Source organism: Tyto alba, unplaced genomic scaffold (assembly GCF_018691265.1).
Source record: "Tyto alba isolate M040663 unplaced genomic scaffold, T.alba_DEE_v4.0 Super-Scaffold_6, whole genome shotgun sequence".
In the NCBI taxonomy this organism is placed as follows: domain Eukaryota; kingdom Metazoa; phylum Chordata; class Aves; order Strigiformes; family Tytonidae; genus Tyto; species Tyto alba.
In genome coordinates, this window is record NW_024881327.1 from 43,078,691 (window position 1) to 44,232,123 (window position 1,153,433).

The following is a 1,153,433-nucleotide window of genomic DNA, read 5'->3' on the forward strand; positions in this document are numbered from 1 at the left end:
GCCACAGATGTTCAGTAACAAGTATAGTTTTGTTCTTGAGCACACCTCTCCATATCACGCGGTCTTTTGCTCTTCACATAAATAGCGGGTTTCAATATGATTTGATGATAAGTAATGCTTATCCTGGATTCTAAAACATTAGCCAGCTGCTACTTTTCAGTTTCATGTGGTTGAAAGTGACTAACCTCTAATTTCTGTGGACTAGTGATAGAATCAGGTAGTCTGGATATTATTCCTGGTTACTCCAGTGATTCCCTTTGTGGTCTTGCACAGTTATTTTGCCTAACTTCCACATTTCTACAACTACAAATTAAGGGTTGTTATCTTTCAGTACCTTACAAGAAAGTTGTTTAGAGAGCACGAGGGAATTTCTATGATATTTTGAAAATTCAAAATGTCAACTGAATGATAAGTCTCTTTTTTATTATTAACATTGCACTTGTAGTAAAGGGACTTGTAATCCTTCGAGATGGAAAATGCCATAAATGCAAGATTTGTGCTTTGAAAAGGTAAATTAAAAATTAATGTGCTTCTGTTTCTAACACACGCACACACACACAAAGCTAATTCTATCTCCTAATGCTAAGATATAGTCTATTGATATTCAACCGGCAAACAGAATGCCATTACATTTGTGTTTCAAATATGAGCTGTATTATTAATGTTTTGAGGGTAAAAGGGTATCGTATCTTTTCTGATCAGATATGTTATATGTCATCCTAATCAGAACCAGATATTGAGCTATGGTGGGCACAAGTAGAAAAAAAAAATACTAAGCAATATCTTTGTAAATATTCTGGCAGTGGCCTTTCAGGCCAATTACCAGGAAATACCTACAAATTACCTATGCAAATTAAAAAATGTTAATTCAACTGTAAGACTGTTAATGAAGACAAATTTGTTACTCATACCTGTGCCCTTTAGAAAAGATTGCAGATAAGACCACTTATCTTAGTATTCCGTAATCCATTGTGGGAAGATGTCTAGTGGAAAATTAAGGGACTGATCCTTGTGTATAAATAAAAAATTTTCCTCTATAAGAATTATTGAGACTGAGGATCAGCTACACCCTGGATCCGTTTCAGACAGAGGAGAGTAAAGATTAAATCATTACTTGAATCCAGAAATTTTAAATCCTGAAATGCAGGTTGGGGTGTGAGAGGGAGATAACCCTACTTTCTTTTAATTAGAGCAGTACTAAAATGGTTAATCTGTATGTTCAGAATTTATAATTTTTAATGCAAACATTTTAAGAAATCTCTCCCAAGAGGGAATGTGTAATACCTACTTTCTGCCTAGTTTCTCCTTAGGCTGAAAATAGAGAACCATACATCGTGCTCTGATTATAAAGGGTACTCTTTGAGTTCCCATAGCTTTCTGCTAACTAGTTTGAAAGGTACATTTTGTAACTATCTTGTTGCCTGGAGAATGTTGTCACTGTGTTGGAAATCTAATAGCTATAGCCACAGGGCTCTGAAGAGAGCTAATTAGAGCAATTTAGAATAACAAAAGTTCTGTTCTGGGAGGACACTGAAGAGATCCTTTCCCAAAGCAGCATGTCACAATTTCAGAGATAATTTATTGTAATAGTCCTGCGTAAGTCATCTGGTATCCCAAGGATTTACAGATCTGGTTATTAAGGTTTGTTCTCTTAGCCCTCATGTTATCAGATGCAGGCAGGTATGTCTTGTAATGTTCCTGCAGATATAAAAATGGAAAAACTCTGTCAATCAAGCATTGTCTATCTTACTTTAGTCTAGTTACTAGTCAGAACCAAGATGTTCAAATGTGCAGAAGTAATCTTCTATCATGCTGATGTGGCTTTCCACCTTGAGACAAATGTATTGAGCTTTGAGAAAAGAGTTTTCAAATCAGTTGTTATTCTCCTAGTGTAGTATAATGGATATTCTTAATATTTTTTAATGAAAATAAATTGTTGCTTTTCAACTTACCAGAGCAAGTTGATAGAAGAGGAGGTCAGCTCTCTTGTGTCATGTTCAGATTTGCCAAGGAGACAGCAGTTGTTGGTATCCGTTTCTGTACAAAGGCTAACAATGTAAGTGCTGTTATTGGAAGGGTATTTTGACATTCAGAGCTACCTTTTTCTTTCTTTCTTAATTTTTCTTTAAATTTTGATGAATTAGTTGCTGTGGGTCCATTTTTGCTGCCCTTGTGTACAAGTGATTTGTATTAGTCAACGGGAATGGTGTATGGTGAAGGACTGCCAAGCCAGGTGCTAGGCAAATAGGCTGCCAGTAGCACTGTAAAAGCCTGAGGCCTGGCTATTTATTGCTCAAGTGTGACTTGTGCAAATGTTTTTCCCTTGCTTTTTACATTTTTTTTTTTTTTTCTGATGACTGACAGGATGTTTAACAGCATGCTTGATGGGGCTGGTGCACGGCGCTCTGTTTAGGCATGATTTAGTGCTCTGATTCACAGTTCAGTCTCATAGGTAGGCAGTTCTTCGTGCACCCAGCTGGCTAACAAAGGAGGAATGCTCATTCTGCTGACGTTGTGCAAGGGTATTGAAAAGCTATGAATGAAAGAAGCATAAAGCAAAATTCACAAAGGTTATTTCTCTGCTTTTATTCAACTCTTCTAGAAAGCAGAAAGAGCTTTTAATTGTGTTTCGATGTGTAATTAATCAGTGGGTGAGCACTCCTGTGGGACCATTGCTGTGCTCCATTCAATCCTAATTTGGCTAGGTGAGTCTGGCCAAAATGGGGACAAAGAGCTCAGATAAAAATAGCTGGAGTGGGAGGGAATAAAAAGCTTTGAAAAATCTGATTGCCACATAAATAAAATCTGCCTAACACCTTTTTGGTGCTTTATGTGGAGGTCATAGTCTCTGAACCTGGACTTAAATCTGTCCCTAAAATGAGTGCTTCACACTTTGTTTCCTTTCCACAAGCATCTTGAAGGCACAACTTCAACCCTATTATAGGAGCTCATACCAATCATTAGACTGGTGAAATTTAAGGCAGAGGTGTGTGTGTTTATCAGATTTTTCTCAAAATCATTTAGGTTTTGTTACTGATATCTATGGTATAACTCCAGGTTTTGGAGTTTATTTGAGTGTAAAACATGTGCCAGGCAGGTACAGACAGATCCGAATGAAAGCCCTTGTTTTACATCCACAGTACTTGCACCTTTTTCAGAAAGCAAGACCATGACTGCTTTAAGTTTTCTAATAGGTGTCACCCAAAGTACTTTCACTGCTGTTTTAAAGGTCACCTCAGCTTTATGAATCACCTCAGGTTAATGTGTTATTAATCAATCAGAAACTGGTTGAAAATTATTGGTTCAGCACTGTCAATGCTTTCATGCTAGATGCTTATAAAATAAAATAGTAGGAAGGGAGTCTGTACTTCCATGCTATGTGTTAAATAGGAATTCTGCTGCTGTAGCTAAAACCACATAGTCTTTCCCTCTGACTCCATTACCAGCTGCTGGTCCCTGCACTGTTCTCCGATCTGACTGGACAAGCTGCTTCTCATTGTCTTTATAAGCCATTGTTGATCCTTGAATTTTTCCCTGGCTTATGCTGTCCTTTCTCCTTCCTCTTTTACCTTCTGCTCTGCACTTTCCATCACCACGTCTGCTCTGTTTAGAGTGGAAGAGCCTTTTTAACACACCGCTTCCATCTCTGCTTACTTACGCACTCTTGGGTTTTGCTGAAGCTATCCTTGCTTAAGATCTCATCATGATTTACGATCAAGAACACCTTTACCTTTTTAATATTAAACATTGCTTCAACAACACTGTGTTCATTTCTAGAGATGGTGTGCCTGGTACCCTCTGCTCTGGACTTTGATATAAGTGCTGGTTGATAATTATGCTTGTGTTGTGGTAAAGCATTAAAGTGGAGAATCTCTGCCCTGCCATGGCTTCTCTTTTAATTCATCTTTATTACTGAACAAAGCAGACTCTTCCATTTCAAAGAGCTTATAGCTTTTTTTATGACTAGTGCTGTCTGTAGTTTATTAGGGCACCTTTTTCTGCTTGCTTAATTTGTATTTTAAGTCTATTTTTTAAATGATATTTCTACTGTGTCTTTTTAAATGTGTTTATTACTTTTCTATGACTCCCCAAGTGCCTTGGCTGGCAAAGTCTTAATGAATAAAATTACTGTCACGTTATAGCTATAAAAATGCACTCCCTCCTTGGAAGGGGACGTGCAAGTTTGAAGGAGCTAAGGAAAATCAGAAGTATAGTTATCTTGGAGTTATTTTAAGTATAATAGGATAAATACATAGGAAAAATGTAAAATCATTTCTCAGTTATGAACTGTTAATGTATTGATCTTCCTAATTCTACGTTACGAATATAAACCAAATGGTGTATCTGTACTATTATTACAGTGATGTTTACTCTGTAGGACAGATCCATCCAGGCCAACTTTGTAGAATTTGAACACTGACACTAGTCTGGAAGTACCAAAGAATTCCATATGTGCTAGGAAACCTGCTTGAGTGTCGTGGTACATTGCCATGCTAATGATCTCTGAGCTGGTTGTGCTTCTGGAAAGCAACTAGTATCTGAAGCAGCTTGTATCTCATACAACTCTTTACTGCCCTGCAGACACATTAGTGACTGTCGACACATGGATTTGACAGCTTTACTGTGATTTGGAACAGAAAAAGCTGATTTGGACTGCTGGTGGTTGTTTTTCAATAACAATTGTTAGTACCTTGGTACAACACCAAGTGAATAAAAGATGTTCAAACAAGAAGTTGAGGCCACAGAGATAGCTCTGAGAGCTGTAAAGTAGATGCTATACTCTTCTGCCAGAGGACGGCATGACAGACTCAGAGGATCTGTTCTCCTGATTCTCCACATTGCAAATAACTGTGCTTCAGAGCCAGCTTTTCAGTAAACTGCAGCTAAACTATGTAGATCATGTAAGCAGCCAGCCAGTGCAGCAACAAGCAAGGTCAAGCAAGAGCATAGCACAGGAAATATTTATGCATTAATGGCAATTTCCTTGTTACAGCTCATGGTTTGTAAGGAATAAATTCCCAGTTGGGCGCGATTCTGAGGCAGAAAGCAAATTTACACAGCTTTTTACTTTTCATATATTACCTGCCATTGTAAGAGCTCTGCAGATCACTGTGTAAGTGCAAAATGCCGATAAAGTTAGGTGATGACTTAAGGCAGTCTCAGCTTTTCAGGCAGAGTCACTGAATGGGAGAGACAGGATACATTTATCTTCCTCTGTTGGCACATTGTGATGGGTTGACCCAGGCCAGCAGCAACGCACTCACCAGCCGCTTGCTTATGTTCCCCCACAGCAGAAACAGGGGAGGGAATCAGAAGGGCAAAAGCAAGAAAAATTCATGGGTCGAGAGAATGACAGTTTAATAAGTGAAGGAAAAGTTGAAAAAAAAAAAAACCAAACCACCAAGCGAGGCAAAAGTAATCACCATCTCTTCACCAGCAGACTGATACCCAGCCAGCCTCTGAGCAATGGCTGCCTTGGGAAGACTCCCTCCCCAGTTTTATTGCTGAACATGACATATGGCATGGAGTGACCCTTTGGTCAGTTTGGGTCAGCTGTCCTAACCATGTCTCCTCCCAGCCCCCTGTCTGCCCCCAGCCTGTTTGCTGGGGGCAGAGTGAAAACCAGAGGTGACCTTGGCACTTCATAAGCACTCTTCAGCAATAACTAAAGTTTTGGTGTGTTATCAACACTGTTTTAGTCATAAATCTAAAACATGGCATCATACAGGTTGCTGTGAAGAAAATTAACTCCATCCCAGCCAGAGCCAGTATGTAAAATAATATATAGGCCTTACTCTATAATGGGATAAACACTGTGCTAACTATAAAAACAACTTGACTGCATTTGTATCTTCTGTTCTTACTTTCTGTATTTTTTGTTAATGACATGTATCCAGCTGACACTGAGAAATCCTAGTATCTTAAACTCCTAATAAATTTTATGAAATCTATAAGCAAAATTTTCAAATGGAATGACTGAAACTGTGCATCTGATCTCTATTTAAGCTCATAAGTATTTTGGCCTTTAGACGTATTCTTCACTTGCAGTTCCAGAAAATCTGTAGTAGTCTTCATTTTACAGGGCTTGTATATTTGTCAGGTTTTGTTTGCATTTTGCAATATATTTTCATTGTATATTTAGGTGAAATTCTAGTTTGGGTAAATCTGCAACCTAGATAAATACAAAACCTCTGGATTAGAGAAACTTGTTCCTATAGAACTGGTTTTCTTCTAGAGCATTCTTGCCCTCTCATGAAATCTCACTCTTTAGGGACTTTCTGGAATGTCTTTTCTAACATTACTCCCTTTGCCATGCAAGAGCTCCTACTTTACTTGAACTGCTGTTTTTATTTGAAATTTGTTACATTTATTTCTGGAATGGAAGATCACTTGGAGTAGAGGAGCTGAGATGTCATGTAATGTGAGGTGGAGGTAGTACTAGGCTGGAAACAGTAATACATTATTAAAACCAAGCAGTGTTTTGACGTACAAAGGGTCAAGAGAGAAATTGAATGTCAGACTTCATTTTGTTTGGCCAGTGATACCACTGTGGAACTTTTCTACCTGTTGTTTGGGCTGGCAGCAGAGCTCTCTGTCTTTTCCATATAAGTTACAGAGAAAGAGATTCCAGTGCTAAACATGTGCAGTCCTTTTGTAGACACCCCACGTGCCCTACCTGGATTCCAGCAGCTGTTCCAGAAGTGCACAAGCCTTAATAAGTCTTGTTTTGTTTCCACCAGGCCCATACTGATGTCTCATTTAAAATGTTTTTAGCTATCTGTTTTTAGGCACCTGAATCACTCCTAAAACATAAGTTCTAGCAAGTAAGTCTACAAAAATCCTATAAGCCGCAGATCTACACCTAGTATATCAGCTATACTATTGCGGCTGGTGTACAAGCTCCTCTGTGCCTGTCCAAAGAAGAGCCTCTCAAAGATATTTAGGGCCCAGCAAGTTGCTCTCTATCTTGCAATCTGTATGCAGCTTTACATCACTGGGGCTTGTCTGCCTGTGCATCCCCTGTGTTTGTGCATCCACTTGGCTCCTGGCAAAATTATTTATGCCCTTTCCAGTCTGCCTTCCAGAATCATCCTGAGGCCTTTGTCTGGCTCAGTCTTCTGGTCTTCAGTCTGTTTTCCCTGGCTCTGTTCTAATCTGCTTTGCTCAGTATTTCTTATGACTACTACTCTTGTCAGTGATTTACACAGCCTCTTCAGGAGATAGCTTTCTCTTGACTCTTGTATTTTGTGCTCTGTCTTGTAAGCTGGCCAGACATGTGGGGGTCACCATAACCTTGATTTGAATCATCTGAGTGCATCCATCCCTATGTCTCATGTTGAATTACTAACTATTTACCAGCCTGTTCTTGCTTTGAATCCTAAGACAACCTCAGGAGACAGGCTTTTAAACCAAAGCATTGGCCTAAGCAGGCTTGGAATGCTCCTTAAGAGCCTCCTTCTGTATCTTTGGTTAACTAGTTCCTTCTAAGTGAATAGGAAGGAAGATCACGTGTTTGGGATGAATGAAAAAAAGTAGTTTAACCTCAGAAAGGACTTAAAAAACCTTAGTGAAAGTTGAGTTTGCTATTTCCATGTCAGATCTTTCTTCAGCAAGACTTGTGATGAGCCAAATGCTCATTGCTTGTCCTTGATGTTTCTTGGTCTCTCTACGTTGGTGCCAGAGATGAAGTGTGTATATAATACATACGTACAGAAATATGTGTAATGATCAAGTTAACATAGTGTCAGGATATTACCATGTCTGTTTGAGCATATCAGTATGTATCACAGACTGAACTACACACTTAAAATTTATTTCCTTGTTTAGAAAGCATGCAGTGCTAGTAATGGCTTTACAAAGATCTCTTTTCAGTCATGTTTAAGTTGGTGCATTTGTTCCTATTTCTTAAAAAAATATAATGTTGATTTATATGATTTAAACATAAATACTTACCTGGTGCTTGTACCGTATTGAAAATAAACCCCATTACATTTAACAAAAAATGCTGCCCCCCGTATGCCACACATAAGTGTCAGCCAACATGCAGCAGATTGGAAAGATCTGTTATTTTTCTAAAGTTCTGAAGTGAAAAGAACATGCCTGTGAAAATATTTAAGTAATATATTCTTCTTATACCATACCTTGTGCTCAGTAGATGCCTCTGAAAATCAATAAAAACATATTGTACCTAATGTATTCTGTGTTTTGCAAGGAGGGCAGGCTTTTCCCCCTGATTTATTAATGTTTGGAAAAAAGTCATTGCACATAAAAATCCTATATTAAAAATAGTAATTCATGATGTTTTAATATCTTTTTCCCCTAGTTAAAGAATAGTATGAAGTATAGGAGTGACTGTTCTTTACTGCTATGAAAATATTTCTGTTTTTTGACAGTAACTGGCATCAAGAATAACAATAAAAAAAAATATAAGTCATACTGAGTATTCCTCCTCTGATGTTTTATGTCTACTCAGAGACGATAGGGTATGGACAATTGTTCAGCAGCAGTAAAGTTCTCATTTTTATTGTGCAGAGCTAAATTTATCCTTGCTGTAATTTTTCTGAAATCAAGAGTTACTTCTGCTAGGCATGAGAGTGACCTGTTCTGATTGTATTGCTGTTCTAGGAGAGACTATACTCGAGCAGAGTTTCTTCCCTTCAGCTGAATGCACACATACACATAAATTGTGTTTTCCTCTGCAACTGCTTGTGTGATTATAGCCAGCACAGATAGAAGAGCATAGTAACTTGAATCCGTGGCTTTCAGGTGGATGAGATAAGCTTTTGTTGTTTCAGAGGAATGATGCTGTTCCATATCACGTACTTTATCTGAAATGCTTCACCACACACCCAGGTAGTCAGAAGCCTTCTTTAGAAACAAACTGGGGTTAGTACTCATGAGATGTTCAGGCTTGATATATTCTACAGAGTATCCAGGAATCAAGTGGAGGGAGGGAGGAACTTTTTTTTTTTTTTTTTTTTTAAATAAATAAGATTCTAGTGTTGTATTAGACTATTTTGTGGCTATAAAAAGAAAAAAAGATGGTGCAAAAGAAAATAGGCTGATGTGAATTTTTGCAAAGCTTCTATTTTATTGAAATAAATGTGTCAGAAAGGAATAGAGGAGTGTAAGGTTTGCACAGACCAAACTGATATTTGACATCCAGTTTCTATTTTGAGATTATTCATTTTTTCCCTATTAAGCTGTACGGACCCAAACTGAACAAGTTCCCTGTAAACTGAAGATTCATAATTCACTCCCAACATTTCATGTTCCAATCTCCCTTGTATTGATGTGAAAATCTGGATTTTTAATACAGATGATTCATTTTTTTTCTTCTGCCTTGGAAGTATCATGCGTCCAGAAATGTATATGGTTCTTTTCTGTGCCTGTTTATTTTTACTTATTTTTAATGGATTCTCTCACTCTCATCAGTAGCATATGTATGATAAAGGTTGCCATGGTAAATACGATTTTTTTATTAACATTGTAAATATTAATTTAAAACATGAGAAGCTGGTAACTGAGATGTTAGCACTGCTTTGGAGATTTTCCTGCTCCTGAGGTGATAGAAATTATATATGGGATTAAAAATTCGAAAAACAACATGTCTTGGGAAGGAGGTCCCGTAGTGAGAGCAGAGCAGCCAAAAGGCACAGAAATGTGGGGTATTTGGACTGTGAAACTGCTGGGTTTGTGTGGTGGGGTTTTTGGTAGTAGGGCAGGGAACTACAGCGGTGGCCCCTGTGAGGAGCTGCTCAAAGCTCCCCCGGCTCCAAGTCAGACCCACCTCTGGCCAGGGCCGAGCCAAGTAATGACTGTGGCTGCACCTCTGTGATAACGTATTTAAGAAGGGGAACCTGTGAAGAGGTTGGGGACTTGTGAGGAGGAGTTACGAGGAAGACACCTGTGCAAACACTGAGGCCAGTGGAAGGAAGGAGGAGGAGGAAGCGAGGAGGTGCACCAGGGGAGAGTCCCCCTGTATCCCATGGTGAGACAGCAGGGCTGCCTGCCTGCCAGCCACCCACGGAGGTCCACAGTGGAGTAGAGGCTGACCTGAAGCCTGTGGAGGAGCCCACACCAGAGCAGGCGTCTGTACTTAAAGGAAGCCGGGACTCTGAGGGGAGAAGCAGCCCCCAGTGTTGTAGTTTGGTGCTGGGAGGACTGCAGCACGCGGGGGTGACCCACGCCGGAGCAGCATGGGAATGGCTGCAGCCTGTGAGGAGGACTCACACCGGGGAAGGTTCATGGAGGACTGACTCCAGTGAGAGAGGAGCCACGTGGAGCAGGGGAGGAATGTGCAGTGTTCCCCTCACCTCCCAAGAAGGAAGGAGCAGTGAGCTGAGTGTAACCCCCATCCCCTGACCCTGCACCACTGGGGGAGGAGTTGGAGAGATGGGGAGCAGAGCTGACCCTGGGAAGAAGGGAGGGGCGGGGGAGATGGTTTTTGGATGTGGTGAAGCTTCTCAGTGTCCTACTTTGTGTATTAAGAGTTGTTTTGGTAGCATTTGAATTGATGTTCTTCTTTTTCTTCCCCTAATAAGTCTTTTTGCCCATGACCATAATGGGTGAGCCAGCCCTCCCCGTCCTTATTTTGATTCCTGAGCCTTTTACATTATTTTCTCCTTCCCATCCCTGAGGTGAGTGAACAGCTGCATGGTGCTCAGTTGCCCTCTGGGCTCAAACCAGGACAGAAGCAAAGACCATAGGAGGTCAGACATAAGCTGCAGAAAGTTAACACTAGAGATGACATGGAACCAAGGTTCAAGTGTTAAACTCCTTCCCTACATTTCTGGACCATTTGCAGTCAGTTCTTTGCATCAGAGCGTGACTAATTATATATTAAAAAAATATGTGTGAAGAGATGTGGTCAGCTTTAAGACAGGGAGGGGCACAGGGCTGGCCTCCCAAAGTTTCATTTATGACATTACATCTAACTTACTGTGCTAAACAAGTAATTTTAGGCAGATTTTTGAAAACTTGCAGTTACCCAAGTTTCATTGAGCTCAATGGGAGTTACCTGCCAGGAAGTTCCTGAAAATTCACCTTTCTAGACATATCATATCTCTAAAATTCATGTCCTTCAGCCTCTGTTAGATCGTTTGTGAAATGAGTGCAATACGGCTTTCTTTCTTTGGAGATGGAGAAACAGAAGTATTTTTGGATAGGTGGTAGTTTTGTCCAATGAAAAAAAAACTTTCTGCATAACCTGTGATTCCTGATGAATTTCTATTCATCCATGAGGTCCCTGGTGTTATGACAGAGTGATAATTTTACACTATGGATTTCACTTTAGAAGCAGAAAGTTATGAGGTTGGTTGTTGTCTTGCCCCGGGACTTTGACTCGTATTTGATGCTGTCACTGAAGAGTGATTTTAGAAGCAGCTACACGATGAGAGGTACTATCTTTCAGCTGATATGTTAAATTGAGGTCGCTTCTGTCAATAGCCCTCTTAAAAATCACTTCTGTGTCTTGTCAGACATTCCATTTCCCAGTGAAATTAATTCTAAAAATCAAGGACTGTGTCTGAGATATTATGAAGCCCGTAATGGTGGCTCTGTTTGCCACATCTTCATTGCACTACTGGTATTTCACTTACTATTTTTGTCAGGACTTATATTATAAAACTCAATTTTACTCTGTTCTATATCACAAAGCAGCATATGTCATGCTAACTCCATTGAGCAGAATAAGATTACTACATGAAACCTTATATCATCTTGTGATATATATACACACAAGATTACTCAGAAAATAACTTTTCACCACTGTAGACACTTCATGGTTGCTGGAAAAAACACTCCATACTGAAGGTCACATGTATATATACACTGATTTAACAGCTCTGTTTGCCCTTTGCCAGAACAGTGCTGCTAGCAGAATGACAGGAGACTAGTAAAGCTTCATACTTACAAGGAAAACCTTCTGATCCCTTCTGTTTAAAGGACTGAAGTACCTTATATTAAGGGGAAACAGAACTTAGTAGCTACCTTATTTTTTGAAAATAAAAGCATTCTCAACTCTGTTTCACCTTGGCCACGGTTAAGACTCCAAATGTGTCACGTATGTTGCCATACAGCACACCTTAGTGATTGCAGCATTAGATTTGACACTTTCAGGTTCATAATTCCTTGTTTTGAATCATGTTGGGGATTTTTTTTTTTTTTTTTTAATACGGATAAACAGTACACATAGTTCAGTGTCTCTGGTTCTCTCAGCTGATATGTTAAAAAGCATAGTCCTGTCAAATTCTTTGTAGATTGAAGTCTTGTAAACCATTCACAAGAACAGGATTTAGGAAAGTTGGTTTTGGGTACATCTCTCTCTTCCATACTCTGTTCACTGTACTGTATGCTTTTCTCCTTGATGCATTTCAGTAGTGATTTCAAAGGCAGGAAGGCTTCCTCTCTGCTACTCTCATGAAAAGCCACTTAGATTTTGCTGATTTGTAACCTACTGAAATAATTTACTGTTAGCGTCCTGTACCTTTGAGGTGGCTCGCAAAAACCTGGGTCTTTCTGTTCTGTGCGTTCCCAACTGAGATGGTTAGTTTTGCAGACTCATGGTTTATGTGTTCTGTCTTACTGTGTATCTAGAACTAAAGCTCGTTTTGGCTATGTGATGCTGGTTAATTTCTTGTCTTAAAATGTTTCACAAAAACAGTAAGTTTCTTTTATTTCTGTGGAATGTATTTGATAAGCAACAACAGTTCACATTCTTCTTTTGTCAGTACACAAAAATTATTTCCTAAGTGACTTGACTTCTAACAGACTCACATTCAGTTTTTCACAAGGTGTTAACTGATTTTATTAGTGGTTCCAGTGATACATTATGACAGAAGAATGTTGTATGTGACCCAGTAGTGTTATGCTTTTTGTAGTCCACAAATCAATAAATGTACTTAGAAAACTAAACTCTAAACCCATTAATTATAGATATAGGCAAAGGTCACTCTATCAAGTTCCTCTCCCTATTGTATTTCTAAATAAAGAAATTATAAAGCAGTATGCAGTTTGTGAAGTCTAGTGGCAATGTTTATTTATATATATAAATTAGACTGTAAGGGTTCCATTTTGGAAATGGACAGGAAAAATTTCGGTCAGCAGAATTCCCTACCCGCTTGATAAAAATGGAGGTCTCTCCTAGTGTAACAACAACAACAAATCCAGAAACATTACTGTGCTCACTGTCAGTATCTCCACATGGAATTACTTCTTGATTGTAAAATGGCAGCAGAGTCTCCCAGCACTTTTACAATAACTAAGCTGGGACCTAAACTGGTATTCTACCACTTGCAGTTAAATTATAGCAATTATATAAAATAAATAGACACTTTTTGATATTTTTTCAAGCTCTGAATGTTGAATTAAAATGTGGAACTTCCTAATTATGTCAAATGCATGTCACTTGAAAGCAATTCAGACATTACGGAGAATGGTAGAGCTTAGTCAGCTTATTTCTTCCACTTAACTTGAGTTCGAATGTGAAATTGCTTTAATAGCTTTGTTGCCATTTTAAATGTTTTACAGGCTTTCCTTCTCCACAGAAGTTTTAGTCACCATATTTAATTTAGGAATCTTTCCTTAAGAAATCAGTATTTATAAAAGTTGGCAACCTTGCAGACAAAATTTTGTGTTTATTCTCAGGACAGATACAGCATAGACAAGAAGAATGCAGTGCTATTGCTAGACAGGCATGGTCATTTGGATCAAGCTGCATCAATTAAAGTCATCACCACAGCCCCTGGAAATGACACCACTGTGTCCTATGCTCTGCGTTGTGCAAGCGCTCTCAAACCATGTCCTGGCAAGGTCAGCTGAGACAGCTAGCTTTGCACTGAAGGAAAGGAGAAGCATTTACTTGTTTACTAGTGTCCTGGGTTGAGTGAGTGGTGGAGTTTTTTGGTGGCAGGGGAGGGGGCTATCGGGGCGGCCCCCCCCTGCCACCCATGAAGATCTACGGTGGAGCAGACATTGATTTATGACCTGTTGCTCCTGCTCGCCTGATCAAGGTTCTGTGCCCGAAGAAGGCCGGGGTCTCATGGAAAAAGGTAGACCCGCTGCTGTAATTCAGTGCTGGGAGGTTGCAGCATGCGGGGGAGTCCCACGCCGGAGCATTTGGGAAGGGCTGCAGCCGTGGGAGGGAATCCAGTCGGAGGAAGTTAGTGACCCATGACGGAGCAGTGTGGGGAACGCTGCGGCCCATGAGAGGAACTCATGTCGGAGAAAGTTTGTGGAGGACTGTCTCCTGTGAGAGGGGGACCACGATGGAGCAGGAAGAACAAGTTCCAGACACTCCCCTCACTGAAGATGAAGGAAGTGGCAGCGCTGACTGCACCCCCCATTCCCTGCACCTGCGCCACTGGGGGAGGAGGTAGAGATATCGGGAGCAGAGCTGAGCCCGGGAAGAAGGGAGGGGTGGGGGGAAGGTGTTCTCAAGATGTGGCAATGCTTCTCACTGTCCTACTCTGTTATGTGTTGTTAGTGTCTGTAATAAATGTATGTTCTTTTTTTTCTTCCCCTAACGAGTCTGCCTTTTGCTCGTGATCATAAAGGGGGATTTTTCCCCATCCCAGTCCTATCTTGAACCCCAAGCCTGGCTCTCTGTCCCTTCTCATTGCCGGAGGGGAAGGGAGAGAGAGCTGCTGCATTGTGGTTGGCTTCCAATCAGGCCTAAACCACGACACTTCTACTAGCAAAGGTTTGGGGGCAGTAGCCTGTGACAAGGGATAGTAAGAAGCCACTGTAAATTTCTGATAGCTGATACATGCTTCCTTGCAACATGAATGTGAATGATGACCTGAATTTCCATTTCACTTGTTCAATGATACTTTAGTCTTATTTTGGAATAGAAGAAGAACTTTTAGCATTATGAATATGTTCATTTTTTCTGTAACTTTGCAGTATGGATTGTGATGCAGGTTGTCTCTACCAGTGTAATGTGAATGCAAAACACTTTTATTGTGAGTTAATAACACTGAACACTTCTGCCTTATTTTAAATTGCTGAAAGTTACACAGAGCTATGGACTGTGGGGCTTTGGGGTCTTTCCAGAGTTGGTAAAGGGACTTGTGATAACTCTGTGATAACTAACGAAAAAATCTAATGGTTATACATTATGTACACAGCCTGTTTTTATATAGCAGACATAATTTTGCTTGGTTTTAAGGTAGCATTTACAAGTAATTATCATCATGCTTTTTGAAATGTTAGCTTCTGCACGAGAACTGGTCTACCTGCTTTGTCAATGTTGGTTTGACTTAGAAGGGCACCACTGAACCAATATTTGAATCAGCACTGGTCTGTATAATGTTGATGAAATTTAGGTAGACCTGCTATCTAGAAGGTGGATAAAGGGACAAGTAGACTCTTCAGCTAGAGGTTAGCACACCTAATGCAGAGCTTCAGATTGCTAAATGTGCAATGTGGTGCAAAATTAGCCACTGTAGTTCCAGCCGCAACTGGCATGATTTAAGGTGAGCTTTGACCTTTCCCTGAAGAAATAAGGACTCCTCACACATTCTGGCTTCTTGGCTCTGATGCAAGGGGAATAACTTCCAGCCGAGAGATGGCAGCATGCAGCTTTAGGGCAGTGACACTGCCTAAGGCTGTGTTAGGGTAGTAACTGCTCCAGACAGCTGCTAAAAATCTAGTTTGTATTTGTTAGTTTTGAACCATAAAAATATAGATATCAACTCAAAGAAGCAGATGCAAACTACACAGGTGTAAACCAGATTAGATGTAACACAAGAATGTCATAATATTCATGCATAATACTTCAAAATATCCTTCATTAAGCCCATGCAAGTCACAAAGAGATCTGGGGGGAAGAAAGGGTATTACATTACAAAAATTACTAAGCCCCACTGTCTGAATCAACTCTGGCACTGGAATGAATAAATGTCATGGAAAGTCAGTAAGACTTGGCTCCTGGGTAACCCATGTTATTTTAAATGTCATGCTCTGTACTAAATAGTGCCTCATTTTGTACGTTACTGAGTCTTCTTGGGAAGTGATCTAGATTAAACTAATGCCTGTGAAAGGAGCAGTCACTCCCTGGTCATCCATTTCTGGTTTTGTTTGATTCTTTAAATATTGATACCCCTGAAAGGAGTCTAAGAGAAAAAATGGCTCATAAACTAAAAGTGACCTGAATGGCTAATGAAGATCTATGGCAAAGAAACCAAAGGCAAAGAAACTCATATGCCATATGAGTTCTGAGACAGGACTGTTGTGTACAGAGGCAGACACGCTCGAAGCTCTTAAGTGTAGTTCTGGTCTAAAAGAGGGTTTCATATATACTCACAGTTTTCCAGGAAATATTTCACTGAAGTTGTATTTATGCTAAAATAAACATCTTTAATTTATTGAGCTGAATACTATAGTGTTTTCCAGGTTTTCCTCTCTCTAAACACTTAAGTGTCCTTAAAGTAACACAGATGGTTTTGATTGTCAAATAGTTGTTAACTTTGAATTCCAGGTTGTTTTCTAGATGCAGGTTGTTTTCTGGTTCTGTCAGAACAAACATCAGATTGTGTATATGCTGGTCTCTACTCTTCCTTCATGTTAGTCTTGTGCTCAGTGCAATTAATTGCTCAAACACATACTGAAAGTAAAACGTGTTCTACTGATTAATAGCAATTGGACTTTTCAAAGAAGTCACCCTCTGAGATCAGAATCTGGCATCCAGTTTCCTTTCTAAAATTTTAAGTATCTTTCCTGACTCTTTTGTGAACATGAGAGAGATTTTAGAGAACCATCTTTAAGTCTACAACAGGAGTTGAAGAAGCAGAAATATTTTGTATTGTTTCTGTTCTAACCACTTACATGCTTGATTATAGTGTTCTCCTGTATGACACTATCGAAAAGATCTGGCAGTTAATAACTCTGTTTTGAAAGCTGTGTACTTTGGCTGTAAATAGCATTCCACATGGAAAATTGGCACAGCAGGTGTCAGCTCAGGATACTCAGAATTCTTCCTCCCTCTGCTACTTAATCAGGCACAGGAAATGTTGTAAGGATTTGGTGGTTTCATGTTCCACAGTGCTGTTTTTCATTCTCATTACTCCTATTTTACCTCCTATCCAGCCTTCCACAAGATTCTTAAATGAATGAGGTTCTACAAAAATGCAAGAAGGAGAACTACATGTACTGCAGGCTTGGTAGCATCACTTCAGTCCTGAAGAGATAATGGAGCAAGTGATGTTGGAAGCTACTTCCCAGACATTTGAAGAGTGAGAAGATAATTGAGAACAGCACATATTTACTGGGACAAATGATGCCTGACCAATTCATTACCTTCTAGAATTAAATGAGTGCTCTGTGGTTGAAGGAATAGCCGTGGATGTTTTCTACCTTGACAAGGCTTCTTACATGGTCTCCCGAACCATCTTCATAGCTAAACTGGTGAGATATGGATTGGATAGTGGATGAAAAATTGGACTGTTGGCTTAAAGAGGAGTGATCAATGGTTTGGAATAAAACTGGCTGGAAACTACAAGTGATCTTCCTCAGCAATCAGTACTGGGGCTGATACTGTTGAACATCTTCATCAGCATGAAGGAGCAACATGCACCCTCAGAAAGTTCATGTATGATGCCAAATTGTGTGTGTGGGAGGGGAGCAGTTGATATGCTAGGTTGGAGCAGAGCTTCTGTACACAGGGACCTCAACAAGTGGGAGGAATGGGCTGGAAGAAGCCTCATAATGTTCACAATGCAAACACACTGTTCTGCCAAGACAGATTAGTACAGGCTGGGGGCCAACTGGCTAGAAAGCAGCTCTGCAGAAAGACCCAGGGGGTCCTAGTGGACAACAAAACAATCATGAGTCAGCAGGAACACCCTCAGAGCATTGAAAGCCAATTGCATACTGGGCTGCCTTGTCAAGCCAGCAGGTCAAGTGGTTATTCCCCTCTATTAATTAGTTACAAAACCACATGTAGAGAAATGTGTTCAGTTTTGACCTCCTGTGCAAGAGAGAGATGAATAAACTGGAGCAAGTCCAGGAGGGAATAAGATGGTTAGGGAACTCCAGCATAGGAAAATTAAGGAAAGTTAAAGCCGTGCAAGGAAAAGTTGAGAGCACTCTGCTTGTTTACCATGGACGAGTTAAAGCTAAGGGAGAATCTAACTGCAGTCTTCCATTACCTTGAAGAGGGATATAGAGAGGATGGAACCAGAATTGCACAGCAAAAGGACAAGATACAATGGATACAAGTTGCTACATGGAAAATTTAAGGGCATTGGGAAAATTTCCTATGTATAAGGTAGTTTTATTTTACAGGAAGGGTGCTTAAGTACTGGAACAGGTTATCCAGAGAGGTTGTGGAGTCTCCATCCTTGCAGGTATTGTGACTGTTATGTCCCCAAGCAACCCAATTTTACTTTGGATCTCACCATGTTTTGAGGAGGAGGTTGGGCTTGTCGATGTTCAGAGGTCTTTTCCAACCTAACTATTCCATAATTAACCCACTCTGTAATTTCACCTCTGGACATGACATCCTTCTGAAATGTAGGAGAGATGTAGCAAGGAGATGGGAAAGAAGTGTGGGGTTTGGAAGTTATACTGTGTGCTTTCATAGATTTTTTAGATCTTATGTTAGTCCTTGAGTCAGGTCTCCTGATTTCCATGGGTGTATTGATCCTTAGAAGTATCACAGAGCTCAGGTAATGCCTGAATAGCATCATAGTCCAGTGTGCGGGACACAAGACAGAGCTAGCATGTGGACTTGACCATGCTGCTGCCTTGATAATGTACAAGTCAGTAGTTTGTTTTCCCCTCCCATTCCTTCTCTATTTAGACTTGAAACTTTTTGGATCAGGAAGTTAATTTTTATTAGTTGTTTAGCACACAGCATGACAGGGCCTCATATTGGGTAGGTCTGTAAGTGTTTTTTTTTTTTTTGTAAAACACAATCTGAGGTGAACAGTGCTGTAAAAATGCAAAGTGTTATAGCTGGAATTTCTCTCAGAGTACTTGTCGTGTAACACAAAGAAAATGAAAGGCCTCAGTGCTGTACTGCTCCCAGTGAGAGACTTAAATATACTCGTATTATAAATGGAAGTGTTAGCAATGGTGACTGGAGACTGGTATTGAATTAGAGTAATCTGGAGGAGAGAGGCTAAAGAGTCTTGTTGGAGTTAATGGGGCAAGACAAGTGAGAAGACTGTGTATTTGCTCATAAGACTCTGCTTGTCCCTTGGCTCACTTTTCTTCCGTCGTCCCAAAATAAAAATAAACCCACAGTGCTTTATTGGGGGCTGAAATCCCTATGTGACTTGGTGGAAGACTTTCTGTTGATTCTGTAGTGTTAATTCCTGGAGGGTACTGTGAACCCTTGACTTTCCAATTAAAGTTGATGCAAAGTGCTCACAGGATTTATGAGCCAGAATTAAGAAAAATAACTGATGTGGAGTGCTGCCATAGGCTCTTGAGATTCTCTTGTAGCCAACTTTGCTGTCACTAGAATTGTTTCTCGCCAAGTACTGCAGCTTTCTTTCTTTCCTTTTCCAAAATGGAAGGAAATGTCTGATCACGACATGTGCACATGTTCCCTGCAGCTTCTTGCAAAGGCAGCTGGAACAACTGTTGAAATGAAGAGTTCAGAGACAGTGCATAGTTCTTGTGGTGTTGCCACCCATGAGGCAATAGAAGAGCAACCATAAAGCCCACTCCATGGCCGGGGGCAGATTAACTCACTTGTGAAGAGTGCTGTGTTATTACTTTTTCCTGGGCCATGTAACTGTGGATATGACTGGCACATGATATGGTGCTTCAGGAGTGTTAAATACCTGAATAGCCCTGCTCTGCTCCCACACACAACATCGGCCAAGCTAATTTCTGACCATTGGATAAGGGAACTGTGAACTGGTTTTGCTGATTTCCTTACCTTTCCCAATCTGAAAGCCTACATCTGAGACAGCTCAGGATGGGGCTGAAGCTTTTCAAAATATTTATTCCTAGCAATTATTTGTCAGAATTCACCATTTTCTTAAGGAAAAAAAAAAAAAAAAGAAGAAAAAGGGATTCTTACCTACTGAGGGTATAAAGCTGTGATTTAAATTACTCTGGAGATGGTATTTCCAAAATAAATACTAGTCTTAGGTTTATATTGACCTGTCCTTTTGCTCAGTTTTGCTCTGATAGAGCTACTATTAGCATACAGCAGGTGACTCAGAAAGCTTTGAATTTTATTTTGTTACTGCCCCTGCTTGTCTCATTATTCCTCATGAAGTTCCAGGATGTGATCTATGAGTAATCTGTAAATATATGCAACTAGAAAGGTATTGATGGTCTTTCAGATAAATCACAGGACTTGATGGCAGGAGTTGTATGTTCTTTCAGCTTCATTAGCTTTGTGGCCTCCAGCAAGTCACTGGATTTTGGTGTCTCACAGTACCTATCTGCTTAAGTGGGCTCGGAAGCCCTGTCAAGTACAACAGAGACTCAGTATTTATATAGATTTGATGAACTTCTAATGGACTATTGTGTGAAAGTTGCTGGTATGATTTTGTATGCCTCAATCCAAAATTTAGAGCTCACTGAAGTAGCATGTTTCTGGTAAAAACACTGCTGCTTTTAGTTCTGTTGTTTGGAAACTGGCTTTAAGTTCATCCAAGGGAGGAGAAATAGCAACAATGGCTGAAGTCTATGAGGAGATATGGTATAATTCAGCTTCTGCCTTTATGTTGTAGCAGCATTGCTGTCATAACAATAACTGTTTTTATGATGGTCAGTATTATAGTGTAGCTTCAGACGAGGAACTTATATCCCTCTGAAATTAATAGGCTATAATCTGAGTATCTTGACTAAATACATAGTTGAGAAGAGGTCTCTTCCAGTAGCAAATTTTCTGACAGAAAGTTCTTGACCTGTTGTACTCTTGGGAAAACTGACCTACAGCTTAATCCTGCACACAAAATGGATTAGTAAATGGCCAGAAGTAACCTGATGTCTTTGACAAAGACAACATTCCTACTGATTAAGGATTTTTTTTGACAGTTCATTCTATTGTAGACTATGATAACTGCTGTGCATGGTGACACCTGGGAGATAGCCAAAAGAGGGACTATTATAAAGCATAATTGATAATTTTTCCTTTTTTGTTGAAATACACTTGTGATAACATAGCTTATTGTTATGTTTGCTGAAAAAGAAATATCTCTGCACATATTTCTGTAAAATTTAGTTGGACTTTTATGAGTAGTGTATTTTTATGCAATAAAGAGAGGGAGATAAACTGATAAAAAGATCCGGAAAGATTAGTTGAACTGTACTGGTCTCAGACTGTATGTTGGAGTCACAGGTCCATATAACTGCAGTATGGAGAATTCTTATTCATTAATACATTTTATTTGGTACGATGATTTTAAAATAAGCCTCTAAAGCTTCTGTATTTTTAAGGATTTTGTAGTTTTCTTTAAAGTATATAGGCCTAATGGATTGACTTGTAGCATAGAAAAGGCTGAGTAAAATATTTTCCTTAAGCTTATGATTCTGGTACCTTTACCTGCCCGTCCTTCTAGTTCATTGAAATTAATTGAAAGTTGTGTGGATAAAAGTTGGATTTGAGAACAGATACTAACCTTGACATATTCACACTCTACAAGGATAACTCCTTACTCCTGTTTTTCACAAGTGGTCTAATTAATTTCAGTGGAACTTGTCACAAGACTCAAGATTTTTGATGGGTTTAGGGGCTTTTATACTGATTCTAAAGTAGTGCAGTCCACTTAAGTTCCCGATGCAGTTTGACATGAATACTGTTCTAAGCTTTGACATAGAATAGTATAGCTGTGTGCTGTTAATCAGCTTCTGTGTCTCACTCCATGTATTTGCTTGTGATTCCTGTGTCTCCCTTTAAATTGTTTGATTAACTAACGGGAGGTGTTACTGGAGTTTTTCAGGTGCTTTGAAATCCATGTATGAATGGTGGTGTACAAGCGAAAAGCTGTTCTTCAGCAATGCCAGGAAAAACAGGCATTGCTTTGAATGCGGCCCATGGAGTTATCCTCAGTCACTCCCTTACCATTACTTGGCTTTATGAAAAAATAAAGAAAAAAATGGGGTATGACTGGGCTCATTAAAAACATATTTTGTTATTAAGCATCCTATAAAGAACATACTGTAATATCAATTACTGGCTTCAGCAGTTTTGGGAACTGGGAGTGTCAAAGCACATGAAAGCCAATATGCACCAATGGTATAGTCATTGATTTTCATAGGACTATGGGAGTCAAAAATGGAAATTGGTATTGGAGTGATGTCCTGGGTAATTGACCATTTAAGTGATTCAGTAGTAGTCCTGTAGGTAAGGGAAGAGGTGCCCTTCTTTGGTGCCTGTTCCATATTAATGAGTTTTGTACTAAGCCTTTTATGCTTGTTTCATTTATAGTAGAGCTCTAAGTACCTGATCTTGACTTGAGAGTACTTGGCATCTTGCAGGATCAGGAATTGTGCCTGCCGAAGCTTGCTGCATTTAATTTAATTGTATCATTTTATTCACTGTTACTCACTCCATCTATCCCAAGGGGAATATAGAGAAAGGAAAAGAGAAAGGGGAGAGTGCCAGTAAACTATAATAGCAGAAAGAAGGAACTAATTTTAAACTGTTTTGAAACATGCTTTCTGTAAGCAATGTTGTCCTCCCAAGTGGCAAAGAGCTTAACTATTGAGAATAACTGCAGTAAACTCAGGTTTTCTTCCAATGGCATAACATAGTGTATTGATAACATCTACTTAGAAGCACTGTCTGAAATGGTTTTCTAACCAAGGGAAGTTGTTAAGTGGGTAGGACCCAAAACCTCAGAAATCCTTATTATGATCATAATTTATATCGAGAGTTGTACAGAGGGTTAATAAAAGACTTAATAGATATTTGAGTAAAAGGCAAATCAGCAATTACAGTCCAATAGGTTGCTTATGATCATTGCCTTTAACTATCCATTAAACCTTCTAATGATATTGTCAGCTGTAATATGTAAATCTTTTAACTATACCATCTTTATAACATGTTACAGTCATTTAACCTTTATAAAATAGTTATAAATGGAACCTTATTATAAGTGTAGCCCATATTTTGTGTCTTTGGTTTCCACTTTGCAACATGCTGTTTATTGTGCAGATCAATATTGTTTTATTGCTTCCTTGTATTCCCCCACCTGCTTGTATGTAAGAAAAGAGGATTTTCTTTAGATCAGTATTGTCATGCTACTGTGGAATTGTGGAAATGTGTTTAATTACACACACAAATATTGTGAATAGCTTCTGATAGATCAGTTCAGGAAATGCCAGAATGAATGTTACCTGTCCCAAAGAAGGCACATTCGACCCTGATGTGAAGGGCTCCCATTTTACAGTATATGAAATTGGGAGTTAAGCCTCTGTGTGGTGATGTACGTGAAACAGTGTTCCTCCTCTTCCTCATGTGCCATGACATCCTACCATGTGGCAGGACCCACATGACAGTGTGGGTGGAAGGAAGATCCAGGCTTGGTGACACGTGATTTGATGGATTCACTGTTAGCCCACTTTGAAGCAGGAGAGTATTTTTGAAGCAGGTCTCCAAGTTGACAACACTTACTGCGCCTTTCTTTGCATCATAGAGCAGTTGCAGTTTGTATGAGCTCGATTACTTTCAGAGGAAGATAAACCAGAAGATCCACTGCAGGCATGTACCAAATATGCCCCAATCCCCAATAATGAGGACTGAAACCATGAATTGCCCTCAGCACGATGAAGTTCCCCATCATGAATTGAATGCACACCAAGAAAAGGCTCTTGGACATTTGAGAGTTTGTGCAGCACCCAGAAAGTACTTTTAGTGCTATATAAAGGCCCATGGGTCAAGTATGTCTTGATGTTTGCTGCTGTGGACCATCTTGAAATTTTCTCCTTTTTTCTTTTCTGGGACAACTCCTACCTCAATATTCTTTACTTTCTTTATAAGCATTATCTTGTGTTGCAGTCTGTCTTTGCTGACCCTAGTTCTGAACAGAACCTTGGTCTATTTCACAGTATCCCTCTTTTTTTCCTATCTTCTTATTATTTTGGCCCACTCCTTGCTGTCTTGCCAGGTGGAAATGTCTTGCTACTTCAGCCTCTCAGAAGATCCAACAAGGTACATGCTGCAGCCCCAGGAATATAACCATGTTTATTATCTTGTACTGTGAGAAAGCTGAAAAATTCTCCAGTGGCAGAATAATCTAGTGGCAGAACAAAGAGCTTGCTAACCTCAGGATAGCTTCTGGGTGCAAGGGGACTGGCAGTCAGTGGTCTACAAAGTACTGGGCGATGAAGGTTCTCTTGATAACAATTACACTTTTAAGGAGACACAGTGGATGTACCCCTGCTAAGGAGATCTGAGCAGCTTTCAGGTGGGACGACACCTCTGAAGCTGCCAACTACTTGGATGCTTGTGCCCTGGGTCCTGGGATCATCATCAGGGTCCTGGAGGAGAACTCAGTCTCTAATGCCACTCCAGGGAAAGATGAGTATCACAAATGACTCCCACAAAAACCTGTCAACATTGAAGGATATTTCTTTTACCCGCACTATGCTGTGGCCAATATCAACACTTCCCTGTGTCAGATTTAGTATTTTTGTTTTAGGTAAGCACAGGTCTGCACAGCAATGCTAAGGATCCCACCTCCTCCCTATGAAAACAAGAACAAGTGCAGGCTGGTTTTGTTTCAGAAATCAAGACAAGGGTTTATCTTTATCTGCTGTTACATTAGAAAATTACAAAGTTTTCTGTCTCCCTTAATATTTTACTCCTCATTTCATCTTCATTCTAATGAAGGCAAACCATGAGAATGGTACCAACCTTAATGTTAGTACATAAACTATGTGTGTATTTTAGGTGACTAGCCATAATTAAGGCTTGGCTTATTTTCCTCTTTCTTGGCCTGTGTGATAATGAACAAACAATTCTGATGAGTTATTTACCAAACTTGCCTGTAATGATAAAGCAGAATAAAAACCAGGCAATTTAAAATTATTTAAAAAATTGAAATGAAACATATTTTCTTTTGAAAATGCATCTTTAAAAAAAACCCCACCTTTAAAACATGAGCATATACTAAGCCCTAATTTCAGTAAAAATTACTTTTAGTTATTTTTATGCATAAACGTTTGTCAATATTTTCAATAGTCAAACTATTGCAGTGACTGAGTAAGTGTTTGAAACCATAGGTTACTAGGGCTATATAAAGGTTTAGTTTTTCTTTGCAGCCCCCAAAAAATGCTCCCTTATTTTGGCCTTCTCAAATAGTTCAGTTAATAATTATTTAACTCTAAGCTGAGAAACTGGCCTGTGCTGAAAAAGCAGAAAAACTTGGTTTTATCTCCCAAACTGTTGATAGGATAGGAGGATCAGATCTAATAATTAAACACTTTGAGACAACAGCTATGAGAGAAAATAAGATTAGTTTACTAATTTTAGATTAGTAAACACTTGTTTATCAATTAGAAAATTTTTAAAAGAAAATGTGAGTTGACAAACATTTCATGTATATAGCAGATTGAAGATTTTTACTTATAAAATAGCTTCAAATGCTGTGTTATGCATTTGGGGTGAGTTAGAATTTTTAATCCAATTTGGTTTGACAGAAGTTACACAAAAGCAGGCATTTAATAAACAAGACAGATGCTATTCACAAGAGTCCAACTCTAAGGCCCTAAAGAGTCAAAATAATTGTGTATTATTCAAATAAGGTGTTAAATTAATTCATTTTTGTCAGCAAAGAGAAAATAACAATGCATGCCACCACTGAAAATTAACTAAATAAAGAATACAATTGCAAAACAAAAGTAATGATTATTTAAGGTTTTCTACTTGGTAATTCAAATTATCATTAAAATCTGTGACTATTAATCAGCATAGTTACAAATTATCAGTAATTCAAAGGCAGCAGCAGAACTTTCTTTACTCTTCAGACAGTCTCAGTATTCAAAGATAGACATTTCTATGGCAAGATGGGAAATAGAAGAAAGATTCTGTGGAAGGAGGCTGACAATGATGTTTTCAGTAATCCCTCATGGTAAAATGCTTATCCAGCACTTAAAGCTGAATTGAAATGTTCTTACATATATTGAAATGCTAACTTACTCTACAGGAAATCACATTCATTTCAGCATCTTGGACAGTAATGTGGTGGTTAGTCAGTCTAAGAGTACAGATAGTCTTTTGCTTTTTTAGTTTCTTCTTTCTTACTGCTGGTAAAGTTTCTCTGTATTTTTAACTATAAGTAGATAAAAGTAAACTGACCACCATAAGGAGATTGAACCAGCAAAAGGGGTTTACCTTTGGATATGAACTTAACAGAAAAATAGCAAGGTCTCAGAAGACCATTAATTTAATAGATATTAATTTGGACTGAAAAAGGCTGAGCTATATTTTTAATTGTACACTTTCAAATTCTGTGCTGTTACTTCAGGTTGTTTCTCAATGGATTCAGATGATATGTGATGAATAAAATATTGATTGGTGGTTTCAGATGACAGATGCTTCTAAATCTGAACAAACATAACTAATATGAAATTCAAATTCTGATCAAACAAAAAATTAATATGAATTTCATATTTTCTTGCTTTTAATAAGCACAGATGTCTTGCTAGTGGCTCAGGCTCTGTCAAGCATCACTGCATCACTTTTTATGGGCTCAAACATAAAGGTGTAGAGATCTTTATGTGCCTTATATATCTAGATATGTACCTTGCATGCAGAATTAAACTGGTTGATATTCAGGCATAACTGATGTTGATTTTCTTGAATGGTGATTGTGATCCTAATGAAAAAATCCTGAAATTCTTTGCTTTTCCAGTACAATAAGCATTTAGTAATTTAGGACCAGAAGGGTTCTAGCTCATCAGTGAATCACATCCTCTGGCCTTGCAGGCAATTTGATCATTTAATCCCTTTAACAGACTGATGCAGGTCTGTGTCTCTTACTGCTTGACAATGGGTAAAAAAGATAAAATTGCTGATACTTGGTTTATCTTCTGCCACATTACTGAAGATAAATAATACCCCCATCTAAATGAAGTGTCTGTTTAATGAACGATGAAGTGTATGAACGTAAAAATTGCCATGTAGGTCAAAATATTGTGTGTCTAGTCCAGTATTGTAGTTTGACAATGTCCTGTTCCAGAGTGAAGTTTAAGAAACTTTTTTCTGAATCATCGCACAGTGACCTTCCTCTGGGAGAGGCATTTTTGTAATGGTTGTCACTGAGAAATCCACCCAAACAGGAGGTTTAATTTTTTTTTTTAATCCTGCTATATAATTTATGTATTCATTCTGTTTATACAAACATTTAGGTTTTGCTTTTAATGCCATATAGTGATAAATTTCAGAGATTAAGCTGACAATTTTTATATTTTAAGTATTTCTGCCTCTTATCTTCACTACTTCACTGATTGAAGGTATACTAAGCCCTGACTGACTGTGGCTATACCACTGATTAATTTATATATCTCCATCATATGTCTTGTTGGCATCTTGCTGAAGCACTTAGTTTCCTCCATTATCTTTGAAAATATGATACCGAAAACTAAATGCACTATTTCAAGTGAAGGCATACTAATGGCTAGAATAAAATGGCATGATGACATTATTTTTATTCTTTTCTGTATTGTTCCATTACAGAAAATAAGTCTGACAGTCTCAAGAAATAATTTTTTCCCTTCCTTCTCCCATAATCCTAACACATCGTTTGCCTCTTTATTTGCAGTTGTGTGTTGATAGAAGCTTTTGTATTTGCTCTGTTTGCAGTAGTGCTCCTGTCTCTTTCCTGAAAGGTTCTAATTAATTTAGAATTTATCAGTGTCTAAATAGTTCAGGCAGGATTAATGTGTAGTGGTCTGTGTCTGGATTAAAATCCTCATGCGTTGGATTGCTGAGCAGACTGTCAAAAGCATGCAATGCCTTTCAGTTCTAAGGCAGTTTGATATGGTAGTGACCATAAATTTTCACCAACGTGAACAGAGTTTGTGCTGGTGTCATCTTGGTGCTTTCTTCATAATTTCTATGTTTTTTGGAAACCTAGAGGACAATGATGGCCTGTGCAGGTGTCTCTGACAGGTAAGCCGGAGTGAAAAATCTGACACTGATGCTCACTATGCATTATTCATTCTAAAAAGACCCTGGGGAAGGGCAAGGAAGTATTATTTTTGTCAATCAGGGACTTAAATCGTATTTCTGCCCTCCCTGGAGTGATGTCCTGAGTGTCTTTCATCTGGGTCAGACAACTATGTTATATAATTCCTTTAATAAGGTAACCAAATTCAGCCTAAGGATGTGCTGGGGACTGTGGCCATGGCCAAAGAATCCAGCAGTAATATACATTCTGATTAGGAGGCACCTATGCCTGAGGATTATAGCTTCATCAGCTGCAATTAGCATGAATATGCAACAAGCTGAAATATGTCCAAGAGCACAGGATGAGAAAAATCTGAAGAAAATTACCACTTACATCCCATTGCCTCAAAATACTTAAAATGGACAATAAATACATGTCTGTATAGGAGCAGGACAGTGTACAGCCTATTACCTGGTTGAGTCCTGATGTGCATGTAGATACAGACATCTCACTTCATAATAAGAATGTATAGAATATATTCAAAGAGTGAAATAAACACAAAAATAGACACTGGGTAAATGAAGTATCAAAGTATGAGTAGTTACGTATCATTTTAAATTGATAGAGATAGTAGTTATGTAGTAGATAGATATATATAGTACATGTACATGCATGTTAGATGCAGGAATAAACTTAGTCTTATTCCATAACTTACTCTTCAGTCTTTCAACAGGTAAACTGAGGGTCTTAATGTGACTGAAGGGAAAAACACAGAAGCTGTAATTCAAACATCAAAGCAGACATGTTTAAGAACATTTAATAAGGAGTAGTCATTAAATAGAGTAAAATCAAAGCTTCCAGCACTTTTTCTATGGTGAGACTGTATGTTAGGATAATAGAAGCTTCGGTGATGAGGATCAATTAAACAAAGTCATATGCAGACCATAAGTAACAGAACATTCACCACCACTCTAATGAGAGGGCACTTGATTTTAGCAGAATGTGTTTTCTTTTTATTGAATTAAGTATGCACATTTTAGGATCTAGGATTTTTAACAAGTAGCAACCACACCTTACTTCTATTCAGGCAGGTATTATTTATATGGTAGAGACCATAATTTCAGGTATTATAAGTTTGTGACATGACTTTGCCCAGATCAATCTGGAACAGACTTTGCACCTTATTATAAAACAAAGGAGCAGGTAGGAGACGTGATGTTTTGGAACAGTAGGCAATATAGAGAAGATTGGTGTGCAGCAAAAACTAAAACGGAAGTTGTCACCCTGAATGGGGCTGGAATTCATTGTTCAGAAAGTTAATAGTTTACAGGTCCTTTTCCCTGGTGAGCATTACTAGGTGTTTAACATCACTATGCACTAGGAAGAGTTCAGTACAGTTTAACCAAAATTGTTGCTGAAAACATCCAGTAACTAATAGTAATCTATCCAACAGATACAGACTTTATTTCTGCAGTTCTGTTTTTGCCATTATGTCTTTAATCCTATTTGTCCAGAACACATACTCCCATCCACCCTCGCAATTTCTGAGACACTGAATCATTTCATTCCCCTAAATCCCTCTGTGACTAGCTGATGAATTCATGCAACTCAGTAATCCTGCACCATTTCCCTCACTGAAGTAACATATTCAGTAAGAGGGAGACTTTAACTAAGGTCAGTGCTTTTGCACCAAGTTTCTTGGGAACCAGATGTTCATGTGGCAGACTTGCTTAATGTCTTGCAAAAGTGAATTCTATTTCATGAAATTAATGGCACTAGGATGTAATTCAGATAGTTGTCTGGCTAGTTTGATAATGCCATCTGAAACCAGTGGAAAATGACATATAAATAATTGAATTTCACATGCCTGTGTTGTTATTTTGTTGTTGCTCCATAACTGTAGCTTCATAGATACAGAAAGGTGTGCTTGCTGCCGTCTCCTTTTATATTTACTTTGCATGTAGAAAGTTAAAATGGTGGTACAAACAGAGCAAAGAGATATAAATAGAGAACCATCTCTCTATATCCGGTAACAGATGTTTCGGGAAAAATAAAAGAAACAGGGAAAATACTGAATAATCTTCCCCTGGTGCCATCCAACCTCTCTGTAAATGGCAACTTAGGCACTTTCAGACCTGGATGTTTCATCTGTACCATGATGCTCAAAAGCCTTGATGTGCCGTTACCTCTCTCTAATGTCTCTTTATACTTCTGGCTTCAACAGCATCTCATGCAGAATTTAATTATGTTAAGAAGTGTTTCATTTTGTATGTTTTAGACCTGCTGCATGCTGAATTCATGAGCTACTTTCTCCCTACCAATTATTTCATAGAACTATATTGTACTCCTCCAAGTACTTCATCCAAGCCCAAGAATCTGATTAGTTTTTCCTCATACAGATGTTGCTCATGCTTCCAATCAGCATTGTTGCACATTTCCTTCTTCTAGTTCTGTTACTTCCTTTCTAGATGGGAAGATCAGCACTCCACACAGTGTTTAAAGTGTAGGCACACCATATATATATATATATATGTACAATAGTGAAAACTGTCTTTGCACCTGTTCTTCATTTCTTTTTAAAAATGCGGCCATCCTAGGGGAAAGAGAGTATTTGAATACCTTGTCATGCCATTTACAGTCAGCTGTGCAGTTCATCTAGGAAGACCAGATTTTACCCATTCAATCTCTTCTAATGAACCCTTTCCTGGTCTTAAAAGAGTTTCAGAACTCCCAAATGGTCAGATTCTCTACACTGGATATGACTGACTTTGGAGCAGATAATTCTTTGGCCTGTACTTCCTTTGGACTTTTCACTTCTGAGCCTACAAACAGCTACTGCTGGCTGTTTCCTTGGTGTAACTGCTGATCCCCATGTTAAGTACGCAAAGGTGCTTCCCAGTTTATATGTGCCAGTAGTCTCCTTCTCTGTTGCTTTGTTTATTGGCTCCTCCTACTGCTTTCACATGCACGGAGTGCCATGTTCTTCCTTCACTATGTGCTTCCCTTTCAGGGTCTTCCACTTCTAAATTAATTTGCTTGTATTATTTTTCCCCTTCTCATAATTTTTAGAAAGCAATGGTGAGAATTTAATGTGATGGGAAATAGGAGGTCTGTGGCCCGTTTTGTCAAGCAGGATACAAACTTGACAGAAAAGGTAATCTTAGTTCATAAGAGCTTAATATATAAGTTAAAGGTAATGAGCTATGACAAGGGAAATGGAGCAGAACAACGAACTGTAAAAACCAGAGGTAGTCACAGTGGCACTATAAGTGGACATAGGTCCAAGTTGAACCTGGAGACCTATAGTATTGAAACACAGTGTGGAAGAAATAGTCCTTGGATTTATAATAGGCAGAATCAAACCTTTGATTCAGGTACTACTAAGCACTAAGGTAAGAGAGTGTTAAAATTAAGACAATATTTTCCTGTGGCTCAGACCATGTTCAAGTGAAGACTTTAAAAAAAAAGTATCTGCAGCTGCAGCAATAAAAATGCTAAGTAAAAACACTAAATAAAAAAAACTAAATACACTGTAAAGTTAATAACAAGAACTCCTTATCATAGTGTTGTGTTCATGGTTTTATGCACAGGAGGTCTTTTGTACCCATGACATGATAAGAAGTTATTATTGATAGATGAATCATCTGATTAACAAAAGCTACAAAATATTCCACTACTAACAAACTTCTACCTAAGATATACTTTTCTCCTCATAATTTTTTATAGCGTCTTAACGTAAGGGTGCTATCTTAGACCTGTATGCACAACATAGAAGGGGTTTTGAGAATAATAAATGAAAGTTGCTATAGAAATAATACAAGAGTGCTTAAGAATGACTTTTAAATGGTTCGGTGAAGTAGATACTGGAACAGCAATCTAAATTCTATCAGACAGGGTAATGGAGGGTAAAGAAGCTGGCAAGCAGAGTGACTGGAAAACTAAATAAGCCTAAAGTGTAGAAGAGCTTTGAAAAACTATGCAAATGGGCCAGGAAACTAATGTATACATGAAACACTGTAGCTTGAAAGGAGTACAAGGAATATCTGGCTGAAAAATAGTCAAGGAAGACCTGAGCCAAAGGTGTTATTGAGTGCTTTTGCTCTGGATGCATGGCATCCATACAGCTGAGGGCTAATTTCCCATTTGTGGTGTTTTGATTTAAAATAAGGCCTGTATGCATACACACATGACGAGTAATGGTCATCTGGTGAACCTCTTAGCTCTAAACCAGGATCAGTTGTACCTCAACCATTCTTACAAAGCATTTTTCTACTGGTCCTTAAAAGCCTGCATGGGGATCTGCAGTCACCAAAGGCATTTTCAGCCAAGTGTTGGCAATTCACCTTAGGAAACTTTTCCTGATACCTCACCTTAATATTTATTTTCTGCACTTTGGACCCTTTACTTCTAGCCACATCATCAACTGGCAAGAATGAGATGTTGCTACTATATTAGCTTGAATCTCAGTCTTCATTTCTCTGCTCCCACAGTCATCTGTAATGTCTGTATGATACCCTTGGGCTCTGGTCTGGAGTGATGCACTCACCACTGTAGATGGGGAACTCAGGTCATTGACCAAATGGTACAGGTGCCATATTTCTTTCTAAGCTATTTTACACAGAAATATTTGCACATTGACCTGATAGATACTAGTAGCTGCTATTCTGACTGATACCCTAAGTGTCTAGTAGCCAATCACAAATGTATGAATCCTCCATATTAAGCCTGGAAGAAAATCCTGGCTTGAAAGGAGAACACATTTTAGAGAAATCCATGGGATTACAACCTGGGGGGGAAACATTCATAGCTGGTGAATTCTAGTTTGAATGTGTTTAGTCTAAAGTGTTCTGACAATGGAGTGCTTACTGATAGTTATTTGAGAAATACATGACAAAAATAGCAGAGAGGCAATTTCGATTCTCATATGGAACAATCACTGAGAAAGTTGTTCCCAGTGCTTTTCTAGAACTAGACGAGTGTTCACAGGTTTCTTTAGCAATAAAAAGTGCTTTAAAAAGAAAGCTAACACCATAGTCCAGCTATGTGACAAAAGTATCCTGAGTGAGTGGATCAGCATATCACACGTATATCACAGCAGAATCCTGTGGGGGTTTTATAGATTTGGTGTGTATTGATGATCTGGCTGCCGTTGAATACAGTAAAACAGCAGATGCTATGTTGAAATTTTGATTGAGGAGAAGGCTGTTTTTAAGTATCTCATCCAACTTGGTTCCTCTAGGATTTGGAAGGAAGGATGTTCAGACAACATGGCAGATGAATGCCTTTTCTGCACTGGTCAGTGCTACAGCTGTCCTTGGTCTATAACCGAGCCTACGCTTCTCAACACATGTGCTGTTTGGAACAATTAACTCTGTTGACTTCAAAAGGGAGAAGAATTTGATGTAATTTGCTCTGTTCTTAGCCAGTTGGATAGTGCCACACATTATTTAGTTTTGATTAGCTTAGTCAATGCACAGGGCTAGTAAATGTTAAACATTAATATTAATCTTACAGCACTGCCACTTACAGGCTCTTGGCATTCTGATCCTTAGCCAGAAGTGCAGCTGTGCAAATGAGGAATGTTTTGGCTTCAAAAGCCAAACCTTTCTGCCTCTCACACCTGTACATGTTTGGAAAATAAATACAGCCAACAAAAGCTCTTCTAAAATATTATTGTCCATAGATTCCCTACCCAGACACTTGCAAGACATGCACACACATATAAAAGAATGAGAAGCTATTCTGAGAAGTGTAAAGCATGTGTATTGCCCAGAAGTTGCTGTGATCTACTCATGCTCATCAGAAAAGCAGCTTCCAGGAGGTATTTGATTACCTGCAGAGTCTGGCCCTGGCTCAGTAGACTGGTATATGATTATCTAAAAAGTCTCATCTTGCTCCCCCTGAAGTCAGTGACAATGTTCCCATCTTGTTGTCATTAGTGGATCAACTCTTGGCAATATTTCATTAGACTGTAGTTCACATACATGAGCTTCCAATTAAAATCTTTGAAAATATCTCCTTTCTTGTTTGTTTGTTTTAAGGGAGACACTCAAACATTTCTACCTGCCTTCTGCATTTTTTGGTTATTTTATTGTAGACTCATGGGGTTTTTTAACACTCAGAATTACAGGGTCAAAATAACTACAGGAGTAAGTGGTATGTTACTCTACTGATTTCAGTGAAGTTATAAATGCGTAATTTACAATCTGCATGGCAAAATCTGGCAAAATGCAAAATCTGGTATTAATAATCTCAGTTTTTGTAAGAAAACCTACTTTGAACACTGCTTGTTGCACTGTATTTTTGAAGATGTTAGTTCAGAATGAAATGGGAATTTGGTAAAATTGTATTTGTGAAAAGAATCAACCGCACAGGGGATAATATTTCCTGAAAGTTTCACAGACCCTCATGAAATCTCAGCTGCTGAAAAGCAAGGATCTGTATTAGTACAGGAAACACAGATGCCTAATATGTATCTTCTGGAGGTCAAGAGGAGATAAGAAGATCAAAGGTGGCATGGAACATTCATAATCAATAAACCTTTTATGAAAAGATGTCAGATCCTGACTTGCCCCTGCAGGGAGCTCCCAAAGGAAGAAGCAAGTGTGTGTGTGAATCTCTTCCAGGTGTCCAGTGAGACAAGTGATTCAGGAAGGAGTTAGTGCAGTTACTGTTGGGAGTTTCAGCTGTGTAAGTTAGCATAAGCATAGCCCACTGGTAACATAGCTGGTGAAGGCATGACTGAACTTGTTTAGAGCTAGTTTGGTTATCTCTTTTAAAAGAAGTTGTGAATCTGGTTTAATGTGTAAAACTTGGGGAGACTGCAATTACAAGATGATGATGGGGAATATTGGCAGAACTGTTTAAAGTGAATAAATGTCATGAAAGGAAAGAATTGAACTTCTCAGAGAGACTGAAAGGATATCTAACTGGAAATAATGGAACTAAGTCAAAGCAAAACTGTTAGGAAGTGTATTTCATTTGCATTGCAGCTCTACTGGCATTGCATTTTCTTACACTTGAGCTCATTTAAGGCATACATCCACCTAAAAAGATCACTGTGGGCTTGGTTTGCCTGGTAGCAAGTCTGTCTAAGGTTCAGAAACAACATTTATAATTGGAGAAGAAATAAGTGAATGGCAGTAGCTGTTAGGACATTATTAAATTTGATGTATATGTCAGAGGTGGTTAAGTTCTGAATGGCTAGAGTCTACTTTTATTCTCAGGTGGGTGTTTGGTAACCAGAACTAGCAACTGTATTTCTGTGGCACTGCATGGCCTGACCTAGATGCGCATCCTCTGTATAACCCACGCACAGAAATGCCGTTTAATTTGGCTGGTCTGTTGATCTGATGTCAGTCCTGGGATCCAGGTATCTCTAAGATTTCAGCCCTGCAAGTCCTACAAACCTCAGATTACTAAGTGGCCACTCCTTTCAACTGTGCTGCAAATGAGTTTCCAACCTTGGTTAGGGGTTTCAGCGTGAGTAAGACTTCAGGGTAAGATGGAAATAAAAAGTCCAGATGACAAATATGACAGCTTGCTTTGGACCATACTACCATGAATTAATCCTTCTCCTTTGAAATGCTAATACTTAGTGAATGGACATGAAGTCAGGGTTTTCTTCCTATTTATTTTTTAAAATGTACAAAAATGTTTTGTTTCAGGGGATGCAAAGAAAGATTCCTAGTGAAATCAGTGGATCCACTTGCATGACAAGTTAAATGTGTACTCAAGGTCTGCTGATTTGTGAGCCTCGGCATAGGACCTTCCTTTATTGCTCTTTTTTTTTCATTGCAAAGTCAGTAATGTATTCAACATATTTTCCACAATTTATAACCCAACACTGACAAGAACTGTATCAAATGCTGCTGTAATGACTGATTGAACTGATGAAGTCCAGGGGCCATGTGAAATATTCCACAGCTTGACAAAGAATTAGGCTGTTTTTGGAGATGGGGGAAGACTCAGTCAATATAAAAAAAGATCAGGTATGCACCCTATTTACAGTAATACTCATATCCCTAGGAATAACTACTACTACAGCTAAGGTAGAAAACCTAGAAAACGAAGGTGCTTTTAAAATAAAGTGGTAGAAATAAACTAAGGATGAGAAAAATTCTGCATTGAGCCAGCTACAACTGAATATCTTCACTACTATTTTCTTCTGCTGACAACAGAGACCCCATGAGAAGTCTTGTTTTCTTCCCAAAACAGAAGATTTGTGTCCTGTAATGCAGTTCTATGCAGGCTAATACTACAAGAGCACTTCTGGAAAATTGCAGAAACAATGATTTATTCCTGGGTTGAAAGCTGAACAAGGGAAAACACATAAACACTGCACTATAGGCACAAAGGGTGATTATTTTTGCCACATGAAACAGTTTTAAAATTAATGGGAAAAAGTAATTTTTGACAGCACGGTGAAGGTAGTTTAGGTCTTATAAAAATAGCTGTGGATGGTATGTTTGCTTTTTAGACTGCTATCTTTGCTCTACCATTCAGGTATTTTGAATGGCTTTTCTTGAATAAGACTTGGAGTAATTATGTTTATTGATGAATGAATTTATATGATTACAGCAGACTAAAATTGCAGAATCTTTACAACACCAGAAACAGACCTACAGACTTACTGTATTTTTCTTGAGCAAGTTGTCTTGGGATAAAAGATCTGATAATTCTATTTGATTGATTCTCCCCCCCTCCCCCCCTCCCATTTGTGTTTAAGTATTTTGGTGGATAAATGTACTACTTTTCTAGGTGCTACACTCTGAATCATATATGAAATTAGAGTGAAGTATGGGAATTTAGGAGTAGGCTTGTCACTAAAATATATATAGAAGTCATTCTCTGTTTCTTTGTCCATTTTTACAGTTTAGGTGATGCAAAGTCAGATTTCACATGCTCTTTCATGAGCCCTAAGCAGATTTGTTTTGTTATGTGTTTCTAGCGTCCATCTTTCCCAGACTTTTGGTTCCATCGTCTGTAGATCAAGGATACAGAATAACCAACTGAATATGCAAAAAAGAATCCTAGTTAAGTTCATTTTTTTCTTAAAAATTATTTCCCAAGTGTCATTTCAAACCCAAATGAAATTATCTCAGGTCCTCTAATGTAATAACCACTAAAAGCTTTTGTAAGTTTAGTGAGGCAGAAGATGATGAGAAAAATCTTGCTAGACCCTTCTGCCACAGCACTGGAAAAGAAAAACTAAAAAGTTGAAAAATCATGAACATGTGTTAAAGAATGTGACACTAAAATTGAATTCTTGACTCCACTTTGTCTTCCAACATCCTGAGTCTAGAGGATTAATTTATTCTGTGTTTTCAGTCTTTCTTTGAAAACATGAGGACTATCCAACTTCATAAATGCCAACACTGAGATTTTTGTCAAGTCTCCTGATTCCAACAGCTGAAGCTCTATGAAAAATATTGTGACTCTATAAACTGCTGCATAATCTTTATCTATTGTTTCCTACGGATACATATTTGCTCTTATTTGCTTCTCACACAGTACTTATTCCCAGTTTCCAGGTGAATGATATAGCAGGCATGTGGAAAGCCATGAAAGTTTCCCAGACTTCCCTGCTTTTTGAGAATTCCAAAGAAAATTGAAACAGCCACTCCTGCCAGATTTCTAAAGGCAAATTCATTTTCTGAAGCATTTGGGCTCTTAGCTCCCATTGATCTTTGTAGAAGATGAGCCAAAAGCACTGAAAATGCCTACCTGCATCTTTACAGATTTAGGTTCTTTCAAGATTCTGGATCAAAGGGAAGTTTGGGGTAGGCTGCAGTTGTTCGAGATTGGAGAGAAAATATTATATAGGAAAGAAAAAAGATAGAGAAATGCTTTTCTTTTGGATATTTTTTCATCCTGTGTGTTTATAAGAGGTTATTGATAATGGAATTTATAGGGGGCTGTTCAAAACAGTTTGATATTTATGCACCAGTTTGTTTTTTTTCGAGTTAATTAGGTCATCCTATATTCACAGGACAATACTAAAAGGTACCTTTTTGGGAAAAGTAGTATATTGTCTTGATATAACTAACCTGGCTTGGTGCATAAAACAAGACTTTAAAATATTACAAAATATGAGGGTTTTTTTTTTGTTGTTTTACTAGCTCAAATGCAGGGCAAGAATGATTTAAAAGAAATTAATGTTTAAATGTAGAAATACAGTTGATAAGGGGAGCCTTGGAAAGACCTTTGTATTTCTCCAGCATGTGATTCCAACGCCCTCCAGCCTTTTACTTACACAAAACATCTGCCTTCAGCTGTTCTATTTTTCAGAAACAATAGCTTGTACTGGAGGAATTGGTGCCAGTTGTCTTTTATGTTTCTATTACTTTAATTTTCACTATTACCCATATGGCTTTTTTTTGAAAATGGTCTTCTCCAAAATGTGTAATAGTCAGGTTCCCTGGCATCTGATAGTACACATTTTTCACAGTGCTACATTACTTTCAGTAACTTGCTGTCTTGGGGAAAGGGGAGGAAGACTTACCTTTATCCATTCATCTAGGCCATACATATCTGTATTGCAAACAAACACGGGGGAAAAAAAAAAAGACTTGAAAAAGAATAAGGCTCAGAAAAAAAAGTACTACCTAAACAAAACTAATGTACTATTCTGTTAATTATTTAAAGCATCTATTCCTGATGGTTGTTACTTTGAGTAAATCTGTTTCACAGATTGAAAGTAGTGTGGTCTTCTATGATGTTTTAGTTGAATATGCCTTCTACACAAAACTCTCTCATTTTTGTTGGTTTGGCTTTGAACCAGCCAGTGCTATATCTGCAGACCTCAGCCATGAGACAAAATTTAGCAAACTCCCTGGAAAACTGACAGCAAAATCCTTCCCCACCCCTGTAAATAGGCACACAAGACCACACAGTTAGTACCCAATCCCACACCAACTTAAGCTTGATTGCTTGCAATAGAAAGGATTTGCTCTGTTGGGAAAAACCTATTAACCATAAATTGGAGACTACTCACATCTGCATTCCTTGCTAAGCTCTTCCCATGAAGAATTCAAGAGGATTGAGGTAGCTGTAAACATGTCATACTGACTTCCCACTAAACGTTTACCAGATGGGAAGCTCTCCTATTAGAAAAATGGTGCCTTCAGGAATCTTTTGCAAAAGACCAAAAGACTGATTTAGAATGGGTTGGTTTTAGTTGAGGTTAATATTTATTTATTTATTTTTCTGATAACATTTTCTCAGAAATGCAACCATATTATCAAATTGATTAATAAAATTACACCGGTAAAAATACAGGTACAATTAGATCAGAATGTAATTGGTTAGTAAGACATTAACAGTATTTTTTAAATAAAAAGAACTGCATATCTGTACCTATATGAAGCTGAATGTAAACCTAAGAATTACATACTTCACACCACATTTTACTTACCTAGATACCCAAATCTTTCCCAGCTTTCCAGATTTTCTCAAATAAGCTTCACAAAGTTTTAGAACAGAAAAAGCACGAGTGCAAAGCTGTTCTGTGAAAACCAAATTCCCACAGTCTTACTAGCCACATAAAAGAAAAAGCTTTTCTTGTGCTGTTATGAGCTCTTAAGGTCTGTTAAGGTGTAGACAATCCAACTCTCTCATGTTTTCAGAACTCTCCTCATTAATTGTTGGTGAGAAATTATGAAGGCTGAAAACAGATAATCTTACAATAGCCACCACAATATTATGCTTCACCATATGTCTTCTGTTTCAGACTCTGTGGCATAACAAATCTATACAAGTTAGTTGCATTTTTGTTTTTTTCTGATTGATGGAAGATAAAACTTTAGGGGCTCAAGGCAGCTTGTATTCATTGCCAGCCTGTTTTGTAAGTGACAGTAATTTTACAACTTTTTTCTCTTCAATTTCATGAGCTAGGTCTAGGGAAAATTATAGTGTATATTTACCTACTTACTACTAAAAATCCTGCAAGGTGCTGAGCTGTTCAGTTACTTTCATTGAATTAGATGAGAGCTGAAGATGCTCAAATGATGAGGTTTCTAGTCTACCTCTGTGGCTTCTTGTTTATGTGCTACTGGCCTATATAAACGTGGGTGGTTGTGTCAGTTTTTTCTGCATACATACTGTTTGCTAGCTTGATACTGATAAAATTAGAAGCTATTTAGCTTTCCCTCAAACCAATTACAGCTCTTCCAAATTTTTTCTTATAGGTGTATATCAGTGAGTATACTCATACCTGAACACAACTCTCCAGAATAATCAGAGACACTACACTATACTGAAATCCTCTCTCTTTTATATTGTTCAAATTTGAATAGGATAATTGAACATGTACTTTGTAGCTTAGTCAGTCCTTCATAGAACAAAGGCAGCTACGCACTTTTTTGACTTCAGAACTGCCTACAGAAGTAGAGTTTTGTTTTTCTAGTGACAAGTATTGCTTCCTATTAATTAGGCTTTCTTCTGTGGGCATCTGGGCCAGCTGCTGACAGCAACGTATTGGCGAATTAATGTGAACAAAACAATCTGACATCTGCTTGATTTTTTATTCTCTCAAACGGAAAGTGTTAAGACACCTAAATTTGTTTACTGTAGAAAGATTTTTTTTTTAATGGTAGTAATACAAATAGAAATTATTTTGGACCCTGAAAGGCCTAGCTAAATAAAAACTAATGCTGTTTGGCATAAGGGAAATGAGGATATGGAATTATGTATAATAATTTGCATTTAACATAGAAGAAAGCATTTGTTTTTTGTTAATTGGGTAACAAGGCAATAAAGCTTTGCCATTTATTAATTTGTTAGTTTAGAATGTGGTCAGAGTGAGTAATAAGGCTGTTTTGGAGTCAGGCATTCTGATAAGACTCGTGTGAGATTAAGTTGTTTTCATGCATGAGCATTTTGTGAAAAACCCTGCAGGTCACTGTGCTCTTAATGATGTTGTTAACATAAACACAATATAAATGGAAATTGTTTTATATCTAATGAATAGAATAAGGTATACTAAATGCATCTGGATACATTAATTTAAATCAACCTCTAAAAGAGGTAAACAATCTGTATGGAGCATGCTTAAATGGGTAATTCTTCTGTGACTTTCTACCATATTGCACATCTGTGGTCATCTTGTGTTATCAACCTAAGAAGGCTATGAGTATGAAACATATAACAAATTCTTATTAATATTTTTATTTGCAAGAGTACTTATTATGTCCAGTAGCAAAAGGAATATTAGCATTGCATCTTGGTTTCTGCTCTAGAAGAACTTGCAGCTTTCTGTAATACTTTCAGTGTTTCATCAGGAATGAACCTGGTAAAAATCAAGTGGGTTAACTGAAGCCTTTTTAATCTTAATATAATCCGACAGTCAATAAAAATGCAAGGAGACTTTATTAGTAAAGCACTCATAATTTTGCCATTAACAGGAAGAAACTTGCCTTGGATTTACAACACACTAATTCTTTTTCAAGCTTTTTCTATTTCTATTATGGGACTAAAGGAGCTCAGGGGTATCTGATCCTAGGTTATTTGTCTTTTTGTCTGCTTGTGTGTTTTTGCTGAGCCAGCATTTCTAGGAGACATAAAAGGTGACAAATTTAGGGAAGACTCTTTATTCTAGGAATCCTTAAACTCAGTCTAAACTAGGTTTTTGGCAACCCTTAAAAAGTTCCAGTTAAGCAAATTTGAAAAGGGGAAAGCCCTTCACTTTTCAGAGTTGGTCTATTAAATCACTTAGCTTGCTTGGGCTTTCTAGACAAAATTATATGTGCTGGTCTATAAATTAGCTTCCTTCCTTTATTAACATGCTTGATATTAATAAACCTAGAAAAATCAGTAGCAATTCTGTTCTATTCTGTTGGTGTTTCAGCTGGAATAGTCACAACAGAGTAAGAAGTAAGTATTCTGGTCATGCTTTGGACTAGAAGTATGTTATTTTGATTGTCCCTTGCATAACCAAACATTTCTATGAAACTGGATCAACCTTTGTTTCCTCCCTTTGTACAGTACCTACCTAATGCAATTGGACCCTGATCTGTGATGTGGTCCCCTGACTTTGGACAAAACAAATACATGGTTTCAATTCTTAGATGATTTAGCTACAGGAATTTGGATGACATTAATTGGAGTTATATAATGAAACTTCCTTTCCAGTTTTGAAGATCTCAGCCTTCTCATCCAATCTGCTTGATACTCATTTTTTGAGACTACACTGTCATTAAGTATACACAGTAGTGATATAATGCAATACAGGTGTTGCTGCTACCATATCCCTAGTCTAAAGTTACAACATTTTATTACTGTGAATTACTGATACATGAAATATGCATTTTTTTATTGGATTGCAAGATTCGGTTACTGTGTATTAATCTAGTTGATGTAAAAACAGCTTCAACAGCGATTGAAGAAGTGGCCAGGTAAAAGCCTTTCACTTAGTGGCAGAAGTTCTCTTTATCCTGAGAACATCTATTGTGGAGACAAGAGATGGTGCAAATATTTTCACAGCATTACCCACACATCTGTCTTGGTTATGATAATCTCTAAAGGGGGGAAAATAGAGCAGTTACTTTCAATTCCATTTAATCCTTGACCTCTTAAGAGCTTGACACTAAGGGATTCAATTAGTGACAAGCACAGTGGTAGGTTGAGTGATTCATTCCCATGTATTCAAATCTCACAATTCATACAGAGAAATAAGAATTACATCAATTTCTCTCTGCTTTAGCTTCCTTCAGATGAGGTTTTTAATTGACTTGCCTAAGAATAATGGGCCTGTGCAAATTATTCTTCGTCAGTGAGCGATCAGTTGAGCTGTGTGTCTGACCATCCACCTTGGTCAACATCTTCTGAACCTGTAAGACAATTTCAACTAAATTGGAAAACAGGGGGAGGTCACAAAAACAAATGGCAAATTTTGTGACTGGGCAGACAAGGACGACTTTAATAGCAGATTTGTTAGGTTCCTGTGAAGATACATGGGCAAGAATTCTGATAGTGGGAAAAGATTCAAGCAGACCTTGCAGTTGACTGTAAGATGCATGGCTGGAGGAATCCAGGCTTCATTAGTTCTAGAAATAGTGCTTGGTTTTCTTTTTCAGTCTTATTGTGGGAAATGTCAGTTACTGACAAATACAAAGAGCTTGACTCTTAAGAATGTGGGTGTTATCTCTCTTCTCTTATCTGCTGCTTACTGGGAGCTCTACCTGTGGAATACAGTGGTGAATGCAAAATGGATAAGCATGACAAAGTCCCAATTGTATTAATTCCGATGAAGTATTAGTGTTTGTGTGCCAGTTTTAATGTTAGGGACTCAGGCCTTTACATCTGCTCTAAGTATTTTTAGGATATTCTACAAATGTTGAGTAATATTCCCAATTTCATGGGAGATAGGCCATGATGTCAGAATGGAAATTATTCACTTCCCCATAATGACCAAGTCACCATTCATGTTGGTCAATAAGATTGTGGTTGGTCCGTGTTTTCTTAATAATTCAGCACTGCATTTTTATGCTGTTCCCTTTTGTGCAGAGGTGCAAAAGATGGAAGGTGACACACTCAACATGCAAATATTACCCCAGCAGGAAAGCTTTTCCACTTGTGGATCTTCTGTGAGTGAATGAATCACTGCCTAATATCTGCACCCCTAAAGACCACGTCCAAACAGCAATAATTCAAACAAGCATTTGACCACCAGCTGTCACTGAGACCAGTTTGCAAGAGTCAAGGGTTTTTTTCGGGAGAACTTTCTGCCCACTTAAACCCTGGTGGTTTTCCCCTCACAAGGGTGGTATTTCAGAGGGGTAAGACACTGTGAGGAAACTAACTGCATGCAGAGATCATTCTCATCTCACACCTGTGTTTCACTTCCTTTAGACAGCTCCCTATAGCTTCTCCTAGGCCTTCTGAGCTTTCAATATTGTCTCCAGAAATCAAGATTTGGGGAAGAAAAAAGAAAATGTCCTTGCTTTTTACACAAGATGCAAAGTGCTTCACTAATGATCTGAATATGCAGCCCCTTCAGGAGTCCCAGGGGCAGCTTCTGGTGAGCGGGGCCAGGCAGTGCTGCCTGCCGGCTATCTGGGATCTTGCTGGCAGGGCGTTTGGGGCCGAATCTCCAAAACTGGCAGCTGGAGATTCCCAGAGGAGGGGAAATTTCTTCTCTTAATTCAGGCACTGTGCTGGAGGAGCGAGGGGAGCGGCTGCGCAGAGGCCATTTGGAGGCTGTGGGACTGCGCTTGGAACTCTGAAAGAGGGCTTTATTGGGAGCTGCGGAAAAAGCACATGGGATTTTTTAAAACTTATTTTTCATCTTTATTCCTTTTGAAATGTGAGAGTCATCCTGCATTTGAAGCTGCCTTATAGTTTGAGCCACTATAGTAATAACAGGGCAGGTCACCATAGGTCTCCTAGCACTGAAGGTGTACAGCTAATATGTAATCATATAGCTTGCTGAAAGTAATTTTTACATGAATTTGGGATGACCAGGTTACTTGAGGTCATTATGGTAATCATCCCCAGACTGTAAATGGTATAGTTAAACTAGTGGACACTATTTTTTCTATTAATCTTCTTAGAAAAGCCTTTGTAATCTTAATTTGCTAAGATGTTAGGGTGAAGACAGATTACAACTAAAGCTGGTTTACTAACTTTACCCAGCCCAGATCTCTTCTGTTAGGTGGCATCTAACGTGTCAGCCTGTAGCTGGAGTCATCACTACCCTCAGTCAGCTAACGTGTTTTCTGACATTTAGGCCTGAGCAACCTTATTTTACTGTGAAGCTAGATTCAGCTTCGGCGTTGGCCCAGGTCTGCACAGCAGGTTGGACCAGGGATCCTCCGGAGGTCCCTGCCAACCCCAGTCACCCTGCGATTCTAACCCACTCCCTCTCACATCACCAAACCGCTTCGCAAGCCCCAGTTTAGTCACAGTTACACAGCAAGCTGCAAGAACACCCAATCTGTGATGCCTAAATCTTCTTCCACCCCTTCACCTGTCTGTTTTGAGTTATGCCACACTGCCCAGACCTTGTTGTTGCCGCTCCTGGCTGCGACCACGCTGCCTTGAGCATCTCCTGGTGCTTCCATGGGTCAGTCACAAATTACAAGCCACATGTCCCCACAGTGGGCAATACTGGATTAGCAATCGGCTCTGGACAACGCAGGTGAGGAGCCCGGTGCCTCCTAGGAGCCGAGGAGCAGGAGAAAGGACAGGCTCCCGTTCTCCATAGAAGCACTTTTCGTCTTAATCACAAGAATCGTATTTTTTTGCACCTGCTTCATTCGTTCCTCGGCTTCCCGCTGCTGCCGAACAGGCCCCTTCTGACTTTTCCGCTGCAGCCTCCGGGGACGAACGGCCAAACCAAGGCCAACCCCCGTGCCGGCAGAGCCAGGGCTCGCCTGCTCCCCGCTCAGCGCCCCGGGGGTGGGGGATGAGCTGCGTGAATTTTGCTCAGCGCGCTCTCGAAAAGCCCCTCCCGGGCGCCCGGCGTGAAACTTCCCAGGCGGCGGGCCGTGCCGTGCCGGGGGGCGGGCGGCTCCTCTCCGCCTCTCCGGGGAGATCCCCGTCCCACGCCGCTGCTCCACCCGCGCCGCGGGCGTGACCCCGCGTTGCGAGACCCGCCGCCGCCGCCGCCGCCCGGCGTTTCGGCGCGAGCCAGCAGATGGCGGCGCCGCCCCGGCTGGGCGCGCAGTACCGCGCACGCCGCTGCCGCGCGAGCCCCGCTCCGGTTACAAACCCTCCCCCGCCCCCGCCCTCCGCGGCGGTGTCTCCCTCCCCGCCACCTCCCCGCCTGTCACTTACCACGCCGGAGAGCCACCATGGCGCACGGCGGGCCACGCGTGTCCGCCGCCGCCGCTCCGCGCGGGGCCGCCCGCCTGCCGCCGCCGCCGCCGCCGCCGCCGCCGCTACTGCTGCTGCTGCTGCTGCCGCCGCTACTGCTGGGCGCCGCCGCCGCGCTGCGCTGCGCGGAGCCCTGCGGCCCCCAGCGCCCCGGAGCCCTGACCCGCGGGGCGCGCAGCCCGCCGGAGCCGCGGCACGGCGGCGGGGCGGCGGCGGGGGGCAGCCGCTCCAGGAGAGCATCCTCGGCGGCGGGCCGGGAGCAGGTCTCCCTCGTCAGCACCTCCTTCGTGCTCAAGGGGGACGCGTCTCACAACCAGGCGATGGTGCACTGGACGGGCGAGAACAGCAGCGTGAGTGCGAGGGGCAGTGCGGGTGGGGTGGGGGATCCCTGCCCTTACCCCTGCCCTTGCCATTGCCTTGCTCCCCCCCCCCCCCCCCCCCCCCATCAACTTGCGGGGCGCAGCCTGCGCTCGGTGCGGCCGGAGCGCGCAGCTCCCGCTGCCCGGCCGGGGGGCGCGGGGGTCCCCGCGGGCCGCTCTGGGGGAGAGCGGAGCCCCGACGGCCGGTGAGGTGCCGCCGGGAGGCGAAGCGCCTCCGGGGTCGGGCCGGCCCCGCGCACCCTCCGCCACTTCCCCAGAAGTTTGGAAAGTTTGCGAGCGCGCATCTCGCAGAGGGGCCGGGTGCGCGCTGTGCGCCGTGCTGCGAGGAGGAGGAGGAGGAGGAGGAGGAAGAAAAAGAGCAGAAGGGCTTGACCCCGGCGAGGCGGGGCGGTGTCCGAGTGCGATCGGCGGTGCCCCCGAGGGCTCTGCGAGGGTCTCCGGGTGAAGGAGAGGCAGGGGGCGACCCGCGGCGCGGGGATTATCTCCTTCAGCCCCTCATAAAGTCCCAGATAAAATTGTCGGGGCTTAATCGATTCACCTCGGTTCAGTCATCCCCGTGTAATCTTTCCCGCGCCGCGCTCTGCCTCAAGCGCCAGGGAAAGAAAAACCCCAAACAAACAAACAAACAAAATATCAGATAAAACCCAGCCCCGGGCCTGAGGTGGGGGTGAGCGGGAAGGCCCCGCGGGGCACCGGCCTGGCGGGCGCGGAACCTGCGCCCCGGCGCGGGAGGTGCGCGGGGAGCGCTGGGACCGAGCGGGCTTCCCACGCACGGCGCGGGGCTTCACCCCGCGGGGGCGGGGGGTCCCGCAGAGGTCCGGGCACAGCAGCAGCTCTCCGAGGGTTTTTGCAGCTTCATCGGTGGAGAAAACTCGCGCGGTGGGACCGGCGTTGTGAGTGCGTTAGAGCAGCGGCGTTCACAACTTTTCGCAGTTAAAGCAGCGTGCCTTGCCTTTAGTATTTAATTGTCTGGTTTAGATAGCAGCTGTCACGGTGAGGGCCCATAATCTATTTTTAACTCATTTTCAATTTCAACGAGTCGTCCTTTCTTCATGTATCGACCCATTAATGGGTGTGTATTTGCACGGGTGGTTTCAGGGATTTGCCACTTCTAATTTATCCTTCACTGAAACATTATATCATAACAGAGGGTGTCATAGGTAAATATTACACAGCACCTTGCACTGTCTGTGTAACTTCATAGGCAGAAAATATCATTATGAAGGCTCAAGATCAACTTTCTCCTGGAGGATTTTACTGTTTCTGGAAAACTCTTGAGTATTTTTCCTACAGTTCAGCTAAGCTCTGACTCTGCTTGAACTCTGTGAATTTAGCATAAAGTTTACTTAAACTTGTCTCCATTCAGAGAGCTTGTGTTGTACCTCTTACAAGTTTGTGAAATATCATCCTTTCTCTACGATCCCAAGTCCTGCTTTTTGCCTGTTTTGCTAGGGAGTTACCCGGGATGTGGAGCTGCTAAGGCTCCACTGGTGAGGATGCAGTGATTCCCTTGAGCACACCGAGCGCTTGTGTTAATGCTCTTGTATAATCAGGTGTCAGAGTTGGAGTCAGGATCATAAAGCTTGACACTTTCAGAGGCAGTTTTTGATTTGCTCAGGAAGGAAGCGTAAGATGATGGCCATTTTCTGTGAAAAGAAAATGTTGCAAATCAGCAGCATCAGCTATTCTGACTGTCCTTCCTCCATTTCTCTGCTGTGAGACTGCAGCTGTTTTTTTTTTGTTTTTTTTTTTTGTTTTTTTTTTTTTTTTTTTTTTTTTTTGTGGACAGTGCTTGCAGGCTGTTAGGACTACTTCCTTGAAGAATTCAGTATTGAAAAGTTGGCATAAGTTCATTTTTTGACATAAAAGGCAAGTAACAGCTTTCATGCAAAGCGCTCTGCACTCTAAAACGAATATAGTAGAACCTTGCTAATCCACATTTATGACTAGTGGTCTCTGCTTGCCTCTGCAAAGATTTAATAACAGATGCTGCAGTGAGGGTTTGTATTGCTAAAATGTTATTATTTTTTCACAGTGTGCTACAGTTCACTTACTAGAACACGACCAAGTACCCGCTTCAAAAGCAAAGATAAATGGCAACTGTCAGAATAAAAGAAAGTGGTTAGTCTTTGCTGCAACTTAGTTCTTTTTTGTTTGCTTAGTTACTGTCCACTAATTCAGTCTTGCAGGATGATACTCTCATTATGAGTGCCTGGAGACGTTTGCTACAGTGTTTACACCTTCTAAAGAATACTTTTGCAGAGTTACTTTAAAAGTATGTTTATTACTCTGCCTGCCATCAGGTGATTACTGTCAGGCAAGACTGGGTTTGAACGAGTGACCTGGCAATGAAAGACCCTTTTCTGCCTTAAACCAAATGAGAGCAGCCAGTCTTTTTGCACTGGATGTTTTACAGTATGACTGTCAGCATTTTTTTGCACCTTCTTTTCTTGTTAGCTTTGTTTTATTGCATGCTTCCAGTAGAAGAGCTGATTTTAACAAAGGCTTCCAGAGAAAAATGATTTGTAGACAGTCTGTAGAATATTTATTTATTTATTTATTAGAAGAAGTGGAAGAAATACACTAAGCCCAATGGAAGAAGGATGGGTTTAAAGGGTTTGGAGAGAATTTTGCTGCCTGTATGTATGTCAGATTAAAACAATGGAAAATAAGTACCTGATCCAAAACATATTTAAGGTAGTCTTGAATGTTTGTTTGTTTATATAGATATGTATGTATGTATTTATTTTACTCTGGGTTAAGTGTTTGGAGGTAGGAACGCTAAGTTCCAGTGCTCCTCAAGACTGGAACCTTATCCTGTGTTCTTAAATATATGGCAAATCTTGCTTGCCTCAGAAGCACAGGCTTGAGGCGTGAAGCGCTGTTCTGTCCCAGGCGCATTGCAGTCAAGGGGAGAACTGCCATTCATAACACCGGGGTTTTGGATCCAGCCCTGTGAACCTCAGGAGGCACTAAGCAATCTTAAAGTGTCACCACGTACATTTGGCACCTCATTGGAGGTACTCAGCACTTTGTAAACCAAGGGGCTAAACTAGTTCCTTTACCCTTTACAGCTGCATGGCTGAAAATTTGACAGTGATGAGCTCCAGATGACCATATATCCTCTTAAACACCTCACCTAGTAAAATAAGCGAAGAAGAAATATGTGGTAGGGTTATTCCTTTGAGCTCTGTGATGGAGAGACAAATAACTATAAAAGCTGAGGGGGTAGCTGCTTCTCTGAGGGATGTTCACCTGCATGAATAGTTCATTGAAGCTGCCACCATGGACTACTCGTGTGTGGATCAAGGGCACATAAATAAATTTGAAAGGGGCAGAGGTTAGTTTGATGTGCACATGGATCTTTTAAAAATTTATTTACATCTTGTAAATCTTCCTGTGCTGCAATAATAGGAGTATGTGATTTTTGGTTGCTTGAGAAGTCTTGAAAGAAACTAAGGAGGCTATAAATTAAATTGGTCCTTTCTCCTCTCCCTTCTTTTCTGTACTGTAGAAGTCTGACGTACTTTATTATCATCTTGTAATGCCATTGGTTTTGTGAATTAGGGAAACGGTCGATTTCATAGCACAGCAGAGTATATGGTTGCACTGATTATAAAGTGATCTTGAATAACTGGGAAGATCATCTGTATGCTTCCTTGCTTTGTTGAGAGTGCTGTGCAGGGAGGTATGCAAATTGCTTCCTGTTTTGTGTCCTCATTAATTTTATTTTGTATTCTAATAATTAATTATTTATAAATTCCATAAATGATAGGCCTGTCTCTGACCTTTCTTCACACTAGTGATGCTAGTCTTTGTATCATCATGAGTGTATTGGGTTAGTGAATTTCAACACTTAGTATTTTTTCTCTTTGTCCCCTATGCCCACAGAAATCTGTTGTGCACTATTACTTTCAAACAAAGGCTCATGCAAGTGGAACTAATTTCCTTTCCAGTCTTAAAATATCATAAACTGAAGACATGAGAGGTGGGTGGTGCAGCGCACCATTTGCTCTGGTGAGGGCTAGTGATTGACATTTGTGTAACTGATAAATAACATGGAGTCGTGCACTGGAATATATATAGGTAGCCTGTTTACCGAATAGCCTTTTACTGTGTTAAGCTGAATATGTGTGTTCCCAGGTTTACTAAAAATACACTACCCTTTCTGATTTGGGGGAAAATAGTCAACAGCTTTTAAAAACCCTACTTTTCCATGGAAGAGACCTTATAGTCATCCCAGGAGCTTTTTTGTGTGTCGTGGTTTAAGCTTGGTCGGCAGCCAAACACCACGCAGCCACTCACTCCTCTTTCTCTTCTGGCAATGAGAAGGGACAGATGAGCCAGGCTTGGGGTTTAAGATAGGACCGGGAGGGGCAAATCACCCATTATGGTGATTAGCAAAAGGCAGACTCGTTAGAGAAAGCAAAAAAGAATATAAATTTATTACAGACACTAACAACACTTAACAGAGTAGGACAGTGAGGAGCGTTGCCACATCTTGAGAACACCTTCCCCCCACCCCTCCCTTCTTCCCGGGCTCAGCTCTGCTCCCGATATCTCTACCTCCTCCCCCAGTGGCGCAGGGGCAGGGAATGGGGGGTGCAGTCAGTGCTGCCACTTCCTTCATCTTCGGTGAGGGGAGTGTCTGGAACTTGTTCTTCCTGCTCCATCGTGGTCCCCCTCTCACAGGAGACAGTCCTCCACAAACTTTCTCCGACATGAGTCCCTCCCATGGGCCGCAGCGTTTTCTTACACTGCTCCGTTGTGGGTCACCAACTTTCTCCAACTGGATTCCCTCCCATAGCTGCAGCCCTTCCTGAGCTGCTCCGGCGTGGGACTCCCCCGCATGCTGCAATCCTCCCAGTGCTGAAATACAGCAGCGGGGCTACCTTTTCCCACAAGACCCCGGCCTTCTTCGGGCACAGCATCTTGATCATCCGTGTGAAACACAGGCCATAAACCAGTGTCTGCTCCACCGTAGATCTTCATGGGTGGCGGGGGGGGGGGTCACCCTGCCATCTCACCACAGGATACAGGGGGGTCTCTGCTCCAGCACACCTTCCCCCTCCTTTCTTCCTCTGTTCCTCCACTGACCTTGGTGTTCACGCAACTGCCACAACTCCTCCGCACAAGTCCGATTCCTCCTCACCACGTCTCTTCTTAAATATGTTATTGCAAAGGTGCAGCTGATGGGCTCAGTTTTGGTGCAGAGGTGGAGCTGACTTGGAGCTGGGGGAGCTTCAAGAAGCTTCTCACAGGGGGGCACCCCTATAGCCCCCTCCCCTGCTACCAAAAACCCCCACCACTCACTCAAACCCAGGACATTGTGCCAGATAAACAACTTTCCTTGAAAAACTATCTTCTTTTTGACCCTCATGGGCAATTCCCATTGTGTATTAATACTATCTGATTAAAAAAAAAAAAAAAAATCAAAACTGAACCAGAAATATGGGGAGAATGAGCTTTGTGTTCACAATTGATTTTGATTCATGGACTGCTCTTCATGCTGTGTGCAGACTGCTGAAGTGTTGTGAACAGGACTTAGGCCAACTAGTTCTAAGTCTGCAGTTTCATGGTGCCAGTATTTTCTTTTTTTGTTTGTTGTCAAAATATTAAGTCCATGCAGGCACTTATTTGTCCTTTTTTGATGTCAAGATCCCTCATAAACACATAGTGCTCTCTTATGGAAAATAAACATAAATGCATACAATTTTTTCCAGACTTAATATTTAGCAGCACCTTATCAGAAAGGAAGGTTTATTGCACATCTACAGAAATTGCTACACAAAAACTTTAGCTGATCCAGACTTTTCTGTATTTGTTATACAGATACTTTGTTTAATTTAAAATATATTACTCTTTGTGATACAGTTTCACCATATATGATTTATACAGCCCAGTGATCACTAAATGTATCCTTGTGGCAGATATTTTATTTAATTGGTTTTCTGTTTTGTTCAGTTTGCAATAAATTTTGCTGAGGGGATCTATAAAAAGCATTGACTTCAATATTGCTATAGCAGTATCTGTAATGGTAAATGTAATTATCTATCCAAACTGGGCAAAAGTCCATATGTGGTAAGGTTTTGGTGCAGTTTCTCCAGAGTAGCCACACTACTTCTTATGAAACTAAAGGGAGCACGAGGTCAAAAATCCTGACAACTCAGACCTTTGATAAATGGCAGATATATTGCAAAGTGAAAGGCAGATTTCCCACTGGGAGTTTTTTTTTTTTTTTTTTTTTTTTTTTAAATTCCTCAGGATGATAGTGTGATAAAAAACAAACAGAAACTAAACGCAATAATCATATTTGAATGGAACAGCAGAATCCCACATGGAAAGCAGAATGATTTTAATCTGACTGAACTAACTCTGGAGTTTAACTTTTTTTTTTTTTTATGATATAAATTTTATGGCTTACTCCATTTATTTACTTCTATCAGCCTTTGTTTTCCTTCTCTTCCAGCCCTACAGCTTGCTAGTCTTGTTGCTGCCTGCTGAGCTCTTTCCATATTTCATCAAATTCTAGCTGCTAAAGAGAGAGCACCTCTTCTCATCCCCTACGTAGATACTTAAAATTGATACATACTTTTATTAGTAGTGTGTGTTTCAAACATGCTTGAAAGTCCTCCTCCATGCATAGCCCTCCACACCTGCAGTCATACCTGTTTTTACCTGGTTTGCTGGTTTAACTGGCATTGCCTGGTTTGCTTAGGAGCAAGCTACTAACAGCCTTAGCATGAGTAGGTACTACTTTGCCAACACTGGGACGAATTCAGAGAGTTTAAATCTAGGAGGGAAATTTAGCAATGGACACTAAAGACAGACACCAGATTGAAATTCTATCTCTGTTACTGCTGATACGCATGATAAACCAAATCTGGCTTAACACCAAACATTAAATATGTGTTTAGGCTCTTGATAGCAGGTTCACATATCACAGTGGGAACATAATGCATTCTTCCCAACCTTGACAGTGTTAGGAATATACTGTTACAGATCTTTGGAGAAAAATGAGGACATCCCTTTTGATTTTATTAAAATTCAATAGGCATGTAGATTCTTTTTGAGTGATCGGAAGGGGAAAATGATGAGCTTTTCAGAAAAAAACAGTAATTGTTCTGCTAAAATGTGAAGTTCTGTGAGGTGTGTACTGATTTATGAATTTAAAACATGAAACTGCCCAGATTACGGAAGTCTTTATGCCAAGCCCTTTGTCCAAATAAAATATTTTCATAGAATCATTTAGATTGGAAGAGGCCTGTAAGATCATTGAGTCCAACCGTAAACCTAACACTGCCAAGTCCACCAACATTGCCAAGTCAGCTATGGTCCTGTCAATTAAGATCAAAGGATGTTAGCATAAGGGGAGATAATCTGCAGCGCAGTGCAAGTGAGATCCGTCTAATTCCTGAAAGCACAAATTCATTGAAGCAAAAGCTGAAATTGTAGGTTGAAAATAGTCTACAGTATACGACTGCTTGATGTAGCTCAGGATGAAACTTGATGACCTGCAACATGCCTTCGGCATTTTTATTCCCATAGTCTCACATTCCTTACCAAACATTCCCATCCCCAACCCCCTGCCCTAGTAATAATAATTTAAAACCCTAACAAATCACCAATGACAAAACCACTTTTGAAAGAAATAATGGATGGGATCCTCTGTCGTGCCTAACTTCAGTTTGGACTTCTGTTAGATTAAGACTCCATTGTGTTAGATATTGCACAACCCCAATGTAAAAATACAAGTGCAGCTCTAAAGATTTTATAATCACAGTTCTACCTGCATACATCCATGAGAAACAAATTACATGCTTAAAGGATGTACATTGACAGAAATTACACAGAGGTCAAAGTTTCAGTCCAAGGGCTGCTCCAACAGCTTGCTTAAGTATTTTTTTTCTTCTAATGACTTGGAATATTCATACATAAGCATTGGGCAAGGCCTAAAATTTCCCCTCTGAGTTGAGAGTTAATTAGAAGTTCAGAAACATGTCCACTGTGGGTGTATGTCTGTAGGTATGTTGTTCTGTCTGTCTCTCTTTTGTCCAAACCAGTAGATATGCAATGCATCAAGAAAAAGTGGAAGTTCTAGCAGTAAGGGTTTTGAGTCTCTGTACTGGCAGGAAATGTGCCTTTCAATGATTCATGCAGAAGGGGGAATTAGACCCTTCTGCTGGGTGAGCACTCTAACCCCAGTGCTGTTCTGCAAGTGTGAGGAGGGCAGTGTCACCTCCTGTGCGAAGCTGTGTTTCAAAGGGGGCTGCCACTGTGCACTGTGAAATGCTCAGTGTCATGGGTGTGTGCTGGCACATCTGCAGGGCTCGCTGGCTTTGGTAAGATGAGTGGAGAAATGCCGTGTTTATGGGTCCTCTTGGATTTCATCAGCTCTGGGTGAGGCTGTTGTGGGAAGAGGAAAGATGCTGAGGAACTGCTGTCTTGCAGGCCGGAGTGTGTGTGCCACCCTCGGCAGAGCTGGTGATGCTCCGCACAGCCCTGTCACTGCGTCCGCAAGCTCTGAAGCAGAACTGGGGTATTCATGGCAATATCTTGGGGAAATTTGAGGCTTGACCAGAGGTAGAGTGTGAGGTTCCAAATGAATGGCTGTTAGGTTAAATTGAAGCTGAATAGGGGTATTGAGGAACTTGGCCATTTACCTCACCAGTATCTCCAGAAACAGCAGTGGCATTACATAGATGGTTTTTATGCCTCAGTTTCCTACCTGCAGTGTGAGAATAACAGTACTTCCCTATCTCTTAGGATTGCTGTTGCTCTAAATAAGCTGTGCACTTTGATCTTAAAGTAATGGTTATCACCATAACACCTAAGAGGCAGGACCATAGAAAATCACATCTATGGTTTCTTTGTTCCTTTGACTGTTTCACAGTACAGTCTAGGAATTAGAGAAGAAAAGGCTCTCACAGGTCATGCAAAGTTGTCTGCTTTTTCTGATGTTTGTTTTGATCAGGGCCTCTTTTAATGTGTAGTCCAGTTTAATTCAAATGCCTAGACTCTGGCACTTCAAGGTCATTGAACAGATTTAAGATTATTTGACTAAAAACATTTTAAGTGAAACTTAGCCTGTATTTAACATGATTTTTTCTGCCTTCATTTACTGGTATACTGAAATAACTGTGCTTCTTTCTCAGTGATTGTACCTTTCCTACTCCTGTAGGCTAGTAATTATTTCTCTGAATAACATTTATTTTGGCCTTTAAAATTTTCTTTTATAACACACTTCTGCTAGCTCTTTAATTGCACCATCTGGATAGGTCAGTACTTACATATAATAGTACCTACATACAGTGCATTTGACTGGTACATTTTTAGAAATGTACATACACACAGAGATTATTGTTCATTTCTGTCTTCCCTCTAATCTCTCTAATGTCCTTGTGATTATCTGTGTTTTCTAAAAAGAAAATGACAGAGAAGTAAATAGATTTTTTTTTATAAGTCATAAAAACACTTAAATAATTTGGTCATTAGCAAAAAAAGCTCGTTTCTGTGGTTACTGTGCATTAACATTGTTGAAAGTTTGTTCTAGAAGATGAAGTCGATGTATTTAATGGCTTTTTTTTCCCCATTCACTTTACAAAATCTGTTTCTTTCACGGTGTTTGGAAGCTTATTGGAGGTACGGTATAACTGCATGAAGTGTCGTAGAAGAGTATCTGCAAGCACCAACTCCTGTGATGTGTCCTTATTCCTACTGAGCAGCAGGCCCATGTTTACTGGCCAGCGTGTTCAGTTTTAGCAGATAGCAAGCTATACTCTGTTAAAACACACTTTTTATCACTCTTACTGGCCCTTCTCTGCTCCTCAGAGTGAAAGTGCCACAGGGAAAGATCAGTCTTCCCACTGCATGTGCATGAGCAATATGTGTTATACGGGGGCTCTGCTCTGAGTTGGTGGCATTTAGGTGCTTCTGTACTACCAACAAATAATAATGATGATGGCCGAGGATTGAGCTGTTCCACCTGTAAATTCTATCAGTGTGTAGCCTAACTGGCCTCCCTAACTGATCTACAGTAAAGAAAAGTTGCTTTTCTGAGGTATTGAAGAACAGCCTGTTTATGGGTCATGCATTCCCGTGCTTGCCTCTACCAGAAATTGTCACTTCAGGGCAGATGCCCAAAGGGGTGGAGCTGGAGGGTTAGAGGAATGTGTTGGAATTGCTCTTTGAGGCTCTGTGGATAAGGCATAAAAACAGAAATAAAACAAACAAAAGCAATACGTGCCAGTGACAGGTAGATTACTTTCTGGGTACATAGAGATGTCTTTGCCAATCCATTACTGCCAAAAGGCAATGGGGACCCATTGGCATGTAGTGCACATAGACAGTGCTCCAACATTCAGCCTGTTCCAGAACTCATGAAATGAACTCTGGGGAGATTGGTAGCAGCAAATGCCTGGAGGTGCCCGGGGACCTGGCTGGTGATGCTGGAGACACATAACCACATGCAATTGTGTGGCACAGAAACACTAATGCTATTTTGCCCAACTCACTTCAACCTGCAGTGATCTCCCCAGTGGGAGAGGAAGTCAAAATCAAATGACTGGAATCTGCTATGTGTTTGTGAGTTTGTATTTACCGGCCCTAATCTTGATGATTCATACCTAAATAAACCCCAATATCCTGCTCCATGACAGGTTGGTACTAACATACTTCTGTCTGTAAGTTCCCAGCTGGTTTTTAGAGTGATCCCACTGTGCTCTTTCTGAGCACTTCATGGGGCCCTGTTGAGGCTAGTAAGGGTTCACATTAGATTTGGCTGCTACATATTGATTTGCGAATACGCTATGTGAACATCATTCCTTTTGGCCTCCCTCATTTTAGTCTTGTAAACCACAAAGTTTAATTGATATGTATAGGACTTTGGAGTCTTGGGTGTTGTAGTATTTCATGTGGTTAAATCATAGAAGCAAGCAGGCATATGAACTAAAAAGCTTTCCTCTCCCAGGATCAGATGCCCCCACACAGGCACTAGGACTTAATCAGAATTGCAGCTTTTGATTTAGAAGGCCATTTCCTATTTTGCTAATTTGTTTGGCTTTTAATCAGTGGTTTCCTATGTTTCCCTGCCTGTTTCCCAACCACATAATGGCAAGTATGTCAAAATGTCTCATCTGCCTTGAGAGCAGTCTTGAAACATGTTCTTTGCCCTGAGTGAGAAGTACAAACTGAACAGAAACTATGCAGAACATCTATGTTGGGAGTACAGTGGCTTTGGAGTGGGAACTGTGTCCTGAGCACCAGCGACAGACTATAGTGGATTGGCAGTAAACTCCCTTGTTGCCCTTGGCTGTTCTGGGGGTAGAGATTGGGATGCTGTTACTGCTGGTGGTTCTGAGCTTTTCTTTACCCCTGCGTGAGGGAGGCCAATGCTGGCGAAGTCATCTGAGACCTGATCCTGTTCTTGAGGTTTTGCAGTCTTATAGGAAAAACAAATATGAAAGAATCCAGAGTTATTTTTTTCCACTCTTGTATGTGTCATCCACCAAGGTGCTACTGAGCACATGCAGGAGGGAGGAGGATGTGTGGATGAAGCAAAAATGCCCATATTTTTGGAGCAAACAGCCCACTATCAGTGTTTGAAATTTCTCTTGGGTCACAGATATTATTATTAAACTCTGTCTAAAACCACTGTAAAGAAAAGAAGCACGAAAGTACATGGTGCATCAGCTGAACAGCATTTTTATAGGTCTGTGAAACCTGCTTTGTGATTCACTGAATAAGCTGTTGTCTCCCAACAGCTTCTGTGAAGGAGGGTGCAGAAGAGATGCATTCCCCTGCATATAGGCTGAATCAGGCACCTCTGCTTAAAAACTGTAAGATGTAGCTCAGCAAACACACTTTCAGTTCATAATGCAATACATATGTTCATCTTCATGCAGCTTCTCTCAAGGGCTACTGCGTGGAGCACTGAGGGCCACTAACAAGATCTCCTTTTCCTTCCTTCCTCCTCTTCCAACTGCTTTAAAACAGATGTTTTTTTATAATGTGGGCTACATTTAGAGGGCTTTGAACCTTGGTATTCCTTTTAATAAACTAATTGCTCCTGGAGAACTCTAAGAGATGGCATTTTTTAAACTTCATTGTATAAGCACCTTGTGCCCTGTGTTCTATTTCTTTATTTAAAAAACCCTTGGGAGAGAGGATGGAGATGATTAATATCAGGCTACCATATATAATCATTGTGAGAGCTAGGCTGTTAGCTGGTAAATTATCAATATAAAATATTTTTTTTAGTTTATCTAACTGCAGAAGAGCCACTTCTTAAACTGGCACGAACTGGCACAACATAAGAATTGAATGAAAGGCAAGCTTCTTCGTCAGTGGGTGAACTTGGTTCAGCTTGGTCAGTCTGTAAGCAAGCAGGAATGTTCGAGCTGCTTTTGTGTGTGCTACAGAGGCAAAAGATGTTTTATGAACACTGGAGCTGCATGAAAAGAAGACCCTCCACTTCCTGTTCGAATCAATGTCCATATTATTGTGAGTGATTACATCTTGGCTCTAATGCTTGTGACTGTAAAGAGACTGTTCCTGAAGATGGGAATGTCAGGCTAGAGAAGGATATAATCTTTATCTTGTTTGCAGAAACTGCCAGCAAGTCTGGTTATTTCATTGCTGTATTTTGTGAAGTATATCGAGGCTCCCTGAGGGAGCAGGACTCAGTCCAGCATGGTGTTTCACAGGCGTCGGTAGCTTAGAAGTCAAGCCCATTCAGATGACAGCACTGAAATTCACGTTTAGGCATAGACTATGTGCCAGGAAATAATATAAAGAGTTCATAGTCTTTGATCACACACAGTCTGTTGTATGTGAAGGGTTTGTACAAAATATGCAAGCTTTTAATTTTTTTAGTCACTAAATAGACTTGTATTTATTAACTGAACCTGATTGTCACAGTCACTATCACTCAGTGAGAAACTCTGCTCCCCTTTAGGCAACTTCTGCCCCTGTCCTTTGTGTCTGCTACTTTTCTGTCTGCCTTTTTGTATGTCTCTCATTCCTCATTCCTCTTTTCTTTTCTCTCTCTCTTTGTCTCCTTTGTTATTCTCCCTTCGTTTCTGTCCCTGTATTAAATCACCTTTCTCATCCCTGAGGGCTTAAATAGCATCATCTTCCCTGTCCCATCTGGAAAAAAAGATCTTCAAAGACATGGTTAGTAATGACACAGACATGGTTAGTAATGACACAGACATGTCATCAGTTTGGGAGTTGCCATTCCAGGGAATATAGATGTTCACACTTGGTCACATGTTGTCTGCAGGCTTGGACAGATAGTGTGGCATTGCTTAAGGAAGTCTTGCGTTCATGCAATAGCAGATGTTTTTAAAAAAAACGTCCCCAAAATACATCATCTAAATTGAAACTGGCCCAGGAGCAGTGTATTTCACCTCATGCCCCCAGCCTAAAGCTGTGGAGTGACCTCTTAAACTCACCTAGGGTGAGTTTTAGATTGAGGACACAAAGTGAAATACAATGCTTCTGTCTCAAGCTTCTGGGTGAGTTTAAATGATCATAATTAGAAGTGAAAGATTTAAAATCTCATTTCTAGTCATCCAGTTGTATAATCTCCACATGCCATCTTATAAGAATTTGTATACTACCCATCACTGGAATCACTGTGCTGCTCATCCAGGTTTAATTGAAAAATAATCATAATCTATTCAGCGTTAGATCTAATGCATAAATCAGGTATTGTGAGCAAAACACAACTTCTGAAACATCTATTACCATGGATTTTATTGTCTGGATTAAGTTCAGATATTAGTGCATGTAATTATGATATGTGGGTGATGTCATTCTGGTATGTGACTTTGCCAAGTCTGCCTCGTTATTACTTTTCACAACCTATAGGCAATGAATTCCTTTTTCCTCTAAATGAAATGAAATATTTACAAGCTGTTGCTTATTGCAGAAATTTAAATGAATAAAGGTTCCTTTGAAAATGAACGCAAGCTGAGGAAAGCAGAGACAGCAAATGGATGTGAAGCTGTCATAGGAGGGAAGCTGCAGCTCATATATGCAAGCTCTGTGGCTTTAGCTGAGCCTTGAAATCATGGGAGTCAAAAGCAGGAAAGTGCTAAGGTCCTGGTTTCTGGCATAGCTTGTTTCTCTGATGCAAGTGCACTTGCTGTGCAGTCACTACAGTTCATGGACTGAAAGAAGATGAACAGATTTAGAGTGCTTTTATCTAACATGAAATTGATACTGTCCTATGGGAATGACTTCTAAGAAGAACATCAGAATGTCTGTACTAGGCTAGACCTGTGGATATCTAGGGAAGGGCATCAGATGAATATTTTGTGATCCTTCACCAGACAACTTATCTGGACAACAGCAATTTGTGGCTCAGGGATAACTGCTAAAGCTTTCCAGGTGCATGAAACATACCTTGTTTATAAACATGAAAATGGGAGGGAAGATGAGCTTACATACTTAAATGCAGCAGCTAGCCAAAATTGCTAGTACTGAATTTCTGTTGATTACATCATTCTTTCCCCAAACCTAAATGAGTTCAAATTTTGGGGTATGTTCTCTGAGTATTTTAAATTTTGTGGATTTGTAGCTACTTTTTAGATTTTCAAAACCATTTCTTACTATCATGATTTAAATAGTATTTAAATTCCAACAAATTATATAAAATAGCAAATAGACCTATCAACACATAATTTGCAAAGTCCTTCTTTTCTACTTTAAGTTTCTCACCAATTTGGGAAGTTTAAATGGTACCATTTCTCTTGACTGAATGTTGTTTCTAGAAAGAAAGATGCATGGCAAAAGAAGTTTTTAGATGTCTTTTTGTTTATATGGAATTTATTAAAACATCTTTTTAGAAGTGTTGGACAATGGTACTATCATATGGAAAAAGTACTAAGTATCTTGAATATTTTCCTTGGTTATTTAAAGTTGAGTAAATGTTCATTAAATGGACAACCTCATCTGAGCCAGGATTAACTTTAAATTCAAGCCATTATTCTCTTGGTACCTAACCAATACAGTTAATGTTCTTATCAACAAGTGAGTCTCATTTTTAATTTATGAAAGTTTACCTGAGAGTATTCAAATGTCTCACTTTTTCCAAGTATTAAAAAATGCCTTTGATGTCTCAGCATTTGACTTTAAAACAGCTGATCTTCTGGTGTGCTGTATAATAAAGTTGTTTTGATACATACAAGAAATTCTGCTTGTTCGTTCCAAGTTTGCATGGCATAATTAAGCTAGGGTTTTGTTCAGTAAAGGTTGGTTATGCTGGTAGAGCAAAAATCAATCCTTTTCTTTTAAGTTACTTCCAGGCCAGTTATTAAACAGGCATTATCAAGTTTCGTAGATTTTAAGAAGTGGTGAAGGTGAATTTTTAAAATCTTGCTCATTCTTATTTACAAATAGTTCATGATTTTTAAATAAAGATTTCTAGCACTCTCTTTTATTTTGTAATATAGGATTGAAGAATATCAATAAAAGCATTCAATTATAGTGGACTGCCTATACACTCCACAGGAACCTGTGCCGTGATTTGATTTCTCAGCTAAAGCAGCACCTTTTAATTGACTTAAATTTCACACATTATGGAAGCATTCCTAGCTTTGAATTGTGTCACAATTAGTGGAATGTTCACAGTAATGGAAAAGACAAGGTGCAGGAGCCTACAAAATGGGAAAAGTAAACAGAAACAGGTAATATCACAGAAATTATATTTTAAATGTTGAATTTCACACTGTTCTTTCTTATTGTTGTTCCTCTTCAATTTTTTTCCTAAACATTTCTATATTATCGAGTTTATTTAGAAAAACCGAGTTTGCTAGCTCCAGCAGAAGTTTGTGTTTTTTTGCCATTCTTTGCCTTACCTTCATTTCTGTAGATTGGCTAATTTAAATCTTTCTAGCTCCTGTATTGGTTTATTCAGCATCGCTAGGGTCAGCATGTTACATATGGAAGGCACATCAGCTGGAGGAAACTAATATCCCGATCAGCTTACCATCACTGCAGATAGAGGGAAAGCAGCTGGCATGAGTGAATTGATTTCTGCATCAATCTCCTTGCACAGGCAATCAATTCAACAGAGAGAAACGAGACCGGGGTCCTCATCACCTTTCCTGTTGTAGAAGGCTCCCTATATCGGAGTCTCATTCTTCTGAATTCACTGGTGTACTCTGCTGTCACTTAACTATGAGAGCAATGGTACTCCATACAGTATTACTGAGCCCAAATCCTGTAAAAGGCAACAGCAGGCTTCAGTGTGTTTTGGATCAGATCCTTGGGCTATTGCTACAGCTGTTCTAGCCACCATATTAGTTAAGAGGTGTTTAAGCCCCGGAAGCGTTAGGAGAGATCTCTCATTGCTAAGTGTGAGGCTCATTCAGATAACAAAGCATGACCAATTTTATTTTTATTTTTTTAGTATATCCAGCTGCTCCATGTAGTTGCTGAATCGCGTGCATGCTAATAATTCTGAGGAATAACACATAGTTTTAGTAGGCATCACTATTATATCTACATGGGGAAAAACACATGGTGCTTTCATTCTCCTCCCTCACTTTTTTGGTGAAGGAACAGTGGTGCAGCAAAGCAGGTCTGTTCTATAATAAAATTTTTCAGGGCACTACACTGTATAACTTAGGTAATAGCTTAAATAGTCAAGTTAAAGAGAAAATAATTAGAAGGCTAATTTGGATTCACCCTTCCTTATTACCACTTAAAGATGTTGACTGTAGAGTTCTGTTACTGCTTCATTTAGCTTGACTATTGCAATGACCCTGCTCCTTGTGCGTCAGACTGTTCTTGTTCGGATATGAAGTAGGGATTTTGTGTTGCGGGATCAGAGCATGCAGCACTTGTGGCTTTTCTGATACCATGGAATCAGGAGCAAATAAGCTGACATTGGCCTACACAAGGGAACAGACTTGCTCTGCTTTGGTTCCAAAGGTGTCATTGATTCTATTTGCATTACACAGTCAAATATTTGTATATGGTATCATTGAGGCTGACAAAAGGTTGTCGTGGGGCAGTGTTGATGTCACAAATTGTGAAATTTACTTGTTGATGGGATAGTATAATGTCAGCATGTTGTGATGCAAATGTCATAATTTTGTGATGTGAGAAATTGTTCCTAAGGATAGATGTTCTAAGAGACCTTAACGGATGCTGGAAAAATGAATAGGTTTAGATTGACTTTATTTGTGTCATATTTAGGAACAGTCAGAAGTTTAGAAAGAAAAGCTTGCAGCAATTTGTATCAACTTTCATTCTTGTAGGGTCTTTCCTAATGTCACAAGCTTCAGTCATTATATACGTGATGCTTCCTTAGCAAACAAATTTGTTGACTCATCATGCTTCAAGTCGGCTCCAGAGATGACAATTCTTCAGTAGCTAACGTGTTTAATGGGACCATTCTCCATTTGTAGCAGACTGGATTTTCCTATTTTAACCACAAAATAGTAAGAGACTTTGGAAAGTTTCCAGTCTGTCAAAACTTAAGTGCAATAGGAAGTAAGATAATTTTGTTTGTATTTGTTCTGTCCTTCATTCAAACCTTGTTAGAGGCAATTGTGAAGCATACTAAGCATGCTGTTTATACCTTATCTACAAGGCAAATTCAGCAGGGATGGCTGTGCTTTGTTAACAGAGATAAACCAAACCAGAAGTATATTCAGTATTGCAATGTACCCCTGGGAAGTTCCCCATGTATGACTGAGACATACTGTAAGAAATCGAAGGGGAGGATGTTCAGTAGTTTCCAGAAGACATTTTAAATAAAATTAAGATGTCACTTGCCTGACATTGGAGCCTTTGAGAATGTTGATCAGGTTTCTTAAATATGAAGGGAATATTCTGGCAAGAACTGAAGGCTGCAGCTTTTTCTGTGGGAATATAAATAAAATACAGTGTGTTCTCTTGTAAAATTTTTTAAGTGGGGTTGGGATGGTCAGTTCCTGGATGTCTCCTTCCCAGGAGCCAGGGGAAGCTTGTCCACTTATGTCGGCTTTAACTATGGCACTACTGTCAGAGGACCATGCTCACGTGAACTCTTCTTGCTATACTTGGCGAATATTGAGCTAATGCTTCATGATTACACCAGGCTGTAACTTGCTGCTAAAGAAGAGAAATTGAATAAAGAAAAAACAGTGTTTGATGGAAATGAACAGTGTTGAACAAACTTTGAACAGCTTTCTGATTAAGATATTTGGACATTGGGAAGTTTTTTCAAACCATTTGTTCTGGAACTGATCCAAAGCCAGTCTTTCTCTTGAGCAAATTCCTGAAGTAGGACATTTGTTTCTCAGATTACCAACAGTGTAAGCCTCCGTTTCCGTAGTTTCTGTGACAGTTCAAAGACAGACTCCAGGTGAGTTGTGATTTCTTTACAGAGGACTGTCAGTGGTTGCAACATGATGCGGTTCCTGCAGAAATGGCAGATGAGGTGTGTCTGGTTGTTTTTGCATCTCCTGGGCTTTAGGAGAACCATTTCTGGTTTGTGGGGCTGCCGGAAGCTTTCTGTTCAACCTTGAGCAGGTAACTTGAATATTTCTGTATCTAAATGTCACATACGGAAGTCTTGTTCTGCCTCTTCAGTTATAAGGGCAACATCAAAGTTCATGAAGTGTTTGGATACTTTGGAAATTTGTGTGATCATGTTACCATAGGTAAACAGAAGGGAAAAGAGAGGCAAGCTACACAGGAAAGTTATTTTTCTGATGTTAGTCTGATATAAGGGAATCTCATTTTACAGTCCCTTATCCAGAGCTTTCATGTGGCTTTACATCCTACATGATACTGCTTTTTAAATGCTGTCCTGTAAAAACAGTAGAGCATTATGAATGATTTTTCATTTACATATATTTTTCAAGTCTGATACTTGCATTATTGAAATATGCTTCTAACGAGGCCACTTTTTATTTTGATATATGTAATTTTCCTTCATAATAACATCTAGTTGAAAAATCATTAGGAAATTTTACTTTTCTTAAAGAATGTTTGTGATTTTAAAAATTCTTTTTCTCAACAATATGTTTTTTTAAATTTTAATTTAGTAAGAGTTATAAATTTCTTAGAATCATTGCGTACATAACAATTTGAGATATGTCTGGCATTAGTTCTGTAAAAACAATCTGGATGTTCTCTGATCTGGATCTACAAAGCCATAAAATATATATGGCACTGTATTAAGTTTTATAATGCTCGTTACTTCAGTGTCGTACCTGTTGGGTAGAAAATCACTGAAGCGGATGAAGAGTATTGCTCTTTGAGCAGCAGAAATATTGGAAGTGCTTTTACATGGCCGATTCTAGATATGAGTTTCACTGCAGGGTTCAGCAAAGAAATAATTAGTATTTAAGCTGTTTGCAAAGGAATATGACTATTCCTCCAGATCAGAAGAAATACAAATCAGTGGAGCGCTGCAGAATTTTTCTTTGGGCTAAAATAATTGTCATATGAGGTCTTCAGGATATAATGAGGGATATCTGTGTTCTAGCAAAGTGAGCTTAAAACTCAATATAGTAGGACCCTGGTTTAATTCCTGAATCTTTCACATGACTGTCATTGTAATTTGGGGCTATGCTCTTTGTTCCTGTTCCAGTTGTTAGAGCTCTATTAGCAACGTAATCTATGTGTCTTTAAAATTAAGTGTGCCTTCATATTTAGTTACTTTCAGGATCAATTGCTAAGCTACTTAGACAACAAATTTAACCTACTTGCTTTGTAATCGCTGTAGTCGGTACTCTGGAAGGCCTGGAATCTACATGCATGTTGTACAACATCGAGCATTGTACTCCAGCAATGAGCTCCAAAAGGTTAAATATTTAGATAGTGTTAGCTAACCCTCTGCTTATAATTATAGCCCTAAAACCCCTCAATATTTGTCTTGATATCTTTCTCTTTTTTGAAAGGGATTTGTATTTATGTTCTGTAGAAAATGCATTTATTTAATGGGCACTGCATTAGCATTGCTAATGGTCATAATGTGCTTAGCTTCAAAGGATACCTGCTTTGAAAATTACTGCAGAATAGTGGACGTGCCACCATTCACTTGGGAGTGTCTAGGAGAAAGTCATATTAGTGTTTTAATTATAGAATATGTTGCCATAGTGTTCTACTTCCATTACTGAAGTGCCAGTTGTTTGGTCTCACTAGAGATTCACAGGGGACGAAACAGTCTTGTAAGTATCGTGGTACAAAGCCATAAGAAAACATGGAAGTTTGCAGTGGGTGCATAATCCCCAGCTCAGTTTTGCATGATGAGAGCTTGTTGTCTATGTTTTGGATGTAAGCAACTTCTGAGTGTAAAAAGTGGAATGTATGCCCCATTTATGTGAGCGACCCAGGTTCACCTCTTTATTGTGTGGGTTTAGATGCTTTGCAGTATGCTGATTTTGCATTCTCTCAGGTGAGAGCCCTTTTAAAACAAACTCTCCAAATCCAATGTTGTTTTTAAGTTGGCTCATTTCACTGCACTGCTGCATGGTGCACCTCTGCCACCATTCCACTGACACGACTGAAAGGGGACAGGCAAGACACAGGCAAGGGACTGAGAACAAGTGGCTGGTGCAGTGGGGGCACGGGAACTTTGGGAAGCAGCTTTACTGCTGAATCAGTGTATTGTGAAACAGATTCCTTAACCTGTAGTTTGCTACCTGTTTCTCTGGGTAGCATTGTTGTCTGAAATAGCCACAGAGTATTTCCAGGTCTGTACAAACCCTCTCAGCTGGTGTCAGTGCAGTTGTTTGTGGAGAACTGAACTGGAGAATTGATCATGATAAGAAGAACCTGGACAGCTGGGTTAGACTATTTAATGTCTGATTTAAATCTGCCTTGCCTCGGTTTACTTCTTTCCCTATCCACTAGCGATATGGAGAGAAGTTTATTCCCTGTCTCTTTTCATCAAGCTTTAATATATCTGAAAGCCTTTATTATGCTTCTCCTATGTCTTGCGTTGTTTAGATTTAATAACCTCAGCTTTGTCATCCTTTCCTTGTTGCTCACTTGGTGCTGCTTTTCTAGACCTCTCATCATTTTTATTGCATTCTTCCAGGCTCTCTCCAATTAATCCATATTAGTTCTGTGATGCTCTGGCATGAACATGCTCTTCCAACTGAGGTCTTCAGGCTGGAGTAGAAGATTCCTTTCTGAGACTCACAGTCTGTATGTGTCTTGCAGCTTCTTTATCCATTACCTTATGGTGCCATACTGCTATGAAAAAGGCAGGCATTACTTTCTCATGATTCATTAACACTCCCAGCTCTTTTTTGCTGAGTGTACTTTGCTCTTGCCTATTCTGATTATGTGCACTTTAGTATTTATGCTCATTGACTGACATTGTTCTTGCTGAATGGCACGCTGCCATTTTTGATCATTTTTCCAATTTCTGAAGATCACTTTGAGTCCTCGTCCTATACCTCAGTCTGTATGTTTCAGCTTGGTGTCATCTTCAGATTTATATAAGCATAGCCACTTCATGCAGAAGTTAAACAATACCAGATTATGGATGTGTTCCCTTGCAAACCCACTTGATAGATGGGGTATCTGTTGCCTCTCTGTTATCCCTAAGGCCTGTTACTCTGCCATATGAGGGAATTAGATATTTTGATAGTATTTGCTTTTGAGAATTTCAAATTGGACTTCACACTGCTTGCACAGAGTTTATTGTGATAGCTTCTAGAATTTTTCTGGGGATTGAAGTTACACTGACTATTTGGTACTTTCCAGACTCCTACCCCTTCTCCTCTTTTTATAAAAATAATTTCAATGCCTGTCCTTTTCCAGTCATCTGGCACGCACCCCAGTTTCCATTAGAACTTAAAGAAATGAGTGAAACAATCTCAAAAGTTATGACAGTGTTTGAGAATGTGAAGATTATGTTAATTTCCACCTTATCTACCAATGTGTTTTTGTTGCCTTGTTCTTTGTTAAAATACCACCTAAATTCTTCTTTCACCTTTCTCCAGGCACCTGTTACTTTTCAATGCATTTCTCTCAGCTTTGCCACTATAGCTCTTTGTGCAGCCTTGTGGTAAAGCAGATGAGTGAACTGATTTTGGTAAGAGTAGCTCTGTAGTCATTCTCCACGATGTCTTTCCTTTTGATGCTTTGCATGACACCCCTGCCCCTACACTAGGGGGAATCACATGTGGAGAAGTCTGTATCCAGAAGTGACTAGCAGGAAATTTTGGTCTGCCAAACAGTCTGTGTCCTGCTGTGTTCCTTTTCCAAAATATGTCTTATGGGTAGCTTTGTTCATTTCATTGGTAAACTCCATGAGTTGTATTATTTGTCTTGCTGATCAAAATAATGTAAAAAGAGAGGAATCTTTTAGAAAAAATACAAATTTCTGTATTTCTGTGGCTTTTACTTCACATGGCAAACTCTGCTTTGAATTAGTGCATCTGCTTTAAGGCCTGCATAGTGTCATCGGGTTTTGCATGCCATGGGCTGGATGTTCTTCCACGCTGGCATATGGGCACACAGCATATGGCCTCCCACACCTTCTCCCACCTCTGCTTCACTGAACTTTTACTGCTGGACATTCTCTTGGTCTTCCACAATTTGTTTTCTCTTTATTTCTTCTTTTTATTCTCCTGACATTGCTAGCATTTTCATTTTCTCTCCCTCCACATCCTTAACTCTTCAACCTTCATGAGCTTCATAATACGTTTCTGGATTATAGACATTTATAGGTAAATTTTGTATGAGCAAAATATACAACTGATAAAAATAAGTTCTATTAAAATCAGGGAAGGATCAGAAGCTCTGGGTGCATGTATATATACTTATTTATGTCTCACTTGAAATACTTTGTAGGTTAGCTTCTCACTTATGTTTTCCCCAGAAAATCATTGAAATATTTACAAATAATGACCTCTGTTGCCTTGCTTGTATGTTTATTTTCCTCTGTTCCTTTACCCATGTGGCCAATGTGAAATCTCTGCTTCTGGAACAGCACCTTGTATGTCAGTATAATTTTGATTTTGGTCTTGGAGTAGGACACATATAGGTGTTATGGTGAAGCAGGTAATAATATTCAGCAGATGTTAATGCATTAAATATAAGAGTTCAGAGGCAGGCTTCTCACTTTTATTATTATTACCGCACAGCTTTTAAGTGTCCCTGTGTCTTCCTAGGTAGATATCTGGAATTTATTGAGTGGAATAAATTCCTTCTGGGTGTTTACAGGCAGAAGTGACAAATGTGATTTGATAACATTGACAATTACATGATTCCGTTTCTGCTGGTGAATCCAAAGCAGCTTTTGAGCGCAGTATGAAATGAAGTTATGACTAAGGCCAACTAGTGTGAGTTACAGTAAAACCAAGTGTTTGGTAAACACTCAGAGCTGCAGTTTCTTACAGAGACATTTAGACAAGAGAAGAAAAATATCAGAATGTTAATGAGCTTTATGTCTACAAAAATTAAACTGATTTTTCAGATAAACAGAAGTGCATAGCTTGCTGAACAGAACAAAGAAGAAGCCCTGGTGGTGCTCATACCAAGCCGTTGCTACAGTCAGTGTGATGAAGCTGTTGAGGAAAGACTTTTGAAGAATAACCAGTAGTGCAGGGGGTACTAGTGAGCAAAGTGTGTCTGCTGTGCACACAGGAATGGTGTAGTAATTGCACACAATGTTAGGTGACTGTTTCTGGTGCAGTTCATACGTAGCAAAATGCCTCACTGTCTTCTGTGCGCTACATTTCAAGCTGAGCAGGTTTCATAGACTACTAACGGCATTTATGTCGGTAGAAAATGACTGAAAATGGGCAGGGCTTGCCACTAAGCATGAGGAAACTGAAATGCTGAAGGTATGGAACTGTGTATTTCCCATGTATTTCTACAGAAGTCAGTAAAACCATATCAGTTGTGTACACTGTCCTGGGGGACCTGTGTTGTAAAGAACTAAGAGCTGTAATATGAGAATTACCACTGGTAGGATCCAAAGCCTTCACTAGCTGAGGGCTGTGCAAAGTCAGTGCTCTTTAGGAGAGTGCTGAAGGAAGGCTTAGCATGCCAGAAGAGAGATGTCTTGCGTCTTCAAAAGACATCCTGAAATACCTGGTGCTAGGCAGTTTCACTGAATATTAAAGAAGCCTCTGAACATTGTTACAGCTTAGACCATATTTTTTAATACGATCAGTGAGTTTTTGGAGCTCATGGTGTTCTTGCTGTAGGAAAAAATAAAGGTGAAGTTCATAAATATGTAGCAAAGGCTCTGAAAATAATTTCAGAGAATTATGGAAACAAATAACAGAGGAGATTGTGCCAATGGGAGTTGCCATTGTGATTTTAAGTCAGCCACCTCTCTAAGAGCCAGGAAGTTGAGCTCTGAGATAATGCAGGGTCATGTTGGAAGTGTGAATATATTTAGAGATGTGGGAGTTTTGTGATAGGGAAATGTGATACTGTGTTATGTCCATCAGGCTCAATTTTTCACTTTGGCTTTACTAGAGCCAGATTTGATTTTTGAACAATACCTGTAATCAATCCCTTTCTGACCCTGGTAATCTATCTTTTATTTTCTTTCTGATCCTTTTTGTCTATTCAGATAAAACTTCAGGGAAGAGACAGTTTCTTACCAAGCATTTCTCCAGCACAAAGTGCAGAGGAATCCCAAATTTGAACAGAGTTTTGAACTTCTCTAGTGCAGAGAGAGGAGTTCACCAAAAGCTGAGTTGATGCAAATCATTTTGCTTGCTGAGCTGTAGCAGATCTTTAGGAAGAGTTTACAGTGAGAGCGTTGGCTCCACTTGTCTAATAATCTATGCTTCAGTAGTTTGTGATCCCATGTATGTTCTGCTTCAGGCTAGATAATTAATGTTGCCAGCGGTTATCACTTTCTGTGTAGTAACTCGTATCTGTGCTGGACTAGAGGACGATAAGCTTTTATTCCATCTATGGGTTGCTGTGCATCCTCATGCCACCGTATATATACTACTTAAACAGTAGTAATATCTCTCTCTGGACTTTCTCACTCTTGCTTTTCCATGCCAGTGAGCATCTTTCAGGGTTTGAGAGTGAGTGGATGATACACTTCACTGGGGAATGAGGACTGTTAAGAGGAGGTCATGCTATATCATGCCACAGTATTTCTTTATCTTTAACTTGGGCGGACAAGACTTCCTGCCACCTAGAGAGCATATTTTAAACTTTTGGGGTGGGAAAAAATGCTTGTGCCTTTGCTTCCTGAGTTAGAGACATGTCATACAGGGCAATGCAACATGTAGAGCTTAACAGGAGTATTTAGCCATTGGTCCATATCAGCACACAGAAGATCAGCCTGTAGAGTTTCTGGTAACTTGATGATGGCTTGCAACGAGCTTGTTTGAAGATGGTGCTCTCTGCATCTGGACAGCACCAGTGGCTTAGAGTGAGCACAGGTATGGCTCTGTGCTCCCAGTTTTCTTGAGAGAATAGTTTACTTTCACAGCATCCAGTTGTGTCTAACTAAGGAGTAGAGGGAACAAGTGGGGAGGAGGAGGCCATTACCATAATTTCTAATTGTAAATACTTCAGTTTTCTTTACTCTTTTCTAAATCTGGGTCAATAAGGAAAAAGCAATAGAGAATAAGCAGAAGTTATGAGTAAGATGTACAGTGTAGCCAAGCCCCAAAATGTATACAAGATCACAGTTTGATTTTTAAACAATTGCTTAAACAGATAGTTTATTGATAGAAGGACATTTCTTGAGTTTGAAAATGATTTACGATTTATAGAGTAATTGAAGTGGCAGTTACTTCATCACACTTAAGTTTATTGATTCCATTAGTACATTGACCTCCTTTCTGCTGAACCACCAGTTTGAATGTCTGTGCTCTGTGGGATAAATTAAAAGGAAAAGTCGCCATTTTCCTAACAATGCAGAACCCAGTTTTCTGCAATAAATAAAGAAATGAAAGCAAACAAACTAGTGGAAAATGAAAAATCGCAGGAGAAATGATGTTTTGAATCTCTTTACACTTGATGGATTTTTCAAAGTAACTTGTATTTATCAGAGGATGTCTTTTCTGCAGGTCAGTGATGGGTGCTGAGTTTGCTTTCTCTGTTAAAGTGGCCAGCATCCATATTCCAGCAGTCTGAATAAGCAGAAATCCAGAAGAATATGAAAACTATCATATGAATGGGAGAACAAGGCCAGCTGGGAAGTGATTTCTGTATGATTCCATTTTGTATATTCTACATGCTAAATAACAGTTTCTGCACTTCTATTTCCCTCCTGAAAGATCGCTTATAGTTGGGCGATGCTCAAAGCTGCAAAAAAACTGTGTGGAGCATTGGCATGTGAACTCAATGGGAACTGAAAGACAGAAATCACAGAAAGACAGAAATCACTCTTTGCTTATGTTCTGCTGGGGCAGCAGCTCCCTCCTCCTCTGGCCTCTTTAGAGCAAGCTGCCTTCTGCTGCAGTCTTGCTCGGTCTTATCTCACCTTTGGGAAGATAGTGGCTTTCTGCACCAAACAGTGCCTGTAAGAGCAGGAGCTGCTGCTTTGCCAGGAGCAAGTGATCCTCTGTCTCTGTCTGCCCTCCTCAAGTTCCTGGCATCCTTCAGCTTGCGGCAGTTCCCCTGGACAGTGTGGTATGAAAGCTGCTGGTCTGCCATGGAACCGAGTGTTCATCTAGTTCAAGCATGGCACTAAGGAATGAACATTTGGCTTTTGCTGCATGTCCCTTAGATTTGATAGGTTTTCTGCTTTCTTCCCTTATTCACTGATGAAAGTCAGCCAGACTGAAAGGACATGTTCTGCTCTTTGTAGCTGGGAAACAGAACAAAACAAAGTAAAGATTTGGCCCTTGGGATAATTGAAATGAGAATAACCCATCATTCTGTGTCTGGTGGAAGGATAGTTAACATTTTTACCACTGATGGTGTATGCTGGGCTCATTGATGTAAAGCTTCAAAAGCATCTATAGGATATTCTGACCATTTAATCATGAAATTCTGAAAAATAAAGGACTTTGATTACAACCAAGGCTCCATATAACGGCATCAAGCTAACATTCAAGGTTTCTTAGCAGTACTTAGATGCTAGTAGAAGTGGTATTTAGCAAAGTCATCTTAGGAACACCATATTTTTCACAGCATGATTTGTGCCTGGATTACCACAAAGTGAGTTTTGACATGATTCCAGGAGCACCTTTTCATGGGATTTGGTCCAGGCATGCTGTGCTTTCACTGGAGTGAGCCTGGACAAGCTGAATGGGAGAAATAGAAATTGGGAACTGTCATGCTCTTTCCAAAAGGTTTTTCCAGCAGATTTGTTCTCATCGTGTTGCAAACTGGAAACTTTTGGATGCAGAGCCTGATTCAGAGACCAAAGGGATTGCATAGTCTCACATTTATTAAATTGTGATGTGAGTTGGGCCATATGGCACAGAAACAGAACAGGGGGATTGTGAAGGGTTTTCTCCAGGGATCCAACTTTTTTTCTGTGACTACAGTGGAGTTATTACCATTTTATGGTGCAGACATGCTCAGATGCTGTACTGAGAAGTGCAGTATAGTAATTTGAACTGAACTGAATTAATTTCTTTATATGACAACAAAGTCTCTGGCCATATTACAGGGTTGGCCTCTTGTCATCTTTTTTGATTGTGGTACTCTAAATTTGGACCATCTGTGTGGGGTTATATTAGTGTTGTTGCTCAGAAGTTTACAAGCTTTCTAACAGCCAAATGGAAAGGGCATTTCTCATTATTGTACTGATGGCTGAGACATTAAATGCTTGTTGTTATGTTCACAAATGAGGGTACAGATTTTTGGCAAAACCAAGGAGTCAGATTCACTCATGCAGATTAAGGTCTTATTACAGTATGTCCAAGGGGGTTGTATACACCCAGGTTGAACCACTGGGTCTTTCATGTGAAAAAAGGAGTAGGTTTTATATAAATGATAGAATTGGCATAATACCTTTTTTTTTTTTTTTTTTCCTTTTTTTCTTTCTTTTTTTTTTCTTGCTTTCATCAGTTTGATTAAAGAAGAAAACAGCATCTAATTTAATTGCCCTTCCTCCTCCCTGTAAAAATCTGTTTTACTGGCAAATTAGAGTGATGAGAATTTCTGAAAATTTTATCAAGCAAATACTTTCCATCTGACAAGTCTCAAACTCCAAAGTTGCCAGGAAACCAGAAAGCTAGTGTGACGTTAATTAGAGGAGATGGTCTGGCTCTTGCTTTTGCTATCTAACTCCATTTTTCTATCCTTGCATCATTTCACAGAGAAAGCCCAATAACTATTTTAGGTTCAGTAACCAGCTGATTGTCTTGTCCTTTATATTGCATAGCATGAATAAAAACCCAGTTTATTTGCAGAAGTATCATGAGATATTTGTGCTACCTATGAAAATACAATAAACTTTTTAGATTTTATGTGGCCTGAGCTTAAATGAGAAAAGGGAGAACAGCTGAACACATAAAAATTGCAAGAAATACCTTCCACAAGCTCACTGTTATTGTTTTATTAGAATGATGATTAGGAACCAGTATGAATATTTTGAATACAGAAAAGGTTATGCTTCCCACCTCCTGATTTAAGGAGATGCATAAGGATTAAATTAAAGTAAATATGCCTGTAATTTACTGTATTGCCTTCATTCAGCATACTTGCTCTTTGACAAGTATCCAGCTCTGTTCACTGCCAGCTACTTCCTAATCAAGTAATAGATGAGGCTGGAAGGAGGCTGCTCAACATCCTCTGGTTGAGCTTTTGCTGCTGGGTAAAGAGGTTTAAGGGTTAAGATGCAGAATAAGCAAGAGGAGGCAGGGTGCTATAGGAGCATGGATACTGGGAGAGTGGAGGGTGCTTCAGCTGCTTGTTGTAGGCATTATTTATAACTTTTTCCTTAAAGGGTCATTGATTAAAGTGCATAAATGTGATTAAAGCAGTGGATTTAGTGTCTACAGTTGTGGTGTTGATACTTGTGTCAAATGAAGTGATTCACTATCTCCCTGGCTAAGGACTGTAGGACAGAATTTGTAGAAGTGGTGGTTTTGGATGCATCCATGTTGTCTTTGTTGCTAGCCTGAATATTAGTTTTTTTGTCACTTAGCTGTCATTCCAGTGGCCTCCCATCTTGTGAGGTTTATAAACATCTGCTGTCAAAAAAATCCCACAACCTAATTAAGAAGTAAGTTTGCATTTAAGATGAAGCATCTTTAGCCCTGGGATCACAGGGACTGACTACATACATTGTGTTTGATGATGGATATCATAGTTTTAGATCAACAGAAGCCAGATCAAAGTGTCTAGTCTCTGGGATCTTGAGCTTCTGCATTGAATCTGTAAAATGGGAAAAATTATGTATCCTTACATTTGTATAGTTATCCTGAGAATTACTTCATTAAGATCCAGTTGCTGGTGACGGGAGGCCTACAAGTATGTGGTGGGAGTGTTGGCATTGGGTATGGTTACATTCCTACTATATCCAATTGGATTTCATGGTATACCTAGTGATATTTTTGAGGATTTCTAAAGTTTAGTACTATGGACTACACTGAGATGAAGGCAAAAAAGTAGAATCTGAAGTTCTTGTTTTTCTTCAAGACTATCAGTTCATGTGACTCTTCCTTTGGAACCTGAGATTTTGTTCTTTCCAACCACGGTCCAAGTTCAAACAAAAGTAAAATAATGTTTTCCATTGTCTCCCAGTAGACATTGGACATGCATTAGATATGTTCCTATGCCTTAAATACATTCTAAAATGCATGTAATGGCAATAGCTCTGGTTTGTGTTGGCAAGATCAGTCCTGCAGCCTGCTGGATGCTCCTGCCAGTTCTCAGTGCCCTTACCATGGCTCAGAGTGTTCTATGTGTCCCTTAGGGCATGTAACCAAACTGAAATACACTGCAGTGCTCAATATTTATATTTTCATTATACAGGTTTTTTGTTCCCTCTCTCTTTGTTAACTGTTCTCTTCGTCTGGCTTTGGTCTCTGAATATTCTCAGGTCCATAACTGATTCTAGGTTAAGGAAGTTTTCCACTGCCTGTCTACTTTGTATTCCTTAATGGGACGCCTTCTACGGAGGAGTAGAAACCTTCAATCTGTGAAGATCTGGTGGGCAAAGAAGACTTTTTGCAGCTGAATTAATTTTTAATGGCACATTGATTCAGTGTCTAGCAGCTTACATTTCAGAGTGTACAAGACTTACCCTTTGTCCCATCCCGGATGCACTTCCCTTTAACAGTCACTGTTTGTGTATCCTTTTTTGATTTTCTGATTTAGGACCTTGAAATGCATTGGTGCTGCTTCATTAAGCTTTATTTAGTAAGAGTGGATCGCGTTGGTGATCAGTTAAACCGGTAAACGCTGACATTCAGTGAAACTACATACATCCTTGGTGTGCCATCATGGGCATGATGCTGCTTTTCTGTCTGCTGACATACTCCAGAGCAGAGGCCGTTTTAAGAAAGTGCCATTCCTAACTTAACTTTCACATTTAGTGTGGAACAACGTAAAGCGCTCTATCATCGAGCAGGAGCCAGCATTCCTGGGTTTGGTTTTCCAGGCAGATTTATAAGATGCTGGGAGTGCAGACTTTGGGATGCTGGTGCTGGCTGTCCTCCTAATTTGCTGTTGCTGTTTCTTACTGTTTTACCACAGCGTCTAAGCACACCAGGCAGGGAGCTGAACATCTTTGCTCTATGTGCTCCGTACATGCAGCACGAAATGTGGTTTGGGGAACACTTTACAAAGTCATATGAATAAAATTAATTTATGCTAAAGTATTTAGATGAAGGTGGCTAGGTTTTTTTTTCTTTTTCCCAGAAGTGATATGCTGCTTTTTCACCCATAAAAAGACCAAGGGCCTAGCTCTTATGGGAATAGCATAGTATAGCAAAACAAATTAGTATAGCAAAACAAAGAGTTTTAAGTGATTAATAATAATAATATACTTACAGCTCCTTAATTATTTCAAATATTTAAGATTTTTGGAGACTAATTTTTTGAGGGTCTTTTAAAAAAGGTCATTTGAAAGGACTGGGAACACAGTACTTTCTGAAAATTAGGTCTAGTTATGGTTGCCCAAAATGGAGATGAGTGCAAGTCAGCTCACCAGTCACTTTTGAAAATCTACGTCTATCTGATGTTGAGGAGCCTAATTTGAGGTCCCTGTCTGGAAACACTGAAGCTTTTATTTTTTTTTTCCCTAGCTTCATTTAATCCCTCTGTACAGAGGTCTAAAAGAGATACACCTCATTATGTTGCTGTCAGAGTTAATGCTTTGAAAGACTGAACACTTTACAAATTGCACCTCTAAAGTATTCATTTATTTGTTATTGTGGCCCCTGGTGGAGACATACTTTGCCTTTCTGTATCTATATCTCTCTAAAATGAGCACAATGGTATTTAGTATTAATCCATCTTTTTCCTGTGGGGAATGGAAACTAGTTGATGGAGGTAGGAAATTCTGATGAGATTCCCCTTTGCAGGTTTTGTAGCTTAAGAGTTCCCTCTGCCACTTTGCTGTCCCCTTAAACTGAAAGTTTAAGCTGTTTCCCTCTCTCGTTTTGATGCCTGCTTTGTAAAATATTCTTATTAACATCCGATTTGTGTCCTGCATTGTATCTGGTGCTGCTGTGTATCTGAGAGGTGCAGGCATTTCAACCCACAGTGACTTTGTGGCTTGTATTCATATTCAAATTTTGGTATCATCTATCTATGAAATTATTCATCAGATTCCTGTGTGAATGCTTTTAATGGTTTAATGTGTTCAGCTGATAACAAACTGCATGCTCAAATGTAATGTTGCTCTTTTTAGACTTGATTAGACTCTATCCTTGATTGTGATTTAATGGCTGTTCACAAGCTTGTTCGCTCTTGCTGTTGCATATTAAGTACCAAAGCATCCAGCCAGGTCTGCCAAAGTCTTTCAAGGGACCACGGTTTCTCAAGGGAGATGAAAAGCCCTAAGTAGGCTAGCATTTTGATTCAGGACTTGGATTGTATTTGATTGTTCTTGATCACCAAAGATTTTGTCCATAAATTCCTCTGGAAATGTTTAAGTGCTCAAAGACTTGTCTCAGTGTTGGATTTTACTCTCCTAAAATGCTATCTAAACAATCAAACAAAATCTTTTTTAAAGCAATTAGCACAAGCAATAGCAGTCAAAACAATTCCAAATGTAAGTTTTATTCACCTTCTCCTTTTCGTTTCCCAAATGCCTATCTGAGCTATTGTGCCAGAAAAAGCAATGTATGACTAGAAGTCAGGCATTTCTCATATGCTTTGTGCATCATCTCTAACATCTCGTATTTGTGTATCATGGGTACTTGCATCGCCCCAGCTACCATAATCTCTGCTTTTTAGTGTATGTTATTCTTCACTGTGCCATTACATAATTACCAATAGACGTAACACACAGGAAGATGTAGGGATTTCCACAAGAAGTCTACAGAGCAATGGCTTGATCTGAAGTCCTATGCTAATACCATTACCAAAGAGTCACTTTTCCAGAAGTATATAGTGTTTTCTGTTTAAATTAGGAGAGTATTAATAAAAGTGTGATAGTGATACACAATTTAAGAGATTGTTTAAGCTAGGTTTGAAGTTATACCATATGCTTGAGCAGCACAGCAAGAGATGAAAAGACGTCAGTAGCTTTCTGGATGAAGGGTCAGATGAGGGAAGATGCCCACTGGGCAGTGGGAATGTGGGACCACAGAATCATGTTGATGTCTTCTAGTGATGTGCTCCTCACCTTTGGATAGCATGTCTTTTATGAACCATAGTGAACTCATGTTCACTAAGAAAATATCTGTAAGAATAAATTAGCTTTTAAAGTGTAGGTTGATGACACCTGACACTCAGGTGATGTTGGGAGTAGCCTGTCAGCAATGACATGTTTTAAACCAGAACTAATTTCCACAGTCTGCATTAACTGTTGCTTTTCTGAAGAAATAAATAGTCTAAGGATTTGCCAGTGCTTTTTTATATCAGTGAGCCTGTATTGAATTTGGTGGAATTATATCTGGTTTATTCCTGTTAACTGAGAGCTTAGTTGCCAGTACCTCTCCTTTCCTTTCTCATTTCTGGCTGTGGTTAATGTATCTGTTGCAAGATTATTGCAAGATGATGACTTCATTTTAGTTGAAATATGAACATGAACTGAATGCTTTTGAACTGCATTTTATTTGTTTATTAAGCAAAATATATTGATTATTAAAAACCAAAAGAAGAGCAAAAACCTCTTATCACCTAGAATACACTAGAGTAGAATAGAATAGACCTACAATGACCATCTAGTCCAACTGCTTGACCAATTCAGGGATGACCAAAAGTTAAAGTGTGTCGTTAAGGGTGTTGTCCAAATGCCTCTTAAACGCTGCCAGGCCTCGGGCATCGACCACCTCTCTGTGAAGCCTTTTCCAGTGTTTGATCATCCTCTCGGTGAAGAAATGCTTCCTCATGTCCAGTCTGAACCTCCCCTGGCACAGCTTTGAACCATCCCCACGTGTCCTGTCACTGGATCCCAGGGAGAAGAGCTCAGCACCTCCCTTTCCATATCCCCTCCTCAGGAAGCTGTGGAGAGCAAGGAGGTTGCCCCTCAGCCTTCTTTTCTCCAAACCAGACAAGCCCAGAGTCCTTAGCAGCTCCTCACGACATGCCTTCCAGCCCTTCATCAGGTTTGTTGCCCACCTAGGGATACATTTGAGTATCTGAACATCCTTCTTAAATTGTGGGGTCCAGAGCTGCACACAGCACTCCAGGTGAGGCCTCACCAGCACCGAGCACAGCAGGACAATCCCCCCTTTTGCCCGGCTGGTTGTGCTGGGTTTGACGCGCCCCAGGATGGGGTTTGCCCTCTGGGCTGCCAGGGCACATGGCTGGCTCGCATGGAGCCTGCTGCCCACCAGCCCCCCCATATCCCTTCCTGCAGGCCTGCTCGCCAGCCACTCCTCTCCCAGTTTATACCTGTGCCTGGCCATACTCAGTCCTAGGTGCAGAATCTGGTAATTTTATTTGTTAAATTTCATCCCATTAATCATTGCCCAATTCTCCAATCTATCTAGATCCCTCTGCAAGGCCTTCTGCCCCTCAAAACAGTCAACAGCACCTCCCAGTTTGGTGTCATCAGCAAACCTGCAAATGGTACATTCAACTCCTGCATCCAGATCATTGATAAATGACTAGAACTGGCCCTAGAATTGAACCCTGAGGAACACCACTTGTGACTTGTTGCCAGCCAGATGTAGCCCCATTCACTACAAATGTTTTGGGGTTTGCTTTTTTTTTAGTCCCCATGAATCAGAAACTTTACTTCAAGGCAAGTTTCAGACAGAGAAGGTTGGTGTTGCAGAGCTCCCCTTGTCCATGGTTGTGGGCAGCCTCCAGCTGCCTGTGAGACTGTAATGTGGTGTAGACTGGGGCTGTATGTGCTTCCTTGTCCTCAGGTCAAGGGCTCCGCAGAAAGCTGCAGAAATCTCCAGCTGAGTGGCTGAGGAGGGAGGGGACAGGAGTGCGCCAGGGTCTAGTTGTGTCCCTGTCTGGGCTTGAGGCTGTGAAAAACAGGACAATATGTATAAACCATGGGAGCAGCCACGCTCAGCCACCATGGCCAACCCCAGGGCTCTCCCAGCCTCAGGCCGAGGCTGTCAGTCCCACATCTCCCTGTCAGCCTGGAAACACCAGTCCAGGGGTGGCCATGTCACCAACCTGGCCACCAGCCTGCTGCCTACTGTGACATGGCCCCTACATTGCTGGGGCTGGTGCCAGGAGCAGGTAGCTCAAAAATGGCACCAGTCAGGTATTCTTCTGATTCCTTATCTTTATGTCAGTGTCCCAGTAAAAATTCACAAATCTCTGGCTGAGCGGCTGAGGACAGGAGCGTGCTATGGTCCAGTCACATCCTCTTCAGGCCTCTGGCCCTGGAAGGCAAAGAAAGAGCAGCCACTGACTGTTGCACCACAGGCAAACCCTTCCTCCCTGCCTGTGGCCCAGCTGTCCCTCTTCTCCATCCTTTCACCTCAGCCTTTGCTCACCCACCAGCTCACCTCCAGCCTAGGCTGGCTCACCATGCAGACATTTTTACACCTTCCCTGCGCCGGCCGTGTCACCAACCCCACCGTGACGTGGCCACTGCCCACATTCTGCCTGCTGTCGGAGAGCCGCTATAGAATCGGTGGGAGGGAGGTTCCAGGGACAGAGAAAAGGCCCTGCCCTCGGCTGCCCAGGGAATAAGGGCTGTTGCTCTTCAGATTTACTCAGCTGCAGTGGGACAGGTGATACCTCAGGCCTATGAGCAAAATGGCCAACACAGACTGTTGCCCCTGTCTGTGTGGGGACAGCCTGTCTCCCGGGGCTGTGGTCACATCACAGCCCCTCATCACCCCCCAGCCCATCCCACCTCCCCTTGGCCTCCTCCTTGCTGTCGGGGCCGGGGCAGCGGGAGGTAGAGCGCAGCATGAGGGTGCAGACAAAGAAATGTGGTGTCTAAACATTGGGGAGCAATTCAGGTGCTTAACACGCTGACATAGGGCTGCGTGGGCTGTGTGAAAGCCCAAGAGCCTATGAATATACATTAAATTGACAGAATACTGGACCTGGGAAAAATACCTGCTTTTTTAGATCAGCCAGGTGGGGTACACTGAGGCATCTGAAATTGCACTAAACATTTATTTTAATTCCAATTGTAATGCCTGGAACTTCACTGGCTCCATTGATGGACAGTTAGCTCACACCTGGCTGCACACCTGTGCTTGGGAAAGGTACTAAGCTCTCTAGCCTTTTATTGAGCACATTTAGAGATTAAATGCAGAAAGTTATACATGAAATAATGATTTTGCTGTAATAAGTAGTGTGGTAGGTACCAGTTATCATGGAAAAGCCATAGGAATGACGCAATTTTGACCCCTGGTGAGGAGGTGCAATTGACTTGTTTTGAAAGTAGTCTTACAAGGACCCAGGTTCTTGTACTCTGCTTTAAAATGCTTGCAGAGATTAAAACCTCAGCATGCCTGTTCCTGTCCAAGTGGCTCTTTTGTGCTTGTATTCAACCCCATGCCTTCATCACTGCCTGCTAAAAGTCCTTCATTTTTCCATGGGGAAATAATCACCAGCTGAAGTGGATCAAGAATTACTTTTACGTGGATCATACTCAGTAACAAGTTTAATTACAGCTGAAGTGGCAGATATTCCCCTTGTGACACATCCTCCCTTTATTGGCACCAGAAGAAACATTTAGCAGTGGAGGAACTCCAAACTTCCAGGAGAATATTCTGCTTTTCTGCTGGTCTGACCAGGTGACTCTTAATGTTAGCCCAGCTGCCCCTTTCATCTTTCTTTCAGGAGAGAAGCAATATATATTTTGTGATTTAATGCATACCCAGCACAAGGACTGGGTATGGTATTTTAAAATCAGCAAAATATTCTGCAAGCTTAAATTGCATGATAGTATTTTATTAAGGCAGCAACTCTGGATTTTGTTAAGAAGTAATGTAGACATTTTTATTACTTATTAATCAAATCCCAGATATGTCAGGAACATGATTTAATTCCTACTTAATAATCCTCTAAATGCAAATATTGGAACTCTTTAAAACAATCTAAATATTTTTTCACTTGAGCTTGATGAAGCTGATTAAGAAATACCTGCAATAAGTTGTTTTAGTTCCAGTGTAGATTATTTGCCTAATAAAATAAATTGCCACCTCAAAGAAGTGTAAAGAGAAACACTGGAACATATTAAGGGCAAGATTTTCAGAAGCACTTTGCAGTGGCTTAACTCTGCTCTGTGAGTTTTACCTTTCACTTCAAATGGAGGAAGATGAGGGAAACACCCAGTGTCCATCTTGGATAAACAGTGCAGTGAGAATGCAGAAACATTTTTTCTCGACGTTCTCTATAAAATGTTTGTGCAGCATTGCTATGAAATCCTAGTTGTCTTGCTAAAATCAAAAGTCTTCTGCCAAAGGCAAGGACAGGTTAAACAAAGTGAGCTGAAAAACAGCTGTTACACTCACTGGCAGTACTTTATTGTCTGTGTCTTGTTAGCTTTTTGTTGGATTTGGCTCAGTTCCTTGAGAAACAATCCCATCTCTTGAAGAAATAAACCTCATGTTACCACCTTAAAATAATATGAAAAGTGTTTGATTCTTCTTACTACATTCCTCCCATCTTCTGTCTTTAAGCTGTGTTGTTTGGCTCTTTTTATGTCCGTCCCTTTCGGTACTGAACCTGATACTTGCAATATTTTTCGTTGCTTTATCCCCTAAAAACTCAAGCATATGACAGTGCTTGCCAGAACCCATTCAAGCAAAGCATTACCAGTTTATGAAATATCTTTAATTAATATGCATATACTTATGAGAAATAGGCGGTGTTAAAGACTGTTCAGCCAAACTGTTGTTTTTATCCACAGATCTCCCCTCCTTTGTTTGCCTGAATCTCTGTTGAGTCATTACTTAAGCCTGAAGTCCTTCAGAGGGTGGGGGATTCGGGTAGTTTGCCAGGGGGCTGGGCCCCACCCTACCTGGAAAATAATAGACCACGCTAGGGAAACAGTGTGGATTCAATTTGAAGTTTGAGAAGCGAGAACGTTCTGTGGCATATCAGAAATGCATGGCTTTTAATCCACTTTCTCATGCTTGGCTCTTGCTGATGTCCTTGCACAGTGATCAAACATGACACACAACATGCACTACCTCAGCTGAGCATGATGGCGCAGTGGTGGGCACACTTATGGCCTTAAATTTGAATTTTCCATGATTTTACAATAGATGGAGCGTAACTCTGTGTTGGTGCTGATTCACTTGTGCATGTTATGTGTGCTGAGAGGGAAGGCACCAGGGCTTCCCCCATGCCCCCGTGGCCTCCTGGAGAGCAGGGCAGGGCAGGGCAGGCAAGCAGTGGTGTTTTGCCAGTTTATGTTGCATCAGCTATTCACAGCCACCTATTCTGCAGAGAACCCAGATTGCAGATTTATTGGTTGTTATTAATTGTCCTGGATGTTGATAAAATACAGAGTGAAAAATATACTGAATAGTAACTGGTTTCTTTTCTTTTGGGTGCTGGAGTTAGGTGCATCTCCTAATGTAAGCTACACACTGTTGGAATGTAGAGCGAGTAAAGTGTCCACTGGAAATTCATTGCTGGAGAAACTGAATGTAATTGCCTTTGAGAAGTGGATATATTAATTTCAGGACCCTGCTTATTAAGCTTCTATATGGAAGGAAAGAGAGCTTTCCATGAATGATCCTTTCATGCAGATCAAAAACATCTCTCCACAGCTGTCTGTCTTTTCTAACTCTTAATTCTGTGCTAGAAGCTCACAGGTAACTGTGCATTTGCACACTGACAAGGCTTTGGTTAGGCAGAGGCACTGTAAGTGATGTCATCTGATTTCATGTCCAGTCCTTAGCCCTGACTGTCTTTGCAGCCTTAAATAAATCACTTAGGCCACCATTTCTTGAATGTCAATGTCTGAAGTTAGACATCCAGAATTGTAGTTAAGCATGTAAGTAGGACTGCTCCGATTTTTATAGACACTGACTCCCACCGCGTCTTTATGTGTTATGTTGTGTGGGGGTTTGCAGCATTACTGAAAACTAAATGTGGATTTAGGAGCATAATGTAAGACAGCCAAGTTTGAGAATGTCAGCCTTGACCTACACAAGCTTAATTTTTTGTCCTTCTCTTACGCTAACCTAATAAGGCTTACCTGGCTGAAGAGACTGCCAGGAGGACTGATGGACAGTGAGTTTTCTGATTAGGAAAGTGCTTTGATCAACTAGTAGCTGATATTTTCTGGTTTATTAATAAAGACAGTTATTGTTACAATATAAGGAAGGAGATTTCTTCAGACCCATTGCCCAAACATAGCGCAGTTGTCATGTGCAAATGTAGCAGTCTAATGCATTTCTGAATATCAAGACTGTGCTGTTAAACACAGCCTAGTTTGAACCACCCTCCAACAAAACAGATGAATGGCAGTTTCTTAATGAGCAGTTAGCTTCTTAGAGACATGTGCAATATCGTACTGATGAGATAAGGGCTCCTTTGTGGTACTCTGGATTCATAAGCATGCTGTCTCCATGGGCCGCGGCAGAATGTTTGAGGATTTTACTAAAAAAAAAAAAAAAATAAAAAAATTCCACTGTTTTGGTAAAGTTTTGGGGCCACATTCCAATCTTGTTTTCATCACATAATCTCTGGCATAGAGAACAGAGGAGTTTACAGCTACACTGAGGGCTAACTTCCTTATATCACGTGGGCGCCAAAGTGTAGAGCTTTCCTTTTAAATTCCTCTAGTCTAGGTTTACAGTGTCAAGGACATGTTAATCTTGCTTCATAATATAAAGGAAGTGAGTTCCATGGCATAATTTAAAGGACTAGTTTTGGTGGTAGTGAGTGCAATTGCAGCGTTCAGCTTGTTACAGAGTTAAGCTCAAGAGCGTGTGTGTTAAAAAAGAAGTTCCCAGTGAATCTAATATTGTTTGCAGGCAGAAGCATCTTCAATTCTGGTATCCCTCTCCCTTTCATTTTGTGAGTGCTGTCACAACTCTGCCCCTCTTGGGGACAGACCAAAGTCTGCTGCAACTTTCTGTGGAACGTGTATCAAAGCCTACTTTTGTCTTGCTGAATTCAATGGGAATTTTGTCTTTAAATGTAGTGGCAGCCCTGCTGGATTCCTTCTGTTATAATTTATTCTTTAGGGAGTTTATGTCCAGAAGTACTGACCGCCTCTTGCTTCCAGTGACTTAAACATGAGCTGACTGCTTATCACCCTTGGAAGGTGGGATTCTTTGCTGCAGAAGATTCTAGTTTAAACATAATTGCTCAGAAAAATGTTTCCCTTGGCTCCTGAAGAGACTGTGTTAAGTCAGGCTTGGTTTGGTGTGCTTTAATACAGAGGTGTGACAGTGCTTTTCACGTAATTGGGCTACCACTGAAAGCGTTGTCCATTTTGATTAACATAGTGCAGTTTTTCTTTTAACAGGTAGAGAGCCGGTACAGACACAGAGTCATTTTGACTGCCAGAAAAACATTCTTCAAGCAAATGGGTTTATCAGATACTTGATCAATCTTTCAAAATCCAGCTGTTGAGCAGAATCAGCACAGACAATTGTGTTTTCTGCAGTTTTAAATAATGTATCAGAAAGGATCTTGACTTTTAAGAAATGCACTGCCTGTATTGTTTTTTCACTCTGAAGCTATGAAGCTGCTTTGCTCCAATTTGGATTCAAGTGTCTTGTGCAGCACAGGGCTGTGTGGGGTACACAACTGCTGGAATTGTTTCTTTTTTTAACTAAGAGATTGGCAGACACTTGGCTGAGTCACAATCATGAGCCTAATTTTAGCTGGTATGTATGTATTGGGAGAATCTACCAGAGACAGTTGCATCTCAAGGGTTGAGAGAGGTGACGTGAATTTAGCTTTCAGGCTTCCTGGAAATCAGCTTTTGTATCTGAATTCTGTTTCTACTCTTGTGGCTTTGTACAGTCATATTATATGACCTTGATGTTGGAACACCTCATTTCTTTACCTTCAAAGAGTTTATCAGAAGGAGACAATCTAGAATGACAACATCAATACTTTGACTGAATCTTGTTTGGTATGTGTTTGACTTCTGTTTGTGTTTTGAACATAATGAAGTCCAGAGTTTAATCTGTCTGTAGCATCCCAGTTCATTTGTTAATTTTATCCATATGCAGCCTTTGTTGTTTTCCTCTAGCTGACCTGGGAAATAGTATCCAGGAAGGTGTGGTAGAAAGTAGTTTGAGAGAAGTTTAGTGTATGCAGTCAGAGCCCTCCAGTCATTCAGGTTGCATAATCTGGCTGCCAGCACTCATGCCACTGTTTAGTGGCTGCTACTGTTATTTTAAGGCAGTAAAAGTATTTGAGTACTGCATTTTGCTTTGCTGCTCCACCTGTATCAAAATAATGCAACCTCTGGCAAGAGCTGCTTCCTACTTCTGGCAGCCTGTTAGCAAAGCGACGTGAACAGCAGTGCCTGCCTTTAAATGCTGTGTACGTGAGAAAGAAAAGGCGTGTGCTTTTTATGGCATCTTGCTGTTCCCTAGTGCATAATTCCTGTTTCCTGTGAGGCAAAGGTGTCAGACTGGATTGTGCAACGGGATGGAGGCCAAGCTGTCATTTATTGCCCATGTTCAGAAAGCAGGCATTAGTAGTACCCAAGTCCCTTCTCGGCTTTGTGTTCTGCTCCGCCTCTGTGTGTGCCTAGGTGGTAAACTACCATATGTTGCTTATAGAGAATGCAAAGGCAGTGTATCATTTTCCACTTAATCAGGATGTTCCTAATTGGGAAATTGCCCAGAGAACTAATAAAGCTAAATGTACTCAATAACTACTGTTTAAGAGACACAGTAATTCAGTTTAGCAGGAACATCTTCAGGTGATTTACAGGTACCTGGGCCACATCCCATTTTTAAACTGGATGTGGCCTGGTTTCTCCTAGGAGAGCTCTTACTTTTGTCAGAGTTATGATGCAAGAAATGTCTGTACAAACAGCTTCTCTCACCGTCTGATTCGTATTGAAGCTTTATCTTTTCTAGACCAGGTAGGCAGGTCGTTCTCCCAGTCATTGATGTGGCTGGGTAGCAAGCCCAACTCCAGCTCCAGGCAGAGCCACTTCTTCCATTACCCTGAGGAGTCTCAAGCTGTGGGCTGGCGGTGGTGATGGCCCATCATTTGCTTATGCTGAGCATAAATACCTCTTGGCCCTGGACACATGTTCCCAATTTGTGCTAGTTCTTGTGTTGTCCTGGCAAACTATTTGTTCAGCTGTGAATCAGCTAAAGCTGGATACTGATCTGGCTGAAAAATAACCCAGAGAAAGGGGGAAAAGAAGAAGAGAGGTGTGTCATCCAAATAATTTTTCTAGCCTGGTTCACAATGTGGCTACACAAACAGCTGTAAAAGCACAAAGAAGGGAGTGGTGGGAGTAAGTGGGTGAGGTCAGGGAGAAGGGAGTCTATTTAAGACAGCACTGCTGCCAGAACGTTACTTGCCAAATTACTTCTCAGCTCCTGTGTTTTCCTGAACATTTCCTCACACCTGTTCTGTTACAGTAAACTCTTATGGATGTTACCACTTCTGCATAATAACATAACAGCTGTACTGGTTCAGACAAAGACTTCATCTAGTCCAGTATCCTGTCTCCAACAGTGGCCATAATAAGCAGACCCAGGAGGTAAGAAAGGCACAAGCATGTCTGATACTTCCATGAATGTTCCCTTGGACTCAAACAATGTTTAAATCAGGGGATGTCTTGAACCTGATCCGGTTCATTTACACAGTAACTCTCAATGGATCTCTTAAGTACTTGTCCAACTCAAGTACTCCCCTGAAGGCCATGTAAAATCAGGGTGTTCATGACATCTTTTGGCAAGGAGTCTCACAGTTTTCTTACTTGGGATAATCATGAAGTCCATAGGCAGGACAGACCTGTAGTATCAACGTGAATGGGCCTGGGACCATGTTGGTCCAGAGGATGACAGTTGTGGGAGCAGCCCAGGACTGTCACACCTCTGCTCAATGAGTGTGCCTTCCAAACCAGGGTAACTCCACTTCTCCTCCTGTTGGGACTGGTCCTTGGCTCACCATGACTCTTAGGCTATGACTGAGGGATTGTTGTCCACGTTGACACGAGCCAAGTTGGTGTGGGGCCCCTCAGTGGCTCCCAGAATGGGCAGGTGAGTTCCAGTGCTTAGGGGTGTTCCCTGGCGCTCTTTAATTTACAGAAGGAGTTGCAGTCATGATACCTTCAGTGAATCACGTGTGGGCTAATATCATTGAGATATTCCTAGATCAGCATTTTTAACCTTTGAGGGTTTTAGGAAGATGATAATTTCCTAGAGGAGATGATAGTGCTTATTTAGTGTACTTAAGTGGATAATTCCATTGTCAGGTTTAATGCCCAGTCCAGTCATCTGTGACCTATTGTCATTATTTTTATTAATATATCTTTTTACATAATGTTGACTCACCTATGCAGCAGATGAAAATATTGAAGAAACGGCTTCCTTGAAGAACTGGAAGGAAGTATGATGAAGTTGGTAACATCTGCTAGCCACTGCTCAGTGCAGATGAAATGTTTTGGTTGTCTCAGTCCAGTAAGTGAAAGCAAGATGTGAAAGGTAATTAAGTATGTGGAGGGTAATTAAGTTTGCAGTTGGCATGCTCAGCTGAAATGACCAGGAGGGAGCATCAGGATGCACATTAGGTGTTCTCTGAGGTGGATGAATTGAGTTCATATCTGAAAGCACATTGGTCAGTGGAAAAGCTTGCAGCCTGCATCAGTTTTGTGAGTAAATGAAAGTTTTTTACATCCTAATGCTTGTCTAATTCCATTGGGATTCATGATAGATTATAAACTGGGTAACTGAATACCATCATTTTCTATGCACATCTGTGCTTTGTGACCAAGTCAGTGAATTTCAGTGCTGCTCGAGAAGGGTGAATCTGCTGAGGCAAGGCCATGTTGACAAACTAGGGCAGATTTAAAATGTTTGTTTAGTGGTGTGTTTGATGGAGATTATAATTGTTGCTAGAACATAACTGTTTACTGGGATGAGAGGGAAAACTCTCCATCTCTTTTCACCTGATGTTCATCATGTTTCTCATGGTAATCTGTGCTCGGGCCTGTGAGACATTCCTGGTTGGTGCAGAGCTGCTTGAGCCACCTGAGTTGCTTTGTCAATGAGGAACACATGCACAGAAAATAAAATTACCTGGTATTTATTTGCATATTAAAATATTTTTATGAATAGGCTTTACATTCCTTTCTCCTGTCCCCTTGGGATGTGATTCTCCCTTTGTAAGATATTCACAATTTATGTAAATGATTGTGATTGCCAAACTAATCAAACCAAGGACAAAAGCAATCACAGGCACTCATCTAGCATCCAGCTTCCTGTCTCCAGCCCCCACATTAGCTTCTACTTCATTAAAACATATATGACCCAATTCAAGAGCTAATTTGGATGCAACCATTAGGCTTCTGTCCTCATCACTGGTAGAAGTCTGAGGTTCATTTTCACACACGAGTGAGCACTTGTGGCTTTAAGATGCATGAAGGTTATTGCTGTGTATGTGCATATAAAAGGGAGAGGGAAAGTGGCAGACAGTGGACATACTCATTATTTCTATAACAACGGCATTGTTTTATAAGGTCTTATTTGTGCTCCACCTGTGGAATGCTAGGCAGGATATAAAAAATATATGGATGAGTTAAACACATGAAAGGAAAATTGAGCCTCTGAGAAGGGAGAGTGGCAGGATGCTTATGTTGCATCGTAACTGTTGGGTGGCTAATACAGAAGTTGGTGGTGGTCTCAGTGGAGTTCCTGGTAGAAGATGTCTGGTCGGATCTCCAGAGGTGTTTGGGTCAAGCCCAGAGACTCTCTACACACTCTGCAGTTTTTTGTTTTAGCTTGCTTTATTTTTTTCATTGTAGATAGCTGTTTTAAATGCCTTAACTTCAAAAGAAGCCCTTAGCAGGCAGAGTTTTCAAAAATACTTAGAAGATCTAGAGATTCAGAATCTCAAGGTATTTTTTAATCCAGCAAATCCAAGTAATTCATCCCAGTAATTTCCCAGTCTTGGGAAGGATGTCATGACTGGATTGTGTCAGTAATATCTACCGGCATGTGTGGTTGGCAGGGGTTTCTTCCCTGGAGCCACTATCGGGGGTATCAAGTTACTTTCCGGACTGATGGATGAGTCACTAGAATCTCTGTTTTGTTTGTGCGTTTTATCAGAGATCATCAGGCAGCCGTCAGTATGATTGACTAACTCCGCGCCAAGTGTCAGGCAAAAGTACCTGAAGTGAAGTAACACAAGTGACAGCTAAAGAATAAGCAACGATCTGTCTTTTCAAATGAGTTGTTCTGTTGGCAATTTGACAAATTGTATGGTGTAACTGAAAGTTCTAGTTAATGTGTTACATTACTTTATTTCAAAATATTCTGTTATAAATTGCTTACATTTAAATTCTGCCAGATAGAATGCTTAATGATATCAGTACAAATACAGTAAAATTGACATAAAAATGCTGAGACAGTGCAAGTCTTATGAGATTTATTCCTAAATATATTTACAAAGTCCTGTTTCAGCATTTTTAAAAATAATTTGACATTTTTGTTTTCTACAAAATAGAATGTAATAGGAGAGTTCTCCATATAAATGGACAAGAATGAGAAAGGGTGGGATTGGAAACAATTTATTCGCCTGTAGAAAACCTCCTGCAAACTTTTGCTCAGCAGATTTATTTAGGTGCCATACCAGCTGATTGATCTAATTTGTCTGCCTTGGACAGGTAATTCATGTTTTTCCCATCCTAAGTAAACCTGACTTCTTTTTTCTTTCAATTTGATCAAAATTACTCTGGTTCCATGATATTAGGATGACATTTTAATGGGACATGTAATTAAGGAGTGTCTCCATGAATTCCAGTTTTGTTGCACAAATATATGTCAGGAATGTTGGAAGAATTTTATTCCAAACTTCTGTTTTTCCTGGCTGGTTAATGCCTTGGGAGAGCTCACAGCTCTTGTGATCATCGACGTTTACCCATGGTTTTGAAATTATGCTTATTGTATAAGAAAATGTGAATCATGGTTAATTGAACAATGGCTGTATTAATTTATTATGACCATACTTCAAGGTCTTATGATTCATTTCAGTCTGGCCAGTCAGTGTTTTGTACATAGCTAGCTAATGATATGGCTTGTAAAAAGTTTTACTGGAAAAATTAAAGTGTGATTTTAAACAATTGCATTTTTACTGGTATATGTCTCTATGGGTATATCCCTTCTCTACAATGATGTTTTTTTTTACCTTTTTTCCTAGAGTGACAAATCAAATTTGTGACTAAATTGAAATATTCTCCTCTGATTCCAGAGTAAGCATCCCCACATGAAGAGCTATTTGCAGGCAATCAAGTGTCCATATTTTAAAAACTTGCTGTGAAGGTGCTTTAAATGTCATTGTTTTATTTTGCATTGCAAAGGACTCGTGAGTGTACGTTGTCATCTACCATGCTTGACTGAGAGTGCTAAGTCAATCATATGTGATTATTAAAAATGTCCACTGTCCATTAAATTGCTAATACTCTATCTTGGGCTAAGATTGTTTGGATGTTTGCAGCAGCTTACAGCGTCTAGGTGCTTTAGGTTTCCTGTCATGCTTCTTAGTCTGATACAGTGTGAGGACGCACTGTTTCTGTTGGCAGGTACAGATTGTAGATTAAGCATCAGTTGTACAGCAGTACATCTCCGGTTTGTCTTCGTCACCGCTACCTGTTCATGCTGTGGTGGAGTGTCCAGGAGTCTCCGTGAGAACAAGAGCAGACAGCAGAACAGATTTTCATAACTATCACTTCTTTTATGACACCTTGCAAACAGAAAAGGTATTGTTTTTGCACATAGCTTTCCTTGAGTTTTAATCTTATCCCTCCTGATGATGACTGCATAGTTGTTGGGAAGAAGCATAGACTGCAGTTATCATCATTATGTTGAGCCTTGGGGCTAACACAGAAGCTAGGGGAAAGCTACTTGCTAGTTGCTCTGCTGAAAGCAAGGTAGCATCTTCTCACTGTCACTCTGGAGGGGCTGGTCCTCTGTCCTGCTGAAGCTAAGGCCCTCCCTCATATTTTGGTCTGATTTAAGCACCACTGGCATCAAGATGTGTGACTCTCTTCTAGTGTAGCCGATGTGACCAGGTTTCTTCGACAAAATGGGTTGATACTGGAGCTCAGATAGCGGCTAGATGGTTAAGGCCTAACATAGATGAGAAGGAGCAGAGACCATTTAAATAGAATATTACAGCAAGTTATTGCAGAGAATATAGCCACTACTTGCCCTGAAGATATTTATCTGTTCTCTAATAGCTGAATTTGCAATGACATTTTAGTGCCTGTGGCAACTAGCACCATAAGAACACTTTCCTTCAGATACAGGCTTTGTATCTGAACCTTTACAAAGCTGCAGTACCCACAGAAGCTGGCATATGTGTATGCTGGAAGCAACGAGGCTGTGCTAACTTCAGCAGACCCCGCTGCAGCTCCAGTGAGGCTGGTTGGTGTCCAACATGGCCAGTGGCCCCTCGCTGCATCATCTGACTTGACACTACCTGCTCTGCAGCTGGGGTGGCAGTTTTGAAGAAGAGAGGAGGGGAAGGGAGTGCTCTAAAACTCTTCCTTCTCCTCTAGCATCCAGTGAGCCCATTTCTGTGCAGGATTCTCAACCAATGAGAAGCTGGGTTTTTTTTGGAGGACATATACCTGCTGGCATCAAACCAGAAAGTGTTAGACATGACAGTGCTTTTGACATCCGTCATGGAGAGCTGTAGGTGGAATCTCCTGGCAAGAGTTTAAAAAAGAAGAGAAGACAATTACACTAACCTTGCTTCTCCTCTCCAGTTTAAAACAACTTGGAAGTTGGCATTTTCGTTTTCATTTTCAGAAGGATAAACACTAATCCAGAGGTGATGATAATGGTTGATGGGTTTATTTTCGTTATGTAGTGAGTGTTGCATTAATCCTTTTGTTCTGTGATTTATGGATAAAAATAAAACTGCCAACAGTTCTGAGAATGCTGGGGAGGCTTGGTTAACATACATATTGAAATAAAAGAATAAATAGATGAAAAAAATTACATTCTTTATTAGTGAGTATATTTCTTTCAGGCTGATTTTTCTAAGGCAGATAATAAAATTGTGTTATCTAAATTCAAACAACAATATTTAAAATATTTGATAACTTTTTTGGCTCCCTTTTTTACAATATATGCCTCGACTTTTGAAACATAGAGGTCATCTTCTTAGAGTCCCACCATTGCCTTAATTTGCAAATTGTCTCCTTGAAATATCAGCTATACATATTTTTCATTTAATAAATTAATTTTTTAAGGAAGCAAGAAATTGATTATTCAATTACTGTGGATCAGGCACCAAACATCCTAGTATGTTAGATGGAGCATGAAGCTGATCAATAAAATCTATTTCATCAGCATGTCTTAGCAGTGAACTAGCTGCTTGAGAACAAATGAAAGCACACACATACAAACCCCTGTCTTTTCTAAATGTTTTCAGATGACGTGACTGAAACACAAATGTCCTGTGCAGTAGATTTGTGTATAATCAGGGAATGTGTTTGCATTTCATTCCTGGAAAAAAGTTATATACATATTTGTTTGTATTATATATGTCTGAGATATATGGATCCCACGAGTAAGAAAGACATAAAATCTACATGCAGAAAAATTTTGTGTATCTTTACATTAAAGCTGTGCTGAACACTGGCAACTGTCCAGAGTCAAAACTGTCATGGTTTGTATGTGTCTGCCTGTTTTCTTCTTCTTAAAGATCCTTTAAATCTTTGCTTGAGAACAGGCTCTTCCAGATAGTTTATAGAAGGTGCTGCCAAAATCTTCTCATAGTGGACATATTAGAGGCCACACAAAACAAAACAAAACAAGTCTTTTCACTGGGAATTTATGTGCAGATTGATTGCTGAACACTTTGCCTACTTTTTTTGGGTGTGTGTGTGTGTGTGTCTCAAAAATGTTCCTGTTGCAGTTCATGGAATGGATCATGTCTTAATATGTACTGCATAAGAATGACAACGTGTATCTATTTTGGAATGTGGACAATAGACTATAATGACCCTTAACATCAACTTTCTTAATGTTGCTCCATTTGGATTCTAAACATGCAGGCATCAGACCATTGTTTGCTATTGCAACTGTTTACAAAATAATGATTGTGCTGGGTGGTACTGTAATTATTGACCTTTTGTTTGCATATTTGTTTAACAATCTTCAGTTTGGATTCTCCAGGCCAAGTTCTGCACTCTTCTAGATAAGTCTCAGACCTTTGGTCTTTAACAAATATTAAATGTGGTTTGCGTAATGTACTGAGATTAAGGAGTCGACATTCTAGTAGCTTCAGTGGTGTTCCTTTCCATTTACACCTGAATAACCAAGATTAGAGTCAGGTCACTGGTGTTTGAAACCCTATTTTTAATGTTTCATTTACTAGAATCCATCTAATAGTATTCAGCTGCTTGAAAAATTTCAAGGGAGCCAAATTAAGTATTGCTTAGTGATTTGGGAGTCTTTCCTATATTTGAACATTTTTATTTTGAAAATAAAATTGAGCAAGCTAATTTTAATGCATTTTGCAAAGCTCTGCTTATGATCTGTGCTTTCTGTTACCACTACACTCTTTTCCAGCCTGAGATCCCTCAGCTAGTCTTGGGAGATGTTATAACAGCAGACGAATCTTTGTCCCTCGGTGTGTGAACCTGTAAAAACTACCACCACCACAAGTCTACACAGATGAAGGAAGCAAAGCAAGTTAAACTCAAGGCAGATTTATGTCCCTCTTCAGCCAAACACTTCAGCATGCATTTGACTACAGACATGGGTTTAATCCATTTTTAGTCAACAAATCACTTAAGCACGTGACTAAGTCCCACTGCTTTACCATGAGAGGTGAGTGTGGGTGTACATGCTTTGCTGACTTGGAGTCTATTCTGCACCTAAGTACAAGTGTCTGATAGTGTCATGTGTGTGATGGTTGTGCCATGGTAGTTAGTTATAAAGCCACAAACTAAGAGTGAATCATCAATATCACCACAGCAACATATTTTTTAATACTCAAAGCCTTTGTCTTTTGTGAGACAGAATCTCTCTTTATAATGACCCTGGTAGAGCGGTAAGGAGGTTTTTATTGGAACAAACCACGCAGGGAGGCTTGCGCATGTTGAAGTTCAACCAGCAACTCTGCTTTGTGCAGGAGATCTCAGTTTGGACTTCAGGTCCTATAGTTGCCTCTGGGATGCTGCCCTGCTGCTCTCATGCACTTGCGGAAACCTGTGGCCATCCCCACACTGATGGACGTGCGAGGAGAGGAGCCCTGCTGCTCCCCGGCACCCGCCTGCAATCTAGAAAGGATCAGGCTTTGTTAAACCCACAAACATTTGTGTCTCAGTGGCAGCTACATCTAACCGTGCCATGTAGGGCCATCCATGAAATTAAATTATTTAATATACCAGATTCTCAACTGGTGAGATTCAGTACCTGAATTAATTACAAAGATGTAAACCAGCCAAGGGGAGGACTTATCTTCCTGTGTGTGTTTTCTGTTCACTGAATTTGCTCACTGAAGCAAGCATCTGAAGTGCCTTTTTTTTTTTTTTTTTTTTTTTTTTTAAAATAGCAGTATAAATTGACTATTTTGAGAGAATGCAAATGTTCAAAGTGAACTAATTTTTGCCTATTTTGTGATTTGAATGATTGTATGAGAAAGTGAGGCTTGTATCCCTTCCAGTCTCCAGCAGGGCACTGAACTTTCTAGAATGAATTTAGTTCTCTTATTCTCCTCATTAGCATTGGTACAAATGTTTCTGTGAAGACTCTAAAAAGAAAAGATGCTTTTTGGTTCTTTGCATAGTGATCTGTAGTCAGTCTGTGATTCCTTATGGGTTATAGTTTGTCAAACACCTGTCAGTCATGTAATATTCTCTGCTTTGTCGATTTCTCGAAAAAGGGTGTAGGATTCTGTTTTCAACTTGGTGCTTTAAAATGATTTAATAATCATGATGAGTCAAATGTTTTATGAGGCTTTTTGGCTTCTGTATGCTTTTCTTGATATGGATGAAGGCACTTGAAGCTGAACTCAGAGCAAGGGTCAGAAGAGGGGGTACGATGAGATGACCATCATGGGAGTCCTTTTTTCCCCCATAGCATTTATTTTGATAATAGAGCTCTCGATGGCGACAGAGAGGAGATTCATGACTGCTTGTGAGCAGGAAGGCATTGCAGTCATAGCAAGGTTGGGCACCCATATGAAGAGTTGGACAATATTCTTTCATTTGTTGGGATAATTAAAGTTTGAGGTTTTTTCTATTCCTGAGAAACAGCAGGAGGAGGAGAATATTAAAAACTACACTGAGAAGATATCGCAGTGACTATTGCAACTATATGCCTTATGTTGTTCTCTACCTCAAGAAGTTTACGTGGACGTAGTAGAGACACTTCTAAATTAAAAAAAAAAAACAAAACCCCAAACCAAAACAAAGACTGAAATAATTTGTTGTTGAATGGGGGAGAGAATAGAGAAATGTCTGGCCAGCTGATCTCTGTCCTGCTGGTTATCTTGTGGATCTGACTACTCTAATTTCCCCAAATTTATATCCATTAATAATCAGAAGTTAATGTGGTAGAGTAATTCCAGTCCTGATTCTGTGCTCTCCCTCGTAATTATATTACTTGAGACAGTTTGAGGTGCATAGGGGCAGTGCTATCCAAAAGTCGTAACCTTCTGTCCATCTTGCAGGAAATAAGTGCTATTTCATGGGTGTCCCCATCAAGAATAATAAGCTTCCTTCCCGGATGAATATAGTTGTTTAATGGTTTATGTTTACATCAGTCTCTGTTAAACTTAAACTGATATTTTGTGCCAAACGAGTGCCAGCTAGTGCTGAGAAGCCTTTCCAAATGCTCTGCCCAGCTCTTCCAAACATATACTGTTTTTAATATGATACAGTCTTTGCAGTTTACTGATTTAACAAGCTTCAGCTGGCATTGGCCTGGCAGTACCTCTACAATATAAGTGTTAAGCACATGTCAACTCTGCATTTCAGTTCTGGGAATGAGATTTTATCCAACTTGCAAATTCTTAGGGTTTGCTTACTGACTGTATTTATAGTTGCTACTTTGAATTTTTAGGTGCTGGATGTGTTAAACAATGTCATTGCCCTCCATGACTAAATATTTGTAAAATTTGCTATCATACCTATTATTTTAATCAGATAAAAAGAAAGAGAACACTTTCATTCCTGAGAAAACTCTCTTCTGTGTTAATGGATATGAAATAAAGGATGGAAGAAGCTGTATGGTACAAATTGGTTAATACAGAAATGCACAGGAGAATTAGAGAACACATAAGAGGACATTTTCCCCAGGTAATATAGCCTGTAATTTGTTACTCTGCAAAGCAGATGATGTGTTAACTGTACAGCTCAAAAGACACACTTCCATTGTAGTTTTTGATCATTTGAGCCAGTGAAGACCCTTATGACTGCTCGATCTTGAAGAAATAGATACTTTTTTCTTGATTTAGCCATTACGTTTGTAGTTTAGCAAGATTTAAATACTGCATAAGCTCTTAGAACTTTCCTTCCTTTTGATACACACATTATAGTCATTTTTTGAAGCAGAGTAGTCCTTTCCAGTCACAATATAAGGGTTGCTGAATAGTTCATGTTTAATTCCTGAAATGTACATTTCTAGGTATATTCCTGTAGATGAGACAAATGTAGGATAACATTATGGTTTTCTTTTCAATTCACATGATTAATTTTTTCTCATGATATGGATACAACCTAAGATTTATCAGTTTCAATTTATCAGGTCAATAATGGCCTTTTCTCCAGATGTAATATATTGAGCTCAACAGACATCAGCTTTTTAACATTTCTGTCTTCTAAATTGCTATTTATGTGGAGAAGATGAGTCAGTGGATCCGCTGGATTCACATTTTCCAAGGTCTTCAGAATGGAAGATGCTAGAGGAAAATGAAGTACTGAGTGCCTTCTGGGTCTAACCGTCAGAGGTGGGTTGTTCTCTGCCTACACTAATATATCATAAGATATTCTTTGCTGTCCACAAGCTAATAAACTGTACCATGTGCTATCAGAGAAGTGTAAAATATGACCTTGAAAATTTGATATCCTTTTATATTGAGGGCTAGATAAGACATGGGTTCTTTATTTACTGTGAGGATTAAGAAATAGTTTCATATTTAATGGCAGCTATTGATTTGCTAGATTTTTTCTTCTATCCTAAGGGTTGGAAAGAGGAGTGCTTTTGCTCATGCATGAAGGAACAGCAACCAAAATTTTCAAATCCCAGGCACATCTAAAGGTACATCCCTAAATCAGCATAATCTGATTGGTAGTCTTTGGACTACTTCTGCTTGCTTTCTGTTTCCCTGAGAGGAGTCAGAGGAGACGGGGATTAGCTCGTCCTATACATGGAAAGGCAGTCAGATGTGTCACTCCTGCATCAGCCTGGCCTATGAGAAGACCCCCAAATCTGGGATGTGTAGTCCCTTTTATATATGAGGTTTTATCACTTCCTCTTAGATAACCAAGTGACCTGATCTATATCAGTGCTAAGCACCTGTAGCCTCTAATAACGTTTATACTTTTCATGGTGTTCATAAATGTTTTCCAGCTTTAGGATGAAGCTTTCAGTATTTTAGCCTTTATTTCAATGGCTTGATCATAGGCTTCAATTCAGTTTGCTGGAATAGTCTTCTAGATGCATGATCTCTTTGGCTGCTCTTACCTTCCTTCCCTCCTTCTCCAATCCTTCTCATCTATAATCCCCTGAGCAGTTACAGCTGCTGTTCTTGCACTCATCTGAGTCAGCTGTAGTGAATACTGACAAATGAACACATAACCATGATTCCTCTTCACCCCAATGTTTTACTCTGTTATCCTGAGCTGACTTGAAGAGCAGGGATGATTTGAACATCTGTGTGTAGGTGCAGTTAGAAGTGTATCACTTTTCCAGAGCTCCAGCAGCTTTATGCCATTGTGCCTCTGTCTGGGTTTAGAGGCTGAGGCCATTACATTGAAGTCGTGTTCTTTTTTAAGCTTCAGAGTATCATTTTGTCTTTGTTGTATGCTTTTGCTCCTTACCATGTAGATGGCTTGCATGACTAACAGTACTTTTGCTACAATGGGGATTTCTGTTTGCAAGGACACCTTTCCATAAACAACTTCGCTGGTTCAGTCTTTTAAGGTGGAGAGCAGAGGTTTTTTCATACATAAATTTGCTAACACAGCATTTGTGTTGTACAAATAATAGTGCAAGCCTTGCTTGAATCACTGAAGTAGCAGATTTTGTGTGTAGTTTGTATGTGCTAATGCTAAATATTGCTATTTCCTTATCTTCTTATACGTTGATATGCAAGGTGACAAGGTAAGTTGAAAAAATTGAATTAATATCAAATGTTAATTGTTTGAACAAATTATTTAAAGGACTAACTCTTTTTTGCTCATTACCAAAAAAGGAATATTTCAAATATATTAATCAAATTCTGTGTGAACTTTGCAAAACAAATAGTTGAATTTAATTCACTGCATGTTGATGGTTTTCTCTAGCTTTGCTTAACTCATTGAAAGGATCTGCTTTATGATGTATCTGAACTCTATAAGCTTCACTGGGAATTTGGTCCATTCATGGAAGACACTTTTAATTTATTAGGCAGTCTGGTATATTCTTAGAACAAAAACTTCAAGATGTCTGTGAAGGATTCAGTATGTATTGAATGAGTATGTGATTTGTGTACTTCAGGAAGAGAGGAATTGATTTATCATGTGATCTCTTGCCTATATAAAAATTTGCAATATGCTAACAAGGTTGAGATATTGTTGCTATCACATTGGAGGAAAGCCAAGCTCTGCTTGTATTTGGCTTCAATTCTAGTAAGTAATTTTTGATCATTTCAAATAAATTATTCGTTTTGTGTAATTCCATAATGCCTTGATAACAGAGGCCTGTGCTGCACACCTGCAATGTCAACTTCATGTAATAGCTACTATTTGGGAGGAACATAATAGAAAATGGTAGAATAAAAAAGAGTAGAATATAAACTTGCTGGTTTCACCTGGTAGTTACACTAAGAGTTTTACAGTGTGCTTGTTCTCTAATACATTCCTGTCTTACATTCCTGTCTTACACATTTTTCCAACACCTTCAAATAATCCTAGTAACATTTTGGAAGAATAAATGATCAATTTCTACCAAAATATGGGCATCTCGTATTGCTTTGGTCTCATGTTGGGAGTGCTGGCTGCACTTGTGGCAAGCCTGCAGCTATTTCCCACACCATGTCAGGTCTGTGGTTTTGGCATTTGGGATCTGGTACCATCCAAATGAAAAGGCACATGGATAAGAATGAAGCAATATTTAAAATACCAGTTTCAGAGCGTGAGCTCTCTCTGTTCTTTTTCTTCAGTAACACTGAGGTCTTTCAGTGGTGCCTGTTCATTCAAAATAACTGTTTTCTTCTTTAAGGGACAGAATGATGCCATTGCTGTAATGCTTCTGCTGGGGTACCTGTAAGGGTTGTGGTTAGAAATGCAGCTTCTTCTGTCTTTGGTGGAGAAGAAAGAAATTGTACTCCTTAGTGGAGATACTGCATAGCTGTCCAGAATGGAAATCTTTAAAGAGGGGAATTTTTTAGTGAGTCATAGATATTCATGTAGATACTGTTTTTTTGTTTTGTTTTGTTTTTTTGCTTTTTTTTTTTTTTTTTTTTTCCCCTGGCTGTCTCTACTAATTATCTGATAGGGAACTACCCAACCAGAAGGCCAGGCTGTTGCTTTCTAAGCTTAAGATACTTGTATTGTTGGAATCTAAATATAAAGCTGCAATCAATAGGATGATCAGTTTTCTGCAAGCAAAGGGAGCATAGTGTATGTAATAATCACTTTGTGTATATGTAGCTTGTTGAAGTGATTAGAAAAATGATGGCATCAGCCTTTTTATTGCAGCAGTTGGATTAGTTAAGGCTTTGGCTTGCAATATTATCCGAGAAACGGCAGATAAAGCAGCTGTTAGGGAAGCTTTGCTTGTTCCCATTTACAAGGAACTCACACCTCACACCTGTACTTGTTTATTTTCCAGTGTGTGGGGAAAAGGCTGAGAGGGATAAGTGGCCAGAAATTATACCAGTCCATTACAGTTTTCATGGTTCATATTTTTTTACTGTGCTATAAGTAGTTAATCTGAGCCACCCATGGAGACACACATAAACCACATGCCTCTTGTGCTTTAGTGGATGATACTGTTCGTCTTAATCTTTCCTGACCGATATGTTGGTCCTGACATCTTAGCCTTTTCCTGTGTTGAACAGTCCTTCCTTGCACATAATCCTGGTTTAGCAGGACCCTCTGTGGAAGTACAACTTTATGTGTGGGAGAACTTGCAGAGTCAGGTGGTGATTTCTGTTTTAAATTCCTAGGTGCATGGATTTCTACTGCTTATTGATCAAAGGCAGTAGAAATAAATATACACATGCCAGGATTAAGACATACAGACACCATGCATCTCTTAATTTCTTTGGGAATGTATGATTTGAAGGGTAGATTTTCAAGTTTGTTTGTTTTTTGGGGGGGTGGGTTTTTTTAAACTTACCTTCTTAAATCCTCTCTGGGCTTTGAAATACACATTTCATTTTCAAAGGCACTGAATACTGAATCTCCTGACATCAGATGCTGAGTACTTTCAAAGATTTATAGGTAGAGATTTAGAAATCCAATTTAGTTTCCAACAAAGTATGAAGCTCAAGATGTTTATTAAGCTTTATTTTTTTTAAAAAAAGTAAGAATATAAGTATGTATTCTCATCAAGATCATTATTTCTTTGCATTCATAAGAATATGAATGGAACATTCCTTTTCTCACTGTGGTGATGATTTATATTGATGCTTCACCTAGAAAAAGTTTTCTCCAAAATGTAGTTTATATTTGCAGTTAAACAGCAGGCTTTGGCAAATATCTTTTGACAAGAACTTTTAATAGCTGGCATCCAGCCACTGAAAATACACAGTCCTTTCTGCTTTGCTCAAAGCTGCATTGTTCAAGAGCAGAGCCATTGTTGAAGACCATGGAAAATGAGGGGATTGTAGAGGCAGCTTGGTTAAAGGCTTTGCAAATTTAAGACAAGGCTTTAAAATATTTCTGAACGTGAAAAGAAGCATTCATGTTTTGGTGAGGTGTGTTTGTGTAGACTCCTGTTTGCCATGTGTGTCTTCATAGTCATATACCTTGTGCTAAATGTAGACAGATAGGGCCGTGTCAGATCTGTATGGGAACAGTAGTCCACTGTCAAATTTACTTCAATAAAAACGTCCTGCTCTTGACATTATTAATTAAAACTAGGAGGCTTCCATTAACAGTTCTGGCACTCAGAGGAGGAAAGGTGATCTTAAACATAGCTTGGACCTAACCCATATAAAGATTTTCATAGCTCAGCATCAACATCTTGAACTGTATTAGAGTTAACAGGGCAGTCGTATGGTCTGAAAAATTGTTATATTTTGTTCCTTGTGGATAGCTGCTTTCTCCATTGCTTGCAACTCTTAAGTGATCCACAGCTGCTCCATATAAAAATCAATACAGTAATCCAGTCTGGAGGTCCTAAGGTATAGCAGCAGTAGCAGTTATGCTTTGACAATAGACTTCTAAAGTGTGTGGGATGGCTTCATTAAAGTGAATAACTTTAAATACACTGCCAGTTTTCTGAGGCTCCTCTTATCAGGGTTGAGCTGGAGTGGAGATCTTAAGTCAATACAGCTGCTCTATCTGAGCAGTCCAAGCAAATGGGTCTTAATGGTGGCTGCTAGGGTGGTAATGAAAATCTGTTACACCTATTGCTTGGTGTAGCAGAGCTTTAGATACCACAAAAGTTTGCCTTCAGATGAGATAAGGGATTAAGATTAATTTAAGGTGGACAGAGCAGATGGTTAAAGAAAACTAGTCACTCTGTATTTCAAGGGAACAGCAAAGACTTCAAATTACTTTGTACTGCCTTTGTTGCTTTTTTAATTGTAGACATTTGCCAAGATTACTTTGGATGTGTGCATACCAGTAAAGAAACTTGTAGTTTATGCAAACAAGGAGTATAGTCTGTATGTTTATCTGAGATAAAGAAGATATTTAAGCTGTTAAGGAGATGAAAACATAGTGATAGAAATAAGCCCATATAGATATGGCATTATTGTATTTGGTCTTCTGACAGATACAGCCCTTGGAGGTGTAGTGCTATGCTGTCTTTAATATAGAGATGTGGCCACTGAGACAGTTGGTCAGAGTTGGAAGTTACTTAAATCAGAATGCAATATTGCCTGTTGAGGTTTGCAGTTGTAGGGGACTCTACCTTCATCGATCAGATCAAGATGGATGGCTGCGAAATTGGATCTCCAGCCTCGCTAAGCCACACTGCAGTGTGAAGGATGCAGGCAGAGGAATTATACTCTGGTTTGGCCACACTGCTCTAGCTATAGCCCCAGGGCTGCTGCCGCTGTCCCAGCGGTCTCTCTTTTGGCTGAAGCCTAACTGCCTTGCCCTTGAAGAATATAAGATAAAGGAATGTGTGTTTGAAGAAAAAAGAAAATGTTTCTAGCTGTCAGTGCAGTGTGTGTAGCAGGCCTTTTTGGCTCTAAGTTAGCTTCAGGTTCATATGGGAATTAAAAAGGTCAATCTCTTGTGAAGTAACCAACAAGATCACAATAAGTTGCTCAAACAGACATCCCTGTTTCTCTGAAGCATAATCTATCAATCATTTCTCAGCCTCTTACTTTGCTGTCATGAGATGATAGCAAATTAATTGTAGGTCTGTACATCAAACATTTAAGTGTTCCTCTGTATTTCTCTGCAAAAATAGGTTTCAAATGACTTGGAAATTGTAATTCTAGTGAGCACTCTCCTTCACCCATAACACTTTGTGTCTTTATAAACTCATGAACAAGAATTACACTCGGTTTTAAAAATTTGTTTTTTAAAAATTAACGACTGTTAACAGAGAAGGATGGCTCTTAAGTGGGCTTCTCTACAAAAATTACAACTACCCCCCTAACACCCCAAACCCCTTTGTTGCTCAGATTTTTCTAGCAAGCTGTCGTCATCAATGGGAAGAAAGTATCTATGGAATTGATTTGCTTGACAGTGTAGCAGGAGTGTCCAAAATAGGTCAAAATGCAGCATTGCTTACAATTTTTGAAAGGGCAACAGGCTCCTGTGAGTTTGTGTATCTTACTGCAGCAAACGGGGATCTTGACTGCCTATGCATGTGCTGTAGGATTGACCTACAGAGCCACATAAAATGGCATGGTTGTAGTTTCACAGCAAAGTGAGCCTTAAAAATCCCATTCTTTATTGCTTAAACTGATTAGAAGTCCAGTACCTTTTGCAGGGATTTTTGTAAATCCAGTTCTGTAAAGATAAGTATCTAGGTCAGAAGCCAGAGGTTCTGTCACCTGTTTTTTCAAAGCTATAGTGTGTTTGGAAACTCTGTAATAAAGTTGGATTGTTATAAGGAATCCATCCAGTGGGTTTCTAAAACACTCATTGAATTTAACCTGTAAAATTTGACTTCCAGCAGGTTAACTGAGGATTGTCAGCTGGTGCCTTCATCTCAACATAGGCTGGCATGAAAATTTTGAGCAAAAGCAAAGAAAAAAATTCTGTGTTCTCTTTGTCCTATTCACATGCCTTTTGAGCTCTTCTCATTTACTTCGCTTCCTTCGTTACATTGCAAAATTGAGTTTAACTGTCTGTCATTTAGCAATGCAGGGCACCCGGCTGTGTAGCCTCGTTCTGCTGATAATGAGGGTATTGACTACCGTGCTGATGAGACCATGGCTGCTGGTCCATTGACCCCGTTGGGTGCATCCAGCCAAGCAGGGGCTGCCAGTGGCAAGGGAGGGAGCGAAGTGGCCAGGCCAGAAGGGATGTGAACTCCGTGGAGCTGAGGCCTGGGTACAGCGGCTCTGCCTGGGTTGTGCAGAAACGAGACACCAAATGCATACTTGTTAGGGCAGAAAGCCTGTCCCCCTGAAAGGATCACTTTTGCACTGAAGGACTTTTTTGGACTATATATACTCTGGTGGTGACTGCTTTTTTTTTTTTTTTTTGCTGTCAAGAAGTGATACTTGTTGCTCTGGAAGTCAGTTTAATGAATCAGCTGTCTGTAGCACTCTGCAGAAGATGCATCCTTCTGATATCAAAATATCAGGTGTTTTTTCTCTTCAAGAAAAAAAGGTTTTTAAAGAGTGTTTAGGTGCTTAAATATTCAGGCAGAGACCTTGTGAAATTTTAAAAAAATCACCTGTTCTTAGCCTGCAGTTACCACAGGTGCCTAAATGCCTTTAAAATCTGCCCAGGGGCTTCTCTACTCTAGATACTCCTTCAGTAAAATATAAAAATTATCAGGATTAATTCACTAATGGAAAATGTGTGGTAGTTGGGCACTGTGCTGAGGACAAAAAGTAACTTCCAGGAATCCAAGAAATCCAAGAAATGTCAAATTTACATAATGCCTTTATAAGACCAATATGAGGTACATAGGTCTGACATGGTGGAGGTAGTAAGAAAGAAGAGATTGTTCCACACACCCTCTAAAGAAATAACATCCCCTTAATGGCAGAACTCTGGGGTCCTTCTTTGCAGAAAGCAGACTGACAGCATTTGTAGGTTAAATGAAATGAATTAGCAAACAAGTAATTATATTTGCATGTAACCTTGTTAAAATAATATCCTGTCCATCTTAAACTTGTCATATTAGACATATTTAATCTTTGTGATGCATGGAGTGGTATATTATGTTTGACAGCTTCTAAAGGAAGAAGTACGAGAGCCTGTAATTGGAATGCTGCTGTTGGATAATAATGATGAGCACTTCTCATCTTCAAAGGGTTTCCAGCTTCTCTAGCTAATCCACACATCCGCTGAGTGGGGCAGGTAAATTTAATCCCTTGTTTTACAGATGGGGAAACTGAAATGGAAGAAGAATCACTAGATTAGAACTTGAATTGCGTAGATGCTAATAGTACTGTGTAAAAACAAAATTAAATTTGCACACTCAAAATGAAGTAAATCTTTTGCTCAAATTTAGATTACATACATTACATCAATCATCCTGATATTTGACCCTTCAAATATAAAGTCAGTCTCATGCACTATCAATATAACAAATGTTCTCTAGTAATCATATTACTGTTGAGTTCAATAATCTGTACAAGTAAAATGTGCAGAGTTTCTGAGTGAATCTGAAGATCTGATCCTGAAAGCCTTCTGAGTATAGAATCTGTTTTGTAACTAGTGGAACTTCAGACTCAGAGAATTGGTAGAGTTTCACCCATTGCACTGGCAAAACTCTAACTGGATCGTGCATCTCCCTGGGCAGTTTGACTTGTTGAATTGGCATGTTAAGGCAATTTGAGTTTACTGGTTATTAAAATGGTAAAATGAAATCAGTTGCTGAACGGGACATGTTCCTTTCACAAAGTGGTTGCTTTTGGTGTTAAACAGATAGGTGGTTTAAAAATAATGTTTTCTTTTCATTTAAGGTCTGTAATTTATGTTATTAAACTCAGAAATGTTTTAAAAAATTAAGTTTGCCTACTACTGTTCATAATTTATATTTTAATTTCTTTTATATAAACAGCAAAAGGTGAGTCAATTATTACACATATTATTCACCTGTGTGATTCTGTTGTCCCACTGGCTAGTGAGTATCAAATGTACATTAGAGATTTTTACAAAAAGTCTTTAATGAAAAAGTAAATACTAGATTCTTTCATCCTTGTTTTTAATTTACTAAAGCTTCCCCAATGTCAACAAATTTTAATGTACAGATGAACCAGAAACTGAAATGTACTATAATCCCACATTGGAACCCAGTGGATGAACTTTATGTAGCTGGTGATCAGACACAAAAATATTCTGACAGATGATATTTCTAATTACTATCTATTGGGAGAATGCTTTCTATATAAAAAAAAAATGCCAGCAAAAATTGCAACATTTAAAAACCTCATTAATAAAACCAGAAATACTAATTTTTCCTTTTCACTGCTAGTTGCCCCACTTTCACTTATTTTTACATTGCAGCGCTGCCCAGTAATTTTGAGAGTAGTTGTCCTTTTTGTTTTCTTTCCCTTTCGTACTTTCTGGAGAAATTCCTATATGCACTGGTTAGTTCCCCAATAAAAGAAAATGTTTTCACTTAGTCTTTACCTGAGTTCTATTGGCTGAAATGACAACAATGTTAAAAATCGATGTGCAGAAAGCTGGATCATTACTGAGGTTTTCCTTTGAACAGTTCAAAGAGACAGCAAGCTCAGGAAAACAGCCTGAGTAAACTGCATCGTGATTGATTTCAAGTATATCTGATGGAGTATAATTGTCTACCCGTTCACTTCTTTTCATTCTCCTCTCTACATGCTTGTGCTTTTGGAATCAAATAATCAGTAGCAATAATCACAAGCAGCAAGAATAAAAAAATAAAATACATAGAAATGATCCCCTGTCAGTTTTGATTGCAAAACCGAATAGCAGTAACTTTATATTTCATTTATGAATTCCCATATTCCACTATACTCTCAGCAGAATCTTTGGGAAAGCCCTGACTCCACTTTATAGTAACTTAATAAAAATGTACACTTCGTTTTACATTGATGGTTTTGCTGATAGTGGCATTGAGACTAGATTTTTAAGTGTGTCAACAGCATCACCAATATCTTCTCCCTCTTAATTTACTTTAAAATATGGCAGGAGAATCAGTACTATGAGGGGTTAGGATCCTAACATTTCTGGGTGGTTGGGTTTTTTTTGTTGGTCTTTTTCCTTAGTTTTTTAATTGACATTGATGGCACTCACAATGAAGACTTCAGTTCAGAAAATACAGCTCTAATTGGCCTTTTTGAACAGAGCATTAATTGTGGAATGTGGTCTAATACTTATTCAATATAAATCCAGATTATTAAATTGATATTAATAAAATTCCTTCAATAAGAGTCTCAATTAAAAGAAATTTAGATTTTACTCATATCCTTAACCTTGTAAATTTACATCAGCACAAACTCTGCTGCAAACTGTTAATATAAGAAAAAGAAATTGTTCTTCTGTGGTGTTCTGCCACAGGACATAAATCTGTTTCATAAAATCATATTCTGTTTAAAATATTCTAAAAATTATTTAATACATTGGTATTTTTGGTTTCAGGCACAAACAAATACCTTAAGGCTACCGAAACAAATGGTTTTGGAATGGTTCTAAAAAAAATGTGTACAATAATACTGTCATCTTACCTGTGTATACTTGTAGCATGCCTGTGAATTGCTGCTATTGCGCTGAAAGGAACTGCTGTCATGAATGTGAACCTTTTTTGTTTTATTGTATGCTCCTTGCTGTAACTGCTTTCATATCATTGAGGATATCATCCGAGCACTTGATTTCTTGTGAATGTTCACTCTAACATTCTATGTTACTTTTGAATTTTCTTTAGTCCTAAATTGCTCTCTCAAACAATGTCTTTATCAGTACCTCTGGGGTTCTAGGCTTGCAACTTCTTAATGTTTTAAGTATCAAATTTACTACTGAAAAACTCTGTGGTTTTTTTTGTTGTTGGTTGGTTGGTTGTTTTTTTTTTTTTTTTTAAATGCTAGACCCATAAACTCAATTTGAAATGTGAGAATTAAGTTACGTTCCTCCTTTTTCTGCAAGTGTGTGTGTGTGCACTTAAATCTATCTACAGTAAGAGATAAGCTTCTTCAAGCGGAAGGTTCAGTGACTGTCATCAGAAAAAAAAAAAAATCCACTTTTTTCAAATTATACCTTCAGTGACCTCACCCACTGAAGGCGATTGGACTGTACAGTGAGAACAAGGTTATGAGGAACGAAAGCAGTAATATTTTGTTTTGTTCAGTTATGTCTCTGCAAGGAGCAGATGCCGTGGAAAAAAAAGATGTAACTTTATTTTGAAGCTCTTCAGAACAGAACAATATTTTTGAGTAACTAAAAAGTCATGTCTGCTGTAATTTTTATAGGAAGATCAATATACACTTTCTAACTATTTTAGGTGTATTAAATCCTTCCCTTCTGTCCTTTTTACGTTTCACACAGTTAATCATTAACTACGTTGATGTTTCCTTCTCTTTCCTTCATCTCAACCCTCACAGGTTTAGCTTGCTTTGTTATTTCATTGTAGGTGAGTCCCTCCAGCTCTGATCATGTGTTGTTACCCTCTGTGAGTGCTTTCCAGTTTATCTACATCTTTCAAATAATATTACGCATGAAAGTGCTGGTTAGTCAACTAGAGCTGTGTTAACACAGCCTGTTAATAAGTGATTTAAATGTTTTCAGTTGTGTTAATATGTTAATATAGATAAATTTGAGCAGTAGGATATTGGCAAATACAGTTCTGTATTGCACAAACTGTTGTATATTTTCTTCCTATTTAAGCTGTGACTTTAAGGGAGTGCTATTTATTTCTGCTGTTCTGGATGAATGCTTACATCTGATTCAAAGAAGCATAGGAGGACTTTATGGTAGAGAAGGCCCTAGCTACACTGAGACCTTCACAGGTAGTGAAGTTTTATGGGAGACAACAGTGAATTGGTTTCTGATAAGAATAATAATTGTATTAATTTATTATGTAATTGTATTATTTTTTGAATACAAACTGACATTGTGTGTCTTTTGTCTCAAAATGTGTTTTCATTAATTAGGCAAGATAGCATAAGGCATAACTCATCTCTAGTTTAAAATAAAGGAAAACATTTATGTCTGATGTGTGGACCTGAGATTGATATCTCTGTTCTTGTATCCCCCCTCTTCGTGTACTTCAGGGAAGTTCAGATATATTGGTATAGTGTATGAAACTGTACAGCAAGCAAAATCTGTGGAATTTGAATTCAAGATAAAATTCCACACACAATTCTATTTCTATATTTAGTGAGCTTGCAGCCTATTTTTTCTTATATTTTATTCAGTTACTGAAGTGTTTCTACAGGTAAGTCTCCTGGGATTAACTTTTTTTTTTTTTTTAAAGCTGTCAGTATGTCAGAAATAAACCTTCTGTCATTGGAAAAGAGCAGACTTTGAGATGTGGTTCTCAAAGTCAAGATTTTGGGCTCTGATAAACCCCTTTTACTTACATATCCATAATCAAACAGCCAGTTAAATTCCTAGGAGAAAGACAGATAAATGTAACGGCTGATGCTGCATTGTGTGTGACTCACAGGCCTGATCCAATTGCCCATTAAAGCACAGGGACACACATTTTGGATTTCATCTGCTTCCAAGCACACAATTACATGTTGTTCCTCATTAAAAATATTCGTTTAAAAATAGTACAGGGATGAAGACAAAGCCTGGAATACCTGTTATAATGATAGCCTGGAGCATTAGAGATACTACAAGCTTCTGATCTTGGTGTGAAAATAGTGAGCAAATGGTAAATGTCTGTGTATCAAGAAGGCAGTGAAGTCTTCCTGGATACTCTCATGCACACTTTCTCTTTGTTGTGGTGGAATTGGGTCTATACCTCTGTGTTTTAAGTCCTGTCCAACATCATACATTAGTTTTTAATTACACTGCTCTTCAAATCAATGTAGATCTCCAGGCTGTTTTTAGAGGTGATGGCTTAATACATTAACACAGAATATCAATCACAATAGTTGTTTATTGCTGGAAATACAGAAGCTGTGCCATTCATAGATGGGGAAGATTGCCTTGTGTCTATGAAACTTGAGAGACTGAGACTCAATTTCTTTTTCTTCCCCAGGTTTCCTGTCCAACTGTGGACAAGTCTTTTAGGTTCATAAAAGGACTTGGGTCCTAGTACTTGCTTCTTGGGCTGTTTATTTCCCCTCTCCCATTTATTTATTTTTTTTTTATTTTTTCTTTTAAACTTGTCAAATACATAAGCAGTAAATTACATGGACAGTAGAAGTATTGGAAAATATCTCTGTTCCATTCTTTTTAATGACCTGGTTGTTAGAGGACCTTCTGCCAAAGCAAGAGCTGCAGATTTCACTGTAGGACCAATATCTACTGGATAAATGTTTTCTCCTTTGTATTAATACACAGAATTGTGAATACTTGAGAGTAGTGAATGATAGTAAAAAAACTGAGAATAATAAATGTAAGTAAATGCATAACTGAATGCAGAATTAACTCCTCTGCCATGAAGCTTTGCATTTTCCTTGTTGCTCTCAGTGATTTAAATTTAACAAATAAAACTTGCTCAGTACAACTTCTAGTGAAAAGAAGAAGAGAAGCTGGTTTGAATGGAAGCCTTTGCCATTGTGATGGAATGGTCTCCTTGGAGTCCTTGGGAAAATGCTTTTGGGAAATCTGCCTATTGATAGAGCCAAAAAGAAATCATAGAGGGGCCATAGGAACAGCAGTAAATTTGGAAGCAAACAGAAAGACATTTTTGGAAGGTAATGCAGGAGGTCTGAAGTGCAAGATACTGAGGCAAACTGTTGGAATAATTGTTTTCTTGCTGCCATGATCATCATATGTACTAGACAGAGAGATGAAAGACTAAAACTGAGTCACCTGTGAGCAAGTCAAAAAGGCACAAATCTGGCAGAGACATCATAGTTGATTTTTCTAAATTTAGATGCTAAAGCAATATTGTAGCTATATAAGGTGAGAGGTAGCTCAGTATATGTGGCAGAGGGGTTCCATTGCTTTTTAGTGGCAGAATAGAGATGTGTCTGGGTGGCTGGGAAAGTTCCTGTTGCGCCCTCCACCCAGACTGTTGCCAGACCCAGTTGTCAAGAGAAACAGAGTTCTCAGGTTTTAGGTGAATTCCCAGCCGCAGTGGAGGTGCAGCTTGGAGCAACTTCCCCAGTTAGTAGGTGTGTGTGTGCACCTCAACCTGTTACACTTGTCAGCTTCAAATACTGCAGAGCTGTCGGGGAGGTTGGCAAGGCTGCGACTAGCAGGACAGGCCCTTTGTAGGGGAAATATGTGTGGTTCCCACCCTTGGGAAACTGCTGCTATGAAAACTGCCTTCAGACAAGAGGCATCCCTACTGCAAAGCCACTATACATGTCACCCATTTGAAAGACTGCTGAAAACTCCTAGATTTCCTCCTCAGTTCCTTTTTTGGTGCTTTGTTTTTTCCTCTTCTCTGCCAAGTTTGTTTACATTTCATGGCTGTGTGTATTGCTTGTAGGCTATTTAGTCTCTATAAAGGACCTGTAGCAGAAAAAGGTCTAATAACGTGAGATGCTCAGTTCTTGTTAGTGCAGCTGCCATGTGTGTAAAGGGAATTCTGCACGGGTGGCTGTAGGTGCAAATTGAAAAAAATGGGGAGGTGATGAAGAAATCGAAGATGTTGTGAATGTGAACAGAGAAATTTGATTGTTGAACATTTCTTGTCCTGCAGCATAAAATAATTATTGATGAAAATTTTATGCTGCAGAAAATCTGTTTTGAGCTTTGTGCACACAAGCTTTCCTATTTGGCATGCAGATTTAAATGATGTGGAGAAATGCAGCATCTTTTAGAAAGCAGCCATTGATGATACTGGCACTAACCTGGAATCTGTTTCTATTTCCTGTGAGTTTGGCAGAGCAAGCTAGAAAAGCACTAAGCATTCCTTGCTATTCTTATGATGAAGAGGACCGATCTTTTGCACTGCACTTTGGGTTCCTCCAACTCCACAGAATAGATTATCTGTTGCTTTTTCAGGAAGAAGTTACAATAATTGTATTGATTGTCTTTCATTTGACTCTTGACTGAGAGGAATAAAAAGCTTCAGGATTATTGATTTAGTTTTGCACTCAAGTATTTTACTTTTGTTTTCACTTCCCATAGGACCTAATCCCAAGGCCATTTAGGCAGTTGTGTAAGGCTTTAATGCAGTAGAGATAATGCAGTTTTGCTCTGCAGAAGCCTGAATCAGCAGACAGCCCATGTGTCTATCTCCTTGCTCAGGCACTTATAACTATATCATCTGAGAATAAGTCTAAAATTAATTAAGAGAAGTTTAAGCAAATGGTTTATTTTATTCTGCCCTCTTAAGAACTACTATTTTCTCTTATGCACCCAAATGACTTCTAGATAGATCCTTGCTGTATCTATCCCTGTCAGTGACCAGCACCAGAGGAGCAGGAATTTAGGGCTAGAGATTTTCAAGTGTCAAGCACACCTTGATCTTGTTGTTACTGAAATGCTGTATCTGTCGTAGTAGAAACGGTTAGTGCATTGTGCTTTGGAACATCCATGAATAGGAGTTAGGCAATGTTGTCATAGTCAGCACTTAAATTTTAGTGTTTAAATGTTATTTTCTTCTCCTTACACCCTATTCTGCATCCCCAAATAAAGTAGAGCTCAGACAATACCAATCCAAGGAATTCTGTAGGAAAGGCTGATGAACTCTGTGCTAGCCACAGAAGTGATGCTCAGCTCTGAGGCTGGAACTGAGAATCCCTTTTTTCAGTCTCTCAGTGCTTCAGTGTTTGTGGAAAATAGTCTCCCATGAATATGTTGGATTTTACATTTAATACTTCTCTAATTACTTTACTTGGGAAAATAATTAAAGATACCTGTAAATATAAACAAAATTTGGTTGGGCAGAAATATTTAGGCACAAAAGATGGCAAAGCAAACATGTAGTACAAGATAAGCACAGAAGCATGCCATTAAATACAACAAGTAAAACTTACTTCATGGATTAGGGTCTGTTGAGTTTAAAGGCTTTATGGTTCAAAGACCCTACAAAGAATCAACACAACTTCTCTATCTGGCAGTTTATGCACTGTGCCCATGTCTGTAGTGCTAGTGTGTGTAGGAGGAAAGGAGTGGGGCACATTAATTAATTGTTTATATAACACAGTTCCTATGTTTGCTGTACCATTATTAAAATCACACAATCCTGTAATAATGTAACTTTGTCTTGGACTTCTTGGCCACATTTTCTCCATCACTTTCAAACATTTTTTCAGAAGTTACATTGGTGCTATATCCCTCTGTCACCTCATTTTCTTGATGTTGCAGGTAAGGCATATTAAAAGCTAGGAGATGCTTTGGGACAAAAAGGCATGTGCATCTAAAATTGTTTTACTATATTAAATTCAGCTTCCACTCCACTCTGAAATAGTACCTTATGCACACCAGAATTTTAGGAAAGCAATTAAATATACTTAAGTCCAGGTCAAGTTTGTTCTCTTGGACAAAGTTGTTTTTCCTGGGATGGTTGGTACCTAATAATGGAGTCTGGTTCTCTAGTCTTAGTTTTGATTTACTGGATGACCTTGGTTAATCTTTCCTGTTTCTGTCCTCATTTGTAAGATAAAGATAAGGAGGCAGAGATCCATTGCACAATGCTTTGTCATCTCTTGATGAAAAATGCTGTGCCATTTCCAAGTTTTTGCTATCATCCAGGTGTGGACATCAGTATACTGTTTTCCTTGAGAACATTAAGTGCTTCTCCAACCTGTTTGCTTTTTTTTTTTTTTTTTCCCTCCAAAAAATGTATATATATACTTTATGTTCGGGAACTTTCTAGTACTTTAGAAAGATCGGAAGATAACATTATCTCTGTTTTACAGATGTAGCAATAGAGAATCTGTAAAGAGTAAGATCCTTCTTGGAGATCATACATCTTGCTCAGTGGTCCAGGTTGCTGTCTCCCAGCAGCTTTAATCACTAGACAACTTTGCTATCCTTTGTAAGTGATGAAAAAGCCATCTGCTGCTTGTGGTTGCTAGGGAGTCGCATGCTGCCCTCAGGTTAGGCTGATCCACTTTCTCTCACATTTGTCCTTGTTTGGACCACTGCACTGTACTGAGCTAAAGTTGATATAGCTCTTGTTTCCGCCAACATCCCCCCCCGCCCCCCGTAGTGTGGCAACTGGACAATTCGAGGTGGGCTGCATGAATTTAAACATGTAACCTCTTAATACATACATACAGAAAGGAAGAGTAAATATAGATTTTGTAAAGCGTTCCTCTTCTACTTGCTTGTTGTCTGAGGCTTGCAGCATGGATGAGGAAGAAAACTGCTTTTAGTGAAGAATATTCACACCCAAGACACTGGCAGAATACTGAGTTTAATATAAATCTGTCCATTATGGCTCTGTGGGGAATTTCCAAATGTATTAGCATTTTTAGGTCTTCTTATCAGCACTTGAAAGATAAAGTGGTATGAGATGAACGCTTCTCCCATAGCGTGCTGGGTTTTACATGCACTGTGCACCCAAAATAAGTAGGAAAGTCTAAAAGGGGATTTATAAGCAGGTGTTAAAAAATGCAGTGAATGATTTTTCATATGGTTTTTAATTATGGTTTGTCAGATGTCTTCTCATAGGAGCATAATCACAAACCAGATAATCACTGATGGTTTATTTAAAGAAAAAAGAAAAGAAGAAAAGGCAGGCTGTGTAGTGTTTTCATGAGGTACTGCTGATGGGGGCTCTGTGTGTCTCCATCATGTTTATCTCCCTGCTCACTGTCGTCATGGAAGCTCAGAGCCAACTGGGAGATCCTGCTCTGCACGGGACTGGATTACTGACCCTAATGCATGGAAAATTGAATGTATTAAGCAGCAGCTGCATTTTCAACCCTAAGGACTTCACAAGGAATTTGAAACAAAAGGCCAGAGCCCTCTGAGGAGATTTTCATCCCAGGAGGGAGTCTCATTTTTAAAAAACAAATTAGCATCACCATAGAGAAGCAGCTTCCAATGACCAAAAATTAGAATACAAAATGAAAGATTTTTTCATTTTCCTGAGTGCTGCTTTCCATCTCTTTTTGCCAGTCGCAGGGGTGTTCTTGTTTTAGATGTAGCTGAGGTGAGCTAAGCTCTGACCTCAATGCAGTCTGTTGCACTCACATTGGAAGTAGGAAAACTGGCAACATCAGAATGTCTTGCCATTCCTTGGGTGAAAGATAAAAGAGGCTCATTCTTTTATAGAGGGTTAACAACAGCGGTCTCTTTATTTATGTGTATATAAATTCACTAAAGGTCCATGAAAGGAGAAATCTACAGGAGTTAATCTATTAGGGACAGATAGTTTGGTTTTTTTTTTTTGTGTGTGTGTTTTTTTTTGTTTGTTTGTTTTTGTTTTTGTTTTTTTTTTTTTTTTTTTTTCCTCCTGGTGGCAAATAAAGTATTTCACAGACTTCTAGTTACTTAGAATTTTGGAAAGACCTGTGAGAACGAAAGATCATGAGCTATAAAAGCTTGGCTTGCATGTGGAAAATGTGGATGTCCTATCCCTCAGAACAGCGATAGCCAGGAGCTGTAGGGAGAGGGCTAAAAGGTTTGCGTTTGGAAATGCAAAGGATGGAATTGCCAGAGGTAAGGCATGGACAAGCTCCACGTGTCTCCTTAACTCTGGTTTGCTGCTTTGTCCCACAGATCTGTGTTGCAGCGGCTGGGCATTGAGTTGCATGGTGAGGTTAATGGCAGATGTGTGTCTGTGAGGTGGGAGGCACAGGGCAAGCCTGGGAGGCCTGTTTTGCCATTTTGCCCCCTGGGGCGATGGCAGAACAGCTTCTGCCAGGGAAGTCTGCAGAGGCTGTGTGCTGAATTAATGTAAAATGTGTTTCATCTACCTTTTCCTATGATAGATGCTGTCTTCTGAGTTCAGCGTACATCTTTTGAACTCCTCTATGGGAGCTGTTTTAGCCTCGTTGCAAATGGTAGCAGATTTCTAAGCTAACAAGTTTACACTGATGAGTGTTTTCTCCTTAAGCCTGGCTATCCAAATGTAATAATACTCTGCAGATTTCCCCCTAAAGGGTGCCTGTGTAGCCTGTCACTTTGGAGAACATCCACTAAGCCTGAAACAACACTTCATTAAAAAGAATAAGCAGATTTTAATGATAGCTGTTGTTGTATGAGATTTTGCAAGTGAAGCATGCATTTATGGTGCAACCAAACCAAGAGCAGACCCAGTAGGACTGTCACTGCTTTTTGACGTCTTGCTGTAGAAAAGTACTAAGAATATCTACAGTTATGGGGCTTTATATGCAAAACACTTTATAGATATTACATAAATAATCCTCACAAAATATGTACTCAAAGCCAAACTTGTCCCAAGGTCTTTCCTTGCATCTCAGATAGTTTCTTAGTTTGTCATCCCAAAGTCATTCATGCAGTGCTCTGTGTTAATTTGTTTTTGATGGTATAGTACCTGACAAATTGTAGTATAGGAATGAAATAGGTAACTACCTGATTTATTTTAAAGGACTGTATGCTACATCATCCTTCAGTATATTTGTGTAGAAGTCTGTATGTGGGCATATGTCTCTTTGTACAATTAACAATAGTGACACAACAGTTTCACCACTGAAAGCTCTGGTTTTGGACACTCTGTAGAACTTAATAGGAATCTTTTATTGTAAAGGTGGTGGCAAGATATCCTTTTTCTGTTCTGAACACCGAACACTTAAAGGTCATGCTTGTTGAGAACAGCAGCTTTATTTTTGCCACGCAAGTGAAATGTTTTGTCCTGGTTTATGCATTTTACTCTGAGGAGTGAGTTGTGGCACCTGTGATGTGACTTCACGTGGTTTCAATTTGGTAAGCATTGGGTGACATACACTACAGCCAATGGGGGCTCAGGCAGAGAGACACAAACCACCCTGCCATGATTTTGATAAAGAAAGATGCTGAATCACTGTCTGCCCTGAGGAGATCTCCTTCAGCAACACAGTTAAGATTAAACAACAGTAACTTCTCAACTGCTCACTTTTTTTTTTTTTTTTGTGTCTACTATCATGAGCATACAGTAATGGTGGAAAGTGGGATAGCCAAAACACTGCACAGGGTAAGATAATAATGGTGAATCATGATAGGAGAGATAATGAAACAGGGATCTTTTCTCCAGTGCCAGAACTATAAGGGACCATGGGGGAGAAAAACAAAACAAAAAAACCCCACAGAAATCCACACTGATTAACGTGGCAAAAAAGCAGAGATTCTGGCATCTCTGTATGTGAATTGGGAGAAGACAGTGGTGACAAATGGACATGCAACAGTGCCCCCCAGACATTTTCAGCTGATTAGAAGCACCACAGATGAGCAGCTGTCATGCCAATGAAATATTGCGGAATTGAAATGAACTTACAGCTGTTTGGGGTGCCAACCCCCATACTTCACTTTTATCACTGCTGCTTCAGGCTCTTATTCTTTACCTAGTCAATGAGACTCCCTATCTCCCTGCATGCATCCCATTTAATTACGTTCATTTTAAATCAAAACAGGGCTCAATTTCTGCAATCCTATGTTTTATAAGTTGGTAAAGTATGGAGGAGACTCAAACTGTTCTCAAGCACACCTGAGATTGGGTAGATTGTTGCTGGTACAAGTGTGAAGCTGATCAGCTAATAGCTACAAAAGTTTGGGGACCACTAGATTTTAAAAACTTTTGGTCTCTCTCTACTTTCTGCTGTTCATTTGCTTGCCTTTCTTTTCCATGATCTTTTCCCTCTAGCTCTGTACAGAAAGCTTGTTAATATTTTGTTCAGCTAACAGAATGAGGTTGCAAATAAGGGAAATATTTCTCCTGAAGTAGCTGTATCCTTAAAAATAAATACTTATATACTTAAAATGTTGAGCCTTGGTATAACATGTAAAATATGTTTTCAGATCACTTAGCTGAAGCCATGGTGTGAAAGGTAATTCTAATTGACTGCTGGGAAGTAGGAAGTGTAGCTGCTCATTTTCTGCTTTCAGTGCTGAGCTATTCATGGAATCTGCAACTTTTTTTTTTTTTCTTTTTGGTTTCTATTATTTTCCATTATTCTCTAGATTTAGCTGCTTCTAAATCCAAAGGAATACTCTGGATTTAAAATATTATCTCCAGGAGTAGAAAGTCTCTTTTCCTGTAGGATGGATGTTTTGCTCTTGAGTCTATTAATTATGGCCTTTTCTTTCAACAGGAATAATTGTGTTATTAATAGTCTTTTCATGAACAGAAGAAAGGCCTCTTTGGAAGGAGAATGCTCTTGCTTCACAAAAGGTTTCTGATAGCCTTAAGGTGGATTTATCTGGTGGAGCCTTGGCTAACCTTCATATTAAACAGACAGAAGCAGTTTAGGGAATTTGGGGATGCGAAGCAAATTAGAAAATAAATTAAAAGCATTATAGCTCAATAGTAAAAATTAATGCAGCTGCTGTAAGCTTCATCCTGAGAGAGTTGTCAATATCTGCAAAGCTCCTGCTATGGGGAAGAAAATTAACATGTATTTTAACATTTGTGGTTTGCCCCACAAGAAGCAATTTGAAAGAGTCCCCTGTAGCTTTGATGGCTTTCCTTATCTTAACTCCTTCCACGCCAGCGCCCTGGGTGTCCTCTGGGGACTGCAGAGTGAAGGGGCTAACAACCCAGCCCAGGCAAAGCACGTTAGGAGTAAAAGCTGTGCAAAACAGATGCTGAGGGCATACGGATGTCCAGGCTTCCCTCTGCAGCCGCTTCTCTGGGCTCCCGGCTGTGCAGGTTGTGGCAGGCTTGGTCCAGCAATTTCTCTGTCTTGCAGATGAATAGTTTTGGGTTAGAGGCATCAGTTGAGACTGCGTCCACAGAACAAAAAAGTCTCTTCTGTTCTGCTATGGTTTTGTTAGTGTTGGTGGCAGAAGAGCAGGAATCTCCCTCCCCCTCCTGTATTCCAGCCCTCTGCGGTGCCATTCCCTCTGCAGCAGCTATTTGTGTCTGCTCTTGTCAACGGAGATTTTAGTATTGTCGCTTTTCTCCCTGACACCTAGGTGGAGATTCTACCAAGAGATCAGAGAGGGCAGTGCTAGGTCTCCTTTTACTTATGGAACACAGAGAGGAGTGCTGCTCATCTTAAACCAACATGAGACAAATCTTCCAAAGCAGAAAAGAGTAAGGTAACAGGAAGTCTGGCTTCAGCATGGATGGAGTCATTCAGAGTGGCTACATGAGAATTGAGGATAACAGAAAAAACATGTTAAATTACTGATTAAAAAGAAGACTCTGTATGACATTTGTGTTCACAGGTACTCTTAATATAAAAAGGAATTGAAAACTGTTGTTGCTGTTGTTATATTCTAGTTGCACTGGGCACTCTTAGTCAGATCTGGTCCATGGTGTCTAGAGAACCATGTAAACCCATAGTAAATGAGAAATTATGTTCCAGGGAGTTTGTGATCTTGATCAAAATCAGATGTTTCCAGGCATATGAAGGGATGGAAAGTGGTGAGGGCAACCACAGTATCGCCCATCACTGGCTAGGTAAAAATCAGTCCCTACAAGGGTAAACAGAAGGAAGTGGTATCTGGCCACAGTTAACTGTTAACCTTTAAGAGAAATAGATTTTAGAGAGGGACCTTTTCAACTGGTCCTGAGACAGAATTCTTAGGGCTAGACATGTCAGAGGGAGAGTTTGAGGTGACATAGGACAAATGGCTATGTGAGGTTGCCATTACTGGTATGTTGGAACATACTGGAGTGAGACGAGTAGCGGAAACACAGGCTGTGCAAATGCTTACTGCAGGATACAAGGAAGGTGATCTTGAGTGAGAGAAAACGGAGAGACTTCAACGACAAGAATGATGTATCAGGGCTTTATGATGGTCTTCATGGAGATGAGCTGGGTGTTATGAAAATGGCAAGTATGCACGCTGGGTGCATACTCCTCTGTGAGGAGGAGGATGCAATCTGTGGCAGAATATGGCAACAGAAGATTGGAGAAAATGTTATACACTTAACTCATTTTCTAGTATCTATGAGGAGATATCCTGGAGATCTCATTCCATGGTTGAAGATAAGATAGGAGATACTTTTATAAATTTTAGCTTGCTGGCTCTTTTTATAGGGGTTTTTGTGTCTCTTAATTTTTAATAAAAGAACTGCTTGATGTCTTTAATGTATGCTACTACTCTTTAAACATGAATTCTAATCCTGACACTGTGAAATAGCCTATAGCATGCTTCTGGCAGAACATGACTTGCCTCCAGAGCAAACAAGGAAACTCATCTTGAAAATCTGACCTTTGCTTAATTTCTTTTTACTTGTTCTCAGTATGTTTCTCCTGTAGTCTTCTCTTTATTTAAACCATGGGAGAGTAAGAATGTTAGCTTTGTCTTTCTGCCTTCTTTAAGGTACTCGGTGAACTTTGGATGCCTTGTAATTGTCTATATAAGGAGAAGGGTATGATCAAGGAAGACGAGAAATTACATGTATGCAGAAAAAGATGGAGCGGAGTATCTGGAACAAAGTTGGACTGAAAAATTCTTATCAAATGAAAGCTCACTTAGGCATAACTCTGCATCTGGTATGTAGCCTAAACTTCTTGCAATCTCTGCTACAAAACTAGAAAAATGCTGTTTGGGCAATGTGCTTGAGCTCCAAACATTATGAATGGAGTAGAGGGGCCTAATGTGTGACAGTGGGTGCTAATATCTTTATTCTGCTGCACCTGAGACCCTGACATTCCCCTCCTACTGCTGCTGAAAATACAGGTCAATTAATGGAAGCAGAGTGCTCATTTTTGAACCTGTATTTAATTCCCTGAAGCTATTATTGCCTTGAGGGAGTGGGGGAAAAGTGGAGAAGATAATTAGACTTGACCTTCTGCTATGGACTTGTGCAAACTGTTGGATTAGCAATGAACACTTGGTTAGAAAGCGGGGTGGGGGGGACAAGACACATTGCAAAGAATGTTGCTGAATATGCAGGAGAATAAAAATTGAAATGGAAAGGACAAGAGGGAAACTAAAAACAAACGCTGAGGCCAACTCTGTAAGTGGAATGCTGACAGGAGTTAATGTTTTCTTCTTTTTTGTTGTTAGAACATCAGTGATAATCAGACAAAATGGTACTTACTGCAGAGAAACAATTAAGTTGGGCCTTCACTGCCTGAACGATTAAAAAAATAGAAAGGAAAAAAAATAGGAATTACACTAAGGGAACATGTTATAACAGAACTTGCAATGGCTAAGCAGCAGCCATACGTCAAATAGATGGAGCAGAGCAACCGATTCTGATCAGCTTTTCTTTTCTTTCCCATTTCTCACTGCACATTCTCTCACATTATCCAACTATTAACATTACTGGCTTCCATTTTGGTGTGAATTACAATGGCTTGAATAAGTCTTTTTTGGAAACCATCTGGCCTTAGACATCAAAGAACAGCTGTAGATAGAGCTAGCTTTTAATGTAGCTAAAGTTCACGTCTTTGTATAAAATAAAATGGAGCAGTGCCCACATTGATGCTGGCATGGTGACTCTGAGCCTTGGGGAATTCAATTTCTCATTTTTAGTTTTGTTACCTTCAGCCTCTCCCCTGACTAGGAATTCTGGGCCAAATCCTGTTCACTTTGCTCATGTGAAAATAGTTTCTGATATCAGTAGAATTCTTTACTTGTATCTTTAGACCATGTAGTCTGTGTCCTAAATGTAGGCATTATTCAGCAACTAGAGGTGAAAGGAAAAGAAGGTGATATGAAACCCAACATAATTAGAAATTTTGCTATGACTTAAATTTTGATAAATACTTTTTTTTTTTTTTTGTTTGAGTCTTTGTGGCACTGGAAATCCAAAACCAAAATCAGTTCAGCAAAATGAAACACACCAGAAAACACTTCAAAGGGTGAAACCAAAGGGCTGCATTCTGCTCTCGTTTCTAGTGGTGTAAATCTAGACCAATATGGACATCTTCCAGATTTATAAAGCTGTCACAAACAACCGTACCCAATGTAGGAAATGGAACTGATCATTGTTTTCAAGACCAGGCTGAGTGCAGGAGGGAGAATTTGAAAACTTGACATGATTTATGAAAATGTATTAATTTTCTGAATTCCTAGGACTTTAGCAGTAGCATTACAGCTCAGCTGGAGCTGTAACAAGAAGCTAGAAAATTTCAAAGGCAGCGTTAACAGGCAGGCTGCTTCCAAGAACGGGCATGTGGTTGTTGCGTTGTTGCATTCCCTGTGCGTGGGCCCATGGAAAGGAGAGCAGTGCTGCGACCCTTTGCTTTCCTTCCTAGCCCTGGGGTTTTGGTGCAGTGGGTGATGCCGATCTGGCCCAGCCTCACTGTTCAGAGGAGGGCAGCAGTACATAAAATAATTCGTCATCTTCATTCCCTCTTCTGGCTTTTGAGAATCTGAACAGAACCTGAGAATGAATGACCTGGCTTGCTGATCATCACTTTCTACTTCACTTTCTGTAAGTGAAAGTACCTGTGGCCCCTGTGTACCATGAAGGAAGCAGAATTATATTTGTGTTACTGCTTTGGTAATGGGCTGCGCTGTCAAAACAGAGCAAATGGGGATTGAGCAATGAGAGAGGAAACTAATCCCCTGTTTATACCAAATCATCTTTCATAGCCCTCTCTGAGATGAACAAAGAGAAAGTGAAGGCAGGGGAAGAGAGTGCTGCAAAAACATGTTTCAATTACTTTATGAAGAAGTAACTAAACGTTCCTCTTTAAAATTTGCTAAGCTTCATTGATTTAACATTGCACTCAACATGGGAATTTTCCTCCTGAGCAGCTAGGTTACATTACACCTGACCTCCTCCCTGCTCTTTCTTTTATATTTCAAGAGTGACTTTTTAATAATGATTTGCAAAACAAAATGACCTTTGATTTTGTAAGTGCTCTCTCTACTTTTCTGTATTCTTTGGCCACTGAAGTAATTGCTTATAGGAGACAAATATGTTAATATTATAAAAAGATCTCTATAAGTATAGTGTATCCAAACTCATGTCCTTATCCTGAGCAGATTTATTTTTAAGATAAAGTGCCCTTGCATGCAGTCTCACATTTAACAAAGTGCCGTGACCTATAAATATTCCAGTGAACATTAAATGAAATAGGTACTGGGCTGGATGAGTTCTAATATTTTGTACTTCCTCCATGGAGTCTGAAAGTTAATCCAAAACCTGCTTCCCTTGGGCTGCCAAGGTAATGAGAAGAAAAAAAAGGAAAAAAGAAGAAAAAAATCCCCAACAAACTGCAGGGTAAAAGATTATTACAGGAGGGAATGAAATGCTAAATGGAGAGATTAAAATCATTGCCCAGCTACACTGTAGGTTTATACTTGGATTATCTAATGAAAGTGCAATGAGGGGAGTATATATGATGTATGTAAATGTGATGTCAATGTAAATTATATGAGTATCATCCTACATCTAAGGAGGTAACAGTGCTTTAGATACATTAGTTAAAGATTATTTATAAGATATATTTTCATATTTTAAGTAATACATAGGTGAATTAGCTGAATTGCAGGAAAGTTAAGTGACGTGCTGTAGCTACGGGGTCAGTCACAGAGCTGGGATTAACTTTCAGTAACCTCGGAGCGAGGGAACACGGTGTCCGGCTGTGCCGATAGCAGAGCTGGGAATAGAGGGTCCCTACATGCAACTTTCATCAGGATAAAATTACAGATCACATACAATGTTCTGGTCAATTAAGGTTGAAAATAACCTTCTGATTGTCGAAGATTATTTTCACTCTTTTCTTTGTTTCAGTTGTTCTGGCATGTTTCTGGAGTGTGGGTTGCCTGAAGGGGGGACTTTCTCTGGCCTCCTTGCTGTGACATCTCTCTGCACGTCTGTGGCCCTGTGGTTAGACAGCAGTCAGGGAATAGTATTAAAGATGTATTCATGAGCTAACTTGGTCCTGAGGAGCCAGATTTCACACTTGTCTGCCTCTTTCAAAAAGAAACAGGTTGTGATTCTGAATAACCTTCTGGAGGCTTTGTTTCTCTTCTGGAGACTTTACCATCCATGGATGTGTTCAAAGTTGAGTTGTCTCTTCAGGCTATAATTTGCTTTGTGAATGTCTCCCCAGGAGTCTTGCTTCAAGGTGGGGGAAGGATAGGTACCTGCTCTAGCTACTCCAGGCTCTTTTGCTGATATTTAGCCAATGACTTCTCAGATTTGGGCTTTCTGGGAATTGTGTCTCATTTTTGTTTTCACCATACATTTTCAAAGGACTCAAACTCACCATAGGTATTGTTGCTTAATTAGTTACTGTAAATCAGCTGAGCTATGGTGACTTTCTGTGGCTGCTTGTTGATGAGTCTCAGCCTGTAAGTATGCCCTAATTGCTTCACAGAGCTCTCCAGTCAGATCTCAGTGATTTAACTGACTGCACTAGCTTTCTATCTGCTCTCTGTTTTTCAGTGATGTCCAATGTAAGAAGTATGCTTGAAGTTTTAAATCTGTTGCTAGTCCTAGAGAAAGCTTATTGTGCGTTCATTTTAAGATTCGCCTTACTGTCCTTTTTTTTTTTTTTTTTTTTTTTTTTTTTTTAGTTTTTATTTTTATTTTTATACCAGAGTGTATATTACTTGATAATTTGATCAATGATGCAGCAACAAAGGCCAGCCAGTGCCTCATTGCCTGTTGTGCCCTCTGGTTTGAATAGTAACAGCACATTTTCATGCTGAGTTTAGATGAATTGGCTCCTGCCTGTGTGTGTGCTGGGTAATGTCCTTTCATATTCTTGGCATTGGTAATGAATAGGATTTTGAATGCAGCATGCAGATGTTAAGGCTTATTGTAGGAAAAGCCCTCACAAAAACTTTAAGCTTCTAATATGTGCCTAAAAGCCAAGGAGGGTATCAGAATTACAGTACTTATTCAGTTCCCACTGGTTGTTTGCTAGATCTCTGATTGACTGTACAAGCATTTAAATGCATTTGGTGATGGGTGACTTAACTTTATAGTTCCCAGATTGTTTTTTTCCTGTCCTTTTGTCCATATATTTGAGAACTTTGTCAATCTGCTTGCTTTTAGACCTGCACCTCCATTTGTTTTTAAATCCTGAATATCTTCTTGAACACTAGTGGTGTTCTTGCATCTTAATTAAGATCAAAATTTGACCTGTATTTTTGACCCTGAGGTAACAAAATAGCTCTGTTACTGATGCCATGGTTTACTGTAGGAAATCCTAAAAAAAAACCCCAAACAAAAAAAAAAAACCAAGAAAAAAAAAAAACCAAAACAAAACAAAAAAAAACCAACCAAAAACCCCCAAGACCCTACTAAATTATCTGTTGCCTGAAGATAGTCAGAGTATTTGCCATCTTGTGATTTGTTTGCAAACCAGAAAGTAAAAAAAAAACCTTTGCATTGTCAAAACTGTCAACTTCTTATTTTAACAGGGTGTATTTCTCACACAAATTATAAAAAACTAACAAATAACAAATCTCCTCTTTTGAGGAATTACTGAGATTTGCAGATACTATTTGATTTTACAGCATAGAATAAAGCTATTGAAAAGCTGGATTTAGTACAGACAGTTAAGAGGGATTCTGTGTGTTCTTTTTTTTTTTTTTCCTTTTTTTTTTTTTTTTTTTTTTCCCACAAGAGACATGTTTATTTCAGCTGTGGATTTAATCCTTCCTTCAAAGAGAACTGGAGGATAAAGTGAATGCCAGAGCAGCACTGCAGGTTTCTACTGTACTTTTGCTCTTTGTTGCTGTGGTGCTAAACAAGTTTCTGTTAATGTGGTGGTGCAGGTGAAAATGCTGGGACTTCATTAACAGTCCTGCTGATGAAGTGTGATCCAGAATAAAATCCAGTTCCTCCTCTCTTTGCCGAGTTAGATTTGCAGGACAAGAAGAAGCAGAAAGCAGCACGCCCTGCACGTGTTATTCCACTGAACAGATTTCATCCACCGAACAGATTTTACTCAGACTCTACATGGGCAGTAAAGTAAAAGAAAAATAGCAATAAAAATGTGAAATCTTTATGTAGTCACATTTCTGAGTAAAACCAAACATCTGAGACCTTCAAAGTAAGACTTCACAGGCAAATTACAATGGGTCATATGTGCTGTAGCCAAAATATACTAAGAAAAATAACTTGAGAACGACACATTAGCAAGGAAAAGGTAAGGAAACGAACACATCATTTTACTTTGTAGCCTGTGTAATTCAGCACAGTGTCAGAGAAGGGCGTCAGACTCTGATGCAGGCGTGTGTGGTTGTAGCAGTGCCTGGTTTGCTACCTCCTTAACTCCAGCATGCGTAAGGTGGATGGTCTTGTGGCCAAAGACCTTGTCTAGGTCTCATGAGCAAATCTGAATGAATAATAAGGATTTTTCCAATTTCCCGGCTAAAATGAATTTTAAAAGTTGGAGACCAAATAAAAAGTTTTAAACCAGGTTAAAGCCACTGATTTTTTTTTTCCCCTGCCCATCGGTTTCTTCTTTCACGTGAGATTAAATTCAGTGATGTGTGGGTACTGTTGCTGTGGGATGGTATGAAGAGGCAGGCAGTGACAAGAGAGTCCTATCTGATTAAAAACTAGCCAGCTCACTGAAGAATTACAGTAGATGCTGAAGAAAAACCTGTTTTTGTTCTGTCTTTCATAATCTCTCTTGTAGAGCTCTTTTATAAACAGTGTTTTACATGAAACAATTTAACTCATATTAAAGAGTGCCTCAACATGTTTTTTGAGGCATGAAGAAATAAAACCTTTTTTAACAGTGGGAAGTATATCTAACACTTCACTGTTTGTATCACAACACACAAGAAAATGAAAACCAGAAGAAAATCAGTCAGACAAAGATGGTAACAACAAAAGTTCTTTAAAAGCCAGTGTTTCTTGTCTCCTGGAAATGCAATCAATATATTCTCTAAAAGCTTTAAGGCAGTAGGTTTCTTTAAATAGTGGAGTAGCTTTGAAATTCCCTTTATACCTGGGTAGAGCGACATTAAATCAAGAGACAGCATCATCAAACTTGCTTTGACTGATGAAAGAAAAGGGTAGTTGTCTGAACCCAGTCCTTGTTTTCTCCAAGAGATCTTGCTAGCTGCAAGTCATTTGAGACAAAAATCAGGTTCTGCATCCATTTACGTTCCTTTGCAGATCTGACCAGCACTTTCTCTTTTTCCCTAGGAGTCACCAAAATCTTTACTGTTTTTCACTCAATTGTATATATTAGAGCCTTTGCTTACTTCGCAGGGCAGACTTCAGATGATGCATAAAACTTAGATCATGAATATTGGTGGTAATTAAAGATCCATGGTATGTATTAGGTTCCTAACTTGGGTATCTGGGCAAAATTCCAGCCTGGGTATGTGCTGTCTCACTGACTTCTGTGAGCAGCTTCCACTGGGTAAGGTATTGTATTCAAGTCTTCTCCTACATGAGTGCGTTATATTAGTTGCTTAGTCTGCTGGGCCTGTAGTTCTAGGAGCTGGTCGCTCATTTACCCTTTGAAAAATGACTAATGATTTTAGGTGTCTATCTTGTTGCCCTGTAAAAACGTCCCGTTCTGAGAGAGCACATCCTCACCACTTACCGAAAACCAAGTTCTTTCAGTATTTCTTGTTAAATTAAGCATGTGAAATCACTAGTTATTTTGGAAAAAATTAAGATTTCAGCAGAAATTCAACAGTTTCTGGGTGGGTTTCGTTCACTGGTAAATTTCAAAGTATTTACCAAAACAAAAAAAAAAGCTCCCTTTTTGACAAAATACCCCCTCCTCTCCCCCCAGTAACACTGAATTTGCCTGAGAATATATATATCTTTCTGTCAGAGAAGAATCAGGGAGAACTGCAGTTTGTGCTAAGTCTTTATTTGAAAGGAGTCAATTAGTAGGAGAGAATTCTCACTGCTATTATCTTAATGTATTCATATATTTATAAATATTGACATTATGTTCCAATGCATTGCCTGAGTGTTAGTTGAAAGCTTTTGAGTATCTAAATCATTAATACTGTAACAGATTCTAGTTTGAAGAAAATAACGCTATTTTTTATTCCATCAAATGCTTTGTGAGATCTGTGTATGCTCTGCTGTGTATTACTGCTAAGTACCAAATTCCTGAAGAAATAGGAGATGTAGCTCTAACAGCATCTTAAGCTGCTCAGTTAGAACAGAGGACTAAATATATCTCTGGTCATTTTTATTTTAAAAATTGAGTTATATTGTAAGAAGACACTCCAGTAATTCATCCCAAGGGACTACCATGATGAAGTTAATACAGCAGAGATTTTATGTCTTCCAATATCACCTGCAGCAAACTGTGTTGTAACCAAAAACATGCTGCCATTGTGGAAATAACCTCCTTAGGCATAAATTCTGTGGTTTCTTGAATAACAGGAGTGGAACTTCAGGATGAGAATTTCCAAAAACATAGGACAGATATTAATAGGATTATATATATATATCTATAGTGCCTCTGAGAAGAAGAAACCTACAGACAGCTTCACCATCTTTAAATCTGATACACATACTTTGCTTTCTGGTGTCAGGAAAAAATCACAGTAGTTAATGTCATGGATTCTGAGATGCCAAATCAGCAGATTTTTTTCCCCTTTTCCAGCTGCATTTTCTCCTGTTAAGGAGGAAAATAAAAGAGGAAAATATGCAGTATGCCATCAGATCTGATCAGGAAGCCTCTGTGATATCGAGGTGAGACTAGAAACAGTTCAGGGACATTCGTGATCCTTTGCTGCTACTAAGAACAAAAAATACATTGGCTATTAGTAAAAACTTTTTCACCATAAAAACTGTTGGTGTCTAAACGTTAGAACAGCTGCCCAGACAAGTTGTGGGTTTCCCAGCATTTGGCTAGGTACAACCCTCAGCAGCTGGCTCTAACCTGGAAGGTGACCCTGCTTTCAGCAAGACATTGGACCCAATGACCCGCAGAGATCCTTTCCCTTATATTCTGTGATTCTAAATATGCATCTGGATATTTGGAGATGAATTTCTCACTTGTTATTTTAATATCTTCACTGAATTCTATCTAAAAGATCTGTCTGCATGCCATTACAGCAGGTGATGTTAATTTTTACTTCAGTTGGAATTAACACGTTCTGTGTCTCTCTAGTCCTGTTCCAGTACCCATTAAATCAGACCTTTTATGACTCTAATTCATTTCTCTAATTTCTCTAATTCATTTATACATGTGACATCTATCACAGTGAGTGGGAGGCAGTTCCACAGTATCACCGTATTAAAACCCCCCTATTTTGTAGCCTAAAAGTTTATCTACATTTTTATTTGCATTCCTTCCCATTGCCTTCCCTCTGTGGTTTGTGAGACCCTCTGAGTTTGTCAGACTGTTTATATGAAGCAGAAAAGGTAAGAAAAACAACATATTGAATAAAAGCGTTTAGTATATAACACGGGATTGGGAACTGTTGACCATGACAGAAGATGAAAGTGTTGAAATTCAAATACTCATTGTAGGCAGTGTGTTCCTACATCATTCTCAATGCTAGTATGCCTTGGCTGTGACAGTAAGACATTCTGCATGCAGAAGTTACATCTTCTTCTAAGAGTAGGGCTGGTGTGCAATGGATTAATCCTCAAAACTTGCTGACTAGCAGCAAGCCCTTGGCTGGTTTAAGAGCATCCCAGCTGAGGATCTTGCCTGTCAGTCTCATTGCTCCTGAGAGGAGCCAGATTTGAGCCAGTGACCCGAAGGTGAAAAGCTCTGTATCCCATTAGATATTCTCTGGGGGATGTTCAGTCTTTCCAATTTTAACTGTTTAAGAATTGCTGCGTTTTCTCTGATGGATGCATTTGGCAGAAGTGAACTGTTGATAAGAAATGAGATCAGACCTATCCTCCCGAGATTTCCTCCCTCACCTGCTCCGCTTGTAGCTTGATAGTTTGTATAGTGAAGAAATCAGTTATTTACTAACATTTTACAGTAGTTGAGCTGAAAAATGTCACAACATCTCTCTAATATAATCTTTAGATCCAAATTCCACAAGATACTGCTTTGAAATGACTGGAAATATGTATGACTGCAGCAGGCAAAAAAATTGTAGCTAACAGCTTTGCAATCAAGATGACTATATATCTGAGTATTTCCTAATATTTGCAGCTCTTCTATTTTGAGAGCAGTATTTTTTGGTATTTATAGGCCAGATTCTTCTTGTAGGTTTTATTAGTGTGAGGGAGAAATTTTGGCTGCTTGGGTTTATCCTTCGTGGTTCTCACAGTTTTACAGTGGCTAGTTGTGTAACCCTTTTTATTACTGGCAGGTGCTGCCAAGCTTTCTTAGTGCACAGTTGAGTGTGACTAACTTTTGAACAGGCTGTAACAGCAAGAAGTCTTATCAACTGAAAAAAAGTGGAGTAATTGTCTTTATCTTAGTATTTTCTGGTCTGAGCCAGTGGTTATGGTTCCAGTGCATCGCTAAAGGCAACCCAGAAGCTGCCTTTCAAACCAAACTTGTAGGCAGTACAAGCAGCAAGCTTGCACATGGAAGCACAGAGTGCATCTTCTTGAACCTGCTGGGCGCTGGAGCCTGCTCTAATGTGCCTGCAAGGCAGTTTGCAGGTGGGAACTGGGTGTAGCCGCACTGTGTTTGTAGCCACCTCACAGACTGCTCTTTAGAGCTCCTAGCCAATGACATGACCTCCCTGGGAAATGGGAGAGTAACATCTACAAGTCTATGCAAGAGATGATTGGTTTCAATAAAAATACTGCTGACTGTAGTAAGCAAGTAGCGGACTTTCACATGAGCCTTATTCTTTTTGCTGGAGGGTACATACTGTAGGAAATTACTTTTATTCCAGGCATTTCTGGCTTGAACGGTGAGTGAGAACAAGTGATTCTACTTGAAAGAGCATAAGATAAAAAAATGAACGGCGATACCGATATATATATATATATATATATATATATATATATATATTTTTAAGAAACCAGTTGAATTAATTCTGTTCGGGTGCTCCTGAGTATGGCCATATTGAGCAGCCTGTTAGAAGGAAACCAAGCAAGACATCTCTTACTATGTATGGAGAATTGATTTGAGCCGATAGCCTGGAATGTTGGAGTCTGCTACTACAGCCGTGATGCCACCAGTGGAGCCGGATGACATTCCTTGTGGTGCCTGACGGGATGCCTTGGTGCAGTATAGCTCTGCCAGCTGTCTCTCTTCCATGGAGTGTAGCACAGTTCAATCTTGTTTTTATTTTTTAATAAGTGTTTAATAACCATTTCCAAATCTGTGCACAGTTGGAAAGTGACATTGTCAAGAACAGGTGCAGCCATCTGAAATTATGTGGTGATGCTTGTTGTAACAGCACTGGGAAGGAGTAAAGCGAAAAAGTTTTTTTTCCTTCAGGGCAGAATTGGCTAAATGGAATTGAGATATCCTGAGATAAAATAATTACCCTCTCAGTTTTGGCTAGCTTTCCATTGTGAGAGAAAAGGGATGGCGTTTTTGGCTAGGAATAGAAAGTCATATAGTCTTATCCCAGCCTTGATATCAGCTTGCTGCATGACTTTTGAAAAGTCATATGGACAAAATGTTGAGCTTACTTGTTCTACAACCAGGTGCTTATATAAGCCGCCTACTTTCTTAAGGTAAACCCACAACTCTGCTTTTCATTCTGGGCATCCAGTGTTCCCAGCACTTGATATCTGGGTATTTAACTGTATATTTATACAGGCATTTGGGACTGAATATTTCAGCTTTATTTTTTCTGTAGGAACTCTCTGGGTTGCAAGGAAAATTAGTGGAACATATAGGTGTGCAGCATCTTCTGAAATAATTTATTTTATTTCTTAGTTTCTTTCTGGTTAAATTGGAGGCAATAATTAGTATCTCATCATGTTGTTTTAAGGCTTTTAATCAATTGGAGTTGGGTACTGTGAGATACTGAACATCATCAGCTCTGATGGATATTAATAGATGAGCATTCAGAGTACCTGATGAAAGAACGGATCTTAGTATTTGTGAATGCTTTGAGAACTTTGAGATGCTCTTCAAGTGCTAAGGCTTTTTAAAATCCTTCTTAATGCTAGCAAGCCACAGCACTGTCAGTGGGGACTAGGTGTTTGTGGCAATTTTCTTTTATTCACGATATGTTTTACTACTTTTTCTCTCATCTTTTCCACTGACTGCTTCATATAAATGTTTTGATGAACTCTGTGAGCACTCAGAACCTCCCTTCTTGAAACTCTCCAATATCTTTTTCTCTGTTTTCTTTTTCTGATACTCCACCTTTTTGCTTTGCTTCTTCAGTGTGACAAAACAGCAGGCACAGCAATCCCCATCCTTCAGAGCAAAAGGATTACAGGGGTTAGATGTTGTAAAAGTATACATTGAATGCATAATTCCCATTAGGAAATCAGTTTGTTGACTAAGGGAAAGTAGCTGGGGAGGAAGGGAAGAGAAGAAAAAGGCTTACTTAAAATTGTCATTCCCAGTTGAATCCTTGTTAATATGAACAGCTGATGTCTGTGGAAACTCTCTAACCTCATGGCCCTAACCATGAACGCCCTCTTCATTGCTTTAGCTCCCTTTTTCCTAATAAAGGGGTTAACTCAGTAGATGGCAGTCTCTTTCCTCCTAGTCTGTGCAGAGAGGCAGTGAGCTGGAGCAGCAAAGCAGTTCTGCACAGGCCCTCTTTTGGGGAAGATATAAAGCCCATACAGTGATGGACTGGGGTCAGTCAGGATTGCTGCACAGATTTCATGAAAGTAGGTGTGTTCCACCCCAGTAGGCTATAGCTCTCATAATTACATCTTGTCTTTCCAAGTTAACAGTTGCTATTTTTATTATACCGTAAAGTTTGGAAACAAACAGATATGAGATCCAAGCCTTGTCTCAGTAAAGGTAGCTTTACATGACTGTTGAGTAGTGGAGCTGCTCTTCATTCATATATGGTAGTGGAAGAGGGGTAGATCCCAAAATATTTTCTTTAACAAAGTCTTTGTCCAAAAATATGAGAAAAGGCACATGAAGGTAAAGTAATATGGGTAAAACCTTAATAACGAATAACATATGAGGACATGTGCTGTTCCTGAGTGCAGCTCCTCACACAGAGACAGATGTCCCCATGGATTAAAGGCTCTTTTTTTATTTCATTCACAATATGATAGTTGCAGCAAAAACCTGCACTGTGTTCAGTATAACACCAAAAATAATTTACTTTGTATTTTGTTACTAATATTTAGTTTAATGGTTAATATTTTATTAAAACATTTTAGGAAGAAATAAAATTTGGTATCCATTGCTAGATTTTGTGTTAAAATATTGAGAACTTTCAATCCTAAATTAACGAATTAGACTTAAAAAGTCACTCATGAGACTTAAAAAGAATTCAAAATGTATTTTGAAGTTGGGTTTTATTGGCTTCTGAGTGAGGTTCTGCATGGTTTGACTTATTGCAAGAGAAATCGGGGTGATTTTAAACACTGCTTTGGGTTGTCTGCTGTTATCTTGAAGAGGCAAGTCAACTTCTAGCCCCAGTCACCATCATACAATGGCAGAAACTCAATGCTGGAGTTTCCAGTTGAGGGTCAAATAGTAGGCTGGATTTCTGGAGAAAAACTTAGATTTTTTTTTTTTTTTTTTTTTTTAACTTCATTCTCACCAGCAAGTACAGTGACCAGAGCATCAATGTGTCTGTGAGACAGTGAATCCATGAATAATTGGATAGCTGCCTGTTACACTAGCTGGGGTTTGTTTAGACCTCTATCTTCCAGTCCCACACACTGTGCTGCAGTAGTCAGGCTTGGAGGTCATATATACATGCGTGATCCTTGTTGCTCTTCTATTAGTGCAGAAGAACATACAGGCCTGAATGGATAAGTTATTGAGGTCACTATAAAATGTCCTTGCTTATTATAATTTTTCTTCTCTGAGTTTAAAAAAAAAAAAAAGATAGCTGTTAATACCTCTAATTTTGGAGCCTCTGAATACATTTTGATTAAGTATTTTGTACCCTGGATTTTGACATACTGTACACTGCCATCGTATTACTACAACACCTGCTTCGAATTCTTCTTTCTCCTACCTGTCAGTGCATCATTTCATGCTCCACTAAGTGGTGCGAATAGCAAAACCATCTGTTCATTACTCATGTAGCCATTGTGTGAAATATGAATGAAACATCTCATGTCTGAAAGAGTCATTGTCAACTGAGTCCAGCTGGCATGGCTGTATTCTGCCCAGAATCCAGTCCAGTTGCTTCCTTCAGTTGTTGTGCTTAGTCTCAGCTCAGTACTTGTTCAAGCAAATGTCTAATCCATGATTTGAAGTCTTCTGTTTATTCACTTTCTTCCCCTTGAAGCATACTTTAGGGTTGACATATTTGCTAGAACATTAGCTGTGGCATGAGGCCATTCTTTGATTTTATCCATGTAGGCACAGATAAGTGAATAATATCTGTGTGTATACCTACAAATAAGGGAAAGAGATGAATTTGTTATGTATTAGGGGAAGTTAATGAATATGTTAAAGAACTAATTTTTTCCCCCACATTGTCTTTACTGAAATAACTTCCATCAAAAGTTTTCTCCACCAGGCCTAGAGTTCTATCTCTGTCAAAGCTATTTGTACCGTTCTTTCTTTTGGCAGAAAGAATTGTTCCTTGGTAAGCCATCATTGTCAGTACTGCACAGATCAGATGGCAATGGCTTCTAAAATAGCAGGTTAATATCCCTGTCTGACAGGATTAAATGCTTAACAGTGATTCTTGCTTTTACAGCTATCATAGTAAGTGATGCCATATGCAATGATAAAGATGTGACATTGTTCTGCTTGCCTTTTGGAGAATGATTAAATGACATGCTTAAATCCTTTGTGGCCTCACAGGTTTGATGGTACTGAATGATACAGTGGAACAGGACAGCTATACCTTAAGTGAGGAACAATGGCTAAGTAACATATCCAAAATCTAGTTTATACTTATAAGTTGCAGGCAGAAGGAACAGCATGCATTATTTTCATTTATAATGAACAAATTGCTGTATTGTAAAATCTGTCTCTCATGTAAGGTTTCCCATAATCCTCATAAAAGCACTAATCCCTTTGGGGTGAGAAAGACTGGATGACAACACATTCAGTAAAATCTTCATCATCTCTTTAGACTTCAGGGTAAGATTCTGTTCGTGAATTTAAATATCATAATAGAGTTGCCTACATGTGAATCGGGAGTCTAAGCTTCTGTTATAAAGTCAGTAAAGGTCTCATTATAAAAGTCTAAAGCTGTTCAACTTCTGAAGCAGAGCAGCCTAGGGCTGTTCAGCTGACCAAATTTAAGTGCCTGTTTAAGGATGAGCTGAGCAGCTGGCATGGACTCTGCTGGCTGTAATGAGTGCTCAGGTGACTTCCACCTGTGTGTAGCACATACATTTAGGTGTCCATCTGTAGAGCTGGACCCAAGTGTCTCTGTGCAGTTTACGAGATGAGTATGCCTTTGTATAGTCCATGGAACAAACTGAACCCTTTCAGCACAACAGATGAGGATGGTTTGGCTTGTTGAGATAGAGCTGTCAGGGTTGGGCAAACCCTGGGTCAAAGGTGGGTTGTTTTCTACTTACAGACTTCTGTGGGCTTTAATATCCATGCACCTGAGGTGTGGAAGGAACAGCTGAGCTGTAGGATTTTGAGGCTGTCATAGGACCTCAACAGTAAGTGTAGGTACTGAAACAGAGATTGTCTAAATATCTTTGAGGACTTGGCTGTTGACATTGTTCACTGGTTGCTGACATCATATTTAAAAATGGTGTTTAGAGTGGTAGTTTGGTCCACTTCCATATTTTTTATTGCTAGCATAGAATTAAATAGTTGTGTTGTATGATATTAATCATTCATACTAGGATATTGCAGAAGACAGCATTGTGAGAGATCTCAAATGCTAAAATGACCATCATTATCTCTAAAGTCAGTATTAACTGTATCAGTATATTTGGAGAAGGCCTTGGAAGTGTGGAGCTTGGGTGCTGCCTCATCCACCTTTAATCTGGGTTCTGTTACAGGTGTTTAAGGAGCTTTTCTTCATGCTCAAGTTTTTTTCCACTATGGAAGTAGGAAAAGAGGGCTTACTCTAACTTTGGTGTTTTCAATCTTTTTGGATGTTAATCTGTAGTCCCTTATTGCTTTTCATTTGAGTATCATTTATTATTTCACATACAGAAATGACATAATTAACCAAAAATATTAGGAATATGAGAATTCTTAGACTAGATTTTAATATAAGATTATATTTTTCTTTTAAAAGGAAAAGTTGTAGCTGTCTGGCATAAGCCTTTTGCCATCAAGAACAAAACCTGCAATTTTTTAGCTATGAGCTCCCTGTAATGGGAAATTAACCCTTATATAATCACGCAAGTAGCACTTTGCAGTAGGATAAAAGACAGCCCGCAGGTTTGTATTATGTGCAGTTTCCAGGTTTGTAGGATGTGAGCAGGTTTGGGTCAGCCCTGATGCTAGAAAACGATGCAAAGTTGAGAAATCTGGAAAGTTGCCGGTGTTTGCTTTGCTTAATAAAGCAAACTGTAAGTCAAACATTTAATCACAGCATTCTGGTAACAGGGGGCCTGTTTTAATACAGCTCTTTTATTGGCCTCTTTGTAGTTCAGAAATAATAAAGGCGATCCTGGCGGATAAGGTGTTTTCAATGGAAGTCTCATGTGGAACCTTTATTTTCAGACGCAGGCCTTGTATAACCATATGAATCACCAACATGAGAGCTGTTCTGATCTATGGTGGTTTTTCCAGTAGGGAAATAACCTGCTGAGTTTATTAATGTTTGTCTAATTTACATCATTAGGGTCATTTTTTTAAATAGCCCTGTCTGTTTGCTTTATTGCTGGTGTGCGTGTTAGGAGGAGGGATGCCAGAATGCGAGAACTGCTCATTCTGAGCGAAGCAGAAAGCTGAGCCTTGCGTCCTCCCAGGTGCTCCCTGAGCAGAGAAAATCTTTGAGGCTTCAAGCTCTGAGGGCCTGCACACCACGACAGGCATGCATGGTTCAGTGTGGTGTTTCTAGTTCCTCAAAAGTCCTTTGTAACAGCAGAAGAGCAGGGCAGGGGAGGCAGGAGAACCAGGCTCGTGTACTCAGCAGGGAGACAACACGACACCTGTTTTGAGATTTTAAAGGGGAGTCTGTGCCATCCTTCTTCCTACAGGTGTTGCACATATCAATTAGTGAAGGGGGATTTTTGCAGCTCTTTGTGTGCTGATCATTTGGCCTTGTGCTGCTTGTGGTGGAGAGGAAGCTTGGCAGTGGCACTGGGGAATGCTATGGTGTTTCTGAAAGGCTTGTCCAGCTCCTCCAAAGCACCTTCTCCTCTGAGGGACGGAAGATGTTCTTTTGTGTCATTGCAGGAGACAGTATAATGTCTGTTACTACCACTGCTAGCAGTAATACAGGTGAGACTATTTAGTTGAAAAGATTGGCCTGCAGTTCAGGCTAAAATTCTGTTTTTTTTTTTTTTTTTTTTTTTTTTTTCTCATTGTTCATTCTAAAAGGGGAATAAGTGAAAGGAAAAGGTCATACTGTAATTGAAATCTATCAGACCAAGTTGTGGTCTTTGTCTTGTGAAAATCTGTAATCTTTCTCTGGTTTACTAGCTACTCTGGATTTACTACAATGAGATTAGAATTTGATTAAGATACTATACTTTTTGTGAATGTTTTTAATTGATCTCCGTTTCTCTATCTACATGTACATAGATGATAAATAGACAGTTGCTTATACTTGACTAAAATTGTACTTTGTTGTTGTAGTGGCAGAACTAATTCAGTTCCACAGTTTCTGTAACTAAATCCTTTTTACCTGAGTGGGAAAACTTTAAGGAATTTTCCAGTCTGAGCTGTAATGCCTGTTGAGTTTGCCAGCGAGCAGCAGTGAGGTGCTCTATCCCATAGTGCATCTAGCCAGGCAGGTAAACAGAGGCAGAAATTTGGAAAAATCCTGACCATTACCATTTCTGAGTTTATATTAAGTTTCTGAGTTAAGTTTAACTCTATCACTAGTACAGTGTTATACAGATTCCTTGGAGGAGTGTGTTTGAATGACTGATTCTCATTGTATAAATATATTGCATAATTTAAGGATTTGAGGTTATTTGGATTTTGGATAAAAAGGAACTCTGAAAGAGCTGGCTAATCTGGTACACTAACTGTACTTAGCTCTGTATTAGGCTATAAGGAAGAAGTTACAGGCAACATATTTTCTTCTTTTTCCTGGGTAGGAAGTTTTTTTTCTTCTCTTTGTGTGGACAGCTGCTCAGCTGCAGGTAAAAAATGTTAGAGTTTATGGGACTGCCAGCTGGAGCCAATTAAAATCTAATGGTCCAGAGCTGGCACTAAAATATCTAATTCTGCCCTAGCAATGTAGAGGTTTTGTTCTGCTGCTTATACATGATTTAAAAGGTTTACCATGTTGTTAAGAAACAGGTTTACTTACTATTTTGCAAACCAAGACGTGTTTGAGTTTAAAATCTGACAGAGAAATATTACAGTGGGGTCCTTTAATGAAGTCATAGTTCCAACAAACATGAATTGTCATGATGAAGGGACTTTTCCTCCATGACATTATCCTCCCCTAAATACATGAGATGGAAGCAGAGCTAAATGACTTGCTTTGGTCACATCAAGAATCTGCTACATACCTAGGAAAAACCGCAGTTCTGAAGACAGATGATCTGTCTTTTAGTTCTGACTGCCTCAAGCAAAAGAAACCTAGGACAAGACTAGAAGCTTGAGTTACAGTATTGGAGAGTGAAAATCATTATTATTGAGAGTAACATGGGCAAAGGGAGACATGGATGATGTGTGCTAGAGGGACAGAACAAAGAGTGAGAGCTCAGCTAAAAGAATTGATTTTTTTGGAAAAAGAATACAGTTCATTTGAAATGGAAGGACCTGTTGTTTGTCCTTGAGAGGTATGTTTCAGACTAGACTCTGTGTAAATGTAAAGGCTTAAAAGGCATTTTTGGCCTTTCCAAGATTAAGTATTCTCAAAGATTGAATTGAGACTTTCTCACTTAGTTTTGAAGGTGGGAAGAATTTCTTTTCCCCAAACATACAAATTTCACCAACACTATATGAAACATTGCTCATGTAGGCAATCTTTCTGTCTAGGAAACCTTTCTATTTCTTTACGTTGTGACAGTTTAAGAGCATTTCACTTAATGTTTTCAGTGAGAACATTTAATCTGTTAGTGACCGAGGTTCCTGTGATAAACAGAAACTCAATTGCTTGTGATTGTTTCTCCACATTCTTAAAGATTGCTCAGGGCATAAAAGGTAATGTGACAACAGGTACAAAAGTAATCCTGTAGATGCATGAAAAACGAAAGAGATGATTCTTAAGACATAAGCCTAAAGCATATTGTCCCAAGGTTTCCACAAACAAGCAGGATGTACCTTTGGAAGAGTGAGAAATGTGAATAGTGCGCATTTGAAAGTGTGATAAACTTGTGCCTGATTTTTCTGTTTTGCTATGCAGAGGGCAGCATGGATAGCGAAACAGAAGCATTCTGACATTTATTCAGAGATTCATCTATTCAAAGACAGGTCAACATGGCTGATTTGAATCTTGAACTGACCAGTTTTAAGCCAGAAATGGCTTATCCCATGCATGCATTTCTACTTGATGCAGGTGGTCAAGTTGCTCTAGAAGGCAGGAAGAAAAGAGGATTGGGAGGGCAATGAAAGAGCGTGAGAAATATTTGAGAGTAGCCATACTTGAATGAAACAGATTATACAATGCCTGAAAAACTTGTGTATTTGGATGAGGTGCTTCAAAATGTCAAAGGAGGGTCACAAAATCTAGGATGCATCTAATGTAATGGTAACTGCAAACAGTTGATGTTTGTCCTGGTTTGGCTTGTCACAGTGTTTCTCTGGCTCCTGAAGTACTTTCCACTACTGTTGGGATAGACTTTAACTTGCTGTCTTGACGTTCTGAATGCCAACCTTGGATCACTTTGTGTTGAGGAGCTGCACCAGGTGCACCTGCCTGATGAAAATGTGGCTTCTTGGCTGTTGAACCCTTCCTGTGCCCTTGTTCTCAGGGCTTTATGGTAGTTGGGGTCCTTGGCCAACAGGGGCTGGTATTGACCACAGGTCAGATTTGGGTTGGGTATAAATGGAGTCCATGGGGGAGCCATTTTGAGCTAGTCCTGCCTGGAGCAGCATGATGCAGGTAAGGAGTTTCCTCTTAGGTTTGGACGCCACCCAAGGAAACTCCTTGGTGTTCCTTGGGTTAGAATGCTGCCCTGAGATGTTCCTTGAGGTTGGGAGTCCTTACTTTTCATTATGCAAGTGATTGAGTGTTTTAGTTGTTGTTAAACCCCCGGAGAGCGTTTTGGGTTGTTGTTAAATCACAGAAGTTTGTGTGGTAATAGTTTTTTCTCCTCTCATGGACATTTGAACCTGCTGTTTGTATGTTTGCGGAGTGTTGATTAATTGTGCATAAAAATAAACTTTATTTTAAATTATTTGTTTATTTGAGAGTTTCTGCAACAGGAGCATTTACTGTTAGACCACTTGGAGGTGAAGATGTGGCGCTCAGAGAGAGCTGTCCTTGAAGGAAAGGGACTGGGGCCGGGTCTAATTTGGCCCCAATTTTCATTTTTTCAAATCTTTCCTTTTCTAAAGCCTTCAGGTACCATTTCTATCTGCTTTTGTGAAAATAAGTTAATGAAATTACAAGTAATTTCTTAGAGCTTTGCACAGTTAAAATTATATAGTTCTCCTCCTTATGATATATTCAGCTCCCTCAATACTGAAACCAAGGAATCAAACAGAACTTGAGATCCTACTGCTGTAGGATGGTCCTCAGGCACAGAACTGAGATATGCTTTCAGGAAAGCATTGGAAATATTGCATAAGTGGTGTTACTATGCCTGTATCACAGCCAAAACACTTCCCTCTCTGAACTTGTCAATGTGTCACTTACAATAGGCATTAAATTTAATATTTGGAGAGACACACAACTTCATGATATTAATAACAGCTTCATAATGTTAAAGAGAAAGATATAACCTAATTGGAGAAAGCATGTTGACTTTTTTGGCTCATTTTCAGGCAGGTAATTTATTAGAAAAACTGTAGTACTCTAATTCCTAATCCATCTCCTCTCCCCCAGTAAGTAAGGTAGTTACTCTGTCTGTCTCTGTTTTAGGAGTACTCTTGAAATGCCATCTTTTTATGTACATGTTTTTTAGAGAACATTGTGGAGGAAAAGTAAGAAGAAACCAATCCAAATCAGAATATGGATGATTCATAATAAGAATATTGAGGCTGTAAAAAACCCTGGTAGGGATTCTGATGAGTTGGCATATCTCCTTCCACATCAATAAATTTGTCACTGGTGAAAGTGTTTATTCCTTTGCAGTTGTGTGATTTATGCTGGACCTTTTGTACTGCATATGTGGACCTATAGCTCATCCTCAAACAGTAGAAGATGAACTCTGACTAATATATCTCAGTGACTATCCTGCAATTTATGCAGGATTAGTGTTTTAAAAGGGTAGTGTGCATGATTTAAGTAGGATTTGAGTATATAACCATGGTTTGTCCTTTGCTGTCAGCAAAGCCATCCTAAGTTCATTTCTTTAAAGAAGCTCCAGGCCAAATGTCAGGAAAAATTAAATCAAGCAGTGATGTAGTCCCATAGGGAAAAAGTATTTCAATTGTGAGGTATTCACGGATACAATATGTCATCCTGTAGTGTATGACTGTTGGGTGCACTTACAGGCAACGTGGCTTGGTAATTGCTACTTGTTAAGAAATTTGGCTACAATAAAAAATAATCTGCCAGTGAGAGAGACAGTTTTGTTAATTTTGTTTATGAGAGTTTCATCAAAATTGGAAGGATGTGTGTATGTGGTGGCAAATCCTCCATGATACAGCACCTTTTATTAGAGAACGTTGTTCTTGTCTTTCAGCAAGGAGATATCATAATCTTTTAGAGCTTTGGCTTGTGCAGTCTGAGAAACAAGTTGGACATAAGCCCCTTATTTTTCTCAGGCACCAAAATTTTGCTACTCAATTTGTCCTTCCTGAGGGCAGGCATAAGTGAATTTTCCGTCTTTCCAACAGATGTGGGACAAAGCTAGGTTTGTTGGATCAGCCCGGATCCAAACCTGGAAAGAATTAACTCCACCCTCTGTAGTTTTGTTTTCATAGTTTCTTTTTTTTTTTTTTTTTTTTTTTTTTTCCTGGCATATTCTAAACAAAACAAACCAGATTCTTACAGTTCAGATTTTTCTTTAGTGTGGATGCCTGACCCAGGAGCAAGATTGTGGAGGTCATAGTTAGAGGCCTGGCAAGCTGAGATTGAGCCGCAAACTGCCTGTCCATGAGACACTTCCCTGTCTGTGCTGTTCTATTAGCTTATTCTATAAACTTTTCTGGGGTCATGGGGGCTTGCAGTGGTTTTCTTTATCATCTTTAATTACAGATGGGTTAACTTTGTAATATCAATAGCCGTAAGGACTGATGTGTAGCATTCAAACATCCATTATCATCATTCTTAGTCCTGTTATTTGACTATTGTGAAGCATTACATGTGGAGCACACATATGATTTAGGAAGAGTATCTTTTCAGATGCAAATGGACATTTAAATCATAAGAAGCTCATGCACATTTGAGAGCAGCATCCTTCTAGAATGAAAAGATTTATCACGTATTGAATTGTTAAGGAACAATAGACCTGCTCCCTCAGCTGGCCAAAATCATTGTATTGCTTTGGGCTTTAGCGACCCTCTGACATTAATGATCTAGCCCAGTATTGTTCCTATAACTGAGGAAAAGAGTAATGAAGTCACATTTCATGGATTTATTTTAAGGACGTGAGAAATAGAAAGGGCCAGATTCTACTTCAGCTTGTGCCACTCTAAGTCTGGAAGACATGAATTAAAAACCCAAATTAATTTTAAGCAGAGCACTCGTGTTATTCCACAGTAACACTTTACTAGCCAGAAGCTTAAAACCAACGTCAGAAAAAGATTGAATCATGAGAATTTCTGAATAGTTTCATTGTGTGCTACAACAATGCATGAGATGTTCTAGGTAAGGAAATAGGTTGCATGGGATTTTGAATGGGAAAAAACCCTCATGTTGTTAACCCTGTGGAGTCTGCAGACAGAGAGATGTGCCAGGAAAATTAAGGATGAGCTATCACCGGACAGGTTCGTCAGGCCCTTGCATGTCTGGCAAGCCAGTCTTTTTGGAGAATGATTCATTATTCATGGTCTATCTGCAAAATAGTTCTTTTCATATCAGATTCAGCTTTGTTTATCACTTTTTTTTGTGTGGATTTGTTGAATTAAAAGACCCATCTAAAGGAAGAGAAAGTTTTTCTTGTATCCTTCACTATTCATGCTTCTTGTAAGTTTTAGAAGAATTGTGAATTTCTCTGGGTCTATTGGAACTGAAGTACTTTGGGAGACAGTTAAGTAATGCCTCTTCACTGGAAAGGAGGTTGGTTGACAGATCAAAGTGCATCTTTCCCATAATAGTGAGCAAAAGATTTTACTTGAGCTGCCTGTATGATCATAAAGAGATGATTTATTTTCCTGAGGATTCAAGGCTGATTTTGAATTCACTGAATCTTTCCAGAGTGCATTTCATTATGGTGGCTTTCCTTTGTTATTTTGCTGGAACATTTTGTTTTGCTTGGTTTTAGTAGTTTTCCCCAGGTCATTCCAGAGACCAACCTAAATGATGCTGTCACCCACAGTCATTTGTTTTAACTATTTATTTTTCTAATCAAGATGTTACATAAACCTAGAGTTACTAAGAGCATGGGAGCATGTCTATTGATTAATTTCTTACAGAAAAGCTTTATATATTTCATTATATAAATGCTTTTCTAAACATCAGTACTGTCTGTTTAGACCAGTATCTAGTGTTCAGAGATCTTGGGTGAATAAGCATTCATTCCCATTCTTTCTTCCCCAGGTTCTCATTTATTTTGTTTTGTACCAGTTTTCCTGCCTTCTTTGATATTACTGCCTGCAATATTTTTCCCCTTTGATTTGTCTCCTTTCCAGCTATTTTCCCCTTTCTGTCAGTGGAACCAATAATTACTCAGTTTTTCCTAGATAGTTAATTTCCTCAGCTGTTTTCTTAGTCCCCTCATTTTTTTTCATGCTCTCTCTCTTTTTGATTATTGAGAAGCTCTTTTCCTCCATCTCAGTTATATTTTATGCAGTAGTTTCCTTGTTCTGCCTTGATTATATTGGACATGAGATGGTGCTTGTAGTAGTAGTTACCTCTTGTACAGTTGTTCAGCAATACCTGCAGGTATTTCCTTCCTTCTTAGGTAATCATTTGTTGCCTATTGGCCCTGTTTGTGGCTCTGAGAGATGGGAGCTCTCATTGAAGCTATTAAGAGGTTTGTTAAGAGGCAAAAAAAGATAATATTCTGCAGTTGGTAAATGAAACAATCTCTGCCGAAGAAGGTTAAAGACAGCGCAGTTGGCAGTTGTGATTTCTACTCATTCTTTGGCAAAGAAATTTATGTATGTGTTCATAAATGGTGTTCTAGGTACATTGGCCGCCTTGGAGTCATGGAGATCTCCCACGGGCTTACTGCCTGCTCCTGGCCTGGATTTGCTTGTGGGAGGTGGGGAGGGTGCAGCCCAGAACCAACCTGTGCTGCAGATGGCAGTGGATGGTCAACCAACTCCTCTTGGATCTGTGAGACCTAGCTGTCCAGGCCTGCAGCTTCACCTTTCTTTGCATTTATCCATTGAAATGTGTAGTTAAAATTTTTGGATTTGTTTATGTAGTTTGGTGCATAATGATAAATATGCTTTTTTACAGAAGCCATTTGTAGCACAATGGTTATGTTGCACTTTTATTTCTGAAGACTTCAGGGATTCTTTGTGGGCCATATGACTCACAACTTTGAAGTCACTGAGCAAAGGGTCAAGACCTTGTTCACTCAATAGATGCTTTCAGCTCCAAGTGCTACTAGTACATTCAGGGCTAAAAATCTTGTCTATTGAAACAGCTGTAGCTTCGAAATACCGTGAAGCTGCATTAACGCTTCATTTCCTGCAGTGAATCATTTTGCTTATTAAATATAAGAGCTAGGGACATTGGGGTGTGGGGGGAGGAGGGGAAGAGAAAGAAAGAAACTCTCAGTGCTCCGTAATGGATATTTAATTTTTTTTTTTCATTGGATAACTTTATCCCCTCACATCAGTAAAATGCAATGTTATTGAATAATTATGTGTTCCTAAGCTTTTCCAATTGATCTACTGTTGTGAAAATTTATTCAGTAGATTCACCTGAGTGACTTTGGACAGCAAAACACAAGGACATTATGAATAAAAGAAACACTTATTTGCCTGATATAATGGAGTGTTGTGACCACAGGAACATCATTGTCAACCTCTATTCTAGATTAGAGTAGGTTTGTTGTCAGAAAAATGGGTGTGTGGCTCAGAAGGTGACTTCAAAAATGATTTGTGAGGCTTCATATTTATTCTCTCCCTGTACTTTCTGGTCTTAAAATTTAATTTTGGGTTGGAAAATCAAGCTATCTTCTTCCTATTACTGTTAGCAGGAGAGTGATTTTTTTTTTTTTTTTTTTTTTTTGTTGTTTGTTTGTTTCCTTGAGAAACCAAATGGCAATTTTGCTGAGTGAGGAAGCAGGAAAAATAAAGCCTAGCTGTCTTCTCTTGATGGACTTTCTGTTACTACTCTTACTTAAAATATAATTTAGTTTTAAAAATACTCAGATTTATGAGAGAATATACTTGGAGGAAATAATGTGCCATTATTAATGATTTGCTTTTGTCAATAGCTTCATTTTGAAGCAGCACTGTCTTCCCTGTTCTGTATTAGCACTGTGAACAATGAAAACAGAAAAATGCAATGTCATAGATAAAAAGTATACTCATTACTATTCCCCTATTTTCCTGCAAGTATTCATCTTTTGCATTTGTCAGCCTTACTTTAAAATATGAGGTAAAAATTGTTTAAATGTTTGTCAAATGGGGATGTAGGAGTTAGGAAATGCTGTACTGAGAAGTTATTTCAATACATGAGATAATATATATGCTATGTAATACACACGGTTTGATATTATTAAGACATCATCGCAGAATTAACAGATTTCAAAAAGACACTGTGTAACAGGCAATGAATAAGATATATTGCAAATAAGGTCATCTTGTTATACAGCTAGAAGTAATAAATTTATACTGCTCATGATTGTTTTTCTGTATACATTTATTCTTCAATGGCATTTGAATTTTTTTCTTTGTGTCTCAAAACAACAAAAGACCTTACTGTAAAAGCTCAGAAACAATGAAAGTAGAAGGAAAATCTAAGAAAGGAGAAGAGGCAAGGACCATTGTAGAGAATGGGTGGCAGAGTATGCTCCTTCAAAATAAATTTTTATATATTTTCAATAATATAATTTTAATGGGAGACTGTAACCTGACAAGATACAGAGTTGCGTAAACAAAGAGAAAAGGAAACCTTTTGTGCTTTAAGTTTCTACACTATCTTAAGTTTGAAAATTTCAGTAGAAAATATTAAATTTTGTGGGTTTATAATTAAATGTTTTAATTTTAAATGCCATTTCCATCTAGCTTCTTCCCTCTTTTTTTATTTTACCACAGGGAAATGAGAGGATGTGGAAAGATTGGGAAAAAAACAACAGTGGAGGAAGAAAAAAAAAAAAAAGAAACATATAAGTCTTGTCAAAGCAATTAAGCAAAATCTCCAAACCTCTCTTCCAAAAATGTTGGGTTCTGAGAAGTCCATTTCTGTCTACAATCACCTACTTTGAAAAAAAATTTACAAGTTCTATTTGCTAAGTTATTATGGATAGAAGTGAGAACATCTAGCATCTTTCTGAATGATATGACAATTATAATTACCCACACAAGGAATAATTTTTGAGAGTGGAGGGATCTTTGGTGCAGGTGTCAAAGACATGGCAAGATGAAGTGTCTGGAAACTGAAGCTAGACAAATTCAAGCAGAAGGTAGAACCACAGGTTTTCAACAGGGGTGTGTGTGGGGGGTGTTATCCATAGGAACATCTCATTGGGGATGGTGCTCTAGCTCCATCGCTTGATATCTCACATTGGTAGGAAGCTTCCTAAAAGATGTACTGGAAGGAATTGAGAGTTTTTTGGGAGTTATACACTCCGTTCTGTCGTAGATGATATCAGATGAGATATCACAGCAGTCCTTCTGGTCTTAAAATCAGAATCTATGATACATGTTTTCAGGCAGGTTTGTGAGTCTCTCTTCTATGGCTGTGAGATTCATCCTACATGCTGAGCCAGAGTAACCAGACGCGTTGCACAGAAAGGCTTATCTGGCTGTTTGAAGGGGACAGTTCGGAAGACCTGTGTGATCCCGTACAGCATGTGGTACAGTCAGGGCTGCAATATCTTCTGTGAACCGGTTGACAGCTGCGCATGTTGGCTTGTAAATGCATACAGCTGGGACACCCTCATCGCTCCTCTGCATGTGCTTCTCTACGCTTTATTCTAATTCCCACCTCAGCCCCAACCAGCTGGTAAACATGCAACAGTATACCAATGTCCACTCTGTCACAGGAAGAATGTATTGCTCAAGTTGCTGCAACCGACTTCTTGAAGGAACCTTAATTTGGAAAAAGGAATTTTTGTGCCCTACATTATCTGCTGTCTTTTGTAGCTTTTACCAAGAATGTTAATTGCAAATCCAGGGAGAAGAGGAGGATCATTTCTGTGAGGTTGGCAGCTCTTTACTGATGAGTAAAAAGCTGTCCTGCTGAGAGCCAAGGTGAGCACTGGAGGATTTGCATTTTTCACCTGGTTTTAATGTTTCATGGAGTTAGATGTGTTGTCACTAGCACTTGTGTCCCTGCAGAAATGTACTGTTCAGGTCACATCCTGTAATTTCAGGCAAAGAATAGGTGGAAGAGTCAAGCTTTACTGCCATCATTAGCTACCAAGTTTAATAGCATGAAAATAAAGATATTGAGCATAGGGTGAACATTCCCTGAGTAAAAGAGGCTGTTGCATGTGAACAGGAAGGTTTTACTTTAATCGTGTGAAAATGACTGAGGAGTTGGAAAAGTTTTTAAGGATATTCAGAGCTAATATTTGCAGTAGCTGAAGGAATGCAAATGGGACAAGAATTTTACTCACTTTTTCTTGGTTCACTATCACTTCAAATGCAGTGACAAGAACCAGAATAGTATTACAGATTTGTGGATTAGGATATACAGTTCCCACTCATTAAATAACATAGCTTCATAGTTGTCCAATGGATAAAGAAAAGTAATTTTAGGTTCACATTGTAAAGGGGGGGAGATTGAGACAACTGAAATCTATCTGAGTTTTTCTCAGTACAATATTTGGCCAAGAGAGGAGCCTGTCTTATGCTAGGGTCAGCTACAGGTGGTTCTGGCTCCTGGCTTGCCCAAATTTATGCCTGTGTGATGGAGCAGTGTCCTGTCTGCCAGGTTCCACTCTTCCCAAGGACAAGGGGAGGGGAGTTGGGTAGAGCTGAGGTGGTGACTTCGTGCCTGCTCAAGACTCGCTCTTGGAAGGAGACAGGAGACCTTTTCATGGCTGCATTTTTGCTATCCCAGTGGACAAGAGGAAAGTCATATCAGGTTAAATTACATGCTCCAAAAGAATTCATTAGTTAAATCCTGATACATCAGAGGATTTGTGCAGGATTAGTCAGCATTAATACTGGGCCACTAGGAGTTAAATTATCTTCCCAGAGTCTCAGAAAGGAGTGGAATCAGAGCCAGGATTTGAAGCCACATCATGTGGTTGGACAATGAGTCTTGGCTCTCTTTTCATGGTGTACGGATCAGCTCGGTAGAAACATCTATTTTTTTGTAATATACATATTCAGAATATCTGCACAATTAAATTGTATCATTGACCCTTCAGCAGTTGCATTTGAGACGTCTGTGGACTAGAGGATTCAGACCTTCGTAGATTTTATATTTCCTAAATTGATTTTGGAATTATGTTTTCACTATTTCAAATTTCCCCCCTGAAATACCAACATTTGATATACTTTCTCCATCTGTCTCTGTCCAGATTCTAATGGTTTGTGAGGTAAATTTAATCTCTCTATTGCATTGTTAGATTCAACGGCTTGTCAGCATTTCCACCCTGAGCCGTGTTATGGAGATCTTTGTAACTGATCTGTGTACTAGTGAAATTTGGGCTTAAATAACTAAGATGTGAGTGGTTTCCCCCCCTGTTGTTTATGGGCAATTAAAATAAATTGGTATGGAATGTGGTTTTAAGTTTGAGGAAGACCTAATGTTTAGACAGGGAATTACTTAGGAGGTTGTTTTTTGCTGCTTACAGTTAGATAAAGCCTGCCTTATTAGTGCAGTTTGCACTTATTGTTAATCTGTCCATGCAAAACAAACAAGGAGATTGCCTAATTCTCTTCTTAATCTCACTTTCTAAAAACTGGTGTTATTTCAGCATCTCTAATAGAATTGCTGTAGATTTACACTGAATGACTACTATGACATGGTGAATAATGCTCTCTGTCATATGTGTTCATTACTTGGTAATACCTGAACTCTGCTATCTTTAGTTTCATTGAGTAGTATCTCAGGTCAAACAGGGTATAGCTCACTCCCCATGTGTACTTTGGGCATGTATATTTTATTCCAGGCATTTACTGCTGCAAGCACTATATGCCCAGAGGGTGCAAATTTACACAGCTGTGTGTCCTCTTACATGCAATTCATTTAAGGTATTCACTGCATCAACACATAGTGAAGCAAAGTATTGGCCCAGTGCTTGTGGCAGCATGAGGTCTGAACTTTGTGCTGGCTCTTAAGATATCCTCATTTGGAATACTTTCCAAATTTTCTATGATCAACCTTATATTTGTGCCATCTTATTCCTCTTTTCAAATCTAGGTATGCACAGTGTGTATGTTAAGGAAATGAAATCATCTGTTTTAAAATCTCATTTTAGCAACTCTACCTTGTGTGCATAGTTCTGTGTGTGCTCAAAGAACTAGGCATGTGGTTACTCATTGTGAGATCAATTCATCAGAAATGAGTAGGACAGAGGGAAAGGTTTGAAGACAAACAAATGTGATCACTTAACATGTTTTGAAATAAATTGCTGCCTGGGCAAAGTATGTCAGGGAGAGATCTGAAGTGTGATGAGATGGGCAGAGCCTTGGCAAGCTGATGCAGATTGCATGGTATCTTTTACTAAGACTGACATACAAGTGGCAGTGCAGGACCATTAGAAATTAAAAGCCTAAGTAAAACTTTTTACATGCTTCCATTCACAATGCAGACAGTAGAGACCTAAAAGGAAGTGTACTACTTTTTCTGAGAGGGATTTTAAATGAGAATAGCATTAATGAGGATTAAAAACCCAAATGCTTGTTGTATAGGAAGTGGGAGCCAGTCTGTGACATTTATGCCATTCCTCTGCTGCCAGTGTCTCTATTTCAGTACTGCCTGTGCATCGTGGAGTGGGTTATACCAGTGTAGCTGCTGGAGAGAAAGAGTTATAAGATCTTCTTAACCTGGTAACAGTCTTAACTCTGCTGGCTGATGATACCTGGTTTAGAATCCCTTTTTGGTGGTTCTAACTGTTGAGTTTATAGCAATGGGTGTTCTCATTAGTGCTTCTGGCAATTTGCTGGGCTGTTTGTCACTGAGAAGTGACCTGTGTTATGCCAGTGCTGTATAGGACAGTCTGGGGCCCCTCTAGGTATTAGATGCTGGATGATCAAGGCTAATAAAACATCTTCTCTGGAAAGTCCTGCAGACTTAAGAGGTTGATTGTCAGCAATCACATTCTGAAGCTGCATTTCTTTACTTGCTTTGTGCTTCCTTATGTTTGCTTACAAAATAAACCTCCTATATTCAGTGTTGGATGAAATGTTGTCTCATCTGAAGTCATTGGGGCCAGCATTTGACTTCTGATCTTCCCAGTCCTCATGCTTTCCCCTGGTCTGGAAAGGATTAGGGATAGTTACTAACCTCTGTTCAAGAGCTGAAGATGAGCTCTCCCTTTCTACTCCAATTCCATGGGATGCTTATTTGGGAATAGTCCTGATCTTGTCAGAAATGTTTACTGTATACAGCTTCTAATTGTCCTACTTATTGGTATCAGTATGAGGTTACATTTATTTTGCATTTGATATGATGGACTAATTCTTTTCAGCTTTTTAAGACTTTATTCAGCTTCCTCTAGGCATCTTATTTCTAAATGTATGTTTTCTATCTGTGACAAATGCCAGGATTTGGCAGCCTAAAGGTAGAGGTAGCAGGAGGTGGGGGAGTTCAGTAAAGAGAAGAATTTGCCTTCTGTTTGGAGAGAAAGATCAGTAATAGCTTTGATCATTGCATTTTTGTAAATGATTTGACACAGATCACTGGTGACTGGACCATGCTAAAACCATGTGGTCACTTCACATTAACAATCAATATATAAGTGCAAGGCAGACAAGAACGGCATGAATAACTGCTTTTCTTGAATGCTTGGCTGCTTCTTGCCAAGTACAATATATAGGTGGCTTTTAGAGATTGATGGATGAACATAATTTTTGTGGTCTCATGTGTGGGAGCTTAAGCTGCAATGATAAAATCCAATTTAATATTTTTTTCTTTAGTGAAGGTCCGGCAAGGTTAGCTGTACTAGCAAGTACCAACTTCAGTCTTACCAAGTTTGGTATGCTTCTAGCATATCAGTGGTGGGAGATAGGAGGATAGACTGAATTCACTGTTTTCAGTTCTTTTTGACCCCCTCCATTAGATTTCTTCTGTGTATAGTGATCTGCGAGTGCTATCCTTGACATTTTTTCATGTGGGTGAGTGATGCTGAGAGGTGAAAATGAGCTGTTCCATCTACCCCCTACACACTTTCTTCTGTCTCTTTTATGTGTCATCTATTTAACTTTAATCTATTTTCCTTGTATTAATTCTCCTTTCATTGCTACATGACACCAAGGAATGGCATTTACACTGAAGGCTTTTGGGAATTTGGTTACAGAGGTAGGGAGTCAGACATTGTGAATAAGCAGACAGAAGATTGGCGTGTGGCAAGCATTTCTTTTTCTGCTGATGAGCCCGGCTCCTGAGCTTTTATATGTATCAGAGACCAAATTCACATCTGACTTGGCAAAGACCCCCCTAACTCTGGAGTAGACTGATATAAAACCTCAGGACAGAAATTTGTCTGGTTTCTTACCAGCTCCATCTTTGAAATGTAAATAAGCTAGAATTGATTCTCTGTGTGTGTGTGTGAATGTGTGCATACCTTCATACTTACTTCCCCAACTGACCAAGTATTTTAGAATTCTCTTTTCTGTGATTTTTCTCACCTTCTATTTCATCCAAGGCCTTTCTGCCATTTCTAACACGTACAGAATGCTATGGAATAAAAATCCATGTAGAGGTAAGCACCTTAACCCAGCAGTCTGCTCTTTACCTTCCATGCGGGCAGATGCATAGACCATTTGAACGCACTCTAGTTTGAGAAGAAAGCCTGCTTCAGAGGAAAGACAGTGTTTGAGAAATAAAACTCATGCTTTCAAGGACTGGGGCAGAGGTGGAATGCCATTCAGATTTTTCTTCAGTTTATCCTTTCTAAAATTTCAAATTTTAGGTCAAAACCATGTTTCTCAGAGAACTCCAGCTACTTCAAAGTCATTCTGCCTGCAAAAGTTTCACAGCTTGGGCTGAAGTTACTGATACAATAAGCTGCTGTGGGCTTTGAGATCTTGTGGGGTGTTCTAGCCAAAAGGCTCTTGTTCATTAAAAATTGAAGTGGAGGGTTAAAAACAAGCCATGGGAGAGAATGTGCAATGTTTTTTAAAAGTCTAGGCATTTCATGCTTCCTAAATTTTTAATATTAGTTCATTTTATTGTGTTTTCTCAATGTTAAAAAATGCTGTGCAGCATTCAGAAGAACCCATTTTGCTGTTTTTGTAATTAGTTATTTTTTATCTACCTGTTCCACCATAAATTAGTACCTTGTCTGTTACAGACACGAACCGAGAAACCATTGTTCATGGTGTGTATTAGTATCACCCTTTTGCATATAGAGGGTATAGGCATGGGGAAATTTAGTGATTTGGACGTAAGTTCTACATCTGCTCAAGGCCTGGATCCCCAGGAACAGAGCCCACATTTTGCAAAGTGTCTGAAAATATTAATCTGTTTTATATGACAGGGTCTGCCATTGAACATGAGAAAATGATTTAAAAATTGTGCAGAATTTAGTCTCCCCAAATACTCGCAGTGTTAGTTAACCATCAATATTCTAACTCCTGTTTTATTGAAAGAACTCAGAGATGTGAATCAGTCTTTCTATGGCGTGCCCAAGCCAGATGTCCCAAAGAGGGATTATAAGGCTAATGTAGGAATTCTCTTGCTTTCACAGCAGATCCCTGCTCAACTTCCACCACTGAGATATAATTAGAATCACAGTCTTCTGTGTTAAATGCTGCTGCTTAGAAGGCAAGTGTGTGAAAGACGGCAAGATGATATATGCTTCTATGTCATAAAAGCAGTTATAAAATTCTACCTTTATTCTAAATTAAAAAAAAAAAAAAGTTGTATCTGTTAAGTGAGTTTATCCAGGTTCAGATTGTGAAAACATTGGAGTTTGCATCCTGTGTAGCCTTAGAACTAAACCACGTAGTATTGTAATCTGATAAATAACATTAAATTTTTTTTTCTATTTAATTGTATATATTCCTATCTGTATGCAAAATTCAATCCATTTTTTACTGTTAGCTTTGTTAATAATTTAATTGATCTGAAAGTCAGATTTTTGTACCACAGCTTCTGCTTGCTAATATTTCACTGAGTTGGTTTTAAGGCAAATCTGCCTTTTTAAGCTCAGTTTTCCTTTTTAGCTAATCATCTTTGACTGTGTACCAGGAATTGTCTGAATGCTGCTTCTTGCACTAAACATCTAGTTCATTTCCTTCCTTGTTATAAACCCACTTACTGTAACAGGATTGCCATTTATTTCAGCAGTACAAAAATATTCTGTATCATTATCAAAGTAACCACCTGGAGTGCTGTAAGTAATGCACATAGATGGAACAAAACTCTGCTCTTTATTACAGATTTTTGAATGCAAAGTGGCTGCATGTCAATTTAAAATAATTATTGACCAGTAGAGTTGGTCAAGATTTATACTTGTGTAATTGAGAGCAAAATGCAGCTTCATGTATACAGCTTCTAATAATGTAGCAGTATTACATGAGAAGTAAATCTAAACTTTATTGCTGTCTAATAAATTATTTGGTGAGCACTGTAATTAAACTACAAACCAGTTCATTAGATGCAGGCAGTATCACTAGATTGGTTGTAATATAAGCTAGGTAGTTGCAGAATGTGAGTGGCTGATTGTGAATATTATTGCAGTGACAGCAACAGTTAATTCAAATAATGATGGAACCTTAACAGATGAGGTTGTGTGACAGAATTAGCAAAAGCAGATTTGCTGAATAATTGGTTCTTTCTTGGTACAGTAAGTAATTGATTTCTATTCTCTTCCTTCTCCTCCTTCCTCTTACAGTTGTAATCATCAATCTGATCATATGTAGATAATGCTCTGAGACTTCAGCTACAGCTGTAGCATGAGTTCAGTGCCTATTGAAATAAAACAAGCCTGGCAGAAGAAATGCCAAACCAGATCCATTACTGAGCCAGCAGGTGCGTGGTCCAGGAGTGGCGGGTTGGGAAATACAGGCACTCAGCTGGGAGTAACAACCAACTGCACTGTGCTGCAGCCAGAGCAGGGACAACACAGGGGGTTCTGCCACAAGCCTGCTGAGTTGTTCTACCTGCTCCTATTTTTTTTTTTTTTTTTTTTTCAAAGTTTCAGCCTAATGTAATGCTTTCCAAGTGTAAATTGCTGTGTCTGCACTGCAGATTTGATGTAGCTGTTCTTTTCTTCTTTCACTTTTTTTGACTTTATCTGTTGCTAAAAAAATCTGTCAGACTATTTTACTCACAGATCAAACGCTGTTTCATGCTGTCCTTTTCTCTTACAGTGTGAATACTTGTACATTTTTATATACGAGCCACTGCAAAGTGTGTGCATGCATATGAGCTCATTAATGTATACGCCTGTGAGGATGCACATGCTACAGTGTTTTCAGAGCTATAGTGACATAGTTTCTCAGCAAATGCTTTCAGGGTGTGTAGCATGATATAGTACATAATCCTGTTTAAAGCTTTTTTTTTTTTTTTTTTTTTAATAGCACCAGACTGTGGGTTGTACTGCCAGATTCTAATAGACAGTAGTTGTTGTAATAGCCATTTTAAGGAGAAAGGAAAGACATGAAGTAAAACACTGGAGGCAACTGGTTAAAATGTGGCTTGATAGGCAGGTGTCCAAAGGTCAGATGTTGCTCCAGATTCTGTATTAGGATAAATAAATTTTCATATACAGTAACATTTCTCAGAAAGTTTAGGATTGGAGCTATATTTAGTACCTCAAGGACCCTGCTTTGATTTTGTTTTTGCATGCTGAAAGCTTTGATTGGACCTGTGTGTTAACTTGCCATCACTTCAGGGAAGTGTTACATAGATTCATCAATACTCATTTTCCTGTGCCTTGACTACCTGATGTGTTCTGCAGCAGACGGGGGGAATAACAGCTCCCTGCTGCTGATACCACTGCAGTCTCTACACTCCTCTCACACACAGATTCTGTTTTTTAATGCCATATAACTGCATTTAGGAGTTCAGTAATTTGGGACATCTACTTTGCAAACTCTGACAGTGCTGAAATAAGCCTCCTGAATAATTCTTAAAAATAACATTTTTTTTGTGGGGCTTCATACACTGGAGTGGCAGGTACAGACTGTGCAGATATAGAGAAAACTCTTCCTTTTATATGTGGTCTGTGTCATATCTTCGCCATTATTGTATCTTCTGGATTCAGGCATGACTCCATCTGGATTCTAGAATTCCTCTAATTTTGGGTTAACCTTTTGTGTTCCAATTTCATAGAATAATGAAGTATTGACCCAAACTATGGATTTAAGTGTCCACACAGTTTGAGGAGAGAAATTAGTTAGATAATATACACATTTTGATTCCTCTCTTACTAGCATGCATTTTCCTGGATTCTGGACAGTTGGGAAAGTCAGGCTTTTTAATTTGCAGTCCGTAGGATTCTTGCAGATGCTTTGCAAATAGTTTCATACTACAAGAACTTTGGACTGATCTTCTGCCAAAATCCAGGAGATATCATCCTGCTTTTTCTGATAAAGCAGACAGTCTTTACTAGGTATCCTCTCAACCAGGATCTAGACAAGCATAATGAAATATGGGCTGCTCTCTTATAATCTTCAGTGATCGAATAACATTTAAAATAATTTCCAAATTGTAAGTTCAGTTGCAGTTCATCATTATGCTCCTTGTTTTAAAGAGTTACAAGATTAGGTACAACAGATTAACAGCTCAAACCCTTGTTTAAATATTATAAAATCTGAATACTTTCTAAATCTGTAACTTCATACCTTTATTCTGAAAACAATTGCATATATTAGTTATATTGTGCGCAGACTTCTGTCATTGTTCCTTTCCACCCAAGGAAGGTTTTTAAATGACAATGATTTTTGTTTTGTAATAATTTGTAATATATATAAGATATTGTGATAATTACGTTTTTTCAGCATTTGGATGCTACAGGATAAATTCAGCTTTGACTCTGGACATTTGTGTTGATAAATCATCAGTTATTGTTTAGACAGGGTGCTAAATAAGTAACAAACATTTCATTTTCCAAATTCTGCTTTATGGACTTTTTCTTACCAGTGTTGACTGCAGCATCCAGTTGAGAAGTGCTGCCCCGTACCACTGGTATTGAATTTTGACAGTTTACATAGAAACGTTAGAGAGTTCTTAGTCCCAAATTTTCTTCATGTTTCCAGTTATGCAGCTGATAAAAGCTGTTCTAGGAAAGATCGGAGTTCATGTTTCTTGTGAAAGTCATGGATTTGCCGACACTTTCTCTAGATTTAGTCTTTTCCATCTGGAATTGTAACAAATGTAAGTTTATGGATAAGTAGCTCTGGCACCAGTCACTTTTTACTGTATTGTCAGTACTTGTGGAGCAGAAATCCAGACTCTCATAAAAATATGTAGCATCCTTGTTTATTTGCAGGTGTACCAATTTAAAATTGTAGATTTGCTGCTTCTACTGTTGAAATGAGTATCTTTATCAATGATCTGGATGAGGGGAATCAAGTGCAGCCTCAGTAAGTTTGCAAAAGACGCTAAGTTGGGTGCAGTGTTGATCTGCTTGAGGGCAGGAAGGCTCTACAGAAGGATCTGGACAGGCTGGATCGATGGGCTGAGGCCAATTGTATGAGATGGACTTGGCAGTGCTAGGTTAATGGTTAGACTTGGTGATCTTAAAGCTCTTTTCCAACCTAAATGATTTTATGATTCTATGAAAGTGTGGAACAGTGTGTTATACTCAAACCTTACAACAAACCACTAACAGGCAATTCTTGAAGGATTTTTAAATTTAATTCTGTGTTTCCTGGCTGGATTAGCTTTCTTCTCCTGTGTTAGTACAATGAAGGTTCCACTATAAAGTTGTATATAAAAAAGTATAATTTAAAGAATAATGTGGATAGATGCTGTTTGACTCTTTGATAATTATTATGGTTGTTAATCCTTAAAGATCCAAGAAGCTATGTGAGACTAATTGGGTATTTTAGAGCTCTGCTATGTTTATCTAACAATTTAAATGCTTCTAAATTTAGTTGGAAATTTACTTTTATTTAAGACTGGGTAAAAAGAAATGGATGTATTTAAATGGATACATATTCTTCCATGCACAACGGTATATTGTTTTTAAACCAGTTACATCAATTTAATTTGCATTTGAATGTTTACTTATGGAAATTAAATCTGCCAGAGTCAGATTTATTTTTTAAGGGCAACCGCATGGGGTTCAATATTGCAGTTTGAAATGACGTTGTTTATGGTACAGACACAACTGAGTATGGAATGACTCTAATTGGAAGGTAAAGCAAATTGATTTAAACAGTCTGTAGTGATGCTTAATATAAGTACCCACACAGTACAGTTGGTAAGCGGTAACTTCTTAAGTGATTGTAACTCTATGCCTCTCAGTAAAGTGCATATATCTTCAGGAGAAACTTAGGGCTTGGACTTGTAATCAGTTTACTACTGCTTAATAAAGTACTGTGCATCAGCTGAGGCACAGCAGTGAAAGCCCAGCAACATAATCTACCTTAAATCTCAGTGTAAGAGGTTTGAGCTATGTGGGATTACCTGGCTGTGGTCTGAGAGTGTGCATAAGGATAACAGAGTTGTGTTAACATGAATTTGGGACAGTAATGAATAGCGTGTAGGGATAAGTGTTTCTGTGTTTTTCCTAGTGTGTTAAAAAACATCGGTGGATTACAGCCACCAGTTTGTAAATGAAGAATCTGTTGTAGTTATTCCTGTGTTACTCTCCAAAGCCCATAAATCAATTACAGAGGTATTTATTTGAATTTTCTTTACAAATTCCATTAAGTCTGTATTTAGAAGTTTAAATTATATACCTTGATGTTTTTCAAAAATGTTGAACTTTCAAGTCATTGGAAGTTGCTACAGGTTGAGCACTTTTTAAAAACAAGTCACGTGTTTAGGCTCTTAATAAAATGTGTGAGCCTAGTTTTAGCACCCTCAGGATATTAGACCCAAAGTCTTTTACATTAATAAGATGCCTTCCATTTATCTTAAAGATATTAACTCAATCTGTAATTGATTCTGAGCTATTACTGCATTTTTAAACATAACTTTTTTTTTTTTTTTTTTTTTTTTTTTTTTTTTTTTAAGAATACCTCATACTGCAATGGAAGGGCTTCTGGAGAGGTATTCACATACAGCAATCACCTCTGTGTAGCTGTACAAAACAAACCAGTGACTCAGTTAGAAAGAATTGTTCAGGGACTGAAGCCTGTACAATACAGGTCAGCAGGTAAAAATGCAGACTCTGTGTAATTGGTAGCATTTCTGTTATTTACAGATGTAACCTCTCCTCTGAGTTCTTCTAAAAGGTAAAAGATGTTAAAAACCAATATTTTGAGTTGGGCTGCTCTCTGTGAGGTGAAACAGTGCTTCCCTTCCAACTCATGTTCTGTTTCTCAGCAGTGTCAAAAAGTAGTTTAAAGTACGCTTGTTCACATAGTGCTTAATTTTGAATAGGAAAAGAAATCAGGACATCAGGACTGCAAGCATACTCCCATTGACTTGAATCCAGTCATTTTAATTAATACAGCCTAAGCTGGTGTAGAGTACTGTTATTTACCCAGTTGGCCAGGTGATATGAAGAAGACGTTAAGATCTGAGTATAATTCTTCCTGCACATGCATTTATTTTGCTTTAAAAAGCCGTGGCAACCTGATGGTGCTGCACAAGAGGCAGGAACCAAACCAAACTCTCTTCTGTTGAAGACCCTTCAGGTGAGCTCAGAGGCTTGTGGCTGGGTGTGCTGGACCTGCTCTGTTGATAGCCTGAGGATGGCAAGCTTCATGCTGTCTGTCACTGTCACCTCTGTCCATCTGGGTCTCTGGTGTCCTGTCTATCAGTGTATGGGGAAGCAAATAAGCAGAAATCTAGAGCACTCTTTTGAGACTTCAATGATTTAGTACAATGCTCAGGTTTTCTGTTTCTTTGATTAAACTTCTTTCCAAATCTCAGTTCTGTGTGTTTAAAATTAAGATATATAAAATCAAGATTAAATAGTAAGCTGGAATGATATTTTTTAGGAAATTAACCAAGATAGGATCTTTACTGTCATGTAATAGAATATTTTTTATTAATTCATTTAAATAGTCAAACTCAGATATGATCAGAGAATTAATGAGATTACATTTGATGTAAATTTCAATTCATTATTACTGTCTCCATGTTCATAGACTCTGTAATAATGTCTGTGTACCATGCTAGTTCAAAAGGATAGGCTCTGTCGTGGAATGCATTGAGTGAGCACACACAGTTGGGAAGTGTCTTGGAATGAATTAGAATTGCATATTTAATATTGAAAGATTTCTGTGATACTGTAGTGATCTGTAAATATTAAGACTGAAACAGTAGCTGATTAAGTCAAGCCACTCTGTCTTATGAACACAGTTTAGGTAACAACCCCAGCCTGGGTAAAGGAGAAGGGTTTTTTGTTGTTTTTTTGTTTGTTTCTTTTTTGTTTGTTTGTTTTTGTTTTGTTTTGTTTTTTTTTCATTGGTTGATTGGTTTGTGGTGGCTTTTTTTTGTTTGTTTGTTTTGTTTTTGTTTTTTTTTTTTTTTTTTTTCACTTCCATTAATTATTGAGCAGAAATACCAGAGGAATTAAGCTTCACTGTAACTTTTCCTCAGGTGAATATCCTCTTACAAAAAAAAATCCACATAAATAGTATAACGCATGTCGTTTTCTGAGCTTAAAAAATAAGGAAGAGGTGATAGAAGTTTAAAAAACTAACAGTTTCTAATCAATTCTTATCTCAGGTTTTTAAGTTTATTTAAGTTTGTAAATGTAATTTGGACTTGAGGAGCCTCTGTATGTATTTCACTTCCAGCTTGGGTCTTCTCTGGCCTTATTTTAGAAGCCTGAAATGTGCTTTCATTTTCTTTTTGGTGTCACCTGTTTTCCTTGTCTTCCAAGGGATACTTTTTTATACTAGCGTTGCAGTCTACAGAAGAGAGGGTCCAAGACGTTACCTGAAAGCACAGGTTTAAGAGTATGTACTGCAAATGTCATTATGTGATTCTATTTGTTGGCAGGCCGTCTCTTTTTCATCTTTCCAAAAGGCAGATGGGCTTGTTTTGATATTATTTGAAACTAAATTAAGGTAGGAGAATGGTTATAAAAAACATGTTAGTGTTGGAATGAGAAGTTTAGAGGAGCCCTTTCAGGCCCGTGCCTGTGAATAAGAGTGTCAGCAAAGTAAAGAGTAGGAGGACTGCGTCTGACTTGTTTCTTTTCACTACTTTTTGTCCTAGTTTTTCAGCAGCAAACTAGAGGCTGGAAGCTGCTCAGTGGCACTGTATGGTGCTGTGGCTCTCCTGACAAGCCTATTCCAATGTTATCCAGGTATGAAAAAGCCTTTGAACCCTTTTACAGAGGTGGTTGAATGTGACTTTTTCTGGTAATTCTTTTCCATGTTTTCTTATTCAGAAAGGGTGACAACTGCCTCTTTCCTAGAAGCTGAGATCTGAAATTGAGTAGCTTTAGTAGCTGTCTTTCATCATTCTGCTAGGAGGAAGAGGTCAGGCCACTTAAAGATGATGAAGACTGATATATCACAGACAGGGTCAGAATCAGAATTTACTTCATTCTCATAGAATTACATTAACTCTTGAAGAGCTGGATTTTGCTCCAACTTCTGCTCTGTAGGCAGTATTTTCAGCAGACTTTTGTGGATCAGTTTACAGAAAATGTCTGCTGTCAAGCTGAATACATCGTCTTCATCAGTGATTATATAGATCTATTTTTTCTCATCTATCATCACTTCATGAACAACTATCTTACATCTCCCTTCACAGTTTTAGTTTTCTTTTTAGTTTGCTTTAGTTACTGAGCTGCATAAAAGTCTTTCTTGTACCCAAAGTAGGAATTATCGTAAAATTCCAGTGCATAAACTTTCCTACAGTACATCATGTGTCCATTGATATCAGCAAATTGAGTTGTGTGAAGTACATGGCATGGAGTCTGTTCTAAAAAAACAGGTTTGTCAGCAGACCCTTCTCAAATCCCTAGTCAAGAGAGCAGTTGGCAAGGTCCGGGTCAGGTAGTGACCATGGACCCAATGCTTGGCTGAACCCAGATTTTGCCAAGAATCATCAGTTTCAGAAGGCTGATGCCATATGACGACTGAGCAGTGACCTATATTATTGTTTAGTCTTTGCATGCCAAGTCTTTTGAAGCCAGTGACTTGAAAAGGTAAGTCCTATAATTTCCATATGTAAAACCAGGTTGAAACATACTGCTGCTCTGATACAGAAAGGCTGACATTGCTACAGCTTTCTCTAGCAATTCCATAGCTGTTGAGGCATTGTTGGCCGCCTATGTTGTTAATGGTCCATGTTTAATAAAAGTAACTACTTCTGTTCCAGATTAATACCTTGACCCAGATCTGACAATCTCAGAATCATCTATCACACACGAGTTTCTCATCTCCTCCTGTTGGCAGGTTCTGTGCCTTTGTTCCAGATAGAGTTGCTCTCTCCTCTGATGCAAATGTACAGTCACTTTCCAGATAGAATCTCTGTCCCATAAAAAAGATTTATTAATTCCAGAATTCCCTTTCCAGATTTAATTAGTGACTCTCTTAACCAATTTGTACTGGCACCATATTTCTTGTCCATTTCCTTCTAAAAAGGTTCATAAGCTAACAGTGTAGTTGACAGTGAATTGACAGCGAATATGTAAATAAATGAGTCAACGCTGGTCTTGGAAGGTCCTAATAGTGGCACAGTGTTCTTGTTACAAAGGTTTAGTTGTTGTTGAAATCCGGTAAATGAAACTGGAGCTTTAAAACTGGATGTGGCTGCTACCTAGAATAGTTTAATCCTTTGCTTCCTCTAATATGATAGTGAAACAGTATAGAAAGCTCATTTGTCATGTTCATATTCAGTGGTTCATAGTGAACCACAGTGCAACAAATTTTGGGATCCTGTTTGAGGTGGCAATTTTCATGACTTCTGGTCATGTTCATATTAGAGATTTTCTCTCAGGTATATGGAACGTGTTTGGTTTTAATCCCTATATATGTAGGATGGAGTTTTCAAAACTGTCTAGTATAGTCTGCTCCTATTGAGGTTCCTTCTGGACTTGGTTCTTGACTGTATTCCATGACCAGTATACCCTTGTTAATAAGGAATTACAAACTTGTGATTTCATCTGATTAACTTTCCATGGCAGTGCCTTTATTCTCTCACTTTTACTATATGATAACATTTTTGCTGTACTTGAGCAAGGACTCTTCTGAAACATTTAAAGTCTTGAAGGAAACTCAGTGTAAAGATATTTGAAAAGGGTTTCTTCTTGAAAATCCCATTATCCAAAGAATACATAGAGGGAATAGTTATGGTACCATGAGGCTTCGTATGAACGTAATTGAATGGAAGGTAGTATTTTAGTGGTAAGATTTATGCTGTACAAAATACTTGACTGAATATCACCTTGCATTGAATAATAAACCAGTAGGTGAGATCATCCTTTAGGTAGTCACAGAAATGACTGGACATATTTGTCTGTCTCCTTGTTATTCTCTGCTTCATTCTTTGCCATTCTTTTCCTCTAGGTCTTCCTATTCAAATTCACCATGCAGAACAGCTGCCCTGGGCAAGCTCCTGCTGAGCCAGGCTGATGGGGGAGTGCAGATTTTTGTTCCTTTTCTGTGATAAGTTGTGGGTGAATGTTGGACATAATGAACCCAGACAGAAAAAAAATAAAAAATAACATACTAAAAAGAAAACAGAGCCTGAACACTTTTGGGGAGGGTGGGACGGTGCTCTGGGAAAATGCAATTGCCATGTATTCCATCTGTGTCGGCATCGGAGAGGAATGGTTATTAGAGCAGGACCCAGAGCATCACACCTGCAGTCCAGTCTCTGTGGGATAAGTAATTACGTGTTAATTAACAAGTCTGGTATGAGTGAGAGTTTGCATGTCAGCAGATAATCTGTATAGTGACTAATAAGCTGCAGAATGTTTTCAATTAGCAGGCTTGAAAAGGAAATCCCAGTGAGTGTTTTGCTTGGTTGGGAAAGGACTGAATGAATACGCTCTGTTGTTTGGACCCTCAAAATAGGAAAGTGGCAGACTTAAAAACTACATTGTAAAGATTAAGATCTGTGAAACACATACGCTTAAGTTACTTGCTACTGCTATGCATTGATGAAATCATACAGAGTAAATTTCAGTGAAAATAAGTTTTTCACTTGATTAAATAAGATCAAACATGGAAAAATTCCACTCTTGTGTAGATTCATTAAGGCATTTTAGTAGTCTAAAATGTATTTTTATTACAAGTTTTTTAATGGACTGAAGTAGGGATAACTCCAGAACCTGTTCATTTGGGATGGAAACAAATGTTTCATTCTTTCTTTGACATAGATTCTGGGAATAATTGATTATACTCCACCTCTGTTAGGCTTTTCACTGTGATCATCAGGTGTTAGATTCCCTCCATTATATGTTTACATAGTAATGTAAGGAGAAAAGTTATTTCCCAGTGACCTGGCTTGTCTATTTTGACTTGACTTTATTTTTGTTTTGTCCGTATTTGTACTCAGGGGCCATATTTGGAGAGATAATTTCCAGAAGTGTTTGAGCAATTTTATCTTAGGATGGTATTATAAGGGCAGGTAATCTGGACACTATCTTCTAATTAGCTACAAGTAAGGATTGCTCATACAAGGGAAGAATGATTAAAAGTTGTTTAGTATGTTACAATTTATAAAATTAGAATATAAAATTTTTCCACTAGATTGGACAATTTAAAACGTTCAAGACATCTAGTGTATACTTTGAACAACTTTCAGGCCCTGCAGATGGATCAGAACTGGTCAAATTACCTAAAAGGCGTGGTTTTCAAGTTAGATTCTTGATAGGTGAGCTGTAGTCAGAATTACAGTCAGACAGAAGACATACACTGTGTTGGCTCTGGTGTATTGAGAATTACTGTGATGAAGATGTGCTCAAAATATGAGTGATTTCCAGGCGTGTGAATATCCAGAAGTACCTGTCACTGGCTCCATGTTGCACAGCTGCTTTTAACCTTTTCTCCTAGTGAGGCTGTTTTTTGAGAAAGAAAGGCTGATAGAGACCTGCTTTGTCCATTCCTCACCTGCTGTGGCCCATCTTCAGCTCCTCCCAAGCATCGTGGGAGCTCTGCAGAGCCCACCCTGCCGGGGCTGAGCTGTGTGAGCAGGAGTACAAACTCCACTCCTGTGCTCTTGCCACATTGCATATCTCTGATAATGAACATTTTGCAGCGAGAGTTTTTTATGACCTTGGAACAAGTGCAGCTTGGATATGAATAATGTCAACAGTTGTAGATTTTTCTTTTGAATAATAGTCAGTCTTCAGGTTGGCAGTGAGCTGTTGGCATGTCTAAAATGCAGAGTACAGAATCCCTTCCTTTCATCCTCTTACCCCATGGAAACCACTGAACTTCAACTTGTAGTGTTCATGGATTGAGTTGCCCTTTATGGACCTTCTGTCAACTTCAGAGGCACTGCTTTTTCACCCAGCCCCCATCCCTCAGGCTGCTGCTGCTGCTGCCATGCTTAGGGAAGCAAGGCAAAGGCACATGGTAAGATGTAGTAGAGTTGGGCTGGTTACTTTAAAAGTCCAGATGCTGCAAGAAGTTTTCCCCAATGTCTCTGGTATGTTCTCCTGCAGATCCCTTTATGCCTGCTACACTGAACTGATGCTGGATGTGAGATCTTGATACCATCTAAGGCATCATGTCCTTCATGGAGCTAAATTTTTTTTTATCTTGTAATTAATTTATAAGGTCCTCTGTAGTACTGTTAGGAAAGGGAACTGTCCTTCTAGAGCAGGCAGGCATTCTGCCCTGTCAGATAAACTATGATCCTTGACTTCAAGCCTTTTTGATTGTCATGAGACGTGTTAGTGCTCACCTCCATCAACTGCATACTAGCAGGTTATTTTTAATTAATCTAGTTCAGGATCTTTCCTTCCTCCCACCACTTCATGAAGGATATCTGAGCTTGTATTTCACTCAGATCAGCTTGAAGATTTTTTAGCTTTCTCTTGTCATGTTAAAACCAGGGTTGTTTGAAGCCTAAGAAATGGCACGCATTTTTCATTCTGAAGATAGCATGCATCTAGAATTATGTCCTCACAGGTAATTGAAGTTGTGGCTGTTGTACCAGCCACCTCTTTTCACACTGTCAGGGAAAAGAGGTGCCGTGGAAGACTACTAGCATCTCAAATCAATGGTGTTTCTAACACATACAGACCATTATGTGTATAAATATGAAGATTTTAAAATATGTTAGAGTGACTGTAAATTGATTGACATCAGAGGTTTTTCCTTGGATAGAAAATGTCATTGCAGTCATCTTGTGTTAATCCTTCTGGTTTTCCATCAGTCTGACAGCTGTCCTTAGCTTATTGTTGAGAATGCTTGTAAAGGGGTGACAAGTCATATTATTCCTCCCTTACATGGCTTGTTCCAAATTTAATTAATCTAATGTAATTATTTTAAAAGTAATTTTCCCTCCTACTTTTGGGTAAGGGTAGAAATGATCTAATTACTTGCAATTCCTCCTAGAAAGTACTGGGTGCATTCCTGCCTCCCCTGCAATTTGACAGGTTATGCTATACAAAAGGCTGAAATAAAAATGCCACTGAAACAGTAGCAATTGGCAGCACACTGTTTGACACCGTTGTACCACTGAACAAATGGTCGGGACTTTTAAATTACTATGAAATAAAAACACATGGAAGTGTAATGTAAAGGACTTGACTTAGACTTTCAGATATTTAGCCAACCTTGTGGAAGTCATTTAAATTCTCTGTACGTGTTTGTCTCTTGTTTGCCGTTACCTGTGTGATTTACAGTTTCTAGAAATTCCTCTCATGAATGTCTCTAATATGCTTTGAGACACCTGGCTGCCAAAGAACAATAAATATTATCAAATACTCTTCCAATTCTTAGAGCGTTTGGTACTGCTGACTGAACTGGGGTCACCACCGTAGCTTTAAGAACAGACTCTCAAAGCACGCAGTCTCAAGTGAGGAGTAGTTTTAAAAAGCTCATTCTTTTCCAAGGTCTATAAAACCAGCTAATCCTGAACAAAAGCTGCTGTCTTTAATCTTGCTGTAATTTCTGAAATGTTAATGCCTCTTGTCCTGGTTGTCGCGATGAATCTGCCTCTATGCTGTTTGCAAGGGCTGGTTGAAATGGTGTGGGATTCCTGAGCTGAGGTGGTTGGCCAAAATCCCATCGTGCTGTCTGCTGCGTGAGCGTGCATTACCCTGGCTGGGCTAGAGTGGCATGCTGAACCTGCTGGGTTTTTAAGTAGGCATCATAAGTCAGACACTTTATTGTTGAAGTGCAGAGTTTGGTCTCTTTAATTATTTGTTAGCCATAAGAATCTGAGGATTCATGAACCGTCTCTTTTGAGGAATGCAATGATTTAATCAGATAAATGTTTAAAGTGGGGCTAAGATAGCAGCTAACCACAGCAGAAAAATATTTCTTCCTTTAAGATAACCTCTTAAATATATACATATTTAAAACCATTTTATCTTCTCTGTCTGATTCTAAGCACCCCTTCTGTCAGCAGCAGACAGAATTAAAAAGAGAAAACCCTCAGTGGATGCCTTTATTTTTTTGTGAAATGTGTCAGATGATAAACAAAATGTAACTGGGTATTTATTTTACTTTTCATGTGCCCTGCAAACTGTGGAAGGCAGCAAGAGAGGGATAGAGCAGCAACAGCCTCATAAGCATGGCTTTTTCCTTTTTGCTGGCTTTCTGTTTATACTGCTTTTGAGTGAACACTGGGCTAGAGATGAAATGTCTTTACTCATCAGAGCTGCTGGGAATAAACTGGTGCAAAAAGCAACTCCTTGATTACAAGATCTTTAGGTAAATGTTACCCTTGCAATAATTGCCATTTCCCCTCCATCTCCTCCGCAGCACGTTTTGTTCTAGCAGTGCATAACAAACAATAATAGCAAAAATAAGGCGTATTTTTTACAGTGGTTATTTTCTGTCTCCTTACTGAAAAGGACACATAATGGAATGAATCTGGCTTCCCATCTGTTGCTAGGTGCAATTCAAAGTGGCAGTTTTGACCTATAAAGATTTGGCTGGTTTGCGTCATGCTTACCCTAGAGACAGCCTCTCCCCTTTAATTTCTCTGTGTCTCCATTTTCCATCTGTGAAAAATCAGAATAACACTACTTTTCTACTTCACAGGGATTTTACAAGGACACATTTATTAACAGGCACAAAGCATAAGCTCTATATTAGACATCACACGAATACCTATGTTTAAAAAGTTGCTGCCACACTCAGTCCTACAGAACCCAAGTTGGTTGACCTTCATTACACAATAGAAGGTGGTTTGTTGTCCTAGGCTGTATTATGGATTGCCAGCTCCTAATCTTGCCATTTTTAAACACATGCATAATATGATACTTAAAAGTTGTCCAGCTGAATTTAGTGTTTCCCATTAAATAGACTGGGACATCCCAGGGGTATAAAGTTAGAAGTGCATTTACATGTTGCAGTTTTGGATCCCAAATAAAATAAGGGACAGTGGGGACCACAAACTGTTGGCTTGTAGGAGGTATATGTGAGATATTTACTTTACTTGAGATCATTTTCCGCAGAGCACATATATCTAAAATTGTGATTGCCTGTTGTATTAGAAATGAAGTAGTTCTTCAGTTAGCTTCATAAATCAGAGTTCTCAGGTGTGCTTTTGCAGTCACATGCAGGTCAGGTTTAAGCAGTTCAACATGCCTATTTCAGAGAAGATATCTCCAGGGCATGTTGACTGATCAAAGCAATATTTTACACCTGTACTAAATTATGGACTCAGTCCTGCAAGAGTTCATGGGATGAATAGGGGCATTTTAAGGAGCCTTGGCTTTACAGGAGCAACCCTTCAGTATAGATGTATGGCATTTCATACCTGTCCTGTTTCCAATGTGATTGTTGGAATGACAAAATTCAAGCTCAGCAGTGGTAGTAGTTCTGCAACTGAACAGTGGACAGGGCAGCAGCATTTCTTGTGGATGATTACAAGACATGGTTCATCAAGCTAGATGAATTAACTTCCTCACTGGTGTGGCTCTCACCTTGGACAAAGTGAGGTCTGTCCCTGCCAGACCTTTATAACCCTTGGTAAAATGTGAGTCTTATTTCCCTCCTGTGCTAGGCATGGATAGCACTCTTCCCATGATGCTAGCCCTTAGTGGGGATTTTGGTGGCTATTGCTAAGCTCACAGAGACAGACAAGATGCAGGCTGTGCCAAAGTATCACATGGGAAACTGTTTATAAGGTCTATTAAAGATCATTGCCATATTTTATGTTTTCTATCACACTACATCCAAATATCTATTTTAAAAATAATATTATCTTCATAATAGTAATGAAAATGGATCTTGTTTGATATGATATTGTTCTCTTAAAACTCTATGGTGTTATGTATATATGCATGCACAGGCTTTGCAGAAGATGCAGAGTTTTCTACAAAGAACTACACCAGCTAAAAAAAAAAAAAAAAAAACAGAGCTGCCATCTACCTGAGTAATTCCCCTTAATTCTGTTCTTTGAGGTTTTGATAAATGTAGGAGTTTAGCCTTTTCAGGTCTAGCTACTCTTTAGGAATCTTTTTGAGAGAATTTAAAAAATAAATAAATAAAATTAATCTGCAGCAGAGTTTTTTTCAACCTGTGTTCAGGAAAATGTTAACAAACTGCAAATAAGTGGAAAATTTAAATATAGCTTAAAATGTATTCATTTTAGTTAACTAAACAAAACACATAAGCCCCTTCATTTGAACATCAGTGATGTGGAAGCTGCAGTTTTGACGTTTGTCAGTGACAGAGCTTTTGAGAACGGGAAATAAGAATATCAGGGAAAGATAGAGACAGGGTCTCATCCTGCAAGGCTTTACTTGTTTGAATAGCTCTTCTTATTTCCTTAGGGCATGTTTGCAGTGTTCCCGTGGAAAGGCTCTTAATTTTGCTCAAAGAACAGGGTCATGAGGAGGTGACTTCTCCCTGCATGCGAGGGAGCAGGCAGGTCGAGCTGCGCTGAGCCTCCTCGCATTCCTCCTGCTCAGCCCAAGGAGCAGCGCTTTGGCTTGACCGCGTGAGCTATCTCATGGCACCTCGTTAGCATGGGATGATGGCTTTATTGGGGGAACAAGTCGTAAAAAAGCTTCCTTTGGTTAAAAATGAGCAGTTTCATTTTAGCGTGATGACAGCCTGATACTGAGGATTGAATTTTTGTGTTAAAGCTAGTTTTAGTGTGTGTGCAGGCAAGAGAAGAGAACTGTGGACTCACATGCCTAGAAAGCAGCCATTACAGGTGGTGAAATCAAAAGAAAGAAAACCTGCTGTGATTTTTTTAATTTTAATTTTTTAAAACTTCTGAGGTTTTCACTTTCCTGCCAGCTCAGTGGACATCTCTTTAAGTAGTAAAACCCCTGTGTGGAAGTTCAGTCCCTGAATCTCACTCATAAGTGTTCATGAACAAAGTACCAAGGATGAAGGTGTCAGATATGTTTTTTTACTGCTACTTGTAAAGCAAACATTTAGTTAATGTATTGCATGGTCCTGTATCTTGTCATCATGGAAACACAGTCTACCAAAAATTTCTGTCATCCATCCCAGAGTTAAAACCTAATGCGAGAAAACGTGTGTGTGTTCCCCCCCGTCCCTTCATGTAATGTAATGCTGGTGTTTAAAAATCCATATTCACCTTTCATGTGAACATCCTAAAGTGCTTTTCAGATGGGAAAACTGGAGCACAGATTAGTGACGTAGTACTTCTGGCTCCCTATTACAATATATTTATTTAATCTTTCTTCTGTATCTTATTACCTAGGAAAGCGGAGCTTGTTTTTTAACAGTTCATACCATAGTAGTGTCCCCACCCTGCCTGGTCCTGAGGTCTCCAGCTGCTACTGCAATGTAAATAATGCATATCAGCAGGTCACCTGGGGGGTGGTGGGGGAGGAGGGGTTGGGCAAAGGGACCAGAACCCAGGCTTCAGGGCATGTTTTCTTGGCTGCTAGACCAGACTGCATCCCTAGTATTGTTTTTCATCATTGACATTATATTGATGTCCAAGGAAAATGTCACAGAGAAGCAACCATGCATTTGCTGAAAACAGGGCTCGCATAATTGTTGTTAGACTTACAAGCATAATGCACACATAGCTCACCCAAAAAAGCACATGATTATCCACGGTCAATCACAAGGTGGTACGTCTGTCACTGGATAACCACAGACATGCACCACAAAGAACATTATCTAAGTTCTTCAATGCTAAAATGACAGACCTCTAGTCCTCTACCTGACAAGTCAGCATAAACAAATATACGTGAGATCTGACTCAAAGTCTTATTAATTACTGCTTATTTTTTGTGATGATAGCCAGTAGAGGGCACTGGTAGATGTCTATATAGTACAGAACTATGCATTCACTTTCCATAAGAGCCCAAATAAACCTACACAACTTATTGTGACTCGCTGCCAAGAATATGTTGCATTTCTTGCCACAGTGCTTTACCCATCAGTATTTTAGGTCTGCTTGAGCTGCAAGCAAGTGGATTTAGTTCTTCAGCATGTGTTGTAGATGTCATGCTTTAGGTCAGGTGGTCTTCATCTAACTCCATTGACAACAAGAACAATAGTTCATGTGATAGATGATTTTCTGCTAAAATAACAAATAATATTTGCAGATAATGCATTGAGATATTCATATGTAATATGCATGTTTAGAGTTTAGGTGGGGAAGGGTGAAAAGTGTTACCTATCTTGTATAATTTAGCTACCTTGATTGGAGATGGTCCTAACTGGAAATACTATAGTTCTGTCCTTACTGGTTAAGGTTTGAGGTGCAGCTATTCTCTGTGACATCCGTACTTGCCTAGATGGTGTCACATCCATCTAACATACAGACATACTATCTACAAGGGAGACACTAATTTAAAAGGGGTGTTTGGTGTTGTGGGCAGGTCAGTAAATTAGTTGATTGGCTGTATGGACCCACATTCTCATATGAGACACTGTGACCCTGAGGCCCTGGCCCATTCTCTGCTATCTATATATTTAATATATTTTTTATGTGATGGATCCATTTATGTCCCATTCTTTGTGAAATAACTAGCACAGTGGTGATCAGAGTTGTGATCAGAGCCCCTGGCCGTTACCATGTCATGAAAAACAGCAATGCAATTTCTACCTTTAAGGCCTGTGATGAGCTTATCGTGGTCTTCTATGAAATATCTATCTTTTAAATGGTGTTCATTGTTACTCCTCATAAAGTCTGCAAGAGGAACATTGACTTGCCACTGAGAATATTGAATTTTAGAGCAAACAGATCAGTTTTGGCCATTTTGTGGTGTTTTGGTGCCTTTGTATTCTTCAGGTTAAAGTGCTATTTATTCTTAGTGGTGTTGACCTGATTTTAATCCTAGCTAATGTTTTGTAGCCATTGAATGGAAGATATTGAGTGAAAAAATAAATTCAGTCTTATAGAATGATGCTATATGAGCAGTTTAAAAAGGTCAGAGATGGAATTCATTTTCTCTGTGTTGCTGGAACTCCTGTGTTTGAGTGTTTAGAAACTTGATATGCCTTTATAGCAAGTGAATAAATCAGAGAAAACCTAGAGCTTTATATTGGCAGTTCATGAATACCTCGCTGAGTAGCTTCTCCTTGGAGGTAAATCAGTGAGAGGTAAAAGGTGTAGAATGTCTTCAGCTATTTGTGGATGTAGAACAGATTGAAGCAGGATGGAATAGAATCCATCCATGAGTTAAGTCACCACAAATGGTTTTCAGTCAATGCACAGTTTCTGCACATACTAGAATAATAAAGAATGGGGGTGGCCGTATCAGAGGTCATAAGAGAAAACTAAAGGGTGTTAAATGTTCACATCTGTCAATCCTGCGCTTCTTGGAGTGGATGGAAAATAGCTGAAGAAATCATGATGCGTGTCCCAAATGACTCTACGCATGATCTGGGAAGTCTCCAGGGACTAGATTTTATTCTGAACACATACTATTTTTCCTTGTCAGTTTTCAAATTGGCATTGCACACTGTTATTAAGCTATTACCCAGTTTTTGTGAAATGCACAGAATCTTTACAACAAGATAAACCCCTAAGTGAAAATCCCAATGTCTTGCAACAAACACTTGTTGAACAAAACAAAGTTCATACAACTGTTTTCTTCTGATGATGTTGAGGGGTATGTACGTTTAATACACTAATGTATCAGCAACTATAATCAAAATGGGAGTAATAGAGAGTCTAAAGACATGAAAATATTTCATGAAACCTACTAATGAAAGTTGGATTTTGTAGATTGCTCCCTGGAACAGCAAGATCTGCTGAGCACTTACATGTGATTCCTGTAACTTGATCAGGGCACATGGTGCTACACTTACAGGAGAAGGGAGAAAGCTTCCTAGCTGATACAGTACAATTTGTTAAAAGGTGATTATATTAATTTCTTGACAAATGCTTTCAACTGTACCAAAGTACCAATTCACCTGTGTATTTAAACAAAATACTGATGACTGATAAGTATTTTTATTGTTTTGGAGAGTTTAAAGACTGTAGGTTTAGTATAATCTGACTGTGATTTCCATTGACTTTGGTGGAATAGGCCTAGAAAATGTTTTTTTATTTTAGGGGGAAAATACTTTGCCTTTATCCTGTAGTATTAAAATACTTAATTTACACAAATATTTAGAAAACATTTGTTCTTTATTTCTTAAATGTGATGTCTGCATTTCAGATTTATGGTACCCATCCCTTATGAAACTGGGAAATGTAGACAAGGAAGACAGGGAAATTATTACAAGTATTCATTTAGTTTTTACACTGATAGATATAAAAGATTCTTTTGGTGTTCAATTTTCTACAGATGGAGATGGTTTAGAGCATATATTAATCTATGGTGGGGTCATGTATATATAAACTCTCAACATTTGGAAACAAAATCAATCTTCTTATAATCTGTACAAAGTTTTTAAGGAAAGACCAAATTCTGTCCCTGGTTATTCAGAAGAAGGGACTGCGTTTGCAACAGGACAACAGCAATTCTAGCAGATTTTTGCCATATGTTCAGTAATGCCTTTGTTTCACTACAGGAAGGTGACTGTTTTCAAATATCCTGAATTTTCAGGATATTTTTATATTCAATAAATAATTTAAAAGAGTTTGGATTAGGATGAATGATTTTAATAAATGTATTTTAAATTAAACAACGTTGAAATATGAATTTATTTTTTCTGCCTAGCTCCAAATTGTCCATTGAGTCATATTTTTTGTTAGCTCCAGATTCTTTCCTGTGTAGAGTCATGGGGGACAGCAGACTTAATCCACGCAAAAGTTTTTGCCTGGGGTAATTTTTGGTAACTTTATGCTCAATTGTTCAACGTAATTACAAAGAGGATTTTAGTGATAGTTTATGAGAAATAGCCTCAATGAACCATTGCTAAACACCATGGCTCCACAAATGAAATGCTTCATCACAGTCTGCTAGTTCTGGCATCAGGTTTTTTGTTTGGTAAATAAAAGGTGATGTGAGTAGATTTGGTGCTGAGCTCAGCCTGTAAAAAATAATAATTTCTCCCATACTACATCAAGATTTCTTGCTCCGTATATAATTTACCTGCACCGAGTGTAATGAGACTCTGTATAAGCCATCCCCACAGTAGAAAGAGTAGATTTTCAAATGGGCTGGTGTATTCCTGCTTGGTATCTGTGGACTATGGATGGACGATAATAATAACACAGCACTGGACACCGTTGCTATAATTGTATTAGAGAGTCTGCTATTAAGGGTAGCATTTTTGCAGTGTGCATGTTGCAGGGGGCTGTACGATTTAACCTGGGCACTAGTATCTATTACAAAAGATTAGGCTTGCTTAAATTGATAATACAACTCAGAACACGAAGGAGAATGACACCACCAGCAGATGTGGAGCTTTATAAAAACTGACCTTCATGCTATTGGTACAAATAACAAAACCAATGCTTGACACTGAATCCTAATAAATGAGATCTTTGTGTTAATTCAGATAATGTAATGTGATTTTGTAGACCTTTTCAGGTGCCTAGAGTAAGTCTCCACTGCAGCTGTGAAAGGACGAGTCCAATTACTGATGTAATACTGCTTTTCTGAAGTGCCTAATAGCCATTCATTTACTTGATCAAGGCCACTGTTGGCCCTTTGCTCTCGAGTGAAAATGATATGAAAAAAGTATTAAAAATATTTATATGTAAATGGAAGTATCTATTCATATAAAAATAACAGGAGTAACTCATACCTGCTCCATAAGTTATCTGGAAATATACCTGTCTATTAGAATGTAAACTTACAGTAGATTTGTATTCTCTTGTCTTCAGCTGGTCACAATATTTTCCTTTACTTCTCTGTATTGCATACAGGTTTCTGAGGTTCCTTTCAAGCTGTTTCCTTAAATATTTGATCTAGTTAGTCTTATGTAAATACTAGCAATTTAGGGCAAGATTCTGATTGGTGTTCATTCACCAGGGTCTGGAGTAACTGTGCTCAGCTGAATTATTCTAGACTTGTGTGGTAAAGGAGATCACGGCCTGGTCCCTACTAGTTAATATGAATTGTAGTCTTCTATTTGATTCATGTGCATTGTTCTCATTTTCCTTAATGGATGTTGCACACATATATTAGGAGAGTAGGCCCTATTAGGAACTGTCTAAGAAGTGAAATGAAAATTATAATCACTTTGTCTTGGATGAGGTATTATATTTATTCTATGGGGTTTAAAAGAATATTTTAGTGTTTAAATTATCTGGTGCATTAGAGAATGGTTTAGATAGGCTTTGGTTGATTGACAGCAGTGGGTATATTTTAGAAAATTATTATACGCATTGGGACTTTAATTTTGCTGTGAATTATATTATTTTTGGAGATGTAAATTGCTATGTCTCCCAGGAGACAGAAATAGCATGCTGCTTATTTGATTTTTAGCAATAATTAAAATTATGTGTTAAATTAGGCTCAGGTAGTGTCATGAAACAGGACAAACCTACTTGTATGTGGGAGTTCAGAGCCCTTGACAAAGCTGTGATTTTTCTGTAGTAAAATGAGCTGGGTACCTTGTGTTTCATATCCTAGAAATCACCCTGCTCCACATGTTTCATTATGTAAGAAGGCCAAGTAGTCTGGCAGAGAGACAAGGCAGAAAAGCCATTCACTGGGATTGAGGGTGGGTGCTCTCCAAATGAGAATTAAACTAATTGAAGGACAGATGAGTGGACTTGGAGCTATTGCCTTGCCTTGTACTTAGCTGACAGAGAAGACTGTAATTTTGAATGCTGTCGATCCTTTAATTTTCATCTCTTGCCGTTCAGATCAGATGAGGCTGTGACTGAAGCAGTAAGTACCGACGTAAGGGCTTCAAGAGAGAATTCACTGCCAGCTGAATAGTGCAGAGATCTGCAGGTTACATCTCACTTTTCAAATCACTGGGCTTTGCGGTAGGGCTGTAGGAGGGAATAAGGTTAAAGAAGGATCATTGGGTCTTCTTGATGTTTGGACTTCATGACTTCCTACCAACAGTCCCAATCTAGTTACAGTTGTTATTTTCTCCCCTGGAGAAGAGAAATCACGAGAAAACTAAAGTGATGTTTGTTACAGCTGATGGGAAGCAAATTGAGTGCAGTGGTGTGGGTGATCTTTATTGAGGACTAGGTGGCAATGTCACATATCACCCTCTGAGCAGAACCTGGCAGGTGTAAAGATCCTCTTTCCTTTCTAACTGGAGCAGGGGAGGGTTTTCATACTAGATGGATGAAGTAAATGTGAGAGGACTCAGGGAGTTCTTTTATGCCTGTAATTGAGGAGAATCTGAGATAAACTGTTAATCTCCAAGGGACAGCAAAGAAAGTTTTATCAGTCAGTCAGTTGACAGCTTTGTTCAGAGAAAAAGACTCAAGTGTGAGTATCAGAACAGGGTAAGTTGTTTCTAATTAGGGTGGGTATGTTTGTTCATGTGCATCCTTAAAAAATCTGAACACAAGGTGTTTGTCTGAAGCACGGGGCCGAGATTTGGAATAGCATTCAAATAATTTCCAAAATTCCAGCAAGGACAAATACAAGTCTACCGTATCAGTGAACTGCAGAATTAAGATTTAAATTACTTTTTGTTGTACTACATTGTCAGCAGATACTCTCTATATAATGTTGTAAAAATGGAAATTCTCTGAAATTTAACCATACCACTTCTTACTGAGGTCATCCAGTGCTTTGAGACCACTTATTATCCAAACATTGGAAGGAACATCATGAATGGATTCCTTGCATTGATTGTTTAAATTTCTTTCCATTTTTCTCATGGGCCTTACAGGTATGATCTTATCTCAAAATACTTGTATTTAATGACAAATCACTTATATGTTCTTTAATCCTATAGGTGACAACGTATAGTCATAGTTTAGGATGCTACAATTCAGCTGTGGTAGGAACCTACAGTCTCTTGAGCCTCAGATTATAATTCTTAGGGTTTGGGGAGTGTAAACAAAAGTTAGCAATGTGGTATTCAAATTTGTGGAATTAGAGCCCATCCACCTAGGCGTCTCTCTAGGCAAAACTCTGAACATGGCTGTAAACCAAATGTAGGGAGAATGCAGTCTTGCAATGCTGCATCAAATCAACATGATCCCTATAATCTCTATTGCCAGGTAGTACTTGATTTTTCCAAAGGCAGGGATAGAAAATGACCCATAATAGGTAAGTGCCAAATAAACATAAATTTCAACATTACTGAGGCTTATCATAGGCAAACCCAGAGAAGTAGAATAGTATTTCTCCAAAACATTATTTATAACATTAGCTGCTGTATTGATTTGATATCCTCTCAAGCAGTGTTTTCATTGACTTTATGTTCTTAGCTGTTCATCATAGTACTTACTCATTTCCTCATTCCTTTTCTTTTTCATACTTTGAGGCAAAAATGTAATTTCGTCTCAATGACAATAGGACTTAGTGATTTTTGCATTCATAAAAAATAAAAAAGCCTGAGAGGTTCCCCAAATCCTCCACATTCTCAATTCATATTTTTCTGTATCACTTTACCCAGCCTCCTGTGCCTGCATCTTGATGACAACTTCCTTGGCAGATCAAAAATTCTTCCTGCTGTCAGAAAAACTCCTTATTTCTGGCTTCTGTTGTTTGGAACAATTTCTTCACATCTCTCCATCTCATCAACTCACCTTACTTCACCTGTCCCTTGTGCTTCACATGTCATCTAAGAATGTATCTCTCTCCCTTGTCCCTGTCTGTATCTTCTTTGTCATTCTTTTCTGTTTTGGTATTATAGTCATTAATTGTATATTTTCAAGGTAAAAAACAGTAAGGGCACAGTTTGTTTGAAAAACTCAGTATAAGATGAAGTTGTATAATTTTTGCTTTATTCTGTTAATTCTCCAGGCTGCTTCTGTTCCTGGAAAAGTGAGGCTCAGTTTCTGGAAATGTTCCCTATTAGCTCCCAGTTCTGTTGTGCAAAACTGCATCTTGAGGTTGGCTTATCTGTCTTGATTATAGTTATGTAGAAAGGGAGGGCGAGCAGCCTTATTTTTCTACTAGTTCTGTTAGACCAAATGAGAATCATTCCTTCTCAAAACCATAAGCAAGCATTATGCAGCCATTTGCTATGTAGGACATGTAAGCAAAAGCCATCACAGGAAAATATCTTGATTGTGAAATATTGATAGGTTTTTTCTAGAGCTGAAACTTTAATACAGTGTGTTACTGATGTCTCTTGCACCAGAACAGTGCTGTTGAATCCTGCTTGTGCTGTTGAATTTAGTTTGATTGAAGTCTTTGGAAATACTTTCAGAACTAAATGTGAGCAGAATGAATTTAAGTGTTTCTTATGATTATTCCCTGTTTCCACAATACAAAATAATCATGTGTTCTGGCTATATCATCAGATGCATGGTAGGTTTACATGCCCTTTGGACAGCTGTCTGTGGCCATCGACTGTGTTTGTAGGCATGGTCTCTGTGGCCAAGTACTGCCGGGCAGAGGTAAGGTTGGCAGCTGAGGTAGCTGTACCAGTAACAACCTGGGTGAAGAGCAAAAAGTGGTTTTGCTGAAAGAATCAGTATAGACCTGAAGGGAAAGGTGAGCTGGAGTAACCCCTGCTGACAAAAAACTTAGGTTCTTTTGAAACACGTCTTCACCGTGAGCAATTTTTTATTGCAATACATCAGTATAGCTGTAGTGGCAAAACTTTCCCTATACAGATGTGACCAAGAAGGCCAGGGTCTGCCCCAACCCTAGTTGAGCTTGCTGTGTCTGTTAGCACCCTCACTTGTCTTAGCTCCTCTGTAAACAAGGGCATTACTTTTCTGTCACATGAAATGATTTTGTGTTAAGGAATTGTGCTGTCTGGTAGGCAAGCTGCATTTCAGACAGTGTCTTGGCACAGAGGAGCTATCTGGTCTCAGGGAGTGGTGTTTTCCTCTGCTTTTGAATGTATCATGTATTTCACAAATGAATTTCTTAGTCTGATTGTGATGCCATGGTGTGTGGATCAATACTGTTCCTCTGTGGCAAGGTGTACAGAATGCCAAATGTGTTCGGCAGTCTGTTGTTATAGACAACTTAGGAGAGCCAAGAAGCCTGCAACCACCACTTTCATTAAGGGTAATTATCCTTGAGCAGCTGGGATAGGAGCAGAAGCCTGAATGGTAATTAGCTGCAATTGTTAGGAGATGCATTTTCAGGTTCCTGTACCATTTTTGTGTCTGTTTGAAGAACAGACTGAGGGAATTTTGATAAATCCTGAGTCCTTGCCGTTGGAGAGGTGCTAACTGCCTACTGATCAGCTCAAATTAGGATGTTCTTTGCATGTCCATGTGGTCTTGCTGCAGTGAGAAATCACCCTGCACTTGGAGGGTTTGGATCTTTGTGACAACATTAACATTTTCCTATCTGTTTTCTCAATAGATGTATTGCTTTATTATTGAGTTTTATGTTATAAGAAATTAAAGTGACAACTACTGCAGATCTGTTTCAATTCAGTTTTGTTATACAGGTAGAGAGATATGTATAGATGTCACCAATGAACAGAATTACCAGAGTGGTAGAACCAGACAGATACACAATCACAGTCACAGATAAGATTGATGTGCTTCTATCCACCAACATTTGCAAAATGTACATTTCAATAGAAGTTTGGTGATAGATTTAAATGGAATAGTAAGTTTTTAGTTTTGAAACTTTTTTTTCCCCACAGCCTTCTTTGGTGTTACGTTTTTGTGTCAGTAAATAGAATTGGAAGAGTTTGACAAGTAGTATCTCCCTGCTGCAACATCTTTTCATCAAATGAGAAAAATTATAAAGAGAAGAATAAGAATAAAGCTCTTATCATGCAGCACAAATCTGCTAGACACTTGATCACCTCTGCTCTGTCCTTGGATAATAACAGTCGTCTTTATTTAATAATGATCGTCTTCAAAACTTTTTACAAGTATTAGTTAATGAACTCTTGGAGCACTATTTAACCATTAAAAAAAGGTGCATGATGGAAAACTGAAATAAAGCTATTAGGTAGTACATACTTTTCCTGTATGGTATTTCCATGTAGGAAACACTTATTGTTAGTTTGGAAGAAAAAATAAAGATTGAAGACTTGCTTCTGTGCTTTGTAAAGGACCCATGAACAATTGTGTTGGTGAGAGCCAAGGGCATTCAGCATGGCTGTGCTAGATGCTGGGTCCTGGTAGGATTTGTCCAGGATGGACAGTTGTCTTTTATGGTTGACCAATTGTATTTTCCATGATAACTGGCATTTGTAGTGTACTATGTGGAATGATTATTGACTTCTTTTCATGTTGTGTGTGAGAATAAACGATAATCTCTGTCTGTAAAGCAGGCGTAAGTTTCATAGTATTATAGATTTGACTGTATATCCTTAGAAGCGCCTTTTTTCCTGCTACCTCATACTTTTTCCTGAGTTAAGGTTTTTCTGCTTTCTGTTGGAAATCTAAAACAATGGCTTCATCCCTTCCTTCAGTTCTAGCAGAGTTTCAATATATGCTATTTATGACAGTAATGAGAATCACTGATGCAATGCATCAGTGGGAGTGGAGAGGACTCCAGCAGAGACTGAAGTGTTTGAGGAGCCAGGCACAAGTCTGATTTTTGCTATATGCATTGAGGTGAGTTTTTCAACTTTCTGAAAGCCTTTTTGGAAGTCTACACTGATTTCTGGAGAGGAAGCCATGCTGATCTGTCTGTTAATCAGTAGGAGAAGTTTTCATCTCCAGATACATTTCTTCCTTTGACTCTTTTCCTCTGCAAACTACAAAGTCCAGCAGCCCATGTTCTGTTGTAAGTGTGCTTTGTTGGTACTGGTTCATGGTACAAAGGCTTGGTTGTAGTGAAGCCTAACAGAGAAGTGCTCAGAGGATGGAGATGTCCTGAGCTTAAAATAGTGATCCATTTATAAATAACAGAATCTATCAAAATACCTTCATTTGCAGCAACTCTTCTCCCTGCCCTCTTTCTTTTTTTGGCTAATCTTCCTGTCCAGCAGATGTTTGCTTGTGGGTTCTGTGAAGTTACAATTTAATAATTGAAATTCCCCTATTTGTTGGCTACATGTAGGCCCCCTGGTGCCTTGTTAAGTGCTCTGCTACAGTGAATGTTCTTAATTATGTTCTGGAAGACATTGTTCAAGTCACAAGTCATTTACTCAAGGTTTGGGCCCAGCAGGTAAACATTTTCAAATTAATTTAGGTTGCTAAACAGAAACCACTTGGATCTCTTGAATGCTGATAACTTGCACTTTCTACTGAATTCAGTGGGAGAAGAGATTATTTACTGCATTTTGAAGTCAGGCTGATTGCTGGTTAAATGACAGGATAGGCTTTTACTAGTCTCTCAGTTTGGAATATGTTGAATATGATTCGGCTAGAAAGAGAGGTGTCTATAAAGTGTCTGACTTGCATATTTAGAAAGGACACTGGGCATGTGATAATGAAACAGTTGCCTATAAATTACTAGAAACAACATCTGATCATAAATGACTAAACATGAAGATTTGTTGTTCTCTGTCTTAGCAGTTTTACATAAAGTAAAACAATAAAGCTGTCTTAAGAATGTCCATTATTCCTTTATGTATGCAGATATGTACTATAGCAAAGGCTCTAAATATTGTAGATACCGAAGGTATTTACAGGTGAATGATTCTTCTTTTATGATTTTATATAAGGACATAACTTTGTTTTTATGGACCTTCACTTAATGTAAATGTGTTTGGTGTTTTTTTTTTTTTTTTTTTTTCTCCTTTCATTGAAAGCCATAGAATCTTTCTAATTTCTGTGCTGCCATTATCGTCATCAGCTTTGTCCTTGTGCCCTTGCTAATGAATGACAGACATTAGAAACCTAGAGTCAGCAAAATTAATACAGGACTATATGTTGCACGAAGGGCAGGGCTCCCAGGGCTGCACTGCTGATGGACATGGAGCTTTACAAAAGGAGACTTATATCTTGACCAAAACCAGATGCTGACAAATAATAGGGGAAAGTGTTCCCCTGCCCCCCATATCCAGTTGTAAATCAATCAATAAATAAAGCTAGAAAGAAAACTAAAAACCCTCTGAACAGATATAAATCTCCTTTAGCCTATCTTAAATAATTTCACGGATTTTTAGTGAGAAGAGCATGCCTATGTCCTGCTCACCAATAAAGAAGTGGAAGGTTGTGAGTTTGACGTAAGCACAGCCTTAGTTTCTGATGCAAACACACATCAATTATAATGATACCTGAATTTCCAGAATCTTAATTTCAACATGGTCTATTGGCAGAAGCATAACTCATTGGAAGTGGTCACAGTGGTTTATATAGCAGAATTCAACCTGGATATGGTGTGTGGTTTTTTATTTGTTTGTTTGGTTGTTGGTTTTGTAGCTGGAACTGGGGAGTCCTGTTATTGTATCTTTAAGTAGATGCAGTTTTGTTTTTTACTCACTCCCACTGTTGATAACCTGTCCGCCTTTAGAAAAACTTTAGCTGTTTTAATCTGAGCTAATAGTGGTGAATATCAATACTTTTTAGTGCTATACTTCAGTTTCCATCTGTGACTTTGTTAGTATAGAACTTCTGACTTCAGCATAGCAATCTTAATCATAGAAAGCATTGAGCTTGCAGAAAAACTGTCAACAACAGAATTTAATTTTATACATAGCTGTAATTCTATAGTTGTTAAGATATCTTTGGGAAAATATCACTTCAACACACATCCTCATGCACCTACAATTAAAAAGATTATTTTTTTAGCTAGGTAAAGCCAAAAATTATTGTCACATGTCATGCAGGTTGTACTGTCAGGGTTCATGAATTAAAATCCACCTATTTGTAAGTGAATTTACAATAAAAATCCCAGTTTTCATCAGTGAATCTTGCTGAAAATATTGCACATGTAGGGGAGGGACTGGAGACATCAGACCCTGTGGAAGTGTACGAGAAATACAACCCTGACTGACATCTGCAAGCAAGGGGGGTGCCTGAGGCATCTGACAGGAAAGCTATATGCAGATAGGCTACTCAGTCATCAGGAGGTGGGTGGCACTGATGGTGGGTTTGTGAGACTGGTTGTGTGGGTATTTGACAAGTGGGTGTTTGTGGAAACTGAGGGGCTCCTATTGGAAGAACACATAAATAATGGGGTTTTGGGCTACTTTGGATAGAAAAGCAAGGAAGAGCTTAGAAAAAATGTTACTGGATGCTTGAGGGGTGTGTGGTACAGCTGGATTTGGAAGAACACAAGACTGAGTCAGCACAGTAGACACTCAACCTGCTGGTGGTGCTTCCATGTCCCTGTGGCTGTCACTAGTGAGCATTAGGCAGCTGGAGAGCAGGTCCTCAACTGCCCTTTCTGCAGTGGTGACTGGCATGAAGTTCCTGTTGTGCACTTGCTGTGCTCAGCTAGTCTTGAACTATGGATCAGAACCGGTCTGGGGTGTGGAGTGGTGGAGGACCTCTCTTACGACAAGTGAGCAGCCTACCAGGTTTCTCCAGGTAAGTGGGTCACAAAGATGGGGTCCTGCTTAAGTGCCAGTAAGCACTTGCATACATGGTTAAAAAGAAAAAATACTTCAGTAGAGCTGGCAAGAAAGACAAAAGCTGCAGACATTGTGGATGTAGTGGTTGAAACAGTTATCAAAGTGGCAACTATCTTTGTAATAGAGACTTTAACCTCTTAATTTTTAACATCGGGGATGTTCTCTTTAGTTCCATTTCTACTGAGAATAAAGAGATGACGTGCCTAAGTCAGGTTCTTCTGTCCTGCCACTATCCCGGGTCCATATATATATGAATTTCTTTCTGCCTTCCCGCTGCTGAAACCTGTTTTATAAATAATTGCCAAAGTTTTCCCCTGCATCTGAACTTCCATTTGCTTCCAAACAGCTAGCCATGATGTAGCTGTCTCCATGTGTGCCAGATGACTTCCTCAGTTGTTTTTTTCCCCAAAGAATTACCACTCTTTCCTTCCACTTTCTGGGAATGTGAGGATGTGCCTTCACAATTCCTAAGTGACCTAGATCAAAAGGGACAGAATTGTCAAGAGTTATGGTAGTTTCCTCTTCAGCCTATTCATCCTACTTGCCTGCTGATCTCCACATGCTTTCCTCTTTTGTCAGTCTTTTAGTCATTTCAATGGGACAATGTTTCCTATAATATTCATACGTTGATATCAAAGGGTTTATTGGAATTCAAGAAGCAGCAATTGCTGCTATGTATCAACAGTAATTAACATTCTTTAAATCCTCGATCCTCATCCATAACAATATAACATCAAAGACCCTGAAGATAAAGGAGCAGTAGCGTCTAATAGTGCAGAGATTTTTTTCACCAGGTCATATATCTACATTTGTTTATTAAGACTTTATAAGCAAAACTAGAAGTTGTATTATCTTTATTACTTACAGGAATCCAACTACTTTATCACATATGCAGAAGGTGTGTATGCCTGTCTACTAGTATAAGGAAGAGCAAAGAGATCATGATTAGGCAGAAAAAAGGCTATTTGAAGGCTTCTGTGTGTTGAGGCTTTGGGTTTATCCTGCCAGTTCTTCAGAACTGATGCCCCACTGTTGTGTAGTGAAGCACACTGGGGTGTTACCATACTTTCCTCCCTGCAACCTTGTGGGATGGTTCATCTTCCCCTTCCTTTCAGAGAATCTATGGATGGTTTTTGGTGTATGAACTCCTCCATGTTTTTAATCACCAACATATCTAGTATATTCCATTTTTATTCCATTCCCCCCCACCCCCGGGTTCCTTCTTTTCCAGTTGCAGTGACACCTCTTCTTCCTGGTAAGGCATGCATTTCTTTCTTTTCTCTAACACTTCTGTTTTTTCATATTCAGGAGTGCAGTCATTAAGCCCCAAGGCACTGTTATGTTATTTGCTTGTGAGCAGAAAGGACCTTTCCCACCCTTGTTTCCTGAATAGTTAAATCACAGTAGAATATATATTTAGAGAGGTCAAAAAATAATCTGTGAGGTAGGAAAGCAGCCTGTGCTGTACTGGCTGGTGTCTGGAAGAGGTGACAAAAGTGTCTCTTCCAACATCTTGTTGGTGTCCTTCAGACTCAAAGCCTCGAATAAAACGGTTTACCATCTCCCATCCCAAACGGCTTGCACTGAGGGCAGTTCTAGTCCTGACTCTGGACAGGCACACTTCATACAATCGCTCAAATTCCTCTTCTTTTATTGTGAAGGCTAGTGGACCAGTCTGAAGTATTACTTGTTTCACTGTTGTATCTGTAATAGTTTTTGCCCTTTTATTCTTCTGCAGCTGTTACACTGCATGCTTGGAGAAGATAGAAGGCCTTTCAAACCAGCTTATATGACCTGACAGGGCCTTGGAAAAGGTATTTTTCTTAAACAAACAACACACCCCTCAAAACAACAACAAAAACCACCTGGTAGCCATATCTGAATAGCTGCAGATACTGAGATCAGCACTGAATATCTACATAGTACTCTCACCAACAAAAAACCTCTGTTGTATTATGGAAACTTCTTCCTACTGTTTTGGGTGTCCTTACTGAGAACACAGTCCTATAAAATCTGTGAATAGAAGCACATTGTTTATTAGATCAGTAGACTGAACTGCTATTGAACTACTCCAGACTCAGCAGCCTTAGTTTCCTTTGGTAGATATATTGATGAACCAACACTAACTCCTTAAGTTGTTTATGCTTTATGTCAGAAGACCAATCTAATGCTTTTTCACTCTCTTCAGAAGGCTGAGAGAACACTAAACTTTATTTTGCTTTCCAAGTTAGTATTACACTGAAAAACATGTATTCAGCTACTTTCAGCTGCTGTCCTAGTCTTTCAATGCCCCCCAGCTGCACCTACTGATCACTTGGACTAGTTTCCCTTACCCAGCTTTTATCTTTGTCCACCTAGCATCAAAAATTGGTAGAAACAGCAGTCTCAGCTGGAGGTTAACAACACTCTTCCACGATCATTGCAACAATATCCTTAGGGACATGACTTGATTACACTACATGGAGTTTATCCGAACCACCAAATAGAGCAATTGATCACTTAGTAAGCATGCTAAAAAGCCTGAGAACGAAAGAGGACTGCTTCGGAGGGGCATCTGGTGGGACAACCTTAAACATCACCCAAAAATAAGTTTATTCTGTTAACACGCTAGGAATTCTAGGGTGCTGTCATTGAGGAGTGAACCTTCTTTTTAGTACATCAGTATTAGAAATACTGGGATTTAAATGTGTATACATATACATACAGTGAGCAGAGACTTCTCATTCTACTAAAAGTAAATTTTCCTTTTTTTTCAGATACTGGTGATGAGTTGTGACTAATTTTTAACTGTTGGAAGAGTAAAGAAATAAATCTCAATTTATTCCCAGTTTAGGAGGGCCTTGTATCAGACCATACTGTGGTTTTACAGCCCTCAGCATCTCTCTGTGTCTAGCAACGGGTATCTGGGCAACTCCTCATGTAGGCTGCTCTATTAATTGCCACTGGTTACCCTTCTGCATCAGGCACTTCTCAGTTCCCTGGTATGACTTGACTCTGCAGTTCAAACTCCAGTGTTCTTTGACTTCACATTATCTCTAAATGTCAGCTGGTTGGGGACTTGCCTTGTAAATAATCTTTCTCATCGGATCCTCAGAATACCAATGACTAGCTTGCACATGGACCTTTTCCAATTTTTTTATCCACTTCCCTAGCAGTCGTTTCTTGAATTGTTACATCTGGTGTGAAGTAGTTGCCCTGAGGCTAAGAATTAGAGCTGATATCTTTAAAAAAACCCCAGCTTCAGCATTTACTTTATAAGTCTACATATGACTTGGTGTGTAGGTTTGTGAAGTGTGTTTGCATTGCTCCCCAGTGCCTTAGGAAGCACCCTTGCTAATTGTTTGCAAACTGACTTTTCACAGATAAACTCCTATGTCTTACATCTGGGCACAGAACTGTGGCTGGGATGCCCTTGCCAGATCTGGCACAGCTGGCTTCTCTTCACTTGAGCTGTCTCTTAAGACAACTGGCACGAGGAAAATTGCATGAAAGCATTTGCAGTGCATACAAATAGGCGTACAGAATTACTCCTCCTTCATACTGTCTGGCTTGCTATCCCTTTCTATGTTTCAGAAAGCTGGTCTTTCCTGCCTCCTCTCCTGCTTGGAAGTGCTGTGAAATTGCACAGCTATCTCTAAGACCCACTGAGAAACTGCAAGCAAGAGGTTTTGGTATCACTATTGAAAATTCTGATAGATAGAATGCAACTTTTTCTTTAACATTTTCATATGAGAAAAGCAGTAATTCCAAAATTCAAGTACAGAAATGTTTGGTTTGAGCAACTTGATCAGTAAATTTAATCTCATGTGGAAATGCTTATGCCATCTGAATCTGCTGGCAACACATATACAGGTAGGATACAGATACAGGTAGGATGCAACTATTTGTTATCTACTGTAATAGATAACTACTGTCTTGTTATCCAGCTTTAATGCTAAGATAAAAGTTCCACTGGGTTTTTTGGCTGGGTAGGCATGGTTTTACTTGGCAAATGCAGCTGGCTTGCTGTTTTAGTTCACCCAGAAGTGACGCAGCAGATTATACTGATATACACAGACAATATCATACAGAAAAAGTGAAGAATTTCAGAATGTAAAAGGAGAAGGAGGGAAGAGCAGTAATTTTTATGAAAGGTTACTGTTTACTCAAAAATGTGATCTGTCTGTGCTTTGTGTTGCCAAGGTGAAAAGGCAAAGGGCCAAGTCACTTTGGGATTCATGTTAATATAATTCCATGGTAGAATAACAATATTTTTCTGTTATATAAAGAGAATGCAACCAAGTTGCTTATTATACTAGACGCATATAACCATATAGTGTTGGAAATCCTGAACTTCAGAAAGCTAGATTTAGCAATGAGTGATATAAGCCAGGAAAGGGGAGGACAGAAATCCTGGTGTTGGTGGTAACAGCATGATTAGCAGTAATCCCAGTTGCCCAGCCATGAGAACAGAGTTCTTGTGTCAGGCCGGTGAGATGCATAAAGTATTTTTTTAACAAGAGAGACAGCACCTTTTACGATCCTAAAAACAAATTAGCCAAGACTGGAGTGTAGTCTGGGAAGATTGCACCAGATGCTTGTGGGTTGCACCGAACCCTGCTGCAGAAAACCTGAAAGCTGGACAGGTTTCTGCACCTTGGTGAAGGCAGAGTAGGTGTTTGGAGAGCAGGCTGATGGAGGTAACAAAATCACTGTGATGTTCTGCCAGGTGCCATCCTAATGTGGCTCAGGGCCAAGCCTGAATGAGCTTCCTGGCCCCATATCCCCACACATAATGGTGGCTCCTGCTGCTTAAGGACCCAGCTTGTCTGCACAGCCTGCCAACATCTCCTCGCTGCTGCAAGGGCAGAGGCTGGCAGACAGAGGCTTCCCACCACGCTGGAGAGGATCATGGGGCTGGAGCCAGAGCTGTCTGCCATCACCTTGGCAAGTGGTGTACCCTGGGCTGGGAGGGCAGGCTGGGCACGTGCTCTCAGCGCTGGTGGAGGCTGGTGGTGAAGGCAAGTGCTGACTATGAGAAGGGCTGGGTGTTCCTCCACTGGCGCAGCCAAATGCAATTTAGTCTACTCCTCCCAGAAGCTGAAACGTGACCCGGCTCTTCTGAAAGAATTTAGCTTTGAAAAGCTGTGCATCCTGCCCACAGTCATTCAGCTTTAGAGAGTGGAAGGTCTCATGGGTTCAGGATGCATTGCTAGTGCACATGGCCTTGGATTTAGCTTAGTTTTCCTGTTTGTGAGAGAGATGCTGAGAAAAGTTCATAACACACAGATTGAAAAACCACAAATGTGAGCATGGTTTGAACACTGTACATCTTGGTGAAATTCATCTCCTAAACTCAGAGGCTAGCTCCACTTTGGGGGGGTTAGCACTGGAGGATGGACAGCTGGAATTAGCAGAGGCACAGAGTGAACTCCCATAGCTTAGAAGCTCTGTTTTGACGTAGTCTGCCAGCCTTCACAAGGGGACTTGGCTCTATGTTGAGAAAAACCCATTGTTGTCCGTAGTCACTGTTTTACAATTTGTTTGAAATGTTATCTTTAAACTGCTAGATTTTTAGTGCATGCAGGGGCTGGTGACTTGAATCTGTTACAAGATACGGGAGCACAGGACAGTGGTCTGAAGAGCCTGCTTACTTACAGACATGAAGGAGCTGTTCGGTTTGTTTTTTTTTTTCTTTTTTTTTTACTCATCACATGCTATATGTCCTAATTATATTTTTATTCATTAAAACAATACACTTAAACACATTTCTTAGTGTTGCATTGCCTGGAGCTGTTAGATACTCTTACAGAGTAATTAGGTAGTTAAGACACTGTTAAAGCATGTGTAGAATTTGAATAACAGTTTTTACTTTTAAGGCTTTACACACTGCTGAAGGAGGAAAAGAACCCAAAACCAACAACAAAAAAAAAAGGAAATTACACTAAGAAACATAAACCAGCTTTTAAGTAATAGTAAAAAGTCAGGCTTGATCTCAAAAATTCAAGGACATTCAGAGTTAAGGCTAAAAATCCATGTTGACAGTCAGCCCTGATTTTTATTTCTTTATTTTTACAGTAATGAGAATGGAGACTGGAGTTGTCAGACCTTTAGCATTAGCTCAGAATCCGATTCTAAGTCAGACACTTAATAGTGAAGAAGGAAAAAAAAAATCAGATTCTTCTAAATCACTTGCAAGTCAGTTTTCTTTTAATAACACAGTGTACTATTTCTACAGAGAAGAGAAGGTCTTAAAGAAAGCTATTCTTCTGGACAACAATATCTCCGCCCTGGCATGCTAAGATGCAAGCATGAAGGCGGTCTCTGATCGGCAGCAAATGTTCATAAGGAGTACAACAGGATCACTGTGTAGGTAGAGGAGTGATGTGAAAGCAGAGAGGTTTCTGTATTCTGCAAACTGCAGGTGATCAAAAATCAGGAATTTAAACATTCAGAAATCAGTAAGCATCTTACTGAGTGCATAAATATGTGTATATATTCTGTCTATATGATCAGTATATTATATACAGTCAGTACAAAGATAAACATATAATCAGTGTATATGATATTTCTATCAGTGTTTACTTCCTGGACTCTGAACAGCCAATGTTTACTTGCTGAAGTTTTTTGAACTTTTCTGTAAGCTTAAATATTATGACAGAACCTGTTACAATTTAAAAAAGAAATAATTTTCTGTAGTCAGTGTTTAATTGCAACAAAATCATAAAAGTTAAAAATAATTGTTATAAATTACTGATGCTGAATTCTTTTCCGTTTGGAAAGGTCATTTAAAACTTCTGTGATTTGCATTTCATTGATGTGGAACTGTACATTTACAAGAATTTAGGTGAAATGAGAGGCAGAGATGAGAAAACTCGCGGGTTTTTTTTGTTTGATTGTTGTTTTTTTTTAAATCTAAAGAGAACTTGTCATTCTGTCTTGCTGCTTGGCTGAACAGTGTTTCCTGCAGATACGATGAGACCTCCTCCTACTGTTTCATTTTATTTTAGACACTGAGTGCATTCAGTGTCTACACAGGGGATGAAAATCTCAAACCGTTTTGAGTGAGAAATAGTTGAAATCATACAAAACAGCTACTGCACATTGATCACTCATCCCAAATGGCTGTGGTCAAACCCTTTTCCTCAGGAGAGACAGCTTTTCCTGCTGGGCTCTAGTGCTTCCCATTTCAGCTATGAAGGAAGATGGTCTGATGGGAATTTCTTTAATGCAAGTTCCTCTCATGTCCTCATCAGTTATTGGCATCCACTGCCTTTGAGATGAAAAATAAATCTCATGATCTAGAACTCAAAGAAAATGTTCCCTGGATTTCCCTTAGGAGAACTAATCCCTATTTTAATTGGGAGGCAAAACTTTAAAAAGACGATTTTATTAGGCTTCATGTTCCATGAAGCAAAAGAGCAATTTGCACAGCAGCAGCTTTGTATTCCAGTGGTAGTAAAAGAAGTGCTTGAAATGGGCATAAAGGTTGAACAGAAATGCATTTCAAGTGCATTAAACATCTTCTAGGAAAATATTGCTGTCATGCTGTGTTGTTTGTTTTGGCTTTGTGTGTGTGTTTTTGTTTTTGTTTTTTTTTTTTTTTTTCCCTTAAAATATACTTATCCTTCTAAAGAAAGAATAAGCTGTGTTTAAAAAAAAAAAGAAATCTACTAAAGAACATCACTATAATGGCTACTACCTGTTGCTGGCCTCTTCACATTTTTATTTAAAGCTCTAGAGCTTTCATATTCTGAACATATCTAGGGAAATTGCCATGCAGTTCAGAGTCATTTCAGGACATTTGGAGTTTAAAGGCTCTCTATGCTCCACCTTTTTTTTTTTTTTTTTTTTTGACAATGTTAATACATTTAGTTAGGAGAGAAATGTCAGAAATATCACTGTTTCTATTAAAACTAATGTCCCTGCATGATGCTATAGACAAGCTGATACTCGCAGTAATCTTGAAGTAATAAGTTGTCTTGGGTAATGTTCTTCCCTTTGCCCTCGATCCCACTCCAGCATCGCGTTCTTTATAGCCCCTGTGGATGTGCGTGGCTGCTGTGAGCTGGATGCAGGCAGGCTGTACTGCGACCACAGACATGCTCTGATTTTTTTTTTTATATGGAAGATATATGTCTCTTGAGGATTTTTGTGGGCAAAGAAGTTCAGTTGCTGGAAAATGAAGGATAGTCATGCCAAGGACAAACCAAAGTAGCTTTATCATCTTACAGCATGGAGCTTTTTATTTGCAGAGGAAAATAGTGTATTGTGGTTTGGGTTAGTCTGGATCTGTGGCTTGGAAGGGTTGACTTGAACTTCTCCGAGTCCATGTTGTTGAGTAGTATCCTGCTCAGGCTTGCCTGTTTTCCTAATTCCCTTTTGAAATGCAGTTGTAGTGATTTCTTAACTTTGGGGTTTGCAATCTTTCTGCCAAACTTATTGCATGGATGGTGAACTTTCAGCTGTGAAATTCTGCATGAAGGGTGTTGCAGGAACACAAAAACCTGAGCTAATTTCCCCTCAGTTTTCTCCTCCCCCTGGAAAAAAAAAAGGATGAAAGGCTTTTCTTAGAGCATCTCTAATGAGTTGTTCAGATTCTACATCTCCCTCTGCATCTCACAATCAAGAGTAAGTGGTCAGGACTGATTTTACCTTAATATGAAATATCTGTGTTTCCAGAAGAAAGGAGAATCTTGAATTTACTTAAATTCATTGGGAGCTCTAAGTAATTCAAGACACAGCACATCCCATGTAGATCTGATAGCTGAACTGTATATCAGAGAAATACAATTAAATGTAATAAAATTTAGATTTGAATCACAGTTTTTCCTCAATGTAACCCTAAAGTAAGTGCCTTACATTAATATTTACAATAGATATCAATCATTGCAATTAGTAATAATGCTAATGAGACAGAAGCAAAATAGTAACCTTACTAAAATTCTCACTGCAATAATGTAATGACTCAGACATTTGAAGTGAAAATGAATACAATGATTACATTTGAAAAATATTTTTTTTGAGTATTTTTCCTAAAAAGACTCCTTATAGTTTGATTTGTCACTAAGGTTTACAGTAACCTGTAGTGGAAATGCAGAGCTTCATTAAAATAAATAGAGATCAGGAGAAAGAACACCTGGAAGATCTGGTCTTGTAGCAGACTCCTGCTGGAGCAAGTTTTGTTATCATTTCACTGGGGTTTCGTGTCTTGAAATCTAAATATCATTTTGCATAACCTAAAGTCATTAGGAATTAAGAATATTTATGGTAAACATAAAATACATGACAATACTATCAGATGTAGTATTCATAGCATCAGGTGTGGCAAATATGTAGTGATCAAAATAGTGAGTTTTCAGGTACTTCCCCTACTTTTCTAATCAAAACAGCACTATAAAGTAAAAGTACTTAATTTCATATTGCTGTTATGATCTTTCTGCTAACTCAGACAGTAAAAGACCATAAATACTTCTCACCACATCTTAGCCTAGGAATGCACATTTAAAAATGGATTCTTAGTAGTTTTTATGGTTTTCTGTATTATCCAGCCAAGAATCCTCTGTTCTGATCCTGATTATTTTCAAGCTGCGATCACGTAAGCCATAATGATAATGAAAGATATTTTGATCTCTAAGAAAATATCATAAACAAGAGAGTAGAAAATTATTTCAGTGCTGTCTTGGGCTTTGCAAGCTTAACAATGTGACGCATCTTATGACTGCAATATTTGCAAAAACACTTTGTCTCACAGTTTCTTTCCCAGCTTTTCATTTAGACAGTCTTCCCATCTTCTTTTTTTCTCTCCATTTCAGACTTTCTTAATTGGTACAAGACCTAGTGCACAAAAATCTCATCTGAATGCATCATACAGAATCTACCTGGCTGTAGCAGAAATGTCTGTCCCGTTTTTTTTTGTTTGTTTGTTTGTTTGTTTTAATTTTAAATCGTTACTATAGTAAATAAAGGGTCCCTTCTGTTTACATCATAGGGGTTGCGTACAAAGAAATGAATTGGCTTCTGTCTGTCAGTTGTAAACCTGTCTTTTCCATTACTAAGAATATATTTTCTGTAGAAACAACTGCTACAGTTGCCTGATCCTGTTGGCTGTCTACTTGTGGTAAGTGTGGAGAAGTACAGTTTGCAAAATTCTATGTAAACTGGGATTTTTGAGCCACTGCTCTTGGTTCTTTGCTATCAAGAATCTCCATTATTCCTTGGTTTTGGAGAAATTTCCCCTCCATCTCCTCATTTTGGTGTTTACAGTCTTAGAGGATTTATTTTTTTTTTTTTTTCCCCCCTGTAACTATGCACTCTTTTTGTCTGGTCAAACTTCTGAGAAGGCCTGGTCAACGCTGCTTTTCCATCTCGCTACTGAGCACAATATTTGATCTTGAGGTTACCCTTCTAGAGAGATAGTGTGTTTTGTTCAGGTCATTAGCATGCTGAAATAATTGCTTATGGAATGAGAAAGAAGCCTGTACTCAGTCTTTGAGAGTTTTGGACTCATTTTTCCGATTGCATCCATGCAGGTAGAACTGTTTTTCTCCTGCAAGGTGAATATACAGGTTTGGTGGATTCCCTGGGCCCATGAAGATCGTTGATGAGAACTGCTGTCCCTTGGGTGCCTGTTTCATGGCCAGTATGGAAAGGTTGGCTTGGCTTTATCAACTGGTGAGTTTGCTGTATCTGAAAAAGCACGTTTTATGGCTAAGCAAAGACTGAGCAATCCAAAGTTATTTCCGTAAAATGAATTTCCTCTTCCCTCCTCTTCATGCCATCTCAGTTCATGGGTTAGAAACACTGGCATTAGGGTCCTGCAATATTGTTATATGTGCTGTATATACACTTTATATGGAATTAGCTAGACTTGTAAACATTTTGGGGCAGGGAACTTTTGGGCTTGATGTTTGTGCAGCATCTAGCACAGTGGGTTTAATTTAGAGACCTAAAGTGCAATATCATCATGAAAACTAATGGTCTGTTAAAGTTCAGGGGACAGCTTAAGCAAAACGAAATAAATATTTCTTTACCTATCTTGTACCAGACTTTAGGTTCACTGTCTTATCAGAAAATCTTTACATTTAAATAGCTCCGGATAAATCAAAAGGAGAAGATACAGAACAGTTATAGGGGAGACACAGGGCTCCATACTACTTTCCAGACTAACCATCCTGACTGTGTTCCCTGTCATTCTTATTTATTTTCACATACTGTGAGATCTCTTTCATCCTTCCTCAACAATTTGAAAATCAGTTACTTCCTTTTTTCTTCACAACACTTCTGAACTCCCAACCCATTGTTAGAGGCCTATCAGTGTTTTCTTGTCTTTAGGACAATTTTCCTTACTCTCGATTGGACTTTCATTGCTAACAAAGAATTTGACTGACCGGAGAAACTGTAATCATTTTCTTGCTGGTGGTTTGGAAGAGAAATTTCCAACACATTGAACAAAGCTAGTACCTATATGTACCTCATACTGAGGTTCCATAAAAATTCAGTCTTATTACTGCAAGCTTTTGTTTCCTGAAAGCTCCTGCGAGTTGTTCCTTCACAGGAGATGTTTTGGGACCTTAAACTTTATTTACATCTGGATATTGTGCCTGCAGACTTACCAAAGAAAGATACTGACTGATTAAAAGTAGTCTTTTTGTATTCCAGTTGAAGAATTCACCATCTGTGATCTATAATTAGACTTCTTACTAATTAGGTATAACAAAGCTACATAATGCCAAGTTTGAGGAAGAATTTGATAGAAATACAATGTAATATATGTCTGATTGTTTTATTGCTTAACTCTAAATAAAATGTTCCTCTCATGTCCTGGACATCCATAGTTTCCTACCTTTGTAGGTTCAAAAAATTCCTTTCAGTATTTCGTGACACTACGTTGGTTGCTATAGTGATACCAATTTCCTGTCTCAAATTATTGTACTTCAGAGGTACATGAGGCCTTTTAATCTTCTAAACACACACCCCCCCCTTCCAATTTCAGTCTTTGATTTTACAGATGCTCTTACTCAAGGACTGGAATTCTTATATTGTTGGTCTATTTTTTCCACTATCTGATGGAAACCAGAATAAATATATACTTTTCCCCCACAAGAATAATGAATATTCCTGCTGCTTTATTGGTAACCTCTCTGAACATTGCTCTATATCAAAGCCTTACAAAACTTATATTTAGTTTTGTTATGGGTCACTAAGCATAGGCTGTTCACCTTGACCAAATCAAGAACAGCTGCACCCAGTGAAGTGGAATTTCCACACTTATGAAAAGCAGCTTGTCAGACATCGTAGATGTTATGTTGAGCAAGGTGCTACTGAAGCCCAGTATGAGAAGTCCAGTTGGGCCAAGTGTCCATAATGTGGCTTGATGGGGACTGAACCCTGACTGAGACAGTTTGCTGTTTCTGTGATACGTGTAATAGAAAGAAACCATAAAGCAATATTAGCTGATCAATGTACTCTTTGTTAATCTGCATTTGACAAAATTTGTGTTGCAGTTTAATTTTCTGTAAGGATCAAGCATTTTCTGGGGGGTTGTCACTGTGCTGGGCATCTTCATATTGCTTTCCACTCTCTCTGTACATCCCTTTGAGGGCTGCTCTGATAATGGGTATGGCCTGTTGGTCTTTTGATGCAATATTCCCTATTGATTATATGGTCTAATTGCCTCTGGTTTTTGTTCTCCTTCTGCAGTATGACACTGCCACCATAACCTTGATCAGCATATGTGGAATTTGGTATGTTTTGTGAGATGTGTAGCCCTAAGCAGCCTCAGTTCAAAGGTCTGTATTGCTAAATGCTTTTTTTCTCAGGAATCACTCATACAGATGAATGATGCCACTTCTGATATTGATCACATCCTGAAAACTCTGTGGAATCAGACAGACTGCTAGAGTTTATAAGCAGCAGGAAAAAAATATTACTGAATAAGGTAAAAAGGAAAAGATTCCATGTGGGTTTACTGGATTTTCAAATGTGCAACAACAGCGTGGGGGAAGGTGCATATAGAAAACATTCAGGAAAAGGAAGGTATCTGTGTGTCTGGAAGCAAGTGATGTGTTTGTGTTTTAGTGGGTAATACATGCTAAAACTGAAGGAGAAATGGGAAATGTAGAAGACGGATTTGTATGGATCTTGGGATTAATTCATATCCCATGGAATTACACATGAATTAAGTAGGGTGGTAACGATGTTTGTTTAACTGAGAAGAAATGCACAGTATGCTCTTCTTTATTAATGTCTTTCTCATCGATATACATGCTATTCTACCCCATTTTCTTTCTAATTTAGGCTCTTTTCTGAATTCTGTTCCTTGAGTGGCTGTCTAGCATGGTGGATTTATGATGTTTGTTCAGCAACATTCCTACTTTCCTGAATTCAGTCCCACATGCGTTTAGCATAATCTTCGTTTGCACTTCCACTTGCTGCCTGCTTGTTTAGCTGCTTCTCCCAGGCCATTAGTTCAGTTCTGTTTTCTTGTGGGAAAAAAATTTCTTTCTGTGGTTGAAGTAATTAAGTCTCCTATGCTAAAATGATCTTTTCCAGGATACTTCAGACTTATTCTACTATCATTCCCTTGAAATCTATATGTGATGCTATGGACTGGTGATAGAAAAAACTTGGCTTCTCATGCTCATTTTCCAGACAATCGAAGTTTCTGTGGCTGAACTGGTTGGCAGCAGGTGGGTCCCAGAGCAGTAGCTGCACCACACCATTAGCAGCTATTTGCTTTGGCACCCAGAAACTTACTGTATGGTGTTGTCTTTTTTTAATTTGTATTACTGTTCTCGTGTAGCAACTGCTCGTTTCACTATCTGTTTTTAGCTGCCTGTGTGTGGGCATAAAACCCATGCAAGGATCACTGTACTGTGGTTGTAATAGCAGAAAATAGATGTATTTTCATCTGTCAAAAGATCTTTAGATCTTCTCAAGAAGTAGTGAACTGTGATTGTGCAGGGTGAAAAGGGTCTTGTGCTTTTTAACTTCTATATGATGACACAAGGGACAACTGTGTTTCTTTTTTCTTTTTCTGTTCCTTTTATTGATTCTGGGAATTCAAGGCTTGTCTGGCTCAGGGGAATCCACAGGATTTATCTTTTCTCTCTTTCTTTTGTACGTATTTGACTTCATACCAATAATTGGTTTAAAAGTATTTTTATTAGCTTTTTAACATTAATTGAATTGCAGTGCTAACTCTCCACTTCAGCTGCCAGTTTATGCTGTTAACCACCTCTCAGAAACTGGAAGAGTATTGTAGAACAAGCTAGGAAGATCAGGTCAACCAGCGTCAGAAAATTTTTAAACCTTTAATTTTTTTCTTTTAAAATTTGATGTGGGAATAGCAAACCTAGATTAAAAAATTATGTAAAATTAGTATTTCTCTAGTTGCAGACTAGGTAATAAGTCAGATCCAAGGTCAAGCCAGGACATCCAAGCAATGATTCAGAAACATCAGGGAATGGGAGTGGGAACAGGCACACCTATGACACAGCTCAGGCTAGGACCCTGTGCCAGAGCTGAAATTAAGATCCCAGGGCTGTGGACAAGAGGGTGCATGGGTTGGGGTCCATGGTGAGGCTGCCCAGGGCAAATAGGGCCTACTGGTGCTCTCAGGACCCTGGCACATTTAATTTTCTTAAAGCGTTACTGGGAAAATCTTATGGCCAAAGTGACTGTGACCATGTTAGAAGTGCCCAGTAGAGCTGAAAGGTGGATGGTGCTGACTATGTTGAGAATGAACTTGAGGAGCTTGTGATGAGTGAATGCTGGCTTTCAAATGGAGCAGTTATGAGGAAGAATGGAGAGGAGATAATATCGTTGCCACAGCGGGCTGGATGAAGACCACAGAGACCTATGATTCCAGTTCATGTCCTCTCTTACCAAAACTTCTTGTACAGTAGAGACACCTGGTAAGGGAAGAGGACAAGTATATTTCTTAACAGCTAAAAAGTTAATAATTATAAAGGAATTGTTCTGAAAATAATCAGTGGACTTACGTCACACTTGCTACAAAAGCCCGGCTTTCCAAAACATTTTTGTGCTTTTGATCTGTTAACTGCAGGTGATACTCATGTCGTATTCATATCAAAATATCCAATTTCAGACAGAAATCAAATACTTAAAATAATAAATAAATTGCTGGTATTACAATTTCTGTAAAAGATATGGGTGCAAAAAGAGATGACAGTGAAGAACCAAGGTCAAAAGTCAGTTTCTTACTACTATCTGACTAATAGTAAAAATATTTGGTATATTGAATCATTTGTCTTTCAAGTAGAAGACTCTTGTGGTAGGGGTGTATTTTGCACAATGCACTTGGCCTTCTGCCAACAGATAAGCACTCCAGATTGATACTAATGAAAGAAATATTAATGCACCGTAGCATGTCAATTATCTTGAAAAGGTCTCCAGCAACCATTTATCACTTAAATTTCATATCTTGTAGCTGAGGACCAAATTGTGTTACATGTTAGAATAGTTCTGCCAAATTTGATCCATCATTAACTTTAATTTGTTGATAATTTGAACATGAATTTTTATCTAAGTTATGCATCTTTGTCAACTTGATGGAAACATCCTGAATTGTCATGTTGTCATAGATGAGTGATGCTGTTTCCCAGTTGAGACTCAACTGTATTCTGAAATGACTTTAGGGATATATCCCCCCAGGAAAAAATCCTGAGGCCAATAACTTTATTTGTTGCATGGGGGGGAAATAAAAAAAAAAAAAAAAAAAGGAAAAAAAAAAAAAAGCTTTTATGACTTAAATTGGATTCTCCATTGCTGAATCATGCACAGAAACTTAGTTGTTTTTTCCTTCTTTAACCTCATCAGTATGATGGCTTTCATTGTTAGGGTTACCAGGCTTTCAAGCAAAGCAGAATTGTTATAAAGGGGAAAGGTAACACCAGAGTAAATTTTATTTATCTGCTAGGGGGTTTCCAGTGGATTGGGTTATATATCTCAGGTGCAAGAAAGCAAATGAATCCGTTGTAGAGGATGTGATGCAGTCACAAGCCTCAGCACTAAGGAACATTAACATCAGTTGCCTCAGACTTCAGATAAAGGCAGTACCCCATAGGGGTTTGACCAAGGAGAGTCAACACAAAAGCATCCTCCACTGTAATAATGGGGAATAGATATCCTTTGGCTAATGGAGTTTGTTGGACTTCTGCAGTATGGGGTGGCTACGCCTATTTACTAGTATGGGGTAAATGTGGCAGGCTGTGGAAATATGTATCTTTTTGTGTAATACTGGACCATTTCAAAGTTCATCAAGTTCTTTTCCCTGTACAAGGCATACTTTTTCTGATTGCTTTTTTAAAGTAAAATTCTTCACGGCTTGCAGAATTCTGGCCAGATGAAGCTCAGAGGAGGCTCATACATAGCAGGTTTTAGTTCCAGTTTAATATACTTCTGTAATGCACTTAGATACTGTTTTTAGGAGTGTGGTATGAGTGTTGAAGAAGCAGAATGAAAATCAAATAAAATGTATTTAAGCAGCCAGTAGTTAATTTAACAAGCTCAGGTGACACCTTCAGTTGATATGAATTAAAACCAGAATGAAAGAGACAACAGAGGGTTAAACACTGACTGTAGCTGTATGAAGCACCTTGGAAATGGGAGCAAAGCCTTGGTATTGTGAAGAAACAAATTTGTTTTCTTTCTGAAAAAGCTATGTCAGATCAGTATTCTCACCTATGTTTGAATGGACAATGCAAATGAATTCTTCATGCAAAGCTCAGGGTTGCTGCGTATGTTGTATTTGTGCCTGTGTTTGATTTAATTTACTATTCTGAGAATCTGTGGCAGTATGAAGGTCTTAAGTAGCCTTTCTCATCACTTGGTATAGTGATTAGAACCTTGCATTATAAGTCAAGAGATCATGATTGTAGTAATTTCTCCATTATCCAGGGTACTGGGAGATTGGCATAGGCTTTCGATAATGTACCTCATCCAGGATATGCTTGGAGTGCAATTTAAAGACCCTTGAATCACTGTACTGAGCTCCCCATGTTTCTGGAAAGGCTAATTATCTTAGGTTGTGAACATAAAATAACTCTGTTCTGCTTCTAGACAAAACCTGGGCAAGAAGCAGCAAAAATGAGTTGTTGCTGCACCTGAGCTAATAAACCTTAGCATGCTCTGCCGAGCGCTACATCCATAACCCTGTGCCGTTAATTGGTAGCTTGAATAATTTGACCACGTCTGGGCATAATTGACAGAGTTGCCAGCACTTTGAAACTTTGTCACGTTGTCCCAGCTTTACAGTGACCAGCAGTTGGTTGTCACTATCTCTATGAATTATTCTGACCCCACTGCAGTGGCTCTTGTGCGTAGGGTTATCTTTTGCCTCAGTGTATAAAGTCCTGGTGTCTGTCAAAGGCTGTTGTGCTGTGTACAGAGTGGAGACAGTTATATTTCTCAAGCACTGTTCTACATGAAAACCCGACTGTTTGTGTGGTTTTATGGTGGTATTTCTTTAGGGAACCATGATACATCATAGGGGAGTTCTTTTCTGCTTCTCTTAGCTTTTAAATCAGAGGGGCAGGGAAATTATAGCAGGCTGGGTTTAGAGAGCATGCTGCTAAGATGTAGGCTCAGTTATGGTGCTGTCACAAATGCATAAGTGTCAAGTCGCCTACACTACCTGGTGTTAACATCCCAGGACAGTTAATATATCTGTTACTAATTTCATGTTGCTTTAAAAGCACCATGATTCATTAGTGGTACATGAAGAAAACCACTCCAAGTAATATCTCAATTTGCCTGTTTTGCAGAAAATTGAGTGGTGCTCTGACAGTGGACATATGAACATCTCTTTATCTAACAGTAGTATAAAGATTTCTGATACATGTATCTTTCAGTGTCACAGATGGAGTCATGCACTTCACTTTCAAGAGAGAAGCAACAATGTATTTTATTGATATAAGTGAGTTAACAAAGTTGAATGGTCAATGTGACAGTGGTGTAACAAGATTCAATGGCAAGGTACACTTGATTATTTACTGAATAGAGGTCAGGGTCAGACAAAACTGTCAGGGAGACCCTCCCATTGAGTCATGAGGTTCAGAAAGGACAACCCTTGCTTTCTGAACTCCTCAGAGAGGAGTCTAAGTGCAGCTGGATCCAGTCCTAGTCCTAAAGTTGGTCAAAAGTTTATGTTTAAAGGATTATATATGCACAATCAATACTTTGTATCATTTAGCGAAGATTTCAAAGTTTCAGCATGCTTATTCCCAATTCACTTACTGTGTATCTGGTGCAATAAGGTTTCCTTCAACATTGAGGAGTAACCTTGAGAGGTGACCCTACTTGAGGCGAGATCCCAATGTGCAACCCGCTGCCATACAGGAGAGCTCAGTGGGCCCTGGGCTGTCCACTATTCATGGAGTAAGATGATTGACTTATAGTCATACTTGCATACCAGCTGTATTTCGGTTGGTGCATGCTCAACTAGCCCTCAACTGTTGAGCAAGATTTATAGACCTTAGCTATTGTGTTGTTATCTGTCTCCCCAGAGTCCAACTTAAACCAGATGCAGCCATTATGATCACTGCTGATGACTATTCTTTAAGTAGAAAAGGGTGGAGAGGGCAGGGAACACACCGCCACGCTTAATAAATGATAAGGGAAGCTTTCAAATTTTTGTAATAGTTTGTTATTTTTCTCTCTTCTTACATACATTCATGGTTCATGTAAGTTTGTTATTGACTCTGTTCATAGCCATTCCTGCCTTGGAGACTTTAAGAAAAAAGAAATTTAAAAAAAGAAATTTAAATGCCAGGGATCTTTGTTATCAGATTATAACACCATTAAGTTGGATCTAGGGATGGGGTCCATGACTGATAGCATGTCCAACATTTTCCACTGAATGGCAGATAACCTAGATGGCATCCGAAATACATGGCTGGATTTTGTAACACTGCATGATCCTGACTGGTCTGGTCAGAACTACACCTGTATAATTGCTCAATTGAGGATGGCTGGGGAGCAAATTCACCTGTATTTGTGGCTCTGCAGCAAGAAGATTGCTGTGAGGCTGTTCTCTGTCCCTGTGCCTGCCTTAGGTAAGAGAAATTTGACTTCTGGAGCTGCATAGCAGTGAACGGACTCTGACTGGGTTTGGATGCCTGTGAGCGGGTTGCCTTGGCACACAGTCCTGGGAAAAGCTTTTCCTGTGGGCTCTGGGCACGGCCCTGCATGCTCTCTTCCCCTTAGTCCCTGGGCTGTGCGATCCAACCGGACAGAAGCACGGTGGCCAGCACACTGTCGCTCTGTTCTTTCTGGGAGCCTGTTGCTTCTCCCAAGTCAGTGTGAATTGGAGATAAGAGTCCAGCTCCATGATCATTAATCCCAGACCAGGCGCTCCTTCATCATCCAGCAGCCCAAGTGTGATCTGGAGCAGCACTGTCAAATTAGCCAGGCAGCACAGCATGAAATCTGTGCTGGCTCCGTGCCTGATGCTGAAAGACAGATGTTACCTGATCCATAGGGGTGATTGGAACAGTGCAGGCAGATAATACCTAAGCCAACATAAAACTTGACAATAGAAAATTAACTTTTCAGCGTTTGCTTGTCAGGTTTAAACTGTCAGGGTGAGTTAATACTGAAGCAGTGGTTTGGTGTTTTCTTTAGGAGCCCGAGGGGTAGCTCTGTTGTAGTGTCAAGCTACAGCCTAACTCAGATTCAGCAGCTGTTTATGTGAAGCTGGTGGTGAAACCTTGAAAGAAAATGTGTGGTTAAATGTCTTCAACTGCCCTGAAACCTTACCATGAGAGAGGTTTGCACACAGTGAGCACTATAGCTCTTCCTAACCAGCAATTGGACTCAGTTTATCTTAATTTTAAAGTAAGCAATCTGAGCCTGTCTACCAGTGTGCCACCTGTATGCAATACCATTAAATGAAACCAACTGCAGATGAAGCACAGTTAGGCACATTGCTGAATACTTCATTTTTCTTTATTAGCTTTTTTTTTTTTTTTTAATTTTACTATTATTTTGATCTTGTTTCTATTTCTTTCTTCCTTTCCACAGTGGGAGAAGGAGATTACAGTAAAATGAGATTTTTCTTCACATTATCAGCTACATGATTTACAATTTTAAGGGCAATGTTTGTAGTCTAGAAATGTGTTAGATATTATCATAAAAGAAAGGAATGCTTGGAAATATGTCTTTCCACCAAAAGAAAGAATAGCAGCAGTGCATATTATGCTCTTTTGTGAGGAAAATCTGGTTGTAAATTGGTGCAAATTATTTACACAATTCTAAGGCCTGCTTAATAACTTACAGCTAGTTAATACTCTCACTTCCAAATCCTGATCAGCTGCAATGAACCATTGTTTCAACAGATAACTTTACAGTCTGCAGAACTTGCTAGAAAGTCGTCTCTGTGAGATAGAGGTACATAGCAGAATCTCACCAGTGCAGATAATTTGTGTAAATGTTAAGGCTTATTCTTTACTGAATTAGTTCATTGTCTAGGCTGAAACTACATCGACTATCAGAACATTGTCTTAAGGATATAATTTTGTCTTAAAGAATGAGTAGAGGAAGGACTCCTTTTCATGGTGTAGTGTACTCTTGCAAAATTACAACCATTGAGGGGAGATTTCTTGCTTTAACACATCTGGCATTAGCTTCTTGGAGACAGGCTATGGTTAACTTTTTTCTACTGTGCCTTACATTACTTTGTATTTACCAAATGTTACCACAGTAGAATATATCATATTATTTGAGATTCTTTTAAAATATAATCTGTAGTTACGCTGAATGGATAGATGACTTTTTAAAGTGGACAGATGACTTTTTAAAGTTTTTTTTGAAGCTACCAATGCTTTCTGTTTAAAATGAAATGATCTGTTTCAGAAAAGGAGATGCAGCTTTAACAAGATATAGGGGGTTTGATATATTCATGTAGAATTTAATAGGACTTATTCTGATGCATCACAATGGACTGTATAAGTGATCACATTCATGTAACAGCACATATTCATATAACACTGGCTGAGTCTGTAGAGAAGGAAAGAAAAAGGAATCAGACCAGCCAATTTCAGTTTTGTGGAAAGAATTTTCTCTTAACTGCAACTGCCAGTCTTATTCTTTCACAATGAGACATTCTTAGAAGCAGAAATTCATTGGTGTAATGAACATACATTCATCCTTGTGGGGGCGAGAATTAGGTGCTGAAATGAAGTGCCTGTTTTAAAAAAAAAAAAATAAAAAAAAATAGCCCATGACACCTCTGACATTTACAGAAACAACGTCATTCCTTATCCAATTACACTTTAATACTACAAATAAATTTGAAATACTGTGTGCTTCCAAGGTGCTACGGGCATGTAGATCATGTTAAAAATTCTTGTGTGTGTTATAAAAGAAATCTTAGTTGATCATCAGTGAAATGGCACTCTTCTTTATTACATTAAAATTCAGTCACGTTTGAAGAATTGACTCCAGTAGGAATATCAGAATTAAAAAACAGACTAATAAAAAATCCTGTTGCAATGCATTTTTTTCTTCAATTCTAAACTGCAGCTGATCAAGGATGTTTGCTAGCCCATGGTATGAATGGAATAAAAGTTGGTTGGGAATGAATTGCTGCTGTCTAAGTCAGCAACACAGTTGTCCTTTAGAAAACGAGCTTTAGGAGTTAAGCCCTAATTTGATGAATACTTGGTATGTGCCTGGGTGCTTTGCTGAATCATGGTTTCTGTGCTAGAAGTCCAGGCTTGGCTCATCCTAATTGACTCCCCTTTGGGCTGTTGCAAAGTGTTGGCTGGGTTGGATTCTGATTCTGGGAATTCTGCACACTTAGACTGAGCTTTTTTTGTTGAGGCAATGTCTTGTGCAATAGGGAACTACGTGAACTTGCATGTCCCTTCTGTGGCACAACTAATACTTAAACTCTTTTTGTTAAATAGAAGCCTGTGTTTCTGTGCTTCCTAAAGGTCATGATTTCTGTCCCCTTTGAGCACCCCGTGCAGTGTAGTAGGGAAGGGTCATTTTAGGTTTATGATGTGTATTTGAGAAAGTCACCATTCAGGCTCGGAAAATGTTGCTCATGCAGCTGAACAAGTTCATGCTTGTTGCAGTGAGCTGTGGCCACTTGCTGCAGCTGTGTTGCTTTTCTTTAGTTTGGTGGTTGGTTTTTTTTTTTTTGGGTTTTTTTTTTTTTTTTTTTTTTTGTTTTTTTTTTTTTTTTTTCTCAAGCTATGGGTCCTTGTGCTCTGGAAGGTTCTGAGGTCCTCTCTGTGTTTGTGTGCAGTTTAGCAATAAAAATACTTTGTCTTTGGCTTTTGTTTTTCTTCGTGTTTTTTTTTCTTTGTTGTTGTGTTTTTTTTTTTTTTTTTTTGATCAGCAGTGTTAAGACAGCAATTCATGACATTTTTGGTCATTAGCCTCCATTGTGGTTTTTACAATACACCATTATTTTCTTTCTTCTTCATAATGGGCTACTAGTCCAAACCCCTTCCACTTCTGCTGTAGCAGAATGGATTTAACAGAAAACTCACTGAGCTGAAAAAGAATAGTGACTCATCTCCCCTTACTCATCCGCTCATGTACATCTTAATAAAAAGAAGTTTGTTTAATCATTTTGCTATGAATGTAGGGTATAGATTCAGCCTTGTCTTTTCAGTCTGTCAAATTTTTCATTTAAGCAAATGTGATCAAAAGACTTAATGTACTCTTAGAGCCAAGTGAGAGCTCGGGGCAGATCCCAGTCACTCATCCTGCTATAGGAGCCCTGCTGCCCGATCTGGCTGCTCCATCTCATTGCGGTAGGAGATGTGAAAGACATGCTTTGCAGCTATAGCCCTGGTCGCTCTGGGAAACCAGTCACCCTAGCTAAAAATAGTCTCTTCTAAGTTAGCAGCTTTGCTTGTGAATACACAGGCATGAAAAGCTGATTTGGGTATTAAGAGATTCCCATGGTAGACTGGGAACCAGGGCTATCTAGAAAGAGACAGCCAGGAGAAAGAGATGATAAAGATGTAGTGGTTTTAATTCTAGCATTGTCGGTCTATGGAGTGCTTGATGTTGCATCCTTTAATTTTGCTAACCACTGTGTATTTCCTTAAGATGTTAAGGAAAGTCAGAATTTCATCCCACTAAATGCTTTACACATGTATGAGAGAAAACCTTTGTCTCAAAGACTATGATGTTTTAGGAAACCAGGGACTAGGTGAGGAAAACAGGGAATTATTGTATCTTTATCCATGGGAAATTACGGTGAAGGAGACTTTCTTAAGAGGCTGAAAATTTACCACCAGAGGAACTTGATTTGAATTTTCTGTGTTCAGGATGTGAGCCTCCAGACCAGTTCACCTCTTCTCCTTATTCCCTTTGACTTGTCTCAGCCACAACCCCCCCCCCCCCCGCAAAGCTTTCTGTAACTCCATTTCTTTTCAATTGTGCAGCTGAACTGAACTCATCCTGCTGTTGGTGGGAATTTTTCCACTCTGGAGTGAAGCTGGACTCGTCAGTGTTTTATTTGCTGGTGGGACCCACTCATTTTGTCAGCCATAGAAGATTTTCAGATAGATCATCTGTGGTACAAGGAGGAAAATAAAGATGGGGGTTGTGAAATGCAATAGATAAAGGCTTAAGTGGCCAGAATTTAAATCTTAAATTGCCAATTGCATGGCTGGGTAGAAAAAGGAAATGTGGAAGAAAAAGGAGGCAGTAAACATGATGATGAAGTGGATATTACTCAGAGTAAATTATAGCATTCCTGAATGAATGTCTTATCTTTAACAGAGAAATCATTAAATGTTAAACTCACACTATTATTTGTGTTTCATTGGGTAGACTTGCATGTGCAGAAATATCCATTTTAATTAGTGTTGAAAAGAAGTCTCGTGTACAGAGCACTGCCTGGTAGGTATTTTTATACTCTCAGTGAACTCATTTTATATGATGATGATTTCCTCTAATTTTTAATTAACATGTCTAAGTTAGAGTTGGGGAAAATGATCAGTGTTTCATTAACTGCCTCACACTTGGAGTTCTATGCAAACCTAATTGATATGGTTGCTACAGGGTACTTTGTCAAAATGAGCTGTCCTGCCCCTACCTTTCACTCCTTCCTTTTCAGTTATATGAATTTGAGTGACAGCCATACTGCAACAGCATATAGTTTTACCCCTAAAATGACAGCATATGATGTGGCATTATATTTCAATGCAGTGCTTCATTCAGAATATTTCAAAATATTTTATAGACTGTGTATTGGAAGGTAATTTGTTTATCACAGTTATATAGTGCCCCCTCCCCCCTTTGCAAAGAGTGTATATAACAATGCTTAGGAAAAGAAGTGAGGATATTTCTTGCTCTTTCTCTGGAGAAAATGATTAGCTCAACTCTAAGCATTACAATTAAAAATGTACTTACTAGACTGTAACAAATACCCCTAAATTAATAATGTTTAATATCTTAAATTGTTAAAGCCTACTGTTGATATTTATTAATTTATTTAACAATATATACAAATGAATTGCAGTATCTTACTGGAAAAAGTGGTTGAGATGTATGAAGGCAAGATGGACTAGTGGTAAAGGTGGTGTACTTACAAGGCCTTGGCTCGGGTCCTGGCTCTGCCACTAACCAGCCTAATGACTGGGACCAAGTCTCTGGGTACAACTATTGGTGTACTAAAGTCAGTCATTTTTTTGGGGAGGAAGAGACTGTTATTAGTCATACTTTTTTGTAAGTGAGTACGTTCATACAAAATGTTTTTCAATGGGTTTAGGTTAAGATATAGTTATTGTAGCTATAGGATTTCTGTTCCTCTACCATGATAATAAGAAAGGATATGAAAGCAGCAAAGGTAAGAAAGAGTGGAAACTTAGCAATGTATTCAGTCCTCTGCCCATGAATTTTGCCCTGAAGCCGAGTTAGAGATTGTAGTGTCTGAGTAGAAATGTTATCTCTGAACTTTCTTTATCTCAAGAAAAACAAGACTTTTTACTGTCTGCTTATCACAGTGAGAAGAGCTGAGTAGAATAGCAGTAGTAGAGTTGATACCTTATAAATTATTCAGATATGTTTTTATGAAGCTGTTGTAAGGAGAGTAAAAGCTTTGTTTTCTTTATGAAGTGGTAAAAATGGTTATGATATTAAAATATACTTGTTTTCCTCTAAAGTTTTGGACTTAGAAAATTGATCAAGAAATCTTTTGTCTTAAAATATTGCATTCACATGAGATTTTAAGGCATGTGAGATTAATTTAAAAACAGTTTATGTGACATATAATTGCAGAATAATTGGGGTTGTAAGGGACATCTAGACCTGTCATGAGAAGCTCAATGCAACCTGGAAAGATGGGTTACATAAATCTTTGTCTTTGCACCTTGTATTCCAGCTCTGAGAAAAAAGGGATAGGACAGAAACCCAATCTGAAAGAAGAGAGGAGGGTAAAGAGTGCTCAGTTATAAAGGTGATATTAAGTGCAAATTCTAAAGATTCATTTTTCTGGAGAGATGACGAAGATGTGAGTTACGGAGAGATGAGTGAGAGTGTGTCTTTCAGAGGAAGCACATTGCAAGCCCTCAAGCTAACTGAAATGCTGGAGCCGCTTTAGTGCTAAGCGTGATGTAATGCAGTGAATAGTTTACTTTTTAAACTGTTCCCAGTTCTGCAATTTGGAATCTAACCCATTGCATTATGAGAACATAATTTATTTTTCCTGGTAGGCTTTTTAGCATTGGGTAAATATGACAGTCGGAACACATGGTGTTTCCTTAAAAGCTGTGAATTCAAATGATGGCTTAGTGTTGAAAAAAGGATCTTGGATGTTTACAATCCAAGGCAGGTCTGTCAGCTACCAAAGTTGGAGTGTATTTTCCACCAGCTAGACTAGTCCATTTGGGGCAAGTGCCAGGAAAAAAAAATAAAACTTCCCTCAGGGAAGCAGTGGGGACTTAATTCACAATTTTGTGAAAACTGATTATCTTAGTTTCTAGGTTTTAGTTTTGAATCTAGTTCTAGTCAGTATTTCCTTATTTTCAGTCACTGGTACGGACACTGACATGAATTTTGCTGTTAAGTTTGTAGATGGCACATAAATCGTTAAAATAATGAAGGTTGTTGCAAGGATAATCTGAAATGGCCTATAGATGACAAAGTTCTAGCAAAATTAATTTTAGTACAGCCAGATGAAAATCTGTACATCAGGAAGTAAAAAAAGTAGATGGAAGATTCTCAGAGTGGAAGGCTGCTTTGGGAAGTAGCAACCCAGAAGTCAGTGTAAGGTTATTACAGGTAGCTTGCTCAACAAGTACTTAAACTGAATTGGTATGGTAGAGAGGGCTCATGAGGTTTGTTTTTGATGCTGAAATTCCTATCTCTGTTTGTGAACTGAACTTGGAAGATTGTTCTTTCTTTCATACTTTTTTATTTCCGCCCCCCCCCCTCATTTTCTCTGTCAGTAGACTTTTCCTTGACAAACTTCCTCTTATGCAGAAAATCAGTTGGAGTCTACTGGCAATCAGCCCAGGGAAGCAGACACTAGTTAGAATAATTATTGCTGAAGGTGTAGGTGGAGGTCTACAAACCCTAAGGCTAAACAAGAGGAGACGGATTAGAAACAGCTCTTTGGAGTCTGAGAGATGAATAATGTCTGGGCTTGGAAAGTTCTTGGGGAGAACCTGGTGGTGTGGATGAAAAAAGGGTGATTATTTTTGTATGTATCTGCATTAATTTAATCCTCCCTCTGCATGCCCTAATTTTATTAGGTGTTTGCCACGTAATCTTTCTCTTGTAGGGAAAGAAGAACAAAATATTTAACATAGCTCTCCAACAGCAGCACCGTGTTGGCTTATCCCAGAATCACTATTCATGGAAACGTGTGATGAAGCTCCTGTAAGCTGTGGGCTGTCTGCAAAGGGTGTATCAAGTACAAGTCAGAAAATTAACTTGTCTTTGCCTCTAGTAGCTGCTGTTCAGATCTGGTGCCCTGACTTCAGAAGTGTTCTCAATTCTAGAGGACATACTCTGATGATAAGGGGTGAGGAGTGGACCCACAAAAATTGATCCAGATGCTGAAAAACAAGCTTTATGAGGTGCATTGGGGAGGCCAGTCATTAATCTTACCAAAGCAAAAGGTCAAGAGATAATGTGATTGCTGTGTATAAGTACTTATATATAGAGAATATATTTGTCAGCAGGGACCTTTTAATCTCCTATACAAGTGCATTACAAGATCCTATAGCTAAAAATCGAAGCTAGACAAATTTAGTCTAGAAATAAGTCATCATTACCTGGCTGTCCATATAAATAAATACTGGGACTCTTTACTGGAGGGAGATGTAGTAACTATATGTTTTTTGAAAACATATAGGTAGCTGTATTTTGAGCAATGTGCTTTAAGCATGCTTCTGAGTTATATGTATTTGGGTCTGGAAGGGAAGGAGGAGAGGAAGCTGAACAGGAAGGACCAGATGATCCCTTCTAGCTTTGGACTTTGCATCTGAGATGCCTTCAGTGTATTCCTTTCATTCGAGGGCCATTTGAGTGTTCATAATGGCTGCAAATCTCAAGCAAGTTGATAATTATCTGATACCTCAGAGCATCTGTCTGCAGGAGATTAGGAGAGAGACTGTTTCCTCCTGGACATGTGGTTGGCTTTAGTTGCAGTCGCCCCTGCCTAAGTGCACCCCCCAACAAGGGTATGTTTCTTCAGGGACTTGAGGAGAGCCACAGCCTGGGGTGACACAGTGCCTGAGATAATGAATGCAAGGAACCTAGATCTCTGGCTTACCACCTCTTTATAAAGAGAGCTTTTTAGGAAATACAATTGTTTTGTGCTTTACAAGAGCCATTACCACTGCCCAGAATTGCTGCTCTCCCATTGATCTATCAAGAGACCATCTTCTCCTTACCCCTGTGTCACAGGTAAACAGTCTTGACTGTGGGAATTTTGTCCTTGTTCTCCCTTCCCAATATAAGAGCAAATTATTAAATTAATGATTTAGAATAAATCAGAATATCATGCCTGTTTCTGATGCATAAGTCTTCAGGAAAAATCATAGGATTTTACACAAAATACAAATAATGTTAGGGTAAGTTGGACTTATGGGTACCTTTTAGGAGCTAGAATCTAGATTTTAGTGAATCTAAAAGCTAGACTACAAAATGTCCTACAAGCTGACATGCCTAAGTACAGAAATCATTCACTTCACAGTAAAAATGAACCACTGATGGGAAGAAAAAGGTTTATTTTTGTAGAAACATGTATTCTTGGGCTGTTTTTTTGTTTTTGTTTTTTTTTTTTTTGTTTGTTTGTTTTTTTTTTTTTTTTTTTTTTTTTGTGATCATTACCTGCTATGAAGACCATTATCCTTTACTGCATTGAACATTACTGGAATTAAGGCTGTAGTTGCAATTCCTTTAAGAAATATCTATTTCCATGGATTTGCAGCTCAATTCTGAGATTTCTGGATAAGAAACATTTAGCTACAGGCAGTTATTTAATTTTTTATTTCTGTCCTTTTCATTTGGTGTCAAAAATAAAATTTTAAACATCATTATTTTCTGAAACTATAAAATAAACAGATTGTCTTGGAAGCTTACTGATTCCCCCCATTTTATTTTTTATTTTTGTCCATCCCCCTATCCCTCTTCTAGCTGAAGTGGGATGAATCCTTTTCTGTAGTCTGTCAGTGTGAAATAACCATGAGAGTCACTGCAAAGCTGAATGTTAATTAATAATTAAAGACAGATCCAGAGGAGTGTATCTATAATGCATTGATTTGTGGGGGGTGTGGGGGGAAGGGTATGTAAGTTGCTTTTTTTTTTTTTTTTTTTTTTTTTTTTAAGAAAAGAAAGACCTAGCATCTAGTCTTGATTTTAGACAGAAATTCATTTTACAAACTTCAGACTAAGCTTCTTATTAGTCATAACACCGTTCCTGGATACAGTGAGTTAGGTATTCACTTTGCAGGTCTCTCAGTCCTTGTTCATATTAGCTGGTCTTGCACAGACCATTAGTGTTCTTTGCTCTGAGAAAATAAAAAAAAAAGCAAGGATAACCCTAGGTACCAGGGTACTAAAACCAAAACAAAGACTTGCCTGAGCTGTGATCAGAGACTGTGCACATTTCCCTAAGCTATTTCTCTTAAGTCACTGAGGAGTAAATATTTCTTAGGGACTGACAGTTCTCCGAAAAGCTTAACCCACTGAGAAAATGGACCCTGTCTGAGTTGGATAGGAACCAAAGAACTGAACCGATGTGTTTGAGCATCTGCTTTCCCCTTCCTGGCTGATGCATTTATCTGGTAGCACATTTACTGTCTTTTTTTTTTTTTTTTTTATTCATGGGGAATTCACATTGTTTCCAGGTATCTGATGATTCCTATTTTTTTTGACTGTAGTGCTCTGTGTCCTTTACATCCATATTTTGGATCTCTTCTTTCTTTTGATCAAATATTTTTTGATCATTGTCCTGTTGTGCCTTAGTTAATTGGTGCAGCTGGTTAAAATCAGTATGTGTTATATCTCCTCCCTGAGAAATGCCTACTATCTAAAAAAATAATGGCATTGGGAGAGGTTGGAATATTCTTTCTGTGCTGATGAAAGGATATTTTTTTTGTTCCAAAGTGTGGAAATTAAAGGAGTTGAATGTTGTTTCAGATGTATGGTTGATACATTTTTCATGTGGCCTTTAATCGCGTAAAATTCTTGCAAAATACAGTATTTTGTAAAAACCAGATATATGTAGTTGATCATGGATTGACATACTAGGTCTGAGGTTATTTCCAGTAGTTTGTCTCTGCTTTCTCTTCTACACTGTGAGTGAACTTTTACTTTAAGAAATGTCTATTTAGAGAGATTTTCAGAAGTGTAAGTTCCCACTATAGGATAAAAAAACTTGCATCATTAAGTATAACCCTAGCTGTCCTCTTTGAGTGGTCTCGTGTTGCTTATATCTTGACATTTAAAGTCATAAGTTTATACTATGTGCATTTTGTGGAAAATACAGCGTGGTTGTTTCTCTTGTGCACAGAACGTATGAGAATTTTGCAAATACTGGTTTTATCAAAATTGGATCCTTCCCTTCATTAAAGAAATTTCAAGATCTGATTTACTTTTAATATGTTTAGAATGGGCTTAATCCAGATTCCCATTGGTTTAAGCAGACTTTGGATCAGACTCGGTACAAATGGATGGATATGGAAGAGTGAGGAGGGAGCAAGAAAAACATCCAATTGCTAACAACACTATGCTGAGAAGTTGCCATTGGGTTTGGGCTGTATCCTCTGCATGCTGATTGTTGTGCCTTTCTGTCATGGCATCAGTTAAACCCAAAGTCCAAACTCAAGCAAAACAATTTGCAAGAATTAAAAGGCTCAGATATTTCCTTTGTTTTGGGATAAGGTAATTTCCATAAGAAAAAGACTATTGACTTGTAAACAGAGAAGTCTGTGTTGTAATTTTCAGAAATAGAATATAAATAGAGAGGCATTTACAATACAAATATAGAAAAAACTCATTAGAGAAAAAAGATTGGAAAATAAATAGCAGTTCCAGAGAGATGCTCAGTATAATGAAGGACAACAGCGAATGTTTCTGTACACTGAACAGAAGTTTTAACTGTTTAATAGTATTAAGTTCTGTAACAATGTACCATGTTATGAAATACATCATAGTCATACATTCCATTTTGAAGAAATGAAAGGTATTTTTTTAATAGTTACAAAAACTAGTCTGCTATACCTTCTGAGATTATATATAGTTGCATAAATTTATTCTCTTTCCTCAGATTTCTTATTCCTTGACAGAAAGGCAGGTAGGGCAAAAAATGAATTTTTGCCATATTGAAAATGTTGACTTTTTGGCACAGTTTATATGACACATCAGATAGGACATCTGAGGTATAGAAGCACATAACTACTTCAGACCTCCTAGCTCTGTAAAGTGCTGGTACATTGCTGTAAGTCATGGGTACCAGCCTTTGAGTCAGTGGCCTTAAAAAAGTGCAAGGGGGTCTGGAAGCATCATGCATTGGAAAAGAAGATCCTTAAGGTTAGTCCTGTCTCTGTCCCTAAGGGCTGATCTATCCTAAAGTTAGTTATACATCTGTGCCTCCATTTACCAACAGTAAAATAGACAATACTACTGTCTTATGATAAGGGGATACAAGAAACCTGAAATTATTGCATTTCTACATAAGAGTCATGAGAAGGTGTGCTAGAGGTAACTGTTCTAGGTATGAATTAAAAATATTTTCCTTCCTAATATTGTGCTGCTTGACTGTTGTACCTATCCTTATACCTATGAAGACAGAAAAGAGTAATTCTCATAACACAAAGAAAGATTTTCTTAACCTATTTCTAAAACAACCTGGGATCACAGGGGAGAGACCAAGCATGAAAACCATCAATCTCTAAGGGGGAGAATTTCACATTAAGAGTTGTTACTGAAACTGCTTTGCAGCCCTAGCTACAGCCTGCTAAATGCTGACATACAAAAACTGTCTCCAAAGAATCTGTCAAATGCCTAAGTCTTTGCTGGAGTAAAATAAAGAAATATAGACCTCATTTATCAGAGCCTACAATCTTTTCCAGCTTGTATCTACTTGATCCGAAGGTCATTTAAAATGTATTAGAGGTTTAAGATTGGAATGCGAGACTAATTTGAAACCTGGCTCTAAGATGACCGAGCGTGTTAATATTCTTCATAGTGGTTAAACTAAAGCGTAGCATCCATGTGGCAGGACGGCATTAGCTAGGGATCCAAAATGATGTGGCATTGCCTGGTGAAATAGCTGTTTCTTTCCATAGATAATGCTGTATAATTCCACTTAGCTTTAGTGGCCTTGTGGCTCTTAAAGTAATGAACACCTAGGGCAGAGGCTGGGTGAGGAAATACAAAAAGCTGGCAAAAACTCAGTGCTCACAGATTGAAAACCTCCTGGCTTGGCTTTGGACGAATGTGGAGAACTCTCCAGCACTCCCCTGGCCCCTTCCAGTGTTTTCTCTGACATATTTGGCCCTTGACCAATTTTCCCAACTGCTCCCAAGCCCTTTCTAATAGCTTTCTAACCCAGTTGGATGTTCCCTCAGCTCCTTTACGCCCTTTCCATTGGCACGGATATGAAGTTCTGCTGCTTCAGGGATAATGCTGAAGATAAATGTGCTTTCATCCTTCTTCCTCTCAAAGGGGGTCATTCCCAGTATTTTACAGTAGCTGAATTCTGTTAATGTAATTTGAGGTGTTCCAAATTTATTCTAAATGTGGCCAAAGGGAGCAGACGGGCTTGGCATTTGAGTGGGAATGGTCTGTTTTCACACCATACTAGGGGCAGTGTGTTGGTAATCAATTATTTTAGCAAGAAATTAATTATTTAGCTGAAATTAATTATTTTAGCAAGATATGTACAGATGAAACAGTTAAAATGAAAGGCAAATGTAGAGAGACCAACTTTCACCCAGTAAAGGACAATGAGGGGATAGCATTTAGCCTAGTCTGCCCCTGTGTGAAGCTGCAGTACAAATGATCCTTGTTTGGAGAGACACCTGGGCCCACCCCAGTGGGAGGGTGATTGTGCAGGGGAACTAAGGGATTTTTCAGACAGCACTTGAAGTAACATACCTAGATCTCTTCTGTGTTATTCCTGTTTTACTAGGCAACCCCTTGAATTCCCACCACCCCCTATCTCCCGCTCCCCCCTCCCACCCCCATTTTTGTGTCATTCTCTAAGCCAGATTTTGTCTGTGGAATAAGGGGTATTAAAGTACCCCTGAGCATGTTGAAATCGTAGAATGGTTTCAGTTGGAAGGGACCTTAAAGATCATTTAGTCCCAACCCCCCTGCCATGGGCAGGGACACCTTCTACTAGACCAGGTTGCTCAAAGCCCCGTCCAACCTGGCCTTGAACCCTTCCAGGGAGGGGGCAGCCACAGCTGCTCTGGGCAACTTGTTCCAGTGCCTCACCACCCTCATAGTGAAGAATTTCTTCCTTATATCTATTCTAAATCTACCCTCTTTCAGTTTAAAGCCATTACCCCTTGTCCTATCACTATGTACCCTTGTAAAAAGTCCCCCTCCATGTTTCTTGTACACCCCCTTTAAGGACTAGAAGGCCAATATAAGGTCTCACTGGAATCTTCTCTTCTCCAGATTGAACAACCCCAACTCTCTCAGCCTGTCTTCATAGGAGAAGTGCTCCAGCCCCTTGATCATCTTTGTGGCCCTCCTCTTAACTTGCTCGAGCAGGTCCATGTCTTTCTGATGTTGGGGCCCCAGCACTGGACACAGTACTGCAGGTGGGGTCTCGTGAGAGCAGCGCAGAGAGGGAGAATCACCTTCCTCAACATATTGGCCACACTTCTTTTGATGCAGCCCAGGGTACAGTTGGCTTTCTGGGCTGTGAGTGCACTCTGCCAGGTCATGTTGAGCTTCTTGTCAACCAACACCCCCAAGTCCTCCTCCACAGGACTGCTCTCAATCTACTCCTCACTCAGCCTGTATTTGTGCATGGGATTGCCCTGACCCATGTGCAGGACCTTGTACTTGGCCTTGTTGAACTTAATGAAGTTTGCCTGGGCCCACCTCTCAAGCCTGTCAAGGTCCCTCTGGATGGCATCCCTTCCCTCCAGCGTGTCAGCCACACCGCACAGCTTGGTGTTGTCAGCAAACTTGATGAGGGTGCACTCAATCCCATTGTCTGTGTTGCCAACAAAGATGTTAAACAGCACTGGTCCCGATACCAACCCCTGAAGAACACCACTTGTCGCTGGTCTCCACTTGGACATCAAGCTGTTGACCACAACTCTCTTGAGTGCGACCATCCAGCCAATTCCTTATCCACCAAGTGGTCCATCTGTCAAATCCATGTCTTTCCAATTTAGAGACAAGAATGTCATGCAGTGTCGATGCTTTGCACAAGTCCAGGAGATGATGTCAGTTGCTCTTCCCTTATCCACCAACACCGTAACCCCATTGTAGAAGGCCACCAAATTTGTCAGGCACAATTTGATGTTAGTGAAGCCAATGTTGGCTGTCACCAATCACCTCCTTATTTTCCATGTGCCCTAGCATAGCTTCCAGGAGGATCTGCTCCATGACCTTGCTGGGCACAAAGGTGAGACTGACTGGCCTGTAGTTCCCTGGGTTTTCCTTTTTTACCTTTTTAAGAATGGGGGCTATGTTTCCCCTTTTCCAGTCAGCAGAAACTTCACCAGACTGCCACGAATTCTCAAATGTGATGGACAGTGGCTTAGCCACATCATCCTCCAGTTCCCTTGTGACCCACAGATGCATCTCATAAAGTCCCGTGGACTTGTGCACCTTCAGGTTTCTCAGGAGGTCTCAAACCTGATGATCTCCTACAGTGAGCGGTTCTTCATTGTCCCAGTCCCCGCCTTTGCCGTCTGCATTTTGGCCAGTGTGGCTGGAGCACTTGCTGGTGAAGACTGAGGCAACAAAGTCACTGAGTACCTCAGCCTTCTCCATGTCCCAGGTAACCAGGTCTCCCCCTCTTCCTTCTGGAGAGGGCCCACATTTCGCTAGTCTTCCTTTTATCACCGACATTACCTATAGAAGCTTTTCTTGTTGCCCTTGATGTCCCTGGCTAGATTGAATTCTATCATAGCTTTAGTTTTCTTAACCTGATCCCTGGCTGCTCAGACAGTTTTAATGCGGTTCATTGCAACACGCATGCTCCATATCATAAAAGGTGTGAAACAAGTTTTGCATTTGCTTCTGCTATGTCTCTTGTCTTCTGACTAAAATATTAATCTGCATCACTGTCACTGTAATATAACTGCTTTGATCTTTAGCATTTCTGTCCTGGCAGTATGCCTTTCAGGTAGGAGTGTGCTGTTGTCCCCTTCTGTAGATCATGTGGCCATGTTTGTTTTTCTCATTTATAAAGAAAAAATTTAGGTACTTACAATATTCAGGAAATATAAAGTCTAGTCCTTATTCATGTTAAGAAGGATATTAAACATTGCAACTCTTTGATCTTGATGTAGCGTCAAAGTTCTTGCTCCCATATACGGTGTTATAAAGCCTCTTTATGATAGGCAATTAAGTCTTATTTGAAGACTATAAGCCATTCTCAGAGATAATTAAATGTAATTTTGAGGTCAGTGTAGGTTGATGCAACCTCTGATAAATATGATGTTATCTGGTACAATGATATTTAACCCTGTGGTTCTGGTGAAGGCAGAACATCTGTGAGGGAGAAGAACCAGTATAAAAACATCTGCCAACAGCCCTGCATCAAATGAACAGTTTTCCCAGCTTGTGGTATCCTCTACAGATGTTTCCATATGTCTTGCATAATACTGTCTTTTTTAAAATAAAAAGAGTAATTATTTTTACATGGTAATTTTAAAAAAAAAAAAAAAAAAAAAAGCTCTGGCTTTGAAAAGGGATTTAGTGATGCAGATTGAAAGCCCACTTTCAATTTTTGTATTTTACTATTGGGCAGTAACAGTGCATGACAGACCAGGAATTTTCACAAACAGCACTTAAAATTTGATCTTTCTTTTCTGGTAGTGAATAGCCATATAACATCGATGACCAAGGTAAATTGCCTGTCCATAATATTGGATTCCTGAAATATCTGGAAGGAAGTAAAAATGTTTTACATATGTCTTCTTTGGATGTCAGCTCTGCTTCCTTTTGAATTTTCATGGGAATGGAAAAGAATATTCAGACAATAGGTTTGCTTCTGCAGGAAGGATTGATAATCCAATTTAGAATACATTATTTAAGGAGATAAGTAAAGCTAGTCTATATTTCAAAAAAATTTACAATTAGGAGTCAAGCTAGACTAGGAAAAAAATATTCTTGTTTCATGCTTTAGAAATTCATTCTCTTGACATGTTTACAGATGTGGTTTTAAGAGTTTATCAAATGCTATGTTAAAAATATAAACCTAAAAAATACCCAGGTTGTGCAGAAAAAGGCAATGGCAGAGTACTGGAGATTTTGCATGAGAAGTGACATTGTTTTGGGCTCTTTGAAAAGGAACAGAAAGTTTAACTCACCAAATAGTTAAAATGTTAGATGCTGTTTCCCAAGCTGCAGATTTAATCTAGAATTTTGGGCCATGTAATTCTGTGGCCTTCAAATTGAGTTCCCATTTGTTTGAGCAAGCTCTGAATCTGCAGTGTGCCCACAAATCTCAGAGCTGCATGTGATGATTATAGAAATGAGTAGTAACATGAATATGTTAGAATAGCAGCAATCCAGATTGGTTGACCAATTTTACATATGCTTTGATTTTTGAAGACTAAGCATTAAAAAAACACAATAGTCTTTATTGTGTTGATGGGTCAGGCAGTACCATCTTGAAGCCTGTGTTTATCCAAGCAGCCAACTGCTAAAAATTTAAATAACAGCCCAACTGCCTAAGTAGCAAATTGCTGAAGGTTGGATAATATATTTGGGAAGCATCTTTATTTAAATGCTTTCCCCATTCTTATACTTTTGTATTTTTTGTTTGCTACTGTTGGAGACAAGTTACTGACCTAAATGGACCTGTGGTATGAACCAGTATGGATACTTTAGCCCTGTGGCCACCTGTCAAATATGATTGAAATCAGTCAGTGGATTTAGAACGATAAGGTAGGTATAAGCAGCCAAAAGCATATCTATCTATACAGTGTACACGTAGTGCTGTCACATAAATATAATTTTCTTAGGAGCTTGCACAGGAAGTCTGACATGACTTGTTGATGAAGACTTCTCTTTTTCTGAACTTGGACTGTAACCAACTAAAGGCAGCAGGTTGGGTTTTTTTTCTGTGTTTGTACAGTGCTAACAGAATAGAATCCTGTTCTGTGCTAGATAGTGGATTAAATATATGCTATACCTTAAAGTTACTCTTCTGTATAAATGTTTGCAGGGTCAATGTGTAAAGTACTATGTTTAACATGGCTTTGAATCTGGAAGCAATCGCAGCCACTGCTTTCAAGACCATGCACTTATTCAGCTCTTGTGGATAGAAATACTTCTTAGAGAATAGGAATTGAGCCGTTATTGTGTCTTACCTTGAATTATGGATAAATTCACTGTACAGAATTATTACTAATGCTTAAGACAAGGTTCAGTCAGTGACTTCATATACAGTAAGTTCTATCTTCTTCCAATACATTTCAGTTGGAAGAACTATAAATCTAATTCTTTAAGTCTTTCCTGTTAAGTCATGGGTTGCTTTTATGACCTTTATTACCAGAGAGGAGAAGCTTATACAGTGAATCCTTAATAGCTCTAGTAATGGTCTAAATGTCTCCTTTTACACCTTTCATCATAATGCTGCAACAGAGTAAAGCTAAACATTCTTTCTCAATTTACAGTTCTCCCAGTGTAATCAAATTACTATGAAGTAGTTCATAGTATTAAGACAATTTGTCCATATAACAGACCTGTGGTAATATAACATTATATTAATAATCTCTTGGGTTTTACCTTTTTGGTAAGAGTCTTTGTTTTAAATAGTGAATGTAAAAACTAATGTCGACCTTAGCATGATGATTGAAGAGCCTGCTGCTCCAAAATTGGAAATGGCTTGAGGGATTGGAGCAGTAGATGATTGCCGATAATTTGTTAAGGAGTTTTTTGATTACTAGTTGTCAGAAAAGTTTTGGAAGTACAGGAGGTGGTGGTGACAAATTAATAGGCTGAGCCTAGAACATCTTGATCTCCCTGAAATAGTTATAGTTTAATAGCTGAAAAAGTGAGTTAGACTGTGTTCTTGAATAAAACAACAGTATATGTTCCAGTCATATGAGTATTAAGTTTCTGCTCAAGTGACTCTCATAAACACTCCTCTTGATTTCAGTGAGTTCATTCACATGAATTAAATTAAGCAGATGCTAAAAAGTTTTCAAGAACATGAGTCTGTTTAAGTAGTATATTTTCCTGGTAGCTCTGGCTGCCCAGAAGTATTTACAGTGTGCTCTCACCTTCTAATAAACTTGGAAAAACAAAAAAACTTGCAATCATACTTGCAAGTATGCGTCTTTTTCTATTAAACTTCTGAATAGATGCAAATAAAACAATGAATTTGTCAGGACAAATGAAAGAGGTCAAATAAAGCTTAATCCATAAGAATCTCCATGTATATAAAAAAAAGAGAGATCTGTATTAAGAATGGTCCATGAAAGAAAACATAATGGAGAAAGCATAGGATAGAGAAAGCATTTTTTCCATGAATCAATGTTGATCAAAAAGAGAAGGATCTTAGCAAATCCTTCACAGAAGAGGAAAAAAACCCCAAAGATAAAATATAAACACCAGGGAAAGTGATTGATCTAAATTTCATTACTTTTCTCAACCCTCTTAGGTGACGTGGTGATGAAAAGAGAGGATTAAAATGGACTTCTTTAAAGCCAAAATTTTATTAGGAAATTATTAAGAGCGCATTTTATCTCTTAAAGTGAAGGTTTGCTCCTTTTGGTCCAGCCTTTCTGCAAAAGATTTTCAGAAAAGTGTAAGCAAAAAGAAGAGGGGAAAAATGTAGATCATTCTAACTTTATTTATTTATGGATAATAAGATCTGTGTAATTTTCCATTTGTTTTCCCTGTCTGTCATTCACTGCAAACTGAAGACAGGTCTATATCCTATATATCTATATCTGTGCGTCAGAAACTGCTACAACTCTTGTTTGAAGAACACTTTTGAGGTGTGACTACTATAAGAGTCAGAATCCACTGAGACAGGAACTGTGTTATGAAAGGAGGAGAATGGCATGTGAGAATCAAAATTCTCTCTGTGCACATCCCCTCTCCCCCACCCCACCCCTCCCCAACCAAAAAAAAAAAAAAAAAAAAAAAAAAAGGTGTGGGGGGAGAATGAAAAAGTAGAGCTAGAGAAATATCTGAACTTTATGGTCTCCTAGCCTGGACAAATTGATCAGAATTACAGTTATTACTTCCACTGAAAAGTTACTTCCAATGCACCTTGCATATGTTTTTTTGAATCCTAAGGGTTTTATCTTCCATACCTTGGCCCATATGGAGAAATACTGGCCAACTCTGGCTTTATGGACAGGTTAAGGGCTTTAGTAAAGGAACAAAGAATAGAGTACTACTGTTGTGATAGAAGTGTAAAGTTTTAATTTCCTTTTTTCTTTTTTATTTTAAATTTGTACTGTGTGACATAGTTGGTGCATACCTGCCATGTAGCATCAAAAAAAAAAAAAAAATATTGGAAGGAAAAGTGTGAAAATATTGCCTCTTGAATTCTATGCAGGGAACCTGGCAGGAATCTGGAGATACAATGCTCTGTTTATTGTAATGTTCCTGAAGGGAGGTGAAACTGTAGTGATCTGCCGTCTTTCTGCAAAGGGGCAGAAGACACTGGGATCCGAGCAAGCAGTAGAAGGGTAATCAGAAAGCTGTAAGATGTAACAAAATCTGCTCCTAAGAGAAGTCTGTAATGCTCAAATACTGAGCAAGGGATCTGCATCAGACATCCATGTCTTTATTTTGGACCAAATTATGTATGTATTTTTACTTGTGTTTACTTAAAGCCTCCAAACAAACAAAATTTCAATCTTTGAGCTTCATTAATGTTTTCCTTCTTTAGTGGTTGCAGGTAGAAAGGCCTTGGTGGTGTTATTGATAACAAACATGTCTGAGGGATCTGGGAAGAAGAAATGCTTAGGGACTTTTGTTTCAGGGCAATGAAAGGAGAAGGGATACATTTCTTAGATATATTTAACCAGAAGCACTATCAGATTTTCATAAACCCCAAGTACACAACAGTGAATTATTCTTGCCACCTCCATTGATATACTGTGGGAACTAACTCAAAGAACTGGGTGCATTTAAGATGAAATGGCTTAATACGGTTTCACAAGTCTCCTCATAAAAGAGGAGACTGGATGCTCTAGGAGATGTCTAGGTAACCTTAAAAATCCATCTTCAAATAAAGAATCTGGTGAGTCTAATTCTCCTCCACTGCCTACATTTATTTTAGCTATGAAATAATAACACAAAAAAGCTAAATTTATTTTAGTTGTCTATGATTGATTGTAGTATGAACTGGTTAAGAATTACACCTTTGATCACTGCTTAGTTGCTGTTGTGCTTCAAGCTGCTCTCCATCTACAGGCCATCCAACGCTTTCACTAGGACAGCTGTCTGTATGAACTGTTGGCTTCCATCCAACCTGTAAAATGCTTGTAATTAGGAAGTCCCATTGAAATGAAATCAGTGAAACAGAGCTCTGCTCTTATAAATGACGGACAGAATCCAGAGATCCTGAAGACCTTTATGTTTTTGTCATGAAATGGTTCCTCGTGTTCCTTGGATCTGTTTATTAACTGAGAAAAAAATACCATTCTGGTTATCAGGGTTGCTATTTAACCTGAAATGATGCCCACAATCCAGAGGACAATGCCATAAAATCTGTTAAATAGCTGACCTACATTTTTCAGATATCGGGATGAAATCCACTAGTGTAGTTACAATAGTGGTCAGCCCCCCATCAGACTCGTACTTTGTAGGTTGTGACCAGAATCTGCTAACAATTTTTAAGAATTCAAAGATGGCTCATTATGGCTTTGTTTTTCCTACTGAGTCATTCTCCGTATTTATGAAATGCAAAATAAGGTATTTTAATTTTTGAACGAATTTACCAGTCAGATTGGGAAATACTGACACCTGTTTCTCAGAGCTATGACTCAGATTAAGGCACCAGTTCTGCAGTGTAAATAAGACATCTTGCTGCATATGGCCACTCCCCAAAGCGGTTTGCAATTACTTGAAAGCCATTCATCTGAAGTGTGTAGAACAACCGTAGCTTTCTGATTTGGTGTGTGCATCCCGTAGATGAACTACGAGCAGTACGGTGAATCCACCCCTTGTTCCTGGAAGTCTCTAATGCTTAGGACAGGTGCTGAATTACAGAAATGGTTTCTCTGGAAGGTACTTTGTTGATGGCTCCATAGAGGTTGAGTTAAAAGCAGGAGAATCGAGGGTAACCCAATAGGATATTCTGTGTTTGATCATAACCAGTTTAATTCAGGAATAAAACATTTGGCTTACTATGTGGCAGGGTGGCTCCATCATACATTGCTGAAAATCGTATGAATTTTGAAGGTTATTGTTGTTGGATGTACAGGGATGAAAAAAGATGGCTGACTAAGTTCAGGATTCAGTCTCTAGTTCTGCATGAATGTAAAGAAACAAAGTGTAATCTCTTATATATTTTGATTTCTTTCTTATTTTCATGCACCAAATATGCATTCTGGTGTGTCTTAAAGAAACCTTCCAGGTCAATTTTTGTGACCTAAGAGGAATATCAGTTGTTCAGAAAAGCATGGTCTGAAACGTTTTTTCCTTAATTATTGGAGCCAATATATGCTCCCAGTAGTGAAGTTTCTCTCTTTTTCTCCTTAATTGCAAGCACCAGCAGAAAACTGTAGTTAAGACACTGACAATAGAATAAATAGCTGACCTGATGGAGTGTGCTTGGGCTGTAGCCAGGAATTTCATCAGTGGATATGCTCTCCTTTGAGAAATGGCTCTTTCTCTTGGTTTTGCAAGTCTGGTAGTAACCTCTTTAAAAGTAAAAGATTTTTTTTTTTTTTTCTCCTTGCTTGCTTTATTTTAAACCAAGCCTTTATTTTTATAAACCATCAAATTCCAACAAAGTGGTCTGGTAGGTTGTGACTCTTTTGAGAATAGGAGAGATTGATACTATTTGTGAATTATGGGTTGGCTCTGCTTTCACTTATAACAATATACATCCAGCAATACATGTGAATTTATTAGGCTTAGATAACCCTGAGTGAGACTGGTATTATAACTCAGTTCTGCAAAACATTGTATGATTTCCAAAACTCTGTGTATAACACCTATGGTCTGGAATTCTGTTCTCTCACAAGCTCCAGCATACAGAGACTGCAGCATAAATGTATCATCATCTAATTATCTGAATAATCAAAGTGAATGCCTACAGTTGCTGTTTGCTGGAGATTTCATTTGGTGGTCAGGAGCAGAAGAAGTGCCGGATAAATAACAACATGTTCCAAACTGTTGGAGAATGACATTGACCCTACATTAAAGCAATCCAACAGCTGTGCAAGGAACCAGAGGTTTTTCCTGTTCTACCGCTGTGGGGTTGCTATGGGAACGTGGGTATAAGAACCACTAATATGGACTGGCAGCAAGTGAAGTAAATCTGTATTAAATGATCTAAATATAAAACATAGCATTCAGCTTGATATACCAGTCATGGACTAATGCTTTACGTTGTTTGACCAGTGAATTTGTCAGATTCTGAGCAAATGGAAAGTGTTTCTTGCTGACTCTTCTCAGAGGCTGAAGATGTTTTATGGATTAAATTTGTTTGTGTATTTTGTTGGCTGTTGGTGATATAATTGAGTAGTTCACAGAGTACAGAGATGATTCCTGAAGGAAAAAAAAGGTGATAATTCTAGGAACGAAAAATGACAGACATGAAAGTTGCATTTCTCATCTTGTAGGGAAGACCAGAGCTCATTTTCTACCCGGATTTGTTATCTGGGTAATCAAAGTTAATCACCATTGTTTAACACTTTGGAATAAAAAAAAAAAAAAAAAAAAAAAGTGTCTGTAGGTGTCCAAGAAAGTTGACTCCTGAATTTAAACTAGCAATCAGATTGGTTCTTCCTGCTGAAAAAGTCATACAAATTGCTTGGGGCTGTCATGTGGAGGGGGGATTTATGTGACTGTTCCAACACCACCGCTCATGTGAAATAGGCAATTTTTCACAAAGTCACCAAGTTTGCAGAAAACTTCGAGTGCTGAAATCACTCTTCTTAGAAAGAGAAAGGAAAAAAATCCCACTCCAAAAGTAGAACTGGTAAGAGGTAAAATACAGTGAAACACAGTTCAGATTTTCAGGGCCCTCGCTTTTGCATTCACCAGAATAATGCTGCCCGTGATCTACTTCTGTTTCTTATATCAGCTTTTATATATATAAATATATTTATTCTCATTTTCTTTTTAGGTGATCCTGATCCTTACCAAGTATTATCATACTGACATGGGGAAAGTGCTGGAGAGCTCTTTGTGGAGGTAAGTTCTATGCTTTTCCTATAACCTTCCCCCCCATTCTCAGAATAGATCCGTCTCTTCCCTTTCCAAACTGCTGCTGAGTTGAGTTGGTGGCTGATTGATGCTAATATAGCAAGATTATCCAAACTGTCATCAGCTCTTACTCCTTCTCTTCCTTAAATGCAGTTCCTGCAGTTCAATAAGAAAGAGGTTGACGTGAGTTTTAACAATAGAGACAAGCAATGATAAAGAATAAGGTACCTTCCTGAAGCCACTTTGCAAGATGCCATACTTTTCCTTTTCTTAGAAAATTTGCACCAGTTAATTAAAAACTTTTAAATACTTATTGTGTTAGGATGTGTCTGTTGAGACTTCTTACTGCTCTTGAGTACTGTATTGAGGTTGGTAAATAGTGTTGATTTGGAAGCAGTCACAACTGGATGAAATATAATACTGATGCAGATTGTATTGTGTTTTATGACAACTGGAATTATGTAGTAATCCAAATAAATTTCTAAATTGATTCTTATTTCCTTAATATTCGTGAATTAAGATATCAAGATGCTTGTTGCCTGTGTGTGCACAAATTGCATGCTCAGGTGTGTATCAGCACAAAACCAGGGCTAGGGTAAGTATACATTATGCTAGTCATACTGGTTATCTTCTCATGTGTTAGTTTTGTTTTGCTAAGTGGGCTTTCTGTGCTTTAATTTTCTGTGTATCTGTATAAATCTTCCAACAAAGATTTTTGCTAGACCCATTTAAGTACACTTCAAAAATGAAAGTATTTTACTGTTATTGATAAATACAATACTGAACCAATGTTCGCAATGACAGTTTTGCTGGGTTATCTATAGCAGTAGAAATATTCTTGAAATATTCTGCCAGGATATCTAAATAGTTGTTATAAATGACAGGAGACTTATCTGAGGAGTCTTAGGTGAAATTCTTATGTACCCCATAAGCTTCAGGTCTAGAAACAAATGGGTTATCTAATACCTTGTGGTTTAGGTACTTGTAAACTTCATATTGTTCCAAGAGCTTGTATGGGGACTCAACTTTCATCTGTGTGTGTAAGGAGCTTTACAGAGTGAATCCAGGAAAAGGGGTGGGCAAGGGAATAGGGAGTTGGAAAAGTCTGTGACCAGGAGGTGCTGCACACCAACAGTGTTACTTGTTTTGAAGGAGGATCCATTGTTTTAGCCTTGTGGGATTCCTCATAGTGACAGCATATCTTTGCTGTCATACTAGTGGCTGAGTAGTACAGTCTGGCCAGGGGCAGTGGTCCATGCATCACAAGGGCATTTTCAAGTGAAAAAGAAACTTCTAGTCATAAAAAGGGGACTGTTCAGGAAAGAGGGTAAGATCAAATGGAGACTGCTTGATGTTGTCTCAGAATTGGCTTTTTTAGGGCTATGATGGATCATTTGTAATTATTCTTTAAACTTCCAAAATGCGAAATTAATTGCACATTTGTTTCTGTTTTAATTTTTGTCCAACATCTTGTGCAAAGACGACAACCAAATGGCAATTTGGATACTCACGTAATTGCGTAAGCACACGTTACTTTCCTGTTATAAGCCCCTGGCCTATACAACATCTGCATTGTGTTTAAAGTTTTGCTATCCATGCTTCAGTATAATCTATCATAGAAGCCTTTTAAATTTATTCAATTGGACTCTTCAAAATAAACTCTCTGCTCTTTCAAAATAAACATAAAGCAGGCTTCAGATAATGTTGCTTTCTTTTGAGAACATAAACACTTTAAACAAGGTCATTCAGACCTTGCTGACAGCCGGTGTAAAGAACTGGTGCGAACTGCATTGAAATAAAATTGATGCTAGCCTGCATCATAGGGAAATCAGAGACTTTTATTTACAAGTAATAGATGTACCAGATGCTTTGGTTGTTTATAAAACTAGGAAGGAAAAACTGAAAGGAAGCAAGTGCTTAAGATTAGCACTTGGGCCAGGGTGGGTATCTGATCCATCCCTAGATATGTTCTGCTCTGGGCTCACCTCCTTCTTCCACCTTTGCCAACTGTGGCATAAAAGCAGCACATGTGGTTGTCTGACTGGGGGAGTTACAAAGTGCCTGGCTCTGGGAAAACACAAATGACACCAACTGGTGCAAAAGTATCGAATAGAGCTTCTCTCTGTTGAGATGTAGTTCATTATTTATTTTTATTCTATTTAGTACAAATATTGTCTGTGAAGTTGGGGAACTTCTGTGTTTCTCTCTGTGTAAAATGGTTGGGTGTAAATTGGTGAAGCTACATGTTTGTTGATAGAGCCGGAGTGTTTTACTCATATTGGTAGCCTGCCCAGAATGAACGGTGTGCATATTTTTATACTTCTTTGTTTGATTCTGTTTTGCATTTCTCTCATTTACATAAGAACAAATATGTAGTAAAACAGGTGTGAAAAATGGGGTAGCGTTTTTTGTCAGCAGAAAAAAGCCATTAATTTTTGTGAGGTTTCTGTGCCATACTGGGGATGGATCCTGACTGGTTATTTTCTGAATCAGTCCACTGTTTTTCTTCTTCCTACCTTGCCTGCCTAGATCATACCAGACACTTTATATTCTCTAAGTCTCTACGTGAAAGTAAATGTGTTTTATGACCTGATCAATACCCACCACATAAATTTTTAAATGTTATTAATCTCCCACTTCTATCTTGCTGATCAGTAAAAATTATTCTGGTTTGGCATTAATCAGTTATTTTCTTTCTTAAAAGCACATTGTTCTTTTTTTCCTCTAACACCTACTCCCTCTCCTTTTTTCCTCAATTGCTCAAAATAATTATTTTTTTTTTCCTTCCTTAGTGGAACAAGGAATTAGATGGGAAGGGTGACTCAGTGGTTCGGTGATGTTTCTTTGTTCTTAGTAACCTTGGAGTTGCAGTCAGACTTTTAAGAGTAATGCAAATGGAGGGGGAAAACACCAGTCAGAGGTACATGCCCGCGGTAGACGTTATGTGAAGAAGATAGATACATTTTTTTTTTTTTTTTTTGGAAGTGGATCTAGGTGATGAATTTCTGTGCCTCTGCAGACTGTTGTTAATTTCTATAGGTAATTTATGCCTGCCCACAGAATTCAGGTTACCAGGATTGGGAGGTCTAAATTTTAATTACCTTGGACTTTTTTCATTGTTGAATAAACAGTGAAAGTGGTGCTCGATAATGAAAGCCTTAACAACTTTTTAGTAGTAGCAGTCATATCTGGTTACACTGAAGAGGTGGGGGTATAAATCTTGGTGGAAGCATGTAATTAGAAAACACTAGGGTGTACTCCTTTAGTCAGCTATTTATGAAACTTTGCTAATTTGCTTATTAAGTAATTGTTAAGGTTGGGATAAATTGTATAGTTATTTGACTCAAAATAAGGTTGGGAAATAAACAGAGATAACATTGGCTTTATTTTGAATATAAATTAAAATAATTTATTGAGAAGGAACAGAGGATTATCTTCGGGTTTATTTTTAGAGTTTCTAAACTGCAGTATGTATTGGGAATACAGGTTGGTTGTCATGTTAAGCCTCATTGTCATAATAAAAAAGTTGATACTGTGACTAAAACTTAAAACTCAGGTACTGAAATTATCCTCACAAATTTTGCATATATTGAAGATACTTTGCATACCAGTGCTGTTCCTCTCAGAGTCCACACACATCTTTTTCCAGTGCATTTACAGTATGAAGGACCCGAATCAAACAAACCACTTAGTGTAATAGATACTTGAGTATGTGTTTTCATATGCTTTGTGGACCAGGTTGTGCATCAATATATAGGTGTATGTATTTTACAACCTCAGGTTCCTGCTTGCATAAGTTTCAGGCCTGCAGCTTTAGATGTATGTACTTGAATCTTATAATCAAATATTTTAACGTTTAAGTTGGTAGCCGCTAAAAAATTAATGCCAATGCTTATCTATACACTCAAGTTAATTAATCCTAATGTCTCTTTGAAATATATATATAATGTTTATTACTCTATTTTATACATGGTACAACCAATATGGTAACTGATTGCTGAAGGTTATGCAGTGACTCAGCATTCTATGGCCACGAAATTGGCTTCCAACCCTGTGCTTAGGCTGGCTCAGAGTCCTGTTTGTGGTGTGCATACAGCCTTCCCCTTCTTATCTTGACCGAAACAATGAATAATAGATGCTGCTGCTGATTGCTAATAAAGTTTTGATTGCATATTATCAAGCTGTAATGATACAGTAGTGCTAAAACAACTTGCTGTGTAATTGCCATTGTTCCCAATGGCATCACCGTGTTGTTATTGCTTCACCACAGCAAAACAAACGGCATTATTTGATGTTAACTGCACTGTTAACTCTTGTTAGCATTGTGTGCTGAACCGTAGGTAGGCCTGTTTTCAGAGATGTTGGGATATTTTGCCCCATGTTGTCAATAATGAACTGCTAAATGAAGAAACAGACTTCCCTGCCTGCTTAAATATGGTTAGGTACCCTCACTGAGCTTCCTGGGACTCCTTACTCCAAGTGCAGCCTGAGGAGGGAGTGAAGTTGCAGAGCTGTGTGAGGTTTTGAATTCAGGTCAGTGGCTTGGTAGCTGAAGGTAAGAGCAGTTGGGTGAGCTTTGCAGACAGCATGAGACTTGGCAGACCTCACAGAGTCAGGAAAATCCTGTCTTTGGTGGCACAGCGGTTTCCATCTGTACCCACAAAAAGCTGTGTATTCAGGGCGAGCCTTGTTTGTACAAGCCCACTGGCCATCAGTAGTGATCAATGCACGGTGACCACATGGTGCTTTGGGCATTTCCACTAGGGTGCATGCCTATGCTAAGGTTAAAATCCAGACTACAAAAGAGCATGAGATTCTCTTAAGATAGATGCAGTGAACAACATACCACTTGAGAAATTTCCAGAACCTGTGTGGCTCACAGTGTGTAAGAAAACAAGTATGGGCATTCGTTTCCAAACTCTTTGGACTTGTAGGTGAAACACATTTCACATATTTCCTGAAATTAATTTAAAAAGTAAAAAGAATATGCCAATATAGAGTCTGGTGCCCAAGCGAAATTCTTTCTTGGTGTGAAGTGCTATTTAATAAGTGAGCAACTGTATTCTGCAGCAACATCCACTTCCAGATGGTCTTATATTGTGGTTCTGCTTTGAAAAGTGACTTTGTAAAAATGGCCCCAAGGGATAGAGTTACTGAGCCTGTGATTTCCATATCAATTTTTCTCTCTTTCCAAATAAAAACAAAAAACAAACAAAAAAAAAGTATTTCTAATTATTAGCCCAGCAAACTCAGCTTGAGATCTAATGTCTAGCTGTGCTTTCTCTGGCTAATGCATCATTCTGAGTAATGCAGGTTCTTCAATCAAAATAGACTGCCCTCAATTATAACTGTGGAGCTCTTCCGTCCTCTTATTATATCCTTATTTACACTTATTCCACGGTGAAAAGATTTTGGACAGTACTGTTGATAAGGCAGTCCTACAATCAGAATTTTGTTTCTCTTATTGAACAACAGATTTTTATGCTCTCTATGATCATATTTCCATATTCACCAAATAGCATTACAAAGACTCATTACCTTTGCTGCAATTTCTGTCTTGCTAATACTGTACAGCGCATCATTATAAGTTGAATTGTGTAGGAAAGTTTCTATTTTAAATTTATTTTGGACATCTAAAATGAGCTGTAAAACCATAGTTAGAAAGTGAATGTAGTGGATGTCAACCTATCAGCAATGTTTTGTTAGGTGTGTCAGGTAAGAAAAATACATAAAAGACAAAGGAAATGAAAGGAACATGTCTTGATAAACCTTGGAATATGCAAGAAAATGGGGAGATGCTTATTGATGTTTTTAATGGGCAGTGGTATTGATTTTGGGTCCTGAAAGGTGTTGATGTTGTAGTGTGCTCCTGTAGTGTGTGCTCTAATGGACACACTACCCACCATAGTCTTTCCTAAGATCAAGATCCGTCACATTGGCAATGACCTTGTTGTTACTTTAGTGCTGCACTCATCCTGTAACATATTTTGACTGTAACTTTTGACCATTCAATAAAGGAAGGAACTTTGGTCGTGGATGTTGGGAATCATTTTCTGAGTCATGACTCATAGACCCCTCTGAAAGAGATGTCTTTTAAATGGTTCTCCAGGGCATAGGACTTAACTTATGGAGGTCCTTTTATGTCTGTGTTACCATAATAGCATTTAAAAAATATTTTTATATCTAGTATGTATGAAGGTCTGAACTGAAAAAAAATAAATCCCACAAGCAAGTAAAAGCTACCAAAGAATTCTATCCAAAATTCTTTACTGAATACTGATTGCTCACAGATGAGAGGACTGTGTCATAACTACTCTTCCAAGTCCTCAACAACTTGGAGTGGTGATGATGATTTTCAATGTATACATGTTCCTACACTAGTTTGCAAATACACAAAGAATACATGACATATGGATTAAGACACAGTAGGAAAGCTGTGATTTATATAGTTAGGAAAAGGCTTTTGCTTGCAGTACACTTGTGTTTGTTGCAGCATGGTGCTGACCATGTTAAACGTATCTTGGAGCATGGGAATTTTGCTACTTTACAGGTTGATTTATTTTCTCTCTCTCTCTCTGTCTCTCCCCTATCTTTCTGTCTGATTCTCCTGTCTCTGTCTCCCCTGTCTTTCTCCTTTCTCCTCCTCTGGAAAAAGAATTAACTCATAACGAGTGAGTCAATTTATTAGAGAAAGAGTAACCATTTATTTTAAATGGTTTAAGAATTCTGTCCTATTGTTTGAGTAACTTGAACCTAAGTGATAGAATTTCTGATTGCTTTAACTGGAACTGGTACCATAAACATTTTTTATAAGCACAGACTGTGTGGGAAGTGTACCACAGGTTCTTGTTTTAAGTAGATGCCTCTTGGCCAAGACTGACAGTAATAGAATAAGCAATCTTTCTTATCGAAAACCCATCCAGATCAGTAGCAGTAGGAAGTTCAGGAAAGCCACTTCACTGGTGTTTCCTCAGATCTGTCATGGTATCTTATTGCATAAGTCTCTCTACAAGAAATGATCATCTTTCTTGCTAGCCTCAGCAGACAGGTTTAAGATGAGGAGTAGAGAAAAAATGTCCTTCTATGCATTAGTCATCTGTGGGGTTTGTAATTTTGCTTTTGTGTTGCTTTTGCCCTCCCTCCCAGCATAAAAGAGGTGAGCTTGCATTGGCACTGCCCACAATCCACTTCTATACCATCAAACTGAGAATTGCAATTTCAGAGCTTTTATTTTTTTTTTTTTTTTTTTGTCAGGAATGATTCCTCTGTACTAAATTAATATAAAAACAGTTGAGCCATCAGTTTTTAGCTAATAAGAAGTACTTTGCTGCATTGTCATCCATTAACTCCTGCTGTCAGCAGGCCAGCACAGCAGGGAGGTAGAGGACCCGTAACCTAGGGGCAGATGGAATGACACCATATATATATATATTAAGCAGTGTTTCTTTGCGCCTCTGTAAAATAGAATAAATAAGAAACCACAACCAAAGCAGCTAGTTTCATCACTCATCACATTTTTATGATGATGAATGATGTATAAAAACTTTAACAGGATATATTTTTAAAACCTGAAAAGGGCAAAGTCATGGCTTAGGGGAGTATATGGTAAAGTAGATATGACATTTCACTTACCAAATAGTGATGCTGCTGATTCTACCTTCAGTCTACTGTGTGACCTCACTTGAAGAACCTACCTTTCCTCTGCTTGGTCTTTGCACAATTTGTTTCTTTGGAATATAACTAATTTGGAGAACTGATTGTACAAGTGTAGTGGAACCCCTGTCAGTGCTGGGGCTGTAATGCTGCATTAATACAAATGATACAAAGGAGCTGTAATGTTTAGGGACAATTAACGTTTGTCATCTTAAAGTTTTTGGCTTGAGCCTGAGAAAGACAGGATACCATCAGAGAGCACTGACATACTATGAGACTCATCCAGAAATGCTTACCCATAGTTTCACTACAAGGCAGCTGATGACAAATGCCTTTTCTCAGCTGCTGCTTTGAAAATGCTGTTTTGCAACCCTCTGTTGCTTCTCTTAGTGTTGTGCACCTTGTATCACTGATGTGGTATGTGGCATGCGAGCAGCTTCACTTGCTTCTGTAGTATGTGTGGTCTGCTCTAGTGTATCCCCTGCAAACTGATTGCAAGTTAATTTGGTTGTTGGGGCTGAATGAATGAATATCTGCATAGTTAATTAGGCAGAATGGTATAGAAAAATGTAGTGTTAATATTTTATACTCTCATTATCCCTGCAGTATGGAATATATTTTTCAGTGTGAAAATAACAAAGGCAGTATTTCCCACGTAACTTATTTATTAGGAACTTTGTATTGTCAGTCATCTTTCTCTGCTTTAATTTGGTAGGGAATATGACAATTAAAAACTCTATACAGGCCAGTCTTTAAAATGTAAATATATTCTTATGTGCTGAAGAATTTGGGGGTGTAGGTAGTTTACAAATATTAAACCCATAAGTTTACAATAAGTATTAAATGTCTTGATTCTTTTTGGTGTTCTGAAATACGGAAGGTTAGTTGAGAGTTTTTCTTCCTTCTCCCTGTAACCTCTCATTGAACAGATGATTGATAATTAGTCAGTTAGTCAACTGAATCTCTGTTCCAACTACTTTTGGGTTTGTTTGTTTTGTTTTCATACAATATTTGGTTTGTCCCTTCCTACTTCTTCTCCCCCTCTTTCCCCTTTGGCATCATTTCGTCCTATTTCATATAGACCAGGGATAGCGACTTATTTTGCTTCAGCAAATAGACATTCTGGAGCTAACCTTCAAAAAAATAATTCACTTTCTCACCATTTTACTCTCCTAGTGACCTTTCCTTGCTAGCTGTTACCCTCTCTCTTTCATAGCACTGGGTTTCTGTCTCTTCCAGACCTGACTTCTCCAGTCCAGGCTGGGGAAGATGCTTTTTGTATGAGGTGTTAAGTGCCTAGCAAAAGTTTTTGCATTTTTGCCCATCATGTCAGCTGCAAAGCTGACTTTTGAAGCTGTTCCAAAGCTGATGTTCTTCTTATGACAGAGCTTACCCCCCATAGTTGCTTTGACAGACTGTAGATGTTTCCATGACCTGTGAGCACATTTGATCCCAGTTTAATATCATAGGATCTGAAACTATAATTTCAATTCAAGGTGGGGGGAAATATGTGTTATTGCCTATTTGTTGAAAAACACCTGTCTGTGTTAATTTATTTTTTTTCAAATCTTGTATGTACTTTTTTTTTTTTTTTTTTTTTGCCAAATGGATATATTTTTTCTTGAATAAAAAAAAAATGATAGAACTGATAAAAAAAGCATTGCAGTATCAGTGAAATACAGCCACCTCTGGGCAAAAGCCAGGGAAACAAGTAAAGCAGACATGCAGTAAAGTGTGCTTTCTTAATATCAAAAAGACTAACAGTTCAGCTCAAAAGTATTTACATCATTCAACCTTTTGATATCCAGTCTTTCAAGCTTTTCTTTCTGGCAGGAAGAGGATGTATGGTCGTGCTTTCTGGATGGTTCATATAGTTTTCTGTAACTATCTGAATTCCGATCCGTCCTTAGGATCACTGGCTGTTCTGAAGGCTTCAGTATAAAATGTTAACACATGGGAGAAAAAATTATTTTAAATTTTACTCTCTTCCAAGAATTTTGAGACTTATCACTGTTTTATCTTAATTCTTACCATATGCTGTCCACTCCTTAATTTCGTAATGTCTCTTTGGGATAGAATTTAAAAATAAAGTTGTACTGTTCTGAAGTACACTGACTAGCAATTGAGATTTCTCTCCCTTTACCCTACCCCTAGGCAGTGTCTGTGCTGAATACCAGTCTCTCAGGTTTCTGTAGTTTTTAATTTGCTTTTTCTTCAGCCTGACATGGAAAATTAGAAAAATAGTAATATATTACTTTTTAGCCTCATTTAAAATTAACTGGAAGCAAAATACACACGTGATGGATTTTTGTATGTGTGTAATACTTAAGCTCTTGGTGCTATTTTGGTGAAATTTTCAGCTCTGCACTAATGGGAAGGACACATCAGTAAAATATTATTCCTCTGCACTGTGGGAGGGCAGCAGTTTCTGGAAAAGTGCAGAAGCCCAGTGTGAAATCTCTCATGCTTTGTCTTTCCATATGGCCTCAGGTGAATATATGAATCCATTGGTGTTCGAGAGTGGAAAGTATCCAAAAATCATATTTAAATAAAATTAAAGAAGGAAAAAAGGTTAATTATTTAACAATCAGAAAAGTATGTTATAAATACGCTGGATAAGCACCACGACCTATCACAGCATTACCTTCATAGGTCACGATTAGAGGAGACCTTGACTCCTTGCTTAAATATGCTTTAAGTACAACATCTCTTAATGTGCACTGTTATGTGAAATGCAGGGTTGGATTTTCAAGAACATCACAGTGATAATAGCTTCTCAAAAGGCATGATAACGTTTGTAAAGTACTTCAAGAAGTAAATACAAATATATATTTAATTATCAAATTATATTTGATTTCCATGCTAACTGGAAGTCTTGGTCTTGGAACTTGAGTTTTTATAATTTTTTTTGAGATTTCATCTTTGGAATTGATACACATTGATATTATTATAAGGAACATAATTATTTAATTTTTCTTCAGCATGTTTCATAGGGCTGGGAATGGAACATAAGTTTTCTGATTCCTGGTTGATCACTTACATTAACTGCTTTACTGGGAAGTTTCTTCCGTATTGCATGCATTCAGAGAAGGACTTTGGTTGCAGGGAAGCTCTGGTGGTTATCAAGTACAACCCCTGACCAAAGCAGGGATCATTGCAGAGGTTAAGTAGGTTGTTCGTGGTCTTGTCCTGTCCAGTTCCGAAAATATTCCAGGTTTGAGATCCCACAGCTTCACTGGACAACCTCTGCCCATGCTTTGCTGTTCTCATTGTGAGGGGTTATGTCAGATGGATTTTCCCATCTTGCAACGTGTGCTTGCCATCTGTTGTCTTTCACTGTATACCCTGGTCCTGTCCTGTTTATAACATCCCTTTAGAGACAGGAAGACTGAAATCAGATTCCCCATTAGCCTTGCTTCCCAGACTGGCCTAACCCAGCTCCCTCAGCCATTCCTTGTACATCGTGTGCTCTAGTTCCCTCACCATCTTAGTGACCCTCCACCAGACTCGCTCCAGATTGCTGATCTCTCTCTTCTATAAAGTGACACAAAATTATTTTATCCCATTTGTAGAAGTGAGATGATCTGTCCTCTGGGGGTCCATATCTGCTGCTCTCCCCACATAAAGTAGACAGTACTTGGATGAATGGTTTAGAATAGTTACCTTATTTATATGGATATAAATGTAAATGTGAAAACCTTTAAATGCTGAAATCCTTAACAGGGGAAATTCAGTTCTTTAAAAATTACTTAGACACCCAAGTCACTTCATTACCTCTTGAAAAAGATAACAATGGTCTTGTTTGAACCGAACCTCTCAGCATAAGAACAGCGGGGATGCCAGCATTAACTTTTTGTCCTCACTTTTTGTATGCAGTATGAATTCTTGATAGGTTTTGATTTAGTTGCTGGTGCATTATTTATGACATCTCTTGGCTGCAGCTGCTGTAATCCACGAACCAAAGCCAAGCCTATTGTTTCTAGTCATAGAATTGTAGTTTCTTATAGAGCAACTCTGAGGTAATTAGACAGGATGTGCTGTAATTGGTTGTAACACAGGCTCTTCTAAATAAAGCATTAATCAGACTGAATGACAGATTAAAGTGTTGTTTTTTTTTTTTTTTTTTCTTTTGAAGTGTTGTCTACCACAGGTAAACATTGTGGCCACAAACATTAAGAAGATTAATTTTGCCAGGAAAGGAAGGAGAATTATGTGGGCTTTAAAATTATTTTTTATTATTATTATTATTTTATTTTAATGATCCTTCACTTAGAAGAAAGTTCTTTTAAGTGAGAATATTGAAATGTACAAAGCAGAGTTTCTGAGGGCAAGAATTCAAGTACTAATCATGGGATGTGGGTAAAGCTAAAGTCTTATTCAAAGAGTGGACTTCATAGAGCAGTTTTTACTGCTATTGGATTGACGATATTTTAGACAACTTTGAGTCATCTTTAACTTGACTTATATTTTCATAGCTGTATATTCTTGATTGACAGGGTTTCGAGGGCCAACTGTAGACACATGAAACTGCTGGAGTAAAAACTGCTAATTGCTTTAAAAAGTGACTATGAACTGTGAAGAAAATTGTAAGGGGTGCAGTTTGATGGACTCCTTGTCTCTTGGCATCTTTCCATCAAAGCTGAATTCTTTTGTGGAGTATATTGAGGGATACAAGTTAACTGAAAACAATGTAAAGGAAATGGGATGAAATTCAGCATTATCTCTGAAGATGAGAATATACAGTAGCCACACCAAGATCTATGAGAAGCTAAAGGATTTTCCTCAATTCATGCAGCAAGCTTGTGAAACAGTCTTTGCCATGAGAACATTCAGGACTGGGAATGGGAAACAAGGGAGTCAAATTGTATTTGTTCAATTGAAGGTTGTTTCTGTGAACATGTTATTTTGCCATAGTGTTTTGTTAGGAGAGATATTAAAGAACAAAGGGTCAAAGCTTTTCTCTTTTATGATTCTGTCCTGTTTTGACTCTATACGTTCAGTTTGACTGGCTAATGGGGAATGGTGCTTATGAAGAGGCTCTAGTCTACTCTCTTGCAGGTGGCAAAGCAAAGTGAATTACTGTCTTACACATTACAAAGCAAGTGTTGGGATGACACTGAGGCAGAGCCTAGACCAGACAGGGATTATTCCAATTTTTGTTTTACTCCAAAGAGTGCTTCATATTCAGTATTTAATTTTCCTTCGCACACTTGCTATAAAATTCCCATGAGAAGTAGCAGCTGTTGTTGCTGTCATGCTCACAGTGAGCTGGATTTCCCCGTTGGCAAGTCACAGACTGATTTCTTTACCAGAAAACATTCACTCTAGAAGTAGTGAACTGTGTGGTGTTGCCCTTGGGGACAAGCTAACTTGCATGGCCTCCACCTTCTCTCCTTGAAAACAAACCATATTTTACGGCACAAATGCATGTGCCCTGCTGGGGGACAAGGCTATAAATTGACTTAATTGGTATAAAGAGGGCTAGTGCTTTTGGAAGCAGTTGGGCTGTAATGATTTCCACAGGTTACAAGTCAGTTCCTAAAACTAACAGTAGACTTCAACTGCAGTTTGTACCAATTGTGGATATTTTAGAGCAAACATTTGTGGAGTGCAGTGTTATTTATTATGGAAGTAGTAATCATCTGTTCCCATTCTTTTTTCCCTCTGCTTGGTAGCCTCCAAGGAGGCATTTCTTTGATCACTGGAGTATCTGTTCCACAGATGAAGTTCTGCAGCAGAAAAGGGGTTAAACTTGAACTCAATAGCAGGATTTTTCTCATCTTAACAGTTTGCACAACTTTTTTTTTTTTTTTTAATCACAAAACATTTTCATCTGGGCAAAAATTCGATGATCTTACTTGGAGTGGGAGGAAGAAAATGTCAGTTGTGTGCTGGTTAGATTATTCTGAGTAAAAACTGTAGACTTGAAATGCCTTGGGCTTTCTTCATGCATCTGATGATGATTGTGTTGGTTTGGACATTCAAGTGGAGAGAATTGGCATGTTCGAATGAAGTCTCCTCATCCATTTATTCTTAGATCCCTGACCTATTCTTTGCGCTGTCACAAGCAAGGATCTTTGTTGAGCTTCAACCCTTGTAACTCATTTTGTCACTTAGTGTAATGGGCAGAAGATTTCGAGGAGGCACACTGGCTCTGGAGTAGAGTCTTGGCTCTTGGTTTCCTTCTGTGTTTGATAACAAATGGCAAGAGTCCCAGTGTTGAACCAAGTCCTTCTGCCTAACCAGGCTTAACTCAATCCTGACTAGGCAGCTGAACAGCAGTGAGAGAGCCAGTTGCAGAAAGACAGTAGTTTCTGTCTGTCATGGTTTGCTCACAATGCCTGGCTTAGATCTGTTTTGAAAACAAGCAGATGGATCAGTCCCACCTCTGCTTAAAGATCTGAATATCAAAACTTTAGCGTAAGAGATCTGATTGCCTCTGGCTGTCTGGGGCAGTGCTCAGAATTTGGTCAGTGGTAGGGTGCACACTTGGTGTGGCATCTGGTGCTCTCATACTTTATTTTAAAATCAGCATGTGACTCAGAGTCTTATAACTTACCAGAATTGTGCTTTAAGTTAGTCACTGTATTTGTTCACTTGCTAAATAAATTAACTCAGTATTTCCACAAATGATAAGTAATTACTGATAATTGACCTAATTTTCAGAGAGTGGGTATTCAGTACTTTCTAGTTACCAAGTTCTTCCCTCGAGTACTCAGAATGGGAGTTACCTGAAATTTTTATCATCTTTGAAATTAAATGGTGAGATTTCCACAAAAAAAAAAAACCATTTGGTAAACAAATAAAATGTACTATTGACCAAGTTTAATGTTTTAGTTACTGAGCTCTCTGGATTTGGTAAGGATGACAACTGTTTTATGTGATAGAATAAGAAGTGTCACAAAAAAGAAACTGAGAATTTGAACCTGTTTTGTTGACTTCCACTTTGGTTTTCCACATCTTTACCAAAATTCTGCTCTTAAGCTTTTTTTGTTAGAAATTAATCTGGGAATTTTTGAATTGATATATTCTGATTCACTGATTCTTTGCTGTGTCATATTCTGAGACTTTTCTACCTTTTCAAATTGAGCTTTCCTGATACGCATTCTCTATTTGAGGGGGTAGGGCAAAAGCACTATGCAGTATCAATAAGTCACAGATTAAATATATTAAAAAATGGGTAATTCACAGATCTTTTAACTTTAATTTACGTTGAGTAATTGTAAGTGCCTGGAGTTTAGCAGTGATCAGTATCAGCCTTGCTTCTAGTCAACATTTTAACCACTTATTTGGCAGTAAATACAAATCATTGCTGATTACTGTTACGAGTGACAAAAAAGAGTTGACAGAGTTATGAGGACCAGACTGACAGAATAGCTTTAAGTTGGCATATTAAAACCAAGTTCAGACTAATGGAATGCTATTTATCTGGAAACAAGAAATGTGGGATATGATGTACAAAATATGTTGGCATACGGTAGAAAATTGTGACAGCAGAAAGGCTGAGGGGATCAGAGAGGTGACCTCCATGGTTGTGTCTTGGGTAATTATGAACTTCATGTAAACCACACTCCTGAGTAGGGATAAAAGCAGTATCTTGCTTTTTGTGCACGTTGCTGCAAGTGTGATGCTGAAATGTCAGGGTGTCCTGTCCATACATTCAGATGCACGTAGAAAAGTGCAAGAGAATCATGGGAGTGTTTGAAAGCTGGGAGAAAATGGCCTGCTGTGAGAGATACACAGAGTTCAGTCTTTCAGCTTATCAAAGGGAAGTAAAGGGCTCTTTAATCTGATGGTTAAGTTTACAAGAGGGCTTGATGTTTGCTCTGCCTAACCCTAGGTGACCCTGGTTGTAGTCAGTAGGCTGCAGGGAAACGATGGCTGTGTTTCTTCATCTGTTTTCTCTTTCTGATATCCCCCATCTTACCTGTTTTGACAAAAAATACCTTTCTGAATCCCTGTTCCTTATCCAAACAGATTTCTCTGTAAACTATTTTCTGGCAGTTTTCCTTAAAAAAGAAATGAAGGCAGTAACTGCTCTGTTCCATGGATATGTTTGCTCTCTGACTATTTTTGCAGAGGTGTGATAGAAGGAAGGCAGGCCAAAGAGAAGTAAGAGGCAAGTAAGAAAGTAACTATGTGGAAAAATTCGTCACTATCCTTTACAAGAAAGCTTTCTAGCATTTTGACATGCCAAATGCTTTTTGAACAACATTAATTAGTTTATAAATTTCATCCCACTTAAAAATTAACAGTACGTAGCACCAATTATGCATTGGAAGACTTGGTAATCTCAGTCTGATTGCTCACAGCAGAATTGTTAAAATGATCAGAAGCCCCACCAGAGTTGATGCTGATTTATGTTCCCTTAGGCAGCTGCAGCAGGAGGACCAAGGAACTGATACAAATGTACCTGTGGAATATGCTCTTCTCCTTTCATGTGGACAGTTCAGATCAGAGCTTTGGCTATTTGCACGATGATTGGTTTTATTTTCTTGTCTGTTTAGTTTCATCAATATGAGTTTTTGAAACTCTGAAACCTCATTAGTTAATCCTTTTAAAGACCATATGAAGTAAAAAAGTATCATTGCTTTTGTGCAATAGAGAGACGGGAAGGAATCCAGACTCAGACATGGTGATGTTCACAGAGAGCCTGTGTAACTAAGGTGTCATAGTAAAATGCAGTGTGTACAGACCATTTCTGTGTGCCTTCAGGTGCCTATGCACTCTCAGGCTTTAGGATTTCTTTCTGAAAGCAGAGGCAAGGATATTATTCCTGTTTTGTTTGCTTGTCATCCATGTATTCTGTCATTTTGAATGGGCATGTTTTCCCAAGAGAGCGTTAATTAGAAGGAAACAAAATACTTCAAATTGCAAGGTTATCAGCAAATGCTGCATGAATGAAAATGTTAAATGAGTGAGTCTCCTGCATGTCTTCTGTGTCACAGCTGCCTATAGAAACAATCACTAGAAAGAGACAAAATGTCCAGTGGCTTAAATTGGTAGCATTTAACAATTTGAAATACTCTAATTACCGATATACTTGTTAGAAGGAGAAAGGGTTAGTACTTGGAGGGAGAACAGAGGACTTACATGATTCAGAAACACTATAAATTAGTAAATGTGGATTTTGTTTAGGTTTAAATAGAGGTGTTATGAAATTATGTTAGACAGCTTGGATGTGGGGCATTTCTCTGAGTGGAGAATGTATGTTTTTGGTATATTTTAATAGTTGATTTGAGTAGCATCCACACTGGGTAAGCAGTCTTCTCTAATTTGAAAAATTATTCAAGTTTTGTGCTAAATTGCAGTTACACTTAGATGGATGGAAAATTATAATAATTTAAAATAAATGGGCAAGAAGGGGAAAAATAAATCAAGATGAATTCTCTATTGGAGGATATGATTTTGAAAACCCCTTCTATAAATGCCCTCCAAAACACCTTGTACATGCAGAGAAAGCTTTTTAGGACATCATTGTTTTAGGAAAATCTTCTTTTACATTTTTTTTTTCTTTTTCCCCTTTATTAGATGAGGAGTAAGGGAAGGTGAGAATAAACTCATTGAGTATGGTAAGAGTCAGAGTGATGTAGTGCAAAGCAACATTAGAGTCCTTCTCAGCTATATATTCATCATTTTCAGCCCGTTATTGTTTGACTTGGGATAAGGAACCATTGGGTCTTTATGAGTCAGTTCTGGGCACCTTCTCCTTTAGAATGAAGATAAGGAAGAAAAACAGATTCTTCAAATGACATGACCTCCATGTAAATCCTGTGGAAGTTACATTAAAAGAAGAATAACTCCCTGGAAAGCTTTTTCAATGTGAGAATTGAATTTAACAGGCTAAGGTTCCCATAATAATAATAATTGCACAGCTAAGGATGATGCAAATTTAATGGCTCTAATCAGATGAGGTGAAAGAAAGCAAACATTAGGTTTATGCTTTAATTTGTGATTTGCTCTACTGTTGATTCTTCAGTGCAAGAAAAAAAGTGTGTGTTGTGTGGCGGATTTTTTTTCTTCTTAACATAGACAGCTTTGGAAAGTATTAATCAAACTGAGTGCTCTTCATCAACATAAACTGATTCCAGCTTAAAATGATACATTTTACAACATTGAAATAGTTTATCATCTAGAAAATGAGAATGACCATAGCAGGTCACAGCAGAGTACTGACCTGGACAGTCCTTCGTCTCTGCCAGTAGCTCATACTAAGTATTTATGAACTGTAAGAAAAGGACACAAGTCTGTAGTGGAGTTTCACAGAATCACATAATGATTCAGGATGGAAGGAACCTCTCAAGATCATCTAGTCTAAGGCCCCAGCTCAAAGCACAGTTGAAGTTGATCAGGTTGCCCAGGGCCATGCTCAGCTGAGTTTTGAATATCTCCAGGGATGGAGACTCCAAAACCTCTCTGGGCAACCTGTGCCAGTGTTTGACCCTCTTCACAGTAAAAGGTCTTTTCCTGATGTTTAAATGGAATTTCCTGTGTTTCAAGGCATACCCATTGCCTCTTGTCCTGTCACTGGGCATCACAGAGAAGAGTGTGGCTCAGTTTTCTTTACAACCCCTCCATCAGGTATTTATGTACATTAATAAGGTTCCCCCTAAGTCTTTTAATCACCAGGGTAGACCCTCCCAGATCTGTCTCTCGGGTCAGATGCACCAGTCCCTTAACCACCCTCAAGGCCCCTAACTGACTTGCTTCAGTATGTCTATATCTGTCTTGTGCTGGGGAGACTAGACCTGTACCCAGCACTCCAGACTCACTCATCAGTGCTGAGTGGGAAGGATCTCCTCCCTCGACCTGCTGGCCATCCTCTTCCTAATGCAGCCCAGGAGGCTGTTGCCCTTCGTTGCTGCAGGGACACATTGCTGGCTCGTGTTCAACGTATTGGCCACTCTTATCGAGTGTCATGAAATTCCTGTCTGCTTGTTTCTCCAGCCTATGGAGGTCCCTCTGAATAGCTATCTGATACATCAGTCACTCCCCCCAGCTTTGTGTCATGTTCAAACTTGCTGAGGTTACAGTCCATGCCATCGTTCATGTCATTAATGAATATTGTAAGCAGTATTGGCCCCAGTGTCAGCCCATGGGGTACATTGCTAGTGCCTCACCTCCAGCTGGACTTCATGCTGCTGATCACAACCTGCTGAGCCTAGGATTTTGGCCTACCTCACTATCCACTTGTTATCCCATATTTCATCATTTTGACAACTAGGATGTTATGGGACAGAGTGTCAAAAGCCTGGCTAAAGTCAAAACAAACAGTATCTGCTGCTCTTCCCTCATCCTGTGAACTACCTAGAAGGTTATCAGTTTGGCTAAGCATGATTTTCCCTTTCATAAATTCATGCTGACTATTCCCCAAACTCCTTGTTTCTGTATGTAGAAATGGGCTTCAGGATTATTTGCTCCATCCTTCCCAGGGATGAAGATAAGGTGGACATGCCTGTAGTTCCCCAGATTCTACTTCTTGAAAATAGGCGAGACATTCATTCCTCCATGGATGCTCTCCCAGCCTCTAACAATTTTTGACTCGGGCAGTTCCTGAGCCTGAGGTGCAGTCCCTTTTTTAATATTACTTCATAGATTCCCCCCCCCCCCCCCCCCCCCAATCTGGGGTTCCTTTTTTTTCACTCTTTTTTTTTTTTTTTAATGTTTTTTTTTTTGTTTGTTTGTTTTTGTTTTTGTTTTTGTTTTTTATTAATTTGAGTACCTTTTTTTTTTTTTTACCACAATTGTGGATTATGATGAAACACCTCCTGCACTTTATCCTGCAAGCTTTTGATTTTATGGACACTACTATTTTTGGTCCTTGAGGAGAAGTAATTTCACTCCTTTCCTTGCCCTTGTCTGTCTTATGTGTATTTCTTTTGCTTCCCTTGTGTCCTGTTTGAGGTAAGTAGAGCAGTATTGAACACAGTGTTAAGGGCACAATGAGTGGGCTAATACAGTGCTATACCGGCATTTTCTGTTTTGTTCTGTTACCTTCCTAAAAATTTCTCAGTTTATTTTTTTTTTTGAATTGCCGTTGAATGTCAGATTGATGTTTTCATGATACTCTGTATGATACCACTCTGGTAGCTTTACAGAATGGTAGTAATTTGTACAAAATGCTTAATTTTGTATGTAATGTTAAATCATGCCTTTTATCTACAGTGAATTTCTTTTGCCATTTCAATGACCAGTCACTCAGTATCATGAGTGTAATCTGCAACTCTTTATACTTGCTATTATACTTGATATTTACTTGTTATTGTTTTACTGTATTGAATGATGTAGTGTCATCAGCAGACTTTTGTCACCATCTGCCCCTGTTTCTGTAATTATGAATATGTTGAATAGGACTGACCAAAGTACTTTGTGGGACTCTGACTTTTCTCAATTGCAAAAATGAATCAAACCTTATGTTTCCTGTTCTAGAACAATTATTCCTCCAAAGGAAGACCTGTCTTCTTGTTCTTTTATCCTCTAGCAATATAGTTTCTTGAGCACATTTTGTCAGGGATCTTTCTAAAAGATTTTTAGAGTAGGCTATTTGGTTGAATTTTTATATATTCATCAATTCTGTCAAAAAACAAGGATATTAATGAGTCATGCATTTCCTCACCAATGTTCTGTGGACTCTCAGTTGATATCTCTTATTTTTCCATGTGTCAAATTACAGAATTGGAATAATTTTTACTTGCTTGCCTGGTGCTGACATTGAACTTTACTGCCCTGAAGTACTTCTCTAAAATGCTCTTGGAGACCTTTAAAAAAATTGGAATCCATATTTGCAATGTCTATTTCTCTAATACAAACATTATTTAAATTAGAAGACACTCTCTGTAATTAATGCCTTAGTAATTTCATCCTTGAGTTCCTTGAGAACATTTGGATGAATACCATCTGGTTTGGGCAGATGAGTAGTGTTGATTTGTGTAAAATGTCTTTCACTAACACTTTAATATGAGACATATCTTAATACAGTGACAGCAAAGAAGAGCTCTGACATGGGAACCTCTCAAAGCAGCTCCAGGGTGAACAAAGATGCAGAACATTACTTTGCTTTCTCTCCTGTGGTCTCATCCCTGGATGCTCTTTTCTCACCTTGCTCATGTGTTGGCTCCACAGATTGCTGTGGCAGACTTCACATCTTTTGGTAGGTTGACAGATTTATTATTACAGTGTAAACTTTTACAAGTTGTGTTTCAAAGGTTTTTATTTTGGCCGATTGCATTACAGTGTTATCCTTCTGAGGATTTTTTTCCCTGTTATCTTCATCTGGACAAAAATTCAGCTTGTTAAAGTTGACTTTCTTTCTTCAAGCAATGTTTCTTTTTAACCATGCCTTTATTTTCTTTCTGAAATTTGATCCCATGCCTTTAAAAAGACATTTCCGATATTTTACCTTTATCATTGCTGCTTTTAGCTTTCTTTTTTTACCCAAGCTTCCTCCTTTTTGTGCAAGAATCCTGTTGAATCCACTCCCATTGTGGATATTTTGGCTTCCTTGTTTATGCACAAATGTTGAATTTACGCCCGCGCTGATCACGGTTGCAGACTGATTCATTGACAGCCCTGCTGAGACCCGGTGAAGAGTTGCATCCCCTCGGAGTTTCCTGGCTAGCTGCTCATGAGGCAGGGTCTGAAAATTTGCTTTTGGCGTTGTTCCCTGTTATAACATTTAAGGCACCGAGTCATTGAAATCTCTCGTTACTGCTGTGTTTCCTGATCTTGCAGTCATTGAGTTCACAAAGCAAATCGGGGTCACTGCTCCCATCCAGCCCAGCCTGGTGGTGTTATGCTAGATATTGCACCCTGCACTCCCCACCCTGTGTGGGATGGAACTTCCAGTCCACAGGGATGGCGTGTTACTTTGTACAGTTAACCTATTTATTTGATTTAGCTTTAAGCTTTTCCTGATGCATAGAACCCTTGCTAGCTATTCTAGTTTTTCTGTATTCCCCCTCCCAGTATTCAAACAATCTACTAATTTCTTAAATATCTAACATTTTTATAGAAGGAAATTTATTTTCTGGTCTGACAGTATTTTTTTTCATGCTTGATTAAATGGAACTCTTTTATCTGACTGCTTTTAATCATCTGCTTTTTCAAATTTGCCAACATCTCTCCTGTTCTTTGCTTAAGAAAAAAGTGTTTGATTCCCTTCCCAAAAAGATTTATTGTCACAAACTGCATGTTCTCCTGAACCCTTGAGCATTCTTTTTCTGTATGTCTTTTCTTAATTTGCTTTCTTGTCATGTATCTATCAACATTATTGACTTCAAATTTACTAGTAAGTAGAAAGATGAGAGGAAGAAATCTGCATTATTTTTTCTGTTTTAAAAAAATAAAAGCAAGTGATGCTAAATATTATCACATAGATTAAATTTTTTTACTACCAATATATTTTTTGGGGTTCTTTTATTTTCTCTTTTTCCTATAGCTGTGAGTTCACACATTGGTGAAGTCAAAAATGAGGCAGCGCTACATTTCTTTTTAGGGAAGAGGATCCTTCACTCAAAAGCATTCCTGCCTTTCTCCCTCACTCCAGCAGCTTCCCTGGGAAAATTCTAACTAAGAGTGAGAGGAAGCCTTTGTAAAATCCTTGGCCATGTGTTTTGCGTACATTTGTCATCTGGCCTTTTTCTTTTTTTTTTTTTCTTTTCCTCCTCTTTTTTTTTTTCCCTCCCCTTTCTTTTTTTTCTTTTAGTTATACATATTTGGTGTAAAACCAAGTTGAAACTAACCAGAAATCAGAGGCTTTGATTTTCCTGGTGAATAAAAAGATAGCGCACATGAATAAAACAGACTTTGCGTGTGTGCAGCAGCTTCCCACACTCCTTCCATCTAGCAGCCAACACTTTCTGTTGGCTTTTCAATTAAAGCTGTATGCATAGGGACGGATTTGCATCATTTAAAATAAAACTGCTGTTTAATGCCTCGTAGACGTTACCTCCAAAACATTATTATTCATTAATTTTTATGGCTGGAAAGAGCTTAGTCATCTGGATTGTAGTTTATCTCACTACCACTTATGCCTGTAATAGGTCCTGCCTGTCTGTGATTTGAGCAGTGATGTTTGGTAGTTGTTTCCTTGCTGTCCGTGCCTCTTGCTTCTGCCTTCCTCTTTATAGGGAGACAGACATCTCTTGTGTTCTTTCACCCAAGAAAAGATCTCTACCCATCTTCCCCCACACATTTTTTTCAGGATGGTCTAATATATAAGCAGAAATGTTAGTAACAGTAGCGCAGCATTTCCAAGAATAAATACAATTATTGATTGTTTCTAAGAGGGTAATAATGGATCAGATTTACTAGAAATTTCTTAAGGTTTCCATGTATTTCCAAATGTGATTTCATATATTTTTATAAAAGGGCTTTTGTTTGGTTTTGCTCTAGTAAAACTCTGTCCATGACCTTTCTGTACAGTGCAAGGTCCTTTTCTTGCTAAGGTGCCTGTTATAACAAGTTTGTCTATCAGACCTGTCAGAAAAAAAGGAGGAAGTCTTGTCCCCTCGTTCCTGTATATCTTTCATCAGGTATATTCTATCTCTGAGGAAGAGGAAAGGATAGTAGGAGGTAAGAACTTGAAGGAAAAAAAAGAAAAGGTGGGAGGAATTCCTAGGAGACTATTTCATAATTTCTCTCTTTCTCTGCAGAATATACTAATATACAAAATGCAAGTAAATGCTGCATGCCAGCTCAAACCATGTATTAAGGCTTATATCATCATTAGATTGCCAGCTTGTGTATGTCAACTCAGCTGTGTGTATTTAGGGGTATATGGTTGCACAAAGAGGCTACTTGGGAATGTGAAGTGCTTTGTAAGCAAGGATTGATTGACCTTCCTTTGGGATTTTGCACTGTTCCTCATTGTCAAGACCAAAACAAGGTCTAACCACCAAGGAGTGCTTTTTAATTGGCTTTTATTGCTGGTGTCAATGGTTTAGGATGGCACATCAGGATATGCCAGGTATATACAGAAAATGAATTTGTCTGCCATGAGGTGGAAATCTGTTCTGTCATTCAGCAGTGGAGCTGTAATCACTTTAAGCTGTGGCCTTGTTGGATCCTATCACCAGGCAAGCAGGGCTAGACCAGGCTTCTCAACTGTTATATCAAACCTGGAACTACATGCTAAGCGTAGTGGGGAGAAGAGGTGTCCACCAAATAACTGATACTGCCCCCCTGAGTAAAAATTGATGCCAGTGCTGTCTTTTTGATAAGATGCTAAATAAAATCATTATCTTTTGCTATTAGCAAGCTAGTCTTTATAAAAGAAGAGGACTTAATCCTGTTATCCTGAACACACTTGAACTGCTAAATGCCCTTTTCAGACTTTGTAGGGATGTTGGTCATCGGTAATGGTGATGTGATACCCTGTGTGTTTGTGTGTTTCTGTATTCGCACATGTATACCATTTAGAAGAAATTCATTGTACTTTCAAACAGAGGAAATACCAAGTACTGCAGAGATCTACACTCTTAACAAAAAAAGGCATGAATAGAACCTGGGAACTGAAGCAAGACAAATCCAAATTAGAAATCAGGCACACATTTTTGATTGGAAGCATAATTATATGCTGAAGCAAACCAACCAGAGTAAGTGATAGATTCCTCTAGTCAAGTCTGGGTGGCTTTTAGAAAGACATGTGTTGGTCAGACAAGAGTTACCATCCTCTTGTATAGCTGTACTGTAGCAAAATGCTCTGGCTAGTTTTATGCAACAGGTCAGGCCAGAGGCTCTAATGGTTCTTTCCAGATTAAAGCTAAGTGAATCTAAATACTAACAGTATTCCTGTGAGATGGATGTATCTAAAACCGGAAAAGAGCAACCTTGTTAAAATGTACAGGGGCAAGTGTTGAAGGAAGGCTTGTGTTAAATTCATAGTTTAAATTCCTCAGTTGTAGCTCTGTTTGTAGTATGATTTTTTTATTCCTCTTCTCATGGGCATGTTCTTTACCTGTGTTGGCAAAGAATTTGAATGTAGAACAGCTTTACAAGTTGGGATCTAACTGCATTTCTTAATGTTCTTTTGTCATTGGTTGGATTGAGGGGATATTAAGATGCTTTCATTTTCCAATGAAGAAGAAGGAGCAGCAATTTAAATTAGAATTTCTTTTCCGTCCTGGTTTTGAAACAGTTGACCCTTTTCAGATGTAGACATAGGAACATTTTCCTCAGTGCCTTTTCTATTGTGTTGTGGGAGCTGTATCCTTCTATTTGTCATTAATTTGTGGCTTCTGTATCATCCGGAAGCTTGGAGAAGAAAATTAGACAATGTGTATGAGAAAATTCCAGTGGTCTTACACTGGAGGAGGCACTTTATCCATTGCCTACACTGGCTGCTACATCAGCCTTAACATCAGAAGGAAGAAGCTGTGTGCCAGCAAAGTGGGGACAGGGAATGCTGAAAGAACTGAACTGTGCCAGCCTCTGAGGAAATTGTAACGATTGTCCTCATATTCTAGCATCTCTGACACTGTTTCTATGTCTTGGGGGAATGAAGGGAAATAAGGTTTGAACAGGCATTTTTAACTGTTTTTCTGTTCCTTTTTGTAACGCTCACTGTTCTGCCTGACAGTATATTGGCAGCCAGGGACTGCTGGCTTCCCCTGGAGGGGGAGGAGGAATCCTGCCTTAAGATTGCATGGACACAATCAACTTTCAGCAGTTGTAGATCTTAGCCACCCAAAGCTGCTGTTGCCATCGATCTTCTTAGTTTCAAAAATGTTCTTTTGAATACATTTTCTTAAAGCTAAAGGAAGATATCATATAGATTTTAGGACAATAGCATGCAATATTTTAGGCACATGGTACTCTGGGAGACTGAAATGTATAGGATCTCCTGGGGGATGGCTGTTTCTGTCTCTTTTATTTTAATTTTATTTACCTTTTTTTTTTTTTTTTTTTTCCCTGTGATATGCAGATTATGCGGGAAGTAAAAATACCCTTCCAGCTGTTTTCTCAAATTTTAAATTTGGTTTCGAAGATTCTTATGAAGTCATCAGTCACCTAGTTACTACACATAAATGTGTTCCTACATGTAACAGGTTTCAGATTTCTGGCTGAGTTCCTCTTCGCCTGTGTCAGAAAAGCCCCACAAACTACATACAGCTGGAGCTAAACAGAAATAATCATTCTCTGTAAGTGCCTTTACTCTGTACAGCAAATGGACCACAGTTACTTAACTGCTTTTTAGGTTTGTGTGTATTTTTTTTTTGTGAAAACTGTACACAATATTAAGGAAGTTATAAATTTTAAATTGCCCTTCTTGCTACTTTTCTTCTACTCAAAGAGTAATCTGGAGTTGGGGAACTTATTAGTAGGTTCTTGAATCCATTTGTTCTGCCTAGCAGAAGCTATCTAAAATATTTAGCAGTGTTACTAGAAACAAAGAGGAAAGCAAGGAAAATACAGATGCTTAAGCTTTAATGAGCAGAGTTATAACTAACTCCATTTCCCTTTTCTCCTCTTCATGTAGGTTTTATTTTTAAAGGAAGAGCTTTCCTCCAAATGCATCAAGTGACTGTAAGCCCCAGACTTTCCTATTAACTTAAATGCCTAAATTAGGTAGGTAGCTGCCTGAGGTCAAACGTATAGCTAGTGGAGATGAGTAGAGGCCTCCAGAGGATTATTGAGAAGATAGGAGTGATGACCTGACCATGGCAGTTGCCCTTCTCCATCCACTGATTTCTTCAAGGTGAATGTTAAGTGGGATGGATCTGAATCATCAGAGTCCCACTGGGAACGGAGTCGTCAGTAGGTACCAGCCCTCCAATTCTCTTGGTTTGGAATCAGAGATGGTGACCTAAGATACAGTTAGGGGCAAGGTGGAAACAAAAATGCAACACGATGAGCTTGGTGCCTTGTTGAGCAAAAAACATTAAAGAAGGTGGGAGGGATACAGTAGGAGAATGACTCAGTTATGGAGTGAGAAAAACAGTAGCAGATCAAATTAATCTTTTAAGAATACCTTTCAGTTGATGCTCATGTTTAGTTCACTCTCATTACTTAGTCCACGCAGGACATTTCTGGAGTAGGGAAAGATTTGCTGATTGTATATTGTATACTTAGAGGTCTTGCTAGGTATGTGATGACAACCACAAATGGAGTCTTTTTGATGCAATGGGGATGTTGCTGCCATTGCTTCCTGCCTTGTTCAGTGAGTTGCTAGATTTTTCCTTCCATGAAGAAATATCCAAAAGACATGGACACCGCAGTCCTCCCCAGCTGGCTGTAGGGATAGGGAGACTTCCTTTTCTTATGGGAAGAAACATCTTAGTGTGCCATCTCCATCTGCTGGTTGAGCAGATTGGCAACAGGAGTATCTGAACTGATTTCAGAAGAAAGAGAAATTAACACATTGGAAAATATGAGTAGGAAAGTAGAAAGTCTAATACACACTTTAACCCTTACTGAAAAATTGAATTTAATCAACAAGATATTAAAAGATTCTCCAAGCCTTCCCTTGGATGATTTAAATAATCTTTTATATTTTCATGGCAGGGATATAATTACATATTGTTTGATTAATTGTGTGAGGTATTACTGTGGAATACAATTCGACTGATACAGGCATATCAGTATATCTATACTACTGAAAATGTGGTAAAATAAGCATCTTTACTTGGAGAAAGTATCATGGTTTGTTTTAAAATTCAACCATGTGTAAAGCAATTATATAAATTGTATATTTTACAAGCTCTCTCTGTTTAGTTTCTGACAATGTGTTTAATATTTTCATTGTTATACTTCGGGTGTAATATTACTTAATTGCTAATGAAAATGTTCAGCCCACCTGAAAAAATGTATTACCTAAGTACATCTATTAAATATTTTCTATTCTGTCCAGAGCAGAGGAAGTTCTCATTTTTAAACTGGTTGGCACTGAAGTATTCACTTACTGTTGCTACACTTCATCATGTGAAACGTGCTTAGAGGAGGAACTTAGGAAATATATTTTCTTTTTCAGACTTTAGTACATAAAATAGTCTGAGTGGCAGGCTGATAACCTTCAGGGCAAAGGAATTTCTTCTGTGCCCAAATAATGGAGATGCACGTTCAAGTCTTTCCTGGATCAGACTAGAAACCTTAAAAAGGGTAGAGGTGAGCTCTAACAGCTGGCAAGTTTTCTTGGCAGGTTGATTTCACTAAAGCAGTATATTAATGAAGTCATGTTTTGTAACTTTGAAGTTCAATCATTAAAAGGTGCATATTTACATATTTTAAAATTTATATGTGTATGTGCATATTGCAAGTAAGTCCCTGAAGTTTAGCATTTGGATCTTCAGCATAACATATCGATGTAGTTTCCCTGCTGTTGTTTTAATCTATATTCAAAACAAAAAAAAGGTAAAGCTTCTATAAGTACTGTTCTTTCCTTATTTCCACGGAATACAGTTACCTTGATATCGATCTATCCCTTTATTCAAATGTCGGGTTTTTTGTATGCATATGTATATGTAACTACACAGAGAGGTGGAGAGAGGCATGGATTTCTCAGATGCACATTTCAATTAAAAGAAAACAAAAGTGATACAAGAGCAATTACCGTCATCATCTTCGACATCTCTGTTTAGGGTCATGGTTTTCCATCTGGATATCATAGTGACTTTTTGATGGAAAACCAGTGTGGCTTCATCTCTACTGAATCCATTGTTTTGAAAACAGTTGCAGGCAACATATATTAACCATACAATTGAGGCTGAAATTAATGTAATTTTTTAAAAATATATATATATATATATTTTTTTTTTTTTTTACTAGAGGGCTAAATTTAAAAAAAAATTGAAACAAAGCAGCATGAGTGTTTTAGTATTTTGGAAAATGTTTGAGGTATAGGCTAGCTCTAATTAAGGAGCAAATTAAAAAGTTATTGTGGTAGGCATAAATTTAAAATAAACTTTGTTTTTCGCTTTATGTTTTTCCTCTTCCAGAAAGACAGACAATGTAGTTAATATTATGTAATTGCAACATGCAACATTAATGCTTTGGTATAACTAAATACAAAATCTTAATGCAATAAGGAAATGTTAAGTGTTTGGACTTGAAATCACTGATGCATAGTTTTCAGTGTATTACATATGAGTAGTTCTTCCAAAACCAGCAGGGTATGGGAAGGAATTGGTGTAAATTTGATTGGCTATTCATTGCTTAAGAGCTGGTTATCCTTAGGTAAGTTCCTCTGTCTAATCTTTGCCAGTTTGTAAACTGTGAGTGTCAAGAATATATATCCAGTATCAAAAATAATTGCACTTTTCATTAAGTCTTCTACACGTGGTTGTCTGATGTACATCCTTTTACTCCATCTGAGTTTCACTCCCATGAGAGGAGGAGGTAGTTTTGCCTTCATAACAAATATTTTCTCTCAGTAAGTACATCTTTGATTAAAAGACAATTTCTATCTTAAAAAATTTAGCCCAAATAGAGTTTGAATAACCAGAAGCAGCTGTGCAACATTTCCATTTCGTCCTATTAGAATATGCAGTATATACCCTGGTACTGCAAGAGAGAAAGTAAATACATGAATGCACTTTGAAGAGGAATAGCAGTCAACGTTTTCATATAGCAGTTGATTGTACATTCCCTGATAACATACCACTACTAAGAATTTCAAAGCCTGTTATTTGTTGCTGCTTGGATTGGTGGAAAATATTTTAGCAATGATAAAGCCTGTGAATGTTGGGTCAATGGGCCTACTAGTGGGGCTTTGTTCTAGCTCCCACTTAAGAGGCACTCACTGATATTCCTTCTTCAACCTTGCCTACAGGAAACATAATTAAAAAAAGAGAGCTTGATTTATTGCTCCAAGATTTCAAATCCAAAGAGCAGAAAATATACTCAGACTGATGTGAAAGGATATGCTGGTGTGTCTACCACAGAAATGTCTGGTTTTGATGTCTTTCCTGGAAAGTAAAAATCATTCTTTCAATGCCCCTCAGGCTTTTGAACTCTTAAGACATTCTTCAAGCCATAGGTTATTTGAACAAATTACTCATATCTCTCTAGCAGGTCCTTCCTGCAGGGGTGATAGCACTGAATTTTTTTTTTTTCCCTTTGTCTTGGATTTATATCAGTTGAGAATATAGAGTTCTGGTGACGTTTAAAAGAGGGTAACTATATTTCATATACCATATACCAGGTGCTTTTTCTAAACTCCTCTGAAGGGGAATATCTACCCCAAATCAGGATTGCAGCTGGAGTTGTACACTTGTATGATATCTGGTGTCATTTTGGCTGAGCAGGTCAGAGGCAGATTCCCACCTTTGGAAATAGTGACTAGAATGAAGCCTCAGCTCTGAGAATGAGAAGTCACCAGAGGATAACTGTTACATGGTTAAGTTGTGGAGCTGATGTAAATAGAGAGGTGACAGGGAAGGAAAGCAGCTTTCTCAAGGGTTCTTTATGCTGTTGAATTTCTTCCTCTTTTCAGTGCCAGAAGTGAGTGTACAATGCTCTAGTTTCTCCTCGTATTGCTGTCTTTCCTTGGAAGAAGGATGTTTGAAACTATAGTTATATCTTTGGCCTGGGGATTTTGGGGACCTGGACCTCCTACCATGTGAGAGAGACTTCTGTGTCCACATGCTACACAGTGCAATGGAGGTAGCAGGTGTCAGGATGAAGCTGAGTTAAAGGCATCTCCAAGGACATCTCTAAACTGGCCCATGCCCAATGATGGTGGTTTAAGGAGAGGTGGCATGGCACAGAGGTAGCGCAAGAGGTCTCCTGACATCGGAAGAATGTGAATTCCCTTTGTAGGGAGTGGGAACAGATTTGTTTGTGTGTGGTCTGGTCTCTGAGACTTCATTAACCACAGTTTAAAACTCAAGGGAAGGGCTAAGTGAGCTGGAGAAACAAGATCATAGAATCACAGGCATGTTGGCTGGAAGTGAATTTTAGAGATTATGAAGTACAGCCTCCTGAGATCTTTGCATTGGACAATTTTACCATCAGCAGCTGTGCAAACTGAGGTGAGGGATTATTGCTGATGTATCTGTGGGGCTGGGTATTTAGCTTATATATATATGCATCTGTTTTAGCATTTTCTTGTTTTAGTACTGTTTCTTTTGCTTGTAATAAAGTTACCGTATAAAGGGCTTCTGAGAGAGATCAGGCCACTGAGGTGTAATCATATAAGTAAGAATCTTTGCATGTTTGCATCCTTCCACCTTTGTTGCTTACAGTACTGCTCTAAACAAGAATTTCAAGACTCGGCTCCAGACGTTTGACTTCGAATGAAACTGGAGTTTGGGAAGTATTTTTTTGGAAGAGACAATGGCAATATTTCACCAACGTGTGTTAGGTGAAGTCAGACTGGTTTTAGTCTGTCCATGTAAGCAATGGAAGTGCATATATGAAATGATAAGGCAAATAATATGGAAGTGGAAATCAGGCTGGCGTACTCATGGATCACTCCAGGTTTTATTTTGTATAATATACATTTATCCCTTAGTGTTATTTTGAAGATAGGTAATAGCTGAGAACTGCCTCTTGCCCTGTTTTTGAAAGATCTTAAGATATCTGAAGGATAAATGTTTAAGAAACATCTAGTGGTTTTGAAATATGAGAGAATCATGATGTTGGGAAGTAAAGGCCAGCTTTTATCGGCAAAACTGGTTCAGCAAAGGTCATGGTAGGAACCGTTTCTTAGCTCAGTGCTGTTTGGAAGGGTCTAGCAGAGGGAGGGTGCAGCCTTCATTGCTGTTGCCCATTGAACCACTAACATCTAGTGTGTGACTGCCAACAAGGCTGTCAATTAGTACTAATTGTGTTGATAGTTTTTGTGATTTTAATTGAATTTTTCAAGCCATTCATATTGCTTTCCTTGGTCTTGCTGGATTATTTAATATTACCCACAGTCTGTGAGAAGACATTTATGCTTATGTTGCATTGATGCCAAATTAGATGGTTTAATGACTACACCTTGTTGAAAACTGATGCTGGTGGATTAGGATGGATGGATTTCCTGGCTTTCCTGAATGGAAATAAACACTGACAGCATCTAGGAATAATAATTTGTTTTTTAGTTGAAGACTTTTGCAGACAGTCAACCCTTGCAGGTATTAATAAGCCCATCTGCTCTCCCAGCATTTGCCCACCAACTCAAATAAGCCAATATTATTATTAGCAACTAGAGATAGATGATGGACTCTGTCTTTGAAGAGGTGAGTTTGCCTTCATCAGCTCTGATGAGTTTTACTTTAATTTTTATTACCTAAGGGTTTGTTTGGGAGTGATGTAAGAGGGTGTCTGTGTTTCTATATATACTGAGAATTTCCAGGATATAAAAGTGGTATGTCAGAGCAGGAAGGGGAAGGTGCAAGCTGTTGGTCTTCTGCTTCTTAATATGTTTCAGGATTTTTCTTGGTTATTGTAGGGATCCCCACGTTGACAGGACTGCTCAGCTGAGTGCTCTGGCGTGTTGCCATTTACTAACTTTCATTTGAGTCTAATCTGCAAAGTAATACTAATTTTTCAAATAAATATTTTAAAGCTACAGGATGTTCCCACACTGAAAGAAACCCCAGGGGGTCATCTGCTTCCTCTTTCCTGTTCCAGCAGGAGAGATTATTTCTACCTCTTTCTTTCAATGCTGTTTTTTTTTCCAACAGTACCTATTGTCCCAAGCTATGCAATAACCTGGGCACATAGCACTGCCAGTCACAAGTAACCCATGAGCTCAGCATTGCAAGTCATAAGCAGAATGAAATATTTCCCACCTTTTATTTGGCTATATAGTGCTGGATGGAAAGAAAAATGTTATTTTGCTTTAGGAAGTGGTGAACCTTTACGTTCCATAGATTAACTTGCTGTGTATTCAGAACTTGATATATTCTAGCTTTATGATCTTAATAGAACCAAGTGTAAAATTCTTGTTCCGTAGAAGGTTGTTACAGAAAGAGGTGAAAAGCCTATTTAGTTGATCTTTGAGGAAAGATATCACAGAAGTATAAATATCCATTGGTGTTGTACTTAAGCACAATTTAAAAATTAATAAAGGAACTAGAAAGTGTACAAAGTTTCTTCTTTGAATGTTTTTTAGATGAATTCAGAAATAAGAAACAAGCATGACTCAATCAGTTTTGAATTATTTTTTCTTGCTGTCTGGCATTTTTGCCTTTAGGACCTGTATTTTGAAGGTTTTTTCTACATTCACAAAGAACAGGAATTTTCCTTCACAATGTTTTTGAATAAGAAAAAAAAAAAAAGAAAAAAGCTGGGATATCTTGGTGGTTATGAATCTCCCTGAAAGGAAAGAGGTCATTTAAATAAAAAAAAAAAAAAAGAAAAAAAAGAAAAAAAAGAAAAAAATTGGGAAGTGACCTTAAATTTCAGGATGGTGGTCAGATTTGTCATAAGATTTCACAGTATGAAGCAGAAGATCATTCCCATGGCTAGACCTGTGTCTTGCCTATTCCCAAGACAGGCTTCCCTTCTCTCTCCATAATGCCCACCACCTGGTGCAGCCAAGGTGTGCTGAGTTGTGGTGTAGGTATTTCCTATTCCAGTGGGTTCTTATGCAGCAGGATTGTGGGAAGACACTCAGAATCCAGCTACAATTCATGTTCCAGGTCCCTTCACCTGCTGCCATCCTCCCTCCTGACCCCAAATAGCTCTGGCCTTGTAATGTGCATTGGTACAGGTCTGTCACACGCATGAAGACAGTAAGGACTTGAAAGTTTTTAACAGTGAGGGCTATGTATAGATCATATCACTGAATGTTTCTGCAGAAATACAGTATTGGTGTGACGGCTCTTCCACCATGCAAGAAGTCTGGCTTTTTATATTCTGCATAGGCATGTGGAATTCCCCCCAAGTTATTATTTGTTTCACACTATAGGAAGGAAATGACTGACTGAAAAATGATTCAGGATCCATGTATTGCATCAGAAGAAAAAAAAAAAAAGGTTTTTTTTGGGGGGGGTTATCAATACGGGGCACTTATGAGCAAAGCAAATACCACAGTGTTTAAATTGTCTTTTTCCTAACTGCCTTAAAGTTGGAATAGTAATATCTATGCTAACTTGTGAGAATGCAACTGAAGCTGTATAACATCTGAAATTATTGAGTGCAAGAGGTAAACTGCATTTTTAGAATACAAGTATGAATTCACAAATGCATATATATTTTTAAACATGCAAAACCACCCTAGATTAGCAGCAAGGAATTGGATTTATGCTGTTGGATTGCTTGTAAACTTTGTTAAGTGTCAGATGGGTAGGGCTTTTGCTCAAGTGGATCTGGGGCAAAATCTTGTTTTCCTTCATTCACTTGTTCTAGATTCAGGACACTGCAGTTCCCTGCAACAGCTGATGAGTTGCGTAAGGCTTGCAATCACAAATCTAGAACTCAGCAAGGATGTAAAGGACAGTATTTGTAGATGTATTCCTATGTACAGTATAATATGTTATATGTTTAAGTATGTGTTTATAAAGATAGATTATTCCAAAAGTTTAAAACATGCAAATCAGGATAGATTATATAGTTTTAAAGACATACTCTTTACAGGATAATATTATTTTGAAATGGACTTTATATATATGTTATCTATATATATATTTATATATATATACTCTATTGATAAAACAAAACTTAAATTTAAAAATTAACTATTTTTTCAAGATAAATTACTGTGTTTGTACTCAATTGTGTGTTAGAACATCACGTATTAATATAGTATGTTATTTATTAAAAATTAAGCCTCTGAAGAAGATTTTAACTTACTTATTGTTACTGATCTTATGCAGTGACACTTGAATATTTTTACTTCCAAATGCTGAATGGGAAGTCCTGGAATGGAACAGCATTAATTCACCAGCAGCACTTTCTGATTGTTTGCATCTTTTGGCTCTTCTGATTTAAATAAGTAAAGTTTGTTGTGGAAATATTAGCTATGTTTTAATGTTTGTTGTGGGTGCTAACCAGCTCTCCTTCCAAGACTGGTCTGAGCTTGCAAAACTATGCATTCTTATACTAATGAACTTAATATTAGATGTTATACAGTCTGCTTAATAAAACCCAAATGGGAGTAGACTATTGAAGATATTCTTCTAAATCCTTTCCTCTTGTGCAGTTTCTTACTGATCTATGTATTTTATAGTAAATGAGTATCTGCAATTACTTGCTCAGTTGGCATTCTTTCCTAAATGCCATCTTCTTATTTGCTTGGTTTGTATTCAGGAGAGTACCTGGGGAGACAGTGGCCTTATTTATTTTAATGTTATAATAATACATTTTAGTTTACTTGTTTAAAACATCAAATGTACATTCCATGCAGTAAGAGGAAAAACATCTTTGTCTAGTATTTATCATGAGTTGCTTTAGTTGAGTCAAAATTGAGATCTTCTGTCCTGTAAACCCATTTGTCCATAATTTACTGACTGTGAAAGCCTGTTACTTGATTGTCCTTCCCATCCTGTGCTGACTGACTGGTTTGAATTTCAGAAGTAAATGAATTTGTGAGAAATGGTTTGTTCCAATCTGGCTTTAAGGCTTAACGAGACTGTAATGTATCTAGGCTGAGGTTTCTGTTTGATCTCATAATAGTAGAAAACAGAGAAGTAGTTTGCACTAATCATTAACAATTGCTAATACATTTGTTTCTCTCTATTCTAACAGAATGACTCTCTAATGCATGGGTTGGAGGTGGGCAGATGGTAAAACCGGAAGGGTTATATTCTCTTACTTCTTTAATGTCACTGGCAAAAAATACATAGTTGGTTATGGAGAAGACTGGCCATCTTTCTCGTCTACCTCTGCAGGAGTTGAAGATGGAAGGGTCAGTGTTGCTCAGAATAGCAAGAAGTTTTTATTGGGAACCTCCTCCTCCCGTGAGCCGCTCTGCAAGCATGAGAGTGCTGATCCTAATGCCAGTGGAGGAAGCAGGCTGCTTTCAGTTATGCCCCGCAGGAAAGAATAGAAGAATAGTCCAGAGCAGTGTGTTGGAACTGGTGGCACATTGGTCTCATGAAAGTAAGAGTTCACTTTTAATGTAGTGACTCTGGTGCTCTCTGAATTAATTCCTGAGACTCAGTCTTTTTGTTCTCTCATTGGTGTTGAAGTAAATTATGTGTCCTGCCAGAATGGTCTGAAATGAATATACTTCCTGTAGGAAAATTACAAAATTAAATTAAACTTTAAAGAAACCACAGAATCCCTTTTGAATATTTAATTTAAACCTTGACTTTCCCCTGTTCCCGCCCCATTTGGCCTGACATGGGACAGAATCGGAACTGAAGAATGGAAACCAGAGGTGGGAGGGCAGTCCTGAGCTAGAAGTTGGCTTTTTGGATGGTGACCAATCATGGGAGAAAGCCAAACTGGAAAACCTGCAGAAGTGTTAAAAGGCTCTGAGTCTACAGACCTGTGGCTCACTGATCTAAGCTAGAAAAAGCTGCTGATATAAAAAGGTAGTACTAAATGTATTGTAAAACTTCTGGATGATGAAATAATATATGCAGTGAAATGGGAAACAATATTGGACTTTTCAAAAACATCTGGTTGTTCTGGGGTGATTTTTGTTGTTTTTTTTAAGTCAAATAGGACTTAAAAAATCCGCAGCATATGGGAGCTGCAAATTCCCACCATGTGTTGCTGCTAAGTGTAAGGATGTATGGTTTGTGCCATAACTTTTATTGTTTTTAAAGTGTCTGTGTGATTTACTGCTTGCTTTGCTTTCCTCCCCACCCCAGTGAGTGAAGGCTGTCAGCTTGTGGCAGGAGAGAGCATTAGAGCCATTGCAGATGACATTGTGGTGATCTGGAGATGGATGTAGACCCTGGCAGAAGCAGACCCTGGAAGCCTGAAAGTTTCCAGTGTAACTTGACTGCCCAGCTCACTTTCCACAGACCCTGTCAGAGACACTTAACTGTGATGCTGATAAGTACTATAAAATGTCATGGATGTTGTCTAGAGCCAAGTCCTGATGGTGTTGCATTAGATTTGATCATGGGAATATGCATTCTCTTAGAAACAGTTCTGATATTAAAAATAATCTCTTCTTGCACCAACATTTGGCTGACAGCTATATAGGCACTTCCCAGTAACAACTCAGATGGCTCTATTTGCTTTTGGAAGGTTTTGCTGCCCAAGTTCATGGCCTTCCCTGCCTTTCTCCACCCATTTTTTTTTTTTTTTTTTTTTTTTTTTTTTTTTTCCAAAATAGGACTAGATCAAGACTCAGTGGGTACTGCAAGAAACCTTAAGCTTTTTGGTGTCTCGGTGACAAAACAGATAAGGAAGTCAAGTGTCTCTTCCTGGCATAGGAACATTTACTGATTGGAAGAAACAGTGTGTGGGGAATATCCAAACATTTACAGAGAGAAGAATGGTCGTGGCAGCTGCACCATATTTTATGACTGTGATAAAGATAAAATCATTCTAGTGCTCTTTTGAACCTAAGAAAATGCCTTTGTTGAGGAAAAAAAAAAGGTATTTTCCAGTGTATATGAAGAAACCCACATTCATGCTACACTTAAATTTTAGTGTGAGAATTCCAGCAAGAGGTAGGAGTGTTTTCCTTGGTGCAGGATGCTGGGGACAGATGAAGCAGGGCCCAGACAAGGTGTAGAAGGTTCTCGGAGATTCTTATGCCTTATGATGTCTTTTTTTTTAAAGGGAATTCAAGATTAGGTGATCTGGTTTACAAGAATGGGTATTTAGCGATAGGCTAGCTCCTTTCTTTGAAACTTTGTCAGTGTTTGAAACACTGGGATAACTTCACAGTTTGGAGCATGTTATGCACATTTTGGTGATGTGGTGAAAATATTAGAAGATGCCAGGTGGGTGATATGATATTGTGGGCGGATGACAGGGACTATGACTAAGACTTGTGGAGGTCCAGTCATAATGGAGACCTTCAACAACAGATGCTGTATAATTTTCTAGTGCAAATGCAATGAAGAGTATCTCCCTGTAACTCAGAGCATTAGCATCCCGGTGAGTAGGCAGATGGTTCTGGAAACCACCAAATGAAGGCATTAACTACCTGTAGTACATGTTAGTCTTTACTAGTAATGATGGTTTATTGGGCTTAGAAACAAGGCACACATTTTTGTTTTTTTCTTTTGAAAGATTTCTTTGTATGTGATGACTGATGTTTTCTTTGCTTGGAGTTTTCATTGAGGTGTTTTGTTTTCTTTTTTTTTTTTTTTTTAACCACTTTTAAAACACTAAAGGTTGATAAATAGTCTGCAAAAACAGTCTGCTAAGTTAAGAGATGCATCACAGGATTATTCCTAGCCCTGAATAACGAAGACTAATCAGATGAGAACAAAATGCAGTCTGTTTTTTGCCTTGTATTCTGTGAGATAGAATAGATGGATCATCTTCTAGCTCAGGCATAAATCCTGGGTTTGGCTCTGCTATAAAGTTCGTATATGGCGCTCTCAGAGGCTGTTCGAGGAGCTTTCTCTAGGCATCTACAGAGGATCTCAGTGACCAGTTTTGTACATTTAGGAAACATGAGGTCAATTGTGTCTCTGGGAAAGCGATTCGCTGGGCTGGGTACACAGCTCTGATCACTGACAGCTTAAGTGGGACACAGGCACTGCATTTCTCAAATCCCAGGCGAAGTGGTCACTTTTGTGCAATCCTATCTTTTTGGACACTATTTATACTTGTCACAGTCTCAGTACAGTTATAATCTCCACCAGGGCCACTTGGATAACATTACCTATCTTTCATGTTATATTTTGACATGCTGAAACTTGATACAAAAACCATGGAAGCACCAGATTTGTTATGAAGATATAAGCTGTACTTCACAGGGTTTCAGGCCCAAAAGAACCACTAGGGGATTTAGTTCTAAATTTTTTTTAGAGAAAATCATAGAAAAAACAATATTTTCTTATACCCAAATGCTCCTTTGTTTGATTTAAAGAATTTTTGTCTTCTAAAAACTAAATTCTTTGTTCCAGAGAACAGGAGAGATCACAAAACCTCCAATACTTGATACCCTTGGAATGACAGGGAATTTATTAGGTATTATGTGACTCTATCAGAAAAGAATGAATTCATAGGCACCATTTTTCTGGTTTTATCTTTTGCTTGTAGTTAGTTTCTAATGATGTGGAATGAACTAAATAGAGTTCTTTCCCCTTCTGCCTTTGAAGTAAGTCTAGATAGTTGTATGGGGGGGAGAAGGTGTTGTTTCTGACCTCAGTGGGTGATTTTGGAAGCCCTAAAATATGAGATTTCAATAAAATTATTTTCTTAATGGAGAACAGAAGTTATTCTGACTCTTTTGGGAGTAAGACAAGAAATGCTGTTTTCCTGTGACCCATGAAGGAATAGAGATGAGCAGGTAGAGGTTTTAGAGTCTGTTTACCTTTATAGTCTTTTCACCCCTGAAAGTTAAAACATGATCTTTCCCATCTAGTCCAACAAAGCACGGTGACTGCAGAGAATTTCTTCAGGAATCTGCAGGAAAAAATTAAAAAGAGAAATATATTATAGGAGGATAGCATAATTTTCTTTTAAGGACTTCAAGCAATGCAGAGTCCCGTGGTAAAATATTTCAATTTGATTTTCCCAGCTGTGAAAGTAATCAAAAGCTTCTTTCAAGGCTTAACTTGCTAATGAGATCCAGTGACTGGAAGTTAGTTATGCCATTGTCTCCATGATTAACTATTTCCATCCTGTAATCAGATAGCTTTTATGTGTGAAATACCTGTGCGTGGTGATGAAGTCAGCGTATAACATTCTCTTTGATGATCTGAATATGTTGTGCTTCTTAAGTCTCACATCATAAATCATGTTTTCTAGGCTTGAGTCATTTTTGTGTCCCTCTTTTGAATGTTTTCCAGTATCTCCACATGTTTCTTGAATTGTGGGCATTATGCTGGTATTCTGTCAGAAGTCTCACAAATAATATAAAAAAAGTGAGATGAATTTGCCTAACTTTTGATTTCTCTCCCCCCGCCCAAGAATGTCATAGGTGTTTCACTAAGAAAGTCTGTCAGGAGTTTACCCAGAAGTTCCTATCCTTCTCTTTCCTCCAGCTTATCTTTTTTAATCTCACTTCTACCAAAGCTCTTATTCAGTTCCCCAAAGTGGATGGCTGTCATGGCATTGACTAACTAATAGCCTTCAGACATCCAACTCTGGAAGTATCTATCCCTTTTTCTTTAATTCTGTAGGAAACATAGGCTCTTATTTTAAGAACTTTAACAAGCATCTAAACTAAACTCCTTAAGTAGGCAAGTCAAGTGCCATGCTGAAGTTCCCATTAGGCACATGAAAACTCCATTCTTAATTCCCCTTGTGTTGCCTTGCATTTGGTTCTACTAAAATTAATTTTGTTAGAATCTCCTTGTAGGCAGCAACTCAGATCGCTTCTCAGACACCATGTTTTCTTCCCTAACCTTTGAGAAACTGTCTCACCTACTCCTGTTTCCACAGGAGGTAATATATTTTTGATAAAAATAACTTCAGTTGAAGAATGAATCCCTTACGACTTCACTAAGTGAGGAGTTGTCAGTATCAAGAACATTTTTAGACCTGTGAGTATACTACAATTGAATCCAAGTACACTCTGTTAATTCCACATCATCATTTTTTAATTGAGATATCATGTTGTACTAAATCAAATGCCATGGAGAAATCAAGTGCACTATAGCATACAATTGCCTTTGTCAACCAGACCTGTTATCTCTTCACAAAAAGACAATAGGTTTGTTTTACAAGACCAACCTTCCATTAAACTAACTGATTGACATTAATTAGATTTTTAGCCTCTAGTTCTTTGTTGATGAAATTCCAAATTAATCACTCCTTTTACTGAATGCTAAATAACTATTCTAGAGGTCTGTGGCCCATCTCTTTATCGTTGTTTAAATATTGGATCTCCTTTGGCAGTCCTTTATTTCTTTGGAATTTCCCCAGTTTTCAAAGGTTTATTTAAAAATTAATATTAGCAATTCAGGAAAGCTCCTCAACATATCCTTTTAAGATTCAGGGGTATGTGTTATCTAGGCTGCTGATTAAGCATTGTTTAATTTTAGCAGATGTTGCCTAACATCCTTTATTACATATGACAAACTTTCTATTCTACCCGTAAGTTTGCATGAGGTGAATGCAACCTCCTGCATACTGAATACAGAGCATAAAAAAACCACAATAGTTTCTTTTCAGTTTCATTGCTAATTCTATGTCTTATTTTAAGCAAAATACTTTCTAGTCCTTTTTTTGTGTTCATCTGGGTAATGATGACTTCTTGGGAATTTAAAAGTTTTTACTTGTAAAGACACCCTCTTATTTTGTTAAAACTTACAACTTAAATTTATGTTGTTGGTTTTCACTTTTTAAGCCAACGGTTGCTTTAAATTTTGGAAAAATAATCCTCCAGAGTTTTCATATTTCCTGTAAAATATGTGCTTGTGCTTTTAGACAGAATTTGTTTTTCTGTACAGAAGTGTTTTCTACAAGGTAAGCGCAGTGAAGTCATGATCATGAGTATTGCAGTCTGATGTTAAGCATATGTTTTTTAAAACAGCATTTCATATTCAGATATCTGAAACTGATAATGGGTGATCAACATGGAGTTTTTGGGGTTCTGACATGTTGATTTTGTCAATGGATGAAGGCAAATATTTGTCTTTACTAGAATTTCCTTTACATTTCTCTGTGGAGCTGAGCAAATCAGCTGGTGCAGAGCCTGTGGAGAGCTGTGCCATCACGGAGGCTCCATGCCATCAGTGAGTTCCAACAGGTCATATCTGCAAATATGACACCCTTTTAACAATACTCAGTAGTATTTGCATAATATTACAGTGAAAACTGTTGCTTCAGACCCTCTAGTGCATGAGGTGTTAATGCAACATGCTAGATCTCCTGCTTGCTGTCCCTTCTATGTTACAACTGCAATGGCTTTAATATTACTTCCTACTCTCCCAGTGCTTGGGGAGTTGTGGTTTTGGGTGTTATCAAGCTGTACTGGCTCCCTCTGGCATCTTCCATGTACTGCACGGGTGATTGCTCCTGCCCTTAGCATTGTTTAGCCTATTTGGCAGCAAAGAGATCTGTAGCCCCCAGGTTTAGATATACATTTAGCAAGTGCTATGGAGGGAAAGCAAATACCCTGAAGCAGTTGATGCCCGGTGTGAACTCAAGACAGATGCGACAGCCACGCTGCAGCAGAGTCTGTTCATGATGGGGCTCCGATCACTCTTCTTTCCGTCTCCTCTGTCTCAGGATGCTGCCACGGTGAGAAAGGGCTGTGTGCAGGGAAGTTTTGTGGGGCTGATTAGGAAATCTGCTCCTCAGAGAAAGGATGTCTGTTGAGATTTTTTTAAGCAGCAGAGAGGAACAGGAGAAGAGGGATTGAGAGTTGAGGGTAAAGGGCAAATCTGAACTGGAGGAGCTCAGGTACACACAGCAGCTCAGTCTCACAAACCTTTCTCTAACACCAGCTGGATTGCTTCTGATATCTGAGTTATGGGTACGTGTCTTTAATATCTATTTCATGTAGAAGTGGCTCACATAGCTGTAAGTTGCTCTTAGCCCCAAGAGAATGGTTGAGGATAAAATCTAGAATTTGAAATATAGAGACTTAAGTCAGTGGAGACTTGATGTCCTAAGTGTAATTTCCTCCTGCAAAATATAACATGTTTACCACAGTATTTTCTATACATCTTACCCACCTTGTCGTATTTTGGTTCCAAGTCCTTTGTTTTCTTCCCTTGCTCATTAGTACTCCTACAGATATCGGTGCATCCTCGACTGCTCTGACTGCTGGTGTAAAGATGATTTTATTATGAATACAATTACAAATGTTCTTTATTGTTTGTTTGACCCTTTTTAATCACTTTAATTACTTCCTTTCCCTGAGTTTGCTGACTGCTGACAGATGGACTTTGTTTTCTAGCTGTCACTGAATGTATGGAGACTAAATAACCTTGTACTTCAATTACACCTTCAATGCTTGTGTCTCTTATAGAAAATTGATTAATCAACTAATTGATAAAATCTGGCTAGGAATTCACTAAATTCCTTGTGAGCACCAAAGATGTGAGGGAAAAATGGAAAACCTATTTATTCTAAATAACTCAGTAAAAAAAGGTTTTAGGAAACAACACCTGCCTTAATGTGTGGAAACCTACAGATATAGGCAAAATAGCTTTATATAATGTTTCTCATTTTATTAAGAAGGAGTTTCTGATTTGCCAGAGGGGCTTACTTTGCAGCGTTTTTGCAATATGAGTAAGGTGGAAAGAGAAAATTAAAATTAGAGTCCTGGCAGCTTGAATGTAGAGTGTACTCAACAGTGGTCTTTGTTCTTCTTGCAGCTCCAAGCAAGGAAAATCTCCCATGCTGTTCAATTTCTTGCCTCAATGCATATATTTGAAGTAAGGCTGAGAGTCAAAGTCAGTGGTAAAATTCAGTGCCTGAGACATGGGAGTGAAATGGAAAGGAGCTGCAAGACATCAGCCACATGATTCTAAATCTCATTGATTTTATCATCTTCTTAATATGTTGGAGTTCAGAAGATTTTGCCTTTGCATCCCTCTTCCTCCACAGGAATGACAAAAAGGTTGTTTTGACCTGTAAATGCTTTGGAGTCAAAGTGTATGTGCATGTATGGATAAGTCAGCCACTTTCTACAACTCTTTGTGCAACACATAATATGCTGCAGTTGATTCCTTGGGTTAAATTTGTTCCCATAGCTAAGCTTTTACTAAAAAAAAAAAAACAACAACCAAACCATCACTACCAAACAAAAAAAAACCAAACCAAAACAACAACAGAAAAACCTCAAAACCAATCAAGCTCCTTTTCAGTAATTTCTTTCAGTTGTTAAAAGTGTAAATGAGCAGCTTCTCTGTTTTTAAAGCCTGACTGTAAGAATAGTCTTTAAAGGGTGTTATTTCATTGAGATGCCAAACTGCAAAAAATCAGATTAAAAAACCGGTGTGAATAGCAGCTCTTTTAAGTTTAGTTAATTATTTCATTGCCTAGATTAGACAGTGGAATAATTAACTGAATAATATGCTTGATTTCCAAACTCAGACAGCTTCCTCATGTATCTGAACCTTTCGGTATTTCCTCTAAATCTGTCAAATTTTCTGCTTTCCCTATAGCCTTTCCTGACAAGATTTATAATACCCTTCTGTGTTTTCAGTGCAAAACTTTCTCTGTGTTGCAGTTTAAATCTTCAAAGCCACCCAAGTTAATCAAATGGAGTATAAAATTAAATATGGGAGTAAATGAAGAATTGATCATTTAATATTTAATTCACTTAAAGTTTTTATTTTTCAGTGTGCTACAAGATTTTCCCCTACACTGCAGTAAATTCAGGACTCTTATCTTTGAATTGAGGCATTTTCCCCACAGTACGTGGTGCTTGCATGGAGCAAGGTTATTCCCCATGGACAGAGATGGACACTCACTAACTTGAGCGGCAATTCACTTCTAGCCCTAAACAGGGCTATTATTATCTCAAGTTGGCAGGTGAACTTTATAGATCAAGTATAAATGATATATCTTTGAGGGAAGTATGGGACATTTTCTTCCTAAAAATCTCTGATTTCTTCTCTCCTTTATGAATAGCAAAGGGCTACTGCTGTTACTGCAAGTGCTGCACTGAGTGGCAAAGCAGCTCATTCAGCACAGCTGCTTTCCATCCAAAAATGCCTTCATGGCCCTTCTGGCTGCTTTGGGTATGCCTGGCTATTGGAAAACCAGGAGTGATGTTGTGCTGCTTCAACTAGCCTTAATGCAAGAAAGAGGGAAATCTTTTTGAAATTAAAGAAAGAATATATTGCTACAAAACTGTCCTGGATTTTCTAAAAGAAGCATTACTATATTTTATAAGTATGAAATAGGATTAGATTTAATACAGAGAGACTGCAATCTCTTCAAAGAGTTTGTCTCTTTATGCTTCTGTGTACCATGAGCTATATATTGTCAAGTGAGTATATTATGTCATGGAAGTTACAAGTTCAGTTCAGGATGACTTAGCTCAAATTGCTGCAAACTGTATAGTTCCAGTTCAAGGCTCTTATAAGCTCCTCAAGTATGAATGTTCTAGCTCAAGATATTTATATCTCCTGCCTGTGAAGACCAAGGTAGTTTGTTTGTTCTGCAAGAAGAACAGCTTGAGAATTCTTTTATCCTTTTCTATTTATTTCATTAATATGTTTACTTGTGGTGTTTTATTTTTTGTGTCTCTAGGTTTTTCTCACTTCTGAGCACTCATGGTACTGTTAAATATGCAAGTAGCACATTCATGACTTCTGCTCAGTAAGGGTGAAAAAGAACATACACAAGCATCAAAAAGCCAAAACCAGACCTTAAATATCCAACTCTAATTTGACCTGAGTTGTATCTGCAGTAAGATAATGTGTCGCTTTGTCGCACTGACTACTTATCATATAATAAAATGGATTGTGCCATAAAAAGTTAAGATTGTCAGATACATCATATGTTGTCCTGGTTTTGGCTTTATCACAGGCTTTGAGGGCAATATAAAATTTAACTCACAGACAAGAGAAAACTAGTCAGTCTGTGAAATTTTTACATTCTCTAAAGTTACATTCTGCAGACTTAGGGCCTTGAAACAGCATTCATTTCTTACAAGTAAAAACCTAATTCATATGAATATTTAATATAGAAAATTATATTTAATGTTTGAAATGCATTAGTAATTACTGGTTATTTTAACATGAAAATTTGAAGCGATGTTCAGGTTAACCTTGGAGTGTTGGTATGATGTGAAAGTCAAATGAACGCCAGTACTCCAGGGGATGTGAGAGCCTCTGGGAGGCCATATAGCAGCATGAGGCTATATAGCCTCCCGTATAGCTCACATATAGCTCCATAGGCACCACAGATCCTCTGTGGTACCCCCAGCTGGTGCGTGGTGCCAGGGCATAACAGAAACCTTGCACTGAGACCACCAGTTCCCCACACTGGGGCAGGGCAGTCACAATCCCAAACTAATTTTGTGTAAACTGACGTTTACTCTTACCACCTTTATGGACCTTCTGCTGGTGAAACCAGTAAAATCTGTTGTGACTCACTTCGGCTACACATGGTGAATGAGCAAGCAGAAGAATACTCCTTTTGCAGGTCCCCCTGAGAAAGCAGCTGTAGGAGGGAGGGAGCAGGGTTGCAGGGTGTGCTAATGCAAGGGATGCTCAGGTACACAGACTTAGTGGGAAGCCTTCTCCTAAAACATTGTAGTTTCCTAGTGTGTAGGTCAGGTTCCCACCTAAATGTGATTTCCTGGAAAAGCTGGCTTTTTTGTTTAAAGAAAAACCAGTGTTCTTGGAATTTCTTATTTTGTTTGATTTGTCTGAGATTCCTGCTTTACAGATGCTGCAGACAGCAGACCCTGCTCCGTGTTCAGAGTGCTTGCAGCTCATAGAAGTGAGCTGCTTCTCCTGTGCAGAAACCATTGTCCAAATACAGCATCCAAAGTAGATTGTCTCTGTGGAAATTCCCACAGACTTGGCTTTCTACTAATGAGACGAGGAAAAGAGGGAATATTACGAAGACAGAAAGCTTCCTTTTTTCTGAAAACCTTGTGTAAGGCAGCAGTTTCTACATGTATACTTTTGCTCTAAGCAAATCATTGTCAAAAGTATGTCTTCCATAGCTCAGGAGTTTTTTGCCTTATTTGGGTATTATTATATAGCATTATTTACATAAATTTATGTAAATAAATTTACTAATTAAAGCTGATGCATTTTCTTTCCTGTTAGTTTTCTGGTACTGCCTTCCCTTCTTCCCTATTCCATTAATAAAAAGAAATTAATGTTCTTGGAATTCAGACCCTAAAGGATGAAGATAATGTTAATGTGCAAGCTTATAATACTGTCTCCGTTGTATATGGATATAGATACAGATTTTCATTACGCATAAATCTTTATGATGTTCCAGAATTGTCACTGAGAGCTTTTGGTTAAAAAGGAAATCAAAATTAAGGGTGAAGATAGAAAGACAAAAGTTGGACTTTGTCCTTTGATGTCTTACAAATAGGAGGTATGTATCTGGAAAATGACTGCTTTCTGAGGCCTCCCTCTGATTCAACTAATCTTTTAAAATTGGTGCTGATACTCACTTTTGCTCAAATCTGGGAATAAAACCTGTTCTAACAATGACCTGTGATCTGCTTCTGTTTTTCTCTGCACTTTTTTCTGCCTCCTCGCCTTCATATAAAGCCTGCTTGTAATAGAAAAAAAAAAATGATCAATGTGCTATACACAGCTAGTTTTGAAAAAGTGTAAATATGTAAAGATGCATTCACTTTGCTCAAACTTACCCAGTTCCTCTATTTTTTCTATTAATGCTATGCCAACAACTTACATGCAAGCCCCCCATCTAGCTGAGGGTCATCCATTAATTTTTTAGATCTTTGGTTTGTGTGTTGGAAAGATGAAAGACCTAGTGAATGCATGCAGATTGTCTGTAATAAAATGTGAATTGGAAACAGATTAAGCAGAAATTTGTGCATCTGAGTTTTAGGCAGAATTCTGAAGTGTGCACACTTGTGTGCAAACATGGGCCCTAAATGGTAGTTCCCATTTATTTTGATTTCTTTGAGGTCTGGTTATATGATTTTGGAATACTTTTGGTGATAAAACTAGTTGGTGTTTATTTCAGTTGATGAAGGGGTCAGCATTATTCTTTCAGTGTCCTAGTCGTGGCAAATGGACTGAAAAAATGACTAAAAATACCCTACAGTGTACACCACTGCATGTGGGTGCTGGTGAATAATTCCCTTTTATTGGATTAAGTCTAACCAAACTTCTATTGAAGTAAGCTAAGTATTTAATGGAAAACTCTGGGTTTTAATGTACAGCCAGGACAGAAATGATGTTTTGTATTTCACAGAATTTATCACTACCCATTGTCCAAATGTTCTGCTCATTTAACTCTTAGTATGTCATTCCTGTTTCTATTAAAGAAGGGAGAACTGAAGGAGTCTCATGCTCTGGGGAACATGGTGGAAGCCCACAAAGCTAGCGTACTGAAGCTTGTAGAGTTGCTTTCCTTTCCATCACTTATAGTTATGAAGACAGTGGCTACTCTAACAGAGCAAACAGACTGTGCATATCCATAATGGATCAGTGTCCGAGACAATGGTTAGATAACTCATGGTCTGCGAAATCTCTTTCTAAGAAGCCAGAACACAAATGTTGGAGCAGTTGGTTGTTGGTGGCTGTATGCATCCCTGGGAGTGGAAGATGAAATGCTGTGGTGTAGTATGCACATTGGGGTAGGCTGCTGCTCCACAAAAAATAATAGTTAATCAAACAATATGTGTGTTTTGCATAGCTCAGAAGTAGCAGCCTTTGGTAGTAGTTGATGAAGCAAGCAGAGCATGAGGAAGATGGAATGGTGGTGGCACCAAATTCCAGGGTGATATTGCCTATGAGTGGAGCAGGGCATATGAGAGCACAGAAACATCTGGGTTGTGAACAGATGCTGTTACATCTCATAGATTTGTACAAATGATTTTGTTTCAGTGGTACCCACATATGGCTGTCGGCTCTGCTGTGCTGTGTTCTGTGAGAAGGCAGTGTGTTAATACCATCAGTTAGAGTATTCAGCCAGGTGTTAAGTTGAACAGGAGTCGGATGACAAATGAACAGTTGTTTTTAGATGGAGGTTTTGACCTGTTATTTAGTGTCTTCGTACCAACACATAGCACTTAGCGTCATTACATTTGCTTCTCCCAACATTTAAGACTTTTGATATGCCGCGGTCTTGATGCAGATAATGATATCCGTGGAGCAAATACTTTCTGTGCTCTAGCAATTGCTTTTATATCTCAAGATAACCTTTTCCCAGGAAAAAGAAATTTCATAATCAGGAGATGTGTCTTTTTCAGAGTCAGTTAGCTATATATCTCATGTTACTCTTGCAGAAGGTAATATTGAATAACGGCAGATGTGATTACAGCCCTGTCAATTTTGATATGAAAAGGTGTCTTAAGTTCTTCTTGTTATCCTCATGATACTGTCTCTAAACGATCTTGATACTTAAATGGAGTTATATAGCAGAAATTGAGATGGGTGCACTTTTGTGCCAGCAGTGTGCAAGAGAATTACAATCTTTGCATCATGTCCAATTTCATAGAAAGTTTGTTTTTACCAGACTAAAGCAACACAATTGTGATTTAAGAAACTTAAATCCTTGTAAAAACTAGAAAATGTTTAGCACAAGGGGTTTTGAAGACCAGTGTCCTCTCACTAACAGTGACTTGCAGCAGATGCTTAGGAACCAGTATGAAAACAGACATAAGTTATACATTCAGAGTATATACTCTTGCCTCTGCCACCAATCAAGCTTTTAAACCCACTGAACCAGACGTTGCATCAGGATTACGGCAGCCATTCACAAATCCTCCTTTGCTGATGCAATACAGAGGAAGAAGACCTACAAAAGAACCCATAAGGTCAAAGTCTGTCCTGTGCACTTCCAGGATTACTCACAGGCATAGGAATCTGCTGCCTCTGCTATGAGCACCTCTTTTGGAAAAATTGTCCACTTTTTCCTATAGCCTACTTTATTACCATCCCTCTTTTATGCATACAAATTTTTCTACACTACCTCTGTGAAACCTCATCTTCCAAATCACATTTTTTTAACAGGATTAATATTTTCTTTAAAGACAAAGGTTTGTCGTGTGCAGTGTGTGTCCCAAGTACTTAATTCTCAACTCTTGCAGTGATTTGCTTTGATTTTGGACAAGACTGTTTATCCACTTCTTGGAAGCAGAGGTAATATTATTTTCCTATAGAGATAAGTTTAAAGTTTTTTAATGTTTAAAGATACTGTGCTACTAGGTCCATATTTTATTCATGAACTGGACAGTGAATAAAGCTTATAGTACAGTGAGATCATGAGATATTTCTTAAGAGCCAGCTTAAATTTACCTAGTGGTGAAAATTCAGTACGCAGCTGAACAGCTCTGTCTGGCATTTCAGAAATATACATCTGAAATACATTGATCTTTTTTCTTAAACAACACTTCATTGTGGGTTTTTTTAAAGTAGAAATAAGTAGAAGTTCTTTACATCATACCTGTGTTTGCAAAGAACTTCTATGGAAGTGGTTAAATATGCTCTAAATTTTCTTATGAGGTGTTAAACCCCTTTTCTTTCAGGCTTTGCTCTCATTCTTAAAATGTAAGAAGCCATTTGGTTCCCCCTGCTTTGCGCTGTCCATATTTGCCTGCTTACCCAACCTGTCATGCCAAAGTCAGTTTTCTGATTCCAGCTCTTCTAGAAACCGTTGAAAGTTCGAAGCTATATTTTTTGCCTTTTAACATGTCAGAGAAATAGTGATTTATTGCATTCACTTCCAACTTGAAGTACAGTGCAAGAGGCTGGTTCTCATCATGTTTTCTTCTGGTCTAAAGCACACACCAAAATGGTTGTGTGTTTGCAATGCACAGAGAAAATGATGCCAATTAACTGGCATAAGTGGCTACTAGCACGTGGGTGATGCTGAGCAAATGTTTCTAAAATTAACTACTGAAATGGAATAAGAATAAAAACTTCTGTTGTGTTGTAAGGTTCCTGTAGGAATCCATTCTCTCTGATTTAAAATGTAGAGAGGATGTTATCTCCTTATAGCCGCTGCTGCTTCCCACCTCCTGCCTCATGGAGTGATTTGTTTTTATGGCAACATTTTTTAGAAGATTGAGAAAATATAGAACGTTACATCAGAAAGAAAGATCACTCTCTTCTCACTATTTTAAAATAGATATTTATCCTTTGTCATGGTGTAAATTAACTAAAAAACACTATGCTAGAAATAAATGTACTCTTGTAGTGAGTGAGTCAAAATGATGGAAACAATGCATTTTATCCAATCCTATCCTATTCTATCTTTTTTTTTTTTTTTTTTTTTTTAATTATGCTACCTTCCTTAAATGATAACACTGATTTTAAATGCAGCAAACAATGTAGTCAGGAATAGTGCAGAGCTGCTGCTGTGCACTTTGTCTGTGCCAGCTCAGGACTGAACCGAACTGAACAGCCCGTTTTCAAGTTATTCATGAACAAAACTGAAAAATCTTTTAATTGTTGACCTTCACAGTGAAAAAGCTGGTTCATTAACTTATAATGTCACCTGACATACTGTGCTTATTGATTCATGGGGCCAGAATTGTAGATAGGAATGAACCAATGTGATTTTACAGTAATTTATTATAATAACTAGTTATGATTGTTTGATGGCACCTCTTCTCCCTTCATCTTCTATATTTTTGCTGCATCTCCCCAACTCCATCGGTTCATCTGACCTTATTAGTGTCTGTTTAATGCCAAACGCATGAAGTTTTAATCCCGCATTAGATAATCAAAGATTTTTGTATTCACCAGGACAAAACACAGGTTTTCATAATGATGTATTTACAATTCTCCTCTGGGTCAAGTTCAATAGGAGAAGAAAATATTTACTGGATACCTCATTTAAAAAATTGGTTTGTATCTTCAAAGTAATGTAAATATTGTTTTGCTAAGAAACAAAGAGCTGATATAGATTAATTTGTACGTGTGCTAAACTGCTTTTTTTTTTTTTAATTTTCATCTTTGGTCCTGATTTTGGTCTTGTCAGCTTGAGATCTCTGCAGGGAAAACTTCATAAATGCTTTACTAATCTTTAGTAAATTAGTCTGTAACTTAAGTAACATTTGATCTCATTATCTATAAAAAGCATGGCTTGCTACAGAATTTAATGGTGATTGTTGAATCAGATGATGTTTTTTATGCTGGCTACGATAATCTCTGGTGATGTAGATGGATAAGCCATTATCTGACATGCATCTTATAGAGATGTATAGTAGATAGCTCAAACTTGGACAGGAAAGTGCTGAAGATATTTCGGGGAAAAAAAAAGAAGCTATTGATCGATTACTTATTTTTGATGCATTTAATCATTATGATAATGCACATGGTATTAAATAGATCTGGCAGGTTTTATTTTGTAGATATAGTGTTTAAAGGGGAGAATGTAATTGATTTGAGTGTGAGTGGTCTAAACTCTCACCAACAGGACATACTAATGCTCATGTCTGCTAAGAACTAAAACCTTGAAACACACACTGTGACAGGAAGTGACTGCACCTGCTGTAGGTGACTAAGCCACAGTAGGAAACTGCTATAATTGTTTGTTTTCATCATTTCTATTAATTTTTGAGACTTTCCAAATGTCGATCAAACTTTTAAACTTTTAAGGGTGTTTTTTTCCAGTGTGGACAAATGTTTCCTCGTCTGGATCTGAAGTCAAGGCAGTGAAGTGTCCTCCTTATCAATAATATGAAAACCCACAAATGATTCTTTTCATTCCCTGTCCTCTGTGAGAAAAGATAAGGCAAAAAGCTTCTGTACACATGAGAGATTAGAGCAGACTTGTGAAGTAATTTAAAAGGTTAATGAATTGCATGTGGTTTCCCAGAAAACGTGTTTCTGTAGATGTGACTTTTAGGCAAAATTTGACATGTGATTTTGATAACTGAGTGTAGTGATAGGCCAAAGCAGAATTTTATCCAGATACTAAAGAATGCATTTGACTGTGAATTATCAAATTGCTGACTGTATTTATTCCAGCATTACATACTAGGTTTCTCTGAAGCTCTGCAGTGAAGAGAATAAAACCAGCATGTCTTGTTCAGGTATGACCATTCGTTACTTCTGGTGCATGCAGTTGAGGTCAGGCTCTGGAACCTGTCACGACCATTGTGTGTCGGTGGATAAGGGTAACAAAAGTCTCCAATGGTGAAATATGTTCCATCACCTGCAAGGGCTCTAGTGAAATCTCACCAGTGCTATATGGATTCTGTTTCTAGTGCTGTGTGTAGCATGGTTATGAACTGATTTATCATGCACTTGTATCACTTGTTGGGTTTTATTATATCACTCCAGATACAGAGATAGTCTGATACGGCTTCCAGATCAGTTATTTTGTAGTTATTCTATCAGCTTTTGAGTTGTGCGATGTATTGGTTAAAGCACCTCCAGAAGATCTTCATTTTCCATACGTTACTGCAAGAGAAGATAATATTTTAGTGCAATGGCATTACTGGCTAAATTCTTTGATGAAAGATGTAGAATAGTTATGCAGAGAGCAGAGGAGAAAGTTCTACTAATGGTTTCAAGGTATTTACATTCTGATTCCTCCTTTCCAAGACTTACTCTACAAAGGCTGTAATTGCCTGTGCTTGGTCTATGCACAAGATTGAGATTTTTTTTGGCATGAGAGGGAGGTCTGTCAGCTTTTGGTTTTAAACTCAAAATGGTTTAGTCATTATACAAAGACATAAGAAAACTAAATAAAACAATCGTTCCAGTTGTCATTATGCAGAATTAGAAAAATTTGAAATGCCTAAATAAAAAATGAACAAAAGCTAAAATTTGGAGTTGAAAAATCCTTTCCTTGGAAGGATAGTAGGGTGTTTTGAATTAGGTTCAGCAGTGACAAAATGTTATTTTTGAATTGACTAATACAGCTCTTTTTACCCTCATATGTCAATGTTTCTAGTGAAATCTGGCTTAAGGACACATGCTTGAGTATCATTTTCCACAAGTCATGAGCCTTGCTTGTTTTGTGATGGACTTACTCCTAGTCATATTGTTTGTTATGCATACATTGGGAGTTTTTCTCAGACCAGGGGAAAAAAAAAATTAAGACCTTTGCTTGACTGTTTGTCTGAGTAGAAGGCAGTTTACCCACTGTGTGTCCAGTTCTCTGACCATGTCTTCTGCTCAGGACCTAGATGCATTTCTCCTTAGAAATGTTCTTCCAAGTGGTCCTGTGGTAGCAGGGCCCCATCAATACAACGGCTGTCCTTGAAAAACAGGGGAGAAGGTGGGTTCTGAAAACTGTGACTCTAGGATGAGAGGTTTCAATTTTTCCTTGAGTTTTTTTGTTGTTGTTGTTGTTGTTGGCATTCACGGGGGTCTGGGACATTGTTTGCTTCAATTTTGCAATTTGAGCTTTGTTTGAGAACAGTCAATTATTGACAGATTGAGACAATTCAGACTTAAAGCAACCTAGGAAGCCAAGTGATCATAAACGATAGTTGCCTAGTTTCTTAAATAAAGCTATTCACAAAGTTCTTTTAAAGAAGTAATTTAAATCTTCATGACATTATGCTTGTTAGTTCTCAATAATAATTGCCATTTATGATACTAGTGTGCAATTGTTACACTCATTGGAAGACCTTAAAGAATTCCACAAAGCATTAATAAACCTTGCAATTGCCCTCCTAAAGGAAGTATTCATAGCCAATGGCAGAGTGAAAAATATAATCTATGGGTCCTGATCTCCAAGAAATGAAATAAATCTTCTAATGCAGGCAAATGTTTTTCCCTGCATGGAAATTCCTTTATATGAACAGGGGGAATAGCATAGATGGGTAGGTTTTATGAATGAGTGCTTTGGGACTTATGTACTGATTTTCTTGAACTCTTTCTCATAAACTCTTTTTTTAAAGATCTTTTTGAAAGAGTAGAAGGAAAATTTGCTAATAGAGCTATATAACAATGGTTATCTTCTGTATTGTTTTTTTCACTATGGTATTACAAAAAATAAAAATACGTGCAGTGCTTTTGTGAGCATTTGAATTGTAAATTAGTATTTAACTGTTCTGCTGCGATGATATCAAGCACTACCAACCAGAGCTGACACAAGTGATATGGAAATATAGAACAATGCAGTTTTTGCATCTCTGAGGAGATTCAAATCATTAATCTGTGTAGAATAAAGTATATTGAACAGATATCAGCTATATGAGAATAGGCACTTTTAACTGAGTCAAGCTTAGTCCCTGAATGTAAAAATGCTTCATTTACATAACCAAAAATATGCTACTGTAGAATTTTTTTTTTTCTGTATGTGAGAAGTTTTCTTTATTTAGACCTATAAAAGCATGAAAGGTCAAATTAGTATTATGGTTTTAATAATTAACATTCCACTGTAATTCAAGTGTATAGTTTAGTTTGATGTTTTTATATCAATTTCTCAGGAAGTATAGCAACTTAAAAATTAAGCTTCATATCACAAAAAAGCAGTTCTATATTAAGAGGGAAATAAGTATCATGAGAATTATGTGTCTGGTGTTTCCTTTCTTCAGCTAGCACAGGGCATTTTATTCTCAATTTCTACTCAGCAGAGATTTTTTCCCATCCTTTCCATGGTCTGTACGATATTGAAATAATATTGCTGGGTTTTGCATTTTGGAAGGTAAGAAAGGTGCAACCCAGCTGCACTTACAATCTTCTGCTTTTTCTGTTGAAGGAAAAATGTTTGATGCTATATTGATTCCTATTGTAAATCTTTGCACAATTTCATTGCATTACATTGCTGTAGTGATACAGCACTAAACAAAGACTATTTTATAGCTGCCACGGATAAAATAGCCAAGGAGGGTGCTCTTCTCCTCAGGTCCTCAGACCTGTGCTAACACTAATATCTTTTCTGCTGTTAGTGATTTTGGAAAAATGCTATTACTTTACATTACTGTCATGCTTTGTAAAAAGCAATATACCAAATTTAAAAATAAATGTAAAAAAATCTACTCGGTGATGGTTTTGGTCTCTTTGTGTGGGGTTGGCCACCTTACTGAAGACTTTCTGTGAAATGCACTATAACTGGTTTGGTGCTGACTTTAGCTTGTGCAGTGAGTTGTTGGTATTCAGAATTTCAAATTCAGTATTCAGTCTGCAGTGCTGCATAGAACGTTACAGACTGAATATATTATGAGTAAAGCTGTCAGATCTACTTCAGGAGAAATAATTAATGCTAGTTACAAGGCATGCTGTCATCATGACAAAATCCAAATGTTAACTTGACTATACCTGATCTAGTGATCACTGATCTTTGTAAGCATCTTGTTTGGAGGCTGTTGTATGTTTGTGGCCCATGTTTGAATAGTAGCTACTATTCTTCCATACTCAAAAGAACAAAACATCAACAACAGAAAATTGTCCCTTTTAGAGATATACCTTGGGAAAAAAGTCAAGGATTTAAAAGGAACAGATATAAGATTGTGGATAAGCATAAAGAGAAAGAGAAAGGGAGATTTTTGCAACGGTGCAGTTACACTTTCAAGTAAGCAAATTACTACTTCTTGTCGATACAAGAAAATCTGTATGTTGATCTTCAAGCAGCTTGTGAGTACTAGATGATGACCAATGATCCATCTAGGCCAGTGTATAACATCTGAGTACCAAATGCTTAAGAAAAAGTGCAGAATGTGTTAGAAGGTTTCTTTGGTATCTAAACTGGTTCAGACCCTGAAGAACTGAGTTCGATAAGGTTTTCAAAATGTGCTAGAACACTTGCCAGCAACTCTAGAAATTTTTATTTCTCTAAATATCATGGCATGACCTAAGTATCATTCTTAGTCTTTCTCTGCTTGATTTCTTTACTATGTGACAGGGAAATCCATGGATTGGTTGCTTGAGAAAGATTGTTTTGCTTGATCAGGTTTGATTTGATACATTCTTTCTTTTGTTCAGTACACCTTTTATCATGGTGCTGCATTAAAAAAAGTGTCAGATCATCCCTCTGTAGCCTGTGCTTTTGTTATACAGTATGCTTATCATGTTTCCTCTAATTTTATCTTCATAAAATAATATTTCAGTCTTTTAAATCACTCTTTTTGAGGGAGTACTGCTATCGCTTTATAATTAATCTTATACATCCCCCCCTCCCTGAACCCCCTTCAGCTCTTTAATAAAGGGCTTTAGCCATTTGGATTAAGCATAAAGCAGACTAATTCTGCAGCTAGAAATGGATTTAAACTTGTACTTTAATGTTTTGCTGAACCTTGGCCTAAATGGATAGATTGGTTAAATCAGAAGTGTTTCTTAATTAGTATGCAGACACTGGTGAATGAATATTAATTTCTTATTAGATATTTTTGGATTTACTTAATAAAATTACTGATAATTTCATAAAGGACTATTTTTAATATTTTTACTCTTGCGTACTACCATCTAAATATGTGAGGGTTTTTTTCAGATCTTGCTTTCTTTTGCTCTTTAATGGGTCAACACCACATTTCAGAAACGAACTTGTGTTTAGTGTAGGACCCAAATCATACATCTTGGCATATATAAAGAGTTCAAGAAAATAAGTCCTCCACTTATCAAAGGCTATAAAAAAAACCTTGAGTGACCTTTAACTATTATGTCATAATCATGACTATATAGCATAGAACACCATATAGGATTTCAAGCGAAATAACTTAATATATGTTAAAACAGTTTAGGACATTGGAACAAATCTGTTCCCTTTGGTTCCAACAAGCCACATGCTGTAGCAGCTTTGTTAATCTTCCAGTATATGTAAGGCACACCACAGTTTAAATCTTTGCAAGGGATAGGTACACATACACAAACAATAAAATGATTGTACGAATTAGGTGAAAAAAGTTTTATAACGTGGATTTGTTAGGATTACCTTATTTCAAGGCCTGAGCTGCCTGTGCAGGGGGAGTGCAGTGGGAAATGTAATACGGCTTGGCTGATGGGTCTCATTCTCTCCCCCTCTTCCTCCCCTTTTTTCTTTAGTTCCCAGCCCGAAACATGAAGCTTTCCCAAATCCACATCCAATCCACAGGGATAAGTTGCTGGGAGTCAGCCTTCCAGTGAAAAGTGGCTGGTCTGGGGCACCGACATCTGTGGCCGTGACCTTCCTGTGAACCCTGTAAAAAGTCTGTTGCCATTTTTCTGCATTTCATTCAATATACATGGCAAAGATTCACTAATTGCATTTGCTGGGCTGTGCTACCTTTAAAACACTGCTTTTATAATGTTCTTTCCCCTCATCCACTGTATTTTCCTCTTTTCTGCAGTATCTGGAGAGTATCAAACGGATAGTTGCAAACTGAGTATGAGCTTTTGATGTCCAGACATTTGGAATATTGCTCACCATTAATGGTGAGAATAAATATGTTATTGAGGGATATTAAAGACAACTGGAGTCTTAACGATGTCAGGCCTGAAAAAATGATTATTCTATCAGTAGAACATTTAATTTCTGAAAATTAAATTATGCATCATTTCCAGATTTGTAATAAAATAATTAGTGCCTGCACTTTCTCATTATGGAATGGTTTGCTCCAATTTCTTTATATGAAAAGAGCTTTGTCATTTAGTGAGGAGTAATATTGTAGTCAAGTTTTACACATTTTATTGTCTGAACTTCAGCTCCAAGAATTACATGTCTACTTGGGAAATGAATTCACAGTACCACAGAGGCTGGCAAGCTTCCAGATTTTAATTGCTTACCAGTGAGGTTCAGGGCAGACTGTTCTTCATAGGGTGGGAAAATGAAAAAGAAACAAACCTCAGTTGTGCTAAAGAAAATGAAAATCACCTTCTTGAAAAGAGTATTCACCGATAAGTGAAACAAAGAACTGCATCGTAGTTATCACTGCATAGGGGGCTCAGTGGCTGAATTAACAAAATTGGGGAACTAAGCAAAGTTGGTATGTCAAAGCAAAGATGGTCATGGTATTTAGCCAAATCTTACACCTTTTTGTATCTAACTTCTTTTAGGCAGACTGAGGTAGCTGATGGGGAAAAAAGGGACTTAAGATCAAAATCCATGGGAAAAATTGAGAGGAAGGATGGGCAAAAAAGCTCTGTAGTAACAAACCAGAGAAGTAGCTCTGAACATGTCAGGTGCAATGTAAAGGTACTGTGCAAGGAGGTCAAATGATGAGATTCTGTTACTGAAATCCAAGAAATCTGGATTTTGATATCTGGCTCCACAGGAGGCTCTTCTCATGATCTGTCATACCTTGTTTCTGGTGTGCTCTGTCTGCAAAGAGGAAATATTTGCCCACCTTTTGCCTAAAGATCTCTTTCTCTCTCTCTTTTAAAGAAGTATTTTCCATTGAGTAACTTCATATCATTGCTTTCATGTCTCCATCTTGTAGTGTGCAACCACCATCATACCAAAAAGGTAGTGAGAATAGCAGAGTGAAGGACTGGTGAAGGGTAAATATCTGAAGTGAATTAGTAACTGTAAGTGTAGAACACTCTTTGCAGTTTATTACTATCATGCTGTCTGGAAAACATTATTTATTTGATACAACTTTAAATAGGATCATTGGTGCTTTGAGGAGGATGACGTGTTTCACCTGCTGACACTACTTCAGCAGCTACATAAGGCTGCAAAAGGGAGAAAAAAGGAGAGAGGACAGTGTTGAACAGGCTCAAGTCTAGGCTCTTCTAGAAAGTCTGATTTCCACAAAGTGAAGCAGTTAATAGGTGATAAAAAGTGTTTTTTGTGTTTGCTGCAAAAGTGGGTAGAGAACTAATGGAGCTCTACTAGGAAGGATCTTTATTGCACTGTGCATGAATAGATGGAAAATAACATGCTTAATTGGGGTATGAGTAACTTGGGAGATTGTGGAGGAGGTGAGATGCGGTAATCAACAGCTGTAGGCAATCTTGGCAGCTGGAAGGGTGGCTGGATTGGTGGTGGAGGGTTTCTGTTCCAGGACTTGTTTACTTGAAGTGTGGACAGCCTGATAGCTGTTTGTCTTCTAATGAAACTCAGAGTCTCAACTTCATTGCCTCTCCTGAGCTTTCCTTTCATACCTGTTAATTGGCTTATACTAACATTTTAGCAACCCCTGTATTTTTCATTCTCCTTTTTCATTGCCAGCCTGGTAAATGACAGGAAAGAGATCAGTACAGTTTAGCTGAGAGAAAAATATTTCTGTGCAGTGCAACATGGGCACTAAAATATATTCACCTAACAAGAGGAAACATACTGCTTACATGACTTAAGATCTCTTTATCTGTCAAAAATTACGTGCTCAAATAGGTACTGCTCAATCTCAAGATACTAATAGTACACATGGTGAAAAGAGCTCTAGTTAGATGTCGGATCCAGAACTTTTTAAGCCTTGCTATGCATTCACTAGTGTTCACACTCACCAATGTTCATACTCGTTAAATGTAACACTCATTAAAAATATATAATCTGTATTCATAATTTTAGTTATCCATCACTAAATCAGATTAACAGATCACCATACAATTTTACATTCTTTTTACAACTTAATGGAAACGATCCATTATTCAAATACTGAGCATTGCCCATCTGTACTCTTCTTTTTTTTTTTATTTTTTTCTCCAGTTGAGTCACCCACTAATGACTGACAAAAAGTGTAATGCTGACAAATGTATTTGGAGATCTTCAAGATGTTGCTGCCATGACCCACTGTAGGGCTTGGTCGGCGTTCTGAGTCACTGCTCTGTGCTTCTGACTTCTTTTGCATCTTTGGGTGGGATACTCCTGTTTTGGCAGTGCCTCTGAAGGATGAGATCTCTATAATTGGATTAATGGATTCCCTTATTTTGTCTGATGACTTTTCCTATTTTTCACTTTAATAATTTTTTTAAAAATGGCCTTATGTCTTGGTAGCTTCTTTCCAATGAGAGGATATCCATTTTAATCAAAATAATTAAAGGGATTTTTTTTTGGTAAATATCTCATTCTTTTTGCCAATAGTGCCATAGAAATACTGCGTAGCATTGTCACATGTTTTAAAATTCTGTGTAACTGGGATAGGAAGGACGCTGTATGTGTTTCTATTCCAGTTTATGGTTTCTGAGCATACTAAGGAAGTAAAAAACAATATGATATCATACTTTAATATTGATCACAACAATAACTAGCTACAAGCATATCTCTCACTGATTTGTTTCATCTGGGTTTAGCTCAAGCAAAACCTTCACTCCAAGAGATTTCTTCCTCAGGATTTCCCTATCTGTCTTTTATTAAATCTAATTGTTTTTGTCTTGAACAACATCTCCAGAGGAGGCAATTGCTGAAAAATGCATAGCAGTCAGTCCTTAGAGGACAGCCTCCATTCCCCAGACCCCTCACCATGAGGTTTAGGAATAGGGTCAGAAACATTCTAAAAGCGTTAGCAGCTTCTCAGCCACCGTCAATGCCAAATACTGCAATTGTAGGAGAAACAATTGTCAATCTGTTCTTCTATTCATAGTCAGCAGTGAACAAGCAGATACACAGAGTGCCTCAATTCCTGGACAGTTCGTGTCACTCGGTGCATAGGGGTGAGGAATACTAACCAGACTGAAATTTCACAAGGAATGCTAAGGGAGCGGGGTGAAAAAGGGCTATGGGGAGGGGTAAGTCTGGGTCCAGTCGTTGCAAAAAAAAAAAAAATTACTTTCCAGCACCTGTGAAGACTTGTACAGCTCATGATGAATTTTCTCTCTCTCCTTCTCTCTCTGTAGTATTTTAGTGTATAATTCCTGTAGTATTATAATTAATTTAGTATTTTTGTAATTCCTTTGGCCAACTATTGACAGGTTGTATACATAACACATTTTTAAAAAATACCATTTAGTAAATCCAGCACATTCCCTTTTATTCTTTTGTCCTCCTTTACCCTTCATTTTGCCTCTACACTTAATTATATTTATGCTTACCAAAGAGCTGCTTGCCAAAGCTACCGTCAGTGCGGATGCTGGGTAGATGATGTGCTGGGGGAATAGCAGGGACACATTTTGTTTCTGGCCATTCCTGATGTAGCCAGTGCCCAGCAGCACTCCCAGAAGTGGTGAGGTGCCCTCCTGAACCTGCTTGCCACTGGGCTGATGGTCTCAATTGCCTGTACACAGAGGTAGGTCTTCAGTTTTCTGAACCTGCTCTTTTCTTCCCAATTTTCCTTTTTATTTCTACCTTGTTTCCCACACCTGCCCTCTGCCTTCCCTCCGGAGCTGCCTCCCAAGAGCTGCTGTTAAGGGGAGTGGGTGCAAGCTGAGCTTGCCAGCTGTGAAAGGTTTTCACACAGAAACCTTGTAGGAGGCTGAAAGGTGAGAATTGTTTTCTTTTTCCTTAGTAAACACTTGAAAAAAACAACTTTGACAATGAAATAAACCTTCAGAAGTGATACTAGAAGCAGAAGTGAAAATTTTCCACACCAAAACATATCAGGCAATGTGTGTTTTAATTACAGGAAAGCAAATGAAAAAACCTGTGAAGTCTGTAGTTTTTTGATTCAATAATAGTAGTTTTGTGAATTGCTGAGAGAGAAGTGTTGCCATGCTGTGAAATCATCAAATCCCCTCATGCTTGCCCTATGTCTGTAAAACAAAATCAACTCCACTTTACGTATTTATCTAAAGCTTGCTCGCTGCTGCTGTAAGCTTCTTCATAAACAGAGTGGATCTGAGTTATTGATCACTCAAGTGAGGTACTTTAGTAACAGAAAAGTAAAGAAAAAAACCAGTAGGTCATATATCAATATTCTAAACATTAAGTAAACTTATTTCATACACATCCTTTCCTAACCATGCATTTAACAGCAGATTTTTTCTATGTGGGTCCAGTGATGCAGTGAGTCGGGTTAGTTCACATGTTGTGCACAATATGTGATTTCATCTGCATGTTTCCAGTTCAGGAAAAAGTGATCAGAAAACCTGTAGAGATAGGATGTGAGCTTTGTTCTATAGCTGAAGCATGATGAGCCAATTTGTACTGACCTTTCGAAGTATTTGGACAGGCTCTGACATTATGAACATTTTCTTCTAACATTCAGTGGTTTGCTAAGATTACATTTTGTATTTCCTATTCTCAACTCCCTGGCTGCTCAGCCTTCATATTTCCTTCCCAAATATATATTTCCTGTATGTCCTTGTGTCTTTTCCTCTCTTTCCCCCCGAACCTTTCTAATTTGAATTGCTTTGTTCTCTTCCAGCATCAGTCTCACCTTCATCCTTACCCTGACTCTGTAAAGCCTTTCAGGAGCAATCTTCCTCTGAGATCCCCTAATGTCAGAAATCAAACAAAGCAACAGGAGAAAGAGCCAAGCTTAATGATAAATGCATCTTTCTGAGTTTTGGTATTTAGCCTGCCTTGTTTTGTTGGGGTTGTGTGCTTTGTTCACACAGTAGAGACACTTCCTTGGAGAACTTAGAGGCTAAAAAGCACCACTGGAGAAACCGATCAGTTAAAGAGGTTATCAGGTACAAGCACAGTATGTTGAACAAAAAAATCCCCTACTAGAAAAGAAAGACCTTTTATTTATTTATTTTTTTTTTTTTTTTAATGGTATAAATGGCAGTAGCGTGTCTTCAGGAGGAATGTGAACAATGAGAAATCTGTGGGGGAATCATTTGCTTAAGAGAGTTTCTCATGTAAGGGGCATGGGAAGGAGGGGAGGGAAGTTGGGTTGGTGGAGAAGGAGGCAGGGGAGCAACTTCATGAGTGATCAGAATGGTTTCCTGGCCTTTCTGCTCCAAGTTCAATAGAGCTTCAAACTGGAATGAAGAATTTCAGATGACAGTCTGGCCTTTTCTAAAGATGAAGGGGTTTGTATCTTCCTTAAATATTTAAAGAACACAGGGAGCACTTTGAAAAGACTAAAACATCGAACTAGGCAATTAAAAGAGAGAAGATTCTGCTGAGACCTTGTTTTTGAAGGTGTTCTGGCGAGGTAAAAAAGCAGGCTAGTCCAAATGCTTAGTACACAGAAGACAGCAGACAGTAATTGCTTAAGCAAATGCGTGTTGTAAAAAAAAAAAAAAAAGTGAACAATGCAAAAAAAGGTCAGTGTTCCAAATTTGCTGTTGAGAACTCGAGTACAGCTGTGCATGTTTGCTCTAGGAATCTGTCCACTTGCATGGCAGTGTGTAATATCCCTCTGTACTGCTGAAATTAGGAGGCTTCCAGCATTGTTCTACTTGGATAAAATTATTTAATTCAGAATTATTTAATTTCAAAATTATTTCATCCTGTCATTGGGAACTGATGGGATATCCTGAGATTTATTGTGCTCTGTAAGTTTTTGAAAACTGACAGATTTTTTCATGGCTGAAAATCTCTCCAAAGCATTTAATTTTAAGATTTATCAATCATCAACAAACTCCCCACCCCCCACCCCTGATACCACAAGGATTTTTGTCCTGAATTAGGGGTTCTTTGATACAGCTATTGATACCTGTAATGTACTTCAGAGGAGCATAAATGGGAAAGGCATAGGTCATTCAGTATTGGATATTCACAATTGAAAGTATCCTAGGAAAATAATTGGCTTCAGAATACTTTTGATTTGTGATTAATTATTCACGGCACAATTTCTCTAGCCTATCTTCATCCTACACTTTAATCTCTTCAATTTGTCTGGTCTTCGTTGGTTTTATTTGTAAGTTCATTAAAATTAATCTTTCTGAAAAAGAAATCTGACTTTGAATATAATCTTGTTTGTGCAATGAATGTGGACATTTTGCTTTGTTACATGCATATATATTTGGGGGAGTTGCCTATGAAAGGGTAGTCACGTGAATTAGATGAATGTGCAATTAGTTGCCTTTGAGTGTAATATGTTACACAGCTTCCCTTCTAGAAAACATTGGAGTATCTGTATGGGCACATTCCACACAGCAGCACTGCCTTCACATTGCTGTACATTTTTGTAAAAGATAAAAAACCACTACTATGAATGGCTTCAAATTATTTGCAAGTGGACTGCAAGTGCAAAGCTGGAGTATGCTTTAGGTGCTGTCTTTGGTTTCTTAGTCCTCATTACATCCCATATGCTTGCTGCTGGTATCTTAGGGCTGGGGTTGCACAGGCATTTTAAAGATAAGAAATTCCTCTGGCAGCTCCTTTACCTCTCGTTCCCCAGCTACGAGCCACTCGTCCCCGCATCGTCCCCTGGGCAGGCGCTCGTGTTGGTGCAGCTGCAGTCACACAGGGCAGAGTGAGGGGCAGGCCAACAGCTTTGGGAAGGGGAGCAGTTTGCCAACAGGTTTTGTTGCACCAGTTGCTTGCTCTGGCTCACTCTTCTCGTCAGGGGTTTTGGTGCAAAGGTGGGAGCAGTGGCCTGTGGCAGGGGAGCAGGGCTACAGACAGCCTATGTATCTACTTCTGAAGGCATCAGCAAGCAGTACTTTATTTAAGAGAAATAAAATAGCATTGCAGTCTGTCAAAAAGAGCTGAAAGGATGAATGACATAGGATGTTTAGGATGGTATTAGTGCTAATGAATTTAGGTACTAATCAAGATTGATACATGGTTTGCTAAAGTGGTATTTTAATATATTGTTGTTAGAAAAAAGTGAAATACTGCTTCAGCAATTTTGTTCCTACATCTTCTCTGGTGTATTTGACTGGAAAGTGGCACAGGATACCCTCTGATTTGGGACTCTGTTTTATAGCCATTTGCTTGAGTTTCATGCACTTTCTTTTGATCTCTTTAGAAGTATTTCTGTACCTCTTAGCAGATACATTCGTGATCAGGTAACAGTGTTTCATCTGAGCCTTTTCCAAAGTTATAATGATGCTCCGCTAGTTCATATTCCAGGATGAGTAAGTATCACCTTGTTTTACTTGCTATGAAGTTATTAGTTTTTGTCCTCTGTATAGATTTTAAACATGCTTTGAATTGAGTTGGATTTGCTTAGCCCTTTTTCTGTGAACAAAATAAGCAGCCTGATTTAATATTTCTTAATTAGCAGTCCCTAGTATTTGCTGATAAAAGTCACTTTGAAAATGAATCCAACCAAGGATGCTATAGTACTAGAAACACTCATTAGGTATTTCTGTCCATAAGACTGTTCCAGATGTTTTCCCACGTTTTACTACTTATATTTGGAATGACTGGCAGTGGATTGAGAGGAGTTTGGGGCATAAGTCCTCAAAACAGCAGATCTGCAATTTAGCAGTTGGCTAGTGTGGACCAGAAGCAAGGGGAAATAGAGTGGAAGTGTGTAACCAGCATGAAGGGAGGTACGGCACACTGGTGGTCGTACTGTTTAGGCACCGTGCAGCCAGCTCAGTTGAGGATCGGTTTGCTTCCTTCTTGTGTTTCAAATCTTTACTTGGTGTGAAGGAAGAAGGGAAAACGTAATGCTTTCAGGGTCCTGTGATGACTAACCTCACTGAAGAGCACCCTGCTTTAACCCCACATCTTAGTGGAGTGTTTCAGAATCACACAAAGTCTGGATTTTGGTCTTGGCCAAAAGTCTAAAATCTGAAAGCACTGGTGAAAGCCTCACCACTTGGGGGTGATGAAACATCCCATGGAGGTAAGGGGATATTTTTCAAATGAAAGGAAGGAGTTGGAACTGAGAGCTTCCAGTGGTCAGCTGGATCTGGGTAGGGGACAAGTAAGGAATCACAAGGTAATATGGGCAGTATAAGAACTTTACTGGCAAGACGGTACTGTGCTGTGTGGTCAGCTTGCTTGTTCCTCTGCTCTGGGAGTTTTAAAGGTTGTTTACAGAGATAAAGTGGCCAAGCCTAGGATGAAGTGAATTCATGCCAGTAGCCTTCCTTTTGGGTAAAACTTAAGGGAGCCTGGAGAGAAGCATCTAGTATTCAATAGACAGGTGCCAGCCAGTAACAAATGACTGTATGGAAAGCAAGCAGCACACACCAATGTGTTTTATGGAGGGACAGCAAGATTTAAAATGCATACAAAAAAGGAAGTGTGTGTTTACATATGGTCACATGTTTATCTGTGTCATCTGAGGCTCTGATGATCTTACAGGGTCTTCTCTCATGAGATACAAACACTACCTAATAAGAATATGAAATACTCATTGTACTTGTCAGGGATAAGTGCCATCTGAGCTGAGATTTGAGACCTCTTCCCAGAAGAGCTGTTCATTATGTTTTGCTGATAAATAACACTTGGAGCTTTACATGTAGGATGTAGCACATACTTTCCTCTTCTTCCTGAGGTTAAAGTTTGTAACACTGGGTGAGGGGAATCCAAATCTTAAATCCTCTTGAATTATCCCAGTATCTATCTCAATATTCATTTATTGGGAATTACAGATACCACCACAGTCCTATGAGACTACAGATTAATCCTAACATCTTTGTAATTTTGGAGTTTGGTTTGATAAGGTGCAGTACCTGGTGATTGTTTAAATGCTGACTGTATCTGAAACACTAGAAAATTATTCCTAGTATTCTGCTCTAACAGGAGTATAATTTAGCTTTTCAGAGGTTTGCCTTAACTCTTAATTTTTTAGCTTTCAGAAGCTTTGCTGAAATTGATATTCAGAAAGGAGACGTGATATTAACAGGCAATGAATTTTTCTGTTACAAAATATTGTTATCAAGTCAGCTATTGACATATTACCAGTGCAGAGTTAAGCAAATATTTAACTGCAACTGTACATGCTTTGACAATTATCTTCATGGACAAAATTTTCAGCTGATATATTCAGAATTTTACAGATTGAAGGACGTGCTAATGGTAGGGGTTTTAATTTTTGTGTTGCTTACGTGTATATATTTCAGACTAGAGATTAATTTAGAAATCTGCAGTAGCTGGTGTCTAGAGAGTTAAACCTGCTTTGTATATGAATATGTTAGCAGCATTTTCCTATAGTGGCATATTTGAAAGAACCGAATGCTGGAAATCCTTGACTAGCCATACATTAATATTCCTTGCAGAAATTCTGCCACTTTGGCCTTCAGGTAGTGGGTGGTAGAAGAATGATGGTTGTTACTCTTCTGGACGATGGCTTTGTCTTGGTTCACTGAGTTTCTCTCTCCACAAACATATTACATTCGAATCGCTACTCACCATGTGTCCCAACCGATCCAGCCAATATTGTCTCCTTTTTCCAAATGGGCTGAAATTGGGCAGTCAAATGGAAACTCCTATTCACAGTTTGTGATATAAAAAAAAAAAAAAAAAAAAAAAAAAAGAAATGCTCCATTAATCATTTAGTTTGCCCTTCATTCCCACTGTAATGAAGACTGAGAGGCAACATTAGCCCATCTGAAAGGTTTAAGCATTTGAGATTGATCTTGAATTGGGATAAGGCCATCAGTGATATGATACAGGATTACTAAGGGCTTAAATAAATAACTTATGTCTTATAGCTGTGTTAACATAATAGTCATACACAGTACTTTTAGGTCCTCTCACTGCTGGCAGTTTTGGCTGTTTGCTGAGAAACTTGGGAAGGCTGCTTATTTTGGCTATCCATTATTTCATTGCAAAACTTATAATGCTAAGTGAGGCGGGAATTATTTTTTAATAACTGTAAAATAAAAATATGGCTGCTTTGTGCAGAGTTTCATCAGTCAATGTTGGCAGCATTTTTCTCTTTGTGGATCTGGGATTTGATTCCAGATCCAAATCCCACTTAGAGACATAGACATCGATTGTCTCAACATCTCGACATGGTATCTGGTGTTTTCTGTGAGGTGTTGAGCCACATCCATGCTGGAAGTATGAATTCTGAAATTACAGGAACGATATATGGAAAGTGTAGAGGAATTCAGGGTGTATTGTAGTTTATATTTTTCTTTTGTAATACTTTTTTCACAACCTTTATAATTAGGACGGAGCATCTATGGAAACAAGCACTGGTATTCAAAGGACTTCCCATTATAAGTGTCTCCATTAAGTAAATAGATGTAAGAGTCATAGCAAAGCAATTTGTTGTTTAGCTTTATAAAATAGCAGTGATTTGTGCTTATTGAATTTTAAAATAGCGCAAAAAAAGTGAGAGCAGAATTTAGGAAATCACTATGCAGTTCTTGTTCACTGTTACAAAAAGTTGAGTGATGCATACAAATAGCACTAATTAATTTTTCAGTAGGAAACCAACACTTCATGCATATTGATTCTTCCAACACTGGCATGAAATTGGTTACACTATTACTATACTGGGAGCAAGAGGCATTGCTGCAGGGAATTATAATGTGTGTAGAAAGTTGTTATGTAATCAGCACTTCTTGGATCTGCAGTCTCATTGACTGGGAGCATTAAAAATGGAAAAATGTATCATTCTGGTTTTACCTATTACTTACTTTGAAAATGTATGAAATTGAAATGTAATTTGATTTTTTAGTTTAGGTAAATTAGGCTATGATCGGTCTGCAACAAATGGAAGGATTACTGTGGTGCTTGAGTCAGGGTTGATGGCAAGCTCTAGGCAATGATAGTCTTTAAATGAGCTGAACTTGTTGCTTGTCAAATGATATTTGTCAGTAGAGCAGGTTTAATGTGAGATTTTTAATAACAATAAGACTTTGTGGTATTGTGGAATTCTCCTTAAAGTTCTGTAGAGTTCCTTTCTTCCTATTTATGGATAAAGACTCAGAATACGTTTTGTTTTGTTTTATCAGGCTTCAATTTTCAAGATAATAAGATGTTAAAAAACCCTAAGAAATAGTTAGACTGCAGCTGTTAATGCTACTTCTTTGCTTTTAACTTTTTTCAAATGCAGTGAAAAACAGAAATGTACGTGAAATTTCTGTACAGCAGAAAGCTGAATTGGTCATTCTGATGATAGGGAGAGTAAATTTTCTGAAATGTTTTTACAACAGGAAAATGTGGTAAAATAATAAGTGAGTCATGATAGCTAAAACTTCAGGTCATTGAGGCAATGCCTCTGCATATCCACTCTGGACTTAGCCCATTAAGTACTTTTTACCTTTGGATGACGAAGCATGAGAAGGAGGGAAGGCACTGTTACTGCTGGAGGATACAGTATAAAAATGTTGGTACAGGGCTTCTCACGGTCACTGTCACTTTGCAGTTCCCTTTGATATGGTTCTACATACTTTTCCTGGGACAGAAGTACAGTCTGCAGAATTAAGAGTTGATTAGGTTTCCACCTTGCACCAAAGAAAATATTTCTGTAGCTTTTGTATTGAGATAACTTGGAACTAATTTAGACTGGGCATGTCTGTGGCTTTATGAGTTGACCAAATTGTGTTTAGGCCCTTGCAAAATGTCTAAATTACAGTCCATGGCTTGGCTGCAGCCTCTGGGATGATTCGTCCAGACCTGGAGCAATTACAAAGTCTTTTTCTTCCCCTGCTCATGTCACAGTGCTTACTCTGCAAACTGCTGCTGTAATCTCATGTTTCCCAAGAATGGGGTGACTTGCTATTGATATATACCACAGCAGACGTTTGGCTCAAAGACTTGAGGATGTTGAACAGTCCAACCACAGAATGCAACAACAGAATTGTAAAATTTTGGGTGTTAGTGAAATAATTGCTATCAATTTCACTAAATGCAATCTCAGGTGTTAGAAATGTAGAGCACAATACAAATTTCAGTGTCAACATTTTCAGCGTGCTCTAGAAAAAGAGTTCTAGTTCACTCCCAGCCTTTCTTTATGTCATCTTTAGAAACTTTCTCTGTTGCTTAATCAGCTAATACGGAATGGTTTGGAATATTGTGGAAATTTCTTTTGTAATGCTCTCTGGAAATAACAATTTATCCTGCCAGGCAAAGGGCTCAAACAGTTTTCACCAAGCTGTTGTATCAGGACCGCTCTTAAGAACCAGCTGCTCTGAAGATCTGGGAGCACAGGGAATTTCATTTCACAACTCTGGTGCTCTAATACATAGCCAGGGCCATTTTAATAGGTCAAGACCTTGCCAAACTGATAATTAGCTAAGTGTTTCTAATGATTTTTCAGCCCTACCTACTTTGTATAAAAATACCCAACTGAACAGACTTACTGCATAATATTAAGTTTCTTGATATGCTCTATCAAATTTTGGGTTCATTAAATGATTGAATGACTCATTCATTCTTTATACTACTCAGAATGCAAGCTGTTTTATGGTGGTGGGGCAGAGTTTCTCCTGATGTAAATACAGTTCAGTGGGAAGAACAAGATTCAAGTCCCATTCTTTGAAGAGACATCAGAATACTGTTGTTGCTTTTTAATTGGACTCTGTTAATATTAGAGTGATACAAACTCAGAGTAGCACAATTTCTATATGAAAGAGGAAAAGGAAAGCACTCTGGACAACCCAAACAAAAATTTATTGTCAGATGGCAAGGATGGGGTAAGGTAACACTGTTGAAAGTGATATTTTACTGTTTATCCTAGAGCATTAATGGAGGTATTAAACTGGCAATGAAAAGTCATCTCTGGAATTCAATCTGTTTTATAAAGACAATTGTATTTGAATCCCAAATCTTTTGATGAGAGCAATTATTATAGTCAAGTAAAGGGACTACAGTTTGTAAGTGAGAAGGGTTTTGTCACCTCTCACTAGATCTCAGACTCACTGGAAAAGTGCAGAACAAAAGATTTCTTTTGAAATAAGTATAGCTGTAGCCTGATGGTTTGCTCCCCTCTCCTCCCTGATTGAGCTGTATTACTAGTTTTAATGCCCTGGTATATTTTCTGGTACTATGTTTTAAACCCCCTGTATGAGATTCTATAGCTACCTGACAGCCTGTTCTGTATGTTGTACAGACAAGTCTTTGTGTGGAATGAATCCCTCTAATGCCTTTTGTGGCCAGCTTCCCCCCTCCTTTCACAACATGTCTCCTTTCATTGAGTATGACACTGATTCACACTGTCTGATCTGTTGCTTTTAGACTTCTGTCACTTAGACTCTTCTCCCCAGTGTCTTGTGGCAGATGATTACTAAGGTTATTCCTCTTCCATATTTATTTATTTATTTATTTATTTTAATTGCAACCTAGGCTTTGCAGCTTGCATTTCTCTGTAGAGTACAGTAGAATATCTGAAATAGCTATCTCACCTTATCTCTGTATTTCTAAGTCATTAACAATTTTATTACTGCTTCTGTTACTATTAACTGTAGGTTTATATTTTTTTAACCTATTTAGCCTCCTGAATCTTTGATCAGATTTAATATTGACCACTTTTAGATTCAAGATATTACTCTGTTTAGTTCTCTTTTCAACCACTGTAAATAAACCCCTACCAGAAGGGATTATTCTTAAAAGGTGTACTCTCACCTTTCCTGCCAGGTATAAACGAAGCATTCTCATTCCCTCTCATCTGGGATTTATCTTTACACCCCTTCCATTGTTTTGCTTGTCTACTTCAGATATTCTCTAATTTATTAATGTTCTTTTTGTAATAAGTGCCCAAAATGGCATGCAGTACTTTAAATCACAGGTGCTAAATAATTTATTTTCTATAAATAATTCAGCCCATACTCTGTTAATGAACTGATCCTGCCTCCACGGAAGCAGCTGTTTGTAAGTGTGTGCCAAATTGTTTGTGCAAACAAATTTCCAGTGATGTGATCTTGAATAGTTCAGCTGTTTGGTTTTGATGGTATATGACTATTAACATAAAGTCTTGTTTTACCATAGTCTTCCTCAGTTAAATTGGTGCAAAGGGCTTATGTCTTAAGAGGACTTTGACTTGCTCTTGAGTATTAGTAGTGTTGCAAGTTCAGCTCATCAGTTTATTTTCATCAATAGAATCTATGCTCTTAGTCCATCACAAATGTGAAATAAGATTTTTGCCTCCCATTCAGATAAACAGGTTTAATTTAAGACTGTGCACAGGTGTTACTGCTCACAAGTTTTCAGCACATACATCTGTATTCTTGGTTGCATGTCTAAACTTAATTTACCCTAAGTGTGTTCCTAAGCAACTTCAGCTAAATTGAAATAAATATATGCCTTAAGCTGAAATGAGAGCAGATACTAACACTGCAGAAGTGCTATGCCATTCTGCAATCCAGTCCTGTCCATGTGCCAGGATTGCAAGAGTAAAATTGGTCAGTGCAAGAAAATAGGATTATGGAGTGCCATTCAGTGAAAAGAAATGAAGGCAGGCCTGCTAAAACAGGCAAATACAGGAGTTATCACCAGGATCCTTTATCTATTCCAATAATCACAATCAGAATCCTGTTCCAAGAATTAAAGCAGAAGCAACATCTAACAACATAGGCACAGTTTTTCATAGATTATATCAAGAGTAAAATTTGGAGTTTAATTCATGATTATATAATTTTTAAAATACAAGATTTTAAAAAAGATGTAGGTGGGACCTCATCTGTCAGTGAGTCAATGAAGGATAACGTTTTCTGTTATTAATCTGCTTGCCACAGTCTGTGGGACTGGAGGCACTGGATTTTGACAGAGACATTGAATCTTGTAACAAGCTGTTACAAGAATATTTTAAGGAAAGTATCACTTAAAATTATTTAACAAACATTTTGTTATCTTGACTTCATATTCAAAGGCTTAATTACCTTGACTGTAAGATGTTGTGTCAAGACCATTTTCCTCTTCTGTGCTTTTCTGTCAGCCTCAGATTGGGTGATACAGATAATGTAGTGATACAGATACGTAGTAGTACTGAAATTCTGTATTAGTTTAGGTCTATAGATAATTTGTAATTTTTTTAATTCAGCCACTTTAAATTAAAAAAAATCCAAAATATCAAATTATAGATTTAAAACAATCTTGCAGCATGTGATATATCTAAATTTAGAGATAAAGTATCTCTGCTGCTATATTCTGAAGGGAAAATTCAACAGACTGGTCTTGAACGTTAGATTTCAACTAGGCAAATCAGCTGTAATTCCTCTCTCTGCAAATTGAAACATCATTCTGGTCTTTGATTTTAGGATTTCTCAATTAAGGAGGCCATTTTATAATGCCTTTCAAAAGTAGTAGAAAAATTCTATCCCATCCTTCACAGACAGTTACAGGAGATGGTATTCCTTTGACTGATGGACTGATTTTGACTTCTAGTAAAAAAATGAATTGCAGCCACAACTATGAACTTTCTATTTCCAATTCCCATAAGTGCTCTTCTATTGTATATTAAGGACATGAGATCTGAAATAAGATTTAGTATGGAGGACTATAATTCAGAATTAATAGAATAGCTGGAGTCATATCAAGGTATTTGATTGGCTAGTGTACAGCTTATTACTTCTTTTTTAGAGTTCATTTAAAACACATTGCTTGAAAATAGCTGTATGTCTATGACATTTAATTTTCTTTTATGACAGCAATAAAGTGAGTACAAGTAATTTCTGTGGAATCGATTGTCAACAAAGGTTAAATGTCCCAAGAAGTACTTTGTGTCTCATTCATTGTGCCTGAAAGAGGTGTGGATAGCTTAAAAAATTGAAAAAGTGTTGACAAGTACACAAAAGTCTACTCTAAGGCATAAAGATGAGAAACCATATCAAAGGGGAGATGTGGGATGGAGTACAAAGAGGTATTCACGTTTGGACCAAGAGGAATTAAATAACTGAGAGATGTTCTACAAATAGTTCCTGGGAAACTTCAGGTTGATATAGTGAAAACCAAACAGATCACAGTGAATTTCAGTACAAAAGTGTAGCTTGGCTTTATTATGATTTGACAAATAGAGAAAAGCAAAGGAAATTGAAGGAGAAAAAAGGTGAAACTTTAAAGTATTCAGAAATGGCAGAAGTAAAACAGAGAGCAACATCTGAATCCTTTTATAGTTATTTGAGATTAAAATAAAAACACTTCAAAGATTTGTTTTAGCATATCTGTGGTGGCATGCAGCTCCCAGCACACTAGAACTCAGCTTTTTTGGAATTCTTTGTGCTTGATGATAATAAAAATACTTACTGCTAATGCATAGATTTGTGAGCAAGATTATTTGGCAAACTGGTATAAGTAGGTGACAGAAAATTGGCTAATAACTTGTGGTAGTTATTTTCTACTTTTTGCCCACTGGGCCCAATTCTGTAGTCCCTGTAGGGCATTACTGATTCAGTGTCATTTGGAGAATCTTTTAATAGCAGTTAAACATGAACTTTCAAATGTGGAATGACAATTATGCAAGACTTTTCCCCTGATTAAAGACAATATTTATTTAATACCCCATGATTATCTTTTAAAGACCTGATGGTATGTGTGTTATTTTCATAATAAAGTCTTTGAAATTTTGTAGTGATTATGTTATGTAATCATGAATTGAGAATAACAAATAGCATCTTCTGTAGGAAAACACACATATCCTTTTGTTATTTCCGAATTATAATATGTTCTAAAAGCAAAGCAAATTGAATCCTCCAGCTTAGATGGATATTAAGAGCTCCATTCAGGAAAGCACTCAGAAGAGCTTAAGCATGGTCTCCTCAGCCTTCAGTGGTTTTAAAACCAAAATCAAAACAGCAACAAACGCCCTTCAATCCTCCTAGAACTGTGTGATCTGAAGGCACCAGTGGGCCTTGGTAGCCCTGACCAACCCCCCCCTTGGGGCATCTCCCAGCCCCTGCCCAGAAGCCCTGTTTCAGCTCAGCCAAGGATCATCAGCACCTGCCTGAGCCACATTGTGGATGTGTACCTGTCTCCAGCTCTGCCACCACATGCCCCTGCCTGGCCTTGATGACCTGGACCCTGACGTGCAGGCTGACTTACTGGCTGGTCCTCAGACCTGCCACATCACCATGATATTGCTCTATGATCTGGACTCACGGTTGACCCTGGCCACCATTTGCAGTCTGTCCAGCTCACTTTACTTGACATGGTAGGATGGGGCCCTCATCAGTGAGGTTCTTGCCCTGCTGACCTTGTCCTTCAGGGAGCAGTCGCACCTTGTTGCTCCTTGACAAACCAAGGATAATTCCATGTATTTTACAACAGTAAGAATTGCCTCTGCATGAATTCAAACACTGCAATCTAGTGTTTCAGTAGTTGCTTTAGGTTCATTCTATTATAAATCCTGGTGAGGGAGGAAAGGACACAAAATACATGAGATACACTCTCTGTTGCCTGCTTCTGCAAAACAGTTTAAAGGGGATGTCCTATCTGAAAATGTAAGTCTGAAAAACCACTTTTCCTTTACACTTACAATTAACTTCCTTCTGAGAAAAGTGCTGTGTGTCCTGCTGGTTTCTGGAACACAAATCTGAGAATGAAGAGAGATCAACCCATGTAGGAACAGAGAATACACTGGGCTGAAGAGTTTCGGAAGATCATAGTCAAAGACTTATTTTCCAATATTGAAACTGCAGTAAGTACAAAATTGCATCTGTTACATAAATACAGTGTTGGGGATGGTTGAACTTTTTTCTTTACAGGGTGTTTTGTCTCTATGATTTTTCTGCTGTTTTGTTATGTGACTCTCTAAACCAATTGGGATACTGGCTTTGATTTTGTTTCTGAAAAAAACCCCAAACAAACACAAAAAGCCCAGACAAACTCAGAGAGGTTTCTGTTATGAAAGAAAAGCAAGTGATTAAGCGGTTTTACAAAGAGAGACTGTACATTGATCCTGCCAATTTAGGCTGATTTATAGTAGAAGATATAGCATGCTTTCTAATCCAAATAAATACTGAAAAATTCTTAGCCTAATCCATGGATATTTTGATAGATGAATATGTGAAGACCAATATACTGAGCTGCAGGCATCTTCAGTGTTCTACTTGCTTTTACTCTTTATTCTTACATACCTGTTAAAGCAAGAATGGGAAATTTATCATGAAGGATGCTGGCACATGATGTGGTAGAGCTTTTCAGGGAGATGCGGCGGCTCTTCTTCGATGGATGTAGCTGCTGAATAGCTCTGTGTTAGCAGCATAACTTCATCAGTTCCTTCTCTGAGCTGTCTCCTTGATTCTCTCTGTGTGCTGCCACTGTCCTAGTAATAACAATCACTGTTATTTTTCTAATGGCATTGTTTTACAGCTTGACCAGTTTCCCCGTTCTAATCATGAGATGAGCACACAAACAACTCCTTGAGCACTGTGCTACATGCTATACATGCCATGCCAGGGCAGTAAGACGCGGCTGGTACTGTGGAGGTGATTACTTAAGTTGCTACAGGCAGTACTGGTGGTGAATGTGTAATTGCAGCCCAGCTCCCATTAACTTTCAGCCCCTGTCACTTGTGCTTATGGAAATCTGAATCATTGTGTATGTCCCAGTAATAATCCTGTTGTAAACTTCCAGTGTATTTGATCTGACTACTTGGTGTTTTCAGACTGATATACCTGACCTCTTTTTGGCATATCTGTCTTTATGTGCCCCCTGAGTTGACAATTACTTATTTCCTCTACAATGTGAAGACTGTGAGATGCAGCTGTAATTACTAGCTTGCTCAAACATTTTGGAGGTTCTGAGCTGTTGTAAACATTGCATTAGCTGAGCACTTCCCCTGCTAGTGAAACCATGTGCAGTCACTTATCACAGCCTGCTCTCATTTTTCACCTCGGAAGAACCGAGTTTTTTCAGGTTACTGCTGCTAAACAACTCATAGTCTTACAGCTCCTTTGCCCCCACTCCAGAGGGGCCGTGATCCATAGTGTAAGAGTGTAAGACCACATTCATATTCATAAATTGAATGTATGAAGTGTGTAACTTGAAGTGAAATTGAAAAGAGGAATATGAATTTTGGAAGAGGGAAAAAAAGCCTTTCAGGATCACTTAATCTCTTTTTGCATTTCATCATTGTAAAAGAATACCTAGAGGAATATAGGTCTTTTATTAACCTGAAGACTGTACTGCTTGCGCCTTATATTAAGTCATCCTGTTGCTTTCACTGAGGCTATTTAAAGGAATAAGACATGAATCAGTATAACATTCAAATCTTGCTCTATATAATGCTTGAAATTGTATTTTCAGAGTGTTTTCTTCTTCATCTGACTTGAGCTGCCTTATGAACACTTTTGTAAAAAATTAGAAATGACCATTTAACACATTTCTCTGAATCAGCTGTGGAAACTTGCCATGTTTCTGTCACCAACCCATAAGCAGGTTTGAGACCACAATATGAGAGCCCATGAGAGTTTGGGAATAACTCCATAATTTGTTCTGAAACTCAAGGTGGGAAGGTTATAGCAAAGATGACACTACTCTTGTTCTTTGGTTTGCTTTATGATCGGCGAATGTTAAGAAGCAATATCTCAGTTCTCTGAGACAAAGGAAAAATGCATTTATAGCCTTTAAACTAGTTCAGAGATTATGTTTGTTAATATTTAGAAAATTACTCCCTCACTGTCTGCCCAAGGTGATGGTTAGCTCATTATCAGCCACTAACAATTAGCTCTTGGCTTCTGCTAGTTCAGTGTATTTCTATTTTGAGGTGGATAATGCTCTGGTTCCCTCTCTAATTTATTTTTTTATCATAAAGGTCAGATGAAATAAACTTATTCTAGAGATGGATCTTGAGGGATCCAGCCGTTTTTTCATTATTATGTGCTCTTATATTACACTATGCCAATGAAATACATCATCTGTCAAGGCTCACCTTTCATTCTCTTTTCTTTTAAATATACAGTTACACTTTGGAACATAGCATGGAGAGTTTCTTATAAATCTGATCGAAGTGTGATGGCTCCCTGTTGACTCGTGCAGGAGATGGTAATGGAAATCTTCACACTTTTGGCTCGAGTTTGAGCTGGGGTCTTCAGCTGTAGCACCATGGACTGGGCCAGCACATACTGCCCAAGGGGTTAAATGAGCACTGTAAAACTAGATAAGAATCTTTCCAAAACTTCAATAAGGTCCGGACTTGATCCTAAATAAACATTAAAAAGTTTGAAAAGGACATAGTCCCAAGATGTGCTTTACATTCACGAGCCACAGATTTTCACATGGGCCAGAAATAGGTTTTGATTAATGAAATGGCAGTAGTTCAGCTGGAGGTGCTAAGAAATACACTGATTGTGTGTAAGCAAATAGAAATTTGACTAGTGCATGGTTTAGTGGCCACGTAGTGTCTTTTCAGGCTTATGTAAGTTATTGATAGAAATGTTTCATGCCTCCAGTATATTTTAACCTTCAATTGAAAGTATATTTATTTGTGAACTAGTAATTAGCTCTACTGATGTTGGCACATATATTTTGCCATTTAGAGGGGACATAATATGTGTTCAAACAACTTGCTATATAGTAGTAGAGAGGTAGATAAGTTCTTTAACTTTTATTTCTGTAAGAAATATTTTATGGGGCTTACAGCTGAAAGCCAGTCTCAACTCCTACTGTGGATCGGTAGTTGCTCTATAATAAACTTACGATGCTGTCACATGATGAAATATATAGATGTGGATGCACTGTTGTGTTATAAATATTTGATTTTGTGTTTTTTTCAAAGTCTCACAGCTTGAATCATGGGGTTTTGTTGGTTTCCTTTACAGATTATATGAGGGTAAGTTGATTCCACATTGTACAAAAAAATACCTTTGGAGGAGAAAAGAGATATTGAATATCAAGCACAAAAGGGTTTATAACAAACAGTAAGACAAGCAGGAAAAAGGTAAAATTAAGATACAGAGCCTGTGAGAGTCACTTCATCAAGCACTGAAATAGACTTGTTCTTCTCCAGTGTGCCTACTCAGTCTATACTGTTTCAGCCTGCTGAATCCTGTACTCTGTCATATCTCCCAGGTCTTTGGCTTGTCTGTTAATTTTTTTGTTGTTGTTCACAGCAAAGAAGTCTTCTCCAGAGGACTCTAGTGATAAATGAATAGAAACCAGGACATCCATCCAAGTTATGATTATGGCATTGCAACTTTTAAGGAGTATTGGAGAGATTTCTTGCTCAAAATTTCCCCAGAAACTGCTCGTCCATAGTAACAACATTCAAAATGAAACTGGCAGTGAACTGTTCATAACACAAGGTTGGTGAATCATCGAACACTAGTTAGCTGCAGAAAAAAGTATTCTCCAATGTAGATGCTGTTAGCATCATAGTAGTTTGTACTGGTAAACATGGTGTTGAACACCCAGTATCCTCTGTGAATTATCATTTAGCTTAGATACATGGGAAAAAAAAGTCTTCCATCTAAGTCATACATTGGAGGCTGGACAGTGCATCCCTTTGATGTGCCAGGAGTTGGAAAAAATTTTACTTTAGAAGTATGTGATTCCACTTTTACAGCAGGAAGCGTTTGTATAGGCAGGTTGTATCCTTCTTGCTGTGCAGGAGCAACCTTGAGGCCAGACTTGAGGCCAAATGAATCAGCTGTATACTTCATTTTCCCCAGTGTCTTTAGGGTTGCCTCTGAGGTAACCCAGAGATGTTTCTGGGAACTCCTGTTTCAGCTCACGCTCAAGTGTGTATTTATTTGTATGCAGCCTATCAGACTCCTGTGGCTCTGGCACACATGTAACAGACATTCGTGCAGTACTTCTTAAATGGCCACCAAGTTTATGTGCCAAAAATGTGGATGGATTTCTGTGGTAGCAGAAGTTCAGGCTGTCCACAAAGAAAATGTGGAAGGATGATGCAAGCCTAACTATAGGCATGGCCACAGCACATCTTGTGGGACCTGAATCTTTGATGAAATAGAAACAGCAATAATAAAGAAGGAATTGGTCATGAGAAGCTGTGTGCCACTCAGGCCTTGCAGTTTAGAGGAAATACAAAAATGTTCAAGCTAGGCTGTTGCTCCTTATTCCTCTTCTTTCATTTTTTTTTTTTTTTTCATTTTCAGTATGATATCTCCTGTGGATTTCCACATCTACCATCTCACTGCTTTTGTAGAGACTCCCCGGGTCCAATAGTTTTGCTCTGTATTCTTTAGTGTAGCTTTTCTTGCTGCTTCTGCTATTTGAGCTACTTCTGGTCAAATATATCAGTCCACATAAGGGAATTACTTCATGCCTCAAACCCTAAAATAATAATAAAAAGGGAGTACTGGAGAGGGAAATCAATCTTTTCCCTTAATCTTAACTCTCCTTCAAACCATTATTTGTTTTTAGGTCTATGCCAAGAAGAAAAAAAAAAATCCCCAAAATTAAAAAAAAAAAAAACAAACAAAACAAAACAAAAACCAAACCACAACCCCCCTTTTTCTGCTGATAAATTTGCCTCCAAATATATGACGTCTCTGCCTGAACAGTACATTATAAATAGTAGCACAAGAGGGAGATAGGGAAATGTTGCAGCAGCAGTGTCTTTCATTGAAGCAACCAGGAGTCAAATTACTTTCCCTACAGTTGTTATGAAAGCAGTAGGACTGGCTTGGTTAGTACGGCAGCTGTCCCTAAGTGTGAGATACGAGATATGGGGATAGAGAGGGAAACTGTGTACTAAGAAAACACATCTCTTAATTGAGCTGGGACTGAAAGTGAAGGAATCTTTATGAGAACACCTTTCATTATATCTCTCTGCATCAGGTACGAGAAGTGACTTGGAGCACTTTGTGTTAGAAATATTTTCCACTCTTGGCGTAAGCATGCAAACAACATAGCACAGCAGTCAACACACTAATGTACATTGGCAGTATATGCAAACGCTGTAAAAGTAGTTTTAATTTATTTATATACACTGCTATCAGTGTGGTGGGAATTGAAACTAATACCATCTAAATTGTTTAGTTGTTTTCTAGATAAATGAAAAGCATCAAATGTGGGAACTTGATAGTATATATATATTAGCTTTTTAGATTGGATAGTTTAAAAATGTTTTTATATATTGTGTTCTAGAAGGTTCTTTGCTGCTGAAGACACTTGCTCTGTTCTCTGAAGAACTGCCATGCTAAATGAGGCTCTATTTATTGAGGTGTTATTATTTTTCTACTAGAAAATGGGGCGTTCCTTTTCTGGTTACTTGGAAGTTTATTCTCTAAGGAAGGGTGTCTGTTACTTAGGCTAGTTGTTCTGGTTCCAGCGCTGTATTCTTAATCCGAGAACAAGTCTTGAATTTGCAGGACAGGAAAAAAGGAGGAGGATTGATGTAGCTCAAGCTAGACAAGAAGAAATTAAAGCTTGGCTGCTTTTAAAGATGAATGCCTCCCAGCAGGAGCTCAGAGAAGAATTACATGTAAGAATAGAAAGTGGGGACAGGTTGCTGGGAAACGGATTAATGAGCTGGAAGATAAATTGAGAGGAAAAATTAAACAGCAGATAGACCCTGCCTTTAGTGTCATAAAGACTGATGTCCAGGTCCCTGTAAGTGAAGAAGCTGTGAGTAAAAATGCCATCTTAAATCCTCATCCTCCTTGGTTCCAGACCAAAAAGTGTCTGGTGGTGGGGCAGGTTGGGGTACGTTGCGCTGCACATGCATGCGCCTGCCTGCTCACAGTGGTTTCAAGACCATTGTGCATGGATAATGACACCCTGACATCATTACATGGGAGAAGGGCAGAATTGGGCCATAAAATGGGAAGTTACCAATAGTGTGCTCTGTTAGATCACGTTTGGATCCATGTACCTTACTTCTCTTGTGCAGATGGGAAAGTGTAATGTTTTCTGATATGTTTTTAAGGGGAAAAAAGTGTTTTCTTAATTGATTTCAAAGTTTATCTGTAAAAAAAGAATGGAATACCTAAGTGTTTGCTTCAGAAAACAGACTATTAAGACCCTATGCATGATACGCATCCATTGGTACAGAATCTGTTTGTCATCATTTTACAATCTACACAGTTGAGACTAAGGTTAAGTCAGCCTTAGGTCAGTAGGGAAACCTTTGACTGTCACAAAAGTCCTTTAGCTTGTCAGAGTAATGGTGCTGGTATGTTGTTATGAGTGAGCCACTGATGAAACTTGTAAGCAAGAAGAACATTTTGGTTATGCATGGGAAATCTACTGCAGATTCTCAGACAAAAAGAGAACACATCCCATTTGGAGACACCACAGTGGAAAAAGCAGATTATGGAAATGGGCCATGCTCTGCAACGATATGTAATGCCTGAGGGAGTATCCACGAAGCGTCTAAGAGCTAGAAATGTAATGACACAGTTATGGATGGAGCAGCTCTGCTCATCCATTGGAGCAGAAAACAAATACATCACTTTTCAAGAGCAAGAGAAGACAGGTGCAGCAAGAACTGAAGGGAATCAAGAGTTACATACTGTGTAAAGGTCTCCTGCACTAAGGCATTTGCATTGAGTCCTTTTGTACACATTTCCCAAAATATAAATTGTAGGGTTATTTTTTGCAAAACCTTATATGCCTTGATTATGCTTTCAGTTAACTTGATGCAAATTTAGCATCAATCTGTTTAGTTCAGTAGAGTTACTTGCCATTTCTAGTAAGGCATCTGAAGCAATGCCTGGCCTCTATGGATGTTATACATTTGAATGCAGAAGAGAGCAGTTGTGTGAAATGATGCTCTTGTCAGAGCATGAGAACAAGAATGTTAACAGGAAGGAGGTCATCCTTCTAAATTTATAAAATTGCATTAGATTAAATTTTCTAAAAATCTGGCCTTTAGCCTAAGCAAAGACTAGCATGGGACAGAATTTTATAGGCTGGATAAATGGGAAGAAAGCAACCCTGCTTTCTGAGATGGCTGAGATGACTGTGTAGAGAATGATGCTACTGTTTTTGGCCTAAATCTGATCACAATGATCTCAGTGGTTCAGTATCTAGGCTACAAGGGGCTAGAGATGGAAATATTATGGAAAGTTTGGGCAAAAGCTAGGTTGCAGACTAGTTAGATTTGAAACTATTTAGATGATATGGATCTAGTAGGCAAAGAAGAAAAGTAAAGAGGGAAGCAACACCTGAAGTATAGGATTTTTAGACAATATAAAATATTTTGCTCATCTTCCGGGTGAGAGAAGGAGGGAAATCATGGGGAGTTCATTTTGTTTAACCTTACTCCATAGAAGGTAACTCAAGTAACTGCAGGTTTTGTGCCATCTTGCCACTTGTCAAAATATGCAGGTGGTTTGTCTTTGTCCTGATGGTTGATGTACTGCACAAACTGCAGCCAGAGTTGGGCGATACTAAGAAGGTTGGCTTTGAAAATACAAATAACATCTTTGCTATTTTATCTCCCCTGGTCCCTTTCTGTAGTCCAGCAAAAGATTGGAGACAACATCTGCTTTTACACGGTGCTCTCAGATTTCCACTTTCTCTTACTCTCTGCTAAGTTATAAACACTCATATGTCTGGTGAAGCTTCTAGTTAATCTTTAATTCTGTAGTGAATAAATTCTCCTGCCTTTAGCACTGATGTGAAATAATGGGTGTGACCTTTAATTTCAGACCCTCGTCTTGTGGGATAAAGTGAAGCATAATGCTTTTTTTGCAGCTCCAGGAGGTTCCCTGCTTAATATTGACAAACGTACAATAGGATCTCACATCTCATTATCGTTTGGCAGTTTTAGGGATTTTATTAGAAGTATTTAGAACAATAACAAGAGATGCCCTTTGTAGAAGCTCGTATATAGCATCACAATGAAGTTTTTCAACAGAGGCTCCCTATGAAGCATCTCAAGGCTTATTATTAGGAATACACCTGTCTCAAGTCAGGTAATTGCACCACTGCTTCCTCACTCTCTATATCACATGGGAAAGTCCTAAGAACTACTCCTGTCATTCAACTGTTTTTGTGTTTTTTTTTTTTTTTTTTTTCTACCGTATTCCTATGATTAATAAGATATTCACCTTGAATCAGATGTAAAATAGAAATTTAAGATGAATATAAATTTGCAGCCATAATTCAGAGTTCTGAATTCTCAGATTCCTCGTTATGAAAATCAAATTCCCCCAATGCAGACGTTGGGAATGTGGTATTAGGAATAACTTTACTTGAAGAACATGAGATAAATGCTCAGAGGAAGTGCTATTGTATTAGGATATTATGAGGAAACACTATCAAAGGATCAGAAACATGCACTAGAAACTTGCTTTTGAACCCATAATTATCCTAACAATCTTCAAAAATGTGAGGCATTTATAGAGGATTTTTTGAAAAATAGTCTTGAAATTGAAATTGCAGAGGATTTAAATATGAACTTGTGTCTTCATTGTAATGTTAGGCAGAAAATTTCCAGTCCTACTGACCTGGACACAGAATTTTTTCTGATTTTTTCTTCACACTGATATGCTATGCTTCACATTTCTACTAATATGTAGTTTATTGCTTTTTATAAACACATTCATTTTCAGTAATGCTGATACTGATAAAGTAAATCTCAAGAGTGTAACTCTGCTGTTAAGAAGTCACATTATAATTATGTCGGTACCTAATAACGTTTGTGAAGGTTTATTTTTTTTTTGTGAAATACACTATTAGGCATCAAATTAAAGAAGAAACAACAATGCCTAACCCTGGTGGCTGTGCATTCTGCATTCCAAACATGGTGGTTATGGGAAAAGACCCTTTTCTTTCATTTGTATTTTTTAAGGATAACTTCACTTATTTTTATGTTATGTGTTATAAAATATACCCTTCAACCAGTTTTAATTTTGCTGCAAACCAGTTTTACTATCTGTAATCCATGAGCATGGATAGAGGGGTATGGCCCTCATTCATAATACCCCAAATGGTCCATTATGAATGAAAGTTATAAGGACATGGCTATTGTAATTTAGTAAGAAACATTAATATTTCCCATTAATTTGGCTGTAATTTTCAAAGAGAATAAGTTTCCATCAGTTGGTATATTGCTAAGATATTAATAATTGATTAACTTTTTTCCAATTAGACTTGTTCTGATTTATGTATGTTTCTATTTCTTTGACTGCCAAAACTGTGGTGAGATGCAATTTCATAGAATCATAGAATACCAGGTTGGAGGGGACCTCATGGATCTTCTGGTCCAACCTTTATTGGTGTCCTGGGTTGAGTGAGTGGTGGAGTTTTTTGGTGGCAGGGGAGGGGGCTATCGGGGAGGCCCCCTGTGAGAAGCTTCTCGAAGCTCCCCCAGCTCCACGTCAGCTCCACTTCTGTTTGGGAAATTGAGCCCATCAGCTGCGCCTCTGCGATAACATATTTAAGAAGGGACGTGGTGACGGGCAGTGGAACTTGTGAGGAGGAGTTGTTGCAGCTGCATGAACACCAAGGTCAGTGGAGGAACGGAGGGGAAGGGAGAGAGAGGTGCTGCATTGTGGTTGGCTGCCAATCAGGCCTAAACCACGACAATTGGCAAAAGCACAGTCTAGACAAGATGGCTCAGCACCTTGTCCATCTTAATCTTAAAAGTGTCCAATGTTGGGGAATCCATCACTTCCCTGGGGAGATGATTCTGAGGGGCTATTTTTCTCATTGTGAAAAATTTTCCTCTTGTGTCCAATTGGAATCTCCCCAGGAGTAACTTGTACCTATTACCCCTCATCTTTTCCATGTGATTACTTGTAAAAAGGGAGTCTCCATCTGCTTTGTAGCCATGCTTTGGAACATGGTGATAAGGTCTCCCCTAAACCTTCTCTTCTCAAGACTAGACAAACCGAGTTCTCTTGGCCTTTTCTCACATGGCAGGCTTCCCAGTCCCTTGATCATCTTTGTGACCCTCCTCTGGACCATTTCCAGCCTGTCCATATCTTTTTTGCATAGTGGGGACCAAAACTGAACACAGTATTCCAGGTGTGACCAACAAGCACTGAGTAGAGTGGCATAATGACTTCTTGATCTCTGCTGGCGATACCTTTGTTGATGCAACCCAGCATCCCGTTGGCTTTCTTTGCACTAGTCATTCATCAAGTTTGCTGTCCACCAGGATCCCCAGGTCCCTTTCCACAGAGCTGCTCCCCAGCCAGGTAGATTCTAGCCTGTGCTACACACCTAGATTATGTTTTCCCAGGTGCAAGATCCTACACTTGTCCTTGTTGAACTTCATAAAGTTCTTGTTAGTCCACTCTTCTAGCCCATCCAGGTCTTCCTGCAGGGTGGCCCTCCCTTCCAAAGTGTCCACTTCCTCACTCAGTCTGGTGTCATCAGCAAACTTCACCAGGGTATACTTGATCCCATCATCCAGATCATTTATGAAGCTATTAAACAGTGTTGGGCCCAATATTGATCCCAGGGGATTTGTTCCTAAAATGCATTGAAGTTCTCTAACATATCTGTTATATTTAGAAGCCAGAGGAGAGATTCCTCGTGAATTTCAATAGGAATTTGGTTGATGTAGAAATTACTTGGCTTTAAGACTTATTTATGCTTTCTTTTTGTTGGCACATATTGTGGCCTGTGCATTTTATTCCATACTTCTCTCTCATTACAATCCACATTATTTGGAGATAGAAGCTCTAAGCATTGTGTGGTTGGGAGACAGGAATTCTGCTTTTCAGCTCTTAGTAAGAAGAATGTGTTTCTGTCTGAGGAGACTCATTTGTCACCTGTGAAGAGATTTCAACTTTGTCATGATCAACAGTTGCGGTTAATATTTTTTGTTCTGTTTAATTTTTACTTATTTTCAAGAAAGGAAGTATAAACATGGGATTCCTAAAATTAAGAGATAGAAAGCAAAAAACTGAGAAGGCAGATGGAGAGTGCTAGAGTAGGGTTAGGTTTAGAATGTTGAGTCCTTTTTAAAATCTATAAACAGATTACTGACTTCTGCCATCATAATTTCTAAATGGAAAAACAATTGTGCTCTACAGGAGTCTGCTTGCCCTAATCTAATCTACACATGGGTTTAGAGTTATAACATTCAAGTTTCAATTGAATTCATAAATTGAACTAAGAATTTATCTACCTTTTAAACAATGAAAGTATAAACTACATTTGTTCTGCCTTGGACAGAAGGGAGAAATCTGTGAAATTGGGTGGTCAAAAGTGTGCAACAGACAAGAGCTCTAATTTATAAAAGGGTGATGATTCTAGGGAACAGATGTTTATAATCCTGGCTGGGAAAAGGTCTTAGAAAATAATTTTACAGTCATGGGATTACCACTCAGAAAAGAATTACCTTCTTCTGGACATATCTTCAGTCTTATTTCAGTTAAATACGTGTATGTACTCTAGTAATAATTTAACACCTTCCTTCTGTTGTGTCTTACTATGATGGAGAAAGGCTTTTAATTCTTCAGTGAACTCTTGGTCTCTCTGTTTTCCCACCTCCATTAGTTCTTCCAGATGTCTGTAATAGATGCCATGGAATGATGAAAGGATTAAGGTTTTAAGCCATCTGGTGATGTAATTCTTCCTAGCATTAAAAATTCTAGTTACACATCTCAATATAGTACACATTTTTAAGACTACCACTGTTTCATTTTCACTGCCCTCCCCGTAGGGTCTTTTAAGGCATAGATCTACTTTTTTACCTACTTTAGAGCTCAAGCAAATATTCAGTATCTTGGTTATTTGTCAGCCTTCTCTTAGTATTTTCACTTACTGAAATGCCCCTACAAATACTGAAATATTTCTCCTATCTTTTTGTTACATAATTTTAGTTTCGAAGCATGTTTATTTAAATTTATTCCATATTCTGGGTTCATTAAGAGCATTTTAAGTAATCTGCATTTTACTAAAATATCTAAGGTCCAGATTTTTTAACTTCATCCCTTTGAGGATCTGCAAATGATTCACTGCAAGATCCATAGAGTTCACTCAATACAGTGTGATGGAAATGAAATGAGAGTTAAGCTTCTTACACTGCACTTCATACAGTTGCTTTAATAAGCAAAATGCTTTCAGTGTATCTGAAGCAGGCAGCTCACAAATGGCTGAGAATCGTAATTGTAAAATTATCCAGTCCTTCAGAGTGGATCTTCTTTGCAAGTGCTTCTGAGAAAAAGCACCTGTGGATTGACTCGAGAGATTGCGAATGCGTACCACGTTTATAGGGCTCACTGTCAACACCCAGGCAACAGCTCCCACCTGATTTTCAGAATGGGAAAATATCTCATGGGTTGTAGTGGTGTAGAAAAGCATTGCAGGCACAAGAAGTCTCTAAATGTAAAATGGTCAAAGTTATTCAAGGCCATCTTTTGGTATTTTCACTCCACTAATTAATTTAAATAAGTAAGAATAAGTTGGCAATATTGGCCAAAACCTGTTTTTTGGTGCAACAGTGTTGCCATCAGATACTTCATGATCTAATCTAAATATTGACAATTTAGATGTCCCTATTTTTTATATTGATTTTATGTTTTATATGTGTTTGTATAAAGATTGTCTGTGTGCTATTAACATAAACCTAAAACAGCTTTCCAAACCAGAGGCCTCATTTGCCTGTTTCTTCTCACTGGTGATAAAGCGAGCCCAGGTGAGCGTCTCAGATGTTGGCATTTGCATTGTAGAGGTATAATGTTTGGTAAGATGAGTCCCACCATTAGCATAGAATGTAGAATATAAATTTGAAGTAATTTGTTGCAGTGACACATTGTGTTTGTGTTGAAACGGGCTGCATCTCATAACATGTTTTAGAGAAGAGTATCTTTGAGTTCAGTTATTAAGTCTCTAAACCAGTGAGGGAATCATGTCTGTGTAAGAAGTCATTAAAGCAGCTATGATGTGAGAGCCGCTGACCACAGTGCCATGTGAGTAATAGCTGCTTAGACCAATATTCACGAAGACCATTACCTACAGCAAATCAGGCAAAGTTGTCAAAGCTTTAAGTAACAGGAGGACTTGAACAGTTAGACTTTCCTTTCAGAAATGCCAGTCATACCCATTCATAACAGAAATGGGATTCGACTGCATGAAATTCAACTGCAGCTGGAATTTCTAAAGTGAAGAATGATGTTGTGGGTAAAACCTAGATACAGAGGAGATTCTGTCTGACCTTTATAAAATAAGTTACTGAAAGATTTTACTTGATGTACTACAGCCAGTTAGTCATGTAATACCAGTTGCTATATTCTATGCCTAGACTCCGTCTTACTTTTTCTTAAAACCAATAAAGTCCTAACCGGAGGCATCTGTAGTCAGCTAACAGTAAATTTTCATCCCTTCTTTTGAAATTCAAGTGAAACCACTATCTTGTCAGATACATGAATTTCTTTCCACCTTTATTAATGAAATTCAGCCAGGTTTTTGTTTTGGGAAGGTTGACTTTTTCTAATCTAAGTTGGCTATTCAATATCTTTTTCCACCCTTGGGATTTTAATCAGAAGGCTGTATTTTCATTTTAGGCTTCAGGATACCATTCATTCTGAAAGACACCAGATATCTCTTTACTGTAATTAGGAAAATGGGGCTTTGGGCTGGGATTTACATGCAGCCCCCAGGTGACTGTCAAAACCAATCCATAGTTTGTAATTCCTTTACTTTGGGAAGTGGAAAAATGTTTAAAGCACCCTTGCTCAACTCTTCTGTTCATCACTTCAGTATTTTCTCTAGGCTTAACACTTAACAGTGATCCCAAAAGGGAAGGGATAGACTTGGATAGGTCATGTTAATAGTCTGAACTTGATATAATACTGAAATATCAGAAAACTCTACTGGATATAGTAATGACTTCTTAATTTGTGGGGTTTTTTAAGTTTCTAGGTTGGATGATTCTGTGGCATATGTTGTTTGTTTTCTGGAGCTCCGTTTTACAGCTGGAGAATTTGTGTGCACTCATTACCAGTAAACTGGGATAGGACTTTGTATCTGTTTCTCTTGGCCTCAGGTTTGCTTTTCTTTGGAATACCTCTACTTTTTAAAGGTTTATAAATAATCTGACCCATTTCAGTAAAACTGCAAGATCACTAGCAAGGGCATTGTCCAGTTCCTCCTTCCCCTTCTAGTAAATCTGAAGTTTAACAGCCTCTAAGCAGCCTTTGTCTCCAGAATGTGTCATCTTTTTTGCTCACGTTGCCCTAATTTTTCTCAGGAAGGAATATAAGAACTGATGCTCTGGTTGGGCAGGCGTCCTGCCAGCCCAGTTTCCTATCTCCAGGAAGGATCAGTACCTTATGGAAGAAATGAGGCATTGAAAAGAAGCTTTGAAACACTTTAATCTGTTGAATTTACTCTTGACCTTGACCCAAACAATGAAATTCTTCCTTAGCAAATAGCACACTCATATGAAATAGTCTTTTTCATGGTTTTAGCAGCTGTACACAGTCATTAGTTCTGTTTTATGCAAAAGCATAATAGGTAGTTACTAATTCCCTCTATACTCATATAAACCGCTGTATGAAATAAAAAATTTTGATAAAAATTCAAATATAGCACCTACACACTCCTTTGTTCGTAGTAGAAATTTTTTAACTTATTAGGCCCATGTACAATAAATCTTAATTTACTCTGTTAGCTACATACAGAAAATATTCTCCAGCTGTTGAAAGAAAGTGTAATTAATCTTGGAGAAAGCAGAAACTGACATAGATTAACTGACCTTTTTAATAAAAGGAACAATAATTGTAAATTAAAGTTTCAATTACCTAACATACCTATGGATCAATATCTACAGATGAGTCTCTTGTTGTGGCAATAAATACTAAGGGAAAGGTCCTAGATACAAGAGGAGTTTCTTTTTAAGTTCTGTTCCCTCAGCATCTGGGATTTTTTTTTTTTTTTTTGCACATTTTAGACGGTAATTTCTTGTGTGGAATTCTGTTTCTATTCCCAAAACTAGAACTTCCTTTCCTTATCTTTATTTCGGTTGACATGTCCTTAGCCTCTCTCTGCTCTTCATCCTTCCTCCTGCCCTCACCGCTGCTCACTTTCTTTTTCCCTGGATCTCTTTGCTAGCAAAACTAGTGTCATCCATTTATATTCTGCTCTCTGCTGATGTTTACATTTCTGATTTTCTCACTTTCTATTTCCACATCATGCTCTTATTAAATAATTTCTCTTTGTTTTATTTTTCCACTCTGAACTTTGATCTCTTATTTACACCTGGAAGATTTTCCTCATTCAGTGGTGAAATAAGCTTTTTCATTCTTACCCTTTCTGAAAACTCATCCCCTGTGTATGATTGACACTGATAAGCCATGAAAATGATTTTAGGTATTCTTAAAATGATTTACAGCTTGAGATAAAGTCATCTTCAGCTCTGTAATGTCTTATGTGTCTGTCTTGTATGTGATTATAGCTGCCTTGGGGCAGGGTTCCCATCTTTGTTTCTTTTTCACACAGCTCTGATCATGCTACCATCACTAAATGAGTCATGGTATTATTGACTAATAGATGGGATGCTTCACTTCTCTGTTTTCTTAATTTGAACCCCTGTGAAAGCTGATTCCCTTTTTTAACTATTTAAAAATTATCTTACAGATACATTCATTCTCAGCCCAGTGGAAAAAACCAAGGTATTTTGTCAGCAGAAGCTTTTTAGATAAAATGTACTGTTGTCATGACTCCTGAAACTTGATTTAGAACATTTTAGAACAGACATTTTGAATGATTTCCAAATGAAATGCAGTGAATGATATGCTGTGTTTGCTTCAGAGAATGACTGACATGCAATCTAGAATGTCTTCACAGTTGTATAGTTACTAATTTTGATTTTAATGTGAAATTCAAGCCACCATTATCAATTTGATTAATGGGGTAATATCACTTATGACATTAAAAAAAAAGTTAAATTTTGATAAAGATAGCATTTTCCTAGGAGCTGGAAATATATTCCAGTTATTGCTGAAGAGTTATGAAGTCTAGTCTCTTGAAAACGTTAGCTTAATTCTTAATGTTACAACTTTAAATAATACTTATCATCTGAATATTTGTGCAGTGCTTCATTCTGTTAGACTTTAGGCTGAAATCTTAATCTCTGCAGGGGCAAAGAACTTTGTTACATAAACTAATTTGTTGTGAAGAAAGGAAAGGGACATAACATTGACACAAGAATAAGGAGAAATGCCACTCTTTTTGAAATCCACTGACTAGAATAGTTCAAAAAAATTACATCTGCAATGCGAATATGCAAAAGGCATGTTGGCCTTTTTAATATTTAATTTACTGTTTGTGTATAATATGTAATATTTTTATTTTACTTGACTATTGTGGTAGAACAAAATATTGTCCGTTTATAAGCAAACACACCATTTTCTCTACAGGTAGAGTAAAAGAATGCAATTACAGAGGGAGACAGCAGTACTCCATGCAAAGTGTAGTTCAACACACACTCTGTTCCAAGAGGTGATGTTCTTTCAGCTGTAGAGGTGGAACAGGGAAAAAGAAGGAAGATTTAGAAGGAGATTAGTGTGTAAGGGTAGATAAAAATAGGGTGTGTAACAAGAGGAATAGTAGAACTGAACCCTTCAGTATCTGTCAGGTTTATAAATCCCTCTTTCTAGAGATAGCAATAATAGTATCAAAGGAGAGACTATCTCAGTGATATAGTTTCTACATGGTCCTTCTTTTCAGTAATATCCTCTTAAGTATTCTGTCAGTGTTCTTTTAAAATACAGCCTTTCTTCTTTCCGAGGCAGATCAGTCTGGCCATCATTACACTGTAGTCATCTAAAATAGCATATTTGCACAGATACAGAAAAGCAGTATTGGTGGGAAGGCAGAGAAGATCACCAAACCAGACACTCATTTGACGAGAAAGAAATATGGCCATGTGCAATTAATTAATTTAATATTCTTTTGTTTTCATAGTAGAGTAGAGCTATACTCTGAGAAAAACACTTTTGTTAGCTGTGAAAAAAATGTTGATTCCCATGTGCACGTACCAAGTTGATGACTGCTACTTAATATTTCTTAGTATATATTGACAGGAACTGCTTCTCCATGGGAGAGGGAGTCCTCTGTTCCAGAGTGTGTAGGTGTGTGCAAGTATTATGTGTGTGTCTGTGTGCAACTCTGACTTCATATTTTCATCAGGCTAAAGGAGTTGTGATTGGGAAAAAAACAAATTTTTACCCCCATTTACAGCTGCAAAGCTGAAGAACCTAGAAATTAAACAATTTGAGGCCACAGAACTAATCTCTGGTGACAGAATTATGACCTTGTGAGTGCAGAACTTCCCTCCATAGCAGGAGTGTTATTGCTGCCACTCCCTTAGCTCTCCACTTGTAGAATTGCAGGCCTTGGACTGATCTTGCCCATGAGGCATGCTACAGGGCTATTAAGATTCATGTCACAAAATACTTCAACTTTTAGGAAACAATGTCATCCTCAGTGTTGTCATTTTGCCTCCCATCTCTTCAATGACTTGATTAATCTTAACTTGTCTTTAATATAAGACTGGTACTTCTTACGGATTTTGTGTTTTTAATTACTCTTGGTTTAAGGAACATTAGCTTGTTGTTTTAGTGCTCATGTAAATTCTTTATGGAAGATAAGGAGCCTCAAATGGCATAAATTGAATGTTTTATCGCCAGTTTTCTCCAAATAAATTGACATTTTCAGAGATTTAAATACTTACAGCCCTACTCTCAGTTAAGACTGTGAGAAGACCCAAAGGGATTCATGACCATGTTTGAATAACAAGATATTGAAGAGAATGAATGAAAATAGCAAATGCCAGTCCTATGGTGTTACTAAAATGTTGATGCACAGAGACATAAAAAGGTGTGGCTGAAAAAAGGCTTTGAAAGGAAAGCAGAATATAGACAACTATGAACGAAGGTTTAAAAGTACAAAGAAGATGATCTGAAAGGAGAGTAGATTTAACTTACATCTTGCAGAATGAAAATTGGTCCCTCCCTTTTCCCCACTGATACTTTGCTCACAGGCTTTTAGAAAACAGCAGTGACAAGTTAATGCTTTAGATCAATTAACATTTTCTCCATGGTAGACTTCAAAGTTTCTGCATTCTTGAGGAAATCTAAATTGCATGGTAAAATATTAAAATGGTGGTGTTAAAATTCTGTCATCTTCTTATGCTTGTGACAAATGAGAACATATTTCCTTCTGTATTTTTACTCATTTCATTCAGTAGTTGCCACAATATTGACTGTCAGTTCCCATGTCTGGTAGACTAGAGGGCTTTTGTATGATGTTTGAATATGGACTGGTACTATTAGGCCCTAAACTCGAAATATTTTCCAATGTTGAAGCACAGATGTTGCATTCATTTCACTGAATTTTTATGTCCTCTCTACAAATGCAACTCCAAGCCCCATGGGGTGGGCTTCCATCTTCTTGGTCCTGTATAATAATTTCTCTGAGCCTGTTGAATCTAGTATCTGTCTCCAGGCAAAATCCATTCTTCAGAGAAGCTGTTGATGTACTGGCTCTGAATTGACTGATGCCATCTGTATGTTTTTACATGCTCTGTGTGCTTATGACCTGAAATATGAAAGTTTTCTTTATTATAAAGATAAAATCAGGAGCATAGATATGTGGAATTATATTGCTTTTCTTGGTGTATAGTATTCAAGTGTAATGAATCTTTATTTTTAGCTTTTTAATCACTAGCTACTGGTATGGTGAGCTCAAAAATAAAGTTGAGCACCAATATGTTTTAATGCAGCAGTGCATCAGGTTTTACTATTGTATCTTTGTATATAAATGATTTTTTCTTATTATTTCTGTCCTTGGTGTTCTACGTTTTTATGTTCAGATGAAGCATTTTTATGGTTGAGTTTTTTTTTCCAAAGCAAATGATGAATCTAGCTTTACACAAGAATTTTAATTCAACAGATGCATTCACTTATAGTAGAACCTCAAAGACTCTTTGACAGAAAAATGAAAATGTATTACTTTGTCATTAAAGGAATTTTGAATTTCTTACTAACTTAGATAAATGAAACAAAGTATATTTTTGACACCTCATTAGTTAAGTTGACTCCAATGGAGTTGTATGTTGTTAAATATGATAAAACATAGCATTAGACCCTTGACTGGAAAATACAGTACAGAACAAACTGGAATTGATTTGTTCTGTGCTTTTTTTCTGCACCCACATTTTACAGATGATCAGCATGACTTTTATATGAGTTAATTTAAAATCTGACAGAGATATTACATTAATATGAATTTTTCCCCAATTTTTCTTTTAAGTGCAAATACAAGTGTGAGATAAATCATTCTCATTATCCAGTGGTCATACTAATCCTGTTACAGCCACGTTGCCTAGCCAGCAGACAGACACCAAATACTCAGTAGTAAATAAGACTTCTTTTAAAATAGTTTTTTCACTACTTCAATATCCAGCACCTTGTCCTGCTTTCATGATCCTGCCTTCTTTTGATTTATTGGTGGTCCTTGCTTTGTGATCTTGGTTTTAGTTTTTGTTTTTTTTTTTTTTTTTTTTTTTTTTTTTCTGTCAAACATATCCCAATACTGTCTGGTTTTACGTTGCTTTCTTATCATAGAGTCTTAATGAATCGATAGGCATTGTGATTGTGGTAGTGGAAGTTTGAAAACATAGAACACTTTAAATGCAACAAAAACAAAGCAAGGAATTAAATAAATTAGGCACCAAATTAATTATTAAAAACAGTTGTATAAAATCCAGCTTTTCAGAAACCTGACTTGGTAATTGTACATATTCGAGATTGCCAGAGCAGTGCCACAGTGTAGTTTTTTTTTTACAGGTCATCATTGATTTTAATCAATATCAGTGGGATATTTGGCATTGATACCATTATTTCTCACCTCATTAAAATGCTTACTTCTGGATCAGCTTCATGCAGGTACAGCCTTTGCCAGACACCTGGCTAGCTTGCATTTCTGCAGCGTCACTATCAGATTTGTTGCCAGCTGAATGTATCTCATTCAGAAACAACTGGGAACATAAAAGTAACAAGTGATACTGGAATGTCATTCTTTAAAATGTCCTTGCAGACAACTCAAGGGAAAAAGAATGGTAAAGTGAATTAATTGTATGTACTGTGCAGTAAGCCCTTTTAATGCTCATTAGTTTTCTCTTCATCAAGGTTGTAATGCTGTCCCTGAGAACCGGGGAATTTGAGCAGTGATTTTAAGGATATGGTATGTTAGCAAGGATGGTAATAATAGCAGAATTTTGTCTGACAGTCAAGAAATAAATAGTAGCATAAGCAAATGGAGCACTTTCAGAAGGAAGAACAAACAGTGGGAATGACATGCCTGCCTCAGAACCCTATTTGTTCATATACTACATTTTTGAACCCATGAATTTGACTAAAATTTACCTTCACCTATTATTATGTTCTTGAAACCATTTCACATCTCTGCAGATACTTTGGACTTGTATCCTTCTGTAGCCGTGTCCTGACAGTCCTCTGTATACAAAGCAAATTCATCAGAAGGATATAAGAGAAATTAAGGTTTTTGGGGGTCTTCTTGCAAAAGGTGTGCAGTGTTTTGAAACTGCTATGTTTAAGTATTCCATGGCAATTTCTGTTAGTAAATACAGACAGCTACAGTTTAAACTGTGCTGTGTGAACATCCAAACACATTGACAGTATCTGGCTATTAATATTTTACATTTTAGCCTTTTACCAAAGACAAACTGAGAATAGGCCCAGTTCCAGACAATACTGCTTGTCCTACTGAAAATACTCTGTTGATCATCTGATGACTGGACATCCTCTGGTCCTTTATTGATTTAAATTAGAAGAGTCTCAATATCTTTTATTCATTTGTCATCCCTAATTAATAATTGCTGGTAAAGTTGTTCTCTGAACATCTTTTCCTTCTTTCATTAAATATAGTTAGGGAAGAGGTCAGTACATACTCTTTCCCAGGTTGCCCATACTACTGGGAATGATTGATTGAATACATAGTTTTCTGAAGACCTGGCAGACTGGTTGGTGATTGGTGTAATCTTCTGGTAACTGGTTTTGTGCTGGGACAGCTCAGAGCAATCAAAGTTTAGGATACCAGGAGCACGTTGCACATATGCATCTATACTTTTTGGGTGTGGGAGGGCACCTCACTTCAAACTGATGCTGTGCAGTCTGTCATCAGCTTGAGTCAAATTTAGGTTGCAAACTCCATGTCTATCCTGACCACATTGACCAGATGAAGCCCTTGCCTCTTCCCCACACCCCTGGTCTGGGGGCCTTTGGTGAGGCTTCATCTTGCAGTTTATAAGACCTTCTTCTGCAATGCATAAGCCAAATGTCACGAAGCTGATACTTACCCAGGTCCTGCTGGGGTGTCTCTGCATACGTTCCCATGCTCTCATTTCTAAGAGGGTTTTCATTTGCTCTCTTTCATGCAACTGTGACTATGGTAATGTAATGCAAATATACAAGCCAAGCTGGCTTCCTACAGACAGGTTTATTTATTACAGGAACAAGTAAAACTGTTTATTTGGGGCTATGCCCTTCTAGGGAGTGTTCCAAACCCCGTCCTTGTCTAAGATGATAATTGTCTCATGGTCTCATAGACTATGGACACTTTCAAAGGTGATAAAAGCAATTATTAGTGCTGGTAGTTATTCACTTTTGTCCTATTTTCCTTCACAACCTTGAGAGATGTGGAGCAGGTCCTAAGAAGGATTTTTTTGTGTATATGTAGAGAGACATTTTCAGCTTCTTCAAAAATATATGGTATTGAGACATTATTTGACAGGATTCAGTCTTTCCAAGACAAGATTGAATGCTGCTTCAAGTATGGTATTGAATCTTCCCAAGATGACATAATGTTCAACTAGTCTCATTCCTTAGGTAAAATCAGAAAATATGCAGAATTACTGAAATGTTCATTGCTGGAACGTAAAGCGTAAATCAGGGGTGTGAATAAAATGCAGATCCATCCAAGATATGTTGAAGTACTAAACTTATTTTTACTCCTGTGCTGTGAAACCACAGTGTAGTTAACAATGTGTGCAGGAGCATGGATGCAACTCCCTATAATATGATTAAGTAATTGCATAACTTAGTTTTATAATTTCTATATGTATGTGTTTCTAGAAATAAGAAAGATGAAGAAATTAAAAATGGCTCAGTCAAGACATGAAGAAATTGAGCAAAGTAGAGATGCACTTTTATTCACAGTGTTCACAATGCTGCAGAAAGACGGGGTGGACAGCATTGTAGGAATGACCAGTTTATGGCAACAGTGATAATAAGCAGGAAATGAGGCAGCAAAACAATAAGGTGGAAAAGAGTAGATGTGGAAAGAATGATGCAAAAAAAAGGTATGATGTTTGGCAAGAGAGAAATTACATGATGATCTATGAAATTAGAGAGGAAAGAAAGATATGATGAAGTGAAATTGGATTTAATGAGGTAGAAGAAAGGTGATTAGGGACAGAAGAAAAATAGAATTTAGTGATGAGAAAATCCTACTAAATTATCCAATCAATCTTCTTGCCACCCAAGGGTTTCCCTTCTTTCTCCTACATCTACCCAGGATATTTTCCAGGGTAGCTGTGTCAATATCTAACTGTACAGGAATGCCATTTTCCATATGTAGAACTTCACCATCTCCCCATAGGACCAGAAAAATGATACAAGTGTACTCCTGGCACGTAGTCATAGCCTTCAGGCTTGTAGTCTATGTAGTGTGTTAGCCCTTTGTCAAGACTGTTATTAAGAGACTGTGATAACTTTTTTAAGGGCTCTTTTGTTTAGGATGTTTTTTTGAGGGGGATTATATTTGTTCATTATATCCGATACTATGTATGAAATAACAGTCTTTTAATTTTTCCAGTAATCTCCATTGCATTAGTTAAATCTCTTGATGTTGTGCTGTTTGCTCGCTTTTAACGTCGTTCAGTTCCATGTTTCAGCTTTTTAAAATCCAAGTAAAGTAGATAGGAACAGCAGTGTAGTGCACACAGCAGATGGCTTTCCATTAGGAAATGATCAATTTATCTGAATTATACTCAGAAGGTAAAGTTCACTGTATTTGTGAAGTCTCTGCTTTCTTTTTATTATGGATAAAGAGGAAAATTCAGCACTTCATGCTGTAACAATACCTCTCCTAAGTCAATCCATTAAAACAACAATTTCAGTGCAGCCACTATTGCATTCTCAGTGTGTGACCTTTCTGCTTTGATGTCATGTCACTGAGACCTTTTTTGGCAAGAATTTGCCTATATGTTAAAATTTAATATATTTGGACAGTAGGGTGGAAATGCCAGCAAAATGACATATTTTTCACAAAAAGTGGTTTAACAAAACAAGCCTGGAAAGACTTCAAGGACAATTCTCACTTTACTGGTCTGAAACAAGGCATTCTTCAACTCTGTGAGCTAGTAGAGATGGAGGAGTGTCCTGAAAAAGCAGTACAACTAAACTACAAAGTAATTAAACGGTAGTTTAATTTGCATATAGAAAGCTTTCCTGTGAAGTTACAGTAGATCTGATGCATCTAGTAAAGCATTATTTTTAAAATGGTGTGTTTTACAGAGTGGAGGGCAGCTAAACTGACCAGTGTTTCTGGAGGTCTCCTGATATTTTAGTGATTAGTTACCAGGTTTTATTTATTTATTTATTTTATTTTTATTTGGCCATAGTTTTAGATCTTCTAAAAAACTTTTTTTGAAGACTATTTTGCTGGAAAAAAGATATCCAGGAACTAAAGTTAATGCACTTGTCATAAAAGAAATATGTTGGTTTAGTTGAATAATAAAACTTCTTGGCGTACTGTTATGCTTATCCTGCAAACTGGGAATATTGAACAGAAACAAATGTGTACTAACCAAGTCTTCCACCTCTGTGTCCTTCATGGAAAAACATTTTGAGTGCTGCAGTAGCACAAGTCTATTTGTTCAGCTTGAAGTACATTTCAAAACTGTTCTGGTCAATTAGATAAGCCTGGTGTTGCTCAGCAAAGTTCTTAATTTTTAGTGCCATAAAGTTGCAAGGAAGTTCCCTTAAGCAGTAGCCCCCATGGCATGGAAGGTGCTGAAATCAAAACTGAGCAAGCCGCTTTCTTTTTTTATAGTCTGTGCTGATAACTCTGTCTCTATAAATTCGTGTTACTCAACAATTGTCGTGCTGAAGATGCAATTGGCAGCATTTCAGAGAAATAGATTTTTAACATATTTTAACAGGAGAACCAATATCCAAATAAAGCCTGTGTACCAGGATTTTGGAAACATGTGAGCATGAAGTAAGAGCGTTCCTAATGATGGTGAAGTAATGACACAATTTAGAGGGAGAAATAAGTTTATACTTTTAGCTTCATGCTTTATCTCTTTCTCACATAATTGGTATTAGCAGTAAGGACTCTGCATATTAATCCTAAAACCTGTCTTTACTGGGAAGATGATGCACACAGAGGTTGCTATGCCAGCTGTTTTTCCTGCCAGATGAGTACAGGCTATGTTTTTAGTGATGGACTAGATACCCATTCTTTCACCAGTGATTCTTGCATTGGGTTCTGGGCAGGTGCCTGCTGTGTGTGTGTACCAAAGAGTCAAATTGTATGTGAAGCGAAATTTGAAAAGATGACAGCAAGAAAGAATATTTAAAGGAATATAAAATAAAACATGATAGCTGTTGAAAGCTAAAGGAAGCTTGAAGTAGCAAGAAGAGAAGAAGTATTCTAAATTTATAATGAAAATTAATTATGCATTTGTTGCATTTGAAGAGGTCAGACATGATGAATTTAAATAGTACATGAGAATGAAGGCCACCTTTTACATTAAAGGCATTACAACAGGGTGATGTGAGGGGAGGCAGAGAAATAAAGGAAGCAAAGGGGGGAAATTGCAACACTGAAGCAGTAAGTAAAAAGAACATTAAATTGAACAGATCCGCTTTATGACTAAATTGATTCATGATTTTCAGGCAATTCAAAATAATGATAATTTATTAACCATAAAATTGTACTGGAAAAATGTTTAAAGCTTCTGAGAAAGTTAATAAAAGAAGGAATTTCAAAGTGGATTCTCACCAGCTTGCAGCGTCCTTTTAAACTTCTGTAAGTGGAGTAATTTTTTCTTAAAGTTTTCTTCCTTTCTTAGCTACAGTTGCTTCTTGATTTTATGGGGAAAATACTAATTTTTTTTCCTGTTTTTTGCTGTCTCCTGTCACAACTGTCCTGCTTTCACCACCCTGTTTCATTTGTGAATATAGTATATGAACAAAGAGATTAGACATAAGCCTGTGTAAATGCTGTATGGGATAACTAGCTGTAGGGCTAAAGCAGAGTATGTTGTTCCACTTTCTGGGTTACTGGAGCAGAGAGTTATTCTTAGCAGGGGTAGACTATACCGAATAACACTGTTAGAAATCGAGCATAATCTTTCTGCTTAACACTGTTTTAATATATGTATTCTGGGGTGTATGAAGATACCACATTACTCAGCCAACTTTCTGATTAGAAACTCAGATACTTTGGCGCTGGGGACCCTCTATCTTCCATGTGGAATCAGGCAATACTTATATTGATATCTAAACACTGCTTTGAGACCCAATAGTTTATTTTGGTTCAAGGTATTGCTATGGAGCTTGAGGAGACACGAATAGTATTTGTACTGTAGTATGACAAGGAAGTTAGAAACTTGCACTGACTTTCCCAGCAAAGGCATACCTTTAGTTAGGGAAATTCCAGGTGAAGGGAGTCCTTCAAGAATTTTATTTCTATGCCCCTGAGCTAAGAATCATCGATGGCAAGTGAAATCTGAGAGGCTTTGCGATTAAGAAGTGGGAAAAAGGTAGAACAGCGAATAGTAAATTGTCACCTCAGGTTTTTACAAAATAGCACATCAGAGAAATGAAGAGTATTTTTCCTCAGAGGGTGGTTTTGTGTACTTAGTTGTCCATCAGGTGCAAGGTTACCACAACAGGATAGTATACTGGTTAATTGCCCTATGGCAGCTGTTATGATTCACTGATTTTAATATTATCTCCAACTTCACTTGAGGGAGTTCTCCAGGCAAGCTTTTAAAGCATCACATGTAACCTAATAGCATTACTGTTTTTATTTTTTTTATTACAGGCATATTCTTCATTTACTTACAGTCTATACTGAAAATGGCACTATCATTCTTATAGCCACAGTTAGATAACCACAGTTAGATTGAATCAATACCCATTCTACTGAAGAACATTATACTGAAATTCTGGAGTATGTCTTTCTCTGTCCTGACAAATACAATTACCACTGGAACCCAGGTCTAAAGTCTACGTAATTAATGTAATAAGTTATTTGCCAATTAAATAATATATTAATAATGGATAAGTTAGTATTTAACTTGTATGATGTCCTCATATTTTAGAATCCTAATTGTTTGGCATTGTTATCTATTGATTACTAGTTATTGCACTCTGTTCGTTGAAAATCCTAACAAGTTTAACAGCCTAGAATGGTGTTGCACCTTTAATGCATGAGATCTTTGACACCTGATAAGGAATGTCAGGTTTTCATGTTATATTTCCTTTTCTCTTTTATTTTCCTTGTTCTTCACCCTAGAAATAAAGGTAATTGTTATTATGAGGGTAGAAAATTTGGATGATACCCCCCAAAAAAATACCTCCTTACCCCCAAAATTCTTGGTGTTACTTCTCTCTTAAGCTCTGCATTGCATTTTGAACTGGCAAATGGTTGGGCTGGCATGGTTCTACTAAAGTCATCAACGATTAAATCACTCATACTAACCTGTAATTTTTTCTTAGGGGACTTCACAGTTCACTCCCTTAACAATGAAAAACTGATTTATGTTGATGTACCACTAGGAAGTTTTCCTATAAAAGGCACTTCACAACTGTGTGTTAGCCTGCTAGCATCTATGGATGTTCCTAATTTACCATTCTTTTTATGGAGCCCAAATACATTACCAGGTGCAGGTCTTGGTGGGTTCCTTTTGATAAAGTCTGAGAGCTTTCACTGTGATTATGCATTAGCTTTAAATCAGCTTCCTTGGTGCAGCAATTGTTGCAGTATACAAAATAAAATTAAATACAGGGAGCTGTACCAAGATAGGCTGACCTTGTCAAACAGGCAAGTCAAGCACAAGGTTGCAACATGCACCATCGCTTTTTGATTCAGTTATGTCAGTTAGTCCCTTTGCATTATTGGTCAAGTCTGTCAGCTTTTCATCTGCCCCAGGAACAAAGTTCTGGGCTCTGGGTAACCAAATGAAGGTAACACTTCTCCACAAAACTCATAGGTGGGTATTAGGTGGTTCTGGGAAAAAACAGTTGTAGATATACATGAGAAAGAAGTACTAACAAGAATATGGTGGGTGATCAGCAGACCAGACCAGGTAGAACTTTGTTTCTTGGAGAGGCAATACATAAAATAGGACAATCATCTCTGGTTTTCAGCTTGATGTTTTAATGCCTCCATAATCTGATTTCATTAATGACTTAAATTATGCCTTAAATTTGACTTAAAAAATAAAATCCTATACTTTTTCAACTTCTCTGGGGTTTTAAAATGTTTCTACATAATTTATCTCATTTCAATACCTCTGTCCTCAACGAGGGGTCTTTTTTTTTTTTTTTTTTTAGAAAGGCACAACAGTCCTTCCCTGCTAGGATCCAGTCAAGTTTTCCTCATCAGTTAGGTAGATATCAGCTTTAGAACATTTATTAATTATGAGTACAATTTGTTAGAACAAACAAGATTCCAAACCTTTAGGAGGCCTAGCATGATTATAAAGAAATAAAAAACCTTGAAAAATGCTTCAAGGCAAGAGCTCAGCAAACAAAAAGAACAGACTGACTCTACTTTGAGACTATGTCAGTAAAGTGGAGAGTACCTTCCCCTTTTAAAAAAATGCCAGGTATGTTAGCAGCACATTAATGGTCTACAAGTGTATATATACCTTTTTGCTTGCTAGAGATTCATCAAAAAAAAAAAAAGTTATGAACTTGTATATAAATCTCGTTGTGAACATCTTCTACTTTCAGGACTGGTAGTAGTTCCATCCTCTTGTATTTCCAGCTTTGGGGCACCTGTCTATGCTACTCAGAAGATAAAATTCTGCAAAGCAGTGATTACTCTGGGAAGTTGGTTCTGGGTTGGGCACATGCTCTTCTTTTTCAGAAGGATGGCTGTTTTCCAGGCCTTTCAGGCTGGTTTACAGGGATCTCTGGAGGTCATCTATCTAGTCAAACTCCCTACTCAAAAAATGCAACCGCCTTCTTCACAATTACCATCCATCATAATCAACTAAAAGGGGAAGGTTCATTTTCAGACATCATTTTCCATGTTGCATTTGTTACCTAACAGAATACTTATCGAGCAGGACCAAAATACTAATGCTGGGGACATCAGTTGTCATAAATTGCTACAGAACTGCTTTTTGTGTGCCAACAGATATGAGAGATTCAGGTGCTTATCAGCTGTCACAGTCAACTACTGTATTTAGAGAATCTTAACTGTTCTGTGTTAAAGGCGGGCAGTGTGGTGATTTAGTTGAGTAGCACTAAGATTATTGATTATAGATCTTGGAAGACTTGTATCATGAAGGCCAGTATTAATTTATTTATTTTTTAATGAGCAGACATCAACACTTAAACGATGAAAGTGGAATGTACAGAGGTGATATGAATAAACCTGCCCTGTGTATCCCTATTTACAAAGATTTACAGTTTCCATGTTTTCCAATTTTATATACCTCACCCTGTGAATGTATGCCTTCCAGAGCTGTATCCATTCCATTCCAAAACCAATATGAACAGCTGTGTCTTGTCTTACTGTCCTGGGATTAGTATATCTGTATTTTCTTCTATGGCAGGGGATTTCCATTCAATAATTGCTGTACCTCTATCCCATTGCTATACATTCAGCCATGAGAAGCAGAAAATAATGTAATTCAACCAAATAATCTGCTCATCGCTGACAGTAGAACTTAAGAAATTAAAATTTTTTTTTTTCCATAACTAACCTGGATACCCTTTCTCAAGGAAATTTAAGAGCACTTGTGTTGTGAACTGGACTCACTTCTTTGTTACATCAATGTTAAAAAGGGTTCCGTGGTTGCATTTCTGAGGCAGTTCCAATGAAATACAGGGAGCTACTCCAGCCATACAGCTTTGTGAAACAGAGCTGAATTTGACTCATCAACATGATTTTCTTCAGATGTAAAATTTGATTTTGCTGATGTGCTACTGTAGTGTGCTGCTTCTGTAGCTGCATTTATTTCTTTGAAGTTGCATCGCGGACGTTGATGTACTACCAAGGTAGGTTGGACCCACAGAGGTGTATGAGATAATCACAAGGAGGATATAGTGGGCTGTGAGAGTGTTTGTGACCCAGAATTAATCTCTGTTACTCATTTTCCCACTCTATTATGTTTATTGGACAAGCTCCACATAGTTCATGATCAGGAGAAAAGTGAGGTCATACCATTAACATTTTTTGGCATTCATAGCTAGATGCATTTTTTTCCCCCTTTAACAGAACACGGCTTTGAAATAAATAAATTTGAAACCCCTAAAGCCAATTGTAGTACCTTGTAGGTCAACGAGTTGGTTTTCTGAAAAATGGTGGTGCCTGACAATACCTATTGGCAACTGCTCAGCCATTCTGAAAATAAAAGCATGTGCTTAGGTACATGACTGTAAATGCTGCCATCTGACTGAAGGATTCTGTGTTATTTGTATTTTTTTTTTCCATAATTTCTTTATGGCTTGGAGGGTCTTTTCCCTGACAGAAGTTAACAACCAAAGAAAACAGACTCACATCTGAGTGTCTAAGTATAAACCATGAAAAAAAGTGAAGTCTCAGATTCTGGACATTTAATATCTGGGCTGTTCATCTTTGTCCATCTGTGAAGTTGCTGAATTGACTGAAATGTCTGTGGGATCAGTTGAAAGGCTGATATTTATGTCACATATCTGAAAAAGACCTAAATGCTTTGTGCAATCAATCCTGATTTTCAGTATGATGTATTTTCTTTCTGAATGTTTATATTGAATTCCTGAAGGACCAGGTGGTAGAGGATTCACTCAATGACTGACTTTCAGGCTGCTCTGGACTTTCTAATTTGTGATTTCAATTCTGTTTTAGCTGTGACCATTTATGACTATATTAACAAAGTAGGTTAGCTTAAGTATGTTTCAGATTTGAAGCCTGCATTGGTCCTTAGAGTTTTAAGACACAAAGTAGGTATATAGTGAGCATAGTTACAAACATAATTGCTAGTACTTGTAAAACTTCTCCAAACAAATTGAGGTTAGTTTTTTTGAATACGATTTTTTAAATTCTCAGGTACTTAGAGACATGCTGTCCTATTAGCTGTGTATTTGAGAAGCTGCATTGTTTTATATTGTATTATGTGTATATATAAATATTCTTATAGAGATAATTGTATTGTTAAAATGGCTAACATATAATGAAAGAGAAGTTTTAGGAATTTTGAGATTAATTCACTATTCACAAGGTTAGTCCTTTATCTCACAGCTTTGTGCTCTGCCTTATGTTTGACCTGTGGAGTCCTCTTCCTCTGCAGTCCTTTCCTTCCTGTCATTGTCCTCAGTGACTCTGTCCCATCCTGGATTTCTCCTGTGGCCTCTTGCTCTTCAATCTCTTGCAAATGCTTGAGTTGGGAAGGAGACTGTTCCGCATTTGGGTGATTACAGCTCTCATTTTGGGTGTGCAGACCAGACATGACGCTTCCCAGTTGTAGATCATTTATCCCCTCTGTCCCCCACCCCACACATGTTCTGTGCTGAAGGGTGGCTGCTCAGTCCGTACCAGGAGCTGCCCTCTTTCATTACCTTTTCTCTCGTTATGCCTTGAAGCCAGAAAGGCATCATTTCAGCTGCTGTCTGTCCTGTGGTTCAGGCAGTACAGAACCGGGAAGGTTTCACAGGACTCATCTGCGAACAGCCGTATTTAATGATGTTCTTCTGTGGATTTGGGAAGATCCTGTAGTTAAAATTATCATAATTCAATCTTTACGAACTCTTTTGTGAACATTTCATAGCCATGCCCAAGCCATTCTCCATGTTTTGTGCAGACAAGGAGAGATGATTTCAAAGGAAACATTCTGTGCCTCTCTGGATGATATCCTGCTGCTTCCCAACCATTTTTTTGTTTGCTTTTTTTTTTTTTCTTTCTTCCCCCCTCCATCATATATTAATTCCATCTCTTCCTCCTTCAGAGACAGATGGTGAGCTGGTGATACTAATGAGCTCCCTGCTGCCCAGGGAAGGCAGGCTGAAACGCTTTGTGTTCAGAGAACTAACAGGCTGAGCACCCTCACTAAGGATGTAACACATGCAATGAAAGTTTTGATGCACAAATGCTGTAGAAGTCTTTCTTCACATGTACCTATGAACTGTGTTTCCCCAAGAGAACCACTTCCTGAAACAGCCTACCTAATAGTTCGATCCTTACTGTGTTTATTGGGGTATTGCTCTGAATGGTACAATAATCTCTCTCTTTTATGGAGATGGAGAGAGCATTAGGTTGTGGACACATGGCAATTGAATGCCCTGCTTCTCTGGCATTAGCACACTGAGAAATAAAAACAAAGAGCACCTGCTGTTCCTCAGAATGAGTCTTTGAACATTATAAAAACTTTCTTGGCAGAAATCCATTCTTTTCTGAGCTGACTTTAAAAAGAATGCGATTAATTATAGGAGCCACAGACCTCTAAGGTAACTAAATGCAATTATCCAGGGATTCATGATGGATTCAGTTATGTCATGTTTAAAATGTAACAGGATTGTCAAAACTGACTTGCACTAAGTATGCAATTAAAGACTGATCCAGTTGGCCGGGAAGTCTAATGGCTGCAGTTGTGTGGGCAGTTCAAGGCTGCCTACAAAGTTCCCAAGTGGTGGTAGTTATGTGGATTCAGCATGATCCTGAGGAGTTTTTCAAAACCTAATGAGTTGGTTACAATTCTGAGAACTTTTGTAATGGATTCATTAAATGTTCTCTCTCCAGCAGAGATCACAAAAAGAGATGTATCCCTTTCTCCACTCTCAGCAGAAAATCCACAGTGACACAAGATTTCTAATTGAGTGAATGTGAAGCGTTCACTTTTTGTGTTTAAAACCAAATAAATACTAGTATCAGAGTAGCTGTCTTTTATTGTGAGATCTCTTTCTCAAGAAACTGCATTTTGCCACTGGTATCAAGAACATTAAAAAGCCCAGACTCTGCTTTCAATTACTACATAGAGATATATCACATAAGGAGGTATATCACATTGGGTGATGGATAGTAAATCTAACTCTAACCTGATCAACTATTATAGCTGATAAAGATGTGTTGGTCTCTTATCAAAGAAAGTGCTTTGATAACTGTTGATGCAGAATAGTACCCAGTCCACATTTAAGTTAATTACTGTATACTAGTAAGTAACAGATGTGCTGCAGATGGCTAGAGTGATTAAAATAAAAAAGCTAACAAAAAAAGATTGCACAGGTTTGGAAGCTAACAATAAATAAATTGGTTAAAGAGCACTGTATTAAAACTCAAATATTTTAGTAATTGAACTAAAACCATATTTGTTTCCTTATTATCAGTCAGTTGCTATGAATAGGTTTAAAACAAAATAATGAGTTACAGACTTAAACTGAGATTTTTTTCCCATTTGAATTTACTAGTCTTATGCCAACAGATACGCTGGGAAAATGTGTGTGTACTGTCGTCTTGGTTCTGTGCTTTCACCAGCTTTCAGTAAGAACATAAAATGAGGGTCAGTCTGAAAGTGGCTGATGGTCTTTTTTTTTTTTTTTTTTTTAGAATGTGCATTTACATTTACTGAAATGAAAGCTTTTTACAGGAATGTACTGGTTTCACCATGGATACTTTTACAAGGTTTTCTAACTTATGACTGGAAATTCCACTCTGAAAACAGAGAGGGAGCCATGTATAGACAGGCAAACACCTAGCTCAGAAAAAGCAAGGTGGACCTGTAGGCAGTGTAGGATCAAGAATTTGAACCAGAGGTTCCCACAAGACTACAGGGTATTTTCATCATAAGACTTTTTTCTCTTCTGGGATGTTGCTCCTTCTCTGTGTTTTTTTTTTTTTGTTTGTTTGTTTGTTTGTGTGGTGGTTTGTTTTGTTTTGTTTTGTTTTTAATATAAAAACCTTAGCAAGTCTTATTTCATCCTTATTTTCATCCTAATTCAAACCATGGCAACTTATAGAGTCTCAAAGCTTTCATACAACAGGAAAATGATTTCCTGCCTAGCTGTGAGAGGCGTCACTGTAATGTGAGAAAGAATACGAAAAGTTAGTAAAGGAAACAATACAATCTCAGTAAATTAAGCATGTATGGGTAAGTTGACCCAATTTCCAAATTAATAATGAATATGTAGACCACCTTGCTGTGATATCTGATCAAGAACCATTTAGATAGGTATGTGATGCATCATTGAATTAGACTAAAGGAGCTTAGTATATTCAATGTACTACACTAAATAACATGTACAGAAGACCCACCATATTGTGGTACTCTGGACTGGATTAAAACCAAAATAAAAAAGGAAAACTCACCTTTTAGAACTTGTTCATAAGTAAGTTTCTCTTTGTGCTTTTTTTTTTTTTCTTTCTCATTGGATTGCAAGTGGTACTTAATCAGCAAAATAGTGTATGAATGTTCTGTGTTAAGAGGGTACTTTTAATATTAGGTGAAATAACTACTTTTTGGAAGAGATGACTAAATACGGGTGAACTACTTATTTCTGGATTTTGCTATAGCTATTTTTGCAACTACTGATTAAGAGGGAGATCATAAATAGGAAGAGAATGTTCTGCTTCCACTGTTTGTACACTGCTGTGTACAAATGGGACATCAGATAACCCCACACACTGCACAGAAAGACCATGAAACTTTCTCCCCATATCTTAAGGCAGTCTATTTTTTATTCTAGTAGTCCTCTGCACTGTATAGTCATTTACACCATATTCACATGGAAGTAGCTCTGGTAGTAGAATCACAGAACACTTTGCTTATGGTTTTTTTTTTTGTGTTTTTTTTTTGTGTTTTTTTTTTTTTTTTTCTTCTATCCACTGAAATAACAAAATTCCTTGCTAAGTTCCCCTGACTTTCCCCTTTGACTCCTGCAGTACCCCATGGTCATATCCACGTGCTTCTTGGAAGGGCAAGAGGCAGTACTTGCTGGTGTTGATGATGAGCAGTACGACTGCCAGCAAGCCAGCCAGCTGCTGCCTGCCAGAACCCCTGATGGCCTCTTCCATTTGCCTTTCCCTCAGTGGAGATGATGATTGGGTCTGTAGCCTTCATCCAGAAACTGCTATTCATAAAACTTGTAGGAGTTCAGGATTTTTGAGGTCTCTCTTCCTCTGAAATCTGGATCCAAAAGCCATTTTGGATGGGGAGAGGAACTGGAAGACAAAAAAATGATCATGTAAGTCTAGTTTCTTTAGAGAGCCAGATTAAAGATGTTTATCTAAGACTTGTCTCGCACATTATAGATCAAGCAGAATGCATCCTCTGGTGTATAGGTATAATGGGGATCAAGAATTTCAAACTGTGCCTCTATTGCCATGTGATAGCTCTGAGTTTGTATTATTTCAGAAATGCAGTTGCCATTTGTTCATATGTTCTAGGTAGTTGTTATCTGTTTCCAACTCTTTCCTCTCAGATCATAGCCAGAGTTAACGTAATTACATGCGTTTACATAGATATACATACACACTATTTTATTTGCCATAAAGTGTTGCACTATGCAGTGTTCTATCATTTAAGAAAGTAAACACAAAGTGCACTACAGAAATATTTCCTTGCAGTATTGTCTCACTTATTAGATTTGGTTTCTATTAGTGCTTTCTTTTAGTTTGGATTTCTAGATATGGTAGAACATTATCAAACATAACGCAATTGTGTTGTTCAGACAAGTTTTAGGTTTGCATCGTCACAGACATCCCCTTAAAGAATTAAACAGGAAGGAAAAAGAAGAAAATTGCCTTGTCCTGAATTTGTATCATGAAGAACCTTCTAAGAAATCACTTATAAATTTCTGTCATGTCATATGAAGAAGTCCTTGCTTTCCCTTTAGTTGTGAGACAAATACCCCACTCCCTGCCTGTATGTATAGAAAGATGTAAGCTGAAGAAATATTTAGAATTGTTTAGGCTTTCTAGTTTGAGCATATGCTAGTGGTACTGTGAAAACCTGAGGAACTCTCTCCCATTAAAGATAAAGTGAGAGAAGATGACTTTTCAATTCTGAATAAACCACCTCTGCTTTAAATATGGAGAATTTTTGGTACTTCAGATTTAATGAGGCCTAAATATGTCAACATTGGAGGCTGTTTGCTTTTGTTAAATAATTGACATGTTATACTGTCTGGCATTGTTGTATTTGCTCTGTCAAAATCCTCTGCAACTCATTGTTTCCCAGGGTATACAGATTCAGCTCTTTGGGCCTGCCTTCATATTAGGTTGTTCCGTTTATCTTTAGGATGAACTACATCTGCTCTCTATTTTTTTTCCAAACATCTTGCTATTTCTTCTGTTACACACCCTACAAGCATTGATATAGACAAATTAATGTGAATAATTCTTTTGACTAAAGCTAGCACAAGAGAAGTGATACATTTTGAATGTGGACTGTGGAAGTTTAGCTCATGTAGATACTCTAATGCAGACTGATCATATTCAAAATTGGTTTTGGAATGGCCAAGGCTACAGTTCTTTTGGCTGGGGGCACAAGGCTGTCATGCGTATGGAGCTGGATTGCTCTGCAGTCCCAAATCTGAAATCTCCTGAGCTCACACTGTAAGGGATTATACAAGTGACAACTCTATAATCTGCTATCAGATTTCTCCACCAAAAATAGTTCTAGTCACAAGGCCTGCTAGAGTTAGTGTCTAGAAAACATATTTTCTCCACAGTTGCTACAGTTTTGAATTTATCTTTCTGTGGTTAGCATGCAAAGGACTGAAGTAAATCATGTCCTTTGCCCTTGTGTACAATATCTCTCTTGTAAGTACAATGCCAGAATTATAATATGAATTGTTAGTATTCCAATGATGAGCACTGAACTTAATGGAAACTTGGAATGTAGGATGATGGGATTATCAGTACAAGTTCAGTAAGAGGCATGTACGTTTTATTGCTTTTTCAGTCATTTTCCATTAGGTAATTTTGGAGTATCCAGTTCTTTATTTTTGTCCAAAGATTTTGTTGGCCTCCTGAAAGAAACCCCAACACCTAGGGTGCTTGATAATCAAATGAAGCTACTACAGAGGTGTTGGAGAGCTGATTTGAAGACTTTCTCAGAAAGAGTCATTATTGCTTCACCGGGAAAACTAAGAAATTAAATGAATGGGATTCTTTAGAAATCTGTGTTTGGAGTCAATTTTTGTTAGTGATCCAGTTGGTGGTGTATATATTAAATTTGTAGATGTCATGGAGTCTGAAGGGGTTGTGACCATGTTGGAAGACAAAATTGGAATTCAAAATCATCTTGGCAAACTGAGGAAATGATCAGAAAAAGAGGTTAATTAGTAGGTATAAGTGCAAACTATTGTGCTTCAGCAGGAATTGTCAGCTTCACAGCTACTGATTAAGTGGAAATTTTACAGAGATAAAATTTGTGCATTAAAATGGACCATAAACGGGACTTCAGTCCTGTTTTGGTGATGCAGAAAAGCCAAACTTCACACTGGAATATATGTAGATCTGAATTTACATAGGGAAGATACAAATTAGTCCTTCTGGTCAGTTCATCTTTGTAGGGCATTGAAAGGGAGCAGGCCTAGAGAAGAGCATCAGGGCTGTAGGACAGTCTAACACATGACCTATGGCAAAGACCAGAAGAATGTGGTTATTTATTTTAGAGAAGAGCAGTCAGTGCGCAATGTGTTAGCAGTCTTTAAATATATTTTTAAATGTCAGCTAAGAGGATATAGTCTCAAAATGTGTAAGTGCTAGATGATGAGTAACAGGCTTACATGTTAGCAAAGAAAACACAAGTTAAAATTAGGGAAAACTTCATAAAATTATATGCCATTTGTATTATTTGACTGTGGAGGTTATAAAATCTTCATTAGTGGAGGTTAATGAATATATAAACAAAAATTTGTTAGGGATGAGAGAGGTATAATTCACCTACCCTGGTAGTAGTAGAAATGAAGTAGGCTTCTTTTGAAGAAATTTGCAGCCCTGATTTATGTCTGGTTTTGTTTGTTTGCTAGTTGTGATTCTAATGGCAAATTGATATTATCAGAAAATAAATTTTGGGGTTTAGGACTACTTACTACTCTATGTACTTAAACCCTGAAAAATTTTTCAGCTATAGGTAATATTGCTTATATTTAACTGATAAGAAGGTTTCTTAAATTAGACAGATCAATACTGGTATGCTGATCAATAATTATTTAATATATCTGTGATACATTAATATCAGATGTTATTATCTTTTCAGTATGTGGTAAATAGTATCTTCCTTCTGGAGAATTTCCTTTTATGACCATGCCTAAAATAAACACTTTTATCTGCTCTGACATCTTGATGGTAAATAAAATATATTGTTGGTATGTCTCTTTTTTAAATGTCAGATTTATTCTGATTACTATTGTGACCTCCTGAAAGTGATAATTTGGAAAACACAGCGAGAATGTTGATAGTCTCCACATTCTACACAGCATTAGAGTTTATTTCTAACTTCAGTAGAAGTTTAAACAATAAAGCAGAATTTGCCTTTGTGCTTTTGGTCTCATTCATACTGATGTGCTGTTCTATGTGGCATGATACTTCTGTGTAAAGTACTATACATTAATTTTGAAAGTAATGTGACATCTTTATCACACGGAGGAATAACCTACAGCAGCATCTGATGGGAATCTGTGAGAGGCAAAGGATTCTGTTTCTTTTGTCCCTGTAACACAGTGGAGATGGGCATGGCAGAGCAGGCAGGGTGCCCTGTGGTGTTTGAGCCGGATGGGACACCCGAGTTAATCCTCTGTAGAGGTGAGCAATTCACCAGTAACCTAGTGGTCAGCAACCATTCTGCCTGTCCCCAGAACCTTTAATTTTCCATAGAGAAAGCAAGTTTTTGATCCTGTGAGGTGCTTCCTTCATTGTGGACTACAGGCATGCTGGAAACGTGTTTAGATCCACAGTTCAGTAATGGAAGGATTGAGGACTGTAATGCTTTCACCGAGAATAAAGTTGTTTTACAGTAGTTGTATACGGGAGATAAATATTTATAGGCACTGTGACAGGAAATTGGAATCCTGACTGCTACCTCTGATTTATGTTCAAATCAAGAAGCTTCTTTCAGATTTTTCATGCTTTGCATATGTTCACATTTCTGCCCTAATGCATTTTCAATTCCTTTCATTACCTTAAATATCCTACATCTTTTAGATTTAGAAGAATGGATAATTTCCACCAGGCTCATTTGTTCCAAGTTGCAACATTACCTCATGGTTTTATGGCATCAAATATAGTAAACACTCAGCTCTGTTAACTTTCCTGTATCCCCATGCAAAGTTGTAAATGAATTAGATATTGTACACAGATGTCAGCTTCATTATAGGTGTAGAACACTAAAATCAGATCCCATTATCACTGAGCTAAACGTTCACTATCATTTTTTAAAAAAGAAAAGCTATCAGTGGCTTTAGTATTAACAGTAGCCCACTGCAATTACTGGAGGTTGTGAGCATTGTGCATGGAAAAATTTGCAGGACCAGAGTTGGAGCTTGGTTTATATGACTGTTATGTTGTACAACCATTACTACTTGAAAATGTTTTCAGACAAATATGAACACTCTCCAAATGTATGTGACAAAGAGGAGCCAAGAAGTGTTTGTGGTACTGACTGATGACATCCGTAATTATCTGTAGCGAAATCAGATTTTTATGAAAGCTCCATCATTCCAAAATATATTAAAACAAATAATTCTAAGGTTAAGATTGAATTCAGGATGTTTCCAAGTGGCAAAACATTGCCAAAAAAGCAGAAGTGCAGACCAGATGAAGAAGACCTTGTTCTGTGGTTAGGTTTGTTGGGACAGAAACAGTGGCAGTTTTGCATCTCTGATACATGCAGCACACATCACTTGTGCATCTTACAGTTCTGTTCAGTCATATTATCACTTATAGTTCTGTTCAGTCACTATTTGTTTCAGAGAGAGGTGCAGCATATTTGGGAAGTACTTAGGCAAAAGGGCATGCATTATTTAGTGCATATGCAGTGCTCAAGGATTAATTGAGAGGCCACATGAAAGGGTAGAAAGATCTGTTGCAAGTGGTTCATCAGGTGAACTAAAAACCCTTTTAAACTGCTCACCTTGCACACTTCTGTTGAGTTGGACTCAAGTTGTTGGGGAGAAGAAACAAGGATTTTTGATTATGCAAATAATTTTTGATTTGAGTGGGAATATGTTCTCAACTGAAATGATTCTTAACCACTTGGATAAGCAGATTTCAGGATGAAATCATATATTTATAAATGTCTCTATATATTGAGTGACAATAGGAAAATAACATCTAAATTCTGAAACACTCTTTTAAGAATGAAATGTTAAATGCTGGAATGTTTGCTTCGTTCTGGACAAGCAAGTGGTTTTCATCTGGGGCACAAAGTGACCAGGAGATCTGGCTCCTGTGATAAACCTCTGTGACTGAGAAGGGCTGCTGTCAGTAGATCATCTCCTTCAAATTCTGCCAAATTCCTACGTGTACTTAAGATTCAGTGCCATTTAAACAGAATCAGCCCTGCTAGTAGTTGTTACTGCATGCTTTACAGCATGTAGAGCCAATTCCGTTTTTCATATCACTGTTTTACAAAACTAAGTGTTTTCTTGGAGCAGACTGGATCGAGTGCTTCTGTCTGCAGGTGCTTATTCTGAGGTTTGGAGCCGGCACCATTTTGTTCTCTGGATGATGCTATTTGATGGACAATATTCCTTGCAACGCAGAGCCTATTAGCAAAACTAGCAGAAGAATGATAGCATTCCTCTCACACCAAGAATTAATTGACAAGTCAAATTATAACATTGTGGAACCAGTGAGGGTGAAACCCAGAGGAGTGACTGTGGCCCTTAGCTCTCCCTTGGAAGTCTTCCCTATATTTGAGTGTGTTTGAGGTTGAGATTGAGATTTGTTTCAGACAGAAAGCGTATGGTAGTGGGATGGGGAGCTGAGGCTTTCCTGGGACATAGAACACCCAAAGAAGCTTCACAAGGAATTGAATCTCTTGTTCTGCTTGAGCTGAGCAACAGACTATTGCAAGATTTCTGTGAATATTAGCTCATATTTGAGAATTAATTTATTTCAATCCTGTCTAGACTGGTCCTGTGTTCATTTTCTACAAATAGACTTCAGCAAATGGCAGGATTTGCCAAATCAATATATTTTAACTATACATTATGGAATACCTAAAGATGGAAATTGGAATTTATAATCACAAATACTTAGGACAGAAATCTGTTCTACAAGTTGATCAGGCAAAAATGAACTTAAATGTTACGTTATGCCCTGTCAGAGCTCAGGTATTTTATAACTAACAAACTACAGGCTAAGAATGACTTTTCAAATAATCTGAGACAACTGTTGTTGATTTTTCAGATAATTTACAAACAAAAGAGTAATTTGTCTGAATAAATAATGTAATGCAATGTTCTGTGATGTTCTTGTGCACTGAGATACATTTAGTGCTCAGCACAGGGCTTGATTCCAAGTGATTGACTTAGGTGTCTTTTTATTGGGGACTTAAAGGGTGGACTGTTCTCTGCCTCTCAGCATCTCTTGATTTCCTGTATGCAACTTTGCAGAACCATTTTCAGGAAATGCAATTTGTCTCACCATTCTCAGAGCTTCACCTTTTCTCTGTTATACTGGAAACTAGGATGGTGAGAGTGGCAAGTGGATTGATAGGCTAAATCCAGAGTTAGTACATGGGGATGATGCATTTAAATAAGCAGACTACTGTACATTTAGATGAACAATTTTCCAGCCATCTGCCCTATTTTTCTCTCCAAAATTGATGGCAGGGTATCAAAACTGTTGAATAGTTAGCAGTAGCTGTTAGAGGTATCTGTAAGCTCCCTATATAGTGGTTCACAAGTAGTGGGTATGGACCACTGGTAGTCTGAAAGTTCATAGACTAGTCCTTCACAGCTGAGCTGTGGAACTACATTTCAGGCATGTTGTTTTCTATTGGAAGTGTAAAGTATAGTGATATTTGAAATAGTTTGATAGAGGACCACTTATCCAAAAATTTTGGAACCAGTTGCCTGCAGACAGCATACGTGATGTTTAAGGCATATCTGTTTTCTCTTCTCTGAGATGGGACAGTAAATTGACACTAATAATGCATTTCTCCCTCCTTGATGATGCTACTACAGTGTAGACTCTGCCAAAAGATAAGAATTGAATAGGAAGAAAAAGTATCAAAAAACAGTGCTGTTCTGATGGTGAAGGCAAAGAAAAGATAGGTATGAAAGAAAGATTGTATGTGCAGTTGGTCCTGTGATAATAGTTTGAAATGCAATTATTAAAGGACAGCCATCTCCAAAGGCAAATTTTGCTCTGCTGCTCATGGACTTGTAAGGTGAGGGGGAGAGGTTTACAGAAAGTAACAAGTAGGGATAGGGTGGGCAACAGAGGATAGCAGATCATCTTTTCCTTCTCAGGACCTTAGATCTTCTAGTGATGAAATCACATACATCTCTAGTTATCATAAACCTGACAGTATTGCTTATTCACTACAGCTTCAAGGCATGAATGACCCTGCTCCATTCCTGTTTCATGATACCTCTGCCTTTGTGTATCTGCTGCTTGAGGGAGGAGGGAAACAGCAGAACTAATTCCCTCCCACATTATTCTATGCCATTTGACACATTTACTAACAAAGACAACTTATTTTTCCCCACAAATTTAGACATAAAGATTTGAAGAGACAGCTACAAAGAATAAAATTGAAGCCTGAAAATCTACTTACAGTATGCATAACCCAAACTGTATTTTCTTTAAGATATTCTATTGAAAACACGACATAAATGTTCTTCTTTTCTTTCCTCTTACACTTGACAGCATGTGCATAAAGATGTGAGAGTCTGAATGTGGTGTTATTTATTATTATTGTTGTTGTTATTTATTAAAGCCACAGAGCTGAAATGATAAGTAACCAAAACCTCATAATAATAAATAGGCATGACTCATGGATTGCTTATAAAGTATTTGTACCATTAATCCAACTCTATCGTGTAGTTTTAAAGTAATTACATTTTGAGTATCAGTGTGAATAACTTAATGGTTTGGAATCACTTGAAATTTCTTATCAGTCCATCAGCTAATATCCCTTACTTATAATTTGCATTCTTAACAGAATAAGTGACTCAAAGTTACTTCTTATTTTACTTCTTTTTATAATCACTTACAGCTTTATTTGATCATTTGGTAATATTTTTCACTTTTACATCCTTCAGTGTCTTAAAGGAAACAGGTAACAACTTTGTTCTATTTTTATGCTTTGTTGAGGCAAAACCAGAAGTTTCTCTGACCTCCTGTAATATTTGAGGATGTTTTAGGAATCTGAAGTTCAGTTGTATTGAATGCACATTTATTTATCTGTGTAAAATATGCAGAATATTAGGAGGATCTGAGACAGATTCAAAATCTGTAACCAATGAAAAAAATCAGAAACTTGAAGTGCTAATCAAAATGCCGTCCACACAGAGCTGCCAAATAGGCCGTATGTGGCCAATGCAAATACAGGTGTGACGTGACTGTTCGTTGTTCTGCTAGATTAGTCAGTTCCTGAAGACACAGCACTAATGTTGGAGTACAATTTCTATGGGATTTGATGGGTCATCTGATTATCATATTTTGTATTATTCTTACTAATCTCGTGCTGTACAGTAGATGAATTTGTGAGCAGGTAAATAAGGACAGTGCAACTATATTGGAAGGGGCTAGAACAAAAGACTACTTTTTCTCTTGAGACAGTTATGCAGCAAAGGAAAGGGCCTTTAGCAAGCACAAGAGAAAATTATTGCCATATGTAATTTTTTTGTGTAATATTGCTAATGAATGAAGGAAGGTATTACCACTGAAAAATATTTCCTTCCTCCTTAAATCTAGATGCCTCATTTTCATGAATCTGACGTGCAGGAATGCAGGCCCCATGTTAGTGACAGAGGGACAAATAGCCCGTTTTTATACCTTGTACGTAATGATGAAAGAGTAAAATAGCTTTGAGTCATGTAATGCTCCTTCTCAGAGTTTCCCAAAGCTTGCTCAATAAGAGGTGACTAAGCTTTTTAGGTTCTGTAGCTGTTTCTGCAAAGGGTGTTGCATCTGTCAATTTAAGTCCATTATTTGACAGTTAGGTTTTTTCTTGTTCTCATATAATATGGTCTGTGTTGGCCTTAGAGAAATAATGAATATTATTCAATTTAAAAAAAAGACCAAAGAATAAAAAGTGGTTTAAGAATTATTTTACTTGTCTTTAGTCATAAGGTGGAATAATTAAATTTGCCTTTCTTAAAGTACATTACATATGACCCTACTGTCCAAACTCATTTACTATTATTAGATCTTTTCAAACCTGAGAAGTGCTGACATCCTGTCATTAATACTCTTGTAAATTCTGAAGTAAACAGATTTCAAAGACACTTGACTGTTGGTGTGAAGACAAGGTCAAAGAGTTGAATGACAAGTCCTCCTGGTACAATAAGACTACCCATCAATCAGTTTTACTAGCAACTTCTTAATAAAGAAAAGACATCGGAACATGACAAAATAGTATCTTGGAAAATATATGTGCATGACGTCCATTTTGGTATCCTTGGATTAGTAGTTAAGGATGAACAACTATTATATACAGTCTGGAAACATGGTAGTCTCCTGTAGGAGAACCTCTTCTGCAGTTTAATACTTCTGAAATTCAGAAATTGAAAAAATCTATTATGCCAAAACTTTCTGAACATGATATATTAAAGTAGCTAAAATAAGAAAGATGGTTAAATTTCATTTAAGAATTATCAGGTTTTAATATTGATAATTCAAGGATGGTCATTTACAGCCATTAAATACACTTTTATTTCAGTTATTAAGTACTGTTTTCTATGAGTGTGAAAGCTTCACTGTCAATTCATTTGGCAAATGCACAGCTCAGAAGCTAGGTAAATTTCCTTTAACTTTTTGCTGAAAGCTTTTTGGAACTTTTTAGCCTGCCCTGTGGTGCCACTGTGTTTAATTTCCTTAAATCTTCTGTGGCATTTATTCTACAGGGTTAGATGTTACAGACAGGTTAATCAGTGGTAATGTTAAATACAGCCAATCTACCAGTTTAATAGTAGGACACTGTCTAATATTAGACAGATGGCTCTAGAAGAAGGAATTCCCTTTATCTACTAAGTAAATGTATAGGAACAACAACATTATGACTCAGATATCCCATTTTTATTAGCACAGGATATTAAAAATTAGAGAAAATATAAAAGGCCTACATATGAAAAGACTTTGGATGCATTCAGCAGTCAAGATATTACATGTGTCTTTAAGATACATTGTGAAACTTTTTCACTTGGTCATTATCTCATGATGATAAGAATTTGATGAAAAGGAAAAGGAAAGGGAAGGGAAGGGAAAGGAAAGGAAAGGAAAGGAAAGGAAAGGAAAGGAAAGGAAAGGAAAGGAAAGGAAAGGAAAGGAAAGGAAAGAAAAGAAAAGAAAAGAAAAGAAAAGAAAAGAAAAGAAAAGAAAAGAAAAGAAAAGAAAAGAAAAGAAAAGAAAAGAAAAGAAAAGAAAAGAAAAGAAAAGAAAAGAAAAGAAAAGAAAAGAAAAGAAAAGAAAAGAAAAGAAAAGAAAAGAAAAGAAAAGAAAAGAAGAAAAAAAGAAAAGAGAAAAGAAAAAAGAAAATAGGAAGAGAGGAGAGAAGAGAAGAAAAAAGGAAAAGAGAAGAGAAGAGAGGAGCGAAGAGGAAGGGAAGGGAAGGGAAGGGAAGGGAAGGGAAGGGAAGGGAAGGGAAGGGAAGGGAAGGGAAGGGAAGGGAAGGGAAGGGAAGGGAAGGGAAGGGAAGGGAAGGGAAGGGAAGGGAAGGGAAGGGAAGGGAAGGGAAGGGAAGGGAAGGGAAGGGAAGGGAAGGGAGAGAAGGGGAGAGGAGAGGAGAGGAGAGGAGAGGAGAGGAGAGGAGAGGAGAGGAGAGGAGAGGAGAGAAGAGAAGAGAAGAGAAGAGAAGAGAAGAGAAGAGAAGAGAAGAGAAGAGAAGAGAAGAGAAGAGAAGAGAAGAGAAGAGAAGAGAAGAGAAGAGAAGAGAAGAGAAGAGAAGAGAAGAGAAGAGAAGAGAAGAGAAGAGAAGAGAAGAGAAGAGAAGAGAAGAGAAGAGAAGAGAAGAGAAGAGAAGAGAAGAGAAGAGAAGAGAAGAGAAGAGAAGAGAAGAGAAGAGAAGAGAAGAGAAGAGAAGAGAAGAGAAGAGAAGAAGAGGCGAGGCGAGGCTTTCATTGGGCAAAACCACATTGTTTTTCATGTAAGCTTGACTGCTTTGGGCAGCTGAATAAGAGTTATATGATTGCAAAAAGAAATGTAGATAAAATGCTTCTGTGCCACCTTTCAGCTGCAAATGTAGAGTTTGGGATACGACTATAATTTCAGACTGCATATCCAAAGATTGTTCGGGCCCTATGTTGGAGGTACTTTGTTTATCAGTAAATGTGAGGGTATCTTTTGTTGGTTTAACTAACACTGTTGCACAGTTGGGCACTTCTTTGGCACAAGCAGACTTCAGGCAGTGTTCTGATTCCACTGAACTGAAAGACAAAACAAAATTACAAAATTTTAAGTTTAGTACGGTCAAGACTTTATGAGAAGTCACGGGTTTCCTAGAAAATGTTCAGATAAGTTCCTTCTGTGACTTGCTGATGATCTAATTGTGTTGTTTGTCTACAGAAAATTATTTTTGTTACACAGTATCTTCAACAAAGACAAATCACGTTATGTAATTTTCAGTAATTGCAGAATCACAAATGGGTAGATGTTGGAAAGGAGCTATTGACATCATTGAATCCAGCTCCTTTGCTCAACGCACAGTGCTAGACCTTGTCCAGTTGAGTTTTGAGTATCTCCAAGGATGAAGATTCTACAACCTCTCTGGTCCATCTGTTCCAGTATTCGCCCACCCTCATGGTAAAAAAGATATCTTTTCTTACATTTAAATGGAGTTCAATGTATTTCAATTTGTGTCCATTCTCTCTTGTCACTTGACACTGACAAGAAGAGTCTGGCTCCATCTTTATTCCCTCCCATTAGGTATTTATACACATTGATGAGGTTTCCCCTAAGCCTTCTTTTCCCCAAGCTGAACAGTCCCAGCCCTCTCAGCCTTGCCCTGTATGGGCTGCTCCAATCCCTAATCACCTCTGTAGCTCTTTGCTGGGATTACTCCACTACGTCCATGCCTCTCATACTCAGGGGCCACAGTAGTGCAGGTGTGTCTCACCAGTTCTGAGTGGGGAGGATCGTCTCCCTTGGCCTGCTGGCAACACTCTTCCTGATTCAGCGTGAGAGACTGTTGGCCGCCTTTGCTGCAAGGGCACATTGCTGGCTTACATTCAACTTGATGTCCACCAGGACCCCCAGGGCCTTTTCTGCAAAGCTGCTTTCCAGCCGGCTCACCTCCAGTATGTATTGGTGCATGGGGTTATTCCTCTCCTGGTGGAGGGCTTTGCACCTACCTCCCTTTGTTGAGCTTCATGGAATTCCTGTTTGCCTGTATCTCCACAAGATATGTCACCGATGTGTCAGCCACTCCTCACGGTTTTGTATCATGTACAAACTTGCTGTCATCATCCCATGGATCTCTTTCCCATCATCTCGGAAGCTGTGAAGTCTGCTGATCTCCATCTGCAGCTCTTCATTTGGTGACCCAGATCTTCCACCACCACATGCCTCCTGCAGGGAAGGAGCCCATCTCCTGCTGTCCCAGCCTCAATTGAGAGACCCCAGACACCCCAACAGGCCCAGACCTATGGAGCTGCATCCTCTGCTGGCAACTCCACCTAAGCTTGAATGGTAGATGCTAGGAGAAGCAGGAGAACATGTAATAACCTTCACTCCTACAAAAAGAACTCCTTTTTAAATGCTGGGTCACTTTTTAATCTTCCTAGTCTCCCTTAATGCCAGACAAGATTGAGGTTTTCAGCTCCACTGTGAGGGTTGTTTTCACTTGAATTTGAAATTACACAACAACAATTTATAGTGGACCAAGTTTCCGTTAAGAGCAGTTAGTCATCAACAATTGAACAAATGTATTAGCATGTCACCCTGCTATATATCAACCCTCTCTCCTATAAAGCACAGTGTCAGTTGTGAGCACACTCAGTGTGACTTTCTTTTTTCAGTAGAGATCTAGCACGGCATGTATTCAAAAGACTTCTTCTGCCAAGGATCATCTCCTTACTGTTTTATTTTTAGAACAGTAGCATGGTGTGGAAGCACTGTAGATCCATGTGAAAGTCTTGATGGCCATAAAACTGCCTGATTCCTGTACTTGTTGCTATGAAGTGTGATCTTCTCAATTTGGAAACTCCTACATAGATGTGTGTATTTGTCTCAGGATTCTCTTTCCTAGCAAACTGCGATGCAGTGCAAAATGTGCTGCATTTGCTGTGGCTGGCCCTTGTAATCTGTCAGCATAATTTATGGGAACACTTCATGGCACCTTCTGCTGCTGATGGTCTCTCAGAGTCCTGCAGAAAAGTCAGGTTCTGCCTCCTAATTTTAAGAGCCATGATGGTGGCACTGTTTGTCTCCTTTCTGGATCTATTTTGGATTTATGTCTGGCCAAGGGTTTGGAAGAGCTGCTATAAAAACAGAAACATCTGCTGGGGCTTTATGTGCTGCTGGCTTGCCAAGTTCAACAGCAGGCCAAACTGCAGCTGATGGGTTCGGCCCTCCCTCGGTGTTACTGCAGTTACATGAGAATGACTTCAGGGGAAATTTGGCTGCTGAAAGCTCTAAACAAAATACATTTTAAAAAAGCTTCAGCAATTGTAGAAGGCTATTAGGAGATTATGACTGGGGTCATTAGCAAGTAACAGAAAAAAATCCTGCTGAAGTGGCTGTGAGCATCTGAATTCCCCTGGTGCCCTTGTTTCTGCAGCACTCTCAGGTGTGCCTCCTCCCATCCCCAACTGCAGGCTTTCCTACTCTGTTCTGCAAACTGCCCGCCTAGGTGACACAGACACATGGTGATTTAAAGGCTGTTAGGAAAACATGATCTTGTTTAACTGTCTGAATGTTTTAATTACTTTGAACACATCATGGCAACCTTGTTCATAGGGAGACATGGGGAAGGCAGGCAGTGTTTTCAACACGAACAGTGAACTTATGTTACAGGAGAAGAATTCAAAATGATGCCTTACAATTCCTTGTAAAGGTTTTGTTCTGCGTGCAATTCTACTTACTTAGAATAATCACTCTTTTGACACTGGGGACATGGGAACTGATATCCTGGATGAACTTGTGCTTCATCTGGGTGCTGCCCAGCCTCCATCAGTGATGGGTACTAGCAGTTTTGGAGAAGCATGCCAGAAAGCCCACAACAGACAACCGTGGGGCAGTTAATGGGTCTCTGATACACACAGTATAAGGCTTGATACATTCCATAGTCAATTTATCTGTATTTACTTACTGTTCAGGATATTTTCATTCTTTATAAAAATGTTCAGTTACTCCCTTAGTTCTGCCAAACCTTTGGCTTCGGGTGCAGAGTACCACAGTCAAATTACTGACAAAACATTGACTTCATTTACCTTTTTATAAAGTGCTACAACCTGGCCATATAATTCACTCCCCACCTCCCCCAGAGCAATCATAAAGTTGAGGTCAACACTTCAGCAGTAGAAAGCAAAAACTTATACAAATGGAGTTAAAGAAGAGTTCCACTTACTGAAGAGTAAGTAGCTGACTATTATAATTGGCAGAGCCAATTATTAGAAGAGTACATAATCCCATGTGAATATGCACATGCAATTTATTAAATTATTATCAGTTCCTTTTTAATTTTGTAATTGTTCTTGTTGCAGCCAGATCTATCTAGCGATTACAAGTAAACTTGCTGTTCTGGTCAGAAAGCACAAGGCCAAATTCTCTCTTCTCATACATCCCAACATCTTCTTGCCTTCCAAGGAGCTGCCTGACCGAGGATAAAGTTGTTTCAGAAATATTTCAGCTGTATGTAGTGGTTTAAATGAAAAGACTTGGCTGTGGTAAATACCTAGCATTTTTCCATGGTGGAGAATTTTAATGTTCCTTGCAAACCTCAAGAAAATGTTCCTAAACCATCCCCTTTCCCCAAAGAACACAAGTATGTGAGATGAGAAATTTTCCTTTGTAATTATGCATTTCCAATCACAGAACTCATAAAAGAGGAATTGTACTGGAAGTGATATAAGGATGTTTCCACTTCTGGCAATATAGATCAGTAAGCACAATTTTGGAAAATTGTATTTTAGTGCCAAAGGCTTTTCTTTCTTTTTTCTTTTCCCTAAATTTTCAACAAACGCACCTTTTTTTCAAAAGTGGTGGTTTGTTCAAATTGGAGGAAGGAAGTTAACAGTGTATAGGAAGTAAAGTATTCATCTTTATTGTAGGTAGTAATTAAATAGTTAAGTGAAGCCACTGCTTTGTTTTTGTTGTTTTTTTTTTTTTTTTTTTTTTTTTAACACAGTACTTTCAGAAATAATAAATTGAGATTGTGAAGGAAAGCCTTTTTATTAAAAAATATACACCTTGTGGCAAAATTCTTCCTGTACTCTATTCTAGCTATCAGTTTTATTGTACAAAAACCTCGCAAATTACTATTAATCATTTTTTGTAGCACTGTGTGAGTTATCAGTTCTAATATTTTATTTATGTTTCTAATATGCCAGAGCTGTCTCAGTAGCAAACCCTTCCAATGCTCCATGCTTTTCTCCATTCCTTGCTGATACCTACTAATACAATGCTGGATTTGCAGCTGCTGAAACTAAATCTATACAGGAATGTTTCTTGGGATAAATGCTTGCACACTAATAGTTGCATGATATGTTGAATTCAATGAAGAAAGTGTGGTAAGAAATCTTTCCCAATTTTCCACTATTTCATTCTCATCTACTCCCTTATTTAGGTCACTCCAACTGTTTGTGGGACTGAGATCTAAACAGGATTACTGAAATGATCCAGGATAAAAGCAAGTGTTCAAAGCCGTGGATTTCATCATGGATCATTTCAGTCATATGGTTTTTAACAGGAACAAATGGCTGGGGTAGAATGATTGTGGGGATTTTTTAGGGTGCCCCCAGGCCTGGCTGTGTCTGGTGGCTGCACCTCGAGGGCTGTGTGCTCCGCTGCCTGCCCCAGCACCACCTGGGTTGCAAAGCTGGGAAGGAAGAAATAACACAGAGCTTTTACTTTTTACAAAAGTAAGACATAACCCTGTCTTCCTGGCAGTGACTTGTCTGCTTTGTCACTGTGGCACTGCTTGCTTCATGGTTGAACGTGTTCATCACAAATATCTGTGTACTGCAACTGTGGCTACAGGCTGTACCTTCTAAGACGTGCCATCAGTGAGTGCTGTGTGTTGGTGATGGAATTAATGCACCAAGGCAGTAGTTTCAGAATAGGTGTCTTACCTAAGCTAACAGTTTCTGGGAGAAAAAGTGATGGCTGCAGCTAATAGAAGGTAATGCGATGTTTTGAGGGCCTGTAAAATATAAAAGGTAATTATTGGAGCTGTGCAGCAAAGTAACGAGGAGCTTGAAAATGTGACTGATAAGCAGCGTGATTTTAGGCTAATGAGCAGGATGTTTGTGGTATATTGAAGGACTACTGAAGGGCTGCAAAAGATAACTGTGATGGTGTACAGTGAGACTATGCAAAACAGGAATGTTTAAATACAGCACTGAAAGATATGCAGTATATACTAATGCTGCTAACTATTGGAGTGTAAGAGTGTGTGTGTGTGTGTGTATTGTACAGATTAAATAATTAACCAAACTCAGTACACGATAAATGCATGACAGCAGATACCAGTAGGGGAAAACATGATACAGTACATAAGTACATATTATATGGTTTGAACTTCTGTGCCAAGTAATATCCCCATCTTTACACAGACTTCTGTATATAACCTTACATGTTCCCTCATAAGAAAACATGAGTGGTTCCTGTACTGTGTGAAGCCTTATGTCCGGACATCTCTGAGACAGGGTAATTCCTAGAAAACATGTGCTTTGAAGCACTTTCTGCAAAGGTAATTGCAACATCAAGATAGAAAGTTGTAGCCTGACATGCTGGTATGGGGCACAGCCAGCCCAAGGACTGTGTAGTGTCTGTGGAGCTGGCTGTCAAACTCTCGGGGTAGAAGCCAACACGTAGCATTGTTTAGCATTTGTCTTCTGTGATTTTTAAGTACATTGCAAAGTAAGGCCATGTCCTATTCCTCACTGTGAAGTTATTAACTGTAGTTCCCAAGGAAGGATCTGGCTCCCTAAAGTCACCTAGCAGGGTAATCCTTGCTTTTATTATTGGCTACAGAGGATTGGTTTTCCCTCACAGTACAGTCAGTTGAATTGGGTGTATTTAATGCATTGAATATAACTCCAGTTCTAGAATTTGTGACATTTTGATCCTCCTCAAGTTCTCACTCAGTATGGACGCAGCTGTTCAGTGTTTTGGTTTCAGTTGTTTGTTGTTTTTTTTGTTGTTTTTTTTTTTTTTTTTTTTTTTCTGTAGAATTTTCAGATCAGTATTTTACAATGAAATACAGAAATACATATTTACAGGTCACTAAAAAGCCACTACGAATGGCTGCCTGTCTTTTATTGTGGTCCCATGGAATGACCGAGACTGTAGGGCTCTTCATGTGCACATAATAACTGTAAAAATGGGAAGGGATCTCTATAACTGTATAAATGCAGAGTTGCACCATGTTCCATACTCATCAGAGCATTACAGAGCAGGTCACTTCAGCTGAAAAGGCTGTTGTGATAATCCACCGTTCTTAAAAATATCTGTGTTATCAGCATATGTGATCAAAATATGTTATCAGTAATGGATTGGTAAATAAAAACAGGATACATTCATCTTCATAGGGCTTTTGGTAAAAAGATAAAACACTGTATTGCCTAAATGTGAAGTTGATAAAGCTCTTACCTTCACCATTGATTCTTTAGTGTAAAACTGGATTAACGAAGAGACATTGTTTTTGAGAGGAAAACCAAGTAACTTCAAAAAGGCTCAACTTTTCTGGAAAGCAGAGAGAGAGGTATTTTCAGAAAGTACTCCAGAAGAGCTGATAGCTGATGAGTAATCGAATTGGATTGTCGGGAGCCATGCTCTTCTATAGCCTTTGAAGAAACTTTAATCTGCATGAATTCCTCAATACGTGAGTCAGGTGATGGAACCCAATGTTACAATGTGTTTCTATTCTTAAGAAAGACTTTGGGGTTTTGAAAGTTTTTTGTTCCTCTTTAAAAAGATTTTATGAGGCTAACCAAAGCCTCTGCAATTTTGACATTGTACTTGTAAGAACCCTTGAAATCTGTGCCGTTTAAGTAAAGATAAATTAGTGTACCACTTCTTTAATGATAATCCTCTGTTTGCTTCCCTTTCAGTAGGTTTGTCCTGGCATTTGTTGTTGGAACTTCTGATGTATCTGGTTTAGATCCTCCATCAGCCAGTTCTTCGTTACTCTACTGTCCTATAGATATCTGTTTTCCTTACAGACATTGAAGTGTAGAGATAGTGTTTTCTCTGTTTTTCAGATAAGCAACCAGAACACAAAGGAAACCCTGGTGTTAGACATAACTCTGTGATAGAGCAAGAAACTGTATTAATTTCTCTTGAACTTTAAAGTTCATGGTGTACATACTGAATTGTTCTTCTGACCAAAAGGAGAGGTAGGCGAGAAGATGACATTTGCAATATAGTTTGCAGAAAACTAAGTGGGAAGTACACACAGATCCATTCTTCTTTGATTCTGTAATGTGCATCTCAGTTGTATCTTTGTTTTTTCAACAATTTAACAGAAGTCTAAACCAACAGATCTTCCATATGGATTTTCCTAAAGGCTTTCTTTTTGTTTCACTAGCTAAGTAATCCATGAGTCATTTGAAATCTCTTCATTGTTGTCTTCTAGGATTTTCAGTTAATAGGGCTTGTATAGTATGGCTCATTTGGCTAGAACGGAGCTAGAGTTAATCTTGAAGATGAAAAAGTAGAGGAAATCTGATGAACATGTGTGTTAAGTGTTCCAACCATTCTCTTTCCAGTGCATCTCTTAAATTCATTAAAAATAAAAGAAAACAGGGAAGGAAGCATTTGCAGTTGAGAAAATCTCAACTTTGAGTATTAAATTTGACTTGGGAATGCAAGTTTCATCTCTCTAAAAATTTTCATTAACATTTTATAAACATTTTAATATTTCTTATATATATTTTAATATATGCTTGTAGATATAATCTGGAAAAACAGCTAACAATGAGTAATACTGAGTCATAGGTGTGAGTCATCAGTGGAGAGCTGTATAATGATAGTGAAGTTTAGACAGGCAGACATTTGGTTCATGTCTCTTTTGGTATCTGTTAAATTTCTACCTTCTTTTTCAATATTTCTGTTGGAAGATGTCCAGACTTAGTGTTTAGGTACAGTTCCAAATTATGTTAGGCATAGATTTATGTTAGCTCAAATCTAAAAAAAGTTATATTTTTAAGGACAAGACATCAATTTCCTCAGAGTTCAGGGGCTTTGGAAGTTTTGTTTCATCAGGATACATTTCTGTAACACTTGGAAGTTTTCCCAACTATCATTTGAGCTTGCAGTATTAAAACAAGCTAAAAATACATGATTCTGTGTTGTAATATCATTTATGATTTTGATGAACATACTGTTGTTACAGTGACAAGTGATTTTTCCTTAAAGAAAAAAAAAAAGAATAGCACATATGTCAGCAGATGTACACGCTTTCAAAGAAGTTATTACCCAGCCGCAAGGCCTGACAGACACAGGTGGTGTGATGTCTGTATCAGTACATGAGTAATCCAGGATCTGATGATCCTACCACTCTGGAATGGCCAATCACCTGAATACTGGAAGATGTGTTTCTTGTGAGTCCTCCACTGAGTTTTTTCCTACTAAGAAGCCTCCATACCATTTGTAGCCTATAGTGCACAGGTGGATAAGCAGCAGCAGGAATCAGCCTGTGGACAGCTTGCTGTATCCCCTGGAATGTCTCACAGAAAAGCCAAAAAGCGCACTAACTGCATCCAGATCACTCAGAAATGGAGGTCAGGCCCATCTTTAACAAATCAGACTTTAAACTTCTTGCTCTGGTTTATGGAATTTTGCTGCTGTGCTACCACTGCAAATAAACTATGCTATAAAAGGATGTTTTACTCTTGTTATCAGGTATATGTATATCCTCTTTCCATAACACCTTGAAATATCTTTTAATGAATTTTTAGTGAGGAAAGAGAATATATTTATCCTAATAAACAGAGATGGTTCATTTGTGGGGTTTGTTTTGTTGTTTTTGTTTTTGTTTTGTTTTGTTTTGTTTTTTCCCCTTCTTAACACTTTTGACACAGCCCAAGTTTGGTTTTTAACACAAAAAATCTCTTTGTGAGCAGAAGAACGTAAAGGGCTCCTCCTCTGCTGAATTTGGCACAAAAAGCATTTTGTACTTTTTCTTAATATATTATTGAAATAGGCATGCACTGAGATCCCAGAATTCATCCTTCTCAACCCTGTCTGTAGCCCAGTAGTGCAATTACAGGGAATTCTGTTCTAGCTGTGTGCTACAAAATGTTAATTCTTTACATATGCAGAGTCAGGAACTTGGAATTTATATCTCAAGTAAAAAAGTTGTGATGACCTGTTTCTCAGGACTATAGCAGATTTGGAAAACCAGTTATTTTGGATGGTACTTTCCTTGATTTATGTCCTTGAACTATGTCTTCTTGTATGTAAATGTCTCAAAGAGTAGCTGAGATTCCTGGGAACCCACAAGACTGGGTTATAGTAAAAAAGATTTGGGAGTCTAAATGAATTTTTCCATAGATCCTCAGATCTTTTGTCTTTTGCCAATCCAGGTCTTCCTGTTTAGGCATAGTGTACCTGTATGGATATGCATTAGCCTGTTCTCTCAGGTTGGAATTGGATTTTTTTTCCCCCCCTTGAGATAACTAATTTGCACTAGATAATAAAAGATTTTTGACTATATAGTTTTTTTCTAATTTGTCTCAAAATACTTTAGCTACTTTAACATACTCTTTTTGTTACAACTTTGTTCTTTTCTTGTAGTACTTTTTATAAGTCATGAGATTTAGAAGAGGAAGTTTCAATCTGGAACTTTTTATCTTTGAAATGGCTTATCCTCGTTTGGCTTCCTGTCTGTACTTTTTTCATACGTTATCCAGTTGCTTCCACTGTCCCTCCTGCAGTGTCACTCTCCAGTGGTCCCATTGTATTAATCCTGGAACTGCCTCTTCACAGTAAATTGGATCATCTTTAAGGTTCAGAGAATTATTTCAGGATGTTATTACTGGGCAAGCCACTGACCTGATATTCTTTCCTCAAAGAGAATGGACTAGGTTCTGTTTCCATCATACATACTTGTTCTGCATGATTTCAGTACATCTGGCTGAAGTCAGTATTATAGTCTTTGCTTTAATTTCATTTCTGTCAAACATCTCCAGCAAATTAGGTTTAGCACTGTCCATCCTATTCCCCTTAGAATTTTAATTAGCTCCGTGCTGAATACCTAGTGCCATGCAATTGTATGTATTTGATTTCTACATAATTATTTGTCAAAACTAAATTGCTATGATTCCATTAACTTTCATAATGCGTTGCTGTATATGTGCAGGAGAAGTGACATTATGGGGGATCAAATCCATTCAGATGTCACTATAAAATACATAAGTTCTCAACTTTAGGCTGTGAGTGTGGTCTGTGTGTCATAGGCTTATGCAAACTCATTTTTTGACTGGTAGAGAGGGAAGAAAAACAAGGTAAATATGAACCCTTCTTTACTTGACAACTCTTAGGACCTAATCCACGCATATCATTCTGTGCCCACTATGCTTGGCGGTGCCAAAGACATAGAAATCTGCTTCATGACCACAGCTGAAAGTTCTCATCTCACATGGAAAGCTGGATGTGTGAAAGCAAAGTTGCTGCCTCTGGCTTTGTAGCATGTGCCCTCTGACTTAAGTGACATCCTGGGTGGCACTGGGAAATGGGTGGGCAGAGGGTGGGCACACAGTGCTCATGGCAGCCTCCTGCAGGCACCAGCCCCTTGGGGACTGTTCTGCCTCACGTGGCTTGGAGGAGACCTCAGGCTGTGGGCCACCTGTCAAGGTGTACATGCTTAGCCAGGGATTTGGGTTCTCACTTTTCTCTCTTGCTGTCCAGTCCCTACGAATTTCAGCAGTGACTCCCCTGGGTGAGGAGTATGAGACAACAGAGCCTAGTGGGGAGGAATGAACACGGTAAAATGGGGCTATAGAGCAGAAATCGCTGCACAGGCAGTCCTCAGTTGTCTCAGCCTGGTTGTCTTGGACGTGAGAGCAGTTACATGTTCCCAGTTGTTTGAATAATGCTGATATACTGGGCAGGGCACCTTCAGCCCTGTTTGTTAAAGGAGGTTTTATTCCAGTGAAAAAAAAAGGAGTATAGAGTAGAAGTCCTCCCACCAACTGTCTGTCTGAGGGAGGGCTTCTTGGTGAAGAAGGGATAGGTGCCTTACATGTGTCTGAGTTCTCTTCCAAATGTGAAAGAAAAAATTGTAAATATGGAAAGACTGTATGGTGAAATTTGATCCTATATAGAACAAATGAGGCTTCATCCAAAGTGATTTAATTTTGGATGTAACTTGCTTTGAGTTTCACTAACATTTTGCTATACTAACATTTGACTTGTGCATTCTTTTTGTACTAGATATTGCTGATACAGGTGCATGGCACAGATGACATTTTTCACTGTAGGTTTTTCAGGAATATGAAACAATTTCTTCAAATTGCCCACATTTGAAATATTCATGGATTTGTGTGTATGACATACTGATGGCAAAGTACTGACTTTATTCATTCATTATTGATCCCTCTGAAAAATGAACGGGAGGAGTTTATCAAGTATGAATTCCAGTGGAGGTCCATTGGGAGTCTTCCAGATCTCAGGCCAAATTGTTCTCTTATGCAATGCCAGGATCTGAAGTCAGCTCTTCATTTTCTGCACAGCCGAAGAGGTGATTTTAGTACTTGCTGATGAGCCTTTGCTCTGCTTAGCTCTTTTTTTCCCACCTTGTGGGTGGTGATGGAAAGGCATACGTGTTGGGCGTCAGTCACTGCACGGTGCAGTGACAGAATGAAAACTAGCACTGCACAGAACTAGCCATGTTTTTTCAAACCTAGAAAAATATTCTTAATAGTGTGGGTTTCTTTTAGTAGCTAATGAGCACTGAAAAGAACAAAAGGATGGCAGAGAAGCATTGAAAATGAATAGTTAGTGCTACAAAGTGGGTTTTTTTGTTTTTGTTTTTTTTTTTTTTTTCTTCAGAATTTCAATGCTGAAGTCTTTAGCAGAGAGCACTTACAGATGTTTGATTTCTTTCAGGTCCTCAGATTTTGGGACGTTATACACAAAGTTGAATCTACAGCCTGGGATTGCCACTGTTATTGACAATTTCTACATTTGTCCCACCAACAAAAAAAAGGTATGTGGCAAAAAAAAAAAAAAATGTCTTTTATAGTGCAGCTGAGATTCTGCAACTATGTGGTGTGTTTTACAGGTTTTCAAAATACAGGGAAGTGGTTTTCACAAAGCTGCAGGTCACCTTAGGTGCATTTGTAACATATGGAAGCGGGATATTTATTCCTCCTGAATAATATAGAAAGGAAAAAATGCCTTAATGGATTCTGAAAAGTTTTGAGGCCATTGACTCCTGACAATTGAGCTTCAATGGAGTTTTCCACAGAAATGGAAAAGGAACTCCTGTAGGTTTTCACACATCTGTACAAATTCTGGGACTAACACTCAACCTCTTCATCCTTTATTCAAGATTTCAAAGTCCTTTTCACGTTCCTTAAAATATAGCATAGGGATTGGGCAGGCTGTCATTGAGAATGATGTTTATCCCATGTAAAGCCTTAATTAAAAAATAAAAAACCCTCTCCTTGAAACTCTCTTAAAAAACGTTCCTGCATCATTACTGAACCAAAAAGCTTTTCATGGAACCTAGGAAGATTAAGTGAACTTTATAAGCAAGAGTGAAATTGACCCATTGAGTGTATTTACAATGGATGTTATATTAGAAGCAACAGGCAGAGTGATTATGAGCAAAAAAAAAAAAACATAATAGCAACCATTCTATGTCTGCAAAATACCTGGGATTTAAACAGCAAGAATTGTGAAATACATTGTGAATAACACAAGCACAGTAGGTCTTTCATGAAATAAGAATTTTCTCTTGATAAGGGCCTTTTACCTCCAGTGTAATACAAAAGCATTGATTTCACGTAGAGGCCACTGATTGGAAGGACAATGTTAGTTGTGTTTATCTGTCTGCTCTGCTTAATCAAAAATCAGTGGAACTCGGCGAGGCTACCTAAATGATTAAGTACATATTTTATTTCTGTTGCACTTGTCACTGGAGTTTTTGTGCCCAAGATATGCTATGCCTGATTTTTGTAATGTATTCCTAATCTGCTGCAAAATCAGAAATTATTTTTTTGTTTCTTGAAGTGAAACTACCATCAAGCACAAAGTTTCTGCAGATTGTGTGTCTCAGAGATAAGATCTACTGGCTATTTCAAGTCCAAAAGAATAAAACCAAAAATCTTTACCCATCTCAGTTTCTGCAATAAAGGCTAAAAGTGTGAGATGGATGAGAGAGCCCTGTGGAGGACTTTTCTTAGCTCACCCAGCTACAATATAAAAGCCTGCACAAGCACAGACAGTCAGTCACAATGTGGTTGCACCAGTTTGGCAAAATAAACAATGGTAAGATCGCTGCTGATTATCAAGCCTGAAGAACACAGCAATGTTCACAAAAAAATCTCATGTTAACCCTATCTTAGAAAAATATGTAATCTGCTCAAGAATAGTTGAAGTTCTTAGAGATACAAGCCCTGCTTAATTAGCTAATACGATATTAGAATCCATCTTTTACAAAAAGTCCCTTTGAGTTGTTAAATACGCTATTTTTATGCTGAGATTTGCTTCTGTGAAGATGTTCAGTAGTATACAAACAACAAAAACAGCAGAGCAGAAAGGATTTCTAGGTCCTGTAAATTATGCCAGAGTGAGTATTTATACATGGAAATGTACATACTTACATACATACATGATACAAAAATGGTGAAAGCATTTGGGTTAAATGCTGTAGTAAACAGCTTCAGACTGGTCTTGGAGGTGTTGCAGTCACATGTGGCAGGTAATAGAGAAGTTTCCATGTTGTAAGAACTTAGTCATAATGGAAACTTTTTCAGTAGTGGGCATTTGATTAGGACACTAACCAAGACTATCAGCTAATTTCATAAAAGTTATTTAGAAAGATGGAAGGACATGTTTCTCTATCCGTCCATTTCAACACAATTGCACTGGGGTGGAATAGAACATTTAGAGCTCTGACTCTTTTCTGAGCTGATCAAGGAGTCTCAGGGTTTCACTCGTTCCTGATGTTACCAGACTTCAGATCATTATGGTGTGGGTTTTCTTCAGTCAGTTCACATCTTATGAAAGGTGCTGAAAATGGAAACTGGAGTGCTGGCCATCCGTACTAGAACTGAGCATGCACTTTAAATTTAAAACATAAGTAATCCCATGCTACCACTTAGCATTTAGGGACTGAGAATATGCATGAAAGCAAAGACAAGACATTGATGGGGATTTTGCGAATACTTTGCATATTAAGCATTGTTCTATGCTTTCATTCCCTTTACCCATTGTAGACCTCATCTGTGGAAGAACTGATACTGCAAATTTAATGCTCATTATTTCTACCTCAATGTCATCAGAGCATTAACCTCACCTGATTTTAGCTTTGTGGAATTTAGGTGTCTAGTCAGGCCCTCTCCCTCTACAGTCAAAAGAGAAATGTGGGTACCTCCAGGCAGTTTATCCTGTTAAAATTGTAGTTCTTTGTACTTACGAGAATAAGATTGAATGATCTTGTGGAGGTTCCTATAAATGACTTTCTGACTATTTTGGATCTGAACAGAGTCTCACCACAGCTTCCTACAGAGACTTAAAAAGAAATGTGCCGTGGTTTAACCCCAGCTATCAACTAAGCACCACACAGCTGCCCACTCCCCCCTGCAGCGGGATGGGGGGAAGAGCATTGGAACTGTAAAAGTGAGAAAACTTGCAGGTTGAGATAAGAACAGTTTAAGAATTGAAATAAAATGAATAATAATAATTAAAAATAATAATAATTTGTAATGGAAAGGAAAATAATAGAGGGAAATAAAACCTAAGAAAGACAGGTGGTGCAAATGAAAACAATTATCACCAGCCGACCAATGCCCACCCAGTGCCCTAGCAGTGACCCCTGCACCAACCTCCCCTCCCAGTTTTATTGCTGATGGTGACATCACATGGTCTGGAATATCCCTTTGGCCAATTGGGATCAGCTGTGTCCCCTTCCAGCTTCTTGTGCATCCCCAGCCTCCTTGCTGGTGGGATGGGGTGAGAATCAGAAAAGACCCTGACTCTACATAAGCTCTGCTCAGCAATAACAAAAACATCCCTGTATTATCAACACTGTTTTCAGCACAACTCCAAACATAGCTCTATATTATCAACTCTCAAAAAAATTAACTCTACGCAGCCAAAACCAGGAAAAGATGGAAGATTTTGTTTTGTTTTGTTTTGTTTTGTAATGCAATTAGATGAAATATTTGCTGGAAGGATGCAGTCTAGTTCTTGGAGTGACATTATTTCTTCAGTTAATCTCTGCTGGTATACCAGCTCCTGGAGTGACATAGAGTTTCACTCAACATGCCTTCACTCTGTGAGATGCAATTATACCATACAGACCAATGGATTTATAAATAGTACTAGAAATTTTCACTTCCTGTGAATTACTCTGGTTTGCATTTTCTTAAGATGCATTGAAAAGAAAAAAAAGTTGATACTTCTTATCCTCCCTATCCTGTTGTTCAAGGAGATAAAATTCAACAGAATTATAAAGCTGTTCATGCAAAAGTACGTTAGCAGATGCAGAAGGTACAATAGCATCATTTTCACATAGTGCTACATGGAAATGGGACTGTATCAAAAAGAAGAACAAAATTACAAGGTAAAATATAGGGAGGCTGGGGACCTTGAAGTAGCTCATGGAAGGATGGAAATCATTTATAAAACCATCTAAATCCATGCAAAGAAGTGGCACATTCCTTTTCTCTCTCACCCTCCCATGAGCAAGTTGTGATGAGTACTGTTTATAGGTCTAAGAGAAGAATCAAGAAGGAGTTGTATCAAGGTCATGCCTACACAATCTTTTGACGATTGAAGTACATTCACTCAGTCTGGGTCTTTTTCTGGCTGAACGCAGCAGAACTGATGCAGAAATTGTGTTGCTGTGGTTACCACAGAACTCTGGCTATGAAATCTAGTTTTGACAAGAATTGATGACAAACCTCTGACGGTAGAACTTTAGAGGGCTTTGTGCATCACTCTGAATGGGCTTTCTGATGAAATCATGGGATGGAAGCGTGAACCGTGGCTGTATTTTTTGTGATTCAGAGCTGAAACGCAGTCAGCCAGCAGCAGCACAAGTAGAAGACATTTACACCTACCTGCAAAAGACCATGTAAGTTCACCCTAAATGCTATGAAACAATAGAGTAGTAGGTGAGGTAACACTGTAATCAAGAGTTCATGCTTCCCAAGAATGCATTAATATTTGTTTTGCATTCTGGCTGTTTTTACTGTAGTACAAACCTGCAACTAAAGACACTGAAACTTACTCTGATATGTTTTTGGAAAGTTGTAGAGTAATGAAGGTGAGTTCTTCCATGGAAGCTCTGTGATTCTAACTTCTCCATCTGAAGCACTTTTTCATTGATCTGTGACAAAAAATAGCCTTACTCTATGCAGGCCTTGAAATGCTGTTCATTGATAAGGGATGTACCTGCACTTTAAACAACAGAAGTTATATAATCATCTCATTTTCAGTAATTACTCTAGGCCAATAGCACCAAATAGTGCAGGCACCACATAATGTACTATGTTGGGGTAACAATTTGATTTGTATCCTCTGTTTTCCAAAACAGCATTATAATTGTGATTTGGAAGTGATATACATGATTCATGGAGTATGGAATTATCTGGAGTCAGTTGAACAAAGTAAATTCTTTCTACAGTGTGAAGAATTCAGCTTCACTAAGCTAAATTATCAACAAAATATTTAACATTTTTATAGGGCATATATGCTGTTGGATGTAGAAATTACATATTTGCTTTAATTCTGTTTGTATAATGTTTCTGTAGAGGAGTTGAATGAACACACTGATTTTTTCCCACATTCAGCACATGTTTTAATTTTCATTGGTGCTAATGGAACTGATGCATCCATCCTTCTGTTTATATGTTTCTGGAAAAGCGGCAGCTAAACAGTGTATGCTCAAGCTTTTCATACTAAGAGAAAATAAATGTTGATTGTGCCTACACTGACGTATTAGTTAAATGGGTTGACCACTTACATTTCCCAGCTGTCACAATAACCAATATCTGCACGTTTTTCTAAACTAAAAGGCAAAATGACAAACGTGCATTCTTGCTTGACGAACAGTACAGAACACTTAAGATAGTAATAAGGATATAGGCTGTCCTGTACAATGTTTTAACTCCTGATATTTTAAAATAGTATAAATTACACATGATCTCAAAAGGGTATTTGTTGCAGCTATAAAAGTGTTTCCTGAGATGCAACTGGCTTGAGTAATGTTTGTGAGCACTTACAGGTAAGTGCAGTCCTACAGCATTTTGACATTTGTCTTTCAGAGCAAAACAATTGTTAGTGGAAGTTGTCAAAACACAGTATAACTATATTTACTTCTAAGGAATAATTCTACTCAGGTATCATTTTCCTTAGAGACCATACCAGAGCAACCATAAAGACCAGAATTAACTTACACTTTTATTAGTAGAAGTTGTCAACTATGGAATATTCCTTTCAATAACCCGAGCAGTTACTTCAAGAAGGTTTTACTGTGAAATTGCAGAATACGAATATGTATGTTGTAATGCATCATCTCTCTACCATGATGTGCTTTTTCCTTATGAACAGTGTCACCATTCAGTTTTATTCTAGTGATGCACCACCGGAGCACTGATGTAACCTGACTGCATCATTTTGCTTAAGACTTCTGTCCAGGACTGTTCAGTTCATCTTTAGATTTTCCAAATGATTCCAGAAGTATGCCCAGTAATTGAATTTTTTTTCCACCCATATTTTGCTAGTAAGTGGATTGCTGTGAGAGGCAGTCCTATGCAGAAATCCCAGTTTTTACTCATACACAGCTGATGAGCAGGTGCCTAGTTGACAGCCAGGAAGCTATTCAATGCAAGTGGAACTCAATAGGTTAAAACAGTCAGAGCTTTTACTGAGCTGTTAGCTAGTAGTCACCATCTGCAGCAGAGGTTCATGTAGCACCACTGAAACCAAGCCATACAGGGGGAACACTGATGGATGCTGTTTGATGGGGTGTGAGTATGTATATGTGGAAAAAGTATGATAAAGCTTTGAGAAACAGAGAGTAGAACAGTTGAAAATTAAAAACATATATGGAACATTTACTAGGAATCTGGATGTTAGAAAAGTATTTGAGCTATTTACTGGCTAAATGGAGGCTAGGAGCTACAGCTTTCCCTGTCTGACTGATTCCTGCTATGTTTGAGAAATCAGGGCTTTTTCACACTTTTTATGTAAACAGGGCTGTAACAAAAATGTGTAGCTCTTATATGAGTTTCATATTCCAGCTCCTTGTAACTCCTCCAATAAGTCAAATGTAGTAGAAGTGTTACTGTTTTATTTAAGTATATCCTCTCTCTTAAACAGTAGACTATGAATGCATTTTTCTATACAGTGTGATGGAGAAAGGTTTGGTTTGGTTTCCATAAAAATATTACATATACTTTCTGTGCATTTCTCCATGCTGGTCTTCTACATATGGAACTAGAAAGGAGTCCCCAGGTCTTGTTGATTCGATGCATTGTTGTCTTTGAATACTTTTTTGCATGCATATCTACCAAAATATTGAACCATGCAGTTTGAAGGTGCCTCTAAGTCTTTTTGTTTCAGTTCTGCTCCATTTGACCTGTAAATGTTTTATAGTCCAGCACCTGGAGTGGACTGTGGTCAAAGGCTGCATCTCATTTAAAAAAAAAAATAAAAACAATCCACAAAAACCCCAGAAGCAACAAACCTGGCTAACAATACAAGTAAACAGTAGACTGTCGTGACTAATGTGTACGTTTGCCATAGTATGTAGGATAATTACTCATCAAGGTAGAGGATGTGTGGGCTAAATGGGTGCACAATTGAACAGGCATTCTGTTATTATTTTATCCTTTAAGTTATTTGATGTTTAATGTAGAGATCTCAGTTGAAGTTTCCGAGATTGACCATTCATTGTGATTGTGTAGCTTAATGTGCAACTTTCACATTCTTTTGTGCTCAGGCATACAATTATTCTAAGTCAAAATAGTCCTGTCTTTACTTCATGCTTATTATAGATTCTTTTGTTCTATTTTTATGAATTTCCTGTCTAAAACTCATTAATCATAAAAGCAGACCAACAACTACTGAAAAGCTGTAACATTAAATTAAGTTTACTGTAGTGAAGCAAAAAATAAAAAGACTAGTTGGTGGGAGTGCAACATAAAAAAGATTTATGTGATAATGGAAAAGACCTGTGAGCAAGTACTAAGAGACCATTGTGCAAATGATTCTGCACTTGAGAGGCATCCATTTCCCTCCCAATAATTCTGTGAAGAGAAGGAAACCAAGCATCATATTTTCAGCAAGGTTTTATTTCCTATTATGATGAGCAGGGGTCATTTCTTGGAGAAATAGGAATAGTCAATCAAGAGCATATAGTAGAAAGCAGATCTGAAGCTACCCTCAGCACCTGCAGGGATGTGTGCTGCTGAGCAAGTGGCTGGTCTGAGAGGAGCCATAACCAGGAAAGCATAGTGTTCCACACCAGAGCGGTTATAAGATCTGGGGTTTTGATTTGGTATGTCTGAAAATAAGGTAAATTTTGCAAAATTTAGACCAGGCTATCATTTCAAAGCTCTTTATTTTAAAATGTATATTCTTGTACTTAGGCCCAAGTCTAAATCTGAGCCATAGGCCAGAGAAAAATCTAGAGGGGTGTTGGTAGGTTTGCTGTGCAGGACACCAGGTCATGTGCTTCCCTTGTCTAGCCTGCCTTTGGGCTAATCGACCTGAAAGTAGTTCTTAATTCCTCCTCTGCTTGAGATAACATCTAGAGTGAAAACCAAAATCAACTAATCAACCAAAATTGTCTTTTGTAAGTCTCTAGATATGGATGAGACATAGGCTTTTCTCTAGCATGGCAGAGACTTTCTTGTGTCATAGCTAGAGCTACAATTGTCTTCTAATCAATGAGGATCACGTACATATTTTTTTGAAGGCTACACATTCCCATATCCTGGAAGGTTTTCTGATGCAATATGGAGCTTGCAGAATTAACTGTAACAAGGAGACAAATTATAATCTCTGGGATAATGTCCAAAGGAGAAGATGTGCATATGAACAATGAATAGTTACTGATTCAGAGTTGTGTGAAATCTGAAGCAGATAAACCCAGAAAGGATGAGGTGGTTACATTAGTGGTGCTGAATATTTACAAAAGGAAAGAGGAGAAAAAAGAGAGAAGCTAATTGCAAGGAGGAAATGGTAAAGGGTTAGTAGGAAGCATCTTATAGTACTTAATAAGTACTTGGTTGCCTGGTATGCTGAGATGAAATGAGTACAGGTAAGTCTATAGAAGAGAGTCACGTTTCTGCTAAACTGGCACACACAAGATGAGGTTCTTCTGTGATTAATTTATATTATTTATATCTATTGCAATTATCCTCTGTGTTGAGATTAGTTTTGCATAATTATTTACTGAATATCACAACATGCTTAGAGGCAGGTATCAGTGTTTCTGTGTTACAGAAGGGAGGAAATTGGAAACTCCTTAATTCAGAGTCTAACTGCAGAAACAAGTAACCCATAGGACAATGTTAAAGAGCTTGTATGAAAACTTCTAAACAGTATTTGAAGAAAGATGAGTAATACCATCCAGGAGGTCTGTGAGGACAATGTACAGTAGGCATATTCCCCAGACAGACCAAAAATAGTGGTGTAGTGTGTTTGAAACATTCATCATGCTTACTGATGGATCTTCTGCATCTCCTGGAGACCTGTGCATTTCTTCCTCATTTCCCCAATGATGGAACGCAGCACAAGTCCCAGCCTCCACGCTTCATGCTCTGCTAGCGTTTCCCAATCTACTGATGTGTCAAATTCTGCTTCTCTTCACTGCAGCTGTTTAATTCCATCCACTCGTGCTGACCACACAAACTCTTCTGGCTCTCAGGCGCAGAGATGCAGCAGGACCTTTTTTCCTCAGGGTTGGCATGGAAGTACTGTGGAAGTGAGCAGGGTTTAAATTGCTGCCACAGCCATTCTGCAGGGCTGGCAGCATGCTCGCCCCATTGAGAATCCCTGTGGCTGCTGCTCCCCTACACTGCACGAGTAAAACTGCTGCTTAAACCAGTTAGTTGCTGCAATCTTGCTGCCATGGCACAAATATTTGTACCTAAACTACTGTGGAAGTTAAGTATTCCAGTGATTCAGATTGTTCCACTCTCTGTGGCATTTACTAGAATGGATGAATGTAACTGTTTGCTTACCTGTTTCTAATTCTGAAATAAGCCCTGACTCCCAGTATCCCCAGCACCCTGCAGCCACAAACTTCTACTGAAAAGGCAGGACCTGTGACAAATATGTTTTAATCATATCCTTCTTATGCAACCTGTGCCTATTAATTTGAATATAATCAGCAAACATTCATGCAAACATAAAACAGGATTTTTTTTTTTTTTTTAATTTTATTTTACACTATGTGTTTCTGTCAGGCAGAGAAAGATTCTTACTCCTGGAGACTGAAATCTCTAATGTTTAACTAAGCCTCCTCTGAAGCCTTCTTGATGGTAGCCTCTTTCTGGCTTGTTCTAGAGACAGATTTTTTTCCATCTATGGGAGTAATGCACTAGGTTTTTGTCATCCCTTCATAGCAGAAGATTTCTCTCAAATGAATGGTGAATTCTTCATAATTCCTGATTTGGTTTTAAGGAGAGATCTTCTGTAAGCTTCCTTTGTTTTGTGTCTAACCAGTATTTCTCTCTTTTCCTTTTTTTCATAATGATTTTTTGCAGTCTTTCAGCATCTCTTTGTGTCCTTCTGTCTCTTTATCTCTTCCCAATACTTGCTTGTTTTCTTGCTTTTCTTTCTTCCATTTCAGGGCATTACTCCTTTCTACACCTCACAAGTACATTCTGGACCAAATGAAACCTTTTTCTTTCATAGTTACGATTACTAAAGAAAAATATTATTCAAAGGAATGCAGCTAATTGTCTATGTTTCTATAAAAAAAAAATCACAATTTTCATGGGATCATAATAAGACTGCTGACACATCCCTAACTATAATTCATAAAATGAATCTCTTCAACAGCAGTAGTAGGATGATTCAATCAGGGAACTGTTAGCCATGAGACCTGACGTCATTTTCTATGACCTTAAGCAAACCTGAGCCTCCCTGAAGCCTGACTTCCCATTGCCTTGCACCTTGTAATATCATTTGCCTTGTGCAAAAACAGTGACATGACATGGTTTTACAGTCTACCTTGAGGTCAAATTACAAGGTTTTGCAAAAAGTACAGAATTAGTCTGGTTTAGTTTCCCTATTTATAAACTTAAGACAATAATACTGAAGTCTGCAGAGCACCTGTGATCCCTAAATAAATGTGAAGTATTTTTATGATCCCATTTCAAGAGGAATGCATATTTATAAGGTATTTTTAGTGTCACATGCCTGAAGTACTGAACAGCATTTTAAGATTTGCAACATGCTGAAAATAATTGTTATAAATATGTTCCTATGCTTTTCAAGATTCTTTAGCATTTATTGGGCATGGCTGGTTCAGGACTTATGTAATAATTTGAATATGATGGTTGTACTTCTTTTCTCACATAAATGAGGAATTTAAGCTGCTTGCCCCAAATGGAACAGGATTAATTTTGGCTGCAGTTGCTGGATCTACAATTTACAGGTTTACAATCTTATTCTCAGTCATCTAAACAATATTATCAGTTTAGACATTGAAATGGCTTTCCAATTTGACTTCAAAATGCTGTCATTCTTTTCTAGAAGACACTAAGGGGATCTGGTGGAAAAGTCTGGTGAGGGAAGTGGCTCAGGTAGCACTGAGGGATTGTGGAGTGTTTATTTTGTAAAGCTTAGTGCCAAAACCAGACAACTGCTAGTTGCATAAAAAGCTGTGCTTTCAGTGTAACTATGACTACGGGAACCGGACTGGGATCTGTGGGAATAAGCAAACATCTCATGTCAATTTAAGACATTAAATGCCCTGGCATCATTCTTCTTTAGTGCTAATATATGTCCTGTTTGTTTCATTCAGGCGTACCTGTGAACTAATTTTTTTTACACATTGCATCACTTTATAGAATTTTCTGTGTTCATGTGCTTTACAGTTTGTTTGTGATGCAGTGCAGGCAGGCATAAATTAGGGGGGCATTGGCTAAAGGTTCCAGTCTGTCAATGAGAATAATAGTGTCTTGCACTTTGTTCTTTCTGTGGGCTCCAGCAAAAACAATGGTTCTCTTACTTGCTGCAACTGAAGGTTTGAGAAATGCTTTTCTGCTCTGCAAGGTGCTGTAACACAGGGGCAGGAGATCTAGGCTCCCGATTTTTTACATCTTTGCTATATAGAACTCAGGGATACAGGGTTTCTGTTGGGCTTTAGGATTGAGAAGCCCTAAGGCTCCTCTGAAACTCTTCTTCGCTGTATATTGCAAGTTCCAGTCATAACTTTTCACTTGACTTAAGCAGACAAAGTCTATAAAACTGTCCTTTCCGGAATAAAATGCCATTCAGGAGGTAGTAATGTTCCATTCTAATATTGCTTGGTATATTGTAAGACCATATTAAAACCACTTGTGAGTTGTACTCTGCCATAAGATCTCAAAATTTTATATGCGCGTAGATGATTTGCTGTCTTCAGTTAATAGCTTTGGGAATTCTGAAGAGGTTATAGGATTTCCCTTTTACAGATCTGGAAACAGAGAGATGTAAGTGACTTCCCTGGGAAGGAAATGAGAGAAATTTAATAATATGCCACGTGTCTAGGCCAGCCTCTAAGCCTGAAGCACAAAACTACTCTTTTGCCCCTCAACAAAATAGTAGATTAATTAAATCAAATCAATTTTTACCAGTTCAAGGGAGAGTATGGGCTTGTGGAGGGTCTATCAATACCATAAATATGATCAGTAGTCACATATATGAAAGATTATTTTGGGAAAAAAACCAGAATGGTTAATATTTCCATAATGAATGACTGAAATTTGGGAAGCATTTTCAATGGTAAGATGATAATTAGCTTCAAGCAAGGACCAAGTAGGTTTTTAAGCTTTTTTGTGTTATTGTTTTGGAAGATTAAATAGGTGAGTACACAGAACTTGATAAAATATTCAACAATACCTCTTCTAAGACTGAAGATGTGACTTCTGAGACAAATTTCTTAATAACTTTATAGAAAGCTAATCTGTGATGACAACAAAAGAAGTTTTAAAGCTTTTCTAAAGTGTTAGAGGCAATTTGAACTACCTCTTTAAAAAACTATACTCAGAAGCAAGGGAGCTGAATTTACATCTAGAACCTTAATTTTAGATAACCTGTTGGAAAACATTGGCCCTGTGTTTCTGCACAATTCATAGAATTTATTTTTTATTAACATATATCTACTATAAACCAGTTACCGTGTAAAACATGGTTGGGTAGGTTAAGGTCAGAAATGTTTATCAGTACTCTGAAAATTTTGGAAAAAATTGTATCCTCACTTACAGATGAAAATTAAAATTTGAAAAAGAGTTGATGGAGCCAAGATAAGGAAAACCAGATTAGATTAAGTGAAATATTTTGCTTAAATTGTGACCCTCTTAAATGTATTGTTTTAAAAATACATCAAAATAAAAGCAATAAATATAATAAATAAATAAAATAATAAATACTGTTAATTAAATTTCATATTTGAATTGGGAAACTTGTCAAAATTAAAATGTGCATTGGAAAACACTGACTTTGTCACTTCATCATTTTCTGACCAAAGTTTATTTTTTTAAAAGTTCCCTGGCATTTTAATATCCAGTAAAGTGCCAGAGTCTTAACATTTTATTCTCTGATAGCTGGTAAATTCTTGACTTACATAATATTTATAACTCGGAGTTTATCTCAAAGCTATAATGTATTCTGCTTTACCTATATATTTTTCTCTCCATGGGATTCTTTGATTCGTTAATAAGGGGTTTATCATTTTGCCCTTTTTTTTTTAAACTAAGATGTTAAAAAGGCAAATTCATTAGTCTGATGCTCACAATCTGCAGGTGACACTGCTCTGTTATTCTTTTTTCCTGTGTTCGGTGATCCATGATTTAGGTAATTGCCAGTTATTTTCCTTTTTTGAATATTTTGATAGCACTCCGGGCTTCTGTGGTGTTTTTTTACCCTCCCTCTTGTCAGCTGTCTTTGACTGGAGAAACTACTGCAGATTGTGAGTAGCTGAGGTTGGACACTTCACTGCTCTTAAATACTACTGTGTCACCTGCCACTGCATTTAAAACATGTTCACAAACGTAAGCTAAATATCACTCAGGTGAAAAACAGAGAAAGTCTAAATCTCTAGATATTCATGCTAGCAAATAAGTTTGTTTAAAAGTCACCAAGTGATGTGGTGGGAGAACCTGAGTCCCTCTTTCTGCCTTCTCTGCAGGTCAGTTTGTAAGGTTCCGCTACCAAAATTATTGTCAGAAAGAAAGCACTGTGGTTGTAAAGTGGCAATGACACCTACTGTAGTAGGTGGTACAGGATTTTGCCAGAAATCTCAGAAAAATGTGTATTCTCAAGGTTGTAGCCATTTTTACTAGATCTTAAAAAGGTGAAGAATAACATAAGAACGCACATTAAATTTTCAGTCCATGTTTTAATCCAGTAAATATATGTTGATGGCTGCACAGTAAGATGTTATTGTGCTTTTTCTCTGAAGGGTTTGAATTTCCAGCTTATTTTGATTTCTTAAGGAACCACAGAAATCAGGAGGAAACCTCCAATTTAGGCTCGCTAAGCTCTGTTGTATATTCTATGGTAATCAGGGGTACTCCAGCTCGATGACCTTTCATCTAGGTCTGTTGTTTAACAGTGTACACTGCTGTAATCTGGGTTTTTGTGTGTTTTGAGTATTGATTTTTCAGATAGAGTGAACTGCAATAATAACCTGGGGAGGTCTGGCATCACTGTGACCTGGTTTGCTTTTATTCCTTATGGCTCTAGACAAAGCAGTCATTTCCCAGGAGTCCTCAGCTGCTGGAAATGGCATGTCCTTCCTTTGACTGTGTGAAAGCCCTAAAAAAGTGTTTCCCTGGTGTAACTGGCTCTCCCTCCAGCTTTCCTTTCCAGCTTAATTTCCATTCCACTTCTCTTTTTCACCTCCCACCCTTCCAGTTGCAGATTGGCCTGGAGGGAGCTTTACCTGGCACCCTCACCCCAGGAGCAGCAGCATTCAGCTCAGTCTGTGTTGCTGGGCAGCCTTGCACCGGCACTGATAGCAGCTGCAGCATTGGAAGCTGAGGGAGTTGCACATCGGATGCAGAATTGCCTATCAGATGCTGCTTTGGTCAAAAATCTCCTCAGAATGGTGCTCTGGTTTCATAATGTATTGTTTCTTTCCTTCAGACAAATGAATGTGCTGGCGTTGTCTTGTTCAAATCTCTATGTAATTTCACTTCTTCCCTTTCTAAAGCTCTAGGGTATGAATCCCTTTCACACTGGGGTACCATAGAATCATTTAGGTTGGAAAAGGTCTTCAAGATCATCAGGTCCAACCATAAATCTAGCATTGCCAAGTCCACCACTAAAATATGTCCCTCAGTGCCACATCTACCCATCTTTTAAATACTTCCAGGGATGGTGACTCAACCACTTCCCTGGGCAGCCAGTTCCAGTGCTTGACGACCCTTTTGGTGAAGATGTTTTTCCTAGTATCAAATCTAAACCTCCTCTGGCACAACTTGAGTCCATTTCCTCTTGTCCTATCACTTCTTAATTGGGAGAAGAGACTGACACTCACCACGCCACAACCTACTTTCATGTAGCTGTAGAGAGAGATAAGATCTCCCCTAAGCCTCCTTTTCTTCAGGCTAAACAACCCCAGTTCCCCCAGCTGCTCCTCACAGGACTTGTTCTCTAGACCCTTCACCAGCTTCATTGCTCTTCTCTGGAGACGCTCCAGCACCTCAATGTCTTTCTTGTTGTGAGGGTCCCAAAACTGAACACAGTATTCGAGGTGCAGCCTCACCAGTGCCGAGTACAGGGGGACAATCACTTCCCTAATCCTGCTGGCCACACTATTTCTCATACAAACCAGGATATTATTGGCCTTCTTGGCCATCTGGAAACACTGCTGGCTCATATTCAGCTGTCGACCAACACCCCCAGGTCCTTTTCCACCAGGCAGCTTTCCAGCCACTTTGCCAGGTTTGTAGCATTGCATGGGGTTGTTGTGACCCAAATGCAGAACCTGGCACTTCACCTTGTTGAACCTCATATAATTGGCCTTGGCCAACCGATCCAGACTGTCCAGATCCCTCTGTAGAGCCTTCCTATCCTCAAGCAGATCAACAGTCCACCCAACTTGGTGTCATCTGCAAACTTACTGAGGGTGAACTCGATCCCCTCGTGCACTCCATTTATAAAGATATTAATGATCTGGACAAGGGGATTAAGTCCACCATGGTGATGGGTGGCTTTCAAATGTCAAAGACAAAAAGTGTGATGATGGTTGCTGTGGTATTCTTAATCTCCTCATGATAATTTTTATATAAGACTAGTTTTATGTGAAGAACCTATGATCCAGAATAAATGCACTCCATGTCAAAGGAACAACAGTACGGGGAGCATTGGTGTCTCATGGGGTTGAGCTGGTGACCATTGTCAGTACTCCAGGTTTCTAAAGCTGTGTCAGCGGATGTCTTTGTAATCTTGGAAACATTTACTCTATCTAAAAAACTCTTTGTAAATGGAGTTCTCTTATGTGAATGAGGTTACTTACTGACTATTTCAGAGTACAATATATTGTCAATATTTGTTCATCACATGTAATCGTGGGTATGCAATATTTATAGTCTTAACATAAGCATTACTGTTGGGAATAGTAGAGTCACAACCAATTGTCTCAGCTGCTATTTACGAAAGCCAGATCAGTTACCTTGGTTGGAATAATCTAGCCCTGCGTTAGAAGTATATTACCCAGTAAACACAGTGCAGTTGATGCCTATTTGAAGAGACCTCGCTCATTTCAGAAGTCTCAGGAGACAAAATAAGTTATCTGTGTGGCTGATTCTCTGAACAAAAGAGAAGCTGTTTGTTATCCGAAGTAATAGGACAGCATATGTTTCACTGAAGTATGGCTGGCAGCCTAGAGCCTTGAAAAATATGTTCTTGTCTTCAGGGGAGCATAGACATCAACTTTGTGCATCTCAAGAGGTGTTAAAACAACAGCTGATGACTCAAGTTGCAATCAAATGAGCCTTGCTAGGGAAGAGCAAGCAACATACTCAAGATTTTGGCAACTGCCATTTTATCTTTGCTTTTTTTAATCAGAGAAAATCTACTGTGATTTTTCAAAAGTTTTCTTGAGCTTTACAATAAAGAAAGGTGCCCTGAGCTATTCTCTCTCTCTCACCCAAATGTCTTGAAATTTTAACCTCAGAAGTCAAAATAAAATAAAAAGTTAAAATACAGTTTGTATTTTAGCTTCTATTCTATTGCCTATTAAAAATTACTGAGTTTGTCACCCAAGATTTACTGAGTAAGTCACCAGAGGGAAGACCTGTGGAACCTGTCTTTATTCTGGAAAAAAATAGTTAATTTTTATTTTTATCATTTTGAAGAACACTTTGACTGCCAAACAATTATCCTGAAGAGTCAATGTTTGTGTTCAGATAGGCCATGTCATCTGTCTTCATGATTAGAAGAAATCTATTACATGTAATGCTTTGAGAAATTTAAAGTTTGTATTTTGTGATAGAAGATACCAATGATGCCCACATTTTTAGCACCCTCCACTAGTAAAAATAAAAAATGGTAATCATTAGAGGTTTTTTATGCCCAGCAGCTTGCAAACACTGTGGAAAATAGTCAATCCTTGTACAAGATAAAGATGGAAGGTGTGTGAAATGGTTTTCAAGGTCTGTATGTTTCTCAAAGGTTGAGCAATTTCATCATCAGTGCTAGACAAAGATGAAGGACTTCATTTGCTGCTGATGAAAACAGTCCAGTCAAATGAGGTAACAGTCAGGTGTGTGGAGAGGTTGTATGTTTTGGTTGGATCTGTAATTCCATTATGCTGTCTGAGTAAATGTGAGTGGTAAGGGAGTTTCACAGCAGAGCCTGAAGCACTGATTCTTCTCTGGAAGCACAGGGAAAGAAAAACCATGTTCTGCCAAGATTTGGCTGGCTGATGTTGGAAGCAGAGGTTGGTTCCACAACACCTAACTATGGATGATTCACTGGAAGAACCTCAGCTGGGACTATGACACATTAATTAATGGAGAAATCCATGACTGTGTTGATATCAAAGGCTGTTCTGGTGTTCTGGAGTAATTAGCAGCTTCATTGCTTGAACATGACCACCTAGTACTCTTGTGAATCAATCAGTTCTTACCATGATGCCATGCAGTACTCTTGCACATCCACTTAGAAGCAGTTGAAGCAACAAGTAGAAAGGTAGATAACTTAGAAACCTGATCCTGTTTATATTTTCTTCATATCACTCAAAACTGTTGTTCTTAGTTTCCTACCCTACCCTTTGCATTAATTTAGCAGTACTAGTGCTATTTGCTGAACAGGGTGTAAACAAATGTGAGGAGATGCCTTAGGTGTGAGACCCCTCATTTCTGATGATTTTTCAGCTCAGAATTCCTTCTTCCTCACATAAGTCATATTTATGGAAATTAAGAAGGATTAAAAGAAATTCTTTCATCTTCTCTCTTCTTGCCATGTTGAAGAACTATCACCAAAAGTGGAAATGCTGACTGACCTTTTCCTCATTCAGAAATAATATGGAAAATTAATTCATACAGTACAGATTATCTCAATACACGTTGGCCAAAGCTACTTAGTTGTGCCATACATATTATATCATGGGGAAATTGTTACATTACAATGGCTAATAACTGCTTTGATGAATGATTTCCTATTTTGTTAGCATACCTCATGCTGTTGCATATTTATTGTAATTATCGAGATAATGGAGTGATTTGTATATGTGACATTGCATTCTGTTGACATCTTTATATCAATACTTGGTCACATTCTCAGGAGCAGTGGTTCAACTGGTTCTTGGGTGACAGTGATTAGTAGATAAGACAGCTTGCTCCCAGTGCTGCTTTATGGACTGACCTAAAGAGATTCATGACTAACTGAATGCCGAAAAAAAAAAAAAAAATATATATATATAAATTAGGTGGATATACTCTTCAGGATGTAAGCAAAGGGACATTTATCAAAATATTGTACAAAACTTCTGCTGTGTTTACTTGTGTCACTTCATTCACATCATCACCTTTCTCAGAACGTAAACTTTTTGTTTGCCACAAGAACTTAAGTGTTGAAAATAATTTCTTAACTGTTATATGCATTATGAGTATCTTTATTATCAGATTATATCCTTATGACACAGAATACAGCTAGAGATGTATGATATGTAATATAAATATGATAAGAAGTGTCACTAGAGCTCATCCTTGATTAAGAATTTATTTTACTCTCCTCTTAACAAGGATTGACTGGATCACAGGCCATTTCATTTAGAAGGCTGTATGTGAGAGGTTTGTTGATTTTTAATTTTCCTCCATTGATTTTCAGCATCCAGAGAGCACTTGTTCTCTAATGGCTCTCTGTGTTGGTGTTTGCTTGCAAATTGAAGTAAAAGATAAATAGCTTTCATGCTAATACCTCTCCAAGGGCTTCCACTTGAGGGCTGGTGGCTGTTAGTAGGGCGACAGTGTGTTTAGGAAAGTTCTGTGCTCAAACAAAAGCATTCCTGAGCCTCTAAGTGTGGTAAGATTGTTTTAGGCCTGCTGTGACAACAATCTCTAGCTGATTTATAAATCTTTACAAGGAATAGCCCAATTTGTCGACATTTTTCTATGGAAGTTAAATGCTCTGCACTTTTCTTAATAGGGATTCAGATGTTTTCCTTGCACAATTTTTTTTCCTCAGCAAACAATAGATTTTTCAGTAAAAGAAGGAGAGAAGAAATGTAGGTATTTGGTTAGTTGTGATCAACTATTTGTACTAAAATGCAGTAATTTTTTGCTTGTGCTAAGGCTGAAAGTTTTGGCCTGTATGGCTATAAATTTAATTTTAAATATCATTTCTTGCTTAGGAATATTGAGCTCATCTACAGTGTAAACTTGCTTTGTATTTGGATATTTCAAGCCTGCTTGTACACTGTTGCTGTGATACATCATTGCATTGTGTAAAAGCGTTATGTCTTAGAACCACTGCTAATGAAATGGTCCTGCTTAGCACCCCTTACCCATTTCCATCTCAGAACAGGTTTCACTGTTTAGAAAACACATATCCTTATTCTAGTCTTGAGTTAGAAAGCCATGGAAGAAGGAGTGTGAGGCTCTTGGAGCTCCAGGGACGTGGTCCCGTGGATCATGAGCCTCATCTCCCAAGGATGCTGGGCAGCATCTCTTCCCATCAGCTCCTCTGGAAATGATTGCTTTTCATTGCTTCAGAAAATCATACTTGTGTGTCAGATAGCTTTCTACAGCATCTACATACAGACTGAAGTATGTATTTTCATACATTCAAATTGTAAAATTGTGGTAATACAAATTTTTAAGAGTTCAGTTATTAAACATATACTACTTATATAGCATCAATGTATGTCTTAATTAGGTTTTCAGCTTTTCAAGTGTCCTGTAAAATCAGTAAGAATTTGGCTTAAGGAATCTCTGCTACATTTTTGTTACTCTGCTTCTCATGCCACTTACATCAAGCTTAATTCAAGCAGTTTCAGCAAAGTTGGAGTAATTTACTAGAGTTAGATATGCATGCACATGTCAGGATCAGGACTGAAACAGCTTAACGAACTTCTCCATTAGCATATAGGTCTGAGAAATTAAGCACTCAGTCTGAAATGAGGAGGAGCTACAAATCGTGGTTTCCTTTCTCTGTTCTCTGCTGTGTAGTTTTGTGTCTCCAACATGGGTATTAAAGATAGTCTTCTTAACAGTCCCCTCATCCTACAGTGTCCAGCAGCAGTCAGATATTCATCAAAACTGAAGAATGGAGACCTGAATTTCAGGTTGGTTTCTGTGTTCTGCTTTGACAGAAATTTAAACTGTTCCTGTTTGGCATTAAACGCATGGATGATGCTATTGACTTCAGTTCAGTGCATAAGGTTAAGCATTTGTTCAATCGCATTTGGGAACAGGGGAATAAAATGTAATGCACAAAAATTAGTCTCTACCAGAGGAGCAGGACTGTAACCTCTCCATATCTTAATTTATAAATGAGAAAAGTAGCTTTTTTCCAAGCAAATTAAGTCACTGTTTTATAGCAAAATGCAGTTTATCTGATGCCTTCCCTTAGCTCTTTTTGAAAAGTCATAAATTGCTGATGGCTGCCTCTGCCACAAGGCACACAAAAATCTTTTACTGGAGGCTTTGTTTCAAGCTTGTGGGGCTTTTCCTTCTCAGTAGCCAGGCTTATTACATCAAATGTGATTTTGTTTTGTTTCTTCAGTGCAGCTGTCAGGGTGACCTCTGCTGAGATAAAAGGACTAAAACCACTGTGTATTTTCCCGAAGCAGCGTCTTCAGCAGCAATGAGCAGTTCATCGCTCTAAAAGCAACTTCATGATCCAGAAAAGAACCCAAACCAGAGCAGAGCAGACCTGGCAGAGCTCTTGTTTTTCTCTGACCCACATGTATTGCTTGTAAATCAGGGCAGTGTTAAATCTTAAAATATAGTAGTATGGGTAATGACCATAGTGATGATTGAGAAAAAGCATTGTCTTATTTTTTCTTGATGAATTTAAGGAGTGTCGTGATGTCGTCACATTCCTAGTTGGCTGTTCATTCTAGGCTCTTCTGGAAGAGCTTGTATTTGGGGCTATATCTTCACTGCATGGCTTAGTGCTTTTCAAACTCAGGCAAATCTAACGTGAAGGGGTTTGAAATGCTGCCAATAGTAAGGGCTAGCTCTAAGATACTGTTCTGAAAAGCACCACCAAAACAAGGAAGATAACCGGGTTTAGACCATGCAGAGGTACCATGGCTGCTCTGTAATGAAGGGATACATACATGCTGGGGATCTGTCCCAGGGCCTCATTTCCCAGTGAGTGAGTTTAAATATGGTTTTAGGCCAGCACAGAGCTCCAGGAAAGGATCTTACCCTTCTCCCTCCCACTCTAAAAAGGGGGAGCAGCATGCTGGGCTCAAAGGAGCTCTTCTTACAAAGAGATATGTCCCCCAAATGACTGAAGGGCAAAGTTGCAGACCCAAGGGATGTTAAATGGATTGAGTCCTGGTGTTTCTTCTGTTTGGCTTTAAAATAAAGTCTGATGCATCAGCCTTCCTGCAAGAGAGAGGTGGTGCTTTTCGCCTGGGATGGTGCGGCTGGCTGCTCTGCTAACATTGTAGGAGCTCACCAGGGATCTGGCAATTTTTGGTGAGAGGGTAAGGTGGTGTATATTTAACTTTGCATAGCTGTGAATTGCTAAATTGATGTTCAAAGAGTAGAGAAATGAAACGTCCATCTCTTGTGAAAGTGACAAATACTAGTCTCTGTTGTGAAGGTGACTGCTTGCTTTCATTGCAGTAGAAGGTAGGAGATTTTGTAAGCAATATTAGACCATTTGACAATTCGTAAATCAATCCATATTCTTTGAAATGGGGGTGGGGGATGTGTGTGCATGTGTCTGTTTAGAAGCAATAGATGACCTGGAGTATTTAATGGGAAACACGTAAGGCTAATATCAGGGAATAGTCCTGGAATAAGACTCAAATATATTAGTGAATATTTTTCATGATACTTTTTAATAAGATGCTTAACAAGGGAGTTGAGGGAGGGCACTGGAGTGAAAATCAAACATTTTTATGGAAATACTCATTAAAGCTGTCTGTTGTAGAAGGGCAACCATTTTTCTGTGAATGTGATATTTGCTCAATAATTGTAATATGTTTCTTAAAAAGAAATATATTGTCAGTTTTCTTTTTTTTTTTTTTTGTTTTTTTGTTATGCAATTCATAAATGCCACTTATAAATCTACTAGATACCTTGCCCCAGAAAGCCTGGCACATATCTACCTGCTTTTTACTGGTCTGGTAATATATACAATCTGCAAAATAAAGGTTTATTTTATTACCTTTGGGCAAATTTTTAATGTGAACCAGTAAGTAGAAATGTGGTTCTGCACTACAGCATGTATCGTCTAATGTTGATGGATCAGAATCAAGTTGCTTTAAGTTCTTTGCATTATTTAAAATACCTTCTATGAACTAGTAACTTATTTTACAATGCTTTTTTAAAATTATTTTTTAAAAAGAAATTCTTTCACTTTGGAACTGTTCTTAGATGCCAATTAATCTTACATGCCAATTATTAGACCGTGTTCTTAGCCTTTACTTTCTTAGGTGTGTATCTTCACAGTTAGTGCATGAACTGCTGCGTCTTTGGCTGTTCACACAGGGTATTGAATGTAGACCTGTACAGTACTATTCTTCTTTTTTTTTTTTTTTTTTCTGGTCTTTTTGAAGCAGACAATCTGTGAGAATCTGCAGTGTACCTATAGGCAAAGTATGTTCTGTACAGCACATTTGGTGACCCCTTTCAGCTCTCCCCGTAAACAGTAGAGCACCTATTGATGGACTTTGTGTTGGCATTTTCATCAGGTTGCTGGCTGGCTCGGTCGATAAAACTCAGTTAGATTTACTGATTACACAATTCTCTTTTCCCAAGACAAACAGTGAGTTCGTAATTGCTCAGCGTACTATATTTTCTAGCTGCTATATCCAGCCACACCTGTCAGTTTGCATGTGTCACAAGACAGGATTCAGATCACTTCAGATCTCTTTCTTATTCTACACTGCTGGGAGCTGGGGGACTTTCTTGAGCAGAAAAGGAGAAACATGCTTTTTACGATCTGAACCTGTCACTGCAGTCTTCAGAGCAGTGACCATAATGTGAAACAAATGTTTTCAGATTTTAAAAGGGTAGATTGTGACAGTTGAGTGTGCTACCTTAAAAAACAGATAGACTGTCTTAATATAGCATACTAATCCTACAAATTATTAATAAATGAAGTTATTATAGTACATCCAACTGACCTACACTATCACTGATTTTAATTTTCCAAGACTATGCTAGGAACTATGAGATGCATTATGTGTTGTCACCTCTACAGCTGTATACCTGCTCTTTTCTTGTATATTGGCAGACACATCAGTCTTAGGTTTTGGGAGTCTTAAGTCTCCAGTACACATAAAAACTCTGGGCTTAGTGTAAGTGTTGGGCCTCTTGTGCAAACTAAATACCATTCTAGAAAAATTGATAGTTAAAGTCTTGGAGCTGAGGGTAATTAACTCATTTAATCAAGCCTATCTGGATATCTGCAAACCACTATGCTACATGTTAATAGGCAAGTCTCTCAAACTGCCTTTTTCTCCCTGGCTTTGGTAAAGCAGTTATTCTCCTCTTTGAAAATGCAGGTCTTGTATGACTTGGAAAATACATGCTAAATAACACAAAACAGTTAGATGAGAACTGCCATTCCTGTAATCACATTTTCCCCAGAATTGCTGTTGTTTTTTAGTAATCTGTTTACTGCTGTAAGAATGATGCAATTACCAGACTAAGGCGTACTTACGGAAGTACTTCCTAAGTAGGTCTGTTAGAAGTATGTCCTTTAATTTGACTGCCTGCTAGGGAATTACAGCCATTCCCTCCCTGCTTCCTTTCTTCTGGAACGTAGGTTCTCTATTGACATGAGCAGACATACCTTCGTTGATAACAACACTCAATTTTGAGCCCTGTCTTTGCTATGCCTTCTCCTGCTCTTCAGTTGTTACTTCTGCAAGAGACTTTTCTTACCAGCTTGCATAATTTGTTTTGGTAAATGTAATATCTTGACCATCCCTCTTGCTGGATATACAAACCTGATATCCCTGAAAAATCCATGTAAAAGGAAGGGAAGGATTCAACGATGCTGAATAGCTGGATTTGCCTTCTCTTAGGGATTATGTCTTTTTTTTTCTAAATAATTTTGTCTCTCTTGGGACTTGATTGTCCTCTGTCCTGAAACCTGCTTAGTGACTTCTAAAACTGTGAGGAGAAGCTTCAAGCATACAAGCACTCCATCAACTATGTGACAATATAAAATGGAGGAAGCAGAGAAACAGAGCTGATTTTACACAGCAAACAGAAAGGGTTTGAGGAACCTAATAGAACGGTTAATAAGTGTCCTCAAGGGTAGAAACAGCCTGAGTTCCCTATTGGGTATTTTATGGCATTTCAGACAACCATTTCGTCAAAATTATCATCTTTGCTTTCTTTGAAACAGGCTGACTTGCAGCTGAACTGTGCTAAGACACAGTTTTAACAGAATTATAACAGCTGTTAATAGAGAGTTAGAAAAAAACATGTGCCAGATTCACAGCTGGTATAAATTCATGCAATTAGATTGTGTTCAGGGGAGCTCCGCTTGTTATATGAACCTGAGGGTCTGGTATCTGGGGCTTTTCTGAGGTCGATATGCAGCACATGACTGCTATTGTTTCAGTGTGCTGTGGTGCTTCCTGTGAGGTGGTGCAAATATCTAGGTTTAGTCTTAGAGATACCTCTCTTGGATTTTGAAGTCTTCTGAATTCAACCTTTTGCCATCTCTGATGCTTCCCAGCTTTTGGAAGAATGCAGAATGCTAACTGTTTGCCAGGCTGGAAGTGCACCTGCTGGTCATAGATATGGAACCTCCCTGAGGTAGGCATAAATACCTGTGATATGTTATGCTTCACAGTATAAATAGTGCTCAAAAGGAGGTCACATTTTCAAGGAGAAACTGTATTGTTACATGTTGAAGATACTTAAACATAAGTAGTATCTGCATTGTGGTTTTACCCACTGTTTTTTCAGGTAGGTGGAAATAAGGGGAAGAAATTGGTGGTCTCATCTTTTCCAGATTGCCTGCTCCTTAGGAAAACTATAGCTAAAGCTTTCTCCTTTAGACAGATTTGTTTCCTCTATAAATCAGTTGGTTGGTTGTTTTTTAATATCAGATAAAGTTTTTAAAGAATAGCTTAATTTCTTTAAGTAGCTTTCTTGTAGTGCTCTTAAATTATAAAATTCCTAGGAGATGGGTGGTATCTAAGTCCAGAAGGACTTGAAAAAAATGCTAAGATGCTTTTGTCCAAAACTGCATGTTTCAGTGTATGTCTACAGTAGTTCAAGGTTTGTGATAAGTAAAGGTTTTTCCCTTGTTATTTTGGCACTGTGAAGTAATAGTTCTATGATAGAGGTGATATTTAGTAGCCCTGGCTTACTCCTGTATGTGAAAGCCTTTAGAAGAAATGAAGGTAAAGAAATACATGGTAAAGACATTTTGAGCATCTTTACTTTTTTGGATGTCTAAACTGAGACATTTTTTCAGATTACCACTTGCCATTTTCTAAAGTGGGGATTGTCTCCAAGTGGACGTGCTGGAATGAGATATCATGTCCATTTTGTCTTGCTTCTTAGGCAGCCTGTTACAGCTAGAGGGAAGGGCAGCCAGATGTTAAAAATGAGGTGTCTCAGGCCATAGGTATTAGTTTCAGAGACAGCATTAAAATTCAGAAACAATTAGTACCCTTCCTTGGACTGATAGCTTTCAGTTGGGAAAAAACACCACCAAACCAAACAACCAAGAATTTCCCTCCCCAGTTGTAATACTTTTATATTTGTCTTTAAAGATTTGTATGTGCGTATGTACCTCCTTTACATCTATGATTGCCTAAGTTACTTCTCTCTTCCAGTATATAGCATCCCTTATGACCAAGGAGAGCTATTCCTTATGTGTGAAATAGGAATGTATCTATTTCTAGCCTATTTTAATACGGCTTAGCATGTGGAAGAGGGAGCAGAATTACCTTCAGGTGGCAAGGTGCTCTTTGATGTAGCAGCAGCAGGTGAACTGCTGGCCTCTAGTGGTAAATGGGGAGTAATCTGAGAGTTTGAGTATCTTGCTCAGAGGTTGTTTTCTGATGTTACTTCATATAAATTACACCAAAATTTGAAATATGACTGAGACCATGGCTGTGATTTAGTTTCAGTTACATGAATTATTTTCAGTGTAGTTCGAATAATCTCAGAATTAAATACTCTTCACTTTTACTGGTGTAGATAAAGCTCAAGCTATGCATGAGCACTGGAGGAATGAAATTCTTGTAGCAAGAGCCAGGGGTAGTGTTATGTTAAGGGAATATGCCATTAATATTTTATAATTTCTATAAAGAGGAAAAGCCCCAGTCAGGCTGCTTGTGACAGAGAAATGGATGTCATTAAAGAGATATGACTCTCCTTGGGTTATACGGGCAGCTCTCTCTCCAATTAATGAGGAAAATAATGTAAAGGCCAGTTTGGTGGCCTACAGGTAAGTTGTGTTACAGGGCTGATCTTTGCCCACCTGAGACAGCAGAAGCTGTAGAGGACATGAGATATAACATTCCCATTTTTAACACGTCACTGAAATGTGGTCAAGTCCAGCAAGTGTTGAAGTGGTGCTCATGTGAGCTATCCTGATGAAATTTAGTAGTTGTCACATGGAATCGGTAGCCAAAACATAGTCATTTAGTTAGAAAAGACCTTTAGGATCACTGAGTTCAACCATTAACCTAACGCTGACAAGTCCACCACACAACATGCTGAATCTATCCAGCAGTCTCCAGGACAAATGTCCATTATAGCAATACCTTAGAGGGACTCAAAGAAGGAAGGAAACAACAAACCTTTTAGGACAGTTGAGAGGTGAAAAAGGTCCTTCATTAACTCCAGAAGCAATTAGTGTGAGAAGCAAGACATTTAATCTTACTAATTTGTATATTGTCAGATGTTTTTACAATGCTTCAATTTTCTTCAATAAATATATCTGAGTTGATACAAGGTGGAAAATGGCTGAGTTTTAATGCTAGATAGTTACTATTAGCTCAGTTCACTTCTTTTTTTTAAAGGACAGAAATAATGGCCCTAAGTCCTAACCACAGAAAATAGTGTAATTCAGAAGTTGAACCAAAGGATCTGTGCCAAGGTTAAACCAGAATGGAATTCAATTCCCTCACTCTGAATGGTGAATTAGACTTTGGCTTTGAGATTGAACTAGTGTTCTCTGGTTAGCCCAGACTAGCTGCCATTTCTGCAAGGATATTCCCTTCTTAAGACCTCCTTCATCCTGTATTTCCTTCCTCTCCTCGGTCACTGATGTGACAGAAAGGATCTACTTACACTTACGTGCACCTCAGTAACAGTATTTACCAAATGTTCCCTGGCAGGACATTTTGTGATAACCAAAAGTTTCTCTTTGTATATCCATTTCCTCCCCCCATTTTTTTTTTTTTTTTTTTTTTTGTGTCCATTTGGAGACATGTAAGTTATCTTCTGGGCTTCTCAATGTGTTCTATCCAGCAGAAGACAGCATTGCAGATAAAGACATCACAGAAATGCAGTTTACTTTTCTTTATGAAAGATAACTTGCAGTGCAGATGGTTCAGCTGCAGACCAAGGACTGTAGAGCCCAGCTTCCCCCTGCCTGCCCAGCTGCAGGCTGGCTGATATCATTGGGATTGTCAGGACCTGAAGAAAGAAAATAGCAAAAGCAAATTTAAAAAGTCGAAAACTGCAAAAAGCTTGAACAGCCAGATGTTGTTTAACTAGTATAGTCTCTGTGAGGTTTCTATTACTGTAGAAATTCTGATATTTAAGATTTGCCTCTGAAACTGTCAGTATTTCAGTGGCCTCCGAGTCTTTTGGAGCTTTTTCCCCAGTGTCCCCACCTTGGAAGTATGTGTGGCTTTACTATAGCTGCTGGAGATCAGGCTTTGTGTTTGGTTCGTAGTGTTGTTCCCCTCATTCTTAGGGAGCAGTGGCTTGGAAGAAAAGTCCAGTGCCCTTCCTTGCATTCATAATAGGATTTCCTTCCATTTACAGGGCCTTAACATTACATACTCAGATGTGCAGGGGTTGATGTCAGTGAATAGCTGGCTGAGTCATTTTTGAGAGATTTAACATGTTGAGGATAAGCCTGAAGCTGTCAGACAAGTAACATCTACATAGGCTTTTTCTAGCTGCAGCCATTCTTAATTTCTCTCCTATATTAAAGCTAAGCTAATAATAGTACTTTGAGTGATACTGTGGTGGGAAGCTCTGTTAATGCATTTGTGAGGACTAAAGAGGCCAGTTAATTCAGTGCTAGAAATGTTAGAGAGGCAATGGGGCTAAATTGGAGATTGAATGAATAGATGGAGCAGCTAGTTGTTTTGCTAAAGAAGATAAAATATCTGTATGTAGGTCTTTGCAGCACATTAACTGGTGAATAGGCACAATGAAGTGGCTTCTTTTCTTCTTTAAGAACGGATGCTTAGTGTTTCAAGTAGAAACTGATTGTTAAAAGTGAGACTAATTTCAAGAGTATGGATACAAATATTCAGCTCCTTGTTACACATTAGTAGTCATTCCCACACTGAATCTTTTTTCAGTAGCCAATTATTTAGCCCAAGTTAATTCGAAAGGAGGAGAGTGGTACATCTCTGAGCTGTCAGCAGATGATGTACAAGAGGCACCTGTGTCTGCACTACTGTACAGCAAAATAAAATAGGGCCATGTTCAAGATGATTTGGTGACTTGAGAGGGTTAAGAGAAGAGCTACATTAGAGAAGAGCAGGTGATGCTGGTGAGGCATACTGGGAGAGTTTAAGGCCACTCTTGTAGCAGAGTTTTGTGCAAATACATCTGTGTCTGGAGAACCAGACCCCTTTTTAGTGGCATTGGAGTCAGTAGAGCTGTGGTGACTTGCCACATTTGAGATTTTTGTCTCAAGTGGTCAGCTGCCTTACTGAGACTTCCACGGGCCAAGAGGTGTGGAGTAGCTGACATCCACCGCTGACTAATCTGAGAGAGACATCATGGTTAGGAAAGTAAGATTAGGATATCTAATAATAAACACAACAGTCACTGCAAGACTAACCCTCTAGAAGTCATTGATTTTTCTAATAAAATAAAGTTGTTAGAAGTTAACTGGTCATAAAAGCAAAGCTTAGATATATGCTTTCTTAAAATTAATATTTTTATATTTACATCAATAAACTTATAATAAATATTATATATTATATGTTGTCTTCTGTGACTACGTGTTTTTTATGTGTGGGAGGAGTTGCAGGGTGTGATCTACGCATACCCTGACAGGGTTATTCTGTTTATTTTCTTGCTTTTCCTTACCCTTTGGTGTCTCTCTGTGGAGTAATTGTATTGTATTAGATAAATTCTATTCCTTATATAAAATTATATAGATAAGCTCAAAAACTATTTTGAAAGAAAATACCCTACTAAATTATATGGATTGAGTTTTATTTCCTTTGTTCATACTGAATAAAGCTATAGAGAAAGAATTATATGTTATATGGTATTGTTTAGTATTTGTAATAGTGGCAGAAAACAGCTTTATATATTTGAGTAATATTTCCTTAGACAAGTCTATGAAAGCATTGGGGGCAGCATAAAAGAAAAGGCCAAGGTAAAGAGTAGGAGACAGAGATGTTGAAAAAGATGGTAAAAAATGAAAATACATTAGTGCAAAGAAACTAAGCTTGAGATAGCCTTTTGTTACCTTCTCCATAAATCCCCACATTTAAGGGGTAAGTTAGTGTGTGAAGTCCTGTGGCAGGAAACCTGATGCACATGTACCTGTTGCAGACTGCCACTATGTCTTTGGCACTTTCCATGCAAGCGTTTTGGTACAATTTTCAAAGATTGCATAGAGAAAATGTCACCCAGAGAAGTTAAGAGCCTCATCTGGAGCTGTCCAGGGATGTGAGGCAGGTGCAGAGCCCATCCTGTGGGAGGCTTTCTTTTGTCTTCCTCTGCACAGCCCAGCGTGGCAGCCGTGTGGTGGGAACCACAGCACCTTCACCCTTGGCTGGCATGTATTCATTAGAGTGCAGAAATTTGGTCAGTGTAGAGTCACAAAATATGTCCTGTAAGTTACCTTCACAGGGGTGTTGTGGAGACCACTGATGCATGTGTTCTCCTGTGGGAGATATTGTCTGCAATCTATATACAAAGAGAGCAGAGTTGGATCTTCAGCCCACCTAGCAGTGGCAATTTTCTGTCCAGATGGGTTTCTGCTTTGGATGTGAGGAAGGCAATGGGGTCAATGCTCCATATTCTTTGTATCCCCTTTTGCTTCAGTTGTACAGTTTGCTCACAGCGTACATAAGCAGATAAGCTCCTCTTGTATATTCCCTTTGTGATTTCCTTGCATGTTTTGCTTTTTTTTTCCCTCTTCGTGCATGGACCAGGTGATAAACCTTGAAAGCAAATGTGCATGAATAAACAGATTGTCCACTCCCTGTATCCGTTACAGACAATACAGACTTTGAAATGTTTTTCTTTCATCTAGAAATGTCAAAATAGTCAGCAACTTCAAAGCTGCTTCTTTGTATTAAGGGAAAATGTTGACACAATTTCACTAGCATCAAGGCTCTTAATGAGCTTCTGCTAAGGAAAAGATGACCAACACAGGTAATTGTATTGCTCATTGGAATTACCCTGTCAGCTATAGCTCTTCTTTTCAGAAAAGCAGAAGAATATTTTTATGATAATTAGAAATGTAAGATATACTGAGGACTGAGACTCTTTTTACACCTGTAATATGAAGCTTCCAATCATCCTGAAAAATTGAATAACCATTTCTGCTACTGCATGGTGAGAGCAGGCTTGGACATGTGGCTCAGAGCCATTAATGAGTTGATGGTAGATCAATGTCCTAACCTTGACTTGGCCTCCATGTCATTCACAGATAAAGCGTGAATATCTTCAGATAATGTAACTGATCAGAGGATGTAACCAAATAGGATGCCTCTTCTTGAGACTTCTAAAACTCAATTAGTCTCTTGCCTGGTACCGTTATTCTTGCAGGGGCAGTGGAACAGTGACACTTTTAGCAGTGAAAGAGTTGAATAATGGAAGCTAAGGAAATAGTTCCACTTCTCTTTGTGGAATTTAAGCATGTAAAGTCTATTAATACCATTGGTGCTAATGGTTTTAAATTCTGCTAGTACTCACATGTAAGAAATATGCAGGTTGATCTAAAATATGTATCTTTTTGGCCAGGATTGTCTGAAAACTGAAATATTTCTGTTCTAGAATTTACTGAAATGGCTTTTGGTTTTAAGAAGACATAGAGCAATCACAAGATTTGCTAAATGTACATCATCACTCACTGGTCTATGTACTGTGTAGCTGTGATGCTTTGTGCTTTCTCTGCCAATTCCACTGTCACTATCCCAGGTATAAAGGCAGATCACACAGGATCTGTACACAGTGTGAAGTTTTTTTAATACACAGACCATTATAAGGTAGCTCTATGCAATAATTGGTTTAATACTGGGACAGAGTCAGAAAAGAATGACAAAGTCCAAATTCAGGTTCTCTAAAGACTGAAAAATTTAGTAGGTGAGCTAACTTAGATATCCTTGTTCACCTGAGAAAAAAATTGTGTCCTAGGTATTTAGAAGTAATGTTTTTGTTGTTGTTTTAGTGGGATTTGTTGTTGTTAGTACAGAAGCAGATTTTTTTGTTTCAACTAGTGCTGATGATAGTTTAAGCAACACAGAAAAAAACATGTCAAGGGGCTGGCTTAAAAACCACAAACATTACTTTCTCTGTAATTTCTCTTATTATTCTTCCTCTGCTTCCTATGATACTTCCTATTGAATTTCCTGATTATATGATAATTTTAAAGAACTGTCAACTCGACAACTTGAAAATTATATTTCCTTATGTAGATTCAGAATATTTAGATTTTTTTGTTGTTGTTGTTAAAGCTTTGGGATTTATTTTATTTTGTGATTATATTATTGCTAAAGGCCAAATTCTAACAGGTACTATTTTTATTTAGTTGCTATTTTCATTGGAGCCTCAGCTGTAGAAATCAAACTGCATAGCAATAATATGGACTGACTTGTTTACTCCTGAATATTTCGGTTGTATGTCCTCATCTCTGTCACATGTTCTGTCTGTCCCTCAGGTTTCAAAAAAAAGTGAGAACCTTTAGATGCATTTTGTGTTTCATCCTAACAAATAGTGTTTGGTTATGCACTTAATGAAAAAGGTTGCTGGTGGATGCTCTTGCTCTATTTTCAGTTGTTATCTGTGCTCATCGATCCATGAAAGCAGTTTAATTACACTAAAAATGAGTGTTGGTGGATGTAGAAAGAAAAAATCTTTTAAATCTGTATGGCATACTTCACTGAAATAACCAAGTTTTCTTCCCTTCCTAATACTAACTTTAAGAAAGGTCAAAATGGAGATACAATGTGCTGTGTGTCTGCATCCTTCAGCACTCACATTTACCCTGTCTGTCACTACTTCTAAAACCAAGCACTGGGACAATGAGTTGATTTGTAGAGGAGAGCTTTGTAGACTTCAGATGATCTGTCTTTATGTGATATCTCATGTTTATATTGGGTTGATTTGCTGTGGATTTATTTTAGTCACACTTAAAATGGCAAGAATTAGCTATGAAAGGATAGGAAGTGGGCTTAGCTGTTACCCAGATAACATATCAGAAAGAGTTATTGACTGAGCTTAGCTCTGTCTCTTAGCTGTCAGAGTGGCAACATTTTGGTTGAGTGGGAACTGTAGGCTTCATTCTGTTTTGCTGCAAGGAAGTGCATTTGGGAGGTTTTTCTTGAACATAATGTATTGTTCAACCATCATAATCATCAGCTGTGATTTCCAAATTGTGGGATTCAAGATACTTATTTGTATGCATGTGACGCAGAAGGGTAATTGGTGTTTAGGTCAGTACTTTGAATGGTCTCTGAAAATACCATAGTAGTTGTGTGTTCTGATTGTTCCTAATCTCTTTCCTGGTCTAAAAAGTTTTTGAGATGTTTGGTTGCATTTTCTGGAAGTCTGCTGAATTGTTTGGTGAAAAAACAGTAATTTAGAACAACTCACATTTCTTTAACTCTATTTGTAAGTGAATTTCTCAAAGGGCTTGATAAAGGCTTTAATTACAGGGTAGCTGTGGAATAAGTATCCATAGGACAATGCAGGTACCATTTAACGCTCAGCTACATCACCTTTATGACAATCACGCTTAATGTCAACTAATGAGCATGGTGTTCATGAGAGAGTAGATATTTGCAGGATAACATAGCCATTGCTGCAACTATAAAAGGTCATTGGATTTTTAAGCTTTCAGTTAGCAGACAGCTACTTACATGGCAGGAACTGAGACTGATGTTTCAGCTGTTATCACTGTAAAGTCACTTAAATACATATGTACAACCAGTGAAAATCTGACAGCTTCCACCTTCATAGCAATCAGAGGAAAGCAGACCTGACCTTGGTGGCTCTTTCCCTGCATTAAGTGCAAGGCAAGCATTACTCAGTGGTTCATGTTTGTCACCCCCTATGCACTCGCCCACTTCAGACCTTGACTCACAGGTTCAACTGTCTCTTCATTTAGAACAAAAGGCCAAAACTTTCTATGAAACAGTAATCAAACCATTTTAGAGATGCTTTTTGTCCCCTTTCTAAATGTTATGGTGTTTACTTTTGAAACTGAGACTGAAGTGATCTCCCTGAAGTCAGACAGGAGCAGGGTTGTGGAGGTAGAAATTATTGTTTGGGTGTCCTGGTGCTGATTTGATGTCTTGTCTATTGGGATGTGTTGTCCACACCAGCAGTGTGTGTCCATTGTTTCCAGCTTGCTCCTTTATTTGGTTTTTATAGTCACAGTAATGAGTGTTGCTGATCTTGTTTCTTCTAGACCGTCTATTGTATTAAAATTTGTGTGCTGTGTTATCCGCAAGTTGAACTCAAGTGCTGGTATGTAACAGACCAGTGTTTATGGCTCATTTAACTTCACAGTTTTTAAACACAGTTATTGAGACTCCTCTGTCCTTTATTTGTTATCGCTGCAGAGACTTCAGTGGTCCTGACTGATCAAGTGTGTTAAATGGAGAAGTACCTTGCAAATTATTAAAGAAAAGATGAATGGTGAAAAAGGAAAAGCTGCTTGTTAAACTGCACCTGTAGTTCCTCATAATTTATGTAAAGGAGAAATTCTTCAACTGTGTATGATTTTAATTTTTTTTTTTTTGAGTGGCATTTTCCTCCCATAATTCTTTGACTCAGTGACTCATAAAAAGGAAAAAATAAAATTATTGCTGCTGTAGTTCTGAGGTCTTGTACACAGTAAGCCAGACCCAGAAGTGATACAGATGTTGATATTAATTACATACTAGTAATCTAGGAGAGAGGAAGGACTCTCCTTCCTTCAACTGTAGCAATCCAAAAAGTTAGGCATTTAGTATGTTTTACTTGTCAAAATTAATGAAAAGCTAGTGCATCTCAACATGACACATCTTAGAACTGGAGTGAGAGATAGATGAAATACATAATTGAATATGGAAAGTACAGAGGTGACCAGCTTTGTCTAGAGACTGAGGAGATCTTCACCAAGGGACAGGTTGTTATAAATAACCAGTGAAGAAGATTTAGAAATTGGCCTTTTGTTGTCATTATTAACAACTTCTTTGTGTGTGTTCACTGTAAAACTTTAAGAATCTAATCCCATGATAAGTTTGCATTTCTAAATCAATACTACCAAAGGAGAATTTTGTTTGCAGAGTTTATTCCATGTCTGACTAATGAAAACTATTCATGAGGAATTCCTAATTTCCATCTGCATTTCTACTGCATATCATAAACTGGCTTGAAATGATAGATCAATGCTGTTTGTTGTTCAGTCGTTCATGTCTTCTGGTATAAATTGTCGTTACTATTACTCTTATGAATATGTTAGGTGTGTGTCTGGGTGTCCATTGCTGCTGGTGCTTCTCATTACACCAAGAGGCATGTTGAACACCTCCCAAAGCAGTAAAATATGACTTCTGAACCTGGGGAACTGTGATACAAATTGTAAATTGGTGTAATGAGGGTGCAGCAGTACAGAAAAATTAATAAAACTAGAAGAGTCCCTTTATTTGGCATTTACGAGCCTGTAGATGAACAAAGTAAACTGGGGATATCGGTTCTAAATTTTAGTTTGTTACTAGCTGATCTTCCTACAATCCAGGTCTTGTGTCTTTGGAAAAGCTATGTTCTTTCTCAGTCGTGTGTGCACTGTTAAGCTTCAGGAAGGATGTACCTGAAAAAAGTCAGAATTATGTGCGCATATGGCAGATTAAACTTGAGCTTCATCTCTACTGAGGTGACTTTTCACACCTACTAACAGTAATTTGATTGGGGTTTTTTGGAAAATAGAAAATATGCAGCTAGATGATATAACACCATTTTCAATAGTCCATGGCCATTTCCTGTTGATTAAAAAGGCATAAAAGTGTTTGCTTCGTGTTCCACTTGGAAGGGCTCTATTTGAGGTACAGTCTGACTCTTTCAAGACCCTGGTGTTATTAATATTAAGCAGGTTTTCGTGCTGACATGGCAAATAGAGGACAATAACAGTTTTGTGTCTAATTTTAATCAAATAGAGATATTAAAAATGAATAGGCAGGTGTTCTTTTTATAAAGATGAGTCTCTATTTGTAGATCCAGACTGCTTGCATGTCATTTTGAGCTAGATAAGAATTTGCAGTGGACATTGTTTTAATGGATTATGATGGTATGTTGCCTGAGAAAGGTGGTAGTTCTAACAAGAAACTCTGGTCAATAAGGTATGATTGTAGTAACTAAATTCCTTTAGAATGAACCTTTAATAAAAGTCTCAATGTGATTAATGAAGAAAGGAGATCCTTCATAAAGGTTATATGTTAATACTATTAACACTTATGTTGTATGGAAAATTACTGTGATATATTTGCAGAACTTGAGTGTCGTCTTCAGTTGCATACCAATACATGCTTTCTGAAGTACATAATCAGTGGACTACTTCTGTGTGGTACGTGTCAGATTTGGCAGCAGGTGTGATTATCATCTCCTTTCTGAAGCAAGTTAATTGTCAGTCATTCAATTTAACACAGGTATTTTCCACTGAAGGTGAAATATCAGCGTGCTACCTGCTTGATGAGGATATTTAGATTCCATGGCTCTTTTAGTAAACGTGGATTTTTCTCTGCCATTAAGATTGCAATCTGCTGAAGTCTGTAATTGTTAGGCACATTCTTTAGCTGTCAGCTGTCACTCTGTTGCAGAAGCTGGAGCTTTTCATTGGCACTTTACATGACTTTGAAGCCTTCTGGGGTGAGCAGAACTGCTGTGTTAAAGTATTGCTAATAAAAATGTAAATACCAAAAGACACATTATCCAGGGAAATTCAGATCTGCAGAATGTGCAGATCTATGTGGTGAACCTTTGTGAGGAGCAGCGGCAATAGAGATTTGGGTATTGAGATGAGCAAGGTTGGCTTTTGATTCTTCAAAGTGTCACAGATGGCAGGGAGGCAAATTAACAATTCTTTGAGAAAACAGCTGTGTGTGCTACCAGGCTTTTGACAGATGGATTTTTGTAGTACGGCCTGCAAGCTATAGTTTCCACTGCTGCTGTTGACTTACGAATTCAGAGGAGTTAGTGCTGGATCAATAAGGATTTCAGAAGGTTTCAAGGCTTATACTTGGAGGTAGGCAAATTATATCCTTGGACATTCAAGAGGTTACTCAGTAATAAATCAGGTGAAGATATAAGTTTCTACCGCAACAGTGATATGAAAGAATGAACTTTGTAGCTTGAAAGATGTTAATTTTTCTCTCTTCAACAAATGTGCATATGACTGAGATTCAGTTAATTCAGTTTGGCAATGGAATCATCAGTTTCCGTGGCAAAGCCTGACTGCTGGTAGTGCTGAGAACAAAAACACAGATCTGTTATTTCTCCTGAGAGTTGAAAGGCTAATTCCTTTTGGTGCTGCATTCAGTGAGGTGGCTGAGCTCATCACTGATGCCCCTCTGGATCTGCGGGAGCAGCACCTCATGGATCTGCCACGTGTCTGTCCTGTGATGCATGTGTTGAACCACCTGAACTCTTGGAGGGGGGAAGGAGTAAAGGCTTTAAGGAGAAGACAGGTACCACAAATTGATACGGAGTGGTTATGAAAGAAATTTGAAGGGATCTAAATCTAAAGACTTGGAAGAAAATAGAGAGGAACCAGGGCAGGTTCTTTTCTGTATGCATGCATACCAGCTCATCTTATAGGAAGAAAAGATAAGTGTATACCAATATTTTAATGTTAATAATCTTAAGCTTATTTTTCCACATATATTCATATATCTGTTAAAGGAAAAAATAAAAAAGGGTGGGCTGAATTAAGCTGACCTCAGATTTGCTGCAAAATGTCATATCCAACATAGAGGTAGAGTACCTGTTAAAGAGAATTGTGAGTGTTTATCTGAATGGTTATAGACATTCTTGGCATGTTAGATAAGCCAGCGTGCGGCAATTAAGAATTTGGAAGCCAGGTAAAGGCCTAACGTAAATAAGAGTGCTAGGATTTATTGGTGCTGGAGATGAGAGTAAAAGCCTTGTGATGCTTCAAGAGATGTGGAGAGGGTTGTGTGGTGGGCTATTTGGTGGGCACTTCCTCTTGGATTAAAAATTGTAGGCAGAGTACTAGCCAACCTACAGAAGTTTCCATGTGGGGAAAAAGAAATAAATACTTTTGCTGAGACAAGAACAAATGGGGGCACAGCAGAGTGGGCAGCGTACCACCCTTGCTGTCCATGGTCTGTGGCAGGTTCCTGGATCACCTGTAAGTGGCTAGAACCTCTCACTTCTCAAATAAGTAACCCAGTGTTACCCTTCAGAAAATCCTCCTTAGTCTCAGCAGCACAAGTTAGGATGACAAATCTATTGGAAAGCAGTGATTTTGCACATTAATGCATGACCATGTTGAATTTGGGGTTCCCAATGTGACTGAATGCCTGGCAGAGGGGAATCCCGATTGCACATGAACCACTATACAAATCTACACCAAAATACATATGTATTAATTATAATATTAATAAAAGCAGCAGCTGCAAATGGCATTAGCATCTTTAGAGAAAATTTAAGAGAACTACCATAGGAAAATTTTCATATTGTAAAATTACTGAGCTTTTAAGTAACTCAGTTTTCAACCATTTGTAATTCTACTTTGTACTTGAGTCAATCACCAGAATGTCTAATGTCAGGGAAGGAGTGCTTCACACTGACAGGCCAAAGGAGAAACTTAAAATTCTTTCAGAGTAAGAAGCAAGACAATTCATTGCTGATGGTACTTTAGGAAATGTTAGGAACAGCCTGTCAGGTGCACTGGTGAGAGCATCTTCTGGTCATACTGGTAGACAAGGCTAATAAAGCCAGGGCTTGAGAACAAGAAAGAAAGAGCATTTGGCAGGAAGTCATAAGCAAAATGTTCATCTCTATGTTTAGAAATGAGTAAAATTGTAATTAAAAGGAAGTGGAAAAAAAAAAAAAAAAAAGAAAACCAAATAGGCTAGATGTGTAAGGAGAACCAGAGCACTGATGCTGTTAGCACAGAAAGCACAGGGCTGCATATTACATGGGGACTGACCATGGACTCATCCTTATTTCACATCATCTGAGACCAGAATGGGGAGAATTAAATCATGCAAATGCAGAGTGGCTATTAAATTGTGCTGACTAGTGTTGTACTGAACCCAGATTTGCTCAAACCAGTTCTGCCTCAGACCACTGCATGCTACAAGCAACGGGGAGACTCAGGGATGACCAGTGCTTGAAGCCTCAGCAGTGGCAGAAAATGATACTTGCTTCAGGTTTGCACTGCATGCATTGGCTGAACAATTCTTGGTCATCACGGTCTGGAATAAAATTCTTTACAATCCTAAATCTCAAGTGAACATGGAGGAGACAAAGCTGTGAACTTAAAAAATGGTTTCTTTTCACTGCCACGACATCATGTCGTTTTATTTCTATCAGCTATCATATCCTAGCACACACACATCATAGAAACTGAGCATTTCCCTTTATTACAACTTTTCCCTGGTATCTAGGTACCAACAGTTTGCTCTTGCTGAGCAGATTTTGCTCTGGTGGCCTTACATGGTAAAGTTGATTTTTCAGCCCTTAGACCATTACTGTTTTGGGTTTTTTTGTTGTGTTTTTGTTTTGTTTTGTTTTTTTCTTATAGCTCTGTGGCATTGTCATATTTTACATTTCAGCAAATTTACTTGATATCGATACCCTGCCCTACCTACCTAATACTCTATATCTTTTTTTTTATATATTTTTTTTGTCACCTACAAACAATACCAGCAAAGAATCTAAATAAATAATTTATATGATCAGTGGTGGTGACTTGTTACTGGGAGATAAAGAACGCTGAATGCTGCTTAACTATATGTTCTACAACAGGGGCAGCTGACTGCTTCCTGAGGTCCTTACAAAATATGTAATTGTAATTGTGAGGTTAGCTTTTCAAAGATTTCCTTGTTGGCCTAGTTCTGGTCCTGCTGCAGACCACAGTAAACTTCCCATCCTAGCCAGTGGGGGCAAAGTTAGGCAGACAATGAGAGCTTTAGAAAATGCTACCCTACAATTACAACTAAAAATAATTTTCTAGTGTACGGTTGTCTCTGGTTTCTTTTTCTTAAAGCTAAGCCACCCACAGGGAGTTTGATTCTGTAGGACTGGAGATGATTGGGGGAGGGGGAAGGAATTCAGCAGGAAAATAACTGAGGAGCTCTTTTTCATAAGAGAACAAGTGTTATAAGGAATGGCAGAGGGAACTGGGGTTGGTTAGACTGGAGAAAAGGAGACTGAAGGGAGACCTTATCATTCTCTACAGCTACCTGAAAGGAGGTTGTGGTGAGGTGGGTGTTGGTCTCTTCCTAAGTATCAATTGATAGGATGAGAGGAAATGGACTCAATTTGCTCCAGGGGAGGTTTAGATTGGATATTAGGAAAACCACCTTCACTGAAAGGGCCGTCAAGCACTGGAACAGGCTGCCCAGGGAAGTGATTGAGTCACCATCCCTGGAGGTATTTAGAAGACCTGTAGATGTGGTGCTTAAGGACATGGTTTAGTGGTGGACTTGGCAGTGCTAGCTTAACAGTTGTACTCAGTGATCTTAAAGGTGTTTTCCAACCTAAATGATTCTATGATTTTATGCCTCAACAAAGACACAGCTGTAGGCCTGTCACTTCTGGACCTCCAGGGCTGTGAAGTAAGTGTTGGATGCTTTGGAAAGAGAATATGTATTTGTTAGCATGTGCCTGTGTGCTTGGAATGTACACACAGAAACTGTCAATTTTTGCCCTCCTTGGAATGAATTAAAAACGTTTATTCAAGAATCTGGATTACTCTGTTCTTCATAGGTAATACCCAAAGTACTGCAATTCCTTAAGACTATGGTTACCGAAGTTGTTGGAAATCTTTTAGTTACAGTTTATAAAATAGCGAGACTGTTGATACAGGCCAGTGAACCCCTGTCAACAGAACTGCAGAAAAAGCTGGATTTTCAGAAGGAATCTGAGGTGCTACTTTGTAAGTAGAGCAATATACACAGGACCATTTTGTGATCAGCCCTTAAACCAGAGTCAGTCCTGATCAGCTCCACTAAATTTACCAAATCTTTGCTAACTTCACGGTGCATTTATGTGAGAGCAGAATATAACCTTAGGTGTCCTAAGGCTTGCTTTACTTGTGGGTGGATTAATAAGGTTCAAGTTGTTGCTGACTTGTGATTCACAGTAGTGCCTTTCCCCCTTGCTGCACCCCTGGCTGCAGCATCATAGGAGGCTGATGAAAACATCTCTTGGGAGTTAAGTAGCCAAGTTCCTGGGGGTAAAAGGCATCTAATTCTTTTCCCTCTAGGAGACCAAGTGCACGACTTCTTGGTTGTTTTCAGTTTTCAGAGTCTATCTGGCAAGTGTGCATAAAACTTTTGTATTTGAGTTGAAGGATTTGGGAATACAGTCTTTTGGCTTTATAGGATGCATATCATTGATCTTGCAGTTCTTCTTCTGGAAGAGCTGGCCATATGATATAAGGTAAATTGAAAGCCAGAAACTACAGAGTTCGAGCAGGATCAGCTATGTAATTCTCCCATTTGTTTTAAAGTGTGACTTTTGTACTTACTTTACTTTGAGCCTCCAGTAATACCCATGAAGCCTGGTCGTACAAAGGGTTTGCAGTCAGACACTACTCAGGGAGAAGGAAGTGTGTAAACATTGAAGCTTGCTTCATAAAGAAGCATATTAATCTCACTCTGCAAGGCCTTTGTAAACTTCTATGGTAGATAAATGGTATTACAATTCTTGAAGCATGTAGAGAGGGGAAAGCTGGTTACTTAACTTGTGCTGTCAGATATCATTGGCAACATGAAGTCTGTATTCCTACAGATGCTGACAGTTTGTAGAAGTCATGAATAAAAATATACATTTTCAGTCAAATTGTGCTGCCTAACCCCAGTATGCTGTTAGCATGATATCCTATTTCTGGGTGGAATATAATAGATTTGATTGAATAATTCTATTTTGAGTTTAGTATTTCATCTTTCTGCCTGTATTTTCAAGGCTATAAATAAATTCATGTTATCCTTTAGACACTATCTTACAATAAAAATATATGGTAATTCCTGGAGAAGAGATAAAAATTCATTTTGTAATTTTGTTCAACTGTTAAATCTATATTATGTGTATTCATTATTATGCAATATAATATTTTTTCACCATATTACAAAAACTTATAATTGTACTCTAAGACAGTAATTTCAAAAAATGTTCTTTGTGGTAGTTCGTGTTGACTGGTGCTATAAAAGGTAGATTACAAAAAGTGTTCTGTTCTTGCTTTCTGGCGGTCATAGAATCATAAATATACCACAATAATACAAATTCTAAATCATATTTCTGTGTAATAGTAGAAAACATAGATGATCATTTGTCCCTCATAATTTTCTGGCTGTATTTCCTTTAAATACCAGCTCTACCATTTTTTTTATATATTTTCATTTTCTTAGCTGAAGGAAAATGTCATTTCCCAGTAGACAGAGTCCTCTGTAAATAAAGTAAAAACAGAAATGCAAAATGTCAGCAACTGTTTTGTTTTAAAGAAGGCCAATTTTCTTGTGTGCTTGCATGCAGTAAGCAGGGAAAAAGAGTTGCATTTTTTTTCTAAGTATTGACAATAAGGATGATATTTCAGGCAGCATTTTTAATTTGTTCTTCTCTAGGGGCTGACTAGTATAAAATGGTGATAATGAATTATTAACAGTTTTTAACAGAGATGCAGCCAGTTCACCGTGTGCCTGTAATCTGTGGTCAGGTCCTGTCCTCCCTGAAGGAACAATACTTTGTTCTGTGAAATTAGTGGGATTTCAGATGGGGTCGGATGACCTTCAAAAAAAAGCTGTAGTGGACTGCAATGGTATCATCCTTGAGTTGTTCATCCTTTGCATCAGAAGTTGGGCTGGAAGGCAGATGAGGTGGTAGAACAAGTCATCCAAGTGCTGTACAACTATCTTTGTTTAATCAGGTCTCACTAGTTTTCCAAGTCAAGCCATGTGAGTCTGTGCTGAAGAAGAGGAGGGATGTTTATACAATCAGCTTCTGAATCAGCGGTAGGAGGGGTGGTCTCCAGCTGAAGACTTAGCAAAGAGCTTGTGCAAAGGAAAGGCTTACACCTTGTAGAAACATATAGCCATTAGAAATGAAAGCCTTCAGTTTTTCTTGGTTTATTGTAATTTGTGAGAATAAATTTGGGAAGGGTGACATTTATACATTGGGATCCAGATTAATTCCAAAACCTGCATAGCTACGTTTGATTTATCTCCCTAACCTGCAAATTTACCCCTGTAGAGGAGGACTAGCATTTTGAGGGTGCATTTCCTTACATATAGGATGTGTCTAGTCCTGTGCTTGGTCTTTTCTCTCACTGTAGAAGAACCACGTGCCATTTCATACATGTATATTAAGTATTACCATTGATTGTTTACAATTAGGTGGGATGAATTTGGTGTTAACAGCTCAAACACACAATCAAGTTATTGTGCTAACAAATCGCCTCTCACAGTCATACACGTTATCTTTAATAATCTCTCATTGTGTAAGTTATAGTGCATTAATTTGCATTTATTGTGGTCTAAGATTATGCACACCGGTGGTTGCCATGGGTCAGGTGATATTTGGTAGCTGAATAAACTATAATAACTGGATTTGGAATCTAATCCCAGGCTGAATGTATGCATGAAGAGTATTATTGTTATTGAACTTCTTTATTAGAGTATCTGTGTGCTAAGAAACCAAGAATTACATTAATAGATGTGATCTAAGATAGATAGATGTGATCATCTTAGTTTAATATCCTGTCTCCAAGAGAAATTTGTTTGTGAAAAACATCAGTAGCTTATAACAAGGAGTGAAGAGAAAACTGTTTCCTATACTTTTTGTTTTGTTTTCAAATATATCACTAGTTAGTTTTGTTGAATGACCCTTACTCTTCTGTCATGAGACAGAAAACTAAAGCTCCCTCTCAGTATAACTCATTATTTTTCATACATTAATTATGCATCTTCTTGTTTATTTCCCTTCTGGGATAAACATCAGTGTTTTCAAATCCTACTTCAAAGGAAGAAGCTCCATTTACAAAGAATTCCTTAAAAAAAAGCTAATCTTAAAAGTATCTTCCAGACACAAATGCTTTGATAAATGTAACATTACTATTATAAGAAAGCATCATGGAAAAAGATAAAGTTGGAAAATAATGCCCTTTCTGTTCATTCACCTGATGCTGCTACCTTTAGACTGAAGATTGCTGGAGTTGTTATGAGAAAATCTAGTTAGTTATGTTTCGGAGGATAGGAAAATGGCAACATATTTCCTATAAAATCTGCAATTTGTGTTTTGGGGTTTCTGAATGGAGATGCTGGGCTTCCCAGTTTCTCAGTGGTGTGTTAGAAACAGATAACAAAGGGAAGCACAAACCAGGCAATGCAGTCACCGGAGGAACAAGGATAATCTACATATTTATGAGAATAAATAAGGACAACATTTGGATGACTATTTTTTTGCTGTCTCAGTTGCTTCTTCCAATTATAGCATCTGTTTTTATCCATCTTCCTCTTTTTCTTAATTAATACTGGTGAAGTCATCCTCATCCATGTTGTCTAGACATCTTTTTTCATGCTTAAAAATTTTAAGAAAATTTCATGTTGCTTAATTATCATAACATACTCTGAGATGGTATCAGTATGCCTAGTAATGTTTGCCTTAGGCTACTTTTTTGGTATATTGAGGACCTGTAAGGTAGGTATGAATCAGAGTACTGGAGTTAGAACCCAAGTCTTCTGTGGAATGAGCATGCGAGCTATGTGACCCTGAGGGTGGATGAGGGTGTACATATCAGGAATTTGAACGGAAAAGCAGCTCCTCTGTAAAAACCTTAGACTTGTTTCACATCTCAAAGCTTTAATATTTCAATTAAATTCTCTTATACCAATGGTGGTCTTTTAGATAAGTTTTTTGTGTGTGTTGGTTTTTCTTGTTTTGTTTTGGTTTTGTTTTTTTTTTTTTTGTTTAACTTGAGAACTGGCACGCAATTTGTTATTGCAGATCAGAAAGAGCATTCAAGTGCATCAGAATGCATGTCAGGATGTTTTTCAAATCATAAGATTTGTTTAGTTTGCTGTTGCACAGGCACAATGATATTCTGAAAGGACCAAGACATTAGAATAATTTTAAATTAGATTTTGCATCTTAATATATTTCTTGCATAGCAACAGATAACTTGTTTTACAATACAAATAAAGCCACTGGAATTAATTATGGGGTATAAAATTAAACGTAAACTTGCCGAGTCCTTGCAGAATTGTGACCTAACCATTACTGCATCCTGGAAAATTATTAGATTTAAGTACATCTCAAAACTTGGCTTTCAGTTTGGGATATAGATCTGAGCTGTCTACTTGATGAAACACATTTTATGTAAAATATGAAAAAGCTAGTTTGATAGGAGTAGTTCTTTCCATATATCAGCTTTCATTTAATAAATTGTTTCTGATTGTCAAATTCCATGTAATGAAGTCTTAGTCAAAACCTGGTAACTGTTTTGAAAAGATAGGTCAGCAAGAAGCAACTCATGTCCAGCCCAGGGGCAAGTCAAAAGTTGTTGGTACATCTGCCTATGTACTGCTTTTCATTGTTTGTCAAGGAGTCAGAAGATGCTACAAGGGGAATATCTTTTGTAACTAGTGTCTGTGCTGCCAGACCATGCTGTGTGCAGCAGGGACTGCATGCACCTTCTTTGAGGACCCTTTACATAGTGGAGAAGGACTTAATCTTTACTGTGTGTTTGAGTGTACATTCCCACCATAATTTGCAATGGATTGCTGTTGCCAGTGTATAACAGTAAAGGTTACTTGAATTTTGTATTAGGTTAGGGAAATTCAGGTAAAATGGGTGCAAATTAGACCATGTTCAAACTTGTGTTCTATAAAGATAATTCAACTTTTAATATGCAGTTTTGTAGACTTTTCATCATAGTTATATTTATTAGCATTATCTTGCTGCAAGAAATAGTCTTCTAGTTGTCCTTCAGGAACTATTTATTCTGTCGGTGAAAATAAAAACGCAATCAAAGTTAATTTGATTGGAAAATAAAAAATGGGTGTTCTCCATTTTATATAGAAATGCTGAAGAAATGCCAATTTTGTATATCCTCCAAATAACTTAAATTTAGCAAAGATTCATTTACTAAATCTTGCACTTCCTTGATCATTGATATTATATTAGGTGAAACAGGTATTTTATTCAGTACACATAATTGTACAGTTAAATTAATCCATAATCATGCAACTGTCTTTTATTTGGGAAAGAAACCATGGCAGCTGGCTTCCATATTGATTCACATATTTGGGTCCAGGTTTTGGGATGATGTAGCTGATATCTGGCTACCATTTATATTGAAGAATCAGTGTTCCATTTCTATCATCTAAATATATGAGCAATAATTGCTACAAAGATCCCAGGGATAACACTACAGCATCTCATGGGTAGTATCTCCTTTTAGTGTTGGAGAAATCATTGCAACTTGAAATGTTTCCCAAGATAGTCTGAGATTTTGAAGAGTTCTAGCAATTACTCAGTTACTTAGCTTCAATATCTTTTAAATCACTGTATGGAAATGCTCAAGAAATTAAGTAACATTGGTAGTAGGAGGCTTTAGAATAGTTTTTATTCTAGAGTAAATTATAAAGTATTTGATATACTTCAGTCTGAGAGTAGTTATCTAAGAATGTAATTCTCAATTATATTTTTTTCTCTTCTCCTTTTCTTTCTTCTTTTCTAAGACTTCTCCACTGTTAACCAGCAGCTATTGAAATTTTTATAATAGTTTTGGAATTCTCAAACAAGGAGAAAATAGAGAACTTCTTTAAAAGAAAAAGAAGAAAGACAACAGCAATTAGTTCTGCTTGGAGCACTTTCCTCCATGGCAGGACAATTTTAAAGCTGCTGAAGCAGTTTCCCTGGGCCAGGTCACTGTACAATTTGAGTTGCAAAAGCCTAAACCCAGGGTTTAAAGTGGACAATGCTTGCTAACTTCACAGCAGGTTGCTGCTGTGTGTTACTCTAATCATGTATCTTCTATTTATATAAAATATTGATTTATTTGTCAAAATTCTATGTAAAATCAGCAAATGTACGTAAATCTTACTGATAACATTTGCAGCTTTCCTCTTTGTAATCTTTTTGCAATTCCTGTGTGGTTGCATTGCCATATACCTCTGGTGGTCAGGCTGATGCACTTGAAGGTACTCCTGCTGAACTTGGTCAACAAGATATTCATGATTGCAGTAGATGTTTGTTGTAGCTCAGTGAGCTTTACTGAGCATGCTTTACTTGTGGAGTAGAACAAGTAGCAAATGCAGGCATAGATCCCTGAAATCATCATTTGGCAGCAAGGGCTAATGGCAGAACTAACCTCTCAATGTCCAAACCAAGTCTTCTAACCACCTCCTTGCTGATGGCTGATGCAGAGCTTTGAGCTAGGAGAGGTGTATTTGTTGTGAGAACTACTTTGTCTGAAGGCTGCCTTTTAGAACTGGAAACTTGAATGGGCAGTGTGCTGCCTGGTGCTTTCACATATCTAAAGGTGTTATATCGCAGACCATAAATACAACCATTGAATGTACATCACTGTTATGCCATATAAGTGCAGCTGGAAGAACATTTGTTTGGCATTAAACCAAACAACTCAACTCTTTCAGACAGCAGCACACATATAACAGTTTCAGATCATTCATCCATCTTTCTTTTTTTTTTTTTTTTTTTTTATCTACAGTGAAAAGAACTGCCAGAATTTATGCACTTGGTCACACTGCTGACAGATTCCTCAGGATGCTTTGAAGAAATCTGACAGCTCCAATTTAAGTTTACTAATGTGATAAAGTGTTTTTTAAAGGGAATAAGCATTTTATATGGGGAGGAGAAGTCTTGCCAGGGAAAGTGTTTGGCTCTACAAAAATTTAGAGCATAGAAACTCTCTTCTATAAAATAACACAGCTTTACAGTAATAGTGCTAGAGAAATTGAAGTGGTTAAATCTGCTGAATAAACTAAAGGATTCCATAGCCCATTGGATTTCTGGAGCAAAATCCTGAAAGTCCAGAAATATTCTAACAGAAGAAAGGTTAAATTGCGTGATTGAAAAACCAAAACAAAACACCTGTTTTTTCATTTTTTTTTTTTCCTAAATTAAAGATAAAATATTGGCTCAAACATGATTCTTTATGGAAACACCTTGACAAGGGTCAAATCCTGTTGTTTGATTTTTTTTTTTTTATTTTTTTTAAATCAATATCCTGTGGTTAATATGAAACTTTGTATTTGAGCCTTCAAAGCTACTGATGTGTCCAAACCAAGCTAATCAGTTGAGGACTGTCTCCAGTTTTACATCTGAGTAACTAGTTTAATGTCTTTCTTCAATCATTTCAAATACATGGAACCAGAGTGAGAGTCTAATTGCTTTATTGAAACATACAGAACATGTAGTAGTTCAGGAGAGAAAGCTGCTACAGCACATCTGTGGGCATTGTAGTGTCTCCTATATACCTTGACAGCAAAGAATAAGAAAACTGATCTCTCCCTTCCCATTCAGACTGGACCAATTTCTATAATGCTTTTAATGTAGCATGGATGAAATAGATTTTTAACTTCAGCTTATGAAAGAACTTAATTGCTGTTCAGGATAATTACTTGTTTTCTGCTGTACTGTAGTATATAATGTCCTTTTTGCAGTAAAATAACATCTTAGAATGGGAACACTTAACAATTACTGATTTTAAATATAAACATTAATGGGAAGGTAAGAATCGTGTTGTTCCCAAATTCACATATGTACAATGAAGATAATCAATTGGTTTGACTGTGTTTGTTGTGTCAGGTATAAACTTTGAAATAATCAAGAGAAGGAAAAAAACTTCTATTGTCTGAAATAGTCAGGAGATCTTCCCACCGTCACCCTTGTTCGTAGGGGAGATTTGAGAGGGTGAAACTGAAGTTCCAGTAGAGGAGGTATTAAAATAAATTGCCAGGAGTTGATAGTAATCACCCCACAGTGGGAAACGAATTTAGGGATGAAATATCTGTGCCTTGTACCTGTTACTGAAATCTGATGTGCCACCAGAGGACTAGAAGGTATCAAATATATGTGAGAATTGGAGGGGGAAGAAAAGGGAGGATGTGTGATCTGTGGAACTAACCAGTAAGCCCAATAGCCATAACTAATCATTAGAAACACTTTCAAAGAATAAAAATAATAAACAAAATTCATATTGAAGGGATTCTATATGAATCTTAATGTCTCAAAAATGTTAGAGTTTTTCTTTTGAGGAACCAACCAATATTTGAACAAGAAAGAGTTGTTTGGTAGTCTAATTGGATTTTCTAATGGTCCTACTTTCCTTATAGAGCTGCTTTGTGTATTTCAGTATTGGCACAGGAGTCTGTGTATGCCAAATGCTTTCAATGGTTTCAAAAGGGATTAAGAAATTAATGGAAGGAAAGTGCATCTAGACTGTTAAACACAAAGCTGCTACTCTTGTATTGGAAACTACTGAACCATGAGTTGGTAGAAGATGGCAGTGTAGAAAATGTGCAGGGCCAAAAGCGTTGGGCAAAGATTTACTCTCCTGTAGCAGTTTTTTTCAGAAATCTATTCCTCTCCAGTCCTGGAGAAAAGACATTAATGTGAACCCTTTGTCATCATCAGTGTGGTTAATCTTATGAATGTCTGAAGAGTATAAAACTGCAAAAGCCCCTGCCATAGCATCTGCATCTTCCACTGGCCAGTGTTCCCTGTGGCTATATATATATTTTTTTTTTAATGTGAAATGTTAAATGGACCCAATATATATTTTTAAAGTTAAATTTTATAGTTGTTCTCTGAATAGGTTATTATTGAATGTTTACTCTCCTATAATTGAAAATATTATTTAATTTAAAACAATTTCAGTAGCATGAAAATGTATCACACAGTACATGATACTATTCAGGAGGAGATGTACCAGAATACACCTGGATGCTCCTGAAATGATTCAACATACTCTTTCTCAACATTCTGAATAGAATTCCCTTATAGATTTATCATGTATTGTTTTCTATAAATTGTCTTTGTTAAGTGATGGATTCAATGGATGAACATGATATTTGGTGCTAAACTTTCTCATTGCTTTCTAAATCTTCTCATTTATTTCAGCAGATAGATAATAGTCTTCTATGTGAATGACACACACACCTCTTCCCAGTTATTCATTTATTTCTTGCTTCTTACAGCATACTCATCATCTTTCTCTTGAGCCTAGCTCAAAATTTAGCATCTAAATATGATTTTGGTGGAATTGAAGTGCAGGAGAATAATCCTGAGAATGTCACTGGGTGAGTTACATTCCCTGGAAGTCCAACTTTTTCCACTAATGGGGTTATTAGAGTGCCCACGCTTTTACTGCCATGCAAGCCCACAGATGCCTCTGTCCCAGCTGAGCTGAATGTCTTGGCACCTACCTCGTACCTGAGGCGGTGTGCGGTTCACACAGCTGGCATCTCACTCTCCAGGGAATAGAAAACCAGGATCTTAGGACTACTTTAGCTAGAGGGAATCCAAGCTGGTGCTTTCAATTTTCAGAGGTGCCCCCTAAATTTCCATTCTCCTAGGAGAATTTCTGTTTTATACTAAGTGATCAGTGAATATAAACTATACTTCTGAAATCCAGGGCCAAATCCAAGGATTTGCATTCCCAGATAATTCCCTAAAGAGGGGATCTAGAGACAGGATCCTGCTGTTCCCACCTTGCTTCCCTAAATCTCCTCTCTTGCTGACCCAATGGCCAAGCCAAGTTAATATGTGCCCTTGTGCAATTTGACTGAAAGCTGATAGGTGACACGTTCTTTAACCTTGTGAGTACCTTACCTTATAGTATAATAAACAGCATTTCTTATACCCCTTCCTCCAACTTAAAAAGTAAAGCATTTATCACTTCTGTCTATACAAAGTAAAACATTTAATTTAGTGGAAAGCTGATAATCACTGATAATCCTGGTCTTCTGACAGTATTGAGCTGGTGGATTTTGCTTGCATATGATCTCTAGAAAGAGGTGATATTTTTTACCATTTTGTCTCAGTTACATTAGGTACACTCTTGATCCTCTGCTCTTTTCAATGTACTAACAGTAGTTGAATTCCACTCTAGATGCCTCAGTCTCTGCATTCAGAATAGACTGGATTAAAAAAAAAAAAAAAAAAAAACACAAAAAAAAACCAAAGCAAAACAAAAAAAAACCAACATTTTTTAAAATCAAAAATTAACACAATTAAGTAATTGAGACCCAAATATCAAGACACAAATACACACATTTAACTTTTTAACCTCTAGAATCAATATGGAATCAGTATGTCTGTGTTTGTGTGATAGGTAAGAATGTCACCTCAGGTGTTTGCATCGTGCTTATGCTCACAGGACTGGCTCAGGAAGCCCTGCTGGGGCACTTGGTTAGACAAATTTTTATGCTTCTGGAAAAGCAGGGTGGTTAATTTTGCTTTGGCAAGGAGGTGTCTTGACTCCCCTTGTGGACATGAACAAGGGACCATGTTGATACTTGCGCTGGAATTCAACATGTGTTTTCATCCTCATCTAAAATATTCCTAAACCTTTTCCATAGGGAAAGTAACTTAAGCTGTGGAAGTTTTAGAAGTAATTATGTTGAAAATGCCATATAGTATGAAGAAGATTTGGAGACATGGTTCAATATTGTGTTTTAAATGGATTTATAATTACATAAGGGGATTCTTTGCTTCCACAGTCCTGAATGGGACAGGAGGAGAAGAATGACAGCATGTGTGTGAGTATTGATTTTATATAACTAGACTATTAAATGATAGCAAAAAACTCATCACGTGGTAGATACTGCTAAGAACGCTATCACATTCATCTGTCACTGTGAGATGAAAAGAAGTTTTAGACTAATACCTCAGCCTTTGATAGAGATTTTATGGACTTTTTTTTTTGCTTTTATAATTGGATTAGAATTGCTGCACTTATAACCTTTTTAGTAACTACTCATTCGAGTATTGACACATGTATGTGTTTTATTAGTATCACCCTTCTTGCGCAAGGGCCTGTGCTACAAACAAATGAATATCTGGCTCCCTAGAAATGTCTCTCAAGGACTGCAAATTCCAAGAAAACATATAATTTATATTAATATTGATTTTTATTTTTTCCCTTTACTTCAATTTAGCAACATCTCTTCAGGTTGACAGCTCTGGCTATTAAAACCCTCTGTTCAAGTTTAGATGGAACTATAGTTAAGTCTCCCTGTACCATGCTTAAATCATGTCAGCCCCTCTGCAAGCACTTTTATGATTGTTTATTAGAGTTGGGTGGCATTATGTTGCCTATAATAGTTGTATCTAGTGAAAAATACAGAACTTTGCTTAATAAAACTACTTTTAAATTTGTGTTGAATTAATATAATTATTACATAAGAGGTGGAGAAAAGTGGTGAGGTACTGACTTATTCTTTTTTAAATTGAGTTTCATTTTTAAATTGTCCTAACTGGGAAGATTAAAAAAAAAAAAAAAGTCATTAAGAATCATAGTATGGTTTAGGTTGCAAGGGACCTCAAAGGTTGTCAGGTTCCAACCCTACCTGCCATGGGCAGGGACACCTTCCACCAGACCAGGTTGCTCCAAGCCCCGTCCAACCTGGCCTTGAACCCTGCTCTGGGCAACCTGTACTAGTGCCTCACCACTCTCACAGTGAGGAATTTCTTTCTAAGCTAAATCTACCCTCTTTCACTTTAAAGTCATTACCTCTTGTCTTATCACTGCATGCCCTTGTAAAAAGTCCATCCTCACCTTTCCTGTAGGGCCTCTTTAAGTACTAGATGACTTCTATAAAGTCTCCCCAGAGCCTTTTCTTCTCCAGGCTGAGCAGGCCCAACTCTTTCAGCCTGTCCTCACAGGGGAGGTGCTCCAGACCCTTGATCATCCTCGTGACCTCCTCTGGACTTGCTCGAGCAGGTGAATGTGTTTCTTATACTGGGGGACCCAGAGCTGGACACAGCACTGCATGTGGGGTCTCAGGAAAGCTGAGCAGAGGGGGAGAATCCCCTCCCTCGACCCGCTGGCCATACTTCTCTTGATGCAGCCCAGAACACAGTTGGCTGTCTCGGCTGCAAGTGCACACTGCTGGCTCACAGTCAATTTTCCATCCACTAATACCCCCAAGTGCTTCTCCGCAGGGCTGCTCTCAACCCATTGATTGCCCGGCCTATATTTGTGCTTGGGATTGCCCTGACCCATGTGCAGGACCTTGCACTTGGCCTCGTTGAGCTTCAGGAGGTTTGCACAGCCCTGCCTCTCAAGCCTGTCAAGGCTGGATGGCATCCCTTCCCTCCAGTGTGTTGACTGTACTACACAGCTTTTATACATAGTTTCTAATCCTTCTTTTACTTTAAATATTTAGAAATAAGGGAAACCTGTCTCAGAACCATTTGTTTTTCATAGCGTTCCTAAATCAGAGAGATTTAGAAATTAATGATCAGGAATTAGAAATTAATACCGTGATGTAGATACAAACCACATTGGAACCGGAAAGCAGATGTGTTTCCAGATGAAATATGATTTCAGACAGATAAGCAATCTGAATTTTCATGTAGATACAGTATGTATTGGAGTTGATAAAGAGGGAAAGGAAGTGCAAATATTTTATCTGAAATGCCTAACTGTTATGAGAGTATATTGATCCAAAGATGGCCCTTGTGACCTCGGAGCAATTTGTTTAATATGTATGCACAGATGTAATATTTTGAATTCTTTTGGTGTGCAGAAAACCAGATAGCAGCTCCGTGTTGCCCTGAGGGATGATGTTTAATGCATCTTAGTCCTGGTAACACCACTGGGAGTTTCATGTGAGGTGACACAACACCTTCCTAATGCAGAGAAAAAGGTGATTTCCAAACACAACATATTAAGGACTAATCCTGTACTTGACTCAGGAGGTGTGTCTCAAGGGGGACTATTTGTATAGGCAAGGATAATAATTTCCAGTTTGCTCTTTTCAGAAGTACAAACATCAGGAGTTAGATTATATTCAATGCCAACACTATGGAAATGCTCACTTAAAGTACAATTTTTATTCTTATTTTAAATAAAGTGTACTTCCCAACTATATTTTTTTTTCTGTATATCTTGATGAAAATACCTGAGCCCAGCTGTGGAAACCATATCCATGTGAACAGTCCTATTAACATCAAGGTTTGTGGCTAATTATGCTACAGAATAACTGAACAGTGTTACAGGCTCATGCTCTCAGGGGGTTTCTTTAGGGGTAGGAAGTTTTTTCTGATTTTCCCACTTCCACTCCATTCTCTGCCTTTCCCAGAGGCTTATTTTTCGGTTGTTTGGTTTGTTTTTTTTTGCTTTTTTTTTTTTTTTTTTTTTTTTTTTTGTCAGCCTTTAAGCTCTGAATATCTTTTACCTTTAATATAAATGGTAACTTTACAGACATGATTGATCTCTTTTAATTCAGTGGGGACTACCTGTGAGTTTAAGACTGCACATCATCCTCATTCTCTGGGGCAAGGATTACTTCTCATCCATGACAGTGCAGAGCATACAGTCAGCACTCTAAGCAAACAATAAGTAGTAACTACGCATAAAATATCAGGCTTAGATTTATCGGTGTGCAGAAAAGTACAGAATTTTTTTTTTAAAACACTCATAACTCAAGACTGGCAAGATGATCTTGTGTTAACCTTCCTAAAGCGTTTTCTTTTGGAAACAAGACCAGACAGGAGAAAGATTATCCCAGACGTATGCTTTTTGGGGAGGTATACATGGTGGAAAAGACCCAGTTAGAAGTAAAAAAAAATGCTATTTCAACTTGACCTTTAACATCCATCCATAGATGATGCTCTGTGAACAGCTCTGCTGGCTTTCACTTCAGAAAGTCTTGTTTTAACCTAATGCCTGGCATGCCAAATCTCTCTGCAGTCTGTATCCTTGTTATGGACAATAGATTTCTGATATTACAGGCTTTGGATAGAAATATGCTGGCAGAAGTGTTGGTGATGGTAACGATATCTCTTTGTGGTGATGAGAGTCAGGTTGTGGTAGTTTAGTGAGGAGATGAGATTGTTCACCTGGGAAATGTGGACGAGATGTGACTATCTTTTTTTTTTTTTTTTTTTTTTTTTTTAATGCATTGGAAGCATCTTTGTATTAAAGTTTCTAAGATGTTCATATCTCCTACAAGACTCCCTCTGTGCTGCACACAAAACAGAAATGATCTTTCACTGAATCCAAGGCAGACTATCTCCAGAATAATCACAGTCTTTATAACCTAAAAATTTTTGATTTTTTTTTTTTTAAAAACAACGACAAAAACAAACAAACAAACAAACAAAAAAAACCAACCAAATCAGATAGGCAAGAAACAAATCTTTTTCTGGATTGTTGTGTTGTCTTTCCTGCTCTCCCCTCCTAGATGTGTTATTCTTAATCAGGTGTAAGTTAGTGATGTGAATTTACAGCTGCTGCTTTGGGACCTTGCTGATGCAAACTCACTTGTATTTCAGACAGTGTGGTGACAGTGGGAATGAGCACCACCGTGATGACCCAACCTCTCCTTCCTGGTGGCATTCCTAAATTACACACAGCAGCAGACTTGGCAACATTAGTTGAAGCAACTCAGGCTAATAATTTAGGTCATTTATGGGATTTTTTTTTTTTATCCTTCTGTTAAATTTGTTTTCAAATTACAGGAGGTTGCAGTAGGAGGTGGATGTGGAGTCCAGCTGAAGATGCTGCCTGCTACAAAAGGGAGCTGAAAACGAGTTTGAGGACACTAAACCAGGATAAAGTGAAAAATAAGCTGCAAGTCCATTTTGAGAGCTTTTGAAGCCATAATCCGTCTCTGTTATAGGTTTTTGTGGTGTTTAGAAACCTATGTCAGAGCAGCTTTTTCAGCTTCAGATACATGTGATGGCATAAGGTTAAAATAAAAAAAAAAAAACATGATGTGAAGTTGTAGTAACTCTAGTAGCACAGAAAAGTTGAAGCCACAGGGGTGAACAACAGCTGACATATCAAAGCATAAAGTGTGTTTTATCTCAGTTTTCAGTCCTTTTTTAAGATACTAATGGTTTATTTGAAATGCAAATGAGAAAGGATGAAATTTTATTGCAAAACCATACTCCGTATCAAACTTTGATGCCTGATTATACAGAAAGAACTTCAAAATTTTTCCTGTAGTTTTTAAAATCAGCTCAACATATTCTTAAAGGGCCTGCATTCAAGATAAAACACTTGGTAAGCAAACAGCAGTTGCTGTTTTAGGTTCAGTTTCCAATTCTCCAAAGCATCAAGCAGGAGAATCATTGTCTCCTTTGTTTAAGTCAAGTTGAAGGAGATGATGGAAGGTTAGTAAAGACATTATGGTTGTTTTCCCAAAGACTGTTTTATACTGCCTTCTTGTACCACCTGACTGGGAATCAATAGTGCTTTACTGGAAAACAAACAAGCAAAATGAAAATCCAGGAAAGCTCCTGAGCACAGCTGCCTGCATTGCCATTGAGAAGTGAAATCTTCCTTCAATTTTCAGCATTTGCACAAAGGAGTAACAGTGCCGTTGGAGCTTTACATTAAATTTGACTTCTTTTTAGGACCTTTCTGAAATATTTTTTTACAGAAAGCATAGCCTACTATTTTTGTGGAAAATAAATCACATATTCTTGTATGGGCTGTATGAATGCAGTAACTTCTACTTGGAAAGGTTTTACTTTTTTTTTTTTTTTTCCTCCTTTTTTTTTTTTTTTTTTAATTGTCTGTTCTTGCTCCCTTCCGTCTTTTCTTCTTTTGCTTCCATCCCCAACTCCACTTCTTTACAGCAGCATAAATGGCAATCAAATTGCAAAGAAATGGAGAAGTATTCTTAAATGATATCATCCCAGACAAACTTTTGATCTCTTTGGTTTGCACTTTGTCTTTCAGAGTTCAGGAAGGGATGCTGGTAAGTGTTACCGGCTCAACAAAGTAGCAGAGAATTCAATTCTGTAATTCAAGCTGGAAATTGTCAAACTGAAATGGAAGCTTTTTTCTAAGGAAAGAAAAAATTTGTTTGAACAGTTCCTCAGAAAAATGTGACAAAACTGAGAATTTGTGAACAGAACAATAGTGATTTTGAAAAGTTGTCATCAAAATAAACATCATTGACCCATTTTGCTAATCCTCTTTTTCTCTGGTTTAGTAATGACCGCTTTGCAAAACTCTGGCTTCAAGCCTGGGAGGAAAGTTCCCTAACATTATTAATACGATTTTTTCTGTTGTTGTTTTTCACATGCTTTTTTGTTACTTCATTTTTCTTTAAAATTTTAGAAATGTGAATGGATGGAATTGTAAAAATTAAAAATGGTTAAATTCTTGGGTGGGATTCCTCAAGCCTAAGATGTAGAGCATCTCAATTATACTTGGTGGAAGGAAATACACTTTCAGGATGCAGTTCAGTTCATAGACTGCATGTCTGAACTCATACCTTGAAAGTGCCTATTTCTCTTTGTTGTCTAGAGAAGCTTGGATAACTAGCTCAGGTCTAGGTATTTATGTAGATGTCTAAATTTAGAAGTTAATTTTATGTTCTAACTTGGCATCATCCAGTCAAAAATAGAACTTGGTGTAAGTGTAAACAGCTGAATTGAGGCTTCTATGTATTGTGCAACAGCTGCCAAAGACTAAACAAATACTCAAAAGTTAAAAGAATGGGAGAGAGAAAAATACTGAGATCACTATGGCTATGATTTTATTAAAAAACCAAGAAAAGTCGGTGCTGTGTACTCACCTGCGATATTGTATTTGGTTACAATTGCTGCATCAGAAAGACACATTGGAGAAATAGAGGTTGAGAGAGATTAGAATGATGGGGGCATGGAGAAAATGTTCTCAAATGAAAAGAGGTTGAAAAGACTCGGACTATTTAGTGAGAGATGAATAAAACAGAAACAGTAAAACTAACCGAAGTGATGATTACAGTGAAGAAGAGGAGGATGGGAATTTGAATTTTCTTTTTGAAGCTTGAATAGAAGAACAAGGAAATACTGATTGAATCTGGAAAGGGGAAATTGAAAACTGATGGAATAAAAGACTTTATTCACACTTTGCTTAATTAACTTATAGCAGTCATTTCCCTAAGATGGTATTGAGGCTAGTGTTGTACCATCTTTGGAAAAAGGGACTGGAAATATATGTATGGGAACAAGTGAAACGTACAGTGATGGTAATATGTAACATCTTCCCTCAAAAACAAGAGAGGAGCTTTGAGTGTTTTCAAAGCAATTCCTAGAACAGTGTGGCTTTGGGATGATTTTAGATTTCACCACTTTTGAACTAAGTAGGAAGTAAATCTGTTTGAGGATTTACTTTTTTGAATAGTTAATTTGTTTATGCAAAATAAATGTACTGTTTAAAACCATCAGCTTGGATATTGCTTGGTTATCATCTGCTTTAGTGTATTCAACTTTTTGCAAAATCCGTTGTGGCCCTCTATCAGAATGAAGGCATATTTTTGTTTATGATATATTAAGGGCAGAATAGCAGCAATATTTCAAAAAGAGTGGGCTAAATCAGTTTCAGTATATTGTCTGGATGGGAGATGAGCTCAAAGGAATCTCAAAGCAATTCAAGCAGGTTGCAGCCTTTAAATGCTAATTGGGTTTGTCTGCAATGTTATTGATAGTGCCTCTAAGGAAGAGAATGAGAATACATTATTCTTTATCTGAATAACCAGAGGAAGAGGAAGTGAATTAAAGGGAGGAGTAATTTCTTACTAAAGTCTAGATTTATCAAACCGATTTCACTCATTTCAATCTTGTGTCTAGTGGTCACTGTAATGTTTTAGATTTTGTTCTGTTTGTAGGTCATTAAATATCTGTTGCAAGTATTGGTGGTTTTTTACTTAAGCAGATAGCAACTGTGATCTCTTGTTGATTGCTCTGGTTGTGGGACGAAATGTAGTAATGCAGTCCATTTCTATGTCTGCTTTGGTCTATTCCACGAGGATTATGCGAAGACCCATTTCTCTGAGTTGAGAAGAACTAAGTTTTCTGAAAGCCTAAAGTTTGTTTTAATCAGGACCTGCCATCAAAGTGCTCCTTGAACCTTCTCTTAAGTGCTTCCCTGCCTTTTTTGGCCAAGGAGATCTGGAATTTCTATCCTTGTCTCATTGCCCCCTCCCCTTGATAGCATTGCATTGTGCTGTGCAATTCCCTGATTCTCACCTCAAACTAGGATGAGATTTGGGCTGTATGGGATTGGTGTGAGATGGCAACACAGCAGTTTATTGCAGTAATTTTGTGGCCCATGGGAAGACCGCCTCCAGAAGGGTATGACAAATATGTATGCGGTAGCACACTGATTAGAGGTGGTGGGAAGCAACAAAGAAGGAGGTGCTTGGAACTAAACCATGAGGGGTTTTGCTTCCTAATCTGGAATGATATTTTGTCTTTGTGCACTTCTCTCCCCTGAGAAGTGTAGTTTGCTGTGGTCCTACTCTTAATGTTGTAACTCACTGAAAATTTCCATGAAGCTGCTGCTGCTGCTAGTGTCAAATTGGTTTAGAATGTGACTTAGAATGAGCAAGAAGGAGTTTAAAACTGGGACTGATGGGCCTGTATTCATTAGTGCATACCAGCTGCTCTGTTTTGATGTGAAGGCTATGAAACCATCATCAAATCAGGAGGTTAAACTAGGTTTATGGCTGCTTTCTGCTAATTTCAAAGAGACTGCTGTACTGTGCTGGTGAATCCGTCTAATTTTGAGACTGGTTTGAAAAATGAAGGCCAGTCATCTTTTAGATTTATTTTGTTAAACCCTGGGGAAATGAATGTGATTGAGAGGGCTATTATTTTTCACAGATTTGCAGTAAAAACTGGAGAGCATCCGTAAAGGTTGTGCTGGATACTGTATGTGTATACCATGGGTAACTGTGCCCCAAACATCTTAGGAACCATTTGCTGAAATGAATTTTTCTTAAACCTCCCAAACTGCCCCGCCCCTCCCCTCCCTCCCCCCCCCCCCCCCCCCCCCCCCCCCCCCCATTTCAGTGATGATCTTTCTATTCACTTCTTTTTTCGTTTCCAAACTGTCAGATATTCACCAATGAGGTATGTTGTTTTGGTTTATTTTTATCAGTCTATTTTATTGTGGCATTGGAATAAGCAATATAATTAGGCTCTCTTAAAGCAACCCAAAAAGCATTCCCATGTGGCTAGGCAAAAGTTAGTGCCCTTCTCCACAGCACTGCGGACCAGAGCCCATATGTATTTCTTGGCATTCTCTCTTAATCTTAAATTTAAAACAGAAGTACAACAACAAAAGTTGTAGTAGTACGGAATTTTTTGCCTCGGTGATTCTGGTTTCTTCCTTGTCACAGCCCCTCCCAGCTGCTTTTATATGGTCTCTCCAGACATTCTGCCAATATTTCTTTCTTATATGTCTTCATAATTTTGATAGAGGTATAATGACACCTGTCAGGCCAAACCAACCCAGCACAGTAGCTCTTTATCTTTGTGCATTGTAAACCTGTCTTGGGGCCTTATGTTAAATCTCTTAAATCCTTTTGGGTGTGGGCACATAGCAAATAATGCCTGCATTTGCAAGGATCTTGAAGAGGTCTTGTTTCTTAGGACTTCCATGGGATGTAATACTGCTTATCTCCCCTGAAAATCAGTCCTGTTTCCAGGCCTTATTGAAGATATGTTAGACTTGGTGGGAGCATCTGCTTGAAGTTTCTTAACCACCTTGCTGCCAGATGCATAATATTTAAAATAATGATAATAATTTCCTCTGAACTATTTCATTCTCATAGCAAAATATATTTTATGTACGTTTGTCTATTATTAAGTAAAGACTTATTAAGTAATGATTTATTAAAATAATATTATGTAATTATTTAAATAACAATGAAAGTAAACTAAATGCAGATATTGTAAATATTCCTGCCTTCAGGTCTTTAGTGATGGAGATGTAAATATAATCACTATATAAGACATTATATTTACTTGGTAGCTGCCACATGAAATAGTGGGTACATATTTAAATTGAACTTGTCTTGAATTCTGCAAGCAGTGAACATTGACAGCTAAATTCATTGCAGCTCTTTGTATTCTAATTCTTGAGGAGAAAGTGTATTTAGATAAAGGAGGAGAAGAGAGTTTGTGGGATTATAATTCTGCATGAAACCCAAACTCTGAAACTAATGAGGATACTTGGCAAAGTTTTTCCATGCATATACTTCAGTATAGCCATATATTAATCATATTAAAATCTATTCTGCCTAATAGGCAGCCAGAAGCTGTCTATAACCAGCATGTGCAGATAGAGAGGTACATGAAAGCTTGACTTGTGCAGCAGAAGAAATGTTTCAGAATGAAGATTTAGGAAACATGCATTTTAAAAAGAGAGTTGACTTATAGCAACATAAAAGAACAACCCTGTGTAATAACCTGTGCTTTGACACAGGTAGGCTGAGAGAAAAGCATGTCATGGCGAGTGTTAAGTATTAGGAGATGATGAGTACCACAGTTGTCTTAAATTGTGAGTGCTGCTCTCTGTATCATATGACTGGTAGGCCGCAGAGATGTCCACTTGGTCTGTTGAGCCAGTGAATCATCTGTCTTTTTCAAATGATGCTTGTTGCTAATTGCTGTTGAATTGAAGTCTGGCATACAGTTTTTCAGAAGGTTTTTTAGACCACTTAATATTGAAGCTTTCTGATACTACCTATATGCCTGCTTTGTGATTGTCCAAGTGTTCTTTTGGTGCCAGTGCAACTATGATTGGATTTGCAGAGCACACAAAGTGGTCACAGCAAATGGGCAGAAAAACAGTAAAAAAATGTCAGTGTGGCTTCAGAAGTGAAAGTGGGAGCAATAAAAAAATGTCTGCTGCAGAATGAAGGGTGATTTCCAAATAGGTGGATGTGGTTTCTTTTTTTGACACTATTTGGAAACTTAAATGATATTGATGTAAATTTGATGAGAAAGCAGAATATCACTGTATCTTCTCAGTGCCTGGAATGCTCCAATGATGCAAACTGAATGGAAGTCTGGTTTAAAGTGAGCTTAATGTAAAATGACACCTATTCCTATGTCATTGTTGTCACCAATGGAGTACCAGTGACTGTTGCCCTAAAATTTTATTAATTTAATTTTTAAAAAATTAAAAAATAAAATAAAAAAGAAGGATTAGGCCTGGGAATGGAAATGTCATCAAAATATTTGCTTTCTTTAATGGCTAAGTCTTGAGAATCAGCAGAAATAGTCATAGATATGTACATGGTAGCGCTAGTGAAAACTTCAAGATTACTATTTACCCTCTTTGAAATGATGACCAAAGATTTCTTTTAGCACCTTTGTCTTTGCCTGCAAGGGAGATGATTGTTTTTTCATCACTTTCCAAATAGAGACACCACAAACTGGCAACATTAGGAGAGAGGTTCATTAAATGAGACTATGATGGCGTTTCAAGGCATTCAAAATTAGCTGTACATGCTTAAAGTGACTATCTGCTCTCCATTATGAACCATATACTGCAATTAATTGGAGGGCCTTTGAGAATATTTCCAACCATCTGGATATCAACAAAAATGGTGGAAGAGCTTTATCTCTTCAGTTTTGTGTGGTTTTTTTTTGTTTTGTTTTTTATGTGTGTTTTTTTTTTTTTTTTTTAAAGGACAAGCGAGTTTAATATCGATTAGGGCTTTAACATCTGTTACTAGAACTAATAGTCCATAAACATCAACATTCTTATTATCAAATGTTAAAGGTTGGAACATATCTGTCTTAAAATTAGCAGTTAATTCAATTAGAATTAACATCTATCTAGAGATGATTTTCTAGTGTTTCTGTCTAGTCAATGGACAAAGGCATCTACAGAGAATGATTTGGTCAGTCCTAAAGTAGATGCCTTAGAAGTCTAAGATGACTAGCAGAAGTTGCCCTTTCAAGGTGCCTACCTCTCTGCCATGCCATTATAGAGAAGCTAGGTGTTTTGTCTTTTTAGATCTCTAGGTTGAAATCGGATTAATTCCAATCTAGGTACCATATTGCAGCTTATTTTTTAAAAGCAAAACAGAAAAGGAAAAGAAAAACATGAAAAAAAGGGAAACACAGAGAAAAAAAATATAAAAAGGTAGTGTGAAGTGTTGATGGATTTCTCATAGCAGGTATAAGCAAGTGACATATTGGGAATCTTTTAAATCAGCCTGGCTGTGGAATTTGTGCTATGTAATGAAGAGGCAGGAAAAACAACTGTTTGGAAGTAGTTAAATAAGACATGCAGTTATATTTGGAATACTATACTCTTATGTTTGTTTGCTTTCACTTGTCCTACTTATATCTGAAGCAGAAAGAGAGCCAGGAAGTAGGTATTTTCTTGGCTGTTTAAGTCCAACCACTTTTTAGACTGAATTTTTTACAGCTACTCGAGCATAGATGCTTATGATTCTGTGCTGTAAGGGTAATTACCATTTTCTCACCTTAATATAACGTTTTTCTAAAGAAATTAGAGCACTGCTATCTCTATTCTTTTTTTTTTTTTTTCCTCACTGATTTAGCATATCCCCAGTGTATTTGAATTGTTCATTAACCAGATGCTACCTAGATTAGAAGGGAAAAGGTAATCTACCATGCAGCATGACCCAATACTTGCTTAAAAATGAACTAAATTCATTCCAAACCATAGCAAATAGCATGGGCTTGTCCCTTGGGCTTTCTACTGAAAATTTCATGCAGAGTTTATAAATGTCATCTCTGTGTCCATATGCAGTTTGTACACATGCTGTTTTGCATAATAAGGTGTCTTGTCAGTTTTAGATAAAGTTGAGATAATGTTGTAGGGACAAACCACAGGCCATTTTGGGGGGATTTTTTTTTTTTTTTTTAATATCATGCCATACATAGAAAATCAAATAAATAGTTCATTAGAGATTCTGGAATTAGATCTATCTCCCTTATGCATATATCTGTTGATCTGTTTAGGATTTCATGAAACTTTAAGGCCATGTGAATAGAACTGGAGACTCTGGTTAAGGTTTATAAGGAGATTAAGGCACTAAAGGAAGCAGACAGACTTCCTGCAGAATTTGCATAAACACTTAACAATTTGGTGATTAAAACCAAAGTTTAGCTAAAACATTGTGGGCACTGCTGTAGCTCATTCTAAGTACATATTTATATTTGAGTGCTTTCAGTACTTTCATAAATCTGACTACAGCAGCTAAAAACTCCAATAAATGTATACTTTTGGGGATTTTTTTTTTTTTTTAATTATTCTCATTTACAGTTCATAGAAGCATGTAGATCTCTGGAAATGCTCAGAAAAGAATGAGTGCTAAGGGAGGACCCAAGACAGTTCTCCCCACATGCTCACTTGTATTAGAGTTTTAAATTCTTACAGTACCATTCACAGTCTTTTAACTTCATGCCAGACAAACCACAGAAAAAGACATGGCCCTTCCCTGAGGAAGCTGCAATGTATCGAAAAATGCAAATTAAGTATAATTACCATAGGTTTTGTGTGATGACAGTAGTAATAGTAAGATAGCAGTAACATAATACAGACCCGAGATACCCTCCTGTCATCTGTTTGCCATTAAAAAACATCTGTAGCTTCTGTGCTTGTTCTGCTGTTAAACCTAGCAAAAAAAAAAAAGTAGCACTGAACTTCATTTTTGTTCTTTTATCTTAATGCCCAGTGTTACTCCTAATGTTTCAGATATTTTCTTTCATCATTTCTCCTCTCTCTTACAGAGCAGGTAAGTGCTGTGATATTCAGGATCATAACATCATAATGGAGAGTGTTCAAAATTGGTGAAAAGAGTTCACTCATTTTTAGATGATAATATAAAATATATTGGTAGTTACAGTATTTGAAACTGCTATATGTATATATATTGGAAAGGTTGAATTACTCTGTAATCTTATGAAAGTTAAGTATTATAAATTAATGCTTTTCTTCCTGGTGAAGTTCTAATGTCAACATGCTATTGCGATGTTATAAGCACAGTTTTTTTTCTGTAGAAAGAGTAACAGATGGGTATATTTTTGATCTTTTTATTCATGGAGGTGTTCAGTATTTATATACTATTTTGCATTCCATTGTAAAACTGATCAATGAGCAAATTAAAGCTTAAGAAGGCTGAGTTTGTGGAACAGAATTCTGTTCAGTATTTCAGTTCTTTTATCTCAAGCCTCTCTCTTTCTCACATCTGTCCTTAATGCTGCTGCCTCTCTTGTAAGTATGTTCTGAGCATCAGCTTCTGTCCTCTACTATTCATCCTCTTTTCTGTCTACAGAATTTCCATTCCTGTAAAAACAGCCTAACCTTTCACAGCCTACTCATAGCTTTTATATTCTATTTGGAGTTGTGAATTTACAGAAAAATTACAAATTTGCACCTGCTACAATGGAGTGAGGTAGAAGTAAAATTCCTGTTCTCCACTTAACATATTGGCAGGTATTCCTTCTTGACCCACTTGCTAAGTAGCTGGATGTTCAGCCCTGTAGTCTCTCTTTAGAAATGGTGTTACTTTTCTGCTTGTAGCTTTAAGCAAAATTTCCTTACCCTGTTTGCACAAATGTCCAGCATGAAATACTGCCACTAGTCAAAAAGGTAAATGATTCATATAGTTCTGTATTATTCCTTTTCTGTTCTGCAATTTGAAAAATTGACTCTCAATAATTCACAATTAAGAAATTAAATGTCTTGGCAGGGTCTGCTGACCTCAGAATTAATGAATTAACAACCATCGATTTTACTGAGGATAGTGCCATGTCAATTAACAAAAAAATTTCTTTGTGTATGTATGATTTGAAGACAGTGAGAAGATCTGAAAGGTATCTGGAAAAATTTAAGTTGGTAATTTCTTTCTCAAACTAGGGTCTGTAGTGGTACCCACTGCATTCAGTGAATGAACTTTTTCTCCCAGCTGCAGTACACTGCAAGGAAGGAGAGGAAGTCATTCTGCAGGCAATATTTCACCGTGTTGAAGTGTTAATAAATGTAACTTAATTTTGGTTAAACTATGAAAATCAGGAAGATTCTATTTGTGGATAATTTGATTGAAAAATACATGTACTCACTAATGATAATTTCCTTTTAAATGTGTTAAACACATGAGGTACTCTATCAGAGTGGGTAGAGATAATTTCAATTAGGTGTCATTGATATTCTGTCGGGTTTTACTAGTAATCAATAGAAAAGGTTGGCAGCAACATCACTTATATTAGCACATGGCTTTGCTTTGTTTTTCCATTTATTGAGAAAACAAATTGTTCACATTTTGATCTAAAAAAAACATAAATCATTGATAGGTCCTGACTATTTTTATGACTGATAGTAAATTAAAGAGAAGTATTTGTCAAACCACTGTTACCAGTTAGAATATTTTCTGGGTATGATGGTTTGATTTTTTTTTTTTTTTTTTTTTTTTTTTTTTTTTTTTGTTTGGTTTGGTTTGGTTTTCCTCCCCTCAGACATTTGCAAAGAGAGATCAGCTAGTTGGAGTTGGGAGCAGATATCTCAGCAGTCATTGAATGGTCAAAGTTGAGCTAAAGTTAAAAGTGAAGCCAGGAATGCTGTAATTCACAGGAAAAAAAAAAAGGAGCCAGAGAGGGGAACAAAAAGGGGATAGAAAATTGTTTAGATGAATATCAATAGGAGAAGACTTCATTCGAAAAGTCCAGGAAAAATTAATCTGCAGTAATAGTTCAACAATGTAATATACTGAACAATACTGAATAATATGAAAGGAAAGTCGTATCTTAGATTTGACACACGGTGCCTACAAAATGTAGATGCATGATAAAAAGGTGCCTGAGTGGAAAGGTGGGTAAGAACCAGGATAAAACACTGCCATCTCCTAATGCAGAAGCTCTCAAATGCTGAACTTTGCTGAGTTTTGTTTAATAAAACACATGTTTTATCAAATAAGGCTAACTGTTACTTAAGAGAGAGTTCAGTTGGTTTAAGCATGTATAGAGTTGAGATTTATAATGAATTAATGAGATCAGTTTAAAACTGATTCAGGTTAAAGACTGAATTTCAGATGGGTCAACTACTGGGACAAGAGATTATGGCAAAGTTTTTCCAGAAACAGATTTTCCAGATAGTTAGCAGTTATGAAAAGCAAACTTCTTATTAATGGATAAATCAAATGTAGAAACTTAACTCTGTTCTCTTTTAAAAGTTTCTTGGCCTTAGTGACTTGCCCTAGGTCATTGTGTGAGTCAATGGCAGAGATGGAAATAAAACTGAAGAATTATTACTCCCAGTCACAGGCACTAACTACAAGACAATCTTTCTCCTCATTTCCCTTTTAATGGACTACACTTGCATTTAGCATTCCACACCAGTCAACAGGGGAAAATTATTGGCTATAGTTAGACAAGTGTTCTAAAGAGTACCTCAGAGTTTATGGATGAACACAGCTATAAAAATGCTCAGTTTTATTATTATTATTTATTGTTTGCAAACATGGAAATTCAGTAAAAGTTTACAGATAAAGGAGGCCCAGCACAGGACTTAAGTTTCCCATTATTTCTTTTCTGTTCCAAAAGCAATATGCATTACTTGAAATATTTAGCTGAAAGAAGTTGCTGCCAACATATTTCTGATATTCAATCTTGGAAAAATATATTAAAATATAGAAGAACTCATTATGAAAATTATCTTAAATTATCCTGTTGCCATTCTTAGCTTCTCTTCTTCACCTCGTAATTGTTACATGGCTCTCTGCTAAGAATATAAAACAAGACCTCTTAGCAAAATCAAGAGTGGCTATAGTCCTGAGTAATCTGTGAAGGATTTTCTTTCATTGTCAGGTTGTTTTCACTAATCTGAATGCTAGCTCACTTCTCCACACTGAGGTCAGTTCCCAAATATTTTAGTTGATTTGTCTTCCTGTCGCTGCCAATTGCTATGAGTGAATAGTGGGAATGAGTTTTATTATCAAGTACTATTCAACATGAACAACCCATAAAAATTAATGTCAACATTTTCCTTTTGGGGATTCCATTAATTTACATGTGAACCATATTTGACAGCAAATATTTATACCATGAATTGAAATAATTGAGATAAAAAACTAGGGTTAGCATGTTATGAAACTTCAGACAGTCTTGACTGCACAAGTTCATCAAGGACATCACAGCATGTCCAGCAGTGGGTAAGTCACAAGATGAAGACTGTCATCTTGGACACATAGTCACAAATTAAAAGTAACAGATCTGCATACCTAGCAGAACCCAACAGTGGTTGTAGGGCCGCAACAGAAGCATGGGGTAGCCACACAGCAGGCAGCAAACAGTGTTTGTTTTGCATATCAGTTACCAATCCTGTAAACCAGCTGCAGAAATGTGCCATGCCGGGTCACCATGGAAAGCACAGAATAACCTTCAGGGGACCATGCAGTAACGAGTCTTGCAGGCAACACTTCGTGTTCAGGAATTGCAAATTACTTCTGTGAGGAGAGGACCTATCCACATGCATTCGAGATGCTAGAAGGCTGTTACATCTATCTAGTTGCAGAACAAAGAATCAGTGGTGTAAAATACTTGTTGATGCTTCCAAGGGCCACAAGGCCCTGCAGCAGCTACTGTAAATTTTTTAATTTAGAATGTCTGTTACCTTTTGTTTGTGTAATAAGCATCTATGAGTGAGCCCAAGGTGGTAAAATAGGGAACTGGTGCTGATAATAGATAAGATGCTGGTACTGCTAGGAAAGGGTGAATAAATTAGCATGTGTAAGTAGTCCAGTAGTGCCTCTGCAGAAATGAGACAGGTACTTTTGAATGCTGTGCATGGGGAAGTAAAGTCATATGCAGAAGCATAACATATGCACTGTTATGTCTGGTATTGCTACATATGCTAAATTTGAAAAAAGGTGACAAAAATTGCAGTTTTGTGAGGAACTGTAGACAAGTACAAGTGTATTGGTGTGCCTGGAACTATGTGGAGCTTCTTGTCATTCATCATGTCCACTCGGTGCTTTTTTGATTTAAAAGACTTTGTTCTCTTTCTGTTTATTTATTTATTACCAATGGATTGAGAGTATAATCAACTTCAGTTGGCCAAGAAATTTTAAAGCCTCCTGCTCCTTGGTCATTTGTGTGACTGATATACTTAAGTTTTGTTTATTCTTTAACACTAAATCCCAGTAGAGTAAGGAAAAAAGCAAACAAGCAAACCTCAGAACGTAACACAGAACACAGACAACAAATAGCAGAATCCAATAGCAAATTTCAGGCTTCACTTGACTACAAATTAATTTTGCATTCTAACTGTGCTCTCTGGTTCATTAACATTCCAGTTTCTTTTGTGTTTTCTGAACACTGCATTTAACTCTAACACATCCCAGTGTATTTCTGCATAACCTCATTCCACCACAACATTCCAGTAGCAGGCACCAGGCTTAGAAAAATGCAGCCTTTTTTCCTCTTTTTTTTTTATTTTTTTTAACCTCTCCAACATATTTTTTATCAAAGGAGTTTTGCCGTCAGCTTCCGTAAGTCAATATTTCACCATGTGTATTAATAATGATAGTCTGTGTGAGCACATCAGTAAAAGTGGATTTTATTCCCCCCCTGCTTTTTTTTTTATTATTATTTTCAAGTCATTTGGATCTTTCAGAACTCTCTTAAGTCATTAATATTTTTTATGGTACTCTCTAGTCTCAGTAGAGAGAATTAATGTATTAAATAGACTGAAGGAGAGGAGGAACCTTTCCATGACAGCAACAATACCAGACTTGTTTTGTAAGATGCCTCTTACCCTCTCCACCTCTTAGAAAGATATAATTTGTAACTAGTAATCTGAAAATAACATGAAGCATTGTTTTGAATGTGAAAATGAGTACAGTAAAATTTACTGAATGTGATACCATCATGTACTCCTGTTAATATGAAGTACAAATGACGTAAACTGTCAAGCCTTGAGTTTGCAAGCTGATCAACTGGAGTAAGAGAAATCTCCTAATCTCCAGGTGCATGAGGTTTTATGCATTCCTCTAAAGCATTAAACCACAGCTGTAAAAGATGAGGATGATCTGTGGCACTTAGAGTAACAATTCCCAGAAAAATATGCATTTAGCATTTGCAGCCATTAAATGAGTACATTTATTTAATGGATTTCTGTTTTTTCCTTGGACAAATGATATTCCAAAAATGAAATGTTTGGCACACTGCAATACAAAGTATAACACAGATATTTATTTTTTTTTACTATTTTTTGGTTATTGTTTAATAGGAGATGATGGATACAGTGTAATTCTTTCACTCTGTTCTGCTTCATGCACCTCAGTCAGAAATATGTAATAGAACTGTGGTGCAACTCGTCACCTTTGCAAGCTGCTCCATAGTCAAATGTCAGGGGACTCAGATCTGACTTCTGAGTCCTGCTACTGGGATTATTTCTGTTTTTTCATATGGTGGCTGTGTAATGTACAATGCATAAGCTAAGCAGGGAGTATAACCTGGTTTCTCCCACTGAGTACACTGAGTATGAGGCCATAGAAACAGCTCACTCTGCCTGCAAATACCTTTACCCCTCTAATGTGCAGCCATGAAATGCATCTTCACCAGATGCTCTTGTAGCCTGGTGGACAGGCACTCTTGACTTGTATTCCTCTTACTAAATTCTAGATGCTTAATTGAAATGTTAAATGAAGTTCAGGATCTTACCTCAATAAAGAATGGAAAAAGAAAAGCAGTACTTCATCAAACATATCTACAGATAAATTGCCTATGGGAAGTACACACACACAAGCCATCTCAAGCCAGATAGATCCCCAACAGATTCTCTCTAAGATTTGGAAAGCACCTAGAATTAGGAAGACTTGCCTCTCTGAGATGCATGACAGATGGATTTGAGTTTTTCAACCCATGACAGGTAGATTTGAGTTTCTTCAACCCAGATCCTACCTCTTTCATTACTGGTTATATATGCTAACCTACAGGACACTTTATTGTCACCCACCATTGTACATGGCTTAGAGATACGAGTCCTGTCTGCAGGTGTGGCGCCTGGATCTCAAGTGGAAGGAACCACTAAGCCCTTACTCCGGTGCCTTTGCTTCAGAGCATTGCAGGAATTTGGAGGCAACCCTTATATCTAGCTGTAGGTCTCCTTGCTAACTTTGGGGCTTTCTAGGTCATTCTGTGGAAGCTCTATTTATTTATTTATTTATTTATTTATTTATTTATTCTTTTTAAAGGGGATACAGTGTGCTTGGTTTAAAGTAAAACAAGAGCATGTGTATGTTACTGCCTCTGTCTGTGAACTGGCTTATAGAGCAGCAACATTCACAGTCACAGACTTAGGTTTCTGACACATCCCAGACTCCTTCAGGATTCAGCTTCTCCGCTAAAGCCATTCCCTCTCCTGCTCCACAGGGCAAGGGGTGATACTCTTTTCATTTGTCCTTCCCATTCTGGATGACATGAGCATGAGCAGGGCTGATTGCAACCACAGGAGATCACTAATCACTTCTGGCAGCTTGGTATTAATATACCCATCACAGCATCAAATCCTGGTGCTGTGAAAAGGCACATGCATCTTCTTAAACCTTTTAACATGAAAGACGCAATTTAGTTGCGAGTAGGGATATTTCTGCTGCAAATATAATCTCCTTTCCCCAGTTTTATGCTGAAGACAGTCACCTAGCTGTTTTTATTTGCAGTTGTAAGTTTGTAGTAAACTGTGTGATTTAAGCATGTTACGTATCAATGCAATACAAAAGTCACGGTCAACTGAAAATAAGCCAAATCTTTGTATATGTTAAAACATTACTCAAGTGAAACAGAAAGATGATGTTTGTGTGATCTTTTTTTCCTCTCACTGTAAGCATTGAAGAGTGAAATGCCAATTGTCAATATGCTTTTATGCCATTTATTATTGATAAAACTTGCTGGTGTTGTGAACAATCTAATAGTACAGTTTCTCCAGATTTACTTTCTTTTCGTCACTTGAAGTGATGATATAATAATATCAGAATAAGTTATAGTAGCATTTTGGCCAATGTAGTGTGAATTGCCTGGCTGTAAATTTAAGTGGAGTGTGTGTTAAACATTGTCTGTCAAGCATGCAGTTAGGTGGCTTGCTGAGGAAGGAGATCCTAAGTTAGGAAGTGAAAAACTGTCTGTTTCTTCTTGTGATGTCCCAAGTTTAGTATCTTAAAATTCTAAGGAACTGGGTATTTTGGGGGTTTTGCTGTTTTGTTTTGTTTTTTAATAATGGGGAATAAATTATCTGCCTCACTATATTTTGTAGTAACACAATTCCACTGACATCTTTTCAGTATAGCTCTTTTACAGATCTTGTAAATAAAGCAAGGTGAGCACTGTCTGTTTCATGAAATATGAGGGGTTACAAATGATGCAAAACATACCACCTGAGCTACTTTTTCTGCTAATTACACCTCTGTTCAAAGCCACTGTGTGCTAACAGCTGTTTGGTCTGCCTTAGGGAAGAAAATACGCATACAGTCTCACTTGTCCTTAGTATTAGTACTTTCAAAGACTGTAAAAGGTTTAGTAAAAATCATAATAATTTAGAACTCAATAAAATAAATCCATCAAAAAGTTCAACAAATATTTGGCTGCAGCATGCTGAAGCCTGTGTCACTGAAATTGGATAGGTTTTTGAGTATTAAGTTTTATTATGCTTAAATAAGTGAAGTAGTTGAATAAGGTAATTTTCTCCAACTCTTCAAATGTTGCAACTGTATTTCTAAGAAGAAAATAGTCTGGGATTAAGACGCCTAGTTATTGTAGGCTGCATGAAAACTGAATCAACTAAGCATTTAAAAGTGTTCTTCATCTAAAATTAATAGCTAATATATCCATTTTGCACAAGACTTCAGCAATTCAGTGAGATTTATTGCATATTTGATTTAAGTTTCTGGAAAAATACTGGAAGAAGTCACTAAAAGTACCTGTTAACATCTAGAAAAATAAATTAATTGAGGGATGGTAAACATACATTTGCCAAGAACAAAATGTGTCAAACATTTAATTTTCTTCTTAATATTGTAGAATAACAGGTCTTATGGGTAAAGGACAGGCAGTAGATGTCATATGTTTTGACTTCAGCAGAAGAAATTATTGTAGGTGGTTAGAAAACTGTTGAAAAAACTATAATAGGAGAGTATTATTAATATTTCACTGTTAAAAAGAAGTGTGTGTGGAGAATGTGCTTATTAAATCTGTAGATGACACCAACCTGAGAAGTACTGTAAGTACTTGGAAAATAGTGAAGCAGAAGATCAGGAAAAAAAGTTATAATGTGATTACGTAGAGAGAGGTACCTGGAAAAATTCAATGATGTTGCAATAATTAGGGAATGCCTCAGTCTTTCTAAAGTTTAAAATAAATTGTGGCTGAATAAAAAGCATGACAGATCATTGAATTTGTTATTTTTCTTGATGATTACAATTGAAAAAGATTTGATTTTCAGTGTCTGTTTTGGCACTTAAGGTGTGATATTTCTGTGCAGTGATTAAGGTTAAAGTCCATGCAAATGAAAAGGGACATAGTATCTGTTTGAGAGAAGTACAAATCTTTATATAAATCTTTAAAGCTATTTTATAGCTTTAAACAACCGGATAAAACTTCATTTTTACCATTACATACCTCTGCTCTACCCAGCCATAATGTTTTTCTTGTATTAACTGCAAAATACAATTTAATTGATCATTTGAAAAGAATTGAATTTCTCTAATGAGGCAATTTTCAACTCTGTAACAATGAGAAAGCAAATATTCTTGATAAAAGTGGTTTAGCATCATATTTGAGTATTGTTGTTAAAAGAATGTGATCTACTGTGTTTTTATACCTTATTGCTTCTGACAGAAGTATAGAAACATCTGTATCTACATTCTAATATACTGTCCATACCTATATCTCTATATTCATGTTAATTATATGTGAGAGCCTTACATTTTGTAAAGACCTATCCTTAAACACTCTTTTAGGAAGTTACTATTATTTTCAGAAAATTATTTACTTACATTCACAAAAGAAATATGGAAGGACTGGAATTCAAATTCCAATTCTCTTAACACTGTGTTAATCTCATTACAGAAATTCTATTAAGTGTGGGAGCACTGTGGGTTTAAGTAAAAGATAGATGAACAGTTTCTTTTCATCGTATCAAAATTATTGGGTTTAAGTGATCAACTCTCGGTGAAATAAATGCTTCCAAAATTTGCTTAACTTCAAAATAACTGGAAAATATATACATTAATATAAAACTGCTGTTTCATTACCATGTTAAGATTTCATTTGTTGTGTTTCTAGACAATATATTTTTAATATTAATTCCGTTAATATGTTTAACTATCTTTTCCTTAGTAAGATTGTTTTATCTTCACTGAAATCATTATATTTTCATAAATAAGATGAACATTTAATGTGCTCTTGGCATGAATTAAATTTTAATAAACCATTAATAAGCCAGATCTCTATGGATTTCTTTCCTTTAAAAATCAAGCCTCGTCCAGCAAGGAGTTTTGATAGATCCTGGAATTTGAATTTATTGTAGCATTTTCAACATTTTTCATAGTAAGAAGAAAGGAAAAATTCTAGTTAATCAGACTATAGATTATTTTTTCCTCCTTTGATACATTTGTATGACAGTGTAAAATTTGTATTGCTGAAGAAGCTGATTCTTTTAAGCTGTGTTGAAGCCTGGGTTATTATATCCTGTGTTCTAATTTCCTAGCAGAAATTAACAAAATTGCAAATTTTATCTATTTATCTACATGTCAGAATGTTTGTGTTGTACTCAAGCACAGATTCACTCTTCGACTGGTTGATAAGCTGCTGTGATAGTTTTTACATTGATGCTTTGAAGATCTGAGTTGCAGAACTGACAAGGTCCAAGCATGGAAACAGGAATTCTACTTAAAACTTGAAAATCTACCTTCGTAAACCACAGACCTAGCCTTCTGTCTCTGTCCAAGACTTACAAAAGAGATAATGTGAATATATTGATCGTTGATTTGAGTACTGTCAGTGACCAGTCTTCAAATGATAAACTAACGTGCTCTGAGTTTGCGTGTTAACTCCATGATAAAGCTGTACGTTCCAGCTCTCATGAGGGATGGATGCTCTGTGAAAAGATAGTAGCTGGTTTACTTTTTGTTGCACTGACCATAGAGTTGGGAAGAGGTGGACAAGCTTTTAGACCTTCCAGTTCAAAACATTTTTTTTTTTTCCAGAACAGTTTGCCAGGGTTTGATTATCAGACCATTTGGGAGAAGGTAGTTTGGTACTTGTGGGATGGAGTGGAAAGCGCTGAATTATTCTCTCCAGGGAGAAAGAGGTCAAGACAGTAGAAACGTAAACTATCTTTTTAAAAGTGACTTCTGTGATAATTGCTCTGTGTAAATTTAGGGAATCTGACAGTGGGTTTTATCTGCTCAAAGGTACTCAACATTTATACCAGAGCCTTTTTGTTGACCTCCAGTAGGTTAGTGCACTTAACTGAAGTCAGTGACTTTTCCCATTCAGCGAAAGTTGGCGTTAGAGCTGTGTAATCTCTTGCACGTAGCCTGTTGTTTCCTGGACAGTATTTCTGTTAGCAGATAACTTAGTCATCGAGTGGAAGGCTTCTCATGGATCATTTTGTGCAGCTGGAGTTCTGTTTCAATACAAAGTTGATGCAATTATTATGGGTGTTTGCTTAAAACTTACAGAAAAATTAGTTTGTTCTGAATTTTAGACTCTCGTATTACAGACTGGAAGGAGACAAATGAGTTCAAACCCACTTGGTCGGGATCTACCCTGAGGCAACAGCTACCCTTGGTTCTACTTATACGTAATTGATTTTAGTAACGTTTTGAGGGACTAGGGCCTCAGTCCAGCATAACACCTAGTCATCAGATCCACTTCAGCTGTGCTACTGGTTCCCTCGAGTTAAATGGGGCTACTGCCAGCCTTCCATTTGGAATACTAAGAGTGCTGCATGGGATCAAAGCAGTACATAAACTAGGGTTTGATGACTTTACTGCTTCTAAGCTGTTTGGGGTTTTAGGGAGTTTGTGTTTTGTTTTGTTGTGGTTTTTATTTCCCAAAGAAGTGTGTGTTATTAATGAAATAGTAGTGAAGCTGAGTTAACTTCAGCATTTTAAAGGAACTACAGAACTGCAACAAAGCAGAGGAACCAGTGTGTGTATGTGCTAATATATGTACGTCTATTTTCTGCAAAACTAACGTGGTCGTTTCTTCCTCCATTGCATTATGAAGAGAGTGTTCTTCTCAAGTTTGGGCCTTTCTTGCTGTGCTCAGAAGTGTTTCTGTGTGTGTGGAATTCCAAGGCAAGATGTGTGTTCTTGTGCTGTTATGCACTGAAGATGTTCTCAGTCTGAGCCATTAATTTAAGAGGAAACTTACTTTCTTTTAAATTGCAGCAAAAGGTTTTTAGAACTTCAGAGATGAATGGATAAATCAGCTGGAAGAATTTATAATTGGCCTGGATTTATAAACTATGTAGCTGTGTATATCTCATGGTTACTTCCAAGAAGCTTGTCAGCTTCTTGTTTCAAATATGCTCCTGTGGTACAGTTTGAATAAGTCTGCATCTGCAAACAGGCAAATGCAATCCAAGATACCATTTTGCTAACACTAAAATCCGATTGATCAGGTCGAGCGAGAGAGGAAGCCATGTGGATCTAAACCAAAGTCTGAAGAGGATTCTTATTCCTTTATTTGCATTCATTTTTATTGCTACTAAATCAGAGGTATAAGGGGAACACCCACAGGCATTCCCCTGTAATGTGATTCTGCAACCATAAGGATCATGTCTTTTGCAAGCATCTTTTCAAAGCATTTACTGATGCCTCGTACATTGTAGTATAGTAATTTTTATTATTTTCTAACTTAGTTACAGTACATTTCAGTACTTAAATTACCTGCTTCCCTTGCTCTGCCTGTACGAATTCCATCCATACTGAAGTAAGGAATCTTGAATAGTTTACACATACTTTTGTTTCAATAGGTACAGTTCTCTCATTTTAGTAGGTTTTTTTTTGTTTGTTCGTTTTTTTGTTTTTGTTTTTGTTTTTTTTTTTTTTTATTTTTTATTTTTTAAGTTTTAAAGCAATCTAACATAGAAGATGACTATAGTGTTCAGAAAATTGCTGTTATGTTAAATGCAGGGGGGGTTTGTCACTGTTACAAAGCAAATAATAAAAAAAAAAACATAGATATCATTAAAAAGTGTTTTTGTTGGGAGGTAGGGGTTGTGGGATTTTTGGTCCATTAACTACTTTTCAGGCTATGCCTGTTGAATGTGATCACTGCTTTGTGTGTACGGGTGCATTGAGCTAGGTATTTTTCCGTATTAGGAAATTAATATAGTATTTGCTTATTGCAGTTTATCTAAGGAACAAGTAAGCATTCTTGCAGTGATGTTTTTAGGCACACAGAGTAGGTCTTCACTTTCAAGTGTATGGCCTCACTGTTTTTCTAGCAAGGTGATTTAAATTCTGCTTTCATAAATGAATCTAATACACTGGGGTGAAATAGAAAATAATGTTCTAGCGGGATTTGCTAAGTGCTAGCATTAACTTTAAGACTATATATGTATATTAATTGATATTTTAAAATATTGTCAATTATAATACTTCAGACAGACCACATAACATGTGAAACTGTATTAGAAACCCACACTACAGGAAGAACTTCAGCTTTCAGGATCCTTTAAGTGTACGGTCTCCATAACTGTAAACGAAAGAACTGTCATGAATCATGGCAAGAACCAATACCAGGATTGCTAAGAAAGTACTTAAGCAGGATACCATACATTGCAATATTTGCACTCAGTGGGTTTGGCTAGTGCAGTAACCACATGCCTGGATGTCTTGCCTAGCCCAATGTAACACGGCAGTAGTTGCTGCAGCAGCCTGCTCAGTGGAAATGGTGCCGGGGCAGAGAAGCCGAGGGTGAGAGCTGAGCCCAGTCAAGCCGTACTGCTGAGTGCACCATAGGATGACTAAGGAAACAAAAAGACCTAAATGTCCCAAAGAAAATATCAGGCATGTTGGGCAGGAGGAGTTGCTGAAGTACATATTCACTTCTCAGTTCCTTTGCACAGTCTAATAGGAGAAAAGTGAGGAAAAAAAGTCTTAAATCAGACAGTGGTCTTCTAAGTGTAGTCTGGACAAATCTTCTGAAGATATTCATGTCTTATATTAGTAGTGTGTTTGCATAGGGGATGAGAGAGACTGGTTCAATGCTGTCACCAGCACAACAGCAATATGACTCTCCACTTCTGCTGAAACTGTCCCATTGCTCAGAGCGTAGGGGCACAAGAAGTATGAAATAAAGCAAGAGTGGAGAAAAGAAAACACAGGAGTGAGGTGAATCCTTGTGACTCAGCTTCTGTATTTAGCAAAGACAGTTTACTATGAAATACGCGAGTGGTCTTGTAAACAGGGACATAAGGCTTAATAATCCCTGTTCCTCCCTGCTCCATCCTCCTCAGAGGTAATCTCATAGTTACAGCTGCTTTGATAGGAGACATGGATTTGAATCCTTTCAGGTAGAGGAAGACGTTGGACTTCAATCTTCTACTCTGTCCCAACTACAGCTACATTTTTTGTAGTTTTTTCTGCTTGTGGTAAAAGTTACTAGTACTTTGAGAACACCTATCAGACTGAGGCTCCAGAGGCATATAGACAATAAATAATCTAGTTTGTTTTTTTTTTTAAAGCTGTCTGGTCTTCAGTGCCACGACACTTTTTCAGCAAAACTTGAGTGGGAGGGGCAAGAACAATGCCATCTGTAAAACGAGGGAAGAGGGAAGAATCTTGGCATTACAAGGTTGTCAGTTTGACTCATTTTCTTTAGAAAAGCATTGGAACAAGTAAATAAATTATTTGTAAGCAACTGGAAGATCACAAATGATGTATAATAACTGTAATCAAGAAATCAAGGTTAATCAAGAAAAAAAAATGTATCATATGAATTAAACTCTCTATTCTGACAGCTTAACAGTTCTGGTAGGTAGGAGAGAAGCTGTAGATGTCTATATATGTACACATTAGAAAATCTGTCACAATGGACAGATACATCAAGTGGGACTTTTCAGGAACCTGACTTCAGCCCAGTTATTATGTATTTTCATTAAGTACTTGGAACGAAGGATAGAGACTGTTTATTCAGTCTTCAGGTGACAACAGCATTAGAAAACATACAAGGATGTTTGTGAGACAATGTCTGAATTCTGTGAACATATAATCGTTCTAGTCTTTCTGTTACTGAAACACGAAGGGGAAAAAGAAAATAAGCCTAGCTGGGTTGCTGTGTAGAAAGGACAGATTTAAACTTCTATATTTAGATAGGAATAATTAACTGTACGAGCACAGGATGGGTAATGACTTCTTAGTCATCAGCAATACAAGAAAAAATGTGGGCTAATAGTCAATTTTAACTTCAACTTAGGTAAACAATGTCTTGTCAATGATGCCAAACACCATGTGGAGTGTGTGACAAGAACATTGCGTTAAACAGCAGAAGGAATTCTTTAGCCCTCCTTGAATCTGCTAAGGTCAAAAAGGATATGGACCAATTTAGGAGAGTTCAGAGAAAAATAACAAGAGTCCTCAGAAGTCTGGGTTTTTTTGTTTGTTTTTTTTTTTTTAAAAAAACAAACAAACAAACAAACAAACAAACAAAAAAAAAAAGCAAGACAAAAAAAAAAAAAAACAACCAAACAAAAAACTAATAAGAAAATGTTGAAGAAAATGGATTTTTTTGAATACAGAGAAGGTAAGACTAAGGTGTCAATAACAGCTTTCAAATACATAAAAGGCTCTTGCAAAGAGGTAAAGAATACATTCACAGTCATTCACAACGAGATCAGTAACAGACTTAAATTGCAGCAAGGAAGATTTAGGTTATACATCAGAAAAAAAACTTCTAACAATAAAGATTGTGAAGCTTTGAAACAGGTAGCCTAGAGAGAATGTGAGGTTTCCATTATTTGAGGTTTCAAGAACAAGTATCTGTATTTGGTATTGGGGGAATACAGCAGGGGCACAGGGAGCTCTTTGACCTAGGGTGATAGATGCATACAAATTTGATACATTGAGTAACATTTATTAGCTTTATGTTGGATTCTTAGTAACATGTTTGTAATTGAATGTTTGTTGTATGATACTGATATCTGAAAATACTAGGATACAATGCAGTTTAACATGCTTTCAACCTGAGAAAAAGAGCATAATTTATTCCCTTGTTCTCTCGTTCTTCTGTGCAAAGGCATTTCTACCTGTTAAGTCTTTCAGAGGTGAAGTAGAGTACAAATATGAACTCCTTTTCTTACAATTTTTTTTCCTTCTAAAATGCTGGTTCAGCACTTGGCAGGTCAGAACATGACATTTCCACTGGAGAGCTGTAGTTCTGTTCTAACCCTGTCCTAATGGCACCACTGGGCCCAATGCTTCTTGGCCAGTGCTTGTTATTGACTTTGATTTTGCAGAAACTGACAGGAAAGGTCCTGCAAATTCCAGCCTTGTTATAGTCTTGTTTCTGTGTCTCATAACTTCCTCAGTGGGCACTGAGATGCACTTCCCCCCCCCCCCCCCCCCCCCTTGCTTGTGTAACCCTGGTTGGGATCCTATCAAATGATGTTCTTTAACATCAGGTCCAAAGCCATCTCTCTGCTTGGTCCTGCTTTTGTTGGGAAAATAGATCTCTTCCAGTTTTGTTTTTAAACAGCAAAGGGCTTCACTTCAGGTCAGACTGTTTATCTGAAAGGCACTTCAGAGATAAAAAGAAGACTGCTGTATTTATCTTGCAGTAACAGCAACATCCAGCAAATAATGCAGCCGTCTCCCTTGGCTCCTGTGCCTGAGACACAAACAAACCAGATATAGAAAGCAGTTCATGTTGCTATAGACTCTCAGTTTAAGCACTGCCTATTAAAGAATGTATACATGGCCATTTTTCTCTTGTTTTTCTCCCTCAGTAGGAAAAAATATCTAGCTGTTTTTCAGTCACAAAAGTTCCCAGTCCCAACAGATGGAAGAGCTGTCATCTGTCTTCTCTGTACGTGAAAAAAAAGACATTCATAAGCTCTTGGAACTTGGTGCAAAAATCAATAGCTCCTATGTTGTTAAAGTTATTCAAAATGGTAGTTTCAGTATATTTGTAAAACAGCTTAATGTAGTAAATAAATTAAAAAAACAAACAAACAAACAAACCCGAAAACCAACAACAAACATTGCAATAGGAAAACCTCACTAATTTCAGTATTAACCAGAATATTCACTATTAGCCTACTTAAATATTAGTATAGATCCAAAATGTAAGTTTTTTTTCTAATCCAAAATGGACTTTATTTTAAAACCTGGAATGAATTTCTCACATTTCTTGTCTTCTAAATACTTATGTCAAAATTCAATTTGTTACGAGCTCGGCTAGTGCTGTATGCATTGTAAGCTGTGACAGAATTTCTAGTACAGCCTGGGCTGTTTAGAAGTGACTCAAATGCAATAAGGAGGTGGATGATTACTGCTTCACTGAGTTTCTGATTTTGAACTGATCTGTAGTATGTAGCTGAGCTTCTACTGCAATATCCTCCAGTGGTGACATTTCAAGGTACTGGAATTAGTCTAGGATAAATACATCGAGTCCTTTGTCAAATATAAACTTTCTTTGCTCAGGGAAGGTGAGAGCAGTAGTGGGAAATATTTTTTTCTGTAACTAACATTGAGTCTTTCACTGAAATTGTCTTGTTTTTTTTTTTTTTTTTTTTTTTTTTTTTTTTTTTTTTTCCGGAACATATGACAAACTGATTTTTTTTTTTTTGCTGACACTGTTCATTTGAGACTTCATGACCATCTGCAACTCTTTAGTTTTTCTAAACTCAAGAATAAACTTTGATTTTAAATATAGGTCATCATTATGCAAAGTTCTGTTTAAACTCAGAATTAAGAGCTACTGTTCACTGGATAAGGGAATCTGGAATTACATTGTTCAGTCCATGCTATGGCATAGCCTTTAACAGAAATATATTTCACACCTCACTTTTGATAACGTACATGTAAAATAATAAAGTTGGAATGTAATCTGAGAGACTGGGATCTGAGTTTTTGCTGCACATAGAACTGAGACAGGAATGTTTACTTCTCATACAGCAGATGAGTGCCCTAACCTCTGTGTATTGGGTGGTCCACCCTGACGAAGATTTAGCTTCAGGAAGATCTTGCATAGTCAGATGTGTAATGAAAAATTTCATGCCCAGCACTAGTTCAAGGTTATAGCTACTCTTGGCAGTGATCACAGAATGGTTGAGGTTGGATGGGACCCCCACAAGTCATCTGGGCCAACCCCCCTGCTCAAGCTGGTTGCTCAGGACAATGTCTAGATGTTTTTTGAATATCTCTAAGGAGGGAGACTCCACAACCTCTCTGGGCAGCCTGTGCCAGTGCTTGGTCACCCTCACAGTAAGAAAGTATTTCCTGATGTTCAGAGAGAACATCCCATGTTTCAGTTTGCACCCACTGCTTCTGATCTAGTCACTGGACACCACAGAAAAGATCTTGGCTCTGTCTTCTTTGCAGTCTTCCATCAGGTATTTATATATGTTGATAAGATTCCCCCCAAGCCTTATCTTCTCCAGGCTGAACAGTCCCATTTATATCATCACTCTTATACCCTATCACACTAAATTTTACTGTCTTCATGAAACCTCATTAATATTTCTGTTTATATGTCAGTCAGATTATTTACTGACCTGAAAGAAGTTCCACCTATAAAAATCCATTGAAAGCAGTTGGTCTGGCATATTAGTAAAGTCAGGGTTGAGTACTATGTGTTTGAATAAAAAGAATTGTAATTTAATACATGAAGCTGTATTTCTGGTGATGACAAACTTCTGAGCAATTCCGCTTGACTTTGGGGTCCTAGACTGAGTTTGGAGTGGAGGACAAGTAAACAGTTTTTAGATCTCTTTTAGAGAATGTCTTCTGTTATGAAATTTTGCAGTCATATTTATAAGGCAAATTGCACTAAATATATGTACTTCAGGATAAGCAGGAATGTTCTTTCCTTGTTCAAACAGATTTATCCTATGCTACAGGGAAATCCCTTTATCTTATCACTGGCTTTCTTCTGTGGTAACAAGGTATTACCAATCACATTACCGTGACATCAGATTTTGTTTTCTTCTGGAGAACAAATGCATTTACAGTGGCAGATCTCATTCAGTATATTGTTTTCAAGGCAAAGCCTTGAGATATTCTCCTCTTAATGAGAAAGCTTGAATTCTTAGATCTCATTATTGCCTAGGTTTAGAGGAAGCTGAGCTAAAATTCCATTGTGTATGTAAAAATGGTTAAATGGTTAAAGAATTCACTCTTGTATCTGTAACATCTCTAAAATTGCACCTTTTTTGGTTCTGGCTTTAAAGATTAAAGGTGACTTATGGGGTTGTTAGAAGTGGATTTCATGGAAAGCTTTGAAGAAAATCCTGGTCTACTATTCAAAGAAGACACAAAGCTGTAATTCTTTCTTTGATGAAGTCCACCACTGTGAGATTTGACACTTGAGTCCCCATTGTATTCTGTACACGCATGATGGATTTCTGATAAAAGTTTGTGCTGCACTCTCATCTGCCTTTGTGTGTGTTTATGTGTGGTTATTTTAGAGGATATATGACATCTCTATCCATACCTGCTGTCGGTGTTCTCAGGGTAAGGAATAGAAAATCTTCTAAAAGTTTTATTCTATAAATTAAATTGTAGATAAAGATGAGCCTGGTGGCTTGTTACTACAGAATAAATAAAATTTCTTTTAATTGGTAGCAGCATTGAGAAATATGTATGCATAATCTTTTGAGAATTTTATAGTTATCCTTAATGTAGAGTTTCCGCTCTTATTACTTTTTAATAAAAATGCAGAATTCAGTTTTTAAGTACCTGATATGTGGAAGTTAAACATGCAAATTAACTAAATGTACCTTGGTCATATTCTTTATAAGAACATTAAGGAATTTTTTCTGCAGACTGGATAAAAACCGATTAATGCTTTATCGTGACTTTGCCTTACATGAGCAATGTTACTGGTGGGAAGATACAATCTCTTCAATCTGAAGAATTTTTTACTGTGACTTCTGTGACTTGTTCCTTTTAAAATAGGAATAAGTAAAAAAGTCAGTGTTCCAAGATGAGCATATCTTAAATGGTCCTTTTGTGGCACATACTCAACAAAAATTCCTGAATGCAATCTTGTGCTTATGGCTTATCTTAATGCTGGAAAGAAGGCAAAGGAGCTACAATTCCTTATGGACATGAGAGTATCACAGCATATATGACATCACATCTGCAAATTTGCAGGAATTTGGGTGTTATGTGATTTGTTTTTTTGGGGATTCGGGTGCATAATGACAGGATATTAACCCTTAGATCATCAGGTGTGTTCAAGGCACATCATACTGAACACTGACCATCTTTACAGCTGGATTAAAATGGAAAAAAATACCAATATGTTGGAGGGATGTTTTTGTACTTGGTAGTTAATGGATTTTCTGTTGGGCTTTTGGTAAGATAAGATTGCAGAGGAATGAGGGAGAAGCCAGATGGGAAATGTAGGAGGATTCAGAACCTGAGCATAACCAAATCATTTGTCAGAGATATAAGAATGGATTAGGCAACTGGGTGGTGAGCATGTAACAGTTGCAGCTCTGATTCTGTAGGATCTGCAGAGAGGAGGAAAGGTGCTCGAGAGGTACCATATATATGCTTTGAATGCTCAACACCAGTTGAGGATACAGTGCTTCTTCAGTCCTGGCAGGTTAACAATAAATCTTTCCAGTGTATTTTTCAAGTGGATTTTGTGTGTTGTTATCAGGATCTCTAAGTGTCCACCCTCATTTACAGTCTCTCTCACAGATGCAGTTATCCATCCTGGTGATGGCTCCTCAGGCTTTTAAGGAATACAAGCGTACTAAAACCTTATCAGCATCTACTGCCAGCAGTTAAATAAAAGGCAGTGCCCCAATATTTCCTCCTAATCTAAACCACAACAATTTATTTTTTCTTTTACATCAGGGAGAGATTTTAATATCTTTGTTTTATTTGTCTCAAAAAGTAAGATATAAGAGGGATACCTAGATTGAATGCCTGAAAATTTTTTTAAACTGTAGAGATAATCCTCTCAAATGAGGAAAACTCACTATTAACCTCCAGTACTATTCAGTGGCCTTGGAAGTTAGATGACAGTGTTCAGTTACCTGTGGTTTACCTTGCAACTCATGAGCTCATGCAGAGCTGGAATCTTTTGCAGCATAGTGAAAAAAAAAAAAAAAAAACAAAAAACCAAAAAAACAGATTGCCACAAATTAGGTGACTATTTTGCTACTAGAAAGCTGCATATTTTGGGGAATGTCATATATATTTCTTAAACAATTTTCAAGTAGCGCAGTCTAATTACTTTATCAAAAAAAAACAAACAAACAAACAAAAAAAAAAAAAAAAACAAAAAACAAAATGACATGACTATGATTTATGAGCATGGTAACTGCATAGTTTTCAGGAAACACAAAGCAAGACAATTTAAACTTTATACTGCATGCAAATTTTAATGGTTCCTGACTTTCAACTCTTGATGTTTCTGACTTGAAACTAGTGACTTATTTTACAATATAAAATATACTTTCGGCAAATACTAGTTGCACTTGAGAATAGTGAGTGGTATCGCATAGTCTTTACTGCGCTGATTTCAGGCTAGGAGTTCTGATGATCCCTTCCCTTAGGAACCTGTGAATCAATGATTCCATATAATGAAAAAGTTCTGGCAAAATTCAGGTAATGTTGACCTCTCAAATTCTTATTAAAAATAAATTGGCAAAGTTAGACTAAAAAATGAAACTAAGCTTAATTTGCAGAAAGAAAACCTTTCTTCAGTAGATCTGGAAAAATAGGAGACTTGAAAAGCATAAACTTTTCATGAGAGCTTGTCAGTTACATCTGGTTTGTTCTATGTTCCTACATCCCAAACAGAATAAGCAGTGGGCATATCATCTTTGTTACAGTAAGTGGAGCTCTCTATGTCACTGTTAGTGGTCTCTATCCCAAACTTTGTGTCCAGTTCTCTTGAACTGACTGAAAATTTTTTTCTCAGTTTTAAATTGTCCAAGTCTAATGGTGAGCTATTTCTTAGTCTCATTTTTTTTTCTATCAGACTTGATCAACTCTGAGTTAAATAGAAGGCTGCAAGTGTGTCCAAATTATCTCTTTTAGAAATTATGTTCTTCAGAATCTTTTCTGAGCTAATGATAATGTTCTTGATCCTGTAGTAGGATGGCTGTCACTCTCATCACTAGATGTTGGACCTGATCTCTTCCTTGGGGTTTAACTTCCCCCCACCCCATTCATGCAGATGCTACCGGCTCTATGGGTGTAATATTGTTTGAGTTGCAGCTGCTAGAATAGGCCTGTCAATCCATCAAGTTTGGGTCACTTTCTGCCATTCACTGGTGCCTCTTTGTATTGGTACCCTAAACAGGGATATTTCTCTTGCAAACTATTGTAATAATGTTCTGATTTATTAGTTGCCTCCTAATTTGTGAATGGTGTTGAACACCAATCTTTCCTGTCATCCTCATCACTGCTCTTCATGCCATTAGGAGGATTTTGGATTTGTAAAAGTTAGGGATAGTGATACTAAATTGAATTATAAGAGTAGAATATCTCAGAAGATAACAGACATAGAGGAAATTTCATAAAAAATGCTTATGTCTAGCAGAAAAAGCCAGCCAAGAAATTGAATGAAGTGGCAATCATTCAGTAAAGACATCAAGAGCAGGAGAGGAGGATTCTGCACCATTCTCAGGTTGTGTATTAATCTAGTGAAGTGTGTCAGTGCAACCTCTTCTTTTTTGGCAGAAGATAGCTTTTGACCACTGGAATTCACAAGTTGCCAGGTCAAACTCAGACCTTTTTGGGGTAGAGGGAGTTATTTATGAAGAATATGAGACCTGAAATGGTTTGTGAGGAAGCTGCAACTGTGGCTGCTGTTGTGTTGCTTTTTAAGGGAAATGTATAAATTAATAAATCTTAGGTAGGACTGAAAGTCCAGTGAACTTTTTTGTATAATACGGATCACAGAATGTCACCAGTGTGATGAGATGAAGCACTTGTCTGGAGTCTGTAAGCAAAGTGGTTTGCTTACAAGATGCCTTGCATATTATTGTAATATTAGATTATTAAGTCAGAAAAGTCCTACTAAAATATTCTGATTTATGAGGCATATAATACCTAAAATGTAGAAGTACTTTGGATAATATACATAAGGATTATAAAAATGTGTTCTATAGCATGAAACGATAGTAATTATAGTAGCTATTTTTCAGTAAGAGACACTTCCTGCTCACTGAAGGCATTTGTTTAGGTTTTAAAAAAAACTCAGAACATCCATAATTTCAACAGAAAAAAAAATAAGTAATAACCAGACAAGAAAGTTCTCATCTAAGTGATTTCCTGGTAACTCTAGTCTGTTATATCTGGAAATTGTCTATTTTGGAGCAAAATCCAGCACCAAGCTGTACATCTGTACAGACATTTTCCTTTGTGTTTTGTTTGTTTGCTTTTTAAATTCATACTGAATCAATGATGCTCCCTCTCAGTCCCTGACAACTTCTTGATTTTTCTTTTTTTTTCTCCTCACCCTTTGCAGAGTGCAGTATTGACCCCCATTTAGAATAAAGAGATCCAGTCTGTGATTTTATCTATAAGCTTTTGTTCTAACTGCTTGTCATTTTCAGCAAGGCTGAGGAGTCTGTTTCCACCTAACTGCAGTTGTTTTGGGAATGAGCTCCATCATTTTTGTACAGGAGTAGAACCCGGAATTCCTTCATGTCATGGATCTTCTTGGTAAATTAATGCAAACAGATGAATTGTGAAGGTGTGTTGCTGTGTACTTGTCAGTGAGGTATTCTAAAGTACAAGTCAGAAATATTCCCTTTGCAACTCTGTTATGCTTCAAGGGGAAACATTTGTACAGGAAGCACTGTAAATCAGTTTGCTGAAGTATGTCATCCATGATTCCTAAATTCCTAGTTCGCAGCTGGGCGCGGGGCTTTATTCATTGTGACTCCCTTGGGAGATTTAGAATAATCTGTCATCATCTCCCTTTCCTCCCCGCCTGTCCTATCTGATCTTTTTTCCTGCTAATCAGTGACTGAGATGTTTTTATTTCCTTGAATTTTGTCATCGTGGTGACTCCTCTGGAGATAGTGCTGAGTTCAGATAATCCATTTCAACTCAGGACTCCAGACAAATGCAGAGGAAGACAGCAGGGAGTGATAGAAAATCACATTTGGAGGAATAGAGTATAAGCAATAAATTTTTAAAACCCAAGTGATGAAGAAGTGGGGACACACAGGGAAAGAAATAGCAGCAAACATGTTTCCAGAAATAGAACATCTTTTCAAGTCATGGATTGGAAACAATGGGTCATGTTATGATGTCCTAAATCCTTGCTGCACCTTTTAAAGAGGCATTGCACACATGGTTTCAAAAAAGACACTGCAGTGTTAACTGAGTAAATTCTTTATTAGATTGATTTCTGTTTGATAAGCATCTACATCTGTTGGTGCAACATTATTTGTGTTTCATTGCTAAGATCATGAATTTGATACATCAAAACTGCAAACTAGAAGGATGTTTACTTGTACTCAGCTTTTTAGTACACCATAGTTTGAACCAATTGAAATTCTCACGTTGATTTCTAAGTTCAGAATGTAAGCTTAAAGAAATATAGTGATTTAGCAAGCTGGCACTGCTGACTTCTGAGGATTGCACTTATATCTTCTTGCAGTTTACAGCACACTTCATTTATAAAATTGAAAACCCAGGAATGTGCTCAACCCCACAGTATGATGGTGTTGGAAGGTGAGTTCAGCTGACATGTTGCCTTTAATTTTCTGCAAGACCTGAGATTTTTTTTTTTTAAACACAGGGGTTTTTTGTTTTTGTTTTTTTTTTGGTGGGGGAGGTGTTTGGTTTTGGTTTTTTTTTTTTTTTTTTGATCAGTTGGAGAATCACAAGGAAAAGTTATCTTCGGTCACCCAGTAAAGGTTCTCCTGGGTTGAGTGAGTGGTGGGTTTTTTTGGTGGCAGGGGAGGGGGCTATCGGGGCGGCCCCCTGTGAGAAGCTTCTCGAAGTTCTCCCAGCTCCACCTCTGTTTGGAAACTGAGCCAACCAGCTGCGCCTCTGTGATAACGTATTTAAGAAGGGACATGGTGACAGGCAGTGGGACACAAGGAGGAGTTGCAGCATCTGTGTGAACACCAAGGTCAGTGGAGGAATGGAGGAAGAAAGGAGGGGGGAGGTGTGCCGGAGCAGAGACCCCCCTCTATCCTGTGGTGAGACGGCAGGGCGGCCCCCCCCTGCCACCCATGGAGATCTACGGTGGAACAGACATTGATTTATGGCCTGTGGCTCCTGCTCAGATAATCAAGGTTCTGTGCCTGAAGAAGGCCGGGGTCTCATGGGAAAAGGCAGCCCCGCTGCTGTAATTCAGTGCTGGGAGGATTGCAGCATGCGGGGGAGTCCCACGCCGGAGCAGCTCGGGAAGGGCTGCAGCCATGGGAGGGAATCCAGTCGGAGGAAGTTAGTGACCCATGACGGAGCAGTGTGGGGAAATGCTGCGGCCAGTGGGAGGAACTCTTGTCAGATAAATTTTGTGGAGGACTGTCTCCTGTGAGAGGGGGACCACAATGGAGCAGGGGGAGCAAGTTCCAGAATCTCCCCCCACTGAAGATGAAGGAAGTGGCAGCGCTGACTGCACCCCCCATTCCCTGCCCCTGCGCCACTGGGGGAGGAGGTAGAGATATCGGGAGCAGAGCTGAGCCCGGGAAGAAGGGAGGGGTGGGGGGAAGGTGTTCTCAAGATGTGGCAATGCTTCTCACTGTCCTACTCTGTTATGTGTTGTTAGTGTCTGTAATAAATTTATGTTCTTTTTTTCTTCCCCTAACAAGTCTGCCTTTTGCTCATGACCATAAAGGTTTTTTTTTTTCCCTATCCCAGTCCTATCTTGAACCCCAAGCCTGGCTCTCTGTCCCTTCTTATTGCTGGAAGAAAAGGGAGAGAGAGTGGCTGCGTGGTGGTTGGCTGCCGACAAGGCTCAAACCACAACGAGGTCATGGTTCAGTGCCTAATTTTCCCTAGGCTTTTTATCCTCTGATTTAAGTACCTGATTGCATGGTCTCATTAAAAATGAACTGGAAGCAAGAACATAGAGAAATCCTTTCTATATCTTTCAGTAGTTGAGGTAGTAGAACTGCTTTGATACCTGCTCTGTAGTAACTATTCTTAACCATGAACAGTGTGCTGGACAAGGCAAAAAAACTCTCTGCAAAGCTTTCATTCTAAATCAGGCAGCCATTGAGCACAGTGGACTTCAGAAGTCCCAGAGAGATTGATTGATGCTGGTTTGCTTCTCATGAGTCCATAATCCAGATTATCAAACAGTAACTTCTGCTAATATGCAAATTAACCATATTCTTATTAGTTTATTCTTTTGAGATGTCAGAATAATCCCATGGTTTTGGGTGTTTTATGTATTTGTGAAGTAATGAGGGAAATAGCATGTACTTCCTTTCAGTTTTATTTTGGCACAGAAAGCAACTTTAACTCTTTGTTGTGGCTGTTTTTTATTTTACTGGGAGGGACAAAAACAGTGGGGGCTGGGTGGGGAAGGCCTGATCCCACCACTGTTGAGATCAGTGACAGAGAGACTGCTCAAAGAAACTCTTGTCACTACAGGTCTTCCTATTGACCTCTGTGAATTTTGGACCAACCCTGTAAGAATAGGAGTGGGTCCCTAGCAGAAGAAAAAACAAAAAGAGCGGAAAAGCAACTTGCATCTTGACTTAAACAAGTTTGGAATAAGGACCTAGAAGTCTTGAATCCCCTAAAGAGACAGTGAGGCATAGAATCAAAGAACGGTTTGGGTTGGATGGGACCTTAAAGATCATCTAGTTCCAACCCCCTGCCACAGGCAGGGACACCTTCCACTAGACCAGGTTGCTCAAAGCCCTGTCCAACCTGGCCTTGAACCCTTCCAGGGAGGGGGCAGCCACAGCTGCTCTGGGCAACCTGTTCTAATGTCTCCCCATGCTCACAGTAAAGAATTTCTTACTTATATCTAATCTAAATCTACGTTCTTTCAATTTAAAGCCATTACCTCTTGTGTTGTCACTACAGTCCCTCCTCATCTTGATTCCCTCAGACTCTGCAGATCTGCAGATGATCTTGGAGAGGACTTGTAACATTGCTGAACATCAACACAATTGCTTTTTGAATATCCAGCTCCAAGAACAGAGCCCACAAGCCCACCTCCCAGCACCTGCTGTTTATAAAGCTTATGGAAACTGTCAGGTGTCCAAGCATGTGAAGTATGCAGGACTGTCTAAGACAACTCAAAGCTGAAGCCAGTTGCCTGGGGCTGCAGGAGGTAATGCAAACACATCTCAGCAGCAACTGCAGGCTGTCAGCTGTATTGTGAAGAAGTGAGGGGGAGAGAGTGAAATCCCAGAAGAGACGTGATTTGGAGAAAGAGGAAGAAAGAGATCTGTACCTGTCTGCAACTTGAATAACTGTGATCCCTGGTCCCTCAAACCCAGTTCTTCCAAATCGGGCAGCTCCCAGTACTCTTCCTGCATCCTGCCATCAACCTTTCCCACACGAGCCCCACCAGACCCTCTAGCCCTTAAAATGCTGATGACTGCTTCTGCCCCTTCTGTGGTTCTTAACCCACTGCATGCCACTGTGTTGACATTAAATTGTGCCAACAGTACTGAAACCTGGAATTACCTGTGAGTCATTTGACAGGAAAAGGTGAACAAAGATGGGGTACAAAAATGAGTCTGTGGCCCGACTGGACTGTTTCTGGGGTAGGCATTCATTGTTTCAAATTTTGGGAATTTAATTATGTTTATCACTGTTTTCTTTATGTGTTAAGGTGGAAAGAAAGAGGATTCTGCCATTTGTGCAGTGGCTTCATGACTGCATGCCCTCCCTGTGAGCAGGCAGCTGGCTTCAGCTGCATCCCCAGCCTCATCAGCGCAGCCCTGCCTCCCTGCAAAAGCTGTGCCAGCTGTCAGGAGAGAGGGCAGTGAATAAGGTGGGCTGCAGCTCCTGTCTGACAGTGGTTTATGCATTTTATATTTTTCCTCTTCAATGGAAAATGAATAAGTAGTTTTCAGGCAAAGATCTAGAAGCCAGGTCTTGTATTTCCTGGGCAGGAGCCCCAGCCACCACATGCTGTTAGGGAAATGTAAGCGCTGATGCTGTCTTCTGCTCTTCATTTTCCTCCTTTTTGAGCTCGGTGCTGACCATGATCGTGGGCATGTGCTAAGTACATCTCCCAGATTAGTAAAGACAAATTTTAGTCTCACGGTGGCCTGAATTTATGAATCTGAGCTGGAGTTGGCATGCGTTTACATACACAGCTGGGGAAAGATGGCAAACGCACAACAGCAAACTCAAAGCACTCCATTAATTTTTCTGGGGAAAACAGTTGTTCTCAGTGATCATTAGGTATGGAAGGTGTTACAATTAAAATTGTTTTTTAGCTCTCACTTTTGGACTCTGCCTAAATTTTGTCTGAATTGAATTTTGGATGTCTGAGTACTTTTTTTTTCCTCCTAAATATGGACAGATAAAGTATGCCTTGGGGAAAGTTGAGGCACACAGCTAGTACATTTACATTTCTATATAATGTTTTATGTTAAAATTAGTTATCAAATCTACAGACTGATTTTTTTTTAATTCCTTTTCATTAAAAGTGTATTAAGATCCAATCAGAACTAATGATCTAAAGATATAACAGGCACTGAATTTTGCAAATCAGTGAATATACAAATTTTTTTTTTCAAGAAAGAAAAGATAGTGCAACTCAAAATGTATTTTAGTTCCTTATTTGACAAATGTAGATGAATATTGAATTAAAGGCTTCCTAGAATACTAATAACTATGATTTGATAAATTTTAGTAAAGGTTGCGATTCTTACAGTAATGTACAGTAAATTGCAAATCTCGTTATGTCAGTCTTTAGAAATCCTTTCTGAGAAGAAAGCAGATGGTGATTATAATGCAAATTGTGGAGTGCAATCTAAATATTAGCTAGTAAGGTTCTATTATGTTTAGATTTTATGATTCTTATTTTCTCAGATAGACAAACCTACTGCATTCATTTTTAAAATAAATATAAAAATAAACCGTGTTATGGAGTTTCTGTGCTTATTGTACATTAGGTTAAAGATTGCTAATTCTTTTTTTTTTTTTCAAATTTGTCAGATTGTTTAGTATGATTCCGTTTATATGTGGAGATACAGAAGAGAGCTCTCCTTAGCTCTTTTTTCCTGCTCTAAAATTTTTATTTTCTATGGTGATTGCTTATTCTGGAGACGTGAAAGAAAAGGTGATTTGGAGTAGTGTGACGTGGCTTTCTGGGTTCTCTGGCACCTCTTGTGGCCTTAATTTCTCTAGTTTGTTCGAGACTTTCCTATTGAGCTGTCATCCCATCTCTTCCCCAAAGTGATGATGCTCACAACTGCTTTGACACCCTTTCATGATGATGTTGTTGTCAGAAAAATGACTTTTCCTCAGCGTATGCAGTATATAATGAAAATGTCTTTATGTCTAGGGTGGATTCCCATTGCAACAGCAATGTGTTTACTGAAAGGTTAATTACAGTTGTATTGGTAAATGAAGAGCTCCAGGTGATACGTAGTGGTTAATCCCACCCGTGCCTGCCACCGAGGTGATGCTTGGTTTATGAGCAGACAATGTGTTATCCCTTCCTCCTTGTTTGACCCCATCCCCAAGAGTCTGTAAGGAACTGGTACACAGAATGAAACATTTCAGACCAAATCCTTACAGACTTACTAGAAACCATTTTATTGGTATCTGACAACAGGTATGAAAAAGTGTAATCTCCACATTAGCCCTACAAAGGTATCAGTGTGTGATGAATATATTGAGAGAAAAGTCCTCTGAAACACCCTGGAGGGAAATCTACAGCTGTCATCTTTAAGCTGTAACTAAACTTTTCAAGGACAAAAGGGACTGAATTGTCAGGTGAAGTTTAAGAAGCACATCTTATATTTTAGGTAGTTACTTTTTCCATTTTCACTTGTTGAATATCATATTGTACTGGTTTTGACTGGGATAGAGCTAATTTTCTTCATAGTAACTAGTATGGGACTATGTTTTGGATCTGTGCTAAAAACAGTGTTAACACAGGGATGTTTTAGTTACTGCTGAGCACAGCTCACAGAGTGTCAAGGTCTTTTCTGTCTCTCACTCCACCTGCTAGGAGGCTGGGGGTGCACAAGAAGCTGGGAGGGGACACAGCTGGGACAGCTGATCCCGACTGGCCAAAAGGATATTCCAGATCATGTGATGTCATGCTCTGCATATAAACCTGGGGGAAGAAGAAGGAAGGGGCAGGATGTTCAGAGCGATAGCATTTATTTTCCCAAGTAACCATTACACATGATGGAGCCTGGCTTTCATGGAGATGGCTGAACCCCTGCCTGCCGATGAGAAAGATGAATGAATTCCTTGTTTTGCTTTTGTTGTGCACATGGCGTGCTTTACCTAATAAACTGTCTTTATCTCAACCCATGATTTCTATCACTTCTACCCTTCTGATTCTCTCCCCCGTCTCACCAGCATGGGGAGTGAGTGAGCAGCTGTGTGGGACAGCTGGGGTCAAACCATGACGCATAGAATCATAGAATGTCTCGAGTTGAAAGAGATCCATAAGGATCATCGAGTCCAACTCCCCATTCCTTACAGGACTACCTGTATCCTTGATACTACCCGTGTCCAAAGATACCTAGTATCTTTGTTACACTGGTCACCATATTGAGTTTCTACAATTCCCTTTTGAAAGCAAAGACTGATTCAGTGGTTTTTTGCTTTCATAGTGCAAAATGTAGGTAAAATCTTTAGTAATGCAAGATGAGCAAAACACAGGGGGTTTTGCAGTAATAGGCAGCCTGGGAATGCATTCAGGTGAGGCACTGGGATACTATTCTACCATTTAGTCCCAGCATGAGTGATACCAGAGAGGAGTATATGCTGCAGGATTCATACACATTGCTGCCTGCCTTTTTATCAGGCAGTGACTTTATTTATGAAGAAATATGTGCGGATGTGGAAGGAAAAGCAAATATAGTTGAGCCAACAAAATGTGTACTGAGTTTAGCCATACTTTTATCCATCCTCTTTTTCTTTCCTTACCTAGTTTGATTTTATGCCCTTCAGAATACTGTATAACTGTCTGTAGGAAGTACATTACTGTTTCTTTCTGATGCTGTGCAAGTGATAAATATTAAAAAAAATTCCACCTGTCCTGCAGTAACAAATTAGGGACACTTGGTCAAAGAAATTTACTCAACAAAGTAGAAAAAATCTCATGTAAGATGTTTGAAATTTTAGACTTTGAAAGACTGTAATCACAGTTTGTAAATGCATTTGCAAATTTCCTTGAAGAAATAATCAAGAAGGTGCAGAACATTTAAACTGGATGCACATAAATGATTTTTTTTTTTTTTTTTTTTGTACAAGCAAATCTGTTTTCTGGAGATCAGTCTTTTAAATATATCTACTATGAAATGAAATGGCTTGGTGCTTATTTCTTAGTCCAAGCTTAGATCATTCTAGTGATGGATACAGAATACTTAGATATCCTATTTCTAGTATGATTGAAGCCTTGTGAGATGTGATAGTTGCTTATCATCAGCGACAGATAGCAATATGTTTGAAGGACATGACGGAGGTCACTTTATTAAAAATCTAAGTTGTGTCAACATTTTGTGTAGACACAGTTTATACTGCATCATTTGAGTCTGCTTACTCTTAAAAAAAAGAAAGAAAAAAAGAAAAAAAAGCCAGAGAATTAGTAAGAGGTAGATGCACGGATTATTTTTTTTTTCCCCTGATACCTTGTCCCTTTGCACAGAACAGAGTAAGTGGAGTACCACAGAAATGTGCAAGAGATGGATGGGCAGTTGCTATTATCAATAATTGTTATTGAAATAATCTACAACAGTCACACTGCAGATAACCATCCTGGCAGAGTGCTCTCATTCCTTGTGAACAGTCAGCCTGACCTTTGTGGGGACAAGTAGGTGAATAGTAATAAATACGGCATTTGCACATGAAAAAATGTGTGAATGAAATAATACCAATCCTCAGTTTTAGTTTGGTGTCTGGAAAACAAATGTACAAGCTGTGTTGAAACGATGTGGGGAAGGCACACCATGGGTTACTGCTTTGTGTGGATAATGTAGATGCAGTGTTGAAGTAATGCTTTTGGACAGCTAAACCAGTATGTAAAAGTCGATGTATGGTCTGTCTAACAGTAATTTTATTTCCAGAAACTTTCAAAGTTTCCTTGGGGGGACAGGATATGTCAAGCAGAAAAAAAAAGCACTATAGCTGTATGCTGTTATGATGATAGGGAGTGACTTCAAAGGCAGGGGCCCTCGTCAATAGGTTTTGACCCAAAGCTCCACTTGCCCTTAGTAAGGTTTAGTCTCCAGACTTGTAGGTAAAGGATAGAAAAGCACATATGTTTACGCAAAAGACGTGAACATTGGCTGCTAAGTAAGTGGCTGGCCTGCTGCCATCTTTGGGTAATCTACTACAATAGCATATGTTGGCGAGAAAACATGTTTATGTAAATGACCAATTTGTAGACAAGGAATGCTGAGTGGGATTTGTCTTGTCTGAGCATGCCTGACATTAGAAGACTAGAAGATTAGCCTCGTCAATAGTAATTACTCCCTCTTCCTCCAGCCCTTGCAGGGGAAGAATGATACCCCAAACACTTCACTGCTCACTACCTGCTGCCATATGATAATTGCTTTGGCTCAATCAAACCTTCATTAAAATGTTATTGATAATTTGTCTGCAAAGAAACACACATCTTAATGGGAGGTCAAATTGTGTCATCAGTTACCTTTATCATCTAAAACGTTAATAGCAAATAACTAAAATATACTTTAGTCTTTTTGCTTTACTGTGGAAGTTTTGGTCAGTAAGTTTTCACCCTGCTGATTTCTATATGCAGAACTGGTGAAAGCAGAGAGTACAGGGTGATATACAAGGACATCCAGGGATGGTATGCAGAAAAGATGTATATTTAGAGATAACACTTTACAAGTAGGATAACCTATCAATTGAGTAGCTCAGTGAAGCTCTTTCTTTTACATTTGTTTAAAGACTTTTTCATAATTTTTGGATCTGAAGTGTAACAATAAACAATATTCTTTAATGTTGCAGTAGAAAAAACCCTATAGAGCCTCATAGTAAAACTCAAACCTGCTCAACTTACCTGAGTTTGCACCAAACTATATATTTCAAGTGATTTTAAAGAAAAAACACTGAGGTTACCTCCACTCAGGTTACTTCAGGAACAAAGATTCTCTGAATCTTAGCATGTTTGTAACACATCATCTTCAACTGAGAATTTATAATGCATAGATAATTGAATAATGTGTTTCCGGTTCATTTGATTTGCTGAAAACAATAGATAAATTTTGTGTTTACAGACCAGGTAAACTTTATATGATTTCAAATTTGGTTGCCATGTTAGATACATTTGCATGTTTTTAAATCAGTAGTAGGTGCGTGTAGATGTCATGGATGCAAGTAGTAGTAGCAGATATGTCAGTAGATGCAAGCAAATGCCTTAAAATCATCTAGATGTATGTAATGATTCAACTTTTATGGTCCAGATATGAACTTACATTGCTGCTGTTAAATTGCATAGCTAGTGGATATGTATATATCCAGTTATATATTTATATACATCTGAATCTCAAAATTATTTTTTTGTCATATAAAAGAAGAAATCTGTTAATCTTTGAAAGTGATCAGATGTTTGGCCAAGAAATCCTGTAGCTTTGGTCCCTGACAACTCTTAAGTCCTGCTTCAGAGAACATCGCCATCAGGTATGTACCTGAAGGAAATATACCTTGGCAAAAAGATTAGTGTGTGGAATGGTGCCAGAGAAGAACAAGGTTTTTGTATTAGCTGTTATTATTGTATATACTTGTCTTGATTTCTGGTTGGAAAAATCCTTTGGAGAAAACCTGTCATTGACTATACCCAGTCTGCCTTTGGATTTCGACAAATGTGTGATTATCTATCTTTGCTGGATATAAAATACTACAAGAGTATGGGTGGTTGTTTCCACTTCCTTTTCCAGTCTTCTTTAGCATTACATTGTAGCTACTTTGTGAATTTCTATATTTTGTTACTTTTGTCCTGAGGCTAAAAAGCAATGTGTGCTTTTAAACAAACAGGTGAGAGCAGTAGCTTGATTACAAGCTTGATGTAGCTAGTGAGTTTGGTTCTGTAAAAAATGGTTACGTAAAATCTGACTAGAAAAGATATTGATGCTAGAAGAGAATATTTTATAGCGCACTGTTAAATTTCTTCCAATAGATGCACATGAAGTTAACCACAGTTGTCAACATACAACCTTATGTGTGTAAAATTTGCGAAAAAAAGGATTAACTAGTGTCTTAACTTCAAATTAAGTTTATTCAGAGCATATAAGCACTTTTCTGGGCACAACTGGTTTGCTTTTGAAAAGCATTGGCTGGCTTGTGGTCTGGGACATCGTTACTGATCATTCATACAGTGTTGATTATAGAATTTTTTCCAACTCTTATTTTAGAAGGCATAGTTTTTCATTTGTAGAGTGATTTTCTTCTTTGGACTCCATCTTCACATCAAAGTCTAAACATTCTGATTGCTTCCATGACTGAGGCAAATCTCTGTGGGAGGAGATTTATTCCAGTATTGTCCTGGTTGGGGCTGGACTAGAGTTCCTGTTGGTTTTAGTAGCTGGAGGAGTGCTGCAGCACCCTGAGACCCCAGGGGCTCCTCAGGTCCCAGTGCCCTCACCTGTGTGCGGGGGCGGGGGGAGCACAGCTGGAGGGCTGGGCCCCGATTGGCCGATAGTCCATGTCATGTGACATTGTGCTCACTATGTAAAGGAAGGAGTGAGCTGGGAGCAGGTGGGTGTTGGTCGGCGGGTGGTGAGCAATTGTATTGTATAGTACCTGTTTATACTGTCACCGTATTATTCTGTTACTAAACTGTTTTTATCTCAACCCGCGAGTCTCCCTTTGCCCCTCCGATTCCCTCCCCATTCCCAAGAGGGGGGAAGGGGGTTGAATGGCTGCGTGGTGTTTAGCTGCTGACCAAGCTCAAACCACAGCAAGTATACATCTATCAGATAGGATGGGGATTCTCTTTGCTCTCATAAGTAGATTATGTAAAAGGCATAAATTGAGTCTCATTAGTGCTGGATATAGGAAGGCCAGTTTCTTCATTCTCTCTCCACCAATAATTAGCATAAAATGTTACTCCATGCTCCGATATGCTTTTGTGATCTCTTTTTTTGTAGCTGACATAACTTAAATACACTTTATGCTCCACATTGTCAGTGATGTACGAATCATTAACAGTCCTTGTCATTCCCCTTTCATTTTTATGATGAGAAAGGTATTATCATCATCATCTTTACAGAAAAGTCTAACAGACAGTAAAGTGAGGAGGCCTTGTCATTATTCACTGGCAGAGTCAGCCCCAGATAATGACAGTGCCTGGAATAGAGCGTGTGGTCACTAGGGTGCAATTCTGACTACTGAACTGTGCTGTCTTGCTAGGAGAAGTAAGAAAGGATTTAATAAGAAATGCTAGGTAGCCAGAGGCAGCTATATTAGGAAATGAGTTGGTATTTATTGCAAGATGCATATAGATGCTGCATTCCCTTGCCAGGGAAGTGAAAGCATAAATATTCAGCCAGATTTCTAATTATTCCAATCCAGTTAAGGGGACTGTGCAATCTGTTTGGAGCTAAATCTCTGTGAATATAATGGCCATTTTTAGTTGCAAGAAACTATCTGTTGTCTTATGCAGGGTATGTGTCAAGTATAGCCATCAGAACTCTGTAATTCCTCATTGCACTAGTCCTATTTTCCTGCTTTGAATCCACCCAGAAGGTGACCAGTTTCCAGTTAGATTTTTTTGAAGTGTTTTTGTTTCAGTTGTAGTGACTCACATTTTAAGTAAGAAATCTGATTGCACATCAAATGTATTTTGTGAATCCAGTGAAATCCTGCTTGAGGAGATTTCTTCCAATTCACACTAGCCTTCAGTCTGTTGTGTTATAGGGAATACTTTTGTCACTCATATGTGAAGAAATAAAGAACCGAAGACTAATGATACATAAAAATCAAGCACTATAAGTTGGGTTGAAAAGTAAATGTTTGTTTTGTCTTTTCCCATCTTCTGCATTTTGGGTATAGTACATTTTGGTTTTCTTCTGTTCATGTGTGTAAGGGAAGGATAGGTGAAAACAAGTATCACTTTAGGGATTCTACAGTTGTGGCTTTTGAACTGCAAAAGTATGAAATTCCTTTACTCAAGACATAGGTCATGAAATGGACTCATTTCCCTTAATTGTCTGCAGATCTCCTTCTATTTAAATTTTTACTAAGTTTGTCCTGAAGCATTTGTTTTACCTCATCCCAGCTATAGAAATGAGTAATTTTTATTGTCTCACTAATTTAAAACAATTACTTCTCTCTGAAAGTATCACTATTTCATCTTCTCCTTCACTCTTCTAAGGTCTGTAGCCTTAGTGGCTCATGTTCATTTATTGTTTTGTCTATTGTCCTGTCTGTTTTGAGACTTAAGTTCACTTGAGCCCACCTATCCAGTTTACAAAAGTTTTTCCTCCTTAGTTTTATTATCTAAGTTCTTTAACACTTGAAATGTGAAGCACATGTACCATGCCTCAGGCTCATCTGGTGTAATTTGTGTTTCTTTGTGATTTTGTATTTCTAGCTAAAAACAGATGAGGAAAAAAACTCAATGATGTGAGCATCATTGAACATGAAAGCAAAAATGGAATCTGAAACTGATGTCCTCTTGATAGTCTAAGCACAAATCAAGCCTAGGCTAAGAAAAAGGTGACCAACTCCAAAGGATCTTTATGCATTTTCAGTCATCATGGAAGAAGTATCATAAATACTCATGTCAGAAACTATAATCTTTCATATTTTTTACTTTAGAAAATCCCACTGTTTTGCCATTAATATAGTATCTTATTTTGTATCAATTACACCACTTATAAAGAAAAGCTATAATATGTATAATGGTAGCCTAGCATAAACGCTTCCCATTTAATCTATTATGTTGAGATCCTGGATTATTACTGACATATTTATGTCTCATCATAGTTTGACTAACATGACGTAGAAGTATTAGCAAATTTCTTGAAGCTGCATAGTGTACCATTCTGTAAAAGATAGGTCTATCAAGTGTGTACCATATGAAAATAGAAAAGCTGAAGGGGAATATGAAGTTGTGCATGGTGTTTTGGATTCCTGTAGATGAAAAATCCTTTGTATAGTGAAATTTTATCTTCAAAAAAATTATCCAGCTGAAATTCTTCCCAATCCCTGTATACCATTTATCTGCAGTTGTCAGATAATACAGCATCCACCTGGTTCAGTCCTTGACAAGCTTGGATATGTGTGAAAAGTCAAGTGATGAAATAAAGTAGATGAAATAAAGTAGAACCTCCTACCCTAGGAGGTTCCATGGTTCTGTAGTTTAAGGTCAAAACAGAGTTGCCTAAAACTGTGACCATGGGTTTTTGTGCCAAGATAGCATCTCATGCTGTGTACCAAGGTCATCCAATCTGCCAAATTTCTCTTGTAGTCTAATGAATAATGTCTTTTATCACTGGTTGTGAGGATAAAATCTTAAACCAGGATCTGCAAGGGGGCACCAGTATACTTGGTCAAGTACTGGTCACACTTGTTTTTACTGGCTGCTCAGGGCTGGAACTTGTCTTTATCTATGGTTGTGATACAGTGTTTAACTTGCAGATGACATATAGAAGTTTTTCAATAACTCCTTTTCTATTACACTTTATATTCAGCCTTGTGTTCCTTTTCTAATAGGCACATTCTTTCCCAATCAATCAGAAATACAGACCTTCCAACAGAAAGGCTTTTACAACAGTGTTTTCCTGCCTGAGCCACTTATCTATTGTACAGCTGTCTACTGAAAAAATTTCAAAATTTCCTGAAATAATCTCTGAAAGAGAAGGGAATGAAAAATTATTGCAGTAGTAGAGAATAATGGAATAAGTATGGAGGAACAAATGAGATTTTCTTTTGCTCTCCTTGCAAAGGTGTTTTATTTTCCTCCAGATGTTTGTTTCCTTTTCAAATTTGGCCTCTAGTTGAAAGTTTGTTTTACATAATTGATTTTTTGGCAGGGAAACCCTAGATGACATGTCTAATAGTATACTGCAGGCATCTGTTTTCCTCTGATAGTAAGTTCTGCTAGAACATTTTAAAGCCTTTTAACTACCAGATGGCTGTTTGAGTTTTCAAGAGAACTTTTTCATTTTGAACCTGGGCTCAGGTTAACTCAGTCCAATTGTTTTGGGTTTTGAATTCTGAACAGAGCATTGGGAAAATATATGAATACATTAGTACTTAGTTTAATGATACATGCTCATTATGTAGTTTCCCTTTTACTATGTACTAACATTTAAAGGAAAGAGTCACAGTGGCCCATTTCATGATGGGCTGGTTTCCTTAGTATTATGATTTTTTGAGTTTTTAACAGTTGTTTGATCATTTGGGAAATAAATACTGAATTTTCATATTGAACTCAGTTTGTTGCGAAGTGATACACCTTACCAAGCAGAATCAGTGTGTCTCTTTGTGCCTTTTAAGAGAAGTTGTGGTTTAACTGGTGTTTTTTTTTTTTTCAATTTAGTGACATGCATACATTTAGTTTAAGAATTCCTACCAATGATTGTTTGGAAAAAAAAAAAAAAAAAAAAAAAACAAAACAAAAAACAAACCCGAAACAAAGAAAAATGAGAAAAGACCTTTACATTAGGACTTAGTTACTTTAAACGTTAGGTTCATTTTGAGTTTTAAAAACTTCATTAAGTAATCACAGTAGATATAGCACTGAGTCACCCTGTTTGAATTTTCTATGGATCATCTTAATTAACCATAGCAATGAGAATTTTTTAAAGTGACTAAATGACTTGCAAGAACATGTAGCAGTGAAAATGGTGTGCTTAGATACCTTTGAAAATATTGTATCCTGTGTTTAATCTGTGATAATGATGAACTTCACAAACATATAGGGCAAAATGTGTTACAGTCAATTCAAGCACACTGATCATTCAGTAATGATTTAGATAAAATCTTCATTTTCAGGGCATAAGCACTGCTTTAAAAATATTAAAAATGGGTTGATGAACCACAAGGAGCCTTGAAAGTTTGTGAGATTTGCTGTAACAGTGTGTCAGTTGTAAGCAGAACCAGAAGTAACAGGAATGTTTTGAACAGCCAGAGTAGTTGAAACATCCGTAAATAATTGAGAGAATGGAATTGACCCTGACTGAAGTTTGGGTTGCTATATGGTCTCGAGTTAAAGAGAATCTTGTATTTTGCTTTACTTATCTTTTATATGAGAGCCTGATTTGAAGCTGAATCTTCCCATATCTTCCACTGGGTTTTCAATAGGTTTCAGATGAATCTCCCGTGCTTGTTATGAAGGTTAATAAGATAATGTTTGTGCAGTGCTTAGAAAATGTAAAGTAATCCCTACCCAGTGAATAAGTTGAATTTAGATGTGCCTGTAGTCCAGGTATAGATGGAGAGAAGGAAGGGTGAAAGGTTGAGGTAAGCTACAATTCTACACAACTGTGACCACATCATGTGATTTGGGAATATATACCACTGTGTCTAGTGATAATTGAGGAGCTATAGCCTCTTTAATCTTTCTTATCCAATAAATCTATCCTATTCGAAATAAGCTTTCCAAAAAATTCAACGAGCAGCAGCCTCTGAGGAGACAACCATTTCACACTCTTTGTACCCCATGAGTTCTTTAGTAAGAGTGAACTGTTCTTTTGGGAAAAAAAAAATTACTCTCTTTGACCGAATATATAGATAAGATATTGTTGGATTATGATAAATATTAGGGATTCAAGGTGAATGCTTCTACTTTGGGGCTTTGTTATCTGTATCTTGGTGAACTAGTGATGCTAGCATGTGGATTTTGTCTTCCATAAACTACACTAGACAGGCAGAAGATTTATTTGCAAGCATGTCCAAAGACCAGCATGAGAGTAAGATGACATCATAGAGTGAGATACTTTCAGGTTAGCTCTTGTAAAAGACAGTTTATTCCATAAATCAAGCAAGTACAGCCCCCTTGCATTTGGGTTCCTAGTATTGTATGTCACATTTTAATCTGAAGGATTCCCTTTGTGGGAGGAAGCCAGAAAGGGAGGATGATGAAGACAGCAGCAGGCTGGATTTGGAGGCTATTCAGAGGAAACTTTTGAATACTGAAACCAGTTAGCAGTATTTTGGATTTGTCCCTATGGGTATGTTAACATAAGAAAAAGTGACACATTAAATTTCACTTACTAGTGAGTACCTCTGAAGATGATTGACTTCCTGCTCTCTGTGCACCTTCCATGTAGAGAATACCTTTAGAGACTGTAGCATCAGAAAAATTTAATTGTTTAAACAATATTTTAATGTGCTTTTGCTTGGAAGTAGAGATACTGTTAAACTCTGCACTTAAGCCATGAAGTCCTTCCTTTTTGTTATTTTTTTTTTTTTTTTAAACAGAAAATTGTTGCCAAAAGGATGTTCTCTGTTTTTATTACCTGACATTTATTTGTCTCGCTTTTTTGGTAAAGTACAATTGAGATCAAAGAGGATAATGAACTTTTGAGGTAAAAATCAGGGACAGCTGCAAGGTATGTTTTACAGCCAAAGAGGATTACTTATCATCTGTGTTACTAAGAGCCACTGGATAGCTGCTGCCTCTGTACATGTCTTTGCAGAAAAATTTAAAGATAACCAAGGATGCTGAGAAGCATTCTTTTAATCCAACTTCTTATACCATAAATACTTGGGAATCAAACAGAAGACCTTAGAGAACATATTGCAGTGCTGTAATAAATAAATATATTTGGCTGTGGATAAAGTCAGTTGGACACATCTCCCTTCTGAGATGAATAATGTAGCCCTGTGTGGCAGCCAGAGCAGCCAGTTAAGAGTGAGCTGAGCTGCTTGCAGCCCCCAGGAGATATTAACAATTGCGTTTAATGCTTATGTAGCACTTTCCCAATGTTTGACTGGATTACTGGAGGCTTGTAACTTAAATGCTTCTGGTGACGTAAAACAGAACTATAGCTGAAATCCATTAAAATGAAAATGACCACAAAAAACCCATGATGTTTCCTGCCTAAACCTCCAGCTCTGCAACAAGAGCATGATAAAGGACAAATGCAACTGGAGGACAGAAACATCCTCCTCCCTATGGAGATACCCTTGGACAGGAGCTCTCAAACAGGAGAATGAAAGAAGACATGAGTCCTCTCTAATTTGAGCTTTGCCAAATGTAGCTTGTTATGTACAGAATATGCACCAGGTTATATGCTCAGCAATAAAACAAAAAACAGAGATGGTGTTGTATTGATAGCAGTGGTAGATAAAGGTTTTTTTTTCAGTATTATAGCAGTAAATTAAACTAAACTTCTTGTTAGCCAAAACGTGGTCTGACGCTAACATGTCTGTAAAAGGAAGACATAAAATAAGGCTGAAATAAAGCCAGTCCATGTGAAAGGAGAAACATTCAGGCTGTAAAGTTGGGAAAAGTAGCTGGATATTTAATTTTACCTTAAGTGGAAGTGAAGAAGTTAGTAAAGCATTTTGGTGGTGCAAAGTAAGAGTCTTCTTCCTGGGTTCCCTGCAAGCTAATGAAGCTAAAAGTTGGCTCATGTACAAAATACCAAGCAATAGCATCCCAAGAAAACCTCCTGCTAATATCAAGTACAGGCTAGACAACAAGGGTTTGAAGCAAATCATACCAGACATCTTTGATAACCCATTAATGGCAATGCATTATTGCCAGTAGATACCATGGTATTAGAAATAAAATGCATAGATGCCAAAGCCACGGGACCACGCTGTGTGTGTTGTCAAAGGGATGATCCAAGCTTTTGTGTGTGTTATTAAATTTGACTAGTATTTTCTAATATGAGACAGACTTTTCAGTTGCTTATAACTCTGCCTGGCTTTAGTTAGGTAAAATTAAATTGAATTTTTATGTTACGTATATATTATGTGATTGTTATAATTAGCTGTGAAAGTTCTAGCAGGTTTGTTGTTTGGTTGGTTGGTTTTTGTTTTGTTTTATTTTTTGTAACGATAGGCAGTAAATAGCCTTTGAAGATTAGGTATACATCTTTTGCCAGTGAATGAAAGAGATATGTATGTGGAACTATATGCAAGAAGGAAAGGACCATATGCTCAGACTCATTTGTAATATATATCTAAGAAGCTGAGCCAAGATTGCACAAGCAATGTCAGTGTAAGTTTTGGCAATTATAAGTCCAGAATTTCTGGTCATTATCTCTGGCACAGGAGTGCTGGAATATTAAGAGCTGAGTAAACATGTCTGTGTGGGGCCATGTGAATTCAGCTCTGAATCAGTTATTTCTGTGCTTGTTCACCAAATAAGTAAGTCCTGTTCAAGTGCAACACTTCCTTAGATAAGCAAGAGGCATTCCCTGTTCTTGGAGTGCCAGGGAAGGCAATGCTGAATACTGTGCATCTCTCCTTGTGCTGTCTGTGCTTCACCCTCCCGTGAAAATACAACAATAGAAGTATTAATTGTTTTTCCTTCCCCCTCCTTCCTCCCACTCCCCAAATTGGAGACTTGACTCGAATGTTATTTTACGCTATTTTCTGAAGAATATGTCCCTTGCTGAATGATTTATTATTTTAACACAAGACAATTATGTGGTAGACATGTTACCTCTTCAATCTTTCCCATGAAGTATAAGTGGAAACAAGTGTGGTTTTATTGTCAACAAATAATACATTGGAGCCCAATTTGAATGACTTTATTCATCATGTACATTAGCATCTAGCTACAGAAGTAGCCTTACTAGATTCATTGGGTATGCTCATAGACCAAGAGCTCCCTCACCATAAGCAAATGTAGAGAATTGATTATCCAGCACTAGACCAGACAGAAGATCCAGCAAGAAAAGGAAAATGAGGTCTTCATTATGTTTTTTTCTAATTTTGACTTCTAGCAAATTCTGTTAAAGCTAGCAGGAATTCATAGGAATGTGGAGGTAATGAATATTGAGGTAACATGTCAAGATTTGGCTTCTCATGGTAAGGGAAAAAAAATATTCTGATGTTGATAACTCAGCACACTGCAAATATAGCAATGCACAAACCATGTAAGCAGTTATGTGCATGGTTGACCAAACAAATATAATGGTTCTCAGTCAACCTGATGCAATGGTGACACATGATGTGTTCCTTTCCAGCAAGACACAATGTGTGGTTTCATCATGCCACATTGCATTGGCCAGTAGTCAACCTAGAAATGCTTTTGGTAGAGGAAATCAAGTGGTTTTGTTATAAATACTAAGGAAAATATATTGTAGCTGTATTTCTGCTTGACGTTTGTGCATCCGTTTTTGTTTCAGATGAAACATGTTTCATTTTATAAACCTCACATCACTATCCAATCAAATGTGCATTGTCATTTAATCTTAAACTTAGCATTTTCTATTCTTTGTAACTTGATTTCCCGCTTTTTCTTCAGAATGTATATGAAACCAGAAGCCTATATTTTGTTTTCAATAATGGTCTTCAGTGACTTTATTCATATTTTTGGAACCTGAATGTATAAAAGTCTATAGATCTCTGTGAGCACAAAACTGTAGCCTATGTTAATAGTGATGATGAAAATTTAGTAGTTGCTCCTATAAACATCCAGCTATATATCTGTATCTGCTTGCATGCATAGTTATGCATACAACTTATTAAAATTTAAGTCATTCATAATTATTGTTACTCTACCACTCACAAAATGATCATTCATCTTAATATTTCAAGAACATGCTGTACAGTATGTCCATTTGTATCATATAGTTAGCGAGTTTATGGTTATAAAAGCACTTCAGTCCCTGGACAGTTGGGAAAGCTGAGAAACTGTAGATAGTGCAGATAGCACTTCAGAATTATGAGTATCTAAGTCTTTCTGTGCTGAACTCAACTGTTGGAAGTCTGTCTGTTCTTTGTGGACCAGTTCTTTGGGGAACCATTATTTGATTAGTTTTGTTTTTTTTCATGGAAAAGGTGCAGAAAAATAACATTTCCATGCCCATAGTCCATAACCAAGATGAAAAAAAGGCTAGAATCCTCTCGTGTTTTCTTTATAACAAGAGGAATTTTGTTAAAAGACTTAAAATAACCAGTTTTTTGAAGAATCTTTCTTACTGAAAAACTTTTGTCTGTAACAAATCAACAAGCTCAAGGACTTGCATTTTGCTTAATTTTCAAAGCAATTTGACTCAAACACCATACAAAGACTTTTTCAAAATGCTAAGAGAAGCTCATAATATAATTTTCAAGATCTGAATCATACTATACCTTCATGACACTAACATTCTTCTTATACTAGAAATATTTCTATTGTCTATAGGGTACTGTGTTAAAGTTCCTCATATTGAAAATATTCATAACTGTTACTGCAATTGAGTTGCATCCTATCAGGTATCTTAGCTAATTCTCCATACTGCTGCTGTGTAACAGGGTAATAGATTACAGACTTATTTTTCTTTCAGTATTTTTCCAGTCTGTTTATGAATATGCTGAAGCATTTTACATGTAACACAGTCTCATTGATTACTTCCGAGCTAATTATTATACATATCCAACATGAAGTTCGCCATCTACAAGGTTTTAGAATTTGTGCTACTTCTCAACTTGTTTGATGTCAGATATTTTACCCAGATATTAATGAGTATGGTCTTTGTAGGAAATTGGTTTTACAATAGAATTAGAAATTAAGAAGAGCAACAAAAATTATACTAATGCCCAGTAACTTGGTGGTGGGTATGCCAAAGTTATACTTTTAATGAAGTTTTCTAGCAAATGTTTCTATTCAAGGGTGGATTCTCATAGCAGAGCTCACTGGGAAGAGCTTGGTGTCTTAATTTTCAGCATTCATGCAAATCCTTCATATCCTGCTGTGAGTCTGAGGGGACATCCTGCCCACTGCCATTTTTTTTTCCCCTTTCTATTCTGAAATGGTGTTAAAGTTAAGAATGTGCTCAGTGAATTGCTAGTTGATTTCAGGCCCTGAGTGTAGCGTCTCTATATCAAATGATGAATTTTTCTCTGGAATTTCTTTTGGAAAATTAGGTTTAAATGTTTTAAACCTATTCCAAAAACACACTTCAGCCAAAATTTATGCCTCTCTTCCATCCTCTTTTTATGAATACATGCTGAGATGGAATCTTACTTTTATTTTTTCATTTTTTTTTTCTTGCCACCTTGATTAAAAATGTGAAATGGCAATGAATTCTTCTATCAGAATGTATCTGCACAATATTTGGTAGTAATCATGTAATCTGTCTGATTACATAGGCTGATTACAAAAGCAGGTGTTCAGATTGATTACATAAACCAGCTTCCCTTTTGCAAATAACTGTCTTTAAGGGGCGAATTGTACTCTCATGCTAGTTTAATTCCAGAGTCACTCCATTAAAATTAATAGAAAGTCTTTGGATTTCAACCGAGACAAGGTGTTTATTGAACATTTCAGATGGCAAACTGACAGCCATATGTATCTGGCATCTTACTGTGTACATTTTTTTTTTCCCCCAGGTGTTCTCATAAAGCCAGAGAGACTGTTTAGAGGTCATTGTGAAGAGGTCGTTATCTGAGATACAGATTAAAGGAAGGAGCTATGTAAAGTGGAATTTTTTGTTTGTTTGTTTTAAAGAGTGGGAATTTCAGGTCTGGTACAAACAAAGTTTTTAATTTTATTAGTGTCATTAATGGCACTGAAAAATTGCTTGGAAATAAGCCCCAGGCAAAAAATATACCATACTTCAGGAGCACCATTTATTTGCCACAGCTACCTCTGCAATGCCTAATGTGAGTAATGGTCTTCCTTGGCAGCTGCAGATCTTTCTTCAATTGAAATATGATTCCATGAATGTAGAGATGCATTGAGGTTACTTGAATACTAAGGGTGTCCCAACACCTGCTGATAAGACCTGAAGTATTCCTACATTTCCTCATAGGGGGTTCATTGGCTATGATGTTGGGAAGGATGGTGTTAGTATGATGCTTACCAGACCCTCTTGATCTTTGGATTGTTCTGCTTAATGAGACAAACTACATTTTACAGCAAAGCAGAACACATGCAGTGAACCCTAATCTAGGAAATAAAGTTGCACCATTTTAAAGTTTTACTTTACATCACAGTGCTTTTATGTAACAGGTATAGGCAGCATAATATTAAAGAGATATTTAGTAGAGATTTGGGGAAAATCCAGCAAGCCAGCAAAATTATGCCAGCATAAAAGTGATGTTAGAAATCTACACTACTATTACATGTAGTTTCAGCAATGTTGCACTGGTAAGAGACTGCTGTAGTGGCCTCTTCTAGCCTTAAAAGGTATGAATCTGTGAGGTTTTTTTATAGTTATGGAAAATACTGCAATTGCTCTGTATTTTTATGGTAAACAAGTACTTCTAAAAATTGTCTGGTGTCAATAATTTAATGTATAACTGACTCAGCTGTTTACATATGGGTTGCAAGCTGCATTTTAGATTAATTTCTCCAACAAGTAGAAGCCTTATAATGGATATATTTGAGCACTATCTGGTGCTCAGAGTTAATATTAAGGCACACAGCAAAACATTTTATGGTTTTCTAAAAGGGCTTCATTGTCTTTTTTTATAACACAGAAGGAGAGATAAAGGGTTCTATCCTTCAAGTTTTTCACTTACTTGACTTTCTCAAACATGCCCTGCATTTGATCAGGAACACTGCTTAATGCTATCATATTGCAATCCAAGTTCGTTGCACTCAAACTGACACTGTGATGATTTGAACACAGCTGAGTTGATTCTGTTGTCTAATCTGTAAATTCACAACCTTCTGTACAAGTGATAGCTTATCAAAACTTGACTAAGAGGTAGAAACTGGGAAAGCAGGGTAGGAATCTCAAATTCTACACCTTTTGAACTCTCACTTGGAAACCCCGTCAGCAAATAGCTGATAGCAGTAAGTTTTTATCACAAAGGCTTGAACACGTCCAATAAAGGGCAGTGGTGCACATCTGTGTCAGCTGTGTACCAGCAGTGATACCTGCCTCTCAATTACACTTATCTCTGAAGTTTCATGGGTACATACCACCTTCATAAAACATACTAAACAAGAATAAAGATATTCCATGCACAGAGCTCAGTAAAAAGTTGACTATCTTGTAGGATGCTAGGTTGGAAAGCATCACTTATTGATGAAGGGTCTGTAAATGGGTGTGAAATTCAGAGAAGAATAACACTTTAATAAATCCTAACTCTTGACTCTAATGAATGTTGATTGACTGTGTAACTTTTAGGTAGGTTTGAGTTGGAATAAATGTCAAATATAATTCAGTTCACACAGCAGTGTGAAAAGAACTGTTATTTCTCTAAGAGAAAAACCTGACAGCCCAACTTTCTTTAAGGGCTTTTCTGTCTTGCTCATTCATTCTCTCTTTTTAATGAAGCCTTTCGCAACTGGCATTTCCTTAGCAAAAGGTAACACAGGTCATTCTATTAAACAGAGTATTCTTCCATCAGTGACATCATGGCCATAATCTGAGATCAGAAACTATTATTTCTCTTTCATCTGATGGGAAGCATGAGTTATTACTCATAAGAATAGTGTGGTGTTTTGAAGTGATGTCTCCAGACTGAAGGTGCTTGGTATTAATGGCACTTGTTGAGAACTGATATTTAACTTCCATAAATATTTAAAAAATATATATATATTAATATGAAACTAAGAACTGTATGGTATTAAATTCTCGAATGAAACAGAAAATACACTGCAATAATACCCAGCTCTACAACAGACTTCACATTTATAGAATCTTTTTGGGAGCGGATTTGGGGAAGGTGGGAGAGGAGAGAAAGGATCAGAATTGTTTAGTGCCTATGATTAAGATCAGGTTTTCAAGAACTTAGAGTACTGAGTTTTGACATAATTGGAAAATATACTCAGGGGGTCACAACAGCAGTTGCTGTACACTCAGCATTTTTGAAAACCATGTCTTTATTTACCTGCTTCAATAGAGGGTAAGGTTTTCCAAAAGCTGGTCTTTGTTTTTCTTCATCATTTCACAATGTGAAGAATGGTGGTAATATTTTCCCCTTGTATTTCAGTCTGTTTTCTTTTTTACATTACAGATGATGGTCAGGATCTGTTTCCCTCCTCTGTGCTCACGTTTCTGAACTGCTGTGATTGGTACAGAGTTATAGAAGTATTCAGAAGTCCTTAAGATCCATCTGTTGTATTTTAGCCTTCTGGGACAGGATCACACTGCTTTTAATTGTTGGGGTTTTCTGAGAAGATGACCATTATGTGTGCCAGTAAAAATTAGGAGGAGTGGGAGTGTTAGATTTGCTTCTAACAGGGGAAGGACCAAGCCAAGGTGGGTTGTAAAAGGAAGACTTTCCCTCTAAGGGGAATCAAGAAATGTGAAAGAGCAGGGAGAGAAAGGAAGAGCAGGACCAGAAAGTTGTAGGAGGTGGAGATTGCTTTTGACAGGTGATTCAGGAAGCAACTGTCATGTCAATAATTCAACCACAGTGAACCAAGCCACCTACGGTGCCGCTCCTTGTTGAATGTTGGGATATATGTTAATTCAGCATTGTGATGAAAATAAAGAAATAAATGCGTCTGAATAGCAGGGAGCTGGGCTGAACTACTAAAAGCCTCTATTGAAATGTAAAAAATGTTTGTCCCTATAAAATGTAGCAAGTTCTGTTCTGGATGTAAATAAATAAGCAAGACTGACAGATAATATAGAGCGGATGAAGGAGGTAAAAAAATCACATATATTGTTCTCAGGGAAGACTGAAATTCAGTTTGTATCTGTATTTGTTACAGAAAACAAGGCCAATAGACATCAAGTTTGGTGAAAATGAAATTATTTGTGTATAGAGGAGAAATTGAGAAGAAAAATCTTTTCTATTACTGGCAATGGGTTTTTTTATACTTCTCTTGAGGTGGTTAAGAAAATCATTTTGGTAGTCCAGTCTCAAGATAAATTTTGACACTTTCCAATCATTGCTTAATTACAGTTGTTTATGACTTGGGAGAAGCTGGCTGTGTGATATGACTAATGATTATATCCCCTGTGATTACTAAGAAGGCAGCAGGACTTGTAAGGTTTCCTGCAATTTTAGTCTACACAAATTATACAAAAGCCAATCTGGGATATAATATTTCTCAAATAGCCAAATACTGTTCTTCAAAGGTTCTTAAAATTACTCCAGTAAATATATTTTCTATGTAGATAAAACCAAAATAACTTAAATCTTAGAATGATTTGCACTGCTGTATATCTCTGTCATATTTTACTGTCATGGTATATATTCATTTCAGTGCAAGTACTAGTATACACTGGTGGTGCTTTGAAGTAAGAATCATACTTAATTTTCCTTCATTTTAGCCATTTGTCTTTTTTTACAGGATGACCATTTCAAGATGGAAGGCTATGGTACACAATTAACGCTTTCCAAATTGCTATTCAGAATTGAATGGATTGAATGCAGGATAGATACTGGGGTGTGAGGGAGACCAATATTCTGATAATTCAGCAGTTTTTGCAAATAGTATATTTATTTATTCATTTGCAGTGGGACTCCATGGGTATTGAAGTCCTGCTTTATCATATTACTCTCTAGCCCAGAAGGGAAGCTTGTCTTTGCAGAAGATGAAGTTTTCTTAGTATTTGGTCTGAGAGAATACTAAGAACTACCAGCAACCTCTGTGTCTTCTCTTCCATCTGCATGGGGCACTCTTCATCTTGTGTTCTCCAGAGTACAGAAGAGTGTATATTTTAATAAAACTTCAGCCCAAGACTGTGCACAAGTACCTCCTTGAAAAATATTTTTAACGATCTCTCTATGATCAGACTGTATCGTTCCATTAATTCAAATAAACTGATACAGTGCTCAGCATCCAGAAACAGCTGTAACTCACAATGTTGATGGAGTCACCTTTTCTTCTGAGGAAGACTGCTTTATATTGACTTATAGTCAGCATGATTTGACATGATGTGACTTTTGATTCCTTTTTACTGAGTAATTCAAGTATGTCCATCCAGAATATGTAATACAGTGGTGAATGCTATGATTCTGCTTTTTATTCACAGTGGTGAGATTGCTAGTGGTAATTACTAGATCTAAAAATAGATATACTGGCTAACTTTCATATCAGAAACTGGGGAGAAAATGGAGTGCTAATATAAGTGTTAACTTTCCATGCTGGATTGAGAACCATGGAATACTGGTGTGCTATAGAGGATAAACCAGCTCCAAGGCCTCGATACTTACACCTCTGAAAACCAAGACAGTCATCACAAATTGGTTTACTTCAGCTGATGGTCACAGCAAACCTGATTCTGCAGCCTCCTCTTACATAAGAAAGGATTACTTATTTCACTAGAACACCTCATATATTAAAGTGAAGAAGGACTGTATAAGCCCCTATCTCCAGCTCCCTATTTTTTTGAAAGGTCAAAGTAGATCTGGACTTCATGGCTTTAGCCACAATTTTTACACTGTAAAATGTGATTGAACCAGATTTTATGGCAAAGGGATTCGTGTCTGTTAGACTGAGCTTCTGCAGATTTAAAGGTCTTCATATTTGGCTCTGTCATTTCTAGAGGGAACTATGAAGTTGAATTGGTGGAAGTTACACTTTATGGAAAATCTGCTTTTGAGATTTCTTTTGACAACACAGATGAAGTTTATTTTTCTTCACCATACTGTTTCCTTGTTCAGTGGCTACTATTTAGAGCTATGTTATGCCCATTACAACATTAGTTCTCCATTAAATGGTCAAAATGCCAACATGGAAAATAAGAAACCCACACAGGATGAAACCTGTGTACTTTTTTTGAGAAGTGTTAGTAGGGATATACTGAAGTACAGCCGAGGATAGTTTAATATTAAGTCATGTTTTAATCCCATCCTCTTAGACCTACAATCCATGTAAGTATTATCTTCATTATGGTGATGGGTACTATAAAGCAAATAGAGGTGAGGTAAACAGTCCCCTAAGTCTTATAGTGAATTGCTGAGAAAATCTCAAATACACCTTGAAGTCTGACTCTCTAATACCTGGTTTTACTGCCTGCCCATCACAATCATATCCTTGTTGAGATCCAAGAGTCATCTTTTGGTGAATCTTGTTTAACTGTCAATGTAGTGATCTGTCATAATATACTGGTCTATGACCAGAGCAAGCATTTTTGCTGTTCCTTTTCTAGAACATAAACTTCAGCACAGACGTTTCAGACACCCATCTCAAAATACAGTGGAGCTGGCATAGCTTTAGTGTCTTGTGTTGAGGGGGAAAGATTTGTGAGCATGTAATTTTATTACAAATCATCTATTGAGAAAAGGCTGTGTGGTGTTTGCAGCCGTGATCTATGTTTGTAGAGTTCATTGTGCTTTGGGAAACAGTTACTGTGCCTTGTCAGCTTGCATTATATTACAACATTCACAGAAAATTGTTTTGTTACCATCACCCTATTGCAAAAAGTATTCTTTGGTGAATGAAACTTTTGAAGGTGTCTTATTTTTTGCTTATATTTAACAAAGTGATTATGCATTGATAAAGGTCACAGCTGATTATTTGCCTAAAAAAACAACAGCTGGATTTGGGAATAGATACAGAAACATACAGTGCATTCCTAAGTTCTGAAGGCAAGTGTAGACAGAATACTGACATAAAACCAAACCATTTTTCATTATATGAGAACTTAGAGTATCACAGGATCAGCCACTGCTGTTGTGCTATATGTTGGGAACTATAGACCATCGAATACTTTTCTGGGGGTCCAGATGTGATAAAGATACAAGGCAGCACATGAATCAATTTAACTGCAATTTCTGATGGTGATGCTTATATGAATGTTAAAATTACCTATAACCTACACTGCTCTTTCTCCTTCTCCTTCAGTGATAGTTTACCAACTTGCAGTTTCACTTAGACATGGATAATGGAGAGAAGTCAAAAGATGTACCTGGGGGTTTGAGTAACATCATACATAAATTCCCAGCCTGAGCATGGTGAAACTTGAACACTCATGACAATAAAAACTTGAAATGTATATTGTAACATGATCTGCATCCCATGAATGTTTCCAAAACCTTGTAGACATGTAAAGACTTTATCCATATTCATTTTACTGGTGAAGAACAGAGGTAACCTCTGGTTAATAGGTTATGATGTGAACATGTGGGTAGGCTGCAAAACGTAGCTCTTTCATGTCTTTCTGAGAAATTTCTCAATATGAGGCAGAATTTTATCAGTGGGATTGTTTTACTGTAGAGCTGATTTTAGTTGGAACCATGTTATGGTTGAGCCATATGTCCCCAATTCACTGAAGAGTGTTTCTCTATAGCAGATGTAGGTTCCATACTCCATAAGAAACTGTGGCCTAAATTGAATTCACAAATTCTCTCATAAAAACAAAGACTAAACATACTAACTGTAAATTTGAATGTGGGTAAGAAAGATGCCAATGATTGTTTTGTATTAGAAAGATATTAGCATCTTGCTATAGCTGCCCTACCTGATTGGATTTCTGTAAAAAACTTGTACTGATGATCTGTGCCTGTTCAGCAGAGGGACCTGACGTTTCTTAGTCAGAGCTTGTTTTCCAGATGAACAGTTCAGCTTCTGAATGGCTTGCAGTGATTCCTGTCAGTTAGCATGGTGCCACAACAGGTTGTTCAGGCATGAACCTGTGTTGTTCTCTTTTCCTCTTTGGCTGCGGTGATTATAACAGCCTGAATCACATGTAACCTTTCATTAATATCCACTGTCATGATTGTTTGCAAAGTCACATTCATAGCTTCAGGATACTGAAAACTCTTCCTAGTGAGAAACCTTGGAAAAGATGCTCAGAATAGGAGGCTAAGTAGACCCTGGCTTCTCTATAGGCATAGATTTTAAACCTTTCAAAATTGTGGAAAGCATGAAAGAAGATGATACAATTGGTAATTTCTGATGCTGAACAGTTTGTAAATCACTCCAGTAATGTATCAGGAGTAGTATAATGAACAAAATTAATGGAACTGATTTCTGTATATGATGGTGGAAATGAGGGCAGTGTGTAGCTCATTTGAATTATTTTGCCATAAATATTTGATGTCTCTTTAAAAATCACCAAGTTTCATTTAGGGGTTAAAAAATAGAATTGAGTTCAAAACACAGTCAGCAGCTCTCAGCACTTGGTATGACCAGTCTGGTTTTTGCAGCTGTATTTATTTACTTTTATCATGGTTGCACCTACAGGCAAAGGTAAGATTGAGCTTGGCACTGTCCAGATGTGAAGCAGAGAGACAGTCTTGCCCTGGGCAACTTGTAATCAGGCTGACAGAAATGGATGTGCTGAAGCTGTTTGAAAACTGCTAGGACTATAGGCATGCTGACCGCATTTTAGATGGTAGGATCTTCTTGCTGCTTTGTTTATGAATCCTAATTTCAGTATTATTTCTGCATCCCAAATCACCACCTTGATTTATACAGCTAAAACTCACAGAAATTTTGGTTATTAATTTACTAAACATCTTGATTTAGGATCCCTTGTTTCTATATAAGCATACAATATTGTTTAGTTATCAAAGACAAATTATTTCACAGGCATAGAGGTCTGTTTGGAGGCAATTTGGGAAGACTACCATCCACATGGGCAATCTTTCTTCTTAAATGACGGTCATTTTTTCTCTTGGTTTTGAGTTTTTTGGGGAGTTTGTGGGTTTTTTTGTAAACGTAGCATCTTTGATGACTCTTAAGTCCAACAGACCCTTTTGTTTCCAGTAGCAATAAATGAGTTATATCCTATTCCTCTACAAACTTTTTCTTGTCTGCTTATTAATTATCTCAAAAGTATTCCTAGGAGCAAGATGATGAAGCAAGGTATATTTGAGTGTGAGACACTGTCAGGCAAGAGAGTAAATAATGCGCTCTTTTTTTTTTTTTTTTTTTTTTAAATTCCATTTTCTCTCTCTTTTTTTTTTTTTTTTTTTCCCCTGCCTGTCACTAAACTGTTTAAATTGCAATAAATTATCGGGAACGGTTAGTAAATTGGTATGCCACCTGGGACAGGCTGTTGATTATTGTGTGATTCCTATTCACTTTTATGGAATGAGCTGCAGTCTCAGATGAGTGCTTCTTTCAGGAAACTCTCTTGTAGAAATGACAAAAGGCCATTTTTTTTATATATAAATTATACTAAGAGTTTTTAATTAACTTTTAATTGTATGAAAGAGGCTCTTCATATCTCTTACTGTTTCTTTTTTTTTATGTCTCATCCTTTATGACTAACTCACACCACCCAGACTCCACCCAGTTAGTTGTGTTGTATTACAGTGAATTTGATGGTGCTTACAAGTTTTCAAGAGCATTATTACCTAAAATACAATTTATATCATAGACTGTAAATCTTCTTACACTTTTTATCAGTGGCTAGCTATGGTCCAGGGCTGAAATGGATTAAAACATAAGAGGTGAAGGACAAGGTATCTTGGAAGGTTATACTGGAAAGGATTTTATAAACATAAAAAAGTACACTGTGTTGTTTGCAGGGCTAATACCAACCTGGGGGGGGGGGGGGGGGGGGGGGGGGGGAGGGAGGGGCGAAAAGAAAAAAAGTAAATTTTGAAACAAATCTGAGTACTAGAAAAGGTCATTTGAATGTGTTCTAGAACAGAGATCAGCAATTAAACATTCTTAATTATAACCAATGCTAGAAAATCAAGGGTGGAATCTCATCCTTCTGCCTCATCAGAGTGTTAGGGGCTTGGACTACTCGGAGCAATCCACCCAGGTTTACCTAGGCACCTAGCTTTCTCCAACAAGATAGAAACCTCTGAAAAATCCAGAGGGCAATCTAGTCTTCCCAGCTTCGGTGCTTACCCTTTGCTATGGGTTGTACTGGGAGTAGCATTTGAGGGGGACAACAATGTGGTTGTTGTTGAGACAACAGCAATTGTTAGGTGCCTCCATTTACACACATTTTCAGGATGGTACTTTCAGAGTCACATTCATTGTGTAAACTGGAGCAATTTGCTGGTAGGAAACATATGAAGTTCGACAAAGGCAAATACAAAACAAAATCTTTCATCTGGGATGGAATAACTCCAGCAACTGTATGAATGGGGCTGACTAACTAGAATGCAGCTTTGCAAGAAAGATCTGTGGTTCCTTGTTGAACTCCCAAGGCCAGAGCAGTATGCCTTTGCATCAAAGAAAACCAGCCGCATACACGGGGAAGAGTGTAGCCAACAGGTCCAGGGAAGTGATCCTCCCTCTCTATTTTGGAGTTTCGAGACTGCATCTGGAATAGGTTCTCCATTTTTGGGCTCCTCAGTACAAGAAAGGCATTGACATAACATAGGGAGCGCAGTGGAGGGGCAGCTAGGGTCAGAGCTGGGGCACAAGAGACACAAAGAGAGTCGGAGGGGACTGGGCTTGTTTAGCCTTAACAAGGCTCAGGGGAGATCTCATTGCTGTCTAAAACCAGCTGTGCATGAAGCTGGAGTCAGACTCTTCTCAAAAGTGTGGGCTGGAGGTAGAGTCAACACCACCAGCTGGAACACAGGAAACTCCAATGGCTTACAAGGAAACAGATGTTTATGATGAGGGTGGTTGAACACTGGAACAGGCCATCCAGACTGTGGGATCTTCATCCTTTGAGAGATTTGGGACTGGAGGGAACATTGTCCTGAACTATGTGCTCTACTTGGCCTTGTTTGGAGGGAGGAGGTTGGATTAGATGACTTTGGGAGTCACTTCCTACCTATATGTTTGTATTATTCCCTTCTCTTTGGCATTCTAGGTCAAATAACTCTCAGTAGCCACATAGCCTGACCCTTAGCACAGTAGATGATCGGAAGAGCATAGGCAAATGAGATGGGGAAAGTGTGAGACGAGATGAAGTTCTTTCCTTTCAAATAAACATGCTCTTATTCCTAGGTAAGAAAGAAGGGGAAAGACTGTAAAAACATGCAACTTCTAAGTCAGAGAGCTATATTCTAATGCAACTCCTGGGCAGTATCCATCTGTGTCTATTAAACACTGGAACTGTGTCTCCCAGAATGATACCTAATTGCCAACTGAGATGAATTGTTTTTATCCTTTCTGTCTAACCCAGGTTATTTAAGACTGCCTGTTCAAATCTGGCAACATATATAGGTCTCTGTTCTGTTTGCTGCATATGTGCATGCCGGCTGACCAGTAGATTTAATCAAAAACATACACATCTGCACAGCTGAGATTAGAAATTGGCTCTGGAGCAGTAAAGTGTTTTTCCTTCATGAAAGTTAACTATAAGATATCGAGATGTATCAGTATAGTGTGGTCTTAATGTATAGTAAAGGAGTGAAATTTATTATTCAGTCATTGGAAGTGGATGGTAGTTTAAACTGAAAGTTTGAAGTTACATTGCGATAGGTTTGTTTGTTTCCATAAGAACAGCTCCTGGTGTTTATATGAATATCTTTTCATGTTTAATACTTATTTCATTGACAGCGTTGTGGTGAGGGGTGATGTATAAGAGGGAGGATTTGATTTTTTATTTACTCCTAAAATTTATTCTGTTAATATGGGGCCCCATATTTACTTCCAATATGCTTGAGACAATCCCGTGACTTGTATGGTATCTGGTACGTTCTGCTAATGAAATAAAAATGTGAACAATGTCGAGATTTTGGAGAGAATAGCAGAGAGGGTGTTTTCCTCCTTTCTTGGTTGAAATGCAGTTTTTCCTGCCAATATATCTTTTTCAATATTTTGTTCCCATTTCTGAATTTCTCTGGTTTGGTAGTTCCTCCATTTCCCTCTTAAAGCCATCTGTAAGCACATACATATTTTTATTCCTATCTTATTGGTACTGATGTGAAATGTAGAGAAACTGTGATAACATTTGTGTTACAGCCTCAAGAAATACTGCAAAATCTTCTAAGTGGTGGTAAGACCAATGTTTAGTTTGGATTTTGCTTTAGATGGGGTCAGTCCCGGGGTCTTCAGAATATGGTCAGTTTGCAAAGTTCCTGATGACTGAGAACAGCACTGGTACCCTGAGACTAATCTTGGTCTGATGCTTTTAGAGCTCTGTGTAGCTATCTGTCTTAGAAGGAAAAATAACGATATCACCTGGATTTTCTTTTTTAGTATCAACCATGATTCATAGCTGAACCTCTAGAAATATTCTTGCCGAGAGAAAAAGCTCCTAAAATCTTCCTAGCTGCCTTCTCTCTCTGCAAACACACTGCCAGGATCCAAGCTTTCCAACTTCTTGTTTTCACTAATAGGTTAAAAAAAAAAATAAATCCCCTGGATTAATTACAAACTTTTCATGAGGATTAAATGTTAGTAAAAATGGAAGAAAAGGGATTATTAGAAATGTTTGTGCATATGTTTCATTTACTTTCTTATCAATTTTTCAACTTTTCATTAAAATGTACTGAAAAAGAGCCAAAATTACATTCTTGGGAACAAACATAGAAAACAGTAACCCTTGCCCCCCTAAATTTTACCAATGAAGAAAATAAGCAAAAGAACATTCTTGGTTTTGATGACGTGCAGCCTTTTCTGTCTTGGTTTTGATGACATGCAGCCTTTTCTCTCTCATATATATGAGAATATGTACAGAATTGCCTGAGGTTAAGTAATCACAGCATTCAACTGGGAAGATACCAAGACTTGTTCCTTCAGTGACACATCCAAGTGCTCTAACAACTGATCCACAAAGCCAGTGTCTCTGTCCCAACAAATATTTTCTATCTATGTGCATAAGGTGAAACAGTCCCAGAAGGAATACCCTCTTCCCCTAAATCCCTTATGGGCCTTAGGAGTCGTGCTGGTAAATCTTCTGATGTAAAATTTCAGCAATACATTTCAGTTATGGCAAAATGATGCTTTTCAATAAAAAAAAAAAAAATGTTTTATACATCCTCTTTCAAAAAGCCCAATCAACACCCATCCCAAGTACACCTGGAGAAGACTAGCGCAATGAGTGCCAGGCGTGTGCATTTACTAAAACCCTACCTCAATATAAAATGGGTACTTTACAACTGCAAAAATCTAAGCCCTGATGGAGAGAGGTTTATTATCTACAGTGCTGCTAGAATCAGTCACAGCAGTACTGTATGCTTCTGAATATAAAAGCTCTATTCTTCAGTGAAGTCCTTTTTCTATTAATGAGATTCACCCTAATGGGACCAAAAATTACTTTAAAAGACATTTCCTTTCTGCTTTTCAAGGGTTTTTTTCCAGTCCATTTGGACTAGATATCAAAGATAAGGGGAAATATTTCAATAGCAAGAGCTTTTATAATTAAGCTTTGTAGCCTATATAATGGAGATATGACCAAATTCAAGTGAAAAATAATTACTGTTTTTCCAGCGCTTGCTTTTGCTGCTCTGCCTCCCTTTCTTCTCCCCCTTCCATTTTCCCCTTCAAAACGACATAATCAGTTGTGTCTTGTGTATGAAAGACTTGCTGAACATAGCTCTTTCCCCCAGATTTGTATTTTCCCCTGTGGTCTAGGAGAGAAGAGCTGTTCAACGTTTAACTATAGCCAAATCTCCATTAAGGAGAGTGCCTACAGTTCTCAAAAGGAGGTAGGTGCTTCCTGAAGGGTAAGGACTTTAACAACTCACTTCATAGTGCCAGCTACCACTTTAGATACGGGAACAGAAAAATTCAAAATACAGTGTGAGATGCATCTGAGAGACATTGTAGATGATGCTAAGATGGGGATGATGTTTATTGTTTTCCAGTCTTCAGGAACCTCTCCCAATCATTGGAGCCTTTCAAAGCTCCCTGTGCTTCAGCAACTTCGAATGTAGCCCATCTGGTTGCATGAACCTGTGTGTATTTGAAGATGTACACACACACACGTGTGTGTATATGTGTAAACACACACACATCTACAGCTTTGGAAAATGCTACTTATTCTTCACGATTAACAGAATCATTAAGTACATTGATCTCCATAAGAAGTGCTCTACAGAACTGGGAGAGGAATAGTGGTGCTTGAAGTTGATGCCTCAACTGGCAGTAAGAGTATCTTGAGAACATTATAGGAAGGCCTTTGGCTGCAAGAACACCAGGAACCCGTTGAGTATTTGAGATTGCAGGGGACAACTGGTGTGAAGTGAGATTCCCCAGAGTAATGTTTTGAGAGTTCACTATTACAGTTTCCTCAGAAATTTTTATGCAGCCTTATAATAGAACTCAGTTTCATAATAGACCAAAAGGCATACCTATAACATTTTTAATGCAGAGAAGTGTTTACCTGTTACACAAGATGATGAGGTCCTGACCAATCCCATATGACTGATAATTTTAGCCACCACAACTGCCTTTCTTTCCTTCTCCCTGTCCACTAATTGCCATCCATGTAATTTCTCTTTGAGCTTACTGCAGTTTTTACTGTTGACAAATTAATGGCTGGAAACTAGAAACTGTTTGACCCAGTTCTTCAACACAGATACGCAGTCAATTGTTGTGCATCCATTATCCTGTTTGGGAAGCATTGTTTTATATTTCTGCTCTGTGATGTCTTCAAGAAGGAAATATTTGCAGGTTTATTGGAGGTCTGCAAAAAAGCTTCGTGAATTAGATTAGTCTGTGAATGCCCAAGCAAAAAAGATCTGTGTATGCCTGTTCTTTCTTTGAAATACTAATGTTTGTAGAGAAGTTGGTGAGAAAGAGTGAAGCATGTCCAATTCTGCTATGCAATCCAACTCCCTTTTTTTTCTTCCAAGACACACAAAATGTCCCTATTTTATGGTCAACATAAAACCTGGTTAGGGAATGTTCCCCTGCTGTGACAAGATTTGGCACTACACCTCCCCCAGTGCTGTTCTATATTCAAACTGCTGATTTAGAGCATACTGGAAGAGTATCTGATTTAGTTCCTGCTATACCAGAGTGCATAGTTTTAAATTAAACCATTTGAATAGGTAAAGATATTAATATGATGATCATCCCACAAAACTTCTCAACATTAAATTTTGCTCTTTTTAGGTGTAGAAACTGTACAAAGAGTACATTAAATGATCACTTTTGCTGAAGAATTGGCAATATCCAACATTGACTCTTGCAGGAAGTCTAAAGGACTCTTCTGTTTTCACTTTAAACGGAGACAAAAAAGTAGTATCCTTAACAAATAGTATTAGGTTCCTTTATGTCAAACTTAGGTACCTAACAAAGCTTCTGTTCCTGTCAGTGTAAGTTCAGCCTGTGCCAAGAGATTCACTGGATATATTAAAGACATTCGTTATTAATTAATTACTTGTTCATAACAGTACCAGCGTATTTTGCAGAAGTTGAACAATGTATGTGTATCTTAGCTCTGCAAGATAGGTACAAATAACACTAGAAAAAATAGCTATTAAAGAAAGGACTGTCTGTGAAGATGTTCAGTACTGTTTCTCCTCTCCCTCTGCATGTTCACACCTCTCTCAGTATATTGCAGGAATACTAAATTTGCTTAATACGTGCCAGTTTTTTTTAGAATTCTTGGGCTGGCAGCACAAGTTACTGCTCTGAAACATTTTTGAACAGAGCATTCCCATATTGGGTTTGTGGGTGTGGTGGGGGTTTTGTTAGTGACGGGAGGGGGCTACAGCGGTGGTCCCTGTGAGAAACCTCTCAAAGTGCCCCTGGCTCCAAGTCGGACCCACCTTTGGCCAGGGCTGAACCAATCAGCAATGGTGGCTGCACCTCTGTGATAATGTATTTAAGAAGGGGAACCTGGGAGAAGGAGTTGCAAGGGAGACACCTCTGCAAACACTGAGGTCAGTGGAAGAAAGAAGGGGGAGAAAGTGTGCTGGAGCAGACACTCCCCTGCAGCCCATGGTGAGAGGGCAGACTGCACCCCTGCCACCAATGGAGGTCACTGGTGGAGCAGATGCCAACATGCAGCCCATGGAGGACCCCACACTGAAGCAGGTGGCTGCACCAGAAGAAGACCAGAACTCTGAGGGAAGTCTGTGCTGGGGCAGTTCTTATTGGGAGGATTGCAACACGTGGGAGGGACCCACACTGGAGCAGTTCAGGAAGAGCCACAGCTTGTGGGCAGGACTCATGTTGGAATAAGTTCATGGAGGACTGTCTTTGATGAGAGGGACAATATGCTGGATCAATGAAAGAGTCCAAAAAGTCCTCCCCCAGCGAAGGAAGGAGCAACAGAAACAATGTGTGAGGGACTGACTGCAACACCCATCCTCTGCCCCCTGTACTGCTGTCAGGGAGGAGGTAGAGAAATCCAGAGCAGAGCTGAGCCTGGGAAGAAAGGAGGGATGGGGAAAGGTATTTTTAGGATGTAGTTGTATTTCTCACTATCCTGCTCTGTTTGATTGTTAAGTGGTGGTGGTGTTGTTTAAATTAAATCGATGTTCTTTTTTTTTCCCCTAGTGAGTCTGTCTTTTGCCTGTGACTGTAATGGTTGAATCACCCCTTCCTGTCCTTGTCTCTATTCCTCAGACTTTTGTTTTATTTTCTCCTTCCCATTTCTGGGTGGGGGGGAAGGAGAGAGCAAGCAGCTGTGTGGTGCTCAGTTGTCCTCTGGGCTCAAACCATGACAATTCCTCATGAAAATTTGGCCTGCCACACTACTGAAGCGGCAATTATTTTTTGTTTCCAGCAGGTTATAGATGGATGAGAGTTGTTCCTGTGAAGGAAGAGGTAATGATCAGCTTGCTTATCCTACCTGGCATTTCTCTAAATAAGAAGACTGAAGAATTGAGCTGTAATTGGTATCCCCTATAGAGCTGGCGTAGTCAGCACCTTTGAGATGTTCATTTATAGAGATCTGGTAGATTTAGATATATACAGGTTGCCAAAAAGTGCAACAGGGCAGGATTTTCAGGCTGGTCATCAACATCAGTCAGAACTTTTGTAGCTGTTTCTTTGCAGGCATCATTATTATGATATATAACCACCCTTGAACTTGCCTCCACTACAGTGAATGCCCTAGAGAAAAGCCAACTATTTCCTTTTACAATCAGATTATATCATTTCAGGCTTGCCCAGTTGCAGTGTGAGCCAGTTGTTCTCCATCCAGTTGCTCTGAACACATTTTTCTCTTAAGGTGCTAACTCTGCTCATTCCCTCTTCAGCATGTCTCATGTTACTAGCTGCTCCAGTTGGTAACTAGCTCACTTTAAGATCCTAACCTCTTAATAGTCACTCCACATCCTAAAGTACCTAATATGTTGCTGGTACTACACAAATAATATTATAGCTTCAGTTGTGATATTCCAAATGATTTATGAGCTGACCACAACACAGAGGAGATGAAATTGTAATACATGCTTTCCATTAGCCCCACCAGGGTTGCTTTAGATGGCCTTTGATTGTGTCCTGAGATTGTGATCCGTGTAGCAGATATTTCTCGGGAGCCATCCTTAACATTCCCACCTTCCCTTATGTCAGTTCTTATAGAGACTAGTTGCTGTTTTGAAATGCATCTGTGTGACAGCTTGACAGGGACTCTTCAAGAGAAACTAAACAAATTCTAGAGCAAACTGTGAATGCTTACTCTGAAAAGTAATATACTGTTCTGGGATGCATGTACATTCATGTATAGATGTGTTCCATTGATGTGCATTCATGTGATTCAGTTCCACAGAGAAACTGATTTGCTAGCTCTTGTTAATTTTCAGTGATTCACTAGTGATTAGATTCACTAATAACTAACATTTGTGAGGAGTGATTTGTGGTGCAACTTCCAGGGAATATCAACAGGATTAAATTGCTAGCAGGAAGGCATTTTGTTTTACCCTCATCTTAATTACCCTGGGTTGATTCTTTAGAAATTGTTTTTATCACTATGAGAGTAAAAGGACTATATTTCACTCTGCAGCTCTTCCACTCTTGAGTTATCAGGTCTTTCATATCATCCAAAATAAAAATCATAACCCTTGACAGTCCACTTTGTGTGTTTTTTGAATGCCATCTGAGAAGCAACATCTCATTCACAACTGGGACCAGGAGCTAGAGTAATTTCAGTATCAGCCAAACATATCTAATTACACATGAATAATGTGAATTCTAAAACCAAGAAAAAGAGATGAGCTAGTTACTTAATCTGAAAAATGTTGAGGGTGTAACTGCAGTGCTGTGAATCTCTGAATACTGCCCCGAGGTTGGCAGTACTGCCACAGAGAATATTTCTCTTCAAACCACATGTAGGCATGCAGGTTTATGTGATTGGTATCACTAGGAGTTTGGTGCTCCTCTGTGCTCTGCAATCTTGTCTCCAGTGTAGCTAAGAACCTTCATCTAGGCATCCACATTACAGGTTTTTAATGGAAATGATTTGACCTTAGTGGGGATGGCTCTTAGGTTTGCATTGTTAAGGTTTTTGCTGGAGTGAGTCCAGCAGTCTTTAGACTTGAGTCCGCATAGCCAAATCCTCTGTGTACAGTGGGAGTTCAGTCTACTGGAGGTGATTGAAGAGGTGTAGGTCCTGGGCATGCTTGGCCTCTCAGTGCATAGCTGCTATGTGCTTAAATGAAGAGTTTTCATTTCTTACTCAGCCCAAAGGAGGTTTCTTCCTTCAAGGTCAGTTTAGAGTGCTGAGGAATATGAGTTGTCTTGATTTCTGACCATATGCAGGCTTATAGAATTAAAAACCAGTGTGTCTCATCTCTCTCACCTCTTGCTGCAAAAATTTCCCGTGGCAAGTCAGATGCTGTGAGTCTAGAAATTTCTTCATGAGGGGCATTTTGACTTTTTATTTTCCTTTTTTAATACAAGAGAAACGGAAAGGAAAATAAAAGCTAGAATTAAAATTAAGATCAGTTGCTGTAGCTGAAAGAGATGGCACAATTGTAATGTGTTAGAAGATTGCCTTGTTTTAAAGAAAGTGCTGATTAAGATCAAATTTATCTTGAGGTTACATTTTGATTGGACCTAAACTGAGGGGAGGGTGGTTATATTTCAGACACAGTGCAAATGATGCATGTTAATATCCTGTGTTTATTGCCACTTGAAATTACAGCATAACGTTGAATTGCTGCCAAATCTACAGTTAAGACTCCAAAGTAATCACTATGATTATTCCAAGTCTTCATGGTAATAGCGGAAGAAGAAGTATGATATGAAAGCTACTGTAGCCTAAGCTGTCAGAGTCTTTTTATCCTTTAGGGCTCAGACTGTCATTCTACCCAGTAGAGGGAATGGTTAGACATACACATTGGCCAATCAATCCTGAAAGGGATATTAAATAAATGGACTTAATTATGTTTTTCATGTTTTGTTTTCAGACTTATTTGGCTTTTATATTAACTCCTGTCTCACTAACTTTTCCTGAAATGAGGAAAAGCATAGCTTTTCTTTATTTTTGGAATGCTTTTATTCATATGTTGTCAAGGTGTAGTATTTTTCATTTTTATTAGAAATCTTTTTGGGTTTCCTCCCTGTTCATCTATAACATATTCTATTTTTACTCATTTTCTCTACAATCCAGTGGATAGTTTATCTCCTTGAAATATTCTTTTACCTCTGCTTAACTATTGGAAGTTGTAGATTTGTATCTGATCTGAATGTATACACGTGTTATTGTGGTTTATTTAGCTGATGGGAGATTAAGTAGCGAGGTCAGGGATAAACAGAGTAATATAAAGTCACAATTTACTAAAAAATATTAGAAGAGTCTCACAGGAGGGAGAAATACTCTGTAAAATGTTGTTTAAAAGAAGATTAAGTGAAATTTAGTTGTGATTAAAATCTATTCTGGTTTTTGGATACACAATTATTCAAGTAGTTGTTTATGTTGAGTTAAAACCCTCAGCAATCACTGTTAGTCATCTCTCCAGATAGTATGTCCCAGTTGCATCCCTTCATCAGTTGCTAACAGGAAGGTTTTGCTATTTGTTTCACTTACAAAGTAAATAAAACTTGCTATGGAAGACATTTAATGTGGGTACAATATTTACTCTGGAATATTTTCCTTAATAAGTAGTGTTAGCCAGCAGGCAAGTCTGAGTACCCAGTGCATTAGCTGTGGGAAGCAAATCCGTATGCCTGGCACATAATGATCAGTATAAGCATTGAACTATAAATCAGAACACTGAGTTAAATTAAAAAATATTTCATTAAATGAATTATGATGTGTATGTGAATAAAAGTATAGTTAGGGACTCTGTCATATATGCTTAGATGTCTACAATCTTTAAGCTACTCTTTTTCTGATAGATTTAACTCTGAATGATACATAATATTTTTGAAAGACAGCATTAGCAAATATCACAGTGTGTTTGCATTTCATTATAGCTAGTATTTTTATGACTTCAGATTCTTGAATGATGTTCTCTGAAAGCTGCTCTTGGGTCTTCATTATGAAACTTAGACATGCCTATACTCAAGGCTCATTAACAGTGAAAACCACTCCCAAATTTGTAAACCTCATTCCTTTATGATTTTGAAGCCAATATTTTAGTATTTTTATAAATGTAAGATATATTAGGACAGAAAAACAACGCAAGACAATAGTGCTGTAGTCCAGAGATTACCGTTCTGTACAAGTGCAGTTCAAGCCTTTTCTGGAGTATATGCCATACTGATTTCTTGCCTTAGTTGTATAAATTTAAAAAAAAAATATTAACAGGAGAGAATGAGATAGTGATACTTACAGAACACGTTATTTGGACTAGAAGACTGTATTAAGCTTTCTGTGTAGAATTACTACTGGACTACTTCTATTGATACAGAATGGAAGGACTTGTACACTGCAAGCTAAACATGGATCTCACGACCAGCCTCGTGCATGTGTTAAAATGCGAGGATGTGCCTGGGCACAAGCTTCATCAGGAATTGTAGAGCTCAGATTGTAGCCTTGCTTGTGGAGTTTACTTTAGCAGAGAACCAAGTCCTTTCTGTGATCTGGTCAGGAACCAACATCAATGAGCACTGTATAGCTCACTCAGCACACAGATAGTTTGAATTCATTTATTTCCAAGAAAAACTAGATATTTTGAGCCTGAACCGCTGATGGTAGCGTGGCAAGGAAAGTACAAATCTCTGTGCTGGGCATAAAAGCTTCTCCACTCCCCTGTGCGATGGAAGCAAAGCGACAGGGCAGTACATGACGACCACATTCCATTTCAGGCTGGTGCCGTGACCTCTGCAGGAAACTGCCAAATGAGTGTGTTACAAGCATCTTTGAATGCTAGATCTAGGCCACCAGCAGCATACTGAGAGAATATGTAGTAATAAATTAAACAAATACTGTTTGAAGAGTTTACCAAGAGACAAGAAGCTATTGGATACAGTAGGAATAAGATATGGCGTTTGTGAAGATGTCATTTACAGAGGCTTTCCAATAAAAATGACAGAGTTTCCTACTATTGCGTAAAGTATATAACTAAAAAACTACAAGATCATAGCAAGGTTATAAACTATTATCTTTCTGATCTTACTGTCCTAGTCACACAGCTAATAGAAGTACCTTTGACTTAATATATACTTTAGTATGGGGTTTCAGTGGTGGACCATGGACCCTGAAGTATGTGCGTTCTCTCTCTTTTTTTTGATAAGGTACTTCAATATGTGCCCCATTTCAGGTACGTGGAAGTTAAGCAGAAATGAGTATCACTTTGTTTGTGCTTCAAGTACAAGTGCACATGCTTAAGTAACCTGTCAGATTAGAGCATCAACAAATGTTGTATTTATAGTTTTTTCCCCCAAGACCAATTGCAGTAAAAGCTCAGTCCAGCTGTCATATTTGTGTAACTCATTTGAAATTTCAAATTTTTAACTTTGGCTTTACTCTAAAAAAGTGACTACATAAAAATTGTACTGCTTTGTCTAATACATTTCCTTCTCTGTATCCACATGATTATAATTCTGTTTGCATAACTCATTGCCATTTATCTCTGTAAGCAATTTACTGTCACTGTATGAGAGTGATCAGCATTCAGTGGTGTCTTCTCCATCATTTGCTGAATATCCTAAATACATTCTGAATTCGGGATTATTTTTTTTTAATTGTTATTGAATCGTGAGCCAAATAGAGCCCAGCTGGACTTTGAAAATCAGTGTTTTGTTTGTAGGCTACCAGTTGATAACGGGACCTCTTTGATCTGGAAAGACAATAAAAATGGATCCTCACACTGGCTTTTTTTGGAACCACAGTATAGCACACTGTCCAACTGCAAAAGATGAAGAAGTTGAAAAGAGTGAAAGTCTGATTAAATTATGTGGGGAGAGTTTCTTTGTTGCCAAAAACCTGACTGAAGCTCACACAAGGAGACAGCTGAAGCTATTACTACATTTGAGTCAAGATATTATTTGGACCTGAGAAGGAAAGGCAAAGAATTGATTTTTCTGCATCAAAATGATTTGCCATTTTATCCAAAATATGTCAGCAGGAGAATGGTGAAGCAATGGAAAGATGTTATAAACTAGTTCTTTCTCCTGGATCATTCCTCTGATATAACTATAGCAGTGATTATTTTTACATTTAGTATTTATAAAGGCAGCCCCACTATATAAAGTGATGTATTTATATGGACACGTTAAAATGAGTCATTACTAGTATTAATTCTTTTTTGCTTAGTCTGGAGATTTTCTCATGTGGCCTCATGAACCTTGCACAAGGACCAAAATCTAAGGCAGTATTTTTGAGAAGAGATGAAAAGTGTGATCATTTTGGTGTGATTTACAAGAGAAGTTATGGAATTTAACATTCACAGACTTGGTCAGGGAAGATTAATAGACCTTGTAGTCCTTATCTCTTAGAAGCTTTTGAGTTTCTTGTCCACCGAATTTTAGTAGACAAGGTATGTACAAAATCTGACGTTTACATGAGAAAAATAAAGCTGTATTGTCTGTTATAGAGAAAAACAGTCTTCTGAATATATGTTGTTGGTTTTGTCTTTTAGATCATTCTTGTAAGTTCTTCCCATAACGACCGTGAACAAAGCCTTTTCATAAGCACAGATGAAGGAGCCACTTTCCAGAAACAACCCATTAATTTCTTTGTGGAAACTCTCCTTTTTCACCCCAAAGAAGAAGATAAAGTACTTGCTTATAGCAAGGAAGGAAAGGTAAATCTTGAAGATACTGCATTTCGTTGAAATTTAGGAATTACTTTGTTAAGGAGATACAAAACAGTTCTGATATGTTCGGATTAGTGTTGGGTTTTATGAAATACCAGTTGCTCAAAAGAGAATCATATTCTGGTTTTGAGATTTCTTTAAATATTTATTGTCTTCATGTCCAATTCTGTTTTTACAGTAAATTCAATCCTGCCATTTTCAGTTTATATGGATATTGGTAATATTTATCCTCCTGAGCAATATAGTAAAATAGTACCTCTGAATTGTGCTCCTCCCTAGAAAGCGACCATAAGCAATTGCTCTGTAATTTATAGTGTAGTAGAAAATTAATGTAGCTTTAATAGTGCCTCCAAAGGCTGTTCATGGGATGTAAAATAAAGTAATATAAAATAAACTGCACAGTCATACAGCAGAAGAGGGAATCAATGAATTTACAGTGAATCTGTAGAAATGTAGAATAATTATCTCTCTTATCATGTATTTATACCACTTTCAGATTCAAGAGTTGTAGCATGTTTGTAAATTTTGACCATCTTTTAGATTTCTTCTGATCAAACTATAAAGTCATTTTTCTGGATGGGTTAGGCTAAGCACTGATGAGTGTGCATGCAGTCTTTAAGTGTGTAGTTCATCTCTTTTTCATGGTGCTGAAACTGCAGCTGTAAAGTCACTGTGATTCTGGTTCTGGTATCAGTCTTGGCTCACTTCCATTGTTTATCCTTGTTTTAAACTGAAATTAGTAAACTCTAGTCCATTGTAATCCTTGTCATACTTTGCAGAAGGTGTATATTTAGTTTGTGAGATTAGTCAGAGAAAGTTGCTCATGCTGCAGCCAAATACTGCACTGATTTCAGTGATGTATCAAGTCATCCTTTGGGATGTTTTCTAGGATATATAAATTGATAGCTGATCCCAAAACAATTCACATTTACAGATATGTGCAAGTAAGGATAGAACTAGAATAAAAAACATAACAAACCAAACTCAGTAACAAATTACATTAAATATTTTAGAGTAGCAGCCTCAATTTGAAATCCTAACACAATTACAAATACGTTGAATGCATGTTATGTAAACAAAATACTTCAGGAATGCCTTATGTTATGAAAATCTCTTTTTTTCAGTCTGACTTGTGTTTATGATGATTGATATAATTCCTGAATTCTGTATGGTTACAGAATGTCAGAACCTTTAATTGTAAGAGTCCAAAGAAGCGTATTAGAGGTTGACGAGCCCACAACAAGTGAGAGAGTAGAAATATTTTCCAGGAGAGAGAAGGAGGTAGAAGCACAAAGTGAAGCATTTGTTTTGTGTTTTGATGAATTATACGTGATAGGGTGATTTCATTCTATCCTTGGATAATCTTCCAGAAGGATTGATGCTGTTATTTGCCACACCTATAATGTGACTGGACAAAAAAACTACAAAATATTCAGTAAAGACTAGCTCTGCAAGAGTAGCATGAAGGATTAGGTAATCTAATGGACTTTTATCAGGTTTTTAATATGACACTAAAAGGATCCAACCATAAAGACTTACTGGACAAGTCCTACATCTTTACTTGAGATCTGTGGGAATGAAGGATGCCTTTGACTATAATTGTCAGTAACCTGCTTACTTTTTGTATAAGATCTGATATATCTGGCCTAGAAGGGAAAGGAAGATGAAGTGATGTTGGCAAAGGAGGAGTTGAAAATCCAAATTGCAACTTTACATAAGAAAGAGTTGCTGTACTAAAATTAATGATCTTGAGAGATAGTGTTGATCTAAATTTGACCTAGGAAGATGGTATACTCTAGATTTTTGAGTTAAGTAACTTTACCTTCACTGAGAGAAAGTAGTATCAGGTTGTAACACAATCTAAAACTCAGGAGAAGCAGTTACCTCCTGTTAATGTTTTCTTACAAAAGCACATATGAGAATATAAGGAATACAGGATCACGTCCTTCATAAGTAGCCATCTGCAAGGCTTCTCTGTCTACTGGAGCATCACGGCCTTTTTCACAACTTCTGATTTGATGTAGGGCTTAATTTATATTGCAAAATATATATTGTTCTTTCATTCAGAACCCTAGATTTTGTTTAAATAAAACTCTAGCCTGTAGCTGACACTGTAAATGAAGGCAAATCCAGTCAATATGTTTGGATTAATCCATTTACTGCCTCAAATCTATACTTTCTTTTTCTGGCTACCTCAGTTATAAGGAATAGCAATCAGCTATTCACTGAGTCTATATAAATGCTTCTAGATTTTTTATAAAACTCAGCAGGGATGCAGTAGATTTTAATTGTTCATTTGGAAGCTGAAAGGATGAAAAAATGACAAGACTGAGAAAAGCATTTTCAATTTTTTAAAAAAGTGATTTCACACATTTATTAATTACATGAGTGGTAATAAACAGAATTACAAGATCTATTAGATTTGTTTATTGAAGCCAGATATTTTAGCTGCCCACTAATATAACTGTTTTTACCTTATATCTAATTTCATTTAGTAGTTTTATCATATGTACCTGTTAAAAACCAAAACACATATGGGTAATTTTTTAAATTATTTATTTCAAATACTGCATCAGTTAAAAATTCCTCTCAGTTTGAATTTGCCTTATTAGTCCTACTTCACTCTCCTTTACAGTAAGATTACAAGGGCTTCCTCCCAACTCTAAGCCAAACTGTTAATTCATAAGCTCCCAGACTTCAGTCTTAAATGTTTGTGAGGAGAGGTAGTTTGGGTTTGGTGGTGAGGATTTGGTTTGGTTTGGTTTGGTCTGGTTTGGTCCCTGCTGCACAGGCATCGCTGTTCTAATGGTGGGAATCCTCTCATTTTCTTCTGAAATTCCTCCATGACAAAGCTATGTGATTTTGTTCGTGTGCCTTATTGTAAATAGCTCTTTTCCTTTTTGCCGGGAGGCTATGAATTCTTGGCTTTCTTTGCAGCTTGGACACCAGGGATAGGGCAGCACATTAAATGATAATATCTTCCAGATTTATAGCAGTCTGCTGGGGCAGGTAACTCGCTGAGCAGAGTCCACCTTTTTAGAAAGATAGTCAAACCAATGGTTATCTTTTCTGTAATGCCTGGGGTGACAAATGTCTGAAGAAGTAAGAAGCTTAGGTTCTCAGTCCTGCACGGTCTAGCCCATTCAAAGCCACATGTCTCCCTCCCACGAGACTGCTCTAAGCTATATGCTGTGAAGTACACTGGTTGCAGCAAACCATAACCCAAATAATAAAACTAAGATCAGAAAGTTAGCAAGCAGATCATCAGTCTGGCTCTCCAACCCCCTTGTTAACGCATTTAGCTCTGAGGGCGAAGACCTTCTGGTCCCTGATCATTTACGTCTATGCACTGACTGGGTGAATGCTAAAGTAAACAATCTGAGTACTGATTACAGTTTCTTACCCAAACTGTGGTGTACCTGCTTTAATTGAGTGTGCAGTGGAAAAAAGCGCAGTCATTGTGAAGTACAGACTGGGAAATACTGTTTTATCTTCAATTCAAATTTTAGTAAACTTACCCATAGTGTTTATGCTGATATAAGTTACCTCAGCCTTTATCTTTACACATTAATATTGCCTGTTTTCTGTAGTAAAGCATAATACATAATCGTGTTGGGTTTTTTTCATTTGTCATTGAACCTGTCATTTTAAAACAAAACCATTCATTACTAGTCTTCATAAGACACTTTCCCCCAGAACAATCAGTGACTGAACTGGTGACTTATTCCCACATCAAAGAACAGTTTTACTTGCCTTTTTTTCCCCTATTAGAGATATTAAGAGAAAACCCATCATATGTAAATTGGATCAAATAAGAAATGCATGCAGAGACAGCAGGGGGCTTTAAATCTGTCTTTTTAGAAGTCTGACAGATATTTCCTATTTTAACTAGAGGAAAAACATTTTGAAGGCAAATGCTGAAGGAGGGAGATTTTTGGATAGCTGTTTTATATCCCACTTTATTCTGGGGGAAAACAGCTTTCATCTGCACTCTTGATTTCCGTCCATATCATTTGTATTTGTTTTTACCAGGGGTAAACTGTTGAGAGGGAAGATGTAGCTGGAATCCTCCTCCTCCAGGCCATCTCCTGCCTCTGCTGAGTGATCATTTCTCATGGGTCACAAACTGGTATTCAAGAAGCAAGCCCTTAAGTGTATTTCTCCTCATCAAATTTCTTAATTATTTCTCTAGTATTGGTCCTATTTTAGCAGTTTAAGATCCATTGCCTTCCTGGCTTAAGTATTTTTGATGGAATTAAGGCTTGAAGTGTAAAGGGAACATTTGTGCTTGTTTGGTCAATGAATGGGAAGAATAAGAAAAGTGTCTTTTTACCATCCCTCTTGTGTAACCAAGCTGAGGTAAAAAAGAATCTGACACAAAATGAACTGCAAATCGTGTTCATGGTAAACAAGAAGACATTGTCACTGAGTTTTGTTCATTATAGATTATATTTTAAAATATTTTCACTATGAAAGGTTGTAATTCTGAAAAACATTGTAGAGAGTTCCTGGTAATGATTTTTTTTTTTTTTTTTTAATTGATGTGCAATCTGTCATTTTAATAGTGATGTAGGACCTGTCATTGAAGATGTACAATATTAAGTTTCCTATCATCTATTTTTTCTTTTTTTCTTTTATAGGTTTATGTATCCGTTGACTTGGGGAAAAAATGGATCCTTCTGCACGAACAAGTTTCAAAAGATCATATTTTTTGGTAAGAATTCTGTTATTATACAAATAAAAAATGAAGAGCAAAAGTATGTCATTCTAATCAGGAAAAGTGTTTCTAGAAGTACTGATAGGGACAGTATGAGCCTTGGCATCTTTTGGAGATTGAGTATGTCAGCGTTGCGGCGTCCACTATTGCAAATTCATACTCATGCCAGTGATCATACTGAGTGTCAGCACATATAAGGGTTATAGGTCTGAAGCTATGGAGCCCAAGATTTAAAGAGAGCTGTAAAGTTCAATGAAATTGCTCTTTATTTTACTGGTGAAATTGATCTTTAGAAAGCAGAGCAGTCTTTTTTCAGAGACAAATCTATAACATTTTTTTAAGTGAGGATGAATCAGACCTATTAACTGGAGTCATATATAAACTTATGCTATTAAGGAAACTGATGAAAAATATTACTTTATCGAGTACACATATATCATATTATTTTATTTTTAGCTGAAATATTTTGCAGTCTCTCAAAATGTTTAAGAAGTGATTTAAACAGCCTGATAAAATATTTGAAGAATGTCATTGCCTGTTTTTCTATATAAATGAAATTAATTTTAAAAGTGTATGACTTTTTTTTACACCAAAATTATCTTTTTGATAGTGTTTTAATTAATTTTATATTTTAAGATGGTCAATTTGCACACTCAACATTTATCTGATTTCTATTGAAAAATCCAGAGAATTCACTCTTTCACATTTTATTTCAGTGTGTTAGTATGGACTGTGCATAACTCTGTCGTTACCAATAACTGGTATTTTTTATTACAGGATTAGTCATAATATGCTAGACACTTCTGTTCCCTAAATGTCTTTTGATTTTAGTTCTAGAAGGACTCTGCTCTGTGTCGGTTGTGTAAAGTATAATTATCCACATGTCTGGCTTCCAACAGTATTTTGTGGTTTCCTAGTGGTGTTGCCAGTATTGAAATAGATATACCTGATCTTGGTTGAAAGATTTGCGATGTGTTTGACATTCATGCTGTGGCAGGGTGACTGCATCCCAGCAGCAGAAATGATGTAAGGAGACCCTCATCATGATCCTCCTCCTTCTTCAGGTAGTTAATTTTCTCTTGAGTTGAAAGATACTCATCCTGGCCATACTCAGAGGAAAACCAAAACAAACAAAACACCAACCTGCTTGAAGTACTGGTGTAGAGGTTACAAAGCATGCAGAGCTGTTACGGTACCTACAGATACATTGGCCACTGGCCCAAAATGTATCTTGGCAAGTCCAACAGTGTGCTGGCATGAGTGCTGCTGTTGAAGCTGGGCAGGGGGGAGGTTGTGACCCAGGGCAGGGGACTTGTGAGCAGGTTAAACCCTGTTTGAAGGAGTTGAGAGCTCAAGACCTAACCCGCCTTACTGCCCTGTTGGGGTAATTATCCCTGGATTTATCAAGGGAGTTTTTTTACACTTTCAAATCAATCTTATTTTCAATCTGCAACCTACTTACTGCACACACTTTTAAAAAACAGCCTGCAGTTGGTTTGTAGTAACCCCCATCTGATTTACTTCAGTTTGTCTCAACCTTTTCTGCTGAAATAATTGAGTCAGCCTGACACTTTCTTCTTATTTGCTCCTGCAAAATATAGCCTTATTGAAGAACTTATTTCTACACAGCAGCTGGAGTTTCATAGGCAGTACACTTTACATGTATCTTAACTACCACGTGAAATGGTATAATCATTCAGAAATCACACAGTGGGTCAGAACTGTCATGTCTGCCTTATAACTGATTTTTCCTTAGAAGATTATATAGGTTGTAAATCAGGTGGGCATGTGGCTCCCTGTCTTTAATCAAAAATTTTTGTCAAATGTATTAGGTCTGAAAACCGTCAAAGTCACTAACAGGTAAGAACAAACAGTGGAAGCCTCTCTCTTTCAGACTTGTTTAATGGTGATTTTCTCATCTGAGTCTAGGTATATTTAGCACACCTAAATGCTGAAAAACAGCATACTAGTGAAAGAAATATATGTCAGTTTTGCTCTGACTCAAGCAATCTGTCAGTGTTTTTTTGTATATAAGAATTCAGCCAAGTGCATGTTTAATATTAAGTCTGTATTTTGCAGTGTTTCAGAATCCTTATGTGTCCTTATATCATTCAGACACAATCAGGGAAGTGTCCTGGAGCTTCAGTAGGAGTAACTCCCATGTAGTACTTCAAAGTAATGGTTGTTCATAAATGCCACATTCCTCTCAGATAAGAACAATAAATTCTAAGAATCTGTACATTTACAACTGTTAGAAATATTTTCTAGGTTTTTGTTGATCCCTTTACCATATATAGATCCTTCTGATTTTTCTAAAGAAGTGTATCAGCCAGCAACAACAAGGATTTGGGAGCATTTAGTGCCCTTTTAGTACCAAATGATCCTTCTCTTAAACTTCCATAGGAGTAAAAATATATAAATATATTTTACTTCTAATATCATACAAGACACTGGAATATATAAGGAATCTTCCGCGAGTGGAGGTTTGGACATGATGGCCTTCTGGTAGGAGTTTATCTCTCATGATATGAAACTTTCCACTACTTTAGGGCCTTGTGAGAATATGGGCTTTGTCATACCTTGACTATAAAGACACTAAGTCCAGTATTGTTTTCTTGGCAATATATAACATCTGATGTGTTAAAGATAAGTGAAATGAATTAAAAATAATTGTACATCTCACTATAAATGAGGGCATGTGTCTTGCTAATACTGATTGGTTGTGTCAAGAACATTTCACTGGGCAGATCTTTAGCAGATGTTTCTTCTTTGATTTCAGTCAAGCTTTGCCACTGAGGTTGATAATATAGCCTTAGATTTATATTTCATCCTGGTAACTACAAATATTATCAGTCATAATATTTTAATGTGCTTTGTGAAAACATTTTTTTGTTTCTGTACCTCCAGCAGCAGCCAGATTTTCACGCATTTCCTGTAGCAGCATATTTATTTTTACTCAGTGAAAATATAAATGCAATTAATTTAATGGAATGTCTTATATATTTATATTAAGGGAAGCTCAGTAGGGACTGAGCATTTCAAACTATTTATATTCAGATCTTATACTGTAGGTTTATGAGCAATACATTAAAATCATCTTCTAGGCTTTATTTACTTTTCAAGTGTTTTGGACCATCCCTTAAGTATCGCTGAAGATTTAATGTATGGAATTTGGTCTTTCATTATAGTGGAACTAATGGAAAGATTATTGGTATCAGTGGAAAGTGTATACTATCATCTGTATTTTAGGAGCACAGAATATTTTCTTCCCATCTGTGATACAGTGTGGTATTTTTTTACCCCCTCCCAGCCATTTTCCCAATTTGCTTCATTTATTCTTTCAGAAAGGAAAGTTGACTAATCCTTCATAGCAGTTTGCCTTCTCTTTGCATCTTAGGAGGCAAAACAGGCTTCCTAGAGAGTAGGTCAATGTCCCCAGACTGCCAGTGTTGGAGGCATTTGGACAATGCCCTTAATACCATGTTTTAAGTTTTGTTCAGCCCTGAAGTGATCAGGCAGTTGGACTAGATGATCATTGTATGTTTCTTTCAACTGAAAATAAGAACAAAACAAAACAAAAACAGAAGAGCTGTAGGGCTGCAGATAGATGTAAAGATGATTGCAAAACAGATGCATTTTAGAAATTTATTTTTCTTTTCTTGTTCTCTCATTCAAGTTGAAATGAAAAAATCAAAATATAAAAAAAAAAAACCCTGTTCAGAAAATATGGAAATAGAGAAAATAAATGCTCTGATGCTGTTCATTAAAAAGATTTTTTTTAATTTTTCAAAGAAAAATAATGAAATGTGGATTTGCAATTAACTTAAATTTAAATATTAAGTCATACTAAATCAAAACAAAAAAAATAATTTTGTATCAACATTTAAAAATTAACTGGTTTATAGCGGCATAAATGCTAGCTAGGAAGATTCAAATAATTTTTTTTTAATGTGAAAAGTTTTCATTTTGATCAAATTCTTGTGCTTTAAAATTAAGAAATTTTGATTACAATGACAAGTTTTACTGCTGCGTATAAACTTCAGCTGGATATGCATTGTTGCCCCAACGTGATGATTTCTGTTTAAGGGATATTATAGTACCCATCCTTTATAAGTACTTTTTCCAGATCTTGGTGTATTTGTAGGAGGGAATGCAAACAGATATGACCTATCCCACCCAAACTTTAAACACCCACACATCACATGGTAAGTGATTTGTTTTATGTATCAAGCCCATTTCAAAAAAAGAATGGTGCATTATGTGGCAATCCTTGAGAAGAAAGGGTAGTGCAGTTTGGGATTCCTCTGGCTCTACTGCTATTCTTCTCAGTCCCCAAGGCTTATGCACCAGTTAAGTTCCTTTTGATTTCTGAAAATAGAGCTTAGTAATACATAAGTGAAAAACAGATTGTGAATCAGCTGTCTACACCAGCACAAATATACCCCAGGACAGTAAGTCATGAATTGGTAATTACTAGAAAATTAGGCCTGGCACATTTCCTTTATGACTGTGTCTAGAGCCTTGGAAATACTTTATCCTTGACTCACTAGAATATGTGGATCCTATGCTATAGGTATCTGTTACTCTTATTTTTAGCTATAGGTTCTCCATTTTCGTGAGAGGTGGGAACATAAAAAATGACGAGTTTATTTGGGTAGAGCAGTTGTTCTCAGGGGAGCAAAGTTCTGTTCTCATCATGAAATCCCATACGAGTAATCAATCACAGCCATGCCCGTTAACGTCAAGTGTAGTGGGTTCCTGGCTATTCAAGTGTCAAGTGAAAGAGGGAATTTCAGCGATGTTATGCCCTGAAGGAGAGAGAAATGCAAAGAGAATTTCATTGAGCCTTTAACCTTCAGTTATGTTTGAAAGGCACTTGTGTGCGAAGCCAAAAATCTGTGTGGGCAGTCATTCTTATGTTTGAGTTCGTTACTTGGGATAGTATTTATTTCTATTTCTATCTGTGTGGTGATGCATATGACTGTATTGGGTTTATGTGACAAGGTTTGGTAGCAGAACCATTCCAGGGCTTCTGTGAGTAGAGACCAGGAGCTGCCCCCATGTCAGAGCCAGTTCCAGATGGCTTCAAAACAGACCCTCTGTTGGTCAAAGCTGAGTCCATCAGTGACACTGGTGGTACCTCTGTGATAACATATTTAAGAAAGGGTAAAAAAGCTGCATAACAGCATCTGGGGTAGAGGAGTAAGAAAAATGGAAAAGAAACAGCTCTGCAGATGTCAAGATCAGTGAAGAAGGAGGGGAGGAGGTGCTCCAGGTGTAAGAGCAGAGATTCCTCTGGCCCCTGGTGAAGAGCATGGTGAGGCAGGCTGTGCCCCTGCAGCCCGTGGAGGTCCAAAGTGGAGCAGATACCCACCTGCAGCCCATGGAGGACACCACACCAGAGCAGGTGGATGCCTGAAGGAGGCTGTGAGCCTGTGGAGAGTCCATACAGGTGCAGGATGCTGGCAGGACCTGTAACCCCATGGAAAGGAGCCCACTCTGGAGCAGGTTTGCTGTCAGGACTTGTGACTTCATGGGGGACCCACGATGGAGCAGTTTGTGAAGATCTGCAGCCCATGGGAAGGTCTCACATTGGAGATGTTTGTGAAGGACTGTCTCTGGTGGGAGGGACCCCACGCTGGAGTAGGGGAAGAGAGTGAGGAGGAAGGAGTGGCAGAGACAATGTGTGATGATGAACTGCTCACAACGCACATTACCTGTCCCCCTGCGTGGCTACAGGGGAGGAGATAGAGTTATCAGGAGCAAAACTGACCCTGGGAAGAAGGGACAGGTGGGGGGAAGGTGGGCTTTGTAGTTTGTTTCTTATTTCTCACTATCCTATTCTGTTATTAATTGGCAATAAATTAAATTAATCTTTCCCAAGTCAAATCTGTTTTGCCAGTGATGCTAACTGGTGAGCAATCTCCCTGTCCTTATCTTGACCCACAAGCTTTTAATCTTATTTTCTCCTCCTGTCTGTTAAGAAGGAGGACTGATAGAGCAGCTTGCTGGGCACCTGGTGGCCAGCCAAGGGCAACCCATGGCAGTGACAAACCACTCCAGCTCTACTGTCTGGGTAAAGGTGGCAAGAAAAATGTTTTTGTTAAAAAGCATTTAAGCATAGGGAGTAAATAAGTAGCAGCACACATTGTCTGTGTAAGGCATTGACTGAATCTTTGAAGGTGTGTCTTTCAAATCAGATGTGAAGGCAGCAAGGCCTGAAACACAAATGAGTCATAATCAAATGTATTTTTAGCCTGTATGAATCAAACCATACTTTTGTCTCCCTGTGTAACCAGATTCCCAAGACTGAATACCATTTTAAGCTACTCGGTAAAAATATTTGCATGGTTTTGACTTGCTTTCTAAGGAAGGCAGTGCCCTTAAGCCAATTGCTAGAAAGTAGTCAGTATAAATGGGTAACTTGTTACTTTTTGGATAAACTTCACATTCAGAGATAAGAGAGGGGCAGATTGAGGAGACCTGTGAGTTTTCAGATGGCCTTTGATTGGAGGCTAATGTACATCAGTGAGCAGGTTTGTTTTGATTTGGTTTTGTTTTCAGGTGTCCCATTTGAAGATGTCTCTTCATTAATATGCACCCAGGTGAAATGCATCAAATATTTAACAATGAAGGAATCCACTGGAGGTAGAGAAGATATATGTCCATAGCAGATGCTACTTGATTAGTGTTTGCAGACAACAGCTCACCTACAAAATGAGCCTGGACTACTGCAAACAAAGAAGTGTTTCCTGCTTGAAGTAAAATATGAATCATAATTAACATATAAGGGACCGATCCTTACTATTCACATTTTGAGATATGTAGTGTTACAATTCAGTGGTAATTTTTGTTCTTCTATATTACATAAATATCAAATTTCAGGTGAGTATTAGTGCTTTTCAAATACTGCATACAACTAAAGCAAGAAAATACTGGGGCAGTTTGTGAAGAGAGGTAGCGGAATAATTAAAAAAAAAAAAAAAAAGAAAAAAACAAACAATTAAAACAATGCCAAAGGTCTCATAATTGGAATTCTTAACAGAAAATACCAATTTTTTAGAATTTTATTATGGTTATTTAAAAACATAAAATACCTAATGTTTGTATCATAGACTATACGTTTATACAAAGACCAAAGCAGATGCAGAGGGCTTGTTAGCTCCCTCCATTGCGCCATTTTCATGCTGATATAATGCTGTTAAGATCAGTGGAATTATGTGTCAGAGAACTGTCCTGGGCTTCTGTGAGTGTCTGGGATTTTTTGGTAGTGAGGGAGGAGGCTAAAGCAATGGCCCCCTGTGAGAAGCTTCTTGAAGTTCCCCTGGCTCCAAGTCAGACTTACCACTGCACCAAGGCTGAGCCAGGTGGCTGCACCTCTATGATAATGTATTTAAGAAGGGACCTGGGAGGAGGAGTCGGACTTGTGAGGAGGAGTTGCGGCAGCTGCGTGAACACCAAGGTCAATGGAGGAACGGAGGAGGAAGGAGTGGGGGAGGTGTGCCGGAGCAGAGACCCCCCCTGCAGCCCCTGATGAGATGGCAGGGCAGGCCCCCCCTGCCACCCATGGAGGTCTACGGTGGAGCAGATGCCAACCAGTGGTCTGTGGGGAACCCTAACTCATCTCAGGGGATTCCGCCTGAAGGAGGCCGGGATCCTGTGGGAAGAAGGAGCCCCCGCTGTTGTAGTTCAGTGCCGGGAGGATTGCAGCATGCGGGGTGTCACATACAGGAGGTGCATCCTATGGGAAGGACTCCTGTCAGAGAAAGTTTGTGGAGGACTGTCTTCTGTGAGAGGAGGACCACGCTGGAACAGGGGGAAGAAGTTCCAGAAGCTCCCTGCCATCAAAGATGGAAGAAGCAGCAGCACTGACTGCACCCCCCCATTCCCTGATCCTGCACTGCTGGGAGCGGAGGTAGAGATATCAGGAGCAGAGCTGAGCCCGGGAAGAAGAGAGGGGTAGGGGAAGATGTTTTCAAGGTGTGTTAATGCTTCTTACTGTCCTACTCTGTCTGCTAAGTGTTGTTTCTAGTGTCTGTATTAAATTTATGTTATTTTCTTCTTCCCCTAACAAGTCTGTCCTTTGCCTGTGACCATAATGAGTGTGTCATCCCTTCCTGTCCTTATCTTGATTCCTGAGACTTTTTGGCTTAATTTTCTCCTTCCCAGTTCTGGGGGTAAGAGTGGAGTGAGTGGCTGCCTGGTGCTCACTTGCCCTCTGGGCTCAAACCACAGCAAGCACTAATGCAGACATGAAGAATTAGGTCATACAATGCTAATCATTCAGGAGAACTTCCCTAAAGTCTAAAATACCATTTGCATAAGAAAGGGGTCCAGTGTCCCTCAGGAGACCAAATTCAGGCCTGAATGGAAACAAAGGTGCCCTGATTTCCCTCTTCTTCTCATCATGTTTTATTAGATACAGCTTTACGATATAATCAAGGTTAGACATGCACAAAGGCTGCACCAGGGCTGAGGCAATTTCACCTCTGCATCATCGAAAGGGGCTACCTTGCCACTTTTCTTCCACAGGATTGGTGCTCAACTGCTGGCATGATCTGGTAATTTAAGAAACAGAAAACTAATCACTCCAAAAAGTTCTAAAATTGCATTCTACTGGATTAGTTTTCCGAAGAGGCTGAACATGGTGTCAGACAAGCACAAGGGAGATAATGGGAACTTGTGTTCACAGGAAAGGGAAGAAGCATATTGAGGCTGCATATATTTCCACTACCCTACAATCAAGTTAGGTTATTTTAATTCTGAAGTGTTGTAACCATGCTGTTATGTGATCTGAAGTGCTGGTGTGTTGCTCTTGCGTTATCCAGCATGGCATATTTGGTCAAGCAATATTTCTTTTTCTAGAGGAAGACTTGTCTGATCTAAAATTAAAGTTAGGCTGACTTTCACTGGAAATTTTAAATGCTAAAACAAACCAAACCAGAAAACCCTAAATTCAGTGTCAATCTCTCATTTACCCAAGTAAAACAAAAAAATGATCCCAGATTGCTGAGATAAAAACATTTTCATTGCAAACTACTGTGAGAAGAAATGTGGGGGAATTCTAACCAAACCAAAAGCCCTGCTGAAATTGAAGAAAATAGGTAGTTTCTGTTAAAGTGTTTGTTCTGTTTGGGAGGGGGAAAAAATGGTGCTGAAATGTCAACTAAAAAGGAAGAAGGAAGGGTCCATTACACCTGTGCTTTATACAACGGAAGAGGTCCTATCCTATAGCCAACTGAGGAACAATAAACTGTGCTTGTGAATGCATGTGTGGGCACAATCTTCACACTGATACAGTGCATTTATGTTATGTTAGTACTAAGTTTGAAAATAAAAATCAAAACCAAATTGTCTTACATTTGCCCCTCAATATGAAAGAATGTAATTGAACTTTCCTTTTAAATGGATCATTTACTGTATGTGTTCCTGTATGTATGTTGTCTGCCCATCATTTTAAGAAACCTACGTTGCATGGGTAGAATGACCTAGACTGTGTTTAGCCTACATAGTGTCATACAACTTTTTCTTTGGTTCATGATTTAAACATAAGTGAAATTACAGTATTGCTTTTTAAGGTACTGTTGGCAGAGAAGTCCACTGAAATGAGTAGATTAGTTTATTCTTCAGGGATATAGCTTCCAGTTCTCTGCATTAGTTACACTCTGTTCTGAAGATTTTCTTAGCAGCCATAATAGATGGAGTTTTTTGTCTCAGTAAGAGAAGAATGAGCTATTCCTAAGTGTTTACAAAGCTGGGAGAAGGGACTTCAGAGTTTGGAAATTCTGCTCTATAGCTGACACTCAAAAGTAGACTTTGAGGTTGTAATACCTTCAGTGAGTAAACAGAGTCTCTGCTATTATAGGTCATCTGTACAATTAGAGTAATGAAAACACAAAACATATTTTTGAAATATTCTGCTTAATTTATGCTTTTCAGAATGGATAAACTCTGCACTTAAAGGGTGCGTGTCACCTATTAGACTTGTCTAAAGTTAGAGGTCTACAGGTATAGCTTAATGATAATTTCTTTTGGCAGTCTTGTGGCTTATGTCTTTGTAGGTTCACCTTTAAATTAGAGAATTCCCAGTGTTGGGACCTAGCAAGTTCAATGAGATGGCTGAGGCAGTGAAGGAAAGGCAAGATTGGGGACACAGAATGAGGTGGTTTAATCTGGTAGAGAAATGAGAAGAAATGCTTGTTAAACTGCAGCATGGAGCTGTTGTCCTAAACCTTCCTTATAGTCAGTGGACACCATGGGAGGTGATCCAGCTGGTTTAGGAATAGAGGACTCACCGATTGGAAGTAAGTTTTTTTCTGGTTAATGAAAGGTAGTCTTAAAACTACAGGAAATGTCTGAACCTCAGGGTGAAAGAGGTATCACTTTTTTGTGACTGGATTAAAAACCCCTTCCTTGTGATTTATTCACATCTATTCAAATAAAAGTCTAAAGGAGAAAAGTAGTCTGGGTTGGAAACTTTAATTTTTTGTGTCCATGCAGTGCTCATTGAAACAGATCAGTTACAACCTCTTCACAAAATAACACTGGAAACAAGATTAGAGGCTACTTGTGTGAGATGCCACTGTTAGGAGGAACATGGTAGATGTGAGATCATTGTAATTTCTGAGCTGTTGAAAGAAATATGAGAAGGTAAAGATATCGACAAATATCTCAAACTGTGTGTATGAAATAGTGTGTGATAAATTATAGATACAAGAGGTTGTTTCAGAAATACCCAAAAACTATCTTTGCATTATTGATGCTGTCAGACGGAGCCTGAGAAAATTTCAACCCTAAAATTTCTGTTACTTTGTGGTTCAGCTGTATGAGGTCCAGTACAGGAAGTAAAATATTCAGCAAACATCATTTTCTTCCCTCAAAAAGTTAACTGCAGAGTTGATAGGTTTGATTTGGTGTTGTGAATATCTAGAAAAATAGGTACAGCGTACGTAGCAAAAGAAGTTCACAGATCCATTCCCTCTGCTCATATATATTCTTACCAGACTACAGTGAATATAACATCTCCTCTGGCTTAATGTATTTCCTCCAAAATGCTAGAATAGTTTGTGTTTCACAGATCAATTTCTTAGTAAATGCAAGATTTTTCCATGCATTTCCTAAAAAATTCCCACTAGAAATTTCCTTTGTATCTCATGACTTGGTAGGGGCTCATCCCTCCCCCTCCTCTTCCTCCTTTGGACTGATCATTTATCTTATTAGGGAAAAACAGCTTATGTGATTATTTCTGGTTGTTATGCAGCAGTGGAAATCATCCAGTCTCTTCTTCCTGGCCTGCGTTCCCAAGGAGCCACCAATTACCAAGTCTGAGTTTTAACCACTCCTCATAAATCAAAGCTATTAAAATCATTAAACAATGATGTAATTTCAATCCAAAGTATAGCTCTATTGCATTTGATTATTATCAAAATGATCATTTTCTCTTAAGTATTTAAATGGCCTTTTTTAATACCTGCACCCAGCTGCACTTTATCTCTCAATGTATCTCTTCTGCATGTCTTCAGCTCACATCTGCCAACACGATGGACTCTTACCGTGGCAGTGAAGAGCCTTGTGAAGAGCAATGTAGCTGTGGGAATGGGGCTGGATTCTGCTTCGCTTAGTGACAGCACAACTGTCAGCTCAAAACTTTCTCAGCAGAATCTGATTAATGACGATGGAAGGGACAGAAAAAAGTGCAGCTGGGGCTCTGGTTCCCAGAGATGGAAGCCCTGAGGGTAGAAAACTCATCTTTTGGCTGAGCATATTTGACATGGGAGATATTAAGAGAAAATCAGCCTGTATTCCCATTACACCTTTTCAAAGTTAAACTGCACCTTGATCAATTCTGACTAAATTTCCTTCTCATGATACTCTTCTCAAAATTATTCTACACTCTTCCTTTGTCAGAGCAGAATCTACTCTTCTCTTGAATATACTAACCAAAGATACATCAATTTGCTATGGAAGCCATGTGTCAAGCTTAAGATATTTCTAATAAGAAAGGAATCTGAGTCTTTTTTAGCACTAAATCTGCCTTATAGTCTCAAATGTCAAACATAATTGTAAAAAGATGCTGTAGCGCTTCCCAGTGCATGTGAGTATGTGCATATCTGTGTGTGTGTGTATATGCACATCAATATATATCAATTTATTAAGGTTTTTTTACAATTTCATACCTATTTCTGTTTTTTTCTACAACTGATCCTATTTGTATGCATATTTCAGTAAAAGGGATTCTAAAGAAATTTAAGAAAAACATAATATCAACTACAGAAAAAGAGTTTCCATCTAGATGTTAGTAATAGGACATTATAAATGAGGCTTATTTTAATTTCCCAGCTAGAATGTTAAAGCTGGTTAGTATGAAATCCTCTCTTTTCTTCCATCCACATAATTACTATTCTGTAGCTGGCTCTGCATAATTTGATTATATTATGTTCTCAGGGCCGTTGCTGGAGTTGACGGAGACTCTGATTTAGTTCATATGGAAATCCGGGACCCCAGTGGAGGTATGCAAATGAAAATGTTATCAGTTGATACCCTAGCGTATAGTCATTTCTCTTTGTTTTAGAGAGTACTTTTTGGATTGTTTTTAAAGCTAGTCAGAAGACCAATTGTGCAAGTCAGATTCCTTCTCTGTTTATCTGTAGTCAGCAAAGCTGTCCTGATGTATAAAAATATAGTATAATTTAGAATTTACTTGTTTTTCACTCTAAGATGAATTGACGTCAGGATGCTATGCTCTGTTGAAAATGTCCGTTAATAGTGCATTTTATTCCGGCAGTTAATATTGAACATTTTTTCCTGATTTGCAAATAAAACTGGCAATGCAGTGTTAGTGCTGGGTAAATGTCTGATAAAGTGAATCATTGCATATGTCAGCCCTTCTGCAGTAACCACCATCTACCAGAATTTCTTCATGTTACAATATCTGGTATACTGAGACTTCAAAAGGAAAATAAATGAAAAAGTATATTTGTAGTCAGGATGTGCTGTACTAAAGAGTCACCATGATTCCAAAAGCTTGTATAGTTTCTTGTTACCAATTGTACTCTTGAAAGATAATTTAATTCCTTGAATAAGATCATCTAAGTTCCTGTGCAGTCTTAAAAATGGGTTGTAAAGAATGAACAGTTTGACTTTACCTAATCCAGTTGCTTTTCTTCATTTCAGCCCTATTAAAAAAACAAAGTTGCCATGTTAAAATCTGGATGACAAAGTTTCTAAATCTTTTAGCGGTGAGATTTCTGAGACATGGTGACATTTACACTGCCCCATTAGGTGCTCTGCTTAGCGACAGTGTAGGAAGATTCTTCAGGAGCTGGATGGAAAGAACTTTTTTTATATTTAAGAGAACCAGCAGAAAAACTCTCATGAAATATCTCCTGGCTGGGTTCTCAACAAACTGACTTTGTGCACTTATGGTCAGTACAAGCATCGGCATTGATTTTAGTGGAAACAGCATCTTTGTACCACCTATCTGATGAAGAACTATAAAGCTTGTCACGTGAATTATGAATAGCTGCAGTACTTTTTGATGGTCCACTGCTGTGCTTGCTGAAATATCCTTGTGATGATGATTTGGACATAAGCATGAGAACTTGAATTGACTCTATCTATCTCTTAAACAGATCCAGATTTTAAAACAAATATTTGTATGTAGTATACTGGTTTGGTCTTTCCTAATTAAAAGTCATGAAGTGCATTTCCTATCACACTGCAAAAATAATGAAGGACATGGGGGTGCATTATTTTATCGTTTATATTATATCTGGAGTACGGGGAGAATTAGTCATCTGTACACAGCATTGTGTATATAACATTTTTCTCACTGTACTTGGGAAAGTCACTGAAGTACTTTGTGCTCACAAGCTTGTGACAAAGGGTGAACTGTACAAAGGCCTGAATGTAGGAGAAGGTCTGTGGGCCACAGCTGGTGTAAGATATGATTAATGGCTCTGCTCTCTCTGATAAGAGCAATCTGCATCAAAGATGCAGTGATGCTGTTCTAATAGGCCAGGCAGAGAGGATATTCCTTGCCCATTGCTAACTGGAGAGGAGGAGAGAGGCCATAGCCTCCACTGATATAAATCAGTCCAGGCTTTTTCAGCAAGGTATTAGCTCTGAATATAGAAGTCCTGCCCCAAGAGAGCAGTTCCAATAGTGTGTTAATAGCGTGTCTTAACTTTCCTACAGAGCTTTGAAAATAGCCTTTAAGATTCTGCACTCTGTCTATCAAACGGAGTCTGATACTCTTCTCACTCATCACAGTTTTATACCGGGGTTGATCTATTGGTTTTGGTTATGTTGTGTCAGGCTGCTATTTCTCCAAGTGAATAATTTGGCTCTGTGCATAGGTTAAGTGAGAAAAGAGGCTCCTTCTATTATCCCCACCCATGAATGTCTCATTCATCTAACCCCTAATCTTTCTGGACCAGCAAAATTTGGATAATAACAGGCTGCCTCTTGGGAATGATCTGAACTTTAAGCAGATAATATATTCTCTGTACATTGGTGATTGAAAAATTCTTGTATGAGGGTTTAATACAATCATTTTACAACTAACTCACCTGGCAAAGACAGCACTTTCCCTACATGAATAACATTTTATACTGCTTGCTTCTTTTTCCCTTGATAGCCCTGTCATATGTTTCTGTCTCTCTTCCCTCAGGTTATCGCTACATCACTTGCCAGATTCAAAATTGCTCTGATAAGACAATGACAGTCCAGTTTGCTGGTGGCACTGATCGGGATTCCCTGACTGTGCAGGATGACTACATATTTCTTCAGGTACTGCCACTTTCTGGAGAGACAGCCCATTTTCAAATTCAAAAATCAAATTTGAAATAGTGCAGCAACACTGTAATTTAGGAGCATTGAGAAACCTGTTCCAGAGTATGAATAAAGACTTAGGAATTTTTACATTGAACAAAACATTCCTTTATCAGTCAAAAAACGAACCACTGCATCTTTAATTTGTGCAACCAGTTCCCTACTTATATGGTTGATTTTAATTTATCACTGACTAGCTGTACCTATATGAAAATTTTCAAGTGGACTTTTAAAAATATTGTTGAGTGTTAGGCAAAATACAACCTTTCTGTTCTTATGCTTATAACCTCTTCTGGGTCCTTTCCAGTACCTCTGTAGCATAAAAAGATTCCCTGAAAAGAGCATCCAAGGAAAGCCACTGACAGAGTAGGGGCTCAGCATCTCTTCCCTGAAGAGGTTTTGCGAGGGAAGAACTTATATGACTGCATTCAGGAAGCGAAAGCGTGAAATAGAAGTAGCTGGGGATCTTGGAGCAACTTAAAATAGAATGATAGAATCTTTTAGGTTGGAAAAGACCCTTAAGATCATTGAATCCAAATATAAACCTAACACTGCCAAGTCCACCACTAAACCATGTCCCTAAATGCTATGTCTACAACTTGTGATGGTCCAAATTACACTGGGGTTACTTTGTTCCCAACCTACAACACCTGCATGCAGAAACCTGGACTGGAACTCAGGCAGCCTTATGGCACCACTACAGCTCAGGCACCCTTGAAAATTTCATTTTATGTGCTTGGAACTGCTTGTGATCTGAAACTATCAATCAGAGCTGTAAACCTCTCAAAGAGTAATTATGTCCTCCCTGATTTTTAAGATTTTTACTAAGGAAGTTGCTTGTACTTTCCTCAGTAGTTGGATATAATTTTTCCCTTACTTTGATATGATTTGCTTGTTACAAAGCTTGTCTATTTATTGACTTTTGCAGGAAAGCAATATCTTCGCAATGGATAGGTCTCCCTACTGCTGCCTCTGAGTACATCAGATTGGCTTCTTTGCAGCTTTCCCCCCTTGTGGCTTTTTTCTTCCAAAAGGATCTGTAAATTAATGGGCACGTGAAAGACCTGTGCTCCTCTTGTTTGGCACATCTGTTTCAAGGGCCCACATGGCTTATAACATTTAGCACCACAAAGAAACAGCAAAATGGATTTGGGAAAGAGTTTTTGAATTAAAGTAGATATTTCTCAGCTCAGGTCTAGCACTCATGGCACTCATTTCGCTCCAAGGTATCTTGGCTCTCCCCAGGCACACTCTAAAATCCATTTCATGTGTGTAGATGGTGAGAAGTGCTTCTCACTATGTGGACTTCCAGACTGCTGTGCTCAGCAAAACACTGGCTGCTTCCTCTTCAAGCATTTTGTTTTGGCAGACGTCTTGTAGAATTGCATCTTGAGCTGTTCTTATTCTGTCTCATGCCAGGCATGGGCAGACACAAAGTGCATCTTGGAAATGTACACGTAAAGTAATAGACAGTTGCTACTAGGAAAATAATGCCATTGGCAATGCAGTCTATGTAGATTTGAGACCTGTCAATGCCAGTAGATGAGATGTGCATGTATTCCACATAAAGAGGAAGCACGTCTAGTCTTTTCCTTTCAGACTTATCTGCAGTAAATCCCAATATGTAATATAAATCTCTCTTATTGCTAAATTGGTTTACAATTAACTGTATCTATATTACTGGAGCATAGACAATAACTCTGGGAATCTGTGGCCACATCTTAAGTGTAGCCACCCCTGAGGTGTGATGTAGGACACTACTTACCTGTTTCAGTGAAACCACCCAGCAGCTGCACATCTGAGAAACAGCATATTTTCAAAACCACATGGAAATTCTTTTATCACTAGACTAAAATATTGCTATATAAGTTAGAATCAGACTAGGGAATCCTCTTAATATCACAGCAATATCAGTCAGAAAGAAGATGGGACAGAATCATCTGTGCAAAAAGAGAGGAGAGTTTGAGACTGTCTTATTGCCCCTGGCATCACTCGCATCCCCAAATTATGCAGCTGTGAATCAGAGCGTTGCAGGTCTGCGCTGCTAATCCTGACCCTAAATCTTAGACTTAGCATCTCAGAGGAAGATCACAGCCCCATCTCTTTAGTCTGTATCCACAAAGATCAGGAACTTTCTAATACTTATTTCTTTTCCATTTTGTAGTGACAGTCAGTTCCAGAGGTGATTTTAGGAGGAGGATTAAAGTTTCAACACTGTTTTTGAGCACAGACCAGCCTTTAATGTCACTGATGCTTGACATGACTAGCTGCTTCAACTCTGATACTCTGCTGTCTTGAATCATCTTTAGTCATTTAAAATGAGTGACATAAAAAAATGCATAATGAACAAGAAGGCTATGAAAAGATGGATAAGACTGCTATTTAACACTGATTAAATAAATGTTGAGGGTTTTGGTTTAATCCATCATTTAACAAGTCAGATTCCTAAAGGGCATCACATTCTTTCTACCACAACAAAATGAAATTGGTTTAAAGAAAGAATGAAAAATATTACAATATTAAATACTTTGATATCTTTAAAACATTCAGGCAGGTGGACCTGCTGTCATGCATCATCTCTATTTTTACCAAGACAAGTCAAATTTGCATGCTTCAGGATAGGTTGTCTTCCAAATCAAGTTCCCTTTTTAAACACAAAAGTTGAGGAGAAAAGCAGTGAAATTGGGGTAGGATTTTAAATGGATATCCTAAGTCAAAGAAAGAAGATGAATCTGTTTGTTCTTCTGTTCCACCATCTGATTTGTCATGGACAAGCAGAGAAAAATGTTTAACATTTTATTTCACTTCTTCCATTTTCTTTTTTGACCAAAAATGTAATTTTTTATTTTGACCAAAAAAAATGATTCCTTCAAAACAGCCACCCTTTATAATCTTAGGGAAAATCACTGACTAGACATTACCTAGCTGATCATCTGGGGGGAAAAAAGTGTGAAAAAAATGTGTAATATTGTTTACCAAAGGCTAAAACCTTTTCTAATTGCATGTGATGGTTCTCAAGAGGCTTAGTTGGACGTGTGCTAATTTATATACCAGCGTGGATTTTGGAGTTACATTTCTGACTATAAAAACCCAGGGAGTCTGTTAGTTGAGTACCTTTTAGTACTTTGGAACAATATTTGCTTTTTTTTTTTTTTTTTTGTGCGTGTGTGTGAATAAGTTAAAAGTCTTTAAATGATCAGTGTATCTGCTATTTCAAAGAGGAGAAAGGGGCTAATGGGTGATAGTCACACAGCAGTGTTCCTTTCAATGTGCATTTCTGGTGGCTTTCTTTAGTGAAAATCTTAATAAACCCCCAAGTATTTTACCTAAAACCTAATCTGTCTTCAGCTCCACATATGCAAGCAGCTGAAATCCATGTTATACCCCTCTATTTAAGCATGTAATTGTTTCTTCAGGACATATCATGACTTTCAAACTGACTGACCAGTGCATTCAGAATTGCATTGGGAAATGTTTTATCCTGTGTAGAAAATATTAGTCAAATACAGTGAATGCTTTACATATGTTAGCATGATTTATTCAGCCTTTTGTGCTCTGCTTTGAATTGTGCTGTTGAAGTACCACGTGACCTTGAGGTATCTGGTGCTCATGGCCAGTGTGCCTCTTCCCCACCTCTTACCTGGACGGTGCTGCTGCCTGGAATTCTACAAAAGAGCAAAGATATGGGAGGCCAGTAGGTACAGAGATAACAGTAAGTGAGATGCTGAACTCTCAGGTATCACCCAAGACAGCTGAAATGGCAAAAGAGGGAAGTAAATCTCTTTTTTCTTCCTAAAGAGGTGGGGAGAAAGAGAGTTTCAGTCTGTTTGGAGTCTATTCCATCACAACTTTTGATTTATTCTTTTAGGAGTATACTGTGCAAATTAACTGCATGCCATAAAAGTAATATGTACATATTTTAGTTGTATATTAAAAAGAAAAAAAAGAACTTCCATCTCAGGCTCTTTAGATTTAGCATAAGCTGTCACAGGGTTCTCTTTTCCCTTTGTATAGACAACATCAGCAAATCGGACGAAGTATTATGTGTCCTACCGTCGAAATGGCTTTGTACAGATGAAGTTGCCAAAATACGCACTGCCAAAAGTAAGTATACACATTTTTATTTCTATTTATATCTATTTGTTGTCTTATCTTTCTACCTAAACTAGTTTTGTTCTTTTCTTTTTTAAACCTCACTATTCTGAGATCACAATTTCTTCTTGTAAGGATTCCTGAATCCTATTTGTGGTATATTTTTATCCTACTGTTTTTATTTTTATTCTAGGAATGTGGTAGCTCATAAATCATAGAGGACAAGGACATATGACAGCTTCTTTGTTATCAGTTATCATAACAGTTTTTGAGCTTTGCTTCCATGACGTAGTGCTTCACACCCAAAGGCAATGTATTGATATTGAGCAATTGTTCTTTCAAGAATCAATTACAGTTTAATCCCACATGGTGCTTTCTGGTATAAGTATGAATATTAATATAAGAGAATCTTACCAGTTTATGGTGCTCTATTTCATTAAAGAATCCCGATATAGTCTTTAATTTCTTAAAAAAATCTCAAGACTTGTTGAGAGGTTCCTTCAGTCTTGCGTATTTTTATAGTGACAGAGTTTATATATTTGCATAGGAAATCAACAATAAAGCACAGACATATTTACATATTGTCTGACTGATGCAATTGAATTTTTGTGCTGCACACAGTGTGTTTCCTAACTTTATTTATAGTTAGAAGGCTTCTGCAGTCCTGAAGAAAAATAATTTAGAAGTTTTAAAGGCCCAGCTGGATAAAGCCCTCAGTGACCTGGTCTGGCCTCACAGCTCACCCTGCTCCCAGCAGGAGGTTGATCTGGAGACCTCTTGAGGTTCCTGCTTTTTCATGTGATTCTGTCATTTACTTATCAGAGAACTAAGACATGTTACCTTTGCATATGTTGAATTGCACAGGTTTAATTTATTGCTCATCTAATGAAGGACAGTGGAGTACAATGTAGTTCCTTCTCTTGTTATTGTTATGAAATAAATAATGTGTTTAATATATTTTTTTGCCTTTAATTTTTTTTTTTTAATTATTTTTATTTTAGTCCAGGTTGTGGTCTGAAGTCTTCTAGTTTCAAATGTACGACATATTAACAAAATCCTCAAATCAAATCCTCAGATATTAGTTAAACAATAATCTGAAATTTGGATATACTTCTACTAGCACTGTAAAAATAGCTATATATTTATTTATCAATTTATCTATCTATTTTGACAAAAAATGTATAACCAAGTACAGGTAAATATATCAAATCTTCCACTTGATATTTCAGATATTTTAAGGACTTCAAAGTAAACTTTATGCTTTCTTGGGGGAAATTATAGTTAGAAAAGCAGCAGGAGAATATCCAGTTTTAAATGTTAAAACATGCCAGATGTGGAAATCCCAAGGGATTGCAGCCCATGAATGACCCACACTGGGAAAAAAAGAACACAAGTAAGGAGCAAGGGAGCAAAGCAAAGAATAAGCAAGGAACAGCATAAAGAAACCCTTTCGTAGATGACTCCAACCTGCAAGGCCCATTGCCTTACTAAAGGAGTTGACAGGAACCAAATTAACACAAACTGGAAACAAAGTATTTGAGAGTAGGAAGGGCAGAGAAAAAGTGTTTGATTAAGCTGAGCCTAGAGAAGGGGGATGAAGGATGTTTCCCTAAGCGTTTGTTTATATATTCTTTTTTTTTTTCCTCAATACCCAAATCAGTAATTTAAAATGTGCATTAGCTGGCAATAAACTAAATCAGGTAACACTCCCCACGTTGTGAATGCTTTGCCCTCAACAAATTTCCTGAAGAAGTGTTGGCACATTAGAGCAAGCATTGACTATGCTCACTTGTGTGGGAAAATGTTATGTGTTGGGAATTGGAAGGGCAGAAATCGTGCAAGAGAAACCAGGGCGTTTCTTCCTCTGCTTCTGGATGGCTTGTGCTGGAAGAATCTGTACCTTTCCATTGCGGTTTCCTTCTCACACCCAGGAATCTGCATTTGACCAAGGCAGCACCATTTGTCATTCCTGAAACTGCCGTCACACAGAAGATGGACATACTAACTCAATTTTTTAAGAGTTGTACAGAGTGTTACGATTATAAATGGTAGTTCAGATTCCATGTGTTGATGATTACTTCAAGCATTCAGGAAAATGAATTATTTTTAACAAGTTGGATGTCTACTGCACCTCCTTAATGACACATGCCTCTGATTTAAATATGAATAATGCAGTACCCTATATTAATAAAGGGCATGTTATTTGAGTTCAGATCTAGCTATCTGTCAGGTCTGAATAAATCAGTGTCAGAACTCAAGAACTATATGAGACTATTCTCTTGTAGGCATCCACATTTGTGATAGGTGTGCTTGCATCAGTTGTAAAGGAGAGCAGCAGATGTTACGGGAGGGCTTCTCAGTTCTGGGAGGGGAAAGGGAGAGTGAGCCATCTAAGCTCAAACAATGACATCACACAATGGGTGACCTGGATCTCTGTCCTGTGGAGCTTTCCTTGGCAGCAAAATCAGTTTAAGTCCTCCACAGTCGTTTATTTCTACTATTCAGCACCCCACAATGACCTCTGTTGTGTTTGAGACCAGACTATAAACAAGATCAGTGTAGTGATCTCAGTGAAAAATAACCCTGAAAAAAGTGTAATTTGTTTTTCAAGAAGGCAGATCAAGAGGCAACATGACTGTAGTGAAAAAGCCTCCTCATGAGGAGAAAATGCTGAATCTTAAAAGTGCTTTAGTAGAGGAAGACCCAACATAGCTAGGAGCTGAATCCAAATTAGAAAGTCAGCTCAACTTCTTAATGGTGTTGATGATTATGTATTTGAAAAAATGCCAAGGAAAGTGACAAATATTCTAGGTTTTCAAGTTTTCAAATCATTACTGAGTGCCTTTCTGGGACGTTTGCTCTAACCATATAGAAGTCATTTATTTGCTCCTTGTGCATCTTATAAAATATGGAGGAATAATTGTTGGAAATTGTCTGGATGGAAAGATCATAGAGAGTGAACTAAATGATCTAATCATCACTTTTAGTCTTAAAATGCATTAATCTGCAAAGGGTGCTTAGGTTACTCGGCATATGCTCTTACTGAGTGCATTTCTGGCATATTCAAAAAGTGTCAGTCATAACTCCCTAGTGTTTCTATCATATGTAGTCTGGATTGTTTGAAATAGTGCTACATGCTGAATTCTTTGTCTTGGAAAATGTGGTTTTTGTTTTGTTTTTTTTTGTTTGGTATTTTTTTTTGTTTGTTTGTTTTTTGTTTGTTTGTTTGTTTGTTTTTTTTTTTTGCTAAGCAGATTAACTCCAGACTTGACTGCATAAATAAATTAGAAGTTAATGATTTCATTTTGGATGGAGTCAAAAGCTAGCTAGGAACAGGATGACTGTGTCATTTGGAAAGGGATGTTATTGTGTTCTTCCTAGTTCAGGCAGTACACGATGAGTGGAATGAAATAAACTGTATCTTTTTAGCATTTTGATGATGCCTTCAAGAGAAGTTTCTTTGGTATCTGCACACAACAGAGCTGAAAATTTCACTTAGAGGGACTGGAAGCCAGACATCCATTAGAACAGTGGTGAATGTGAGAGATTTTAACTTCTTCTGTAAAAGAAACTTTTTTTTTTTTTTTTTAAGTGATTTGGTACCTTCACAGAAAAATTGGATACTGAAGTAAATAAGAACACAGTTCTGAAGTTTTTTATCACACTGTATTTTAGTGAGAATCATCCAAGTGCTGTAGAAGTGGATCTTCCAATCCATTTTGAACAGAAGGGGAAATATTCATAAGAGAAAATTACTGATGAAATTTTGCAAAGAAGCAGTATATCAGCAAAGACACTGCCACCTTAAGTGTACATCTAGAACACATAACTGTGTTCAGTTATGCGAGTTAGTGGAGTTGCTACTTTTATGGTGGTAGGAAATAAGCGGAATGAAAGAATTTACAGGTTTCTTTTGTTTGTTTGTTTGTTTGTTTGTTTTTAAGATTGATTAAAAACAATAGGTTTTGAAAGAACTGAGTTTCAGGGGTTTTTAGGTATTAGATTCTGCCTCACCAGGAAATCAAGTGGGTCTGAGATAGGCTATATTTTATTTGTCTCAGAAGAATTGAATGAGGCTTCAAAAATCTTTTTCCAAGTGCTTCATGTCACTGGCCAGAGTTTTTTAACAGTGATTGTTTACAGGGGAAGAAAACTGTAGCCAAGTTAGAAGATACTACAGGCTGGTCAAGGATGTGTCTAACAACATTAAGAGAGCTGTGCTGGCCTGAGGGAACAGTGCTGGCCTCTTCAGATATTATTATTTTGCTGCACAAATGCATTTCATGGTGATTTTACATATGGGGATAGAATTTATGTTTTCAGACTGAGTAATTAGAAAATGCTATTGATGTCTTGTTTTCCTTTTGACATGAAGAGGTTGAAAATCTGCAAATAAAATATTCAATTGCTTTATATTGTTTGTATTTGCATTTGTGTTTGTATTTGCCTAAATGTACCTCCAAGGAGAAACCTAGAAAAGGATAAATGTTTGTCTTTGGGCATATCTCAGGGTGTTCTTATTTGTGAATCAATGGCTGCCAAAAGCAGCTTCCAGCCAGCTTTACATGTTCTGAGTTTCTAGGCTCCAGCTCCACAGTGCCACTTAGATCACCTTTTTGTAACAAATCGTAGCTCCAGCTCCGTATATGTACAGAGAGCAGAGCCATAGGGGCCATCTAATGACCAGAATTCAGATTTCTTTTTTTACCTTTTTTCCATGCTGTTGAAAGATTTTTTAAATTTTATTTTTTAGTAGCATATTTGATACTGACACTACATTGAATCACACAGATGTCTCCTGCATTCGACAAGAATAAGGTGCTAGCTGCTGCCAGGCAGGGTGGTAACAAAGGTTGATGAGACCATATTAAAGGCTGCCTGTATACTCCCCAAAACAGAAGAGGAAATTTGCATCTTCTGTTTTAAAGATGAATTGGTTTTTATGCTACATTCCATTTTACCAAGATTGCTTGTTCTCTGCTGCTAAAACTAGATCAAAAGTTAATAACTTGCAGGAAGAGAATACCAAAGTTAAGCCAAGAGCAGCAGGATTGCATTTGTGTGTCAAGATGGCTGGCTAGGCATGCAGGAATGTTGCAGGATGATCCAGCAATGCCCCTTGGGCTGTTTTGAGCCCAGAGCAGGGGTTCAGCTGCCACTGCTGGGAGGGCAGGTCTGCAAGGGGCACAAGCTGCAGCCCCATCCAGAGAGTCATCACACTTGTATTGCACAAAAGTTCCTGCAGCTCTGATTGCCCTTGCCTAGAGAAGTGTGGTGTGGAGGAGGAGTACACTGGGTTCTGGTTCTTATTGGGATTTTGAGTCACGCTGTAACGTGACTAACAATAAAACTGGGAGCTAGTTCATTTGGAGAGTTTAAGCAAAATATTTGTTAACAAAATTGTTGACCAAACCAAGGAATCTGCTACAAATCATGGTAGTTTTACTGTTGAAATTTGGAAAAATTTAATTATTCTTAGTCCCCTTCCTACCTCTGGTAAGTAAACTCAATTGATAATGATCTCCTTTTATGAACTGATAGAAAGCATTCATTGATTCTGCATTTGTTCATGTCAGCTACAAAATCTCAATGCGAGAGCTCTATTGTCTGTTATATCCTACTGCAATTCAGAAAGTTTAGTTCTGAAAAGATATGGTGTGGAAGAAGCTTCTTTAATCTATTTTTATCTCTGTATTTTTTTTTAAATCTTGTGAATAGGCAATAATGTAAAATTTTTCAGGTAACCAAGATAAAGAGAGTACAGGGGAAAAATAAACAAAAATAATAGAAGAAAAAAATCTTTTTTGTCTTAGAAATAAGTTAAAGTCTCTAATGTATTCATGGTAATATCAGTCTCCTATACCAATCTCATATAAATGCATTCCATCAACTCTGTATGTTCTTTTTACTTGATGATCACCCACTGCACTTCTGAGGGGCTCGAAACAGGCCCACCTCTTCCTTGCCTCAGTCTGAGATATATACATCACTGTTTTAACCATAGGTTTTCTTCCAAACCTCTATCATTCAAAAATAAATATAACACTACCAAAAGTAAAATATTTTGAGCAGCTTTGCTCTTTCTCCATAAATAGCCATCAGTCTTTTGAAGCGTGTATTCCCTTCTCTATCGAGCTCCGTCTTACCATAACTTTTTCAAGGATTCCTTAAATGGGCCCGTTCATTAACAACTGAAATGGCAGGAGAGATTTCTGCATCCCTTTTGTCTGCAAAGTTCTCTTGGGGTTCTGTCTGCATGATGGTTGGATTGCGAAGTACTGAGGCTGTGAGAGCTTGTTTAGAAGGCTCTTCGTCTCCCAAAAATTGTTCCCTCTTGGGTAACCCCTCCACTGCCATCTGCTGCCTTGGGAGACTTAAACTGAGATTGTTTCTCCATGCCAGGCAGATGAGTGGTTTGCAGTTGCAGCAGGACTACTTACTCATTTTTCTAAAAGTCCATAGAATGGCTGTTGAACAAAAAATAAAGGGGAACAAAATATAAATACAGGTAGCAGTGGCATCTGATGCAGGAGAAATATTCCTTTTGCAGGTGGTGTCACGGCAGTAGCCAGTGAACTTGAGCTGTAGCAGCCATCTGACTCCCCAGTTGTACAAATCCATCCGAGGTGGATTCAAGGAACTGTCCTTTTCTTTATAGTGTAACTTGTTATTGATTTCTCTCCTTGCACCGTTTTACTTGGCCAGTCAAAGAAGATTAGGAAGATTATCTAGATGTGCCATCCTGTTACCTTGATTGTGTTTAAGAGATTACTGGGGTATAAATGTGGTGCATCTGGAGGTCAAGGCTGAGACTACACAGCCTTGAGTGCTTACATCTGTTGCACTTCTGATACATTTACTCCTCATAATTCACTGATAACTTGTCACTTGCTTCAGGTTAATGTATTGCCCAACCACAGCCTTAAAAGATCACAAGGGGGAGAAATCCTGACATTGGACTGAAAAGCGTAAGGTTTGAAAAACAAGAATTTTGACGTTCTTTTTATTTGCTTTATTGACTAAAGTGACACAGTCTTCCCTGCATAGCATTGCACTGGCTATGCTGAACCTTGCCTGCAGTGTTTTCACTTAATGATATTTCCTCTGTCATCAGAACGTTTTACTACACAAAGGAGCACTGGCTTACTGAACCATCCTTGTCATCTTTTATATCCTCTGTCTTCAGAGTGTAATTGTATTTATTTGTGTCATAGGGTTTCTTATCATAGTTAGTAATATAGTAAACCATATTAGGCGTTTCTTGAATATAAAATTCTATAAAGTATTAGCAGACTTATAGGCTGATGAATTACTAAATATAGATAATATGGAGCTGTATACAATGAAAACAGTGCATTTCTCTTCTCTTCATTCTTTAAACTTCTTTCCTTCCTCCCTCCTATCCTCATCTCCCCAAACCCCATATCTTTTAATTGTTTAATGCTTTTGGGCTTCTTGACTGATTTCTGATTTTTGATTTGGTGTTTGTTTAGCCTTTTGTGAAAACAGACTCAACTGCACCACAAGCGGATATTTTTTAAAAAATCTTATACTGATCATGTTGTTATCTCTGTATTAAAAGTAAAGAAATAATTCTCAAGCAGTGTGGATGTTTTTAAGAAGTAATATTTCACAGTTACTCTGTACTCGCTGGAAGAGATTTGGGTGCTTGTTCTCCATGTTATGGCTGAATATACACAGTTCTTTTGATGTCACGTGCACACCTTCAGACTCATTTATTTGGCTTAACAGATCAGGTCTGTCCATGTGATATGAAGTTTCTTTGAAGTGGTGCTCATCATTTGGGCCAGTTTGGTCTTCTATACATGTCTTACTATTTCTAGTATCACCTTAAAGCTCTCTTTGTGTTTATTTGTACAATTATGTTCATTGCTACTGCTGTGTGGTATAAACATAAGAGCTTACAAGTCCTTGAGAGAGCAGGAATGGTATAACTTGTCCCTGGATCCCTTGTTTAATCATAACAGTTTTTAATACTCAGTCTTTGATCACTTTCAGGATTAATTTAACATTTTTGTACAAAGGTAATTCTGATTCAACAGATTACGAGCTGCCCTTAATTCTAATTCCATGATCAAGTTTAAATATTTATTTGTCTGGAAATTGTTTACTTTCTTTAGTACAGTTGAGAAGGTATAGCTCTCGAATTAAAAAACAAAACAAACACAAACAACAACAAAACAGCCAAAACCCCATAAACAAACAAAAAACCCAAGAACAACAAAAAATAATCCAAATCTTGTCTTTTTAATGATATTTCTAATTTCTAATATGTCTAATTCTAAAAGTATTCTCAATAAGATGTGCTTTATTTTCCTCTGTTTTCACAGGATCATAGAAAATAGACATGGAAAGGATCTTGAGAGGTTCTTTTCCAAAGCATGGTTATCTGCCTAGACCAGTCCTGACATATATTTGACTAATCTAATCCTAGCAATTCCTGATGATGAAGATTACCTCTCTAAACATTTTATCCTCAGTGTGTATGACCATGCTCTACCATGGAAGGATATTCTGATGTCTAACCTGAATCTCCTTAGCTGCGATTTAAACCCAGTATTTAAGTAGACTTAGAAGAGTTTATTCCGTTTTCCTTGGGATGGCTGTTTACATTATTTGAAGGCTGTTTTCTGTCTACTCTCATCCATCCATTGGGAAATGACTCCATGGACTTGATTGCATAGTGGATTTTAGAGCACTTCACAGGCTTCCTTGGTTGCAGGAATAGGCAGACCTATCCCTGGCTCTGAGTTGATCCCCTGTCATGGACCTATAAGTACTTCCACAGATTTTTAGTGATGAACTTACAGACATGTATATGTAGTGGGGTATATTATTATGCAATAAAGTGAGATGGATGAAGGAAACATTGTGATAAAGGAATTTGAAGAATATAGTGCAAAAGAAGTACCTTAGCAAACAGAACAGATAAATCTCAAGGGGTTTTGGACAATACAGCTAGTAGCATCTCAGAACTGTACAAAAGCTTACAGCCTAAACAGATGAGATAAAGTAGATGGAAAACACTGGTATTTGGGAATCACAGTCTATTTCCGACACAAATTGCCATTGGTGAGCTTTGCAAAAACAAAAAAGAGAGAGAGAAGTGAGAATGGTGAGAGCATGGATGTTTGAATCAGCAAGTCATGGAACAGAGCAGACATGTCAGACTGGACAGAGCAAAAGTAAAGTAGTAGAGATGAGAGAAAGGGTGTCCATGGAGTAATGGCATGCCATAAAGGAAACAACACGGTTCCTATGGCAAACCTGGGAAAAGATTCTGCCTTGGGACACCTGAAAGTGCAGACTCTGTCATTTCAGCATGGAAAAGAAAGAAGAGTACAAGAGCTCAAATACTGAATGTATACAAAAAGGCAGCCTGGAGATAAAAATCTGAGTAGTGACAATAAGGAATTCTCCAAATCCTGATGATCTCTAGTATTAGTAAAGAAGATATTGATAAACAAATTTGAATAAGTCATGTGTCAATAGCATAATTATAGAAAAATTAGATGATCAACAGGACTTTGAGTGGCCTGCAGAATGTGGAGAGAGAAAGCAGGAGTTCCAGCAAGAAGGCAATTGCAGTAGTCCAAGCATGAAATTGACAAAGAATAAATTGTTTCCTTATAGGATCTTCTGAGATTACGGCCTAAGGTAGTATCTGTGGCCATGAATTAGACAAAGCAATAAAAACTTGCATTCCCTCCATCAAGATAGTTCTTCTTTCTCAGATGTCCTTACCAGTTACCTCGTTACTGGCAGTAAGTTCTGTCTAGAAATATTTGCTGACATCCCATCTTCATGTGCTGTCATCTGTTGAGCAGTGGGTAGCTGAGCTGAAGGGTTGGGCTTGGCACACTGAAGACCCAGCCTCTGTATTTGTCAATCAATTTCTTCTTCCTCTTTTTAAATTCACCTTTCCAGGATAAGAATAGTACAAGAGTGACATGAGAGTTTAGCTTTGTTTTAGCTAGATTTCCAGCAGTCTGTGTCATCCAGGATTTTAAAAGATAAAATTAAGAATTGGGCATGAAATTTGCAGTTTTCCTTACTTTGTCAATTAATTTTCCCAGAGAATTATATCATGACTGGGCAAAAAGTGTTGTGCAGGATTAATGCAAGGCAGTAAAACTGAAGAACTGGTTTGCTTCTCTAGGGAAAAGAAATCACTGTTAAAGGAAAATAGCAGTAAGGCTGAACTGGAAATCTGAAAGTGTATATTCTGAATGGAAGGAAAAAAGTCCAAGCATTGGAAGGGCGATTTCACTTGCTAAAACCAGAATCTGTTAAGTTCTTGCCTCAGAAAAAAATTGGCATCCAGCAGTTTGAGTGTACAAACCTCTTTCTGGTAACAGTTACTACCAAGAGAAACGTAAACTCTCATTTACTGCAGCAAACTTCTGCAGTCTGATCCCTCTTTCTTTCACCTCATCCCTCCAATCTGACCCAAATTAATTTTCCTGTCCTCCTGCACCACGTGTTTTGGCTCTTTGTGTGTTGATTATGCTGGCCCAGCAGCTCCTACCCCATCCTGAGATGTGAGAACCGCAACTGTGCCCATCCTGCCACCTTTCACCTCCGCCACCACAGCCCACCCGTGCAACCACTGCCACCCCACCACCACTTGGGGTGTTTTCACTCGAGTTTTGCATTTGTTTACGGCACTGTATAAATATTTGATTATAATAATGTTGATGGTAATTTTGCTGAAAGCTCCTGGTATCACAGGAGAGTAACGGTTTTCTAGAGGTTTTCATATGAAAAAAGAACTGTTTATTCCTTTTTTGACCCTCTGATTCACTTCTATCCTTACTTATTGGGTAATCAGGGGAGCTTTTCTCACACTGCAAAAGAGGTGAATTCAGTATTAGATGTGGTGTAATGTGGGCTACCCAGCCTCACATTGCCATGGTTTAAGGCAAGAGATGAGGCTTTTTAAAGAACCTGTTGGGATCAGTTGTTGTGTTTTGCTCTCATTTCTGCCAGACTCTTTGCTTCTGAGTCATTTATGAGTACAAGGAAAAAGAGAATTACTCATGGGTTGCTAAACAAAAATCTACTTTAGTGCATAGTTCAACATGAAAGTCTTTGAAAACAGCATTGAGCTGTCATTGATAGGAAACTTCACTTAGGGACTTTTGTGTTGAGATGCGTCATATATGTAAAAATACTTTAACTAAATGATTAGTTATTTAATAACCATCTTTTCTTCATAATAAAAATATTTCCATTGTATTATTTCTATTCATGTCTTTTTTTTAATCTAAGTGCTTCAGTCACATCATGCATGTTGCCTAAAACATGACTGCTATGCTTTGCCAAAGTATGCAGTGTTGGTCTGTTACTCACATTTTCTTCTGTCTTAATTGGATTCTTACAAAATTCATTTTATTTCTCTCTTGGAGTTCTATAAAGTTGGTTTGTTTTTTTTTTTTTTTAATATATTTTTAAAGCCAATTTTCCACAAATTCATATTCTCTTGATATTTTGGTAGCTTTATTTAATAATCACTCAATTTCCTTAGTTATTTTTCCAGTAATAAGGTGACCAGAACTGGATACAGTATCCCAGTTAAGTACCAAGGTCATAAAGAGTTTACAAGCTTTCAGTCTTCGTGACTAGATGTCATTTCATATGTAGTCCCAACATCTGCCTTTATGCTGCCATATCCTCTTGCAAACTCATGTACTTTTTTTCTGTTTGCTAAGCTTAGTTCAGTGTTGCTACTTCCTGATTTATTCTGTCTAATATTAGTGCTAAATACTTCCCCCAGCTGTGTATTTTCTGTCCGAGAAGTTTCAAATGAAGAATCTGGGAAGACTGAAAACAAGCTGTTGCAATATCCATGCCTGAAATTCTTGAGAAATGAATGCAGAATGTTGATTCTCATGTTATTACTGTTGAATATTTCAGTGGATCTGTCTACATACATAGATAAATTAACATTATGTACTATAACATACATGAGATTTGTGCATATGTATTACTTCCTGTGTGTAACTTCTGTAAATCATATCTGATCCTCATTATGCTATGTTATGCTTTACACAGGAAAAAGTATTTCTTACTTGTCTAGGTACCCGAGGAGTATTTCTTAGATTAGATTTGCTTATGTTGTATCAGTCTTTCATTGACTCTCATCCAGATTTTGGAGAGTCATTTACTTTGTTTTCCCTTTTCTTTTTTTTTTTTTTATTCAAGAAGTCATTTCCCCTAAGAGTCAAAGCAGATCACAGCTTTTGCACATTCATTATTTTGGTCACCACTATGCTGTTTTGCATTCTGGTAACCTGTAGCCAAAAGGCAGTGACCGACCACCTTGGAGCGGTGGGATGAAGCATGTTGGATCACTTTTATGTTGAGAGATTACTGTTACTGAACTCTCAGATGCATTTGTTCTCCCTCCCCTGCCTCCAGTATTAAACTCTTCTGGCCAATTTATTGTTTGTAAAATCAAAGTGATGGAAAAATTAGTTTTTTGTTTGTTTGTTTGTTTTTGTTTTTTTTTTTTTTTAACAGGATTTACAGATAATCAGTACAGATGAAAACCAGGTGTTTGTGGCTGTTCAGGAATGGTACCAGACAGACACATACAATCTGTACCAGTCTGACCCTCAAGGTGTTTACTACTCTATCTTGCTGGAGAATGTCCGGAGCACAAAGCAGCCAGAAGAGAATGTCCTGATAGATATTCTGGAGGTAGGTCTTTATCTCTTCCAATGTGTTTAGTCTATGTGGAGTTATAATTTTTTTTATTTTGATTATGAGTATAATTAATTTTACATTAGTATTTTTTCACAGTTATCTTTACTACTATCTTTACTAGTACCTATTTTTACTACTTATATATTTCCTTCTTGCCCGGTTAATGTGCTGTGTGCTCTAAGAACTAGATTCTTGATATGGGGTTCCATGGATGTGCAAAACCAGAATTGGCTGAGGGTTGGGGTTTTTTTAAGATATTGAAAAGTGAAGCTGGCACCAAAATTTAATATTGAAGAAAGAAGTTAGGCAGCTGCCTACATACAGCTTTTTCTTTTTACGTGACTTAGTGATACACTTCCTGACTTAGAGCAGGACACCTTTTAGCCAGTTGGGTCTTGAATAGTAATCCTATGAGCCTTGTGCTAGGTTGTATCAGCTCTGACAACCAAAAAATTAGATATTGGACAGCAAATCCACTTGCTTTCAGTAGATGTCTTGTGCCAGTAGCATTTGCTATGAGATAAACTCTCCTGTAAACAAATCTATCTTGGATTTTAACATCAGTGTCTTTGCCGAGATAAAAGACTGAAGAATATAGTGTTTTGGAATAGTAGTGGATAACAAACTGTTATCAATTCTGTTCCTGTTGATGACAACATTTAAATGTAATAAGGTGTATGCTTGCTCTGTTTCTGTTCTTTCTTGTAGTATGTAGGACTGGCCATTATCAGGATATTAAACAAATGGACCTTTGGTCTGGCCCAATTTGGCCACTGTTATGCTCTAATCTGTCCAGTGTCAGTCTAAAAAAGCCATAATCTTTATAAGTGCAGCAGACTTCTTTGGAAAAGGTTTATAGGAATTCTGGATACAAGTCATACAATTACAGAGCTGTTAAATGGCTGTAATTAGACTCTTCTTGGTGTAGTTTTTTCCCCCTTATCTCTTCCATCATTGTTTAGCTTTTTCTTTCTCAATGGTTGTAGTACAACAAAAAGGTCTATCATTACCAGCGATTATTTTCTAGACTTTACCTTCTTAGATATGTAGCACATATTGCAGTCCTTGAAGATGGGACTCTTTTGGTCTACTCTGGGTTTACTCTGGGCATTTTAATGCAAGTATCCGATCTTGGGAAGAGGAATCTTCAGTGCAACACAGAGACAGTCCTCAATGGTGAACAATTTCTCTTCCTACCAGTTCATAATTCTCCTTAAAATTTACACTGTTCATCTTTATTATCTTCTGCTAACTTCAGTTCATCTTTTATTTGTTCATCTGCTATAATTTTTTTTTAGTTTTCTACTTGTGAGCATTAATTTTCTTTTATATACTTTATCTTTCTTTGAACCGTATTTCCTTTCATGTTGTGTGTGTGAAAGGGGAATAATTTCCAAATACTTGTTCAAAGAAGAAAAGAAAAAGAAAGGTAAAGTATTAAGTGACTGTCTATAAGGTACACACCCTTGAAATTTGTGACTGTAAAAAGGAACATGTACCTAAAATTTTATCAAGTGCTGCCAATGTGAACCAGTCACAAATTTGGCCTAGGCATATTTGCAAAATGGGTATACTAACGTAATATTTCTAGATTGGATCTTGTGAATGCTCATAGAGCAACACAAATTGCCACACACTTTCTTCATTCTTTTTTTTCCAAACAACAAATTGCATATATTTAAATTTTAATCACAATATGTTATTATATAGCAGTATATTTTTATATTTTGGTAACTACTGCAAATAAACACTGTGGGGCCATCTGAACTGTGCTCCTTGCTACCAACTAGTATAGAATATTGTTTGGCTGTAAAATCCTGAATGTAACAATGCATCAATTAATGTGTCACAGAATATATAGTCATAGCAGAAAGCCTGTTTAGGACATAGGTTTATAAGGTACAAAGTGCTTTTCTAAGAGTACTCGGGATCGACTAACCCCTGAACTGTTTTGGAAAATTGATGCTCTGAGAACTAATCCAAAAGCCCAAAGAAAATCAAAGGAAAGATACATTTGAATTTTATTGTGTTCCTCTGGCTTGGGTAGCTATTGGACTGTTCATCGGAGTAACTGAACACTCCACAACACTGAAATGTCTTCTTTTCCGTAACACCTTATTATTAACATGAATCTTTTCAATTCTTGGTAGAAAGATACTAATCTCCTAATTTTAGATTAGGGAACTGATTTAAGGAGTAGAAAATACAGAAGAATTTCGGTGCCTCGGCATCACAGTTGAATCCAGAAAGTAGACTAGAGGGCTGTACTATACTGGAAATGGTTTATGAGTTGATATACATTATCAAGAATTTTTCAAAAATTCAAGGAGCCTCATAAATAATCACAAGGGAAACAAGAGCACTATTAAGGAAACCTTCAAATTTGATACAAGATTTTATCTCATGCAATTGAGTGGAATATTAATACATAAATGTTAGGGATAGAACTAAACATATTAAGATGTGATTACTGTCAGGTTGCTTCTAAAATTATCCCCATTAACTTTGACACTCTGAGTTGCAATAATTTTCTAATACAGATTGTTTTGAAATAAAATAGCTAAGTTTCCGCAAGAGAGAGCCTGTAAACCTTTTTTGTTTGTTTTTTTTTTTTTTTGTTTGTTTGTTTTTTTGTTGTTTTGTTTTGTTTTGTTTTTTGTTTGTTTGTTTGTTTGGTTTTTTTTTCCCCAGAGGTTTAACAGGTGAAGGGAGACTAAATGTGTGGAGGTGGACTGGGTGTGGAAGCATTTCAGGTGCTTGAGAGGTTGATTCAGCACTCACTGTTTCTTCCCTGGATGATCTGTCTGCATTTATTACATACAAGAGACAACTGTGCTTCTTAATTCAGTGTTATTTTAAAGGATATTATATTGTATTTTGTTACTGTAACCTATTTGTGTACTATTTATATGATGTGGGTCACATGACTTCAGTGTATAAGTCAGGTTGCTGTTACAAGTTGCTTACATCATTTGCAGAAGAACATTTTAGAGATGTACATATTTAAATAAAATGCAGAGCTGTAATTTTGACAGTAGTATACAGTAAGGCCATGGTATCATCATTTTTGTATTTTGCTGTATAAACTACATGTAATTGGATTGGCCTTCTGACACTGAGAGAACCATATATCCTTTTTAAATACATTTAAAAATACAGATCAGTTAGTAAGTGTCCTCCCCTTCCCCCTTTCTCCCTTTCCTCTTATCCTTTTGCCTTCCTTTTTCTTTTCTTTTTTTTTTTTTTTTTTAAGGTATAATTCACTTTCCTAGTGGAGAAAGTACCTGAGGTACACAATTCTGAGCCACAAAAGAGCAACTAATCAGGGATAATCTTTGGCGAAAAAAATGTGTGTTGGTCATTAACCCTCTCTCCTGTACGCTTCAGGTCAGAGGTGTGAAAGGAGTCTTTTTGGCCAACCAGAAAATTGATGGGAAAGTTACAACTCTGATAACCTACAACAAAGGCCGTGACTGGGATTTTCTAAACCCTCCAGACATCGATATGAATGGCAAACCAACAAACTGCAAACCTGTAAGTGGCTCTTCTTAGGCTATCTTTTCTGTAAAGTGCACAAGAATTATTTGTATGGTAGGATGTGCAGTAGTTCCAACAGCCCAAGAGCTTTGTGCAGAATTTATCAGCCAAATTATTTGCATTGCATGAGCAGTGGTTTGACAAGCTGTTAGCCCAGTCATCTCGTAGAGTGAGTAGACTGGACTCTGTTGCACTGCATTTCGTATTTTAGTTCACTTTGACACAAAGAGGACATTTTTTCTTATGTGTCAACCACACAACCCAGTTCAGAATAATCATGACAACAGTCATTTGTGTCTGGATATAAGGGGCACATCATCACTCAAACAGAGCTTACCAATACCTTTTCTCTTCCTATCTTCTGTATCTTTGTTTCTTCTTAAACCGGGGTAACCCTTGTTTCCCTGTTAAAAGGAACTCTTGAGAGTTACTTGGAAATAAACACCACAGTTAACTGCATGAAAAAATCTTTTCTTTTTGTAAGATGATGTTATTTCAGTTTGTTTAGATGTCCCAGCTACCCATAATATTTTGTTATTTTTGAGGCTGTACTGAAAACCTTGTATTTTTCTCAGTGGCTCTCTGCTCCTTGGGACTCCAAGCTCCATGTTGCTGGGTGAAATAAATGCTTTCAGTCCTGCCACTGCCAGAGCTTTGATCCCTCTCCACATAGCAGAAGTGGAGGCCTGGCTCCCTTTTGAAGAGTTCAAGACCGTGCTACATAGTTCAAGCCTGCAGGGCCTGATCCTGAGCTTTCTGAGTCGAGTGGAGGGATCGCAGTGGCGGCAGCTCCCAGGCGGTGCTGGCAGCTCGCTCCTGGTAAAGCTCCGGGTCAGATTGCTGTGAGCAAATGTGACCTTTGAGTGACGCTGCACAAAGAGCAAGAAACAGGGAGCTGTTTGGCAAGGAGAGATGATAGATGTGTCCTAAAGTCATTATGCTATTTTTCATAGCACTTTTTTCATAAAAAAGAAATTTCAGTACAAACAGTTGTTTTTAACCATCATTTTACCAGCTACCTGGGACCTAAAAACATGCAATACTTGTTGCTTAATTATAATTTTTAAGCAACTGTTCTGTCAGAAGGGGTTTTTATACAGTAATTTCATATTGACTTTTTTGAGTTTGGAAATCTTTTTGTTGAGACAGTGGCAGACTACACAGACATAACCAGAGATTCTTGTTAGTTAGATAACTAATATTAACTGGATATTTCAGACTGGACTTTGACTCTGTGGGGAGCAGCCATTCTCTTTCTCTACAAAGACATGTATTGCTGAAACTGCTTTCTGACTGTGCTTTAATTATTGTAGGACCATAGCTGTTACCAGTTGTGTTTTTTTAAAAACCTGTTGTCTTCTTCCCACACAAGCCTGATTGCTACCTTCACCTGCATCTCCGCTGGGCGGACAATCCCTATGTGTCAGGAACAGTCCATACGAAGGACACTGCACCAGGGCTCATAATGGGGGCAGGTAAATACGTACAATTATTTTTTGAGACCTGAAGTGCGGCAGCAGTTCTTTGTAGATCTAGTCTTCTGGTTTATAATAATGCCATGCTAGAAACATAGCCAATATAAGGCTTTCCCTGCAGAATAACCGTTAATGGAATCTCTCAATCAAACAGTTTAATAAAAAATTGAAGTCACAGACCTGTGTCTTTTAGGACACATACATAACAGGATACATTATGCTTCTCTCTGTTGTGTAGTAACTCCTTCCCCACCAGTGCAGTGTGGAGGAGTGGCGGTGGCTGAAGGACTTGTCCTGCATTCTTTTTCTCTAGAAGTAGGATGTAGAGCCTCCAGCATCATGAATAGCCCAGCGAAACCAATAAACTGATGTAAACAGTGGTCAAGCCTTTGTTCATTATGCTTAGATACAGATAATTTGTCTTGTAATTTTTATTAATTCCCTTTTTGCCTAAAGAGACATGAAGTGAGAGAGGCAAATCCGTCTCTGTGATGTCTCAATGTTGATTGTGGCTTCTGCATTATAGCATACACATGGAGCCATGGTACTGTGAAGTGGCATTTAATAAAAGAAATTCCATTGCACTGTTGACGACTCATCAAGAAAAATAATCACATAACTCTCTTACTTTGTATCCTTGTGATTCATTTATTCATTTCATTTAATTTTACATTTCTTTGTTTCAAAATTATTGAGATCTTAACTGTTCTAAAAAGGTTTTTTAATTGAATTATTTTATTCTTATGTTATGGATTATGTTTAGGTGAAATACACACATGTACTGCTTCTCTTTTTCTAAAAGTATATCACTTTTTAATCAATAAAGATTAAATTTAAATTTTAATCAATAAAGAGACTGACAGCTGCCATTACTTCAGTGTAACTGAAGATTTCAAGTTTTCCCCTAGTGTAACTGGAGTTTAAAGTATTTTACAGGGTGCAGGCCTACCCGATGAAATGCTGCTAAGTTTTTATGAACATGGATGAGACTAAGAATTTATACGGTGCCCTTGTAGATACATTTCTGTTAGGTGTTTAATTCACATTTTAAGAATTCTAATATTCCAAAAAACAACTTCCATCTCAGGGATCTTCTTTTTATATAAAGGTACTCCTATTCTAGTGCATGTTCTTAATTTTAGCCTCACTATATCATACCTGGATGCCTTCTTGTACCAAATTAAGCAATGAGGTTTAATTAATTTATTCCATTACTTCAATTTCATTTTTATCTGTCCTTGCATTATATTCTGATGTGATGAACTGATATCCTTTGAGATATTGGGCTGTTTTCATTTGGTTGGATTTTGAGGAGTTTAAGTGAACTGTTTCCTGAGATGTTATCAGGGATGGCAGGTTGGAGAAGAGTATTTTGTCCTTAATTCCTTCCTAGAATCAGGTGAGATTTTATAACTGTGACATTGTGTTACCGTAGCAGTAGGTAACTTGTCAACAGCTTTTATCAACATGAATATGAGGGAGACTTATTGATGACATCCAAATATCATTAAGAACTGGACTGATGTTAAATTTGACTTGGTTGTGGAGCAACCTATAATGTAATGGAAATGAGAGAGAGGCACCCTCACTCATAGCAGCTGGCTCAAAAGCTGGGAAGAATGGTGTGAAAGTGGGAAAAATTAGCCCAAGAGTGGTGCAGTACATCCTTTCTCAGGTAGAAGGTCATATAGTTGCAAACAGAGCCAGGGGACTTATTTTGGAGTCTTAAAAATCTTAAAAGGCAACTGCATCCCCTTGCTAACAGACAACCTGAGTTAACTTTGATTTTGACTTGCATTTATTTATTTGGATGCACAGGTCATCTGGATTCAGTGCACATGTTCAGTCTAATCTGGCAAACCTGATATTCTTGTAAACTTACACTTCTTATCAGAAATACTTTACATACAATGAGCTTGAATTTCTTCCAGCCTGATCCTTGAAACTGATAATCCTATGCAAATCAACAGAAGTACTAGGTTCTTAAGACATACAGAAATACAGATTATTTGGGCCACATCACACACTATTGGAATTTTAGTGTTAGATTTAGGGAGAGCACATCTTCTGGAAATGACTGAAGCATGATAAAGATCTGTGAATGTCAGTTGATCACAGTGTGTCTAGGAACCATCAGTTCCTTGTGCTGCGAAAAAAGGAAATGTATTCTGAGGGTGAAGTAGGTAAATAATTGCCAACAGAGAGAGGGAAATATTAATAGTCTGGCAAAATACTATACAGTGACCTTATTAACAAGAATCTGTACAATTCTGATCATCAATTTTCAGGACCAGTGAGCAGGTGCTAAGAAGGACTTCTTGGCAGTTGATGGAAATAGAGAATATTTACAAGAGGAACCTCATTAGCTGAGAAAAATAAGGGACAATAAAGAATATGACTTTTTTTTTTCCTGAAAGTGTAACCTTGGGGTAGAAACAAGTGATGTAAACAAATGGATAAGAACTAGAAATTAGAAAACAGTTTCTAACCATAAAAACCATTACATTTATCCTCTCAATAAGAGCAGTGTGGCTATCAAGCAAAAAAAAAAATAAATCCCTATTACATGGTGTTTGGCTACCTTATAGGAAGCTTATACAATACAGCTGCTTGTGGTAATGGAAAACTTAACCTGTGATGTAAGTATAGGGCTGATACTGTGCTTGAAAATCAGAGCAGAGAGACTACTGAATATTGTTTTAATTTAAAAATATTTAAAGAGCGAACAGCGGTAATGCTTAGAGCATTTGGGGAAAATACAATAATAGGATGTTAAAATTGCATCTTTTTAAACTCATATTTATAAATAAAAATTCCATGCTATTAAAGTTGCATAAATAGTTCTGAGGAATGCATATTTTTAGCTTATGTGTATATATAAATTTTACAAACAGAAGACTACATTTTATAGCTTCATTTTAAAGTGTTCTTTTAAATGACTGCTTTGCTCTCTTTAAGAAATGTAATAGGATTTTGCATTTACATTTGATTTTCGTGCATTTTAATCTTGACAACAGCTTCTATTTCTCACAGCATTGACTATGAAATGTGTGTCAATTGATGTGTAAATTTTTGTTATAAACTTGTGAAGGACTTTTCTATTAAAAATGTTTAAAGCAGTGTAGATTTTTCAGGTGCTAGTTTATAGTAATTGTCTGCTTAGCTTCCAATCCAGATGGCAAATCAAGCAAGCAGTAAATTCCGCACATTCACAGGAATTGAGGAAGTGCTGGAAGAGTTCAGTTTACTCTTTGTCATATCAGGCCCAAATACACTACATGCACTGTGATAAATTTCTGTCATTTTTCAGAAAAGTAGCATACCAGAATGTCACTATAAAAAGGATGAGGAAACAGGGAGATGATTGAGCATTTCCCAGTGCATTTTGTAGTGAAGATCCTTGGATTTTTCTCATGTCAACATGTTCCCCATTCTGATGGTGCGAATCACTCCCTCAGCTCTCAGCTGAACACTTCTTCAGTTTGCCAGGCAAAAACTGTCTATCAGGGACATTTAAACATAAATTGGTTGTATGTTTGTTCTACATTGTGACTACAAGTTAACAAACCACTAAATTTTAGCTTATTGTACATTGACTGAAAGGGTGTTGCAACTGTATTAATTGCCAGTAATCTAGGCAAGGCAGATCTCATTTTAGAGTAGGTGTCTGCCTGTATGCTAAATTTAAGTGGCTGGAAAAAATTTTTCATATTAGAAGGATTATCAAAGTGTTGCATATGGGGATTATTTCTTCTCACAGTAATCATGTCTAAAATTGCGTATAAAAATATTGGTGAATGCAGTCATAAGTGCCATTTAAAACATATAAATTAATAGTAAATTGTAAAGGAAAGTAATTTTCCGTATTTATGTGACCCAGTAGGAACCTGACAAAATGCCTGAGCAAAGACAAGCTTTTAATTACTCTCTTGAGATCTGCATGTGTTTTTCACAGCTATACCACCTTTCCAGAGAGCTTGGCTGGCCACCAGTCATCACTAACGTACATTGCTTTGTTTCACATCCCTGTGCTACAAACTGCTAAACTGGCATGTGCAGTTACAAATAGCTTGGAGAACTATCTTGAATAGTAGTTAATACCCCTGTATTCTAGTTTTAGGGACTGCTACCCCTGCAGGGATGGAACATGTGATTTTACCTAGCTACTTTAAAACTACCCTTTACTCAGGACAAGTAAAAAAACAAAAGAGGATTTCCTGTATCACAAAACACAGTTTGAAAACACTTATAAGAATGCAAGTAACAGAAATAAAAAATGTCTGTGCTGAATCAAAAAATTGAAAATGCAGGCCAAAATGTTTCCTTTTTTTTCCTAAATTGAAGAACCAAGGTGTCAGAACATAACAACAGCAGAGTCACACTGACTCAGGCCAAGAGTCCATCTAACACAGTACCCTGGATCTGTTGGTGACGAAAGCCTTTGGGAAAGTGTTTGAGAACAATTTAGGTGTATATGTTCCCCAGGCCATGTTTTGGGAGAAGGCACACGAGACATGAGTTTCTGATAAATGCTATGGTCAAGACAGCACCAAGGTGTACCTCTCCTAACATACTCAGTTCAACAAAACTATCATACCTTGGCCTTCTACCCTCAGACACATCCCTCAAGACCAGGGGCATGCCACACACATCCACAGTTTCATCACATGAAAACACCATTTTCGTGGGTTGTAACATATCCCCCATGTTATTTCAGGTAATTTGAACTGGATGGGGCAGGGGGAATCTCACAAAAATACATCTGCTGCCCATGGCAGCATGATGTGGGGAGAGCCAGGGCTATGTGGTGTGAACATGGTCAGGTCATGCCAACTGGCCTCGGCTGCAAGATAGTCTCTGGCGTTCCCTTATTTCTTGTATGTGTGGTGTTTGCAATAATGCCATCCCTTTATTAGGGACAAAGTATGAACCTCTATCAATGCCTTTAACAACAGTGTATTTAAAATTGGATAAGAAATGTAGAAAGCAAAGTTGAAGCAAACAGTAATTGAAAGGTCTTCTTTCCTGTTCCTGTCATTTAGCTATAAAAATAATATAAAATAAGACAAAATTTAGAAGCTTCTGTATTACAAACAAAACTTCTTGAAACTAGATGGCAAAACACTCTGCGTCATGTGTCAGAGTAATTTTCAAGCCATTTAGATCAAAAAGTGATGTTAAAATGCTATCATTTATAGCTCTGGCTAATACAGCCTTGTCATGGTTTAACCCCAGGAGGCAACTAAGTGCCACACAGCTGCTCGCTCACTTTCCCCCCACAGCGGGATGGAGGGAAGAGAATTGGGAGGGTAAAAGTGAGAAAACTTGTGGGTTGAGATAAGAACAATTTAATTATTGACACCTCCCTAGTTTTATTGATGAGCATGACGTCACATGATACAGAATATCTCTTTGGTCAGTTGGGGTCAACTGTCACGGCTGTGTTCCCTCCCAGCTTCTTGTGCACCCCTAGCCTACTTCATGGTGGGGTGATGTAAGGAGCAGAAAAGGCCTTGATGCTGTGTAAGCTCTGCTCACAATAACTAAAACATCCCTGTATTATCAACACTGTTCCCAGCACAAATCCAAAACATGTCCCCATACTAGCTGCTATGAAGAAAATTAACTCTACCCAGCCAAAACCAGCATAAGCCTGCAGTTGATTACCCATTCCAGATGCAGTAACTTTTTCAGCATGAACCTGAATTACCTTCAGTGTATTAGATTATCTTTACTTATTACCACAGATGGATTTTGAGATCTAACACAGACCTGCTAAAATGATAGAAAAGTTTCCATGTTGTAATGCTAGACCTGAGGAGTTAATGTGGATATTTACAGCTGTAATAAGAAGCAGAGATTTTGGTGTGGTTCACTAGGGAAACAGTGCACTGATGTTTGTGGGTGTTCCGTACAGTCCAAACACTTCAGGACATGGTGGGAATGGTACTCACACAGTGGAAGTGTTGGCTTCCAATCTTGGTGCTGAGCATAATCTGGCTGTTTCTTACCTTCTGTATCACTGGATCGTGATGTCAGTTGTGGACCACTGCCACACTTACACAAATATGGTACATAATTCTCCTCAGATACTGCATGGAAACTTTCAGATTGTCTCAGCTCTAGTTTGAACGATACTGTGACTTTGAAGTTGTTTGTTTATAATGTTGCTAATATCAGGATTTTTTGCATTTCAGTTGATGTGAATTGGATGTAAAGGGGTTTACAAGGTGCTATTACATGTGCTTTGTTTAGTTAGCTGGTTTAATACAATAACATGACACACTGCGAGGTAGATAGAGCTTAAAATTATGTGCTTTATTTTAAATCTCAAAAAGAACAGAATGTCCCAAATCTTTTAAGTTATTTTTTTTATTACAACATAAAAAAATAATGTTAAAACAATGTAACTCTTTAAATAGAGAAAACTCATAACTCTTCTGTGACACATGTTAAATAGAAAGATTTGCAAATAAAACTGGTGAGTCTGATAGGTTCTTTGAAGGACTTAGTTTTATTCCGGTTCTACTTTTTTAGGCTAACAGCTTTCAAAGATATCCTTGGCTTAACAAATTCATCACACACCCCTACGTGTTCCTATGGAAATTTCCTTCTGCCTGTCACCTCTGAGATTTGGCTGCGTGGCTGCTTCCCACTGCAAATAACCCCCTGCACTTTGCGGGAGCCTTCCTATCTCCATCAGTTCCCGCTTGCTGCATCACCTCCTTTTTCTTTCTGAATCCACTGATGCTGTTTTTCAGCAAGACATTGTCTGCAGTACCCACATAGCAAACTGCAACTAAATTGAAAAGTTTTATCCTCCCTTACAGAATGGGTTTTGTTATGTGCTTGAAGACTTGACTTTATAAAGTTTGCAAAATTATGGAATATAATTGCATCTCCTAAACAATCTGGAAGTAGTGGAAGATACAGCCTTCAATAATGCACAGAATATTATGTCAGCAATCAGAAGTTCCTGCTTGCACCAATTCTGGGTTTTCACCCTTGGCCTGCGGATGGACTACTTTCAAAGGTCAAAGAGCAGTGAAGTCTTTTTTCCCACAGCAGTACACCAGCATCTATGCCAAATTTGTCATCAGTTGTTTTTTGACAGAATGGCATTTCTCTGTATTTATAACTGAGACGACCAACTCCTTTTGCTCGTTTACCAAGAAAAGGCAATAAAGGTAAAACCAAAACTAGGAGAAGTCATGCCTGTCTTGTTACAGAGCTGCAATTACAAAGTTGTTTCTAATGTCTTTCAGTTATTACCATATCAGCTGGATATAAAAGGCTTTCTAATGAAGCACAAGTTGATGCTGTTTAGTTTTCAGACTAATTCTCCATTAGCTAAGGCAATTTACCACTGCACTTTTTAAAGTGCAGATCCATGGTAATTCTCAAAACAAAGACCTACTCATGCAAGTAGATTTCAGTAAGTGGTGAAAAGAGGTAAAATAAACAGCATTTATCCAGGAACAACCTAACAATGCATTCATTAAAAGTATCTGTGCAAAGAAGGGTGTAGACTGACAGCAATACTTTAGATTCTAGCAAGCAAATAAGTACTTCTGTCCTCAGCTATCCCAAAGAAAGAGTTCTGTGAGCAATTGCAGAAGCACGAGAATAAACCCATTCGCCTGAAACATATACCAGTGAAAACTATACAGAAGAAAGAAAGAATTGTAAAAGAAATATATTTTTTATAAAGAGCAAATCAAATTTCCCTTCCCATCCTTCAATCCTGAGAAAGTCATCTCTCATTCATACCTCCTTCAAGTGACCAGAGTAATCTTTGCTACACAAAGCTCATAGGATCTGATCCTACTTCCTGATGAGATCTGTGAGATGAAGGAAGAAAAGATTTCCTGATCTTTGCTTACATGGGTTTTTAGGATTCAAAGTGATAAGAAGTTTTTTGGCCATGAACCAAATAGTTTTAAATAAATCTGTATTTGGGAAGAAAAATACAACTGAATTAAAGTGTGACATTTTCATTTTGGAACTGTCTCATTAGGAAATATTCACAACTTAATCATGTTTAATTGTTGGATTCTTTTTTCTTATACTGGACTATCTGCCTAAATGAATGCAACATGACTGAAACCAAAAGATGCAATTTTCCAAGGACCACTGTACATAATAAAGCCAAAAGTTTTCTGTTCTTAAACAAAAATTTAAACTTTTGTTAGGCCTATGATCCTTTGTCCTTAATGCTGATGGTATGGTTGTAGCTTTCTGTCATTTCTGTCATGGAGGTTTCATCTTCTGAAATGTTAAATGCAGTTGAAAGAAATGAACTGACTCCTATGAATTCCCTGACTCAACATAAATTTCCTAATCCTGTCTAGACTGTATTTAGGGTTAAATAATGTAGAGTTATACCATTAAACAGTGGAGCATGTGCAATCTTGATGGTCCAAATAGAGCGTGTATTTTGGGCAGTGAGCGCTGTCATTTCTCTCCGGAACCTTTCAGTACTAGTGAGCACACTCTGCATAAACAGATCAGGTTTGGTGGTTAAAAACAGCTATTTATATAACACACAAGTGAAATTTCATACTGCTATCCTAATCTCAAGTGTTTTCTTTCTTCGTCTCTTCTGCTTAAGAGGATCTGATAACTTTTATTTCTACTGTAAAAACATGCAAACCGTATATTTAAGGCAAAATCCCCTGGAGAATATAATTTAGAAGGAACATTGTGCTGTGATTGCTTCTCCCCTAGAGCACTGTAAACTGCCTGGTGGTTTAATAGTTTGCTATTTGAAATACCACGTGTTAGAAGATGGAGAACTCTGTATGTGTGATTCTTTTGTATTTACACACTTTTTGAAACCCCCTGCCCCCTCTTCAGTGTTCTGTACTTCTCCAGATTCTAGATTTTGCCACCACTTCATAAAGTCTTACAGATAAAACACTTTTTATTTCAAAAATTCAAGTTCAAGATGCATAAGGTATGGTGCCTGAGTTTATAGGCATAGCAGACTTACATCTTAAATACATGTTCTTTTATAATAATTTTTCAGCATGCAACAACAAAACTAAAATTTGGTTTAACCTCTGCATTTCAGGATTAGAATTAAGCCTTATTGCTCCTGCCTATGGATAGCTAGCAATGTAGAGGAAGCTAAAAGTTTACATATATGTTTTTAAAGGGATTTATGAGGTGCTACCAGAAATTATGTAAACCTGCTGATCACCTGAGTTTAGTTCTTGCTCTGACCTGGAAACTTCTCACTCTGGTGTCAGGACTTGATCCAATACTTTCTTGCTCATGTGGATGCAACCCTTATTTCCTCCTGTTTTGTGACAGGTAACCTGGGGTCCCAGCTGGTCGAGTATAAAGAAGAGATGTACATAACATCTGACTGTGGTAATACATGGCGTCAGGTAGGAAACAGAAATCATCAAAAGCACCTGGGAATAATTTTAATGTACTAAATGTGATGAATTTTATAATGCTTAACTAATCTGTATATGCCCACTCTTTTGAGTGAGACGGCTATTGTTATTCCCATTTCACTTGGAAAGTGGGAGAAAATAAGAAGGTGATTTGGAAAGACTGAAATTAGTTGAGCTGCCAGGTTCTGCTAAAACCCTAATAGTTTTATCTCTTTAAAGATCTTATAAGTATCTTGCATAAAACCATAGCATCTGTTTAGGTTTTGAGTAATTTAAGTAATCTTCCTATGCTAATGGTGAAGGGGACTTGGGCTAGATCTTGCAGTACAAATATTCCAAGCTAAAAGACATGGTTTAGATAAAAAGGCAGAAATTCTTCTACTTTGTAGTCTGAAAACTGGCATTTAATCTTAAACTTTTTTCTTCATTGAAACTGAGAAAACAAAACAATATTTTTAAAAAATAAAGCTTTGAATGTCTTTTAATATGATTTAATCAATTCTGGGGTTGCAAACACCGAAGTATTAAAACAGAACAGTCATGTACTAGGTGTAATGCCATTTGAATTTTGGACATCTTTTGCTTCCAATGTCTAGTGTCAATTTAAGCATTGCACCTTTATTATGTATTTTTTCCTAAATTGCTCTGTCTCACCAATGTTTAATCACAGGGATTTTTTCTTTCGGTGTGTATATATCACCAATACACAATATGATCTGGAATCTACTTATAATGTATATCCAGGAAAAAAAAAAAAAAAAAAACACACCCTCAAAGGACTAAACTGTGTCAAAAAGACATTTAATTTCAGTTAAAACAGTGTTCTAGTGTTCAGCTGAAATAAAATTAAGTTGTGTTATTTTCTGAGAACAGGTAAGTGTGAACATGTTCTCACCAGTGTTACTGAGCTTAGGGAGTTTGAGTTTACAAAAGGAAAATACAGACAGTTTCTTATATTGCTATTTGTAGGGAGCAATTAATACTCCGCAGAGGACTTTTTAAAAGAAATATATTAGTTTTGTCATGATAATGTCCTTTGAGGTTTAAAAGATAAAATGTTATGTCAAATTCCCTCTTGAAATGTAGTATATGATAAGTAAGTGTTTAAATGCAAAAGCAGCCTTCCAGGATTTACACTGAGTACTGTTTGGTCTAATACTTCACAGAGGCCTCTCTAATAATTTATTGTCATCATTTGGCGAAATTCTGTTTTTTTTCTTGGGTGAAAAATAAGAAGTAAAGTGTGAAGGGAATCAAATTCATACCTTTGCTGCTTTTTATTTGAGAGATGGAACCCGTAGTTCCATAGCTTGTATATAGTAAGGTCATACAAGGGTTCAGGAAGACTTACTATGGTAGGATATAAAGCCAGTGGTTATAGGTAGAAATAAAAATGCCCCAATAAGAGTTTTGTGAAAATAAATAAATACTGGTGATAAATGGAAAAGTAAAACCAAATATTTTGATTATAAGTAGCTACAATACCATTTGTCCTGGCTCCAGTTGTTCTTCTGCCTTTCTGTTGCACAATGCCCAAGCTGCTTGTTGGTATCTCTTGAAACCATCACCCCACTGTGTACCAAACTGAAATTTGTGATTGTATATTGTACAACATTGCACTGTAAATAACAGTAGTTTAGGAGCCAATAGACAAGCAGCTTAAATGTCCTTGCAGCAGCCCTGGTCTGGCCTGTAGAAGAAGGTTATCTCACCTTGACATTATCAGGAGCTACGTGGGCTTAGATCATCTTAAGTGAACCACAAAGATGTAGCCTAAGGTGAACTTGTGGGATAAATATGTCTATTTGAAAGATTTCTCTGTCTATTACACCAGGAAAACAATATCATATAATTTGTTAATGAACATGGTACTGAGTCAGATAGATAAATAAATCTTGCATCCTGGGAGAAATGGACTCCCTTTGAACACAATTTCAGACCATACATGTTTTAAACACTTTTTTCCCCTGCGGGGCTTGTTTCTTCAGTCCTGATTTTTAAAATATTAGGATACTCTGTCAAATACTAAGGATGACCTTGTATATACATATGAGTGTGTGTGTTTTTGTTTTGTTTTTTTTTTTTAAACTGATATATGCTCACAGTTATGGTTGCCATTGTTATTTCAACAGCATCTATTATAACACTGTGCTTGAAACAGGGCAAACAGAGTAAGAGAAAGGTCTGGCTTTTAAAAGAAATGGCTTAAATAAGAGGAAAAATTTAGCAACAAAAACCCTTTTGTATTTGATCTGCTACCAAAGTAGCTAGTGTAGCAACAAAATGCTCAATTAAGTTAATAAGGTTACACAGAAAGTCTGTTGTATATCTAGGAACTGAATCTAGATCTCTGGACCTTTAGTCCAGTCCTTTGTTGAAATATTATTTCTCTATGTCAAATCCTTTTGTATCAAAGCAATTTGGAAAACCTTTGTTTAAGAAAGAATATTTGTTTTTCTGCAGACATTTTAAGAGATGGATGGTAACATCTTTAAGCACAACGGGAAAGGCTGCAATCACAGCCTCTCACCCCTGGGAAGGTCCAACTGGCTCATTCTCTGTAGGAAAACTTTTATTTCCAGATTTGAATTTAGAAATGGATGTCACTTGGTGAGAGAAGCAAGTGACTTTGGGCATTTTTGGTTGCTTTCAAAACTTCTATATCTCAGAGTAAAATTGTGTGGAGTATATTTTTCTAGGATCATTTAAATGGGTTTTCACTGATTTCATGGAGCTCTCCTGATTGCTCCCAACATATATTCTGGCCTGAAATAGCTGCTGAAGTTCTTAGGACAGATACAGGAAAAAACTTTTAGAGCAGAGGGAGGAGAGGGAGAGATAAGAAGTTGACACTATGATTATAAAGCACATAACATGCTCAAAAAATTACAGAAGAAGGGAAAACTTCTTCTGTAATAATAGGAATATGTTATAAAAATCTAGTTCTGTATTGGCTGGCTAATAGTAAGGATCATAATAAATTTATTACCTGGCTTTAGTTAGTGGAGAGACATATATCAGAATTTGTGGCTGACTGTGAACACCCATATCTCATGTTCCTAGGTCTGAACTTCAGCTCTGACACTGAGACCATTTTTGCTTATATCGTTTGCAAACTGTTTGTCTTGGGTTTGTTTCCAGAAAGTATAGATAAATATTTGCTTTTGTGCTGCACTCCATAAGTATTAAATCATTAATTCTTTTCAATGTACTGAAGATGAAGAGTTGCTTTCATAAGAAATTTCATACATTTGGTTATAAAATGTTTGAAATCTGTGCAAGAAGAGCATCATACAAAGATGGCATTCATAAGCCTGTAATGTGTCAGCAGTGCTTTATAGTGTGCTAAAGCTGGGGTACTAAAATGGTGCATGAGGAAGTGCCATGGTGCATTTCTAGGAAAACCTAATTTGGATAAAGTGATGCAGATACCAGGTTCCTTTATCTTCAGTATGATGGTGAAGCTTTTGGAGACTTTGTACCCCAGCACATACTGTTTCATTTTGATCTGAGGAGAAGTTCAAAGTTTAGAGGAGGATCAAAACTCTGCTTGCTTATCTGACTTCAGCTGATCTCGTTCTTTTGAAGTGCATCTAAAATTAATGTCTGCCCTTTACTGAATTCTCTTCTAAAATATGCAGCTGTGTGGAGCAAGTAGATAGCACTGTAAAATGCTTCATATCAGGGTTTCGCCTGTAAATTGGCAACATTGAAAAACTGATCAGACACTTGAAGCTCTAGGATTCCCATGAAATATGCTCTTACTAGATGAGAGGAAGACTGAATTCTCAACCCAAATTACATGCTTACTATTTTTGAAGTAATTGTGAATGTGCTGTAAGATACTTTTTCCCACTCTGGTTCAGTCTGGCTGATAAATCCTCTAAATGTAGCATTTAGTATTGCCCAAAAAAGAAGCATTTGGTATTGTCAGTATTTTTTCATTCACAAGGCAAAATAAAGCTTACCTTTTTGTTTTTCACCTTTTCTTTGTCAAAGCATTCAGGAGGTTGCATGTTTGTCCATTAACTGCTAATTGTGTGTAGTAACTCTAACTCTATCACCTGATCTTATGTTAAATGAACTTTCACATGTTAATAACGAGTAAACCCTGTCTTAAAATAGATTTGAGGTGTAAAAAAGGGAAGATATCTACCTGTTCATTTACTTCAGCACGGCTTCTGACCTCTAGAAAATGAATGAAAATAATTTAGGAAATTTTGAATCCTTTACACCATTAAATCAATACTACATGTATTTTGGTTCAGAACTCAGAGCGGCCTCTGTGAGATCACATACAATTTGAATTTAAATAAATCATCGGCACTGGAAATGCAGAAAACATGCTTGCACCAATTATTTCAAGTTCTATAGAATCTGGAGAGCATGTGAGAAACTCACAGACAGGAGTACTTTTCCTATTTTTCTTAGAATTACACTACAAAGCATTTTATTCTGCAAGATACACAGAATATGGCAAATACCAAAGTAAGGTGATAGGTCACTTGGTGATATATAATAGGAAGGAATGCAGAATGCATACTGTGAGAAATATAAGATTGGGCTAAAATCACTTTAGACAGTTTAATCTGACTGTGATTTGAACCTGAACGATTTCTGATTCACCTGCTTGACTTTCTTTTCTTTTATTGCTGGGAGAAATATAAGAGTTAAACTGACTTTTATGTCCTTTTCAATTTGAAGTGTGGACATTATAAAACATATAAGTCTTTTAATCCCAGTTCACTCATACATTTTATTTCTACTGTTTTGTACATTTGCTTAGCTGGCCTTTTTTTTTTGTCTGACCTGTAGGTCTTTGAAGAAGAGCACCACATCTTGTACCTGGACCATGGTGGAGTTATTGTGGCTATCAAAGACACCTCTATCCCTCTGAAAATACTCAAGTAATCCTACAGTCAATTTGAGTAGAGCTATTGTATATTCAAGACCTGAGGCAATGTTCAGAGTTTAAGATGAGCATTTCACTGTGATCATGTATGAAATGCAGGTGGAGTCAGCTTAATTTAACATTCATTAAGTCAACAAAATGCAAGTGGATGTTTTCTTAAAGATTACTTCATGGTGCTGAAGGTACCATGGCATAATGCATTAATCATAATAAAATTTTCTTGCATCAGTGTAGTTATTTTTGCTTAAAAGGTTATGCTGGAACTCTACAGTACAAGCCATGTTCAGCATGATTGTTATCTGCTACTGGTTTGCACCAGAAGTATATGGCAATGATGTTTAACCTATGATGCATGTGTCGTTTAGGTATTTAGTCAGGATAGTTCCTTCATAATATAATAAATCTCTGTCCCCTCCAAGGGTCACAGTGAATGAAGATGTTGGAGAATAGCCCTAATTTGCTCTGACAAGAAAAATATAATGTGGACTTTGGGAGCCAGTGGGGAAAGGACTTATGTGTGCTTATGTACTGTGTAACACAGTATGCAAGAAGCCCAGTTCTGAGATACTCATGCACAAATTAACTGTAGTATGTATAGATCCTGTCATATGGTGATAACGTAGGAAATGGCCTTCTCAGCAGGAAAGGTTTGCAGCAAAGCATTTTCTTATAGAATACTAAGTTTTAAACTGCATGATAGTGAAGCAAAATATGGTAACATTGTGTAATGGCATACAAAACTATCATCTTCGGCATGAAAAATATAAGAGATCTTTATCACTTGTAAATAGGTTCATTTTTGCACAATACTATATGTGCTAATAGGAACTAGGCTCTGTACTTGGTTAGCTAGAACAAAAGTCATCATTAACCTACTATCCAAAAGACCTGAAGGAAATGTACAGAAGAAAACAGACTTTGATTCATAAATTTTGGGTGCACCAAGTATTTGGAATATGTTTTTCTGATTCATCAGCATCTTTTGCAAAATTTTAAGTGGATATTAGCAGACATGGAGGGCCATCATCTTGATGCTTGCAGTTACTTCACCTCCCACATATTGTAGCAACTGGGCCATTTTACCTCTCATTTTTCAACTCTGTTTAGCAGGTCTCTGACTTAGAGACTACTAAAGAATGAAGTTTAAATTAACTTGATCTTGAACCTACAAGGTAGGAAGATAGTTTGTTGACAGACCTCAGTTTTTATCTGCCTAAGAATTTCTGTTATTGTGGTGAATTTATTATACAAGTTCTAATAAAGATGTAAGCCCCTGGATACGTTGCTGAGAAAAATATCATATTAATATGATATATTGTCCAGGCATATTGTATATTGGTGATCGAAAATCCTGGGCTTTAGTAATGAGGGGATTTTTTTTGAATGAATGAATGAATTCTGTTTTGTATAACAATAGTTGTAAATGAAAACCATTTCTGCTTTTTCACAGGTTCAGCATAGATGAAGGCCAGACTTGGAGTACACATAATTTTACCAGCACTTCAGTCTTTGTAGATGGATTACTTAGTGAACCTGGAGATGAGACTCTGGTCATGACGTAAGTTTCTGGTTTCACCTCTTTTTTACAGGGCTCTCTCTGTTTATGCACTGCAGTATATTATTAATTGTGGACATTTGAAATAGTCCTTGAGTCTGCTTCTTGCAGTCACACAGACTCTTACACTGATGTCTGAGCAGCCCTACAATGCAACCTGTCTTTGAAATTATCTGAGTGCAATATTTCACATTGTTAAGATGAAGTGTTATGTTCATATGAAATTTTGCAAGGTTACTACCAGAGAGAGTAGAATAATAGGACTGCAAATACAAATATGAGAAACATAGATAAATAAAAACTATTTCCTGCATTTCTTCTGTTTCCTGCAGATTCTTAGGCAGACTTCAAAAATGTTAAATAACTATCCTTTCTTCTTGTGAAAATTGTCTTCACGGTGTAAACAACTATATTGTTGTCCTAGTAACTAGCATTGCAGTACTTTGTGTAACCAAACACTGTGCTAACAAATACACATTTTTATTCTGTGCAGTGACTGAGGCAGAAGCTGTTATTAGAGTTAAAAATAACTAAATTTTGCAACTCAGGCCCCTGTTTATCTGTATTTTTCCAAAGGGCCAGGGACATACAGATCTGAGCTGCAGGTTTTCCTCTGCTCCTAGGAAAAATTCCAATATTTTAGAAAAGTCTGTAAAAAACACCTGTCCAATTAGGGACAAAGTCACATGCTGACTGCAGCAGGAAAGGGGAGAGCACTCAGAGATGTGCAGGTTGTTAGGTGTGCTCCTATCAGAACAGCTTGTGTGATCCTTTGTACTGGAGCTCAGTGTGTTCATGACAAGCTTTTTCTCCTAGGAGTTACAAATAGAGCTGACTATGACATGTACCAGTAGCATTTTCCCCAGAAAGAGAATAAATAGCCCAGTGTGGAGTTGTGTAAAGATTCCTCAGCAAAACAGAAATCCTACCCACTGTACTTAAAAGCATTGTGCCATGTTCATAATGCTGTACTGTGCAGGGGTGAATATGGCCTGTTAGTTCTTTCACTGTCCCATTTATCCTCTGTTATACATATATCACCTGAGAAGAACAATATTACTCCACCATCTTCCCCTCCTCTCATGCATAGGGTTTTTTTATGTTATAATATATGCCATATGGAGATACTTATGCCTCTGAATGAAGGCTTTTCATTGATTTCAGTGGAAGTAGAGGGATCAAAAGCTTATCCTAAACTGTACTTACTGACAGATAAAAAGGTGTGTGATGACTATATGCTCTGCGGGTCATTTTACTATCATTAAAAACAGTGATTTTGTGAAGATGTACTTAAATATCTAGCTGAATAGGCTAAAGAGCTCATGTAAAACAATACCTTTTTTAAATCATTCATCTGAAATATATAAAACTGTAGCTAGATTTGGTACATGATTCCAGATTGACAAAAAATCATCATGTGACTTGTATGTTTATAAGAGCAGAACAAGAGTCTGACTCTACCATCTTAATGCCAGTCTTGTAGGATCTTACTTTGCAGCTGGTTCTGCTGAACATGGAGGACATCAACTACTTACTGTCACAGACTAGCCCTGGAAAGACTTGCAGACTTCCTATCAGACTCTAAAGATAGTGTTGCCATTATATTAGCTCCCTTGTCTCTCCTACTGCTTTGGTTTTACCTTCAGGGTGATGTTGTCTGCCCAGTGGTGCTCTGCCTGACCTTACATCAAGACCTTTTGTTGTTCTGTCTGGTTTAGGTCATTTTCTCTCAAAACTTCACACTTGTGTTGAGTTGCTGTGTAGGACTTAATCTACAGTGATTTGCTTATTTTGAGAAATGTTATACACTGATATGCAGTCCCTGATGAAAAAAAAAAAAAAAAAATCAACTATGTCATCTTTTGCATTTGTCCTGGGTTGAGTGAGTGGTGGAGTTTTTTGGTGGCAGGGGAGGGGTCTATTGGGGCGTACCCCTGTGAGAAGCTTCTGGAAGCTTCCCCAGCTCCAAGTCAGCTCCACTTCTGTTTGGAAAATTGAGCCAATCAGCTGCGCCTCTGCGATAACGTATTTAAGAAGGGACGTGGTGACGGGCAGGGGGACTTGTGAGGAGGAGTTGCTGCAGCTGCGTGAACACCAAGGTCAGTGGAGGAACAGAGGAAGAAAGGAGGGGGGAGGTGTGCTGGAGCAGAGACCCCCCTGTATCCTGTGGTGAGATGGCAGGGCGACCCCCCCCCGCCACCCATGAAGATCTACGGTGGAGCAGACACTGATTTATGGCCTGTGGCTCCTGCTCAGATGATCAAGGTTCTGTGCCCGAAGAAGGTTGGGGTCTCATGGGAAAAGGTAGCCCCGCTGCTGTAATTCAGTGCTGGGAGGATTGCAGCATGCGGGGGAGTCCCACGCCGGAGCAGCTCGGGAAGGGCTGCAGCCGTGGGAGAGAATCCAGTCGGAGGAAGTTAGTGACCCATGACGGAGCAGTGTGGGGAACGCTGTGGCCCATGGGAGGAACTCATGTCAGAGAAATTTTGTGGAGGACTGTCTCCTGTGAGAGGGGGACCACGATGGAGCAGGAGGAACAAGTTCCAGACACTCCCCTCACCGAAGATGAAGAAAGTGGCAGCGCTGACTGCACCCCCCATTCCCTGCCCCTGCGCCACTGGGGGAGGAGGTAGAGATATCGGGAGCAGAGCTGAGCCCGGGAAGAAGGGAGGGGTGGGGGGAAGGTGTTCTCAAGATGTGGCAATGCTTCTCACTGTCCTACTCTGTTACGTGTTGTTAGTGTCTGTAATAAATGTATGTTCTTTTTTTCTTCCCCTAACGAGTCTGCCTTTTGCTCGTGATCATAAAGGGGAATTTTCTCCCCATCCCAGTCCTATCTCGGACCCCAAGCCTGGCTCTCTGTCCCTTCTTATTGCCGGAGGGGATGGGAGAGAGAGCTGCTGCATTGTGGTTGGCTGCCAACCAGGCCCAAACCACGACAGCATTTTATTAGATAAAAGTTGTTTTTTATTCTGGGTAGAAGATGGTAAGTTGAACATGTGTATGCTAATGGGAATAAATTAACAGTGTCTTTCACTGTAAAGAATCCCTAAATCCATTATTAACGACCCAGTCTGACATTTTTTACTTGTACAGGAGTTTAAATTTCTCCCTTTGGTAGGGAGTTTGTTTGAGTAAGAATTTTTGAGTAAAGAGTCCAATGTCAAAATCTGCATAAATTAGTAGACATAACATAATTCTGAAGTGGGAAGGCAATAACTGAAAAAGTGTACAGCAAAAATGTGGAACAGAGACTGTTTTATTTAAAGCTTCTGGAGTAAACTCACAAAAGAGTCAAAGAATATTTTACTTGTACGAAAAGCAGCTGTTACTGTAGGGTAAAATCCTTGTTTCACTGGAGCCAGCTTAGGGATTTCCTTCAAGGTTTTTAATTTTTATTTTAAAAAATATCCAGAAAAAGATTATCTGGGAAAGACATTAAGGGTAACACTGGTGTAAGAGAGAGTTCTCATACTCCAGAATGGTGACTGGGATGTTTACATGACTCATAAGGGACTTCCATTTGAATTCCTGTTCTATCCTAACTTATCCAAAATGAAATGGCCTGGAAAGTTTTACTGAAGAAACAGGGGAATGTGAACCTGGTTGCCTCAAGTCTTAATTTCAGAAAGGTTTGCATTTTCTCCAAAACAGAGAAAAAACAAATGTTGACTTGTCAAAAGTTTTCATAAAACTGAGTTGACATCTGTCAGTCAACATTAATCTAAATCACTCATCCAAATCCCCAGCAGTATTCAAAATACGTAGGCTCAAATGTCAAAGAAAATATATTTTATTCCTTTGTACTCTGCAATAGACCTAGTTAAGAATTTTAGGAGTTCTAAGTGGTAAAGTATTAAAAACTTTAGGAAACTCATTCTATGTAAAAATCTATTTCTGAATAGACCCAGTTAAGAGTTTTAGGAAAGGTAAGCAATAAAGTATTAATAAAGTTTAGGAAACTCAATCTGTGTAAAAATCTATTTCAGAATGAAGAGCTCAAATTCACCTTTTATTGCTAAATGAATAAGTAATATTTACTAAGAAATTTTCTCAACTAGTTGATATATATTCATCACAATAGTACATGGTCTAGTAGGCTTTATTTTGTTCTGAATTCTTTAAGAGTGAAAGTTACTGCAACCCAGAGTTATGCTCAACAATATATTTGGGAAAAATTACTTAACAATGCTGGATTGAGTAATGGCCTAACTCAGTGGAAAAATGAAGAATTTTTGTGTGTCTGAAATATTGATGTTCCCCTTCAAAGGAAGTAGTTCATATAATGAAAGTTTCAAACCTGTTAAAATTACTTCTAAATCACAGTTCAGCTTCTGGATGTGTTGCCAAAACCAGTTTATTTAGATTGCAGTGTAAACCCAGTAGTCACAATAACCATGGCACCACAGACCATGGCCCCTTTTAAAAGGCCAATAAGAGGTTACATAAAATGACTGCTTTCCTTTATGTCATGTAGAATCAAAATCTTCCTTATGGGTAATTAGATTTTTTCCAGTACGTTTTTTTTTTCCCTAAGGCCTCACATAGTATCAACTTAAGATGCTGCTGGGAACTTTATGACATCTCTTAACTGCAAAACTCCTGCATGTGTGTCTTGCAGTCTTGAAATTCTGTTGTATTCCTGTTGGGTTCCAAAGTGATAATGGAAGCAAGAAAATAGTCTAGTTTAAAATTACTCAAAACAAGGTGAATATGATATCAACAAGCATTGGATATTACAGAGAACCATCTGAATTCTTACAGCTGTTGATTCTGTTAGGAACGTCAACCTTACCTGTAACAACATCAGTAACAGTGAACATTGTGTGTAGTTTGTGGGGCTTATTGGTGTGCCACACATGGCAGCATGCCACCTTTCATCTTGTCTTTGAGTAGCTTACTAGGTGGAGATACTTCCCTGAGTTGTGAATTCTTCACTACTTGCTCATATTGCAACCCTTAAAAAAGGTAGATAAATGGGAGGTAAAGCCTCATTATGTAAGAGAATAGCTGCTTTCCCAATGCAAATTCTAGGTTTTATTTGCAGCTAGTTAATCTCTTGTTTGAGAAGCATTGCTCAATTATCAAATGGTTGTTCTGATCTCTGCATAATGAGGAATGTATCTGTCTGACAATAGATGGAGGAAACATACAGACAGATGAGAGGAAAATGGCGAAAACAGCATTGAAAAAGCAAACTGGTTACTCTGTTTGAATCTAATCTAGATATTGTCTAATCCAGATGAACAGATGCCTGGTTAGTGGCAAGTCTAATGCTTTTGCTGGCATCTCTGTGGACACAGATTTTAGCAGAGCAAGTCAGTGCACTGTAGTGTCACTGCCAACCTCTGGTCTTGGAGACAAGACGTTGGGACTGTCCCTGTCTCCCTCTGCTCAAAAGAAGTTTGAATAAGAGGAACTGAAAGGTTAGGAATCCATGTCCTGTAGGAATCTTTTATCACCTTGTCCCTATTTAAAAGAGGAGAGAAGGACAGGAAAAGGGTGACACATGATTTTTTCATTTAGATAGAGCCTTTGTCTCATTTTGAGCGTCTGTCACTGACTGAGTGCCTGCAGCTGTGGTGCTCTGACTTCTCTTTCAGAGAGACAGTTCCATTTTAGTTTCTAATTCTAATAAATGGCAACGATGAGGTAGGCATTAGAAACTTAGGTCAACAATAAAATTGTTCAGACATTTTACTTAATTTTTGGTGGGGCCTTGAACTCCATTTTGCTATATGTTGCTCTCAAAATGAAGGAGCCACAATTTAAGTGACCATAGGCTATTTACTCTAGCTCTGCCGAACTGAGTCTGAATGAAGAATTTTCTACCTGTGACAAAAGAGACCTGATTTTTCAATATGTGAGTAGGAAAAAAAGAAAACCCACAAACGAACAAAAAATTATTAGCTAAAGAATTAATTATTCAATTTTGTAAGTATCCAAAATTAATTTGATCTTTAAGTAAGATGACAGCAAAGAGCTCAATGATGCAAAAATATCCTCCAGAAGGTCATATGTTTTTCTTTAATATATTTTCCTCACTGTCCACCTTGTATTTACTTCTGTATAAGGCATTGGGCTAAGCATTAAACCTTCACTTTTTTCCAAACAGCTTACATGTTAAAAGGCTACTTTTGGACAGAAATTTACCAAATAGATGGAAAAAAAAAGTTGGAGGTAATTAACAAACATCATGGAGTCACTGAGCTTCTAGATAAAATGGGAATGTGCTCATCCTGCTTCTCCCCAGTGCTCCTCGGAATCTAAGCATTCATTTCCGCTCTTTTTTTCCCAAAAGAGCTGAAACCAAGATGTTTTGGCATGAAAGAATGAATAGCAATTATTATTTGGGGGGGGGGGCAGGAAACAATGAAAAAACATATTTTGGTTCAATTTCAACTAAATTGTTTCCTCCCCTCATTTTTCACTTTGGCAGCTAAACCAAAAAAAAAAAAAACAAAAACCAAAACTACTCTTCTCTTTAGTGCATTAAGCATATGCATGTGTTTGTAGTTTAAGGCACTTAAATCATAAGTGTCTCAGCATATTTGCACACGATCATGATCTGTTGTGTACACAAGCACTGTTTATGTGCAGTTGCTTTATGTAGACAGGTGTCTACTTTTGCACATGGAAGCATTCATCATTTTTGTACTTGCAATTTAGAAAGGCCACTGAAAATGTGACCTCTCTTACGTTCTTTTGGGGAATTAGAAAAATATGCTGAATTATAATCTTGATGTATAACAGACTGCAGTTTGAATCTTACATTACTTTCATCAATTTTCCTAGTATGAACACTTTGAATTATCTAGTTTTTGTTGATTTTGCAATGGTAAAAAGGAAGCAAAGACAACTGTTAGAAGGAAAGCATGTCTATAAAGATTCATCTGTCATTTTCTTTTTGAAAATGGTAGGCTTTAAATAGCACTACAGGACATAGTCATGGCTAACCTGCTCTTCCAACCCATATCTCCTAGGAAAATCTTTAATTCATAATGTTACTGCTTTTGTGAATTAAGGAGAACACTACCTGTTGGCAGTGGTTACACTAGAGATTATGTTCATCCTTCCATGCCATGACCTCATCACTTTACTCAGTTTGGTCATGTGTCCTGCTCTATGTTCAAAGGTGCTGTAATAATATAAGCTACAACAGGCAAAACAAAAGGGATTGTCACATTTTTTTTGCTTTTCCAGTGATATTGTCATCATTTGTAGTAAAGGTATAAGTGAAACGAAGGATTCAGCTCTTTAATCTCACCATAAATTGACAAGAAACTTCTAACACTACTTTCATGTAAAATTGAAAAAGGTGCTACTGTTTTAATGTAATTGGCCTCTGATATCTAGTGAACTGTAAGGTGGATTAAGTACTCAATCTGAAGTTGCAATTGCAATTCTGTTATAAAAATAGTCAAGGAAGTGTGACAGTTAAAAAAAATATTTTTACAGTATAGTAAGTTCTCTGACAATTGTATTTTCTTCTAATATGATTTACTACAGGAAAGGAGGGCTTATATGGGAATGAGATCTAAATACCACTTTTTAGCATAAGTCTGTGATGGCGTCCATTTAAATGGATACTTTCCAAGAGACAGATTGAGTGTTACAATAATTAAGCATCTCTGAAAGTCTGGTTTCCTTTCCCAGCTTGGTCACATGGTTACTGTTGGATATTGAGGTTTAGAACCATAAAGAATTTCAGGTATCTGCCTCTTTGCACAGGCTTGGACATCTTTGCTTAGGTGCTGCCCAGAGGAATTCAGAGGTGTTATCCAAGATAGAGCCATTGAGATAACCCGTATCACCTGTATGTGGGATCCTCAATTGATCCTGATCCAAACCCTAGGTTTTATTGTCAGTAGTTTCATACATTCAGAAACTCTCCCAAAAAATTAGGGATCCTGTTCCACCCCTAACTTGCATGTCAACTTATCAGAGTGTGTCAGTAGGGCAGTACAGGACTGTGCAGACAAATTCTCCTACCTTGGCAGCATGCTGTTTCAAACATTGATGTTGATGACAAAGTCATATAGAGGAGAGCAAAAGCCAACACAGCACTTGGGAGATTAAAGCATCATGTCTAGAATGAAAGAGGCATCTGATTTCAAACAAAAGTAGCTGTGCATCATGCAGTTGTCATCACTAGTCTTCAGTATGACTGCAAAACTTGGAGAATTTAAGTTGCTACGTTAAACATCTGAATAAATTCCACATGTGCTGTCATTGTGACCCTGGTGTGGTAGTACAGCAGGATCACTCCTGCCAGTGACATCTTTGAGCATTTTCAGATATTCATCCATAAAGCAAAACTGTTGCAGGTTCAGCTGTGCTGCTCTGAGGATCCAGACATCAGGCTGCTCAAAGCCGTTTTCTTTGTCTAGGCAGCATGGCTAACAGCTCAAAGGTAAACCATCATAATACTGCAAAAAGATAATCAAGATATCTTAATGTATATAGCTTGAGATGCATGATGTGGGACGCTGTAGCTCTGGCAGATAATGTTTTGACGCAGTGAAAGCTTATGAACAAAATCCTGAAGAACACAGCAGCTAAAGAGGAAGTCAAGTGTGGTGGTTATAAAAAGCTATGTCTGTGACATCTGAGATGAGTGATGTGTTGTCAAAATCTGGCTCATTTCTCCTGAATGATGTCGTAGAAGCTGAATGTTTACCTGATGAGTCTTTGGGAGTCTCCAGCATTAGCACCATCATAGCTGCAGTCAGGTGGATTGCAAGTGGCACAGACAGCAGGAGACACAGTTATTACTGCTCGTCTGAAATAGGAACATTGATTGAATAGATGCTCCTTTCTATCAAATAGAAATGTGAATTTACTGGAAAAGATTATCATTGCATATAATTTCTGTTAAATTAGCTCCCCCTGATTATGAGCTTTATCAGGAACAGAAAGAACCAGCAATCCTCCAGCAAATAGTTTAAATGAGTTAGCTTAAAAACTGCATTAAACTGTCCTATCTATCAAATGATGCAATCAAATTAAAAAATGATGTGCTCATAAATGAACTAGGAACAAATGTACAAAGTTGTTATGGCAACTGAAACACTGAAGTTAAAATTATGGATCCCAAATTCTTGCAAATAAAAGTAAATTAATTTCCAAGGTAATTGGAATTTCTTTCAAAAATTATTTATCACAGCATCATCTTTCATAGTTCCAACAAAATTGACTTGATGGCTTTCTAATGAAATATAATTAATCAAGGGGAAGGTTTTAGTAGCTTATGAATTGCTATCATCTTGGTATTTAACTTCTAATCATCAGTTACACTTGCTGCACTGTTCCCATTTTTTTTCATTCATATGATTTTATTGGACATACATATTTTGCACCTGAGCAATTAGATGTGATTGCTGTTATGTATTGTTTTATTGTAGTTCATACTTTTGTCTAATTCATTGAATCCTACTTAATACATGCCTTTTTTTCTTACTTTGGAAAAATAGTTCTTTTTTATTCTAGTGATACTTGGCAATACATTAAAGTGGGCTCTTTTGATGTGTCTGCAAAACCCTGTTCTCAATAGGGCAACAAGTGTTACTTCAGCAACAGCATTAATAATCATTAAGCCTTTTTTTCAGTTTGTTAAACTGGGTGCATGTAAGGTGCTGTATTCCCTAGGAAATTTATCCCAGGAATTGCAAAGCTGTATGGCTGCATTTTTCATGGGGTTTGTGGCTGTGCTGGGCCACTTCCTCAGATCTCAGGAATATTACTAAGGCCAGTGAATGGTGGAATCCATGGTGCGGTTCCTGTGCTCTGTCAGAACATGTCTTTCACTCTGTAGAATAAGAACAGCCAAAATGGAAATTAGTATTTTTTTGCAAGAGGCTGGACCAACAGGCATAAAAGTATCCACAGAAGAGACGCTTACGGTTGAAGCAGTGCTTTTGCTGTATACACATAGAGTTTGCATGTATCTTCAATATTACTCTAGTAGAATTTGCGTAATTTCTATAATTTTTATTACATTATAAGATGTGAGACTAGGCAACATCTCAAAAGTTAATATAATCTCTAGCTCTAATCCTGATGTTTCACTAATTTCTCATTCTGTGGGCAGTGAGTAGACTCACACTGAGTGAGGGAGAATAAACAACCTCAATATCTTGTAGCAGTACCATTACAGAATCACAGAATCACAAAACGGTTGGGATTGGAAGGGACCTCTGGAGGTCATCTTGTCCGACCACACTGTTCAAGCAGAGCCACCAAGAGCCAGTCACCCAGGATTCTTTCCAGACAGCTTTTGAATATCTCCAAGGATGGAGACTCCACAAGATCACTGGGCAACTTGTGCCAGTGCTTGGTCACTCTCACAGTAAAAACGTGTTTTCTGATATTCAGAAGAAACCTCCCATGTTTTGGTTTGTGCCCACTGCCTCTGGTTCTGTCACTGGGCACCACTGAAACAGCCTGGCTCTGTCTTCCTTGCACCCTCCCTCCAGGTATTTCTATACATTGACAAGATCCCCCTGGGCCTGCTCTTCTCCAGACTGAACAGCCCCAGCTCTCTCAGCCTTTCCTCATAGGTGATGCTCCAGTCCCTTCCTCACTTTCATGGCCCTTGGTTGGACTCCCTCCAGTCTGTCCATGTCTCTCTTACTGAGGACCCCAGAACTGGAACAGCAGTGTGTGGCCTCACCAGTCCTGAGGAGAAGGAATTAGAGATTTGTGCAGATGTGTCTTTTAAGTTTATTGATTCTTGTTTTTCCTCTTTTTTGCCCTTCCTCCATGTTTCTTTGAAGACAACTCTTCAATCTATAATAAAAGTCTGAAGATATTTTGTTTTACTTCTCAGCTTTACTTTTTTTCCAGAGAAAACCCCAATTCTTTCAATCTTTCTTCACTGGTTACATTTTCTAAGCAGTTTATGAGTCATCCTTGACCTTCTTCAAGTTCATTTTTAGTGGGTGTGTAAATATGCATATAACATCCAAAATTAGGCACCATATTCTTCCAGAGGCTCCACCAGTGCCAGGTTCATCAAAATAATTACCTCCATGTCTTCTGTTTGCTAGTTCTGAGTACAACCTAGAATTAGTCTTTCTTCTTTTGCAGCAACATTGCATTCTTCTTTTAATTCCCCAGAATTTCCCAAGCTTTTTCTTCATTATTTGAAAGTTATTCTCCAATTTGGTTTTGCATCTTTGTTCTGGGGGGTTGTTTTGGTTTTTGTTTTGTTTTGTTTTGGTTTTTGTTTTGTTTTGTTTTGTTTTGTTTTGTTTTGTTTTGTTTTGTTTTGTTTTGTTTTGTTTTTTTTCCTTCCCTAGGTGTACTTTTTGCAGTTGGTCTTGGAGTATTTCATCATGTTGATTTCTGAACATTACTTCCACCAGTCAGTGTCCTCTCCCTTCCTTTCGTGTTATCTGCAAAAATTTTGTGTGTTTTTTATTTGACCACATAGGTGTTCATGAAAATATGGACTGTGGACCCATCATATCTTTGTGATACATATCTCAAGATATTTTCCTGTTTGATAACTACTTTTTGAAAATGGATTCATCTCATTGGATACGTACTCCCATTCTTCATTGCAATGATTTTATCTGCACTGATGTTTTCCTTTTTACATTGAGATAATGTCAGCTAGAACTGTGTAACAGTTTTAACAAATGTCAAAATATGCTACACTTTCTCCTTTCCTTTGTCCACTAAGCCAGTTACCCTGTAAAAGAAGGAAATTACATTAGTTTGACATGATTTGATTTTGACAAATCCGTGGTGGCTGTTAGTTATCATTTTAATTATCTCTAAGGTGTTTATAACTGGATAGCTTAATATTTTTTTTGGTATCTTTGTGAATATCAAAATTAATTCTATAACTCACTGGGCTCTGTTTTGCTGGTTTATATATATAGTTGTATATGCACAAATATATATACATATATATCTGTGAGTGTGTGTGTACATATATATATGGCTGAAATGTTTCCCTTTCCATAGTCATCTGGAATCACCCTTATCCTCTGTGAGTTCTCAAAAATGATTATTAATAGTTCAGAGATTTTGTTTTATACTTTCAGAATTTCATTATTCCATTCAGCACTGAACTGAAACAACCATCTCCTTTCTCCTCCTTTCCTGACTAATATGCCTGAGGTAGCTAACATGAGTGAAGAAAACTTCATTTGTTCCATAGCAAATACTTTTCTTGAGGCAGGAGTGAAGCTTTGACAGGACTTGGCTCCTTACACTTGAACATATTTGTTGATAAATGAGCTAATAAAAGCAATGTATCCATTTTGTAAAGTTTTGTGGTGTCTAAAGAAGCATTCACTGAGGTAGATAGCTGCATAAGCACATGGTGAAGTCTGCCTTATGTTAGTACCTTGTATGGAGAAAAAAATATTTAAAAAGAAAAAAAGTACAGGTATTTAGCATGCAAAAGACACTTCATGGCTGTCAGCAAAAGCCAGTCATATTGAAGCAAGCATTGTGGAAAAAGCATGAGACCACCTAAGTAGTCACATTATTGAGTGTGTATCTACAAGTGAATAAGATTATATGGTGACAGCAGCTCTCAGGATTCAGCTGAACCAGAAAAAGGAACCAAACCTGCAGGTCTCAATGAGAAATGGGACCACACACCTATGTGCACATACAGCCAGTGGACTCAGCCAGATTTTTTAGTCTTTGTGTATTGTTTATGCTTCTGAGCCATGGGTACATTTAGAAGGAAAGAAAGGAGATGATCCAAATCCTTTAATCTCATAGCCTTACAAGAAAAAAGACATACAAACCAAATGCACATGTTTCTGTTTAATTAAGTATACTTCTGATGGTGAAGTTTCTTGTGAGCATGGATTGCTTGGTCATTATAATGTGAGCAGTATGGGCAGTAATCTATAGATATCTACATCTCTGTGCTATGGCCGAGAAGCAAAGACACCAGAAAGGAAAGGAAGAAATCACTGTACAACTTTAGTCTCTGTGGCTATTTTTCAGCCTCTTTGGCAAACTCTAGAGCTCGACATCCATCTACCAGGGAAGATGCTTAGTGCGATGATGATGCCTCTGTGTTGCAGAGAATCCACCATTTCCTCACTTCTGGTCTACCCTAGTTCCACTTTGAACCTGGTATTCAGGACAAGAGAAATGACTGTGCACAGCAAAATGCTTTTAGCAAAACTGTAGCATTCCTGCTGCGTCTGGATTTGGGCAAAACTGAAGGCAAAACAAAAGGAATGAATTAGTTTGGAGAATGCTATTAAAGCTTGGAAAATGAACTCTGTGCAGTATGAACTGCACAGAAATTGTTGGCTTTCGAATCAACCTTAAATTCTTTGGCAAGTAAGCCACATAAGCCTGTTACAAACCACAAATATATTTGACTTTTGCCCAAATAGTCTTTATCCTTTCTGATTTGTTGCTGGATGTCATATTTACCCATTTCGTTTTGGAAATAAGTATTCTGTCTGAAAATGTTGGCTGCTTTGTAAGAAAAAAGAAAAAAAAAAAAAAAAAGGGAAATTACAGTTTGTGGCTGTTTTTTGTCATACATTGGACCATCTGAAGTGAAGAGGAGACACAGCTCTTCAGCACAATGTGTAGATGCAGTGTATTCCTTAGAAATTAATACAGTTTCATGATACTGCTGTGAGTTTAAACAATAGCAAATTGCCATCTGAAATCTGTAGAAGTTAAAAAAAAAAAAAAAAGAAAACCAAAAACAAACAAACCAACAAAAAGAACTAAGGAAGTTGCATTATAAATATAAGGAATGAGTGACAGAGCTGGAAATTGAATCCAGTGATCCTGGCTTCTGCTCCCTGATCTGAGCTCCCTGTCAAAAACTGAGAGCTCTGTATGTTTCATATAACAAGGTAATGACAAAAATGTTAGGTTTCGAAAAGGTAGCATATTTCCAATTAAATTTCAGGATAGTTTTCTGGGGAAAAAAAAAATCTCTAATCTATGAACTACATTTCTTCATTGTTAAGTTTCCTAGACAGCTGGCAAATGTTTTCTAACTAGAAACGCTGTATATGAAGAGTAATAAAAATAAAAATATCTAGGGAACTTATAGTAGGGAACCATGACTGTGGAAAGGAAAAGATAGAACTGAAAATTTGAATCTACAATGTATAGTATTTCTTTGCAATAAGATTTTACTTTTGATCCTTTTGTTCAGAGTCTTTGGGCATATTAGTTACCGTTCAGACTGGGAACTGGTGAAGGTGGACTTCAGACCATCCTTCCCCAGGGAGTGCACGGATGATGACTATGAGTCTTGGGAGCTCACAAATCTACAGGTATTCACAGTCTTATGTTAACTGACACAACTTTTCTGTAGCTTTCAAATTAATGTAAAACTGTGTGCTAGGAAGATGCTTTCAAATTGAATTTGGATGCTACATCCCCAGCTTTGATCTCCTTATGTTGGTATTTGCTGATTTTACAATAGTTTAAAATGGGAGAGGATTCTGTGTTCCATTTGGTTGTGTGATTTGTGTCTTGGGAAAGGCGGAAGTACATCTGGTGGTATGCTGTAATAATAGGTGGTCCTGCTGGATTATGAAGCATATACCATAAACTAAAGTGTGTAATATTGATTGAAACAATTTCAACATGCAGTCATGTGTTCTGCCAACTTCCTGACCACATACAGTACTCATATATAAATTGCCATAAGTAAAGCCCATTCCAGAAGTAATTTAGGATCTCAGTGGACCAATCATGTAATGGAGTCCAGTTGTTTTAGACAATCCCATTTCTGCACTAATGCATTAAGGCTGTGTTAATCTGGCTGCTCTGGCCAAATCCAATTTTGGGAAGCTACATACTCTATACAATGTATTGATTAAAGAGACCAATGTGAGGCAGTTTTTTACATTAAAGGGAATATGTCATATTTATTCATAATCATTCTGATTATTATGTTTTGCTTCTTCCAGTACATTTGTTCTCTCACTCTCTGCAGAGTTATTTGTGGGGTTTTTTTCCTATTACTCTGTGTTACTGAAGCTCTACGGCTCTCATTTACTAGTTCTCATGCCTAATTTTACACTTATTGTTTGGGAATGCTGTGTATTTACAAATAATATTATGCAGATCTGAGCCTAAAGAGTAACAGTACCTTGGGATATTGGCATTGAAATGTCTTTCAGAAATTAGAAACTACTAACATGACTTTGAAAGTACTTGCAGCTGCCCAATTACCAATGGAGTGTATTCATATAGTCTTCATCCTACCTGTGTCCACATGGTTGGTGCTTCATGTTGACTGCCGACATGAGACATGGTATTTCACGTAGAACTTCATCCAATCTACATCCACACTGAATTTTTAAATGGCCAGTTTTAGGGTTGTGCCTAGATTGTGTAAACATGAAACATGGGTTAAATTGAGGTTGAATTTTCATGTACATCTTTGGATTTGTGCCCTGAAATATAGCATATACTGCAACTCTGTAATGGCCCGTTAGTGGATAGCAGTGGATATGAGAACTTTCTATACCTATACATTTGAATATGAGAGAGTTGATAGAAGGTTACAGTCTTGGCAGCAAGACCAGCCTTTCTCAGGACAATATAAGGTCACATCTGTGTGATGTAGGTTATGCTGTGCAATAAATCCAGTGCTTTGATGTTCAGGGGGATCGTTGCATCATGGGCCAGCAGAGGAGCTTTCGAAAGAGGAAGATTTCATCATGGTGCATTAAAGGGAGGAGTTTCACATCAGCTCTCACATCCAAAGTTTGTGAATGTGTGAACTCTGATTTCTTATGGTGAGTATGTCTGTGAAACTTTAGATTTATTCATAGTAAATAGTTACTTAGAGTTTCAGATGGGTTTATTTTCCTCCTTTTGCTCCTCTCCCCACAGAGCTGTGTATAAACAAATAGGCAACCCTTTCTATTTACCTATGAAGAAAAAAACAAAACAAAACAAACAAATAAACAAAAAAAAACCCAAACAAACAGGAAAAAAAAAAAAAAAAAGAAATGTGTTAGTTTCAGTGGCAAAGAAAACCTTTTAAAAACCTAAGCTATCAAGAGAGTTAATTTGCAGAACTGACAAAGTAATTACAAACAGTTTTTCCCCCAAGAGTACTCAACTCCTGTTGAAATTAGACTTAGCACAAAACTGGTTTCATCAGCTTGTATCTTCAGCTGGTAGAATAATACTAAAAAAAAATTCTTTTTATTCTTAAAATGTAGTCTCATCTACCCCAAATTAGACTGCTGAATGAAGTGGGTATAGTAACACACTTGATGTTGATGTTTTTCAGTGATTATGGGTTTGAGCGCTCTGCACCTCTGAAGTCAGAGTCTAGCAAATGCTTTGCTGACTTTTGGTTTAACCCAGAAGCGCCTCCTGAGGACTGCGTGCTGGGGCAGGCATACACCGGCAGCACTGGGTAAGATGATTTTGCGTCCAACTGGCTTGCAGAGGCTTCCAAACAGGAGAACATTCTGACCAAATGCTACAAAAGTGGTTTGAAGGAACTGTAAATAAGGCAAAATAAAAACTGGGAAATGTCAAAGTTCTGACTCTAACTTAGAACATGTGCAGAAGCTTCCTACAGACTAATGAAAGAGAAATGCAATTTTATGTGTTCACAGCAGTTCAAAAACTAATCCATTTGAGAATAGGGAGATCTGTCTTGTTCTCAGTATTTTTTTAATAATTATTTTGTAACATTTCATAGCCATTTTTACACTTCTGATAGGAACGTCCATTCAGAGCCTTTTCTTTTAGTCCATTGCTTGGGTTCAGAATCATTTTCAGTTTGATTCCAATGAATTATTCTGAGGAGACAGTAACATCTCACAGAACTTCCCAGTCTCTCACTTCCAGCACGGATAAGGAGTTCTGTGGAGAATAGATTATTTTCCTGACCATATGGGACACAGAATCAAAGGAAAGCACTAGTAATTGTAAACAATACTGCATAGAATATACATTACAATATAGTCTGACGTCTGTGCTGAGAATAACTTGCAGCTGGCATCTATTCTGGCTTATCATAACATCATCTCTGTTGGCTGTGGAGATGAGAACCAAATGATGAAATGTCAAATCTGGCAATAGAATCACAGTCTCTGTGTATATTTGCCTTACCAAGGAAAATGATGCCTTTTGGGCTGTGGCTGACAGCTGTGATATACAGAATAGGAATCCAAAAGAGTGAAATCTGACACCGATTTTTAAAGGATGTTTAAAAATAACATACCTGAGTGAAACTGATCTGTAAATAATTACTGTACACATCCAAGTATTTAATTATGTGGTCTTTAAAAGTGTTAGGCTTTTCACTCTTTTATACTGTTATGTTAAGTAAATGCTTTAAATATTTTAAGAGATGTGTAGATTTGAGAGCAGCAGTTAAGCAATCCATTCTGGGTTAATGCAGAAGCTGCTTAGTCTAATTTCTTCCTGTTCTTTGGGGTTTGAACTAAGACCTCTAGAGGACTGAAGACTGTTGAATGCTAGCAAAGGGTATGGCAGAGAGGACAATACACTATCTAGTTCCTGGAGGGATGGTCAGGTATGTTTCTAAATTTGAAAAGGCAGACTCTTGCAATGCATACAAGTGAAATCCACATCATGCTCCACATCATTTCTTCAGCAGGTTTTACTTAGTAAAGGCAATGTCCTTCATCAGAGTACTTGCATTGTGAGTTGGTTTTGATCATCTGAAATCTTGTCTGTGAACCCAAGGAATATTCATTAGCTACCATCACACATTCACTGCCTCTGATGGCATTCTCCTGCTTGCCTCTGATTCACTATACTCACTGCTTACTGGTTTTGCAGGTACAGAAAAGTTGTTTCTAATGTGTGTGAAGGTGGCGTAGACCTGCAGCAGAACTTAGCACAGCATATGTGTCCACTGATTGCTCCCAAAGGACTTCATATCAGCATCAGAGAAGAAAGCCTGACTGTTAAGCCTGGGGAAGACATCACCTTCATCATCAGACAAGAGCAGGTAGTAATGAACATTTGCTTTAGGAAAGCTTCCTCTCTGTTTTTAGGGTTCATTTTGCTCTTACTTGCTTTGCTGCTGACTGAAGATTAATTTGTGCTTGAGATGAAGATGAATGACTCTCTAAATATTGAAACTTCTGTTTTCAAATGAATCAAACAATCCCGTAAATTCAGTGAACCACCAAGTTGTTCCCCACAGAATGGGATTTGTCTCCTCAGCAGCATAGCCAGTCATTATTCCTTAAAGTCAGTGACTTCTTGGAACATCAAAGGAACTAAATTATGAAAGTCTCCTTGGACTGAAAATTTCAACTGCTGTGTCAGAGAAGAACAGAAATGCAGAGAACATTTAATATTCTGGTTTAAGTGTTTTTGAGAGTCTGCCTTTCAGAAAGGAATGAGGCAAAGCTTTGCAAAAATAAGCAAATAGCACAGCATAAGAACATTTATTATATATTAGTTGTATTGCCAAAGGTATGGGGTTTTTTTCTGCTTATTGAGAGAGATAGTGCCCTGAGGCCCTGACCAACAGCAGTGAGTAACTTTTGGATTATTTGTTTGCCATGGGTATGTTTCCTAATGCTTGGTTTTTAGCATTAGGCTATAACTGCTGTGCTCAGGTTACCAGAGTATTGTACTTCCTGGTTAACCCCACTGATTTACAAGAACTTGAAGAAGTTCACAGATTTTGGCAAACCTGTGCAATATAAATCAGGTGCTTGGGATTTATTTCTGTAATGGAATCAAGAAGGCTACATGCAGAACACAGGGCTGCTTAACACTTCGCAGGATCTGCACCCCAATGCTTGCAGTGCCCCAACAGTTTGTGTGTCAAGTTATGCTGCCTTCTCTTTTCATAATTTGTTTAGAAATGTTTATTGTAAAAATAGAGCATTCGGTTGCAGTTTGGACTCCAATGATTTTTATTGGCAGTTTGACTTTTCTTTCCTACTGAAGCTTTCAGGAATCTCTGTGGCAATACATAGAACATTTAAAACTATTCAAAAATCTTCATAAGTGAGGGATCTTGAAGGGAATCCCGTGCTGTGTTTTCTGATGAAATCTTTGCTCAGGACATCGAAGCGGAATGCAGATTTAGAAGAAATGTAGCGTTTTGCTGCCCCCTATGGCTAAAAATAATGTTTATACTCAAATGTCCTGACTGTTGCTTAGGGTTTAATGTATACAACAAAGTCTAATGAAAATTCATAACAATTACTGAGTTTAAGAAATAGCTCTGATAGGGTAAACCAAAACATACCACTTTCTGTGCTGAACAAAAATAATTTCCTAGTTTATGTGAATGCATGTTATTAGGTGCAGGAATGCCAGACATCAAGGAGTAAGGAAAGCAGGCTTCAGATATGTTTGGGCAGTTTGCAAGTGACATATAGAAATAATAATAGTTTATAATTATCATTATTTTTTTCCCAAATTCTGTTGGCTGAATGTATGAATAAATAATGTCATGACAGTCATCTATTTTACATGGAAGTAGAAGCCCCAATTCCTTTCGTACTTACCTGCATTTTTCTTATGTGACTCTTCTGTTATCTGTCCACTGGCCTCTGTCTTTCCTGGTCAGGGAAACAAGTACCTTGGTGTTTTGAAGACAACACTCTTATCTTTACACTAGGGAAGTTGTTAGAATAAAACATTAAGAGAAGCTTGCATCTACTGGCGTTCAACACTGTTTTCTGTCTCACCTGGAAAAAAACATGCATGTATATTTGTTAGCATAAGGAAGAGCGAACAAGAACTGTTTGCAAGCTAATGTCATCTAAAGAGATTCCACTTACTGGCACACTGCTGGCAAAAAGACATCTCTTTTGCTTTAAATTTTAATAACGTATTATCTCCTCTGCTAAATTCTACCCATCTGTTGTCAAAAGAAAGATGTTATTTGGAAAAAAAATATTCACAGTGAAGAAGCTTTCAAGGTCCTTTATGTGTGTTGAAATATGGTGTTTATGTATTTGATAACCCCACAGGTTCCTTATTATGGGTAATCTTTTACATTATAAGTAATGCTCTTTCATCTGATAAAACATGGAAGAAAATCAACCAAACTGCAGAATAATAAAAAGAGGAAATAATAGTACGTTTTCCTTTGTTGCCTCTTTTGATTTTACATTAGTGCTGCCTTTTGGGATTAGATTTTGATATAAACCTATTTCAGCGAGTGGCTTATGGGGAAGTGATTTTTGAATACTTTGATGAGTGTCAATCTTTCTCTGCTCTGATGGCCATTCAGGTCACCTGATTAGCATATGGATGTATATGTTTCTTTCTTAGAGGTAATGAAGATTTTTATACCAACACTCTGTTTTTACAATACAGAGGATTTTCTACCAAGCCTGGCCCTGAAACCTATTTTAATGGCATGACTGTTATGGCCATGTACCATGTCAAGAGAACAGTGTCATATTGCTGAAGACAAAAGAAGCAGGCCAACTCACTAAGGCAGTGCTCCCAGTAGTATTGAGAAAGTATTGATGCTCATGGCTAAAATTAATTTTTCTTTGACTCCATCCCCATTGCCAATCCACATAGCACAGGCGTGACTTCTCTCCTGGGCAGCCACACTGTGACAATATGAGTGATGGGCATATGTTTATCCTCTGACAGTAGTATCAGTCTTGCAGTATTGTAGGCCTGAGTTTGGGAAGACAGTGTCATTTAAAAGAACACTTAGCAGAAGTGCAATGAATTATAAATTCTGTGAGATGTTTGACATGACATAATTATTTGGCTGGACATTTTAACCCTTTCCCAAACTCAGCTCAATAATCTGCTTCATTAAACATGCATCTAATTTTGCAGTAGAGCGTGTTAGTTCTAGACTTGCTGGTAGCTCTATATAAAACAGTACAACTGTTTGCGAAGATCCCAGCTTGGATCTTGAAGGCCATATGGCTGACACTCAGAGGGTATGGTTAGAAGGTGCTGTGAAGAAGGTCTAAATCAACTAATTTTACTTTATAATTGCATAAGGTAGAGGTTCACTGGATGAGTGGCAATTCACTAGAATAACAATATTCAGTTGTTTGAAATCATATGAGCATCACTCCAGAACTTGGGGCTGCCCAGCACCATTCATTCTGTTAGTTTATGTCCTGCTGTGTTGAGACAAGAGTGATGGTTTCTGTGTCATACAACTTGGCTAGTAGTCTGGGGTTTCTTATCTTAAGGTAACACCTTAATGTGGAAATTTTGGTTGTTATCTCTGTTAATGCACACAACATCTGTTTCACTAAAATCTTTGCCATGGGTGTAGTGGTTTTACTGCAACTATTGCAATTGAGTCAAAATATCTGGCTGGGGCTGCAAATGCTGTTGTGATTCAGGAAATGGTTATAATCATGTGTTCTGTCTATTTCAGTTCTGTCCATTTAAAATATTTTTGGTATATTTTCCTTTTAGGGTGATACATTGAATACCAAGTACCAGGTAGATCTTGGAGATGGCTTTAAGGCAATATATGTGAACCTTACGATGACTGGAGAACCCATCCGTCACCGCTATGAGAATCCTGGGATTTACCGTGTCTCCGTGAAGGCTGAGAATGTGGCTGGGCATGATGAGGCTGTGGTATTCATCCAAGTCAACTGTAAATCAACTTCCTTGTTTTCTCACTTTTGCTGCTATGTAAAAGTGTCATGACAGCTATGAAGTAGTAAAGAAAAGTACTAGTCACGATTAGGAAAAATGCATATTTTTCCAATAACGTCACACAGTCTTGCAGTGATGTCTGGTTTTAATGCAGAGACTTGTAAATCTAATGTATTAGGAGGTCAGAGTTAGTTTTGCTTGGAGTTGGAAGAAGGATGGTGTATTAAGCTTTTAAATAGCAAGCATACCTCAGTTCAAATCTCAGGTTTGATCCATCTTCCTGACTCAAGACCTCATTGGCAGACTTAGCAGCTAAAATTTAACACGTCGAGCTGTGTCTTTTTAGGAGCTTCTAGTTGCTGTGTGAAGCAAGTGAACAGATGTATTGAGATATGTATGAGCGTTTGTATGATTTTAAAAAGAATCAAAATCTCAGGGTTTCTAAAAGTCAGGCTACTTATTAAAGTACTAGAATCTAGATTTGAGGTAGTTAATTCTCACAAAGTTTCAAAGTGGCACTTAGGTATAACTTTATGTTGGCAGGTAGTATTACTTGACTTCTCTCCCTCTCCATAATTAAGACCTAAAAAAACCCATCAAATAGATTTAAAAGAAAAGAATAGCATGTCACAGGAAATATCATGCACCATCATGCAAGCTTAATGTACCTCTGTCATCTCATAATTGAAAAGAAGGAAACTCATAACTGGAACTGAATTTTCCTCTTCCTTCAAGATTCAAGACAACTATTGCTTTGCCTGTTTTCAGATGTGTCAAAAATTCAGACAAGTAACATCAAAAGAAAAGATAGTCATCTTGCATTCTCCAGGTGTCTGTTTCCATCTGCTGAGAGTGGTGTGTCTTCCATCCTAATCCCAAACCAATGGAAATCGCTGGAGTTACATTCAAGGCTATGCACAGATCCACGTGCTTTATGTCAGCCTGTCTAGTGACTGCTTATATTTATGTATTTTACTAGTCAGCGTCCTTGAGTCCAGAGTTTCCAGTTCTGCTTTGATTAGCAGATAGAGTCCAAACCATTAATGCTAATGGCCAATCTCCTATTAAAATCATATGGAAAGGATCAGAATTGAATTCTCCACCCCAGTTTCATTATCTCCTTCTATGTTGTGTTTTTGTTTTTTAAGCCATTTGACAACTCCAGGGAGCTCAGATAAATTAGATAGGACTTCCATGTTACTTTTAGAAGCTCATAGTTACTGAGAAGTAGATTAAGCCCAGGAACAGTAGATCTGTACAGGCAACAAAGAGCAAAATCTCTGTGTAACATCCTTCTCTCTCGGGAGAACAATTTCTTACCGTTCAGAGAATGACAAGCAGTAGCAAGCCCTGATGGAAAGCTGAACAACCACTTTCTCAAAATGTGCTTCTGGTGTGGCCTACATCAGGGTAAGCAATAAAAATAAAAGATGGTGATTGTGTTTTATGCAGTGGATTTACAAATTGCAGAAGCTGGAGGTATTTTTCACAAATGAAATGACTGGTGCATTAAGAGGACTTTGGTGCCAAAGTGCAGAGGCAGCAGAGCACTGAAAGCAGACGTGGTCTGTTCCTGAGCTTGTCTGTGGATGTCGCATGTGGTCTAGAAGGCTCATGGAAGCATGTTACTCAGCCCGCTTGAATAAATGTTTTCTATGTGATTTACTCTGTTTAATTTTTTTTTAAGTGAATTGTAAGGTTTGAGGAAATTAGCTGGCACTAACTAAACTTCTATTTCTACATTAAAGAGAAACACTAGTAACGTTCAGGGACATTTTTCACTGTGGAATACCATGAAAGCAGAAACATCCATAGAGACTGTTTTCAATCTATCTCCATTTGGTGTATTCCCAGAGAAGTTTTTCAGGAGCAAATTGTAAAGGGAGTATTTTTTATTCCTGCTAAGTTCTGTTGCTATGGGACACCCTGTAATGCAGGCCAATTATATGAATTTGACCTTGTCATCCAGATTACACTTTCTGATCCAGATCACACAATCTACAACTTGTCAGTGAACTGTAAGAGAAATTAGAGCAAGTCTCATAGTATAAATGTGAATAGGTAACTCAGAATAAAAAGAACTGAAGAATTAGTTAAACATTTCCTTTATCATGAAACCATAATCTCTATAGTGAGTGAATAATCAGGGAGCTTTGGAAACTACTGAAATTATAGCTTTGTTAAACAGAAATTGTTTAAGTCAACTTCATTCCTTGTTGTACACACTGACGGGTGCTATGAAGCTTCTTAAAATGCATTATGAAATTGTGTGACTGAGACAAGCAGAAGGACTCACAGTAATTATTTTTAGCTCTTTAATCTATAGGAATGGCAAACTTGAAATAACAGTTACCATTCCAGTACCAAAAAACTTCTCTAAAACTTTGGAAAAGGAAAGTAACCTTCTTCAGGAGAAAACTCATACCTTAATATGATCAGTTTCCTCTGGGAAAATTAAAATTTATGGCAAGATAAAAACAGTGATGCAGGTCCCTCCAGACTTCTTTAATTTCTGTCATCAAAAGGAAAATCTATTTATAGGAGAAACAAATATAGTGGAATTCCTACAATTTCTGAATTTTCCTCAAGACACCAGCAAAAGGATAGCGTTTTAACTCTGTTTCAGCAAAGAAGCTAGTGAAGAAACCATTTGTTCAAAATCCAACATGTCTTGAATTCATGTAGGTGGTTAAAGAGTCATCGGAGAAAACACGGAATGAAAGTGTTTTGGATGAAGCAGCCCACAGACTGGTTAAAGTGAGGCGGAAAAGGAGGGTGTGCACAGCTCAGACAGCTTGCTCTCAGAGTTCAGTTTAGTGAAAGTGATTTAGAAGTGAACAGGCAATGATTCAGTTAATGAAAGAGAGTAGGAGAAAGACATTGGACTGGTGTTAATTACCTTTAAGTTTGAACTGAGATGAAAGACCTCTGAATGAGTTAAAAGATAATTAGAATGGAACAAAAATAGATGGGTTAGTATTCATTCTGTGTGACAAATGCATGTTGGACCATACAGTGGTTTGGTATTCTGGATAGATGGTGCAGCTGAAGCTAAGAAATTCTAGTTATCACATTATACTATTATAAAGCTTTTACCTCCAGACATTCTGAGAAAGATACACTCAGAAACCTGCAAGGGAAAGATTTTCTTTTAATAAAGTTGTTGTAATATGAAGCAAAATGCAACATTAAGAAGCAGATAAAATCATTGTAGTGATGCATTTACTCTATACAAATAATAATGTTTACAGTCTTCGTAGGCAAAAGTTCAGAAAGGAATAAACTTACTCTAAGGCACATTTTGGAGTACAGAGATTATCTATTTTGATTTGCAAAGAAATGCTCCCCTGATGTCCACATCTATTTTAAAACATGCATTAATGAGATTTTATGTGTGGTGTGAGCCTAAGAGCTAATATTTTATAATGAAAATGAGTAGTCAGCAACATTATTTTTCAGTTTTCTGCTTTTCACTTAGCAGTTTGAGATTTGTTAGATTTCTACTAATTTGAACTTTTATTACTTAAAAAAAAAAAAAAAAAAAAAAAAAAGAGCTGATTGCCTTTTCCATATTTTAACAAGGATATTTGCTTATGTCTTCTAGACTTGGACGTGGACCAAAAAAAAAGTGCATCAGAGGTGCATTTTGTTGATCCGTCTCATTGCTCTAGGATTTTGCTTGAGTTTTTTGTTTGGTTGATCGTTTTGGTTGGTTGGTTGGTTGTTGTTGTTGTTGAAATTAGGTCCTTCCAATGATGCCTGTAGCTTTCAACACAGATGTAAAAGCAGGAGGGAGGGAAAAATCAATTCAGAATGTTATGATGTGCAGGTGAGAGGCTTTTGGGGAAAGTGGCATTAATGAATCGATGGATTATTGTTCAATGGTATTTTGGGAACTTTGTTCAGCTCCACTGCAGGCTTTAAATTTAGAAGTGGTTCCAGTCATTGGGAGAAACCAGGAGGTGAACCTGACAGCCATCATACTGCCTAAGAACCCTAATTTGACTGTCTTCTACTGGTGGATAGGAAACAATTTTCAGGTAGATGAATGGTTTTCACTGAGATTATTTTCAATCTCTTTCCAATAAAAGTAGAGGGACACCTTTGACTTTAATGGAAATGCTACCATGTTGCATGACTTCTTTTAGACTATCTTTCATGCCAGATATCCAGTTATGTCTGGTGACAAGTGGTATTTAACTTCCCCTGTTTTATCACATACATTTAAGATATTAATTTCCCTTTATTGCTACTTATGTGGAAATGGAAATTTCTTATATAGAATTGGTTTGAATTGCTAAACTATTTTCTTTGGGGTGGGGAAACAACAATTTATTCTATTTCATTATGTGTGAAAAAAAACTTGTAGAGGGGGTGCATTTGGGATCATGGCATTGGTGAAAGGTGAAACTTGGATTTATGTACTTCCATGTTGATAATGTGAATGCTGTAAATTTAAGTGCTGTACAGAAATATATATATTCACTGTATAGATAAATATTTTCTGTAGGTCTAAAACTGATATATCAAAAATAACTGGGATATCTAGAAAGATATCAAAACAATGAGAGCACTGAAACAATCTAGTGATGTTAATTTGGGGATAGAAATTCTAGATAAACATAACCTAGAGCAATAAATATCCAAGTATTTCTATTGGCAGTATTTCTTGTCTAGCTGAGTTAATTTCGTTCAAGGTAATTCTTTCAATAACAGATGAATAAAATATTTTCTTTATGAGGCAGACCAAGAGTGACAGAGGAATGCTTCAGATAAGTGCAATGAACTTTCTTCTTGTAAATGTGCTGTCTACCATAATCCCAGTCTGTATCTGCTCATTATTATTGACCTTGGCATTGCTAGACGAGGTACTGCAGGTTGATGTACTGTTCTGAAGCGTTTTGTAATTCATATGGGTGTGGTCAAGGCACAAAGTATCTCAGCTCCACCGCAGAGCTGTACGGTGGACTAGTTTACTTCCATGACTCATACTCTAAATTGACAGAATTAATCCTGTTGACCCTGACATACCCTACATTTTTTGAGGCAGATGAGTCCCTACATATGATCTTGTCGAGATTGTCGAGCCTGCCTCAAAATCTATTTATTTCAACAGGGTCTGAATGAAAACACAGTATTCTAACAATTATTCAAAAAGAAATATTTGTCACATCTGTCAGCTATTCTGCTTATAAAGGATCCATTTAGGGAAAGAAACATCCTGTATTGAAAATTATACTTGAACAATTTAATAAAATGTTTCTTAATTGAGTAACTGATGTGAATTTTTGCTAATATTTTTAATTACAATGTCTTCAGACACTATTCTCATGGTTCTTGCTGAAATTCTATTTTCAACTTTTTTTTTTTTTTAAAAAAAAGCCACTCCTTACATTGGAGAGTTTTCTGGTGACAAAATTTACTGAGACAGGTGACGTCAGAGTTACAGTGCAAGCTTCCTGTGGGAGTTCCATGCTTCAGGACTCAAAAGTTGTCCATGTTTTTGGTGAGACATTGCTCTTATTTTTTTCTTTCATATGTACTTGTTTCTTATACCTCTTAAAGCAGCCTTGACAAGAGTGAACCTGTTGTAAAATTATATCTAATGCCACATTTAATTCTTAAAACAAGAGGGGTGAACTGTCACTAGGTAACTCCGTGAAGTTGAACAGTGTAGTTGTATGGAAAGGTTTAGTCTGAAATGTTCTGTTGCCTTTGCTTATTTTAAATGTTACTGTGGTTCCCAAATGCTATATGTAGCAATAGTGTTTAAGTAGTATTTTGATCTATGACTAGAAAGTTTCTTAGAATTTCTAAATAGTTTAAATACATCTGGAAGAAAAAAAAAAAAGAAAAAGAAAATTTAGTTGTATATATGCTCTCAGCATTAAAATCAATGTGAAATAATTGCCTTTTATCACAATATATCATTCTTCCGTTGATGTTTATTTGAGAGTTTGGATTGAGTATAGCTCCGCTGTAATTATTTAATAACCATTCAGCTCTTGTTTCACATTGTGCCCTGGTGTGTTTTGTTGTGTCTTATAATGTGATGACAAGGCATAATATCCTGTGAAAAATGTAGGGCCCACAAATTATTTACATTTGTATTTATGCTGTCATGTGTGGGAATTGAGATAAGTGGAAAAGCTTCTTTTTAATGCAGAGCTAAGAGCCTTCGGATGTCATGAAATACACAATACATCTCTGTTGTCTGAAGAAGATTCTGTTATTTTTGCTTTTAGTATACTTATTTACTTAAAATAATGATAAAACCCACACATGTTAAATGGAGTTTTTATGAACCTTCTCCTTTCCTAAGATAAATAGATTTAATGTTTATGCTACCACTTGTAATTACATCCACTTTTTTAGATATCTTTAGAAGTATAACCCTCTTAAATGTGACTAGATCAATGACTTTTGCTTTCCAACACTCCTGCTCTTAGTGCTGGCCAATCCTGATACCAAGAGCAAGAAAGTACTGGCCATGAGGGAAATACAGAAACCTTTGGAAAAGTAAAACACATTGAAATACAATTCTCTTGGAGGTGTTGGGGAAACCAGGTTTGACTCATGCATTCCAGAGGATCTCTTTCTCTGCTTTGCATTAAGTTCCCCAAGTGTTCTTCCAAGGAGCCTTTATGGAGAAAAGGAAGATTGTAGAGACAGTTTACTGAGGAATGGCCCGTTTCCAATATTTCAGATATTTTCCACAATATCCAGAGAAATATTGTGAGTGTACCTTGTTTTTATTTTTTTCAAAGAGGGCAGTAGTTAGCCTTCATCAAATAATTTCTGTTCTTATTTTCGTAGCTAGTTTATGGAGTATGTAAAGTATTCATTTTACATGAAAAACAGGAATATGTAATGGGCAAACCCCATGTGTTTATGTTTCAATGAGAATAAAATCCATTGGCGCATTCCCATTACAAATAAAACAAACCAACCACTTCAGTGTAGCATATAGTCCTAAGGAAAAAAATATTGGGAAGGTTATGACTCCAGAGCATGTATGTAAATCTGCTTTGTTAATTTTTTCCTTCCTACTGTTTTATCCTTAAGCAAAAATTTGATTGTGCTGATGAAAATACAGAAAGAAATAGACTGTCTGACAGGAGTGTACTCTTGCCCCATGCAAGAGTACACAACACAGAGCAGTGGGGTTCCTAGATACTGCAGCACTGCACAGCAAATAACACCAAATATATATTTTCAGCTTTTATAGCTACAAAACTGTTTTTCAATATGATTTTTTACTTGTTCAAAAATGTTTCTTTTTTCTTTTTTTTTTTTTTTTTCTAGATCATTTTCATGTTCTTCCTCTGAAGTTTACTAAGCACCTGGACGTGTACAACCCTGACATACCTGAGTGGAGGGAAGACATAGGGCGGGTAGTAACACGACTTCTTGCAAAGGTGCTCTTTCAGATTGCTCATAAAATGTTCCCTCACCAGTTGTAAAGCTTGAAGGTTAGGTTAATGCCTTCTCATTTAGGAAAAAGGAGGTAGAGCAAAATAATAAAGTGAACCTCATGGGCCACATTTCAAATCAGTTTGAGCCTAGTGCCACTTTTACATGCAGGCTGTAGACGATGATATCGTAGCATAGACAGTTCAGAACTAACACAGCCTAATTGGCAATTAATGCTAAATACTGCTCTCTGGGATTAGGGATGGACATGTTGGAAAACATGGCTGACTCCAAAACAGGAAGTGTAGCTTAAAAGTGATATATTTAGAAGTTAAGCAAAGGATGCTGTGAAACATAAAAGACATAGTCTTTCTGTTAAAGCAAATCAGAAAGAATTTACAATGTCAGTTGTGTAACTTTGGAAACTATGTATAATATATAGGCACAGATTTCATACAACTGTTTTTTTTAGATCATGTTCACAAAAGAAATATGGATTGGCAGCAGCTGAATCCTGTAGGTTAAATCAAGTACAAAGCCCTGCAGCAGTACTGTGAGATAAGTAAAGAGCACCCCATGAAAACTGTGAGCTCTAGAGTTGGTCTTTTCAGGTACGCACAGTGCCAGCAGCCGTGTGTGCATGTGAGGACTTTTGTGTGGGCAATAGCACTGAGGTGCAGGTTGGTAGTGTTTTTAAACTATTTACATTTGAAATCACTTGACTTTTCCTGCATTTGCAGTTGTGCAAATCAGGTTCTGGAATTTTGACTTTATACCATTCCCTGATTTTTTTTTAAGGTTCACATAAAATGTCAAATTAATTTCCCACTTTTATCAACTTAAACTCAGTCCATAGACAGTGTAAATATAATTTTACTATAAAATATATTTATATTATATATATATATATATATATCCCTTATAAAATATCCCTTGCATTTTAATAATTACTAAATAATTTGCAAACAAATATGAAAGATTTAATGGAATTTCAGAATCTGTTTGAGAAATGTTATGGGAAGTGCCCAGGGTGTTATCATTAGAATTGTGTGGCTGTATTATACAACACATGAAGGAATTTGGGACTAAAAGCAATGTTTGCACAAACTATTTTGAAAAGGGATGCACTTGAATTTCAGTGGGGGATGCAGGTGTTCATTACAATTTCAGAAACTGAACCTAGGTGCTCTTAGTCACCCTGGAATACTTCTCTCTGTCCATTAAACACAGATGGAATAATATCCTCCTTAAGCTAAAGTTATTTGTAATAATTAATATGCCTTTCTAAGTATACTAAGTGTCTGAATGACCCACAAAAGATCCTAAATCACTTGGGAATTTTTTTTATGGTACTCTAGAAATGCACAACCATTGCAGAGTTTTGCTAAAACTGCATACCACTTTGTTTTGCTTCTTTTCACGATGCCACTAAATCACTTTAATGTGATAACAATGCTTAGCTCTTCCAATCTTCAAAGAACTGCTCACATTTCTGTTAGTTTATATTTGTCTTTGTTCATCTTTTAGCTGCTGTTGGAATACTTTCTAAATATTAAGGATCTGAACATCAAAAACTACAAGACGTGTGGAGTTTGCTTATGTATTTTCTATAACATATAAAGGACGCTGTCCTATAATTTGCCATGTGCCTTTGTCTTCACAGGAAACCAATATACCCAAAGAAACACTAATGACGGTTGTGAAACCCGGTCTTCCCACAACTGCTGACTTGCATGTGCTTCTACCAGCAAACCAACCGAAAAGGAAGAGAAGTATAACCAGTGATAAGGTAACCAGAGCAATGTATGTCTAGTTAGGACAGTTTTCATCCTGTTTTGCAATCTGTGACTGTATTCTCATTGTCTTTATGTGAAATTAGAAGGCGCTCCCTAACTATGTATGATCTCACTCCCACCTGACAAAGGACATGTAAAAGCTAGCAACAGATATGACTGCTGTGTTTGACACAGAATAAATAATAATGATCGTTTTTTTAAACAGAAGCAACAGTGATGGCACGTCAGTCTGAAGATCTAGTAGAGCAAACAGTGTATTTAGAACACTGATATTTCTAAAGAGGGATGAACTATTTCTTCACTGTCTTCAGAAGCAAATTAGATTTCAGGTCAAACAGAAACAGAACCTTAATAGTTGACCTATAATATAAAGAGCATCAAGCAGGTAGTTTCTGCCTTTATGGGCAAATGTCCTTTTCAATTGTCAGGAAACAAATATAGCTAACACAGGAATGGTCAGACATTAGTTTCTCCCTACTTATTTTGAAACCATATTTGTTCTGTAATAAAAGACCTTATGCCAGTTGACAATCAGAAGACTGGCACTTATAATATATGATATTTGTCCTTTTGCTGCGATAGAGAAGGAACAGATCCTTACACTGTGCCTGTATGTGTCAATTCAAGTCCTGCCAGTTACAAAAGATATCACTGTAAGGTATTGTTAATTTTGAAGGGCATTTTACAACTTTTTGAGGCAAGGTCACAGTATCCAAAGAGCTGGAGAAGTAGGTGAGATGAAACTCTTCATATTAACACAAAGCCAGTAGGTTGTTTTTGGAGTTGATGGGGTACACTCTGGAAGGTCCAAAGAAGTATATTGATGTTGTGGAAGTACTTGAACAGGTGTCTTACTTTAAAATGCACAGAGTACAGTGTGAATGCACAAAATTTCTGCTTTGAGGCAACCCCAAACCCTTATTGCTCTCCCTCTGTAATCACAGTAGGCATATCTGGGAGTCTGAAATCCTGATTATGTTGCAGCAACCAGTTAATTTTAACTGGTTGTTTCTTTACTAGAGAGCCATTTGTGTACTATGGCTTTCATCCAAGTGAATATTACGACTTCAAAATTATTTGTGTCCTTCCACTTCTTGAAGAAGCAAGGTGTGGCCTCTAAAGGAAATTTCTTCTCTTTATTCTGAGCATGTATGGAATGGATATCTTTAATAATTTAAGGGAACTGATGGTGATAGATTCATAGGTTGTGCAAACATTTTATTTCAGTTCAAAGTGTTATGCAAATTAGTTCCCTTTAAATCTATTTCAATTTAAATCTCAACTGTTATATTAGTGCTGTGCTTCAAGGCAACTTAAAGAATATCATCAATTATAATTAACGCTATTGCAAGGTTTTTTTCATGTTTGTGTATGAAATATCCTGTGAGTTACTCCAAAGCATAGAGAAGAACAATCACATGTTGCAAATAATTTGGGAAAAGTTCTGTTCAGTGGAGCTATAGGGAAATTACAGTAGTTTAGTAGGACGTAGTTTCTGTAACAGACAATCTTCTGGTAAGACCTTGCAAATGTTTTCTGAAACTACATGAGTGCTGAAAGGTGAAAGCAATTGTGTAATCTGGAGAATAGATGTACATTTCTGACATTGTTAGGATGGATCAGGTCAGACCAGTGGTGGTTGGGGATTACATGTATAGAAATACCAAATATGGTACAACCTACATTTGGTTGGAGCAGGAACAAAAGGAGACAGGAGCAATTACAGCTACCTGTCCTATCCAACGATAAAAAGAGCAGGTACACTAGTATCAAATTTCAATACCAATTGTTTTATAGAGTACAATGCTGTAGAGCCAGACTTCTAGTGCAACTGCCTAAATTTCTATTTTTACAGTATTGCTAAGGGATACTACTTTAGTTATTGATACGTGCATATAAATTTGTTGATTTAGAACTGAATGGCACAAATTTTGATAAAATGTGTTGCATCAGAATCCATTGTGACTTGAGAAATATCCTGAAAATGTATCCCGTGTAAATAAACTTAGAAGCAGTAACTGGTTAAGTCAACAGGAAAAGACTCATGGTGTCACTTGTTTAAAGATTCATTATGTCCTCCTCTGTTACCAGAAGTTAATCTTGAAGGTATTCATCATGTTTCACTGGAAAGGATGTGCTTTGTCATGCTGCTAGTGCCGGTTCTCAACGTCACTGTTGTGACATTGTTACGAGGACTCACCAATACAAAATATTTTCTGCATGTTTGGAAGAGGTGTCCCTAAAATCCTTAACTTAGACATAGTTACAGAATGTCTTCCCTCAAATAGAATCTATTTGTTCTTGGCTGAAAACCTTTTAGATTTAGGATATTATGTGATTTCAGAAGGATTGTTAAAGGCAATAATTTCTTGGTCAGGCAGAGAACACCTACTCGGTGGAGTTACTATTGGTGTTTTACATGGAGTGTTGTGATATGATGCTACTTATTAAGTTAGCGTTCCAGTATCAGAGTCATTACTGGTAAAAGTATCCATCAATAACAGAGATCATAAGGAAGTTGGCAGTGTGGAAGTAGGATCTCTTTGGATAATTCTGAAGTTTGGTTCCATTCTGACAGAAGTCCTCTTTCTTTTAAATTTATGCATGTAGAAATAAAGGCTGAGTGTAATTTAACCTGGTTTTAAGAACACAGCAATTTCAAAATTATTTTGTTCTAATCACTGACTCTAGAGGAAGACTTGGTCGCTTAATTTATGCACATCTGTTACATATCTAATGTCAGGTGGGATGAGTCCAATTAAATGGGTCACTTAAAGTTCCATTAAACTATAGCCTGGAATGTGGTTGCTCTGAGGAAGATTTGAGGCTCTATCTAGATAAACTGTTACATGAAAATTCCCAGTGAGTTACTTTGGCAAACAGGGCAAGTCAGACCCCCAGCTGTAGAAGTAAGTGGGTAAGAGTTTGAATAGTGTCATTATTTTTGCATTCTTATGCCACTATGCAGGAGCCATTGTGTTTACATCTTCACATGTTATCATTGGAAAGGATGTAGAAGAAGAGGATAGAAAATTCAAATACTGTTATAAGAACCTTAACTTAGAGATTCTAGGGAGGAGATGCAAACACTGGATTTGTTTTTTAAAAAGTTAGAGGTGGCAGCACTGCGCTCAATAAATATCTTGAGGCAGAAAAAAAAAAAAAAAAAAAAAAGAAAAAAAATGAAGACATGAGTACTGAAACAACCATAAATCTAACAGTGAAATAAATAAGCCAGAATCTTTGGCTGGATTCACGTGAGATTCAAATTTTTGACCTGTAGATTGTGTAATTCGTATAGGCTTGGGTGGGAGCCCAGGGGTGGGAAGAGAAATAATGAACAAGTGTTAGTCACTTAAGCAAAAAACAGAGCAAATGTTGGATTCCTCAAACACCAGCCAGGAAAATATGATGTATCCAAAGTTATGGGGCTCAGTCATTTCATTTAATGGCTGAAAGTTGGATTAGCCTGAAGTATTGGTCCCTCTTACATTCTATACCATGAACATGTGAATTAACCTAGGCTGAGACAAAGTAACTCTATTTCAGTGGTGCCAGCATCATTTTAAAGGCAATATAGTTGTCATATCCATTATCTTTTCAGACTTTGGGCAAAAAAGATACTTAGGAGCTATCTGGAGTAGTTGTCTTGTAAAATAACTGAGGCCATGCTCACATCACCCTTATGTTGAGTCATTCCCCCACAAAAAAAAATGTAATAAAGTCAGTGGAATGGCTTCAGAAGTTTGATATTCCTCAATATGAGTCAGGATATTTGAATTTCAACTTTTGTGTAGTCTCTGTCCATAACATGAGAGAGACTAGAGAGATTTCTATCTATTATACTGCAAAGGCTTGTCAAGGATGAGCACAGTAATTGATATCATAAAACGAGTTACTCGTGAAGGTTTCATGGATATAAAGCATATTTCTAATTTGGCATCCTGTGGGAAGTCATATCCTAAATTCTAAGGCATAGAGTATAAAACTAGCTTTGATCTTTTAGAAAATTACTCATGTTGAAGACACAAGCAAGTAGAAGGGAAAATTCAGACAATTTGTCATCTAGGGTTAGGATATGATGGTATATTTAATGGTTCTGCTCCATTAAGTGTGAGAGACCATATTTTACTGTGCTCTATCCACTGGAGAAAAATAGGAGGAATCCGGATTTTTTCCACATGGATGGATATATATATTTCTACAGAGTATTGTTAAAAATGAGGTATAAATGGAATTCATCCCATTATAGGGAAGGAGATGAGGTAAATTATGATGTGCAGTTCATTATCAAATAGCAGTTACTTTTCATAGCAAGAAATCTAAAGTGACATCGCAAGTTTTCTTCTGATAGTTTAGAAGAATGGAGAGTTTTTAATATGGATTTTGCATTGTGTGAGTTATGACCAAGGTAAACCCAATAGTGCATGCAAATGACATGCTGTCTGTCATACACTGGGTAAATGTAAAGGCTTTGGTAAGCAGAAAGGAAGATTTGGCTATAAAGATTTGACATTTTCAGCTTTTATGGCTTGTGGAGTTTTGCATGATTTTTAAATATGGAATTTCTTTAAGATCTCAGCTCACCATTGGCAAATGCTTTCTGAGTTTCTCACCATTTAATGAACCAGAGGTTTTCCTTTTTAGAGCATTGAGTCTCTCAAACTGGAATGGAGTGCGAGACATCTGAAATTCTTTCTGTTGTATTTTCAGAGAATAGCGGCTATAAAGCAGGCCTTGAACGCACACAACATCAGTTTCTTTCTGAGGGGAGGATACTGGGTTTTAGTGACTTTAGCTGACTCCAGTTCAGGTAAATATATAAACAAAGTTCTCAACAGACCATTCTTTGGATATTTGTATGAGTTCTGATAAGTTAAGGAGAAAATCTTTGTATCAATATAGATGTGTACGTATACACACATACATATATACTAACTTGGTATTTGTTACATATAGATACACACATAAATATGTATGTAAATATATATACACACATATATGCACACGTATATATGGATATATTTTCATTTGGTAGTTGTTAACGATCACCACCAAATAAATATTTGTTACATATTTCCATTTCATCATATCTCATTATTTGTTTCAGAAGATTCTTGCTTCTTTTCTGTGTAACCATGGCATTAACTAAATACCTATATTATACAAAACACTTCTCTGAAGACAGAGCCAGCCAAGCTTCAAAAAAACCATCTGGTGAAGCACTTTGGCTGCACAGGCTGCCAAGGAAGCAGAGTTTCTTTACTTAAGCCATTAACTCTGCAGATATAACTCCAGGGATCTGGGATATAGCCTTTTATCTCTGCCTTGCAACTGAAGCTGATTTGAGATCCCCAGATCAACTGACATTAAGCTTGCTATAGAGTCTCCACATTGCTAATCCTGTCCTGAGATAAATTATATGCTTTTTCTGTGTTTAAAACAAATGGAAACAGGAGTTTTGCATGCATTTCCTGCATGTCTATATTCACTACATACCTGGAAACTGATTGAAGATAGTATGTGTGCATACATGTATCCATATTTTGAACAGCAATATGTTAAAATTAAGCTTTAAACAAAAAGTTCAGCTTTGACATGAACCTTGTATTAGAATGTCCTGTAATTTTTTTTGTGTATCATATCCCATAATATATCATTCTTTCTTGTTTCAGTGTGTTGTGGGAGAACAGCTTAGCTGACCACAGTCAATTTCTGTAAATATTGGTGCAATATTTTATCTGTCAGCTCTCTGTAGAATACAAAGATCTAGTCTCACTAGTGTAGAATTGAGCTACAGTTTTGCTGTGGTGCCTCATTTGGTTTAAAGGGCTAACTTTTGTTAGCCAGCACAAAAGGCTGGTGTTGAAAGAAGGCCATGTTCATTCCAGCCTCTACCAATGTACAACCCTGATGAGTTCATTTGTTATTCAGAGCCTTAGTTTCTCCATCTGTGAAAATAATACAGCCCTGCTTTTGCAACCCATCTTCTTAGGGCATGTGATAATTTCCTATGATAACTTGATAACTTTAGATTCCCAGAAAAAATCCCCAGTGAGTATGCAAATAATTAAATATCACGGCTTTGGATTTTGTTTTGGTTTGGGTTTTTTTGGGTTTTTTTTTTGTTTGTTTGTTTTTTTTTAATTGGTCCTCTGTCCTTCAGTCACAAGTCATCAATGAATTTTGTGCTGTTGCCTTTTTGAAGTGGCTACAGATGGAATGAAAAGAAAAGGTTCCACAAATAACAAAACATGGTTTTGACCTGACAATTACATAGAAAAGAAAGCCCAAGAATGTGACTGATCTGAAAGAAGACATGCTAAGCTGTTCTTTTATTTTGTGTTTCAGAGTCTCAGAGGATTGGAGGAGGCAGTGGCTACTGGGCTATTGTGGTTCTCTTTGTTATCTGTCTAGTTGCAGTTGGGGCCTTCATCCTCTACAAGTTCAAAAGGCAAGTAAACCATGATCAGCAACATATAAATTTTAGGAATTTGATTTATCCACAGATCAGCAAAACAGAGTTTGTTATTTGAAAAGGAGATTTCTTAAAGAATTGCAGAAAGTCCACTGCTTTGAAAATTGTGTTTTTCTGAACTTTTTAGACATCGAGGTACTTCACTGATGCTTGTTTTCACTTGGTGTGTTCCAAGATAAATAGCAATGATATGAGAACTATGGCAAGTTTCTTCAGCTTGCCTAAGTAATATCATCAAGAAAGAGATCTGAGCTAAAATATTATTCCTGATTAATTCCTACCTCATTACTCCTAGCATTTATGAATAAACTAAAGCTATCGAGACAATGACTGCATCTGCAATGCTGATTTGCTTAAAAAAAGTAGTTTTATCAAAACACATATCTCTCTGGAGTTTCTCTTTGCACACATTACATTTTAATTGCTGGGGCAATGCCTCATAAAGTGAGTGATGGAAATAGATTAGCGTTAATTTGACACTAGAGTGTGTTGAGAGGAGAAATAATTCTGGAAGTGGCCTTTATGAGAGACACGTTTTCAAAATTGACAAGGGATACCATGCCAGTCTTTGGCTTTCTGATAGGTCTTTAGTCTGCAATTTATTTTAATCATAACTACTAGGGTGCTGTGCAATTTAAAGAATTTTGAGTTTGCTGATAAGTTTGTGTAATCATTGGCTATACTAATTATTTTTGAATCTCTGGGGCATTTAGAAGCTTCTGGGTTTGATCATATTGGAAACCAAGCCTTCATCATCCTCAATTCCTGATATTCTTATTCACTGAGGATTCCTATTGGTTTGTCTCATTCTTTAAAGACAGGTTCTTATTTGAAATAAACAGAAGTTTATAGAAATGGGTGCGGCTCTGAGTTTGTGATAGCAATAAGCATAGATAGCATTGTTTGGATAAAGAGCTTTTAAGTCAATAGAGGAAACCCTTTTTTTCCAAGAATCTCTTCATTTTCTCACTGCAGCACCTCCTTCATAGAGCTCATAGTGGCTGATCGCTCTAAAGGACAAAGCACAGAATGCTGTACTGAGACTGACTTCAACTGAATAAGAATTCACTTTGCTATTTTAGGCGCCTGCAGCAAGGAAAAACATAAAAATGGTTGATGCGATGTAATTATATTATTTCAGTAGCAATACATGGAGGATTTGCTGTCTGTAGTGTGGGTTCATAAAACTTGTTTGTGCTATCTTTCGAAAGCTGTATGATTTATATCTTTTATTAGCTCTTAAATGAGAGCAATTAAATAACAGACACAATTACTGCATGGCAAAAGTATAAAATATTCAAGAAAGGAAGAAAAAAATATTTTCCTTGAGTTCTTTCTAAAATACCCAATGAACCATTGCTTTATTAATAGAGCTTTTATTAAGGAGGAAACTATACTACAATTTGCAAATTGCAAGCTTTAATGTCTCTCACACTTCTATACATAATTTGTGAAAATCATTCGCATTTAAATTTTGCGGGGGTTTAATTTAGGTGCAAGTGAGGAGAACTGTGAGATATATTCAAATATTTCTCAGTAGCTTGAAAACTGCTGTTGGCATTGATGAATGACCATGCAGTAGTATTCAATTTTAGTTCATATCATATCTGTTTCTGAGATATTTGACAGAATTATTTTTAAATAATCCTGCTAAACTTTTCCAAGATTACAGGTTTTTTTGGTTGCATCCTTCATTTGCAATTTGATCTTCAAAGAATATTGAGCGTTTAACCAATGCTGTTTGAAAAATCACTTTTTTCCTTTGCTCCCTGTGAACTCCTCTCCCACCCAAATCTTTAATACCTAAAAAAACCCCTTTCCTGTGTTTATAAAGATGGATGGTGAATTGCTGAATCCCCATGGAGTACTTATTTGTGAGTACAGTCTGTACAGTGAATACGTAAGTTTACAAACTGCTCCACAGGGACCGAGGCTATGTAGCTGAGTGTCCTTTATAGATATAAAGGTTACTGGTTGTAATGCACAAAGACAGGTTGTCAATATTATATGCCTATATTTTAAAAATTAATTTGCTGGAAGAAAGCCGTCCGCAACAAAAATTGTTCAATTTTAGGAGATAATTTCATCAGAATAGTACTGGGACATATGGTAACTCAGACAACACATGCAAATATAAATATGAATTATTTCAACATAGAAATTACAGACATGTATAAGGTGTTGAAATGTTAATACTGTCCATAATTTTTATGTATGATTCACAAAATTAAGGAGAAGATGGAAGACATTTGGTGGTGCTTTCCTTTCATTTCTGTAAATTGATAGTCAGATACTCCCTTCAGAAAAGGATTAAAACTCCTTTTTTCCCCAAGTCAGAGAAATGTTTATTAATCTTTGTTTTATCACTATATTAACTGGGTCTACAGGACTTGAGTTGACATTGAGGCACAGGCAAAGCAGGTGGTCTGCAAAAGATTGCATGGACATGCCTTGGACTATTCTTTCTGTCTTTTCCTCTCTTTGCTGGCCCAAAGGACAGTTCTTTACTTAAGGTTAAGTTTGATACCTGGAAAGAGGCAAGATGGAAAGACTTGCTTGCAGATAAGACGGTGACTGGATTGGCAGGGAGGATACAGCGTCATATGTGAGAGCAGTTCATCCATTTGCAATGATCAGAGGCACTGTTTGGGACTTGTGATGAAAAGTAAAGAGAAAATAGAGGAATTCTGTGTAGACCATACTACAGGTTTAATAGAAAATGGAGAAACTTGCCCAAACTACCCAATGGCTCCTGAGTGCCAAGGCCCCTTGTGTCCATTTATGGTCATCTGCCCTCCCTGCCTGGATCATTTCTGAAGTTCATGTCATAAGAACTTGGGTCTTAATTTACACTAATTTGTGCCAGGCAGAATTGCAAGATGAAAGACAGTGTTGACAAGACATAAGAGACTAATCTAATACATCCTTTTTTTTTTTTTTTTTTTTTTTTTTTTATGAATATTTCAGGGAAATCAAGACAACTATGACAAAACTTGCTGCTCCTGTTTAATTTCTCACTTTTTTGAAAACTGCAATATGCAGCACTAAAAACTGGTGTCCCTTGTAAAAAGTAAATCTCACAAAATTAGTTTGGGGGGAGAGTAGAAATCTAAAAATAACAATCCTGCATACGATTCTGTGTCAGATACCTCATATGCAGAAAACAAAGAGAGTATTTTATCTAATTAAGTAGTGAGGTAGGGGAAAAACAGGCAGATTCATATAGAGGTGGTGGGATTTTAACTGATTGGTTATATGTACAGTAAAAACCAATGCCACCTCATTGTTCCTGAAGGGATGCCCATTAAAAAGAAAAGATTAAAATTGTATGATTTCCCACTACCCTATTCAAAACTAAAATTGTTAGGTTTGATGGATAATCAGACCTGTCATGGCTATCTCATGATTAGGTGACTGTAGGTTATGTTGGTGCTGATATGTTGTAATCCCAAATACTTAAACACTGACTAGGAAGACTGCTGCCCTCTGTTCTTATATGCAGCAAAATTGCAAGAATTTATCATTTCATCCCTTCTGCCCCTCCCTCCCCCCATTTTCTCTAATGGTCTATTTGTGCATCCAGCCACTTCTCGCCAAGAACATGTGCTCAGATTGTGGAGCAACTCCTGGCAATCCTGAGAGTGGCTGGTTGCTTTAGGCAAAAAAAAAAAAAAAAAAAAAAATGCCGGAAAGTCTTGAGTCATGCAGGGTTTTGATTTTGATCCTTTGTGATCAAAGAAGGTAAACAAATCAGATAAGGGCTATTTTTACCCAGTAAATGAAAAGTATATTTTAAATGATAAATTCTGGAGGTTTGAAAAACTAATTCTAGTTGTATCCCACAAATGAACAAAGATTGGTTTTGATAGTTTGAGGGAGGAATTTTCAGCGTAGCAGCAAGAAGCAAGAGGTAGTACCCCATCTGCTAAAGCTGACTGTGGCTGTGGCACAAGAGACAGTGCAGGTGACGAACATGCATGGCAGGCAGTATAGAGAAGGCAAATAGCATTGTCTGTACTAGGCAAAGTGGAGGAAAGGAGAATTATCTTTTAGCCACATCAAATCTGCCATATAATCATCATGTTACTAGTGGAAGGTCTGAAATCATCCTTTTCTTATTTTTCACTTTGTATAACAACAGGATATTAGAGTAGCCAAACCAGAGCAAACAGTTGGCTTTTCGCCTTGGGTATTTTACCTGGTTAATAATAGCAAATTTGATTCTCTAAAGAGTATGAAAATCTTCATCTTTTAATTTGTATGCAAACTACTGCCAGTGTACTTAAAGCTGCATACACTGTTTTCACAAATCATCATGAATCTACTTCAGCCAAATTTATACGATTTTGTATGTATTCATTTTTTTCCCCACTACTATCAAGTGCCACTTTTGGTAAATGAACCCCCTCCTGGGTCATTTCCACAATCTGGAGCAGAACTGTGTTATCTTTCTGCCTCATTGACTTACTATCTCATTTTCAGTCTCTGAAGAAAAGCTATCTTTTTTCCCCACCTTGCTTATACTACTTTTATGTTCCATGAGAGCAAGTTTAGTCCCAATCCATACCATTTAGTTATAAAAAAACAGGCACTAATTTAATGATCCATAATATTTCATAAAAACTTCCTTAGAAATCAAAGTAATAGCATGTAGAAAAGATTTCTGAAATGAAAGAGGCAAGTAAATCAGGAGTGCCTTAAAGCTCAAAGAAGTCAGTCATCTGAACATTAATCCAAACATAATACAGCCAACACCACAATAAAGTATTCTATTTAATGGATTATTATTGTTGTTAATTTTATTTAAGTTCCAAGAAAATGATACATTATTCCATATCCTTTGCCATGTGGATATGTTACTATTTTTCATACAAAATGGAATCTTAATGAAGCCTTTGGAAAATGAATGAAGTTGCATAAAGGCCAATGAATATTATCTCCAAAAGGAAGGAATTGAAAGCCAAATAAACTAGAGAGTTTAAATGAGTGGGAATCAATATCTCATCCCCCTCCTGCTGTTACTTACTGCTGAACATTTTTAAGTGCAAACAGTTTTCAGTATGAACTGATTAGAATTTGTGAATATAGGGAAGGAAAAAAAAAACTTTCTGAAATATATTCTAAGTGTGGGAGCTTGAGATCTTGGTGAAAGCCATGTTTGTTAGTAGTTCTGTGCAGAATTAAGTTTCCAGTTCTTATTTTTATGGTCCTCAAAGCAGACATGAATATTTCTTTTTCTTCATGATTGAAATGAAATGTTACAGAGAAAACAAAAGGAACTAAAAATGTAAACTATGGAGTACTGCTCAGCAGAGGTAATTGTCTCCAGTGATGGATGTGAAGCACATGTATTTTGCAGCTGAAGAGTAAATCCTCAAATGAAACTATTGAATAATCTTTTTCTCTGTTCCTATAAATGTGCTTTCAATTTTCATATTGCTGATATAAATCTCTTGGGTCAAATTTCATGTCTTGTCATGTTTTCACAGTAGTCTTTTATGTACACCCAAGCATTTCAGCTCTGCCTACATCAAGCAGTTACATTGGACTCAACATAAATTGCTTCCTTAAGAAAAGCAAAGCACATCAGGGCACACAAGAGTTTCTCTCTGTATAATTAGGGGTAGCAGCTTCCTCCCTACGTGTTAGAGCAGTAAGGAGCAACCGGAAAATTGCCAGAATCAGGCCCATCTTTAGGAAGGATTCAGTATCCATATCCTGTTTCATCCCACAGTGTGGTTGTCCCTTATAAACAACACATCTGGCACGTGTGTTGAAAAGGCTTAGACTATCATTTTCTTCAGTTTAGTTAAGTCTCTTCCTTGTAAAACCGAACCAATATGAAACACATAGAGAGCTCTATAATGTATAAAAGGTCAAATGCCTACAGTGCATACCTTCACAAAACCTGTAATATTCTCCTTCCTCCCATCCATACTCCATGTTACAACCTAAGATACTTTCCTCTGTAAGTAGGAGGAGCAAAAGAAAGTACAGAATAGTTACTGAGTACTTCACCTTTATACCTTCACGAAGGATCTGTACTTAGCATCATTGGGCTTAGGAAGTTTAGGTGTTTGAGAAATAACAGTTTACACCTTTTCTCCATAACCCATAAAGAAATGCTCTTAACAGGAGTATGTTTAATAGTTATTTGTGAATTTATGAGGTTTCTTCGTTCAGGAACCCCTCAATATGTTTAATATCAAATTTTGTTATTGTGGTGATCTCTGTACGAGTAAGTCTGGCCAGAGGTATGAGTTGAACCTTCAAGATTTACAACAAAGGACACACCTTGTTGACCTGGTTTCAGACAGATCCTTTAGCCTGGGCAGACAACAGTTAGAATAGCAGTTCTGCTCCCTTTACTCAACTGCAAAGGTCTGGTGTGCCGTATGGGTTTGAGATGGATAACATTTTTTTAATGCCAAAAGTATTTTGATAATGGCATCGTCACTTCTACGATCTATCAGAAATACAGTTTTGAGAAGGCCCCTTAGTTATTGCAGAAACATATGTGCTAATTCTGCAGATGTGTTGCAAAGACATTCTTCTGGGTTTTGTTTCCCTTAGGCATTTGGTGGTGGACTGAAAGTAAGCAATTTGACAGTTTTGATGCAGGTCTGATTGAGAGGGTTGTTTTTTTCCACATGACCAGTTTCATTAGCAGACACGTTAAAAAGAGTCTGGAGTTACTGACCCTAGAGAAAAAAAATCAAAATTAATTACCTAATGTTTTGTTTTGGTAATGAAGAATGTCTTTCCCCTGTTCAGTGTGGCTTTTTTTTTTATCCAGTTAATGGGAGGAGAATGATGCAGGGCTTGGCTTTATGTGTATGTTTGTGTTGGAGAAGCCCTCGGACGTGTTGAAGTGGTCATAATCATAGAATCATAGAATGGTTTGGGTTGCAAGGGACCTTAAAGATCATCTGGTTCCAACACACACCCACCCCACCCCACCTCTCATGCTATCAGACCTTCTTTCCATCCTTGTCCTTTGCATCTGGTTAGTCCTGTGCTTTATTTATTCCATGCTCACTGAGAAACAGAAAAGAACAAGAGCGATCACATTTCCTTCTTTGTGCTGATTAAAAATAATGGCATAAAATACCTGATTTATGTATATATATAATTTTGTGTATGTGTCTATACACATACCTATACAGATTTGAGTGTGTGTGTACGTATATAGGAACACAGGATGCAATTCATCTCTTGGATAGTTCAAATTAAAGGGAGGAGATCCTTTTCAATCTTCTTTCATTGTTTAACAATTTCTATTTATTCTAACTACTTTGATGCATTGGATGGTGCTGTTCAAAATAGTTTGCTGCGGTAACTTTTATCTCAAACTAAGATGATGCCACCTGGTAAAGAACCTTTCTTCTGAAAGGACATTTAAAGACAGGTCATCTTCAAAAGCCTAGATAAAACAGAGTAACCTGTGTATTTATCCAGCTTTCAAACTGCTGACAGAATATGGAGCAAAAGGTGGTTGTTTTTAGAGAAATGCCTAAAAATTAGCATCACTTTTTCTATCATCTGTATAAAGGAACTCAGCAGAAACTGCAGCTCAACCTCAGCAGTTCAACCCCGTTTTTTCTTTTCTTCTTATTGTCTGCCTGTTGTAATAATCTCTGTTTAAGCATAGGCTTTGACAACAATGATCTGCTGTCATGCTGATCAAGCTGTCAAGCTGTTTCTTGCAGTGTAAGAAATGGAGCTCACAACCTGAAACTCCCTAATCAGAAGTGTCTGCTTGGTACGTAGGAAAGGATGTCCGTATGTGCCCAGGCAGATTTCAGGTGAATGCAGCTACACCAAAGTGTATGGCTTTTGAGAAATGCTTAAACCATAAATTCTGCTGCAAAGTTAGAAGTCCCTGATTATTCCCTTTGATTTTATAAAGTCTAGTTTAAATTAATCTAGTTAAGAAATCTTTATAGATACTGAGTCTTAAGCCTCCTGGTCTCATCCATGGTGCTAATTGTTTATTAGAGCTGACAGAGCCATTTAAAAACATGTCTTTTGTTTTTCTAGATTCCAATCAGAATTAATGAATTAAATAATCTCTGCTATAGAGAATTTTGTCTAATTCAGCATTTCCCAGTAGTCCTGGGCCAAGATTTACACTGTCTTCTTCAGTGCTGCCTGCTTTACTTCACCAACCTCCTCTGCCTTCTTATTTGCCCTTACTGATGCATGTTTACCTCCTTGCCCCTTGTTTCCAACCTCCTACTTCTTCCCTCTCTGTTCCCTTTCCATTCACTGTCTCCTGGATTTCTCCTGCTTCTTTCTCCTCAACCCTGATGGAGTATGGAAGTACCCTTCAGTGTCAGCCCACCTCACCGGGAAGATGTGATGGTGATTGGGCCCAGCTTAATGTTTGTGAAGACACTTGGGATCAGTTTTTCTGTGTTTTTAGTAATTTTTTTTTCCAGTATTTTTCATTGTCTGTCAATTTTAGTCAGAAATTGATGCTTAATTATGATGTTGGTATGAACATTGTGATAAGACAGTTACATAAAACTGTGACTGAGAATAAGAAGTTGTTGAGTTTAAGTAGTAAGCATAAAATTAAGGAAGGGTGGGATTGGTGCTGTTGTGTGATTCTGGAACAACCTTGCTCTGCTGGAGCTCTGCTCTGATGCCAGCATGCATGTGACATGAAAGAACTCCATCACAAGACTTTTTCTCCTTGTCCAATTTAGGAAACTGCCAGGCAGAAATGTCTACGCCCAGATGCACAATGAAAAGGAGCAGGAGATGACAAGCCCTGTTAATCATAGTGAAGACACCCAGAACATCATCCAGGGTGAGGAGTTTATTGATGATGATCTGGACTCTCAAACACTAGGTAACGCAAGAGGTAACTTCATTTTTAGTTTATAAATTTTCATAAGCAATTGATTTTTAATTGATGTGTATTTTAATTTTAGCTTTTTTCATTTTCTGCTCAGCTGCAGGAAGAAGTAAATAGTACACCACTAACAAAGGATTATCTCAACTATCTTTTGAATTGCTTGTAATAGGGGCTAATGTATTTTTGACATAGAGCATGCCTACACAGATAGTACAGTTTAATGTCAGGATACTTTGACAATTTTAGAGAAAAATTAAATTTCGTAGAACAGGATATAATAGGTAACAGTTGGATTAACTCAATAATCCCCTGAATTAGTGGAAAATGGAGTTTAGGCCAGAAGGATTTATGGAGTCATTGTTTCCATGATTTCAGATTGAATGTATCTAGATCCCTTGCTATATTTGCAATCATACTCCAGTGGCATTTAAAGCATTCATGATTAGAAACATTAAATTTATTCCTGTATAAAAACTATCATAAGTCTTCCCTAATTTAGCCAGTAACTTTCTAGTATTCATGTGCTGGTCATAAGGAACACGAGGGAAACTTTCTGTGAATATGTCTCAGTGCAACTGATTGTCAGGTGGAAGTGTGTATCCTGGCACCCTATGGTTATTTTTAATGTAACATGGAGTGCTGACCTATAAAGTTAATTCTTGTAAAATTTACCATTGTGTTCAGTCTGCTTTCAGGTCACAGTCTGAAAAGTGTAGGACAATGGGAAAAGCACCCCAGTTCCATTTCTACACAGTTTGTGAAAATAAATCAGATAATCCAAAGCCCCTGGGACTTGTAGCAGTAGATTCATGGTGTAACAGGCAACTGTAATGTCTTCATGAACCCACAGAAGATGTGTTTGTGTTTTAGCTGAACCAGAGGTAGCCTGGGGAAAGACAGAACTTTGGCAGAGGAAAGATTTCTTTATCTTGGGTTTCACCTTTATCGTTTGTTGTCGATATCTTTATTTTCATTTGCCGAGCTGTGTGCTACTTCTAGGTTCTTGGAGGTGTTAGCTTAGAGCACAAGGGAAGAATACAGCCTCCTGCTTTGCTTTGTATATTTCTGTCTTTTCTTTGACAATCTTTGTGTATGAGTATTACTGTGTTTTCATTTAGATTTTGTAAAACAACCTTGATTGCACTCCTGGCTTTACTGGAGTTAGTTCCAAAAGCAACCCTGGAAAAACAAAGACTATGTTAAAACTGTTTGATCAACTCATCTCCAGGGTCTTTAGAGGAGAAGGCTGAATGCTAACAAAGTCCTTGCAGACATGACTATTAAAGTGGAGCGTTCGAACACCTCTAGTAATGTACAAAAGCATAACATCTTTTAACAGCAGAAAATCCCTTATGGCCTATTTAAATAAGGCAGTTTGGGATGCTGGAATAAAGAAATGTTACTCTGACTGGTAACTCATTCAAAAACAATCTCTAGTTGTCCTGCACTCCTTACTCAGAGGAAAAAAAGAAAAAATCTTCTATCTGGGAAGAGCATTATTAGGGTTAGAGTACAAGATCATGATGTTTTGATGTGAAACTTAAGACAATTAACAGATGCAGATCTCGAGATGGTTTCTGCTACTGTCAGGTTGTCAACACTAGCAGCATTTCCAGCAGAGCATAAAGAGTTCATTTATGTGGATCATAATCATCCATATTTGTCAACTACTGTACAGCTTTTAGACACAAGGCTTTATTTAAGATATAAAACTATACTTCTGCTCACTGTACTGTTTTGTTACTTGCAATACTTTCCACTAGCTCCGGTATTGCTCAGTACTGCCAAGAAAACATTCCTGTTAATGATAGTCCTCTATTTTATCTGGCTAGAGCATGAAACATGTTATAATCCCTGCTTTATATTAAATTCTGTTTTACAACATTATTTGCAGAAGGTTCCTATGCTAAGGAGACCCCTTCTAGTTCTGGTGAGATTTTCCCCTCCCTGTTGGGAGATGTCAGTAGCAGCCTCCTCTCCATGCACAGCAGGGAGTTACAGGCCTGGTTTCTGTTTGTTCTCTCTCTTCTCATAACTTTTGAATTTCCACAGTACAGTATTTCCAGACTCACCCATCCACTTTTTTTGTTTTCTATATATTTTATGTTGCCTACTTTATCGCAACCCCCACCTTGGGACTCCTCAACATCATTACCTTGCAGTGACTCCTTCTGGGAGAAGTGGCAACTTGAACAGCTACAGAGTTCCCTTATTGCTGATGCCGGTCAGTGTCCAGTCCCAGGTCAGTGGCATGTCGAATGGACGCCTCAGGTTCCATTCTCCTCCCTCACCTGCACCCCTCGAGACAACTACACCTTTTTTAAGCCACAAAGAGAACCAACTTATGCTGTCACTGGGATAGAAACCCTAGGAATTCACCACAAATCCACCACCATGAGCAAAAGCTTTGAGTGAAAGTATGCTGTAGGTACATGGAGCTGTTGCACCAACCTTCACCTGAACTGTTGTTTGCTAAAGCCACTCTCTTTATGCGATTGACTTGTCCCTGAAATAAAAGGGGGATTTATTGTGAAGTGCCTGAAATACACTAATGCTGGCCTTTTGTTTCTATATTTTTGTAGGCAGTCACTCAGGCGTGGTTTTGAGCATCAACTCCAGAGAGATGCACAGTTACCTGGTTAGCTGATATTTACAGCTGAACACAAAAACCGAAAGACTCTTCTCTGTATCATTTTATTTTTCCCTGGTGATGTCACAAATTGCAAATATGGCTGTAAATGCTGGTGGAAAGGATGTTTCTTACCAGTCCCATGGAAAAAAGCGTCCATCATCAGTTACCGAGGGAGAAGGATAATATGTCTTGTGTTCACTCTATGGCCTAAGAACTCATTACGATTGAAACTCAAACTATGGTAGCAAATTTGTAGCCCTAGGCACCTTCAATGCCACCTTATTTCTTTTCTGTATATGCTCTAGTTCTTTATGTTTATTTTTAGAATTATTGACTGTAACTTTTTAATTATATTTTTAATTGAGGTATTCAGCAGAAGGCTGGGACTCTTCAGCCTGAAAAGGTGATTTTTACACAAGTGACTAGACCAGAACAGATGGTTGATTGATCACAATGACTTCTTTTAGGAGGCCAAGTGTTTCTGTACTGGGAGAGGAGTGAGCAAGGAGACAAATGCACTCCTAGTCAATACAAGCTCTTAACTTAAACATGTGTGAGACAATCTAATGAATTTAGGCTTAGGCCCCTCTGTGGGTTAAGGGAAGTAAACTGTTAATTAAGGTATCTCATAATATAGGGTAATGGTCTTGTAAGTGTAGCAAGTCTTGACAAACCATCAGCACCAGTATCTCCCCCAATCCCACCATGTGTGAAAGAAAAACACCAGCTTGATGCTATTTCCAGACCAGGTGCCTTCACTTGTGGACAGTCATTTCAGTTGTTCTCTTGTCTCTTGAGCGAGCACCTCTAGGACAATGGCAGCTGCCGGATGAGTTACCCTGTAAAACCCCATGCTGGTGGCCTGTTTCTTTTTAAATTTCCAGAGAGTGTAAATACCTCTTTTAAGTCACTTTCTTTATATGGTTATTTTTTTAAAACTTCCTATTAGGGCAGAGGTGCTGGGCAGGTCAGAGCTCTTCTCTGGGCACGACTGGGTAGCACACTGCCATCCCCTTCCCACCTGCATCCTTCTTTCGGATTTTCCCTGACTGTTTGCCCTTGCAGGCAGGGGTGGGCAAACTCTGACCTGACCTTCTGTGCTCGGATAGGTTTGACAATCCAGTGGGCCATGGGGAGGATGGTTTGTGATTTAGGGGTTCATATTTCCCATCACCACAGGGTGTCACTCAGTCCCTATTGCTGCTGGCCGCTGTTTCTGCAGGGAAGGTGATGGGGCTTCTGAAGGAGCTGCCTGTAGAAAGGCTTGTGAGTCAGGTCAGAGTTTCCTAATCCCAGTTTTGTAAATTGGGTCAGAGTTTCCTAGTCCCAGCCTCTTCATCCCTAGGGAATCAGCAGTGTGGTGAATCCACACCCTGCTGGTCTTTTCCCTGAGGTTTATGGAGCCGCGTAGGAAACAGACTGTGATGTGATGAGTTTAAGCATCTGGCATCCTATCTCTCCCAGCTGCCTGAGATTAGGATGCTTCTCTCAGAAACCTATATAATCTCTTCACTTTTTGCCTTCAATAGAGAAGAAATAACTCTTTATTCACTGAATGTCACACCAATGCTAGCGGCAAGCTCACGCACCACCTTGGTTAAGGAGAATACAGATAGCTAACTACATCTTTCTGAATAAACAAACAGAAAATAATGAATGCTGGTAAACCACAAAAGAATTGTCTTAAAGTTATCGTATGCATTGGAGTCATTCTTCCATGTGGATATTGTCATCAAATGCACGGATGGGGATGCAGTAATTCAGTGTAGTACTATAGGCTCTCATAAACCCCACAAGATGTATGTCTAAAGCACAAGAAAATCTAGATTATAAATTTACTGTAAGGAGCTAGATGGAAAAGTTAAAGTGAAGATTCTGAAAAGTGCTTGCAAACTGCTCAGGAAAATAATTTCAAAAATTATTCTAAAATTTCTGCCTATTTAGTTGTAGAGTGCCATGCAAACTGATTTATGGAGAAGCAATGCTCTAGCTGACTGTTGTATGCCAGACTGTGTAGAAATCTAAATTGTTACATGTATCTAAATCTGGGTTTCTTGAAGAGAAGTGCAAATACAAAATCTGTTGTACATTGGAAACTCTTGAGATTGTTGCACCAAAGGCTTTCCCTCCTCACCAGCTCTTTATGCTTTTTCTAGTGGAAATGAGCTGGAGCAGAGAATAAAATAGTATTGCAAACAGGTTGCTTGTTCCTGTGGTATAAATCTGAAGTGGGTTATTAGCATAGGGCAGGTGAGTGACAGATTAGCCTCATGGACAAGGGATGGGATGGAAGTTCTGCTTTGGGGTTGTTGTCCCATGGTTCGACTGATTGGAGGACACTGTTGGTACTAGGTCACACATCTAATTTATGCTTTAACAGCTATATTCATACATTTAATACAGGGTGACTTGTGTCTCTGATAACAGGAGTCTTTTGGAGCACTGTCAAATATTTAACCGCTTGGTACTCTAATTAACACTTAGCACAATATAGTGCCTGTAATAGTATTTTTCAATGCTTATTAATTTGATTCATGCAGCACTCCTGTATGGTTGGTTTGTCTTGTCTTAAAAACACTGTTTTCTAAAGAGATGTCAGTATTGCCATAACTGTATTAATAATACCCAGAAGATAATAAAGGAAACCTTTGATTCCCTGGCAAGAATAATTTTAAAATGAATTATTTTAAAACTGAGAAAATATCATTAGCATTTTCCCATTCATGGTGTCTTGGTTTGTCTTTAAATGAAAACTCTTACTAGAACTACATTTCAAATCTGTTGAACTACATCTATGACATCTTAGCATTTTATCCTTTATATGTATCTAAATGCTGATACATATGCATACAGAAACACAGAGTTGTTTCTATGCACAGATGCTAGTCACAAATGCACCTGCACACACACATGCAGCATTTTGACATATTCCAGTTTAAATTGTAAATGAGAAAGGGTAATTTCATGGCTAAGAAACAGAAGATGGCTGTCAGATATCTGGATTCTGTACCCAGACTTTGATCAAGTTACTTAACCTGTATGTGCTTCAGTTTCCCCACCTGTAAAATGGGGCTGATAGTAACTATCTGCCTCACAGGGGTATTGTGAGGCTAAATGAATTACTGTTTGTTCAGGATCTTCAGAGTGAATTTTGTGAGCATAAATTATTAGTAGTTTCACTGTCTTTGTTTTACTTGTAATTATCACTGTTATTAAAGATAGTCTACTGAAACCAGCAGAAATTATGTATAAATGTAAAAAATGAGAAATCCAAAAAAAGTACATCGCTTGGAAAAAAAAAAAAAAAGGCAATTTTATGTATTATTTAAAAACTGTTATTGGAACATATTGTTACATGGTAGCATTGCAATATTGGCTATGATTTTGCTGTTACACACTAGTATCTTAAACTTACTTTCTGCAGTGTTATTTGGTCAAAAGCCTTGTAATAATGGGTACAGTGATACTTAATAACATTGATATTGAGCTATACTGAAACCAACAAAACTGGCGGTGTATTGGCCTCATTTACATCTTTTGCCCTTCTTAAACTCTGATGTATTCACAATTTCTAAAACACTCTGTACTTTTCACAGTGCTCCAAGCAGTACTGATTTGAATCATTCTAACAGAGCCATCAAGATTTACAGATGTTGTCTTTGATTTCCCTTTTGACATGGAATGTTTTATATGGCTTTGGAGTGTCCCATCCATATAAAGTGCTCAGAAATGCTCAGAAGACATTTAGGGAAAATTCACACATAGTGTAAATTAATTTGTCAAAAATAAAAGCAATATAAACCAATGTATATTTTCATACCCTGTAGGAGAGGGTGGTGGAAATGGCTGTGAAGAAATAGGAGGTACCAGCCTGAGGCAAGATGTTGTTATTATCTCCAATTCACATCCAATTTCTCTGAACTCTTTTAGGATATTCTCATTGAATCATATATTTCTTGATGAGTTTTCTGCTTTTGATGACCAGTATAAAAAGGAGTAAAGTGTTTATTCATATAAAGTAGATGATTTGTTAAATTACTGTCCTCTGGACAGACAGAGATAAATCAGTGCTGTGCCATTAGTAGTTCCTAGTGCAAAGCAGATTTCATCTGACATGATTATGATGGTTAGCTGTGGTTTAGGTCCAATGAGACATCCCTTTAGTCAGAATACTCTACTACTGTATGCTGTCTCTTTAATAGAGATTAGTAAAGCTGAACTGCAGTGGTTTCCATCCTCCTTACACAAATACATGTTTAAAGAAATGCAGGGGTGTTTTTTTATTTTTAAGAAATTAAATACATGCATTTGTTTGCAGTAACTTTTTAATGATGAACTAGTGGTTCTGATAAGCTTTGAATTTCTAGTGTTATTTCAAGTTGAATACAAAGTTGCTAAGTTGATAGAATTGATGAGAATTTCAGTTGTAGATTTTTCCTGTTTCCTATAAAAAAATGTTTTGTAATTTTTCATTAATGACACTTTGGGGGGGAAAGAGAGGCTAAAATATTTACTTCACTGCACAGACCCTAACAGTTGAAGTTGCTATTATATATTCATTGATACTGCTGTATTGTTTCTATCTTCATTTTTATTTTAGAGTTTTAGATGAAAGTCAGTGCACATTTCTCTCAAAATATTGGCTTTCCACCAGGAAGAAATTTATAAGCATTTACCTTTATAAATATTGATTTTTGAGATGCAAAATTTTGTCGTGTTTTCAAAGTCCATCCAAAAACCTGCTTCCTGGCTCATTTTCTCTATTTTAGTCCCAACTGTACATTGCTTCTACAACTTTCTTTACAAGACTGAAACATAGCCTAATCTTACTAGTCTGAGACAGTCTTTCTAAATCTTCCATTAGAATAGCATCTAGTTGCCTAGAAGTAGTTACAGGATCTGCACAGATAACTTTCTTAATGTTAAGTCTGTATTTTCAAGTTCTTTATTTCCTTTTGGTATTAGGTCTCTCAGTGCCATTTAAATGTGTGTTTATTTCTGTCATGGATATATATGTAATGTTTTTCACCTATTTTCAGACTCTAATCATCAAAGTGACAAATTCTGAAATAACTCAGACTCCCAGTTATCTTTTTCGATTAAAAGCCTAACCCTGCAGGCTTTGGGAAATGTCCAGCTGTGTACTCTTAATTTTTTAATCTGCTTTTCTAAATCAGCCCTTCTACCTGATTGATCATCTTGGCAGTTTTTCCTCCAATTCTTTTTGTAACCTCAAGCTGGAGGGAGCACAGAAGGATTTCTCAATGTCAAGATGGACTAGAGCAGCTCACTTCCCAAATCTGAATGGGAATGTCATATGGACAGTTTTTATTTTTCCTTTCTTTTCAAGTGTGTTGCATAGAGCAGAGGGGATGATACATAACATCAGGGAAATAAGGACCTGTAATGGTACTTCAAGGTGGTGCGAAGACTAAAGAATGCATTCCTCTTAGAATTTTTTTTTTTTTCTGAAATAGATACATACAGCAAGTTAGTTTCATGATTCTTAATATGTGGGTTCTCATTCCTTTAAGTCTTCAGTCCCCGCCTTTTTCCTCCTGTTGAATGCAGTAGCATATTACTTAAAATATGAATTGTGGAGGCATGTATGACTGAATGAAGGATTTTCATTCTTTCCATCTCTTCATTTTCCTTATGTGAAGCTTGTCAGTATTACTATTTTCAGCTAGTTTATGTGCTGGTAGCTGAGATGTTCTTCTGAAAGACAATATCTAAGAGAAGCAATACTAGAAGTCTTAGAAATATGCACTCTGCAGTGCAATGATAAAACTATGTGAACAAAATCATTATCAAAGAGCTGTTATGGTTTGTATTAAAAGTGTTTTTAATAATATCTCTAAAAATACATGTTCTTAACTGCATACTCTTTGTGTCTCTCTCTCCTTCCAGATTGATTTTCTTTTAGGAGTGACATTTATTAACCCTGAAAAAAATGGGCTCTTTCACTTACTCAAGTAATTCTGTTTAAAATTATTTCCTTGGAACACTTGAAAGCGTTACACAAACTTGAGCTTTATTGATCAGACTTGATTTCTGAGTTTCTGTAGAATTTGTGCCTTTACACTGATTTGTTGCAATACAGTGGACATAAAGCCCTGTTGGGCAACAATAATACATGCAGTGGTACATAGTGCTACTTAAATAACATGACTTTATTGCATATATTTTTAATGGTATAATGAGTATATTAATCACCAGGAAGGCCCGGAGTTCCAAATAAATTTCTTAGCATGTCATATATTTCTATGTTATTTGTTGTTAATTTTAGCCAGCTTTTGATACTTGTATTTAGTTCTTATTGACAGTGTCTGCTCTTGCACATCAAAGGACAAGAATTAGCTTATTCTCTCTTTTTTTTTTTTTTTTTATTTTTAAAAAAGTCTTAATTCACAGCATTTGCTTATTAATTGAAGCAGTTTAAAAAGGAAATCTTTCCAAAATGGCGAAAGAGATGCTTTTTAATGAGAACAGCTCGTATAGTAAAACAGCAGACTTCTTTCCACACAGTTTTTGAGGCATCCTTGTTACAGATTTTGAGTAGGCAGGACTATGCAGAAGGAGAAGTGTACACTCCAAACATCAGTAACATGCCCATAGGCAATTTGCAAATTATAAAACTAGTCTAAAGGAGAATATTTTAATATACCACTTATATGTCCCAGATTCACAGAAGGGCATTTAAATAGTTAAGATTACAGAATATCATCATAAGCATAGGAAGATGCCCAATTCACTGGCTTCATTTGCTCGTAAATACACTTGTCTCTTGGGATTAATCTTCTGAAATGCTGAAATATTCAGATAAGTGGCATGCATTATTTAATGTTTCCAACTTTTTGCTAAGTAATTGGTGACACTTCATACAAAAAATTTTTTGAATTTCCATTCTCTTCTGTTTCTCCTCATTTGTTCCTCCCTTCCTTTTTTTGTACATTTATTCTTTTTAATTTTTGCTGCAGTTTGTTGCTCTGCCTTGCCTGCCTCCTCCTCCTGATGACAGTTCTCTACAAGTTCAAAGAAAGTTCCTTGCTTTTTGTTTTGCTTTATATTCTGTTTTCATCTGTGTTTTTATTTGGATACGAGCCTTACTGTGTCCTGAGTGATAAGAAGAAGAATCTCTTCCCCATACCTTTCTCTCCTCTGAGCTCTGCTATATTATCTGCGTTGATATATGTGCTTTGTCCCACTGTAGTCCATCCTTCCTGTGTCTTTCCCACTTTTTGTTCATTTAATCCATTCACTTTTAATTTTGGCTGTCATTTTCTCTAAATCTTTCTGGAACCCTTCCCCTTTGCCCTTCCAGGATTTCTCTTAGCTGCTTGTCCCAGAGAGCACATACCTCTAGTCTGAGATGTGGATGAGTGTTTTATTCCCTGTAAGAATAAGTACCTAGCATTTTCCTCTCTCATCCATGTATAGGTTGACCTTGCTCTTGGTTTGTAGTGAAAAACCATATATTTAATTGACAGTCAGCTATGGCCGTTATCTCCCAAATGCTGCCTCCTGCCTCGTTTTGGGTTATGGGGATGAGACATGGTGTTTGCATGAATTTTCTGGAGCACAGCAAGGGCTGGCTTGCTTTACTAGCCATTCAATCTGGCAGGTACAGAATTGCATCAGGGTTGGGCAGAGACACCTTGCCAGACCATTGAACTGCATTTGTATTTCAGTATGGGAAATACTGAGGCCCAAGCTTGTACACAGCCATTTAAATTCATTGATACAACATGAAGCTGAAGAATAAATGAAGTTAAGAGGGCCCATTCCTAACAGGTGCAGGAACAGGGATCATTCCTCTTGGGAGCAATTTGACTTGTCAGGTTTGTGGGACAGGTCTATATGCAACCCTTCCTAGAGGCAGAGGCAAATGGCTTGCTTTCAAATTCCATAAAATACAAGATTAAGCACTCATCAGATAGGTTAGGCAGAATATTCTTGTTGGAGAAGCTTGTAGAAGTTGATGGGAATAAGATAATTGAAAAGCTCAGCAGTATCTTTGAAGGTTAGAGCCTGTGTTAGAGAGGGAGCATACGTGAGAGAGGTACAGGAGGGAAGGGAGTGCAAGACTAAACAGGACAAAGAAAAGCAGGGAGAATGTGATTCCAGTGTGTATGGTTTTGCCACGAGTTGTTGATTTTGTTTTGATTAAGCTTTGGAGCTTACTTTAATTTGTAATGGCAACTATTTTCAGTTTTCTTGGTTGCATGCAGAGACTTTAAACCATGAGTCTAAACTGATGCACTAACAGGAGCATGTGAAATTATTAGCATTTCTACCTATAATTTAAGAGGGATCTGACTCACAGCAAAGTCCCACTAGAGGTGCATGGAAAAGAGGTTGCTTCCCAGGAGCCAGGATGTATATATGTGCGCTCCAGAGGTAGCTCTAATGTAGATTTAATTCTGAGATGATTGTAAGGCATTTGCTAATGGTATTCCTCCTTACCAAATCACCAACATAGGAGGCAAGGGAGAAGCATTATTTTATAGGGTCTGTGTCTTGGATTTATACTGCTTAAATATAATTTGCTAGGAACCTATGAGCTGTAATTTTATAATGTTTAGAGAGGATGAATGGAGTTGGTATAGTATTCCTGAGGGTAAACACCAGCCACTGGATTTTTCTGAACATGACTAGAAATTTTAATTTTAGGAACACAGAGTTCCTCCATTTCATATGCACACTAGGCATTTGAGTACAGCTCCTTTTTTTAATTCATCACTGACAAGCTGTGATTTATTTCCTCATGGGTCATGGGCTGTACTTCCTGCAGTGCAGACGTCTCTGGAGGGAAAATGTTATCAAATGGAGAAGCATACTTAAATTCTCCCCTCTTGATCCCAGTCTCTTCTGAGCTACTTTTCTCTGATTGTGGTTCTGCCAGTAAGCTGGGTTGATGTCAAAAGGGGATTCATGCATTTTTATCCTCTTCTGTGTGGCTGAGAAAAAAAAAAAAATGCAAGAAAAACTTTGCAGAGGAATAGCTGATTGGAAGAAGTGGGGCACTTCATCAGCTGGCAGCGTACTTTGGGAATTTTCTACTTTTGTGCTTTACTTAGTGATTATGTTTACAAATATGTACAGCTACTGTGATTTACCTTTCCATTAACCATATATATATTTCTCTGCAAAAGGGGAGGTCGTTCTAAAGAATGTCGCACTAATGCACTGCAAGCGTGATTTTAGGAGACATCAACTACCTGCCCTTCCTCACCTAAATGAAATTACCATAGTATCATTGCTCTGTATTTATGAAGCTGCCCTAGGAATATCAATTCACCCTGGATTAAGTATTGGAGAAAGATTTGGAGAGATAATGAGAATTGGAATGGGAGAATTTTCTATTTTAAGAGTAAAGGATGAATACTGGCATGTTTACAGTGCATCTGGGGCTGTTTCTGCACAGGTGGGTCCAAAATCTCCAGACTCAGACAGATAAATCATATAGATATTGTTGTCATTATCCATGTGAAAAAAAAAAAAAAAATTGGTAATGAAACCAAGCCCAATTATTTTGGCTAATCAGAGCTACAGCTCTTGATAAATACATATAAAAATCAAAACTAGACTTGACATACTCCTTGTGAAAACTCACAAAGCATTTCTTGCTACCCCATTGTTCATGTGGAGCATTGTTTATTTGTCACTGCAGGGCCAAATTCTACCCTAATTTATGACCATGCAGTTCCACAGACATTGTCAGTTCAGCTTTGTGTTATGGAAGAAAGGTGCTCACCCATGACAAATTTGAAATGCAGCTGCAGGCTGAAATTGCTCATCATCTTACACATCTGTACTCACCCAGGTGACCAGCTGATTTTCACCTGCAATTCTTATTTCTGTGGCTATCATGAGAGTACTTTAAATAGCTGTAAGCTTATTACAGCCAAGGTAGAACTTAGTTTTTGAACTACTTGCAACTGCTTTTCCAGAATATGATCAGCAAATGCTTAACACTGTTTCTAAATGGATTTCTAACAAAGGGGCCCTTCCAATCCATGGAAAGGCTCTTAGCAGTCATCAGTATGCTACAGTTCATACCTTCAACATATGTGACTACGCAGTCCTCTCCTTCTACCTTTGCACATTCTAGTATTGTGAAAACAGTACATGCCTTTTCCTAATTTTGATTCAGGAGACCTTGACTTTCAGCAGGTTTCTTTGTATACGGTATCAGGGCTCAAGGGAAGAATTAAATTAATCCATAACTGGTGCATTGTCATAAATGGGAAAAAGTGTTTTTTGTATATTTTTGTAAATATGTAACATTTAATGGCAGTTTTGTAGTGATGTGATGGTTTTGAGAAAAAAAAAAAAATCAAATATATGTTTGAATATACTTAATGTGACACTTAACTGTGATTCAATTGCACAATTAATAGCTTAATCAAAAGTCTTGTGCAATATGTAGTTCACACACATAACCAAGTATCTGTTAGTGATCCACAACCAAGTTTTTGTCAACTTTTAACGATGGTGATGAGCTGTGCAGTACAGATTATCACGGTCTCTTTCAGCTTCCAAACATGTAGCAGGCAAACTACTGTATACGTACCTGTGTACTCCACTGCATCCAAAGGTATGCATTTGTCCTGAGAACCTGCACTACAGGTTTTTCTTTAATAAAATTTGTTCTAAACTATTGGTTGCTTTGTTTTTTCTTGTGAAGCATTTAATGGGATTTATGCAGGGAAAAGGGTTTAACCAGTCCCCAGAGTTTGTGTGGGTTTTGATTTGTCGGTAGTTATCAGCAAACTACTCAACATCAGCAGCACTGAAATCAAAGGCTGCAGAAAAGCTTCATCTTCCTCCACTTTAGCCACTCCACTCCATCCTCCTATACTGCTGCTCAACTGCACTTCTAGGGAAAAGTCCTTTTACCCCGTTTCCCTAGTAGAGCGGCTGAAGTATAATTGGCATGAGGGTGACACTCTGTGGTGAGACTGAAGCCATGCAGCTGCAGTTGAAAAATATGTTCTAGAACTCTGCTGCAGCAAAGGCTGAATATTTCTGTCTAGCTAAAGAATTAAAGACTTCAGCAGCTTTCAGCTTTGATCTCCCTATAATAGAACAAAGCTCTGTGTGTTCTTCTGCCCTTTCCATGTCTTTATTCTAATCTCTTCCATTTTTATTGGCTTCACACACTACTTGCTCCTTAATTACTCTTTTTTTCTTTATTAACTGCATTGTCTTTCCTTTATCCCACTCTCTTCCTGGAGATTTGCCTGTGCTGTATAGAAGTTGCATCCTTCTTGCAAAATTGAGGTGTCTGAAAATCAAACCTTGTCCTTAAGGTAGCTTTATGCAAAGATTGGGCCCTGGCTTTCAAAATGCTCTGTGACTTATCCTGACAAGTGCTCTCTGTCTTTGCAAAGGTCACTGAATTGCTGAAGTAAAAATGTGCCATGCATCCCTACAATTCAGACATCCTTCCCTGCCTTTCGGAGGGTTTTTTGAGTTTTGAGGTGAACTGCTACAGATTTAGCTCAGTTTGAGGACTGGAACACAGTTCATGGTTTGCTGACGGGTGGTTGCAGCAGTGGCTCGGGGCAGAGGCTGAGCCTTCACAGAGAAAGCCTGATGCTGGCAAAAGAAAAACTTGACAGTTCTTTTCACTGCCTAACACCCACAACAGGGAAGAGCAGAGATGTGAAGTCTTACGAAACCTCATGATGGGACAAAGCAGCAATATAAACCATTATCTACCATTTTTTTCATTAGCCATAGAAATTTTACAGACTACAATGAAGTTTTAATGGGAGAGTGAATGGATTATTTATTCATGGAGTTAGTATATTTTGAGGATCAGAAGATAGGCAGTTAAAAGGAACAATTTCCAAAATATAAGTTTAATTTTCTCAGTCTGACCTAGTTGAGCACTTTCTCAGAGTCCCTGCTGAAAGACTTATCAGCCAGAGGAACCCTATGGTATGGGCTGTACAATCCTATCCTGTGACACATCATGCTAAATGTGAGGCTGGGTTTAGAAATGAAGCTGTAGGCTTTCCCTACTTGTGTAACTCAGCTAGAAAACATTTTGATGGTTGCCATTTTAGGTTCTCTAATCCTATATTGTGGCTAGGTAAGACCTTAAACTGCAATTTATCACTAAAAAAGCAGCCTATTGAATTTCAAGTGACTAGGTTTCATTTTCCCAATTTAATGCTCCGATATAAACAAAAGTAAAACATCTAAAAGGATCCTAAAGTCTCCTATTTTTAATGATGTTCCAGTAGTTCTTTCTGAGGAAAGCTCCGGAGTTGGAAGGGCAGGAATGAGAACAGGCATGGACAAGATGTTCCTATAAGTGAGACACCAAATGAAACTTGCTAATACTTAACCCGAAGGGCTACTTTACTTCAGAGACCAATTTCCATGGCAAAAGAAGAAGATAATCACTTCACTTCTGTTTCCTTTGTTGTCCTCATCGAAGTCATATTAATTGTTACACTATTTTTAAGCCTGTTTTAAACATCATAATAAATTATGACTCTATAAGAAAACTTCTGGGTCATAAATAGCATCCAGTATTTTTCTTCCTGTTGTCCATTAACACACTGATTTATTTTCCATTTTTTTCTTTTTGTGATTTATGCCATGAAAGATGCTTTGCTTTAATATGAATCCAGCTGCTGTGGTGAAAATGTTGCTGTACCCTGACCCTCGTGGTTTTCTAAGCCTGAAGCAAACTGGTAGAAATGCAGCTCAGTGTACTTTTAACATGATAGGAGGATCTGTTCTCACCATTACAGCATCACACCAAAAACTGACCTTCAAAAAACCTCTGAAGCAGCAGTACATGCTAAAAGATCAGGTTTAAAAAGTAATAATTCAAAGCAATAATTCAGTGACAGCAATTATCAGTCTATTTAAAAATTAATAATGAAACCAGGAATTAAGCTTTTCACTTATGCTCAACTCAGGACTATGTAGCTTTAATTCTACTGAGCTATAATTCTATAAAATCTAATAGGAAAATTATTTCCTTGACATCAGGAGAGATTATTGAAGAGGAATATCCTTGATGTAATTTCATTGTTTTGGTTATTTAATATATTGTGAAGGAATGATATTGCATTGTCCTTATCTTAAGACAGGTGATTGCATTATAAATCAAATTGAAAAAAAATATGATACATTATTTTATAGGTGAGAATGCTTTTGTAACTGCTGGTGGGAAAAACTACGTAGTCTTCTATGAAAGAAACCAGCTTCATTTAACAGTAGCAGTATGGCAGAGAAACAGGGGGAGCACATGAGGACACTTACCCAGTAGCACTTCCAGCCTCCATCTACCCTGGAGCAGGACCCTTCTGCTTTGGCGCTGGTAGCCTTGTGTTTGATAGCCTGAAGTAATTCTTTTCTGCCACGAATTTTGCTTATTGTTTATGGACCTGTACAAGTTTTTAGCATCTGTAAAATTCTGCAGCACCAAGTTCCGTAGCTGAATTGGGCAGTGAGTGAAGGTACCTCTATGTAGTTGTTTTGAACCTGCCCCATTAACTTTGATACCCTCAAGAGTATGTACAGTTAGTGAGAGGGACTATTTCAGTCCCCATTCTGCTGCAGGTTTTTATAACAGTTTAACATATTCCCTTCCCTCCTCAAGAATTTTTTTGGTTAACACTGAAAAGGCCTTATCTTTCTTTTCTGCTTGAATTTAACTGTAATATCAATAATGTTTTCCCTTGTATAGAGGGGTTGCTATGCTTTTGGATTTCTTTCTTGGCCTTGTACCATCGCCCATACGAGTTTATTTATGATAGTCTCTGCCCAGACTTTAGGTTATGTTCTATAGGTCCTAAAGCAGATAATGGAGGTATTTGAAGTGATTGGTGGATTGGTGGGTGGTTTTCTATTTTTTACCACTTGTTTGTTCAAGTTGTACAAGTCAGACAGGGTCTACAGCTATTTGTTGCATTTTAGACCACAGGATATTTTTTCACTGTGCTTTTTTTTTTTTTTTTGTTGTTGTTGTTGTTGTTGTTGTTGTTGTTGTTGTTGTTTGTTTGGGGTTTTTTTGTTTTTCCTAATTATTGTTACTATACAGTGCATGGATCTAACTATTAAAACAGATGATCATCTTGGGTGTAGTACTATATCAACACTCATAATTGTCTAGATTGGTTATTTGTTGTTGTAGGTTTGGGGTTTTTTGGTTTGGTTTGGGTTTTGTGTTTTTTTTCTTCTTTTCTTCCCACAGGCAGCTCTTTCTGTATTTCTCTACACTAAATTTCTTCTGACATTTTAATCACTGGTGAAGTTGTGTAAGGTATTTCTGAAAATCCTTGTAGTTGGGTTTTAGGGTTAATATCCTGAATATATTACTAACAGCAATTTTTTCATTGCTTTTTTTCCCCACAATTATTTCTGAATATTCTGATATGCACAGGGCTCAGACCCCAAACCTGTGGGATCCCAAGACTGACTGGAAAGGCCAAGGCCACTGGAAATAGAGAATTTATGCCCTTTTTTTGTGTGTTTACCAACCAGTTATTTATCCTATTGGGCCTTTTCCTTTTCTCCTGTAGCTACATAAACATCTTCAGTAATGGCCCTTGTCAAAAGTGTACTGAAGAAATCCAGGCAGATTATGTTCTTTTCCTGGATGCTTACTAATAGCCTCACAGACCTCTTAGCACTTCATGAGCAATGACACCCCAGTATAAATCCTTCATTGACTCTACACCAGCACAGTGATTTCACAGTTTGTTCACTAATTCTTCACTTTATTATACCATCTATCAACTTGCCCAGTACAGCTGTAAAAGTCTGTGTTTCTTGATTTCTTCCCTCTCCATTTGAAAAATGGTGTCACATTTGCCATCATTCGTTCTCTAGCCAGGAGTCCTTCTTTATAAAACCCTGTGCTCAGGTCCTGTAATGAGGGGTGTGATGGTATTCAACTTATGCACAAAATTTTAAAAAATACATTAAAAAAAAGAGGAACTTAACATTAAAGCACTGAAATTCTTACAGTGTGGGTGCCCACCTGCAGGAATAAACCACAATGAAGTAAGTTAGGTGTTGGTGGAGTCTTTCATAGTGAATGCCTTTGGGATGCAACTGGGTAGACTAAATATTAAATACTATGATCCTCTTTAAGGCTTTTTTAGGCCCTGAGCCTGAGTAAATTAAAGTATTAATTTTCTAATTTTTGCATATATACTATAATAATATTACATATTATATAGTACTGTTCTAAATATATGTTTATATCTATAACATATACATACTTTTATAAAACCTGTCCTATATATTTTCTACAGAGATTCCTTCTTTGTCTAGAGAAATACTAATAATTTGCTTTGCTTTTGAAGGCTTTTCAGTTGACAAAAGGCAGAAAAGGATTCTAAGCTTTGATTAAGCAGACAAAAAGCTGTGTCTACTTGAGAGACAATTCCTACTAGTTATACCACCATGATAATTTACAAATGCTGATCGCTTCCTTCTCCTGAGGTCAAGGAGGCAGTAAGTACAGAAAGGAAACCAATTAGACTACTTTATAATAGTGCTTCCCTGAGTTTGGTAAAATGAAATGTACTTTCTACTTAAGCATGACATTTGGTAATACTTTTAGTGTAATTGGAGCAACAGCTAAATCTAAGAAAAGCAACAAGGAGTAATTGTGGCTTATCACTTTTCAATCTCATCTGTCAGTTATCTATAAGGAATTGCTATATTTATCATTAAGTAGACTGATAATTAGCTCAGTTTGATTTTAAGCCACTTCAATTTATTAGGGGTAATTTTTAGTGTTTTGCATTTTACATTATTTATGAATGGCTTTGACATCTGAGCAGAGTGATACAGTAGCACTAGATAAGTGGCAACTTCTGCTGTGAGCTCTAAATACATTGGAACTTCCATTTTCATTGTTGAGTGAGCCTTGAGGTAGACTGCATTCAAGTTGCAGAAGGTCATCACACAGCTAAATGGGGACAGAACCGATACCAAAAAAAATACTAATTATAGCTTGTCTAAGCATTTTTCAACCCAGTGGCATGGGAGAATGGTACTCAGTTGAGAATGACTATTGCGGGTATCCTGCTGAGGTGTCACGTACTTATTATACTGACAAGTGCCAAGAGACAACAATGCAAATACTTCTTTTTTTGACAGGTAACTTTATTAATAATGGCCTTGGATCTGTCACACCTACCAGGTGCCAGTCTTTTTCACACTCTGCAAGACATTCTGAAGAATAAACTAGTAAGGCGTAAAGTGAGTTGAAGCTACTAAGACACACATTTGAAGGTGGGTCTCTTTTGGACCTTTTTTTTTTTTTAACAGAAGTTTCCATGAATGTGTGTCAAAAAACTTAAATACATTGAGAAATACAGTAGAAAGACTATATTTACAGTCAATTATAATGGGCACTGCCAACATATCCAATAACAAAAATAAAACAAAAACATTTTTCATGTTTCTTTCATGCTTTTTTCACAGAGATTTTTTTTAAATATGATTTTGTTTTTCAAAAAATACAATAAGGAAATAATTACATTCTTAATATGAGAACATTATCTTACAACATACAGCCTGGGCCAATTAATTTGAAAGTGTCAGTAACAAAAATTAATACTAAATTAAGTATTATCCATTTTAAAAATTAAATTGCCACAATCATCTCATTTTAAAAAACACCTTTTATCCCCCAAAGTTATGATCTGTTTGTTGTCTTTTTTTTTTTTTTTTTAAAAAAAAAAAAAGCATCACTCATTAAAAAAACAATTAAAAAAAGCACCTGGTACAGTAACAGGAGTTTGTTGAGGAAGCACAAGTGTAACATTTTCTTAAAAGACAGAAATACTTTAAAATACAAGAGTTTTACTTTAAAACAAAAGTCATGCTGCTCTATTGCTGACTTTGCCTGGTGATCCTGAAATCTAAAAATGGTGAAAATACAAGATCTGTTGCTTTTTATAAAAAATTGTGCACCAATAGTTCTAAACAGAGTACATTTCACAGCACTGTATGTGGTCTATAGAGAGGTTATTTCCAGAGGTTTTTTTGTTTTCCTCCTTTCAAAACCTTGGCCATTATATAGAATAGACATGCCATTAATGCAGATTTCAACGGTACCAATGTACTTAAACATTAGAGACATACAATTACAGTACGTGCCGGATTGGGGGCAAGGACGAAAGGCAAAAGAAAGAGGCTTAATTTTGTCGGCAGCCCCTGCTGCAGCGGGTGCTATAGGTGCTGAGGGTGCTATAGGTGCCAACGGCGACCGGCATCTCTGACAGAGCAGAAGGCCGCAGCGCTGGGGCTGAGTGCACGGTCCCAGCACCATATGATTTCTGTTTGCTTGGACAGAAATTTGCACAGTTCTAGCCCAGGCACAGATTAAAACCTCTCCTTGCCAAGGAATTGGCTTTTTTTTTCATGGGATATAGGGGTGGAAGAAACAATGCCAATCTTGGGTAAACAAGACTAGTGATTTGGCTTTTGACTACTCTGCATTACTTGATGTGGGACCACTTCTTAATGGCAACTGTTAAATCATTGCAAATGTTGACTAGAAGCCTAATTTGCATCATAAATATGTACAGATATAAATTAAATATTTATTGAAATATACAAATAAATAACTTAATTTGAAATAAAAAGCCTAAATGAACTTACTTTTGCTTCAAATTTGTTTCTGCTAATATTTATGGGAACTTGATACTGTTTAGTCCATAGTCATACAGCATAGAATGTGCCCTCTTCTATAGAGTTAGTGAGTAAGCAGATGACCTAAAATAATATTTAAAAATCCTGTTTTCACTGACACTGTTTCCCTACTGTATCTGCATTGTTGCGGCACTTTGTACAAAGCACAGTCCCAAGGAGCAAAGAGCCTTTTCTCATGTTGGGCCCCATTTCTACTCTGCCATGGTCAATGGGATCCCTGGCACTAATTGCATTTGGGAACAGGACACAGACCTGTGTCCTAGAAGTTATCAGGTCTTTCTGATAACCCTGTGCCTTCAAATCCCATCAGTTCCTGCGGGAAGTCTTCCAGCATCCAGCTCAGCTGGGAATCCCCATATACCCATCAGGAGTTATACACACATATTCATTCCTAAAAGTAAGAGACAAACTATAGGCTGGGCCATAAAGGAATGTGATCCTTGATAAATGCTGTCTTGCCAACTTCTATAGTTTTAATTGCAAGTCTTAACTAATTATCAAGATTCCAGCCCTAACATCTGTGATTATCTCAAAATATGAGTAGTATTTTAATTTTTTAAATTAAAGTAATTTTCTAATCCTCACAGTTGAGGAGGAAAAAAATCTCAAGAATGTGATTGAAGGCTCTCCAAATGCTTTAAAAAAAACAGAGAAAAAATTAAAAGAACCCATTAGATTTTTTTTTAGAAAAAAACTCATTAGAAAAAAACTCATTAGATGTTTTTTTTCCCTTCTCTCTCCTGATTTTTTTAAAGCAAATCTTGAGATTTTGAAAGACATTAGTTGTCTATTTACTGCATGTAAGTTCTCAGGAGTGACATAGATGGAGACAAAGAAGAACAGATTTCTATAATTTTACAGACTAAAATGCAAGACACTGTTTCCTAGTAAACAGAAATGAACTCCTGTCTGAGAAAATCCCCAATTTTTTGCAAAATCGCTTATAGAAGAGTCTGGAAATCATCATCTTTTCAGTCCTTCTTCCTCAAAAATAATAGCTGAGGTCTGAAAAGATGAAGTAAACTAAGTACAGCAGTGTTCTACAACTCAAGTTTAACAATAATATATTATAAAAAACAAAACAAGACGGACTGCATAAGCTATTCTGAGTTGCCATTATCTGTTGAGGATTAATTTCAATTACATTTTCTTTTTCATTTTCAAAAAGTATAGAAAAGAAGCAGTATCTAAAAATACGTGTTTACCTTTTAAAAAATCAGGAACAAGTCATAGTTCAACAACACGACCTTTGAAAATGACTGGTACTACAGAATAGTAATAAAGAGAACATACTAAAATGCATTTTTTTTTCAAAGTGTGGCAGCTTTTTATCTCCCAATGACAAAAGCATCTGTCTAAAAAGTATCCAAAAAATGCTTCACAGCTGGGTCGTGTCATCCCATGGTCTCACACCAGTGTAGAAGACAGTGGCACTGAAGAGTTCCTGCCTTCTCAGCCAAGCAAGCCATGCCATTTCTGTGAATACATTTCTTCAGTTTTCTTTTGCCATGTGAACAGCTAACAGCAAAGTGACTGCTAATGAGCAAGTCTTTGCTCAGCCACCTCTGTGGCAGACCTCAAAAGTCAGTTTTAACCTGTAAGAGTTATGATTTCACATTGGTCTTAACACATCAGTCTTCAGAGGTGTTCCGGCCATCTGATGTGATGTAATTAATATTGCTGGTCTATGCTGTCTCAGTAAACTTTCAACTGCGACTTTATGCTCCTTTTTAATTACTATGGTTGGTTTGTTTTTTTTGGTTTTCATTTTCTTTACCAGTGGAGTCGGAAATAAAGACTTTACAGCTAATAGAAAGGGGCACACAAAGTTACACAGAAATACAGTAGAGGGAATACAGGCAAATTAGCGCCGAGCTACCATTAACTTAACAGAATTATAAAAACTCTTATGTTGTATCGCTTGATACCACCTTTCAGATGAGTCTTTTGCAGCCTATGTCTTGGTCCATAATAGGTAAGGCCTTTATGGAAAGTGAGTGGTTTTGCTACACTTATGTTCCATTTTTCATCTCCCATTCCTGGAAAGGGAGAAAAAAAAAGAAGATGCAAAAAACGTTAGAGAAATCAGAATATTTCACTGATGTCATCAGATCTGCGAAGCCACAGCCATTTGAGGTCAGTAACGGTTTTTCCATTAACTTCACTGGATCCAGCCTTCTGCCCACAAATTAGTTAGGGAATGCTAACAAGTATGTGCTGATAGTGTCAGTGTATAGGTTCCACCCCTCCGTAACAATATATAGCAACTTTTGTTCTAGCACGGAGCAAATAAGCCATGTTTGTTTTCTGTAAAGGGTACTTATGGAGGAAATTTGCACACCACAATTGGCAAAAAGCACTCAGCTGGAGCTGAGTAAGAGAGGTGCTGATTTAGCATCTATAGTATCCTGGGTTTGAGTGAGTGGTGGGGTTTTTGGTAGCAGGGAAGGGGGCTACAGCCGTGGCCGCCTGTGAGGAGCTTCTTGAGGGTCCCCTGGCTCCAAGTCAGCTCCAACTCTGCACCAAGGCTGAGTCAATTAGCTGTGCCTCTGCAATAACATATTTAAAAAGGACCTGAGAGGATGAGTTGGAATAGTGAGGAGGAGTTGTGACATCTGTGTGAACACCAAGGTCAGTGGAAGAATCGAGGAGGAAAGTGGGGGAGGTGCACCAGAGCAGAAACTCCCCCGTATCCTGTGGTGAGATGGCAGGGCAGCCCCCCATGCCACCCATGAAGGTCTGTGGTGGAGCAGATGCCAACATGCAGTCTGTGGGGATCCCCACACTGTTAAATGTGACCGTGTCTGAAGGAGGCTGGGATCCTGTGGGAAGAAGCAGCCCTCACCGTTGTAGTTCAGTGCTGGGAGGATTGCAACATGCGAGAGTGTCCCATGCTGGAGAAACTGGGGAAGGGCTGCATCCCATGGGAAGGACTCAAGTCAGAGAAAGTTTGTGGAGGACTGTCTTATGTGAGATGGGGACCACACTGAAGCAGGGGGAACAAGTCCCAGAAGTTGCCCCCCACCCAAGCTGGAAGAAGCGGCAGCACTGACTGCACGCCCCAGTCCCTGTCCCTGCACTGCTGGGGGAGGAGGTAGAGATATTGGGAGCAAAGCTGAGCCCAGGAAGAAAGGAGGGGTGGGGGAAAGTGTTTTCAAGATGTGGTAATGCTTCTCACTGTCCCACCCTGCCTATTAAGTGTTGTTGTTTTTAGTGTCTGTATTAAATTTACTTTTTTCTTCACCTAACAAGTCTTTTGCCCATGATCATAATGGGTGAGTCATCCCTCCCTGTCCTTATCTCGAATCCTGAGCCTTTGCTTATTTTCTCATTCCCAGTGCTGGGGGAGAAGTGGGGAGTGAGCTGCTGTGTAGTGCTCAGTTGCCCTCTAAGCTCAAACACCAACATAGGTTTTTCTAACTTGCTGAGACAGCAGGAAGCATTCAGTATCTCTCATGGCTGACACCAAGTGATTGCTTTGCTAATCTTCAACGTTTTTATCATACAACTCATGGCAGACACACATTTCTATGGGTAAAAAGGGCAACTTACTAAGGCAGAGAGACTTACAGTCAGGGTAAAGAAAATCAAGTTAGTCTATATTGCATTTGTTTCCCTTATACATAATCTAAGTTGAGCTGTCAGCTGACAAGTTAAAGAAATCACTTTGACTTTCTGTACTTCAGTTTCCACACCTGTTAGCTAAGGACAATAACACCTACCATCCTCAGCAAAGCACAAATTCTATAATGCTGTCATCCGTATGCCTCAGAGCAAGGTATTGACATTTATTCTGCCGTATAAGTGAAAATCATGAGATTGTTATAGCTAAACAGCCAGTGAAATCAAACTTGTGGCTCTTGAGTGATACCTACAGTATTTCCTAACAGTACACAGGAGCAGAAGAGGGATGAGCTCAGCTTAGGGCATCCACAGTCCCTACTCCCTGAATCACACCCTTACAGTGGTCCGGAACTAATGAAGATATGAAGGAGCTGGCCTCTCACTGCAGTAATCCCCATGGAGCAACTGCCCAGCTGCTCCTAGCCAGGCATGGGGGTCTACAGATTCCTCTCCCACCCAGCTACTCTGCAGAAATACTCTGAAGGCAGCCTGCTGACTTGGCTCCCAACCTGAATTCCTGAATTTAACACTCATTCCACAACATTTAAGAGCTCTGACTGAAAACCGTTACTTATGTATGTAAATATGTTTCTGCTGCTGAAAGCAGTAATAGCATTAGTTTGGCTGAACAGCTGCATGACCACACCTTTTCAACCATTGTAAAGCAACAGTAAAGGTCACAGTTGGTGGCTGCTTTAGTAATGTAAGAAAAAAATCTTGGGTTTAAAACAGGTTGACAAGAATTTTTTTTTTTTTTTTTTTAATATTATGGCTTTTTTTTTCATTCATTTAAATTGTGCTTTTACTAAAATACAGTGTATTTTAAATATTCAGTTTTACACTTTGAATTATAGTAAACCTAAACTTAAACCACATTATTGGCAAAAAACAGATTAAAATGGCTATTAAATATATATTCCCTATGTATATGCTACCAAAGCTCTAAAGGAAGCCCCTGGCTAAGCAACTGGGAAGAGAATTTTGTAAAGCATTAAATAAGCCTTGAAAGCAGTAGCTTCTTTTGCAGGTGCAGAAGGAACTTTTTCTCCATTTCCATTTCTCCAGCAGGTTCACACCAATGAAAGCATATTTAAGGCAAGACTGGCAGCCTGACTGGGAACTGGGAAACTGGAAGAGGTCATTTTCTTCTCCAGTCCCTGAACAGAAGCAAAATGTAAGCTGCTGACATTCATCAGTCCACCAATTTTGAAAACAAATCAGAAATAATCATTGTAGCTTCCTTGTTACACATAACAATTTGGTTTTAGAAAGTAATGTGAAATGTTTAAATAATTGTTTTCCTTCTACAGCAAGGATATTCAGACCATTTCACTCCTTGGAGCATGCTAATGCAGAATATTGTTTTCCACATTTTAATACCATCTCCATTTCCAGCCAAGTAGAGATTAGCAAACTCGCAATTAAAATGCCTTCTGACTTATTAAAAATATGCAAAATTACTTGAAAAAAAACCACAAAACCTAAAAGCATATGTTAAAAATGGAAAAGTTAACAAATCCAAATATATGTATGCATATATATGTGTATAGTGTCTGTCCTAAACAGTCAGTCCCCAAATTGCTGCTGCTTCTTAGATTTAACACTACATCTGTCTTCGTGTTTCCGTATTTCCTTCTCATGTCAGCGCACTGGAGAGGAGGGAGGTGGTGGTGGAGCACCTTCCACCGGGGCTGTGCCAGGTGGGCTGCCTGCCCCGAGGCCTGCCGTGCTGCAACAGCAGCAGCCCTGGCCCTGCGCTCCGAGCACGACGGTGGCATGAGGGTGGCTGCAAACACCCGGCTGCCTGATGACAGACTCAGTGTCCTCCGTGCAAGGGAAGAGCAAGAAGGGAAGTGTTCAGTGCATTTAATTACATAGGGGTGGGGGGGGGGGGAGGGAAAAAAAAAAAACAACAAACCCTGACATTTTGAATGCTTATACAACTCCCTCATAACGTTGGGGGATTTTCCAGTTGCTGAAGATGCAAGCACAGACATGAAATCTGCCTTCACTCCCACATATTGCACTGACATTCATGCGTGGTGAGCCAAGTAAGTTCTGCTCTGGGATACTCGCGTTGACACCCTTTCTTTAGCCACATCTCTAAGGCCTGGGCTCACTTGCAACTGCAAAAGGCCAAGAGAATTGAGAGCCAAATTCCACCCTCGCACATGTACAGTAAACCCCCACTGAAAGAGGGGTGTGCTGCAGATGCATACCTGATGGCAGACTTTGGCTGCAGCTCCTTGTGAATGGCAGGAGTACAGCTTGGGTTGCACTAATTCAGCAAAATTTCACTCAATATTTAGTGCATGAGTTTTTAGGAAAAAGCTGTTAAAGCTGAATTAGATACTTGGAGTTGTTTTTCCCAGGATGGGAAATATGCTTAGTAGCTCTATATCATTTTTGATTACCCTAATCTTATATCCAGTATTCCTCTACAAAAGAACTTGACTAACCTATTGTGCCATCCAAAGCTCAGCTATAACAAACAATACAGCAGGGTTCTTCCTGTATCGTATATGCTGAGCATAAAAACTGTACTACAGCTGGAAGGTATTCTTTACACCAAAAATGTTTGGGTTTTTATAATGCCCTGGTTTCTCCAGCTGTAAAGATTAAATAGCTGGCTTTAATTTGACTGTCCAGCATGAAGCACAAACCCACGTTCCCTTTTGTAAGGACTGTGCTCTGCTAGCCCACATTCCCTGAGTAATGCTGTGCTAACATGCAAATCAGACTGTTGTGGTTTGAGCCTACTCAAGCAGCTAAACGCCACACAGTCGCTCACCCACCCTCCCCCCACTTGGGAATGGAGAGGGAATTGGAGGGGCAAAGGGAGATTCACAGGTTGAGATAAAAACAGTTTAATAAAAGTAACAGAATAACACACTGACAGCAGTATCAGCAGGTAATGTACCATACAGCTGCTCACCACCTGCCAACTGACACCCACCTGCTCCCAGCTGGAGATCCCCAACACAAAGGCCCCACAGCCACACTCCCAGAAGTGAGAGCCACTCCAGGCCCACTCCTGCCTTTATATAGTGAGCACAATGTCACGTGACATGTACGCCAAGTTTAATTATTCTTAGTTGAATTTAAATGAATCAAGCTAACTGGCAGAAAAAGTAGTTAATGTCCATGGAAAGGATGGAGGAAATGGTGGTAGAGGATTACGTGCGATTATGATTTTTCAGTACCTATTATATTTAGGTGCCAGCTTAGTCACTGTAAATGTATATAATCAACGAAGACATGTAACAAAAATTACTTAAATGCCTGTACAGAATACTTCATTGTTTTGAAAATAGAAATGGACTGAGTGAAAGACAAATGTCCATGATTATTATTGTTTATAGTAACAATTAGCAGTGAGCTACTAAATCAACAAAAGCTTGGGACAACTCTATTACTGTCACCCTTGGTTACATGCTGCCCACATGCTTATGTTGCTAGCAAATTTAGCCCAGAAGAATGGTCATGCAAACACCATTTAAACAAAAGCACAAAAATTAGAAAACTGTAACAATACACTAGGACCACAAACTTCAGCCTGGTATTTGTGAGATTAAATTAAATTAATTCAATTTCTACTTTAACTGTACATTAAGAGTAGATACTTGCACAACACATTGTCAATTATTATAATGTACAACTACTCTGTTCTTGCCCCAGCTGGCAAAGATCAGACCCACTCTTTGTTATTTCAGAACACTTACTATCAACGTATTCTTGTAACCCTGCGGCTCTGCTACACAGATTAGTGTAACTTTATACATTTTAGATGGATTGTCTACACCATAGACTACTTACCTTGCAAATTAAATCTATAAAGGAACACATAAAAACAAAGCACGAGACAGTAGAGTCAAATCTGTCTCCCAAACTGTTTACCAATTCTTGTGCAAAAGGTTCCCCAAAATCAGCAGTATTTATGTAGTAAAACAAATAATTTAGATATGGCATATTCTCTTCTTAAGACTAAATTTCAACCACAGAAGCAGAAGGAACCAGTCTTTCCCCCCCTCCTTTTCTGTCTGTGTTTCTCCACTAGAAAATAAAATTTTTTGAATGAAGTAATAAAAAGGACAGAAAAAGAAAACTAGACGTAAGTCTTCTCACCTTTGCTTTTCGAAGGACATGGCCTCGACACGGAGAATTATTTGATGAGGGAGGTCGCTTCAGAGCTGCTGCGCTGTTTACAGGTATTGAGCATTCAGTATCACTGGTATCACAACTGGAGATTGGAGAGTTTTCCAGTGTTCGGTGCTTGAAAATTGGAGACTAATGAAGAATGAAAAGCCTACATTAAGTTTCCTCCACGTAGTCACATGGGCAACGTTTCCTATCTAGACTTAGAACTGCAGATTTTTTTTCTAAAGAAACCATATTCATAATAATGATGGATAAATGAACGAGAGGTTAGAACAAAAGAAAACAAAACAAAGTGTGTGTTCTGTGATGAAAATTAAAGTTCGTTTTCTGTGATTAAACAATATTGGGTATCCGGAGGAACTGACACATCTCCCTCTGACCCTTCTGATGCAGCTCCACAGCTGCTCCTGACACAGAGCTATAGCATAAGCCAGGACTGCCATGCTCCGTTGTGAATGTGTGAGGTGCAGCCCTTGCAAAAGGTGACAGTGACTGCTAGGGCACCAGCACAAGTAGGTCTCCATCGCTGCACGATGAGTTGGTGCACTTACTTAAATCTCCCTGAGATGGAGCAATGTCTCAGTTGATGCACTTTTACAATCACTGAGGACAAAGAGGTGTCTCCTTTTCCACATTATCCTAACACATCCTGCCTGTGATTCCCATGTCTACCTCCTCCCTGTTGCTGTAGAAAGTACACCAGGTGTAGGTGAAGAATGCAAATAATGCAGAAAAACATTTAGTTCAGCTCTTATTTCCTGGGCTTTATTAACCTTTCGAAAACTCTCAGTTCCCACTCATTTTACTGGAGCTGAGAAGGCAGAGCACTCCCAGCCCATGGCACTGTGATTTGCATGTTTAATGGCTTTGCATACCTGTGGGCTTGATGTTCCTGACTTGGGCTCAATAGCCAAGCCCAGTGTGATGCCACCTGCCAAGGCTTTCTTAAGGCTCTCCTTCACCTCAGTCAGTTCTAGCTCCAGGTTTACGCGCTCAGCCTCCTTCTGCTTACACTCCTCTTCCAACTTCTTTAACTTGTCTTCAAGAATCACTTGAGTCTTCCTGCCTGTCATCCACAGCAATGTTATTACTTCAATAAAAAAACTTAGAGAAATTATTTTATTTTAAAATAAGTAAGGAACAAGGTCTCTAAAAATTAGTGACATGACAAAAAAAGTTACCTACTTTGCAAAAAACATCTTTTTTCATGTAAAAGGTTTAGCAACAGAAATCAAATGTTTTCTTTTAGGTGCCTTCCCTAGGTTTCTAGTCTAGTTTCAAATCAGTATATATTTTATTATTTTTCCATGTCATGAAAATATAATTAGCCAGTCACAATAAAATTATTCCCATGTTCTGCTTGGGAGACTGATGTTCCCATCACTGTTATTTCACAGCTGTGTAAATATATATACACACATACATGTATAAAATATGTATATGAAATAATAATATACCCCTATACATATATATAATATAATTATATTTATATTACATATTTTATATCTAAATAGAAAGTAAATATAGACATTACAGAGTATTGTTTAACATCAAAACCAAACCTCATGTAGTGGAATGTCTTCAGCACAGAATACAAAGCTATTTGGATAAATAAGCCTACCCGGGGCAGACTTCAGCACAAAAAAAAACCACCTCATACCAGCATTGACTTCAATGGCAGCACGTAGATCTTTTCTTTCTTTTCGGAGCTGGGCCAGCCTATTCCGGAGTGCTTCTTTCCTCTTCAGCAGCTCCTCCTCTTTGCTTTGTAACCTCTTTGCATCTGCCTCCACACGATTCTTGCCATATTTGTACTGCTCTGCATCTGTATGTATTGGATTGTAGTTAATTTACGGTTAAAATTAACAGTAAAACTCTAAGCTATTCCCTGACACTGAACATCACATGAAGCATGTCATGGTTTGAGGAACAGGTTTGCCATCCCTCTTCCACTGGATTTTTCTCAAGGTCCATGATTCCCACTGAGTTCTGCAGCACAGCTATGGAAATGGTATGGGATAGGTAGTTTGTTCTCTACATTTATACAGGGAAGATGAATAATGCCAGTTGCCTTATAGTACATTGGTTTTGAAGAATGGCTTTGCCTTTCTATGTAGTTCAGAGGAAGAAAAGGAGGCTCCTCTTTAGCACTGAACCCTTGATTTTTAATTGGAAGAGGTCAGAGGAAAAACTACCCGTTTGCCTTTTTGCCTGGTTTCTACTCCTACTTCAAGTGCTCAAAGCAAATGTCTTTTCTTACCTGACATGACAGAATACAAAGATGTTCTCACTTTTTTTATACTTGAGAGCTTTCTTTTTCTCTTTTTAGTTTCCCATGTAAATGCTTTCATTTCATGGCTCACATGAGAGGAGCTCTGACTGGCAATGGATGAGGAGCCAACTGAGAGTTTATGGGTCAGGATTAAAGGGAGGGCAGGGACAGGTGACATTACAGTGGGTGTCTGCTTACAGGCCACCTGAACAGGAAGACCAAGCGGATGAAGCCCTCTATAGAGAGACAGGAGCAACCTCACGTTCACAAGGCCTGGTCCTCATGGGGGTCTTCAACCACTCTGCTATCTGTTGGAGGGACAACACAGCAGGGCATAAGCAATTCAGGAGGTTCCTGGAATATGTGGATAATAACTTCCTTCTCCAGGTGATAGAGGAACCAATGAGGAGAGGTGCTATGCTGAACCTTGTTTTCACCAACAAAGAGGGGCTGGTGGGGAATGTGAAGCTTAAGGGCAGCCTTGGCTGCAGTGATCATGAAATGGTGGAGTTCAAGATCCTCAGGGCAGTGAGGAGAGCACAGAGCAAGCTTGCTACCCTGGATACCCTGGATTTCAGGAGAGCAGAGTTTGACCTCTTCAGGGATCTGCTTGGCAGAGTAGCATGGAATAAAGACCTGGAGGGAAGAGGGGCCCAAAAATGCTGGTTAATGTTCAAGGATTACCTCCTCTAAGCTCAGGAGAGATGAATCCCGACAAAGAGCACGTCACGCAAAAACGCCAGGCCTGCATGGATGAACAAGGGGGTCCTGGACAAGCTCAAACACAAAAAGGAAGCCTACAGAGGATAGAAGGAAGGACAGGGAGCCTGGGAGGAATACAGAGAAATTGTCTGAGCAGCCACAGATCAGGTTAAGAAAGCTAAAGCCCCAATAGTATGAAATCTGGCCAGGGATGTCAAGGGCAACAAGAAAAGCTTCTACAGGTACATCAGTGATAAAAGAAAGATTAGGGAAATGTGGGCCCTCTCTGGAAGGAAATGGGAGACCTGGTTACCTGGGACATGGAGAAGGCTGAGGTACTCAATGACTTTTTTGCCTCAGTCTTCACCAGCAAGTGCTCCAGCCACACTGGCCAAAATGCAGAAGGCAAAGGCGGGGACTGGGAGAATGAAGAACCATCCACTGTAGAAGATCAGGTTCAAAACCATCTAAGGAACCTGAAGGTGCACAAGTCCATGGGACCCGATGGGGTGCATCTGTGGGTCCTGGTGGAACTGGAGGATGAAGTGGATAAGCCACTATCCATCATATGTGAGAAGTTGTGGCAGTCTGGTGAAGTTCACACTGTCTGGAAAAGGGGAAACATTATCCCCATTTTTAAAAAGGGAAAAAAAGAAGACCTGGGGAACTACAGACCAATCAGTCTCACCTCTGTGCCTGGGAAGGTCATAGAGCAGATCCTCCTGGGAACTATGTTAAGGCACATAGTAAATAATGATGTGATTGGTGACAGCCAACATGGTTTCACTAATGGCAAATCATGCCTGACAAATTCAGTGGCCTTCTACAACGGGCTTACAGTGTTGGTGGAGAAGGGAAGTGCAACTGATGTCATCTACTTGGACACATGCAAAGCATTTGACACTGTCCCACATGACATCCTTGTCTCTAAACTGGAGAGACATAGATTTGACGGATATGCCACTTGGTGGATAAGGAACTGGCTCAATGGTCACACTCAAAGATTTGTGGTCAACAACTCAGTGTCCAAGTGGAGAGCAGTGACAATTGACATTGCTCAGGGATTGGTATTGGGACTGACGCTGTTTAACATCTTTATTGGCGACATGGACAGTGGGATCGAGTGCACCCTCAGCAAGTTTGCTGATGACACCAAGCTGTGTGGTGCAGTCAATATGCCGGAAGGCAGGGAATCTGTCCAGAGACACCTTGACAGGCTTGAGAAGTGCGCCTGTGCAAACCTCATGAAGTTCAACAAGGCCAAGTGCAAGATCCTGCACATGGATCGAGGCAATCCCATGCACAGATATGGGTTGGGCGATGAGTAGATTGAGATCAGCCCTGCAGAGAAGGACTAGGGGACATTAGCGGATGGAAAACTGACTATGATCCAGAAATGTGCGCTCACAACCCAGAAAGCCAACTGTATCCTGGACTGCATCAAGAGAAGTGTAGCCAGCAGGTCAAGGGAGGGGATTCTCCCCCTTTACTCCACTCTTGTGAGACCCCATCTGCAGTGCTGCGTCCAGTTCTGGGGTCCCCAACATTTCCCCAACAAGGACATGGACCTGTTGGAGCAAGTCCAGAGGAGGACCGCAAAGATGATCAGAGGGTTTGAGCACCTTTCCTATGAAGACTAGCTGAAAATTTGAGGTTGTTTAGCCTTGATAAAATATATCTCTGGAGAGACCATACAGCAGTCTTCCAGTACCTAAAAGGGGCCTACAAGAAAGATGGAGACAGACTTTTTACAAGGACAGGTAGCAATAGGTCAAGGGGTAATGGCTTTAAACTAAAAAGGGGTAGATTTAAGTTAGATACAAGGAAGAAATTCTTTCCTGTGAGGGTGGTGAGACACTGGAACAGGCTGCCCAGAGAAGCTCTGAGTATCCCCTCCCTGGAAGTGTTCAAGGCCAGGTTGGATGGGTATTTGAGCAACCTGGTCTAGTGGAAGGTTCCAATCCAAACCATTCTATGATTCTATGTATCAGTGGTCTAATTAATATCACAGCCCCCTCTATACATCTGCTCCATTTGCAGACTCAGAGAAAATAGGTCAGCTAGCAGATCACTTTGTCTGCCTGACTACCTGAGGGCAAACTCAAGGAGACTAAACCATTCCTGACAAATAGCTGTCAAACCAGTTTTAGTTGGTCTTTCGTAACCAGAATGCCTTTACTCCCACAACTATCTATTCCAGTGCCAACTGACCTGCATGGTTAGAAAGATACATATTTTTCCTAAACTCTAACTCAAATTTCTCTTGTTGTCATTAAATCCATGACTTCTTAAAAATTTATCATGGGATTAAAAAACCACATCATTCCTTCTCTAGAAGAAGCCATAGTTTCAACCCCATATTTAAAAAATACTATTATAGCTCTTTTTTGTCTTGTCTTCTGTACACAAAGCAATCTCTGTTAGGGATTTCCTAGAGGCACTCCACCTGCCCAGAAGAACCCTCGTTCTGAATGTGCCACTCACCATTTGGCATTTCCTCTCTCTGAGGATGCTTTTGATCTGTGTGGTTGTCTTCATTATTTTGTTATACCTTTTTCTTTTTCATTAGTGATAAGTCCACTTTTGAGCAATATAATGTTCTCATGCCTTTCTCAGCTTCTCATCTTCCTCTTCCAACAGGAATACAGAATTGCTCTCTGCTCCAAATGAAGAATCATTACTTTTTTTTTTTTTTTTTCCCTACTGTCCTCATGACTTTGCAGCTACAGTTCCACATTTCATATCTATCATCCTCCATATGACAACCTTTTTTTCCTCATGGCATTGCTGGAGTGCTGAGTCACCAATGCACACAATATCTCCTATTCAAAGTCTTGGTGGACATCTCCTGCTCAGCCTCTCAGCCACATAAGAACCACAATGGTTCTTTATCTTGTTTGCTAAGAAGACAGCTATTTTGGGTATCCTCATGACTCCACTCACAAGTGAGGCAGCAGTGAGGAGAGATACTTACTGGACGCGGTGCGCTTCACACATGACACTGATTCAGATTTCTTTGGCTGGCTATTTAAAGCTCTCCCTTTTCCAGTGATCCCATTAGCAGCTGCAGGAGGCTTCTTGCCTTTGAACTGTTTGAAAAAAAAAAAGTACAAATGGGCTCCATCTATTCCTGTGCCACTGGCATTACAGTCACTCTTTCACCAAGGGCAAAGCTTGACAAAATGCCGCCTGCTTGGAGAGCCTTAATAAAGTGTATTGATTTAGCTGGAGATGGCGCTTCCTCCAGAGATGTCATCTCTGAGAGTTGCCTGCTCAGCAGGAGCCACACCAGAGATCACAGGATAACAAGGGGATGAACTCCCCATCTCTGGTGGCATCATGCTCTCCAAGTTATTTAAAACTCTGGCATTTACTGTATTAAGAAAGCCATTTTCAGTCAGAAAAGTTGTACCTTTGAATAATTTTATACAGTGAAGATTCTTGAAACACAGGTTTGTCAGCATTAATTTCATACAGAAAAACCCAACAGGGTTTGCCACACAAAAATTCAACGCTGTTTCTTATTTACTATATGACCTTGACATCCTTGTGGTGCATGGATTTATTTTTTTTTAAACAATGTTATTATTACACATTTTTAAATGTTAGGTGTTAATATATCAATTACCTCTTATACAACCACTAGCTACCGATTAAAAGTTTTTCTTACTTCAATAAACCTCTCATAATGGCCAGACAAGCTCACAAGATTATCAGAAACAGCACATTTCATGTCTGAGGGGCTTCCATTTAGAGGGCTCCCTTGCAATGAACTGAACCCTGGGAAGAGCAACACTGTCCTAGCTAATCCTATTGTTTCCATTGGGGATTGCCTTCGCCAAGCACAGAGCATGGGTGTGCCAAGCTCCGATCACCTGATCCCAAAAGCTTTCAAGGCCTGAACTGAGAGTGAAACGAAAAGCCTGCTGCTGCAGCCAAGGATCAGGGCAATTTATTGCTCAGGTCCACTCTGATTCTGCAACTTCACTGAATTCTGATTTTCCAATATGAAGTTTTTCTGAGGGTTAAGTGAGTTAACATGCAATATGGCAAGCACCTTATACAAGGAAAACACTTATCTAACTGCTCCATTTCAGATTAGATTGAAAACCATCCATTTTTGCAAAACTTTCACAGGTTTATACCAATGACCAGCTTTCGGAGGCTGGCCACAGGCTCTGGGCAAGGTCCTTGGTGTGGCTGTGAGCAAGGCTTGCTCTCCCCTGCTGCTGGGGTCTGCCTGTCTGCTCCTGAGGCTGAGCACAGAGGATTTCATCTACTCTGTAGCTTCGCATTGCAGCTGAGGTCCAGAAGCCTGAGGACACCCCCAGAAAGAAGCATAGACATAGGCTCATGTTTTTTTAGGGGAAGAAAATAACAGTCAGTAATTTAAATATGGTATATACACACTGTATGCAATATAATTTAGTATATGTGTGTATATATATATATGTTATAATATATATATTCACAATATATATAAACATCGTATACACAATATACATATTAGTAAAATTCTAGAGAGGCAAGTTTGCTGTCACAGACAGGTCATACTTTACTTTTTTAAGTCATCACTGTCTAAGGAGACAGAAGGCAGCTAGATATGCATTCAGGTTAAGTTTGAAAGGTCACATTTATTTTTCTGTTATTATCTGCAATCTGTAAATCATCAAGAACTTGCAGGGAAAGCCTTTCCTAAGTGGCAATACTTCCATATCAGAATTTACAACTTAGCAAACCTGTTTCATTTACAGTGGGCTTATGACTAAACTCCAAGCACTTCAGTGCTAACACTAAGGGACTGAAATAGCCCAAGACCCTTAATATAACAACCAGATAAACAGAACAGCCAAAAATAAAAAGCTCTGTTAAATATTAAATAGTACAGTACCTGCGAGCCAGATCCCCTCCCCACAGCAGAGTTATTAGTGACAGACTGAGCAGAAGACAGATTGGATGAGACAGGGTATTTGTAATGGTTAGAGGAGAGTTTGTCAGTAGATAGCTTATTGGGTTTTCTGTCAGCTGGCGGATAGCGTGCAAAGATTTTTGGAGACGGCAAGTTATCGTACAGGCCTGCGTTATCATAAAGCATTTCTTCTCCAATGTTCCTGCTACGAGAAGAAGGAAAGCCATCTTCTGGTTCCCACTGCAACACATACACTTTGGCAGTTAGTGAATAATACACCATGCAGGACCTCCTAAGTGAAATTAAAACATTAGTAATTCTTTAGACTGTAGCAAGCCCTTGGTGTTTAGCAAGCACAGGCTTACTGCTTACACTTGAGTCAAACTATTTAGAAAGCAGGGGAGAATACAGTGTGGAAAGGAAGCATTGCATTACATGGCTCATAGCCTCAGTCCTGTGCATGTTCCATAGGTAGAGCAAACCGGTACTACCCTATCACCCTTGCTGTTTCATAGACTCCACCTTCAGTTATTAGCTCTAGCACTGGGGGGCACAAGCAGACTGTGTTCACAGGGGAATACTCACAGGCTACACAGGTGAATCTGTGGGATTACATATGGTATATGAGTTGTTAAAATTAATATGGCCTAGCAGTTAGCAGAAGCCAAGAGGTTTTTTTGTTTTGTTTTGTTTTGTTTTTTCTTTCTTTCTTCAGGCTATATGTCTTTCCAGTGAATATCAGCTGCTAGTATGCTAGCATTACATTTTATTTGCTGGAGAATTATTATTCTGAGCTAACCAGCTAAAATAGCTATAGGCCATTCCTTCTTTTTTTCCTTTTCAGAAAAATGGAAAGCTCAACAACAACACTCAGGTGATTCATTCAATTCATCTTAAAAGAAACCAACCTGGTTGCCAAATATCTTTCCTTAATCCGTCCTGGCTGTGGCAGTACACTACTCATACAAAGGCATGAATGCATCCAAGAACTATATATACAGACTACTCACCACACATGTGGTCAAGTGCTGTTCCCAAGAGTGTCTTTCTACCATCTTTCTGACATTACTAAGACATGATGGAGGACTGAACTTGCAGTCCACACTTCAAAACTCTGAATTTCTCTTGAGTTCAGCCTTAATGGGGGCCTTTATGAAGCAGCCCAAATTAAGAGCTGACACGGGCTGTAGCTCCCCTGTAAATCTTCCTGAGGACCACATATTGCTATGGGTTAACATCCACAATGTGTTAAACTCTATTACACATCTGCCTACAATCAGGTCTGCAATTTATGAAGATGGAAGTGAGCACTGTGGTTGTCTTTCGGGATGAACAGTACCTGCTGTCATGAGGAATACAACGCTAGGGACTGAGAAGTGTTTGGTTTCTGTTATTCTTTCAGCAGACACCAAAAAGTACCTGGTGTAATTGAGTCCTTAATTTTGCCAGGTCTGGTGTGATCTAAAAAATATCCCCTCAAGAGAGTATTATATTCAAGGACTTGGCAACAAATTGTCAACAGGCAACTGGTTTCTAAATGCACATTGGCTTACATGCAGGTTAATGTAAACAGTATGTCCTACACCCCTAATACTCTGTAGGTGTGAGAGAAGTTTTCAGCCTCCAATCAAAAAAATAGGAGTTCATTTAGAAACTTCTTAGTGGGACTTTTTAGATAATATAATTTTCAGATGTCCACGCATTCAACACATGCAAACCATTTGTTCTGTGCAAATTCAATTCTTACCGATCCATTTATGCAGGGAACATCATCGTAATGAAGTGCCATTCCACTCGGACAGGCGTAGCCATTGGCAGTGCTTCCCCGATACGGATTTGTGGAAATAACTCGCCTGTTCATGAAACTAAATAAAGCAAAATAAAAATAATAAAAACCAGTGTTTGAATCTAAGTCTAAATGATGATTCAGTGGTATGTTCCTTGTATCTGATTATGTAGTCTGGAAGCAGATATCTTCTAATTTTCTGCAGGACAGTTTTCTTTCTTTTGCTACTCACATGTTGCTGCTAGCAGCCAATATTACACCATATGTTCCTGTACTCCATTCTTACAGTGGGGATATGACTGTGTGAAAGCCAGGAGGGCAACAGCTGTAACTGCTCAGTGGCATGTTTACATGGGAACCTGCTGATCTATGCTATAAACCAGCTTGCCAGTGTCCCATAAAGGTTCCCTTGTTGTCTGCATCAGGGAGAAGCAGGTGTTTCTGGGTGCACGTATGCTCAGGGGGGATGCAAACTTAGGAATTGGGAGCAACAAGGATCAAATCCAGCAAAAATATCAAAAAAAAATTGGAATTTCGATGAAATCTAAGTTAACATATCTATCAAAACTTGCTGAATAATGACTTCCTCAAAATCTGGGAATTTTTCTTTTCCATATCCGAACTTTTGGCTGGGTAGAGTGTGCATAATGGCACTATGCTTCCCAGCTCTGGGTAACTGCATGCAAGTATTCCATATGCTCATTCTTGCTCTGTTTCGCACGCTGGATCTGAGTGCCCTGGAAACTTCAGAAGGGAACTCTCTCTCTCTCTCTCTCTCTCTCTCTATATATATATATATATATATATATATATATGTATATTTATATATGTGTGTGCCTTTATTCCCTACCCCCAATCAACAAATCAACATTGTAGCTTGTTTTACTGGAATTCTGCAGAATGTGCAAGATATCATGGACTACAATGGTTTTGCAAAGATCTAATAACACATAAAATGTCAGAATTATGACCAATAGCAATAACAACCCCAAGGGTGAATTTTCCTTTGTAGCAACCACTGAAATTGAATGAGGTATAGAGTGAGATCCCAAATAATTCCTATAGCTTCAGGTATACATGAATGGGAAAACAAAGCTCTCCATCCCAAACAATGGAACTATTCAGACTCTGTGCTGACATTCATAAAATATGATAAAACCCTACTAAAGCAGAGAGGGTCTTCTGTAGCACTGGCTGGAGCTCAAGAATGCTGTGGTTTCAACAGTTGCTTTCTTTTGGCTTTGGAATAACACAGAGTCCATTGAATTTCTCTTTCAGGAGACAGACCTCATCCAACTGTGGCTCACCTGAGCCATAAGAGACCCAGGCTCAAAGGAGGGATGAACCTGCCCAGTTGGGTGTGAACCTTTCAGGGCAGTGCAGGGGTGGAATAATCATCAGACAGAAGCTTTTCGTACTTCAAACAGCAAAAAGCCCAAGATAAATTCCATGATAAAGATGTTTTTAACTTTATCATATCTCATACATTATTAGACATTATTAAAGGGCTGCATTTGTTTACTGTTTCTCTTAATGAAGAGCATTACTCAAGTGTTTCTGGTTCTTCTGAAGGACTGCATTTGGAGTCATTACTGTCTGTCTCTTTAAGTAGCTTCAATGAGTGATGCATAATAACCATGTCTGAAAATTGGGATATTCATTAATGACATCTGATGCACCTGTAGTAACTATTTCCACCACAAAAGGAAGCTAAGATTTATCTAAGTATCTGCAAACACTTCATAAGCATTAGTTCACTAAGCCTCATTAATCCTGCTTACAGATGTATCCATGTAAGTTAATTGTATTCTCAAACTGCTAGATGGGAAAGGAAATGGAGAAAGCCTGCTTGGAAGCATTTTTCCTTCAGCCTTTCCAAGTTACCTAGTGATCTAGAAGAAAATTGATGGGACTATTAATGAAGGTGCCAATCATTTTGTAATGCATCAGTCTCAGGAAACAAATAACCAATAATCCTAAAGTGACTGTGCAATAATCAAAGCTGGTAATGATAACTGCAGTTACTTTGGAATATTGATATTCATTCTATAAAGGGCACCAATAGTATTTTACTAACACTTAAGTATCATTGTAATTTCTCCTCATTTTCTGGGAGTAGTTGAAAATCAGAAGACAGCTATTCTAGTTGCTTATCAACAAACTCTTATAGTCTTTTTAAAGACACACAATGAATTTTAACTAATTCTTAATAGGGGAATTCTGCTATTTTGCAAGTTGCTTGACATTCCTTTCTAACACGTGGTCTAGTTGCATGTGTTTTTTCACTTGGCTCCAATTAATATCAGATTCATTCAGAAAAGGAAAGCCATGCAGTATTCAGGAGAAAAAGGTTTCCATTCTATTTCTTTCTTAAATGTGGTTATTGCTAGATGCTGACTGAAGCAAAAATACATGTCAACACAGGATAAACCTTTTGAGCTCTATTAACTTCAGAACAAATATTAACATAAATCTGTAAGCTAAGTGCATTTTGATTCTATCAAAATTACCTGCTTTTCAGAAAACTGGGCTTGTGGTAACACTGAGTCACTTTGAATTCTATTAAAAGTCATTGGAAACAGATCCTGAAGGAATCTGTGCATTTTCACTCATTAAAGCTCTCTTAACACCTTGCTAACGGCAGGAGAATCTTCTTTTGGAAAACTCTGAAGCTTTTGCCTTTTTTTTTTTTTTTTTTTCCAGTCTGTTTAAAGTTAAGATGGGCAGATGAGGTATGATTCTCTAGTGTATTAAGTCACACAAATTCCAAATTTGTGTGGGGAGTCTCATTTTGCAACGAGATGAGGGATGATGCCTTTGCCAGCTGTCTTCTCAGGCCACCTGCTTTCTGACCATGGGAAACCACAGGTAGGTCTGAAGCAGGGCAATCCGCCTGTCCCAACTGTTCCTTCACTCCCATTTCTAAACAACCTCATCTAGCCAAGGAAAAATTACAGTCTTTTAAAGCAACCAAAGACTGCTTTAATGCCTAAACTGATTTGAACACGTAAATCACTATATATGCTAAGTATGCATTATTTTCTTATCACAGGATCACCAATGGGGAGCTCACTGTACTGATTTGCCTGAGGCATCTTCATAATTTCCACTCCTTAAATTAAAACCCAGAAATTAATTGGACTGGTGAGTTACTAATTAATCATAAAGAACTTGAGAAGGAAACACTGAGAATGTGACTACTGAAGATTTAAATTTGCTATACATTTTTAGTGCTATACATATAGCTACATATTAGCTAGATGTACAGCAGAGCCAATAGATAAATGTGAACTATGCAGCTGCATATTTCGGTATATTTATCCTCTGCCAGGGATAGTTCTAAGTCTGCAGGCAAAATAAGAGATTACAATATAGTATGTGATAAGGAAACACACTGAAAGAATGAATAAAGATTTGAGTAAAGTTGGATAGTGTCTGTATCTTTTACAGAACTTAGCAGAATGCCAACATGATAATCATAAACACATCTAACATGCTGTGATGCTGAAACACTTCAGGAGTTCAATATCTGGCAAAGGCAGAGGTGGATTTTGATAAGCTGTCTTGGCACCAGAGTTAACATACAGATATAAATTCTCAGAGTACTGGAAACACCCGGGTAGCTGAACGCCTCTCACCAGAAGGTCTGTTTTGCAGCCTGGATGACACTTGCTGTCATTTCCACGTCGATGTAGTCATAATGCAGAGCTCCAGGGTCTGTCGAAGACCCTGTTTCTGCCAGCAAAATTCCTATCCATCTGCCCATGTCTTCAGAGGAGGATGCCTGCGAGGAGAGGGCAGGAACATAGGTCAGGTCTTTGCACTGAGCTGAGCATTATTGCAAAACGGCGCATTCTTCCTGGCTGACAAATTGCTACCACATTGTATGAGCGGCTCTGTATTTTCTCTGCTGAGCTCCTAAAAACCCCAGGATTTCTGATTAAATCTGCTTTTCTAGAAGGAGTGCACTTTAAGTAAGCTATGGGCTCATCAGTTATGATGTAATAATACAAAATGGGCAATCTCCAAAAAAGAAGAAAAAATAATCATTTAAGGCTAGAGGATTTAGATTTAGGTCATGCTTATTTTAGACCTCAGAAAACTGAAAGCTATAACAGAATCATTATCCTATGCTACCCTGGTGGATTTTAGTTAGTGCGACTCCTGAGAAGAAGATGTTAGTGATAAGTAGAAACGAGGGGGGATGGACAAAATAATAGAAGAGATTTTAATGTTTTTTGAAAAACTCCACTAAATTTGTCTAGAGGATGGCATTCATTTTCCTAATGGCACAAGTACAAACATGAATACTGCTAAAATAACTTTTAATTTTTTGTATTTTGCTTCAAGTCACCAACTGTGAATTTAAACAGTAGAAAAATAAACAATGGAACAAAGCAGGGGAAAAGGAAACTGTGCAGCTTCCAAACTGCTTGTTCTTTTTAAATACTTCATTGCCTTTCACAGTTCCTTGAGCTGCTTTCTAGTTTCTCAGCTTCTTTGAACCACTCACATGTAATAGGCCAGGTTGAGAGGATGGGAGACTGATGTGACCTGCAGTTGGAAACCTAAAGTGTTCAAAGTGTCCGTCCTGCCACTGAAAGCAAAAGGTTGCCTTCTCTTATATCTTCACTATACTTGTCTTTCAGTGTCTTCTCATTTCAGCTTTCAAAATATGATGAATAAAGCCCTTCAAAAAATTCTGACTCATCTAACAGGTGAAAGTATGATCTTCATAGTGTGAGGAGCATGCCAGTGTATACACAAGCGGTGTGTCAAGAGACTCACCAGGTTGGTGGTACACTGAACTTTCTTACTGCAAAATTACCTTAACACAGATCCAGACTGAGCAAAAGGAGTTCACATAAGTAGCAGACAAATGAGACTTAAGAACTCTAGAGTTCCCACCAACAGTGATCTGTTATTTAAATATTGATCAGTTATTTACCCAAAGTAATTATACCTCTGATGTAAAAGTGTGCCTAGAGAAAGAGCAGGGATGTTTTAGTAGCAGGTCAAGGGAAGGTCGGTGTAGAGAAAAGCATTCAGAAAAGCAGAGATTTCTGAACTTCATTAAACCTCAGTTCTCTCTTTGCCTACAACTCTTAATATTTCTTTTCTCTTTCCAGTATTTATTATCCAGCTTTGCAATAATATTATTCCAAAGATTCTTTCTTTTAATGGCCAGGTTGTATGAAAGTTCTTCTCTAATTTAGTGTGTGTGTGTGGGTGTTCCTAAAAGTCAGAACCATTAGCAATCACCGCACCTCGAGCACAGCGACCTCCTGCCCGTTTCGGAGCAGGCGGAAGGTCAGGGGATGCTTCGAATCCAGCCCCAGGATGACTTCGCAGCCACGGAGAGGGATAGAAACAATGTGTGTCTTCAGATCTGTCCGGTCCTTGTGGAAAATTAGTTTATTATCTTTCACTCTGCACCAGCGCTCACGCCAACGGTTATTTGAGAGCACGTTGAGATATCCTGCAATAAAATGAAACGTGAGATATTTTACTCCTGACTTTTTTTGAAAAGAAAAAAGAAAAAGCTTACTTTGCAATGTAATGCTAGCACTTAAACAACTTATTCCTCTTATAATAGAAAGTCCAGATGGATTTTAGGAAGTAAATGACCCTGCCCCACTTCTTTTAATTAAAATTTTCACTGTGCCAGTAACCTAGAAAACAGCATGCTCCTGCTCATGTGCAAATGGCTGTTCTGTGTGAGTCACTGCAGCAGCTGGATGAGCAGGAACACACCAATCCATAAGACTTTACTAAGAATGGGAGAGGAACAGTGATAAAAAGGTACATACACAGCTGATGCGCTCTCACAAAAGACCCACTTTCTCCCATGGGCATTGACTTTGATAACTGTGGCTGACCAAAATTTTCTAGGAAAATCACAGCTCATATTATATAATTAGGTGATGCACTACCTTCTGTAACATCCAAAATCAGTGTTTAAAAGACCTACTAAGTGCTGACGTGTTCTAATTTAATTTATAAACAATAATATGTATGGTTTGCAACACTGTTAAAGCAGAATTTAAAAGATTGCTACCAATACCAATAAAAATCATATTGGTTTAAAATTCAAGTAGTAGATGTATATGAAATTTAGCTAAACTCTAAAACAAAAGTTTAAACAAAGATTTTTTTTTTTTTTTTTTCCCAGGGATAATAGAGTGCCCTTAAAACAAATCAAAATTTCATTAACAAATTGCCTTTTAAAAAACCCTACATTTCTTATCATGCTCTATATTGGATACAGTATCTAGGCAGATAATAACATTAAATGGGGAGTGTTTTGTGTTTTTTCATTTTCTGTCCCATAGCAACAATCATTCCAGGCTCAAACCTTAAAATCAAGATAATGTCCAATTTTTCTGCCTTACTTATTTTGAGAATGAAGAAAAAAAAAATCTTTTGCTTTTGCTTCCACATTATGAACAGTACATGAAGTCAGTATGTTGCTGCTTCCAAACAGGCTGAGTAGGGAAACAAATGATATCTTGCACAGGCCAGAATTTATGTAAAAAAATTGTCTTCTATCTCAGGTCTGATTTTCATTTAATCCTGTTGGATAGCTATCTCTTTGGTTTGCATTAAAACTATGACTTATCATTAATTTTTCTGGGTTTTCCTTCCAACAGTGTGGTTCCAATGTCAAACCTTGATCCGATAGGATATAGCAGATCAGAATTGCGCACATCTTGGAAGGTGTCATAAAAAGAGGAGGATATGCACTATCCTTTGATTTTGGCTCCTTGTGATGATCACACTCTTCAGCTCTTCTCCTTCCTTTCATAACAAAACTGTGTATAGCTGTGCATTATACTATAATCCCTAGAAATGGAAAACCCTTCATGTGCAAGCCAGCTGGCTTGTTTTGGAGTGAGAGTCTTTTTCAGACAGTACTTGTTTTTCCACTCTGCTCATAATGCATCTCCAGAAAAGCTCTTCCAAACCCTCCTACTTCAGTTGAACTAAGCAGGAATCCATGCTTTTCCTCCCACATAGCCCTACTTAAATCTTCAACAGTTGACATGACCAAAATGACTTGAGTGTGTCCCAGTTGGGGCATAAGCACTTCAGCTTAGCCCAGGCAGTCAAAACCCAGTGATGCTGTAGGGAAGAGCTTTGCCATGACTTCAAGTGCAGGTGGGTTTTTGTTTCCACTCTAGCTGGTTGTCCCCTGTAGGCCTGTTGGGCTTTTCCCTTTGTTCATGGGAGGTAGAGCCTTCGAAAGTGAAAAAGCCTTCAACTATGGAGCAGCCTCCCAGAGGGCATTGAACTGAGCCAAATTCCTGGTGGTGAGAAACTCCTTCTGCAAAGACTTTCTGCAATGACCAAAGCCTAGACACTTAAATATTTTCCTATAAAATCTGCAAGTGGTGTTGAGTAGAGCCAAATGCAGGCAATAGTAATGGCTGTATTTATGTTCATATCTGAAATAATGATAGAAATACTATGAATTAGACTGTACAGCTGTGGTTAATGTCTCACTTAATACAGACTAATCAATGGAGTATGAGACCCCGGAAGTTTGAGCTTTTATGGAAGCCAGATGTTTCGGACAATGCATCTGGCTGGATACAGCTTTTCCCAGCTGTTCTTTTGGTTGATAAATTACATCTGTACTTAGCTGATATATAGATATAGATATACACACACACATACACTTATTTAATAAAAGATTGCTTGTGTGAATGATTCCCAAAGTGTGGCTTGAGAGCCACCTGTGATCTATGAAGTTCTCGCTGGTGGTCCATGGGTCTGGTCATTCACACTGGGCAAGCATCTATTACACTTCATGCACTGATAAGTTCTGCCAACTGCTGCCTAATCATAGATTTCTGGGTTTCACAAAATCTTCCTAGTCAATAACAGAGGAAAAGGCAAATTGATATTCAGAATCAGGTACAACTGCTTCACGGCTTGCTTTCTATAGACATTTTTTTTGGAAGGAATTGGGAAAAGGGTGGGTTCAACCTTATTCATGTATGGAAGTGTTACTTAATACTGGAGCACCAAAAGGCAAACAGGAGAAAATAAATACATTGCTTTGTTTGAAAATACCAGAGCTGTGAGGACATCAGCTAAGTGCATTGCATACAGTCCTAAATTGTGAGCAAATTTCAACAGTTAAGATACAAAACTTAAGCATTTTCTGCATGCCCTTTTATATATTTTCTTGATGCTGCCATGCAGTACAGCTTTCATATGGAGTGATCAATGTTAGGAGTTAAAACAGCTTATTAGAAAATTATTACTTCATTCAAGCCTTTCCCAATATGTACCAATTTAGAACCCAAAATTAAATCACTTTGGCTGAAGCCAGTCGACTGTTGTCTTGATTGCTATCCCATAAAACCTCACCACAATCCACCATAAAAGACTTTATCTCTTCCCAAGAACCTTCTTGTAATTCCTAACCTAAATTAATTTAATAGTCAACCCTATATCCATTTTACATCCATTTGTTTGGAAAAAGATCTTGTTCTCTCTGATTTTTGTTCACACTTCTCCTCCCCCTCACCTTTGCAAACAGCAATGATATTAATTCTGAGCCTATGCCACCATTTTATTTAAAAAGTCAAGTTCTTTTAGTCTCTTTTCAAAAGATAAACTCTTGATTGCTCTACTCCTCTTTCAGTCTGAGTGCATCCTTCTGATGTTGGGGGAAGAATTATAGCAGTAAAAGCAATTTTAGAGGAATTTCTAGGCTAGAATTTTATCAAGTTTTAGTTACAATGTGCATTTAAGACTCAAGGAGAAAAATCATTTACCACAAGTTGGAACATCTTCTTCAGCTGATGAGGTCTGTTCATCTGTTGACGGCTTTTTCTTTCCTAAACCAATGATCTTCGTTATTTTTTTCCCTGTTACTTTAGTCACAGTGCCCTTGGCTTCTGATTTTGAACTTTTTTTCCTCTTCACTATTAAGAAAGTAAAAGTGTGCATTTTAGTGTGTTAGAATTAACCAATAATAAGAAGAGAACCTGAGTAAAATAGGAGTTCAGACAAACCTGTGCAAAGTGAACATTTGTACAAAAGTTGCAGACTGCAATGAGTTAAACTTTACATGCCCTCTCTAATGCAGATGCCTATAAATAACCTTTGTACCACAAAAATCATGGCATTCAGAAGGATAAGGAAAACAACAATCAAGCCTCTAATTTAATTTGATCTAAGCAAGCTGCAAGCCTCTTTCCACAGCAGCCATCATCTAATTTATCAGAATGACTGAGGTACTTGCATAAAAATTTAGCTTATATGCACAAGATTAAAAATCCGGCCAGACAATCCTTTATTGTTCCTAAACATTTACCTCAAAATACTCCAACAGTTGAGTACATAACAAAGACAGAATATGCTTGCCTAGCAAAAATACTCCTGCCATGTACAATCAGATTAAGGTATGCTATCAGAATGGACCTTTTAGAAAGACAAGACTTAAAATTTAAATATTAACAATTAAATTAGTGGGATCAGTATAAGTATTCAACGGTTAGAAGTTGGCACTTTCTGTGACCATGAAGGTTTGAAAAGAAAAAGTGTTGCTGAAAGAGGTGTTTTGCTAACATCCTGTCTTTGTTGCCATTAACTTAATACAATACTAGTAATATTATGGCTCTGTTCACTGAGGCATGTTGAGTTGCTGAATGTAACATGGCAAGAGCTATGGATAAAATTTTAAAAGTGCTTACCTGACTAAAATCCTAACAAATTAAAAAATATAGTTTCTAAGATTAAACAGAATTAGAAAAAAAGACCTTCTATTTGCAAAACAGAACAAACAAAGTAAACTTTCAGAAATTGCATTCACTGGCCTAATTTGGATTCCATCAGCAGAGTAAAAGTCTCTGCTAACTGACAGGGCAGAAAAAATATCCATCAACTTGCCCTGATACATGACTCTGATGAAAAATACATTTACGATAGTTACTGATTGAGCTGTTGTAACTTTATCCCTGGCATATCAATTCCCTTAAGAACAGGTAACATTTAGTGGTTATGGACCTATGTAAACTGAGGAAAAAAGGGACAAAATGAGAAATGACTATATATGAATTGATGAACTGAGAAGAAGAATGCATGGAAAATGGAGAAGCAGTTTGGGACTTACAATGGGATAATTTATCATATTTAGTTTAATTGTTAGGACTCATGGAACGTTATTTAGAAACGCTATCTGTAGCCAAGACTGTACAAAGCTGTCACCTGCTGTGTGCGGTGCTGAGGGGTTATGGCAGCTTTTCAGGCATGGGTAGGTGTTTACCAGCAAACTCCAATACAGCAAGGCGTGTCTGCAAGCAGAGGTCTAACTCTCTCCCTAAGGGAAGGGTGTTCACAACTTATATTGTGCCCTCTAAACAAGCAATGAGCTCCCACGTTCAAGGCAGGAAGGCCACCTGTCCCATCTGCTCCTGTCACCCCCGCCTGTGGGACACCCCGAAGGCAGCATCTGCCCGCACACAGGTTTCTGTCCCATGCTGCGGCAGCCAATGACCAACCGTGGCTGTTGAGTGGGCAGGAGATGCAAAACATTGAAAAAAGCCAGAGACTGAGAAAATCTCCCCCAGACAAAATCCCGAAGGAATCATTCTCACCAGCATGAACAGACAGTGGAATAAGCCCATTGCAGTGATTTTTTGTTTTTTTGTTTTTCTGTCCTATCTTCCCTTCACACTGCTGTTTTATCCTCTTGCAGAACTGAGAGGCAACAGAAATAAGGCCTTCATGACTTAATCTTTTCAAATCTAAAGAATATACTGATTGCCTAACTGCCAGTAATTTTTTTCACAAAAGCTTTTTCTTTTCTTTTCCTTCCTCACAGCAAAATGAGCAGCTGGTTAAGAGCAGAGCAGAGGCTGGCTGGCGGGTGACGGCTGGTGATGACCACACTCCAGAGGCCCCTTCCCACATACTCCCTCAAGCGTTTCCTACCCGTTGTTTAAAAAATAGTGTAACTTCATCCAGAACCCCTTAAGATTATGCCAGGGATATTTTAACCACCATGCAGTCATTAATGCCTATTATTTTTATTACTACAAATTGAAGGTCAAAATTTTCAAAAACAAGTGGTATTTTTAATTACCCTCCTTGAGACATCTAAGCTGGGCTGGTTTTCCAGCAGCATACATGCCATCAGCATGCCTCCCGTGGGGCACCTGAGTCACCAGGCACTTTTGGACATCACGGACAACACAGCTTTTGTTGTTTCTCAGCAGGTTTCAGAGACTAAAACACTAGCACGTTTTTTGAAAGTTTAGTAGAAGATTTTATAGGGTGAAATCTAACCACGTACCACAACTTCTGGAAACCACAAAACCTGATTTTGTTCCATACTGTGGAGTATGTCAGAAAGCTGTATAGTCAGGAAGTGTTGGAAAATGATCCAAAGAGAAGATAAAGGAAATGAGTCAAAAGGCGAGACAGCGCTGGCACCGAGGCCAGTATTGACATTGTGCTCACTGCAGCTCACATTACCCTTCATCTTGACAGCTGCAGAAAAATGTCTTATCTAAACGATACCATTGCTATATGGCAACTTAACGAAGTCACAGAATTTCTCCCACTTTGGGAAGGGGGGAAAGGGATGGGGAAGAGAGCATAGGGATTGATTGTTTTAGATATATCTCAGACAAAATTCCCTCTGGGTTTGGGATTTGCCTTTGTTAGATTATTAGGACTACAAAATATGCATGACTCCAAAGTAGCATATGTAAAATTATATACATATATACTCACAACCCCCTGATATTGCATTATTGTATACATTTTAATATGTTAATATAAATAATCATACATAACAGTTTATACACATAAGTATCTGTGTATACATACAGATATATAAACTGTGTATATATCTGTATGTATACATATATATAAACACACACATATATATATATAAAATATGCATGATTCTTTCCTTCTAGTATTCAATGACAGCTTTTTTGCTTAGAAGCTATACACCCACTATTTATGTTACCATTATACACGTACAGTTACTAAAAAGAACTGTTAGTTGCTTATAGTGGTTGCCCAAGCTCTGAAAATCTGCACTGTTGAAGGGACAAAAGGCCAAGTCAAAAATTCTATATTCTGTTTCCTTATACTAGTTATATAGATTTTTCCTGCACAATAACATCAAATGCCTTCTCTAACTGCAAAATTTGAAGGATTCACTCTTGACAAAATTCAGCCTTCAAGTTAAATTGAATCCTAATAAAAATATTCGAAAACTTTACTGCCAATTTTTAAAAGACAAAAGCCAGGTATTTCACTACCTATCACCCCTTATGTGCACATATTATTTGCAGCAAGCATCTCTGGATCTGAGACATACCTTGTTCTTTCCCATTGCACACGGTAGTGATGCCATTTTCCACAGCACCCTCCCCATCTGAGCTTGGCCTCTCAAAAGACAGCTTCTGCAGAGGCAAAAAGATTAGCTGACACACAGTGCTGGCACCTTTGCCAAATGAAGTGTCATGAGTCAATTTAAAAGCATGCTTACTATGAAGTAAAACACATTTCAAGCTCTCATCCACTTGGAAAATAAACAGAAGAAAGTAACAAAATCAGTTTTAAAGGCTTTAGAAAAGCACAGAAACCACAAAATAGGTCTATATTTGAAAGTGTAGTCAAAATGGTGAAGCAATCACAATTCAGTATCTTATACACAATATATTTTTAATGAATTACTAGACTCTAAATGTTTCTGTTTATTAATCTGCTAAGAAATGAACAATTACATGGACCAGGTAAGAATAATTTTTAAATTATTTATTTAAATAAAGCTTCATATATGCATTTACAATTGCAACTTATCAGAAAATACTGCATTTCTACAAGGTGCTTCAATACTTTGAATATGTACAAAAAAAGAGGCTTTTGATAAAATTTTTAGCACTGATTTTTCTGTAATTGTTGTGTATGAGATATGGGATGAAGCAGTACAGAGCTTATGTCAGCACAGTTTTGGTAATATTAGTCATGAGTGTTGAAGCCACGACGAAGATGTACAGATTATCACAGAAACAGATGAGACACAAATGCTACACTTTTTTATGGCATGCATTTTAGAAAACAACTATTTTATGACATTTTTAGTTACTTTGTTAATACTGTGTAGGTATGTGCAAGCATGCAAACACAAGCATGCAAGCTTTTGCCTTGTGAAATCAGGAGATCTGAGCTCTCATGGAACATGCTTTGCTCTTGGTTTCCCAGATCCAAAGCAACATAACACTAACGACAGCAGCATCCTTCCGCCACAGGGGCAGAACTTGCCGTCAGGAAATTGGTGACAAAACCTTTGCAGTGGGACATTTAAGCAGAGCTGGCAAAGGGTAGGCTCACATGGATGCCTTAACAGAGTAGGGGCTTAAATTGGTGCTGGCAATGTACTGATCATTCACTGCAGAGCTGCTCTCTTTCCTAATTCTCACTCTCATATCCTGCTGAGTCAAGGCAGCAGAGACAACCATATGTGAATAGCCAAGTTTCTGTATTGAGGCACGAATGCTTGAAAAGGTCTGCCAAAACAGTGACTTCAGCAAGCCCAGGGAGCTCTTCAAGAACTAAATTCCCCAAAATAAAGATTTTCCCTTAAAACTTTTCTACAATCTTCAGCTATTCACATCCCTGCTTGCTCTTCACACTTGACAGAGAGCCACTCTTCATCGCAGCACATGGATCAGCTCTACTTTGTCTTCATCCTTCAAAATGGCTAAAGAGAAGCTGCTAATAGATACAAGCCAGTCTGATGGTTGCTTGTGAACAAATGAATAGACATGGCAGAAGTCTTAACTCTGTCGTATGTGTGCACATATCCAAACAAACAAAAACAACATGGAGACTAATAGTCTAAAACAGTAGCAACAGTCAGCAAGTATTTACAACCAGTGTCTAGTGGTGCCTCTCTATTAAGTAATCATAAGGAATTTTGCATTCATAATTTCCATAAATTTACCTTTTCCAGCTCTGCCTTGTGTACTGGAGAACTAGACAATGGCCCATCGGAATCTACAGCTCCTGTACAGTTGCTGCACACATCTTTGATAACCTTAGGAGACAAGACAAAAATTGCTGAAAATTCATAAAATACAAATCAGAGAAATTGTATAAGAATGGGAGGGAAGATGGGAAGGAGAATCACGCAAAAATTTCTTAGGCTGGCAAGTGTCAGGCAGGCTGCCACTACACCAACTTCTCCACACTGCGTCCCTAAGTCATTTCACGTACAAACTGGAGACATAATGTCTAGAGGTGGAAGGTTTCAGTTTCCAGACAAGGAAAGCTCCAAGACTCTCCTGAGTAAATAAACCAACAGTGCTGCTGATTTTCATGTGCTAGTTTTGCAATATGAACTCAGCTGACACCATCAAATTAATTTCATTACAGTGATGAAAAAATGGGATCAAATCCAAGGTCCCACAAGTCAAAGGACGAGAGTTTTGCATAAGACACTACCCAGCTGCTGCTTTTTTTTGCTATTGGAGAACTAACTAAGTGCTAATCAATTTACAGTTAATACTGCACAGGGGTATTTAATGGCATTTTTGTATTATGCTTGCACATTTACAAAGTAAATGTAAATGCACTTGAAGGAAATGGGAATGGCATTATCTACTTTTAAAAAGTTGAAGAAAAATCCAGAACCTGGAATTCACTGAGATTTTGATAAAATTTGAAGAACATGTCTCTAAATTGGAGAGACATGGATTTGATGGATGGACCAATGGGTGGATAAGGAATTGGCTGGATGGTTGCACTCGAACAGTTACGGTCAACGGCTCGATGTCCAAGTGGAGACCAGTGATGAGTGGCATTCCTTAGGGGTCAGTATTGGGACCAATGATGTTTAACATCTTTGTTGGTGACACAGACAGTGGAATTGAGTGCACCTTCGGCAAGTTTGCTGATGACACCAAGCTGTATGGTGCAGTTGATATGCTGGAGGGAAGGGATGTCATACCGAGGGACCTTGACAGTCTTGAGATGTGGGCCCCTGCAAAGCTCATGAAGTTCAACAAGGCCAAGTGCAAGATCCTGCATATGGGTTGGGGAAATCCCAAGCACAAATACAGGCTGGGTGAGGAGTGGATTGAGAGCAGCCCTGCAGAGAAGGACTTGGGGTTGTTGGGTGACAAGAAGCTCAAAATGATCCAGCCATGTTCACCTGCAGCCCAGAAATCCAACCAGCAGGTTAAAGGAGGTGACTCTCCCTCTCTACTCCACTCTCCTAAAAACCCACCTGGAGTACTGTGTTCAGGTCTGGATCCCCAAGCATAAGAAAGTCATGGACCTGCTTGAGTGGGTCCAGAGGAGGCCACGAGGATGATCAGGAGGCTGGAGCACCTCCCCTGTGAGGTCAGGCTGAGAGAGTTGAGATTGTTCAGCCTAGAGAAGAGAAGGCTTTGGGGAGACCTTATAGCAACCTTCCAGTACTTAAAGGGGGCCTAATTACTTATTAGCAATTAACTTAAAGGGGAAAGATTGGGGGGGGCACTCTTGATCAGAGTGTGTAGTGATAGGACAAGGGGTAACAGTTTTAAACTGAAAGAGGGTAGCTTTAGATTAGATATAAGGAAGAAATTCTTTACTGTGAGGATGGTGAGGCACTGGCACAGATTTGCCAGAGCAGCTGTGGCTGCCCCCTCCCTGGAAGGGTTCAAGGCCAGGTTGGACGGGGCTGGGAGCAACCTGGTCTGGTGGAAGGTGTCCCTGCCCGTGGCAGGGGGGTGGGAACTAGATGGTCTGTAAGGTCCCTTCCAACCCAAATCATTCTATGATTTTATGATTCTATGATAACTTAAAAACCTGAAATTATATAAATGTAAAAATACTTGATGAGAAAAGGCATTTGATGATTCATATGTACATAATTAAGTGTTTTATCTCTTGTGAGGTTACCACCAGCCTGTTATCAGTCTGAAATTGCTTGTGCTGATGAGAACAGGTCCTAACTCTCCATCCAGAGTCATGACAAGGGCTGCTGAGCTCTACACCACTGATTACAGCCATGCAGCCGAGCAAGGACAGCAGAGCCAAGCGAGCTAGGAGAGGCATCCTACTCTGCTGGAAGCATTACCACTAGCTATGCAAACTTTCCTCTTTACATGTACATTTATGTGTTTACATATCCAGCACCTCCCTTTACAGTGTTTACAGCACACCTAGCTGGCAGAGAGGAGGATCTGGCCTGAAAACTCCTAGTTCCAGGGAAAACAGCAATTAGCTAACTGTCAAAATCCAGATTTCTTTCAAGGAGAGGAAAAGCCAAACAACAAACAACATCTTTTTAGTTTCAAATTGAACAATTTTGATGTGGAAACTGTTAAAGAGCTAAAGGTGGCACCAAACAGTCCTTTTACAGCATTGAAGTTCCCTTTAAGGGTGAAGCTAAACAAATGTTTATGGGCTTACAAAGACCCTATTGCTACAGCTCATGAGCACGTCATAAATTACAGGCATTAAACGCCATAAAAAAAGAAAGAGCACCAGCCCCACTTTACAGTTGGAGAACTCAGGAACAAAAGCAGGATTAAATCACTCAACTCGATGTCACATAAAAAATTCTAAGCAGCACGGGGAAATGAACCTACATTTTTATTTCTGAGCTAGCATCTTGAAACATTTCAGCATGCCTTCTTGACTGTCTGACCTTCCCTATATCTTGTCCCAGAAACATAAGAACAGTATTTCATGGCACTTTGTGTCCTTTTTAACAGAAAATTTAGATGTATCTTTTGTAGACCATTTGCACCTCAGAATTAAACATAGCCTTAATTTCCCCAAAATTGTAAGAATTCTTTTTAAGTGTGTTGTTTTATTTTCAATTGCTGGTCCTCAGTATAAATATGCTGTTGTTTTCTTCCTGCAGAAATGTGACCGTACAGTTTCTGGGAACATTCATTTCTGTCTTTTGCATGACCCTTACTCAATGGCTCATATTTTCAGCATCTGCTCTCACCACACAGTAAGTTAATTTTGGCAGAGACAGATAGTAATGGGAGTTACAGACAGAACAGAGGGAAATGATTTGGCAGCACTAACTGAATAGTATGTGCAAAGTCATGCACTCAAGTAAATCCTGTTCTTATCATACCTCACATATTTAAGGAGAAGTTCAAGTGTTTAATTGGGTTGTAATTAGATTTTGATTAAAAAAAATTACACACTGTCAAATGGAAGTTTGTGGCAAGATTCGAAGTAAATGCATATTCAAGGATCCAACACTTCATTTGGGTTCAAGGAGTTCTCTGGCAAAGAGTTGCTCATCACCTTCTATGTGCAGCGTAATTGTGTTCGATGCATAGCATAAAACTCATACTTCTACAGCTCATCAGGATGAAATGCCTTTAATATATAATAGTTGCTTGGATGCACGCTCTATAATTACGTTTGCAGACAGATGCTATTAAAAATGTGGGTTTCACGTGCTTATAACTTTAACTCAAAATTTTAAGGATAAAACATTCCACCAGTGTTGCCAACTTGCATAATTTCAATCACAAGACTCAGAGTTCTTGTCAATTTTTGCTATGTTCCATCTCCTGAAGTCATATGAAAACACAAGATCACTATTTTCATTTAAAAATAGTTGTGAGAGTGGGGAAAGGAGGTCAGCAAACTTTTATCCATTGCAATGAAATGTGTGAAAATATGAATAAATGTATCTCAGTGGCTCCAAAACTATAAAGCAAATAAAAGGAATCCCCAAATGTGTTATTTTTAATAAAATGGCATATTCTGGAAGGCTGTACTGAGAATACTTTGTAATGGCGTATACTCCATTATAGTTTAAGCTTTCTCACACATTAGAAGGAAATCATTCTCTTTTTCTCACCACAAATGCCTTTGAACATTACATATACACACAGGGTGATCTGCCAGGAAAATCCAGCTGAGATCATAAACAGGCTATGTATTCAAATATTTAAAATATATGAGCAAATGTAATCAGAAAACTGAAGACCTTTCATTTTCTTTTTACAGCCTCAAAACTACATACATTTAAAATAATCTTCTGTTATTCCATCACAAGAATTTTAAATACCAGAATTACCATTACAATGTTTCAATTAGCAGAACTGTCTCGTTCAAATGCAGAACTGGAAAAAGCTTGTGTAGCCTGAAATATATTATTCTTTATTTATGTTGTAGGATGGTCTTGAATCCCCTGCTGGATGAGGATATAGACCAGTGCATTGCACTGAGTGCAGTGACATGAGGAATAGAGAGGAAATATTTGCAGGTAGAAGGCTAGAAAGATTCCCTGCCCCAAGCCATTGACAATGATGGGCGAAGTCAGTGGAATTTCCACCACGTGGTGTGTCTGGAATATTTCTCTCTTTAAAACTATTTTACTACACAGGCACTAACATTTACTATTAAATCTTCATACCTGCACACACCTACAAATTTCTGTAATTCTTGCATCTTATTTTAAATGACATACCAGGACTGGAGGCAAAATACTTGCCTGACATTTATTCTTTCTACATGCAAAGTCAAAAGAATCAAATTATGTTTTCCCATCTACCTTCAAAGATACAGGCTTCAGATAAAAAGCATGGGCTATGCAGTAAAATCAGAAAGCCAGCTGTTTGCCAGCCAGACCCTACCACACAGAAGCCCAGTAAATTCTGAGTAAAAGTACTAAACTTGTAGATGGTTCCTTGTGGTTGATCTCTCTGGGACCTGATAAGGATTGAGACTGAAAGTTGTCCTGTGTTTGAGGAGGTTACAGACCTTTCTCCTGGTGGATACTGTGGGATGAGTTCAGGTTACAGGCTGTGCTTACCACAGGGATGTGATTACATCGTCTCACGTTTTCATGAAACTCACAGAAGCTCACACTTAATATGATTGAGTTCAAAAGCGATTAGGGAGAAAGCTGACAGTTTGACTGCACATTTGATTCATTTCCATATGTAACCAGGCTAGAAATCCATCCAGCCATCCCACCTTCTTGTCCCCACCTACCCACATGTTTTGCAAATGATAGCAATTGCTATAAATGAGATGGGCTCTATCCCTTATCTGCTGCTTAACTCTGAAGACAGGAATATGGTAAAGCTGAAATCTGTTTATGTACAACACAGCAGAGGGAAAAAGGTTTGACTCCAGACACAACTCAGTATTTCTCATTCCTGAAACACTCCTTTTTCAGTGCTGGAGGAGTACTGACTTTCTGGGACGCTTTGTCATTCTGGCATGACTAAATTATCATTTTCTCTTTCTTTTGGACCTTTACACACTACACATGCTAGTGTCAATCTCCTCCTTAAGAGAGCACTAAAACTCTCGTAGCATTTTGCAGTGAAGAAAAGCCCTGAGGATTTTACCTAGATAAATTAGAAGAAAAGCAGAAATTATTCTCATCATAGCCCATGCTTTAAGTTTCAAAAAGAAACCCCCTTTACCTTCTGTACTGGAAAACATTATTATCAAGCATCTGCTAGACTTAAAAGATTAATCTTTCTGCCTTATTGCCATTTGCCTGAGCAAAGTGGAGATGAAATCCTAGCAGACTAACAGCCAGCAAGTCTATCTTTAGGGCCTGTATATCCCCTTAAAAATACTTTGCTGACATCCTCAACCAAGCGAACCCCTGTATCGTTTCTCCTGCATTATTACAGTTACTATATATGGCCACTGGATGGGGCAGAGCCCAGGAAGGAGGCACTGGGTGGCTGGGGGCATTGCTGCTGCTAAGGCAGAGGCACCCTGTGCAAGGGATGCTGCATCCCCAGCCCAGGCAGTGCAGAGATGCAGACTGCACTTTAGGCCATAAATCTGAGCTAGGTATGATTTAAAACATTTTTCCATCCAAACCTGTGAGTAGGAGAGAGGAGGAATACTATCTAGTGGTGAAAGCAGGGGACCAAGTCTCAGCCCACCTTGGTTCTGCTCTGAGATCTGCTACAGCTTGTATTTGTGATTTTAGCCAGGAACCTAAAGCAAACTTTTCCCTGAGAAAATAAGCAAATAGGATGCTTGTGGTTCTGTATTCACTGGTGCATTGTTTGTTGCTGGTTTGTTGCTTTTTTTTTTTTCTTTTTTTTTTTTTTTTTTTTTTTAATTTACATATTCATTTGGGTTTTTTTAGTAATGTGTTGTTTTCCGTGGTGCCGGTCACACACACACTCCGGTTCACAGCCAAGTTGGGGTCGTCTGGCTCTGTCAAAGCATGCAGTCAGCAGCCCTGCAGACTGGTTAAAGCTCTCATGCACAACTCGGTCCATCACATGTCCAGGTTAGGCCTTAAATAGCTCTTACGCAAACATATTGACCTTGCTGTGATTTGAACCAAGGTATCTAAAACCATCTTTTTGAGACAATTGGGGGTGTAAGTCCTTGGAGGTTTAATTTAGTTTGTAAAGCCCTCACTGCTGGTGATGATGTGTAGCGGAGAAAGAACCCAGCCAACCATCCTGAGACACAGTATGTTCCTGAAGTTACTTATAAACTAATAATCACTATATGGAAATCACCTGTACTGAGTATGCATCCCCAAACACACTTTTTCCACTCAGTTCTAAGGCATGATCATTCAGCACTTGACTCTACTCAGCTACAAAATGGAGATAATAACCTCTTTGGGGAACATTACTTAAGACAAGAAAGTAATGTATGAAGTGTTTTGAGATCTCCAGCTGGAATTTCCCATAGAAAGTAAAACGAGCCACACAATGTTTACAGTTACAAGCTCAGCTTTGTGCTGATTTAAACTGGTAAAAGAAGAGCTCTGTCAGTAGTTTATTCTCCAGTAAAACTCAGTCCACAGTAAGACTGGATCCCAGAAGTTATTTGACTCCCCTCGCTAAGCTCAAGGTAGTGAAAAAAAAAGATGTTTTCAAAGACTTTTAAGGGAGACAACATGCAGTTGTCAGAGATGGAAACTAGGTAGGACAACCAGATTAACAGCCCTACAAGGAGTATTGCAGGGTCTCTGGATAACCAGATACAGTCACAACCTTGATTTTCTTATCTCTTCAGGGCAAAAAATCCCTCTTACTACAAGTTCAGAACTGAGTGAACATTGTCAAAATGATAGATGCAGAAACGTCTACTTATGCCTGAAAGATTCACTGCTCAATTACAGCCCCTCAACTGAAGAGACTGCTGCAAAAAGGCTGCACACCATAAAATGAAGAAAAATTAACAAAGGGTGACTAACATGGAGCAAAAATGAAAATCAAGGCCAGTACTTCAAAATGATAGATTACCTCTCTGGCATGATAATTCAGAAATACATTTTTGCAGGAGGCAATGCTAAGAAAAGAAGGCTTTGGGACCGGACACCATGACCATTTCTTTATTCTCCCAGTCTTCAACAAGAAGCTACTTCAGAACTTAATCTCTTTGGCATCTATTTATTTTTAATATTAAGAGCAGTTTTCTGTGGCCTAGTCCGAAGGTCCTGCACACAGAACACATTCATCTGGATGAATAGAGCCACTAAACAAGCATGTTCTTGTAATGCCATGTTCTTAGTAGTCCTTTTATTTTTAATGTAGAATTTCCCAGGGATGCTGACAAATAAGTGTAGTTTCAGCAGCCTGTTGGATGTGCTGAGACAAACAGGTAGATTTAAGACCTTACTTGACCACAAATTCACAAGAGCACACACAGATGCACATATACTCAAGCGCGTATGGGAAAAGCTCATTTTGGGGTCAGAGTGTGCAACTGCACACATTTTTTCATGTACATTTTTGTGGGATCATTTTAGGACTGAAGTCTGGAAAATTCCACCACTTCATATTGCCCACCATATTACTGCTATGATCTCAGCTCTAGCCTGAATTTATACTAGTCATGCTCCTTGCTTTAAAATCCTGACAGGCTCTTTGGTGACATCAGCTATCTTTTTTTCATCAAGCATTTGTTAGCTGGTAAAACTGAAACTCCCCTTGTGGTTTCCAGTCTAGACTTCAATTTGCACCAGGTTTATCAGCTGGGATTTTTTGGTGTCTTTGTTACAAAAAAGGTCTAAAATATTCTGCATTTATTTCACACTTGTCTTCTGATAGATATTTTAAAATTATTTATTATATACTGATAGCATCTGACTTTAAAAAAAAAAGTCATCTAGCTTAGCCTCTATGGGAAAATCTGGCCTCCAAAGCCTCTTTAAGCTTTTCAGGCTCAAGAGTAAAGCTTTAATTTGACACTTATATATTAATTCATGAGAACTCACTGAGTGATAACCTGCCTCCACTGGCACATATTGGTACAGTATCTTTGACAGACAAGGAATCTTATAATTTAAAAATATGGTTGAAGAGGTCTTTCTCATTGTCGTTCTCTGAATCTGCCCATTTTATTACCTACAGAAAACACACACAGGTGACAGAGTGCTGGAGTGGACCCATGCCCTCTGAGTGACAGGCAGGGACCACTCAAACTACTACTGCCAAGCAGTGATCTCTTTCTCAGTATAGGAACTTCCTACACAAAGCATTCCTACACAAGATTTTCAGAAGCTCATTTTAAGTAAGGCCTGAATGAGCAAAAAACAAATTATTTTCATAATAATAAAAAAATCCCTTAAATTTTGCTACATTTTTAAAAATACAAACCCCACTGTTTTTCTTCTCAAAAAGCTATACTTCTTGAACACATTGGAGCTGTTGTAAGAGCTGCACAGATGATTTTTGGTGAGCTGTTGGATAGGCAATTTGTTCTACAGATAACAGAGTGCTGCAGCAGCACTGAGGACTTGGAAGTTGAGCGTACAGTAGTGCTGCCATGTACTCAAAAGAATTTTATTAAGAGAGAGCTTTGCAGCATGAAGGAACTAAATAAAGTGCTGTCAGACTGCCTCTAAGTGCTTTGCAGATAACATACTGTCTGGCCATTCACCCTCAGCACACACAACTTTGTTAACATGCAACTGCACAAAAACTTTTTTTTTTTTTTTCCTAAGTAGCAGGAATGCATCTGGTATATGAAAAAACTAGCACTGCTCTGTCTGTCTGTGTACGGAGTGCTTTATGTACAACTTAAAAAAAAAAAAATTATGAAAGAAAGTCTGATAAATGCCAATGAATTCAGTATTACCAAACCCAAGTTTAGAACAACACAGGAAATAATGGTGCAGTTACTATGATCTCACCGCAGCGGAATTCGCTTGGAAAAGAATATGACTTATGAATTTCTTTTCATTCCAATCAGTGTTTCTGAAACTGTAGGTGAATTAGTGGGATGCTTGGATGGTGCTAGACTTTAAATCTTAAAACAAGATACCTATGTTAGAAGAAGCCTAACAAATACATGGCTGTGATTAGTTTATATTAAAAAGACAATAGAAAGTGCATTTTCTAAGCTAAGATACAGACTCGCAGTCAAAACCAAACACACACACACACACACAAACCACAAACCCCCAAAAGGTATATTCAAATATTGCAAAATAGGAAATTACAGATTAATTTTCCATTTAGTAAATTAGCCCACAGCAGAACTTATACCTCTTAAGCTACAATTTATGTCTTCCTCTTCTGCAGAAAAACTATCTGCCATGAAGAAATTCCTCCATGTTTAATTTGATTGTATTTGGAAAAACCTCACAATTTATTCTTAGAAAAATAAGTACCATATAAGGTTAGATCAGAGCACAGCATGGAGAATGCCTGATGAATCTTACACATTCAGACTTTTACAGGCATTTAAAAAGCTGGATTTCAAGGTCTTAAAACAAGCTACTGAAACTGCAGTGATAGTTTCCCACACTACTTCACTGACCTTCACATTTGAAACTGGCAAAGTCCAACATAAATACTAGTAATCTGGTTAGGATCTAAAACTGCAGACCTTGCATTGTGATCTTCTACATTTGCAGAAAGAACACAAAGGAGCGTAAGATGATTTTTAAAAAGGGAAAAGAGGAAGACCTGGGAAACTACAGGCTAGTCAGTCTCACGTCTGTGCCCAGAAAGATCATGGAGTGGATCTTCCTGGAAACTATGCTAGGGCACATGGAAAACAAGGAGGTGATTGGTGACAGCCAACATGGCTTCACTAAGGGAAAATCATGCTGACAAATTTGGTGGCATTCTACAACAGGATTACAGTGTTGGTGGATAAAGGAAGAGCAGCTGACATCACTTACCTGAACTCATGCAAAGCGTTTGACACTGTCCCACACAACATCCTTGTCTCCAAATTGGAGAGACGTGTATTTGACAGATAAGGAATTGGCTGGATGGTTCCACACAAAGAGTTGAGGTCAGTGGCTCGATGTCCAAGTGGAGAGCACTGATGAGTGGTGTTCCTCAGGGGTCAGTATTGGGACTGGCGCTGTTTAACACCTTTGTTGGCGACATGGACAGTGGGATCGAGTGCAATGTCAGCAAATTTGTTGACAACACCAAGCTGTGTGGTGTGGTTGACATGCTGGAGGGAAGGGATGCTGTCCAGAGGGACCTTGACAGGCTTGAGAGATGGGCCTGTGCAAACCTCATGAAGTTCAACAAGGCCAAGTGCAAGACCCTGCACATGGGTTGAGGCAATCCCATGCACAGATATGGGCTGGGCGATGGGTAGATTGAGATCAGCCCTGCAGAGAAGGACTTGGGGATATTAGCAGATGGAAAACTGACTGTGAGGCAGAAAAGTGCACTTGCATCCCAGAAAGCCGACAGTATCCTTGGCTGCACCAAGAGAAGTGCACCCAGCACGTCAAGGGAGGAGATTCTCCCACTCTACTCTACTCTTGTGAGACCCCACCTGCAGTGCTGTGTCCAGTTCTGGGGCCCACAACACAATAAGGACATGAACCTGCTTGAGCAGGTCCAGAAGAAGCCATGAAAATGATCAGGGGGCTGGAGCACCTCCCCTGTGAAGACAGGCTGAGAGAGTTGGGGTTGTTCAGCCTGAGAAGAGAAGGATCCAGGGAGATCTTATAGTGGCCTTCCAGTATTTAAAGGGGGCCTGTGGGAAAGATGGAGAGGGGCCTTTTAACAGGACGTGTAGTAATATGACAAGGGGTAATGGTTTTAAACTGAAAGAGGACAGATTTTGATTAGATGTAAGGAAGAAATTCTTTAATGTGAGGGTGGTGAGACACTGGCACAGGTTGCCCAGGGAAGTTGTGGATAACCCCTCCCTGGAAGGGTTCAAGGCCAGGTTGGATGGGGCTTTGAGCAACCTGGTCTAGTGGAAGGTGTCCCTGCCTGTGGCAGGGGGGTGGGACTAGATGATCTTTAAGGTCCCTTCCAACCAAAACCATTCTATGATTCAATGACAAAAACCCATTTCTCAGAAGTCTGCATTCCCAGAACAAACTGTAACAGATGATATGCTGCTAAAGCACGATTAGCAAATTTTGACTTCAGGAAGCTGAAGGATTTTTCTCCATCCAGAGCAATTCAAACAGGTGTCTCCTTAGACATCTTTCTTTTTAAAAAGGTGACTGTGATGTTAGGATGGCAAATTTTTGCAGGGTAGCCTGTGGCAGTAGGCTATAGTGGTAGCCATAGGTCTACAGGAGAAGTCACTGCAAAAAGCAATCTGGGTCCCAGCACCCTCCACCTTAGGTAATTTGAACCTTCAGCTCATTACTCATGTGCCCTAACCACTAAAGCTTTCTGGAGAATGAACTGGAGATGAAAATGGAAGGGAATTTGTCACCTCTCCTCTTGGTGCCAGATTATTGTGCAATTTTCAGTGAAAACCATACACAGCAGCAGCAGCTGTGTAATACTCAGCTTCTGGTTTCCCAAGGAGTTGCTTCGAGGCCTGAATATTAAGTTTGCATTTCTGCAGTCCCAAATTAGATGGGATTTAAGTGGTCTGGATTTGCATGAAAGTTGCCGTCTATCTCAGTTATTAATGTCAACTAAGCCAGCAATGGAAGTACTTTGTGGGTGGAAAAGCTCCTGGTCAGAAATCCCCCCTTACCTTTAGCCACTGTTCTGCCTGCTCTTTGCTCTGCACTGCCAGAACCAGGGCATCTGCTCCTTGGTGTGAGATTTTCAGCTCATGCTTCTTCTTTTTGCTGTCTTTGGGAATGTATGTGATACTGCAGTCATTCAGGAGCAGCTCCATCTGGGGCTGCTGGTCCTTGGAACTTTTGTAACACTAAATAAAGGTAAGGAAAGTTCAAAAGTTAGATATCACCTTTCTGAACCTTGAAGGAAAGCTGTTATTATATAGAAATGCTATTTTTTAATTGTTAGTATTTTTCATGCGCCCCTTTACAACATACCTCAGAGTTAGGCCAATGCCAACTTTGCTTATCTCCTTCTCATTCCCTCTGTAACACCAAATTACTTCCAGACTGACATTAATAGACATATTTTATTGCAGGACAGGTACAACATATGGAGAACATTAAGCTTCTCTGCATTATCCTTATGACTCAACCTTGACCTTGCTGAGGTAGGAAGAGGGTGATTTAGGATATCTGTTCCCATGTAGCAGCAGAATAAATTTGTACAGGTAATGACTTTAAAGCCCAGATGTTTACCCTGCCCTCTAGCAACAGCCTAGCTTATCAAGGCAAATCTACATCAGTGCTTACACGCTGCAGTTTCAGAGACACTGGCACATGCTTTAGTCAGATGTTCTTTTTCTTTAGATAAATTTTAAAAATTGTCACGATGTGGAAAGTGTGCAAATTCCCACTTTTCCAGCTAATACAGTGTAATAGTCACTGCGCAAAACTGCAGAAATCTTCATGTTAGTTTGCTCTGTAAGCTCCTGGCTAAAACTATATGACTTACATGATGTTTTTTTCCCTCATTACTAAATGTTGTCAGTGAACAGTCATTACATGCTGGATCACTGACGACCTGCTCTGTGTTTGAACTGGTGATCTAAAGATGGAGAGTTCCACATTACATCACTTGTCCGATAGACCCAGTCCCTATTCCCATCTTCCAACGCATCAGTGCAGCCGAGGTTCCTAAAGTTGTTGTAGTGCCAGACTACGGAACAACGTTTAACTGTGTACATGAATGCCCAGCTATTTTATGTATTTATGTAAACTGGGCTTTCACTCATACAAATAAGCATGAAGGCTAAAGAGATGTCTGGTAATGAAGAATGTATTTGCTAATAAAGACTAGTTAGTATATGCATACATAGAATAGCTGACTATAAATGTGAACAGAGACAAGCACATGAACTTCTGCATGTCTGCAGCAGTATTCATGTCATGATGCAACTGTCAGGAAGACAGTAGCTGTTAAAAGTATGTTATAAACACTGCAACTTACGCTGAGTAAATACAACCCCCCTGCAAAACCAGTCTCTGCAAATGACTCATAAACCTCCTTCCCTCTTCAAAAGCCATTAAGTCAAAGTTTCTCTAGCTTGATCACAGATTTTGTTTCCAACATTAAAAAAATTTTAAGTTTTCAAACTATGAAATCTTGAAAACACACATTAGTCACTTTAAGCAATAAACAGCATACAATTCCCTTTATATTAATTTAAATATTTTATTTATAATTTTACATTACTAAAACGGAAGTATTTTTATATTAAAGGACTTTAAGTGAAAAACAATTCTCTACTAAAAGTTATTTCTAATGTCTAATTCTAATTAAAATATTTTGGTTTTACAATGACAGCTGCATTTATAACACAAGCAATTACTAATCCCTAAGAACATATATTTGTTTTACTTGCATATCTCATAAGTTAAATGTCTAAGTCCTCCTTCAAACAATAAACTAATCTTGTGTAACTTGGTCATTAGACTCCTATTGTGATTTTTATTTTCTTAATCCCCACTACGGAATTACTGAAAGACAATCCCCATAAGGAAAAAAAAAAAAAAAAAAAGCTTTTTCAGACCACACATGTGGCTAAAGGAAGTGAAAATAGAAAAAATAACATTTCTGTAGAGAACAAAAAACATAATTGTAGAAGAAATATTGTGTGACTTCAGAGAAAAATCTGTTTCTTTCCTTTTTGCCTTCTCTCTTTTGTTCAAGCTGTTATCAGACAGTCCTGAAATCTGATATGACCCTGACATATGGTGATAAAAAGGTGGACTGAGCATAATGGCATTATAACAATATAATAAAAACTGAATCAGAATCAACATTATTTTCAACATTTAAATAGAGGATGATAAAAAAATTAAATCCTCAGTAAACACTGAATACCACCAAATTCATTCCAACTACAGTTTCAAAAACGTCTTGCCTCTACTTCATGTCCTGTTATTTCCTATATAGCCATAAGCACAAATATACTTGGAAAGTGAACACACCTAAGTTACAATGTATCAGCGTAGAATAATGAGGTTCTACAGAAAATGTACAGTCACCTGTTAATCAGCTTTTAACATTTGGGATATTGCAGTAATTATTAGTTACATAATTAGTTACAACTGTTGGAAACACCTGAAGGGAAGGCAGGGAGTGCCTAAGACCCCAACTTACTTATTACTGTAAGCATTAGTTTGCTTAAAATGACACAGAAATAAGTCTTTCCCTCAATTAGGCTCTCTTTTCAAAAAATAAAAAGTCATCTATGAGCAGATAATTTACTAATGTATGAAATCTTCCACTGATGCCTCTAATCAGAAAGAAACAGAACAGATTTGCTTAAGGAACAAATATATCCACTTGTTTCTTTCCTTTCTATAATGCAGCTGTGCATCATGTGAATACTGCATCTGTAATTACCACAGAACAGATGGCAAAGGTTTAGTTTAAAGTGTATATATTACCACAGCATATGCTGCCAAGTGAATTCTCAGTCTAACAAGGGACTGTTCTCTCCAGCGGTCTGATCCAACAGCTCATACACAAGGCTCCCTATGAGATTTTTTTGTCCGCAGGGAATGAAAGATTGGATTTACAGTTTCAGCATTTTTTTTCCTAAATGAAATATGTTAGAAGATAATAGGCCAGACTCTTTCCAATATCAGGGAACTGTTTGGGTTTAAGTGCAATAAAAATCAAAGTCCTAGGTGGCTACATGATACACTTAAAATTTCAGTGCTTCTCTATTTCTTGAGTAAATCATGACCAAACTTTTTGGTAAGGTTACTGTAGACTTGGCCACTGTTTGCAGAATATATTCCAAAAAACAGATTCGTGTAAAAGTATCACTTCAAATGTGCAAAGTAAATATAGCTAGATAAAAATAAAAATTACCAGTAGTTTGTTTTCTTTGATAACACACAGTAATTTGGTCCATTGCCCAAATCGTTTCTTTCTAAGGAGGAAGGCACAGATTTTGGCATCCTTCACCAGATCCATAGAGGCTTCCTCAGAAGGCCACTGATGTCTCATTTTCTTCCCCTTTCCATCCTCCTCCTCTTCATCGTAGGATTCATAAGAGCTGCTCATAGCATCTGAGTCATAATCTTTGAGAAAAGCATAAAAGTGCCAAGTTAAAACATTAAGTCATAAAGTGTACTGAAATAACTGGAAATCTCAACAGGGTTCATTTTAAGTTAATGCTTTTGAAAGTCAGCCATGAACAAATCGCTGTTTCAGTGCTTAGCAGTATCAATACGTTAAGTTAATTGAATAAGAGATGGTGTTCCATTATGAAACTTTAAAAAAGACCCATACTGACACCTTGGGAATTTTAATTGAAAGAATAAGCTGGAAATACACAGCTGGAATTAGGTAGTGTTTTATCATCTTCAAAATACTATTTGGCAGATACCTTCATCTTTCATAATTCTTTTACAGAGACACATCTTAATCTTGCCCTATTACATAATGCAAAATGTTGACACGGAAATGTCAATATTAGTACAGTGTATCAAGAAACAAATGCTGAATATGACAAAGAGTACATTATAGAGCACTATCTATCTATCATAATATTTCATATAATTCTCAAATACAGCACCTGCACTGATACAATTAGCGTTGAATAGACAATGCTATTCCTTGAACTACATATTCTGCAGGAGTTACAGGTGTTCTGCAACAAACCATTTTGTTGTGTGCTTAGCCTAAACAGCTTAATCCTGCTCCAAGTTTGGTGATGGAATGGCAAAATTCCTTTTTATTAAATAATCTTTGATCAGGCCTTTCATTTTCAACAATGCAGTGAGCTCTAGCAGACCCATCAACTACAAAACTAATTTGCCATTATCACAGAACCCCCTCTTGCACTATTCATACTTATTTATCTATGTGGGTACATATATATATAAAGCCCTTCAGATAATAACACCTGTAAGCATGCCTGTTATCCACTGGCACATACTTCTATAGGGAGAATTGATCAGAATATTTTCAACAGCCGAAATTTCATATAAACACTTCAAGTAGACTTTGATATGTGTTTAGGCCAGAAGGTGGAAGAGAACCTCTCAGTTGCTTTAGGTAGGTATTAAGGACACAGCTGGGATGTAGGAAGGAGACCTGGGACAATTGGGAAGAGGACAAGAGAGTGGATTGCCGGAAAGCTCATTCTATATCATTTCCACCCTACGTGCATAGTCAGAATGGAATATATCCAGATCTCACATCTCTGAATTGAGAATAGATATTCTGATGTGATTTGTGTTTTCACAAAAATGTACAAAACAGCATATATTCATTACAAAGTGAACTGAAAATAAAATTTGAAGCTCTGGGAATTTTTTTTTTTTTTTTTTAATTTTAATTTAATTATTGTCTTCTAGTCAATGCTGCTACAGGGTGTTTAGTTTGGGACAGGTCCATACGGGCAAGTGGTAAAAGCCTCAGATGATTACCAATGGAAAAACACTATAATTTTACAATTGATTTACAAAAATCAAGAGAAGGAAAGAAAAATTTAGAGTAGATGTTTAAACTGACATGTTTGGAAACATTTATTCCAGAGTACTTATTTTTGCATATTTTTTTAAAAGAATGTGTAAGATCTGGTAGAACTTGCTGCTTTATCCATCTCTTCCTCCTTCCCATGAAGCAGGAAAAAAATCTAAGCAAAAACCCACCAAAATCAGAACCAAAACAAAACTTTCTCTCCCCCCAACCTCCTTTTGGAGTGGCTATCCACAAACTTTCACACAGAAACATCAGGAAATGCTTGAGAGATCACTGACCACTCTCAAACACACAGTAGCATGCCAGCCTGTTTGAAGCAGAGGCAGAATGATTGATGTGGTGTTACCAAATATAAAGATATAAAGTCTAGTCATTAAATCAACATCTTCAAGAAGGCCTTCTCCCAAATGCATGGGCTAAGAGACAAGCTGTGATAACCTAAAGTTGCTGTCTCTCCGGGAACTTCATCTTTAACTCCTGCCTCTCACATCTCAAAAAAGTAATACTTAGGTGCCCTAAACCTCCTCATCCCTTCTTCAAATTTAGTAGCAACCTTTGTCACAGCTACATCACTGTCAAAATTTTCACCTTGATGTTTTCTCTGTTTCTACAATACTCTTTTACCTCATTTATGATTTTGTTCTAGTTTTAGCAATAATATTATTCTGAAACAATTTTTTTTTGAGGTAAGAAGCAGATGTAAGAAGTCACTACTCATATATTGAGATATGGAAATACTATTCTGGTAGAATTTTTCTGTTTAATTACTAACGAGATTTTTCCTCCAAAATTAAGAAACCATCTTTTCTATGTAAGTGTCTGGGATTAATTTTCATCAGATCAACTTGAAACATGACTGTACAGGAGGAACACTCCTCAAATATTGTCTTCCCAAGAGAGTGGATCTGGGTCATTTTTCTACACTCTGTGTACACAGGGAAGAAGGGATGTTTGCATGACAGTCAAATTTTCTTATCAGAGGATGGTCTATCAGATATGCCTTCTCCATCCGCATTTTTAAGTGCATCAATCAAAAGGATGCAAAAACAGAATCTGTTTTAACACATTGTTTTTCCTTCCTCATTAGGACATGATTTAACTTTTTGGTATTGCAGAAAAGAAGGTTTCACCTTGGATAAAATTATAGGTTATCTCTTTGACATATATCAAAAAGTTGTTTTTCTTCTTATCATTAACCCCACCTTCTTTTCAGAAAAGTTCCTGGGTTAAATCATTGGGTTTTCCTCACAACATTTAATATTATTTTTTTTTCTTACAGCAAGTTTTACCAGTTTCTCAAAAATTAACGGTAGGAAGTGCTGACTGAGACTTCAAAGTAGAGATCAAAATTCTGGATGTTAAATATCCTACAGGTTCTTCCTATGTGGCTCACATGCAGTCTAAGTGCAGATTTCAAGTTAGCTGTAAGTTGTATGATCAGCAGAGGGACTCTGCTGGCACAGCAGTTGCAGGTTCTTCCAAATCTCTGTTTATGAGAGGATGAAAGCCAGCAGGAGCTTCTGAAGCTCCCGTCCTCCCACAGGCTAACAGGATCTCTGGGGACCTGTTGCCACATCCTGCCCATTAGCTACCCCTCATGTTTCTCTCTTCCTTGGTTGGTGGGACTCTTGGCCAGAAGAAGAGTTTGCTGTGTGACTTGCACCACGAAGGATGACCACCTTGGAGTACTCATATCATCCAGGATGAAACTTTGCTGCTCTTTGCCACATCCTGCTTCAATTCTTTGTTTCTCCAAACTGCTGTATCACATCCAAAACATGGCTTTCAGGCTCAGAGACACAAACTAGCATGTGTAGAAAAAGTGAAAAATGTCTCTCCAAAGCAGTGTTTTTATTAAGTCTACTAAAGTCTCAGAAACCTAGGATGAACTGATACAACATGTTTCAGTGCTGCTAATATCTTTTTTTTTTTTTTTGTACCTTCTGCATTTGCTTATTATTCTAGCTTCTTTTGACATTGGCTTTTCACTTTTATCTTCATCAAAATTTACCACTGTTAAGGGGTGAAAATCACAGTGGACTTTCACATTATTTGTAATAGCATATTCCAAAGATTAGTTTGTAATAATTTAGGTATATTATACAGATCAGTGTCTTTTAATAAAGAGAAAGAAGAGTTATCAGACAAGGCATATACAGTCTTATTTTTATCTACATGCAGGTGTTTGTTTGCAGATGGAATACAGGGACTTGGAGAAGTTATGGATATTTAATTTTCACTACCTGTATTTTGCATTTTTCTTCAGTTCCTGTTTGATTTTACAGGTAGGACACATGGTATGTAAGTCTCCTTGCTATTAATGACATTACAAAAATATTCCATAGGAATATTTACTTATGATAATATTATCTATCCCAACATTTGTTTAACAGTTTATTCTTGCACTTCTTACACTTTAAGCACTTCTTTGTTATGGTCTTCTCCATCTCAAACAGTCTGAACAGCTAAGGTTACATCTTTGGTTAATACACTGCTTTGGTGGCTTATTTTAATTACCACTGAACTGGATTTACTGTAAGTTTTGCTTGAGTGGAGATATATTATTAATGGCATACTGAATTTAAAAGCAACTTCATTACTGACGAAATAATACTTTTCACAAAAATTAAAAGGGATGATAAGAAGCTCAGTACGTATGAAAATAGAGCAAAATCACAGCAAGTGAGATAAATTGCGCTAACAGAGCTTCAGATGTCTGGATATATATTAAATTATGGGTTTATTAATGAACTTTTAAGACTAATATCCTAAATATTTTTATGGATTTGGATGGTTAACTCCAATAAGAAATCAGTTACATATTTTGTCTTTTTTTTCCCTAGGAGATCCTTTAGCAGTGCTATTAATATTTGTATTATTAATATTTTTCTGCCTGAGCATGGCTCTTGTTTAATGACAAAACACAAATCAGCAGTTCACCCTATTACAGGGCGTAACAGGACCACCCTGCAGCATTTCAAGGGAGGAAATGAAAAGAGAGAAGTGATTCTGCTACTCTGCTAAGACTGTGTGTTCCTCCATTTGCTTTACAGTATATGAAGCTCTTTCTTACCTTGAATTTCTTAGGTAAAACAAGATTTTCTTAGGTAATACACAAGTATTAAATTATCCCAGCCAATAAAAAAGCAGCAAAAAGGAAAATCTTTGCAATTTTTTGGTACGTAATGTCCTGTTGACTAACCCTGTGTAAATTCACACAGCAGTCATTTCAGTGTTTCATCAGCACACTCTCAGCATAGCTCCACTTAAGCGCATAGGTCTTTGGATAAGTATTTGGATGTGAGAAAGAGCATTTGTGTGTCACAGAAGCATGTTCTGATGCTCAGTTAGGAGGCAGCCCTCTGCCTTTTGCACTGAACGAGTAGTCACAAAAATACTGTCATGTGCATCAAACTTGGCTTGTGGGAGCCAGTATGACTGATTTATCTCTTTCCACAATGTGTCATCAGAAAATTGCATCTTCTCAATAACTCCTTTTTTCTTTTTATTGGTTTAGTTCAGCCAGTAATTCAGTGCAATAGAGGCTTACCAGTTGACCTGCAGATCCGCACCAGTTTCTGAGATCTCTACATTTACAGTATCAACAGTTTAGAGGGGTTTACTCTGGACAATACTTAACTTTGGACTCGTGGCCCAATGACTCTACCATGTTCATGGTTCAAAGCTGTCCAAAAGATCAGTGGCTGATTTGGACTCTGTCTCCAACAGCAGCTGAAACATATTTATGTGCACCTAACTTGAGCCACAGGTTTAGTTTCCTCTAAAAGGAGCCTGGTTTATGCACACCAAAAGAGTTCTGCAAACCAAACCAATGCATGGCCAGTGAAGATAACCAGAACCAGCCCCAAATGGTCAAAGCCACACTTACAACACACCACCAAAGACCTAATAGAGATGTAGCTGTCAAATACTAAAAAAGTTGAAGGACTCTGGAATTACCAATTGCTCAGAAACTGATCTGCAAATGTATTACTCACTGGAAGTGATATATTCAGGAGCCTTCCCAGGACTAAGTGGCACTGCCTCTTCGTAGTAGCCTTCAGGAAGGGAAGATGTTGGTAATGGTGGAGGCCCATTATCTGGTGGCTATATAAAGAAAAAAGAAAAAGTGATTACATACCTATAAAGTGTTAAATTAAACATGGTCATACCATCTGTTCATGATCAGTGCTAATGCTACCAGACTTATAAACCCAATGGCTGATCTTGTGACTATTTCTTATGTTAATTATCTCTAAAGGCAAGGCTCTTGAGGGGTGAATTAGATGTTGTTTTTTGAATAAAGCATGTTCTTCAGGGTAGCATCTTTTAGAAGGGAAACAAGTCTAAATCTCAAGCTCCTCATATGTTGTTATAATTAAACAATAATAAGTAGAGGTTGAGATTTGAAGCAGTAAAGTGACTTAATTATACTTCATAACACAATGATGCATTTTAAAAAGTATCATTAGTGTAAAGAACTTTATCTCCACACATTATAAGGAAGCAGAACCTTTTTGCATGTCCTTCAACTGAGTCGTTTGGGGATGTAAGGACAGAATGATCCTGCTTGTCATTTTTAAGGATGACAAAATCAAGATAGCGACAACTAAAAGAAGTTATTTCTACAACAACATTGAGTGGTAAAAATGTTGAAAAGATACAGTTCTCTATTTATGAGCTAGAAAACTAAAGGGTCTATGTAGGAAAGAGATTTCTGTGCATAGACTAATTTACAGTTTTAAGGGTTATTTATAAGCATTTTACACCTAAAATAGTTCATACTACAGCAGCAAACAATGTTGGACAGTCTAGAAAAGTTAAATGACCTGGGCGGCAGAGATCAAGGATGAATAATTTAGGCCACATTTTCATTGTGCATTTTATTTTTTAATGGCAAATCAATTCTTAAAATTGATATTATTTTTAAAATGCTATTTGTACATAGTGAAAACACAGCTACAACCAATGAAAAGTTTGGAACACCAAGAAACTATTATATGATAAAATAAATATTTCAAATACCAGGTCAAATTCTAAAATGCTTCTTTGCTAAATATAAACCTATTTTAAATTTAAAACTGACCGACTGCTGGTATGTTGATACAGTAACAAAGTAAATTTAGTACTCTGTGACTTCTGTGTGACTTTACTGTTCTATTTCCTTAACATGTACCAAAACAACGGTATTTGATAGAACTCATTCATATTTGCCACAGCTTTTTAGTTCCATATTTAGTTTCATATTAGAGAAAATACTGAAGCTCTTCATCCAGCAGCAGTGCTTTATTGTATGATTACAAAAATATAACTTCTAAGCAGAGTCTTATTTCTCCAGTAACATTTTTTCAATACATCTTTCTCTTTTTTCATGTAATGAAAGAGATGTAATGGTGTTTGTCTGCATTGGACTGATCCAGTCTAAACTTGGAGAATGAACAGAGGTACTAAAGTAAGAAACTAGTCAGGGTAGGCTTTGCTCGTGGTCAGATACAGACACTTCTGGACAGTAAATCAGGTGGGCTGAACAGTCTAGCAGAGGCATAGAGCCTCCTTCCATATAACACAGATGAAGCCACAGTGACTATAGTCCTCTTTTGCTATAGACCTAAAGTTACGTGGGAGAAACTTGAGCTTTAATAACAGGTGGCATTAGCTGTAATGAAGGTAGTTCTGTGGGCACTTTCAGGACTGGATTCATCTTTGCATATTTCAAAGCTATACACCTCCAAATCTCATTATTATTACACACCTATGCCAGACACCTAATTCTTAACAATATCAGCAAGGGCAGTCCCACCCTTAGTGTGCCCTGAAGTTAAATTCATATTGACTAGGTTATTCCACCTTGCAAGTCAGTGGTTTTGTATTCACAATGTGCAGGAAGGCCAGGACCTAGTGGCTAAAGCTGCCCTTCAGCTCATCTAACACTGACTTCCCTTTGTGCACCAAGTAAAATTAGAAACTTCCTCATGAACAATTAACTGATTGGTGACTGAACATAGAAATTCTTGGTCTGATCAAGATTTACACTAATATTGCTATATCAAATGATACAGCCAACTTCGTATGTCACACTCAATTACAGATAAGAGATGGCAATTACTGTTATCTACAGTGTGAACCAAATGAGTTTTCCTCACCAGTTTTGCTAGAGAAATTAGCTGTCAAAGAAGAAAAATAATGAAAAAATATGACTTTTAGCATTGTGTCCCTGTAATTCTGCTGAAAAACACCCCCCCAAGCAGCAAATCTGCACATCATCACAAAATAAATCAGTCTTTCAAGGTTAGCTGCTACTGCACAACAGGCATAAGGGACATTAAAAAATATTACATGTTAATATTGGAAAATTGTCAGCAATTATTACTTTTTCCCTACACACCTGCACACATCAGTTCTGTGTGGCCTGAACTGCTAGACAAAATAGGGGGAACTGTCTCTAAAGACTTTGTATTTTATCCCTTCATGCAGGTGGGCAGAGCCTTGCTCAAGTGAGTTGGTGTCAAGATTTGTTCCTAGGGCAGTGTAGATTCATACCACCCCTTTCATTAGACCGATAAATTAATATCTTGGTCTAGTCTTAAACAATTTTCCCATCAGGTGTATATACAGTATATGGCATTCCTATCATTATTAAACCTAATTCACCCAGGAAATACCCATTCTGAGAGTCATTCCAATTTTGACTTGACACAGCACTGAGGCTTCAAAGCTGTCTTTTATCCAGAAACAAATAAGAGGTTCCAATAAAGATCGGGGTGGGGGGGGGAATCCTTGTTTTTAGACAAAATGTTATTCAGAAAGAAAGAAAAAAGGAAATGAAACACAAATGGTGCTTGTCTGAATTCGACCCTGCTGGAGCACCAGTTACTTCATACAGCTGGGGCGGGCTGGGCTGTGCAGCCAACGTCAACACAGATGGAATCCATTGCTGAATTAACCAGGCCCTCCTCTCTGAAATGAATTTTGCAGTGCTTGCCATAACAAAGTTGAAAACAATTATAAAAAATAGATATATTTTTTTTTAATTATTAGGAGAAACAGAAACATCCAATATTAAATACTTTCTGATGAAAGCAAGAAAGCAAGGCTGCTTTAATATTGAAGGAAAATCCAACTAATTAAATACAAAATAAAAATATCTCACTCCAATCTGTACCATAAACAACTACAGCTTTTGGGAGCTATGGAATATGCAAGAGTTTGAGCACAAAGAAATGTAAAAAGTACATCTGAACTTACTAATATTTACAGCATTTTAGTTTTTTTACTCCTGCTAGTTGTATGGTTTAATTCTTTCAACTTTAGTGGAAGAATTTTGATGAAGTTATGAATTATGAACTGAAATAATTCTTGATTCAGTAACTGTTCAACTGTTTACCTGAAAAATAAAAAGCCCACAAAGCCCAAAAAGCTATTTACATATTCTATAAACAGATTAAATCTTAAAAAACCCTACAACATGTAGGTTGAGTGGTATCATGATGAAAGACCTGGCAACCTGCAAAGAAGCCATTAGCACAAATTTCTACTTTTTTTTTTTTTTTTTTTATGACAGCTGACAGGGAAGAAAACTAGAGAATATTCCCATTCAGGACAACCTTGTTCGATCACAGGAATAAGAACAGCATTAGAAAAAAAATTACCATTACTTTTATCTCATTGGAGGAAAAGGGACAAAGATGAGTGAGATATTGTTGCCCATAATAACACCAGTAATACTGAAACAATACCGATGAAGGTGCGGGGTCTAAGACCAAATGAGAGATGCTTTATTTGAAACCAAGAAGCAGACAGGGTGATAATTACACTGCAGAGTTGAGATCTCTGAAGACATTAAACACTGGATTGTGCACAGGATGCCCAACTCCAGTTTACTGGAAGGATTGTTGAGAGAAAGAAACAAATATCTCCAAATAGTAAGCAATATTGACCTGGATAGTAAAACTCATTATTCTACTGGTCACTATGAAACAGACTTAATGGAAATACTAATTTTATGGCATATTATGGTCTTCTCCTCCACCTGCCCCTCTGTGTTTCACAGACCACAAATAAACTCCTACTTTATTCTAGGAGATAAATTACTTCCCCCTTCTGTCAAAGGGTGCCTAGCAAGATTAGACTGTAACTTTCTTTTTAGGGATGGTTTAGCTGATATCTGCTAACAGTATGGAAGTATACAGTGTGGAAAGCAGTATGAAAGACAAAGGAAAATAAATGTCCTTATATAGGGGCCTCAGGATATAAAATCGCTTTACACCCCAATAAAGACTCACACTCTGTAGGAAATAGAAAGAAACACCTCCCTTTATGCAGTGATTTAGGACGTGGAGATTTCCAGTGCAAAGCAGTGACTTTAGCAGAGACTGTCAGTACACCCGTGCTGTAGGCAAAGGCTGCCAGCAATTCAAGGGCCATGCTCGCATGTGTGTTATTAGATCAGCCACCAGTTCGGATCCAGCCTGACTGTGGAGCCAGCTGCTACGTAACCCCTCAACACTGAAAGCAGCAACATGAGACTGGAAAAGTGGTCATACACTGGTGATGTATAATAAAGCTATTCAGAAGCCAGCAGGCAAATGTGGGCTGTCAGGAAGAAACCTTGACACATGCACATGCCGTTTGCTTTGGAGCAAGCTTAGATCTGACCTCTGTACAACCTCACCATATCCTCAGCCCGGAATGGGAATAGTGCTCACACATTCATGATCCCTCTCCCCACACGTAAAAAAATGGATGTCTCGAAAGCAAAATGAATTAAGGGTATCAATACAATTGGCAAAACCACTGACTGCACATTTCAACCAGGCTTCACTGTATCACTGAAAAGGCTGGAAATTGGGCATTAATACTTACCACACACTTGGTATGAAAGCCTTTAGATAAACTCAGAATTTCTAAGGCACTGAAGAGAAATCACCATTTATTGCCAGCAGTTGAGGACCTGAATGGACCTTGGATTTACTCAGGACAAAAGTGGTGACTATATGGGATGTTAAGACCATATTGAGCTGTGCAGGAGGGAAATATTAGCCTGAATGTAGACAAGCAGAAGCTGAGAATAATTCTTCATTTGATCTCAGCTCCATATTCTAAGATTATTAATTTCTCAGCTTGTCAGTTGGGCCCTACAAAACTGTGAGCCAAATAATATGAAAGAAGTCTAACAACTTATCTTTCCATGTTCTGAGCACATCTGACAAAAGACAGCAGAGCAGCCAGCCAGGCACCAAACTCAGCTTTCTGGAACAGTAACCCTGTCAGTCCCACCACAAGGTGGGTAACATGGCTGCATGACAGGCTGTTGGTATAGTCCCACCTAACCACCACTGTGTGTACCCATGCAATTGGAGCACATGCCTCTGGGACACCAGTGCTACCAGGAAAAAAAAAAAAAAAAAAAACAAACAAACAAAAAAACAAAAGGAATTGCCCAATAAATCAACAGCCAGAGTCAGATATGATGGGAAGCCCAGCAACCCTCAGCAATCCTACAAAGAGTTGAACTGGTAACCCACCAGCTCCTCTGATGCAGTGCTGAACAAGTGAATGCAAGGAGGAAACACTAGTGGAAGTGATTACCAGGTGGTAGATGAGTATAAGCACAAGCAAAACTTTTCCTTAGGGTGATTTTGAACAGTGACTCCAGCAGGTTTAAGGCTAAGAACAAAAGAAGGTATGTGCTTTGAACACTGTCCTCCAGGAAGTGGAGGTACATCTGACACAGCCTAAGAGCGTGTCTGATGACTCAGGGGTGAATGCCTAATTAATGGTATCTCTGGAAAAGTGCTTAGTATGCAGAGTATAGTGACAACAAACAGATCACAGCCTCAGAAAGCACAGCCTGATGATGGGAAAGGGATCTGACCAGACTTGCTCACATTTAAAGAATGAATCAGGGCAGACTATGGCTCCACAGTCTGATCTGAAGATTGCCTGGAGAGCATTTACACAGGAACCTCACCAGGAACTGAGCTACCATTTCGTAAAATACAACACATCTGATTTCTGCTTAGATAACCCAAAAAACTCTTTACCTAAGCAACAGGAAGCTAAAGAAGTCACCAAATGGAAACAGTAGCAACACAGTGTATTGACTGAGCAGAGAATTCAGTTGGTTCTTGCATGTCTCTGATGCCAACATTAGCCTGCAGCAGAACCCAGGCATAAGCTTAAGTCTCAGTTCTTGCCATTGTATTTAATTAGCATTTGAGATAATAAAAAGACTGAAAAGACTGAAGCATGCACTGCACCACTGAAAGGACAGATAGCTGGAAGATGTTACACCCAAACTCTTATGAAAGACAGGAGTGGAAATAAGCTCCAGACTCCATGGAAGTAACAGAAGATCTAATGAAATAATTCAAAAGTGGAAAAGAATGAGCCAGAAACAAAAACATCGTATTTCTGTATCATTCAGATTTTACAATAAATATTATTACACAACTAGCTGGAAGCATCACTCAGACAAAACAATAGAGTTGACTCATATCAAGCAAGAGGTTTGGGTGTACCAAGAAAAGAAATGGGCTTTAATCAATGCTAGGGAACACTTTCATGCATATTACATGAGAAAGATGAATCTGAATTTTAAGGAGCATGAGGCCCTCTGTCAGAGGTGGTTACTGTAACTGTGCTCAAAGAAGTGTCTGTATTCCCCAGCAAAGACAAAATCACCTTCCTCTTCCAGGAGTTAAGAAGCTCATACAGGTACCCAACATGACAGTGAGGACAAGACAAGGCAGTACAGTGAGAAAAGTGTGGGCAAGACCATTTCCACTGGAACAATATACTCCAAGGGCCTGAGAAATGCATCAAACAAAAATAAGAGAAGTCTTGGTACTTAGTGGCCTAAATCCTTTTCCATGTGTTTGTGCATAGAACATTAAAGAGCATGGCTAGGAAAGCAAATAGGCTGGTCCCTAACTATCACACAGGGAGGGTGCTTTATGGACAGGTATAGCATAGAAATAAGAAATGAAAAACCTGAGGCCAGAAGTGTGAGCATGTTACAGAAAAGTGGTGGGACAATATCCTATCAAATCTGCAGCATTAGTAATTTAATAGCTTTCTTTTATGAAGGTTAAAAGTCATAATTATCTAGTAGGTATAGAAAGGAGGGCATATATCTTCACAGTGATCATAGAAATAATCTGGTAAAGTAGTTCAATCCTACTCTAAACCTGTCTTGAGCTCATCCAGTTTAAATGCAAATTCCAGTTAAAGGCAGTTGGGAACAGCTCATTCTGGCACATTATACATGAAGAAAGCTTTGAAATATGGTGATATGTATTGTTATAAAGGAATACTATACATGAACTGAGAAGGAAATTACTTCAACTAGAACTCTTCTGTGATACCATTTGCAAATGTGAAATAAATCAGCAACAATAATGCACCAATCCCACCTAGGGAAAATGGCAATGGCAACTACAGTGTCCTGCAAGACATGACCAACACAAAGAAGAGGTTGCAAACATTTCTTTTTCCTTATTACTTATGCAATCACATATGATGACCGAAAGTATTCCACAACTGCAGTGTACTCAGGTGGCCAAGGTGGCCAATAACATCCTGGTTTGTATCAGAAAGAGTGTGGCCAGCAGGACCAGGAAAGAGATCAAGACCCTGTACTCAGCACTGGTGAGACCACACCTTGAATACTGTGTTCAGTTTTGGGCCCTTCACTACAAGAGAGACATTGAGGTGCTGGAGCGTGTACAGAGAAGGGCAGCAAAGCTGTTGAAGGGTCTGGAGCACAAGTCTTATGAGGAGTAGCTGAGGGAACTAGGGTTGTTTAGCCTGGAGAAAAGGAGGATGAAAGGAGGTTGTATTGAGGTGGGTGTCAGTCTTTCCTCCCAAGTAACAAGAGACAGGATGAGAGGAAACGGCCTCAAGTTGCTCCATGTGAGGTTTAGATTGGATATTAGGAAAACTTTCTTCACTGAAAGAGCTGTCAAGTATTGGAAACAGGCTGCCCAGGGAAGTGGTTGAGTCACCATCCCTGGAGGTATTTAAAAGATGTGTAGATGTAGTGCTTAGGGACAGGGTTTAGCCGTGGACTTGGCAGTGTTAGGTTTACAGTTGGACTCGATCTTAAGGATCTTTTCCAACCTAAATGATTCTATGTTACAGCAGGTGCATGGGAGAAATACTGATATAGTCCACTAGAACTAAACTATAGCTCAAAATGAAACGGATAGAGTCTTTCTTATATGCAATTGAGTGAAATGAAACCTGAGAGGAATATGATTGCAACTTCAAAGGATATCTGAGGCACAGGTAACAAGGTGAGGAAAAAAAGCTACTTAAACACAAGCACAGAGGCTAGCAATGAACAATGGTGGAACAGCCTTTTCAAACTGGAACAGTGGGTTAAAGAAACCTAAATGCTAGTAAATAGATTTTGGTAAGTTTCTGAATGGGTTAATATTTTATAATTGCCTGCAGCAAGAGTGTACTGAATAATCAAAAAGGCCCCTTTAGTTGTTCCTTCATTACAGAAGAACTTGTTGAGATCTGTTCAAACTAAAGCCATTAGCCAGCTCTGAAAGAAACAACTGAATTGTTGAATTTCTTTTTGTGGCTTTTGAAAATTTTCTGCAAGGGAAGAACTCCAAGGCTAATACTATTTTAAGATTATCTTTTAAGAAAAACAGAGAATAACAACTGCTTTTCAGTGTTAGAAGAAAAAGTAAGACAAAATAAGATTCATAACTACCCACCTGGCACATGAATCCCTTGCTTTTGTTATGGCATTAGTTTCACTGAACATTTTAGAATTTTACGACTGGCATTTTTTTTGTTATTATTCAAAGAGTGATTAATGTTATTGGTGATGTATCACCTCAAAAATCCTTTTGATTTCAGGATCATTTTTTTCTTCTCCAAGGACACTACCTTTGTTCAGCATTTTATAAGTATCTAAGAATATACCTGACAGCCAGCCAGATAAAGGGAGGCTGTCAAATCACTTCTCCACAACAGGAAACCCATTTATATGAAACACTCCTACAGAGTAACTGTGTACGTTGCAGGAAAGGGTTTGAGGAAGATGACCTATCTCTTTGATTTATATCTGCAGGGGTTCTGGCATCTTGCTGGATACTTGTTGTGGTTAAATAATTATTAAATTGTCAATATTCCAAGAAAAACAAAACATATACTGTTTTACTGTGAAAATCATGCAAAATAGCTGTATGCTGTTTGTATTTGATTTTGTTGGACTGTACAGTGCACTGAAATCACCAACTGTCAGATGTAATATGACAACCAAATGCTTGGAGGCTAGAAGTATTCTATCACTGTCATGCTGTGGATAATTTATGCCAGTAATCCGCAGGCACATCTGAGCAGCAGGACACACTGGATGTTATCCTACTGCCTCAGTGGAAAATGTACTTCAAGGCAACTTGGTGCTAGTGTAATGATGGGATTCCAGGTGTTAAACCACCAGCAGCACTTTGAGATATGCACAAAGCATTGCCTCTTTCATTCCTCCAAACCCATAATCTAGCACTGCTTCTTGCCTGTCAAGAGCAGGGAAATATCACAAAAGTAGCTGCTGATGTAGAGATGGAGAAAGCAGGCTAAAAGGCACAAATCCTCGCAGTAAGCAGATTCAAGAAGGGAGAGCCAGTATGACGCTATTTCAGCCATGGTGATCCCCTCTTCTGCTGCTGACCCGGGCAAAGCTTCCCTAGCTGCTGGCACTGTATTCATGCTATCAAGCACATCTTAATGCACCCAGGCAAGTGGTGTTTCAGTTCTGCAGCAGGACTCTGAGTTGCCTTGAAGCTCACATCCCTTATCTGCGGTTTTTACTTTGCTGGCCCTCTGAAGGAGCTGCATGCACAAGCTAAAGCAAGCGAGGATTTGTGCTTTTTAAGCCTGACAGAAAGCCTGATAAAACAGATGTCGGCAAGGGAATGTATACAGAAAAAGAGAATTACTAAGAGACTGCGTGCTTAGCGATTCGCTTCATTCAAGTATATGCAAGGTCCGACTTTGTCTCTCACTTTTAAGACATGGTCCGAAGCCCACCGAGTCCAGGAAAACTTTCCGGGATCTAATGTGTTTTAATAACTAGAGACTTCATTTAAACTATTAACAGCATGCCTCTCAATAAAATTAATTTTATACTCTTTGTTCATGGGTGGATGAATAACAAAACTGATACAAGATTCGACCTGAGCAAATATGCAGGTCTATTTACAGATTTACAACGGAAACCTTGCACAGCACCTGCCCACACATAATTCTGGCTCCTGGCACTACTTTAAGGAGTATTGAATTCCTTCCCACCCACACATCTTTACATAAGTAAAAGCTTAAACATCAATTCAGACTAAACATTTTTGAATGCAGAATCCCTTGAGTGCCATAAAGAGAAACAGTGGTGTAAATGAAACTTTAATTTCCATCATGCTCAATAACTGATGTGCTAAAAACATAGATTTTAAAACAGTACATAGTTTATTTAAAGTTATTGATTCACACTTCCAGTAAATTCCTATGTTCCAGCAGCACACTGTGTTTCCACTGGAGGCTGAGACCACCACTAGATGTTATTCATCAAGTGGAAAAAAATTTCTGTCCTGAACGGCTGGCAAAAAGAGGTGCCATACAACATGACTTCCAACATGGCATGTGAAGAAGGGCAACCTGAAGCAGAATTTCCTAGCCTCTGGTGGGCCCAAGGGATTTCTTCCACTTGACATAGTGGATACCATATTTTCATAGAAAGCATGGTCTGTGAAAAGTGGTTAGGAAAGGTAGGTCAGTATTTGTGTCACTGAGCAATGTAATTATGTACAGTTCTAACAGGGATTGGCATCATCAGCCACAATTTTTTAGGAGTCCATTGATTCAGGGTAGGTTGAGAATCACCATGCAGGAGCATTAATGGGAAGGAAAATTAGATCTTGGCTACGGTCACTGATGTCCAGCCTGGTGTAAAAAGAAAGGTAATATGACAGCCTCTGATCCTATCTAATAATAATGAGAAGCTAACAAAGAGCGATCTAATAGAGAAAGGCTCCCAAAAAACAGCTAATGCTCAATTCCATTAGTTCAACATGACCTCAGAAGTTTTGAAACAGTCAGACTGGAGTCTGAGCTTGCCCCAATGTTCAAAGGTGAAAAAGCTGACAGTTTTGTTCTTTCCTTCTGACTCCACCTGGTCTTTTTCAGTACAGCAGTAGTCTGTCATCTTTTTCACAAATCACGATATGCACCACTTGTAACCTGTGTTTGGATAACGCAAGACACCAGGAGGCCTGGGACATTTCCTGGTTGATCTCAAAGTGGCACTGGCACCAGAAAGGGAGGTGAAAACTACCACTGCCTGACAGCAGCAACGGAATTGCAGAAAAACTGGCAAAAATCAGCTTCCACCACTATGGAAAAACTTGCTCAGCTTGGTGACTTCACCAAGATGAAAGTAACTTGCTCAGCTTGGCGACTTCACCAAGATGAAAGTGTCCGCAGCATTACGGGCACATCAGAGGGGAAGGCTGTGTTCAAACTCCACTTTGCCAGGCTCAACATGGGAAGATCATGCTCCAGACCAGCCAGCTCTACCTGTGTCATCTTACACAGCAATTTCCACTGTATCTCAGAGAAATATTTTTGTTATTCAAAAATCCAAACTGAACTACTGCAAAAAAAAGTGTTGACCTCCTGGACCTATTTCGTACTTCATACCATTTCACTTGCTGCAGCTGTACCAACTTTAAGGGAATTTACACATTAGTGTAAGAGAAAAGAAAAGTAGGTCAATTGTCTTTAGAAAAACAACTTGAATCTTCAGAGCCAATTTATTAAACTGAACCTACATAAGTATGAAAAAATAAGGATCTCAATTAGCTTCAGTTTATGAAGCTAGCACCTGAAGTCTACATTTCAAAGGCATGTGCATTTTGCATAATTTTTCTGACTCTCATGAACCTCTTCCCTTGTAATTTATGCTATATACATCTTGAATTAAAGAAAAATAATCATTTTCAGGCACTGTTAACCATGGAATGGATTCCCCAAGTTTCACTGCATATTAATAAGACCACTCTTGCAGCCTTTCAAAGCTATGCGTAATTATTTTACAGCATCCCTTTTAGATTAATTTTGGTACAATATATATACCAACCCTGGATATGAGTGTTTCTAGCATAAGCACTCCCTTCCTACAATGATTTCAGCATATCTCATTACATTAGGTAGAATTGAAATTAAAAAAAAAAAAAAAAAATCTTGTTCAGGTCACAAACCAAAAGCTGGCAGTGCTTAGGGAGAAACTGTGATTAAGGTATTCTACATAATATGTTTGCTGGGGTTTTTTACTTTGTTCTGCAGTACATAGCATTATTCACCATCAAAAGTTTGATCTGATAAATTAGTTCTTATGTTTATAAAAAGCTATTGGCATAAATACCTCTTAGAATGGCACATAAATGTGATAACAGAGTAACACACTAAAATGAAGCAGAATGTCAGCCATCCAGTTGTCCTGACCCCGTAAACTGCATCTGTACTTCCTGCTTCAGCCAATGAATGTGGGTCTCCACAGATTGTCCTTATCACTGTGCACAAAATTTTCCACAAATGAATACAAAGATGGGTAATTTATCCATATTAGGGCTAAGACTGTGTTCACCTTTCAACAGACTAAACCACTGTTTGCTTATGCTTCTCTAAAAAAAAATGTTGAAAATGTTTTCCTCAAATCTACTGTAAAGACAGTAACAGAGGAGCATTAAAACTTGTTTATAGTTTATTCTTTAACAAAATAGCTGCTTTCAACTGGAAGAGCTGAATTACAGATCTCAATCAGTACCTCTGCTATAAACATCTCCAAGAACACACACTTCTACTTGTTCTGCAGGGAATTTCCTACACAGAGACTGAGCACAGAGGGTATATAAAGACTTTATAAAAAAATGAAGTATTCTTCCTTCATTTTAAAACCCTGCACCTTCATTTTTCAGCTATCAAGAGGGAGTCTTCTCATAAGTATTTCCCTCTTTGCTCCAGGAAAAGCTGATCATTAAAATCATAAGTAACTGGCTGGGACCTGTGGGCTTGGCCAGGCCAACCTCCAACTCAAGGCAAGTCAACCTTTGAAGTTAAGATTAAGTTGCTCAGGCTTTTGCTGCTTCTATTTTGAAAATCACCAAAGACTGCAATTCCACAACCTTTGCAGATAACCTGTTCCCATAATTATTTTACCATATGGATTTTTTGCCTTCTCTTCTGCAAGTTGAACGTAATTCCCTCAACCACGGCAGAGGTGAGAAGAAGAATAATTTTCCTCGATCTGCAGGTTCCTTCCCCTTGTAATAATTTCTGTTAGTACTCATCACAAATATAGTCTCTCATATATATTTATATATTTAAATTAACACTCACCAGCCACTGCTGAGGTATTTCTGGCAGAGGCATTTGAGGTGGCGCTGGCAAACTGTTGGTGACTTCTTGCTTCTGTACATGTTCTTTTATTTCAAAACCTGTGGAAGAGCAACAGACATCACTTAACATTTTGGTGGATGCAAATGGGACATTTTTTCAACATGTGGACACCATGTCTGACTGTCACACACCGAGATCTGGCACACAGAGCTGCTCACAGCCTACCTCCCAGGCACAGTTTCTGAGGCAGGACTGGAAGAATGCTGGGAATTCAGGAATTTAATCAAGCAGAACAAACACATACTTACTCTATATGATAATGACATATATGCTATTTGGATCAACAAACACCAGACATAGAAAAAATTTACAGGAAATCATTCTGAACTGCCTATCCATCTGGAACTGAAAGACTTAAACAGCTAAAACTCAAATAGGTTGCCAGGCATCTACCATACAAATAAAACCATTTATGGGGTGAAAATGTCACACTTGCAAACATCCTAAGGGCACTGTACAGTGAATAAAACATGGTCAGCCTGTGGGCAGTATGTGGCTGTCTGTCTTTTACCAGTAGAGATGAGCAACAGTTGCTCCCATGGCACATTTTGGTTGGGCAAGGCCATCATGCAGAAATTAGTCCAAAACCACCTTTCATGCCATAAGAGTGGGGAAGAGGCCAGTAGAAGACACCATGCCTGCCTCCCTTCCTGGCAGCGATGGTGATGGCTACATGGCCAAACCCACAGCATCCATGCTCCCTGCAGTCCCTGTTGCCACCATCTCTGATCATGGAGCCACGGTATGAGTTGGCCCAAGTCCTGGGAGATGCAGGATGCTGTGACGCTCCAACCTGGAGCATGTTGCTGCTGGCGGGACATTGCCCTAACCAACTCACCGTTAATGGAACCGCACACTGCGCATGTTTTCCCACTATTTCATTCCTCCTCACATTTTTTTTTTTTTTTTAATAATCTCATAGTTTTCCAGGTGAATTTGAAAAGGGAAAAGAAGCTGAACACAGAAGGTGCTTTGAGGGTCCTTTGCATCACTATTGCATCTTCCTCCCAGGGGAAGAGAGAAGTGACATGCTCTTTTGGAGTTTTTTGCACAAAAATTTAAATCACAGTTGAACTCACTTCATAGGAACAGGAAATGGTTTATTTTTCTAAATATCAAAAGGGAGATTAGGGTACATCTCCTCAATGTTCTGGCAAAAATTCAGTCAATGGACTGTACCCTGCTTACCCTAGACTGAATTTATATCCTAGTGTTTAGTTTAGTTTTTAAAATATATATTTACATAATCAAATGGATATCTTTTGGTCAAGATCATGTAATTCTCAAAAGTGTAATCAATGATGAAATGTTTCTTGTCATAATACCCCAGTCCCACTGGCTGTGAAGTCATGGATTGAAAAACAACACTGATAAAATAAACTGGCTCCAAGGGCCACAGATTCTTCTTGCTTCCTACAAATCAAGAGGGGGATTAGTTTTGAGAAACACTGCAATTTTTTTTTTCAGTATAACTTTTACTTGTTCCTCCTGATGTAGGATGAAGCCATATTATGACTGCTATCCATATCCAAGTCTCCCGTGCTTTCCATAACAACCAGAAGTCAAATATGAACAGTTTTTAGCTGAAAAAAAAAAAAAAAAAAAAAGTATTCCAAGTGAATTTTAATAACTCTGTAAAACTAGTTTTTCCCCAGTTTTTAATTTTGTGTGTTTAAGCAAAAACCTGCTCTAACATTTATTGTCTTCTACCAAATCACACAGCAATGTGAGCACTATAGGTTTAGGGTATCGGGTCCCTTTAAGGAAAACAGGCAATGTTGACAGTCATATTAAATGACTAAATCCAGCAACAGTTCTTACTCCAAAATAAACTGTGTCTTTGTTTTTTAGAAGAAAATCTGTGTTTCAGAAGGAAATGCCAAGTGTTTTCTTCAGATCTACAATCCATTGGGCATGCCAAGGCTCAGGAAGAAAAATAAAGTTTATAGTTTTGCCAGCTATTCAGAGTAATCACTGGTTTGGATGTGGGGCAGGACGAGGCCAGGCAGCTACAACCTGAAGAACACATCTGCCTGGCCCAGTAATCTCTGCTTGATAGATATTAAATGAAGAAAACAGTGTGCATTTGGGAAATGGAACAAAACAAGGCAAAAGATTTCTAAAGAATTCCCCAAGTAAGAACTTACTGAGTTTAAAGTGTTTTACTAAAAGCTAACCAGTTCATTATAATAATTTCCACACCTTTACAAAGAAAAACATAATTGTCCATTTCCAGATGTTATAAAGAACCCAGCCAGTTCCCAGTTGCCCAGATCTTTCATTGCCATTCCCCACTGATCTTAAATAGTTTGCTCCAGCAATTGAAATATCCTGTTGGATTCACACAGTTGATTTTTGCAAATGCGTATAAAGAGTCTGAACTCAGGCCTCTTAAATTGTGCCAGCGACCCAAGAGCTCTTGTGGAGTTATGTGGGTGGAGTAAAACAACATTTTGAAAAACAGGCTCCAAATGACAGTTCAGCTTAGTTACAGAGTACTGTGGATTTATGTATCTTTTATTGATTTTTATTCTAATGAAGAAATGAATAGTTTCAAATGAATGGGAGTACTAAATGTTATAACTGATAAAAAAAGCAGCAAAGTCAGTTCCAGTAAAGTACATGACTCCCCAGGTAGTTTCACACACACTTGAAGCCAGCACGGGATGGCAGAGCCCCAAGGAGGCAGATCCTCTCCTTCCCTGCCTTGTTCCTGTCCCTGCACCAACCTCTCTTTTGTGCCAGCGTAAGCATGTGTGTGGCCTCTGGTTGAACCAGACCAGGGAAGTGACACTGGTTAAGACTAAACCAGCAAAAGAAAAGCAAATAATGCTTGTGCTAGCAGAAAGGAAGATGCAATATATGATGAGCAAGAATGAGTAGCCTGGGGAGAGAAACAGGATGCTTCTTTTAGAGGCCATGCTGACTTAAACTCTATTTAAACTGCAGTTCCATAAACTAGAGTTTATAGACATATAAAGCATAGTCCTATGACCTCTTGCTTAACTGAACTATGAGATTTCCTTGAATTAATTCTTGTTTGAACTACAGCATATCTTTTAGCAAAATATCCCATTTTGATAAAATGCCAACAATGGCATGCAGACCTTACAAAGTTCTTCCATTAGCTCATAGCTTCAGTGCTCAAAACATGCTTTATTTCCACTTTGAAACAAACATTCAGCCATTGCACTTATGGTTGTGTAAGTCAAAGATCTCATTCTCAGTCATTCCTTTTCTACATCAAGATTAATTATGATACCTCATTTCAGATAATTTGAATGCATATTTTTGAATCCCTTAATAATTTTCACAACTTTTCTTTGAAATGTCTAAATTTTATCTCCTTTAATGTAGGCACTCGAAGTAAGTAAAATGTTCCAGTAACAACTGTACTGAGCTAAGCCTTACCACTTAGTATATGGATCTCGTATGGATCTTGTTAATGGATGGGTCCTGTAATAGGATGTAATAGATCTTGCTATAGATCCTGTAATAGGCTTTAAAACCTAAATGGCAGGTGCTGAAAGGTAGAAAGCTATGGTTCTGGGGTTTTTTTATCCTTGGCCACATCTAGAGTTATAAATTAAACATGCCTAGGAAGGTGGTCTGGTATGGAGAAATTGATATCCATACGGTTAAAATCTCTCACCTCTCAAAACCAAGTGGAGAGTGATGATTTTGAGCTGTCTGTTAGGAACAGATCTTTGCCCAAGCTAAGTACCAAATCATGCCTAGGAACTGATGGAGAAGATGAGTCAATTCAGGTCAAATCCATGCCAAAGACCACTCCATAACTTAACAGCATACATTATTGAGTTCTAGGGTCCAGAAACATACCCAGCACTGTTTAATTTGCTAGTAGAGCTGTAGCTTTTGTGTCCCAAAACACCATCTACAATCCAAAAAGAAAGGATATGACAACCCTTCCCTGTGTTTTCAAAGTTGGCAACAAAATGTTGCCTGACTTTTGAGGAAGGTAAATATTTTTCTTTATAAATCTAGTTGAAAAGATTACAAGAACATGCAGTGTCAGATCAGCATTGTTGCGCTTATTTTGAACTCCTGTAAAATACAGCTGTTTCTAAACATATCAAATTGCAGGTTCTCACCTACAGAGTTTGGTTTTGGAGAGTTTGGTGTACTTTGATCAGCTTTTACAGCATGAAGCCTCCTTCCACAGTATGAGAAATTGGTACCTGCCTCCTTCTCTCACATAGTGATGGGTCTTTAAGAATGTCAAAACGGAAAGGAGGACAATCATTATTTTCAAGTTGATCCCATTGGACTTGAATCCTGTGGCAAAAATTATTACCGAAGCAGAGAAACACTGCATTAAACAAGACCATATTTTTTTAGCACTGGAGAAAAAATAAATCGTGAGAAATGCAGCTGCTCACAATGTGGCATTTTTCTTCAACACTGGTATTTTTCAAAAATCTAAACACTGAGGGTTTACACTGACAGTATTTCTGTCACGTGTAGGAGAGATAGAGGTCTTATAGTCCAGATGCCACTTCATACAGAAAGGTGCTGGAAGGAAATATAAGAGCAGTTAAATAAAATTGTGAGGAATATTATTTGTATAAGCTCTGTGGAAAGGTTGCTGTACACTGTGAATCATTTATATTGCATTCAGTGCCATAATCTTGATGAAGACAAAAGCAATTGTGCAATCAAAATGGTTTTAGATAGGAAGAAAAGCAGAAAGTGAATATAACACTAACTGCAAAGTGCAAACCAAACATGCTGCCAGCCATTTCCTAGCTCTGGCTTGGCACTCTTGTATCAGTCATGCACCAGAGACCACCTCAATATCAAGCATTTTAATGGATCTGGGACATTTGACTGATATGCAGCATGCAGCACCCACATATTTATAAAATGGTGCTGTGACCAGCACTGCCTGAAGCAGTATTACTTTTCCACCAAAACTCATAAATAGCATTGCTGCAACAAATAAAATAAAGTAACCACTCTATCAGCAGAGGTGAAAACATTCTATCTAGTGCATAATTTTGTAGCTGGATTCACCCATATGAACCGAAGATACTTCCAGTATGGCTTTTGCTGTATTTTACTGCTGAACATGAAGGAAAGCATTCAGGAAAGTTACAATTTGGCTTCACCCTGTCTATCTTGCTTCAATTTAGGGCTTTTCTTTAGCTCTTAACTCTATTTCACTGAGCACAGACGTATTCAATGCATTCTGCAAGAGAGAAACCCACCCCTGACACTGACCTTTTGATGACTGTATCCTCAGGAGAATGTTAGTTATTACTGCCTTCTTCTCCCTGACAGTGGAAGTTAGATATTCATGGTCCAGAAGTTCAAGAAACAGGCGCAGCTCAACTATTAACTCTTCCATGGCTGAAAGAAAAGAAAGAGAATTATTTTTTCTAAAAAGTCCTATTAGAAAAAGACAGAGTTAATTCTCATTTATTCACACTCATAGCTATTTTCTAGCATTTCTTAGAAACGTATGGTCCTCCCTGCTGGAAACAGACTGTTCATTAGTAAAACCAACAGAACAGCCTACTAGTGAGTACTACTGGCATTTGTAGCGGTAATCTCATCTCAAATTTGATGCAGGAAAGAGTTCTTTTCACATCATCAAGCCAGCACTACACAAAAGTAAGTGCAGAAGTAGTGCTTTTCTATCAGCATCTGCTTTTCTATCAGTGCCACTCTCGTTCTCTCCCTTTAACAAACAATTTCTAACTGCAGAACAAATTTAAAATTTGTAAAGCTTGTAGACACATCAATATTTTTATAAATCTTTAGAGAAAGTCCTTCTTTCCCTCATCTTATTTCTGCTGTTTGCTGTGGTAAAAAAAAAAAAAAAAAAAAAGAAAAGCAGGTATTTCTTTTTTACAGTGATCTGTCTATAATTTCCAAAGACAAGCTCCCAACCCATTGTACAATTTCTTGTTACTCTCCAGATTCTGTATGATGCACTTTATATTTAATCCTATTTCTGTTATTCCAGATCTCAAGGCTTTCCATTTTGTTCTAGAAAAAATGACATTCCTTCTCTGCATTCCCAATGCTTCTCAATTTTATTACAAACTTTTTAAGCACAACTCTACTTTTTTTACTTTCAAATTACCTCTAAAGACTTGTTTTGCCTTGATAACTGCAGTAGTTAGACCATACATATAAAACACATTTGTTACAGCCTAATCATATGATACCTATTCAGCAGGTTTATGAGATGCCCATGGTATTGAACCTCATTTTCATGCTTTGGTTCTTTCATAATTTTGAGATTCTCTGGTCCCTTTGAATAAGTGGACTCACTATTTTTAGTTTTGGTTTTATCTTGAGTAGAATAGTTCACATTTCTGTACTTTCTGTATCTGATGACATCCTCATTAAAAGATGAGGGGAAACATCCATTTCATTTCAGGGCCGCACCTAGGATTAATTTCAGTCCTATCCTCATTCCAAAATGCCTCTACTTAAATTTTTCCCTACTTAATCACATTTGTTTTTGTAGTCTTCTCAAGGCCTAGCAGGGTGACCACTGCTAAGCCTCTTCAAACCTCTAAAAAGTACATTCTTTGCTGCTTACTCCCTTACCAGCTCTTCCCTACTCCTAAAACCTTTTCTGATAGAGTTGTTTACTCAAGTGAACCTGGAATCCTTTTTTCCATTTCTGAGAACGTGCCCAGATGTTTAAACAACCATTGGTCAAGATGCATTTTTGTTACCTTACACTTGAAAACAGTACCATGCAGGGAAACCTGCAGATGCCAGCTACACCCCTGCAAGAGGCTGTTGGCCCCTTGTCTTCAGTGGATGCAGATTTTCCCATTTATTTGCAGATGGTACCTGCAAGCATGCTCAGGCTGCACTGGCAAACCTGACATACTCTTAGCAGGCACAAAAGGCATGCCAGTTTACAATATCATGGTATGATAATGTCTTAACAAAGAAATCCCTGAAGAAGTACACTCGGGCAAATATTTTCTGAAAGACGCCATTAATTTACACATATACACCCATCCTGGCCAAGTTTTTTCTTGGTGAATATGTTCTTCTACTCAACTGAGCAGTAGCGCTGCCATTAGGTAAACTGTCCACATTTGCAAGACATATGTTTCTCAAAGATTTTTACAATATGTAGGCAAAAAGACGGTATCCAAAATGACAGCAAAACTGTTTATATCGCTTCACAATGTAGCTCGTGAAAAACATCTCATGGCTACAGATTACTTTTTTTGCTGTCACACTTGTAGCTGTCTAAGCTGTCTAGAAGTCTGTCAGAAATCCAAAGTATTTCATAACAATGTTATTACTTCCAGTGTGGTTCACATTATGGAACAACATATATACCTACAGCATGCAGCTTTCTGAAGCAAAAAGGCATAGGTTCAGATTTGCAAAGTGGTGAGTGATCACAAGACTCAAGGAAGAAAAAAGGAAGAGAACCTATGACCTAAAAAAAATAATAATACCCAAATAATCAGGTCTTAGGGTTTTTTTAAATTATACACTTTAGAATTAAGATGTATATTCCATTAAGTGTATACCGGTCTCTTGTTTTCAAGTATGCTTTGAATGTAAGCTGTATTATTATTGTTGCTTTGAGCTTTGTTTTAATTATGGAATATTTGAAACTTTTATTACTTATTTATTATAATATGTGCATTTCAAATGCTATCATTACCACAGAATCTAGGCAGTCATTGTGAAATCTAATCAGTATGCAGTACAAGAAATGTATATTTTTCAGGTGGTTCTACAGCCATATAAATTACTGTCAGTAATTGTATATATTATGGCAAATAGTATGGGAAGCAAGAAAAGAGGAGACAGGAAACTGCTGCTGGAGAGACTCCTGGGCACAGTCATCAGCCCAAATCTCTTCTGAGGTTTCATCCCGTAAGTGTGTGGTCTTCCTCTATGTTCTTGGAGGAAACCTGAATTGCAGTCACTGGTGAGCACAGCCCATTGACCTACAGTGACCAAGCCACCTAAGTTACTGGAAGCGGTTTAACTGCCCCCAGCAGAGGATTTTAAAAAAAGCCTTGGTTAGGACTGATAAAGGATGACAAGATGAAGCTGATATCACTGAGATACGCTGCCTTAGTAACATATCTACCATAACTTCATTTACATTCAGTCTCGTGTCCAGCACTGTGGTTCAAATATCTAGTGCATCATAAAGGAATACAAAGCGTGAGAAGACTTGCTCTTCCTGACATTGTAAGCTTACAGGTATATGACACTGACTTCAAGCAAGCAGTCATAAATGCCAGTTTAAAATGTTAGAATGACAACAGAATAAAATTGTTAGCAGCTGTTGTAAAATGCTAGGCATGAACACATAGACATCACTTCTCTTATTTTTCTAGCAGGATTAAACTGGGTTGTATTTTCTTTCGTGGGAGTTAATGGCATCGCAAACATCGAAGTGCAAAGGAGGGAAATTCTGACCTTCACTTTATATATGTGCAATGATGTCAAACATCCAAAAAGAAAGAAAGGAAATACTGTTACCAGCTACTAAGCAACCCTCTTTCCACATATCTTAAAAGTGCACTTTTTTTTTTTTTTTTTTTAATAATTCTGCTTCTTAAGCAGAGAACAGAAATACTGCCATGGAGTACATTTAAAATATCTAAAATAAGGAACTGAAAATTCTGTTTTTTCTAAGATGACAACAAGTAAACTAGTATGTACTCAGGAAAACCAAGTTTGCCTGTTGTCAATCATTGGTTTATTTCCTGTATTAAAGAATCTTCTTCTTCCTAGAAATGTAATGATGTGCTCAGAAAAAAGTAATGGAACTGAATAATAGAAAATCCACATAATGCATATTTTCAGTAAGCAATCATTACTTATGAAATGGAGACCAAAAATGAGAGGATGATGCAAGTCCCAAAGAAAAACATACTCTTCCAGTGAGAGATTACCCTTGGAAATCTGACATCACCACAAAATAAGAATAATAATCAGAAGGCTTTCAAAAAGGGGCCAATTTATTTGACAGTTTTGGCTGTATTCTCATTGCCAAAAGAATTACTTGTAAGTGGCAGGTGGTGAAAGGCAGGGTGGAGCCCAGGGATGATAATCACAACAGTAAGCAGATTTTAGCCTGACTGAGGAGCAAAATTACATTCCATATTAAATGATGAGAAGTCCATTCTATGCTCAATAGGAATTATAGGCCCCTAATGGGCTGCTGCAATTGCCATGCACAAATAAAAAAACAATGATACAGCCAGAAGGGTTTCCAAGACTGGCTCTCAAGAGTTTTAAAGTTTTTCAAATGACAGCACATAAAAATTATATATACAAGCCAGCAACGGAATACACCAAGGTAAAAATAATCAGAGGAAGGCAATTACATCACACTGTAGTTCTTGTTCCAAACCAGAACCAAACCCAACTGGGACTGAAAGAGCATGATGATGCAATTATTCCAAATCTACATTTATGGGTACTAGCCTATAACCATTTTTAAAAGAATATAAAGTTTTCACTTCCAATTAATTAAAAAAAAAATGTAGGAGCAATGCTATGTCACACACATGATTTCAAGATTGCTTAACCCAGAAGCAAAGGCAAGGATGACCTCATTAAAAGCATGGTCAGATTGGTTTTTGGTCACTCACAGCAATTACAGCACCTTTTAACCTTGCCATGACCCAAATGACCCAAAATTGTTTTCCAGTTGACTAATATATGCTGAACAGCTTTTAAAGAAAAAGAAATACAAATCCAGGAAGGACAAGAAATATTTTTATTAATTATTGTGTTGTCCATACAATACAAACCCCACACAAAGTAATTGCACTTCCATGCTTGTGAGTCTGTTATAAATGCATGTATACAAATATGTCAGTATACAAATCTACCATAGAAATATCAACTAAAATTGAGCTCCAAATTTTTAGAAGATCCTCTCAATCAGTTGCTTGCACATTACTGAATCAAATTTCTCTGGGCTTAAATCTTTAGTTTGTCATTTACAGATGTTAAAGGCCAGAACAGACAATGTCAATGAGATTCATTAGAAGAAATCACCAAATCTAACTTTCTGTACAATACAGGCCAGAGACTTTCATCTAGCTACTCCTCTGTTAGTGGAGAGACTTGTATTTTCCTAAAGCGCATCTTCTAGGAAAGTCAAAAATCTATGGTCAGCATTTTGAGTCCTACTGCCGTGGGAGGGATACCATTTAACTTCCTGAAGCAAATCTGATTTGATTTATGAATAATATTGATGACAATGTTCAAGCTATAGATGAAAATCAGGTATTAAGAATAGGGGCATCTCAGTCCAAATACAACCCAATACAAACATCCACACGTGTGCACACACACACAAAATTTGGTAACCACTGAGATGTTTTCAAAGAGGATATCTCTGCCTTAACCTTGCTTTTATGGTTGCTTATTAAAAGGCTACATTAAATGAAACACATACCTAATCCTATAATAGTAATTATTCTCGAAAAATGTTAATGCTGCAGTTTTGTACTACATAAAGAAGATGTTCTCTAACTTATAGACCCCATGTCCCAATTTCAATGCATCTATGTTATCACTTCTTAAAAATCTAAGCCTTCATATCCTGTTAGCAGTATGATACTTTGGGACTTCAGAAAAAACTTAGAAGTTAAAAGTTAAAAAGTTAGAAGTTAAAAATGGCTGGCTGGCTGAATAAAAATTATTCTGTTTCAAAATTAGATTAAAGCCTACTGAGACCCAGCATGTAAAAAGTTCTTGAAACATACAGACCCTCCCACCTTGTCAAAAAAAGCCTCATTGGCATTTGGGTAGACAAGCAACAGTGAAGAAAACAGATATATGATCTAGTTTTGAATCAAAAACAGAGTATGAACTGCATGTTTATACCCATTTATATTGAAATAGTGTCATCATCCTTAGATTTTGGATGTTGTCATTTGAATATTTTATTAAAAAGCTCGTAACAGAATACCACTGGGGAAACCATGTCTGTATCTTTAAAAAGATACACTATGAAGAGACAACAATCTTTAAAAAAAAAAAAAATGCAAAATCACTGTGACTGGCTTCTACTCAACCCCATAATGCAATCATAAACATCCAGTAATTAATGAAAAAGTTCCTTTCATGACTACATTATCATTATCTGGGAAAAGAATTCACACAGAAATACACAAAATCTGGAAGCAAGCAGTGATAGTGTGTTTAGCACTAGGAAAAGTTTTGACTTTTTTCAATATGCTACCAGAAACTAGATAACATATTTGAAAACTGTATCAAAATCCTACCCACCAAGAAATGAAAAGGCATGCTGTTTGAAGAACACAGCGTGAAAAGACAAGACTTTTCACTATGAGAGTTTTCTTTTGGTTGCACTGGCCCTTCTTGGTTGCCTTAACAATAATAGTGTACAAGGTGTGATGAACTCTACCTGCTAAGTATGCTAAAAAACTACTCCAGAAACTAGAGATGATCATCTTAGGGGTACACAGCATTACAGGAAAGAAGGGTAAAAGTTATGAAAAAGGGCTGACCTTAAACAGTAGACAAAATCCTAAAGATGAAGAACTAGCATGGACCAAGTAAAACATATACAAGCATTGTCATCAGAGTGTTTTAACATAAAAATAATGGCATTTAAGTCTCTCTAAAAACTCACAACAATAATCTTCTGTTTAAAATTTGGAACTCCCCAGACTGTCACAAACTCTCTTTCCAGACAGCCTGGGGCAAGAGAGGCAATATACAGCTACTAAAAACTCCTCCTGTCTCATGCATATTTATGATCAACTTCAACGAGTGTCAGGGGATCATTTCAGGCACAACCCACGTGTATTCCTCTTCTTTCTTGCCTCTGCTTCAGTTTTCAAGGAAATGGCTTTTATAAAACCAACTTTCCAAAAAACTATCAGACCTCCAAATGCTGCTGTTGCAATACTTGGGTGATAAAACAAGAGGTGGGAAAGCATTAAGGAATGTTTGGAGAAGAAACAAGCTGCCAAAAATCCTACTCAATCATCTACAGCCATGCAATGAGTGACAGCAATGCAGGAGTGTAATCCATTAGCATAAAGTAGATGGATAAAGAGTTTATTTTCTAAAGTCCAGACCAATGTTGAAGCACTGCCACAGACTTTGGAGAGGAATGCCTACTTTTAAGCAAGTTCACAGACTCAGAGAGAAAAAAGAAAAGAGAAAAAATAAAACAGAAAAAAGAAAAAGAAAAAATAGATATGAGAAAAAAGAAAAGGAAGAAAAAAAGAAAAGAGAAAAGAGACAAAAGGAAAAATAAAAGAGAAAACAAAGGAAAAAGAAAAATGAAAGCAAAGGAAAAGAGAAAAAAGAAGGAAGAAAGAGAGAAGAAAAAAAGAAAAAATTAGTATTACAGGCATTTATTTTTATTTAGGTACTAATTATCTACACTGAATACCTAGTAGCCAGAAAAAAAAAGATGCTGATAACTAACTACAGAAACTTACAGTAGACTTTATCAAGTTGCTGAAGGCTTTCTCTAAAAGTATATTTTCCACATGAGGTTTATTTTGTTCCCAAAATAAATGTAACATACCATGTAAAGCAAATGAACATGGATTTCACTCCAACAGCATGCCCAGCAGGCTGGGCAAGAGCCTCACCCTCCTGTCTGTGTGTTCACTGTGTGCATTCAGGTTGAGTTTTCTTTTCAGACTCCCATTACCCTAATAGGGCAGAAAATGGAAATTTCTTGCATTTAAGCATCTCTGAATGTATCAGCTGACATCATCTCATCAGGACAAGACATTCCAGGTCTTACTTGCTGGCTCCTGCATTAGCTCAACTCCTCCATTACTCCAAACCACAAAAGATAAGAAGCCACTATGGAATTAATAAGTGGGCTCTGATTCCACAGCAGAAAAGCAGTTCCCTCATGATGCAAAAAGGAAACAGAAAATATGTTGTAGGAGATGAAAGTTTGCCCCAGGCTCCAAGTCCCAGGAGGAGATTGGGCTCAGCTAAGGCTGAGACACACAGAAGCAGATGACCTGCAGTAGTAAAAAGAAAGCAAAGTGTTGCAGTGCAACTTGAGAGCTCCTCACTCAGGTCCTCAGCTTCACACAGATCCCTTTTTAGGTCATGATTTCTTTCAAAGTTAACAATAATTGCATATCCAGCAGAAATATGAGACAGTACATTAATGAAGTTAATGGAAGATAGAAACAGAATAGCAAAACAACGACAAAAAAATACAAATACGGCAACAGATGGAACTGCATGTTATCATTTTTTATTTTTTGTATTCATCAATGCAATTTTTATTATACATGTCAAACACCAAACATAAAAATTGTTCAAGAAGTCCTGAGTCTGGTCATGTCAACCATATGAGCAGTACAATTCAATAATAGTTTGTACTCTGTTAATCTGGTGCTCTAGGCTTCCAGTTTGCAGCTACTTTAAAGCCAGAAATGAGATAATATTGTTTTTTATAAGAACAGATCCAGCAGTCTTCACATTTGTATGTGAAGATGGAAAAAAAAAAATGGTTTTGTATCCTACAACACTTCGTTATACTACTGCTGGGTCCATTATGCAATGAGTAACTTCTACCATACATTGCTTATTGCCTAATGCTCTTCCTAAAGAGAGAAGCATATTCTGCTTTTTCTGTCAGGTTTTTGAAAATTTCTTTAAATTGATTTATACATTGATACAGATTTGTGTTAAGCAAATAAGACCAAAGAAACATACTTCACACTCAGAGGGTAGAATGGTGAGAACTGAAATCTCTCTTTAGGTGGAAAATACATAATTTCCCAATTCACACCAGTGCCTTAAGAAACTTCTGTCTCCTTTAGTGTCACCTCTTATTCTTATTTTGGAGAATTTCATTATGTGAGAGGTAGGTCATAGTCAACAAAAAAAAAATGTTAGAGCTTAAGGTAACTTTGAAACTCAAGTCCTATAGGTGAAGAATCACTAACACAGAAATGGATTTTTTTTTTTTTTAATAAAACTATAGAGAATACTCCACAAGGTTTCAACAAATCATTCATAGCAAAAAATGCTTCAACCCTGTGAATATCATGGAAAGATAGATAAATATATATGTATCTATTATTTAGTATCTTGTACACTGTTCCTTATCCAGAGGTGGCTCTGGGCCTTAGGGACTTCACACTCTTTTATGTGTTCCATGAAATGGAACAATGCAGAAATAACAGCAGAATAATTTTCAACGGCATTCACCCTGAGATTGTCCAAGTGATTCACAAATTACGTTTACTACAAAGCATAATTGCATAGGCAGTATTACCTCATTTTAGGTAAGGAACTAAGATAGAGTAGAGATGGAATGAGCTCCTTATTGTGGATCCTGTTTGAAATAACCAATTTTTCAAAGTGCTTGAAACCACGTTGAACTTGACTTGTGCAAGCACAGCTCTCCTGGACACCAGCTGAGTGAGAGTGTTCTGCACTTCTGTCAGGTGGCTCACAGGACCTTGATTTCCATATGTAGGGAATAAGGAATACCTGGTCACTGTTGGCCTCCTGAGAAGTCAAGTCTAAAATGTTTGGCTTGTCATTCAAGCCTGAATACACAAGGGATTCTGTGTTCTAAGGCAATATTAGACTACTAGAAAAATGAGAGTATCCTTTCTTTGCTGCAATTCTTTGCCTCATTCAACAATCTGGAGGACACATAAACAGGTGCTCTAAAACCAACACATTCTCCCACTATGAAAGTTGACACATTGCTGAACCTATCTTCTGCATAAGGACATAAATGCAACCAAAATCTCATAAAATCCCACCATTGTGATAAATATCACCATAAAACTTCCCAGTTAATTTGTCTGTACCTTTAGACATATTTTTCAGGCCAGAAAGGGAGCTTTGCTGTATCTCCAACATAGACTTTTAGAGACCAAATTGGGAAGCAGTTGCAAATGTACGGAACCTTAAGGGAGCATGTCCTGCAGTAAACATCTTCTTTCATAACACTGGCCCTCCCTCACAAGCACCCATCTAAAACAGCTTTTCACAGTCTGATGCTTAAAAAGGAACAATGTCTTAGACAAATTGTCCCAGGACATTCATGGTTTTATGGAGAACTGAAAATTAACATGTTGAAACCAGCTCATAAACCAAGACACAGTCAAAATGATAACAGTAAATTAAGTGTTCACAAAAAAGCACATCCAATGTAGTAGTAATACTACTACTACTACTACTAGTAATCAAGTATTTGTTATGTAGCCTCTTACACTGGAATTGTGTTGTACCAATGGAGAAATTTTTTGGTGATACACAGGCAGGGCTGGTGATAGAGCCTATATGCTAAGTAAATCCATGAATGGGTGACATGGAACAGCTCTCCTCCTAAGCTATGACTTCACAATTTTTTCTCCAGTATGTACACAGACAACTTACATCACTTTGCTGAACTTCTTTGGTGTAGCATTCACTTGGGCCTGTCTGACATACATGATCCATAAATGTAACCATGAAGTATATTCCCTATTGAAATACAGAATGTAGAAATACAGAAAAATACTGAAAACAGCAACATAAGTTTTTCAGCAGTGGTTTCAGCTAGCTGTGATAAAGTAGGAAAGCTGTAATCCTAAAATGGGGATTTTCACTTTCCTTTGTCCCATGTAGCCCTTGAGTTAATTCTCTGAAATACATCAACGTCTCTCTGATTTCTCCTCTTTCTGGTTCTCCTTCATGATTACTATGTAGACGGAAAAATGAAATAAACATTTAATTTTATAGTTTCTGGCAAAAAAAAAAAAAAAAAAAGAAAAAAAGTCAAGCTCAGACACCCAGAGGCAAATTACTTCTTTCAGTTCCTTCACTCAGTGCACTTCCACAGCAGGCAAAACAAGACTGACCGAAGGTTCCCTGTGTAACCCAACTGGCACAGTGGGTGGTGGGAGCCTAGATTTGGTCCAGGTGCCTCTGGGATTGGACAGAGACTGCTCCAAAGGAGGGCCACAGCAACCACACTAACTAGAGGTAATGGATCAGCCACGAGTGGAATTCATAGTTGCTAATGGAGCTCCACCGAGCAACCTTCAAGGCCCCTTTTTTGTCTCCATAAATATGCTGATAAGTGAAGGTTACACTTTCTCCCTAAAAGCAAATAAAGTTAGCAAGTACCTTTTAGAAATCTATGAAAATTTAGGACCCAGAACCTAAATTATATTTCCTTAAAAGAGGAGCATTAGAAGTTAAAAAGTCTATTTTTACTTATTTGTTAGAAAATAAAAGGTGCTAAAGAATACACTAGTAATAAGCTGGTTTGATAAGTCAACATAAATTTTGCCAGTTGAGCTAAGGACTGTGCTGGAATTTAAAATGCTATTTTGTCACAAAATCTCATATTTCTGCCTTTAAAAATATGCAGATACTTCTTCATTTAAATATTCTAGCATGATGCTGGATGTGCCTATGAGAGAAATGCAGCTGTATGCGTGTAAGGTTCACTGCCCTGGCAAAACACGGGCAGTATTATCACGATGGTGTCTAAAACTGAGCATGATGTAGAGGAAGGATCACAAATGCTCTGGAATGATTTTCATTAATGGATTTAGACCCCACAAATCTGATGTAAGAAGTTGTCACTATGTCACCAACAGCCACCCAGTGAATCATATGAAATACATTAATTGTAAAGACAAATATTTTCAATAACCAGAATACTGATAAATGGTAGATTTTGTCTCTAGCACTGATCAAGAAGAAAACAAGGAATCAGACCATTACATTTCAAAAGACTTGGGCATTTCAAGACATGAAATACAAACCATGAACTCCTCCTTTAAAAATCGGTAAGTGATACATCATTGTAAATACTGACTGTATAGTGTGTCATAAGATGGACAGAACCACTGAAATGAGTGAAGTTATTTCTTCATGGTAGCCTTCAAAATGCACAGACAGATCCCGGAAACATTAAATACTGGATACTGAACAAGCTTTCAAAGAAAACTCCATCCTTCTCATGCTACCAACAGTTATTCTGAAGACTTATGATGAGCAGGGACTTCAGAAAGATGAAGTGCAAGGCTGGACACTGAAGTGGACTACAGCGCTCTTAGTTCTGTTTGCTGGGATGTTTCTTTAGAGTACAAAATTCTACTAGGAACCTTTTCCTGAAAAAATGCAGATTCTGACAAATTTATTTAACTACTGCTTGTAGTCTGGAGGGGTTTTTTTTATATATACAATCTGACATGAATACAATCCTTGGACTTAAAACTTAATTTCCCTCATCAAACAAAATAAAAATTAATCTATATTTATATTCTAAGGACAGAATAAAATAAATAAGCAAATTTCCCTCACAACAAAATAGAAAAAAAAATTCGGGTACTTATCTGGTGTAGTTCTCATGGCTTCAGTGATGCTCAACTAATTCATTGCAATCTAGGACACACAGTTAATACTTGAATGTTATGGAGATTTCATTTTAATTATAGATGTGCTTTGCATTTATCATGAAACCAGAAAACATATGTTTAACAAACAGTAATAAACTGTTGCTAACACCTTTCTCTGAGGCTGATCCAGACACCTTTCCTCTTCTGTCCGATCAAACTCGTACCTCTTTGGAATACAGACTGTGCTAGACAAACTTACCTACAAGATTTCATGAAAAATTTACCTCCACGGTTTTCACTCCTCTTGGCCACTTTTCTGTCTTCTGCACATTATCCATTTTTTCTACATCTGGTTACGCTGCCCCATATGTTTGGAACAGCCTCCCTTCTCCCTGCCAAGCAACCTCCCTCTCTCCCATGAAATCCCTCTTTCTTTCAGCAGTCCCTTCAACAGTAATCCTCACATTCCTCCTCGCCTAACAGTTGCGCCGTGTCTCGTCATGCAGCTGGTTTTTTATCTACCTTTAGGCTAGACCTTGCAAACATTTTCCCATGGCAAAAAAAAAAAAAAAAAAAAAAAAAGTCCCAATCCTTCTGATCAGTTTCACTAACCACAACAACAGGATGAATTCAGAGAAAGAAAAAAAATCCATGTTTTAGTTATTAACATCTAAAAGGCAGTAATTTCATTCCTGTGCAAGAGGAGCAAAGTAGACAAAGTTGGATGTGTGTTCCTCCTGCCAGCAGTGGGAGGATGCAGCACTGAGGGTGGGAGAACAGAGCACCAGCATGGGCACTGCCCTATCCTCCCCTCCGGACCTTGCCCTTTTCAACAGGGAGGTGATATTTACAAAAATAATAATAATAAAGAAAAATCCTTATTCTATATAAGAGTATTTCAAAGGATGTATGTCCAAAATTTTACCATTACCAGCGGCTCTCACTCACCCTGAGTCTGGGTGCATTTTTTGAGGTCAATGAGGTAATTTACCATTTGTAAAATGTGCTGCCACAGAACTGAACAGCACAAACAACACCAGTTTCTCACTGTTACGGCCTCTAAAAACTTCATAGCTGGCTATGGGAGAGAAAAAATAATGCATTTTATACATATTCTCTCCATGATTGCCCACTTGCATCAGCTGATGGATACCATAAAGATAAAAATGGACCACTGGATCCAGAACAAAACCCTCTATTCAAATTAGGCAGCTACCTCTGAGCATACTTCAGCAATATCTCTTAGTCAAGGAAGCCGCATTTTATGGCTAGGGGAATCATTGTGACTCCATTTGTCCTCACCAGACTTCTGTCACAGGTGAGGGAATATCCCGATCAACATGAGCTTCACCAAGGTTTGGGTGTGCCATCAATCTCATGCCTTGTATCACTGGATAAGGTCCTGAATAGCTTGTTTAACAGTATTTGCCAAAAGGTGCTTCCCGGTTCTTCCTGTATACTTGAGTAACAAAGAAGATGCACTGCAAAATGTCCTCCGACTGAGATCTCGAAGGCAAAAATCCAGCACCCTTCCCCAAGAAACAAACAAATAAACAAACAAAACCAAACAAAAACCAGCAAGGATTTCAGTTTATGTCAAGTTTGCATATTTTCCTCGGTTTATGTGCTTTGTTTTTCACAGATTCAAAACCTAACTAGAAAACCACAGACTGCTGCATCTGTTGGTCTCGGTCATTATCAAGAATGTGCTGACTTTACATAAAAGTTTATCCCACTGCATCATAGCACAAACAGCCCATGTCATGCCCGTAGCCACGTGCAGATGAGCCCTGTGCAGCATCCCTCCGCAGCCAGGCTGGGGAAGGACCAGCTGGTGTGGCCGGGCAGCGATCGGGCCCCGCCGGCTCAGCCCGGCATCAGCCACAGCTATTAAAGGTAAAAGCTATCGATGGCAAACATTTGCATCCTTGCCTCATCTCACCATCTGCTTCTGCTGCTGCTCACTTGAAAATTAATACGGTGGCTGCTTGAATCAGAATCTAATGCTACATCTGTCTTCCTTAGCATTACTGATAATTACTGGACTATGCATGCAGCCCTTTTTGCAACTCAAATGGGGCGACAGTGGTCTCTAATCTGACAGGACCTGTCCTTCATCAAGAGAGACCAAAATACTTAATTTGCAATTGTAGACCCTCAAACAAATCAGACTCAATCTTTCCCCTCCTAGTCTGTGTTCCCTACTTTCCCTTCTTCCCCCATATACTTTCATCAGAGTTAAGAAATAAATTAATAAAGTATAAATCCCTTTCAAAGAACATAAAAAGGTCTTTCACAAGCAAATGTGTGGAAAACGCAGGGCTGGTCTTGCTTTTATAAATTATATCTCCTAGCCCAATTTCTAGGGGCTGTTCACCAATCATGGACATTAAGGAAATCTCTAAAACTGCATTTTAGCATCTTGATCATTTAATCCTAATAGTTTCCTATTGGCATCTGATTAGCACTGCAGGAAGAAAAGCAGTAATGCGAGAAGAATCAAGTGTATACTGCCATAAAGTCCTTGATGTTAGCATACTCATACAAATCTTAATTCTGTGGCCTTTAATCCAGAGAAAGTCTCCAAGAGGTATTCCCTATATATAAATTTCAACAAACTGGTTTTAGAGAAGGACTCACAGGCTTCAGGGGAAAAACCCTGAGATAGAAATCTGTTCTCTTTCCCATGTAAGATACTCTGGAAACTGTTTATAGGAACATTATCAAATTGAATATTCTTAAAAGCCTCTTAGTAAAAATTATTTCACCCTACATACACTTTTCATCATTCAAGTTAGAAATTATTTACAATAAGAAAGCAAGCAGTCAAATCCACACTGATAATTTTCAGGGGAATTCTAGAGAAATGTATATATCTTTGGAAAAAAAAAAAAAAAAAAACAGAAAAACAAACAAACAAAAAAAAACCACCTTCTCTCCTGTTCAAAGCAGTTTGAATATGCAGTGAACAAACTTCTAGGAAAAAAGTTTGCAACCATTTTTTTCATAAACTATAGTTTGAGCACTGTGATTATAGCGAATAAACTGCTAAAACTAAAATGTAAGAAAGGATAAAATACTCCATCTGGTCCCAGTCTTTTCTGGTTCTGTCCCTGTATTCACAGAAGCTCACAATATATAGACACATTAGTAATGAAATAATGCAAGATGACCTCCTGCACCTCATAACAGCAAGACAGTGACAGACAATTGGCAAAAGGCAGAAAAAGCCCATGGAAAAATGGAAACTATTTAAATAAACCTTTGTTTTGGAGCATTTGAGAATGGAAAAAGGTGCTTCAAAAAGGCCAGGCTGTCCTGTAAATAGGAAGGAGCATGAGAAGAAAAACAAGAGAGAGATGGGTCATTTGGAATCCATGAACCATAGCAGTATTCCTTGAAGAAAAACAAAAAGGGTTACCTCTGTTAAATAGTTTCTTTATAGGAAAGATGCAAACATGCACTTGTGGTATAGAGGTTTTTTCTCTTCTGTGCTGCTTTAATCTGTTTTCCCAGGATTATACTTTTATGCCCACAATTTTCCTTAAGATCTATACAAAGAAAGGTAAAATTAGCTTACACTTTCTTTTCATTCCAGATGGCAAACTGATAAAAGCTGACTAATAGCCAAATCAAGAAATGAACTAGGATGAAGGCATGAATTCTAAAGAAAAAAAAAAAAAAAAAAACAAAACAAAAAAAAACCTATGAAATCTTTCAAGTGAGAGAAGCAAGAGAGCAAATACCATAACTTTTAGAAAGTCATTTACATTCTCAAGGCACTGTAGATCCATTAACTATTTCACTTTCCTACCACCCTTTTGGATTAGAAAGTAGCACACTGGGGTTTACAAGTGGGAAGCTGAGGCAGGCTTAGTACCATGAAGACCTTTACGGAGCATAACTCAGGGCTGCCACCAAAAGGAGCAGCTGCACGTGCCTTTCCCAAATCCAGGCTGTCATTCTTGCATCTTCCCTGGGCTGGCACGTGTCCCTGTGCAGCCACAGGTTGGACTGGAGCAGGGGACTAATACAGTTTTTAGGAGCAATACCTATGTATGTTAGAGTAACTTCACGGTGGAGCACCACCATAGGTCTACTTGTACCTAAATTAATGCTCTGTGGTGCAACACAGGGCTGTAGTCCCAAATTCAGGCTGTTTAGAAATCCCTTTTATCCTAGGATCAGGCAATAGTGGGGGATCTCAGGTTGAGAGGATCAGGTGGTCCTCTGTGTCCGATTTCCTGATATATCACAAGGAGAGATAGGACACATTGAGGGCTGGTGTCCCATCCACATTGTACACTGAAGCAGTTCTGTGCACATCCTAAAGCAGGAATCTGATATTTTCCTCCTGGGGACACCATCAAAAGACGGAAAAAATTGCAGGTTCTGCAGTTCTCGTAATCCACAAATTTGGTGTCAACATCATTGCTGTGCTACAACATCAGATCAGCCCTATGGACCAAATATATCCATGTTGTATGTGCAACACTGCATGTTTGAGACAAAATCTCACATCCAAATATAATTTGTTTAACAATTTCCATTAATGGCAAAGATCTCCCAATGCCAACAGCTGCTGAGGTCTAACTCTTAGCACATATGAAAATCCAAATCAAGCTGTGGCCCTCTCAAGATAATCTAACTAATTTTATCCTTTTTTGACAGCGTTGTCTATTTTTGTCTTTGGCTTTTCTAATTAAAATCACATGACTTGGATGAAGTGGAAAGTTCTTAAGGATTTTTTGAATAAAACATAAGTTTTCCTTAAGCCTTAAAAAAGCCCAAACCCCTATATAGTAAACTATTGAATATTTCTATTAGAGAATTAGAAAAAATCATTCAAAGCATACAGAATTTAATATTATGCTATTAATAATTTTAATAATATTTCATTTTATTAATAAATTTCTACACCACTTTGCAGGTTTCCCTGGCATTGCAGGGCTGTGCCAGGGCCACAGCCTTGTGAATGGGGGCAGACCCTGCCTCTTCGCATGCTACAGCATGGCTTGACCAGATGTGCAGATGCTAATAAATAATAATAACGATGATGATGATGGCAGAACCATGTAAGCGTTCATGATTTTCTAGTTTCCAGCCTCTCCTCAATCTATAATGCCAAACTGCCTGAGATGGCTGGCGAGAAGTCAGATGCTGACAGCCATCCTGGCAGCGCTCTCAGCCCCCGGGGCCCCTCACCTAATTAGCCTGACATGGAGCAGGAGGATGCTGAGCCGCTGCCAAATGGGGAGGTGCGGGCTCAGAGGGACACCCGATTTCAGCATACGATGCTCCACACTGAACCCAAGGAGGGTTCCTCCCATGGCCTGGGAGGACAATCACAGGCCATGTTGGGCCCCCAGTTCTACATTCCTGGCTTGCACTAGACTACAGGCAAATGGCTTACCTAAATCCAGGAATAGTGAGGAAGAGCATTGGACTTCAAGCCAAACCAGAGATTATTTGCAGCATGGATTAATTAAAACTACTCGGATTTCACTTTTCACTCTCCCATACTGAGAAAGAGTAAAAATGCTCCACCACGCCAATATATCTCCCCCACCATGGCCACCAACTGATTGCTGCACGTGCCAGAGTACAGCCTGGCCATATGTGGCTAGCATAATTCTCTGACACGATGACACTGACAAAAATTATTTCACAGGCTATGGTGAAATTGTATCGCACTGTATGAGCTTAGCCTACAAGTCTGAAACAAGGAGAACATGGAGAAGTAAAACAAGACGTGAAAATTGTCATCATATTCAAGGAAACCACAAGAACAACTTTGAAATGCTCATTATAAAATTCCAAGCAATGGTCTCAGTTCTGCAGCAAAGAGAGACTATATTTTGAAATAATGAAAGAGCAAGGGTGGAAGGGGGCTTGGAATAAAAGTCAGCATGTGTGATTATTATTTGGAAAATTCTTATTCACTTACTCTTCAGAGCAGTGCTTGAATATTCATGAAGCCTCCCAGCTCAGGAGGTTTCAGATCGGAGTGTTGATATCTTCCCTTTATGGAAGAAAAAACAAAGCATAAAAGCCCATCTTCAGACAGCTAAGTGGAACTTGAGAATTGTAGTTTCTCCATAGCCTCATCAAGTCTTTTACCAATTATCTTTCTTTAAGGTAGAAGGCGCAACAACTAAATGACTGTGGAGAAAGGCATTTGTGTAAGAACACTACAGAAATAAACGGCAAAGCCAGGGATGAATTAAGAAATGAAAACTCAGTCTAGTACCCTGGTCCTTTGGGAACAGTACTGAAGTGTAGCAAATCATAAGCTAATATCCCTCTTTCGAGCTCTGGTAGCAGTTTTCCAAAGCGTGCTTTGTGAGGCCACAGTTCAATGATCCATGCAGCTGATCAATGGAGCAGTGCTGTCAGCAGAGCTTCAAATTAAAAGCTAAAAGAAAAGGGTTCACTGAGCTCTTGACATAAATTTTAGGTTCAGCAACAGTGCCTCAAAAACACTGCTCTTTGGCAATTAGCACAGTCAGACGGCATTTTTCAGAAAATATCTCAAGTTTGGAAAATAACATTTTGTCAGAGAGTGTCTTGCAAGACCCATATATTCTGATTAGTAGTTGGGGACTACCACAGTAAACACCTCCTCAAGTGTAAGTTACAGATGGACACCTATTTAAGTGTAAGTTAGAGAATCCACATCCTTCAGCCAAACACTTTTACTTCAAGAAGCTTCAATAACATCTCAAAAACCTATTTAGAGAAGAAACAATCCTGGCTGTAAAGTCCATGTGGAAAGCCCAGGAAATGTTCAAATGATATGCTGTGCCCCAACACCTTTGTGCCCCCCAAAATAGAGGACTAAAAGGAAGATAGTAGAGGACTCAGTAGACATGCTTTTGGTTCTTCGTGGACCTGTCAGATGCACCGAAGCAACTGTTGTCTCCTCTCTGTCCTCCAGGTTCCCCATCATTGGAGATAAAGGTAATAATTGTAATTGCTTTTGAGATTTGATATCCACTAAAGAAAGACACTACATTACAGCTAGACGTCATTACATGGTGATTTTTAAAACACATACACAAGCAACATAAGGATTCTTGCATATGCCGTCTATCAGTTTAATGGTTTTGCAACCATGCAAATCTGAAAGCAAGACAAGAAGAAAAAGTGCTGCAAATGTAGCTAACCAGGGTATTATCTCAAAGGTTTGCCAGTAAAGAGCCAAACATAACTGTCTTATTTCTTCAGTCCTTTCTAACTTCCCCTGCATTAGAAAAAAAAAAAAAAATAAAGAAGTTGCTATTTATCCTTATTTACAGTATATTCCTTTGAGTAAAAGACACAGGAAGGGTCATTGGTACCCTGGTGGGGTTTAATCTTCTAGGTGGTCTAAGTAATGGTGAAGTTTTTCCAAATAAACAAACAAATATGTATCTTCAAACCTTTCCCACTTAATAGTAAACAATATGAAACTAAGTAACACAAGAACTTTAACAAGAGTAAAAAACAAATAAAATGACTGAGGCAATACAGATGGTAGAAACCTGAAAAATGCAAAGTCAAGGAAGGGGAAAAGTGGGAAGACAGTTTAGAAAGGATCTCTGAAAAGCTCCTCTCTACACTGCATTTTCATACAAAGTGCCTTAACTGTGGGCTTGCCCAATGCTGCTGGGAAAGGTCACTGCCATCTTTCACCCATGAGCTCACACAGAAACCAAGAAATGCCCATTCCCACCAGCTCTGCTGGGTTGCAGGCTCCCCCATCATTCCCTCCTGCTCTTCCCCAGCATGGCCCACATGGAGGAGAGAGTACCGTGTCACTTCTTAGTGACAACACAGCAACTCCCAGTCCACAGCACCTCCCCAGTCTCTTTCTGTCCCTGCCATCTTGATTCCACACTCCATTCCATGTGACAAAAAGAAAAATTGAGTGAACACAGTTACTTCATGTACCACGACCAGCAACAGAACGGGAAATGTATAAACAGTGGGACAGAAACAACATTAATTTTTATAATGCTACATAGTACTCACAGAATCCATGTATAGATGATTAAAATGCTTAAAAGATCAGGCAGACTGGTGTTAAGAGATGACTGAGCAGGACACCACAGACTTGCTTCAGAGAAAAAGCAAAGACACAATCCATTTGTCTTAGGAGATGAAAAAGTGTAAATATAATGATGTAAAACAGGACATTGGGATTCTATTTATGCCTCTTAATAATGAAACAGCAAGAAGACAGCAAAACTGAAAGACAACAAACAGATAAAAGGAAATTATACAAAATTGTTGCATGAAAAGTATGGATATAAAATAGCAACAAGGATGCAAAGAATGTATTTTTTGCTAATAATTCTGGGTAGGACAAAGACCTAACAGGGTTATCTGTTTCTCAGGAGTTAAGAAGAAACTTCCCAGAAGGGCAGGTTATGCCAAGATCACCAAACAGATTGGGTAAGGCATCCTCTTTTTGTGCATTTGTTACATGAGGTGGATTTCTGGCAATAGTGCACTCAGACAAGGGCAGACAGGGGCAAAGTGTTGCATTTGCTGTGGGAGCACCTTAGCAATATTTGAGCCTGTCACCACTATTGTTCCTATTTCTGCCCCTACACTTGGAGCACACCCTGGCACCAGTGTTTCAGCAGAGAAGACAAGCGAGAAGCTGAGTGCAAGGAATAGTCTGGGTCATAGTTTATTTGTTTATTATTTTGTGTTTCAATTAAGCCTATGAAATTCTTTTCTAATTTGCACATGCTTTCAAAGGGCATTGCCTCTTTGTGTTTTCTTATAGATTCTGCACCTATTAACAAGCCTTTTTGCTGCCTTTTGGCTTTGGACAGGCTGCAGCCTTATCTCTCCTTGCAAAACTTTATTCTCTTTGCAAAACCTTATTTATTGTTGGACACTGGTAGTGAGATCAGCCTTCCCAGAACACAAGTGTGGATACAGTCCAAACCCCCATAGAGTTTACAATCCAAACATTCACTCAGCAGAAAATCCTCATTAGCTCTGTTTCATCCCTGTCTCCTACCCCCTATTTATTTTGGCATTGTAAAAGAATATGATGTGTTCTTGAAAACAGAAGTCTCCTCTACAGTAGATTTAGGTACATTAAAGCAGGTAAAGTGTAACTTTGATGAACATTTATGTAGTAGCCCGGTGGGAGCGCAGCTGTCTGACTATGCTCTTCACAAAAAAAGAGATGCTGAACTACATGCAATAGCCACCAGCTTCACTATGGCAGCAAGAGGGATGGAAGATAAGGAGCCCCATCCCAGAAATATAAAGTTTCTCAGTTTGTAACATCACATTCCTGTTAACTGAGCAGTTGTGAGACCCTCCAGTGAAAGACAAGTTGTATAGAAGCACATACATATTAGATCACTGCCAAGGGTCTTTAGAAACTTCAGAATCATTTGAATTCAGCCTCGCATCCCGCTCTGATGGAGGTATGTCTTGGTGTACTAGGAGGAGGAGGTTATGACGGGTTACATGACCATTTTCTCAGCAGGAATTGCATGCTGTGGCGAGGAGCAGGTGATCTTCTTTACTTTCTCAACCATCCCTCTCTTTTCTCCTTGAGAGCATGAGAAGTTGCCACATGAAGAGGAGAGATTTGCAACATGCCAAGCACAGAAGGCAGGATCACACAGGGTGGAGAGAGGCTCACCCCCGAGAACCAAAAACCTGTTCAGAAGTCTTTTATCAGAACAAAATATAAGGCCCCACTAACCTCAGGTACTGAGATGGAATCAGAGGGTCCCCTTATTTATAGCCAGTGCTCTGGAGCCATTTCTTCACACCTTCAAGGCACAAGAACATTTTATTTCACCTCAGAAAAATAGAGTATTAAATGTTAGAAAAAGATGCTCTGGAAACTTACCATGTAGGTTACCAGCAAATATCCACTTCTTGGCAGCCTTTTGTATTTGGAGAGGTCTTTTACTCATTTTTTTTAAAAAAAAAAGAATCTTTTACTAAATAAACATACACATGTTATTACTCACATCCAGAAGGAAGTGTGACTTTTCAGGAAAAATTAACTTTCCCTCAGACAGTTTCCAATAAGAGCCCAGAAGAATGACAGTGCTACAAGTCAGATTCATTAGAAGTAAATCAAAATTGTCTGTCATAAGAAACATCTTTTTTTTGTCCTTTAAACTTTTGTTCTGAAGTAGAAATCAATTTCAATTGTACTTCAAAACAAAGTATATAAAAGATTTTGTAACTTGCACTACCTCCCTAATTGTAGTGTTTATAATGAACAGAAGTTATTATTTTTGGAGGGTAAAAAATGAACAGTCTGGTATTATTTTTGGCTCTTTTGTGCCTTTTTAACAGCAATGCATTTCATTCTTTTCAAATGTCTATTATTTTTTGGCATTACAATAGCTTTAGGTAATTTTGTAAATAGAAAGATACTGATGTCTGTGTCTTTACATCACTAGTTTATATATCTTTTTAAAAATGAATCTCATTGATTCATTTTGAAATTCCCCAAAAGTTCAAAGTTTTCAGCACTTTTAGAGAACTGGCCCCTAATATGAGTTAAAATATCATTATATATTAACCTGTTTGGAAACCAGAGCCTCTCCACTTAATCATAAACACTACAGCTAAGTAATCTGCCAAATGCTGTGCAGGAGCTGGTGCCAGTTAGGAAGATAATCTAATTCTCTCTGTTCCCAGAGCTGGGCTTTATCCAGGGGACATTTTTTTTCTTTGGGTTGTATTTTTTTTTCAAGCTAATTTGGGGCATTTTGCCTTTGGCTTGGAACATTTTCTAAATAAAATAAAAACATTAATTTGGACATAGTATTAGTGCCAATACCATATTGTACTACTTTTATATAGTTTAATGTGGAAAAAAATCCCTGCTACATCAAAGAGACAATTATAATAGAAGATACAGTCCTCAAAAGCCTTCTCTTTCTTTCTGGCATGTAGGAAAAGTTGCTCTGAACAGATCTGCAGAACCCAAAAGTTAACCTGAAAGATAGCAAACCCAAAAGTTAACTTGAACCATCTTCCCATGGCACGTCTAGCTAGAAATGCAATTCCTTGTCCCTCCTACACCACTGTGATTGTGGACTGATGGGAAAGGATGGAGCTGCTCTGCCCCCCACTTTCTGCTGTGGGTTTCTGCCTTTTCCCTGCATCAAAGACTAGACTGAGCAGTTGCAGAATGCCTCGATTCAGTGCAAAAGGAAGGATTCCTTTTCCTTGAGTAAGAGCCATCTCACCCTACAGCTGCACAACTGTTAGATCTGGTACACCCATCACAAATCCAACCAAGTCACTGGTAAAGCCATTCAGTCAGGTGCTGTAATCTTCAGGGCTGCTGACTTTAATTTTACAGTGACTCTGTAGATACTCAATTTCCAACTGATTTTTGTTCTGCTCGCTAATGTCTTACACTGAAGTCAAGAATGCAACCTTTCAATAGTTGGGTTTAATCACAAAATCCATTTATATTTAAAAAGTGTATTCCTCCAGTATTTGCTCAGTTGTGCTTCCCTGAATTTCGTTAGATAATTTACGACATAGGGCAGTTAAATTCTGTGCCAGAAGCAGTTCAGCAAGTCACTCTTATGTTTTGCTAACACAGAGACACAGAAAATTAGGAGCTGTCTTGATGGAACTGATTTCTAATTTTTTATTAAATATTTCCTGCTAGCAGTTTTATATTATGCCACTGTTTGTTGAAAACTATAGTCCTGATCTTGGTAGAGGTTGGATCTCCTGAGGCACAAAACAACTCTGCCAGGGTCTGAGCCTCTCTCCTACAGACTTCCCCTGAGTGCTCTGTGCACATGTGTCCATAGACACAGCTATGCCTTGAAACCACCCTTTGTGCTGCAGGGCCAGTGCTTGCTTTTTTTTTCTAGTGCTTAAGTAGCTAAGAAATAATAATAATAAAAAAAAATGTTTCTAAAGGTTAAAAACATAGTTTCAAATTAGAAATAGAATTAGACCTGAGATGGTTTGGGGGAGAACTGCTAGAGGGTGGATGGCAGCAAGGGAACATTCATTTTTACTCTATTAAGGTTTGCTCCTACAAGATACTAAGCAAAATATACCACACACATGCATAATTATCTGAATTCATGGGACTAGTCACTTGTTTCAGCACATGCTCCTTCTGGACTCAGTTACTTGGAGATTAAACCCTTTTCTTGGGTCCTCAGAGGGCTGGTACATACTCTGGCAGGAAGGCATCCAAGTGCAGCAGGGCACATACTGAGAGAGATCCGTTCCCATTCTTTTCTGTAGTCACCCTGTCCGTCGTCCCCTCCCCGGACAGCTAACACACAAAATATATCAGCGTAGCACTCACATCTTAAGCAAATCCATTACGTCTACACTTCTCCCCCCAGGGGCAGGCAGTGCTGATGTGAAAAGCCAGAGGCCATCAGATGATGCTTGGAGATGGAGCTGAGCAAAGATCCCCAGCCGTCCTCCCCAGCCCAGGACTGAACTGCTCTGGGGTATATGGACTCCCCCTCACTCACACTCCGGTAAAAGGGTGAAGCTGGGGAGCTGAAACCTTTCTTGGCCATTGCAGAACTTCTCCTACTCAGTCAAGGAAGGAGGCAGTGCTTGATGCTATAGGTTTTTCCCACCTCGTCTACTCTTGGTGGTTGAAAACTGCTGTAAGACACAGTTCAGTCCTCCCATCCCATGCCAGACTGTCCTCAGGCTTAATACACTCTCTTCTACATCACTGCTATTAGACTATATCTGTATGTAAAAATTCCTCTGTAAGTTGAATGAAAACCACATCCAATTTGTAAATCCATTTTTCCGCTACCATGTATGGCTGTAAATGATCCTATCCTGTTAATTGGTCTCAACTTCAAAAGACATTTAATTCTACCTTTTCACAACTGCAATGGCAAATGTGTGAGGTTTTCTGCAGTTTAATCTGTTTAAGTTCATTTAACTGAATGCCAGTTATGGGCTATGAACTACACACACAGATCTGTCTGCAGAAAGCTCATGTCCTCAAAACAAGCCTTTTAATGAAGAGCCACAGGCCTCAGTAATACTTGCTGACACCTATAGCATATTGACAATACTTTTATTCTTTTCATTATACTAACATTCAAGACTGCAAAATGGGGTGAAATTAACTTAGGTTTTGTTACAGCTAAGAAGACAGTACCACTATTTGCAGGACTGGACACTCAAGTTGTTTTTTTCCACATACAATGCCATCTGCCTCTAGAATTTATTTTAGTGTTAGGAGAGAGTCAGTTTCTACATCCTTTCCATTCTGGATCAAGGTTACATTCATCTTAATGTTTCATTCAAACACAGAAACAAGTAATTATAGTGAGGGTTATTCTACTGTGTCTGAAATATTCCCTCAGTCATGAAAACTGAAGTCTTCTTTCTAAAAGCCCAGCAGCTATAGCATGATAATGTAATAGAAAACTCCAGAGGACACTCCACTAACAGACCTCAAACGTGATATGGAGAAAATTTTTTCTACGTAATAAACTTTTCACATCATAGGAAGTTGCATTATTGTTTTATTTATGTATTTAATTACAACTACTATAAATATATTTTCTGCACCAATTGTAGCAAAAGCATTTTACTATAGATGTCTATCAATAACTGGATGAGACTTTCAGCTCATTTCACACTGGCTAGAAAAAGCATCAGACATGTTAATGACTTTGAGGTTGGCTGGATTTCAGCTAATAACCTGAAGATGAACAATCCTACGTATCCAATTACTGAGTCTTTTCAAATGGACACTAACTCTATACTCATCTTTGTATTCAGAGAAAAAAAAGGAAAAAATGCATGGCCAGGTGGGCAGAAACCATTTACTTGCAACTTTCTGAACCAAGCAGTAGATTTACTGATTTAAAGAATAGCCTAAAAATTAGAATTGCCATGAAGTCAAACACATATAAAATTGTAATCTTATTCAAAATTTTTACTATAATCTTTCAAATTACATGACTGACTCAATTTTCAAATCTTAAAAGTCCAGGAAAGGCTTAGTGACCAATCAAAAAGATACTCAGTAAAAGCAAGTTGTAATACAGTATAATAATTGTAACAGCTCCCAGTGGTGGCTGTGTGGTCCAACTTTCCTTTCTTGTTCTTGAGCATCTACTGAAAGAGTACACGGACCATTTCACATTCTGTTCTGATACAAGTAAATAATTTACAAGTAAACTGCTTTAACAGAAAAAAGCAGTATTTGGTAAATATGAATTGCAAGAATGAAAAATCTGCAGAGATTGTTTATGATGTGAGTGCTAGTTAAAATAACTACAGATTATATGGCACCAAAAAGAGTAATCAAAACTAAAAATACAACAAAAACAAAGAGATGATGATCTACTATTATGTATTTTAAATTACAGGTTTTGAAGCAAATACAGCTTTCTTTAAACACTGAAGGTTAGTCTAAGGCTGCTTAGACTACTTCTGTTTTACCTAACTTCTTTGTTTCAAATTTATGAAAGTCTATTGCTATTACAGAACCTATTCCCTTCTTAATGGTCCAGGGAGAATATACTTCCTATCCTGCAAATAAACACACTCTATGAAGATACAGAAGAGTACAAAAAAGTGATAAATTAATAACTGGAGTAAAGGAGCTAACAATCTATGACAAAATATGAATATGCTGAACAAACATTGGTTTTCCCTAAAGTTCTGTTAATTCTAAGAAACATGAAGGAGAAACCACTCCTCCTATTTGCATAGTTGTGTTCATGCACATTTGTTGTTTATGAAACACTAGTCCCTGTTGCCCGCCTTTGCTGTCCCCAACAGATGGGACGTCTGCACTACACACCAGAATGCCACAAGTGTATTTTAATCACAATAGTATGCAGAAAGGCATATTAAGCCCCAGAGACATCCTGTACATGTTCCGGTGGCATACATATCAGACAGATACTAGATAAAAAGGAAATAAAAATCTCAAGGTTTTTATTGAGTCTCAAGGTCTAACAGAGCCAAAAAAAGGATTGTTTCTTTACTGGTGGCTAAGGAGTGACCCTCAGGGTGGGTCCAAGACAAGAATTCAATGTGACTCCAACTCTGCTTAAGCTGATCTAAAGATGGAATAACACTGCTGCGTTCCTGGTGGTTTTCAAGATTCATTCCTCTATAAATCAGGAACTAGTGGTTTCAATTATCAGATAGGGAAGGCTGAAAATTTAGATTGCAACATTTTAGTCTCAGGTTCTTCACCATCTTCCAGTACAGCCTCTGTGGACACTATTTAAGGTCTCTTAAAACACTAACACATTGCCACCTTCTTTTCACAAGTGTTGCAGTCCTCTGATTGAAGTGACAGAAGTGGTCAGACTGCCAACATGCCCCTTCTAACCATCACATCAAACATTTAACACAAGCTGCTTCTCAGAAAGGACACCAGAGAAAACCTATTGATAATATAACTTCTACGGATAAGAAATTATCTAGAAGCTCCTGTGCAATTAGGACCTCATATGCAACATTCACTGGTATCATGGAGTAAATAAATCAACACTTTCAACACACTGATTTTAAACATATAATATTTTGTTAACATTGATGCATTTACCCCTTGCTTTACTCCTGTCTATGAGAAGATCCAGCTCTATTCCTAATATCCTTAGCACAATAACATGGCAGCAAGAAACTAGTTCCTTGTCCCTTTGCATTTGTGTGTTCATCTCAGTGCTTCTGGAAAACTGCAGCATCTGCTTGTTGGGAACTGTTAATACTTACTGCCAAAAAACATACATACCAAAAAAAGCTAGGGAGCAAATTTAATACAAAAAACATCAGTTTATTTATGCCAAAATCATGCAGGCCACATTACACATTTGGACATAGTGGTTCAGATTGACATTTAAATATTTAAGGAAGATTGGTGAGATTTTTTTGATGTTATTACACTTTCACAACTTCCAGAGAGCACTATGTACCTTCTTGACCCTTACATTGGACATACAAACTCTATCCTACACTGTCTCTCAGTTACTTCCCTGAAAAAAATAAGTTTGGGATTAGAAAACCAGCACATACTTATCATTATTCTTTCGAATTTTGTAAGTAAAGAGACCACAGATTTTTGCAATCATTTCTAAACAATCTTTTCTAAACAAAGATATTAACAAAACAGTTCAGTCTCTGCCAAATCAAATCAAACCAGCCATCTCCATGTAATATAAGAAAAAGTAAGAAGGCTCCCTATGGACTCCTCCAGCATTACCCTTACAGAGAATCTATCATTTGAAAGGGAAAAACGAAAAACTACAGCAATCTCCTAGAGACTGAATACTCTAAATATTCAAATAAAAATTTGAAAGAATTATACTTTTTGCAACACAGAAAAATTTATTACTGTTACCTCATTATTACTAAGACATTAGCATGGCTTTTGCAAAACATTTCAGTGTCCTTCCAAACTGAAAAACCTGCCAAATTCTTTGACTCAGTTGCCATAAAACATTTCTAAACTGCTGGAACCAGATCCAAATTTTGTTTTATAAAAGTATAAAAAGGATATGAGTAAAACCGTGGGTTGATTCACTTTGAATATAACATATGTTAAAGGGTTTCCGGGTCCTGTTACTCATTATGAGAAAATAGCGATCCAGATATGCAGATATATTATGGTGGCTCCACAGATTTAGTCTCATCCTATTGTTTTTGGTAGTTTTCCCTTTCATCTAATCATCTGCATCTGGATTTTCCCTAAGTAAATCCATGTCTTCCAAAACCAAGTCCACTAAAGCAGTGCCATCAATACAAGTGTGTACTTTCTCTAGTAATACTAACCACACAGTTTCCTCTTTGTCAACAGAGCAAATTAGACCAGAGAAAACCATCCTTTGCACTTCTGAAAAGTTCAGCTACATTACTATGAAGACTTTTATCCTTTGAGATGACAATAATGTAAATTACAGTTGAATTTATAACCATGTTAGCTAGAAAGGATCCACAAGTTTTCTTTTTTACACTTACTGAGAATATTTCAGTGAAGTTCTCTGTGAGTTTTGCAGTTTTTAGAATCTTTAGAGGCTGTTCAGCAGTTTATACCTTCCATATAACCAACCAACCAATCATCATGAAACTCATACTTAAATATCTGCTAAAACATGTATTTTGCTGCAAGAACGTCTGTTTTACTGCTCAACAGACTTACCCGGTTCAGATGTGGGAGGTCTACCAAGTATACATAGGATACCTCTTGCCTTTCCAGATGGGTTTTGAAAGTTTCTGGGAGCATATCTCCATAGATTCACCACATCCTTTCAGGCACATATAGGAAATTCCGGGAATGCACAGGAAGAGCAACAACTCCTCTGTAGCTTGGCCCCATCTCCTCACTGGGAAGCAGCAAGAACAGCAACCCACATCAGCAACCTACTCAGCTTATCTGCTCATGTCAATCTGCCTGCCTACACTGAAAGCAGCACCAAGTTCAGTTGAGAGGTTTTAAAGTGTGTTTGGGAAGTGAACTAGACAACTTCACACCTGGACACGTGTAGGAGTGAAGCCGGTAGAAGAAGTAGCAGTTAATTGATGTCCATCAGTCCTTCCTGGAGTCTGAGCAGTCCCAGAGTTGCAGTTTAATGGGAGGTAACGCAAGGCTTAATATTACTGTTTGGCACAGCTATTTTTTCTTTTTCTAAACTAAAGCCTGGAATTACAAAGACAGATATAAAGCAAGTTAAATTCTTATTACAGCTTGTGTTGTTTGCATAATGTGCAACTGGGTTTTCTGAATTTCAGGAAGCGTCTTTCAGAGAGTTCAAGTTTGGGCTGTGCCGGGGGAGTGATGAGGCTGTTTTGAGCTCTTTTGTAAGGAAAAACATTTCCATGCTTTTAGTGTCAGTTTTCAAAAAAGCAGAGGATTTTTTTTTCTTTTGGGTAACTTTTTAACTTTCAAACAAAGACTAAAGTGATCCATTGCTTTGGAGAACTGTGTGGAAGGGAGGCATTTTTAATAAACATCCCAAGATCCTCTTTAAAAATAAAACCTTCAATCTCGTTTGAAATTGAAAATAAAACCTTGTCACATTTTTTGCCCGCACACTGACTTTTTAAAATTAATTTTTAGGTTTTTTTCTTATTTGACTGTACTGTAGAACATATATTTATTCTCAAACATCAACATAAAGCAAATGTATCCTTTGAATTCTTTTCTGATTGTGTTCCTTCCACAATACATTTTGTTTTTTAATGCTCACCACCCACATCAAGCTGGTTTTAGGCAGCAGCACGAGGAACTTCAGGATTTCACTTAATATTCAGTATTCCTCTCCCTAAGGAGTAGTGGTGTCATATTTCAGCTTTGCTTTATATTTCCTGTTGTCATGTGTCTCTGTGTTTTTTAAGACACACTTTAGGCAGAATCTACTTCTGTGGGTTTCAGAGTAGGAAAAATGCGCTTTTAGCAAAGACAAAGAGAAAGAGGATGACAAGAGGGAAAGATGCAAGAGCTAAAAAAACAAAAAGGGAAAAATACTAGCAAGCAGGGTGTGATTGCCACTCCAGATCAGCATTTTCAGCCCCAAAATCGTCTATAAAAAGTGGAATCTTAATCATTATCTCTGTTTTTTTGTTTTTTGGTTTTGTTTTGTTTTTTTTTTTGTAGCTAAGTGATTATATTTAACACAGCTTGAAGCCACTTATGTTTATACAAGTGCATGGGTCTAACATGGGGAACTGAAGTCTGCCAAAAGTAATTGAACCATAAAAGTCACTGAAAGTTTTCATGTTACACCAGAGGGAGAAAAACACAGATATTGGCGCTGTGTTCTAACAAGACAGCTGAAAAAGAAAGTTGGACATTTGCTGGTCATGTTTTCTTAGAAATGGTTATTTCCACAACACTTCAAAGAAAACCTTTTTTTGTACTAAAGCCACTTCTAAAGCAGCAGCAATCAGAGGAAGCAGGATGAGACAACAGAGGCAGGGGGGAGGAAGGACAAACCACAACACCAGAATGGGATGTCCCCTTAGTCAAAGTCTCTCCAACGTTCATTCCTTTAAATGCTCAGTTGGATATTTTCCTCCTAAAAAGTCTGGCTTTAATAATCACAGACTTTTACATTACTTTGAGCAGACTGTCTGTTGCAAGTCATACTCCTCAGAAGCTGCATCTCATAAGGGTGAGTGGTGGACTGACTCAGTACAATGATGTAATCTCATCAGGGAATGAGAAGTGTCAGCTTCCAAAAACCAAAAGATGGGGACAGTAAGCTTGTCACAAGCTGACAGCAGCTTCGTCAGATGGTTTTCTTCAATTTATGCCCATTTCGGATGAAAATGGGAGGAAGAGAAAGAGAGGGTATTGTTGTCAAGAAGAGGTAACAAAGAAGCTAATCCTGCAGCTGTTACCAAAGGTGAAGAGTCCATGTTGGTTTTGCTAAGAATTGCAGAATTCAATTTCAATACAATAAAAGAAGAAAAGAAAAAAATAACAGAATAATTGTAATTATAAAGTTATATGGAAAACCTTTGTGTGAACATGAAACTGTGATCTGAGAAGACAGAACTAAGGATATGAAACTGAAGCAATGGTACTTAACAACTAAAGCTTCCTTCAACATATCAAAATCATTTTGCATTAGTTACTGTATGACTATCATACTCTGTTTAACATGGAGAACCAGAAGCTGTTATGTCATTTTCTGAAGATATCATCCAGGAAACCCAAGGTGTCATCATGAAAAATGTTCTTTACTAAAGTTTACTTTGTTAAGACATCATTAAGTATTAGAGAGGAAAGCCATCACCAAAAGACGGAGGAAAAATTGATCTTTTGGGTGGGAGAGAGTTAGAAAAATATGAGAACGCACACAACATAAATAGTTCTTGTTCAATCAGAGAATATGGCTGAAAAAAATATTAAGGAAGTGATGATGTTCATCATTCTCATCCACGGTGAGACCAGCTATACCTATGTCATTCCTCATGGAAATCAGTCCAACCTTTGACCACCACTGGCAATCAAGTCCAACCTTCAACCATTGTTAACATAAGAAAGAGTGTTTCTAATGTGCACCTTCAATCTCCTGTTCTGAGTTTTAAGACCATTTTTTCATGTTCTAGCCAAAGAAGACCTGGGGAATATATCTCCTTTTTCTTTGTAGCAGCCTTAATGCAATTGAAGACTATTATCATGCTTCTCTTCAGTTTTCTCTCTGCTAAAAACTGAAATCCCATCATCAGTCTCCCACAGGTTGCATCTTCCAGCTTTCTGATTATTCCTGTTGCGTTCTTGTGAAATCTCTCCAACTGTCCATATTATACCTCACGTACAGAACCCCATATGACACACTGCTCCAGCTGAGGCCTTCCCATGGTTAGTTGGGTCCAGGGGATTATTTCACACCTCTTCCAGACAACATTCCCAATAAAAAGTTTGGCTGTTTTTCTGGCAAAGGCATGACACCAGTCCTTCAGACTTGGCCAAGACATGGCTGTCACATCTACACATCCTGCAGTGTATACAGTTGTTTTATTCTTGCTACAGGTAGTGCAACAAAATGAAAGATATCACTTACTTTCACCTTAAATTGTTTGCATTACTTAAACATAGGGGAGGGGGGAGGGGCAGGGATGACATTTTATAATGATAGTGGCCTTCAGCCTCTGCAAAAGCAATGCAAAAGAAAGTCTTCAGGGTTTCATCACCAAATTTATCATACCAAAGATGATAACCGAGTGGGGAAAACTCACCCTAATTGACTAGAATAATAGATCTTTTTGTCATCTGGGCATGAGACAAGAGTTTCAAACATCCCAGCTAGTAGCTGTCTGAAGAAACCGCTTTGATCCAGGTTGGGACACCCCTTCCCACACACCAAGATTCTGGAAAAGATTTGCTAACTCCTCCTCTATGTTATAAAAGTCAGTTTTATAAGAAGCAGAATGATGGAAAGAGGAAGAATTGAAAATGGCTGATACAAATGAGGTGTTTAGAAGTCCAGGAACAGCCTTCAGCCTGGACTTGCTACTTTTCTGCTGAAGCAACGTATGAGTAACAGTGTCAGCACTAAGGGAAAGAACATAACATAATCTATCACCTCCTGATATTACTGCACATCATTTTAATCAGAGAAACAGCCTGTGTCTGTCTAAGTATTAACAGTGGCAATAAATACATAGCCCAGCTGACCTTATCCTCTCATGATAAAAAAGGTTATGATGAGGAAACATTGCTTTGCTAATATCACAAATTAGTAGGTTGTAAAGAAGTGAACATATGAAAAAGGTTCATTAGAGAGTGAAGATAATAGGTTATAGGCTCCTTTCTGTTTGTCCTGAACTGTTGCAAAAGTTTGGGCAGGAGGAAAAAGAGGCAGAATATTTATAGGATGAGACACTATACAGGCCCCTCAAACGCAGCTCATCTCAAAAGAAGGACATTGATCTCTTAGGGCTTGGATGCACCTTGGCATGGTTGCCAAGGATATCGCTCTCCCTCTTCCCCATGCATGGAAGCTGTACCAGTCTTATTTCAGCTGATGAGCCACGGTGGCTGACAGAGTCATATTAATGCAGAAGATCCCGATTTCTGGTTTGTATCTAAGTACCACAGCAGTTCAGACTCTGAATTACAAGTCATTCAGCCATGCACGGATAGTATTAACTTCAGTTGGCTGTGAAGGGTACACCAGACCAAGTAGGGTTTGAAAGGCTTACCAGTAAAGAAGCACAGAGCTTCAATTAACTGATCTTTTCCCAAGACCTTCCCCTTATTTCTTGTTAGTTCATCACATGATATAATTTTCACAGGAAATAAGTGTTTCTCATTAATGATTTAGATCTGATCATGACAAGTGCTGTTTAAATAGGAAGAAATCAAGTTCTTAAAGAATCTGTCAGATGCTTGTCAAGGAGTAGCAGTTATTTAAACATTAGCTGTAACACATCATCCAAATAACATACTTGGAAAAGTCAGAAATTGCTAAGGGTGTAAAACATTACTAAGGGTTTAAATTCAAAAGGTATTCACCAACTTCTCTTTAGATTGGCATCTGATAAATAATACACTCTGCCAGAGAATGACATGTACAACTGAAAGTAAATAAAGAACTCTGGCTGATGCTCACTCCACTTCCCTCCTTCACTTCCAAGAAGCTCACCATGTGCTTTCAGCTTAACCATTTCCTAATTAGAGGAATTGTGATCCTTGGGCCAGGCTGGATGTTCTCCATAAAATGAGCTACCAATGCTCTGAGAAAACAGAAACTGGAGAGTCACTTTCTGAGATACTGAGATGAATTTCAGAGCAGTCTGTGCAAGTGAGAGAAGCATGTACAAGTGTGCAAATACGTTTGTATTTCAAATTAGATGGTTATTTCTGTTTTTTCTCCTCTCTGTCTTTCCTGCAAGCTGCGGCTTTACAAAAACTTTAAATTAACCTATGTCTGGGCTGCTGCTGAGAAGGGCTGATCTCATCTCTGATTCCTCATTTTCATGCCTTTCTTTGGGCCAACATTAGAAGTTCTGGGCCACGGGGTGAGCCAGAGGAGGGCACAGAGCCAGCTCACTGTATGTCTGCAGGAGTTTTGCTGGTGCCCAGGCAGGGCAAGACCAAGGAAGGGAAGATGAGTTGGATCATCTCTTATAGTAGCAGCCTACATTTAGATTTAAAGCTATTGTGAAACAATAGTCTCTAGTCCTATATATGTGCATACATATGTGTGTATATGTATACACACATACAAAAAAATACCCATGTACATACGTGACTTTCCTCATGTTGCTGTGGGGGAAGCATGACAGTTACCAGGAGGTGAGCAGTGGGAAAAAACATCTCCATCTCCTGGGTCAGGCACTCGGAGTATGGCAGGAAGGCTGCAGCTCACCCCAAGCTCCTCAGAGAAGAGTCCCTATTCCTATGGGGTTTCATTTGTTTACGTGTAGAACTCAGTAGCTATGTGAAAGCAAAAATAAGGATGTTTTTATTATGCAGTATACTCAGCTTCTTGGAGCATGCATGAGTTGGACATAGACATTTTGGGCTGCATAGCCATATTGTAACACAAGACCTGAAGGTAAAAAATGGTATTTATTAAACACATGTGCAAAATAGTTCTGTATATTATATATGAAATACACTCAGGCACGCTAAACTGCTTAAATTACTGGAGGCAATGTCACCAATAGCCTAAATGTTATAATTATTTTCAAACTAAAGCAATAGCTCCAAGTAGGCTCACATTTAGCTTTCTCCTCCCTGGGGCAGCGCATTCCTAGCAGGGGTGTGATCCTGCATCTCTGTGGAAAGCATTAACTCCTGCTCTGATAACAGTGCAGCTCTGTGCTTTTAAAGACTACAAAGCAACCATGCAAAGTGTGGTAAAGTTCATTCTGAATATTTCTGTGAGAATTAAGCAGTCCAGTAGTACTTCACGTTTTACATAAGGGACATTGTTTATTTTCCCTTCTGAAATTTGTCTTAAGGTCAATAAATACAACATCAGTCACTATTTTTTTTTTTAACAAAAATAAGGAACCAGGGGACTACCACACCTACCTTTTACTTTTATCCTTTTTATTTTGTGCTTCTACCTGATAATTAAACAGAACAGACTGAAACTGGATAAGCAAGTGTTAAAATGGAAGAACACACATAGTTATTTACATCCTAAATTTCACAGGGACATATTTAATTTTTTGATGTATTCTAACTCTCAGGGAATTGTTCTCCAGGTCATATAAAGTATGGTACAGTTCTTCTACATTCTTTTTTCCTATACATATGGTTCAACCATATTATTCAGCCCCTACAGAAGCAGTAATAATACTAGAAAATACATACATATTCTTACACTGTAAGATGAATTTAATAAAACTATTTATTGGGAAAATAGTTGACAAGTATTTTGATTTGTGCTGACATGTAACAACCAAGAGAAGTCAGCAATTTTTAAAGTACCTCTTGGCAAGGTTTTGGAATCCACAAGCAGAACAGCAAATGAATGCAGTAAAGAAAAAAAAAAAAAGAGAGAAAAAAAAACCCCACAACACTCAAAAAACTAAAAGAACCCATGCTGTTTAAGGATTGAGTACGGAAAGGTCAAGGGCTTTGGTCTTTCCAGTATATGAGAAAATGGAAATGTATCTGAAATGATAGGAAGACATGCCTCCTGAAGGCTTTCAGAATTCCCCTGCAATGGGTTATGTATGACATTCTAGTTGCTTATCTACAGATGTCTGTTACACAGTATAAATGCATGCAGAAGTGTTAATGCAAAACACTACACACATGCATTCATATACAAGATCAGCTGCTCATAACACAGTTTGAGTAACTGTGTCTGTCCTATCCCACAGCTAGGAGATAAAGCTCTAGCTCTACTTAGTGCTTCTGTTTCTGTAGCAAAATCCCACAGCTCCATCATCAACTCAGGAAAGTGAGGAAGCTTGCCTAAATTAAGAGGAAAAGAATCAGGTCCACTGCAAAGACCCAGGGGATATACGTTACTCAGGAATCTCAGTGCCACTAACGAGGCAGTGCAGCAGAAGGGTAGACATAGATTTGAGTATCATTTCACATCATGCTTCTCCCAGCCAACCTCCATTGACCCAATAAGAGCACCTGGAGTATATATTTTGCTTTAGAGATATATATACATATATATATATACACACACACATATATACACATATTTCTGTAGAACATTGGTAGTGGAATAGCAACAGAAAGGGGAGGAGTGATGGGCACTAGCTAGTCGTCTACTTAAGAAGCTGGGGACAATTTTCCCCAAATATATTTATGGTCAGCAAATGAGGCTGCTTTTAGAAAAAAAATGTAGATGTTTCCACCCTTTTGAAACTGAGAGGCTGTGGTCTCTTGATGTAAGCTTGTTGAACAGTATATGGTTTTATTCCAGAACTACATTTGAAATACACTTTACTAGATTACTAGGTCAGACCTCACTACGTCCCAGTAGAGAAGAGTAGTTGCCAATCAGTTTTAAGAAATCCTATCCAAAGTAGGATTTATTAATACCCTTATGAAGAGTTATAAGCACCTATGTACTATATGGTTGCAGGTACAAACCACTTTCTTCCAAATCAATGTCAATAGTGAAAGAGAGGAATCTCCAAAAGGTTGTTTCTTGCACTTAAATTCTTCATCCCTGCCTAGGCCTTTAAATTTTGTTGCATCTAAGGTCTTTATTTGTGTTCTGGTTTCAGCTAGGATAGAGCTAATTTTATTCCTGTTAGCTGGTGTAGTGTTATGTTTTGGATTTAGTATGAGAATAATGTTGATAACACACTGATGTTTGTAGTTGTTGCTAAGTGGTGTTCATACTAAGTCAAGGATTTTTCAGCTTCTCATGCCCTGCCAGCACTGGGAAGGGACACAACCAGGACATCTGACCTCAACTGGGCAAAGGAATATTCCATACCATATGTTGTCATGCCCTGTACATAGACTGGGGTGAGTTGGCTGGGAGGGTCGGATCACTGCTGGGGAACTGGCTGGGCATCAGCCAGTGGCTGGTGACCAATTGCACTGTGCATCAGCGGTCTTTCTTGGGTTTTATTTCTCTCTCTTTTTGTTATATTAATTCTCATTACAATGATTATTATCAACACTATTATTATTATTATATTTTATTTTTATTTCACTTATTAAACTGTTCTTATCTCAATCTATGAGTTTTACTTGTTTCCAATTCTCTTCCCCATCCCACCGGGGGCTGGGGGCGAGAGGGAGGAGTGAGCGAGCTGATGCGTGGTGTTTAGTTGCTGACTGAGGTTAAACGATGACAATCTGTAGGAGATATCAGCAGTTCTATGGATAATAAGGTAAGGTGGGTTGTGTGAATATCTACAGCAGATCTCTTCCTACCAATATCTGTAGCAACTTCTGATGTTTTGCTAGGGATCTGGAAACAGTGTTGGGGAAAGCACAGAAATATATACCAGGGCTTGATGCCCTCATTTAGCTATGGCTTGCCTTTCTGGTTAACACAGAATGTTAACACAAACTCCAGCTGCTCAGAAGGTCATAAGCCCTTGTAAAGAACATGTAAATGCACGCTTGCCTAAGCTAAACAGCTGCCACTTGGTGGTCTACATTCAAGTGAAAGTGATGTGTTTATGAATAACACTTTCTAATAAATGCTCTACCTCACCAGTTCTTAATAATATTTAACTTACCTCTTTCTTCCAACAAAAATTATTTAGGTAAAACAATACAGCAGTAATTATCAAGTTTCAAACAATAATGAATCTTTCTGGAAGGTTACCTACAATAGGTAATATAAGCAAAATGTAGCCAGATAGCAATTATTCAGCCAGAAGCAGTGATGAAGAACTACATTCTTTATAAAAATAGCTTAAACTATTTTTAAGACTTGAACAGTAACAAAAAGTCAGACAAAGGCTGATATCAGTAAACAAATGTCAACAGGAAAAGAAATACAGAACATAGGTTATGTACACTGTTTTTCTTAGGGGTGAAGTTAACCCCAGGATGAAGGAGCTTCACAAGGCACTCTGCATCTTCCAGTTCTGCGGTTTTATTTGACCTTCAGGCGTGTTAGACATAATTAAGTCTCTGAATTTTCACATTGGCTTCAATGCAAATGCACATGTGCAAAGAACTTTGCTTGATTGGGTCTCATGGACAAAACCCTATTTTTATAGGTGTTCATTTCCTACTGGAGTCATTTGAGTGCTGTTGCAGGCTTAGTTTCCAGCCATCTCTATGTAAATCTCCTCACTAAATTCTATGGAAATTATTGCTCTACTGAACTAACTGAGAATTATAAATATATATATATATATATATGTATAAAATATATATTGTATTTAATGTGTAATATAATACAGTATATAATAAAAAGCAAAACAAATAACAGTTCAGTTAAAAAAAGAGCCTTTAAGGAGATCAGCTTGCTATACAAGCTTTATATACTTTATAGATGGATTTCTGCTAAAGAAAGCCATATTTCTCAATTTTACTTATCTGTACTTCCTGTCCAAATCTGAAGTATACTTATAAAAAAAATCAAGTTTTGGTAATAAATTCAAGCTACTGGTTCTCCCTGGACTTCCTTTCAAAATCCCGAATCTCTGACTTTATCCAGAAATTATGGGCTCTAATATGCACCTTTTCAAGGACACAAGCAATAAAATTTTCCCAAATTTTAGCTGTAGTTTCCCATGTGATAGCTCCCAAGCCACTACACAGTCAGTTTATTTTTCACTTTTTCTGCCTTCAGAACATGTTTTTCTGTGATTTGACAGCATGTTTTTTTCTTTTTTTATTTTAAATCATGGAAATAAAACTAATTAATTTTGGTTTAATTAAGATTAAGAATGTCAGTCACCCAAATGTAAAACATCTTAATTAGTAAGGCACTGAGCACAGCAGTCTAAATAAAAATCTCATAGCTTAATGAACCAACATTTGGTACAGAAATGATCTTATATGAGACCAATATGGCAAATTACTCATAAAGCAGAGAACTAAAATTATGCAGCAATGCTCAGAAATACATTGCTAAGAATTTTGTACCATAAAACTAATTTTCCACTAATCTGTCTCAGTCAACATTCCTTCATTTCCAGCTTCTCTTCAAGGATGTTTTCACTGAGTCCCATGAGCCTTCAGAGCACTGAAGTAGCCATGCAAAGATGTCGTGACAGGCTTTTTTGTAAGCACCAAGTAAACTCAAATTAAGAATATAAATAATCCACTAATCTATGCAAATTCAAAGAATGATCATCTTGTTTTAAGCCTCCTGAATAAATTCTTTTTATTTTAGGTTTTATTTTATAGGGCTGAAAGTAGGGAGGCAGACCACTTGAGCTTTAGACGTGACATTTCTCTGACTAAATGCCAGTGCTTACAATGTAGTCATCTGTATCTCAGCTAGTTGCCCTAGGCTCAATGCACAGTCAATGGAGAAATTTAGGCTTCCTAAAATAGACATCTAGAACATATCAGATTAATTACATCCTAGAGAAGCAGATTTCTATCCCCTGATTGTAAAGGAAGTCTACAGGGAATGAGCTCAGCTGTAGACCTGCTCTGCTGTGTGTGGGTTGAGTCTGGCAGGATGTATGTCACTCTAAGTGACTATCAGTTTTCACATGCCTTTAATTTGAAAATATGATCCCATGTTTACTAAAATGAAAGTGAAAAAGAGCTTTCTCATTACACTCAAGCAACTTAAATACAGTTAGAGAGTTGTTTAAATAGTCATATGTTATATTCACACACACATTTAATAGTGCTATTCTTACTTATCATTTTTAAGTCACCTATTACCTGTGCTTATCCAGTTTTACTGGGAACATAAGCAAAAGAAATATCTAGACATACATTTTCTGAAGTACGTATTAACTGGCACCATTGGGGGCCACAGTGGAGCTCACATAGTCTCCTTGGTTTCTGACTCACTCAGCATGCACATGAAGCTGCTGTTACAAGCACCATGGACAGGCAGGACTTGTGAACATATGATGACACTTAGCTTCACATTCCCATTTTTTCAACACAGATGGTCCGAGTGAGTGCTTTTCTTAGTGCCTTGCAAGTACCAATAGTAGAGTCCTAATTTAGAAGGGAACAGATTAAAACAAACTGTTTCTCCTCCGTTAGAAAGCACATTTCCAAATGCTAATCTTCTGGATTAGTAAATGCAACATTAATTCACAAAAATGCATTCTCATTTCACTCTAACTTTGTCTTCCTCATGTCACAGCCTCATCACAATTCTTTTTCTTCCAGCCTTGAAACTCTGGTGTGAAAAATGTAACAGATTTGACATACAAATGAAAGATTTCATCCCACTGTCCCAAAAGAAGGGAGGAGGGAAAGAAAGTACTTCTGCCTCATAGCTGTCACCCATGTATCAAGAACAGCCAATGCAACAAGCCACCACAAGCATAATTAAAATCCTTTTTACAAACAGCATGCCTGTTCCCTCAAATCCCATGGATAAACTGGCGAAGGGTTTGCACTGCACTCAGTACCTTTGCTTTTCCTAACCTATCAACACCAGCTCAGCTGTGCCAATACAGCTCCAGCCCCTGCAGTACACTGAATAACGCAGTTATATATCCTATCACTACTCTTCTATATCCCATTACTACTCTTCGACACCCAGTGTAGATAAGCATCAATGTATCTATTTCACAAATCTTGTTACTATTTGAAATCATTCTCCTCTTCAATGGATGTCCAAATTGGTTGTCCTCTGCTTCACTTTGCCTTTGGTTGCACATGTCTAGTCACATTTTGTCTTTGAAAGACAGTGATTGAAAATAATCTTAAATGAAATCCCGTACATAATTTCTACCCATGGTCTTTCAATAAGAAAGCAGATCCAAACAAATTCCCATTGGCAAGACTCTATATTGTGGGACTGAAAATCACCATTTGTCTTCTAAAGCAATTTTTCAGGATACCAACTCTATCATAATCTTCTCTCACATGAAAATTCATAACAGATGGGGGTACTCGATTGAATATAGAGTAAGGCAAGGCAAAAAAAAAAAAAAAATCAAGACAGAGAATTATATAGAGCATCAGATACCATTCAGCCATGAATGCATGCCAAGTCCAAAAAGTCTCCAGTATGGGGCAAGTTTTTGCTTAAGAATAAGCATAAATATAAATAATAATTAATATGATTATTTTGGGATAGGATATTTACAAAGGAAGTGATTTCACTGTGGAGACACACCAGCTTAATATTTTCCAAATCCAGCAGAAATACTGTCATCTTTGGATGATGCAGTTGGATTGAGTTCATCCTACATTGTGAAGTGCCCTGTATGAGTAGATGCTGATATATGATCTCTTGGAAATATGTCTGGAAAAGCAGCTACCGGTCACAACCCGTACACCACTTTAAATTTTCCGTTCATAAATTAATATTTTTAATCCAAAAACTTGCAGAAATCCGACCTTACAAGTATCTTAGCAGAAATCCTACAATAACTATACATCAAACAAGTCACAACACATTCTGTATTACTTATCTTACAGAATACACAGTTTTTGCCTTGAAAAATTATAAAAATGGGTGCATATATGAAGATGGTAGAAAAAAATCTCTAGGAACATAAAGAAGCTAGGGCAATAAAAACTACCCAAATCAATCCCTTTGCTAGTCTTAATATACATTTTACAGTTGTTTAGCTAGCTTAATAATGACATTTATTAGCACTCACACTTGGAACAGATGAGATATAGCCCTCTGCTCCTTAAATTAAAGAAAATGCAACTTTATGCTGACAAAGCTTTTAAGCATCCAGGACACACAGTCTACCACCATCAGAATTTTAATTCAGTGACAGAATTCCATGGTGTAATCAGATAAAGAAAGGAAAATGATGGTATCCTCACAAGCACAGAATCTAGTAACCTTCACTACTAGTCACAAACTGGCAGACAAGCTGAATGCAAAACAAGATAAAGGTAGCAGACAATGAAAATTCTCACTCAAAGGGCTCTCTGCCAGCGTTCAGTGACTCCCCAGCAGTCCTATTATTAGGGTTCCAAGTGTCTGATCTTTCTCTTATTAGTCAATGAAAAAAATTCACTTGTCTACAGGCAGAGGAATAGTCATTGTAGGCATGGATGCTATTTCTTAAGCACAGGAAGGAAGAAGCTTCACTCTAACACCAAACAAAAAATCAAAACAATTATGAAATGCTGTATTAGGTATACTATAGTATAAATAACAATCCTGTAGGAAAATGCACTTTACATGTGAAAGCAGCAACGACTGAACATTTATTTTTCCAGGGGGTTTTTACCATTTTGTTCTTGACAGTTTGAAATGGCATTATCCCCTTCTGCTTTGGACAACTCCCACTGGTGAATGTAGAGTATCTGCTTCCTCCTCACAAAAATCTCATTGGGAAGAAAGTCTCACTTTAATAAAGAAACAATGACAAAAGGAATCTCACATTTTTCTGAGGTAGACTTATGTCAGAAAATGTCCAATAATTAAATTTTGGAGAACTATGCCACTAATAATGACTTCTCCAATCCAAGGAAAAATGTTCTTGTCACACCCTTTGTCTTCTTTCATGTAGTTATACCCCAACAGACTCTATTATCACAAGGTACAGTTGCTCAGTATGATTTTGTGCCTTTTTGAACTACTGAAAAATAATCTTTATTATTGACTGTAGCAAACCGACCCTGTGAAGTGCTATGGTACACACAGAGCCATGCTTTGTTTAACCCCTCCCAGAGCTGATAAGAGCCTTCTAGAATTATCCACATACTTTCAGTTGCTTCATTGCACTGGGTGCAGCTGAACTGAATAGGGGAAGGATTATTTTGGCAGACTACTGTAATGAAGTGAACTGATCCGGGATGGTCATGATCCTGGATAGCTGACCCTAGTGAATGCAATCAAAGAAAAGTGCATGCATGTGTGGACAGTCCCAGCACGTCTCACATCAGTGACATAACTTGTATGGCTCTTTTCCACTGGCTCACTGGGAGAAGAGCCCAGTTTATAATTTTAAGAGCAAATAGTATAACATTACATGACACTGCTCACGTAAGGAGTACAGGGCTATAAAACAGCAGGTGAAATGTTTGCTCCATAGACTGCTTGACAGAAAGGGCAGGTGAGCTAGCCCCTGTAAAGTGCAGTTCAAAAGTGGTGTGACAAATGGTCTTATGGATATAACACCTAGCATTGTTCCAAATATTAATTTTCTGGGGTAAAGTAAATAAATGCTTGTTTATCCCAGAGTTTAGGAGTGTTTCTAAACTCAAGTTGCAGGAGTTAAAATGAAAGCTTATAAACCAGGAGTAATTATAACAAAAAAGGGAAAAGATGCTATAGGATTCTTACGTGCTTCTCTCCCTCTTACACACTTCATTAAAGTGAAGATTACGGTTTTGTACTTAAATCTCAGGAGTGTTGAGGGACTAGCAGGGCTGATGAGAAAGATGACCAGTATACCAAAAACCTCACAACTTTATTATGCATTTCTTTCAAGCATTCAGGACGACTAAGTCAGTTCTCTTCTTCCCTTTGCACCCTGAGCATCTGACATTTCCACTTCTTACTCCCCATCCCATCTCATGAAGTCATTAATTTTTATGAGTTAACATAGAAAGAGCTGATCTAGGTTACGAAGTGCTCCGTAAGTCACTGATGACAACTTGCTAGAAAGGCACACACCTCTTTGTCTATATATATATCGCTCAAATTGTAGCTTGAGCAAGGGCACATTCCTGCTGTGTTGTCTCTAAGCTGTGTGGTCCTGGCTCAGCCGGGTAACTGGACCATCCAGGTGATGCCTCCTGGCCAAGAAGAGCTCCACAGTCACACCTAGGAAAGCTGCGTACCTTCATTTCATGTATCTATACTTTCACATATTTACATTTAAATCTTGCTCGGGGTTGTCCAGATCCTGACTCACAGAGGAAAGCACTTAGACCTCAGTAGGAAGCAGCCCTTCCCTACAGTGATGTACAGGGAAAGGGCTGGACGCTTTCATAAATACTGCTTCCAAGTCACCTCCCTGAAGGGAAAGAAGAACTTAACTAGTGTAAATGCAAAGACTGAGACCACTTAAAACATACTCAAACCTAGCTAAAGTTTGATCCACATTTGGCAGAGTATTTTTTCTTTATTTGGTTGTTCTTCTTTAAAGCTGGCAGAATGACAACCCTAGAACAGCTGTTTTTTCATAAGGGCTGGTATGTCAGGAAACCTAGCCCAAATGATCCCAAGTCTCAAAGAGGGATTTCACCCTTTGCTCTCATAAAGCACAATAAACTTCAGGGCAATTTGAGTGTGCACTTAGATCCTGGAGCCTGTAGATGTGCTGACCATAAACATAAAGGAATCCCCAAGTGCAGGTACAGCAGAGCTAGTCTCATAATGCTTAAAAAGATATTACTGTGGTAGGAAGAAGAAGTTGAAGGAGTTGAGAAGGGCTGAAGAAGTCTAAAAATCCCCAAACATCATACCTCTTCAAGACAGCTTTTGCTTTGCTTGCAATTTAATCAATATTTCAGTTGTTTCTTTGGGGGAGACAGCCACATGAGTCTTCTACATGTACCTTGTAATTGCCCTTAGGTTCTAGAGAGAGCCACTGTTTACAGGGAAGCCTTCAGCAAAGCTTATTTTTTTACACTCAAAGTACTTTTAAAAGTTACATAGCTGGACTACAAGCAAAAGGACAGAAAAATGAGAGATCTGGAGAAGATGAGGTCAAAGAGGTGACAGCTGTCAGCAAGATTTTCCTTATATGCAAAATCTAGACTCAGTATTTTGTAAACAATAATAAAAGAGAAGATCCAAAGGGATGTGAAGGAAATTGCAGCATTGAGAGGCTGCGAGGCTCACTCACTGCAGACAGACAGACGGGAACAGCAGTCACCAAGAGACTAATTGGAACTTGAGTCAGGTTAAAATTTACTGTTGTGTCTTTTTGGCTTGTTGGATACAGTTTGATCCAGCTCATGTCTGGGATCAGGCTCAGGATGTGGTTGTCACAAAGGGGGAAGGTATCAGTGGCTCCAAACCGCAGCAGTGGAGGTTGGTGGAAGGGCTCATTTTGAGGGCAGAAAGGTTGAAGTGGGGTCGGCACATTTACACACCTCCCAAGCTGACTCCTGTCCGCAGGGGTTCCTATTCAGCAGCCCAGCGTAAACAAGCAAGCAATCCCAAACAGTAATCTCACCAACATCAAATAAGATGATTCATTTATTTAAAGCTGAGTGCTTGCATAAACACTTCTCTGAGCCCCAGGGAAAGGAGTGAAGGAACCCAAGAAACTGCAAAAAGTGAACCAAGGACAGCAGAAAGTCCTAGAGAAGATGAAAAGTTCACAAGCCACAGGAACAGACAAACTTTCCCAGAGAGGGAACAGCTCTTCCTTTCCCCAGAGGACACTTGTTTTGTTTATCTGAGGTTTTTGGTGTGTACTTTCAGCTGTCTGCCTGTTTGGGGGATTGTTTTCATTAATTTCTGAAGTGAGAGACTTATAGATTTTTTGGTTTTGTTTTGGTTTGGGTTTTTTTTAAGGTCTCGAACTGTCTTTTTTCCTTTTAAATGAGACCTTACTTGTTAAAGATCCCTTTTTTCAGCAGAACTAACTAACCTTGGAAATAGGATTGTTTTTGCAACCAGGTGGGGTCCCACCCATCTGCACTCAGCATTATTCACACTGGCCCTCATCCAGAATTTTCCCCAAGACTCTTCAGGGTGGATCTCGTTCCCGTTAAGCTCAGAACAAAATGCTGTGGCCTGACCTAGCCTCTATCTCCTTTCAGCTCTCGCGGTTCCTCCTGAGGGACCCAACATGCACCCCTCATCCCCTGCCCAAGGAGACCCGCAGCTTTTCATGGTCCTAATGGCAAACACATGGTGCAGATAGAGGGATCAGGTGAGGAGAAGAGCTCTGTATATTCACAGAAGCTCCTCAGCCTGAATATTTTTTCCCTCCAAGAAGCAAAGCTTTTCATTTTCCAAAGGGAATTCTTTAATAACGTTGTTTGTTAACAGAGTTGAAAATCGGGTAGCTCCTAACATTTTCAGGTATTTCTTTTCTTCTGTCTGTATCTCCTACAGCCAGTGACAACATCCAGTAAGTATTTCACTCTAATCTCTAGCATGGACTTGGTTTACAAGAATAAATGCCACTCTCCCGAAGGGCAATTTCTTTCAGTTTTACCTATGCTGAGCCCCAGCAGCAGAACAGCATCAGAGTAGCCCCTCTGCAGCTCAGCTCCTGGCCACCCCTGCCCCGCGACAATCAGCAGCCCTGCTTCTTATCTAATGACTCTGCCTTTTACATTATCTATCTTAATTTCAACTCCTGTCATTTTATCATTTCCCCATTGTGGCCCACCCTGCTTGCAGGGCTGAAACAATGTCTTTTTGTTAGGTCTGTGCTAGCAGCAGGCAGCCAGCTGGTTTGCTGTGTGCTCACAAGCAGGAGCCCCTGAACAATGATGCAGGACTCGGCTCCTGAGGCTGACTCCTGCTGGCAGCTTCCCCTCTCCTCCTCATCCTCCTGCTGGGACGGGACTGTTTATGGCTTTGGCCTCTTAAAACCCCTCTACTAAGCAGTTGTGCAACTGCAGTGCCTGGCTGCTGGAGCTCATGGTCCAGAGTTTCAGCCTTTCCTGTCCCCATCCCCTGCTCGGGCAGAGGTGCTGGGGCTGATGCCGGCTCAACAGTGAGGACGGGCACCGCTGGCACGCAGCAGCTAACAGCATCACCTGAAACCGCCCAAGGATGTCTGTCTGTCAAACCCTTCCCCTCGGCTGCCAAAATCCTCAGGGACAGCCCCAGCGTGCAAAGACAGACAACATGCAGCATTGTTTTGGGCAGGCTCCTCTTCACTCAGGTTTGCCCATCTCTGGGGCAGGGACAGAAAGCTGCAGCCACTGCTCTGCCTAGTGCCAGTTCAGCAGCTGGGGCCATAAAACCTGTCAAACTGACACGTTACACACAGAGGAAAACCACAAAAGTCATTCTTTCCATAGCCAGCTAGCCAATTCACGTGATTTTTTTTTTTTTTCCTGACAGAGTAGATAACCATTTTGCTAAATGGATTTCACATTTTATGAGCATTTTCCTTGCACTTGCTATTGCACATTTCTTACAGCATTTCAAGCTTCCTTGTCCAAATCTGGTACCATATCTTCTACCAAGAATTGCCTGGTTAAAAAACCACAAAAATTATAGATTACACCTTGCTGTTGGTCATCATTACCCATCTGAAGCTCAGAGCCTTAGCCTTTTATTTGATAATGTAACAATAAATATATTTATTAGCAATTAGTCATGTTTCTCAGAAAACTGGTGTGACAAAGACAGCTCTAATATATATCACCTATTCATATACACACTCTCTATATATCTATCTATACATATATCTGTATATATATCATATATGCACACAAACACATGACTATGAAAGAAGTTAAAATTATACACCAGGAGTTCCACCTGTCCCCATTGCCTCTTGCTCTCCCCTCTACCTGTTAGCTAAGACTGTGCCTGCAAGGAAGCCAGGCACGAAGTGACAACCTGTCAGTGTACTGAGCCCTGGAAAGGAAGGCAAAAAAGTTGTACTTACTGCAGCTGTCAAGAAAAAGAGAGCAAAGGAATTTGAAAGCAGCAGTGAACAATGAAAAAAAAATCTAAAAACACAAAATGTTTTAAATTTCAGTAAAACTTCAATACCAGACCAAGGTCAGTAGGGAAAACCAGCCAAACAAATGCAAAACAAACAAAGGAAACACTTACAGGGTGTTAATACTGTTTTGTATGCTTAAATGTGGGATGTTGTAGCTGATTGGCTGACCTTGGCCACTACACTATAAACTTGCCTCCAAAAAAGCCCTAGAATAGCCTGTGAAGGCACACATGTTCCCACAAAAAATAGCAAACCGCTTAATCTGAGAAAGCTGCATTATTTCATGTAAGAATCAGAGAAGTCTGAAAACACTTCTTTATTCTCCAACATTTATGTGTGCAGAAAACACCTAAACTAATCTAACTGCATCGACAACTTAGTAAAAATAATGCTGAGGATCAGAATGAGGCTGGAGAGCAACGACTGTGAAAGGCTGAAGCTGCAATGGCTTGTGAATGATTCGCCAATGCCACTGAAACATAGTGAAAGTCTCTTCCACTGCTTTACAATCATCATATTTTATTAATCAGCCCAACGGCACACGGTAAAAATTGAAATCTGTCTACAAAGTTGGCACATATGGGAAAAGATCACTCCTGGTTGTTTTATTTTAAACAAAACCTACAGTAGCTCCCATTGTTTGTTTGCTTTTCCCCCCAGAGTAGACAGCATGTGGCTTATGAGCCACACTGATAGATGCGATAAAGCTCCTGCCAGATCTGATTGATGACAGCACTAGGAAATGCTGTGAAGGTCACACTGTAATTCTCTCTTTGCAGCTGCTCCTGGTAAGAAATGGTACAGCAAAATAAAACCTGGATCTGCGAATCACTAGTAACAGGGAAAGACCATCCTTACCTTGCCTTCTCTTCTCTTCCCTTCCAGTTTTCAACAACAGGAATGCCATAAGCATGTGTAACCAATGAGACACTAGGTAAGTTTCAGAGAGATACTTAAACATACTTTAATGGACAAAAGAAAAAATCCAGCCACAGCAACTGGCCAAATACTGGGCCTTTATACATTTGAAGACAGTCCATAGTAGTTTAGCATGAAAGCTGGATATTAAAAGAGCGTTTACTATTTGCCTCTCTGCAAAACCCAGATAACATACCACAACATATTCTCTGGGAAGGAGCGCTCTCTCTGATAATGTAAATACATGGATTGAGCATCTTTTCCAAAGTCCATTAATTGTAAATGAACCAAGCAAGCATGCTCATTAAAACTGGCTAGCAGCAAATTCAGCAAGCCAGAACATGAGTCAGTCAAGTAGGACACCAAAATCTTGTTTTCCATAAATGTTTAGATGTGACTAGGACACGGGTAAGAGACTTCAGGGAATTCACAAACATGATATAATGACAGTCCCCTAATGAATAATATATATTTAGTGCAACTCATAGCAATTACCTCACATACACAAAGTGCTGCATTTCTTGGGGGTAAAATGCTGTTATCTTTGAGACATGAGCTACATTACAGATTAAACCACTTGTGTACTCTTTTCTGGCACTTTCTATTAATGAATGGAAATATTTTTATTCAGCACTTTGTACTCATAAAGATTCTGGCACAATAAGGCCATTACCAACATCTGTCCCAGAGAAAGACAGCCTTTATCACTCAGCTCAAAAATACATGATGGCAGAGAGATGCTGGCAGCAGAAGTCCCCCAGATAGTCAAAAAATCTCACCACTATGTCACCATGAAAGGAATAATGCACAGATTTTTTTAAAAAGGTTTATTTCTTTTTCACGTTAGGAAAGACATTTAAAGAAGACAGTTCTGTTCAGTTTTGCTTATTTTACTGCCAAACACACACAATCAACTTTTAACACATCACTACATGTGAAGAGCAGTATCTATACAAAATCAAACCTATAAAGTCCTCTTAGGAGTTTCTTTTCTAAATTTCCTGAGGGACACTGGTAAAATATACAGCAGATATTGATTCATCCTTTTCACAGCCTAGTGCATTCTTCCAGGGCTATTCTAAGAGAGCTGATCACCATCAGCTCATTTGGACATTGCTGTGTGTTCAGGGCGCTCAGCACCTTCAGCAGTCAAACCTTACTGTGCAACATATGTCATGACTGACTTTCTGGTAAGGTGGCAGAGGGGTAACGAATGGCTGACAATGCTATTTTTCTGCCATGCAGGACTGCACTTGTTACCACGTCTAGAAAACAGGGCTTATGTCTCAAAAGATTCATTTGTTATATGCTGGGAGATACTCCCCTTTCCACAAAACCCAGTTATGTTCCTGCAATACTACTGATTAGCATTGATAGCATCAGCACGTGTTTCATGATCTGGAGAGTCAAGAGTTAACTTTTAATCAAAGAGTAAGAGCAATTTAACCTATACATAGTATATTACAGTGCTGTTGCATATGCAATACAAATAGAAGACCTTCACGTATACGTAGATGAGTAGGTGCAGTCCAACATTTATGCTGGTGTAACCCCTACACACCGCTTTTACAGTCACCCCCGTGCAACTGCACCTACGTGCTTTCCTACCTGGTCATAGTGCTGACAGACTATTCTGGGTATTGCTTTATACAGACACTCCCCCAAAAGACATCTGATATGATATTAAAAATTTAAATTTGGTCTAAATCCAGCTTAGGATGTATCATAATAGAAAAGCTAACTTCATAAATTTCAATAGATAACCTTAATAGATGTAGAATAGGAGTACATGCGAGACTTAGCTTTTTCATTCTTGGTTCAGAGTTCACAGTAACTCTGTAGTCCTTTGGTTGACTTCCATTATTTTGGTTGTGTTTGACTACTGGAGTTCAACTGGGAGCCTAAGAACATTCTATATTAGCGTATATTAACCTGGAATACTATCTATTGAGTAACACACTCACCTGCCCAACCCAGACAGTTCCCATGCCAGATGAAACACTGTGTTTGTCAATAAACTGATGAATCAGAGGAAACTCAGAGTCATGCCAGTAGCTAGGTGTCATTCACATCTAAAACAAGTTGAATTGCCTAACTGGAAAGGATGCATACATTTTTTGAAAAGTTTACACAATAGGCTTTAGTGTGACTAAAACCATAAGAGCATAGAGTGAACTAAATTGTACGGGAGTTTGGAAGCATAAGTCCTTGCATCCCACCCTCCCACTTCAGCAAGAGATCTCTTGCAAATGAATATAAAACACATCCATTTCTCCTCCTCACCCCTCCGTGCAAAACAAAGAGCGCAGCTCTGAACAATGCAGTTAACCAGGCAGGCTCCTGGATACCATACTCCCATTGACTGACCTATCAGATACGAAACTTTTTAAAATGGACGGAAATTAAATCGGCCGACTCCAGATTGCATCAATCATCCCTGAACCGCTGGCTTTTTGTCCTAGGGCAATATCTCAAGGAAGTCGGCAGGGAGCAGCAGGGCAAGACAATTCCTGATCTGACCTTACAGCAGGTTCTCTCTGCACCACTGAAAGGAATAGCACAATTAGTCACATGTATACCAAATACAGCCTGCCCCCACTGACATTTTAATTATTAGTTTTTTAATGTCTCTGACAGTACTTCAGGAGATGAAAATTAAAAACTCTCCACTAAGACTGTAAGATTTCAAAATAGTGTGAGTGGCTGACCTACTGAAGTGTTACTGCATTTTAGCCATCCTTGCTAGCACTGCTTCAAGAAACACTGCAATTTCAACCCACAGATCTTCCAATTCCCTTCATCTAAAAATCTACCCAAGACCCAGGAACACTACTTAACACTCTGAATTCTGCTGATATATTTCCTGGGAAATATCAAACTGTGCCACATATCACCAAAGGCAGTGAATATCCGCTATTGTTCTGTGTGCAAGCTTGTCACCGCGATCACTGGGTATCCAGACACACAAAGAAAACTGCAGATGCTTCTCTTCAGAATCCATTTCAAATTCTTCTTAAGCCCTATAGCTGCAGAAAGGCAGGACTGTTCTCCCTCCAGCTCTAATGCAGGATCTGCTCCTCTTCCACCCCAGTTCCAAAAGGAAAAATTGATTGTTCAAAAGAACGTAATTGTGCAGCTCTTCCTATGGAAACCACCAGGAGGCATAAGGGATGTCTGAAGGGCACCAAGTGCCCATGTAGGAGAGGGCTGATGGATGGATCCATCTGGCTGCCAAGCTGTTCCCTTGTCACCCTGCACCAACCCTCCCCAGAGAAGCAGAGAAAAAGAACTTCATAATACTGCTATTTTCGTGAAAGAAAGAAGTGGTCCTGTAACACCCAGGGCAAATGGCAACAGAGCACCTGTGAGGGTGACATACCAGTTAAGGAAAATACTTCTGAGAGCCGAACCAAGCCATGCTGTGACATTTATTTCCCCATGGAACAAAACAAAGAACTGCACAAAGAACAACAGAATCCAATGGCTTAGGAAGCCCTGGACTGCAGTACAATATTTAATTAGATCTTTCTGGCTTTGAGATGTATTATTTTATAGTCGGATATCCGCTGAAAAGATCAGTCATTGTAAAGGTATAATAAATAAAACAGGCAAGGACACACCAAGTGTTTGCATCAAACTGATCACATAGTATCCAGAGGGGAGATTAGCTATATACTTCTCTGTTCCTGACATCTGTCTTGTCGTGTCTTTCGGAAGTGTGTGTTCACTCTTTTACACTGCCTTTCTGAGCAGGTGAACACCTTGGTTTCTGAGGGATGCCTGCCTGAATCCATTCACCTCCTCTGTAGTTTATAAAGCGACGCCTGCTTTGGGCTGTTTATCTGGCTCTTTTGCTGCCTATTATTTTCCTACCAGCTAAATCTCTGGCAAGTTTCCCTTATCCCCCCGGCCACAAGACACATAACACGCATAGAACCGACAACGTTAAAACTATTTCTCAAAAAACCCTCAGTGGAAGAAATCAAAATACGTCGCTGTGAACTGAACCACCGCCTACCAATCGCAGGCTGCTTTTTAGTTTTAACCTCTCTGTTAAACAGGAAATAAAAAGGAGGGGGTCGGATGGGGAAGCCAGTGGGACAGATCGGGAAGGATGGTTCTTTTTGCCTTTGACCTCAATGAAGCCGGGACTGTAACATGATGCAATCCCTCGGCTATGATGAAACGGGTTCAAATGGCAAAGTCTGGAGAGAGACCACTTCTTCCCACCCGAAAAGGCAGACAATAATGAACCTCTCAGCTGTACAAAGTAGCCCCGCCGCTGGTGCCTTTCCCCGGGAAGGGATGCAGGTTTCGGGATGGCAAAGAGAGGCTGTCACTCCGGAGGAGCTCAGCCGGATTCCTGCCCTTTGGAAGCCCGGGCACGGGCCGCGCCGCGCTGCCGGGGCCCGGCGGGGAGCCCAGGGGGGCGGCAGCCGCCGGAGCTGCCGCCGCCTGATGCTCGGGCTCCTTCGCAGCTTTTTCCATGTGGCTTCTCCCAGCCAAGAAATCGAGCGGGACATTTTATTTTTTTCTTAGCTTTTTTTTTTTTTTTTTTTTTTTTTCCAGTAAGCCCGCAGCTTTCCTAGCACGGGGCTGCCTGGAGCGGCAGCGGAGCCTCGGCAGGAAAAAGCCCCTTTCTGAATCCAGCCCTTCCCCTCCCTCCTCTATCCCCCTCTTTTCCCTGCCCGCCCGCGGAGCTCGGGAGAGGGATGGTGCCTGGAGCGGGAGGGGAGCGAGCGGGGCCGCGGGACTCCTCCTACCTTTCCGGCCGTCCTGCCGCGGCTGCCGGCACAAAGCGGGCTCCGCGCAGCAGCGGAGGCGGGCGCAGCTCCGGACGCGCAGCACCGCGGAGCGCAGCCAGCACCGCGCCGCGCTGCGCCGCGCCGGGGGCGGGGAGAGACGGGACTGGGCGGGAGGGAGGCATCGGCCCGCCCGGCCCACGGGCCCGCAGCCCCCGCCCCGCGGGGAGGGGACAGGGCCGGGGCGGAGCGAGAGGAACAAAGGCGGCGGGGGGCGCGGTGTGGCTCCGCAGCATCCCCCGGGTATGGGGCGGGAGGGGGTTGAGGTGGCTCCGCAGCATCCCCCGGGTATGGGGCGGGAGGGGGCCGGTGTGTGCGCAGCATCCCCCGGGTATGGGGCGGGAGGGGGCCGGTGTGTGCGCAGCATCCCCCGGGTATGGGGCGGGAGGGGGCTGAGGTGGCTCCGCAGCATCCCCCGGGTATGGGGCGGGAGGGGGCTGAGGTGGCTCCGCAGCATCCCCCGGGTATGGGGCAGGAGGGAGCCGGTGTGTGCGCAGCATCCCCCGGGTATGGGGCGGGAGGGGGCCGGTGTGTGCGCAGCCCCCGGGCAGGGGTGCCCCGAGGGGCGCAGCGTTCCCCCCGGGCAGGACTGGGCGAGCCGAAGTGCCCCCCTACGAGGCAGACGCCGGGCAATGCAAACCCGGGCTTCCCGACCCCGAGTACAGCATCCTCGGTGGATGGAGGCTTTTCCCCCGAGTAAATGCTGAAATATTGCGGTACCATACCTGGAGCTTCAGCACAATCAGGTACTACTATTATCACGTATCACACCGGGAGCTTCAGTCCATCCACCTCCTTCCCATTTATGCCCAGGAGATGCTGTAGCTCTCGCATTCAGCTGCGGGGGGAAAAATCCAAAGCGCAGAACTGGAGCGCGCATAGCACATTGCCATTTATCTAGTCACAACTTGAGCCCTTTTGTTAAAACGGTGTAAAACCATGCACAGACCCAAGATGGATTTAAAACTGTGTTCCATCATCTTAGTTTAACTTGATACAAACCAGATTTACATCAAGAGCGTAAGGTGAGACAGTTTATGGTGATTAAAATTTATATTGATTAAAAGTGCCCTCCAAGATCTTAAAGCAGGCTTCAGTTTTTAACAAAATCATAGTTTGGACCATTGCAAACTTGCATACAGACAAGGTCAGTAATCATGCTCTAACTCTGACAAGTTTATGTATTTATTTTCTTCTCTGTCCATAAAGGAATAGGAAAACTTAGGTCACAGAGGACTGTTACTACAGGAAGAACGTTACTTAAGGCAACAATATTTCTTCATCTTTAGCCCAGCTGGGTGATAGAGCATGTTTTCTTTTACTTCAACTGTAACAGTTGGATGCACAAATGTTCTCTTGTGACAAGCATTTGTGGAGCATTCTACATGCAAGTTCACCATTCTGTACAAACTTGTAGCTTACATTGTTGTACATCTTAATGCATACAACTCATTAAGCAGCTTTAATTTTGGTGACTAAAATTTGGTTTGATCTGGCCAAGTTTAATGTGGCCTTCTGCCCTGTTTCATCATTCGCAGTCATTCCAATAGGATGAGACCCAAAGTAGCAGGTTTAACCAGGGAAAATTCTATTTATTCAGCATTTACACTGCATGGCCAGCTAGGATATGCATGAAATCTCTGTAGCCTACACCAGGAGTGCTGAATTCACAGCCCAACCTTGCCAGGACAAATTATTTAGCCTAAAATCTCACTTTCAGCTGTTCTATTTCTTGTATGCCTTTGGGTATGGGCAGGGAAGGACTTGCCTACTGGATGAGCTCTTCTGACAGCAGCAGCCTGCTCCTACCTGCCTTTTTTTATTTCGCTTGTTGGGAGCTGGCAGGAGTTGGGTTTGGAGTAGTTAGAAGTAGTTATTTTTCTGGCAATATTACAGGGCTTAGTCGGCCTTGAAAAATTAAACCATAGCTCCTCTTCTCCACAGTTGAATTGCTTTCAGCTATTGCTGTCTTAGAGCTACTTGATTTGTATCATGACCTGTAAAACATGATTACTAGAGAGAACAGTCCAAAAGTTTGCTGTAAAAGCACAGCCTTTGGCTGCTCTGGCACATGCAGTGCATAGTAGCACTGATTTGTATGCTTGCAGCAAGTGCTTCCAGGATTTAGTGGCTTTCCAGCCTCTGGTTTGATAAATTTCAATGCACACATTACATTAAGTAACACTTTAGTGTAGAGCCTCTGCCTGCCCTAAGACGTTGTGTGGCAGCTCTGCAGTCTGTAAGAAGAGTGTTCAGTTCTAGCACACAGTTTCTGCCACAGAAGTGTCCTGAAAATGTTAGGAAGCTGATCAGCAAAGAAACAAAGATGAGAAATAGTCATCACAAGACCAGCAAGAAAATAAGCACTTTATGCCCTATGCCAGATGAGAAAGTGAGATAACACGGGTTTTGTCCTTAGGCTGTTGGAGGGATTGGTAAGGACTTAACTTCTGGTGGTAACTCCATAGGGATGAAGGAATGGGCCCTCTCTCACAAACATCAGACAGCACAAACAGGTCCTCTTGAAGACAAACTCTCTAAAGTTGAAGGGCTGAAAAGGACATTTTTCATATTCAAATTCTTAGTTTCCACAATGCTGCATTTTAAAATGACATTTCCCCCCTCCCCAATTGTGAGTTTGACCATATGCATTCCATAAGCTACTTCAGCTGCAAAATAGACCATAGTGATTCCATTAATTTCTTTCCCGTGAGGCTTTAATGACACTATTTAAATATAAATTCTATTTTATAGAATTAAAAGGAACAGCATATAACTCACCTTGAACACATTATCATCAGAATAAATCACTTGATTACTAAGGAGTTTCTCACATGGAAACTGAAATCACGTCATTATTAGGAAATCTGTGGTTCACAGTAACTGCACGTCATACTTTGCACCCAATAAACTTCTTAAACTATTCATCTTCTAACACAAAGCAGTAGAAGGCAAATTTGTATAAATCTCCCCACTTGAAACACACACACTCCATGCTTGAAAAAACACCTTCTAGCTTTAAGACCAAACATCCATGCAATGTTCCAAATATTGTCTTTGCTTTCCATAATTCACAACAAATACACTTCCACTCTTTCAAGGGCAAAATCATTACTGTAGAAATAATCTCCACAAGCTTTAGGCATGACTCAATGAAATTTAGTCATACAGATGCTGTTATCTTCCTGTAATCTTCTTACCACTGGTTATCACAAAAAAGAAAATAATCAGAGCAAAGGAAAAGAAAATAATCAAGTAGTCCCAGCATTAAGGTACCCATATATGGTTGTTTACAAGTTCGGGACTTTAACCATCAGATAATCCCTAGTGTTTTGAAGGAGGAAAGTCATGACAATGATAGGCCATATTTATTATCTTTAGGATGTGCTTAGAAGAGTTATTATGCATGTTTTAAGATATTTTTTTCCCTTGGAAAATCAACATTGGATGAAATCTGAGAAATACAGGCATGAGAAAAAAAATCTCCAACCATTTGTTGTGATTTATGTCTTGTAAGGAACTCCAAGCAATTTGGATTTGGCTCACTTAATGTAAGAAGGCAGGAAAACAGTACTTTAAGCATTTAAAAGTATGGGTCAGTTTTTAAAGATACACTCAATTCCACTTCAAATCTGCCTTGGACTGAGTCCATAAACAGTCAGCTCACTACTTTAAGAGGCCCCAAAACCTCATCAACATCCTGGTGAGAAAACAAGAAAAGCTATTGGATGATGTAAGTGATGACTGGTATCCCCCAAAAGTCTGCTCAGTATTTTTCAGTAAGACCTTTCAAGATGCCTCTACAATAATATGGTCAGGGTTTTTTTTCAGTATTGTAAAGTGAAATCATAGCTCTAAGAAAGAGCCTGTATGTTCTTGTCATTTGGTACCAGAAAGGCTGTCAAAACAACCTGCCTCTTCGTGGAGTTTTTTTGGGAGTGGGGGAGGTTGAGGGATTTTTGTTGTTCGAGCAGACATAAAAACCTACAATTGGCAAAACGTTAACTTCGTATAGAGAGCAGGCACTGCCTTGTGCAGAAGCCACTGGCGTGTCGGGCAGGGGAGAGGAGGGCTGCCTGGAGCGAGCCGTGCTGCGGCTGCCTCCCATCGGGAGGCATCAGGGAACGGATGGTCCTGGGGAACAGTGAAAAGCAGGCAAAAGTATGTGCAATCTGGGCTGTCAGGTGATGGAGTGACATTACAGTAATTGCCACTCTCTTCAGTAAAACATAATGATGGCAGGTTATCAAAACCAGGAGGCAAGTTATGGCTTTTTTAGAACAAAAATCTTCTTCTGTTCCTTTCAAACTGTGATATTTCTGTAAGTAAGACATCAGTGTTTCTACAGCTGTCTCAGATGCTCGAAACATTTACAAACTAGGAATAAATGTCTTTTACCCACAGCAGAAAGCTCTTGACAATCGTGTGTTGTTTTGTTTTGTTTTTTTTTTTCTATCATATACTGTGATCCTGATATGGCAGAATCTATTGTTATTAACGCTCAAAATCTTTCTGATTGTTTTTTAAAAGAGTATCTTTTTGAAGCATCTCTTCAGTGAATTGTTTTTCTTGGGTCCCACATATTTTCCAGGTTCACTGGGGAAAAAAAAAAAAAATCCTATTTTACATATACTTTTAAAATTTGTTTCAGGAATCTCATAGTGCTAAGTATGTATGTGTTCCAAAAGTATTTCTTATACAGGCAAAACTTACTTTTATATAAATGTAATTCACCTGTCTGCAGAATGCAAATTTGAAAAAGTGCACATCAAAGAAACTTCAAGAAGAGGAATTATGCAGCTTTTATATAATGCACATGCCTCTTCTTTCAATGCAGCTAGGTCTTCTCCTGTATAACAAAACTATTTGCAACTAACTTCTCTTCACAGAAATGTAGAGTATCTTAAATTAGCTTCTTCATTCCACTACAAATTGATCTTGAATCTGAGTGAAGGAGGGAATACATACAAAAGGGTAATACATATTTCATAGAATCTTAATGTATCTAAAAGTGGTTACTCCCCATTCATACTATTCTGTTTAAGCTAAACATAACCAAACCCTCCTTCTGATTTCATTCGTAGAATGTTCTATATAGCCTGACCTTTGCAGTCTTGTGCAGATAAGATTGGCAGTGACTTCAGAGGACATAGCATTTAGTGCCTGACATTTTCAAAATGTTATGCTAACATCCTTTTATTAGTTGCATATTAAATCCCCAGCATCACTGAAAAGTAGCTCACCTTTGGGTAGTACAAACTTTTTGTTTTTAAATCCTAGTCTTGTCATTTTTATTTTTATATTATTAAGGTTGAACACACGGGGATAAAATATCCTGTAAATCTTGTATCCTTGCTTCTGCTTTCTTGGAATTCAAGCAGGATTGGGCCAAAAATGGAATCTCAGCCCTTCTCTGTCTCTTCCCCCCACAGACACCTCCCTCATTGTTCAACAACGAATGAAACTGTATACCCTCCTTCTTCTTTATCATCAAGATCAGGGAACAGCCAGCTCTTAAATTTACTGTCAAAATGATGCCTGTGTAAGTCTGTTGAAAATCTCAACTATTTGGATAAAACCACTGTGTTCTTTTATGATACAATTACTTTACTTTTTTTTTTTTTTTTTCCTACAGATGCAGACTTACATAAGCACTGGAAGAGCTACTTCAAATTACTCCTTATTTACACCTTATTTACTCTGGAGTTGACCCACTGTGACACAATGTCATACACTGTGATACAATGTTTTTTACATGAGTAATTTTCTTACTCTTTCAAGAAAGCTTGGCCAGGTTCACTTTTAATACTACTTTCACAAGTAATGCCATCCTCCTTCTAGTCCCAAAACCCATTCCAATTTTTCCCTTTAAGCAAATAAATCAGAAGAATTTTGAAAGAAAAAGACCTTATTTATGGTTGGGCTTATGCTACCTTAATGCTTGCCTTCCCTACAATGTTCGGAAATCAAGGTCTTATGACGTAGAATACGTATCTCTGTAAGGTTTCTTTTGCAAGTATTAGGCGTCTTCATTTCATACTGAATTTCTTACAGTGGATGATTTGCTTTTTTTTTAGTAAGCAGGATAGAGTTCAATAAAATTTTCATAAATACTTCTAATTTCAGAATAACTGTTGCCAAACATATTAATCTAGAAATAGTATTTTTCATCACCTCACAAGTATAGAAGGCCTGAAACATGCTAATATGTGTGAGCCTATTTCAGAGGTACAGATGTAAAGTAAATGTGAAGGCACATAATCTGATCCTTCTATCTTTATACAACATTTTCAAAAACATTTATAGATCCTGGAGGAAGGTGTCTGCTTTGAAATCTGGCCCCTCATAATAACCTACAGCAGCACAGTCTTCCCACTGATGACAACAGGAATATGTTCTCCTGTAGAAACCTTTCATTTCAGACCCTACTCAAATAAAAGATACATTTTAGCTTCTATTCTGTATGTCTTCTGTGTCATTTAAAATTAAATAAACTATTTCAGTAGCTTTTGATTTTTATTTATATTGCACTATAAAAATAACCAGTTATTACACTGAAAAAAAGGATTAAGGAAAAAAATGCAGTTTTAACAATTTGATGCTTATACATCATAAAGTACTGCAGGCACTGCCATCTATCAAAAACTAGCTCAGAGATTAAAAATGTCTAGTATAAAATTAGCAAAAAATGGGGAGCCCAAAGGGTCTGTGTTCCACATCCTTAACTTGAAATTATTTTTTTTTTTAGGTCTAGCAAAATTGTCAAGTGGCATGAAGAGTATTAACCTGGTTCCAGAACTGAATTATTCTAGTCCAAAGAGAGAAAATTCAGACAGATCATTACCAAATTCAGTTATTTAATTTGCTATCAATCATGTTATTTAATTATCAATTAACAGAAAAATGTATAGATACTAGTGTAAGAAATTTAAATTACTCTCATATCAGAGTTCAGGACCATGTCCATTCAGGGGAAAAAACAAAACAAAAAAACAGCTTGCAATAGTGAGAATAGCTCTAGCAGGGCTTCAGCATAATGTACGTTTGTATTGAAAAAGTCAAAGTCATTCTTACCTTTCTTCTTCCCCTGTAAAAAAAAGATGTTATAATTTTTAACAGAACACAGTGAATATAAAGAAAATACCATAGTGCCTTTATTCTGTCAGAATACTTCCTGCATATAAGATACAGTGGGCTGAAAGGAGCTTGAAGAAGAATTATCAAGGGCACAGAAAGGTTTTAATCTCAAAAGAAATTTAAAGCATTGAAATTTTTAGTGGAGAAAAGAGTCAGAGGATGTAATAGAGCGCATCATAATTAAGTGGAGAAAACAAATCAACAGCAAATCATTCAGGACACAAATGTAACACAATTCAGAAAAAGAAATCAACGTTATCCAGATGTCTTCTAACAAATGGTAAATACATCATAGCCGACAGTAAACCTCTTCCTTAAAGCCTTGAATCATTATACATTTTGATAGGTGGGACATATTGCTTTTGTCTGGTTTTAGTTTCCTACTGATCACTCTGGAGCTGCTGTTGCTGGGCAGTCTGGTGCAGAAGGACTTCTGGTGGGTCCAAACTGCTTGAATGCTGTATAAAGCTGTTGAGTCATTTAAAAAAATATGGAACCTACCTACTTACAAATACCTGCATGCACAGTAGTCAAGATATCAAAGACTGAGTGGTAGGAAGAAAACATGCTAAATCATTAAAGTAGGAGCACTTAGAAAAACACAAACTACTTACTTCTTTTAGCTGTAACTCACAGAGATGGTGGTTGCAAGGAGGAAATAATAACCAATTGCAGTAACCTAACAAACTTCAATTTGCTGTGTGTGCTTTGTGACCAGAGAAGTAAACTGTTGAGATCTAATGTTTCAAAGACATGCATTTTTACTGAGTACCACCTCTTCTGACACGGCTTTTCACAGAACAGAAAAAGTGAGATGGGATACATACTCCAAAAGCCTGAGCCAGCACCTCCTGTGAGCCTGTGAAGATTTGGTCATACCTCAGAGGCAGCCTGGATATGAAAAAGAAAGGCAAGCCCGCAGTATAATTTCACATGTTCACAGTCTGTCATTGTGATACTGAAAAGTTATCTTTTTTTCAGATATTCCAGATATATGAAAAATGGTAGCTACACCTGTGAGCTATCAAGTAATCACACTGGTCAAGGGACAGTCTAGATCTTAGGAAGCTTAGAAGAACATGACCCTTTTCCTCACACGCAAGTCAAAAGGCAGGAGAATGTCAGGACACACTGAAGCAGATGACAGTGCCTGGGATCTCACCTAGCTCCTCTGCAAATAGCAGAACTGCATTTTCTTGCAGATCTGTGAAAAGGCTAATATAATTAATGGTCTGGCTTGGTCATACTTGGGAAATGTTAAATAGATGGTTCCTCATCAAAATGAAGAATGTAAGACAAGACATCACTCTCGGTCTGAACTCTATCCTTCTTCTTCATGTAAAACTAGCCTTGTCTCAGAGTGCTGTTAGAATCCTGGTAGCTTCTCACAACTATGTATTTTCTTGTTTCTGCAATCTGAGTTTTCAGAGTTCTCTGAACCACAAGGATAAGAAATAGCAGAAGGTCAGACAAAAATGTCCAGCCTTCTCAGACAGCTATAATGGTAATCCGGCACGCCTGGTTTCCTATCTGGAATTGTTGGTCAGATATTCCTCAGAAACCACAAAAATCCATGTGTTCCTTTGTCTCAAAGTCTATGATGATGAAATAAGTTGGCTCTTTCATTTCTGCGTTTGAGACATACCTTCTTTAAAATGCATGAGGTGAGAATTAGGTCATGCATCAGGGTTGTCATGAACAGCTGAGACATACAACTCAGACCCAAGTATGAAAATGAAGTCTCTGACAGAATTCCCTTGTTTCTTGTATACATATCAAAATAGGTTCCTTCAAGAGCTACACTGATCCTTTCGAGCTGCATAGCCATACCCATATTTACCAAAATGCCGAAAGACCACATTTCCTTGAAAACAAGACTACGGAACAGTATCTTAATAACTCTAAAGAGCATTATCTAAAAAACAGCTGATGATTTGTTGAGACTCTCCGTTTGTTACTGCCAATGCTGGATCACACTATCAGATGTAATATTCTGGCAAAGATTTATGTCATTACTCTGAAATGCATTTTCCACTTCATAATGCCATTTAGGATTAGCATATGGAACTCTAGAAATAAACCAGAATATTGATTATGCACATATTAGTCTAGTCACATTTAATAAGACACTCTAAGTTCCCGAATGAAGACTACATGACTAAAATTCCAGTGTGCAGTTTTTAAATGGGGAAATTAGAATAAATTTTAGAAAGAGAAATGTTGTATTCTCTAGTATGCCATGTTCTGGTTTACGGAGTTTAGATGATGTATAGAAAACTCAGCAGTGAAGTGAATTACACTACTCACTTTATGGCCCTTTTACACTGGTATATTTGGCTGGTGCCAAATTCAGCATACAATATCATACTGTAAATGAGAATTTAGTTAGGCTAGAAAGCATAACTAAATAGGTCACTGCATAATATGACAGTAGATGCTTTAAATATAGAGTGATACACCAACATGTATCATCTGAAAAAGAGAACAGCTCATTTACGCCACCTTTGCACAGAACAGACATCTACAGATCATTTCAAACTTTCAGGAAAGCAAAGTAAGAAGGACACACAAGAGTACTTGTTCATCTAATGTTAGCAAAGGTTTTGTGTATGGAAGCCAAAATTCCTTTTTGGTTTTGGCTGGTAATAGGAATATAAGTTGATAAACGGACTGTCTTCTAAAACATTTTTGCGTGTTTGGCATCAAATATGTGCCTGTTTGGTGAATAGCATAATGAACACAAAGAATTACTGTGTTAAGGCGTTTTGTGAGATCTGTGAAATTCAAAGTACTGTCCTGAGGGCTTAAAAGTGATTTGGTAACTTGGTCTTGGAACTGCCAATGGTTGTAAAACTGGTATTCCACTAACTTGGTAAAATTTGTCTTATTATTGTCACTTATAGACTGTAGGCATATAATTAATTTAATCCAAGACTAGATAGCTTGAAATGTATATTTCCACAGTTGGACTGGCTTTCTATATATTTGGACAGAAATATGATAGGTGTAATTGATATAACTAGTGTTGCTTAGTAATGCACATTTTCCTTACAGTGTAGGTTGAATCCTACACCAGTACAATAGCCACTCTGGTTAAGCAATTTTCACATTATTTATGAAAAACCACACTGAACCTGCTCTGCACCAGTACATGGAATTCTTTGATCAACCTCTATTTTTTTTACTCATTGAGAAGATGCCTGTAATCAATCTGATGTCCCAGAGAGGTGTAGATGAGAACAGTGGTCTTCACCAGTGTCAAACTTACTCATCATCTTTCTCCAACCAATTGTTTTTTAGATTTTCAAAGTAACAATGGACCTTGCTGATCACATTTTGGATTGACCCATTTCAGTGCACTGCTAGTTTTCACATGTAGACAAAACAGAAAATGCTATTCTGATGTTCTGAGCATTGTGGATGTGGTCTAGAGGTGATGAGGAGCTCTCAATTAAGACTGGCTAATGGTTCTATACACTGAACATCACCAGTGTAGCAGCTTTTCCTTGGTGAAACGTGACAGTTGTTAGATGAATTGTTTAAGTCATGACCAACTTTACAGTACCTTGACATTCAGAGGTATGCTTAACTCTCTGCTCAGTGGACAAATATAATGCAAATTACATATTATTTACATTAATATACTGGGAAGACCCTATCCAGAGCAGCAGTACAATCTAAAAATTATACACACACTAGCAAAGTCATTCAGTTATGTCTTTGTTTTAATGACTTTTTAAAACATTTGTATCATCAGACAAAACATTTAGGTCATGAGAAAATATTTATTTTCAACAGCATGGACTTTGAAAGGTAGTTGGAAGAAGGCATGTTCAATGCTATGATTTTTCCAATGCTGGATCAGTTGAAATAGTGTGTTGTAGTGCATATATTAACCAGTTACTTTAAGGAAATGCAAAAAGATATAGTGAAGTAGGAAGTGAGTACAAACATTCAAGGCAGTAAAAACGCAGAATACTGACACATGGCTGAAAAATGTAGGTTTTGTAATGCTCTTTTAGTATCACACAAAACTAGCAACTCACTTTAAAACATTCTTTGTCAGCAACCATACTTCTGACCATATGAAATTATTAAATTTAATACAGTCTTTCAGCTGGAAGAGATATTAAAGTCTAACGCTCATATCAAATGCTTAGATTTTGTTAGCTTTGCTTGTTATTTAAGATAGTTTCAAGGTACTGCAACAGTATCACATAGGTTTTTTTCTTTAAATTGATTTGCACATAAACATGCAATTAGTAATGCATGAAGGTTTTATACATTTGATTATAACTGGATGTATTATAGAGCACACCAAGCTTTTTTTGTTACATTTTATGCTGAACTATTCCATTTCCACACCTACCAATTGTCATCACAGTTCTCATGGCTTATCATGTAAAGCCAGAAAGTGGAGAAAGTAAGAATGTCTTTACTTAGGACATATATTAATGAAAATAATTCTTTTATAGATAGATATATCTATCTACATATAATTAAGATTACATGGTATTTTTATCAGCATGAAATGTAAAAAAAAAGTTCGCCAAACACCCCAAACTAGTAGGAAAACACAGTCAACTGGCACAATACACTTTTAAACCAGTTTTGTATAAGGCTTCAGTTTTCCTGATGAATGGGACTAAATTTTTAAGTAGGTCTGTATACATTTTAGTCATTATAACTGTTTTATGTCACAATATATTCTTAGTAAAATAAAAACTCTTGTGTTGTAATTAAAGATAGCTAGTTACGTTCTAGACAAATATGACCTTTTAGAGAGTAGGCTGTGTCTAAATATAAGAAGTAGAATTAAGGTGCTTCCATATTTTTGCTTTCATTCTTATAAAGTACCACACATAAACAATTTAAATAATTGCTTGCGGACATGCTTTTCTTTGGCTTTTACCACATTTTTAATAACATGTGATCCCCTGTTGGAAAATTTTATATTCATTACTTACTTGATTTTGTAAAAATTGTGTGTAAAACTTAATGGAACAAAATGTTGGATGCATTTCCTTTGCCACAGCTACACTTTTTTCTCTTCCTTCCAGATTTTCTGTTTGCATCGAGCACTAACTGCAAGCAACAATAAATTTAAAGCTAGATTTTTTGCACGTTGTAAACTGTGTAGGACCAGGAGTTACTGACAAAACCAGCTGGTCATGCAAGATTAGCAAATTCTCTGTATTTCAATGCATTGCCATCTAATCTGTCCTGTTTCCCCCGACACATACTAACATAATGAAGCTGGACAATGGTTCAACAGCAAGTGCATGTGATAGTTCTGGCAAGACTATTTTTGTTTTGATCAAGCACATATTTAATCCAGGAGGGGCTAGAAAAGCAGGGCCTTTTTCTTCAGGTCATTCCGCTTCCAAAGTGCCAGACGATCAAATTCCTCAATGCTCATTTTGAAGACTTCCTGGAACTCTTCAGGGGACAAATGCCTCTTGAAAATGAAAATACGAAAGGTATCATTAAGCTCGCCTGTGCACAGGAATATTTTTGCCCTTCCTAAGGTTTAAAAGACATCGCAAAATAATGCACTAGGATTTGCATTTAAATTCCCAAATTGGTTCTGGAAAAGACTGCATCAAAACCAAATGAGCTCAGAGTAGCTGGGAAATTAAATTATTGATGGCAGGAGTGAGTTTTGAAAATAAAAATCCTTTTCAGTATAGTTCCAACTGAGCAGAAGCTATGGTTTTGGGGAAAAAGATGTGTTTATACACGGTGCTCGATGACAGAGCATGCTGAGACAAATTTAAGCTATTTCAGGACTTTAAAGAGATTGATAACAATATAATTTCAGAGTTGGATTTGTTTTGTCTTGATCTTTAATGAGAGCGGTAGACACCACACTGGTCTACAAATAGCAGCCTTGTAACAAAGGAGAGGGTACACTACTAAACTCCTAAGTCCAAAATGTGCTTATCCATGGGGATAGACACATATCAGGAGTCCAAGTTGGATAAAGTTTTTTTTTTTTTTTGAAATGCCAAGAACTATGCTTATATTTTATGCTTTCATAATTCAGTATTTTAAAAAAAGGGAGAGAGAGAAGAAGGGGAGAGAATATCAACACAAAGAACTGTAAGGACATAGGATAACAACTGTCTAACAATTATTAGTATACACACAGAAAAGGCAGAAAAGATAAATATGTGAATTAGAAATGAATAGCATATAAATTTTTTCTGATAATTGTGGACTAACTCTTGCTCAAGCATTTAAGTAGTAGTAGTAGTCATGGTTCGCTGTTTATGATGTGTTAAGCACGCACTGTCTAAAAGGGACAGATTCAGTGCAATGAGAATTACAAATGGAAATTTTTAAACATGGACTCTCCTCTTCCACAAAAGAGGAAAAACTTAAATTTCCTTAAAACCTTAGACCAGCCCTGCAAGCTAACCATCTCCTCCCCAGCCAAGCTTCTGACTTGAAGGTCACTGGATGCAGCTCTCTTTCCATGCACAGCTGGGCAACCCCAGCCTGAGCACCTCAGTGCCTGCTGAAGCACCACCTGCATCAAAAAAATAGGTCCCCCAAACCTGCTAAGCACAAGAAACGCTTAGACATGCCTCACACAGCAGAATCAGGCTCATCACACAGTTGACAACTGCATTATTTCAAAGAAAGGATATTGGCCCTTTCAGCTCACTGCCTTCCAGTTGCAGGACTTCCCAGGAGGTAAGAAACCTGGGTTCAATGCCCTCATCACTTGGAGGAGGCTCAAAAGCACCATCTAGTCCACATTATTCACTTTCAAGACAGATGCTGGCAAGACAGTCAAGAGGGTAATTTTAAAGGAGATACAGTCCTCATGAATGAAGATAGTGGGGAGCATAGCACTCCCATGGGGAAAGGGAGGCACTGGGTTCTTTAGACTATGTTTTTATTGGTAATTCAAGTAGACCAAGGTTGCCTATCATTTGAATCAGGTCCCAGCATTGTCTGGAAGAGCACTTGTCACTATTGACCAAAACTGTGGCAGGGAGCGTACTAACATGCCCTGGTAATCCCACAGTGGTTTACCTGACCAAGATGGACACATCCCACTAGCCCTACCTTACAAAGCTATTTTTTTGTCAAATTTGAAATCAAAATTTTACTTTCCACTTGTTAACAATGTGTTTATCTTTCTAATGTTAATTACTCAAGGAAAACTAATTAAATTGTTTGTAAGAAATCACTACATTTAATTACCTTGAATGGTCATCATGGGCCCATGCGGTTTCTTAAAAAAGGACAGCCTTTTTTTTTTTCCCTTGAGATTCCACATATTCAGAACAACAGTGACTAAGAGTTTGGAACGGAGCCTTCATTCTTCATTTGGCCAATGATAGCAACCCGACTTAAGCACTATGCATAGCATGGAACAAATATGCCATGCATATTTGGCAAAGAAGATCCTGTTTCACATGGAAATGAGCAACATCTGACAATGTATTTTAGAAACAATCTCTCACTGGCAGAATTTAATTCTACTGGGTTTGGAAATAAAAAGTAACTTCTCTCTGCATTTTTAAAAAATATTTTCATGGTAATCCAATGGACAAATGTGAGAAAGCTTAACTTCAGCAATTTCTCACAGCATGGAACATGTCTGTAAATTGTGGGATTGAAAAAGAAGTCTGGATGAACAAAGTGTATCATATTGTGTTTTATCTTGCTTTCTAGATTGTGGATAAGACTTGAGATGTCCTCTCACTCAGAAGAAAGAAGTGAGAAACTGTAGTTCATAATGAAAGAGAAAATCAGAAAGCCTATACTCTGTAGGTAAATCTACTTTGCCAATCATCCAAAAACGCAGGAAATGTAAAACTTTAAAAGGCATGTTTTACCATTTTTTCTCTTGAGGTAAATTACACCGTATCTTCCTAGAAGCTGCTGTGGTCTCATCTGTTTCAGTACTGAAGGTCAATGGAGCAAGAGTCAGCAAGGCCTACATCAGGCCTCAAGCCTTTTCAGCAGGGCGCCAAATACTCGCTACAGCTACACCTCCCAACAAAGCTTGCCACCAATCTCAGTACAAGCTCTGCAATTTCTCCTTTCCTCTTCAACATTGTACTTTGCCATTTATCATTTTGCTTCACCCTCAGGCTTAGTAAGCTTTCAGTCCTCATGCACCTATCCAAGCCAGCACAAATGAAATGTGCACTCTTATGCTCCCCTGCTTGTATTCAGATGACATCACCTTTATTCCTTTCATGCACTCATTTCCTAATTATACTGAAGTTTTGTTTTACACCAGCACCATTTTTTTTTTCCTCCCAGAAGTTCTCAGTGTCACCTGGTCGAAAAGCAATTAAGAGTTTCCAACACAGGGACACAATAGCAGAGACTGAGATGAGGAAAGTACAAGCTCACTTATTTCCACCTCCCATTCCACTAGGCAGTTTCTTTGCTTTTAATTCTCCTTCACATACTGTCCCTCATCTCAAGGACTAACAACCAGACTGCAATATTAGCAAAGTTTCTTGCCCCATCAACGCATTATCCACACACAAAATTATTTCTAGTAGAAGGGAACACTTCCCATGTGGTCTGAACCCCCTCTGAGGACACCAGTCTGTGCCGAGTGTAGCATAATTCCCACTGTCTTCCCTGTACCTCAGAAACTTTCACCATCCCTTTGTCAAGCATCATGGGCTCTAGCTTTGGGACTGACCCTATAAGCAGCAATGATTACAGTTCTGTCTACAAATTTTGGAATAAACCTTGATCCTAGAAAGATGTCATCAAACTGGCAAAGCTTCAGATAAAAGTAACAAAAGTAATCATGGGTTGCAGAGTTTGATTTATGAGGAAAGATTAAAAGGCCAAAGTATGTATAAGCTTAGCCAAATGATGACCAAGGGAAAATATGGTAAATGTCTACAAGTATTTGAAGGGTCTAAACACCATGGGAATATGCCAGTGTGGGAAGTTTATGTTCATACTTTTCTCTGTATGTGTGATGTTAAATTTTGTCTGCACTATTGTTGGGAATTTCCTAAACCTTATAGCTTTAAGACCTAGAGCTCTTCCCAAACAAAGGCAGAGAAAATGCACCACTAAGGAACCTCAGATTGATTTATCTTTCTTCTCAGCTATTTGAATATTAATTTGTCTTAACTGAAGCGTTACCTTGTCTCTATAGTCAAACAAAAGAAGGGAAATTGAAAATTATGCATAGGGAATAGGGAGGATATTTATTTTGAGGTATGAGAGAAGATGTGTGTGTAAAGCTATGCTTTACAAGGCCAAGAACATGATTTCTTATATTTTTTTTAGGATTGGATTAATTTAAAATATCCAGCTATGTTAATGGTGCATTATTGGACTATTAAAGGAATGGCCAAACTTATTAGTAAAAGTAACATTCATTCCTTTTTTTTTACTAGTGTTGGCCTTGTTTACATAGGAAGTCTGGGTGTTTTACAGTGTGCTAGTAACTGATTCTTAATTCCCTTTGTGACAATTTGACCATATTCAGGCAGCTTAACTCAATCTACTTTTTTGTTCTGCATCAACAGCAAAGCTGGGCATGTTGCAGACACTGAGGAGAGCACAGAGGACCAGATTAAGGTCCTCTTCTGCCCCTACTCTGAAATGACTATATTTAAATGAGCTCAGTTTGGAAGCTGCAGAGTGATGTTAACATGACGCTACCTGAAAACCTTACTAAACGATAAGGTAAACAGTTTCAAGATGGTTTTCACTAAAAAGATTGCCATACTGGACCTCACAGCATCAGAACATCAGCATTTTGGATATATTTAAGTGTGAAATTGCCACACTTAGAAAGGACTGCTGCATTGTATTTTTTTTTTTAACAAAATTGTATTAATCTGAGTCTTGTAAAGTCAATAGTGCTCAATCTGTTGTTCCAGATAGCTTTTTGTGTCAACCTGCATGGGAAATTAGAAAAAGACAGTGAGACTCAAGCTCAGTAAAGTGCTGAGGATCCACCAGATGTATCCATGGGTCACAGCAGTGGCTTTGTATGGAAGAAGAGAGTCGTGTCTCCAGAAGCACAATCTCTCACCTGCACTGACAGCATTTTGGATTAGAGATACAGGATCACAACTTTAGGATCCCACTTTGGGAAGCCCGAAAGTGGGCTGCAGCTTGAGAACAGAATGTTGCTGCTGAAATTCCTCACCTGGATGTTATCTATAGCACACTGCACTGTGTAAGAAGGGTCACAATACCTTGCTGTAATTATGTAGCTAGCTCTCCTAAAACATACAAATGCACAAGGGAAGAATCAAAATGCAAATGTTTCTTATTAAGATATACAGAACTAAGCAAGGGCTGAGCTAAACCCCTCTACTGCAATGTAACCACTATAATGGAAAAACCTCATGCTCTACGAAACATGATCATTAAAATGAGCAGTACAGATACAAAAAGTACAGAACAAAAGTAATTAACTGCACATTAGAATACTTGCATCACAGCATTACCTCAGAAAGAAGTGATGCTTTTTGCTATAAATTAATGAAGCTTGTCTCTATTTTTCTTTGGGCTGCTAAAAAGTCACTAATCATTCTAAATAGAAATATAATGTTTATTTAATTCAATGAGATTTCTTTCCCCTGTGAATAATTGTGCTTTTAATGAAATTCAAAAATCTTCAAAACTAATACTTAGGAACATGGCATTAGTGTGAATAAGTCACAGGAAAAGAGAATTGCAATTAACCTACAGCCATATTGCAGTAAGCTGTGACCAGGTCATGCTACACAAGCATGTTTACTCTGTGTCGGTAATTGGATGGGAGTCCTCATGTGAAAACCTGCTGATGCAGGAAATTCAGAGGGTATCATACTTCCTCATGAGTCAATACTGCACCAATGAACCAACACTCTGGATGACAGAAGGTGATGAGCTGAAGACTAGAAAAATCAAAGTCCTAATTCTTAGAGGTTATTTAAAACCTCATGTTTGTTTCTCGTTTGCTTTTTGTTACATTATGTTCATAGGAAATTACAGCTGAGCATTACATTGCCTTTGCTTGAACTCCATAGTGAATCTTTCAGCTAGACTCTCTCTGAAGCACTACTGTGCACTCTATTTTATAGAGTGTAATTTTAAATAGTTGTCTACTTCAATTCATCTTTGTTCAGAGTCCTTGTAACACTTCCAACCTCTGATCCACAAAATCCAGAAGTAAAAGCTACAGGATCTTTTCCAGAATCTTCAAAATGCTAAATTCTCAAACTAAACCAGGATTTACTGGGAAAGGTTTATTCACAGGTAAGTGAGTATTCAACAAGTAAGTAACCAAATCTTAGCTCTTGAGGATAGTGGCTTTGCTGGTGGGACATAGTCTTTTCCGGTGTTAAGATTTAGGATGTTAGAAGTATCTCAACATTTGGAACAACAATAGCCTCCTCCCTTCTCCAGTTTTTCTCCTCTCCCCCCCACTCCATTCCCTTCTCGTGTGTCTCTCAAAGTTAGCCCAAATATTACTTTCAGATGCTCAATCATAATTTTCTGGAAAATATTATTTTATCTATTGAATTTTGAATCCTCATTTTGCTTTCACAAGGTTTGCACACTTCACCCTTCTTTCTATTGCACTGCTGGGGCTCATCAGGTTTTTCAGAGGTTTCTTCTAAGCCTACTGCATGGCTAATTACAAAGCTGTAATTAGCCATGTGCCACGTTCCCATGGAAGTTATGCTCATCTACTGAGTAATTAAGCTTCATGCTCAGTAAATATTTCAAACTATTAAGTAATTATGTATTAGGAGAGAGAAAGTTAAAAAAGGGCATGAGTTGCTACCTAATGAACTTCGAAAGGTATCAAAAGATAACTAGACCAGCTCCATTAATCAGGGGATGAGGCAGTAGGTGCTACAGTTGTGGTTACACTAGATGAGGGCACTTAGTCACAACACTGAACAGTCGGAGCACTCCAGCTGAGCCTTGGCAGGAGGTGTAGATCCCTCTCTGTCCTCTGCCTCCACATAGTAATGTGGGTCCCCAAAGAGCCTCCCAGGAAAAGTAGTGTAACAGAAGCAGTGAGGAAAGGAGTCTGAAGCCCTTCCTCGTGCTGATGTCACCCCAAGCATGTATACAAGGCCCCTGGAACTGTGAATGTATCTCCTTTAGTATAACAGGGTATTATGAAACTTCAGAGAAGCTTCATTCCACTGAGCACTGCTACTGTGAGGTACTTACAATCTAACCTCTTGTGAAATATCACAAGGCACACACAAAATATTCTGTAATACCATTGTACATTCAGTATTTCCCCAGCAGAGTCATCCATAAATATGCAAGATGAAAAGATACAAGCATTTCTCTCAGGGATATCAACAGATTACCTACACAGCAGTACACACAGAATGTCCTTGAGAATAACCTGTGCCATCATTCTGTCATTCAAACAAATGCGCTTTTTCATACTGACACTGACTTAACTGCCTTCAGCAGACTGCTGATAAAAACTCCTACATAATTAGAAAAATAATTCACAAATAAATCTAAAACTATGAATCCATAATGAATTATGAAAATATATAGAAGATTTTGAGTTCCAAAAATTTCATTTTATTTAGGTACAAAATACCTTATTCTTAAAGCAGATTTTCCACTTTCCCTTAGTTTGGGCTTTAGTGCATCTGTAATGTGAATGCTCCACATCTAATCTCTGTTCACTCCTGCAGCATTTCTACTCTGATAGAAATTAGCTTTCATACATATCACATAATTTCTAATGCATATTTTCATTTTATAATGGCTCCTTTCATGAGGGCTTTGAAAGCTGATATAGACATCCAGCACTGACAAGAATATGCCTACAATAAGAAATACAACACAAATGTTTTTCAAGTTAAACAGTGTGAAGTTCCACTGAAGTCAGTGACCTGCACTTTTTCACTTCAGGTTATGAGCTTCATCATGAAGTGTGCCCCTAACCTCAGATCCAGCCCCAAACTACAAACTGCACTTCTCTGTTTTAAAACACACAACATTCCAGTTTTGCTCTGATTTTCCTCATTTGAGCTTCAGAGGAGGTGGGACACACAACATTACTTGTATGAATGACATCTAGGAGCTGGGGCTGTTACAAATTCAGGCTCAATTACTGGAAACCGGTCCTAAAATGGTTGCAGCCCAAATGGCTAGAACCCAGGGTCACTGTTGAATAAAAACTAGTGGAAAAAATGTCATTGCTAAAACAAATCCAGACAAGCAGTTTCAGGAGGAAAAGCATGTTTGAATTAATGTGAGTGCTCTGTTCAAACAACCGCACCCATGTTTAAATCTCTCATTTCTGTTTGCAAGAGAACAAGGTGGCAGATGAAGGTTTGCTACTTGACATTCCAGAATATTTTTTTCCTTAGCAATTGTTTCAGTGTATACTTGTTAAACAAAGAATGAACAGGCTCAAACAAAAGTGGAATAATTTACTTTCTACTGTATTTGATAGGCATGAATGAAAAATGCTTTTAACTCTCTGACATTCAAAAGAAAAGGCTAAAGTAATTCAGATACATTAAGATAAGAAAATCAAATGAAAACACTAAAAGATGGTTTCCAAATGGAAAATTTAACTATGTTGGCTTTCAAAACTACCAGCCTGTGACCACAGAAGAAATATTATACTCTGTGATAAAAGCAACTTCAGGAGGAAAAAAAAAAAAAAATCTACGCAGCTGGACACGAACCATCAATATGGATGTGGAAGCACTGAACCACATTGCTGTGACTGAAAAACAAGCAAACAATATCCAATCTAAGATAAAAGTATCAAGTGCATGCTTTTAGGAGTCCAAGGCCTTAATCACAAAAGGTATCTGAGTACTTAAAAGAGGTATCAAGATTTTCAAAAGTGTCCATAAACCCAACTTCCTCTGGACAAAAGAGAAACAGGACATGTGGAACACCACTAGGAACACAGAAGGTAAGGAGTGTACTAATTTGTACCATCCAAAGGTGATGTCTTAGCTGTTCAAAATAGGGAGGTTTGCTCCAGGACACTTATATTTAAGCCCCTGCATAATAAAATTATCTTTTTGATAAAATGTTCCAAGATGGACCAAATTATGTATTTTTTCAAATGCTATTGCAGCAAGAGCACTAAATATTCCTAGCTCATAATTATATTATGTTAAGGCTTTGTCTTCACACAATATACCAACCTAATCAAATTAGAGACCTGCAGAGGTCTTCAAAACAGGAACAACTTTAAATTAGACCACATTCCTCAACACCTTGTCCAGCTGAGATTTGCATGCCACCAGGGATGGAGAGTCTACACCCTCTTGGGCAACCTGCTCTAGTGCACTACTCTCTCAGTGAGGAACTTTTCACTTATATCTAATTGTAATACCCCTTCCTGCAACTTGTGACTGTTGCCTCTTGGCCTTCCAGTGCCTAATTCTGAGAAGGCTATGTTTTCCTCTGTAACCCCTCTACTGCAAAGGTAAACTGAAGACTCATGTTCAGCTTGTTCTCTACCATGACCATCAGGTAGTTTTCTGCAGAGCTGTTTCTCCATCTTGTGCTGATAAATGGTGTTATTCTGTCACAAGTGCAGGAATCTGGATTTAACTTCACTGAACTTCATGAAATCCCTGTCAACCCAATCCTCTAGCCTGGCCGGGTCCCTCTGAACAGAGGGTCCACCCACCTGAGCATCAGCTGCTGTTCCCCCAACTTTGTGTCATCTGCAGATGCAGTGAGGGTGCAATTCCTCTTCTTCAGTCAGATTGTATAATCCAACCCTGTGCTACTGCTTTGTTGTTCTGCAGCATTATGTGACTTAACTTGTTCTTCACCATTTCCCATTAGAATAGCTTACATGAATGCTGCTCTGCTCATCTAACGTTAAAATAAACAACACTGTGGTAGAGAGAAACTTCTAAAAGTAGTCCTGGGCCAAATCCTTATCTTGTGTAAATTCCTTGCATTTCTAATCAGTTTATACTAAACGAAGATCCAGGCTATTCATTCAAAAGCCAGACTGCCAGTAATGTATTTAAAAATCAGCAGGTTGTTTATTATAACTGCTTCTCAATGCTGCATGTATTACTTCACTGTTGGCATAACCATCTGCTGGAGGAGCACAAGGAACTGGGTACTTCTGCCTCACTGCTGAGTTAGAACAAGCAAACAAAAATATGCGGAGAGTTTCTATGCTTAGATATATGTGCTTTTGGAGAAAGAATTCCTACTATTTGAATGCATTTATTACCAGTTGAGCCTTCCTAATCTCTAGATACCACTTGGGCTTAGAAAAATATGCATTTTTACAAAGAATTATTTTTTATAATCTTTAAAATAAATTTCTTAAACAACAGCGTAATCTAAAAAATACAATGGGAGCAAAGTTAGGAAAACATTAACACTCATTAAAACTCCACCCTCCTGTGGTCCTTGACCATTAGCTGAGGCCTTCATTGCAGCCTCACTTAATTTGACCCAAGAAGCTAATACCATTTACTTGAGTTGACTTTTCATGACAGGAACACTCAATATAGGAGACTTCCCTTGGGAGAGGGAATCAGAGACAAACAACAGTGCCTGTTTCATGACATCTGTGCCAGATCATTCAAAGTTCACAACAAACTCTGTGTCACAAACAGGAGCCTGCTCCAAGTCAACTTGCAAGAGGGCTGTTAAATAAATCCAGGTCATGGAGATGTAGTCACTTTATTTCTCCTGAGTAGACCAGGAAATCAGAAAGGTCACGTATGAGAGATTCTAATCATACTGAACACAGTAAGACTTGTTCTGATTTGTAGCAGCGAGAGTGAAGTGAGGCTTCAGCCCACAGAACTGATCAGAATAAAACTGGAATATTAGAGCATGGATTTTTTCTTAAAAGGTTTTCCTACCTAAATAACTCTACACTTTGGATAATATATGGGCTTAGCAGTGCTATCACCTTCACCACTTCTGTAGGCACAATCCAGCTGTTTCACAAGCAGCATTGGCCGTGCAGGATGAAAATAGATCAGCCAGCAACCAGTTCTGCTTGGAGAGAGCACTTGCCTCCTAGAGAACTGTGAGCATCAAATCAAAACCTCTAGTGAATGCGAAATGGAGCTCAAGAAAAGGTGAAATCTAACCTTAGTACCCGCTTCTAGGATTGCCAGTGCTGCTCTCTAAAGCTTGAAGATACCAAGGTATGCTAAGTGGGTTGTCTACTAATGGGTGTGTGTGTGTGTGTGGGGGGGAATATGGTGTGTCTGTGTGTCTAATCCTGTGCAAACCTATAAACCCACATAGTCTTGGGCTCCCCAAGTCCTGGGTCTCGTCCAAGCCTGAAACCTGCCAAATGCACAAGTCAGCAACTAAGTTACGATCTTCTTTTTCTGCCACAAGAGGAAATAATGACAAACTGTTTTTCTACGCAAATCTACTTATTTCCAGCAATTCTGTAATGCAGAAGGAAGGGATGGAGAGGAGGGGAAGAGGCCGGCAGGGATGGCAACAGTTTGTGTCTGTCACTCAACTCTGCATATGTTTTGAATGTGTAGATGAGCTGCTGTCTCTGTTTTTCCAGTAGTTATAATCTTATTAAAATGCTGCTAATTTAATTGTTTAAAAAAACTACCAAATCCTAATAAATGTAAGATGGTCTACAAAGGAGTCCTTCCTGCAGACACATGTTTAACATAGTGCAGCAATCAGCAGGATCAGCCTGGTCCCCTTATCGCTTTTCTGGTGCAGGTTTGAAGCAGATCTTGTTTATTGATCTTTTTTTCAAACCTCTGTGAGATCTTTGAAGTGGTCGGGCTCCTTGAGGCACAAGGCACTGGGCTGCACCTGGTGCGAGGCAGACGGAGCAACTCCAATGTTAAATAAACAGCGATCCCAGCTGAGGACAGTGTATGAGTTATGGATAATGGCAGCCAGGACAGGCATGATCCATCCAAAGCAAACTATATGTTGTCTTAAAAAAGCAATTTGGAGCTGCATTTGCTATTCAGGCCAGTCTGATGTGTTTAAACAAAGACTCTATTCTTTAATAGACACACACACACGTGTATGTACATATATAAAAGAATCCTTTATAGTATGTGTCCAGAGGAGTATCCCTCCAACTCCCTGCTCCTTTTTCTGGACTCATTATGCTTTTTTATTATTGCTACCATGCCTTGCTATATCCCAGGCTTAAAATAGCATATGTTTGAGGCTCTTTTTTCCTTACAATTAAATCAATACTACTTGCTGGGTAATCAAGTGACAAGCACACTGAAGTATTTAAGAACATAACACCGTTTCCAAATATACTACACGTATAAGAATTTGTTACATTATTTTTTTTTAAATTTATCTTTAATGAGGAATGTTCTGCTACTTCATCCTTTTTCTTCTTTTTTTGCTTTAAGATTAAAGTTTCCTTCTTCTTTTCTTGTCACACGATCAAGTTAAAAATACAATAAATTTATTTAAATATAAATGTTCCCCACAGTCCAACATTGTTGGTGCATAATTTTTACTAACTATCTCTTCTTCCTAATAGTAATTTACACAAAGATATGTTAACAATTTAGGTAAGTCTTTATTCAGTCATGTCATTACTGAGTCAAAAAAATCAACCTCATGTATTTTTCTTGGACATCAACTTCAGGATTTGGTCTATGGAAACTAATATTTCTTTTATGATAAACTATATCTGCTGTCTCCAGCTTATAGTACTACTCTCTGAGAGAAGTAGAGCAAATCCGTAGCACAGTGATCATGAATCACACAGCCAAAAGAGATGTTGAATAAGACAGCGGACCAGAAACATAGGTCCATGTATTTGCACGATAAATGGAGCTTTTTTAATAATACTCGGGTTATTCTAGGAGGGTGTTTTTTATAGGAATTAAAAAAACAAGTTTCCACCCACCCCGTTCCCAGCTTTCAATATCCTGTATAATCATCCAGAACTAATGGGTTTCATCAGTGTATTTGTAAAATATCATTTGGTCAGACATTTGCCAGTTTTTTGGCTGTTCTTTTTTAGTTAAATTGCCTACATACTAGTGTTTTGACATAAAATATAATATATGTTATTTCCCTCTTCTCTGTTCTTTCATTGCTATTACTTGGGTACAGGAATATCTGAGATGGTAAACAAACAGGACAAAGACTTTCAAAGCCATCAAGAAAATATCATTCTTACCTCCAGCCTGGTCCTGTCCACATCCTTAGGCAATTTCACACGAACTCGGTTTGTTACAATAAGCGTTTCATAAGGATAAATCTGTTAAAAAGACAAGAGCATATGAACTCCAGCCAAATCTGATTCTGATATGTGGACATGACAGTGTGGGGAACTTACTAATTTAAACGGTACATACTTGCATCCTGATTTGACAAATATTTCACTGGCACAAAAATTAACAAAATAAAATAAAAAAAAAAGAACACATGTAACCTTGCTAGGAAGTGCTGAATCTGATTGTTCTTCCAGTGTTGGAAAAGCCCTTCTTACCTTGTATTCTGCAAAAGAATGAGAACAGGGTCACAGTTTAGAATTTATAGGATTCTTCTGGAGTCACCACTATGAACATTTAGGTACATCAGCAGTTTGTTATGCTACTATATTTCTCCATTCTCAATAGTTGTTGGATAACTGCATGCGTAGTAAGCATTTGACCCCCATGCTCTGAATGCCTATAACATTGTCTATTACCAAAGCAATAGCCTTGAAATCAAAGGCTTATTACAGAAAATCCATCTCCCGATGCCATTGGGTTACACAGTGAGTATATCTGGCAAAATTGGGAATTTCTTTTTACAGGGGGATTTTGTGAAGTGTTAAATCAGTCTGTCATCCAAAAGTCCTGCCCTTATTGTTCTTTACTGAAAACAGTTAAAATATATGGATTATTACAGGCATGTCACTTTGGGAACATATATGAAAACCATTGAGTTAACACAATATTCCAAGATCCAACATCCTACACTTGGAATGACCTGGGCTGACTGCAGTGGGAATAATGGTAGTGAAGAAAAGATGACCTAGTGGCATGAGGACAATGACTCCTGAATCTCAACTAGCATTAAGAGAATTACAGTTAGGTCACTATATATGATATTACTACCATAAGGTCATCTATTCACGGTGCTGTTTAAATACAACCAGGATAGACAGTATGTTTTCATAGACCTTTTTATGGTCTGAAATGAAATCAGAGATAAGTCTACCTGTCAAAATCTGTACTTTAAACAATTCAGGCATAGAGACAAAGATTTGTATCAATACATAGGCATGAAGTAAAGCATCAGAGTAAGATTTTTAAAATGAGATTCAGTGTCTTGGAAACAAAATCCTGCTCTTCCCCATGAGTAGATGCATGTTCCTAAATTGCTCAGCTCTTTTGAAAATTCCAACCCAAGTTCCATATTAAGTTCACAGTCCACTTAAACTGTAATAAAAAAAATGAATGCAAATAAATTCTGCTTTTTTAAATTCTGTACATTTTAACCACACTGTAGCACAAACAAGAAGCACAATGGACATTTTTATTTTAAAATTAGATATGTCTTGAAGGAGTGATTATCTTAAATTTCTTTGTCTCTGATATGAGACCACCACCACAGAGGCTGTTACCACATATTGAGCATACTGGGATTGACTCAGCCTGGTTGCACCACTTTATGATGCAGGATTTCAGTCAGGCCTTTATGTTCGGCTAGATGAAAAGAAGAATCTCTGTGATAAACATGATACTGAGCTGGGTCTCTGTCTAGTCATTATTACATGAAATACAGGAAGATCTCAGAATAGTAACCTTTATGGCAATATGTTAGTAAGCATCCTCAAAGGAAGAAAAAATGAAGTGGACTGGAAATGATATTGCAATGTACCTTTCATGCCCCAACTCGCCTCGTGGTCCGTTTCATATTGGCCCATATGTTCAGGCTGAAAGAGAAAGAAAGAAGCAGTGTATCATCAAAATGCACCACAAAACCACTTTGCACGTTGTCGAGAGAAAAAAGAAAACCAGCTGGTACCACACAAGGAAAATACAGATCCTTGCGAGAGCAAAAGAGAATAAAGTCTCATTCGAACTCGACCTAACTGCTCAAAGCAGGTATCCTGAGCACTCACAACACCCACCGATCTGCGATCGCAGCGATGGAGCTCTGCCTGTGGAAGAGGATGGAGTGCCACATGAGTGCCTGGGTCCTTGGAAGCACTGCAGGTGCAGTTTGCTGCCTACGCTGTGAACTCCCACAGACCAGCGAAAGCTGGAGCTTGAACGTCACTCAGGGAGGCAATTTCAGTGTCAGATCAACCCACCTCCCCCCTAAGCCCTTTGGACACTTTCAAGCTCTGATTCTTTGCCGCTTTCAATGAGGTAGAAAGGTGTCAGAAAGCCACCAGCCACCACCATATGAAGACCTGGCAGTAAGGTAAGACTAAGATTGACCCATGCCTTTCCCTGTGGTGCAGACGTCTTACCGCCACTGCCATAAATCACTTATGCTGCACTGAAACTTGCCTCCCTCTGCTTTCTGCTTCACTCTGCTGATGCCACTAAGACCAGGCAGAACTGTGTGTATGTGCCATAGCTTTGTTTGACCCACTGCCTTTTTCCTTTGCTGGAAAATCTTATGATGAAAAACATTACAGGAGATAAGAAAAGCACCATTATATGAGTTTTTGCCCTGAATCTCATTTTTGCCTATTACAGTATCAACAGTGTGCACAGCTATGCTCACAATAACCTGCAAGGCTCCTTACTGTTTCATTTTGGTTTATTTTGTTACGCAGCACCAGTATGGCTGATTAAAAATAACAAACCACAAAAGCTGGTATGAACCTGTAATCTAAACAGAGGACATCCATTCTGAGAAGAAATTTGGTCTCGAGGATCTGACCATGAACTACCTTTTCAACTTTCCTACAGTTTTCAGCTGTGAAGTTGGACTCTTTAGTTGGGACAAATGCTGCCATCTTCTGCTTTCATATTAAATTGCATGGCTTCAGCCCACAAGCACAGCCAACTCCACTGCTGACGGAGTTTGCTTTGGCCTCATCTGTGTGAAGCCTTTTGATGGCTTTAGTGCCTCATCAATGCAGTGGCTGGGTACAACGCAGTCCCTTGCTCACTTCAGGTTACTGGTAACAGTTATTCTGAAAAGTCAGAAAAAAGCTGTCAACTCATAGGTGGGGACAGGTTTATCTAGACCCTTTCAAAGTCTTAAATTTCATGCGATCAAGTTGCAGTGCCACCAGTTCCTTCAGAGAGGAATTCAAGCAGTCAGGCATTGAAGCAATGTGGGCACAATTAGTCTTGTAGTGTTAAAGCAAAGGGACAGACATTTCAGTAACTACTGAAAAATCCATTTAGCTACTCTCTGACAGTTGCTCTCTTGTAGCTCCTTCAAATGAATGACCTGCAGTTTGACTCTTACCACTGGGAAAGTTCAGTGCTGCTCATGTGCTTTTGCAGCTTTCACATCTTCCTTTGGAGAAAGGAGGGAATTTGAATCATGTCCTGCCCTTGCAATTTAGACACAAATCAATCTTGAAAATGTAAGTGAATGTGCATCTATGTATTGACAACTTATCGCTAGTAATCATAATGGGTTTGTACCTAAAAATATGAACAGAGAACACATAATACTAGATGCCAGAGAGAGAGAACACAGTGTCAAAGATGTTTTTTTCCTAAAGACTTAGAAAAATTATAAAAAAGGATTAGAAAATGAATGCCTAGTCTGATCTGGTCATAATTTTGTTATGCATTTTGTTTTCTAGATTGCTGCCTGCCATTCTCTCCATATTGTTCCCTCCCTGCATTAAAAGCACGATGGCTGTGTGTGTTATGTATGTATATATATACATGCACGCATACTGGAAAAAAAAAAAAAACAGAACAGATGGCACAAGAAATTCAATGGAAATGGGATGCTCCACCTTTGCTCTAAGATTATTACTTGACTAATTATAGGACTAATCCTCTCTATCATTAATTTAAACTCTACTGTGATCTATTAATATATGCAGCCTGCACATTTTGGACCTCTGTTTGTTTTGGGTAGAGAATCAAGATTCCTAACACTCACGATATACACAGTTAAAAGCAGAAGCCTCAGTCTGTCTTACTCTTGCAGACAGACAGACTGTAACCCACATAGGATATGAATCCATCAGACATGGCTGGCAGCCAAAACACCTTTGAAGTGTTACTGCTATGTAGATTTTCAACTAGTTACTAAGATGCCTATGTATGATACACTATTGTCTGGAGAATGTATTTAAATGTATACTTACCTGATGTAAGCCATTCTTTCCATAGCCAGGTAGAGAAGCAGATTTAGAATATGGAAATCCTGTAAAAGATATAACATACAGCTATATGTTTTGTGAATCCTTTACAGCCTACTAAGACACAGAATTCAAGAAAACACTCAGAAGCATCAATTACAATATCAGTATGTACATTCTGTTAACAGGATGAAATATAACTAAGCAACGCTCATCTTTTCTCCATATTTAATGTACATGAACATGTGTAACAATATCTATAAATAACAGAATGCCAGGATGAACTCACCTTACTGGGAATGAAATGAAGAGAGTTGTGGGTCTCATGTTATGGAAGGCTTATGTGGCTATATGATGCAAAGCAGATTTCAGAGCTTGTGAAATCTTTGCCCTCCAACTTGGTGTTAAACCATGACTTGAAAATGGGATTAAAGGTACCATCATTTTAGAGTTATATCACTTCTGATCATGATGTATGTTGTCTGGTTTTGTTTTTGTTTTTTAAAAAGGAAAGGTTGTTATCCTACTACTTAAAAAAAAAATAAAACCACAAAATTTTTTTCATTTTCTTTAAAACTTCTGTTGCTTCGAGTGGAAAAAAGCATAAATGAGGATATGACAATGGATGAAGTAAATCAGAGTGAGTATAAACACTCAAGAAAAAGACAGTTTTAACAGACACAAAATTGGCAAAGTGGTGATACCATGAACAAACTGGATGTAATATGGCGATGAAACTGTGTGCAGTCACTATGAAACAACTGAATAGCCTTATTTTTAATACTGACAGTCTAATAAGGAAGTTTTGAAGTTCCTTTTCTGAATGAAAGGACAAGAGGGTGTTTCACATTAGTTTTTGGTTAATAAAAATAATGTTGTATAGAGGTGACAAGCTGAATCAATTTAAATTAAACAGAAGATGAACAAACACATGTGTAATAAGCATTCTTGATTCCATTACAGGAAACTTTGATAAATTGATGCAAAGAGTTATACAGAAGTCAGTTAGCTCAAAGAACTGAATGTTCAATGCTTATTCCTGTCAAAAATGTTAGCAATCTATGTCCAAAGGAGAATGCAGGAAGGGAATCCAGACCCCACTGGATTAATAAATACCCTAAGGAGATGATTAGAAATAAGCATACAAAAAGGAAAAAAAAAAAAAAAAGATGGATCAGCAAAGAGCTCACAATGTGCTGAGATAAAGTGAGAACTGCCAGAAGTCAAGATGAGTTAAACGCTGAAAATGATATTAAAACAAATAGCAAAAAGTTTTCCAGCTATCCAAAGAAAAAGAGAACAAGAAAAGAAGAAATGGGGTCACTGGGAGTTACCCTGTGTCAGTACACAGCAGAGGTGAAAGGTAACCTAGGTAGAGCTCCAACACTGAAGGAGTATTTCACCTCCATTGTTAGGAACAAAAGGTAGAGTACTGAACAAGGAGGGAAAGCTAACAGAATAAGGGTATGCCAATGAATCACAGTTGTGATAGAAACGTAATTCAAAGCACTTAATGTACTTAAATAGAGAGCAATAAGTTCACATTGAATTGCAAGTCCAATACCTCTTACCACTGATGAAGAGCAACAATAGTTTTTATATTTGAGGGGAAAAAGATAATAAGGTACTACCATTTTGCTTCCAACAGAAAACTTAAGGAAATACAGAACAAAAACATATCAAAGTAAACAGAAAATCAATTATATTCACATAGATTTTAATTGGTTTTACATAAGTTAAAGACACAGTGCCAGATTTGCTTAGTAGCTTTCTTTGTTAAGAAAAATTACTTCTCCATAACATAAATTTTACTGGGTCTTATCTAATGGGATATCATTACTGTGCTTGGTATTTGGCTGCACATGGAATTAAATGCAAATCTGGAGAAGATTAAGTTTATCAGAGGAATTATAGTGACAGCGATGAAATAATGAAATGCAAGAAATGGGTAGTCAGAACTGATCAGAGCTAATAGATAAAAGTGTCAGCGTGGACAGGTGTTGAATTGAAGTTGCCTCTCATTTTCACTAATAACCTGGACACTAAAAATAGAAATGGGCTAATAAACTTTGCTGTCTACACAAAGTTATAAAGCACTGCCAATATAGAGGAGCACTGGGATATCACAAAAAACTGAGATAACCTTGATCATCAGAGTAATAGAAATGGAATAAAATTTAATAATTCATGGGAAAGTCATGTACTTGGGGACTAATAAATACCCCAAACTTCTACTATTTAAGATGAGAGCTCCTAATTAGAAATGATGGGGAAGAAGACAGGCTTAAGATATACAGCTCAATCACAAGATGACCTTGAGTTGTTAATATAACTGTAAAAAATCCCAAAAGTTGGAAATGTCTGTCCTGATAAATATAAAATACTGAAATAATAGTATTTTCAGGCAGGAGATGCTGAAGAGATCCTTTGTGCTGTTCTTGTTCATTAGTGTTCAGGTGGGTTAAATTAACTCCACCAGATCAGTGGCCTACAGGATAACCAGGGCAATGAAAGCTCATCGCAGGAAAGAAGGCTTGATAAGCCTGACTTATTTAAGATAGCAAGATGAAGATGATCTCTAAAATCAAGATATGCTTTAGAGACATAATCAACCACCATCTGAGGAGTGGGATAAACTATGAGCAGAACTTTTTCTTTTCAGCTCCACATGAGGTTTCTACATCCAATACAGGGATGAAGTGATGAATACTGAATTAGATGGATCACTTAGCTGTTCCAGTTTGGAAACTAGAAACATCATTGCCTGTTAACTGAATGGTAGTGACACCAGTGGCAAAGTATAATACCTGTGAGACAGAATTAATGTATCTGCAACAAAACTATCATCTCTGCTCCTGCCTGGAAAAAGATGCTGGTGTTGAACATCAGTGTGGAGTTCAATTTCTTGGCCTCGTGGCTACAGAGAAGATGGGTGAGGCAGTTTTTTCTACTGCCAAATAATACTATTCAGTTACCAAGGAAAAATGCAATAAGGTAAAGACCAGTTTGAAAACAAACACAATTCACTTTGGCATGTAGCAGCAGAGGAGCTGCCTCCCAGGCTGCCAGGGCTGAGACACATCCGCGGGCACAAGCGACATCGTGTGGCTGCCTGGAAAAAATCCAAGAGGCAAATAAAGCCAAAATAGCCCAAAAGAAGCTAGCAAGAGCCACTGACTCCAGTAGGACATGTATTTATTTCATTTAGCTTCTGTTTCCCATGAACTTAGTTACAAAGTTAAACATGTCTTATTTTGCTTCTTTTTTTTTTTTTTTTTTTTTTTTTTAATATAAAGGAAAAATCTAACACTAAAAGCCAACAACCACATAGAGGTCATTATCACATCCAACTGCAGTTGTTTTGTTAAAGTAAATTTTCTGAAGTAACTGGCCAATCTTTCTCTCTAAATAGGCACTATCTGAACATCAGCTACTCTCCACATGGATACAGCTCCTGCTTTTCCTGTATGATATTCACTCCAACCTGAATATTCTGACGTTACCTCTCAGCACATCAGGGAGACATGAACAGCAAGGATTATACAGCTTACTAGATGGCTGCTTCCTTAAATATGTGACAATTAAAATCATCAATTATGGTAAATAATTAACTATTAAACTTCTACATACACAGAAACAAGATGCATTTGCACAGGTGAATGTGAGGAGATGCAAGCTCCACGCTAATTACACAAGCCTCATACTGACGTGTTTTGCTGTTAGATGCATTCTTTTGGGCATATAGCTAACGTAATGTGGCTAAGTATCTCCTAGAGCAGAATAACCCCTCTCTCGTTTGCTGAGATGAACACAGGGCTGTTTGCATAGTATGTTTGGACACATCACCAGAGATTTGCAGTCTGATGCCTGCTATGCCCCTCCACTCTGCATGTAACTACTTGGCACCAGGCCTGTACCCAAAAAGTTTATTTTATCTGATACTCACTGACTGTGTCATAGAGATGGGGCTGAATGCCAGAGTTCTCAACCATAAGTGCAAGAGGCAGAGAAGCTACTCTTCAATGGCCAATGAGGCATGTACTAAATAGGGAAACATTGAGTACAGAAGGAATTATTTTGGATGTTCATAGGTATTAAAGCAGTCAGGTGGATGAATAAAATCATAAAAAAAAGGGGAAAAAAAAAAAAAAGAAGTGTAAACGTCAGGAAAAGAAAACTTCCTCAGTATAATTTCTGTGTAGTTGTTAATTGGGTAACAGGGTAACAGGGCCAACTTTCACAAGGGACAGAGAAATGCTGACAAAAACAGCGGAAAATTAACTACACAACCTATATTGCATTGGCACAGAGGTGATACTGACTCTGACAGAGGTGTGAACTGTCTTTTGCATTTCTAGTTTTAATAGTTCCACATTCCAAAGATAATCCAAAAACATAAAAGAAATGCTGGTATAGGAGAGTGACAGGTATAGAAATATTCTCATGAAAAAAAGTGACACCATATGTCGTTCCTGTATAACACAGTTCTTAGTGTGCTACATGCTTCTCCCTACTTAAAATTTGCACACAAGGACCATTCTCTCAATATATATGTAGAAAAGCATCAGATCAACTCCAGAAAGCTTCCAAACATACCCGATGTGTACATTACAATGAAAGGTTTAGGTGTTCATTTCTGGGCAATGACTTACAGATGTTAGGTGTGTGAGGTGGTCAGACTTCATTTCCCCTGCACAGGGAATCCTACAATACACCTTGTGGACATGTATGCAATGTCTGGTGAGGACTACAGAATCAAATCCCTTCAAGTTAGACCACTGAGACTGATGATCCAAAATAACTTTTCCTCTTTATCTTGTTACAGCCTTGTGGCAGACTTTGTAGCATCTGATTTTCTTCTTCCTTAAATAGCTAAACCATAATTTCCTTAATATAAGCTGATGGAGCCAGCTATCACATTACCAAAATGCCCACAAGAATGACATCTTATCCCTGCTGCCAGACATGCCTTGCGTTGCATGCGTTCTTTTGGAAAATTGCTTCCCCAACTTGTTTACCCCAGATGACCTACTACTGCTCTGTGGTCTAAAGTAGAGGGGACAGGGAAAGGAATGGCCTAGTTATCCATTAAAATTCATTTAACGTATTTTTTGTCATTTATGCAATCTTAAAGCAAAATTCAGACCTGGTTCTGATGACCATTTCATTCATTTTCTGATTTGCTGAAATGTGGAGTAAGAAATGTGTGGAACATGCTTTTGGTACTGACAGCTAGCATGGGCATACGGTCTTCAGACCAGTATTTAGTAAGAAGATTACCCCACTTTTACACATGGAAGATTTCTGTGAGTTTACAGGTGCAACTGTGAGCGATAGCAAAAAAATGCCTATTCTAAGCTAATCTTTGGAGCAAAGTATTCTTTTTGCTTATCACGATACAGAATAAATGTCTCTACTGATACTCAAAATACATAGTTTGTATCAAGGAGTAATTAGTACAAGTCAACAATCTGCCTGATACTACCATACTGTCTATTGAAAATAGATAGCATATAACAGGCACTTTTACGTATTAATGAGGGGCAGGTTTTTGTGGTAAGGAACCTCTGCTCTACAAAGAGAAAATACAGTTTCTCTATACAAGCAATGCTTCTTCTTTCACTAATATGAAACTATAAACAGTTTCGCTGTCGAAGTCTCAAGGTACTAAATGCTTACAAGCCATAGCAAACCAGACAAATAGGTGTAATTATGATAGAGAAATGAAGCATAAAGCCAACTAGAGAGCTATGTGGACAAAGCTGCCACATTCCTATCGACAATGCCGGTGGGCCAGGGGATGCAGGGGATACTCACGGGAGTAGCTGGCAGTCACGCCCTCCTGCGCCCTCAGGAAGTTTTCTCTGTCGGTTCCAGCAGTAAGAGACAGGGACCGTGTGTCCAAATCCGGGGAATTAGTTCTGGTGTCCATATCCCCTTTCAGAATAAGCCAGCTGGTCTTTAGCTGGAGAGAGTAAAAGCCTGTTACAAGATTCAGGATTTAACACTTGAATGCAGTTCTCCTACTCCACTTGTCCAGGAAGTCTTGTGAACTGACTGTATGTTTATGCTCATTGCAACTTGTACCATGCTTTACCAAATTACAAAAGTTGGCTATATCATAATTTAGACATCACAGCTACCAAAAACTTTTAACTTTCATCTGGGCTGAGGATAGTTTATCTGCTAATTAAGCTGTCCCCTGTGCTCCACTTTAGAAGATGCAATGTAATTTTCTTATAATTATTCTGATGTTAGCATTTTTCTTGTATGTTAATAGGCACCCTAAATCTACAGGCTTTGCTGAATCACCAATGTATATACTAAGACTGAGTGAAAATCCATGATCTTATTGCTCTTAATCTCAATATCACTACTTCTTTCTTTACTGTAGAATGTAGATTCTAAACCATGTGGGTGAGAGATTAAGCTTTTCTATATCTTCCTGGAAAGACCTAAAAGTAGTAATGATTGTTTCAGTTACATGAAAGAATACCTTTACATATGAATGTGTTTTTAAAAACAGTTGCTTCAAGAAAGATCAATAAAATGCTCCCTTTTGTTCTTTCTGATCATTACCTTCTTGCTATCCTGATCCAAGCTTCCATCCTCCCCTTCTGATCTTCTTGCTGCTGAAAGATTAAGTTAATTTTAAAAGTTGAAACAGATTGTATCTTTTTTGTCTTCTGTTTTGGCTGTGGTTATCTTCCAAATATATTTTAAGAGGGGAAACCCCCCCGCCCCAAAATCACAGAGCTGGGCAGGAAATTCGATGTGTAGAGCTATGGTTTCACAGAATTACTCAAAATAATTTTGAAATTATTGCAGTAATATTCATCCTTCAGGTATACACTGCATTTTGAAAATCTATTCCTGATGGACTCTGAACCTATTTTTTTAGGAAGAAACTATTTTTGGGGAACGATTGGTGGGAAAAACCTACATTATAACTTAGGGACAGATTTATGCAGTCACAGTGCAGACATTCCCCCTTTCTTCTGTGTTATTATGACCATGAAAGTACATATGGTTACATAGATATTTTGTGGTCTGCACACCTGGGCCTCCTTCATTCACAAAAAGGATAGGCAATGATAGTAAAGAAGATAGGAACCAATTTGATATTATCTCTTTATGAAATCTGCAAGAGAGGATATGCCAGTCTCTAAAATTCACAATCCTTTGACCAAACATTTTTCTGACTATATTGCCCTCTTTTTAAAGAGTCTTTTAACAAAAAAAAATATTGCTGATATTTTACTGTTGGTTTATTTTCTTGTAACTTTCCAACTTGCTGAGAAGAAAAGTCAAAACTGAAAATCTAAAGGCTATTCATAAGATAGTTCTGAACCATCCAATGTGGTTTTCCTTGTCTGTTATATCCTGGAGTATTGTTACAGACACTGAGTTACATCTCGGAATTTTACAGAAAGATTTTGTGCCAAATTTCACATAATTTCAGATAGATTTTCAAAACCTGATTCCCACTTGCCTTTGTATCACTCTGTGCTGTTTTGGGGAGTTTTAATGGTACAAAACTGGAGTAATGCAATGATCTAGCATAATTTTAAGGCCATGAGAAGTCTTCATAACAAGGGGGTTGTCTGCAATGACCGAGTAAAAGGGCAACACAAGAGCCCCATGCAACACGATGTAGCCAGAAAACATATTATTAATAATAAAAATAGTATGATAACGCAAAAAATAAGTCTCAGATTAGATTCGCAGACAGAGGTGAGGAGATTAAGTTGCACCATTAGAAGTACTGCAACACTCCCTGCAAGTCGGGAACAATTCTGCCCTCTCTGTTTCACCAGCCAGCATGTTTGCAGAGGACCTGCCCTACATCTAAACAACACTGGCAAAAGATCATCACCAGGAGCATTTCAGTGCTATTCTGTTTCATTTTCTGATGCCATCACACAGCTCACATCCAAACCTTAACTAGTTTTGTTGAGGAGGTGATACTAAAAAATGACAAATTGCAGTAAGGAAAGTATCTATGGGTTAGAGGTGAAAATCTGTAACTGTAGAGTTGTTTTTTTCTCAATTTAATGTGGCAAAACAAAGCTGGGTCATAAAATAAAAACAGCATTATGAAAAAAACACAAGGTTTTCACAGTTAGCTAACAGTACCCTGATGAGGGCATTTTCTCAAGATGGCAAGCTGCTTCTCTGAGAAATAATAGGAAGAAATATCCATATATGACAGGTGAAGAATAAAGTCCCCACATTGCAAGGACTTAAACCTGGTTCACTGATATTTTGGAGGCATACCCTGAACCACCAGTCAACCAGTTGTTCCAGTTTATATGTATGGATCTTGCTCTCACTAAATCAGAAATCCATATAGGCAATCTGATGCACTTTTGGAAATTGTTTTCGTTTCAAGATGTTGAAGTTTTTAAAGGAAAAAAATAAAGTTTGCTCCAAAATGTTATTCAGAGATTTCAAATGTTCCACAGGATCTTGAGAGCATCTGACTTCAAAGAGATGCAGAGGAGTAAAATCATAATCAATGGGGCCAAGGAATACTGTCCCTACCAGGTTTCTGAAAGGGCATTATACAACACATTGCTGGCAGATAAATCCAAGTGGCCTGAATTTCATTCAGTACTGAGCATTAGCTTCACCACCACAAGGGATACTCGGTTTTGCTGTGAACCCCAATGTGAACTGCAAGCTTCACATGCATCAGAGCTAATATTGCCGAAGAGCAGATCTCGTCAATCTTTTTTTTAAAACTTTGAATGATGTTCAAATATTTCTGAAACATGAACACACAAAAGAACAACCACGCAGGCTCCTGCACTCTTCACTTTCTGACCCCAGCTCTCAATCTGATCTCTCTGTATGTCCCACTTTTCCAACACCTTTTTTTCATTCTGAAGTTGGGTGTTTACAATAGAAACACAGAAGCTGTAGCTACAGCAAATCTATTGGGCGCTGCTGTAACCGAAACCTTTTAAAGGCAAATGTTTTGGAAGAGCTTCTTGCACTTTTTGTTTTAAAGAACATTTTTGTGCTTGTTTGTTCAAACTTGGTCTCTTCAGCAAAGGAATGTTCTCTGGCTCCTTTTCAACATGTATTATATTAGTTCAGTGTCCAGTTAGCTTGAGGAGCTGAATCATCAGCTGCTCATGCGTTCATGCTTTAGCTGGGAGTTTTTCCAGAACAAAAAGTAAATTTTATTTATTTTTTATCTTAAAATTTATTTTATTGGAAGGAAATCTCATTGATTTTTGGGGTTTTTTTTGAGTTAAATTATGTTTTGCTCTTCAGTAGAAAAACAATGAGCATGTATTTTCAACATAACCTTTCAGAACACTGAAATATTATATTATATACAATCTATAAAAGAAAACTTAAAACATATATCCTTCTTAACTTATAGAGGTTGCTGACTTGATAACTAAATTCTCTGCTCACTCCAGTGACTATGAGGAACAACTCCATACAGCAGTGCAAAATTGACATCATCCAGACTTCAACTGCATATCTGAGGGATGAAAAATTGATATAAAAATGCCTGGCCTGAAAGAAAAAGAGCTGCTGCTTAGAATCCTCTTTGCAAACCAAAAATATCTATAAACTTAAATGACACAACCAGGATACAGGACATTGAAGCCATGTCATCAGCTTATGTAAATTGTGAAGCTATGTTGATTTACACCAGATGATTGTAACTTTGCATTTGCTCATGATCTTTCCAAACACCACTACGGTATTCAACTTTTTCCTTTGTCAGTAGCTTTTTTTGCTGAGCCTGAGTACTTGCCTCAAATGATCTGTATATCTAAAGACAAGAAGAAATTAGAAAGCTTGGGCAGACCGTAAGCTTGGCACATAACACTAAATCAAGCACTAAGCCAAACAGATACTATTTTGCCTGAGAGGTAAAATTAAATTGCCCAAGATTAGGATACTGTGAGCAGCAACTGTCTATCAAAGACCAACACCTAAGTGCACTGAAACGTCAGCAAGTTTGACTTTGCTCAAAACCATACCCAGAAAAAACACAGAGGTTATCTAAATCTGGATGATCTGAATGTGCAGTTATTTTACCATGAAGCACCAGTTACAGTGAACATCCATGGACTGACTCACTCAGTTGGAGACATCAGTTGACAAATTTCTTTCTCCTATTACTGTATCGGATCCAAATTAGAGCTTCATCCAAAACAGAAATAAATGTCATATTCTGTGAAAGATAGTATAAAAATAACTACACAAAAGCATAATTTAAAAAAATTATGTTAACTGGGTATTTCAAAATCAGTTAAAGCTCCCTGTTACCACGAAAGAAAAAAACGTATAAAGTATTCTTGTTCTGACCATGAGGGCAGTGATGCACCTCTAGTTCCCTAACCTTTCACTCAGGGAAAGTTATCAGCTACCAGCTAAAGCCAAAGTATGGGAGAACAGACACACTGAGCTTTCTCACTCTTTTGTACAACATGGGAAGTCCCCTCTGTGCAGACAGTGCTGCAGAAGGCAAGGGCGGGGGGAGTTGCTCCAACAGAGACACTGCTCACAGGCAAAGCCTGGACCTTCCCTTGCCATGAAGAGTGGCATTGATTCATCCTCAATCCTGTATCCCTGAAGATGTGTGCCTTCATCCGCAAAGTGCCTTAGCTCACAGTGTGATCAATGCCTCTCATGTTTATTTTATTCTCTCATTCATTCCCAAGCAGGTGTGCAATCATGATTAAAAAAATTTTCAGTGTGAGGCAGATTTGTATAACGTATTTTATTTTTACTTTTGTCCTTTGCTTCTAAATGCAGGAGTACCCCAGTCATGACTCTTTTAATCAGAAATGAACTTCTGCACTTTTCAGGCACCCTTATTGCAGCAGAATTTCTATGTATTTCCAAAGATTAATAGTGAAATTCAGTTTAGAAAAATTAATTCCCTATTACTAATCATGTATTATGAACCAAGGTAATTGCCAAACATCACTGAGAACACAGTATGCATTGACACCAACATGGAAATTGCACTGATATTAATTAGTGAACTATACAGCAAAAATAATAATAGAAGAATGCAGACTTTATATTTCTATTTTTCGTATTTACTAGGAACACTTTATATTTCTATTTTTCGTATTTACTAGGAACTTAAATCAGATTCTCAGTGGCATAAAACATTACATATTTATTCATTTGTTTAGAAACTCAGAAACTTTGTTGCTGGGTCTACCAAAGATTTTCCAATCACATCTTGCTGATGTTATCAGCTACTGAATTTGTTCCCAACTGCCACGGTGTGACTACATTTGTTGTTGATACTTTACAGTTTGAAGAACATGCAGATGAAAAGTAGATATTTCATATACACAACTTATCAATGCACTTTTTTTTCCCCAGAAATGTGGAAGTTAGAATTATTTGCAAAAACTAGATCTCCCAAGGCATGCTCTGAAAAAAGGAGAGCAACCTTCTCCCTTTACATGTTTCATATAATTCCATAAGAAAGAAGACTACTTTGAAGTTAGTATCAGCTCTGAATTTCCAAGACAAATCAAAATGTCATTATCCCAGTTTTAGAGAACTTACTGAATCCTTGGACAGCATGTTATAGAAAATGCTATTTAATTTTCACGTTACTTTTCTTCCTTTTGCATTTGAGATTATAGGGACATAATGAAATGCAAAGACTACAGCAAACTAATTTGGAAGTCAAGATGCATTTCTTTACAAAGACATGTAGAGAAAACTGCAACAGAGAAAAGCAGACTGTACCATGCTGTTTGTAGATAGGAGGTTTCCTATAGATGTTATCTTTTACGCCAGTGTCTGAGGAAGAGGAAAGAAAAAGGAAAGAACAAAAGAGTAAGCAAGCAGTTCAGAACATGCTGCTCTTGTCTCCTCTCAGAACTAAAAATGCAAACACTTCAGCAAAGACTATGCATTCATTCAGTGGTTTGTTATTCACTGGTTATTACAAGAGAGTGAAGCTTTATCTATCATCTTTATATATTTAAAACAGCAGCTATATCTACCCAGGGAGCATAATACTGCCTAAGTCCCCCAAAATGCTTTAAGACAAGGACAAATGGCATCCATTCACTGAAATGTAGGTGGTTACATCTGTACTACCAATGTATACTTCATAGACAACAAAGAGAAACTGGCTCTACTTGTCACTACTTAAAATTCATATAGAGGTACAACAGATTCCTATAACAGTGACTCTTGTAAAGGGACTTTCTCCATTAAGGAAGAAAGTGTACATGTTCAGATATGGATGTTTATTCTGGAAATTCCCAATATTCTTATAAGAAATCCTATAGTTTGTCTCTATTTTGAACTGTATTGCTAACTTGGCATTCTGGGAATTTTTTGAAAGCCCCCAGAGCCACAGTCCAGGGTTCCCATATCATGCTGTACAGACATCAGATTTATTTAGTGCTACAGACCTAAGCAGATGCAATTCCTAATTACAGTGTGATTACAGAAATGTTAATCCCAGAAGCTAACATACATAAACTATTCCACTGAACAGGTAGATGTGCTTAACAGTCAAAAAGCTAAACAGTGTGGTCATAAATTTAATGTGCTTGTTGACTGAATGTGAACTTGAAAACATTAAAGTACATACGCAAAGACACAGACACAGTGAGCTTCCTGGAGTTCTAAGTCTTCCAGCTATTTTTAAAGTTTATGTTAATATGACTCGAATTCAGAGAGTAGATGGAGAAGGAAAAAAACAAAACCAAAAACCCCTTCAGCCTTCCCTCCTACACACAAATTCAACAGACCTATACCAGCCATGGCACTATAAATAATTGTATCTTTGTAGGCTTAATAACATTTGTCCATTTGTCACTGTGTGCCTCCTCTAATGCAAGTTTGGGGGTTTTTGTTTGTTTGTTTGTTTGTTTGTTTTTTAAATATTTACATAAGCACACAGCTCTCTCACTCCTTTATTTCTGACATGAAGATTAACAGGTACCAGATTTCACTTGTCAGACATTTTCTTCTCTTGTAGTTTGAAATTCACAAATCAACACCAAAAAATATTACATTCAGAAGAGGATAAACAGGTGTCAGCAATTGAAGATCAAAAGCTAAGCAGTGAATGCCTACCTGGAATATGGAAATGCCTAGGAGCCTGCTGATAGACAGAAGGTGAAGATTTGCTGTCTGAGTACATGGATAAGCTTGGAGTGCTCCGACCACTTTCACTGCCTCCAAGGGGAAGAGCAAAGAAAGCAGATAAAAGAAAAAATGGAAAGCAAAGTAGAGTATTTCAAGCATAAAAGCTTGTTCAGAATGACTTGTTAATCCAATAGTTTTAAATATATGTTTTTTGTAAAATCCATTATTTTTCAGCACAATGTATTGGCTCAGTCTCCAAACTTCTCATCGATAATGAGTATCTGATAGATAATATCAGATTAAAATGCCCTGCTTTGAAACTAAAGATTCCCTTTTAACAACACTTTAATGAAGAAAATAAAAGGATAAGAACATTCACAATCTTGTATTGTGTTTTGCATAGTCTCAACTGAATATTTTTAAAAGTTTAATGCTATGGCTTATGGCCTGCCCCTGAAACCAGTAATGAAATCATTCAGTAGTGTTTAAATTATCTCAAAGCAGGACTAGACCAAAAAACAGATGTTATGCTTAAGTCAAATATTCCTGCATATATCAGTGACAAAAACAGGTGTTGAAATTTGGTTCTTAATTGCAAACTTTTCCCACAGTTAACATGCCACAGCATTTTTTATTTATGCAAACAAAGTTGGATTATCAAGTCATGGATCTATAATGCCATAGTCACTTCATCAAATTTCAAGATATACATAGGATTGATCCGTATACATTTTTCAATTTGTTTTATCAAATGCTTATTAGGTGCCATTCATTTCCTCTTAGCTTATTTCCCTGAAGCACACTCTATGGCATTATAGTGCTGCTTGGCAAACAAAAAAGTAAAGCTCTACTTTTTTGGGACTTGTAAAATCCTGTTAATTTACAGCACTGTTAAGCAACTGGAAGCCAAACATGACAGTTATTCTAACATAAAATGGTTGTTTATTCACTGTTATTGTTTTAGTGCAGATGGAGCACAAATTTAATGGCTAGTAATAATGAAATTATAGCAAGTTTTTTGGGGGTAAAGAAAGTGCGGCAGCTCAGAGCACTAGATGTGTAACTGAGTTCTGCCTTCAGGGAGGGGAAGTTTTATAACCATAAAACTACTGGATTACCATAACTGTCTAGGCCATGCCCATGGAGGTGGTCTCTGCCTCTGCTGACAAGCAGTGGATGCATGGTCATCGTTCTGTCACCAAAGCCACACTTGACATGCACCCACTGAAGTCAACTGGTAGTGCCACTGAGTTGAACTGGAGCAGAAACAGGCCAGACGTGGTCAGAAGAGCATCCTGTGTATCTCATCATACACTAACTAATCTGTTCTGAATTTTGTGTCCGTTATTTTCACAGTTCGCAAAGAATTAAAACTATTCACCTGTTATCACTGTGTACCAAATAACAGTGATTTCTCACTGAAAAAATGTAATCTGAGCAGCTGAGAAATTGAAATCACAACTGCATATTCTGACTTCCCATGGTCTCTTCAAAAAGTAAGGGAAGAATTATGGAATTACTACAAATTTGATGCATCACCACCAGCTTGCAGTCAAATTGTCCTCAGACAAGGAACCACATGATTATTCAGTTTCTTGATTCCTGCTTTGCTCTTGGAAGGAAAGAAATGGTGACAGGTTTTCACTGCACATTTATTAATTTCCTCTTTCTTTGCTGCTTGCTGCCCAAATGCTTGGCCATCCCTACTAAATGGAAGAAGCCTCAATGTCAGTCCCAGTTTGAATGCAAAGAGCAGTGGTAGACACTTACTTAAGGTCTCTTACAATTTCAAAAACCTTAAAAATCTTGTAATGTCACTCATTTAAATGCGATGTTACTACTGGAATTTTTAAATTTAAATAGAAAGTAAAAGTTTCCAAGTGATTTTCACAGTGCATTACTTCCTCATTTACTTAAAAATTATATGTTAATTCTATATTACTAACATATAAAAATATATTCATATATGACCTGTATGAATAATCACTTCATTGAGCTGTGACCCCAAGGTGCTGATATCATACACACATAGAGAGTTGTTCTTCAGGGATAGGGTAGAGCATGAGCAAGGATTCAGGAGGAAGCATTGATTAAGAGGAATAAACTTGTAAGAAAACAGGATGCAAGAACAAATACCAGGAACAGCAAATCTGCAAACAGCTCGATGCAAGGATCATCCGTGTGGAGCAGTTTGCAAAGCCATCACCTCTAACTTGGTTAAAAGGGAAGAATTAAGGACAGAATGAGGGAAAAGGTTTTTCTTGCAGTCCAGTTGTACAAGCCGATGCATATTTAAACTTTAATTCTGTCACTGATATGGACAAAAACCACGAGTAGTTATTTTTGTATGCAAAATGTGAAATACAAGTATTTAATAATAAAGCAAACTGAAGGCCCATGTAGAAAGTTCACGTGTAGGAACTACAGTCAGTCATTTAATCTAGCCTATAATTAAAGTCTCTAAAATTAGATTTTGCCAAGAATTTGCCTCTTTCAAGGTTTGCCCGGTATACACTGAAGAACTTCAAATAAGGTCTCACAGAAAATACAACTACCAGAGAGAGTGAATTTTCAAACTTTTGGTTTTGTCTTCTGCCACAAGCAACTATAGTCTGTGATCTGCTCTACTGGTCAGTGCAGAGTCAAAAACCAGAATCATACCTCTTCTCTGGATTTTGTTTAACTTGGAAAGAATCTGGAAAGGTTTACTTTGAACTTGAGTGTCAACCACAAAAACTTCCTTGTGTCTTCTGGCTGCTGACAGGGTAGTCTGCTCTTTTAACCTTGTGTGTGTGGAGCCAACTGACCAGAGCTCAGACCATGCCCCCTTTTCAAGGGACTGTCAGGAAAAGTATAATATTGTTTATACCTCCTTTCCAGTCAGCTTTTATCTTATCTGGGAGGATAGGAAATTTGATAACAAGTTACAGTAAGAGCTGTCTAAGTTTGGGATGGAACAACAAACAGATACCACTGGCCTAATGAGGAACATGTCAGAGCTGACTCCTGGAATAGGATCGTTGAATATCTCTGCACATGGTGCATTAGCCTAGACAAAGTTTTTTGAAGTTTGATGACTAATTCTTTTCAAGCTTTCAGAGCCAAATAAATGGGCTTTGGTATCTGTGCTCCTGCACTAGAAAGGCAGGATACTTTACAACACGTTTTAAGTAAGCATTTTTTCAGCAGGGCTCAGCACAGACTGTGCATTCACTGACTCCGTCACCTCAAGTGGAAGAGTTACACTAAGTGCAGGTACTTGGAATATCACACCCTGTGATTTGCAAGGGCATGAACTGTGAAGCTTTCTTGAAATGAGGCTGTCACAGGATTTATTTTGAAAACATTCTGAAGACAAAAATCCTTAAAAGAGCACAAGCAAATAATTTGTCTGCATGATAAAGAGTAGTTCATCCTATTACACTTCATGGGAGCTAGACTACAGTATACTGAAGAAAGAACAGGAACTCAGTAATCATATTTTCTGATGGAAAAATGATGAACAAAGTAATTCTCAGGAAGGATATGAAGAAAACTCAGTGAAGTCAAAAGGAAGATTCTGCCTGTTTTAATTTCCCTAGGGTAGTAATATTTCTGTCTCCTGGAAGCTTGAAGAAAGATTTTTATGATGATTGTGGAGTGCTGGTTTTACAAAGATTACTTCTATAATTACTAAGCAGTGTATTATTTTTGGATTTAACCAAATTTTTGAAAATAAATGTGATTTCACTTTTTTAAAACTGAAGTGCAACATTAACCTTGGTCTGGATACAAAGCAACTACTGGTACAATCTTACTCTTCCCATACTAATCACTTTGAAGAGAACAAACCAGCACACTGACACCCTCAAAAGGCTTCTCCAGATAAGAAAAAATACAGTCTGCAACTCAGAGAAAAGAATCCAGAGACCTTGAAGTAGATGGGGTAAATCTGACTCCTTTTAGAGAAAGACATCAACTCAGTGTAAAACAGCAGATAATCTATACCATCTCTGCAGGGCTCAGAATTACCTGTATACGAAAATTATAAACAGGCTCGTCTGCAAGCTACTGCTTGCAAAATATTTTAGTTCCTTGATAAAAAGTGCTGCAGGACTGAAAAATATTGTAATTTTGATCACGCTACTAATAATTGTTTCTGCACAAGGAGCTACCACTTGAGGATTTCTTACTCCAAACAGCAACACTGAGTAATTGCTGCTGCTCTAAACAACAGCAGGTAGCACTGAACAGAAACTCATTTTAAGAGGAGTGCTGCTAAGCAACTGCAGGCGGGCTTTCAAATAAGAGCTTTCCATACAGTGAAATCGTGCGCTGCAGCACATGAAAATGGTTTTTCTTACTCATTACATCAGGTTTGATAATATAATCCAAATTTAGAGGACAGATCAAAAAACTGTTCAAGCAATGCCCCAGAAAATACCAGGGTGTGAGCCAGACTTTCAAGAAATGTAGTGGGGGGGGTGTGACCATTTGTGGTTATGGAAAGAAGCTTTGCAGGTAGACTTTAAAATGACAACAAAAGCTTCATTTCATCAGCTTTCTCCTCCAAAATTTTCTCACCGGGATTATATTTGTAAGACTCGAGCCTGATTCTGTTCCTGTTCATACTAGTGAAATTCAGCTGACGTTGGGCAGAACTGTTTCTGGATACATTAGGGCCCAATGAAGATGCATTAATTATTTTTCCAAAGGCAATGAGTGCCTGCTATTCACTTGAGTTTGCAAGTCTGGTTCCTGCAGAAGGTCGCTTCCTTTTCCGTAATGGTTACGACGGCAAGAACAACAGTTTTGCTTTATTAAATCAAACAATACATGACAGTCAAGTAACAGGCATTGAAAATGTTTGCCATTCATGTCTCCTTCCAGTTCATATTGTTACTAGAGAGGACAGACTCAGGGGAAGACAGATGTAGTAGCTGCATGTCTTCTCTTTCTGACATTTAACTAACTAGCTAAAAAAAAAAAAAATCTTTGTCTCAAAGGTTTTTGGCATTCCTCTGTACTGTCTCACATCTGCAACACAGAGGTGATTAAAAGTTAATATCCACTACAAAAAAAAAATAATGGCAAGGAGAGTAGACTCACTCTGTTTTATAATATATAGCACAGATTATTTGCTAATCAGTGCACCTATATTGATTTAACTAGCTTATCTGGAATAATTTTTGGTAATGCTACAAGTAATATGAAGATATCGAAATGTAGGTTAGAGGGTTAGATAACTGATCATCCAATGCTGGATCCAATGTATAAGCATGTTATAGCATTTATTTAGCATCACCAAAATAGGGTAAAGGTAAACATTGTATTTTAGAACAGATTTTTAAATTATTCCGTCCCTCGTTTTCATTATAAAAGCTAATTCCTTCCCTCCACCCCTCTGAAAGACACTTAACACTCACTGAAAAAAAGCAAAAATAAAACAACCCATACCCCCCACTCAGTTCTTAAAGCTTACACAGTACATAAAGAAAGCACTTGCACAAAATTAAGACAAATTTTATCCAAGTGGAAGCCATGCTTGCACAGACATAGAAGTGAAACACATCTGAATAAGTCTACAGTATCACAGCACAGTTTTGCATTCCTGGACCTTACCTTTGAAGAAAGGGATGTAATGATGTCTGAATGTAGATGTAGGGCTTGGGTGTTGGGGCAGGGAGATGCAGCTACTGGTACCAAGACTGTGAGTACCAGCTGGGGGCAACAGAGAGTAAGTGAAAATAAACTATTTAGTTCACTTACTGAAAGCCACAAATTACAATGCCATCGTTTTTTTCAGGAACATTTTCCTCCTGATGCTTAGAAAACATATAGTCTATATTTAAGACTTCATCTTTCTCTGGTTATTGCTAAAAATATCACAGTGGCTATACTATGCGGTTGGACAAGGGACATGGGCTTTCTGCAGACAGAAAGAAAATCATATAAAATGCTAATAATGTAACGCATCAGAAAATATTCCAGAAAAGGCACCACAAAAAGCATAGCTGCACTCAGGGGAAAATCTGCATATTCAAAAGCTGCAAGAGGGAATGATATATGCTCATAATGGATCTAATGAGATGAAATGGGGAGAGCCTTGTCTCTGCTGAGAACTGTGCTATGAGTGGGTCCAGTTCTCACTGCCGTCGGTGCACACTGGTAGGATTTAGTTCACAATGCACCAGAGCACTCAAGTGCATGGCTAATTTAAGCATTTGAAGAAACGTCCTGAAGTTATTTGAGCTCTGAAAGTTAGACATGTGATTAAGTACTTTGAAAAATGTTCTCAAAAGTCATCTTGTTTGCTTTGCTGTAATAATGTTCAGATAACATATATTGGAGGACTAATGAAAATTATTAGAAGTGGCAATTATGAAGACTATCTTCTAAATTTCCAATGAAGCTGTAAAACATTGGAATTAATTTGGAAATTCTTTAATCTTTCCTCCTTGCTTTAACAGTGTGCAGCTAAGCTTAAGCATGACGCAGCTGCCAAACTTTCAGCGGAGACTAATCTTTCATCTCTTTAATAGATCTTTGATACTCAAACTCATTTTCACTTCATGAAAGACGTTATGTAGTACAAATATTAAATTCCTGTAAAAACTGTTTCTATTAACCATAAAATTTTAATTTCCACTGGAAAGATTAAGAACTCCCAGTTTTCCAGGCTACTTTCTAATTATAATATATCCTCAATGAAATTAAAAGACACCAAGAAAATAATATACATGCTCTGTGTTCTCCACCCAAATGACTGAGTGGAGAAAAGTTAGAAAGAATTTTGAGAAATCTAGTTGATTATTTCCAAGTATAAAACTCTACACAGTGCCCAAATATAACAGGCTTTTATAAGGGACTCTCATGTAAAGATCAAAAGGAGGTGATCTCTCCTCTCTGTGTGACAAGAGCACCAACACAATTGCTGCTACAGCCCAACGCTGCAGTAGCCATTACTGTAAGCTTCTCAACTAAGGCAAAGTGGCCTTCAAAGTCTATCCATTAGAACTACTAGTCACTCCTCCAGATCTTGCACTGGAGAGGAGATAGGGACCATAAACCAGAGGTACAAGAAGGGACACAAAGTCAATTGATCACCCTCTTGGTTTTATGTGCATCCACTACTACCATGCCACACCTTGAAAGAGCTGCAGATTGAATGTGTAGCTTCAGGCAGGATGGGACCAGGATTAAGTCCTTTAAACTGTTCTATCTTCTGTTTACAGATACATAAAATCAATCTTTCTAGACATCTGTTCTCTGTTCTCGTTTTCTTAGATGCTCATTCCTGAAGCACTTCTTTTCCTTCTCCCCATGCCACACTGTTCACAGTAAACAAATCACTGTAACGACCTACTCCACCTTAAACCCCTGTGTACCAGAGTCTACTCTACTTACAACATAAGATAAAGTAATAGAAAAACCTAGAGAATAAATAAGTCTGATTTTCAATTACCTGGTCTGCTGTAATGCTGAGGAGAATGGGAGGTTGGAGTATAGCGACCATAGCCCAGTGAGCCAGCAGAGCTAGGACTTGATGTCCTGTACTGCTTGAAAGATCTGTCATCTTGGTCACCCTGAGAGGAAAAGATGAAATATACATCATTAAGAAAGAGAAATAACTTCCAAAACAGGCAGAATATGCCATTTTGCGCATTTCTGTGCCATGTAGATGGAAGTCAGTGCTGTGGTAATGCTTCATGCAACTGCAATGAAATGAGGTGGCTTTCAGCCGTAAGCACCTCCACCACAGTGTGACTGAAAGAGCTCTGCCAAGTATCAGAGAATGGTCATGTTCCCAGAAAAATCAGCATGTACATGAATTCAAAATGACAGTGTAATTTGAAAAGAATGTAACACTGGAAAAGTGTTGTTTCAGGACAGTGTAATTCCCTGAACATACACAGGCGGGTGGAAGATGAGATCAGGTTAGCATGACAGTACTGTGGTCACTTAGTATCCATATGAATGGATGCATAATGGTTATAGGCAACACAGAAATCAGCATTTGTTGGCTTCGTTAAATCACAGAAACAACTGTGTCTGCTGTACAAATTGGCTGGCATACCGTATTACAACATTGTCATTACTAGATAAGTGATATAAACAGTCATATATAGCATTAGCAGTAATGCTACAGAATTGCGCAAAGCAAGTCATACAATCCATTGCACTAAACTCTTGCCTTTAACCACTCAAAACATTTACACCCATTCCAAGCTCCTCACTCTCTATAGCTAATTAAATTATAATTTGCATATAGTGTCTTCTTAACACTAAAAGCATTACTGGCTGAATTAGATGCAGAAAGTACTTTTTGTAAACTAGATATAAAAGCAAATTCAAATTTCTTGTTTCTTTTATGACAAGCAAGAATTGGCTTGAGTTAACTTCAAAATAGAACAAATCAATGTAACCTGCAGATGTTCTCTTATGAGAAATTGTGCTACAAAAAATGTTTCCCCTCTCCTGTTCCAGTAGGAGTGAATGAAGATAGACTATACCATAGCAGTTGTTAGTCACTTGTCATGAATAGTGGGACATCTTTAGGCATCTGTGTGACTCCCATCATTTAAACACAGAGGAGATTGTACTTAGCCACACCATCATCTCCCGGATTCCTATCAGAACAACTTCATCCATTCATCTTTAGCTGAATGAAGTTTCCTATGTGGCTTCTCTGGGATTATCCTTGACTCCATAGAGATGTAGAATGTTCTCTCATTGTCAGTTTTTCTCATCTTGTTCAGGTATTGTCCATTCCTTCCACCTCATCCCAGCCTTACTGACTGTATTTCCAAAACCAGAAAATTAGTTTTGTATAGTGGTAAGTAGCATTATTGCTTTAATTACCATTTCAGAAGAAATTATCTTAAAAAGTGAGAAAAAATCATGTCTTCCCAATATGCAGTGTTCTGTAGGCATTCTGCCACCAACCCCTCTATGCCCAGTTTGAGATGTTTCCCTCATGAAGCAGCTACATTATTTAATAACCACTCTAACCTTTGCAAAGAGATTTATTTACAAGCACTATAGCGATGTCTCTAGAAAGTCTTGTGATGTTATTTAAATATCATATAAGTGTTAGCTAATGGTCTATGATGTGTCCAACTGTATGATACAGTGGAATTTTCCTCTAATAAAAATCCCTGCAAGAAAACTGGTGACAAGTTTGCAGATGGTGATGCCTGAGCACCTGGTCATAGACTCTTTAGAGAAAGACAGCAAGCATGGCAAATCTGAATAATGAGGGAGTATTCATGTAACACAAGTCATGGCAGCACCAACTTCCACAACGGTGTCACTTTTCAAATTTAATAGTACTGACAGTTTGATAACTGGTAGCTAATTTAAATGAAATTATTATAGTCTTCCAAAACACCAAGATATCATATTGATTGTTTCAGACCTTACCTTTTGTATACTTTGTGTCTCTGTAAGGAACAGTCAATCAAGTTCATGAAATCCACTATTAAATAAAGCATGTTTTTATTTTTAAACTATCAAATAGATTATATCTCTACCAGTTAACTTTTATGTTTAACCAGTGCTTATAGTGACAGTTTGTGATTCACAATTCTTAATGGAAATTTGCAATTTTCTATTAGCAAAATTTTGCAATACATAAAATTGGGATAATGGAGAAATTAGCCAAGCCTGTGATATATAACTGAGTTACTCTCTGGGAAACTATGTGAAATTCTATCACTGCTTCCAAGGTGATGTTTCTTGAAACAATGACTGTGTTTGATCATTAATGCACAATAAAATACACAGACCTAGAAGTTCAGGTATGTGAAAATGATTTAACAGTATGTGTGCACAAGTAAGTAGTTTAACTATTTGTGGAATAAAAAAAAGAAAAAGAAAAAAGGAAGAGAAAGATATGTCAAGCATTAATTCAGGTCAACTCACGCTGGCAGCTTTAAATGTAAACATAAATCATTTTCCCCAATGTATTTCGTTTAGCAGAGCTTGAAGAAGTGACCACCAAACCACCTTTATTTTGGAAAGCAGAAACATGGATGATAGTGGAGACAGATGCATACAGATGACAATCCAGAAGCAGAGCATGTATTCAACACAAGTAACACTGTAAAAAACATAAATTATAAAACCCCATGCACTATACAGGCAGGAGGCAAACCCCATGTTTCAGACACTGCTGGTAATCAATATGACCAGGTTTATGCATCACAAAATTGGTCAGAACAGGAGAATTGGGGATTACCTCAGTAGGTGTTGGAGAGAGCAACTGAGGTGACTGCAAACAGCAACACACAACAAATTAGTGATACAAATTCATGCATGATGTTACTTGTGAGAACTACTCAATATCAATATCCATGTATAACACGTAATATAGTTAGGAAAAACAGCTGTCAATTAAGATAGGGCAATTTTTCTTTTTATTTGTTTTAAAATGAGTAAATAAGGAGTACGATATAAATAATTTAGTATGAAGCTTTTGTTGATTTCTCTACTACAAAATCCTGGGGTCTGGTGAGGCCAGTCCTGTTCCATAGAGAGTGTTGCTAGTAGGGAAATTTCCATTTAAAGCAACTGCCTGAAACTACACACAAACCCTAGTTAAATCTGCACTGAAGCACCTCTAAAATTGGCACTAGAATTTTGTTCCTCAGAGATGGTTGTTTTAAGGGAAAGCAAAATATCTGTACTGTTTAATTTTTAATTAAACATCATGTAATTTAACAACTTGCTGTTTCATCTTTTTCCTTTCAAAATTCAACACTATGTTTGGTTAGTTGAGCAAATCTACTGAAGCTACTGCAGCTGCAGTTAGTAGCCATGATGCTGAAATTTGGAAGACAGGAATTTTTTTTCGCCCTGGCAATATCAAGGACAAAAATATTTGTAACACCATGAAAACACATATGTTGGATTGCAAGCACAGCCCAAAGTCACCTCAGAGTGGGTGCAGTGACTGGGTCCTCACAGGACCTGGGCAGAAGCTTGTTTAGTCTGTGCACCTCTGCCAAGTCCAAATGTAAATGGGCAGTTGAGGAGGGCCACAAATATTATCAGCACCCACGAATTTTGACATAGAAAGGAAGTCCTTATATTCCACAGGTTCAGGGCTCGGCAGCAGCTTTTGGTTTTGTGAAATCAGAAACCTAAATACCATTTAAACCCTTTACCAGATACAGTCCTAATTCTTTTAGGATGCATTATAATGGAGCTACTGTGGTTCTGCATAGTACAGAGAGGATTTGGGAGAATGTCTGGAAATCATAACGTATGGGCTGTACTTCACCTAAGAGCAGCATGGAGACTTTAGTGGTACTGATTAAGTGTAGAAGGTATAAGTGATACCAGGACTAGGGCTATTGTAAATAGTATGGCTATTTTTCATAGCATTTATTTCTACCCATTCACTTACATTTACAGAGAACAAAGCAGACTTCCATTCCAGGTACTATATATCTTGCTAATATACCTAGTATATCTAAGAGGATTGATTTGTAAAAACGTATCTAAAATTATAAGAGAAATCAGAAATTAAAATTAAAGGTAGTTATGATTAGGGAAGAAAAGCTAACTTGCATGACAGGAGTTGCATACAAATATACTTCACAAAAACCAGAATTAGTATTAGTAAGATTATGTTAGATTTCATTAGCACAAATTGCATAATATTAGCTCTGCATGTGAACAGGCTGAAATGCATGCATGACATGAGGATGAACTTTAGGAACAGTTGAAAGAAATTTGTATGTAATAAAGTGATACCATTGTTGTGTTACCAAAATAACATGGTATACTTTTAAAAAAAAAATCAAAAAAATCATGAAAGACCTTTGGCTTCACTTCTTATATTTGCATTATAATTAGCAATGGCTCCTGTTCCTTACTGCATGCATGTAGAACTCCTCTCACAGAAAAACATATTTAATTACATGTCATCTGTTTAAAAAATTATCACAGAAAGCAATTCTTTAATTTCCACAAGCTACAAAATGAAATTAACACCTCACTTGTTTTTTGGAAAGTGTGAATGAATGGGTGACATGACTTAATTAACTGAAGTTATAAAAGTTAGTTGTTTTCTTTTTTTTTTTTTTTTAATTATGCACATGTTTAAGAGTGTTCAGGAACATGTTTAATGATGTACATTAAATCTCAAATTCACAGTAGAAAAAATACCCATGTTTCAGTACCTCCCCGTAACTATGCCTGTCATCTGAAGAATAACTGATATATGGAGAATAGGAGATCATATCTGGGCGGTCAATGTTATAGATGGCTTTATTTTTAGGAAGAGCAGCCAAATCCCTGTAGTCAAGAATTTCATCTCCAAGCTTTGCCTAAGAAAAGGAGGAAAGAAAGCAGTGAGAATAAGAAAGAATATGATCAGGATGCAGTCAGAAAAGGACAGATAAGTGCAGGTAGAAAAGTCATCATCATAATAATAAACTACTTTTTCTGTTTGTGCACATTTAAATCTCTTATATTTACTACACAGTACTGAATATTACTGCCATTTTCTTTTTATATACTGGTGCTTTCTACTTTTCTTTGTCACTCACATTTGACTAACAGGAGTAGCGTGGCATCATTCCAGTTCCCTTGGTTATGTCCTGCTTACTGCTAGCTGCACAGAGACACAAGGGGGGACAGATACTGTCGTCTTTTCCAGGCAAAACACTCTTCATTTTAAAGTGGTTTCAATGTGCAGGGTTTCCCTACCATAAGCATAGTGAATAATCAAATACGTCATTCCAACATATACTCTCCAGATGCTGAAAAACATTAGTCAGATCTTTAATTTTTCCCATTCAGCTGCGTCCCACAGCTTCACCTCCTTTCCTGACTGTGTCTAAGTATCCCTTAATTACGGGTCACAAACGAGCAGATGATGGATTTGCACCATGGTGGATTAGTTGGAAGATCACAGATACCACTTAAGTAAAGTTCAAATCCTTTCATGAGACTCACACAGCCAACAGAGAGAAAGGGCTGTGTCAGTCCCCATTCTCCTCTTACTATGCTTACTCCAAAAGTATAATTATCGAAATACCACATTTGCACAGATTATCCTTAGGATAATGGTAACATGCACCAAAACTGTATCCAGCACACACTGTCTTGCAGATATGACAACAAGTTGGCCACATTGACAGTGGAGAAACGGGCAGTGTAATTGTCTCATTCCCTGTTCAGGCTTTGCAGAATGATAGGCTCTTTGTTGGCAACAAAATGATGAGTGAATCTTGCTATTCTCTGAAAATCTCAGTAAGATCAGCTATAAAACTGTAATAATGTTTTCCACATGTAAAAATATGAAAGTATTCAGCATTTATGTGTGCAGTGATTATATTTTTTCTTAGGAAGAGCTAAGAAAAGTTAAATTTTCCAGGGAAGTTTTCTATTACATTAGTCATACAGGAAAAATTTAGTGCAACAACTTTAAGTTATCCCTTTTTCTAAAACAATGTATGAATTTGTGCAAACATAAGCAACATGGAAAGGAGGAAGATTCTTCTTAACTGTGAAAGTGGAACAAAGCTGCCATAACCATCACATATTCACATTATCATAACTAATGAAAAAATGTGTTTTAATCAAATATGTGATTCTCCAGCGAGCTACATATCTCACCTTCTTTGCAGCTACTTTAAGAAATTGAAGAGCAATGAAATAGCCTCTTACTGAAAATAAATCCCTCCCTGCTGAGAAGCCAGTGGCAAGCTCTGACGCAGAGACAGGTCACGCAAAGGTAAGGAGGCATCTGTCCATCAGGTCTGTTCCAGGAAGACTTTGGGTAGCATTGTATCTCAAAGGAAGGCCAAGGAGGCTGTGATAATTTGTTTTTAAGGTATCCAGGGTTGTGGAGATTATTCTAGTGAACCCAGAGTTCATATTTGGCAATGTTTAAATGTGAATTACAGTAGTTTTAGCCCCTATCTCTCCACTTAGATGTGCAAATGGAGATCCTCCCACTAGACTTCAGCACTGTTATGAGTAAAATTTATCTAATTATGTATTTCCTTTCAGATTAAATATCAAACTGTAGGTAAATTGGGATGAAAAAACACCTTAGAGATACAATTGCTTTCTAAATACTCATTTCTACAAACATTCAGCCTACATTGTTTTTTATGTTATGTGTTTTACCTACTTTCAAATATGTGAGTGGAATTCAAATATGCTAGCGAAGGTTCAAATTAGAGCTACAAGGCTTTAAACCATTTTTCAATTATCTGGTATTTTGGATTCTGCTAAAACCATGCTCTAAATTTAGAGTATCTATTTAATTTGGAGTATGTAATTTTACAATTGTATAATTGCAAATATGATCTGTATAAAAATATATTGTGATTTCTGTTCCTAGTATGAGAACATACAACACAGCTATACAACCTAATCTAAAACTTCCAGTCTGATGTATTAGGCTGGAGCACCAAATTGTCTCTTTGTAAAATTTAGCTAAGGATAAAGGCCTTTTATTTAAGCCTTATTTCATGCCATAGTTTAGAAATCAACTCATTTTTAAGTGGTATTTAGGGACTCTGAGGGGATGACAGCACTAGGGTAAATTTCAGTCTGGGTATAATGAAGCTATCACTAAAGATCATGAAAAGATGCCCATTAACTTAAAGGGGCATTGTCCATTTAGTGCAAGGAGACACCAAAGTCTGGTATCAACAGATTAAGAAAAAGTGGTATGGCTTTAGAAAACCATCTGTATGAGCCACATTCAGGTTTAGTCAAAATATGCTTTCCTCATCTTTCCCTAGCTAACCACTCAGGCAGGACCCAGAAACAGTCTCCCATGAGACGGCACATTGCTCAGAATGATTGCATTGCTCTGACTTCATGCCTTTGAAAATACAAGCACCGTGAATGCATGGTTCCTAAACTTTAACTGTTTTCTCTAAATTCTCTTTTGTTCCAACACGATACTTCACAGAGCTCACCAGCTGTTTAAGTACAGTTTTACTGTTGGTTTTAATGATCTGAATCCATGATACTGCTGAAAGTGGCTGTCCTGTGTGTCCCTTTCCACTCTATTCTGCCTTCTATGTTAGCATTAGAAGACATGTAGATGGCTGGGTCTTTTTTTGCCTCTTTGGTTGGCTGGAAGTTTTTCCTGGGTTATTTTTTAACCAAATCTAGTCTCAAATCTGACTGATCATACTTCTGTGTACCCACTAGAACCAAAGAGGAGACGGGACGACATGGCCAGAGAGGGACAGGGCTACATGTGGTTGGGACCTTCCTTTCAGTGGCAGCATGAATTTAGGTTTGGTAAAACCAGTCACGAAAGCACCCGAGACAAATCTTGAGCATGTCTGTAACTCATAACACTCCTGTAATAGAAAACAGATGCAAAAGACAGCCAAAGAATCATTCTGATAATATAGAATTCCAGTAACATGTTTTTAATTCTTTTTACCTTCCTGTTCATGAAAGCCAAAATAGGATTTAATCAATCTCACAGCTTTGTCAATTAAGCACTCAGAGATGAGACAGATTTTGCAAGAACTTGCACACCTCTGGGGAATCTTTTTTCCTAATTGACTCGTATTTGCCATACAACTTTATTCTTTCACAGTTCCAGCTGCTTCTAAAGTATATTACAGTAACAAACTTTATAATTGTGTGCTGATTTAATGATACCCTTTGAAAAACAAAACAGAACAAAACAAAAAAGAGAATTGAGGTTTGTCCTTGACTTTTAACAGCCTGTGAAGCATACTTAAAGCTGTAATCACAAACATCAAGAAAAACAGTACCATACAACAGCTAGATAAACGTCACTAAAAACATATAAAACTTAGAAGGATGCTCATGCTAATAAAAACAATGAAGTGGTGCATGGCTGGAGAGATAGAGATCATCTGGCCAAAGAAATATTGTATTACATTATAATAGGATCCTAGCATAATCAATAGCCTTCACAGGAGTTGAGGCAACAACTTTTTTTAGTGGGAATATAACACTCGTATTCATCAGCACAGAGCCCTACTGGAAGAAGAGCTCAGAAACACTGATGAGCATTTAGATAAGGGACAGTTCCTTCTCTTCTAGTTCAATCTTACTCAGATAAAGGGTATATTGTGTTAAAAATAATTTTTACTTGAAGAAAAAAGATAAGCTTGGCTCCAAGAAATTCTTTTGCTTGTCTCAGTATAGTAGATAAAAGCCCTTAATGTTTGTATAATAACGTCTCCAACAGCTTTTCTCATCTCCAGCAATTTCCTCTGCATATGGTCTTATCCAATGAGAATGACCTGCTTACTTGAGGGATACTTGGACAGGACAAAGAAGAGCTCTGGGAATACTGAAAGCTCTCCAAGAGATGTTTGTATGGGTCATGCCATACTTGTGGATATTTTTTACCTATTGATGGTAGCCTTGAAAATTTGGCCGTGAACTTTAGCTACAGCAATTATGACAAGAAAGGTACACCTGGTATTGGAAAAATACTCAGCATAAGATTTTAGCATACTTGTTAAATTCTCTCTATGAGCTTTCCAGAGATAGCACTTCTTAAGCCATAAACACATCAGAAGTCCTCTGAAGTTAGGGACTGGCATTTGTCAAAGCCCAAGTCCTGCAATCGCACACATGAGTGTTTTCATAAGGAATGAGATGCAGGCTTAAGAGCTCGATTTAGACGAGTTGCATTCAAATCTAAACTTGTAATCTACCTGTGGGCTGTACTGTTTACTTAAACTTTTCTTTTTAGAAAGCACTGTGGTATTTTGCATGCTCTGGTATAATCCAGCTCTAGTCATAATGTAAGTGCTACAAATACACCACAAAAAATAAGAGGAAACTGCCAGAATTCTGGTACGGCAAATGCAGTATTCCAACATTTTAAATGTGAGAAAGTAAATTCCATTTTAGAGGAATCACCAACTGTAGTGGTTTGGAGACACAACTTACTAAACTGTAGGAGGAAGCACAGGGTTTTCCCCCTCCCACAAAACAAATTTAGCTGTGAAATACTCACATAGATCACACGGCTTGGGGAACCTGATGTACTTGAAGCAGGTACAGAAATAATACTCTCAGAGGAAGTCCTTGTTTCCTATTGCAGGAGAAGAGAAGTGAAACAGATAAGAAATAGAAGAGAGGGAGAAAATGTAACTGTTACTTCAAAAAGACTGTGCCAGGCATTTCATTTAATTTAACCTTTACCACTCAAAAATGGCACATTACCGCAAGCTTAAAACATACAACCATACCGAAGAGTTAAAAATAAAAGAAAACTGATAGTCAATCAAATTAATCTTTTGAAAATGCAAAATTTATTTTACAATGCTTTTTTTTCTCCCCTCCCTTCAGAACAAAATGGCCTGGAGCACAACTGGGATGCCAGGACAGTCTTTGGGTACTACCAGGGACAGGTCAAATTACAAGATGATACAGTGGCAGCATTTTTACTCTAAGGTTATACCATCAAACCAATCTACACTGCTTCTGGAACGTGTCACGTTATGGTGCCATTCACTCACAGCCAACAGTACAACATCCTGCAGAGCATCCTGGATCAGACACTCAATATATTAGTTTCCCTCTCTCTGAATTTAAGACTACCAGATTAATTTTAATACTCAACTGGGTTTGCTCTGTTTTCAATCATTTTGGCATTCAGAGTGACAGAATTTTATTTATTTTTGGTAGACTCCTTTATGATGAAAAATATAATTACTTTTAAATAACAAAGGGTTGTGAGACACAATAATACTAACCATGAGTGAACAGACCTGACATTCATAACTGAAGTTTAAACAAATCCTACTAAGAAATCAATGGGTTTATACCCTCTTTTACCCAGATATGTTAATTCTTGGTAAATACACTTTCTCATCTACGGGAAAATGTGTCCCTGATTGAAAAACGCACATATTTTTCCATGATCTCAGATTGGCCATCATTTACTGTCCCACTGAAGGCTGACATTTCTTACCTAGAGGTTACAACTGTTCAAACCCTTAAAAGGATTTTAGCATTCTTAAGCTGCCAGGTCAAGGTAGCATTCTTCCTACTACTCCAGTCTTCACTTGAAGTATTTACTGGCTTTTAGAAGCAATATGTGAATATATCTGAACTGTACTGTGTTAGCAGAGTAAACAAACTAAATGATCACAACTATCCTTCCATGGACCTTATTTAGCCCAAACAGTCCTGTGGATTCTCTGAGACAGTATGTAGAGCTACTTATCCATATAAAAAAGATTCCGTTTAATTGTTTTGGCATGTCTGAGATTTTCTTATTTTCTCCCTCTCGTTTCACTTGTCTCACAGTGAGGCTCTGTATATACACAGGTCCAAGGGGATAAGCAAGAGAACAAAAAAATACTTGTGGCTGCTGTTGAGATGATCATTTAACATGGACAGTGTAATTGCACTGCTCTTCTGCATAGTTATAGTACATTGCAGTTTTCCAGAACTTGTGTAAATGATATGAAAGTATCATCAATGCAGTGATGTAATATGCAAACCATACTTCTCTTTCATGATGTCCCTATAGGAAGCCCAATGTGGTAGAGAAAAAAAAAAAAATAAGAAAACTGCTTTATGTTTTAAACTCTGTTAAAGTCAAATGACAGTTTTGGATTAACTTCAGGATTCCCTAGATAAAGCTTCAGAGCTTCCTTTTGTGTCATGTGCATCAGTGGAGTGTCTTTTAAGATCACACAGTGTAGAGTGACCCTAAAACACATAACATACCTGGTTGAATGTATTTAATAACTATCAATAAGTTCTTGGAGTTTTTTCATGGGCTTTTGTCAACTTAGAGGTGCCATCTTGTTTTTAAGAAGAACTACAATTATTTAAAATTTCTAACTTTTCCAATCAAAGTGTAGAGTCTCATCTTTCTAAGGTACTTCTGCGGATTGCTTCCGTGCTTCCTTACGCTACTCAGTTACTCCCACAAACTTTCCCGTTTCTCCTCCTGGTTATTAAAATCTGCTCATTCCACATCTCACACATGCTCTTTATTGTCTGCATGATCCATTACCCCCTTTAGCATCCCCAGTTCACGCCAGCTGCACATAATCTAGCTTTTGCAATAAAAACTCACATCTCCATTGACTCTGTTGCTTCTGTTCAGTTCTTCTCTCTGTACTACGCATTTTTATTCTTCCTCTACCTAACTCTTTTTCCTTTATGCCTTGTGATAATCATTCTTTCTCTTGCTACTTTGATTTCTTCTGTCTTTTCCAGCTTCATCCCTTCCACTTACAAACTCACTCTCCCATCATTTTTATTCTTGCTGTCATTTTCTTTCACAACTTCTTTTTCCCTTGCACTCCATCTCCAAAGTTTTGGAGTGAGCTGCCACTTACTCCTTCTGCCTTTGTCACCTACTTTAACTACATGCTTTGAATGTATCTATATAAATATATAGAAATATAAATTTTAAAAACAACAAACTCCAAAAGTTGACCAGAAAATTTCTCAACCAGTACATCCCACTTCCAACTTTACAAGTTATGTTGAAAAGTCCATTACTACCCTCTCTGAAACAACATCCTTTCATGTTGGTTTATTTTTTCAATAATTAGGGTAAAGACCAAAAAAAAAGAGGAAACACCCAAAGAAAAGGAAAAATGACTAGACTTTAGAAAATTCTTTGTGCTCCATTTTGGGTTTTTTCCCTACTGGCACAACTCCCACTGGCTTTCAGATACACATGCCTTCCTCTCTGCTGGGGAAGGGGTAAACCTCCAGCACTCAGGACAGATTTGTTATGAGTTAGTCCTTATACAATATCTTATAAGTACACTTTCTTTGCCTTTGTGAGGAAACGACAGCTAAGCAGGAGCCCAGTACAACCTTGTCCACTGTCTTTCTTTAAATGAGAGGGAAAAAAAAGACTATACTTTCAATAAATGACAATGGGTTTTAGCCTTGCAATTTCAGTTACTCAGCCAGAATAAAATCCTTAGGAAGCCCGAAGTACTGCTTAATAGTATTAGGCTGAATCAGCAGCACTTATTAAAGTATTTTGACAATTTTAAATATACATGTATTAAACAGTACATTTTATACTGAAATGCTACTTATTTGATATTCAGAGTTAGCCATGAAGAATACCAGAGCAATTGCTTCCAAAATACATGGGTACAAAAAAATAAAGCCAAGATCCTTCAGGGTAAAGCCCAAACTAAATTTTTTTCAAAACTGTAATTTAGTCAAAGTTGCACTTGCTAACACACCAGATTTGTAAACACTCTTTTTAGAGCTGCTGCCTGCTGTACTGACTTGTCCCATGTGCCTTCTGTCCAAGCCTTGATAAATCAAAGCAAAGGTTTTTTGAACAAGGATACCAAGGGTACCACTGGGAGCATCAGAGAACATCAGAACTGAAAAATCCCATACTTGGCCTCTGCATTAGAGAGAGTTCTATCTCAGTCCCACCACTTCAGAGGGATCATTTCCCCAGCTATAGATTAATTCTTCATTTCCTAGGGGCAGCTTATTCTTCTGCTAACCTTGTAATTACTAAAGTTGCCAGAACTCCCCTCTTTTCCCCTTGCACACAGACAGATTCACAAATCATCCAATTAAAGAGGTACTTAAAGCCAGAGATGAAATTAAGTTGGGGCTGGCTTGCCAACATTTTACAAACAAATAATAAAAAAGAAATTCCAAGGAGAGATTTTTTGTAAAAACAAATGAAGTGAAAGTCCTCTGAACTTCTAAGTGCAGAGCCACATAAAAAGAGGTCATGCACTGTTCACATCATAATCAGACAGAAGTTAAAAATTAATTCTTTTTTCGTACTCATATTTTCACATTTTTCCTTATTCAGCTTATACATATAACTCTTAGGTCAGCATTCTCCTGAAGCTGTAGCTTTAATCACTAAGTAAAAGCAGAATATTTATATTACATTATTACATTACATTAATCTACTAGATTTCTGTCATTTAAAATTCAAAATTGCAGTAGTGAAAAAATTCCAAATCCTTCCCTCCATGCCTGCTGCAAAAAAAGCCAAATAAAGAATATAGAAATAACACTGGGTAAAAATATGGTCTTTTTACCTTGTTTTTTTCTTCAGCCTTTGCAGCCTGTCTACAAACTGGATGCCAAATGGATGTACCTGGAAAGTAAATTTAAAGTTCTGCTTAATTCAGTTTTACAAGAACCTTAAAAGTTTTAAAATAAGGAACTTATTAAACCTTACTGTAAGGCTCTATAAGACAGAGCATACTGACTGATTACATTGCAGTCACTATCTCATAGATATATTCAAAGCTAAAACTGACAGCTTCTCAACATCAGTAAGCTTGACCACATACATTTTAAAGATGAGGTGCACTGCAGAAAGCTACATGTCTTTCAATATGTGAGATCAACATCAAAACCTGAGTCCTAAGAATTGTGATATGGTGTTGGAGAATGGCTCAGAGACAAGGGTCCTGAGCCCACCGAGCAATTGTATGATCAGAGCCTGCTCTAGCTGCTGATGCTGGGCCTCACTAGGGTTTGCCTGCAGCTGCTCGCAGCTGCTGATACCTGAGGAATGTCAAGGATGCTTCGGCCTTGTGTACCATGGTGTGTCGAAAACAGGCTAAGGGGAATTAGGAATAGTGGTCTGAGAAACCTAGTGTTATGGTAACGGTGGTCTGAGAAACATTGTGTTACGGTACTGTTGTGTATCGAAAACAAGTCAAGAGGAATTAGAACTAGTAGCATGAGAAACTTAGTGTTATGAGAAGCTTGTGCTGTAAGCTAACTGCAAGTAGGTGGACCGTGAGAATACGACCCTCAGAGCTTAAGCCAATCAGCTAGTGACTAGTAGGCATAATTAGTAGAAGGATTATAAAAAGCTGTAACAAAAGTCAATAAACTGAAGCATGCTTTATCACTCATATTGAGTCGGCTGCGTTCTTCCTCCTTGGCCTGAGTCCTCGGCTCGCCCAGCCCGGCAATATGGGATCTCTGGAGCTCCTCCAGCCCAACCTCCTGCTCAGAGCAGGTCCCATTACGGCAAGCAGCTCAGGGCTGTGCCCGCTTGGGTTCTGCACATCTCCAAGGATGGAGATGCCACAGCATCTCCGGGCATTCTGTTCCACTATCATGGCAATTCATTTTTTTTTTTTTCCTTATATGTAATTAGAGTTATCTGTACTCTTATTATACATATTCTTGTAATAGTCTGGCTGAGGTCATACTAAGTAGCACACTGTGATGGGATGGAATAGCATTGCGGCATTTAACACTAGCTGAAAATCCAGTCTTTCTGAATTAGTCACTGCACTAATCTTACACTTCCTATATGCTTGTCTCATAAATCAAATACTAAATAACTGCATAAATTCAGGGGAATACCAATCCTGGAGGAAGCAGGAAATACAGAATGAACCAATTCTCTATGGCATGTAAGCATTAAAGAGAGGATTATGAACTCCAGATATATAAGTAAATTTTAAGTGTGAGAAACTTAATAGATTTGCATTAGTCACAAGGGAAAAGAAAAATCTTTTAAAAGTTGAACGCAACGTTCAGTACTCAGTGTTCAATGGGAAGGGAATGTGTGTAACTACATAAAATAAAAGAATTATTTGTAGATTTTAATAGTAAAAGAAGCAACTTTATGTTTAAGCCAGTCTGAACTTGGACAAGACACAACCTAAAGCTCCGCACTGTTAAATAGCGTGAGTGCACTGCAACTTCTGCCTGGCTAAATGGGAAGTTGAGAACCTTTGTGTTATAAATATTTAATGTTTATACTGGGTGGAGAGCATCAAGAAGAGTTATTGGAAATGCTTTGTTTTCACAGCAGTTTGATAGTTTTCTAACCAGTGGATTTTGGAAACATGATAGAAACAGAAAGTCTATTTCCCAGAAGACAGATGGAGATCATTAGAATTTATTTCACAGAAATAACCCAGATGAACCCACACTCCAGCAGTAAAAGACTATCTATAAGTACAGATCAGATAAATTATGTCTACTAAGTTACTGAAGTTTTTTGGAACTGAACCACTAAGAAACATCTTTATATCACCTTTAAATTCAGTGGTAATTTATCTTCCAATTACGAGTGGGTCTGAGCTGGCCCACTGAAAGAGTTTTTCCCAACTGCTGCATAAGTTGATGTAAATCTTCCTAATGGTTTTAAAGAGTATTTAGATCAATTTTTTTTTTTTAATTACTCCTATCTGTCGTCAAGCGAAACTAGCTGGGAAACTTTTTCACGCAGAAGAAAGAAGAGTCCTTTCAACCAGAAGTCATCTGCTGTATGATCACTGATGACTCAATTTCTGCTAAGGAACATGCAACACGTAAAGGAACTATACAGTAGTTTATTAAGAGAATGAAGAACGAGTTATAAAATTCTGGACACTGACATTTTTTGTATCTAACACATTAGGTCAGGCAGTCCAAATACCTAATCACAGATCTTTCATGTAGTTAACACCAGTTTTTAATGGAAACTGATTTTTGTGTGAAGACAAAAAGCGTATGATAGTAAGCTGGTATGAATGTTTCATGCATCAGAAAGTAAAGTAATATAGGTCCAAATTAACAGGACCTGAGCATACTTTGTGGTTATTTGAACTAAAAATCAACACAAAACCTAGCAAATATCCACCCTTATAAGAAATTGAACTTAAAAAGAAAATTCTCTTGCAACCCAGTTTCAGAGGGTTTGAAATCCAGAAACAAATCAGTAGTTTGATATCTTTTTTTTAAAGTATTGATTTCCCAGGAGATTTAGTACTGCTAAGCTACATTGCAATTGGAAGAACCACAGCATTTTCTGGCTCCTGAGGGAGAAGCCATGAGCACAGACAAGGATCATTATGTCCTTTAACAAGCTAGTTCTTTTTGCAAACCAAAGTGACAATAAAATTGCCATTTTAAATGACATACTAAATTATAATTAGATCTTACTGATACCACTGTTGTGTTCTAAATAAAGGCTAACTTTTCCAGCATAATGAATGATTTCAAAGTATGCTTCTAGAAAACTGTGGACAAATGCAAAGTTGTAATACCGATCTGGGCAGGCATGTGACTTCAGGATAATACACCAGCCTTGCAGTTCCTACATCCTACTGAGCTTCTCTTTTCTGTTTTCCCTTGAAAAGATACTGCCAGCCAAAGACACAAGCAAAAGCTTTCATTTTCTTTAGTATCTGACCTTGTATTTAACTGTGTAGACATTGTTCTCTTTGATCAGTTTAGTACTGCTAGAGGTTGCTACATATGAGATAGAGATTTTAGCTCATATCTATGTTAAATATATTCTCTTCCATTGAATAAATTATTATGCAAGTCATCCTCTATTACCACTGAAATTCCCTGACAAGAAATACTGAATTTCTCCTCTTCAACCTTATGGCTGCATAAAGTGTAAGGGCTTCAGCTCCATGGCATCCTCTTCTCCACCCTCTGAGGGCACTTAGGTCTGTCTGAGGGGAATTCAGATAAGAACCTTCAGATTTTCTCCTCATACTCAAATGGACAATGGGTACAGAACTGGTCTTAGGACTGTAACAGCAGCTTTAGGGAACCTGCTGTCCCACAAGTATGTTGACTTTCATCTGGATCATTTATCAATGCAGAAAAAAACCAATTTTTTTTAGTAAATGGAAATTTTAATAATCTTCACTGTCAAGTTCTTCCATCTGCAGGAAATAACTGCTACCACTCATTCTTTCTGTGATTCACGCTTGCTATTGGATTTGAACTGAAAAAGAAGTAATAGGTGTGCAAGAAGCAACTAGGGTTTGGTTTTGCTTTTTCTTAGACTAAAGACTGCATTCTTCACCTTCTTTGGTAGCTACGAAGTGAGAATATGTGCAAAGCAGCTCAGCCACGCTAGCAAGTACGGGCAAGAGGGCCATGCTGCCAAGTGTAGCTGTTTTGGTTTTTGCTTCTTTGCTTTTACCTTGAAGATACATTTCTTCTCCTTCTGCAAACATCTGACTGCACCTGACACATCGTGCGCAGGTTGGGTGGTAATGTTTTTCTCCTGCCTGTTTGGGGAAAAAAGTACAGATGATTAAGTATACCGATCAATTTAGCAGCTTCACTATGAAGAGTTTTTCTTTCATTTTCTAGAATATGATTAATTACAGTAAATTACTTAAGGCAAATTAGTTCAACAATCTCCTACAACCACAATGCTTATTTTTGATTATAGACAATTCATGATTTAAAATGTAATTATGGTGTTACCTACACAAAAAAAGTTCATGTGCAATAGTTAAGTCTCTGAATTTACAGAACGGAAATGATTTTATATAGTGAAGACATTTTCCCTGTAAACAACCGTACTGTGCACCAAGCACAAGGTAGCCTAGGACTTACCTGCACAAGGAAGTTGGGAGGTCTTAACCTTGAGCATGGATTTGCGACTCAACTGTAATGTTCAGCATGATGCCACTGAATATATAATCTTAGTACACAGCAAGAACCACCTTGTGCAAGAATGTTTCTACCTGATTTGAAAGTGTCTTGTAGGTAACAGGTACTAAAGGGTTTCCATGAGGAATGAGTGAGATGTGCCTACAGGACTGTAAATTCAGAGCTGACACTTTTGGGTACTGTGCACTAACTCCCCCACACAGACAAGCCAGGAGCTTTGCCAATCATTCTGATATTAATCCACGTAATTTAATACCACTGTTTTCACTGCTTGGCATTAGCACAGGACTGAGCCCTAAATTTGCTCAGAACAGCTTAATAACTCAGTTCCCATAAGTTTAAATTTCCAACTATCTTATAACCCTATTAATTTAAACTGGTTCACCACTGACCTCTGTGTATTTCTCAAGAGGAGACACCTACATGCTATAAAAGAGCAAGGGCTTGTCTACATCAGACCATCAATGTGTAATACAGACAAGAGTGAAGTGAACCTCAAGTGACTATCAGGAAGAAAAAAAAAGCCAAGATTCAATTTTGGTATCTTGGCCAAAATTCAGTTCTACAGCTTACTGTGGGCAAACTTGTTAGCTCTGGTTCCCACAGGCAAGGACAGCAGCACCACAAGGCAATGTTGGTTTGTCAGGGACAAAAATAGCATTCAGGGAGTTGTGCTCTTCTGAGTGAATGATGTGGGCCAGACCATCCAAAATGCACCCCTACCCCATCTTTCAGATGACACTCACAAACTAGAGCTCAATAGCCCAAAGCTGACTCTGTGCATACTCCCAGAAGTCCTCACTCTTCAAAATCCCTACACAACTGAAAGCCAAATCTTGGCATCTCCTTCCTCCTCTTTGACCCGGCTCTCTTCTGTGCTAGACAGAATGGCCCATGGTTTGAGTGGCTTAAGGCCATTTCCATTATGAACAAAAGCCAGGAGACAAAGTAACACTATAGCTTAGAGCTAAATTAAACTAAGTTTAACTTATAGTTAAGCTAAGTCTATCTACAGTAGAAATTCTCCTGGAGTTAAAAATAAGCTAATTTTGGTCCATGTAGAATGTCTCATAACCTGCTTATCTGAAAAAGGTTGAAAGTGCTACTAGGATTGTGTGTGCATTTAAGAAATTACTATTAAGCATTGCCCCACTGTCTTCAGCATGTAAATATGCTCTCACAGCACTGCACTGTAAATCCCCGTCTATTAATCTAGAAATTTAACACTTACTTACTGAATGTCAAAACTTTCAGAGGTATTTATACCGAAGAACATCAAACACAGGATTGTGGTAAATTTAGGTTAAAAAAATCTCTGGTTTTACTTCATCAGCGTTAACTTGATTCACCCCTGAAAACCTGTTGCTGCACTTTAAAATAAGCAATAAGGAAGAGCAATGCATCACATCAGAATTGCTATTTTGAAAATAGCTTTGTTCCAGTTCACTCTTCTTTTTTATGGTTCCATTTGTGCAGACCACTAAGTGATTTTTGCAACTTTAGACATGGAAGATGGTCACTACTAACTGTGTTGACACTCTGAAGTATCAGACCATGAAGTATCAGTACTGGTCTTAAACCTCAGGTTTTAAATTGCTTGCCTGAGTGCAGGTGTTTGAGCACAGGAAAGTATTTAACTATCACCAGATAAACTTAAGTTCGGAATATCAAGCTGAAAATAATTTCCCTTGGAAGATTTCTACTGCACAAGCACTGCTAATGCAAGGCATAGCCTCAGTAATTCAATTGATTTAGCACAGCTGATACAATTCCCAGGCTAACGCTCTCTAGGGGAATTCAATTACTCCTTTGCTAAAATAAACGGTCAGAACACATTCTCAGATAACTTGGATGCATCACAGAGTAAAATCTCTTTCCCCAGATTTAACAGTACAACCAAATCCATAATTTTAATTCCCTTTGTATAGTATGTAATATCAACTAACTGTAGAATGTAATGTTGAGACCTCTTTTACAGTTTAGATACAATTATAACAGAAAAATCAGGGGAGAAAGGTATAGTGATCCTTTTGCTGACGCTTGCAGTAGGATAACTCCAACAGATTTTCCATAACTATCTCTGAATTAAAATGGGACATAATCAAACTTTTCATATAAGTCTAAGTGCTGACAGTGGTTTTTGTTCCCCCTTTTAATTTTTTTTTTTTTTTAATTTTATCCCTCTTCTAACCAAAGCACAGAAGATGAGACGTGGCAGACTCTTCATAACTTTAAGTATTTGAAACAGATCACACCATCTTTCTAAATAGGAGGCGAGAGCAGAATCTGAGGCTAGAGACTTGATGCAGGAATTAATTAATAATATTCCCTGATACGTTCATACAGTTAGACTGATTAGATACTATAAATTATATTCAAACCTAGGACCTGGGTGTGTTGAGTCTCTATGTGAATCATAACCTCACTTGGGTACATGCCAAGGAGGTTTTCATCAGTGTCTCTTTGTCCTCTCTCTTCAGACTATTTCAGAGGCTCAGTCTCATAGATGAACAATCAGTTCCAGCAGAGCCCAAAAATTTTACAAACTTAGGGCAGCAACTGTTTTATGTTTTCAGTTTAGTTGTAATGATGGCCTCATTATTATTTCTTTTCTTGGTTATAATGATGTGAGGGAGTTTAGTGCAGCAAACAAATTCCTAACCATATGGTTACTTCTTCTTTGCACAGTTTGAAAGCTTAGTTTGACAGACTGTTGTCTCAGTGTTTAATAAAATATCAACACACACATAGCACTGAAGAAGCGACATTCCTCTCTCAGAGATCTCTCATGATTCAAGTGGTAGATTGTAAGAAAACTTCTCAATATCCTATATCTGCTTCTAGACTGCACCAGGTCGTTGTGCCCAGGCATCCAGATTTGAAGACAGTATTATTATGAAGATCAATTTGGAGATTAATTCTCAACTGAGATTTCCTCAAACCTGAATAGCAAAGCATGACCTTAGCAACACAGTACATTACCAACAGTTTAACTTCTCTTCAAGTGACTACACCAGCTTTTCAAAATCACAAAGTCAATGTTTTAGCGTGTAATTTAAAGGTGGATTCAAAACAGTCCTTAACGCTCTGAGACGAAGTATTATGAATTACTTCACTCCCTTTAGGTATGACAGACCGCTTTGAATGGTAAATCTGCTCTGCACAGCAGGGACAGCCTTTTGGGCTGGGTCAATGTAAGGAACATTCTCCCAGCAGAGCCGAGGACCTCCCCGCACTCCCTGTCCTAAGCACAGGGGGCACTTCAGTGTTGCTACCTGTCCCCACAGCATAACGACAAGTAAACCCATGCTTCACTTAAAACAGGACCAGAAAGCTCTGCAACGAAGTACATACAACTGCCTTTTCTCGTTTCTCATAACTTCAGGGCTTGAACTAGATAAAAGAAGAATGAGCCTGGTGTGACAAATGTGAATCACATCATTTAAAGACAATTTGAAGACAGTAAGGGGTGTTATCCTAATGTCTGCAGGGCAGCATGAACACCAGGCATGGGAAACATGCAACGCTAGCAAAACCAGAGTAATTTGTACTGGAATGAATAACCTTACCTAGTTAAGGTTGGGTTTTAAATTAGCTGTCATAGCTCAGGAAAAAAGATACTACATCATTGCAGACAGCTCAGTGAAAACCTCTGCTCGTTCTCTGGCTATGGCTTCACTAACTGATTAAGTGGTAGAATATATAAAAGATAGTATGTATAATAATTGTAACTCTATCACAATGACATTGGTTGTCTGACCTCTCATGCCATTGCTAGGAGTGTGACTGATGTAATTTTTTACTGCAGTTGATGAGTGACAACTGCACTTTGATTGACACATGAGGGATTGAACCAGAGCAGCCTAAAGTTCAAAGTGCAAGCTGAGTCCCGGAATGAAGACTTATGATTTCTGATGACTCTCTCACCCATGAAGTCTAAGTACATCCTATCTCACTGCATTACTCAGTAAAGTAGCTACTAAAGGGAAGAAAGAAAGTAGACAAAATCATTCCATGTGTTAACTAAACTCTTTGGTCCCTTTCCTGAGAATCAAAAGTTTTCAGTAAACTTTTTCCTGTAAAAATGAAAAAAATAATAATCAAAAAAATGTATTTTATCAAAATGCACAGTGGTAACTGACACCTTTTACTGCTGGGAGTAAAGAGTTTGTGGAAGTGAGAAAAGGTTAGACTGCTGCAATGATTCAATCATATCAAAGCATATTTTCTTTTTTAAGGGTATAATACAATATAGCTTGCTGTAATAGTGCATTACCACTGAGTGTCATCTGTTGAGGTAGGTCCAAATCCTGCAATCATCATACTGTAAAATCTCCAGACCAGATCCTAACTGCATCCTATCCTGAACAAAGATAATTGAAGTCAGCCTACAAAACACTGAGCCTGCTGGTATGGCAAGACATGGCACAGTTGCATGACCCAGAAAAAAAGCCCACAGAACCGGTATAAATTATTCTAAGTTAAAAGCTTTTCACATGTAACAAATTTGTTGGAGAGTTGGGTCATCACCAGATGATCACCTGTCCAAGCAAAGGGAAACAGAATAAAGCACAAAACCACCAACAATCAATAGGCCTTTCCATCAGGCAGCTTCTCACCCTGAAATGAAGGATTAAATCTCTTGTGAAAGACATATGACTTGACTGCTGCTATAGGATTAAGTGGGAGGGAATTACTATTTTTTTGGGGATGGGAAGGGGAAAAATACTCAGGTACTGTAGTGATGGGAAGAAGTTTAAAACTTCAATTTAGACAATAAATTATTCTCTTTTCTATTTGTTGTCTCCATTACTTAAATAATTTTAATTCACATGGACATTCACATTCATTCAAGGGCACATATTTCTTCAACTGCACATCGTAATACGTTTAAAGTCAGTAGGTGTTCAAGTGTACCACAGAATGATAGAATAATTCAGGTTGGGAAGGACCTCAGGAGGTCATCTAATCCAACGTTCAGCTCAAAGGAGGGCTGATGCTAAATTCAGACCAGTCTGCTCAGTAATTTGTCCAGTTGGGTACTGAAAACCTTCAAGGATGGAGACTACAACCCCTGAGGAGACTGCTCCAATGCTTAGTTATCCTTACAGTGATTTTTTTTTTTCTTTTTATTCAATCAGAACTTCCCCTCTTTCAGTTTCTGACAGTTGCCTCCTGCTCTCTCACCATGTGCCTCAGTAAGGAACTTGTCTCCACATCCTCGAGGGCCTCCTCATAGGTATGGCAATGCTGCTATTAGGTTCCCCTAAAGCCATTCCTTCCACAGCCTGAGCAAATCCAGCTTTCTGAACACCTTCTCACAGGATATGTGCTCCAGGCCCTCAACTATCGTGGTGGTCCTCCACAAACTCACTTCAGTTAATCAGCATCTTTTGGTATGGGAGGGCACAAATCTGGATGCAGTACCCTTCATGTGGTCTAGCAAACGCTAAATAAAAGAGGGATATCTTCATTCTACTAGTTGTGCTCCTGCTGAAATTGCCCTCTACACTGGTGGTCTTCATCAGCACACTGCTCTCAGGTTTAGTGTTTAGTCAACTGTACACCATATCCCATATGCATTTCCAAGCACTGATAATTGAATATAAGAAAGCAAAATAAATCACAGTGTGCTTGATGTATATACATCATACTGAAATAGAACATAAAACCAAGACATAACTCCTTGATAAATGAATCTGCTTATGTCCATGGATTCCTATGAGTAGATCTGGGGAGAAAAACATCTTAACACTGGGTGAGGGAAGTTTATTATCTATAATTTTAATTTTAAATTCAACATTGAGGAGTTGGAAACCTTCACTTGGAATATTTTTTTCAGAGTATGCAAATCAAAAAATGTGGAAAACCACTAAACTCCTTTAGTGGGTATTTAATTAATCCCATTTATACTTCCTCATTCATTCCCCAAATGATTGCTTTTACTGGCATATTAAGCCATTATGTGAATGAACTGTCCCTTTTCTTAGGTGTCATAAACGTACAGGAAACTGATAATGAAATACAGGTATAAAAAGGAACTCCAGATAGCTATCTTTAGGAAATTTAATAAACTTTTTGAATGAGATACAGCATTTTGATATTAAATGGCCCAACCAGTCATTGCATTGAATTATAGAGGCAAATTCACAATTTCTGTAAGTAAATGAGGTTCCCTGACTGGCTGAGCTAACATTTTAGTTCCTGCTCCCGGAACTAAATTAGTTATTATTTAATAACTTTTTGACCTAACAGCACAGAACTGGCCCAGAAAATCTTCCTATAAAGTTATTCTACCTACTAGGCTGAAATCAGGGGTTGTTTGTGTTTATTCCCACCTGGTAGTACAACCCTCCCCTTCTTGGCCAGCACTTCAACACAGGATTGTGCCATGTGGGTTTAAACCTAAAGGCAGCATAAAATCTAGGGCCCAGGTGTTTGTCCTTCTGTCTTTATCTCAAGAGTACCATTGTCCTGGTTCGGGCTGGAATAGAGTTCGTGTTCTTTTTGGTAGCTGGAGGAGGGCTGATGCACAGGGCTCTCCAGCTGCATGTGCCCTTACCTATGTGTGGGGGTGGGGGGAGCACAGCTGGAGTGCTGGGCCCGGATTGGCTGATATTTCATGTCTTGTGACATTATGCTCACTATATAAAGGAAGGAGTGAGCCGGGCGGGGCTCTCACTTCCAAGAGTGTCGCCGTGGTGTCTTTGTATTTGGGATCACCAGCTGGGAGCAGGCTGGTGTCAACTGATGGTGAGCAACTGTATTATACATTACCCGTTTATACTGTCTCCATATTATTCTATTACTGTTATTAAACTGTTTTTATCTCAACCTGTGAGTCTCCCTTTGCCCCTCCAATTCCCTCCCCATTCCCAAGTGGGGGGAGGATGGGTGAGTGTCTGCGTGGTGTTTAGCTGCTGACCGAGCTCAAACCACAACAACCATGGAGAAGGTGCACAGCAATGCACCGTCAAGTGTTTCTCAATGACCACATGCTCATTAACTCTGCCACTGCATCCATGTAGTGGCGTATTATGTGGACTATACTGGCTCCATAAACTGGATTCTATGGGATATTTTCAAATTAGACATATCATTCAGAAAATCAGATAGCCTTTGTTACTTGGAGTAGAATACTGTGTTCAGTTACCAGCTTTAAGTGTAACCACATAAAATCTCCATTCACATTTCTAGCAAAGCCAGAGTTTTGCATATGCTACAGAATAACTTGAAGGATTACTTGGTCATAATTGTTTACGATAATGGTTAAGTTAGTAAACAGCTGTCATGTCATCTACTGGGTAGAAAGGGACAGTCAACATTATCAAGGCAGAGGTATTTGGCAAAATATATATTGCTTATGTTAGAAAACAGTGCAGAGGAGAGAAAAGTGTGAGAGCCAGGAGACAGAGAGAATTATGAAGAGGAAAATTTTTACTAATTCTCTTAGTCACAGTGGACCTGACTCACCACTGAGTCACTTCAGTGGTGCGCCAGGGCAAACGAACCATTTTCAACAGGGTTTACACCAACATAAATGTAGTGTAATGTTTTGAATCAATCCTTCTCCTCATATTCTCCTTACTGGATTCATTTATCACCCCACTGGATGCCAAGAAACAGTCATGTGAAATGTTCAATACATGCACCTGCAGCATTACTTACAGCTTTAGCTGTCTCTCATGTACAGTCATTTCATATTGTCTTGGTTCTGGCTCATCCCACTGTACTTTACAGAGCCTTGAGACTTCCCACCCACATTTGAGTCATTTTTACTGCCTCCCACACATTCTTTATTCTCCCAGGTATAAAGTGCAGATCGAATGTACGAACAGGGACTTTTATCTCAGAATGATAGTAACTTACTATACACTGGACTCTCAAAAGTAGAAGTTTCTGATGTTTGTGGGAGAAATAAAAAAATAATTAAAAAGCCCTAAAGGGAATAATTCAGAAAAAGAAAGAATAAAAAGAAAAATCAGCACTATTATAAATATAATCTCATTCTGTGAAATCTGGAAACAAGTTCTGACTCAGGAGCAAATTCAGCCATGCTGCAGTCAGACAAAAGCTGGAAAAGGCCAACAGCACATTTTTTCTACAGAATTTGGTACATGATCTTGTAAACCAAATGGTCTGTCATGCCTAAAATCATTGATTCTGCAGTCAGTTGCTTTTGTCATGCAATGTGTGATCTGCCTCTTTTGTCTCTTTCTTCTCAGCTTTGCAAATTTTTCTTGCCACCCTCTGAGACTGGAAGAGGTTCCTGTTTCCCATTTGCTCAACAATCTCCTTTATTTCTTTTCCATTTTCCTCTCCCACTCCTTAAAACTCACTTACAGGCCAAGACAAGCTGCATCTGGCTCTTGCTTCTGCCATCCCTTGATAGGGGAGAGGCAACAAAGAAGGAGAAAGATGACTTGCAGACATATTACCCTTCCTTTTTGAATTTGCAGCTGTGCACTTAACCCACCTATTTCAGATGGGAAGAACAAAGCTGCAACCAACACCAAACTGTTCTGGAGAGGCAGCATGATTTATCAGATGAAGCCAGAACAGCTATTTTCACACTGGTTGTGGTGATCCAGCCAGCAAACATCTGAAGACAGAAGCTGCCTCTCATTCTGTGCCTGAATAAGGACTGATATTTTAGATCCCAAAATTTAGCTAGGACTGGAAATGCTGCTGCCACATGCAGAACTGACATTAATAATCCTTCCTGGAAGTAGGAAGTTGCTATTTTCAGATTCAGCCACACATTTCCAGTTCAAGGTACCATTCAGAAGTTCTTACTTTGGGGCAAAGAAGGAAATCTGAAGAAACACAAAAAATGCTGAAGGTTAGCAGGATGAAAAACCTTAACAGATACAAGAAATTACTCGCATAGGCTGCTTTCCTGCTACTAGCAGACACACAAAACCGTTGTAACATGGGCCAGAGCATCCTGGAGATACTTCACCAACAAAGCCCATTGCCACTAAGTGCACTTACTGCTGCAGCACTGTCATGGTTACAGGAGAGAGCTGGGGGAGGCGCTTGGGCTGTTGGCTGGATGGTGGGCAGGTACAGAGCACTGCGGAGCAGTGGCCTGGCCGACCGCAGCCTGCCCCAGGCAGGAGTCAGAAGACGGCCAGAAACGAAAGAAATTACGCAAAAGAATAGGATGAGGAACTGAAGACATACAGAAAGTGCAGTGCAGTGTTTCACACTGTCAATATATTGAAATGCTGGCAAATAGTACTAGATAATAATGCATCACCACAGCAACACATCGCTTAGGGACCCGTTGTAACTGGCATACTGTATGCCGTTTGTGTCTGAGGCTCAGACGGTATCAAGGTGACTATTGGAATCAATGCTTTGACGCTTTAATTAATCAATTAAGACAGTTTAAGATAACTGGTACTACATTTTTGCATAATGGGAAAAGGCAGTGGACACCATTCACCTCTCTGACAGGCTCAAGCATCAAACTATGCACTAAAACTCTAACACATAAAAACCCACACAGGCACAAATGCACAACAGTGCTACTGAGGACTTTTTTCCACACATACGAGAAAAATCCTCAACAAAAAAGAAAGCAAGCAACTGCAAAATAACACAAAACCTGCAATAGTCATTCTTCTGAACTTCTCTTTTGTGTTATTCAGAAATAGTTTGCAGAACCCCTTACTTTGGTAAAAATATAACAGGCTTAAGCTATCACCAAATGTAGCTCAGTGCTCTCCCTTAATAAAACTAGAAACTGATTTACAGGGTAAAAGCTATACAAACAGTTCCTTTTAATAGGTACTGTTTTTTTTCCTGACATGTCACCCATTGTATTTTTAACAGTTCAGAAAATAAATATGGATAGGTGTAGCCCTGAATATCTTTCTAGAGAGAAGAGGTAGTTGAAAAAGGGAAAGGATGAGGGTGGAAGATAAGGTGAATGTATCTAAAACAACACAACTGGACTACAGGAAAGGCTCAAAGCTAAGGTCAAAAACATTTGCATTGCTATGTATATGCTTGTTGATAGTATTTTTAATGATCATCAAATCACAGAATATCTCAAGTTGGAAGGGAACCCATAAGGATCATCAGATACAACTCCCTGTTTTAAAGCAGAAAGTCTAAGCCAACTGTCAATTAACACTTACCCAGCCAAGTTAAGATACACAGATGATTAACCTGCCTTTGCAAACCAGCAGACCCAGACAAACTCAAGTGGCACCAAAACAGAGACTGTTCTCAAGCTGCAAAATGCCTTGCATCTCAGCAAACACTATGCATTGCAAGTACTAGTTAAGGTTTCCTACCTTAGACAGTTTCCTGTTGCAAGAGCTAATGCTGCTTTGTTTAGATGTATCTTTTCCAACAGTTTTCCTTCTTCTCTTGTGATGGGAGAAAACTGGCGTAGAGAGCAGTTTCTTACTGAATATTAGTACTGGCACCTGGATGCTTCTGCTGCTCTGATAGCCTTCGCAAGGCTGCCCATGCTACAGGAAATCCTTCATTTGTATAGATGGAGCCGCTTCTATTGCACGTTTCTGTATTAATGCCTATATTATAGGCTGCTCAAGTACCTTTCACACATCACTAGGTTTTGTTGTTAGTGAAACAGCAGGGTAACAGACATTTCAGAATGAACCATTCTTCCACACTGCAGGCAGAAATTTGTACACCCTGCTGTAAAGAATTAGTCTCGTCTCTCTGCTATACTGAGACTTTTGCAAAAGGAAAGGCAATTGATTTACAATGTAGCTCAACCCTAAGGCAAAGCAGAAAACAAACTACAAAAAATAAGATTCATGCTTTAATTAATAAGTCACTGAGGTATAAATGGCATTTAATTGACATATAAATTATTGACATTTCTAGTCTCATTCCTGCCTGTGCCTACTGAATTTGTTCCCTTATTTTAAAGTAACATATGGTTGTGATTAATAGTTTTTAAAAAACTATATATTGATTATACTTTCCTAGACATTTACACAGACATGCAAGCTAGAAAAATGTTAACCCTTTCTTCCCCAACATATACTTAGTGCCATGTTAGTATGCCAGATACAGAAGTTGGACCCATCTTTATGTTTAGTAAGTGATACATCCGTTTTCACCAGCAACCAGAAACATACATACTATAGACATGTAACTGTAAATCACAGGACAGCTGTAGACAGAAGTCTAGTCAAGTGCTGAAAATACCCCTCAGTGCTTACAGAAGCAGTTGGGTTGCACATAAATATGCCCCAAGAGACCTTTCCGAAAGCATAACTTCCAATGTGCTACACTGTCAACTTTTATTCACATGAAATTCAAAACACCAGCTAATAGCAGAGGAGGTCCAGCTTGTTCATCAGCTACCAGTACAGCTGGACGTGGAGGCCTGCTATGAGGCAGCTCAGCCTGGCCATCACTGCACTGCAGTTGCCTATCCAAGCAAGCACATCTGACCTCCTCACAGCCTATACTGCATTAACCCTCAAAATATTCCCAGGAGGTTATCTTTGGATATGAAAGCTTCCTCTAACAATGCAGAAAACCATTAGCTGAAACAGCAGATGAAGAGAAAACCTCCCAAGTCATCTTACTATGGGCTCTAAATGTTAATGAAGCCACAGAAAAAAAAAGAAACACACTCAGTGCAAGATATACCAAGGAAAGTTCTTTCTTTAGAAACAGTGGAAGGGGTTACTATCACTGCACAAGGCAGTGGTGAGGCATCATTTGGAATACAATGTCCATCCATGCTGAGAGAAGGTGGTTCCATCTAGGAATAGGCAGCGATAAGGCCCACGAGCATCACCAGAAGAGTCTGGAGCTGACTTTAGGAGCAGCAGAGAATTTGGTTCATTCAGTTTTGCAAAATAAAAGTTGAGAGGAACCAAAACTGTTTGCTATAAATTCTCCTTAAGAGTTCATCAATTAAAGGGGAGAAGATAAAAAAAGCTAAAAATCAATCTGTATCCAAAGAATTAGTAGCTACACACAGATCACTCTCAAGTAGAGAGGTGCTGGAATTCAGATAAAGTTTCTAAATATCAGATGTTAAGGCAACCCAGGCATGTTCCCCAGGAGAGAACCAGGAGTCATCCCTGGCTGTCACACAGCTACTCCATGCACCTCAACAGCCTTCCAAGCCTCTGTGTGGCCTGTCGTGTAAAAGGGACCAGGAGGCAGGCAACCCACCTCTGCCACTTCCGAGCAAAACACAGCTAGAAGACTGATAGAAAATCATGAAACAAATGGAAAATGTTTTCTTGGTTGAAAGGGGTTTGTATCTGGGTCTGAATTATCATGCAAAGTATAGTATATTTTTAGAAAAAAGGCAATTACACTTATTTTATCTATTTTTATGATATGTTTCTTAGCACAAGTTGAGATTTTAATTAATAAAAAACTGCTGGTGATAGAAAAAGAGAAAAAAATATTTTTTGTGCCAAATACTGAGAAATAGATGGCAACACAACAAAAGGAAACGCCTGATTATAAAAATCAACAGCTTGTTATTTTAAAATGTGTTTACTTTCTGTGTTCTTGCATTATTTTAGCTATTGCTAGGCTGGCAACAAAGCTATAGCATAAGCACTAAAATAAAACCTTTCTCTCCCTAAAGGTTTTCAGTCACACTGCATTTTAAGTCAAACTATAAAGTAAACTCCAGCTGTTTCTTGCTCCCTATTTAAGATGATCAGGGACATACACTGCAATTGCTAGGAGTCGACTGATGGTGGATTAAACAGGGCTCTGTATGCTTCACAAGCAAAGCAAACCTTGCCCATAAAAGCACTGGTGGGCAGGGTTTTTGTAAAATCAACAGCAAAACTGTTGCCTTTAAAAGCAATAGAAGAATTTATGGTGTCCGTAAATTAGCTTCTCGGCCCCTTTTGTAGCTTTTCCAGTACAAGTTCCCTGGGAGACTGGGGGCAAGCCAAGGTGGACTGGAGGGGAAGAAAGAAACAAGAAAGAAATTATAAACAGAGCTGTGTTTAAGACCATTTACTACACGGAATTATTTTGGCCCTCAGAAAATGGGCTGAGGAAAGAATTTAAGTAACTAAATCATCATTGTATTTGGCTGGCAACCTACAAAAACAGCCATATTTTTATAAGTTATCAGTAACTCACACTAGTTGACTCTCCCTTCCTCCTCTGTTGAATAAACACTTAAAACGAACAACTGTTGGAAAGGGAGACAATATTAGAAAATCTGGGCACAGAATGATTGTGGAAGCAGCTGTCCTCCTGACATTATCACAGAAATCAGAGATGGAAAAAATCCTATTAGGTCATATAGTCCCTCCCTTTGTCATTGCAGGACTGTTCCCTAACGTAGATTTTCCAGTGCCTTGTCCAATCTTGTTTTAATACTACTTAAGTGATAGCTTCCAGCAGATCCCTTGGGAGACTATTCCTCTGCCTAGTAAGTACTGCTGTCAAGATTTTTCCCCCACTTTAATAGCAATTTGCCCTATTATTTCTGTGTATCTCCAGATTATACTCAAGATGATAAAGAGAAATATTGAAGTTTTGAAAAATGTTTCAGGACTCCAGACAATTCCACAAAAAATACATCCTACAATGAAGAACAGTCATGGCTGCTTTTTATTTTTTTCTGTCCTCCTGACCAGGAGATGAACAAACTTATCAACAAGCCAGCCAGTGACAAACACACACCAAGTTTGATACAAGACAGACAGAAGAGATCAGCCCCAATTCCAAGTCTTTCGAACAAGTCCGTCTGCTGCAGACAAACAACAAATGACTTAACTGTGTTAGCTACGGATACAGTCTCTGCGTTCTTTCAAATCTGTTTGCTTAGGTCATAACTTTTAGTCTAGTTTCCTAATGAAATGAGGCGTGCGCTACCTCCTCACCTGACTGCTCTTCACAGTCAACACTGAAGTTCAATGGCCATTTCAAGTGATCCCTTACAGAGGTCCAAAGGCTCATGGAAATCACAGGCTGATCACCCTGGAAGGAGCCTCACACTGAGTCACCTCTTACCAAGTAAACAGGCAGTGGAAGTGTAAAGAAAGCTCACAAGATATTTCATGGGGAAACAAGAGGGGATGAGAACAGGTGTTCTGGGAGATGTCATGAGAAACAGGACCTATCATGACAGCAGAATGTTAGCATGTAGGACATGCACCCATATTCAAACTTCAGTAGTTTTGCTGCACACAAAAACCCAAATTGTTTTACATAATCTTATGGAAAGAATGTTATAGACCACAAAGTTTCCAGGTTGTTGTAACAAGCCTCCAGACATTAAATATCATTGTACCTGTTCAAAACTATTGTCTGCTTCATACTAACTTCATCCTATCTTCCCTGTTTGACAGACATTATCTGACACTGCTGTGCTTTTACAGATCACGAAAGTCCTTTCTCCTCATCTTTTTTTAAGAAAGGTTTCAGAATCTTACATCAGTATTTTTTCCACAGTTAAATGGCACAGACTTCAATCGAAGTTGCTCCCAGCCTGCACCAGTACCAGAGTAAGAAGAGAATCAGTGCTACAGCACTGTCATCAGAGCAGCACTGGGGAAGGGGAGAGGAGGGAGGCACACGTGCTCTAACGTAAAACATCACTTAGAACTACAATGACATAGGTAATCAGTCATGATGAAATTCCCACAAAAGCTTTAAAGAACTAACTTTTCTCAACTTTGTTATTGGTCCATCTATAATAAAAACAAAGAACTCTCCTCCTGTTCAGTATGCTCTCACCAAATAATTAGAAGAAACAGATACAGCCACACATGTCCCCAGGTCCCACAAATCCAATTTAGTGCTGTTACCATGCAAATCTTTTCAACATTTTTTTCCTTTTCATCATCCACAGAGACAGTAAGGACCCAGTTCTTAATCACATCACACCACATGTTATTGTTTAACCATACTGCAGGTAAAATAGTACCGAATAAAAAGAGTATTTTTGTACAGATATTTCAGGACAAGAACCAGGACAGAAAAACACAATATTGTGAAGTCAAGAATCAGTACAGAAATTGGATCTTCTGCTATCCCAATTTAGTATTAATCATTCCCTGTAATTTGCTATGAATAAGTGCACCCCAAATTTGCTATAGCTTTGACCATGACACTCTTCTGTCTGCATTCACCTCTCTTCTTTATTGCATCAAATATAAGTTAATTAGCTTCACCTTCAAAACATGTAAGTAAGCTCTGAAAACATGTAGCAGCTTCCAGTGGTCATCTTTTACATTTTTTAATATTTTTAAATGTTTTCTAATGTTTTCTTCCAGTTTGCCTCTCCCACTTGAGAGCCGTCTGTAAAAAGTGAGAAAGGTGACTTTATACTTTTTTCAGAGAGACCTTTATTAGAAGTCTATTTTCTGAGATGTCTGTAAAAACATATGATAATGGAAAAGCCTCCCATGCCTAACCCTAACATCATATCATGCCATCCTAGTATGAACTCATTGTTTCCTTCCACTTGTTTCTCAGTTTCTACCTAGCTATAATCATCCACCATTTGGACAGTTAAGTCGTTGTATGACTCACAGCAGATCTTTCTCTGGTGGAAGGCCTTTGGGACTTCTCCAGGCTTTCTTAACTGATGAAGAGCAAGAAGTAAACTGAGTGACCCGGGGAACCTCTTCCTAACTCTAATTCTGCTAAGGCTTCACCAGACACAGGGAAAGCACAGAAAGAAAAAGTGGATAATCGATGACATTGATAGGATAACAATTCACTTAGATCCAAGGATAAATTCTATTCAGATCAAAGGAATATATTAATTTCTGACCCTGGGCCAGTTATGTGGAAGTCTTTTTTGCATAAAGCATAAACATGTGCCTACACTAAACAACCTCTCTGCCTTTTAGAACAACAAACTCAAAAAAATCCCTGCAAAAGAGCTCATTTATGGGTGTAAAAATACATTTCAAATTATTAATTTTAGGTTTTGAACAGCTTCATCTTAACTCTGGGGAAATAAAATAGAATCAGAAAGCAGAAATTAGAAAGGAATTTAGTGCAAGTATTAAAATGTGCCCGATAACCCATTCACTTATTACTTCTGCTACCTGAACATTCCCCAGTACCACAAATATCCATTTAGGGAATGTATCAGTAACAGAAGAAACAAAGAAGAATTATAGAAAAAGTTCTTAGTATTTCATAAAAGTAACATTAAACTGTTGCATTAACATTCGTGAGCATACAACTACACCCAAAAGAGCAAGTCTCTTTGTACTTGAAAGTCTCTTTGTATTCTTTGAGATATGTTTGAGAGGTTCTATCCTTACCTCAAGAACTCTTCCTGTGATATACTTTTCACAATTGTCACATCTGATACCAAACTTTGCATGATAGTCTGTCTCGCAGTATGGAACACCATCCCTAGGGAAGAACAACAGGTCATACAGAGATTGCTTTACATAGGCTCTTAATGGGAGATTATACAGCTAAAATTTGTTAATGCTTCAACACTTCATAGGGCATTAATGGACTTTCTCACCTACCAAATCCTTGTATTTATTAATTTTGTAAAGAACTGAATAGTTAATGAACTATTCAGACCCTTTAGAGTCTACTATGACCCCAGTTCCCTGCCTTGTGGCCAAATTCAGCCATTGTCTCTCCCCTTGTCACAACACTCAGTCCCTGAGACCCTCACACCATTTGTTTTGATAGTGTTACTCATTAACTTCTTCCACATTTCCCCCCTTTTTGGAAAAAATAGCTATTTCTACATATTCTTTCCCTCTTATCATCTAATATATGTATCATCTAATATATATATCCTCTAATCTTTTAGCTTAGACTGCACAGAGTGATTTCTCAAATTAGTATCTTGTCTTTAAACCAAGTTTTGATTAACATTTAAGTCTACTGACATTCTTGACTGTAATTCCTTAAAGATACTCATGGATTAACCACCTCAGGAACCTGCTCCATAGAAGACAGTAACAACTACGAGAACTGAACCTGAGCAGCAGAAGAGATCTTGCAGTACGTCCATGCATTGCGTGAATAGTTATTTCACCACAAGTGATTTAAAATAATGTACAATTTAAAAATATGAATAATAAAAACAGGAGTCTTAGCTTTTATTCTGAAAAGTCAGAACCAGAACATTTAGGCTATTGCTCTGAAATGAACCTATTTGTTAATGTTACATTTAGATCACAGTTTTATGAAGTTTTACACTTAGACCATTAAACCGATGAATGAAAATAAATAGCTCTACAAGAAATTGGAGACTCTTGTCCTGTTTCAAAGTGCAAGTAAAACATAGTTAAATATGTTTAGTGCGTTAGGCTAAAATAGCCCATGATCAGACAGATTTATTAGCAGAGGCATAATTTTATTGGATGTTTCCCTGGAGAAACATAAAAATTAATTTTATAGCATAGAAGTTGGATTGTTTAGAGATTAACCTATAAGTTATCACAATAATTAATTTAATTAATTGAAGACAGGATGTTTCTTCTCTTGAGTTATTTTGTTTGGCATTTAGCTTTTTAAAAAAGAAGATTTCACAATAACTATATCTTTACAATTTATGGGGTTTTTATTATTAAATAACATGCAAAGAAAGCACTGTACATGTTATGCTACAGCAGAGTAGCATAACATTTGAAATAATGCAAAATCTTATTTAAGAACACCCTTTTATTAAATATTGTTTCTCCAGTGCAAGCTGTTAAATTAAAAGTTATACTTGTATTAATCCAAATCCAAAGAATTATTGAAAGTCAGTGGGATACAAGCTCTGAAACTCCATCATCTCTGGGCACTGGTGATTGAGTTACTTAGCTGTTTAGGAAAATTTCATTATATCAATACATTTCCCTGAAGAAGAAATTAATGCCAGGTGCCTTGGCCAGTGAAAGCCCTGTACCTCACCAGACTGATACAAGTGTTGACATGGGACTTGGTCTGCATGTGTGCTTTGTGCTGCCTCGCATTGCTGTCATCACATTCAGCCCAAATCTGACAGCACAAGGTGCTGGAGCAGCACAAAAGCATGATATGCACCTCCTTAATGAACTTTTTGAGAACATTTTTGTTTATGTGAAACACATGGAAAGGATATCATATGGTTGTTCACATTACAGCATTACATAGACCAAAGTCAAACACAGATAACTAAGGGTGAATCTACTGGTCTTTCAAGCACACACATCTGCTCGGTCAACTCCCATTCTAGGAAAATGGACAAATTCAACTTCTACTTAATTTGATTTTTTTTTTTTTGCTTTTAATACAATTAAGGTAATAATATCTAATTTTTTATATAACTCCAAGCATACATAAATAAAAACTAAAGGATATGCAATGCTAAATTAACTATTTGGTAATAAAAGAATGCTGAAAATGAGTGAAAATGCTCCTCTATTTAGCTTACTTGCTGATGTACTCCGCATTCAGTAGCTTGCCGCATGTACTGCATTTAAAACAACCTAAATGCCAGTGTTTGTCCAAGGCAACCAATGACTGTCCATTTTTTATTTCTGAACCACAGCCCCCACAATCTGCAAGAGAAAAATCCAATAGGAGAGAATCAGAAGCTTTAGATGGTCACACAACAATACAGGTTCCTTCAGTAACAGCTCATGCAAGTTCTAAAGCTCGCTGCTCATTCATGGGTGACACATGATGCTCCCCTAATATTGTCCTAACATTGCTAGAAAATATGAATTATTCAAAGAAAAAAAACAATGACTTAGGTTTTCTAGCAACTTAGATTTTAATTAATTTATACTGTGTTTAAAACATAAGTTTTTCTGATTAAGTTTTCAAGCATCACAAATCAGCCCAATAAAGTTAATAAAAAAGACCTAAAAATCATGAGATTAAAACAAATAATTGAACCTTCATACTATGCTTCTGGCTCTGAAAGCCTTACTTATTATTTCAAAACTCTTTCTGTAACCATGAAAAAAACCTAAGCTGAAATTCTGATGTGAAATTCTGTAACCAGGAAAAATACACCTATACTTGAGGCATTACAAATTCCTGAGTAGTAGTGACATTGCAATATGTGAAAGCAATGGCTGGCTATATATTTATTATTTATAAAAATTTACTTATATAAACCTTCAAAAAGTGGCAATGAAAATTAAATGCAAAACATGTCATGACTTGAATAGGCTAGACTATATTGGTTAAACAGGCTATACCTGAACTAACTATACACCCTGGAAAAAGTAATGGAGGCCAAGACTTTTGGGGGGGGGACTGGTTGCTTTTCAGGTTTTTTTAATGATGGATGCTTTTGATTATGCTAGTAAAAACCAAATCTACTCTCACTTTCCAAACCAACAGTCTACCAGTGAGCATCCTGTTTATAGATGCTACATAGACATGAGATTTAAACCTGATTCTCTATATCGTAAATGAATCCTCTACTACCCTACAGGATCCAGCTCTCATTCACTCTTTACTCCATAGATTCCTGTCTATGTATAATTTTCTTACAAAATGTTAAAATAGTCAGAATATGTGAAAAAATAGGGATAAATATCAGTAATAAACTGGTTCTAGTATCAGTATCTCAGTAACCCTTCTAATCCTCCATATGATTATATCTTCCATCTTATGTGAAACCATACTTTTTTTTTTTTTTCAGGAATTCTTCATGTATACAAACAATTTGCTAGAGAAAAGACAAAACCTGAAAGACACTTCAAGAGGCATTTAGAGATGTCAGAAGAGAAAAAAAAACGAACAATGTCTTGCATGGAAGAGAGAGATACACAAAAGCATTAAAAAAGATTTATCTAGTTATTAAGAAAGAACTCCAAACACAGGATCTCATTAAAAGATTTAAACAGTCCTCTTAAAAACTTTCTGATTTAAGATTCTATTTAGTTGGTTATGTGACACTAATGAGACACTCTCAGTAAAATTGTAAATGTTTCATCTCTGAGAGCACAACAATAAAGGATAGTTCTTATTTTCCTTTAGTGGATTTGGAATGGATTACAAGAGTAATAATATGTCTTTCTAATGTCACCCTGTAGAGCACCAATATGTGGAAACAAGCCCAGCAAAAAAGTGTATGCACCACAGATCAGAACATTTGAATTTTGCTAATAAAAGAGAACATTTGGGTGTGTGCCTGGATTTAGTTCCACAAGAGAATAAATACTGCTGTATTTTGCAGTATCTATTCTTTAACTGCAATCAGAAATTTGTTTGTGATCTCCCCTGCACCAGGGTTCATCTGGTAATCTGATTTAATCTCAGTGGTTGAGGGTTTATTTCACAAATTTAATACAACACCATGTGCTCAGGTGTCATTCACCTTTCCTTTGGTTTAAGACTGGGTGGGCAGAAATACAGCATTTTGTGAGCTATTTTTTTATTTCCAACTGCCATTTTCTTTGTTAAATTCCAGATAATTAAAACCAAATATTATGGTTGCTATGCCAACAGTGCCTACTGATGCAACGTCCTTGTCTTCCTGTCTTGGATGCAGCATCCTTTGGTGACTCACCTAATTTCAACCAATAACTCTGTAGAACACATCAATTTGCTGCTACATGTTGATATTCTTCCCTGAGTACTCTTTCAATATCAACACCGCCACGAGAGGTTTTCACAGCTAGCATTTTATAAACAAAACAAAACAGGTATGTAGGTATTTATATAACAATAAAAAATTCAAGGACTCAAGCAAAAAGCAACTGTTTGACATTCTTCATTTCTTCCAAATGTAATGCATAAAGGAGGTCAAAACCAAAGTGGAAGGACAGAAATAGAAGGACTGGTCAGAGAGGGCAGTGAGTCCCAAGAGATCTCCTGAAAGCATTCTTGAGCTCAAGTCAGAGATATACAGGCTGACGAATAACATACATTGTATACATCAGGCAGTTCTGAGCCGGAAGCAAAACCAGCGTGGATCAACATATTACTTAGTCCTTGAGTCAGCTTGCTTTAAGTCACACACCTTTGTACACTACTGTTCTTTTATGAAAAGAATAGTTCATTTAAAACATTAAGGTCCTTTCCAAGAAGACTGTGTTAAAACAAGGAGACACACCATTTACTGCTTTCTGTAACGTGTAGCATAGCTACAGACAGCCATTCAGGACATTCAATTTTTCAGTTCAGCCACGATGTCTTTAATGCTGCTTGTTTATTCCTGAAACACTGGTTCTAGCCTAAGGATTAAGGTGCTTGGAAAACAGCTGGTATTATATATATTGCTCTTTCACATATTACAATTAATCTGAATGTTTCCCAAATTCTTTATTATCTTTTTAGACATTTTGTTAATTTTCTGTGTATTTTCATTGGTCAGGCTCTTACAGATCCTGCTACATACACATGCACGCACCTCCTGGTATTTGTGGCTGCAGTGCTCCCCACTGACCCATCAAAGCTCTATTCCCCACACCAAGGAAGGATTATACCACTGCTGTCCAATTTCCTGAACCCCATGAGCTCACAGCTCCTGGGTCAGCTGAAATCAGAAGATGCTGGCCTGCAGCTGCACTGCAAGACACTGGGAAAATGGAGTAAGGAAGAGATAAGAAAGGATATAGAACACAGGTAAGGATGATATTTACTACAATCCTGGCAACATCATGGCGCAATTTACTTGCAGGCCAGATATGGGCTTCAGTTTGCCCGTTGAGAAGTCGTCATACCTATCAGCCAACCCCCATCAGTACATCATTTGAAAAGCAGAGCTTGTTAGTCTCAGGTGAAGATGAGATCATATTCCTTTAGAAATCTATTCTACAGTGTGGCAGATATCATCCAAGTTTGAACTAAGACTCTCAACCAATTTCACTGAAACCTATGGAAAGACTCCATCCATTTTTAATGAGATTTAAAGCAGACTTGTATTTGAGGTTTAAATACGTATGTTTGGGATTTTACTTGGGGAAAAACTAAACTTTTGTTTTCCAAGATCAGGTTTTGCCACAAAGATGTGCTTCCAGTGCTGCTTCCCTTTGAAGCAAGTGGTTTGCTGAGGTTTGCAGGTACTTGTGCACTGAGGAGACTCGGTGCAGTGAACCGAGAGAGCTGGGGAAATGCAGCACAAAAAAAACTCTCCGTGGGCTGTATGTGTGTGTGTACAGAGAAAGGGAATGTAAGTACATTAAAGGATTCTGTATCACAGATAATCAAATGAGCTTGTTCTGTCAGTACTCAACAAGGCAAATAATTTCCATTAAAGTCAAAGCCACTTTTCCCATATGACAAAGAGACAGACAGATGATAGGCCATTAAAGTATGGATCTGCAAACACAGCCAGCCAAGATGGCTGAGAATGATCCATCTCTGGAAAAAGTGACAAGAGAAAGCACCTAAGAGAGGAGGACATCCCCCCCAAAGAGAACAGCAGTAGCAATAGAGGACTCAGCATAGCATCTCTCACTGCATTCACACAGCAGCTTTTGCTGACAAACTGGTGAAAGGAGATTGTGAAAAATCCTGTAAAAATACAGATGTGGGGAAAAACAAATTAAAAAGAAAAAAAAACTTTCTCCCTGAAGTGTGCTGGATTCTTTATATACAAAGAAGAGCAATCTGTGGGGTCCTTCCTTGCTGAATCCAGCTTGATATAATTTGACAGTCATTAAAAATATTCCTGTTATTGCTGTTTACTTGAATTGCTGTTGCTGTTTAATTACATAAAGGCAGTGGTTAACGTTAAAGAGTGACAGCTACTCATGAACAAATTATCAGAAGAACAGAGTTCAGAGCAACACCACTCTGATCTGCTGCAAAAAAGGTGGTATGAAAAGACCACATTTCTTCTCTGCAGTGCTTGTATCTTCTGATAACACACAATAGTGCAGAGGTCAAGGCACATGTCCTTCTGGTCATGTTGCACACATTAACCCTTCCTGTGTAGTATTTAGCCATGCAATCCTGTCACTGATATTTTCTGAAGCAATACTGGAACACATACAAATTATTAAATCTCACACTGGATTTTATTTTAGCTGGGGTTGGACTAAATCTGCAAAAAATATTAACATCTACATTACACATTCCTCCAAATAATTTGATTTATTCCTATTTTAATAAAATGTTTTAAGAGGTTCTGTGTATTGTTAACCCCATAGTGGCACCATTTCTGTTTCTTTTTACTATCAGACTTTCTCAGAAAAGTACCATATACTTTTTCACATAACTACACTGTATTTCTTGACATCTTTTATGCGGCATAGTAGTAGAAGCTCTAGTTACACATACTGGTGTAAAACTGTGTTCTTTAATCCTGTGCAGACTAAGAAGTACCAACAGAAAAGATCAGAAACTTACTTCGCAGGTTCTGTACAGGGAAAGAGCCAGTGCTACTGGAAGCGGGCAGGGAACATTTCTGGCAAATGCACTCCTTCCCATTAAAAGTTACCCGGTCACCCGCGGGGAAAGGCAGTCTGCAACAGAGGAAACAAAAGCAAACAGGTTACAGTCTCATGTCTTTATCAAAATGAAATATCTTTCCATAACAGAACTGCTTATTACTCTGGTTTCTTTTTCTTTGCTTGCCCAGTTCTCATTCATGATTTTTCAGCCACTTGGAGGCTAAAGTATCAAAGGGACATATCAAACAGACAATTGCAAATGCAGATGTTACAGCTACTTAGAAAAAAATAATATCTAAAGATACAAATATACACTGAGCACTCAAGTCCAAATCTTTGTGTATCTAAGAAATGTAGTATCAGCAAGCGTTGATCACTAACAGGATCAGTTACAGAATGAAAATAAAATTGGCATTACAGGGAGTAAGTACAGGCAAATACAGCTGCTTTTATGTTGTTAAAACACTGCATGAGACTGATGACTTTTATACATTATAAAACCAGCACTTGTCCTCCCAGCTTTGATCATATCAAAGTCCTCTTAATCTATATGCTCAGAAAGCAAATGTCAGTGAACTCTCATAGGAGAAAAATCTATCCCAGTTATAAAACCCAAAGCATCTCATTACTTGTTTGTTCTACTCAACAACAGCTGTCCTTACACTTAATTAAATCCTTCCTTTTTATCAATGCCCTTAAAACAAAAAGCTTTCCACTGTGAGCTTTCTTCTCTGGGCACAGAAACTGCTGAGGTTTTTTTCTGCAAGAGGACCAGATGGACAAATCACTTCATAATGCAGCAAAGGATGGTGAGGATTTAGAAAGACATTTCACTCCACCCAAAGCTCATGTCCAACTAAATCCCAAACGAACTATCAAAATATGGCTTAAGTGAGGCACAAATATAACACAGGCCTTCTGCCTCATTGTGAAGTCCATCTGATCAGATTATTTCATTAACATTTCATTAAAACTCTGCATGACATTCCCCACAATGCTATCAAATTCATACTGAGAGGTTATCTTCACTACAAAAGCTGCACAGATACTTCTCAGTCAGCATGAACATTATTTTGCTCCCTAAACCACCCAGAAGTGGCTTATTCTACATTTGTGTTGCATTTAAAAGACAAATTTTATTACTTAAAAAGAGAATAAAAGCAATGCTGTCCTTTGTTTCTAAATAATGTTACTAATATATTTTTTAAACCAACTAAATAAGCATTCAGAACTGTCATCCATTTTGGACCACAGGCAATACTTCAAAAGTCATGAGGACACATGGAGTTTAAACATTGTCATACCTTTGGATATCTGACAATTAATTCTGCTTTTCACCTTTTTTTTTTTTTTCCTTTACTAATGACTTTATACTCCAAATACTTGCTACCTTCTTACCTACCTAAAGTTAAGATAAGGAAAAATATCTTTTAGAAAGCACCTTGCTTATTTTATGGAAATAGCCTTGAAATAACCTTAAAATTGCCTTACTTTTTGACACAACCAAATGCTCCATGTGTGATTCTGATACAAATGGGCCCAACACCATGTTAGTACATATCCAGGAGTCCTAAATTTCCACCTGTTAAAGAGAGGATTTTCTACCAGGAATTTTACTCAATAACCTGTTCAGAAGAAAACACCGTCTCTAGTACAACAGACATGATGTGATGGAGCCACACTGCAGTGAGCAGCAAGTGTGTCCGATCTTGCAGCAATCCAGCAGCAGCAAGCTCCTGTGCTATATATTTTTAAAAAAACGTTCTTTTTAGGTCAGAACTGTTATTCGCAACAGATTTTTATACTGCTTAAAGTCATGGAGCCTTCTAATATATGTAATAATAAAAGGGTTTCATGAACATCACAGAACAGCTGAGGTTGGAAAGGACCTCTGGAGGTCATTTGGTCCAAGCCAGAAGTTTTTTCAAATAAACATACACACATTTTAATAAAAATTAGTAGATGTGATACACTTATAAATGGATAATAAAAATTAATGACTAATTACCAAAAACTGTCTCAAAAATGAAGTGATATAAATCAAATGTTGTCCTAGTTTTCTACTGCCAATATGAAAGAAACCATTTAATCATGTTTTCATTTTAACAAAATATTACAAAATCAAGCTCTAGAACTTAGCACTACTGACTGACCTGGAAAGTCATAAACCAAGGAAATTCAACTTTTCCAGAACTGAGACAAGAACTTGTAATCAATCTCCCATGTGTTTTTAGGAAGACATCTCATCTTGACCTACACATACCCATAGACTTATTATGACCACTGGTAATCTACTCCAAATTAAAACCCCACAAAAATGGTAACCTGCTCCACAGATACAATCACACAACTACACTGTCATACAACTATCCCAACATCTTTAATTCTTATGCACAGTTGCACACCCTGGACACGATAGTAATATCAAGTATGTTTTGGGGACCAAGACTCAGCTAATGACCCAACTGGACTCTCATGAGATGTCTCAGTAAAACAGCAGACTTTGCACCATTAATAATCTCGGAAACGGTGATGTACTGGAAGCCATGAATGGTTCACTGCTCTGAAGACGTACTGCAACTACTGAGCATTCTTGTATCTAGTAAATTAGGAGCAGTAGCCAGAGGGAAGGTTAAAGTATTTTTTTGACTCGATGATTTACCTAACAAAAATCCAGCTGAACTACCAGCTGAACACATAAGCCCATTTTAAACAAATGAACCAAGCATCAAGTAAAGTAGAAGCAGGGACCAATCACTTTGAACTGGCTCATCTACATTAGGCAACTGGACGATAGGTAAGAAAATAAGTTAAATCTAGAAGAGAAGAATAATTGACCTCCTATGACACAAAGAGAGCCAGGCAGATGACACCTACAAAATATGCCAAAGCTCACAGACACTGCAGCATGCCAAAGCCTCCTTAGGGGGAAGGGCATGTGGGGGGTTTCCTGCTCCACAAACATATCTTACTTGGTTTATTTTCTGAAAGTTGAGTAACTAGTCACTGTGATCTTCCATTCAGAGGGGAGAAGGCAACTATTTCACTTCTCTATTAAGTTTTCCACATCCGCAAGGTATCTTGTTCTAGAAAAGAAGGGAAATCCTTCTTGGAAGTTGTCCATCCGCAGACACTGCCTTCCCTCACTGGTCTTCTAAACCCATAATTAAGTCTCAGCGTTTGCTTCACTGTTTTGTTCATTGGGAATCCAGAATTTGCACACAACACGTTTGCTGGTATTTCTGTAACATCTGACCTCTCCCTTTCACGAGCAGCCCTTCTTGAGGATTTCAACACTGGTACGAGTGAAGGCACAACAGAAGGTGATAACAGTCAATTAGCGAGGTTTCAGTTTCTGAGCTCTTTAACTTGTGAGCAGGACTATATATAGCATTGTAGGTTAAAAGCAGTGTATCTGCTGTTGAATATAATGACATCTCACAACCAGTCACCCACTAAACATTGCAAGGTATGTGTTTTAATAAGCTACTTATCCTTTTAAAAACATTCAGTGTGATTTTCACAGTTGGCTAATCTAGTTTTAAAATGAGAATTAAGAGCATCTTTAAAGGAGGTCTCTGAAGTTACTTGTAGGATTTTAATCCATCTTCTATGACTCACTTCCCAATTAATTTTGTTTTATCCACCTGCCTATGATATTGGTAAACCCAGAAAGGACTGGAGCTGACCAACAAAATTATATTGTAAAACATCAAATCACCATCAGTCTAATCCAGGGTAACTCTATGCTGACACTGAAAGGTCTGGTCCTGGTCTTGTCCTTCTCTGCACCATGACTCAACCCATGCGGCTGTGGGCAAGTCATTCAAGCTTTCTGGGACAAATGAAAATATTCAAATTTTTTTCAGAGCAGACAGATGGCCTTCTGTTCTTTACGTTGCTGATCTGATTCTGTGGCTGAACAGTCAACTAAATTTGATATAAGAAAATTAACAGAAGCATATGGTCAGTGGTGGGTAAAGCAAAGCTATTCATTTCAGTGGCACACTGCAGTTACACTGGGTCAGGTGTAATGTCAGACTGCAACCTAAGGACCTACAGGATCAAATTCTTCTCTAATTTGTACCTGCTACAATCACATCCCTCAAGGTTGCTCCATAGGGACGAATTTGACCCAGGGTGTTAAACATCACGAGACAAAGTGGACATTACTTGCCTTCTATTGCCTTCACAAATACCACTGAAGCCAAATGCTAACTCTTGCACCCACAGAGGAATAACTCCATGCACCAGTATAACTCGGGGGTCAGTCAGCCGGAAAACATAAAAAGACATCGAGTCCTGGTGGACACCAAGTTGAACCTGAGTCAGCAGAGTGTCCTTGCAGCAGAGGTCAACTGCATACTGGGCTGCATTAGTGTAGTCAGCAGGTCCAGGGAAGTGATCTTTCCCTCTGCTCATCAATTTGAGAGATTGTGGGTGGAACAGTGTGTACCATTTTGGGCTCCTCAGGACAAGATTTACTGGAGGGAGATCAGTGGAGATGGCTAGGTCCAGAGCTGGAGCACTGGATGCATGAGCAGGAGCTGAAGGAGGTAGACTTGTTCAAAGTCAAAATGTTCAAGAGACATCTTATTGCTGTTTAAAACTACCTAATGATGTGTATAGGAAGTTGGAGCCAGCCTCTTGCCAGAAATACAGGTTGAAAGGACAAGAGGCAGCAGACAAGCTGGAACATGGGAAATGCCAACTCACTATAAGGAGAAGAAAAACCTACCATGGGCATGCTCAAATGCTGGAACAGGCTGTTCAGAGAGTCTGCGGGATCTCCAACGATGGAGATATTTAAAATGTGACTGAACAATGCCTACTTGAACTGGACTTGCCTCAAGCCAGGGGCTGGACCACAGGATCTCCACAAGTCCCTTCCATTTTACAAGACTCTAGGGCAATAGGTATGCTCCATGCATAAACCTGAAGAGCAGGACAGCAAGATTCGTTTGTTCAGGAAGCACCATATATTGATAAATACATTCATTTTACAATCAAAATGCCAAGAACACTCAGTCTGATTTCAAAACTTTGGCCTCAACATCCAGATGAAGAAGACTGTCATGAGATGCTTTAAGAAGTACCCAGCACTGCTTAAGTGGGAACCAAACTCTTTCAAAATTCAGCAGCACTAAAAAAAGTGAGCAATTAAAAAGGTTTAGCATATTCAAGAAGTCTGACATAATTGCTGTGTTCCAGAATAAACTGAATTTTAACTTTTTTCAGTATTGTCTTAATTTCTTAAGACATGCATATACAAAAGCCCTCAGCTTCTTTCTAGAAATAGCAGTGCTGTATGTAGGACTATAAAACCTTCTGCTGGGAGAAAAAAAAATAAAATTTCAGTCTTCTGAGTTTTTATATTCAGCTGCCTGTCCACAGTGACTTACACTTTGAAGATAACAAAAACACAAACAGATTGAGAGAAGTTTTAAACCTGGATTTGGCACAAAACCCCTTCAATATGTACCTGCCTTTTGCCCCTCCACACATTATTCACTTCTGCATGGCACATATTCAATGTCTGTTGATATGCTGTTTCAAGATAAAGCTTCCTAAATTCAGGCAAAATACTGATCTCAGATACCCAAACTCTGTGAGGCAAACATGTACCTGTTTGGTTACTGACCTCGAACATATGTCCTATTTAACCCCCCAGCTAAGTAAGAATCAAACTGTCCTTCTCTCATCATTTACATGTCACAAAAAACTATATTTTTTCAATCTTTATTTAAAAGTATACTAGCATTAAAGGGATAATTATTATACATTCCTCCAACTGGGTGAAATAAACAACCCAAACTTTTTACATTAACCCTTAAAACCAAACCGCAGATTTTTGATACCCTATGTACACACAGCACATCAGTAACACTGAAATCAAATATAGAGTTTATATATAGTACAATCTTATGCAGACCATACATCTTAAGCATGTATGGTCTATGTATGGTCTGCACAAATGTATTAATACATTCATGTAACATCACACTAAGAATTCTCCTGAAAATTCAATTTTCAAAAGTATTATCACAGATATGATTACCCATTGCTTTTTGAAAGACTCCGTTTCCTGCCCTTTCCATCTTGCATAACATACTCCTGGGAGCCGTACAGACATGTCTCTGACACCCATATACGAGCTGTATGCACAATTTTAATAAAACTCAGCCTCTGTTGATAAAGATAGCCTTAATTTTCTCCCTCTTTTATTTCACTTTTACAAAAACGTGAACCTTTTGTAGGAAATGTCTTTGGCAGCCCTCTGGAGGACACAGTCCCTTCCAACTAATGAAACTGTAAGAATAAGATTGTTCACCCACTTCCTGGGAATTTAGTTAATATGCAGTGTTTTTTAATCTGTGTTATTGTTCTTCTCCTCATTACTAGTTTTAGAGATTATCATCATGAAACACAAAAGCAGAGAACTGTTTCACTGGACTATAAACAACACTGGAAGAAGGGACCAATCCCTCAATCTTTATGCCAGTAGAGCAAACATGCAATTGAAACCTAAATTTGTTTAGGAGCCAACAGGTTAATGGAAGATAGAGAGAAACAATGATACATTTTACTGTATTTTTAACAGTTTTTTTTCTGAATACTAGTTCACTTTCTTCACACTTTGACCTGTGGCAGCCCTGGGCAATAGCATCTGAGTCCCAAGGATGAGACAGGTTTCTGACACACAAGCTTTGTCACAAAGGAGGGCAGCAGCTTATGAACCCAGTGCAGAGGGCACCAGGGAACACAGCTCTTTTCTGTGACACTGGGCCACATGGCATTCAAAAGTAGTAATACCAGGAGCTCCAGAAAACAAATGGGCTTGTGTTACTGGCTTTTTCTCACTGCTCCAGCTAGCAGTATGCACACATTTGATTTTCTCACTGATTTTACCATCTGAAGCAATATACACTTCCCACTAGTTTCTATTCAAATCTTATCTTCTCTGAAAATAAAAAAAAAAGGAGTTGCTACTGTGAATGGTTTACTATTCAACATAGGAACAGTTTAGAAGTGTTACTTCAGAGCTATAGAAATACAGGTTATAAAAGTGCTCGTTTAAAGCACTTAACAATCCTGTACCACTCTGGAGACCCGTGTCATGAGTGCAAAGTGCCTTCTGCTGCCAATGTTTTCCTGCTGAAGTTGGTAAGAGCCTTGCTTGGTTTCCATCAGAGCAGGATCAGCCCCATTGTCAGGCCATCATCACCTCTCAAGTTCACACCATTCTGGAAATCAGATTTCTGACAGAGCACGCACATTAAAGTACAGCCGTAAAAGGCAACATCAGATGCAGTTTGTGCGATCAGCCAACTGCCTCAGACAGCATGCTTTTGGCCCATTATTTAAGGTCTCTGCCCATCTGTAAGAAACAAAGACACAAATGGTACCCTTGACTCTTCTCAACAAAGAAAATGCCAAGGTAGAGTGCTTTACAATCCAGTACCTCAAATAAAATGGCTCTATATTTTGCCTTTTAATATTTATATTTTTAAAATTAAAAAAAAAATAGTTATTGTTTGTGGTTAAACCACATGTATTTACAGTCTACCCACCTTACTTTTACTGAGGATATCACTCAATAAAATAAATGCTGCTGATGTTTAGAGAGGACACTCTTTCCCATAAAAAACATAAATTATGTCTGGCTTTCAAAGACTGGGGTAATTGAAGCAATAGTGATTTAAAGCAGCTGAGGACCTGGTCCATATTTTTTACTATGAACAGATGATAAGGATACTTCTGTTGCTCTGCACCACAAGTTAGTGTTACAACAACCCTGAGAGACACTAATTGAATGCTGCTAGTCAGCAGGGCATTAGCTGCCTCTGATGAACACCACATGAATTTGTGTGTCCTTCTAAGGAAAGCAATGGAATCAGATTCAGGTCTTCCTAATGAAGTTTTACATAGCAGTAATTAGAAACTTGATCAGTGAAATAACTTCTAATCCAGCTAGTTAGTTATACAGAAGGTTAGGGTACATGTCTGAATTTTTTTTTTATATGAAATACTATTGTATCAGGAACTTCATTTTTAAAAGCTTTAGCATGTCTTCAATACACATGATATTTGTAGCGTTCTAATGAGTATTTTCATTGTATTGCAATTCAGCTCACCTGAATTGCTAGGTACTTAAGCATAAATAGTTAAGTCATACAGAAAATTATTCTGAATTTCCAGGGAGCCCAGACAAATTGTACCACCAAGCTCCAAATTATCAGCTGAAAGACTGACTAAATACAGCAGCAGGTTAGAATACGCAATGGCCTGGCTGAAGCCTAAGTTAGGTATCAAGCTGCTATGTACAGTAACACACAGGTAAAGAATTTATGCCTGAATGCTAAACCCTGATAGTGTGGCTGAGGATACAAGGACATTCAGCAGGCAAACAGAGGCAACCAGTTTTTCTTCTCTCAAATGAAGTTATACATCACTTTTCCGAAGATACTAGTGCTAAGAAGAAAAGTACCAAGAATTAGCTGTGTTCATCTGAAGAAGAGCTGTAACACTGACAGGCTGCAGGCCAAGAACATGTACAGCCAGCAGTTAACTCATGAGATCCACAATTACCCAATTAAGTAATTTCTACTCCTATCTAAAAACTAAAAAAAAAAAAAAAATTATTTTAGTTTTTTTTGTTATCTTTACACTTCATCTTTCTTTAAAGTATCCAAAAGGAAAAAATCTTCGATTAAGTATAGCAAAACTTGAACAGACAGAATTTAACATAATAAAGGCTTGTCGGTCTCAGAGTCTTCCCCTTAACATGACTGTTTATTTATTCCTGCAACAGATATGTTAAATCGAGATCCTGCCATGCACCACGGCTGTTCTGGAATTTGAAATCTTGAGTCTGCATCAGCACAGAAGGACATCTGAGCTCAGCAGATTTGGCTGGCAGACAGCCACAGTGACACAGACATGCTGGATTTGGACTGCAGAGTCACCTGAATGAGGCACCAGCACATACAGCACCTATAGTGTGGTGCATCAGTGTCCCATCAGGCTTTCCCTTTGAACGTGGGGTTACTTTTCTTGTACTACTAAAGGCTCAGTTTAGCCAGAGAAATTATTACGGTACTTCCATGTGCTTCAGACTGCTATGACAGTGCATTTCCCAAAGGTCTGGTAGGCTTAAAGTCTTCAACAGATTTGTTTGTGCTCTTTCCACAGAAAAGGATTAAGATGCAGGTCAAACGGACATCAGTCGCTTGTATTGCAGTCTGCAAACATCCCCCACCAACACCGGGTTGTAATGTTGCACGTGCCCACGTGGGAAATGATCCCACTGAACTACACTGGACCGTAGTGTGGAAGGATCTTGTGTGCTGTGTCACTTATCTCCACAGCTGCTGGAGGTCCTCAGTGAAATCCAACACATATGTAAGTGTTTTTTAGCCCAGGATTTTCTGTCCTATTTTAAATTGCTTCTGGAGTTTCTGGGAAGCAGCACTGTGAAATTTCAGTTTAAATCTATTAATACAGTATCTACTCAGCTCACTGAAGACTCAGCCACTGGCACTGGAATCCTTTGTAACTTCAGTCAACAAAAGACAAAATAATATACACCAGAGAAATAAAGCAACATTTGGAGTGAAAGGTCTGACAGTAGAAGCAGTGGCAGTTTCTCAAGTACTTTGAAAATCTCACCCATAAGATACCATAAAACAGAAGAAACATTTGGAAGAAAAAAGTGCCCAGAAATTGCCTAGTTTGTTTTTTTTTTTTGTTGTTGTTGTTTGTTTGTTTTTCAAATTCTGATACATTTTAAGGAGTTGATAACAGAAAACAGAATTCTCTCTCTTTTTTTTTTTTTTTTTTTTTTTTTTCCCACTCTATAGGCTGTAAGTTTGAATGCCTAGCATTTGTCTTTCAAAATCTAGTTTTTAAATGAAACACAACTTCAGGTAGAAAACATACCTGCAGACAGCACACACAAAACAGTCTGGGTGATAGGTTTTGCCCAGTGCTGAGACCACTTCTCCCTCAATGAATTCATCACAACTGAAGCACCGTGTGCCATACAGTCTCTGGTAGTCCAAAGTACAGATGTAGTCTCCCTGTCTCACAAAAAATCCTCCTTGAGCCAGGTCACATCCACAAGCTGCAGGAAGAGAAAAGGCAGACTCAGAAGGCTGGAAAAGCAAATCTCGCTCTCTAAGACGATGCTGATTTTTCACCTATGATCAGTATGGTTCCTAGTGGAGTATTTAAGCACTTCAATATATGGCCTTATGATCACAGAACAGTTGTACATCTAAAACCCACTATGTTTATAGCAAATAACATCAGTGATATATTTTGTACACTAACAGTTTGTATTTATCCCATGTAAAGATATTAACCTCAGTGCAGAGGCTGCTAATACAGAGTTACGTCTTTAGGAGTTGAGTTCAGGGCTAGCATATATAACACCCATCATATTTTGTAGGTTAAAGGAAACGTATAAAGGATATAAACCTTCAAAATCTAAAGCACCAGTGTTACAAAGAAATGTCTCTGACAGACTACAATTGTCTGATATTCCTCATGGACACAAAAGTGGTTAAAATACTGCTTCCTCTAAACACGGGGTCTGATGTGCATGACAACTGCTGTAAACTTTCACAAGTTTACAAGATCCTTTTTTTAAAGCAGATCTTATGTTTACCTGACAAAAATCACTCACCAAGCATGAATTGGAGAGATCTCCAGAACTGTCTGCTCCTGGCAAAAGCAGAGTTTTTAATCCTGTCAGTTTATATATTTTACGCTAAATCTGTAGGAAAGGGTTAAAGTTGATTAACCAAAGCCTTGTGAAATTCTTCAGGGGTTTTCTCCCTTGCACCAGGAATAGAGCTAGGCTAGCATTTTGAGAATGTATAAAATAGGAAAGGAGAGGTACAACGGTCTGGCTGAAGTCATACAGGAGTAGACAGATATGTAGAAGATGATCGATCCTCATCCATATTGATCAGGATCTTTGAAAACAGACTTGAATTGATTTATAAGGAGAACGGGAATTCAAAATGGTGATTCTGCTGCTGTGCTGACTACTTTGCTCTAAGTCACAGCATCACACTTGTTACTACATTCTTCTGCTCTTGGAGATGTGCACGCAGGGAAGCCCTGCCAGCAGCAGACTGTGCTCACAGTCAAACAACGCTGAACAGATAACTGCAGCAGTGTCACTACTCACATGCAGCACACAGAAGAAGAATGGGAATGTTGCTTATCAAATTTGCATTGCATGTACAAAACACTGCAGAGCTGCTCAGTGTATTGGTCCCAAAATAGCATGGGTACCTGAATGTTTAAGTTCAAGACTGAGATTTCTGCTTAGGTTCCTGAGAGTCCACAGGCACTTTGGTTTTTAAACTTAAAGCCTCCCAACTCACACCAAAGCTTGTTTGCAATGCCAGAATCAGTCATCTTGCATCTAAACTACGAGAAATTAGTCCAGCAGGCATGCTCAAGGTATGAAATAACACATATTCACAGCACAGAAACCCCAAGAAAGCATAGCATCCTGAACACTCATTCAAAAACACATCCAACCACCTGCCCTTTTCTTTCATCTTTCTTGGTAGTTAGAGACCACAGCACAGGAAGCCTGGGCTCAACAGCCTCTTTAAATCCTAGAGTGCGCATTTAACTCCTGATCTTTCTCCCCGGAGATGGTCCCAACCACTAAGTGACAGAAAACAATCATGCTGAAACTGTATTAGTATATGTCCAAGAACTGAAGAATCAAGGGTTAATTAACCTTTCTTATAAGTAAAAATAATTCCAATTATATTGCATTTGTCTTGACAACAGCTATGAATTAGATGATTTATCTTTCAATACATTGTTCACGTGCCTTATCTCACAGGCTTAACACATTCACTTTAACATTTTCCTTTCTCACTCTTAGCATGACTTGCTGAATATTATGAATTTCTACTTCACCTAGGTACAAACTGCGGCAGAAGCACAAATCAATTATGGATTTAAGATGATACTGAACCTCATGCCGAGCTGATACAAATGAGGCACTAGAGGAGCTCTAAATTGTATCATACAGTGTTTAAACTCGCAGAGTGGATCATAAGATAAAAAAGTTAAAGGACGTAATTGGGTTTCTGGAAGTAAGCAGGGAGGGGTGATGTTCCTAGAGTGTTTCTTTATGCCAGTAATAGCACGTGTTATTGCAATGCACCTGAACAAACACACAAGAACCACTTTGAGCTACAGGGCAGGCACCGACCCACACATTTTTCTCTGTGTCATCCAAGAAGACTTGGAGCTGGGCTTCCATACCAAGAGGAAGATGAGGAGTTATCAATAATATGTGTACCCACAGATTATCTACCACTTCTCTGTCATGCACTCTTGCCACTACTCACCTGCTAGACTGGCAAGCATGAGCAAATCTTTATGTTTTTACTGCTGACGTGGGTCTTTAAGTGAGGCCAGGCAGACCCTGTCTCACTGCTGCTAATGGGACCCCCCTGTGAGGTTCAGGCAGGTGGGGTCAGCGACAGCCCTGACACTGGGGTTTGCTGACACTTCTGTCTCACCCTGAAGGTATTTGCCTTTCTCTCTGCTGTCCCTGAGGTTACAATTCCTATGGCTTGCTGTGTATTACTCCAAAGCAGTTTGCACTGATGGACTTAATCCTGGCCTCTCTGGAAAACCTGCAGTGAAACTGTTCACCCAAAGAGAGACAGAAAAGCAAGATATTTGGATTTCAAACTAAAAGCTGAGCTTGGCATCCTCTAATCAGGCCCCCTTCTGCATTGCCATCACTTCTGACGGCTGAATTCAGTAAAGAAGAACATAGATTGCTCTATATTAATTTGAACTGCAGAATGAAGATTAAGAATTGTTTGATACCTAAGTTGTTCTAACACTTGTAACTGTACTTTCCAATTAATATTAACAGCCTGACAATCATAACAGGTATACGGCAAGTGAACTGCATGCCAAAGTAATGGGTTCTTCTACTGGCTTTCACTACATACCCCACTACAGTGACATTCATACAAGAAATAAAGTGGCCCATGAGAAGGAAAAACAATTTGCCAACATACTTGCTCCCCAATACAGTGTCAATGATTTCACTCTTGTGAAGAGTTACTCCAAGATATGTGACTTTTTTGATAAACAAAGTGTTGCAAATCTCACCTAACTGTAGCTCTACAGCAACAGATAGGATAGAAAAAATGAACAGGGTAAGATTGTAATTAGGTAACTGGCCAAGGGCGAGATGGCAGTGGTTTCTGAAGAAGGGGGAAGCACTGGAAGGAAGGCTATTAATACAACTGATCAATGCCTAACGGAAATACCAACAGGAATAATGTTCTTGCTACAACAAAGCAGACACATGGCAATGAAGTGCACCAATCACTCAAAGCTATCTGTGTAGAGGGAGATCTGGATACCTTGAGACAGGGAGAAGAGACTTACTTTAAATGTACAAGGATAATGAGAGAGATGATATAGAACCATAAAAAGCATCAAATGTGAGACAAGCTTGGATGAAATTAGAAAAAAAAAAAATTTAAGAAGAAAATTTCTTGGGTTTTGGATACCTTAAACCCAATGCCATCCATAAAATATAAATATCGACATCCAAAATTACAGTTCTTCTGTTTAATGCTTCTGCTTAATTAAGCAGATGCATCTATCATCCTCCACAAAATCAGTACTTAGCAAACATTACAATATAACAAATACTTGAACAGTTTTATTCAACTGTTTCCTGATACAGCATGAAATTGCAAGTACTTTAATGCTCTGGTTACAGCACAAAATGCATGGGAGATAAGGAAAGAAGCTCTTTCTTTTTTCACTGACAGTACTACTTTCTATGTAATACAGTAGTTGAAAAAACCTGACATATACATAGTTTATAGTATAAATTTATTTGGAACCAATTAAATGCATAGCAAATTGAATTAAGACTAGTGGCCAACATGATTATTCTTCTTCAGAGATTTGATAACCTCTTCCACTCAGCAAGGCTATTAAATCTCCTGATGAATGTCAGTATGACTACTGATTCAGTTTAGTACAAGAACATTTTGATGGCAGAGGATTATAATTTTCTTGAATATTTCTTTTATAAAGCCAGCCACTTTTATGTCACTAAAAATATAATTTGTGAAGATTTTAGCTGAAGCAATCTTATATGTGCCATATTAAAGAAAAATATGTTTTCCATTACAGCTTTTAAATGAAAACAGGCTTTTCATGCAAAAACGTTAGGTACATTGTAAATTATTTATTCAGAAAAAAAAAGCTGGGATGAAACGATTACAAATGAGTTTTATTTGTATCAGTGATACCGCTTTTGATAGAGGTTTTCAGTGTTTTAGCATTCCAAGAGGTTTCAAAAATCATTTCTGTCAAACCTTGATGCCACATTTGTCCCCTTAATCTCAATTTATGTCAATGGTCATTAGTTCTTCTAGAGATCCCTCCAAACTGACTCACTATAAGCAAAACTCCTAAGAAAGAGAGCCCATTCATGTATTTTTTTGGCAGAGAAAACTGAGAAGGGTGGGCTTTTGGCTCTTTCTTTACATCTTGTTTTGCCACGTGCCCATAACAGAGACCACATATATGACTGTTCACAGAGGTGCTACCCTCTGTAAAGTCTGTATGTTTATTAATGAATGAAGAAAAATCTAGCTTATAAGTGAGTCTGGAGCACAGAAGTCACTCCCACTGACTCCGCAGGATTGGGGAAGTCACAGGTTTTCCACAAGCCAGATACTCCTGCCCAGCTCTTCCCATGTCACTCCACCACCAGCTATGCTCCACCAGCCATAGCCTGGGTCCCCAACCCCCGTGTGATCCCCCACTCTTCGAACCATGCCATATGATTTAAAGGGGCGCCCAGCTGACTAGAGGAGGACACAGGGATTCCAGTTAAACACTGGCCTGGATATTAAAATAGTCCCAGTTTAAAGCTGAAAAGAGCAGCTCTGAAAACAGACCCCTTAGCCATCCCTCGGGGAAGATGCTGCACCCCTTGCCTGCTGTGTATGTGGAGAGAGTCACTGTCTGGCTGAGATGACCCCACACACCTGCAGAGACAAGAAATCGGGTAAAGGAAACCTGAAGGAAGTCTAGGGAGCATGTCTGAAGCCAACTACCAGATCTTACTCTCCTAGGATAGGAAACCAGCGTTATGTCACAGATCCACTCCCACCCAACACTTGTCACTCAAAACGAGTATCTAGAGGCAGGGTTATTTAAAATCTAGAAATAGTTTCCAACTATTACTGATGTTCATCTTAGTGAAACAAGAAAAGCATTGCAAACATAGCATTTATGATAATGAAGAGACTAATACTACCTCACCTGTTTGTCTTGGTATTACCTCACATACAAAGCCAATGCCCTATCCTGAACAGTTAAGAGCTGTAGGAATAATTTTAAAGTAATGAATAAGTAAGTATTTGTCTCTTCTTATGTTATTTGGCCTCAAGCCAGCACCTGGACATGCTGTGGAACTTGACTTGGAAGATATCCACACCATTTTTGAGGAGGGTACCTCAGGATGGCTTCTGACAATTCAGTAATTCCATTCATTAAGGTGGTTTACAGTTACCTGACACCAAAATACCTCATACAGATCTGAGGGCTTCCCCTACTTGCTTAGGAACAGGCAACTTTTTTCCCCAGCCTGGTGTCTGTAACAGCACCTGGAGCACTGTCATTTACGCTGTGTGACTTCAGTCAATCTAACTCCGTAATTCTTTATTGCCTACAGCCTATAAAAATAAATAGCAGCAAGACAAATTAATTAATGCATTTTAATCACACTGCTAAGCCCGTTATCGTATGTCATCAGTATTCCATTTGCACTGTATAAATATAAAATGCATCTCTATTTTCCTTGCTGGCAAATGATCCTACTGAAAGTAGATTACTTTTTTGGCTGTGTGCTGGGCCTGAAAATCAGCTGCGTACGGAAAGGCTCGGAGGATGCTACACTCGCTGTGCTGCTGTACGCTACAGCAGGTTGTAAGAGTAAAATGCACTGGTCATCTTGTCATCCAAACAGTGTCATCTTGCTTTCATCCTGACAGACAACCAGGTGCAGAAGCTGCTGGAGGGGAAGGGAGAGAGAGCTGCTGCATTGTGGTTGGCTGCCAATCAGGCCTAAACCACAACAGCTTATCAACCTGCAACTGCATGTATGAAGTCATCTTTTTTTTTTTTTTTTTTTTTTTTTTCCCCATTTTTTGCCTGATGTAAGTAACCAGGTGTGAATCCAACACAGGAGAGAGAGGTAGAGACTCTGAAAATATAAGAAGTAACAAAGAACCATTCATAAAATTGTTACAGAGAAAGCAAGGAAAAGATCTCTGCTTGTTCAGAGATAAATAAGTTTTCTTTCTCAGCACTGCAGCTTTATGTCCATTTTTAGTATTCTCCTCCAACTCTGAGATGGACGCTGGTGGCTGACTAAGATCCCAAGAATGACACATAGTATGTTGTTGACATAATTCTCTTCTGGCATCTAAACTGCCTATCTTCATACACCTCTGATGCAGTCTGGAAGCCCGTTCTCCAAAAGCCCATGATTATATCTAGAACATTTCTCCTGGCTACTATGCCTCTGAGAGGCAATAGCAACCAGCTGGCAAACTTCCACCACTACAGCTTTGATTTAACTCCAAACTGACCTACAATTAATTTGAAGCAGTCTAAGCCTATTTCCAGAAGATAACTGCCACTGTGACACTTTTTCTGTTGTGTGCTCTGGTGTGGATGAGTCCAGGTAAGCTTTTCACAAAGGTTTTGGGGAAGTCTTCCCCAGCTGGAAGTTTGCTGACCATGCAACGTCTGCATGGGAATATCATCTCGCTTTCCCTCTTGGACAAGTCACACCTGAAACTTCTGTCTATAGTTGAGGCAGCAGTAAGATAGAAGCAACCTTGCGATGGTATATAATCCATATAATCCAATCAGTCTTCCTAAGCAGGAGTGATTATATCTAAATCTTTCCAAGCAGATGTCCGTGAAATCAAGAGTACTCAAACCTGCCAGTCACTGCCAGCATTTTAGCTATAATGTCTGAAATACCAGCTATAATCTCATGGACTGGAATCACCTCATTTGGTTAGTCTGAGGTAAACAAAAATAGGAGTATTCAGCACCAGGAAAGTCTGGGGGAGACCTGCTAGCCCCTTCCCCAGCTCCCAGCCAGGAACTGCAGAAAGGCAGATAGTTCTGCCAGAGGAAAAACAACATTGTGGAGTGGGTAAGATACAGAGAACTGCAGGCTGTATCTTATCCATCCTACAACACTCCACCATGCATGTATAACATTGATAAAGCTATAAAGGATACAACATACAGCACATCTACACAAGCTGTCAGGCTAGACTGGCCATGATACCCATAAATTAATTTGTAGAGTACACACTTCAATAGACAAAACCCCTTAGAGATACAGAATGCTCTTATGAGACTGACAAAACATTAATGACTCAGGTGTACTAATTAAAATGAAGGAGAGTTTGGGGAGTTTCCTGTGTACTATGTAACCTCACTCCTGTCATTTAGGGGAACTACACATCTCATAATTTTTGCATTAGAAGGTGCATTTCCATTTTCCATTTACCTTCTGGAAAGTAGAATTTCCCAGTAGCTTAAAGACAGTGCTACTGCTCTATAAAAGCTCTCCTATAGTGTTAAGGTTGAGAGAGATCAAAGTGCTATGTACATGGCTATTCCAAGCTACTGAAACAAACCCCAGGAAAAGTGGAAAAGTTGCCTAGTTTATATTAATTTATTATTTGAGGAATCAATCTGGTTATTTAAAAATCTACAAGCACGTTAAAGAGATTTAGGAACAGAGTAATCTACTTTAATCCATTTTCAACCTAATAGCATCTTAAGTGTTTATGATAAAATACTGCTTTCATTTGCCAGACTAAAACAGTTTGCCTTTTTTTTTTTTTTTTTTTTTAAACATGTAAAGCAACAACATTAAATATTTTCTGAGTTTTCATAATGATACTCTGGGTGCCAGTTACAGGTTTGCAAATTAAGTGCTTGCTCTGACTATGCACAGATATGGCAGATGGTTTTGTGTTAATGAGTTGCAGAAAGTGGGGGGTGGAATAACACCACTGTGGCAGTGATGAATTTTATGCAACAACTCTCTCTGGGTTTCCATGCAGGCTTCATAACACCTTAGTGCATTTAAATGCCCAGTAACTACTCCAGCATGCTGGCTGTATCCCTGCTGTATCCCTATGTGAAAGAGCATGATACAGACAGAACGGCCTCCTGCATAAAGGCATCCTTGCACTGACATTTTTTGCAGGGGGAAAAACTTCACCCTAAGAAGAGAACTTGAGTAATTCAAAAGAATTACAGGCTCTTCACAGGTATGACATTATCTAATGTGGCCTGAAATTACGTATGCTCAAAACATCTTTATATGAATAATATCTTTACTGCCTGCAAACTTATGTTACCATTCAAAACTTAATCTAATGAACATCAGACATAATTTTTAAATGCATTAAGTTTTCTCCTGGTTCCACTCTGATTTCAACCAGGATGAGTTTTACTACTCTCCATTTGTTAGGTGTCTTTGTCTATACCTGCCTCAGCATTCCCAGCACAGTTAAGCCCCTCTCCCAGGTACCTCTCTCTTCCAGTTAGGAACCAGCCCCCTGCAATGCAAACATCTGCTGAACATGGCTGTATCTGCAGTTTGGATCATCCCCCAGAAATTTCAGCAATTACTTCTTTGAAAATCCTATCTGTATTTTTAATGAACTTTTAACTTTCTAGTATAACTACTCAGTCTTTGGACTAGAAGTATGTAAATAAGAAGAAAAGCAAGACAGTGAAAAGACTAAAGAACAATATAATTAGTAAGAAAATAAAGCAGGGTTATTATGCAGTATCCAGGATATAAAGACAAGAGTAAGCGTGTATAGCTTTCCTATGCCCTAAAAATCTAAACCCCAGAAACTTTGTGTCTTTAGACAAAATCGAGTTGGAAACCAGAAATAACAGAAGTTTGGCTTCCTGTGGTAGATAGCTAACCTTCAATGAAATGTCAGGAAGATATTCCTTTACCAATACTCATAACCATGATTACTCCTCTGTCCCTTTCCCCACACTGTGCTAATATGTAAATTCACAAAAGATACTCTAAAAAAAAATTCATCAGACTCTGGATGAAATATATGCTATGAAACAAAGATTTCACCAAATTGCTGATGTGATTGGTATATGACCAAGACATAAAGGACTGCAGAAACTTCTTTATGAATACAAAGAAAGGTTGCAACAAGAATGTGATTAAAACAAAACAAAAATTAACAATTACTTTGTAATTGTGACAGTCCACCGACTGACCAAAATTGGTTTTCATGCTTTAATTACGGAGTTGCTTTTAGAAAGTCAGTGATTAAGTATTTTTAAAGTTTATGGTTAAAGATCTCAAAACCACAACACAGAACCACTGGCCACTGCACTAAATTACTTTAGCTGAGGCAAAAGTGATTATTATTATCATCATCTTCATTTCAGTTAAATCGAATATTAAGCTACTGTGACATTGGTAAATCAGCCCCAAACCTACCACACTATCCAAGCTAGACTCTGTGAGCCTTGCATCAGAAGCATAGTTTTTCCCATTATACTGAAATAATATGATCTGGGATTGCAAACTCCTGAAGGACTTGGGAAGCGATGGGCACGTTGCTGAGAGTGCCTGATGAACACGAGCCCCTGCACTCATCCCCAGTGCCTAAGATGCCACACATGCCATCAACCACTACTGCTTGGCTAAAAGTTGGGACCCAGAAATCTTACTAGTGAGCTTCCTTTAAATGACTTGCATTCCGAAATGTGAAACCCCATAGCTATGTTCAAACACGAGTCCCTCAGATTACTCGGTGTAGCTTTTAACATATTTATATCCTAACAGATGCATTTGATCTAACAAACAAATCACTCCTATTACCAAGTTACTTGATGTTTTTAACCCCCCCCCCCACTAATACGACTTCACAATAAATGGTGTAAGTCTGGATTGTGTTGTATGTTCTACTGAAAAAATGGTATGGAAGTGATATATCCAACCCAAGGCTTTTTCACAATTCCCAGGAAACTGCAGAGCCACAAGAATCAAAACCACTGACCCACAGAACCACATACCCAACTCTAAGCTGAAGTTGTGATATATTCTAACAGGTTAATTAAACAAATAGATGAAAATTCATGGGGAAAAAAAGTATACTTGAAACTCCTAGCTGTGCCGGTATGGAAGACTGCATGTGCTTCATCCATAGCAAGACAGCAATTTGGGGAATTTTAATCAGGAATAAAACAAGACAGACACATACATAGCGAAGCTGCTATAGCACAACAGTCATGTTTTTTACATCTGTAGCTCGGACTGCAAGCTTACCTAATTTCACCAAGACCAAACAAGTAAAGGACAAAAATATGAGTTATGGCTCTTCATTACATATGAGTAATCTTGTACAAAGAACAGCTTTTTGCAGTATTGCATGGATTTTTCCATTTAACTAAGTTACATTCGCAAATGCATTATGGATTGTCCATTATTTGGTCTGCAAGAGTCACTATATAAAATACTTAAAGCGTACTTTCTGATTTTATATAAAGCTATAGTAATTAAATTTTCCAGATCCCCTAGAAGCATTGGGCTTTCATTCACGCTTCCAGTATTTCCTAAATACTGTATTTGAAATAGGTTACTGCTACTTTGGAAATGCCAGGATGTTATCACGTCACAGAAAAAGAAATACTCAACACTCCTAAAACAAGATAATTTCTATCTTTATAAAAGTTCAAAGAGACAACCAAGGATAATATAATTGCAGCACCTACATCTCTCCTATCTACAATTCTATGGTAGTTTGTATCTCCACTGGCTCACTAAATTACGCTGTTGTAATTGAGCTCCAAGTGAGTGTTTGCCTAATACTGTACCCTGTATGAGAAGCAGTCCTGACCTGACAGACACCCTCAGAATAAACTAGACAACACAATTTGTTTTGATAGTCTGAGTCATCAATGTTTTATCACCTTTTGTCATTTTCCTTGGTGCTTTCATTACAGCAGTAACAAATACTATGAGAATTTGCAAATATGGGAACCAAAGCCCTTGATGTCTAATGAACAAAATGTTTGCCTTATTATTATTTCAAAGACATCTATTTCCATTATAACTGCTTTTTCATTAAACCTGATTGAAATGGGAAATATTTTAAAGTAAAATTTGAAGTGAGGCTAGATGGCATGTTCCCTACAGCCTTTTACTAGCAGATTAGATGTGTACCTTAACAAGAAATAACATATACAAATGGATGAGTAAAAACCTTATTATAATGCCTATTTACCTCCATCAGTTCTATTAAACTTTGATACTAAGCAAAACTAGCAGATGTTCACAGTATCACTATTACAATTTTTAATTTGGATGTGTATCTCAATCTTGAATAATAAGAATTGTTCGATTTTAAAAACTTTTCTTAGAATTGTTTACAGTTATTATCTGCAGAATGTAATTAGAACTGGATGGGAATGAGTGACTTTAAATTATATTGTATAACCAAGGAAGGTTATTATAAATACAAAAGGCACCTCTATACTTGCCATTACCATTCTGAAACTCACAGTCCCCACAGGAATAATCAGATGGTAGTATTGTAATATACAAAAGTACCTTTCTACCCTAAAAAAATGAAACAAATGTCTCTGCCCCTCTGAAACCTCATGATTTATCCAACGCTATCAAAGAAACAGTTTCACATTTCACACATATTCAAAAAGGTAATTGTGACTTCTTCCAGTGTAATATCATCTGTCACTGATCACGTAATTTAAACAGACCTCAAATACCTCTAGATACACTCTCAAGACACAGTCAATTGTCATTCTTCTTCACAAATTCTTTGTCAATTTGTGGTCTCCATCACTGTACATCTGTAAATACTGTGGGAACGAACATAATTTCCTGCAGTTTTACAAATATCTAAAGTTTCCTGATGAAGGTTATGAGATGGTTTAATACAGAGGCAGTCAACCTAAGCAGGCAGGCAGCTTAGCAGGGCAATGCAGCCAGCCCACACATGGGATTATCTGTCCTGGGACTGTCTGCAGCTTCACTGTCCGCTGGACATGCACAGCCTCTTTCAAGGTGCTATCTTTGGCAGATGAGGTGAGAGGGGGCAAATTGCATCACTGAGTACCATCAAAATAAATGCACCGCAGGGAGGAGTGAACTGTAAGGTAAATATATTCCCAGTATCATCACCCTGCCCATGCACAACAACACAAGAAAAGGGGTTTGGAAGAGGAGTCATGGTACAAATCTCTCCTCCAAGGCTTGAAAGGAGGTAAGTGGTCAACTGACCAGGAGAACTGAGTACCATTTTTTTTGCTAAACGCTAACACATTAACTATATTTTTTCATCTACTGATTTGAGCAGGATTAAAAACCCAATTTACATATGCCTAACATGATTCCCCCCTGCTTTATGTTAGCTAGTAGAAATACACATTCAGTGCTCTGTTCTGTTCCTATCCTCTTCTCACATAACAACATGGTAAATCCACACTAGAAAGCAACTTATGCTTCTTAAGTAACAAATAAAACCCAGAAACAAAACAAAAACAGATACCAGAAGGATGCCAGCAAATTGATGGAAACCTTTGTAAAGTGATAAAAGAAATTATGTCATTTAAATAATGAGGGAATAAAAAAAAAAAGCCATGTGTGCAAACTTAGCACTTAGCAAAATGATTAGTAAGAAAGAATAGAAGTACTCCAAAGAGCCCTGACACCAAGAAGCAGTTTAACCAAGCATCTTTGACACTATCTCCTCTGCCATCTGAGAGTCTGATGGGTAGCTGACAGATGCTACTCTGCTTCTTCCTTGTTAACATAGTGATTTTTCTTCTCCTTGTATCCAAGATCTGACTGAAGTGAACAAACTCCTTATTTATCTCTTAGAGACAGGCAGGGGCAATGCAGCTTCTACAATACATTCATCATGATCTTCTGCATGGGGATTGGAAAAGCAGCCTCCACACTGCCTAAATTTGTGATCAGTTTCAGAATCCACTTGCTGCATTTGTGGGTCACCTGGCAATCTCTAAAAGGAGATGCCCTATGAAATGAAAACGTGGCTGTACAGTTGTGTTTTGTTCCTTCTGTAGGACTCGTCAGTGTTTTCTCATAGCAGATCTGTATAAAAGGGGGCTTGGATTTCATCAAGATAATTATATGGAACACATACCAGTATACTACTGAGACTTCATTCAGGAAACAAGATGCCTGAATAACAAATTAGCTGCCCTCTTCCCACGTTAGGTCTGAAACAGTAATTTGATAATAAAATTTGCCACAAGAACAGGTGGCTTTAAAAGAGTTTGAAAGATGTACGTATTGGCTGTGTTCTGCTTTAAATACCATTCCAGTTCTGAAGAGGTGACCAAAAAATTTTTGCTATTTAGGACAGTGCACTATGCTTAATTTTCTTGCTGTATAATTTTGCAAAGAAAACAACTATTGAGCTGCACATTTAATCCTGTCTAATTCATTAAAGATTGATTCAGGTATTGAATACTATATACTTAATCCCATGGTATTTATAAAAGCATCAGTGTAGCTGACAGATAATGACAGGGTTTTTTCTGATAGTTTCCTCTAAATAGAAATGGAAAGAGTCACACTAACACAGCTGGGACCAGTACCATGCTCATGTTTCTAGACTGTGCTACAGGGATTAATAAATGTAATTTGAAGTACTGCTTAGTAATGAACTAATCAGGTTGTCCAGTAAACATCAGTTAACATTTACTCATTTGTACATTCAAAACAAATGAGACCTTTGCAACTTTCAGATAAGTATAGAATCATAGAACGGTTTGGGTTGGAAGGGACCTTAAAGATCATCTAGTTCCCACCCCCCTGCCATGGGCAGGGACACCTTCCCCCAGCCCAGGGTGCTCCCAGCCCCGTCCAACCTGGCCTTGAACCCTTCCAGGGAGGGGGCAGCCACAGCTGCTCTGGGCACCCTGGGCCAGTGCCTCACCACTCTCACAGGGAAAAATTTCTCCCTTACATCTAACCTAAATGTACCCTCTTTCAGTTTAAAGCCATTACCCTTTGCCCTATTTCCTTGTAAAAAGCCCCTCTCCAGCTTTCCCACAGGCCCCCTTTAAGCACTGTCAGGCCGCTATAAGGCCTCCCTGGAGCCTTCTCTTCTCCAGGTTGAACAACCCCAACTCTCTCAGCCTGTCCTCACAGGGGAGGTGCTCCAGCCCTCTGATCATCTTCATGGCCTCCTCTGGACTCACTCTAACAGGTCCATGTCCTTCTTACGTCGGGTTGGCCCAAGAATCTTTCAAACAACCAAGTACCTACAGAAGGGGTGGTGTTTTGGTTAATCCCCTCTTTCCTTGACCATCCTTCTGCCATTCACAAGGTGTCAATACTAGATCAACAGCACCAACCTGGAGCAAACCAAGTAGTTCCTTCCAAAAAATGGAAAAGCATGGAGGGTCAAACTGGGATTCAAACATGACAGTTCAACACAAGAGTCTGAAGAGCCATGGTCATGGCCCACTCTATGTCATCCATTAGAAAGCTGGGAGAGGGATAACCTCCATGTTTCTTTATAAATGTTAATTATCTCCTAATCCTGCACCGTGATTCACTACCAGTTCTCCCAACCTGTTCTTCTTCAGGTCCCAACTCTATAATAAACTCCATAGGTTTATATCCATTCAAAACATACTCCACTTTTAGGATTTAGGATGTTTATAATCTTACAGTAAGCAGTCATAGAGTTTGCAGTAAATCCTTTCAGACATTAACTGGATTGTAAAACATGTTTGTGAAGTTTCCAGGACCATTATGTCACATGCCCAGTGCTAATGCCCTACTCATAGGAACCACTGTTACAAACGCTTACCTTTGCAAACAAAGCACTTAATATGGAAATATTTGTTCTGAACTCTCAAAACTTCTCCTTTGCATGGGTTTCCACAGTTATTGCAGAGAATTGCAGTACTTGATGGCTTCTCCAGTTGGCTATGTACAGCCTGTGGTTGTGAAACTGCAAAGGAAAAGAAAAGGTAGAGCATTTTAAAGGCCATCAGATGCATCTTCTGTATGACCTACAAATAAAGACAATTAACACCTGGGACAAAACAGGTAAAGCAGATAAAACAGTTCTAAATTCTGTTATTGGATAGCACTGGAGAAAAGATCTGTTAAAGGAGCTAATCCAAGCTTCTCATTTCATAACTTTCAAAGCTCACACCTGCAAACATTTCAAGCATAAATCAGAATTGCTTATAGAGGAAAGAATCCACACAATCAAGTCTTGAGAGCCTCTGTCTGAATTTCAAAAAATGCTTTGTCGTATTTTCTCTTCAAGAAGTCAAAGACTGCAGATAAAAGCTATTGCTTTTATCCAAAATAACTTTAATGGGATTTAGTAACTATTACACTGTAAGCTACTGATCTTTAAAGTTCAAGTTATTTGCCTTTTTAACTGATTTTAAGATGGAAATACACTCCTGTAGATGTTTTGAGTTCATACTTCTGAAACATTGACATCTCTGTAAATACCACATACATCTGGTCATGAAACAAAGGTTGCTATCATTGTGTAAGAAAACTGATTACGTTTATCTAGGTTAGTAAAATATTAAGTGAATTAAAAATTTGCTGCCATCTTGTGACATAAATTAGAAATTGCATTTATTTGGGTGTTGACAATAACAATATAAATTGTCATCCCAATGTGCTATGTGGAACAGGTGAGATATGATCTTATTCTTGGAATTCTGCTGCAAAACTTGCATCAATTATTTATTGCAGTGCACTTACAAGCCTAGAGAGCAAACATCAAAGCAGTTAATTGTGAAGGGGCTGTACTATAACTCAATAAACTTGGATTTTTTTCTGTGAAGAACAACAACTAATAACAGGAAAATATATCAAGCATTTTAAGTAAATTACATCTCTAATGACATTCTTCTTCTGTAATGTGGCATGCTTACTCTAAAGTTGTATTGCTTATTTAAAAGTGATTGAATTTTTTAAAAATTTAGCTTCAAAATAAACTTATCAACCGATCAGTCAAGATGGAGAAACCTCTCACAGGCCAACACACTACATATGAATGGGAATCTGGCATTTTTCCTTTCAGGGTTTAGACATGGGATAATGCCACTGCTGTGTAACCCCTTTCTTTCATCAACATTAAAAAATAAAAATTGGGAATTAACTTTTTGTCTGAGACTGCTGCAAAACGATTAATAACTTTGTAAGAGGCTGGGTTAAAATCAGAGAGTTTAGTTTCTGTTGCTATTATAATATCGGAGTTGCTATTTCAGGAAAAAAAAAAAAAAAAAAAAAGGCTTCTGAAGGAAAAGAAAAAGAAAAAAAAAAAAAGAGGGAAAAAACCCCCCAACATTGGTTTCAATTAAAACAACAACAAAACAACAGTAATATCTATCCCTTCACCATAGGTAGGGGTGGTAGAGAGAGGCAGTGATAGTACTGTCACTGTGAACATATATGATAACAGACAATACCACAATCAGTAAGTGAGCATCATCCAGCTCTTGTTCTTTAATATCTGACCTTGCTGCTCTTCTTCCCCTATTCTCCCCTGAGCCCCACCCCTGGCACCTTGAGCTGATACCTAAAAGGGCTTTCCACTTTCACTGACTTTAAGGAGTCTGCATTTCACAATGAGATGCTGAGCCTCCCACCTAGTCTTCCAGGGGGAATTTTTGCAAGTTTTGCCCAAATCAGCACTTTCTACTCTTATAAGTGAGGTTTGTTTGTTTTTTTTTTTTTATCCAAGGAGATACATGGGATTGAGCTGCCTGTAGAATTATTCACCACCCATTAGCATTCTGTGTTGTCTGCTGAAATTATGCATTCTGGGGTTGTCAAAAAAGTCCTGCTCAAGGCAATGTGAACTTTGGAGCTATTACTGAAGCCCTGGTTATAATTAAGTACATCTCCAAAAAAAACAACATGACGCGGCAGGCAATTAGAAGCTTATAGAAAGGCAGATGCCCAAATTTACACAGAGAAAACAGCACACATGGTTCAAGCTAATACGAGGTTCTAATCCGTTCCTCAAAAGAAAACAGAGGAAACTGAACTTTGCAATATTTAACTTCTAACATGAGAATTTCTCTTTACTGTAACCTGCCCAAAACAAACTACCCACTCTGAAAAAGAACCAACCCTGTAAGAAAACAAAACAGAGCATTTTCCTGAGTTACTTAGTAGAGTAGCTGCTAAAAGTTTATAACTACGGGTAAAGAAGGTTTGTTCCCTCCAGAACTAGTAACAAGCATCAAATTTATAGCACCTAATTCATGGAAGACTTGATTTAAAAAGAACTGACCACACCCAGACCATTGTGGCCTCAAAAGTTACCTCTGAAATACATAATTTGATTGGAATGATTAAACATTTGAATTTCTTTCATGCTTGACTCTTCCCACAGCTAAGACTTTCTGAAGAACATCTCTCCAGAGGTGTCATTGCCTGGCCGGTGCAGAGGCATGCAGACAGCCACGATCTCATGCCGTGGTGTGTCCCACGGGCAAGGCAGTAACCTGGCCGATCAGTCCCAGCCGCAGCACAGAGCACGTGTTGGAGGGACCCAGATGCACCACCAGAGAGCCCCAAGGGCAGCCCCTCATGCTAAACATGCTCCCTTTCCCCCGAAAGTGAAAATATTATCACATTTCCAGAGAAAACTTCATGTTTTGGTTTGTTTTCTTGCACCTGGGAGTTCAGTGATGAACTTATTGCACAGCAGAATCAAACTGAAAATTGCTGCAAATATGTTTTTTGATTTGTGAAAATTGTTGCAAACTGGAAATTGTTGCAAAGTGGCGGAAATAAAGTTTTGCTTTCCACCATGCATGTGGTGCTCAGTGTCCAGAGCTACAGAGCAGGACAAAACTTACGTTTGCTTCTCTTCAGGCATCTGGATCAAGGTTTAGAATTCAAAAAAACAAAACAAAACAAAACAAAACCTCAGATATAAAATAAATTATAAAGGAAAAGATGTAATCTTTATGTTGGAATTCTTCCATTAATCTTGAAGTAACAAATCATATTTAAAATATGCATGGTAGACAGATGAATAATTACTTTCCTCTTCTCTCAGTTCAGAACTAAGCTATTGAGTATTTCAAACAAAACCCCCAGTGGGAATACAGAGCCTTTGGGCTCATTATAAAACTGTGCATTTCAAGACAGTTTTAAATACTTGTTCTTTCATCTAGCACAACAAAATGATGTCATTAATAATATATTAGTTTAAATTTCACTATTTTAAAATATATTGTGGTTTATGTTGAAATTGCAACTGCTGGTAATTTTGAGAAACTAACCATATTAACAAACTTAACATTTTAACTTATGTTTGAAATCTTATTTGAGGAAATATTTTTACGTGGTAATTTTAAGCATTCTTCTTTTATGCCTTTGTGTATCAAAATCAGTCTTTGAAGCAGCAGAAGATACAAGCAACATATTTAATGAGTGAAATAGTAAATTAATGATGGAATGTAATGATCTGAGACTACTCATCAGATCATAACTAAGAGCTCATTAAAAATTAAATGTTTACATTATATCCTGATTTATAGAACTGAATTAAACTAGAAATTTCCTTCTTAACTTTAAAGGATGTTTTTCTAAAGAGAAATACAAATGCATGCCTGATTCTCCAAATTTCCCTTTCTCCCAGACTGCATTTTGCTCTAGCAGAGACACCACCAATCCTTAAATCCTAAAAAGATCCAATTGCACTTACTTTTTGACAAGGACAAAAACTAACAAGAAATGAACTAGCAAAGCCTTTCCACAGCACTTCTTTGGTGTGCAATACCTGTCTGCTGGGGCCATCACTACCAATAATCTTGTCAAATGTCCAGTGCTCACATATATCTGATATCAATACTCAGCCTCTCTCTAACTGGCTATGCAGTACATAATTCTGCAGTTCTGGATAAAGTAGGGCTTACTGAGTTAGCAATGGTTTGTTAAAAAATTGTCAAATAAGATACATTCCCCAGATTTACTTCTATACTGCTTGCTCAAGACATATGCACTTGCTGCAAGTACCATAGTAAAGAGAGGACAGTGGCATCACCTGTTATTAAAGCTGTGTTATACACCTTATGGCAACTGTAAAGTGACGCTTCCATTGTGCTTATAACTTTGTCAAAATTCAACTGTTTACATAGATATTATTCACATTTCGTGTTCTCAAGCTCACTTCTTCAGGGAAAAATTCCAACAAGCTCTTTAAGTTTTTTGTAAGGGTGAATAAAAGGATAGGATACAGTATATTGGTTTTCAATGTTAAAAAGAAAGAACAGCACCTTGTTTTGGGAAGTACTTGGACTAAAGGCTGAAGCCTGACAGAGATGGATATTGTGACAGGTACACTGGATCCATGAAAATCCACAATACGTGGTCAAAAAAAAACCCCTTTGAATAAGCATAGCTCCTTAGTCATTGCTAGACTAAGCAGGATTTAACAGCAGTGGGGACTCGGATGAGGTGCCAGAGATGAGGACGAGATTTGGCTGAGACAGGAATGTTTTGGAAGCAGCACAAGACAAGCTGATGGCAGTGGGAGAAGGGAGAAGATTCGTGAGTCCCTGGTCATGCTCCACGCCAGAGCCTGGGATGGAAAATGTCACCTTCTTTCTGCTGTAAGCAAACTGCTGAGTGAAATCAAACGCTTGGCAAAAGATCCCATCTAGGACTGGTCCACACAGAGGATGACAAACCCCTCTGTTATCAGGCTCTCTGACAGCCAAATGAGAGGAAGCTTCATGGTGGGTTATAGACCTGATGAAGAAACACATGGCCAGAAACCACAGAATTAGACACAGTCCTAATGGTTTTTCCAGCTTGGCGCATTTTTTTTCAACTTAGCATAAGAACCCACAGAAACCCTTACTGATCTCAGAAATCAAATACTGTAAAGTTAAGAAGGGTCATGCTTAAGAATATACATTCAATCTTGGATCAAAACTCAAGTATGAAGTTTAAAAATAAAGACTTTCATCTGCTTTGTTCAATATATGAACCCAAATAAGGCTACATACGCCATTTACTCCACATTATTTGACTCTGTTTTGAAAAAAAAGTTCGTAAGATTTACTGCTCTTGGTGATTACGGAAGGCTGAAATGACAAAGGGTCAAATGACACAAATTAATATTAGAAGTATAGAATCCTAGAATGCTTTGGGTTGGAAGGGACCTTAAAGACTATATAGTTCCAACCCCCCTGCCAAGTGCAGGGACACCTTCCACCAGACCAGGTTGATCAAAGCCTCATACAACCTGGCTTTCTGTGATATTTTATATGGACATTTTAAAAAGTACTGTGAACTAAACTAAGGCATAATTTGAATGGAGAGACAACATTTATGTGAATGTGTATTTTATTGCTAAAGAACAAGTTTTTGTAATCCCAACAATTACCCCTTAATACAGGGAAAATGCTAATTCTTCACCAAGGTTCCTGGATGGACAGTGCAGAACCAGAGCAAAAATGCAACAGTAGAAGGAAAACCAAATGGGGTTGAGGGGGTGGGGGGGTGGGTGAGAGGGGCACCTCTCCTGTGCTTTTTGTGGGTTGGGTGTTTTTTTCATCCTGTTCTGGTTGGGTTAAAAAAGTGCAAGCCTTTCATTTCAGGCTCACACAAATATAATATCATTTGCCTTCAATAACATCAGCAGAAAAGCTATATCAGTTTTCTTTAGCAACTAATCAGCACTACTGGCTCCTCTATAAATTCACTAGGAACATTCTTTCTTCACAACCCATTACATTCACTTCATTAGATGAAAAGATTTTGTTTGAGGGAAAATAAAATGTTAGAAAGACATTAATATCTAAAATTATCAATATCAGCTGTATAGTCCATTAAAATGTTCACCTTTTTCAACAAAGGCAAAGGCCACATTCCAACTTTGAATCAAAAGTGCACAGCTCTGGTAACAGATAGGATTCTGCATGATGGAATTAGCAGAAAATTATCTTTGTGTTGACACTGAAACCTTTCATCATTATAGCTAGAGGTGGTTACTGAAAATGAATATAAACAAATATGAGACCCAAATGTGATTTACTCACTAAGTTTTGGAGAAATAAGACAGGAGTATGGATTGTTGAAATGCTGTATCAAGCAATTTGAGGAGGGTGTGGATCACAGCAACCCAGAGAGGAATTAAATTTGAAATCTTCTCTGATCAGGGCTAGAAGAGAAGCAGATGAGTGCAGCAGCACCTGACTGGAATTAGAGATTGAAGTTAAAGTTGTTTTTTTGCCAAACCCTTCTTGTGTTGCCTCAGTCAAAACACTCAGGATTGGATTTAAAAACACCCAGATGAAAGCAAAGGAAACAAGCATTTAAGTGCTTCTTAATATCCTGCAAAGCATTATTCCTGGTTTTAAGTGCCTAAATCTGGCCCCTGGTCCCTCCCTGTCCTGTCTGTCTGTAAAATACAGTGACTAGGAGTTCTTCCAGTGCTGGCGTGGGAGGAAGGGCAATATAACACAGTAATAAGTAATACGGTAATACATGCGGTGTTCAGAGAACTACATGGGTGTGAGCTATAAATTTATTTTAGATAAGGGGTTTGGGTTGTTGTTTTTTTTTTTTTTTTTCCTAAGAACTGGTGATTCATTATGGAGCCTTGCGGGGGCTTGAGACCTCGACGGTCCTTTCCACAGAAAGGATGAGAAAAGGCGATTGTGCAATGGGGACTCCATAAGCATTCGCCATCCGTCCTTCCAGCTGCGCCTGGCAGCAGGCAAGAGCAATTCTGGGGCCCCAGCCCTGCCCGGCCGTGCAGCCCAGTGGTCCAAGCACTGAGGTAGGAGAGAGCACAGTGTGCCCAAATGCACGGGCACCAAACCTGCCCAAGCAGCAGACTTGTTAGATGTTCTACAACTGCACATTACATAACTAGTGGTAACCTAGTGTACCTTATTTCTTAATTAGCAGCTTGTGTTAAAAGCCGTTTCAAATGTGTTTGTATGCTTTACAGTGCCTTTTCACTATAACATAATGCCTTTTTCGTAGTCCCTCAAGCCCTCCAGCTGGCCATACAGAGGACTAAACTAACCCCGCACCAGCACACCTGAGAGAGCTCACTTCCCCAACTGCGATTTTCTGCACTGAGTGGGTCCAGCTACTCCCCCAGAAATGCTCACTGCTCCTTCCAAGACCTCTGCTGCAGCTCCTACAGCAAAGCACTATTATTGCTTCTCTCTCTAGTTCCTATACCATAGGACAGGCAATTCAGTGAATTCAATAAACCTTTATGACCAGAGGTCTATATTTAATTGAAATAATTCTCAAAGTCCAAAAATACAAAGTAACATGGTTCAAGAATCACGTTTCTTTTTGAAATATATACCTGCTTGAAATGTATACAACAGCTTTTACAGTGCTTTTCCATTGTCACTAAGGAGAGGATTGCATGCCTTTTCCAGCACTTCCTACGGATCATAATCAAAACAGAAACCTATAGCTGATACAGTACAGCAGGCAGACAGCACGACTGCAGCAACCTCTGCTTTTACTGCTAATTACAGAGTTTAAGGGATCAGAGGCAAAGGAGAGGTGTTACCCAGCAGAATATGAATACAACCATGCATAAGAGATGCAGCACAGCACAAGTACTCAGCACACGAGCTCCAAATCTCACCATATGCTCAGTGTAAAATTCACATCACATAAACAAGCCTAGCATGAGCTAACCTCCTGCCCTCATTATTCTAATGAAATATTTACCGAATCCAAAGGCAGTTTAAAAATCTCTGCTGAATTTCAGGAACTGTTACTGCAGCAATGTAAGGGCTATTTTTGTATGGGTTTAGAAAGATTACAATGAGAAAGGATACAGGAACAGCACTCCGATATATCTGCATAAAGCAATAGGTATTTTTTTCATTACAATCTAATATAAACTGTAAAGTCAATTTAAATCAAATGAGGAAAGTTTTCAAATTGAGCTGTCAGCTAAGTGCCAGTATCATTATAATTTCCAAATCATCATTCCTATAATTAAAAGAATATGAAGCATAATTTAAAAATCAATATTTAACCACAGTGCTCCACTCTGCTGCATTTCCATGTAAACACAGAATAATTACTCTCAGGACAGTATCAGTGATTTAGTTACCGCAGCTCCGGATGAAAAACAAGTCATTTCAGGTCTAGGCTCTCCGAAATGTGGAGTCATCACACCGTACCTGTATCTTCCGGCATTCCCACATTAATTCCCTTCCAGAGGGGCAATGCCCCCAGCCGGGGGGCTGCTGCGTGGCGGGCCGGCGGGGAGCGGGAGCTGCGGCAGCGTGCCGTCACGGCAGCCGCTCCGACACCAACGCGCCCGGGGCTCAGATGACTCCTGCAGCACCCACGCACAGGCGGGAAGCGAGCCAGCACCTCGACACCGTGTAAAAATAGCGTCCTGCAGAAGCCTAAATATTGTCACGTCCACAGGGCAGGCCGCTGCGGGCAGGGTCCCGGAGGGACTGGGCACAGGACGCGGCAGCAACGGCTGGCTTTGCAGCAGGTGATGCCACCTTCCATGGCCACTGCAGGGTGGTGCTGGGCACCTGGGGGGGAAAAAGGCTTAAAGAAGAAAAACCTGCAACCACAAATTAAAAATACAGGCTGAGGTAGCTGGGAAACCTCTCTAGCCATCCCCCAGCCCAGGCAGTCCCTTCCCCTGGGACAGGAGGGCACAGCACTGATGTCAGGAAGAGATGCTGTAAACTCATCTCTCTTCCCAAGCTGGTCAGTGAGATACCTGGCAGCCAAAAATCTCTCCCCTGATTGCTCATATGGAGTTGGACTGTGTATCACTGGAGTAACAGCGACGTGTTGAGCTATTTAAAGCAATGCTTGCTTGCCCAGTTACCATGTGAATATTCCAGGAGGAATAAATCTGTAGCTCTTGCTTTCTTTGGACTAAATTTGTATGAAGGCAGTAACGTGGTTTGCGCACCGGAAAGGTGACTGATGGCTTAGAGAACAAACTGGCCAAACCTGGAGTAAAGTGGTGGGATAGGAACAGGATTGCACCTCCCTTTTTTCACAATGCAGATAATTTTTTTCCCTGCAGGCTTCACAGAAGCCAAAACTCTCTCCCCCTTCCATCGCTCACCACTCTTTACCCAGTCATTGACTATTTGGTTACAAAGCAGCAAAGAAACAGCTTTTTCTCTCTTTCAGCAAACAGAAATTAGTCAGGGATGTAAATGTGAAAACAGGTCTCTAGCTTCTGAAGCTGCAGAGGGAGAGCTGTGAAAGCAGCACATCTTGTGTAGCAGCATGCACAAAAAGCACAGTAAATTCACTCTGCTACACAAGTTGAAGAATAGTTTGCACTGAATCATATTAAAATCTATTGAACTGATCCAGTCTGCATGTATGTTGAAGGGTAAGTCTCCATCGACCTCAACAGTCAATGCCAAATCATTTCATAGAAAGTTCAATACCTTCCAATTTCCATCAAAAAACAAACTACTGTTTAAACTTGAAATACTACTTTTTTCTTTGTTTGGGAAAAAAAAAAAAATAAAAGAAGGGCATATTTGTGTAGAATAAAGTGCAATTTTTATGGCTTAGTGAAGCTCTTACAAATTTTTTTTTAATCTCTTATCTCACTATGAATTAATTGTTTTAAATACCATATAAAGAGGAAGCGGACGCTTTTTATTCTCTTTTTTGAAAACAGCAAACATCAATGCTTCAAAAGCATCTATATGCAATTAGGATCAAGTTTGAAAGTATTTCATGATGAGAAGCCAGAAACAGCTGATAGTTTGTAGATCTTACAGAAACGACCATCGCCTAAAGCAGAAATCAAGAATTCTCCCAATATTCAGAATGTCTCCCTTTGGTTTATTACTCACAAACATCTTTACAGTCCAGTATTGACTACAAGGAATGGAATGAGCATTTCTATAAGGACAGGTGAGCTCTGCCTTCAGAAATCTATATGCTGAGTACACCACTGTCCTGGGCTGTGCCACACATGGTCCATAACTTTAAATAGCCCCTGGCTGACATGGCCTTAAACCCAGAGAAGAAGATCTGAAGATCCCAAATTCTGCACAGTGAATCAAAACTATGAATTATTCATTTTTTTTTTTTTTAATTATTACATATGTGCTATCTTGCAGCAACTGACTTTTGACATTAAAACCTTATGGCAATATTTTATTTAGATCAGTACTGTTGTGCTGTCTGTGTGAGGTCAAATCTGTCCTTCCACTCTTGTGGATCATCAGCAGCCACACTGGCAGAGCTCTCCAGATATTTGCAGGATTTGGCCTACTTAGTTTTTCCCAGCGGCTACTTCAGCTTGGCAGAAATGCAAAAGGCACTTTGCTAAATAGCAACGCTCTGAAGGAACGTAAATTAATAGGCAGGAAAAGTGAAAGCGCTTTCATTGTAACACAGCCTTCCCCTTTGCTCACCAGGCTTTCTCCTTTTCAAGGCTAAATGCTATATAACCCACATTTTGACATTATATGATCATAATGCAGTCACATAGTGTACTAATTTGTATTTACAATTCTAGATGTAATCCCTAAGCCTCCCCTGCGGTCTCACTGCTTGGCTACAGCAAAGGAAAAATCATACTCGAAGAGCTCAGAGGGTTTTGATGGTGTTGCTGTGAAACTCCAGCATCAGCCATGGGCTTCAGGGCCACAAAGTATGAGAGTATTGCACTTCATTAGTGTGATGGACTGACTCGGGGGAGCATGACAAGAGACAGCAGTGACGGTAGCACAGGAGGGACAGCTCAGACCGCCTGCTGACACTCCTGCTGCAAATGATCCAGAAAGCAGAATAGCTTTAACCTGATTTCTCAAATCAACACAAGCTAAACACCTGTAAGTCCCCTGTTTTAAAAGCAGTAACAGAACACTGCCCTTGCTGTAGAAAAGGATGAGGCACTTGGCTCCTCTTACAACTTCAAGTGAAGTTCTGGTAGCCACAGCAATGCCCTCACCCATCCTCTGTTTCAGGTTTCTTTTCACCAAGGTTACATTACCAAGGTCAAGGCCTTCACTGATGTCTTCTCAAACAGCAGCCAGACAGCTTAGCAACGCATTTAGGCCATGCCGAAATGGATTAGCTGGCTGCAAACTCTTTATAGCCTATGGTCCCATTGGTTGTAAATTGCATTTTTAAAAGATTTCAGATTCATTCCTAATTAACTCATGTCTTTTGCTGTACTCACACCTCTCTTCCCACTAAAATTATTGTGAATGACAATAGTAACTGAAGGTGATGGTTTACAGTCTAATCCTGCTCCTTTCTCCTGTACTCACAGCACCTCACCAGACCCATTTTGACCTTTTTCCACAGACTGTCTTTGAAAATGTTTAGAAACAATTATTTATGTTATTAAATATGGAATAACATAGATACTCCACTATAAAATATGAAGTGCTTTCTAATCAAGAATTTTTAAAAATCAGAGCTAAAACACCATCTGAGATTCAGGAACTTTGCAACATACTACATGTATGTACCTGCTTGCATACAGCAGTTCTCATGCTGCTTGGGATCTGCATATTGGTTAATTTTAGGCTGCCCTGTGTGCAGTCAGAATTTGGACTTGATTTTTGTGGATCCCTTCCAAGTCAGGATCTTCTATGATTTTACAATTCTATGTCCCTGGACTTTAACTCACTCAGTTTCTAAACACCTGTGTATAGGACTGTTCAATAGCAAATGGAGACTATAGAGTCCAGTCTCAGTAGAGGTTAAGAAATTTACTTTTCATAAACAATCCATAGTTAATGAATTTAATTTTGAAAATGCTGGAAAATACAAGAAGTCATCATATTTCACAAATTTTTCTTAGTATGCATTGATATCTTTCCTTCTAAGTTTCAAAAACTGGCTGTAGTGTTGCTTCATGTTCATTTTGACTTACAGTGGTTTTGATCCAGGTTAGTGTTTATTCAGATTTTCAATTAAGGATAATATGATCACAAACAAAAAAAAAGCAATAAAATTAAGTGTATCTCTATAAGTAGCAAGGCAAATGCTTGATCACTATGACCAAAAAAAAATAAAATTAAATTAAGAAACAGATGTTTCCTTTTAACCATTATTTATTAGCTGAACTCAAGCAATACTTAGTGATTGTGTTCAAAGTTGGCACTACTACTGAACAGTCCCTTGCCCTCAAGCAATTATGATCCAAATAGAGGACAAACCCATGGTAGATATGAAAACAAACAGTAAAAGGGTAAAGGTTTAATGAGATAGAGTTGGATAAATAGTGTCTCTGCAATTAAACCCATGTCTTCTAACTTTCTACCCAGCCTCTCCTGCATCAATCCTTTTCCTGCTGGGAATGGAGTTGCAGAGTCACCCAACCATGCCCTCCGTGACCAGTGGCACCCTGCCAAAATCCATCCTGCTCAGAAACAGCCTGAATTTAAACTCCTGGCTCTCAAACACCTCCATCCTCAAGTCCACGCATAAGAAAACGTTTCCCATCACCTACACAGCCATGAGCTGTATACATGGTCATCTTCAATTGAAACATACATACAAGCAAGTCAGAGAAAAATAACAATTTGTGGGCTCCTGTAGTACAAGACACTGAAGTATAAGACACTGACAATGATGCATATTTATGAAGCAGGAAAACTTAAAATGTGAAATTGGGCTAAGAATCCACTCTGAGCTCTACACAGTGGAGAGCTGGCAGCTGTGCTTGCTCCAGAGGTAACTAGGTCATGAGTCCTCCTCTGCTCCCTGCTATCGCTTCTGAATAAAGAGCTCCCTTTAGCCCTGAAATTCATGATGACAGCCCTTGTCTGCTGACCAGCAAGTCAGATGAATGAAACCAGAACTTCTCTCACTCCTTTGTCCCATGGGGAACCTCTCTTCAGCAGACCTAGACCTAGACCAAAGGGTGCATTATCCCGTTCTCCTCCCCCAACTAGAATAAAAGCACCATCTGGTATTCTTCAGAAAAATGTACGTGTGAAATAGCGAGCAGAAATCAAACATAAAGTCTTCAAAGCCTTTAGTAGAGATTTTATAATGGGAAAAAGTGGTATAACAAACCCATAAATAGGATGCAAGAAAATCCTTAGAGGATTGATAAAGAAAACTAAACCCACAAACCTGTCTCATAATGAGGTGACAGAGTAGTGGCATATCCAGAAAGCAGTTTGCAAAGTAACACAGGTCAGAGGGATGCAGGGATACAGTCTGGTTAGCAGTGAAGGGACAGCAGGAGCCAGCCACAGTGATGGTACCACAGGTCACATGCCTTCAGAAATGAACCTGCCACACAGGGAATCTGCTGACCTTACGAAACCAACAGGGATGGCAACAACAAATGGAGAAGATGTCAGATAAGAGAAGATCTGCTTAAGTAGAGGTCATAGGCTACCATTTAGTGCAGAAAAAATGGCCATGTAGTAAGGATAAGGCAAGCAATTAACAAAAGGTATTAGTTTCTAAAAGGTCACGCACTGTAATGGACTAATCAGAAAAAGGATTTGAGAGTGTGAGAGGGAAACTTAAACCACCTGCTGAATTCCTAGCGGTAAACTGGGAGAGTGAACAGGATAATGGGGTGTATTGTACTAAGGGAAGGCACCCTGGCTGCAGTAGAAATGGCACTGTAACAGGAACCGTGCAGATAAAACCTAGAATCCAAGCCCAGCATTTTATGGGAGGGAAATCGAAGAAGCAGAATGAAGCAATAAATGTCAGTTGGTGTGGCCAAAAATTGCACACACGTAGTGGGCATGAAAGTTAGAAAAGTTCACTGATATCCTTTAATACAGAAGAAATGAAACTACAATATGAATTTGACATTTAAGGGATTGTAAATGGTGCAAGAAAGATGACAGGCACTGCAAAGACGCCAAGCTCATTCTTGGGTATTTCTTCTGGGGCTAAATTAATGCATGGAGCAGGTTTTTAAGGATGGATTTTTCTGTGTGGGCTGATGCTACATGCACACAAAGAGAGAAAGAGATCACTAAATGTTAATTTATCATTGTTTTACATATAAAATTACCATTTAAATTGTCTGGATTTTTCATCAATGGAAATTCTGAGTGCTTAAATAGAGAATAAACCGAAGTATTAACTAAGTAATTAGATAGACTTAAAGGTTCTTCATTGCTCCATTTTCTTCTGAAAAGTTACACAGATATTGCCATAATTCGTCAATTGCCAGCTACCTATCGTACAAAACTATCAAAAGATAATGTGGGTTGTGTGCTATTTAGAAAACAGATTCAACCTCTCATGTGTTTTAATTAGAATCCAGAAATGTAACTTTCGAGGTGTCTCATAAAGAACAAGCAAAAGCAATGTATGCACACAAAACCCCTGAAAAAATGGAAGATTTTGAGAGTTAAGAGGCCTGGAACTAGGTCTAAGGAAAGACTCATGTGCCTGAAATGCCACACGTAAATCCAGAGCTGCAAGGCTGAAAGCCCCCTTCTCACGCCTGCTCCTCAGCACGTCCAAACACAGAGTGAGCTGATTTTTCACTTCTCATTTCCCAGCTGTCCATGAAGGACTGAAAGAAAGTGCCTTCAGTTTCCCCCCCTTTTCCATATGTAGGGGATGGTAAAGAAGCTATATGGGCTTGTTTGTAGCTTATATGCTTTGTGTGAGTGTGGGGTACCAAATGCTTTACTCGGTGTCACCCAGCAATGTGAGAATCTTCTATGTGAAGCGTTACCTTCCTTGTCTTCCAAGAAAAGATGACTGTAGAGCCCATTCTGGATCCTTGATACATTTGTTGAAGGAAACCCAGATTGATGATTGGCGCCCTGAGCCTGGGCTGCCTTGCTGCACTACCAGGACAGGCATGCATGGCCAAACACACATGCAGAAACTACTCTGCAAAAAATTGCCTAGAGCCTCCAGATTAGGGCAGTCTGAAAAAGTGGCAAGGTGATTTTAAGCCAATTAGATCCAACAGGGAACCACAGCTGCAAATTCCATTTACTGGGGAGCTTGAGCAGCTGTGAATGTAACCCCAGCTCTTGCACAGACAGCCAAAGTTAAAAGAGACACTGAAATCAGGTTTGGGATCCGGGCTGTGAATCCCAAGTGTGAAGCCCCAAATGAGAAACCTGTCCCAGAGGGCAGAGGCGATTTCAGACACAACCTCATCTTCAGCTCTCCACATCCCGTGCGCATGTGCCTGACTCCCAGCACTTTAATCCTTGAATTTATCCCACAGTGACCATGCCAGAAAACATTTTTTTGCCTGCCTTCCAAATCCCATTCTCTATAAAGGGATGTAGCTGCAAAGCAATAGGTCAGATCCAAAGCCTACTTAAATACATTCATTTTGGTTGATGAGCACTGAGGAATTTGTCAACAACGTGGAGTGCTGTTTTGACAGTAAACAAGATAAAAAAGAAGTCATTGGAAATGCAATGCTGTTGGACTTCACTGTTCTCAGTGAAGCCCACCAGTAAAACTATTATTGATCTGGGTGGAAGACTTCCAACAGCATTAACTTCTGATGTGAATTCAGACAAGTTTTGATCTTAGCAATTTACTCATCACTACCAGAAAGTTCAGCCTTGCCTCTATTCTCTTAAGGTTACAATTTCTCATCAGTAATATCTAAAATGAAATTATGTCTCTGAACTCACTTTAATACCAAGAAACAAAGCAGAAAGATTTTTCTTTTTTCTTGGAGTATGTCTGAATTGATATTCTTTATTGCTTAGTTCCAGCATAGGTAGCTCCAAAATTTTAAAAATCAATTAAAAAAAAAAAAATCACTGGCCTCTATGTCTGTTACTACTCTGCAGCTCCCTGGCTGCCTGATAATCACTTCTAACACCTCCACTCAAACCATAATCCTGCCAGTCCCCTCATCTTTAAGGCATTAAGCTATTGAGAGCCATGACCCCAGATCAGAAACTGGCATTTCAGTGCTATTCCCTCTCCACAGACCTGTAACTGACCGGCCGGCACCCCTGCTAGGCATCACTCCTCATGCTGGTATTTGCTCCATCTGTGTCATCGAATGGAGGAGGGGAACAAGCACATTCCCTGGCTCAGAAATGAGCAAATGTTTGGAACTGGGGAAAAACAGTTTAGAAGGAATTTCCATGGCTCATTTCTCTTTCCATTCCCTGCCACAAACAGAATAATAACAATGCCTTCTTGTTAAAAGAAAAGCAAAATATTAATGTAGAAAATAGTAGTTCGTTTTGCTAGCCCAGACACAATGAATCACCTCCAATCATTAATTAAATTATAACTGACTAACTTTCCACTAACACTATATGAAATGGTGTTTCTAAAAGGATTACAAACAATAATTTAAGGACCCTCCCAAAGGTTCTTTCTTTTTTATGTTGTATTCTACAGCATATAAACATGTCTTAAATAATTACTCTGAAATATAAAATTGAACTCCTGGTTTTATTTGCTCTTCTTAGTTTGGCATTAAGAAAGGATTAGCTGCTGTTGTATTGCAATCATACATTTACCTCAAATATATATAGTTATTGACATTATTGAAGTACTGGTGCTAAGGTCACACTACCTTACACAGGTGCAAATTAGTTAACTTTAGCGAAGTTGTCGCAGCATGAAAATTTCTTCTTAAATTCAGTTACACCCGTACAAATCTAATTGTGCTTCATCTCCATCAGACACATCAGCATGCTGCCTCCCTTTTCACATTCAGGCTACACAATTTCTGCAATCAATTATCTTTCAACACCGCATTCGTAAAAGAAACATGTTTTATTCACACAAACACAACCCCGGAGCCTACAACCACTGTGCTACTTCTTGCACAGTTCTGCAACTAACAGTTCTACTGTCAACAGATACATTTTTGAGCTATCTATACAACGTGCTTTTTGACAGAGTTGTGAGTTGCTTAATTTGAAACTTGCCACCTTATTCAGATGGTGAATGAGTTTAAATGTCAAATTGAGTATTTTGGTCTGAAGTTTATATTCACCTCTTGCACACAGAAGAGGAAGAAGCAACATCATCTGATAAAATTGTGTATTATTTATAAAAGAAAGACATCGCACACCATTTTTCCCATGTAATGTACATAAATGCAATTCAGTGAAGGACGGATGAAAATGCACTGCCAAATCCCATGTTAGTCTCACTCCCCTGATTTCAACTGAGTTGAAACACAGACAAAGTATGTTCATTGTGCTGAGGGAACAATAGTGGGATATGTGGGGTTGGGGGGCAGGAGATGCTGGAACCTGCTAGTCCCCATCTAGCCTCTGCACCCAGGTTACTTTTGCATGGAGACCTTTGTTTAGAGGAGGTGAGGGAAACTGGTGGCCAAGTTCTGGTCCCAGTGCTATGTCAGGGTGAGGCTGTGGTGAGCACAAACAGGAGCTGCCACAGGCTCCATGCTGACTGTAGTTACTTAGTCCAACTCGCTGGAAAAGAAAGAAGAGCAGGCTCAGAGGGGACCACGTAGAGAAGACAAGGGACAATGGGTACAAGCTACACTAGGAGAGGTTTCATCCTGACATACGAAATACATCTCTTACAGTGAAAACAATCACGCCCTGAAGCAATCTCCTCGGGTATGTGTTATAGTCCCCATTCTAGAGGTTTTCAAGATGCAGTAAGACAGTGTGCTAGAAAATCTCATCTAGGCTCCCCCTCCCATGAAAGGTTGGGCCAGGTGATCTTTTGAGGCCCCTTTCAACCTGAATTGTTCTATGATTCTGTGAATAAATGCAGCCCTGCATGATGAAAAGTGTGATTCAGAAATTCATTTCTGTTCACCAAGGGTGAAAACTGTAAAGTATGGTTGGTGGAAAGCAGCAAAGAACACTTTTCAAATCAAAACAAGAAAAAGCAAAAGAAACCGTTTTGAGGTACTTTCTTAATCTAAAGTGGCTTTTAGTTTCACTGGGACTGAACCTGGTATATCCACATATTTCATGCAAAAAATACAATTAATCTAAAATTGTAGCCAAGGCCTGGTGAACACCAGCTACCTTCTCAAGAGCATCAGAAAAACCTTTATTTTCTTTCCTCTGTCTCAAGAGAAGCCTTTATCTGCGTCCCTGACACAGAAAAGCCTAGTGAGTTGCTACGACACAGAGGTTGGCAGCCCCACCGCACACCCCACCAGGCAGATGTAGGTCACTCCTCTGCGCAAGGGGAAGGAAACAGGGAGTTTCATCTGGCTGCAAGCTGCTCCAATTGCCAATAATCCTACCAATCCAAGTCTTTAATAACAGCCTACTAAAACAAGAATTACATAGGATCCTATTCCTTGACCTTTATGCTGCTGAAGCAAGAATGAGTCTGTTGGGACATCACTGACACAGCCGTCTTGGTTCACAGGCTCAGCTTGTGACACTACATGTTTTACCGCATCCCCTTCTCGCTGTACGCGTGGCTCTGAGGCTGTCTGTGTTCACAGTCATTCCTCCTTAACCACTTCAAGCTCCCTCCTACTTCCCCACATGGGACAACTGCTTACATATGGTTTTGGTCCATGCATTGACGACTGCTATTTGGCCAGTTGGCATTATGTAGAAGCAGGATAAATTATGCATAACCAAATCTGGGGGACCATGTGCCACAGGGATGCCTCACACACACAGCCAGCACACAGGCTGGGTGCCAGTCCCCAATAAGCACACACCCCCCCCACGAAATCCACACACAGTTTAAGACAGGACAGACTATGGCCCAGGTACTGGGCTTGGCCAGAGGAGGACACTGCCCAGCAACCAACTTACTTGCAACCAGCCCTGTTTATCCCTAATTTCTCTCCATTTTCCCACAAATTCTCCTCCCTGACCCACCTTAATGCCTCCTTTCCCCACCTTCAATCCTTCTCCTGGACATCTCCCTTATCCTGGGAGCACAGTTTCTTCACGCCTTCCTTCCACCAGCACTGGGGCAACCTGTGGAGCCAGGGGAGGTGAATCTTCCTTACTCTTTTGAAGGACTGTGAAACATGGGAGGTCTTTTTACTCTTCCCCGCTACAGATCATATACCAAAGGAGCATCAGGGCACAATCTGGCTCTGCTCTACTCCCAGAATATCATGCAAAAATACTAGTTTTAATGAGAGAGAAGCCCAACTTCAGTTTGATGCAACATGCAGAAAGAGCAAGTGATCTATGCTACCACAGCACATTTCCAGTGTTTATTTCTAAAATAGAACATAAGCAAAGATAATTGTCTTCTCAGTCCAAATACTCATAAAGTAAACGATGACTCAGATGGTAAATACCCTTTCTATAGCATTCCATTTCTCTCTATCATTTAGAGTGACAACCCTGCTCTCACTGAATTAAAAAAGGACAATTCTGCTTTGTAATGAATGAAATCAACATTCGCTCTAGTATGACTCGTTTTTCTGCACTGCTAAGCACTGTCAGGATCTGTACTTCAAAACCTTTTGTTTTTAATAGTGTTTCTGTAGGAACAGGCCTGAATTTCAAAAAGTTATTTTGCTTTTCTGGATACTCTCTTAAAACATAGACAAGAACACAGTAGTAAGTGAGCTACCTAAGAAAAACATAGTCTAATAACGTTAATCTGATCAAGCTGGAAGAAGTGGGTATCAATTTCATATTCAAAGCATGATAACCAACTCCATGAAAAGACTTATGAGGTCCTTAGGGTATGAAAAACGATAGGATGAGATTGAATCATCTCAGCAATAGTTTCTTACATAAGAGCTAGAAAAAGGACACAGTAAGGGCTAACACATTAAATAAGCAGAGAACTAGGAGCAATTCCTTAATGCAATCCAGTCCTTACATTTGTAATAATTTTAGCTACAACTGTTACTAGGGCTGTGCAAAATGAGCCATCTTCTGGAAGTGCTTCTCTCTGCTGATTAACCAGCTTGCTTGTACAAGCCAATGAGATGGTAGGTGCCAAAAGCATAAATCTCTAAATTAGCCACCATGACTTGCAGAAACCCTTAATTTGACCTGGCTTCCAGACTCAGTCATTCTAACAACATTTTTCATACTGTCAATCACAAATCAGTCCCATCTCTTGAAGCTACTCTAGTAATACTTTCCTGTATCACTAAGCATTAGAAATCTCAGCGTTATCTCAATTTTAGTCCCTCTTTTAACACTGAGCTGAAACAGAGTTAGTTGAAAAGTCTGGTCTAAATTTCAGTCTGGAAGATAAGGATGACATGCATCTATGCTCCAAGCCATACTGCTTGCCGACCCCCATCATGTCACAGCCTCACTCTCTGACACCACGCTGACAACCCTAGGCAGACAGGTTTTAACACCATGCATCATATCACCGATTTTATAAGAACAATGTTTTTAGACAGCTTTACGTTTCCAAAGCACTATGAGGAAGACTAACACGACATCTTTTCCAACAACAGTTGTAATCATCAAAGGAACAAGTCTCAGTTCTTCACCCTACGAAAATATGAGCTTTATACAAACACAGAGATCTGGTAAAACCTCAGTCTTCCCTTGTTTGCTAGGGTGGGAGTCATCGCACCTACCTCCAGGCATCCAGAAATCAGGAAAGTAAAGTAGGTTCTCACTATCATAAAAGAGACAGAAACTTCCCACCGTGAAGTCCACTACCACAGGCTGACACAGAACGACCTCTGGAAGTGCCTCCTTTCCACTTGGTGTAGGACTAGCTGAGGCTAGACACCTAACGTTGAGATATCTGAAGTCAGATGAGAAAAATCCAAACCTGAGCACATAACCGCCCACTCTGTTTTCTGTGCTTGCTTAAAATTCTCGTTGCGGTTGTGAGTTCATTTCCTATGCAAACCACGTCTGAAACTCCTAGATCTCACTATCACTCAGCTGCCAGCTCTCCTGATGCTCCTCATCAATGCTTCTTGTGATTCCAGCATGGAAGCCCTGTAAACATGTGAAAATCTTATCCTTTATTACAAAGAGAAAAATACAGCTTTTAATCCCCCCAAAATTACTTGAGAATTGCGTATAATAATTTTAAACAAATATAATGTTTTTTGGAAGTTAGATTTACTAACAATTTGGGCAGGCTGGTAACACTTCAGTATCAAGTATCAATCTATTACTTCAGCAATGCTCTGAACCATTTTCTTCATTTTTGTTCTATTTTCCCCCTTCAAGTACCTTTACATAATTATGAACTTTTAATTGTGAATTATCCCAACTATTAGCTATTTAGTCTTCTTCTAGCTTCTTTCTTTGATTTTCCACTGCAGACATGAATCCATTAACAGTCTTTCATATTTTGGATGCTCATACTGGTAGACTGTATATTAATATGAACATCAACAAAGAATGAAAAATAGTGCAGTATTTCAGCTGTATTGAAGTGAAATACTCCTGTGTATAGAGTCAAAGACCTCCATAGATATTTCTCTTGATGGGTTTGGCAGGTAACACTGCAAACACTTTGGAAGAAGGATCATAATTACTTTGTATGTCTATATGACGCCAACTTTTGTTTGCTGAACTGCTACTGTCAATAGCAATGCAAGTTTAATCAGAAGAAAGTTAGTCAATCCCAACAAAATTGTTTAGCATATGAAGCAATGTGAAAATGCATTTTATTCAAATAAAAGATATTATATATAAGTGTTTAAGCATTTCTCTTGGGAAATGTGGCATTGTATAATAAAAATGAAACATCTTTAATCTCTAAACTTTAAAATTGGGCAATGGAAGGCAAAAGTCTCTTTCTAAATAAGTATTCCCACAATGTTACAAACTCTTATTTCCAGATTCTGATTTCCCAAGTTCAGGACATAACCAAACATTAAATACATGTACAAACTTTGTCTTCAATGTAGACTCATATGAAAACTTCATAGATTAAGTGAAAAAGAAAGAAAATAAAATAAAGCTGCCTTTTTTTTAGAGGAAGGTTTGTAAAACAGTAGAAAACCCCTGCATCTAAACACCTGGCAACTGCTGGCAAACACAAGCACTGCCCTGAGGACAAAGAAGGACCAGGGAAAGGCAAACCCCACGGATTACTAATTCCAATGAAAAGAGAATAGCAACAGGTTCTCTGGAGTGGAGAGACAGCTGAAATGGGTGTTTCTGAATCAGGAGATTGCCTCCTGTTCTTTGGCCCTGCTATTCACAACAAAAATTGCCTTTTTCTGTTCTTAGGAAAATTTAATTTTGCAAGGAATACCTGCATTTATTGTCAATTCTTCCTTCTAACCAAAATAATAAAAAGTGCCCAAAACGCTAGTTAACCATTCGCAAAAAAAAAAAACTACTATCTAAAAATCTAAGATTTTTTTATAACATATTCTGTGGTCAGGATGGTGTCATGGAGGTTTTCTATACACACAATAATATCTTTATTAATAAATACACCACTAATACAGTGCCATTCAGTATGGCACTTGAGAAAACAGCAGAATCCCTGCACCTCTGCTGTGCTTTACCATTTGCTTCTTTTAAGCCTTCATTTAGCCTTCTTTACACTTGCAGGTCAAACCCATCACCTAATTCACGCCATCAGACCAATTACCGACAGTCTGCTAGCACAGTTATGCTTATATAGATGTAATCAACACTTATTTACAAATTGATTAGGCCAATTCCAGTTGTGAGTTCCACTTAGCAGCAGGGAAGGGTAAAGGAAAATTGTAAATCATCTCTTTGTCTTCCAGATAGGCAGCCTATGTGGCCAGTGCTATAGCACTGCAACAGAAGTCCCCAAGGATCCTCCAGCAGACTGATAGATTTCCTACTTCCATACTTGGTCTCTTAATAATTATCAGAAACTGCGAAAAGACAGAAAATAAACTAATTATAATCAATCTGGAAGCGACTGAGACAGAGTTTTCCATTCATTCTGTATGTTTCCTTCTCAACCAGTGAGATTACATTTGTACAAAGGTAGAATTAAAACAATCACATTAAAGTGTATTCTTCTACTCACACAGTAAAATTTAATTATTTTACTTGTAGTACTGATCCAAAAACCTTTCAAACACACTCAGACCTACTCAAAGGCTTTAATGCTAATATGGTAATCCTAAACTCTGGTATGTATCCATCTTTTTATTAGTTTTATGATGAGGTATGGACATAATAAGAAAATGTAATAAAATAAACTTTGCTTTTTCAAACTTGAAATTGCTCTAATCTTTAAGAAAAGCTCCTTTTTGTCAATATCTTTTACAACAATTTTACAGTTTTATACTAATGAGATTCTACTTCTCCTATCTAGGAATTCACTATATATTTTACATTCAGTCCACAAGAAAATAACGGTCCCAAGATTCAACTTGAAATCAAGACAACTATCTTAAAATTGGCCTAGTTGTAGTAACACCATATTAAATTTAAAATGAGAAGCTGAGTACTCTATTATGCAGAAAATCTACAGAATATTGGAAATGTATTGTCTTTATTCTCAGGTCAGCTGTACAAGAGATTAGATCTTTTAATTATCTGTCACAGAATGGGAAATAGAAGCTTTGAATCCACTCAGCTGTTCAGTTTATGACCTGGAGAATTAAATCTGACCCCTCACAAAGTACATCTAAGCATCACACACCCCCCGAGACATAGCTATGGTTTTAAAACAGTCATATAAGTCTCAGCTGGTACATCATTATCCTACAGAATAACTGAGTTTCCATTGAAAATGTATGTGTCTGTATTTTTTGGAAGGGCTGCATGAGACTACCAGAAGTGCCGCCTTGCTGTCCTGCTCTACCTTCAAATGTAATTTTAATCATGCCAAAGTCAAGTTTAGCACTCCCACATGCTATATTTAGAACCACAGAATAATTTACGTTGGAAGGCACCTCTGGAGGTCATCTAGTCCAGCCTCCTGCTCAGCACAGATCCGACTAGATCAGGTTGCTCAGGTCCTTGTCCTGTCCAGGTCTGAGAACCTCCAAGGATGGAAGGCCACCACTTCCCTGGACAACCTGCTCCAGTGCTTTACCACGTTCTTGGGAATTCTGTTTCCCCTTATATCTGATCAGAAATTGCTGTGTCGCAAGCTGTCGCGGTGTTGCCTCTTGTCATTTTGCCATGCACCTCTGAGAAGAGTCTGGGTCCATCTTCTCTACAGCCCACCAGGAGGGACATGAAGACAGTGATTTTCTCCCTCAGGCTCATGAAGGAGCCTGGCTCTTGCAGCCCCTCCTCGTACACCCAGCCTCTGACCGTCCAGGCAGGCTGTCCATGCACCTGATCCACTTAATTCCAGCAGCAGGACTCTGGCATGACAGCAAAACAGACCTGTCTAAAATTCCTCTCTAACATGAAGATCATCACAGGTGAGTGAAGACACACATTTGAAAGCCAGGTGATTAAAATTAGCCTTCAAAACCCATATTTAGCATCTATCAAAAGTGACCTGGTGTTCAGTGCTGCTGAACACCTTTAATTTGCAGCATCTTTGCCCATACAGGTTTTTTTTACAAGGCCACCTTCCATCATAATATTGTATTACATAAGTTATAAACCAAAATATTTCTCTCTGGATGTGCCAATAAGGAAATTGGGATGCCCTGGGGGGTCAACATTTCTGATCTGAACATGCAGCTTCAGACCACTGGATTCTAACAGAACAGAAGCTCATTTTAGGCACACTCATGTATAAATGGCTAAATTAATTACTTTTTTTTTTTTTTTTTAAGATATAAATGTCAGTATAAATGACAATGAATGTGCCTATCTTCATTTACACTGCCTGCCTTCAGATTTGCAGCAGCCTGGTCCAAGGACTGACCCCGAGAATTCAGAAAGAATTTCATTACAATCCTACAAACCAAATATTAGACATAAAATGACCTTGATGATCCCACAACCAAAAAGTCACAGTGAAGTGGGGAAGCCAAGCTGTCTTTTTAAATCTCTGCATACACCAAATATACAAAGAAAACAACCTGGTTTACAGAGTTACACATTTGACATTGCAATCTGCCTTAGAAGTAGGGATTTTGTTGAGACAGTAAACACCAATCCCACCTAACCACGTACCCTACAGGTCACAGGCCTTACTGCACAGGTACCCAGTCTCCAGCCTCTACACCCTGCACAGGCTTCTTACCATTTAAAGAACAGGCAATGTGATTAACACTGCTAATCTGGCTGCATTTTGAATTCTGTTTGAGTCTTTGACATGGGAGCTCTGGGAGTTTTGACTGCAATGTAAGAAGCACTGTTAAGTCTTACCATTTTATCACAGCCTTGAAATACTTGATGTTTTAAATTAAGTACCATCACTGGGAGATAAGCGATTATGCAGCAATCTGTTCTCTATTTTTTTATTATTTTAATTTGGTTCTAGCTGTCATAGTTGAAGAAAAAGGTTAAAGGTTTTTAACGTTTTAAAAATTTTCCTCATCCCTTTCCTGTGTGAACAACAGAAACAAAATCCAAATGGTAAAAAAGAGGCTCCACCTTCTATTCTGGTTTATGAATACAGATGCTACTGCTTGCGATTTCTCCCTCAATTTTCTTGTGTGTGTGTGCATGGTCTAATTGATAGATCTCAGAGATATGCATAAGGTTTTTGCTTCTGCTTGTATCCTACCTGCTAAACTGATGATAATAGAGTAATTAAAAAAAAAATAGTAGAAGATCGTTTAAAGTCCTAGAGCTACAGTACAATACCTTGCTTTGGAGCAAGAACACCAATCACACATGTTTTGTTGTGAAACTGCCTTCCCGTGGTGCAGGGAAGAGCAAAGTAAGCAGGGCAGTTTCACTCACCGGTGTAGCCCCAATGACAGGGAAAAACTTTAGGGGAAAAAAAATAAAAATATTCCCACAGCAAGTGATATTATTCTCAGAAATAACAGAAACAGCCCCTTCATTCCACTCACTGATTTTACCGCTATGGTGGGGTAAATAGGACAGTGGTGACAATGCCTGTAATACAGCATCTCCTACCAAACCAAGGCAGGGGACAAAAGAATCTCCCCAGTGTGACTGGTATCAAGGGACCCAAAACTGGCCCCCAGCCTTATACCACTTGGAGCCAATCCTGAGCTTCTGGATCCATCCAGCTATCTTTTGTCATAATACTTAATCTTCCAGTCCATAGTGATAGAGCAGATGTCACTGAAATGATTTAACACATTAAGCTGCTGTTTGTTTAATTCTGATGTGGAAAATGTGTCACACTCCAAATAGTTTAGTATGTTAATGTACCACTGCTTACTGATTTTATTTTAAATCATAATTAAAACCTGTTTTCTTGCTTCCTATCTACATTTTTTTAAGTGCACTCTTAACTTCACCTTTAGTTTCTCCAACCTGAATAAATAGAACTGTTATCTCAAATAAATATTTCATGTCCTAGCATATTTTATCTATAATTTATTTGCATTAAAAATTACATAAAACAGATGCAAACTTCCAGAATAACATATTCCATTCATAATTTGCAGCACAATAGCTCATAGATGAGAGAACTCCGGGGGCTCAACTTTAAGGAACGAGATTTTAGTATCTCTGTCTGAACAAGAAAGCTGATCAAAGCTATATTTGGATTGGTATCTAAGTGATATTATCAATAAAAATCTCTGAAATCTAAAATATTCTCATTTAAATCAAACTTTTTCAAAAAAATACTCTTCAAATTTTCAATTCCAAGATAAGGGTCAGCTTTTAATAACCGCAACATGAAGTTTCATTTCTTATATCAGTACGTAGTTCCTTATGCTTCAATGGTACTATACATGACAAAGTGTGTATCTAATAATTTAAAAATTATTCACCTCAAAAACATTTAAGTAATCAATTTTAAAATAACTTTTATAACATTATGATGAGCATTACAAATGAGGAATTTCAAGCCATAAATGTGAATAATGTCCATTTCAAACTAAAGGTGCAATAATGTCTACTAAGTTTAACTCTTTTGTGGATTCACATCAGATGTTGCAGAGTCTTATTAGCTTGACGAATTAAAAGCATGTCTTAGTAAAATTAATCCCCTTGCATGTAGCTGCACTGCTTTGATAACTCAGCAGCCCTAGCATTAGCACTTCTGGTTTCTTGAGACTCTCTGGGCACACATAAGGCAAATTTAACCAGAGCCTTACCCTGATGCTCTGCCATGGCACATTTCATCAGTGTCTTCATGTCAACAGCTCTGAAAATAACCCTCATGAATTTCCTACAATAAACTACAAAATTGAACAAATTTTGGAGTACACTTTTCAAAATATAGCTTCTGAAATAAACTCTGTGTGGTTTGAAACTCAGTTAAAGCCCGTTATTGTACAATATTGAGGATTTCCTGCAAAGAAACACCTGTCAGCATTTTTCTTTACACCAAGCCCATTCAACTTGATGGTGGTCAGATGACCACTCTTCACCAACAAGACTGCAATGACCCATGTGCATGACACAGGCAGGCACAACTCATCAGAAAAAGGCTTCAAACACAAAAGCTGAAAAGAGCTTGTTCAGCATCTCAGCTCGTTATAGCCACCCTGTGCAGGTGCTGTGCTGGTCCCCAGTGGACAACCCCTGGTCTGACCTGTCTGCTACATGTCTTATTCGAATGGTTCTTGTTATGCAGATGCTCTTTCCACCAGCATTAAATTATCCTAGAATGGTTTGCACTGGAAGAGAACTTGAAGATCATCTAGTTCCACCCCCCTGCCACGGGCAGGGACACCTTCCACCAGACCAGGTTTCTCCCAGCCCCGTCCAACCTGGCCTTGAACCCTTCCAGGGAGGGGGCAGCCACAGCTGCTCTGGGTACCCTGTGTCTCACCGCTCATAAGGAAGAAATTCTTCACTATGAATCTAACTTAAATCTACCCACTTTCAGTTTAAAACTGTTACCCCTTGTCCTATCCCAACGCTCTCTGATCAAGAGTCCCTCCCCACTTTTCCCGTAGCCCCCTTTCAGTACTGGAAGGCCACTATAAGGTCTCCCTGGAGCTTTCTCTTCTCCAGGCTTAACTACCCCAACTGTTCCATCCTGTCATCATAGAGGAGGTGCTCCAGCCCCAGTAGTTACACTCTTATCATGCTAGCAGTTACACACTTCTGAAATGATGAAATGATCAAAACCTGATGACAAACACATGAATATATGCACTTGATGCTGCCATATACAGAGCATTAGGGGACAATCAGTGCAGTGTACTTTGGTCAGATCTTTCTTAAGATGAACTTGGTTGTTTTGATGTCTTTTGAGCAGAAGTGCTATATGTGGCTTGGAGTAGGTCCACTTTATCTAGACAAATGTACCCAGTAAATAAGCTTGACTCAATACAAGCCCTCAGGACTGAAATAATCCTCACTCAATTAACTAAGCTTTCAGGTCACTGGGGGATACAAAAGCTGACATGCGTTATCAATCTGATCTGTAACGGATCACAAATATTTTCCAAATTACCTATTGTATTTATGTGCTCATGACTAATGAAAGCTGCAGAAATTGAAAAATTGGAAAGTTGCCTCCATCCCCAGCTTCCGTACTGGGCTGGGAAAGGGAGATGGGTGAGCAAAGAGAAAAGCAGGGGCTTTTCCACTTTTTTGTATGTACCTGTAACACTGGCCTTTGGGGAAATATTAACTTAAGCCTGCCTCTACAGGAAAGAGCTGCATGTTATCTCTTTGCCACATTACGTCACCTTTAAAGAACTTTAAATAACTGGCAAGTGACAGTGGCAGCTGCTGGCTGGGGTCTGCTGGGACAGTCGTCACTATGGGCTGCACAGATTCCTTGGTGGGGCTGCACGCTTGCAGCTCGGGTGCCAGTACATGCAGCCTTTTCCTACCATGTAAAAATAAAAAAACATCTTCCAGGGTTAGGTTCTTGTGCGATTCTTTTTTTTTTTTTTTTTTTTTTTTTAATGTATTGTACATGTGCAGTTTTATCTGAACAGTGACATCAGTTGCAACCTTGATTTCTTTTTGGAATAAAATCTCCTCATGGATATGATCCAGAGAGAAATTAAAAACAAGGTGGGGGAATACTTAGGCTTCCTGGAGCATGGAGTTAACAGCAGGAAACTGGCTTTGCTGCAGTTGGCTTTTACAAGCCCAACTCTTCCTTCCTACCTTGAGACACTGTACAAGCTAAGGACCAGATATTACTTTTCAAAACTTAGTGGAAGATGGCAAACAAATTAAGCTTTCATTTTCCTTCCTTCTGTAGACAAATGTCAACCACTCATGCCAATGCCAAAAATAATCTAAAATGCATTAAGTCTTATACATGTGAAGTCAGAGTAACCTAACAGACGCAACATTTCTTTCAGACTTTGGTATTTCATATTCTTTTCCTCTTGACTCATCCTACCAAACGTCTTCTCAGTTCTCCTGTGTTTACAAGCAAACTCCCTTCTCTTGTGTAAGCTTCGCAGTCAATTGACCAAAAATACCAATAAAAAGCTAAATACATTTACAAAAAATACACAGCACCAACAGTACCATAATAAAATTCTACCAGAAAGAAACCCTGACGTCAAAGAACATAAATGTGAAGAGTGATACATCCTACCAAAAAAGGAAGGAGTTCCTACAAAATATGGCCAAGTTTTCCTAAAGAGATGATATTATCTTTCAGCTTGGGAATAAAAATAGTACAGCTATTTAAATAATACATAAAGCCAGAGATAGCATCCTGTCCCATAAGTTTACAAACAACACAAACTGCAATCAGACACAATATAGGGAATATTAATATAACAGCAATTACCCTATTAATTACATTATGTGTATTTAGAAGACTTTTCCAATTTTTTATTGCATTAAGAATTTCTTTAAGGCATAACATTTTAGAATATTTACACAGAAGTATGCAACAAAAAGTCTAAAAAGTCTAAAAAGAGACTTTAACTCTGACAGCAAGATGCAGCAGAAGACGTTGCAGCTCAGGGACAAAAAGGAGTGAAGCACGTAGGGCGGCTTGTTTACAGGTCAGTACAACGCTCTCCTGGATCCAGCTCTTACTGTCCATCCAAAGTCCTCCCCCTCCCTACTGCCCAAGTGCTATACATAGCTGTCAAGCTGAAATGCCAAATAGCCTGTGACTGATATAGTTTCTTTGGTAACTGTTAATTCTTCATAGTACCATAATATCAATGCAGTGGAAATACTTTCCAGATCATATTTTTTTTTCCATAGCATAATTATAATAATTTCCCTAGAAAATTCATAGAAGCTACCTGTTAAACTTCAGTCCTTTTCCTTCCAGCACAAGAGTCATCACCTGCCTCCCAGATCCACAGCACAGAGTCCCAGGGCAGGCCAAGAGTAGGAAGCTTGCTTTAACGTGCCAATGTTTGCTATTTACCCACTGCTAAAGTCTCTGTAAGCAACACTGGATGCACAACTCATTAAAACACATTCACGAGTTCACTAATGGAAAATAGGTTCAATTAGAGAAAAAAGAAAAAAAAATTTTATTAAAAAAATATAAACCAGCACAGCATTTCCTAAACAAGCAGAGTGATTAGTACAGAAATGGACTATCAGGAGAAGCAACAGGTTCATTATTTTTTATTCTCTTGAGGGAAGATGACAACTCAGTATTGGGATATGTGAATGAAAACAACCAGTTATAGAGAGTAGCAGAAGTTTAGACGGTTTAGCAACTGAATTTGACCTATAACCTAGACAGTGTCATAAAAATAGTTTAAACAAATAACTAGAATTAAAGATGAATTTCAGAACTAAAATTGGTGAGCTTTTTGATGTCCACAGTGCAAAAAGCTATACTGAAAGCATCCATCACTCTATTAAATACATAATTATTGATCTTAGGAAACACATGTATGAGATCAAAATTACCAGAACTGAAGCTGGGACTGCCTCCAATATATAGCATTCCTATATATTTCCAAAAATATTAAGTACTTTTGTATTTAGAAAGGCTCTAAAAAGTTTATTTTTTTCTAATTCATAACAGGACAGGTAAATCAAGAAAGTATCCAACCAACGTTACAGCAGTTTGACAGCTTTAGCTGAACAGCCAGGCTTCTGCCAACTTACATTCGCAGCTCATGCTGTTTGCTGCTTTCTAAAATAGGCATAACTATGGCACGCTTCTTGATCTATGGAGACCTTATATGCTTCAGAGACAAGATGCAGAAAGCCCAGTCAAACATTTCTTCAGAGCTGGCAGCATCACCCTAATGCCAGTCTCATATTCTTTACAGGACGCAGACCGTGTTGTTCCCATGGAAAATCAGCCTTGACCTTGGAAAAAAGCTCAGGCATATCAAAAATTAAAATTGTAGATCTATGGAAAGAAATGTGAAATGAGTGCCTATCAGTAGTTTTCCTGAAAATACAGCATATCACCTCAGTCCAGAAATATTATTTAACCCCAAAGTTTAGAAATAACAGGAGTTAAAAGGTCTTCAGCACACCCTAAGTTTCAGTCTTAGGTCAAATCCAAGTAATGATACAGACACAAAGCTACAGCAGTGTAACTGGGTAGCTGTATTAAGACATTAAGCTCTCTTAGGATATAAGTAGAAGTTTATTGTTAGGCTGGCTTTCTGCAGATGATGAAATTTAGTCCACGCTACCAAAAATGAGCTAAAATTTGGCATTTGAGACGATGCATCACTTAGCACCATCTTGAAAAACATTCCAGACCAAGAGATGGACACAATTGGCCACTTATTGTTAGTTCTGAGGTCAGGACAATGGGCACAACTGGACACAGGCAACTGGGCCACACAGACGTCTAATCTGAGCTGGTACAGACAGTGTTATGATCTTAAATAATGACAGTAAATGTGGCATACAGCAAACTGAAACACAAATATTTATTACTAAATGTCTTATGGTTTGTATGGACAGAAGCCTTAAAGAAGATACTAGAAAAGCTTTGGTTGTTTTCACAGCTGACAACATATTAAGACAGTCTCCAAGATGCTTGTTATCTTAGTTTTGTACCGTGAAAAGCAGGAGGTATTAGAATAAAGATGTTAAAATTGTTAGATCTAATTCTGTACTAAGGCGCATAAATAAATGCCCTGGTTTCAGAGTGACAAAACACTCTGCAGTGCAGTGATTTCACCCACGGGTGATGGATGTTTAGCAGTTCTCAAAGTCCCAGCAGTGATGGAGAAGCCAGCTGTTCACACCAAACTGTCCGTCCCCGTCAAGGAGGGGCTCTGCAGCTGCACACACATAACCCACAGGAGAGGTATGCATCTTTAGGCAACTGTTCAACAGATCTGTAGTACCTAAACCCTGTTTCTCCACACAGCCTGGTGCAATAAAGCTTACAAGTGTTCATACATAAAGCTGACCCTAGTTTTTCTCCAGTTTTCCAAGGCAGGAATGAGCCATCAAAACATGTCCAGGAAGACTGGTTGGTAAATGACTACACAAAACATTCAAGAATAATCTGCCCATAGATCCCTGTAGCAGCTCAACAGGAGCTCTGCAGTCACACTTAAGTATGGCTTCAGATACCCACTAAAAATTTTGGACCAGATGCCCAGAGGTCCAGCTCATAGCAGGGCAATCATCAAAGTTAGGTCAGGTTGCTCAAGCATTTGCCAACCAAATTTTGAAAATCTCCGAGGCTGGAGATTTCACAGCCTCTCCAGGCACCCTCCTCCAGGGTTCAGACACTCTCATTGTAATTTTTTTTCTCCTTACAACCAGTGGGAATTTCCCTAGCTACACACTTCCTGATTACTGCTTCTTGCCCTTTTCCCGTGCACCTGTGAGAGGAGCTTGGCTCCATCTTCCCTCTGCCCACCCACTGTGTGGTTGAAAAACAAAATTAAATTCCCCTTGCCCTTCTCTTCTCCAGGTGGAACAAAAGCAGACCTCTCCACCTCTCCTTGCACACCACCCAACTTGAGGGATGCACACAGCAGCTCCTCTCATCACCCTCGCTGCATGAACCCTGGGAGGATTTGGGGCTGGACTCTCTTGACTTTGGTGGGAATGCTGTACCTGAGCATACACTATTAGTCATGGAGAGCTTCAAGACAGCATTCAAACCAATGCTGCTCTCTTATCACCAGTATTTACCTACTGCCTGCAGTCGCACACACTTCTGTCACTGCTCCAAAGCCAACGGCAAAGCACGGGGTTTAATTTAGTCTGAGCAGGGCAGAAGCCACTGAGGACACCAAGGGTCAGACCACAAGCAGAAATCCTACAATTGGCACTCTTGGAGCCTTATAGCCAGGTTAACAGATAACAGAACAGAGAGCATGTGTGAGAGACCCAGGGGTGAGGCGTTGGAGTCGTTGCCAGACACTCGCTACAACTCGCGGTGCAGACATACACAGCCCCAGCTGTTCCTGACTGCCTCGTGTCCCAGTTATGGGATTTGGCTGCAAATCCTTTTTCATTCCCATCTTCCTGTCATCAAGGGTAATAGTAGCAATACGGCCCATTTCTATGGTTTCCTTTGGTCTCTGTGCCCTACCCAATTATATATGCAAACTTAAAGATCAGATCTTCTGTATCCATGTTGCAATTACAAGTGTAACCCAGTGATTGCTTTAGTGCTGCTGGTATCACAAAGACAAACACCGGAGCAAGGAAAACCCTACAAGGCTCTGTAAAGCCCAACTTATCATCCGAACTCTATCAAAAATCCTCAGCAGTCTGTTACAAGGTAAGGAACAGAATTATTTGTTTGACTTGCAGATCCCAGCTAAGTTTGCACTACTGAGAAACAGGAAAAGAGGTAAGGAATTTGTAAACATAGCAAAGCAAATGAAAGTAACTGAGATGAAAATAAAGATGAAACTGTAAAAATATTTTTCATGACTTCTAGAGCATTCACATCCTTTTAAACAGCAGTATTTGCAGCAATTTGAGATCTATAAATGTACCTCAGCAAACTCTCTTGACAGAGGTAAAAATAAGTAAGCAAAAACCAAAGTGGTCTGTGATCAAGAACTCTCCAAATTAATCATTGCATATAAGGTTGCCTATTCATTTACTCCCACTTAGTGCTGCTCAGCAGAGAAGATGCCAGTATACATTTAGACATCAACTAGTAAACTGCCTTATGTGCTACTTCTGAAATTCCCTTTTATCCATGAATCCTCAAGTCACATACCTGTCAGGGGAAGGAGGTATATGACCTGTTTTCTAAAGTGACAAAAGCAATTGCACGACAGGTTCTGTGGCTTCTTCATATGATATGTAACAAACTTTAACTCCTTCTACTTCACCGAGGATTTCAACATATGAACAGTGTCACAGGGATTCAATTTTTCTTTGCCGTCCTCTGAAACAGACTTGAAGGAACACAACTACGGTATGCTTAGTGGTCCATATTTATACTATATCCAGTTATTTCACTCCACAAACCAGTACGGGTGAGGAATTTTACTTTTTTTTTTTTTTTTTCCCCCTGAAGCTCAAATGAACTTGGTGAAAGGGAAGCGGAAGAACATGAGACAATCACATTTCATCCTCTTCTGAACTATCAGAGAGTACCTCACTCTAGAAATTAAATGATACAAGAGATACTTGAAAACTTCCAAGGAACTGGATGCTGTATTAGTGAGAACCTACCGTGCAGTAACAACTGAGATACCACATTTGTTCCTTGTATCCACCATGAGGAGCAACTGCAGTCTGCTACTCTTTTACAATGATAGTATTACTTAAATCTACAAATAATGGTTTCTAGATAGCAAAAATAAAAAAAAAAAAAAATCTGTATTACAAGAACAATAAAGTCTTTTTAAAATACCACTAGTGATACCTTGCAATTCAGGAATGTTTATTTTTCATGGCCGATTACATTTAGACTTTGTTTTCCTTCAACTACAGGTCAAACAACTTGTCCTATAGGATCAAGAGAATCTCCAAAATAGAGTTATTGATCAATCTGACTAATGCCAGTAGAAGAATGATTTGCTTTTACAGAGAAAGGGAGAAGAACAGCTCCTAAAGCAGACAGAAATATTCACTGAATGGAGTTTATATTCCCGTCACATTCCTTTTCTGAAATGGAAAAATAAATAACCATGCTCTGTGCAAAACAATACTCCATCTAGATTTCAGAGCACAAACATTAACTAATAAGCTGTGAAAAAAAACATTCCAACATTTCAGATGGTAACAGTTAAGGACCTTGACACACTGCTAATGGATCTTGACATGGGGAATAATCTAAATTCAGAAATATTTGCCTTAAGGTTATATTTAAGGATGCAGACAGCAAGCCAGAAAATTGTCCAATAATCTCAAAGGCCCATCTGCTGCCCTGCATCTAACGCTGGGCTTGTGCAGAGTCAAAGCTCTGCTGGCTGGGCCCTCTCTCATCTGGGCACTCACAGAGCTCTGCTTTCAAAAGCCCCAAGCAGCACATCCCATCTCCACAAAAAATGTGTTTTATTAATTATTATGAGTGCTGGATGCTTCATTTGAGAACCCATGGTCCAAAGGCGAGATAATGGCACCAGCAATCCCCTAGGAGGACTGGAAAATGCAGCAATGAGCTTAAAAATTAACAACAGTAAAGACAGATGTTTCCACTGTGAAAGCCTGAGTTTGTGCAGTGTAGAGGGGGAAAGATTTGTAAAATTAGGGAAAACTAAAACCAGAGGTTCCTCACTTCTCCTTAAATGTTGGCCAGCTCACTGCATAGAAGAAGGCAAGAGAGGGAATAGGTTACTTCAGTAGGCATGCTTTGATTAATCTTTCACTTCTCTTTATATTTCTTAGCTCTCTATGTTTTTATGACAAAGTTGATTATTGGTCACGAAGTACATAAGCCATTGTCCTCAGAAGCAAAACTGAAAGTATACTGACTTTAACACTGTACTGAAATGACAGTCAGATGTATACACAGCCACAGAGGATACTCATTACTGTAGGGATGCTGCACTGCAAAAAGGCAACTTGGTAAGAAATAGATCTTGCTCACAAAGTCAAACGTCTGGGTGTTTAAAGCAGAACTAGCCACCTTTCCAGAGATCTGCTGCAGCGCTGGGGCAGCACATGAAGGCCCATCACCTGATAATCTCTTCTGAACTATTTCATCCTCTCGTAACTGTGCTGTATACTCTTACAATCCAAGAACAGGATGCCATTTACCAGATGTCATACACTGAGCTGAAATCCTTTTCTGAAGAGCTGTAAAGAAGAATCTTCAGCAAAAAACCTTAAAGAATCCTAAGATATGGCTTCATATTTTTTTACAATATAATAAATCATATACAGTTTATGCAATTCAACTTCAGAGGAAGAAAATACCATCAGGAAATAGGTGTCATTGCTTTCTGTTTAATTACAAAACTTGGAGGATTCCATGTTATAATCTGCACACATTTATTACTTGGAGAACTCCAAAGCAAGTCGACCTCTTGCTGCTCCTATCTAGTAATTCAAGGCTCTTTTCAACCAGTGCTCAAAAGGAAGGGCTGAAAGTAAAACACTGTATCTAACTATAAAATATACTACTGTCCGAAACAGTCAGACTGTTGTCTCCAAAGATGATTCCTATCGGCATATTTGCATGATAACTTTGAAATGGAATTAAGCATCTCCCAAGCAGAGCAGGACCCTGTCTGACCAACCTGCGTAACCTCTTTTGTAACCAGAATCACTATGTTCCTGCTCCATTTGGGCTGTGACACTCCCGTTAGCTGTTCTCTGATCCACACAAACTTTTCCTCTAGTATAATAAAGACTAAATAGTCATGTGAATTTGTGTCATGACATTTAATTTAATCTAATATAAGATAATTCATCTAGTATGTAATTAGCTCTGCAATTCCTTTTTTTACACTTAAATAATAGACACCATGGTACCCTATTTCTGGGAATTGACGTGAACCTAATTTTCTCAATCTCAAATTTTTAACCTGCTCTGTTCTTCTTTCTATGATTTCAGTATGCCAAAGAACTGAAATATTAGACTGATATTGTATTATAATCTCTTATAATATTCAATTATAATATTATAAACCCTTAATAGTACATATAAAATCCTAAAATCACAGCCATGCCATGTAAATCTTTTAGGTATAAAAAGCAGTGAATGGGGTCTTTCTTAGAAGTAGTTTCAGCCAAGATCAATGGTAAGTATATGGAAGGCAGCTGAGGAAAATAACATGTGGAAAAATCTAATTACAACATATATAATAACACATTTGAGCTGTGTTTCACTATGCCACATGATCATATGCTTTCTAGATTTTAAATTATAGAATCAGTCTGCAGTCCATTAATACAGGATGATGGTTCAAAGTATGTCTTATTGAGCCACTTGAAATTATATTACCTGTATCTATATATTACAAACTAAATCATGTTTACCAAATATAAGCATTTCTATATCTAAAGCCAAATCTTATGGTTAAAATGGTAAAGCAGGGTTGCAGAGTTGCCTAAAACCCTCTTGATACAGATAACTAATGATGTGTTGCATTGGCACAAGATGGGACAGACTGAGCCAATGTTTCTGGAGCAACAAGCACAGATCCACAACAGTTTGCTTCATCTCAGGAGTAACAGGAAGAGCAGGGATTTCTCCTGGATTACCAAAACAGTGCAGCAATGTCCTGAACCTTATGCGAGGCTGATTTTAATACCAGATTGCACCCTTATTTTCTTTGCAGAACCAGAAACATCTTTCTGTTACAGTAAACAACAACTTTGAATTACAGCCTCTCCATAGTAATTTTGGTGGAAATCTTTTGGAAACAGTGATTTTAGTCAAAGTGTGGCATTAAATTTGCTGTACAATACTTGCCCCATTGACGTTAATGGAAAATTTCCATCGATTTTGCAGAGTAGATGTGGGCTCCTGACATTTAATTTATCATGAAAATTGATTGTAAATTGTTTACATCGTCCACATAGACATACAAAATCAAAATTTGGAGACATCAAAGCTAAAGCTATACTTAAACCCAGTACTCCCAAAACTGCCAGTTATACTTTCAAATGACAGCTAAGAACTCTCAGGGGTTTTTTCCACTGTCTTTTTTCCCAGGATGTTATTTTTATCTTGGCACCGTTCATTTTTGCTATTTCATTTACACCATGTTTGGTGCAATTACTGAGATAGAACTGTGTCAGGTCTCCTCTGCACTACACTGTTACCCACTAACTTTTCTACTGAGTTTATAATTTTACAATCTATTTAATTGTCATTTTAAATATTACAGAGATGCAACTTTGTTCTTAAATACTCACTCTGCCAGCATCCATTCTACCGCTACAGAATTGAAATGTTTCACAGTATTTCTCATTCTTCAGTTAGAAATTACAGACAAGTAACTGAGGATAGAATTCTGAGCTGGAGTGTAATCATCCCCAATGCAGATGTCACCATCTGCATTAACCATCTCGACTCCCTTTAGAAACAGGGAACAGGCTCAGGATTTCCTGCACACGGTTCAATTCGCCCCAAAACTCTGCTCCCACCTGCACCCCTGGACACTTCCCTGGAGAGGACCGGCAGACTAGCAGGGCACGTTTCATCCACAGCCGGCATGGGAACATGGATGACTGGCACACATGGAAATATTTACACTTCAACAGACATGAGAAAATGCCAAACTAGGTTTATAGCTGCAGTCTCTGGCAGGTACCCGACCCCAGGTCTTGCCCTGTTCTAACCGGGAGCTCGTTTTCCTCTTTGTTTGCACCAGGCTCTCATTTGGCTCGCTGTGAGGATGTGATATGATTAAGCATGTTGACATACAGTCACCACGTAATTGTAGTTATTCAATGTCTCCCTGTTGTTGTGGGAGAGGGTATATTTAGCAGCTACAGTTACCCTCAGAAACGAAACACACAATCAACTCTCAAGGCTTCCCCCTTCCCCTAAGCACAACCCTGTATTTTCCTTAAAGACTGTAATATTTTGCCATCAGCTGTGCTCTGAAGTAACCACCCCCCCACTGCCACACAACGTAGATGGATGCCAAATCGCTGGAAAACACAATTTCAAGTCAGTTCTCAAATTTTGCACGTATCACTGGATAAATTAGTTTTGTATTGCCTTGGGCAACTGGATCCCTCCGGGTGGCAATGCCAGATAGGGCTCCCTGAAACCACCTTCTCCATCAATCACCACGGTATCTCGGCCAGCTGAAAAGGCCGGGATTTTAACCCAAATATCCCCGTCTGAGGAGCCGCGTACTCCCACCCCCGGGACAGCAGCCTGCCAGCCGCCCTCACCCACATGTCGGCGGCGGGGCCGGGGCGAGACGCTCCCCCCGCCCCGAGCCGCGCCGTGCGGTACCGGCCGCGGGGTGCCCGGCCGCGGGGTGCCCGGCTCCGGGGTGCCCGGCCGCGGGGTGCCCGGCTCCGGGGTGCCCGGCCCCGGGGCTGCGGGCGGTGCCCCCACCGGCCCCACGCAGGGTCCCGGCGCCCCGGCACGGCGGCGGCAGCCGCAGCATCTCCCGCTCGGCAGCGCCCGCGGCTGCGGCAGCTCCCCCCGAGATACGCACACATACATAGGCACGTATTTTCTGGTTGGGTTTGGGGTTTTTTTTTTTGTTGCTTTTTTTTTTTTTTTTTTTTTTTTTTTAGGTTAGCAATGTTCAGCCCGCACCCCGCTGAGCAGCCGCACCGCGACGTGACAGCGCCGACCTCCCCTTCCAAAATACCAAAGGGGGCTCTGCTACCCCCGCATTCCCCCCCCCGCCTACCTGTGCCGGTGCTCATGGCGCGCAGGAGGGGCCGCGCCCGCCGCCGCTCCCGTCTCCGCGTCCGTCTCCGCGCCCCGCGGGCGGCACCGTCTCCGCGCTCCGCCCCCGCCCGCAGGTACCGCGCACCCCCGGCCCCGCCGGCGCGGCGGGCACCTTGGGAAGTGTAGGCAGCTCCGCACCGCCCCGCGCAGCCGCCCGCGGACTACATCCCCCTCCGTGCCTTGCTGCGGCTGCGGCGGGGGGAGCTCCGGCCCCGCCGGTTCTGCGGGCGGAGCGGCCGCGGCTTCCCCGCCGGCTCCGGGGAGCCGCAGCCCCTCACCTGCCCGCCCGCCAGCTCCCCCTCCAGCCCCTCTGTGCTCCGTGGGCGAGGGCTTCCCCTGCGTTTCCCAGCCCTACTCGTGCTCGGTTTGTCTGATGCCCGAGCAAAGCGTGTTGGTGCACAGGTGCTTTAGCACGTCCCCAAAGCGCCTAGGGAATGACGATGAGGATGCTTGCCTTGCTCCTCGGCTCCGCGCAGCGCTGCACCGCACAGCTATTTGGCAGCGAGTCTGGTTGTTCAGGAGGTGAAGGCAGTGCTTTCTGGAGCAGGTGAACCCTCACTGATCCTTCCTATTTGAAAGTACAAAGACACACAATGTTTTATTGGAGCCAGCTTTTTCCGTATTTCATCAATCTGAAAATCTACTATAGTTCTGGAAGAATTTGTTTGTTAAAGAAAACGTCTGTTTCAACAAACCCAGAAGGAGCCAGCCATGCTTACATAAGCATGTTGTATTGCACAGCTCCTCTGATGCTGAGTCCTGGCTGGGTTCAGGGCAGCTGGGAGTTACAGTAACAGCATGAGGAAACAGGGCTGTGAAGACTTGCTTTGCATTTATAACAGCGTGCTGATCGTACTCTTTCCCGCCGGCAGTTCTCTAAAAGTTAAAACTTAACTAATAGTTGTAACCATAAAAACCTACACAACTCTCCCATCCTACACCAGTAACTGAGGCGGGATGAGCTCTGCAGCAGCGCTTACGTGTCGTGATCTGAATCGCGATCCTCAGCTCTGTGTCAGTACAGCAGTACAGGATGGCTCCTGTGTCGTTCAACCGATGTGCACTGAGAACACCTGGAGATAATCCCTGCCTTTGGGAAGAATGTGGAGAGCAGCCACACAGGATCAGACAATCCAACCCATTTTCCATTTCTGACAGTCACCAGCAGTGGATAGCTGAGGGAACTTCCAGAGCCAGATCTGTGCTCTTTCTATTGAAGCACCTTCCATGGATTTTCTTGCATTATTTTGTCCAGTTGTTGTTTGAACCCATGCATGCCTCAAACAACTACAGCATCCTGTGCAAGGGATTTCACAGCTGCACTATGTGTAATGCAAACAGCTACCTGCTTTTGTTTCAGTCCTGCTATTTGCTTTCTTTATTTGATGCCCGCTCCTTCTTGTAGTAAAAGAGATAGCAAACATATCACTCCCTATTCACTTTGTGTCACTCATGAATTTATACTGCTCTATCAGACTCCACCCTTCCCTCCTACTCTACTTAGTCATTCCTTAAATCTGGCAACTTGTAACTTCAGTACCACACTGCTATCTGTCAGTTTCTGTCATTTGTTTTGGAGTTGCACCATTGATTGCTTAACATCATGTTTTGCTCAGCACTTTTATTACCTGTTTCCCATCCTGCAATCTTCTACCACCTGTTTTCCATTGGAAGCTCTCCTGAGCTGCCCAGCTGTGCTGAAGCATGCCAGCTGAGTTGCAGTTGGCCTTGTAGAACTTCATTAAGATGCCTATAATGCATGAATATCCATGTGTGTATGTATGTAACATATCGCACCAGTAGAAATGTGTTGAGCATCTCAGTTGTGGCTATGAAGCAGCACCCATCTTGCCAGTTCTCCGTTCATGCCAATGACATCTGGCTTCCAGCATCACTGCAATTTATGCTTTTAATCATGAACTATCTTTGAATATAATAACCATCGTGAGTTCAAGGCAGTCTTTGAGTGATTCTAGTAAGTGTGTGGCTATGCAGAAGTGTTACTTTAAAAGACAAATTAGACATAACTTGTACTGAAGGTGGTAGGCATGCAATCCATATTGGATTTAATGAAGAGGAAACTGCCTTGGGCTTTAAGGCCGCTAAAAGACAGTTTGGCCCTTCTGCTGGGCAGCAGTGCAGAAGGAGACTACATGCTGAAGTCTTTGCTTGTTCACTGCAGTGAGAATCCCAGGCGCACAAGAGGGTTTTGGAAGTTGTCTCTACCAGTCATAGAAACAACTGAAAGGACCAGGTTACTGCACAAATGCTCAAAGTGCCTACATGGTGCCAGACTTCAGGGAACACTGTGAGAAACTGGTCATAGACTTCAAAATTCTCCATGTTTGGGACAATGCCACCTACCACAAGCTTAATTAGGAGACCCCATGACCTGATGAAAAAGTCATGTTCTGCCACCAGTAAGATCCCATTACTCCGACTAATGAACCAGGGAGTAATCACCACATTCAAGGCCTACTGTCTGAAACATTTCTTCTCCAAACTTATCCAGCAGACAACAGGTAAGGAAAAGCCCTGCCTGAATGACTTTTGCAGATAGTTTAATATCATGGATGGCACAGATGACACTAGCATTACCTGGGAAGAGGTCACAATTCAGTGTATGAGTGGCCTACAGCAAAAATAGTTGCCAGAGTTTATTCTGTGTTCTGTGAGATTTGATGTTACCCTTATTCTCCAGAAAGACATTGCCTCTTTTGCTAAAGAAGTTGGCTTTGAAAGGATTGATAGCAAAACTGTGGTGGAATTGTTGGCTTCACAGTCAAAGTGAAACCAACCAGAAAATGTTGGCAAGAAGATTTACACTAAACAATTTAAACCAAGAATCCAGGCTCACAGATGAAACAGGACCATGATCCATCCTGAGAATGGGCAGATACACTCATCAGGGCACTGTAAGAGTCAGTCTCATGCTACCAATCCAAATATCAGGCTGGTAGGCATCCACCTCTTTCATTTATAAAAGCAATGAGTTGTCCAACCACTGCACAGAAGGCTCAAAATTCAGCCTCTAAACTGTCAGCACCTTGCACCACTTCTGTCATTACTGGAAACTGAATTGGCACTTGGCAATCCTGATGATCCTGCTTCTTCCTCCACACCCTTCAATGTCATCCTAAATTCTTTTAAGAGCATCATTATTTTTTGGAAGAGCTTAGAAAACTGTGCAATGCAAAAAAGTTTATTTTTTAGTATACAATTTTTTTCCAATATTTCTCCACTAATGTTATTTGGACGGTGTTATGGAAGGATTTATACTGCATTTTACTATCCCTGTGTATTTAGACTTTATGTGTTTCTTGAGTACATTCACACATCTTGCTGTATTACATTAGCTGTATTAGAAAAAAAAAAATCATCACTATCTATTAAATTTCTAATCATCCCAGTTATCAGAAATGCATCCTCATCAAGTAAGGGAATATATCTTCACCTATCTTCTGTCAACAAGGAAGGGAATATGGCTTCACATAAAGGAAAAAAGAGTGAACACTTTAAATGTAAACAAAAACAGAGCAATCAATATAGTGTATATTCATTAATAGATATTAGCATTACACTTGACTATATGCTTCTATATGTTAAGTATACTGCAGATTATTATAGACTGACAAAATACATATTCTCGCAAAAGCTGGTGTAGCTCAAGCAGCTAGAAAGTTGTTTGGTATTTTCCCTGTGTATTTAAGTAAAGTTAACCACATCAAAAAGTATTTCCCTTTCTTCATTTTTTTCCTTTTATTACCTTCAAAGTTCAGGGAATCCAATTGGGATAATATTCAGTTAATAATACTGGTATTTTAAAAATCAGGTTCACAGTAAAGTTTTAATACAATATTTGTGTTTAGTGCTTCTCTTGAAAAAGTACAGCTGAAGCAAGCAAAAAGGATTGTTTCTAGTATTTCTGAAGTTTCCAATAACGGGGAGGCCATGGGCTTCCAGCAGAATACAATTACTACTTTTATGGGATAGTCTGCAAAGCTTATTAGGTGAGTATGAAATGGGTCATATCTTAAAAGTATCTCCACGGTGGAGGGTCCAGCAAGAGGGAGAGGAACTAGAACTTCTGCACTGGGAATGAAGCAAAACCTTTGTCTCTTCATCAGAAAAAATACTTGTGAAAAAAACATCATCCAGACAGTTGTCAGAAGTGATTTACATGCTAATCCAGAAGACCACAAAGTCAAGTAGGTGTTTAACCTGATAAAGTTGGCCCTTGGCTTCATGTTCAAAGCAGACATAGCATCACGAGATATTCAGGTCAAATAGCAACTTGGAGTGAAACTTAAAGGAACAATTAGTCAGTTTGTGCCAGCTATACTATTAGCTGTTCAAATCCTTCTAAAAATGTCATAAATGGGTATCTCATGAAAAAAAAAAATCAGAAAACCCCCACATAAATTAGATATACTTTTGTAAATCCTACACTACATTTCTGTATTTCATGCCTTTAAATTCTATTAGGTAGTCCTGAAAACTGAGATTAAGCTCCTGAGAAACTTTGGTATTTCTTTACTTTTTAACCAGAAATCTAATTATTAGTCTCATGCTCACTCCAAGCTGCCATCTTTTGACAGCTGTTATATCTTCTGTAACAAAAAAATGATCTTATAATTTATTGTAATTTATTTTGAAGTGCTTATGTTTTAAATGACAAATTATCCCTCAAATATATTCTATAAGTTTCCAGAAATGTGTCATTTTCCTATTACTTCACAAATAGCAATTCTTTTGTATCACAGAAGACTAAGAACCCTTTTTTTTTTTTTTTTTTTTTTTTTTTTTTTTGCTTTTTACTGATTCTCTTTTGTGTAAAGGAACCTCCCTAAACAGCTGTGTGTTAAAAACATTTCCATTTTTTTTTTTTTAATGTCTCTCAGGAACTCAGGGCTGGACTATTTCACCTGGGTTACAGTCCTGTAACTAGACCTGAACTAGTCTAATTTTATGTCTAATCCCAAATCCAAATTATTACTTTTCTGACATTAAATCTACTATATCAGGGAACTACTGGTTCTGGGGCAGCTGCCAAAATAGGCCATGCTTATGTTTGTAACCTGTTTGTGCCTGTGACAGTAGTTACCTCTCTACCTCTCTACTGTGTTTTTTGTATTGATATGAGATTGATAGTAAATAAAATCTAAGTGAAGCCTGAAGTTTCAGAAGAGTAACAGGCTGGGATCTTAAAATGAGATTCTGGCTATGGAAATAAATTGCCAACTATTCACGGAGCTAGAAGTACACGTGTTTATAAATAATGAATTAGCGTGAAGCAGCTGTAATGAAATAATAACATAGCTCTATATTGAGATGTCTTCATCGCACTGTCAAGCTGTCTGTAACAACTTTTATGCAAAACTCCTCTCACACCGTGGGCAGAATATAAATACTGCATCAGCAGTTATAACTTAGACATCAATTACCCATTACAAACCTAAATGCTTTATGATCAGTAGGTCAAATAAAACTCCCAGGCAAACTTTGAAAACAAAAAGAATGAAATAACATCAAAGGGAACAATGGCTGAGGATGAAAGAAATCTTTGTTACAGTGAGACAATCAAGGACTGTTCTTTTATGTCAGCAGTCAGCTTTTGGAAAGTTGGTCAGAACAAATAAATTTTAATATCACAGATTGCTGCATATGACAGGAAGTCTAGCAGGTAACGATTAGCATCAATATATAATTTATACACAAGAATGACAATCACCCAGGTTACAGCAATTAAATGTGCAGAAATACAAATGCAAAGGGTGGTTTGGGGAAGAGCCAAGACAAAGCATGAATAATATAAAAGTCACTACACTTGCAAAAACATTGGCAACATTTTAATTTAAGAATGGCAGATGAAGCTTGCTAGGATTTCAGTGCAATGTTACACAGTCTGTGTAACCAGCGGTATCAGTACTCTTGACTGTAAACATGTAAATAATGTTGTACTTTCTGTAGTAAACAAGCAAGAAGTATAATGCTGTCCCTTTTGTGCCTGTTGCAGAGAGGTTAATGCTTATTAAGCATATTGTGATCTCTTGCAAATATGACTCCTTGGAAAACTACTCTCTATGTGAAGCTACAGCTTCTCACTTCAAGTAGATGATATTAGAATTCATTGGCCCTGAGTCAGTGTAACTCTGTTTTGCAGTACAGGCTGATGTACTCTGATTTCCTGTTGCTTGTCCTACATTGCATCTCTAACACTGTTCTTATGTAAAAAAATATATATATATAAAAATATATATATATCTATATACACAGCATAATATATATATATGCTAGCAGAATTTAGACTCTTCCTGGGTGATAAAATTCTCACATAGAACCATCTGTAAGTGAGGCTTTTCATGGTAAGATGCATGACAGTTTACAGAAGCTTTCGGCACTCTGCCAGCGAATTTACCTGGGCTTGCAGATATCAGTCCCTAGAAAAATGCAGCTGTGACCGAACACCTCAGCTGTATCAAAGCTGCCTTGTACTATCAGCATCTCTTTCCAGGCTTAATGACACAAGGTGACAGTCCCAGTCTGTATGAAATAGCCTGGGCCAAGCCTACCTAAAAGATAAATTAAAGATTTTAGGTGAGATTTGTGGATAACACATGCACAGTTGTCAACTAGAAATTAAGAAGGAATGGAAACATTTTTTTTTCCAAACACAGGAAAAGGAGGAAGAAATATTACTGAATATACTGAATGGACATGACGTATACTGTGAATTTAATGGGGTGAGCCCAGAATGTGTTAATGCTTATTATAACTTGTGTTACCCTTAAACGTATTAAGAATCTTTTTATAGCATGCCCCCACACATTCACACCTCAACATCATTACTGTCTGTGATGGCAAGTGAAAGTATATTCCATTTAATCAAAAATCCATAAATGGAATTGTGAGATGGTTTGAAGGCCAAAATTCAGATTGGAAGCATATAGAGTTTTGATGATTTTTTGGATCCATATTGACAAAGCTCAGATATGCCTCAGATCTTCTATATTAAATAGAAAATATTTCCTCATATTTATCAAGACTGATGATTGCACTATACCTTCTAAATATTTTATTCTTCTTCTAAGAAATACAGCCTCAAGCATGTCAAGGCTGGATATTTAAGGAACAGAAAGTGTTGTGCTGGTTTTTTATCATCTTTTTACATACTTAGTTGTGGTGTCTGTGGCCACATGGTCTAAAAAGATACATATAAGTGAAAAGATGCTAGTAGAAGTTGTAACTTAAATCTACAGATAAATCTGCAAAAAATGGGCTCCATTTTGCACACAAGCCCTTCTTCAGGTCTCAACTAGAGGGCAGCATTAATTTGGAAAAATCCCAATTATTTTGCTAGTTGTACAGGGATGCAGATTTTCAGTTACTTGTTGAAGTCAAAATTATCAATATAGGATTTCCTATACTGTAGAAATTTTGGTATCAGAGTTGTTAATCCCAAACAATAAGTAGGTAGTATTTTGGGCTACCTCGATCAAAGGGAAAACCCGCACATGGCATGCTTACCACCAACATTCATTCCATTTTATACAGGAGCTACTGACACTGTGCTGCACCGCATGGATGTCACAGAGACTAGAGCATGATAAATCACAATTCTACGATTGTTTCTAGCCTGGTGGCTATCTATCATTTTGGGTCCTCCAGGTCCTTCAGCATGTTCTTCCACAGAGCACCAGAAGAGGCAAATGTGAGTCTTTCTTTTCACTGAATACATATTGAAATATTTTTCCTCCACTTTGGGTGCCTAAGTAACTAAAAATTTATTTCCTAAATACCAAAACTAGCTTAGGGCATATCTGTATTCAATGGATATTCAAGCTCCTATAAATAAAGTTCCCTTGTCCTGCATTTCCTAGCAGTAAGCAGAATTACCAAGCAGATGGGTAAAATTTCAGTACTGCAAATTGTTTCAGTGTACAGCTAAGGATTGTAAGTGCTTTTCTGTTTAAAGTCTGTATATCCATCCCAGAAGTGCTTTACACCCTACTAAAAAAAAAAAAAAAAAGTGAATATGTATATAGAAATATAAAAATATACCTCAGATAGTATACATTTATGCAAATCCTTAGAAGGAAGAAGGAATTGAAGCAGAGCTAAATATTCATTGCTGCTGCTCCTCCCTTCTTTTTTTAAAACCATGGAGCCCTGGCTTTCTACTCTAGTCCTCACAATAAACAGTTTCACATATACTGACATAGTTTTCTCTGTTTTAAAAGCTACTAGGAAAACAGTGACAGAAATCTCACTATAGGAAAAAAACCTTGATTAGTTCATTTTTCTGAATGCCTAACAAGGAAAACAAAAATTTATCAGAAGAAAAAGAGATACCAAATTTACTCAAATAAAGAAAAAAATAAATAATCTCAAATCAATATATCATTATGTAAACATTTCCTGGCTATTTATAAGAAGTTTAGAAATCTCTCCTTAAGATCAAAATCTTGTTTCTACCTGCAAACTTCAAGCAGCTGGAAAAAGTTAATCTTTAATGAAAAATCAATTCACCTGATTATAAAAGGAAGTACCCATTTTCCTTTAAATCACTTGCAGTGCTATAAAAGGTGAGATTTTAGCCTGGGGAGAGTAAAAAAAAAATTATTTTTTTTTTAAGAGGGGTGGGAGTTTAAGTATAAATTGAATTGCATGTAGACGCTTTTTTCCCTTTTTAATAGTTGGAGGTTGATAAGATAGTATTGTTGCTTCTGTATCAACATGCATTACCTACGTTTTTAAGGCTTTGTCAGATGTTTTAGAGGCCTTGCTTACCAGGTGGTTTGTTAATCCCAGTAGATAAGAGAAGATACAAGGAAATACATTTCACTTTAAAAATTAAAAAAAAAAAAAAAAAAGAAATAGAGAAAGCTTGTTCCATATACTGGAGTTTGAGAATACAAGCTCTCTGAATGTCTTTGGTTTGGGGTCATTGAATAGTAAAAGCTTTCCATGCCATGAACAATGCAAAAACGTGTGCCTAATTAGTGTGGGGGTGTTATCCCTGTGGGGTAGCAAATAAATCCTGGTGACCCAGAGAGTAAAGGAAGGATATGATTAATCTTCCAAGTGGTAAGTGCTAACTATCAATTTTTATTATGTTTTAGAAGGTTTATATTTCTCTAATACATAGAGGCCTATGGTCTGTGCCATGGCTGAGACAGGACAGGGAAACCTATCTCAACCTTCTTGCTGGCTGTGATTTGGCTGTGAACCTAAATAGTTTCCTCAGTAGGAGCATGTTTGGTTTTTTGGTCCCTGGCCAAAAACATCCTCAAGTAAGTTACAGTGGCTCTTGGGAGGTGCTAAACTTAGGAGGACGCTTTGTCAGGTGTGTACTGTGTTATGGCTTGCGCTGAGGAATAATAAACCTGGTAACATCTATTATTAACATTTGGAAATTGTAATTAAACTTAGCTATTATTTAGTGAGCTGGGTAAATAGCTTAGGAACTGTTCAAGCAGTGTAACAGCTGGATGTTTTGACTCAGCATTTTCCTGCAGACTACAAGGCGACAGCATTTCCGTACAGATGGATGGCAGTATATTTTTCTTTTCATGTTTTCTGTTTTTCCTTTCTGAACCAGCCTGTGGAGCTGGGGTGGTGTTTTTTTCAAGACATGGGGGAAGTAAAGCTATCTGGGTTCCAACTGGGCAGACAAAAAGATGGCAGGACTCCATGAAAAAAAACACTTTAACTCTTTAGCTAACTCTATGTGCAGTTATTGTGGTGATAACATACTAATCAAAAGGAAACATATCGTTAAAACTATTTCTGTGGGAGCTTTGTGTAACCATCGTGTGAACGTGATAACAAAACTAATATCCATCCATGCTGCTAATTCTGCTAAAATTAATAATTATTTGGGTAAATTTGCAAAGTAGAAGGTTGTTACTGTAAGTTCACAGTTCAGGACCAATGGATTTCACATCTAGGGGCTCAACTGATATTTCCTTGGGAACTTTGCAGTTCAGGTTGCATTACATTACTTTTTGTTGTTGTTGTTTAAAGTAAGCATACCTGAATCACTGGATGAAACAGGAACTGACAGAGATTAATTTAACCAAGAAGACAGTATCTTTTGTGATTTCAAGCTTGTCATGCCAGCTGTAAATAGCGAAGAATGCTAGTCAGAGCAAAACATTAAGCGGAAGAGGATCTTTTTATGATTGGGTTCAGCAAGGGGAAATAAGCTTTGTAACATTTAGTGGACTTGAGAGAGATCAGAGAGGAATTTAGTAAAGTGTAAATCTTATATTTGCTAACAGTTATTAGTAAATAGTCAAATGAGTTACATTCCAGTGTGATTACATGTTAAATGTAATTACTTTGGCAGCAGACTATTCCTTCATAGGTATGCCCTTAACTGGGATGGAATAATAGTTATATTGGAAGGAATAGGTTGGCCTTAATATTAAAATGTGTTGTTTTTCCTAAAACAAGCTGCTGTAAAGAAAAGCAGTCAGACAAACATGCAGCTGCAGAAGGGCAGACAAACAGGATGATGAAAAGCAATGCCAGAGAGAGACAATTAAAGGAAGTGTCTTGTTTCAACACACAATGTCCTCCTCGGCCTCCTGGCAGCTTCTTTAAATAATCCTGAAAAGATCAGGGACAACCAAGCATAAACAGGGCCATCAAGTCTTCATGTAATTTTAATACTTAAAGAAATATTCTCAAGCCTATTTTTTAACATAAAGAAACCTGACCAGGTAGCACAACTTCTAGTGATTAAAATGTAGTATAAGGGAAACAATTACTAATACAGAAGCCACTCTGTGCTGCCTTTGTTTTTCCTGTTTGCTACAATATATTGGTCTCTGGAGTTATTTCATGAGAGCAGCTGTTCACATCTTCAATAAGGCTATTCACTTACGTTTCTGTAATGCAGAATGAAACTCTTTTAATAAGACAACAGGAAGTCCAGGGCCAACTTTTGATGTCATTACCTGAAGCTGAAAACTTTGTTCTTCTTGTTTCCGCTTAACCTACATGTCAGTAGAGAACCCCAAGAATTGAAGTACTGTGCACAGCATAATGAAATACACTTTGGAGTAAAATCATAGAGGAAGCTGAAGATTCCTGATCTAGTTGTAGATGTCCCTGCCCATTGCAGGGCTGGTTGGACTAGATGACCTTGAAAGGCCATTTCCAACCCAAACCGTTCTATGATTCTAAACAGGTATTGAAAAGGGAGTTAAGGAGTCTGGAGTTCAGTTCTTCCTATTTTGTTACTTGTTTCCTTAAGTGAGTTGCATATCTCCTAATTTCACTTCTCTAAAATAAAAATGGGTTGTATCTTTTAAGATTTTAGGGACACAACAGTCAGTGGTAGATTCTACAATGATTGGGCCATAGAAAAAGAGGATGGAAGATTGGTATTCACTGGGAAAAATATAGGATCATAGGATTTTCTTGGTTTTTGCAAAACTACCTAGCGTACACATAAAAGAAGAGGTGATAGGGATACCAGTGAAGGACTGAGGCTATAAAGTATAACCAAAGATTATCCTTATGTACACAAATAAAATTAATGTGATGAGAAGATTTAGACATTTATGAAACTCATAGAAAATTAGTCAGTAAATGGTGGCAGAAATGTGGTATTTCATGCTGTTGGCATAGCTACTACATAAATTAATTAAACCTGAAGTGGCATGCTTTGTGTATGGTATTATAGCACAATATCAAATTAATTCCAGTGGGAGGAGAGCCCTGTGGGATGATTGGTTAGTTGTGAATTATACAATTACTTGAATACCTTCCAACTTTATAATTTCTGGAAAGATGGAGAGTTCCCAAGCATAATGCAGGAACGGATTGGCCGATCAATGTGAAGTATCGTTTATAATTCATGTTAACATGGTATAACGGGATGAAGTAAGGTAAATGAGAGTATGATTTGTAATTAATACCTGGTTTATAAAGTCTAAAAACACCTTTTAAGTGCATGTTCCTTGAGTCAGATAATCAAGAGTCATAATTAAGGTCTTTACGGCACCTAAAGGGTCAGTGTTTTCTGTTCCCCATGACAAGAGCCTTAGGAGGTTTGCAGCAGTATTGTGAGGGACAACCCATCACTTCAAACCATGTTCTCCAGGTGTTGCCCAGTCCCACAGGCTCTGTCTGACTGATTGATGCGTCTCAGGACAGCACCCCCCCAGACAACACACACACAACTGGTCAATGGCCTGGTATCTCAAACATTGGGGTGTTGCTGACTAGAGATGTCTGAGATAATAAATGTATTGTCTTTGGGGTGAACACTGCCTGTTTACTCTGTTCTCGTGTAGTGCCCAATGCAATGCAGCCCATGCTGATGGCATGTGGGGTACCTGGTGCTTACCTGTAAGAGTAGCATAACTATGACTAACTGTATGTGAAACTTTCAGTATGCTAAGGAGCAAGAGAATATGCAAACATTTTGAGGTGTGGAGAACAAAAACCAAGCAAATTCAAAATAGGATGGATTATTTTCAGTTTCTCTTGTACTTGCCTTTGTGGGTCACTTAGGATATAGCATCTGGATCAATGGTAAAGTCTTGTGACACAGAAGATGTGCTCTGCATGTACTCCACAACAGACTCACTTAACTCCCAAAACTGATTATTTAATGCTGTATAGTGCATGATAGATCTGCAGAACTCTACACTTCTGCAATTTAAACCCAAGAGTATCAGAGTGAATTCACTGTGAAACAATTCTTCATCAGGCTTTTTGTAGCTGGAATGGTAGCAAGAAATCTAATTCTGTGATCAAAAGCAAAGGGGGAACAAAGCCTAATACTCCATCTGAAGGACTATTTGTTACTTTGTCTGAACAATGCTCACTTAGCACAATGGCCTGGATGTGTCCCACGGAGCCTTTTAGCCACTAATGCAAAATGCCAACATGAATTATTGCTTTGAAAAGCAGGAGTGTGTGAATGAACCTTCCAGCACACTCAATACATTTCTGCTTTGCATAATGAACTTTAGTTGAAGTTTTTCTAAAAAAAACTATTATTTTTTTTTTTTTTTTAAGTTTTTAAATTAACAGTATTGGTTAATAGACAACTTTTTGTACTTGCCACATCCAAGCCAGGCTGTGCAATCAACAGGAAAGATAAGAAGGTCAAACAGGAAGAGCTGTGCTGGAGTCAGTTTTGAGCAGAGCCGAGGAAGCCACGGATCTGTCTGCTCTTTACCGGCATGGTATAGCGAATCAGATTTGGAAAAAGGTAGGACAAGTCCTGTGCTCTATATCTGCATGTCTGTCTTTCACAATTTTAGGTACCTGTGGTCTGATATTTGACTTCAGGTTTATAGTTAACATGTTAGAATTGCAGCCAGTTAAACAGTGGTTATTTCAGTAGTGTTCAATGCTTTAGCGTGCCTGTAATGAGATGACTGGAAAATATGTGTAAATGTGATCTGTCATGGTTATGAGAACATGCTGGGAGTTCCTGTGCTGCTTCATGTTCCCACTTCTAGGTAGTGTTGTGTGAGCTGAGCTGCTATTCAGTAACAAAAGCATTCCTCCTACTTTATTCCTCTGCATTAATTGCCACAGGCCAAACTCTGTCAAATCTAGCACTCGAAGTATTGAGATTCACAGATGCTTTTTATAGTTTTCTAAGAGTGATCTGATTTTTTAAAGTACCCTTAGAGTTTATGCTTATTTTTAAACAGCTATGAAATAGTGGATTTTAGTCTACAATTTTCACTGTCTAAACTTGGAAACTCTGTAGTTATGGTGCTTTCAGCGCTGGATTGCAGGTGGAAAGTATATTTCAGTGCTACTGAGGTATGAACAAAGTAATCATAAGAGAGGGTTGAAACTTTTAAATGAATCTATTGCGTCTTTAAAGCTTACTAAGGCCTTTTTTGTTTGTAGACCAACTGCGAACAATGATACTGCTTGCAACATAGCCTACTAAGAATTGCTAACTAACCTAGAGTTACTTCAGTGATAAAGGAGTCATTCTTCCATTTTTGGAGAGTACTCAGAATCCTGAGACTGTTTACCCTGATTACAGATTTGCTTTACCTTTCAGTGTAATACATAGCAGCATTGGAGGAAAAAGTGTTGTGTTGCCTGTACTGTACATAATACGGAGTTTTTTAAAATTTGTGCCTTTGACTGAATTTCACAGAGATCAAGGCTGTGATTCACTCTCTTTGAGAACAAAGGTTATAACAGTCTTGAGTAAACGATGTTTGTAGCCTAATACAGAAGACATGAAATGAAGGTGAGCTGAAACTGGGGAGAAGGAGTAATAAAATAATTACTCTAGCATCAGTTTGGGAAAATGACCTAGATTAATTTATGCCAGTATAGTTGCAAGACTGGAGTGTTGTATGACATATGGGATATACAGGAGATGAAGCAGAGCAGAAGATCAAAGAGGTGCATACAGTCAAATGTCCTTTAAATGAAGGCAATGCAGGCTTCACTAGCTGTCTTGCCTGGTTTGGAGCCCTGGAGGAATGCAGCACATCACATGAGTAAAAAATTGGGGACTAACAGAGTTCTGTTGTATCCAGTACAGCAGGAGTGGTTGGAAAAGTCTGGAGATTTTAAATTTAGAGGAGTTGCCCCTGATCTACCAGGGGCTCAGGTGAGATGGCGGGGGGGCGGGGAACGAACCCGTATCTGTTGCTTATTTTCTTTTGATGAGATAGGAATTAATGCACAGAGGAGCAATAGCAGTAACCTTGTACCATCCAGGAGGTTTCCAATACGTATGAAAAATTATTTTGGGGTAAATTCAATTTTACATTCACCTCTGGGCTCTAGCTACTTCTCCAGAACTTCTATAGCACTCCTGTATGACTGCAAATAATCTTTTTTCTTGTTTTCCATTTCTGTAATATAATTACCACTAATGACTAACTTCAAGTTACCAGTAAATTGCCCTGAGCCTCCTAGAGGGAAGAAAATGAATGCAAGAGAAATACTGTGTTGCATGCAGTTTTTAGGCAACTAGTCAAATATAACCCATTCTTATATAGTGGGTCCTAGTCTCATACTTAGAAATAAACCTTTAAAGAGAGAGACAGAACTTGTTTGGTAGATGTTACTTGTTTTCTTCTTCAATGCCCTTTAAATGGGAAGGAGTTGGTGGGAGAGAAAGTGTTCCTGTTATCCACAACATAAGAACAATAAAAAGTAGGGGAATAAAACCTGACAAAAGCAAACTGCATAGTTAGGGAAATGGAAAATGTCCAGCTATATGTTTGTTTTTTTTTTTTTTCTTATTCTGATTAGCTGTGTTTTGAAAACTGAGATACAAGCACTCAGTGAAAAGGAAATAGCAATAGAGGGAAAAGCATGGTAATGCAATTGTTCTATTTAACTTCCAGTAGGAAAAAAAATATTGTCTTATTTCCACCTCATGTTCAACAGCAGTTGAATACAGACCTTTCCAGCCTGCTGTGCCTTGTGAGAAGACAAGGGGGAGTGACCTTCTGAGCCTCACCAGACTGGACAGGTGCTACCAATGGCTCTATGCAGGGCATCATGTCTGGTTTTCTCAGGCCATGGGGAGGGATTTCACCAGTGAACCTAGTAGCTCTCCAGTAGTTGTTGAGTTTATGGCATCTGCCTCTCCCTTCTCACTGCAAGTGCCTGCTGTAAAGTGAGGCTCCCCCAGATCAGCAGGGAGTGCCACAGCTTGCCTGCATGGCTTTTGGATAGATATTGGCTCTTGGTTTGGAAAAATGGAATGATCATTAAGTTTGATGGCCAATGTCCTTTACCAAATATGAATTTCTTGGTCAAGCCTCAAAAAGCATGAGATAAAATAATTTTGTCTAAATGATAAATAAAATGCTCTGTCAATGCACATAGATGTAGATTGTAAGAACTAGTTGTAGAAGACACTTTACTAGGTGAGTGTTAGATCTTTAATCCATTTCTTCATCTTATATTTGTTGCTATCAGCAAATGGCTAGTTACTAGTAAGTATAATGGTAAGTTAGCATTATAGGTTTGTGAAAAATCTCTAATGATGGGAGCAACTCAAGCACTGAAGTTTAATATTCTCTAAATCTGTTTTATAGTGGATGAATGTTTTTCACTGATTTGGTGCCTCTGTACCTGTTTTTGCCTCTGAATTTGTACTGGAATGGTTTAATAACTGATGAGAAATCAGCATAATAAATATGGTGATTATACCATAGCATTGCTTGTGTGTTACAGCTTTGTTCCCTGGCGTACTTGTATGGCAGTCAAAGATGAATAGTAAAAGGACAGAGATGTGGTGCAAAGTTCTATGAAATCTGCCACTTTGGACCAAATTTGTACCTCAGCATATGTTTAGATGCTAAATACATTCAAAAGGGCCTAGGTAAACTAGGTACCTAGCTACAAGAAAGTTATTTGCTCTCTTGTTCTCAGTACTTACATAGAACTACATGGGTTGGCATTTGATAGTGAAGGCAAACATTAAAGATGGGAAAGGAATCTGTAGAGGAGAGCATGAGTGTTAAAAATGTTTTTGAGATTTGAATTTTCATTCTGTGTATCTTGGAAAAGCCAAGAGAAAACATTGATAAGAACATACTATTTTTGCTTTTTTTTTCACTCATTCTGATTTTTTTTTTTTTCCCCTTGTCTTAGGCTCTGGGGTATTATGACTGAATTTTCTTAAACAGATCATATCCATTTTGATTTGTTCAGATGTCCCAATAATTCTTGCAGCATCAAACTTTATAGGTTTGTTCTCAACCCCATTTATATATGTTACCCTTACCTACATGCACTGATGCAGAAGATCTGAAAAGTTATTCAATATCTCTTCAACTCAACTGAATTTTAAGAAGTTAAATCACAGTATGTTTGTTTTCCTAAATTTTGTTGAGGATGATATTTCTGCTTGTAGATGGGAACTGACAGAAAAAAATAATATTCGGAACACTGAATTCATTTCTGGGATTAAGGATAATCCTGATCTAAAAATAACAACTGGCTTTGGATTCATAGAATGACAAAACTTAAACAACCACCTTTTGAATTAAATTTTCCTTAATATCACAATATATATGTCTTCATCAACTGGAGATACCAGTATTTACAAAATATATGCAGAAGAGTGTTTAAGTGTGAAAATTACAATGCATTACATATAACCCTGGTACAGTGCTGAAAAGAATGGTGTCAGCTACTGTTGTTACTTTTAGGAAAAGATCAGCTATATAAATGGAAATTGATATCCTTAACAAAGTGAGTTTGGTCTCTGGCAGGCCTGTATTTTTTTATAATTTATAACTAGGTCATCAAGTCTGATAAGCAGTTTTTCAGGGAAGTTAGCAAGAGGAACTGAGATCTGAAATCAGAACTACAACGTTAACTAAATATATTAGTGGGAATACTCTCTTCTGAAAAGGCATCAAAATCACTAGCGTTTGAATTACTATCTGTGTTTCATAGGTATATTTGAATTTATACACATAACTTCATATGGAGAACTGCAATGCTACATTTTTTGAAAATCAGCCTCACCACTATTCTAGGTACTTTTGAATACATGGCAAAATGGGACAATGTAAACATTAAAATAATATCCAGCCTAGATTTTTTCATACTTCATTAACTTACGTGCTTGTGGTAGATATGGTTATGGTTTAATTATCTGAGTTGGTCATACCACCTGTAAGTATATGTCGTTAATTTTTTATAATTGCATAACATGCTTTATTCTGCTTATTCAAGTGCTCCATGGGCTAAAGGTTTCAATGACTACAAAACAGGGTATGAAAGCCGTGCAGATGGATCACTGACTTGTCCTGTGTACCTGCCTTCCATGGCAGACAGCTAGGAGCTGTGGTGCTATTAATGTTCATGCTCAGTTTGCTCAGATTTAGGGATCTATGACAAAATTTGGTGAGCAAAGAGTGTTGAAAGGCAGCATGTATGCGAAGAATCAAGACAGAACAATGTGGATACCCCATTGCATGGTGAACAGAGAAGGGAGAAATTTCCTGACTAGTCTGAAGGCAGATAGTAAGGGGATACTAGGTGACCAGGCACTAGTCTAAAGTTTTGGCAGAACAAAAGTAATCTTCTGTCAACAGATTCAGTTTTAACCAACTTCTGTTGGATAACTAATGAGATGAAATTTCATAAAGACTACAGGTTTGTGTATTCATAATGAAGGTAGCTCATTGAGTATGGCTCAAGTGAGAACAGAGGAACTTGTATTAAGTCCAAGTGACAGAACAAAACCAAAATCTATTCTGTGGCTTTATGAAGTCAGTTAGAGGCATGTGAGAGCCCACTGAGGAAAAGGGTCTAAACATCAGTGGGGAGTGTACTGGCTACATGAGTCACATCCTTTGCAGATGCATTGGCTGATGGTCTGGCTGCGCTTTTCTGAAGCTGAAGCAGCTTCTGCCCAAGAAAGTGGATTGCAGGATGTCTCATGTCAGTGACTATAGAGGAAGCAGTGAAGCTTGTGACTGACTGTGCTTTAATTCCATTTCTATTCCTTTTTTGTGATGTTCATCCCAGTAACAGTCTCACTGCCAGATTTGGCCTCTAGCTTTAGTAGATCACTCTTCTGCTTTACTGCAAAGAAATCTTTGGATCCTTGCATGTCAGTCTTCCTGTACTGTGGGTTCCTGCAGATGATTAATTCTTTAGCTGAATTAAGCAGTACTCATTCCATTCTTGTCACCTTTAGAAAATTATGGTTTTCCCCTGCATTGTCTCTGTTAATGTGAATGATGCTCTCCCTTGGAGGCTCTGCAGTGAACCTGGCCAAGAATGAATAATTAGCAGTGGGCACAAGTACATTTCACTTCAGGTCTTGGATTGTTGCTATTAGTCAAATCTATTGCTTTGTTGCTAAAGCACTGGTGCCACCTGATTGTAGGAGCTTTTTCTGGGATGAATTTGGGTGATACACAACATTTCATCTGAAAGAAGTATAAAGCAAATACTTTAATATATATTACAATTAAAAACAACTCCTGCAGGAGAGGGACAGCCCTCGAATATGTACATGTATTCTGAATTTTTAAAAAAATATAATACTGATTTTTTTTTTTTCCCTCTCAGATTATTGATAAAGTTAATTGCATTACTGTGAGGAATTGCAAATTATGGTGAGTTTGTCAGCAGCAGGCAGTGCATCCATGCTCAGTGCTAATGCCACCATCCCTGGTCTTGAGGGAAAACAAGACAGGAGCTTGGAGAGGAAAGAAATGGAGCAGGGAAGGTGCAGGTCTGACTGGAAACATGCAGAGGCCAATGCTGCCATCAGCACTGTCAGGGATGGAGTCAGGATGGACACGTTGCAAGAACAATTGGGTAAGACCTCAATCCTGGTCACTCTGCTATTGACTTTTCTTTGTGTTTAAATTACTATGGTGTTTAAACATTGCTTGCTGTGCACAAGCAGAGAACTGTCACGTGTCTTTCAGCTGCGATTCTTTTGTAATACATTTGTTTCAACTATTAAATGATCTATCTTGAAATTCACTTTGGGAACAGAAATGGATTATCTGTTAGTTAAAATAAACCGAAATTAAAATTATCTGAACCTAGGAGCCAGACTAGTGAAATATAAGTTTATATGTATAGCACGTTTTGCTATAATCTCTAAGATTCAGAAGCAAAGATGAGTAAGACTGCATGTTTCTCTTACAATAAAATTCTTAGATTTCTGTTTTTCATCAAGAGATGTAATACTATCTTTATTTTTCTGCAAATGAAAACATACTTCATGCAGTAAAAACATGTAAGTCAGAAACGCTTTCTGGGTGGAAGGGTGGAGTGACATAGGTGGCTGTGCCTCAAAACCAGTGGCCAGACTCTCAGTTTATGGAAGGCCCAAGAGCTTTCTGAACGTAAAAATACTTCAAGCAATCATGGAAAAACTATATCATTTTAAATTTTATGTCTTTCTGTGCACAACTGCAGCTCTGCTGACATCAAAGAATACCAGGTACAAGCATCCCAGGACAGTATAAAGTTTCTCTTTAGCTTGCCAAGAAGTATGCGAGTCATTTCATTAATTAAGAATGGTGCATGGAGTTCATGTTAAGTCTTTGAATCTAATTATAGCCCTTTAAACAGTCTCAGTGTTTAAAATGTATTTATAGTAACTCTTATGCTTTTGCTCAAATTTAATAGTAAACTATTATTTTAATTAAACTCCCATGAGTAATAAAATGCATGCTCATAGTTTTTGCTTTCTCCTAAAAGTCATAGAAATTAGGTTTAGTTTTTAAATAAAATATTACCTGCTGGATATTAGTGTCTCAATAAATACCTTTCAAGGAAAGTCCATATCTGATAATATTGAAATAATAGTAATGTCAAGTTCACAAACCATAAACATATGCTAATTACTTGTCCTTAACAACTGTTAAATGATGATCAAAGTAATTGACATGTCCAAATTTTTGACAATTGCTCTGTTTGTACTTCTGGCTAAAAATGAAAAAGCAGAGCTACAACTAAGTACTGTTCCAGAAGTTGTGGGGAACTTAAATTTAAAATATTCCTTAAATACAGTCAGCCTACAATGCAGTGAGCTTACTATCAAATTTCTATTTAAAAACAAATATTGTTGAATCCAGATTAAAAAACTCAAACAAAATACTCCCAACATCCCTGTCAAACACCCAAAAAAACCCAAAGTGCTTGGGAATTGAAATTTCTGATTCTAGTATACACTAGTAATTGGCCTTGATGATGTTTTTACTGCTTACTGCCTTTTTTTCTGAAGAAGGAAAATTCTCTGTTTATGTATCCTTATTAATTTGCATGAGTTTGTTCATGTAGCATCAACATATGTACTCAAGGGAAGTTGCAGAAGACTTAGAAATTATCATGTACTACTATATTGCAAATTTTTTCTTAAAAGCAGAGCTGCAGAGGAAAATGTCTTAGGATACATGAAAATTGCCTCAGGAGTTTTCTTTTAATAATTAAAGATCTATTTTACTTTTATTCTAAGAAATATCTAGCCTTGTCTTCACAGATTTTTGCTAAGCGAACCTTGAGAAAATTTAATGGGTTGTACTGGGTGTTTCTTCACCATGAAAATGTATCATTTCCAAAAGGACTGGAAGAAATATGGGCTGAAAAAAAAAAAAAAAAAAGGCATATTATTAACATAAAATAGAAAAAAAGGATTATTTCTCTGCATGTGTGAATGAGTATACTTGTAACATTGCCAATTTATACCACTGAAGCTACAGTGGGGGCCAGATTTTAGTATAGCTGCAAGGGAAGAGAAATTAAAAAATCAAAATCTGACCCTTGTGCCCTCCCAAATGGGAATTCAGTTTCCTGAGAGGCTATCTTTGCACCAATTCTCCATCATCTTGAAGCTTCACATCAAAATGATGAAATCATGATTTAACTTCCTCCCCCCGGGAGACAAATGATCTGCAGACACTTTTTGTGAGTTTTGGGAATTATATAGCAGGAAGGGGAAAGTATAGTTATTTTCTTTTAGTAATTATCCAATGCATCAGATGCTTTGAAAGTGTGGGGTGTTTTGTTTTGTTTTCAGTGTGATTTATATGGATTTAGAAAATGCACTTAACCATTCCTTTCATTTATCATAACAGAGTGTTCTCAAAGTGAAAAATGCACGAATGTCAGTTCAAGAACAATTCCCAGTCAATCAGAGAATTTTCCAACTGGTAAAGTATTTTCTTCCATCATATCTTATAAACATAATGCTTTTCTCATTGCTTATATTTTTAGTTGCGACAACTACATCAACAACACTTGCAGTCATCACTTCTGTAAACTATAATGTACTTTACGGCAGCCGTGAAGTATCCAACTTCTACATAAGATTTGTTGAGAATTTCTCATAAAAAGAGAGAACAACTGCTATAAAAGCCAGAATTTTTGGACTACACTGTAATGGCTAAGAAAAAAAGAGAAAAGCAAATAAAAAGTTCATTGCTTATTTTACATATGGGTTTCAGTTCTTCAAATGTCTTGGTTTTTAAGCTTGTGGACTAAGTCTCAATTTTTTTATTTTTTTTTTTTTTTTTTTCAAATGCTGTATTTTCAATTAAGTTGTAATTGAGTGCAGTTCTTCAGTAAGTAGGTAAGCAGGCTTCCCTTCCGGAGGGCTCATGGCCTGCTCTGTGAGTTGAGGCTCTAGTCACATCTCTCTTCTTTTGCTCGTGGAGGAGAAGAAATAACCACCGAAAAACAACACTGGGATGTGCTCTACTTTCTGGCTTGGTCTGACAAATGACAGCAGTGGTAGACAGTCTCCCCTAGGCATATGGTTATTTGTAGTTAAATTATTTATGTTTACATACCCGTTTGTCTCATTCCATACAGAATTTGTGTTATTCTTAACTGGGGGTATGGATCAGAGCTCACAGAACCAGATAGGAAGATTACCATAGGTACAACAGGTTTTTGGACCATGTTTCATTTCCATAGAACATTATTAATAGTCCTTTTGGCAGAAGCAGGCATATTTCAGGATTTTTTAATTCAATGTAATTATTTCAGTAATAATAACTTTTATATAAGACTTAAATATGTAACTGTAGAAACACAATTTAACTTGGAGTCAATTTGATTATATAAAACAAAAATTTAAATTTTTAAGTAATAGTCTTCTCTTGTGCCAGCATCTTTTATGGCTTCAGGTAAAATGAAAAGGCCAACAACCCTGTTACTGAACAGTGATCTGAGTAACATTCAAAGACTCTAGTTTGTGTTCTTTGTACTAGCAGTTAACTATATGACCACAGCATAATCAGAGAGGTTTTGTAGTTCAGTAACACTGGTTTATATTTCTGACCCACCCTTCTTGTTCCTAAATTACTCATTACTTTAAGGTCAAGTCATTTCAAAACTCCTGGAGACATACATAGGAAGCCCTCTGAAAACAGATTAAGATGCAGCATATTAGACTAGAATGTGAAAAATATCTATTTTACCTGATTAAAAGGTGAAACTCCGGAGGTGGAATATTTTAGGATGCACAACAATCCCTTTTATTCCTGGAAGCATGACCTATTTATACACTTGCAATTGGAATTGTTCCTGAGTGGGTATTATAGGTTTATATGTGCCCATCTGGGTATCTGAAAACTTATGAATATGATTTACTGTTCTTGAGTTAAATTAACATATTTGCAGAATGAAAGCAGATTTATCAAAGATCCCCTTTATCTGAGAGTAGCTGAAATGGTACCCTTAGCTGTAGTAAAATATTCTCATATACAGATGTCAAGATCTGAGAACAGGTATCTAGCTTCTTTCGGATGTGCTGGTGAAATCATGTAAGTGAGCTTTTAGTTGGACCATTTCTCTTGTACTGCTCAACCAGCTTATCTGAGAAACAGTTTTTTCAACATTCAATTTATAGAAGCCTTCTGAAGTAGTGGGGGTGACATGTCAGATAACTATGAATTTAAGATTAGCATAAAGAGTTATTGTAACATGCTGAATTATCTGTGGGTTTGGGGTTTTTTTATTCCAGTATCTGTTTGCCTCATTTTTTTTAAATATGCATGGGATATTTGGAAATCTGAGCATGTTCTCAATGTGCGCAGAGCTGTCTAATTTGACAAATTACCAATCTGCTTGCTTTTTTCCTCTTCTCTCTCCTCCATCTCCAAGTGTGTCAGTTGTCTCCCAAAATTTCTACAGGCTTTCACATCACCATCCTTTGTATAGCTGTAACCTTTATTATGCAACTGAAAAAATCTTATTTAATGCTAGGCTACTATCTCTACCAGATAAAAAAAATTAAAAAGAAAATGCAATAGGTCAATTTTCTGTGTGTCTCTCTCTGAAGCTGAAAAAAAAAGTTCATGTAGATTGTATGATTCTGAGGGATTTTCTGGTTCTCCAGAGCTGATTCACAAAACTTGTAGCACTGTAAATGGATATCCTTCTCCAGATATCTCCTTGAAGTTAATGATGGTAAGACGAAAGAGTGGATGTCCTGATCCCAGACTCCAAAGACAGCTCAGAGGGCAGCTCCGTCTCCTGGAAAATGACAGCAGAGAGGTGATGGCAGTTTTGAATGTAAGTCTATTGTTTAGGAATTGTTTTATTTATTCAGAGAATACACCCTGTGCTACTGAAATAATCCGAGATATTGGAGCATACATGCTGTATACTTCAACTGGAGTGAACAGAGTTTCCCATGGCCCAAAATCATCTAGGGATATTAGAAATATTGAACAATTGAAAAGGACTAGAACACCAAAGTGTGATGCAAAATAAGTAAACCCAGCTAAAAAAAATATTGAAGGGTTTTATTTTAGATATGTTCTCTTTGATTTACATCAAAGGAAACCATGGGGCTTTGATTTTTTTTTTTTTTTTGAATTTGCTCTCATACTGACTTTTCACTTCAGTTTCCAGTCACTGGGAGTCATTTGGCATGCAGGTTGCCCAGGAAGCCCACTGCTAAACCAAAGAGGAAGTCTAAAGGAGAATAGAATAAATATTGGACCTCCTAGGGCTAGATGATCATCACTTTAAGTAACACACAAGAGGGCTGGCCAATTTTTATTACTGTCTTTGTTTGTATATAGGAAACCCATCCTCTACAACCAATTTGTTTGCTACAAATACAATGTAGTGTCATCTTCCCTCTTGATGAAAAAGCAGGATGATACCATTTGACCTTTGGTGTCCCTTTTTTGTCTGAGACATGAGTCCCAGCCTCCTTCACTATCAAATCAAACACTGAAATCTTAATTAGCTATGGCTTTGGCTGTCTTGGATGTATGTATTTCTACACAATTTTCCTTTCATGTGTTGTGAACTCTCCATCACCAGCCTGCTGATTTTGTGGCTGTGAAAATGATCTGTACTCCTGCTGCTCTGCTCTGGCTTTTGTTTAGGGGAAGATGGAGAAAGGGAGGAGGGATCAGGAAAAGAAGCAAAACAGCATATAAATAGACTAGATTTGTGGTCTTATTAGAAACTGACTGGGAAAAGGACTTTGAAGGAAGCAAGATTTATAATGATAACTTTCCTTAGAATGTTGTTTTGATATTCAGCAGTGCATAAAGCCCTTGAGGCTGAGATATTTTAGCATGTGTTGGCAATTTATTAATAGATTTCAGGCTCCTGTTAATATTTAATCTAGTGTAAAAAGGGGCATGCAGAAGATCAAAGCAGTGATGAGGCATATCAGTTGAAAAGACTTAAACTGGACTTTTTTTTTTAAAAAAAAAAAAAGAATTACTATTTTAATCTGTTCATGTGTGAATTAAAAAAAAATGGAAGTTAGAATTAATTCAGAGATCTTTTAAAATAATGACATAACTCATAAAAACAGTGGATCGGCTCTATCTTGCTCAGATTACAGAAAATGCATGAGGGGCAATTTTTATTTTTTCACCAGACTTAAAATCAGTTTCTTGATTAGTCCCTAAATTGTTTTAAGATGCATTTCAATTTTGATGTGATGGGAGCAAGGATAAAGTACTGGGAAATGATACAGCAGCATTATACCTGTTAGCTTTTCATCTGATTTATTCTCTGAGATACTTGTTCAGATACTTGTATCACAAATTGCCACAGTTCTTTGTATCTCCCTGGAAGACAGTAGCCAGCATCATTGGAGAATCCTGGTTTTAAGCTACTAATTGAAGTGCAACCAGACGGTATATTACTGCTCTTCGGCTAGAATCCATCAAAATGTGTATTTCTTATTTGAAGGTTTTGGTAGTTATCCATTTTAGCATTTCTGAAATTCCTTACAAAATCCATCATTATCGTTTACAACAATCACTGCTCATCTTTGTTAAATGCACAATTTAATGCTACTCCAGAACACAAAGCAGTACAAATGAGGAGAAAATGATCTTACTGCATTTCTTTGAAAAATAAAAATAAAAATGCTCCAATATATTTAATTGTCTTAACCATGGAGAGTGAACTAGGGAATGACTATTCAATATCTCCTCTGGAACTGGACTGAAGCTACCAGGTAGCAGGTTCAAAGATGCATCAAAGGAGATATATTTTTATATGTGTACAGAGCTAGTGAGGCTAACCTACAGCAGGATGTTGTGGATCCTAAAAACTTACAGTGGTTCAAGTGACTTAGAGAAATTTTAAGTCAAACACACCCCACCCACCCCCACCCCCCCAAAAAAATAACAAAAAAACCCCAAAACAAAACAAAAACAAAACAAAAAAAAAAAAACAAAACACAAACAAAAGAAACTCTTTCCACTATTTAATAGCAATGTCAGCTGTAAATTGCTGTGTGCTAGGAGGAGGGTATTATTAGAAAGTACTAATGGATGCTTGCCTGCCTTTCACACTCTAAATAGCGAATACTGGCCGCTATACAGAGATGTACCTGAACCAGGCAGGCCTTTAGTCTCACTCAGTGTGGTCAGTCCTGATATCGTAATTCCTCTGTAAATTAACCTCACTGGAGCTTTGGTACAATTGGTAAGAAAAGTTAGATTAAAACTTGGTTCAATGTATGTTGTAGGTATATGTTAAAGAACAGATTATCTCATATAGGTAAAATCCTGGAATATTTTTTTTTTATCCTTCTTAATAAATAGCATTTTAGTGTGTCACCTAGTGAGAAGTTGTGCTTGAGTCCAGTATAATTGTAATTAAAATGTTGGTTTTTAATTTTTTTTAGGAGCTGTCTGCCAGACTGCTGTCTATTCACAGTGATCAAGATCTAATAGTGGTGACATTTAAAACTTTTGAAGAAATATGGAAGTTTCTAACCTACCACTCATTGGGTAAAGCTGTTTCACAATACAACAGTTGAATATGGTTTTTTTTTTTTTTTTTTATTCCTCTGCACGCAATTCTGGGAACTTGTTGAACAGGATTTTGAGATTCTTTGTATTAACTCCTAATAGCAGTAAGTAATGTTCCTGAACTAGGGATAGGGCTGAAGAGACCCTCCCACCTCCAGGAGAACCTGCCTTTGTCCCAAAGCAGATAACAGCTATTGTTCCTGGAAGATGTCTGAACTAGGTACTACAAAATCAGATCATATCTTGTTTCTAAGCAGTCTATTCCAGCCCAGGTGTTTTTGTCCTGAAGTCTAATCTGTGCTGTCACTTAAATGTTTTTACAGCTTTTCCTGCTCACTATAGACATATGGACGTTACTCCTTTTTTTTTTTTTTTTTTTTTTTTTTTTTGCACTGTGCTAATACCTCTTTGGAGACTTGCAACCTACACTTCCACTCACTGTTGTTTTCACTAGGAAAATCAACCCTAATTTCTATAATCCTTCTTCAAGGAGTGTATTTTCTAGACCTCTGACCATGTTTCCCACTGGACTCTTCTAATTGTTCCACATCTTTCCTGAATAGTAGTGAGCAAATTGGACAGAGTTGGTAAGGCTTCAGAGGAAATATCAAGTAAAACCAAGACTGTTTCATATGTTTTGCGTGCTTCAGTTTTGTTTCTAAATCTGAGTATGACACTTGTAACAGTATGATGCCATTGACTGGAATTCCATTTTTTTAATATCCTATAACTTCGCAGGTCTTTTCTGATGATTAGCATTTAAATCAGATCTTTGTCTCAGTTCACCTGATTTTTTTGTTTTGTGTATGGAGAGGTTGTGTGCATTACAAGTGAATTTGCCTGCTTCCATCAGATCAGTTTAAAAGAATGAATTTTATTTTCAACTTTGTGTTTGTCATTTACTTGCTATTTTGTATTTTAAAATGCTCCTTCGAGAACTAGAAAAGAATACTGTTTCAATCCAATTTTGCAGATAAAGCACAAGATAATGAAGTTTCTTTTTAGGCAAGGCTGTGACTAACGGGGAACTGATTCGGCATCTTCCAAATAGCAGAGCAGCACCTTAATCACTGATCTGCCTGCCTTTCCTCTTCATCATAAATTTTGCACAAAGGTTTTGCTAATGTATTAATGTTGGCCCTTTAAGTAATAATCCACTATCTGTATCACGCTGATTAAGATACATCAATCCAGATCTTCCTGTAACTATCATACAGCTTTGAAAACCCTGAATCCTAATGTAAGGAGTCCCAGTTTACAAGATCAAGCACTACCTTCTGATTTACCTGACTCTGGTATGCAGCATCATCTCTGTCCCAGAGAAATTCCAGGAATCTGATACCCAGGCACACTATCTGCATAAATCAGCAGATCTGAATCAGGCAACAGAAATTTATAGAGATTATTTTTTGAGATTATTTCCAGTCATCTGCTATTAAGTGGTGCTAAGAACCTGTTGCTCAAAACTTCCTAGTGATTAGTGATTTTTTCAGACTCCAGACCTTTCAAATATAGCAAAAGTATGGAGAACCCTCGTAAGGGGAGGACATGGTCTGCTTTTTCAGCAGGATTAGGCACAGAAAAGCTGTGTGTCTTTATGGTGTATTTTGTGAGAGCTAAGCAATAAAAGTAGATGTAATGCATGTGACTTATTGCGTGTAATTTTGCGAATACTATGTAGTATAATCAGTTATACATTGTGGGTTAAGCAGTAATGGAGTTATCTGAATGCCCACGCCAGTCCCTGGCTTTCTGAAATATTATTTTCTTGTATAATACTGTAAAAATGCAAAGAAAACTTTTTTTTTTTTTTCCCCCTAGGCTTTATAAATCATTGCATGGAGAATTTATTCCTAGATCAATCTTTCTGGCTTTATTCTCAAGAGGAGGAAGAAACAGGAATTGAAGTCTCCATAAATGAAAAATCATTAAATTTGATGTACAGAAGCCTGCTGGTACAGGAAGGTAAGGAAGATTGTAGATGCTAAGGCAAAATTTAGAGAAGCAACTTTCTTTAATATCCTAAAATCAAATATTAAGACCTATTCAAATACTTAATGAAGTTTAAATTTATATCTATTTACTCCAAATGCACCATAAAGAGAAGAGAAAGGAACAAACAGATTGGGTTCAGTGGGATCATAGGGGTATTAGAGAAATTCATGTGCAACGGGTCCATAAATGGATGCCAAAAGGATTAGGAAGGGATGTACATTCCAACTTGCTTCATAGTTTTGCAGATCCTGGGCATGTACTGGAGAAAGGGATTATAGATAGTTGCAAGGCCCCTGTGCTTTTCCTAAATAGCACCACCTGCTGCAACCATCAGGGACAGAACGATGGACTAGATGGATCGTTCATGACAGCAATAGGAAAATGCCAAAACTTGTAGCAGAAGGTGTCTTCGCACTTCATTGAACACCTTGTCTCTGTATTTTTTTTTTTTTTTTTTTTACTGACAGAATAGACAGAAGAGTATGAATATCTGACAATCAGAAAGAAAATAGTGAAATCTCAGATTTTCAATTTCTGATTGAATATTACTGTTGCTCTTGAAGCCAGTTTTAAAGCTTGTATGACACTAAATTGCATAAAATGACATCTGCTCCACTGATTTCTTTTTAGGGCCATTTTTTGTTTTATATCCTGACAATCTGGTAAGAAAGATAATGGCTACAGACAATGAAACAAACACTTATTTTGAGACTGGGGCTTTTACTGAAGATGTAACAGGTGGATCTGTGGATGGTGACATGACCGTGCTGCCTAATGCTTCTCTGGAGCCATTGATCCCTTTTCATCAGTAGGTACCTGACTCCAGCTACCTATTTTGCATGCATCTGTTTCATGTGTAGACATGGGTGTCTCTAAATGATAGCTTATTATGGAACATCCATCTTCCATTGTCACAGAACAAATGCTTTACTTCCTTCCACGCCACACAATTGCAATTAATCCAGATGCCTACAGAGCAGCCTTTAAAGATGGTTTACCATCCTGTGAGTTATATATTGCTTTTTTTTCCCCTGAGTCTATAAATCTTAATAGGTTTTATTTCAGAGTAACATAAAGTGGGAATTTTAATTTTTCAGGATGCTTGGAAATGTTTATGGTAATAGGCTAGCAGTGTTTTTACTCAACATTATTGACAGGAGCCATCCAGCTCCTTAATGCAGTTTGTTTCAAGTTCATGTCCAAGCCCATAATTGCTATAAAGCCAAAATTGCACCATTTGACTTATCAGTGGACTCACTTCAGGAATTACCAGAAAATCATTCATTCTTGGTGCTCTTAGTAGTTAAAAAGCTGGATTTTTTTCTGTTGACCTTGGGCAAGGAGAAATAGCATGACTTTCTCAGTTTTGTTTGACTGAAGTGGCACTTCTTTTACTATTATTACTCAAAACACAGATGTGTTTAAAGTGTACAGACAGTGCTGAAACTGAAAGATAATTGTGGGAGGGGTGCATCTGTTTTCAAATTAATTTAAGATATCACTGTTATTGTCACGTTTAGTGAAGTGTTTTATACGGTAACTTATTTTTCTACTTTCAGATGGTTTCTTAAAGGGTATTCTAATCCTATTGATTTTACGCACAAAATAGAATCTAAATCCATCAGGAAAGTTGGTAAGAAACTCCATTCACATATTAGCATTTTAAAAAAAAAATCTATGCTTTTGTTAGGACTCTAAGGGGTTCAATAACTTTTTCCTATTGTATTAGTATGGGAAAACAGCTTTCAAAATTACATTGCAGTAAAATTAGTGAAAGCATAAATTTCTGACTAAGATTAGATTAGGCTCTAAATGCTTATCTCTCCCCTTTTACCCCCTAAATGTGCAGAGTAATAATGAGTAATTAAGTAGAGGATGCTTCTGTAGATCTGATGACAAACTTTAAAATAAGAAGATGCACCGATGTAATTATTGTGGGTCTTTCACATGTGTATTGCTTTATCTAATACTGCCAGAGAAATAAAACTTACACAGATAGTCTGAGGTTAGAGAGTAAATATGGCTTATTTTTTACCATACATATCTGTTTTAATATTGCATTGACTGGTATAAAACTGCGTATTTATCCAATAGGGATTTTATTAGTTGGTTTAAATGTTTTTACTCTGGCTCAAGTTCAGAGGGATATAAGAGGAAAAGTAGGGACTTAAAACATTTCTTTTTGTTCCTTCATGATGGAATTTGCTAGAATTTTGAAAAAAAATTAGACTTTGCTTTCTAATGGCTAGGAAATTAGGATTTTTATGCTGTTATTTACAATTCTAATTGCTCAAACCAAATCAGTTAGGCTTGGATGCTCTAAATCTTGCCATATCCCAAGTTCCAGGAATGACTTTTGCTAAGTATGTTCTTTTGCTGAGTTGCTATTCTATTAAGCATATTGTTAAATTACTTTATCTGCAAATTATTATTTATTTCCTTATTACACAGCAATGGGATGCTGTCTAGCTGTGATGAATTATGAAAGTATTGTGTCAGAAGAGATGAGTTTCCAGGAAGGGGACAAAATTGAGATCCTTGGCTACTTCATTGAATGCATGGAATGGTTTCTTGGAAGACATGAGTTTACTGGCCAAATAGGTTTTGTAAAGACAAGTCATGTTAAACTGGATTTATCTAGATATAAGTAAGTGATATGTATTTAACGCATAAAAAAAAGACTTTGTTGAGCTTTAAAATAAACTCAGGGTTTGTTTTGGTTTGGATTTTTTGTTGTTTTGGTTTTTTGTTGTTTTTGTCATAGTGTGTATCAGTCAAAACAAATGCAGAGAAATTGGAATATAAAGTCTGTTTAAATGTTGGAACATATTATCAGCCTGTACCCAAGTTTCTTAGTGGGAAAAGGGGTTGCTCTAGTTGTTGGATCTCTTTCAGTCACTGTTCTTTGGAACGCAAGATCCAAGAAACTTTACTCTTGCAGAAGATTTCATTTTTGCTGGACTCTCAAGATCTATATTAAAGTGCCCAAGTTCTGTTTTTACTAGTACCCTCAATTACAGGCCTTAACTTGCTTTAAATAGGGCTGCTCTTACAAATAATTGCTCATAATGCAGACAGAAACCTGTAAAAAGTGTACATTTCAGCACACATTGGCACCATGTAAATAGGCTCCTGTTACTAATATATCTGGCCTGTTTGCATGCTGAAACAAGGAGTTCTTAAATGTTGTTTACAGGTCCATTTGATGTGTAATTTTAAGCTTATATTAGAAAATCAATACCCTAATGTCCTTAAAGATTTGTGCTTTTAATAAAGTCTCTCATAAAATGCTATACCATGGCACAGATAGACATAAAACTTACTTTGATATGGCAGAAACTGTTAGCTGCAAAGATAGTTACTATCAGTTTGTATGTATGTTTATAAATACGACTGATACTAATTTTGTACACAACAAGACTTATTAGTTTCTTTACCAAGCTCCAATTGGACTGATGCAGTGAGCACCTCAAGCCAAATCTGCTTTCAGATAACTTCAGAGTTGTTCCTTTCTTTGTTAGACCACAAGATCTGGATTTTCTTGAAGCAGAAGAGCTATCTTTCTTTTCAAAAGAAAAAAATTTGGAAGAAGTGATAAATTTGTTGAAACAAGCCTCCATCACAGATGTTTGCTCTGTGTACAGAATAGGTAAGTATGAGTTGTACTCCTTTTTACTGCACAAGATACATGTGCTGCTCCTGTATCCCTGTTATAACGGATACCTTTTTTTTTTTTTTAATTTATTTTAATGAGATTCCAGCCTTTACATCTCTTTTGAAATATCTTGGTATTCAGTTTGATCATAGTTATGACATGGAAAAATCCTTTATATCATCTTTGTTACTTTCCTGGTGACGGAAGACTTTTCCCAGAAGAGCATTTGTAAATCTTCTTTTGTCCTTTTTTTGAGTGAATTAAACAGCAGGATTTTTAAAACTCCAGGCTGAACAGATCTTCAAGCTTTCAAATGTCAGAGTGCTGCATTATAAAAGGCTGTATGTTCACCCAAATACTGCTGGCTTTTTATTCATCTTAGGAAAGGTGGCATAATAATTACTGACAGCTAATGAAAACATAAACCTCTTTGTACTTGGTTTAACTTTCAAATGCACAGAAAAATAGCAAAATCTATTCATACAAAGAAAAAATATATACTTTTAGCTACATCATCTCTGATACAGCTGTTATTTCTCTAAGTGCTCATGATTTACATAAACTAATTGAGATAATTGGTGTTTCACTATTATATAAGTCTTGCTGAACTGGAGCAGCAATTTCATATCCCACCACAGGCTGTTCTGTAGCGATGTGTATTCTTGTCAAATATCTAACAAAATTTTATCTCCATTAGTGCCATCCTAAGAGATGGGCCTGCAGGCTCCAATTTGAAATGAGCCAGTAGGTAGGCTTAACTCCGGTGCATTGCTTTAATTCTGGAAATCGGTGTGTGTATGTGAAAAATAACTAAAGCATGTCAGACCTGAGCTTCAAAATGCAACTTAGGTCAGTGTGCAAAATGATTCCAAATCTTACCTTCCTTGCTCAAATTAAAAGCCTGGGAACAAAAGCTCGAGACCTCTATTAGGTTCTAAAACAATCTCATGTGCTTAATGGACATACTGCTATTGTTGCCTGTTGCACATTTTTCACCACATCTCAACTCCTCCCTAATCTTTACAGGTGCCAACTTTTCACATCTTCCCCAGATAATAGTACCATATTTATCACTTTTTTTCTCTTACACTGCACAATTGATCAACATGACTTACCCAGAGAAAGCATTTTCAATATTCACTTGGTCTTTTGTTGTGTGATCTGAGTAAATGGGTCCTCGATTCCTTCCATCTACATCAATCTAATGAGAAGTGTTTACTCACAAGCATTTCCCCGATTAGATATTCAGAACATTAAATTATGACTATTGTAAACATCTGTGGCATTTGGCCACCAAAGTTAGGAAAGCATTTAAAGAAAGGTGATCCAAATGTAGAAAGCCAGTGAGAGCTCATTCCTAAAGGCTAGTAAAATAGCTTTCCATCAGCTTAGACTGACATAGTTCTGTGAGCCCCTGCTTTTAGATATAACATTCATAACCTCAGTACCACTTACATTGCATCTGGTATATGAAAGACAGTGAATCTATCCCAAAATGCAGCATGACAACTGAAATACCTTGAGAAATATCTTCTACACAAAATAGTAATTCTTAAATGTTCTGCATATGTGCTATGTTTAACATTTTAAACTAGATCTATAGTCGTAAGGTCCACAGAATTTAAAGATACACTTTTTAAAAGAAGATACAGGGGGTTTTCATCTGCATGGTATTGGAATGGCCACAAAAGTTTGACACTCTTCTCTAAACAAACTACCCTAAATAATCATACTCCTCACACCCCAGGAGTGACTCTAAAACTTATTTCAGTAATATTTAAGGCTTTTTGTTACCTCATTTTAGGGGCATGTTGTGGGGAATGACTGCATCTACACTGCCCACTTGTATTTTAATGCAATAGCGATGCATCCCTTGTGCAGAACAGGTTGGTTTTCATTCTAACTGTTATATGCAGATGTCTCCCCAACTTTGAGCAGTGGTAGGTGCATGATGATAACCATTTAAAAATAAGTGAATTATATCAGCAGGAGAGTAAGTCCCTAGTATCTGTTAGCTTTGGGTCAGACTTGGAAATTTCTTCTCTTCTAATTTCCAGGACACATTCAATTCTTCCAACAAAGAATTTTGAACTAAAAAATAGCCTTATTTTAGGATATTAAAACTGAAAAAGACCAAAAATAGCGTAACTAACATTGCTTTTTTCTTTTACAGACCAATTAGAAGAACCAGAATTTCAGAAAGCTCATGAATGTGGTAATACTTCATATGTATACAATTTTTATATAGATTTAATGCTACTTCTGGTACTTTTAGTATCTTTGCCAGCTTTTCTTTCTAATACCTCTTCACATTATAACTTTCTTCTCTCATTGTTTGCTTTCCTAGGTTTTGCTGTAATCCCTTCTCACTAGGTTTTGCTGTAAGACATTGTGGGTTTTCACTGATACCGGATGTCTGGCTTGGACCTTGATGTCCAATTGCAAACTGTATGACTCATTTTTACTGTTGCGACACATACAAATGCACCACCCATCGACCCCTCCTCATAGTTTAACAGGGCAAAACACTGATTATGGGGCACCCAGCAAGTGCTGACTTTGAATTCCATCAGATTTTCCATCTGCTCGAAAACTTCATCCCATAAATATATTTCCTAAAGGAGATATTTTGACGAGGATGCAGATTTCCCTTTGGCACTTAGTTGCTAAGCTGTCACTATCCTTACTTATACTACATTTTTCTAAATATCAATTTTCATATTTATGATTCAGCTTAACAGTTTCAGAAATTAGATTCTAAGGAAACTGAGCTCTAAATCTGCAACTTCAATAAGCTCCTGTTGATATGCAGCTGTAAGTTTTACACTGACTATGACTGCAAACTACATCCCTAGTCCCTGCCCTATTACTTTGCCTGGAAAACAGTGGGAGGACTAAAGAAATGATGGCATGTCTGTCTTGTTTTATATTTGTAAGATATTCAACGATGTCAGTACTAGGAGTATTTAGATCAATGACCACATCAATCACCATAAACTCGGTAATTCTGAGAAAGTTAATTTGTGCTATCAGAGAATCAGGGTTGGTATTTGAAAGAAATCCTATTACGTTACACACGCATGGTGGGCCACACAAAGGCAATGTGGACAGGAGAACAGGACCTTTGCAGGCACTCTCACAGCACCCACATTAGACTTCAGCAACTCAAATAACAGTTTTATGCAGCCTCCCTGGCTAACCCGCCTTAGTTTTCCACCAGGACATAGGCATACCCTTACTCAACTCACATGCACAAATACACAGATCCCTTGGTCCTCGAGTCCATCCATGCCCTGACATTGGGCCCTTTATGCATCCTCCAGTTCAGACCTTGGGTCTTTCCAGATTCTGGTCTTCTCCTGCTTACCAACTAGTCTGAATTTTAATTCACAGCCAGATCCTCTCTTGCTCATATACACACAGAACAGAGCATGTGCATTCAGTGTATACCCTTTGAGTATACCTGCTTAGATGTGGCTAGTACTGTTTATCCCAACTCCTCCAGTCTCCCCCCACTTGTTCCTCCCTGGTCCTAGATGTCTCTCTTTTCCCACCTTTGGCTTGTATTCTAGACATACTGTTAAGAAATGCAGTATGTTTACATAATGTTTTCCAAACAGCATCTTCTACTGATAAATATTTTTGTTGGTCTATCAAGTCTCTTTGTGTGCATGCACACATGAACTCGTGATCTGAAATTTATTTTTGTATTTCAGAAATTCCATGTTCACATTCTAGCACAGGATCCACTAGCAAGAATGGCAAGATAGAAGAATTCCTGAAGAATTTCAAGAATTTGGAGGCCACCCAGGCAGAAGAGCCAACTACTGAAGGAAAAGATTCTGCTAGCTCTCCAAATAAGGAAATCTTTTCTCAACCTGAAGGACCTTGCTTCCATGTACATCAAGATGATATTCAAGCGTCTGACATCTTTGAGTCATTGATACTCTTCTTAAATAGGAAAGAGTATGACAGAAACTTCAAAAACCTGTATGACTTCTCTTATTCATTTATCGATAGCCTGTTTTATGGGTTTTCAGAAGAAGAACAACTGGTTAGCTTTTTTAGATTAGCAAGGGAAGCAGCAAAGAAAGCAGGTATGGCCTGGGCACTAGCAAGGCTATGCTTTCTCTTAGGCAGGCTCAGTGTCAAAAAGCTGAAGTTTTCCCAAGCTCGAGTGTATTTTGAGGAAGCGTTGGGAGCAATAGCTGGAGGGTTTAGTGATTTGTACTTTGTAATTGCTCTTTATACAAATCTAGCAGTCATCTACTTGACACAGAAGAACAAAGAAAAATGTGCTCATGTCTTTGACAAGGCTACGTCTCTTCTCATGGGAATTCCCAACTACATTTGCAGTGCTGACCTGGAGTCAGATATTCTGAAGTATGCTCTGAAGAGGACAATTTTGAGCCAGAACAAACATGCAGAGGCAAGGGCGTGCTTTCTACTGGCAAAACACTACAGTGTACACAAACAGTATGAAGAGGCACTGCCATTCCTGGAAAGGTTTCAACTGTTGCTTAATGACTTGGGTTTACAAAACAACTTATCAAACAACTGTTATTTCAAACTAGCAGAATCCTACAATGAAAAGTGCTTGCCACACATTGTATTAAGTTGCACAAATGTTGCCTCTTCTCAGAGCCCAAATACTTTAACAGATTCCTTGAAAAGGATTGATTTAGTCATCAAAAATGCTCCCAAGCTCTATAGCCTGGGAAAACTCAGACAAATACTCCCATCCCAAACTGCACCTTACCTCATACAAGCACTTTCCTCTGTGTTTACTAATGAGCAGCAAGGACTATACAGCACTATCTATCTTAGCTTAGCAAAACTGTACAGCCACCACAAAAGGTATGGAAAAGCTATTGCTTACATGATGAAAGCACTGGATTCTGAAGTTTCTGCTAAGCCAGAGGAAACTATTAACTATTTGGTTTCACTTGCTTGGTTATACATTCTTTACAGGCAACATGATGTGGCTTTAGGCATTTTAAATGCTGTTGTAGACTCTTCATGGAGCAATCCTCAACAACTAGGTATCGCTTATAATATGCTTGCTATTGCTTTGAAAAGAACAAACAATACAAAAGAAGCTGCCGAGAGCTACTACAAAGCATTGCGTCTTTCAGAAGAGGCCGACATGACCCATAACCAAGCTATAGCCCTGGCTAATTTTGGGGCACTCTGCCTGCATGCAGCAGCCAGCAAGCTGGCAGAACATTATTATCTCAGGGCAGTGAAACTGTTTGCCAAACTTCCAAGTCTGGATTGTGGCCAAGACTTTATCCAAGTCCTCCTTCAGTTGGGATGTTACTATGTTGGTGGAACTCAAAGAGAAAAAGGAAGGTTTTATTATGAATGGGCTTTTTTGGTTGCAATGGAGACAAGTCATCTGGAAAGTAAGTACGGATTTTTTCCCTCTTAAAATTACAAAATGTACCCTGTCTGGGAATGTCTGTATATGGGCATGTTGTTCCTTAAACAACATTTTATGTCCAGTTATGTGGCAGATATTGAAGCAACTGAAATCTTTGCTCTGTCCCATAATGGTGAAGAAAGAAATACATGTTGGCTTGTCCTTCTTGTGGTACTTAGCTTTGTCAGAAATGATAGAGAAAATGAATTAAGAGAAAAATAACAACTTAATTAGTAAGAAGTCTAGAGATTTCTATGTTCAATAATACTTAAAATAGTTATGATACCATTGGCAGTACAAACAACACCAGATGAGTTTAAAAGTACAAAACCAATCTGAAATCTGGATTACTTTTGCATAAAATAGTTGTATTTAGAAGATCCATGCTTTATTTACTCTTGTTACCATGATTAAGGCAGCTTATACAGGTAAGGTGACTGATTTTTATTTATTCTGGAGATTGTTTGAAGTAAATTCTACGCTTTGTTAACTTTGGGGGTGAAGAAACTGGCAGTGGAATCTTCTTGTTATTGTTATTGACTGTGCTGTGATTTGTGAAACAGTAAGAATTGATTAACTTTCATTTTAAAAAGGAGGTTCATGTTAGTATTTCCAATCTGTTCTCCTAGGTCAGCTGCAAGCAATTAAACTGCTGTGTCAGTTCTACAGTACAGTTGTTCCCAATGAAGCTCAGTGTGTCATCTACAATGAATATCAACTATCTTTAGCCAGAAAGATGTCCAACAAAGTTCTGGAGGGACAAATTTTGGAAACCATTAGTCAGCTCTATTTGTCTTTAGGAACAGAAAGGTGAGACATGCTGAATGACTTTGCTTTTATTCTGATTGTAACTTTTCTGTCATGCTAAAGGATCTACGTTTTTGCAGTGGTTGAATATAACTGAGTTTTTTCTCTCTGCTTTGCCAATTCACTATCAGAATTGATAGCACTTTACCAGTGCTAGAGGAGACTTCTCTTGTATTATTTGTTAAAGTAACTATCATCTCTGAAGGGAGACAAGATGTTCAGTAGGGATTGGATCTACTTCAAGAGCCAAATTATTTTTGAAATCTGTGTGAATACATTTTAAAGGTATTGTATGTTATGCAACTCTTGATGACTGCTATAGCTCTATGATTATTGCTGACAGATGACTTGTTTGTGATGATAGATTTTTACAAGACCATTTTTTCAATAGAAATCAAATGACATATTCCAAACAGGTCAGACATCAAATTATCTCTAAGTGTTTCTATTGAGGAAATGCTTTTTTCTAAACTTATTAAGCAGAAAGCCTATGTGCAAAATTGCTTAGTGAGAGTCTCCAGCAATTTCTATGCTCCTCTTATTTTCAGAATAGCAAGTTTTGCTTTGCTTTACTGAAAAAAGACTGCACAAGTCAATTTATAGTTACCAACAGGTACTGGGGAAACTTAGAGGTTTCTCTAGACAGTTTTTAAAGTGTTTTTTATAAGGTAGCTTTGTCTGTTTTGTTTGTTTTGTTTCTGGTTTTTTTTTTCCCCCTTACTGTATCTCACTTCAGGGAGTCACTTTAGATTCAGTTATTTTCAGGCATGTCTCAGTAAGGATAGAAAAATTATCCTCAGTTGCAGAAAGAGAGTAGATGCTTATTTTAGCTTTAAGTGGCTGTAGTCCAAGCATCTAACTTTCCTAGTATGTCAACTAATTTATTTTGCTTTGTTCATTGCTGTTTAATGATATAGTTAGTGAACGTCCTTTGGCTAGTCTAAAGTCAAAGGAGTTGGTTAAGATTTCAAACTACCTGGAATTTGCAGAAGGATTTCACTAGCTGGAGAAGATGCTGCTTTGTGTGCATGTAGTACATAAAATGTATGTATCCTAGGAGCCTGGCTCCCAGATGTTGGCTGTGTAACCTTAGCAGACTACCAGATAATAGCACAGACTCAATATGATATTAGACCAGAGTATCACGGTATTCTTTAACAGCCCTAAGCAACAAGGATATGTGTCTGTCATGAAGTAACAAAACCAGTGATGTCCTTAGTGTCACCACCTCCGTTGTAAATGATTGTGGCCATGTCAGCGGACATAGTTTGACCCATTCCAGCTGCTGTGCTGGGTTATGGACTGGTATATCTTCTGTCTGATGTAAAAGAAAAAACTCTGAAGGAGGGATGGAAGTAACATTCCGTAATTGGGCTGAGTTGGACTACTTCAACTACATTGCCTTTCCTCATGTTAGCAGCTTGTTAGCAACAAAGAGAAGACTGAAATGTCAGGCTTGTTCAGTGGATCTTTACTTCCTCTCATGAGTATAAAAGGAGTGGCAGGTCTCTTCAATTTCTGTAAGAATCAGAAAGTGGTAAAAACATTCTATTTTTTTCTTTCCCTTGATGAGATAACTTGTTGAGACAGAACTGAAATCTTGATAGTGTGAAATAGGAGGGAGCGTATTACTTTTGGATTTGTTTCGTATCTCTTTGGAGGTCTAAGTAGGCTGCTCTAAATATGTACTGTGTAAGGATTCACTGTAACTGCACAGTTCATATTATATTTTAATACATTTGTGTCTTGTGCTTGGAGGAAATGCACCAGGTCAAGGTGATGGGAATCTAATATAAGTCAGAAAGATTTAATAAATCTGGGGTTTCTATTTCTGGTATACACTTAAAGGCAATTCCACTGCCAAATGATCTGATAATTTAGATGCTTCTAGAACTGGTCACGAAGTGTCCTGTTCGCTTGCTTCCACCCTGCCCCCCAAGTTTTTCTACAATTGCTGATTAATCTGAATTGTGCTTAGAGCAGATACTTAGGTGATTTTAGAAAAATATGTACAGATTAAATTCCCTTCTGAGCTTTCTAGGAAAAAGTCATAAATGATAGAAGACCTAAAGACGAGGAAAGATTTTTTTTCTTTTTTTTTTTTTTCTCCCACCTGTCACTAGCCTGAGGTAGGGAAAGGACGCATCTAAACTGAACTATATTGAAATAATACATTGTGATACCAATCTAACAGGAAACATAGATTGAACAAAAGAAGGAAGATGAAAAATTCTGAGTTTGCTAGTTGCTAGCATAACGTAGATGAGAAATTAAAATTGAGCATTGAAAAGGGGAAACAGATTGTCTTGTACATTAACAAAGCTTTTCTCACTGAAGAAAACCATTTGCAATTCTGAAGAACCCCTCAGTGATTAGCAGTTTTTCCTGTTTCAGGGCTTACAGGTCAGCTCTGGAATACACCAAGAGAAGCCTTGGAATATTTATAGATCTCCAGAAAAAAGAGAAAGAGGCATATGCTTGGCTACGGGCAGGAAAGATATATTATGTTCTGAGGCAGAATGAGCTTGTGGATCTTTATATTCAGGTATGTTGTCAACGCGTACAGGCATGCACATGTTGTCAACATGGTGCAGGTGGCACGGTAAGAGTAATTTAATATAACAATCCCAGAGACTTTGCTAACTGATGTGCTGAACATATAGTAACACCATTTATGTAATGCTTAAGAGCTGAATGTCTCAGCATTTTCCATTGGTGCTCTGTTTGAATCTGTTGCTTGACTGTAGAAAGATTTTGAGCAGTGACCTTTCTTAGTGCTTGCTCTGTTGTAAATTCTGTGTATTTCTTCATTATCGTCTACCAGCTCTACAGCACCACAGCAATCAAATCATATATGCATACTACATGCTGGTGGGTAATAGATAATAATCACCTTAGCATATTGTCTTGTGCACCAGATCCCCAGGAAGAGAGTAGCTTCTTTAGGAAGCACCTCCAAAGCATGTAAAGCTTACCTTCTGTGGCTGTGCACAGCACGGAGCCAGCTGGAGTTGCTGCTGCCTTTGCAACAGTGAGACCAGAGGCATGTGGCTTGTATACCTCGGACCGCCCACCCCCCTCCCACCCACCCAACTGAGACCTCCTGCAGATTTTCCTGCTGTGCTAAAACAGACTGAAAGACGACCTGAAACAGCCCTTGTAGCTGCTAAAACTGGATGATCCGAGATCCGGAATCTTTCTCAGAGCTGCACTTCATCCCAGATCTGACTCTGTCATCTATATGGCTTCTAGGCATTTGCTGAAGTATTTGGGGAATTAGTTTATTGCTTTTGTAAAGGAGTTAAAAATACTTCTCTCCCACTGCAAGGGAGAGCGCTGCCTTGTAGTGCAGGATGTATACAAAACCTGATACAGTAAGATCTGAGTCTTGGCTGCTGTATGAGTGGTACCAAAATATGATCCCTAAAATAATCAGACACCTGTTATTAAGATGCTTTGAAAAAAAATACACAAACCAAGAAAACATAGGAAACAAGTTCATGGTTAAAATGTACAGAGACACAATATGTGGGGCCACTTTAATGAATTTTTATCTCAATTAAGCTACATTTTTGAATGTTTACCAGGAAAACTGAATAAATGTGTTTACAAGAAGGGACTGTTCCTTCTTTTGCTAAATGATTTTAGCTCATAGCCCCCAAGTCAGTCACCTGGTGGTACAAAAGCCAAATTGGCATGTGAGATTTTCTCCATCTGCTTTATTTCCTCCAAGAGGAGGAGTGGGCTAGGGACATGCATGAGTATTTCATACTGTGCACGTATGGAACCTGGTATTTAGAGAAGTGTCAGTGCCTGTCCATCTCAAAGCAGGAATCTGCCCACTAAAAGGTTGACCACTGTGTCAGTAATTCGTGCAAGTCATCACACCTTAACTTGCACGTAAAACACAACTTCCACAATGTGATACAATAGAGTTTGTAGGTGCCTGAAGCCAAAATAGCTGGGAAAGGATCACTGACGTTGTGCTTAAGTAGAGAGCTGGACTCAATTAATTGAATGCAAATTGAAAACTAAAGATTACAAAGCCAAGGTGTAAAAGTCCCTGTTCACATTACTACTTGTTCTATCAATAACTGAGTGTCCTGCTATTCTTGCTTTGGGGAGGATGCATGTTGCCTTTCACGAAATCCTTTTTGTTAACATGGCATATATTTACTTCAGATGAACAAGACAGTAGAACTGCACTTATTTAGAGAATTCATTTCAAAAGCTTTTAAATCTGTACTATTAGCAACATCTAACTTGCAACTAGAATTTACGAGTTCAATCTAATTAAAATTTAATATGTGGCAGATATCGAATTCACTACTGTTTTTAGAGTGCTATGTGCTGATAAAGGTAGCAGGATACTGTTGCAAGTGAAAGGGTGACCAAAACACTATATCTGCCCAGGTTGTCCTCTTCTTTTTTAAGGAGCTGCCGCTGGCTGCTCAAAAATAGGGTACCAAAAAAGACAGAGCATGGTCTCATCAATGATAACCTTTTCTATCTTAGAATGAGAAGAGAGGCCTTAACAAGATCTTTTTTCAGTTGATAATATGTATGTTGGTGTTTTGGGTTTTTTTGTGTTTTTTTTTTGTTTTGTTTTGTTTTTGTTTTGTTTTGTTTTTTTTTTTACCAAGAAGTAACCAAGATTTATTTTCTTTCTTTCCCTATTCCTTGTTTTCTTTTCAGGTTGCTCAAGATGCTGCTCTTCACACAGGAGATCCAAATTTAGGAATGGAATTGTTTGAAGCTGCTGGAGACATATTTTTCAATGGTACTTGGGAAAAGGAGAAAGCAGTGACTTTCTACAGGGTTTGTGCAGTTTTTCTACTGCATCAATAGTTATGTACCTTCCCATCATAGCGGGTGTTCTACAGATGCTGAACCAAAAGCTGGTCCTCTCAGCAAATAGTTTATAACCTACTGCAGCTGAGTACTTTGTCATGGTGTTAATAGGTATCACCTGTTTCAACTCCCCTTCTGGGTGTAAGATATGTTATAAGCAAAGAGAAAAATGAAACCAGAAATTGCTTGACATGACATAAATGGAAGCCTGTCAGTGCACATCTTGGTTTAGCTGTATCTAAGCTGTTGTTATACATTTCAGGACAAGGCTCTTCCACTTGCTATTCAGACTGGCAACAAAAACACTGAACTCAGATTATGCAATAAACTTGTGGAATTGCTGGTGAATCTGAAGGTTTATGAGGAAAGTCTGGAATATGCAAGAGCATCTCTCATGCTCAGTGTAAATTTAGGTAAGACCAATTTCAATTATACCCGAATATGAATGATATCTCTAAAATATGGCAGGATTCTAAAAAGTTTTATTCCTTTGAATTCAGTCAGATTGCTTGCCACGATTTCATAACAATACTATTATAGCTATTTTTGCCTCCGTTCAAGAATGAACACCTTTATTGCTGCCTCTTCTAAATCCAAGTTCATATGGAAAACCTCTGGTGGAGCACAGAATTAAGCCTGGTATTCCAACTCCAAACTGAGTGTGCTTCTAACAGCTAAGATATAATACTGATTAATAATGTTCCAAGAGGTTTTTGAGTGTCATATACTTTCAGATTTGCTCACAGCCTTCCTGGTGAACCGACCTAGGATAATCAAAAACAATAGAGCTAGTGTCAAAAATTACTATTCTTCAAGTTCAAGAACTGTTCAACTGATAAAGAACTCTCTCACCACTCCATACAAACACAGACAAGTCATTTTGATCAGCCTGAAAATCATCTTTTTGTCATAATTTTTGATGTAAAGTATGTACTGAGAGGGGCAAGGGAGTCTTTAATCCTATTAGCTTTCTTTCATTACTTCCATAATAATCTATTTGTATGCTTTGTAAGTATGCACAGGGTGTATATGTCTATATATGAGAGATGAATGTATTTATTTCTTAAGAAAATCCCAGACACCATCAAATCTTACAGTGGGAAATTCAGGAATTCTGTGGGATTTTTCTTAAAGGGCATGTTTTAGCCATGTACCTCTTGAGCAAAATTAGTTTTATTCAATAAAAGCTCAGCAAATACCATATAGAAATAAATTTAAAATAGCATAGAAGTATTGTGATTTGAGACAATTTGACTACTTTGTCTCTTTGGTTTTATCCTGACTCATACATTATCTCATTAGGAAATCAGCTAAATGAACGAATAGCTTACCATCGGCTGGCTGTCATCCATCACCATTTGGGTCACTGTGAACTAGCTGAACACTTTTATTTAAAGGCCTTGTCCCTCTGTTCCTCTCCTCTGGAGTTTGAGGAGGAAACACTGTATTACGTCAAGGTGTACTTGATCTTAGGAGACATTATATTCTATGACCTTAAGGTAAGAGATACTAAAAACCACTGCAGAAAACCGTTACATAGACTAATGCTTCATAATGTCAGGTTTTACCACATTCTGTTTTTATGATTTTAGAATGTAAATAGTAAAGTGACAAAACCTACTGAAGTTTGCAATCTATATTATTCTCATTTGATACCTAATAAACTGAGGTTGGATGTCCTCTTACACCAGCTGTACTATAGAGGTACTATCTTTGTGTCTCTTTTTTCAGGATCCCTTTGATGCAGCAGGCTATTATCATTTGGCACTTGCTGCTGCCATGGACCTGGGCAATAAGAAAGCTCAACTGAAGATTTATACAAGACTTGCAATAATCTACCATAACTTCCTTGTGGATCGGGAAATGTCTCTCTTCTTCTATCAGAAGGCAAGAACCTTTGCAACAGAGCTGAATGTTAGGAGAATAAATCTAGCTCCTAATCAGTGTTATAAGAGTTCATAAGCATATTTGGAAAATGCAGCCTAACAGCTGCAGAAGTACCTAAAGAAATATTGCACTGGCTTTGTAGGAGGATGCAGAATGCATTCAGTGTTCCATTATACATGTGCTGTAAGCTGGAACTCAGCATCCCAGACTAAATTACCAGTTTATATGACAGTGAACTACATTTAATTGTCTCCAAAATTTACAGTCTTGTACTTGTTAAGGATCAGGCTGAGAACTAAAACCAAAACCCTACAGTCTTTTTTTAACTAAATTTTTCTTTGCTATCTGTTTCTGCCTAGCTGGATACTAGAAAATGATCAATGCATAGTACAATTAAAAATAATAATTAAAGTGTTATAGAGAAAAAACACTCCATACAATCTCTGGCTTTCTTTGCATGACCTAGCTCTTGTATGATCTAGCTCTAGTATTTTTACAACATCAAGTAAATACATTTGCACAAGCATGTTAGGTGGGGTATTTGAGAATTGGTTTGATCCAGCTCCCCAGACATCACCCCATATTTCCTATCAAATTAATCTACTGCAGTACTTATAGGCACTGGTTAAGATTTATCCTCTAATACCTGAAAACACTTATGTACATGTTGTAATAATTAACTGGTTTCCAGAACAGAAGTGTCTAGTAATATGTAAGTTGTAGTTTTGTGGATTTCAGTGGTCATGTGAAGGCCCTCTTTTCAAAGACAAATTATCTGGTTTTTTTTTAACTGACCCTTTTCAGAACTGTCAGTATTGTCTGCAATGACTTTTTACAGCATTTCCTACCATTTTACATATAACTACTTTATGTTCAGAAAAATGTACTGCTTCACTTTCATTGAAAAAATTCTAAATTGTTAATTTTGATAGTTCTATTTGTGCCTCAAAACATTTTCATACCAAAGTTATGGTAGAAATTACATATTAGGCAATGCTGTATATTTTGAGAAGGAATGTCAATGTTTCAAAAGTATGATAATCTTTCAATTAAATATTCAGATACATTTTGAAATTATGCCTTTTCATTCTCAGTAAGAACTTCATACGGAAACCACTAGTTTAATTTTGAGAGATATTACAAAGAACGGAAGTATGGAAATGTCTTTGAAAGATGTACACACAGTATTAGAAACAAGCTAAGGCTTGTCAGCTCTACATATTATTTTATTTGCTTATACTGTCAAATCTGGGGAAAGGTGCAAAAACCCAAACTTTTATTTTTCTGGTCTCAGTTATGTAATCTCAGTGCTTTGGTTCTTTGCCTAAGAATCTTTCTTTTCCTAAAATCTGTCATTCACAGCACACTGAACATTTTTGATAGATACATTCAGGTATCTGATCTCTGTTGTCTTTTTGACCCTGTGAATTTTTCATTAGTGTTTTGACTTCTTCCCTACAGGGAGAGAAGATACAGTAGGCATTTTTTTTTCTTTGTTTTCTATTTTGACACTGTAAAGAGAGCTTATGTGTTCCTGTTTTCAGTTTCATGCTGAGGATTAGATGGCTAAAATAATGAATATGATAGTGCTTTGCTTGTAAATATGCATCATTATTAAATATATCTCAGCACTTTGCTTTTAAAAAATAGAAAAGCTTTATGTTGGTTAGTGAATCAGACCTCTACTGTCTTGACTGTAGAAATGTGTATACTGCTCAAAGCAATTCTGCACACAATTTGTTTTGGACACTCACATTCAGACTGGAACTAAGCATTAAAGGTGAAAGTTTATTGTTTGGGTGTCTTAGGAACTTACCCTGAAGACTCAGATTCAGACTGGTGTCACATTGTCCCACTAAGCATGGGAAATTAATTATCCCATATGCTCTTCATTGCCTTGACCTGAAAACTCAACAGAAGTCCTCCATGATTGCTGCAGAGTTTTGTGCAGAAAACTGTGGATGTTGCTCTCTGTTCATCAATTTGCTTTTCAGTGCTTGGCAGTCTATTTTCCATTTCATTTGGCTTTCAGACTAGATAAATTTATAACCTCTCTCTGGTTCTGATTGCTGTAATCACAGGCAGTCTCTGTATTCTGTGAAGGGAAGCTTCACTTCCTAATCTGGAATTCAGTTCTGCTGATAAGACCTATCTTCTTCCTTTTATTGCTACTTCATCTTGTTGCCTTGATTCCACAGAATTTTTGCTTTCATAGCAATCCAGTCCTTTACTATTAATTCACCCTTTAATGTTAAATTGTGCTTAGGCAGTGTATGCCATGCTGAATTTATTGGCCATTTCCATCAAGCCAGTTGAACAGCATACAAAAATGTACCCAACCTTTGAAAAGACAGTACTGAATTCTCTCCTTGCTCTGATGACACAGGAATTCTGTGTTTTCCTATTTAGTGTGGTTAAGTCATAGGCAGAGGATTTCAAAGAACTGCATTCTCCTATCAGATATATAAATGGCATTTTTGGTTTTAAAAAACTGCTTAAAAACCTTCCAAGATTTTAAATATATAGTTTCCTCTAGGAAGCATGACATCATTTTATGATTCTGTGATAACGAGTGCAATACACTTGGATAGAAAGGTTGGAATTTACAAATTCTGGGGGGGAACTGAATCTGGGCTAGAGGATTTTACTGTTAAATTCTGTTCCCTCTGATCAGAAGTGGTAAGATTCATCTTCTCTTCAGGAAATACCTGTTATCTGGCCCTATTCTCTTTAGCATCAAAGAATGGCCAACTGTTTACAATGTAGAAATCTCTAGATGGGTGAGATGAACCTTACCTGGTGTGCTTCCAGGTACAAGCCTTTATAAATGGAAGTCTGATTATCTGAGATATAAAACTGTTTTCCCATAGCTGTTATGTAAATGAGTAATTCTAGTGAGAAAACTGGTAGAACGTTTTTCTAGTTTAATGAAGCAAAAAGGCAGAACAGCATGGAGTCTAGATGCATCCTAGATAGGGTATAAAAAGCATACCTCTGCAGAATCTTTTTTGTTAGAAAAGACAGTGAGGAATGGGATGTTTGAATGATAAATGAAAAAAAGACATAGGAAGCAGATGTAGATTCAGAGGGCTTTGACACAGAACCTGTTATATAGCTGGTCAGTAGCAAAATTTTTATACTCTTAATGAACCAAAAAAGCCCAGCTGAGTTGTTAAAAGCTCTGCAGGCACTGACTGACACACGGTTGGTATTTCTGCTTCATTTGAAATAACAAGGTTCTGCTTCCAGGAAGGCATGAACTGGTGGTTGTGAGCAGCTACTTCTCTAGAACCTTGTCAGATACAGAGCTGGACACTTGCGATGGTTTCTCATCCAGGAATGACATACGTTGCCAAGTGTTACCCCTTCATTTTTAAAATGGGAAGGGAATAGTAGTGATGTTATCATGGTACGCAATGCTTAATTACTGGAAAGGAGTGACCTCAACCTCCATGCTTTCCTCAGCCCGTAGAAGCTCATGTTTCTGAAGAGGAAAATAGAGAGTATCCTACTCATTTGGCTAGGAGCCTGTCCTTCTCTACACCTCTCCTGGTTACATAAAAAGACATGCCAAACTCTGCACACTCTCTGGGTGTGTGTAAAAGGAAGTGCAGCCATGTCTTCTCATTGCTAAGGAATTTACTTTGGAGTAAAGGAAGGCTGAGCTCCCTCACTCATACTCTGAAAGGCTTGCATGAAGCACCTCTGCATAAAACAGTCTCTGGAGTGGAAACTGGCACACAGGATTCCGGGTCATTGGGTATCCATTAGTCTCTTTTTTCACCAGAATAAGAGTTCTACTGCTTTCTCATGTCCCCACTTTCACAACTTTGGCTTCATCAGAGAAGTTAAGCCTGCTTCATGCTACTTTTTTCAAGGCCTAATCCACTTAATCTTAACACTTCTTTTTTTGCAGGACCAAGCTGTACAGTTTGCCAGCCGAGAGAGGCTCTAGCCACGCGGTGGCACTCTCTAGCTTAGCATCAGCGGCCTCCAGTCCAGAAGGTTAAGAAAGGCATTCAGAAACCTAAAGCAGCACACTGTTCCTCCATTACCCTTCCTTTCTGACTGAAATCTAATACCTTAAAAACAAACAAACAAAACCAAAACCGTCTCAAGAAAAGCCTTTAAAAATGATGTCTTTAAAAGTGATCTAGAGCCTAGCTAGGTCTTCAAGCCCTTTTACAAGGACAAGTGAAACATAGACCTTCCCCAGACAAGCATCCGTGTGCTCTGTCGCAAAGGAAATGCTTCAACAAAGCAATGAAGCACTTGCAGGGAGTAAAAATTGTTGAAGATAATAATTCTGAGATATTTTGAAATGCTGATAACCAACTTGTTGACAGACAACCTAGAGAAAATTGGCTGCTCTGAGGTAGTACACAGCTTTAATTGGTAACATGAAAACTTAAGTGCAAATACAGATTACTGGGGTAGAGAAGAAACCTAGTAAATGAGGTTAGAGGCAAGCACATGCTGAAAACTGTTCGCATTAGTTTAAAATGGTCAACTTGTGACAAGCTACTTGTTTTGTCAAGAGTAATGCCATATGAATTTCTTTGTACTAGCCTGGTGCTATAGTATTTTAGGCTGTGACATTAAAAATACTTAATGTGTGGAACAAATTACTTTTCCTGAAAATGTACCAAAGATATTAGCAGAGTTAATAGCCATTTTCCCATTTAATATAATTTGCCTGCCTAGTGTTATTGTCTGCTGAAGTGCTATGGAGATGTTCCTCTGAACGTTTTGCTTCTAACACTTTTCTGCCTTCATTTTGCCATTTCAGGTAATGAAGGGAAGAAAAATAATGTTTAATTTCTCAGAATATTTATCTGTATCTAGCATTTTAATCACTGAGGGGCACATTAATTTGCCTTTGCAGTGCACTGACATACTAAATGGATTGTATTTTTGCATGAAAAGGCAAACAAAACAAGATTATTCTGATTTACAATAACGTAAAACTTACACGCCATTTAGATGTTGAATTACTTTAGAGAGTTATGTGCTGGGAAACTCTTGAAAATTTTCAGCAGGTGTTTTTCCTGATGTAGCAGATGTATAAAATCTGCTCAAAGTACACTTTCTCTGCCAAGTCAACAGAAGGGAATTTTACCATTACACAGAAAATATTTAATTTTTTGGAAGTTGGAATGAGCATTATAAATGGAGCATTTCTACTTTTCTAAAAATAGCACAGATTCTTTCTGAATGTTTCCTGAAGTATATCTAACACCAGTAGTTGGTGTTAGATATTTGTTTTCTATTAGTCTAATTATAAACTAGGGGAGAGAGAAATTTCTCAGGAGCCAATCCATTCCCAAAATGGGAAAAGACTTTATCAAGAGTTATGGACCATTATCCACCTGCTCATATTTTGCTTTAAGTGCAGATACGTTTCTGTGTGCCTGCCTTTTCTAATATATGCCATAGTTATGTGTTTGAGACACAACACACTTGTTTCTTTTTGTCTGTTGGGAAGGAGATTTAACATAATACCAGTATAACTGGACACTTTTTGTAATAGCAGAAATCAACAGCATGCGGGTATCAGGACGTACAAGCAAGCGCCTAAGAAGTGACCAAAAGTGACCTTGAATTTTTGGCCTCCTTTTCTGAAGTTCTTGTACATTTTAGCTTTTGGTCATGAACAACTGTAGTTGGGTGGTGGTGGTGGTGGTGTTTTTAGAAGAATTGAGGGCTTAGTTTTAGTGATGTATCGAACCCCCAAGTTAATTTCTGCATTTTTTCATAACTTCTCTTTAGCAATTCCTATCTATTTAACAACATACAAAAATTTCCAAATACAGGTACACTGTTGTTATTCAATGGCAATGCAGGAAAATATTCCTATTTGCTTGAAATTCAAATCTAAATTAATTATTTTTAGTATGCTTTCCTTTTAAAGAGTACCTTCACTGTTGAATCAACCTATTGTTTACTGAGGCAATTTTATTCTCAATTCAGAATTGAATCACTGAGCATCATTGTAAAATGTGGTCAGAGTGTTTTGTCTCATGTTTTCAAAGTTGATGTTAGTACTAACTATGCAGAGGCATTCAAATTATAAAGAAACAGGATAATAAAATAAATACATCCACTCTATCTATGAAACTATCCCCTAGAAACTATTACTTTTTAAATTTTTATTTCTTGGCATAATTCTGTACTTATTTCTTTGGTAAATTAAAGTGATATGCGATCCAATTTTCATTAAATACTGAAGCTTTGCCTCATATTGGTCAAGAGTTACATGGTATAAAGACTTAGTTAAAACTCAAGCATTCTTGTACCAATGAATTGAACTCAAGAGAAAACACTTGTAAATTGTTTACTAAGTAATCTGAAAAGTGTTTTTCTTTCATGCTCTGCTGTAGGTCTGTCAACTATACACTGTATAAAAGTTCTTTTTTCTGTTCTTCCTGCATACCAGAGATAACAATAGTCTTAGATGCAAGCATACAGCTGAGTAAATATGTTGTTCACCATGAAGTAATGATAATTATATGACTACAATATTCTTTATTATCTGAAATAGCAGTCGTTCTTCAAGTTCCCCATTTTATTTTACTTACTATAGGTTACTTAAAATCTTGAAAGACTTGTAACTACAAGAAGTTTCAAGAAAACTGAGGTGTGTGTCAGCAAGTACCTTAGCCTAAAATTCTGTCTTTGACATATTTTTTCTTCTTTCATGGATAAGTGGAATTTTGGGGTAGAATCACTTTGTCAGATTATCTATTTCCCTTTTCTGCTTACTAGCTGATCAGTGTGTATAAATTTTCATCTGTGATTTTCTGGGTCATTGAACAGGCGACAACACTTTCTTATTAAATCAGAGAAAAGTTGTCTTTGTTGCAGTGTTTTGCCACTGACATTTGCTTTATTGCTTTCCATTTTTCAGACACCATATTTATTTCAGTTTGGGTCTGCCAGGCTTTTCATCACCCGTGGTGGACCTTGAGTGTCTGCCGCATACCAGCTAATGTTGGAAAAAAATCAATCCTATTTCTGAGTCTAGAGAAAAGTGCACTAATTGGTCAATGTTTATTTTAAACAATGAACTATGTTTACCTGTTCTCTATAAAACTTTAGTCACAAGGAGCACCAATTTACCAGCAAACTGGGGTTGCTTTAAGAATGGACTTTCTCCTATCAAAAAGTATTCCTGTCATAAGCTTTTAAAAATCTACAAGTTGTGTAAGAAAGATGTTTTGACACTTGCTACCAAAATTCTATGCCTACTGAGTAAGCTTGAGCTACTTGAACCTTGTGGGGGTAAACCTATGAGACTTCCAGCAGAAAATAAGAGAACAGCTTTGGGAAGTATGAACAAAGTTTTATCCTCTGCTCAAAATGAGGAAGAATGTGAAGGGAACTACTTTTGAAGATGATGCTGCATCACATCCAGTCTCCCATACTCACAGCAATCATGTATTAGAAGCTTCAGAATTCTCTGTTGCTTTTTTTAAACAGTCCAAAACACATTCTTGTTAATTGGCAAGTGGTAAAACTTAAATCAGTACACTGAATATGTTTCTCTATGGTTTTGGTCTGTGCAATGTGCAAGTAACTGCAATTTTGCAAACTGCTTCTTTATTGCTTCTGAACTTTACTTTAAAATCTATACCGGGATTACTCAAATGTATTAGTTAATCTTTTCTGAACTCTCTCAAATTTTCAAATGACTTTTGATAAACCAATCCTGTATTAAATATGTTGGATATGGTTTATAACAAGGTAAATCTAATATAAACATAGACTGAGTATTTAGAAATATTTAGTTTGCTGCCTTTGGACCTCTGTATTCACAAGTTAAGGTTTTATTTTACTCAGTTGCTGAGACATGAAATTCTGATTTGGACAATACACCACATTCTCAGTTCACATAAATCAGCTAAAGTCCATTAAAATAAAGCCCCAGATCTGGGTCAAATTAAGAATTTTAGATTTGGCTAAAGTCTGGATCTAACATGCCATTCCCTTGCTACAGGAGATTAAAGCTTAGTACTGAGGTCCTGCATAAAGGCCCGAGTTGAATGAACTCCTAGAAACAGAGAGTGTATGTGGGCTGAGAGACTCAATCTTCCTTCCATCTGATAGCTGCTGAGCAGTTCTGGTGTGTGGCTCTGTTTTCCCGTGTGAGCAGGTTACACAAGCATGGGCAAACTGGAGAGGCTTCCTCAGCCTTGTGTTTGCATTAAACCGTGAGAAGCACTTCTCCACAGGATGTAAGAGTTCTGGCATATTCCTACACGTCCTTCTTCTTGGTTGTCCTCTTGGTGACCTTTCCCTCCCCTGTCCTACAAAATATTAGAGGTTCTACTGGAAAGAGGGCTGCAGAATAGGACATATTTTACAGGATTTGTTTTATAAGACCCGTTAGAGAAGTCTGATTCTGGAAGGTCACAAGTGCACGCTCTGAAAAGTCTCTCACTTTCCTTATAGTTCAAGATTTTATGGAACTTTTTATCTTCTGGAAAAAAAAAAAAATCTATAATCCTTCATTGGCTGATTCATATTTCTGTAATTAGAGTCTTCTCCAATTCCACAATCTGCAAGCCAGGATACTGCCTACTTTGTTTACATTTTCATTAAGCTAATATTTGGCTGATTTTACTGGAGTGTGATTTTGACAATTTCTGCTTGTATTCTTCCTTACTTCGTCATTTTATGTAGAAACCTTTCACGGTTAGTTTATCAGACTATATGAGAGACTATCAGTGAGAGGATAGTTTTATCCTGCATTTAATTTTGAATATTAGGAAGGCAGGAGAGTTGTAAAATTGAGCCTCCAGTTCCCCTGAATTAAGTGAATGTATAAGGAAAACTGTGAATGTGAGTGTTTTGGGTTTTTTTTTCCCTCAAAAGTGGTATTAAGGTATATTTTCACATATTCTTTTGTAATTTCAGAAATTTTAACTTAAAGGTGAAACAACTTAATATAAATGTTCAGATTAAGCAAGCACATATACTTTCAATGTCACTCAGCTAGTTTAAAATAGTCTTGTGAGCATCTAACAGAATATGCATCTGGTGTTTTATTAAAGTAACAGTGCATGTGGGATATTCAGCAGTGTGTTTCCATTGTGGTCAAAGTAGTTTGGAGAATTCAAACATAACAAAAACAGTCTCATGACACTCAGAGATCATATCTTTTTTTTTTTTTTTTTAATTTTTATCTAATACAGTGTTACTGCACTGTTTTTAATTATTTTATTTCTACTCCACAAAAAAATCAAGCATAATCTCTAGAATAAATTATGCAAACTGTTCCTTTCAGACTACGGAAAAAAAATAAATGTGTGCGTTGGACAAGCACAGGAGAGCAATGAATCTTTAATATCTTTATCGCATCTTCAAAGGTAGTGTAATTTATTCTCATGGTATTGATTAGTTATGCCATAGCAACTAAAGAATAAAGCAATTAAACCCACTCCTGTACTACCAGTGACACGGTTTAAATGAAGAGGCTCAAATTGGTAACTGAAGAATGTATATGCTAATAAGATTCAAGCATTCATTAGCTACATTACCATATGAAGTTCTTGGTAAGAATTACATATATCAAAAAAAGTACAAAATGAACAAGTACAAAAAATTACAAAAGAAAAATTACAAACAGATGGAAGATTGCAGAACCAAGATTTGGTACGATAAGTCTATTTTCAAGATCTTGGGTACTTTTAGTTCTTTAGCTCAGAAATTCTTTATGTTTGTAATTTTGCAAACATACACTTCATGTTAAGATTTTGGCCCTATTTTTACTTTACTTAACATGACTGCAAAATTTCTTTTCATACAGTACAAGGAGGATTGGGACTCTACAGGAAATACGTGAAAACAAAGATAATATTGTTACACCTCATGGAATAAAGTACCAAAGTTACAGCCCTTGAAGCTCCCAGGCCTACAGGTTCAGTCAGCCGAGTATAAATGCCTCAGATATGCACTCAATCTTGGCCAATGTCTGAATTTTTAAGTATCATGCTTCGTTGCTGGCTTCGTTGCTGTATCCTATATTATGGGGTGTGGTAGAATATCAATGTTTAAAATCATCCATATCCTGAGGCAATACTTCTGAATAAATGATGGGAAACAAAATGGATTAAGTTCATCCAACTTGAGAAAACATCTGAAAATAAGATGAAGCTATTTTTCTTCCTTTCAAATGCTCAATCCATTAAGGGGAGGTGGCTCTTCTTTGCTGGGTGGAGTCAAGTATCACTTTTCATTTGGTTCATACTCCACTGTACATTAAAATCATGTTCGTTCTTTAGCTTCATCTTTCATGAATAAAAATAAACTAATAAAAGTCTCTGGAAGAACTCACCATGCAAATAAACCATTTCATTATTATAGATGCTTAAATCATCACTTAGAAATAGGTTTATGTACTTACTATTGAAGTTATTAAAATAAAAGATCTTGTTACAGATTTATTTCACGCACCCTCTTCCAAAGAACATACAAATTTGGTTCAATCCCAAGAGCATACTCTTGGATATAATTTTTTATTATTATAAAGAGTCCACTAGAAAAGGACAGTATGTCTGCAGTTTGAATTTGACAACAACATTGTGATTCCTAGATTACCATTGTCCTTATATTTTGCAAAATCTGTAGCAGTCATTGAGGTAGCCACCTTTCTTCTGGAGCCCCAATGACTTCAGAAGTAGAATTTAATGAAAACAAAGTATAATATATGCCCCTGGTGTGAGACTGGCAGTAGGAAATACCAAGATGATGGTAAATGGTGCTAGAGCTCACATGTCACAAGTTTGCCACGATAAGTACTCTACTGGGACAGTGGATGAAAGTGAAGTAATAAATGCCAAACTATGTAAAATAGTGTCACATCATATATGCTCTTGTATAAAAATAAATGATATAAACTTGTGATTTACTAAAAATTTGAAAATAAATTGTTGGGACTTCATAGTATCAAAATGGAAAGGATTTCAAACTAACTTTCAGAGACACAATTTTGGGCCTATTTACACGTTTTGAAGAAATCTGGATGTCTATAATTAGCTGATGATGGCAAACTGAAAGGGGCTAAATGCACTACTGAGGGTAGGATCAGAATTCAAATCATTTTGAGAAAGAAAACTTGTATTAAAGACCTGTGTTATGGAAAATAAATGTGGAATGGGGAATAGCTGATTGGGTGACAGAAGAGGATGAAGGATTGTAATGGGTGACAAGTCAGACATGAATAAACATTTTGGCTGTACTGCAAAAATGGCAAGCTTCAAATCAGTAGAAGTGTCGCAGACAACACAGAGAGAAATTTATTCTCTGTCCATTGAGACCTTGGATGAAGAACTGTATCCAGTTTAGGCACAACACAACACAAGAAAGATGTTGACAAATTAGAGTACAAAGAGGAACAATAAAACTTATAAGTTTAGAAAATATGAACTTTGAGGAAGGGTTGAAGGAACAATGTTTGTTTAGTCTAGAACAGACTGAGGGCAGATAAAAACAGTCTTCACAATGTAAAAGCCTTTTATGAAGAAGACAGCTCTTCTCATCTGCAGGGGAAAGGAAAAGAAGATTTATATTGTGTATTTTCATAACAGTAGAGTAATGAAGTACCAGGATCTGTTACATAAGGAAGGTCTCCTTCATCTCAGCTTTTTAAAAACAAGTTAGATCTTTTTTTTTTTCATATTTGTTATCCTGGTTGTAGGTGTTTCTGCCTCAGGGCATCACGGTTGCACTGGATCTTTAGAGATCCTTCTGATCCCTTGCATTTGCATGCTTTCAGGATTTAATTTGACAAAATAGAACAGCTTGATGTTGATGGAGGGATCAAAAGACTGCCATGTGTAAATGTCCCAGATCCTAGTGGATATAAGCCAAAGGAGATGGTGATTCAGACTCATGTCTAGCTGTCCAACCACTAACTAAAAAGGCATTATTTCATTTGGTTGTGTTCTGCAGGGATAAACCATGCTTACATCACTAGAGTGAGAGATAGGGGAAACCTGTTTTCTTTCAATTTTGTAAGGATAGAGCCGTTTCTTTGGCACTATCAGTGCTGATGTGTATGTGGCCAGTGCCAAAGCTGTACGCATACATGGGATTTAATCAGGCTGAAGAGTTTAGAAGAGATTTTGAATGGTGGTTATACCAAAACACTGGATGGATGCTTAGTAAGGAATCCCATATCCTACAGTGACTGAATGGGCTTTGGTCTACCCAAGCTAAACAATAAAAAATATTTTTGGAAGAGTTAGCTTTTTCATTGTATTATTCTTGTGCTCAGACAAGCTTAGTGCTTGTGAATGAAAGAAGATATGACAGAAAAAGACACAGACATAAATTCTTTATCTGCACAGGCACAGCATGAAATGCAGTGGCAATGCTGATGCTAACAGGCTTTCTCGGTTTATGGGAGGATAGTTTAGTCTTTAGGCTGATGCATAAACAATTACTTACCAAGACTGACGATTCTGATATGGGTGCCTGTCCACGAGGAAATGTGATCGAGAGAGGAGTGTAGGCTAATGAACAGCTGTCGCTAAATCCTGGACTTTAAAGCAATAATTACAGAAATGCAATAACCATTGAATGTTGCTGGTCTGTTCGGCAATTGATTTCCACTACTAAAACATTTTTTATAAGCAGAATTGTTTTATATGAACAGTTTTATTTCAGCTGAATGTAAGACTCCCTAATTTTAACTGAAAAATGCAGCTACCTTCAAAATTTTACAGTATTTATCAGGACGAATCACATTCGTAGTAGGTCAAGCATGACACAATCTTTTCCAGTAATTTTTCTTACGTGTTTCTGATGGTTTATATCTCTTTTCCATCCACCATCCTCAACAAAAATACTTCAGAGTACTATTGTGTGGGCTAGACAGATGAATGAATTGGTCGGATATTAGGCACCTGACACTAAAGCTCCAGTTCTCCAAACTCATGCTTATCAGCTGCTTAAAGCAGTAGGAAGTCCATAGACACTTACAATTTTGGCCACTCGATTCTCTTGACTAGATGTTCTTCTTGTGGTATAACCCATATCATGAGTAGCTCAAACCTCATATCTAAGTCCCATCAGGGTCTTCTAACAAGACATTCCTTTGCTTATTTTGGTTGACACCTCAATCCCAAAAGCAGTTTCAAACTTGCTTAATACATCGGTATTTTACAAAAGAAGAACTTAAAGAGGTTGCTCTCCCTAACCTTCAGGAATTATTAATTTTGGGGAAGAGGCAATGGCAAATGGAGGGACTTCTATCAGTATGTTCCTAATAGACCAGTAAGACTGAAATCATGCGGAGTCTCTCTCTGGCTTTGTGGTTTACCATAAACTGACGGGCACCACTACCGAATATCTTAGTACTTTTCCTAAGGTCCCAGATAATCATACGTGGGCTTTGCAGTGGCAAAAGCAGGTTCTCATTGGAAGAAAAGTTTTCTTTCTGAAGAGGAAGTCACACCAGTAAAACAGCAGGGCAATTATCATGTGCCTACATTTCCTGGGTCTCAGTTGAATGAAAACTACAATGATCCCAGTGTTGTAAACTTCCATTACACATCCATTTGACTTTGTTGATTGAGCTACATTGGCCTTTCAGCTTTGGGCACTGTGGTTGGAAGCTGATGAAAACTCAGGCAAACATGATAAAGACTAAAAGACAACTGCTTTTTAGTGACTGCAGTATTACTCCAATAACTCTGTGAAGTTTACAAAGATACAATCAACCATTCCATAGTATCCAATCAATATTATGTGCAATAAATTATCTATGCTGCTACATACCTGCCAAAATCTAATGAGAGCTTGCTTGTGTTTAATTGGCAGAGTTCATGCTACTGTACTAATTTTGCCATCTGAGAGATTTGTTGTCATTGAGTTTGGTGTCCTATTTCAGGTATAAACCAAGAAATAGACCCTAGAAAGTACACCATTTTTAGTCACTGAGTTTATCACCTTCACTGCCAAGGAAAATATTTTCAAAATTGAAAAACATGCAGGCTTTATTTTCATACTTGGAGAAAAAAAATTTCCACTGCTACACAAACAAAACACACCCGTGAGCACAAATCCTCAGTGAGGTAATGGCAAAGCTCAGAAGCAAGTCTGCGAGAACTGAGACTTGCTTATGTGAACAAAAAAATATTAAATTTACAGGCTGGGTAGCTGACTGCTATCTTCCACAGGTGCTAGACATAATTTAGCAATAGAATTTTTTAAATTACTTCATTGTTTTTATTTCTGTTTGCTGTTATTTATAGAATATGCCTGTCAGAAGCCTTTGGTCCTAATTACTATCTTTAATTACTCTTACCGAGCTCCTTTAATTTTAATGGATATCTGTGTTTGTGTCTGAGACTAGTCAACTGAAAAGACAACACTGAGGCTATGGTTTGCAACCAGCATATTTGCCCTTATGTGGCATAAGAGAGAATGTCATGCTGGTTCTGTTATTAAGAATAGCCAATCTATTACTATAAGTAGTATATTTGATCTGAAAAGATTTGGATTTTTTTTTTTAAGTTAAAAACTACTTTCTTTTTGTTGAAAATGTTAAGTGTATAAAATACTATGAAAATAAAGTATTTAGTATAATTTTTAATTTTAGGAACGTGCATAATTTTTTGCCTTTTTATAGAACTGGTGCCTTAGTGACGCCAGAAGTGCAAAGATTGATAAATTCCTTTCTTCCCCATTCTATTTTCACTGAAAATTTACTCTTTTTTATTAAGTTGTAACCTGAAAATCCAACTATTCCAAATGCACCCTCAGGAAAAATGGCTATTACCACGCATATAAAAGGGGATGGCTTCAAGAATATTTTGTCTGTGAGTTTCATAAAAACAGATTTCTGAAGACAATCTGACCTCTCTCCAATGGAAAATTTCTGTGGACTTTTGAGGCATTTTGAGTTATGAAATAATACCAGTGCTGATTGTATTTGTCCATGGAAAATCTTGACCTACATCATGAGGAAAGGAAAGGAAAGCAAACCCCATTTTCTTTAGGAGAGAACTATGAGGCTGGTTGTGAGAATAACAACTTATGTAAATGAGTTTCTAACCTCTCACATAAACAGCTTCTGGGATATCTCCCAGTAACACCCAGACCGTAACAAAGCAGACACCACACAGAACACAGATCCTTAAAGCATGCAAAGAGAACCAAAAATTGCCCCTAGGAGCTCCTGAGCCTAGCAGAGCACTGCTTTATCAGTCTCTGTGAAATAGACATTTTTTTAAATGAAGAACACACTGGTGGTAAGTTTAGGATAGTGTAGTTCAATATTTTTTTTAGATAATCTCTGCCTTCCTTTGAAATCTATAATGATAGCACTGGACTAAGGGATAATGAATCTAATATGAAAAAATAGAGTACGTGCTGAAAAACAGCTGCTTGAGCTTATTTATAATTATGTATACAATCAAAAAATGGTAACAATTTATCTGTCTATAGCATGTCAGATAATTTCGAGGTCAAAACCAAAATGAAAGACCAGAATTCCTACTACAGCAAAATTCTTCATTATGCTCCACTGTAACATGGTAATTTTTGGAATTATTATTGCATAGGATAAATATTCTCCTATCTATCAGGGTTTCAAACTCATCAGTGAAGAGGCCTGATCCAATGCCAAATGGAAGCAATGGAAAAAGTAGGACAGACTTGAGTGAGAGTACTTTGAAACAGTACTTGAAGGAGAAAGCCTGTTGTGAACAAAGTTGCTTCCTTACAGTATTGCTTTCCTTGAATGGATACATATTTCCACAATTAAAATTGTTTTCATAAGCAAGGTACATTAACTTTTGTGGGCCTTAATGAAGCAGACAAACTGAAGGTCCTACATTACCTTCTTTGCTCTGTGGCAAAATATGGTTGCTACATCTCAAGTAACCTACTCACAACTACCTGCTGAATAGCTTTTAGTAACATTCTTAATAGAAACAATGAGAAGAGAGACAACAATATTTGGAATTAAAACGTATCATTTGAATCTCAAACTAGAATATTGAGGAAAAAGTTGGTAAAATTAATGGAAATCTTGCTACTGTTTTCTACAGGAGAGAGATCAGAACAGTTCAAGGTCCTTAATTTCATACGCATAAACTGAAATAATTTTAGGTTCTTTCTTTCTGAAATAAAAATTTCTTCTGTCCCACAATCCAATTGGTATCATCAGTTTGGTACTGGTGCAGTGGAATGGAATTGATGACACAGGAGAATCTCTGCCCAACCCACATGAGTCTGTGTAATCAATTTTTTTAGCTAACACAGATTTTCCTGCCTCTCTGGTAATCCTCACTATGCAGGATATGTTCCTTTCTTAAGGGAAGAGATACTTCTTGCATTTAAAAAAATACAACCCTTTGAATACAAATAAAATGACTAATGCTTCTTTAAGCTCATAGTGGTTCCATGCAGTAACTTAAATGGGAGGCTATTAATTCATCTGTGACTGAAAACCAAAACCAGACGGATTAGCTTGTTAGACTTCTCACAAAATCTAGCTATGAGTTATGGACATGGTGGGGAATACAGTTCTTGTTCGGTTATCTTCTTTTAAGTTTTTCTTTCCGCTGTTTCATTATATTTGGCTTTTAGAAATTTGTTGCACCTAATCTCTCCTAAAAAGTCTTATTGAATAAGAGGTAAAGAGCAGATGTTATTTTTGAATGTAAAAACGTAGCTAAAAGATGCAGCACAAGTTTGCTAGGGACAATTCATAAACTCTACATGTTATACTCCTCTCTCTTCTATCAAAGGGAAGCTACATTTGAACTACAGTTACCAAAACAAGAAAAAGAGATATTGGTCTCCTTTAAAAGCATATTCTTCTGTTTGAGTATTTATATGAATTTAGGACTAGTGAATTAATGTGATAGTGCCTGCTGTTCATTGTTCTTTGTCTGTACATGAACGTGCCTAGTGAAACAAACTCGTCAAACAAATTTGGCATAAAGATACCAACAGTGTGAATCATAAGGGGCTTTATCAGGACACAGGCAGCTAGATATCCAGCTTGGTCAGGACAGTACAATTGTATGCATGCCAAGAAGCACGACTTTATATGCATAAGGAAGTTTTAACAGGAAAATGACATGTATTGCATTTCAACTCATAAATTCACTTTTTTGGTTGTAAAGAGCTTCTGCTCTGTGAGTTCTGGCAGCAGAAGTGTGCTTTTGAGTCCCACTCCTGTTCACACTGGAGTCAGTGAGAAGGCCTCCACTGCTGTCAGTGAGAGAGTGGATTTGTTGGACTGTTCAGCATGTTTTAAGAATGCTCTAGCCTCTCTCAAATATTTTTGAATCCAATAAGCAGCGTGGATGCTGAGTGCCTAACATAAACTCCTGAAAAGATTCATCAAAACTCTTCATACCAACATCTTTCCACTACACAACATGTCCCAACTGTAACTGTTAGGGTAATGCCATGCCCCAACCCTCAGCTGTTCAAGTAATTGCCATGTCTGTTCAGCCTTTGCTTGGTCTGCTGGGACGACCAAGTAGTGTCCCACTTCAGAACTTCAGAGCTAGACAGCTGAATCAAACTTCATTTATTGTATTATAAAATCTGACTCTTGGATACATATCTAGTATGAACTTCATCAGTTTTATTGGGGATGTAGGTATCTATCCACAGGACTGGGATACCAAACAGACATTAGATGGGAGTAAGTTTTGATTCTGACTATCCTCACTTTTATTTAAAATGAAATATTGCAGTCTGGACAGTGTCAGTTTGGAGGGCTATTCAGACTTCCATGTTGTCACCTTTATTACACATAGCTGAGCTGATTCCCATCAGAACCCATGGAAACACTGCCAATGTCTTCTGTGAATGATGAACTAAATCCTTTTCAAGCTCTCAAATGAAACAAGACACAATGCATGTGATTCCTCTCACCTAACCTCAAGGAATTAATTCAACTGTCTAAGTATCAGTGCAGATTGTGATTTTTAGCACCTTAATGTATTCAAGACATCTGCACAGGGCTGCCAGGAACAACAGGGCGTATGAGAAGGTTATGCCCTTTTGGAGTGTCAGCACCCTTTTACAGATCAGATGGAATACCCTAGAGCAGCTCAAATGGCAGTAGATCCATATGTGTGCAACTGATTTGAGTCTGAAGTAGTTGCAGTGTACATGTCTACATATAACTTGAGTGTCCCTGCTAATCTTAACATCAATAGAGTTAATATATCAGTAAAATACAGAGAATTATTTATATAATCTAAAAGTAGGTACCCACATTTGAGCAAATCAATTGCACCTTAAACTCCATTGACACTATTAATCAAATAAACGTTCTGCTCTTCTGTAACTCAAAGTTTGTAGCAGTAAAAACAGCTGAAGAGCCTTTGTTTTGTGGTTGACCACCAACACTGTGCTGAAGTTTTTGTTTCTCTGCCAATGCCTCCAGATTGATACATAAGGATTTTCTCTCCTCCAAGAACTGAGGCTCTCCAGCTCATATAATTTTCTGTATCTCCCCCAAATTGAGTAAAGCTGTTTCAGTTTAACCATAGACTTAGCTATCTAAGAGGGAGCTGTCAGAATGAAGAGAGGCTTTTTAATAAGACTTCTGAGTTCCCTATACATTTTGTCTTTTCATTAGCTAACTCAGTTTGATCTTTCCAGTTGTGTCTTGAAAGCTGTATTTGTATCATGGAACTTGTACATACTATGAAAATTTTAGCCTGCCTGTATAATAAAGAACTTTGTTATCAGCAGTTGATTTAAAGGTTTCTTAAATTGTAAGGCATTTTCTTCAAGTCAGCCACTATACAAACTTGGGTTACAGTCTCTCCAGATCTTGTAAAGCAATGCAGGCTCAGGGTGGCTAAAATCTGAATGTGAAAGCTGTGATCTCGAAGAACTGCCAGGTGCTGCAGTGAAACGGTGCTGGTGATTCAGAAGATGGCACTCTTCCCTCCAAGTCAGCACTAAACCAGTGCCCGATGTGCTTCACAGAGGCACTGTACTGTCGAGAAATATAAACTTGGCTCTTAGTGACTTGTGGCCAATTAAAGATCTCATGGAACATTTCACAAAGGGAAAGACATTAATCTCGGCGTCCTGGCCAGATTATACAGTAATAGTAAAAATAAGTCTAGAACATTTTTGGTCTAGTTTTACATTCCTCATACTGAATTGAGTGCCAGGATCTCTCCTGGTGCCCTCTGAATTCAAATTAGTTCTACCAACTAAAAGCTGCATTGGATTTGGCCCTAGAATCAGTTCCCTTCTACATCTGCTGTCAGCTGCGTATTGGGAAGTTCACCAGAAGCAGATGGGCTTTTGTTCTGCTTTGGTTTTGATGCTGTCAGGTGAGTGGGAGTTATTTGAACTCCAAAGACAGAGTGGAAATCAAAAAGCAATCTAAATGCCAGGTGATTCTGTCCACAAGCAGATGTTTTTAGACCACTGCAATTAAAAAGCCTGTATGAGAAAGCGTCAGTTACCATAGAAAACCAGATTGTTGGCACTTAGTGCATTTCAAGAAAAGAGCATTACAGTGTTTTAGGCCTGGTTGGCAGCCAATCACAATGCAACATCTCTCTCTCCCTTCCCCTCCGGCAATGAGAAGGGACAGAGAGCCAGGCTTGGGGTTCAAGATAGGACTGGGATGGGGAAAAATTCCCCTTTATGATCATGAGCAAAAGGCAGACTCGTTAGGGGAAGAAAAAAAGAACATACATTTATTACAGACACTAACAACACATAACAGAGTAGGACAGTGAGAAGCATTGCCACATCTTGAGAACACCTTCCCCCCACCCCTCCCTTCTTCCCGAGCTCAGCTCTGCTCCCGATATCTCTACCTCCTCCCCCAGTGGCGCAGGGGCAGGGAATGGGGGGGTGCAGTCAGCACTGCCACTTTCTTCATCTTCGGTGAGGGGAGTGTCCGGAACCTGTTCCTCCTGCTCCATCGTGGCCCCCCCCTCTCACAGGAGACAGTCCTCCACAAACTTTCTCTGGCATGAGTTCCTCCCATGGGCCGCAGTGTTCCCCACACTGCTCCGTCATGGGTCACTAACTTCCTCCGACTGGATTCTCTCCCACAGCTGCAGCCCTTCCCGAGCTGCTCCGGCGTGGGACTCCCCCGCATGTTGCAATCCTCCCAGCGCTCAATTACAGCAGCGGGGCTGCCTTTTCCCATGAGACCCCGGCCACCTTCGGGCACAGCCCCTTGATTAGGTGAGCAGGAGCAACAGGCCATAAATCAATGTCTGCTCCACCGTAGATCTCCATGGGTGGCAGGGGGGGGCCGCCCTGCCGTCTCACCACAGGATACAGGGGGGTCTCTGCTCCGGCACACCTTCCCCCTCCTTTCTTCCTCCGTTCCTCCACTGACCTTGGTGTTCATGCAGCTGCAGCAGCAGCTCCTCCTCACAAGTCCGACTGCCCGTCACCACGTCCCTTCTTAAATATGTTATTGCAGAGGCGCAGCCGATTGGCTCAATTTCCCAAACAGAAGTGGAGCTGACTTGGAGCTGGGGGAGCTTCCAGAAGCTTCTCACAGGGGGCCGCCCCGATAACCCCCTCCCCTGCCACCAAAAAACCTCCACCATTCACTCAACCCAGGACAACAAAAATGGGGAAAAAAACATTTTGCTGTTGCTAAATCATATTTACTTACTAAATATTAATACCAGATGAGTTGCCATGTTGGTAAAAACTTTTCAACATGGTAAGTGCTTTTATCTAAAAGGTTTTGTGAAACATAAGATGTGGAATACTTAAGAGAAGGGAAAAAAAAGGGAGGACAGGTTGGTTTATATATGACTAGCAAAATTTTTGAAAATATCTTGAGTCAGGTATGTAGAGACAAATATTATCACAAGTCAATAGGCTGGTTATACCCTGGGAACTGTATACAATGGACAGGCTTGATTGATTAGTTTGGCAAACTAAAATTTTGGGATACTTGTACTAAGTGTCTGAGATACCAGTGTGAATTTGGACTGAAAGGCACAACTTGTCCACAGGCTATCTGATATACACCTTTAGGAACAGTTTTTTTCATTACTCCATGGAACTTTTCAGCCTGACATGAAACACTATAAAATGAGATCCTTTTACAGAATCCTTGGGAAAGTCAGCTATTGACTGAAAAGGAACTGATTCAACTTGAACAAATTATATGATTTATTTGAGTGAAGTTCATTGCATCCAAGTCAGACATCTGGGATAAGAGTCACCACTTTACATGTGTTGGGTGAAGGAGGCAGGGGAGGAATGGAGAGAGATGAGGAGAAAGATTCTTCAAGAAGACAAAGGTGAGGTTAAACAAAGTAATTCTGATAAGACAACCTCTCAAGAACTTGGGGAAGTCGGTATTGATAGATTGGACGAGAGGTCAATAGGAGCTGGTGTGGATGAGGTGAAAAGAAGTAACAATTATTTCCAGAGACTGGGATGGGAATGAGAAGTTTGAATTTCAAGTGAGAATGAGTGTTTAATGAGGGTCCAGTGGTAGGGAGGAGTCAGCAGTGGGACAACCTGGGATTATTTAGAAGAGGAAAATTAGGGAATCACACTGTGAAAATGGCTGAGTTCTGCACCAACAACAAACACCTCTAAAATCCCATGTGAGGACAGTCTGAGAAGATACCTTTCGTCTGTTTCTTAACCCTTGCTGTTCCATGTAAGTGAAATTAAGCCATTACTGCTATAAGTTACTCTGTGATACATGGTCTACATAGTGACTCCCAAACACTGATCTTGCTGAGTATTCAACCCTTTGCTATGATTTTGCAGCATGGAATTCTAATTATTCATTGAATTGGAAAAAACAAAACAAAACAAACAAACCACAACCAAAATCATTGTTTTGCTACTTCTTACACACAGATAAGAATTATTAATATAGTGGAATTTTATAGTATAGGTTAATTTTAGAATTTACCTACCAGATAGGGTGTCACAGAAAGGGCTGGTATGGAGATAGCCATTTTTAAAAAAATCCTGTCTCTGAAGGAAAGATAGTTCTTTGGCACCATTAGACTACTTAGCACAAATACTGTGTAGTAACAAAATCGTGAGTATTTACAGGACTTTACTAGACTAATCCCACTGAGTTGAGTATCCTGAACATGGGACCGTAAAAACCATCTCCCATATGAACCCTTGCATTTTTATGGTCAGAGAGAAAGGTTGGAGCAGTAAAAGACAATTGTCAATTGATTGTCTGAAAAAAAAAACACAACGGAGGTGCCGGCTGAAATTCCCTCTGGGTGAGAATGGTTCTGAATTCTGTTCCTTGCTTCCAGGATGAATTCTCCAATCAGTACATTGCTATATAGAACATGACCAAATCTCCTTCTCCTCCAGATGATCTTCTGAAGAGAAGAATTAGGCAAATGTGCAATCAGAGAGGACACCCAGATGTCTAAGTGCAGAAACAATTTCAGTCCTGAATTTGTTTCACTGCAGTGACTGTCAAACAGCAATGTCACACTTGGCCTGTTTCTAAATATTCAGCCACCCGGCTGTGAGGAATTTCTACTCATTTGTCTATGTTGATGTGGCACTGTGTAATGCCAAACACCTCCTCTACCACATTTGAAAACTGAAACTCAGTTTCAAAGACTGAAAATCTGACTAATAGAGGATTTGTGGGATAGTACAGTGCCTTCTTCCTTCTATAAGAACAGTAGGAAGGGCTCCGGAGAGAGAGACTGGAACATAAAGCTTTGAGACTCTTTGAGATGACTGAATGGCAGCTCAATGGAGAAGTGCATGCCATTTGGGACCTGACTGGTTCACTGCTCTTGTTCCTGAATACCAAGAAACTGTCGGATCCATAAAAGAACCTGTCCTTCCAACACATCCTGCCAAAACCATCCAAAATTAAAAGGTCTGTCTGTGGACAAGCTGCATGAGTCTGTGCACTCCTACAGATAGACTTTCTGAATCCTTGCTTTCTCTTGAAACAATGAACATAATGTTTCTTTTCAGATTTGATCTCAACAGCAAATACTGATATATTCATCTTGTTCTCTTCCATATGTAGTCACTGCTCTTTCCTAAGAACTCTGAAATGCAGCTGCTCCATGACAAGTAAAGGATGAGAAAACAGGCATGCATGACTCCTTGACTAGTAAAATTTTCCAAAGACTGGGCCAGGAGCACACATAAGTCCTGGGGATAGCAGTAAATATACATTCCCTTGGGTTCTTTGGAGTGGAGAGAAGGCAAGCATCTCTTCTTTTTCCTCCCTCACGTATAAAAATACCCTTAAGGTCTGTATGTTTCCAAATACATTTTATGCTCTGATTTCACTGCAGTAATATGATTCAGTAATTTCATTATTCAAATTCCTCTAACTTAGAGAGCCTACTATTTGCTCTTCTTTTATCCAGTCATGACCAAAAATCCCACGACAGTTTTAACCTATTTGGTTAAAGCACACTGATAAAAAGAATTTGGTGACAATACTGATTAAAAAATTTTTTTCATCATGAAAAACTGCGGGAGATTTCACATACAAGGCAGCTCTTGGCCCTGAACGGAAGAGGAGTGTGAAGCAGACATGAAAGAGGTACAACACCCATCTGTCTTTCAGTGTGCCTTCGATAATGATATACAGAATTTCAACAGGCATCAGCACAGAGGGGGTGGCAAGCAGAAAGCCTTGTCATGACCGCTGGTGAGTTTTCACAGATAGTCATCCATGGAGACAAACCAGAGAAATGTGATTAATGAGCTGGAATAACGCGATCTTGTGGGGCACTGTAGTTTGTGCTACAATGTTTCTTCACACTGCAAACATCTGTCACAAACAGGCTCATGAAATCATTTGCCGTTTGCTTTATCTGCAGAAACATTCTTTGTGTGCTGACATCATACAAAACGTGCCAGGGTAAGCAAATAAAACCCTATGGCAAACAGCTTGGTCTAACTGTAACACCTGTCTTCTTAACTTCCTTTGGCCAATTATTTCACAGGGCTAAGCTGATAAAAATGCCCATAGCTTGAGTGAGAAGGCCGAACCACCATCTTTGAAGTCTAGCCCTTTCGCACAAAGTTAGTCTGAGTCACAGAGTTAGGTGGAGAGTTCCAGTTTAACACAGAGTAGTGGTGGCAGGATGTGAGAAAACTGCTGCTTCCAAATCAGCGGCTCTGTCTAGCATGAGAAGTGTTAGTTCAGAGTTTCTCTATTCTTCTCCAAGGATCTGTTTTAAGTCACCATAAAAGAGAGGACACTGGACCTTTAGACTGACCCAGAAAGACCACACTTACGTCGTTCTTTACGCTTGATCCATTGTTCTCCACTTCATGGCTTCACTCATCCTATCACACCTCCCTACACTGCCTTTTGAGTTCTACTAGCTGTTCTCTTCTGCCACCGCTCAGCTTTCACAAGGAAAATTCAGGCAGCATTACGATTTACCTCACTGTCCTTATGTTGTCTTTTTTTTTAATTCCTCGGAAGTAGTTCTAGTTACCTTCAAGTTTGGGGCCTCTAACTTAAACCAAAGAGTTCCAACTCTTATAATTTTACAGCAAGTCTTGAAAATGTGGTGTTTTTTCTTAAAACATTAACTACTGTAGTAATTTGAGAGTCTCCACTCCATAATAAAACAATTTTCTAGCTCTTGGAGGGAAGCTCAAGAACACAACTTCCAAGCTTATAAAAAGAAGACAATAAAAAGAAACAAAATATATATTATTAATTTTAAAATTCATAATTAGTAAAAGGCTCAGGAGTTTGAAAACTTGCGGTTGGTAATACTCCTAAACCCACTTTCCCTCAGCAGTCTTCCCTTAGACTGATTGTTTAATTAGATAAATTTGAAGAGAAAAGCATCACGTACCCTAGGCAAACACCATTTTTATAGTAAATCCCCTAATCTTTTCCAAGTGAAATTGAACAATTTATCCTTTCATGGATTAAGTAGAATAAAGCTTTCTCCATGAATGTAAAGTTTTGACTCCGATTTCCAGAACTAATTCTATATTTTTTTCTGTAATTAATTTTACATTTCTGTTTCAGCCTTCCAATCCTCATCTGTCTTGGCACCCACTGTGCAGACCCTCTTGCAGAAAGATTGGCTGATATCCAGCGACATCCACACCACCCTTCAACAATGCCAAGCCACCATAAAAAGATTCATAAAATATGCAGACCTCTGAACCTTGTTACTCTGCCAGCAAGGAAAAAAACAGTCACAGAAAATGGGATGGTATCAACAAGAAAAAATAGGGAAGAGATGGAAGACAGAAGGATGTTGATTTTGTGATGTTTTAGAGAATATGCATAGTTATATACTAAATACCTAGTGATACCAGTAACGATAGCACAAAGGGAGGAAGTTGGATTTTTACATGGAATTTGAACATTTTAAAGAGTAAAATCATTTACAAGAAGTCTTTTCTTACTTGCTGAATAGATTTTACAAGAAGTCTTTTCTTACTTGCTGAATAGAATTTAATATAATACACTTGGTATACCTCTATTCAGATTACATCCTCCTCTTGGCAAGACTCTCTAATCTTGCCAGTTTTTCCAGGAGATAATACATGCCATCTGGAGGAAACATTTCTCTTTTCCCCATCCTCCCATCTGTTATATATTTTTCTTTGATCTCCCCACCCTCAGCACTTTATCCTCTGATCATCCCTAGACCTCAAACTCTAGCTCTACAACCATTTTCACTTTCAGTCTCACTGTATTTCTATTTGAGTTTTGCCTTGTGGTTTTATCACACTACTGAAACTACTAGTCTGCAATAGTCTTAACTGAATCCTTCTTCATCTCTAATTTTAGTGCACCTCTTTCTTTTCTCTTGAAATTCTGAGTGACCTTCTTAAATTCATTTTAGGACTTCTGCTATCAGATTATATACTCTTTAATCTGGTAGATTATCTGAATTATGGTCACAAAATAAGAAACAAAGTAAGAAGGGAGTTCATGATCCTACCTACCCAAGGCAGGATCAGTTTTTTTCTAGAGTAATTTCTGAACAAAAACTATGTAAGCTTTCTTATAAAGAAGGCCTTAAAAACCAAAGATATTCCACATCCTCGGCACAAAATTTAGTTCCAGTGCTTTGCTGTCTTTATTTTTAAAATATCACTCCCTCTAAATTTAAAAATATCTTCATCATATCAGTCCTAAAGTTTCCTAGCAGCATTCTGAGTCTTTTTCCTCTTGAGCTATCCCAGTGAATAGGGAGAGCACCTTGTTACTCTCTTTTTTCAGCAACCTTTTATATATCTGAATACTCGTGTTCATTTTCTGTCTTCTTTTGTTTTAGACTAAGCAATTTCAGATCTTTCAAGATTAGCTTTAAGAAATGTTTCTAATCCTTTAATGATTTTACACTCTTAAGGATTCTCTCAAACTTGTTCACGTCTTTCTTGAAGCAGCAAATGCAAAACTAGGCACAGAATTCCAACTGAGACCTTACCAGCAATGAGGAAGGCGGAAATATGAGGGATGGGGTTCTGATTTTGTTTTTGTTTGTAAGGAATACAAAGGTTCTATATACTTAATTAAGGCAAAGAGGCTTGGGTGGTTTTGATGTGTTTTTTTCCCCCTTGATGTGCAGGCTGATGGTCTCTTACAAGCCTGAAAACTTGTATGTAGAACTGCACTGAATCAGTCAGTTCCTGTTTCATTACTGGATTGCTCACTACTTGTGCAAAAGTGTAGTACTTTGCACTTGTCCTTATTGAATTGCATCTTATTTACTGGAAACATTCCTCCATTAAAAAAAAAAAAAAAATCTTAAATTTAACTTTTTCTATTATTTTGCCTTTCAGTCAGCTGCAGTTGTAATAAGAAGAATGCTGGACTCAAGATATGTTCCTATGGAAACACCTGACATAATTTCAGGTAGACTATGAAGGATTGATGACTTTTTGGACAGCAGAATTCCAGGAAGTTATGCATCACTAAGTTTCACACAGACTTTAATTTCACTGTTTGCTTACAAAACTATTATCAAAGACAGTATCAAAAATACTAGTAAGGTCAGTATGTACTTAATGACAGCCACAGTTTTTACTCAGTCTACAATCCCTATTATACTATTATAGATGAAATTAGGTTTGTAAGACATGGTATAATCTTAATCATAATGTCTGTTAAGTACTACTTTATGGTCTTCTGAAGGCTTCTAAGATGACTTTATTTTCACTCTACTGTGAACGGCACTTCTAGGTTGCTTCTGACAGTTCATTAAAGCATCCTAATGTAAAATGTACTGGGCCCAGATGAATAGAAAACATCTAAAAGTTACTCTTTCCCTTTCATTCCACTCAAATTAGTTCTTTCTTTAACACACTGTATCCCTTTTGCATGTGGCAGGATATTGCAGAGTATGTATATTCACAGGGACACATCAGCAGGGATGAGGTTATTTGAGACTCTAGGCAGTTGTTCAACAGTAAAGCAGAGCACGGAGCAGAGAGAAGCAAAAGCCCATTTACGTTTGTATGTTTTCCTCCGATTCACTACAGCTATTCATTAGAAGAATAAGGAGTTTCTATGACTCACAATTATTTCCATGCGACTGTTGGTTCCACAGATTCAAATCACACACACAAATCCATGAGCTAGAGCAGACGCAGTGTGGGTCTGGCAACATGTCTTGTCTGAGGAACCCACAAAAGTGTGGTTTGACTTGAAGGAAATTTTTCTTTCAGATAGCCCCACACATACTGAACTGATAGCAGTTGGTGTCACAGTATCTCTCTTTGGAGAGCTAATAGACGGTAAGGAACAGTGCAGCAGTATTTTTAGAGAACTACAAACTTAGGTATCCCACTGAGCAGTGACTCAGCCTTAGGTTTGCCTAGTCCACCTAACCCCTACCCTCTCAGCAGCTAGCTGAGCTTGCATGTTGCAGCTTCAGACCTGGCAGCTCTTGCCAAATGGCCCTTCACACGATGTTTGTGTCCTACTAATGGAATGGCCCAAAAGCACCTACAGGAGAGTGAGCTGCAAAGCAGGAAATCTGCATATGACAAGGAGCTTGATATTTCTTGTCTTTTTGGTTCTGCATAAAACTAAGGCTTCTAACACTCTGTATAAAAAAACTGAATCTTCCAGAGTAGATAAAAAGTTTACCTGCAACACCACAACATCACAGCCAAGTCCCTGCTCTTGTCCAGAAAGATCAGAGAATTGAATCCGAGGCTTCTACAGCTCATAAAACAACCCTGAAATTTTGGTTCTTGGAACTTGTGGAAAGGAAAAACAAAAGGGTCTCTTCTTTCCCTCTTTTATTCTCCATTCTTCCCTCTTCAAACACACATTTTGACCAGGTCTACTCCTGTCTCGTTATCCACACCCTCACACAACAAACAGTTCTCCCAAAGTTTTCATGCTTTGTTCTTCTGGATACCTTTCTTTTTTATGAATTTTCTAATAAAAAAATAGACTATTTTTTTTTTCCCAAGCACCTGCTCAAATAGACACTTATCTTTTCACAGCAGACGTTATATTTAGCGATGAAGTTTGAGATACAATTCCCCCTTCTACAACTAGAAAAAGGCCTGTTAAGACTGTGACAGAATTTAAAGCATACGATTTCTAGGCCAGTTCTGTTTTTAACAGTCTGAATTTCTTCCCCTTAAACATACCAACACAAACTGTTCTTTTGGCTAGAAAGAGAGTGAAGAACAGAGCAGGCTGTGGCATTTCCTTCAGATCATCCCGTCTCTGTGTCAAAAGCCTACCTTTTTTCTCTTGCACCAAATGCAATGAGTTCAGAGTAGCTGTGTCTGACGTTAGAGGAGAACAAGCTCTTGTTTTTTTAATTTGCTTTCAGTATACTCTGAGAGTACTTCCTGAATACATTTTTGGACTCACTAATGCTTCCTGAAGTTATTTGTTGGCTTCACTTTGAGCAGAACACAGAGAAGAAAAATGACCCTGCTTTTCAACTACTATTAGGGAATGGGGGAAAGAGAAAGAAATTGTCCTTAAAAGTATATTCCTAAGACACAGCCTGCCCAGCTTATGAAGTCAGCTGAGAAAGTTCTCACTTTGTTTGATATGATGTGTTTGTGAAAGTCCTATTTCTCCCCCCACCCCTTCTTTTCTTCTGCAATGTCCAGTCTTGAAAACAAACTGACAGATGTTCTCTTGGATCAGCCTGTGAGACTTGCAATGTCAAGAGTGCAAACAGACTTTAGCTGTGTAGTTCAGGAAATGAGATGCAGACAATCTGATAAATAAACAGTGTTTATTACTCCAGTTTAAAGTGTGCTTTGGATTTCTTTTCAAAATACTCCTACGAGGAACTGAGGATGAATATTAAACATGTGCTCCTAATTTACAGACCTCAATGGCAAGGTCAGAGTGGTCTTTAACTTACACAATTTGTATAGTGAGGTTATAACAGAAGTGAATGTTTCTGAACTTTAACCATATTAAAGAAACAATAACAATAAATTTGAATTACATAGAAATTCACTCCAAAGGAACTTACAAGGCTTATGAATACACAGAGAAGAAATAGAACAATAGGATTTAGGACACTGTGTGGGTTAGAATACTTTGTGATTCAAATTGAGAGAGACTGAGATTTAAATCAGATGATACATAATTACCCAGTTTGTATGGGGAAAAGACAGAGTGGAAAATATTCTTATACTCAAGCAATTAAGTATGCATTTTAATGGTTACGGGGTCACAAATTTAGATTTAGATATCATCCAAATGGCACTTCCTTTACTAGCAGCATATAGATCCCCAGTGCAGCACTAAGGCATCATTTCACTATTAGTTTTGTGCAGTTTCATGTGCCACCCTACTTCTCTGTCATGGCTATGTGGACTACATAACACAGAACAGACCAGCATTCATGGCTCCGATGACACATATGCAGCCAGGCAGAAGTAGGAACAGCCAGGGACCATAAACCTGACTTGCATGTACACCAGGAAATGCAAATAAGCAGGCACAAACAGACAATTAACTTCATAGAAAGCCAGAAAACACTTTTTTCCTATTGTGAGAAAGGGAAGAAGAGGGTTTCGAATGCAGTAGGTGATTTTTGGAGCTTCTCTTAAGGGTATGGCAACTAGATGCTTCACTGTCCTTCAGGACTTGCATAAAATCACAATTTGGCCCTCAAGAGAGAGGACAGATACCCACTGAGTCACCAGTAACATTTCCTGCATTGCTCTGGATTTGTCTTGAGGAGCCTCCCTTCCAGCTATGCTGTAAGCATCATTTCCACCAGACGGAGGTGATTCAGAACCCATGAAACAGTCGTTTTTCCAAGTGATGGAGAACTATTACTGAATGAGCTATCATTTAAATAGCTTCTAGTGCCATATTTGAATTTTGCATTAATTAAAATTCTAGTGAAAGGTGTTCAACAAGTAGCACTGAGCCATGAAACCTCTTACTCACTATTCCCAAGAGGAACACCCAATAACTGGTATGACTTTCATTTTTCTTTTTGGAATAATGAATTTTGAAAAAAAAAAAAAAAATGGTTGCAGAGACTGAGGTATCCCTTATACTTCTTGTTCTATCTCCTATAATAAACAGGAGACTGATCAGTACCCCTCAGAATATAATTAATACCCAGTCCCAGCAGTGGCAATATTATACATATGCTTATCCGAGAGAAATTATGTTGTTCTACTTTGGCTACAAGGCAAGAGTCAGCAGAAAATACTTTTCAGGTTTTTTAATCCTAAATTAATGAGATGCAGACTGATAAGACAGTTGTGAAAGATTCTGTGAAACTCCTTCCTTACATGCATCCTAGAATGCAAACTCTCCAGTCAAGGTTGCTGTATTTATCTGTCCATATTCACCCTGTTTTCCTATATCTGTTTGAGGTATCCAAGTGTAACTACAGAAAGAGATAATTAATAGGACTACCAATACAACTATGAAAGATTCTGGAGTCTCAGCAGTAACTCACACACTGCTATTTGTAATTTGAAACATTTTCCCCAACCTCTTCCTTGTAACTGTGGTCGTAAATAATGAAAATATTCACATTGCTTACACACAGAGCGCTTTTTTCTTTCTGACCCATGTTTTAGACCTAACACTTTTCATTTTTATTAGTCTCATGTTTCCTTAAAGGGCAAGCTTAAATCAAACCACTGACATTTTTCATATTTTAGATATTACTCTACAAAGTTATTTAGTAAATCTTACCTTTTCAAAAGTGTGTTCTACAGCAAATTTTACAGTTTTCTCATCACAAGACCTGTAGCGTCTTTGGCTATCATGTATACCTTTTATTTGCCATAAGTGAGATTGCAGTTGTTTGGAGAATCCGGTCACAGACCAACTCTGCCACTGTAACAGAGGTAACAACAAAGTACTAATTGTAGCAGGGGATTCCAGATGCTGCTTACTGTATTCAAGAGGTCCTTAATTAGAAGGCAGCATTGTGATTTCTCCCTGCTTATGACCCTATAGCCAGATGCAGATGGTTAGTAAATTGTGCCTACTTAAACCTGGTTCATGGGATCCCATCAGAAAAAAAGTCTCAGGCTGTACTTTGCAGGACTGCCTAAGTTTTAAACCTCCCACGAAAAAGAGGGAAGGGGGAACTGCAAGCAGAAGTCAAGGTTGGAAATGTCATATGCAGTAAGACTAGCCAAGTTTGGTACAGTCTCTGGGTGAGCTATGTCAGAGGTCTTTTCTATTGAAGTCAGCTTAATGTTCTGGAAGCCAGCTCAAGTCATACCTAAATTAATTATTTGAAAGTTATTGACAAGTTGCTACCTCTGAGCAAATGTGTTTTGTTGATAAATAACACATGGGCAAGGTTTACTGTGCATGTTATGAAGACTATGTGGGTGAGTAGTTAACAGAGCTCAACAGATGCTGTTCCACCTGACAGTGTTACTGAATAATTTGTAATTAATAGTAGATTAAAAAAAGCCCAAAATCAAGAATTAAGGTTTTGGCAATACTTTCAGTTATTATTATACAGAAGCTACCAAATCTTTTGTTGAAGTAAATGACCGTGGGGACCCCAGTAGAAAGCATTTTGTATACCTTGTCACGATGCCACGTATTAACAAGTGGCTGCAAGGGCTATCTTCAGATCCACGTGCCTCTGCTTCGTCACCTGCAAAATGGGCTTCACGTCCAAATGTCATTGTGTTTAATATTACAACAGTGGCCCGATCTCGATTACTCTTTGGTGGGAGTGGTGACAGATGTCCCTCTTAACACTGACAACGTTAGGAACAATCATGAGGCAAGATGAAATGGCTGCCGGCTTTCTGTCCCTTGCACTCACATAGGCCACAACTGCTCTCTTCACAAGTATTCTCCTAGATGTGTATGTTTGCAATTTTTTTGGCTCCCGTCGCACACCCACAGCTGCTGGCCTCGAGCGGGTCGCCGCCTCCGGGCTAACCCGGCGCCTTTTCCCCTTCGGGGCCACGATTTACCAGCAGCCGGGCTCACCCCCTGCCTTTCCCCCTTCGGGGCCACGATTTACCAGCAGCCGGGCGGCACCAGCGCCGCTGCTCAGCAGAGCAGCCCCTTCCCGCTCTACCCTCCCGCGGGGAGCCCGCCCGGCCCAGCCCGGCCCGGCCCGGCGCCCCCGAGGGTTCCCCTCAGCCCGGCCCTCCCGGCCCGGCGGCCCGCCCGCGGGGAGCCGTCCCTCCCCGGCCGGGGTGGGGCCTGGACGTCGTTGCCGCCGCGGAGCGACGGCAGCTGCAGCTGGAGGCGACCACGGGCAGGTCCCGCATATAACCCGGCCGCTCTGCCCAGGGCGGGCCGCACTGCTTCTCGCCGCCGGGGGACGGCGCTCAGCTTCCGCGGCAGCTCGGCCATGGCTCGGCGCCTTAGCCCTTGCGAGCTAGTTCCCGGGAGCCGCTGAGCTGCCGCGCCTCGGACGGACCGAGCCGGCCGTGAATCTGCGGCTTCATCCTCCAGCCTCCTTCCTTCTCGCTGCTGCTCCTTTCCGCTCCGCCTGCAGAAGCCCCGCTCGGCGGCGAAGGGACTTTCCCGCCCGTGTGTGCATAAAGCCTGATTTTCCCTTCCCTCGCTGCACCGCGATTGCACGTCCCGTCCCCCCCCCCCCAACCCCCGCCTCCTCCTTTCGGGCCAGGAGGGCTCGCACCCCTTCTCCGCCGCTCTCCCCGCCAGCCGCCCGCCGAGGATGCGGGTGTCGCTGCTGAGCTCGTTGCTCCTGCTCTCCCTCAGCTGCTGCCCGGGCGCCGCGGAGCTCTCGGCGGCCCGAGCCAAGTGCCCGACCCGCTGCGATGTCTCCAAGTGCCCCAGCCCCAGCTGCCCCAGCGGCTACGTCCCCGACCGCTGCAACTGCTGCCTCATCTGCGCCGCGGGAGAGGGGGACTCCTGCGGCCGCAAAGAGGACCCACCCTGCGGGGACAGCCTCGACTGCCGCTACCCCATGGGCAAGCGCTTCGCCAAGGGAGTCTGCCAGTGCAAGCTCAGCGCCCAGGTGTGCGGCAGCGACGGCCGGACCTACGACAACATCTGCCAGCTGAAGGCGGTGAGCCGCAAGGCGCTGCAGCACGGCCTGCCCGCCGTCGCCCAGGTCCAGAAGGGAGCCTGTGAATCGGGTAGGAGCATGGCGGGGACTGCCTGCGAGGGGGGGGGACGGCATCCTGGGGCAGAGGGTGGCGGTTGGGTGGCAACAGGGTGCGATAGGAGAAGTTGTGGGAAGACCAGGTGGTTCCAGGGACCGTAAGGGGCAACAAGGTCAAGGCACCTTGCCTCGCTGCCAGTGGTCACTGCGATGTGGGTAAGGGGTGCTCAGGTCCTTTCTGAACAGCAAAAATCCCGCTCGCTGATCCTCTGTCTGGGCTAGAGGAATCAGCTGAGGTTTGGGAAGTTTTCCCCTCGGTAGCGTGGCTGTGGACACTTCGGTGTTGTGCACGTCGCTGCCGCTGCACTCCCATGAGCAGGAGGCAAAACGCGCTTGACAGCACGGAAGCGGGCTCGGTGGAGGGCATTAGGCTGTCAGAGCAGGGCAGGGGGCACTTCTTAAGCCCCTTCTGATTGCCCCTTACCACGGCCGGGCGTGCTGGCAGGGAAGCAGTACAAACTTGCTCTCGTGCTGCCATGGCTGCGTTTGTTACGTAGCATCGGTACTCGCTGTTGAGGTGTGTCGGTGGCATCGCCCGGGCAGGTTGCGCTGCAGATCGGTTGCACCATGGCCCACACAAGCAGAGTGGGGCCCGGGAGCCCTTGTGCTCAGGGGCCTTCCCTGGTACTGTGTGGGAGCTGAACTGGATTCACCTGACAGGCATCTCTAGGCAGAAAAAGCCTCTTAAAGCCATGTAGCTAAAACAGGGCAGAAAAAGCACCAAGTAGTATATAGCCACCTAAAATGTAGTCTTTTGCCTGTTTTGTTTTCTTTTCACAAGAATTTTTATAGTCTTGTAGAGTATAAATTGGGAGAAAAATGCCTGAGAACTTCCTTTACAGTTTAAAATATTGACACTCAGGATATCAAGTGGTCTTCTATTTGCAGTAACGTATTAAGGCCTCTGCTCGGATATTGTGATACACTATGGCAACTTCAGGCTTGATGGTTTAACTTCAGAAAGTTTAGTAATCACTTAAATTGGTATTTTTTTTTTAGTATTAAAATGGGTCACTTTATGGAAGTGTTAATGCTGCTAATTTCATATACTTACTGATAGGTTATCTTAAGGGCTTGCTTCTGCTACCTTTCTCATAGTGTTCCTCGAAAGAAAAGTCATATGCGTAATGGAGTTTTAAATCATGCATTAGTGTTTCCATTATGTCAGGTGAACCACTGACCATCCTGTTTGTACACAGAGAGCAAACTTCCCAAAATTATTGGGAGGGGTCAAAGGGAAAGGGCTACTGTTGTAGCCTTTCTGTGAATAGGAGACCTTTCATATATCCTGCTCTTGAGAGAAGGTAAACTGTGGTGCAGCGAGGGAGGAGGTCAAATGGTATTTCTGGAGTTCCTTTAGGGGTATCTTGTCAGAACCAAGAATTGCTCCAAATGCCAGCCTGGAGCCGCAGTGATAAGTCTCTCCAGTATTTTGTAGTCATAAATTGCTGTTTGCTTGTTTCTTTTCACATCAGCATCCATTAGCTTTAGTACTCCCAATACTTAGTTGGAACTGATCCACATGAAATAATTAGAATGTTTAACCAAAATGAGTGAGCTAGCTTGAATCTAAGGGCTTACTGAGTACTTGGGGTTTGGTATATATGACATTTTCTTTAAGGTATCCTCCTGAATCTGCTGTTAACAGGCTTAGGAATTTGGAGCTGTGAGGTAGAGGTAACATTTTTTTTTTTTTCAAGAACTATTTTAGTGTTCATTTTATTTTTTGTCCCAGAAAACCTCGGCCTAGATTAAGCATCTGGTTCTCTGTCAAGTTTTAAATTTTTTTATTCAATTCTACAGCTGCACAAACTGAAGCTCAAAGAAACCAAGTGTCTTGCCCAAGGTCAGACTGAGTTGGTGGTTGAGCCAGGAATAGAACTCAATTATGGTATTTTTTTTATTTTTTTTTTAAACAATAACATGCGATGGCTATAATGAGAGGTTTAGAAGAAAGTCAACAGTTTAAAATTACTGTTGAGTTTTTCTCTTTTCCCTGTTCTTGAAAGAAATCTGGCCTCAGATGACTCAGAGTTTGAAGGGCTAAGCTAGTTATGAAGTAAATCCAGTTTTACTTAACCATACATATATTAAAACAATCTCAGATAACGGTGGCCTTACACAGTGTGACTTAGGCCATTTTCAGAACGTGCAATGACCCTGAGGAGCAGTTTTTGAAATGTCTACTGCTGTCCATTTCCAGTTATTTATGTTGATGGTAAATTAGATTCTGGCTGTGATAAACCAAGATAGTCTGAGAAAATTTAGCTGTGGTTTCCTAGTGACAAAAGTCTGGTGAACAAGGATGCATGAAAAAGGAGTAGTAAAGGTTGCAGGAAGGAAGGGAAGGAACAGGTGCTGAGGATGACTGAATGATAATTCCAAAAGTGACAGAATTTATAATATTTTTTTGTCTTGTTGAAGTCTTGGATTAGCTTGAAGAACATCATGCCAGATTGCAAGTTCTAGATGTGTACTAGTGTACTAAAGGGAGTGTGTACTGCATGGAGATGCAGGAACTCTATTATTGATGTTCTTCAATATGCTTATGTCCTGAAAGCTATTACTCGTACAGTTAGCCTTGTGCATCTGAGCAGACCCATGGTCCTCTCTGAAATACTAATCAGAACAGTCTGTAGAACTCCTAGGCAAATTTTAACTATATGCTATAAATATTTTTTTTTTCTTCTTCAACACTAGATACCTTAATATATGAGAATTTTCTGAAGCAGCTAGCTTTTTCCTACCTTCTGTCACCTGCTGTGAGAAAGACAAGCTATTACAGGCTAGTGCATAAGTAATGGTATAAACATTTATGGAGGGAACCTCTTTAATCAAAGACCCATTCTTACAGAGCCCATTTTCTTACTGCAGCAAATTTAAAGTTTAACAATGCCACATATCGATCTATTAAAGTGTCACATTCCTCACTCAAATGATTCACACGGTTACCTGCAATCTACAGCAAATTTATGTCAGACTCTTTCTTTCACAAAGTGCTGTTTATGATCTCTCACTGCAACTTTCTTAGTACAGTTAATAATTCCCTGCAATGTTATTTTGCTAATGGCTTTTGTGAAGACAGTTCAGATGTCAAAAGATTTGTATTTTCTCACCTGGGATGTGAAAGCAAAAAAAAAATTTTTTTAAAAATATGGGTGCTTGTCAGCACAGCAAGGAAAACTAAAAGATTGATTAGAAAACCTTTGAGAAAAGAATTTCCAGAGGACAAGTACATTGGCTTTGACACCAATTCTTTGCAGGGTTCTGCTTGAGAATGTCTGTCCTCTGCATTGTTTAACTGAAGTCACTCTCAGAAAGTGGTCGCGATGTAAAGTCTCACCCACGTCAGTCAAATCGTTGCAAGATACAGGCCTAAAAGTTCAGTTCCCTAAAATAAATGTTTGAAGTATGGTTAATGCATGAGCAGAGTCATTTTACGCAGGTTTACATGAGTTGTTTGGAGTGTGCCTGTACATAACCTTGAAGATACAGACGAGCAACTGAGGATATCCTTACTTGCATTTCTGAGAGATTGGCCCAGTAAGAGATACTGAAGTCTCCTACTGGTTTTGTCATCAAAGCCTTACAGCTGCCTTCAGCTGTATTTAGGGAAATGCACTGCAAGGTACTGGCTAGAAATACAAATTCTAGTCATATTCCTTTACTGTTTGTTTTCCTTATGTCTGAGTTTGTTTTGAGGTCCTGCAGATGAGGATAAATATTGTACAGTGTTTGGTATGTAGTTCAGAGTATAGCACCTCACTGCTTTGTATAGGATAACTAACAGGAAAGAGATGTTCTCATTGCGTCTCCTTCTGTGAGTCACTTGGGAAGGAGGAATAACAAACATCTGAAGTCAGTGAGGCAGTGAGGTGTCTGTGCTGGAAGGCTTGTGCTAGCCTGTCTCCATCTGACTGTTGTGATTGCTGTGCTGCACAATAAAGCCACTTCGGTGTTGGTTCACCAAATTGTTTTCATCTGTTCACGGTAGACATCCATTGTATAAACAAGTTGCCTGAACCATAATGTGGCATTAAACTCACCAAGGCTTTATGGTCAGTGCACAGCTATGCGACTTGATCTTAATGCTGAATTCATCAGAAAACCTGCCCATGAACCTATATTTCCAGCAGATGTTTCTGTTTTTTAAGCAGAGACTTTATAATCTTTTATTTGTCTTTCATTTCTTTCCATGAAAGCACAGTAGGGACAGTGTTTATCCCTGGTGATCAGATCTGCCAGGTTGCAGTCCTCCCTTAGACATAATAATTTTGCTGAACACACAGATCTTTTCTGAAGCTGGTTTTAGAAGGGAGATGGGGAACAGCCTTAAAAGAATGAGATTCCCAGGCTCACAAGTTCTTAACGAATATAAAATTGTGGATTTTAATACAGTGTATTGTCTTTAAGAAGGCATTGAATATAATTTGATTTAATTCTACAGGGAGTAAGTTGGCAGATATTCAAAAACTTTCAGTCTTTTGCAGCTGTAAATTAGTCTAGGTTTATTATCTTCAGTGAGATTATGATGATTTATTTCTGCTGATTTTTTTTTTTTTCCAATTCTCTTCATACTGTGTTAACTCTACAAATTTGTTGGAGTTGTTCCTGATTTACAGCAGTGTTAATGAGATTGGAATGGGTCTGTTGTCTCTGCGAGGAAGTAAATAAAACACTATTAAATGAACTCATATCATGTAGAGGACAATGCTATCTAGGCAAAGTCCTAAGTTTATAATAAAGATACTTCTACCTGACAGGCACTTAGCTTTAGCCATATAGTTGGAGCCCATAGAACTGCAGATGTAAAATTGCATTTTACAAATAGGCTGAACATTTTTAGCTCCAGTTTATGCACTTACATCCAAATCTGGATTTTGAGTGTTCTGTGAGAGGAGCTGGAGAGCTTCTGAAAATCTAATCACTTAATTCAAATGATAGGATGGAAGTTCAGATCTGTTGAAAATCTGGTTGATTTGTGGCTACGAAGCAGACTGGGAAAATCTAGTTCTTTTGATTAAGAAATGTGTAGACAGCTAAAGACTCATAGAATATAAATTTGATTTTGCTTCAAGTACAACCTGGTTGCAACACCTTTTGATATTTTGGTTATACAACAGATGGTTAATTGGATTAAATTATGGCTTTTTGCCAAGATAAATTAGTTTTGGTTAGTGTGAGGTGATTTTGAACATGCAGTAATAACATGGAAAACAATGGATGCTACTGAGACCTTTGAAAAAATATGTAGCAAATCTCAGTAGGTCAATAGGGCAAAATACACAAAGCTGCTGTAAACTCAGAGCTATTACATTCACAGTCCAGCAGAGGTCTGAGGGCTGCGTGAAACTCTGCAAGACAGCAAAAGTATCTGGGGGGACAGGAGATAAGTTTTTACTGTTTCAGTAGTAACAGTAGCAGCAGCTAGTGTCTACCAACTAAGGCAAATTAAAGGATAGACTGAAAGTCTGACATAAAGCCCTGATTCTAATACTACTACAGTTATAACACTTCTTTTCAGGGTGACCTTACACAACTTCTGCAATGTTGGATGTTGCTTCCTTCTTCAGTTTCTCAGGTTGTCATTTCTCCCTTTTAAAGTATATTGAAAACTTCTGGTGAAAACAAACAGTTTAATAATTATGCACTAAAATGTTGTTAATAATAAACAACATTTCAGTTCCCTTAAATAGGGCAGTATGTGTGAGAGTAAATGTTAGTTTGCACTTGCATCTTCCAAGTCCACAGTCTGAGTTCCTGGCATGTCATATAATGTATTAAAAGGTTCTTATCACTCCCAGCTTGGAGAAAATTATTCAAATAGACGAGTTTTGATGAAGGCATCTCAACTTTGTAAGACAGTTTTCACCAGTATTTAGTTCCCATCAAACAATAATAAGAACAGCTCATCTCTAATCAGTACAGTAGATCTTCAGCTACACCTTTCTTACAAAGTTTGCATGTCTGTTATTTTTAATCCTCCTTTGCATCAGATTTCCCTTTAATATATAGTGCAGATTTGAATTTATTTTTAGGTTTGAGTATTCTTGTCTTCTGACCCAAGCAGATTGGTTCTAGATTTCTGCTCAGATTGAGCAGTGCTTTCACTGTGGTATGGAAAGAAGACAAGCTTTCCTTCAGTTTTACAGTCTCCATGTTGCTGCGTTTTATTTTCTTCAGCTCTTCCTATGTTTGCATTCATCTGCTATCTCCTTCAGACTTTTTCTCTCTGCCTACCCCAAATCTTACCTGGAAAGCCACAGCCACCCATGCTGTTTCCCTGGTGGCTAGTCAGGAGTGGTGCAAAACTGAGTTCTTTGGCAGGCACCCTACTCTGCTTTTGTCTATGTGCAGTGCTGTGACAATTTGATGTGGGCATAAGAGTTCAGCACTCAGCAGATGCAAAGGGATTTAGTTGCCCTGACTCACATAGTCTATGCTCGTTTGCACCAACTGAAAGCCTGCATTCACCATGCTCTTTCCCCACAATTCTATGCTAGTTCATCAGCTGAGGGGCTAGCCAACTGTCTTTCATAGATGCTTAGTCATTTCTGTTAAGATGAATGGGATGATGTTATATCCTTTCAATGAACACTGCTGTATATGCAAGCATTCAAAGTCACGTTAGTAGACTTTAAAGGATATCCTGCATAATCAGGCAAGCTGCTTGTGAACTGAAGGTAAGATAAATCTTCAGTGGCCCAGTAAGCAAAATAAATAACAGTATGTTGTGCTTACATTTGGCTGTCCTCTGTGATTTTTGTTTGCAGTGTCTCTTTTAAACTAAGTACTGAAACAAGCATATTCAATTGGTTAGAGGGATTTTTGGGGGTGTGTGAGAATGTACATAAAAATAATAGATTGAATCTAGTCCTGCCAAGTTGTTTCTTCTGTTTATACTGTATTGTATAAATCTAGCTTGCTAAACATAAGCATGGTTTCTTTCCCCTCAGAAGTAAATCCCATGTCCAGTAACAGGAAAAAACTCGGACTTCTACAGAAAAATGCCTAATTGTCTTGATCTGGGCTTCTTCAATACTTTTTTCTTTGGTACCAGTGTTGGGTCCATTCCATAAGTTCCTGTCTTTGCGTCGGGCCTTTTGGATACTGTGGTAATGTAAGGCCTGCCACTTTCTGAATTTCTAGGTCTTTTAACACTTTATTGTGAAAGCTTACTGAGATACTATAAGACCTATAAAAACTAGTTCTCTGCAACCCACTATCTTATGGATTCGTTCAAAGAATAGAATAGATCAGTGAGACATCTTTTTTGTAAATAGTTTAGAGTCCATTGTGCTGTAATCTTCATATTCATCCCAAGTAATTTACAAGTTACAGGGTTTAATAATTTTGTGGTTTCAGCTCAAACGGAAACTGAGCACCACATAGCTGCTCACTCCCTCTTTCCTCCCCAGCACTGGTAAGGAGAAAATAAAGCGAAAGGCTCAGGATTCAAGGTAAGGACATGTAGGGATGAATCACCCATTACGGTCACAGACAAAAGACAAGACTTCCTAGGGAAAGAAAAAAAGAACACAAATTTAATACAGACACCAGCACCACCACTTAACAGAGTAGGACAGTGAGAAGCATTACCACATCTTAAAAACACCTTCCCCTACTCCTCCCTTCCTCCCAGACTCAGCTTTGCTCCCAATATCTCTACCTCCTTCCCCCAATGGTGTAGGCAGTCAGTGCTGCTGCTTCTTCTGTCTCAAACCCAGGACAAATGGTCAGTAAAACACCTGTAGATAAGGATTGGTGAAAATGATCTTTGACTTAAGAACTACACAGACTACCAAAATACTCTCTTTTCTATCATTCCTTTTTGTGAGATGCCTCCTACCTACTTTTAAAGACTTGGGTAAAGAGCAGCTGATGAATGAAAAGTATATGTTTTCAAAAGACAGAATCTGTATCTGGACTCATTACCATGTTGCGTAATCTAGAACCCTTAAGATCAGGCGATGACTTGGTATGCAAGAGCTATGTTAGAGCAAGTTCATCATTCAATATGTGTTGAACTTTGAGCAAATCATGATGGTGTGAAGCATCACTTCTGAAGAGCTGATACTGTTTACAAATTAGAACATCTCCCTCCTGACTAAATGGCAGAAAAAGAATTGTATTTATTGGGATAAACAGTGTGCTGTTGCACCAGATCTGAAAAAAGCCAAAAACGTTATTGCTGTATCTGATTACAACTCACTTACTCCTTTCCCTAGATCCCATAGTTCATTTCAAAGCTGTGAACATGGATTGATATTTGAGTGTGGTGATATGTTCCCTAACATATGTTCGACATATGTGGTGATATGTCCCCATGTATTATGGATTGCAGAAAGTATGACATTCTAGCACAAGCAGTATTACTACTTTGTGATGTTGCAATGTTAGAATCCAGGATGTTGTGACATTAGAAACCAGGATGCTGTGGGCATTTTTCCCTCACTAAGATCCTAATTCCACAGAACTATATTCAGTATTCGTAAATGCTGTGTATAGTGCTGTTTAATGTAGTACTGCACCAACTTTTATCAGAGCACTTAGCGTTTAGTAATCTATTGCTATGCCCAGCTGCTTATGACAGCTTAAATGTGAATCTGCAAAACTTTCTAGGTGCAAAGGTTATAATTTACAGCAGGTTTTTAATGTGTCTACATCAAAAAATCCTAACGGGTTCTAAATGCAATTCCCAAATACTGCAGCTATATTACTCCGCACTTATTAGACCACATCTAGAATGCTGCATCCAGTTTTGGACTCCTGGTACAAGAAAGGCATTGGGAACAGGAGTGAGTTCAGGAGAAGGTCTTGAGGATGGTTCGGGTGGCTGGACAATACCTCCTGTGAGTAGAAGCTGAGGACACTGGAATTGTTCAGCCTGGAGAAGAAAAAGCTTCAGGTGGACCTAACAGCAGCATTCCTGTACTCGTGAGGAAGTTATCAGGAAGATGGAGCCAGGCTCTTTTCAGTGTTGCATAGTGAGAGGATAAGAGACAATGGGCATGAGTTGAAACGTGAGTCTTAACAAGAGAGGTTCAGACTAGATGTAAGAAGAACTTTTACCTCATGGAGGACAATGAAGCAGTGGGAGAAGTTTCCCAGAGTTTCTGGAATCTCCATCCTTGGAGGTTTCCAAGTCTCAACCGGACAGAGCCTCTGAGCAACCTGGCCTGCCTTTGTAGATGACCCAGCTTTGAGTAGGAGGTTGGACAAGAGACCTTCTGAGGTCCCTTCCAACCTGACTTACCCTATGACTCTGTGTATTTTGGATAATAATTAGTTGTTGTCCTGAGATAAATACTCCAGACGAGGCTTGAAGACTTTCCGAAAAGTCAAATAACTTAGTCAAGTGATGCTGATGTTTAATTTTGTCAGGATCAAGCAAAATGCTGGATAAGTTTTGAACCATCTTAATGACTGATTCCTTTTCCAATTCCAGTTTAGAAACTATTCCAGTAGGAGAAACAGACCAATTCCAAGCATACTTATCTCACCTGCATGGTATAAAAGAGTATTGTCTTATTAACATATCCAATTCTTTCTGCTAGTATAGGTCACCTACAGTCCAGCAGCCCAAGATACAAATTCAACTTCATAGCAGATGTGGTGGAAAAGATTGCACCTGCAGTTGTGCACATTGAACTTTTCCTCAGGTAACACTTTCAATTCTTCGTGTTCTAATTGCATTAACGAAGGTCTAGAAAGATTTTTCCAGTGTAGTAACTTTCAGTTTGAATTCTCAAAGTTCACAAAATACTCTGAAACCTTGCAGCAGACTCATTTGTCTGTTTTGTTCCTGTTCATTTGTGTGTTTTGTTTCTGTTTAGTAGATTCGTTTTATTGGGCTTACAGGCTTTACAGTACTTTACAATACATAGTCTGCCATAAAATAAGTTTATCTCATCTTTGGAGGTCTCTTCAGCCTTGACTAAAATGTGTTGCTTGTTGGATTTTTATTATCTCAGTTTAAAAAAAAAAAAAAAAGTCCAGAGGGTAAGATGGAAAACATATCTCCTTGTTGCTTTTTCTACTTTCGGTGAGATGTGGTTTTATTTTGGCAGGGAAAATACTAAGAAGTAGCATGTTGACCAGATGTAACCTGTCTAAACACGGAAATTATTTCTGATAGGAAAAAAATGTACTAAATTTGCTGACCAACACATACCGATATTCAGTGTACTGAAGCTGGAGCTGAGGCAACAAGTTTAACACCGTGTGCTCAAAGCAACCTGGGAGGCAGATTTAACACTGAGTGCTCAAACCAACCTGCTGTCAGAACAGATCACTACAAATATTATATGCACTCCATTACCTGAATACCTCTCTGCTTGAAGAACTCTCATTTTTCATAGGCTTAAGAATTTCCTGGAGAATTTTTATAGGCTTTTTTAATACACAAAATGGAGATAATAAAGTTTTCTAAGACATGGCTTTATGCACATGATGATTGGTCTTTTGAGAGACTGTTACAGTTGAAGATGTTTAAGGTCTTCACATACGTGGTTAAGATCATTTGTTCTTTCCCTATAAGTAAATGTTTGTCCAGCAGCCAGCTGGGTGCTAATTCTGATACTGTCTTCTGCCTGGGATTGTCTCCAGTTCTTTACTACTGAATATCCCAGAACTTTCAAACAATTTCCTAATAAGGGCCACATCTTGGGAGAAATAAGAATTCATGGACTTTTTCTCATCTTCTGCTGCTCAGCCACTTTCTGTTTCCCTAACAAATATAAGGTCGTTACAGCGGTCGTTCATAGAGAAAAGTCGTAATACTTTAAACAGTTTATAAAGTCTTTTAACTGTCTGTACTGCAGCAAGTGTTGTTTCCTACCAATTTTTAACTATTTTTAGTGTTTTTCATTTCTCTTCTTTCATATCCCCAGTCCTTTTGGTTTCCAGACATGCTTTTTCCTGCCAGTCCACACTTGGGCTTCATGATTTCCTGAGACATCCCCTCTTCCTCTACTCCTCTGTCCAGCTCCAAGGTTCCTTCTTCTACCTTTGTCCTGTTAGGGGATCAGTCCCTTTGTCAGCCCTACTGTTTCCTGTCATCATTTTCTTCCTATATAGGAGCAGCAACTGGTGGGATCAGGTGGGCTCCTCCTTCTTCCCTTTTTCTCACCTAGTTTCTTTGCCAGGAAGCCTATAAAGATAGACTTGGAAACCAAGGGAAAAGTACCCTGGGGGTTGTCTGAAAACCTCTGTTCCTATCTTTCTGGTTGACTAAAAGTGGTCACAATTTTCAGAACAGGATCCTTTCTTTGTCATTTTTTTTTTTTTAATTCAGTTTTTGCAAGGGTTGCAACATTGGTCATCAAATGTTTTGTTATTTCTTGAGGTGAAAGGTGGTAAATGATTTCTAATGTAATCTCTTAAGTTATGCTTCTCTTAGGAGTTACAATTACTTGCTTTTTCTACAGGCACCCTCTCTTTGGTCGAAATGTCCCACTTTCCAGTGGATCTGGGTTTATTATGTCTGATTCTGGTCTAATTGTGACCAATGCCCACGTGGTGTCAAGCACCAATGCTATATCAGGGAGACAACAATTGAAAGTGCAGCTACAGAATGGAGATACCTATGAAGCAACCATCAAAGACATTGACAAGAAATCTGACATTGCAACAATAAAGATTCACCCTAAGGTGAGTGGCATAAACAGATGAATGAATTAATTTGGGAACCCTATTTCAGTTTCATTTAGTACAGAAAAAGTAATTGGCTGGATTATATGTTTAGGTATTCCTTGGAAATATATCGGGGGAAAACAACGTACTGAAATACAGGCCTGGAAATTTTTCAGATCTTAGAATTATATTACTTTGTCTTCTGTTCTAGAACTGCTAAAAATGAAGGAAAAAATGTGCAGCTCAGTTAATATGTGGCCATATCCTGCTATCTTTACCTGAAGTCCTAGGCTACTTCGGCCAATCCTTCTAACTTTGTGCCAGTACATGGATGGCAAGGTGGTATATAGTGTAGGGAGAGCAGCAGGCTGGTCAGCTGCTAATTTGTGTGCTGTTTTGAGGAAGAAGAGGGGACAAATGGGGAAATCCATTTATGAATCTTGATGTTTTTTTTTTTTCTGGAGGAAATTGCCAGGTACTACTGCTAGCAGTTTTGTTTCTGAAGACAGTTTAACGCAGTAACACCCTGCAGTATACTAATTTTACCTGGCATAAGTTTTGGGTATATGATAGTGAGTGGCTCTTCGATTACTGTAATGGGAAGTGTAAGTTCTAACTTTTTGTTAGTTTTTGATCTTTCCAGTCAGGTTATTTTCAGGTATAGACTAATGCTAATTTCTTTCTTTATGTGTTTATTTAAGAAAAAACTACCGGTATTGTTACTGGGACACTCTGCTGATCTGAGGCCAGGAGAATTTGTGGTGGCAATCGGAAGTCCGTTTGCCTTACAGAACACTGTGACAACAGGTATTGTCAGCACCGCTCAGCGGGATGGCAAAGAACTTGGCCTGCGGGACTCGGATATGGATTACATTCAGACAGATGCTATTATCAATGTAAGTACTAGGTATGTGAGGAGCTAAGCTTCACAGTTTTGGGACCTTGAAATCCCCGCCTATTCAGCAGGGAAGTGTGTGCTCTGAAAGATAAATCTACTAAATAAAATCAGCTTTGTTTAAAATCAGTGATAGGCTCTTCTTTTTATAAAAGACTATGCAGTGTCTGTAAGTTGTATTCAGGCATTAGTGCTGTGAAAAGTATGATAAATAAAACTACCCTCTTTGAGGTTGTCTGTGAAGATGTTACGTATGACAGATCCTTCTAATTGCATAGATCTTGTGCAGTAACACATGGATGTATAGATCAGCAGTAAATCAACACATTTCTCTGCTTGTTTAGTTGATCTGGCCAAGCAAGCTGTAGAATAAAGCCAAAGTTTCTTTCATCTCCATGCATTAGAACCAAAGGGAGTTGTCATGTTGATAGTATCTGCTTCAATTTAATGACAGGACACCCAGGTAAGAATTTAAGAGGAGGACTGGGTTTTTTTGTTGTTCTTGTTTTCCCTTTGCACATCGCATACTCCAAGTAAGACTCTAGATGTAAAATAACATGAAGTTTGAGATACAGTTTGGAGTTAAGGGTCCTAACACTGCGTGCTATATAGAAAGACATGAAAATAATGTCCCTTCAGAGCAGCTTAGAGGGATCCAAAGAGCTTAAGTCAAGTCCTTGGGTGTGTATATAACTTGTACTGATTCTAAAAACAGCACTGCACGCATATCCTAGGTAGAAAACGGCCTGAAATTTTATGGCTTAAACTGTTATACTTTGAAAGGAAAATATTTTCAGAATTTATTTACTGGACCTCTGTGTCAAATTTGGCATAACAAGTCATAATGCTTTGAGTTTTACATGCAAAGCACTTCACAAATGTTTATCGTCACAGACTTATCAAGAGAAATTGTATGGGGAAAAAAAGGTAATTCCTTTTTGTGCTAAGATACAACATTAAAAAAAGCAAGATTTTTCAAACAGCTTCTATGTGATCCAGGAGCTGAACCTCTTAAATTTAATTGGAATTACACTATTCAGTTGTCTAAGGAGAATAGGAAAGCTAATGCAGAATGGGTTACTTGGGAGCACACACTGAATTGGTGGCAGAGGAAGAATTAGAACATGGTATTCTTGACTTCACGCCTATATGCATTCCTCAAAATCAAACTGCTTCCTTGTATACACTTAGGCATTCACTGCCCTCAGAAGCTAATGAGCAAGTTTAGACAAGGATAGCAGAGTGTGTCAGATAATGCTAGACCAAATGGAATAGTGATAGCAGAGGAGGTAAGGAAAATGACAATATATTTGAATTGCTTTGCCATCAGAGACCACAAAATATGAAGATAGTCACTGGCACAGGGATGCTTTGTGCTTAGCTAATGCATTAGTTTTCTCTTGAGAATGGGAGGAGTTTGAGAGCTGGTCTAGTCAGAGCATTCCTGTGGCTCAGCCAAGACTTTCCTACAAGAATGTGCATTCAGCTGCCTTCTGAGAAATGCTAGGACGGCGGGAACATGGGGCAGGAGAAAACAGGCCCATACATTCCTAAATGGAGCTATACTGCATGTGCTGAAGTTCCTTCATTACCACATCCTTCAAGCAGAGGACAAATTAATGAAAAATGATATGCTGAGGAAGGCTGAAAAATTATTATCTTGGTTCCTTTGTGTCAGTCAGACATAAAAATCAAATGTGTAGCCTCTGATCACTGAAAAGACATAATGTAAGAAACTGATCTCTTTGTTTCAACTTGAACTTCAAAGCTATTTTAAATCTTTAATGTCTGTTTTATTTTTCTGAGAATCTGTAAGGTTTGCCCAGTGCTATCTAAGTGTAAACAGTTTATATGGCTCATGTTGCTGTCATGCATCACTTAGCTTTTGTTTCTTTTGAGTAGTAAGTTGCTGCTCTTGGCTGTTCAGTAGACCTACTTGAAAACTCTGTCCTCAGTCAAAAACAAGCTTGTTGAACCAACATGAGGATGGACAAAAAACTTCTCCAACTCTAATTTCCTGTAGTCCTGTTGGATGTTTTCTTTAAAGGCCTTTAGGTATTAGGCAATTTTGGACTGCTCAGAGCTGCTACATGCCCTCCCTAGAGAGGGTTTCATGTCTGTGGTTACTAAATCAACCCTTACGTAGTACCTACCCCATACCAGTATGCTGTGATTAAACATGTAAAGAACTGTGTTCTTTTCTGGTGGAGAGTAAGAGAGAATGACAGTGTTACAAACCAAAGTGATCAGTAGAACTACTTAAGAACTGTATGTGCACCTCACTGAAACGAAACTTTACATAGCAATTAATTATTTCAAAACCTTGTTCTGACAGTCTTTAGAATAATCTAAATACTCATTTTAACTATTTAATGATTCTTCTTAAATTTAGGGTCTAACTATTTGGAGTGGTAAGTTGCTGCTCCTAACTTAAGGTCTGTTTCTGAAAAGAAAATAATCTAATCATAAGCAGTATGAACAGAGAGGGTAAGACCTACCTATAATCTTCTGTGATCAATATTGTGTCCTTCAGTGCTGCCTAAGAAACAACCTGCTGTCTTGCATTTACTTACAAAGAAAATACTGTTTGGAATTAAAATTACATTTCCTACAGTGAAGCACCAATTTATTGTTTCCTTATGTCATTTTTACAGTACGGCAACTCTGGAGGACCTCTAGTTAATCTGGTAAGTCCAAGTGACTTGATTTTTGGTTTGTTTGTTTCAAGAGCTAGTTTGAAAGAAGTGAGAGAATTTTATTTTAAAAGATTCATAGGTCAAACCAGCTTCCAGTCATTCAAGCTAGTGGTAGGCAGATACCCTCAAGCTAATATGAACTATGCAAATTAGGTCTCAGTTCATACACCATTGAACAACATTTCCCCATAGAGCAGAGGAAATTTTACACAGCAGTGAGGAAAATGGGATCTGGTAGGAGCAGTTATGCACATTCACACTGTGAAACCTGGGATGCATGACAGAGGTGGGACCTGGTTAATTCACACAACTGATTTTAAATAGATTGCTTTAAAACAGCACTGATTTTGCAGGTCAGTGAATTGCAGCTGTAGTGGTAGTACTGACTCCACTGCTTGTTCAGCAGAGGGAATCTCTTGCTGAGTGGTGGGATGGACCTTGGATGAACAAACTGTACTGTATCTCTTTGGCCATCACAGTTAAATGTGAAAAGGATTGTGAATCAGAGCCCAGATCCTCCCTTATAAGTAATGTTTATTTCATGGGTGATTAGAACAGTTTCTTGCACCAGATTTTAACATGAAATACTAGGCAGTGAGCTGAACCCTATCATAGGAGCAAATTAATTGGGTGCTGTCTCTCAACAGGATGGTGAAGTGATTGGGATTAACACCTTGAAGGTCACAGCTGGAATTTCTTTTGCTATTCCGTCAGACCGCATCACTCAGTTTCTCACAGAGTCGCTTGACAAACAAAGTAAAGGTAAGGTCTGCAAGAAACAGTGATGTTTTCCAGTTATTACCATGATTTGTTGGTGAAGTGCCAAAAGACACAGATCTGGGATTCTGTTGCTGAAAAGAGCATCATTATTTTACAGTATAGAATACCATAGGCTTGGAAATAGAAAACAACTTCACAGAAGTGGGAGAGATGTTTTATTACTCAAACCCCCAAAGAGTAGACAGTATCTGGGAAAGAGGGCCTTTGAGGACAGTGAGGACAAAAATGAGTCATTACAGTCTCAAATGATCTTGAGAACAGATGGTGACTTGTTTAAGGAGTCTCATCCACCTCTTTCACATAGTGTCCAAGCAAAAAGGAAATTAAGGTGTGCTGTGGAGAACAAGGTAAAAAGTTAAAACACTTGTCCACAGATGAATTGTAGTATGTGCGCTTTCAGTGGCTGATCTTTATTTTGCTATGGTCATCAATGTCAGTGCTATATAACTGGATATTGTGATAGACTCTCAGACCCTGGTGGAAGAAGAGCTGTATGCTGATTCCTGAAGAAATACATGGGAAAAGCGGGTAGACGTAGAAAAAAAGAAAGGCTTTTGCACCTAAGAGCATTATAAATACATATATATATGTATGTATATATATATATACACACACCAGCAACTGAAAACTGCAGTACTCTGAACTTTATGTGCCTGCCTAGTATCTGTCACACTGTACAAGGTGTCGTACTACGTGCTGCACAGCCAAAGCTGATCTAGTAATGCTTCATCCAGGCCAAACCTTTCTTTCTCTTTTGCTTGCCAATTTATCTGTCCACACCCTATTCATCTTGTATCATGACTGTTGGCTGCTGCTTCTCTTGAATCTTTTTGATATTAATCTTGTCTTCTAGTGAGTTCATCCAGTTGCTGATGCCAGGGTTGTTTCCCTATACTCTGTCCTCTCAGTGTTCTCTCAAGATACTGTTACTTCAGAAACTTCCCTTAAAGTTACACATCTGATCACATATTTGAGACCATCACAATTCTGATGGGTCCCCTCATCTGTGTTTTGCTGAATTCCCTAGTTTAGATTGGTTTTACTTGTTGATTGGGGAAGGAGTTGATGAAAAAAGTTATTAATTATGTGCTGAAAAGTACATTTCATAGTAGCTGACAATTTCATTTCAGCCAACACATCAAAAAAACTATTCACCCAGGTTACTTACTGTTTGTTGCCTTCTGAGAGAAGCAGATCTCTATTATTGCTGATGTTACCCTTCAGAACCAAACTGCTCATGTCAAAACATGGAAGAGCAATGGCTCACCCTGCAGGCATGGCTCTAGAGGCGTGGACACAAGCTTTGTGCTGAATGCCCACCGACTGCCAGGGGGCTCCTGGTAAATCAGGCTGGAAAGTCAGTGAAGACTAAAGATGCCACCACTGAAATCAGCCACCTTGCTCCTTCAGGCACCTTTACCTCCAGGGAACAATGAACCTGCTGAGCCTGGCTGGAGGGCATAGAGATAACTCTGCCTATGGAACCCTAAGAAAAAATAATAATGAAAGATTCAAGTTTACTTACTCCTAGCATTAGTCTGACCATACCCCAGGCACAGGCAATTGTAATTTTTTGTTTTGTTTTGTTTTTTTACTTCTCTGAAGTTTCTCTTGTACTTTTGCTGCAGGCAGGATAGTCATTTAAAGCATAGAGAATTAAATGCATAGAGAAGGATCCTTTCTAGGAGATATTTTCACAATATTTGAGACTTAGTTTGTATGTTTTAGGCCTTTAGCAATAGTTTTCAGGTATGTTGTATAGGCATTATTTCTTCACATAAGGAATTTATGTAAGCAGAATTTCTAGGATGTTTTTATCATGTTTTCTTTAGCTCCAGTTATGTTTCAGTATTTTCAGTGGGATCCGCCCTTATGGTAGAATTAGGTCATAGAAATAAGTTTAAGGTTATTACCATTTTGCTCTAAATACCATATTGCCTGAAGATGATAAAATTCCCGTAGGAAGCTGCTCTTTCCAGATTTACTCTGGCATATAGGAGATACTGAGAATATTGTTTTATAAGGTTGACCTTACCCTTTTAAATCTCAGTTGATCAGATAACTACCAGTTTTATATAGAAGATGTATTTTTGAAGTCCCATCCATTGTATACAACTGCAAATATATGATCTACTGAAGTACAGGAGTGGAGAGGGGGGGAAAAGGAGGAGAGGACTGCGTTTGAATGAATTATTTGCATTGATTATTATTATCTAAACATTCTGTATTACCTAATGCATGGGTAGTACATAGTACCACCTAATGTATTTTGACCAAAGATTTATCACACACTGTGTAGAGTGTGTGGTAATTTATTTTTTGAATGGTCTGAAAGCCTTTGCTCATTTTGGATTTATCAGTATTAATGTTAACCTACTTCTATAGTTAGGAATTCCTAAACTGATGTATGAAGTTAAGTCTCTCCATCTACATCTTAGTTTTAATCATCTGTGAATTCTGTCTCTACCTCTGGAAGCTATCTATGTACTTAAGCGTTGACTGATACATTTTTTTATTTGTGTCTTTTTGTTAGCATCCCATAGGAATTTCTATTTCAATCTTGGGTCTGCCATCTATTCCTAGTTTAGACTTGAGCAGAACAGTAAAGCTAGAAGGTGTTCAAACATGTATTCTATAGGACAGAAGACAGTAAGTTAGCAATTTGACAAAATATTACAGAGAAAATCCAACCTAAGAGGTCGTATAATGTTTACAGAAAAGTGAATAAACCTAGTTTCAGATGGGTGAGGAGAAATGGGGGAGTTCTGCATTGGCCATGCCAAACAAGTCAGTTATATGTATACTTATTTACCTTCCCAGAACACGTTATTAGTTGTGTTGAAACAGTATGCTTATCCTTGTATTTATATGATTATTACTGATAATAATTACCAAAAGTCATGAGGGCTTTCTGAGCATACATTCAGTCTAATTAAATTCAGCTATGCAATTTATATGGAAGGTACACTGCCCATAATTCAGCATTATAGACGAGAGCTGTTTTTGTGGTTTCTGTTTGGCAGTGGAATATCTTAAACACTTTCAGGACTGCTCATGCAATCTGCAAGACAATCTAAGTGCTTAAGGAGCGAGCAGAGAAGTAGGAATTTTTCCTGCCACCTCAATAAAAAGTGCAGGATTTGTTTCTTCACTCAGATCTTGATAATATCCTGGCCCCACTGAAATCAACTGCAGTGGGGATACTCATGTGCCAGTTACTCATGCCTATGAGAGTTTGAGTACCTGACCCCTTAATTTGGATTTATCAGTTCTTTTTGCCACAGTTTATAAGCCATAAATACTTCTGCCTTCAGCTTATGTCTAGCTGTCTGATTTGTACCTCTACTGTTACAAGCACCAATAAAAAAAGAAAAATAGCAAAAGTTTTCCTTGTTGTGGAACAGAAATCTCTGTAAATAGTGAACTGCTTCTAGATACGTGGGGTCAGCTGCTTGTGTCTTTCTATTATCACAAAACAGATTCAAGTTTAAACTAATGGTTGAGGCTGGTTTACTTGACTTTGTATCACTGGAATCTGTTTAATCTGGCCTGGTGTTTACAAAATTGATAGGCAATTTGAACATCTCTGTCTGCTGAGCTCTGCTCTAGCTTTAAGCTGCAACGGTTTCACATTTGTTCAACCTTACTGTTCCAACATGTTAACCTTCTTTTAACTACTGCTGAGACTTCACCCTGGTGACATGCTTCTTAGATTTATGAGCTCACTTTATTCCAGTTCTCTTCATTATTTTTTCTTCTGCTTCATGATTACACAAATTTCCAGAATGACAAATTTTGAGACTTTTTATTCACAGAGCAGAAGTAATATGACAGTGGTAGTTCCAGGTGCCTCATACTGTTCTGCCAGTGTGACTGAATCCTGGCGTCAAAATGGGATGATAAACACTACGACATCCTTTGGGATGATAAAACACTACAACTAGTTGTCTGTGCCTATTCAGTCTCTGCTGATACTTGTAATAAACTGGACAATTATATTCCCTCTAATCATTGTTGATGAAAAATTTGATTTTTTTTGTGTAAGATGTTTGATTTGGTTAAATTTGAACGGAATAGATTTTTGCAGAGCAAATGGTCTGCAGTTTCTTTACCTGTATTCTGACACACAAAATGGCTGGGGACTGGGAAGGGGAGGAATCTAGACTACTGCTAAAATAAGCCTACTACTGTTAGAATATAAACTGCTACTTCCAGTGTGTCAGATTTATTGTGGAGAGAGGGCAGAAGGTGATTTTGAATTTTAGTGCATGTACAGGGGTGAAATTATACTCAAGGTGCCCAAAGATGAAGGTGGAATGAGACTTTTATTTGTTAATAAGTCTGCAGTTACCAGATTATTTGTTTCCAAAAACCTTATTTTCACATGTATCACTAGCCACTGGGGAAATAACTCCCTTTTAGGTCAGCTGCATTTCTGCTGTGGTTTTTCATTCTTGCTCAATCTTCTCCTTGCTGTTTTGTTTCTTCCAGTTCAATTTCTTTTGTCCCTTCTTTCATTTTTGATTTTTCTCTCACGTAAACATTCCAAACTCAGCCTGTAGAGCATACTTCGTGCTTCTGCCCATTTCTGCATCACGCAGGCAATGACCAGCAACAAACTGTTTGGTACAGACAGTAAGTAAATTGTCACCAGAGAGTCTGTCATCTCTGTGTCTCGTAAAGAAAACTTCATCATTTAACTGTCCACATTTCAGGGACGGGGGGATTATTTTCAGGTGGGAGAGTTATCAAGTTTGGATATTTTTAAAAAGTGAAAACATAGATTTATGCCATGTAGACTAGAGAAGCACTATGAGAGCACTAGTTCATGGCCATGCCAAAAGCTTTTGAGATTTTAATTTTGATTAATTGGACTTTTTCATGACACTCTGCTAAAGCTGATTTTGATCTCATTAGTTTCAATTTAAAATGCAGGAAACCCAGAATATTTCAGGGAAAAGCAGGGATGACAGTTACAGATGTAAGGTTGTTCAGAGTGTAGTAAACCAGTGTTTAGTAGTTGAGACTTTCACTGACTCTAATGGGAATATTGGACATGCATAAGATTCAGGACTAATTCCTTTACTTGGGACTGTTTTTCTTGGGAAGAGTAAGAGTTCAAGGAGACTCTGTACATCTCCTTTTCAAACTTTTTCTTCACGTGAAAACATGGAGGAGCTTGAACGAACTGTGAAGTAGTTATGCTGGAACAAGTAAGGGGAAATATTGTTTCACACTGGATATAACTAACTTCTGAAGCACTTACTTCAGGAAGTCATCAAACTGCATTTTTTTCAACAGACAGCTGTGCAATATCATGACTACTAAAAGCCAACTACAGAAATGTGTTGCTGTTCCTAAAGGAGTGAATTTTCACCATTTAAAATTCTGTAGAGTCCTGGCTAAGGTCTATACGTTTTATAAAAACTTGCTTTTTAATTTTTTGGGGGTAGAATAACAAGCCATATGTATTAGAAGCAGTGTGCATCTTTTGCTTCTGCTTTGTCTGAAAGGTAGAAATTTTAATTTCTTTAAATCCCATTTCTACATTTTAATGAGAACACCATATGATTAAATTGTCTTGACCAGTTTCAGATTAAATGGTGGTTATGAAATTTTTCATTTACTGAAGTTATGTGATACTAGATCACAGAAATTTTCCTGAATTTCCTGAAGGAAAACTCTTATGGAATGTAAATGAGCTTCTCTCTTACCCTCACTTGCAGGGAGAGGGTTTGTCATTCTATACACCAAGGCTAACCAAAATTTAAAAATAACCTCAGTGTAAATGTGTATGATTTCTGTTTGGTTTTGTTAAAAGCTGATACATCCTGTTTTAATTGACAGGTATTTTTGGTCATCAAAGTAGTTATTTTTGTCAATGCTTGCTTACATTTCTTAAATATCCTCTATGTTATTTTCAGATGGGAAGAAACGTTTCATTGGCATCAGAATGCTGACAATAACACCTGCGTAAGTATATCAGGAAGGTAATCTGTATGATCATGCATACAGAATGTGGTCAGTAGTGGTTCAGAACTTCATCGTTCAGCTGTCATTACAAACCTCAGGGAATCCAGAAATGTGTGTTAGCTTCTATGAAGCTTGCAAACATTTTAATGATATTGATCAAATATATGTTCTGAAACCTGGAAAATCACTGTTGATTATTCTCTAAATACTGATAACAGAGGATGTCCTGTTGATAGCTGAGGGCAATTAGGAAGAACCTGAATACTAGTTTTGGTTCTTGACAAGGATGCCTTGGAGTTACACTAGGTTTTAGGTGACATTTAAACAAGCTACTGCTTTCAGGTGACCGTGAGTGCCAAGGACAGATTTGCTGCCTGAGGGTTTGGCAGTAGTTTTATCAGTGCCAGTGGAGGCCACACGATGTGAGTTTGTTGCCTAATGGTTAATGGGAAAGAAAGTAGTTGCTAAAGTGCAGAACTAAAGCTTCATGCCTCCATGTTGACAAAGCCAGAATACAGCCAACCTTCTCCAGTTCTTTACTGTCTTTTCTCTCTCACGTTGCTTTGTGTCTTGCTGTTACCTGGATGTATTCTGGGATAATAAATGAGGGCTCTTAAGCTTGTGTTTTTTCCCAGCAGTAGGCATGTTTCCAATGTGGCAGTAGACTACAAAATTAAACAAGACAATTTCCAGCTGGGGTTTTAGTATAGCCACCTTTGTTTATTGAGTTACACTCTTGCAGTCCTCCCCAAAGGGTCAGATCCTCAGCTGGAATGAATCAGTGTAATGGCATTAACATCACTGAGCTGCCACTGATGGAGAGAAACTCAGAATGTTTCTCTGGATAATTGTGAAGTGAACAGAATGTGAGATTTTACTGCTTTTGTGGTGTCTAATGAATCAGTGTACAATGTTTCCAGGTCTATTTTCAGGGAAAGTAATTCCCTTGGTGTGTTTGCCTTAGTCACTTAATTGTTAGCTTCCTCAGTACAAAATCAAATGAAGTGAAGCTGTGTGCAGCCATTTTGTCTTGCTTTCCATCTGAGGGACAACAGGTTTTAATGGCAGACAGCAGAGTATTCCATCAGTAGTTTAAAATCCTTTCTTTCTAGAAATGGGTTTTAACCCATACTGTACACAGACCTGAAATGATGTTGTCTCCTCAGAAATTAGAGGATGTTTTAAGAGTCTCTATATTGCAGCTGGTTCCTGTCTTCTTTATTTAGAAAGGGCTGCACAAATAATTCCTCAAAACTTGAGGAAGCTGAAGTTTCCATGGAAAACTCACAGCTCTGATCTATCTGATGACTGAAGTTATCAAAAGCTATATTGTTCTAGATAAAGACAAGAATGACTTGCAAAATAGAAGAAACAAAATTGTTAGAAAACTTCTGCCCCATCACCAGAATTAATTCTTTGGGGCAGGAATGTCTTTTGTCCCTGTACGGCACCTAGGGCAGAGTGCTACTGTCCCTGCACTCTTCTACAGTGCCCTCTGTGCTAATGCTACAAACAGCAAAAGTCAAGTTCTTGCAGATGTACAAAGACCATTAAATATAGCATGCTTTGCACAGGTAAGTAGTTTTAACTCTCTTAAAATCTGTGTTACTTGTTTTAATCTAAATTCAAATCCCCTACATTCTCTTCACAAGAACAAGGGGCAAACAATTAACATTCATTTTTAATCACAAAGTAATTGAGAATAAATAAATAATAACTGTTGAATGGTACTGCTTTTGTAGTAGAATCAAATGCTATATAATTTTGTTCTTCTTTTAGCTTGGTGGAAGAACTGAAACACAGTAACGCTGATTTTCCTGATGTCAGAAGTGGAATTTATGTACATGAAGTTGTTCCAAACTCACCTTCTCATAGGTATGTAGAGAATATTATTTTCTTCACCATAAATATATACTCCAAATAGATGCTACTAGGTAATGTTTCTGTTTATGTTCAAGTACTTCTTCATACCAGTCTTGATTTGTATTTAAAGAATTAAAAATTGTGCATTTAGATTTAAAAACAAAACAAAACAAAGTTTAAATATTTGTGCTAAGATTATACTGGAATCTACAAAAGTGGAATATTTCAATAGCAGAACTTTTTAAATGACATTATGAAACATTAGAGGTGTGCAAATTTAAAGAACACCACAAATACAATGAACCAAATTTTGTTTTTGAAAAGTATGTTGAATGTTAATAAATAGAAACTTGGATTGAGTTTAAACAGGAAACAGGATCGCATTCACATAAGAGACTGTCAGAGCTATTATTTGTGACAGTGCTTTATGTTAGAAGAAGAGATTGTTTTACAGAGCAGTTGGAAAATAAATAAGACGCTTCTAAAAATTACTTTAGGAATTAAGAAAATGCAAAGGCAATAAAAGCAGCTCTTCTGGATTACATTTGTACAGTAAGGGAGAAATAATTTACCTGTATTTCAGTTGATACACTTTGCTAGTCTTGAAATTTTGAGAGTGGTTTTATTTCCAATGCTTGAAATACATACTGAAGAGATAAAAACACGTCCTAGAAAGTGGATGGAGTGGAGTGAGTCAGTCATGGCTAAAAGTCTTTTCTATCTCTCCTTTGATGTAGTTTTGTGGAAGACAGAAAGCTAGACTACTTTTACTGTTGGTGTGTTTTTGCTGTTTTAGAAGAAAATCCTCAGTGAAATGATGCAAGCCTGATTTTGCATTTAGCCAGTACTACTGATTATTCTTCCGCAGTCAGAAGAGTGGAATTTCCTTTCAATGGAAACTAAAACAAGTAAAAATTTATCAAGTCAGCCAAAGAGGTGGCAAATAGGTTTTATACTTTTTCTCTGCATAGTAGGCATACTTACTACCTTTTTCTTCTTCTCTTTGCAGAGGAGGGATCCAAGATGGAGATATCATTGTTAAAGTCAATGGGCGTCCTTTGATGACTTCCAGTGACCTGCAAGAGGCTGTGATGAATGAATCACCTCTACTACTTGAAGTTAGAAGAGGAAATGATGACTTGCTATTTAACATTGAGCCTGAAGTTGTCATGTAAATAGAATTGAGGAAGCTCTCACCATAATTAAACTCACTTATTCTGGAACACTAGATACCTCCTTTACAGCTACAGTAATTACACTTCCTGTTGACTAATGACAAGGTGGACTAACTTAATTGCCTGAGCCATTTCTGTACATAGTAGCTAGAATGAATTCAGTTATGCCGTCTATATAAGATTTAAGTTTCAAAGAAATTTAAGAGCTCTGTTCTGGGGAGGGGGAGGAGGAGGAGGAAAACAAATTTGGGGTAGCTGGTAAAAATGGGGTCCACTTACAGATCCTGCAGATTCGGACTGGATTCAGTTCTGCGTTTTGAAAGACCAAAATACTACTGGAAGTGAGGGAAACATGCCAAAAGGGGAAATTACTCTTAAACTGCAGCAGAACCAAGCTATTGCAATTCACAATTGAGCTTTTTTTTTTTTTTTTTTTTTTTTTTTGTAACTTTTTCAGTGTGAAACTAGTATTGGTAAAGCTTGTATTTGTTCTTAGTGCTCCTGTGCTACATGTCAATGCAGGTAGATTAAATCTGTAAATATCGAAAGGAGCAAAAATGGTATCAGGCTACAGAGTGTTACACCTAGGTCATGCGATTTTTGGAATATAGTAAATGATTCTTATAGAATTAATGCATTATTATATATAAATCAAAACGATGTGCTGAACAAAATTAAGTTTGAGAAAGTGCACAGTTTTTAAAGAATTTGATACAACTTAGTTTTGCATTTTACTGGTAAGCTTTGCTGTAAAATTGTTACACTACTTTGGCTTGTACTGTGTATGTTTCTACTGTAAGGAGATTAAAGTTTACACAAATAATGTGTTGGTGTAAACCTTTTTTTTAAACAAGTATGTCTTTCCTCCCTCTTCTGTCAGACTTAAATAGACTATCACAAGAGAAAATTCACTTACAGAAAATTGGGCCTTGATGTTATGAAAACCCTTGCAGCCCTATGATGTAATTATTCTGCCCTTATTTAGACTATGTTTAGAAATGCTTTGCATGCAAGTAATTTATTTACACTGTTTTTTCAGATTTATGAATTGTGCTTTGATGTCATTTAGAGAGTGTCTAGTGGGGATCCTGTTGTGCTTAATTCTGCCTGCACATGACAAGAAGCAGAAAGGAAGCACTATTAACCCTGTTTTACAGCTAGAGCGTGTGACACTTACGTAATAAACCCAGGACAGAAATTGCTAAGAGCTAAATCCAGATCTAGGTACCCTGAACCACACAATGATCCTATTCCTTAGCAAATATTGCTACTGTTCCCAAAGAGACAGAGGAGTATCTCTGTCTGGAGCATTTTCTACATCAACCTGTGCTTTCTTGACTTGGTTCTTGTGTCTTTAATTCCTTCTTTTTTTTTAGAGTATATCTTTGGGTCATGTAGAACCTTCCCTTTAGGTTGCCATCAGATCTAGAGTTTCTAACTATGCCAACCAGCTTGTTTGTAACAAGTCTTGCACCTTTGGGTTTGTACAGTTGAAAGGTGGATGGGGTATATTTCTCCTAAAAAAGAATACTGTTTCTTTGCATCACATTATCACCCGTGTCTTTAATAATGGTGTCACATCCATGCTGTTGATAAAACGAGCTGTTTTCACCCCTCCAACAAAAGATACTTAGTTGTACCTGTTGAGTATTCCATATTCAGAGGGTTCAACTGCTTTCCAATAAGATACTTAGCATGCAAGGTTGCAAAAGCATGTTCTGGCCTTCAGACAGCTGGGGCATGCAGAAGGGTGCTGGCGTGGTTGAAGTCAAGCACATCCATACATGTGTACTGTGTTAGGACGACCATTTTACATTTTGTGAGGGGTGTTGAACCCTGCGTCTTTTGATTAATATTTGACAAGTTAAAATACTTCCATGAGTTTGTTGCTAATTTTTCAGATATTTGACCAACAAATTGTTTGGTAAAATAACCCACAGACTGATTAGCTTCTCTTATTGTAAGAGAAGCTTTCTGGCTACCAGATAGCACTGTAATGATTTTGAAATAAATTGCATAACACCTCCTATTTCAATAATACTGAATAGAGTCTGAAAGTTACATAGCAGCATTAAAATGAAAACAATACAATGTTGTTGGCACTGGCCAAGTGCTTTGGCCTTTTAATTGTGACACTATGGAGGGGAGAAAGACTTTTTCCTTACTCATCAAAACCTGTTGTGTTCTACCAACAGTTCCTTTTTTCTAAGCTTTCTCTGAAAATCTTGTGGAGCTCACACATCTTAAGAGTCTGCAAGGGCTGTTGCAATATAGCAGATTTCACTCTGAGGGAAATAAGGTCAGATGAGGTGCTTTTAGAAAAAGAGCATTGTCACTTCCTTTGGCTGCAGAAGAGTCTGTGTCCTTTCAGCTGTGGTGTGACCCTTAAACTGCTAAGATACGAAAGTAGACTTTATTAATTGCCACTCATCCCGCCCTGACATTGGCCAGAGCTGCAAAGATTAATTGCCCAATCTTAAGATAGAGTCAGCATCTACTGATGCCAGCAGCTAAGCCTATAACACAACCTTACTATCATAGTTTCTTGGCTAAAATAAAATAGAAGAGCAGTTGCTGTCTAAAAAAGAACATTCAGGCAACTTTTCTGTTATAAGTAGTTACTGGCTGTGTCTCAGCCAAAAAAAGAAGTAACAGAAGTTGGTCTCAAAGAAACTGGGACTGGCAGCTGCAACTTTTCCAAGTCATGGTTCAGTTAACAAGATTAATGTTTCTGATACTCATTAGTCTGACCACTTTTATTACCAAAAAGATTTCTAAAACTGCTTCACTATTTCTGCAAGGCCTAATCAGCAAAATAAGGAAAGAGAAAGCTCAGCAATGACAATAGGAAAGCCATAAGCATTTCAGGGTGCTTCTACAGTGGACTCCAGCAAGGTCTGCAGTGGGAGCGGCGCAGCTCTGCCAGCAGCTAAGCCCTGCAAGGGAGTTCCCCCTCGCCTGCCCAGCCCACCTCTGCCTGCTGCAGGGCCCAGCACAGTAAAATCAACTTTTCAGGTTCCACAATCAGTAGAAAACAGGAATGAGACAATGCGTAATACAACACCATTCTTAAACAGAGATGATGTCTGATAGGAAGAAAAGGGATGGGTGAAGCAGAAAATAAGAAGGAAACAGCACACAATAGCAAGGAAAAAAAATATATTTCTGGAAGGTATTTTTTTTAAATAAAAGAAGGTATGTCTGTTAGTTGCTTTTAAATAATTAAATGGGCATGACAGTGGGGTAGATGGCTGTACAGATGCCTGAACCAGGTACTTGAAGACCCCTTTCTGCAGGAATGGCATCTTATATTTATGTGTATCCTCAGAGCAGTTTCAGATAGGAGGGGTGGGTAACATCCCAAAAGACCAGCAACGCTGCAAGGGGAATAGGTAATGGAGAGAGAGCCTTTAGACTTCAGTAGTGTGGCACACACCTTAACATCTTCCCCAAGCACAATGTAGCAGCTCCTATGGCTGATTATTTGTGGTGATTTGCATTCCCCCACTACACAAGTGCTCCACTGCACTTACATGTCTGATACCAATTCAAAAATACTATGTCACTGGAAAGAGAGGCACGTTCTATTTTCACGCAAGGAAAACAAAGATAATTCCTTCCCTTACAGGGGATCTTGTAGCTCTGTCCAGGAACTAGACATGACATGAGAGATGCATGAGTCTTGAGGATGGTCCAGCAGTCATACCTGCTGCAGGTCCAGGAATTTTGGCCTGTGGGGTATCTGAAAAAGCTTGAAAAGGCAGCAGAAATCTGAAGGTGTTGAGGAGCTTCAGTGGTCACAAAGAAAATCAGTGCACAAAAGCTCTTCTGCATAACCTGTTCTCTGCTTGATGTTCTGTATGTTCAGCACAAGCTGCTATGCACAACCACATACCAAACAGCATTCTCTCCTTTCTATACATCTCTTGTGACTGCCTCTGCAATGACAATTCTGTGCAAAGCTCTTCCACATAGCTTCTTCCGCGGGGGCTGTTTCATAGTTCTGCATTTTCCCTCCGCAGCAGCTGCTGTTTGCTCTTCTCCGCTGGTTTTCACCAGCTGCTCTGTACCACCATATATCTGAGACTGCAGTCTCACACTTTTTAAATTTTGTTTTGACTGCTTGTTTCTTGCTTGAGGCTTTGTTGGTTTAGCAGAAATCAGGAAGAAAGAGGAAATATTTTTTTTTCCTAACCCAAACTCTGAAGTCTGGAGTGCTGTGCAGAGCATTTCAAGTCCATAGCATAATACAGGGGCAGTGGGTTAATGAAAAGTTTATTTAACCGGAAGACACTGTGGGATATAGAAGGTGATGACACGTCTGTTTAGGCGCCACCAGCCAGGAACTGGTGTTCAAAGATGCAATGTTGAGAGCTTACCCCAGATGGGGTGTGTATGGATAGTAGCTTTCTGTGCCCACATATAGGATTTAAGTCTGAGGATTGCTTTGAAGTAGGAGGAAGACTTAAAAATAAGGAAGGAAAAGGGGGTGTAGAATGTTTATTTTATTCCCCTTATTTATTTGGGTTTCTGTAATCTTCATTTAACTGTTTCTCTGTTTGTTCCCATCCCTCTCCCCACAGTAGCATATTATTTTTGCAACTTTGGTGTTTTGCAAATAGTAGATTTGGTCTTTTATCCAGACCTTCCTAGTGCCCGTGTCAGCAGACACAGCTTGGTGGGGCTTTGCTGTAGAAGAACTTTCCAGGTCATGCTATGTGATGTAAATTGAGGCAGAACGAACTACCAGCAGCTAAGGCTGAGTTGCTTAGAAGACCTTGCTGACCAGTCCAATTCTCTATCAATTTGAAAACATTCAAGGCAATGTTATATTGCATTTTTCTACTAATAAATGCTCCACAGTATATTCACTAGTTGTGAACTAGTTTGGAGAGCACAGAGCATGGATACAGGAATTGAGTTTCAGGCTTCAAGTCACAAAAAATAAAGAGGAAAAATATGTTTATTTTTTCTCTTTTCATTTTTATCATCTGGGGAGAAAGGTCAGACAGAGCAGGTCTCCCCCCATCCTGCCTTCCTCTTCCCCTCCGTTTCTGTCAAAATGTTCCCCCGGAGACTATGAGAATATGTCAATGTTAAACAGCATTTTCCCTATACAGATCTCTGGAGAATAACAGAAGCAACTGCTCTCTTCTTTCTTTCTTCAACAAACACTGGCCAGGCCTTCACAAACAGCCAACTGAGGCATAGTCAGGAAAAAACAAGTTCTTAGGGGAAGGAGTCGCCAAGGAAAATAATTGGGCAGCATGAGGGGTTTGATGATGCAGCTGCACAGCTGCTAAGTTCAATGACTTCTCGATTGCCTCCATCTGAAGTTGTGTTTCACTATGAAATCGTCTTCTACCTCCGTAACTATAAATAGTCAGGCATGATGATTTGCTGCTTGAAATCCCAGAAGCAGCTTGGGAAAAATACTAAAACCAAACACTAACAACTAACAAAAAACCAAGAAGCCTTCAACTATCTTCTCAGTAAGATCCTAAATGTCAAAGAGAGACGGTGAAGCCCTTGAGTGTAGTGGTAGTGCGTTTGAAGGTGACTTTCTAACATCTCACTTGGTTAAGATGTGCAGCTGGTCTGTCCTTCTGTGGGAGAAAGTCCACCTCAGGGTTGGTGTCGCATACACAGCTGGTCATTTCATCTGAGCTACCTGGCTAGATGTCCCTTAGCATCAGGGGAATGAAACAGTAGCTTTCCTCTTCTCAGAAAGCACAGGTTCAAAATAGGTCCAAAAAGTTATATCCTAAAAATATTCACTATTAAGTCTTTGTCCTGTAAAGAGAGCCTCAAATGACCAGAACTGATGTACATGTCTGTGCTGTACAAATCTCAAATTATGTGAGGTGACTTTCAACCCTACAATCTTAAACCAGTTTCAGAATAATGAAAGTTTTGCCTTTGTTTACTAGCTAAATTTCAATCCTAATTTTGAATGAGAGAAAAAAATCTCAACTTTGTCTTGTGTCCAACAGAAGTAATCCATAAAGTTCTGGGGCAATGTGAGAAATGAACTTTCTGAGTGTAGTAATATGTGGTATTTCATGGTATTGTCTAGGTTTATCTACAAGAGCATGGGATAGGTTTTTCAAATGAAAGTAGCAAAATGATGGATCCTGACTCAATCAGGTGTAAAGCTCACTATACCATGGTGTGCCTACCACAGGCACCTACCAAAAGTTGTCAGATCAGAGTTTGAAATGCATTAATTACACTTGCCTTCCTAGCTGTTTTACCTCTAAAGCTGTTTCATTCCCATCTATAAATCCAGAGGCAGGGAACGTAGGAAAATACACCTAAACCACCAATAATGTTCCCAAATACCTTTTTTATGTGCATAAAAATATCTGAGCTTGAAAGTCCATCCTGTTGGTAGTCTGTAGTTAGATACCAGTACAGATTCCCAGTGCAAGTTATGCAGGTCACCTCCTGCAAGCTGTGTATCCCATTTGGAAACTAGCTATTGCTTACCTTGGGGTCATAAAGCTGTCAATTGTGCCTCTACAGAAAAACTTAAACATCTGAAATATCTTACTCTAGTATTAAATATTGCCATTCTGGTGTACTAGAATATTGCCATTCTGGCCCATAAATCTTACAGTGAAATCCCCCATTTAGGGAAAAGCAGAGATAATTTTGTGGCAGGTTAAGGGAGTTCTGATGTTTTGAAAAGCCCTTTACAGCTTCTCAGTGATTTGGGATGTGAGATATTAAATGAAGAAGAGAAATCAGCGGGCAGAATCTGAGGAAGTGTTGAGAGGCACAATAATAAATATATACTATTGTTTTACATTTTTTTCCCTGAAAGGTCTGTACATATGGTCTATGTTTTTGCTGGTTTTGTTGCAGTAAATTTTCTGAATGCTACTGAGTTTTTTTAAGGAAAAGTTATCTGATTTCTTGCTGATCATTATCTTTAGTGTTATTGGTATGAGGCTAAACAACCACAAACAGAAATTGAGCATGGTATGAAAGTTGAGAGAGCTGCTTTGGTTTTATGTTTTTGGTTTTGTTTTTTTTTTTTGGTTTGGTTTGGTTTGGTTTGGTTTTTGGTTTGTTTTTTTTTTTTTTTTTTCCTTTGCATCTGTAACGTCAGCTGCAGGAAAAAAAAGATGCATGAGTAAATCCTGGCAAGCTGAAAAAGAACAGCCTCTGAAAGCAGCCTGGCAAATTTCTGTAAATCACCACCACTCTTTAGAATAAAGCAAGCTTTTCTACAGCTTAGTTATACCACCAAAGCAATTTAATAGCTGCGTTGAAAAGAAAACCAGTAATCTCTACACATTTTGCACTGGTAGGCATTACAGATTTGCCTTAACTTCGAACAACATTTGCAAAACTTACTTTTCAAACTGTTTTATCCCAAAACATGGTAGGTAATTAAGTAAAGTCAGTATTTTCTGAAAAGAAATGTGAACCTTGTCTAAGATTATTTTTTAAATGGGTAGTGTTTTCATAGCACAACATTTATTTTGCATAGTACTGAGGAAATTTGACCCAAGAGTCAACTGCTAATGCTGTCAACCCTAGTGTCATGGAGTCAGGTTCTGAAACGAAAGACTGAGGCATAGAGTTTCTACAAAAGACACCTGAAAGTTAGCTTGCCAGCTAACAAAGCCCTTCCATGGATTTTGGATAGATTTCTGTAATTCTGTTGACTGCTGAAGGTCAAGCATACATTTGCCTCTATATGTAACTGTGAAGGCTGTGAGAGTTTGCAGCAATTGCTACTGATTACAGTGGCTGGGGAGAAGTTATCTCCCTGAGCTTGCTGATAGCAAAGACCTTCCTTATCCACCTCCATCTCACCAGGTTTGAGGAAAGGCTTCTGCAGATGATAAATCATCATAAAATACAGAGTTTCCTTTTCTCCAGAAAACTCTGATTCTTGTTTAATGCCACCTACATTCCTCTTCTAACATGTAAAAATTTGCCACAGTTATCATCCTGTTCAGGTCAATGCAGTTTAGGGGGGTAAATGCAAAGAAATGATTAAACTTCAAAGGGTCAGTGAGGTAGCAAGGAGTTGTGCAGTTAAAAAAATCTCAGATTTTGAATAAAAAGGAACTCTTGACACATTTTTGTTTTGCATGTGCAACATGGATTTATAGTCACAGATGCACTCTTTGTGAAGTCGAGCCTCTGTTATCCTTTTCTTTTACAGAAAATAAAATAAAGGAAGAAGTCAAAGAGTGAAAAATGAGCTACGAACCAGCCTTCTTTCTCTGTAATCATGGAGAAAGAAGAAGAGAAAGGCAATTGTGGCCTGAAGTGTCAGCTAGCTCTTCTTCAGGTTAGGAGTGATTGGATGATGCAGAGATTTATTTAACCGCCTATGTCTTTATACAGTCCCACTCCCACGGCATTTGAGGTCCAGATTCTCCAGAAGATGTAGGTGGTATGCCATGAATACCTTATAGATTACATAATTCGCTGTGTGTGGCTCATGGGTGCTATATTTCCAGCAGACTGACCATAAGACAAAATTTATATGCCTGTGTCAATATCTGACACCACAGCACTGGTTTGTGTCCTAATTTAGGGGAGAAAAAGTCAGAATGTAAATACATTTCTTGGAGCAAAGATTTCCTGCAAGTTCATCTCAACACTTTCAATCACAGTGACACATTTTGATATTCATTTATGTCCCTAAAAGCACAGCAGAAGCTCAGCCAGAAAGAAAATAATTTCCATCACAGAGCACACCCAGAACCTGGATAGAAGGTAGGGTGAGAAGTGACATTTTTATCTCACATATTATAAAGCACAGAAATTTGTTATTAAGTAGATGATACATCTGAATCTCACACTTTATATGATTAGTAGTAGTTAAAGAAATCTTACCAAAACCTGGAAAACAAACATGTTTTGACATTGTATACAATTTTTTAAAATTTAATGGCAGCTCTATATTAATAATAAGGAAAAAAATGCATTTTCATTCTGTAGTAAGTGTCATAAACTAAAGTCACACCATTTTGAGAATCTGTTTCATGTCCAGTTTTTAAATTTATAGAAATTAGGAAAGAGCTGCATGAAACTAAAGCTTACTGCTTAACGATGTGTAGCAGAAGTCTTTCTGCTGTTAGTACCAAAAATACTTCAGCTCATTCTCACTGATAATTCCCAACCTCTATTTGTGCCAACATTAACAAATAGAAAGTCATATTGATTGTAATGTACTACACAGAGTAGGTTTGGTTTAGATTTAAATTCTTCCCCAAAAACAGAAAAGAAAAACTCAGTGTGCTATTTAACCTTCGTTGTTTTGTGTGTGTATGCAGAGATTAGAAGGATTAGAAAAGGGGGTCATAGAGGCGTAGAGGGTGTTTTGGGTTAAACCCAAGATCTAATCCCATGGCTCTAGCAATAGTATTTTGAAAAATCATTTTTCAGCTGCTATGGTAAATGTTTCTAAAAACAGAGGGGAGTTTTACAATCTATTACAACAATGAATCAAAATAACTCTGCTCATTTTCCCTGCTAAGTCTCAAGAGCCTTGGTAAACACCACATTGGCTCATTCAAAACAGGAGAATGATTGACAATGTAATGCAACCAAAACAAAAGCCTGAAAGGTAAACAGGTAGATTAATTATCCATTAAATTAATACTCATCTACTCATCAGAGTTCCAGTCACCTGAGCTGGGTCTGCCTAAGAAATAGACTGTCTGTGGGACCAGCACAAGTACACCATAAGAACCTAGATCCTGAAATCTGTAAAGGAAAACATATGCTTGAAGTTAAGCACATGATTAATACATTGGTGAACACTGAAATCTGGTCCTTGCTGGAATTCTCATGATGCAAATATTAAAACATTCTCCAAATCTCTGTGAGTGATCACAATTTGCCAGTCCAACACGTATTTCATCTGCCATTGGTAACAAGTCCATAGTAGCCATGATCTTATGAGTGATGAAGACATAGCACACACACCTAATTAGCTCCAGCTTATATATACCACAAAACATATGTGACACATTCACATGTATTGATTTTGCATGCACATATGCAGTCTATACAAATATAACATACGAAAAGGGGAAATTAATATAAATAAGAATATAAAAACTGTAGAAGTATTCACCAGGGAAATGCAAAGATGGAAGATTAATTCTGTGGCTAGCAGACATTAAAAAATCTGACCCTGGGAACTTTAAAAGATCTGTCCTTACCCTAGATCAGTTAAAAACGCTGGTGGGAGTATTGGCATTAACGCAGAAAACGTTGTCTAACAGATATTTCCTTCTGTGATTAGTATAAGTTATTATCTCATTTGATAATACCAAATGTGACAGTCAATTCATGTGATAATGATGAAATACCTTCCACTTTAACAGTAGCCGAGGATGAAGTTACCTGTATCCAGAGCTAGGCTTTTTTATTTTTTTTCCTTTTTGTTCTTTCTTTCTTACTTGATCATCATGTTCATATAACTTGTAGCTGCTTTAAAAACTGTCTAAACTGTCTAATAGCTCATATTAAGTTTCTGTAAACCTTAGAACTGTGGTGATGCTTCATGCATAGCTCCAAGTGAGACTGGAAGACCGCTGACCTTTTAAGGGCTCCTAATTGATGAACACATAAATAAGCATCAAAGGGTAGCTTTTGATGGGATTTTTAAGTCAGACTAATAACTTTGCAGCTGATAAAATGAACTGAAATTGGAAATGGTAAATGTCTGGAAAAAAAAGGATGATTTTGCATGACTGCATTTTATGAAAACCACATAAATGAGAGTTTTGTGTCAATAAGAGGGTGAGGGAGGAAGTGGCTGTGGTAGTAAGCTCTACCTTTAATACAGTTAAAATGTTTTCTACAACTTATTTGAAAAGTAGTGGGTTTTCAGTTCAAAATTGTTCCAGACTCTGATTGATGCTGGACTAGTTGTTCAGCTTCTCTTCTGCTTCAGTTCCTGCATCCATTAGATATAACTGGTAGCAATGTCTAACCTGAAGCACTCTGAAATCTCAGATAAACAAGATTATATTATCAAATTGCAAACACTGTCCTGTGTGATTATTAAAAAAAAAAAAAAAAAAAAAAAGGCTCAGCAAGCCGATGTTGTCTGCAATAAGATAGATGTCTAAACAGACATTACCTCCCCTCTGATGTCCAGTCTCTTCACTGAAACCTGAGTTCAAGACTGTGAATATGTGCTTTTATAGATGTCTGAATTCAGTGTCTCAGCAGGGTAAAGGCAACATGCCCAATTACTCAGGGCGATGTCTCTAAGCATCCTAATATTTAATTTAGACTGGCTTCCAGATTAAAGTCTAAATTTCAATGATTTTTTTTTTTTTTTTTTTTTTTTTATCCTAGTAAATCACCATCCATTCTCCAACATGTTTTGTTTTCCTGGCTTGAATTCATACACTGTTTACCCTTTATCAGAAATAATCGATTTTGGTGTTTTTTTTTTTTTTTCTTTTTTTTTTCTTCTTTTATAAATGTTTTCTTTGTGTATCAAGTTTCAATTAGAAAATTCTTATATGGTATTAAGGTTCTTATTATTTAAAGACAGAATAGTAAAAATAAAAATAAAGTATCCTTTAGAATATTTCTTTTACAACCTTTGTAATCTAATGCCATTTGTATTGTAGGAAAAACTCAAAGCTAATATGTTGAACAAGATAAATTCAGCCTTGTCAGTTTCTTCCACTTTCTTGTAACTTTTTGACATGTAATGTTCAGTGCTTGAGTTGAAAATGGGAGAAGTCAAAGGGCAAGGATGCTATCTTTTATAGGGTTTGGAGGAAAAAAATCCCAAACTAATTTTGATTCCAGTGGGAAACACTTTGTGAAATGTGACCTGCTGCTCTCTTAATTATATGATATGAAAAACTTGAAATAACTCATGAAAGATATTTGCATTAACACCTACACATATAGGCTCATCAATTTGTTCTGTTGTCATCCAAGACAAAAAAAATGTTAGCAAGTAACGGCAGGTTCTTGCAGTCCATGGTGTTACTCCTGTCTGTAAGTTGTATCCAGAGCTTGAAAGGTGATGTATCTCCCAAACTGTGTTCTACTAGTCATAAGTCAGCAGCTAACTGGCCCAGCTGACTGTTGTGGAGTAATGCCTTATTGTGCAAAAATTTCGCCTGTGTTAACAGATCTTATCTGCACAATGACAGCAGACATTTGTCTGAAAATGTCATTTTTTTGAAAACAGCTTTGATTATCAGCCAGCTGCAAAGTAACTCAATATTTGAACAACCAGGAACTGGAAAAATATCCATAAACATCTTTGCACATTAACAATGCATTTGATTCTGTAAGGTCTGAAACATCTGGGAGCTGTTGGAATGTTTGTACTATGAAAACCAGCTGAGGGTTTTAAGGTGCACTAGAAGTGGGTAACTACAAGTTACCTGTCAGCCTCCTCGTAAATCTGTTAGAAAGCAGAATATGCATAGACTGCTTGGTATTCTCTGTTTTTATGCACGGACTAATATAGCAGCAGGTGACTTTAACATAAGGCAAGTAGTCTGTGCACATTATATGGTATAAATTCATCAAGCAGCTATTTTGATCCTGGCAAAACTTCTGAGCAAGCTGGTTTTGAGGAGGAAAATAGAAGACAAGATTTATTCCATTTTCTTAGATTCCTCAAGATGCAAGAAAGCATCCAGCCTTTCTGCTACTAAAGCATTCAGAAGACCCATTAGGGATCATACTAGAGCTGTATGTTACATGCTTCACCACTTAGGTTAGGTCATTATATTAAATAACCCCTAGCTTTGTGATTCCTGTCTTTCCACTCCTACCCATTGCATTGTGCCAAACTATCTTTTCCAAATAGTTGCAGCGGACAAGCTTGGGGAAACATCAGGCAAAGAAAGGGAAGGTTTATGAACAGAAAAATCTGAGAAATTCTACTTTTTTAACACGAGTTCCTACACTGTTATTACCTATATGCAATATTATAAATCAGAGTGGGGGATGTAGTGAGGTAAGATTTATTCATTAGCTTATCATGCAATTAAACTAAATAAGAAATCGTCATTATAGCATGGGAAATAGTAATTTCCTCAAAATAAACTTTTATTTTTGTGGGAAAAAAAATCTGATAAATATTGATGAAGTCTGTTTTCAGTGGTGACACTGAGAAGCAGTATGAAGAAGGCAAAAAGTAAATCCAAACACCAGTCAATCACTTCCATCTTTGTTGCAAATACAGACAAGGTCTTTGTGCTTACAGTTACAAGCTGCTGAGAACTGGACTAGAAGCAGCAAAGTCCTTTTGCATTTGTTATGAAACAGCTATAGTTTTATGTGAAGGAGAGACCTGGATTTGAGCCAAGTGGCCAGCTGGAAAATATACAGCCAGTTTTAGGATCTGTATAAATTAATACTTTGACTCCTTCTGAAGAAACAAAGCTAAAAGTGTTCAGATCCCTTGAAAACATTGCAAGAATCGAATTGCAGATACATCAAACCAAATGGAGGACAATCTAGTCCTGTCCTATCCTATCCTATCCTATCCTATCCTATCCTATCCTATCCTATCCTATCCTATCCTATCCTATCCTATCCTATCCTATCCTATCCTATCCTATCCTATCCTATCCTTTTCTTTCTTATGTCCTGTCCTGTCCTGTCCTTAATGTACTAATAAATGAAAATGTGGCAAGGCAGTCATAAGGTGTTAGTCTCTGAACCTTTTCTCAAGGAGTGCATACAGTCAGTAAAAGTAATATGATTATGTAACGGTCCATAGTTTTTAACTAAATAGAAGAGAGTAAGTTTAACCTCTAAGAAAGTGTTTCTCTCAAATCAGAGGAGTTTTACCCTGATCAGAATTAATTCCAGAAAGCTTAGGTGTATCCTACATTTTAAATATACACAGCTCAGATATTGACCATTTTGGAATAAAGGGATTGGGACCTTGATCTTCGTTAAAGTATGTGACAAGTCAGAGTTGTACCCAAGTTGTCACTGAAGAGTTGGGCTACAGTATTTTGCACTAAAATTTCCTAAATGATGAGGGCTTTTATGCTAAATAGTTAGCCATTGCGGCTGTTGAAGTAAGAAATACAAAGGCACAAGCAACTTTAATTACCTGAAAGAGAAACAGAACTCACAGTTCTATGGAAGTAGCCTGGATATCTTATTTTTTTCCTAGGCCAGTGGAGGGGTATCCCAATAATCAAAATTATTACCTTTCTATTCAAATACCAGATATATATGTATAATTAGAATAAGATGCAATAGTAAAGTCTGGTCCTAGTCTCTAATACTGTGGGATTTTGTCAGTCTAACCCAGATGTATAAATACAGAACTAACAAAATTGTATTTTCAATACTGATGCTGAAGCAGGATAAAATTTGAATCAATGTTTGAGCCAGTTTCACAATGTTTGTTGTACAGCTGGATGTACTGATAGAAAGATTCAACTTCAGTGATTCCAATTGAATTATTCTCAGGACATCTCTTGCAAGAGTATTTTATTGTTCAAACAGTATCTGAATATGAAAAAGATATATCTTTTTAACTCTACAAATTGTGGTAACTGTTTCTTTACAAAAGTTGTTTTTTTTCTCTATTAGTAGTGGCCTTTTGTAAGAATGCTTTTTTAAATGATGTTTCTTACATCTTTGGCTGAAAACTGAAAAAAATCACCCATAGCATCTTTTTGTTGCCTTGAATTTTGAGGCTGTACTTACTTCTGCAATTAGATCAGCTTTTTCCCTAGTTACTTTTCTAAATCCATTTATGGTGATGCAGAAGGTAATATGACCAATAATGGAAGATTAAAAAGACTGTCACAGAATAGCTTTAATCCGATACTCAATAGCGTGTAATAAAATTCTGTCCTTTGGTAAAGAGTTATCAGATCTCAGAAAATAACCTTTACAACCCTACTTTCCAGTTCTAAATAAAGTAAACATATTTCTGATAAGAGTATTATTAGGATTTTCCTTTCTGGGGCATAAATGAGTTCATATTCCCCTTTTGAAAACTAGACATCTAACTGCCGCATGTGCTGCAGTGAATTGGGTCTCCTTTCCTACTGCAGACTGGAACCTCTTCAGAGCAACAACTGACTTCACTCTGTACGTGCACAGCCTGAAGATTACAGTCAAAGCCCAGCTACTACTGAACTCTAAATAAGCGCATTGACTCACATGGTCACTCCGACTTAGCCTGGGTTTGTGGTTTGATAGATTTCCCAAGGACTTTGAGAATTTAGTCTGAGATTTTTTGTGTGCCTGGCATATGGTTTAACACAGAAGCAAGAGTGTGGGAATACTTTTTTTTTTTTTTTTCCTACTTCTGCCTCATCAATAGTAAAAGACTTTACCTGTGAAATTTTCTAACAGACCAGAGTGCAACAGTGGAGCCACAGAGGTAGAAGTCAGTGAACATAAGTAGTCATGAACTGAGCAGTTCTGGGACCAGTCCTACGGTTTGCAAGTAAACCCTTATCTCCATCTTCGCTTCCCTGATATCCTGTTGAAGACCTTATCCCACTGTGGGCGATGGGTAGTATCTGTTAGTCCACCCCATACAGCAGATGTGCTGCAGTCGGCAATGGGCTTACTCATCAAGAGCAAGAAAGGACAGCAATTGCTTCACTTTTGTACTTACTGGAACACAAACATTATGGAAAGGCTTTTTTGTTGGTTGGTTGTTTTTTTCCATGTCTTTTATTTTTCTCTTTCCACATAGGAAATGGATTTAGTTCCATTCAGACCAGCTGACCTTTAAGATCTCAGCAGATCCCTTTTGTAAATGACAATAAATGTTAGCTAATTGTACTGGAAGCAAGAATGGGAAAAACTGGAATTTCTTACTCAGTGTCCTGTGAGTGCTGTGTGATTCCTGCTCCAAATGGAAAAACAAAGACCTGATAGGATTAGATTATGAGGAATAAGGTCTGAAAAGCTATCTCAGATAAGTCTTAACTGATATTAGGTACTGGGGTCCAGTACTGCAATATTGAAATGTCTCTTCTAAAGTGCCATCTGTGCTGAGAAACATCTAAACTCCAAAGATGTGCATACCTACAGCTGCATCTATACTATGTCAATGCAGTTGTGATGAAACTAAGTATTGTAGTTAAGCCAAAATCTATGCAGGATGTTGGAGTGTCTGCTCCAAAACTTGCTCTTGGAGGTGTTCTTGAAGGGATGCTATGCTATGGTATTTTCTGAATCCTTGTGGTAGTTTCCAGTTTCTTCAAAAAAAAAACCCGAAACATAACAAAAACATGTTTAGATGGGACTATACCCTTTCAGTACAGAATACTTGTGACTGCCACTTGCCTGCAAAATATGGATTCAGGCTGTGATCCATTCATTGATTAAGGGAGTTCAAACTAACACTTCTCATCTAGTAAATTGGCTTGACTAAGTCACTGTCATGGAAAATGGGGAAAATCGTGCTTCTGTGAGCAAATGGATTTAAGAATTGTCAATTCTGAACAAGGACATATCAACAAGCACGACCTTAGCTCAGTTAGCAGAGTGACCTAGGCTTAGTCCTTGGGTCTGAATGAATTTTATCCAAAGACAGTTTTAATGAGATATTCCTTAGTTGCTCATGACCTAACACAGAGTTCTGGACTTGGCTCTGGGAACAGGTAGTGCACAATAGGTCACCTGGACACAAAGTCCCTGTATTATTGTCAGCTTTAGAGTTCTCTTCCTTTCACCTGTTGTTTTTTGTTTATTTGTTTTTTGTTTTGTTTTTGGTTTTGTTTTTGTTTTTTTTTGGGGGGGGATTGTTTTGTTTTGTTTGGTTTTTATTTATTTGTGCTTAGTTATTGGCCATTTTTACAAAGCATTCTCTAAAAACAATGGAAGTGAGCACTGAATGGAACAGTCTTAAATCAGTGTGAAATGCTCTCAGAGGGAGGTTGTCCATACATATCCTTTCTTTTTTGTGGGTGGCTCCAGAGAATAATGAGCTTATTTCTTATACAAAGGCAAAAGGACAAGATCGGTGAAAAAAGTTGACCCAAATGTAAGCTTCGCTGTAAGCAGCTCAGGGGGATGAGGGTAATGCAAACACTGTTCTCTATGATGGAAGTCACTTTATTAAAAGCATCTGGCACACAGAGAAATAGGATATTTTGGCACCATCAGAAACTTTATCAAGACTTAACCATGTAAGGCTGCATTGATTGTTATTTATAGCATCAGCTTAGAGGGGGTATGGAAATTATACCAGGAACCTCATTAGTATCAGCATGAGAGTCGTGACCGATCTCGCTGTTCTAGGGATTGTATTCATTCCATAGCACAGATACAACAAGCAGCCAGGGAGAATTTTTTTCAGTACCTTCCAGCCTTATTATGGAGGAAACATGTAAAAATTGAGAGCAAGTACAATATTGACCAGGCAAGACCTTTCAGGGACTGTTACCTGTCTTTTCTAGAGTCACAGGCATATACTGGCATGCCACCTGCCTTCCTTTCCAGTGGAAAGCAGATTTCTGTTTTCTTCAGAAATTAAGCCTTTAGAAAAGGGAAAGTTTCTAGAGATAAAGATTTAAAATCTATGATTTCTTCAGGGGAGAGTGTACTATAAACTGAAGCAGTCAAGGAATTGTATATGTCACAGCAGATGTGCAAGATTTGGCTGATTTGCAAGAGATGATTGATTTATTGTTTAAACCAAGATGCTCCCAATTACTTATATTGCCTATATAATACAAATACTACTATAAGTGTCACAGCTCTGACTTATCCTAAATTTTCCAGCAGTATGTATCTGCTACAGTCTCATTTTGAATGTTTGGTGTGCTCATGGGTTTTTCTTCTAAAAGCCTTTACTCAGGTCTGAGCAGCTGGTGTGTCTGTCACACTAGTTCTTGTCAAGAGAAAAGCTGAAAGAGGTTTTGTTTTCAAAGAGTTTGAGGTACTGGTATGTATACTTGAGGGCTTTGGTACTTAGCATGTTTGCAGACTGTATCACCAGAGAATTATGGAGGGGACAGACTGAACTTGAGGAGTCTCAGTCTGTTTAAAGAGCAGAGCTGCAAAAAATGTTATTGAAAATAAAAATCATGGCTTGAAGTGGAGAATTTTCCCTATGTGCTTGCTACTGATTATTGTCTGCTTTTAATCACATATCCAGAATTTAAAAATTCAAACTCCTATTCAATCTGACTTTAATCTACTAGTTTTATATCAGGTAGATGAGTGGAAAAAACCATGCAACAGCACTATATTTTGAAATTCTGCATACCTTTGGGAGTCTGTTAATTTTCAAAGGTTACAGTTCAGTCTCTAACTGAACAACTGGGATAGATGTTAGCAGTCTGAGAGTTTTAAGTATTATGCCTTAGCTGAATTGGATTGAGAGGAGTTTTTTTAATCAAGTTTTATTTTATATTCTGTATTGGTCTTAATTATTTAATTTACTAGACTCTTTATTGATAGTAAAATGAGTGATAAAGCACATAGGAAATACAGCCTTGTCAGTAATTGAAACATCTGATTTAACTTGTCTCTACAGTTTGGTGCAGTCATTCCTAATTGTTTTACCTCTGAACTTTTCTTCTCTGTGGATTAATTACACAGGAAAACTTATCCTGACAGCCTCACTCATATTTGGTGTTATATTATGTTCAACCAGTGCATCCATCCAAATTTATTCCCTCAGGCTGAATGTCAGTTTAGTACATTCTCTTGTTTTATACTTTGTATATTAAAGGAAAATCTGAAATGTCTAGACCTTGGATATACTATTTTTCAGGTGGGATTTTTATATGCAAATGTGTTTTCTCCTTTTTAATAACATTCTAAACTGATCTGCCCTTGGCAACTGTTTCCTTCAAGTCTTTATAAGGGATAATAAGATCTGCTACAACATATGTACATCTGAATTGGCACTGTAAAATTTATTCTTCCTAATTCTTTCCCCTTACTGTTAAAAATCAGGTGGAGTAGCATCACATATTTTCAAATGACTAAATGGTTTAATTTTTCTCATTTCCAGTGCAGAGATCTTTCTGCGTCATTTATCTAAGACATTGCTTCCTCTTCTGGACATTACTATATTTGCAGACAAACTTGAGGATTCCTAGTAGGCCTTTTTACTGAGAGTTTACCTGCAATATGCATTTGTCTGTAACTCTGAAAGAATGTCTCTTATTTCCTGATAATATTTTATGCTGGTTCTTTTAAGATTAGGCTTCTGCAATAAGAAATTTGCAAACCCCCAAAGACCTTTTTAATTTATTCTCTTGTAAACTGTCAATAGATTATTGAAGTTACACAATCTTGTGTTTTCTGTACCACAACTATTGAAAAGGGAATCTCCCTGTTATTCTCAAATGAGCTACTAAATAATGATAGAGGATTGCATCGTTTCTGGTAACTGCACTTGAATTGTAGCAGACAGACGTTAAACATCCTGCACCTCCCATTTGTATAAACAGTGGTTTGCAAACCACTAGGTTCAGTAGTCTTCAATATTCTCATGAACCACCTGGCTACCATTAGAAATTAGACATACAAGCCTGACTTCAGGACATGAGTGACCACCTGGGAGATGTGGGTTCAGGATTGTGACCAGGTTATGATTAACACCTGAGCTGGGGTGATAGCTGGAAGCCAAAGGAATGCTCTTCACACATCACCTGATAAGGGGAGGGGGGGTGGAGCAGAACATCAAAGGGACCGATAACAAGGACCAATGGCAGTATATTTATACCTTTCAAGTCATCACTTCTTTTAGTTCCTTAAAAATTTAGATGGAATACAGAGCCACAAAAGAGAGGTTTCTGCTTTCCTAGAAGGAAATTATGTTTCCTACATGAATGCTTCTAAGGCCTCTGTGTCACATATTTAGAATTGTTTAAGGATAGTCACTATGTCTAGTACCTATATCTAAGTTAGAAAAAGCATTATTCTCCACTGAGTCTATGGGAAATGAGATTTTCCTATGATAGGTGCCAATGGCTGAGATATGAATATCTCCCTGTGTAACTTGTTGTTGGGTACCCATTTAAGTGTGGTCAGGGAGAGAGCAGCATTATGATTTAGTTTTGGAGTCCAGAATTAAGCGTTAGGGATATGAAAAAAAATTAAATATTTTGTAGAGATTCCCACAGAGATAATGACAGCCAAAGAGAGAATTTGATAAAGTAAGTAAGTGAGGAAATGCTATTAGGCAAATTGGAAATCTGGGGTAACGTGGTGAAAAGGAACAGTCTGAAGACTAGAGGAGCATCTGGCAAATGTTATATAACTGAAATTATTCTGGCCAGCTTTGGGTAGAGAAGAGCCAAAACCCAGAGCAGGCTCTGGTAAGGACCGCCCAGAAAGAACTGGAATGGAAAAAACTTGTGAAGCACTTTCCAACTGTCCCAAATTCCTTTGTCGGTAATGCTAAGCACCCTTTACCGATTGCCTTGGATGGGGCTGGAGGTGGTGAGGTAGTGTCTAAGCTTTAGCATGTACCTAGCAGCTTTCACGCACGTGCAAGTTGAACTGGAGGAGAGGATTGATGAGTCCCCAGTATTTCTGCAGAGAAAAAAAGAAGTTGTTCTATTTAATTTCTGAATTTTACCCAGTTTGCCTACCAGCCCTAAGCCATTGTAAGAACACTCAGCTCATTGTCTCCAGAAAAGACGTTACCAGCAAAGCAGCTGTGGTGTTTCAGTGAAGCATCTAAAATTAAATCACATGAAGCTGTCGAGTTTCTTATTTTCCCATTCCATTAAAGACTGTTTTCTGGTTCAAAAATATCTTGAGTGCCCTCAGCTTTTCATGATCTATATTTCATGCATTAGATAGTCTTGCCCTGCCCCCCACCAGTGACAGACACCCGGGGACAAAATGTCAATAATATTTTCCCAGAAAAAGCGATGATGCATGTCTGAGTCAGGGAGAGAGAAACAAGGGTGTATAAACAATACAAGCACAGAAAGATGAAAATTATGCAAGAGAATCTGTTGGAATTCGTAGTCTTCATAATTTTACATAAATACTCAGTATATTCAGTATCAAAGTGGTGTTATTTGCCTTTCAAAGTCTTGGAGATTAAATAATCATTGTTTCACCATTTTGAAGTTATTGTTAAATTACGTGTCTTATTTTTGGTCTGTAATTCTTTATCATGTAAATTGATCTGGGCAAATGTTTTTAACGGGTACACCTCAAATGTGTGATGCTGCAATTCTAACTTTTTATCTGGATACTTATTAATGACATCCATTAACATGATATATGAGTGGTTTAACTATATATTATGTATATATTCTCAAAACATGTCTAAGCAGTATTATTGCTGAAGTTGTGAAGCAGAGGCACAAAGACATTTAATGACAACCTAGAACAACCAACAGTGTAGTAGCTTGGATCTGATGACAGCCAGAAAATATGTAGCCCTGTTAAATGTCTAATCCTCTCATTTTGTCTTGAACTATATGATTAAGATCTCATATTTTGGAACATTTCCCTTTCTTGACAGTATGAGATTAAAGACTGTGATCCAAGTGGTGGTGGTGGTGGTGGTTAATCTGTTGTTTTTTTAGAACAAGAACCCAGAAGATGAACTTTAGTGGGTACAGAAAGAACAAAGGTCTTTTTAGCCACGTATCCTCTATTTTTGAGTAGCCAGTAATATCTTATAAAGAAAGAGAATAAGAACAGGACAAGTAATCAGTGATATGTAGTCCTTGTATTATTTTCCCAACAAAATATTTCCCTGTGATTTGGGGAATTTAATCTTCAGGTTTTATCTGCATTTTTGTGTGCAATAATATTCCTAAAAAGACTTCCCTTTCATTAATTTTTCTGGGTAATATAAGAGCATCAGTCTACATACTCGCTGTTTTAATATATTCCCCTAAATATATACAGAGAATTCTAAAATACAAAATGCTTGATTACACAAGCAGAGCTGGTTCTCCCTTTGGGATGGTGCCTTCCATTAAGCCTTAAACTGCTTGGCTTCTTTGCTTAGCTTGATTTATGGCTGCACAGTTGTAGTCTTCATTATTGGAGGTTTTCAAGACCGGGCTGGACAAAATTACAGGTGGCTTGATCCAGCATTGGTGACCATCCTGCTTTCCATGGAAGGCTGGACAAGATGACCTTCAAAGGTCCGTTCCAATCAAAATTTCTATGATTCTGTGATAATTTATGTGGTTGAGGGAATCTGAAATAGAAATTTAATTTCTCGTAGTGAGGCATTTGTAACACCTAGGACAATAATTGGAATATGTGGATGAATCCAGTGTAATAGTATTTGTCTCTGCAGTCTCATTCACATTGAGGAGAAGTGATTATAGATTGAGCTGGTTCATCCACTTGTATTAGCAAGTAAGTTGCACAGACTTCAGCAGAATATGCTGGATGGCTACAGTGGTTGAATGGAAAACTGTTTAATCAGAATTGCAAAGTGGCAGTGCTCCAGCAGTGGTTTGCCGTGACTCTGTTACAGAGGGCCTTTATGCCTCCATTTCTGTGTCCAGAAAAAAAAAACAAACCCGTGTTTAGATTCTGTAATATACTTTGTAAATATTCTGCTTGTCACACTAATAAATTGTTTTTCTGTTTTGAGGGAAAGTCTATGGGTTGTAGATGTTTTAGATAGGCCAAGTAAACTGAGTTACCAAATTCTGTTACATACACAGACAAGAAATTTGATGATATGTACCTATCCCACAGGTCTCTGACTTGGTTTCCTAAGAGGACTTTGATGTCTTTAGACACCAGTATCTTAGTTCATTGACCCTCCGAGTGTAAAGAATAAGTGTGTATGAAGCACACAGGCTCCCTTTTAACAGCAGGGGGAAAATTAGACATCTTGGAAAATGCATAACACATGTATTAAGCAAGGAGAAGATTAATGTTAACCCATAGGAAAAACTAAGAAAGGGTTTTTATGTTACGAATACTATCCCTCTCCAGAGCATAGACTCTGGATTCAAGCCTACAGGATGGTGTATCCGTCTATTTTAGAGCCTAGGGTCTTCTGTGGCTAGACATTTACATCTGGTTTTTGAAAGAATAACGGTCATGCTTTTCTTTAAAAATAGGACTCCTGAAGACGAAAGCAGTACCCTTGTTTTATATAATAGCCTTATCCTTTAAATACTTACCAGGGAAAGAGCTGGTCCAGGCAAGCACTGAATGTAGGGCATTCAAATGCATTGTTCATACTAGACACCAGTGCCCTGGCCTCCTGGGCTATGCTGTGGAGAACTGGAGCTTTCCATCTCCAGTGTGCCAAAAAGAATCCAAGGTCCAGCAGGGGTATTCAACGTGTGGCTAGTGTGGAGGGGGGAGTCCTGGGTTTTGGTCTGTTCTAACACAGCTGATATTTGCACTGAAAATTCTTTGAACAAAATGTGGGAAGAAAACTCATACTACATATACAAACACCATTCTGTCTTTTTCAGGATAAGAATTTTTTTTTGAGATTAGGAATCTCTCTGAACTAGCTGCTTGGACCTCTTTGGACACAACCAGAGGAATGATTTGTTCCTGTATCCCATATGGGATGCTGAAACATTTGGGCATTGGTACCTTTATTCCACCAAAATCCTCTCTTCGTGGTCTAAATTCCTCACTGGCTGTAGTTCTCAGTGGCTCGCTTAAAGCTACACTGTTTAAACCCAGAACTGAATCCAGATCACCTCAGTCTAGCCTGCAGCCTTACTACAAAGCCACTGCTCCTCAAATGCTTAGTACTGCTTTAATAAGCAGCCTGTGGGCTCTTAAGTTTGTGGATGATTTCCTCCTCTGATAATTCTCAGATTTCCTCCATTTCAGGCAAGTTAAAAGGCTGTTTTAAGAAAACCTCAAATAGTACTTGATCAGAATCCTAGCAAGTCATTGAAACCTTTCTGTTGAGCCGTGCAGTATGAAGCCTTGGAGAGCAAAGACAAAATATTAGCTGTTTTAGCTTGAGATGAAATTCAGCTTTTCTGCTGTAGACAAGAGGAAGAATTTAATCCCATGGATCCGAGTTTTCTGTTTGATGCTGAATGAAAAGAAAAGCTTTGCTGGCACTGGTGAACACAAAGAAAACTGTACAAAGTTAGAGGCCAAGCCAAACAGTGGAAAAAACAGTGGCCGACTCTTAAGCTCAGCTGTAGGTGAAATAGCACCTTAGGTTTTTCCAACCAAAAAGTCAGAACTCTGTTTTTTTGGTTCAGTATACAAAATTCAGAAAAAATATCCAGAATGCTTTTTAATTTTCTACTTTGGTTTCACAAACAAATAGCTGAACATTGAAGTGAACTCTGTGAAGCATAAATTCTGGTACTCAGAATAACATTTCTTATACCAGGAAGAGAGGTAGTGAAATCTGGTGTGATGAAAAAATAATACACAAGGAAGTATTCATATTTTAGGGCATTATATGTGTTGGTATGTTCAGAATATTTTAATATGTCACAGGTAAATTTAGAGACCAAAATCAGGCACTGAAATCTTAGAAAATAATTCTTTAAGCACAGGCATTTTTCTTCCATTGATATCATACAGCACTTTCCATGGTCCCACTACATCATCATGGTACCAAATGAATTAACAAAGGCCTATTTATTATTTTTTTCACTGACTTCTGAGTTTTTGACTATGTAATATTTGAATTCTTTCATTATTCATTGTGGTTTAGGCCATGTCTTAGCTGGAGATTATTGTTGTTACGAGTTAGGTGACCAGATTGTATTAATTCTTTTTGTCTGGTTCAGTACAACATCAGTCAGATCTCAGCATCTTTCAGAAAAAAGTCACCAGAATTCAAACTGATATGGAGAGGACATTTTTAGGCACTTCATCTGGAGATGATGCAGCCATGGGGAGAGTTAAACCCGCCAGAGGAACAATAATCAACTTTTTGTCATAGAGGGCAGTGACATCTTAAACTACAGTACCCATTTCTGACTAGGCCTGATCTCCTATTTATTTACTTGTAAAAAAAAAGAGAGATATTTCATCACATGTCATTGATGCACTCAGCAGGGTGCTGTCAAGCAATTAAATAATTCCTAGAAGTAGTAAATTGATATAATTTATAGAGACCATCCGTGAAGGAGAAAACTTTGCATAGATCACCAATGGGTTTCACAGCTACTCTCTGGCATCAACAAATGATGAAACTTAGGAATCTGGGTATCCATTACAGGCTAAAAAAAATACTCTATGACTCCCGATTTGTCACTTTGTGTTTTACCTCCTCCAGCATGTTCCTATGACTGCACTGATTCTCCTGGGCTGCTTATTCCACATAGTTCAGTCAGCCCCAGTTCCCATCCTCCAGCAAAGGGTTAAATCTTTGTTCACCCATTTCAGAGCATCATTCCCTTCACTGATCTGTCTTTGTCCCCTCTCCCATTCTTAGTAGATCATTTGTCCTCTCCGCTTCCTTACTTCCAGGATCATGTTTCATCTGCATTTGTGTTGCCTAGTTTTCAGATTTCTCATTCTGAAAGCCTGGCACTACAGGACATGTGAGAAGATTAAGACTGTTCAGTAAGGACAGAATTGGTGCTGTTTATCTTTTAAAACAGAAGCTGTTTCTGCTGAGCCCATTTAATCTTTGATTTCATAGAAGGTTATCTTGTAAAACTTTGTCTAGATTTGGTGGAAAACAGTGAAAGCATGCTCCCTGTAAGAAAGCATTACTTCCACTGTGTTTCCAAAATGTGTTGTAGTGTAGGTCTCTAGCTTCTCCAAGAAAATGTCTGTATACTTCTAACATTTAAAAAAACATGTTTAATTTTCCCAGTTTTGTTCTTGGAGAAAGCTGAACAGCTGCACAATTTTGGATGATACTTGGCAGTAAAATTCTGCCTAAGGCTAAATTTTCTGAGCAACATGTAAAATTTCAGCCCAAATGGTCAAGGTCTGGCAAAGCTATAAGCTGTTGTAAGTGGAAGTGTTAGGAAAGTTTAATAGTAGTCAGTGCTACCAACTCCACCTATAGGATATCTTAAATATACTATTAGGTCTATAAATTAGATCATGCTGAAAGTAATACTGAAACAATAACAAACAAGTTTTTATCAAACCTGAAGTGTCATACAAAGCTTTTCAACCTTAAGCTGATATATTAATATAGGTTCTGATCTTACAATACATCCTAAGTGGAGGCAGAGGTCAATGCTTTTCAGTTGTGGTGTAAGTATTCCCACAACAGCCTATTGGCGAAGCTTCACTACCTTGATCTGCTAAATAAAATATCCGTGGAAGCTCCTGTGCTCTGCAGCTCATGCCCTGAAGTCTCTGCTCAGTCATCACATGGACCAACTACCACTGAAGTCAAGTTTCCCCAAGAGAGTATTGAGCAATAACTGAATAAGGACCTCTGTGTAGAAACGTTCTTACTGAAACTCTACCCATGTAGCTTAGTTTCTGTGATGTTTTTATGATAAGGGAGAGCAGGATCAGGGTGTACATATGGAGGTGGGGGTAAGAAAGCACTGTAACATCTAGCAGATCTAAATTATTTCTCAGTTGTTGGAAAGCAGCTGTTAGAGGGATAAAAACAAAGAAGAAAGAGCACAGTTGTTTCAGGCAAATAAGCCCAGTGATGTTTTCCAAAGTTTATGTTGAAATTGTTGTGGGCAAGCAAATGGAGAACTGAATGAAAAGACAGGGATCAAAATGGTGTTTTGTTGGCAGATAAAACTAGTGGGCAAATTGATGAAAGGATGGTCTTCTCTCTCTTTCTCTCTCCCCTCCCTCTCTTTCTTTCTGTCTCCCTCTTTCTTCAGATCCAGAATTCCCTCCCAAAAAAAGAGATGGAACAAAGAGAATTAAATGTCTTGAAATGCCCATATTGTAACCCAGCTCTCATAGTTACCATGATTTCCTCTTGATACTTCAGCCAATATACCCTCCCACCTCTCATTGTCCCAGGCCTAAAAGAGCCACATGAAATTGTTTTTTCTACCAGTTTTAGCTAATCCCCAACCCTCTCTTGAATTCCTAATGTCTCTTCTTCTTTCATGTGCCTTTTCCCTTTCCACCTTATGTACTTGTATAACATTGTTGACTTCTTTATAAGGATTTATTTTGCCTGCCTAAGGATCCTTTACTACTGTTATTGCACAGAGACAGCTGTCAGCACGAGCTATAAGGTCACATCAGAAGTATCAGTGTGTTGGATCAAATTGTGTCTGATGAGACTTTATGCTTGAGATGCCCTGGAGTGAGATAACAACTAAGGGTTAACAACTGAGACAGTTGCTCTTCTTTACCTCTTGTCACATGTGTGGATTTATTCTGCAGAATCAAAGTTAGAAAATGCAAGAATTCTCCATCCCCAACTTTTTTTGATAACTATTTTTCTCCCTGCAGAAGTCGGTTACTGTATTTAACACTACCTAAAAGACTGTAAGACAGTGTGCTTATCCTGTGCAACAATGCTCACAGGAACTGAGGGAAGAAGGAATGAAGAATAACATTAAGTAGAAAGCTTTGCTTGATAATTTGTTCTTGTTCTTATTTATATTCTTTATTATCTTTACGAAATTACAAGAGTTTTATAATTGCAGCCATTGCTACGGAACTAGCAGGTTGCTATCTGAGCTTTTACTGTAATGCTACAGGTCACCAAGATCATGGTTTTGGGACTCTGGTTCTAGTTCTTCATGTCAGTGGAACACAAAAGCAGACATTGGTTCCTTTTCCTTCCTAAAAGTTGGAGAAAAATTCCCCCTTCTTACTGGTTTAGGGAAGAAACACTTTTCTATTTCTCCCTTGTCCCATGGATTTGTTGGATATAATTTCTGCCACTGCATTGCACTTTAAATGTTCTTCTGTGGGGTGATGGGTTGATTGCCCCACTGCAGAGAGGAAGCTTTTCCTTATCTAGAGTCAGAGTTCCTGCATGTGTGAATCAGATTTTCAGTTGCCTCCATTCCTCTTACCAGTAGAGACAAAGATGGAAAGAAATCAAGCACAGATCAATTTTCACTTCTCTCAGTGATTATTACAGAGTAAGCCGTCTGAGAAAGAACACTATTTTAAAAGAGACTTTTGAAAAAGAGGAGGATTTAGTCCTTAGTGTACAATGGGACTATATTGAATAAATCAAGGATAATCATACTAAACTAATTCCCCCTCAGAATGCCAACTTTCCTGAAGGTATTTAGAAGACAAATACTGACAGAAACAAACTATGTTTCTAATAATGTGGATGAATAGAGCCCAGGCTTATTAATTCTTGTGGAAAATGAATAAAGGCAATTTCATGCTGGTTCCTTGGCATAATGATAAAGTAGAAGGTCTGTAATGCTGTACATAAAAGGGATATGAGTATTCCTGAAATCTAGAGTCATCTCTTCAACCTGTCAGACCTATTTCCCCTATTCTTGCTGTGCTGGGAATGTTGGTTCTTAACACTTCCTAGGCTTTGTGTTCTCCTCAAAATGACATCTTTGGTAAAATGGAGTGGCAGGATTAATATATAATAGGAATTCAGAATATTTGCTGTATCTGGACTTTATAATAGCATGGCATGGAGTCTCATTTCAGCAATGAATTAAAAATGACTTGGATAACTATACTTTCAAGTAGGCTGGCAAGCAGACAAGGGACCATAAATCAAGGCTAATGATAATGGCAGTGTACCAATTTGGAAGGGAAGATGAACATAAGGAGTATTGCAAGAATTGGTGCTAGGCCCAGCTTTACTAAAAGCCATTATTTATTATGTTAATGGAAACTAAAGAACACTGAAGTCAAAGCAGTTGCCAAAATCTACAGAAGATGGAGAAGACATCTTGCCTAGCCTCAGCTATCTGAGTAGTAGTTGCTTAGAACATTTTAGTTTTCTACATTCTCCTGGAAAAAATAAGAGAAAAAAGGCGTCTCAAAAAGGAGTGACAAGGCTAAGAGGAAGGATATACTGTCTAGAAGCACCTTTCTGTAGATTTGAAAAAAGTCCAGATGAATGTAGTAGTTAGATGTCTGAAGTACTTTCAGGATTAATAAATATGATTAAATCTGGGAAAAGTCTAAATTATGTTCCCCATTGGATTTGCTTTGGACTGAGATATACAGCTGGAGAAAGATGTTTTGAAATCTTAGTGTCAATAAAGAAGTTTTATCAGAGATCAAGAAGTAAAAACCAGCCTTTAACATTAAAAAGTTCCAGAGTCAAGTCTTTTAGTGCTTAATATGTAAAGCTCAGATAAGTATTAAATAATTTAATTGCAATGATAATAAAGAAATGTATGTTGAATTTGAAGAGTAACAGTGTTGAATGAGAAGTCAAAGCGTTAGTTCAACAAATCATATACTGAGAGTTCAGAAAAAAAAATCATCAGGTTTGGCCAAATGATGACTAAGAGGGAAAAGAAAACCTGATAAAAGTATTTATTTAAAGATGAAAACAGCAAGGGGAGTGATAGCCCAAGGGGCATGAATAAGGAGGATGAACTCAGTGTAACTATAAGCTAAATATTAAAATTATTGCTTAATACTAAATTTCTTCAGACTCTGAAATATTTTGCAAGAAAGATGAAAGCCAAATAACATCAGAGTTGTGATTTTTTAGTTGTTGGCTTGATTATTTTTGACTAGTTTTATAAAACAATGAGACGATGCTGTGGAGTGTGTTCCTATGCTGATTATGGCATGGGGAAGTTAGAAGTAAAGTGAAATATGAACGTGGCCATCTAAAGACAGAAGAAAAGCCTGTCTATCAATGGTACTGTAGTAAGTTTTGATCACACTCTTAAGGCATGCCCAAGGGTAAATGAATGAGACAGAAGAAGTAATGAAATCAACACTCTAGTCCACTGCTTGGGTCCTTTCCCTGAACGATGTGAACACGCTCTTCCATTGCACTGCATTTAGGAACTGTGCATCCTATTTCTACAGTAGCCATAGTAATTGGACAAGATATTTAAACAGGTCTTACAGCAAGGACTGGAACCCAAGTCCACTCTTACAATGGAATTCTTTAAACTGAAAAAAGAAGGATTATCTCTTGGCCTAGTGAATCTTTTATAACTCCAGGGAAAGTTGGCTGTCTAGAAGGGTGTATGAAGTCATCCTCCAACAGCTCAATGTTTAGATCCCAGTACTGGGACACGTGTATTTGATATTCCTTAGGCTAATAAAACAATTGGAAGTAGGTGTTTCACAGGCTTCATGAGTGCTCTGTCCACTGAATTAATGGGTGACAAGCCAACACTACAATTGCCAAAACCTTTGCTGGCATTTCCATGAAGAACCTTGCTCAGTAGATATGCTGTAAAAATCTTAAATATATAAAAAATATAGCAGGATATTAATTGTCTTCTGATGTAACTGATATGCTGGACTTTTCTGCATTGTCAGTGCTAGAGCATATGTGGCTAGTGTTGTCCAGGTACATAAGTTACTAGTGAAAATGGAGACAGCAAAGGGCCACCATTTTGCAGTTAAGCAGCCTGTGTCACATATATGACTTTATATTGCTGATTCTGAAAAACGTATGTGCTGACAGCAGCATCTGACTGGAAATTCACTGGAAAGAACAGTCACACAGTCAATAAAAGCTCCAGAGCTGACTTTCAGGAAGCAGGAGTGGAGGATTGGTATCTCTGAAGGCTACCTACTTGCACTACATCACCTGTGTTATTAATCCTGAAAACCATGTCATTGCCTGGAAACAATTTGCTTTGAATATATTCAGTTCTGGACCCTGTTTCCATATGCCCCAAAGCAATTCCCTGCACTGCAGGTAGTCCCTTAAACAACACAGAATTCCTGTTTAGGGTTTAAAAAAAAGGCTTTTGCTTTTTGCAGCTCCATTTGGATTTTTATTGACTGGATGTAGTAGACTATTATGTCACTTGCGCTGTAAAAATATGCAGGCTGTGAATAACAGCAGTGTCAGAGATAAAAAGGAAAGGCCAAGGTCTGCAAAGGAGCTTAAGGCACTTAAATCCAAAACATAGATCCTTGGAACTTTTTCATACCTTTCAAAGAAAATGAATTCCCATCAGTTCAGATTTCTAGAAGTCTATATTTCTGGTGTTGGAAATATGAATTTATTTCAAAATCCTGATAGCAGATCAGTATCTAAGTCCTCTTAGGGTTCCTAGACTCCACATGTTTTGTCAGTCTTCTTCATGATGTCCCTGTCCTCTGGGGCATGCTCTCAGGACATGCTCCAGCTCTGCCCGGAACAAAGCTTGGAGGAGGAGGTCAAATCTCTCTTTAATCTTTGACAGAACAGCGATTAAAACACCCTGTGGATGAAAACTCTTCCAGTGTCTAGTCTGGTCTAGACATTTTTGCTGAGATCTGTGCATTCTCATGCAGGTCAATGAGGCCTCTCCCGCCTGTAACTCCCTTAAGTCGTTGGTGAACACCTTCTCTAGAAAAACAAGTGCATGTCTAAGCACTCACCAATCTGCCAGGAGAGGATTCAAACCATCGGGCTGTTGGTGGACAGAGTGATATGGGTGCTTCTGAGGTTTCCTGATGGTTTATTTCACTGTGTGTAAGCTGTAGCATAATCACTGGGTTGTGCAGGAAAGTGGTGAAAAGTGCCTCTGTTATCATTAGTAAGGCACTGCACCCAGTGTGTAGGCAACACAAACTTAGCTCCTTTACTGAGATGAGTGCCCTGATTGTGTGGATATTTGGCAGTGAGAGGGATATGCATCTTAATTTAAGGTGCTATGTGAGGTTAAAAAAAAAAAAAAAAAAAAAGTTATCCTGGATCCTAAGAAAGTCGATTAAACCCCTACATTTTCAGGAATGTGTCAAGCAATCTATAGACAAATGAATAACTCTAAAGTTTGGGTAGGTTTAGAACCATGGGACTGATCAGGAGGACCTATCCACCAGTCTAGGGGCTACACTAGACCAAGTTAAAGCACCCATGCAATAAGTTCTGCTGCAGAAAAAAATTGAGTCCCTGAGTAGTCACAAGCAGGCCATGTCTTTTAATGATCAGGGAAAATGGATGCGGGGGTGGCAATCGCATGAAAACCATTGGCAGCATCATTGAAACAGTTTTCTTATTTCTTAACTAGGTATGCCATTTTACCTGTATCATAGGTCAGCCCAGGATGGATGTATAGAAAGCTTGTATGCAGTCTTAGATAGCACGTGATAGCTTCAAAATGATGCAAGCAGCCCTTCCAACTGTCTGCAGGGTGTGTTGAAAGTGACGCTGAAGAAGTGGGAATTGAAACGGCATTCCTTGGGTGTGGATCTCCTTGTCACCAGCTATTAACAAGGTAGGTGCTGTGTCAGGGCTGGGCCTGCCTTCAGGTTTGCATTTTTAGATCATGTGTTATCGTCTCAGATCTTCGAATAGCCCTGATGTTTCGTGTCATTACTAATGATAAAAATGTCTCTGTCTTTTTTTTTCTATTAAAGACCTGCTGTCTAGCTCAAACCAGATCTTTGTTTTTCTGAACACTTGCTAATATCTACCTGGACTGCCATTAAAGTAAAAATCCATTTGCTTCTCTTTAAGTAATGCTGTTCAGATATGGTCTCTGCAAAATGTAATTTCCATCTAATGCTTGAACTAGACCTCATGAAATAAGATGCTGAAAAAGATTTACGAGTCACCAAGGCTTGAGCTAATGTGCTGATAGCTGTGGAATTTCAGATGTTCAAATAGAAGTACTCACAGCTGTGGCAGGAATTTCCTAATTTGCCAAAATCCCTTAGAAAATAACCCTCCAAACAATAGTAACTGAAGTTTTAAACTGTATGTGTGTACTTATTTTTTTTGACAATTTAAAATAGTTCTCATAACCAATAAAAAATACTTATGAAATCATTTTCGTATGCAAAGATGCTTCTGAAGGTAAATCAAGCAAGGAAGACTGAGATGGACCTTTCTGACATTTCTGCCCCTGGGAATTTTCCTGGGCGCATACACCTGATGGCACCTGCCCTGCAGAATAGCTGCCGACACATTCAAAGTCCTCTGGGAAGCCTCTGACTGACTTATATTTAATTTAGACTTTCCTCAGCTTCTAGGCACAACATACATAGCATAACAGACCAGCTCCTGCCTTGAGTACTCATTTGAAATATTCAATGAAATTAAGTGAATGTTTTATTTAAGTAAAGGCAGAAATGTCAATTTCATTATTAAAAATAATGGAGGATTTGATACAATGGAAAGCTGATTTACGAATATGTCACATACCAAATCCAACTTTCAAGTTTTTTTGGTTCACGTAATGTTATTTCAAGACATTAAATGGACCATAAGCTATGTAGTTTTCTGTAGGAAAGATAGAGTGCAATCTACTTTTTCATGTTTCATCCTTAAAGCAAGTGTTCAGAAGAGGGATAGAAAGCTATTTGAGGAGGCAGGCAGCTCTTTTAGCCATGTAGCTGGGATTGCTTAAGGGTGTTATTATTTTTCCAGTATATATATACTGGAATAATGCTGGTTTGGACACAGTTATGAATATATATTAATAAAAAGCTTTTTACCAGTATAATTCCTTCCCTAGCCAAAATCAGCTATTCAAGTGTAAGCATATGTATGTAAGTGCAACTATGTTTATACCATTACCAGGCATGATTGAAGCAGGCTAGCCTTTAGTTTAGGTGAGCCCAAGTTCTTTATCTCTTCAGAATACACCAAAATGGTACCAACCTTAATTTTTAGAGATCTGACCACTTTTTTTGAACAAATTATAAATTACTTTACTCTTCTTTGCACTTGGGGAATAGTCCTTAAGCAAATGTATTCAAAGAGACATCGTGCTTCCAATAGAGGCATTGGAAACATTATATTTTTTTGTGGTGTCTTTCAAAAGCTAATTGTGTCAACCATGCCAAGTGTTTGATGTTGGTTGTCTGACACAAGTACTTAGAAATGTGTTGTTTGTGATCTGATTTTGGATAACACAAGCATTGACGTTCTTTGATGAATCCTTGATGTTTTAGTTTTTTAGGGGAAAGACAAAAACAACATCAAATTTCAGCCAAGAAACCTCTATTCTATTTAATTTGCAGCCAGATATCCAGATGCAGGGTAATGAGAGCCTAGGACATTCAGATTAAAAAAAAAACAACAAAAAAAAAAAAAAAAAAAAAACCAAAAAAAAAAAAAACCTCTATGTGGGCTGGCTATCTCACACTTTGACTGTTGGTGAGTACCATCCCATGAGAGAATGTTATGAACCTGGTAGTACTTCTGTACTAGTACATGGAATTAATTTAGGACAAGAAGCAACAGTTTCATGTCCAAAACAATGAAGATACACAGTGGAGAGATGTGGCACAGAGACATGAGAAAATTCTGTTGAGGTTGCCTGTCCATCCATGGAATTGTTTTCAACTTAGATGATCCATTAATGGTTAAGGGAAGTTGACTGTGAATCTATTTATTGGTGAATAAAGAAATCTTCTAAAGCAGTGTGAATTTTACTTTTAATATAGCAAATTATCTTACTTCTGTGCTCAGAAGTGAACATCAGTTAGATGTAAACCCAAGTAATTGCTTTTTAATTTACGAATCACTGAAGAAGAAAAAAGACAGTACTTTTCAAGGTCTGTCCTGAAGTTCACTGAAGTCTGTGGATGCTTCTCTGTTGTTTTTCCTGATATTTTCTTCAGCCTCTTAGTACATCTGTATGTGCAATGCCTGGGTTACCATGATTAATTATATTGCTCAGATTTCACACTGAGATGGAATGAATATGTGATATCAGTTTGAGGAGAATAAAAACCATTGGAGAATTGGTCCAAAGCCATTTGGGACAACCTGTCATACAATGAGGTTATATATTTTCAGTCCTTCTTAACATAACCAGTCAGTACGTGGCATTCTGAGAACAAGCAGTTGAGTTAGGATGACTTCCAATTCACTGTATGTTTTTAGGAATTTGCTGCAACAAATGAAAAATCAGTCTGTCCTAGGAGGGGAAGGAGCCTACTAGACATCACTGGGTGTGTGGACTTGGATGAGCTCTACAAAACAAATACATTCCAACAGATCAGCAACATCAGATGCTATTTGGACACTGATAAAACAAATGTGCTAAGCAAAGGGAGTTCAGAGCAGTCTACAGTAAATTTTATACTTTGCAAAACAAATGTCTTTGCAAGTGCAAATTCAGCATTCAGTCAAAGCTTTTGGTCACAAGGAAGTCGTCAGTTTTGTTTTCTTTCATTCCTTTTTTTTTTTTTTCCTGTTTGTTGCTTCTGTCAAAAAGGTCTTTGATATTTCCTAGAAGACTCTTCTCCTTTTCTTGATATTTTTAAGAGGAATGCTGCTGCAAAAATATTGATGTGCAAAACTATCTCCTATAGTATCAAACTTGTTTTCATTTTTAATTTGTTTTAAAAATAGTTCTATATTTAAATATTGTCTAGCATAGAAGCACTGAACCATTTTCATTAACATGGCCTATGTGTGATGTAGTGGCATATAGGGCTTTATATTTTAATCATTAATTTTGTTTGAGATTGTAGCTGTTTGATGTGCAGCTATTTCAAGTCAATTCTACTTTCTAAAATCCTTCTAATTGAATTGGATAAACTTCTGATATAAGTATTTAACAAAAAATAAATCATGATTGTGATTTTTTTTCTGTACAGTAGGTTTCAAATTATTCTTACATGCGTGAAGAAACTGCTGTTACTCTCATATAAACATGAAGACATTAACATCTTTCTACCTCCTAGACAGCTTGTATATACATGCTGCAGTACAGTTCAATAGTTTAATGTTTAGCACTGAGTTTAGATATATGACAATGATGTATCTGCTTCTGTTTGCAGCTCTAATAGGAGATATAAGCCCATATTTAATAAAGTAGCTAAATTAAGGCTGAAATCCCAGACTTCTTGATGAATTTATCAAACTTTGGCCATAGCAAAGAGGGAAGCATGACATTGCCTGTTTCTTAGGGGCCAGCATCCAGCTTCTGGGCATCCCTTCTGTGCAGGCATCACCATGTTAGTTAAATGTCTTTGTGTCCAGGACAGCGCTGGAGATGGCGTGCGTTGGGCTGGCACCACAGAATCATGTTGGGTGAAATGTGCCCAGTGCCATAGCCAAGCACTGGGAGCTGCTGAGCACCGGAGCCCTCACACGTGGTCTTTCCTGGGAGATGCACGGGGGCCATGGGAATGTGCTGCCATCCCTTCAGGATGCATCATCTGGATGTCTGTCCTGGGCATGCTCACTCTTTCAAAGGCTCAACTCAGAAATGGCTTTTAAAGAATAGTTGGAGGCCAACACAAAATTTTAGGTCATCTCCTAATGACTACAAATTGGGCTAGGAAATGAGAAGAGTGGGCTGCTTTTCTCCCTTTTTATTGGTGTGAGTGTTTCCAACTATTCCTGCAGCCTAAGAGGGGTCCTGGCCAGGCTTTGCTTTGGGCTGTTGTGGTGGAGCAAGCATGGATGTGCATGTGGGAGACTTTACAGAGAAAGTGAGCTACCAATAAAACTTAGCTGTTTCCAGGATTAACAGCAGATGAATGAGAGTTTTCCACATCACACTTATGAATTTAGATTATTAGTCAATTATAGCCGACTTTTTTGGAGCTAGCATTTAACCTCTCTTCCTGTCTTTTTCTCTGTATTGGGGATATATACCTCCCTCCTTGTACCTCAAAGAAGGGTTTGATAGCTATCTTATATTACTTCATCCCTTCTGTCTTCCTACCAGTGGATGATTGCTCCTGGGAGAAGTATTTAGGATTTTGTGTGGTCCAGCTTTGAAAAACTTCATTGGAAAGACATGGTTTGACTTGATGTTATAGGTCTTTTCCAGCCTAAATGATTCTATGGTTCTATGACCTTGGACACAATAATCAGCCTCTTTCCTTATGGGACTGCTTTACATCCCATTTCGTTTGAGTGGTAGAAATTGTATTCCAGCTTAAATTTCCTTTAACTTAACTTCATCCTATGAGAGCCTGTCTAATTATACCAGGCAACTAAGCCAAATCTGATTCAGCCAAATTGACGCTGGCTAAGTTCAAATTTGATGAGTCCAACTTCCCTTGAGCTTGGAAAAGCATCATGAACGTGACAGAGTGGTAAAGCAAAGACATTCCCCTAATAGCATCGAATGGGTTTCCTGGGACCTGAACACCTTCACACCCTGGCATGAGTCTGAGTGTAAGCTAACAGCCTGGGCCCACATCTCCACTCTCTATCCAGATTTTCCATCAATTTGATTTCTGTTTGTACAAGCTGCTAAAAAAATGATTTGTCTATTTACAGAGATAAAATAAAATACCTCCCCCGCTGTTTTTCAGCCCACTGCCATTTACTACAGCTGGGTCTGAATCTTGTTTCTGTGTTTTCCCTCCCTGTTTCACTTCCTGAGTCCAGCTACAGGTAAATGTGAATTCCTCGGTGGCAGACTGCAGGCCACATGCAACATATGCTGAGCATTTCAAAGGGATTCTGGAAAGAAGTTTAGAGTTTATTAGAAGTTGGAAACACTCTTGTTTCTAATATGTGATTAGGGAATTGCAAATCTTTCATGAAAATCCAAATAGTTGAGATAAAAAATTCCAAGATTCCAATACCCCTTGTAATGTCCAGACCTGGCATTTAAATTAAATATCTCTCTCTTTCAACGTGTGACCCACTTCATTCTCCCCTTCATGGCCACAAAGCACCATTTAATTTCAGATGACTACTGAGAAAATCTGATTCTTTTGCTCTGCCGATTCACGCATCCTTTTCTTCTACCCTTCCCAAATGCAGGGGAAGGGTTTCTTAAGATCTGACACTTACCTTTGTAACAGAAATTGTTTGACAGGAGTTGGGCCAGGTTTGGATTGCTTCCAGAGCAATTCCTAGAGCAGCAACCGTGAAGGTCCAGTAAAAACACCAGCCTGAATCATTTACTTGCTGTCCTTTGCCATTCCCTTATCTATGAACACACTAAAAATAGAGATGAATTATGGGGCTCCAAGCAGCTGTGTCGAGTGAAGCATTTGAGATGATGGTGTGGATTTAACAAGAAATGTTTTATAATTGAAACAGAAATAGAAGGAGCTAAATATAGACTTTCTAATTCATTTGGAATCTGGAGTTGGCAGTTTTGTCTTTATGGTATTTGTAGTGATTTCCTTATTTGAACCAATATAAAGTGCTTTTTTTTTTTTTTTTTTCTGGACTTCAAGCATTTCAGTGGTCCAACATTTTTGGTACACATCAGCATGGAGTATCTTATAATTACAAGTCAAAACCTAAAACCATTTTTTTTTTTCCCCCTAGACAAAGTTTCTGTGAAGAACATGTCAAAGTGAGCATTAGTGAACACTCAAAGGGTGTCAGAGGGAAGCTATGTATTTTTGCTAAATCTATTCTTTTTGTTTAACTTTGATGAACAAGTCCAGGGTGGTGTTACTTTCACTCTGGTTGTAGAGATACACAGGTTACTTCCTCCCATGCTCATCCCAAGCCAGAAGTGCTCAGAGACACCCAAGTCTGGTGAGCACTATTTATTGCTGCCAAACCAGCTAGAAAGTCCTCCTGGGTGATTTCTCTCTTGAAAGTCTCCTACAGAAATCTCTGCACCACACTTCTCTGCACATTGTAGTTGTTCTCTAAGTTCTCCTGGGCAACTGGGAAGCAGTGTCCTTTTCTGTAGGGTGGATGTTGCATACTCAACAAAAAGCAAAAGCACTCTGGGTGAGGCATTGCTCATGGATAGCTGGCTATTACTGGCCAATATAATGTGGCAGAAAAGCAACCAGTTGAATACAAAGCAAAATATCAAGATTTCTTAGTCCTTAAATTGCACAGTAAATGGGCTGTAGGCCACCATGAGTAGTTCTCTCACCTAACTGTAGCTGCCTAAAAGTTAGGGGTCTGGCCTCAGCTAATTGTCTCCGTCTACGATTGGGGTGAAAGAAGATTCATCCCATCTTAACACATGATTAGTGCTGCCTATTGGAAGTGTGCCACTTTACTGACTACTGAAAAAGCCTGGATGCCAGTTCAGAGTCAAAGAATCCTATCCTAATAATGGAATTACCCACAAAAACTCAAAGATCAATGTGGGCCAATATTTAACTTGAAGGCATCCCTTTAGGAGAGATTTTATACAACTTTTTTCTTTCCAAAACAAAACATTTGGCTAAAAATACCAGCACTACTTCAGTTTAATCTCAACAAAACTACATAAACAAACAAAAATAGTTTTTTATTAAAGAACGCAATTACTGAATAACAGGATATGACTTTCCACCACATTCTATTTCTAGCTGCAGGCTTTTTGAAAATGCACCTGCAGCTCAGCTGCAGAAGCAGTGTTGTTGACTGAGGTAGCTGGTGAAGAAGCTTTCCAATGACAGCAAGTTTCATCTTCACCTCTCGATCAGATCTGCCAGTGAGTGAGTTCAAAATTAAGTCAGGAGGGGCAAAGCCATCACTGCATCATCTTTCAGCTCTTCGAAAAAACAAAGAGCACATACTTGGCAGCACTTTAATTTCTATGGTTACTGATGAATAACAGCACAGCTGGGGAACTGTTGCTACAACCCGCTAGCAGAGATAATTTAAGAGGTCACACTTAAGCAGATCCATTACAAAAGCAGTGTTTTTTTTCAGGGATAATAAAACTGAGGACTGTATGTTGTACTCTTTGGATTAGTATCAAGTGAACTACCCAGTTAGTCATAAATTTGCCCTCATTACTGTCAATGTTTAGAAATCAATGAGAGGAAGGATGGATCTTTATTTAAAACACCAAACCGGGGCTGGTGGTTTCTGGACAAAATCTTGACCAGGCACATGATTTGCCTGGATTTTGTCACAGTCTCAGATGTTGATGTCTCCCATGCTGATGGAGGCAAATGCTCTGTGCAGCGTGGAGAGCTTTTCTGGCCAGGGAGACCTGTATCAAGGCTATTCTTTCTACCGGGGGGACAGTGATACGATTTTCCAGCAAGGTCCGGAAAAAATAATTGAGCAACCCTGAATCAGAATGGCTTGGGAGCTCTGACACAGACTTCTTGCATGATCTGGCTGAAATGGCTCGTTCGTGCTTTCAGTTTTGACCTGTACTTCCCTTCTAATCTATTAGGGTACTTCTCATGAAGCCCCAGTAACTTCACTGCAATGCAATATATCTTTAAATAGTTGATGGAACAGACTTTAAAAGCCTTTTGGACAGGGAAAGCCAATTGTTTTGTTTTACACGCTGCCCCATTCAGGAGGGAAGTGAAGGAAAAATTTACCCATCTTTTTGCCTGCCATGCTCTAGCTGTGGGCTCCTCTGAAACAAATCCACTCCTAAAACAACAAGGGATAACAAAGACTTTCAGGAAGTTTTTTTAATTTTGCAAATTCAAAAAAGTAGAATGTAGTCAAGGAGCTGAACCACTATTATTTTATATGCCTGTGGGTAGAATTATAAAGTACACTGTTAAAAATATGAAATAATTATTAATGTGCTGAACCTGTGGGTCAGTCCACAGAAATGAACTGTTGCTGTCAATGCAAATGTTGCGATTTTACATTTTATTCAGTATAATGCAGAATTAGTAACAGAAAAGACAAATGAAATCCATCCTTTTGCAAGACTGTTCTTTCTACATAGTGTCTCTGCAGACTGGAACAAGCACATCATCGAGCATAAAACCATTGACATCAGTAGAGTTTCACCTGGGACGGATTTGGCCTACTTTTGCTAATTGCGTCATTACCCTCAAGCTATGCTGAACAATTCATTAGTGGCAGACAGCTGAATTTCTAAAAGTGTGTGTAACCTAACTCTAACCACCAGCGCAGTAGAAACTACTCTCAGTAGCTCCTCTGGGCAACCAAGGACACCGTGAGATTGAATAAATAAATATAAACAAAGAATGTTTTTCAATTTGCTCTCCATCTGGAGTACTGGATATTTTTCCAGCTTCAAAACCGAGGCACATTTGCCCACTATTAAAGACAGCCTTCTTTACCTTCTTCCATCTCTGATGATCCCAGTGAATTTAAGAGCATTTCTATAGATTAGAGTTTTTCCATACTTTTAACTATTTTCAAAGAAGAAGCCAATATGCCATGGATTGCTTCATTTTTTAAAATTCCTGCTTACCTTTTTTTTTTTTTTTAGCCCGAGACAAAGATAAAGGTATGATCTTTATTTCTTTCTTCCTAACTGCCTATTTTCACCTACCAGTTACATTCCTACAAATAACTAGCCAATGCCAGGCACTGCTTCTGGCCGTTGGAACCAAGGTGGCTGTTTGTGGCATTGAGCTGCCAGACCAGTAGCTGGTCTGAGGTGGCTGGGGACAGCCAGTTCCCCCCAGCAGTTCCTGGGGCCATTCCCCATGGGTGGTGGCCTCATGCAGCTGCCCCGCCTCAGAGGAGAGGCGAGCTCACTACCAGACAGGGCTTGCTCTGTGCCAGCTGGCTTGAGTGCCTGAGAGCCTTTTTGAACTTGCTTAATTTACCAGCAGAGGTTTAATCTTGGAGTCTGCAGAGGTACCTTGCACTGGCAGGTACAGGGTTTTGTACTTTTACACTTTTTTCTATAACACCGCTTAAAGCGGAATGGTATTGATTCATCCCTATTGTGTTAGACTCTAGATAAACAGGTTGTTTCCTACTGAATTTGCAGTTTAACTGATGTGTCCAATATAGGACTTCAGTAAATAAATACTTCCCCACCCAAACAATCTTGGATATCGACTAAAGTTTAATTTCTTGAGACACAAAAAATTAACTAATCTGAAAAGTTGTTATTGCTCTCATTTTCTTTCTCGCTCTCTAGCTCATGGTCATATTTTTTCTCAGTAGTAGTGCTTCAGGTTTGGAGGGACCATAACTCCATCAGTGAGATACTTTACCTTACCCCCATAATGGCTGAAAAGGGCAGAGGCTATAGGTGGATATTCACAGGCTTGTTTCTGGATCTGACCAGAGCTGGTTGGGTGCAAGTGCAGCAGATCTGGGTATATGTGAATATAGATCTATAGGTATCTCCCCTAACAAGTATTCCAGTCTGGAAATGAATACCTTTGTTAGTGTTAGCAGAGAATGCTGCTCATGTTAACCTGCCATAGGTGTCTGAAACAGCTGTTATGAACCGTACCCTACAAGTGCCTGTTTCTATTCAGTGATTATAAAGGGATTCAAGATAATCACCTCATCTGCACCATTCGGTCAATATCTAAGGCCAGGAGAGGCTAGTTCAGACACCAAACCCCTGTGCTAAATGTAGGTCTAGATGGAGGGTTGCTCAGCTCGTGGCTTGATGAAGTATCACAGAGCATAAGTGATTTCTTCACTCAGATACTTATCCACAGAGTAAAAATCTGAGATTAAATCTTCTGTTTCTCCAACATTTGCCTCCACACCCTAACGTATTCAAGGCCCTTTGGCCAAAGTCCAGCTTGTGAACTGAGCCCAGGGTTTCCTCCCACCCTGCCTGACTTGTATATGAGGAAGACCTGCTTGTTCATGTCACAGAATCGGCAGCTTTGGCAGTTTTTCAGGAGCTGGGGTTGTGACCAGTGAAGCACACTGGGGATTGCATTTTTGAATATTCCTGATAGATGCTGACTAACATGCACCTGCTGCTCAAACAGGTCTCAGTCAACATACTGGTTGTAGTCTGGGTTTGCTGTTGTCTCTGATGTGCTGATTCATCAGACCCTCTCCCGTTACATGCTGATGCTGTCTTCCCCTTTCTCCTGGAACTGAGTCCAGACCCTATCATCTCTAATAGCACAGAGTTCCTAGGAAAACAAATCACCCTTCGTAAATCACCTCATAAGACAGGCATTTAATAGTCCTCCACCTCTGGTGATCTAGAAAGGTTCTCTGTAAATAAAGGAGCTGAATCATCATTTGCACAAATGTTTAACCCTACCTAGTCTGTAAAAAAAGAATAAGAGTAACAAAATATTTTTATAAATATACTGTGCACAACCAGTTTGTCCTGCTTTGTCAAAGTGTAGACAAAGACTAAAGAGCTGCAGATCAATAGGTGGAAGAAAGTTTGTTCCTTATATGTATCAGTGTGTTCATGCATTCTATATATTTATACTGCTGGTCAAACAGTTAAGTTTGGGAGAAAAGAAAAGCTCACTAAGTGCTAAATTAAGGAGACAGCAGTCTTAAATTTAGTTGAGTCCATGAGCAAGTAAGTATGAAGGCAGCTACTGCACAGGACAGTGCTGTAAATCCCTAGCAAACTCTCCATGGCATAGATTTTTCACCAAATGTTATCTCTTCATTTAATCAGTGGAATAAATTACAAGTAAAAAATTAATTTGACTCTTGTTTTTTCATCTTCTTTATGTCTATTTCCTTACTTTACCTCTCCAAAGAATAAAATTTCTGGTGCTAAAGCAACTGCAATGGCAGTTTATCACTTGCTCTGATTCTGGAAATAAAGACAAACCAATGTCTAATGCTGTCCTTCAACTCCTGCCTGTCCATTCAAACTAGCTACTGCAAGTTCATCCATTTTAATGCTTCTCTGCATTTAATACTTCTTTGCTATTTTTTAAGCTCTCAAGAAATCTGTTGCTTTACAGGTGATTAAAGAAATTCACAAACCTGTATCAGACTGAGACTGCTCTAACATTTTTTATAAACACAAAAAGTACCCAGTCTGGTGAATACAAACTGATAGCACTTTGAATTGCAGTAACTGGTGAAGACCCTGGTCAGAAACATAGCCTTACTGAAGATGTGATGCAATTATGCATTTGACCACACTCCTCCTGCTCAGCTTCATCCAAACAAATCAAGGTTATGTGCTGGGGGCTTTGCTAAGCACAGAAGCAGCTGGAACCCATGGACCAAGTCTAAACTTCTGCTGTTGAGCTCTAGCTCTGCTTCTGACACCTTGGGATGGATGTACGTCTATTTTCAACAGGAAGCACTCCAAAGCCATTCAGAAGCAACAAGTAAAGACACTTCCCTGGGAAATGTATTTCAAACACCTCGAGATAAGGAGGGAGCTGAATATTGTCCTCCCCTTCCCTGAGTGAGTACTTCAAAGGAGAGTGCTACCTCCTTGCTGGCAGCATCATTTTAAAGACTCAGCCTTACCCATAGAAAAGGGCTGTGGGCTTTGCAGTGTCCTGGGTGTCAGTTGCCATCCTCAGTTAGGCTCTGTAGCTGCAGAGAGGAGCAGGGGTTTGGATGCACCTGCCTGCAGGGTGCCTCCTGTTAACGAGTCCTGCACCTCTGCTGTTCATAATATATAGAACTTACTATGTTTGTGTTCTTGTATAGAATACCCTTTTCACCCATAGTTGTGCCATGCAGTTTTGAGTGATGTGATTAGAGTGAGTTAGTTTAGCACTTCAAAAATAAAGTCAGAATGAATACTGGCCTGTTTAAAAGGTGTATTGGACAGTTTAGATTGGGACAGCAAATGGTTGTCCCACTTAAAGCAGATTTCTTGTTATAAATATTTCAAGAAAATATGTTTGTCATCTTGTGTGAGATCTCTAAAAGATTTTAGAGGTTATTTAATAACATACACTCCAAGGAGATAAATAGGACAACAGAAAATGAGCTTTTAAAAATTCAAGGAAATGCAGCATGCAGCAGTGGTAATTTGGCACAGAGCTTGCACAATAGATTTCATATTTTTCTTAACAGAGCAATGATTGAAAACTGACTTAGCCCCTTAAATACACCAGTGACAGCTGGGAAAATCAGCAGATTGGCCCTTTGTGTCTGTTTATAGTAGATTTTGGCAGTAAAATAGTTGATGTACTCTCTATAGGACTCAGATATTATGTCTTCCAGATGTGCTTGACCTTTATCTTGGATAAAAAAGAATCTTACCATAGAAACTATCAATTTATATAGTCCTATCCCAAGTCATCAGCTTCTTTAAGATGCTGAAAAAACCTCTTGTGATGGTTTTTCTTCCATTGCCATTCAGTACAGATGTGTCTAACTTGCAAGTGCTCAGATTTTTCAAACATGAGTACATAATTTCAGCTCAATATGCCTGTAGATCTCCTAATATGAGGAAGATCTGTAATATGATAAGGGTTTCTCAGTACTCGCAGAGGAACATTTAGGATATCTTTTCTTGGTTAGCTACTCGTAGTGGGTAGAAGCAGAAAGAAAAATGGCAATAGCTTCTTCATGGGTTACCTTTTATTATTTACTTATGTGTACAGGATAATGCTACTGTTCTCTCTGGCCCTTTTGGGGAAATTATATCAAACACAGTTCCCAACAAAGAGTTAAGCTACAGACAGCTTAATGCTAACATGCCAAGTAGTTGAGAAGAGCATGGGTCACCTCATCCCCAATGACTCTAGGGGAGATGAGCAGGAGTCCTACCAATGCCATGCCTGTCAATGTAAATTGTCCCACTGGCAAAACCCCAGAGCCAACAAAGAAAGAAAAGGAGCCTCTGGCTATAAGTGCACTTGAATGAAAGGAGGATCTCCAGTATGTTAATTTACCTGTGTCAAAAACTAGAGTGGCACTCAGATAGTGTGGCACAAGGATAGAGTGAATGTAGTACATGAATGTTTATGGGAGGAGAATTAGGACATAGTGGAGTAGAGGAGAATAGGGGAAGTGGGTAGAGAGCTGTGGGATGAGAGAGGAGCTGTGGGCATCCTGGGCTTGGCTTGGTGGCAGAGTGGGAGAGGTTGAGAGGGTCACATAAGGTTGAATACTAGTTTTGATGGGAAATGAAGCAAGGCAAGATGTCGAGTAGCTTGTACTTATTGTCACATGCTCAAGTCTCAGCTGGTAGCTGAAGAGCCATGGCTACCTGACTTCCAGTGGTTTTGTGGCATCTGTGTAGCTCAGTTAACCCTATGGTGACTGATTTTCTTGCTTTTCCTTTTCATATAGGTCAGATGTGAGAACTCCTGAGACAGAATACAAGTTCAAGTACATGAAACCAGGGTGACAAACTAGCTCAGAGAACCAGGCATCCTGGTGAGTGCATCTCAGACACCCTCAGTGCAGCACTGCAAATCTCCTAGGACTCCCATACGCTCCCTGCACCACCACATGAGCCGGTATCTCTTGGCCTCCTGTGACCAGGCAGGCTCACAGATGTGTATGTCTTCTGATCTGAGGCATAAGGTTCTCACAGGGCCACCTCATTATGTGTCTGCATACAGATGCCTTGTGCTGGGTATTTAAAGGGTTGGAGGGGCGATGTGACAGGGTGGACTAAGGTTACAGCAGAAGAAACCTGGACGGAAAAAGTACTAGAGCTGAGCTACATGAGCCGGTGGCCCACCAGTATGATCCACTGACAATGATGGATGTGACTCTGCCCTCTACACTGCTGTAGGACAGGAAGGTAAGCTTATAGGAAGGTGAGGTTATACAAATGATGAAGGGAAGAGACAAGAGAGGGGCTGAACAACATTCTCTCTTGTGGCCATGTTTTAACCAGCAGTAAAGCTTCTGAGATCTTGTGACACAACAGTAGGCCAGTTTCAAAGGAGTTGGAGGATTCTGGAACATAGTTTCTGGAAGATCATGTAGCAGCATTTCTGCAACTGATTTCCTGAGGAGTTGTTTGTGGGGAATTAAAAAAGAAACAAACCCATGGTAATTGTTCAAATTGGACCAAAACTGCACACAAATCAGAAATCTTGCTTTTCAGCCTTTGTGGCTGTCTTCTGGCTCTTCTACTAAGACAAAAATGCGAGCTGGCAACAGACAGATGGTGGTTTCTGAGATGTTGTTTCCTGAAGATAGAATATATTTAGGAGAGGTGATAGGCAAAGCAGAACTTCTCTTCATTATCTTGAGCTGCTTGTGTAATGTTGTTGGAGGCCACTCTTTAGTTTTGCAAAGTGGCAGCTCTAAATAGAGCTTTCTTCCTGTGTTTAGCTGAGCCTCCTGAAAGGGATAAATTCTGTCTGTAAATCCGTGTTTCTTTCTCTGTTGAGGAAGATGTAATGATACACACACCAATTTATCCATATTTGGGATTTTAATTATTTTGCAGTGTCTTTAAGCTGTAAGGCAAATTAGGTAAGGCAATAAAGCAATATGGTAAAATGTATTTAATTAAAATAACCGAAATGTCAAAATAGCCAAAAATAAAATGGAATTTGACAAGTGGGAGGAGAACACAGCTGTGTCAGTTGTTACTTTGCTGTGTAAACAGTTTAATGTAATTATATATCTGCTTCTGGTTACACTGTAGCATATTTAAAAAGGTTTTTCGCATACACTCTTCCTCTGCTTTCATCAGTAGTCCTCTTGAATCACAAGCTGCTTTGGTAATTTGGTAACATATGGTAAGCCGTGTTTATGGAGTGATGTGCAGATGTTTCAGCCCGAGCCTTCGCAGATGCTCTTCTTGTCTAGACCACTGGGGATGGGCAGGTGCTGTCAAACCACATGGCCAGAGGCGCTGGGTTCGGGCTGTGCCTTATGATTAACTCTTGTTGCCATGAGGAAAGTCTTCTTAGTACTGCCCTTGTGACTCTTCCAAAATGCACACCGGTTCTGCTCAGATTTAATCCGTACCTGTGAGCTTTGCCAGATTTAACCAGTTTTACACCCCCATCAGTCACACACTTCATGAAGTTTGAGGACAGAGAAACAAGACATTTCCCAAACTGTTAGTCCGGCAGATGACACGTGAATGTGGTCTGTCTGTATGCTGTGGCTCAGCTAGAGGATAACAAAGTGCTGCTTTTATGGCGCTGTTGTCCTGGGTCTCCTGCCCCTGGTCCCTGTGGCTGCTTGCTGCTTCTTAAAGTCCCTGAACCCCTCATATGCTGAAAACCTTTGACTCAGGGGCCACTGCTTACTATAGACTCTTTGGTGGTGGTGGTGAGGGGTTTGTGTGGTTTAAATGTTGACTTGCTTGCTTTGCCACACACACACACTGTAACCTGCATGCGGCATGGCAGAGTTTGTATAGGTGGACTGTGCAGGGACATTCATAAGGAAGAGCTTTAGACAGTTTGCCTTTGAAGTGTGGCAAGAATACGATGTAATCATTCAAAACACATTGCTTAAGTAATTAGAGAGGCTGTATGCATCGAAATGTAGTTTGCATTAAATCTTCAAGCTTTTTGAAGCATTTATAGTTTACATAGCTATATGTTAATTCACAGACAATCTATAGTTCTGAATATTCTCATAGCAACCATAGATCAACAAATGATTTCCCTGGGCTATTTATGCATACTACTGCTATTAGGTCCTCTGATTTTTAATTAAAAGGAAATAGCTCTAACCATCTTTAGGTAATTAAAATGATAAAATCTTCTGTAGGATGCATTTGTTAAAGTAACAGTAATTCCCCTATGTGACTTTATTACTCAAAAATATAGCTGCAACTTCATTAGACAAATGAGATTATCCATTTTTTTTTCATAAACCTAAAATGCAAACTATGCTCACAGTTCTGCTGCAATTCCCTCTCCCACATTTTACAATGTATCTCTTGAGATAATGATTTTATTAACCTTCATTATAATTCTAATTAATATGCCATATCACAAATAGTTCCTTATTATCTCTTTGCCATTTATAATGCTTTCATAAAGAGTTGATTAGGGTGGTAATGTTATGACTCTGTGTTAAAAAAACATGCACACACACCTAGCTCTACACATTAATTTCTGGCTGAATTCTGATGAAAAGAAGTAACAGCCAAAAGGAAAACTGTTTGATTAAGCATGCTTAAAAACTGTTTATTTTTGCATCTGAACACACATGCATGGATTGAGTTTTGTAAATAAGTGTGTGTGTGTGTGTCTCTCTGTGTATGAAATCTGTATCTTTAAAATGAAAATGTTGCAACATGTTGCAATAAACCACTGTATTTTAGAAGTTTTTAGAGAATAATATTATTCCAGGTGTTGCCTAGATACATATGGAAGCAAAAAATAACTGAATAAAAATTGCAACAGATGTAATTACTTAAAGTGGCAGTTTAAGGAGAGACTTCCACTGTGGATGAAAACTTACTGTCAATCAGTCTGGTCCTTATGTCTTAGCTACCTCTAAATTTTAAAACTCCTTTGAGTTTTCTGCAATAAATATTGACTTCCTTCTCTCTCATACAGTAAAATTTACTTATAATAGTATGTGCCTCTTATTTCCTTTTCTCTGTCCTTGGCAAATGCACCTCTATCCTTATCATTTCTGTGCCAAATACAAGAGATTATTTGCACTTTCACTTAGCACAGGACCTTGGCACTATCCCTTGCTTTCTGTGTCTTTCCACTGTTTTATATATTAGATGAAGTGTAAATTCTTGGTATTTACTCTTAAGACTCATCATAGCCTAATCCTGATTTTCAAATATTTCATTTACTGATAGGATATTTACTCCAGCCTCCATGATGACATCCTTGATACTAAGTGCTGGCTACCTATTTTCTCATCAGCATTCCGATTTCCAAATCAGGAAATTCTCAGAAATTTTCCAGATGTTTCCCATTAGCTTCTTTTACCTCTCACCTTTAAACTACTCTGACACCATGTTTATAAAAAAAAATGGCTAAAAATGGCAACTGGAACATTAAGATTGCTGCACATATTGTTCTCCAGTACTGACATATTTGTTCATAGTGCATTATTTCTTGTCTTCCACTTAAATTGAAACATTTTGGAGGTATATTTGTGAGGGATTTGTACAGAACTTACGAAAGTGGGTCTGCTCTGTGGTTTCATCTCTTCTGCATTACAGTAAGCTCTCCTCCTCTCTCCACCAAGAAACTACCAAAACTTGTGATGAAAAAATACTGTATTTCTAGAATAACAGACATGCCTGCCTGTTCCAGTATGTTAATTACAAATTAACATTGAATCTGTATTCAAGAAAATATCAGATTTAAGAACTAACACAGATATAATTAATCTTGTCTTGAAGAACAGCTGACATCTCAATGACAGCTGTTTGACTAGATGACATCTTGAGTCACCTCAACTCTTATGCTATAGGAACATCTATGAATGAGTCTTTATGGGACCTTTTAAACATTTTTCTTGAACTACTGTTGCGTCTCTGAATGGGAATTTGAATACAAATGAGAGAATCATTCTGGTAATTCAGAGATAACATGATGGTTCTGAGAAGTGGTAAGACACACCTCACTACTAATAATGATGCTACCGTGTTCCTTCCAAATAAAACAAACCATAATCAATCATGTTGAAAATTGAACATCTAAAGAATGTACCCTTCTGTAGAAGTTTTTGCTCTGTAACCTCAGTTGAAGCAAAATGCAGCATGACTCTTTCAACTCTGAGCTTTCTTTGGTCAAAATGAAAAAACAATTATTTTTTTTTTCTTTAAACATCTAAAATCCTGTCTTGTGAGATTAGCTGGTGAATCAAGTTTTGGATAATATTATTATGGGAGAAGTCAAGCAAACAGAAAGATGACTCAACCAGTTTAGTGCCAGGACTATTTCTTAACAGAGAGGAAAATCATCTTCTGTTTGCATACAGAATCCTCCCACAATGAACAGGGAGCCTGGCAACAGAAATAAAACTGCAAATTCTCCAACTTTTGCTGTGTAACTGGCCTCACAGCTGAAGTATAATGAGGAGACACCAGAAAAACGGACACTTAGGGGGTGAAACCATAACATCTAAGTATTACTGTGCCTATTTCCTTGCTTGTCAAAACAGACAACCTGGTAGGTAGAAAGATAAAATTTTCTTTAATTCTCCTTCCCCATCAAAAGACCCCAAATGAAACCCAGAACAAAAAATGGGCCAAAAACATAAAGGGAAATTCCCTGAACACATGCTCTCACTATAGCCACAGCGGACTATACAGGATAAGAGTGGATCTCTCCTTCTCAGGTAGAGCACATCAGGACAGCACTGCACCACCTCTTATCATCTATCACCTATCATCTGGGGACTGCTGTGGGGCCACCCTGGAACAGAGCCCGCCAGTGAGACCAATGAGTCCGGATCCGTGCCGACGGGTTCTGCCTCGGATGACCAACGCTCAGTGTAACTGACTGCTGTGAAAAAAATACTTGGTTTTCATCTGCCATAGAGCATAGCTCAGCTGCGTGAATAATCATGTCTTGAGTGAAGAACTGGGCTGGCGCTTGCTCAGTGTTTTAGGCACTTGTGTGTTTCTTCCTTTTTATGATCTAGTCAAAGATCAGGTGGTGGTAGCCTTCCTCAGGTGGGAAAGCTAGTTTTTCCACAGAAATACTTTGTGAAAATTGTGCTTTCACTGCCCCCGCACTTCTGGCTATGGGACTTAACCACAGCTTTAGGACTGGAACAGGATATGAATTTTCTGTAGAGCTGGAAGACATTCTTTTAATAAGAATTTGTAAAGAGATCAAAACAAGCACAGAAACCCAATTCCACCCTATATGTGTAAAAAAATAAATTTACAACTGGGAATACTCCCCAGGAGATACGTTTTTCTTGGCTCCTCCACCACACTAGTGAAATACAGCCAGTGCTCAGTTCTGGACTTTGCAAACACTCATCATTGATAAACTAGATGGAAAAAGCCAAGTGTTTGTGTGGGCTTAAAAAAAAAAATCATTATTTAATGACACTCAGAGAAGTATTTTTTTTTTTTTGAGGGCAGTTCAAATGGCACCAGCTGTTCTGAAAAGGAGATTTAAAACATCTTGGTACAGCATGTAACAAAACCATAGATGGTTGTTTGGTCATCGCAAATTATGTGTGCGTATGCATACACTTTCATTCAAAGTAAAGCATTTCCTTAAATCTTTTCCTAGAGATCGGACACAAATTAGATTTGCTTTGACATTCAACATTTTCTTCCACTTTTGGACAAGCCAATAATACTGTAATCGCATAATATTTTAAACGAGTCTTTGATATGCTAAACATTGAGTTTGTCCAGTTTCCTGTTGTGTCACACTTTTCTCCAGCTTTAAAGTCAATATGGTTGCTCTTTTTTGCATCCTTTGCTGGTTGCACCCTGAGGAAGCAGTAGTCTGGCACCCGGTTTCTGCGAGCACAGAGACAGAATTACTCATAGAAATTTACTTTCCACAACGCAGTTTCCATTTTCCAGGCAGGCCTGCATTTTTATGGGTCTAATTTTGGATGTGGCTTTTTAAAATCTAGGGATGGACAAGAAACAATTCTCTGATCATGTCAAGGTTGTAAGGCTCAGATGTTTTCCTACTCCTGTGACACTCCCATAGCTTTTTAAAAAATCATAAAGCACATCATTGTCTCCCTAATATATCAGTGCAGGTCAGTTGATGAGAGCAATTAGCCAGTGCAGAAAGGAAAGCAATTCCCTTGTCTCATCTCTGTCTGACATTAACAAAAATCTCTCTTTATCCCTATATTTTTGAAGAAGCTGTTGCACACTTGGGTCAGCAAGACCAGGCTGGTTGAAACTTATTAAGCATTGCAGACTATGCTGTATGTCAAGTCTGTTTCCACCTTTATTTACCAGTCCACCAATTCTGCACAATTCTATAGTAAAATAGAAAACATTCTATTGTAAAAATAGAGAAAATATTCTATTGTATTATAGGAAATGGAAAATATTCTATTGTAAAATAGATTTTACAATTACTTCTGGCTCGCCAAGAAAGATAATAAGCAGTGGCAGGTCTAGGATTAATCTTAACATCCCTAAAGCACACACAATGATTTCTCCACTGACAGCTTTCTGAGATCTTGTCAGTCAGGAAGTTCCTAATCCAATTAAAGTGTGTTTTACTGATATATAGAACGCTTATTTTTCACTCACAGTGTCATGTAACACTCACTATGGTGTCTTAGAGCTCAGTGTTTACATTGCATGTCACATAAATTCAAAAAACAGAGTTTGAGAATACCTGGAAACTCCTCCAAGAATGAAATCAGATTTGTCTGACAAAGTCTATTTTCTATAAAATTTCTGACTGATATTTGTTGTGTTACCATATGCTAATTAGTTTATTAGCTGAATCCTCCTTCAGATTTTCCATTATCCTGCTTGTGATAGAATCATGTTCACCACTCTTCTGTCTTTTTAAAATTTTGGTGTAATATTAATCAAACTCTAATCTGGTGGATTTTCTTTGATACTCTTAAATATAACAGCAATGACTATGAGTAGGTCAGTCAAGTCTTACTAGTCAAGACTTCAAAATCTTTTGTTGCTAGTTATATGGGTCTGATGATTTTAAAGTGTTGCTTAACATCCTCCTGGGTTTCTAAGGGACTGGAAAGCATTTCATCACATCCTGGTGATAAAAACACGTAAATACAGTGCAGAACTACCTGCTGAGTACATTATTTGACTCATAAACAGTTGTATATTTTTGCTATAGGGAATGATGTCTGTCTATAGATTCCTGGCTTGATTCTTACATTTTGCAAAAATAACACATTACACTGTTAAAAGAGGTTTTGTTCTCAGGCAATGGTTTTCCATTGCTAATGTATAGGCTGCCCCAAAAGACCTCGTGGAGGAGGTAAGGTCAGTGCAGTATATGTTGTATGGCTGCTTTTCTCTGGATGCTTTAGAAGGTGTCCTGGCCCACTGATCACCTGCTGAAAGCATAAGGCATGTCTCTGTCAGTCACAGGTCTGACCAAAACAGTGCTCCTTGTAGGTCCTTCCACGGGCTGTTTTCCACCTCCTGGTTATTGCTCTGTGGCGTGCACACTGCAAGCTATTGCCCTTCTAAGTAAAATTCTCATTATGAATTGAGACATTTTCTCCACCAAAGAACTTAAGATTTAAAATTATTCTCTGCATAAAAGGAGGAACAACAATGGTTATTTTATGATTTGGCGAAAATGATATTTTAGCAGAGCTGTGAGTACAGAGGAGACAATGTGCAAGTGAAAAGCATTGGGGAGGGCAATCTGAAGGAGTGTGGAAGAACATGGGCAGGTTAAGGTGGCTATTGCCCACTGACACTGGGTATTTGGAGTCTTCTGCAGATCTCAGTTGACCATAGCTCCCAAATAAAAATGTAAAAAAATGTGGAAATTTGCTTCAGCAAATCCACTGGGAATTGTTCTAGCCACACACTTGCCGGTCTATTCTTTGATAAACTCAGTAAAGAAAATCCTGATGGAAACTGCATTTATTCAAGAGAAATTCGTGCTGTGGGAATGCTGAACAAATGCCACCAGACCGTAAACATTTTGGGAAAAAAAAAGCAAGGTAGTCAGCAGAACTGTTGCTCTCAGCAATAACTGCATGCATCTCTCTCTCTCTCTGACTCTGAAAGGAAATAATGTGAAATGCTCTGCTTGTATTTGATAAACCTGAGACTCGACTTGCTTGGAGAAGAGTGAAGCTTTATGCTTCTGTTCCCACTGGCAGTGTTGTGGGCAGCCTGCTGTGATCACAGTTGACCTTCCCTGGGCTGGATCTGTCTGTCTCAGATTATACTATCACATGGATGTCTCATGCAGTGAGCTCCGCTTTGCTTATGCTGCTCCTTAGGCCAGTGAACCGAGCTAACATGATCTGGAGCCTTACTCTGATCTCAGGATAATGAGAATTGGGAATAACAAAACATTGCTAAGGCCCATGGAGGTACAGTGCTACAAGCAGAAATACAGGCCTCTGTGATATCCATGTGGCTGCATCTGAGAGACCAGTTGTGCTGATAGCATGCACTAGTATTAAATCACCACTTAGGTTTGAAAATACATCAAGTCAATAAAGAAAATACATGAATAAAGGCAAACAGAAGAGAAACTTGCTACTCTGCAGAACACATGATAAATCATTTATTACAGTGGGAAAGAAGCTTTCAGACATAAATGGCAGCATATGAGTCTACTTATCTCTGCACCTCTGGGAAACCCATATACTCAGAACTGCAGCTGTAAAGATAGTAGGGCTTCCATCTGGCTCCTTAAGCCTTTCTCCTGACACCATCACTCCTACAAAAGGTGATGTGAAATATTTATGTATTGACCTTGCCAATACATAAATTGTATTGTCCTAACGCACATGAAAAATTTGTGGTTTTTTTCTGATAGAAAGAGAGCTTCCGCTTTAACTGAGTCACATCAGCAGAAATATCACATCACAGAAGAAACCAGTTTAAAATACCCTTGGCAGGTAGGCGGTTTGACAAAGTCAGAAAGAAAGAAAATATGACTATTGAGGAGACAAGCCATGGGCACGGGGGAAACAGTAGGTTCGGGCTCTTTCAGGCCTACTTGGCTTCAGCCTTCTAGTGACAGATTTAGCTGCCTTCATGTGGCAGCCTGAAAGGACAGATTCCCATGGCCAAACTGTTTTCGACTGAAGCTATTTGACAGCCTTTGACCCAGCTCCCCAACCAAGTTAAAATGACATATCCAACTTATTTGCCATTTGAACTGTAAGGGAAATGACTTTTCTGTTCTGTCAGAGGCCTCTTTTCTCTAATGTCCTGTTAAGAGGAACAAACTGCACATAATAATGACATCTTGTGGTAGTTGCTGAATTACTGTCCTATGATTTAGTGGATAATTGGATGCTAAATTTCATGACATCTTTCTCCCTCCATGCTGCAGCTCTGCAAGTTCACACTTCCTGCTGCCCTGAGAAGCTTGATGTAGAAAACCTCTAGAACCTTTGGCTTATTGCTAACTTCAGAGGAAAGGGATATTTTCATCATTTAATTACACAGGTCTGGCTTAACATATAGGTCAAAAATTCATAGTCATAACTGATTAAAGAATGGTTATCAACATATTCATACAGAAAATACTAGTTTTGATAATATTGAGTGCAGAGTGGCTCTGGTCACTTGAGCTTGCCTTTGCTGTGCCGTGGCTTTGTACTGGGTGTGAGATAAATGGAGAGAGACTTTGCTGGGAGCATACAAAGCCCAGTAGCTGCTGAACACCTGCACTGAGCTTGCAAACAGTCTTGGTGATCATCCACCATCACCCCACGGCTGCGGGTACAGAGATGTGTGGTGTTACACAGAGTAAATCCCCAAGGCCTCATGGTACCCCTGCTTTGCTTTTACTTATTTCAGCTTTGGTGCTTAGGTGTCTAACTCCTGCCATTAACTTTGTGGGTATCCAAGGGTCCCATGAAGCTCTAGGCTTAGAGCGAGCTGTGTGACAGTTCATATTAGTGCCCATACTTGTGACATTTTACCGAGTATCTCATTTTGTCTTCCCATAAACATGTTCCTGATGCACTCTCCACAATGCTCGCTCTAGTCAAAGTCAGAAGCTTTTCAGAACAAACAGCACATTTTCCTGCCCATTTGTACAGTCCTTATCAGCACAGAGTAGCTCAGCTTTTATCAGGGAGTTTGGATGTTGGCTAAATAGCCATAATAAATAAGATTAGCAGGAACATTTTAGGAATATCTCTCTACAGAGGTGTCCGTTTGCCCTGTCATGTGTTTGGTGGGTATCCCTGGGGCTCACCGGGCCCTCAGTTCTGTTCTACAGTGACACAGCTGATTTCTTAGGGGGTTTTTTGGATGAAGGTGGCTTAAGCTACACGCCAAATACCCTTGTTTTTTCTTCTGGGCTACAAAGGCCTCAAGAAGATTTATAGTCTATATGCAAGACTTAGATACAGCTCTGTTTCCCAGCTGGGAAGAAAGAGGCAGGAAAACACCACATCACTTATGAAGGGTGCAGAGGTTATGGTGACATCACACACATGTAAGACGGTGAAATAATGCTGATCAATTGACAGCACAAAATGTGGAGTGACAGATCAATGCTACAGGTCTCGGCGTTTTCTTCCCCATTTGCCTTTTTCACTAACAGAGGTCCTGGTGGTCACACTGGATATCAGGCACACCGTGCTCTGCCTACTTCTGTCAAGTCTGCACAGATGTAAGCAGGAGAGATTAGCTGGATTTCCTATTGGTATGGAAAGCAGATGAAGATAATAATAATAATCCATTATTATGATAATCCATGATTCCATAATATCTAATGATAGGTATTTAGCTGTATTTTTTTTTTCTCATGGGTTGATGCCACTTCTTGGGTGTTATTGAAAGAGGCAAAACAGTTCAAAGAAAATAAATACTTTATACTGTGGTGCTGGGATTTTTTTCAGCAAAGAAGGCTAAACTTTTGACTGTTTCCTACAGTTCAGTAGCTAGACAAAGAGCTTCTATTAGGACATCCTGAATTATGGTACCTCATTAGAAGAGAAGAAAGAATAGAGGCAGAAAAAACCATGGGCAACACTGACTTTCTCTGGCAAAGAAATTAAATTAGAAAAAAAAAATATACAAGTAAGGTTTAACAAGGTAACTTTTATCCTTTTTTCTGATGGGACCATAAACAACAGTTTCAGCATTTTGGGGTGTTTGCCTGTTGTTTTTTCTTTTACTGAAGTGTGTTGAGCGTGATCATGTTTAATTGACCTCGGATTTGTGGTGGTAAAATTATTATCTAGAGATCTGGTGAGAAGTTATCTTTACTAAAAGAACACTCCTTTCAACTAAAAGCTAAGAGTCTATGATTGTTTCCAACTTCCCAATTCTGAGCTGATAACACGGGGAGTGCCACTAATACAGGCTCCACCAAGTGCCATCCCTTCATATTGCCATGTTATTTACTGTCCAATTCCTTCGAATTGTAGCAGTTAGCAAGCTACCTACTGAGTCCATGCCTCCAGGGATGGATACTTGGCTTTGCTAACATTGAAATGATTGCTTTTCCTCACCTCTTTCTTTTTTTCTGAAACAGCATATAGGTTGGGTCTCTGCAATCACTTGGTGGAGAACAGGGGAGCAGAGGGGGAAGATGCTCTCCGAATGTTCTCTCTCTATGATCACAGTTAATAAAGCTTCTGTCTGGCCTATCCTAAATTGTATTTGCGTTTTTAAGTACCTGGAGTCCTCAGATTCTTTGACAAACTGGTCTTAAAAATACAAACAAAAACTTTAACAAAAAATCTGTTTAGTAAATAAATTTACCTTGAGGTACTCTAAGAAATCTTGTCACTGGACTTTCAATACATTCTCCAGCCATGAAATGTTTCCTGAGCTATGTCAGATTTAGATGGAATCAAAGAAGCCTCTACAGAACTACTTGGTCCCATCGTGGCAATCTGTAAAGACTTACAAACTTTCATACATCGACACTGCAACAACAGATGAAATTATAAAACCCCATGAGGACAAGGGGCTCAAGCAGAATTCAATACTCAAGTACTGAAATCACATTTATTTAATAGTCCAAACCATAATTCATCCCTGATTATTCATTATACTCATTTTTTTAACATAAAATAGGACTGCTAACAACAGTAAGGGCAACAGGAATTAGGTTTTAACAGCTCTTCAGTTCATAGATACAATAAAGGAAAAATGGATTTGATTTTCACAGCGATCTAAAACATAAAATAGTATGATTTTTCAAAGCTTTGTTAGTGTCTTCCATTTGTGAATAAAAATATTTGATAGTTAATATAGCTGAAAGAGTATAGCTGAGACCTAATATGGTCAATAATGACTACCACTGTCATATGTTCTTGTAAGACCATATTTATAATAATTTGAGTATATTCTAACCTAAAATGTAGATGCAGTTTCTCTGTGTGTCAATCTATCTCATGCTTGATACTGGTTTTGCAGTATTGAAAACATTACAACCAACTGTTGTGGTTTAGGCCCAGAGGGCAACTGAGCACCACGCAACTCTATACTCACTCCTTCCCCCATCCGGGATGAGAAGGAGAATATGACCATCTAAGGACAGGGAGGAGCAGCTCACCCATTATGGTCACAGGCAAAAGACAGACTTTTTAGAGGAGGAAAAAAAAGAAAACATCACTTTAAATCAAATGCTAACAAAGACAACACTTAACAGACAAGGTGGGGACAGTGAGAAGCGCCACCACACCCAAAAAACACACCTCCTCCACCCCTACCTTCTTCCCAGGCTCAGCTCTGGTTCCCATCTCTCTACCTCCTCCCTCAGCAGCGCAGGGGGTAGGGGATGGGGGTTACACTCAGCTCGCCGCTCCTTCCATCTCGGGAGGTGGGGGGAACACTGCACATTCCTCCCCTGCTCCACGTGCCTCCTCTCTCACTGGAGTCAGTCCTCCACGAACCTTTTCTGATGTGAGTCCTCCTCATGGGCCGCAGCCATTCCCATGCTGCTCCGGCGTGGGTCACCCCGGCATGTTGCAGTCCTCCCAGCACCAAACTACAACAGCGGGGGCCGCTTCTCCCCTCAGAGTCCCAGCCTACTTTAAGTGCAAATGCCTGTCCTGGAGTGGCTTTCTCCTCAGGCTTCAGGTCAGCCTCTACTCCACTGGTGAGTGGCAACGTGGGCAGCCCTGCCGTTTTACCACGGGATACGGGGCTCTCTGCTCTGGCACACCTCCCCCATGTCCCTTTCCTTCCTCATGCTGACCTTGGTGTTTGTCCTTCTTACAACTCCTCATAAATCCCAAACCCCTCTCAGGTTCCCCTTCTTAAATATGTTACTGCAGAGGTGCAGCCACCATCAGTAATTGGCTCGGCCTTCGCCAGAGGCAGGTCCAACTTGGAGCTGAGGGAGCTTTCGAGAAGCTTCTCACAGGGCCCCCTGCTGTAGCTCCCTGCCCTGCTACCAAAAAACCACACCACAGAAACCCAACACACCAACCAAGAACATATATAAGACTTATAAGTTTGCGTTACCATACTTTTTTTAAAAAAGATGTATAAATGAGTCATCTTCAATTAATTTTACCTACAGAGTTACACACCATTTAAAGACAGATAATCTAAAATCCCAATCTTCTCTTGCACTGAAAGAACAATCAAGTATTTTAACACAAAGGCATATGAAGTACATCAGAATAGCTTCAAAGACTTCAAAGGGGCTGCTGGAAATGATTCCCATCCCTTATTACAGGTTTATCACTGTTGGTGTTCTTGATGTCTTTTTTCTTTTTTCTTCAAATTCCCTGGTGGGAAATGGTTTTTAATTATTTAACTTCTGTAATATGATAGTAAAGTCAAAAGACTGATTGGAACGTTTCTTTTATAGAAACTTTGTAAAGCAGTGATCATAATGAATCTTAATTTTTTTGTATTTAATTGAGTAAATATGAGTAGTGTGCAGATGTGTTGCCCTTGCTCCTGTCATTATTATGTTAACAGACCCTGAGTCCAAGTTGGACTTGATTTCAAAGTAATTTTTAACACTTGGCACTTGTCTATGAAAATCTCTTTCATTTTCAGTGTTTGACATATGGTTTCATTTCCTCTTGATGTTTGAAATACAGTATCCATCTCAGGCCCATCCAGCATCTTACAAGTTGTTTGGTTTACAATTTTGGCCTCAGCCCGCCTGTAACAGGTTTATTAATACAAAATTCTGCCCACCATGAAGGTCTGTTCAGAGCTTTGCTGCCTTGAAGGATCTCTGCCCACATATTTTTATACAACTGCAAAATAATAATAAAAAAGGATTAATTCATACAGAAAATAAACCAAAGAAAACTTCTGCAAGATAAATTATCTAATCAGTTGAAATGATATTGTGATTGAATTTCTAGATAACAAATGTGAATAATTGTGTACAGACAAGAATAAACACAAAGATAAAGCACAAAATTTCAAAGTACTGTAAACATCAGATACCTGTGTAAATCATTTAGACCATCCTTGGCATAGGAGCAGGAAACCAGTAACCTTTATAATTTCTTGTTTTCAACTTGACATGAGTTCTATTATCAAAGGTAGAAATTTGGAAACAAGGATATATGAAGCTAATCCTTGTTCTGTCCAAAGCTTAAGACTGTCTGGAAGCACTCATGCATGTCTGGTTTTACCTTTATTTCAACACATTTCTGGAAAGTAGTAAAACTTCTCTCTCAGATATGAACTGTTCGACTGGAGCATGAGAAACTCCTCTCTCATAAGCAGACTGTTAATTCATCATCTTCATTAATTTGCATTTTTATGTGGAATGGTTAAAAAAAGTACATGGGAAGTAAATTCTGCAAAAGTATAATTTTAAGCAATATTTGGCAGTTCATAATTAACTGAAGCTTAAAACTTTAAATAACATGATAGAAAGATGAGGAAAGGAAGGCCCTATTTTCAGCAGTAAGTTTGAGTACAGTATAACACAACATTAACGAAGTATTAAACCAGTCAGTTATGCAAAATGAAAAGCTTTTCTTCTATATCAAAAGATGGCTTGGCCCTATATATTTGTGATCATTTAAATAGATGCTGAAATATAATATTTAATATTAAATATGTTTTACCTTGATATGTGGGCTAGTGTTTACTATTTATTCCACTCCAAGTTTGTTTTAATATTGTCTAACAATTTTTAATTAATCTTGAAATAAATGTTGTGGGGCAGGGCATAATGTGGCAATAACTTTGCATACTTAAATTGTGATTGTCAGAGCTTCTACAGGGAAATTATATCCATCAAAGTTTCTTATTTATTGCTTAGAGTTGCCCATAACAAATTTGGAAACTTTTCTTCTGCTCTGATTATGATCTGTGGCTCAGATCTGGAGTGCAAGGCACTCTACTGCAGGACAACATAGATTATCCTGAATTAAATTCATTGTTCTGTTATGCTTGGATAACCTATTCTTTACCATAGTGTAATTTTACTAAAATGTTTGCATTGGTTTTTAGAAGTTGCAAAGATATCAATGAATAAAGAATTAAATACAGACAGCCAGAAGACAAGAAGCTTTATTAAGTATTTTCTTTGAGTGAGGGATTGGCAGCCTTTTTCCAATTTCAGTTGAAAATATTTACACAAGTCGAAAAACATAGACTTAGAAGCAGTTCAGAAAACCTTCCTGAATTCTGCAGAACATGAGTTGGGTATTGCTACTTGAAATTATTTTAATAAGACTTAATGAACTTACAAAAAACTTACCAAATATTTAGTACACAAGGAAGTCAGTAGTGTTCGGAGTCCTATTTGCATGTCTTATATATTATATTCTTAATGTTAGTCTCTAATATTAATAAGTCTCTGTGGCTTCTGTATTTGTGTGATGTAAGAGCTAGCCAAAGAGGAAACAGCCAAAGAGGAACTAGCCAAATCCATTACATGACAGTTTTCTCACTGCTCATAAGAAATCTTCAGCTGACTGCTAGAAAGGGGGTAGTATTCTAGCAACACTGTGTACTTGCACCATATTTTATATTCCTGCCTATAGCATCTGCTCACGGCTTCTCTTAAGAGATAGAATAATGGGTGAAAAAGGGCTTTTGGCCAATGCAGATATTCTTAACTTTCTTGCAGATGATGTTTCTTAGTTACCTTTGGAGCTTCCCTCCCATGATTTCTTTCATTAACTTAATGCTCAAAAATCCACAGTAATGGAAACAAAGTTTCCAGTGATGGTTATAGTCCTCTTTTTGAATTGACTGGATATGCAGAGCTAGCCTTTCCTTCTTTATTTCGAAAGGCTGTGTTACCAAAGTAATAACTCTGTTATGTCAGCATTTCTTTAGAAATATCTGGGCTGCCTTCTGTATTGCTTGATCACCATGGGAATGATGGACAACTTTAGACATGAAGACACAGACAGAGAATATTGAAAAGCATTGAGTAAACTTGACTCAGCAACCCTGTCAAACTTCCTGGCAGTGTCCCCAGGCTCTAGTGATTCTCTACAGTATCTATCCACATTAAACCAAACTACCGTACTGTGACACGAGTGTCTACATAATAGTTACCCCACAGCTTGGCTCTGCTGAGTAGGGTTGGCCAGTGAGCAAGAATTTTGCTGAGACTTGGGAATAAAATATAGCTCTTTAAATACGTCAAGAGAAAAAACATCATAGAGGGACCATGACCTAGTATAGCCAAATCCATGGTGCACCCGCCTCCTGAATCCTGTTTGTAGGTCTGGTTATGACACCACAGAAAGGATGTGGCAGAACAAGGAAAGATATAGAGAAGTAAAACAAAGCCTGTCAGAGGAATGAAAAGGCCCCCACAGATAGTAAAAGTATGTGGACTGGGACTAGGAAGTATTTTTTCACAATGCTCATAAATAAATTATGGAAGCCAAAAGACAGATGAATTTGAAAATGGATGGGAAAAATGAATGGAGGATAGATACATCTGTGTCTATCAAATAGAATGGTACAAATACAACCTATGGCACGAGATATCTCTTAAACCACCAACTCCCAACAGTCGAGACACCAGGGAAAGAACATCTCGATATTTAATTTGTTTCATACAGTATTCTCCTTGGCCACTTTCAGTTAGAGTATTCTGTGAACTGGATCCAGTATGGTCATTCTTATGCTCTCAATTCAACTCTTGCTTTCTGTACTTTAGACTGTACAAAAAAACTCTCTCAAACTTAACAAGGATAGATTATATATTCATTAAATCAAGTAAAAGTGCTAACAAAACAGCATCCTTCAAGCCTGTATTAAGATTACTGAGATGCCTTGGGTAATGGGGTACTTTGCACTGATTAGTACAAGATACTCTATTATAACCTAGAATTCCCACTGGATAAACAGAATTCTCAAAGAATTGTGCAATTTCTGATGCAATTTTTAACTGGAACAAGTTTTAAATTTTTCTTTCTCTTATTAAAATAAAAACTTTTATGAAGAATTAAAAGAAATAAATAATTTCTGTATCATTTGTATGCACATCACACAAACTGGGTGTAATGTGAACAACAATAAAGTAAGCAGAAGTCCTAGGCAGAGAAGAAAAACACCTTAGGACATCTCCAAGGTATTAAGCTGTATACTAAAGACATATTATTCCCGAAGGAATCTTAGGAGATGTTTGTTTTTTTCTTTTTTTTTTTTTTTTTTCAGCAGGACAGATGTCCACAAGAGCAAACTAGAACAATACTGTAGGAGTTTCCCATTCTAGCCTATCTCCAGCAAACACAAAATGTCATTTTCTGCTGATATCTATTTAACTCTGGTACTTTCCACTGAAAAAATGTCTTCCTTTTCATTTGTAGCTGTGAAGCGTCTTGAATGAGTTATGGCAATTTACAGTCAATACATTTCTTAATTATTAAACTTAGAAATTTTAAAATGGGTTTTCTTACCTCTCCATTAGCTTTACCAATGGGAGAGTTGAGAATGAAGTCAGGAGGAGCAAAGACATCAACCAGGGCAACTGCATCATCTTTCAACTGTTTAAAAACAAGAGACATACAGTTGGCAACTTCTGTAGTTTTCCATGGCTATCTGTGAACTACAGAGCAGCAGAAAGATTATTTTCATAAAGTACCAGCTATTGGTAACTCAAGAGAAATCCATAAGAAGGAGTCCAGATTCTTTGAAATTTTGCTTACCTGTGAAGAATATAATCCAGTTTGAAAAGCTTTTGTGTTGAGAAAAAAAATTAGTGAGCTCACACAGTTATTTAATAAATAGAACTGGACAGCAGTATTTCACTGCTGCAAGGCCACAAATGATAGCCTTAGTTTGTAAGATATATTGGTTTTAATTTTTTGGTAAATAAACTAGGACTAGATCCAAGGTCAATGAGTTGCTATACTTTACAGAAAGTCATTCAGAAACTATTAATGCAATATCCTGCTAATTTACCCCCTGAAGTACAGAATAACCGGTATACCTATTTTTTATTATTTCTATAATATATTATTATTTTATCACAAAAAGCAATATTGAAGGCTTACCCTGTAGCAGAGCTCCAGAATAGCATTCTGAATAAATCTACCAGCTTGTTCACCTGAAGCATAGCCACCTGCAAATACATTCACAAAGAAACTTATATCAGTTAAGACTACACTGATACAATCCTTTTACAAAGGAGTTTAATCAGTTCAGTATTCAGGTGACTAAACAGATGTTCCTGTGAAAACCATTAATCTAAGACATTTGGAGGCTTCTGCATTAACAGGCTGCACTACAGCATCATCTTGCTGCCTATCTCCCATCCTCTCTCTAAGCACTGGACCACAGCAAAACTTATGAGCCCTTCATCATCTCTGAGCTGAGAGAGTCTTTTGGCTTAATTTGTCACTCCAGATTCCCGCTCCTGAAAATTTTGTCCATAATGTTTTATATTACACGTGTAATAAGAAAAGGCTCGAATGTAAATCCTAACTAGGATTCCCTCCCCCTTCCAAGTTAGGACTCTTGTGGCAGGTGCACCTGCACCAATAGAGACTGAAACTTTTCGACTGCTGAAAGGAAGAGTTAAAACTAGAAGCTGCGGGTTGGGGGTTGAGTTGCCCTGCCATGTGGTGACGGGTCACAAGCACACCTTGGTTGAGGGATAGGAAAGGAAAGGCCCTTCGGTCAACAGACAAGGCCTTCAGCCAATGAAACACCTTGGCTGAGAGAAGTTTCTAGACAGATGACCATATATGACTTCAGATCAGATTTGACTAGGTTATAAATGGAGTCCCGCCAGAGGACAAGTTGAACCAGTTCTCCTTGGAGCAGTGGGATTGTGGTCAGGGACTCTCCCCTTCGATCAGGATGCTGCTGAAGGTAACTCCTTGAGGTTGAGAACCCTCACCTTGCTGGGTGAGTGAGACGTGCACTTTAGGTCATCATCCCTAACATTGGCGTTAATCATCCCTTAAGTTGGAGTGCTACACAATTTTGATTAGAATAAATCTGAGTATCTGCCTCATCTAATTTGAGAGACTCCTAAAGTGACACAGTATATTCAGGGAGCTGATCTCACCTTGGTAGAGCACAGCCAGATGTTTACTTAAAGACCAGAGTCCATACAGAGCACTGAGATTCTTAAGCACTGGCTGCAGAGTAGACGGTATGTTGGGATCATGAGTGTAGTCATGATATCTCTGTAAGACTGTTTGTTCAATAAAAGCAATGGCTAATGATTGACAGTAGTACACCTTAGGAAACAGAAAAGAAGGACACTGAGTAACAAAATACAAATAACCAATCCTCGGCTGGTGCATAATGGCATTACTGTAGTGAAGTTAGTGGAGATCTGTTGATTTAGATCTGCTGATCTAGATTGAGATCAAAGAAAGTCTAAGAAGAAACTCTAGGAGAAAACTTTTTCTACAAGGTCTTTGAAAAGGTTAGTTGTGAAAAGCCTCATGAAAGGGAGCACAGAGTGTATGCTCATTACCAGTGTAATTTGGCAGTTGCACCCAGACTGTATGGGATCAAGTAGCTATGGCAGAGAGAAAACCTTGCAAAATCAGGTTTGCTGACTTTAGGATTATTAATAAACCCATATAACTCTAAGAGGATAAAGGTAGGTCTACATTTATTTAATATTATGCAGAGTCTATAAAGAGGATAAAATCTTCAAAGCGGTTAAGTAACCTATTGAAAACTTATTACAGTCCCTTAAAATAATAAATGAAAAATCTGATCACGTTAGCTTGAGTGGATTCTGCTTATGACTAGATTATGATTAGATTGCAATATGTTTTGAAAAAATTATCCAACTAATCCGTCCAAATTATCTGATCAGAAAGACAAGTCACCAGTTAGTGATTGTAGGAAGTAGAAAGATTGTAGAAAGTGACTGTAGGAACGCTTGTCTACTTTCACCTTTGATGTGTTGTGTCATATGTGCTACCAAGAAATAGGCTGCTGACTGAAAACACTCTAGTTGGTAAACAGAAGGGGAATGTGAAGCCATTGCTCTTGTGGCTGCATTGCAATGCTGTAAACCGGTGTTTGTTTTTAGCCCATTTATCCAGTTTTGTTTTGTTTTGTTTTTATTTAGAGTCAGTTCGTTGGTTTTTCTTTTTTCTTTTAAATATTGTATCATCCTTGCATTGAAATCCACTGTGGCATTATAAAAAAGCATATTCCAAAGATTATTGTGTTTCTCTTGATAGCTGTTCAGTAGCATACTTATGTACAAGCTCAGACACAAGTATGAATTGCAAAATACACATATAGTCTCTTCAGGTTTAGGGAGGACTTCCCCCTTCCTAAATGGATTTTTTTTAGATATAAATGTCAATTCCCTAGTCAGAATGAAGTAAGTGTTAACACTGCAAATTAAGTATTAAGACTTAATCTCCTATTCTCCTCCCCTATAATTCAATTTCCTTCTTTACCTTTGCTTGCACTTCTGTATTGTTTCTATCAAGATATCCCCAAACTTAAATAACCTAGGGATAGGCCAGGAATCTCTTCCAGATCTCCCATAGCAAGAACAAATACTATGTATTAGTCAGCCACTGGGCTGACAGAAAAGTGCTTCTTCATGCACAGAAAGTTTTAAATCAAATATGTACATGTCTTTAAAGCACAGCTTGTAAATAATTTTCAGATGTTTTTGAGGCATGCCATTTAAAATAAAAAGCCCCACTGTCCTGGAGAGGAATTGTAGGGAGAAAAGAAAACTTAATGACCTAAGGTATATCAATACCTATCCCAAAAGCATTCGTGTGCCTAAGTATTTTTAAATTTTAGCACATTTGAACATTAAAGAGAAGAGAACCTTCATACTTCTGAGCAAACCATTTTCTCTACTGCGCTGGCCCTGGCACCAGCCTCCCAAGAGCTGGCCAACTGTCAGGCAAATCAGACTTGAATTTCTGGCAATTCCTATTCTGAATGTGACCCTGAAGAGTTTATCTAATAAGCAGCTTCTACGGTAAAAACAGGAAAGATTTTCTCCACTCTACCAGTGGTTTCACAGAGACCATCCCCTGTTGAAGCTAGGCTGGCTCTTTCTAGGTGCAGAGTTGAATATTCCTTCCTGCCGTTTTTTAATGAGCTTTGCAGATAAGGTGAATGACACTGGCTGTCTTCAGGGAACAGCTCTCTCCTCAGTGACAAATGACAAGTGTTCTTTCCTTGGATGTGAGCCTGTTTCTTTCATGGAGGTAACGGAAGAATTTGGGGAGCTTGGGGATATACGCTTCAATTTGGGGTTAAGCCATTCCTAGCTGTTAAAACTCTCTGGTGAGAGAGTGGATCTGCTCCATGTAGATTGTCAGTGTTTCCTTTTCAAGTTCCAATACTGTTAGTCTGGTATCTTCCATGAGTACTTTGCACTATAGAAATTAGAGATGGAATAGACCTATTAGGTCATCTAGTTTACCTACCTGCCAGAGCAAGATTCTTTCCTACAGTATGTATTTGGCCACTGGAGCAGATGGAGATGTAATAATCAGATGCTGCATTAGATTTAATAGTAGTACATTTAGTCTTCAGAAGTTGTGCTATCAAAATTACAGACATCATCCAGCACATGCCTGCACCTTTTCCAAAGGGAAATATATCCTGGAAGATTTCTGCTGATGGTTAACTGTCCTCCTGCTATCCTGTTCAATACAGTGCACGTGGACAGGTATTACATTTTAATAGTTACTTCACTTGCTGCTTTATGCTTGAGGAAATTGTACTTCATGAGGCAAGAAGATAAAACTAACAGGATCTGACAAACTTGCATAAAAGTAAGTGAATAAAATAAAGCTGAGTAAGTATTACCTGACAGTTGTTTTTTGCCTCGAAATCACTTTGCCCAGACTGCTTCTCCTTGCTCAGTTTCAGGTCACTTTCTCGGAGCAGGTAGCAAACCAGCCATTTATATGCTGCTAAAGGAACTGTGAAAAAGAGAAAACCAAAATTCTTAATATTCACATTTATAATGGAAGAATTCACATGCAGATGCTATTGCAGTCTCAGTTTTTGTTACCTGAGATGAAAAGTGAAAGTGTTAGTTAATCAATCCATTAACATGAGTTTGCCTGTTATTGCAGATGCAATAAGTAACATCTGGGTAAGATAGTCAGATTGTAACTGTACAGTGAACACATACCATGCCTGACCATACACTAGTTCAAACTGACCCTAAACTAAAAGATAAGGTATACCTACAGCTCAGTTCAGACTTCTGACTCAATCCAATATTTTTAGCTTGTTATTTTCTTCCCATATTAAGACTTAGGTCCACAAGGTAATCAGTCTCTTCTGACTACAAGAACAGAAGACTGTCCACATTTCATGGAAGCGCATGACTTCTAACATTGCAAAGGTGGCTGATGTAATCGCACTTGAATGACCTGCTTTGTACATAAGTGCATTATTTAGAGCAGCATGGGACTATTAAGGAGAAAAAGTACTTCAGCATAAAGTCCTGGTGTGAATCCTGTTTGTTTGTGTCTGTTTAAGTTTTAATGTAGAATATTATTTAGCCAATTGTGAGTGTTCACATGCTGCTTAACTTTAGGCACCTGAATTAAGAGTCCAGTTTCTAACAGAATGGAACAATAAACTCAGATATTTCTAAAATTACAGTTTGGTTCAGTAGGTATTACAAGAGAGGAAAGAACATGTGCTTAGTCACCAGTTTGTGCTCTGCTAGATTTCACAAGTTGGAGACATCTAACAAAGAAGAAAGCAAGCAGTTGTTTTGAACTAGTCTTTTTCTTATAAGCCTTTGTGTCTTGAGGCTATTCAGATTTTACACCATAGCTATTATGATACTACCTCACTTGGTACTATGCAACACTATCCAAAGTCCAGCTTTTTTGCAACTATTTGAGGACTGAAGTGGTTACTGAATTCTAGGAATCAACTTGAGTGCCCCTTATATTAAAACTGTATGTTCTCAGTTTCACAGATTCACTTTTGCTCAGTGCCCTGTCACTATCTCATTACCTCCTCATTTCTTTGTTAACTTTTGCCTCCAAGGGCCAATCTGGGTTCACAGTGATACAAAAGTGGGAATGGTATCTAATGTCATACTTAATTTCATTATAGCAGAGTAAGCCAGAAAAACTGCAGGGAATCTTTTCACCATTACTTATTTTTCTCTATACAACCAAAAGCAGACACACCTAAAACCTTTTCAATGTATTTCTAAATCACTTGTATGGTTGTCTAAAGTAAGATATTTGTGTGATTGTGTGATATAAGGTAGTGGTAATCAATGCCCCTTACAGCAGTTTTACTTGAAAACAGCAATACAGTGGCAAAAACCCCTAGATCACAAATGCTATTTTAGAGGAACAAAATCAGAAGAAAAATATCTGATGCTAGCCTTCATTCCAGAATTGAGGATGGGGACAATAGGACATATTTTGAAATGCAGACTATGTTCTTAGTAAATTAAAAAGCATGTAACACAAAGAAAGTCATCAAATAGTAATATGATGAATATCTAATAAGTAGAAGAGGTTGAATCTCAAATCCCTGTATCCTTTCCTCTGGAATTTAAGATTCTAGAATCAGTTTAAGAACAGCAGAAGGCTACCTGAGGAGTCCATGCAATCTTCAACACTAATGGCTCTGAATTTCCAGCCAAGGATATGATGGTAGTCTTGCAAAACATTTATTGTTCCAAAAGGAGACTCAAAAGGAATCTTATCTGAAATACCAAAGAAAATAAAAAATATGAGAAAAGAAATTGGACTCTTTGAAAATATAAGCCTATTACAAAGCCACGCATACTCTTAATAGGCCAGATGCAATTAGGCCATAATAAAATAAATATTATTTAAGTAAATAAATAGTCCAGCTAAACGAGGACTGGTACACAAGTGCTGAAAAATGTGACATCCCTGCCTATAAGTCCCATAAGATACAACTCCTATTGATGAGTTTTCCAGTTCTGTAAGATGCTGGTGAAACTCACTGCTAGAAAATTGAAACAAAATCTAGAGAACTACAAAAGGTACTGATGGATATTGATACGTGGTCAGGCAATGTGAACTCTTTTAAGCACAATGAGCAGAGGATACTTGGGCTTACAACTTTAGTAGTTCCACTGAACTAAACTGCACTTCTCAAGGAGTAAGATACTACTTAATCTGACTAGGGAGGGCAAAACATCTGTCTAGCTTCTGCAAGATTTAGGAGAAAGAATATTTCTTGCAGCAAATATTTATGTATTGTGAATATATGGTATGATGGGAGTCTGTAGCGCATTATTTATGCTCCATAAAATTATTTCAATATGAAATTACCTCCCAATTCCATTAGCTGCACACTGTTGGGTTCAGCATAGGATTCCACAATGAAAACTTACCTCTTATGCAATTCATCCAGCTCATTAAGTAGTTGCTGGTTTGCTGAAGCAGGACATTGTTGTCTCCCTCATATGTGCAGTTTGGATCATTGTCATTTCGGATTTCACCCAGACGATTCACTTAACAAGATCAAATGCACAATTTAATATATTGCAATGTATTAATGGAAGATAAGGGCGTTTAAATAATTATTCTATGACAAAATGCAAGAGAGTTGTCTGTTCCTGTATGTGTAGCTATTGTTACCAACAGATGAGCTTGAAAGTTCACTGTCTAGCTTGTGAAAATGAAAATACTGGAAAAATGTGGCATTCATCTTACAAGAGGAATTTTCATCTGTAAAGTCTGCATCTTTATTTTTGGAATTGAGACTGAATCACATGTACAGTCTGTCCAAATACTGGTGCAGATGCTCCATGGGTTTAGTTTCTTTTTGTGGTATCAGTTATGAAAATATGGATGTGAGGGAAAAACCCTGTCTATCTGTATTGCTAAAATTCAGACACCGTGACACAACAACAGTAAAAGAACACATCAACATCACCATTCTCTTTCTGATCAGTGTATGCAGTAGTCTGTAACTTACTGGCAAGGTAACCATGTCCTCCACAAGCTTCTCGGCACTCCTGGGCTGCCTGCTGAGCAGTCCAAGACGACAGTGGTTTGCTGGCAGAGGATAAGGCATGAATCTCACGTCCCATATCAGCCTTTGTGAAAAAAAAAGTTACAAGTAAGTAATAACTTTTACACAAAGTAAGTTTTTGACCAGTTACAGCCATAGCTACGTGTAGTGCTTTATAATGAAGAAAAGAATAACTGGCAATAAATACGTAAAAATTTCTGAGATCTATGTAAGGGCAGAGCATATTATTTGCTGCTGCAACTGAAAAATCTTCAGCACTAACTTTCTTATATGGGACAACAATGATTTGTGCCAGGTAATGGACACATGGGTACATCTGAGCTCAGATGTGCCAGCTGACATAGCATTGCATGGGACAGTTCACTGCTTGCCAACCTTTTCCTCTCAAAGATGGAGAGGCAGGTGGTTGAAGGTGGCATGTTGAGACAAAGCTTCTAGCCCCTCTGTGTCATAAGCAATCCCTCTCTCCCCAGTCACCAAGGGGATATTTATAATATTTTCTGTCTTACATTGTTTTCACTGATATTTCAAGCTGTGCTGGGTTTGTGTGGTGGGTTTTTTGGTGGCAGGGGAGGGGGCTACAAGGGTGTCCACTGTAAGAAGCTTCTAGAATGTCCCCTGGCTCCAAGTCGGACCCACCTCTGGCCAAGGCTGAGCCAATTAGTGACCGTGGCTGTGCCTCTGTGATAACGTATTTAAGAAGGGGAACCTGGGAGGAGGAGTTGGAGTTGTGAGAGGGAGTTGAGAGGAGGACACTTATATGAAGACCAAGATCAGTGGAAGAAAAAAGGAGGAAGAAGGGGAGGTGCATCAGTGCAAAGATCCCCTCCCTCCGTGTATCCCGTGGTTAGAGGGCAGGGCTGCCCCCCTCGACATCCATGGAGATCTACGGTGGAGCAGATGCAGACATGCAGCCCGTGGAGGACCCTATGTCAGAGCAGAGGACTGCGCCTGAACGAGGCCACGACTCTATAGGAAGAAGCCCCCGCTGCTGTAGTTCGGTGCTGGGAGGATTGTAACACACGGGGGTGACGCACGCTGGAGCATCTCAGCAAGAATGCATCCTGTGGGAGGGACCCATGCTACAGAAAGTTCATGGAGGACTGTATCCCATGAGAGGGACACCATGCTGGAGCAGGGGAAGAATGCAAGGAGTCCTCCCTTTTAGGAGGAAGGAGTGGCAGACTGATCATAACCCCCATTCCCTGCCCCCTGCACTGCTGGGGGAAGGAGGTAGAGAAACTGGGAGCAAAACTGAGACTGGCAAAAAGGGAGGGATGGGGGAAAGGTGTTTTTAAGATGTGGTAATGCTTCTCACTGTCCTACTCTGTTAAGTGTTTTCGTTGTTAGTGTTTGAATTAAAGTGATGTTCTTTTTCTTCCCCTAACGAGTCGGTCTTTTGCCTGTGATCATAATGTGTGAGTCATCCCTCCCTGTCCTCCTCTCAATTCCCAAGCCTTTTACTTTATTTTCTCCTTCCCATTCCTAAGGGGGGAATGGGTGAGCGAGTGGATGGGTGATGCTCAGATGCCTTCTGGGCTCTAACCATGACACAAAGATCAATTTTGCAGAGTAGGAAAACTTAAATGCACCCCCTCAATTTCCGGAGAATCACAGTACCCTGCATTTACACTAACTCTGTTAGCCCTCCTTTGAAAATGTGTTTGGAATTCCAGATTCTGGAGACAGTGGGCTGATACTACCAAAGCTTGTTTAAGAGTAACTCTCTGGTTGGGTTTTTTTGTTTGTTTGTTTGATTGTTTGTTTTTTAAGATTTCCTGTAGAACAAAAGGAATTAATAAGGATTACATTCTTAACATTGTCAACAATCAGATTTTTTTCTGTCACGATTTTCTGAATGCCACTGTTTTGTCTAAGATTAGTGACTGCACTGGAGACCTCCAGAGATAAAATATCAGATTAAAAAAATCAGATTCTTGAGTGGTTTGCACAAAGAGGAGAAATTAGAATAGCCAGCCATTAGTACACAAATCTTTCACAAGCTTTATTTTAGCTGAAAAAAGCCTGAGTGTTTAGGGGTGTTCTGAGCACTGCCAGTGTGTAGGCTCTAACAATTAATATTGTTAACATTTTTTAAAATAAATAAAATTTATATGCTATTAAAAAAACATACTGCAGTTATTTTGGTTGAGAATCAGTCCTTGCACAGAGACAGGTAGATCAAACTCTTTCCTCTGCAAAGGAGTGACTCCCAATGGTCTGACTGTAGATGAGAAATTCTGCATTAAGACTCAAATGTCTTAACTTTTTTCTCCAAAAATATTTATTGTAATGCATGAATACGAATTGCAAAATCAAGCCAGACTCAGATAGTCTGTGCAGGAACTAACACTAGTATCATTTCAGAAAGTCTTTGATATATGCTCCCTGCAGTATCATTTACAACAGTTATAAACTGAATTTTCATCATCATCATGCATTTATGATAAACAATTCTACAAGAGAACATAACCTTAAATCCCACAGAAATCAGTAAAACTTTAACCATTCCATCCAAACTAATTTGGATGTTTTCTGAATGCAACTTTAATCATTACTTTGTATGTCCTGTATTTCTGAGACATTGCTCTAGCATTCTTGATTGCAAGATGGCCTAAGACTTCTAAGTAGGTCCTTCACTTAACAATTTCCAGTTTATTGTAGTGAGAACTTGGCAAAGAAGAAATATGTAAATATCTCACCTGTCTCTGACTCCTTTGCTTTGTCAATAAGCCTGCATAAAATTCTACGAAGTTCTTAAACAGGGATTTGTAGAAACAATCTAAGGCATATGTGGCAGCCAGATAAGGAAGAAGACGCCATTGCTAGAATAAAAATTAAATAGATTTGATCGCAAATTGATATATATTTTTTATAGTTATATATAGATACGTAACTAGCTTATGTCATTGAGCCAACGCATTAATTTTTCTTTGTTCAAATTGGAAAACTGTTTTATGAAGAAGAGAACATTAACCATCCATAAACATAATTAAGTTAAGTATTCTATACACAAGTTACAGTTACATTTTTCTAGTTCATGCATTTTAGGAATTTGTGATAAACATTCTGTCAAACCAGTGCAAAAGTTCACTCAAGCTTTGGGGACCAACAACATATTTTTGCCCTCTGTTTATACAATGTCTGGCATGCTGGGGCCAGTCATGATTCATGTGTTTCTTCAGTACCAACATGACAGAGGTTGTATCTGTTTCACTTGCTTGTTCATTGCTGAATGTACGTTAGTGCTGGCTGCACTCTGTGGAAAAAAGAAAACGGGGCTGGGAAACAGAGAAAAAAGCATCTTTGCCGCTCCACGGAACTCAGAGCCCATGAAGGAAAAGAGAAACTGCTTGAGGAAACTTTTGTGGTAGAGCAAGAGGGGAATGAGAGATTCGGCAAGCAGAGCCCACAGAACAAGCGAAAACTGAGAAAAATTGAGAGACGCAAAGAATAGTGGGAAGCAGATCCTGGCTTATTCAGAAGAGGCAGAAAGAAGGAAGCTTTTGCCAGTTTGTAAATACCCATGAAATCTTTTGAAGTTAAAAGACTAAGTGCAAACCTGAAAAAAAGAACCCACTTTGCAAGAACAAACTGGGCAGGTTTGATTTCAGCACTTCTTACATATTAACATTTTTCATTCAGCAGATCTGGGTTTTCTCTACTTCCCAATTACCCTGCATACTTTTGTTCTATTTTTTTAGAGCAAAAACATAATCTGCAGAAAAACACTGGTTATATTCCTCTCAAAATTAGTGCTAGCTTGAGACCTCACCACAATGAATATTGTTGATTTCTATACTTTTAAAGCTTTATAAAGGCTAAAAGAGCAAAAATTACCAGCAAGAGGCACTGATATTTTTAAACAAATACTAATTTCTACACTGGCAGTATGTTCATACCTGCATAGGAGGCAGTTTTTCTCTGAAAAGATTACTATTTTACAAGACAAATGTTTCTACATGCTTCAAAGAAACATGAATATTTGGGATTTTCTATTCCAAAAACTCATGTCAAAAGTCTGATCATGCCAGGAGGAGGTCTTGATTTGTACTGAACCACCACAGCTGCATTAGAATGACACTTCAGATGATACAGACAACTTTAAATTCACTGATGTACAGTACTGCTATTTTGATTGGCAATAGATCTGAATCTGAGTTTCATTATATGAAAGTCTGTAGATGTGATTTACAAAGTATTTACCTGTGTTTGGTATTCAAGAACAGGTATTTCTTCATCATCAGTTGGTCCAAACTGATGCCGAACTGCTGAGAACCGAATGGCTATTGTTAAGGCAAGCTTTAAATTGGTCGTGGAAACTGCTGTGATCATAATTCTGCCAGTGGACAAGTTTCCCAGAGCTGCACTAAAACGCTCTTTAACATCCTGAATGAATAAAAGGCACAGACTGAATGGTGAGGCTAACATTTCATTTACATCCCCTGCAAAGATAACTCTGGTAGCATGATCAGAAGCCCGGAGGATTGGCCAATTTTTTCTTGACACATTCAGATAAGGTGCTCAGGCAAGACACAAAGCAGTTTCTCTAAACTACTTTGGGATCAGTGGGGTACCGCAGAGAAAAGTAAGTCAGTAAAATCAGTAAGGTGAGTTGAGAAAGACAATTTAAAAAACAGCATTCTGACTATCTCATTTGAAATTGTCAGCAGCCTTATTTCAGTCCAGGTACTTCCCAGTATGAGAGGCCCATGCTCCATCTCTTAACTACTTACACCTCTGTATATTTAATAAACTGTATTAATGAAACAAAACCTTGATGGATACCTTGACTGAACTTGAGTACTTCCCCTCAGCTGTGACATCTCCAGTTATATTCAGTATGTTTTCTTTAGGTATCCTGACATTGTGGAACATGGCAAATCTGTTTAAACAAATACACAAGCAATGTAAAATCTACCTTGACATAGTCTGAGGTGTCTACATTACAGAAAAAAGTTCACAACAAAGACAGAATTGCACCATGAACTCAGGCATATCAGTAAATTGAAAACAGTGTCCATCAAGGCAGGTAGGTAATTTTAGGAGAGTATGACTGGGAGAACAAAGGCTCAGAGCAGCAGAGGAAATTCAAGATGGGAAATTATTTGTTATTACTCTTCAGTTTGTTTTTTTAAAAAAGATGACGCTTACAAAACCAAGACAAACACCTCAACGACTCCAGACCATTTCAGCAGCTTCATAAGTAAAGAAGTAAGCCAACTAATGGGAGGGTAAGCAATGTATTCTGTTTGAGGGGAGGGATAGGTAAAATTACTGGAGACCTTATACAGAGGTAGTTTGACAGACGCTTTCACCAACAGCTCAGAAACTTGCACTGAATTATCAGTCTGCACGAGTTTAGACAAATTACTTAGCTTGATATCTCAGCTATCAAAAAGCTTGGGAAGATTAACAACTTCCTTCTCCTGCTTAGAACCTGACTATGCCATTCTGACCCCTAATAATTCCCTGCCACAAACAATCCTGCTGAACCATGTCCTTTACTGAAATGTTGTTTGGTCCAATCTGGAGACTGCTTTGGAATAGAGACATATTTTTACGAGTTTAAAATATAGATCTGTGAGGATCATTCATGTTATTGCAATACAAATGAGGACATAGCTGAAATAGTGCCCTGAGAAGGAAATGAATGGAGAATTTTCCTTTGTTTAAACTCAAACTGGGATTTCTGTTCCCTGGAATGTGGCATCTTTAAAAGGAAGAGCAAGGTAACATTTTCTAAATTGTGGCACCCTAGCAGTGTTAAAGAAAGAAGTTGTTAGAATAGGCAGAGTGTCCTGAGTATTCATACTCTTCAGGAAGAAAGCGTATGAACTGTTTCACCCAAATGGGCAATACAACTTGGCACAATAGCGGTAATATCAGCTCCACTCATGAATATCTCAGTATCTAACAGCACTTGAAAAGCTGTATTTGTAATCAAAGCAAATTCCTTTTTCCTGCCAATACAGGCTGATCTATTTAATAAGGCTCACGAGAGCCAGGTCTTTCACATTAATAAATTACATAAGGGCTGCATTGCTGCATGTGCTTTAAAATTACGAGTTGTTTCCAAGGAAACATATCTGCATACTGAATTTATTCAGCCTTAGAGATACACGGTATTTTTGGACTTAGCCACAGAGAAAACCATGCTATCCTGACCAGGAACCAGCTGCTTACTGGCTTTAACAATGTTAAAAAGTGCTTTATTAAGAGCCAGTTTCAGTGAGACAACACTACTCTGTAACAGAAGCAAATTCAGAATTTCCAAAAATCTGATTTCTATCTTTGTTAATATTTTTTGCATATCACTGAAAAAAAAAAAAAATCTCATTCAAAAAAGATCTTTTGGTTAAATTCACATTTATTTGGTTAAATTCACGCTCCTTATATCCCAAATAAAATCCATCACAACTAAAACTGTATAGAAACTCTCAATACTTTTAAGCAATAGTATGCATGTTAGACAGAACTTGAGCTTTTTAATTATTATAACTCATTACCTGAACTACAGGAGAGTGTGTATGGCAAGGTTTAGGTCCCTAGTTTAGCACTCTCTTTTCCTTGTTACTGTACATCCATAGAACAAGAAGGTGCTTCCTCCTAGGAGCTTACAATCCAAGCATAAGGCAAGAAACTACAAATGTGTTCAAACAAACGGTGAGGCAGACACTAACTACCGAAGAATACTTTCTTGATATGACACCTGCCAATCACAGCGCATTGGCAGCTAAGCATTGGCATTTTTTAATAAGTCATTAGAGCAAATGAGAATTTTAAGGAGGAATCCGAGTGATGAAAATACAGGAGCTTCATGGATTATAAAAGATCCCTGCCAAGCAGGAAAAGATGCATGGAAGAAAGCAATGAAATATTATTTTTAAAAAGCTACTGAATGGGTGATAAAAACTGGAATCATAAACCAGACTAAAGGAAGAGCTGACACAACAGAGAGATGCTACAATCTTTGGGGCACAGATTAGGATGAAATTTCAAAGGGCTGCAGCTCTTGGGCCTTCTCTTTGCAAATACATATTTGGAGCATGTTTAGTTCCGTGTGTGATGAACAGTAAGATTCGTGGCAGTAATGACAATGAACAAGATGGCAAATTGTCCTCTTATGTTTTATACTGTAGTGATTAGTTCAATTAATTCAGCAAAACTGAGCAGTTTCAGAAAATTATTTATATTGATAAGTGCTTGAAACTCTAGAGTTCTTAAAAAGCAAATTCCAACCTAGTAATATAAAAATCTATATACTAATAACCTACTTTTAGGAAATTCAAGCCTACTAATATTGAACGTGTGGCAGATACATGCCAAACAAAACAGCTCCCAAAATAACCTAAACAGTTTTATCCACTTTCACATGTTGTGATACAATCCCAAATAGTTAAATTTAGAGGAAATCTTTTGTTGGAAAAAGTGAAAAATCTTGTAGAAAGTTTTATTATAACCTGTCTGACATAAATACAATGTAGCTCATTCTGTACCACATAAAAGATTAACTAGAATTATTTTGATTAAAACCCATACATATACCCTTCTCATAATCACCTTTTTCACAGCTAGTGAACTAAATATCCAATCATTAATGATCTATTTTCATAAAATCAAAATTAGTTCAAATAAGTTTTTGAAAGTTTAGATTTTTTCCCTCGATACTGTCCATTAAAGATATATTATTTCCTTCTTTTTCTGTAAGCTGTAATCAAAATAGACATGTGTAAGATAGCAAAAGCTTTAAAAAGCAGAAGAGAGAGACAGAACTTGCAATTAAAAATCACACAGAGAATTCCCATGCCTAAAGAAATAAGATATATTGCCTATAAGCACCAGTGTTGAAAATAAAACCAGAACCTTACAGGACTTGGGAGTTAGGCAACCTTGTGAGATCATTGACAACTGCTGTTATGCTCCTTCTCCAAGAACTTTGCTATTGAAATTGTTAGACATACTGGCCAATTTGAACTTGATATTGGAACATACTAAAAATAAATAGTAAGATTTAATTAAGTCAAATATCACATTTTTAATGGTTTTTAGGTTAGAAAACATAGTGAATAGACGTCGTCCACATCTGTCAACACGTTTAGGGAAAAAATCTCCTTAAAGAACTGAAGAAATATCTTACAATAATGGAACTGTAGACACAGTCATGGGGATATCATGTACCAGCAAGTTTGGAAAATTGTTGAATTTCACATGGTGATGACAAGACCATAGGTTTGAAAGCTACCCTACTTAAGGCCTCTTCTGCATAGCAAACTGTGTGACTGAAATTAAGACCTCTCAGCAAGAAAGACAGATAGCTGTCACTTTAAATATATATCATAGGGCTCTGCAGCAATGTGCAATTTTGCATCTTGTAGCCCACGGGTAAAAAAACCCTGTATCACAGATTTCTACCTAGATTAGCTGAGCAGAGTGAAGAGCTATTCCAATAGCAGCATTCTTGTTTGAGTTCTTTGGCCAGTAGTTTAGGGAACATTTCAAGCAAAATTAATCTTACTGACTTTAAATCATGCAATAGTAATTCATCTGGTGTGCAGTAATGCTGATAAAAAAAGGAGCAGCTGGAAAAGCTACGAGCTCCTTTTGCCAGTACTAAATTAATAAGCTGTTACCTATAGTACAAATAGCTCAAACATGCTTTGGTGCATTTCAGACTCACTAAAATGCCTTTCCTGCCAGCTTTTGTTATTGACTACTTCAGAGATGGTGCAGTGACAGTTCCTTCAATCCTTCCAGCCAGAAACAGAAAGCAGGTGAATGGTATTGGAAGGCTGTGAGTCAAGTGATCTCACGGCTGTTTATGGGATACAGTAAACCTTGGGAAGAATAACACTTCAGAGGTCTGGTGAAAAACTTGCAGGAGGAAAGAAAACAGCCACATATTCCAGACTGAAACTCACAGAAAGGTTACAGTTGAGAATAGTTACAGGGAAGCTGGGGAAAACTGCAAGGCAATATTTTAGCTCTAGTTCCTACAGTCAAGGCTCTAATCTAAGAATGCAGCTCTGTAACAGTAATGCTCAATAACAATGATAAAACAACATGGCATTTTACAGGCCTCCTAATCCTATCTTAATGGACTTCACGGACACACAAAGACCCACTCACCCTAAATTTCTTACACTCTAAGTGCCAGCCTTGCAAGGAGTTCTGGATGTACAGACTCCTGCAATTGTCAAGAGCTGACAGAGCTCTGCTGAGGAAGAAAAATGGTTGTTTGAAGTCCACTGTAGATGTGAGGCTGTATTTCTGTGGGTCACAACAAATGCATGACCACATCTGAATCCACATTTTCCCATTAGCACCAAGAAGTGCCTGTCAGTGTGAGCTCTACAGCTACACAGTTTTGAGGTACATCTAGATGACAAAAATGAGGGGATAAGGCAGCACACTTCAGCAACATGACTACATCTTAGCAATGTGCACAACACTCTGTGTACCCATATTGTGGCTAATCTTGACTGTAGAAATTAAGTGGAGAGTGCAAAACAGAGAAATACCAATTATTCCACTGCAAAAATCACTGTTTTGTTTTAAACTGCAAATATGCAATATGTGTCTTGCAAAATATTTGGTTTAACTGTGAAAGTGGCACTGTTCACAAGGATCAAAGTACTGATGGTACTGTAGTCAAGTAACATAAATGCAGGTATAGGCATCTTTAACATTTATCTTTATTTTACAGCTGCTCCATTACTATTGCAGTTGTTTGTGATGGGTCAGAGGCTGCAAGGCAATAAAAACATTAAACAAGCATAACATTGTTTATTTGAGAAGCAGGATTGATTTCTACACTTGCACTCTTATTCACATCCCTCAGCTGTCCCTTTCCCTGTACTGAAACAGCCTCTTCTGTGATCTTGCAGTGAACCAGACCTGACAAACGATCTGGTTGAAGACAGCCAAACCGTGGGGGTTTTTTTGTTGGATTAGTTTTCAGGCAGTTCCAGTTCCCTAGTTGAGTCCTCTACACAGCTACATAAATGTTTGTGCCAGCATAAAGAAAAAGGCAGTGTGGGAGTAGAAGCAAACAACCAAAGAAACCGAGTATGGAAATTATCTTCACCAAACTCCTGCTTCAGACTGTAAGATGAAGCTCCAAAAACTATTTAGGCTTCAACCATGTATTACAGCTTCTATCTTCTGAGCAAAATAACTGCAACCATTGCAAAATCTAAATAAGAGTTAAGAGGATAAATAGTAGGAGACAAAAACGGTTTGAAAGACTAGACTTTCATTTGTTCTGCCCTTAAACTAGCAGTAGCAGAATCTTAATGTATTATTGGCACTGTTACTGAAATAGTAACAAAGAAAAAAAATATTAATCTACCATTTAGAAGTCATCTGTAAAGGCTTGGAGGTTGTGTGATGTATGCCATCTTTGCCAATACACAAGGAATTGTAGTGAGGGCTTTCAGAACCCGCAGTCTCTTTCCAGGAGGGATTCTTTTACACCATTTATTGCTTTTCTGCCCAATAAATCTTCTTTACTCATTTTCTCTTGGGTGTTCAGTTTTGGTTTTGGTATCCAGAAAACTGAATCTGGCCTCAGTGATTGTTAGAGAGCATGCTGAATGTCTTAGTGTGTTGTATGTGTGGAGAGACTGATAACATTTTAATTGTACATGAAAGGCCATTAAATGGCTAATAAAATATTTCAATTTTCTGAAGTCCATTATTAATTTTAATTAGATACAGTTAACAATTCTTCCCCCAGAAATACCCTCTTCTCCCCTACACAGGATTCAGTTAAAATAAATAGCTTTCTATCTGGCAGTGGTTTGCTATATCCTTGATGTCTTCATTTCACTAGTTCGTCCCTTAGCATAGCTTTTGTCTGCTCAACAACTGTATATACATTATCAGTGGATACAGCTGACCGAGCTCCGAACATGTTTTACATAGACAGGCATGTTAAACACCATTTCAGAAACACAATGATAACTGATTTTCAGACTCCACCGTGCAGTTTCAGTTGAGCATCATTTCCAGTTCTGGACTGGGGAAAGCAGCAATTTGCTGCTAGTTGCAACTGGACATGAAATTGGTTCACCACCAGTTCAGTGTCAACCATTTACTGACGTGCACTGCAGTAATGGCTAATTTTGGTAATGTTACATTAGCCAAGGTAGACCAAAAAAAAAACCCCAAAGGAAGAAACAGAAATGCACATCAGCACACACTCAAGCTCTCGCTTTATGTCTCTCCTCTTATGCCTGCCATGCATTTTACAGAAAAGCCCCTGGATCCCAAATACCCTGAGTTTTTCCAGTGGTTGTTTTGTTCCTCAGCTACTTCCATTTTGGGACCACTGTGAACAGCAGATTTCAAAGACTGCCAGAGCACTAGCAACAGGTGAACATTATTATATGACAAAGACTGAAGCACTTGCATCCCCTGGTGGCAGTCTTGATTTATTTTTTTGTAACAAAACAAAAAACCAGTCTAATCTCTCCGTAAGAAAAATTGGAGTTCTATTTTTAACCACTTATGTATTGATTACAGGAATTGTTGTAAATAACAGAGAGAAAGAAAAATACTTTAAAATATTTTAAAGTGATTTTGTCTTTTTTGTCAGGATAGTTGAAGTTACAAAGACTTGCAAAACCCATCTGATTTTTGGACATTCTAATTATGAAACTGTGAGAATTATTTTGAAAGACAGAATTGGAAGGAATAGACTAATCAATTGGATTTACACTGCAAAAATTCCCACACTACTTCAGAAATTCCTTCTTTTACTGAAAACATTACACTCTGCATTAGCAGGAAACCAGCCTTCAGCCAAATGACCCAAAATATTAATTGTTTTTCAAATTCAAAAGGGACAAATACAGTCACCTACTCTGTTCTCTTACATAGCATAAATCAATGGCATTTTCCAAGGTAGCTCTGAAATTTCTTCCCCATGTCCTCCATAGGTGTTCAGGAGCTTAACTCTCCGTACCCATATTGAAAATTAGTAGCATAAACTTCTTGAAGTACAGGAACAACATCTGACATCTTTCCCAGAGATATCAGATTCTGATCTTCACTCTGATCATCTATCCTGAGTGTAATTACATGGAAATATATCTACTTTACTAAGTGTCTATGGTAGTTGAACCAGACTTCACACATTTATTCAAAAAACTGGCAAAGCATGCAGTAGAGACTAACACTTGCAGTCACAGCATAACGGAATATTTTCTTATCACCACATACAGCAGGCTTCTATACTGCAGGGTGTGCTTTCTCTGGGATAAACTCAGACCTAAGATTATTAAACTGCTCAGGAGGACATAATAAACTGATCAGGAGGACACCCTGACAGGGCAGTGTCTTGTGAAATGTCTCCCTGTGAATCTCAGCATTTTGCAGATCATGCAGCCAACAGTCTATTTTCTAGGATGGCACAGCTTGTTGTCTCTATAAACAAATGCAGAGCTATAAAGCTACTATGTCTTCAGTCCCCATCCAGGCCTTCGTGTGCCTCTGAGAAGCAATGTGTACAAGTCCAGACATTTCTGACAGCCCAGTGTGAGCAGAAAGGTTGCAAAGTGAAAACTAGTTTTCTAGTTCTTGTGAACAAGGTTGGCATCTAGCCTCAGACCTCTTCAATGAAAATAGCTGAGTTAAATCAGGAGCACAGGCTCCTAGAGTTTTCAGCTGCATGAAGAGTATCTGTCAGTAACCTTGGGCTCCCTCCCTCCTCCATCTTAATCTGCAGGTGCTGTCTTAAGCTTTGTAGTGCAGGGACTGTCTAGATCCATGATTGCGGCTCCTCAGGCACTGCTGTCAGCAGAATATTTTTTTTTTAAAGCAGCATATGCAAAGTAAACAGAAAGATTAGAATGCCTTATGATTGCTTTAAATTACATGTGATGTCATCACTAAAATAAGGGACTTCATCTGATATTAAGATACAAAGTCACTGGTATGTCCTATTTATAGCATATTATGTGGATTATCATCTCAGATTATTCAGATATTACCGGTACTTTAAGAAATGCTCTGTTTTTTCCCCAATAGATCAAAGGATAAATGGGTATGAGAATTATGTGCATTTTGACGTTATGTAACAGGCACACTCTTATTCTTTCTCTTGTTGCATAAAACTATGCTGCAAATTAAGAATGAGAATTTCAAGATTTCTACAGAAATATGAAGCTGAATTACATTTGGATTGCTCAGGCCCATTTTGCTGTGCCATCTGGTGGCTACTAGTTAGTAATGCAGATGCAGGCAAAAATACCCATCAAAACCCAAATCCCCTTCTTTTCCAGGCTTTTTGTCACATTTTTCCTCTGTAAAAATTTTCTATGTTTATTTATTTATTTGTTTATTTATTTATTTATTCTGTCTGTGTCTTTAAGCAACACACCATCAATGAGAATGAGCTACATAAACATAAAACAGTGCTATTTTTGCCACTACAGGCTATTTGGGACATCAGAAGGAGACTAGTACAAACAAACTACAGAAGACCTATAGCCTTCTGGAAAGCCAGTCAAAGCCATTACGCTTAAAAGCAGAATAACTTGGGATATCTATACTTTGTTTACTGCAATGGCATGTCATGAAGAGCAATACATATATCTGTAATGAAGTGAATCAACAGACAGAGGTAAATTTGAGGCATAAAGAAGTGACACCCCCTGCTTTACTATTTTAGGTCTCTGTCTTTACACAGAACTACGTAACTAACACAGGGTCTTAAATCATAATTTTTAGATAATGGCTGTTTTAATGCAGAAATCTACCACAATTCTCCCACTGTCTCCTCCCCATCAGATGCCTCTGGTTAGTAAAGTAGAGACACTGAAGTCCATGACTCAGAAATGGAGTCCAGGTACTTTTTTACTTCAACTGTACGCAGAGAATACAAAAAAAAAAAAAACAAAAAACCAAACCACTAACCTCTCTTCTTCTGCAGTGAACAGGACTAGTCCAGAAATCCCATGGTTTAAACAAGATCCCTAGTTTCTCTACTGGGTCACATTAATCCTACATCTTTACTAACAATAAACCTCATTTGTGGACCTCCATTAGCCCTCCTGTGGGCTGGAAATTGACGGACAAAATAATTCAGGGCTTACACCCAGATGGGTGGAGAGGCCGATTAAGTTCTTTACTCAGAACTTAATGGATTTGTTTTTTTTTTTTTTTTTTCATTATTAGTGTTGCAAAGTCTATGACTGCAAGAAGGCTTGGGGATATTCCGAGTATCAGTAGCACTTCATATTCTAAAAAGTGAGAGAAGCAGAAAAGCTTTGGTTATTCAGATAGAAAATACTGAAATTTGAGATTTTTCGATCTGTTCTTTTGGGGTTTTTTGGGTTTTGTGTTTTGTTTTTGTTTTTTTTTTTTTTTTTTATAAATACCAACAACTTAAAACCACTAGCAAATACCTCAGAAATAAAGACAGAACTGACACAAGAGGATATTTACACCACTACAGTGTGATATAATCTAGAATGTTTCCTTCTTCAGATGGATTGACTTACCCATTATCCAACCCATTCTGCCCAATCTTCTTTCCTATGTCACCCACCATCACACCTGGCATTGGTAGAAGAGTTTTTGTGTCTCGAATCTGCATATAAGTGGAACAAAACATTATTTCAGTTGTGGAACAATTAAAGTCATGGGTTGAACTTTTCAAACAGTGAAAATATTCCCAATTTTTATTCTGTTATTAACACTAAAGAAAGCTTTCTGTTTTTTCCAAACGCATAATCCTGGATATACCTTGTACTTACATATCCACTCATTCAGGACATAGATCCCTTAATGAAAATTACTTTGGCAATATGACACTAATTACATCACTGTATTAAATATGCCTTAACACTGATGACTGCTCTCATCAGACTAGCATTGAAACCTTCTTCAGGTGTACACAGACATAGTAGAAATCAGTGGAATTTTTATGTAACAATCAGCTTTGAGATATTTCACAATTTTGTAATAAATTCTCTTCAGTGTGCAACTAGCTCATGTTACTATGTACAACTTCTCTACTGCATTGCCGTATTTTCTGATGCCTTTAACCTTATAAACTGATCTCTGTGGTAGAAGCTTGCAGATTTCATACAGATCAGCCTGCAGCACTGGCAGACATAAATCATGTTATGCCTCATCCAAGACTTTCAGGACTTCATACAGTATAGTTTAGTTCTAACTATAAAGGTACTGTGGTAATCTGGAGGCTTTTCAGCTCTTTGCAGAAAACTGACAGTGTAAAATTGGCTGTACAACCATCACAAAATCAGTGAATATTTAAAAACAGTACACTTGTTACAATTGCAATAAATGTTGAAGGCACTAATTCAAGAATCTGCTGGTCAGATATAAATAACAGCATTATAGAAAGTCTTTAATTTGAACCCACTCCTCTCACAAAAAAAAAAAAAAGATTAGCAATATTTCTACTCTACCTGTACAACAAAGGAATGTAATCCTTGGCACTGTCCATCAGGAGTGTAGAGCTGGGCATACACAACTGCATGGGTGGCATGTTTCCCCATATTACCAACCCAGAACTTTGCAGCTTCAAAGTCAGGAGTATTTATGACAAATTCCTGTAGCCAGGAAAGAAAGGAGCAAATTATATAAATCATAAAAATCAACACATGGCTATTTTCTCTTTTTTTCATGACAATGTTAATATTTTGAAAACGTCCATTAACTACCAGGGTTTAATTCTGTACTCCAACTGCTGAAATCTCTCTCACTGCGTTCAACTTCGGAGAGAATACATGTAGTTAAGAAAAATACAGAGCTGAAAAAATTAATTACTTCACTGCAAAGCCTGAAATTCAGCATTTTAATTGCTCTTTTAAGCAGTTAAAAGATGTAAAGCAAAGTGATGGACTCAGAAGCACTTCCTAGATCTTAGATTAAGCTGAGCTGTGAGTCCACGTGAAGGACTGTGACGACTGTTTCAGCTGTGAAAGCTGAAATCTATGCAGGGACCACCTTCTTACGCAGTTTTGTGTGGAAAGGAAGCCTGGTTGACTGTGAAAGGCCACATGCTTCTCAGTCTGGACAACTGGAGGACCATGAGTAGGGGGAATTCTGAAGAATACATGAAATATCCTGAAATTAGGCACAGCTTCAGCAATCAGATTTCTTCAGCAATCAGATTTTTAGATTCCAAATAGTGTGTTTTCTGGATGTAAAAGAAATCGGAACTGAGAGTCTCAAGATCTTAACAAAGATTTAGTCATTTCAGTCACTTTTACTGCTGTGCACTCATCACCAGCCTAAAACTCAATTTATTTAAATGGAACTTTTCATGCTGTCAAATTCACAAGGTTGTTTTTCTGGAAAGGGATCTGACAGTCCATGTTACATAAATGATCGCTGAATTGCTTGTATATGAAAAAATTCAGACTGGAATGTTGTCCTACAGAAGAATATAAAATCTTATGTTTCAGCTCTATGATTCTTATTTCTCATTCTTTTGAAACCACTTCTTGATGTACAAATATGAGAGACATTTTTTGTTGACAGTAATAGCACCCAGTTCTGTACATTACAGTGCAATAAAATGCCACAGTCTTTGGGGGAGATGATGAGCCTACTTTCTTGGGACATAACACGTTTTAAATTCAACGTGGCATAAACCAAGCATGTAGATGACAAAGCGAGAAAGTTCTACCAGCCTCTTCTCTTAACTTCTAGTTTCCTCTCCCTTAATGTAAAACTATAATGAGTTCTATTCATTTACTGAGAAAAACGTTAGGACAATGAATTTCTTTCTGCAGCAGTGTTATTTCAGAAAACAAATTATAAATAGTAAGCAGTATCTTAATGGAAAGAGCAGTTTATTCTTTTGTTCTTTCAGTGTCTTCAATAGTATTGTTACCTCTTTTTCGTATTTCTTTTCCCGATAGTCAGGAAATAATCCTAATTGTTGTATATAAAACCTTCATATTTTTTAAAGATAAAAGACAATTTAATCAGCACATCCAACTATTCCTTAAAAGACACAACAAAGGAGAAGGATGCTGTCCTTATTTTATATCACAGCCAGAAGCTAAATTAACTACTTGTACAAGAAAACAGAAATTTCTGGATTTTTTGTAAATATCGGTATTTGATAGACAACCATTTCACTTTCTTGTATTTTGTTCTGCTGGAATGGAATCACTTTCCTCTTTTTAAAAAGTATTCTGGGTATTAAATGCACTGATTTACAGTACTCAAAAATACTAACGCAGAAGACTTTTTGTTTTGAAAACACTGGAAAGCTGTGTAGGAACATGCTTACCTGTTGAAGTCCCAACATCAACCCTTAACTGTATTCTTTGTAGGAATCTATTTCTTTCTCTTAGAAATAAAAAAAGGGGAGAGAGCACTGTCTCTGACCTGAGGCATCCACAGCACATGAAGTGCGACATGCTTGTCTGTTTTGGTTTTCTTGAACCAGGGGTCCCCAGAAATACTTCCCTCCAATATAAGTATTTTACCTTTTTTTTTTTTTTTTACATTTGGGGTTGAACTTGATTCTTTCCTTTTAATCAAATAAATCCTTGAATCATTCTGTCCTGTTAGCAAGTAACAGTCTAACAGTGTCAAACGTTTTTCTTGTACATTAAGGACTAACCTGAGTGTTATGATCAAATGTGGCAGTAGTCCGTATGCCTTTGGTATTAGTTCCATGGCTGAGTTCAGTCAGAGCAAAACATCCAAAAATCTAAATAAGGAGATATAAGACACAGTTTAAGACTACTTTATTACAGCAATTAAAATGGTAAGATTTTTAAATGATTGCAAACACAGCTATTGGAAAATAACTTGCAATTACAAGAAACCAATCAAATGTAACCCTAAGGCTAGGACATCATGCCTGCACTAGGGTAACAGGTCCTTTTTCCCTTTGCTGATGCCTGACTCATTCAGGCAGGTACAGATTATTATATACATATTATATAACATCCACTACGTTTTCAGCTGTCTGGGTTGAAAGAAGTATTACTTGGTGAAAATTGGCAAGTCTGCTTGTATACAAGCAGTTCTGGGAACTCCCAAAGTTAAGAGAAAAACAGAATGAGGCTGTTTATTTTCAAAATTGCAAATAGCCTACGTTATTGAAGGGAATAATTTTGTATCAGACACATGGTTCTCAGCAGCATTTGGAAACACTGCCTGCTTGAAGGCACACTGAAATGTGCATACTGGAATACTTTACCCTAGACTGGTTTGCCCTATCGTACATACTCTTCAATAGAAAACCTCTGAAAATTAAGTGAGAATACAAATAAACAAATAAACCTGAAGTCTCAGGCAAAATTATTCTGACAAATATATATCCTCATGCTTCTGTGTAGATTAACAGTCATTGAAAGAATTCATCCTGATCTTTAACGTGGGGCATCAAATCAGAACCATGGAGCAGTGTATGACTGTCTGAGCAGATAAATACAGAATTTCAGAAAATGAAATAAACAAGGAAGGTGAATGGTTGACCAAAAAAAGAAAAAAAAATATAAGAAGTGATAAAGAATAGCAAAAGAAGCATGAAGTTCAGTTTGGGTGCACTGATCACATGTATCTCAAAATCAAGTATGGTCGGGCCAGACAGTGAATGTTGCCCGCCTGGCCAAATGGCACAGATGGGAGAAACTGTCTAGGATTGGCTCTTTCTGTATCAAAAGGGCTGCACTTACTCTGCAGGCCATTTGGTCCCGAGTCTCCACTGGACTCCACATGGTGTTTCTGTGGCATTAAGACATTATTTTTTGCCGTTTTATAGCATCAGAATGTAATAGATATAGCATCAGGGAAGGGTAGGTGTTGCACAGTGGATGATGCAGATGTGGAAGGTGGGAGTGTCCGTGTGCAAAAGTTGCCGTGATATACTCCTAAAGGACTGCAGATGGAGACAAAACTGGTGTAGTGCCACCTATACTGCCTTTTGAGAGAAGTCACCAAACTGCACGTTAACTTGGACAGTCTAAAACAGACCCAGGAAGTGGTGTAATAGCTAGGAGCGAGGGCACTCGGGGCTCAGTGCTTCAATCTGCTCCCTGGTCTTTTCTTTTGCTACCTACAAGTACCTAGGTAAGTAAAGAGATCTGAAATAACAGAAGGATGCAGGTAGTGCCATGGTTCTGACAGTGCCCGGTTCTCACAAATTATCAAAGAAAAAAATTTACCTCCATGCTATAAGTCTGTTTCAAAAAATTTACAAATCTCTTAGAAGCACTCAAAAGCGTACCTGCAAATATCTGTAAAAACAGAAAATTATTAATTAAATCAGTGACCCCAAGATGGAAAGCACAAATTATACACGTATAAAAATTTGTAATAGTAATGTCCATTAAAGGGACCAGGGAAAGTAGGCTGCACAGGAAACACCTACTTAGACTACAGCTGGAGGAGATAAGTCAGGATTTGATATTGTCAAGGGCTCTTTACAAAGGACTGAAATTTTCACAGCTCTAACCTGTTCAAGCCTTCACTGCAAACTCTGAAAAAAGCTTAATGAGCTCACTTAGCACTTGTCCTTACTGATGTCCCCTTCAGTAAAGTAAAACTTTAACAGTATTAGAGTTTGTTTAATTGCAAATTAATTGGGAACTGAAGGTAGCTGCTTCAAGATCAGACAAGAACATTGTTTTTAAAGGTACCTTCAGTTTTTCTAGATGGAAATTCAAATAATAAAACGATAATTTCCAGACACTCCCCTTCCATGTGAATAGTAGTACTAAATTAATTCAACTAATATTATTTGTCTAGCTATGTCAAGTATTCTTTCTGAGAGACTCATCTAGGGAGAACTGATGAACAGAATCCCAGCCACTGACATCAGTGAGAAACTTTACACTGGTCTCTGTCCCTTCTGGATTCTGCCCTGAATCAACACAGTGAGGGTGAAGCAAGAAAGTTTCTGATACCTGTATCTGTAACAAAGACATAGCCACCAAACAGGGCTCAACAACCAAAGTCTGTGGCTGCTACTGCCCTAGAGAGTAGGCAGAGGAGTGGACAAAAGAAGGTGGAATTGTAGACATCAAAATATTTCTGTAGCCCTGTCTGTACTGCTCCATTTTTACTTTCCAGACAGGATTTCAGTGGAGACAGGGCTTAATGACAAGGATCTCTGATTCTTCTAAACAGGGAAGATGAACTTCATTTTTGAAAACAAAGGACTTGGAAAAGATATCTTTAATAAAACAGGCAGAAAGCAATGGAATTGCAGTATTACAAGACACTTAAATTCAAATATACACCACTATACCTTTTGGACTGTACTTACAACACTATGTAGGAAATACTGGAAACATGGAGACCAATCATACATTCCTATACAGAGGGCCATATTAAGTATCTTTAATGGGTTCTCAATGATCTCTTGCTGAGTAAGGAATTCATACTCAAAGAGCCTTTTACAGCGCAGGAATGTCAGCTCCTGATATTTCTCACGGCACAGATCTTCTCCAGGATGATGTGCAAAGAGAGGATCACTTTCCAGAGCAGAGAAGATTCTATTCTTCAGGGGGAAAAAACCTGACATGAGAATATTAATCTAAAAGCACTAACAAAACAAGTTAATGTTCTTCTAGGGTAATACTAGGCTTCAAACTACATCCATTTGATAGGAAGATGTAAATTTATAAAGCCAAAACTCCGGAGAATTAAAAATATCTATTTAAACAGACTATTATATATACAGTTCATGCAGCTAAATCTTATAAAAGCTCCTTTATCACGAAGTAGTAAGTGTAGGACTGATTCACTCTGAATATAAGAGAACAGTATGGTAAAACTTACTTGCTTTTTATAGCAGCTTCAGTATTTCATTATATGAAGCTGCTGGCAGGATCCAAAGGGCAATGGCCCTCAATCTGAGGATAAAGGTAAAACTCCAGGGGTTACATTCAGTTAGAAATAAGCCATAATGATAAAGCCATTAAGTTATCACAACTGCTTTGATCCCAGAGGAAAGTAGAAATGTACTCCATTGAATGGAACCGTCACATGCAGCCGTTCAATAGGGGCATGTGTATCTTAATGTTTTAATTTGGATTTTTTTTTTATTATTAGATGATATAATATGGCATTTTTTTTACTTCAGATCTCTGTGTCTTCAAGATACCCTCATCTTCTTAGTTGTCTTTCATGGAATTTAGAAAAAAAAAAAAGTGCAGTGCCTTAGGCAAAATCTTTTAAAAAGAACACAGTAAAAAGGAAGAAAACCAGAAGATTTCCTGTGCTTTTCTTTGAAAGGCAGGATCATTCCCTCTCTCTGTACAAGCAACACTATTTGCCCACACAGCTTTGAAACTGCCCCAGACACAGACAGCACTTGTATTTTTTCTCTGCTGTTAAGTGTATCAGTCAGATGAAGAGTAAGGCATTTTTGATTCCTCTTATCTACCTTCTAAGATTTTAATAACTATGACGAATGTTCAAGATGAGCTTAAATCATGTAAATCTATACCACCTTCAAAATAGGCAGTTCTGTCTCCTCCTACATCTCCAAGTAATGCATTACCACACCATCACTTGTGCTGCAATTAGCCTCTTTTTTTGGTAGGGTTAGCTTTCAGCAAGGTAGGCATGCAGATGTGTACAACTGCAATGCCACATAAACATTAATGCAAGCACGGAAGATTGTAGGAAATTATGCCAGTCAAAGGAAGACAGATATACTGTGTTGGACAGTGGCACAAACTTAGCTCAGCTTAAGTGCATTGTAAAACCATGTGATATATGATTTAATGCAAACAGTACAGTAAAGAAATATTGTAGAATATAGTCCTTTCTCAGTTTGAAATGAACACTGAAATTCTGTAACGTAGCACCTGCTGGTGTCCCCTGCACTGATGTTCAGTAACAAAATGAGCCTTATGTGACAGCAAAGTAGTTTCCTCAAAAGTTCAGTTCTGCTCTGAAAAGTGGATGTCCAAAACCAGCTTGCTCATGTTCTATGTCTACAAAGTATTATTAAAGTAAATAGTCTCCCTCTGAAAATCACATCTCACTTCTACTGATATCTCCAAAATTAAATGATGCTTACAATTCTTGCAAAGCTTACCTTAAGCTGGATGATATCTTTGCCTTCTAGTAACATTGCCATCTCCTTCCAGTTAAAGGAAGCTTTCTTACGATATTTGCAAAGCGGTCCTTTAGGGAAATCTGGTAGCAAAGTTTCCCATGAACTTTGGTTGTCAGTGGCTTCTTTCAGATTCAGTATGGATGCCATTGTTAGTTAACTGCATAAAACAAGAAAAGACACAAATCAAAGCACCGCAGATGTCTAATTTTTAATACTAAAAATAAATCAAAAGGGTTGTGAATTAAATCCACAGACTTGTTCAAATGTATGAGTACAGCAGTGCTGAGCCAACTAAAAGCTTGCCTTTCCATTTTTCTAAGTCAATTGGCTTGGTATAAGATAAGAAAAATAATGCCTTTTATCAAATGTAAATGAATTACATGGTCTTTGTTATTAAAGTATGAGCTAAACCTTTTAAAATAAGCAAAATATGAAACAGGGACACCACTGATTAATATTGCCTAATAAGAAAGGCGGGATGAGATAAAAGATCAAGCAAGAAAATAACATGTCTTTAATAACATAATGTGAATAATTGTTACTTCATTTCTATCTTAAATGCAATATAATAAAATATAAAAACACCCATACATGCATACAAAGTGCTGTTCAAATGCAAGAGATGTCTGTTTTACCTCCATATTACTAGCTAACATTTAAACAACGTTTAACTAAATGATATGTTGGTTATATGTTAAGGTCTGGTTTTATAGAATTGACGTGATGAGCCATTGTTCATGCATAAACACGAGAAGAGGACATCAGGTAAATGGTAGAAACTCTACCATTATCTTCCAGTGGTTGAATACATAAAAGTGTAAGTGGGTAATAAAACTTTTATTTCATGTACCCCAATTGCAAGAAACAAATTTTTCTAAAATTCTGCATATCTGCCTCTCCTTTGCCTGATTTAATCTTGCGCAGAACTGGGCTGGCTCCCACAGATCCACTTGGCTATGTGAGCACTATGCTACCTGGGCATATCTGCCCAGGCCATTAGAAGTGTGGTGCAGCAACAAATAGGTGGTTTTACACAGGGAAAACATAAAACACGTCCAGCCCTGTATACTATTCCCTTTCTTTGATATGGTGAACATTCAGAATTGTGAAACTAGAACAATACCAACATGCTGTCCATTACTAACACTGACTTGCATAGAACAGGCAAATGGACAAGCAGAATACCCTGTCTGCAATGGGTCTGTAAAAGATACAGATGAAACCTGCATAAATGAAGTAAAATAAAACTATTGCAGTAGTGACTTCTACAAAACACGTAACACTATACTGCATTTATTCTACATGGAAAACGCAGGTTTGGAAAATTGTAAGCACACAGGTATGCGCCTCTCAAGTGTCATACTGCCATACTCAAGAATAAATTTTAAACAATACAGAGCATTAACTTCACAACCACACTTCATTTTTCCCTCTTCACTAAGTTTAAATTTTCATTTATGTTGTTTAGTGGCTTATAACATTTTTAGTCAGTCTTCCCACTAAACATTTTTTTCCTGAATACAGTTATTTTTTCTGTGCTGAGTTGGCCTCAGACTCTTGTGCATGTGATCAAAAGCAGTAAGGACCCATGAAGTTTGCTGGCATTTTGTTGTGTATATATGGGTTGCACAAGTGAATTGCAAAACGTCACTGAACGAGCAGGACTTCGTTATCAGTAGGTACAAACACACTGGTTTGGGAGAGAAGGGGAATCTCTGTGTTACAACCTGGCCCGAAGAGTAAAGGCTTGTGCCTCTCCTGCTTCCAGAAGCAAGTGTCGGAGTGCCCTCTGGTGCCACTCGCTCGTATCACACCCAGCAATTTCTGTCACTTCATGCAGATGACAAAAATCTGTTATGTTTCTAATATGCAAAAATGACCAGGCAGGGGAACAGATGCTGGCCACATTATAACAAGGAGACTGTCTGGAAGAAGAAATTCTCAAAGATACTTGGGAGGACATCCAGGCCCAGGGTTGGCCAAGGGCTCAGTGCGGACTATGAACATAATAAAGTACAAAAACTACTAGTTTGGCATTCATTTCTTCGTAACTTTTTTTCCTCATCATCCTTGCCACATTTCTTTTCTTTTGACCTAATCCTCTTATGGAGGCAATTTTATAGTTCTGGTCAGTACAGACATAGGAGAAGAGGACTGCAGGATAGTACTTCTGCGTGTGGCTTCCAAATTGGTTCTAGGAAGGTACAGTTCCAGTATGGAGCAACAGGTTTGGAACGAGAAGAAAGGGGATGAAAAAAGGCATTGATAAAGAGCATTTCAGCCTGAAGCCAAATAAACAGACATTACTCTTCTAACTGGAAAATCAGGTAGAAGTTTGAGGCTTCTGGCTCAAAACTGAAAAAAAAAAAAAAACACAACATCAAAATATTGCAGTTATAGCATCTAACTTGATTTACATTGCAAATCAATGAGATTGCTCAAATGAAAAATCTAAGCATTCATGAAAAAGTTCCTGTACCTCAAAAAATTGCAGTTTCTGTCTTCACGCAATGTTTTAATACAATTTAGTTCCAAGCAAACAGTTTCTAATTAGGAAACCAAAACAGGCAGTTACAGCAGGAAATTAACAAAGGACTGCCGTAAATAATAACCTCAGTGTTAATTTCAGCCATGGGCTGACATTTTGAAATCTGCATGTGGATGTGGCAGTAAAAAATAACGCGTATTATTTTCAACTTGCTGAGACCTGCTGCAGTTTCACTGAGAAATGCTTAACTGAAAAATTTTTATGTGGAAGGTGCTGCTGCTAGTAATTCAAATTCACGATTGGACAACAGCAGTATGCAAATCACAACGGAGTATTTCAGTTTGCAGTGTATTACGGTCAATTATCTTGCATAACAATAACACAGCTCAGACACTTGTTAGCCATCAAGAATAACGACATCGTACCCTTATTCTGTCAGAAATGCCATTACTTGCAAATACAGAGCCGCTGTAAAATAGAATTTAAAAAAATGGTGATGGCAGTTGCCCAGAGAAAGACAAGACCAGGGACGTTACAGGCTGGAAAGTAAACCACTTTAAAAGTCCTCTGAAGTTTCGTCGCACAACTGCTATTCGAACTATCTAAATTCAGGGCTGGGCTCAGAGGAAAAAAAAAAAAAAAAAACAAAAAAAACACACAAACGAAACCCTACATAACGTACTTTTACTACAAGAAAGGTACCTAGATTGGTTTCCTTGAGGAGTCGGGCAGCTGGAGGTCTGTCAGGCCGTCAGTCCGCGTTCTCAGTTTGCAGTCGCTTTCAGAAAGGCGTTTCCACGCTGAGATGCCCGTGGCCGCAGTCACAACGACACTGACCCTCCTCAACCAAAAGCTATAAACACGGTAAAAAAACACCCTCCGGCCTGCATTGCTTCTGGGCCCAGAGGGTGTCTGGTGTTTCTGAGCTGCGGTACGGCACGGCAGCAGCTTCTCCTCGCGCCCCAGACAGCGGCGAGCAGGAACCCCCGAGGAGGACTGGCAGGAGCCGCTCCCCGCCCGCCCCGCTGGGGTCTCCACAGCCCCGGCCTAGGACGAAGGGACGCGGCACCCACTTGTAGCCGCGGCTGTTCCCGCCTCGGGAACTGACGGCAGCAGCCTGCGACGCGGCTCCGCCTCCGGTCCCTTGCGTGGAGGCGGAGGCCATGGGGGTGGTGGGGAGGGCGGCGGTGCGAGATGGCGGCGGCGCGCTGCCTCACGGCTTCTGGGCGGCGGTGCGCGTCTGGCTGGAGAAGCCGCAGGTGGTCAACAGGCGGCTGTGCGGCGCCGCCATCGAGGCGGAGGGGACCGTGCCGCTCGGGGAGGCGAGCGGGAGCGGCGGCGGGCGGGAGGGGCGAGCCGGGGCTGCGGAGCTGGGCCGGCTGTGGAGGGAGGTGCGCGGCCAGCTGCCGGCGGGGCGTGGGTGTCTGCCGCCGCCCCTCGCCTCCTGGGGCGGGCCGGGCCTCGGCGCCGTGCTGAGGACGCTGCTGCCCCGCGGGCGGCCCGGCGGCCCGGCCGCCCCGCCGAGGAAGGAACTGGCGGTCCGAGGTGAGCGGCTGCCCGGCTCGGGGGGCGGGGGGAAGGGCGGGCGGGCTGCCGGGCCGGGCTCCGCCGCCGGAGCGCGGCGTTTTGCCGGTGCTGCCTCTGTCGCAGACCAGTCCCACCCGAGACTGCCTCGCAAACGAGGCAGATGCCACTTTTGCGAACTTGGGGAAATGCCGGTGGACTTTTTTTGTCCTTACCGTGTGCTGAGATTTTACCTTGTATCTTCTGTTGTTGTTGTCCTTGCTCTCCGAAGTGTCAGCAGTTGAAATACAAATTATAGAGGTCAAACACCTGTAGGACTCTGGTTTCAACAGCCACTGCTTCAACCTGAGGAAAGCATAGTAGGGGAAGGAAGGGCTAACGTGTTATGCATAAGGTACTGCTGAGGTGGGAAAAGCACTCAGGGAAGCCAAGCACCCTGTGCCTGAGGAAAGGGTACAGAAAATAACTAATCTCTTTGTGTTCCTTAAAGAGAAGAGGCAAGAAGGACTGTCATCGTGTGAAGTCCTGTCGTAAGCTGCCCACACAAAAAGGCTGCTTGTGCAAACCCGATTACACAGGTTTTTAAGGAGTGATGGTGGCCTTTGAAAATGCATGTTGATGAATAAAAAGCAGGCAGCTGTGGCACCTGCCTGGCCAAGTTGAACTGTTTGTGCTGACTTTTTGTTTAGTATTGCTTAAAAATGAAGCTCAACTTGTTTGTGGTTTGTATTTCTTTTTTTTTTTTTTTTTTTTTACATTGTATGATGGTGATATGCTGGAGTAAATCTTAATATAAAGAAATTTTTATAGGGTAAACGTTGATACTTTTCTGAGATAAATTTTGGAAAACGTGTTGATGTGGATTAAATTCCAGTAGGAATATTTTGAAAAGAATCAGAATTCTAGAAGCAAATTTACAATTCAAAAAGGCCTATAGTCATTTATGGGGGACAGCTGACTTAAGATGCTCTTGTGGCCTATGATTCTTACTCTGATGCCTTCAAAAAAAATTACATATTGCAGTTTAAATTTATTTTTTCTTTTGATGCTAAGAGAAGATGTTTCTGAGCTGTGTCTAGAGAGCCTATCTGTAAGAAAAGGCCTAGGAGAATAATATTTTTTAATTAATATGTTTAAAATAAAAAAATGTTGAGGGGTTGGCTAAGGATGGGCCAAGATAGCAAGACTTGGTGTTTGCTCTATTGCTAATTGTTCTTTCTAGTCTCACTCAAAATTTTGGAGGCCATTTAAATTTGATTACTTAGGCAATATAACATTCTTAGTTTGAACATTTGCAGTTAGAACGCTTGTTTTGATGATAATTGAAAAATCATTTTCAAAAATGAGAACTTAATAAGTTACTCTGAAGAAATCACCCTGGATAAACAATCACTAAAAAGATTTTTGCAACTGGTTTATAAAGTAATGCATACATATCATATGCCATCAGGAATATAGTAAATGCTTTTAGAATCACTTTATAGGAAGGATATAAAGAATAAATAAAGATATTTATTTATTTTGGTGATGTTCCATGGTGCAAACCATCCTGGTTAATATATCACTGTTTACATATCTTTTCAGATGTTTTCAATGGAACTGTGACCTTTCTGCCTTTGGAGGAAAACAGTGAAGGAAAATACCAGGTTAAAAAGTGCAATATTTATCAAATTCAACTTACACACATAAAAGATGAAGAATGGTAAGTGCTGGGAGTGAGAGAGGAAGCAAACCCTGAGTTATTGTAAGGATCACACCATGCTTTAGTATTTGTATCTAGGCAGTTTGGTTTGTGTAATTTCCTTCTTGATTAGTAAATGACAGCAGTGGTGTGATGTTAGTGCAGAGCCTTTAGTTAAAAGAAACATCTACAATAGCCAAAACAAATCTGTTTCAACTTTGAATGTAAACGTTGACTGTACATGTGTATGGTCTAGAAAAAGTATGTGTACTCTGATCACGAGAAACTAACTATGCCTGTGAGAGAGGTCAGGTTCTGTGGGTGTTAGAAAGTGGAAGGTCAAATTAAAATGGCTGTGAACCAACTGAGCTTCAGTACTTGAAATGTAGACCATTGCAACTTGGTCCTGAGCATCAGAGGGCATATCTCTAATGAAATCTGAATAAAGTTAGAGATGATGAAATAATTAAATATGCCGACTTATATTTTCCTGTTGTTTGCATTAATTTAATGAATCCACTTTTACTAGTTAGTGTTTGGATATCTTGCTAAATAAGGTTGTTCATTGTATGCAGTCCTCAGTCATTTTGTTAAATGCAGCATGGACCCACACGTACAGTGTTTTGATTGCCAGATAATGAGCAGTCTAATAAAATTCAGAGGACACTATTTCATTATTCAGTAACTTCACAGTTTTATTTTCCATTTGGTTTTGTGTATTTTGTGTATTTCCTTATTCTCCAGTCTACTTTTACACCTCTGATGTGCTGAATTTCTCCACTTAATCATTGCTCTGTCTCTCTTTGAGGTAGTTGAAATAATAAAATACACTATATTTATTCAAAGTTTTTATTTTCTTTTTTAAGGTCTGTGTCTATTTTAGCTCCATTTCCAGAAGATTGGTTTTCAGATGGAATTGCATACCCCAAACTAGCATGGCTTGGAAATGAACTTTTGTCCAAACTGGCTAAATGGTCTGTGGAGCAAAAGCTCAGTGAGTTTAAAAGTACACTCTCGCTCATCTCTGTAGCAAAATACAGCAAAGTTTATCAAGACCTTAAAGAAAAATACAAAGAGATGGTAAAGGTAAGTTTAGCAAAAAATGCAGTGATAATATGCTTTCCTATATTTTTTGTTGTTTTTAGTGAAACTGCTTCTTTCACTAAATTATTGTTTTAATAAAAGAAGCAATTTAATTGAAGTGTATGTTTTATGGTTTTGTATTTGGGGTTTTTTTCCTCTGTGTGTGGGGAAAAAAACAATGTATTATTTGGAAGAACTAAACTGGAAAAGCAAAACTTGGAACCAAATTCACACTAAATATCTGGAGGAGTTAGGTGTTTTCCAGAATGTATCTCTTCTGATAAGAAGTAAGAGTTAGGTCAGTGGATGTAAATACTAAGTCATCCACACTAGAAGACATAAATAAAACACCTCCTTCTCCAAAACCTGAAGGAGTCTGGAAACAGCACTGATTAGCAAATGGGTTAAATTTCCTCTTGCTCTTCTTAACTTTGGATGCTATATTAATCTCTGAAATAGAGGAGCAATATAGCAACATCGTTTTGTCCCGGGGATCCTGAAAAATGGCAGTGATCACCAAGCTTGCTACCCTGGACTTCGAAAGAGCAGACTTTGTCCACTTCAGGGATCTGCTTGGCAGAGTAACATGGGATAAAGCCCTAGAGGGAAGACGGGGCCCAAGAAAGTGGTTAATGGTCAAGGATCACCTCGTCCAAGATCAGGAGAGATACATCTCAACAAAGAGGAAGTCAGATGAGACTGACAGGAGCCCTGCATGAATGAACAAGGAGCTCCAGGGCAAGCTCAAGCACAAAAAGGAAGATTACAGAAGGTGGAAGCAAGGACAGGTAGCTTGGGAGGAATACAGAGAAACTGTCTGGATAGCCAGGGATCAGGTTAGGAAGGCCAAAGCCCTGATAGAATTAAATCTGGTTGGGGAACTGGTGGATGAAGTGGCTAAGCCACAATCCATCATATTTGAGAAGTCACGGCAGACTGGCAAAGTTCCCACTGAGTGAAAAAGGAGAAACATAGCCCCTATTTTTAAAAAGGGAAATAAATAAGACCTGTGGAACTACAGGCGAGTCAATCTCATCTCTGTGACTGACAAGATCATGAAATGGATCCTTCTGGAAACTGCTAGGGCACATGGAAAATAAGGTGATTGATGACAGCGGTCATACCTTCACTAAGGGCAAATCATGCCTGACAGATTTGGTGGATTTCTATGATGGGGTTACGGTGTTGCTGGATAAGGGAAGAGCAGCAGACATCATCTACCTGGACTTGTGCAAAGCACTTGACAGTGTCCCACATGACATCCTTGTCTCTAAACTGGAGAGACATGGGTTTGATGGGTGGACCACTTGGGGGATAAGGAATTGGCTAGATGGTCACACTTAAAGAGTTATGGTCAACAGCTTGATGTCCGAGTGGAGACCAGTGACAAGTGGCGTTCTTCAGGGGCTGGTATTGGTATTTGTGCTGTTTAACATCTTTGTTGGTGACATGGACAGTGGGATGGAGTGTACCCTCAGCAAATTTGCCAATGACACCGAGCTGTGTGGTGCAGTTGAGACGCTGGAGGAAAGGGATGTCATCCAGAGGGACCTGGACAAGCTTGAGAGGTGGGCCTGGGCAGACCTCATGAAATTTAACAAGGCCAAGTACAAGGTCCTGCACGTGGGTTGGGGTAATCCCAAGGACAAATACAGGCTGAGTGATCAGTGGGTTTAGATCAGCCCTGCAGAGAAGGACTTGGGGGTGTTGATGGATGAAAAACTGACTATGGGCCAGCAATGTGTGCTTGCAGCCCAGAATGTCAACCATATCCTGGGCTGCATCAAGAGAAGTTTGGCCAGCTGGTCAAGGGAGGGGATTCTCCCCCTCTATTCTGCTGTCCTGAGACCCCACCTGGAGTACTTTATCCAGCTCTGGGGTCCCTAGTATAAGAAGGACATGGACCTGCTCAAGTGGGTCCAGAGGAGACCACGAGGATGATCAGGGGGCTGGAGCACCTCCCCTGTGAGGACAGGCTGAGCAAGTCGGGGTTGTACATCCTGGAGAAGAAAAGGCTCCAGGGAGACGTTATAGTATCCTTCCAGTACTTAAAGGGGGCCTACAGGAAAGGTGAGGAGGGACTCTTGATCAGGGAGGGTAAGTCATAGGATGAGGGGTAATGGTTTTAAACTGAAAGAGGGTAGATTTAGATTAGATATTAAGAAGAAATTATTCACTGTGAGAGTGGTGAGGCACTGGCACAGGTTGCCCAGAGCAGCTGTGGCTGCCCCCTCCCTGGAAGGGTTCAAGGCCAGGTTGGATGGGGCTTTGAGCAACCTGGTCTAGTGGAAGGTGTCCCTGCCTGTGGCAGGTGGGGTTGGAACTAGATGATCTTTAAGGTCCCTTCCAACCCAAACCATTCTAGGATTCTGTGATCTGAAGTGCTGCTCTATGAAGTAATGCCTATATCCTTGTACACCAGACTCTAGCCACAAGCCAAAAAACTGGTAAATGCTTTTGTAATACATATTGTGAAAAAGTTGATAGGATTTACTGTTGATATTTCTTTACTAATAGAAATATAGGTGAGAGGCAAATTGGACTTGTGGTTAAAATAATGGTTCAGTCTTTAGCTCTGTAGTAGACTTGGTGTAGCATTGAGCATTTTAATCTTTGTTTCAATTCCTCATTTACAAAATAGGGAAAATATTCTGTCTTCCTACTTCAAATTTTGATTCTTCATGATAATTCTGTGCCTGTTACATTGTGAAAATAAATTTACAAATACTCATGTTTTTCATGTTGCACGTAACAGGAATAGTATAAGCATTTTTCTCTGAGAGAGTTAAGCGAAAGGACGCATGCTCTGTTATAGAACAGATGCAGCAGTTTACTTCTTGTAACCTGCACATATGGAGCCATAATGTTCTTGGAAACTTTACTGATTGGGTGACAGCAGACATTCTTTACTCCGTGATTCTTATGTGTGACTCATAATGTCAAATACTCTTTATTTATATTGTTTGTATATATTTTTAATGAGATTGAAATGCAAAATTTGTGATGTGCAGAAACCCGTTGAAGTGGATGAGTATCCAGATTGCCCTGAGCACTTTTTGAAGTCTTTTCAGATGGTGCAGAAAAAAAATTTTCTCAATTTTTTTTTCTTTGAAGGTGTGGCCTGAAGTGACAGATCCTGAGAAATTCGTTTATGAAGATGTTGCCATTGCCACATACCTGCTGGTAGGGAACTGCATTGCCTAATAATATTCTATAAGGTTCTATTTCCTAATAATATTCTATTTCCCAATATTAATATTCTATTTCCTAATAATAATATTCTATTTCCTAATAATAGAACCTCTCTGAAGAAAATCAGTATTTTAATTTTATGGTTCTTGCATTTTTTTTAAAACAGAATGACCTGAAGTTATTACAGGCATACAAGGCAAAGGGAAGGAGGTTGGAGAAGCTGTATAGGTTTTCTGCATTTTGGGGTATTTCCTTTTTTTTTTTTTTGCTTTTTCTCTCATTTAAGCAGAGAGTTCTTACTACAATGTTTTCAAGCATAACTTAAACCGAAAGTGGGATTCCTGCCTACAACTCTATTCAAGTTGTGTTTGTATTCTGATATTCATGGTAGTACTCTCAACAGCATTTCAGGGATTTATGTATAATAAGTGATTACAGAAGGTAGGCATCCTATAACAGAATTGGAAAAAAAAATTGTGACAAAGCAAAGGAAGAATCAATTGATTTGTTTTTTTCATACTGCTTTATACCACAAAAATCATCACAATAACAATGAAAATTAAGCTTAGAGGGATACTAAACTTTCTTTGTGAAGATATGAAAATTTGCAGTCCTTTGTCACAGGAAATTTGACCTACACAGACAAGATGGCTTGGATTTTTTTAAGTGATAAAGCGAAAAGCACTGATGTAGCAGAAAAATAGTGGTTAGCTGGACCAATTTGAAGATTAGAAGCTATTGTTTTATACGTATTTCTACCTCTTAATTTTATGCTGAAGGTTTTTCACTTCTATGCCTTTCCCTGATAAAAGTTCAGCTGAAATCCCATCTTCAGATGCCAACTGAAGATGCTGGGAATGCAGATAAATGGTTGGTGAAGTTTTCTAAGGCACCTACCTACTTAAGAATCTATGAAAATTCTGCCACCTGAAAAACTCTGGGTTTTTAAACAGCATCAAAATTTGTCACTATGTAGACACATAAATACTTTTGATTGCTATCCAGAGTGCAGCAAGAACATGTCTACCTTGAAGTATAATGTAGATACCTCTTGCGTCTTCTCTAAATCAGTATTCGTAAGTAAACTCGTGTACAGAATTTGTAGAGCACTAATTTATTTTGTTAATTGACTGTTTAAACTTAGAACTCAAGTTTCTTTTCCCATCAAGATTTTTAACATTGTCTGAGGAAGCCTGACTGGCCTAGGCTACTCTCAGAATTTTGATTGTCATGTTGGTGTGACAGGACTTTTTACATCAGAGAAATGATCATGATGAAGTGGTCAGACAGTTGGAGTAGGTGATCGTTGTAGGTCTCTTCAGCTGAACTATTCTAATCTATGATACTAACTTCGGAAAGAGCTATATCATAGACTTGTTCTTTACTATTGTTACCACTGTGATAATACAAGATGTTGAAAACTAGCAAATTAGTTGTAGCCACAAGAAAATTCTGGAATGACAGAATTTTTATGCATGTGAGTGTTCATTTACAATGATGATGTGTTTCTAGGTGACATAGCAGTAGTTTTCAAAAAGTTACTAGTTATCCAAAAGGTGGCTTATATGGATGAAATCTTAAAGTATGGTATTAATAGTCTAACCTTCCACAGTTTTCAGACCACTATATGATGGTATATAATCACTCGTTATTTAGAAGTAGGTTAAATAGCTGGTTAAGAGAAGGTAGGTCCAGTGTTAAATTTTTATGGATTTATGGGATCTACATTTTACCTCATTTTATTCTGCAGTCACATTAAAGGTCACCTGCTGTTTAGGCACATTTCCAAAGAAGTAGCTATTCATGAGAAACTCAGCAGGGGATGAAGGATGAGTGTGATCTCTGTAGGAGGTGATTAGGGATTTCTGAGATACAGCCTATGGTGAAGAAGTGCAATGATTGGTACATTTAAAAATGTAAACACAGTTTGGTAATCTCATGGATTATCTGCAGTTTCTTTCCCTCTAGCAAAATTGACAAGTAACCATTTGTAACAAGTAGCAATGTTACAAATATTAATTTTTTGTGGTTAAATACTCTTGAGGATTTTTGTTAGTCATAGTAAAAAATAATTGTGTAGAGTTGATGAATGTGTGCACTGTAGCTTCTCATTGAAGGAAGAAGTGAGAGTGATAGAAGGAGACTAATCCCTGCCCTGCAGACAAATATCCAATTATTAACTAATTATGAATTACTTAACTATGTAAAAGTAACTACCTATGTACAGAGCAGGGGTTAGAATTGGGCTAAAAGCTTTGGGGTTCCTTTAGATGATGTAGCATTTGGGGCAGCTGACTGTTGCTAGGTAAGTCACACTTTGTTCAGTAGAAAGTGATGTTACATATACCAATATATAGCCAACTGATAACAAAGAACATTTTTTTATTTTCAGCTCTGCCACCAATTCTTTCTTTAATACAGTGGATATGAATGTTTCCGTGGTGTTACCTGCAAAGACGCTGCTGAAATTTACTTGCCGCTCCCCTTGCTTCCTCTGTTCATCTCTTGCACCCTTTGTTTTAGCAGCGTATTTCACGTTTATGCCCAGTCTGGGCCAGGGTTCTATAGTCTTGATTAATACAACTTCCAGTGACTCAGAAGGGGGTGGAGGATGTGCTTAGCACATAGAAAATGTTTGGTATTTTGCAACGTAATTCCTGATCCTCTCAATAAACAGTTTTAGTGGCTTTTTTGTTGTCTTTTTTTTTTTTTCCTCACAAGTTATTTTCTCTGTGAGTACAGTGAATGGCTTCTGTTACATCTACATTCTTTCCCAGCCTTCTCCCTTTCATTTCCAATAACCTTTACTGCTTTCTTACAGGGAAATTTTGAAAATGGAAGACTAAAATGTTTTCTTTTCATGTCTTAGATTCTTTGGGAAGAAGAGAGAAAGGAAAAAGGGTTGACCAAGAAACAGTCATTTGTAGATCTTGGATGCGGAAATGGTCTACTGGTTCATATTCTAAACAATGAAGGGGTAAATAGAGTCTTTTTTACAGTAATAATTTAAAAATAACGATAGTCAGTATTCTTGTTATGCTTTCCTTTTATCTGGCATGCAAATAGCCAAAATTCACTTAATTCATGTTGCTAAAATAGGATTTTGTCACTGTATCAGGAAGAAATCCTAGCAAAGCTTCAGAAACCTTTTACTTATTTTTATTAGTGCAGTTCATTTCAATTCAAGACTTTTTTTGAGGTCAGAAAACAAGATGGAAAATAAAAAGCAATGGTGTAATTTAGTTATGCTGTAGACAAAGCAAAAAGGAATGGGTATTCTTAGAATCATGGAGATTCTCTCACAAGATGTTTTTCATTAATTTTATTGAAATTGAACTCTGCTTGTCATGTTCTGAAAATGTTTTTCTATATCTTTAAAAACAATCTGGGATTTGTTAATTGTGAAAATGCCTTACAACATACTGTGCTTTTGGGAGTAAAAAGGTAGCAACAGCAAAATTTGATTTATTGAAGCTTAATTGCAGAAACAACAACAAAAAAAAGGTGAGTGAGATTGAACAAAACCCAGTGAAGTTGCATCTGTGTTTCAGAAAATTGTATTTTCCACATTTAGGAGAACATGGTAAAATCTGTAGAGAAAATTAATATCTTGTATCAATAGATGGCATTGAGGGGGGGAAGAATGTCCCAAGTTCTCCAAAGACAAGCTCTCTATCCTTGTATGGCCAGAAGAATTTGATACTATTTTCCCTGTAGGTGTTTCTTTCCATACATCACCAGGTCATCATTGATGTAGCACTGACAAACATTGTTGACTGTCAAAAAATTATGTGTGTGAGAGTTTTATGAGACTTTTTTTAGTAATTAATTTGGGTTAGTTCTGCACAGGATTCTTAAAGATACTGTTACTTAAGCATTCTATATATCTTGTGTTAGTTTCCTGTCCTCTTTCCTCTTCCAGTCAGTTCACAAAGGCAAAATTGTGTTTGAACTCTAGCAGTCTAATTGACTTCAATAGTTGAAAGGTGATTCTTCAGCAAGGAGTATTTACAATAGCACTCTTTTCTGAGCCCTGTGGGTGCTACAGTAACACTTGCCTTATGAAAGCTTTTGGTAGTTTAAAAACAAACAAAAAGCAATAGTTATGCTTTTACTTTTGTAGAGATCCAGATTTTCAAGTGCAGTCTCAATAGGTGTGCCCACGTAAACTTTCAACTCAGATATATTCTTAATGTTTCCTAGTCTTTCCCTTCATATTTAGAAGGGAAAGAAGAAATTAAAAGTATTCAGCTTCTGCCTGAAATTATGCAACTGTGTTTCATTATGTGTCTAAATTTTAGTATGTATGAAATAATAAGTGTTAATACTTATATTTAGTGAACCTGTTTGACAATTTCTGCTAAAAGTAGTACTTAAAAATGATACTTTTTGTTGTTAAAATATTTCAGCATTCAGGTAGAGGAATTGATGTGAGGAGAAGAAAAATATGGGACATGTATGGACCAGAAACTCATTTAGAGGTATTAGACAAATGTATGTCAATCTTGCTGATTTGTAACTTTATTCTTTTGTTCATTGCTTCAAGTTGTGCTGATGCAAATGTAGTCAAGCATACCAGATTACAGTTGTCTAAAGTGATCTATGGCTTTGGTTTGATGCTGCCCATATCTCTTGTTGGACTATAAAATAAGTTGTAAATGGAATTATGAGAGCAGTGGTATTTCATACTTTCACATTTTTCAGCTTGCTTATTTTCCATCTGAGAATACTAGCATGATTTCCTACTGCATGTACAGACATGCACACAATGAAACAATTTTTGATTTTACTGGAAGATTGATATTAAGCAGCTTTGTTTGCACCACTGTACCTCATAAAAGATACTAGTATCAAAAGCTGTGAGCAGTTTATTCTTGAAAGTGATTCTGAGCATCACCCGTTCCTCTCTGTAGCATGAGTGATCAAAATTGAAAAGGATTGGTTTTATTTGTCTTAAAAGAAGAAAACGAAAAGGAATTCACAGAGAACATTTGAAAAAGCCAGTCAGAAACAAGAAAAATACCTAATATATGCATATAAGGAAAGTACTCATATATGTGGGAAGGAGTTACATAATGAACAGGAGGGATGAAATGATACTGCTACAAGAGCCACAGAAGGAGGAGGCACCTGCTCACAGCCTTTTGTTACCCTCAAAGCTAATTTTGTTTTGATCTTTACTTAAAGCATGAGTTGTAGGATGAATATTGCCATCTGTGACATTCAGTGCCAATACTAACAATATAAATAAATGTAGCAGGTAGTGCTCTGCATTACCAAACTGCTGTCAGACATGGTGAATACAAATTTGATTATGAGTGACTGTCAAAATGTGGAGTGTGGCACTGGTAATTCATGCTATGCCTAAACTGAAAGATCAAAACTGGAATGTAATGTAGGAGTAACTTGTTTAATCAACCATAAGAATACACTGATCAAACACTTGGTTTAACATCTACTAACCTGCCAAAAAGAAATTTGATACATATATTATCTAGAAGTGTATATACATAACTAAAAACGGTCAGAAATGTATTTGAGGTGAACCTCATATATAAATAATATATACCATACTGATACTTAAAACACTTAACAGCGCTTTCTGAAGAGGGGAATTGGAATGGGATACAGATAGTCTGAGACTTCTGAAATTCCCTCATAAGTGTGATTTGTTTTTTTTTAATTCCTATACTGTGCATATACATGTGAATTTTGAGTTCATAAAACATGCATTTTGTATATAAAGAGAGAGTGTGAGCATCATTTTCAGGGCTTTTCCTAAAGGTCTGTGGAGATTCAAATTTAAAACTTTTTTTTCAAATCAGTCCAATAATGATTTTGAGATTCATACATGTTTTTAGAAAAGAGTTTGTATGTCTGTAGTGTTGACATCTTTAAGGGCTTTCTTTTCTGAACTTAGTTCAAGGTAAGAAAATGTGTGTGTGAGACAAACGTTAAAGGCACTCTAGAGTTTTTAAAATTTAGCATGTATGAAGAATTCATCCTATTTGGTAGTTGGGTTTGTTTTTTGCCTTTTTTTTTTTTTTCTTTCATTTAAAGAATAGCAGGATAGCATATTCTTGAGACTCAATTATTCTGTGAGTCGGAATTGTGGTGGGAAGACTTCTGTGCTGATGTCTTCTCAATCCATATATATTGAATTTCCATCAGGCAAAATACTATTCTGAAGACCCCCAAAGAAGTCTTCTTTCTCTAGCCTGTTGTTTCATATTTTTGTTCCTGATTTTGCATGTATTATAAGGTAGTCCTGACACAACTTGGAAGGGAATGGAATGGCAACATAGGCAAGAGGAAAGGTGTTAGGTTGGATTAGGTTTATTATACGTGAATGTTAGGGTGTGAAGAGTGGTGTTCTGTATATTAGGATTTGATTTGGGGAGAGACTGTGAAAGAAGAGAAGATAGTGGTGAAGCTGTGTCCTAAGTAATTGTTGTGAGAGTCCTAGGACTGTAAGACATAGCAAATTAAGTGGCTTTATGAAAAATTGAGTCCAGACATACATGTGAGAAAGGGAGAACAGCAAGAAATCATAATCCAATGCATGGTATCTGTTTACAAATATTTAGGGTGCCAGATACATTAATCAAAATTGTTATTTCACTCTTTGTGTGACCACTATTTTGTGGGTAGCTGTTGCTAAGTTACTTGGCTGTAGCTATAAAATATTACTACCTGGCAAAAGTGCAGATTGAGGAAAACATTTGTGTCTGTGGTTCTCATTCGCTCTGTATTTGTCAGCTTGTGTGATTTTATGTTGTTGCTTAGTGCTTCATTAACAAATAAAATTTATTTAAAGAAACCTGTAATAAAATTCACTTAATGCATTGTTTGTTTTTTTAGGAATCTACGATTGTGCCAGGTGACAGTCAACTCTTTCCAGATACTGACTGGCTCATAGGAAACCATTCAGATGAATTAACACCATGGATACCTGTAATTGCAGCTAGGTATATGCAGAGGGAGAGGAGTGAGAGGGAAGGAATTAAAAAACAAGAAAACAAAAAGCAAAACCAAAACATAATTACCTACGTGGGCTTGATGAAAACTGTCACTTTTGCAGCCACACCTGCTGTCCTTGTAGGACTTGTTGCTTTTGATGTCAACTGATTATTTTTAAAAAATGTTGCTCTTCCTGTGGAGAAGCACAAATGTAGTTACTTTCTCATAGAATTCAGTACAGCATTTTGCTTTTGGAGTTCAAAAACCAGAATGATTTTTATTCTTTAGATGTGAAACTCTTGTCTGATTTTTTTTTTTTGCTGTTGTTTTTTTTTTAAATAAAATTGCTGTTGGTTTTGCCTTTCCTTGAACTGTTGTGTTCTTCACAACTAGCTACAATAGTTTAATATCTAGAGATTTAGTCCTGCAAACAGAAATGGCACAGTAATTTGCTATAGCAAATACTTTGTGGAAGAGTATTTTTGATTATGCTAATAGATCTACTGAAAGAGGAGCATATAAATATTATTTCATGAAGCTTTGTCGCGTTAATTAAAATTTTCCATTAGTTCTTGTATCTGATTGGCTATTTGTTAAATTCGTGTGTTTTCTGAAATAACTTTCCATTCAGCAGTTTGTATCCTTGTAGGTCTTCCTATTCATGTTGCTACTTTGTGCTGCCATGCTGCTTCTTTGATTTCCATGGAAAATACTGCCGAAAACAAAGCAAGAAAACTCAGTACAGAGAATATCTTGATTTTGTTGCCCAAGTGGGATTTGTATGCGGCTTTCATGTGGAAGAAGATTGCCTTAGAATTCCATCAACAAAAAGGGTAATTTTGGACTGTGTAGGGCTTTTTTTTTTTTTTTTTTTTTTTATTTTTAAAGCTGCTGGCTGTCTGAAGGATATGAATGCATGTTCATTATTATTGTTGTAAGATCAAACTATAGTCACATTACTTGAGACAATATGCCCTGAAGAGAGGCTAAAATACTCATTATCTTCTTGGGTATTGTGCTCTTAATGTCACAGGTACAATCCTAAAGGCAAGAAGGAATGGAGGCTTTTATAGTTATTTCTGATGCAACACTATAGGATGGAAAACTTATAAAACTAATTTTTTGCCTTAATTTTTCCAGCTGCCTGTGTTGCTTATTTGTACTTAATTTTGCTGTTTTTAATGTCACGTGAATTTCAAAGTGAGCTGTTCTCAGAGTAGGAAGAGGTGTCTAGCTTTAATTTTGTAAATAATCTGAGGGTCAGGGAGCAGTCATTTTGTTCTGTGCTTGTATGGCATGATGGATTATGGTTTGATTATTGGATTTCTTCTGTGATGCCAATATTGAAAACCTAAAATTAAAAAACCCTTAGATCTTAATGAGCATTGAGTTTGAATGGATATCTTCTGTAGGTATATTTAGAAGCCTGGATAAGACGTGCAGTTTGGGGTACTGTGTTTAAGTATGGAACTGTATAAATAATGATTTACTGGTTTCTACTGAAATAGGTAAGCCTTATTGGAAAAAATAGGACTTATCCACCTACTGAATGTGCTCTGATCGACAAGCAGATAACACAGTATATTAATAACCGTCAGACCTGTGCTGTAGTCACGTACAACAGAAGAGTTGGATTGAATCATAAGGATCACTCTGGTGTATGCAAAGAAGCAGGTTCAGAACTACCTGAAAGTGAGACCGAGACTGCTGGTACAGCTTGGATGCCTGGATTTCAACCCAGAGAAAAAGTAGAACAAATCAGAAATTGTGCTTCCCTCCCTCGGGATTTTGTAGATGATGTGGTTCTCAATGTGGCAAACTTACTGTTAAGTGCAGCCCCTCAAAAATCATATTCAAATATGCATGATGGAAATACGAATACCTGGAATCAAGGAGGTGAGTTTGTCTTTCCTTTACATTATCCTTTACTTTTGCTGGTGTAGGGTGTCTTTTCCATTGAATTTACATGTTTGTAAATTTAGTAAGTGAAAGGTTGTAAGGATTACCAAGAACATTATAGTAACAATCAAAGGGGGTTTTTTCTGCTGTTTTATAGCACACTAGGATGCAAGTAAGGCATATAAGAATATTTTTTAATTGGTGTGGGTTTTTTTCCCTCTACACTTAAAGACTATGACAGAATTAATTTTTATTAAAAAAAAAAAAAAAAAAAAAAAAAACAAACAACAAACAAACAAACTAAACCCAGAACCCCTCCTCATTTACCAAAACAGAACACTCTACATCTGTTTGGGGAGAATATTAAATTTCTTTTTGGTTAGTCACATAATAATTAGCTATAATTCTGTAAGAATTGTGTAAGAAGTGCTTTGAAGTGCCATTTGGTTATGACACGATTAGGAGTTTTTAGTTTAATCTGAGGAAGAAAAAGAATAGAAGTTGCTGTTAATTTTATAAGCATTCAGGTAGTTCTCACTACTACCATCTTTCTATTTTCTTCCATCCGTTTTTATTATTTTCTCAGTGTAGTTTGTCATACGTTACTGTTACAGGAGATCCTTTGAGTCATTCTCTCTTCTCTTTACTTACATGCATGTAATCAGTGCTTATTGCAATGAATGCTATATGCTGCTGTAAAAAAAGTAGGGAAAATAAAAAATGTGTCTTACTGTGGAAATTCTGACTTGAGTCCTGTAGAATGAAAGTTGCTGTTTTACAGACAATATACATATAAAATATATATCATGTATGATACTGTGAGTACAGATTGGCTGCACTACTGGTAGATAATTCATAGATTCTCCTCAAAATCATTAACTTATGGAACATAAATTTTCTTAGGATTTTATAAATACACATTTTTAATAGCTACATCATTATTGCAGAAAGCCTTTCCTTGAAAGAAGTAGCAGAACACTTAAATAAAGAGACTTTAAAAACGCTAAAGAGTGAATATGGAGGCCTGCAGACACTGCTCAAGAACAATCATCAAGTATTTGAAGGTAAAAATGGTGTTTTGTTTTTTTGTTTTGTTTTTCTTTAATCATCTATTTTATCTCATCTTTATGCAGTTAAACTCAACTGAAAAATTACTATGGTGGTGGGTATTTTAAACTGTTTTCTATACCTGTGTGAAAAACTGAATATTCTTTATGTGCCTATTGCTCCAAGATACTGTTAGTAAAACTCTCTTGAATGAGACTGGTAAGGCATCTATCAGCAAAGTGTTGCTCTAGAGCAACTGTATCTGAAAAGGCGAAGTTAAAGTGGCTAATTTGACTTAAAGAATTTTTTTTTTCCTATAAAGTATTGATGATTTTGGGATTGTCAAATTCAGAGCAAGTTCACTAAAGAATTTAACCGAGACTTAGTCTGGCCTTACCAAGCCCCAAAGTGTAAATGCCAACACAAAATAGAACTAGTCTCCGTAAAAGCCTCTAACTGTGTGGCTTGATGTGTCTTTGTAGCCTGTGGTAGCATGGCAGAACTCAGTAGCAAGTTTCTGTCATTGTCTGTCATTGTCTGTCATTGTCATTTGTTTTGTTGTTTTTTGTTTGTGGTGGTGGTTTTTGTTTTTTTGAGTTTTTTTTTTCCCTGTTGTAATGCGATGGTGTGTTTTGTGTGTGGTTTGTTTGTTTGTTTGTTTTTTGTTGTTGTTGTTTTTTTGTTTGTTTTTTGTTTTTTTTTTTTTTGTCAGTGTGGACTTTTGCAAAAGTAAGGTCCAGCTTTGCAGTACTACAAGATCTTCAATGTTTTATCAGTATTAAGGCTACTTCAGATTTGGAAGTGTGTTAACTTCTTGTGTTCCAACAGTTCTGCATTAGCTGTAAATTGTTGATCAACTAATCCATAGCGAATAATCCTGAGTATGTAACCTAGTTGCTGTCAATGGTTAATTTAGCCAAGTTTAGCATCCACTAAGGATTTCTGTACACTTGGCAATTACAAAATGTGAAGTCATACTGAAATACTTTTAAATTATCATCCATTGAAAAGAGTTGGTCACACAGCATTTGTTATGTGTCTGAATTTGATTCACTGTCATTAGGGATAGGTTACATGGAATGACCTGTTACATGGAACAAGTGTTTTAATTTAGCATGGATGCTGTCTGCACATTACCTCTGAAGAAAGACCAGGATTAAGGCCAGATCTTTCTCAGTAATTTACATCACATGGAAACTCCCTGGGGCTTCAGTAGAGGCCATTTGATCCTTCAGTAGCATGTTATCATAACATGGGGCTTTTATCAGTGAGTGGTTAGAGGGACATTGCTCATGCTAAATAGGATAGGGAACATGCCTGCAGCTCTTTTGTCATCTTTACTGAAGTCTTTTTCTTTTAAAGATGTGGAAAACGGATGGATGCACACACACAGAGAAAAGAAGGGGCTTAGAGTAACTCATCTGTGGCAGTTTCTTTTGATCTGGCATCTTGTCCCAATACAGAACTGATTTTATAGAAAAAAATATGCTTCATCATAAATAGCATTATATCTATTGATTATTATATGACTATTATATCTTTTGAGAGAGACTTTAAAGCTCTGCTGAACCCACTTCTGGATTGGCTTTGTATGAGTTCCAATCTATCTGTGTAACACTAGGAAACCTGGAGGGATGAAGTATGTCATCCAGGTCTGAAGGTGTGATATTTAAGCTTTCACTGGACTTGCTACCCTTCAAATAGCAATTACCAGAATGCAGAATGGTATCATTTAACTATTCCAAGCTACAAGTGCGTGATACAGAAAGTATGATTGATACAGAATTTGAAAATATAGCATGGCATCTTCAAAGTGGCAGATTATCTCCTCATTTTCACTCTTGTTTTTCACCTATATTTTTTCTTTATCTCTTACTAACTTTCTTTTATTCTGTTTTGTTTACACATTTAAGGAGTTGACAGAGGTTCACAAATATGTGCACAATTTGTGGTCCTAACGCAGCAAATGAAGTTTAAAAAAAAAAAGTGCTGAATCATCATTAATCAATGATAATTCACTGTTGATTAATGCGAAGGATTAGACTTGTCACCTCTTTGGTACAATGTATTTTTGCATCAGTGAACCGTTGTCTTTGCAAGACCATTTCTGTGTAGTGAAAGTAGTAGAAGGCTCTTACTGGATTTTTGCTGGTGATCACATTTTAAGTGTGGAGTTGTAAAGTTTTGAACACTGGAAGGATTACAGTTCTTGAAGTTGAAACTTCTTTGTCAGGACTTGCAATCTGAATTCAGAGGATTTTAGTCTAAATGTTCCTCACTGCTATATTTAAAACAAACCAACCTCTACAAAGATGATACAAAGATGCCTTGAACTATTCAGCATCACAGTAAAACATCTCACAGGGAAATCAATCAAATTTTCTTTAGACCGTGTCTCAGTTATCTCGGTTTGTTTTGTACTTCTTTCTCTTTCTGTACAAATGGCACATTTGGCTTTGCCTGAGTGATCCATTTGTAGAGTATATATTTTCTTCACGGAATGTCACTATGCATTTTTTTTTTCCAGTATAATTCCCACGGCTGTCTATTAACAGGCATTTTGTTTGTTTTTAAATCTTAGTTCTAAATGGGAGAGTTCATATTCGTGACTGGAGAAAAGAGAAACCATCAAGGAAAACTAAGCCTGAAGTGAAACGACGCCTTTCAGCTGAAGCATTTAAAACACGTCTCTGTTGGTTTTTCATTCATCATCCTGATGGTTGTTCTTTGCCTTCTGAATCTTGCCCATATGCTCATGGGACTGAGGAGCTAAGGCAGTCTCAGATTATTAAAAAGAAAAAACATATGCAGTAATAAAATGCTGCCACTTACGTTTAAGCTTGTATACATAACTGAATCCATGACTGACTTTGGGACTGTCTAGTACATGAAGATCTATACAGTATGGAGAGTTTTTTCCCCATTCCTATGCATCTTGCCAGTTGGTTTACAAGTTATCCTGTGTTTTTAATTCTTTAATTTTGTTATTAATATGGAAAAGGTATAATAGAGTATATATATGTTTTTGGATTTTGTCATGGCTTGTCAAACATGCATTTGTATAAGTAGAAAGGTTTAAAAACTTAATTTCCTAGGACAGTCTTCATGATTCTCGATTGGATTAAATATACATGATGCAGCATTTTCAAATCCTGAAAAACAGCTGTTTTTCTCTAGATTTTCCAGGAGGATTTATGGTTTCTTATGACTCACTGTGGCTCTTGGGAGTCAGAAATTGGAGCTATTTCACTCTTTCCTGACCTGACAGCTTCCTCTCCATGTTACTATGGAGTAACATTACCTTTCCTTTCTTGGTCATACCCTAGTCCTCTCCTTCCATTTCATACTGATTCAAAAGGAGTATTGGTTTCAAGAATGACTTTCTGGGAAGTTACTGTGGGAGTCTTTTCATGTAGGTTTTTAGGGCTCTAGGCTGTACTGCCCTTTCCATCATTTTTAAAGTAAGGAGTAACAGTAGAAAATGTATTCGGTAATGTTGGAATGGTAGGGGTTTTGGCTATTGGATAACCAAGCAATGTCTTAGCACCTTGAGCAGGTTATTTTCTTTGGAAGACTAATATTTTCTTTAAAAGGTTTAACTTTTAAAGTCAAACGTGCATTCAAAGAAGGGCAACAAAGCTGGTGAAGGATCTAGAGCACAAGTCTTACAAGGAGCAGCTGAGGGAACTGGGGTTATTTAGTCTGGAGAAAAGGAGGCTGAGGGGGAGACCTTACTGCTCTCTACAACTACCTGAAAGGAGGTTGTGGTGAGGTGGGTGTCGGTCTCTTCTCCCAAGTAGCAAGTGATGGGATGAGAGGCAATGGGCTCAGGTTGTGTTGGGGAGGTTTAGATTGGACATTAGGAAAAATGTATTCACTGAAAAGGTTATTAAGCACTGGAGCAGGCTGCCCAGGGAAGTGGTTGAGTCACCATCCCTGGAGGTATTTAAAAGATGTGTAGATGTAGTGCTTAGGGACATGGTTTAGTGGTGGACTTGGCAGTGCTAGGTTAATGGTTGGACTCAATGATCTTAAGGGTCTTTTCCAACCTAAATGGTTCTATGATTCTGTGAACTTAGCAGAAATCCTAATTCTTACTCAGTGACAGTCACTGAACTAGTGTCATAATTCATATCTGTCAGCTGCTAAGTATTTGTAAAGTTCACTAGCTGCTGTACAAGCTCTGAGACAAGGAATCATGTTGTTTCTGGCCTAGCCAGTATACTGATAATGCAGGAAGTCAGGGCTGAGAAGCTAGAAGGTGGTTGGTTGTGTTTTGGTTGGGTTTTTTTTTCCGTCTTTTCAATAAAGAGAAGTCATTCATTGAAGTCACAAAAGTACACATGATAAGACTAGTGAATTAGTTTTGAAACTACTTTTTTTATTATTTGTGCAATGTTATGATAATTAACATAGCATACTATATTACTGTAGTACACTGCCTCCTTTGTATAGACTTTGTTTCTGAACTCACCAGCATGCAGATCTGTCACAGATGCATGATGGCTGTTCCTGTTCCTGTTTGGCATCACTGCAGGTGACAAGCCAGCCAACGAATCTCCTGTAATTACAGGAACTTCCCTGTTGTTTGGAGAAGTGGCAAGAGAACATTTTTACATCCAAATGCCAGCCTTATATAATTTGACATTTAAATGTGAAGGTAACTGCTGAAGGTGTTAAATAGCTCCACTTGATCTAAATTCTGTGTCTTCTTGCTTTCTCTGTGATCCACAGTCTTAGAAAGGCATTAATACAATATTCATCTTTGGCAATGGATGAAGTATGTCCTGTTTTGGGCTGAAATAGAGTTAATATTCCTTTTTGGGAACTAGAAGAGTGCTGCGTTTTGGATTTAGCTTTGGATTTGGTATAAGAAGGATGCTGATAGCACACTGATGTTGTCAGCTGCTACTGAGAACTTCGAGGACTCTCCAACTCCCCGTGTTCTACCTGTGAGCAAGGGCACAGGAAGCACGGTGGGAGCACGGCCCAGGCACCAGACCCAAATTGGCCAATGAAATATTCCATATCATGGGACATCATGCTCACTGTATAGAGGAGGGGTGGTTGGGAAGGAGCTCTCTCACTTCTGGGATTGCGGGATCTTGGTATTTCGGGATCGCTAGCTGGGAACGGGCTGAGTATTGTTCAACAGATGGTGAGCAATTACATTGTGCATTGCCCGTTTATATTTTTTCTATTATTGTCATTGTTCTTGTTTTATTACCATTATTAAACTGTTCCTATCTCAGCCTGCGAGTCCCCCTTTACCCCTCCAATTCTCTCCCCCATTCCCAAGTGGTGGTGGGGAAGGGTGGGTGACTGGCTGCGGTGATTGGCTGCCGACCAGGCTCCAACCATGACAAAGTACTACACAGAGTAAAAATCAGTTTTGCTTTTTTGACAAAAAAGCTCTTGCTCCACAAGGGGTTCAAGCATAAAGTCTCAATCATTCAGGTGACACTGTCATTTTATTCCTTAGTTTATTAGCATCACTACCCATTAGTTAATTTGACTTTTTCTGAAGCCTGTTTTTCAGAGGGAAAATACTTGCTGTTGTAGATGCCTCACAAGAGCAAGAATATAAAGAGAAGTTAGATGTGAAATTGCAATCAAAAATGTTGGGAGCTAGAGATTTTGTATTCCCATCCAACTAGATGTGCTAGTTTCATTAAGTCTATAGAAATATTCTAAACTGAATAAGAATGAAAAAAATCTGTGTTTACATTCTCCCTTAAACTTCAGTAAAGGACTGAAATTTAGTTTTCTATCAGTCCCTAAATTTGAAAAAGAATCACAAGGCAGTATTTTTACTTATGGAAAATCTATCTATGGCTTCAGAACAGTCTTACTTTCTGTCACAAATCAAGCAGATTTTCTGTGTATCTATCATGTGGATTGTCTGTTTACGATATTACTGTCACTACTTAATGTTATGAATTATTAGCCCAGATTTAGAGCAATTCCTACAGGAAGTCTTACAGCTTGTCTGACAGCAAATACAGACCTCTAGGTGTGCTTTATAATAAAATTAGGCTGCTGCTTAGGGAGTTTGGGGTTTGTTTCTTCAGATTCAGAGTTTTAAGTGATAATTAACTCTGATGATCTGAACGTGTTTTTATGAGCTGGAATATAACTTTAGCTATATAAAGTAGGCAGGAGTGAGCAATCAATAGCATTTGCTTAGGGCATCATAACAGCAAATACTTCACAATCGATGGAGATGCAATATAAAATCTGGAACAGTCCTACCAGTGACAGCTAAGCCAAATACTGAGACAGGTGTCCACTGAAGTGTCTAAACATTTGGCATTAACCAAAGTCAGACATTATGTTTTGTTATTGCTGGTAACTTCTGTTTTTATAATTGAAAGAGTATCTTCATACAAAAATTGCAGTTAATTGGGAACTCACCTAGAGTGTAATGCCGACACTTTACCACAAGGAATACCTTTCACAGTCATTTTCTGCTGTTGTGTCATGCTGGACCTGTGAGTAGCATCTGAAGATTTTCCTACAGGGTGTTGGCACATTTCCCCTTGCAGAAGCCTGTTGCAGCAGCGCTGTATATACGTGGCAATGGTTCCATGACTTCGTGTGTTGTGAGTTGTTTGTAGTGAACATTGTTATTTGGACCTGCTGAGTTTATGCATTTCATTTGTCTTACAACTTAATGATCATATTTATCAGGTAGAAATACATAACTGCTTTAGTGTTCATTTACCATCTTGTAAGTGCTGCTTTCAGCCACTTCTAACTGGGTGCTACTACAATACTGCCAGATGAAATCTGCTTAGCCGTTGTCACCCAGCTCCTCTCTTCCCTCTACAATTTTATTATAGCAGGTTGCAACGGCTCTGAATGGGTGAGTGTAGGATTCCTTTGTGTCAGGAGCATCACGGCAGATCTTTGTTTGGAGATGAGTGAATCCCTCTGCATTAGTTTCTTGGTGAGTGGTGGGGGGGGGGTGTGTCACACCACGCCGTGTCCCCAGCCCTTCCCTGGAAGGTGGTGCTGTGCGCGCTCAGGGGCTGCTGGAGCCCAGTGCACCTCCCACGCGGTGCAAACACTCTTCTTCAAGCTGCCAGTCCGTCTTGTTACCTGACAGCTAGCCAGGCGCTGTATGCGAAATCAAAATCTTCCGGAAAGCCTGCCCTGAATTTTGAATGCTTTGGTAATTGCTTTGCAGTAGTAGCAATAAGGAAACTGTCCTCACTGCTAATTGATATTGTGAGTGGGGTGTATACAGAGATACAACAGCTGTGAAATTAGTCTTTCTGCTTTAGATTGTAGGCTTCGTGTTAGTTTTTAATCCAGTGAATAAACATGGAACTGAGAGAGGAAAGGAAAATTGCCCTTTTTTCAGGTAGAAAACATTGAGAGAACGGAGTTTTCAAGTTGCCTGTATTTTGCCAATACATCATGCTTTTTTTGTTTTCTTTGAATGTGTAGGTTTCACAGGGGTGATGCTTTTACTCTCCAGCACCATGATAGCTTCACTGATCTTTGGTGCTTCGTGAGGAAAGCCATACAATACAGGCATTGCTATCCTTGTCTTTGTTATACTGTGGAACAGTATAGACGTCATAATTTTGATCATTTTTTAATTTTATTTGATGTTTGTTTTTTCAGATTATTTCAGAGACTTTGAATCCCATAGTGAACACATCACCTGTTAGTAATGATCTGATTATGCTGTGAACTTAAATAATGAGTTTAGTCCAGCAGTTATGTTCTTTCTTGTATTTAGAATCTAAGCAGATAGGAAACGCTTTCAAGTGCGAGAAGTCTTCTGGTTTTTTGAAAAGCTTTAATGATCAGGTATTTCTGCCCTTTCTTTCATTGTTGTTTTACTGGGATATCATCAAAGATGCTGATCTCACTTTTAACAGTAAAAAAATGCAGAGACACTTCATTAATGCCCTGTGGATGTACCTCGGTGTGAGGGCAGAATCACTTGAGTCTGTTATTTTCATGTTGCAGAATATATCCGTGCAGTGCTGCTTTCCAGCGTGACCAGCAGGTGGGGAACCTGAAAAAGCTGCAGGGAGGGAACCCCGGCAGCAGCGGCATCTCCCCAAATTCAGCGGGTCCCAGGGCTGCTGGTCCAGTGCTGGGGAAAGCGGGCTGGTGGCTGGGCTACGTTCCGTTAGGCGGTGTAGGCTATTTGGTTTTTGCATCATTATTCTAGGGAATTCCTGTATTTTTGCCTTGGAAAGATAACCTGCACTTAGTTCTCTCTAGGATCTTCCTTCAGTATAAATATATCTGCCTAAGTGAAGTAACTGAAGTATATTACAAGTAAGTGGTGTTATTTTGATAATTGCTCTGATTAGATGAAAGAGACTAGATTATTTCAAGTCAATTCTTGGCAATCTGAAGTGCAAATTATTATAAAGAAACTGGGTATATAAGTAACACTGCACTTTTTTTTTTTTTCTTTTTTCCTCTGAAACGTTTTCTAAAAATGCCTGTGGTGTTCTAGGTCTTGCAGTGGATGGGAAAAGAAGGGCAGTTTTTGACAACTCTCCACCTCAGGTAAATTAGAAGGCCCCGAATTGTCCTGATACCCCATAAATAAAGAGAGATTTCACAATCTTCCCTTTTCAAAGGCTTCTTGGAATCTCTGTACCTGTAGTAGCCAAAACAACAAACCAGGAAAATTCTGCACAGCGGTGCAAATTAATGTCTCCTAGGGGTCTTTATGTGAAGAAGTATATTTACAGTACAACTGAGTGCCTTTGTGAGATCTTTCATTCTTTTTCTAGCTCAGTTAACTTTTGGAAGCAAAATGTTTTTTGCAATAGGGAAAGGTGTTTAAGGGTATTTATGAACATCATACCCTTAAAAGACCTAGTGTAAAACTAAATGAATAGTTGACTACTAAACTCCAGGTGCCTCACTAAAAATAACAAACATGTTGGTTTGCTTACAGATGTTAAGCAAGGAAGGGTGATCAGTAAGATGTTGGCTGAGCACAGCCAAACTTACCTTGTTAAAATGTGTCTCAGGCATGTAATTACTGGTAGCTCAATTTACTGGGTAAGAGAGCTTGTCATCTTTCTTGCTCTTTGCGACCAGATATTTAACATCAATTTGCATCTGACACAGAGCTTGCAAAGCTGATTCGTGTTGTGTCTCAGTTACTGAAACACCCCCTATGTTTAAACATTGATGCTGTCCTCAGAAAATATTTATTCTTTGGATTTATTTGGAGTTCCTTAATTTTGTAGTACCATGGTTTGTTTCTTTCTTTGATGATACTGTCACATTGTATTGCTGCCTAAGGCTTTGGAAAGGGTCGTAAAAAGATTAGGAAACAGTAATGTGATGATGAGAGTGAAAGAAAATGGGTGACATTGGTGTTGGCTACCGTAATAACAGCCAGCCAAACAGTAGCAGTCCCTCCCCTGGGCAACTGGAGAAGGAACTTCCACAGACAGCAATTTAGCAAAACCCCAGAGAAGGAGTGACTTCTGGATAGAGAGATTCTAACTTTAATAGCAATAAAAAATACTTTAAGCCAATGTAAATGCCACTTGACGGTCATTAAAGAAATTTCCAGTGCAGATCTATCACATCACATCACTGCCAATCTGGAGAGAGGCCCATGGGGCCATACTTCAGTGCATCTCAGTTGGAATCTGCTCTTTGGTCATCCTTTGATCGCAGGGCAGAAGTATCTGCAGCTGGACAGGAAGCCCCACCACTCTGTGCCTCACTTATTTACAAAGAGTTTCTGGTATTATATAAAAAGGGCAAATCACCTCTTTTCTCCGAATCGAGAAGAGGACCCTTTACTAAGGCCCTGTAAAGGCAATGAGCTATTTTCTGTTAAGGTACAGGATCAAGCCTTGATGCAGGTTCAGGTTCCTTTGAACACCTTTGCTGCCATTACTCATCTGTTACAGCATTCCACCTCTGCACTTCAGTAGATTATGGGCTTAATTTTGTAAAATCCAGACGTAATTTTGTCAACAGGCAATCAGCTTTGGCTGGAAATACTGTTCTTCAAGTGTGTGCACTTAATAGGAAATGGCTTTTTGTGTGTGTTTCCTCCACAAATGGTGATTGTCAATGTTTAATCAGCAATGGAACAGAATCTGGCAGCTTCACACCATTTTGATGAATAGGGGACTGATGTTTCTGGTAAAAGAAGCAGCCTATGCCCCAGCTAGTTCTCTGAAGTACTCTCCTCTGTGGATCACTGTTAGACCTTCTGTAGAGTCAGGATAAGTTTGCTGCTCTTTGCACGGGAGGTAATTTCTGCCAGGAATTGTGATATTTGACAGATAGCATTGTCTACATCTGTGGAGAGTTATACAGGGTATTGGCTGTATGTTCCTGGCAGAAAAACCTATAGATTGAGTTTCCTCCTCCAAGTGGGTGTTGAAGAGAGAGATAAGATAGATCACAGTGGGAGAGCACAACCAAAGGTTTTAAGAGGGTGAAAAGCAGGATTGCACTTGTATTTCTTGGATCTTTCTGAAAGAAATAATTACTGCCTACATTGCACAGTATATGTCCACAGGACTAATTCTGGTAGCTGCCTGGCTGACACTGAAAATAGACTGCACTTTTTGTTACTGAATGTGTCAACCATTTTGGCATTTTCCCCTAACCAGTGGAAGGTGTGCAGACGGAGATGAGATCTGTGCGTGCTCAGTTCTTTTTAAAACTTGTCTTTAGCATAAGTCAAGAAGCTTTGAACAATTCTCCTTTGACTCATTAACTGTCAAAAGCAAATGTGGATGGGAGGCATAAAACTGTTTCTTTCAGAAAAGAAGAGTATAGCTGCAATACAGTCTTCCTTCATATGAAAGCATCCTTCACATGATTCCAGGCTTATAAATCAGCAAGCACTGACACATTACATGACATATTTATAAGAAGACAGGGAAATACATAAAGAACAACTCAGTGGCTTAAACATGAAGTGTTATTTGAGATACCATTGTGTCATTTCATCTCCTGATATCTCACCAGGTCTTCAGCTTCTGGTCCAGGGGAATATAGGGCCTCATTAGGCCCTTCATATCTTGTGTGAATGTATCTCAAAAGGCACAAGATACTTATGCTTAGACTAATGAATTACAACCGTGTGGATGAAGATAGCATGAAATTTGTTCCTAGCTGGTTGAAATACAACCTCTAGAGACACCTTAAGTTTGAAGAATGCATTAAGAGTCTTTATGCACAAGGTGTTAGTTTTAGAATCCTAATCTGTAATTTTTTATACAATGTGGATGATGGAATAAAGGTTATGCTTATTACATTTTCAGACTATGCCACATGGAAGATACTGGGAGAATTTTGGAGTGGATGGTGGCAAATGAGTGCTTAAAATGTAGAAGATAAAGGGTTTTAATGTGAATTTTGACAACTCTATTAATAAGAATGAATAATTAAAGGTAGGGACGAGCAAAAATGGGTGAATGACTTTGGTTAAATTGCAGTTTTTCACAAGATGGTTAGGATCACTCCGTGTGTGATTACTTCAGGTCAGAAGCAAGATTAGTACAGATTCAGTACTAAAACATATTATGTAGATAGGTTTTAAATGCACAGTGCAGTGGTATGGATATTATGAAAGGGGAAACTAAATCTTAAATCTTTGTTTTTGAGCTTTGGTATAGCAAGTCCCAAGGTGGCTGTATAGCCAGCAGTATGCCAATGTTCTACTACTTGTTCTATTACTTGAATGAAATTATTTTGATGCAGAACTGAGTTTGTAGCTAGAAAGGACAGTCCCTGGCTGGCAGGAGGCAGTTCCTGGAGGAAGAATGAAAGGGAGAGACATGATTATAATTCAAAATTATCTTGATTAATTGCATAAGTGATTTGAAATCAGTTAAATGAAATCCAGTAAGTTCAAGTGCTAAATACATGGGGAGAGATGTGTGTTTGTAGGCAGGGAGGGGGCATTATTAACACAACACGGGGAGTTACTGCCTGGGTGATGATGATATAATGGATCACAAGCTGAATAGGCATCAGTGGTGTTTTCTGCAAAAGAGGCATAAGTCTATTTCTGGGATTTATGAATGGGAAGATGATGCATAGGAAGCAGGAGATGAGACTACAGGTGACATAGAAGGTCCAGTTCTGTATCCTGTAACTTAAGAAAGATGTACATTCACTAAAAGAAGGCTGTAGGAGATCAATAAAAATAGAAGATATTTAAAGATCAAAGGGCATGATCTTCAGGTGATATAAATCACTTCAGGCTCAATAACTCCCAAAGAACTAAGGTGATTCACACTAGCTGAGGATCTGATGAAGAGAGTTATTTTAAAAATTTTCTTTCTAATCTAACCTTAACAGTGGCAATTTACATTAACTTCTCAGTGCCATCAAGTTTTCCCCAAGGCTTACAGGAAATAATTATTTGAGTGTCATAATTCAACACTCTCTCTTTTCTTCCATTTTTATTTTAAACCAAGCTATAGATTTTTTTCAATTTCTATTTTAGCATTATTTAAAATTGATCACAGTTAAAATGGAAAAAAGGAGGTATTTTTTAAATACAAGGCACAATTAACCTCTGAACCCTACTGTCGCTTGATATTGCTTCCAGAAGCTTAATAGGATCAAAAAAGGATAATGAGAAAATCTTCTGACTTATTAGAGGAGATTCAAATAAAAAAGACTTTAGGAAAAAAAAAAAAAAAAAAAAAAAAAAAGGACAAAAAGCTACATGCTTCAGGATTTAAGACCGACTATATGTATCTGAAGGGAGGAATCTGGTTTCTCGAAGAGCTTGCTGTCCTGTAGTTGTCCTTAGTAGGCTTGTCTTACTTTGAAATATTTCCTGTTACCCCTGGTCAGCTGGAGGATACTGAAGCAGGTTGACACAGCTCTGGATGAGTCTGCAAATATACTTTTTCCTAATTCGAATTCTGTGCAAAACTGTGCTCCTGCAGCTAACCTCTTAATGATGTGTAAAGGTGATTTGGAAGGGCTATTTAAAAACACAGCAAAGGCAAGCTTCTTTTTTTTTGTCTGTGTATTCATGTCTGTCTGCATATTCATATCCTATTCATCCTCACCACCGTGTTTTTTCAACATCCTTTATATACCTATGTGTTTAATTTTTGTTGGAGGCTGGATCAGTGGGATGAAGAAAGGTTTCTCCAAGGGTTGATCTATGAAAAGATGGACAGCAATAAAGAAGAGCAACAAAGAAAGAATGTAAAAGCATTGCTTGGGTACTTAGGGACAAAATTATAAATGACAAAGCCCAGCTGCAGCTAAAACTGTCAGGGAACATTAAAGATGGTAAGAATGGATTCCAAAAATGTGCTAACTACCAAAGGAAGTTTAGGAAAAAATGTGTCAGTGAATGGAAGCCTGGTGATAGAGAATGGAGAGAAAACTGGAATTCTCAAGAACTTTTTTTCCTCACTGTTCATAGGCAAGCTTGCTCCTAGACTTCTGTATGTACTGCTGCAGTTTGGGAAGGACATGGCAACCAATAGAGGGGAGCAACAGGTTAAAGACTGCTCATGCTGGTTTTAAAATCTGTGGGGGTGGTTGGGATTCACCTGAGGGTGCCAGTGCGGTCACTATGAGGCTGCTGTGTGTCCTTTATCAAAACTCATGACAGTCAGGGAAGCAAGATTGGGTACCGCTGCCCTGTGTTCATAATGGATGGCTTTCTCAGCAAGGTTTTGCACTAGTCTGCTTGTGTGGATCCTCAGCTGAGCTGATTCAGTACCATGATTAATTTTTCGTGGTTCTTTTCTTCCCCCAAGCCTACGTATTGCTCTTTGGATTTGTCAGTGACTCATTTCTAATAGCCTAACGCTGTTGGAGCTATATTCTAGTGACAAGATAGGTGAACTTTGACTGATTTCTCCTAATGTTAGGTAGGTCTAGGAAATGTTTTTTGAAGGGAGAGACTGGATTTTCACCCTTACTGGCTCTTTATGGCTATTCTCCTTAGGTCATTCATTAGAATTTAAAAATTACTGTAACAATTGAACAGCCCAGATGGGGTGCTGAGAAGACATTTTACTCGTGCACTTTTTAGCCTGCAAGTCAAATATTAGATATAGAGTGTTTCTGGTTTAATCGGGGCCTCATGGAATCAAGAAGCTGTTAAGAGTTGATTATTTGGTTGAAGTAATAGATCCTATGCACATTTAAAAACTTTCTGTAGTTTCTTTCACACTTACTTACCTGGAAATCCTTTTGCAAGCCCCTTGACGAGCATCACAAAATCTTTTTGCATCATCTTGGAACTATATGAGGAATATATTCATGATTCTTCTAGGATGTGTGAAAATTGTGTCTGACAAACCCCTGATTTGGGGAATTGCATTTTTCCTGTGAGACTGAGCCAAAACAATGTGCCTACAATGATTTATGTTAATAGAGAATCTGGCCTAATATGTCTATTTCTGGCATACACAGCATAGAGGCTGTATGTCTGTGGTGGATTGACCCTGGCTGGACACCAGGTGCCCACCAAAGCTGATCCAACACTCCCCTCCTCAGCCAGGTTGGGGAGAGAGAATATAATGAAAGGCTCGTGGGTTCAGGTAAGGATGGGGAGAGATCAATCACCAATTACCATCATGGGCAAAACAGACTCAACTTGGGGACATTAGTTTAATTTACTTCCAATCAAAACAGAGTAGGGTAATAAGAAATAAAACCAAACCTTAAAACATCTTCCCCTCACCCCTCCCTTCTTCCTGGGCTCAACTTCACTCCAAATTTTCCCTGCCTCCTCCGCTGCAGCAGCGCAAGCGGATGGGGAATGGGAGTTGTGGTAAGTTCATCACGTGTTGTTTCTGCTGCTCCTTCCTCCTCAGGGGGATATCTCCTCACACTCTTCCCCTGATCCAGCATGGGGCCCTTCCTACAGGAGATGGTCCTCCATGAATTTCTCCAATGTGAGTCCTTCCCATGGGCTGTAGCTCTTCATGAACTGCTCCAGCGTGGGTCCCTTCCATGGGCTGCAGTCCTTCAGGAACAGACTTCTCCAGTGTGTGTCCAGCTATAAGTCCTGACAGAAAACCTGCTTCAGTGTGGGCTCCTCTCTCCACTGGTCCACAGGTCCTGACAGGAGCTCGCTCCAGCACAGGCTTCTCATGTGGTCACAGCCTCCTTCGGGGGCATCCACCTGCTCTGGCGTGGGGGTCCTCCACAGCCTGCAGGTGGGCATCTGCTCCACCATTAACCTGCATGAGCTGAAGGGGCACAGCCTGCCTCACCATGGTCTTCACCATGGGCTGCAGGGGAATCTGCTCTGGCACATCCTCCCCCTCCTTCTTCACTGATCTTGGTGTCTGCAGGGTTGTTTCTCTCACATATTCTTATTCCTCTCTCCTGGCTGCAATTGCACAGGTTTCCCTGCCCACCCACCCTTTGTAAATACGTTATCCCAGAGGTGCTACCACCATCGCTGATGGGCTCGGCCTTGGCCAGTGGTGGGTCTGTCTTGGATCCAGCTGCCATTGGCTCTATTGGACACAGGGGAAGCTTCTAGCAGCTTCTCACAGAGGCCACCCTTGTAACCCTCCCACTACCAAAACCTTGTCATGCAAACCCAATACAGTGTCATTTATGCTGTGGTCTGACTGTCATCTTTGCTTAACGCTCTTTGCAAATAAATGTCTGAAACCAGAGAAAAGAATGGACTGAGCTGAAGAAAGCGAACCTTCTGTTTCAAGTGTTACTTCAAAGGTTTAAAAACTTTGTAAATGTCACAGTTTTTATTTTTGTGGTCCTTAGCTCAATGGGAAAAGTCTTAAGATGTCAATGAGCTTCAAGCTGGATCCTTATTACCTTCGATTGCTTGTTCATTAAGCTATAATAGATTGATAGAACTAAGGGCTGTGAAAGGTCTTTGACTTTCTTCCAAAGATGAACTCTGTCTTGATTTGAAGGTCTTGGTGCTTAATGACTCTTGCAGTTGAAACTTAGTCTTGTTTCCAATTTGAATTTGTTCAACCTGACCTCCCACTGTTTCTCAGTTTGCCTCTGCTTGATTGCAATTTCTGCTCTGACTCAGTATCCTTGTAGGCCTCTTCTTGAGAGGGTAGGAAATATAAGATTTTAATTCTTTCATGTTTTGTGTGATGATTTTCCAATTGTGGATACCACAACTGGAAGCAGCATTTCCATTTCAGTGCTATCAATAAATGTAGTGAAGTAAAAATCTTACTTTTCCCGGGTTCATATACTGAAGGAATATACTAACATTTCTTGTATCTTCATAGCACTTGGAGACTAATGATAATTCTGTTTATCATTTGTCCGTTTTAATTCTAGATTCATTTTAAGTCACTGCTTTGCCAATATACCATTCTGTAGGTACAATTTGCACTTTTCTTTCTAGATGTATAATGTGAATGTCATTTTATTAAAATATTTTGTGGGCTTAATTATTTCATATACTGAATTACTTTAGATCATTCTATATAACTGTTCCATCTTTGCTCTTTATCATTCTGCCTTTTTTTGTCAGCTTTAATTGTTTTAAGATTGTGTTAGCCTTATTTCAAAATCATTTATGAAAATGTTATATATTGCAAAGTCCAGGCCCAACCCTGAGGAATCGTATTAAAATTACTTGGATTCAATGGTGTTTTCCCTTTTGTGACTATTTATAGAATCGTGGGCCATTTTTTAATTCATTTAATGCGCGCTTTATTAATAATGTATATAGTTAATTTTTAGATCAGATTATCATATGCTTATGCATAAATCAAACGCCTTTAAAAAGTCTAAATATATTCACAGTTATCTTTTTTTAAAGAAAATTGTGACCTCATCAAATAAATAAGATTGAATCAATAAGATCTGCTTTCTGTAAAGTCATCAGCACTGGCTGTAATTATATTCTAGCACTTATTTTTTAATTGATAAACTGATACAGGATTTAATTGAGAGTTTTCCCATGTTAGATTAGTTGGCTTGTAGTCATGATGACTGTCCCACATGGCTTTCTTGTAGTTATGTGCACCAATTAGCAATCTTCTGAATTTGTTAAAAATATACGGCAGAGGCAGATATCTCCTCAGGCAGCTGCAGCACGTCATTCACATGTAAGAAAATTTTTGAACATGTCATCAAAATATTCTATCATTGAGAGAGTCTAATCTGGAGAAATTATTTTTGTCATATGAGACCTATTTTATTTTAAAACTGTTTTCAATGGAAGGAAAAAATGAACCAAAGTGCTATTACTTAATAGTTAAAGTGTTGCTTAATACCAGCTTAACCAAGTCATCTCTTCCCCTAAATTAAATCTTTTGTCTTAGAACATTAAATATAGTTTACAGCAAATTTCTGGTAAAAGCATGACAAAAAATGGAACAGGGGGATTATATAATTACTGGTTTTGTCTGTATTTTCATGCCCCTTCTAAGTCAAATCAACTTGCCTGTAATTGAAATTCAGAGCATGTGCCCTTGATTCAAGGATAGATTTAGCATCTGGTAAGAGCAGCAACCTCAGTTTTTGTATTGGCAGAAAATAAAACTGAATCTACTTTAACCAGGAAGGGGCAGTGAAAATCAACAGCTTATGACTGAGAACTGGAGACAGCAGGGAGAAATTCAAATCTGAGCCCTTCCGAGGCAGCAGAGAGGCAGCCTGGAACTGAGGGGGAATGGGCAGTCCCCAGGGATGGCAGGATTCGAGCTGCAGCTGTCACACAGGTGAAGGAGGGATTATCTAAAACAAGAGATGTGGTACCTTAACAAGGGGAAAAGTGCACCAAAGGGAAATCCTTAAACAAATACTCAAAAAGGCAAAGGAACAGCATGGCAGAAGCACTCATTGGCAAGATGAACCCAGAGCTCTTGCAGATCTGGGAATGGAAGTGTAGCTATGGATGGAGTATGAAACCCCAGGTTTCATTTGATGTTAACGCAAAATTAGTCTGGCTAAAACTCAATGGAGGCTTCCCAGCAGGAAGAGGAGCAACCACAGGCAGGTCACCTGTGTCAACCAGAGCAAGAAGAAAGCTCTGGTGGTGGTGTGCTGTGCACTTTGAATGCCAGGATATGGGCAGGAGTATGAATCTGTCATGCTGGCATCAAGAACTGGTGTTGTCTGAGACAGACAATCCATAGCAGCCCGACCCTAGAGAACCCACAGCAGAGGAGGAGGAATGGTTAAAGTCAGTGCTATGCAATACCACTGTACATTTTACTTTATCTTCTCTGTTGCTATATTGTCTCCAGAAACAGGCAGATGTATTTCTGTATGCCAATAATTATGATGTTTGTTTTCTTATTATTAATGCAGGACCAAAGTTTTTGAAATATGTTGACACTTAATTCTCTTGTAAATTGAGGAGCTTATGAAGGGATTTGACTGTCTAGATAACTTTAAAAATCTCTTTTAGCTAAAATTTATTTAAGTGGACTCTGAATTAGGCATAAGTTCATTTGTTTATCTATTTTAGCAATTTTGGCATGCAGAACTGTTTGGGTTTTTTAAGTCAAATCACAAAAACACTATTTTATTCTATTCAGTGCTCAAGGTAATTTGATGACAGATAACATCACTGTTTCAGAATTGACATGTACCTACTCCTCCTTCAAAGAGAAGAATCTATGTCAACTCTGCAAAGTTGCTAGGACAACATGAGGGAACTTACTAATTCTTCTCCTCGAGGAGCAGCACTTTTCTTGCTGCTGCATTAATGACACTACTCTATATTTATCGCAGTTCAGGAGAAGAGTGACAATTAAGCTATGACACTTCTCTGGAGAATTGCCATTTTATTTTAGAAACAGTGTGAAGTTGGGGGCGCATAATCAAAATGAAATGGAGACCCTTGCCACGCTGTGCTATCAGTTACACTTTAAAGAGATTTCTCCATCAGTGCCCAATTTAGGAATTAATGTAGCTTTTGCTTTAAAAGTGATAGGAGAAGTTTTGGCAACCAAAGTTTTAAATAGAGACCAAGAATCAGAAGTAAAAAGTTACCTAAATTGTATGCTTGTGCAGTGAAATATAGGATAACATCTTACTACCAGTGATACTTGAGAATGTTCTTTGAACTTCTTATTTTCCCATTGTAAAGTGTCAGTTCATCAAAACTGTGGTAAATTCTTCAAGAACAACCTTTTCCAACTCGAAAAATATATACCTTTTTATCAAAGGTGTATATATTTATCAAAATATCTTTTTGTACTTACTCAATTTCCAAAATAAGTTCCTTGATTTATTTTACTTTTTTGCAAGAAGTTATACATTTCAACTGGGACATCTTTATGATAATGTTTTGGATAGACCAAATATGAAATATTTTGAATGTCTCAAAATAAGTCTCAGGTGAGAATGTGAAGATTCTCAACTTTCTGCCCAATGTGGAAAGGAGAAAAAAATCCTAAGGGTGGGTGAGCTCACTTCTTGGGCAACCTTGCCCCTCTAGGTCTGTAGGCAGTCCTGTTTGAGCTAAGGAATCGTGCTGTCTGATTGCTGAACATCATCCCTAAGGTATGCACAGGTGGTGCTTTATAATACACTTAATTGAAGGTTATATATGCACCTGCTTACTCTCTTTCTAGAGCAGCGTGGCAAGGAAGCAATCTTCAGAAGTGTTGTGACAATAGGGGGGTTCCTTAATTTATTGCTGGGCTGGGCTGGCAGATAACTGCTGCTTCACAGAGAGCTAGGAGAAAGCAAGGAAGGAGGTGCATTTAGATGCTTCCAGAACTAATATTCTAAAACTTGAAGTATTAAAGCAGTTAAACTCACTTCTATCCTGTTTGATCATAATTGAAATAGCTGTGAAAATAATTAAAACTAACATTTTTTAACTTGAAGTATTGATAACCTGGTACTTAAAAAAATAAAGGACATCAAGCAGAGGGCATGAGCAGCAGTATGAGTCAGAACAAGCTATTTTTCTCAGAATCTTGCTCTATTTTCTCTACACTGCTTTTTAGATAGTGCTGAATATGTTGTAAGGACTATCACGATATCCATGTGCACTATTACTTTTTGAATGTTTGATCTTATTTAATTGCCATGATATGATACTGTTTCTAGAATTCCTTCAATGCTAATTGCGTAGAGGGAGCTGACAGGATGTCACAAATATCTAGAAAGGTCGAATACACCCATGATCCACGAAGATCAGTGCACCTTTGTGAACAGATTCTAGTTTACATTTTTGGACTATTTCGTCTCAAAGTGAGCTATTACTATGTTATGTTTACCCAGTTAACAAGAGAAAAAAATCAGCACTATTCTGCAACTAGGGTAGTCCTGTGGAAATGAGAGTAAAATAATCTTTGTCTGTAATTTCTTTTGAGGCAAAATGGATTTTATTTCTTTTATGTCTTCAACTTGCGTTATGAAGTCAGATGACAACACATTATACATGAATAATAGACTTCATGAATCAGAAATCTAGAATAATATTTCAGGGTCATATGCAAAGTTTCATACAGACATTTAAAACTAGTTTTGTTTTGTGCTCTTACCAGTTTGTGACACAAGACACTGACCCTTCAAAATCCACTTCAAAATGAATAAGATTTGTGATGCTTAGTTTGGCATCTGAGTATCATAGGCTTTGAAAGAAGACCCAGTTACAATAGATTACATTGTATTCACTGAATAAATGTGCTTTCAATATTTACAGTTTCTGGCTTTAAATTCTTTGAACATATGTGCTGATAAATTTAATGTATTATTCCTTAGAAGCTTCGGATATTCTTATGTCATGAAATCATTTCAACAGATGGTTAATGTATGACCCCAGAATTTCAGTGGATGTCAGCAAAGCTGTGCTAGATTAGGTTTATCCTTGGCTTAAACCCACTGAATCAGATCTTGCCAGGTAAGAAATAGGCCTGTGTAATTTATCCAATTGTGGTGTTCCTATCAACGATTTATGTACGCCCAGTATTCCTGTACAGTACCACAAATAATTTTGGTCAGTGAATTTAAATAGATTCAAATTTTTCACTGGAAGCTATTATTTTATGTGTTCCTCTTCAGAGACTTGTACTTCTATCCTGCATTTTTTTTTTTTACAAATAAAAAGGGAATCTGCACCACTGATGATATTTGCAGATAACATGAAATTTGAAAGAGTTTTGAAAGAGACAGAGAAATATGTCAGGAAAATCAGAGTAAATCAGAAGGCCTGCAGAAGATAGCCAAGAGTTGATCCCATACTGTTGAATGCAAGAGGAAAAATAAATAGTCCAAACAATGTAAAACTCGGCACTAGGGAGAAATTTTGCACTGAACACTGAATGGCAGAGTAACAAGTTTAGTTAATTTATGATTAGATTTCTGTAATGATTTTCATATCAGTACTCAGTGCCAAAACAGTAGAGAACTCATCTTCATAATACATTGTGTTATAGCACCATGACATTATTTTATAGATTTTACTTCTGAGAAGCTGGCACACATGTAGGTGTATTCTTCAGAGAGCAGAGTATTCTCAAAAGAATCAAGTTTCTGGCTTAAATCAAACAAGCTGTTCCAAGAGGCATTCATCAAGTGAACCCATGGTACTTCTTCCACACTGAAGCACATAAAGGTCCTCTCTGGCACATCAGGAAAAGAAGTCGTATTACTTTAGTCCTGATATGAATTTTAACCATAAAACCATTCAGCCTTTTTTAAAAAAATTGAGTGGACAGTGAATTATGGGAAGAAAGATCTTTTTATGTGTCTCTACTATATCACTATTGAGTTTCACTAAAAGGATTGCCAGGGACATCAAGGTAGCCAAAATTGCCTGCAAGGTAGCAGGAAAAGGCATGTACCCAGGGAGGAGGCACCGGCTTTCTGGCCTAGAGCACTTTTTGGGTACACATGTGACCTGACCTGGTATGCTCACTTAGGAACAGAAACTTGAACCAAAAAGTTTTGTTTTGTTCAGGAAGTGGGGTGACTGAGTCATCTTTCTACAGGTATTCTTTCTCCCAGTCTTTCTTCTTGACATTTTTCTACTTTGTATTAAAAACGTACAGTTAGTTTTCAATGTGTTTTACCTCTGAGGAATTAGAAAGGAAATAATCTACTGTTCTTTTTTCCCCCACAAAAACTAAATTTGATTTGCTCTATTTTAGATCTGATTGTAAGAAGGCTCATAAAAGAGTGTTTAAAACTTTAAAAAAGGGCAAAAAAATGCCTCACCACAGATTGCGGATTCATTTTCATTCCCATTTTCACCTTCTTTCTGGGACCATTTTGTCACTGCAGAGGACAGGTTCTACTACTATATCTGACATGCTATGCACTCCCTTGCTCCCTCTCCCTTCCCTGCAGTGTTTACATTAGAGATGAACAAGGGCATTGAGCTGAACTTCAGCTCACGGTTTAGGACTAGACTATCAGAAGGAATGCCTCACAGTGATATGCAGAATAACTTGTGAAACAAAGACAGCTTCGTGCCCTCAGGCACCACTTAGGAACACAAATTGCACTGTCCCAGAAATAGCCCAGAGCTGTCCCAGAGCAGGGAGAGTCCTGAGCAATGTCTCTGAAAGCACTGCCTGCAATTTGCAAGGAGGATGATTGTTGTCTGTTTGCGTTTTCAGTCAGCATTTCAAAATCTTTTGTTGCTTTAAAGAAATGAAAAGGAACAGGATAAAAATTTTCCCCAGATGGCAACCTCACAGATGAGAAGGTGCTGCCTTTTCTCACTTTGTGATTAGTTGAAAGCTTCCTACTCTTTTGCTGCTTTAATTTAATCTTTTTGGCATGTTCCCAGTGAACCTGTTTCCCCCATATGTGAATATTCTTTTTTCTAAACCAAGGTAGCACCATTGCCAAATATCCCTGGATGTAAAGGGCTTGTTTCCATTGTGATCAATAATACTTGTTTTATCTATCAAACATATTTTTATGTGCAGACCCTCAAAAATGGCAACATAAAGCATCATATTATTTGACCACTTTGTTCTTGTGCATAAATAGTCACTCATCAAGGATCTTTCCTTGTGTCTCGGGTAAATGGTAAGTGTAGTTTACATCTCTTGTCTTTCCAAGGCTTCAAGATAATAGATGTATTTTGAGATTCCTGAGATTAATTTTTCACCTGCTTTTGTGTATAACTGGACTATTGCCAGATGATGGGTATGCATCATGGTGTACAGTCTGATTATTTATACACATAAAGGGAAAAAGATTTGAAGTTTATCCCATTGTACATAGAATGAAGGCCAACACAGAGAAAGTAAAGACTGTTTTGACATAGGTATTTATCTTTTGCAGGACTGAACTTCTAGATCATCTGTTCACCTGTTGCCTAGTAAAGAGGGGCTGGCACAGTGTAAAATACCCAAAGAAAGACAAGCTGGCTATGCCTATTGTAGTAAAGAAGTTTGCTAGGGCCGGGGTTGTAGCTTTGATGGCAAATGACATGGCACTGTTTGCATCTGGCTTTTTCCCCTCCCCAGGGTGGCCTCATCTATTTCCCAACCCGGACATTTTCTGTAAGATTAGTAGTTAGCATAAGACAAAGCTGTACTAGAGAAGCCAACAATTTAGCAATATGGGCAATTATGGCAACCTTGGTCTGTCTTTAAATTATATTTTATTATTACAGGTGCAGCTTCAAAACCAAGTGAATTAACTTAGACCACATGGAATGCTGTTTAAAAGCACATAAGACTCCTGGACAGAAACCAATAGTTTCATTTATGTTTTAGCTTGGCCGAAGTCCTGCTTGAGTTCTTCTGATTAAGTTTTGGTTTTCCTTCCAAAAGAAGAAAAGGAAAGACCTCTTAGAATAGCTACTAACCTTCCACTTGGAGAACTTCCTAGAAGTATACTAAGCCTGGGTCCAGCTTCTTCCTGGACTGACTGATTTGAAAGAAAGATTTGAACCCACATCTGCTTCCACTTTGGAGGAAGGAGATGAAGAGTTCTTTGTGTGATGGTCATGTTTTAGAGTTATTCTACTTTGTATTAAACAATTATCCACTGAGCCAGAGAAGGTGAGAGAATACGAGAACAGTTGTATATGTTCACGTATTCAGAAACAGAGTGGTTAGCTTACTTAGTTGGATCTGCAGCTGAGACACGATGACTGATCTTGTGTATGTTTGTAGTCTTTTACGATACATAGAAAATCAATATTTATGCTCCTTCTGCTGAAGTACATTCCTAAAAGATGTGAGTTTGACAGTTTACAACTAGGTGATTGTGTAACTAGTTGTCAACATGAATGTTTGACTCTTCTTCAATAGAGATGGATGGGGAAAATGGAACCATTACTGAAGCCTTGTCCTCATTGATACTGATGACTTGTGATTTGGAGATTATTTTGCTGGGTCACTGAGCACATTTGTCTAGATTCTTATCCAGAGAAATATATATGTATGTTATTATATATAAATATTAATGGAATATATTTTCTGACTTCACTTTAGGCCTCTGCACATTAACCAACTCTTCTAAGAAGGTTCTGTCTTTGATTTCATTTAAACAACTTTTGTAGATGTTTAGTGTACAAAAAATAGAGAGGTTGAGAGATGTATTTTCTTTTTCTCTCATTAATTCTGTTAGACACTTAAAGACTGTAGAGTAATTAATATATTGATTTAGAGTAAATATAAATTAACCTTATAATTTCTTAGGTGAAAGCTTGGGGAATAAAAACTTGCTAATGGTGCTAGAAAAATGTTCTGATTTTCCATGGATATAAAATTTATGGTCGGGGAATGGGAACGAGAAGGAGGGTTATACATCAAACACTGACATTCCCTTTCATCTCACAGGTTTCATCTTTCTAGCTTTCAACATCAGGAGCTAAAGACAGACCCTAATGACTGCGATTAAGATATGCCCTCTTACATCAGGGCTGAAAGTTATGCCTGGTTATTTGAAGGGGAATAATAGAAACTGCATAACTCTTATTTTACTTGGCTAGAGCTCTCCTTACATTAATCAACATACTGCAGAAAAGTTATGGGGTAATGAAATTTTATATCAGGGCTTTTACAAATAAAATGAGTGTAAATTACTGCAAATTTATGTGTCATTTATTCAACTACTGTGGTGTTATTCTGGCCAGATCAAACCCTTGGCTAGTGGACTTAATTTTTTTTTTTTTTTTTAGAGGACAAAAGAAATCAATAAGAAATAGTGTTGTTCTCAGGGCTGTAGTCAGCATGACATCTGTCTGTTGTAGATCCTTCTGTTCAACTCTGAAATAATCACAGGGCTATGTTCTGAGACTGCAGAAAATCTATTTGCTTCAGTGACAAAAAGAAGGAGGAGTAATTATTTTTAGCAGTGTATTCAAGTACCTCTTGTTAGTTAAAATGAGACTTAAAGGGGCCTATACCTGGAAAATTAGGCCATAAGGTCTAGCTTCTAAATACTTAAATATTTAAAACATCTAATTTGCAGCCACAGTTAGGATGGGATTCACCTGGGGAAAAAAAATGCTCAGCTTCGCTCATTGGTGATTTCCAGACTCTAAGTGTATCTTTCCAAGATATGAGTCTGATAACATAAGAGTATTAATTAGTAGGTCTTTTGATCAGAATTTAAGAGGGACAAACTGAGTATCAGACTAAACTGCCTAGCTCAGGCTGTGGTCCTAATGGACGCTTGAGGAAGGAGAGCATTAAGCAAGGTGCATATTTCCCTGTTCTATCTTACATACATCCTAATCTGTCCCAAAGCCATGGATTTCTAACAGCTAATAGATTTATCCACTAACTTTAGCGGATATGGAGCTTCTGGAGATTACAGATTCCTTTATATGGATTTAAAGCAAAAAACATCACAGTCTTCATTTCTATTTCTCTTACTTCAAGGAAAGATACTGTGTTTTCTTTTCTCGCTTCACTCTCTCAGCACCTGCCACCTTCCTCATTAGATATGCAAGTGAAGTGATGGGAATGGCTTTGGCTTAGATGTTCTTGCTTCCTTCTGCCAGGAAGAAGTTCACTGTTCACTGAATCACGTCCCAGATCAGGTTGAATTTGAATATCACCCATAACAGACAGATGCACAAAGTATTATCACAATACGTACTCCTGTCTGTAGTGGTGATGAGATGGTGGGACTCTGACAGTGATTCTTCTGAGACTGCATTATCCAGGTGCAGATCATCCATATATCTGAAGTGCTGCGGCGTGATGGAGAGAAAACTCAGGAGGGAATTTATATTGCAGGTTGTGTAAATTGGCAATTCTGAGGCCACAAACAATATAATTATCCATCGTATGGGACTTGGAGTCTTAAAATCTAGGGTACGGCTTGTGCCTCTCCCTTCTGAAACCTGTCATGTACCTCAGAGAGTCAACAAGTGAACGTGCTTGAGTGCATACAGCCACATAAATCTCTGCCCTCATAGACAAAACTGCACTCCTGCAGTCCAAGCTGAAGCCATATATCTAAAATAAGGGAAGGTGCTCTTCCTGTCCTAGTTCTTTGCCTGATACACTTCAGTGAAGTGAAATACAGCTCCATAGCCAAATAAAATAAATTTTTGGCGAGTGTGAATAAGGATGTATGGAGAGAAAAATATTTTGATTTGTCTACTCAAGTCACATATAAACTCTTCTGAAAATTGAATTTGCTTAAACGCCAAAACCAGTTCACATGGGATCAGGAGCTCTGCATTTTGAAGGAAGTTCATGTCAGGACAAACCTACTTTCTAAATATTGTTACAAACCTAATACAAAGGTTTAAGTTGATTCCCTTTCTCCTGGACTCATGCCGGCTTGACTGGATGGGACCCAGTGACTGCTCTCTTTACTCCCAGACAGTCTTTCCTACCGGGGGAGCACTTTGAAAATGTCACAGATAGTCATAATATTTGAACTTTCTGGCACTATTAAACATGTGGTGTTTATTAGGGAACATTAAAGAACACCAGTAAATGGCTTATGTGCAGTTTGAGACCTGGCTGTACCAGAGACAAAATATTTAGCACAACAACAAGAGATTTCAATGACTGAATGTACACTAGAAGTAAACATGCCTTTACACAATTAATTTGTTGGTCAGATATGAACTAGGGATAACCTTAGGTATGTTTGCTGTTGGAGATTAGTGGCTTTCAGTGCTGCTTTGCCTCTTCCTCCCCCCTCAGACACTAATCCAAACCATTTTCACAAGGTCTGCCAGAGTAGCCTTCGTCTGTGTGCTTGTAAAAGGCCTCTTGTGCCTCTTGTCTGGGGATGAATCCAGCAGAAACTAATGCAATGAAAATACCGTTAACGCTGTGTTGTATAACTGTGACTCTCAGAGCGTGTCCTGTGGAGCTCAGTGGCGAGCTGGCTGCCCAGCTGGTGCTGACTCCTCCTCGCTCCTACTCACTACCAAGACGCTGAAAAGCAGTTTAGAGTATGTTGCTAAGAGTAGTTTTCTATTTCTTCACAAGAACCTAATGAAAATGGGTAACCAGGTTCATTAACTTGGACAATGGTGCTAGGATTTCACCATGACTAATCATTGTGAATAATGATTAACATATGAGCTAGTTCCCCTAAATTCCTTTTGTATGAATGAGGAGCAGGAAACACTGTAAAGTGGAGTTTCTGCAATCTGGTTTAGCTGTCTGCTACGGGATGAAAGGAAATGTATGCCCAAAGCGTCTGTTTTTCCCCATTAACTCTAAATGAAGTGTACAGTGCCTGGCTCGGGAGTAGCTGTTGTTATCACAGGGGATACCAGACCTTCTCTCTACAGCCTCTTTGGAGGAAAAACTAATATATATTTCCTCCCTGTAGGTACTCTTCAGGAATAGGAAAGGAAGCTAAAATCACTTATGACAAAAGTGAGTGAAGTTCTCATGCAATGAAAGTACTTGCAAAGCTTTCCTGTAGAATCTCTGTCCTGGGTTTGAGTAAGTGGTGGGGTTTTTTGGTAGCAGGGGGCGGGGTTATAGGGGTGGCCCCCTGTGAGAAACTTCTTGAAGCTCCCCCAGCTCCAAGTAAGCTCAACCTCTGCACCAAACCTGAGCCAATGAGCTGCGCCTCTGCGATAACATATTTAAGAAGGGATTGTGAAGAGGAGTTGCTGCAGTTGCATGAACACCAAGGTCAGTGGAGGAACAGAGGAAGAAAGGAGGGGGGAGGTGTGCCGGAGCAGAGACCCCCCTGTATCCTGTGGTGAGACGGCAGGACAGCCCCCCCCGCCACCCATGGAGATTTACAGTGGAGCAGACATTGATTTATGGCCTGTGTTTCGCATGGTTGATCAAGGTGCTGTGCCCGAAGAAGGCCAGGGTCTCATGGGAAAAGGTAGCCCCACTGCTGTAATTCAGTGCTGGGAGGTTGCAACATGCGGGGGAGTCCCACGCCGGAGCAGCTCGGGAAGGGCTGCAGCTGTGGGAGAGAATCCAGTCAGAGGAAGTTAGTGACCCAAGATGGAGCAGTGTGGGGAACGCTGCGGCCCATGGGAGGGACTCACATTGGAGAAAGTTTGTGGAGGACTGTCTCCTGTGAGAGGGGGACCACGATGGATCAGGGGGAACAAGTTCCAGAAGCTCCCCCCACTGAAGATGGAAGAAGTGGCAGCGCTGACTGCACCCCCCCATTCCCTGCCCCTGCGCCACTGGGGGAGGAGGTAGAGATATCGGGAGCAGAGCTGAGCCCGGGAAGAAGGGAGGGGTGGGGGGAAGGTGTTCTCAAGATGTGGCAATGCTTCTCACTGTCTTACTCTGTTATGTGTTGTTAGTGTCTGTAATAAATATATGTTCTTTTTTTCTTCCCCTAACGAGTCTGCCTTTTGCCCATGACCATAATGAGTGATCTGCCCCTCCTGGTCCTATCTCGAATCCCAAGCCTGGCTCATTTATCCCTTCTCATCTCTGGGAGAGAAGGGAGGAGTGAGCAGCTGCACAGTGTTCAGTTGCTCTCTGAGCTCAAACCACGACAATATCCTATACAAGCACACTAATATCTAGAGTACATCTATTCGAGTTAAGTTGGGTAAACAAAAAGACTGAGTCTAACAAAAAATAGTCATAGTGCTGCTTTGTTTCTCGATGTGGATGCTATAAAAGTTACAGCAGCTTTAGAATCCAGACACTGTTTTCATTAAAATACAATTTCAAACCCACTGGTGCATCATTTATTCCTACACAGAGTAAGCATTTTTTCATGAGACATTGTAGAGAAAGGATTGATAGTTTTTGCAAGTTAAAGCAAACTACCCTGTAATGTGATCTGTGACTAGACCAGAATTCATTCTGCATTAGGAGATAATACTGGGATCCATTTTCAGAAGATATCTGTGTTTTTCCATGAAGCAGGAAATATGGCTTTTTGAATGTTCATTTTCCTTAAAGAAACACACAGTACATTAAGGAACTATCAAGCTTGTGAGAAGTGCTTCTTTTTTTCTTTTCACTAATGTAAATATTTGTAGAAATTTTTGTTCCCTGTTCATTATAAATACTGATCAAGAAAATCCTGCAAAGAAAGGTCTTAAAGGAATATAATACAGGCATTATGCACTTGCTGATTATCATCTCTGTGTGAACTTTTCCTATTAAAATCTGAAAACAGGTTACTTTGTTGCACATACTGTCTAATTCATGGTTTTCTTGGTATTTTATATATATGTGTATGAATATATATATATGTAGGTATAGGTAGTTCACTTAGAAATGTATTGTAAATGAGTTGTTCTTAACTTCCCTGCAGCTACCTGGCTGACTTTCAAGCAATCAAAGGACAATACATCATAAAAATTCTTGGTTTATATTCTGATTATAGGAGCATCTGTGCCATTTAAATACGTCTGATGTATGCATAATGTATACAGATGTATACATATTATGTATATACAGATATACATTAAACAAATGTGCTTCATTTAAATACATTTATCTATTTTCTCTGCTTGTGATATTTTTGCATACTGGTCCAGGTTTCTCTAAGCAGCTTTTCAAGGGGAAATTTTGAGGAGCAAAATGAAATGGATGAAATGAACCTGATCTCAGCTTTTTATTTGTGCTAAGCAGAGGCCAAGGTATTTGCTGTGTTGCCTGGTTAGATGTCTTTTTAAATAGACTAATGATTGACCAGTGTTAGACTATAGTAGCTGCCTGGGAACAAAGTCAAGTTATTAACAGAAGCCTGTTATCTGCTGCACCAGAAGTAAAGCTGTGTGGAAAGCTGTTGCATGTCAGCAGCGGGGCTGTTCTGCTGCAGGCGGTGTGAGGTTGGTGAGCAGGCTGCTCACACAGAACAGGGAGCCCCTCCACCTCCCAGGGATTGGCTGAGGCACGGAGAAACTAATATGGATACTGAAATTAAAAAGTAGTCCTCTCTTCCTTTCCACCCACCCTGGCAAGAAAACAACATGAAACACAAAGAGTTTGAACATACTGTGCTCTGAACCTCTTACAGTCATTTCACACAAGCACATAGTTGCTGTAAAATTCTTCTGCAGCGTGCATGTTTGGCACGCGTTTGCTCTTTTTCACTGGTGTGTGATGTTGGACTGTGAACCATCTGTGTCAAAAATGTACTTGGGCAGCGTGAACCACTTACTGCCTCACATCGTAGAGAGCACTCTACACAGACGGAAACTAGGAACACCATGTTTGTGCTGTTAAGGCAGTCGGAACAGAAGAAAACCAGTTGAAAATACAATCTTTTATCAGCTGCAGGCTGTCGTCATGAGTGACAAAAGCAAATACGCGTAGCTGCCTTGTCTGGCTGGTAGTGAACAGCACTGCTGCCCAACAGAAACGTCAAGAATCGCTGTTTCCCTCAGCATGGGAAGGATGTGGTTGGTATTGATGTGAACTGGTAGCCACAGCCTGAGTTGAAGAGCCTGAGGAGTTCCTGCAAGTTACATGCAATGCTGGCAGGACCTCAGAGCAGGGAGGTATTAGAGCTATAGAGAAAATGAAACTTTTGCACATATAAGGAGAAAACCTGTTCAGCTGCCTTCAAAAATGCACTGAAGAGGTGAGATCGGACCCATTATCTACCAGTGCTGATGGAGGGAGCCCTGGCTTGCCATTTAATTTTCATCTTTTCTGTCCTATAGCACTGAGAAATGTAAGCTGACAGCACAATACAGAGAGTTCTTGGAGGCTTAATGTGTTAGTGTCAAATGAAACAAAACCTGAGATTAGCTTTTTAAAAGTTTCTGTCTGCTACAGATAAGAACTGAAAGGCTTTTATAGACCAGTTCTGTTGAGTATGACTTTGGGGAAGAAAAGGGGGAGATGAGCATCAAGGTGGAATAGTGATAGAGCAACCACATGGATGAATGGATGGTAACCATAAAATGGTGTATTTGCCTACATAATTAGTACCTGCTTGGATTTCAGAAATTCAATGTAATTGACTGAGGCTACAGATCATGCCTTAACCTGAGAAGGATAAAAAATAGAATTTTAAGGCCTAGAAAAACTTGAAATTGTGATAATAACTACTACATTCTAGGTTTGCTGATCCTTTGTTTCCATTTTTTTAACTGCTTCATTTAATAGTATATACCTAAATATTCAGTTAGCCAGAAAAAATATATTGTCGTATAGAAAAAATCTTTCAGTTGGACTGAAGGAGAGGTATCAGGTGTTGACTGTCTATGCCTACAAAGTAAAACAGTTCCTGTAAGAATTCTTGGGAAGCAGCTCATGCAGGGTGGTCGGGTGGCTGGGATTTCATCCTTGAACAAAGGAGGTGGCAGCTCTACTTCGGGGTGCATTGGAGGTCTTGGTTGTTGCCAGTAACCTTCGTCTGCATGCTGATGGTGCCTGGGATCTCTTGCCCGATACTTGTGGAGTTGCTGCCTTTTAACTTTAATGAAAAAGAAAAGCCTTGTTTGAATAGCAGTTAATTTTGAGTGACCCCATCACACAACTGGCTCAGCAGGCAGAGGTGAGCAGGCAGCTTCCTCAAGCAACAGGACAGCACTGAGTATTCTGGGGCATGAACCTTCATCCAGCAATGCTGGAGCTAGGAGAAAACTCATTTCTACCATGCATCAGTGAGGACTGTGCTGCAAATCAAGGCAGAACCTCAGAAGAGCAGGGAAAAAGTTTGTTCAGACCTGAGATGGGTGTTCATGTCATAGGACTGTTCATTAACTGTTCTAGAGCAAAGGAAATGTCTCTTGGTAATACCATTCTTGTTTAAATTGGCATTTATGTTTCATTAGGTAGCTTGGCTTTTGACAAACAGACTTCTTCCAAGCCAAAACTGCTTCGTTAGAAAATCCCCAGGCAGTGATAGGAGTGACAGCACACACGAACTGCTTACTATGGGCATCCTCTGCACCATGCCATAGCAACTTTCTGAGGAACAGCTGGTGGTTTCACCAAGGTGTGTGTGCCCTGGCACGGGCTTAACAAGTCTCCATGTGGAGAAATTGCAATTTCATAAAGGCTTCTGCATCTTGGTGCCTGATTATACATAGTGCAAGCCTGTGCTGAGCAGGTGGCTTTCCAGACATCCTTGAACTGAAGAACTGAATCTGTCTTGCTGGAGGGTGGACTCTGCAGTAGTATTTATATGGTTTGAGAAGCCACCAGGGAAAGCATTTTCAATTATACTGTTGCTTCTAAAGTACCTATTTGCTTCCAAAAAGGCCAGTTGCACTGGAGACCCATACTTAAGTCCATTTCTCTGTCTGTGTGCAGATAAGGAAGGGGTGCTTTTACCTAAGTGTGGGAGAACAATTTCATTTCATTTCTTTTTGGTATCGCTTCATTTTTCATAGTTCTTCTGGTAAAATTGGGATATTTTGTAGAGGTTGCTATCTGGCTTAATAGTTAACAGATGATGCCATTTACAAAATTCATAAAAGGTTAACCTGCAAAAATACCATAATGAATAAAAATAATCTTTATTGTATTTAATTTTAATTTGATATTTACTTTTCCTTCTTTAAACTTTATTTATCCTGAAGTCCAGAGCTTCATATCTAGTTTACAGTTAATTAAATACTTAAGCAGAAGTCAGTATAAGGGTGTCTCACAAATCTAGTTCTTACATAACTTTGTTAACTGTCAAACAAGGTAAAATGTTTTAATAGGACACTGTAATTTAGCAGATAACATGAGGGAGCTAAGCTACCACACACAACTTGCTTGCTCTTCTGGGTATTTGCATGTGATGACTTCTGAATGCCTGATTTCTGAGGGTTGGTCTGCAGCAGACCCCCAGCCTCAACTGGCACATAATATTGATTTCATTAAAAAAGTGTTTAGTCCTTCTGTGAACACTTAAATTCAGAATTAAAGTGGCCTTTGATGAGTTTACCATGAATTTTAATTATGCTAAATTGAAATAACATTTTAGTCCCAATTAAAATATAGAGTTTCTGCCACAGGAGTTTAATGCGTGATAGTTTTCCTGCCATAAATGTATGCTGTATCCAGCATATGGACAGATGCACTAATTACTGCTAGGTGAGTAAGACTGAATTTGCAAACCCAGAGGTAACTGCCTGAGTGCACACCCTAAGAATTAAACAGCGGATAAGAGGGGTAAATTATCTTCCATTGTCTGGGTGGCAGGAGGATGCAGGAACACAGCTGCAAGAGTTGTTAAAGTTAAGCTCTAAGTTCACAGCCTTCCCCATTGTACCTTGCCTGTGCATTGATAGCCTTCATCAATTTAGACTGACTTTCTTTACTGCTCCCAAATAGATTAGCTTTCAATCTTATCATTCTCATTGTTCATTTGTTTGTTTTCTTTGTAGGAAAGTGTTATTTCAAATCCCTTATGTTGGTTATTTCCCCTAACAAGCAACTGTCAATCAGATACTAGTTGAAAGGGACAGGCTGTCCCAGGAAAACACAGCTCCCCTTGAATTTCTATGTTCAGTCTTGTCTGCTCTGTCACTGATGGAGCCTAGAATTGCTTGGGAGCTGAATTTGGAAAGGAGCGATCCCAAAACAGAGCAGGGGACCTGGCACCCAGCTCTACTGACAACACTTAAACTACCGGCTCCTTTTTTAGCATACCAGAAGCCCCATCTGCTTCCAAAATTAAAGTATATACCTATAAAATGCTGCTTTAGCAAATTTGATGTAAGGGTTGTGTAGCTGTGAAAATTCAGTTTGCAAATATTCATTTCTTTAGCAAAGCTTATGAAAATTGGATTTTTAAATGTAAGTGCTCTGCAAGTGCTTATTTTAGTACTGGAGCTTAATGTTGCTGTATGTCATGGTCACTTTTTATTTGATTCCCCATATGTCTCATGGTAGCTGTGAAATGAGGAGGCATCTGATTCTTTCAAGGTTTTTCAGTTGATGCAGGAAAACCGTTCAAGCCTCTTTAGTAAATAGATTTTTGAAAGGGCATCTGTGTAAGTTATGTCTTTTATTACCAAACATCAAAGTATTTTAACTCCATGATGGCACGTAAGGGGTAACCACAGCTGGCTTCTGATGTCACTGTAAAATGAGATCAATGGCAAAGCCTTCTGCTAAAACTAGAGACCATTTCATCCCCTCCATGGTTCCTCCTCTCCCATACAGGATCAATCACTGCTTTCTTCATTAAAGGTAATAGATCCAATAGCAGAAAATAATTTTAAGGTCATGATGGTAGAGGGAAATCAAGACCGAAAAGTAGATTTTATGCTTTGTTTGAGAGATGCAATAGAGAAGGAAGGTAATCTATGAGTTGCCGTGCCCATTAATAACTGAAGACTATTTCCATGAACCACCTAATTTTGGTGTTTCCTTAAGCAGTCTTTTGATGTTTCAAGCTTCTCATCTTTTATTTTAGAACAGGAATGTGTATAGTTTAAGCTTCACAGGTATATCTGAGGAAACCAACACAAGTATTTTTCAGAAGATTCTTATGTTATAAAGCACCCGACTTGCACAGAACATGGTTATCCCCTGACAACTGGTGAAAAATACACAGAATGGGAAGCTGACAGAAAAAAATCACAACAGCGATGATGGAAGTAGAATGAGCCAGCGTAAGCCAAGCGGTTAAAGGAACAAGAGGAACATGAAGAAACAGAAGTGAAGCTAAAACATCCCAGAAACAAAGCTGGAGAGACAGAGAAGACATTAGCAAAGTTGTAAATGGCTTGAAAATTGGGATGAATTTTAGGACAGTGTTGGTAAATAAGATTTAGCAGTCTGTTCTTGGCTTTTCTTTCTTTCTTTAGTAACACTTTCACTAGATGCATTGAATAATGCTTTGTCTTTACCAGTTAGTATGTTTATCTAACATGATACATAGGCTTCCCATGCAAAATTTAAGTCCAAAGTTTTGCAGCTGCTCAGATCCTTCCACTGCCCATTACTGGGACTGCACATGCAGTGACCTGGTAAGTGCTAGAGCTAACTTCCCTTCTGTTTTATTCTCTTCACTAGACCTGCTTGTAGAGTGGTTGAACTCAAACATCTTCACTTCATCTGTGTTGTTTTGAGGTGTCCGGGCTGTTTTGGAGGTGGTGAGACTCCAGACAGGGAGAGAAGCAAGCTCTGAGATTGATCGTTGTCCTGGAACAAGATAAGGGTGAAAAAGCAGCACTGGGGTAATCTGGTTCTCCTGTTCAGATATGGAGGCCACTGTGCTTAGGATCAGCTCTAGAAATTGATCCAAGGAAGGGAATAATTTTTCTACTCCATGATACTGAATTTCAGATTTAATCTTCAGTAATAAATGTTTCCTTCTCTGTTTCCCCCTCCCCCTTTCTTCTTTTCTTGGCAGTCTGATGAGAGGTCTTCGTCTTGTGTATCTGAGTCTCACAATACAAGAAACACCAAGGACTTTGCGGGATGTTGGAGTATAAAGAAATGGATTATTATGGGCTGCTGCTGCTGTTGTTTCTCTATTAATAAAGAATTAGCTATTTGAAGCAAAGGACATTGTATGGAGTTTCACTATGCAACAAAGTTATCAAGGAGAAATAATGTAGCAGACAATGATTATTTCATAACTCATACAGAAGGCTATGATTAAATCTCATGATATGATTTATTGAATTCTGAGAATAAAAAAAAAAAAAAAAAACCTAAGGCAAGGTACTAGAATAAGAAATACTGAATGGGCAATGATTTACAGACAATAAGAAACTGCATCTCTGCTTCTGCCTCAGGTGTCAGACTTGGTCATCTTAGAGATATGCACTCTTCAGGATCATTAAAGAGAAAATTAAAAGTCATTTCCAGTTTTTTCAGTATAGTGGCATAGCATTTAAAGAAGCTTATGACTCACACTGTGTTTACTTCATCAGGGAGCCTGACATTTAGAAGGATGTATTTAGTAAGAGTGGTTGTATAGAGAAAGAAAATTAATTTCTCTTAGCTACACTTATCTTATATGTTAAGTACCAGCAATATGTTTAGATCCATGCTAGAGATGAGGCCTAATTTTCTTCTCAGTCATGCCTGTGTTAATTAGAAGTAATTCTAGTGCAGCAGCAAAGTGACTTGGTAAAGTGACAGGGAGTATGAGCTTTTCATTCATGTGTTGTTGCTGCTATTGGAAACAGCTGAATTTTGATACATTTATTTACATTAAACAGAATGTTAATGGGTTAGACATACCAATAAAATATTTTATTTAGCATTGGAGAACTATAGAACTATAGCTTATGCCCTAATTTTTCATTTATTATAAAACTAAAGTAAATATCTGTGGAGCTGCTAGCTACAAAACCCAATGTCAGTCTTTTTTGTGGCTTGGTAATAAGCACTGTTAGTTTTGACTTTTTCAGTCACACATCAGGATGGCATTTTACTACAACAAAGGGGACACTTCCTTCTACTTTTAAAGATTTAGCTGGTACATTTCTCAGGTATTGTTTGGGGGTTTTTATTACAAAGGCAGCAAGGGCTGCAGGACCAATTTGTTTTAGAAGCCTAAAAATTCCTTTTTTGCACACTAAAGACACATCTTTTCAGCAGCAGAGACCAGTGCCAAAGCAGGGATGGACAAAGCCTACTTTTTTGAGATTATTGTGTTTTCTAGTTTGTCACTACTTGCAACAGAAGGCAAGCATTTTTCCCTTGACTTAGCTGTGTGATTTATTACACTTTCAACTCTTGTAGCAGTTTTCTAGCTGCTCATTTTAGCGATTCTGATATGGTCTTTACTGATTCAGGGGAAGGAAATCTCCTGAATGCCTCCCAGTGCCTGGAAGCAAAAACAAACAGTCGATAAGAAGGGCTGTATTTCTGAGATCTCTAAATGCAGGTGCGGGTTTTGATGCTACAGTGAGACTCAGTGCTGAGCAGTCTTCATAACAGAGACACATGTAAAGTTTGTTGTAAATGCTTATTTTCCTTTTTTTTTTTTTTTTTTCTTTCTTGTTAAAATTTTCTGCTTTCTGAAGAAAATTTGGTTTATCTTTTTTTTTTCCCAAGAAGGAAAAGAAACCATATGCTCTAACCAGCTTGCGTTCAATTTGCTGGTAAATCAAGGAATATCTTTCTAGCACACTAGGGAGAAACGCAGGTGCTGTTAGATCATGCAAAATAATAGCCATGTAAAAAGAAACAGCATATCCCTTTGCAGCCCTAGTTGCTTCTATTTCACACAGCTATAGCTTCTAGAAACCCAGCATTGAAAGGAATTCTTGGTTGTACCTACCCACATAGCCTTCAGAAACCTGCCTGCCTCTTCCAAGCTCACTTATCTTCAAGCCCCAGAAAATATCTTCAGCAAAACCACAGAGTTCTGCCCAAATTATCGGTTCCTAATGCATTAATTTTCTCAGAATAAAAGACATGTCCTCCGACTCATTCACAAGAACTATTTTAAGTGACCTAATTAAACAAAAGAAGCCGTGCTCTGAGCTGCTGCTCCTTTACTGGAGCCCTTGGTGGCCATCTCACTTTACATTTTTCCTCTGTTCTGTACAAAGTGTTATTTAATTATGTAAAAACTAGTCTCTGCATTCTTTATAAATTTCCGCATCAGTCACTTGGATTTTGGACTCCCTAGTGATGTTCTTTTACATTACGAGATCATAGTTTCTGCAGGCTCTGTTGTATATACATTTGCAATTTCTTAATATGCATAGAGATAGTGTGGTCCTTCTCATTTTGATAAATTAAAAAAATAAGGGGATGCTTTATACCATCTCCACCATACTGAGATAGCTGCTCTAGGAGTGACCTGAAGCTGGGGGCAGTCTGCAGTGCAGTCCCACGTAGCTGCATTGCCTTTGTAAACCTGAACCTGGTTGCTCTGAAGCCTTCCTGCTTTCATAGCGGGCAGTGCCACTCTCCAGACAGGAGGGACATTGGGCTGCGATAACAAAAGATGCTTGTGGGCTCTCTCATGAGATAAACAATAATTGTTAGGTCTACACACCTGGGCATACAGCTCTTGTGCTCATTTTCAGATTCCACATATGCTAGAT

At 38.3% G+C, this 1,153,433-nt stretch overlaps 7 protein-coding genes across 31 annotated transcripts; 4 read left to right on the forward strand and 3 right to left on the reverse strand.

The window, feature by feature from the left end:
- Positions 1 to 46,119: 46,119 nt before the first annotated feature.
- SORCS2 (sortilin related VPS10 domain containing receptor 2) lies at positions 46,120 to 610,128 on the forward strand. Of its 5 annotated transcripts, none has more exons than XM_042807689.1 (28): positions 46,120 to 46,246; positions 228,297 to 228,364; positions 361,616 to 361,715; positions 493,281 to 493,445; positions 498,098 to 498,171; positions 510,619 to 510,683; positions 512,846 to 512,964; positions 517,021 to 517,110; positions 529,642 to 529,821; positions 533,215 to 533,361; positions 534,737 to 534,839; positions 544,155 to 544,231; positions 549,059 to 549,150; positions 550,606 to 550,713; positions 564,872 to 564,992; positions 566,335 to 566,468; positions 566,972 to 567,100; positions 568,501 to 568,672; positions 572,095 to 572,281; positions 576,190 to 576,323; positions 577,666 to 577,789; positions 579,589 to 579,701; positions 581,360 to 581,485; positions 586,206 to 586,305; positions 587,844 to 587,946; positions 596,682 to 596,827; positions 598,996 to 599,075; positions 599,416 to 610,128. In XM_042807689.1, exons 1-28 carry the CDS (start codon positions 46,217 to 46,219, stop codon positions 599,437 to 599,439), a joined length of 3,111 nt encoding a protein of 1,036 aa, XP_042663623.1. In that variant the 5' UTR covers positions 46,120 to 46,216; the 3' UTR covers positions 599,440 to 610,128. The 5 variants fall into 5 exon arrangements, with proteins under 5 accessions (XP_042663623.1, XP_042663624.1, XP_042663625.1 ...); XM_042807692.1 differs by lacking the exon at positions 46,120 to 46,246 and adding an exon at positions 163,393 to 163,437 and having other exon boundaries at positions 596,682 to 596,839; XM_042807693.1 differs by lacking the exon at positions 46,120 to 46,246 and adding an exon at positions 208,087 to 208,122 and having other exon boundaries at positions 596,682 to 596,839.
- Positions 610,129 to 617,868: 7,740 nt separating this feature from the next.
- On the reverse strand, positions 617,869 to 742,152 carry AFAP1 (actin filament associated protein 1). 2 transcript variants are annotated; one of them, XM_042808314.1, is made up of 18 exons: positions 742,002 to 742,152; positions 688,085 to 688,213; positions 682,784 to 682,881; positions 669,373 to 669,481; positions 663,755 to 663,966; positions 660,540 to 660,719; positions 648,598 to 648,690; positions 646,969 to 647,053; positions 643,406 to 643,555; positions 639,887 to 640,098; positions 638,258 to 638,403; positions 634,581 to 634,698; positions 632,816 to 633,073; positions 630,899 to 631,013; positions 626,611 to 626,775; positions 625,826 to 626,016; positions 624,918 to 625,079; positions 617,869 to 619,207 (listed from the first exon to the last, which is right to left on the reverse strand). In XM_042808314.1, exons 2-18 carry the CDS (start codon positions 688,209 to 688,211, stop codon positions 619,181 to 619,183), a joined length of 2,448 nt encoding a protein of 815 aa, XP_042664248.1. In that variant the 5' UTR covers positions 688,212 to 688,213; positions 742,002 to 742,152; the 3' UTR covers positions 617,869 to 619,180. The 2 variants fall into 2 exon arrangements, with proteins under 2 accessions (XP_042664248.1, XP_042664249.1); XM_042808315.1 differs by lacking the exon at positions 632,816 to 633,073 and having other exon boundaries at positions 742,002 to 742,150.
- Positions 742,153 to 752,884: 10,732 nt separating this feature from the next.
- Positions 752,885 to 898,201, reverse strand: ABLIM2 (actin binding LIM protein family member 2). 17 transcript variants are annotated; one of them, XM_042808152.1, is made up of 22 exons: positions 897,845 to 898,201; positions 858,143 to 858,286; positions 843,105 to 843,288; positions 833,122 to 833,237; positions 828,242 to 828,368; positions 826,137 to 826,230; positions 809,390 to 809,477; positions 805,530 to 805,588; positions 801,482 to 801,559; positions 796,680 to 796,826; positions 794,732 to 794,764; positions 791,957 to 792,077; positions 790,114 to 790,212; positions 784,501 to 784,602; positions 783,154 to 783,207; positions 777,988 to 778,037; positions 777,226 to 777,373; positions 771,415 to 771,473; positions 768,999 to 769,053; positions 767,563 to 767,627; positions 767,308 to 767,388; positions 752,885 to 754,635 (listed from the first exon to the last, which is right to left on the reverse strand). In XM_042808152.1, exons 1-22 carry the CDS (start codon positions 897,858 to 897,860, stop codon positions 754,522 to 754,524), a joined length of 2,034 nt encoding a protein of 677 aa, XP_042664086.1. In that variant the 5' UTR covers positions 897,861 to 898,201; the 3' UTR covers positions 752,885 to 754,521. The 17 variants fall into 17 exon arrangements, with proteins under 17 accessions (XP_042664086.1, XP_042664088.1, XP_042664085.1 ...); XM_042808154.1 differs by having other exon boundaries at positions 767,620 to 767,627; positions 777,988 to 778,040; positions 897,845 to 898,200; XM_042808151.1 differs by having other exon boundaries at positions 777,988 to 778,040; positions 897,845 to 898,200.
- A 12,836-nt stretch (positions 898,202 to 911,037) lies between these two features.
- On the forward strand, positions 911,038 to 944,089 carry SH3TC1 (SH3 domain and tetratricopeptide repeats 1). Its single transcript, XM_009967014.3, has 18 exons — positions 911,038 to 911,119; positions 916,942 to 917,193; positions 919,467 to 919,541; positions 921,782 to 921,909; positions 924,506 to 924,611; positions 926,454 to 926,597; positions 927,258 to 927,435; positions 928,187 to 928,260; positions 929,079 to 929,274; positions 930,149 to 930,276; positions 932,456 to 932,497; positions 933,999 to 935,687; positions 936,334 to 936,514; positions 938,906 to 939,056; positions 941,207 to 941,329; positions 941,625 to 941,775; positions 942,665 to 942,861; positions 943,094 to 944,089. Exons 2-18 carry the CDS (start codon positions 916,986 to 916,988, stop codon positions 943,322 to 943,324), a joined length of 4,002 nt encoding a protein of 1,333 aa, XP_009965316.3. The 5' UTR covers positions 911,038 to 911,119; positions 916,942 to 916,985; the 3' UTR covers positions 943,325 to 944,089.
- A 31,817-nt stretch (positions 944,090 to 975,906) lies between these two features.
- On the forward strand, positions 975,907 to 1,002,648 carry HTRA3 (HtrA serine peptidase 3). The gene is made up of 9 exons (XM_032984554.2): positions 975,907 to 976,783; positions 986,372 to 986,471; positions 988,239 to 988,461; positions 989,145 to 989,339; positions 991,993 to 992,025; positions 992,682 to 992,796; positions 998,739 to 998,787; positions 1,000,567 to 1,000,662; positions 1,001,660 to 1,002,648. The coding sequence occupies exons 1-9, from the start codon at positions 976,360 to 976,362 to the stop codon at positions 1,001,823 to 1,001,825; spliced, it is 1,401 nt and encodes a 466-aa protein (XP_032840445.1). The 5' UTR covers positions 975,907 to 976,359; the 3' UTR covers positions 1,001,826 to 1,002,648.
- Positions 1,002,649 to 1,061,322: 58,674 nt separating this feature from the next.
- Positions 1,061,323 to 1,098,593, reverse strand: ACOX3 (acyl-CoA oxidase 3, pristanoyl). 4 transcript variants are annotated; one of them, XM_032984488.2, is made up of 18 exons: positions 1,098,484 to 1,098,593; positions 1,095,273 to 1,095,450; positions 1,093,491 to 1,093,724; positions 1,092,388 to 1,092,459; positions 1,090,836 to 1,090,925; positions 1,088,662 to 1,088,805; positions 1,087,729 to 1,087,817; positions 1,078,010 to 1,078,106; positions 1,077,428 to 1,077,610; positions 1,075,924 to 1,076,046; positions 1,073,165 to 1,073,285; positions 1,072,578 to 1,072,697; positions 1,071,804 to 1,071,917; positions 1,070,036 to 1,070,151; positions 1,067,289 to 1,067,463; positions 1,066,270 to 1,066,337; positions 1,065,673 to 1,065,759; positions 1,061,323 to 1,062,042 (listed from the first exon to the last, which is right to left on the reverse strand). In XM_032984488.2, the coding sequence occupies exons 2-18, from the start codon at positions 1,095,438 to 1,095,440 to the stop codon at positions 1,061,923 to 1,061,925; spliced, it is 2,121 nt and encodes a 706-aa protein (XP_032840379.2). In that variant the 5' UTR covers positions 1,095,441 to 1,095,450; positions 1,098,484 to 1,098,593; the 3' UTR covers positions 1,061,323 to 1,061,922. The 4 variants fall into 4 exon arrangements, with proteins under 4 accessions (XP_032840379.2, XP_032840380.2, XP_032840383.2 ...); XM_032984489.2 differs by having other exon boundaries at positions 1,098,464 to 1,098,549; XM_032984492.2 differs by lacking the exon at positions 1,098,484 to 1,098,593 and adding an exon at positions 1,094,006 to 1,094,079 and having other exon boundaries at positions 1,095,273 to 1,095,369.
- Positions 1,098,594 to 1,098,941: 348 nt separating this feature from the next.
- Positions 1,098,942 to 1,119,995, forward strand: TRMT44 (tRNA methyltransferase 44 homolog). The gene is made up of 11 exons (XM_042807715.1): positions 1,098,942 to 1,099,326; positions 1,100,890 to 1,101,007; positions 1,101,853 to 1,102,072; positions 1,105,184 to 1,105,252; positions 1,108,131 to 1,108,238; positions 1,109,671 to 1,109,742; positions 1,112,123 to 1,112,229; positions 1,112,871 to 1,113,054; positions 1,113,730 to 1,114,117; positions 1,115,068 to 1,115,184; positions 1,117,749 to 1,119,995. The coding sequence occupies exons 1-11, from the start codon at positions 1,098,945 to 1,098,947 to the stop codon at positions 1,117,979 to 1,117,981; spliced, it is 1,998 nt and encodes a 665-aa protein (XP_042663649.1). The 5' UTR covers positions 1,098,942 to 1,098,944; the 3' UTR covers positions 1,117,982 to 1,119,995.
- Positions 1,119,996 to 1,153,433: the final 33,438 nt, after the last annotated feature.

What these genes read in the sequence shown, in the direction of transcription:
- SORCS2 (XM_042807689.1), top strand. Translation starts at nt 46,217, where the DNA reads ATGGTGCACTGGACGGGCGAGAACAGCAGC. An exon ending in GATGAGACTCTGGTCATGAC is followed by an intron (nt 550,714 to 564,871) that starts GTAAGTTTCTGG and finishes CCTTTTGTTCAG; the next exon opens with AGTCTTTGGGCATATTAGTT. An exon ending in TCATCATCAGACAAGAGCAG is followed by an intron (nt 568,673 to 572,094) that starts GTAGTAATGAAC and finishes TTTTCCTTTTAG; the next exon opens with GGTGATACATTGAATACCAA.
- AFAP1 (XM_042808314.1), bottom strand. Translation starts at nt 688,211, where the DNA reads ATGGAAGAGTTAATAGTTGAGCTGCGCCTGTTTCTTGAACTTCTGGAC. An exon ending in TCAAAGAAAACAAACTACTG is followed by an intron (nt 660,720 to 663,754) that starts GTAATTTTTATT and finishes ACCTTTATTTAG; the next exon opens with TGTTACAAAAGTTCCAAGGA. An exon ending in AGGAGGTCGCTGTGCTCGAG is followed by an intron (nt 638,404 to 639,886) that starts GTGCGGTGATTG and finishes CTCTCCTCGCAG; the next exon opens with GCATCCTCCTCTGAAGACAT.
- ABLIM2 (XM_042808151.1), bottom strand. An exon ending in ACAGGCATAGTTACGGGGAG is followed by an intron (nt 794,765 to 796,679) that starts GTACTGAAACAT and finishes TGCTGTTTGCAG; the next exon opens with TCACCTCAGTTGCTCTCTCC. An exon ending in CGTGACTGCCAGCTACTCCC is followed by an intron (nt 771,474 to 777,225) that starts GTGAGTATCCCC and finishes TATCTTTTACAG; the next exon opens with GATTTCCATATTCTAAATCT.
- SH3TC1 (XM_009967014.3), top strand. Translation starts at nt 916,986, where the DNA reads ATGGTGAGTTTGTCAGCAGCAGGCAGTGCATCCATGCTCAGTGCTAAT. An exon ending in CCATTGATCCCTTTTCATCA is followed by an intron (nt 927,436 to 928,186) that starts GTAGGTACCTGA and finishes TTCTACTTTCAG; the next exon opens with ATGGTTTCTTAAAGGGTATT. An exon ending in AAGCAGTGACTTTCTACAGG is followed by an intron (nt 941,330 to 941,624) that starts GTTTGTGCAGTT and finishes TATACATTTCAG; the next exon opens with GACAAGGCTCTTCCACTTGC.
- HTRA3 (XM_032984554.2), top strand. Translation starts at nt 976,360, where the DNA reads ATGCGGGTGTCGCTGCTGAGCTCGTTGCTCCTGCTCTCCCTCAGCTGC. An exon ending in GAAGGGAGCCTGTGAATCGG is followed by an intron (nt 976,784 to 986,371) that starts GTAGGAGCATGG and finishes CTGCTAGTATAG; the next exon opens with GTCACCTACAGTCCAGCAGC. An exon ending in GAGGACCTCTAGTTAATCTG is followed by an intron (nt 992,026 to 992,681) that starts GTAAGTCCAAGT and finishes GTCTCTCAACAG; the next exon opens with GATGGTGAAGTGATTGGGAT.
- ACOX3 (XM_032984488.2), bottom strand. Translation starts at nt 1,095,440, where the DNA reads ATGGCATCCATACTGAATCTGAAAGAAGCCACTGACAACCAAAGTTCA. An exon ending in CATTTGATCATAACACTCAG is followed by an intron (nt 1,088,806 to 1,090,835) that starts GTTAGTCCTTAA and finishes TCCTGGCTACAG; the next exon opens with GAATTTGTCATAAATACTCC. An exon ending in TTCTTGAATACCAAACACAG is followed by an intron (nt 1,076,047 to 1,077,427) that starts GTAAATACTTTG and finishes TTTTTATTCTAG; the next exon opens with CAATGGCGTCTTCTTCCTTA.
- TRMT44 (XM_042807715.1), top strand. Translation starts at nt 1,098,945, where the DNA reads ATGGGGGTGGTGGGGAGGGCGGCGGTGCGAGATGGCGGCGGCGCGCTG. An exon ending in GAAGGAACTGGCGGTCCGAG is followed by an intron (nt 1,099,327 to 1,100,889) that starts GTGAGCGGCTGC and finishes ATATCTTTTCAG; the next exon opens with ATGTTTTCAATGGAACTGTG. An exon ending in GAATTCCATCAACAAAAAGG is followed by an intron (nt 1,113,055 to 1,113,729) that starts GTAATTTTGGAC and finishes CTACTGAAATAG; the next exon opens with GTAAGCCTTATTGGAAAAAA.